Source organism: Dendrobates tinctorius, unplaced genomic scaffold (genome assembly GCF_039654945.1).
Source record: "Dendrobates tinctorius isolate UK_male_01 unplaced genomic scaffold, ASM3965494v1 ptg000048l, whole genome shotgun sequence".
NCBI classification, from domain to species: Eukaryota; Metazoa; Chordata; class Amphibia; order Anura; family Dendrobatidae; genus Dendrobates; species Dendrobates tinctorius.
In genome coordinates, this window is record NW_027361716.1 from 25,878,770 (window position 1) to 27,032,202 (window position 1,153,433).

At 45.0% G+C, this 1,153,433-nt stretch overlaps 3 protein-coding genes and 1 pseudogene across 6 annotated transcripts in view; 3 read left to right on the forward strand and 1 right to left on the reverse strand.

The window, feature by feature from the left end:
• The first annotated feature begins 15,702 nt into the window (after positions 1 to 15,702).
• Positions 15,703 to 814,889, forward strand: SYT9 (synaptotagmin 9). Of its 2 annotated transcripts, XM_073576353.1 has the most exons (7): positions 15,703 to 16,720; positions 330,342 to 330,681; positions 511,171 to 511,717; positions 687,787 to 687,907; positions 755,523 to 755,694; positions 775,804 to 775,933; positions 814,151 to 814,889. In XM_073576353.1, exons 1-7 carry the CDS (start codon positions 16,573 to 16,575, stop codon positions 814,217 to 814,219), a joined length of 1,527 nt encoding a protein of 508 aa, XP_073432454.1. In that variant the 5' UTR covers positions 15,703 to 16,572; the 3' UTR covers positions 814,220 to 814,889. The 2 variants fall into 2 exon arrangements, with proteins under 2 accessions (XP_073432454.1, XP_073432455.1); XM_073576354.1 differs by lacking the exon at positions 775,804 to 775,933.
• LOC141090258 (polymerase delta-interacting protein 3-like) lies at positions 47,806 to 49,237 on the forward strand. Its single transcript, XM_073576352.1, has one exon. It carries the CDS (start codon positions 47,938 to 47,940, stop codon positions 48,772 to 48,774), a length of 837 nt encoding a protein of 278 aa, XP_073432453.1. The 5' UTR covers positions 47,806 to 47,937; the 3' UTR covers positions 48,775 to 49,237.
• On the forward strand, positions 58,055 to 59,571 carry LOC141090259 (polymerase delta-interacting protein 3 pseudogene; annotated as a pseudogene).
• Positions 814,890 to 924,373: 109,484 nt separating the features above from the next.
• EDC4 (enhancer of mRNA decapping 4) overlaps positions 924,374 to 1,153,433 on the reverse strand; it is a 634,971-nt gene continuing 405,911 nt past the window's right edge. For 2 of the 3 annotated variants that reach the window (XM_073576355.1, XM_073576356.1), the window contains 10 exons: positions 1,134,359 to 1,134,511; positions 1,129,678 to 1,129,714; positions 1,129,374 to 1,129,551; positions 1,086,009 to 1,086,164; positions 1,070,420 to 1,070,535; positions 1,064,538 to 1,064,703; positions 1,035,904 to 1,036,090; positions 1,021,162 to 1,021,381; positions 985,050 to 985,213; positions 924,374 to 924,877 (listed from right to left, as the gene is read on the reverse strand). In XM_073576355.1, the coding sequence (XP_073432456.1) occupies positions 924,688 to 924,877; positions 985,050 to 985,213; positions 1,021,162 to 1,021,381; positions 1,035,904 to 1,036,090; positions 1,064,538 to 1,064,703; positions 1,070,420 to 1,070,535; positions 1,086,009 to 1,086,164; positions 1,129,374 to 1,129,551; positions 1,129,678 to 1,129,714; positions 1,134,359 to 1,134,511 (1,567 nt within the window). In that variant the 3' untranslated portion in view covers positions 924,374 to 924,687. Of the gene's footprint in view, positions 924,878 to 944,407; positions 944,682 to 985,049; positions 985,214 to 1,021,161; positions 1,021,382 to 1,035,903; positions 1,036,091 to 1,064,537; positions 1,064,704 to 1,070,419; positions 1,070,536 to 1,086,008; positions 1,086,165 to 1,129,373; positions 1,129,552 to 1,129,677; positions 1,129,715 to 1,134,358; positions 1,134,512 to 1,153,433 lie in introns of those variants that run through there. The other variant, XM_073576357.1, reaches the window with a different exon arrangement.

Consider the following 1,153,433-nt stretch of genomic DNA (forward strand, 5'->3'; position numbering starts at 1 on the left):
TGGCGGAGAATAAACCTCAGTTTTGGACCCAGGTGACGATGCGGGTTGCCCCAGACCACCAAGAAAATTGTACATTTTTGGTGCTGCATAATTTGCATGATACTATTGTTCTGGGTTTTCCTTGGTTGCAAACTCATAATCCAGTTTTGGATTGGAAATCTGGGTCTGTGGTGAGTTGGGGTTGTCAGTGTGTTCTTAGGGATGCTTCTGTTTTCTCCACCTCTCCTCAGTCTCATGATATTCCTGATTATCTAGCCGATATTTCTGATGTATTTAGTGAGAACAAGTCTGCGTCTTTGCCTCCTCATAGGAGTTATGACTGTGCAATTGAGTTGATGCCTGGGTGTAAATTTCCCAAGGGTCGGCTTTTCAACTTATCTGTACCCGAACATGATGCTATGCGATCCTATATTAAGGAGTCATTGGAGAAGGGTCACCTTTAGGTGCTGGTTTTTTTTTGTGGCCAAGAAAGATGGTTCATTAAGACCGTGTATTGATTATCGTTCCCTTAACAAGATGACGGCTAAATATCAGTACCCGTTACCTCTGATGTCTGATTTATTCTCCAGAGTTAAGAGTGCCTGCTGGTTTACTAAGCTTGACCTCAGGGGGGCGTATAATCTTATTCGCATCAAGCACGGAGATGAATGGAAGACGGCATTTAATACTCCGGAGGAACATTTTGATGCCTTTTGGGCTCACTAATGCCCCTTCTGTCTTCCAGTCCTTTATGAATGATATTTTCCGAGACTTTGTGGATAAGTTTTTGATCATCTATCTGGATGATATTTTGATCTTTTCTAGTGAATGGGATTCTCATGTGGAACACGTTCGGACTGTGTTCCGGATTTTGAGGGAGAATTCCCTGTTTGTTAAGGGATCGAAATGCCTCTTTGGTGTACAGAGGATTTCATTTTTGGGATTTATCTTGTCTCCATCGACTATTGAAATGGACCCGGCCAAGGTACAGGCCATTTATGATTGGGTTCAGCCTACTTCTTTGAAGGCCCTCCAGAAGTTTTTGGGTTTTGCTAATTTCTATCGTAAATTTATAGGTAATTTTTCTGGTATTGTCAAACCACTGACTGATCTGACCAAGAAGGGCGCTGATGTGCTGAATTGGTCTCCTGAGGCTATCTCAGCATTTAAGGAGCTTAAGCAGAGATTTACTTCAGCTCCAGTTTTACGGCAACCTGATGTCTTACTTCCATTTCAGGTGGAGGTAGATGCTTCTGAGATTGGTGCAGAGCTGTATTGTCCCAAAAAGACCCTGTGACTTCTAAGATGAATCCCTGTACCTTCTCTTCTCGAAAGTTCTCCCCATCTGAACGCAACTATGACGTGGGGAATCGGGAATTGTTGGCCATGAAGTGGGCATTTGAGGAGTGGAGACATTGGTTGGAGGGAGCTAGACATCAAGTTGTGGTCCTCACAAGAATTTTATTTATCTGGAGTCGGCCAAACGCTTGAATCCTAGACAGGCTAGATGGGCCTTGTTTTTCACGTGGTTTAATTTTGTGGTCTCTTTTCTTCCGGGCACTAAGAGTGTTAAGGCGGACGCCCTTTCTAGGAGTTTCTTTGCCAATTCTCTTAGTGTGACCGAGCCTACTACCATCCTAGGTGAGGGGGTAGTTCTTTCTGCCATTTCGCCCGATTTGAGACGCGCCCTAGAGGAATTTCAGGAGGATAAACCTGAGCGTTGCCCTATGGGAAAATTGTATGTTCCTGACCAGTGGAGAAAGAGAGTGATGTCTGAAATTCATTGCTCCACATTGGCTGGTCATCCAGGTATTTTTGGTACCAGAGATTTGGGGAGTCGGTCCTTTTGGTGGCCTGCCTTATCTCGTGATGTCAGGAATTTTTTACAGTCCTGTGGGACTTTTTCTCGGTCTAAACCCTGTTCTCGTTCTAGTGGGTTGCTGATGCCCTTGCCGGTGCCCAAGAGGCCATGGACCCATATCTCAATGGATTTTATTTCTGATCTTCCTGTCTCTCAGAGAATGACTGTTATCTGGGTGATTTGTGATAGATTTTCGAAGATGGTCCATCTTGTATCACTCCCAAAGTTGCCATCTTCTGCTGAGTTGGTGCCCTTGTTTTTACAACAGGTGGTTCGGTTATATGGGATTCCTGAGAACATTGTGTCCGACAGAGGAGTCCAGTTTGTTTCCAGACTCTGGAAAGCCTTTTGTTCCAATCTGGGAATTCAGTTATCCTTCTCCTCCGCGTTTCATCCCCAGATCAATGGACAGACTGAGAGAACAAACCAGACCTTGGAGTCTTATTTGAGATGTTTTATATCTGCTGATCAGGATGATTGGGTCTCATTTTTGCCCTTGGCCGAATTCGCACTGGACAATACAGCTAGTTCTGCCACTTTGATGTCACTCTTTTTCTGTAATTTTGGGTTTCATCCTCGATTCTCTTCAGGGCAAGTGGAATCTTCGTCCTGCCCAGGTGTGGACACTGTGGTTAAGAGAATGCAGCAGATATGGGACCAAGTGGTGGATAAGTTGTCACTCTCTCAGGAAAAGGCCCAGCGATTTTCCAACCAGCATAGGACCATTGGTCCCCGGTTTAAAGTGGGTGATATGGTTTGGTTGTCGTCTAAGAATATTCCTATGAAGGTTGCATCTCCTAAATTTAAGCCAAGATTTATTGGTCCTTATAAGATTTTGGAAATTCTTAATCCTGTTTTGTTTCGAATGGCTCTTCCAGTTACGTTCAAGATCCATAACGTATTTCACAAATCTCTGTTGAAGAGGTTTGTTGAGCCAGTGGTTCCTATGACAGCACCTCCTGACCCTGTGTTGGTCGAAGGCAATGTGGAATATGAGGTAGAGAAAATATTAGATTCTCGTTTGATTAGACGGAGACTCCAGTATTTGGTCAAATGGAAGGGTTATGGTCAGGAGGATATTTCTTGGGTCTCTGCCTCCGATATTCATGCCAATAGATTGGTTCGTGCTTTTTTCCGGGCCCATCCTGATCGGCCTGGAGGCATGGATGAGGGTTCGGTGACCCCTCCTCAAGGAGGGGTACTGTTGTGAGTTCATTCTCTGGTTCACCAGTTGTGAGTTCCCCTTCTGGACTCCCTCTGGTGGTGACGGGAGGTGGTGCGGCTGCTTTGATCGGTGGAGATCTGCCACCTGAGAATGAGGATGAGGATTGGATTTCAGGATTCTCAGATTGGATTTAAGACAGCCGACGCCCTATTCAGTTGCTGGGGATTCCTTCTGGCTTGTCAGCTCTTGGTTTTCAGCTCTGTTCCAGTCATCTAAAGCTAAGTTTTTCTGCTAATGTTCACACTTGATTTTGGTGGTCTGTTCAGTTTTTTTGTGTGGTCTGCCAGCCCCGGCTGGGGGCTGAGCTGAATTTCCACTCTTATCTATCAGTATTTTGCCAATTGGCTTTTTGTCCCTTACTAGCTCTGTCTCTTTTTGCTCTGTCTCAGAATATTTCAGAGTGCTGATATAGTGGGAGAAGTCTAGTGACTTCACGGTTAATTTTGCTGTCAGAAGTGTTGGACATTATTTTTGTAGGGTTTTTTGCAGGTTGCAGACATTATCTTCCCTTTCCTTTCCTGTCTAACTAGTTTGGGCCCCATCATTTGCTCAGCCTACTTTCCTGCCTGTGTTTGTGCCTTCATCTTGTTTCACCGTCAATACATGTGTGGGGGCTATCTATTCCTTTGGGGTCTGCTCTGGGGCAGTTAGTTTTCCCTTTTCTTGCTTTAGGCTTATTTAGTCCTCCGGCCGTGACGAGGCGTCTAGGTTCATCGTAGGCATGCTCCACGGCTACTGCTAGTTGTGTGGTAAGATCAGGGATCTGCAATCTGCATAGTTACCAACCACTCTGGTTTTCTGTGCTTAGCTTGTTTTGCTTTTTTCTTCTCGGTGACCCATTCATAACATTACCCCACCCAATGCTGTATGGCTGCTGCCAGAGCCCTTACCAGCCGGTTGACCACCACCCTCTCAACCATATGAATTAAACCATATGGGTTAAAGTCTCAGGTTGGAGCCACTGTTTCAGAAGCTGAAATAAGTCATAAACCTGAGACAAAGCAGACGGGGCTTCCACAAAAGTCCATGAAGACACCCGTTGGCCTCTCACATAGTTATTAACCTCTAGTCGGGCAAGGATCTCACCTTTTAGCTTGGCGTAGTCCTTGGCATCCTCCAGACTGAGGTCAAGGTAGGCCTTTAGTGCCCCCTCAGGAATAGAGCCACCACTTCAGCTCACTGTGACGTTGGTAGGTTCTCCCACTCTGCCGTGCGCTCATAGACGGTGAGGAAAGCTTCCATGTCATCTTCTGGACTCAGTTTCCTCAAAGCGGAGCGGACCTTGTCTCGGGCATCGTGACATTCAAGGGTCGATGCTGGACTCTCAATTTAAATTTACCATCTGTATGTCTTTGTAACATAGTAACATAGTAATGAGTCGCCCTCCCAGGGCTACAGGGTACTCGGTACCGGGCTGGTGTCAGGGGGATGTGTCACAGCAGCGGTGACCCGGACCGTGGCCCTGGACGCCCAAGTCAATGGCGGAATGTATATGTAGTTATTGGAATGGAATAGTTTGTGACGCCACCTGTGGTGTTTGGCAAGCAAGATGTTAAGCCAACGCTGCGTGCAGATCCTCTGGGGCTGATGGTGTGTTGCAGCATAGATGGTGTAGCTCCCCACAGGTGAAGCTGTAACCCCAGGGCAGTGTAATTGCAATAGATGAGGATAGGCGCAGGCGGTGTGAGGAATGCTGGTATCCAGATGTAGCGGTGCAGATGGTGTTAGCGCACAAATGAATGGAAGACACCAGGGCTTGCAGTTCCAAAGCCTTACTCACAGTCCATGGTACACACTGGTGCCTGCCTCCGTGTCCTCCAGGGCAGAGACCCAATCAACCTCCCGGGCAAGTCAGGATTCTCCTGTTCAACACTCCGCCAACATGTACCTTTCCTGAACGACTCCTCTATTGCGCCTTAAGGTGTGAAGAGCTCCAGTACCATGGTACTCCGGAGTTCCTCCTGTCACATATTCTTAACAACTCTACTCGTATGGCAGACAGCTGTAGCCTCTCTCGGGGACTCCCTTCTCCAGAGTCCTGGCTCTCTATTCAGTTGCTGTTGTGCCCCAAGTCTTAGATGGGAGTAGTGCATTTACAGCCAACTACTCCACCAGTGTCTGCTGCAGAACCATAATTGTCCATACAACCTCGGGGACTGGGCCCCGGCCTTGCACTGAGAACCTATAGGCAGGGTTCCTCTTCCAACCCACATTTCCTCTCTGTTCTCCTACTCCTTCGTTCCGCACTGTTCTTTCTCTCTCTTATGGAAGCTTAGGTTGCAGTTCTATGTCTTAATCCTTCTGTTCCTTTCCCGTGCCAGCTGGCTCAGATCATTGAGGCAGCAGCAGCACTCCTTCTCCTCAGACCCGTCCTCAGACTCTCCTGACTGACTGTCCTTCTCTTGCCTGACCTCACATCAGACTGACCTGTAATTCTAAACCTTCCCAACCTTTTATATGGATCCCAACTCCACCCACCTCCCAGCAGAGGTGGTGGTTCCCTTGCAGTGTTCCAAGCAGGGAACCACCAGAGGCACTCCTAATGTCTAGGAGGAGAGAGAGCCCTCAATGTGGTTGTGCTGAACTACCCTGTTGTGTGGGAAGCGAGTGCTGGAGTGTGGAAAGGAGCTCCCAACTTACCTAGGTGGTGGGGCACTACACCTTAGGAGAAGGTGCAGAACCTCTGTTCTGACTGAGCCTCAGAGGCGCCACATACCCCCCCATTAAACACAGCACATCTGCGGGCTGCAAGACAACAAAGTTGACAGTACAGAAACATACAACATTTTATAATGCTGCATAAACAATTCTTATACTAAGCTTCCTAGTATAGGAGGTACTTATTCTTGAATGTTACAAACAATTCTTATTTAACTATCTAAAAAGTGCAATTTTTCATTCTAAGTGTCATTATCCGTGACTCACTATCACTTCAGTATTATTCAGATTTCCTTCTCTAGTACACATTTCTTGATCATTTTTCTACTTTCACTGTCTCTTCTAGACGCAAGACGCTGACCGCAAGTACCTGGTCCGTCACCTGTCTACTTTCAATTCTTTATTCTGAATTCTGTATCAAAACATTTCTCACTCTATCTAAAAGCCATGTCTCATTTACTAATCTAATATATAAAGCTCAAAGTGTGTATGTATGTGTGTATGTATGTGTGTGTGCGTGTATGTTTGTATGTCCGGGATAGGCATCCGCACCGTCGCAGCTACAGCCACAAAATTTGGCACAGTCACACGTCTGGACCCCGAGAGCGTCCTAAGCTATGTTGTGAGGCGAAATTTTAACCCCGCGCGTTCCAATTCACCAAAGAATTTTGCTCCTATCTACATACTGGGGGAAAAAGTGTGTGCGCGTCAAGCCCCGCCCCTCATTATGATGTCATAATGCCCCTATTTGCATACTGGGGAAACAGTGTGTGCGTATCAAGCCCCGTCCCTCATTATGATGTCACAATGGTTGCCATGGTGAAGCTGATGTCATCATAGGCTGCAAGCCCTGCTGCCGCTCATTATGATGTCATAATGGTTGACTATGGAATGGAGGATGTGTGATGAGTATATGGGCACCGGACTATGGGATGGAGGATATGTATGATGGGTATATGGGAACGGGACTATGGGATGGAGGATGTGTGATAGGTATATGGGCACTGGACTATGGGATGGAGGATATGTTTGACGGGTATATGGGCACGGGACTATGGGATGGAGGATGTGTGATGGGTATATGGGCACTGGACTATAGGATGGAGGATATGTATGACGGGTATATGGGCACGGGACTATGAGATGGCGGATATGTATGATGGGTATATGGGCACAGGACTATGGGATGGAGGATATGTATGATGGGTATATGGGCATGGGACTATGAGATGAAGGATGTGTGATGGGTATATGGGCACTCAGCTATGGGATGGCGAATATGTATGATGGGTATATGGGCATGGGACTATGGGATGGAGAATATGTATGATGGGTATATGGGCATGGGACTATGGGATGGAGAATATGCATGATGGGTATATGGGCATGGGACTATGGGATGGAGGATGTGTGATGGGTATATGGGCACAGGACTATGGGATGGAGGATATGTATGATGGGTATATGGGCACCGACCTAAGGGATGGTGGATATGTATGATGGGTATATGGGCACTCGACTATGGGATGGCGAATATGTATGATGGGTATATGGGCATGGGACTATGGGATGGAGGATGTGTGATGGGTATATGGGCATGGGACTATGGGATGGAGGATGTGTGATGGGTATATGGGCACTCGTTTATGGGATGGAGGATATGTATGATGGGTATATGGGCACGGGCCTATGGGATGGAGGATGTGTGATGGGTATATGGGCACAGGACTATGGGATGGAGGATAATTATAATTTGTTATAACTAACCACAGTTAGTTACTATGCCCGGGCAGCGCCGGGCTCTTCAGCTAGTACTCTTATAAAACACATTATCAACAATAAAACATTTCAAAGATTCTTGTAAGTGCTGGACACCGCTCCCAGCCGGGATCTCTTGCAGAGTCCTTTGAGGTAGACATCATCTTCAAAAAGTGTCCATGCAAAACATCATCTTCGCAAAGTGTCTTTATGTAAAACCAAGAGAGGGCACCTAAAGAGGTGCAACTATTTACAATAAAAGTATTTGGATCACTCCAAGTTCATGATCGCTTAGTTCAAAAGGAAGGCTGTCAGTTGCAGGATGGTGGCTTGACATTGGGCCCAGCTCTCTTCTTCCTCCCGCTCCTCCCGGGACCGCTCCAAGCTGGTTATACACCGCGGCGCCACCGTCGGCAGTTCTGATGTTTCCCCCTGGGGACAGTCATCCCGGTCCCAGACCAGGTCTAGCACGACCTGGCCAGCCGCTGCAACTGTGGTACACCCCAGGGCCCTCCCAGGTGGAGGGACATCTGACGTACCTGGGGCCTCCTGGCGGTGCGGCTTCTGCTCCAGTGCAGGCTTGACCACCGGAATGGTCGGTCTGGGTGCCGGTGGTGGTGATGCCGATGGTGGCTCCGGGTCCACAGGGGCTTCGGTAGAGACCAGCGCAGCCGCGACAGGTCCGGTTGGGAGCACGGTCTCATCCCCCGGGCCTTCCGGTAACTTTTTCAGGCAAGCAGCACTCAGCCGCACGGACAGCGTGGAAGTATAGATCAGCGCTGCCTGAGGACAGTCTCGTGCAGCGGTAGCAGGTACCGGTGGAGCGGGTACCGCAGGCGTAGGCCCCTCCTTGACATGTTGCCGGTTCAGCCTCTCCAAGGCCTCCTGTCTCAGCTGCAGCCAGGTGGTCAGCTCGACTATTTCTCCTTCCAGATGCTGGCGGTTCATCCCGGAATTCAGGTTGGAGCCATCAGCCATGGCGCCAGGGAGATCCGTTTCCCCGCGCTCCGCAGGCCTCCTTCCCTCTCTCTCCAAAATGGCGCTCTTCCTGCCTCGGCCTCTTTCCCGCCACTGGCTTATTCTGCCCCTCCTTCCGGGGGCGGCGTCTTCTTCCAGCGCCTCCATACCAAGCCAGTATATGAACCCCTCGGGGGGTTGGCCATGTCGCTGTCACATAGTAATTCAGGCAGGGAAGGCCCAAAACTCTTTGCGGTCTTTTCCTAGGACCTCCCATCTCTTCAAGCCCTTCTTCTCCGCGCCAGCGGCCATTTCTAATGTCCATTTTACAGTCTATTAAATTGGGTCTTCTGCACATTTTCAAAAGTTCAAAGTCCAACAAATCTAAGGCACACAGAACCCGATGGCATCGGGTCTCGTCATCCTGTTCGTGACGCCAAGTTGAGTCGCCCTCCCAGGGCTGCGGGGTACTCGGTACCGGGCCGGTGTCAGGGGGATGTGTCACAGCAGCGGTGACCCGGACCGTGGCCCTGGGCGCCCAAGTCAATGGCAGAATGTATATGTAGTTATTGGAATGGAATAATTCGTGACGCCACCTGTGGTGTTTGGCAAGCAAGATGTTAAGCCAACGCTGCGTGCAGATTCTCTGGGGCTGATGGTGTGTTGCAGCATAGATGGTGTAGCTCCCCACAGGTGAAGCTGTAACCCCAGGGCAGTGTAATTGCAATAGATGAGGATAGGCGCAGGCGGTGTGAGGAATGCTGGTACCCAGATGTAGCGGTGCTGATGGTGTTAGCGCACAAATGAATGGAAGACACCAGGGCTTGCAGTTCCAAAGCTTTACTCACAGTCCGTGGTACACACTGGTGCATGCCTCCGTGCCGTGTCCTCCGGGGCAGAGACCCAATCAACCTCCCGGGCAAGTCAGGATTCTCCTCTCCAACACTGCCAACATGTACCTTTCCTGAACGACTCCTCTATTGCACCTTAAGGTGTGAAGAGCTCCCGTACCGTGGTACTCTGGAGTTCCTCCTGTCAGATGTTCCTAACAACTTTACTCGTATGGCAGACAGCTGTAGTCTCTCTCGGGGACTCCCTTCTCCGGAGTCCTGGCTCTCTATTCAGTTGTGCGCCAAGTCTTAGATGGGAGTAGTGCATTTACAGCCAACTACTCCACCGGTGTCTGCTGCAGAACCATAAGTGTCCATACAACCTCAGGGATCGGGCCCCGGCCTTGCGCTGAGAACCTATAGGCAGGGTTCCTCTTCCAACCCACATTTCCTCTCTGTTCTCCTACTCCTTTGTTCCGTACTGTTCTTTCTCTCTCTTATGGAAGCTTAGGTTGCAGTTCTATGTCTTTCTCCTTCTGATCACTGAGGCAGCTGCAGCACTCCTTCTCCTCAGACCCGTCCTCAGACTCTCCTGACTGACTGTACTTCTTTCGCCTGACCTCCCGTCAGACTGACCTGTAATTCTAAACCTTCCCAACCTTTTATATGGATCCCAACTCCACCCACCTCCCAGCACATCCAGTGTTCCAAGCAGGGAACCACCAGAGGCACTCCTAATGTCTAGGAGGAGAGAGAGCCCTCAATGTGGTTGTGCTGAACTACCCTGTTGTGTGGGATACGAGTGTTGGAGTGTGGAAAGGAGCTCCCAACTTACCTAGGTGGTGGGGCACTACACCTTAGGAGAAGGTGCAGTACCTCTGTGGCGACTGAGCCTCAGGGGCACCACAGTAGCATAGTTAGTAAGACCAAAAAAAGACATTAGTCCATCCAGTTCAGCCTATAAAATTCTATCAGAATAAATCCCCAGATCTACGTCCTTCTAAAGAACCTAACAATAACTGTAAGATACAATATTGTTGCGCTCCTGGAAGACATCCAGGCCTCTCTTGAACCCTTCGACTGAGTTCGCCATCACCACATCCTCAGGCAGGGAATTCCAGATTCTCACTGCCCTAACTGTAAAGAATCCTCTTCTATGTTGGTGGAAAAACCTTTTCTCCTCCAGACGCAGAGAATTCCCCCTTGTGACCGTCACCTTCCTTGGTATAAAAAGATCCTCGGAGAGATATTCGTATTGTCCTCTTATATACTTATACATGGTTATTAGATCGCCCCTCAGTCGTCTTTTTTCTAGACTAAATAATCCTAATTTTGCTAATCTCTCTGGGTATTGTAGTTCCCCCATCCCCTTTATTAATTTTGTTGCCCTCCTTTGTACCTTCTCTAGTTCCATTATATCCTTCCTGAGCACCGGTGCCCAAAACTGTACACAGTACTCCATGTGCGGTCTAACCAGAGATTTGTTCCGAAGCAGTATAATGCTCTCATCATGTGTATCCAGACCTCTTTTAATGCACCCCATGATCCTGTTTGCCTTGGCTGCCGCTGCCTGGCACTGGCTGCTCCAGGTAAGGTAATCATTAACTAGGATCTCCAAGTCCTTCTCCAGGTCAGATTTACCCAGTGGTTTACCGTTCAGTGTGTAATAGTGATGTTCTTAAACTGCTACCATACTCTGCACCTCATGGGGAACTAAAATATTTCTTTTTGCTGGTCATCCTTATCCCCCTTTTATGTTGGAGACCCCTCATTATGTCTTTTTTATGCAATTCCCTACTGTTTTAAATTGTTTATTAATAAAATTTGACCTTTTTTAATAATTCACTATTGTCTTCACTTCTTCAATTTTCATAATGATTTTTGTTTGGAAAAATTGGAAAAATGTTCATTTTTTTTGTACAAGAACTGTCATTTTTGGGTTTAATTGTTTCTAACGAGGGTTTTGGCATGGATCCCAAGAAGGTGCATGCTGTTAGAGATTGGGTTCAGCCCCAGGATATGAAGGGTTTGCAATGCTTCTTGGGGTTCGCAAACTACTACCGGAAGTTCATAAGGGGATTGTCTCAGGTGGTCAAGCTGCATACTGATCTCATGGTGAAGGAGACATATGTAAAAAATTGGTCAACGTCCGCTGTAGAATCGTTTTTGAAGTTGAAAGCGTGTTTTATGACAGCCCCAGTGTTGATTCATCCGAATCCACCTGAACCTTTTATTGTGGAGGTTGACGCTTCTGAGGTGGGGGCGGTTTTGTCCCAGGGACGCGCCACTTTGACCAACTTCAAAACATGTTCTTTCTTTTCCAAGAAGTTCTCTTCAGCATAGAGAAAATATGATGTGGGCTAGAGAACTTCTTGCAGTAAAGTTGGCTTTTGAAGAGTGGAGGCATTTTTTGGGGGGGGGCGGCTCATCCTATTACTGTGGACACGGATCATAAAAATTTAGCTTACATTGAGCCTGCCAAAAAATTGACTCCCCAGCAGGCTCGGTGGTTGCTTTTTTTTTTCCTGGTTTCAATTTTCCATTACATTTCACCCGGGATCTAAAAATGTTAAGGCGGATGCTTTATCCCAGAGCGTTGATCCAGTGTCTCCTCCTGAGCATCCATCCACCATTTTTTAACCTCGGGTGGTTGTGGCCGAGATTTCGCCAGAATTGGAGCGAGATTTTTGAGGTCCAACCTCTTGCTCCTAGTTCTATGCCGGTTGGAAAATTGTTTGTCCCGGAACAATTTCGTCTTAGGCTAATTCGGGAGTTCCGTGAATCAGTTTTCAGCGCCCATCTGGGAATTTCGACCACTTGGGAGGCTGTGGCAAAGGTTTTTTGGCAGCCCTCACTGGTTCCTGATGGCAGGAAATTTGTGTCTACATGTGAGGTTTGTACCTTTTCTAAGAGCTCTCATTGCCGGCCGGCCGGGGAATTGGTGCCTTTGCCAATTCCTGATAGACCATGGGCTCATCTGTCCATGGATTTTATCACCAATCTCCCTTCGTCCAGGTGTAATACCGTTGTGTGGCTTGTGGTGGACAGATTTTCTAAACAAGCTCATTTCGTACCCTTATCTGCTTTGCCCTCAGCGGAAACCTTGTCCAGACTGTATGTGCAACAAGTGGTTTGTCTGCATGGTGTGCCGATGAATGTGATATCTGACAGAGTTGTGCAGTTTGTGGCCAAGTTTTGGAGGGCATTTTGTAAAAAATTGGGGACTGCTTTGTCTTTTTCCTCGGCTTATCACCCTGAGTTTAATGGGCAAACCGAACATACTAATCAATCCCTGAAGCAAATTCTGCAGTGTTTGGCCTCTACCAGGCAGGATGATTGGTGCGATGCTTTGCCTTTGGCTGAGACTGCTTTCAACAGCCATGTGAGTCAGTCCACTGGTATGTCTCCCTTCCTTGTTAACAATGCATTTAATCTGCATTTTGGGGAGTTCTCTCACTTGGACTCTGGTTGTCCTGGGGCTGAAGGGTATGTGCAGCATTTGAAAGGTCTGTGGGCTGAGGTCCGTTGAAACATCTCCAAGGCTCAGGGGAGTTATAAGTTTTTTGCAGACAAGAAAAGGGTAGCAGGTCCTATGTTTCAGGTTGGGGAGATCTGGTTATCCACACATAACATAAGGCTGAAGTTTCCTCTGACAAGTTGACTCCGAAGTTCATTGGTCCGTACGAAATTGTGGAGATTATTAATCCAGTAGCCTGTTGGTTACGTCTCCCAGCTTCATTCAAAATTTTCAACGTGTTCCACAAATCCCTTTTAAAACTCTTGGGAACTGTTGAGGAGGATACTTTGTCTGCTGTTCCCCCAGTGTTGGTGGAGGGTCACATGGAGTATGAGGTGGAACGCATTGTGGATTCCCGACAGGTGCACTGTACCTTGCAGTATCTTGTACACTGGATGGGGTATGGTCCAGAGGATCGGTTGTGGGTCCAGGCTAATTTGGTACACACTGATCATCTGGTCCGGGCGTTTCATGCCAGGCATCCTGAGAAACCTGGAGGTCCGGTGGCCCCCCGTTGAGAGGGGGGTACTGTCATGGTCTGCCTGGAATTTCTGTCATGGTCCTTCTAGGGTTAATCCTACGTGGCCTCTCTTTGGTTTGGGGAGGGCTATAAGTAACCACACTGGTGCTATGCTCATTGTCAGTGATACATCCATGACCCTTGTATACCTGTGCATATTGCCTGCTTCTGTACGATTGCTCTGTGTATGACCCGGTCTGTTTCCCATTTGATATTTGTGTGCTGATTCTGTAATTTCTGTGTTACTCTTGGTTCTATTTCGGCTACATCCCTGACTTCCCGGCCACCTGTTCCCCTGGTACTGTGTTGCTCTTTCTGGCTTCTGACTCTTGGCTTGCTTCTTACCACTCTATTCGTATTGCTCGCTTGTTACTGCACTGCCCTCTGGTCTGACCTCAGCTTTACTGACTATTCTCCTGGCTCTGCTGAGTCCCACTATCCCTGCTAGGATTTCGGGACCTAGCTCCGCCCCCAGTCACTCCCCAGTGGTCACGTGTTGCAGGTCCTGTTCCTCCTGCAGCACACTTCCAGCCATGTTCACATTCCACTGCAGGAGTCATCGGGTTTCCCTAGCACATCTTTGGACACACGTCCAGTTTTTGGTGGTGTCTGATATGGTGTCCATTACATCTACTAACCACCAAATCAAAGCAATGCGAGTTTGTCCTCCTTCTCCCAGACCTGGCATCTGCCTTTGACACAATGGACCATTCCCTCTTACTACAGACTTTCTGATCTCTTGCAGTTACAGACTTGGCCCTTTGTTGGATCTCCTCATACCTAACAGACATGACAGTTAGTGTCTACCACTCACACACCACCTTCTCATCTTGCCCCCTATATGTCGATGTCTTCCAAGGTTCAATTTTAGGCCTGAGCACGATGCTTAGGGCACACAAACTCTCCCTCCGTCTTAAAGGGACTTCCCGCATCAACCTAAGGTATTCCCAGCCTAAAGCTGAGCGATACCTTCTATTTAAGGCTTCTCCTCCAATATGGAGGTGCTTGAGCTAGGTTGTTAGTTTGCCTTGCATGCATGTTAGTTGTCAGGTTACTCAGGTCCATCCATCTGCTTGTGTACCCTGTACCCGTCTGCTCATACCTGTCTGTGCTCTTCTGTCCATCAGCTGGTCCAGATCACACCTTTTAGTGCCCATCTAACACCAACACCTGCCACTGCATTTCTGTTCCTCAGCCAGTCCCACCTGCACCTGTGGTTCCAGTCTCCCTAATGTACCTGCCTGCATTCTTTATCCCTCCTTCAGGCCGTAGCAGTCTACCCGCTGTAGGGGGTCAGCTGCCACCCTCTGTAGGTCAGCAGTAGCACCTGGTGCCACCTTCTTGTCCCTCCTTGGGTCGCAGTTTTCACCTGCTGCAACGTATCCAAGTTGGGATTTGGTAGGCCACTAGTTACGCCCCTCCAGGCTTTCCGAGGAATATGGCACATTGTTTCCACCACCTTGCCCGTTACAGTCTCCATCTGCTGGGATGGCTGTAGTGTAAGAGGTGTTGGTCCCTATTATACTATTTCTATTGTGGTGAAATTGATGCCACTTTGTTGGTGTCTGCCACTAATTTTTGTAAAAGAATAGACTCCTGCTTGGGTCTCCTTCATGTGTGTTGCTTGCAGCAGTAGGCTTCCAAGATCGTCAGGCCCCCATTTCCTTGGAGTCAACTCTCTGTGTTAGTACTATCCTTAGATTTTTCTGACAATAGCAGTCTACAAAACTGATATTTGTGCCACCTGAGTGTGGCTGAGCATGAAAGCAGGTTGAACTGTTGCATTTGGTATCAGGGCTCACAGCACAGCAGGCCTACACCGATCCCTTACCCACCTTGTGTTACTTTGACATTCAATTGAAAGCTTTAAATGCTGATCCAGACCCCGATACCTCATTCATGACTGCTGCTGTGCCATGCTACAATTTATACAGTGGGTGAATTGAGACCACTTTCCTGGTGTCTCCTCCTAATTTGATGTGTTTTGGTAGCTTTTGGGCCTATTTGAAAGTGTTGTGCATGCATTTGTTTTTGCCTCCCTTTGAGGCTAATGACATTCAGATAAGTTTGTTGACTATTCGATGAATAAATTGGCGAATATTGCAAAATCAGTGATCGTAATCTGAACTGAGCATTGAAATATTCGCTCATCTCTAACCAGGATCTTCTGTACTTACTGTACAAACTATCCAGTCCTGTTTTTTTTGCCTCCATTTGACTTTAATGGCGTTCAGCTGTGTTCGGCAAATATTCAATCAATAGAGCAATTATTGCAAATTTGGCAATCATAATCCAAACCGAACATTGAAATATTCGCTCATCTCTAGAGAGTGCTAAGCAAGCAGACAGCTTTCAGTGCTCACCCCTCCTCCTTTTCATATCAGTCTTTGTCAGCTCCCAGCAACACATCCTGCAAACTAGCTCCTACCACACAGAGCACAGGGAGCTTGAGAATGGCAGTTCTGTGGGCTATTACTTGCATCTACACATAACAGCAAGAACCTACTACCTGAAATGTAAAACCTGAAGATAATAGGAGGAACATCTCAAGCATCTAAAGGGACTGGCATTGTAGATGATATGAAAGATTGTATCTGCCACTTTACCCCACTGCTATTGCTATTTGCTTTTGAAACACACACTATATAGGATTTTCGGTAAAGCTCTTAGGATGGGAGGGGGGAGATGAGTAAAGCAGCCAGCAGACACTTCTTCATCTTGAGAGGAGGAGCTGATCTGTTCTGCAAAGTGAGAAAAGTGAACGGGTTTGTTGAGGTCTAAAAGAAGGATTGCACATTCAGTAGACCTGGGTGTGAGCTATGCTAGGTAGAAAGAAGACTATCTGGATGCCATCTCAGAAGATTTGATCTCCTTGTTAGGTTGGGGTGGTGGCTGGGAAGAAAACCGTTGAGTTATTAGGTCATCAGCTATATAAAGAGGTATGTCTGATGAACATGTGGAGTTCAAATGAGTAAAGATATCCCTGAAGGAGGTGTGTTTACAATGTGAAAAAGACTCTGATGGGAAAGCTTTTAGATAATTGATCAAGAATAGTTGGCTTAGATGGGCTTTTGAGGACTCAACAAGAAGAGCTTCAATTGGATGTACAGTAATATTTAAGGAGAAAAGGAGACTGTGATTTTAGAAGACAAAAAAGCAAATCTTTACACTAAAAATACTTTGTCCTCTGTGCCAACCTCGGTGGAGAGGGGTAGAGAGATAGAAGAGAGCATCAAGCTTCTGGGTTTACAAGGATGGTGGTAGGAAATGCCTGGAGTCAGGGAGCAGGACATCTGCATGAAGGCACTCTCACTGTTGGCGGATTTGTGCAGTAGTGGGATTGTAGAAAATGAGAACTGCTTGGACTTCATCTACTACCGGAAAGAAAGAGCCAGACCTCGTCTAAATGACTCAGGTAAACCTTTTATAAATTAAGAAACCCTAAATGTACTGCCACTGTCTTCTATATTCCAGACTGAGGCATCAAAAGGCTTCTGCAAGTTATGTAACTACAAGTTAAATCATTAAAATTGTGCAGCTTTCAAAAAAAAAACATATCTATGCATACGGTCTTATGTATATATGGTTTCTGGTCATAAGAGATTATTAGGGAATACTATATCCTAGTGTAGCTACGTTGGGTCATCCTTGGCTTTTCTTCATCGATTTGTTGGTTACAGGGTGGGGATACGTTTTACCTCCCACCATAATGTTATGTGCATTAACTAATTGTTTTGAGTTATTTATGGCTTCTAGTCATGAGAGATTATCAGGGAATGCTACATCCCAGTGCAGTTACATTGGGTCATCTTTAGCTTTTCTTCTTCGATTTGATGGTTACGGGGTGAGGATACGTTTTAACTTAGACAATCATGCTATGTGCATTAACTAATTGCTTTGGGTTTCTGAGTAATCCAGGCATATTTAAAATCAGTGCATACTTGAAATAATTTATGACAATCTGCTGGGCAAATCTATGCAGAGAATGAGTTCAAATTAAGTCAAAATAAGCACAGAAAGTAGAGCAGTTCTCATAAACCAATGCTCTCTAGTCAAAATCTATTATATAAAATCATCATCATTGCAATGTAAGGTCATACATCTTTAGGATGGTTAATAACAATTTATAGCTGGCTATTTATTAGATGTAGTCATTATTTACTATATTATAACTGATATGGAGCACTTTGTCAGTTAAATTACGCTGGCCTAAAATAGCACGACACAGTTGTTGTTGGTTTAATAGCACGTGCTGAAACCTTGTTGACACACGACAGGGAATGTTCCTGTAGAGAACTCTTTTAGCATTATGGTCTAGTTTCCTGATGCCCTAAAGATGTTCACTAAGTATCTAGCTGCTGTGATCCACACCGATATTTTGTAATCTGTGGGGTAATCTGGTAACACTTTTTCAATTTCCTGCAGAGTCACTACAGGGGATATAAGGCATAACACAAATCTCTTTGTAGCTGATCTCTGCATGCTGGACTTCTGGGTCAGTAACGCAATAAGTACAGACAATTACACCTGTTAAGGGATTTAATGGAAATTGAATGGATCATAACCATGAATTCATGTTATCTTACATAGCTGTAACTCCCAACCGATTTTGGGAGAAATGAACACTATTATACATTGTGAGGAAAAAGGTGGCCATGAAATACATGAAAATTTTTGAGAGAAAATACTTTGGAACTTCCAGAATCTTGACTGATGTCAGTAAACACCTTGGCAACAAGAATGTTATCTAAATACAAATACAACAAAGACTGCATCTTAGTGGGTGTGAAAAATCCTCCTCAGTTTTACACTTATGCTGAATCCAATTGGCTTGAATTTAAAAAAATAATAATTCTGGGATACTTTGGAATCACTTAATTGTGGACTGTAACTGTCAGGGACCTACTGTCAGGGCCGCCATCAGGGTATCACTGCCCTTACTGGCGTATGGGGTCTGATGAGCAGAGGGGGCCCACAATGGGCCCCCTCTGTTGTGCTCATCGGGCCCCAGTGTCAGGAATCTGCCTGCTCAGTAACTGCCCATGCGTCCTCAGACGCACGGGCAGTTACAATTTACTGCCATGCACCCGCACGGCAACAGTTAACAGCCACTGGCCAATCACAGGCTGGCAGCTGACATCGGTGGGCATGTCGCCGGTATATGACATCACTGTCATACGCCAGAATGATGCTGCCCGCGTCAGATGCATCGACCGGAGGACACCACTGGAGCTCAGCGGCCAGGTGAGGAGAAACTTTTTTTTCTTTTTTATAAAGCCGCAGCATGGTGTGCGTTATACTGACATGGGGGTGCATTATACCGGCATGGGGGTGCATTATACTGGCATGGGGGTGCGTTATACTGTCATGGGGGTGCATTATACTGTCATGGGGGTGCCTTATACTGGTATGGGGGTGCATTATATTAAGGGGGCTGCATTATATTTGGGGTGCAATATATTATGGGGTGCATTATAATTTGAGGTGCATTATACTGCTATGGGGCTGCATTATACTGCTATGGAGCTGTATTATATTGCTATGGGGTGCATTATATTATGTGGGTGCATTATACTATGTGGGTGCACTATACTATGGGGTGCTTTATACTACTATGGGGTGCATTATAATATTATGGGGCTTCATTATACTGCTAGGGGTGTATTATATTATGGGGTGCATTATAATACTATGGGGCTGTATTATACTATGGGGGTGCACTATATTATGGGGCTGCATTATACTATGGTAGTGCATTATAATACTATAAGGGTACGTGCACACGCTGCGGAATCCGCTGCGGATTAATCCGCACGGATTTTGCAAAAACCGCAGATAATCCGCAGGTCCAAAGACCTGCGGATTATCTGCGGTTTTGCCTGCGGTTTGGTCCTGCGGATTCACTATCTCCACAATGGTGGAGATAGGAACCCGCAGCGGTTTCCGCAGAAAGAATTGACATGCAATTCTTTCTGCGGATTCAAAACCGCAGCAAATCCGCGCGTTTTTTTCCGCAGCGTCGGCACAGCGTTTTTTTTTTCCCATTCAAATGAATGGTACTGTACACCGCAGCTAAAACTGCTGCGTGTCCGCAGCGGCCAAAACCGCTGCGGAAACGCAGCGGAATCCGCAGCGTGTGCACACAGCCTAAGGCTGCATTATACTATGGGGGTGCATTATATTATAAGGTGCATTATACTGCTATGGGGTGAATTATACTAGGTGGGTACACTATAGTATATGGGTGCACTATACTATGAACTGCATTATACTACTATGGGGCTGCATTGTACTGCTATGGGGTCCATTATACTGCTATGGGATGCCTTATATTATGAGGTGCATTATAATACTATGGAGCTGCATTATACTATGGGGGTGCACTATACTATTGGGCTGCATTATACCGCTATGGGGCTGCATTATACTATTATGGATGACTATGGGGGAATATGGAGATACATGAGGCAGAATGGGTGGACACGTGGGGTCCAGAATGGGAGGACACATGGAGTCAAAAATGTTGGATGATATTACTATAGTGGCTAATTTAAGGATATTATTTTTGAGGATACTGTTTTCAGTGTGGGGAGGAGAGGTCCTGTTACTGTGCAGGGCGACACGGTCACTTTCTTCATCTGGCATGGAATAGAGGTTGGGGAAAAATTGTTGAATTTGCTCTAGATAACTGTGTTCTTTTCTGTAGAGACGAGTCCTGGCTGGAAGAAGTGATGGCGATCTGAACTAGATGAAATAATGTCTCAAGTGGGGTACCACAGGGCTCTGTCCTGGGCCCTGTATTGTTCAACATCTTTATCAACGATTTAGATGAAGGAATTGAGGGTAAACTGATTAAATTTGCTGATGACACAAAGCTAGGAGGGATAGCTAATACTAGAGAAGAGAGAGAGAGGATTCAAAAAGATTTAAATAAACTGGAGAAGTGGGCAGTAACTAACAGAATGGTTTTTAACAGGGAGAAATGCAAAGTACTACATCTGGGCAATAAAAATGAAAAAAGCATATATAGAATGGGAGGAATAGGGCTAAGTGACAGCACATGTGAAAAAGACTTGGGTATACTAATAGATCACAGACTGAATATGAGTCAACAGTGTGATGCAGCAGCAAAAAAGGCAAATGCAGTTCTAGGATGTATTAACAGAAGCATACAGTCTAGATCACGTGAAGTCATTATTTCCCTCTACTCCTCTTTGGTCAGACCTCATCTGGAATATTGTGTCCAGTTTTGGGCACCACATTTTAAAAAAGACATCAACAAACTGGAGCAAGTTCAGAAAAGAGCGACCAGAATGGTGACCGGTCTGCAAACCCTGTCTTATGAGGAAAGGTTGCAGGATTTGGGAATGTTTAGTTTGCAAAAGAGAAGACTGAGAGGAGACTTAATTGCTGTCTACAAATATCTAAAGGGCTGTCACATTGTAGAAGGCTCAACTTTATTCTCATTTGCACAAGGAAAGACTAGAAGCAATGGGATGAAACTGAATGGGAGGAGACACAGATTAGATATTAGAAAAAACTTTTTGACAGTTAGAGTGATCAATGAGTGGAACAGGCTGCCACGAGAAGTGGTGAGTTCTCCTTCAATGGAAGTCTTCAAACAGAGGCTGGACAGACATCTGACTGGGATGATTTAGCGAATCCTGCTTTGAGCAGGGGGTTGGACCAGATGGCCCAGGAGGTCCCTTCCAACTCTACGATTCTATGATTCTATGATTCTATGATTCAATGGGCAGACAGAGAGAACAAACCAGACCTTGGAGTCGTATTTGAGATGTTTTATTTCCGCTGATCAGGATGATTGGGTTTCATTTTTGCCCTTGGCCGAATTTGCTTTAAATAATAGAGCTAGTTCTGCCACTTTGATGTCACCTTTTTTTTGTAACTTTGGTTTTCACCCTCGATTTTCTTCAGGGCAGGTGGAGCCTTCTGCCTGCCCAGGTGTTGACACTGTGGTGGAGAGAATGCACCAGATCTGGGACCAAGTGGTGGATAAGTTATCTCTCTCCCAGGAAAAGGCCCAGCGGTTTTCCAATCGACATAGGACCATTGGTCCCCAGTTTAAGATTGGTGATATGGTGTGGTTATCATCAAAAAATATTGCTTTGAAGGTGGCTTCTCCTAAGTTTAAGCCTAGATTTATTGGACCTTACAAGATTTTGGAGATTATTAATCCGGTCTCTTTTCGTTTGGCTCTTCCTGTCACATTTAAGATCCATAATGTGTTCCATAAGTCCTTGTTGAAGAGGTTTGTTGAGCCAGTTGTGCCTGAGGTGGCACCTCCGGACCCTGTATTGGTTGAAGGTAACTTGGAATATGAGCTAGAGAAAATTCTGGATTCCCGTCTGGCTAGACGGAGACTCCAGTATTTGGTTAAGTGGAAGGGTTATGGTCAGGAGGATAATTCCTGGGTCTCTGCCTCTGATATTCATGCCAAAAGATTGGTGCGTGCCTTTCATCGGGCTCACCCTGATCGCCCTGGTAGCGTTGTTGAGGGTTCGGTGACCCCTCCTCAAGGGGGGGTACTGTTGTGAGTTCATTTTCCCCTCCGTCACTGAGGCCTGGTGAACTCCCTATTCTAGTGAAGGAAGGTAGTGAGCCTGATTATCAGGCACCTGGGACTAATGAAGACGATTGGCTGAGTGGAGTCACTGACTGGATTTAAGGCAGCCTACGCCCTTTCTGCCCTGCGGGTGATTTCTCTGTGGACTCTTGGACACCAGTCTGATTCCTGCTCTCCTAAAGCTAAGTTTTCTGTTTTTCCTTTTTGCATCTAAGATTTGTTTTTGTTTTTCTTGCTTTTTGGATTCTGCCACTCCCTGCTGGAGTGTGCAGTGTTCCTAGAGCTCTGTCTTCTGAAAGTACCTGAGTGCTGATTTAGTTTTTGAAGCTTAGTTGCTTCAGGGCCATTTTTATATCAGCTTGTTGGCTTTTGTCTCTGATAGGGTTTTGGCAGATTGCTGACAGCAGCCTTCCTATCCGTTCCTATCTAGGTAGTTTTTGGGCCCCGTCTTTGCTCAGCCTGTCTTTCTGTCTGTGTAAGTGTTTTCATCTTGCTTCACCGTCATTATATGTGGGGGGCTGCCTATTGCTTTGGGGTCTGCTCTGGGGCAGTTAGATTTCCCCTTTCCTTCTTTAGGCCTATGTATCTCTCCGGCTGTGATCGAGGGGTCTAGGTCATCGTAGGAACCCCCCACGGCTACTGCTAGTTGTGTTGATAGGTTCAGGGGTCTGCAATCTGATAGTTGCCAACTTCTCTGGTTTTCAGGACTAGCTAGAATTTCTGTTTTTGCCTCCTACGGTGACTCAATCATAACAGTCTGCATTCCAAAACGTCACTACTTCCCTTCCGAGCCCTGGCGTGTGCCCATACAGTCGTTTTCTCCCACATATGGGGCATCAGGGTACTCAGGACAAATTGGACAACAAATTTTGGGGTCCAATTTCTCCTGTTACCCTTGGGAAAATAAAAAAATTGGGGACTAAAAGATCATGTTTGTGGAAAAAATATGATTTTTTTATTTTCATGCCTGGGTGTTATAAGCTTCTATGAAGCACTGGGGGGTTCAAAGTGCTCACCACACATCTAGATAAGTTCCTTAGGGGGTCTAGTTTCCAAAATGGTGTCATTTGTGGGGGGTTGCCACTGTTTTGGTACATCAGGGGCTTTCCAAACGCGACATGGTGTCCGATCTCAATTCCAGCCAAAAAAGTCAAATGGCGGTGCTTCCCTTCCGAGCTCTGCCATGCGCCCAAATAGTCGTTTACACCCACATATGGGGTATCAGCGTACTCAGGACAAATTGCACAATAACTTTTATGTCCTGTTACCCTTGGGAAAATAAAAATTGGGGGAGAAAAGATCATTTTTGTGGAAAAAATATGATTTTTTAATTGTACGGCTGTACGTTATAAACTTCTGTGAAGCCCTTGTGAGTTCAAAGTTCTCACCACATATCTAGATAAGTTCCTTGGGGGGTCTAGTTTCCAAAATGGGGTCACTTGTGGCGGGTTTCCACTGTTTAGGTACATCAGGGGCTCTCCAAACGTGACACGGCGTCCGATCTGAATTCCAGCCAATTTTGCATTGAAAAAGTCAAATGGTGCTCCTTCCCTTCTGAGCTCTGCCATGTGCCCAAACAGTGGTTCCCACCCACATATCAGGTATCAGCGTACTCAGGACAAATTGCTCAATACCTTTTGCAGTCTAATTTCTCCTGTTACCCTTGGTAAAATAAAAAAAATTGGACCTGAATTAATGTTTTTGGGAAAAAAAAGTTAAATGTTCATTTTTTTTAAACATTCAAAAAATTCTTGTGAACCACCTGAAGTGTTAATAAACTTCTTGAATGTGGTTTTGAGCACCTAGAGGGGTGAAGTTTTTAGAATGGTGTCACGTTTGGGGATTTTCTATCATATAGACCCCCCAAAGTGACTTCAAATGTGATGTGGTCCGTAAAAATAAAATGGTGTTGCAAAAATGAAAAATCGCTGGTTAACTTTTAACCCTTATAACTTCCAATCAAAAAAAAATTTTGGTTCCTAAATAGTGCTGATGTAAAGAAAACATGTGGGAAATGTTACTTATTAAGTTTTTTGTGTGTCATATCTCTGTGATTTAAGGGCATAAAAATTAAAAGTTGGAAAATTGCGAAATTTTCAAAATTTTGCCATATTTCCGTTTTTTTCACAAATAAACGCAAATTATTTGAACGAAATTTTACCACTATCAATATGTCACGAGAAAACAATGCAGGCATAACCAGGATCCACGGAAGCGTTTCAGAGTTATTACCTCATAAAGGAACAGTGGTCAGAATTGTAAAAATTGGCCCGGTCATGAAAGTGCAAACCACCCTTGGGGGTAAAGGGGTTAAGACCTTGTATTGATTATCGTTCCCTTAACAAGATGACGGTTAAATATCAGTACCTGTTACCCCTGATGTCTGATTTATTCTCCAGAGTTAAGAGTGCCTGCTGGTTTACTAAGCTTGACCTCAGGGGGGCCTATAATCTTATTCGCATCAAGCAATGGGATCAATGGAAGACAGCGTTTAATACTCCAGAGGGACATTTTGAGTACCTGGTGATGCCTTTTGGGCTCACTAATGCCCCTTCTGTCTTCCAATCCTTTATGAATGATATTTTCTGGGACTTTGTGGATAAGTTTTTGATCATCTATCTGGATGATATTTTGATCTTTTCCAGTGAGTGGGATTCTCATGTGGAACATGTCCGGACTGTGTTCCGGATTTTGAGGGAGAATTCCCTGTTTGTTAAGGGATCGAAATGCCTCTTTGGTGTACAGAGGATTTCATTTTTGAGATTTATTTTGTCTCCATCGACTATTGAAATGGACCCGGCGAAGGTACAGGCCATTTATGATTGGGTTCAGCCCACTTCTTTGAAGGCTCTCCAGAAGTTTTTGGGTTTTGCTAATTTCTATCGTAAATTTATAGGTAATTTTTCTGGTATTGTCAAACCACTGACTGATCTGACCAAGAAGGGCGCTGATGTGCTGAATTGGTCTCCAGAGGCTGTCTCAGCATTTCAGGAGCTTAAGCGGAGATTCACTTCTGCTCCGGTTTTACGGCAACCTGATGTTTCACTTCCATTTCAGGTGGAGGTAGATGCTTCTGAGATTGGTGCAGGAGCTGTTTTGTCCCACAAAGATCCTGTGACTTCTAAAATGAATCCCTGTGCCTTCTTTTCTCGAAAGTTCTCCCTATCTGAACGCAACAATGACGTGGGGAATCGGGAATTGTTGGCCATGAAATGGGCATTTGAAGAGTGGAGACAATGGTTGGAGGGAGCTAGACATCAAGTTGTGGTCCTCACCGACCACAAGAATTTGATTTATCTGGAGTCGGCCAAACCCTTGAATCCTAGACAGGCTAGGTAGGCATTGTTTTTCACGCGTTTTAATTTTGTGGTCTCTTTTCTTCCGGGCACTAAGAATGTTAAGGCAGTCGCCCTTTCTAGGAGTTTCTTTGCTGATTATCTTATTGTGACCGAGCCTACTACCATCCTAGGTGAGGGGGTAGTTCTTTCTGCCATTTCGCCCAATTTGAGACGCGCCCTGGAGGAATTTCAGGAGGATAAACCTGAGCGTTGTCCTATGGGAAAATTGTATATTCCTGACCAGTGGAGGAAGAGAGTGATGTCTGAAGTTCATTGCGCCGCATTGGCTGGTCATCCAGGTATTTTTGGTACCAGAGATTTGGTGAGTCGGTCTTTTTGGTGGCCCGCCTTATCTCGTGATGTCAGGAATTTTGTGCAGTCCTGTGGGACTTGCTCTCGGTCTAAACCCTGTTCTAGTTCTAGTGGGTTGTTGATGCCCCTGTCGGTGCCCAAGACGCCATGGACCCATATCTCAATGGGTTTTATTTCTGATCTTCCTGTCTCTCAGAGAATGACTGTTATCTGGGTGATTTGTGATAGATTTTCTAAGATGGTCCATCTTGTACCACTCCCAAAGTTGCCATCTTCCTCAGAAATGGTGCCCTTGTACTTACAACAGGTGGTTCGGTTGCATGGGATTCCTGAGAACATTGCTTCGGACAGAGGAGTCCAGTTTGTTTCCAGATTCTGGAAAGCCTTTTGTTCCAATCTGGGAATTCAGTTATCTTTCTCCTCTGTGTTTCATCCTCAGACCAATGGGCAGACTGAGAGAACAAACCAGACTTTGGAGTCCTATTTGAGATGTTTTATATCTGCTGATCAGGATTTCTGGGTCTCATTTTTGTACTTGGCCGAATTCGCGCTAAACAATAGAGCTAGTTCTGCCACTTTGATGTCGCCCTTTTTCTGTAACTTTGGGTTTCATCCTCAATTATCTTCAGGGCAAGTGGAATCTTCAGCCTGCACAGGTGTGGACACTGTGGTAGAGAGAATGCAGCAGATTTGGGACCAAGTGGTGGATAAGTTGTCACTCTCTCAGGAAAAAGCCCAGCGGTTTTCCAACCGACATAGGACCATTGGTCCCCGGTTTAAAGTGGGTGATATGGTTTGGTTGTCGTCCAAGAATATCTCTATGAAGGTTGCATCTCCAAAGTTCAAGACAAGATTTATTGGACCTTATAAGATTTTGGAGATTCTTAATCCTGTTTCTTCTCGATTGGCTCTTCCAGTTACGCTTAAGCTCCATAACGTTTTTCACAAATCGCTGTTGAAGAGGTTTGTTGAGCCAGTAGTTCCTATGGTGGCACCTCCTGACCCTGTATTGGTTAAAGGCAATGTGGAATATGAGGTAGAGAAAATATTGGATTCTCGTTTGGCTAGACGGAGATTCCAGTATTTGGTCAAATGGAAGGGTTATGGCCAGGAGGATAATTCTTGGGTCTCTGCCTCTGATATTCATGCCAATAGATTGGTTTGTGCTTTTCACCAGGCCCACCCTGATCGGCCTGGTAGCATGGATGAGAGTTCGGTGACCCCTCCTCAAAGGGGGGGTACTGTTGTGAACTCATTTTTTGGTCTGCCTCTGGTTTCTGGTGAGGGAACTGTTTGTGCTGACAGAGGAGTTGTGAGTTCTCTTTCCGGGCTCCCTCTGGTGGTGGCAGGAGGTAATGAAGCTGATCTAATTAACAGAGACCTGCTGCCTGATAATGAGGATGAGAATTGGACATCTGGAGTCTCAGACTGGATTTAAGACAGCCGACTCCCTATTCCCATGCTGGTGATTTTTTCCTGCCTCCTGAGGTCTTAGTTTCCAGTTCAGTTCCTGCCTTCTCAAGCTAAGTTGTCTCTGCTAATGTTCACATTTGATTTGGTTTGGTCTATTCCGTTTTTTGTGTGGTCAGCCAGCCCCGGCTGGGGCTGTGCTGAATTTCCACTCTTATGTTACTGTATGTGCCAGTTTGCCTTTTGTCCCTTATTAGATTGGCCTCTTTTTGCTCTGTTCTCAGAATATGCCAAAGTGCTGATATAGTGGGTGAAGTCTAGTGACTTCAGGGTTTTTTTGCTATCAGAAGTGTTGGACATTTTTGCAGGGTTTTTTGGCGTGATTGCAGACAGTATCTTTCATTTCCTGTCCTTTATAGTTAGTGTGGGGCCCCATCGTTTTCTCAGCCTATTTTCCTACCTGTGTTTGTGCTTTCATCTTGTTTCACCGTCAGTACATGTGTGGGGGCTGTCTATTCCCTTGGGGTCTGCTCTGGAGCAGTTTAGATTTCCCCTTTTCTTGCTTTAGGCTTATTTAGTCCTCTGGCTGTGACGAGGTGTCTAGAATCATCGTAGGTACGCTCCACGGCTTCTGTTAGTTGTGTGGTTAGGATCAGGGGTCTGAAATCCGCGTAGTTACCAACCTCTCTGGTTTTCTGTGACTTAGCTTGGTTTTGTTTTCCTCCTCGGTGACCCAATCATAACCGGAGACCACAGCAGCAGACAAGGCTTGTGATCCATCCTGTGCAGCGGGAGAATCCTGGCGCCTAAGACACTGTTTTTTAAAAAAAAATGTACCATTTCTCCTTTTCAGAAAAAACAAACAAAAATTATTGCTTGGAAATTCGGAGACATGTTGTCTGAAGTTTGTGGACTAAAAGAACATAGTTTACTCAAAAACATATCTATAAATAGAAAAATCAGACAAACTGAAAATTTGAAAGTGGCCTCTTAATTTTTGCCACTATTTTTTCCTTCTCTCTCTCTTTATATATATATATATATATATATATATATATATATTATATATCATCCAAAACTTAATTAAATCTTTTGTCTGGAATGGGAAAAAAGCTAGAGTGGCATCAGATATTTTATATAAACGTAAATGTAATGGTGGAATAGGCTGACCTAACATACTGGCATACTACTTAGCATCCTTAATTAAACAGAGCTTATATTGGTTTAGAAATACCCCTACTCCTGCCTAGATCCAATTAGATTCAGCTCAAAATAACAATGATTCTTTACAAGAAATAATCTTTAATCACTTATTTAAATCGTCACACCCAATATTTCAGTCTATAATGCATGCTCAGAGAATTCTTACAAAACCGGGTAAAAAGCATAACAGATCAGATCAAATTACAAACTTTCCGCTATCTCTGATTGCATTTATATACAAACTTTCAATCCAGGATATAGGGATCAAATCAGGGATAAAAAAGATTGGAAATATATATAATGGTGATAACTTTGTCTCTTTTAGTGATATCAAAACCAAGTATAATCCTCCTTATTCGGAATTTATATTTTATACAATCCTAAAAAACATTTTGAAATTTCTTCATTCTAAAGCTTTGAACATAGAAATATTTTCTTTATTACTCTGTACTATTAATCATAGAATAGTTTGGAGTCTAAAAAATCTGTATAATTTTTTTTAACAAAGACAACAATATAATGAAAAATATTTACTTGACTGGTTGGGAGTCAGATTTAAATGTTTCATTGAAAATTGAACAGTGGGAGAGTGCTATTAGAAATACTGTATGCTTCTAAGCTACACAAATATAGCACAGAAGGGCATTTATAGATCCCCAAAAATTCAAAAAATACTAGCACAAAGCAGAGATGCTTACCTGCCCAGGCCTCCAAATAAATGCACTCAGGATGCAGTGGACCCATGTAGTTAAGACAGCGGCAACACAGGTGCAGAAATACCGATGAGGCAGCCACTCACAACCTACCAATCCTATTGGAGGGGGTGGTTGCTTGGTATATTACTGCCCAAAAAAGCAAAAAATTGAGTGGTTGCCTCATCGGTATTTCTGCACCTGTGTTACCGCCATTTTAACTACATGGGTCCACTGCATCCTGAGTGCATTTGTTTGGAGGCCTGGGCAGGTAAGCATCTCTGCTTTCTATAACCTACTAGTAAGGTTGTACCACACCCCAACTAGATTATCACATATAAGACACGACAAATCCCCACTTTGTTGGAGGAATTGTGAATATCCAGGTAATTTATTTCATATTTTCTGGTGCTTTTCCAAAATTAAAAAATTATGGAAGCAAGTAATACAACACATAAATACTCTCTCCACCAATAACTTCTTGATATCCCCTCAGATGGGACTTCATTCTATTTATATGAAGAACATTGATCCATCAATTAAATATATCATTATCCACATTTTTTTAGCAGTCAAAAACTCTTTGCCCTACTGGTGGAAAAAAGGAAGAAGCACCAAAATTTTCAGATATCTTGGACAAACTTCAGTTACACAGCTCCATGAAGTTGAGGTTTGCTATCAACAACGATTATTTAAATAAATACAACTGTGGACTTTAAGATTTTGTAAACCATAAGATAATATTAAGTTTTAGTGGTTTAGATTTTATGATTAGGCATAGGGTTCTATGTTTGGTCGAAATGTACCTTGTGATATTGAAAATCATCACATATTTTTTTTTTAATTTTGTACTTACCGTAATACTTTATTCAATTCATGCAACACTTATTATAAAGTGTAAACCATTGTCATTTTATTTGAATTGTAAAATTTTGGGTTCTCTGAATTTTATTATTTTACCCTTCCCCTTCTCCCCATCCTTTAGTGTCGTTACCTTCCCTTCCTCCCTATACCTACCCATAAAATTTTTTAAAACCCAATAAACATATTTGAAAAGGCAAAACACTGCCAGGAGAAAATATGCAGCTAATGAATTCTTTTGAGAATCCTACTATTAGAAGTGGACATAAAGAACAAAAACCACAAACTCTGAATGAAAATAAGGGATCAGGAGAAACCGACAGCAAACTAAACTGTGTCTATGCAAATGCACAGAGCATGGGAAGCAAACAAGGAGAATTGGAGCTGTTAACACAGGAAGAGAGATATGATGTCATAGGCATCACGGAAACTTGGTGGGATGATACACATGATTGAAATAGAAGCCTTGAAGGCAACAACTTATTTATTAGAAACAGGTTAAACAAAAGGTTAGGAAGTGTTGCATTGTATATTAGGAAAATGTATATATCCACAGAGATCCAATGGATAGAGGGGGCATATCTAAAGAAGGATATAATGCTGTTTGCAGGGAAATCAGGGCAAGTGTTAGAAGAGCTAAAGCCAGTAATTGAGTGAGGAGCAAGTTCAGAGTTGAGCTCCCAGGATGATGAGTGGTCTGAAAAAAGGGTCTCTTACGAGGAGCTGTTAAAGGGATCTGGGAACGTTTAACTTGCTAAAAAGAGGGCAAATAGGAGACTTAAAATTTGTGTTCAAATATCTGAAGTGCAGCTATGGAATGAAACTTAAAGGAAGAAGATACGGATTAGAAAGTGGAAAAAACTTTTTGAGAGTGAGGGTGATCAATGCGTGGAACAGGCTGCCATGAGAGGTGGTGAGTTTTCCTCCAATCTAAGTCTTCAAAAAGATGCTGGACAGACGTATCTGAGATGATTTATTGAATCCTGCACTGCACTGAGCAGGGGGTTGGACACGATGACCCCTGAGGTCCATTCCAACTCCAACATTCTAGGATTCTAGGATTTACCCTCCTAAATCGTCTAGATTATCATGGTGGTCATACGAATCTGAATAATTGTTTTATTAAAAGAAATCTACATTTTTCTTATATGTAAATGACCTGTATAGGCCTATGGGCCAGACACAGAGCTGAAAGGGAATCTGCCTGCAGGGCATATTATAAATGAAAGGGGCATTACCAGTGAGACATATAATGACTAAGACTTTTCTCTCATAATCAAACACAGTTCTGCAATGAGTTCAGAACTAACACAGTACAGCAGAGCTTACACAGTACAGCAGAGGTAACACAGTAAAGCAGAGCTGACACAGTAAAGCAGAGCTGACACAGTACAGCAGAGCTAACACAATAAAGCAGAAGTGAACTTTGTCTCATTTTCAACACATTTGCACTTCTCTTCTCATACTTCTTTCAACTCTGCTGCAGAGTTTTGGCTGATTGTAATCAACACTGTAAAACAGAGTTGAACTGTCTCTCATTAAAAACATATTTGCAATTGTCCTCTCACGTTGCCCCACCTTCCATCTCAAAGGCAGCCTGTGTGTGTGGGCGAGGGGAAGTTCCCCAATACAGCTTAAAAGGGTAGATATTACTGCCAGAAGATCCTATGATTTAATACAAACACAACCTTAAGTTATGTCAAAGAGACCTAACATATATACAGTGGCATGTAAAAGTTTGGGCACCCCTGGTCAATATTACTGTTATTGTGAACAATTAAGCATATTGAAGTTGAAATTATCTCTAAAAAGCCTAACGTTAAATATTATACATTTCCTTTGTATTCTAGGACAAAAAAAAATTTATATAAAGTCATTTTTTATATATATAAAATGACAAAGGAAAATGAGCAGACGCAAAAGTTTGTGCACCCTTAGGCTGGTTTCACACTAGCGTTTTTTAGCGCAGCGCATCGTGCGCCTCCATGCGCTTGCGTCCTGCGCCCCTATCTTTAACATAGGGGCGCATGGTCTAGCGTTTGCACGCGTTCGTATGCGTTTTCGTGCGCAAGCGTTTTTTGTAGTGTGCGCCTAGGCGCACTGGACGCAACCTGTTGCATTTTTGGTCCGTCCGACCTGTGTAAAAAAATGCATGCGCACGCTTGCGCACGGAATGCACAAAAAAATCACATTGCAGTCTGTTAGGTGTCGGGTTCCTGCCGCTGCACAGCAGGAATTCCGAACCTTGCATTCGGCGATCTCCCATTCTCCTTTGGCCGCGGAGGAGCCTGCTCATCAGACTCGTTGATCCCGGCGCTCTGCTCAAACCAGCTCTGTGGGCTTGGTTGCTGCTGCCACCTCTGGTCCAGCTATAGCAATGCATGCTGGTCAGCAGCGTGCCACTCCAGGGACTAAGTCCTTCTTTTGGTCCACTGAGCATGCCCATGGGGCGATCTCTCATTGGAAATCGGAGGTCTCATACTCAGGTCCTTCTCCAGCTTGGATTGGACCATCAGAAAGGTCAAGAAGGTCCCGGAAGGACTCTGCTATAAAAGGTTCGCGTGGCTACTCGGCCATGCGCTAGCATAAACTGCATTATCAGACTATGAGGAGTGAGTGTTGTTATGCATGTATAAATGTCTCTGGTGAATGACTCATTGGAAACCCCTACCATTGGTACGCATGTGTTGTGCAGCCTAGCCTGTTAAGTGCCCAGGCTTAGGTGTAGGTAGAACAGAGTCTGAGACAGGCATCAGTGTCCACCGGTGGTTCGGCACGCCACGGTGCACGTGCTCGATACTCCATAGTCAGCGTCTATAGTGGCGTCCGCAGGTGCGATGCCGCGCACTCAGAAGGTCTAGAGGGACTCTGACCCCGTGTCCTTGGGGCAGAGTTCTGTAACCACTCTCTGTGCACTCCGTGGCTGGGCTCTTTGAGCTAAACAGGCACCGGCATTTTTGTTCTGCGGTAGGGCGGCTCTGTGAGTTAACAGAGTTCGCTTTTATTCACACTGGGTGACGTTAACCCACGTGTGACCTTTTCTACACCGCTTTATACTTCCGCCATTACTTAGCAGCAGTTTACCACCCCTGCACGGTGGACCCCGGACTGCGAATGCACCTTACTATTATTTTATTATTTGGTGTGTTCTGCCAGCCCTAACACAGTCTATCGGAACACATTCGTGTGCATGGACATGCGCACGCCTGCGTTTAAAATCGCATGCATTTTAAGAGTTAACATGCCTAAAAAAAGCAAACGCATGCAAAATGCATGATGTGTTTTTTGCATGCGTTTCTATTGCGCACGAAGCGCAGTGCTGAAAAACGCTAGTGTGAAAGTAGCCTTAGAGATTTGTGTGCTCAGATAACTTTGATCAAGGTTTCAAATCTTAATTAGCCTATTAGGGTTTTGACTTGTTCACTATCATCGCGAGGAAAGGCCAGGTGATACTAATTTCCCAGCTTTATAAAATCCCAATCTTCTTTAACCTTGGGCCAAAAACAGCAGCCAAGGGTTCTTCTAAGCAGCTGCCTAGCACTATAAATATAAAAATTGCAGAGGCCCACAAAGCAGCAGAATGCTGTAAGAAGAAAGCAAAGCATTTTGAAGTTGCCATTTCCTCAGTTTGAAATGCAATTAAATGACAGTTAACAGGAACAGTGAAGGTCAAGATAAGGTCTGGAAGAACAAGCAAAATGTCAGTGAGAGCTGCTCATTGGATTGCTAGAGAAGCAAATAAGAACGCCGGCTTGACTGAAAAAGACCTTAAGCAAGATTTAGCAGACTCTGGAGTTGTGATATATTGTTCTTCTGTTACACTCACATACTCCTCTCTCCCAATTCAGCTACTGTATCTTTTTGGACTTGATGGTCACAGTGCATGAGGTAAGTTTGATAGCTTGCCTGTACAGTATTGCAAGCCTATTGCAACTAACAGTTTCCTATAATTTCACAGTTTCAATGAGAGTCATATCAACAGGGCAGATCCTTAGAACTAGAAGAAACTGTACACGTGATATTGATTTTCAGGATCACGTACAATCACGGATAGATTCAGAAAAAGGGTGTAATGATACTATGGTTATGCTCTTCTTCAAACTACCTTTCTAGAACTTTCCATTCACACACTGAGGTCTGCTACATACATAGCTGCACAGACACAAGCTTCCCTTCCCCCAATCACGCCTGCAGCTTTTTTCTCCCTTCCCTCTCCCTCTGCCTGCTTGTAATACAAAACCCCTCCAACACCTCCCTCAGGAATGTGTTCGTTAACAGCAACCAGTTCTTTGTCTGAAACATATGCTCTTTTGTATAAAATAGAGTTGATTTAAGATCTAAACATTGATGTTATGAGTATGAAAGTTACATATTTGGGTTGTGCTTTGATAGAGCTACCCACCCTGTTTTCTAGACTCTAGCTTCAGCAGAATCCAAGAAAGGAATTCCTACTTAGCCGATCCATACCAGTACTTCGAGTTTGGACTTAAGTGAACGCCAACGTCATGCTGAGTAAGATGATACTCTGTTCGTCTCCATACGAGGTTCCCTCCCTGAGCTATGTAATTCAGAATTTTTTTAGCAAGTTTTCACTCTGGTAGAAAAAGGAGGGTTTCCATAACTCAGCCCCTTTAGTGATGTCACAACCAGGGGTATAAGATATTGTGAGCTCATAGTGCAGCAGCTTTTGCCCAGAAACCCTGCGACAGAGAGCCTGCATGATGCACTGTGATGTATCGCCCCTCCCCAATCATATGGTCTGCCAATAGATGACTGAAACGGCTGTAAGCGCTTTTCTTCTTTTAACCCCTGTTATTTTGTAATCATTCTGTACATAATTCAATTGTCTCATATTGTAATATCTTTTATACCTTCTGTAAACACTGCCTACCTTTTTAAAATATATAGAATTACTAGCTTTGTTTCTCCTTGCTCTATAGCGTACTGTCACGTCCTCTGAAGTGAATTACGTTACTAATTTGGGTTGGCTTCGGACCCCTTATTAATTAAGGAATTGGAGCTGGTGGCAAGAAGTGTGTTCTGGGCTAGTTGGGCAAAGCTGGCAGTGACGGAACATGTTTTAGAAGCGTACTGCCTGGCTGCGGCTAGGAGTAGTTATAATTCCCTCGCTGCAGCATGCCTATTAACCAGTACACATCCAGGCGGCCCGTCTGGTGACTAATTATCCTTGGTGCAGTTCCCTGACTGACCTGAGGGTAAGGGGGCACCAGAGAGCTGCGAGTTCCAAAGCGGAACTGGAAAGTGGGATATACATAAATCCCTACAGTTTGTGACATATTGGTGGCAGAGGCGGGATAACCAAAAATATGAAGAGAAAAAAGAAAGATTTTCCAGCTTCCAAAAAAATTCCAATTTATTGTAGATAAAACAACATGAAAAAATAGACAGCAATTCACATGATGTTAAATAAGGCTACGTGTTTCGAACAGAACACTGTTCTTTCTCAAACCTCAAAAATATCCCCCCTGCGGTAAATTGATAGGTTGATAGATTGTTTTCATGACAAAGGGGATATCCAAAAAAGCTTATCTCAACAGCCTACCAACGTGCAAGAACACATATGCAAGAGTCTTTATTAACTACAAGAGAAAGGTCACAATAACATGAAATTCACATTATTACCAACCAAAATGACCAGTGGGATCAGGAAAGGCAAGTTTTATAAAACTACTGGAAAATTCTTACGACTGGTCTGCACACCATTGTAGGAGACCGAACTTTCAGGAATATTTTGACAAGGAGCCACTATTTCAGACACACAATTATGCTAAATTGGGGATCTCTTTGAGGGGCTCCTTTCCATGTAGCAATTGTGACTAGTGATGAGCGAGAATACTCGCCACTATTTTGTGCTGGCCCGAGCATCACAGTGCTCGCGATGCTTGGAGCTCGCTGAGTATTAACGGGGTTGCTCGGCTGGAGCTCGGGTCCCCCCTGCATGTTTGATACTCTTTAGAGAGCCAATGAAGATGCAGGAATTGTCTGCCACACACTTTAATGCAGCAGTCATGTTGGTTGTGGCATTAGAGTGATTAGCTGGCAGCACAGCATCAGGTCTATTTCAGACCTGGCGCCGCCATGCTCATCACATGCTGAGTCTGTGTTTGTGCGGCTGTGTGCAGGTGTCTGCATGTGTGTGTAGCTGTGTTCGGGAGTCTGTGTGTTTGCAGCTGTGTGGGAGTGTCTGTGTGTGTTTGTCTGCAGGTGTGTGCGGGTGTCTGTGTGTGCGGTAACGCTACCCCCAGGACTGTCGGTCACACCACTGTGGGATCATACTGTTAGATGTCAGTGTGATTCCGCAGCTGACTGTGACCCGCAGCGGTGAAGCAGGCTTGGCCTGATGAGACTACTGCTACCATCGGGCTATCTCAGGTGTCACTGATAACAGTGACAGCAGGTGCCGCTGATGGGAGAGTAGTATCATCTGCCGACACCTGTGCACACTGTTGAAAAAAAAATTAAATTACATACATATTTATTATTCACATAATACATACAGGTGCTTCTCACAAAATTAGAATATCATCAAAAAGTTATTTTATTTCAGTTTTTATTTTCAATGGTTTTTTATTGGTATAAATTTATATATAGACATGAAATCAGTAATAAACATGAAATAAATAATAAACATGAATTCAATAGAGAACATAGAGTCAATAAACTGCGGCACAAATCTCAACATAGCTATATTTGCCAATTAGCAAGCAGTAGATAATAGGCATTGGGTGTACATAACATTCAAGGAAGAGATCAAGAAAGCTCAGTAAATGCCAATTACCCTAGGGACTCAATGGATGACAGTCCTAGAGAAACTTAGAGTCCCAACTTGCCATGGTAAAAATTACATTGTTCCTTATAACCACATTAAGATGCCAGCCAAATGCAAAAACAATAAGGAAAGAGAAGAAAATAGATGAAGACGAGGGTAGAAAGAATTAAGTAATTATTTCAGTTTTTCAATACTAAAAGTGAAACTCATATATTATATAGAGTCATTACAAACAGGGTGATCTAGTTCACGTGTTTATTTCTGTTATTGTTGATGATTATGGCTTACAGCCAATGGAAACCCAAAAGTCATTATCTCAGTAAATTAGAATACTTTATAACACCAGCTTGAAAAAATGATTTTAAAATACGAAATGCTGGCCTACTGAAATGTATTCTCAGTAAATGCACTCAATACTTGGTCAGGTCTCCATTAGCATTAATTACTACATCATTGTGACGTGGCATGGAGGCGATCAGCCTGTGGCACTGCTGAGGTGTTATGGAAGCCCAGGTTGATAGCAGCCTTCAGCTCATCTGCAGTATTGGAGTCTCTCATTTTAAGCTTAACAATACCCCATAGATTCTCTATTGGGTTAAGGTGAAGTGAGTTTGCTGCCCAATCTAACACAGTGATACTGTAGTCTTTAATCCAGGTATTTGGTATCTTTGGCAGTGTGGACAGGTGCAAATCCTGCTGGAGAATGAAATTTCCATCTCCAAAAAGCTTGTCTGCAAAGGGAAGCATGATGTGCTCCAAAATTTCCTGGTAGATGGCTGCACTGACCTTGATGTTGATAAAACACAGTGGACCTATACTAGCAGATGACATGGCTCCCCAAACCATCACTGATTGTGGAAACTTCACACTAGACCTCAAGCAGCTTGGATTGTGGCATCTCCACTCTTCCTTCAGACTCTGGGACCTTGATTTCCAAATGAAATGCAAAATGTACTTTCCTTGTAGAGTGTGTCAATGACTACCTTCTGGACATCTATCAAATCAGCAGTCTTCCCCATGATTGTGGAGCCTACTGAAACAGATTAAGGGACCTTTTTAAATGCTTAGGAAGCCTCGGCAGGTGATTTTTGTTAATTATTCTAATTTACTGAGATAATGACTTTTGGGTTTTCACTGGCTGTAAGCCATAATCATCCCCAGAAATAAACACTTGAAATAGATCACTCTGTTTGTAATAACGCTATACAATATATAAATTTCACTTATTGTATTGGAGAAATGAAATAAATAAACTTTTTGATGATATTCTAATTTTGTGAGAAGCACCTGTACATATTGATACATAATATATACATATTCATGTAGAAATAAAAACACATTATACTCACCGCACACCAAATCCCTGACGCCCTTGTCTCCTAGAAATAAGGTAAAATAATAAACCACCATACAGTATACTCCCTGTCCGTTGTAGTCCGAGATAATCCAGATTGTCCCACGACGATCTCACATGTAGAACAGTCACATTGGAAGATCTGACCGCTCTACCCAACCGGTGATACACTGGCAGCACATAATGGCCCCTGCAGTGTATCAGCTGACTGGCTCCTTGCTGTCACTTATGGCACCGCTGCGTGGGAAAGTTCTCAAACAGCGATACTGCCGTAAAGTGAGAGCACTGGAATGATGAACTCCAGTGAACTCTTACGGCGGCTGAATGATACACTGCGGGAGATATTACCTCCTGTCAGTGTATCACTGGAGCCATGTAGAGCAGTCACATCTCCAAATGTGACTGTTCTACACGTGAGATCGTCGTGGGACACTTGGTAAATGGACTACGGTGGAGAGGATAGTATTAAATGTTGTTTTTTTATTTTAGTTTTGTTGCAGGAGACGAGGGAGTTGGGAATAAGGCGATGCAGTAAGTATGGCTAATTAAGATTAATAGAGGAATTTATTCTGGCTGTGTCTTTATTTACCATATAACTATAGGATTAGTAATGGATAGGTTTCTTATAGACGCTTCTCCATTACTAAGCCATGGGCTTGATGTCACCTGACAATACAAAGGTGACATCAACCCCACAAATATTACCCCACATGTCTACAGGGCAAGTGGGAAGAGTGAGGCTAAGTGCCAGATTTAGTGCATCTATAAAATGTGCCATTTCTGGTGCAGCTGAGTGCTGATGTTTTTAGCCTGGGGGAGCCTATAACCATGGTCCCTTCCCAGGCTATTAATATTAGCCTGCAGCTGTCTGCCTAGCCTTTTCTAGTTTGAATTTATAAGGGGACCTCATATCAACTTTTTTCTGGGGTTCCCCTGTAAAATAGCCAGTAAAGGCTAAGCAAACATCTGTCAGCTGATATTAATAGCCTTGGAACCTTTATGGCTATTGGCTCCTTCCCAGAATATTAACATCAGCACTCAGCTTTCCCTCTGCTGGTTATGAAAATTACACAGGAGCCCACACAATTTTTAAAAATATGTCAGTATATCAGCACTATATGCAATATGAGAGCACTATAAGATGGTATATGAACACTATATGGCAGCATGTGGGCACTATATGTCAGTATATGAGCACTATATGGCTGTATGTGACCACTATATGGCAGTATATGAACCCTATAATGCAGTATGTGAGCACTTTATGGCAGTATATGAGCAACATGTGGCAGTATGTGAGCACTATATGGCCGTATGTGGGCACTACATGGCATTATATGAGCACTATATGGCCGTATTTGAGCACTATATGGCAGTATGTGAGCACAATAAGATGGAATATGAGCACTATGTGGCAGTATATGAGGACTGTATGGCTTTATTTGTTCACTATATGGCAGTATATGAGCACTATATGGCAGTATATAAGCACTATATGGCAGTATAAGAGCATTATTTGGTTGTATATGAGCACTATAAGGCAGTATATGAGAACTATATGCCCGTATTTGAGCACTATATGGCAATTTGTGAGCACTATAAGATGGTATATGTGCACTATGTGGCAGTATATGAGGACTGTATGGCTTTATGTGTTCACTATATGGCAGTATATGAGCACTATATGGCAGTATATGAGCACTATTTGGTGGTATGTGAACACTATATGGCAGTATATGAGCACTATATAGCAGTATGTGAGCACTATAGATGGTATATGAGCACTATATGGCAGGCTAATATGGTAGTATAGCAAATGTTAGAAATGTTAGAGGATATTTATTATATTCACTTATATTTGTTTTGTGTGTGTTAACATTATATTTGAACATATGTCATGATATTATGGTTTTCAATGGAGAATGTAAAAAAAGAGGTTGGACAAGGAAATGACATCACAATTTTTTTTTGTTTGTTAAATAATATATCTTTATTTATCTTGCAAATCTGCAGAGAAAACCGCATGAAAATCTGCATCAAATCCGCCTCAAAACAATGTGGATTTTCAATTGTGTTTTCTGCCAAGAGATGCAGAATCCATGCAGAATTTTACAAAGGCAAATCCGCAACGTGTGAACTAAGGGTATGTTCACACTGGGCATTTTTGCTGCTTTTTTATGCAGCAAAATCTGATTTCTTGGCAGGAAAGAAGCTGCAGCAAAAAAGCAGGTTTAGGTGCGTTTTTGGTGAATTTTTTGGGCTATCTTGTGTCTCTTTGTGCATGCTAATAAAGTTGAGTTGCTGTCCATGACATTCTCCCAATACTCTTCTGGATAATCCAAATGCTCTCTAGCAAACTTCAGACGGGCCCAGACATGTACTGGCTTAAGGAGGGGGACACATCTGGCACTGTAGGATCTGAGTCCCTGGCAGCGTATTGTGTTATTGATGGTAGCCTTAGTTACGGTGGCCCCAGCTCTATGCAGGTCATTCACTAGGTCCCCCCATGTGGTTCTGGGATTTTTGTTCACCATTCTTGTGATCATTTTGACCCCATGGGGTGAGATCTTACATGGAGCCCCAGATTGAGGGAGATTATCAGTGGTCTTGTATCTCTTCCATTCTCTTATTATTGCTCCAACAGTTGATTTCATCACACCAAGTTGCTTGCCTAGTGCAGATTCAGTCTTCCCAGCCTGGTGCAGGGCTACAATTTTGTTTCTGATGTCCTTCGACAGCTCTTTGGTCTTCACCATAGTGGAGTTTGGAGTGTGACTGAGGTTGTGGACAGGAGTCTTTTATATTGATAAGAAGTTTAGACAGGTGTCATTACCACCGGTAATGAGTGGAGGACAGAGGAGCCTCTTAAAGAAGAAGTTACAGGTCCGTGAGAGCCAGAAATTGTGCATGTTTTTAGGTGACCAAATACTTATTTTCCACCATAATTTGCAATATAAATCTTGCCAAATCAGACAAGGTGATTTTCTGGATTTGTTTTCTCATTTTGACTCTCATAGTTGTGGTCTACCTATGATGTCAATTACGGGTCTCTCTCATATTTTTAAGTGGGAGAACTTGCACAATTGGTGGCTGACTAAATACTTTTTTCCCCACAGTAGTGAGCACATAAAGCCATACAGTGCTCATATACTGCCACATAGTGCTCATATACCATCTTATAGTACTCAATATACTGCCATATAGTATTCACATACTGCCATATAGTGCTCATATACTGCCATATAGTGCTCATATACTGCCATATGGCACTCATATACTACCAAATAATGCTCATATACTGCCATATAGTGAACACATAAAGCCATACAGTGCTCATATACTGCCACATAGTGCTCATATACCATTTTATAGTACTCAATATACTGCCATATAGTATTCACTTGCTGCCATATAGTGCTCATATACTGCCATATAGTGCTCATATACTGCCATATGGTGCTCATATACTTCCAAATAATGCTCATATACTGCCATATAATGAACACATAAAGCCATACAGTGCTCATATACTGCCACATAGTGCCCCCAACATATAATGACGGTGAAGCAAGATGAAAAAACACTCACACAGATAGAAAGATAGGCTGAGCAAACGATGGGGCCCAAGCTAACTAAACAGAAAAGGAAAGGAAGGTTGCTGTCTGCAATCTGCCAAAACCCTATCAAAGACATAAGCCAACAAGCTGATATGGAAAAAGAACCTGAAGCAGCTAGGCTTCAAAAACTAAATCAGCACTCAGGTATTTTCAGAAGACAGAGCTAAAGGAATTCAGCTCACCCCAGCAAGGAATGGCAGAAATCCAGAAAAACAAAGCAAAACAAAGTCAAAGCACAGATGCAAAAAGCCGAGCAGAAAACTTAGCTTTAGAAGAGCAGGAATTCAGACTGGTCTCCAAGGATCCCACAGAGAAATCACCCGCAGGGCAGAAGGGCGTCGGCAGCCTTATATCCAGTCAGTAACTCCACTCAGCCAGTCATCATCATCAGACTCAGGTGTTTGATAATCAGGCTCACTACCTTTCTTTACCAGAAGAGGGAGTTCCTTGGGCCTCAGTAGTGAAGGGGAAAATGAACTCACAACAGTTTTCCCTATGCTGTTTCCATGTCATTTGAGAACTTTTCCCATAGATTTCCACAGTTTTTTGACCCTCAAAAGACTTCTGGGAGGGGGAGTTTGTGGCAAAAAAGCTTGGGATTCTCATAGAAAATTTGGCTTGCTCCTCACTAATTGTGACATATGTAAATTCATGTATCCCACAATAGACAATATCATTAACCCTTTTAATTAAAAAGATCATGTCCTTAAAGTATACATCAGTTGCAAACCAAAGCATGTGGTTTATGCTATCGTTTGTCCATGCAATCAGGTATACGTGCAACAAAGAGCTAAAGAAGAGTGTCAGGGATGCAATATTTGTCAGGACATTCTTAATCCTACAAGTCCCTGATATCACAGGCTGGGAATGTCGCGAGTACCACCCGCTGTGATCTTTGGAACGAACCTCTCTCTGCCGCCCCGTATCTTCCAGACAATTACACGATTGGCCGACGATTAACAGAGTAGGCCGGAACCTGTTCGCACCACTAGGCTGGCGATCGGATAATTAACGTTAAGCATGCGGCATATACATCTCTGGATTTCAGCATATGGAATATGTGTACACACCCTGGTATGGTCAAAGCTAATTATCCAATAACCCCCGACTTCTTGCTGTCACCACTAATCTGTTTCAGTTGATTAGACATCGTATGGTAGCTATCACTTCAAGGCATAGTTTACAGAACAGAAGGAACAGAACTATTAAATTTTATATTTAATCCACAGGGAGGCAGTGTTTATGAAAAATATACAAAAGATTTTACAAGGGGGACAAAACAATACATCATAAACAGTTACATAAAATAAAAGGGATTAACAGGAGAACTTACTGCAGTGATCGCAGAGATGATTCATTTTAGCCGAATGTGAGCGCTTCGATTTGGCTGTCGATAAACAGAGCCCCTGAATACATACATGGTATGTAGTTCTCTGCACGAACGCTGATGATAATTAGGATTGATCTTGTATCAGACCCTGAGTCCCACCCACATACCCCTCTTTGATGACCTCACAAAAGCCCAGTTGTGGGCTGGACTCAGCCCTTCATAATTTTAGGAAATCCCAATTTATGTAATAACTCCTCACAGAGCGATCACAGGAGGTCGAAGCTGATGTCATCTTTTGTATTGGGATTTTATCTATGAGTGGAGACCAAAACATGGCCTAGTTGCTGGTGGTTATATGACCCCTAAGCACTCGGGGGCTTTTGGTGGGGGTTATCATTATGAGAAAGTTTTGGGTATTTTTGCCTAGTTATCCCAGTTATCACATTGTTTATGTTTCATTAAGTTTTTAATTTTGTCATAAGTCATCTAGCAACCCTTTGCTAGTTTATTAAAACTAAAATTTTCCAACCATCCATCCCTCTGGATCCTCGATACATCTGAGTGGAAGCATCTAATAGCCTGGTCTTCAGTTTCTTTGCTCTACCCCTCACATTCAAACCATTCCCATGAATTGTCCACGGAACCACGCTGGCAGCATACCACCATCAGGGATCCATGTTGGAGACAAGTTGCTTTCAGAGTTGTGCCTGCTTACACAATTCCATGTGGTAAATTTAATGGCTCACAACCCACTTCGATGTTACACTTTTTATGTTACGCTTAGATAGCGCTCCTTTTTTTTCTCAGGACTTTTTATTTACATCTTTTTTTTGCAGACTTTCTGGACAAATTGATCTTCATATTTAACTGGTAGGTAATCTTTGGATTGGATTCTATCAAAGTCAGTATCATTGTGATCTCCTGTAGAGGGCCTGCCTCTACATCATGTACTGACAAAGACCCTTGCATTTTTTTATGTTTGATACATCCTGATATTTATGATTTGTAGCTTTTGTCTGCATATTGTGTACCCTCTACATATGATCAGGGAGCCAGTAGGATCAGTCCAGGGGTTACTTGATTAAACAGAAGGGTCGGGTTCTGTCTTCGACGATCGGCCTTCGGCCATTTGTGATCTGGTTGACTTACCTGGAAGCCTTTTTTTGGCCCTTATAAACTACCTTATTTGTTTTTAGAACAGATAGTTCCCTTAAAACTTTGCTTCTCCTTTTGGCAGCTATATTTGCTGGCACCTGGAGGCTTCCTCTAATTAGGTTATGGCTACTATTCCACTGCTGGCACCTCACTATGGACAAATTTAACATGTACTGTATTTTAGTCCATTTGAGATCTTCATTATGTCTCTATATATGACAGTTTAGGGTCTTAATTACATAATGTGAGGGGTTCATGAAACATGTTCCGATATTCTTAAATAAATCTCTGATTTGATATCTAGTTTTGGGGCCTAGAATTGTGTTTGTAAATATTCTATGTCTGTGTTCTCTGATGTTTGAGATATAAACTATTTGGGACTTAGCAATGTATTCTATTTTGATCATGTGCATTAGTCCTTGTGGAATTAATGAATGTGGTACAAATGTGTGTTTGGATAGATTCCTAATACTATGTTATCCTATTGCAGTCCTATCATGAATGTGAAAGTTTCCTCCCATTAATGTGCAGAGCTTATTACTGCCACTTTAACTGGTCCCCTTGCATGCGTTAATCATGGCTTCCTCCGTACTTCCGTACTCTGGCACATGCGCATAAAGGGAAATGGGTGGACCTTTTTTGATGTTCCTTGCGACCTTCAGTTTGGTTTGCCTCCACTTCCCTGGGCAAGCGCATTGGCTGCGGATGGTTTCTTCTGCCCCTATCTACATCACATGCTCTTGGAATGATTAGCCACTCCTCTACTCCATGTCATAGCGCTGCTGATGATGGGCACACGCGGCTGCTTCCCCGCCTACTACAGGCAACCACCGGTCCACCATCAGTATGTAATTTGTTTGTAATTAGTAAAGTATTTAACCTTTGAGATTCAATGGAACTTACTTCCCTTGACAACGCCATGCCTCACCATGCTTTATTAACGCTGCATATTCTGTCCAGCATCATGGGTCTCCTTATTATAGATGCCACTGGGTACATCCCTTTCTATAACTAGCTTTTTTCCTATCCCCGGCTCATTTTGTTGAACACACTTTTGAAAGGGGGGTTCTTTGTTAGGACAGGAGGATTTTTTCCTCTCCTCTATATGCACGCATCCATATTTGTACTTCTGATGTGCAGTCTCAAGCCTGTGGTTTTCTCCGTTATCTGGGTTGGTACAGTAATACTTCGGATGTGCAATCATTGAGTATTGATCTATATCTGCTATGTGTATTGATACAATAATACCTCTGATGTGTAGTCATTAATTTTGCCATTCTCCTGTGTTGTTTCTACATCCATTTGGCCTCTATGATCTTATGCTGTGTGACTCCAGCCATTCACATTCTTTGCCATTCTCTGTTCTGAAGAAGGCCTTTTGTGGCAAAACATCAATTTTTACAACAGAGTTGTTACTGCATGAAATAAATTATTTTTGCATCATTACTTGGAGTGCAAAATTTCTTGTACTACAGTATATATCTTGGAGGGGATTCCTATTTGAGCACCCGTAATAAGTGGGTGTGCTGCACATGCTTCTTTCATATTCCTTACTGCAATATGTAGCCCCCATTCTGTATTGGCATTTTTTATACATTGGTAGTGCGCTTTGCTCATATATAGTTATGAGCAATCACTAAAATGCTTGGATGCTCGTTGCTAGGGTCAAGCATATTGAAATGCTCAGATGCTCGACCCGAGCAACAAGCCCGATGTAAGACTATTGGAAACCCGAGCATTTGTGTCGCGACCCCCAGGGGGGTCTTTTGAAGGTCTAAAAATGTTGGAAATCAATGGGAACAGTTCTCAAATGACATGGGATCATCATGGGCAAGACCCCTGGAAGCATTTCTGACTCCCAGGTCACAGCTGTGAACAATGTTGACAGTCTTACGCCACTTTTCCAGGCATACAATAAAACATGCAAAAGCGAAACCAAAATTGATTTTACTGGGAAATATGTTAAGGAACATCCTTTCCAGGGTAATGATTTGTATGTAAGGCAAAATAAATGACCCCCCACAAAATGTTCCTCCACCACTTGTCCTATGTTCACATGTAGTGTTTTTGATGCGTTTTTCAACTTTAGCATTGCTTTCAACCAAGACAAATGCATTCACTGGGAAATGTCATTTTAACATTTTACAACCTTAACGTGCCATGTGGTGTGTGACACATATTCTGACACATCCTGTTTCATTTATGAAGGAGGGACTGTTAAAGGAGGAGGGCCATCAGGTGGAAATTAATCTTCTTAAAGGGACAGCAGTTGGTCCTTACTATTCTTAGAGAGCCATCATCCGGCTTTGCTTTGTTGTTCCCATTATTAAACAGTGGGTCTCCTATACTGTTATTGCCTATGCATTGAATGCAAGACCTGCCCCAAATTTGAACGCACTCCAATAACCCATTGAACAGATGTCCTGGATGGCCACATGAAACCTATGTTCCCATTCTTATTTATTTGGTACTGCCATACTGTTAGCCTATGCATTGAATGCAAGGCCTGCCCTGCCCCAAAGTTGGACGCACCCAATAACCCTTTGGACCAACGTGCTAGATGGCCACATAAAACCAAAATTCACATTCTTAATTATGTGGTACTGCTATACTGTTATCCTATTCATTGAATGCAAGGCCTGCTCTGCCCCAAAATTACACGCACCCTAATAAGTCTTTGAACTAACGTACTGGATGGCCACATGAAACCAAAGTTCACATTCTCATTTATTTGATACTGTCATACTGTTACTGTTAGCCTTTGCATTAAATGCAAGGCATGCCCTGCCCCAAAGTTACACGCAGCACCAATAACCATTTGAAACAACGTACTGGATGGCCACATGAAACCAAAGTTCCCATTCTTATTTGTTTGCTACTGCCATACTGTTAGCAGATGCATTGAATGCAAGGCCTGCCCTGCCACAAAGTTACATGCACTACAATAACCCTTTGAACCAACATGCTGGATGGCCACATGAAACCAAAGTTCTCGTTCTTACTTATTTGCTAGTGCCGTACTGTTTTCCTATGCATTGAATGCAAGGTCTGCCCTGCCCCAAAGGCACACACACCCCAATAACCCTTTGAACCAACGTGCTGGATGGCCACATGAAACCATAGTTCCCATTCTTATTTATTTGCTACTGCCACACTGTTAGCCTATGAATTGAATGCAAGGCCTGCTCTGCCACAAAGTTACATGCACCCCAATAACCCTTTGAAGTACATGCTGGATGGCCACATGAAACCATCGTTCCCATTCTTATTTATTTGGTACTGCCATATTGTTAGCCTATGCAATGAATGCAAGGCCTGCCTTGCCCCAAAGTTATACGCACCCCCAATAACCCTTTGAACCAACGAGCTGGATGGCCACATGAAACCAAAGTTCCCATTCTTATTTATTTGGTACTGCCATACTGTTAGCCTATGCTTTGAATGCAGGGCCTGCCCTTCCCCAAAGTTAAATGCACCCCAATAACGCTTTGAACCAATGTGCTGGATGGCCACATGAAAACAAATTTCCCATTTTTATTTAATTGGTACTGCCATGCTGTTAGCCTATGCATTGAATGCAAGGCCTGCCCTTCCCCAAAGTTACAAGCACCCCAATAACCATTTGAACCAACTTGTTGGATGGCCACTTGAAACCAAAGTTCCCATTATTATTAATTTGCTACTCCTATAATGTTTGCCATGAAGTGAATGCAAGGCCTGATCAAAAATTGGATGCACCCCAATAGCCCTTGGAGGAGACATGGAGGAGAGCCTCCTAAAAATCTGTTCCCATTACAAAGAAGCAGGTCTCCTGTACTTGTATTGCCCATGCAGCAAGTGTATGGGCTCACAAACATTTCCCCCTGGGGGTACACATCAACATACTTTGTAAGCAATTTTTTAAGGGCATCATAAATACCCTTGAAAACAATAATGTGAGTTCCTACACAGTTGCTGCTGGGAAAGTGCAGGTTTGTAGCAGAAATATGGCGAATGTGTCGTTGTATGAAGTGATCAGGAAAAGGGGCATGGTGATGGGGGGAATGGGAAAGTACAGGATTAATAACAGGGTAGCTATGGGAGGTATAACATTCAGGATCCAGCCTACAATGATTAGCTGTTTACCCACCACCAATTACCAGAATGCATTTGATACCCTTCAGAAGGTAGGTGTAACAGATGCACGTCTGAAGCTAGGCATAAAAGATGCCCGTGAGAAATTGGTTGCCAAATGCGCATGTTTCTGTATAAAGGGTAAAGTTCAAGATTCTCGTGAGATCCTGAATTCTAGAAAGCAACAGATCAGTGTTGGAGAAAAAACAACCAAACGGATGGATGCTCGTGAAAAACTAAGTTTAAAGAGGAGTGCATCTGCTGTAACTATCAACTCACCCGTGGCACAAGGTTCTTCATCTTCACCCATAAATATTACCAAGACCATCAAAATTTCACAGCCGAAAACGATTTCTTCAGGTGTAACGAACACTGTTAAAGGAATGCAAATAAACGTAGTTAACCACGAACCTTGGAAACCACTGATTTCCTCTTTACAAGATATGGACAATAATGGTATTGATGATGGCTTGGAACTTTCCCACATCCCCAACAAGAAGATGAAGATCACAGCTGTCAACACTGTGCAAAAAAGGCCAGGAATGTCTGGAAATTCATTTTCTCTTGGGCAAACTTTACCTCTTACTAAAGTAAGAAGAGTAAAGGGGAAGAGTCTTGAGGAGATCATTTGCATATTCCCAGTGCCTTCTGGGATAAGTGAAGAGTCTCCGCGAGCTCAACGATCACTGGGTTTTGGCCGTTGCAGCTGAAAAGAGGAAACCGGAAAACCGCGCGCCTATTGGCGCTCGAATTTTGGCTCATCTTTCATCGTTTTTAAGAAATCTCAATATGGAAGAGGCCAGGAGCCATTTGGTGAGCTGCATTTCTTGCTACATGTTCACAGACTTACCAGTGGAAAAGCCAAACTTCACATGCCACAAATGAAAGCTTGTGTCCCTGTTGGAGGAAAAGTTGCAAAATCTCGAAGAGAGGTTAGCTACGTTGAAGATCATTAAGGAAGGTGAAGAGTTCTTAGACAGAGCAGAATTATCTCTTCATGTTACAGAAAGAGAAGAAATTCGAAGTGCACCTGAAGAAACAGAGGAATGGAGACATGTGACCCAGAGAAGCAGGAGGATTAGGATCAGGAGGCAGTCAGCATCCATACTTCTCAGGAACCAGTACCAGGCTCTCACGCAGGAAAACGATGAAGAAATACATCAGGATAAGACTTTGCCCACAAACAGCAACCTTGTACGCCCTCAGAGTCCTCCTGGATGGAGAAATAAAAATGTTGTGGAGAAGAAACGGCGAGTGGTGGTCATGGGGGATTCCCTGTTGAGAGGAACAGAGGCCGCTATCTGCAGACCGGATAGAACTTCAAGAGAAATGTGCTGTCTTCCAGGTGCAAAAATTAAAGATGTGTCTGACAGGATATCAGGACTCTTCAGACCTACAGATGACTACCCATTCCTGCTACTACATGTGGGGACAAATGACACCGCAAGAAACGACCTGGAAACCATCTGCAGAGACTTTGAAGACTTAGGCAAGAAAGTGAAAGAACTGGGAGCGCAGGTGGTCTTCTCTTCCATTCTCCCAGTGGATGGTCATGGAACAAGGAGGTGGAATAAGATTCTGCAGGTGAACAACTGGCTACGTCGATGGTGCCGTCAGCAACGATTTGGATTTATGGATCACGGAGTGAATTACCTCTACGATGGACTACTTGCTAGAGATGGGGTGCACCTTACGAAGACTGGAAAACATGTATTTGGAAGTCGCCTTGCTACACTTGTAAGGAGAGCTTTAAACTAGAACAACATGGGAAGGGAAGCAAAAGACCAGAAAAAGCCATACACCTGACAAATGCTATTGAGAACTCTGCTATTAGAAGTGGAAAGGAAGATCAAAGACAAAAGAATCTAATTAATAAAAATATTGGAGAAAGAGAAACCAATCACAAACTAAAATGTTTCTTGTTGTGAGTTCATTTTCCCCTTCACTACTGAGGCCCGAGGAACTCCCTCTTCTGGTGAAGAAAGGTAGTGAGCCTGATTGTCAAACACCTGGGGCTGATGATGATGACTGGCTGAGTGGAGTTAATGACTGGATATAAGGCTGCCGACACCCTTCTGGCCTGCGGGTGATTTCTCTGTGGACTTCTAGGAAACCAGTCTGATTCCTGCTCATCTAAAGCTAAGATTTCTGCTTTGCCTTTTTGCATTAGTGTTTTGTTTTCCTTGCTTTTCTGGATTCTGCCATTCCCTGCTGGGGTGAGCTGAATCTCCTTTTGCCTGTTGCTCTGTCTTCAGAATATTCCTGAGTACTGACATAGCCTTTTTTGAAGCCTAGCGTCTTCAGGGCCTTTTTTACTGTCAGTTTGTTGGCTCTTATTTTCATAGGGTTTTTCACGGATTGCAGACAGCAGCCTTCCTGTCCTTTCCTATCTAAGCTAGCTTGGGCCCCATCATTGCTCAGTCTATCTTTCTGTCTGTGTTTTGTTCTTTCTTCTTGCTTCACCGTCATTATATGTGGGGGGCTGCCTTTTGCTTTCGGGTCTGCTCTGGGGCAGTTTAGATTTCCCTTTCTGTCTTTAGGCTATGTAGTCCTCCGGCTGTGATCGAGGGGCCTAGGGCATCGTAGGAGCCCCCCACGGCTACTGCTAGTTGTGTTGATAGGTTCAGGGGTCTGCAATCCGATAGCTGCCAACTTCTCTGGTTTTCTGGACTTAGCTAGCATTTCTATTTTTGCCTCCTACGGTGACTCAATCACAACAGAATCACCCGCCATACCGCAGATCCTAGGGTACTCAATTGCAGGAAAGAATTGTATAAAAAAAAAAAAAAAAGTGTGTATATTTTTTCCTCTATATCTCTGAGGCCGTAGGGGGAATTTTTTTTTCTCTCAATGGAGATAAAGCAATTGTCTGATCGTGTGGAGCAGCTCGCTGCGGAAGTGCGGGGAATTTCCGCCTACCTTGCTCATTCACATGCTGCTGAACCAAAGATTCCTACACCTGATGTATTTTTTGGGGATCAGTCTAAATTTTTGAATTTCAAAAATAATTGTAAATTATTTTTTGCCTTGAAGCCTAACTCGTCAGGGAGCTCCGCGCAGCAGGTTAAAATTGTCATCTCTTTGCTGCGTGGCGATCCCCAGGATTGGGCGTTTTCTTTGAAACCAGATGATCCTATTCTGACTAATGTGAACGCATTTTTTCAGGCCTTGGGGTTGTTGTATGACGAACCTAATGCCATTGATCAGGCTGAAAAGACCCTGCTGGCATTGAACCAGGGTCGTGATTCTGCAGAATTGTACTGTCAAAAATTCCGAAAGTGGGCAGTACTTACTACCTGGAATGATAATGCCTTGGCTGCTCTCTTTCGGAAGGGGTTGTCAGAAGCCGTAAAAGATACTATGGTGGGATTTCCTGTTCCCTCTGGTCTTGACGATTCTATGTCTTTAGCCATTCAGGTTGATCGGCGTTTGCGCGAACGCAGAGCTGCACGAGAGGTGTTGCCACCTGTTGAACAGATGTCTGAACCTATGCAATGTGATAGAGTTTTTTCCAGAGAGCAGCGTCAGGAGTTCAGAAGGCGTAATAAGTTGTGTTTTTTCTGTGGAGATGCCTCGCATATTATTTCTGTCTGTCCTAAACGCGAGAAACGCCTTGCATACACGTTTTCTGTTGGTGGTGTTCAACCTAAGTTTCTTCTGGCTATTACTCTGATCTGCTCCCTGTCCACATTTTCCGCCAAGGCTTTTGTGGATTCGGGAGCAGCTCTAAACCTAATGGACTTGGATTTTGCTAAACGTTGTGGATTTCCGATGACACCTCTGCAGACGCCTATCCCTTTGAGGGGGATTGATGCTACTCCTTTGGCTAAAAATAAACCTCAGTTTTGGACCCAGGTGGTAATGCGGGTCGCCCCAGACCATCAAGAAAATTGCAGGTTTTTGGTGTTTCATAATCTGCATGATACTATTGTTCTGGGGTTTCCCTGGTTACAAATTCATAATCCAGTTTTGGATTGGAAATCTGTGTCTGTGGTGAGTTGGGGTTGTCGGTGTGCCTTTAATGAGGCTCCGGTGTTTTCCACCTCTCCTCAGTCGCATGATGTTCCTGATTATTTGGTGGACTTTTATGATGTATTTAGTGAGAATGAGTCTGCGTCTCTGCCTCCTCAAAGGAGTTATGACTGTGCAATTGAACTGAGCCCGGGGTGTAAATTTCCCAAGGGTCGGCTCTTCAATTTATCTGTACCCGAGCACAAGGCTATGCGATCCTATATTAAGGAGGCGTTGGAGAAGGGTCATATTAGACCATCCTCGTCACCCTTAGGTGCCGGTTTTTTTTTTGTAGCCAAAAAGGATGGATCATTAAGACCTTGTATTGATTATCGTGCTCTCAACAAAATTACTGTTAAATATCAGTATCCGTTACCCCTGATTTCTGATCTATTCTCCAGAGTTAAAGGTGCTTGCTGGTTTACCAAGCTTGACTTCAGGGGGGCGTATAATCTTATTCGCATTAAGCATGGGGATGAATGGAAGACGGCGTTTAATACTCCGGAGGGACATTTTGAGTACCTGGTGATGCCTTTTGGGCTCACTAATGCCCCTTCTGTCTTCCAGTGCTTCATGAACGATATTTTCCGAGATTTTGTCGATAAATTTTTGATTATCTATCTGGATGATATTTTGATCTTCTCCAAGGATTGGGATTCTCATGTGGAACATATTCGGACTGTGTTCCGGATCTTGAGGGAGAATTCCCTGTATGTCAAAGGATCTAAATGCCTTTTTGGAGTACAGAGGATTTCTTTTTTGGGATTTATTTTGTCCCTGTCAACTATTGAAATGGACCCGGCCAAGGTACAGGCCATTTCCGATTGGGTTCAGCTCACTTCTTTGAAGGCCCTCCAGAAGTTTTTGGGTTTTGCTAATTTTTATCGGAAATTTATAGCAAAATTTTCTAGTATTGCCAAGCCATTGACTGATTTGACTAAGAAGGGTGCTGATGTGTTAAATTGGTCTCCGGAGGCTGTTTCTTCCTTTCAGGAGCTGAAGCGAAGATTCACCTCCGCCCCGGTTTTGCGGCAACCTGATGTCTCACTTCCGTTCCAGGTAGAGGTGGATGCTTCTGAGATTGGTGCAGGAGCTGTTTTGTCCCAAATGGATCCTGTAACATCTAAAATGAATCCCTGTGCTTTCTTTTCCCGAAAGTTCTCTCCATCTGAACGTAACTATGATGTGGGGAATCGGGAACTGTTAGCCATGAAATGGGCATTTGAGGAGTGGAGACATTGGTTGGAGGGAGCTAAGCATCAAGTCGTGGTCCTCACTGACCACAAGAATTTGATTTACCTAGAGTCGGCTAAGCGCTTGAACCCTAGACAGGCTAGGTGGGCCTTGTTTTTTACACGTTTTGACTTTGTGGTTTCTTTTCTTCCTGGAACTAAGAATGTCAAAGCTGACGCCCTCTCTAGGAGCTTCTTTGCTGATTCTCCTGTGGTGACCAAGCCTGCTACCATCTTAGGCGAAGGGGTAGTTCTTTCTGCCATCTTGCCCGATTTGAGACATGCTCTGGAAGAGTTCCAGGAGGACAAACCTGAGTGTTGTCCCAGTGGAAAGTTGTATGTTCCTGACCAGTGGAAGAAGAGAGTGATTTCTGAAGTTCATTGCTCTGCTTTGGCTGGTCATCCAGGTATTTTTGGTACTAGAGATCTGGTGAGTCGGTCTTTTTGGTGGCCCTCCTTGTCTCGTGATGTCAGGAATTTTGTGCAGTCCTGTGGGACGTGCTCCCGGTCTAAATCGTGTTCTCGCTCTAGTGGGTTGTTGATGCCTTTGCCTGTCCCCAAGAGGCCATGGACCCATATTTCAATGGATTTCATCTCTGATATGCCTGTCTCTCAAAGGATGACTGTTATTTGGGTGATTTGTGATAGGTTCTCTAAGATGGTTCATCTTGTACCACTCCCTAAGTTGCCGTCTTCCTCTGAATTGGTGCCCCTGTTTTTACAACAGGTGGTTCGCTTGCACGGGATTCCTGAGAACATTGTATCTGACAGAGGAGTCCAGTTTGTGTCTAGATTTTGGAGAACTTTCTGTTCCAAGCTGGGAATTCAGTTGTCCTTCTCCTCTGCTTTTCACCCTCAGACCAATGGGCAGACAGAGAGAACAAACCAGACCTTGGAGTCATATTTGAGATGTTTTATTTCTGCTGATCAGGATGATTGGGTTTCATTTTTGCCCTTGGCCGAATTTGCTTTAAATAATAGAGCTAGTTCTGCCACTTTGATGTCACCTTTTTTTTGTAACTTTGGGTTTCATCCTCGATTTTCTTCAGGGCAGTTGGAGCCCTCTGCCTGCCCAGGTGTTGACACTGTGGTGGAGAGAATGCACCAGATCTGGGACCAAGTGGTGGATAAGTTATCTCTCTCCCAGGAAAAGGCCCAGCGGTTTTCCAACCGACATAGGACCATTGGTCCCCAGTTTAAGGTTGGTGATATGGTGTGGTTATCATCAAAAAATATTGCTATGAAGGTGGCTTCTCCTAAGTTTAAGCCTAGATTTATTGGACCTTACAAGATTTTGGAGATTATTAATCCGGTCTCTTTTCGTTTGGCTCTTCCTGTCACATTTAAAATCCATAATGTGTTACATAAATCTTTGTTGAAGAGGTTTGGTGAACCTGTTGTTCCGGGGGTTGCACCTCCAGACCCTGTATTGGTTGAAGGTAACATGGAATATGAGGTAGAGAAAGTACTGGATTCCTGTCTGGCTAGATGGAGACTCCAGTATTTGGTTAAGTGGAAGGGTTGTGGTCAGGAGGATAATTCCTGGGTCTCTGCCTCTGATATTCATGCCAAAAGATTGGTGCGTGCCTTTCATCGGGCTCACCCTGATCGCCCTGGTGGCGTGGTTGAGGGTTCGGTGACCCCTCCTCAAGGGGGAGGTACTGTTGTGAGTTCATTTCCCCTTCACTACTGAGGCCCGAGGAACTCCCTCTTCTGGTGAAGAAAGGTAGTAAGCCTGATTGTCAAACACCTGGGGCTGATGATGATGACTGGCTGAGTGGAGTTAATGACTGGATATAAGGCTGCCGACGCCCTTCTGGCCTGCAGGTGATTTCTCTGTGGACTTCTAGGAAACCAGTCTGATTCCTGCTCATCTAAAGCTAAGATTTCTGCTTTGCTTTTTTGCATTAGTGTTTTGTTTTCTTGCTTTTCTGGATTCTGCCATTCCCTGTTGGGGTGAGCTGAATCTCCTTTTGCCTGTTGCTCTGTCTTCAGAATATTCCTGAGTACTGACATAGCCTTTTTTGAAGCCTAGCGTCTTCAGGGCCTTTTTTACTGTCAGTTTGTTGGCTCTTATTTTCATAGGGTTTTTCATGGATTGCAGACAGCAGCCTTCCTGTCCTTTCCTATCTAAGCTAGCTTGGGCCCCATCTTTGCTCAGTCTATCTTTCTGTCTGTGTTTTGTTCTTTCTTCTTGCTTCACCGTCATTATATGTGGGGGGCTGCCTTTTGCTTTGGGGTCTGCTCTGGGGCAGTTTAGATTTCCCTTTCTGTCTTTAGGCTATGTAGTCCTCCGGCTGTGATCGAGGGGCCTAGGGCATCGTAGGAGCCCCCCACGGCTACTGCTAGTTGTGTTGATAGGTTCAGGGGTCTGCAATCCGATAGCTGCCAACTTCTCTGGTTTTCTGGACTTAGCTAGCATTTCTATTTTTGCCTCCTACGGTGACTCAATCATAACAGTTTCTATATTAATGCACAAAGCATGGGCAACAAACAAGGAGAATTGGAACTACTAACACAGGAAAAGAAATATGATGTCATTGGAATCACTGAAACTTGGTGGGACAATACACATGATTGGAATACAAGACTAGAAGGATACAACTTATTTGCAAGAAACAGACTTGATAAACGAGGAGGAGGTGTTGCATTGTATGTTAGAAACGCGTATATCTGCACATAGATTGAAGCTTCAGAGACTGGGAGTTCTGTGGAAACTGTTTGGGTAAGAATACAAGGACAAAACAATGGAAAGGACACCATTGTAGGCATTTACTACAGGCCGCCTGTGCAAGCTGAAGATATGGATGAACTCTTTATGCATCAAATGGCCAAGTTCTCCAAAAAATATGACATAGTTGTCATGGGAGATTTCAACTATCCAGACATTTGTTGGGAATCTCTCTCAGGCAAAACTAACAGGTCAAGGAAATTCTTATCCTCTCTTGCTGACAACTTTATCTCCCAAAAGGTAGGGGAGAAAACAAGGGGAACTGCTACCTTGGATCTAATCCTTATAAACAGGGAGGAAATGGTTGAGGATGTAAAAGTGGCTGGGACCCTAGGAGGTAGCGACCATGCTATTTTAGAATTTTGGATAACTAGAGGAGGAAGACCTGTGAAGACTCAGACGTCAAGGTTAGATTTCAGAAAGGCGGATTTTAAGGGATTCAGAAAGAGAATTGGAGGGATCCAATGGCTGGATATCCTTAAAGACAAAAATGTCCAGATAGGATGGGAAATCTTGAAAAATTAAATTCTCAAAGCACAATTGTTAACAATTCCGAAAAGAGGGAAGAATAGGAAGCATTTAAGGAAGCCAGGATAGATGAACACAGAACTTAAGCACATGCTAAAAAGGAAGAAAAAATGTTTATAAAATGGAAAGAGGGAGGCATATCTAAAGAAGAATATAATGCTGTCTGCAGAACCTGCAGGGCACAAATCAGATTACTAAAGCTGACAATGAATTGAGGCTTGCAAGAGATGTCAAAAGCAATAATAAAGGATTTTGGGGATATGTCAAAAGTAAAAGAAAAGTCAAAGATGCTATAGGATTTTTACAGGATGAAAATGATGAAATGGTAAGACAGGATGTTGAGAAGGCCGAACTTTTAAATTTCTATTTTGCATCTGTTTTCTCTTAGAAAGGAAATGTAACATCAACTGTTCTTCACTGTCCTATTAAGGAAATAGAAGAATCCAGGATATCTATAAACAGAAAGATAGTAAGGAAACACTTAGGTAACCTAAATGAATTCAAGTCTCCAGGTCCAGATGAATTACACCCCAGAGTACTGAAGGAGATAGCAGAAGAAATTTTTGAACCCCTCTCCATAATCTTTGAAAATTCTTGGAGAACAGGAGAAGTCCCAGAAGACTGGAGAAGAGCAAATGTTGTTCCTATCTTCAAAAAGGGGAAGAACTTGGACCCAGGCAACTATAGGCCGGTGAGTCTGACTTCTATACCAGGAAAGATCTTTGAACAAATTATTAAACAACATGTATGTCAGTACCTGGATAAGAATGAAGTGATTAAACAGAGTCAGCATGGGTTTGTAACTAATAAGTCATGTCATACTAACTTAATTTCCTTCTATGACGGAATCACTGATTGGGTGGATCAAGGAAATGCTGTAGATATAGTATATCTTGACTTCAGCAAAGCATTTGACAAAGTATCTCATACAATCCTTATTGAAAAAATGACTAAGTATGGAATGGACAAGGCAACTGTTAGGTGGATTCATAACTGGCTTAGTGATCGGACCCAAAGAGTGGTCGTAAATGGCTGCACATCCAGTTGGAAGAATGTCTCAAGTGGTGTACCACAGGGCTCTGTCCTGGGCCCTGTATTGTTCAACATCTTTATCAACGATTTAGATGAAGGAATTGAGGGTAAACTGATTAAATTTGCTGATGACACAAAGCTAGGAGGGATAGCTAATACTAGAGAAGAGAGAGAGGATTCAAAAAGATTTAAATGAACTGGAGAAGTGGGCAGCAACCAACAGAATGGTTTTTAACAGGGAAAAATGCAAAGTACTACATCTGGGCAATAAAAATGAAAAAAGCATATACAGAATGGGAGGCATAGGCCTAAGCAACAGCACATGTGAAAAAGACTTGGGTATACTAATAGATCACAGACTGAATATGAGTCAACAGTGTCATGCAGCAGCAAAAAAGGCAAATGCAATTCTAGGATGTATTAACAGAAGCATACAGTCTAGATCACGTGAAGTCATTATTTCCCTCTACTCCTCTTTGGTCAGACCTCATCTGGAATATTGTGTCCAGTTTTGGGCACCACATTTTAAAAAAGACATCAACAAACTGGAGCAAGTTCAGAAAAGAGCAACCAGAATGGTGACCGGACTGCAAACCTGTCTTATGAGGAAAGGTTGCAGGATTTGGGATTGTTTAGTTTGCAAAAGAGAAGATTGAGAGGAGACTTAATAGCTGTCTACAAATATCTAAAGGGCTGTCACATTGTAGAAGGATCACCTTTATTCTCATTTGCACAAGGAAGACTAGAAGCAATGGGATGAAACTGAATGGGAGGAGACACAGATTAGATATTAGAAAAAACTTTTTGACAGTTAGAGTGATCAATGAGTGGAACATGCTGCCACGAGAAGTGGTGAGTTCTCCTTCAATGGAAGTCTTCAAACAGAGGCTGGACAGACATCTGACTGGGATGATTTAGCGAATCCTGCTTTGAGCAGGTGGTTGAACCAGATGGCCTAGGAGGTTCCTTCCAACTCTACGATTCTATGATTCTATGATTCTAGTACAGAATGATGCATACACAGTTCCCATGTCTGCTCAGCACGAGACTTCGCCACATTTATTGCACACAAAGGCTCTAACCAACGTGTCACAGACACTTGTCACAAAGGAGGCCAGTTCTTCAGTAGGGCTGATGCCAAAAGAGGCTGTCTTTAGCCCTTTAGAAGTCACAAAAATGACCATTAACAAAGTGCAGCCAAGAGTCACAGAGGAAGATATCGTGTAGCTTTTCTGTGTATGCGGTACCTTGAAGAGCGCCCACTTGTTGAGTTCCGGAGTTGCAGAGGTTGTGTTTTTAAGAACACAAGATACAGTTGGTGCCTACAAAAAATACAACAACAGATACCTAGATGGACAACCAATGAAATGCAAATTTCATTTGAATGGTAGTGTGATAACATCAGACCAGCCCAGCCTTCTAAGATTAAGTGACACCCCATCAAAGAAGGAAGGTGAATCTGCAAGAAACACAACCTCCTCCTCCTCCTCCAGTGTTGCTTCAAATCCTCTAGCTGAAGTTGATCCTGATACTATCTTAAAAGCACTCTTTAAATCCTCAGGGTCATAAGCAGTCATCCAACCAACTGTATTTAAGATTAAGCTCTGATGAGACCACCACAAATTGGAGACTGTAATAAGAGAGATTCGCAATTCACATATGGGCCCAGAGACTCCTTAAAAAAACCCTTCATTTTGTGTCTTGGGTTTTGTTTAGCCCTTATCACCAGCAGGTAGTTGATGTTTGAAGGAGTCTGGCATCAGATATTGGACAATCAACCCTCTTATTAGCATTGTAGTACAGTTCACCTTTGTTGTGGGGCAGTTGCGATATTGCATCAAGAATTTCCATTTTCGCCTTGCTCTAGTATTCTGATACAGCACGATTATGGATCGACTGTTATGTCAAGGGAGGCTAAATGTTGAATAACTTGTTTAAATTTCATCAATAATCTGTTTCTACTTAAACGATAATCTTTGTTGTTTTGTAGTTTTAATATCTGAATTCCTACAAATGCATATGAAGACCTGCATTTTCCAGTAAATGGGGGGGAATTATTAAGTGTCCATCGACTGTGTTCTAGGCAAATAAAGTTTTTATGCCTAATTGCCTAATTAATGTTTCACACTGTGAAAATGTCATACAGAACTCTACAAATGTAGGCAATACTTATTGCCCTGTGGCTGAAGCATGTTGTGCTATCTGTGATCAGAATACAGAGAAATGCTGAAGGGAAATAGATAACTATAATAGTGATCTAAATGCTGAGATATGTACAGAGGGATGCTGGGAGGACACAGACTGTGATTTTCTATCAACTTCATCTGCATTTACAAATTTGTATTTAATGCTGGTAGTAAAAAAATTCTCGAGTGTAGGCAGAGCACAGTGCCATACCACAACTATCTAGTTGCTCTTCTTGTACAACCCTATAATTTTTTAAATTGATATTTATTTGGACTCCTCATTGGGAGGGAGGGGGGCAAAAGAAATGATAGGTGAACTCTGCTGACACTAAAAACACCCCTTTGAAAACAATAACATATTTTCCCAATTTAAAGGAGCTGGTCTCCAATACTTGTAATGCCCATACACTAATTGTATGAGCTGACAAACATTTCCCCCTAGGGATTACACGTCAATATACTGTGTAAACTTTTTTTTACGGCCATCATAAACACCCTTGAAAACAAAGATGTGGCTGTTGCATCACAGAACACATACACCCTGGTGATCTAGTGTTGGAGTCTGAAGAGACATGGAGGATGGCCTCAAAAAAATCTTTTCCCAATTTAATGGAGCGGGTCTCCTGTACTTGTAAGTACATACTAAGTGTATGGGCTGACCAAAATTTCCTCGTGGGGGTACACATCAACATACTGTGTAAACTTTTTGTTTTTTATGGGCATCATAAACACCCTTGAAAACAATAACGTGGCTTTTGCATCACGGAACACGTTCACCCTGGTGATCTAGTGGTGGTGTCTGAAGAGACGTGGAGGACGGCCTCCTTAAAGTCTTTTCCCAATTTAAAGGAGCGGGTCTCCTATACTTGTAATGCCCATACACTAAATGTATGGGCTGACAAACATTTCCCCTGGGGGGTACACATCAACCTACTGTGTAAACTTTTTTTTACTGGCATCATAAACACCCTTTAAAACAATAACATGGCTGTTGCATCACGGAACACGTTCACCCTAGTGATCTAGTGGTGGTGGATGATGAGAATGAGGAGAAGGAGGAGGATAACAGCAAATGGCCAAAATCAGGAAGATTATACCCATGTGTTTGTGTGAAGAGGTGCATGGGAATATACCTCCCAAAAAACGACATTGGAATTGAGGCTATGTTTTGCTGTTACCATTCACAGGGGCGGACACTGACAGCTTGGGGCCCTTGTGCAAGAAATGTGTCTGGGCCCCCCTCCTTTTATGGTGACAAAGCTATATATATATATATATATATATATATATATATACATATATACATGATAAAGGTTGTTGTTTCCCCTCGTTTACTGACAGAAAAACCCACAATAGTGACAGAAATAACTTGAATCTGACAAAAGTAATAATAAATAAAAAAAATCTATGAAAATGAACAAATGAAAGTCAGACTTTGCTTTTTAACCATGCTTCCACAGAATTTAAAAAAAAATAAAACTCATGAAATAGGCCTGGCAAGAAATTATGGCACCCCTGAAAATAATGTGACAAAAGGGAAATGGCGGTGTGTCCACTAATTAGCATCACAGGTGTCTACAATCTTGGAATCAGTAAATGGGCCTGTATAGCGGGCTACAGATACTCACTGTGCTGTTTGGTGACATGGTGTGTATCACACTCAACATGGACCAGAGGAAGCAAAGGAAAGAGTTGTCTCAGGAGATTAGAAGGAAAATTATAGACAAACATGTTAAAGGTAAAAGTTATAAGACCATCTCCAAGCAGTTTGATGTTCCTGTGACTACAGTTGCACATAATATTCAGAAATATAAGCTCCATGGGACTGTAGCCAACCTCCCTGGACGTGGCCGCAGGAAGAAAATTGATGACAAATCAAAGAGATGGATAATACAAATGGTAGCAAAATAGCTCAGAAAAACTTCTAAACAGATTAAAGGTGAACTTCAAGATCAAGGAACATCAGTGCCAGATCGCACCATCCATCGTTGTATGAGCCAAAGTGAACTTCATGGCAGACGACCAAGGAGGACAGCATTGTTGAAATGAAATCATAAAAAAGCCAGACTGGAATTTTCCAAACTCCATGTTGACAAGCCACAAAGCTTCCGAGAGAATGTCCTATGGACAGATGAGACAAAAATGGAACTTTTTGCCAAGGTACATCAGCTCTATGTTCACAGATGGAAAAATGAAGCATATCAAGAAAAGATCACTGTACCTACTGTGAAGCATGGAAGAGGCTCTGTTATGCTCTTGTCCTGCTTTGCTGCATCTGGCACAGGGTTTCTAGAATCTGTGCAGGGTACAATGAAATCTCAAGACTATCAAGGGATTCTAGAGAGAAATGTGCTGCCCAGTGTCAGAAAGCTTGGTCTCAGTTGCAGGTCATGGGTCTTGCAACAGGATAATGACCCAAAATGCACAGCTAAAAACACCCAAGAATGACTAAGAGGAAATCATTGGACTAATATGAAGTGGCCTTCTATGAGCCTTGACCCAAATCCTATTGAGCATCTTTGGAAAGAGGTGAAACATGCCATCTGGAAAAGGCAACCTTCAAACACAAGACAACTGGAGCAGTTTGCTCTTGAGGAGTGGGCCAGAATACCTGTCGAGAGGTGCAGAAGCCTCGACAATTACAGGAATCGTTTGATTGCAGTTATTGCCTCAAAAGGTTGTGCAACAAAATATAAAGTTAAAGGTACCATCATTTCTGTCCAGACCTATTTCATGAGTTTTATTTTTTTAGTTTTATTTTTTTTAAATTCTATGGAAGTATGGTTGAAAAGCAATGTCTGACTTTCATTTGTTCATTTTCATAGATTTTTTTTATTTATTATTAGTTTTGTCACATTCAAGTTATTTCTTTGACCATTGTGGGCTTTTCTGTCATTAAACGAGGGGTACCAACAATTTTGACCACGTGTGTATCTATATATAGCCACACACACATACATTATATATATATTACAAACTAATTATCACAGTCTAATGAAATGAAAATTGCGAACATCCAAAATACAAGAATAATACACACTTGTATGTGATTTATCATTAGTTTTATATACATGGGATTTTTTTTGCACAAGATTAATCCCATTTATGCACTTAGCACTTTATAATAATTTCATAACAGTATTGTTTGAACATTTCTTGTGGGATTTAGTATATACATTTATGACCTCTTATTTTTGCAGAAATTTTGGTATACCAATTATTATTGTAGGTCATAATATAATATACATTATATGTATATATTTTACCATTTTTTGTGTGAAAATAACCGTGGCATTTACTACATGTCCCTTGATCCGTGTCCTTTGATTTGTGGTTTTCACTTCTTGATATGATTCTTATGGATATGTAAAAATAGTTTTTTACAATAAAAATATTTTTGTATTATTTTTTGCTTCAGTCATCCTTTTTTCTCCATTTATTTTTGGAGTTGTGTGTATTATATATATTACATAGTCTCCTTTATTATGTATATTACAGTCCCTTATACAGTGCCCTCTCTTGCTATGTACAGCACCGTCCCTTACATATTGGATTATATAGAACCCTATTTTTTATTACATACTGTCCTGTCTTGTTAGGCTGTGTGCACACGGTGCGGTTTCTGCTGCGTTTCCGCAGCGGTTTTGCCGCTGCGGAAACGCAGCAGTTCCGCTGACCAAGTACAGTACAATGAAACTCTATGGGGTTTCAAAAACGCTGTGCTGACGGTGCGGTTTTTTCCGCGCGGTTTTGCTGCGGTTTACAAACCGCAGCATGTCAATTGTTTGTGCGGTTTCCGCAGCGGTTTCATACCTCTACCATAGTAGAGGTGTGAAACCGCAGGGCAAAACCGCAGACCAAAATGCAGGAAAACCGCAGGTCACTTTACCTGCGGTTTTACCTGCGTTTCCGCGCGGAAAAAACCGCAGCGGAATCCGCAACGTGTGCACATAGCCTAGCTGTGCAATGCAATGATGGCTGATGGAGCATAGGGAAGCTTCTTTTCTAATGGAGGAGCTAATGGACTGGTGGTCTGGTCACCGGCTCCTCCATCAGCTGTCATTTTATATCTGAAAAAAGGAGGTTAGGGAGCACTACTAAGGGGCACGAGAATAATTACTATTGAAAATAAATGAGGGGTGCTGCACAATGCAAAGGCAAAAGCAATGATCAACAAAAGAAGAAAAAAGGACCCAGCATATAAAGCGCACACCCAAGGCAATAAATTATGTGACCAATACATATAAATTTTATTGAGAGACAAACAGGTATACAGAATAAAAACATTTAAAAAGGAAGGCACACCCCCAAATGTCCCAAACAGATCTAATAATAAATGCTGATAGGCAAAGACCACATATGGAAAATTACACAAAATTCACCAAAATGTACATAATAATACATAGGACATGACCCAGCAACCCAGAATCTGGGCGTCCCCAGAGAAATGTAGCTATTTACTCATCGGCCCATCGGGCTATGCCTGCTACAATGAGAGTGATTGACACATTAGCCAATGATGGGACAGTAGTAGTCCCATCATCCGGCTAATGTGCTGAATTTAAAAAAAAACCAAAAACATACATACTACATACATACTATATATATACAACATTCATACAACATACATACATACTACATACATACTTCATATATACTACATTCATACAACATACATACATACTACATATATACTACATTCATGCAGCATACATACATACTACATAATACATACATACTACATTCATGCAACATACATACATACTACATATACGCTACATTCATACAACATACATACATACTACATACATACTACATATATACTACATTCATACAACATACATAAGTATGTATGTATGAATGTATTGTATGTTGTATGTATTTTGTATGTATGTAGTAAGTATGTAGTATGTAGTATATATGTAGTAAGTATGTAGTATGTATGTATGTATGTTGTATGAATGTAGTATATATGTAGCATGTATGTATGTTGTATGAATGTAGTATATACGTACTATGTATACTTGTATGTATGTAGTATATATGTATGGGTCTTCCGGGGGTCTGTGCGGGCCTGCCGGGGGTTGTGTGTGTGTGCAGGCATCGTCCATAGTATACATACATATACTAGTATGTATGTAGTATATATGTATGTAGTATATATGTAGAATGTATACTACATATATACTACATTCATACATACTACATACTACATACATACTACATACTACATACTACATACAACATACATACTGCATAATACATACATACTACATATATACTACATTCATGCAACATACATACATGCTACATATATACTACATTCATACAACATACATACATACATACTACATACATACTACACAAATACTACATTCATACAACATACATACATACTACATACATACTACATTCATACAACATACATACATACTACATAATACATACATACTACATTCATACAACATACATACATACTACATATATACTACATTCATACAATATACATACATACATACTACATACTTACTACATACATACTACATACTACATATATACTTCATTCATGCAACATACATACATGCTACATATATACTACATTCATACAACATACATACATACATACTACATACTACATACATACTACATAAATACTACATTAATACAACATACATACATACTACATTCATACAACATACATACATACTACATAATACATACATACTACATATATACTACATTCATACAACATACATACATACTACATACTACATACATACTACATATATACTACATTCATACAACATACATACATACTACATACTTACTACATACATACTACATGCAACATACATACTACATACATACTACATACTACATTCTACATACAATACATTCATACATTATACTCACCATCACTTGTCACTTTGATCCCCGAAGCCAGTGTCATCTCACAAAACAAATCAAAACACAAATATAGGAAGGCGAAAAGATAACAACGGATCATACGCCACCAGATATGAATTTCTCTCTCCAACACCTCCTCTCCAGACTGGAACCACTTGGCATAAAACACAAGCTATAATCGGCGACGCCCACAGACCAGCATGACTATTTAAAGACCGTGGGCGTGACCAAATATCCCACCTGATTTCCAGCTAGATTAACCCCCGATAACCTGAGTAAAATCAAGCCAGCGCCACTGAGGCTATAGTGGACGGAGATGGAACTACCGCTGCCTGCCGGACGCTGTGGTGTGAATAGCGTCCGACATGACAGTACCCCGTCTTCTATGAGGGACCCCAGGGCCCTCAAGACTCATAGGACCCGGCTTGTCCGGATGACGGCGGTGAAACGAACTGACCAGCCGATCCGCATGTATGTCCGAGGCTGGTACCCAAGACCTCTCCTCCGGACCATACCCCCGCCAGTGTACCAAATACTGAAGAGTACGGCGCAGTACTCGAGAGTCCACCACCTTGGAGACTTCAAACTCTAAATCGCCATCCACCATGACTGGAGGTGGCCTCGGCGTCGTGTCCACAGAGCCTACCACCTTTTTCAATAAAGCCCTGTGAAACACGTTGTGTATCTTGTATACCGCAGGAAGTTCCAACCGAAAAGCAACCGGGTTAATGATGGCAGCAATCTTAAAAGGGCCAATAAACCTTGGACCCAATTTCAATGATGGAATTTTGAGTTTTATGTTTTTAGTAGCTAACCACACCCAATCACCCACACACAGGTCCGGACCTGACACGCGTCTAGCGTCAGCCACACGTTTGTACCTTGCACTCATGCTCAGCAATCGCTGTTTCACACTCCTCCAGACTGATGATAGTTGAACTCCTAGCCGGTCCTCCTCTGGGACGCTCCCAGAGCCACCCTGACGCAAGGTACAAAATTGAGGATGGTGCCCATAAATACAAAAGAACGGAGACTCTCCCGATGATTCTTGGCGGTGATTATTTAACGCGAACTCGGCCAAGGGAAGGAATGTCGACCACTCCTCTTGGTTGTCAGACACAAAACATTGCAAATACTGCTCCAGATTTTGGTTCATGCGCTCAGTTTGACCATTTGACTGCGGATGAAACGCCGACGAATGAGACAACTTGATCCCAATCGTGAGCAAAAAGCTTTCCAAAACTTCGGCACAAGCTGGGTACCCCTATCAGACACTATGTCCGACGGAACTCCGTGTAGTCTGACCACCTCCTGCACAAAAACCTGAGCCAATGTCTTCGCGTTGGGCAAGGAAAGCAACGACACAAAATGCGCCATCTTCGAAAATCGATCAACAACCACCAGGATGACCGTGTTCCCCGCCGAGGCAGGCAAGTCCGTGATAGATTCCATGGAGATTTCTGTCCATGGCCTATTAGGTACCCCCAGAGGCTGTAGAATGCCAGCAGGACGGGATCTGGGCGACTTGGCCCTGGCGCACGTGATGCAAGCTGCCACGTACGAGACCACGTCCTGCCGGATTTTTGGCCACCAGAAGCGGCGCGATACCAGCTCCAAGGTGCCCCTAACCCCTGGATGACTGGCCAGGACAGAGTCGTGGTGTTCCCCCAACACCTTAAGATGAAGATGAAGGGGTACGAATGACTTATTAGCGGGAAGTCCTGGCGCTACCTCCTCCTGGGCCTCGGCAATCTCCGCCTCTACCTCAGTCGTGAGAGCCGAAACCACTACACCTTCTTGGAGGATGGGTACCGGATCTTCCCAAGGTTCTCCCCCTGGAAAACACCTGGACAAGGCATCCGCCTTGGTGTTTTTAGCCGCAGGACGGTAAGTCACCAGAAAGTTAAAACGTGTAAAAAACAATGCCCAGTGAGCCTGCCTGGGAGAAAGATGCTTGGCCGACTCCAGATAGAGCAGGTTTTTATGGTCGGTGATGACTGTGACCTGGTGGGCCGCCCCCTCCATGAAGTGTCGCCATTCCTCAAAAGCCAATTTGATGGCCAACAACTCCCTGTTGCCGATGTCGTAATTCCGTTCGGCAGGCGACAGCTTCTTGGAGAAGTAGGCGCATGGACGCAGATTGCTCAAGGACGAGCCCTGTGACAGTACTGCTCCCACTCCCACCTCAGACGCATCGGCCTCCACCGTAAAAGGTTTAGATACGTCTGGTTGCACCAGAATGGGAGCTGAAGCAAAACGGTTTGTCAGAAGCTCAAATGCTCGCACCGCATCCTCAGACCAGATAGCGAGATTGGTACCTTTTTTCGTCATGTCCGTGAGCGGTTTGGCTATAGTAGAAAAATTCTTAATAAACTTCCTATAATAGTTGGCAAACCCAAGGAACCGCTGGAGCGCTTTTAGATTATCAGGCCGTTCCCATCGCAGCACCGCTTGCACCTTCGTGGCGTCCATTTTAAACCCTGCGGCGGATACAATATATCCCAAAAAAGGCAACTCCTGAACAAAAAACACGCATTTTTCAAGCTTAGCATAGAGCTTATTCTCACGGAGCAACTGTAACACCTGACTGACATGCTCTAAATGAGTGTCCCGGTCGCTCGAATAAATGAGGATATCATCCAGGTACACAATCACAAATTTCCCCAGCACATGAGCGAATACATCATTTATGAAATGTTGGAAAACAGCAGGCGTGGTTGTCAACCCAAATGGCATAACTAGGCTTTCAAAATGACCCTCAGGGGTATTAAACGCCGTCTTCCACTCATCCCCCTGACGGACCCTTATGAGGTTATATGCCCCCTGAGGTCAAGTTTGGAAAACCACTTCGCACCAGCCACCTGGTTGAACAAATCAGGGATCAGAGGCATTGGGTAGGGATCACGGACCGTAATCTGGTTTAACTCCTGGAAATCCAGACATGGGCGTAACCCCCCATCTTTTTTCTTAATGAAGAAAAACCCCGCTGCTACAGGTGAGGATGAAGGCCGGATGTGCCCTTTACTTAGACTCTCCGCAATGTAGTCTTTAAGAGCTTGTCTCTCCGGACCAGAAATACTAAACATCCTCGCCTTTGGCAATTTGGCCCCGGGTTTTAACCTAATCTCACAGTCATAGGCTCGATGTGGAGGTAGTTCTGAGCAACCCCTCTCAGAGAATACGTCCGCAAAATCCAGCAATGCCTCCGGAAGGCTGGACTTCACGGCAGACACACATGTGGCCAAGCAATTTTCCTGGCAGAAACCACTCCACTGGACTATGTCCTGGGTTCTCCAGTCAATCACCGGGTTGTGCTTGGACAACCATGGGAAACCCAGGACCATTTGTGCTGGGAGATTATTGAGTACCCTACATGTAACCCACTCAGAATGTAGGACCCCAATGTGGAGTTTAACCTCAGCTACAAACTCAGTAATCTCCCCCTGTGGGAGGGGAGCGGCATTAATGGTAACCACGCGAATAGGATGAGGGAGTTTTTCGATCTTAAAACCTGCCGTGCGTGCAAACTCCTCATCCATGAGATTGGTGGTGGAACCGCTATCCACAAACACTGATATGGGTAGCTCTCTGCCCGCAATAATAACCCTGGCAGGGAGCATACATTGAGATACCATCATGGAGGATATGCATACGCTCAGTTGGGCCTCCTCCATACCCTCTGAGCTTACCAGTTTTCCACCGGTGCGACTTTCTTTGGTAGCACAGGACAAGCATTTACATAATGATCTCTTTTACCACAGTAAAAACATGCTCCATGCTTCCTGAACCCAGGAACGCGACGCTGCACATGTGATACCACAGCGATTTGCATAGGTTCCGTGGGCTCACCTGCAGCAACCACACTTGCACCCCTGCTTTCCCCCAGGGGCAGCGTCTCCTGCGCCCCTTGATGCAAACGGCGATCAATACGAATAACCAAACTCATGTTGAAGCCGATTATAATGTTATGTGGGGCTTAGGTCAAAGGAGGCTGAAATACCCGGGGCCCCTGCGGAGTCCCCCCAACTAGGGAAAACCCTGTCTGACCCTCAACCCAGGGTTTTTGCTAATGGTGCAAATGCCTGAGCCTCCAACCTTTCCTTATCTCCTGCTCAGCCCTAAGCTGAACCCTCCACCCTCCACCCAGTGAGTTGTCAAACCACCAAAGCCCACACAGTAATGACAGACAGGGAGAACTTAAACCACACCGCGCCGCAAACACACAGGACAATACTGTAATGTGAACAGGGCAAAACAAAACACAAATATAGGAAGGCGAAAAGGTAACAACGGATCATACGCCACCAGATACGAATTTCTCTCTCCAACACCTCCTCTCCAGACCGGAACCACTTGGCATAAAACACAAGCTATAATCGGCGACGCCCACAGGCCAGCACGACTATTTAAAGACCGTGGGCGTGACCAAACTTTCATCGTTTTTAGGAAATCTCAAGATGGAAGAGGACAGGAGCCATTTGGTGAGCTGCATTTCTTGCTACATGTTCACAGATTTACCAGTGGAAAAGCCAAACTTCACAGGCCACAAATGCAAGCTTGTGTCCCTGTTGGAGGAAAAGTTGCAAAATCTCGAAGAGAGGTTAGCTACGTTGAAGATCATTAAGGAAGGTGAAGAGTTCTTGGACAGAGCACAATTATCTCTTCATGTTACAGAAAGAGAAGAAATTCGAAGTGCACCTGAAGAAACAGAGGAATGGAGACATGTGACCCAGAGAAGCAGGAGGATCAGGAGGCAGTCAGCACCCATACTGCTCAGGAACCAGTACCAGGCTCTCACGCAGGAAAACGATGAAGAAATACATCAGGATAAGACTTTGCCAACAAACAGCAACCTTGTACGCCCTCAGAGTCCTCCTGGATGGAGAAAGAAAAATGTTGTGAAGAAGAAACGGAGAGTGGTGGTCATGGGGGATTCCCTGCTGAGAGGAACAGAGGCCGCTATCTGCAGACCGGATATAACTACAAGAGAAATGTGCTGTCTTCCAGGTGCAAAAATTAAAGATGTGTCTGACAGGATATCAGGACTCTTCAGACCTACAGATGACTACCCATTCCTGCTACTACATGTGGGGACAAATGACACCGCAAGAAACGACCTGGAAACCATCTGCAGAGACTTTGAAGACTTAGGCAAGAAAGTGAAAGAACTGGGAGCGCAGGTGGTCTTCTCTTCCATCCTCCCAGTGGATGGCCATGGAACAAGGAGGTGGAATAAGATTCTGCAGGTGAACAACTGGCTACGTCGATGGTGCCGTCAGCAACGATTTGGATTTCTGGATCACGGAGTGAACTACTTATACGATGGACTACTTGCTAGAGATGGGGTGCACCTTACGAAGACTGGAAAGCATGTATTTGGAAGTCGCCTTGCTACACTTGTAAGGAGAGCTTTAAACTAGAACAACATGGGAAGGGAAGCAAAAGACCAGAAAAAGCCATACACCTGACAAATGCTATTGAGAACTCTGCTATTAGAAGTGGAAAGGAAGAACAAAGACGAAAGAATCTAATTAATAAAAATATTGGAGAAAGAGAAACCAATCACAAACTAAAATGTTTCTATACTAATGCACAAAGCATGGGCAACAAACAAGGAGAATTGGAACTACTAACACAGGAACAGAAATATGATGTAATTGGAATCACTGAAACTTGGTGGGACAATACACATGATTGGAATACAAGACTAGAAGGATACAACTTATTTGCAAGAAACAGACTTGATAAACGAGGAGGGGGTGTCGCATTGTATGTTCGAAACGCGTATATCTGCACAGAGATTGAAGCTTCAGAGACTGGGAGTTCTGTGGAAACTGTTTGGGTAAGAATACAAGGACAGAACAATGGAAAGGACACCATTGTAGGCATTTACTACAGGCCGCCTGTGCAAGCCGAAGATATAGATGAACTCTTTATGCATCAGATGGCCAAGTTCTCCAAAAAATATGACATAGTTGTCATGGGAGATTTCAACTATCCAGACATTTGTTGGGAATCTCTCTCAGGCAAAACTAACAGGTCAAGGAAATTCTTATCCTCTCTTGCTGACAACTTTATCTTCCAAAAGGTAAGGGAGAAAACAAGGGGAACTGCTACCTTGGATCTAATCCTTATAAACAGGGAGGAAATGGTTGAGGAGGTAAAAGTGGCTGGGACCCTAGGAGGTAGCGACCATGCTATTTTAGAATTTTGGATTACTAGAGGTGGAAGACCTGTGAAGACTCAGACGTCAAGGTTAGATTTCAGAAAGGCAGATTTTAAGGGATTCAGAAAGAGAATTGGAGGGATCCAATGGCTGGATATCCTTAAAGACAAAAATGTCCAGGAAGGATGGGAAATCTTGAAAAATGAAATTCTCAAAGCACAGTTGTTAACAATTCCGAAAAGAGGGAAGAATAGGAAGCATTTAAGGAAACCAGGATGGATGAACACAGAACTTAAGCACATGCTAAAAAGGAAGAAAAAAATGTTTATAAAATGGAAAGAGGGAGGCATATCTAAAGAAGAATATAATGCTGTCTGCAGAACCTGCAGGGCACAAATCAGATTATCTAAAGCTGAAAATGAACTGAGGCTTGCAAGAGATGTCAAAAGCAATAATAAAGGATTTTGGGGATATGTCAAAAGTAAAAGAAAAGTCAAAGATGCTATAGGATTTTTACAGGATGAAAATGATGAAATGGTAAGACAGGATGTTGAGAAGGCTGAACTTTTAAATTCCTATTTTGCATCTGTTTTCTCTCAGAAAGGAAATGCAACATCAACTGTTATTCACTGTCCTATTAAGGGAATAGAAGAATCCAGGATATCTATAAACAGAAAGATAGTGAGGAAACACTTAGCTAACCTAAATGAATTCAAGTCTCCAGGTCCAGATGAATTACACCCCAGAGTACTGAAGGAGATAGCAGAAGAAATTTTTGAACCCCTCTCCATAATCTTTGAAAATTCTTGGAGAACAGGAGAAGTGCCAGAAGACTGGAGAAGAGCAAATGTTGTTCCTATCTTCAAAAAGGGGAAGAAGGTGGACCCAGGCAACTATAGGCCGGTGAGTCTGACTTCTATACCAGGAAAGATCTTTGAACAAATTATTAAACAACATGTATGTCAATACCTGGATAAGAATGAAGTGATTAAACAGAGTCAGCATGGGTTTCTAACTAATAAGTCATGTCAGACTAACTTAATTTCCTTCTATGACGGTATCACTGATTGGGTGGATCAAGGAAATGCTGTAGATATAGTATATCTTGACTTCAGCAAAGCATTTGACAAAGTCTCTCATACAATCCTTATTGAAAAAATGACTAAGTATGGAATGGACAAGGCAACTGTTAGGTGGATTCATAACTGGCTTAGTGATCGGACCCAAAGAGTGGTCGTAAATGGCTGCACATCCAGTTGGAAGAATGTCTCAAGTGGGGTACCACAGGGCTCTGTCCTGGGCCCTGTATTGTTCAACATCTTTATCAATGATTTAGATGAAGGAATTGAGGGTAAACTGATTAAATTTGCTGATGACACAAAGCTAGGAGGGATAGCTAATACTAGAGAAGAGAGAGAGAGGATTCAAAAAGATTTAAATAAACTGGAGAAGTGGGCAGCAACTAACAGAATGGTTTTTAACAGGGAGAAATGCAAAGTACTACATCTGGGCAATAAAAATGAAAAAAGCATATATAGAATGGGAGGAATAGGGCTAAGTGACAGCACATGTGAAAAAGACTTGGGTATACTAATAGATCACAGACTGAATATGAGTCAACAGTGTGATGCAGCAGCAAAAAAGGCAAATGTAATTCTAGGATGTATTAACAGAAGCATACAGTCTAGATCACGTGAAGTCATTATTTCCCTCTACTCCTCTTTGGTCAGACCTCATCTGGAATATTGTGTCCAGTTTTGGGCACCACATTTTAAAAAAGACATCAACAAACTGGAGCAAGTTCAGAAAAGAGCGACCAGAATGGTGACCGGTCTGCAAACCCTGTCTTATGAGGAAAGGTTGCAGGATTTGGGAATGTTTAGTTTGCAAAAGAGAAGACTGAGAGGAGACTTAATAGCTGTCTACAAATATCTAAAGGGCTGTCACATTGTAGAAGGATCAACTTTATTCTCATTTGCACAAGGAAAGACTAGAAGCAATGGGATGAAACTGAATGGGAAGAGACACAGATTAGATATTAGAAAAAACTTTTTGACAGTTAGAGTGATCAATGAGTGGAACAGGCTGCCACGAGAAGTGGTGAGTTCTCCTTCAATGGAAGTCTTCAAACAGAGGCTGGACAGACATCTGACTGGGATGATTTAGCGAATCCTGCTTTGAGCAGGGGGTTGGACCAGATGGCCCAGGAGGTCCCTTCCAACTCTACGATTCTATGATTCTATGATTCTATGATTCAAACAACCCACCTGATTTCCAGCTAGATTAACCCCCGATAACCTGAGTAAAATCAAGCCAGCGCCACTGAGGCTATAGTGGACGGAGATGGAACTACCGCTGCATGCCGGACGCTGTGGTGTGAATAGTGTCCCACATGACACTTACGTACCTCTCCTGGCCTTCGTCTACCATCTTCCTGATTCCGGCTTTTGTCAGGTTGTTGTGATTGGTGTTCTGGTCAGGTTGGGTTTGGGTGGGCTGTTCCAAGGATCCTGGTTTTTCTGTTTCACCCACATGTGTCAGGGCTTTATGGTGACGGGAGCTTGGATTGCTCCTATGTAGGTGAGCCCGGAATGACAGTGCCCTCTTTAGAACCGTTAGATGTAGAGGGAATCTGCCCAGCTCGGCCCGGCAAGCACTGTTGGAGGTAGTCCGATGGACTTGGAGAAGGTGCTTGCAGAATTCCAGGTGGAATATTTCTGTTGGGCTGGAATCCCACCTTGACCAGTCTGGGTTGGTGTGAGGACCCCAGACTTCGCTGCCATACAGGAGGATTGGGGCGATGATAGAGTCGAAGATTTTTAACCAGACCCTCACTGGTGGCTTCAGATGGTAGAGTTTCCTTCGGATGGCATAGAAGGTTTTGCATGCTTTGTCTTTCAGGGTCTCTATGGCTTGTTTGAAGCTCCCTGACCGGTGAATCTCTAGGCCCAGGTAGGTATATTTGTCCATTCCTGTAAGGGCGCAGTTGTTGAGGACAAATGAAGGGTGCTGGTCTGATTTTCTCTCTCTCTTCTGGAACACCATGATGTTGGTTTTCTTTAGGTTGACCGGTAGTGCCCAGGTGGAGCTGAATTTCTCTAAGATTTTCAGGTTGTCTTGGAGGCCTTTCTCGGTTGGTGACAGAAGCAGCAGGTCATCTGCATACAGCAGGAATTTCACCTGCGCATCGTGGAGGGTGAGACCTGTTGCTGTGGAAGATTCCAGAGTGGTAGCCAGCTCGTTGATGTAAATGTTGAAGAGCGTTGGGCTTAGGCTACAGCCTTGTCTGACTCCCCGGCTCTGCTGGAAATCGGCCGTTCTTCTACCGTTCACACTCACACTGCAGAGGTTCTCGGTGTAGGAGCTTTTGATAACATCGTACGTCTTTCCTCCTATTCCGCTCTCCAGCAGTTTCAGGAATAAGCCAGGGTGCCACACCGAATCAAAGGCCTTTTTAAAGTCCACGAAACAGGCGGATATCTTCCCGTTCTTTGTATTGTGGACGTGTCTCTGAATGAGGCTGTGCAGGGTGTAGATGTGGTTGGTAGTGCGGTGGTTTGGCATGAACCCTACTTGGCTCTTGCTGAGGACATTGTGCTCGGTGAGGAAACTGAGGATCCTCTTGTTCAGGATGCTGTTGAACAGTTTTCCCAGGTTGCTGCTGACACATATTCCTCTGTAGTTGGCTGGGTCATACCTGTCCCCATTCTTGTGGATGGGTGTGATGAGGCCTTGGTTTCAGGTACGAGGGAAGTAGCCGGAACTTAGCACAATATTGAAAAGTTAACCATTGCAGCCTGTATTTCTGGTGGGCTGTACTTCAGCATTTCTGGTAGGATTCCATCCAGGCCACCGGCTTTTCTACATCTTATGGAAGAGATTCTCTCTGCTACTTCCTGTAATGTAATAGGAGTATCCACGGGGTTTTAGAAGTTTTTTACTTTTTCCTCCATTGCTTGGAGTGGTGGAGCATCCGCTGTACTTCAGGTCTGCTGGGAGCCTCTTTATACTTTAATGCCGACATTTTGTGCCATTTATAGGATGGAGGCCGTGTGAAGAGGCCGCTCTACTGAGGCTTTTAAGTGGATGGTTTCTCTGTAGATTTCAGGTACAGAAGAAGCTGGCTGTGGTCTGACAGGTGCGTTTGTGGGGAGACTATGAAGGCGCTGATATTTGCCAGGTTCATATGTGTAATGGCATAATCTACTACACTTCTCCCTACGGGGGAGTTTAGTGTACACCTCCTTAAGGAGTCTCCTTTGGTTCGTCCATTAAGAATATGAAGTCCTAAACTTTTACATACATGTATGTTGCATTAATGTCGTATATACTGTATGCAGTATGTATGTATTATGTAGTATGTATGTACACTCACTGGCCACTTTATTAGGTACACCATGCTAGTAAGGGGTTGGACCCCCTTTTGCCTTCAGAACTGCCTCAATTCTTCATGGCAGAGATTCAACAAGGTGCTGGAAGCATTCCTCAGAGATTTTGGACCATATTGACATGATGGCATCACACAGTTGGCGCAGATTTGTCGGCTGCACATCCCTGATGCGAATCTCCCGTTCCACCACATCCCAAAGATGCTCTATTGGATTGAGATCTGGTGACTGAGGAGGCCATTTGAGTACAGTAAACTCATTGTCATGTTCAAGAAACCAATCTGAGATGATTCGAGCTTTATGACATGGCGCATTATCCTGCTGAAAGTAGCCATCAGATGTTGGGTACATTGTGGTCATAAAGGGATGGACATGGTCAGCAACAATACTCAGGTAGGCTGTGGCGTTGCAACGATGCTCAATTGGTACCAAGGGGCCCAAAGAGTGCCCAGAAAAAATTCCCCACACCATGACACCACCACCACCAGCCTGAACCGTTGATACAAGGCAGGATGGATCCATGCTTTCATGTTGTTTACGCCAAATTCTGACCCTACCATCCGAATGTCGCAGCAGAAATCGTGACTCATCAGACCAGGCAACGTTTTTCCAATCTTCTACTGTCCAATTTCGATGAGCTTGTGCAAATTTTAGCCTCAGTTTCCTGTTCTTAGCTGAGAGGAGTGGTACCCATTGTGGTCTTCTGCTGCTGTAGCCCATCTGCCTCAAAGTTCGACGCACTGTGCGTTCAGAGATGCTCTTCTGCCTACCTTGGTTGTAACGGGTGGCAATTTGAGTCACTGTTGCCTTTCTATCAGCTCGAACCAGTCTGCCCATTCTCCTCTGACCTCTGGCATCAACATGGCATTTCCGGCCACAGAACTGCCGCTCACTGGATTTTTTTTCTTTTTCGGACCATTCTCTGTAAACCCTAGAGATGGTTGTGCGTGAAAATCCCAGTAGATCAGCAGTTTCTGAAATTCTCAGACCAGCCCTTCTGGCACCAACAATCATGCCACGTTCAAAGGCACTCAAATCACCTTTCTTCCCCATACTGATGCTCGGTTTGAACTGCAGGAGATTGTCTTGACCATGTCTACATGCCTAAATGCACTGAGTTGCCGCCATGTGATTGGCTGATTAGAAATTAAGTCTTAACACACAGTTGGACAGGTGTACCTAATAAAGTGGCCAGTGAGTGTATGTTGTATGAATGTAGTATATATGTAGTATGTATGTAGTATGTACAGTATGTATGTTGTATGAATGTAGTATATATGTAGTATGTATGTATTATGTAGTATGTATGTATGTTGTATGAATGTAGTATATATGTAGCATGTATGTAGTATGTATGTATGTTGCATGAATGTAGTATATATGAAGTATGTATGTATGTATGTATGTTGTATATATGTAGTATGTATGTAGTATGTATGTTTTTTTTTTTACATTCAACAGATTAGCCGGGTGATGGGACTACTACTGTCCCATCATTGGCTAATGTGTCAATCACTGTCATTGTATCAGGCATAGTCCGATGGGACTTGTAGTCCCATCGGACGATGCCTGCACACATGCACAACCCCCGGCAGGCCCGCACAGACCCCCGGCAGGCCCGCACAGACCCCCGGCAGCCCGCACAGACCCCCGGCAGGCCCGCACAGACCCCCGGCAGGCCCGCACAGACCCCCGAGAGGCCCGTACAGACCCCGCACACACACACGCACAGTCTCCGCCCACACACCGCCCACACTCTTCCCCCCTCCCCAACTGGATGTGCAAGTAAAGAAAGGGTTTATTTTCATTCCGATATTTGTGCCCCATTGACTTGCATGGGTTTCCAGTATCGGAATCGGCGATGCCCAATATTTTTGGGGTATCGGTCCGATCCAATCCGATCCGATATTTCCCAATATCGGAAGGTATCGCTCAACACTAGTCATCAGGAAAAGGTGTTCCCGGGACAGGGGAGGTGTGCGGAGCCCCATGCGTATCGCTCTGGGTGCAGCTTCGTCAGGGAAAGTCAGATGTTTAGCAATCAGTCAGTCTTTAAATAGCAATCAATCAAGACAGGGGAGGGAAAAAGGTGTGTAGAAGTGTGAGGGTAATAGGTAACATACCAATCAGCGTCGGCACACAGTCAGCTTCAGATAGCAGGCAATAATCAAAGAGGAAGTGCTACAGGCTGATGACGTGCCAGCTAGTTCGCGCCTGCTCACTAAAATCCTGGGAGCGGGCGTTCAAAAGGAGGGCAGTAAAAAAAAAAAAAAAAAAAAGAAACTGCACATGTCAGGGCTCAGCTATGGAATAGAAGCACCAGAGGGAAGGAAATGGTTAGACTGCTCATGTCAAAAAAAGGCTATGACATGAAAGCACCAATATGCAGGCATATGTAGCAGAACCTTGATAAAGACCTGCTAAACGTGGCAGGGAGTAAATGAGACCAGATCTACAGGGCGTGGAGTGAGTGTGGGAATAATGCTAGCGGTATTAGCACCAAAAAGCAACAAGATGGCACTCAGGAGAAGGGAGCATAATAACACCAATTGAATAAAAAAACATAAGAAAAGTAACACAAATACATTGAGGCCAAAGGGCAGGATGTGATAACGCCACGATCAAGGCTGTAAGAAACAAGCGGCAATGTAATGTTCAGGCAGCAGAAGGTGCACAGATCTCCTGTGGATTTGAGACTTAGGCTATGTGCCCACGTTGCGTTTTAATCCGGACACTCAAAACCGGACTCCTTCCCAGAAATCGCGCGTTTTTTTCCGCGCTATTTTACCGCGATTATGTTTGCGATTTTGCCGCAATTTTTGCGTGCGATATTCAAGCACTTTCCAAGTGATTTGAAGCATCGCTTGGAAAGTGATTGACAGGTTGGTCACACTCGTCAAACATAGTGTTTGACAAGTGTGACCAGCTTTTTACTATTGAGGTTGCCTATGCGGCACCAATAGTAAAAGATAGAATGTTAAAAATGATAAAAAAATCGGGGTATATTTACCTTCCGACGTCCCGCGCAGTCTCAGCGACGCTCCCGTTCCCAGCGATGCCTTGCGAGACCTGTGATGACGTTGGTCTCGCGTTGCTATAGCGATCTCACGAGACCGCTAGAGTAACGCGAGACTACGTCATCACAGGACCTTTCCGCAAGGCATTACTGGGAACGCTGAGGCCCGCGAAGGCTGCGTGTGATGCCGGAAGGTAAATATACCCCGATTTTTTATTCTTTTTTTACAGGGGTATGGTACCCAGGGCCTGGAGGACAGTCTCCTCTCCTCCACACCGTGGGTACCAACCGCACATGAGACGCTTAACTTCGTGCATGGTGGGCATAGCCACATGCGGGAAGTAAGCGGTTCTCATGCATTCCTATGGGTGCGGAATCGCGGCAATTCTTTGCGATTCTGCAAAAAAGAATGAGCATGCTGCGTTTTTTTCCGCGACGAGATTCCGCCGCGGAAAAAAGAGCAGCATTAGCACAGCATGTGCGGAATGCCATAGGAATGCATGGTGTGCGTTCTGTACGAGTTTTTTAAACGTTTTTGCAGCGTTTTCGCACCGAAAATCGCTGCAAAAACGCTTAAAAATCGCATTGTGGGCACACAGCCTTAAACAGAAGCAAGGAATCAGGGCACCAGAATCCTGGGGTTAAAAAGAAGGAACGGGCGAGTGCAGAATACACATAAGCACATCTCCACTTACACACATCAAATAAAGTGAAGATGTGTGAAGACGTTGACCCTGACTAATGGTGGTACCCACAAAATACAGAATAATAATAGAAAATAATGATAAAGTGAACCCATTTTATTATTGAAAGGTTATGATGCGCGCAATGCGCAAAAAATATATAGAAATATACTGATTAATAGTGAATAAAGTATCAATGTATAGAAATAGAACATCCAGAAATGGGTATAATATAAACAAAAAAGTATTCAGCCGATAAAACTCATGAATAGAAGTTCTTCGTTTAATCCCTTAGGTGACAAACTTTGTAAGTTGAAGATCCAGCGAGATTCTATCTCGAGTAGGAGTTTCTTAGAATTCCCTCTTCTGGCGTTCAAAAGGATCATCTGCAAACCAAGAAATTAAATATTAGAGGTGGAGCCGACATGCTCGGTTAGAAAATGCGAAGCCACGGGGGTTAACGTTTTGCCTTTCCTGAGATCTGCAGCCGCCAGATGAATGGTGGAAAGGTGCTTTTGTGCTCTCTTCCTAAACTTCTGAGAGGTCTGGCCCACATAAACTTTGCGACAAGGGCAAATGAGAGCATAAATAATATTAACTGTCTTACAGTTGATATAAGATGTAAGGCGGTGTGAATTGGAATCAAGTGGGTTAACAAAAAAATCCTTGGTGGGAGGGACATGTGGACACACACTACAGTCCCCGCATGGAAAGGACCCTCTCAATCATATACCACGATTGAGTCTGACAGACTTTGTTCGCTCCTCTGTCAGACTCAATCATGGTACACGATTGAGGGGTATCAGCGTACTCAGGACAAATCGCACAATTACTGTGCGGGTATGATTTCTCCTGTTACCCTTGTAAAAATAAAAATTTGGGGTCGAAAAGATCATTTTTGTGGAAAAAAAATGGATTTCTTATTTTCACGGCTCTATGTTATAAACTTCTGTGGAGCACTTGAAGGTTCAAAGTGCTCAACACACATCTAGATAAGATCCTTAATGGGTCTAGTTTCCAAAATGGGGTCACTTGTTGGAGTTTTCCACTGTTTAGGCACATTAAGGGCTCTCCGAATGCAACATGGCATCCGATCTCAATTCCAGCCAATTCTGCGTTGAAAAAGTCAAACGGCACTCCATCCCTTGCGAGCTCTGCCGTGTGCTGAAAAAGTGGTTTACCCCCATATATAGGGTATCGGCGTATTCAGGAGAAATTGTACAACAAATTTTGTGGTTGATTTTCTCTTTTAACACTTGTGAAAATAAAAAAAATTGACTCTGAAGTAAATTTTTTGCAAAGAAAAGTTAAATGTTAATTTTTTCCTTCCACATTGCTTTAGTTCCTGTGAAGCACTTAAAGGGTTAATAAACTTCTTGAATGTGGTTTTGAGCACCTTGAGGGGTCTAGTTTTTAGAATGGTGCCACTTTTGGGTATTTTCTGTCATGTACACCCCTCAAAATGACTTTAAATATGATGTGGTCCCTAAAAAAAATGGTTTTGTAAATTTTGATGTAAAAATGAGAAATCGCTGGTCAACTTTTAACCCTTATAACTTCCTAACAAAAAAAATTTTGCTCCCAAAATTGTGTTGATGTAAAGTAGACATGTGGGAAATGTTATTTATTAAGAAATTTGTGTGACACATCTCTCTGATTTAAGAGCATAAAAATTTAAAGTTTTAAAATTGCAAAATTTTCAAAATTTTCGCCATATTTCTGTTTTTTTCATAAATAAACACAAGATTTATTGAAGAAATTTTACCACTAACATGAAGTACAATATGTCATGAAAAAACAATCTCAGAATCAGTGGGATCCATTAAAGCGTTCCAGAGTTATAACCTCATAAAGGGACAGTGGTCAGAATTGTAAAAATTGGCCTGGTCATTAAGCTGCATACTGGCTCTGTCGCTAAGGGGTTAAGTCTCAAATCCACAAGAGATCTGTGCACCTTCTGCTGCCTGAACATTACATTGCCACTTGTTTCTTACAGCCTTGATCGTGGCGTTACCACATCCTGCCCTTTGGCCTCAATGTATTTGTGTTACTTTTCTTATGTTTTTTTATTCAATTGGGGTTATTATGCTCCCTTCTCCTGAGTGCCATCTTGTTGCTTTTTGGTGCTAATACCGCTTGCATTATTCCCACACTCACTCCACGCCCTGTAGATCTGGTCTCATTTACTCCCTGCCACGTTTAGCAGGTCTTTATCAAGGTTCTGCTACATATGCCTGCATATTGGTGCTTTCATGTCATAGCTTTTTTTATTACATGTGCAGTCTAACCATTTCCTTCCCTCTGGTGCTTCTATTCCATAGCTGAGCCCTGATAAATCCAAAGGGAGTTCGTAGCTATATTCCGCGCTGCCGCTTTAGACAATTTAGGTGTAGGTGTTAATTTAAGGGGTTAATTCGTTGTAAAAAAATGTGTGGGCTCCCGCGGTAATTTGTCAATGCGGGAGCCCACACATTTTTTTACAACGAATTAACCCCTTAAATTAACACCTACACCTCCCAAATTTTACACATCAACCCTCATCTAATTACTAATGAAAGACATACAAAAAAAAACATGAAATGGTTTACTGTATGTAAACCATGTGTCATTTCATGTCGGGTTGGGGAATGATTTGACAAAAGCCGGCAATTGAATTAGCGGCTATTCTGCTATGAAGAACTCTGTGACATATAAATATATATACTGTATATATATATGTTTGTCACAATGACATGTATGTATATATATATGTATTCTATGTGTCTATATCTATTTTTTCGTTTCTTTATTAAACCTGTCAGTGTGAGTTTACTGTATCGCGCACTGAATTGCCGGCTTTGCTAAAGGACACTGGGTGCGTATTTCTCGCAAGTCACATGTGTGGTCCGTGTGTAATCCGTATTTTTTGCGCACCCATAGACATGCATTGGCGTACTACGGGCGTAGTACGCTGACAATCGCAGCATGCTGCGATTGGCACGGACCGTAGAATACAGACGAGAAATATACGGCTGATGGGAGCTGCCCCATAGAGAATCATTTGTCCGTGTGTAATGCGTGCTTTTAACGCCTCTCACTTGTCCGTATTCCTCTCTAGTGTGACCCCAGCCTTACCCTCACACTTCAACACACCTTTTTCCCTCCCCTGTCTTGATTGACCGCTATTTAAAGACTGAGTGACTGCTAAACCTCTGACTTCCCCTGACGAAGCTGCACCCAGCAGCGATACGCGTGGGGCTCCCCTGTCCCGGGAACACCTTTTCCTGATGACCTGACCCCCGACGTTCCATTTTGGACTACTCCTTATGGTGACCATTTCTTTACTTTCTACTATATACTGTGGCATTTATCTCCAACTTTTTTTTTTCTTTCTTGCCCTCAAAATTCTATTTGGGTCTAGATCTCCTAACCATCCTCATATTGGATGTTTCCCTGCTCCCTCCTATATTAGGGCTATTTACAGGGCTCCTCAGATCTTATGGGGTCTTCTGGAGTGAGTGTTGGTATGATATCCCCTCTATTCTTATAATGGATGGTCACCTTGCTTATAGTACCTTTTGGTCTATCTATAAATATAAATATTTTGAGTAAATAGCTACATTTCTCTGGGGATGCCCAGATTCGGGGTTGTTGGGTCATGCCCTATGTATTATTATGTACATTTTGGTGAATTTTGTGTAATTCTCCATAAGTGGTCTTTGCCTATCAGCATTTATTATTAGATCTGCTTGGGACATTTGGGGTGTGCCTTCCTTTTTAAATGTTTTTATTCTGTATACCTGTTTGTCTCTCAATAAAATTTATATGTATTGGTCACATACTTTATTGCCTTGGGTGTGCGCTTTATATGCTGGGTCCTTTTTTCTTCTTTTGTTGATCTGTCATTTTATATCTAATAAGAGAGCGGACAATGTAATAAAAGAGGGCACTGTGAATAACAAAAATAACAAGAATACACTATGGAAGAGACAACAATGTACATAACAGCAGAGGAAACTATATAATAAGGGATGGCACCATATATAACTAGAGAGGATGGTAAGTAATAAGGGACAGTGTTATACATAACAAAAGAGGAAACTATGTAACTAAGAATGGTGTTATACATGATAAGTGAGTACACTATATACTAAAGGACTGTGCTATAGATAAAATGTGACTAGTGTATAGTGTAGGATTGCGCTACACATAATAAGCTAGTACACTATATACTAAGGGACAGTGCTATACATAATAAGTGAGTACACCAAGGCGCATTCATACTACTGCATTTTGACTTTTCCCGCAGTTGGGCAAAGCATACTGTGCACGCGGGAGATACCATTTCAATGCGCACGGACAAAATCTATACGCGATCTCCAATATTCACGGCAAAAAATTCGTACAGCAAGCCGAGGAGGGGTAGAGTGAGGGAATAGAGTCAACGCCCATCTGACTGAACAGATTACCATACAGAATGGGAGCAACAAAAAAGGTTTTTATGGGTGATACATGGGGAGTCAGGAGGTTTCAGAAATAGTTGTGGAATGCATAGCTGACACTGAATTAACTGATGTTTTTAGCTGGTAGGCAAAAAAGTGACAGGTTCCCTTTAAACATAATAAGCGATAATAATGTTTTCCCCCTCCTCCCCCATTCCTAAATCCATTGTAAATCCCCCTTCCTCCCTACCAATCCCCCACACCCCATATCCTCCTCCCCCTGCATCCCATTGTCCTATACCCCACCCCCATCTTTGCCTTCTGCCCCAGCACCCTCATCATTGCTCTTTCCACCACATCTATCATTGCTTTCTCCCCCACCACCCCATCATTGCCCATTCCACCACTTCCATCATTTCCTCCTCCCCTATCACCCCCATCATTGCCCTTTCCACCATCATTGTCCTTTCCAGTACCACCATCATTGCCCTTTCCCCAGCACTCTCATCATTGCCCATTCCATGACCTCCATCATTTCCTCCTCCCCCACCACCCCATTATTACCCTTTCCACCACGACCATCATTGTCCTTTCCACCACCACAATCATTGCATTTTCCCCACCACCCCATCATTGCCCATTCCACCACCTCCATCATTGCTTTCTCCCCCACCACCCCCATCATTGCCCATTCCTCCACCTCCATCATTGCTTTCTCCCCCACCACCCCCATCATTGCCCATTCCACTATCTCCATCATTTCCTCCTCCCCACCACCCCAGTCTTGCCTTCTCCGCAATCACTCCATCATTCCCCTCTCCTACAAACACGCACTCACTCACCTCACCACACGCTCTCCTGCAGCATCACCTTCGCCTGCACTGCAGCTTCCTCTCTCTGGCACAGCCATCAGACACAGAGCTGGATGATGTCATCCAGCCGCGCCACTGATTGCTGTGACAGAGACAGCAAGCGCAGTCGGGCAGAGAGCAGGACGGATCGCTGCAGCTCTGCTGACATTTTCTCTTGTAGGCAGCAGAGCTGCAGGGATCTCTCCCTGCCCGCCATACATGAGGGCAATCTGGCTAGGGGCCCCCTGGAGCCTCGGAGCCGGATAAACAGGCCAGATTGCCCTCATTATTAGTCACCCTGCAGGGACCCCCTGGAGCCTCTGGGACCCTGTGCAGCCGCACCAGCTGCATATGCAGTGTGTCCACCCATGATCATTCGGTGTCTTAGAGAAGTCTGGCCCAATCCAGCCCTTGTTCATTTTTATAAGAGTCAGCCTGTCAGCATTTTCAATTGACAGGCGGATGTGCTTATCAGTTATAATTCCACCAGCGACCCTAAAAACCCTCTCTGACAAAATGCTAGCGACAGAGCAGGCCAGGACCTCCAAGTCATAGAGAGCCAGTTCATGCCACGTGTACAGCTTGGATACTCAATAATAATAAGGCAGAGAAGAATCACAGAAGACGTTGGTAGGGTCAGCAAGGTACTCCATCAGCATCTTCCAAAACTTTGCACTTCTTGTGACAGTACCCCACACATCATGGCCCCTGCAATGGTAGGGTCTGAGAAAACTCTCCCAGAACTTTGCCAGTGTTACCCTGCCTCTGCAGGATTGGAATTGTGTCTCTCTCGCCTGTACTCCTTGGTTGTCCAATGAATTGTGACTTCTGCCGCCAGTGTTTTCAGATGAGAATTTTTGTAATAATCCTGCAACAAGGGCCTTCTGGTACTGCACCATTTTAGTACACCTGTCTGCTTCTGGAAGAAGAAATTGAAAGTTATCTTTGTAGCCTAGATCTAGAAGTGTCACCAACCAGTAATGATTGTCACCCAAAAGGGAAAGGCAGTGCCAGACGGCTAACAGGCAAGACTTCTGTGTCTTTACCAAGAGGATGACTGACCATGCTCTCCTTCTTCTCCTCCTCCTCCCTGTCCTCAGGCCATCCATGCTGAACAGACAGTATGACAGTTGTGCTTGTAATACCGTCTAAAGCACATGAAAATAGCTCCTGCTCTTCCTCCTCTTCCTCATTGTCAACCAAAAAACATTGGGATGACATGAGGCTGGGATGTGTGCAATCACCCTGTATGGTTCCTTGCTCCATCTCATCGTGCTCCGCCTACAATGCATCCTCCTTGATTGTGAACAGAGAGCGTTTCATCACACAGAAGCAGGATGGTGATGCTAATTATGGCGTCATCACTGCTTACCATCTTGGTGGAGCCCTCAAAGTTTTGTAGGATGGTACATATTTCTGACATCCCTGTCCACTCCTAAGGTCTTATGTGTGGAGTCTGAACTGAATACCGATGGACTAGTTGATGCTGGTAGTCATCAACTGCCCTCTTTTGCTCACAAATCCTTTCCAACATATGCAGTGTAGAGTTCCAACGCGTAGGGACATCACACACCAGTCGGTGAGCCAGTAGCTGCAAACACTGCTGAAGCATGGCAAGGGTGGCAGAAGCTGTAGATGACTTTCTAAAATGGGCATACAGGTGGCATACTTTCACAAGCAGATCCGGCAGCTCCAGGTAGCTTTTGAGAAACCATTGAACAATGAGGTTAAGCACATGGGCCAGGCATGGTACGTGTGTGAGCTCGCCTCAGGGCAGCCACCAGGTTCCAGCCATTGTCACACACGAATATGCCTGGCTGTAGGTTCAGCAGTGTCAGCCACAGATCTGCCTGCTCTTTCAAAGCTGTCCACAACTCTTCAGCATTGTGCACTTTGTCACCTAAGCATATTAGCTTCAGCACAGCCTGTTGCCCCCTGGCTTAGGCAGAGCTGCAGTTCTTCCAGCTTGTGACTGATGTGGTAATTTCGGAGATAGAGGCAAAAGAGGAGGAAGAGGAGGAGGAGGTGCAGGAGCTGTAGACTCTGGGGGCAACCTTGATTGACGTAGTGCCCGCAATCCTCGGCATCGGGACAACATGTTCCATCCCAAGGTTTGACTGGGTCCCGAACTCCATTATGTTAACCCAGTGTGCCATCAGCGAGATGTACCGTCGCTGCCCAGAAGCAATTGGCTACGCGTCTGTGGTTTGGTGGACTTTCCCAGACCAGCATAGTTGAGGGCACGGCTAATGTTGTGGGACACGTAATGCAATGCGGAGACGGCAGGGACGGCACACCAGGAGAAATAGTGGTGACTGGGGACCGAGTCAAAAGAGTGTGAATAACTAGGCTAAGACACAGCAAAAACAGTTCAATTGAGCCCAAAAATGCCCCAATTTTGAGCCCACAGAGAGGTGAGGCCTGTGACGGAAATTCCCCACTTTAAATTATATGGCCTGTATTTTTTTTATACAGTAAATTTGTGTCAATAACTAGGTTTAGACACAGCAAGAAAAGTTCAATGGAGCCCAAAAAATGCCCTAATTTTTAGCCCACAGATAGGTGACGCCTGTGACGGAGATCCACCACTTTAAATTATCTGACCGGTATTTTTTTATACAGCAAAATACAGTGCGCAGCAGACAATCTTTGCATGTTGATTGGTGCTCTAAAGAGCATCAAACATGCAGGGTGGGGACTCGAGTTCCCGCCAAGCAGCACTGTGATGCTCTGGCGAGCACCGAGTATTATCGAGCATTCTCGCTCATCTCTACTCATATATTTATCTGTTCAGAGACACCTGCCTGAGCAACTTATTGTGGGCAGCATGGTGGCTCAGTGGTTAGCCTTGCAGCAATGGAGTCCTGGGTTCAAATCCCACCAAGTACAACATCTGCAAGGAGCTTTTTTTGCTCTCCCCATGTTTTTGTGTGTTTCCTCCGGGTTCTCTGGTTTCCTCCCACATTCCAAACACACACTGATAGGGAATTTAGATTGTGAGCCCCATGGGGGACAGCGATGATAATGTGTGCAAACTGTAAAGCGCTGCAGAAAATGTTGGCGTTATATAAAAAATAAAGATTACTATTAACCATAGAGCTGACACAGGGAGGAGAGCATTGGCTCTGCAGTGAGCGCAAAGTGGTCTCCTTGTCAGACATGTGGTCAGCAGATGTCTGCTCAACATAAGCTTTTCAGGACAGGGAATACAGTTTATCCGGGTAATTTTAACTCCCTTTTGGAATCCAGACAAAAAAGCTACATGTTACATTTGTAACAATTGCCTAAAATCATAGCTATCCAATAGTTATCCTTTTACTTGATACTAATGATACACTGTAATCCCACAAGTTCTAAAAAGTTGCAGGTTTTTAATAGTCATCAAATATCGAAATAAGAGCCTGGTCTCATAGGGATGATATGCCTGTCAGCCAACAACAAGCAATCATACATGCAGCTTTGCACTGTGACAGTTGGTTGTAACATCCAGCGCTGCTGTCATAATCAACTGTTTCACACTGACTGTCAGACTCGTGTTCTGCCTGTGCATGGGGAACCTCAATGTCCACATCCAACTGCTGCTGCTGCTTCTCCACCTCCTCATTCTCCTTATCTTGCTGCATGTAAAAATTGTCTAATAAGATACTCAACAGCCTGATGGGCAACAATGTACATGTAGAACTTGCTGTCTTTAATGCATCCCTCATTGCTTCCTTATGAGTGTTTTTTCTAATATACAGTAAATATGATGGCGTGACATTATTGTTGCCACAGTTGTCTTCATTGAAAAATTTAGTAGCCTCTTTGAAGGGCCTTAATAGGTGACATGTTCCCCTCATCAGCTGCCAATGGTGAACTTTAAAATTTACCATGCTCCAGTTGGCCTGCTGCATAATATAATCAGTCACCAATTGACTCTGCCTATACAGGTGCTCTAATATATGCAGTATTGTATTCCATCATTAATCAAGCGGTGCTTAGGGAGATTTTGTTTTACCAACGCCTGGTGTGCATGCTTTACTGCAAAGGAATGGTTTAAATGTCCAGACATTCTCCTAGCCATGGTTTTCTCCTTCTTCAAGCTGGTGAGTTTCAGTAATAAATAGTAACCATGCTTGCAACAGCTGTAAAACAGCTTGAGGTGCTTTAGTTTAGAATAACAAAAAAAACTAGATGTGTATTTCCTGAAGGAAGTACAGATAGTGGTTTGAAATGGTGCCCGGGCTGCCCCTTTAAGAGAGACTTGCCTGCTGCCCCTGCAAGACTTACAACTCAGGATCCGTTTTAACTGTGGATGCCTCTCAGGGGCCACTTTGGCCTCAGGGTCCGATTTTGTAGCCGGGGCCCCTCAGGGTCCGATTTGGTGGGTGGGGCCCCTCAGGGTCCGATTTGGTGGCTGGGGCCCCTCAGGGTCCGATTTGGTGGCTGGGGCCCCTCAGGGTCCGATTTGGTGGCTGGGGCCCCTCAGGGTCTGATTTGGTGGTTGGGGCCTCTCAGGGTCCGATTTTGCAGCCGGAACCCCTCAGGGTCCGATTTTGTGGGTGGGGCCCCTCAGGGTCCGATTTTGGTTCGATTTTGTAGCTAGGGCCCCTCAGGGTCCGATTTTGTGGGTGGGGCCCCTCAGGGTCCGATTTGGTTTGTGGGGCCCCTCAGGGTCCGATTTTGTGGCCGGGGCCCCTCGGTCCGATTTGGTGGGTGGGGCCACTCTGGGTCCAATTTGGTGGGTGGGGCTCCTCAGGGTCCGAATTTTTGGTTGGGGCCCCTCAGGGTCCGATTTTGTGGATGGGGTCCCTCAGGGTCCGATTTTGTGGTCGGGGCCCCTCAGGGTCCGATTTGGTGGTCGGGGCCCCTCAGGGTCCGATTTGGTGGTCGGGGCCCCTCAGGGTCCGATTTGGTGGTCGGGGCCCCTCAGGGTCCGATTTGGTGGTCGGGGCCCCTCAGGGTCCGATTTGGTGGGCGGGGCGGCTCAGCCTCCGATTTGGAGGCCGGGGCGGCTCAGCCTCCGATTTGGAGGCCGGGGCGGCTCAGCCTCCGATTTGGAGGCCGGGGCGGCTCAGCCTCCGATTTGGAGGCCGGGGCGGCTCAGCCTCCGATTTGGAGCCCGGGGTGGCTCAGCCTCCGATTTGGAGCCCGGGGTGGCTCATCGTCCGATTTGGAGCCCGGGATCACTCAGCTTTCGATTTGGCGTGTCGGCCCTTTAAGCCTCATTTCGGTGCGCCGCCACTTTAACAATCACTTTGGCGCGTCAGCCCTTTAAGAGCTAGTTTGGCTCACTGGGCTTCTAAATCCACTTTGGCAGACATTCTCTCTCAGGGGCATGTGTCATGTGATGAAGCTAGATTTGCATTTGTGCTGTAGGTTTCGCTTTAAGAGCTGATATTATGTGGCAGAAGCTCTGTCTTGGGGGTGTCATGTGACGTTCGTAGGCGTTGGCATAGTAACTGGTTCTGCCTGCGCATATCAATGAGCTCAACTGCCATTTCAATCGCCTCAGGGCACCTTTTGCCATTTCCCATTGAAAAGCATTGGAGACAGTGCATTCCAATGACGGGAAAAAAAATTTTCAAATGCAAATTGCGCAAAAACTACAAATCCGATCGACACGAAAAATACTTAGCACACCTCTCGTTGACGTTGGCTTCGAAACGACACCTCAACGGAGTCTGTGCGTGTAGCGGTTCGGGCTATATTAATTGCGGAAATCAACTGAATAATAATAAGAAGAAGAATAAGTTAGCAGCGTTCGGATTACAATATAGTGGTTTTTCAAACCACTATAATAATAATAAGAAGAATAAGTTAGCAGCGTTCGGATTACAATATAGTGGTTTTTTCAAACCACTATAATAAGTTAGCAGTGTTCGGATTAAAAGATAGTGCTTTTTTCAAAGCACTATAGTAAGAAGAAGCAGAAGAAGAATAAGTTAGCAGCGTTCGGATTACAAGATAGTGCTTTCTTCAAAGCACTATAACTAGATGTGTATTTCCTGAAGGAAGTACAGATAATGCTTTGAAATGGTGCCTGGGCTGCCCCTTTAAGAGAGACTTGCCTGCTGCCCCTGCAAGACTTTCGACTCAGAATCCGTTTTAACTGTGGGTGCCTCTCAGGGGCCACTTTGGCCTGTGGGGCCCCTCAGGGTCTGAATTAGTGGGTGGGGCACCTCAGGGTCTGATTTGGTGGGCGGGGCCACTCTGGGTCCGATTTGTTGGGCGGGGCCCCTCAGGGTCCGATTTTGTGGGTGGGGCCTCTGAGGGTCTGATTTTGTTAGTGGAGCCCCTTAGGGTCTGATTTTATGGGTGGAGCCACTCTGGGTCCGATTTGGTGGGCGGGGTCCCCCTGGGTCTGATTTGGTGGGCGGGGCCCCTCAGGGTCCAATTTGGTGGGTGGCTTCCCTTAGAGTCTGATTTGGTGGGTGGAGCCTCTCTGGGTCCGATTTGGTGGGCGGGGTCACTCCGGGTCCAATTTGGTGGGCGGGGCCCCTCAGGGTCCGATTTGGTGGGAGGGGCCCTCAGGGTCTGATTTGGTGGGCGGGGCCCCTCTGGGTCTGATTTGGTGGTCGGGGCCCCTCTGGGTCCGATTTGGTGGGTGGGGTCCCTCTGGGTCCGATTTGGTGGGCGGGGCCCCTCCGGGTCCAATTTGGTGGATGGGATCCCTCAGGGTCCGATTTTGTGGCCGGGCTCCTTAGGGTCTGATTTGGTGGGCGGGGCCCCTCTGGGTCCGATTTGGTGGGTGGGGCCACTCTGGGTCCGATTTGGTGGGTGGGGCCACTCTGGGTCCGATTTGGTGGGCGGGGCCACTCTGGGTCCGATTTTGTGGGCGGGGCTCGCCAGGGTCCGACTTGGTGGGCGGGGCCCTTCCGGGTCCGATTTGGTGAACGGGATCCCTCAGGGTCCGATTTAGTGGCTGGGGCCACTCTGGGTCCGATTTGGTGGGCGGGGCCCCTCAGGGTCCGATTTGGTGGGAGGGGCTCCTCTTGGTCTGATTTGGTGGACGGGATCCCTCAGGGTCCCATTTTGTGGCCGGGGCCCCTTAGGGTCTGATTTGGTGGGCGGGGCCCCTCGAGGTCCGATTTGGTGGGCGGGGCCACTTTGGGTCCAATTTGGTGGGCGGGGCCATTCTGGGTCCGATTTGGTGGGCGGGGCCCATCAGGGTCCGATTTGGTGGGCGGGGCCCCTCAGGGTCCGATTTGGTGGACGCGTCTCTCTGTGTCCGATTTGGAGGCCTGGGTGGCTCAGCCTCCGATTTGTAGGCCAGGGTCGATCAGATTTGCATTTGTGCTTTGGGTTTCACTTTAAGAGCTGATATTATCTGTCAGAAACTCTGTCCTGCTGGGGTCATGTAAAGCTCGTAGGCGTTGGCATAGTATCTGGGTGTGCCTGCGCATATCAATGAGCTTAACTACCACCTCACGACAGCCCCATGTTTTCCCTATGGCAAAATATTCCTATTGAAATGCATTGAGACAATGCATTCCAATGATGGGAAAATGTTTTTTCAAAGGCAAATTGTGCAAAAACTACACATCCGATCGACACGAAAAACACTTAGCACACCACTCCTAGACGCTGGCTTCGAAACGATGCCTCAACGGAGTCTGTGCGTGAAGCGGTTCGGGCCGCATTAATTGCGGAAATCAACTAAATAACTAGATGTGTATTTCCTGAAGGAAGTACAGATAGTGCTTTGAAATGGTGCCCGGGATGCCCCTTTAAGAGAGACTTGCCTGCTGCCCCTTCAAGACTTTCAACTCAGGATCCGTTTTAACTGTGCGTGCCTCTCAGGGGTCACTTTGGCCTGTGGGGCCCCTCAGGGTCCGATTTGATTGGCGGAGCCCCTCAGGGTCTGATTTAGTGGGCGGAGCCCCTCAGGGTCCAATTTTGTGGCCGGGGCCCCTCATGGTCCGATTTTGTGGGTGGGTCCCCTCAGGGTCTGATTTTGTGGCCAGGGCCCCTCGGGGTCCAACTTTGTGGGCAGGGAACCTCAGGGTCCGATTTGGTGGGCGGGGCCCCTCAGGGTCCGATTTAGTGGGCGGGGCCCCTCAGGGTCTGATTTTGTGGCAGGGGCCCCTCAGGATCCGATTCGGCGGCCTGGGCTCCTCAGGGCTTCAATTGCTGGGCGGGGCGCTCAGGGTCCGATTTGGTGGGCGTGGCCCCTCAGGGTCCGATTTTGTGGGCGGGGCCCCTCAGGGTCCGATTTTGTGGGCGGGGCCCCTCAGGGTCCGATTTTGTGGGTGGGGCCCCTTAGGGTCCAATTTTGAGGCCGGGGCCCCTCAGGGTCTGATTTTGTGGCCGGGGTCCTTCTGGGTCCGATTTTGTGGTTGGGGCCCCTCTGGGTCCGATTTTGTGGATGGGGCCCCTCAGGGTCCGATTTTGTGGGTGGGGCCCCTCAGGGTCCGATTTTGTGGCAGGGGCCCCTCAGGGTCCGATTTTGTGGTTGGGGCCACTCTGGGTCTAATTTGGTGGGCGAGGCCCTACAGGGTCCGATTTGGTGGGCAGGGCCCCTCAGGGTCCGATTTGGTGGGCGGGGCCACTCTGGGTCCGATTTGGTAGGTGGGGCCCTTCAGGGTCTGATTTGGTGGGCGGGGCCACTCTGGGTCAGATTTGGTGAGCGGGGCCACTCTTGGTCCGATTTGGAGGCCGGGGTGGCTCAGTTTCCGATTTGTAGGCCATGGTCGATCAGCCTCCGACTTGGAGCCTGGGGTCACTCAGCTTTCGATTTGGCGCGCTGGCCCTTTAAGACTCATTTCGGTGCGTCGACCCTTTAAGAATCACTTAAGCGTGTCGGCCGTTTAAGAGCAAGTTTGGCTCACTGGGCTTCCAAATCCACTTTGACGCACATTCTCTCTCAGGGGCATGCGTCATGTGATGAAGCTAGATTTGCATTTGTGCTGTGGGTTTCGCTTTAAGAGCTGATATTATGTGGCAGAAACTCTGTCCTGGGGGGGTCATGTGAAGTTCGTAGGCGTTGGCATAGTAACTGGGTGTGCCTGCGCATATCAATGAGCTTAACTGTCAATTGAATCGCCTCAGGGCACGTTTTGACTGTGGCAACATTTTCCCATTGAAATGCATTGAGGAAAATGTTTTTTCAAACGCAAATTGCGCAAAAACTACAAATCCGATTGACACGAAAATTACTTAGCACACCTCTCGTGGACGCTGGCTTCGAAACGACACCTAAACGGAGTCTGTGTGTGAAGCGGTTCGGGCCGCATTAATTGCGGAAAATCGACTGAATAATAATAAGAAGAAAAAGAAGAACTAGATGTGTATTTCCTAAAGGAAGTACAGATAGTGGTTTGAAATGGTGCCCGGGCTGCCACTTTAAGAGAGACTTGCCTGCTGCCCCTGCAAGACTTTCAACTCAGTATCCGTTTTACCTGTGGGTGCCTCTCAGGGGCCACTTTGGCCTGTAGGGCCCCTCAGGGTCTGATTTGGTGGATGGGGCCCCTCAGGATCCGATTCAGTGGACTGGGCTCCTCAGGGCTTGAATTGGTGGGCGTGGCCACTCTGGGTCCGATTTGGTGGGCGAGGCCCCTCAGGGTCCGGTTTGGTGGGCACAGCCCCTCAGGGTCTGATTTGGCGGGTGGGACCCCTCTAGGTCCCATTTGGTGGGCGGGGCCCCTCAGGGTTCGATTTGGTGGGTGGGGCACCACAGGGTCCGATTTGATGCGCGGGGCCCCACAGGGTCTGATTTGGTGGGAGGGGCCACTCTGGGTCCAATTTGGTGGGCGGGGCCCCACAGGGTCCGATTTTGTGAGTGGGGCCCCACAGGGTCCAATTTCGTGGGCGGGGCTCCTCTGGTTACGATTTGGTAGACGGGACCTCTCAGGGTCCGATTTGGTGGGCGGGTCCCCTCAGGATCCGATTTGGTGTGTGGGGCTCTTCAGGGTATGATTTGGCAGGCGGGGCCCATGAGGGTCTGATTTGGTGGGCGGGGCCCCTCATGGCCTGATTTGGTGGGCGGGGCCACTCTGGGTCTGATTAGGAGGGCGGGGCCCCTTATGGTCAGATTTGGTGGGTGGGACCCCTCACGGTCTGATTTGGTGGGCGGGGCCACTCTGGGTCCAATTTGGTGGGCGGGGCCCTTCATGGTACAGTTTGGTAGGCGGGACCACTCTGAGTCTGATTTGGTGGGAGGGGCCCCTCAGGGTTCGATTTGGGGGGCGGGGCCACTCTGGGTCCGATTTGGAGGGCGGGGCCACTATGGGTCTGATTTGGTGAGCGGGGCCTCTTTGGGTCCGATTTGGTGGGCGGGGCCACTCCGGGGCCGATTTGGTGGCCTGGGTGGCTCAGCCTCCGATTTGTAGGCCAGGGTCGATCAGCCTCCGATTTGGAGCCTGGGGTCACTCAGCATTCGATTTGGCGCGCCGGCCCTTTAAGGCTCATTTTGGTGCGCCGGCCCTTTAAGATTCACTTAGGCACATCGGCTGTTTAAGAGCTAGTTTGGAGCACTGGGCTTCTAAATTCACTTTGGCGTACATTCTCTCTCAGGGGCACGCGTCATGTGGTGAAGCTGGATTTGCATTTGTGCTGTGGGTTTCGCTTTAAGAGCTGATAATATCGCCAGAAACCGTGTCCAGAGGGCGTCATGTGAAGTTCGTTGGCGTTGGCATAGTAACTGGGTCTGCCTGCGCATATCAATGAGCTAAACTGCCATTTGAATCGCCTCAGGGCATATTTTCTCTAAGGCAAAATTTCCCCATTGAAAAGCATTGAGACAATACATTCAAAGGACGGGAAAAAAAATTTTCTAATGCAAATTGCGCAAAAACTACAAATCCAATCGACACGAAAATTACTTAGCACACCTCTCGTGGACGCTGGCTTCGAAATGACACCTCAACGGAGTCTGTGCGTGTAGCGGTTTGGGCCGCATTAATTGCGGAAATCAACTGAATAAGAATAAGTTAGCAGCAATCGGATTACAACATTAATACTAGATGTGTATTTCCTGAAGGAAGTACAGATAGTGGTTTGAAATGCTGCCCAGGCTGCCCCTTTAAGAGAGACTTGCCTGCTGCACCTGCAAGACTTTCAACTCAGGATCCGTTTTAACTGTGGGTGCCTCTCAGGGGCCACTTTGGCCTCAGGGTCCGATTTTGTGGCCGGGGCCCCTCAGGGTCCGATTTTGTGGCCGGGGCCCCTCAGGGACCGATTTTGAGGGTGGGGCCCCTCAGGGTCCAATTTTGTGGGTGGGGCCCCTCAGGGTCCGATTTTGTGGGTGGGGCCCCTCAGGGTCCGATTTTGTGGCTGGGGCCCCTCAGGGTCTGATTTTGTGGCTGGGGTCCCTCAGGGTCTGATTTTGTGGGTGGGGCCCCTCAGGGTCTGATTTTGTGGTTGGGGCCCCTCAGGGTCCGATTTTGTGGCCGGGGTCTCTCAGGGTCCGATTTTGTGGCCGGGGCCCCTCAGGGTCTGGATTTGTGGGTGGGGCCCATCAGGGTCCGATTTTGTGGGTGGGGCCCCTCAGGGTCTGATTTTGTGGCCGGGGCCCCTTAGGGTCTGATTTTGTGACTGAGGCCCCTCAGGGTCCGATTTTGTAGCCGGTGCCTCTCAGGGTCCGATTTTGTGGTTGGGGCCCCTCAGGGTCCGATTTTTGAGGCCGGGGCCCCTCAGGGTCCGATTTTGCGGGTGGGGCCCCTCAGGGTCCAATTTTGCGGGTGGGGCCCCTCAGGGTCCGATTTTGTGGCCGGGGCCCCTTAGGGTCCGATTTTGCGGGTGGGGCCCCTCAGGGTCCGATTTTGTGGCCGGGGCCCCTCAGGGTCCGATTTTGTGGCCGGGGCCCCTCAGGGTCCGATTTTGTGGCCGGGGCCCCTCAGGGTCCGATTTTGAGGGTGGGGCCCCTCGGACCGATTTTGAGGGTGGGGCCCCTCCGGGTCTAATTTGGTGGGTGGGGCCCCTCAGGGTCCGATTTTGTGGGTGGGGCCCCTCAGGGTCTGATTTTGTGGGTGGGGCCCCTCAGGGTCTGATTTTGTGGTTGGGGCCCCTCAGGGTCTGATTTTGTGGTTGGGGCCCCTCAGGGTCCGATTTTGTGGCCGGGGTCTCTCAGGGTCCGATTTTGTGGCTGGGGCCCCTCAGGGTCCGATTTTGTGGGTGGGGCCCCTCAGGGTCTGATTTTGTGGGTGGGGCCCCTCAGGGTCTGATTTTGTGGGTGGGGCCCCTCAGGGTCCTATTTTGTGACTGGGACCCCTCTAGGTTCGATTTTGTGGCTGGGGTCTCTCAGGGTCCGATTTTGTGGTTGGGGCCCCTCAGGGTCTGATTTTGTGGCCGGGCCCACTCAGGATCCGATTTTGTGGGTGGGGCCCCTTAGGGTCTGATTTTGTGGGTGGAGCCCCCTGGGTCCATTTTGGTGGGCGGGGCCACTCTGGGTCCGATTTAGTGGGCGGTGCCCCTCATCGTCCGATATGGTGGGCGGGGCCCCTCTGGGTCCGATTTGGTGGGCGGGGCCCCTCTGGGTCCGATTTGGTGGGCGGGGCCCCTCTGGGTCTGATTTGGTGGGAGGGGTCCCTCTGGGTCCGATTTGGTGGGCGGGGCCCTTCAGGGTCCGATTTGGTGGGCGGGGTCAATCTGGGTCCGATATGGTGGGCGGGGCTCCAAGGGGTCCGATTTGGTGGGCGGGGCCCCTCAGGGTCCGATTTGATGGGCGGGGCCCCTCTGGGTCCGATTTGGTGGGCGGGGCCACTTTGGGTCCAATTTGATGGGCGGGGCCCTTCAGGGTGCGATTTGGTGGGCGGGGTCACTCTGGGTCCGATTTGGTGGGCGGGGCTTCTCAGGGTCTGATTTGGTGGGCGGGGCTCCTCAGGGTCCGATTTGGTGGACGGGGCCCTTCAGGGTCCGATTTGGTGGACGGGGCCACTCGGAGTCTGATTTGGTGGGCGGGGCCCCTCAGGATCCGATTTGGTGGGATGTGCTACTCTGGGTCTGATTTTTTGAGCGGGCCACACTGGGTTTGATTTGGAGGCCAGGGTGGCTCAGCCTCCGATTTGGATGCCGGGGTGGTTCAGCCTATGATTTGGAGGCCGGGGTGGTTCAGCCTACGATTTGGAGGCCGGGGTCGCTCAGCTTTCGATTTGGCGCGCCGGCCCTTTAAGACTCATTTCGGTGCGCTGGCCCTTTAAGAATCACTGTGGCACGTCGGCCCTTTAAGAGCCAGGGTGGCTCACTGGGCTTCTAAATCCACTTTGTCGCACATTCTATCTCAGGGGCATGTGTCATGTGATGAAGCTAGATTTGCATTTGTGCTGTGGGTTTCACTTTAAGAGCTGATATTATGTGGCACAAGCTCTGTCCTTGGGATGTCATGTGACGTTCGTAGGCGTTGGCATAGTAACTGGGTCTGCCTGCGCATATCAATGAGCTCAACTGCCATTTCAATCGCCTCAGGGCACGTTTTGCCATTTCCTATTGAAAAGCATTGGAGACAGTGCATTCCAATGACGGGAAAAAAAAAATTCAAACGCAAATTGCGCAAAAACGACAAATCCGATCGACACGAAAAATACTTAGCACACCTCTCATGGACGCTGGCTTCGAAACGACACCTCAACGGCGTCTGTGCGTGTAGCGGTTCGGGCTGTATTAATTGCGGAAATCAACTTAATAATAATAATAAGAAGAAGAAGAATAAGTTAGCAGCGTTCGGATTACAATATAGTGGTTTTTTCAAACCACTATAAAAAACCTGAGGGCAATGAATGGATGTAATATTCTGCTCTGCTACTGTTGAGGAAACAGTGATGTTCACCGAAGGGGCGTGGAGGGAGTTGATAAGGTAGTTAAGTACCACCTGACATTGGAACTAGATCAAGCATCTAACCCTGCAGGCTTCACCACCTGTCTGTCATGGTTTGAACAGGGTTCTTGCCCTGCACTCACAGGGTTAAGTGTTTGTGGCCTCTTTCTGGATCTGGGAGGGGTATTTATACTCACTCTTTACCAGGGTTCTCTGTCAGCTATACTGTTGTTCTGGTGTGTCTGACCCCTGGTGTGCGTGTATTCTGCGTTTCTTGTTTGCTTCCCATGTATGAACCGGCCTGTTCCCTCACTCTGTACTCCATCTCTCGCTTTGGTACTATTGTCTTCTCCGGTTCTGACCTCCTGGCTTGGCTATCGTTACTCCGTTACAGTTTGTCCCTATTGTACCGTCTATTGCCCGTTCTGGTTTTCTGACCTATTGCTACATCCTGACTATCCATTCTGTCTAACGCTTTGGTACTGTATTGCTGTCTTGTGCTGTGACCCTGGCTTCATCTTGTTTCTGTCTCTGTCTATGCCCCTTGGTAACATTGTCCTGTAGTTACCTTTCAAGGAGTTTCCCTGCAGCTCCTAGATCTGTGGAGCTTAGGCCACGCCTCCAGCAGTCATGTGCTTCAGGTCCTGATACTCTGAAGCATGCATCGTCACCACTGCTGCCCTGCTCCACAGGTGTCTTTGAGCATTGTCTTTGTACTCCGGACACCCGCACTGGCTCAGTGAGCAAGTGCAGTGCGGTGCTCCTGACACTGTCACATGGACACTGAATATATTGTTTATTTCCCTTGACATTAGAAATTTATACTAGTGCACATCATATCATCTTTCTCTTAGGGCTACTGAGTACCACCTTGCCATACAATTCAACATTGAAACTATTTCTTCAGACACCAATTTTATTTTCTTGCTAATTTTTGCATATTTTATAATTCATACATTTTTGTAAATTTTGTAAATCAAGGGCACTGCATTTACAGTGTTGCATGTGGCATGGTGGGAAAAACTTTTTAGTTTTTCTATAATTAATCCTTATTTGGATCATGTAATCTGCTATGGCAGGTTCATTGATGATTTGCTCAGAGTTAAGCGTCAAGATGGAGCGGCCCATTCTGGACTTTCTTGGCTATATCAATAAAAATGTTTTGAATTTCAGAATCGCTAATTATTTTCCTGTAACTGATGTGTCATTTTTTAAATTTGTTATTAGGGGGACATTAAATTAACTATGGTTTTCCCTCTATTTTTAGACAACCTTCATATGGTAACACAATTCTAGAATCAAACAGCTGAAACCCTAAACACACAAATAACTGGAAATGGCTGGAGCAAAGCACATTTGCTTTATCTTAGCTTTTTGATGGAAAATGTACTATTCTTTAGAACAGACCTAAGTATAGAAACTATGTACCAGCACACTGCAATTAATAAATACCAAATTTCCACCAATGCTACATACATTAAAAATGTGAGGTACTTAAGTATAATATTTTTAATCATAAATACAAAAACCATCCAACCACATCAAGGTGTATGTTTTATATGGATGGCTCCTATCACTAGAGGTATCTCACCTTTCTATGTGCCAAGCCAGGACTTATCTGAATTTAAAAACAGATTACATAAGAAGGGATTTGGTAGTCATTTATTACAAAGTGCAGAATCAGTGGATTATCGTGCACTGTGCTTTTACAAAAGAGAATGGAAATATAAATCAGCACATAAAAAGCAAACGCAAATTCAATTTACCTGTTTATTCTACAAAATACAGCTTGCAATATAAATAAATCAGAAATATTGTTTTAAAATATCTTCCCCATTTTGAATTAGGATGTCGCCCATGAAATAGTTTTTCAAAAATATCCTAAATGTGTAACAAAACAGAAAAATCCCTTGATGATTTTTGTTATCTACTAGCTATTTCTGCCAAAATCAAACTAAATTTAAAAATACGTAGTTTGCCCAGATGTGGTGGTAATTAATGTCAAATACAGTATGGGAATATACTGATAAGAGATATTCTTTCCAAATTGGTCCATTCATTAATTCCAATAGCACATATACAGTCTATGCAATTGTTCGCATGTGTTACAGCTAACAGTATATTGAATCATAGAATCATAGAATCATAGAGTTGGAAGGGACCTCCTGGGCCATCTGGTCCAACCCCCTGCTCAAAGCAGGATTCGCTAAATCATCCCAGTCAGATGTCTGTCCAGCCTCTGTTTGAAGACTTCCATTGAAGGAGAACTCACCACTTCTCGTGGTAGCTTGTTCAACTCATTGATCACTCTGTCAAAAAGTTTTTTCTAATATCTAATCTGTGTCTCCTCCCATTCAGTTTCATCCCATTGCTTCTAGTCTTTCCTTGTGCAAATGAGAATAAAGTTGATCCTTCTACAATGTGACAGCCCTTTAGATATTTGTAGACAGCTATTAAGTCTCCTCTCAGTCTTCTCTTTTGCAAACTAAACATTCCCAAATCCTGCAACCTTACCTCATAAGACAGGGTTTGCAGACCGGTCACCATTCTGGTCGCTCTTTTCTGAACTTGCTCCAGTTTGTTGATGTCTTTTTTAAAATGTGGTGCCCAAAACTGGACACAATATTCCAGATGAGGTCTGACCAAAGAAGAGTAGAGGGAAATAATGACTTCACGTGATCTAGACTGTATGCTTCTGTTAATACATCCTAGAATTGTATTTGCCTTTTTTGCTGCTGCATCACACTGTTGACTCATATTCAGTCTGTGATCTATTAGTATACCTAAGTCTTTTTCACATGTGCTGTTGCTTAGCCCTATTCCTCCCATTCTGTATATGCTTTTTTCATTTTTATTGCCCAGATGTAGTACTTTGCATTTTTCCCTGTTAAAAACCATTCTGTTAGTTGCTGCCCACTTCTCCAGTTTATTTATATCTTTTTGAATCCTCTTTCTTTCTTCTCTAGTATTAGCTATCACTCCTAGCTTTGTGTCATCAGAAAATTTAATCAGTTTAACCTCAATTCCTTCATCTAAATCGTTGATAAAGATGTTGAACAATACAGGGCCCAGGACAGAGCCCTGTGGTACTCCACTTGAGACATTCTTCCAACTGGATGTGCAGCCATTTACGACCACTCTTTGGGTCCGATCACTAAGCCAGTTATGAATCCACCTAACAGTTGCCTTGTCCATTCCATACTTAGTCATTTTTTCAATAAGGATTGTATGAGATACTTTGTCAAATGCTTTGCTGAAGTCAAGTTATACTATATCTACAGCATTTCCTTGATCCACCCAATCAGTGATTCCGTCATAGAAGGAAATTAAGTTAGTCTGACATGACTTATTAGTTACAAACCCATGCTGACTCTGTTTAATCACTTCATTCTTATCCAGGTACTGACATACATGTTGTTTAATAATTTGTTCAAAGATCTTTCCTGGTATAGAAGTCAGACTCACTGGCCTATAGTTGCCTGGGTCCACCTTCTTCCCCTTTTTGAAGATAGGAACAACATTTGCTCTTCTCCAGTCTTCTGGGACTTCTCCTGTTCTCCAAGAATTTTCAAAGATTATGGAGAGGGGTTCAAAAATTTCTTCTGCTATCTCCTTGGATGCACAATAGGGAAAATAAAGCCTAGAACACATACAGTCATGGCCGAAATTGCTGGCACCATTGAAATTGTTCTGGAAAATAAAATATTTCTGACAGAAAATTATTGCAATTAAAATTGGTTTGTTACACACGTTTATTTTCTTTGTATATTAGGAATCAGACCAAGAGAAAAAACAGAGAAAAAAAGACAAGTTGAACATAATTTCACACAAAACCCCCAAAACGGGCAATAGGGCAATAAAAAACAGTTGTCACCTTTCCAAAATTGTGCATAAACAACTTTGTTTCAAGCATGTGATGCTCGTGATGAGTTTGAAAACTTTTGTGGCAAATAGCAATTGGAAAATCATAAATTAAACAAGATTAAAATAGAAGTTGACACAATCTTGGCATTGAGACATGTGTGCCACACTAAGCATGGAGAACAAAAAGGGGAGAAGAGAACATTCTAAGGACTTGAGAATCAAAATAGTTGAACAATATAAACAATCTCAAAGTCACAAGGTTACACTTCAATCTTCATAAAGCTTAAATTTACAATGGCACTGTAGCTATAGTGGCATGTAAAAGTTTGGGCACCCCTGGTCAAGATTATTGTTAATGTGGACAGATAAGCAAGTTAAAGATGAAATGATCTTTAAAAGGACTAAAGTTAAAGATGACACATTTTCTTTCGATTTTAGGCAAAAAAAAAATTTTTTTTCATCTTTTACATTTAAGAATTACTAAAAGGAAAATGGGCCAGTGTTTGGACACATAGTTAGTACCTAGTAGCATCCCCTTTTGAATGTATCAGATCTTGTAAACAATGTTTATAGCCAGATAAAAGTATTTCAATCCTTTTTTGTGGCATTTGCATCCATTCTGCCTTGGAAAATTCTTCCAGTTCTGTGAGATTCCTGGATTGCCTTTCATGCACTTCCTATTTGAGGTCTAGAGACAGGTTTTCAATGATGTTCAGATAAGGGAACTGTGAGGGCCATTGTATAACTTTCAGCTTGCACTTGTTGAGGTAGTCTATTGTGAGTTTTGACATGTGTTTAGGATCATTATTAATTTGTAGAAGCCTTTCTCTTTTCTACTTAAGCTTTTTTACAGATGGCATAATGTTTGCATAAAGAATTTGTTGAAATTTCAATAGATGTAAATACTTATTTCCCCCCCAAAAATTGAGAAAAGTATTCAAGGTGTGATACCTTTATTGGCTAACCAGAGAAATTATATTTGCAAGCAAGCTTTCAGGGCTCAGAAGGCCTCTTCATCAGGCTAGATTACAAGTGATGAAGGGGCCTTCTGAGCCCTGAAAGCCTGCTTGCAAGTATAATTTCTCTGGTTTGCCAATAAAGGTATCACACCTTGAATACTTTTCTCAATTTTTTTGGCGGGACATAAGTATTTACATCTATTTTTCTGGCTAACATGGTACCACAATATTATTTTGTATTGTACATCGTTGAAATTTCAATGAATTCATTGGCTGCCACACAACCCCAAAGCATGATTGATCTATCCCCATTCTTAATGGTTGGTAAGATGTTTTTTTTTCTGAAATTCTGTGCCCTTCTTTCTCCACACATACCTTTTGATCACTGTGGTCAAAGAGTTTTGTTTTAACCTCATTGGTCCAGAGTACTTGTTTCCAAAATTCACCTGACTTGTTTAGATGTTTTTTTGCATACTTCTGATGCTGAATTTTATTGTGAGGATGCAGGAGAGGTTTTCTTTTGATGACTCTTCCATGAAGGACATATTTGTGCAGGTTTCTCTGAACAGAAGAACAATGTACCAAAACTCCAGTCTACTATATATTTCTGAAGATCTTTTCCACTCTGGCAGGGGTTCTGATTTTAATCTCCAGCAATCCTACAAGCAGCTATCACTGAATATTTTGCTTTGACTTCCAGACCATATCTTGACTAGAGATGAGTGAATATTTCAATGTTCAGTGTTCAGTAACTATGTTACTATGTAATGACAAGATTAGGAAAATGACAGTCCATACAGGAACAAGGCCAGTTTACCGGATGTTCCCAATCTGGCTTCTCATACTTCTCCATGGAGCTGACCAGCAAGTCCCAACCCTTGATTTCTCCAAATGTATACATGGTTCAGCGATGGTCAATGGAACAGATTGGTATTCTTCCAACTTGGGCCAAGGTCCCCCAGGATGGCATCCTGTAGAATGATAAATCTGTGGCCCTCGTGATGGAGCCATGATGTCTTGGCTGCAGTCCTGTAAAGTCTCTGGATGTTTGGATATCTTGGCTGGATCTCTTGCTGTCTCTGTGTCTCTCTATACACAGGTATGTAACTTTTTTTTATAATTAATAAGTGTCCTTCATTCGAAATATTTACAAAAAGGAGAGACTGGAGATGAGATCCAGTAGCATTACATGATTAATCTATTTGCATAGTTTTTTCTCCTCTGTTTTCATAGTCAGCAAACTATCTGACCTAGACAATGCATAATTAGCATATCAATAAGCATCAGTAGTCATCAAGGATAAGAGCACTAAATGTTATATCAAATGTCAACTTCCAAGTCAATATGACACACTTACACAAGCAAAAGTCTATTTTCTTCGCAAATCATAAAGAAACACAAATTCAAAATTAAAGATATAGATAACAGTCTATTCTTTCTGGCTTGCTAAAAATAGGCATTTGGTTAATTAAGATGCAATGCTGTGTCTCCACAGCAGCTTTTTGCCCCTTCTTGAATGTGTTGTCTATGCGTTTGATTTTGCCTCCCATTGAATTCAATGAGGTTTCGTTACGTTCGATGAACAGTTTGGCGAACATTTGGGTGAACATTGGTCCGTTCCGCGAATCCATACCAAAGTTTAAAAGGTTCTCTCACTTCTAGTAGTGATGAATGAATTTATTAAAAAACCATCGCTAAGCATAAAATTGTCACGAATATGGGACAACCAGATTTGTGATCAGAAACACAAGCAAAATTTTAAAAAATCGGAAACATTCGGTAAAAAGTGCGAGAAAGTATTTGCATTGCCACTAAAGTATTACTTTGGCTACGATAATGGTGATGCCTTATGGGAGTCTGGAACGTGTTTGATAAGGGTAGGGGGGGGGAGTGCTCAGACAACATCACGTGTCATTGACTGTTGAAATCACATGTCCTTCATATAAAGAGCGGACAACTTGTTTTAGCACCATTTTGACACTTAAACAGCGTAGAGAGGCTTCTCCCGATGCTGGGACTGTTTACTGATAGATTTTAGCTAATTAGCTAATTCGGTTGTTTCTCAGATAGTTTAGCTAGTGTGGTGTGACTGGTGGTCGCGTGGTTAATGGAAGGTATGTGTCACTAGGATGACAGCTCCCTGTGATGTAGCCCGGAGTGTTTTCTTAAGTAGTTGTTCACATTTGGGTCTGGGCTACGGGTAGCTTTGAGAGTTGGAAGGGTCGGGCTACCCATGTACCACACAAACTGTGGTGAGGGGGCTCACTGTACCCTGTTTTGGCTGAAAATATGTGTGCGCTTGTGAATCTGCAGGACCTGTGATGAGGTCATGAACATGTTACTAGCCTTGTGATTGGTAACTGAGAGTGGTTACAGGCTATCTAAGGAAGGTGTGTTGCACAGTTGTGAGAGAGTGCTAGGAGTCTGTCAGTGTGGACAGAGCTCCCATGTTCCAGGCTCGGATGTCTCATACCCTGGGGAAGCCGTGCCGGCGAGTCCGAGCCAAAAGGAGTGGATGGTCTTGAAAACCGTGTGATACTGACCGGGGTCAGAGAGAAATGTGTACAGGATGCCTCTGCAGTAACAGGGATCCAGGAACCTGCGTGGCCAACAGGTAGCGATGGCCAATGAATGGAGTAAGTACATGCAGGGTGGCTCAGTTGATTACCATTCAGGCTGCTTGCTGGCAATTAGAGTTGAGCGAAACGGGTCGAAAAATTTCAAAAGTCTGCGACTTTTGGCAAAATCGGGTTTCATGAAACAAAACCCGACCCTAGGATAAGGTCGGCCACGAGGTCGGCGACTTACGCACCAAAGTCGCGTTTCAAAAGTTTGTTTTGCGCTCTTTTTCAGCCAATCAGGATCCACGGACACTGTGGGCAACGTGATGACATAGGCAGGGGTCACCACTATCTTTCAGAAGGGCATGCAAGTGATTGGCTTGCTTTGGTGGGCATCACAGGGGTTATAAAAGGGCGTGCACGCCGACCGCCATCTTACTTCTACCGATCTTAGCATAGGGAGAGGTTGCTGATTCTGTAGGGAGAGCGTTAGGCAGGGAAGAAGAAAAAAAACTGCTTCTGCTGCTAGCGATTTTGCCTGTACAACACACCAGTCACTGTGTGTGCAGTGCAAGGAGAGGCTATATTGTGGTGGATCAGCGGTGTTGGTTGTTAGGCTGCCTTCTAAGGCTTCCTGACAGCTGCATTGCTGTTTCCCCACTGCTCTGCAAACTGCTTTTTTAAAAGCAATCCCAATTTTTTTTTTAGTCCTGCTGAGTTACTGAGCGTGCATTTTTTCACACCAAACAGCGGTGTACGCTCCTCACACAGTACCGTGTAACGGCTGTTATCACAGCCACAGTGAAGCTATCTGTGTGTCACTGTGGAAGGATAAGTGGAGGACTTGTTCCTTTCTTACAGACCTACACTCTAGGGAGATTCCTATTCTGCCCAATTCTACATACACCTTGTAATTTGTGATACACTAGCCAATTTCTGCCTGTGACATAGCGCTCTGATATTCAGTGGGCCTCACACAATCCAAAAGTGTCCAGTGTCCACAAGTGTCTGCAGAAATTCAAAATCTCCCTTATCCTGTAGTCACTTTTTTCACACCTGTGCCATCGAGCCTGTGACATAGCGCTCTGATATTCAGTGGGCCTCACACAATCCAAAAGTGTCCAGTGTCCACAAGTGTCTGCAGAAATTCAAAATCTCCCTTATCCTGTAGTCACTTTTTTCACACCTGTGCCATCGAGCCTGTGACATAGCGCTCTGATATTCAGTGGGCCTCACACAATCCAAAAGTGTCCAGTGTCCACAAGTGTCTGCAGAAATTCAAAATCTCCCTTATCCTGTTGTCACTTTTTTCACACCTGTGCCATTGAGCCTGTGACATAGTGCTCTGATATTCAGTGGGCCTCACACAATCCAAAAGTGTCCAGTGTCCACAAGTGTCTGCAGAAATTCAAAATCTCCCTTATCCTGTAGTCACTTTTTTCACACCTGTGCCATCGAGCCTGTGACATAGCGCTCTGATATTCAGTGGGCCTCACACAATCCAAAAGTGTCCAGTGTCCACAAGTGTCTGCAGAAATTCAAAATCTCCCTTATCCTGCAATCACTTTTTTCACACCTGTGCCATCGAGCCTGTGACATAGCGCTCTGATATTCAGTGGGCCTCACACAATCCAAAAGTGTCCAGTGTCCACAAGTGTCTGCAGAAATTCAAAATCTCCCTTATCCTGTAGTCACTTTTTTCACACCTGTGCCATTGAGCCTGTGACATAGCGCTCTGATATTCAGTGGGCCTCACACAATCCAAAAGTGTCCAGTGTCCACAAGTGTCTGCAGAAATTCAAAATCTCCCTTATCCTGTAGTCACTTTTTTCACACCTGTGCCATCGAGCCTGTGACATAGCGCTCTGATATTCAGTGGGCCTCACACAATCCAAAAGTGTCCAGTGTCCACAAGTGTCTGCAGAAATTCAAAATCTCCCTTATCCTGCAATCACTTTTTTCGCACCTGTGCCATCGAGCCTGTGACATAGCGCTCTGATATTCAGTGGGCCTCACACAATCCAAAAGTGTCCAGTGTCCACAAGTGTCTGCAGAAATTCAAAATCTCCCTTATCCTGTAGTCACTTTTTTCACACCTGTGCCATCGAGCCTGTCCTATAGACACCTTGTACCTTGTTTTACATTACTATATAGTTTGTTGGATTTTGTCTACATTTCTACAAAAAATGAGGAAGGCTGGTGGAAGAGGCCATGGAATTGGGCGGGGGTTGGCAGCTGGTAATGATGGTGTTGGTGGTGGATCTGATGGTAGTGGCAAGAGCAAAATAGGACCGAATGCAGGAGGTGTTGAGCCTGCGTCATCGTCTGGCTCCATAAGGCTTCGAAGGCTTAGTTTTCTAGGAGTTGGCAAACCGCTTTTAAAGCCAGAGCATCAGGAAAAAGTTTTGTCTTACATTGCTGACTCAGCCTCCAGCTCTATCGCCTCCTCTTCTGAAGTTGTAAAAAGTAAAAGCACTGAGTCGTCATTGGAGACTCATGTTCATGAACCACACCTTTCCTTGTGTCCTTCACCCCAACCAAGATTGAAGGATGACGCAGGCCATACTACTGATTACTCCATGGAGCTGTTTTCACATACCATGCCTGGATTATCAAGTGAAATGGTGAATTACCCAGGCCAAGATGAATCTGACATGGAGTGCACTGATGCACAGCCACTGATAGATGATTCTGCTGGTACATTCACTCAGAGCACTACATTGTCCTCGCAGTATACAGAGCCAGATTCTGACCCTGATGAGACTCAGGTGCCCCTTCCCGCACACTATACCACCATACACGGTGACACAGAGGAAGGTGCACATGACATTGAAGAGGAGGTGATGGATGACCCAGTTGTTGACCCAGATTGGCATCCATTGGGGGAAGAGGGTGCTGCTTCCAATAGCTCAGATGAGGAGCATCCACAGCAGACATCGACATCGCAACAGCTGTTATCTGGCAGGCCCGGAGCACTCCAAAGACAGGTTCCAAAAATCAAAAGAGTTGCTGGACAGCTTGTCTAGAGGGTCAAAAGATCACAGCGTGCTAGGCCGCAAAATGTCTGCAAAAGTAGGAAGAGTGCAGTGTGGCACTTTTTTGAACAAAATCCTCATGATCAGGCCAAGGTTATCTGTAAGAAGTGCGCAAAGACCTTTAGCCGAGGGAAAAATCTGAAAAATTTGAATACCAGTTGCATGCTTAGACATTTAACCACCATGCACTTGCAAGCATGGACACAACACCAAACCTCAAGTGCCACATGTGCAACTGATCACAAAGAAGGTAGTCAGCAACGCTACATTGTTTCCCCCACTGTAAGCCCACCGGTTAGCACAGCAGCAAATGTTGAGGTGTCGTTGCAAGGCCACAGCAGTCAGGGAATCCCACTGTTATATCAACGAAATACTGAATCTAGGCCATCAGAAAGAACACCAACTCCATCACCATCATCAACCCTCTCTCTCAGTCCGCCCTGTCCACCGCTACTTCCACCATATGCAGCTCTCAAGTCCAGCTCACCCTCCCAGACACTATGAGTAGGTCAAGAAAGTACTCAGTCTCTCATCCGCGTACACTGGGTTTGAACGCCCACATTGCCAAACTAATCTCGTTTGAGATGATGCCCTATCGGTTGGTGGAAAGCGCAGCTTTCCGCGAACTCATGGCCTATGCAGTACCACGCTATGACCTACCCAGTCGCCACTTCTTCTCTCGCAAAGCCATCCCAGCCCTCCACCATCATGTAAAAGACCGCATTGTCCATGCACTCAAGCAGTCAGTGAGTGGAAAGGTGCACCTCACAACTGATGCATGGTCCAGTCGGCATGGCCAGGGCCGTTACGTGTCCATCACTGCGCTCTGGGTTAATGTGGTGGATGCAGGGTCCACAGGGGACAGCGGTGGTGGGACAGTGCTGCCTAGCCCACGGTTTAGGAAACAGTTGGCTGTAGGCGTTCGACCCTCCTCCTCCTCCAGAAACGAAAGCTCGTCCACAGAGCACAGTCGTACGAGCACTCCATCTGCAGCTGCCACTGTTGCACACGAGGTGTCCCCCTATCGAGCAGCTAGTGGAAAGCGTCAGCAGGCTGTGTTGCAGATGATGTGTTTGGGCGACAGACACACCGCCGAGGTGCTGGCCGAGTACTTGAAGCGACAAACTGAGTCATGGCTGGGCAGTGTACATCTTGAGGCAGGCAAGGTAGTTAGTGATAACGGCCGTAATTTTGTGGCAGCCATAGCCCTTTCAAAACTCAGCCACATACCTTGCTTGGCTCACACCTTGAACCTGGTGGTGCAGTGCTTCCTCAAAAATTATCCGGAGTTAACAGCCCTGCTCCAGAAGGTGCGAAGACTGTGCGCGCACATCCGCCGGTCGCCTGTACACTCCGTTCGTATGCAGAAGCTGTAGTGATTGCTCCACCTTCCCAACCACCGCCTCATTATCGACATTGCAACAAGGTGGAACTCCACCCTGCACATGGTGGAGTGGCTGTGCGAGCAGAGGCAGGCCATAATGCATTTGTGGGAGGATACACGGCCAGGCACTTTGAGAGCAGACATGGAATTGACAGGTGTGCAGTGGTCGAAGCTGAAAGACCTCTGTAAAGTCCTTCAGTGTTTTGAGGAATGCACACGGCTGGTAAGCGCAGACGACGCCATCCTAAGCATGAGCATCCCACTTATGCGTCTGCTCATGCAAACTTTGACGCACCTTAAGGAGCAGGCTTCTGCAGCCAATGTTGACGAGGAGGGAATCCTTGATGACATTCAGCCATTGTCTGCTCAGGGACCTCTCCTGGACGAGGTGGAGGAAGAAGAGGAGGAGGAGGATGATGATGGGGATGATTACTTAGGGGAGGAGGATGCATCTCGTGGGGCAAGTGAAAATGTTGGCGTGGCAAGGTCTGTTACAGGGTTTGTGCGTGACTGGAGGGATGTGGATTTGCCAGAAAGTGCTCCTCAAACCAGCACTCGCAGTGCATCATTGACACCGGGAACATTGGCCCACATGTCAGATTATGCCTTGCGGATCCTAAAAAGGGACCCCCGCATTGCCAAAATGATGAACGATGACGACTACTGGTTGGCCAGCATCCTGGATCCACGCTATAAAGGCAAATTACAAAACATCATGCCACAGGAGAACCTTGACCTAATATTGGCTAATAAACAAGCAACTCTGGTAAATCGGTTGCTTGAGGCATTCCCAGCACACAGCAGCGGTGATGGTTCTCACACGAGCTGTACGGGCCGGGGGCAGCTTGGCAGAGGTGTTCATGGTGCACACAGCAGAAGTGGCGTTGGAGACAGGGGTTTCATGACAATGTTGTGGACTGATTTTTCAAGTACGGCTCACACAACTGGTAATACAGCATCGATGGAAAGTGACAGGAGACAGCAGTTGTCAACTATGGTTACAAACTACTTTTCCTCCCATATCGATGTTCTCCCACACAGGTCATTCCCCTTTGATTATTGGGCCGCTAAACTGGACACCTGGCCTGAATTGGCACAATATGCCTTACAGGAGCTCGCTTGCCCAGCTGCAAGTGTGCTATCGGAAAGAGTCTTCAGTGCAGCTGGATCAATCCTGACAGAAAAAAGGACCCGTCTGTCAACCCAAAATGTGGATGATCTAACCTTCATTAAAATGAACCATGCATGGGTTTCCAAGGATTTTGTCCCACCTTCCCCTGATGACACATAGGGTGACAGAAAAATGGCTTGCTTTGGTCCACCTCTTCCTGGGACTTGACCTATTTCGCCTTTTGCATCAGCTGAATGTCCAACATCAACATATGCCACTTTCTAAAACTCCCTAACTGTGCTGCCTCCCCCCCCCCATGGCCGGGGTCACCACCTAGCGCACGACACCGTGCGAGTGCCGTTGCCCTGGACAGGTGGGTAGGCTGACTCTTGGGAGCGGGCACTGGCACAGGGTCCCTCATAGTGCAATCAAGTGTCTCTGACGGTGGTGGTGCACACCCGCCGTCAGACACACCGCCGTACTATGAGGGGCCCAGTGCCAGTATCGACGCCCATGAGTGGGCCCCCCTTGCTTGGGCAGGGCCCCAGCATTTGCAATCTTTACCTCTCCCTGCTCCTCCGCTGTGTAGTCTGGGCCGTCAAATCCATACTGTGCCTGACACCGTCTGAGCCTGCCTACTGATGTATAGACATATATTTTGAATGTGTACGCTATCCATACATGTTATCCGGGGATACGGTACCCTTTCTCACCTTTGTGCAATCACGTGCAATCCATACTGGGCCTGACACCGTCTGAGCCTGCCTCCTGATGTATAGACATATATTTTGAATGTGTACGCTATCCATACATGTTATCCGGGGATACGGTACCCTTTCTCACCTTTGTGCAATCACGTTCAAGCCATACTGGGCCTAACACCATCTGAGCCTGCCTCCTGATGTATAGACACATATTTTGAAGGTGTACGCTATCCATACATGTTATCCTGGGATACGGTACCCTTTCTCACCTTTGTGCAATCACGTGCAATCCATACTGGGCCTGACACCGTCTGAGCCTGCCTCCTGATGTATAGACATATATTTTGAATGTGTACGCTATCCATACATGTTATCCGGGGATACGGTACCCTTTCTCACCTTTGTGCAATCACGTGTAATCCATACTGGGCGTGAGAACGGCTGGAGAGCTGTTAAGCAAGCTACAGCACCTGTGGTTTGCACACGTAAGTTTTTCATTTTTTCAGGAATGACGGTTAGGCCTAATTCCGGAACTGCGGTTGACCTGCACTTACTGGGAAATCATCGTTCGCGGGTAATAATTTTAATCAGTGATCCCCATCACTAACGTTGTTCAGCGGGTTATCTGCACCTGTAAGTGACAAAGGCTGGCCTTTTCAGTGTAGCGCACATGCAGCCACGGACATGTAAGGGCATGACACACCAGTTATTGGCCAATCTCATGTGCCAGAGCCTCACGTGTCCCTCTAGTAAGCCGGACTCGAACCGTGGGGCATGACGGAGTCTCGTTCGTTAAAGGAATTAAGCTTGCAATGTGTGCATCTGTTCTGTAGCTGGCATGGTCGAGGTTTCCCAGGTGGAGTCGAATTTAACCGTAGGCTCCACTCCTGGTGGTGCCCTTCTGGACATTCCTTTAAGGTTCAGCTTTGCAACCATACTGCCCACGTAAAACAAACACTTTGCCTTCATGAACGCTGTTTGGAGGGTCATGACTTGTGGGAATAATGCCGCCCAATCAGTTAACCTGCTAGAGAGATCCTTCGTTGCTCCCAAGCATGACATCACACTCCCTAGGAGGAAGGTAATGCCACTGTGGCGACCGTACTCCTGGGGGCGACACAAGTGCACTGATGCCCAGCCACTGCTCGATGAATCTGCTGGTACATTGACCCAGACCACTACATTCCCCTCGCACGCTACACGGCCTGAATCTGACCCTGATGAAACTCAGGTTACCCTTCCCATATACAGTTCCATCTTACACGGTGACAAAGAGGAAGCTGCAGATGAAAGTGCAGGTTCGGCCCACCCGCCATCAGACACACCACCATACTATCAGGGGCCCTGTGCCAGTGCCGTCGCCAACGAGTGGGCCCCCCCTGCTTGCTCAGGATCACAGCACTTGCAAGGTTGAAATACTGTGCAGTGAGATGGAAGATGGGGACGACGAGGAGTCCAGACTAGTACAGGGATTCCCTATCGAGGAGACTTATTTGATTGTTTTCAATGTTGGGACAGCAATTTTTGGGGAGCACTATACTCTGGAGAATGATAGATGGGGCCCACCATACACTGGAACATTCCAAAGGTGGACATCAGACACTGGAGCAGCATTTACAGGGCCCATTATACACTAGAGCATTAGAAATGGGGCCCATTATGTTTGGAGCATTATTTGGGCCCATAAGACAGTGGAACTTCATCCATGGGGACCAACATATACTGTAGCATTATGTGGAGCTCATCATATACTGTTTCAAACATTATATGGGACCAATGATTCTGTATGGAGAAATAGATGGGCCTCGTCATGAAATGTAAAAAGTGAAGTATTTTTCATTGCACTATACCGCTATTTCTCTGCCGTATCGGAGCATGATGAGTTGTGGTATGTGTTAAAGGGGCGCTCTTTCGCCCAGGGCACATGAAAACCTGGAGCCAGCCCTACCCCCCCCCACAACTTTAGCCAAATAACCCCCATTTTTCAGTGCGTAACTTGTATTATGAAGTTAATTAAGGTTGACAAGCTTAAGTAAGAAGAATTGATGCTTTTGGCATTCAAATGAGCACTGTAGGTGTATAGCAAATGTGGTGCCAATATTCAAAAAGGGGACAAAAACTGAACTTGGAAATTATAGGCCAGTAAGTTTAACCTCAACTGTGGGTAAAATCCTGGAGGGTTTTCTAAGAGATACTATACTGGAGTATCTGGAGAAGAATAACCTTATGACCCAATATCAACATGGGTTTACAAGAGACCGTTCCTGTCAGACTAATCTGATAAGCTTTTATGAAGAGGTAAGTTCCGGACTGGACCAAGGGAATGCAGTGGACGTGGTGTACATGGACTTTTCAAAAGCTTTTGATACGGTGCCACACAAAAGGTTGATACATAAAATGAGAACAATGGGGATAGGGGAAAATATATGTAAGTGGGTTAAGAGCTGGCTCAGGGATAGGAAACAAAGGGTGGTTATTAATGGAGCATACTTGGACTTGGTCACGGTTAGCAGTGGGGTACCACAGGGGTCAGTTTTGGGCCCACTTCTTTTTAACATATTTATTAATGACCTTGTAGGGGGCATAGAGAGTAGAATTTCAATATTTGCAGATGACACTAAACTCTGCAGGGTAATTAATACAGAGGAGGACAATTTTATATTACAGGAGGATTTATGTAAACTAGAAGCTTGGGCTGATAAATGGCAAATGAGCTTTAATGGGGATAAATGTAAGGTCATGCACTTGGGTAGAACGAACAAGTTGTATAATTATGTGCTTAATTGTAAAACACTGGGCAAAACAGTCACTGAAAAAGACCTGGGTGTATGGGTGGATGACAAACTCACATTTAGTGGCCAGAGTCAAGCAGCTGCTGCAAAGGCAAATAAAATAATGGGATGCATTAAAAGAGGCATAGATGCTCATGAGGAGAACATAATTTTACCTCTATATAAGTCACTAGTGCGACCACACTTAGAATACTGTGTACAGTTCTGGTCTCCGGTGTATAAGAAAGACATAGCTGAACTGGAGCGGGTGCAGAGAAGAGCGACCAAGGTTATTAGGGAACTAGGGGGTCTGCAATACCAAGACAGGTTATTACACTTGGGGTTATTTAGTTTGGAGAATCGAAGGCTTAGGGGTGATCTTATTACAATGTATAAATATATGTGGGGACAATACAAAGACCTTTCTAATGATCTTTTTACTCTTAGACCTGTGACGGGGACAAGGGGGCATCCTCTACGTCTGGAGGAAAGAAGGTTTAAGCATACTCACAGACGCGGATTCTTTACTGTAAGAGCAGTGAGACTATGGAACTCTCTGCCATATGATGTTGTAATGAGTGATTCACTACTAAAATTTAAGAAGGGACTGGATGCCTTTCTTGAAAAGTATAATATTACAGGGTATATACACTAGTCTCCTTAATATTGTGTTGATCCAGGGAGCTAGTCTGATTGCCGTATGTGGAGTCGGGAAGGAATTTTTTTCCCCAAAGTGAAGCTTACTGTTGCCACATGGGTTTTTTTTGCCTTCCTCTGGATCAACATGTTAGGGCAATTTAGGATAGGATATGGGTTGAACTAGATGGACTTAAAGTCTCCCTTCAACCTTAATAACTATGTTACTATGTTTCCTGTCCTCCTCTCACTGCCGACTTTTATTCCCCATTGACTTACATTGGGTTTCGTGTTTCGGGACGACCCCGACTTTTCCCTATAATCGGCCGATCTTGCTCGACCCGACTTTTGGAAAAGTCGGGTTTCACGAAACAAAACTCGACCCTAAAAAACCAAAAGTCGCTCAACTCTACTGGCAATGAATGGAGTAAATACATGCAGGGTGGCTCAGTTGATTACCATTCAGGCCGCTTGCTGTCAGTGAATGGAGTAAATACATGCAGGGTGGCTCAGTTGATTACCTGTATGAAGAGAGAAGAGAGAGAAGATGAATGTTAATTCCATGCCATGTATAACTGCCGTTTTCCTGATGCTTAGCTTCTGTGATGCTTTGCTTATGGGATGCTTGCGTGCTGTACCCCACACTGGTAGCTCAAGACGAAATGCTGCTGGATTAATGATGGCAGTTACTGTATTTTATTGGGACTAGTAAATCTAGGTCCCAACTTCCAGGAAGGAACCTTCAACCTGATATTCCTGGTAGACAACCACACAAAGTTATTCACATTCAGGTCCGGACCAGGTAAGTGTTTTCTGTCAGCCACATGTTTGTACCTGTCTCCCATAATCTTCAAATTACTCAGAACCCCCGCCACACTGAGGAGAATGATGAAGCAAAACATTCCTCTTCCAGAACTCCCGAAGCCCTTCCTCCATTAAAGGTACCAAACTGTGGATGGTAACTGTATGCACCAAAGAACTGTGACTAGTGTTGAGCATTCCGATACCGCAAGTATCGGGTATCGGCCGATACTTGCTGTATCGGAATTCCGATACCGACTTCCGATATTTTTTCAATATCGGAATTCGGCATCGGAATCGGAAGTTCAAAGTTGATTGACAGCCTGACGTCATCATGATGCGCGGTGTGTGCGCATCATGATGCGCCGTCATTTCGGGCCTTCCGGGGGTCTCTGCCGGCCTGCCGGGGGGCTGTGCCGGCCTGCCGGGGGGGCTGTGTGGACTGCCCGGGGTCTGTACCGGCCTGCCGGGGGGCTGTGCCGGCCTGCCAGTGGTCTGTGCACCCTGTGGGGGTCTGTACCGGCCTGCCGGGGGGCTGTGCTGGCCTGCCGGTGGTCTGTGCACCCTGTGGGGGTCTGTACCGGCCTGCCGGGGGGCTGTGCACCCTGTGGGGGTCTGTACCGGCCTGCCGGGGGGCTGTGCCGGCCTGCCGGGGGGCTGTGCTGATGTCCGGGGGTCTGTGCAAGCATCGTCCGATGGGACTACAAGTCCCAACTGGCGATGCCTGCTACCATGACAGTGATTGACACATTAGCCAATGATGGGACAGTAGTAGTCCCATCATCCGGCTAATGTGTTAAATGTTAAAAAAAAAAAAAAAAAATACTACATACATACTACATGCATGCTACATACATACTACATGCTACAAACATACTACATATATACTACATACATACTACATACATGCTACATACATGCTACATACATACTGCATGCTACATACATACTACATACATACTACATACATACTACATGCATGCTACATACATACTACATGCATGCTACATGCATGCTACATGCATGCTACATACATACTACATGCTACATACATACCACATACATACTACATGCTACATACATACTGCATATATACTACATGCATGCTACATACATACTACATGCTACATACATACCACATACATACTACATACATGCTACATACATACTACATATATACTACATGCATGCTACATACATACTACATATATACTACATGCATGCTACATACATACTACATGCTACATACATACTACATATATACTACATGCTACATACATACTACATGCTACATACATACTACATATATACTACATGCATGCTACATACATACTACATGCTACATACATACCACATACATACTACATACATGCTACATGCTACATACATACTACATACATACTGCATGCTACATGCATGCTACATACATACTACATACATACTACATGCTACATACATACCACATATATACTACATACATACAATACATTCATACAATACATACATAGACATACAGTACATATAACATAGAGTAACATACTTACCAATACTTGTCACATTGTTCCCCGAAGCCATTGTCTTTTCCGGAATAAATATTAACATAACAAACCACAAAAATACTCACCCACGATCCGAAGCAGTCCACGAGTGTGTCCCACGACGATCTTGGGTAGAGAACTGCAGCATCAGCTGTTGCTGCCGTTCTCTACGGGCTGCAGGAATCCAATGACGGAAGGTAGGTATCCTTCCGCACTGTATTCCTCCGCCACTTAAAAAAAAAAAAGTCCCTAGTCTCACTTTATGCCATTGCTGCGTGGGAAATTCCCACACAGCAATGGCATAAAGTGAGACTAGGGACTTTTTTTTTTAAGTGGCGGAGGAATACAGTGCGGAAGAATACCTACCTTCCGTCATTGGATTCCTGCAGCCCGTAGAGAACGGCAGCAACAGCTGATGCTGCAGTTCTCTACCCAAGATCGTCGTGGGACACACTCGTGGACTGCTTCGGATCGTGGGTGAGTATTTTTGTGGTTTGTTATGTTAATATTTATTCCGGAAAAGACAATGGCTTCGGGGAACAATGTGACAAGTATTGGTAAGTATGTTACTCTATGTTATATGTACTGTATGTCTATGTATGTATTGTATGAATGTATTGTATGTATGTAGTATATATGTGGTATGTATGTAGCATGTAGTATGTATGTAGTATGTATGTAGCATGCATGTAGCATGCAGTATGTATGTAGCATGCATGTAGTATATATGTAGTATGTATGTGGTATGTATGTAGCATGTAGTATGTATGTAGCATGCATGTAGCATGCAGTATGTATGTAGTATGTATGTAGAATGTAGCATGTATGTAGTATGTATGTGGTATGTATGTAGCATGTAGTATGTATGTAGCATGCATGTAGTATATATGTAGTATGTATGTAGCATGTAGTATGTATGTAGCATGCATGTAGTATATATGTAGTATGTATGTAGCATGTAGTATGTATGTAGCATGCATGTAGTATATATGTAGTATGTATGTAGCATGTAGTATGTATGTAGCATGCATGTAGTATATATGTAGTATGTATGTAGCTTGTAGTATGTATGTAGCATGCATGTAGTATATATGTAGTATGTATGTAGCATGTAGTATGTATGTAGCATGCATGTAGTATGTATGTGGTATGTATGTAGCATGTAGTATGTATGTAGCATGCATGTAGTATATATGTAGTATGTATGTAGCATGTAGCATGCATGCAGCATGCATGTAGTATATATGTAGTATGTATGTAGTATATATGTGGTATGTATGTAGCATGTAGTATGTATGTAGCATGCATGTAGTATGTATGTAGTATGTATGTAGTATATATGTGTTATGTATGTAGCATGCAGTATGTATGTAGCATGCATGTAGTATATATGTAGTATGTATGTAGTATATATGTAGTATGTATGTTGCATGTAGTATTTATGTAGTATGAATGTAGCATGTATGTAGCATGTAGTATGAATGTAGCATGTATGTAGTATGTAGTATGAATGTAGCATGTATGTAGTATGCATGTTGTATGTATGTAGCATGTAATTTTTTTTTTTTTTTTTTTTTTTTTTACATTCAACACATTAGCCGGATGATGGGACTACTACTGTCCCATCATTGGCTAATGTGTCAATCACTGTCATGGTAGCAGGCATCGCCCGATGGGACTTGTAGTCCCATCGGACGATGCCTGCACAGACCCCCGAAGCCTGCACAGACCACCGGCAGGCCGGCACAGCCCCCCGGCAGGCCGGCACAGCCCCCCGGAGCCTGCACAGACCACCGGCAGGCCGGCACAGCCCCCCGGCAGGCCGGCACAGCCCCCCGGAGCCTGCACAGACCACCGGCAGGCCGGCACAGCCCCCCGGCAGGCCGGCACAGCCCCCCGGCAGGCCGGCACAGCCCCCCGGAGCCTGCACAGCCCCCCGGAGCCTGCACAGCCCCCCGGCAGGCCGGCACAGCCCCCCGGAGCCTGCACAGCCCCCCGGCAGGCCGGCACAGCCCACCGGAGCCTGCACAGACCACCGGCAGGCCGGCACAGCCCCCCGGCAGGCCGGCACAGACCACCGGAGCCTGCACAGACCCCCTGGCAGGCCGGCACAGCCCCCCGAAAGGCCCGTACAGACCCCAGAGAGGCTGTACAAGGCAAAAACAGGGTTTTTCTTATTCCGATACCGGAAGTCCCATAGACTTGAATGGGACTTCCGGTATCGGAATCGGCGATACCGATACTTTTTTTAAAGATCGGCCGATACCATCCGATACGATACTTTGAAGTATCGGACGGTATCGCTCAACTCTAACTGTGACCAGTCGGTAGATTCTTGATGATGATTATTGATAGCAAATTCTGCCAGTGGTAAGTAGGATGCCCAATCCTCCTGATTTTCAGAGACAAAACACCTGAGGTAGATCACCAAATTCTGGTTAACACACTTGGTCTCTCCATTCGACTGGGGATGGAAAGCAGAGGAAAAGAACAGCTGCACCCCAGTCAAGAACAGAATGCCCTCCAGAACTTGGAAACAAACTAGGTCCTCTGAACTGACACCACATCGGGAGAAACCCCATGAAGCTTAACAATCTCATTTATAAAAACCTGAGCAAGAGTCTTGGTATTCGGAAATGCCGATAATGCAACAAAATGAACCATTTTACTGAACCTATCTGCAACCACTAAAACCACAGTCTTGCCTGCAGATACCGGTAGGTCAGTAATAAATCACATGGACAAGTTTGTCCATGGTCTACTAGGTATAGGTAGTGGAAGAAGGGTACCAGATGGATGGGGTATGCAATAATTCAGAACGTGCACAGATAATACAAGCAGCTACTTGTTCAACCACATCCCAATGCAACATCAGCCACCAAAAAGGATGAGAAAGGAGGTCCGTGGTTTCCTTACCACCTGGATTACCAGTAAGCACAGAGTTGTGATGTTCCCCAACTACTTTGTAGTGCAGATTTGGTGGCACAAATATTGTTCCTGGAGGGCAGGAGGCCGGGGCATCCTCCTGAGCCTCCAACACCTCATCCTCCAACTCAGGGTACAATGCCTAATTGACTACCCCTTCTGCAAAGTCAGGACAGGGTCCTAATGGTCACTACCACCAGGGAAACTCCGAGACAAAGCATTAGCCTTGACATTTTTTTACTTTTGTACGGAAAATGACCACAAAATTGAACCTAGTAAAAAACAGGGACCATCTTAAATAAAGAATTTAAAAAAAAAAAACAGGGACCATCTTGTCTGCCTTGGATTGAGACGTTTAGCTGATTGAAAATATGAGAGGTTCCTATGGCCAGTGATAACAGTAATAGGATGGACAGCCCCCTCCAACCAATGTCACTATTCTTCAAATGTCAATTTGCCAAAAGCTCCTTTTACGCACGTCATAATTTCTCCCAGCCGATAAAAAAATTTTTAGACACCATTTACCAGGGGAAGGACCCTGGGAAAACCCAACCCCCACCTCCGATGCATCAACCTCCACAACAAAGTTCTGGAAAACATCAGGTTGACTAAGTATAAGAACCATGGTAAAACAGCTCTTAGCGGAGGAAAAAGCCTGCATGCCATCATCCGACCATTTGGAAAAGTCAGACCCCCTTCCTTGCCATGTCAGTAAGTGGTTTCACAATTACTGAATAATTCTGAATGAATTTCTGGTAAAAATTACAAGAGACAATTTGCATATTTTCCAGAGGATCATTGGGGCTTTAAGTCTCCTCATCTCTGCATGCTTAGCATGTCAATTTCCGCAAAGAGAAGCGATACTTCTTGAATATTTGTAAAAATTAGTAAATCCCAAAAAACATTGTAGGGCCTTGACATTCTCAGGACAGTCCCAGTCAAGGACAGCACAAATCTTCTACGGATCCATCCGAAAACCTGAAATTAACAACAGGTACCCCAAAAACTGCACCTCCTGGACGGTAAAAACTCATTTTTCTAGTTTGGCATATAATTTGTTATCTCTTAATATCTGTAGCACCTGTTTAACATGCCCCCGATGTGTCTCCAAATGAGGAGAGTAAACCAAAATATCATTTAGATAGACCGCCACAAACCTACCCATCAAATGATGGAAAATATAATTAATGAAATGCTGAAATACCGCAGGTGCATTAGTAAGACGAAAAGGCATGACCAGACTCTCGAAAAGACTCTCAGGGGTATTGAATGCCTTCTTCCATTCATCCCCTTCTCTGATTTTAACCAGGTTGTAAGCCCCCCTTAAATCCAACTTGGAGAACACCTTACCTCCCACAACCTGGCTGAACAGATCCAAAATCAGAGGAAGATGGTACGGATCTCGGATGGTAATTTTGTTTAATTCCCGAAATCTAAACAAGAACGTAGACCACCATCTTTTTCCTTCTCAAAGAAGAACCCTGCCGCCACGGGGCGAAGATGAGGGTCTGATGTGTCTCTTCTCCAGACTTTTCACAATGAAATCCTTCATGGCTTGTCTCTCAGGACCATGAAGATTATTTAGTCTGGACTTTGGTAGTTTAGCTCCAGGGTCAGAATAATAGAACAGTCATATTCACGATGAGGAGGCAAATCCTGACAACCTTTCTCAGAGAAAATGTCCTCAAACCTGTTCAAAAATGTAGGTAATGTTTCTGTAGAGACTTAGAAAGGGAAATATTTAAACAGTTCTCATGGCAGTAATCCCCCCACTCAATGATCTTCCTGCCTTGCCAATCCACCAACGGATTATGCTTCACCAACCAAGGAAGACCCAATACAATTGGGGTGGGAAGACCATCCAGGACATTGCAAGGAATTATTTCAGAATGATGCAACCCCACCCCCAGTCTTACATTCTGTACAATTTGATTGAGAGCTTTCTGTGCAAATGATGTTGAGTCGATGATGAAGATGGTAATGGGCTTAGCTAAAGCATAAAATCCAGCCCGTGAATTCTGGAAAAGTCAGCATCGACCATGATGACTCCAGTTCTACTGTCAACAAGCACAGAATTCTCGGTTTTGCTCCCCAGCACCACCTCTGCTGTCAGGACAAACCGGGACCTGCAGGTTGACGATAGATGCACCCCTTGCTTATTCCTCTCTGGACTACCAAGGGTTAAACAAGTCTCCTTTTGCTTAGGCATCAAAGGACAGGCCCCAATAAAATCTCTCTTTTTTCCCCACGAAAAAAACACTTTTTTGCTAACCTCCCAAAAAATCATGTCCTATGAGGAACGGTTACAGGATTTGGAATTGTTTAGCTTGCATAAAAGAAGACTGAGAGAAGACTTAATAGCTGTCTACAAATATCTCAAGGGCTGTCACATTCAAGAAGGATCATCTTTATTCTCATTTGCACAAGGAAAGACTAGAAGCAATGGGATGAAACTGAATGGGAGTAGATACATATTTAATATTAGAAAAAAACTTTTTGATAGTTAGGGTGATCAATGAGTGGAACATGTTGCCATGAGAGGTGGTGAGTTTTCCTTCTATGGAAATCTTCAAACAGAGGCTGGATAGACATCTGTCTGAGATGATTCAGTGAATCCTGCTTTGAACAGGGGGTTGGACCAGATTACCCAGGAGGTCCCTTCCAACCCTACCATTCTATGATTCTATGAAAATGTACGATCCAGCGGCACCCTATGCATGGGTTTCTTCACCTTCTTCCGTATGGATTCACAGCTATACTGTTCCCTCTTTCAAAGGGGAAATAGCCTGAAAATGAGGCTCCGGAGAAGGTGGTCACCTCTCCCGAAGGTGTCTATCAACATGTATGGCCAATGACATAGCGGCCTCCAAGGACTCAGGGGTTTCATATACTGCCAAGCATCTTTCAGCCTTTCAGTGAGACCCTGAAGAAATTGGTTTCTGAGAGCCGGGTAATTCCACTTAGTATCAGTTGCCCACCTGTGGAATTCAGAGCTATACGTCTCGACTGATCAATTCCCCTGCTGAAGGTGACACAACCTGGACTCAGCCAAGGCGACTCGGCAGGGTCATCATAGGTAAGAGCTAGAGCCCAAAAAATCCCTCCACAGACTGGAGACAAACCGAATCCTGTGGCAAAGAAAAAGCCCAGGACTGCGGATCTCCCTTTAGTATAGAGATCGCAATACCGACTTGTTGCTCTTCATTTCCAGAGGAGTTAGGACGAAGTTTAAAATAAAGTTTGCAAGTTTTCTTAAGCACAAAAAAACTTGTCTCTTTCTGGGAGGGCAACCATGGGTTCAGGTTGGACCGGCCTACCTGCAGAGATCCCAACATCAGCGACCTACAGCCGCTGTTGCTGCTACTGAACCTCATATCGGAGGTCATTCACCTCCAGAGACAGACAGCATAGCTGCTCTGTCAGCCCTGCAACAGGGTCCATACCAAGGGGAAAAAACAAAAAAACAAAAAACAAAAACACCCACCCAAAAATATAAATGCCGCAAAACCATGCATCAGATTTTTTTTTCCCTTAAATATGCACGGTCGTTGTTAATGTCATGCACAGTGTAAGAATGCCTAAGTATAACACAAAGGGATGAGGGGAAGGGAGCCCAATACTAGGGAAGGGAGTGGGGACCCCTAGGCAGATCTAACAGCACGCTGTCTGACCCAAACATCCCTATATAGGTTCTGCACCTATCGCCGAGCAGGAACCTAATCCCTGCCTGACCCTGGCAATATGCTGCTACAACTAAAGACAGCTGAGATAGACAAGCAAGGGGAACACTTATCTTGATTAGACTCAGAGAGGTAACACAGACGTCCTCCAGCAGCACCAAAGAGGATGATAGCCGACTGCTATCGCTCCAAGCCTCAACAGGGGAAAAAGGAAATATCACCGGCGATTCCCAGTAGCAGACAGGAAGTCTATAAATACTAAATCCAGGTATGTCAATTAGAGCTTGGGGAAGGTTGCCACTGGATCCAAGAATCAGAAGGACTAGGAAGGCATCTGCAAAGCTAACCACAGAGACTTTCTGCAGCCAGATGCAGTGTGAATGTCTGCAGCAACTGACAGACCTGTGACAGCTGTACAATTAAAGTGCTGGTCCTTAGCAACATGCTTCCAGTGTAGTAAATATACAGTATGATGCTAAAGAGATAATCATTGAGACAGTCTTGACATTAATAATGGGAAGAAGTCTGCAGTCAATAGTATGATAAAGGATGTGAAAAATGATTCTGGAACCTCAAATACAAGTAGAAAGCCAGAATCCATCGCCCATAGAAACTAGAACTCAGAATTCTGTCGCTCTAATGCATTACCATATACTTCTAGTTTCATACAAAGGCCAAATGATTTTCTTTCTGACCTTCTAAAGATGAGAGTAAAAAACATGTATGCTTTTTTGGACACTATATTACCATACTACTGTAAGGGGAGGCCAGGACTATAGTCGTGGCCAAAGACACTGCAGCATCTCTGTCCTGACCCTCCCTCACAGAAAACTGTAATCCACTGCTCAGCATACCTGCCTCTTCAGGTTCGGGTCCCCCTGGGCACTTCCCAAGCGGCAATGACCCTTCTCCAGGGCGACCCCCAGTAATGGAGTCACAGTCCAGAGTAACTTGAACATTTTCTTTACTTATGACTTCAAACATTATATCCACAGTTGGCACATCACAGGATACACATTCAACTTCACTTGTTTCCTCAGCTCTCCCTACATATGGCACACATCTGGACCGGACCGTCATAGACTGCTTCCCAGTTTCTTCCTGGCCTAACCATGCCATGATGATAATTCCTTCTGCCTGTTTCACCCTAGGCTTGAAATCATCCACCACCTGGTTTGGTTGCCTCTGGAAAAGCATCCAGCCCATCTGTACCATTCCATGCGAAGCACCAGCTTCCTTCTGTTCCTCACTCCAACTGTCTTCCACCCTAAAGGCGTCTGCCCAGGCTATAAGTCGCCACATCTTCTCTCTACTGTACTGGCCCGCTGTATTGATGTCAGGTGGCCGTGGATAATGTGGGCTGTTGCTGCCTAACGTTGCATGGCTGCCAAGCCGTCCTGGGCCTATAGCCTATGCGGACACTTTGTGCACCCTGGCCCCATCTGACTAACTTCCCTTCTGCCCTAACGTTAACTCCCAGCAGCCCCTCCTACACTTAGCTCTATACTACCTACTAACTGTTCTGTATACTAGAGTGCCCCCCTCTAGTGTCTAAACAAGAGCACTACGCTTTCACTATACTGTACATGAAATGCAGTGAACATTATCGCAACTATGTGCAAGTAAGAACAACAGAACGTGAAAACAAGGCAATGGTAATACCCAGAAGGGGTAGCAGTACCATATCATACATGAGGTAGTACATGTAAAGATGTAGCAATACCAGTTAGCAAAAAGTCATTAATTCAACAATGAACATTTTTAACTTAACCCCTTTACACTACCCTAGATGCATTCTGAGAAAGCGATGTACAAAAAATGATTTACAATGTCTCCACTCCATACTTGCTCCATGCACATAGATATTTGTATAATAATACCGTAAGATATATTCTCTGATTACTGTTAATGTAATATATTTATTAATACTACAATAACTGGAAATATGTGGCATACATAAAAGACAAAGATGCTGAAGTTCAGCTCAGATTTATTTCTTTGGGGGCTTTAATCACATAGAATTACAGCTGCTGTAGCATGTCTGCCTTTAATTCAGGTCATGCTTATGTTTGTTGAGTCTTAAATGTAACCGCTGCTAGTGAAGATTAGCACAAAGATTTGTTTCCAGATGGTGAAGTATCCAGAGAAATATATTAAAAAGTAGTACTATATGAGAGGTGGTATAAACAGTCTTGATGGGGGAATACTTCCTGCCATTCACCATTCAGTAGCTAATACTGTATGTAAAGCTTTTCTTTTTGGAGCTTCACCATATAGAAACTCTTTAAAACAATGTGGAAATGGGCAAACTGAAAAACAAAAACAGTTCCAAAATTCTATGCAGATTTTATAATACAGTATAATCTTCAGGGACAAGAACCAGGTCCCAGTAGCATTTTTTGGAATCAACTCCACCATGCGAACACAGACGCATACTCTGTTATCACCAACAGGCCTTCCTGTGGTGCTGCTCACACTTTCTCACAATGAGTATCTTCACACACTTAAAATACACGACTGCTGCAGTGCTGTGTGGTCTGACATTTTTCATTATACATCACTGCTGTCAATGTTATTTGTTCTGTGAGCAACTCTGAATTCTAAGGTGAGTGGAACTACCGAGATCTTGAGGATGTCTGAGTGAGTAGCACTGCAAGAGAGTCTGGCACTCACATGTGGGCACATGTTTTTACTTCCTGCCATGCATCCTAAGCCCACCTACATTCAAGATAGATAGATGGATAGCTAATACTAGAGAAGAGAGAGAGGATTAAATAAAATATATATAAATAAACTGGAGCAGTGGGCAGCAACTAACAGAATGGTTTTTAACAGGGAAAAATGCAAAGTACTACTTCTGGGCAATAAAAATGAAAAAAACATATACAGAATGGGAGGATTAGGGCTAAGCAACAGCACATGTGAAAAGGACTTGAATATACTAATAGATCATAAACTAAACATAAGTCAACAGTGTGATGCAGCAGCAAAAAAGGCAAACACAATTCTGGGATGTATTAACAGAAGCATACAGTCTAGATCACGTGAAGTCATTATCTCCCTCTACTCCTCTTTGGTCAGATCTCATCTGGAATACTGTGTCCAGTTTTGGACACCACATTTTAAAAAAGATATCAACAAACCGTAGTGAGTTCAGAGAAGAGTGACCAAAATGGTGACCGGTCTGCAAACCATGTCCTATGAGGAAAGGTTACAGGATTTGGGAATCTTTAGCTTGCAAAAAGAAGAATGAGAGGAGACTTAATAACTGTCTGCAGATATCTCAAGGGCTGTCACATTGTAGAAGGATCATTTTTATTCTCATTTGCACAAGGAAACACTAGACGCAATGGAATGAAACTGAATAGGGAGACACAGAATAGATATTAGAAAAAAAATTTTGACAGCGAGGGTGATCAATGAGTGAAACAGGCTGCCACGAGAGGTGGTGAGTTCTCATTCAATAGAAGTCTTCAAACAGAGGCTGGACAGACATCTGTCTGGGATGATTTAGTGTCATGTCGGACGCTGTTCACACCACAGCGTCCGGCAGGCAGCGGTAGTTCCATCTCCGTCCACTATAGCCTCAGTGGCGCCGGCTTGATTTTACTCAGGTTATCTGGGGTTAATCTAGCTGGAAATCAGGTGGGATGTTTGGTCACGCCCACGGTCTTTAAATAGTCGTGCTGGCCTGTGGGCGTCGCCGATTATAGCTTGTGTTTTGTGCCAAGTGGTTCCGGTCTGGAGAGGAGGTGTTGGAGAGAGAAATTCATATCTGGTGTCGTATGATCCGTTGTTACCTTTTCGCCTTCCTATATTTGTGCTTTGTTTTGCCCTGTTCACATTATAGTATTGTCCTGTGTGGTTGCGGCGCAGTGTGGTTTGAGTTCTCCCTGTCTGTCATTACTGTGTGGGCTTTGGTGGTTTTACAACTCACTGGGTGGAGGGTGGAGGGTTCAGCTTAGGGCTGAGCAGGAGATAAGGAGAGGCTGGAGGCTCAGGCATTTGCACCTTTAGCAAAAACCCTGCGTTGAGGGTCATACAGGGTTTTCCCTAGTTTGAGGGACTCCGCAGGGGCCAGGGTTTGTCAGCCTCCTTTGACCTAAGCCCCGCATAACATTATAATCGGCCCAACATTTTTCCATGGATTCCATGACTTCCATTAACCGCCAGTTAGCGGCGCTGTCCGTACAGGTCACCGAGTTGAAGGGGGCAGTTCAGCAGCAGGGCCTGGTTGTAGCTAATGTGCAAGCGGCTTCTGCAGGTGCAGGTGCAGAGCCTAAGATTCCGCTGCCTGAACGATTTTCTGGGGAACGCAGCAAATTTGTCATCTTTCGGGAGACCTGCAAGTTATACTTTCGCATGCGCCCGGTCTCCTCAGGAAATGAGGCTCAGCGGGTGGGTCTGGTGTTATCTTTACTGAGTGGGGACCCCCAAGCATGGGCGTTTTCCTTACCAGCCGACTCTGCTACGTTTCATTCGGTTGAGAATGCTTTTTCAGCACTCGGGCTCATTTATGATGACCCCGACAGATGGCTTTGGCGGAATCTAAAATCCGCGCCCTCCGTCAGGGGGAACGTATGGCGGAAGACTATTGTTCAGAATTTTGCCGTTGGGCAGTAGACACACAGTGGAACGACCCAGCGCTGCGGAGTCAGTTTATTCATGGGGTCTCAGAAAGAGTTAAACAGGCCCTCCTGATGTATGAGACTCCTGCATCGTTAGAATCTGCCATGAGTTTGGTTATTCGTATTGATCGCCGTTTGCGTCAAGGGGCGCAGGAGACGCTGCCTCTGGGGGAAAGCAGGGGTGCCAGTGTGATTGCTGCAGGTGAGCCCACGGAACCTATGCAAATCGCGGGGGTATCGCATGTGCAGCGTCGCGTTCCTGGGTTCAGGAAGCATGGAGCATGTTTTTACTGTGGTAAAAGAGATCATTATGTAAATGCTTGTCCTGTGCTACCAAAGAAAGTCGCACCGGCGGAAAACTGGTAAGCTCAGAGGGTATGGAGGAGGCCCAAATGAGCGTATGCATATCCTCCATGATGGTATCTCAATGTATGTTCCCTGCCAGGGTTATTATTGCGGGCAGAGAGCTACCTATATCAGTGTTTGTGGATAGCGGTTCAGCCACCAATCTCATGGATGAGGAGTTTGCACGCATGGCAGGTTTCAAGATCGAAAAACTCCCTCATCCTATTCGCGTGGTTACCATTAATGCCGCTCCCCTCCCACAGGGGGAGATTACTGAGTTTGTAGCTGAGGTTAAACTCCACATTGGGGTCCTACATTCTGAGTTGGTTACTTGTAAGGTACTCAATAATCTCCCAGCACAAATAGTCCTGGGTTTCCCATGGTTGTCTAACCACAACCCGGTGATTGACTGGAGAACCCAGGACATAGTCCAGTGGAGCAGTTTCTGCCAGGAAAATTGCTTGGCCACATGTGTGTCCGCCGTGAAGTCCAGCCTTCCGGAGGCATTGCTGGATTTTGCGGACGTATTCTCTGAGAGGGGTTGCTCAGAACTACCTCCACATCGAGCCTATGACTGTCAGATTAGGTTAAAACCCGGGGCTAAATTGCCAAAGGTGAGGATGTTTAGTATTTCTGGTCCGGAGAGACAAGCTCTTAAGGATTACATTGCGGAGAGTTTAAGTAAAGGGCACATCCGGCCTTCATCCTCACCTGTAGCAGCGGGGTTTTTCTTCATTAAGAAAAAAGATGGGGGGTTACGCCCGTGTCTGGATTTCCGGGAGTTAAACCAGATTACGGTCCGTGATCCCTACCCGATGCCTCTGATCCCTGATTTGTTCAACCAGGTGGCGGGTGCGAAGTGGTTTTCCAAACTTGACCTCAGGGGGGCATATAACCTCATAAGGGTCCGTCACGGGGATGAGTGGAAGACGACATTTAATACCCCTGAGAGTCATTTTGAAAGCCTAGTTATGCCATTTGGGTTGACAACCGCGCCGGCTGTGTTCCAACATTTCATAAATGATGTATTTGCTCATGTTCTGGGGAAATTTGTGATTGTGTACCTGGATGATAACCTCATTTATTCGAGCGACCAGGACACTCATTTAGAGCATGTCAAGCAGGTGTTACAGCTGCTCCGTGAGAATAAGCTCTATGCTAAGCTTGAAAAATGCATGTTTTTTGTTCAAGAGTTGCCTTTTTTGGGATATATTGTGTCCGCCGCAGGGTTTAAAATGGATGCCACGAAGGTGCAAGCGGTGCTGCGATGGGAACGGCCTGGTAATCTAAAAGCGCTCCAGCGGTTCCTTGGGTTTGCTAACTATTATAGGAAGTTTATTAAGAATTTCTCTACTATAGCCAAACCGCTCACGGACATGACGAAAAAAGGTACCAATCTCGCTATCTGGTCTGAGGATGCGGTGCGTGCATTTGAGCTTCTGAAGAACCGTTTTGCTTCAGCCCCCATTCTGGTGCAACCGGACATATCTAAACCTTTTACAGTGGAGGTCGATGCGTCTGAGGTGGGAGTGGGGGCAGTACTGTCACAGGGCTCGTCCTTGAGCAATTTGCGTCCATGCGCCTACTTCTCCAAGAAGCTGTCGCCGGCCGAACGGAATTACGACATCGGCAACAGGGAGTTGTTGGCCATCAAATTGGCTTTTGAGGAATGGCGACACTTCTTGGAGGGGGCGGCCCACCAGGTCACAGTCATCACCGACCATAAAAACCTGCTCTATCTGGAGTCGGCCAAGCGTCTGTCTCCCAGGCAGGCTCGCTGGGCATTGTTTTTTACACGTTTTAACTTTCTGGTGACTTACCGTCCTGGGGCGAAAAACACCAAGGCGGATGCCTTGTCCAGGTGTTTTCCGGGGGGAGAACCTCGGGAAGATCCGGTACCCATCCTCCAGGAAGGTGTAGTGGTTTCGGCTCTCACAACTGAGGTAGAGGCGGAGTTTGCCAAGGCCCAGGAGGAGGTACCACCAGGACTTCCCGCTAATAAGTCGTTCGTACCCCTTCATCTTCGTCTTAAAGTGTTGGGGGAACACCACGACTCGGTCCTGGCCGGTCATCCAGGGGTTAGGGGCACCTTGGATCTGGTATCGCGCCGCTTCTGGTGGCCAAAAATCGGGCAGGACGTGGTTTCGTACGTGACAGCTTGCATCACGTGCGCCAGGGCCAAGTCGCCCAGTGTAATACTTAGGGGAAAACTACGTTAGAGAGTGGACCCTCTGGATCGCGGATCCGGAGCCCCTGGGCCGAGCACGCCAGGTGAAGACCGACCCCTATACAGGGATCGTTTGGGGCAGGACCACAGAGGACGGAGGCGCGACAGCCGGAACCAAGAGGGACGGCTCCACGGACAAAAGGACAGGGGAGGCAACGGTGCGAAAAACAAGCAGGGACCAGTGGCGCAGGAAAGAAACAATACGGGAGACAGGTAAGTGGAAAGACCAAGGCGGACTGGAGACAGAGGACGGCACCGGGGATGGAAGGCAGCGCCCAGGAAGACTGGAAGGGAAGGAAGACACGAGACAGGGGCGACAGGGCGAGTCAGGCGGAAAGCGGTTGAGCTACAGGAGAACTGTAGAGGCCAGAGGGTGCAGAAAAACTACACAATCATCAGGCGTCCTCCTAACAGCGAGGACGCCTGAAGTACAGCAACCCCCGGAAGTGCGTCACCCAAGCCCGCCCCTCAGCGCCGCCCACCGCAGGAGAGAGAGCGCGGGAGGCGGCGAGCGCGAACCAGGGGGCGGGGGCCAGGAGCCGCCGTGAGGACGAGTGGACGGCGGGCGCGTGACCGGGCGGGAGCGCGCAGGTGAGAAAACGCTGCAGCAGAAGGGGCATCGGCGGGCATAACCGCCGATGTCACAGTACCCCTCCCCTTACGCCCTCCCTTACTGAGATTGGCCAAAAACTTTTTCAGAATGCGAGGGGCGTTGATATTTTCCCGAGGCTCCCAGGACCTCTCCTCGGGGCCAAAACCCACCCAATCGATAAGAAAAAGGGTCTTACCCCGGGCTTTTTTCATAGCCAAGATGTCCTTGACCTCGAAGACGTTGTCCGAGATAGCAGGTGAGGGAGGGACGATAGAAACTGGTTGGAACCGATTCAGGACTACGGGTTTCAAGAGCGAGACATGGAAAGCGTTGGGCACCCGGAGCGAAGCAGGCAACCTCAGTTTGTAAGCCACGGCATTAATATGTCCAATCACTTCAAACGGTCCAATGTACCGAGGACTCAGCTTATAAGAGGGAACTCTCAGACGGATATGTCGAGTTGAAAGCCAGACCTTGTCACCTGGATGGTACGGGGGCACATCCTTCCGTCTCTTGTCTGCATGTTTCTTGATTCGGTCGTTGGCACTTTTGAGCGCATCCCTGGTCTCTCTCCAAATCTGCGAGAATTCTTTAGCAAGAGAATCGGCTGCGGGTACCCCTGTAGAGGTGGAGAAAGGCAACGGAATACCTGGGTTTTGACCGGTTACCACAAAAAAAGGTGACCTGGTGGTAGATTCACTGGGATGATTATTGTGCGAGAATTCAGCCCAAGGTAAGAGCGCAACCCAGTCGTCCTGATGAGCGTTGTTGAAGTGACGTAGGAAGGTGGTTAACCCCTGATTAATTCGCTCCACTTGCCCGTTGGTCTGAGGATGATATGCGGAGGAGAAGTCGAGAGATGTACCCATAAGCCGGCAGAGTGCCCTCCAGAAGCGGGAGGTGAACTGGACCCCCCAATCCGACAGAATCCGCTGAGGAAGACCATGCAGCCTGAAGACCTGGTGGATGAAGATCTCAGCTAACTTCGGGGCGGACGGTAGTCCCGGTAAGGGAATGAAATGGGCCATTTTGGAAAAACGATCTGCCACGACTAAGATGGTGGTACATCCGGCTGAGCGGGGTAAGTCAGTCACAGAGTCCATGGCGATCTGCTGCCAGGGGGCCTCAGGAACTGGCAACGGGTGAAGAAGACCGGCGGGCCAAGTCCTAGCCACCTTATTCTGGGCACAGATTGTGCAAGAGGCCACGTAGTCCATCACATCCTGGCGAAGCGTGGGCCACCAGTAATACCGGGAAAGTAGTAAGAGAGTCTTCTTTGTCCCAACGTGTCCAGCAATTTTGGAGGAATGTCCCCAGCCCAACACCTCTATACGTCTGCTTGGAGGGACGAAGGTCTTACCGGGCGGAGGGATAGCAAAATTCACAGGAGCCACGGTGATCATCCTAGTAGGCTCGATGATATAGGATGGGACTTCATCCCTCTCTGAAGACTGCAACGACCTGGAAAGGGCATCGGCCTTGATGTTCCTATTACCCGGTCGGAAGTGAAGTTGGAAGTCAAAGCGGGAGAAATACAGGGCCCACCTGGCTTGCCGGGCATTGAGCCTTTGGGCAGACTGCAGATAGGCCAGGTTCTTGTGGTCCGTGAGGATGGTAAAGGGATGTACAGCCCCTTCGAGTAAATACCGCCATTCAGCCAAGGCCATCTTAATGGCCAGTAATTCTCGGTCTCCAATGGAGTAGTTGCACTCCGCCGGTGAAAAGACTTTAGAAAAGAAGCCGCAAGGAACCAGCCGTCCGGACGAAGCCTGCTGGGACAGGACCGCCCCCGCTCCAGTGGAGGAGGCATCCACTTCCAGGACAAAGGGTCTGCTGGTCACAGGCCGATGCAAAATGGGTGCTGACGCAAAAGAACGTTTCAGCGTTTGGAAAGCGTTTTCCGCTTCAGGGGACCAGCTGTTGGGCTTCGTTCCCTTACGGGTCAGGTCCGTGATGGGTTTGGTAACCGTAGAAAAGTGAGGCACAAACTGACGGTAATAATTTGCGAACCCAAGAAACCGCTGGATGGCCTTAATCCCCACTGGACGGGGCCACTTGAGTACCGCACCGAGTTTTTCGGGATCCATCCTTAGACCGGAGTCGGTGACGACATATCCCAAGAAGGGTAGTGACGACTGCTCAAAAAGGCATTTCTCGATCTTGGCGTAGAGTTGGTTCTCTCGAAGGCGGTGCAAGACCAAGCGTACACTTTTGCGATGAGAGGGCAGATCGGGGGAGAAAACGAGAATGTCGTCCAGGTAGATGACAACACAAGAATAAAGTAGATCCCGGAATACCTCATTGATAAATTCTTGGAACACAGCGGGGGCATTGCAAAGGCCGAATGGCATGACTAGGTATTCATAATGCCCGTCACGGGTATTGAAGGCCGTCTTCCACTCGTCCCCAGCACGGATTCGGACCAAATTGTAGGCTCCCCGCAGGTCTAACTTCGTGAAGATCCGGGCTCCTCTCAGCCGGTCAAAAAGCTCCGGAATCAACGGAAGGGGGTAACGATTTTTGATGGTGATTTTGTTCAGACCCCGGTAATCAATGCAAGGCCGCAGTGATCCATCTTTCTTCCGGACGAAGAAAAAACCCGCGCCTGCGGGAGAGGAGGACTTTCGGATAAACCCCTTGGACAGATTTTCGTGGATATATTCCGTCATGGCAGCGGTCTCGGCTGGAGAGAGAGGGTAGGTTCTACCTCTGGGAGGAACCGCTCCAGGAATCAGGTCGATGGGGCAATCATAAGGCCGGTGCGGGGGCAGGGAATCCGCCTCTTTCTTGCAGAAAACATCAGCATAGGCGTGGTATGGCACAGGAAGACCAGGGAGGTCTGTAGGCTTGAGCTGAGGATGGGAACGGACCAGGGTACGTAAACAGCTTACATGGCAGGCGTGCCCCCAGCGCAGGATCTCTCCGGAGCGCCAGTCGATAACTGGCTCATGCCGCCTAAGCCAAGGTAGCCCCAAGAGAATGGCGTGGGATAACTGAGGCAGGACATAAAAGGCAATCTTCTCAGAATGAAGTGCGCCAATTTGCAGGTTTACTTCAGTGGTTACCGTGGTGATGAGCCCAGGAAGAGGTTTGCCATCAACGGAGGTGATTGCTCGAGGGTTACTTAGGACGACCACGGGAATCTGGAGTCTGTCAACCTCCTCCTGGTGGATGAAGTTGCCTGCCGCGCCCGAGTCCACATACGCCTCCACAGAGCTACGCCCCCGACCTGAAATAAGTAGAGCTGAAACAGTAAGTGGAAGAGAGGGGGTCGGATCACCTAGGGGGCCCTCTCCTACCTGGCCTAGGCGGATGCGTTTCCCGGTCTCTCAGGACAAGTGCGTATGAAGTGATTGGCCCCTCCACAATAGAGACAGAGTCCCTTGGTCATCCTCTCCTTACGCCGTTGTTCAGACAGCTTGATGCGATCTATTTGCATAGGCTCAGGGGCGGTGTTACTAGGGAGAGCAACGGTGCGCGGAATGGGAGCTTGGTATAACCTAAAGGGCCTCCTCTCCCTGGCAGACTCTCTGGCGCGTTCCTGAAAACGCAGGTCAATGCGAGTAGCCAGGGAGATGAGATCTTCCAGGGTGGTGGGAAGGTCACGCCCGGCCAACTCGTCTTTGATTTTACCAGAAAGGCCTCTCCAAAACGCACCAACCAGGGCTTCGTTATTCCACCCCAGCTCCGAGGACAAGGTCCGAAAACGGATGGCGTATTGCCCTACCGTAAGGGACCCCTGACTGAGGTTAAAAAGGGCCTCTGTAGAGGAAGCAAGGCGTCCAGGTTCATCAAAAACCTTACGGAATGTCTCCAAAAAACACTGGATGTTGGTCACCACCGGGTCATCCCTCTCCCATAACGGATTCACCCAAGCCAACGCCTCCCCCTCTAGATGGGAGATTATAAAGGCCACTTTAGCACGGTCCGTAGGATACTGTTGGGGCGACAGATCAAAGTGCAGTCTGCACTGATTTAAAAATCCCCTACACAATTTTGGGTCCCCACAGTACGTGGGCGGTTTACCGAGACGGGGGGGGGGAAAAGAGACGGTGTCCCGGGCTTGGGTGGAAGCGGCCGCAGAGGACTGCAAAGAAAGCAGCCGATCATCCACGGACGCCATATACCCCAAAATGTGAGACTGAGCATCGCGCTGTTGTGCGAGCTCCTGCTGGAGACTGACTAAGAGAGGTGCGTGTGCTGGGTCTGCGGTTTGAAGAGCGGAGAGCCGGGTGTCCATGGACTTCATGAACGACATGATACGGGTCTGATTTTCTCTAAGGAAAAGCAGTTCCTTTTGAGTGGCAGCCGCGGCACCGGCGGGGTCCATGGCCTGATGATACTGTAATACTTAGGGGAAAACTACGTTAGAGAGTGGACCCTCTGGATCGCGGATCCGGAGCCCCTGGGCCGAGCACGCCAGGTGAAGACCGACCCCTATACAGGGATCGTTTGGGGCAGGACCACAGAGGACGGAGGCGCGACAGCCGGAACCAAGAGGGACGGCTCCACGGACAAAAGGACAGGGGAGGCAACGGTGCGAAAAATGAGCAGGGACCAGTGGCGCAGGAAAGAAACAATACGGGAGACAGGTAAGTGGAAAGACCAAGGCGGACTGGAGACAGAGGACGGCACCGGGGATGGAAGGCAGTGCCCAGGAAGACTGGAAGGGAAGGAAGACACGAGACAGGGGAGACAGGGCGAGTCAGGCGGAAAGCGGTTGAGCTACAGGAGAACTGTAGAGGCCAGAGGGTGCAGAAAAACTACACAATCATCAGGCGTCCTCCTAACAGCGAGGACGCCTGAAGTACAGCAACCCCCGGAAGTGCGTCACCCAAGCCCGCCCCTCAGCGCCGCCCACCGCAGGAGAGAGAGCGCGGGAGGCGGCGAGCGCGAACCAGGGGGCGGGGGCCAGGAGCCGCCGTGAGGACGAGTGGACGGCGGGCACGTGACCGGGCGGGAGCGCGCAGGTGCGAAAATGCTGCAGCGCGCGCTGCAGCAGAAGGGGCATCGGCGGGCATAACCGCCGATGTCACACCCAGAACCCGTCCTGCTGGCACTCTACAGCCGCTGGGGATACCTAGTAGGCCATGGACAGAAATCTCCATGGACTTTATCACAGACTTGCCTGCCTCGGCGGGGAACACGGTCATCCTGGTGGTGGTTGATCGATTTTCGAAGATGGCGCATTTTGTGTCGTTGCCTTCCTTTCCCAACGCGAAGACGTTGGCTCAGGTCTTTGTGCAGGAGGTGGTCAGACTGCACGGAGTTCCGTCGGACATAGTGTCTGATAGGGGTACCCAGTTTGTGGCGAAGTTTTGGAAAGCTTTTTGCTCACGATTGGGGATCAAGTTGTCTCATTCGTCGGCATTTCATCCGCAGTCAAATGGTCAAACTGAGCGCATGAACCAAAATCTGGAGCAGTATTTGCGATGTTTTGTGTCTGACAACCAAGAGGAGTGGTCGACGTTCCTTCCCTTGGCCGAGTTCGCATTAAATAATCACCGCCAAGAATCATCGGGAGAGTCTCCGTTCTTTTGTGTTTATGGGCACCATCCTCAATTTTGTACCTTGCGTCAGGGGGCTCTGGGGGCGTCCCAGAGGAGGACCGGTTAGGAGTTCAACTATCATCGGTCTGGAGGAGTGTGAAACAGCGATTGCTGAGCATGAGTGCAAGATACAAACGTGTGGCTGACTCTAGACACGTGCCAGGTCCGGACCTGTGTGTGGGTGATTGGGTGTGGTTAGCTACTAAAAACATAAAACTCAAAATTCCATCATTGAAATTGGGTCCAAGATTTATTGGCCCTTTTAAGATTGCTGCCATCATTAACCCGGTCGCTTATCGGTTGGAGCTTCCTGCTGTATACAAGATACACAACGTGTTTCACAGGTCTTTTTTGAAAAAGGTGGTAGGCTCTGTGGACACGACGCCGATGCCACCTCCAGTCATGGTGAATGGCGATTTAGAGTTTGAAGTCTCCAAGGTGGTGGACTCTCGAGTACTGCGCCGTACTCTTCAGTATTTGGTGCACTGGCGGGGGTATGGTCCGGAGGAGAGGTCTTGGGTACCAGCCTCGGACATACATGCGGATCGGCTGGTCAGTTCCTTTCACCGCCGTCATCCGGACAAGCCGGGTCCTATGAGTCTTGAGGGCCCTGGGGTCCCTCGTAGAAGACGGGGTACTGTCATGTCGGACGCTGTTCACACCACAGCGTCCAGCAGGCAGCGGTAGTTCCATCTCCGTCCACTATAGCCTCAGTGGCGCCGGCTTGATTTTACTCAGGTTATCTGGGGTTAATCTAGCTGGAAATCAGGTGGGATGTTTGGTCACGCCCACGGTCTTTAAATAGTCGTGCTGGCCTGTGGGCGTCGCCGATTATAGCTTGTGTTTTGTGCCAAGTGGTTCCGGTCTGGAGAGGAGGTGTTGAGAGAGAAATTCATATCTGGTGTCGTATGATCCGTTGTTACTAGTGTTGAGCATTCCGATACCGCAAGTATCGGGTATCGGCCGATACTTGCTGTATCGGAATTCCGATACCGACTTCCGATATTTTTTCAATATCGGAATTCGGCATCGGAATCGGAAGTTCAGTTGATTGACGGCCTGACGTCATCATGATGCGCGGTGTGTGCGCATCATGATGCGCCGTCATTTCGGGCCTTCCGGGGGTCTCTGCCGGCCTGCCGGGGGGCTGTGCCGGCCTGCCGGGGGGCTGTGTGGACTGCCCGGGGTCTCTGCCGGCCTGCCGGGGGGCTGTGCCGGCCTGCCGGTGGTCTGTGCACCCTGTGGGGGTCTGTACCGGCCTGCCGGGGGGCTGTGCCGGCCTGCCGGGGGGCTGTGCTGATGTCCGGGGGTCTGTGCAAGCATCGTCCGATGGGACTACAAGTCCCATCGGGCGATGCCTGCTACCATGACAGTGATTGACACATTAGCCAATGATGGGACAGTAGTAGTCCCATCATCCGGCTAATGTGTTAAATGTTAAAAAAAAAAAAAAAAAAAATACTACATACATACTACATGCATGCTACATACATATTACATGCTACATACATACTACATATATACTACATACATACTACATACATGCTACATACATACTACATGCATGCTACATACATACTACATGCTACATACATACTACATGCATGCTACATACATACTACATATACATACTACATACATGCTACATACATACTGCATGCTACATACATACTACATACATACTACATACATACTACATGCATGCTACATACATACTACATATATACTACATGCATGCTACATACATACTACATGCTACATACATACTACATATATACTACATACATACTACATACATGCTACATACATACTGCATGCTACATACATACTACATGCTACATACATACCACATACATACTACATGCTACATACATACTACATATATACTACATGCATGCTACATACATACTACATGCTACATACATACCACATACATACTACATACATGCTACATATATACTACATGCATGCTACATACATACTACATATATACTACATGCATGCTACATACATACTACATGCTACATGCATGCTACATACATACTACATACATACTACATGCTACATACATACCACATATATACTACATACATACAATACATTCATACAATACATACATAGACATACAGTACATATAACATAGAGTAACATACTTACCAATACTTGTCACATTGTTCCCCGAAGCCATTGTCTTTCCGGAATAAATATTAACATAACAAACCACAAAAATACTCACCCACGATCCGAAGCAGTCCACGAGTGTGTCCCACGACGATCTTGGGTAGAGAACTGCAGCATCAGATGATGCTGCCGTTCTCTACGGGCTGCAGGAATCCAATGACGGAAGGTAGGTATCCTTCCGCACTGTATTCCTCCGCCACTTAAAAAAAAAAAAAGTCCCTAGTCTCACTTTATGCCATTGCTGTGTGGGAATTTCTGTGTATGTATTGTATGAATGTATTGTATGTATGTAGTATATATGTAGTATGTATGTAGCATGTAGTATGTATGTAGCATGCATGTAGTATGTATATGGTATGTATGTAGCATGTAGTATGTATGTAGCATGCATGTAGTATATATGTGTTATATATGTGGTATGTATGTAGCATGCATGTAGCATGCATGTAGTATGTATGTAGTATGTATGTAGTATATATGTAGTATGTATGTAGCATGTAGTATGTATGTAGTATGTATGTAGCATGCATGTAGCATGCAGTATGTATGTAGCATGCATGTAGTATATATGTAGTATGTATGTAGCATGTAGTATGTAGCATGCATGTAGTATATATGTAGTATGTAGCATGTAGTATGTATGTAGCATGCATGTAGTATATATGTGTTATGTATGTAGCATGTAGCATGCATGTAGCATGCATGTAGTATGTATGTAGTATATATGTGGTATGTATGTAGCATGCAGTATGTATGTAGCATGCATGTAGTATATATGTAGTATGTATGTTGCATGTAGTATGAATGTAGCATGTATGTAGTATGTAGTATGAATGTAGCATGTATGTAGTATGCATGTTGTATGTATGTAGCATGTAATTTTTTTTTTTTTTTTTTTTTTTTACATTTAACACATTAGCCGGATGATGGGACTACTACTGTCCCATCATTGGCTAATGTGTCAATCACTGTCATGGTAGCAGGCATCGCCCGATGGGACTTGTAGTCCCATCGGACGATGCCTGCACAGACCCCCGGAGCCTGCACAGCCCCCCGGCAGGCCGGCACAGCCCCCCGGCAGGCCGGCACAGCCCCCCGGCAGGCCGGCACAGCCCCCCGGAGCCTGCACAGACCACCGGCAGGCCGGCACAGACCACCGGAGCCTGCACAGACCCCCTGGCAGGCCGGCACAGCCCCCCGAAAGGCCCGTACAGACCCCAGAGAGGCTGTACAAGGGCAGGAAAGGGTTTTTCTTATTCCGATACCGGAAGTCCCATAGACTTGAATGGGACTTCCGGTATCGGAATCGGCGATACCGATACTTTTTTTAAAGATCGGCCGATACCATCCGATACGATACTTTGAAGTATCGGACGGTATCGCTCAACTCTAGTTGTTACCTTTTCGCCTTCCTATATTTGTGCTTTGTTTTGCCCTGTTCACATTATAGTATTGTCCTGTGTGGTTGCGGCGCAGTGTGGTTTGAGTTCTCCCTGTCTGTCATTACTGTGTGGGCTTTGGTGGTTTTACAACTCACTGGGTGGAGGGTGGAGGGTTCAGCTTAGGGCTGAGCAGGAGATAAGGAGAGGCTGGAGGCTCAGGCATTTGCACCTTTAGCAAAAACCCTGGGTTGAGGGTCAGACAGGGTTCCGCAGGGGCCCGGGTTTGTCAGCCTCCTTTGACCTAAGCCCCGCATAACATTTAGTGAATCCTGCTTTGAGCAGGGAGTTTGACAAGATGCCCCAGGAGGTCCCTTCCAACTCTACCATTCTATGATCCTATGATTCAAGAGTTCTGTATTACCCATTACAACTGCAATGGCTATGATTCCATCCTGATATAGCTATAGTAGTGATGAGCGAGCGTGCTGGCCACTGCTTTGATACTTGATCGAGAATCAGGATACTCAGGTACGCTCGCTACTCTATCGAGTATCACGAGTGCTTGAGTACCATGCTCAAGTCCCCGCCCCACATGTCTCATGGTTGTTAGACGGCCAATATACATGCAGGGATTGCCCGTCATACACGGTAACGCAGTAGCCATGTTGGCTACTGACATTACTGTGATTGGCCAGCCACATCACTTCATCGGGTCTTATAAAAGACTTGGTGACGTGATGCTCGGCACATTCTCCTCTGGAAACAATTCAGGGAGTGTTGATCTTAATCTAGGAGGAAGCACTGACATTAGAGCAAACATATAGGCAGTGTTTAACCCCTTAAGCCCCAAGGGTGGTTTGCACGTTAATGACCAGGCCAATTTTTACAATTCTGACCACTGTCCTTTTATGAGGTAATAACTCTGAAACGCTTCCATGGATCCCGGTGATTCTGACATTGTTTTCTCGTGACATATTGCACTTCATGTTAGTGGTAAAATTTCATTCAAATAACTTGCGTTTATTTGTGAAAAAAACAGAAATTTGGCGACAATTTTGAAAATTTCGCAATTTTCCAACTTTGAATTTTTATGCCCTTAAATCACAGAGATATAGCACACAAAAAACTGAATAAGTAACATTTCCCACATGTTTACTTTACATCAGCACAATTTTGAAACCAAAATTTTTTTTGTTAGGAAGTTATAAGGGTTAAAAGTTGACCAGCGATTTCTCATTTTTGCAACACCATTTTATTTTTACGGACCACATCACATTTGAAGCCACTTTGAGGGGTCTATATGATAGAAAATACCCAAAAGTGACACCATTCTAAAAACTGCACCCCTTAAGGTGCTCAAAACCACATTCAAGAAGTTTATTAACCCTTTAGGTGCGTCACAGGAATTTTTTGAATATTTAAAAAAAAATGAACATTTAACTTTTTTTCACTAAAAAGATACTTCAGGTTCAATTTTTTTTAATTTACCAAGGGTAACAGGAGAAATTGGACTGCAAAAGATATTGTGCAATTTGTTCTGAGTACGCCGATACCTGATATGTGGGGGGGAACCACTGTTTCGGCGCATGGCAGACCTCAGCAGGGAAAGAGCGCCATTTGACTTTTTCAATGCAAAATTGACTGGAATTCAGATCGGACGCCATGTCGTGTTTGGAGAGCCCCTGATGTACCTAAACAGTGGAAACCCCCACAAGTGACCCCATTTTGGAAACTAGACCCCCCAAGGAACTTATCTAGATATGTGGTGAGAACTTTGAACCCACAAGGGCTTCACAGAAGTTTATAACGTACAGCGGTACAATTAAAAAATCATATTTTTTCCACAAAAATGATCTTTTCACCCCCAATTTTTATTTTTCCAAAGGTAATAGGTCCCTAAAAGTTATTGTGCAATTTGTCCTGAGTACACTGATACCCCATATGTTGGTGTAATTTGGGCGCATGGCAGAGCTCGGAAGGGAAGCAGCGCCATTTGACGTTTTTGGCTGGAATTGAGATCGGACACCATGTCGCGTTTGGAAAGCCCCTGATGTACCAAAACAGTAGAAACCCCCCATAAATGACACCATTTTGGAAACTAGACCCCCCAAGGAACTTATCTAGATGTGTGGTGAGCACTTTGAACCCCCCAGTGCTTCGCAGAAGTTTATAACGCCCGTGCCTGAAAATACAAAAATCGTATTTTTTCCACAAACATGATCTTTTAGTCACCAATTTTTTCATTTTCCCAAGGGTGCAAGGAGAAATTGGACCCAAAAAGTTGTTGTCCAATTTGTCCTGAGTACGCTGACACCTCATATGTGGGAGAAAACTACTGTATGGACACACGTCGGGGCTCGGAAGGGAAGTAGTGACGTTTTGGAATGCAGACTTTGATGGAATGGTCTGCGGGTGTCATGTTGCCTTTGGAGAGCCCCTAATGTACCTAAACAGTGGAAACCCCCCACAAATGACCCCATTTTGGAAACTAAGCCCCCTAAGGAACTTATCTAGATGTGTGGTGAGAACTTTGAACCCCCAAGGGCTTCACAGAAGTGTATAATGCCCAGGCATGAAAATAAAAAAATCGTTTTTTTTCCACAAACATGATCAATTAGTCTCCAATTTTTTTATTTTCCCAAGGGTAACAGGAGAAATTGGACCCCAAAAGGTGTTGTCCAATTTGTCCTGAGTACGCTGATACCTCATATGTGGAGAAAATTACTATATGGGCACATGTCGGGGCTCGGAAGGGAAGTAGTGACGTTTTGGAATGCTGACTTTGATGGATTGGTCTGCGGGTGTCATGTGCATTTGGAGAGCCCCTGATGTACCTAAACTATTGAAACTCCCCACAAGTGACCCCATTTTGGAAACTAGACCCCCCACGGAACTAATCTAGATGTGTGGTGAGCACTTTGAACCCCCAAGTGCTTCACAGAAGTTTATAACGCCTGGGTGTGAAAATAAAAAAATCATTTTTTTCCACAAAAATGATATTTTTGCCCCCAATTTTTTATTTTCCTAAGGGTAACAGGAGAAATTGGACCCCAAAAGTTGTTTTGCAATTTGTCCTGAGTATGCTGATACCCTATATGTGGGGGTAAAACACTGTTTGGGCACATGGCGGAGCTTGGAAGGGAAGGAGCACCATTTGACTTTTTCAACGCAGAATTGGCTGGAATTGAGATCAGACACCATGTTGCATTTGGAGAGCACCTGATGTGCCCAAACAGTGGAAACCCCCCAATTATAACTCCAACCCTAACCCCAACACACCCCTAACCCTAATCTGAGCCCTAACCCTAGCCCTAACCCTAGCCCTAACCCTAACCCTAGCCCTAACCCTAATGGGAAAATGGAAATAAATACTTTTTTTTAATTTTATTATTTTTCCCTAACTAAGGGGGTGATAACGGGGGGTTTGATTTACTATTTATGGCGGTTTTTATGTTTGGCGGCTGTCGCACGCTAAAAGACGCTTTTTATTGTAAAAAATAGTTTTTGCATCACCACATATTGAGAGCTATAATTTTTCCGTATTTTGACCCACCGAGTCATGTGAGGTCTTATTCTTTGCGGGACGAGTTGACGTTTTTATCGTTACCATTTTTGGGCACGTGACATTTTTTGATCGCTTTTTATTCCGATTTTTGGGACGCAGAATGAGCAAAAACCAGCGTTTCATGAATTTCTTTTGGGGGGGTGCGTTTACACCGTTCCACGTGCGGTAAAATTGATAAAGCGGTTTTATTCTTCGCGTCGGTACGGTTACAGCGATACCTCATTTAGGTCTTTTTTTATGTTTTGTCGGTTTTTTGCAATGAAAACAATTTTATATAAAAAATAATTATTTTTGCATCGCTTTATTCTGCGAGCTATAACTTTTTTATTTTTTTGCGGATGATGCTGTATGGTGGCTCGTTTTTTGCGGGACAAGATGACGTTTTCAGCGGTACCATGGATATTTATATGCGTCTTTTTGATCGCGTGTTATTGCACTTTTTGTTTGGTGGTATGATAATAAATCATTATTTTTGGCTTTGTTTTTTATTTTTATTTTTTAAGGGGTTCGCTAAAGGGCTTAACTAATGGGACAGTTTTATAGGGCGGGTCACTACGGACGCAGCAATATCAAATATGTGTACTTTTATTGTTTTTTTTTTTTTATTTTCAAAAAATGAATTTATTGGGGAATATTTTTTTTTTTTTTTACTAATTTATTTAGTGATTTTTTTAAAATTATTTTTACACTTTTTTTTTTTTTTTACTTTATTACATAGTCCCAGGTGGGACATCACTGTCCTGTGACAGATCGCTGATCTGTCACATCACAGATCACTGTGACAGATCAGCAATCTGTCACAGGCAGTTCTGCAGACTTCCTCATGCCTTCTCTTTAAGTCAGCTCCCTACAGGCCCCCGAAGGCCCCCGTCGCCATCTTGGATCTGGGGGCCTGTAGGGAAAGAGCCCCCCGCAGCAGCGCTGCACATTGCGCTGCCGTGGGGGGCTCAGGGAAGCACGGAGGGAGCCCCCTCCCTGCCGATGCTTCCCTTTAACTCCCGGTACACCGCGATCGTATTTGATCGCGGTGTACAAGGGGTTAACGTGTCGGGGGCGGTCCGTGACCGCCCCTGACACATTGTGCCGGGTGTCAGCTGTGATAATCAGCTGACACCCGGCCGCGATCAGCGGCGCTCACCACGTGGGCGCCGCTGATCGCATTAGACGTACTATCCCGTCCTTGGGAATTAAGTCCCACAGGGCACATGGACGGGATAGTATGTCTAATGGCAGAAAGGGGTTAATATTGCTATTGCAGTACTTGTATACAGCTGCTGCACCATTAAAACAAAACTTCTTTTCAGGGCTATGTACTGTCCTGTCCCTAGTTAAACCACTGATATCTGCATTCAGTGTACGGACAGCTGGTGGATGAGGTATAGTTTTGGATTAGAAGCATATAGGCAGGGTTTATTGAGTCCTATAGGTATACTGCTGCTGCAACCTAAAAACAAAAGTCCTTTTCAGGGCTACATATTTTCTTTTCCCTATGATACCAGAAAGTTTGCTGGCATATATCATATACCTAAGTTAAAATGCACAAGACGTGAGATAAGGGCAGGGCCGGACTGGGACTAAAATTCAGCCCTGGCATTTGAAGTTACACAGGCCCACTAGTCACATGGTGACTTTGTACACTTGTAGGTTACAAGAAGTGAGAGGAGATTAACACGACTATATAACATGTAGTCACAGCTGTGCCCAGTATTTCAGCTCAGTCCTATTTATTGCTTTTAGGTACAGTACTCCTCCCAAAGCTCTGTCCCCTTTTGTATGCATGATTACAGAATTCCTGGCAGAACTGCTCTATATTGGGCAACCAGACCCCCCTGGTCATAGCCGCCCCTATCATACCTCCCAACTTTTGAAGAAGGGAAAGACGGACAAATACGCCGCTGCAAATTTTGGCCCTTCAGCCACACCCATTTCACAACTAGTCACACCCATGTCCACACCTAATCGCACCCATTTAGCACTGCTGATCACACTGACTGGTACTGAGGGCACAGTGGCTGGCATTATGGGCACACTGACTGGCACTAAAGAAGAGAGAAAACAGAGAGAGAGAGAAAAAAGAAAACAGAGAGAGCGAGAAAGAAAGGGGAAAGAAAGAAAGAACAGAGAGAGACAGAGAAAGAACATAGAGAGAAAGAAAGAAGTAAAGAAAGAAAGAACAGAGAGAAAGAGAGGAAAGAAAAAGAAAGAAAGAGGGGAAGAAAGAACAGAGAGAGAAAAAAGAAAGAACAGAGAGAGAAAGAAAGAACAGAGAGAGAAAGAAAATGAGGGAAAGACAGAACAGAGAATGAAAGAACAGAGAAAGAAAGAAAAAGAGAGAAAGAAATAAAGAAAGATTCTACAAAGATACTATAGCAGCCCGGCTCCCATTGTAGTGCCCACCTGAGCCTCCCGGTGCAGGACCTATCATGATCCGCTCACATGGCCGGCATCCCCGATTCCAAGGCGATCCTGCTGTCTGCGCTGTCGGAGGAGGACACGGTGATGGATCTGAAGCATTCCTGGTTCCGTCACAATCTCCTCAAGAAATTATCTCATTTCCGGTCAGCTTCCAGCACATCACTTCAGGTGGAACGTCATGTGTGTGTTTTAAAATGTTCCTCGGGGCTCTGCCGTGTACTCCTGTGTCCGTGGGAAAAGCCCGCTTTGTACACACTTGGCATCCCGTACACATATGGCTCCACTCCATACACACACGGCTCCACTCCGTCCACCTCGTACACGCGCGGCTCCTCTCCGTACACCTCGTACACGCGTGGCTCCTCCCCGTACACCTCATACACACACGGCTCCACCTCGTACACACACACGGCTCCGCTCCGTACACCTCGTACACACACGGCTCTGCTCCGTACACCTCGTACACACGGCTCCTCTCCGTACACCTTATACACTCACGGCTCCTCTCCGTACACCTTATACACTCACGGCTCCTCTCCGTACACCTCATGCACACACGGCTCCTCTCCGTATACCTTGTACACACACGGCTCCTCTCCATATACCTTGTACACACACGGCTCCTCTCCGTATACCTTGTACACACACGGCTCCTCTCCGTACACCTCATGCACACACGGCTCCTCTCCGTATACCTTGTACACACACGGCTCCTCTCCGTACACCTCGTACACACACGGCTCCTCTCCGTACACCTCGTACACACACGGCTCCTCTCCGTACACCTCGTACACGCGCGGCTCCACCTCGTACACACACACGGCTCCGCTCCGTACACCTCGTACACACACGGCTCCGCTCCGTACACCTCGTACACACGGCTTCTCTCCGTACACCTCGTACACACACGGCTCCGCTCCGTACACCTCGTACACACACGGCTCCGCTCCGTACACCTCGTACACACACGGCTCCGCTCCGTACACCTCGTACACACATGGCTCCGCTCCGTACACCTCGTACACACGGCTCCTCTCCGTACACCTCGTACACACGGCTCCGCTCCGTACACCTTGCACACACACGGCTCCGCTCCGTACACCTCATACACACACGGCTCTGTTCAGTACAACTCGTACACACACGGCTCCGCTCCGTACACCTCATACACACACGGCTCTGTTCCATACACCTCGTACACACACGGCTCCACTCCGTACACCTCGTACACACGGCTCCGCTCCGTACACCTCGTATACACGCGGCTCCGCTCCGTACACCTCGTACACACACGGCTCCACTCCGTACACCTCGTACACACACGGCTCCACTCCGTACACCTCGTACACACGGCTCCGCTCCGTACACCTCGTACACACATGGCTCCGCTCCATACACCTCATACACACACAGCTCTGCTACATCCACACTGTAAATCCTGACCCCACACATACTTACCTCAACCAGCACCATGACAACAGCAAAGCAGAGTCTTGCAGACGCAAGGCTGAGCGCACAGGACCTGTGATGAGGTCACAGGAGGGGCGGAGTCAGGGGTGACATGATCGGGGGTCTGGACAAAGGCTCCTGATCATGTGACCCCCTGACTCCTCCCCTCCTGTGACCTCACACAGGTCCTGCGAACAGAGCGAGCAGGCAAGCGAGTGCGACACTGAGTGGCTGCGGGGGGGAGGGGGTCTCATGCTAAGGCGAGGATGGGGTGCGAGGGGGGGGCGTGGCGGCTTATCTCCCTGCAGTGCGGGAGGAACTTGGAAACTATCACCGCCGTGCCCGCAGAGGGCCGGAGGCAGGAGCAACAGTGGCCGCAGCAGCTGGCAAGCGGCCAGATGATCGGCGCTGCCGCCCGCGGCCCACGTGACAGCGGCCCAGTGGGAAAATGCCCGGTTGGTTATATTGCCAATCCAGGCCTGGATAAGGGACAGGGAAGTGGACATGCTGCTGATGCCGCTTGCTGAGGCTGAGGCCGTGGGACAGATGAAACTGTGCCTGCTGTGGGATCACAACTAACCCGCTCATCCACAAGACCTAGATTCCTGTCTAACTCTGCAGGGTGATGCGGACCCCACTCTTGAAACCAGAATAGTGCGAACAGGTGTTGGGTTGGATGGCAGATCATGCTTCCAGCATATTTCCCAGCAAATCCCTGTTTTCCAACACAGTCCATTCTCACTAGCCAAGAGTCTGGACTACATAATTCTCACCCTTATCCTCCTCCCATCCACCATGGCGAGATCCAGATGACAAGTTGTGCCACACTCGGACTCTGTAAGGAGCTCTTTACATCTCCATTTATTGATTCTGGCCTGTTGGCCTGCACATTTCAAGAGGGAGATGATGAGGAGATCATGTGTAGTGATACAGATTAATTTGAGCAGTCATGGTCAGAAGAAGACGATAATGGGAGTGGAAATTAGTGTCTCACGAGGTAGATGATTATAAGACAGAGTTACCAACAAGTGTTGTTAAGTCATCAAGTCACAGAGGAATAGAGTGCAGAAGTGGAAGATGAGGTGTTGGACAATGAAGTCACTGATACAACCTGGGAAGGTGCCATGCAGAGTGAGGACAGTAGTGCAGAGGCAGAATGATCTGCAGCATCACAACAGGCAGGAAGAGGCAGTGGGGTTGCCAGATTAAGAAGGCAGGCAACTGTTCCTCAGACCACCCACACACAGAAAATTCCCGGTCCAAGGGTTAGGTGTTCCTTAGTCTGCTGCTCAAGATCAGCAGGGTCCTGACCACTCCCAGCCTGAGGACTAACAGCATGATTGAGCACGTCATCAAAGCACCTGATTAGTTGGACAATCAGTTTTCTTCCTCTGTGATATGCGCTTGACAATCCTCTGTCCAGTACGCAGATTCAATTATTTGCCTAAGTTCAGAGTTCAGCTCTCCCTACCCAAGGCCTTGGAACCTTGTCAGTTTTCATTGGAAGTTCATTTGTAATGATTATTCTTTTCATTAACCTGGATGGAAATGTTCAAAAAAATAATCAATCAATTTGTGTAGGGGTAGCCTTATAACTAAGTTTAAGATTATGATCATTATAATACAAAATTGTAATAACTTACGAGTTACGAGTAGCATGTCAGATTCCAAATGAATGTCATCCAGCTTGAGTAGAACATTCTTTGTATCCTTCATAAAGGATGGAACAGTTTCCACCATGGGTTTTAGGTTGAAATTAGTGATGAGCGAGTACTAAAATGCTAGGGTGCTTGTTGCTCAGGTCGAATATTTTTTAATGCTCGGGTGCTCGACCCGAGCAATGAGCCCAATGTAAGTCTATGGGACCCCGAGCTTTTTGAGCTTTTTTTGCTGTGACCACTCCGCCCCCCGGAGGTATTTTGAGGGTATAAAAACTACAGAAAACTATGGGAAAAGTGCTCAAATGACATAACTGCATGGGGAAGACCCCTGGAAGCATTTTTGACTCCCAGGTCACTGCTGTGAACAATGTTGTCCGAGTCTTACGCCATTTTTACAGACTCACCAAAAAACATGCAAAAATGAAACCAAATTGGATTTTCCTTGGAAATATGTTAAGGAACATCCTTTCCAGGGTAATGACTTGTATATAAGGCAAATAAAATAACCAAAAACAAATATGCTTCTCAACACCTTGGGCCATGTTCGCACATAGCGTTTTCAACTTTAGCATTACTTGCAACCAAGACAAATGCAATCACTGGGAAATGTCATTTTAACATTTTACAACCTTAGCTGGCCATGTGATATGTATGTGGTGCCCCTGAGGCTCAGTCGCCACAGAGGTACTGCACTTCCTCCTGAGGGGTGGTGCCCCACCATCCAGGTAAGTTGGAGGCTCCTGACCACGCTCCAACACCTGCATCCCACACAACACGGTAGTTCAGCAACGCTGAGACAGGAAGAAGAACGCCAGAACGCCATGATGGAAGGAGAGGGAAGGAGGCCTGCGGAGCGCGGGGAGGTTGAGCTGGATCTCCCCGGCGCCATGGCTGAAGGCTCAGACCCTCCTTCTAGGATGAATCGAGGGCAGCTGGAGGAGGAGATTGCCCAGCTGACCCAATGTTTGCGGCTGAGGCAGGAGGCCTTGTGGAGGCTGAACTGGCAGCACGCCCGGGAGGGGCCTACACCTGCGGTAACTGCCGCTGCTGCACCGGAGCTTCCCCAGGCAGATTCCACAGAGCCTACAGCCCCTTCGCTGCCACCACAGGAGGAATTGTATGAGGCCCCGGGAGCCGAAGCGGAGGAAGAGGAGCTCCCGCCCGGACCTGACGCGGCTGCGCAGGTCCCACCAGAGGCCCCCGTGAGCCCGGAGCCACCATCCGCTCCACTGCGGCCTGCTGCCACCGGCCAGCTCCCACCGGCACCGGAGCAGAACCCACACCGCCAGGAGGCTCCCGGTATGTTTGATGTCCCTGCACCTGGGAAGGCCTTGGGGTGTACCGCGGTCGCAGCGGCTGGCCAGGTCATGTTAGACCTGGTCTGGGACCGGGATACCAGCCCCCGGGGGGGAACCCCAGAACCCATGACAGTGGTGCCGCGGTACCAGACTAGTTTGGATCAGTCTCGGGAGGAACGGGAGGACGAGGAGAACTGGGCTAGCTGCCAAGCAACTATCCGGCAACTGGCAGCCGAACACCGAGACAGAGAGCAGTGGAGGTTAGTTGTACTGGGCCCTGACTTGGACCAGAAGGAGCGGGTTCGTGCCGGTCACTACGGTCTCAGGGACGCGGCAGGTTGGGGCCGCGTCCTGAATGTAAATTCTGAGAGGGGGTCCGGCTTTATCCATGACCCTATCCGAATCTCCGATGTATTTTTCAACCGAAGAGATGTGGATCCTCACTTGAGAAAAGGGCACCCTGCCAGAAACCTGAGCCCGGGAGATTATGTGACCTTCACTAGACATGAAGGACTGAGGGGATGGTATGCAATGAACATTAGACGGATCCTGGAGGATCTCATAAAGACCTACGGGCAGCAGCCACCTGCTACCTCTGCAGCAACAGTTATTGAAAAGACTGTGTTTGTACCTACCCCTATGTGCAACGTAACTTCAGTACCAGTCCCACAGCCAAAGGTACGGAAAGCCGCAAGCTTCACCCCACTGGAGGAAGAATACCTGAGGACTGCCAATGCGTTTCTCTCATCTGGTAGCGGTTCCAGTCCAGAAACCCCAGGAGGGGACAATCACTAGTTAAAACATTCTTCACTTTAACTCTCGTTACCCAGGAGGGTATTTGCACAGTTGTGCTTTGTTTCCTATTTTTGTACCAGTTTCTGTTTTTTGGCTATCATGCTTTAGTTCTGTTTTTCCAGTGTTGCCCAGTTGTATTGACAGCCTTCACATTTGAACTGTGGAGATCATGAACGTTGAATGGTCTAGAACTGTTGTTGTACATAGTATGCGCCTCTTTAGGTGCTCTCTCTCTTGGTTTTACATAGGACTCTCTTAGTAAAAGAAGACCTACCTCGTTATAGGGACATTTCCAGACACGATGGCCGGACCAGCGTCTACTTTTGCACTTATGAAGAGGAGGATGAATGAACTCATGCAGATCAACATCCGACACTGCGGAGACACCATCACGTGTTTCTCAACGCAGTGATTCTAGAGCACTGCCCCATCCCTTATGGGAAATATGTAAAACATGCAAAACAGAAGCCGCGAAGACACCATCACGTGCTTCTCAACGCAAGCAATGACCAGCCAGGTCTTTGCCCGGGAAGGAACAACCACGGGAAGGGCAGTCTCCAATGAAGGAAACCACCTATGCCAAAACATGGTATCCATCCACATACAGCTGTTTCGGGGTATTGCCCCTCATCAGTGTGGAGTAGGAAACTGGCTGGTAGGAGCAATGCCTAGTAAAAAGACTATGAAGAGGAGGATGAATGAACTCATGGAGATCAACATCCGACACTGCGGAGACACCATCACGTGTTTCTCAACGCAGTGATTCTAGAGCACTGCCCCCATCCCTTATGGGAAATATGTAAAACATGCAAAACAGAAGCCGCAGAGACACCATCACGTGTTTCTCAATGCAAGCAATGACCAGCCAGGTCTTTGCCCGGGAAGGAACAACCACGGGAAGGGCAGTCTCCAATGAAGGAAACCACCTATGCCAAAACATGGTATCCATCCACATACAGCTGTTTCGGGGTATTGCCCCTCATCAGTGTGGAGTAGGAAACTGGCTGGTATCACTTATTGATAATGCTTGATGTTATTTCCTGAATAGAAACTAGAAAGTATTTGCATACGATGAGAATCCTGATGACAGATTTTATGGAAGTATCTTGAGAAAAAGACATAGTGAATGTTTACAGAACTTTGAATAAAGATGTTGAGGATGTGAATATAGAATCGAAAAGTACAGGTGACGAACCAGGTATTCATGGTTGTCGTCCTACGTCTAGAAGAGACAGTTGAAAGAGGAAAATGTGAAAGATAGAGGAAAGGAGATGTGTTGCTAGCAAATGTGACTTGATATTGCGTTTGCTTATATAGCACTTTAAATTAGGTAGCATAATTTAAAATTTAGACAGCTAAGTTGTTTGTAACGTTCAAGAAACCATGCCTCCTATATTAGGAAGTTTAGTATAAGACATGTTTATTCAGCATTACAAAATTTTGTATGTTCCTGTATTGTTAACTCTGTTTAACTTGCAGCCAGTGGACGTGCTGTGTTTAACGGGGGGTATGTGGCGCCCCTGAGGCTCAGTCACCACAGAGGTACTGCCCCTCCTCCTGAGGTGTGATGCCCCACCATCCAGGTAAGTTGGAGGCTCCTGACCACGCTCCAACACCTGCATCCCACACAACACGGTAGTTCAGCAAAGCCACATTGTGGCTCCCTTCTTGGAGTGTAGCAGAGCACCTTTGGTGGCTCCCTGCTTGGAACATGAAACGTGCTGGGAGGCGGGTGGAGTTAGAATACATAAAAGAGTGGGAAGGTTAGAATTTCAGTCAGTCAGTTCGAGGTCAGTGAGTCGGAGAGTCACTCAGAGAGGAGTGAGGGAAGAAGATCCCTGAGAGAGGGATGGAGGAAGGAGTGCTGCAGCTGCATCAGTGATCTGAGCCAGCTGGCACAGGAAAGGAATGAAGGAGAACGACATTGAACTGAAACCTGATCTTCCAGGAGAAGGAGAGATTAGTACGTAACGAAGGAGTAAAGGGGAACAGAGGACGTGGGTTAGAGGAAGAACCCTGCCTAGAAGTTCTAAGCGCAAGGCCGGGCCCAGTCCCCGAGGTTGTATGGACACTAATGGTTCTGCAGCAGACACCGGTGGAGTAGTGGGCTGTAAATGCACTACTCCCATCTAAGACTTGGGGGCACAACAGAAACTTGGATAGTGAGCTGGGATTCAGGAGGAGTCCCCAAAGCAGCCTACAGCTGTCTGCCATACAAGTAGAGTTCTTGGGAACATCTGTCAGGAGGCACTCCAGTGTAACTCAGTACTGGGAGTACTTCACACCAAAGGCGCTATATGAGGAGATGTTCAGAAAGGTACATGTTGGCGGAGCGTTGGAAGGGAGCATTCCATCTGGCCTGGAGGTTGACTGAGTCTCTGACCCGGAGGACACGGTACGGAGGCAGGCACCTGTGTGTACTACAGACTGTGAGTAAAGCTTTGGATCAACAAGCCCTGGTGTCCTCCACTGATTCTTGCACCAACACACCCAGCACTGCTACACCTGGGTACCAGCTACTACCCCGCTTGTGCCTCTCTTACACCCCTACATCTACACTGCCCTGGGACTACAGCTCCACCTGTGGGGAGCTTCACCATCTTGGCTGCACCACACCACCAGTCCCAGAGGATCTGCATGCAGCGTCGGCTTAACATCTCCCTTGCCGAACACCACAGGTGGCGCCACAAACTATTCATCAATTCTATTTCATTGTTCTTTCACTCCCCTTTTGCAATGGAGCCCCAGGGCCATGGACGGGGCCACAGCTTCTATGACAAATCCCATTGAGCTCAACGGGCCCGGTGGCGAATACCCCCACAGCCCTGGGAGGGCGATCCATGTGACACATCCTGTTGTATTTATGAAGGAGGGACTCAAAGTCACAAAGCCTAATTTTATAGGGCCATCAGGCGGACTGTAATATTCTTAAAAGGACAGCAGTTGATCCTAACTATTCTTAGAGAGCCATCAGACGGCTATGCTTTGTTGTTCCCATTATTAAACAGTGGGTCGTCTTATATAATTGCGTATTCAGTGACTGGCAGGGCTGCCCAAAATTTGGACGCACCCCAATACCCTTTTGACGAGACTTACAGAAGGGCCACCTGAAAGCAATGTTCTCATTATTAGGAAGTTGGTATTCCCATACTGTTTGCCTATGCAGTGAATGCAAGGCCTGCCCCAAATGTACACACACCCCAATACCCCTTAGAACAGCCACCCCAATAACCCTTAAAACAGCCACCCCAATACCACTTTGAAGAGCTGTACAGGATGGCCACCTGAAAGTATTGTTCTCATTATTAGAAATTTGGTTCTCTCATACTGTTTGCCTATGCATTTAATGTAAGGCCTGCCCTGCCCCAAAGTTACATGCACCCCAAAAACCCTTTGAACTGACGTACTGGTTGGCCACATGAAACCAAAGGTTGCATTATTATTCATTTTGTACTCCCATAGTGTTTGCCCATGAAGTGAAAGCAATGCCTGCCCCAAATTTGGACGCATCCCAATACCCCTTGGAAGAGACGTGGAGGAGGACCTCCTAAAAATCTGTTCCCGTTACAAAGGAGCGGGTCCCCTATACTTCTAATGGCCATGCAGTAATTGTATGGGCTGACAAACATTTCCCCCTGGGGGGTATACAGCAATGTACTGTGAAATAATTTGATGGCGGGCATCATAAACACCATTAAAAACAATAGCAAGGGTGTTGCATCATGGACAACGGTCACCCTTGTGATCTAGGGGTGGTGGATGAAGATATGTGGAGGAGGGCCTCCTAAAAATCTCTTCCTGTTTCAAAGGAGTGGGTCTCCTATATTTCTACTGACCATGCAGTAAATGTATGGGCTGACAAACATTTCCCCCTGGGGGGTATACAGCAACATACTGTCAAATAATTTGTTGATGGGCATCATAAACACCATTTAAAACAATAACAAGGGTGTTACATCATGGACAATGGTCACCCTGGTGATCTAGTGGTGGTGGATGAAGAGATATAGAGGAGGGACTCCTAAAAATCTCTTCCCATTTCAAAGGAGGAGCAGGTCTCCTATACTTGTAATGCCCATGCAGTAAGTGTATGGGCTGACAAACATTTCCCCCTGAGGAGTATACAGCAACATACAGTAAAAAAATTGTTGATGGGCATCATAAACACCATAAAAAACAATAACATGGGTGTTGCATCACGGAAAACGGTCACCTTGGTGATCTAGTGGTGGTGGATGAAGAGACATGGAGGAGGGCCTCCTAATAATTTCTTCCCGTTACAAAGGAGTCGGTCTCCTAAACTTGTAATGCCTATTCAGTAAGTATATGAACTGAAAAACATTTCCACCTGGTGGGAATACAGCAACATACTGTCAAAAAATGTGTTGACGGGCATCATAAACACCAATAAAAACAATAAAAAGGGTGTTGCATCACGGAGAATGGTCACCCTGGTGATCTAGTGATGGTGGATGAAGAGACGTGGAGGAGGGCCTCCTAAAAATCTCTTCCCGTTACAAAGGAGCAGGTCTCCTATACTTATGATGCCCATGCAGTAAGTGTATTGGCTGACAAATAGTGATGAGCGAACGTGCTTGCCACTACACAGTACTCGGTGTTCTTGGTGAGCACTTCCGGGATTACTCGGCGGGAACTCGCGTCTCCACCCAGGATTTCTGGTGGTCTCTAGAGACTCAATCACGATGCTGGGATTGTCTGCCAGGCACTAGGCACTGAAACACCGCACCCATCTTTGTTGTTGCCATGCAGTGATTGGCTGGCTGCACAGCATCATCAGGGGTATAAGAGACTGGACGCCGCCCTGCTCGGCGCATTCAGCTCCGTATTGAGATAGTGTAGGGAGAGCTGCTGCCGAGATAAGGTCAGATTTGGGGTTTTATTAGTCAGTGTGGGGATTTATTAGTCATCCTAAACAACTCAAATTCAGCTAAGCCAACAGTCCTTCTAAGGACTAATTTCGGAGTATATAGGTTCCAGTGTTAGGTAGGCAGGGGACTGTACGCCGCTCTATACATATGAGTGCAAGGCCTGCTAGCACTGTATGTGTGTATATAGATATCATTGCATACATCAAGAGGGTCCATTCCATTACTGTGCTGCTGCCAAATATAGCATATATTGACCGTATATACCTAGCCCCAGGTATAATTGGCTAGGAAAATTTTTTTTGCCAGGTTAATAGAGATTATTTTATTGCAAAGCAATCCAGAGCCCTTCTTTGTTCTCCATTTGCTTTTTGACACTGCACAATACAGCCAGATCCTTTTCCTAGCATTGCGTGAAAATCCAACAATTTTAAAGCGGTCCCAAAAATCATTTTTGAGTGCGCAGAGAAATCTTTCATTTTCCTGTGGTACGGTAGAGTAGAATATTTTTTGAGCGTCTTACATAGTTTCATGACACCATTTTGCTGAACCCCCCCCAAAAAATACATACAGGCCAAATATTTTACAGTGTGGTATATCTGTGACACGACTCATACATCTGTGTGCTAAAAATTTGGGCATTATAGGCCTAAATTCCATTTTTATTTTGCTGTCTGTCACTAGTGTTGAGTGATACCGTTCGATACCCAAAAATATCGTATTGGATGGTATCGCCCGATACGAAAAAAATATCGGGTATCGCCGATTCCGATACCGGAAGTCCCATTCAAGTCAATGGGACTTCGGGTATCGGAATTTAAAAAAGCCCTTTATTTCCTTGTTGGCAAATTCTACGTAATTGAAAACAAATAAGAGTCATGTAGAATGTATTGTGGGAGGTGGAGGAGACATTAAAGGCATAGTGGTTTATTCAAATCACATGGCATAGCATTAATTCCAATTTTTTTTTTCAAGACGTTCGGAGTTAAAAAGATATTGACTATGTTAACTTTTTTATATTTTGTCAGATATGTATGTTTCACAACTTCCATGCTCTTCACCTTCTTTTGTACTTCTCCCACACTTTCTCCTTCATGATCCGCAGCAGTCGCATTTTTTTCATCAACTTTTTCTTCACCTTATTCATCTTCTTCACCTTCTTCCCATTAATTTTTTTTTTCCATTCTTCATATTCTTCTTATTCAGCTATTATTAATTTTCATATGCTATTTCTTCAACTTCTTCCTATTCTTCTTTTTCTTCATTTTCTTATGGTGACAGGCATTCCTGTAGTACTTATCTATAAAAGTTATAAGATTACACCTTACATTCTGCCTGTCACAAAAGATTTACAACAGGATTTGTCCACGTTCAGTTTGGCCTGCAGTAGCAGGCATTTTCCAGGGGCACCACGAGGAGGAACGGACTCACCCCCATTTACTGCTTAGTCTTCTTCTGCTTATAATTTTGATTTCTTCTATGCTGATTTTTAGTCTTATGCTTAATGTTCTTCTGCTTTCTATTCTTCTGCTTTTGCTTCTTCTGCTTCTTGTTCTTCTGTCTTTTGTTCTGTATCTTGGTGGTTGTCTTCATGTTCTTTGTCCTCTTGGTCTTATTATTTAGGGTCATATTTCTGGTCTTCTTTGGTGTGGTCTTCAGGGTCATCGTCATCAGGGTCGTCGTCATGGAGATCAATAAGGATTACCAAAGACAATTTCAAAAAGCTTGATCTTGGAAATGTAGCAGAGGGTACAAGAAGGCTGAGAAACTGGCGAGAACCAGCTGACAGTACTGGAACCTGTAGTGGCAGCAGAAGGAACAATAGCCAATGGCACTACTGAGGAACAGCTGACGGTGCTGGACCCCGGTTACTATGCAGGAGGTACCTGTGCTAGAAACCACTACCAAGGACCAGCTGACGTTGCTGGACCTCGGATACCGAGATGGAGGCACCTAGGCCAAAGGCTCTGGCGAGAACCAGCAGACAGTGCTGGAACCTGGATGGGTAGCAGAAGGAACAAGAGCCAATGGCACTACCGAGGACCAACTGACGGTGCTGGACCACGGTAACTAAGCAGAAGGTACCTGTGCTAAAAAGCACTACCAAGGACCAGCTGACGGTGCTGGACCTCGGATACCGAGATGGAGGCACCTAGGCCAAAGGCTCTGGCGAGAACCAGCTGACAGTGCTGGCACCCGGATGGGTAGCAGAAGGAACAAGAGCCAATGGCACTACCGAGGACCAACTGATGTTGCTGGACCACGGTTACTAGGCAGGAGGTACCTGTGCTAGAAAGCACTACCAAGGACCAGCTGACGGTGCTGGACCTTCGGATACCGAGATGGAGGCACCTAGGCCAAAGGCTCTGGCGAGAACCAGCTGACAGTGCTGGAACCCGGGTGGGTAGCAGAAGGTACCCATCCAAAGCAAAGTAGCCAGGCCGCAAGCCGGCCGCAGTTACCGAAACCCACAGTCCTACAGGGGGTCCATGTCCCATTGGCACTACGGATCCAGCCTTCAGTGCCAGTTCCCGCAGCCCACATAGGAGTCACCTAAACTGCAGGCACCGTAGAGTCGGCTAACCCGGCCACAAGACGACAGGACAATGGATTGGTGGCATAGTGACCTTGACACTACCCGGAAACAGCTGGCATGCTGGAACCAGGCTGGGCAACAGGGAGTACCCATGCCAAAGACACTGCCGAGCACCAACTGGCGTTGTTGGAACCCAGGGACAATCATGGTGAAGGCCGAGGCCTACTTGGTGGCAGTTTTAGATTGTTTGTAGGCTACAACAGACTGTCAACGTGCTCCAATTAGGCATCTGTCTCCACTCAGTTTCCAGGATTTCATGTGACCACCAACACCGCCAGTTTATGCGTACAGCAGCCGTCTGCACTATCCACACGTGTTCCTGTGTTACTGGGGTTCTGTAATGTCAGCAGATCCCCTGATGTGTGTCTGCCACTGTCTCCTGCTCTGTCCACATTCCCACCGCTTGCAGTGGGAAGGTGGACAGCGCAGGAGACAGTGCCGGACACACATTGGGGGATCTGCTCACGTAACAGAACACCAGGAACAAGTGTGGAATGCGCAGACGGCAACTGTGAGCAGGAACTGGCGGTGCTGGAGGTCAGGAGAAATACTAGAGACAGAGTGGAGACAGAGGCCAAGTCAGAGAATGTTTAAATCTGAAGTAGTTACAATTTGGAGGCAGCAGCAGTTTGCCCTCCACACAGCAGGGGATCAGCTGACGTTACCGACCCCCACTTTCACATGAACGAGTGTTTTGTCTGTGTGGACAGCACTTCTGAGCAACAACTGGCGGTGTCGGAGCCCAGGGAAAATCAGGTAGTAGGCTGAGGCCTACTTGGAGCCAGGTGTAAATCTGAGGTTGTTTGACTGTGGAGGGAGCAGGACACTTTGCCATACACACAGCAGGGGATCAGCTGACGTTACCGAACCCCACTTACACATGAGCGAGTGTTTTGTCTGTGCGGACAGCACTTCTGAGCACCAACTGGCGGTGTCGGAGCCCAGGGAAAATCAGGTAGTAGGCCGAGGCCTACTTGGTGGCAGTTTTCGATTGTTTCTAGACTACTACTAACTGTCAACGTACTCCAATTAGGCCTCTGTCTTCACTCTGTTTCGAGTATTTCCTCTGGCTTCCAACCACGCCAGTTGCTGCTCTGAAATGCTGTCTGCACAACCCACACTTGTTCCTGTGTTACTGGGGTTCTGTAACAGCAGCTTCTCCCTAGAGGTGAGTCAGGCAATGTCTCCTGCTCTGTCCACTTTTCCACTACAAGTAGTGGGAATGTAGACAAAGCAGGAGACATTGCCGGACTCACCTCTGGAGATGAGCAGATGTTACAGGACCCAGGTAACACAGGAACAAGTGTGGATTGTGTAGACAGCACTTGAGAGCAGAAACAGGCGGTGTTGTAGGCCGGAGGAAATACTCAAAACAGAGTGGAGACAGAGGGCAAATCAGAGAACATATTAAATCAGAGGTAGTCAGAAGTTGTAGGCAGCAGGAGAGTCTGCCATACACACAGCAGGGGATCAGCTGACGTTACCGAACCCCACTTACACATGAGCGAGTGTTTTGTCTGTGCGGACAGCACTTCTGAGCACCAACTGGTGGTGTCGGAGCCCAGGGAAAATCAGGTAGTAGGCCGAGGCCTACTTGGAGCCAAGTGTAAATCTGAGGTTGTTTGACTGTGGAGGGAGCAGGACACTTTGCCATACACACAGCAGGGGATCAGCTGACGTTACCAAACCCCACTTACACATGAGCGAGTGTTTTGTCTGTGTGGACAGCACTTCTGAGCAACAACGGGCGTTGCTGTAGCCCAGGAAATAAAGTTCAGGTCATAGAAACATGAACACAACAGGAGACCTGGATCATGTTGCCAGCCAATTATTTATTCTGGAAGAGGACTGGCAAATTCAGGTGAGATCCAGGCCTTGTTCATTTTCAGAAAAGTAAGCCGGTCAACATTATCGGCGGATAGTCGCGTGCGACGGTCTGATACCACACCACCTGCAGCACTAAAGACAAGTTCCGATAATACACTGGTAGCAGGGCAAGCCAGCACCTCCAATGCATACTGGCTAAGCTCTGGTCATGTATCCAGCTTAGAGACCCAATACTTGAACGGGGAAGAGCCATCTGGGAGTACACTAACAGGGCAAGACAAGTAGTCTGTCACCATCTGACGGAAACGTTGCCTCCTGCTGACTGGAGCCGTCTGTGATGGTGTAGCCGTTTGTGGCAGTCCCACAAAACTTTTCCACATTTGGGCCTTGCCTTGTCCTGCGGCACTGCCTCTGCTACCTCTTTGTGCAGAGCTTCCTCCACTGCCTCTACCCACATGGCTGCTTTGAAAAGCACTACCAGCAACACTTGCGGGGGGAATGGAGAACATGATGGCCTGCACAAGTGTTTCTTGGTACTCCTGCATTTTTCGCACCCGGTTCAACTGTGGTATGAGGCTTTGTAAGTTGTCCCAGTAGCGAGGATCTAGGAGGGTGTACACCCAATAATCAGCCATGTAGAGAATGTTGGCGATGCGGCGGTCATTTAACAAGCACTGCAGCATGAAATCAACCATGTGCTGCCGACTGCCAACTGGACTGGAAACGCTGTCCCCAGCTTGAGGCAGCATCTCAGCCTGCTCAGCATCACCCCACCCTCGCTGTACACACTGACTACTAGAGCCTTGTGTACCTCCCTCCTCTGGAGAGATGTGTTCCTCCTCTTCCATTGACTCCTCGTCATCCTCCTCACTAAGTGTCCCCTGCCTGGGCCTTTGTGTGGAAGCACGTTGCGCAGACTTGCCAGAAGCAGATGGCATCTCTGACTCCTCATCCTCGACCTCTTCAAAAACCTCCTCACTTAGTGCTTGTAAGGTTTTTTGAAGCAGACAGATAAGGGGGACAGTCATGCTAACTAGTGCATCATCTGCACTGGCCATCCACGTGGAGTCATCGAAGGCACGCAAAACTTGGCAGATGTCCCTCATAGTGGCCCACTCAGTGGTGGTGAAGTGTGTCCGGCGCACAGTGCGACTTGTTTGCGCCTGATGCAGCTGGTACTCCATTACTGCTGCCTGCTGCTCACACAACCGCTCCAACATATGTAACGTTGAATTCCACCTGGTGGGGAGGTCACATATGATGCGATGCTCTGGCAGGCGGAATCGGCGTTGCAGAGATGCAATGCGCGATCTTGCCATGCTGGGACGCCACAAGTGAGCACACTCTAGGTGAACCTTGTGCAGCAGTGCATCAAGATCCGGATAGTCCCTCAGAAAGCTCTGCACGACCAAATTGAGTATGTGTGCCAGACATGGTATGTGAGTGAGGTTGCCTAGGCCCAGAGCTGCCACTAGATTTCGGCCATTGTCACTCACTACCAAACCTGGCTGGAGATTCGCTGGCACAAACCACGCATCGCTCTCCTGCTTGATGGCATTCCAGAGCTCCTGTGCTGTGTGGCTCCGATTCCCCAAAGAAATTAATTTAAGGATGGCCTGTTGACGTTTGGCCACACCTGTGCTCATATCTGGTCTAACAGGCTCATGCAGTGCTGATTCCGAGGAACTAGAGTAGGAGGAGGACTCAATATGTACAGACTGCATTCCTGCAATCCTTGGAGTTGGCAGAATACGTACAGAGCCACTCTCCAGATCTGTACCCGGCTCCACAACATTGACCCAATGGGCAGTGAGGGAAAGGTATCGTCCTGGTCCATGGCTACTGGTCCACGCATCAGTGGTCAGGTGGACCTTGCTACTGACGGCGTTTAGTAGCGCATTTTTAATTTTTCCCTCCACATGCTTTTGCAGGGCAGGGACGGCTTGCCTGCTGAAATAAAAGCGGCTGGGCACATTGTATTGTGGAACTGCCAATGACATCAAGTTCCGGAAGGTGTCAGTCTCCACCAGCCTGAATGACAGCATCTCAAGGGCCAGTAGTTTGACAATGCCGGCATTCAGAGCCAGTGCTCGGGGATGGTTTGCCGAGTATGGCCGCTTTTTCTCCCATGCCTGTGCTACCGATTGCTGGTTAGTGGCCTGGGAGTGTGCTGATGACTGAGAACGTGGTTCAGTGGGTGTAATTTCACTGGGTCTCTGGACAACAGTGGCAGTGGTTCTTCCATGGCGTTCCAGTGAGGAAGCCGAACCAGCTGTGTGTGAGCTGGAGGAAGAGGCCCCAACACGAGCTGAAGAGGTGGTAGGTGCTGCTGAAGGTTGGCCTACATCTTCAGTGTGTCTGTGTAACTCCACCTCGTGCTTCGTACGCACATGTTTCCACATATTTGTGGTATTGAGGTTGCTCACATTTTTCCCTCGTTTAACTTTCTGATGACACAGCTTGCATTTGACAAAGCAAATGTCATCTGCAACTGTGTCAAAAAAAGACCACGCACTGCAAGTCCTGGGAGCGCCCGTTTTGTGTTTTGGAAGAGGATTGCTCCTCACGGGTGCCAAAGTGGAGGCTACAGGCAACCAAGTGTGCCCCCGCCCTCTCCCTCCTCTTTTGGCCGTTCGGGGAATCTCTTCCTCAGAGCTGCTCCCACCAGCTTCCTGTGGCTGACGCCATGATGGGTCAAGGACCTCATCATCTCCACTCCCCTCTTCAAGCACCGGCTGGTCCTGGGTTGTCTCACCAGCACCGTACGCACCAGAAATTGGCAACTGAGTCTCATCATCATCAGATGAGCACTGAGGTGTGCTGACAATAGGCACTGGCCCACCCGCCTCTTCAGATTCAGAGGGACAAAGCAGTTGCACATCACTGCATACTCCCTCTTCTTCACGCTCTAGAATGCTGCTTGGCTGGCCACCTCTTTCCAAGCCAACAGATTCTGAGAACAGAAGTAAAGATTGAGATGGCTCCTGTCCAGGGCTCTCAGACTGCCTGGGCAATTTGGCAAGTGGTGAAGAGACAGATGGTTGCTCTTCAGTGCTCTGGCCCTGGGAGGATGCGGAAGTCATTGAAGTGGATGCGTTAGCTGCCATCCATCCGACAACGGCTTCAATTTGTTCGTCACGCAGCAGTGGGGTACGGCGAGGTCCTACAAAGCTGCGCATGAAGGACTGTTGCCTGGTAAAAGTGGGGGATGCCGGGTCACTGGTGGCCACAGCAGACACCGAATCCCCACGTCCTCTCCCTGCTGAATCCCCCCGTCCTCTCCCTGCTGAAACTCCATGGCCACGACCACATGCCTTACTCCCTGCCTTCTTCATCTTGGTAGACTGATAAAGATAGGCAGAAAAGTAAAAAAGGGGTGGCTTAGTGTTCTTATTCCTGAACACCTGCTAACCAGTATAAGAAACACTAATTTGGCTAAGAGTGTGTGTACTACACTTTAATATGATCTAATGTGGCCTACACAACTGTAAAGTGGAGTATTTGGTGAACTTTATTTCCTTTTTTTTGGGGGGGGGGGGGAGAAAAGGATGTGACCAAAGTTTGAAAGCTATAGTATCACAAACTTTTTGGAGCGATTACAATGCAGGAAGCTAACCTACAATGCAATTGATGAGGCTCCAAAAAATAGGGCGATACTAGTCTGGCTGGCCCTGAAGGGCACAAGCCAGCAAAAAGGCTCCTCTATCTAATCCTATATAGTGTTTGCAACCAACCAATGACAATGGATGCGGATGGAAGCACACTAATATAGGAGCAAAAATCTGGCTAAATTTGCTGCAAAAAAAGGACTATGTATGAGGCAGTGATGCACGCTGAGCGGACTACAACCAGCGGTGGCTGTAGAACACACTGCAACGTGAGCTGCACTCACACACAGAGAGACCTATCAGACAGCCAAAAACAGTCCAGAGAAATGGGCTATAGCACTGAAAGGCTGCTGAAAGGCTCCGCTGTCCACTCCTTCAGTGTTTGCAACCAACGTATATGGATACGTATGGAAGCACACTATACAGGAGAAAAAAAAAGCAGCAATAAAAGAAAAATGTGTATGAAGCAGAGACACACGCTGGGCGGCCTACAAGCAGATGTGCCTGCAGGACACACTACACAGCGTGGGTCTGCACTCACACAGCCCTTGCAGACAGCTATTAAGACAGCGCTGTTGGGCTACAAAAATGCTACAGTGGTGGATTATGTAGCCTGGGTAGAGCAATAGATATGTTTGATGATCGCTATTTCTAACTGTCCCTCACAGTCTTCAACAGCAGCCTGTCCCTAACTGAATTCACAGCAGAGTGAACCCGAAATGGCAGCTGCTGCGGTTTTTATAGTGCATCATGACATCATTTCAGCAGCCAATCACAGCCATGCCAGTAGTTAACATGCCTACATGCCTAACAGGATGTGCCCACACTTCTGAGGATCCCCATTGGCTGAATCAAATCGAGCGGGCTCCTAGCATTATGGGAACTTCCGATTTCGGTATTCGACATGAAAAAAGTATCGGAACTAAGTATCGGAATTCCGGCCGATACCCAATACTTGCGGTATCGGAATGCTCAACACTATCTGTCACTCTAGTTATATACAGCACTATTTTGCATAAAAAACAGGCCACAAATTTGCCAGTGTGGTATCTCCATGCCAGGCATCACATATCTGCGTGGTCCAAGTTTGGCCATTTTAGACCGGTATTCCAGTGTTTTCCTGTCTGTGACTATTTATATACAGCAGTGTTTTGCTTTTTTTATAAAAAACAGGCCACATATTTGGCAGTGTGGTATCTCCATGCCAGGCCTCATATATCTGCGTGCTGTAAGTTTGGGCTTTATAGGCCGGTATTCCATATATTGGTATATGTCACTTTAGTTATATACAGCGCTATTTTGCATTTAATAAAAAAAAAAGCCACATATTTGTCAGTGTGGTACCTCCGTGCCAGGCCTCATATATCTGCGTAATCCAAGTTCACAGGCCAAATATTTGTCAGTGTTGTATCTCCGTGCCAGGCCTCATATATCCGCGTAATCCAAGTTCACAGGCCAAATATTTGTCAGTGTTGTATCTCCGTGCCAGGCCTCATATATCTGCGTGCTCCCAATTTGGCCATTTTAGGATTATATTCCAGTGTTTTCCTGTCTGTCACTCTGGTTATATACAGCACTAATTAGCCTAAAAAGAAAAAAAATATAGTCTTTATGTTACCAAGGGCGCGAACCAATGCCGGATAATTGCAGCAAATAGGAATTATCCAATAATTGTCCAGTACAAATAGAGATTAAAAATAATAAAATATTTGCGCTAAAAATCCAGGGAGAGATATAGAGGAGAAGATCCTTACTTAGATATGCATAGGTTTAGTGGGAGAAATAACGCATAATAAATCAGAGGTTAGGTGTTGATTACCTTAAGGTGGAGATAAAGCCAGAATGGAGCGATATTTCCAGTAGAGGAAGGTCCTTTTCAGGAGCAGGCAGTTTTCTTTAGGAAGAAATAAATGTCAGAGTCTAAGTTCTGATGTCCTTATTGGAAGTCCAAAAAAGCAAGGAGGAATACTTTACTGTTAGTATATACTGAGGGCGCTGTCCCGGCCGGAGACAAGCGCCTTAGCTAGAGTGTGCCACGTGGGGAAAATGGGAACAAAGGAATCAGTGTATTCCGAAACACGTTGGTTTTTGGTCCCTTGTGCACTCCATAGTCAGTCACGTGGGGTATCATGTGATCGTGACGTCACGCAAGGTCCTGCAGGTCCTGTAGCTAATCTGCACCTTGCTGGCTCTACTAGACGCTGTGCCTGCATTTTCCCCATGGGGCACACTCTAGCTAAGGCGCTTGTCTCTGACCGAGACAGCGCCCTCAGTATATACTAATAGTTAAGTATTCCTCCTTGCTTTTTTGGACTTCCAATAAGGACATCAGAACTTAGACTCGGACATTTATTTCTTCCTAAAGAAAACTGCCTGCTCCTGAAAAGGACCTTCCTCTACTGGAAATATCGCTCCTAACCTCTGATTTATAATGCGTTATTTCTCCCACTAAACCTATGCATATCTAAGTAAGGATCTTCTCCTCCATATCTCTCCCCGGATTTTTAGCATGAATATTTTATTATTTAAAAAAGAAAAAATACAGGCCACATATTTGGCAGTGTGGTATCTCCGTGCTAGGCCTCATATATCTGCGTGCTCGAAGTTTGGACATTTGAGGTCGTTATTCCAGTGTTTTCCTGTCTGTCACTCTAGGTATATACAGCACTATTTAACCTAAAAAAAGAAAAAACTACAGGCCACATATTTGACAGTGTGGTATCTCCGTGAAAGGCTTCTTATATCTTTGTGCTCTAAGTTTGGACATCTTAGGCCGGTATTCAATTTTTTGCTGTCTGTCAATCTAGTTATATGCAGCACTATTTTGTATTTTTTTTAAAGAACAGGCCACATGTTTGGCAGTGTGGTATATCCGTGACAGGCCTCGTATATCTGCGTGCTCCAAATTTGGGCATTTTAGGCTGGCATTCCACTGTTATTCCTGTCTGTTACTCAAGTTATATACAGCACTATGTTGCATTTTTAAAATAAACAGGCCACATATTTTACAGAGTGGAATATCTGTGACACGCCTCATACAACCGTGTGCTAAAAATTAGGGCCGGTATTCCAGTGTTTTCCTGTCTGTGACTCTAGATACTGTATATACAGCAGTATTTTGATTTTTTTTTAAAAAAACAGGCCACATATTTGGCAGTGTGGTATCTGTGTGCTAGGCCTCATATATCTGCGTGCTCCAAGTTTGGCCATTTTAGGCCGGTTTTCGAGTGTTTTCCTGTCTGTCACTCTAGTTATATACAGCAGTATTTTGCTTTTTAATAAAAAACAGGCCACATATTTGGCAGTGTGATATATCTGTGATGCGCCTCATGCATCCGTGTTATGAGTTCATTTTCCCCTTCACCATTGAGGTCTGATGAACTCCCTCTTCTGGTGAAGGAAGGTAGTGAGGCTAATTACCAAAGACCTGAGCTGGTAGAGGATGACTGGGTGACGGGAATTGCTGACTGGATATAAGGCAGCCGACGCCCATCTGCCTCGCTGGTGATTTCTCTTAGGGATTCTAGGAGACCAGTCTGATTCCTGCTCCTCAAAAGCTAAGTTTTCTGCCTTGCTTTTTGCATTTGTGTTTTGGTTTTATTTTGCCTTGCTTTTCTGGATTCTGCCATTCCCTGCTGGGGTGAGCTGAATTCCTTTGTGTCTTTTTGCTCTGTCTTCAGAAAATACCTGAGTACTGACATAGTCTTTTTGAAGCCTAGCGTCTTCAGGGCCTTTTTCCCTGTCAGTCTGTTGGCTCTCGTTTTGATAGGGTTTTTGGCGGATTGCAGACAGCAGCTTTTCTATCCTGTCCTATCTAGTTAGCTTGGGCACCATCATTTGCTCAGTCTATCTTTCTTTCTGTGTTAGTGTTTTTTCTTCTTGCTTCACCGTCATTATATGTTGGGGGCTGCCTATTGCTTTGGGGTCTGCTCTGGGGCAGTTTAGATTTCCCTTTCTGTCTTTAGGCTATGTAGTTCTCTGGCTGTGATCGAGGGGTCTAGGGCACCGTAGGAACACCCCACGGCTACTGCTAGTTGTTGTTGATAGGTTCAGGGGTCTGCAATCCGATAGCTGCCAACTTCTCTGGTTTTCTGGACTTAGCTAGCATTTCTGTTTTTGCCTCCTACGGTGACTCGTTCATAACAGAATCACCAGCCATACCGCAGATCCTAGGGTACTCAATAGCAGGAAAGAATTGTAAAAAAAAAAACAAAAAAAAACAAAAGGTGTGTATATTTTTTCCTCTATATCTCTGAGGCCATAGGGGGAAATTTTTTTTTTTCTCTCAATGGAGATAAAGCAATTGTCTGATCGTGTGGAGCAGCTCGCTGCGGAAGTGCGGGGAATTTCCGTCTACCTTGCTCATTCATATGCTGCTGAACCAAAGATCCCTACTCCTGATGTGATTTTTGGGGATCGGTCTAAATTTTTGAATTTCAAAAATAATTGTAAATTATTTTTTGCCTTGAAGCCTAACTTGTCAGGGAGCTCCGCGCAGCAGGTTAAAATTGTCATCTCTTTGCTGCGTGGCGATCCCCAGGATTGGGCGTTTTCTTTGAAACCAGATGATCCTATTCTGACTAATGTGAACGCATTTTTTCAAGCCTTGGGGTTGTTGTATGACGAACCTAATGCTATTGATCAGGCTGAAAAGACCCTGTTGGCATTGAGCCAGGGTCGAGATTCTGCAGAATTGTACTGTCAAAAATTCCGAAAGTGGGCGGTCCTTACTACCTGGAATGATAATGCCTTGGCAGCTCTCTTTCGGAAGGGTTTGTCAGAAGCCGTGAAAGATACTATGGTGGGATTTCCTGTTCCCTCTGGTCTTGACGATTCTATGTCATTAGCCATTCAGGTTGATCGGCGTTTACGTGAACGTAGGACTGCACGAGAGGTGTTGCCACCTGTTGAGCAAGTGTCTGAACCTATGCAATGTGATAGAGTTTTGTCCAGGGAGCAACGTCAGGAGTTCAGAAGGCGTAATAAGCTGTGTTTTTTTTGTGGAGATGCCTCGCATATTATTTGTCTGTCCTAAATGAGAGAAACGTTTTGTACACACGTTTTCTGTGGGTGGTGTTCAACCTAAGTTTCTTCTGGCAATTACTCTGGTCTGCTCCCTGTCCACATTTTCCGCCAAGGCTTTTGTGGATTCGGGAGCAGCCCTGAACCTAATGGACTTGGATTTTGCTAAACGTTGTGGATTTCCTATGACACCTCTGCGGACACCTATCCCTTTGAGGGGGATTGATGCTACTCCTTTGGCAAAAATTAAACCTCAGTTTTGGACCCAGGCGGTATTGCGGGTCTCCCCAGACCATCAAGAAAATTGCAGAATTTTGGTGTTGCATAATTTGCATGATACCATTGTTCTGGGGTTTCCCTGGTTACAAATTCATAATCCAGTTTTGGTTTGGAAATCTGTGTCTGTGGTGAGTTGGGGTTGTCGGTGTGCCCTTAGTGAGGCTCCGGTTTTTTCCACCTCTCCTCAGTCACATGATGTTCCTGACTATTTGGCGGACTTTTATGATGTATTTAGTGAGAATGAGTCTGCGTCTTTGCCTCCTCATAGGAGTTATGACTGTGCAATTGAACTGAGCCCGGGGTGTAAATTTCCCAAGGGTCGGCTCTTCAATTTATCTGTACCCAAGCACGAGGCTATGCGATCCTATATTAAGGAGGCGTTGGAGAAGGGTCATATTAGACCATCCTCTTCACCATTAGGTGCTGTTTTTTTTTTCGTGGCCAAAAAGGATGCTTCATTAAGGCCTTGTATTGATTATCGTGCCCTCAACAAAATTACTATGAAATATCAGTATCCGTTACCCCTGATTTTGGATTTATTCGCTAGAGTTAAAGGTGCTTGCTGGTTTACCAAGATTGACCTCAGGGGGGCGTATAATCTTATCCGCATTAAGCATGGGGATGAATGGAAGACGGCGTTTAATACTCCAGAGGGACATTTTGAGTACCTGGTGATGCCTTTTGGGCTCACTAATGCCCCTTCTGTCTTCCAGTGCTTCATGAACGACATTTTCCGAGACTTTGTGGATTAATTTTTGATTATCTATCTGGATGATATTTTGATATTCTCCAAGGATTGGGATTCTCATGTGGAACATGTTCGGACTGTGTTCCGGATCTTGAGGAGAATGCCCTGTATGTCAAGGGATCGAAATGCCTTTTTGGGGTACAGAGGATTTCATTTTTGGGATTTATTTTGTCTCCGTCAACTATTGAAATGGACCCGGCCAAGGTACAGGCCATTTATGATTGGGTTCAGCCCACTTCTTTGAAGGCCCTTCATAAGTTTTTGGGTTTTGCTAATTTTTATCGGAAATTTATAGCAAAATTTTCTAGTATTGCCAAGCCATTGACTGATCTGACTAAGAAGGGTGCTGATTAGAGTTGAGCGATACCAGCCGATACTTGAAAATATCGGATCGGAATGGATCGGCCGATCTTAAAAAAAAGTATCGGTATCGCCGATTCCGATACCGGGAACCAATGCAAGTCAATGGGGCCAAAATATCGGAATTAAAAAAAAACCTTTCTTTCCTTGTAGGTTAATTCTACATGAAGAAAAACAACTAAGAATAATGTAGAATGTATTGTGGGAGGTGGAGGAGACATTAAAGCCATAGAGGTTTAGCCCAATCAAATGGAATAGCAGGAATTAAACTTTTTTTTTAAAGATGTTAGGAGTTACAAAGATATTGACTATGTTAGCCTCATTTATATTTTGCCAGATATGTATGTCTTCTTCTTCTTTCTTCTTCTTTCTTATTCTTCTTCCTTTTTTTTACCTTCTTCTTCTTCTTATTCCTTTTTTTACATTCTTCTTCTTCTTCTTCCTCCTTTTTTTACATTCTTCTACTTCCTTTTTTTACATTCTTCTTCTTCCTTTTTTTACATTCTTCTTCTTATTCCTTTTTTTACATTCTTCTTCTTCTTCCTTTTTTAAATTCTTCTACTTCCTTTTTTTACATTCTTCTTCTTCTTCTTCCTTTTCTTACATTCTTCATATTCTTCTTATTCAACAATTATTATTCTACATATTCAACTTCTTCATCTTCTTCCTATTCTTCTTCATCATATTCTTGTTTGTGTCAGGCATTCCTGTAGTTGTTATCTGGAAAAGTTAGAAGTTTACACCTTCCGTTCTGCCTGTCACAAAAGATTTACAACAGGATTTGTCCGCGTTCAGTTTGGCCTGCAGCAGCAGGCCTTTTCCAGGGGCACCACGAGGAGGAACGGACTCACCCCCATACACTGCTTAGTCTTCTTCTGCTTATAAATAAGATAATATCATTTGCTCAGAGTATTAGTCTTATGCTTAATGTTCTTCTGCTTTGTTTTTTTTATGCTTCTTGGTCTTCTCTCTCTTGTTGTTCTGCATCTTGGTGGTTGTCTTCCTGTTCTTTGTCCTCTTGAACCAGCTGACGGTACTGGCACCGGGAGGGGCAGCAGAAGGAACAAGAGCCAATGGCACTACCGAGGACCAGCTGACGGTGCTGGAACCCGGTTACTAAGCAGGAGGTACCTGTGCTACAAAGCACTACCAAGGACCAGCAGACGTTGCCGGAACTCGGATACCGAGATGGAGGCACCTAGGCCAAAGGCTCTGACGAGAACCAGCTGACGGTGCTGGAACCCGGAGGGGTAGCATAAGCTGCAAGAGCAAATGGAAATAGCGAGGACCAGCTGACAGTGCTGGCACCCGGAGGGGCAGCAGAAGGAATAAGAGCCAATGGCACAACCAAGGACCAGCTGACGGTGCTGGAACCCGGTTACTAAGCAGGAGGTACCTGTGCTACAAAGCACTACCAAGGACCAGCAGACGTTGCCGGAACTCGGATACCGAGATGGAGGCACCTAGGCCAAAGGCTCTGACGAGAACCAGCTGACGGTGCTGGAACCCGGAGGGGTAGCATAAGCTGCAAGAGCAAATGGAAATAGCGAGGACCAGCTGACAATGCTGGCACCCGGAGGGGCAGCAGAAGGAATAAGAGCCAATGGCACAACCAAGGACCAGCTGACGGTGCTGGAACCCGGTTACTAAGCAGGAGGTACCTGTGCTACAAAGCACTACCAAGGACCAGCAGACGTTGCCGGAACTCGGATACCGAGATGGAGGCACCTAGGCCAAAGGCTCTGCCGAGAACCAGCTGACGGTGCAGGAACCCGGAGGGGTAGCATAAGCTGCAAGAGCAAATGGAAATAGCGAGGACCAGCTGACAGTGCTGGCACCCGGAGGGGCAGCAGAAGGAATAAGAGCCAATGGCACAACCGAGGACCAGCTGACGGTGCTGGAACCCGGTTACTAAGCAGGAGGTACCTGTGCTACAAAGCACTACCAAGGACCAGCAGACGTTGCCGGAACTCGGATACCGAGATGGAGGCACCTAGGCCAAAGGCTCTGACGAGAACCAGCTGACGGTGCTGGAACACGGAGGGGTATCAGAAGTTACCCCTGAAAAGCAAAGTTGGCATGCCGCAAGCTGGCCGCAGTTACCGAATCACACAGTCCTACAGGGGGTGCTTGTCCTACTGGCACTATGGAACAAGCCTTTCTTACCAGAACCCGCAGTCCACATAGGAAGCACCTAAACTGCTGGCACCCTAGCCTCGGCTAACCCAACCGCAACACGACATGGCAACTTGGGGTGGCAAACTGACATTGACACTTCCCGGAAACAGCAGGCAGGGCTGGAACCAAGCTGGGCAGGAGGGAGTACCCGTGCCAAAGTCAGTTATGAGCAGCAACTGGCGATGTTGGAGCCCAGGACAAGCACTTAGCAGGCTGAGGCCTGATGTGCTGTCAATTGGGAGGCAGCAGGACAGATTGCCATCAAAACAGCAGGGGAACAGCTGACGTTACTGAACCCCACAAACACAGGAGCTAGTGTTTTACTCTGTGAAGACGGCACTTCCGAGCAACAACTGGCTGTGTTGAAGCCCAGGGACAAGCACGGAGCAGGCTGAGGCTGCATTGAAGAAATTTTAAGATCGGTTGTAGACTACTAATTTGAACCAAGCTCCACTTAGGCCTGTGGCTTCACTGATTTTCGTATTTCCCCTGTCCTCCAACCCCGCCAGTTACAGCTCCGAAGTGGCGTCTGCACAATCCACACTTGTTCCTGTGTTACAGGTGTTCAGTCCGGTCAGTTAATCCCCTGATGTGTGTCCGGCAATGTCGCCTGCTCTGTCCACATTCCCATAATGGGAATGTGGACAGAGCAGGCGACATTGCCGGACACACATCAGGGGATTAACTGACCGGACTGAACACCTGTAACACAGGAACAAGTGTGGATTGTGCAGACGCCACTTCGGAGCTGTAACTGGCGGGGTTGGAGGACAGGGGAAATACGAGAGACAGTGGAGCCACAGGCCTAATTGGAGCACGGTTAAAAATCAGTAGTGGTATGACTGTGTAGGCAGCAGGAGACTTTGCCATCTACACAGCAGGGGATCAGCTGACGTTACTGAACCCCACTGAGACACGGGAGCAAGTGTCTCTTTCCGTGTGGACGGCACTTCCGAACTACAACTGGCTGTGTTGAAGCCCAGGAAATAGGAGGGTGTAGGCAGAGGCCTACTGTATTTTGAATGAGGTGACAGCAGGAGAGACTGCCATCCACAAAGCAGGGGATCAGCTGAAGTTACTGAACCCCACTGAGACACGGGAGCAAGTGTCTCTTTCCGTGTGGACGGCACTTCCGAACTACAACTGGCTGTGTTGAAGCCCAGGAAATAGGAGGGTGTAGGCAGAGGCCTACTGTATTTTGAATGAGGTGACAGCAGGAGAGACTGCCATCCACAAAGCAGGGGATCAGCTGACGTTACTGAACCCCACTGAGACACGGGAGCAAGTGTCTCTTTCCGTGTGGACGGCACTTCCGAACTACAACTGGCTGTGTTGAAGCCCAGGAAATAGGAGGGTGTAGGCAGAGGCCTACTGTATTTTGAATGAGGTGACAGCAGGAGAGACTGCCATCCACACAGCAGGGGATCAGCTGACGTTACTGAACCCCACTGAGACACGGGAGCAAGTGTCTCTTTCCGTGTGGACGGCACTTCCGAACTACAACTGGCTGTGTTGAAGCCCAGGAAATAGGAGGGTGTAGGCAGAGGCCTACTGTATTTTGAAAGAGGTGACAGCAGGAGAGACTGCCATCCACACAGCAGGGGATCAGCTGACGTTACTGAACCCCACTGAGACACGGGAGCAAGTGTCTCTTTCCGTGTGGACGGCACTTCCGAACTACAACTGGCTGTGTTGAAGCCCAGGAAATAGGAGGGTGTAGGCAGAGGCCTACTGTATTTTGAATGAGGTGACAGCAGGAGAGACTGCCATCCACACAGCAGGGGATCAGCTGACGTTACTGAACCCCACTGAGACACGGGAGCAAGTGTCTCTTTCCGTGTGGACGGCACTTCCGAACTACAACTGGCTGTGTTGAAGCCCAGGAAATAGGATGGTGTAGGCAGAGGCCTACTGTATTTTGAATGAGGTGACAGCAGGAGAGACTGCCATCCACACAGCAGGGGATCAGCTGACGTTACTGAACCCCACTGAGACACGGGAGCAAGTGTCTCTTTCCGTGTGGACGGCACTTCCGAACTACAACTGGCTGTGTTGAAGCCCAGGAAATAGGAGGGTGTAGGCAGAGGCCTACTGTATTTTGAATGAGGTGACAGCAGGAGAGACTGCCATCCACACAGCAGGGGATCAGCTGACGTTACTGAACCCCACTGAGACACGGGAGCAAGTGTCTCTTTCCGTGTGGACGGCACTTCCGAACTACAACTGGCTGTGTTGAAGCCCAGGAAATAGGAGGGTGTAGGCAGAGGCCTACTGTATTTTGAATGAGGTGACAGCAGGAGAGACTGCCATCCACACAGCAGGGGATCAGCTGACGTTACTGAACCCCACTGAGACACGGGAGCAAGTGTCTCTTTCCGTGTGGACGGCACTTCCGAACTACAACTGGCTGTGTTGAAGCCCAGGAAATAGGAGGGTGTAGGCAGAGGCCTACTGTATTTTGAAAGAGGTGACAGCAGGAGAGACTGCCATCCACACAGCAGGGGATCAGCTGACGTTACTGAACCCCACTGAGACACGGGAGCAAGTGTCTCTTTCCGTGTGGACGGCACTTCCGAACTACAACTGGCTGTGTTGAAGCCCAGGAAATAGGATGGTGTAGGCAGAGGCCTACTGTATTTTGAATGAGGTGACAGCAGGAGAGACTGCCATCCACAAAGCAGGGGATCAGCTGAAGTTACTGAACCCCACTGAGACACGGGAGCAAGTGTCTCTTTCCGTGTGGACGGCACTTCCGAACTACAACTGGCTGTGTTGAAGCCCAGGAAATAGGATGGTGTAGGCAGAGGCCTACTGTATTTTGAATGAGGTGACAGCAGGAGAGACTGCCATCCACAAAGCAGGGGATCAGCTGAAGTTACTGAACCCCACTGAGACACGGGAGCAAGTGTCTCTTTCCGTGTGGACGGCACTTCCGAACTACAACTGGCTGTGTTGAAGCCCAGGAAATAGGATGGTGTAGGCAGAGGCCTACTGTATTTTGAATGAGGTGACAGCAGGAGAGACTGCCATCCACAAAGCAGGGGATCAGCTGAAGTTACTGAACCCCACTGAGACACGGGAGCAAGTGTCTCTTTCCGTGTGGACGGCACTTCCGAACTACAACTGGCTGTGTTGAAGCCCAGGAAATAGGAGGGTGTAGGCAGAGGCCTACTGTATTTTGAATGAGGTGACAGCAGGAGAGACTGCCATCCACAAAGCAGGGGATCAGCTGACGTTACTGAACCCCACTGAGACACGGGAGCAAGTGTCTCTTTCCGTGTGGACGGCACTTCCGAACTACAACTGGCTGTGTTGAAGCCCAGGAAATAGGAGGGTGTAGGCAGAGGCCTACTGTATTTTGAATGAGGTGACAGCAGGAGAGACTGCCATCCACACAGCAGGGGATCAGCTGACGTTACTGAACCCCACTGAGACACGGGAGCAAGTGTCTCTTTCCGTGTGGACGGCACTTCCGAACTACAACTGGCTGTGTTGAAGCCCAGGAAATAGGATGGTGTAGGCAGAGGCCTACTGTATTTTGAATGAGGTGACAGCAGGAGAGACTGCCATCCACAAAGCAGGGGATCAGCTGAAGTTACTGAACCCCACTGAGACACGGGAGCAAGTGTCTCTTTCCGTGTGGACGGCACTTCCGAACTACAACTGGCTGTGTTGAAGCCCAGGAAATAGGATGGTGTAGGCAGAGGCCTACTGTATTTTGAATGAGGTGACAGCAGGAGAGACTGCCATCCACAAAGCAGGGGATCAGCTGAAGTTACTGAACCCCACTGAGACACGGGAGCAAGTGTCTCTTTCCGTGTGGACGGCACTTCCGAACTACAACTGGCTGTGTTGAAGCCCAGGAAATAGGAGGGTGTAGGCAGAGGCCTACTGTATTTTGAATGAGGTGACAGCAGGAGAGACTGCCATCCACAAAGCAGGGGATCAGCTGACGTTACTGAACCCCACTGAGACACGGGAGCAAGTGTCTCTTTCCGTGTGGACGGCACTTCCGAACTACAACTGGCTGTGTTGAAGCCCAGGAAATAGGAGGGTGTAGGCAGAGGCCTACTGTATTTTGAATGAGGTGACAGCAGGAGAGACTGCCATCCACACAGCAGGGGATCAGCTGACGTTACTGAACCCCACTGAGACACGGGAGCAAGTGTCTCTTTCCGTGTGGACGGCACTTCCGAACTACAACTGGCTGTGTTGAAGCCCAGGAAATAGGAGGGTGTAGGCAGAGGCCTACTGTATTTTGAAAGAGGTGACAGCAGGAGAGACTGCCATCCACACAGCAGGGGATCAGCTGACGTTACTGAACCCCACTGAGACACGGGAGCAAGTGTCTCTTTCCGTGTGGACGGCACTTCCGAACTACAACTGGCTGTGTTGAAGCCCAGGAAATAGGAGGGTGTAGGCAGAGGCCTACTGTATTTTGAATGAGGTGACAGCAGGAGAGACTGCCATCCACACAGCAGGGGATCAGCTGACGTTACTGAACCCCACTGAGACACGGGAGCAAGTGTCTCTTTCCGTGTGGACGGCACTTCCGAACTACAACTGGCTGTGTTGAAGCCCAGGAAATAGGATGGTGTAGGCAGAGGCCTACTGTATTTTGAATGAGGTGACAGCAGGAGAGACTGCCATCCACACAGCAGGGGATCAGCTGACGTTACTGAACCCCACTGAGACACGGGAGCAAGTGTCTCTTTCCGTGTGGACGGCACTTCCGAACTACAACTGGCTGTGTTGAAGCCCAGGAAATAGGAGGGTGTAGGCAGAGGCCTACTGTATTTTGAATGAGGTGACAGCAGGAGAGACTGCCATCCACACAGCAGGGGATCAGCTGACGTTACTGAACCCCACTGAGACACGGGAGCAAGTGTCTCTTTCCGTGTGGACGGCACTTCCGAACTACAACTGGCTGTGTTGAAGCCCAGGAAATAGGAGGGTGTAGGCAGAGGCCTACTGTATTTTGAATGAGGTGACAGCAGGAGAGACTGCCATCCACACAGCAGGGGATCAGCTGACGTTACTGAACCCCACTGAGACACGGGAGCAAGTGTCTCTTTCCGTGTGGACGGCACTTCCGAACTACAACTGGCTGTGTTGAAGCCCAGGAAATAGGAGGGTGTAGGCAGAGGCCTACTGTATTTTGAAAGAGGTGACAGCAGGAGAGACTGCCATCCACACAGCAGGGGATCAGCTGACGTTACTGAACCCCACTGAGACACGGGAGCAAGTGTCTCTTTCCGTGTGGACGGCACTTCCGAACTACAACTGGCTGTGTTGAAGCCCAGGAAATAGGATGGTGTAGGCAGAGGCCTACTGTATTTTGAATGAGGTGACAGCAGGAGAGACTGCCATCCACACAGCAGGGGATCAGCTGATGTTACTGAACCCCACTGAGACACGGGAGCAAGTGTCTCTTTCCGTGTGGACGGCACTTCCGAACTACAACTGGCTGTGTTGAAGCCCAGGAAATAGGATGGTGTAGGCAGAGGCCTACTGTATTTTGAATGAGGTGACAGCAGGAGAGACTGCCATCCACACAGCAGGGGATCAGCTGACGTTACTGAACCCCACTGAGACACGGGAGCAAGTGTCTCTTTCCGTGTGGACGGCACTTCCGAACTACAACTGGCTGTGTTGAAGCCCAGGAAATAGGATGGTGTAGGCAGAGGCCTACTGTATTTTGAATGAGGTGACAGCAGGAGAGACTGCCATCCACACAGCAGGGGATCAGCTGACGTTACTGAACCCCACTGAGACACGGGAGCAAGTGTCTCTTTCCGTGTGGACGGCACTTCCGAACTACAACTGGCTGTGTTGAAGCCCAGGAAATAGGATGGTGTAGGCAGAGGCCTACTGTATTTTGAATGAGGTGACAGCAGGAGAGACTGCCATCCACACAGCAGGGGATCAGCTGACGTTACTGAACCCCACTGAGACACGGGAGCAAGTGTCTCTTTCCGTGTGGACGGCACTTCCGAACTACAACTGGCTGTGCTGAAGCCCAGGAAATAGGAGGGTGTAGGCAGAGGCCTACTGTATTTTGAATGAGGTGACAGCAGGAGAGACTGCCATCCACACAGCAGGGGATCAGCTGACGTTACTGAACCCCACTGAGACACGGGAGCAAGTATCTCTTTCCGTGTGGACGGCACTTCCGAACTACAACTGGCTGTGTTGAAGCCCAGGAAATAGGAGGGTGTAGGCAGAGGCCTACTGTATTTTGAAAGAGGTGACAGCAGGAGAGACTGCCATCCACAAAGCAGGGGATCAGCTGACGTTACTGAACCCCACTGAGACACGGGAGCAAGTGTCTCTTTCCGTGTGGACGGCACTTCCGAACTACAACTGTCTGTGTTGAAGCCCAGGAAATAGGAGGGTGTAGGCAGAGGCCTACTGTATTTTGAATGAGGTGACAGCAGGAGAGACTGCCATCCACACAGCAGGGGATCAGCTGACGTTACTGAACCCCACTGAGACACGGGAGCAAGTGTCTCTTTCCGTGTGGACGGCACTTCCGAACTACAACTGGCTGTGTTGAAGCCCAGGAAATAGGAGGGTGTAGGCAGAGGCCTACTGTATTTTGAATGAGGTGACAGCAGGAGAGACTGCCATCCACACAGCAGGGGATCAGCTGACGTTACTGAACCCCACTGAGACACGGGAGCAAGTATCTCTTTCCGTGTGGACGGCACTTCCGAACTACAACTGGCTGTGTTGAAGCCCAGGAAATAGGAGGGTGTAGGCAGAGGCCTACTGTATTTTGAAAGAGGTGACAGCAGGAGAGACTGCCATCCACAAAGCAGGGGATCAGCTGACGTTACTGAACCCCACTGAGACACGGGAGCAAGTGTCTCTTTCCGTGTGGACGGCACTTCCGAACTACAACTGTCTGTGTTGAAGCCCAGGAAATAGGAGGGTGTAGGCAGAGGCCTACTGTATTTTGAATGAGGTGACAGCAGGAGAGACTGCCATCCACACAGCAGGGGATCAGCTGACGTTACTGAACCCCACTGAGAAACGGGAGCAAGTGTCTCTTTCCGTGTGGACGGCACTTCCGAACTACAACTGGCTGTGTTGAAGCCCAGGAAATAGGAGGGTGTAGGCAGAGGCCTACTGTATTTTGAATGAGGTGACAGCAGGAGAGACTGCCATCCACACAGCAGGGGATCAGCTGACGTTACTGAACCCCACTGAGACACGGGAGCAAGTGTCTCTTTCCGTGTGGACGGCACTTCCGAACTACAACTGGCTGTGTTGAAGCCCAGGAAATAGGAGGGTGTAGGCAGAGGCCTACTGTATTTTGAAAGAGGTGACAGCAGGAGAGACTGCCATCCACACAGCAGGGGATCAGCTGACGTTACTGAACCCCACTGAGACACGGGAGCAAGTGTCTCTTTCCGTGTGGACGGCACTTCCGAACTACAACTGGCTGTGTTGAAGCCCAGGAAATAGGATGGTGTAGGCAGAGGCCTACTGTATTTTGAATGAGGTGACAGCAGGAGAGACTGCCATCCACACAGCAGGGGATCAGCTGATGTTACTGAACCCCACTGAGACACGGGAGCAAGTGTCTCTTTCCGTGTGGACGGCACTTCCGAACTACAACTGGCTGTGTTGAAGCCCAGGAAATAGGATGGTGTAGGCAGAGGCCTACTGTATTTTGAATGAGGTGACAGCAGGAGAGACTGCCATCCACACAGCAGGGGATCAGCTGACGTTACTGAACCCCACTGAGACACGGGAGCAAGTGTCTCTTTCCGTGTGGACGGCACTTCCGAACTACAACTGGCTGTGTTGAAGCCCAGGAAATAGGATGGTGTAGGCAGAGGCCTACTGTATTTTGAATGAGGTGACAGCAGGAGAGACTGCCATCCACACAGCAGGGGATCAGCTGACGTTACTGAACCCCACTGAGACACGGGAGCAAGTGTCTCTTTCCGTGTGGACGGCACTTCCGAACTACAACTGGCTGTGTTGAAGCCCAGGAAATAGGATGGTGTAGGCAGAGGCCTACTGTATTTTGAATGAGGTGACAGCAGGAGAGACTGCCATCCACACAGCAGGGGATCAGCTGACGTTACTGAACCCCACTGAGACACGGGAGCAAGTGTCTCTTTCCGTGTGGACGGCACTTCCGAACTACAACTGGCTGTGCTGAAGCCCAGGAAATAGGAGGGTGTAGGCAGAGGCCTACTGTATTTTGAATGAGGTGACAGCAGGAGAGACTGCCATCCACACAGCAGGGGATCAGCTGACGTTACTGAACCCCACTGAGACACGGGAGCAAGTATCTCTTTCCGTGTGGACGGCACTTCCGAACTACAACTGGCTGTGTTGAAGCCCAGGAAATAGGAGGGTGTAGGCAGAGGCCTACTGTATTTTGAAAGAGGTGACAGCAGGAGAGACTGCCATCCACAAAGCAGGGGATCAGCTGACGTTACTGAACCCCACTGAGACACGGGAGCAAGTGTCTCTTTCCGTGTGGACGGCACTTCCGAACTACAACTGTCTGTGTTGAAGCCCAGGAAATAGGAGGGTGTAGGCAGAGGCCTACTGTATTTTGAATGAGGTGACAGCAGGAGAGACTGCCATCCACACAGCAGGGGATCAGCTGACGTTACTGAACCCCACTGAGACACGGGAGCAAGTGTCTCTTTCCGTGTGGACGGCACTTCCGAACTACAACTGGCTGTGTTGAAGCCCAGGAAATAGGAGGGTGTAGGCAGAGGCCTACTGTATTTTGAATGAGGTGACAGCAGGAGAGACTGCCATCCACACAGCAGGGGATCAGCTGACGTTACTGAACCCCACTGAGACACGGGAGCAAGTATCTCTTTCCGTGTGGACGGCACTTCCGAACTACAACTGGCTGTGTTGAAGCCCAGGAAATAGGAGGGTGTAGGCAGAGGCCTACTGTATTTTGAAAGAGGTGACAGCAGGAGAGACTGCCATCCACAAAGCAGGGGATCAGCTGACGTTACTGAACCCCACTGAGACACGGGAGCAAGTGTCTCTTTCCGTGTGGACGGCACTTCCGAACTACAACTGTCTGTGTTGAAGCCCAGGAAATAGGAGGGTGTAGGCAGAGGCCTACTGTATTTTGAATGAGGTGACAGCAGGAGAGACTGCCATCCACACAGCAGGGGATCAGCTGACGTTACTGAACCCCACTGAGAAACGGGAGCAAGTGTCTCTTTCCGTGTGGACGGCACTTCCGAACTACAACTGGCTGTGTTGAAGCCCAGGAAATAGGAGGGTGTAGGCAGAGGCCTACTGTATTTTGAATGAGGTGACAGCAGGAGAGACTGCCATCCACACAGCAGGGGATCAGCTGACGTTACTGAACCCCACTGAGACACGGGAGCAAGTGTCTCTTTCCGTGTGGACGGCACTTCCGAACTACAACTGGCTGTGTTGAAGCCCAGGAAATAGGAGGGTGTAGGCAGAGGCCTACTGTATTTTGAATGAGGTGACAGCAGGAGAGACTGCCATCCACACAGCAGGGGATCAGCTGACGTTACTGAACCCCACTGAGACACGGGAGCAAGTGTCTCTTTCCGTGTGGACGGCACTTCCGAACTACAACTGGCTGTGTTGAAGCCCAGGAAATAGGAGGGTGTAGGCAGAGGCCTACTGTATTTTGAATGAGGTGACAGCAGGAGAGACTGCCATCCACACAGCAGGGGATCAGCTGACGTTACTGAACCCCACTGAGACACGGGAGCAAGTATCTCTTTCCGTGTGGACGGCACTTCCGAGCTACAACTGGCTGTGTTGAAGCCCAGGAAATAGGAGGGTGTAGGCAGAGGCCTACTGTATTTTGAATGAGGTGACAGCAGGAGAGACTGCCATCCACAAAGCAGGGGATCAGCTGACGTTACTGAACCCCACTGAGACACGGGAGCAAGTGTCTCTTTCCGTGTGGACGGCACTTCCGAGCTACAACTGGCTGTGTTGAAGCCCAGGAAATAGGAGGGTGTAGGCAGAGGCCTACTGTCTTTGTAATGCGGAGACAGCAGGAGAGACTGCCATCTCCACAGCAGGGGAACAGCTGGCAGTGCTGAACCCCACTAACACTCTAACGAATGTGTTTGGCTCTGTGGAGACGACACTTCTGAACACCAACTGACGCTGTTGGAGCCCAGGATTAGGCGAGGAGCAGGCTGGGGCCTACTGGATTTTGGCAGGTGAAGACAGCAGGAGACTAGCCATCTCCACAGCAGGGGAACAGCTGACAGTGCTGAACCCCACTAACACTTGAACGAATGTGTTTGGCTCTGTGGAGACGACACTTCTGAACACCAACTGACGCTGTTGGAGCCCAGGATTAGGCGAGGAGCAGGCTGGGGCCTACTGGATTTTGGCAGGTGAATGCAGCAGGAGACTTGCCATCTCCACAGCAGGGTATCAGCTGACAGTGCTGAACCCCACTAACACTTGAACGAATGTGTTTGGCTCTGTGGAGACGACACTTCTGAACACCAACTGACGCTGTTGGAGCCCAGGATTAGGCGAGGAGCAGGCTGGGGCCTACTGGATTTTGGCAGGTGAATGCAGCAGGAGACTTGCCATCTCCACAGCAGGGGAACAGCTGACAGTGCTGAACCCCACTAACACTTGAACGAATGTGTTTGGCTCTGTGGAGACGACACTTCTGAACACCAACTGACGCTGTTGGAGCCCAGGATTAGGCGAGGAGCAGGCTGGGGCCTACTGGATTTTGGCAGGTGAAGGCAGCAGGAGACTTGCCATCTCCACAGCAGGGGAACAGCTGACAGTGCTGAACCCCACTAACACTTGAACGAATGTGTTTGTCTCTGTGGAGACGACACTTCTGAACACCAACTGACGCTGTTGGAGCCCAGGATTACGCATGCCGCATGCAGAGGCCAATGGGCATCGGTTTTTATGGAGGTTGTGGACTACTACTGATTCTAACCATGCTCCACTTAGGCCTCTGGCTCCACTGTCTCTACTATTTACCCTGGCCTCCAACCCCGCCAGCTACATCTCTGAAGTGGCGTCAGCACAATCTACACTTGTTCCTGTGTTACTGGTGCTCAGTCCCATCAGTTGATCCCCTGATGTTTGTCCGGCAAGTTCGCCAGCTCTGTCCTCATTCCCACTACTGGTTATGGGAATGTGGACAGAGCAGGAGACCTTGCCGGACACACATCAGGGGATAAACTGATGGGACTGAGCCACAGGAACACAGGAACAAGTGTAGATTGTGCTGACGCCACTTCAGAGATGTAGATGGCGGGGTTGGAGGTCAGGGGAAATAGTAGAGACAGTGGAGCCAGAGACCTAAGTTGGGCACGGTTAAAAATCAGTAGTGGTTTGAATGTTGATGGAGCTGGTGACTCTGCCGTCCACACAGCAGGGGATCAGCTGGCATTACTGAACCCCAGTAACACAGGAGCTAGTGTGTTTCTCTGTGCAGACGACACATCTGAGCGACAACTGGCTGTGTTGAAGCACAGGGATTATAGTTCAGGTGGTAGAAAAATGAACACACCAGCAGACCTGGATACAGTTGCCAACCACTAATTTAGTCTGTAAGAGGAATGGCAAAGTCTTTGGAGATCCAGGCCTTGTTCATTTTCAGAAAAGTCAGCCGGTCAACATTATCGGAAGATAGTCGCGTGCGACGGTCTGTTAGTACACCACCTGCGGCACTAAAGACACGTTCCGATAATACACTGGCAGCAGGGCAAGCCAGCACCTCCAATGCATACTGGCTAAGCTCTGGCCATGTATCCAGCTTAGAGACCCAAAACTTGAAGGGGGAAGAGCCATCTGGGAGTACAGCGACAGGGCAAGACATGTAGTCTGACACCATCTGACGGAAGCGTTGCCTCCTGCTGACTCGAGGCGTCGCTGATGGTGTAGACAATTGTGGTGGACACACAAAACTTTGCCACATTTGGGCCATAGTGGTCTTGCCTTGTGCTGCGGCACTGCCTCTGCTCCCTCTTTGTGCAGAGTTTCCTCCACTGCCTCGACGCACAGAGCTGCTTTGTAAAGCACTAGCAACAATGCTGTCGGGTGGAATGGAAAACATTATGGACTGCACCAGTGACTCTTCGTACTCCCGCATTTTACGCTCCCGGTTCAACGTTGGTATGAGCCTTTGTACGCTGTCCCGGTAGCGAGGATCTAGGAGGGTGTACACCCAATAATCAGCCGAGACGAGAATGTGGGCGATGCGGCGGTCGTTTCTCAGGCACTGCAGCATGAAATCAACCATGTGCTGCAGACTCCCAACTGCCAAAGAACCGCTGTCCCCTGTTTGAAGCGTGACCTCGACCTGCTCTGCATCACCCCACCCTCGCTGTACATACTGAGTAGAGGTTTGTGTACCTCCCTCCTCTGGAGAGATGTCTTCCTCCTCCATCGACTCCTCCTCATCCTCCTCACAAAGTGTCCCCTGCCTAGGCCTTTGTGAGGAAACACGTAGCGCAGACTGTCCAGAAGCAGATGGCATTTGGGACTCCTCATCCTCCACCTCTTCTGAAACCTCATCCCTTAGTGCTTGCAGTGTTTGTTGAAGCAGGCAGATAAGGGGGACAGTCATGCTGACTAGTGCATCATCTGCACTCGCCATCCGCGTGGATTCATCGAAGGCACGCAAAACGAGGCAGATGTCCTTCATAGAGGCCCACTCAATGGTGCTGAAGTGTGAACGGCGCACAGTGCGACTTGTTTGCGCCTGATGCAGCTGGTACTCCATGACTGCTGCCTGCTGCTCACACAACCGCTCCAACATATGTAACGTTGAATTCCACCGGGTGGGTAGGTCACATATGATGCGATGTTCCGGAAGGCCAAATCGTCGCTGCAGAGCAGCGAGGCGCGATCTTGCCGTGCTGGAACGTCGCAAGTGAGCGCACTCTATGCGGACCTTGTGTAACAGTGCATCAAGATCCGGATAGTCCCTCAGAAAGCTCTGCACGACCAAGTTAAGAACATGTGCCAGACATGGGATGTGTGTGAGGTTGCCTAGGCCAAGAGCTGCCACCAGATTTCGGCCATTGTCACACACTACCAAGCCCGGCTGGAGATTCGCTGGCCCAAACCACACATCGCTCTCCAGCTTGATAGCATTCCAGAGCTCCTGCGCTGTGTGGCTTCGATTCCCCAAAGAAATTAATTTGAGTACAGCCTGTTGACGTTTGGCCACGGCTGTGCTCATATCGGTCGTAACAGGCTCCTGCTCTGCTGTTTCTGAGGAACTTGAGTAGGAGGAGGAGTCTATGTGTACAGACTGGAGTCCTGCAATCCGTGGCGTTGGAAGAACACGTACAGCGCCACTCTCCAGATCCGTACCCGGCTCCACAACATTGACCCAGTGGGCAGTGAGGGAAAGGTATCGTCCCTGTCCATGGTTACTGGTCCACGCATCGGTGGTCAGGTGGACCTTGCTACTAACGGCGTTTAGTAGCGCATGTTTTATTTTGCCCTCAACATGTTTCTGCAGGGCAGGGACGGCTCGCCTGCTGAAATAAAAGCGGCTGGGCACGTTGTATTGGGGGACTGCCAATGCCATTAAGTCCCGGAAGGTGTCAGTGTCCACCAGCCTGAATGACAGCATTTCAACTGCCAGAAGTTTGGCAATGCCAGCATTCAGAGACTGTGCTCGGGGATGGTTTGCCGAGTAAGGGCGCCTTTTATCCCATGCCTGTGCTACCGATGGCTGTGATGGATGGGAACGTGCTGTTATGGGTGGAATCTGACAGGGTCTCCGGACAACAGTGGCAGAGGTTCTTCCTTGGCGATCCTGTGAGGAAGCCGAACCAGCAGTGTGTGAGCTGGAGGAAGAGGGCCCAACACGAACTGAAGAGGTGGTAGGTGGTGCTGTACGTTGGCCTACGTCTTCAGGGTGTCTCTGCAACTCCAACTCGTGCTTGGTGCGCACATGTTTCCACATATTTGTGGTATTGAGGTTGCTGACATTTCTCCCTCTTTTGACTCTCTGATGACACAGCTTGCATTTGACAAAGCAAATGTCATCTGCAACTGTGTCAAAAAAGGACCACGCACTGCAACTCTTGTGAGCGCCCGGTTTGCCTTTGGAAGGAGGAATGCTCCTAACGGGTGCCGAAGTGGAGGGTACAGGCAACCAAGTCTTCCCCCTCCCTCTGCCTCCTGTTTTGGCCGGTAGGGGAATCTCTTCCTCAGAGCTGCTACCACCACCTTCCTGTTGCTCACGCCATGATGGGTCAAGGACCTCATCATCTTCCCTCCCCTCTTCAAACAGCTGCTTCTCCAGGGTTGTCTCGCCAGCACCGTACGCACCAGAAAGTGGCAACTGAGTCTCGTCATCATCTGATGCGTACTGAGGTGTGCTGACCATAGGCACTGGCCCACTCGCCTCTTCAGATTCAGAGGGACAAAGAAGTTGCGCATCACTGCATACTCCCTCTTCTTCACATTCAGGAATGCTGCTTGGCTGGCCCCCTCTTTCCAAGCCAACAGATTCCGAGAACAGAAGTAGAGACTGTGATGGCTCCTGTCCATGTCTCTCTGACTGCCTGGGCACTTTGGCAGGTGGTGAAGAGACAGATGGTTGCTCTTCGGTGCTCTGACCCTGAGAGGATGCGGAAGTAATTGAAGTCGATGCATTAGCTGCCATCCATCCGACAACGGCTTCAATTTGTTCCTCCCGCAGCAGTGGGGTACGTTGAGGTCCTACAAAGCTGCGCATAAAGGACTGTTGCCTGCTAAAACTGGGGGATGCTGATCCACTGGTGCCCGCAGCAGGCCCAGAATCCCCACGTCCTCTACCTGTAGAATCCCCACGTCCTCTCCCTGCAGAATCCCCACGTCCTCTCCCTGCTGAAACTCCACGCCCACGCCCACGCCCCCGCGCCTTACTCCCTGCCTTCTTCATCTTGCAAGACTGCTTAAGATAGGCAAAAAAGTACAAAGGGGGGCCTTAGTGTGCTTATTCCTGAACAGCTGGTTACAGGTACAAGAAACACTAATTTTATGAAGTGTGTGTGTGTGGACTAGACTTTAATAGGAGCTGATGTGGCCTACACAAGTTCAAAATGTAGTGTTTGGTGAACTTTTTATGTGGTTTCTTTGTTTGAAACAAACTCAAAGTATGAGAACAAAGAATTGAAACTGATAGTATCACCAACTTTTTGGAGCTATTACAATGCAGGCAGGTAACCTACAATGCAAAAGATGAGGCTCCCAAAAAATTGGGTAATACTAATCTGGCTGCGCCGGCAGGGCACAAGCCAGAAAAAAAGGCTCCTCTATCTACTCCTATATAGTGTTTGCAACCAACCAATGTTGATGGATACGGATGGATGCACACTAATAGGAGAAGAAAAAATGAGCTGCACTCAAAGACAAATATGTGTGAGGCAGTGACGCACGTTGAGCGTCCTACAACCAGACGTAGCTGCAGGACACTCTACTCAGCGTGAGCTGCACTCACACACAGTCAGAGACCTCTCAGACAGCCGTCAACAGTGCAGCTAAGTGGGCACTGGCACTGACAGGCTGCAGAAAGGCTCCGCTGTGTACTCCTATATAGTGTTTGCAACCACCGTAGATGGAGACGGATGGATGCACACTAATAGAAGAAAAAATGAGCTGCACTCAAATAAAAATATGTGTGAGGCAGTGACGCACGCTGAGCGTCCTACAGCCAGACGTAGCTGCAGGACACACTACTCAGCGTGAGCTGCACTCACACACAGTCAGAGACCTCTCAGACAGCCGTGAACAGTGCAGCAAAGTGGACACTAGCACTGAAAGGCTGCAGAAAGGCTCCGCTGTCTACTACTAGTGTTTGCAACCAACGTATATGGATACGGATGGAAGCACACTAGATTGAAATTATTTAAAAAATGCAGCTCAAAAAATAAAAGATGTATGAGGCAGCAGTGATCACACTGGGTGGCCTACAGCCTGACGTGGCTGCAGGACCCACTCCACAGCGTGAGCTGCACTCACACAGCCCTTGCAGACAGCTGTGAACACTGCTGCTAGGGCAAAGAACGCTACAGTGGTGGTTTATGTAGCCTGGGTAAAGCACTAGATGTTTGGTGGAATCGCTATTTCTAACTGTCCCTCACAGTCTTCTACAGCAGCCTGTCCCTAACTGAATTCACAGCAGAGTGACCAGAAATGGCGGCTGCGGTGGCTTTTATAGTGCATCATGACATCATTTCGGCAGCCAATCACAGCCATGCCAATAGTTAACATGCCTACATGCCTAACAGGATGTGCCCACACTTCGGAGGATTCCCATTGGCTTAATCAAAGCAAGCAGGCTCATAGCATGATGGGAACTTCCTATTCCGATTCCGATCCCGGAATCCGATATGAAAAAAGTATCGGAATTAAGTATCGGAATTCCGATACCGCTAATATCGGCCGATACCCGATACTTGCGGTATCGGAATGCTCAACACTAGTGCTGATATGTTGAATTGGACTCCGGAGGCTGTTTCTTCCTTTCAGGAGCTGAAGCGAAGATTCACTTCTGCCCCGGTTTTGCGGCAACCTGATGTCTCACTCCCGTTCCAGGTAGAGGTGGACGCTTCTGAGATTGGTGCAAGAGCTGTTTTGTCCCAAAAGGATCCTGTAACATCTAAAATGAATCCCTGTGCTTTCTTTTCCAGAAAGTTCTCCCCATCTGAACGTAACTATGATGTGGGGAATCGGGAACTGTTAGCCATGAAATGGGCATTTGAGGAGTGGAGACATTGGTTGGAGGGAGCTAAACATCAAGTCGTGGTCCTCACTGACCACAAGAATTTGATTTACCTGGAGTCGGCCAAACGCTTGAACCCTAGACAGGCTAGATGGGCCTTGTTTTTTACACGTTTTGATTTTGTGGTCTCTTTTCTTCCTGGCACTAAGAATGTCAAGGCTGACGCTCTTTCTAGGAGCTTCTTGGCTGATTCTCCTGTGGTGACCAAGCCTGCTACCATCTTAGGCGAAGGGGTAGTTCTTTCTGCCATCTCGTCCAATTTGAGACGTGCTCTGGAAGAGTTCCAGGAGGACAAACCTGAGCGTTGTCCCAGTGGAAAGTTGTATGTTCCTGACCAGTGGAAGAAGAGAGTGATGTCTGAAGTTCATTGCTCTGCATTGGCTGGTCATCCAGGTATTTTTGGTACTAGAGATCTGGTGAGTCGGTCTTTTTGGTGGCCCGCCTTGTCTCGTGATGTCAGGAATTTTGTGCAGCCCTGTGGGACTTGCTCCCGGTCTAAACCTTGTTCTCGCTCTAGTGGGTTGTTGATGCCTTTGCCGGTCCTCAGGAGGCCATGGACCCATATTTCAATGGATTTCATCTCTGTTATGCCTGTCTCTCAGAGAATGACTGTTATTTGGGTGATTTGTGATAGGTTCCCTAAGATGGTTCATCTTGTACCACTGCCTAAGTTGCCATCTTCTTCTGAGTTGGTGCCCCTGTTTTTGCAACAGGTGGTTCGCTTGCACGGGATTCGTGAGAACATTGTATCTGACAGAGGAGTTCAGTTTGTGTCTAGATTTTGGAGGACGTTCTGTTCCAAGCTGGGAATTCAGTTGTCCTTCTCCTCTGCGTTTCACCCTCAGACCAATGGGCAGACGGAGAGAACAAACCAGACCTTGGAGTCGTATTTGAGATGTTTTATTTCCGCTGATCAGGATGATTGGGTTTCATTTTTGCCCTTGGCCAAATTTGCTTTAAATAATAGAGCTAGTTCTGCCACTTTGATGTCACCTTTTTTTTGTAACTTTGGGTTTCATCCTCGATTTTCTTCAGGGCAGGGGGAGCCTTCTGCCTGCCCAGGTGTTGACACTGTGGTGGAGAGAATGCACCAGATCTGGGACCAAGTGGTGGATAAGTTATCTCTCTCCCAGGAATAGGCCCAGCGGTTTTCCAACCGACATAGGACCATTGGTCCCCGGTTTAAGGTGGGTGATATGGTTTGGTTATCATCAAAAAATATCGCCATGAAGGTAGCTTCTCCTAAGTTTAAGCCTAGATTTATTGGACCTTACAAGATTTTGGAGATCATTAATCCGGTCTCTTTTCGGTTGGCTCTTCCTGTCACATTTAAAATCCATAATGTGTTTCATAAGTCCTTGTTGAAGAGGTTTGTTGAACCAGTAGTTCCTGGGGTGGCACTTCCGGACCCTGTATTGGTTGAAGGTAACATGGAATATGAGGTAGAGAAGATACTGGATTCCCGTCTGGCTAGACGGAGACTCCAGTATTTGGCTAAGTGGAAGGGTTATGGTCAGGAGGATAATTCCTGGGTCTCTGCCTCTGATATTCATGCCAAAAGATTGGTGTGTGCCTTTCATCGGGCTCACCCTGATCGCCCTGGTGGCATGGATGAGGGTTCGGTGACCCCTCCTCAAGGGGGAGGTACTGTTATGAGTTCATTTTCCCCTTCACCATTGAGGTCTGATGAACTCCCTCTTCTGGTGAAGGAAGGTAGTGAGGCTGATTACCAAACACCTGAGCTGGTAGAGGATGACTGGGTGACGGGAATTGCTGACTGGATATAAGGCAGCCGACGCCCTTCTGCCTCACTGGTGATTTCTCTTAGGGATTCTAGGAGACCAGTCTGATTCCTGCTCCTCAAAAGCTAAGTTTTCTGCCTTGCTTTTTGCATTTGTGTTTTGGTTTTATTTTGCCCTGCTTTTCTGCATTCTGCCATTCCCTGCTGGGGTGAGCTGAATTCCTTTGTGTCTTTTTGCTCTGTCTTCAGAAAATACCTGAGTACTGACATAGTCTTTTTGAAGCCTAGCGTCTTCAGGGCCTTTTTCCCTGTCAGTCTGTTGGCTCTCGTTTTGATAGGGTTTTTGGCGGATTGCAGACAGCAGCTTTTCTATCCTGTCCTATCTAGTTAGCTTGGGCACCATCATTTGCTCAGTCTATCTTTCTTTCTGTGTTAGTGTTTTTTCTTCTTGCTTCACTGTCATTATATGTTGGGGGCTGCCTATTGCTTTGGGGTCTGCTCTGGGGCAGTTTAGATTTCCCTTTCTGTCTTTAGGCTATGTAGTTCTCCGGCTGTGATCGAGGGGTCTAGGGCACCATAGGAACCCCTCACGGCTACTGCTAGTTGTTGTTGATAGGTTCAGGGGTCTGCAATCCGATAGCTGCCAACTTCTCTGGTTTTCTGGACTTAGCTAGCATTTCTGTTTTTGCCTCCTACGGTGACTCGTTCATAACACATCCATGTGCTAAAAATTTGAGCATTTTAGTCCGGTATTCCAGTGTTTTCCTATCTTTCACTGTAGTTATATACAGCATTAGTTTTCGTTTTTTTTTAAAAAAAAAAACAGGCCACATATTTGGGCATTTTAGGACGGTATTCCAGTTTTTTTAATGTCTGTCACTCTACTTATATACAGCAGTAGTTTCCTTTTTTAAAAAAACAGGCCGCATATTTGGCAGTGTGGTATCTCTGTGCTAGGCCTCATATATCTGCATGCTCCAAGTTTGGCCATTTAAAGCCGGTATTACAGTGTTTTCCTGTCTGTCACTCTAGTTATATACCGCAGTTTTTTGCTTTTTAAAATAAAACAGGCCACATATTTGGCAGTGTGGTATCTCCGTACTAGGCCTCATATATCTGCATGCTCAAAGTGTGGCCATTTTAAGCCGGATTTCCAGTGTTTTCCTGTCTGTCACTCTAGTTATATACAGCAGTATTTTGCTTTTCTAAAAAAAATGCCACATATTTGTCAGTGTGGTATATCTGTGACACGCCTCATACATCCGTGTGCTAAAAATTTGGGCATTTTAGGACGGTATTCCAGTATTTTCCTGTCTGTTACTCTACTCATACACAGCACTATGTTGCATTTTTATATTAACAGGCCACATATTTGGCAGTGTGGTATCTGTGCCAGGCCTCATATATCTGCGTGCTCCAAGTGTGGCCATTTTAGGCTGGTATTCCAGTGTTTTACTGTCTGTGACTCCAGTTATATACAGAATTATTTTGCTTTTTTAATAAAAAACAGGCCACGTATTTGGCAGTATGGTATCTCCGTGCTAGGCCTCATATATCTGCATGCCCCAAGTTTGGCCATATTAGGCCGGTATTCCAGTGTTTTCCTGTCTGTCACTTTAGTTGCAAAAATAACAGGCCACATATTTGGCAGTGTGGTATCTCCGTGCTAGGCCTCATATATCTGCCTGCTCCAAGTTTGGATATTTTAGGCCGGTATTCCAGTGTTTTCCTGTCTGTCACTCTAGTTATATACCGCAGTTTTTTGCTTTTTTAATAAAAAACAGGCCACATATTTGGCAGTGTGGTATCTTCGTGCTAGGGCTCATATATCTGCGTGCTCCAAGTATGGCCATTTTAGGCCGGTATTCCAGTGTTTTCCTGTCTGTGACTCTAGTTATATACAGCAGTCTTTTACTTTTTTAATAAAAAAAACAGGCCACATATATGGCAGTGAGGTATATCTTTGACACGCCTCATGCATCCATGTGCTCCAAGTTTGGCCATTATAGGCTGGTATTCCAGTGTTTTTCTGTCTGTGACTCTAGTTATATACAGCAGTATTTTGCTTTTTTAAAATAAAACAGGCCGCATATTTGGCAGTGTGGTATCTCCGTGCCAGACCTCATCTATCTGATTGCTCCAAGTTTGGCCATTTTAAGCCGGTATTCTAGTGTTTTCCTGTCTGTCACTCTAGTTATATACAGCAGTATTTTGCCTTTTTAAAAAAAACAAACAGGCCACATATTGTTAGGCGTCAGGTTTCTCCCTCTGCACAGGAGGACTCCCAAGCCTTGCCTTCTGCAGTTTCCCATTCAGTCCCGGCCACAGAGGAGCCTGCTTAGCAAAGATGTCGTTCCCTGTGTCTTGGTCAGGCTAGTTCTGTCAGGTTGGTTGCTGTTGACATTCCTGGTTCAGCTATAGCAGTCCGCACTAGCCAGCGGCGAGCAGCTCCTGAGACTAAGTCCCTTTTTCGTTCCACTGAGCATGCCTGTGGCTTAACATCCCATTGTAGTTCAGAGGTCACATGCTCAGGTCCCGTCGCTGCTCCGATTGGACCATCAGGAAGGTCCCAGATGGACGCTGCTATAAAAGGGTCGCATGGCCGCTCAGCCATGCGCTAGTATAGACTCATTGTTAGTTGCGTGTATGATGATGGATGCATGTATCTGGTGACTGACTCATTAAGACTCCCTCCCTCTGGTTGTGTTTGTGTTAGGGATTCTGAGTTAGAGTCAGCGCCAATGGGTGGCTATGCTCATGCCACTGTGCTCCTAGTACTCAGCACACACTAGCGTCCGATGGTGTCGCCCTCTGCGGGGCACTATCGTACAGCGGCAAGCAACAGCCACCGCCTGTGCAGCGTCGTGCGCAACCTGTGCGCATATCTGTCCAATCCGGGGTGATTAGCGACGTCCGCCTGAACGGCCCTCTGCAACTTGCAAGCTTGTTTAAAAATATTTCCATTTTGCTGGCAACGCACTTGCGGTGCCGCACTCTATTGAGTTGAGGGGGACTCTATCCCTGTGTCCAGGGGGCAGAGTCCTGAGACTCTACACTAGTGCTCCATTTGCCAAGTCCTGTAGAGTTAACAGGCTCTAGCTTTGTGCCAGCAAACTGTGTGAAGTAGCAGAGTTCGTCCCTGTATACACCGGGTCAGTGGTTACCCGTTGGTATTTAGTTTGCACTCCGCCATTACCGAGCAGCAGTTTACCATCTCTGCACGGTGGACCCCGGGTTGTGATTGCACTTCTTTATATTTTATATTTAGTGCGATCCACAACCCTAACACATATTTGACAGTGTGGTATATCTGTGACATGCCTCATACATCTGTATGCTAAAAATTTGGGCATTTTAAGACGTATTCCAGTGTTTTCCTGTTTATTACTCTACTTATAAACAGCACTATGTTGCTTTTTATAAATAAACAGGCGACATATTTGGCAGTGTGGTATCTCCGTCCTAGGCCTCATATATCTGCGTGCTACAAATTTGACCATTTTGGGCCAGTATTCCAGTGTTTTTCTGTCTGTCATTCTAGCTATATACAACTGTATTTTGCATTTTTTTAAAAAATACAGGCCACATATTTGGCAGTGTCGTATCTCAGTGCTAGGCCTCGTATATCTGCGTGCTCCAAGTTTGGCTATTTTAGGCCGGTATTGCAATGTTTTCCTGTCTGTCACTCTAGTTATATATGGGTCGCCCTCCAGGACAGCGGGGTACTCGGTACCGGGCCGGTGTCAGGGGAATGTGTCACAGCGGCAGTGACCCGGTCCGTGGCCCTGGGCGCCCAAATCAATGGTGGTATTTAATGTAGTTTATGTGAATAGTTTGTGACGCCCCCTGTGGTGTTCGGCAAGGGAGGTGTTAAGCCGACACTGCATGCAGATCCGCTGGAACTGATGGTGTGGTGTAGCAAAGATGGTGTAGCTCCCCACAGGTGGAGCTGTAGTCCCAGGGCAGTGTAGGTGCTATGGATGAGGAGAGGCGCAGGATGGTATAGATGCTGGTACCCAGATGTAGCGGTGCTGAAGGTGTTAGCGCACAAATGAATGGAGGACACCAGAGCTGCAGTTTCAAAGCTTTCCTCACAGTTCGTGGTACACACTGGTGCCCGCCTCCGGGGTAAAGACTCAACCAACCTCCCAGGCAAGTCAGGGCTCTCCTCTCCAACACTCCACCAACATGTACCTTCCTGAATGACTCTGCCAATGCGCCTTGTGGTGTGAAGCACTCCAGTACCTAGTAACCCTGGAATGCCTCCTAAGAGATGTTCATAGAACTCTACTTGCACGGCAGTCAGCTGTAGCCTGCATCGGGGACGCCTCACTCCCGGCTCTCTATCTGTGTTGCTGTTGTGCTTCAAGTCTTAGATGGGAGTAATGCATTTACAGCCAACTACTCCACCAGTGTCTGCTGCAGAACCATAAGTGTCCATACAACCTCGAGGACCGGGCCCCGGCCTTGCGCTGAGAACCTATAGGCAGGGTTCCTCTTCCAACCCACGTCTCCTCTCTGTTCTCTACTCCTTCGTTCCGTACTTGACTCTCTTTCTTATGGAAGCTTAGGTTACAGTTCAGTGTCTGTCTTTCTTCCTTCCTTTCCCGTGCCAGCTGGCTCAGGTCACTGAGGCAGCTGCAGCACTCATTCCTCCATCCCTTCTTCCTGGGATCCCCACTCCTCTCCAAGTGTCTCTCCTCCTCAGACTCCCTGTCTGACTGACCTACCGTCACACTGATCTGAGACTGACTTCCCGTCAGACTGAACTGTAATTCTAAACCTTCCCAATCTTTTATATGGATCTAAACTCCACCCTCCTCCCAACACATCCAGTGTTCCAAGCAGGGAACCACCAGAGGTGCTTTGCTACTCTCTAAGCACTGAGCCGCAATGTGGTTGTGCAGGACTACCCTGTTGTGTGGGGTGCGAGTGTTGGAGTGTGGAAAGGAGCTCCCAACTTACCCAGACGGTGGGGCACCACACCTTAGGAGAAGGTGCAGTACCTCTGTGGCGACTGAGCCTCAGGGGCGCCACATATACAGCACTATTTTGATTTTTGTTTAAAAATCAGGAGCAAGAAAACTTGGAGGGGACACCAATGACATGGATGGGGATCCAACCTGACCTATAGACAAGGCACACAAAATGAAGTAAAAAAGTATAGGTCATGCAAGGGGATCACCCGACACTGGATTTGGCAAAAACATATAAATCTTTATTTGGACACAAATAACAAACAAAGTTTTTAAAAACATTAAAAATCGTCACTCATGTGACATCCACAAACAAAGGCTCATAATAGAGCCACACCTCCTTGGCTATACACTCCTGATAGAACTCAATATGTGGTCTAAATCAGTGTATTATATAAATAGCACACCACATGTAATCAAAATAACCATAAATATATAGAAAACAGTGCACTCCAAATGGATGATATACATACAGAACAATTGTTATGAATATAAAGGCGTGAGAACAACGCCCTAGAACCTGAAATGAAATGCAATTGTAGCATATGTGTAAAAAGGCGTACGATCATACAAGGGATATCCAATGTTGTAAATATCAGATGTGATAACAAAAGCCGTCACAAAATCCGTGACCACAATAATGCTCCTATAACCGCCCCAACAACACCATGCTAGGCATGCATAATAAAATACAGAGGAACTGATAACCCTCTGTACAAAACCAAAATTCAGCCCCCAGTTAATCTGTATGGTAAGAAGGGCCATGCAATGCAACCAATCATCTGCATCCCCACTTGGAGTAACACGGTCACTAGATGCAATAAACACCTATGTCATCCATTTAAAAATCAGGTCACATGTTTGGCCAAGTGGTATATCTGTGACACGCCTCATACATCCATGTGCGCTAAAAATTTGGGCATTTTAGGCCCGGCATTCCAGTCTTTTCCTGTCTGTCACTCTAGTTATATACAACAGTATTTTGCTTTATTTAAAAAAAACAGGCCAATATTTGGCAGTTTAGTATCTCCGTGCCAGGCCTCATACATCCGTGTGTTAAAAATTTGGGCATTTTAGGACAGTATTCCAGTGTTTTCCTGTCTGTGACTACATTTATATACAGCATTATTTTGCATTTTTTAAAAAACAGGCCACATATTTGGCAGTGTGGTATATCCGTGCCAGACCTCATATCTGCGTGCTCCAAGTTTGATCATTTTAGGCCGGTATTCCAGTGTTTTTCTGTCTGTGACTCTAGTTATATACAGCAGTATTTTGCTTTTTAAATAAAAAATAGGCCACATATTTGGCAGTGTAGTATCTCCATACTAGGCCTCATATATCTGAATGTTCCAAGTTTGGCCATTTTAGGCCAGTATTCTAGTGTTTTCCTGTCTGTCACTCTAGTTATATACAGCAGTAGTTTGCTATTTAAAAAAAAAAAAAAAAACAGGCCACATATTTGGCAGTGTGGTAAATCTTTGACACACCTCATGCATCCGTGTGCTAAAAATTTGGGCATTTTTGCCCTATCAGTTGTTGGGAGAGGAAATCTCATCAAAATGGTTTTAATGTCCCAACTGCTCTATATACTTCACAACTCCCCAGTGTGGATCTTGGCATGGTGCTTTCAGAGGGCTCATAGGCTATTCAGACAATTACTTTGGAAAAAAAAGAAGGCTCAAATCCGTCTGGAGTACCTATAAAGAGAAAAAACAAATGAAGGGCTGGCTATCCCGAATGCTTGTATCTACTATCTGGCAGCTCAGATTCAGCAACTGAAGGGTTGGGATCAGTGTGGTGCATTGGAGAAAAATGGGCGACTGGCAACTCAGAATAGCCCCTGGAGAGTACCAATGTATATGGTAGACGCCCGGGGAGGGGGAAACAAATTATCTCAAGCTCCAACCCTGGCCATGATATATAAGGTTTGGGATAGAGGAATGCACCTGTTGGGTGGTTCTGATTGCTCTTTGTTTACACCATGTTAGCGTGGGTGGTCAGGAGCCGGAATCTCCAGGAGTTGACCCTCTGGACCATGGCACCGAGGGGCCCCGGGCGATCTGCGAGGTGGAACCGATCCCTATACAGGGACCGTTAGGAGCAGGCCCAGGGGTTCAAGTACAACGGTAGCCGGTACCGAGAGGGACAGCTCAGGATGGACTGGAGAAGGAGTGCTGGACTGAAGTGTAGACTGTAAGGCTGGAACGTGGAGAGATGGCTGGAGCGGAACACAGGAGACCGGACTGGAGTAGGACTGTAGGAGTGTGGATAGCTGGATAGAGCAGGAACACCGGAGGCAGGACTGGAGTAGGATGAAACAGGAACACAGGAACAGGACTGGAGTAGGACTGTAGGAGTGTGGATAGCTGGATGGAGCAGGAACACCGGAGGCAGGACTGGAGTAGGATGGAACAGGAACACAGGAACAGGACTGGAGTAGGATGGAACAGGAACACAGGAACAGGACTGGAGTAGGACTGTAGGTGTGTGGATAGCTGGATGGAGCAGGAACACCGGAGGCAGGACTGGAGTAGGATGGAACAGGAACACAGGAACAGGACTGGAGTAGGACGGAACAGGGACACAGGAACAGGACTGGAGTAGGACTGAACAGGAACACTGGAGCAGAGCAGGAGCAGGAGGGAACAGGAACACTGGAGTGGGACGGAAAGTACTGCAGGGAACACGGGTGATAGGGCTGCAAGGCTGCTGCAGGAAACACCGTGGACGGAACCGAGAGGCTGCAGAGAGCACAGGAGGAAACAGGGCCCAGTGTGCAAGGTAACACAACGATCAGGCGCCTCCCTCAGGGGGAAGCAGCCTGATATGGCCCCGTCTGGTCTGCCATTGGTCCGAAGGTGCTTCTGGGTCAGGGCACAGCCGGAGCACAAGAGGCAGAAGGGAGGCGCGGCCAGAGGTGACCGCCATGGGTGTCGGGTGGCGAGAGGCTGCGGCGTGGGAGCGGAGGCCGGGTGAACATGCAGAGACGGCGTGGGAGCGGAGACCGGGTGAGTATGTCAGAGTGGTGTAACACACCATTGTGGCATAATCCTAGTTTTCTAGAATTTCAAACTTTAGAATGGTGCTCTCATTGGGAGGCTAAGGAGGTGATGACGGTGGCACACATTCAGTCTAAAAATACATTAAAACAGTTTGAACAACTGCGCACTGAATTTGACATTCCCCATAGGTTTTTCTACAGGTTTTTACAACTCCCGCATGTGTATGCAGCTCAAATCAAAACTAGAGGTCTTAGTATAGACCCTAATTCCTTGACAATGTTGGTGGGGGGCTTGGGCTCCAGAAGAGGACTGATTTCCTCCATCTACAGAATACTTCTCAATGCATTCCACGATAAGTACCCCCTTTGCACCAAAGCTAAATGGGAGGAGGATGTCGGCCAGCTCTCAGATGATCAGTGGGACTATATGTTGAATTCAGTGCCCTGTCTTTCATTATTGGAGGCCCAGAGATTATCGCAGGTGTATCTAATACATAGGAAATATAAAACACCTGTGTTCTTGCACAAAATTGCGATAAGGAGTGACTCAGACTCATGCTGTCCCTGATGTAGCCTACCTGATGCATACCTTATGCATATGTTCTGAGAGTGTCCTCGGCTTGGACGGTTCTGGAATAATGTTCTGAATACGTTGGCAAGAGTTTATGGTACAAGATTGCTCCCTGATCCAAAGGTCTGTGTGCTGGGTATTATACCGGATATTCCTGTGGAAGACCTGCTGTCGATCGGTATAGCTAGAATTCTGTATATAGCACGGAAAACTATTGCACTGGAAGCAATCTGCACCCCCAACGATGGAGGAGTTTATTAATAGAGTCAATAGTTTTATAAGGCTGGAAAAAGGAGTGTATATGTGGCACCCCTGAGGCTCGGTCGCCACAGGCACCTTCTCCTAAGGTGTGGTGCCCCACCATCCAGGTAAGGTGGGAACTCTTGACCACGCTCCAACACTCGCACCCCACACAATAGAGTAGTTCAGCAAAACCACATTGCGGCTCCTTGCTAGAGAGAGGCAGAGCACCTTTGGTGGTTCCCTGCTCGGAACACTAAACATGCTCGGAGGTGGGTGGAGTTGATACATAAAAGAGTAGGAAGGTTTAGGATTACAGGTCAGTCAGTGGGTCAGTCTGACAGGAAGTCAGTGAGTGAGGAAGCCACTCGGAGAGGAGTGGAGATCCCTGGAAGAGGGATGGAGGAAGGAGTGCTGCAGCAGGCCTGAGTGACCCAGGTCTGCTGGCACAGGAAAGGAAAGAAGGAGAAAGATGTTGAACTGAAACCTGAGCTTCCATAAGAAAGAAAGACAAGTACGGAACGTAGGAGAAAAGGGAACACAGAGGACGTGGGTTAGGAGAGAACCCTGTCTAGAAGTTCTAAGCGCAAGGCCGGGGCCCGGTCCCCGAGGTTGTATGGACACTAATGGTTCTGCAGCAGACACCGGTGGAGTAGTGGCCTGTAAATGCACTACTCCCATCTAAGACTTGGGGGCACAACAGCAACACGGATAGAGAGCCAGGACTCAGGAGTAAGGAGTCCCTGAAGCAGGCTACTACAGCTGTCTGCCGTACAAGTAGAGTACTTGGGAACATCTGATAGGAGGAACTCTAGTGTAACTCAGTACTAGGAGATCTTCACACTTTAAGCCGCTATAGAGGAGATGTTCAGAAAAGGCACATAAGTTGGCGGAGTGTGGGAAGGGAGCGTCCTATCTTGCCTGGAGGTTGACCGAGTCCCTGACCCGGAGGACATGGCACAGAAGCGGGCACTACAGACTGTGAGTAAAGCTTTGGAACTACATGCCCTGGTGTCCTCCATTACTTCCTGCGTCCGCCTGCTTGGCACTGCTGCATCCCTTGCGCCGGACAATACATCATCTAAGTGTCACTTCACCTATTCTGCCCTGGGACAACGGCCCTGCCTGTGGAGGGCTATAACATCACTGCTGCACCACACTATCAGTCCCAGAGGATCTGTCTGCAGCGTCGGCCTAACATCCCTCTTGCCGAACACCACAGGTGGCGTCACGAACTATTCCATTAACTACATTCCACCATAAGTATTCCCTCCATTACTTGGGTGCCCAGGGCCACGGACCGGGTCACCGCTGCTGTGACACTTTCCGCTGACACCGGCCCTGTACCGAGTACCCCACGGCCCTGGGAGGGCGACCCATATATTAAAAGAAAAGCTATTGGAAAATTTGATAAAATCTGGAGCCATTGGCTTAACACCTTGGGTTTGCCATACCAAATTTTGCTGCTGGAAAATCTGTTCCCTATGCTTCGTTAATTATGGTACCCCTTATTGCCTCTTAGTTCCATATGATCTCTTGCTTTATGAATAGGTTTCATGAATATGTCTATTGCTCATTTTGTACTATGTGCCTGACTGTTCATAGTTCTATGCTGTACAAGTCTTATCTTGTTTCATATTGTCCCCCTTAAAAATTGTTTCTTTGTGTGTTTCTCCCTTTTTTCTACTATACATTTATAGGTCACATTCTAAGGGACCCACGGTTATATTAGTTATAATTTGGTAATGGGGGGGTGGGTTGTGTATAAGAGGTATGTCTCAAATCTGTATGTTAAAACAGTGTGTGCCTTGTCTCAATTTTGTAAGTTAAAACTGTTTAATAAAAGATAATCTGATTTAAAAAAAAAAATTTGGGGCATTTTAGGACGGTATTACAGTGTTTTCCTGTCTGTCACTCTATGTACAGCACTATTTTGCATTTTTTTTAAAAAAGGTCACATATTTGGCAGTGTGGAATCTCCGTGCTAGGCCTCTTATATATGCGTGCTCCAAGTTTGGCCATTTTAGGCTGGTATTCCAGTATTTTCCTGTCTTTGTCTAGTTATATACAGCAGTATTTAGCTTTTTTAATAAAAAACAGGCCACATATTTGGCAGTGTGGTATCTCTGTGCTACGCCTCATACATCCGTGTGCTAAAAATTTGGGCATTTTAGGACGGTATTCCAGTGTTTTCCTGTCTGTGACTACATTTATATACAGCATTATTTTGCATTTTTTTTAAAAAACAGGCCACATATTTGGCAGCGTGGTATCTCCGTGCCAGACCTCATATCTGTGTGCTCCAAGTTTGATCATTTTAGGCCAGTATTCCAGTGTTTTTCTGTCTGTGACTCTAGTTATACTGTATACAGCAGTATTTTGCTTTTTTAATAAAAATAGGCCACATATTTGGCAGTGTTGTATCTCCGTGCTAGGCCTCATATATCTGAGTGCTCCTAGTTTGGCCATTTTAAGCCAGTATTCTAGTGTTTTCCTGTCTGTCACCCTAGTTATATACAGCAGTATTTTGCTTTTTTAAAAAAAATCAGGCCACATGTTTGGCAATGTGGTATATCTGTGACACACCTCATACATCCATGTGCTAAAAATTTGGGTATTTTAGGCCAGTATTCCAGTGTTTTCCTGTCTGTCACTCTATTTATATACAGCAGTATTTTGCTCTTTTAATAAAAAACAGGCCACATATTTGGCAGTGTGGTATCTCCGTGCCAGGCCTCATATATCTGCGTTCTCCAAGTTTGGGCATTTTAGGCCGTTGTTCAGTGTTTTCCTGTCTGTCACTCTAGTTATAAACAGCAGTATATTGCTTTTTATTAAATAACAGGCCACATATTTGGCAGTGTGGTATCTCCGTGCTAGGCCTCAATATATCTGAGTGTTCCAAGTTTGGCCATTTTAGGCCGTTGTTCAGTGTTTTCCTGTCTGTCACTCTAGTTATATACAGCAGTATTTTGCTTTTTTAAAAAAAACAGGCCACATATTTGGCAGTGTGGTATATCTGTGACACGCCTTATACATCTGTGTGCTAAAAATTTGGGCATTTTAGGCTGGTATTCCAGTGTTCTCCTGTCTGTTACTCTTTTTATATACAGCATTGTTTTGCTTTTTTAATAAAAAACAGGCCACATATTTGGCAGTGTGGTATCACCGTGCTAGGCCTCATATATCTGCGTGCTCCAAGTTTGGCTATTTTAGGCCGGTATTCCAGTGTTTTCCTGTCTGTGACTCTAGTTATATACGGCAGTATTTTGCTTTTTTAATAAAAAACAGGCCACATATTTGACAGTGTGGTATCTCTGTGCTAGGCCTCATATATATGCGTGCTCCAACTTTGCCATTTTAAGCTGGTATGCCAGTGTTTTCCTGTCTAGTTATATACAAAACAACATTTCTGATGAACATAGTGGGTATCATGGATGTCAAGTTAGAAATTAAAAAAATCAATACCCACAGTCAGGACAAATACTTAGACAACTGCATTAAGCATAGCAAACACACAGGAGAACAGAAAGCAGTCCCGGAGTCCAAAAAAGAGTTAATTTTTAAGTATCTTTATTGAACACATCCTACATAAAAAACAGACAGACTGCGACAGTGAGGCTAAAAGATGGAATCAGATGAATTCCAGCATAAAAATGCCCAAGGGGGGCTAGATCCTAGTGCAGAGGAATCCACAAGGCAGAAAATCGGAACGTCACTAAGTATGGTACATAGTGTATATAGGTATGGGCAGAGCAAATGTTACAAGGCTACATTGGCCATTCCCCAACATGGTTGATTACATTATAAGTGGGGCAACATCACCCCAAATCATATCCACATGGCCCATGGTAGTAAAAACGTGCCCACATACAAAACTATCATCATATAAGCATGACAAACATACCTCCAGTCAGGTAGATACTGCACAGGGTCAGTCCGCCTACCCCGACGCGCGTTTCGGCAAAATGTGCCTTCCTCAAGGGGCATACCAAAGGGCAGGGTCCGTGGCTTTAAATAATCAGATACTCCGGAAGTCTCATGCGGTGACGTCACCACAGCGTCCGCCGCTCCCCCTGGCCCGTGCTCCATCAGGTCGCCAAGAACCGGAAACACGCGGGGCCCCATGTGATCCGGAAGCCAGCGCACCGTTGACTCACAGGCCAACAGACACAGTGGGCACTACAGCGCATGCGCCCGCAACAAATAGAAACCGAAGGGGCCATTTTGGTTACTGGCACATATATATAGAAAGCCGTGCAAGCCGCATCATAGGTGCTGGCATAGATATAGGTGACCATATAGACACCAAATCGGGTAAACCCACCACAAGAATCCGGGGCAACACTCAAGGTGCTAATACATATATATTGATAGTTTTAATTCTAACACATGTCATAAGACATTGAATAGGGGGAAAAAAACAACTAGGGCAAGATCACACTAATATACAAAAAGATGCCCAAATGCATAGGGGTGCATCAATATGCAACTATGCACAATTAGCGCACTTCACAGATGTATCAACATACTAGCAACAATGAGCATATAGATAAAGAAGGCATAAATAATAATAGTACATAAATACTACAAAAAACAACGATACAATTAAGTTTGTATGTAAGAAGTATTGGATTAACGAGGTCACATATCGATGGTGCATAAATGCCTATTATAGAAATATACAATACCATATATTAATAAAGAAAGCATTAAGATAGCATCAGGGCACCTATCAGCAGTATACACCGCAAACCCATGCGTACATAATGTCCGAAACTAGATGCCAAAAAAAATGATGTCGGACACGAAAAAATCATATAATACCCCAAATAATTCGAAATCACTTTCTAAAACTAAATACTAATATGTATAACACCCCTCATAATAAATATTCCACGAAACATATTGCAGATGAGTCATAGAACAGCCACTCCCACCAAAAACAAATACATATGATGGACACGAATAGCAGAAAGTCCAATATAGCACTATAAATCAGGATACTCCGTTGGTCCAAGAGGAGAAGAACCACCATTGATGGAGCAGCACATCTCAGGCCCTGTTGATCACGAATATCTGTAATTCCGGGATAGAAGATGATAAATATAACAGCACACGTAACTAGATAACAAAACACAAAAGCACTAATAAAAATGTGTTAAAAACAAAACCAAGATGCGGAATAACATCAGAACACAGTGCACTAGTGACTATAGGAAGGCGCAAAACTTATATTTTCATTCAATCCCAAAGGTTGAATGGTCCCTAAGGTCCAAATCCACCGGGATTCCAACTGGCCCATTCGTTTTGATAGATTACCTCCCCTAATATTAATATCCAGGGCAACAATCCCCCTAACCCTAAGAAGGGTACTATCGCATTGATGAACAGCTTTAAAATGTCTGGAGATCATTTTTAGGGTGGCCTCATCAGTATGGCTAGCAGCAGCTTGAATGCCCAGGACGTGTTCACGAACACGAACCTTAAACTGTCTTGTCGTCATCCCAACATAGATAAGCCCACAGGGGCAAGTTGCATAATATACTACATAGCGAGTAGTACATGTGATCCTTTTCTTGATTTCAAATTTCTTTGTACCACTCGAATTATGGAAATCACAACACCTGTCCACGTTGGGACACTCCACACAGCGACCACACAGAGTACAGCCACCCGTAACAGGAAAATTATCCAAAAATGTCCTAGATTGCTGTCCTACATAGTGACTTTTAGTTAAGAAGTCCCGTAAGTTCCTAGCACGCCTAAACGTGATTAAAGGACGTTTAGGGAGAAATTTACCAACCACAGGATCCACCTGCAGGATAGGCCAGGCCTTAGTAAGTGCAGATCGCACCCTATCAGCATACGGGTGAAAGGTCGTAATAAATCTGCACTGATTCCCGCCCTCAGATTTATCACTATGTTGGTTATATAGTAAACGATTTCGTATAGAGTGTTTCGCCCTGTGGTAAGCCTTCTTCACAACTCGCCTACTATAGCCACGTTCATGAAAACGTATCCTTAATTCCTCCGCCCGCCTCTCAAAATCAGCATCGTTAGAACATATCCTATTAAGGAGAAAGAATTGTCCCACCGGAATTGACGACACCATATGTCGGGGATGACAGGAGGAGGCATGTAGCAAGGTGTTTGTGGAGGTCGGTTTGCGAAAAATATCTGTAAATACATTCCCACTGTCATCCTTGCAAATAGTCACATCCAAGAAGTTAATTTTGGTCATATCATACTCAAATGTGAGAGTGATATTTAAATCACTACTGTTGAGACATCCCATAAATTGCGCAAGGTCGATGGCCATGCCCTGCCAGACAAAAAGGATGTCATCGATATACCGCGTCCAAAAAGGGACGCGGTCTATCGATAACAGCCGATCTGACAGAAAGAGGTCCCTCTCCCACAGCCCCAGGAACAGATTAGCATAGGCCGGCGCAAAGGCCGCCCCCATGGCTGTTCCCTGGAGCTGCAGGAAAAAGGACCCCTTAAACACAAAAATATTGTGAGTGAGGGTGAATTCCAACAGTTCCAGCAGGAGTCCCCTCAAACCATTGGATAGATTTGATGTCTGAAGAAAAAATTGAGCCGCAGCAATGCTATCTTTGTGTTTAATGTTTGTATAAAGGGACTCTACATCTGCTGAAACTAAAAGGGATTCACACCTCAAGGCAAAGGCCATCAGCCTTATGCAATAAATCTCCCGTCTCCTTAAGATACGAAGGAAGAGTAATAACGAGGGGTTGTAGGTGGAAGTCAATCCAACGATTGACATGTTCTAGAAAGTTACCCCTCCCTGACACAATAGGGCGTCCAGGTGGTGACTTCAAATCCTTATGGACTTTAGGTAGCAGATAAAAAGTAGCCACCATTGGCTCAGGGACAAGTAGTGCCGAAGCCAGCTCTTTGGTGATAATGTCGTTCTGTGCCGCCCTGCGTACAATAACCTCCAATTGTGAGGAATACGCACTCAAGGGATTGTAAGTTAATTTCTTGTAACATACATTATTGTTCAGCTGACGGAAGGCTTCATCCTCGTACAGCTTTTTGGGCCACAGAACGACATTACCACCTTTGTCAGCCAGCTTCAGCACCACATCTGGTAAAGTTTGAAAATGTTTTAATCTACTACGTTTTTCCCTAGTTAAATTATCATTACTCGAGAACTTCGGAATTCTACGGAGTTCCCGAGTCACCACCTGAACAAAGAGCTCTATATTAGAGCAGGAGGCCGGGGGGGGAAACTTAGTAGAATGAGGCCGAATTGAGGGGGGAATCTTACCCCCATCATGGACGTGCCCCACCGCCAACTCCTCCAGCGTTCTTAAGGCTTTTTGTTCTTCCTTTGTTGGAAAGAGATTATTGATGTCAATATCAAAGAAATGATGTTTCAACAGTAGTGATCTAGCGAATAAGTGCAAATCTTTGACAGTGGTGAATGTATCAAACTCAGAGGTTGGTGAGAAAGAAAGACCCTTACCCAACAGGGAAATATCAGAAGGAGAAAGTGTATACTGACTAAGATTAATCACCTTATTATTCCTTTTTCCCGGGTTGGATAGATGGACATATTGTCTCCTATATGGATGATATGAATGATCCCTTAGATGTGAAGGACCCGAGGAAACGGAGATATCAGACTGTCCGCTCAAAGAGGAAAGTGAAGCACTCAATGATGTTCGTAATAAATTTACATTACTCTTCCTCCACAGATACACTCTGTTATTTTGATAGTCCTGTAGATCGCTATTATATTTTGAAGCCTGGTTCTCCTGAATTTTCACTACCAATGTATCCAGAGATTTCTCCAGATCCTTATCAAATTCTTGAATTTTCTCTTTAGAACAATCAGTCCGTACAGCTATTTGCATGTCATCAATCGATTTATCAAGATCGTCAATGCTGTGGGTTTTCAGATTAATCAGGAGCTGCATAAGTGTGACAGAGCACACATTGCAGGCTTCCTCCCATTTTTGGATAAATTGATCCTCCGCCACTGGAAAAGTTGGAACCACGCTGACCCTGAGACCTCTGGGTATCATCTTATTTGTCACAAAACTCAAGATAAAAAGCGGACGGCACCGCTGTTACCGTGTGACTTCAAATGATGTGCGGCATACAGAAGCCCAGCAGCTGGGAATCTCGGGTGCAAGACCTGGAAACAGTCAATCCTGGGAATCCATGCAAAGAGAAAAGGTCGCACTCATCGAGATGGAAGTTTCACTGATTTATTGACATATCATAAACATGTCAAGTCGGGGGAGTGACATAAGGAGTGCAAGAAAGGCTGACAACGGCCGTTTCCCGCTGCTCGAGCGCTTCAACGGGTCAACATCATCTTATTTGTGATGTATTTCTCCAAAAAGCTCTTATTCCACCACAATTTAGACCGTTTAATCACTGCATTTTTAATAGCCAATAATTTGTCTTCGCTCCCAAAGCCACCAGCGCACTGTGTACCAGCACCACTACTACCGAAAGTCTGTTCCAATTGGTTGAGCCATAGAATCATAGAATCATAGAATCATAGAATCGTAGAGTTGGAAGGGACCTCCTGGGCCATCTGGTCCAACCCCCTGCTCAAAGCAGGATTCGCTAAATCATCCCAGTTAGATGTCTGTCCAGCCTCTGTTTGAAGACTTCCATTGAAGGAGAACTCACCACTTCTCGTGGCAGCCTGTTCCACTCATTGATAACTCTAACTGTCAAAAAGTTTTTTCTAATATCTAATCTGTGTCTCCTCCCATTCAGCTTCATCCCATTGCTTCTAGTCTTTCCTTGTGCAAATGAGAATAAAGTTGATCCTTCTACAATGTGACAGCCCTTTAGATATTTGTAGACAGCTATTAAGTCTCCTCTCAGTCTTCTCTTTTGCAAACTAAACATTCCCAAATCCTGCAACCTTTCCTCATAAGACAGGGTTTGCAGACCGGTCACCATTCTGGTCGCTCTTTTCTGAACTTGCTCCAGTTTGTTGATGTCTTTTTTAAAATGTGGTGCCCAAAATTGGACACAATATTCCAGATGAGGTCTGACCAAAGAGGAGTAGAGGGAAATAATTACTTCACGTGATCTAGACTGTATGCTTCTGTTAATACATCCTAGAATTGCATTTGCCTTTTTTGCTGCTGCATCACACTGTTGACTCATATTCAGTCTGTGATCTATTAGTATACCCAAGTCTTTTTCACATGTGCTGTCACTTAGCCCTATTCCTCCCATTCTATATATGCTTTTTTCATTTTTATTGCCAGTTATAAAATTTTATAATTTATATATTTTTCACTAAGCCAGTTATGAATCCACCTAACAGTTGCCTTGTCCATTCCATACTTAGTCATTTTTTCAATAAGGATTGTATGAGAGACTTTGTCAAATGCTTTGCTGAAGTCAAGATATACTATATCTACAGCATTTCCTTGATCCACCCAATCAGTAATACCATCATAGAAGGAAATTAAATTAGTCTGACATGACTTATTAGTTACAAACCCATGCTGACTCTGTTTAATCACTTCATTCTTATCCAGGTATTGACATACATGTTGTTTAATAATTTGTTCAAAGATCTTTCCTGGTATAGAAGTCAGACTCACCGGCCTATAGTTGCCTGGGTCCACCTTCTTCCCCTTTTTGAAGATAGGAACAACATTTGCTCTTCTCCAGTCTTCTGGCACTTCTCCTGTTCTCCAAGAATTTTCAAAGATTATGGAGAGGGGTTCAAAAATTTCTTCTGCTATCTCCTTCAGTACTCTGGGGTGTAATTCATCTGGACCTGGAGACTTGAATACATTTAGGTTAGCTAAGTGTTTCCTCACTATCTTTCTGTTTATAGATATCCTGGATTCTTCTATTCCCTTAATAGGACAGTGAGGGGAAGAGTCTTGAGGAGATCATTTGCATATTCCCAGTGCCTTCTGGGATAAGTGAAGAGTCTCCGCGAGCTCAACGATCACTGGGTTTTGGCCGTTGCAGCTGAAAAGAGGAAAAAGGAAAACCAGGGGAAGAGTCTTGAGGAGATCATTTGCATATTCCCAGTGCCTTCTGGGATAAGTGAAGAGTCTCCGCGAGCTCAACGATCACTGGGTTTTGGCCGTTGCAGCTGAAAAGAGGAAATCGGAGAAACCAGGGGAAGAGTCTTGAGGAGATCATTTGCATATTCCCAGTGCCTTCTGGGATAAGTGAAGAGTCTCCGCGAGCTCAACGATCACTGGGTTTTGGCCGTTGCAGCTGAAAAGAGGAAATCGGAAAACCAGGGGAAGAGTCTTGAGGAGATCATTTGCATATTCCCAGTGCCTTCTGGGATAAGTGAAGAGTCTCCGCGAGCTCAACGATCACTGGGTTTTGGCCGTTGCAGCTGAAAAGAGGAAAAAGGAAAACCAGGGGAAGAGTCTTCAGGAGATCATTTGCATATTCCCAGTGCCTTCTGGGATAAGTGAAGAGTCTCCGCGAGCTCAACGATCACTGGGTTTTGGCCGTTGCAGCTGAAAAGAGGAAATCGGAAAACCAGGGGAAGAGTCTTGAGGAGATCATTTGCATATTCCCAGTGCCTTCTGGGATAAGTGAAGAGTCTCCGCGAGCTCAACGATCACTGGGTTTTGGCCGTTGCAGCTGAAAAGAGGAAATCGGAAAAATTTGGGCTCATCTTTCATCGTTTTTAAGAAATCTCAAGATGGAAGAGGCCAGGAGCCTTTTGGTGAGCTGCATTTCTTGCTACATGTTCACAGACTTACCAGTGGAAAAGCCAAACTTCACATGCCACAAATGCAAGCTTGTGTCCCTGTTGGAGGAAAAGTTGCAAAATCTCGAAGAGAGGTTAGCTACGTTGAAGATCATTAAGGAAGGTGAAGAGTTCTTGGACAGAGCAGAATTATCTCTTCATGTTACAGAAAGAGAAGAAATTCGAAGTGCACCTGAAGAAACAGAGGAATGGAGACATGTGACCCAGAGAAGCAGGAGGATCAGGAGGCAGTCAGCACCCATACTGCTCAGAAACCAGTACCAGGCTCTCACGCAGGAAAACAATGAAGAAATACATCAGGATAAGACTTTGCCAACAAGCAGCAACCTTGTACGCCTTCAGAGTCCTCCTGGATGGAGAAAGAAAAATGTTGTGAAGAAGAAACGGAGAGTGGTGGTCATGGGGGATTCCCTGTTGAGAGGAACTGAGGCCGCTATCTGCAGACCGGATATAACTTCAAGAGAAATGTGTTGTCTTCCAGGTGCAAAAATTAAAGATGTGTCTGACAGGATATCAGGACTCTTCAGACCTACAGATGACTACCCATTCCTGCTACTACATGTGGGGACAAATGACACTGCAAGAAACGACCTGGAAACCATCTGCAGAGACTTTGAAGACTTAGGTAAGAAAGTGAAAGAACTGGGAGCGCAGGTGGTCTTCTCTTCCATCCTCCCAGTGGATGGCCATGGAACAAGGAGGTGGAATAAGATTCTGCAGGTGAACAACTGGCTACGTCGATGGTGCCGTCAGCAACGATTTGGATTTCTGGATCACGGAGTGAACTACTTATACGATGGACTACTTGCTAGATATGGGGTGCACCTTACGAAGACTGGTAAACATGTATTTGGAAGTCGCCTTGCTACACTTGTAAGGAGAGCTTTAAACTAGAACAACATGGGAAGGGAAGCAAAAGACCAGAAAAAGCCATACACCTGACAAATGCTATTGAGAACTCTGCTATTAGAAGTGGAAAGGAAGAACAAAGACGAAAGAATCTAATTAATAAAAATATTGGAGAAAGAGAAACCAATCACAAACTAAAATGTTTCTATACTAATGCACAAAGCATGGGCAACAAACAAGGAGAATTGGAACTACTAACACAGGAAAAGAAATATGATGTCATTGGAATCACTGAAACTTGGTGGGACAATACACATGATTGGAATACAAGACTAGAAGGATACAATTTATTTGCAAGAAACAGACTTGATAAACGAGGAGGAGGTGTCGCATTGTATGTTAGAAACGCGTATATCTGCACAGAGATTGAAGCTTCAGAGACTGGGAGTTCTGTGGAAACTGTTTGGGTAAGAATACAAGGACAGAACAATGGAAAGGACACCATTGTAGGCATTTACTACAGGCCGCCTGTGCAAGCTGAAGCTATGGATGAACTCTTTATGCATCAAATGGCCAAGTTCTCCAAAAAATATGACATAGTTGTCATGGGAGATTTCAACTATCCAGACATTTGTTGGGAATCTCTCTCAGGCAAAACTAACAGGTCAAGGAAATTCTTATCCTCTCTTGCTGACAACTTTATCTTCCAAAAGGTAAGGGAGAAAACAAGGGGAACTGCTACCTTGGATCTAATCCTTATAAACAGGGAGGAAATGGTTGAGGAGGTAAAAGTGGCTGGGACCCTAGGAGGTAGCGACCATGCTATTTTAGAATTTTGGATAACTAGAGGCGGAAGACCTGTGAAGACTCAGACGTCAAGGTTAGATTTCAGAAAGGCAGATTTTAAGGGATTCAGAAAGAGAATTGGAGGGATCCAATGGCTGGATATCCTTAAAGACAAAAATGTCCAGGAAGGATGGGAAATCTTGAAAAATGAAATTCTCAAAGCACAGTTGTTAACAATTCCGAAAAGAGGGAAGAATAGGAAGCAGTTAAGGAAACCAGGATGGATGAACACAGAACTTAAGCACATGCTAAAAAGGAAGAAAAAAATGTTTATAAAATGGAAAGAGGGAGGCATATCTAAAGAAGAATATAATGCTGTCTGCAGAACCTGCAGGGCACAAATCAGATTAGCTAAAGCTGAAAATGAATTGAGGCTTGCAAGAGATGTCAAAAGCAATAATAAAGGATTTTGGGGATATGTCAAAAGTAAAAGAAAAGTCAAAGATGCTATAGGATTTTTACAGGATGAAAATGATGAAATGGTAAGACAGGATGTTGAGAAGGCTGAACTTTTAAATTCCTATTTTGCATCTGTTTTCTCTCAGAAAGGAAATGTAACAATGTAGCCAGTTGTTCACCTGCAGAATCTTATTCCACCTCCTTGTTCCATGGCCATCCACTGGGAGGATGGAAGAGAAGACCACCTGCGCTCCCAGTTCTTTCACTTTCTTGCCTAAGTCTTCAAAGTCTCTGCAGATGGTTTCCAGGTCGTTTCTTGCGGTGTCATTTGTCCCCACATGTAGTAGCAGGAATGGGTAGTCATCTGTAGGTCTGAAGAGTCCTGATATCCTGTCAGACACATCTTTAATTTTTGCACCTGGAAGACAGCACATTTCTCTTGAAGTTATATCCGGTCTGCAGATAGCGGCCTCTGTTCCTCTCAACAGGGAATCCCCCATGACCACCACTCTCCGTTTCTTCTTCACAACATTTTTCTTTCTCCATCCAGGAGGACTCTGAAGGCGTACAAGGTTGCTGTTTGTTGGCAAAGTCTTATCCTGATGTATTTCTTCATCGTTTTCCTGCGTGAGAGCCTGGTACTGGTTTCTGAGCAGTATGGGTGCTGACTGCCTCCTGATCCTCCTGCTTCTCTGGGTCACATGTCTCCAATCCTCTGTTTCTTCAGGTGCACTTCGAATTTCTTCTCTTTCTGTAACATGAAGAGATAATTCTGCTCTGTCCAAGAACTCTTCACCTTCCTTAATGATCTTCAACGTAGCTAACCTCTCTTCGAGATTTTGCAACTTTTCCTCCAACAGGGTCACAAGCTTGCATTTGTGGCATGTGAAGTTTGGCTTTTCCACTGGTAAATCTGTGAACATGTAGCAAGAAATGCAGCTCACCAAATGGCTCCTGGCCTCTTCCATCTTGAGATTTCTTAAAAAGATGAAAGATGAGCCAAAATTTTCTCCGATTTCCTCTTTTCAGCTGCAACGGCCAAAACCCAGTGATCGTTGAGCTCGCGGAGACTCTTCACTTATCCCAGAAGGCACTGGGAATATGCAAATGATCTCCTCAAGACTCTTCCCCTGGTTTCTCCGATTTCCTCTTTTCAGCTGCAACGGCCAAAACCCAGTGATCGTTGAGCTCGCAGAGACTCTTCACTTATCCCAGAAGGCACTGGGAATATGCAAATGATCTCCTCAAGACTCTTCCCCTGGTTTCTCCGATTTCCTCTTTTCAGCTGCAACGGCCAAAACCCAGTGATCGTTGAGCTCGCGGAGACTCTTCACTTATCCCAGAAGGCACTGGGAATATGCAAATGATCTCCTCAAGACTCTTCCCCTGGTTTCTCCGATTTCCTCTTTTCAGCTGCAACGGCCAAAACCCAGTGATCGTTGAGCTTGCGGAGACTCTTCACTTATCCCAGAAGGCACTGGGAATATGCAAATGATCTCCTCAAGACTCTTCCCCTGGTTTCTCCGATTTCCTCTTTTCAGCTGCAACGGCCAAAACCCAGTGATCGTTGAGCTCGCGGAGACTCTTCACTTATCCCAGAAGGCACTGGGAATATGCAAATGATCTCCTCAAGACTCTTCCCCTGGTTTCTCCGATTTCCTCTTTTCAGCTGCAACGGCCAAAACCCAGTGATCGTTGAGCTCGCGGAGACTCTTCACTTATCCCAGAAGGCACTGGGAATATGCAAATGATCTCCTCAAGACTCTTCCCCTGGTTTCCCATACTTTTTCCCATACTTATTCTTTGGCCCGATAGTCCATTTCATCAGAAGAAACACCTGTGCATAACACAGCAACACAAATATAAACAAAATTTATGATGAACATAGTGGGTGTCATAGATGTCAAGATAGAAATTACAAAAATCAATACCCACAGTCAGGACAAATACTTAGACAACTGCATTAAGCATAGCAAACACACAGGAGGACAGAAAGCAGTCTCAGAGTCCAAAAAAGAGTTAATATTTAAGTATCTTTATTGAACACATCCTACATAAAAAACAGACAGACTGCGACGGTGAGGCTAAAAGATGGAATCAGATGAATTCCAGCATAAAAATGCCCAAGGGGGGCTAGTTATATACAGCAGTATTTTGCTTTTCTAAAAAAAAACAGGCGACATATTTGGCAGTGTGGTATATCTGTGACACGCCTCATACATCCATGTGATAAAAATTTGGGCATTTTAGGGCTAAATTCCATTTGTTTTGCTGTCTGTCACTCTAGTTATATAGAGCACTATATTGCATTTTTAAAACAAAACAGGCCCCACATTTAGCTGTGTGGTATCTCCTTGCCAGTCCTCATACATCTGCGTGCTCAAAGTTTGGCCATTTTAGACCAGCATTCCAGTGTTTTCCTGTCTGTCACTCTAGTTATATACAGCACTATTTTGCTTTATTTAAAAAAAAAATAAATAAATAGGCCACATATTTGGCAGTGTGATATCTCCGTGCCAGACCTCATCTATCTGTGAAAAAATTTGGCTATTTTAGGCCTGCATATTCTAGTGTCTTTGCAGTCTGTTACCATACTTATTGACACTAATTTGATAACCAAAAAAACATTTTTAACTACAGTCCAGATAGTTTAAAGTGTGGTTTTCCCGCACGCGTATCACATACATGTTTGCTCCCAATTCAGCCATTTGTAGTGAACGTGTATAATATTCTAGTCCATTTACAATGGGCAAGGCACTTGGCCAGGGGCAGGGAAGTGGACGTGATGGTGACGGTGCATGCCGAGGCTGTGAGCAAGCTGAAATTGGGCCACCAAAAACACCCACATCTTCTCGCTGGACCTTAGTATCCGAAGTCCTAGGTGACCGCCGCAAGACAGCACTATTGAAGACAGAGCAGTGTGAAAAGTTTGTTGGTTGGATAGCTGTTACTTATCCACCACCAGCACCCTGTCTTCCACACGGTCAGGTTTGAGTAGCCGTGAATCTGGACCACATATTCCTCACCCTGATCCTCCTTCCTCCCAGCATGCTGAGTGCCCTGAGACAACTGATTCGACACTCGGACACTCCAAAGAGCTTTTCAGTTTTCCATTTATAGACTCGTGTGTCTCACCTGGTCCACTTGAAGTGGGGCAAGATGAGATTCCATGTAGCGATACACAAATATTTGACCAGCCATGGTCACAAGGAGTAGACGATGATGAGAGACAATTGCCAGACAGTGAGGAGGAGGACCAGGGTGTGGAAGTGTAAGATGAGGTGGTGGATGATATAGTAACTGACTCAACCTGGCAGGAAGACATGTGTGGCGCCCCCTGAGGCTCAGTCACCACAGAGGTACTGCACCTCCTCCTGAGGTGTGGTACCCCACCATCCAGGTAAGGTGGAGGCTCCTGACCACGCTCCAACACCTGCACCCCCACACCACAAAGTAGTGTAGCAAAGCACCTTCAGTGGCTCCCTGCTTGGAGTATAGCAAAGCACCCATGGTTGCTCCCTACTTGGAACATGAAACGTGCTGGGAGGTCGATGGAGTTGAGTTTACATTAAAAGAGCGGGAAGAGTTTAGGATTTAGTCATTCAGTCATTCAGTCATTCAGTGATGGAGACAGTCAGTGAGTGAGGATGCAGAAGGACAGAGAGTGAGACAGAGAAGATCCCCGGGAGAGGGATGGAGGAAGAAAGTGCTGCAGCAGGCCACAGTGACCTGGGTTTGCTGGCACAAGAAAGAGACATAGAAAGAAAACCTGATTTTCCATAGAAAGAAAGGATTAGTACGGAATGTGAGGAGTAAAAAAGAACAGAGGATGTGGGTTAGAGGAGAACCCTTCCTAGAAGTTCTAAGCACAAGGCCGGGGCCCGGTCCCCGAGGTTGTATGGATACTAATGGTCCTGTAGCAGACACCGGAGGAATAGAAGTTGTCACCACTTTATTCCCACACAAGACTTGGGGGCACAACAGCATCAGAGGAGTGAGCAGGGACTAGGTAGCAAGGAGTCCCCGAAGTAGGCTTCAGCTGTCTGCCGTACAAGTAGAGTTCATAAGAACATCGGACAGGAGGAACTCCAGTGTAACTCAGTACTGGGAGTATGTCATTTATAGGCACTATAAGAGGAGACGTTCAGAAAGGCACATGTTGGCGGAGTGTTGGAAAGGAGTATTCCATCTGGCCTGGAGGTTGACTGAGTCCCTGACCCGGAGGACACGGCATGGAGGCAGGCACCTGTTTGTACAACAGACTGTGAGTAAAGCTTTGGAATTACATTCCCTGGTGTCTTCCACTCATTCCTGCGCCAACACATCTGGCACCGCTACATCCCTGTGCTTACCACTGCACCATTCCCGCAACGTTTATCTACCCTGCCCTGGGACTACAGCTTCACCTGTGGGGAGCTATAACATCTTTGCTGCACCATACCACCAGTTCCAGAGGATCTGCATGCAGCATCGGCTTAACATCTCCTTTGCCGAACACCACAGGTGGCGTCACGAACCATTCAACTTTATTCCATCATTCAATCTCCCTTTTACTTGGGCGCCCAGGGCCACGGACCGGGTCACCGCTGCTGTGACACCTTCCCCCTGAGTTACCGGCCCGGTACCGAGTACCCCACAGCCCTGGGAGTGCGACCCAACTTGGCGTCACGAACAGGATGACGAGACCCGATGCCGTCGGGTTCTGTGTTCCTAAGACTCAAATCTTTTGAAAATGTGCAGAAGACCCAATTTAATAGACTGTAAAATGAACGCTAAAAATGGCCACCGGTGCGGTGAAGAAGGGCGTGACAACATGGGTGGTCCTAAGAAAAGAACGCAAACTGTCCTGGACCTCCCCTGCCTGAACTTCTATGCGACAGCAACATGGCCCACCCCCCGAGGGTTTTGTATACTTGCCTGGTATGGAGGAGTTGGAAGAAGATGCCGCCCCCAGAAGGAGGAGCGGAAACCAGTGGCGGGAAAAGAGCCCAGGCAGGAAGAAGAATGCCAGAACGCCATATTGGAAGGAGAAGGGAGGAGGCCTGCAGAGCGCGAGGAGGTTGAGCTGAATCTCCCCAGCGCGGTGGCTGGGGGCTCCGACCCCGCTTCCGGAGTGAGCCGCCGGGAGTTGGAGGAAGAGATTACCCGGCTAACACACCATCTGCAGCTGAGGCAGGAGGCGTTATGGAGAATGAACTGGCAGTACGCCCAGGAGGGTCCTACACCAGCGGTACTCCAGTCACCGGTACCCGTCGCTGCTGCACCGGATCTCCTCCAGGCAGACTCTGTGGAGCCTGCGGCCGCTGTCATACCACCGTCGGCATCTATCGTCCCCTTCCCTGCCGTCACAGCCGCAGAGTGAGGCCTGTCCAGAGGAGTTGTATGAGGCCCTGGGAGCCGAAGCGGAGGAAGAGGAGCTCCCGCCTGGACCTGACGCGGCTCCAGGTCCACCCCTGCGGACCTGGAGCCGCCATCTGTTCCATCACCATCTCCGGTATCTACCGGGCAGCCACAACTACCACCGCTGCCCCCAGAACCCGCACCGTGCCTGCACCGGAGCCGAGACCGCACCGCCAGGAGGTGCCAGGTACGCCTGTCGCCCCTGAAGTTGGGGAAGCCACTGGGTGCCCGCCGGCTACAGCGGCCGGACAGGTGGTGCTGGACTTGGTTTGGGACCGGGATATCGGTCCCCAGGGGGAAACACCGGAACCCCTAACAGTGGTGCCACGGTCCATGGTGGGCAGGGGTAGGTCCCGGGAAGAGGAAGAAGAGACGAGGGCCTTTTGTCAGGAAACCATCCAGCAGCTGGCAGCAGAGCAGCGGGAGAGAGAGCAGCGGAGGTCGGCTGTGCTGGGCCCTGATCTGGACCGCAAGGAGAAAGCCTGTGCTGGTCACTATGGTCACTATACTCAGCAGTATGGGGCCAGGTTCTCAATGTGAACCACAAGCGGGGGTTCGGTTTCATCTCGGACCCCAAACGCATCTCCGACCTCTTTTTCAACCGAAGGGACGTGGAGTCACACCTGAAGAAGGGGCATCCTGCTAGAGACCTGCAACCAGGGGATTACGTGACTTTCACCCGGCATGAGGGGCTAAGGGGATGGTACGCTCTAAACATACACTGCAACCCGGAGGATTTCGTCGCGGCCCACAGGCAGGAGAAGCCTGCTGTTCCTCCTCCCACAGTAATTACAAAGACTGTGTTTATGCCTACCCCAGCTGTACCTCAGGCAGCAACTCCAACCACTGCCATTGCATCTAGTGGACACCCAGAGCATCTCCCCTGGAAGCAGCCCAAGCAACCAGCTTCCAGAACCCCAGGAGGGGATAACTAGCCATAATGTTGATTTAAACTAACTTTTGTTACCCAGGAGGGTATTTGCACCTTTGTGCCTGTTTTTCTATTTTGGCTATCATGTTTTTGTTTTTTTCTTGTTTATCCCATTTGATCCAGTTGTTGCCTAGTTTGATAAGCAGCCTTTACACTTGAACTGTGGAGATCATGGATGGTGAGTGATCCAGAACTGCCAATGTACATAGTTTGCACCTCTTTAGGTACTTTCTCTTGGTTTTACATAGGAACCTCTCCTTGGAAAAAAAAAAAAAAAAGACTACCTCGTTATAGGGACATTTCCAGACATGATGGCCGGTCCAGTGTCTACTCTTTGCACTTACTAATAATGCTTAGTATTTTTGAACAGGAAGCTAGAAAGTGATAGTGTGTAGTGAAATTATTAATGACAGATTTTATAGGGTTTAATTGAGAAAGATATACAGTGAATGTTTTATAATGTTTGAATAAAGATGTGAGAATTGAATAAAAATATGCAGATGACGAACCAGGCAATAGCGGTTGTCACTCCTAAGACAAAAGAAAAAGAAGAGAGTAGAAAATGTGAAAGATAACAGAAAAGAAATGTGCTGCTAGAAAATGTGTTACTCAAGCTGATAGTGAATTTGCTTCCATAGCACTTTAAATTAGGTAGCATAACTTTAAGTATAGATAGACAGTTAAATTGTTTGTAACGTTCAAGAAACAGTGCCTCCCACATTGGGAAGTTTAGTATAAGACATGTTCATTATGCAATATAAAAATTTTGTATGTTCCTGTATTGTCAACTTTGTTTTCCTTGCAGCCCGCGGACGTGCTGTGTTTAACGGGGGCTATGTGGCGCCCCTGAGGCTCAGTCGCCACAGAGGTACTGCACCTCCTCCTGAGGTGTGGTACCCCACCATCCAGGTAAGGTGGAGGCTCCTGACCATGCTCCAACACCTGCACCCCCACACCACAAAGTAGTGTAGCAAAGCACCTTTGGCGGCTCCCTGCTTAGAGTATAGCAAAGCACCCATTGGTGGCTCCCTGCTTGGAACACGAAATGTGTTGGGAGGTGGGTGGAGTTGAGTTTACATTAAAAGAGCGGGAAAAGTTTAGGATTTAGTCATTCAGTCATTCAGTGGTGGAGTCAGTCAGTGAGTGAGGATGCCGAAGGACAGATAGTGAGACAGAGAAGATCCCCGGGAGAGAGATGGAGGAAGGAAGTGCTGCAGCAGGCCACAGTGACCTGCGTTTGCTGGCACAAGAAAGGGACATAGAAAGAAAACCTGATTTTCCATAGAAAGAAAGGATTAGTATGGAATGTGAGGCGTAAAAGAGAACAGAGGACGTGGGTTAGAGGAGAACCCTTCCTAGAAGTTCTAAGCGCAAGGCCGGGGCCAGGTCCCCGAGGTTGTATCGGTACTAATGGTCCTGCAGCAGACACCGGAGGAATAGAAGTTGTCACCACTTTATTCCCACACAAGACTTGGGGGCACAACAGCATCAGAGGAGTGAGCAGGGACTAGGTAGCAAGGAGTCCCCGAAGCAGGCTACAGCTGTCTGCCGTACAAGTAGAGTTCATAAGAACATCGGACAGGAGGAACTCCAGTGTAACTCAATACTGGGAGTACTTCATTTATAGGCGCTATAAGAGGAGACGTTCAGAAAGACACATGTTGGTGGAGTGTTGGAAAGGAGTATTCCATCTGGCCTGGAGGTTGACGGAGTCCCTGACCTGGAGGACACGGCACGGAGGCAGGCACCTGTTTGTACAGCAGACTGTGAGTAAAGCTTTGGAACTACATGCCCTGGTGTCCTCCACTCATTCCTGCGCCAACACACCTGGCATTGCTACATCCCTGTGCCTACCACTGCACCATTCCCGCATAGTTTATCTACCCTGCCCTGGGACTACAGCTTCACCTGTGGGGAGCTATAACATCTTTGCTGCACCATACCACCAGTCCCAGAGGATCTGCATGCAGCATTGGCTTAACATCTCCCTTGCCGAACACCACAGGTGGCGTCACGAATAGTGTTGAGCGACTTTTGTTTTTTTAGGGTCGAGTTTCGTTTCATGAAACACTATAGGGAAAAGTCGGGGTCGTCCCGAAACACGAAACCCAATGTAAGTCAATGAAGAATTAAAGTCGGCAATGAGAGGAGGACAGGAAACACACCAACCGTGCCCATTTGAAAGCCAAAAGCATGAATTCTTGTTACTGAAGCTTGTCAACCTTAATTAACTTCATAATACTAGTTACGCACTGAAAAATGGGGGTTATTTGGCTACAGTTGTGGGGGGGAGGGCTGGCTCCAGGTTTTCGTGGGCCCAGGGCCAAAGAGCGCCCCTTTAACACATACCACAACTCATGATGCTCCGATACGGCAGAGAAATAGCAGTATAGTACAATGAAAAATACTTCACTTCTTACATCTCATGACTGATATCCATTTTAAATTCTCCAATACCTCCAAAAACGGACAGTATATAACTCCATACAGTATTATGGCCAGCGCTTAGTGCGCTATACAGAGTAATGAGGCCCATATATTTCTCCATACGGAATCATTATTCCCATATAATGTTTCAAACCGTATATGATGAGCTCCACATAATGCTACAGTATATGTTGGTCCCAATGGATGAAGCTCCACTGTCTTATGGGCCCAAATAATGCTCCATATATAATGGGCCCCATTTCTACTGCTCTAGTGTATAATGGGCCCTGTAAATGCTGCTCCAGTGTCTGATGTCCACCTTTGGAATGCTCCAGTGTATGGTGGGCCCCATATATCATTCACCAGAGTATAGTGCTCCCCAGAAATTGCTGTCCCAACATTGAAAACAATTACATAAGTCTCCTTGCTAGGGAATCCCTGCACTACTCTGAACTCCTTGTCGTCCCCATCTTCCATCTCACTGCACTTGTCTGTTTAGGCCCTCCCAACGGCAGAGACACTTTTGCGTACTATGCGGTGCCCTGTGCCAATGCCTTCGCCCATGAGTATGCCCCCCCACCTGCTCAAGGAACCTGCACTTTCATCTGCACCTTACTCTTTGTCACCGTGTAAGGTGGTATAGTATGCGGGAAGGGGAACCTGAGTTTCCTCTGGGTCAGATTCTGGCTGTGTAGAGTGCGAGGGGAATGTAGTGGTCTGGGTCAATGTACCAGCAGCATCATCCAGCAGTGGCTGGGCCTCAGTGCACTTGTGGCGTCCCCAAGAGTACGGTCGCCACTGTGGCATTGCCTTCCTCCTAGGGAGTGTGTTGTCAAGCTTGGGAGCAACGAAGGATCTCTCTAGCAGTGAAACCAACACACAACACATTTCCCACTCCAGGCCAGCAGGGAGACCTCTGAACCTGACTGGTGAGGAGCTGCACTCTGTGGTCGGGAGGAGGTAAGTTAGGGCACTCTGTGCAGGGAAGGGGAATTGTGTGGGCGTCAGAAGGGGAGCTGGAGGATGAGCAGAGTTAAGGCTGACTCCTAGCTGGAGCGCATGGTCCGGATTCCGGTCTCCGAGTTTGTAGGGACACTGACGTTCCTGAAGCAGAAACCGGGGGAAGTAGCAGCTATAAATGCTCTGTACCCAACTAAAGCTCGGAGGCCCCAGCATCGACATGTGCAAGGTAGAAGGAAAAGGCTACAGCTGTCTGCCATACAAGTAAAGTCTGAGGAACATCTGTTAGACAGGAGGCGTTTCAGTGAACCACGGTCCTGTGAGTGCTTCCCCCACAAGCGGTAGAAAGGAGACGTTTAGGAAGGTACTTGTTGGCGGAGTGTTGGAAGGGAGCTTTCCATTCTGGTCCCGGAGGTTGGCGGAGGTCCTGACCCGGAGGACACAGCACGGAGGCAGGCATCTGTGTAACCTGCAGACTGTGAGTAAAGCTTTGGAACTGCACGCTCTGGTGTCCTACAGTTATTCCAGCACCGCTACATCTGGGTACCAGCACCTACACCGCCTGTGCTTTTCCCCCATCACTACATCTACACTTCCCTGGGACTCCAGCTCCACCTGTGGGGAGCTTCACCATCTTTGCTGCACAACACCATCAGTCCCAGAGGATCTGCATGCAGCGTCGGCCTAACATCTATGTTGCCGAACACCACAGGTGGCGTCAAACTATCTATATAAACTCTTTACCATTATACCACGCCATTTACATGGGCGCCCAGGACCACCGTCCGGGTCACCGCTGCTGTGACACATCCCACTGACACCGGCCCGGTACCGAGTACCCCACAGCCCTGGGAGGGCGACCCATATGCCGACTGCTGATCGGGCGGCGTTATTCCCACGAACCTCCAAACAGCGTCCCTGAAGGCAAAGTTTTTGGTTTCCGGGGGCAGTATGATTGCAAAGCTGAACCTTAAAGGAATGTCCAAAAGGGCACCACCAGGAGTGGAGCCTGTGGCTTAATTGGACAGCACCCGGGAAACCACTACCATGCAAGCTACAGAAAAGATGGACAGATTGCAAGCTTTGTCGATTCTGTGTGTGGTGTGGTATGTCCATTTGTAGTTGTGCTAGCGATTTCTCAGCTTTATTCCGTTAATGTCCGAGACTCCGGCATGGCCCCGCGGTACGCGTCAAGCTTACTAGAGGGATACGAGAGGCTGTGGCACGTGAGATCGAGCAATAACACGTCTAGCATTCCAGTACATGTCCGGGGCTGCATGCACGCTACACTGAAAGGACCAGCTTTTGTCGCTTACAGGTGCAGATAACCTGCTGAACTCCGTTAGTGATGGGGATCTGGGATTCAGATTATTCCCCGCGAACGATGAGTTCCCAGTAAGTTCAAGTCAACCGCAATTCCGGAGTTAGGCCTAACCGTCATTCCTGAAAAAAATTACGTGTCCAAACCACAGGTGCTGTAGCTTGCTTAACAGCTCGGCAGGCATTCTCAGGCCCAGTATGGATTCAACAACATTGTAGAAAGTTGATAAAGGGTACAGTTTCACCGGATAACACGCATATATGTAGCCTAGTTTACACATTAAAAATAAATGTCTATAGATCAGGAGGCAGACTCAGATGTTCTCAGGCCCAGTATGGATTTGACCAGATTGTAAAAAGTTGAGAAAGGGTACTTTATCACTGGATAGCAGGTATATATAGCATAGTTTAAACATGTAAAATCTCCGTGTTCTCAGTATGGATTACACAGCAATCTGAAAAGTGGAAAAAAGGAAATGCATTTGAGGCATACACAACTATATACTTTTGGTGTTATTTTTAAATCTTCATATACATTTCTGTCTCAGTAATACAGTCCAGCCTCTCCGCAATAGGAAATGAGATGCATACAATTAGTGACATAAAGGCTATTGATTGCAGAAATCTAGGAATTATTATTCACGGGAAAAACTTCCGTCACAATTCTCATAGGCGATGCTGACCCTCAATTAATTTGTGTGTTGAGACAGTGAAAACATTTTTTTGTGAATAAAGTCTTGCTGTATCGCACTTCCATTGATTCCATCACTGTTACTCATCTCAATCCAATTTTTATCACAGGGAGCGATGTAAACATGGTGCTCACTGGCTATCATGATCTGTCACGTAACTTTGGAGTGCAAAAGACAGAAGCCACAGGCCGTAGGCGATTCTATTTGATTGGCATGAGAGGGCACATTTTGAAATGTGCGCCGGAATGTCACACATTTGTGAGTAGGAAAACTGTGAAAGCTGATGATAAACCACCACTGCATGTAATTGTGAGTCAACGTCCATAAGAAATGGAAGCCACTGATCATCTGGAGCTAGAGCCCGGCCAGCAGGACAGGGCATAACTACATCTTAACCATCATCTTTCAGTTCAATCAATTTGTAGTGGCAGTCCCAGTGAAGGATTTGACAGCAAAGACTAAACAGCAGAGGAGCAGGGAGAGGTAAACATTGCAAATGCTGGGGCCCTGCCCAAGCAAGGGGGGCACACTCGTGCGCGTCGGTACTGGCACTGGGCCCCTCATAGTACGGCGGTGTGTCTGACGGCGGGTGTGCACCACCACTGTCAGAGACACTTGATTGCACTATGAGGGACCCTATGCCAGTGCCCGCACCCAAGAGTCGGCCTACCCAACTGTCCAGGACAACGGCACTCGCACGGTTTTGTGCGCTAGGTGGTGACCCCGGCCATGGGAGGGCCGCCCACTTAGGGAGGTTTACAAAGTGGCATATGTAGATGTGGGTCATTCAGCTGCTGCAAAAGGCGAAATAAGTCAAGTTCGCGGAATAGGAGGAGGACCAAAGCAAGCCATTTTTCTGGCAACCTATGTGTCATCAAGGGAAGGTGGGACAAAATCCTTGGAAACCCATGCATGGTTCATTTTAATGAAGGTTAGATCATCCACATTTTGGGTTGACAGACGGGTCCTTTTTTCTGTCAGGATTGATCCAGCTGCACTGAAGACTCTTTCCGATAGCACACTTGCAGCTGGGCAAGCGAGCTCCTGTAAGGCATATTGTGCCAATTCAGGCCAGGTGTCCAGTTTAAGCTAGTTTCACACTAGCGTTTTTGAGCGCAGCGACGGCCTGCGCACGGCCGCCGCTAAGCCCCGCCCCCCGCCGCGCCTCCGCCGGTAGCTCCGCCTGCCGGCGCATGACGCTGCATGCGCCCTGCGTCCCCTATCTTTATCACTGGGGGCGCAGGCTGCACTCAAAAATGCTAGTGTGAAACTAGCCTTAGCGGCCCAATAGTCAAAGGGGAATGACCTGTGCGGGAGAACATTGATATGGGAGGAAAAGTAGTTGTTAACCATAGTTGACAACGGCTGTCTCCTGTCACTTTCCATCGATGCTGTAATAACAGTTGTGTGAGTGGTCCGTGAAAAATTAGTCCACAACATTGTCATGAAACCCCTGTCTCCAACGCCACTTCTGCTGTGTGCACCACGAACACCTCTGCCAAGCTGCCCCTGGCCCGTACGGCTCGTGTGAGAACAATCACCACTGCTGTGTGCTGGGAATGCCTCAACCAACCGGTTAACCAGATTTGCTTGTTTAGTAGCCAATATTAGGTCAAGGTTCTCCTGTGGCATGATGTTTTGCAATTTGCCTTTATAATGTGGATCCAGGATGCTGGCCAACCAGTAGTCGTCATCGTTCATCATTTTGGCAATGCGTGGGTCCCTTTTTAGGATCTGCAAGGCATAATCTGACATGTGGGCCAATGTTCCCGGTGTCAATGATGCACTGCGAGTGCTGGGTGGAGGAGCACTTTCTGGCAAATCCACATCCCTCCAGTCACGCACAAACCCTGTACCAGACCTTGCCACGCCAACATTTTCACTTGCCCCACAAGATGCATCCTCCTCCCCTAAGTAATCATCCCCATCATCCTCCTCCTCCTCTTCTTCCTCCACCTCGTCCAGGAGAGGTCCCTGAGCAGACAATGGCTGAATGTCATCAAGGATTCCCTCCACCTCTTCCTCCTCATCAAAATTGGCTGCAGACGCCTGCTCCTTAAGGTGCTTCAAAGTTTGCATGAGCAGACGCATAAGTGGGATGCTCATGCTTAGGATGGCATCGTGTGTGCTTACCAGCCGTGTGCATTCCTCAAAACACTGAAAGACTTTACAGAGGTCTTTCAGCTTCGACCACTGCACACCTGTCAACTCCATGTCTGCTCTCAAAGTGCCTGGCCGTGTATCCTCCCACAAATGCATTATGGCCTGCCTCTGCTCGCATAGCCGCTCAACCATGTGCAGGGTGGAGTTCCACCTTGTTGCAATGTCGATAATGAGGCAGTGGTTGGAAAGGTGGAGCAATCGCTGCAGCTTCTACAAACGAATGGAGTGTACAGGCGACCGGCGGATGTGCGCGCACAGTCTTCGCACCTTCTGGAGCAGGGCTGTTAACTCCGGATAATTATTGTGGAAGCACTGCACCACCAGGTTCAAGGTGTGAGCCAAGCAAGGTATGTGGCTGAGTTTTGAAAGGGCTGTGGCTGCCACAAAATTACGGCCGTTATCACTAACTACCTTGCCTGCCTCAAGATGTACACTGCCCAGCCATGACTCAGTTTGTCGCTTCAAGTACTCGGCCAGCACCACGGCGGTGTGTCTGTCGCCCAAACGCATCATCTGCAACACAGCCTGCTGACGCTTTCCACTAGCTGTTCGATAGGGGGACACCTCGTGTGCAACAGTGGCAGCTGCAGATGGAGTGCTCGTACGACTGCGCTCTGTGGACGAGCTTTCGCTTCTGGAGGAGGAGGAGGGTCGAACGCCTACAGCCAACTGTTTCCTATACGTGGGCTAGGCAGCACTGTCCCACCACCGCTGTCCCCTGTGGACCCTGCATCCACCACATTAACCCAGTGCACAGTGATGGACACGTAACGGCCCTGGCCATGCCGACTGGACCATACATCAGTTGTGAGGTGCACCTTTCCACTCACTGACTGCTTGAGTGCATGGACAAAGCGGTCTTTCACATGATGGTGGAGGGCTGGGATGGCTTTGCGAGAGAAGAAGTGGCGACTGGGTAGGTCATAGCGTGGTACTGCATAGGCCATGAGTTCGCGGAAAGCTGCGCTTTCCACTAACCGATAGGGCATCATCTCTAACGAGATTAGTTTGGCAATGTGGGCGTTCAAACCCAGTGTACGCGGATGAGAGACTGAGTACTTTCTTGATCTACTCATAGTGTCTGGGAGGGTGAGCTGGACTTGAGAGCTGCATATGGTGGAAGTAGCGGTGGACAGGGCGGACTGAGAGAGGGTTGATGATGGTGATGGAGTTGGTGTTCTTTCTGATGGCCTAGATTCAGTCTTTCGTTGATATAACAGTGGGATTCCCTGACTGCTGTGGCCTTGCAACGACACCTCAACATTTGCTGCTGTGCTAACCGGTGGGCTTACAGTAGGGGAAACAATGTAGCGTTGCTGACTACCTTCTTTGTGATCAGTTGCACATGTGGTACTTGAGGTTTGGTGTTGTGTCCACGCTTGCAAGTGCATGCTGGTTAAATGTCTAAGCATGCAACTGGTATTCAAATTTTTCAGATTTTTCCCTCGGCTAAAGGTCTTTGCGCACTTCTTACAGATAACCTTGGCCTGATCATGAGGATTTTGTTCAAAAAAGTGCCACACTGCACTCTTCCTACTTTGGCAGACATTTTGCGGCCTAGCACGCTGTGATATTTTGACCCTCTGGACAAACTGTCCAGCAACTCTTTTGATTTTTGGAACCTGTCTTTGGAGTTCTCCGAGCCTGCCAGATAACAGCTGTTGCGATGTCGATGTCTGCTGTGGATGCTCCTCCTCCTCATCTGAGCTATTGGAAGCAGCACCCTCTTCCCCCAATGGATGCCAATCTGGGTCAACAACTGGGTCATCCATCACCTCCTCTTCAATGTCATGTGCACCTTCCTCTGTGTCACCGTGTATGGTGGTATAGTGTGCGGGAAGGGGCACCTGAGTCTCATCAGGGTCAGAATCTGGCTCTGTACACTGCGAGGACAATGTAGTGCTCTGAGTGAATGTACCAGCAGAATCATCTATCAGTGGCTGTGCATCAGTGCACTCCATGTCAGATTCATCTTGGCCTGGGTAATTCACCATTTCACTTGATAATCCAGGCATGGTATGTGAAAACAGTTCCATGGAGTAATCAGTAGTATGGCCTGCGTCATCCTTCAATCTTGGTTGGGGTGAAGGACACAAGGAAAGGTGTGGTTCATGAACATGAGCCTCCAATGACGACTCAGTGCTTTTATTTTTTACAAATTCAGAAGAGGAGGCGATAGAGCTGGAGGCTGAGTCAGCAATGTAAGACAAAACTTTTTCCTGAAGCTCTGGCTTTAAAAGCGGTTTGCCAACTCCTAGAAAACTAAGCCTTCGAGGCCTTGTGGAGCCAGACGATGACGCAGGCTCAACAACTCCTGCATTCGGTCCTATTTTTCTTTTGCCACTACCATCAGATCCACCACCAACACCATCATTACCAGCTGCCAACCCCCGCCCAATTCCACGGCCTCTTCCACCAGCCTTCCACATTTTTGGTAGAAATGTAGACAAAATCCAACAAACTATATAGTAATGTAAAACAAGGTACAAGGTGTCTATAGGACAGGGGAGATTTTGAATTTCTGCAAACACTTGTGGACACTGGACACTTTTGGATTGTGTGAGGCCCACTGAATATCACAGCGCTATGTCACTGGCTCGATGTCGCAGGTGTGAAAAATGTCACTAGAGGATAACGGAGATTTTGAATTTCAGCACACACTTGTGGATACTGGACACTTTTGGATTGTGTGAGGCCCACTGAATATCACAGCGCTATGTCACAGGCTCAATGTCGCAGGTGTGAAAAATTTCACTAGAGGATAACGGAGATTTTGAATTTCAGCACACACTTGTGGACACTGGACACTTTTGTATTGTGTGAGGCCCACTGAATATCACAGCGCTATGTCACAGGCTCAATGTCGCAGGTGTGAAAAATGTCACTAGAGGATAACGGAGATTTTGAATTTCAGCACACACTTGTGGACACTGGACACTTTTGGATTGTGTGAGGCCCACTGAATATCACAGCGCTATGTCACAGGCTCAATGTCGCAGGTGTGAAAAATGTCACTAGAGGATAACGGAGATTTTGAGTTTCAGCACACACTTGTGGACACTGGACACTTTTGGATTGTGTGAGGCCCACTGCATATCACAGCGCTATGTCACAGGCTCGATGTCGCAGGTGTGAAAAATGTTGCTAGAGGATAACGGAGATATTGAATTTCAACACACACTTGTGGACACTTGACACTTTTGGATTGTGTGAGGCCCACTGAATATCACAGCGCTATGTCACAGGCTCAGTGTCGCAGGTGTGAAAAATGTCACTAGAGGATAACGGAGATTTTGAATTTCAGTACACACTTGTGGACACTGGACATTTTTGGATTGTGTGAGGCCCAGTGAATATCACAGCGCTATGTCACAGGCAGAAAGTGGCTAGTGTATGACAAACTACAAGGTGTATATAGAATTGGGCAGAATAGGAATCTCCCTAGAGTGTAGGTCTGTAAGAACGGAACAAGTCCTCGACTTATCCTTACAGAGCGACACACCGATAGCTTCACTGTGGCCGTGATAACAGCCGTTACACGGTACTGAGAGAGGAGCGTGCACGTACACGGCTGTCCGGTGTACGTAAAATTGTCAAGCTCCGTGTTTTTTAAGTATACGGACTGACACACGCTGTCTCTCTATAGTTTTGAATGTGATCAAACAGCAAATATATTTAACTGTTGAAAACTAGACAAAACTAGAAGGTGCAGGTCTGTAAGAACGGAACATGTCCTCGACTTATCCTTACAGAGCGACACACAGATAGCTTCACTGTGGCCGTGATAACAGCCGTTACACGGTACTGAGAGAGGAGCGTGCACGTACACGGCTGTCCGGTGTACGTAAAATTGTCAAGCTCCCTGTTTTTTAAGTATACGGACTGACACACGCTGTCTCTCTATAGTTTTGAATGTGATCAAACAGCAAATATATTTAACTGTTTGAAAGCTAGACACACAGATTGCTTCACTGTGGCTGTGATAACAGCCGTTACACGGCACTGTGTGAGGAGTGTGCACCGCTGTATGGTGTGAAAAAATGCACGTTCAGTACCTCACCAGGACAAAAAAAAATTGGGATTGCTTTTAAAAAAGCAGTTTGCAGAGCAGTGGGTAAACAGCAATGCAGCCGTCAGGAAGGCTTAGAAGGCAGCCTAACAACCAACACCGCTGATCCAGCAAAATATATCCTCCACTTGCACTGTACACACAGTGACTGGTGTGTTGTACAGGAAAAATCGCTAGCAGCAGAAGCAGTTTTTGGTGTCTTCTTCCCTGCCTAAAGCTCTCCCTAAAAAATCAGCAGCAGCTCTCACTATTCTGAGATCAGCATGAGTAACATGGCGGTCGGCGTGCACGCCCTTTTACACCCCCTGTGACGCCCACCAAAGCAAGCCAATCACTTGCATGCCCTTCTGAAAGATGGTGGTGACCTCTGCCTATGTCATCACATTGCCCAGTGTCCGTGGATCCTGATTGGCTGAAAAAGAGCGCAAAACAAACTTTTGAAACGCGACTTTGGCGCTTAAGTCACCGACCTCGTGGCCGACCACATCCTAGGGTCGGGTTTCGTTTCATGACTTTGAACCCGACTTTTGAAATTTTTCAACCCGTTTCGCTCAACTCTAGTCATGAACCATTCAACTTTATTCCATCATTCAATCTCCCTTTTACTTGGGCGCCCAGGCCCACGGACCGGGTCACCGCTGCTGTGACACCTTCCCTGTTGTGAGCTCATTTTCGGGTTTGCCTCTGGCTTCTGGTGAGGGTTATGGAGCTGGCTGTGCTGACAGAGGAGTAGTAAGTTCTCTATCTGGACTCCCTCTGTTGGTGAAGGGAGGTAATGAAGCTGATCTAAATGGAAGAGACCGGCCACCTGAGGAAGAGGACTGCGATTTGACATCAGAAGTTTCTGATTGGATTTAAGGCAGCCGACTCTGTTATGAGCTCATTTCCTCCTTCACCTTTGATGTCCGATGAACTCCCTCTGCTGGTGAAAGGAGGTAGTGAAATTGATTTGGATGGGAAAAACCTGTCATCTGAACAGGTGGAGTATGATTGGACATCCCGAATCTCTGAGTGGATATAAGGCCGCCGACGCCCTGCTGGGTTGCGGGTGATCCTCTCTGCTCTGAGCTCTGACCTCCAGTTTAGTCCTGTCTACTAAAGCTAAGTTTTTGTTCTGCTATTGTTCCATGAGATTTTGTCTGGTTAACTTAGTGTTTGTGTTCAGCCAGCCCTGGTTGGGACTGGCTGAACTCCATTTTTGTCTCTGATCAGTTGATCTCTTTGCTCTGTTTTCAGAATATACCTGAGTGCTGATATAGTGATTTTGAAGTCTAGTGACTTCAGGGCCTTTTCTATCAGACGTGTTGGACATTATTTTTGGCAGGGTTTTTGCGTGATTGCAGACAGTTGCTTTTCTGTCCTTCCCTATTTAGTTAGTTGGGCCCCATCGTTTGCTCAGCCTGTCTTTCTGTCTGTGTTTGTGTTTTCATCTGTTTTCACCGTCAATACATGTTGGGGGCTGTCTATTGCTTTGGGGTCTGCTCTGGGGCAGTTTAGATTTCCCCTTTCTTTCTTTAGGTTTATTTAGTTCTCCGGCTGTGAACGAGGTGTCTAGGACCACCGTAGGAACACCCCATGGCTACTGTTAGTTGTGAATAGGATCAGGGGTCTGCAATCCGCTAGCTACCAATCTCTCCGGTTTTCTGGGTGTAGCTTGCTTTTTGTTTTTTCCTCCTCGGTGACTCATTCATAACAGAATCACCAGCCATACCGCAGATTCTAGGGTACTCAAAAGCAGGAGAGAATTGTAAAAAAAAAAAAAAGTGTCCTCTTTTTCTCTATGGCCGTAGGAGGATTCTTTTTTTTTTTTCTTTTTCTCCTTGATGGAGATTAAGCAATTGTCTGATCGTGTGGAGCAGCTCGCTGCTGAAGTGTGGGGAATTTCCGCCTATCTTAATCATTCACATGCTGTTGAACCAAGGATCCCTGCTCCTGATGTGTTTTCTGGGGATCAGTCTAAATTTTTGAATTTTTAGAATAATTGTAAATTATTTTTTGCCTTGAAACCTAACTCATCAGGGAGCTCTGCGCAGCAGGTTAAAATTGTCATCTCCTTGCTGCGCGGCGATCCACAGGATTGGGCGTTTTCTTTGACACCTGATGATCCTATTCTAACTAATGTGGATGCATTTTTTCAAGCTTTGGGTTGTTATATGATGAACCTAATGCTATTGATCAAGCTGAGAAAGCCCTATTGGCATTGAGCCAGGGTCAGGATCCTGCAGAGTTATACTGTCAGAAATTCCGAAAGTGGGCTGTCCTTACTACATGTAATGATAGTGCATTGGCAGTTCTCTTTCGGAAGGGTTTGTCTGAGACTTTAAAAGATACTATGGTGGGATTTCCTGTTCCCTCTGGTCTTGACGATTCTATGTCATTAGCTATTCAAGCTGATCGGCGTTTACGTGAACGTAAAAGTACACGAGAGATGTTGCCATCTGTTGAACAAATGTCTAAACCTATGCAATGTGATAGAGTTTTGTCTAGGGCGCAACGTCAGGACTTTAGAAGGCGTAATAAGCTGTGTTTTTTCTGTGGAGATGCCTATCATATGATTTCTGTCTGCCCTAAATGAGAGAAATGTTTTGCACACACATTTGCTGTGGGTGGTGTTCAACCTAAGTTTCTTCTGGCAATTACTCTGATCTGCTCCCTGTCCACATTTTCCGCTAAGGCTTTTGTGGATTCGGGAGCGGCTCTGAACCTGATGGACTTGGATTTTGCTAAATATTGTGGTTTTCCTATGACACCTCTGCCGACGCCTATTCCTTTGAGGGGTATTGATGCTACTCCTTTGGCGAAGAATAAACCTCAGTTTTGGACCCAGGTGATAATGCGGGTTGCCCCAGACCACCAAGAAAATTGCAGATTTTTGGTGTTGCATAATTTACATGATACCATTTTTCTGGGTTTTCCTTGGTTGCAAATCCATAATCCAGTTTTGGATTGGAAATCTGTGTCTGTGGTGAGTTGGGGTTGTTGATGTGCTCTTGGTGACACTCCTGTTTTCTCCACCTCTCCCCAGTCGCATGATGTTCCTGACTATTTGGCTGATTTTTATGATGTATTTAGTGAGAGTAAGTCTGCGTCTTTGCCTCCTCATAGGAGTTATGACTGTGCAATTGAGTTGAGACCTGGGTGTAAATTTCCCAATGGTCGACTTTTCAATTTATCTATACCCGAGCAGGAGTCGTTAGAGAAGGGTCACATTAGACCATCCTCTTCGCCCTTAGGTGCTGGGTTTTTTTTCGTGGCCAAGAAGGATGGTTCACCCTAGAACGCATGACCATAAAAATCTACACTTTCACATACCTGGGACCTTTTAGTCCCGTGTGCAAATAACATGGAATAACTCAAACAAAAATAATTTTCAAAGTTTATTTGAAAATTGCAAAGTAAGGATGCATTCCCACTAGCGCTGGTGTCTGCCAGGAGGAGATCTGTAATGGATCTGACCCCCTGGTGACCCCAGCTAAGGCTGGCGGAATCCCGGCTTCCAGGAGCCTTAACTGGAGTTGCCAAGAGATCAGATCCATTATGGATCACCTCCTGGCAGACCCCAGCGCCAGTGGGAACACAGCCTAAGATGTGAATAATTCAAAACATTACTATGTGCAAAAAAAACCAAAAGAGTAACTGAACGGGCTTAAAACGCCCAATATACGCATTCGATATAACTCTTTATAATAATGTTATTTTGTCTAAAAGTTTTTTTTATATAAAAGTTGCAGTAAACATGCTGCAGGAATATCTCTTTTCAAAGGTTCCTTTTCTACTTTACTAATGACCGCAACAACTTTCTCACGTTATCTGTTCGGAAGAATGCTCCTTGCAGACATTTTGTCCACAAGTAGTACAGACACGCTCGGATTTCCTGTCCTTCTTTGTTGGATAAATATAACATTGCTTTCTTTTTTTATCTCTTGGCTCTGGATGTTCCTGAAAACGTATACCACATCGGATCATAGCTTCTGTTGTTTGCCTTTGTAAGCATTTTGTTCTGCTTCTCTCCATCATGTTAGGCATTAAAAGTTCATAGCAAAGTTCTGTCAAGTATAGACGTCTCTTGTCCTTTCTGTTGGCATGGAATTCTGGATGAGTCTTACTATAAACAATAAAGGTATTGAGGGCTGACACATCTAGCATATTATAAAAAAGAACTATAGGCCAACGTTTTGTCTGCCTCTTGCACGTATACTCTCCAATCATTTCGTCCATCTTGTCTACTCCTCCTTTGGTTTTATTATAATGCAAGATGATTTCGGGTTTCTGTTTCCTGTTATTGGTGTCTATACTTCCATCACGGTGCATTTTACTCAGTAATATCACAGATTTTTCTTTCTTAGCTTTATAAGTGTCATGTCGGACGCTGTTCACACCACAGCGTCCGGCAGGCAGCGGTAGTTCCATCTCCGTCCACTATAGCCTCAGTGGCGCCGGCTTGATTTTACTCAGGTTATCTGGGGTTAATCTAGCTGGAAATCAGGTGGGATGTTTGGTCACGCCCACGGTCTTTAAATAGTCGTGCTGGCCTGTGGGCGTCTCCGATTATAGCTTGTGTTTTGTGCCAAGTGGTCCCGGTCTGGAGTGGAGGTGTTGGAGAGAGAAATTCATATCTGGTGTCGTATGATCCGTTGTTACCTTTTCGCCTTCCTATATTTGTGCTTTGTTTTGCCCTGTTCACATTATAGTATTGTCCTGTGTGTATGCGGCGCGGTGCGGTTTAAGTTCTCCCTGTCTGTCATTACTGTGTGGGTTTTGGTGGTTTGACAACTCACTGGGTGGAGGGTGGAGGGTTCAGCTTAGGGCTGAGCAGGAGATAAGGAGAGGCTGGAGGCTCAGGCATTTGCACCTTTAGCAAAAACCCTGAGTTGAGGGTCAGACAGGGTTTTCCCTAGTTTGAGGGACTCCGCAGGGGCCCGGGTTTTGTCAGCCTCCTTCGACCTAGGCCTCGCATAACAATAAGACACCATTGTCGCTTGATTGCAGAAACCAAATACACTATCATAAAGTTGTCAATGGTGATTGTGCTTCATGATTGGAGGAATTTCTCTGCTGTTTTGCTTCATTGTACTAACAAGTGTAAGTTGTTTCTGAAGCAAAAAATTGCCCAGTTCAAGATTGGTGAAGTAGTTGTCCATTGCTATATTTTTTCCAGAATAGAAAATTGGTTTTGCAAGTGTTTTTACTACGTCAGAACATAGGTCTTTCTGGACTGGAGCGTCAACATCTTTGCCACAGTAAATCAGACCATTCATTCCATAATAGCTTGTAGAATCAGGCATCCAGAAAATTTTAATACCATATTTAGCAGGTTTGCTGGGCATATACTGAATGAAATTGCAACGTCCCCTAAATGCAAGAAGTTGCTCATCCACTGTCACATTGTCACTAGAATGGTAATGCTTAGTACAGTTCTTGATAAAAAGATTGCAGATGTAGCTAAAGGGAGCTAATTTATCTGTTTCCAACCTGACAGGACGAGTTCTCTTGTCATCAAAACGAAGGCTTCTCCGAATATCCTCAAATCTATTGACTGACATTGTAGCTTTGTAATGTGGATCTGAAAAAGGGTTCATAAAGAGTTCTCTGATAGGAACATGTTATGATTTTGTACTCCCTGCCAGAAGAGTAAGGCCAATATAAGCATACAGTTGCTCTTTTGTTATATTTTTCCATGTTTTTTTTCTTCCTGAAGCGATACGTTTTCCTTCTAAGTTAGTACACAAAACTACCTCATCTACAATATCATCTGAAAAAAATTTACAGAACATATCTCTTTTGGACAAGAATTGTGGAATTCCTACAGTTCCTTGAGCAACTCTTACAATATTATGCGATGGGGTTCGTCCAAGAACCTCCGCAGTACTGTTCCAAAAAACATTAGTTTTGGATGTTCTATTTGTACGTTCTGCTGGATCCATTACTTCTTCATCATCTGAAGAATTACTGGACGATGAAGTAGAGACATTAGCTGGTGGCATGTACTCTTCATCAGACAAAGGAAGTTCACTGTCTTCATCACTATCAAAAATGATTGCTTCGATTTCTTGGTCAGTCAAACCCCTGGATGTAGACTGTGCCATTGTAACCTTAGAAGTCAGTAAACTAAAATGAAAAAAAAAAAGATTACAATCAGGGTTGTACACTCTTTGTTAGTGTGTGTGCTAAGGGTAAAGTGCAGAGCCCTCCTCTCACCTTCAGCAGGTCACCACTTTCTTTTAGGTGCAGTAGAAGCTTTTGGATTTTTGGAACTCAGAAAGTTTCTTTTCTCCTTCGCCTCATTGGGGGACACAGATACTGTGGGTGTATGCTTCTGCCGCTAGGAAGCTGGCACTAAGTGAAAAAAAGAGGTTAGCTCCTCCGTCGTATACACCCTCGCCCCTATTGCGGGCCGAAATCAGTTTTATGCTTAGTGTCTTTGGAGGCACACGTGTCTGGGGGACATATCTGGGCCTTTTTCCCCAGACTTCTATTTTTGTTTGTTATTTTATGAAGATAAGACAGGGGCAACGCATCCTATTGAAAGGATCTGATTTCCCCAAACCATCAACGGGCGAGCACATGCGAGTGTTCCTCCACGTATCCTTTCCCGCGACGTGGGACATTATGCCAGACTTAGCCCTGTCCACCCCTAGGTATTGAAACCATGGGCTTGTACAGAGGCACAAGACTAGTCTGTGCGGCCCCCACTGCTCCACCAACGCTAGACGGCGGTGCTGCAAGGCGGCGGACGGTCCCACTCCTCACCCCCTGAAGGGCTTAAACGGAGCTAGGGTGCCTGCAACGTCCAGAAATTAACCCCATCCCCTCTACCTGATGTGCTAGATCCAGAGTGAGGTAAGGAGGGCTGGGGAGGGCCCTGCGGCAGCGCTCCGGGGAATCCACTGAAGCTCCAGGCATCTTAGGAAGTGTAAGGCATTCCTCCTTCCCTCTCCTCCCTCCTGCCTCTTTCCGCCAGGCGTGGACGCCGGGTTCCGGCGGCAGGGATCAGCAGCGCGACCCCCCTCCCCCGCGGCGGGCAGGCAAAATTTAGCCCGTGGCTTCGGTCGTGACTAGGCCGCGGGCGGAAGTCCCGCCCCCGGCGTGGCGTCTTTTCGCGGCGGGCGGGCTTGCAAAATTTAACCCGAGGCTTTGGTCGTGACTAGGCCGCGGGCGGAAGTCCCGCCCCCGGCGTGGCGTCTTTTCACGGCGGGCATGCAAAATTTAGCCCGCGGCTTCTGCGTGACTAGGCCGCAGGTGGAAGTATTGTCCCCGGTGTGACGTCATTTCCGGCGCCGCCCCCCCGGGCTAGGGCGGACGCCGAACAAATTGAGCCCCCGGCTTCATGGCAGGGTAGGCCGCGTCCAGGAGAGGAACGTCCCGGCCTACCCAGAGGAAAGGAATGCAGGGCAGCGCAGAGGCAGCGGACGTGGGGACACAGGATGGGGTAAGTGTGACCCCGACCCTAGAGACGCGCTATGGGCGTTTAGAGGTCCCTTCTCCTCAACCCTCATTTAAATTAGGGCACACGTTCCTTTATGCCGCATGCATTTCTTCTGGAGTTAGGTTTCCACGAGCACAGAGCCAAAATTATGCGAAGCCTGTGACTCCGAATGCGCCCAGGAGCCCTCCCCCGCGACCGAGGTCCCGGACCCCCCGGAGTGGGCTATATCTATCACAGTCCATGACATCGCTGACGAGGGCAGTCGAGTCCCTTCGGACCCCAGATAGGGGCAGGGACAGTGGCTCGCCGGCCTTAGAGGGAACCTCCACCTCACAAGAGCCTTTTGCCTGCAGGGGCCGCTCTCATTCCAGGCAGACCCGGGGGAAAAGAGTCCACACGGTGTCACCCAGTCCATCTGATGCTTCGGCATCCATAAGTTCTGCTTCTCGCTCCCCGTCACCAGTGGTTGATAGCGAGCAGACCTCAGATTGCGACTCAGACGAGCCCCTTGACCTGGACACTCCAGGATCATGTGAAACAGTGGACAGCTTCATAGAAGCCTTCGATCAGACCCTGGGGATTGAAGATGGTCCTGCAGCGGCTATGGGGCATAAAGTGGCATTTAAGCGAGTGAAGCGCCCGAACAGAATTTTTTTCCTCTCACCCGGAGTCTGAGGACATAGTGCAGCGGCACAGAGAACGTCCAGACAGGCGTTTTTTCAGGTCAAAAGGCACTCAAAACAGGGTATCCGTTTGTTCCGGATCTCCGTAAGAAATGGATGGAATCCCCGATGGTGGATCCTCCGGTTTCGCGCCTAGCCACTAAGACCCTGCTATCCGTCCTTGGTGTATCCTCGATTAAGGATCCCACGAATCGCCTTATAGAGAGCCTAGCTCGCTCAGTATATGAGGCGTCGGGGTCAGCACTTGCTTCCTCATTCGCAGCAACTTGGGTGGCCAAGGCCATGATATCATAGTCAGAAACATTAAACAAGGTCGCGCAGGAGCAGGATCTACCTGTAGAGATTTCAGAGGTCGCAGGTCAGATGGCGATGGCCGGAGACTATGCAATCGATGCGTCTTTGGATGCGGACAATTGCTCGGCACTTGCTGCCGCTAACGCAATTTCTATCAGAAGAGCCCTATGGTTAAGGACATGGTGAGCCGACTGTACTTCTAAGAAGTCTTTGACTTCCCTGCCTTATCAGTGTGGCCATCTATTTGGGGAGAAGTTGAATCAACTTATCTCTGACTCCACAGGAGCAAAGAGCGGGTTTCTCCCTCAACAAAGGGTCAAAACATTTTTTCGTCACCCGTTTTCAGGCACGTTTTTGGGCCTTTCGCAACCCCGGGTGGACTACAGGGGCCGATGCCGCCGCCTCAGGCCACCCCAGCCAGGATAGGGGCAGCAGGTCTCATATAGAGCCAACCCATTGGGGAGGTTGCATACTCAGCGGCTCAGATCGAGGGGATCAAGATCCCAAAGATCGTCGGCCAAATGACTCGAGGCCTTTACCGGACGACACAGGCAAGGTGGTCGGCCGCCTACTCTGGTTTCACCACATCTGGGTCAATGTCGCTCACGACGCATGGTTAAAGAAATTGGTGGCCTCAGGTTACAAAATAGATTTTGTCTGATACCCTCCAATATGTTTTTTTTCTTTTCCGGCTTCCCACGGTGGATACCCAGGCAAGGGCTCTATTAGGAGCCATCAAGTCGCTCCTGCACAACGGAGTCATTGTTCCAGTGCCGGAACATGGAAGAGCTCAGGGCACCAAAAGAGACAGCGAAGGAACAAATAGATCCAAAAATAATTTTATTTATACAAAACACCTATTAAAAAGCATATCATAATAGCACAATTCCACACAATAAGACATAGAATGCATGGAGGGTGGTAAATACCTAACCCTAATCAGTTGCATATAGCTGTGAATAACTGAAAACTGTAAGAAGCCACATAAACCAGACCGTTAGGCAGTTATTAATAAATACATGGAACAATGTTCCTACCATATGTCACATAGCAGGAGCATCATCCCTAATCTAAACTAACAACAGTTACATTAATAAGACTATACAATCACTGGCTCCCTATTTCAGAATGCATATATCGATAAATAATGGCACAATAAATGGCTGTCTAAATATAGTCAGAGCCAACAAGAGGTAGCCTAAATAATCAGTATATAGCCCATTTACCTGCAGTCATATTGCCGTCTGGTAAGCTGGATAGGTGACCTGTAACGCACCCAGACGCGCGTTTCACCGCATCTGCAGTTTCATCAGGAGGTAGGTAAGCATGGGGTCTCACTCCTTTAAATACCCCCACTAATGTCTCCAATCACTGACGGCTGTGTTCGGCGCGTCCCCGGCATGTTGTGAAGCGGCGAGGCAGGCGGCGCTCAGGACGCACGTCACACGGCGACACAGTCCGGTCATGTGACTGGGTATGTTGCCGGGCAACGCAACACCCACAAGAGCGCCGGCCACCACACCGCAGGACAGCGCATGCGCGGTACGCGCTCAAGCCTACAATGCTGGAGACTGTGGATTATACATACATATACCGGGTGAGTCATAAAGGACGGACGTTTTTAAACTAATCATAAAATCGTTAAATATTTATTAAATATAAATGTATTCACAGATTTGGTTACATATACTGACAAATATTTGACAAATTCAAGTGTGGAAAACAACATCTGCCATGTGGTGGCCATTATCAGTGATGCATTTCCAAAGGCGTTCTTGGAAGTTGGCATCAACACGTTCCAACACAACTCTGTCGATTTGGGCAACTTCCACTAGAATAGCTTCCTTCAGTTCTTGTAATGATCGAGGCTTAAGCTTGTATACACGTGATTTGAGGTCACCCCATAAGTAATAATCGCACATGGACAGGTCTGGGGACCTAGGAGGCCAATTAATATCGCCAAACCTGGAAATGATGCGACCAGGGAAGAGAGGGCGTAGAACGTTCATTGTTGCTCCGGCTGTGTGGGCCGTTGCCCCATCTTGTTGAAACCACACACTAGAGATGGGGATATGTTGCCGTCGTAACTCAGGAACAAAGAAGTTATTTATCATGGCGATATAACGTTGTGAGTTCACGGTAACAGTATTGCCATTATCGCCTTCGAAAAAGTACGGACCGATCACGCCATATTTGCCCATAGCGCACCACACCGTTACCTTAGGGCTGTGCAGCGGTCGTTCATGTAATTCTTTCGGATTTTCATAGGCCCAATAACGGCAGTTCTGCTGATTAACCATGCCATTGACATGGAAATGAGCTTCATCACTCATGAATAAAATAAGGTTGTCGTTTTGCTCAATAATTGCTTCCATCTCATGTGCGAACTTCAGTCGCGCTGCGTAATCCCCGCGCTCCAACTGTTGCACAATGGCCAATTTATAGGGGTGGAAATGCAGGTCTAAATGCAAAATACGCCTAACTGTACGATTACTGAGGGCAAGTTCTAAAGAATGTTTCCGAGCAGATCGACTCGGACTACGCAGCATGGCTTGCCTGACGAGTTCCACATTTTCAGGGGTACGTGCCGTTCGTGGAGTCCCCGGTGGTCGTTTGTTCATTAGTGTACCTCGTGTACGGAGTGCTTCAACCCAACGTAGGATAGTGTTACGAGCGGGAACAGCTTGATTTCTGTGAATATTGAAATGACGCCGAAACTCACGCTGAACGGCTGTGATACACTCATTATTCTTGACAAAACTGTCGTACGCAAAAACGCGATGTTCTATCGTCCACGGCACCATAGCTTAAACTGAAACTAAAATAAAAACAATGCTTTCACCTCACAAACATAACCCCGCCTCCCGCACATCTCTACCTCCACCTGGTGGTGAGTTATAGCCACTTCAAATACATTCGTCCTTTATGACTCACCCGGTATAATAGAATTACTTCCACATGAATACTGATTGCCTCATGCCATACTTGTCAGTCATCGAGTAACAAAATAGGCATTGCCATGAACACTCAAAATGCAGAAATGAATGTTAACCATTAAAAAGGCCAACAACGGTGAGCGGATAAAGTATATATTAACCCCTAAATAACCACCAGTACCCAAAACTATAATTATAAGAGGTCGACCTCTCATATCTCACACATTGAGGAGCCCATAATACCGCAAATCTACCAGCCAATAATCCCACGCATATCAAACCCCAGATTATATCATTAGGTATATATGGGATCACTGACACAGATAATGTGTATCATTATTAGAACCTTCATAAGCCAACATATAAATTCCCAATATGTCACAAGGCCAACCTATTGATATTTAAGTAAGACGTATTTAAACAAACATACACAGCTTTTCAATATATATAAATATTCCATTAATTGTATATCAGGAATTTTTTCTTTGTTCTTTAATGTCTGTTGGTCCAGATGGTAAGATAACATAGGTTGGCTTTGATAGATATTCCTCATGGGTAGCTCTCCGCAGTTGGTGTCCATAGGCCAGAATATTCTTAGATCAACATTTCTAAAGAGAAAATAGATGATAAATAAATATTCAAACATAGGGGGAAGGATAAGAGACCCAGGTGTGCCGATAATGCCAATTAAAACTACTACATACAAAGAACACACAATAAATTAAAATTCGCGCTTACTATAAGAAGGGCTTGAAGCTCAATGTTTCGTTCAGACCTCTAGGGGCACATGTCTCTAGCATCACAATCCACTTGGTTTCTCTTTTGAGTAGTTCTTTTTTGTAATCTCCTCCACGTATCCCTAACTGTACTCTATCTATACCTTTTACCTTAAGCCACTTCGGGTTACTGTTATGACATGCTCGGAAATGCCTGGGTATAGTTTTCAAACTACTCTCTTCTTGCGTAGTTGCTGCATTATTAATATCCCTCACATGTTCCAGGACTCTTGTCTTGAGTTGCCTGGTCGTCATTCCTACGTAAATGAGCTTACACGGACAATAGGCATAATACACTACCATTTCTGTAGTACACGTGATATGGTGTGTAATGGTATAAGTTTTCGTGTTGTCACTATTATCAAACACAAAAGCTCTATCTACATACTTACATGCTGAGCAATTGCCACACTGAAAACTCCCCCATTTAGGACCAATTTTCTCCGAAAAAAATGATTTATGTGGGGCCACATAGTGACTACGTGTCAACAGGTCTTTTAAGTTCTTGGATCGCCTCCACGTGACGCTAGGATTAGCTGGTAAAAATTTACATAAATCCTCATCTGCCCTCAGGATTGGCCAGTGTTTTCTTAACACAGCCATGATGTCTGTCCATCTTGAGTTAAAAGTTCTAATTAGATGCACTGGTTGCTTTGCTGTTTTTGCCTTATGTTTTTGAATCAATAATTGATTTCTGGGCGTATGTTGCGCTCTCCTATATCCGGCCCTAATCATTTTATGATTGTACCCTCGTTGTTTCAAACTAGAAGTGAGGGTTTGGGCCTGTTTTTGGAACTTATCATTGTCAGAGCAAATACGTTTCATACGCAAAAATTGACCCACCGGTATCGCCCTAACCGTCTGTGGGTGATGTGCCGAGGTGGCATGTAGGAGAGAGTTTGTGGCCGTGGCTTTCCGAAATACATCTGTTGTAATAATATTGGTTTCATCGATCTCCAGCATCACATCAAGAAACTCAATCCTCTTTTTACTGTATTTAAAGGTTAATTATATATTGAGATGGTTGTCATTCAATTTCTCTATAAATGAGTTTAGTGATGTTTCGGGGCCCTGCCATATAAACAGTATATCGTTGATATACCGAGACCATGAGATCACGGCAGCAAAGTCCTCCATGTTGTAGACAGTCTCTCTTTCCCACAGCCCCAGGAACAAATTAGCATACGAGGGCGCACAAGTCGCCCCCATAGCTGTGCCCTGGAGCTGTAGGAAAAACCTGTCTTTGAAAGTAAAAAAATGATGTGTCAAACTATAGTTCAATAATTCCAATATAAAATTAACTAAATCACCATCCAAATCCGTCATGTGTAAGAAGGACCTCGATGCCGCGATCCCATGCTCATGGCATATCAACGTATACAACAACTCTACATCACATGTCACTAAGAACATGTCATGTTCAAGTTGTACATTGTTGAGTCGTGTCAATATATCAGTTGTATCTCTAATATATGGAGGCAGGGTCTCTACACATCGCTGTAGGTAGAAATCAATGAACCTACAAACTCTCTCATTAAGGCCATCCCTGAGACGATAGGTCAACCCGGTGGGTCATACATATCTTTATGAATTTTTGGTGTTAGGTAAAACGTTGGGACTACTGGTGCTATAGTGGTAAGTCCTTCTACCATTTTACCTGTAATAATACCCTCCTGTAGTGCCCTCCGTAAGATATCATCCAACTTCTTCTTATATGTTACCAATGGATTGGAATCTAACTTTTTGTAACACTGCCTATTATTTAGTTGCTTAAAGGCCTCATGTTCATACATAGTGCATGGCCAGATCACAACTTTACCCCCCTTGTTGGCTGGCTTGATAACAACATCTCTCATCTTTAAATGAGTGAGACTCCATGATTACCTACCTCGTGATGAAACTGCAGAGGCAGTGAAACGCGCATCGGGGTGCGTTACAGGTCACCTATCCAGCTTACCAGACTGCAATATGACTGCAGGTAAATGGGCTATATACTGATTATTTAGGCTACCTCTTATTGGCTCTGACTATATTTAGACAGCCATTTATTGTGCCATTATTTATTGATACAGTGGGGAAAAAAAGTATTTAGTCAGTCAGCAATAGTGCAAGTTCCACCACTTAAAAAGATGAGAGGCGTCTGTAATTTATATCATAGGTAGACCTCAACTATGGGAGACAAACTGAGAAAAAAAAATCCAGAAAATCACATTGTCTGTTTTTTTTTCATTTTATTTGCATATTATGGTGGAAAATAAGTATTTGGTCAGAAACAAGCAATCAAGATTTCTGGCTCTCACAGACCTGTAACTTCTTCTTTAAGAGTCTCCTCTTTCCTCCACTCATTACCTGTAGTAATGGCACCTGTTTAAACTTGTTATCAGTATAAAAAGACACCTGTGCACACCCTCAAACAGTCTGACTCCAAACTCCACTATGGTGAAGACCAAAGAGCTGTCAAAGGACACCAGAAACAAAATTGTAGCCCTGCACCAGGCTGGGAAGACTGAATCTGCAATAGCCAACTAGCTTGGAGAGAAGAAATCAACTGTGGGAGCAATAATTAGAAAATGGAAGACATACAAGACCACTGATAATCTCCCTCGATCTGGTGCTCCACGCAAAATCCCACCCCGTGGGGTCAGAATGATCACAAGAACGGTGAGCAAAAATCCCAGAACCCCGCGGGGGGACCTAGTGAATGAACTGCAGAGAGCTGGGACCAATGTAACAAGGCCTACCATAAGTAACACACTACGCCACCATGGACTCAGATCCTGCAGTGCCAGACGTGTCCCACTGCTTAAGCCTGTACATGTCCGGGCCCATCTGAAGTTTGCTAGAGAGCATTTGGATGATCCAGAGGAGTTTTGGGAGAATGTCCTATGGTCTGATGAAACCAAACTGGAACTGTTTGGTAGAAACACAACTTGTCGTGTTTGGAGGAAAAAGAATACTGAGTTGCATCCATCAAACACCATACCTACTGTAAAGCATGGTGGTGGAAACATCATGCTTTGGGGCTGTTTCTCTGCAAAGAGGCCAGGACGACTGATCCGGGTACATGAAAGAATGAATGGGGCCATGTATCGTGAGATTTTGAGTGCAAACCTCCTTCCATCAGCAAGGGCATTGAAGATGAAACGTGGCTGGGTCTTTCAACATGACAATGATCCAAAGCACACCGCCAGGGCAACGAAGGAGTGGCTTCGTAAGAAGCATTTCAAGGTCCTGGAGTGGCCTAGCCAGTCTCCAGATCTCAACCCTATAGAAAACCTTTGGAGGGAGTTGAAAGTCCGTGTTGCCAAGCGAAAAGCCAAAAACATCACTGCTCTAGAGGAGATCTGCATGGAGGAATGGGCCAACATACCAACAACAGTGTGTGGCAACCTTGTGAAGACTTACAGAAAACGTTTGACCTCTGTCATTGCCAACAAAGGATATATCACAAATAGAGTTGAGCGATACCGTCCGATACTTCAAAGTATCGTATCGGATGGTATCGGCCGATCTTTAAAAAAAGTATCGGTATCGCCGATTCCTATACCGGAAGTCCCATTCAAGTCTATGGGACTTCTGGTATCGGAATAAGAAAAACCCTTTCCTGCCCTTGTACAGCCTCTCTGGGGTCTGTACGGGCCTTTCGGGGGGCTGTGCCGGCCTGCCAGGGGGTCTGTGCAGGCTCCGGTGGTCTGTGCCGGCCTGCCGGTGGTCTGTGCAGGCTCCGGGGGGCTGTGCCGGCCTGCCGGGGGGCTGTGCCGGCCTGCCGGGGGGCTGTGCAGGCTCCGGGGGGCTGTGCAGGCATCGTCCGATGGGACTACAAGTCCCATCGGGCGATGCCTGCTACCATGACAGTGATTGACACATTAGCCAATGATGGGACAGTAGTAGTCCCATCATCCGGCTAATGTGTTAAATGTAAAAAAAAAAAAAAAAAAAAATTACATGCTACATACATACAACATGCATACTACATACATACTACATACATGCTACATTCATACTACATGCAACATACATACTACATATATACTACATGCATGCTACATACATACTGCATGCTACATACATACCACATACATACTACATACATACTACATGCATGCTACATACATGCTACATACATAACACATATATACTACATGCATGCTACATACATACTACATGCTACATACTACATACATACTACATGCATGCTACATACATACTACATGCTACATACTACATACATACTACATGCATGCTACATACATACTACATGCTACATACTACATGCTACATACATACTACATATATACTACATGCAGGCTACATACATACTGCATGCTACATGCATGCTACATACACTCACTGGCCACTTTATTAGGTACACCTGTCCAACTGTGTGTTAAGACTTAATTTCTAATCAGCCAATCACATGGCGGCAACTCAGTGCATTTAGGCATGTAGACATGGTCAAGACAATCTCCTGCAGTTCAAACCGAGCATCAGTATGGGGAAGAAAGGTGATTTGAGTGCCTTTGAACGTGGCATGATTGTTGGTGCCAGAAGGGCTGGTCTGAGTATTTCAGAAACTGCTGGTCTACTGGGATTTTCACGCACAACCATCTCTAGGGTTTACAGAGAATGGTCCGAAAAAGTAAAAAAATCCAGTGAGCGGCAGTTCTGTGGCCGGAAATGCCTTGTTGATGCCAGAGGTCAGAGGAGAATGGGCAGACTGGTTCGAGCTGATAGAAAGGCAACAGTGACTCAAATTGCCACCCGTTACAACCAAGGTAGGCAGAAGAGCATCTCTGAACGCACAGTGCGTCGAACTTTGAGGCAGATGGGCTACAGCAGCAGAAGACCACACTGGGTACCACTCCTCTCAGCTAAGAACAGGAAACTGAGGCTACAATTTGCACAAGCTCATCGAAATTGGACAGTAGAAGATTGGAAAACGTTGCCTGGTCTGATGAGTCTCGATTTCTGCTGCGACATTCGGATGGTAGGGTCAGAATTTGGCGTAAACAACATGAAAGCATGGATCCATCCTGCCTTGTATCAACGGTTCAGGCTGGTGGTGGTGGTGTCATGGTGTGGGGAATTTTTTCTTGGCACTCTTTGGGCCCCTTGGTACCAATTGAGCATCGTTGCAACGCCACAGCCTACCTGAGTATTGTTGCTGACCATGTCCATCCCTTTATGACCACAATGTACCCAACATCTGATGGCTACTTTCAGCAGGATAATGCGCCATGTCATAAAGCTCGAATTATCTCAGATTGGTTTCTTGAACATGACAATGAGTTCACTGTACTCAAATGGCCTCCTCAGTCACCAGATCTCAATCCAATAGAGCATCTTTGGGATGTGGTGGAACGGGAGATTCGCATCAGGGATGTGCAGCCGACAAATCTGCGCCAACTGTGTGATGCCATCATGTCAATATGGTCCAAAATCTCTGAGGAATGCTTCCAGCACCTTGTTGAATCTCTGCCACGAAGAATTGAGGCAGTTCTGAAGGCAAAAGGGGGTCCAACCCCTTACTAGCATGGTGTACCTAATAAAGTGGCCAGTGAGTGTACATACTACATACATACTACATGCTACATACATACTACATATATACTACATGCATGCTACATACATACCACATACATAACACATATATACTACATGCATGCTACATACATACTACATGCTACATACATACCATATACATACTACATGCATGCTACATACATACTACATGCATGCTACATACATACTACATGCTACATACATACTACATATATACTACATGCATGCTACATACATACTACATGCTACATACATACTACATATATACTACATGCATGCTACATACTACATGCTACATACATACTACATATATACTACATGCATGCTACATACATACTACATGCTACATACATACCACATACATACTACATATATACTACATGCATGCTACATACATACTACATATATACTACATGCATGCTACATGCATACTACATGCTACATACTACATACATACTACATGCATGCTACATACATACTACATGCTACATACTACATGCTACATACATACTACATATATACTACATGCATGCTACATACATACTGCATGCTACATGCATGCTACATACATACTACATACATACTACATGCTACATACATACTACATATATACTACATGCATGCTACATACATACCACATACATAACACATATATACTACATGCATGCTACATACATACTACATGCTACATACATACCATATACATACTACATGCATGCTACATACATACTACATGCATGCTACATACATACTACATGCTACATACATACTACATATATACTACATGCATGCTACATACATACTACATGCTACATACATACTACATATATACTACATGCATGCTACATACTACATGCTACATACATACTACATATATACTACATGCATGCTACATACATACTACATGCTACATACATACCACATACATACTACATATATACTACATGCATGCTACATACATACTACATATATACTACATGCATGCTACATACATACTACATGCATGCTACATACATACTACATGCTACATACATACTACATATATACTACATGCATGCTACATACATACTACATATATACTACATGCATGCTACATACATACTACATGCATGCTACATACATACTACATGCTACATACATACTACATATATACTACATGCATGCTACATACATACTACATATATACTACATGCATGCTACATACATACTACATGCTACATGCATGCTACATACATACTACATACATACTACATGCTACATACATACCACATATATACTACATACATACAATACATTCATACAATACATACATAGACATACAGTACATATAACATAGAGTAACATACTTACCAATACTTGTCACATTGTTCCCCGAAGCCATTGTCGTCTACGGAATAAATATTAACATAACAAACCACAAAAATACTCACCCACGATCCGAAGCAGTCCACGAGTGTGTCCCACGACGATCTTGGGTAGAGAACTGCAGCATCAGCTGTTGCTGCCGTTCTCTACGGGCTGCAGGAATCCAATGACGGAAGGTAGGTATCCTTCCGCACTGTATTCCTCCGCCACTTAAAAAAAAAAAAGTCCCTATTCTCACTTTATGCCATTGCTGTGTGGGAAATTCCCACGCAGCAATGGCATAAAGTGAGACTAGGGACTTTTTTTTTTTTAAGTGGCGGAGGAATACAGTGCGGAAGGATACCTACCTTCCGTCATTGGATTCCTGCAGCCCGTAGAGAACGGCAGCATCATCTGATGCTGCAGTTCTCTACCCAAGATCGTCGTGGGACACACTCGTGGACTGCTTCGGATCGTGGGTGAGTATTTTTGTGGTTTGTTATGTTAATATTTATTCCGTAGACGACAATGGCTTCGGGGAACAATGTGACAAGTATTGGTAAGTATGTTACTCTATGTTATATGTACTGTATGTCTATGTATGTATTGTATGAATGTATTGTATGTATGTAGTATATATGTGGTATGTATGTAGCATGTAGTATGTATGTAGTATGTATGTAGCATGCATGTAGCATGTAGTATGTATGTAGCATGCATGTAGTATATATGTAGTATGTATGTAGCATGCATGTAGTATATATGTAGTATGTATGTAGCATGCATGTAGTATATATGTAGTATGTATGTAGCATGCATGTAGTATATATGTAGTATGTATGTAGCATGTAGTATGTATGTAGTATGTATGTAGTATGTATGTGGTATGTATGTAGCATGTAGTATGTATGTAGCATGCATGTAGTATATATGTAGTATGTATGTAGCATGTAGCATGTATGTAGTATGTATTGTATGTATGTAGTATATATGTGGTATGTATGTAGCATGTAGTATGTATGTAGCATGCATGTAGTATATATGTAGTATGTAGTATGTATGTAGTATGTATGTGGTATGTATGTAGCATGTAGTATGTATGTAGCATGCATGTAGTATGTATGTAGTATGTATGTAGTATGTATGTAGCATGCAGTATGTATGTAGCATGTATGTAGTATATATGTAGTATGTATGTAGCATGCATGTAGTATGTATGTAGCATGTATGTAGTATGTATGTAGTATATATGTAGTATGTATGTAGCATGTAGTATGTATGTAGCATGCATGTAGTATGTATGTAGTATTTTTTTTTTTTTTTTTTAACATTTAACACATTAGCCGGATGATGGGACTACTACTGTCCCATCATTGGCTAATGTGTCAATCACTGTCATGGTAGCAGGCATCGCCAGATGGGACTTGTAGTCCCATCGGACGATGCTTGCACAGACCCCCGGACATCAGCACAGCCCCCCGGCAGGCCGGCACAGCCCCCCGGCAGGCCGGTACAGACCCCCACAGGGTGCACAGACCACCGGCAGGCCGGCACAGCCCCCCGGCAGGCCGGTACAGACCCCGGGCAGTCCACACAGCCCCCCGGCAGGCCGGCACAGCCCCCCGGCAGGCCGGCAGAGACCCCCGGAAGGCCCGAAATGACGGCGCATCATGATGCGCACACACCGCGCATCATGATGACGTCAGGCCGTCAATCAACTGAACTTCCGATTCCGATGCCGAATTCCGATATTGAAAAAATATCGGAAGTCGGTATCGGAATTCCGATACAGCAAGTATCGGCCGATACCCGATACTTGCGGTATCGGAATGCTCAACACTAATCACAAAGTATTGAGATGAAATTTTGTTTCTGACCAAATACTTATTTTCCACCATAATATGCAAATAAAATGAAAAAAAAAACAGACAATGTGATTTTCTGGATTTTTTTTTCTCAGTTTGTCTCCCATAGTTGAGATCTACCTATGATGTAAATTACAGATGCCTCTCATCTTTTTAAGTGGTGGAACTTGCACTATTGCTGACTGACTAAATACTTTTTTTCCCCACTGTATATGCATTCTGAAATAGGGAGCCAGTGATTGTATAGTCTTATTAATGTAACTGTTGTTGGTTCAGATTAGGGATGATGCTCCTGCTATGTGACATATGGTAGGAACATTGTTCCATGTATTTATTAATAACTGCCTAACGGTCTGGTTTATGTGGCTTCTTACAGTTTTCAGTTATTCACAGCTATATGCAACTGGTTAGGGTTAGGTATTTACCACCCTCCATGCATTCTGTGTCTTATTGTGTGGAATTGTGCTATTATGATATGCTTTTTAATAGGTGTTTTGTATAAATAAAATTATTTTTGGATCTATTTGTTCCTTCGCTGTCTCTCTTTTGGTGCTATGGTCTAATATTCTGAAGGGATCATTAATATTTTTTGTGATTTGAGGTATAACTTGTTTGGATTGGTTTTGGTCTAATTTATCTGTGTTGCAGATGCCTCAACTACAGAATACATGGATTATAGAAAACGTGATAAAAATTGGATCCCTCAACTAGGATCCTTATTTGGTAACAAGGTAGCTGTGGAGATGGAAAATTGTGATGTGAAGGACTTGAAGCTTAGTGTTAAAGATTTGCTAAAAAAGCGCACTAAACTCTGGTGGAACAAAGTATCCTTGGAGAATTATCTTCAAAAAGATATTCTCCCTAGAGGATTGAGGATTCAAATTTACCCCACATTGGAAATAAGCGATCCCATTTTTACAAACAAATGGGAAGAGACGCTTACTAAATGCTCTAGAACACTATTAGAGCTACTTATTGGCTCTGACCGTAAGGCCTTGGAAATAATAGAGGGGGAGATAGACACTGTTAGAAATAAAATTCAACTCGCGCTCACATCGGAGGACTGTGCTAAATTTGATAAAGAATTCGCAATTGACCTTAATAAGTGGGAGAAAGAAATTCAGGCAACCAAAATACGCAAGTTTCAGAGAGATTTACAAGACTATTCAACCAATAAAGTGTACAAGTGGCAATATAGTAGGCCACAATTTAAATCAGTGTCACGTTCCTCATCAATTGCTTCAAGTACTACCGAAGAACAACAGTGTGGAGAATCTTTTTTAGGAAAGCGGAGTGGGGTAGGAGAGGGAATAAGTGGCTAACAGCCTCCCCACAAATCCATGACTCCATTCCCTCCGGTACGCACACGAAATTACCACAAGAGGCAGTAGAAAAAGAATCGATAAGTTTAAAGGTAATCAATTTATCTAATATCGTCTTATCTCCCACACAAATTAAAGTATTGGAGAGGGGTCTTACCTTCTCTCCATCTGTAAAATTTGATTATTTCACCATGGTCAAGGATATTGAGCTCTTTGCGAGGAAATTAGCTTTTAAAAAATATTTCTCTAATCAATCTAAAAATATCTTTCCAACCAACTTAGAGCAACAAGTTTTGGCCGATTTGGAAGCATTACTTGCAGAACAAAATGACATGGATGATGTACGTTTTCCTACGCACCTGCAAGCCAGATCACAACATTTCCCTCCTTCAGGTATTTCTGCTAATATTGATATCTTTATTAAACTGGTTAAGAACAATTTATTATTAATACCAGAAAATAGAGCATCATTTAATTTAACATCTGCTGAAAATAAAGCTATTTTTGAACTTAAAAAGATGAGAGATGTTGTTATCAAGCCAGTCGACAAAGGGGGTAATGTTGTGATCTGGCCATGCACTATGTATGAACATGAGGCCTTTAAGCAACTAAATAATAGGCAGTGTTACAAAAAGTTAGAATCCAATCCATTGGTAACATATAAGAAGAAGCTGGATGATATCTTACGGAGGGCACTACAGGAGGGTATTATTACAGGTAAAATGGTAGCAGGACTTACCACTATAGCACCAGTAGTCCCAACGTTTTACCTAACACCAAAAATTCATAAAGATATGTATGACCCACCGGGTTGACCTATCGTCTCAGGGATAGGTGGCCTTAATGAGAGAGTTTGTAGGTTCATTGACTTCTACCTACAGCGATGTGTAGAGACCCTGCCTTCATATATTAGAGATACAACCGATATATTGACACGACTCAACAATGTACAACTTGAACATGACATGTTCTTAGTGACATGTGATGTAGAGTCGTTGTATGCGTCGATATGCCATGAGCATGGGATCGCGGCATCGAGGTCCTTCTTACACATGACGGATTTGGATGGTGATTTAGTTAATTTTATATTGGAATTATTGAACTATAGTTTGACACATCATTTTTTTACTTTCAAAGACAGGTTTTTCCTACAGCTCCAGGGCACAGCTATGGGGGCGACTTGTGCGCCCTCGTATGCTAATTTGTTCCTGGGGCTGTGGGAAAGAGAGACTGTCTACAACATGGAGGACTTTGCTGCCGTGATCTCATGGTCTCGGTATATCGACGATATACTGTTTATATGGCAGGGCCCCGAAACATCACTAAACTCATTTATAGAGAAATTGAATGACAACCATCTCAATATAAAATTAACCTTTAAATACAGTAAAAAGAGGATTGAGTTTCTTGATGTGATGCTGGAGATCGATGAAACCAATTTTATTACAACAGATGTATTTCGGAAAGCCACGGCCACAAACTCTCTCCTACACGCCACCTCGGCACATCACCCACAGACGGTTAGGGCGATACCGGTGGTCAATTTTTGCGTATGAAACGTATTTGCTCTGACAATGATAAGTTCCAAAAACAGGCCCAAACCTTCACTTCTAGTTTGAAACAACGAGGGTACAATCATAAAATGATTAGGACCGGATATAGGAGAGCGCAACATACGCCCAGAAATCAATTATTGATTCAAAAACATAAGGCAAAAACAGCAGAGCAACCAGTGCGTGTAATTAGAACTTTTAACTCAAGATGGACAGACATCATGGCTGTGTCAAGAAAACACTGGCCAATCCTGAGGGCAGATGAGGATTTATGTAAATTTTTACCAGCTAATCCTAGCGTCACGTGGAGGCGATCCAAGAACTTAAAAGATCTGTTGACACGTAGTCACTATGTGGCCCCACATAAATCATTTTTTTCAGAGAAAATTGGTCCTAAATGGGGGAGTTTTCAGTGTGGCAATTGCTCAGCATGTAAGTATGTAGATAGAGCTTTTGTGTTTGATAATGGTGACAACACGAAAACTTATACCATTACACACCATATCACGTGTACTACAGAAATGGTAGTGCATTATGCCTATTGTCCGTGTAAGCTCATTTACGTAGGAATGACGACCAGGCAACTCAAGACGAGAGTCCTGGAACATGTGAGGGATATTAATAATGCAGCAACTACGCAAGATGAGAGTAGTTTGAAAACTATACCCAGGCATTTCCGAGTATGTCATAACAGTAACCCGAAGTGGCTTAAGGTAAAAGGTATAGATAGAGTACAGTTAGGGATACGTGGAGATTACAAAAAAGAACTACTCAAAAGAGAAACCAAGTGGATTGTGATGCTAGAGACATGTGCCCCTAGAGGTCTGAACGAAACATTGAGCTTCAAGCCCTTCTTATAGTAAGCGCGAATTTTAATTTATTGTGTGTTCTTTGTATGTAGTAGTTTTAATTGGCATTATCGGCACACCTGGGTCTCTTATCCTTCCCCCTATGTCTGAATATTTATTTATCATCTACTAGATTATGGCCCAATGTTATCGCATCCGGAGGATGCGATAGCATCACACCTCTTGCCATGTTAACCCTCAACACACACACTCCTCTCACCTTTCACCATCTCCACTCACTCCTTCACTCCACATACGACCCTTTCTCTCACTCCGTCTCTCATACTCACGCCGTCATCGCCGCTGCTCCACGATCCCCGACATCTTCTTGCGCCGGCGCCATCCTGGATCCAGACGTTGTCCACGCCGGCGACATGTTCTTGCGGCGACGCCATCTTGAGTATCGTGAAATCCCGCGATAGTCAAGATGGCGTCGACGCAAGAACATGTCGCCGGCGTGGACGACGTCGGGATCCAAAATGGCGTCGGCGAAATCTCGCGAGTTTTCGCCGACGCCATTTTGGATCCCGACGTCGTCCTCGCCGGCGACATATTCTTGCGGCGACGCCATCTTGAGTATCGCGGGATTTCGCCGATCCAAAATAGCGTCGCCGCAGGAACATGTCGCTGGCGTGGATGCCGTCGGGATCCAAAATGGCGTCGGCGAAATCTCGCGAGATTTCGCCAACGCCATTTTTGATCCCGACGTCCTCCACGCCGGCGACATGTTCTTGCGGTGACGTCATCTTGACTATCGCGGGATTTCGCCGATCCAAAATGGCGTCGCCGCAAGAACATGTCGCCGGCGTGGAGGACGTCTGGATCCAGGATGGCGCCGGCGGAAGAAGATGTCGGGGATCGTGGATCAGCGGCGATGACGGCGTGAGTATGAGAAACGGAGTGAGAGAAAGGGTCGTATGTGGAGTGAAAGAGTGAGTGGACGTGAGTGGAGATGGTGAAAGGTGAGAGGAGTGTGTGTGTTGAGGGTTAACATGGAAAGAGGTGTGCGGTGACGTCACCGGTTACTACTGGACGGAAGTTGTTACAACCGGAAGCTGCTTAGGGCATTTATATATATAGATTGTCTCTTTAGAAATATTGATCTAAGAATATTCTGGCCTATGGACACCAACTGCGGAGAGCTACCCATGAGGAATATCTATCAAAGCCAACCTATGTTATCTTACCATCTGGACCAACAGACATTAAAGAACAAAGAAAAAATTCCTGATATACAATTAATGGAATATTTATATATATTGAAAAGCTATGTATGTTTGTTTAAATACGTCTTACTTAAATATCAATAGGTTGGCCTTGTGACATATTGGGAATTTATATGTTGGCTTATGAAGGTTCTAATAATGATACACATTATCTGTGTCAGTGATCCCATATATACCTAATGATATAATCTGGGGTTTGATATGCATGGGATTATTGGCTGGTAGATTTGCGGTATTATGGGCCCCTCAATGTGTGAGATATGAGAGGTCGACCTCTTATAATTATAGTTTTGGGTACTGGTGGTTATTTAGGGGTTAATATATACTTTATCCGCTCACCATTGTTGGCCTTTTTAATGGTTAACATTCATTTCTGCATTTTGAGTGTTCATGGCAATGCCTATTTTGTTACTCGATGACTGATAAGTATGGCATGAGGCAATCAGTATTCATGTGGAAGTAATTCTATTATATATGTATGTATAATCCACAGTCTCCAGCATTGTAGGCTTGAGCGCGTACCGCGCATGCGCTGTGCTGCGGTGTGGTGGCCGGCGCTCTTGCGGGCGTTGCGTTGCCTGGCAACATACCCGGTCACATGACCGGACTGTGTCGCCGTGTGACGTGTGTCCTGAGCGCCGCCTGCCTCGCCACGTCACAACATGGCGGGGACGCGCCGAACACAGCCGTCGGTGATTGGAGACATTAGTGGGGGTATTTAAAGGAGTGAGACCCCATGCTTACCTGCCTCCTGATGAAACTGCAGAGGCGGTGAAACGTGCGTCGGGGTGAGTTACAGGTCACCTATCCAGCTTACCAGACAGCAATATGACTGCAGGTAAATGGGCTATATACTGATTATTTAGGCTACCTCTTATTGGCTCTGACTATATTTAGACAGCCATTTATTGTGCCATTATTTATCGATATATGCATTCTGAAATAGGGAGCCAGTGATTGTATAGTCTTATTAATGTAACTGTCGTTAGTTCAGATTAGGGATGATGCTCCTGCTATGTGACATATGGTAGGAACATTGTTCCATGTATTTATTAATAACTGCCTAACGGTCTGGTTTATGTGGCTTCTTACAGTTTTCAGTTATTCACAGCTATATGCAACTGATTAGGGTTAGGTATTTACCACCCTCCATGCATTCTATGTCTTATTGTGTGGAATTGTGCTATTATGATATGTTTTATGAATGAGTCACCATAGGAGGCAAAAACAGAAATGCTAGCAAAGTCCAGAAAACCAGAGAAGTTGGCAGCTATCGGATTGCAGACACCTGAACCTATCAACAACAACTAGCAGTAGCCATGGGGGGTTCCTACGATGCCCTAGACCACTCGATCACAGCCGGAGAATTGCCTAGCCTAAAGACAGAAAGGGAAATCTAAACTGCCCCAGAGCAGACCCCAAAGCAATAGGCAGCACCCAACATATAATGACGGTGAAGCAAGAAGAAAAAACACTAACACAGATAGAAAGATAGACTGAGCAAATGATGGGGCCCAAGCTAACTAGATAGGACAGGATAGGAAGGCTGCTGTCTGCAATCCGCGAAAAACCCTATCAAAATAAGAGCCAACAGACTGACAGGGAAAAAGGCCCTGAAGACGCTAGGCTTCAAAAAGACTATGTCAGTACTCAGGTATTTTCTGAAGACAGAGCAAACCGACAAAAAGGAATTCAGCTCACCCCAGAAGGGAATGGCAGAATCCAGAAAAGCAAGGCAAACTAAAACCAAAAACACAAATGCAAAAAGGCAAAGCAGAAAACTTAGCTTTTGAGGAGCAGGAATCAGACTGGTCTCCTAGAATTCCACAGAGAAATCACCAGCGAGGCAGAAGGGCGTCGGCTGCGTTATATCCAGTCAGAGATCCCCGTCGCCCAGTCATCCTCTCCCAGCTCAGGTGCTTGGTAATCAGCCTCACTACCTTCCTTCACCAGAAGAGGGAGTTTCAGACCTCAATGGTGAAGGGGAAAATGAACTCATAACAGATATGCTTTTTAATAGGTGTTTTGTATAAATAAAATTATTCTTGGATCTATTTGTTCCTTCGCTGTCTCTCTTTTGGTGCTATGGTCTAATATTCTGAAGGGATCATTAATATTTTTTGTGATTTGAGGTATAACTTGTTTGTATTGGTGATGGAAGAGCTCAGGGTTCTATCCCAACCTTTTTGCGGTCCCCAAAAAGGGACGGGTCTGTCAGGCCTGTTTTGGACCTGAAGCTTCTGAACAAATTCAGCAGGATCAGACATTTCCGGATGAGTCTCTCCGTTCAGTCATATCGGCCATGGAGTAGTGAGAATACTTGGCCTCAATAGACAGCCAGGACGCATTTCTGCATATTCCCATGTTTCCTCCTCATCAGAGGTTTCTACGCTTCGCCATCAGCGTTCAACATTTTCAGTTTGTAGCGCTACCCTTCGGGCTAGCCACGGCTCCCAGAGTGTTCACAAAGGTTATGGCAATTGTCATGGCCACACTGCATTCTCGAGGCATGGTCATCTTGCCTTATCTGGACGACCTCTTGGTCAAGGACCCGTCAATACGGGCATGCGAGGAAGGTGTCAGCATCACGCTAGATACTCTTGCCTGCCTAGATGGTTGGTCAATACAAAGAAGCCATCCCTTGTGCTAGCTCAAAGGATCTTCTTCCTAGGAATGATCTTCGACACTTGCCGAGGGTTGGTAATTCATCCTCAGGAAAAGGCGCTAGTCTCCGGCAGGGAGTCCGGACACTACGCCAACCAGTCCCTCATACCATCCGATCCAGGATGAGGATCCTAGGGAAAATGGTGGCAGCAATGGAAGCGATACCTTTTCGCCCAGTTCCATCTTCGCCCCCTGCAGCACGCCTCATGTCAGCCTGGGACAAGAAACTTTTCACGCTCGATCGGCGGTACTAACTGTAATCTCAGGTCAGGCAGTCGCTCGGATGTGGATAACCAGTTTCTCTCTAGCCTAGGGGAAACCTTTCCTCCCAGGTCATGGGCTGAGAATGACAATCGACGCCAGTCTCCTCGGATGGGGAGCAGTGTTTCACCACCACACAACCTAGGAACGGTGATCGCCACAGGAGGCACGCCTCCCGATCAACTTTTTGGAGAGACGAGCAATTCAGCTGGCTCTGCAGGAGTTTCATCACTTTCTAGCAGGCCGCCCCGTCCGGATTCAATCAGACAACACCACGGTGGTGGCTTACATAATTCGTCAGGGGGGCACCCGCAGCAGAGCAACCATGCACGAGGTGGGCCACGTTCTTCAGTGGGCCGAAGCAGACCAATCGGTGATTTCGGCTGTCCATATCCCGGGCGTGGAAAATTGGGTGGCAGACTTCCTCAGCCGGCAGGGTCTTGCATCCGGAGAGTGGTCTCTACATCCAGAAGTTCTTCAGCAGAGTTGTCAACTGTGGGGAGCTCCGGATGTGGACCTGATGGCTTCCAGAGTGAATGCCAAGGTGCCCACATATGTCGCTCGGGCCAGGGGCCCCCAGGCATTCGCGGTGGACGCGTAGGTTCTGCCATGGAACCAGTTTCGCCTCCCATATCTATTTCCTCCACTACCACTACTCCCGAGAGTCAGCAAAGGGATCAAGACGGAAGGGGGCCGGCGATGCTGCTGGCCCCAGACTGGCCCCGTCGAGCGTGGTACGCAGATCTAATGCAGCTGCTCGCCGACGTGCCTGGGCGCCTGCTAGAGCGCCCAGATCTACCGTCTCAAGGGCTGATTTGCCACCCGAACTCAGGGACTCTGTGTATGATGGCATGGCGGTTGAATCTTGGGTTCTAACCCAGGCAGGGTTCGGGAGCGAGGTGGTCGCTACAATGATTAGCGCCCGAAGGCCTGCTTCAGCATGAATTTACCACCACACCTGGAAGGTGTTCTGTGCTTGATGTCGAGGCCGCGGTGTTTCTCCGATGAGATTCTCGATTCCCAACATCTTGGCTTTCCTCAAGTCGGGCTTAGACTCAGGCTTTGCCCTAAGTTCCCGCAGGAGACAAATGTCGGCCTTATCCATCCTGTTCCAGTGCAGAATTACTATCAATTTGCAGGTGAAGACTTTTCACCCAGGGAGTCTCCCACTGGATTCCTCCCTATAAGGCACCTATGGATGCCTGGGTCCTTAACATGGTCCTAGGTGTTCTGCAGGAAGCTCCATTTTGAACCACTTCAGGATATCTCTTTGAGGTAACTTTCCTGGAAAGTTGTTCCCCTAGTGGCCATCACTTCCATCAGGCGGGTTTCAGAGCTGGCGGCTCTATCCTGCCGAGCTTCGTTCCTCACTTTCCATAAGGATGAGGTGGTCCTCAGACCAGCCCCTCCTGTTCTGCCGAAAGTCGTGTCCTCATTTCACATTAATGAAGATGTTGTTTTGCCTTCATTTTGTCCAGCACCGGTGCACCGGGTGGAAAAGGCTCTTCACACGTTAGACCTGGTAAGAGCCCTCCAGAGGTACGTGTCGCGGACGGCACCCTTTCCTCGACAGACACGCGGTTCGTGCTCCTTGAAGAGCGCAGGTAGGGACTCGCTGCCTCAAGGTCGACCATAGCCAGATGGATTCGTTTGACTATTCAGGAGTCCTACTGCTTTAGAGGCACGCCGATTCCAGCAGGGATCAGAGCGCACTCTACCCGGGCAGTGAGCGCCTCTTGGGCTCTTCGGTACCAGGCTTCGACGGAACAGGTTTGCAAGGCAGCAACCTGGTCCAGCCTGCACACATTTGCCAAACATTATAACATCCATGCTCAGGCCTCGGCGGATGCGAGCCTGGGTAGAAGGATTCTCCAAGCAACGGTGGCGCACCTTTAAACAAGAGGTGCATGTAGCTTGGATCAGTAAGTCAATCTCCCACCCAGGGACTGCTTTAGGATGTCCCACAGTATCTGTGTCCCTCAATGAGGCGAAGGAGAAACATGGATTTTTCTCTGAGATGCTCATTGGGGGACACAGCACCCACCCTATTAGCCAGTTTGCTCTTGTTTTGTTTAAATTTATATGCATTTACTAATTTGATATAAGGGTGGTGTTTTGGATATGTTGTACCTGTATTAAGGCTGGTTTTGTTGTCCTCCTACTGCTTTGGCACCAAACTGATTTCCACCCGCAATAGGGGCGAGGGTGTATACGACGGAGGAGGAGCTAACCTCTTTTTTTCACTTAGTGTCAGCCTCCTAGTGGCAGAAGCATACACCCACAGTATCTGTGTCCCCCAATGAGCGTCTCGGAGAAAAGGATTTTACGGTGAGTACTCACAAAAATCCATGTTTTCAAGAAACAAGAAAGCTGACTCCTTCCTCCAAAGTCTCTTCAGCAAGTAGCACACAATGAACAGTGTTCAGGACCTATGATGTCAGAGATGCATGACGTTGTGAGGGAGCCTCCTTCCCAAGATCACATGACCATGTAGTCAGGCAGAATTCACACTCTTCATAGCAACAGCAGAGTCATAAAGACTGAGTCAAAGTCTTCCCCAGCAACAGTGAAGACAAAAAGACTTAGGATCATATGTAAACCTAGTACGGGCCTAAAAGGCCCCAGGTATGTGAATATGGGGTATTCACGAAAAAGAGTTGCTATACCGAAATGCCTGTAACATAAAAATAAATGAACAACTGGAAATGACAAACAACTATATACCAGAGGAATACCTAGAGTTTCAAAATTCTAACTAAAGTAATCTTGCAGAAAATAGAAAACAATTAACAGGGCGGGCCTGCGAGGCCCCAGGTATGGGTTCTAGGGTTAAGGCCTTGTATTGACTATCGTTCCCTCAACAAAATTACAGTTAAATTTCAGTATCCGTTACCCCTGATTTCTGATTTATTCTCCAGAGTTAAAGGTGCTTGCTGGTTTACTAAGCTTGACCTCAGGCGGGGCGTATAATCTTATTCGCATCAAGCATGGGGATGAATGGAAGACGGCGTTTAATACTCCGGAGGGACATTTTGAGTACCTGGTGATGCCTTTTGGGCTCACTAATGCCCCTTCTGTCTTCTAATCCTTCATGAATGATATTTTCCGGGACTTTGTGGATAAGTTTTTGATCATCTATCTGGATGATATTTTGATCTTTTCCAGGGATTGGGATTCTCATGTAGAACATGTTCGGACTGTGTTCCGGATTTTGAGGGAGAATTCCTTGTATGTTAAAGGATCGAAGTGCCTTTTTGGTGTACAGAGGATTTCGTTTTGGGATTTAATTTGCCTCCGTCAACTATTGAAATGGACCCGGCCAAGGTACAGGCCATTTATGACTGGGTTCAACCCACTTCTTTGAAGGCTCTCCAGAAGTTTTTGGGTTTTGCTAATTTTTATCGTAAATTTATAGCTAATTTTTCTGGTATTGCTAAACCACTGACTGATTTAACTAAGAAGGGTGTTGATGTGCTGAATTGGTCTTCAGAGGCTGTTTCGGCCTTTCAGGAGCTGAAGCGGAGGTTCACTTCTGCTCCGGTTTTGCGGCAACCTGTTGTCTCACTTTCTTTTCAGGTGGAGGTAGATGCTTCAGAGATTGGTGCAGGAGCTGTTTTGTCCCAAAAAGATCCGGTGACGTCTAAAATGAATCCCTGTGCCTTCTTTTCCCGAAAGTTCTCCCCATCTGAACGCAACTATGATGTGGGGAATCGGGAATAGTTAGTCATGAAATGGGCATTTGAGGAGTGGAGACATTGGTTGGAGGGAGCTAGACATCAAGTTGTGGTCCTCACTGACCACAAGAATTTGATTTACCTTGAGTCGGCCAAACGCTTGAATCCTAGACAGGCTAGGTGGGCCTTGTTTTTTACACGTTTTGATTTTGTGGTCTCCTTTCTTCCAGGCACTAAGAATGTTAAGGCAGACGCCCTTTCTAGGAGTTTCTTTGCTGATTCTCCTATTGTGACCAAGCCTACTACCATCCTAGGTGAGGGGGTAGTTCTTTCTGCCATCTCGCCCGATTTGAGATGTGATCTGGAAGAATTCTAGGAGGACAAACCTGAGCATTGTCCTATGGTAAAATTGTATGTTCCTGACCAGTGGAGGAAGAGAGTGATGTCTGAAGTTCATTGCTCCGCATTGGCTGGTCATCCAGGTATTTTTGGTACCAGAGATTTGGTGAGTTGGTCTTTTTGGTGGCCCGCCTTATCTCGTGATGTCAGGAATTTTGTGCAGTCCTGTGGGACTTGTTCCCAGTCTAAACCCTGTCCTCGCTCTAGTGGGTTGTTGATGCCCTTGCCGGTGCCTAAGAGGCCATGGACCCATATTTCAATGGATTTTATTTCTGATCTTCCTGTCTCTCAGAGAATGACTGTTATCTGGGTGATTTGTGATAGATTCTCTAAGATGGTCCATCTTGTACCACTCCCAAAGTTGCCATCCTCCTCAGAGTTGGTACCCTTGTTTTTACAACAGGTGGTTCGGTTGCATCGGATTCCTGAGAACATTGTATCGGACAGAGGAGTTCAGTTTGTTTCCAGATTCTGGAAAGCCTTTTGTTCCAAGCTGGGAATTCAGTCGTCCTTCTCCTCTGCGTTTCACCCTCAGACCAATGGGCAGATGGAAAGAACAAACCAGACTTTGGAGTCCTATTTGAGACGTTTTATATCTGCTGATCAGGATGATTGGGTTTCATTTTTGACCTTGGCCGAATTCGCACAATAGAGCTAGTTCTGCCACCTTGATGTCGCCCTTTTTCTGTAACTTTGGGTTTCATCCTCAATTTTCTTCAGAGCAAGTGGAATCTTCAGCCTGCCCAGGTGTAGACACTGTGGTAGAGAGAATGCAGCAGATTTGGGACCAAGTAGTGGATAAGTTGTCTCTCTCCCAGGAAAAGGCCCAGCGGTTTTCTAACCAGCATAGGACCATTGGTCCCCGGTTTGTATGTCAGTACCTGGATAAGAATGAAGTGATTAAACAGAGTCAGCATGGGTTTGTAACTAATAAGTCATGTCAGACTAACTTAATTTCCTTCTATGACGGAATCACTGATTGGGTGGATCAAGGAAATGCTGTAGATATAGTATATCTTGACTTCAGCAAAGCATTTGACAAAGTATCTCATACAATCCTTATTGAAAAAATGACTAAGTATGGAATGGACAAGGCAACTGTTAGGTGGATTCATAACTGGCTTAGTGATCAGACCCAAAGAGTGGTCGTAAATGGTTGCACATCCAGTTGGATGAATGTCTCAAGTGAGGTACCACAGGGCTCTGTCCTGGGCCCTGTATTGTTCAACATCTTTATCAACGATTTAGATGAAGGAATTGAGGTTAAACTGATTAAATTTGCTGATGACACAAAGCTAGGAGTGATAGCTAATACTAGAGAAGAGAGAAAGAGGATTCAAAAAGATATAAATAAACTGGAGAAGTGGGCAGCAACTAACAGAATGGTTTTTAACAGGGAAAAATGCAAAGTACTACATCTGGGCAACAAAAATGAAAAAAACATATACAGAATGGGAGGAATAGGGCTAAGCAACAGAACATGTGAAAAAGACTCGGGTATACTAATAGATCACAGACTGAATATGAGTCAACAGTGTGATGCAGCAGCAAAAAAGGCAAATGCAATTCTAGGATGTATTAACAGAAGCATACAGTCTAGATCACGTGAAGTCATTATTTCCCTCTACTCCTCTTTGGTCAGACCTCATCTGGAATATTGTGTCCAGTTTTGGGCACCACATTTTAAAAAAGACATCAACAAACTGGAGCAAGTTCAGAAAAGAGCGACCAGAACGGTGACCGGTCTGCAAACCCTGTCTTATGAGGAAAGGTTGCAGGATTTGGGAATGTTTAGTTTGCAAAAGAGAAGACTGAAAGGAGACTTAATAGCTGTCTACAAATATCTAAAGGGCTGTCACATTGTAGAAGGATCAACTTTATTCTCATTTGCACAAGGAAAGACTAGAAGCAATGGGATGAAACTGAATGGGAGGAGACACAGATTAGATATTAGAAAAAACTTTTTGACAGTTAGAGTGATCAATGAGTGGAACAAGCTGCCAAGAGAAGTGGTGAGTTCTCCTTCAATGGAAGTCTTCAAACAGAGGCTGGACAGACATCTGACTGGGATGATTTAGCGAATCCTGCTTTGAGCAGGGGGTTGAACCAGATGGCCCAGGAGGTCCCTTCCAACTCTACGATTCTATGAATCTATGATTCTATGATATGGTTTGGTTGTCATCAAAGAATAACTCTATGAAGGTGGCTTCTCCAAAGTTCAAGCCAAGATTTATTGGACCTTACATGATTTTGGAGATTCTTAATCCTGTTTCTTTTCGATTGGCTCTTCCTGTTACATTTAAGATCCATAACGTGTTTCATAAGTCGCTGTTGAAGAGATATGTTGAGCCAGTAGTTCCTATGGCTGCACCTCCTGACCCTATATTGGTTGAAGGTAATGTGGAATATGAGGTAGAGAAAATACTGGATTCTCGTCTGGCTAGATGGAGACTCCAGTATTTGGTCAAGTGGAAGGGTTATGGCCTAGGAGGACAATTCTTAGGTCTCTGCCTCTGATATTCATGCCGATAGATTGGTTCGTGCTTTTCATCGGGCCCATCCTGATTGGCCCGGTGGCATGGATGAGGGTTCGGTGACCCCTCCTCCAGGGGGGGTACTGTTGTGAGCTCATTTTCGGATTTGCCTCTGGTTTCTGGTGAGGGTTATGGAGCTGGCTGTGCTGACAGAGGAGTAGTGAGTTCTCTATCTGGACTCCCTCTGTTGGTGAAGGGAGGTAATGAAGCTGATCTAAATGGCAGAGACCGGCCACCTGAGGAAGAGGACTGCGATTGGACATCAGGAGTTTCTGATTGGATTTAAGGCAGCCGACTCCCTAGTTTCTTGCTGGTGATTTTTTCCTGACTGTGGCTCCTGGTTTCCAGTTTGGTTCCTGCCTTCCTAAAGCTAAGTTTTCTCTGCTGTTGTTCATATGAGTTTTTGTCTGGTTTACTTAGATTTTTTGTGTTCAGCCAGCCCTGGCTGGGACTGGGCTGAATCCCCTTTTTGTCTCTGATCAGTTGATCTCTTTTGCTCTGTCTTCAGAATATACCTGAGTGCTGATATAGTGATTTCAGGGCCTTTTTCTATCAGACGTGTTGGACATTCTTTTTGGCAGGGTTTTTTGCGTGATTGCAGACAGCAGCTTTTCTTTCCTGTCCTTTCTTGTTAGCGAGGGCCCCATCGTTTGCTCAGCCGATCTTTCTACCTGTGTCTGTGTTCTAATCTTGTTTCACCAACAATACATGTTGGGGGCTGTCTATTGCTTTGGGGTCTGCTCTGGGGCACTTTAGATTTTCCCTTTCTTTCTTTAGGCTTATTTAGTTCTCCGGCCGTGACGAGGCGTCTAGGACCACCGTAGGCACCCTCCACGGCTACTGCTAGTTGTTGTGGATAGGACCAGGGGTCTGCAATCCGCTAGTTACCAACCTCTCCGGTTTTCTGGGCTTAGCTTGCTTTTTGTTTTTTCCTCCTCGGTGACTCATTCATAACACTTCCCCCTGAGTTACCGGCCCAGTACCAAGTACCCCACAGCCCTGGGAGGGCGACCCATATGCAGAGCAAGGACAGCAGCACACAGGGGGAGGTAGGTGTGGCACCCCTTCAGGCAAGAAGAAGCATTGTGGTGGCTGCAGACAGAAGGCGGGCAACTGTTCCCGGTAACACCAACATGACGGAAGTTGCCAGTCAAACTGTTCAGTCTTCCTGAGTCTGGATTTTTTTTAAAGACTTTGCCGATAACCCCAAACAGGCCATTTGCCACAACTGTCATGCCAGCATCAGCAGGGGTAGCAAAACTACCAGCCTTACCACCAACAGCATGATCAGGCACATAGTAACATAGTAACATAGTTATTAAGGTTGAAGGGAGACTTTAAGTCCATCTAGTTCAACCCATATCCTATCCTAACTTGCCCTAACATGTTGATCCAGAGGAAGGCAAAAAAACCCCATGTGGCAAACAGTAAGCTTCACATTGGGGAAAAAAATTCCTTCGCGACTACACATACGGCAATCAGACTAGCTCCCTGGATCAACGCAATATTAAGGAAACTAGTGTATATACCCTGTAATATTATACTTTTCAAGAAAGGCATCCAGTCCCTTCTTAAATTTTAGTAGGGAATCACTCATTACAACATCATATGGCAGAGAGTTCCATAGTCTCACTGCTCTTACAGTAAAGAATCCGCTTCTGTGAGTATGCTTAAACCTTCTTCCCTCCAGACGTAGAGGATGCCCCCTTGTCCCCATCACAGGTCTAAAAGTAAAAAGATCATTAGAAAGGTCTTGGTATTGTCCCCGCATATATTTATACATTGTAATAAGATCACCCCTAAGCCTTCGATTCTCCAAACTAAATAACCCCAAGTGTAATAACCTGTCTTGGTATTGCAGACCCCCTAGTTCCCTAATAACCTTGGTCGCTCTTCTCTGCACCCGCTCCAGTTCAGCTATGTCTTTCTTATACACCGGAGACCAGAACTGTACACAGTATTCTAAGTGTGGTCGCACTAGTGACTTATATAGAGGCAAAATTATGTTCTCCTCATGACCATCTATGCCTCTTTTAATGCATCCCATTATTTTATTTGCCTTTGCAGCAGCTGCCTGACACTGGCCGCTAAATGTGAGTTTGTCGTCCACCCATACACCCAGGTCTTTTTCAGTGACTGTTTTGCCCAGTATTTTACAATTAAGCACATAATTATACATCTTGTTCATTCAACCCAAGTGCATGACCTTACATTTATCCCCATTAAAGCTCATTTGCCCTTTATCAGCCCAAGCTTCTAGTTTACATAAATCCTCCTGTAATATAAAATTGTCCTCCTCTGTATTGATTACCCTGCAGAGTTTAGTGTCATCTGCAAATATTGAAATTCTACTCTCTATGCCCCCTACAAGGTCATTAATAAATATGTTAAAAAGAAGCGGGCCCAAAACTGACCCCTGTGGTACCTCACTGCTAACCGTGACCCAGTCCGAGTGTGTTCCATTAATAACCACCCTTTGTTTCCTATCCCTGAGCCAGCTCTTAACCCACCTACACATATTTTCCCCTATCCCCATTGTTCTCATTTTATGTATCAACCTTTTGTGTGGCACCGTATCAAAAGCTTTTGAAAAGTCCATGTACACCACGTCCACTGCATTCCCTTGGTCCAGTCCGGAACTTACCTCTTCATAAAAGCTTATCAGATTAGTCTGACAGGAATGGTCCCTTGTAAACCCATGTTGGTATTGGGTCATAAGGTTATTCTTCTCCAGATACTCCAGTATCGTATCTCTTAGAAAACCCTCCAGGATTTTACCCACAGTTGAGGTTAAACTTACTGGCCTATAAGTTCCAAGTTCAGTTTTTGTCCCCTTTTTGAATATTGGCACCACATTTGCTATACGCCAGTCCTGTGGTACAGACCCTGTTATTATGGAATCTTTAAAGATTAAAAATAATGGTCTATCTATGACTGTGCTTAATTCCTGCAGTACTCAGGGGTGTATCCCATCCGGGCCCGGGAATTTGTCAATTTTAGTGATTTTTAGACGCCGCCGTACTTCCTGCTGGGTTAACCAGTTGACATTTAACGGAGAATTTTTATCCCTGATCATGTTATCCGTCATGGGATTTTCTTGTGTAAATACTGTTGAAAAAAGTCATTTAGCATATTGGCTTTTTCCTCATCCTCATCCACCATTTCACCCAGACTATTTTTAAGGGGGCCAACACTATCATTTTTTAGTTTCTTACTATTTATGTAGTTAAAGAATATTTTGGGATTACTTTTACTTTCTCTGGCAATGAGTCTCTCTGTCTCAATCTTTGCTGTTTTGATTTGCTTTTTACAGAATTTATTTAATTTTCTGTATTTATTTAATGCCTCATCACTAGTGTTGAGCATTCCGATACCGCAAGTATCGGGTATCGGCCGATACTTGCTGTATCGGAATTCCGATACCGACTTCCGATATTTTTTCAATATCGGAATTCGGCATCGGAATCGGAAGTTCAGTTGATTGACGGCCTGACGTCATCATGATGCGCGGTGTGTGCGCATCATGATGCGCCGTCATTTCGGGCCTTCCGGGGGTCTCTGCCGGCCTGCCGGGGGGCTGTGCCGGCCTGCCGGGGGGCTGTGTGGACTGCCCGGGGTATGTACCGGCCTGCCGGGGGGCTGTGCCGGCCTGCCGGTGGTCTGTGCACCCTGTGGGGGTCTGTACCGGCCTGCCGGGGGGCTGTGCCGGCCTGCCGGGGGGCTGTGCTGATGTCCGGGGGTCTGTGCAAGCATCGTCCGATGGGACTACAAGTCCCATCGGGCGATGCCTGCTACCATGACAGTGATTGACACATTAGCCAATGATGGGACAGTAGTAGTCCCATCATCCGGCTAATGTGTTAAATGTTAAAAAAAAAAAAAAAAAAAAAAAAAAATACTACATACATACTACATGCATGCTACATACATACTACATGCATGCTACATACATGCTACATACATACTGCATGCTACATACATACTACATACATACTACATGCATGCTACATACATACTACATATATACTACATACATACTACATACATACTGCATGCTACATGCATACTACATGCATGCTACATACATACTACATGCATGCTACATACATACTACATGCATGCTACATACATACCACATGCTACATACATACCACATATATACTACATACATACAATACATTCATACAATACATACATAGACATACAGTACATATAACATAGAGTAACATACTTACCAATACTTGTCACATTGTTCCCCGAAGCCATTGTCTATTCCGGGATAAATATTAACATAACAAACCACAAAAATACTCACCCACGATCCGAAGCAGTCCACGAGTGTGTCCCACGACGATCTTGGGTAGAGAACTGCAGCATCAGATGATGCTGCCGTTCTCTACGGGCTGCAGGAATGCAAGACGGAAGGTAGGTATCCTTCCGCACTGTATTCCTCCGCCACTTAAAAAAAAAAAAGTCCCTAGTCTCACTTTATGCCATTGCTGTGTGGGAAATTCCCACACAGCAATGGCATAAAGTGAGACTAGGGACTTTTTTTTTTTTAAGTGGCGGAGGAATACAGTGCGGAAGGATACCTACCTTCCGTCATTGGATTCCTGCAGCCCGTAGAGAACGGCAGCATCATCTGATGCTGCAGTTCTCTACCCAAGATCGTCGTGGGACACACTCGTGGACTGCTTCGGATCGTGGGTGAGTATTTTTGTGGTTTGTTATGTTAATATTTATCCCGGAATAGACAATGGCTTCGGGGAACAATGTGACAAGTATTGGTAAGTATGTTACTCTATGTTATATGTACTGTATGTCTATGTATGTATTGTATGAATGTATTGTATGTATGTAGTATATATGTGGTATGCATGTAGTATGTATGTAGTATGTATGTAGCATGCATGTAGTATGTATGTAGCATGCATGTAGCATGCATGTAGTATGTATGTAGTATGTATGTAGTATATATGTAGTATGTAGTATGAATGTAGTATATATGTAGTATGTATGTAGCATGTAGTATGTAGCATGCATGTAGTATATATGTAGTATGTATGTAGCATGTAGTATGTATGTAGCATGCATGTAGTATATATGTAGTATGTATGTAGCATGTAGTATGTATGTAGCATGTAGTATGTAGCATGCATGTAGTATATATGTAGTATGTATGTAGCATGTAGTATGTATGTAGCATGCATGTAGTATATATGTAGTATGTATGTAGCATGTAGTATGTATGTAGCATGTATGTAGTATGTAGTATGAATGTAGCATGTATGTAGTATGCATGTTGTATGTATGTAGCATGTAATTTTTTTTTTATTTTTTTTTACATTTAACACATTAGCCGGATGATGGGACTACTACTGTCCCATCATTGGCTAATGTGTCAATCACTGTCATGGTAGCAGGCATCGCCCGATGGGACTTGTAGTCCCATCGGACGATGCCTGCACAGACCCCCGGAGCCTGCACAGCCCCCCGGCAGGCCGGCACAGCCCCCCGGCAGGCCGGCACAGCCCCCCGGAGCCTGCACAGCCCCCCGGCAGGCCGGCACAGCCCCCCGGCAGGCCGGCACAGCCCCCCGGAGCCTGCACAGACCACCGGCAGGCCGGCACAGACCACCGGAGCCTGCACAGACCCCCTGGCAGGCCGGCACAGCCCCCCGAAAGGCCCGTACAGACCCCAGAGAGGCTGTACAAGGGCAGGAAAGGGTTTTTCTTATTCCGATACCGGAAGTCCCATAGACTTGAATGGGACTTCCGGTATCGGAATCGGCGATACCGATACTTTTTTTAAAGATCGGCCGATACCATCCGATACGATACTTTGAAGTATCGGACGGTATCGCTCAACTCTACTCATCACTACCTACTTGCTTTAATTCTCTAAATGCTTTATTTTTATCTCTTATTGCACCCCTTACAGCTCTATTTAGCCATAGTGGTTTCCTCCTATTTCTAGCATGTTTATTCCCATACGGTATATATTGTGCACAGGTCCTATTCAGGATGCTAATAAATGTCTCCCATTTTCTTTGTGTATTTTTATGTCTCAGGATATCGTCCCAGTTAATTGCACCAAGATCATCGCTCATCCATTGGAAATTTGCCTTCCTGAAGTTTAGTGTCCTTGTAACCCCTCTACTACACATCATATTAAAGGATACATGAAAACTTATTAATTTGTGATCACTATTACCCAAGTGACCCTCAACCCTTACATTTGATATGCGGTCTGGCCTGTTGGTTAATATTAGGTCTAGCAGTGCCCCCCCTCTTGTTGGGTCCTTAATAATAATAATAATAATCTTTATTTTTATATAGCGCTAACATATTCCGCAGCGCTTTACAGTTTGCACACATTTTTCATCACTGTCCCCGATGGGGCTCACAATCTATATTCCCTATCAGTATGTCTTTGGAGTGTGGGAGAAAACCGGAGTGCCCGGAGGAAACCCACGCAAACACGGGGAGAACATACAAACTCCTTGCAGATGTTGTTCTTGGTGGGATTCGAACCCAGGACTCGTGCTGCCCTCAACCAGTTGTGAAAGGTAATTGTCTCTCATAGTTGTCAAAAACCTATTACCTTTGCTGGAACTGCAGGTTTGGGTTCCCCAATGTATTTCAGGGTAGTTGAAGTCCCCCATAATAATGACTTCTCCTTGAGTCGCAGCTTCATCTATTTGCTTTATGAGGATATTCTCTTTTGCTTCCATTATTTTTGGAGACTTATAACAAACCCCTATCAGTAATTTATTATTTTTCCCCCTTCCCCTTATCTCTACCCACAGGGACTCTACATTTTCTTTAGATTCATATATATTATCACAAAGGATGGGTTTTAAGGATGATTTTACATATAAACACACGCCTCCCCCCTCGCTTATTCATACGGTCATTTCTGAACAGACTATAGCCCTGTAAATTAACCGCCCAGTCGTGGCTCTCGTCCAGCCATGTCTCAGTTATCCCCACCATGTCATAATTATGTTCCAACAACATTAACTCCAATTCCTCCATTTTGTTGGCGAGACTTCTGGCATTAGTATACATGCACTTTATGTATCTCTCTGTACCTCTATTCTTTCTTAAATTATTAACTGTTCTAACCCCACCCCCCATGCCACCCCCACCCCCAATGTCATTATTTGCGCCCAGGTCTCTATCTGCACTGTCTTCCCCTCCAATAAAAGGAATACCCTCCCCCCCCCGTCCCTAGTATAAACACTCCTCCAACCTTCTAGCCATTTTCTCCCCCAGCACAGCTGCACCCTCCCCATTGAGATGCAGCCCGTCCCTAGCGTAGAACCTGTAGCCAACTGAGAAGTCGGACCAGTTCTGCAGGAACTCAAACCCCTACTTCCTACACCAATTCCTGAGCCACTTATTAACCTCCCTAATCTCCTGTTGCCTCTCTGGCGTGGCACGTGGTACAGGAAGTATTTCCGAAAATACCACCTTGGAGGTCCTTGCTTTAAGCTTACAGCCTAATTCCCTGAAATTATCTTTAAGGACCTTCCACCTACCTCTAACTTTGTCATTTGTGCCAATGTGCACCATGACCGCTGGATCCTCACCAGCCCCTCCCAGTAATCTGTCAACCCGATCAGCGATGTGTCGGACTCGAGCGCCAGGTAGGCAGCACACCGTTCGACGATCCCTGTCTTTGTGACAGATTTCCCTATCTGTTCCCCTAATAATTGAGTCTCCCACTACCAGAACCTATCTGGCCTGCCCTGCTCTCCTATTTCCCCCCTTACTGAAGCAGACACTCCTCCGGCTTTCAGAGGACATGCCTTGCTGCAGCAGTGCTACTCCTGCACTAACACTCCCCTCATCTGCCAACTTAGCAAACTTAAACTGGGGTGTGCCAGATCAGGACTAGCCTCCCTGGTGCTCTTCCCTCTACCCCGCCTTCTATCTGTCACCCAGCTAGCTGCTTCATTGTCCTGCAGCTCCAACCTAGCATCCCCCCCTCATCTATCCCATTGAGCGTCTGCTCAGTGAGCAGAAGACTCCTTTCCATATTGTCTATGTATCTCAGTGTTGCCAGCTGCACATTTAGATCTAGTATCTGGGCTTCCAAATGCACAACGTGCTCACATCTCGCACAGCAGTATGCACCCTCGACCGGCTGTTCAAGGATTTCATACATGCGGCAAGACGTGCACTGGATGGCATGGGCAATAGTGGAGCACATCCTAATGGGGATTGCAGCAGACAAAAAGATAAGCAAAAATAAATAAAAAGTATTAATAAAATATAACAGCAATTCAGTAATACCTCCCTTGGAAACTCCCTGAATCTAAAGTCACTGAATCTCAAGTCACACACTTCCCACAGTTCGCACTTACACTCAGGTCACACTCAGCTCGTTCACACTCGCTCAGGCAGTAGATTTAAAAGAGGTTTTTTTTCCCCCTTTTACCAGCACACCACCTTGCTGCTCAATGCACTTCCAAAAGGAGTTGAGCCCCAACCAGCTGCCCCTTATAAACCCTTAATTACTGTATGAACTCCCACCCTTAATTAACCCCTTGTTAATATAGCTACACCTCAAGATTTAAATGCAATATAGTTAACCCTTAAAAACACAGATAGTAAAATAAGAGATTAACCCTGTAGAGAGAAAAAATAGGTTAAACAAGCCCCCAAGCCGCCCAAAAATTAAACAGGTAGAAAGCACTCAGCAATCTACAATTCAGCAACTCACACAGGTATTTGTTATAGGTTTTCTAAATACCTCTTCACTGAATCTCAAGTCACACACTTACCACAGTTCGCACTTACGCTCAGGTCACACTCAGCTCGTTCACACTCGCTCAGGCAGAAGATTTAGAAGAGTTTTTTTTTTTGTTTTTTTCCCCTTTTACCAGCACACCACCTTGCTGCTCAATGCACTTCCAAAAGGAGCAGCAAAGCACTCGACTTTGTGGACCCAACCCCATGTTCCATGAACAGTTTCTGCGGGTGACACCCGTGCCCTCAACGATGCAGTTACTGGGAAAGTACACCTAACCACGGACACATGGGCAACTGCTTGTGGACAGTGATGTTACATCTCGCTGATGGCACACTGGGTTAATAGTGTAAGCCGGGACCCAGTCAGACCTTTGAATGGAACACGTCCTCCCGATGCCAAGGATTGCGGGCCCTACGTCAGTCAGGGTTGCCTGTTGTGAGTTCATTCTCTGGTCCACCAGTTGTGAGTTCTCCTTCCAGGCTCCCTCTGGTGGTAACAGGAGGTAGTGAGGCTGATTTAATCAGCAGGGATCTGCCACCTGATAATGAGGATGACGATTGGACCTCAGGAATATCAGACTGGATTTAAGACAGCCGACGCCCTATTCTGGTGCTGGTGATTCATTCTGGCTTGTCTGGTCTTGGTTTTCAGCCCTGTTCCAGTCATCTAAAGCTAAGTTTTTCTGCTAATGTTCACACTTGATTTTGTTGGTCTATTTAGTTTTTGTATGGTCAGCCAGCCCCGGCTGGGGCTGCGCTAAATTTCCACTCTTATTTATCTGTATTTGCCAATTTGATTTTTTGTCCCTTACTAGATTGGCCTCTTTTTGCTCTGTCTCAGAACACTTCAGAATGCTGATATAGTGGGAGAAGTCTAGTGACTTCAGGGATAATCTTGCTATCAGAAGTGTTGGATATTATTTTTGTAGGGTTTTTTGCAGATTGCAGTGTCTTTCCTTTCCTTTCCTTTCTAGTTAGTTTTGGCCCCATCGTTTGCTCAGCCTATTTTCCTGCCTGTGTTTGTGCTTTCATCTTGTTTCACCGTCAATAAATGTGTGGGGGCTGTCTTTCCTTTGGGGTCTGCTCTGGGGCAGTTAGTTTTCCCCTTTTCATGCTTCAGGCTTATTTAGTCATCCAGCTGTGACAAAGTGTCTAGGACCATTGAAGGTACGCTCCACGGCTGCTGCTAGTTGTGTGGTTAGGATCAGGGATCTACAATCTGCATAGTTACCAACCTCTCTGGTTTTCTGTGACTTAGCTTGTTTTGCTTTTCTTTCCTCGGTGACCCATTCATAACAGAATCACCAGCCATACCGCAGATTCTAGGTACTCAAAAGCAGGAAAAGGTTGTTGGGAGAAGGGAAAAAAAAAGTGTCAGAACTTTTTTTTTTTATATTTTTTCCTCTTTTTTTTCTGGGGCCGTAGGAGGATTTTTTTTCTTTTTCCTAATGGAGATTAAGCAATTGTCTGATCATGTGGAGCAACTTGCTGCTGAAGTGCAGGGAATTTCCACCTACCTCATTCAGTCACATACTGCTGAACCTAAGATCCCTACTCCTGATGTGTTTTCTGGGGATCGGTCTAAATTTCTGAATTTTAAGAATAATTGTAAATTATTTCTGGCCTTGAAGCCTAACTCATCGGGGAGCTCTGTGCAGCAGGTTAAAATTGTCATCTCCTTGCTGCGCGGCGATCCCCAGGATTGGGCTTTTTCTCTGACACCTGAAAATCCTATTCTGACTAATGTGGATGCATTTTTTCAAGTCTTGGGGTTGTTGTATGATGAACCTAATGCTGTTGATCAAGCTGAAAGAACCCTGTTGGCATTAAACCAGGGTCAGGATTCTGCAGAGTTATACTGTCAAAAATTCCGAAAGTGGGCGGTCCTTACTACCTGGAATGATAGAGCTCTCTTTCGGCAGGGTTTATCAGAGACCGTAAAAGATGTTATGGTGGGATTTCCTGTTCCCTCTGGTCTGGATGATTCTATGTCATTAGCCATTCAAGTTGATCGGCGTTTACGTAAACGTAAACCTACACGGGAGGCGCTGCCACCTTTTGAACAAACGTCTGAACCTATGCAATGTGATGGGGTTTTTGTCTAGGGCGCAACGTCAGGAGTTTAGAAGGAGTAATAAGCTGTGTTTTTTCTGTGGAGACGTCTCTCATACTATTTCTGTCTGCCCTAAACGAGAGAAACGTTTTGCACACACATTTGCTGTGGGCAGTGTACAACCTAAGTTTCTTTTGGCAATTACTCTGATCTGCTCCTTATCCATGTTTTCCACGAAGGCTTTTGTGGATTCAGGAGCAGCGTTGAATCTGATAGATTTGGACTTTGCTAAACGTTGTGGTTTTTCCATGACGCCTCTGCGGACGCCTATTCCTTTGAGGGGTATTGATGCTACTCCTTTGGCAGAGAATAAACCTCAGTTTGGGACCCAGGTGACAATGCGAGTTGCCCCAGACCACCAATAAAATTGTAAATTTTTGGTGCTGCATAATTTGCATGATACTATTGTTCTGGGTTTTCCTTTCTCTCTCTCTCTCTCTCTCTCTCTCTCTCTCCCCTTCCCAGCCAGCGATTCCTTTAAATTTCCTCATTTTCAGGATCCGTCTGAAAACGGATCCTGTGCCATCTGTTCACATCAGTTGACAACGGATCCGCTTCTCTGACTTTTTGGCGGATTTGAACTGATGCAAAAAAACTGAAGTGTGAAAGAGGCCTTAGGGACGCTCCTGTTTTCTCCACCTCTCCTCAGTCTCATGATATTCCTGAATATCTAGCCGATTTTTCTGATGTATTTAAAGAGAGCATGTCTGTGTCTTTGCCTCCTCATAGGAGTTATGACTGTGCAATTGAGTTGAGCCCTGGGTGTAAATTTCCCAAGGGTCGGCTTTTCAACTTATCAGTGCCCGAACATGATGCTATGCGATCCTATATTATGGAGTCGTTGGAGAAGGGTCATATTAGACCATCCTCGTCACCTTTAGGTGCTGGGGTTTTTTTTGTGGCCAAGAAAGATGGTTCATTAAGACCGTGTATTGATTATCGTTCCCTTAACAAGATGACGGTTAAATATCAGTACCCGTTACCTCTGATGTCTGATTTATTCTCCAGAGTTAAGAGTGCCTGCTGGTTTACTAAGCTTGACCTCAGGGGGGCATATAATCTTATTTGCATCAAGCATGGGGATGAATGGAAGAAGGCATTTAATACTCCGGAGGGACATTTTGAGTACCTGGTGATGCCTTTTGGGCTCACTAATGTCCCTTCTGTCTTCCAGTCCTTTATGAATGATATTTTCCGTGATTTTGTGGATAAGTTTTTGATCAGCTATATGGATGATATTTTGATCTTTTCTAGTGATTGGGATTCTCATGTGGAACACGTCCGGACTGTCTTCCGGATTTTGAGGGAGAATTCCGTTTGCTAAGGGATCGAAATGCCTCTTTGGTGTACAGAGGATTTCATTTTTGGGATTTATCTTGTCTCCATCGACTATTGAAATGGACCCGGCCAAGGTACAGGCCATTTATGATTGGGTTCAGCCTACTTCTTTGAAGGCCCTTCAGAAGTTTTTGAGTTTTGCTAATTTCTATCGTAAATTAATAGGTAATTTTTCTGGTATTGTCAAAACACTGACTGATCTGACCAAGAAGGGCGCTGATGTGCTGAATTGGTCTCCTGTGGCTGTCTCAGCATTTCAGGAGCTTAAGCAGAGATTTACTTCAGCTCCCATTTTACGGCAACCTGATGTCTCTCTTCCATTTCAGGTGGAGGTAGATGCTTCTGAGATTGGTGCAGGAGCTGTTTTGTCCCAAAAAGACCCTGTGACTTCTAAGATGAATCCCTGTGCCTTCTTTTCTCAAAAGTTTTCCCCATCTGAACGCAACTATGACGTGGGGAATCAGGAATTGTTGGCCATGAAATGGGCATTTGAGGAGTGGAGACATTGGTTGGAGGGGGCTAGACATCAAGTTGTGGTCCTCACCGATCACAAGAATTTGATTTATCTGGAGTCGGCCAAACGCTTGAATCCTAGACAGGCTAGATGGGCCTTGTTTTTCACGCGTTTTAGTTTTGTGGTCTCTTTTCTTCCCTGCACTAATAATGTTAAGGCAGACGCCCTTTCTAGGAGTTTCTTTGCCGATTCTCTTAGTGTGACCAAGCCTACTACCATCCTAGGTGATGGGGTAGTTCTTTCTGCCATTTCGCCCGATTTGAGACGTGCCCTGGAGGAATTTCAGGAGTATAATCCTGAGCGTTGCCCTATGGGAAAATTGTATGTTCCTGACCAGTGGAGAAAGAGAGTGATGTCTGAAATTCATTGCTCCGCATTGGCTGGTCATCCAGGTATTTTTGGTACCAGAGATTTGGTGAGTCGGTCTTTTTGGTGGCCTGCCTTATCTCGTGACGTCAGGAATTTTGTACAGTCCTGTGGGACTTGTTCTCGGTCTAAACCCTGTTCTCGTTCTAGTGGGTTGCTGATGCCCTTGCCGGTGCCCAAGAGGCCATGGACCCATATCTCAATGGATTTTATTTCTGATCTTCCTGTCTCTCAGAGAATGCCTGTTATCTGGGTTATTTCTGATAGATTTTCGAAGATGGTCCATCTTGTACCACTCCCAAAGTTGCCATCTTCCGCTGAGTTGGTGCCCTTGTTTTTACAACAGGTGGTTCGGTTACATGGGATTCCTGAGAACATTGTCTCCGACAGAGGAGTCCAGTTTGTTTCCAGATTCTGGAAAGCCTTTTGTTCCAATCTGGGAATTCAGTTATCCTTCTCCTCCGCGTTTCATCCCCAGACCGATGGACCGACTGAGAGAACAAACCAAACCTTGGAGTCTTATTTGAGATGTTTTATATCTGCTGATCAGGATGATTGGGTCTCATTTTTGCCCTTGGCCGAATTTGCACTGAACAATACAGCTAGTTCTGCCATTTTGATGTCACCCTTTTTCTGTAATTTTGGGTTTCATCCTCGATTCTCTTCAGGGCAAGGGGAATCTTCGTCCTGCCCAGGTGTGGACACTGTGGTTAAGAGAATGCAGCAGATATGGGACCAAGTGGTGGATAAGTTGTCACTCTCTCAGGAAAAGGCCCAGCGATTTTCCAACCGGCATAGGACCATTGGTCCCTGGTTTAAAGTGGGTGATATGGTTTGGTTGTTGTCTAAGAATATTCCTATGAAGGTTGCATCTCCAAAATTTAAGCCAAGATTTATTGGACCTTATAAGATTTTGGAGATTCTTAATCCTGTTTCGCTTCGATCGGCTCTTCCAGTTACGTTCAAGATCCATAACGTATTCCACAAATCTCTGTTGAAGAGGTTTGCTGAGCCAGTGGTTCCTATGACAGCACCTCCTGACCCTGTGTTGGTTGAAGGCAATGTGGAATATGAGGTAGAGAAAATATTGGATTCTCGTTTGGTTAGACGGAGACTCCAGTATTTGGTCAAATGGAAGGGTTATGGCCAGGAGGATAATTCTTGGGTCTCTGCCTCTGATATTCATGCCAATAGATTGGTTCGTGCTTTTACCGGGCCCATCCTGATCGGCCTGGTGGCATGGATGAGGGTTCGGTGACCCCTCCTCAAGGGGGGGGTACTGTTGTGAGTTCATTCTCTGGTCCACCAGTTGCGAGTTCTCCTTTCAGGCTCCCTCTGGTGGTAACAGGAGGTAGTGAGGCTGATTTAATCAGTAGGGATCTGCCACCTGATAATGAGGATGACGATTGGACCTCAGGAATCTCAGACTGGATTTAAGACAGACGACGCCCTATTCTGGTGCTGGTGATTCATTCTGGCTTGTCTGGTCTTGGTTTTCAGCTCTGTTCCAGTCATCTAAAGCTAAGTTTTTCTGCTAATGTTCACACTTGATTTTGTTTGTCTATGCAGTTTTTGTGTGGTCAGCCAGCCCCGGCTGGTGCTGCGCTAAATTTCCACTCTTATTTATCTGTATTTGCCAATTTGCTTTTTTGTCCCTTACTAGATTGGCCTCTTTTTGCTCTGTCTCAGAATATTTCAGAGTGCTGATATAGTGGGAGAAGTCTAGTGACTTCAGGGTTAATTTTGCTATCAGAAGTGTTGGATATTATTTTTGTAGGGTTTTTTGCAGATTGCAGACAGTGTCTTTCCTTTCCTTTCCTTTCTAGTTAGTTTGGGCCCCATCGTTTGCTCAGCCTATTTTCCTGCCTGTGTTTGTGCTTTCATCTTGTTTCACCGTCAATACATGTGTGGGGGATGTCTTTCCTTTGGGGTCTGCTCTGGGACAGTTAGTTTTCCCCCTTTTCATGCTTCAGGCTTATTTATTTCTCCGGCTGTGACAAAGTGTCTAGGACCATCGTAGGTACGCTCCACGGCTGCTGCTAGTTGTGTGGTTAGGATCAGGGATCTGCAATCTGCATAGTTACCAACCTCTCTGGTTTTCTGTGACTTAGCTTGTTTTGCTTTTTTCTCCTCGGTGACCCATTCAAAACAGTTGACCCCACAGTCTCCAGCTCCTGCACCTCCTCCTCCTCTTCAGCCTCCATCTCCATCTCCGAATTGAGCACATCAGTCACAAGCTGGAAGCACTGCATCACTGCCAAAGCCAAGTGGCAACAGGCTGCTAATTTGCTTAGGTGACAAACTGCACAATGCTGAAGAGTTGTTGACAGCTCTAAAAGAGCAGGAAGATGTGTGGCTGACATTGCTGAACCTCCAGCCAGGCATAGTTGTGTGTGACATTGGCATGAACCTGGTGGCAGATTTGAGGTGAGGTGAATTGACACACGTACCATGCCTGGCCCATGTGCTTAACCTCGTTGTTCAACGTTTTCTAAAAAGCTACCTGGAGCTGCCGGATCTGCTTGTGAAAGTTCACCACCTGTGTGCCCATTTTACAAAGTCAGCTACAGCTTCAGCCGCCCTTGCCGTACTTCAGCAGCATTTGCAGATTCCGGCTCACCGACTGGTGTGTGATGTCCCCACGCGTTGGAACTCTACACTGCATATGTTGGAAAGGATTTGTGAGCAGTAGAGGACAGTTGTTGAATACCTGCATCAACAAGGCCGTCGTTATTCAGGTTTGACTCCACACATAAGACCTCAGGAGTGGACATGGATGTCAGACATATGTAACATCCTCCAAAACTTTGAGTCCACCAAGATGGTGAGCAGCGATGATGTCATAATAAGGGTCACCATCCCGCTTCTCTGCATTCTGAAATGCTCTCTGCTCACAATGAAAGAGGATGCATTGCAGGCAGAGCACGAGGACATGGAGCAAGGAACCATACAAGGTGATTACACACAGCCCAGCCTCATGTCATCCCAACATGGATTGGTTGACAATGAGGAAGAGGAGGAGGAAGAACAGGAGCTACTTTCATGTGCTATATACGGTACTACAAGCACAACTGCCATACCGTCTGTTCAGCGTGGATGGCCTGAAGACAGGGAGGAAGAGAACGAGGAGGAGGACACCTTGGTCCATCGTCCTGTTGGTGAGGACGCGGAAGGCTTGCCTGTTACCAGTCTGGCATGCATGGCTGACTTTATTGTCATGAAGTGACTTGCCCTGTGTGACGCGACCAGCCGATCGGTCGGTAACTAAAACAATAAGACAAACATGGGGACACCAGGGACGCAATTACAATGGTGGGCCCTATAATAGGGAATGGGGACGTGTACAACTCCTGCACTTTCCTGAGGCTATGCCCCTGAACCCTCCTAGCGTTCCCTATACAGGTTCTTTCAACCTGTCGCTGACCAGGATACCTGAGTCCCTCTCTAGCCCTGCACCTATCCCTTACTGGGGAACTGGATAGTGCGGACACTGGTCCCACCACTGTACTAATAAACACCAAGGAAAATAACAGACAGGGAAAAATAAACAACACTTAGCTTGCTCTGCTGCCAATGCTCCTGAGGTAGCAGAGTACGGCACGCGGACACAGCTTCTAGATGAAACACCAAGCTCTCACATGAGCTGCAACAGCACTGCTCAAAAAGCTCCTCTCTCCTCCATGGTTAGTTTGGGAATGACCAGTATCACCAACAGTGATCCAGAGCACCTGACAACCTTTTATAGGAAGGAGAGGGGGTGGTAACACCTGCTGGCTAATTAAAACGTGTAGCAACCCCAGCGGCCACTGGGGTGCAAAACTCCACGAGCAAAGCAACCAAGATTGTAGTAACACCGGCGGCCATCGGGGGGCAAAACTAACATTAAGCCAGAGGCTTGAAAGAAAAAAAGAGGTTATATATGAGCCCGATCTGCCACAGATCCAAACATGGATCGTGACAGTACCCCCCTCTCAATGAGGGGTCTCTGGATCCACAACACCGCACCTCACCAGAAAAGTACCTACAGTGAGGACGCCTAGAGCCACCAGAATCCACCTCAGCGACCACCTGACTCTCAGGTTTATGGAAAACGTGGGCAGATGGAAATGGCAATGTACTGTATGCTCCGGAGGCACCACAAGTCTCCAGAGCACCGACATGGGGAAAGAGTTGTGTATGGGCATATTCGGGGGCAACTCCAGCCGGTAAGTCCCCAGGCCGAGGATGGCCGACACCCGATACGGCTCGATCACCCGAGAACTCCAGACCCCAGCAACACACTTCCACTGGATGTTTTTGGTGGCCACCCATACATACTCGTTCACACACAGGTCCGGACCTGAACGTTTATTGCCACACACACGTTTGCCACAAGACTGTGAACTCTTTACGGGACTGACAACAGCAGCATCCCCCTGTGTCACCACACTCACACCCCCGCAATTCATAGAGGGAACCACCACTTTCCTCTGACCCTCCTCCTACGAGGACTCTGCCTCTCAGGGTTGGTTAATGGCGAGGGTTGAGACTTTCCCCTACTCCCTGGCAGCACCTCTGATGCCCCCACTGGAGAAGTTGCAGAAAGACGGCAGAGACAGTAGCCCCCAGGCAGCAGCCCTCACACGACTGACCCCAGCCGACTACTTCCCTAGACCGCCAATCAATTACCGGGTTGTGTTTTTTCAACCAAGGGAGGCCTAGAACAATGGGTGATGGCATTACCCCAAGACGTAGCATGACAGGGACTCTTCATGATGAGTCCCTATGCACAGATGTATGTCATCCTCGACTTGGGTCAACCTCCCCTGGCTCAGTGGGACAGAGTCAATGCTTAGGGGATTGGCTAGCATCCTACACCTCAGGCCATGAGTCTGGACGAAGTGGGCGTCCACCAAATTGACTCCTGCTCCACTGTCTACAATCACTGATATGCCCTCAGGTACCCCGCCAACCACCACTTCAGCTGATAAAGTACTCTGAGAGGGCAAAATGGAGGAAATATACACTCCCTGGTCATCTCCCTCCACACGACCAAGGGAACACGGCTTCTTAGCTGGTACAGATGATTTGGCGCGCGCTGGGCAGGCCTTAGGGAAATGATCAGTCTGCACACAGTGAAACCATGCCCCCACCACTCCACGAACCGTAGGTGACACTGTTTAACAACTAGCTCCTCCTACTTACATGGGTTCGTCCGAAGGTTTGGCATACACTGGGCAGGCTCCTATAAAATGGCCAGTCTGCCCACAGAAAAAACATGTCCCCACATCACGGTGAACTGCAGGCAACCCCTTTTTAGCATAAACTACTACGAGCTGCGTGGGTTCCTCCATCCGCACTCGTGTGTCCTCCTCCCTAGCAAGGACTATAGGGGGCACATATGGTGTATGTCTCTCCCTGAGGCGTCTATCCACCCGGATGGCAAGGGACATGGCGACCTCCAGTGTCCTGGGGGCATCGTACTGCACCAGAGTATCCTGCAACTTTGGAAATTGACCCTGCACAAAATGACTCCTAAGTGCAGGGTCATTCCACTGCGTGTCAGTGGCCCACCTCCTAAACTCTCAGCAGTACTGCTCAGCAGGCCGTCCTCCCTGCATGATCAAACGGAGTCGGGTTTCTGGCTGGGAGACGCCATCAGGATCTCTACACCAGCGCCAATGCCGCAAAAAAAAAACTTGTCCACTGATCGTAGGGATGGTGAATCGACCGGCAGGGAGAAGGCCCAGTATTGGGGATCACCCTTAAGAAGGGACATAATGATTCCCACTCGTTGCTCCTCACTCCCTGATGAACGAGGACGGAGCCTGAAGTATAACTTGCAGGCCTCCTGAAAAACCAAGAATTTACTGTATTTCTCCTTCCAGCAAACCTGTCAGGGAGGGATATCTTGGGTTCTGGTTGGGCCTGCGCCTGAACCAAGCCCCAAAACCCCATCAACTGCTGAAGCTGCTGCACCACCTCACCACGCAGCACCCTATGCTCATCAATGAAGGGTTGAAGCAGTTGGGCAAAGGCCTGTATTTGGGTCATGGCTTACCAGAAAAATGAGTAGGTTGGTGATAATGTCACGAAGTGACTTGCCCTGTGTGACGCGACCAGCCGATCGGTCGGTGACTAAAACAACAAGACAAACAAGGGGACACAATTACAACGGTGGGCCCTATAATAGGGATGTGGATAGCGTTCCCTATTCAGTTTCTTTCAACCTGTCGCCGACCAGGATGCCTGAGTCCCTCATTAGCCCTGCACCTATCCCTTACTAGGGAACTGGCTATTGCAGACACTGGTCCCACTGCTGTACTAATAAACACCAAGGAAAATAACAGACAGGGAAAAATAAACAGCACTTAGCTTGCTCTGCTGCCAATGCTCCTGAGGCAGCAGAGTACGGCACACGAACACAGCTTCAAGCTGAAACACCAGGCTCTCAGATGAACTGCAACAGCACTGCTCAAAAAGCTCCTCTCTCCTCCAAGGTTGGTTTGGGAATGACCAGTATCACCAACAGTGATCCAGAGCACCTGACAACCTTTTATAGGATTCAAGCAGGGAATTTTTATGGAATAAACGTGCGCTACCAGACCATCACTCCTCACAAGTTGTGTGGTTAATACATTTATTTCCCTACGCGTTTCAAAGTTAAAAACTTCTTCCTCAGGGGATGATATGTACCATGTAAGGTACATATCATCCCCTGAGGAAGAAGTTTTTAACTTTGAAACGCGTAGGGAAATAAATGTATTAACCACACAACTTGTGAGGAGTGATGGTCTGGTAGCGCACGTTTATTCCATAAAAATTCCCTGCTTGAATCTGAAGATTTATGGCCACGGCGTGGTCATTTGCATGTGCAGCAAGCTGACCTTTGTTCCTTTATGCCTGATACTCTCCTGCAGAGGGTGAGTATAAATCATTGTTTTATATCTTTGTTTTCTCGGGTAAGACCCTATTGCGCTCTTTTTCTTTCAGTTTCTACTAACCTTTTATAGGAAGGAGAGGGGGTGGCAACACCTGCTGGCTAATTTAAACGTGTAGTAACCCCAGCGGACACCGGGGGCAAAACTATGAGCAAAGCAACCAAGGTTGTAGTAACAGGGCATCTAACTATCCACCTCCTGATGATCCGGTTAGGAGAAACGCGTTGAGGTTTTTTCCATCCATCATCCAAATATGTGTACCCTCTTTCTGCTATCAACAAATTGTTATTGGTATTTGTATTTTGTCTAATATCTAATAAGGTTTGCCTTCTTTTAATATCACTGTTAAACCCCTTTTTCTGATTATAAGCCATAATAGGGCAATTTTTAGGGTGAGCCGTCGTGGAGCGGGGGCACCATTCCGCTGACAATTAGGGTGCCAACCTCCGCAGACAGGAAGGCGTTCACTATAGGGAACGGAAAGTCAGGTCCTCCAATTGCTCATGTCACTTTTATGTCTTGTCTTTTGCGCTATTTTTGCACTTTTTCTATTGCTGCCTACCCTACTACCTTTTTGGCAACCCCTGTACACTCCTTTTCTGAGTAATTGAGTGACTAAGAGTGTGGCACTTACTCAGGGTCATCTACAGTAGGAGCTTTAGGGTACAGCCGCCGTGGAACGGGGGCACCAATCTCATCAATGTGTAGGGTGCCAACCTCCATTTTTAGGCAGATTGTGATATCAGGACTTCATTGTAGAGTTCAGTAGGTGACACGGCTGCTTGTTTTGTGTTCTCTGTGGATGTATTTGTCTTTTATTATGACAATATTAAAGGTTAGTTTTTATGCATATCTATATCTATATCTATTGTTGTAAGGGTCCTTGTTGATATACTAGTTGAATTATTGACCTTACTGGTGGTTTCCACTGTTCTTGATAGAATAGAAGAATAGTAACACCGGTGGCCACCGGGGGCAAAACTAACATTAAGCCAGAGGCTTGAAAGTAAAAAAAGGTTATATATGAGCCCGGATCTGCCACAGATCCAAACATGGATCATGACATTTATGTTGCGCTGCCTTTCCCATGATCCTCGTATTGTAAAAATATTGGATAACAGTCATTACTGGGTAGTGACACTTTTAGACCCACGTTACAAGAAGAACTTTCAATCTCTTGTTCCAGAGGCAGACAGGTGTACTAAAATGGTGCAGCACCAGAGTGCTGTTGTTGCAGAATTATTAAAAAAAAATCCCATCTCAAAACGCTGGTGGTAGACCTAACAGTTCATTGGCCAACCAAGGAGTACAGGCGATAGAGACACAACTCAAATCCAGCAGAGGCAAGAGAACATTGGGAAAGTTCTGGGACAGTTTTCTCAGACCCTCCCATCTCCCTGGCCCTGAGGCACGGGGTAATGTCACAAGGTATGGAATGTTTTCTAAGATGCTGAGGGAGTACCTTGCTGACCGTACCAACGTCCTCTGTGATTCCTCTGTGCCTTTTAATTATTGGGTATCCAAGCTGGACACGTGACATGGACTGGCTCTCTACGCCTTGGAGGTCCTGGCCTGCCCTGCCGCTAGCATTTTCAGAGCTGGTTTTTAGTGCCGCTGGTGGAATTATCACAGATAAGCGCATTCACCTGTCAACGGAAAATGCAGACAGGCTGAAAATGAACAAGAGCTGGATTGGGCCAGACTTCTCGACACCACCAAATGATGACAGTGTTTGTCACGCCGCCTCCGCATACTCACCCGGCCTCCGCTCCCACCCCGCAGCCCCCCGCTGCCCGACAGCCACGGCGGTCCCTTTTGACAGGCTCGCGGTCGACGGGGTCTCTGCATGCAATGTGCATGCGCCATAGGCCGCAGCCACGCCTCCCTCCTGTTACTTGTGCTCCGGCAATGCCCTGACCCGGAAGCACCTACGGACCAATGGCAGACCTGACAGGGCCATATCAGGCCACTCCCCCTGAGGGAGGCGCCTGATCGTTCTGTTTGCTAGCACACTGGGCCCTGTTTCCTCATGTGCTCTCTACAGTCTCGCAGTCCTGACTTCCGTGGTCCCTGCAGTAGCCCAGCAGTCCGGTGCTCCATGGGTCCAGCTATCTACACTCCAGTCCTGCCTCCGGTGTTCCTGCTCCACCCTGCTATCCTTACACCAGTCCTTCAGTCCTACTCCAGTCCTGCCTCCGGTGTTGCTGCTCCATCCTGCTATCCACACTCCAGTCCTTCAGTCCTAATCCAGTCCTGCCTCCGGTGTTCCTGCTCCACCCTGCTATCCTCACTCCAGTCCTTCAGTCCTACTCCAGTCCTGTCTCCGGTAATCCTGCTCCATCCTGCTATCCACACTCCAGTCCTACAGTCCTACACCAGTCCTGCCTCCGGTGTTCCTGCTCCACCCTGCTATCAACACTTCAGTCCTTCAGTCCTGCCTCCGGTGTTCCTGCTCCATTCAGCTATCCACACGCCAGTCCTTCAGTCCTACTCCAGTCCTGCCTACGGTGTTCCTACTTCATCCTGCTATACACACTCCAGTCCTACAGTCCTACTCCAGTCCTGCCTCCCGTGTTCCTGCTCCGTCCTGTTGTCTATGCTCCAGTCCTGCAGTCCTACTCCGGTCTAGTCTCCAGTGATCCCGCTCTGTTGTCTACACTTCAGTCCTGCACTCCTACTCCAGTCCGACCTGAGCCACCCCTCTCGGTACCAGCTATCGTGGTACCCGAACCCCTGGGCCTGCTCCTAACGATCCCTTTATAGGGGTCGGCTCCACCTGGCAGCTCGCCCAGGGCCCCTCGGTGCCACGGTCCAGAGGGTCCACTCCTGGAGATTTGTCTCCTGACCAGCCGTGGTAACAGTACGATCAGGCCATGGACTCCGCCGGTACTACTGCTGCTACCCAGACAGAAGGAGTTGCTCTTTTTACGGGAGAATCAGGGATGCATCATGTCCGTCATGAAGTCTATGGACACCCGTGTGTCGGCCCTGCAGGTGGCTGATCCTGGAAATGCCACTCAACTGGCCAGTCTTCAACAGGATCTGGGTCAGCAACAAGATATTCTGAGTTACATGGCCTCCTTTGATAGCCGCTTGTCGGTCCTCCAGTCTGCCACTGCGATCCCGACTCCTCCCCCCGTGTCTACAGCTCTCCTGGCGCCCCGCCTCACCAAGCCGCCGCGGTTTACTGGTGATCCCAAACTCTGCAGGGGGTTCTTAAATCAGTGTAGCCTCCATTTTGAATGGTTGCCTCAGCAATATCCCTCTGACCAGGCCAAAATGGCCTTTATTATGTCCCATCTGGAGGGAGAGGCCCTGTCTTGGCTGAATCCTCTCTGGGAACGTGACGAACCCGTTGTCTCGAGTCTTCCGGTCTTCTTGGATACTTTTCGCAGGGTTTTCGACGAGCCGGGTCGGTTAGCCTCTCTCACCGAGTCTCTTTTTAACCTACATCAGGGTTCTCTCACGGTCGGGCATTACGCGATCCGTTTTCGCACTCTCGCCTCTGAGCTCGGCTGGAACAACGCGGCTTTGGTAGGGGTATTCTGGCGCGGCCTTTCGAGCAGAATAAAGGATGAACTCGCGGGTCGGGATACCCCGATCACCTTGGAGGACCTTATCTCGCTTGCCACCCGCATTGACCTACGCTTCCAGGAGCGTGCCCGTGAGTCAGTGAGAGACAGGAGGTCCACCAGGCCAGTGTCCATCTGGTCTGTCAGTCCCCATCCTGCCGGGTCCTCGTCTCCCTCCTCGGTCGAATCCCTGCAGGTAGATCGCCTCAAGTTGGCTGAGTTGCGTCGGAGAGAGAGGCGGGCACAAGGTCTATGCCTCTATTGTGGAGGCTCGTCACTTTGTCCGTACCTGTCCTGAGAAACAGGGAAACTCCTCCACCTAGGTCAGGTAAGAGAGGCCTTCCTAGGTGCTAATGATTCCTCTCAACCTCTTACTATATCTGTTATTTTGATTTCAGGGGAGAGACGTGGGTCCAAGGTGGCCTATGTGGATTCGTGCTCGGCAGGTAACTTCATCCGGCGTGAAGAGGTGGACAAATACCAGATTCCTGTGGTTACCCTATGTAATCCTCGGCTGATTGCCACAGTGGATGGCAAACCGCTACAGGAGACCGTCACCTTGGTCACTGAGGAAGTTGAGTTGCAAGTCTGAGCCTTACATCAAGAGAAGATAGCCTTTTACGTTCTGCCCAAGCTCTCCCATGCGATTCTACTCGGTTTTCCATGGTTAAGGACTCATCAGCCTGTCCTTGACTGGTCTTCAGGGGAGATACTCCGCTGGGGGCTCCAGTGCCAAGCTCGCTGTCTGACTCCTGTCCGTCTAGTGGACGCTCCTCGGCCACCCCCAGACCTTCCGAGCCTTCCTTCAGCCTAGAGTTCCTACGCTGATGTCTTTGATAAGAATGAAGCAGAGGTTCTTCCTCCACACCGGCCTTTTGACTGCCCAATTGAACTAGTCCCCGGTTCAACCCCCCAAGGGGCAGAATCTACCTCCTGTCTCCTGCAGAGACCGTAGCCATGTCCGAGTACGTCCCGGAGAACCTCGCCAAATGCTTTATACGGAAGTCCTCCTCGCCCACAGGAGCCGGGTTTTTCTTCGTCAAGAAAAAGGACGGATCTCTACAGCCGTGCATTGACTATAGGGGCTTGAACGAGATTACCATCAAGAACAGGTACCCTCTTCAACTGATTCCAGAGCTGTTTGACCGCCTCAGAGGGGCTCGGGTCTTCTCCAAGCTAGACCTCAGGGGAGCCTATAATCTGGTCCATATCCGTGCAGCTGACGAGTGGAAGACGGCTTTCAACACTTGAGACGTCCATTACGAGTACCTGGTCATGCCCTTTGGTCTCTGCAATGCTCCTGCGGTGTTTCAAGAGTTTGTCAACGAGATCTTCTGGGACCTCTTGTACTCCTGTGTGGTCATGTACTTGGACGACATCCTCGTCTTCTCTCCGGATCTCTCGTCCCACAGAAAGAGTGTCCGTCTGGTGTTACAGTGTCTTCGGGAGAATCGCCTGTATGGTAAGATAGAGAAATGTCTCTTTGAACAGACCTCTCTGCCATTTCTGGGATACATTATCTCCAACGCTGGATTAAGGATGGATCCCAAGAAGCTGACTGTCATTCTCAAATGGCCTCGCCCCGTTGGAGTAAGGGCGATACAACGGTTTCTCGGATTCGCCAATTATTACCGGCAATTCATCTCTCACTTTTCCGCAATAACCAGACCTATTTCTGCTCTCAACCGTAAAGGGACTACTCCCAATGATTGGACTCCTGAGGCGGAGGAGGCCTTTCAGACCCTTAAACGGGCTTTCTCCATGGCCCCGGTGCTGCATCATCCAGAGAGCAACCGACCATTGTACTCGAAGTGGACACTTCCTCGACAGGTGCCGGGGCAGTATTGTCCCAGAGATCCGCCTCCGGTCGTCTGCACCCCTGTGGCTTCTTCTCTAAGGTAGCAACAGGAAAAATGATCCCTAAAACTTCACTTTTAATCAATATTTAAAATCTGGACAATCCCAGTTCATAGGGACTAGGGTAATAAACAAACACCAGACACAGAATAATAAATACTCCGGGCCACTAAGCTCGCCCTAATAGGCCCTAGCAGTCCCTGCCTAGCCGCGGAGGTTGTCACCCTAATTGTAGACGATAGTGGCGCCCCCGCTCAACGTCGGTGACCCTAATACACCCTAAGAGACCCTAGTCCACAGCGAGGATACACAGAAAAACACAAACACACAATAAACACCCGAAAAAACCCCTGGTGGAGAGACTGTATAACGTCTCTAAGATAGTTGACTTATCTCGTACTAGAATCATGGGCATATAAACCCACCCTGAATAATATCTCATAGTAAAAAATACTGATATATAGCAGCTTTTGATGACTTATCTCATAATAAAAAAGGCTTATGCTGCAAAAAATGACAGACCAGATATAGCTATAGCTAGTATTTTTTACTACGAGATATTATTCAGGGTGGGTTTATATGCCCATGATTCTAGTACGAGATAAGTCAACTATCTTAGAGACGTTATACAGTCTCTCCACCAGGGGTTTTTTCGGGTGTTTATTGTGTGTTTGTGTTTTTCTGTGTATCCTCGCTGTGGACTAGGGTCTCTTAGGGTGTATTAGGGTCACCGACGTTGAGCGGGGGCGCCACTATCGTCTACAATTAGGGTGACAACCTCCGCGGCTAGGCAGGGACTGCTAGGGCCTATTAGGGCGAGCTTAGTGGCCCGGAGTATTTATTATTCTGTGTCTGGTGTTTGTTTATTACCCTAGTCCCTATGAACTGGGATTGTCCAGATTTTAAATATTGATTAAAAGTGAAGTTTTAGGGATCATTTTTCCTGCTGCTACCTTGGTTTTCTTTTTGTCTTTGATCCCATAAATATTTTTTGGAGGTTTTTTTGGCTTCTTCTCTAAGGCCTTCTCTCCATCCGAGTGTAACTACTCGATCGGCGACCTGGAACTCCTGGCCATAAAGTTTACCTTAGAGGAATGGAGTCATCTACTGGAGGGGGCTGTCAATCCCTTTGTAATCTTCTCGGATCACAAGAATCTGGCCTATCTTCAGTCTGCTCAGAGACTCAACTCTCGTCAGGCCAGATGGTCCTTATTTTTTGCCCAATTTGACTTCGAGCTCCGTTTTCTTCCCGGCAACAAGAATACCAAAGCCGACGCTCTGTCCAGGGTCTTCCAGCCATATGAAACAGTGGAGGAACCTTCGCATATCATTGACCCCACTAGAATCATCACAGTGGCTCCAGTGAACTGACTTCCTCCACCTCCTGGCAAGACTCTTGTGCCCTAAAACCTCAAGCTAAAGGTCCTTCTATGGGGGCACTTCTCCAGACTGGCCGGCCATGCCGGAACTAAGAAGACCCTTGCCCTTATCACGCGTCACTACTGGTGGCCCACGCTTCGCCAAGATGTGCTCGATTTCATCGTCTCTTGTCCCTCCTGTGCAAAAAACAAAGTGCCACGACGACCTCCGTCCGGCTTGTTGTTTCCGTTGCCCATCCCTGCGGTTCCTTGGGAAAACATTGCCATGGATTTCATCACCAACCTACCCCGTTCTTCTGGTTGTACAGTCATCTTGGTGGTGGTGGATTGTTTCTCCAAGATGGCCCACTTCGTCCCTCTGCCCGGTCTCCCCTCGGCTCCTGAGTTGGCCAAAGTCTTCATCTATCAGATCTTCAGACTCCATGGACTACCTCAACGCATTGTGTCTGACTGAGGGGTTCAGTTCAACTCCAAGTTCTGGTGGGCACTTTGTAAGCTCATGAACATTTCCATTGACTTCTCCTCTGCCTACCATCCACAGTCCAATGGGCAGGTGGAGCGTACCAACCAGACGTTGACTCGGTACCTACGTCATTTCTCCAACGCCCACCAGAACGACTGGGTTGACTTACTCCCCTGGGCAGAGTTCGCCTATAACAACCATGCTGGCGAGTCCTCGGCTGAGTCTCCATTTTTCATTGTGTTTGGCAGACATCCTGGTGTTCCCCTTCCGATAACCCCTGCCTCCAAGGTACCCGTGGCCAACGCCTTGTCCTCTGAATTTTCCAAGACCTGGGCTGAGACCAACACGTCACTCAAGAGGGTCGCTGATCTGATGAAGAATTATGCCAACAAGAAGAGATTGTAATCCCAACCGTATCGTGTCGGGGACAAAGTCTGGCTCTCATCCAAATTTATCCGGTTGAAACTGCCTTCTTACAAGTTGGGTCCACTCTACATCGGTCCGTTTGAAATTCTTGGACGTAGCAACGAAGTCGCCTACAAATTGAGGTTGCCTGCTTCGCTCCAGGTCCCGATCACCTTCCATGTCTCTCTCCTAAAACCTGTGGTACTGAATCGCTTCCATTCCGTGTCTGATACTGGTTCTCAGTTGGTTGGTGCCGATGATGTCTTTGAGGTGGAAGACATCATCGCCATGAAGAAGGTTAGAGGTAGGACTCTTTTTCTTATTGACTGGAAGGGCTTTGGTCCTGAGGAGAGATCCTGGGAACCTCTGGAGAATATCAATGCTCCCCGTATCCTCAAGAGATTTTTTGCTAATCTCAGGGGAGGGCGGCTTAGGGGAGGGGGTACTGTCACACCGCCTCCGCATACTCACCCAGCCTCCGCTCCCACGCCGCAGCCCACCGCCGCCCGACAGCCACGGCAGTCCCTTCTAACATGCTAGCGGCCGACGGGGTCTCTGCGTGCAATGCGCATGCGCCATAGGCCGTGGCCGCGCCTCCCTCCTGTTACTTGTGCTCCGGCAATGCCCTGACCCGGAAGCACCTACGGACCAATGGCAAACCTGACAGGGCCATATCAGGCCGCTCCCCCTGAGGGAGGCGCCTGATCATTCTGTTTGCTAGCACACTGGGCCCTGTTTCCTCGTGTGCTCTCTACAGTCTCGCAGTCCTGCCTTCTGTGGTCCCTGCAGTAGCCCCGCAGACCGGTGCTCCGTGGGTCCAGCTATCTACACTCCAGTCCTGCCTCCGGTGTTCCTGCTCCACCCCGCTATCCTCACTCCAGTCCTTCAGTCCTACTCCAGTCCTGCCTCCGGTGTTCCTGTTCCATCCTGCTATCCACACTCCAGTCCTTCATTCCTAATCCAGTCCTACCTCCGGTGTTCCTGCTCCACCCTGCTATCCTCACTCCAGTCCTTCAGTCCTACTCCAGTCCTGCCTCCGGTGTTCCTGCTCCATCCTGCTATCCACACTCCAGTCCTTCAGTCCTACTCCAGTCCTGCCTCCGATGTTCCTGCTCCACCCTGCTATCCACACTTCAGTCCTTCAGTCCTACTCCAGTCCTGCATTCCGGCGTTCCTGCTCCATTCAGCTAACCACACGCCAGTCCTTCAGGCCTACTCCAGTCCTGCCTCCCATGTTCCTGCTCCGTCCTGTTGTCTATGCTCCAGTCCTGCAGTCCTACTCCGGTCTAGTCTCCAGTGATCCCACTCTGTTGTCTACGTTTCAGTCACGCACTCCTACTCCAGTCCGTCCTGAGCCGCCCCTCTCGCTGCCAGCTATCGTGGTACCCGAACCCCTGGGCCTGCTCCTAACAATCCCTGTATAGGGGTCGGCTCCACCTGGCAGCTTGCCCGGGGCCCCTCGATGCCATGGTCCAGAGGGTCCACTCCTGGAGATTTGTCTCCTGACCTTCCGTGGTAACAGTGTTCCATGCTGCTACAGCCAGCGTTGATTTCTTAACAAGGGTGGGTGGCTATGCAGGACGTAAAATAATTATTTTCAAAAAGGTTGAGGTGTACCCCACAGGGGAAAATGTTTGCTAGCCCATCATTTTCTGACACTTTTAGACCTTGAAAGGACCCCCGGGGGGATCGTGGTAAAAATGCTCTGGTCTCCTATAGACTTACATTGGGCTCGTTGTTCTGTCCGACTACCCGAGTATTCCAATTTGCTTGACCTGAGCAAAGAGCATTTTAGTGCTCGCTCATCACTACTGACAAACATTTCCCCCTTGGGGTATACAGCAACATACTGTCAAAAAATTTGTTGACGGGCATCATAAAAACCATTAAAGAGCAGTGGTAGATGAAGAGATGTAGAGGATTGCCTCCTAAAAATTTCTTCCCGTTACAAAGGAGCAGGTCTTTTCAACTTTTTGCCATACCTTCTGTATTTCCTGCCGTAATTCGCAGGTCCACATCGGCTCTTCCTCGTTTGGGTTGGGAACTCTGCAATACCGGACCATCCCTGTCAAAACTGGAACCCCCTGCTCCTGCTCGCTTATGTGCACCTCTGCCCTAATTTCTGCAAAAGTCATGTGTGGGTTAGCTCGCAGGTGCTCACGCAATGCCTGTCCAAGCAGCACATCTCTCAGGCCTGTCACCAGCTGGTCTCACAGCACTATATCAGGGAGTCCTATGCCTATGCATTCTTTCTTAAGAATTGCAGTGTGTGACTCCTGTAGCATGTTCATGTACTGTGTCAAAGTCTCCCCTCTCTTTGAATATGCCTAAATAAGCTCGTGCGTAACTCCCCTACATCCGTGGGGTCTCCATGTGTCTCTTCAAGTATTTGCAGTACTTTGTCAAAGGCGTCTCACTAATGGGGAGGATGTAGCATGATGGAATCCCTAGCCTCTCCGTCTAGAGCCATCAGAGCAACCTCCGCCACTAACGCAGGAGTCATGGGGTACATCCTCATCATCCTCCTGACTCGCTCAGTCCAGCTCCATAACAGAATGTTGCTCCCTGTAAACTTGGGGAGATTACTCAAAATTATACCCAGTGGTATACTGGCCCTTGGAGCTCCCCCAACTGCTTGGTCTGCCACCCCTGTGCATCCTGCTGACTACGCCAAGTGGAAGATAACAAGCAGGAACGCGGGATGCAGTGACGGGATGGAGACAGAGTAAGGATTAACAGGTTTATTTACGGGGGAATACTCCACGCAGGGAGTTAAACAGCTAGAATGGAAAAGGATGTAGGGAGACAAAGGGTTATACAGGGGGACAAACAGTACATTAAATAAAAGGATATTCTTAAGGTGAAGAACAAGGGTTCAAAATAATGGCTATCCAACAGCACAGATGTCAGAAAGTCCTTAAATCGCAGCTCCTGCTGTGAACTAAATGGTGCTGGCAACGGCCGACACGGTGCCCTTATCAATGGGGTCCAGCAAGCCAATAATACCCCTCCTTCTGGTAACAGTAGTCGTCTCCTGTACTGTCCACTGCCTCTAGTCCATATACTGTAGATGCCTACAAGGTTACGGGCCACAGTACTGTCCAACGTGTCTCCTGCACAACTCTCCTCACAGTCTCAGTCAAACGAGCCCAAAACAGCTGATGGTAATGCGGGTTACGGTCTTGTACAAGCCCAACGTGGCTCGGCAGGTGTTTACTGGCACAGTCAGGGTACAAGTGTCTGTCTTGTCCCCAGTCACTCTTAAGGGGCAAGTGTGTTGTACTCACAGACACGGTACATTCTGCATCTTGCTTTCTGGTAGTCACCGGCACACCCTGCATGTTCCTATCCCCCTCTGGTCCCCACTGCTTGTGACGGGGAATGGCGGTTGCTGGCCTGCACAATGCTGGTGCTCCTCGGACGGAACACTTCTCTCTCTGTGGCTGCTGCACGGCCGGCTCTGCTCTGTCCCGTGTGCACAGCTCTGTTCTGTCCTGTGTGCACAGCTCTACTCTGTCCTGCACCTGGCTTGTCTCCTGGCAGCGGTCCCTTTGCAGCCGGTCAGACCCTGCCGCAGTGCCTGTACTCGGTGGTGGAAGGGGCAGCTAAGTGCTCCGCTCACCGCTGTGCATGCTGCTCTGCGTTCGCGCCAAACTGCAGTCCTTCGCGTGATTTTCCTTTTTGTATCCCGGCTGCTGCGTGCCTTTTTCTGGCTCTCCAGGTCTGCAGAAAGGTCCCTCCCACTCAGGCTTCCCTGAGGCTACAGGGGAAGGTCCGCCTCCTCAGAACTGTCCTCCGGGAACAGAGGATGCAGCCTGTCTAGTTCCAGACCCGACATGCAGGTACCCGCAGTCTGATCTATCTCATTACATAAACACCATTAAAAACAATAAAAAGGGTGTGGAATCATGGAGAATGGTCACCCTGGTGATCTAGTGGTGGTGGATGAAGAGATGTGGATGAGGGCCTCCTAAAAATCTCTTCCCATTACAAAGTTGCAGGTCTCTTATACTTGTAATGTCTATGCAGTAAGTGAATTGGCTGACAAACATTTTCCCCTGGGAGGTATACAGCAACATAATATCAAAGAATTTGTTGACGGGCATCATAAACACCATTAAAAACAATAACTCGTGGACTCATGTTTATATACTGTATATCAAAAGAAATTTATCGAGTCCCCACAGCTGACTTTCTCCTAGCCTTTAATCTTATTATCAGTATTGTGGTTTGAGTGGCACCAAATACAATATAGTTTTATTTTCTACTATTTAACCTGTGATGATCATTTTAATGTTGTCTGATTGGCACATAATACAATATTGTGATTCTTGTGATCATACACTCCTAAATTCCAACATAGTTTTTGGTTGTGCGGTCCTTGTGTGGTGGCCCTGGCCGGTGCCACTTTGAGGTCCAACCAATCGAGGACTGGTTTTAATAACTTTGAATAAATTATGGGTCCCGGTACTTCTAAATATCTCCTTTGTATTGTGCTGACTGGACCCTCATGTGGGTGCCACGGGTAATATCACTATGATCATGACTTCAATTGATATAATGGCGCACCATATGAGGGTTTCCATCTACGGCTAATTTTCCTATTCTTTAAGGCTAGTTTCACATTTGCGCCATTATGCGCACTTGAAATGCACTGTAAAACCGCTTGCAAACGCATGTCAACGCAGCATTTTTTGACGCATCAGCGTGCGCATGACGACAAAAAATACAGCATTTGTATGCTTTTGCATGCGTTTTTGCATGTGCTTGCATTTTTTATGCGCATACGTTGTCTAGGTGTCACATTTCACAGGATGAAAATCCTGGCAAAATTCTTGAAACTGACTCCACCATTGGGACATCAGTGGGCGTGTCTCATAGAAATTCTTTATTATACCCTGTTTACAGCTCAATTCTTCAGATTTGCTTGCTTTTTCCTTTGTCAACATGGTTCTGCGCTGGAAGAGTTTTCACTTCAACTTGGATCTGGACATCACGCTGGCTCAGGCTTTTGCATTTGCTTGCCAGCAACAAAGGGAGAAAGAGAGACAGCGAAGAGGGCAGCGGTGGCATTTGTGGATACATTCGATTATTGAACTCCAGGAGAGCCATGGAGCGTACCACACCCTCTACAGCGAGCTCCAGTCAAACCCGGAGAAATTTAGTGACTATACCCGGATGTTCCAAGAAAGCTTCAGGGATTTGCTTGCTCGTGTTCAAGAATCCATCCGGAGACAGGACACACAGCTCCGTCATGCGATTCTCCTGAGGAACGACTCCCTGTCACATTACGGTACATAATATTTTAAAACCAATGCCTGCATAATTTTCTTTGTTTTGCCATGTACTGCTCCAAAGCCTGCAGAATTATTGTTCTTCCATGTAGTAAACCAAAGCCTGCAGAATTATTGTTATGCCATGAACTTATTATTTTTTTTTAAATGTTATTGTTTTAAAAAACCATATACAGAAATATTAATTTTTGTTCTTTCTCGGTTTCACAGATTCCTGGCTACTGGAGAGGCCCTCTCTTCACTCCACTTCCAGTACAGGATTGGAATATTCACCTTGTCGGGAATTGTTGTGGACACCTGTCGGGCTTTGTGGGATGTTCTCTGTCCAGAATTTATGCCCCTGCCCACCGCGGAAAAGTGGATGCAAATTGCTGAAAAATTCTGGACAGTGTGCAATTTCCCCAACTGTTTGGGAGCGGTGGATGGGAAACACATCCAGATAATTAAACCCAAAAGAAGTGGATCAGAGTACTACAACTACACAAAGTACTTTTCTACAGTACTCATGGCCATTGCAGATGCAGACTATATGTTTGTTGCAGTGGACATTGGGGCATTTGGCCGTGGGAATGACTCCCAGGCATTTAAGAACTCCGACATGGGCCAGAGGTTATATGGCAACCATTTCAATTTCCCCATGCCACGGCCTCTTCCCAACACCGAAGGTCCGCCACTGCCATTTGCAATGGTTGGGGATGAGGCCTTTCAAATGTGCCAAAACCCTACTCCAGCCGGGACTAGGACCACAGCAAAAAAATCTTTAATTACAGACTGACCAGGGCCCGAAGAACTGTAGAGTGTGCCTTTGGTATTCTTGTCTCCAGATGGCGCATTCTCGCCACAGCCATTAATCTGAAACTGGAAACAGTGGATGAGGTGGTGAAGGTGTGTGTGGTTCTTCATAATTTTGTGATGGTTAAAGAGCACCCTAACTTTGAGTTAGATGATGCAGCTCCAAACCCATTGCCTGAATTCAATCAGCACCCTCTCAGGTCATCCGTTGAAGTTGGCCAAATGAGGGACCAATTTGCGGCCTACTTTATGTCAGATGTAGGCCGGGTGGAATGGCAAGATCAAATGGTGTAAAAATGTTTTCTTGTGTGTATGTTAATAAAAAACCTGTTTTGATACCTGTACCGAGTGCACTCTGTTTTTTTACACTCCAATACAATAATCAACTGCCCAAGTGTACCAGTGAATTCATGATGTGGTGGTTTGTGTATCATGAATTTACTACCACTCCTGACCAGGTGACTATACATACACACAAGTTGTATGACCTTTATCATCTCTCCAGTTTGTGTTCAATTTACGATGGTGGAGATAATACAACTAATATTTGTGTCACCAGGCCTGATGTTACAAATAGTGATTTGGGGATGCACTAGCATCAGTCACTCTTTATGACAACTATCCATGTGACTATAAATATTATTTGTATGATCAACACTGTGGCTGGTGTATGAACGCAGACTAGAGAGATAATAAAGTTTATACAACTTCTACAATCCCCAGGCCTGGTGTCATGCTGAAGTGAGGATGCCAAAAATGACGCAACCTGACTTCAGAATGTTTTCACACAAGGGTAGGTGAATACACATATGAATTAAACAGCAGCATTGTTACAGTCTGCGTGAAATAGATAATCCAGACTGAAGCGACGCTGCAGGTTAACTCATATGTGTATTCACCTGCCTAGGTGTGATAAATAGTTATGGTACGAGGCCTGAGTATTGTACATATGATGTGTATTTTCACCATCATCTCTTCAGTTTATTCACCACACACTGAATAGAGGATGTGGTTACTTACAAGGTATATCTAGAATCCCCTGGCCTTGTGTCACAAATAGTCAAATGATGATGGAAAAGCACACCATCCTCAATTCACTCTTTATGATACCTGGCAAGGTAACAATAGATATGCCTTGCACTCACCACCACCCTCTATTCAGTCTGCGAAATATTAGCAGACTGAATACACTAATGGTGGTGAAAATACAAGTCATATATTTGTGTTTTTGACTACACATATCTCCATGAATGACACAAGAAACATGTGTCAGTAATGGAGCTATGTGGTGGCAAAAATGCAAAGTGTACAGCGCAGTGTGTGTAGGTGGCGAAAGGCACAATGACCTAACAGTATTTTGAGAAACCAGAATTTTACATTTACTTTTTAAAAAAAAAAAGTAAAAATGGTTATTGGGAATGACGTTTGGGGGAAGATGATGGCACCTTGGGGGTGTGGAGATACGAGGAACGGCTGGAAGGTGAGGAAGGGGTTCTAGGGGAAGGGGCGACGAACATAGTGGGGGAAGGGAGCTCAGGGATGGAACTGGAGGCAGGGTAAGACACATTAGGAGGAGAGGGGGGAGGGACAGACAAAGTTTTGGATTTCTTTTTTTTTCTTGGTCCTGGAGTCTCCTGCCTGGACCTCTTGGCACTGTGTGACCGCTTTGACCTTGTTGAGTGGCTGGACTGGGTGGAACTTGGGTGAGTTTCAACAAAAAAAAGGTAATGGGGGTCACCCCTCTGCTGCTGATGCTCTGTTGGGTCGGTGGTGGTGCTCCTTGGAGGACGAGCGCTGGCAGTGCTCCTAGAATGCAGAGTGATGGCGGTGCTCCTAGAATGCGTAGTGGTGGCGGTGGTCCTAGAAGGAGAATTGGTGGCAGTGCTCCTAGGAGGATGAGCACAGGCAGTGCTCCTAGAATGCGGAGTGGTGGCGGTGCTCTTAGAAGGAGAAGTGGTGGTGGTGCTCCAAGGGGGATGAGCGCTAGCGGTGCTCCTAGCAGGAGGAGCGGTTGTGCTGGTGGTGCTCCTCGAATGAGGAGTGGTGGCGGTGCTCTTAGAAGGAGAAGTGGTGGTGGTGCTCCTAGGAGGAGTGGTGGCAGTGCTCCTAGCAGGAGGTTTGGTGGTGGTGCTCCAAGAAGGTGTACCGGTGGCGGTGGCGGTGCTCCAAGAAGCTGGACCGGTGGCAGTGCCAGTGCTCCAAGAAGATGGACAGGTGGCGGTGGTGGTGCTCCAAGCAGGTGGACCGGTGGCGGTGGTGGTGCTCCAGACAGGAGCAGCGCTTACCATGGTGGTTGTGGAGGAGTGTCCAGCAGCACTCGGACTTGGGGTGGTGTAGTGGTGTCCAGCTTGGCTTGGAATGCAAGTGGCCGTGCAGTGGTATGCAGCAGAAGTCGGTAGTGTGGTGAAGCGAGTCAGTGGTGGCACATTTGGAAATGACACCACTGACTTCTGCATGTAATGACTCTGCTGCATAGCCTGCACGATTTTTCTGATACTTGAAAATTGTGGACTATATTGAAAACAAATATATGATTTTTTGCTTATATTTTCATCCTTTGTTTTGTTTTCAGATGACAATTAGTTCGTTACGATTTTTTCTACGCACAATTTGTTGCGCTCTATGTAGAGTCCAATTCAGATATTTTTGATTTTTTAGTTTATTTGTGACATGTTTAAATTCCTTCTTTAGATTACTATTCAAACTGCAATTACGTTTTACCCGGGTATATTCTCCCACTGGGATTGATTTTATAGTGTGCTTATTGTGGCTACTAGTAGCATGCAGGATTGTATGCCCACTAAACAGTTTATGGTGCGTTTTTGTGGAAATAGTTTGACCATCTATGCCAGTTAAATCCAAATCTAGAATTGAAATGTTTTTAGGATCATATTTATATTATGTAAATTTGATATTGTAACTATTTGAGTTAAGATATTGAACAAAATCAGGTATGGCAGATACATCTCCACCCCAAATAATTAGGGTATCATCAATGTATCTGCCATACCAATTAATCTGTTCCAAAAACGGATTAGACAAGGAATAAATGAATTCTGATTCCCAGAATGACATTACCAGGTTGGCAAGGGAAGGTGAGAATTTCGCCCCCATTGCCACACCGCATAGGTCGAAACGCGTAGCCTCTGTCCTAAGTGTGGCTATCTAATGGAGAGTTATGTATTATAGCAAATTTTAACCTGTTTCAATAAAGAAGAATTTTTTATGCAGCTGGAGCCAAACTGGTTTTCTTCGATTGTTCCTGACGTTTGTCTGCATGGAGCTCCGAGTTTCTGCATTTGGTTACTGGTGAGCTGGCTTACTTTTCTTTCTTTATTGTATTTGCTGACTGCCGTGCCCCCAGTTTTTCTCTCTACTCTAATTGAGCTGAATTTGCAACAATAGCCCACAAGGAAAAAGACAGTTCATATCAATGTTTTTATATTTTTTGCAACATGGCCACAGATGTGACTAGAGATCGATCCAAGAAAGCCGCAAATGTTTTCTCCAATAAACCTGACACCGGTGTGTCTGATTTTAATAAGAGTCTCAGTAGGTTAGAAAAGTTACTGATGCATGAAACGAAAATATGGTGGGACCATGCTACGCTAAATAACTATGTAGCAAAAGAAATGATCCCAAGAGGTCTGCGCATAAAGAAACTGCCCACCACTATTTACTCAGAGGAGTTCAAAAATGAATGGAACACAATTTTAAGCAATTGTTCCTTAAATCTAATGAGATTAATTATAAAATATGAGGAATCGAAATTGAAAGAAGTTCAACAAGAAATGGACTCTTTAAATTCTTCTATGGTATAATATAAATCTCTCACGCAATTTGATTTGATTCTCTTATAGCCACCATGAATCAAAAAGTCACTGCCTTGGAAAGGTAAAATATGGAGCGCAAAAAGAGAAAGTTTGCCAGAGATTGGAATGACTATTCTACCAATAAAACATATGAATGGGGCAATTGGGACAATGTTCATAAAACTCCCAAATCTATTCTTAAGCACAGCCAGGCTCATAATAGGCGCAAAGCCTCCAGAAAAAGCAACTAAATCGTATGTATCTTTCACTTCATCAGACCTGGACTCTTCAGACAACCCCCTCAGTGCCTCTGAATGAAAGCGCCTCTAGTGCATCAAAAAAGGATTATCGGCACTCAAAAAACGCAAAAGACATGGGGGGCAGAAAGCACCGCAGGAGGTCACGGAATCAATACTCGGAGGAAAAAATACTAGGACAATTGGAAGAATGCAGAAATGTGTTAAATTTGTCTTCTACTAATCTCACTTCTGAACAGACACAGATTCTCTCATTAGGTCTTAATTTCATTCCTGATCAGGACTTTGATCTTTTTTCTACCATTCTGGATATTAGTAAGTTTATGCGAAATCTAACAATAAAAAAGCATTTTTTAAATTACACTGATCCAGAAGTACAAATCTCTCAACAAATATGTGCAAGGTCTAATGATTCCTGCAACTAATTTTCTAACATGAGTTTCAAATAACAATTAACTATGGTTACTTTGCAGGACCTGGATCCACAATCTTTGTCTAATGATAATTAATGTGAACAACCACTTAACTTTGTTACGAAAAATCCATACTTGTATCAGGTGCAAACCAGATCTAATTGTATGGAGCGTTTCCAAGAAAAAGTTGAAAAAGAATTGCATATTCTATATAACCAAATTAAATCTTCTACTAGACTTAATAGAAATTTGTCCAATAAGCAACGCAAAGTATTGAAAGAATTAAAAGAAATGTCTAATTTGGTTATAAAGATGTCTGACAAAGGTGGTGTGGTGGTGGTGCTGGACTCAAATGATTGTTATTCAAAGATGATGGAATTATTGTCTGATGATTCCACTTACAAAAAATTGAAATATAATCCTTCACATGAGTTCAGGAAAAAAAGCAGCACTATCATTAAAGAAGGTCTCAATATAGGTGTTTTGACAGCGAAACAGGCAGAATTTTTGGAGATGAAAAATCCTGTTCTCCCAATAATACATGGGGTTCGCAAAATTCACAAAACTGATGGTGTACCCCCCATGCAACCAATAGTGTCCGGAATTGGGTCCTCAAATGAATACTTGTGTCAATGGGTTGATTCATTACTCCAGCCTTTAGTCCAGAGAACACCTGGACATATTAGACACTCTAAACAGATTCTTGGCATTTTTTCTAAAAAATTTTGGTCATCTAAAACTATGTGGCTTACTTGCGATGTAATATTGTTATACACCTGTATTCGTCATGATGTAATAATAATAATCTTTATTTTTATATAGCGCTAACATATTCCGCAGCGCTTTACAGTTTGCACACATTATCATCACTGTCCCCGATGGGGCTCACAATCTAAATGATGTAGCAATTCGTGCACTTCATTTTCACCTGCAAAAATTCAGTAATTTCTCTCTTAAATTACAAGATTACATTTTACAGGTTGTTCAATTTTTGATGTCTCATAATTTTTTTGTATTCAATGGTGAATTCTGTTTGCAACAAACAGGTGTGGCAATGGGGGCGAAATTCTCACCTTCCCTTGCAAACCTGGTAATGTCATTCAGGGAATCAGAATTCATTTATTCCGTGTCTAATCCGTTTTTGGAACAGATTAATTGGTATGGCAGATACATTGATGATACCCTAATTATTTGGGGTGGAGATGTATCTGCCATACCTGATTTTGTTCAATATCTTAACTCAAATAGTTACAATATCAAATTTACATATAAATATGATCCTAAAAACATTTCATTTCTAGATTTGGATTTAACTGGCATTGATGGTCAAACTATTTCCTCAAAAACGCACCATAAACCGTTTAGTGGGCATACAATCCTGCATGCTACCAAGCACACTATAAAATCAATACCAGTGGGAGAATATACCCGGGTAAAACGTAATTGCAATTTGAATGGTGATCTAAAGGAGGAATTTAAACATGTCATAAATAAACTAAAAAATCGAAAATATCCGAATTGGACTCTACATAGAGCGCAACAAATTGTGCATAGAAAAAATCGTAATGAACTAATTATGTCATCTGAAAACAAAACAAAGGATGAAAATATAAGCAAAAAATCATGTATTTGTTTTCAATATAGTCCACAATTTTTAAGTATCAGAAAAATCATTGAGAAATATTTGCCCATTTTATATGAAGATGACAATGTTAGGGGTCGGATTCCTGCAGCTACACACCAGGAATCCAGAGCCTCACATGCTGCTCTGCAGCAAGTCATTCCTGGGGCTAAGTTCCTCTGCCGCTCCACTGAGCATGCTCACGAGACGATCTCCCATTGGAGGTTGGGATTCACGTGCTCAGGTCCTTCTCCAGATCTGATTGGTCCATCTCAGAGATCTGGAAGGTCCCGGCAGCGCATGGCCATGCGCTAGTATAGACTCTTCTTGCTAGATGTGTGAATGGTGATGGATGTATGATTCTGGTGACTGACTTATTAAGATTCCCCTCCCTCTGATATTACGCATGTGGATAGAGAATTATAGAAAGCGTCAGCGCCAGTCAGTGGCAAGCCATAGGCCACTGTGCACACCGCACCTCTACACTAGCATCCGGTGGTGTCACGTCTCTCATGGCACTATCGCATAGCGCCTGTGTCTGCCTCCGCGCTGCATTCAGCAGCACTTACCGACGCCGCACGCACGGTAGGTCTAGACGACACCATCCCCTGTCTTGGACCATGTCCTGTGACCTGATACCGTGTGTGCAATTTCGCTGAGACCTGTGAGTCTAACAGGCTCGGTGTTTATGTTTATGTTACAGCGCCTCTGTGAGTTAACAGAGTCCGCTCTGTGCACATCGGGTGACGTTGAACTCGTGTGCATTATACCGCCATATAGCACGTCTGCCATTGTCTAGCAGCGGTTTTAACACCTACTGCACGGTGGACCCTGAGCGGCGAATGCACTTTATTATTTATTTATTTAGCGCATTCCGCCATTCCTAACATTATACTAGCTCCAGGGTCTGGCTAGTAATGGCGGACTAGCAGCAGCAGCTATTGCAGTACATTCGCCAGCTGGAGGGCAGGTTGGCGACTCTCAAGAGTTCCGCCTCAGCTGCGAAGGTTACTGAGGCTGCTGCGCAGGCAGTCGCAGAGGCTGTCTCGCGTGTGTCCACATCCACGCCTGCACTGACAGTTTCCCACCTCCCGTTGCCCGAAAAATAAACTGGTGACAGCGCCACCTGTAGGGGTTTCGTTAGCCAGTGTACTATCCAGCTCGAGTTACTGGCCACGCGATTCCCTACAGAGTGGGCTAAGGTGGGGTTTATGGTCTCCCTCCTGTCGGGCAGAGCGTTGGAGTGGGCTACGCCACTATGGGAGCGTGATGACCAGGGCCGGACTGGGACTAAAATTCAGCCCTGGCATTTGAAGGTACACAGGCCCACTAGTCACATGGTGACTATATAATATGTTTGTACACTTGTAGGTTACAAGAAGTGAGAGGAGATTAACACGACTATATAACATGTAGTCAGAGCTGCGCCCAGTATTTCAGCTCAGTCCTATTTATTGCTTTTAGGTACAGTACTCATCCCAAAGCTCTGTCCCTTTTTGTACGCATGGTGACAGAATTCCTGGCAGAACTGCTATCCATTGGGCAACCAGACCCCCTGGTCATAGCTGCTCCTATCATACCTCCCAACTTTTGAGGAAGGGAAAGAGGGACAAAGACTGTGGCGCGCGCAGCGCTGCAAATTTTAGTCCACGCCCGGCCACCCATTCCGCAACTAATCACACCCATGTCCACGCCTAATTGTACCCATTTAGCACTGCTGATCACACTGACTTGTACTGAGGGCACAGTGGCTGGCATTATGGGCACACTGACTGGCACTAAGGAAGAGAGAAAAAAGAAAAAAAAGAAAGAAAGAGGGGAAAGAAAGAAAGAAAGAAAGAAAAGAGAGAGACAGAGAAAGAACAGAGAGAGAAAGAAAGGGGAAAGAAAGAAAGAACAGAGAGACAGAGAAAGAATAGAGAGAGAATGAAGTAAAGAAAGAACAGAGAGAAAGAAAGAGAGGAAAGAAAAAGAAAGAAAGAGGGGAAAGAAAGAACAGAGAGAGAGAGAGAAAGAAAAAAAGAAAGATTAGAGAAAGAACAGAGAGAGAGAAAAAAAATGAGGGAAAGACAGAACAGAGAATGAGAAAGAAAGAACAGAGAAAGAAAAAGAGAGAAAGAAATAAAGAAAGATTCTATAAAGATACTATAGCAGCCTGGCTCCCATTGTAGTTCCCACCTGAGCCTCCCGATGCAGGACATATCATGATCCGCTCACATGGCCGGCATCCCGGATTCCAAGGCGATCCTGCTGTCTGCGCTGTCGGAGGACACGGTGATGGAACTGAAGCATTCCTGGTTCTGTTACAATCTCCTCAAGAAATTATCTCATTTCTGGTCAGCTTCAAGCACATCACTACAGGTGGAACGTCATGTGTGTGTTTTAAAATGCTCCTCGGGGCTCCGCCGTGTACTCCTGTGTCCGTGGGAAAAGCACGCTTTGTATGCTTCGTACACACTTGGCTCCGCTCCGTACATCCCGTACACATATGTCTCCATGCTGCACACACACGGCTCCGCTCCGTATACCCCATACACACGCGGCTCCGCTCCGTACACCAAGTACACACGCGGCTCCACTCCGTACACCAAGTACACACGCGGCTCCGCTCCGTACACCTCGTACACGCACGGCTCCGCTCCGTACACCTCGTACACACGGCTCCGCTTTGTACACCTTGTACACGCGGCTCCGTTCCATACACCTCATACACACACGGCTCCTCTCCTTACACCTCGTACACACGCGGCTCTGCTCCGTACACCTCGTACACACGCGGCTCTGCTCCGTACACCTCGTACACACACAGCTCCGCTCCATACACCTCGTACACACGCGACTCCTCTCCGTACACCTCGTACACACACGGCTCCTCTCCGTACACCTCGTACACACGCGGCTCCGCTCCGTACACCTCGTACACACACGGCTTTGCTCCGTACACCTCATACACACGCGGCTCCACTCCGTACACCTCATACACACACGGCTCCGCTCAGTACACCCCATACACATACAGCTCTGCTACATCTACCCTGTAAACCCCTCCTGACCCCACACATACTTATCTCATCCAGCACCATGACAACAGCCAACAGCACCGCAGACACCAAGAGGCAAGGCTGAGCGCACAGGACCTGTGATGAGGTCATATGAGGGGTGGAGTCAGGGGTCACATGATCAGGGGTCTGGACAAAGGCTCCTGATCATGTGACCCCCTGACTCCTCCCCTCCTGTGACCTCATCACAGGTCCTGCGAACAGAGAAGGCAAGTGACACTGTGAGTGGCTGCGGGGGTGGGGGGTCTCATGCTATGGCGAGGATGGAGTGCGTGGGGGGGCGTGGTAGCTTATCTCCCTGCAGTGCGGGAGGAACTTGGAAACTATCACCGCCGTGCCTCAGAGGGCCGGCGGCAGGAGCAACAGTGGCCGCAGCAGCTGGCAAGCGGCCAGATGATCGGGCGCTGCCACCCGCGGCCCACATGACAGCGGCCCAGCGGGAAAATGCCCAGTTGGTTATATTGCCAATCCGGGCCTGGTGATGACCCTGTGGTCCTGAGCGCGGCTCAGTTTCTCAAATCTCTAAAGCAGGTCTTTTTGGGCCCCCGGGTCACTCATGATACCTCTCTCCAGTTACTTGCGTTAACGCAGGGATCCCTTTCGGTCAGTCACTACACCGTCCGTTTCCGGACACTGGCTTCCGAGTTCGAGTGGCCTGATAAAGCACTCATCCCTGTGTTCTGTAGAGGGTTGGCTGAGCATGTCAAAGATGCTTTATCTACCAGGGAGGTCCCCACAAGCCTGGAAGAGTTGAAAGCGATCTCCACCCGTATTGACTTCCGTTTTACGGAGAGCGGGCTGGAGCATACTCTATCCAGACAGAAGCTTAGGTCGACTCCCGACTTCTCTGAATTTCTGGAACCTCCTGATCTGGAATTTTTACCTCCTGAGCCCATGGATGTGTCTTGTACCGGTCCGAAACCGTGTCCGGCACAGGGCTTCACTTGCTGCTACCTGTGTCGACAGTCGGGCCACCTGGCTAACAGGTGTCCGCAGCGGTCGAAATAACGTTCACCTCCAGTGGCAGTTGGTGGAGATCTACCTAATATGAAAACTTTCTCCCCCAAACCTGTATTCCAAGTGACGTTAGATAGCAGTGCTTCCACCTGGGAGATAGAGGTCACAGTGGACTCTGGGGCAGAAGGAAACTTTATGTCTTCAGCCTTCACCTAAAAACATGCCATTCCACTGGTGCCACTTCCTCACCCCGTGACCGTCAGAGTGGTCAATGGTTCTACCTTACCGTCTCAGGTTACCCACCAGACAGCACCCCTGGGGTTATCAATCTCCCCGTCTCATCGCGAGACGTTGTATCTGCTCATTATGCCTAAGGGCATCGACCAGGTGCTTCTTGGACTCCCCTGGCTCCGTTGCCATTCCCCTCATATAGATTGGTCCTCGGGGAGCATACTGGGCTGCAGCAAGGATTGTGTGTGAAGCTGCATGGGGGGTAGTGTCCAAGTAGCCTCTGCGGAGGTGCCCGCGGATCATTCCGCGCCCCTCACTGGGAATCTGGAGTCCATGGTTTCAGTCGACCCTGAGCCAGTGCTGCCAAGCAAGACATTTGTCCCACCTCACGTGCGGTCCAAGGTTCTCGCGTGGGCACATGCGTCCAGGGTGGGTGGTCACTTTGGTTACAAGTGGATCACAAAACTCCTGGCTAGCTCTTATTGGTGGCCGCACAGGGCTCAGGACACTAAAAGATATATTCAGGAAGGCGTTTCTTGTGCTCGGAGTAGCTCCTCTAAACAGAGGCGGGCTGGGTTACTGATTCCCTTGCCGGTGGCAGACCGGGCAATGGGAGTCCGCGACAGTCTGGGTCGCACCCCGCATGTCACTCAAATCTCTAAAATGAGAATGAAGATGCCGGCCGACACGCTTCGGCGACACGCTTCGGCGCCCCTCTCCAACTTCGGCTCCTGGCGACTTAGCCATCCCTGATGCCGTCCACGTGTCCCTTCTTAAACCGATTCACATGTCCCAGTTTTTCAAGTCATCTCCCGGGACATCAGGCTGGTCTTCGGACGAGCCTGAGGCCTACGCCTCTGTGGGACACAAGGTGGTACGTGGCAAAAAACTTTGCTTGGTGGGTTGGAAGACTCAGGAGGGAGGGGGCCCTAGGAGGGGGGGTAATGTTAGGCATTGGATTCCTGCAGCTACACAACAGGAATCCAGAGCCTCCCATGCTGCTCTGCAGCAAGTCATTCCTGAGGCTAAGTTCCTCTGCCGCTCCACTGAGCATGCTCACGAGATGATCTCCCATTGGAGGTCTGGAGTCACATGCTCAGGTCCTTCTCCAGATCTGATTGGTCCATCTCAGAGATCCGGAAGGTCCCGGCAGCGCACGGCTATAAAAGGCCCGCTAGTATAGACTCTTCTTGCTAGATGTGTGATTGGTGATGGATGTATGATTCTGATGACTGACTTATTAAGATTCCCCTCCCTCTGATATTATGCATGTGGATAGGGAACTATAGAAAGAGTCAGCGCCAGTCAGTGGCAAGCCATAGGTCACTGTGCACACCGCACCTCTACACTAGCGTCCGGTTGTGTCACGTCTCTCACGGCACTCTCGCATAGCGGCTGTGTCTGCCGCCGTGCTGCATCCAGCAGCACTTACCGGCGTCCGCAGTTGCGACGCCGCACGCACGGTAGGTCTAGACGGACACCGTCCCCTGTCTTGGACCCTGTCCTGTGACCTGATACCGTGCATGCAATTTCGCTGAGACCTGTGAGTCTAACAGGCTCGGTGTTTATGTTTATGTTACAGCGCCTCTGTGAGTTAACAGAGTCCGCTCTGCGCACATCGGGTGACGTTGAACTCGTGCGCATTATACCGCCATATAACGTGTCTGCCACTGTCTAGCAGCGGTTTTAACACCTACTGCACGGTGGACTCTGAGCGGCGAACACACTTTATTATTTATTTAGTGCGTTCCGCCATTCCTAACAGACAAACTAGTGCAAATTTTAACTCCTGGTATAAATATAGTCTCAAGAAGAGCTCCCTCTCTGGCTAATACATTGTCACCAAGTATGTTCATTTTGAACAATAAAAAATCTCCAAAAAAATTGGCTCAGCTGTAAGGGTTTTTATAGGTGTGACACTAATAGCTGCAAAACGTGCAAGCATGCACAAATATCCAAAGAATTTAGTAACACAGATAATACATTGAGATTTAAAATTAAACATTACATTACTTGTAATTCCAAGAATATAGTATATAAAATAGATTGCAATGCTTGCAAAGTGTCATATCGGATGTACATCTAGACAGCTCAAAACACAAATCAGAGAGCATTTATATGATATAACCAATACTAATAATTTTGAACGAAATGTATCAGCGGCATCTAAACATTTCATAAAGCATCATGCCAGAAATACATGCCATTTCAAAGTACAGGGAATTGAACACGTAGTGTTACCATTTCGGGGGGGGAGATGCCAGGCGGCGTCTCCTAACCCGAGAAGCCTTTTGTATCTATCATCTAAATACCTGATTTCCGAGTGGCCTAAATAAACCAAACGATTTAATGTCGCATTACTGTTAAATGATTTTATGCTTTATGTCCATTTAATTTTGCTTATGTGTCATATTTATTTTTCATCTGAAAAAGGACCTTTCTCATTATGTCACATGATATTGTAAATGCACTTTCATTGGTGAGTTCTCTCTATATTGCAGATCATGCTTTGAGATTTAGTTTGGCTTTGACAAAGACCGCATAGGTCGAAATGCGTAGCCTCTGTCCTAAGTGTGGCTATCTAATGGAGAGCTATGTTTTATAGCAAATTTTAACCTGTTTCAATAAAGAAGAATTTTTATGCAGCTGGAGCCAAACTGGTTTTCTTCGACTATATCTGTATCTATAGTATTCACATTAACCTTAAATTTTTATCAAATAATGCGGCTTGTTGCTATAGCTAGGGGTCGATAGTGAATATCTAATTCCCCTGGGACTTCCATATTTGGTTCTACTTTGTGTGGTAGAGAGTCGGCATTATAATACCAACTCTCACAATTTTTCCCTTCTTTTTTTGTTCTTATTAAGTGTGTGTGATAAACTAATATACATGGTGATCAGAATCTTAACAGAGTTCTTTGCCACTTTGATATTTCTCTACATTTGGTGTTATTTCATAATATGGCACCTTGTTAGAGTTAGGGATTGATATTGCACACCTAATTCCCCGGTTACTTTCTTATTAGGCTGTACTTGCATGGTTTGGAAATTGGAATGATTTCATATTTCCTACTTGCTTCCCTTTTGTCCTCATTATGCATGTGTGGTAAACTAATATATCAGTATATGGTGACTAAAGTCCTAATAGAACCCTTTGCCACTGCGATGCCTCTCTATATAGTTTTGTATTTTTTGCAATATGTGAAATATCAAAATCATAAAACTTAATTTAATATATATGTGAAATCTAGTGGTGTTTCTAATCTCTTGAAAATCCATATCGTTGTAATGCGTACTGTAATGTGAGCGCCCCCAATTTCTTTCACCATAAGGCTGGACATATACGCAACAATACCGTCTCTAGTCCTATGTTTATAAAGATTGCTGGGCTACAGAGCTCTGTAAAAGACTCATTCATGGGACGCATGCGCAATATGATAGCTACTTTGTAATCATTGGGGGCTCCTTGCTAATGCCCGACAAAAACTTACGCAGGCGCACTAGAAGAGTGACCGGGAATCTGCGGGCTGCACTTGATGATGTTGCGCAGACACAGTATCCCGTCTCCTTTTGGTTCCTATGACGATCTTTGCGTGTGCGCCATTGTAGAGAGCCATGTTCCGGGTACTCTTCCGGTAACCTGGCGTCCCTGCCGACATCGCACATAGCATTATGGTAAACCCCTCAGCTGTGGGAACTCGATAATTTTCTTTTGATATATATAGACATGAGTCCATGAGACAAACCACACTTTCTGTCCCTGATGAAGTCACAGTTGTAACGATACGTGTCGGCCTGACAGGAGCCGGTGCCTGCCTTTGCACCTAAATGTCTGTGAGCATGTCTCAGCTGTCTACAATAGGTGGATGGATATTTGATTAACAAGTTAAGGCTTTATTGGGCCATTTGGATGGGATTTACTTATACTTGTTGGTATATCCATGTAATTATTGAGGCTCTTTTGCTTTTGCCTTATATTATTGGCTGAACAGATTATTCCAATTGCTACCTTCGTTTGGGTATAATTTTGATCAGGCAGTTGATGACTTTGATATGTATTTATCTTTCTTGAAAGGTTTTTCTTATATTTTTCATTGTATTTGGTGCCAATCCTTTTCTATTTATTCCATCTAATGAAGGAGACATGCATATTCTCCCCCTCAACCTTGAACCACCAAACTGTTTAGACCTGAGTATATCTGTATAGGGGCATGGACAATTATTTGCTTGGAATTATATTGGTTGTATATGGTATTTATAGGTTCTGGTAAACTGTTGCTCCTGTGTGTAACAGTTACATATTTTGAAACCATCTTTTTCTCTTTTAAATGTTTTTAAAATTCTACTTGTGGTGTTGGGTGTACTAATAAAATTTTGTCATAAGTTTTTATGGTGATCCCAAAGCATTTTATTTGTCTCTTTGCTCTTGGTTGCTATTGGTCTGTATTTAGGACATACTGTAGATGGATCCCTTTAATTATACATATGATGGTGCCCTCCTTTTGTGTTCTTTATTTTCTAAATAGTTTGTTACTACCATGTTCAAGAAAAAAAATTTTCAAGGCCAATTCTAATCTGTTCTATATTCTACAATAATACCGTACTTATCTGCAATTCATCTATGGTGAGCTGCCGCAGTACGGATAGCGTATTACAGGCATCTAGTCAGTGATTATTGTCTTAGAAATTCTAATCCTTGCTGCTGCAACCTAAAAAAAGTTCTGTTCCCTATTAATACCGTAGTTAGCTCAGTTAAGTGTAGGGATAGGTGCAAGGTATCATCTGCTGGAAATGAGTGTTTATTCTGGTCACATATATCTCTTTCACAGTTGCTCTTTTCTATACACTCATTGACAGATTTGTGTTCTTTACGGTTATCTGTACTCAAAAATTCATCAAAGCAGGCAAAATTAACTGATTTAATGTTTCTATTCACAGTTTCTCTGCAGCATCTGTGTGTAAGAAGTAATGTTGAGAGACTTTACACTACTGGAGCTGTAATTACCACTTCTGAACTCTCCCTCCAGTGCTTTGTTTCCATCCATTTCTTGGTGCTTCTTGAAGTATGTTTGAGGTCATTGTCCTGTTGGAAGACTTATGACCTAGGATGCAAACCCAGCTTTATGACACTTTACACTACATTGCAACCTGAAATCCTTTGGGAATCCTCAATTTAATGATGCTTTGCATAGGGTCAAGGCACCCAGTGCCAGAGTCATCAAACCAACCCAAAAATTTATTTGAACCTTCACCATATTTGACTGTAACTTCTGTATTCTTTTATTTGTAGGCCTCATTCCATTAACAGAAAACAGTAGAATGATGTTCTTTTCTACTTTATCTTGGTCTCATCTGTCCACAAGATGCCTGCTGGCCCTCTAAAAGTAGTGGGGGCTGTCTGCTGGCCCTCTATATATTGTGAGGGCCACCTGCTGGCCCTCCAAGTATCAAACTTTACAGTTTCAATCTGAAAAATAAAATTTGCTCACTTCAGATAGACATATTATATTGCATTAGCAATATATAGTCATGCAAAGCATAGCCAGTTACTGGCCCTCCAAAAGGCTCAGTGAGGGCTTGCTGCTGGCCCTCTATAATAAGAGTGAGGGCACCTGATGGCCCTCTGACAATAGTGAGGGCCACATGCTGGCCCTCTATCAATAGTGAAGGCCGACTGCTAGCCCTCTATCAATAGTAAGGGCCCACCCAGTATCCATCTACAAACAGTTAGGGCCACCTGATGGCTCTGAGAAATGGCTAGATAAGGTACTAAAATGTTAAAATTACATTTCCGGGTCAATATTATTTTCACTATTGAAAGCAAATGTGCAAAAACATTAAGTGTGGACAAAGCCCAAGGTGTGGAGAAGCATTTTTTTCTCATTTATTTTGCCTTAGTGTAAGGGGTGTGCCAGGTTCACGTGGTGCTCCCCTCCCTTTTTCTCATGTTGGGACTGTATTGTTTGTGTATTGTATGCTGCTATGTATATATATCTATGCTGTGTAGATAGGGACAGTACAGTTATAGGGTTAGCCACTAGAGGGGGCATAGTAGGATAGGAATAGGAGTTTAGTGTAACAAACAGTTAACATAGAAGGAACCTACTGTGGGCAAGACAGGAATATTTCCTGAAGATAGTTAGTAGGGCCAGGGAACCCAGACAGTCCTGTAGGGCTTTATTGCTCGGGGCAAAGCAGTGGACTCATAACATTTGAAGCAAGGTGCCCAGTCATCCAGGGCTTGGGAACTGAAATATTCAGCAACATTGGAATGCAGAGCAGCACCAAGATGTGGAAGCTAACTGCGTGGGCAGATGCCCTTATGTCTGGGGCGAAAAAGACAGGGGAACTGCTGAAGGTAGTAAAGCTGGACAGTCAAAGGAATGCTGCGGTACTGGACGAAATGGTATGACCCGGGAGCATTCTAGAAGAAGTAGGGAAAAGCACAGGAATAGACAAGGATGTGTACTGTGATGTTCCCTGTGAAGTTGCTGTAACTGAACTGGATGTACTGTGAAAGAATACAAGTAAAGTTGTCTGTTACAAGTTGAAACTGGACTCTGTCTCCCTTTGTGTGAAACCAATTGGATTGAACCCACAGCAGACCAGACGGGACCCTGATGGTACAGAAGGCATTTACAAAAGGTACGCTGCAAAGGGGACATTGCATGTATGTGATAGGAGACCAGAGCGTGTTTGAGCAATCTATGTCAGCCATGACTACGGCCCTGGCTCCCCTCACATTATCATTATAAGTCATTATCCTGAAAAGAATGTTTCTTAACATTTTTTCCAGTAAAATCCATTTTATCTTCGGTTTTGCATATTTTATTGTCAATACGTAAAATTGGCCTAATACTCTGACAACATTGTTCTCAGAAGTAGGAATGAGCGAACCTTTCAAGGTTCAGTTCGGCTCAATTCAATGAACGTTTACAGTTGAAGCCAGAAGTTTACATACACAATAAAAAAAGACACATGCATGTTTTTCCTCGATCTCTGACATGAAATCAGAATAAACCTTTTCAATTTTAGGCCAATTTGGATTACCGTAATTATTAATATTTTCCAAATGCCAGAATAATGAGAGTGTTAGGGCTGGCGGAACGCACCAAATAATAAAATAATAGTAAGGTGCGTTCACAGCCCGGGGTCCTCCGTGCAGGGGTGGTAAACTGCTGCTTAGTAATTTTGGAAGTATAAAGCGGTATACAAAAGGTCACACGTGGGTTAACATCGCCCAGTGTGAACAGGGTGAACTCTGTTACCTCACAGAGCCGCACTACCGCAGAACATAAATGCCTGAGCCTGTTTAGCTCACAGAGCTCGGCAACGGAGCGCACAGAATGCGGTCTCAGAACTCTGCCCCAAGGACACGGGGTCAGAGTCCCTCTAGACCTCCTGAGCGCGCGGCGTCGCACCTGCGGACGCCTCTATAGATGCTGACTATGGTGGAGTGTCGAGCACGTGCACCATGGCATGCAGAGCCACCGGTGGACACCGATGCCAGTCTCAGACTCTGCCTCTAACTACACCTAAGCCTGGGCACTTAACAGGCTAGGCTACACAACACATGCATACCAAGGGTAGGGGTTTCTCAATGAGTCATTCACCAGAGACATTCATACATGCATGCAACACTCACTCCTCATAGTCCGGTAATGCAATCTATACTAGTGTGAACCTTTTATAGCAGCGTCCTTCTGGGATCTTCCTGACCTTCCTCATGGTCCAATCGGAGCTGGAGAAGGACCTGAGCATGTGACCTCCGATCTCCAATAAGAGATCGTCCCACGGGCATGCTCAGTGGACCGAAAGGAGGACTTAGTCCCTGGAGTAACTCACTGCTGACCAGCATGCGTTGCTATAGCTGGACCAGAGGTGGCAGCAGCAGCAACCAAACCCACAGTGCTGGTGTGAGCAGAGCGCCGGGATCGACGAGTCTGCTGAGCAGCCTCCTCTGCGGCCGGAGAGTAACGGGAGACTGCCAAATGCAAGGCTCGGGATTCCTGCTGTGCAGTGACAGGAACCTGACGCATAACAGAGAGAGTGAGAATATTTTAAGTCATTTTTATTACTTATTGAAAAGTCAAAAGTTTACATACATTTTATTAATATTTGATACCATAGCCCTTAAACTGAACGACTTGGGTCAAATGTTTGGAATATCCGTCCACAAGTTTCTCATAATAGTTGGTCGGAATTTGGGCCCATTCCGCCTGACAAAATTGGATAAATCAAGAAAAGCACATCCAGCCCATGAATGGCAGCACTTCCCAGGACTCACATTCAAAGATGATATTTCATATTTATTTATTTGATACGTTAAAGTAGAGAAGATACAATGCATTTTGGATACAGTATATATCCTTCATCAGGTGTCATAAAAACACAGTGCAAATCGTTAAAGTATAAAATTCAATTACACTTATATATAGCAGAAAACCTTTTATCCCAGCCTCAGAAACTTGATTTGGGGTGTGGACCAAGTTCAGGAACACACCCACTGATTGATCCAACCTTGACCACATAGATGCAAGAAAAAAAAACATCGTTTAAACTCTCTTTATGATATCATTCAATCCATTTGGATATAATGTTCCTAGATGATATATATATTCTTTCTGGTTTAAAAGAGCATTCCTATTTGCAACACCAGAGGGTATCTGCTCCATCGGGGTTACTTTTATGTTAAAAATTTTGTTATGTTTAATTAGCAGATGCCTTGAGAGACTATGTTTTAAAAAGCCGTTTTTTGCTCTATTTCTGTGACCATTAATGCGGACTGCAGTGTCTGTACAGTGCGTCCCACATATTGCAAACTGCAACTGCAAGTGATGATATATTGTATATAGCATAATCCCTGCTACAGGTGAGTCTTTGTGAAATCTGAAAAGACCTCACCAGTACTATTACATTTGATAGTTTTAGCCCTGTGATCTAGGATCCCATAGGTACAACATTTTTTGGAGTTGCATTTAAAAACTCCAGTTCCTTGATAAACACAACATGAAATTTGATCCTTACTTTTTTGAATGTTTTTTCTTTTTGAATCCAACTGTTTTTTTTTTAATTTACTGGGGGCCACCAAATTTTTTAAAGTTTTTCCCCTTCTATATGTGATCCCTGGTTTATCAGGGAGATGTTTTCCCAATACAGGGTCACGCTTCAAGATATACCAATATTTTGAAAGCACAGTTCTTATTTCCCCTATTGACTGTTGTCGCAAAATTCAATTTCCAGCGATCATCAATTTTTCCTTTACCAATAGTTAAATTATCCCCCTTCCTATTTTTTCCTTTTAAACATTCCTCCTGTGTTTTTACTTTGTTATCCCTATATGCACCATTTATAAAAAATTTTGGGCATCTTTTTTCCTTATATTTTTTTTTAGAATTTTAGACTGAGCTACAGTACATAATCAGATTCTCTTGTACAATTCTTTCTTATACAAAAAAATTGGTTGTGGGGTATATTAACCTTCCACTTCTTGTAATGTGCACTGTTGAAATCTAAAAAGCCATTTGAACCCATTTGAAGTGGGTTTTTGTAATACCATTTTTCCCACCAAGGCTGATCTCTAGATCAAGAAACACCATTTTTTCTTTATTAATTTGTGATGTAATGGTAATCCCCCAGGTGTTATTATTGAGCCTCTTTATCAATTGTGCCGCTTCCTCCTCTGCCCCTTCATTATAATAATCTGAATATTATAAAATTTGATCAATTTGATAAACCACATACTGAGCGCTCTCTTGCCGAGTGCTGTGAGTTTTAACACGCTCCGGCATTTATGTTCCACGGTACTGCGGCTCTGTGATGGAACAGAGTCCGCTCCTGTTCACACCGGGTGACGATAACCTGCGTGTGACCTTCTGTATACCACTATATACATCCGTCATTACCAAGCAGCAGTTTACCACCTCTGCACGATAGACCACGGGCTGCGAATGCACCTTACTATCATTTTATTATTTGGTGCGTTCCGCCAGCCCTAACACCTAGCACCATAGGCTGTAAGAAAAAATCCAAATATGTGCAGGCTCTCTCTCCAAGGCTCCAAATCCCTACAACGATTGGTCTCCCCGGTGGGCACGTAATATTCTTGTGTAATTTAGGTGTTAAGTAGAACGTTGGTACCACAGGTTTATTGACAAAAATGTATTCTTTTTCTTGATTATTAGGCTACGTGCACACGTATGCAGAAAATTCCTGACTGAAAACTATTTACTATTGAGGCTGCCTATGCAGCATCAGTAGTTAAAAAATATAATGTTAAAAATAATTAAAAACCGTGACGTCATGAAAGGTCATTGGCGCAATGCATCACTGGGAACGGGACCTGCCGGGAGCATCGTGGAGGCCTGGTGACGCTGCGAGGGATGTCGGAAGGTGAGAATATGACTTTTTTTATTTTAATTCTATTTTTTACAGGGATATGGTACCCACAGCCCGGAGGATAGTCTCCTCTCCTCCAGCCCCTGGGTACCATCTGCAAATATTCTGCTTACTTGTCGCATGGTGGGCACAGCCACATGCAGAAAGTAAGTAGAGCAATGCATTCCTATGTGGGCAGAATCGCCGCGATTCCGCAAAATTAATGAGCATGCTGCGTATGCGTATTTTTCTGTGATGCGATTCTGCCGTGGAAAAATCCGCAGCATTAGCACAGCATTGCGGAATCCCATAGGATTGCATGGGATGCTTTTTTCGCAGAAAAATCGCACATTTAAAAATGCTGCGAAAACGCAAAAAAAGCTACGTGTGAACGCAGCCTCAATCACACCCTCAATGAAGGCAGCATGTAGTAAACCTTCTAATTTTCCATTGCAGATGTCAGTCGGATCAGATGGCAATCTCACATAACTATTGGAATTGTTCAGTTGTTTCTGTGCCACATCTAATATATAAAGCTCAAAGTGTGTATGTATGTGTGTATGTCCGGGATAGGCATCCGCACCGTCGCAGCTACAGCCACAAAATTTGGCACAGTCGCAAGTCTGGACCCCGAGAGCGTCCTAAGCTATGTTGTGAGGTGAAATTTTAACCCCGCGCGTTCCAATTCACCAAACAATTTTGCCCTTATCTACATACTGGGGAAAAAGTGTGTGTGTGTCAAGCCCCGCCCCTCATTATGATGTCATAATGCCCCTATTTGTATACTGGGTAAAGTGTGTGTATATCAAGCCCCGCCTCTCATTATGATGTCACAATGGTTGCCATGGCGACGCTGATGTCATCATAGGTTGCAAGTCCCGCCGCTCATTATGATGTCATAATGGTTGACTATGGGATGGAGGAAGCGTGATGTGTATATGGGCACTGGACTATGGGATGGAGGATATGTATGACGGGTATATGGGCACGGGACTATGGGATGGCGGATATGTATATGGGCACTGGACTATGGGATGGAGGATATGTATGACGGGTATATGGGCACGGGACTATGGGATGGTGGATATGTGTGACGGGTATATGGGCACGGGACTATGAGATGGCGGATATGTATGATGGGTATATGGGCACGGGACTATGGGATGGAGGATATGTATGATGGGTATATTTGGTCATGGGACTATGAGATGAAGGATGTGTGAGGGGTATATGAGCACTCGACTATGGGATGGCGAATATGTATGATGGGTATATGGGCATGGGACTATGGGATGGAGGAGATGTATGATGGGTATATGGGCATGGGACTATGGGATGGAGGATATGTATGATGGGTATATGGGCATGGGACTATGGGATGGAGGATCTGTGATGGGTATATGGGCACTCAACTATGGGATGGAGGATATGTATGATGGGTATATGGGCACGGGACTATGAGATGGCGGATATGTATGATGGGTATATGGGCACTCGACTATGGGATGGCGAATATGTATGATGGGTATATGGGCATGGGACTATGGGATGGAGGATGTGTGATGGGTGTATGGGCATGGGACTATGGGATGGAGGATGTGTGATGGGCATATGGGCACTCGACTATGGGATGGAGGATATGTATGATGGGTATATGGGCATGGGACTATGGGATGGAGGATATGTATGATGGGTATATGGGCATGGGACTATGGGATGGAGGATGTGTGATGGGTATATGGGCACTCGACTATGGGATAGAGGATATGTATGATGGGTATATGGGCATGGGACTATGGGATGGAGGATATGTGATGGGTATATGGGTACGGGACTATTGGTTGGAGGATGTGTATTATGGGTATATGGGCACGGGACTATGGGATGGAGGATGTGTGATGGGTATATGGGCATGGGACTATGGGATGGAGAATGTGTGATGGGTATATGGGCACTTGACTATGGGATCGTGGATATGTATGATGGGTATATGGGCATGGGACTATGGGATGGAGGATAACCACAGTTAGTTACTATGCCCGGGCAGCGCCGGGCTCTTCAGCTAGTTAATATATAGTTCTATAGGCCAAAGAACTATATTACCTCCTTTATCTGCCATTTTAATGACAAATGAAGTGTTGACTTTCAGATTCTAGCATTTGTACTTCCTCTGTTGTGTGAGTGGGTAGATCTGCTGCCTGGTGTTCCTTCTTTCTTTTTCTCCTCCCGCGGTGGACCCTCTGTCTGCGTCGCTGTTGTCCGACACTAAAAAAATCACTCAGGCTTTGATCTGATTGAGCTGTAGTAGAGACCTGGGCCCTTGAAGAGATATCCCTTTTATTTAATAAAGACTTTTTGATATACTATCTGCTGTGTGTGCACTGGTTTCTGCGCTTCTTTTCTCAATTTTTCTTGTTGAAGCTCAGTTTTATCACAATTGATTTGGATTAGCTAATTGGTTGCACCCCAATATTAGGTCTAACAATTTTTAAGTGGAAATCTGGCCTTCTGATTTGCCTCTGAAAAACCCTTTTATCACAAATGATTTGGAGTAGATAATTGGGCCTCGTGACTGCTCTCTAATATTATGCCCAATGATTTTTAAGTGGAAATCTGGCTTGTGATTTGTCAAAGAAACACTGCTTTATCACAAACAATTTGGATTAGCTGACTAGGTTTCGTGGCTGCACCCCAATACTAGGCCTAATGATGTTTAAGTGGAAATGTGGCCTTCTGATTTGCCATTAAAACACAGTATTATCACAAATCTTTTGGATTAGCTATTTGGGCCCCTTGGCTGCACCCCAATATTAGGCCTAATGATTTCTAAGTGGAAATCTAGCCTTCTGATTTGTTACTGAAACACATTTTTATGACAAACTATTTGGATTAGCTAATTGGACCTCCTCCTGCACCCCCATATTAGGCCTAACAATTTTTAAGTGGAAATCTGGCTTTCTGATTTTTCACTGAAACACAGTTTTATCACAATTATCACAAACAATTTGGATTAGCAAATGGGGCCCCGGGAGTCTGTCACACAGTTTTTGCACAATCTAATTAGATGCTAGAATATCGATTTCACACAGGACTGGATCCTATCTATCTAACTGAGAACTTCCCTTTTAGTAATATCAGGAACTGCTTCTCTGCACTATGACACTGAGAAAATGGTGCCACCAAAACAAAATGTCTACTTTTTAAATGGTCAGGGACATGTGACGTTGCAACACTTCTCTAATGTCTCTTCATGCCCTCCCCCTCATCAAACATGTCTTTCCATCCTTCCCGCTCATCATACAGCACCACCATCCTAGGAAGCCAAAGTAATAATAAAGGCATGATTTACTGAACTGTGACCTACTTTTTCCAACTTTGAGTAAAAATGCTCTGGAAACTGAACATGACTCCGAATGTGCAACATTCATGCCGAATTTGAAATTTGTGAACATTTTCCAAACAAGTTTGCTCATCTCTAGCAACAAGCACCCGAGCATTTTAGTACTAACCCATGTCATAATTCCTCTGCTCAGTGTCTGGGACTCTGTGATGGACAGCTCTGGCATCCTATTCTGTGCTGGGACGTGTTGAGTTGTCGTGCTTTAATTGACAGCTCGGTTGACCTATCTGACTGGAAAGTGTAGAGACTTCCACAGGTGCTCCATATTCTTGGTAATTGCACTGTTATTTCGGTGAGCTGTCTGGCACAGATCATTGCCAGTCAAAAGCTTGTTCTAAGTTGGTGCTCTCTAGTCTGTTCGCCTGTACCCTGTGCTGTAAGTTCTGATCTTCTTCTGCTGCTGATTTTTGGACTGTGTTCAGACTACCCGTTTGTCGTTGCCCCTTTGCATCTGATATTCCATTGCCGACCTTTGGACCATGTTCAGACTACCCGTTTGTTATTGCCCTTTTGCATCTGATATTCCGTTGCTGACCTTTGGACCATGTTCAGACTACCCATTTATTTCCCCTTTGCTTATCCGCTGTTTCTCTGGCATTCTGACCATGTCATGTGACCTGACTTGCGACTTCGTGTTTTCCCTTGGTTTACTATGTGATCTTTTAGTATTGACCCCGAAACGTCCAACTGCACTTATTCACAGCCTAGCTGTGGGTTGTGACTAGTATCACAATTCATCACTCATTAATTAACATCTTCACTTTTGATAACACAATGGATTTTATCAATTTCCTGAACCATAAAATACTTAGAATGGGAGATATGATGCATTTTTAATTGTTGTGGAATTATTTTTCATTGTGTGTCATCTACTGCCAATTTAGCTGCCAGGATCACTCAAGCAAATTCATATATGGACTTTCGCTTCTCTAGATAGTAAATCCACAAACACATACCTTCAGGTAACTACATGTATCATAAGTAGCATAATAAATCACATCTGCTATGTTGGAAGAAATGTAATGATTTACCGTTACTTTGCGGATTCTAAGCCAGACTGGACCATAGGATGAAACCCAAACTTTGGTGTACAAAATAGGAAAAAAAATGTTTATATAAAATGGTGGGCTGTCTTATGTTCCCTTTTAGCAGTAGCTTAACTGGGGTGGTGTGGTGTCACAGGAGACAGGATGGCTGCTTAAGAAGGCTGGCGGGAACGGGACGATGCTGCAGTGCCTGGGAGCCTGTGAGCGACGTCCATTTTTCCAATGATATCCCTGTAGTAGGCTTCAGGAAAATGGCTGAAAATGGCTTCACATTGAGATCTCGGGAGCAAATCTTGTCTCCCAAGATGTCAACCTGCCATTTTTCCCCTGACACCCTCTGAAATCCCTGTCACTGCCTGCCTCCTGTGGCCCTTTTCCAGCGCCGCCATCCCCAGGTATGATCACTTTGGATTATAAGATGTATCCCCATTTCCCTTCCAAATTTGGAGAAAAAAAGTTTGTCTTACAATCCAAAAAAAGGTATTTTAAACTGATGTGTCTCATCAACTTATTTCAAAGATGAAGTGTAGCAAATGTTGGCACAAATCTCACAGCTACCACACTCGAAGTACAAGAGATTACATGATTCTTCAGAGCAGTAAAAAAAGATTAAGTAAAAACTGAAACAAAACATAAGTTTCAATCTTTTCTCAATACAAGAAAATGAAAAACTAAAACATAAAAATATATTGTAGAGATGAACAGCTCTGTTCAAGGTTAATTGAATTTTCCTCAAGTTTTGCAAAAAAAAAAATCTCCTTAATCTGAATTTTTTTGTCCCTTGCATAATTAAATTCAGCAAATGGTAGCCATTTAACCACCATTTTCACTGAATTATAATGAAAAGAATGATAAAAACCATTCCACTCACCACTTACTCGACTTGTTACAGCATCACACTATCAGATCCTTAATGCCTTTTCTTGCTCCTTCTTTTGCGATCTTCACTTGTTCTTTCTAATGCTATTAATGGCCATTTTAATCCCATAGCTATAGGCTAATAATGCTATCAGATGTGATAGGTTCCCTTTGAAATGGAATACAGAGGTTGAACACATTGAAAAGCTCTGCAAATAACAAAGACTTTGAATGAAGAAAGGACACTCGTGTGCACAAAACTCTCCATTCTAAACTGAAGCAGTGTGGTCCTATTCTTCCAGTTGGAGTGGGTGACAACAGCAGATCTTGATCAATCTAGAAGCTGTAACCTGTATTGTTCATAGGTGAAAACTTTTATAAGTGAACACCTTTTGCTTTCCCCAATATTTCAAACATTTGTCAGCTGATTGTCCTCCTAAACTATTGTACATTAATGTATGTATATTTGATTGGAAGTAAGAAAATATTAAGCCAGGTCACCAATGTTCACAGTCCAGCATGCGCTCAGGAACAACGATCTAGCCTTTTGGGAAAAATGTTCCAGCTCCTGTTGAAAAATATTGATTTTTATTTCATATAAAATTAAAAATTACATCCAAGGCAAGGGAGTGCAAAGCGATGCATTTTGAACTTATAGAAATGTTATTTGTCAAAGCTTTGGCAAAGAAAACTTGTGTACGTTCGAAACACCATTTTGCACTGCGTTGCCTTGGATGCAAGTTTCAACTTTATATGAAATAAAATATCTTTTACTAGGAGCTGGAATGTTTTCCCTATGTTTTCTTATCATACTTGATTGGAAACCTCTGTAGAACTTATTCCTTAAGAAAGAGATTTTCCATGCAGTACCAAAAATCTACTGATGTCATACAAATTACAATTATGTTCAACCATAAAAATAAATCCTGAGTATCTGGTTTTAAAAAAATCTGAAAGGTATGGCTTTCTCAATTTTTCATTTCATAGTTATAAGGTTAAAGTAGACTTAAGCCTATCGAGTTTAACCTATAGCCTAACATGATGATCCAGAAGAAGGCAAAAACCACAAGGGGCAGACACTAATAGCTCCATATTAGGGGAAAAATCTCTTCCCTACCCCACGGCAATCAAACTAGTTCCCTGGATCAACACCTCATTACAGAATCTGGTGCCTATGACCTGTAATTAGGGATGGGCGAATCCTGAAATACTCGGAATCGCTAGACTCTAACGAGTCCGACTCGGAAACTCGCTATTCGTTGCGAGTCTAGCGAGTCCAATGTCAATGAATGGGGATGCGAGTATTGCAGCGATTCCTGTGCTGCCATTTTTTTTGTTCCGCTTACTTCCCGCATGTGGCTGTGCACACCATGCGGAAAGTAAGCAGAACAATTGCGGATGGTACCCACGGTCCGGAGGAGAGGAGACTGTCCTCCGGGCTTTGGGTACCATATCCCTGTAAAAAATAGAATTTAAAATAAAAAATATTGTTATTCTCACCCTCCGACGTCCCGCGCAGCCTTCCCGCCTCTCCACACATCCGTTCCCAGTAGTCCTTTGCGAAAATGCCCGCGATGGCGTCCGTTCTTGCGGGATCGCAAAGTCTCGCGGTCATTCGCGCGACGTCATCGCGAATTACCACGAGACATCTCGATCCCGCGAGAACGGACGTCATCGCGGGCATTTTCGCAAAGGATTACTGGGAACGGATGCGTGGAGAGGCGGGACGTCGGAGGGTAAGAATAACAGCATTTTTTATTTTTTTTACATTTTATCTTTTTCTACTGATGCCGCATAGGCGGCCTCAGTAGTAAAAAGTTGGTCACACTTGTCAAACACTATGTTTGACGAGTGTGACCAATCTGTCAATCAGTTCTCCAAGCGATGCTACAGATCACTTGGAAAACGCTAGTAATTCTGCAAGCTAATTACGCTTGCAAAATGCTAGTTTTTCCGCGGGAAAATCGCGGGAATTTAAAATGCGATTTTCCCGCGGAATGGAATTCCGGAATTCTCGCGGTAATTTCCGCGAGAGTTCCGGTACGTGTGCACTTATTTGCATTGGACTCGTTACTGTGCGAGTAATCGCTTGGAAACTCGCAGAGTACCGACTCCTGCGAGTCCCCTACTACTCGCAGAGTAACGAGTCCTAGCGAGTAGATTCGCCCATCCCTACCTGTAATATTAAATTTATGAAGAAAGGCATGCAGGCCCCTCTTGAATATTAGTCGTGAATTAACCATTACAGTATCAAGTGGCAGAGAGTTTCATAGTCTCACTGTGGATACCCCCTTATCCCAATTATGTCTTCACATGTTAAATCCATATACTGTACATCTATCATATCGAAGGGTTCAGAGCTTCTAAACAGGATGAAGTATTTGGGTTATTATACTGACAATAATGGGTTTTATTTTTAAAATTTGCTTTCTTTTTAAAATTGGAAAATCACTTGGAAAGCACACATTATCAGCAATATTCCAGGTTTTATAAAACTAACACTGAAGAGTATAATGGAAGATTAACAAGCAATAACTTAACATACCTTCTGTTCTTTTTATTTTAGATGTTTCAGTGAGCTTGCTGTCTCTTTTGGTATCAGCCTGTGGACTTGCACTCTTTGGTGTATCACTTTTTGTTTCATGGAAACTTTGCTGGATTCCTTGGCGAGAACGTGGTTTCAAAGATAAAGAACATGAATATTTGAACTATGCAGACAGTGACACAAATGAGTGTGACTATAGTGATAACTACCTGGGGCAGGCTCCTCTATTTCCAGAATCATGTATGAAGATAAGCCATACATCCCCTGATATTCCATTGGAAGCCAAGTCTGCTAACAAGGAAAACTGTGTTCACAATGTTCGGATGCATCGGCAAATTACAGAACCAACCTCATCTGCTCGGTCAGTATACATATATTTTATAACTTTCACTACATCAGAATTAAGCCTAACCTTAAAAACCTTACACTATTGGCATTATTCTTTGTTTACCCATTATAAGTACTGCAGCTACTGTATTGACTGTATGATATATATTTCTGTATTACATGTGTACATAAAAAGTTATGGAGGTCCCAGTTCTTTGGCTGTATGAGATAGCATTTTGCTCAGCTGGACAGACTTTCCTACACTTATTAAAGGATACATGAAGGCTGTGTGCACACGTGCGGATTATAAGCGTTTTCACCACAAAAACGCTTACAATCCGCAACCCATTGACTTCAATGGCATTCCGCACATGCTATGCTAATGCTCATTCTTTGTGCGTAATCGTGGAAATTCCGCACACATAGGAATGCATTGTTCAGCTTACTTTCCGCATGTGGCTATGCCCACCATGTGCAAAGTAAGCGGAAAATGTGCGGATAGTACCCAGGGTCTGGAGGATAGGAGACTCTCCTCCAGGCCCTGGGTACCATATCCCTGTTAAAAAAAGAATTAAAATGAAAAATCGTGATATTCTCACCTTCCAACTTCCCCCGCAGCCTTCCCGCCTCTCACCATGCTCCCGGCGACTCCCATTCACAGTGATGCCTTGTGATAATGACTTGTGATGATGTAGCGGTCTTGCGTGATGCTCCTTCATCTGGGGTCATTGTCGCAAGGCATCACTGGGACCGGGACTCGCCGGGAGCTATTATGAACTCATTTTCTGCTCCTCCAGTTGAGAGTTCTTCTTCCGTTCTCCCTCTGGTTGTGACAGGAGGTAGTGAGGTTGGTTTAAGTGGTAGTGATCTGCCACCTGATGAGAAGGATAATGATTGGATCTCTGGAGTATCAAACTGGATATAAGACAGCTGACACCCTATCCTGCTGCTGATGATTCAGTCTGCTTCTCAGGTCTTGGACTTCAGCTCTCTTCCAGTCTTCTTAAGTTAAGTTTGTTTTTTGCTAATGTTCACACTTGCGCTTGTTGGTCAATTCAGTTTCTTGTGTGGTCAGCTTGCCCCTGCTGGGGCTATGCTGAACTTCCACTCCTATTTATCTGTATTTGCCAATTTGCCTTTTTGTCCCTTATTAGATTGGCCTTTTTTGCTCTGTTTCAGAATATTTCAGAGTGCTGATATAGTGGAAGAAGTCTAGTAACTTCAGGGTTAATTTTGCTATCAGACGTGTTGGACATTATTTTTGGTAGGGTTTTTTGGCAGATTGCAGACAGTGGCTTTCCTTTCCTGTCCTTTTTAGTTAGTCGGGCCCCATCGTTTGCTCAGCCTATTTTCCTGCCTGTGTATGTGTTTTCATCTTGCTTCACCGTCAATACATGTGTGGGGGCTGTCTTTTCCTTTGGGGTCTGCTCTGGGGCAGTTAGTTTTCCCTTTTCTTTCTTTAGGTTTATGTAGTCCTCCGGCGGTGATGAGGCGTCTAGGAACAACGTACAGTCATGGCCAAAAGTTTAGAGAATGACACAAATATTATATTTTCACATGATCTGCTGCCCTCTGGTTTTTATGTGTGTTTGTCAGATGTTTTTATCACATACAGAAATATAATTGCAATCATATTATGAGTAACAAAAGTTATATTGACAGTTAGAATGACTTAATGCAGCAAGTCAATATTTGCAGTGTTGACCCTTCTTCTTCAGGACCTCAGCAATTCTCCCTGGCATGCTCTCAATCAACTTCTGGATCAAATCCTGACTGATAGCAGTCCATTCTTGCAAAATCAATGCTTTTATTTTGTCTGAATTTGAAGGTTTTTGTTTGTCCACCCGTCTCTTGATGATTGACCACAAGTTCTCAATGGGATTAAGATCTGGGGAGTTTCCAGGCCATGGCCCCAAAATCTCTATGTTTTGTTCCCTGAGCCATTTAGTTATCACCTATGCTTTATGGCAAGGTGCTCCATCATGTTGAAAAAGGCATTGTTGATCGCCAAACTGCTCTTGGACGGTTGGGAGAAGTTGCTCTTGGAGGACATTCTGGTACCATTCTTTATTCATGGCTGTGTTTTTAGGCAAGACTGAGAGAGAGCCCATTCCCTTGGCTGAGAAGCAACCCCACACATGAATGGTTTTAGGATGCTTGACAGTTGGCATGAGACAAGACTGGTGGTAGCGCTCACCTGGTCTTCTCCAAATAAGCCGTTTTCCAGATGTCCCAAACAATCGAAAAGGGGATTCATCAGAGAAAATGACTTTACCCCAGTCCTCAGCAGTCCACTCCCTGTACCTCTTGCAGAATATCAGTCTGTCCATTATGTTTTTTTCTGGAGAGAAGTGGCTTCTTTGCTGCCCTCCTTGAGACCAGGCCTTGCTCCAAGAGTCTCCGCCTCACAGTGCGTGCAGATGCACTCACACCTGCCTGCTGCCATTCCTGAGCAAGCTCTGCACTGCTGGTAGCCCGATCCCGCAGCTGAAACACTTTGAAGAGACGGTCCTGGCGCTTGCTGGTCTTTCTTGGGTGCCCTGGAGCCTTTTTGGCAACAAGAAAACCTCTCTCCTTGAAGTTCTTGATGATGCGATAGATTGTTGACTGAGGTGCAATCTTTCTAGCTGTGATACTCTTCCCTGTTAGGCCATTTTTGTGCAGTGCAATGATGACTGCACGTGTTTCTTTAGAGATAACCATGATGCCAAGCACCAGCCTCCTTTTAAAGTGTCCAGTGGTGTCATTCTTACTTAATCATGACAGATTGATCTCCAGCCCTGTCCTCATCAACACCCACACCTGTGTTAATGGAGCAATCACTGAAACGATGTTAGCTGGTCCTTTTAAGGCAGGGCTGCAATGATGTTGAAATGTGTTTTGGGGGATAAAGTTAATTTTCTAGGCAAATATTGACTTTGCAAGTAATTGCTGTTAAGCTGATCACTCTTTATAACATTCTGGAGTATATGCAAATTGCCATTAGAAAAAATGAAGCAGTAGACTTTGTAAAAATTAATATTTGTGTCATTCTCTAAACTTTTGGCCATGACTGTAGGAACGCTCCACTGCTACTATTAGTTGTGTGGTTAAGATCAGGGATCTGCAATCTGCATAGTGACCAACCTCTCTGGTTTTCTGGGACTTAGCTTTTTGCTGTTCCTCCTTGGTGACCCATTCATAACAGAATCACCAACCATACCACAGATTCTAGGGTACTCAAAAGCATTGAAAGATTGTTTAAAGGAAAAGAAAAAAAAAAGTGTCAGAATTTTTTTTTTTTGGTATATTTTTTCCTCTTTTTTTTTTCTGGGGCCGTAGGAGGATTTTTTTTTTCTAATGGAGATTAAGCAATTGTCTGATCGTGTGGAGCAACTTGCTGCTGAAGTGCAGGGAATTTCCACCTACCTCGTTCAGTCACATGCTGCTGAACCTAAGATTCCTACTCCTGATGTGTTTTCTGGGGATCGGTCTAAATTTCTGAATTTTAAGAATAATAGTAAGTTATTTCTTGCCTTGAAGCCTAATTCATCGGGGAGCTCTGTGCAGCAGGTTAAAATTGTCATCTCCTTGCTGCGCGGCGATCCCCAGGATTGGGCTTTTTCTCTGACACCTGAAAATCCTATTTTGACTAACGTGGATGCATTTTTTCAAGCTTTGGGGTTGTTGTATGATGAACCTAATGCTGTTGATCAAGCTGAGAGAACCCTATTGGCATTAGACCAGGGTCAGGATCCTGCAGAGTTGTACTGTCAAAAATTCCAAAAGTGGGCGGTCCTTACTACATGGAATGATAATGCATTGGCAGCTCTCTTTCGGAAGGGTTTGTCAGAGACCGTAAAAGATGTTATGGTGGGATTTCCTGTTCCTTCTGGTCTGGATGGCTCTATGTCATTAGCCATTCAAGTTGATCGGCGTTTACGTGAACATAAAACTACACGGGAGGCGCTGCCACCTTTTGAGCAAATGTCTGAACCTATGCAATGTGATGGGGTTTTGCCTAGGGCGCAACGTCGGGAGTTTAGAAGGCGTAATAAGCTGTGTTTTTTCTGTGGAGACGACTCTCATACTATTTCTGTCTGCCCTAAAAGAGAGAAATGTTTTGCACACACATTTGCTGTGGGCAGTATACAACCTAAGTTCCTTTTGGCAATTACTCTGATCTGCTCCTTGTCCACATTTTCCACTAAGGCTTTGTGGATTCAGGAGCAGCTCTGAATCTGATGGATTTGGACTTTGCTAAATGTTGTGGTTTGTCCATGACGCCTCTGCAGACGCCTATTCCTTTGAGGGGTATTGATGCCACTCCTTTGGCGGAGAATAAACCTCAGTTTTGGACCCAGGTGATTATGCGAGTTGCCCCAGACCACCAAGAAAATTGTACATATTTGGTGCTGCATAATTTGCATGATACTATTGTTCTAGGGTTCCCCTGGTTGCAAACTCATAACCCAGTTTTGGATTGGAAATCTGTCTCTCTGGTGAGTGGGGTTGTCAGTGTGTTCTTAGGGGCGCTCCTGTTTTCTCCACCTCTCCTCAGTCTCATGATGTTCCTGATTATCTGGCTGATTTCTCTGATGTATTTAGTGAGAGTAAGTCTGCGTCTTTGCCTCCTCATAGGAGTTATGACTGCGCAATTGACTTGATACTTGGGTGTAAATTTCCCAAGGGTCGGCTTTTCAACTTATCTGTATCCGAACATGATGCTATGCGATCCTATATTAAGGAGTCGTTGGAGAAGGGTCATATTAGACCATCCTCGTCACCTTTAGGTGCTGGGTTTTTTTTGTGGCCAAGAAAGATGGTTCATTAAGACCGTGTATTGATTATCGTTCCCTTAACAAGATGACGGTTAAATATCAGTACCCGTTACCTCTGATGTCTGATTTATTCTCCAGAGTTAAGAGTGCCTGCTGGTTTACTAAGCTTGACCTCAGGGGGGCGTATAACCTTATTCGCATCAAGCACGGGGATGAATGGAAGACGGCGTTTAATACTCCGGAGGGAAATTTTGAGTACCTGGTGATGCCTTTTGGGCTCTCTAATGCCCCTTCTGTCTTCCAGTCCTTTATGAATGATATTTTCCGAGACTTTGTGGATAAGTTTTTGATCATCTATCTGGATGATATTTTGATCTTTTCTAGTGATTGGGATACCCATGTGGAACATGTCCGGACTGTGTTCCGGATTTTGAGGGAGAATTCCCTGTTTGTTAAGGGATCGAAGTGCCTCTTTGGTGTACAGAGGATTTCATTTTTGGGATTTATCTTGTCTCCATCGACCATTGAAATGGACCCGGCCAAGGAACAGGCCATTTATGATTGGGTTCAGCCTACTTCTTTGAAGGCTCTCCAGAAGTTTTTCGGTTTTTCTAATTTCTATCGTAAATTTATAGGTAATTTTTCTAGTATTGTCAAACCACTGACTGATCTGACCAAGAAGGGAGCTGATGTGCTGAATTGGTCTCCTGAGGCTGTCTCAGCATTTCAGGAGCTTAATCGGAGATTTACTTCAGCTCCAGTTTTACGGCAACCTGATGTCTCACTTCCATTTCAAGTGGAGGTAGACGCTTCTGAGATTGGTGCAGGAGCTGTTTTGTCCCAAAAAGACCCTGTGACTTCTAAGATGAATCCCCTGTGCCTTCTTTTCTCAAAAGTTTTCCCCATCTGAACGCAACTATGACGTGGGGAATCAGGAATTGTTGGCCATGAAATGGGCATTTGAGGAGTGGAGACATTGGTTGGAGGAAGCTAAACATCAATTTGTGGTCCTCACCGATCACAAGAATCTGATTTATCTGGAGTCGGCCAAGCGCTTGAATCCTAGACAGACTAGATGGGCCTTGTTTTTTTCGCGTTTTAATTTTGTGGTCTCTTTTCTTCCGGGCACTAAGAATGTTAAGGCAGACGCCCTTTCTAGGAGTTTCTTTGCTGATTCTCTTAATGTGATCGAGCCTACTACTATCCTAGGTGAGGGGGTAGTTCTTTCTGCCATTTCGCCTGATTTGAGACGCGCCCTGGAGGAATTTCAGGAGGATAAACCTGATTATTGCCCTATGGGAAGATTGTATGTTCCTGACCAGTGGAGAAAGAGAGTGAAGTCTGAAGTCCATGACTCCTCATTGGCTGGTCATCCAGGTATTTTTGGTACCAGAGATTTGGTGAGTCGGTCGTTTTGGTGACCTGCCTCATCTCGTGATGTCAGGAATTTTGTACAGTCCTGTGGGACTTGTTCTTGGTCTAAACCCTGTTCTCGTTCTAGTGGGTTGCTGATGCCCCTGCCGGTGCCCAAGAGGCCATGGACCCATATCTCAATGGATTTTATTTCTGATCTTCCTGTCTCTCAGAGAATGACTGTTATCTGGGTGATTTGTGATAGATTTTCAAAGATGGTCCACCTTGTACCACTCCCAAAGTTGCCATCTTCCGCTGAGTTAGTACCCTTGATTTTACAACAGGTGGTTCAGTTACATGGGATTCCTGAGAACATTGTGTCTGATAGAGGGGTCCAGTTTGTTTCCAGATTCTGGAAAGCCTTTTGTTCCAACCTGGGAATTCAGTTATCCTTCTCCTCTGCGTTTCATCCCCAGACCAAAGGGCAAACTGAGAGAACAAACCAGACCCTGGAGTCTTATTTAAGATGTTTTATATCTGCTGATCAAGATGATTGGGTCTCATTTTTGCCCTTGGCCAAATTTGCGCTGAACAATAGAGCTAGTTCTGCCACTTTGATGTCACCCTTTTTCATCCTCGATTCTCTTCAGGGCAAATGGAATCTTCGTCCTGCCCAGGTGTGGACACTGTGGTTGTGAGAATGCAGCAGATATGGGACCAAGTGGTGGATAAGTTGTCACTCTCTCAGGAAAAGGCCCAGCGTTTTTCCAAACGGCATAGGACCATTGGTCCCCGGTTTAAAGTGGGTGATATGGTTTGGTTGTCGTCTAAGAATATTCCTATGAAGGTTGCCTCTCCAAAATTTAAGCCCAGATTTATTGGACCTTATAAGATTTTGGAGATTCTTAATCCTGTTTCTTTTCGATTGGCTCTTCCAGTTACGTTCAAAATCCATAACGTATTTCGCAAGTCACAGTTGAAGAGGTTTGTTGAGCCAGTAGTTCCTGTGGCGGCACCTCCTGACCCTGTATTGGTTAAAGGCAATGTGGAATATGAGGTAGAGAAAATATTGGATTCTCGTTTGGTTAGACGGAGACTCCAGTATTTGGTCAAATGGAAGGGTTATGGCCAGGAGGATAATTCTTGGGTCTCTGCCTCTGATATTCATGCCAATAGATTGGTTCGTGCTTTTCACTGGGCCCATCCTGATCGGCCTGGTGGCATTGATGAGCGTTTGGTGACCCCTCCTCAAGGGGGGGTACTGTTATGAGCTCATTTTCTGCTCCTCCAGTTGAGAGTTCTCCTTCCGTTCTCCCTCTGGTGGTGACAGGAGGTAGTGAGGTTGGTTTAAGTGGTAGTGATCTGCCACCTGATGAGAAGGATAACGATTGGATCTCTGTAGTATCAGACTGGATATAAGATTCAGTCTGCTTCTCAGGTCTTGGACTTCAGCTCTCTTCCAGTCTTCTTAAGTTAAGTTTGTTTTTTGCTAATGTTCACACTTGCGCTTGTTGGTCAATTCAGTTTCTTGTGTGGTCAGCTTGCCCCTGCTGGGGCTATGCTGAACTTCCACTCCTATTTATCTGTATTTGCCAATTTTCCTTTTTGTGCCTTATTAGATTGGCCTCTTTTTGCTCTGTTTCAGAATATTTCAGAGTGCTGATATAGTGGGAGAAGTCTAGTGACTTCAGGGTTAATTTTGCTATCAGACGTGTTGGACATTATTTTTGGTAGGGTTTTTTGGCAGATTGCAGACAGTGGCTTTCCTGTCCTTTTTAGTTAGTCGGGCCCCATCGTTTGCTCAGCCTATTTTCCTGCCTGTGTATGTGTTTCATCTTGCTTCACCGTCAATACATGTGTGGGGGCTGTCTTTTCCTTTGGGGTCTGCTCTGGGGCAGTTAGTTTTCCCTTTTCTTTCTTTAGGTTTTTGCAGTCCTCCGGTGGTGACGAGGTGTCTAGGAACAACGTAGGAACGCTCCACTGCTACTATTAGTTGTGTGTTTAAGATCAGGGATCTGCAATCTGCATAGTGACCAACCTCTCTGGTTTTCTGGGACTTAGCTTTTTGTTGTTCCTCCTCGGTGACCCATTCATAACAGGGAGCATTGCGAGGATCGGGAAGGCTGCTGCGGCCGCCGGAAGGTGAGAATATCACGATTTTTAATTTTTTTTATTATTTTTAACATTATATCTTTTTACTATTGAAGCTGCATAGGCAGCTTCAATAGTAAAAAGTTTGTCACACTTGATAAACACTATGTTTGACGAGTGTGACCAACCTGTCAATCAGTTTTCCAAGTGATGCTACAGATCACTTGGAAAACTCTAGCATTCTGCAAGCTAATTACACTTGCGAAATGCTAGTTTTTCATGGGAAGTCCACATGCGTATTTCCTGCGGCAGGGAGTTGCGTAATTGCCACAGAAATTTCCGCTGCAATTCTGCACCTGTGCACATAGCCGAAAGGTAATACTTGCTGCACAAGCTGCAGCATGCATCAGCCACTCACTGTACAATCAGAAATGTGTATGTTTAACTTTCCATATACAAGTAAGGGCAGAGACTTCTCAGTCACTGTTAGTGAGCAGAGAGGAGCAGCTAAGGACCCGCCTGTATGAATAGTACACAGTGCAACTTAGTCCCCGACAGCTATTAAAAGAATGATTTTCTCTGAAATGCTGCAGAGTTTCAGCATTAAGCATACATGGCTGTGATCGTACAGCCAGTGGCTGATACGTGCTGCCCACAACTTGGGCAGCATGTATCAACTGTCAGGTTCACTTTAATTTTAAGGCCATATTTATTAATGACTAGTGTTGAGCTTTCCGATACCGCAAGTATCGGGTATCGGCCGATATTAGCTGTATCGGAATTCCGATACTGACTTCCGATACTTTTTTAATATCGGATACCGGAATCGGAAGTTCCCAAAATGCTATCAGCCCGCTCGCTTTGATTCAGCCACTGGGAATCCTCAGAAGTGTGGGCACATCCTGTTAGGCATGTAGGCATGTTAACTATTGGCATGGCTGTGATTGGCTGCTGAAATGATGTCATGATGCACTATAAAAGCCACCGCCGCCACCATTTCTGGTCACTCTGCTGTGAATTCAGTTAGGGACAGGCTGCTGTTGAAGACTGTGAGGGACAGTTAGAAATAGCGATTCTCAAAACAATATTGTGCTTTACCCAGGCTACATAAACCACCACTGTAGCTTTCTTTACCCTAGCAGCAGTGTTCACAGCTGTCTGCAAGGGCTGTGTGAGTGCAGCTCACGCTGTGGAGTGGGTCCTTCAGCCACGTCTGGTTGTAGGCCGCCCAGCGTGCCTCACTGCTGCCTCACACATATTTTTCTTCTTGAGCTGCTTATTTTTAAAAAATTCTATCTAGTGTGCTTCCATCCGTATTCATATACGTTGGTTACAAACACTAGTAGCAGACAGCGGAGCCTTTCTGCAGCCTTTCAGTGCTAGTGCCCACTTAGCTGCACTGTTCACGGCTGTCTGAGAGGTCTCTGACTGTGTGAGTGCAGCTCATGCTGAGTAGTGTGTCCTGCAGCTACGTCTGGTTGTAGGCCGCTCAGCGTGTCACTGCCTCACACATTTTTCTTTTATTGCAGCTCATTTTTTCTCCTATTAGTGTGCATCCATCCGTATCCATATATGGTGGTTGCAAACACTCTAGGAGTACACAGCGGAGCCTTTCTGCAGCCTGTCAGTGCTAGTGCCCACTTAGCTGCACTGTTCACGGCTGTCTGAGAGGTCTCTGACTGTGAGTGCAGCTCACGCTGAGTAGTGTGTCCTGCAGCTACGTCTGGTTGTAGGCCGCTCAGCGTGCGTCACTGCCTCACACATATTTTTCTTTAATTGCAGCTCATTTTTTCTTCTACTATTAGTGTGCATCCATCCATATCCATCTACATTGGTTGGTTGCAAACACTATATAGAAGTAGATAGAGGAGCCTTTTTTCTGGCTTGTGCCCTTCAGCTGCAGCCAGATTAGTATTACCCAATTTTTTTGGAGCCTCATCTTTTGCATTGTAGGTTACCTGCCTGCATTGTAATAGCTCCAGAAAGTTGGTGATACTCTGACTTTCAAATCTTTGGTCACATCTTTTTAGTTTTTTTTCCCCCAAAAAAACCAACAAAGTTCACCAAACACTACATTTGAAAGTTGTGTAGGCCACATTAGCTCCCATTAAAGTGTAGTCGACACACACACTTCATAAAATTAGTGTTTCTTATACCTGTAACCAGCTGTTCAGGAATAAGCACACTAAGGCCCCCCTTTGTACTTTTCTGTCTATCTTTCTCAGTCTAGCAAGATGAAGAAGGCAGGGAGTAAGGCACGTGGCTGTGGGCGTGGATTTTCAGCAGGGAGAGGATGTGGGGGTTCTGCAGGGAGAGGACGTGGGGATTCTGTGCCTGCTGTTGGCACCAGTGAGTCAACATCCCCCTGTTTTAGCAGGCAACAGTCCTTTATGTGCAGCTTTGTAGGACCTCACCGTACCCCACTGCTGCAGGAGGAACAAATTGAAGCATTGTGGGATGGATGGCAGTTAACGCATCGACTTCAATTACTTCCACATCCTCTCAGGGCCAGAGCACCGAAGAGCAACCATCTGTCTCTTCACCACCTGCCAAAGTGCCCAGGCAGTCAGAGAGCTCTGGACAGGAGCCATCACAGTCTCTACTTCTGTTCTCGGAATCTGTTGGTTTGGAAAGAGGTGGCCAGCCAAGCAGCATTCCAGAATGTGAAGAGGGAGTATGCAGTGATGCGCATCTTCTTTGTCCCTCTGAATCTGAAGAGGCGGGTGGGCCAGTGCCTATGGTCAGCACACCTCAGTATGCATCAGATGATGACGAGACTCAGTTACCACTTTCTGGTGCGTACGGTGCTGGCGAGACAACCCAGGAGAAGCAGGTGTTTGAAGAGGGGAGTGTAGATGATGAGGTCCTTGACCCATCATGGCGTGAGGAACAGGAAGGTGGTGGGAGCAGCTCTGAGGGAGAGATTCCCCGAACGGCCAAAACCGGAGGGAGAGGGAGGGGGCAGACTTGGTTGCCTGTAGCCTCCACTTCGGCACCCGTTAGGCAAAACAGGCGCTCCCAAGACTTGCAGTGCGTGGTCCTTTTTTGACACAGTTGCAGATGACATTTGCTTTGTCAAATGCAAGCTGTGTCATCAGAGAGTCAAAAGAGGGAAAAATGTCAGCAACCTCAATACCACTAATATGTGGAAACATGTGCGGACCAAGCACGAGGTGGAGTTACACAGACACACTGAAGACGTAGGCCAACGTACAGCACCACCTACCACCTCTTCAGCTCGTGTTGGAGCCTCTTCCTCAAGCTCACACACAGCTTATTCGGCTTCCTCACAGGATCGCCAAGGAAGAACCTCTGGCACTGTTGTCTGGAGACTGTTATGAGTTCATTTTCCCCTTCACCATTGAGGTCTGATGAACTCCCTCTTCTGGTGAAGGAAGGTAGTGAGGCTGATTACCAAGCACCTGAGCTGGGAGAGGATGACTGAGCGACGGGGATCTCTGACTGGATATAAGGCAGCCGACGCCCTTCTGCCTCGCTGGTGATTTCTCTGTGGAATACTAGGAGACCAGTCTGATTCCTGCTCCTCAAAAGCTAAGTTTTCTGCTTTGCCTTTTTGCATTTGTGTTTTGGTTTTAGTTTGCCTTGCTTTTCTGGATTCTGACATTCCCTGCTGGGGTGAGCTGAATTCCTTTTTGTCGGTTTGCTCTGTCTTCAGAAAATACCTGAGTATTGACATAGTCTTTTTGAAGTCTAGTGTCTACAGGGCCTTTTTCCCTGTCAGTCTGTTGGCTCTTATTTTGATAGGGTTTTTCGCGGATTGCAGACAGCAGCCTTCCTATCCTGTCCTATCTAGTTAGCTTGTGCCCCATCATTTGCTCAGTCTATCTTTCTGTCTGTGTTAGTGTTTTTTCTTCTTGCTTCACTGTCATCATATGTTGGGGGCTGCCTATTGCTTTGGGGTCTGCTCTGGGGCAGTTTAGATTTCCCTTTCTGTCTTTAGACTAGGCAGTTCTCCGGCTGTGATCGAGGGGTCTAGGGCATCGTAGGAACCCCCCACGGCTACTGCTAGTTGTTGTTGATAGGTTCAGGGGTCTGCAATCCGATAGCTGCCAACTTCTCTGGTTTTCTGGACTTAGCTAGCATTTCTGTTTTTGCCTCCTATGGTGACTCATTCGTAACAGAATTACCAGGCTTACGCAGATCCTAGGGTACTCAATAGCAGGAAAGAATTAAAAAAAAAAAAAAGTGTGTATATTTTTTCCTCTATATCTCTGAGGCCGTAGGGGGATTTTTTTTTTCTCTCAATGGAGATAAAGCAATTGTTTGATCGTGTGGAGCAGCACGCTGTGGAAGTGCGGGGAATTTCCGCCTACCTTGCTCATTCACATGCTGCTGAACCAAAGATCCCTACTCCTGATGTGCTTTTTGGGGATCGGTATAAATTTTTGAATTTCACAAATAATTGTAAATTATTTTTTGCCTTGAAGCCTAACTCGTCAGGGAGCTCCGCGCAGCAGGTTAAAATTGTCATCTCTTTGCTGCGTGGCGATCCCCAGGATTGGGCGTTTTCTTTGAAACCAGATGATCCTTTTCTGACTAATGGGAACGCATTTTTTCAAGCCTTGGGGTTGTTGTATGACGAACCTAATGCTATTGATCAGGCTGAAAAGACCCTGTTGGCATTGAGCCAGGGTCGAGATTCTGCAGAATTGTACTGTCAAAAATTCTGAAAGTGGGCGGTCCTTACTGCCTGGAATGATAATGCCTTGGCAGCTCTCTTTCGGAAGGGTTTGTCAGAAGCCGTAAAAGATACTATGGTGGGATTTCCCGTTCCCTCTGGTCTGGACGATTCTATGTCATTAGCCATTCAGGTTGATCGGTGTTTACGTGAACGCAGGACTGCACGAGAGGTGTGGCCACCTGTTGAACAAGTGTCTGAACCTATGCAATGTGATAGAGTTTTGTCCAGGGAGCAACGTCAGGAGTTCAGAAAGCGTAATAAGCTGTGTTTTTTTTGTGGAGATGCCTCGCATATTATTTCTGTCTGTCCTAAACGAGAGAAACGTTTTGCAGACACGTTTTCTGTGGGTGGTGTTCAACCTAAGTTTCTTCTGGCAATTACTCTGATCTGCTCCCTGTCCACATTTTCTGCCAAGGCTTTTGTGGATTCGGGAGCAGCCCTGGACTTGGATTTTGCTAAACGTTGTGGATTTCCTATGACACCTCTGTGGGCGCCTAACCCTTTGAGGGGGATTGATGCTACTCCTTTGGCGAAAAATAAACCTCAGTTTTGGACCCAGGTGGTAATGCGGGTCGCCCCAAACCATCAAGAAAATTGCAGATTTTTGGTGTTGCATAATTTGCATGATACCATTGTTCTGGGGTTTCCCTGGTTGCAAACTCATAATCCAGTTTTGGACTGAAAATCTGTGTCTGTGGTGAGTTGGGGTTGTCGGTGTGCCCTTAGTGAGGCTCCGGTTTTTTCCACCTCTCCTCAGTCGCATGATGTTCCTGACTATTTGGCGGACTTTTATGATGTATTTAGTGAGAATGAGTCTGCGTCTTTGCCTCCTCATAGGAGTTATGACTGTGCAATTGAACTGAGCCCGGGGTGTAAATTTCCCAAGGGTCGGCTCTTCAACTTATCTGTACCCGAGCACGAGGCTATGCGATCCTATATTAAGGAGGCATTGGAGAAGGGTCATATTAGACCATCCTCTTCACCATTAGGTGCTCGGTTTTTTTCGTGGCCAAAAAGGATGGTTCATTAAGGCCTTGTATTGATTATCGTGCCCTCAACAAAATTACTATTAAATATCAGTATCCGTTACCCCTGATTTCGGATCTATTCTCCAGAGTTAAAGGTGCTTGCTGGTTTACCAAGCTTGACCTCAGGGGGGCGTATAATCTTATCCGCTTTAAGCATGGGGTGAATGGAAGACGGCGTTTAATACTCCAGAGGGACATTTTGAGTACCTGGTGATGCCTTTTGAGCTCACTAATGCCCCTTCTGTCTTCCAGTGCTTCATGAACGACATTTTCCGAGACTTTGTGGATAAATTTTTGATTATCTATCTGGATGATATTTTGATCTTCTCCAAGGATTGGGATTCTCATGTGGAACATGTTCGGACGGTGCTCCGGATCTTGAGGGAGAATTCCCTGTATGTCAAAGGATCGAAATGCCTTTTTGGGGTACAGAGGATTTCATTTTTGGGATTTATTTTGTCTCCGTCAACTATTGAAAAGGATCCGGCCAAGGTACAGGCCATTTATGATTGGGTTCAGCCCACTTCTTTGAAGGCCCTTCAGAAGTTTTTGGGTTTTGCTAATTTTTATCGGAAATTTATAGCAAAATTTTCTAGTATTGCCAAGCCATTGACTGATCTGACTAAGAAGGGTGCTGATGTGTTGAATTGGTCTCCGGAGGCTGTTTCTTCCTTTCAGGAGCTGAAGCAAAGATTCACTTCTGCCCCGGTTTTGCGGCAACCTGATGTCTCACTCCCGTTCCAGGTAGAGGTGGACGCTTCTGAGATTGGTGCAGGAGCTGTTTTGTCCCAAAAGGATCCCGTAACATCTAAAATGAATCCCTGTGCTTTCTTTTCCTGAAAGTTCTCCCCATCTGAACGTAACTATGATGTGGGGAATCGGGAACTGTTGGCCATGAAATGGGCATTTGAGGAGTGGAGACATTGGTTGGAGGGAGCTAAACATCAAGTTGTGGTCCTCACTGACCACAAGAATTTGATTTACCTGGAGTCGGCCAAATGCTTGAACCCTAGACAGGCTAGATGGGCCTTGTTTTTTACACGTTTTGATTTTTTGGTCTCTTTTCTTCCTGGCACTAAGAATGTCCAGGCTGACGCTCTTTCTAGGAGCTTCTTTGCTGATTCTCCTGTGGTGACCAAGACTGCTACCATCTTAGGCGAAGGGGTAGTTCTTTCTGCCATCTCACCTGATTTGAGACGTGCTCTGGAAGAGTTCCAGAGGACAAACCTGAGCGTTGTCCCTGTGGAAAGTTGCATGTTCCTGACCAGTGGAAGAAGAGAGTGATGTCTGAAGTTCATTGCTCTGCATTGGCCTGTCATCCAGGTATTTTCGGTACTAGAGATCTGGTGAGTCGGACTTTTTGGTGGCCCGCCTTGTCTCGTGATATCAGGAATTTTGTGCAGTCCTGTGGGACTTGCTCTCGGTCTAAACCTTGTTCTCGCTCTAGTGGGTTGTTGATGCCTTTGCCGGTCCCCAGGAGGCCATGGACCCATATTTCAATGGATTTCATCTCTGATATGCCTGTCTCTCAGAGAATGACTGTTATTTGGGTGATTTGTGATAGGTTCTCTAAGATGGTTCATCTTGTACCACGCCCTAAGTTGCCATCTTCTTCTGAGTTGGTGCCCCTGTTTTTGCAACAGGTGGTTCGCTTGCACGGGATTCCTGAGAACATTGTATCTGACAGAGGAGTTCAGTTTCTGTCTAGATTTTGGAGGACGTTCTGTTCCAAGCTGGGAATTCAGTTGTCCTTCTCCTCTGCGTTTCACCCTCAGACCAATGGGAAGACGGAGAGAACAAACCAGACCTTGGAGTCGTATTTGAGATGTTTTATTTCTGCTGATCAGGATGATTGGGTTTCATTTTTGCCCTTGGCCGAATTTGCTTTAAATAATAGAGCTAGTTCTGCCACTTTGATGTCACTTTTTTTTTGTAACTTTGGGTTTCATCCTCGATTTTCTTCAGGGCAGGTGGAGCCTTCTGCCTGCCCAGGTGTTGACACTGTGGTGGAGAGAATGCACCAGATCTGGGACCAAGTGGTGGATAAGTTATCTCTCTCCCAGGAAAAGGCCCAGCGGTTTTCCAACCGACATAGGACCGTTGGTCCCCAGTTTAAGGTGGGTGATATGATTTGGTTATCATCAAAAAATATCGCTATGAAGGTAGCTTCTCCTAAGTTTAAGCCTAGATTTATTGGGCCTTACAATATTTTGGAGATTATTAATCCGGTCTCTTTTCGGTTGGCTCTTCCTGTCACATTTAAAATCCATAATGTGTTTCATAAGTCCTTGTTGAAGAGGTTTGTTGAACCAGTAGTTCCTGGGGTGGCACCTCCGGACCCTGTATTGGTTGAAGGTAACATGGAATATGAGGTAGAGAAGATACTGGATTCCCGTCTGGCTAGACGGAGACTCCAGTATTTGGTTAAATGGAAGGGTTATGGTCAGGAGGATAATTCCTGGGTCTCTGCCTCTGATATTCATGCCAAAAGATTGGTGCGTGCCTTTCATCGGGCTCACCCTGATCGTCCTGGTGGCGTGGATGAGGGTTCGGTTACCCCTCCTCAAGGGGGAGGTACTGTTATGAGTTCATTTTCCCCTTCACCATTGAGGTCTGATGAACTCCCTCTTCTGGTGAAGGAAGGTAGTGAGGCTGATTACCAAGCACCTGAGCTGGGAGAGGATGACTGGGCGACGGGGATCTCTGACTGGATATAAGGCAGCCGACGCCCTTCTGCCTCGCTGGTGATTTCTCTGTGGAATTCTAGGAGACCAGTCTGATTCCTGCTCCTCAAAAGCTAAGTTTTCTGCTTTGCCTTTTTGCATTTGTGTTTTGGTTTTAGTTTTAGTTTGCCTTGCTTTTCTGGATTCTGCCATTCCCTGCTGGGGTGAGCTGAATTCCTTTTTGTCGGTTTGCTCTGTCTTCAGAAAATACCTGAGTACTGACATAGTCTTTTTGAAGCCTAGCGTCTTCAGGGCCTTTTTCCCTGTCAGTCTGTTGGCTCTTATTTTGATAGGGTTTTTCGCGGATTGCAGACAGCAGCCTTCCTATCCTGTCCTATCTAGTTAGCTTGGGCCCCATCATTTGCTCAGTCTATTTTTCTATCTGTGTTAGTGTTTTTTCTCCTTGCTTCACCGTCATTATATGTTGGGGGCTGCCTATTGCTTTGGGGTCTGCTCTGGGGCAGTTTAGATTTCCCTTTCTGTCTTTAGGCTAGGCAGTTCTCCGGCTGTGATCGAGGGGTCTAGGGCATCGTAGGAACCCCCCATGGCTACTGCTAGTTGTTGGTGATAGGTTCAGGGGTCTGCAATCCGATAGCTGCCAACTTCTCTGGTTTTCTGGAATTAGCTAGCATTTCTGTTTTTGCCTCCTACGGTGACTCATTCATAACAGGAGACTCTGTGACATTCCACCCACAGCACCACGTTCCAAGTCATCCTCACACTCCCAGGCCACTCGGCAGCCATTGGTAGCACAGGCATGGGAGAAAAGGCTGCCATACTCGGCAAACCATCCCCGAGCACAGGCTCTGAGTGCTGGCATTGCCAAACTGCTGGCCCTTGAAATGCTGTCATTCAGGCTGGTGGAGACTGACACCTTCCGGGACTTCATGGCATTGGCAGTCCCACAATACACCGTGCCCAGCAGATTTTATTTCAGCAGGCGAACCGTCCCTGCCCTGCAGAAACATGTGAAGGCAAACATAAAACATGCTAAACTGCGTAAACTGCGGGAGTACCAATACACACTGGTGCAGTCCATCATGTTTTCCATTCCACCCGACAGCAGTGGTGCTAGTGCTTTACAAAGCACCTCTGTGCGTCGAGCCAGTGGAAGAAACTCGGCACATGAGGGAGCAGAGGCAGCGCCTCAGCACAAGGCAAGACCACTATGGCCCAAATGTGGCAAAGTTTTGTGTGTCTGCCACAATTGTCTACACCATCACTGACGGCTCCAGTCAGCAGGAGGCAACGTTTCCGTCAGATGGTGACAGACTACATGTCTTGCCCTGTGAGTGTACTCCCAGATGGCTCTTCCCCCTTCAAGTTTTGGTCTCTAAGCTGGATACATGGCCACAGCTTAGCCAGTATGCATTGGAGGTGCTGGCTTGCCCTGCTGCCAGTGTATTATCGGAACGCGTCTTTAGTGCCGCAGGTGGTGTACTAACAGACCGTCGCACGCGACTTTCTTCCGATAACGTCGACCGGCTTACTTTTCTGAAAATGAACAAGGTCTGGATCTCCCCAGAATTTGCCAGTCCTCTTCCCGACTAAATAATTGGTTGGCAACTGTATCCAGGTCTCCTGTTGTGTTCATGTTTCTACCACCTGAACTATAATCCCTGGGCTTCAACACAGCCAGTTGTCGCTCAGATGTGTCGTCTGCACAGAGAAAAACCCTAGCTCCTGTGTTAGTGGGGTTCAGTAACGCCAGCTGCTCCCCTGCTGTGTGGACGGCAAAGTCTCCTGCTCCATCCACATTCAAACTACTACTGATTTTTAACCCTGCTCCACTTAGGCCTCTGGCTCCACTGTCTCTAGTATTTCTCCTGGCCTCCAACCCCGCCAGTGACAGCTCTTAAGTGGCGTCTGCACAATCCACACTTGTTCCAGTGTTACTTGGCCTCAGTCACGTCAGTTGATCCCCTGATGTGTGTCCGTCAAGGTCTCCTGCTCTGTCCACATTCCCGTTACTAGTAGTGTGAATGAGGACAGAGCAGGAGACCTTGCCAGACACTCATCAGGGGATCAACTGACAGGACTGAGGCCAAGTAACACAGGAACAAGCGTGGATTGTGCTGACGCCACTTCAGAGCTGTCACTGGCGGAGTTGGAGGCCAGGGGAAATACTGAGACAGTGGAGCCAGAGGCCTAAGTGGAGCACGGTTACAATCAGTAGTAGTCTACAACCTCTATAAAACGTGCTGCAAGTTGGCCTCAGCCAACTCCATGCCTCATCCTGGGCTCCAACAACGCCAGTTGGTGTTCAGAAGTGCCGTCTTCACATAGAAAAACACACTCGCTACTGTGTCTGTGGGGTTCAGCAATGCCAGCTATTCCCCTGCTGTGTAGATGGCAAAGTCTCCTGCTGCCTCCACATGCCAACCCTGCCAGGCCTCAGCCTGCTCCATGCCTCATCCTGGGCTCCAACAACGCCAGTTGGTGTTCAGAAGTGCCGTCTTAACAGAGAAACACACACTAGCTCCTGTGTTAGTGGGGTTCAGTAATGCCAGCTGTTCCCCTGCTGTGTAGATGGCAAAGTCTCCTGCTGCCTCCACATGCCAACCCTATCAGGCCTCAGCCTGCTCCATGCCTCATCCTGGTCTCCAACAATGCCAGTTGGTGTTCAGAAGTGCCGTCTTCACAAAGAAAAGTCAGACAGCTAAAAGAGAAAAAGCGCAATAGGGTCTTACCCGAGTAGAGATTGATATAAATCAGATCATTAAACTCACCTTATGCAGGGGAGATTCAGACATATAGGAACAGAAAGTCAGGCTGCTGCACATCCAAAGGGTCACTCCGTGACCACGAATCATCAGATTACAAAGGAGAAGGTTTATGGATTAAACGTGCGCAGCTAGACAGATCACTCCTTCCAGATTGTGTTAATAGTACTTTAATTTCCCAACGCGTTTCGAAGTTTACTCTTCTTCTTCACAAAGAAACACACACTAGCTCCTGTGTTAGTGGGGTTCAGTAATGCCAGCTGTTCCCCTGCTGTGCGGATGGCAAAATCTCCTGCTGCCTCCAACATCACACTACATGTTGTTTTCCACTTGCTCCAAGTAGGCCTCAGCCTGCTCGGAGCATTGATCCTGGGCTTCAACACAGCCAGTTGTAGCTTGGAAGTGCCGTCCGCACAGATAGAATCACTCGATCCTGTGTCTGTGGGGTTCAGTAACGCCAGCTGTTCCCTTGCTGTGCGGATGGCAAAGTCTACTGCTGCCTCCAACATCAATCTACTACTGACTTTTAACCGTGGTCCACTTAGGCCTCTGGCTGTACTGTCTCTAGTATTTCCCCTGGCCTCCAACCCCACCAGTCACTGCTCTGATGTGCCATCTGCACAATCCACACTTGTTCCTGTGTTACTGGGGCTCAGTCATGTCAGTTGATCCCCTGATGTGTGTCCGGCAATGTCTCCTGCTCTGTCCCCATTCCCATTAATAGTTGTGGGAATGTGGACAGAGCAGGACACCTTGCCGGTACACATCAGGGGATCAACTGACGTGTCTGAGCCCCAGTAACTCAGGAACAAGTGTGGATTGTGCAGACAACACTGCAGAGCAGCAACTGGCGTGGTTGGAGGCCAGGGGAAATACTAGAGACAGTAGAGCCAGAGGCCAAAGTGGAGCACAGTTACAATCAGTAGTTGTGTACAACCAATATAAAACTCGCTCCAAGTTGGCCTCAGCCTGCTGCATGATTGACCCCTGGGCTTCAACATCGCATGTTGCTGCTCAGAAGTGTGTTTGCCACGGGTACTCCCTCCTGCCCAGCCGGGTTCCAGCACCGTCAGCTGTTTCTCGGCAGAGCCTTTGGCCTAGGTGCCTTTTTCTTGGTATCCGAGTTCCAGCAACGTCTGCTGGTCCTTGGTAGTGCTTTTTAGCACAGGTAACTCCTGCTTAGAAACTGTGTTCCAGCACCGTCAGCTGGTCCACGGTTGTGCCATTGGCTCTTGTTCCTTTTGCTGCCCCTCCGGGTTCCAGCACTGTCAGCTGGTTCTCGGCAGTGTCTTTGGCACGGGTACTCCCTCCCGCCCAGCCTGGTTACAGCACGCCTGCTGTTTCCGGGTAGTGTCAACGTCACATTGCCACTGATACGTTGTCCTGTCGTGTTGCGGTCGGGTTAGCCGAGTCTATGGTGCCTGCAGTTTCAGTGCTTCCTATGTGGGCTGCGGGTTCTGGTAAAAAAGGCTGGTTCCATAGTGCCAATAGGACAAGCACCCCCTGTAGGACTGTAGGTTTCGGTAACTGCAGCCTGCTCGCGGCCTTGCAACTTTGTTTTTCATGGGTACCTTCTGCTACTTATCCGTGTTCCAGCACCGTCAGCTGGTTCTCGGCAGTGCCTTTGGCTGAGGAGCCTCCTTGTCGGTATCCGAGTTCAAGCAACGTCTGCTGGTCCTTGGTAGTGCTTTTTAGCACAGGTACCTTCTGCTTAGAAACCGTGTTCCAGCACCATCAACTGGTCCACAGTTGTGCCATTGGCTCTTGTTACTTCTGCTGCCACTCTGGGTTCCACCACCGTCAGCTGGTTCTCGGCAGTGTCTTTGGCACAGGTACTCCCTCCTGCCCAGCCTGGTTACAGCACGCCTGCTGTTTCCGGGTAGTGTCAACGTCACTTTGCCACTGATACGTTGTCCTGACGTGTTGCGGTCGGGTTAGCTGAGTCTATGGTGCCTGCAGTTTCAGTGCTTCCTATGTGGACTGCGGGTTCTGGTAACAAAGGCTGGTTTCATAGTGCCAATAGGAAAAGCACCCCCTGTAGGACTGTGGGTTTCGGTAACTGCGGCCTGCTCGCGGACGCGACACTTTGTTAATCATGGGTACCTTCTGCTATCCATCCGGGTTCCAGCAACGTCAGCTGGTTCCCGGCAGAGCCTTTGGCCTAGGTGCCTCCTTGTCGGTATCCGAGTTCCACTAACGTCTGCTGGTCCTTGGTAGTGCTTTGGAGCACAGGTACGTCCTGCTTAGTAACCGTGTTCCAGCACCGTCAGCTGGTCCACGGTTGTGCCATTGGCTCTTGTTCATTCTGCTGCCCCTCCGGATTCCAGCACCGTCAGCTGGTTCTCAGCAGTGTCTTTGGCACGGGTACTCCCTCCTGCCCAGCCTGGTTACAGCACGCCTGCTGTTTCCGGGTAGTGTCAACGTCACTTTGCCACTGATACGTTGTCCTGTCGTGTTGCGGTCGGGTTAGCCGAGTCTATGGTGCCTGCAGTTTCTGTGCTTCCTATGTGGACTGTGGGTTCTGGTAACAAAGGCTGGTTCCATAGTGCCAATAGGAAAAGCACCCCCTGTAGGACTGTGGGTTTCGGTAACTGCGGCCTGCTCGCGGACGCGACACTTTGTTAATCATGGGTACCTTCTGCTACCCATCCGGGTTCCAGCAACGTCAGCTGGTTCCCGGCAGAGCCTTTGGCCTAGGTGCCTCCTTGTCGGTATCCGAGTTCCACCAACGTCTGCTGGTCCTTGGTAGTGCTTTGGAGCACAGGTACCTCCTGCTTAGTAACCGTGTTCCAGCACTGTCAGCTGGTCCACGGTTGTGCCATTGGCTCTTGTTCATTCTGCTGCCCCTCCGGATTCCAGCACCGTCAGCTGGTTCTCGGCAGTGTCTTTGGCACGGGTACTCCCTCCTGCCCAGCCTGGTTACAGCACGCCTGCTGTTTCCGGGTAGTGTCAACATCACTTTGCCACTGATACGTTGTCCTGTCGTGTTGCGGTCGGGTTAGCCGAGTTTATGGTGCCTGCAGTTTCAGTGCTTCCTATGTGGACTGCGGGTTCTGGTAACAAAGGCTGGTTCCATAGTGCCAATAGCAAAAGCACCCCCTGTAGGACTGTGGGTTTCGGTAACTGCGGCCTGCTCGCGGACGCGACACTTTGTTAATCATGGGTACCTTCTGCTACCCATCCGGGTTCCAGCAACGTCAGCTGGTTCCCGGCAGAGCCTTTGGCCTAGGTGCCTCTTTGTCGGTATCCGAGTTCCACCAACGTCTGCTGGTCCTTGGTAGTGCTTTGGAGCACAGGTACCTCCTGCTTATTAACCGTGTTCCAGCACCGTCAGCTGTTCCACGGTTGTCCCATTGGCTCTTGTTCCTTCTGCTGCCCCTCCGAGTTCCAGCACCGTCAGCTGGTCCTCGCTAGTTTCATTTGCTCTTGCAGCTTCTGCTACCCATCAGGGTTCCTGCACCATCAGCTGGTTCTCGGCAGTGCCTTTGGCCTAGGTGCCTCCTTGTCGGTATCCGAGTTCCACCAACGTCTGCTGGTCCTTGGTAGTGCTTTGGAGCACAGGTACCTCCTGCTTAGTAACCGTGTTCCAGCACCATCAGCTGGTCCACGGTTGTGCCATTGGCTCTGGTTCATTCTGCTGCCACTTCGGGTTCCAGTACCATCAGCTGGTTCTCGCAAGTTCCTCAGCCTTCTTGTAACTTCTGCTTCTTTTCAAAGTTCAAGCTTGTGGGAATGGTTTTTGATTCTCACTCTGGATCTCCCTGACAATGACCCTGAAGATGACGACCTTGAAGACCACACAGAAGAATACCTAAAAGATGACCCTGAAGAAGATGACCAAGAGGACAAAGAACAGGAAGACAACGACTAAGATGCAGAACAACAAGAGACAGAAGACCAAGAAGCATAAAAACCAAAAGCAGAAGAACATTAAGCATAAGACTAAAAATCTGAGCAAATGAGCTTATCAAATTTATAAGCAGAAGAAGACTAAGCAGTGTATGCGGGTGAGTCCGTTCCTCCTCGTGGTGCCCCTGGAAAAGGCCTGCTGCTGCAGGCCAAACTGAATGCGGACAAATCCTGTTGTAAATCTTTTGTGACAGGCTGAACGGAAGGTGTAATCTTCAAACTTTTATAGATAACAACTACAGGAATGCCTGACACAAATAAGAATATGATGAAGAAGAATAGGAAGAAGATGATGAAGAAGAATAAAAAGAAGAAGAAAAAGAAGAAGAAAAAGAAGACGAAAAAGAAGAAGACTAAAAAGAAGAAGAAGAAGAAGAAGATACTGCTGCTGCTGAAGATGATGAAGGAGAAAGTGTGGGAGAAGTAAATAAGAAGGTGAAGAGCATGGAAGTAGTGAAACATACATATCTGACAAAAAATTAAAGACTTTAACATAGTCAATATCTTTGTAACTACGAATGTCTTTAAAAAAAAACAAATTCCTGCTATTTCATTTGATTGGGCTAAACCTCTATGGCTTTAATGTCTCCTACACCTCCCACAATACATTCTACATTATTATTAGCTGTTTTTCTTCATGTAGAATTAACCGACAAGGAAAGAAAGGGTTTTTTTTAATTCCGATATTTCTGTTCCATTGTCTTTTAAGTGGGACTTCCGGGATCGGAATCGGCGATACCGATACTTTTTTTAGATCGGCCGATCCATTCCGATCCGATATTTTTCAGTATCGGGTGGTATCGCTCAATACTATTAATGACAACTACGATCAACTTTTCCCTTTCAAAGATTGTATTCAAAGTACAAAAAAATAAGAGGACATGCACATGCAAAAATATCTAGATAACTCCGGCACTCAAATTAGAAGTCTTTATTTGTGCAAAAAAAATTCTCAATTCCAGACAATAGACATGTGTGGATACAAACTTCACAGTTCATCAGACCCAAGTGAAAATAGAAAATTCATCGACGTTTTGGCTTTACAAAAGCCTTCCGCAAAAGATATCTGTGAAAAGTGCGGTCCTAGGTTTCCTGTGCTGGGATTACCATGTGTCCCGTGGCCAAGAAGTGCACAATTGAGAAAAAAAATTCACAAAGATTTCTAATTTGAGTGCCGGAGTTATCCAAATATTTTTGGGTTTACTATAGTTTACTCCAGAGCACCATCACTATACAGAGAGCACCTCATTATTATTTTTACAGGTCATGCATATGACCATAGTATGAATCCAGACAACCTACCATTTCCAAAAAGCTGTAATATAGCACCTATACAAGTGAATGGGTCAATAGTTCTTACATATACCACGCTTTTCAACAGCTACTGCTGTATTTTAAAGGAACCTGAGAAAAAGAGAAATTATAACATCAGATCTTATTGTCACCACTCTGTTGTCGGGTCTTCCGGGACCAGGGGCTCCTTCCCTGCTCCTAATGCTAGGGGGCACACTTGCTCACCCTGCTCCTCAGATTACTTCTGATGGTGAAGATGCTGGGGCAATGAACCTTGCATTAGCTTGTGAATATTTCATCAGTCTGTACCCTTTCCCCACCACCCAAGGAAGAGGGGAGTAGTAGTGTACCATAATACACCAACCAGACTAACACGGTAATACGAACAGGGGTAACTGTTATGATTGGGTCACCGAGGAGGATAGCAGGCCCAGGCTAAGCCACAGAAAGCCAGAGAGGTTGGAAACTAAGCGGATTGCAGACCCCTAATCCTGTCCACACAACGAGCAGTAGCCGTGGAGCGTACCTGCGATGATCCTAGATGCCTCGGCACAGCCGGAGAACTAACTCAGCCTAAAGCAAGAAAGGTGAAATCTAAACTGCCCTGGAGCAGACCCCAAGGAGTAGACAGCCCCCAAACATAAATTGTCATATATTGTCAGTGAGAAAAGATGAAAACACAAACGCAGGCAGGAAAATAGACTGAGCAAATGATGGGGCCCAAACTGACTAGACAGGACAGGAAAGGAAAGACACTGTCTGCAATCACGCAAAAAACCCTGCAAAAAGTCCAACACGTCTGATGCACAAAAAACACTGAAGTCGCACGACTTCGCCCCCACTATATCAGCACTCTGGTATATTCTGAATGCAAAGCAAAAAGAGACCAATATAATAGGGGACAAAACAAACTGGCACATGCAGTAGCATATGGGCGGTGATTCAGCACAGCTCCAGTTGGAGCTGGCTGACCCGCACAAAGCAGAGATAGACAAAACCAGATCAAATGCAAACAGAATAGCAAATGAACCACTTAGCTGAACCATGCAGGGAAAGAGCAGGAGACATCAGACCTCAGAAGGCACAGGAAGAAAATCACCAGAAGGGATAGAGGGAGTCAGCTGTCTTAGATCCCAAACAGAAACCCCAGATCTCCAATCGTCTTCCTCATTATCAGGTGGCAAGCCTCTGTCAATCAGATCAGCTCCACTACCTCCAGTAACCACCAGAGAGAGTCCAGAAAGAGAACTTGCAACCCCTCTGTCAATCTGACCAGCTACACTACCTTCAGTAATCACCAGAGGGAAGCCAGAGTGAGAATTCCCAACAGTACCCCCCCTTCAGGAGGGGTCACCGAACCCTCATCCACGCCACCAGGCCGGTCACGATGGGCCCGATGAAAAGCACGAACCAATCTTTCGGCATGAATATCAGAAGCATAGACCCAAGAATTATCCTTCCGGCCATAACCCTTCCATTTGACCAAGTACTGGAGTCTCCGTCTGGCCAAACGAGAAACCAATATTTTCTCTACCTCATACTCCAAATTACCTTTAACCAATACAGGGTCAGGAGGCGCCGCCAAGGGAACTACTGGCTCTACAAACCTCTTCAACAAGGATTTATGGAACACGTTATGAATCTTAAACGTAACTGGAAGAGCCAAATGGAAAGAAACGGGATTAAGGATTTCCAAAATCCTATAAGGTCCAATGAATCTTGGCTTGAATTTTGGAGACGCAACCTTCATAGGAATTGTGACGTTCAGGAAGAGATAACGTCTGAGAGTGGACCCTCTGGATCGCGGATCCGGAGCCCCTGGGTCGAGCGCACCAGGTGATGACCGACCCCTGTACAGGGATCATTAGGGGCAGGACCGCAGAGGACAGAACCGCGACTGCTGGAACCGAGAGGGGCGGCTCGAGGGACTGGAGAAGGCAAGCGGCTGGCGAGGCTTACCAAGGACCGGAACTCCGTGCAGGAGGATGGAGGACAGCGGGCAGAATGCTGGGCAAGAACAGAACGGACACTGCAGGACGGAACAGAGACAGGGAACCGGGGAGACAAGGGTGGTGGCACCAGGGGTAGGCAGACAGATGACGGGCAGGATGACAGGGCAAACACCAGGGGAAGAGACAGCAAGGCTGGAAAACGTAAAGGAAGACAAGAAACCTATAGGAACCTATAGGCGGCCAAATTACAGCAGGAATGGACACACAATAATCAGGCGTCCTCCCCTTGTGGGAGACACCTGATATATCCCCTGCCGGTGGGCGATAGGCTGGCCACTAATCGGCCGCCGCCCACCGCAGGGTTAAACTACCCGACGGCCGCGCGCCCGCGCCCTAGTGCGCATGTGCGGGGTCACCGCCGTTGGGAGACCAGGAAGGCGGGGCGCGCGAGAGCAGGAGGAGGAAGGAGGCGTGCGTGGACCGGAGGAGGGAGGAAGCGGCCGCGCGCCACGGAGCAGGTAAGAACTAGCCGCGGGGGGCCCGGAGCTAGGGGGACGGCGGCGGTTATGACCGGCGCCATTACTGTACCCCCCTCCTTACATCTCCCCCTTATGCGATTGGCAAAAAACTTTTTAAGAATTTGTGGGGCATTTATATTCTCCCGGGGTTCCCAGGACCTTTCCTCGGGGTCAAATCCCTTCCAATCGATAAGGAAGAAGGTTCTTCCCCTGACTCTTTTCATGGCCAAAATGTCCTTAATTTCAAAGGTGTTACCCTCCCCAATTGGCTGAGGGGAAGAGACAGGTGCAGGATGGAACCGATTGAGAATGACAGGTTTAAGGAGCGAGACATGGAAGGCGTTAGGGACCCGGAGTGAAGCCGGCAACTTCAATTTGTAAGCAGCGTCATTAATACGTCCGAGTACTTCGAATGGCCCGATGTACCGAGGGCTTAATTTGTACGAGGGGACTTTCAGACGGATGTGCTTGGTCGAAAGCCAGACTTTGTCACCTGGGTGGTATGGTGGAAGGACCCTCCGTCTTTTGTAGGCATGCTTCTTCATGCGGGCGCTGGAGTTCATTAGGGCCTCCCTGGTCTCTCTCCAAACTTGAGAAAAGTCAGCGGCGAGCGCATCTGCCGCAGGCACCTCCGAAGACGTAGAGATGGGCAGCGGGATGCCAGAGTTCTGACCTGTAACTACAAGAAACGGTGACTTGGAGGATGACTCATTAGGATGATTGTTGTGGGCAAATTCTGCCCAGGGAAGAAGTGAGACCCAGTTGTCCTGGTGGGCGTTGGAAAAATGACGCATGAAGGACGTCAGAACTTGATTGACTCGTTCCACTTGCCCGTTGGTCTGAGGATGGTAGACGGAGGAGAAATCCAAAGATGTACCCATTAGCCGACAGAGGGCTCTCCAGAAACGAGAGGTAAACTGCACACCTCGATCGGACACGATCCGTTGGGGGAGGCCATGCAGCTTAAAGATTTGATGGATGAAGACCTCGGCCAACTTAGGAGCTGACGGCAAGCCGGGTAACGGGATGAAATGGGCCATCTTGGAGAAGCGGTCTATCACGACAAAGATAGTAGTACACCCCGCAGAGGAAGGCAGGTCTGTCACAAAATCCATGGCAATTTGTCGCCAAGGCGCCTCTGGAACAGGTAGCGGGTGAAGAAGGCCAGTGGGCAGATTCCTAGGCACCTTGTTCTGCGCACAAGTGGTACAGGATGCTACAAAATCCTTCACGTCCTGGAGAAGAGTAGGCCACCAATAATAGCGGGAGAGAAGCAAGCGAGTCTTTTTGATCCCGACGTGTCCAGCAATCTTGGACGAATGTCCCCAACGTAGCACCTCCAGTCTTTTGCTGTGTGGAACGAAGGTCCGGCCGGGCGGAAGGGTAGTGAGACTCACAGGGGCCACAGTGATGATCTTTGTGGGTTCAATGACAAAGGATGGATCTTCCTCTAACTCTGGTGACTGCTGAGACCTGGAGAGAGCATCAGCCTTGGTGTTCTTATTCCCGGGACGAAAATGGAGCTGAAAGTCGAAGCGGGAAAAGTACAGCGACCACCTGGCTTGCCTAGCGTTGAGTCTCTGAGCGGACTGAAGATAGGCTAGGTTTTTGTGGTCAGTGAAAATAGTGAAGGGGTGGACCGCCCCCTCGAGCAGATATCGCCATTCCTCCAGGGCCATCTTTATAGCGAGCAGCTCCCGATCTCCGATTGAGTAGTTACACTCAGCAGAGGAGAAGGATTTGGAAAAATACCCACAGGGAACCAGGTGACCAGATGATGCCCGCTGGGAGAGTACCGCCCCGGCCCCGGTGGAGGAGGCATCCACCTCTAGGATGAAGGGCCTGCTGGTTACAGGGCGATGTAATATTGGTGCAGACGCAAAGGAGCATTTCAAAGCATGGAAGGCGTTTTCTGCTTCAGGAGACCAGGAGTTTGGTTTAGTTCCTTTTCGGGTCAGGGCCGTGAGGGGCTTGGTCACGGAGGAAAAGCGAGGAATAAACTGTCTGTAGTAATTTGCGAATCCCAAGAAGCGCTGAATGGCTTTCACCCCGAGAGGACAGGGCCATTTGAGTACAGCAGAGAGCTTCTCGGGGTCCATCTCCAGGCCGGAGACAGTGAGAATGTAGCCCAAGAAGGGCAACGAGGTTTGCTCAAACAGGCATTTCTCCAATTTTGCGTAGAGCTGATTCTCCCGAAGACGTTGCAAGACCAGGCGAACTCTTCTTCGATGCGAGGATAGATCGGGTGAGAAGATGAGAATGTCATCTAAATACACCACAACATAGGAGTACAGTAAATCTCGAAAAACCTCGTTGACGAATTCTTGGAACACTTCCTGTTACGACCGGCGCCGTTACAGGAATATTCTTTGAAGGCAACCAAACCATATCACCCACTTTAAACCGGGGACCAATGGTCCTATGCCGGTTCCTGAGAGTGGGACAACTTATCTACCACTTGGTCCCAAATCTGCTGCATTCTCTCTACCACAGAATCCACACTTGGGCAGGCCGAAGATTCCACCTGCCCTGAAGAAAATCGAGGAGAAACCCAAAGTTACAGAAAAAGGGCGACATCAAAGTGGCAGAACTAGCCCTATTGTTTAGAGAAAATTCGGCCAAGGGCAAAAATGAGACCCAGTCATCCTGATCAGCAGATATGAAACATCTCAAATAGGATTCCAAAGTCTGGTTTGTTCTCTCAGTCTGCCCATTGGTCTGAGGATGAAATGCAGAGGAGAAAGATAACTGAATTCCCAGTTTGGAACAAAAAGCTCTCCAAAATCTGGAAACAAACTGGACTCCTTTGTCCGACACAATGTTCTCAGGAATCCCGTGCAACCGAACAACCTGTTGTAAAAACAAGGGCACCAACTCAGAAGAAGATAGCAACTTTGGGTGTGGTACAAGATGGACCATCTTAGAAAATCTCTCACAGATCACCCAGATAACAGTCATGCTCTGAGAGACAGGAAGATCAGAAATAAAATTCATTAAGATATGAGTCAATGGCCTCCTGGGCACCGGCAGGGGCATCAACAACCCACTAGAATGAGAACAGGGCTTGGACCGAGAACAAGTCCTACAGGACTGCACAAAATTCCTGACATCACGAGATAAGGCAGGCCACCAAAAGGACCCACTCACCAAATCTCTGGTACCAAAAATACCTGGATGACCAGCCAACGCGGAGCAATGAATTTCAGACATTACTCTCTTCCTCCACTGGTCAGGGACATAGAATTTTCCCATAGGGCAACGTTCAGGTATGTCCTCCTGAAATTCCTCCAGGGCACGTCTCTAATCGGGTGAGATGGCGAAAAGAACTACACCCTCATTTTGAACGGTAGTAGGCTCGGTCACATCAAGAGAATCCACAAAGAAACTCCTAGAAAGGGCATCCGCCTTAACATTCTTAGTGCCCAGAAGAAAAGAGACCACAAAATTAAAACGCGTGAAAAACAAAGCCCACCTATCCTGTCTAGGATTCAAGCGTTTGGCTGATTCAAGATAATTCAAATTCTTGTGGTCGGTGAGGACCAAAACTTGATGTCTAGCTCCCTCCAACAAATGTATCCGCTCTTCAAATGCTCATTTCATGGCCAACAATTCCCATTTCCCCACGTCATAGTTACGCTCAGATGGGGAGAATTTTCGAGAAAAGAAGGCACAGGGATTCATCTTAGAAGTCACCGGATCTCTTTGGGACAAAACGGCTCCTGCACCAATCTCAGAAGCATCTACCTCCTCCTGAAATGGGAGTGAGGCATCAGGTTGCCGTACAACCAGAGCAGAAGTGAATCTCCGCTTAAGCTCCTGAAATGCCGAAACTGCCTCTGGAGACCAATTCACCGCATTAGTGCCCTTTTTGGTCAAATCAATCAGTGGTTTAACAATACCAGAAAAATTACTTATAAATTTACGGTAGAAATTAGCAAAATCCAAAAACCTCTGGAGAGCCTTCAAAGAAGTGAGCTGAACCCAATGATAAATGGCCTGTATCTTGGCTGGGTCCATTTCAATAGCAGATGGGGACAAAATGAATCCCAAAAATGAAATCCTATGTACACCAAAGAGGCACTTCGATTCCTTAACATACAGAGAATTTTCCCTCAAAATCCGGAACACAGTCCGGACATGTTCCACATGAGAATCCAAATCACTGGAAAAGATCAAAATATCATCCAGATAAATGATCAAAAACTTATCCACAAAGTCCCAGAAAATATCGTTCATAAAAGACTGGAAGACAGAAGGGGCTTTAGTGAGCCCAAAAGGCATCACCAGGTACTCAAAATGTCCCTCCGGAGTACTAAACGCTGTCTTCCATTCATCCCCGTGCTTGATGCGAATAAGATTATACGCCCCCTGAGGTCAAGCTTGGTAAACCAACAGGCACTTCTAACTCTTGAAAATAAATCAGAAATCAGGGGTAAGGGGTACTGATATTTAACAGTGATTTTGTTAAGGGAACGATAGTCAATACATGGCCTTAATGAACCATCTTTCTTGGCCACAAAAAAACCCCCAGCACCTAAAGGTGAAGAGGATGGTCTAATATGACCCATCTCCAACAACTCCTTGATATAAGATCACATAGCATCATGTTCGGGTACCGATAAGTTGAAAAGCCGACCCTTGGGAAATTTACACCTGGGCATTAACTCAATTGCACAATCATAACTCCTATGATGAGGCAAAGACGCAGACTTACTCTCACTGAATACATCAGAAAAATCAGCCAAATAGTCAGGAATATCATGAGACTGGGGAGAGGTAGAGAAAACAGGAGTGTCACTAAGAACACGTTGACAACCCCAACTCACCACAGACACAGATTTCCAATCTAAATCAGGATTATGAGTTTGCAACCAAGGGAAACCCAGAACAATAGTATCAATAGTATGCAAATTGTGCAACACCAAAAATTTACAATTTTCTTGGTGGTTCGGGGAGACCCGCATTATCACCTGGATCCAAAACTGGGGTTTATTCTCCGCCAAAGGAGTAGCATCAATACCCCTCAAAGGGATAGGCGTCCGAAGGGGTATCATGGGAAAACCACAATGTTTAGCAAAATCCAAATCAATCAGATTCAAAGCTGCTCCTGAATCAACAAAAGCCTTAGCGGAAAATGTAGACAAGGAGGAGATCAGGGAAATTGCCAAAAGGAACTTAGGCTGTACACTGCCCACCGCAAATATGTGAGCAAGACGCTTTTCTCATTTAGGGCAGACAGCAATAGTATTAGAGGTGTCCCCACAGAAAAAACACAACTTATTACGCCTTCTAAACTCCTGATGTTGCTCCCTAGACAAAACCCTATTATTGCATTGGTTCAGAAGTTCGTTCGAAAGGCGGCAACGCCTCTCGTGTAGTTTTACGTTCACGTAAACGCCGATCAATTTGAATGGCCAATGACATAGAGTCGTCAAGACCAGAGGGAACAGGAAATCCCACCATAACATCTTTTACGGTTTCTGCCAAACCCTTCCGAAAGAGAGCTGCTAGGGCATCGTCATTCCATTTAGTAAGGACCACCCACTTTTGGAATTTTTGACAATATAACTCTGCAGAATCCTGACCCTGGTTCAATGCCAATAAGGTTTTCTCAGCTTGATAAATAGCATTAGGTTCATAATACAACAACCCAAAGGCTTGAAAAAACACATCCACATTAGCCAGAATAGGATCTCCGGGTGTCAAAGAAAAGGCCCAATCCTGGGGATTGCCACGTAACAGGGAGATGACAATTTTAACCTGCTGCACAGAGCTCTCCGATGAGTTAGGTTTCAAAGCAAAAAATAGTTTACAATTATTCTTAAAATTCAAAAATTTAGACCGATCCCCAGAAAACACCACAGGAGTAGGGATCCTTGGTTCAACAGCAGATGATTGAGCGAGACAGGCAGAAATTCCCCGCACTTCAGCAGCGAGCTGCTCAGCACAATCAGACAATTGCTTAGTCTCCATTTAGACAAAAAATATCCTCCTACAGCCCCAGAAAGAAAACAGGAAAAAATATATATAAAAAAATTCTGAAATTTTTTTTTTTTTAAATTCTTTCCTTCCTTAGAGTACCCTAGAGTCTACAGTTAGGCTGGTAATTCTGTTATGATTGGGTCACCGAGGAGGATAACAGGCCCAGGCTAAGCCACAGAAAACCAGAGAGGTTGGAAACTAAGCGGATTGCAGACCCCTGATCCTGTCCACACAACGAGCAGTAGCCGTGGAGCGTACCTGCGATGATCCTAGATGCCTCAGCACAGCCGGAGAACTAACTAAGCCTAAAGCAAGAAAGGGGAAATCTAAACTGCCCCGGAGTAGACCCCAAAGGAATAGATAGCCCCCAAACATATATTGTCGGTGAGACAAGTTGAAAACGCAAACGCAGGCAGAAAAATAGATTGAGCAAACGATGGGGCCCACACTGACTAGACAGGACAGGAAAGGAAAGACACTGTCTGCAATCATGCAAAAAACCCTGCAAAAAGTCCAACACGTCTGATGCACAAAAACCACTGAAGTCGCACGACTTCACCCCCACTATATCAGCACTCTGGTATATTCTGAAAGCAAAGCAAAAAGAGACCAATATAACAGAGGACAAAACAAACTGGCACAAGCAGTAACATATGGGCGGTGATTCAGAACAGCCCCAGTCGGAGCTGGCTGACCCGCACAAAGCAGAGATAGACAAAACCAGATCAAATGCAAACAGAATAGCAAATGAACCACTTAGCTGAACCATGCAGGGAAAGAGCAGGAGACATCAGACGTCAGAAGGCACAGGAAGAAAATCACCAGCAGGGATAGAAGGAGTCAGCTGTCTTAAATCCCAATCAGAAACCCCAGATCTCCAATCGTCTTCCTCATTATCAGGTGGCAAGCCTCTGTCAATCAGATCCGCTCCACTACCTCCAATAACCACCAGGGAGAGTCCAGAAAGAGAACTTGCAACCCCTCTGTCAATCTGACCATCTCCACTACTTTCAGTAATCACCAGAGGGAAGCCAGAGAGAATTCACAACAGGTAACGGAAAATACCAAACATACAAATATACTCAAAAACACACTCAAAACCTAGCAACATTCACAGATAAATCCACCAAACACCTTTCTCCTACTATAACCAACAATAACCTCCAGCTAAGCAGCTTAAGCTAACTCTGACAATAAGTGCTAGCGAGGACCTAAATTATATAGGAGATGGGAGTGGCTAATAGTGCACAGCTGAGAGCCTAAACCTCATGAAGTGCTCAACAGGGCAGACTAACCCCTGCAAAGCCAAAAGAAATTTACATTGTTTAATAAAAAGGTAAAGTGTTAAATCAGTGCAGGAGCAGGAGAAATCAGACGCTGCGGTCTTCTCTCTCATCTCTATCATGGTAAACCCATGACAGTACCCCCTTCTATGAGGGACCTCTGGAACCTCAGAACTGGGTTTATCAGGGTGTGCCATGTGAAAAGACTAGATCAGGTTGGCCGCATTGATGTTAGATGCTGGTACCCACATTCTCTCTTCAGGATTGTATCCCTTCCAGGGCACTAGATACTGAAGCAATCGACAAACTAAGAGAGAATAAATGATCTTGGCTATTTGAATTTCCAAATTTACATCCACTATGACTGGAAATGGCAGTAGTGGTGACGGTACAGAGGATACAACATATTTTTGGAGCAGAGATCAATGAAACACAGTATGTATTCTAAAAGTGAGTGGCAAAGCAAGGCTGAATAGATGACGGCCAGAATCTTAAAGGACTGATGAACCTGGGACCCAATTTCCATGAGGGAATGTTCAACTTAATGCTCCATGAGGACAACCACACCGTATCACCAACACACAGGTTGAGTCTCTGATCCGCTTCACTCTTATATTTCAAATTATCAATAACCCTTTGCCACAAAGATGTAATTGATGATGAAAATCGCTCTTCAGGTATTTCAGAAGAACGATTCCTATTAAAAGAGCTGAACTGAGCATGAAATCTGTATGCCTTGAAACACCGGGACTTACCAGTAGACTCATGACAAAGATTCCTCAAGGACCATTAACCAGGGAATTGAACCAGGGATTGAAGCTTGAAGAGGACAATTTGCATATACCAGGTGCCTTCTGGGAAAAGGGAAGAGTCTCCCTCAGCAAGAAGATCGTTGTGTACAGCCGGGACTAGCTGCTTGGAAAGCATTGCCAAACCAGGGATTGAAGCTTGAAGAGGACAATTTGCATATTCCAGGTGCCTTCTGGGAAAAGTGAAGAGTCTCCCTCAGCAAGAAGATCGTTTGGTACAGCTGTGACCAGCTGCTTGGAAAGTATCGCCAAACCGCGCACCAAATTTTTGCCTATAGGACATTATTCTAAAAAGCTAGGCTGATTGAGTAGATTACACAAGAAGGAAACAACACAGCAAGTTAGCAGGATATAGGAGCAACATGGCAGATGTGACAACCTATATGGTGAGCTGCAACATGTGCTAGATGTTCACTGATCGACCAGAAGAAACATCCAACTTCACCTGTCAGAAGTACGAAAGAAGGAAAAAAACGACCATAAAGTCCAGAATATTGTGTAATAAATTGCGTATAATTTATTAGTAATTCAAGTAATATAACATGGAGAAACAATGCAGAGATATTATTGTTAAAAACAAAGGAAGCTACATCCAGCAAGAGAATTATGTATCAATTACACAGCATAAAATATGAAGCATACATGGTATATCACATCAAAACTCCACCCCGATGTGGAAGTAAAAAGTGAAAAAAAGCAAAGTTTTTTTTATTAAGTGAACAAAGTCAAATTGACTTAAAATGTGCTTAAATTACAATAGTGTAATAATAATGATAAAAGTAAAGTGCAAAAAATGATGACACTGTTAAAATGTCATTGTATACACATCATGTATGCATGTGTAACAAGGTGCCGAGGGAAAGAGACATTGTATGAGATATACAAACGGGTAAAACCAAAGTTGAATATTACATTAGTACTGGAGTCTCGCTCCCCTGGATGGTGCCATCCAGGGGAACGAGACTCCAGTACTATTGTAAGTAATATTCAACTTTGTTTTGTTTTTTTGCACTTGCACTTTACTTTTATCATTATTATTACACTATTGTAATTTAAGCACTTTTTTGGACATTCTAAGTCAATTTGACTTTGTTCACTTATTAAACAAACTTTGTTTTTTTTCACTTTTTACTTACACTTCGGGATTGATATACCATGTATGCTTCATATTTTATGCTCTGTAATTAATACATAATACTCTTGCTGGATGTAGCCTCCTTTGTTTTTAACAATAATATCTCTGCATTGTTTCTTTGTGTTATTTTACTAGAATTACTAATAAATTATGCACAATTTATTATGCAATATTGTGGATTCTATGGTCGTTTTTTTCCTTCTTTCGTTTTTATGTTTGCTATTTCCCGACTGTCCATTTGATATATATTAAGTCCATATTTTGTGGTAAAATACATACTTTTCTTATACTATTTACGCACTATCTGTATATTACAACCCCTGGCAAAAATTATGTAATCACCGGCCTTGGAGGATGTTCAGTCAGTTGTTTAATTTTGTTGACAAAAGTAGATCACAGACATGGCACAAAACTAAAGTCATTTCAAACAGCAACTTTCTGGCTTTAAGAAACACTAAAATAAATCAAGATTAAAAAATGTGGTAGTCAGTAATGGGTAGTTTTGTAGACCATGCAGAGGGGGAAAATTATGGAATCACTCAATTTTGTGGGAAAAAATTACGGAATCATGAAAAACAAACAAACAAACGAAAAAGCACTCCAACATATCACTAGTATTTTGTTGCACCACCTCTGGCTTTTACAACAGCTTGCAGTCTCTGAGGCATGGACTTAATGATTGTCAAACAGTACTCTTCATCAATCTGGCTCCAACTTTCTCTGATTGCTGTTTACAGATGAGCTTTGCAGGTTGGAGCCGTGTCATGGACCATTTTCTTCAACTTCCACCAAAGATTTTCAATTGGATTGAGATCCGGACTATTTGCAAGCCATGACATTGACCTTATGTGTCTTTGTTCAATTAATGTTTGCACAGTTTTTGCTCTATGGCAGGATACATTATCATCTTGAAAAATGATTTCATCATCCCCAAACATCCTTTCAATTGATAGGATAAGAAAAGTGTCCAAAATATCAACATAAACTTGTGCATTTATTGAAGATGTAATGACAGCCATCTCCCCAGTGCCTTTACCTGACATGCAGCCCCATATCATCAATGACTGTGGAAATTTGCATGTTCTCTTCAGGCAGTCATCTTTATAAATCTCACTGGAATGGCACCAAACAAAAGTTCCAGCATCATCAACTTGCCCAATGCAGATTCGTGATTCATCACTGAATATGACTTTCAGCCAGTCATCCACAGTCCACCATTGCGTTTCCTTAGCCAATTGTAACCTTGTTTTTTTCTGTTTAGGTGTTAATGATGGCTTTTGTTTAGCTTTTCTGTATGTAAATCCCATTTTCTTTAGGCTTTTTTTTACAGTTCGGTCACAGACGTTGACTCCAGTTTCCTCCCATTTGTTCCTCATTTGTTTTGCTGTGCATTTCCTGTTTTGTAGACATATTGCTTTAAGTTTCCGGTCTTGACGCTTTGATGTCTTCCTTGGTCTACCAGTTTGTTTGCATTTAACAACCTTCCCATGTTGTTTGTATTTGGTCCATAATTTAGACACAGCTGACTGTGAACAACCAACATCTTTTGCAACATTGCGGGATGATTTACCCTCTTTTAAGAGTTTGATAATTTTCTCTTTTGTTTCAATTGACATCTCTCATGTTGGAGCCATGATTCATGTCAGTCCACTTGGTGCAACAGCTCTACAAGGTATGATTACTGCTTTTTAGATGCAGAGTAATGAGCAGATCTAATTTGATGCAGGTGTTAGTTTTGGGGAGGAAAATGTACACGGCGATTCCACTATTTTTTCCCTCAGAATTTAGAGACTTCATAATTTTTCCTCTCTGCTAGATCTAAAAAACCACCCAATACTGACTACCACATTTTTTTATCTTGATTTCTTTTAGTGTTTCTTAAAGCCAGAAAGTTGCCATTTGAAATTTCTTTAGTTTTGTGCTATGTCTGTGATCTGCTTTTTTTATACAAAATTAAACAACTGAATGAACATCCTCCAAGGCCGGTGATTACATAATTTTTGCCAGGCTTGTATACGTGTTTTGCCATCAACCTATATTCCTTTAACTGTGCTGTACCTGTCAGAAGTGTAGACTACTGGCCCTTTTAAAAAAAAAAGTTGTGGGCGCCTGGAAGAAAGAATTGCAACTTTGAAACTCATCAAAGAAAATGAAGATTTCCTAGAGAGAACAGAAGCATCTCTACTGGTTACAGAAGGTGAAGAAAGTGTCAGAGAGCCTCCAAAAGCAGAAAAGTGGAAGAATGTGACGAAAAGAAGTAAGAAGACCATGGACACATCACCAACCACACAACAGAGAAACCGATACCAGGGCCTTTTGGAGGATGAAGATGGCACAACTAAGGATGAGGCACTACAGGCAAGCAATGAAGACAAGAGCTCACAGCAACACCCAGAAGTGACAACAAAAAGTACAGCCAAGAAGTGAAGAAGAGTGGTATTGGTGGGAGACCCACTATTGAGAGGCACAGAAGCAGCCATCTGCAGACCGGACATAACAGCAAGAGAAGTATGTTGCTTCCCAGGTGCGAAGATCAAAGGTGACCGATAGGATACCAAAGCTCATCAGTTCCAAGGACGTCAACCCATTTCTTTTGATACATGTTGGCATTAGAGTTGAGCGAAACGGGTCGGTCAATTTCAAAAGTCGCCGACTTTTGGCAAGGATGAGGTCGGCCACGAGGTCGGCGACTTACGCGCCAAAGTCGCGTTTCAAAAGTTTGTTTTGCGCTCTTTTTCAGCCAATCAGGATCCACGGACACTGTGGGCAACGTGATGACATAGGCACGGGTCACCACCATCTTTCAGAAGGGCATGCAAGTGATTGGCTTGCTTTGGTGGGCGTCACAGGGGGTATAAAAGGGCGTGCACGCCGACCGCCATCTTACTTCTGCCGATCTTAGCATAGGGAGAGGTTGCTGCTGATTCTGTAGGGAGAGCGTTAGGCAGGGAAGAAGAAAAAAAAACTGCTTCTGCTGCTAGCGATTGTGCCTGTACAACACACCAGTCACTGTGTGTGCAGTGCAAGGGGAGGCTATATGGTGGTGTATCAGTGGTGTTGGTTGTTGGGCTGCCTTCTAAGGCTTCCTGACAGCTGCATTGCTGTTTACCCACTGCTCTGCAAACTGCTTTTTTAAAAGCAATCCCAATTTTTTTTTTTGTCCTGCTGAGGTACTGAGCGTGCACTTTTTCACACCATACAGCGATGTACGCTCCTCACACAGTACCGTGTAACGGCTGTTATCACAGCCACAGTGAAGCTATCTGTGTCACTCTGTGAGAATAAGTCGAGGACATGTTCCGTTCTTACAGACCTGCACTCTAGGGAGATTCCTATTCTGCCCAATTCTACATACACCTTGTAGTTTGTGATACACTAGCCAATTTCTGCCTGTGACATAGCACTCAGATATTCAGTGGGCCTCACACAATCCAAAAGTGTCCAGTGTCCACAAGAGTCTGACTCTGCAGAAATTCAAAATCTCACTTATCCTCTAGTCACTTTGGTCACAGCTGTGCCATCGAGCCTGTGACATAGCGCTCAGATATTCAGTGGGCCTCACACAATCCAAAAGTGTCCAGTGTCTGCAGAAATTCAAAATCTCACTTATCCTCTAGTCACTTTGGTCACAGCTGTGCCATCGAGCCTGTGACATAGCGCTCAGATATTCAGTGGGTCTCACACAATCCAAAAGTGTCCAGTGTCCACAGAAATTCAAAATCTCACTTATCCTCTAGTCACTTTGGTCACAGCTGTGCCATCGAGCCTGTGACATAGCGCTCAGATATTCAGTGGGTCTCACACAATCCTAAAGTGTCCAGTGTCTGCAGAAATTCAAAATCTCACTTATCCTCTAGTCACTTTGGTCACAGCTGTGCCATCGAGCCTGTGACATAGCGCTCAGATATTCAGTGGGCCTCACACAATCCAAAAGTGTCCAGTGTCCACAGAAATTCAAAATCTCACTTATCCTCTAGTCACTTTGGTCACAGCTGTGCCATCGAGCCTGTGACATAGCGCTCAGATATTCAGTGGGCCTCACACAATCCAAAAGTGTCCAGTGTCTGCAGAAATTCAAAATCTCACTTATCCTCTAGTCACTTTGGTCACAGCTGTGCCATCGAGCCTGTGACATAGCGCTCAGATATTCAGTGGGCCTCACACAATCCAAAAGTGTCCAGTGTCTGCAGAAATTCAAAATCTCACTTATCCTCTAGTCACTTTGGTCACAGCTGTGCCATCAAGCCTGTGACATAGCGCTCAGATATTCAGTGGGCCTCACACAATCCAAAAGTGTCCAGTGTCCACAAGTGTCTGCAGAAATTCAAAATCTCACTTATCCTCTAGTCACTTTGGTCATAGCTGTGCCATCGAGCCTGTGACATAGCGCTCAGATATTCAGTGGGCCTCACACAATCCAAAAGTGTCCAGTGTCTGCAGAAATTCAAAATCTCACTTATCCTCTAGTCACTTTGGTCACAGCTGTGCCATCGAGCCTGTGACATAGCGCTCAGATATTCAGTGGGCCTCACACAATCCAAAAGTGTCCAGTGTCTGCAGAAATTCAAAATCTCACTTATCCTCTAGTCACTTTGGTCACAGCTGTGCCATCAAGCCTGTGACATAGTGCTCAGATATTCAGTGGGCCTCACACAATCCAAAAGTGTCCAGTGTCCACAAGTGTCTGCAGAAATTCAAAATCTCACTTATCCTCTAGTCACTTTGGTCACAGCTGTGCCATCAAGCCTGTGACATAGCGCTCAGATATTCAGTGGGCCTCACACAATCCAAAAGTGTCCAGTGTCCACAAGTGTCTGCAGAAATTCAAAATCTCACTTATCCTCTAGTCACTTTGGTCATAGCTGTGCCATCGAACCTGTGACATAGCGCTCAGATATTCAGTGGGCCTCACACAATCCAAAAGTGTCCAGTGTCTGCAGAAATTCAAAATCTCACTTATCCTCTAGTCACTTTGGTCACAGCTGTGCCATCGAGCCTGTGACATAGCACTCAGATATTCAGTGGGCCTCACACAATCCAAAAGTGTCCAGTGTCTGCAGAAATTCAAAATCTCACTTATCCTCTAGTCACTTTGGTGACAGCTGTGCCATCGAGCCTGTGACAGCGCTCAGATATTCAGTGGGCCTCACACAATCCAAAAGTGTCCAGTGTCCACAAGTGTCTGCAGAAATTCAAAATCTCACTTATCCTCTAGTCACTTTGGTCACAGCTGTGCCATCGAGCCTGTGACATAGCGCTCAGATATTCAGTGGGCCTCACACAATCCAAAAGTGTCCAGTGTCTGCAGAAATTCAAAATCTCACTTATCCTCTAGTCACTTTGGTCACAGCTGTGCCATCGAGCCTGTGACATAGCGCTCAGATATTCAGTGGGCCTCACACAATCCAAAAGTGTCCAGTGTCCAAAATTGTCTGCAGAAATTCAAAATCTCACTTATCCTCTAGTCACTTTGGTCACAGATGTGCCATCGAGCCTGTGACATAGCGCTCAGATATTCAGTGGGCCTCACACAATCCAAAAGAGTCCAGTGTCTGCAGAAATTCAAAATCTCACTTATCCTCTAGTCACTTTGGTCACAGCTGTGCCATCGAGCCTGTGACATAGCGCTCAGATATTCAGTGGGCCTCACACAATCCAAAAGTGTCCAGTGTCTGCAGAAATTCAAAATCTCACTTATCCTCTAGTCACTTTGGTCACAGCTGTGCCATCGAGCCTGTGACATAGCGCTCAGATATTCAGTGGGCCTCACACAATCCAAAAGTGTCCAGTGTCCAGTAGTGTGAGCAGAAATTCAAAATCTCCCCTGTCCTATAGACACCTTGTACCTTGTTTTACATTACTATATAGTTTGTTGGATTTTGTCTACATTTCTACCAAAAATGAGGAAGGCTGGTGGAAGAGGCCGTGGAATTGGGCGGGGGTTGGCAGCTGGTAATGATGGTGTTGGTGGTGGATCTGATTGTAGTGGCAAGTGCAAAATATGACCGAATGCAGGAGGTGTTGAGCCTGCATCATCGTCTGGCTCCATAAGGCTTCGAAGGCTTAGTTTTCTAGGAGTTGGCAAACCGCTTTTAAAGCCAGAGCATCAGGAAAAAGTTTTGTCTTACATTGCTGACTCAGCCTCCAGCTCTATCGCCTCCTCTTCTTCAGTTGTAAAAAGTAAAAGCACTGAGTCGTCATTGGAGGCTCATGTTCATGAACCACACCTTTCCTTGTGTCCTTCACCCCAACCAAGATTGAAGGATGACGCAGGCCATACTACTGATTACTCCATGGAGCTGTTTTCACATACCATGCCTGGATTATCAAGTCAAATGGTGAATTACCCAGGCCAAGATGAATCTGACATGGAGCGCACTGATGCACAGCCGCTGATGAATGATTCTGCTGGTACATTCACTCAGAGCACTACATTGTCCTCGCAGTGTACAGAGCCAGATTCTGACCCTGATGAGACTCAGGTGCCCCTTCCCGCACACTATACCACCATACACGGTGACACAGAGGAAGGTGGACATGACATTGAAGAGGAGGTGATTGATGACCCAGTTGTTGACCCAGATTGGCATCCATTGGGGGAAGAGGGTGCTGCTTCCAATAGCTCAGATGAGGAGCATCTGCAGACATCGACATCGCAACAGCTGTTATCTGGCAGGCCCGGAGCACTCCAAAGACAGGTTCCAAAAATCAAAAGAGTTGCTGGACAGCTTGTCCAGAGGGTCAAAAGATCACAGCGTGCTAGGCCGCAAAATGTCTGCCAAAGCAGGAAGAGTGCAGTGTGGCACTTTTTTGAACAAAATCCTCATGATCAGGCCAAGGTTATCTGTAAGAAGTGCGCAAAGACCTTTAGCCGAGGGAAAAATCTGAAAAATTTGAATACCAGTTGCATGCTTTGACATTTAACCAGCATGCACTTGCAAGCGTGGACACAACACCAAACCTCAAGTGCCACATGTGCAACTGATCACAACGAAGGTAGTCAGCAACGCTACATTGTTTCCCCCACTGTAAGCCCACCGGTTAGCACAGCAGCAAATGTTGAGGTGTCGTTGCAAGGCCACAGCAGTCAGGGAATCCCACTGTTATATCAACGAAAGACTGATTCTAGGCCATCAGAAAGAACACCAACTCCATCACCATCATCAACCCTCTCTCAGTCCGCCCTGTCCACCGCTACTTCCACCATATGCAGCTCTCAAGTCCAGCTCACCCTCCCAGACACTATGAGTAGGTAAAGAAAGTACTCAGTCTCTCATCCGCGTACACTGGGTTTGAACGCCCACATTGCCAAACTAATCTCGTTTGAGATGATGCCCTTTCGGTTGGTGGAAAGCGCAGCTTTCCGGGAACTCATGGTCTATGCAGTACCACGCTATGACCTACCCAGTCGCCACTTCTTCTCTCGCAAAGCCATCCCAGTCCTCCACCATCATGTGAAAGACCGCATTGTCCATGCACTCAAGCAGTCAGTGAGCGGAAAGGTGCACCTCACAACTGATGCATGGTCCAGTCGGCATGGCCAGGGCCGTTACGTGTCCATCACTGCGCACTGGGTTAATGTGGTGGATGCAGGGTCCACAGGGGACAGCGGTGGTGGGACAGTGCTGCCTAGCCCACGGTATAGGAAACAGTTGGCTGTAGGCGTTCGACCCTCCTCCTCCTCCTCCTCCAGAAGCGAAAGCTCGTCCACAGAGCGCAGTCGTACGAGCACTCCATCTGCAGCTGCCACTGTTGCACACGAGGTGTCCCCCTATCGAGCAGCTAGTGGAAAGCGTCAGCAGGCTGTGTTGCAGATGATGTGTTTGGGCGACAGACACACCGCCGAGGTGCTGGCCGAGTACTTGAAGCGACAAACTGAGTCATGGCTGGGCAGTGTACATCTTGAGGCAGGCAAGGTAGTTAGTGATAACGGCCGTAATTTTGTGGCAGCCATAGCCCTTTCAAAACTCAGCCACATACCTTGCTTGGCTCACACCTTGAACCTGGTGGTGCAGTGCTTCCTCAAAAATTATCCGGAGTTAACAGCCCTGCTCCAGAAGGTGCGAAGACTGTGCGCGCACATCCGCCGGTCGCCTGTACACTCCGTTCGTATGCAGAAGCTGCAGCGATTGCTCCACCTTCCCAACCACCGCCTCATTATCGACATTGCAACAAGGTGGAACTCCACCCTGCACATGGTGGAGCGGCTGTGCGAGCAGAGGCAGGCCATAATGCATTTGTGGGAGGATACACGGCCAGGCACTTTGAGAGCAGACATGGAGTTGACAGGTGTGCAGTGGTCGAAGCTGAAGGACCTCTGTAAAGTCCTTCAGTGTTTTGAGGAATGCACACGGTTGGTAAGTGCAGACGACGCCATCCTAAGCATGAGCATCCCACTTATGCGTCTGCTCATGCAAACTTTGACGCACCTTAAGGAGCAGGCTTCTGCAGCCAATGTTGATGAGGAGGAAGAGGAGGAGGGAATCCTTGATGACATTCAGCCATTGTCTGCTCAGGGACCTCTCCTGGACGAGGTGGAGGAAGAAGAGGAAGAAGAGGAGGAGGATGATGGGGATGATTACTTAGGGGAGGAGGATGCATCTCGTGGGGCAAGTGAAAATGTTGGCGTGGCAAGGTCTGGTACAGGGTTTGTGCGTGACTGGAGGGATGTGGATTTGCCAGAAAGTGCTCCTCCAACCAGCACTCGCAGTGCATCATTGACACCGGGAACATTGGCCCACATGTCAGATTATGCCTTGCAGATCCTAAAAAGGGACCCCCGCATTGCCAAAATGATGAACGATGACGACTACTGGTTGGCCAGCATCCTGGATCCACGCTATAAAGGCAAATTACAAAACATCATGCCACAGGAGAACCTTGACCTAATATTGGCTAATAAACAAGCAACTCTGGTAAATCGGTTGCTTGAGGCATTCCCAGCACACAGCAGCGGTGATGGTTCTCACACGAGCCGTACGGGCCGGGGGCAGCTTGGCAGAGGTGTTCGTGGTGCACACAGCAGAAGTGGCGTTGGAGACAGGGGTTTCATGACAATGTTGTGGACTGATTTTTCAAGTACCGCTCACACAACTGGTAATACTGCATCGATGGAAAGTGACAGGAGACAGCAGTTGTCAACTATGGTTACAAACTACTTTTCCTCCCATATCGATGTTCTCCCACACAGGTCATTCCCCTTTGACTATTGGGCCGCTAAACTGGACACCTGGCCTGAATTGGCACAATATGCCTTACAGGAGCTCGCTTGCCCAGCTGCAAGTGTGCTATCGGAAAGAGTCTTCAGTGCAGCTGGATCAATCCTGACAGAAAAAAGGACCCGTCTGTCAACCCAAAATGTGAATGATCTAACCTTCATTAAAATGAACCATGCATGGGTTTCCAAGGATTTTGTCCCACCTTCCCCTGATGACACATAGGGTGACAGAAAAATGGCTTGCTTTGGTCCACCTCTTCCTGGGACTTGACCTATTTCGCCTTTTGCATCAGCTGAATGTCCAACATCAACATATGCCACTTTCAAAAACTCCCTATCTGTGCTGCCTCCCCCCCCATGGCCGGGGTCACCACCTAGCGCACGACACCGTGCGAGTGCCGTTGCCCTAGACAGGTGGGTAGGCCGACTCTTGGGCGCGGGCACTGGCACAGGGTCCCTCATAGTGCAATCAAGTGTCTCTGACGGTGGTGGTGCACACCGCCGTACTATGAGGGGCACAGTGCCAGTACCAACGCCCACGAGTGGGCCCCCCTTGCTTGGGCAGGGCCCCAGCATTTGCAATCTTTACCTCTCCCTGCTCCTCCGCTGTGTAGTCTGGGTCGTCAAATCCATACTGTGCCTGACACCATTTGAGCCTGCCTCCTGATGTATAGACATATATTTTGAATGTGTACGCTAGCCATACATGTTATCTGGGGATACGGTACCCTTTCTAACCTTTGTGCAATCACGTGCAATCCATACTGGGCCTAACACCATCTGAGCCTGCCTCCTGATGTATAGACATATATTTTGAATGTGTACGCTATCCATACATGTTATCTGGGGATACGGTACCCTTTCTAACCTTTGTGCAATCACGTGCAATCCATACTGGGCCTAACACCGTCTGAGCCTGCCTCCTGATGTATAGACATATATTTTGAATGTGTACGCTATCCATACATGTTATCTGGGGATACGGTACCCTTTCTAACCTTTGTGCAATCACGTGCAATCCATACTGGGCCTAACACCGTCTGAGCCTGCCTCCTGATGTATAGACATATATTTTGAATGTGTACGCTATCCATACATGTTATCTGGGGATACGGTACCCTTTCTAACCTTTGTGCAATCACGTGCAATCCATACTGGGCCTAACACCGTCTGAGCCTGCCTCCTGATGTATAGACATATATTTTGAATGTGTACGCTATCCATACATGTTATCTGGGGATACGGTACCCTTTCTCACCTTTGTGCAATCACGTGTAATCCATACTGGGCGTGAGAACGGCTGGCGAGCTGTTAAGCAAGCAACAGCACCTGTGGTTTGCACACGTAAGTTTTTCATTTTTTCAGGAATGACGGTTAGGCCTAATTCCGGAACTGTGGTTGACCTGCACTTACTGGGAAATCATTGTTCGCGGGTAATAATTGTAATCAGTGATCCCCATCACTAACGTTGTTTAGCGGGTTATCTGCACCTGTAAGCGACAAACGCTGGCCTTTTCAGTGTAGCGCACATGCAGCCACGGACATGTAAGGGCATGACACACCAGTTATTGGCCAATCTCATGTGCCAGAGCCTCACGTGTCCCTCTAGTAAGCCGGACTCGGACCGCGGGGCATGACGGAGTCTCGTTCGTTAACGGAATTAAGCTTGCAATGTGTGCATCTGTTCTGTAGCTGGCATGGTTGAGGTTTCCCAGGTGGAGTTGAATTTAACCGTAGGCTCCACTCCTGGTGGTGCCCTTCTGGACATTCCTTTAAGGTTCAGCTTTGCAACCATACTGCCCACGTAAAACAAACACTTTGCCTTCATGAACGCTGTTTGGAGGGTCAAGACTCGTGGGAATAACGCCGCCCAATCAGTTAACCTGCTAGAGAGATCGTTCGTTGCTCCCAAGCATGACATCATACTCCCTAGGAAGAAGGTAATGCCACTGTGGCGACCGTACTCCTGGGGGCGACACAAGTGCACTGATGCCCAGCCACTGCTCGATGAATCTGCTGATACATTGACCCAGACCACTACATTCCCCTCGCACGCTACACGGCCTGAATCTGACCCTGATGAAACTCAGGTTACCCTTCCCATATACAGTTCCATCTTACACGGTGACAAAGAGGAAGCTGCAGATGAAAGTGCAGGTTCGGCCCACCCGCCGTCAGACACACCACCGTACTGTCAGGGGCCCTGTGCCAGTGCCATCGCCAACGAGTGGGCCCCCCCTGCTTGCTCAGGATCACAGCACTTGCAAAGTTGAAATACTGTGCAGTGAGATGGAAGATGGGGACGACGAGGAGTCCAGACAAGTACAGGGATTCCCTAGTGAGGAGACTTATTTGATTGTTTTCAAAGTTGGGACAGCAATTTTTGGGGAGCACTATACTCTGGAGAATGATAGATGGGGCCCACCATACACTGGAACATTCCAAAGGTGGACATCAGACACTGGAGCAGCATTTACAGGGCCCATTATACACTAGAGCATTAGAAATGGGGCCCATTATGTTTGGAGCATTATTTGGGCCCATAAGACAGTGGAGCTTCATCTATGGGGACCAACATATACTGTAGCATTATGTGGAGCTCATCATATACTGTTTCAAACAATATATGGGACCAATGATTCTGTATGGAGAAATAGATGGGCCTCGTCATGAGATGTAAAAAGTGAAGTATTTTTCATTGTACTATACCGCTATTTCTCTGCCGTATCGGAGCATGATGAGTTGTGGTATGTGTTAAAGGGGCGCTCTTTCGCCCAGGGCACATGAAAACCTGGAGCCAGCCCTCCCCCCCCACAACTGTAGCCAAATAACCCCCATTTTTCAGTGCGTAACTTGTATTATGAAGTTAATTAAGGTTGACAAGCTTAAGTAAGAAGAATTGATGCTTTTGGCATTCAAATGGGCACTGTTGGTGTGTTTCCTGTCCTCCTCTCACTGCCGACTTTTATTCCCCATTGACTTACATTGGGTTTCGTGTTTCGGGACGACCCCGACTTTTCCCTATAATCGGCCGATCTTGCTCGACCCGACTTTTGGAAAAGTCGGGTTTCACGAAAGGAAACGCGACCCTAAAAAACCAAAAGTCGCTCAACTCTAGTTGGCATCAATGACACAGCAAGGAAGGACCTACTAACAATCTGCAAGGACTTTGAAGAGTTGAGGAAGAAAGTAAAGTAACTGGATGCACAGGTAGTTTTTCTTCTATCCTTTCAGTAGACGGGCATGGCACCAGGAGATGGAACAGGATCCTTGATGCAATCAACTGGCTAAGGCGATGGTGCAGTCAACAAGGATTCGGATTCCTGGACGACGATGTGAATTACCTGTATGACGGACTCCTCGCCAGAGACAGAGTACACGTCTACAAACCTGGGAAACACACATTTGCCAGAAGACATGCTACACTCATCAGGAGGGTGTTAAACTAAAAGAAGAGGGGACAGGAAGAAAAACGTTAGACATGAACATGAAGCCAGAAAATATACTAATGACACATATGAGGTTTGTCAAAGAAGACCCAAGACAACATATTCGAAGGGAGGTAAGAAAATTTCTAAAACAATCCACAGGGAGGAGATTAGAACAAAACAAAATCGTCTAAACTGCATGCTCGCAAACACCAGAAGCCAGACAAATAAAATGTAAGAACTAGAAGCAGAAATATCTACAGGTAACTGTGACAGAGTGGGAATAACAGAAACATGGTTAGATGAAAGCTATGACTGGGCAGTTAACTTACAGGGTTACAGTTTGTTTAGAAAGGATTGTAAAAATTGGAGAGGAGGAGGGGTTTGCTTTTATGTAAAGTCTTGTCTGAAGTCTACTTTAAGGGAGGATGATATTGTTGAGTCCATATGGGTCGAAATACATGGAGGGAAAAATAGTAACAAAATTCTCATTGAGGTCTGTTACAGACCCCCAAATATAACAGAAATCATGGAAAGTGCACTACTTAGGAAGATAGATGTGTCACAGTGAGTGTTTGACAAGCACTCACCATCAGGGGCCACAGTCCGGACAGTGGCAGATGGGAGCCACTAGATACAGCAGCGCTCCAAGCGCTCAGCAGCTGCAGGAGTCTGGAGCGGTGCAGCAGCGCTGTAGGAAGCTGGATTCCAGGAGAGGAATGTGCTGACAGGACCTGCGATCATGAGACCGCAGGTCAGAGGGAAAGGGGGCAGAGCCTAGCGCTCTCAGCCCGTCGAGACAGGGGGAGTGTGTCTGAGACCCCCGGGCTGAATGGGAGTATTGGGTGACTGGACACCTAGGAATAACGGTGCGTATAGATTTAGACAGATCAGGGTCAAGCCAAGGTCAGTAGCCAGAAGAAGCAAAGCAGTACAGAGGGAGCAGACTCACAGGGAAAGTCAGGGACAGAGCATAAGTCAGAAAACTGTAAGAGCAGATAATCAGTACCAAGTCAGCAAGCTAAAACACAACAGAGGACAAACCCGGGTCAGAACCATGCAAGCAAATCAGAACACAGGCACAAGGCACAGGCACACCGGGGTCAACACACTCAGCCAAGGGAAAAAGTATAACCGACAAGGCATGGCCCCATAAAGAAGCTATAAAAAGCCTCAGAGAAGTCAAAGGGAGGCTGCCCGGATTAACCCCAGACATACCAACCATGACAAGATGAAGCTGCAACCCATAATGAGGTCCTTGTTATGGAAGACTTTAACTACCTGGATATTAACTGCGACACAAAGACCTGCAAAACCCATAAACGCAACAGGTTTCTGCTAATAACCAAGAAAAATTATCTTTCACAGTTGGTGCAGAATCCAACCAGAGGAGCAGCAATAGACCTAATACGATCTAATAGACCTGACGGAATAACAAATCTGCAGGTCATCAGCCATCTTGGAAATACCAGTCACAATATTGTACAGTTTCACTTGTCTTTCGCTAGGGGGACTTGTCAGGGAGTCACAAAGACACTTAACTTTAGGATGGCAAAGTTTGGCCAGCTTAGAAATGTCCTTAATCCGGTTGACTGGGCAATGTCCTCAGAAATAAGAATACAGAAAATAGATGGTAAATGTTTAAGAACATCCTAAATAGGCACTGCAAGCTGTTTATACCTTGTGGAAATAAAATGACAAGAAATAGGAAAAACCAAATGCGGCTAAACAAAAGTAAAAGGGGCAATTAACAGTAAAAAGAAAGCATTTAAACTACTAAAGCAGGATGACACCATTGAAGCTCTGAAAAATTATAGGGAGAAAAATACTTTATCTAAAAAACTAATTAAAGCTGCCAAAAAGGAAACAAAGAAGCACATTGATAAGGAGAGTAAAAGTAATCCCCAACTGTTCTTCAACTTTATCAATAGTAAAAGAATCAAAAGTAAAAGTGTAGGCCCCTTAAAAAATTGTAAGGAAAGAATGGTTGTAGATGATGAGGAAAATCTAATATATTAAAAACCAAAAAGCCAGATATTTTGAACTGGGTGTTCTCCGTCACATGGATCACATATCAGTGCGCTCAAAATTGTGCCATTTAAGGCCTCCACTTAAATTTTGTTGCATTGTCTTATCCAAGTTTTTGACACCAGTTTGCTGAAAAATTACCTACAGGCCAGATATTTTAAACTGGGGTCTCCCGTTACACGGATCACATATCAGTGTGCTCAAAATTGTGCCATTTCAGTCCTTCATTTAAATTCTGTTGAAGTTTCTTAGCCAAGTTATTGACACTAGTTAGATGAAAAAAAAATAGTTACTTACAGGCCAGATATTTTTAACTGGAGTTTCTCTATCATATAGATCACATATCATTGCCATTTCAGGCCTCCGTATACATTTTGTTGCAGTGTCTTAGCCAAGTTAATGACACCAGTTTGCTGACAAAATAACTTTACCTACAGGCAAGATATTTCAAAATGGGGATTGTCCGTCACACGAATCATATGTGCAGTATGAGGAAAAAATAGTTACCTACAGGTCAGATATTTTAAACTGGGGTTTCACCGTCACACGGATCACATATCATTGCGCTCAAAAGTGTGCCATTTCAGGCCCCCATTTAAATTTTGTTGCAGTGTCTTAGCCAAGTTATTAACACCAGTCTGCTAACAAAAATAGTTACCTACAGGCCAGATATTTCAAACTGTGGTTTGTCTGTCACACGGATCACATATCACTGTGCTCAAAATTGTGCCATTTCAGGCCTCAATATAAATTTTGTTGCAGTGTCTTAGTCAATTTGTTAACAGCAGTTTGTTGAAAAAAATAGTTACCTACAGGCCAGTTATTTTGAGCTGGGGTTTCTCTGCCATATGGATCAAATATCATTGTGCTCAAAATTGTGCCATTTCAGGCCTCAATTTAAATTTTGTTGCAGTGTCTTAGCCAAGTTTTTGACACCTGTTTGCTGAAAAAAAAAGTTACCTAAAGACCAGATATTTTAAACTGGGGTCTCTCCATCACAAGGATCACATATAAGTACGCTGAAAATTGTGCCATTTTAGGGCTCCATTTAAATTCTGTTGAAGTGTCTTAGCCAAGTTATTGACACTAGTTTGCTGAAACAAAATAGCTACCTACAGGCCAGATATTTTGACCCGGGGTTTCTCCATTATATGGATCACATATTATTGCCCTCAAAATTGTGTCATTTCAGGCCTCCATTTAAGTTTTCTTGCAGTGTCTTAGTCAAGTTATTGACACCAATTTGCTGAAAAAAGTTACCTACTGGCCAGATATTTCAAAATGTGGTTTGTCCATCACACGGATCACATATCAGTGCGCTCAAAATTGTGCCATTTCAGGCCTCTTTTTATATTTTGTTGCAGTGCCTTAGCCAAGCTAGAAAAATATTCAGAATTGAGAGTCCTCAGTGGTTGATACCTTTTAATGGCTAACTGAAAAGATGCTAACACATTGCAAGCTTTCGAGACTACTCAGGTCTCTTCATCAGGCATAGACTAATACAATATCTGAAAGATATACATTTTTCCTGTAAGCCAAGCTATTGAGATCAGTTTGCTGAAAGAAATAGCTACCTACAGGTCAGATATTATGAACTGGGATTTCTCCGTCATATGGATCACATATCATTGCGCTCAAAATTGTGCCATTTCAGGCCTCCGTATAAATTTTGTTGCAGTGTCTTAGCCAAGTTAATGACACCAGTTTGCTGACAAAATAACTTTACCTACAGGCAAGATATTTCAAAATGGGGTTTGTCCGTCACACAATCATATGTGCAGTATGCGGAAAAAAATAGTTACCTACAGGTCAGATATTTTAAACTGGGTTCTCTCTATTACAAGGATCGCATATCAGTGTGCTCACAATTTTGCCATTTCAGGCCTCCATTTTTAATTTTGTTTCAGTGTCTTAGCTAAGTTATTGACACTAGTTTGCTGAAAAAAAATAGTTACCTACAGGCCAGATATTTTGAACTGGGGTTTCTCCGTCATATGGATCACATATCATTGCGCTCAAAATTGTGCCATTTCAAGCCTCCATTAAATTTTGTTGCATTGTATTAGCCAAAATATTAACACCAGTTTGCTGAAAAAAAATATTTACATACAAGCCAGATATTTCAAATTGTGGTTTGTCCATCACACAGATCACATATAAGTGAGCTCAAAATTGTGCCATTTCAGGCCTCAATTTAAATTTTGTTGCAGTGTCTTAGCCAAGCTATTAACACCAGATAACAACAAAGTCTGAACAAAACTCATATAGCACTTATATAGAAAGGGGGACGTCCACAATATCATGATCAGGACCAATATATCCCCCATAGGACACTCTTGTACAGTCTATAAATCACCTGATAAACACAGAGTAAATGTCCACAAATGTCTTGTATGAAAAACATATACAAGTTTATTAAATAGAACAACAATTCAGTATATGTAGTACACTCATTAATATGTGACAGAGAGTCTTAACCATAAGGACATCGTTCTTGGATGTGCCCATATTTTATACACGAATAGATAATAGAGGCCATATATAATACTGAAAAAATATAAACACAAAGACACACATTAAGGCACAATAATACATAAACAACATAATAAAAGTTAAAACCAGGAATATATATTTTTTATAAAAAAGGAACAAGTGGCTGCACAACACATGCATACCAAGGGTAGGGGTTTCTTAATGAGTCATTCGCCAGAGACATTCATACATGCATACAACACTCACTCCACATGGTCTAATCTTTTTCTATATTCGCGCACGGCCATGCGGTCGTGCGATCCTATTATAGACGCAGCCTTCCGGGACCTTCCTGATGGCCCAATCTGAGCTGCAATGGGACCTGAGCATGTGACCTCCGACCTCCAATGAGAGGTAGTCCCACGGGCATGCTCAGTAGGAGAAAAGTAGGACTTAGTCCCGGGAGCGTCTGCTTGCCGCTGACTCATGCATGGTACAATAGCTGAGCCTGGAGTAGCAACCAGATGCCTAACATTAGCCTGGGCAAGATGCTGGGACAGACGTCTCTGCTGAGCAGTAACCTCTGCGCCCATAGAGGAATGGGAAACCGGAGAGGACATGGCTTGAGATTCCCCCTGTGCAGTGGGAGAACCTTGGTGCCTATCATTACCCCCCTCCTAGGGCCCCCCTTGGGCCTCGCTTTGCTCAAAAGCTGCAATGAGTTGAGGAGCACGAATGTGTTAAACAGGTTCCCACGTCCTGTCCTCTGGGACATAACCCCTCCAGTCCACCAGATAGAACTTTTTACCTCGTACCACTTTGCATGCAACAATGGCGTTCACTTCATAATCATACGTAGACGAGCCTGATGTTCCAGCAGATGACTCGGAAAACCGGGACATGTGAACGGGTTTTAGGAGGGACACATGAAATGTGTCGGTGATACAGAGGCGTGGTGGAAGAGTTAGCCAGTATACCACAGGGTTAACCTGTTGCAGGACCTTGAAGGGACCTATAAAACGAGGTGCAAACTTAGTGGACCCGACTCGCAGCCTGATGTTATGGGCAGAGAGCTACAATAGATTGCCAAGAGCAAAGGTCGGAGCGGGGCGCCGGGGAGCATCAGCAGAAACCCTCATTCTCTCCTTGGAGGCCCGGATGGCATCCTGTGTGCGGTCCCAAATGTCACGTGCCTCCAACTCCCAGTCTGCCACCCTAGAGTCGGTGGAAGACACGGACATCGGCACAGGAGCCCGCGGATGCTGGCCATAATTAAGGAGGAATGGAGTTTGTCCAGTGGAATTGGCTACGGCATTGTTTAATGCAAACTCTGCCCATGGCAGCAAGGACGCCCAGTCATCCTGCCTGGCCGAAACAAAGTGTCGCAGATACGTGACTAGGGTCTGGTTGGCCCTCTCTACCAACCCATTCGTCTCGGGATGGTAAGCTGAAGAGAAATTCAGCTCAATGCTGAGCAGACGACAAAGCTCTCTCCAGAACCGAGACGCAAATTGGGGACCCCGGTCACTGATGACTTTGTCAGGCATGCCGTGTAGGCGGAAAACGTGCTTAATGAACAATGCCACCAAGACCCGTGCAGAAGGCACCCGCGGAAGAGGCCCCAAGTGCACCATTTTGGAGAAATGGTCGGAGACTACCCAAATAACGGTGCTGTCATGATGCTTGGATAAAGTAACCCAGCAGGCCTTTGCCGAGGAGACCAATTCTTGGCGCAGGAGACACACGCCCGAATATAGTCTCTGACATCACGGGCCTTATGCCAGGAGCTCGCCAGGAGCTTAGATGTCCTCTTGGTCCCAAATTGTCCTGCCTGCGTTTGTGTTTTCATCTTTTCTCACCGACAATATATGTTTGGGGGCTGTCTATTCCTTTGGGGTCTGCTCCGGGGCCGTTTAGATTTCACCTTTCTTGTTTTAGGCTGAGTTAGTTCTCCGGCTGTGCCCAGTCTTCCTGCCTGGCCAAAACAAAATGCCGCAGTTACGTAATCTGAATCTGGTTGGCCCTCTCTACCAACCCATTCATCTCTGGATGGTAAGCTGAAGAGAGATTCAGCTCAATGCTGAGTAGCCGACAAAGCACTCTCCAGAACCGAGACGCAAACTGGGCACCCCGATCGCTGACAGTTTTGTCTGGCATACCATGTAAGTGGAAGACATGTTTTATAAACAACGCCGCCAAGGCCCGTGCAGATGGTACCCGAGGGAGAGGTACTAGGTGCACCATTTTGGAGAAATGGTCGGTGACTACCCAGATGATGGTGCAGCCGCGAGAATTGGGTAAGCCCACCACGAAGTCCATTCCGACCATTTCCAGGGCCTGTCTCCCACCAGCAAAGGGTAAAGTAACCCAGCAGGCCATTGCCAAGGAGACCGGTTCCTGGCGCAGGAGACACATGCCTGAATATAGTCTCCGATGTCACAGGCCATATGAGGCCACCAGTACGTCCTTGCCATGAGCTCAGATGTCCTCTTGGTCCCAAAATGTCCACCCACCCTGGACAAATGAGCCCAAGAGAGAACCTCCAGTCGCAAATTAGGTGGACTGAAAGTCTTGCCTGAGGACACAAACTCTAGCGAAACCGGGGAAACAGTTCTCAGGCTCTCTGAATGGACAATTAACCAAGGCTCCTCCTCCTCTGATGACACTACGGAACGGGAGAGAGCATCGGCACGAATGTTCTTCTCCCCCGAAAGTGGAGGGTGAAGTTGAACCGGGAGAAGAACAAGGACCATCTAGCCTGGCGAGAATTTGACCGCTGGGCGGTTTGTAGGTACACCAGATTTCTGTGGTCGGTGTAGACTTGGAAAGGATAGCGAGTCCCCTCCAGGAGGTGTCTCCTTTCTGAGAAGGCCAACTTCATGGCTAGAAACTCCCTGTCCCCGATGGAATAGTACCTCTCCGCCGGAGAAAAGGTCTTAGAAAAGAAGAAGCAAGGATGCTTCTGACCTTGAGCATCCTTTTGGAACAGGACTGCTTCAGCACTGACGGATGAGGCATCCACCTCCATAATAAATGGTTTATCCACATAGGGGCGATGTAAAATGGGAGCCCAAGCAAAGTGAGACTTAATAGAGAGGAAAGCCTTGGAGACCTCCACCGACCACAATTTAGGATTTGCTCCCTTCTTGGTGAGGGGAATCAAGGGAGCTACCAAAGTTGAGAAGTGGGAAATGAATTGGCGGTAGTAATTGATAAATCCCAAAAAACACTGCACCGCTTTAAGGGAATGAGGCTCCTGCCAATCCATCACCGCCTGTAGCTTAGCAGGATCCATGGCCAATCCCTGGTCGGAGATGATAGAGCCCTGGAAAGGCAAGGACTCCTGCTCAAACACACACTTCTCCAACTTAGCATAGAGGGAGTTTGCCCGTAGGAGGTCGAAGGCTTTGCAAACATCTCTCCGGTGGGAGTCTATATCTGGAGAGTAGATGAGAATATCATCCAGATAGACTACAACTGAGGTGGTGAGCATATCCTGGAAGATGTCATTCACAAAGTCTTAGAAGACGGTCGGAGCATTACAAAGCCCGAAGGGCTTTGTTCTTAACTTGTTCTTAATGGTGATGGACTTGTTCTTAATGGTGATGGCGTTAAGACCCCTGTGGTCTATGCATGGACGTAGCTCCCCGTTCTTCTTCTGTACAAAGAAGAGCCCCGCAGCTTCTAACTCTGACTTCCTAATGAATCCTCTGGCCAGATTCTCCTGGATGTACTGAGACATTGTCTCCATCTCCAGGAGAGAGAGAGGATAAACTCGACCCTGGGGAGGCTCAGCACCAGGCAAGAGGTCAATAGGATAGTCATAGGGATGGTGAGGCGGAAGAGTCTCCGCAGCCTTCTTGGAGAACACGTCCGCATAGGGCCAATAGTGTTTTGGGAGAGAGGAAAGATCTGCAGGTACCTCTGTAGTAGCAACCTGAAGGCACTCTCTCTGACATCTACCCTTGTTCTGTCTTTACCATCTGTTTGATTATCTGCTTGTTAATGTTTACAGTGTTTTCTGGGTCCATCTAGTGACCAGAGTCATATCCGCAGTGTTATTGTATGTTTTACTTTCACTTTGCTATTTCCCTCCATTTGCAGTGCATTCTGGTAAGGTTGCAATGCACCCTGGTAGCCTTTTGCAAAGGATTATGGTTAGTTCAGCCCCCATTTTCCCTCCAGTCCACCATTTTCCTTCTGCCTGCATCCAGGAAACATCTCATTTCTCTTCTCCCCTTGTGACAGCAAGGTATGTATTTATCTTTCCTGTATCCAATCCTTGTCTCATATTAGCCTGCGTAGTTAGTTCCCCCTGGTTAGCTATTAGTGCAGATGATGTATTATGTACTGTATGTATGAATCCCTGATGAACCCAGTATTGATTGTATGCATATATGCTTTTGTTTGTAGTTTCACCGTGCCAATATACCATCACGTTCACTAAAGCACAGATTCAACCTACAGTCTCCTTATTGGACTCCGGTACATGAAGTCTGCTTCATTTGAGGACAGAACAACCCTCACAGGATGTACTCCATCCCAGAATTCTCCCTGAAGGCCATTGTATATGAGGGAAGTGGTAGCGTAACCATGGCATCTCTAAGAGAACCTCATCAATTCCCTCGGGAATGCCTAGCAGGGAGATGATCTCCTGATGGGATGAGACATGGATAGAGTAAACAGGATGGTCTGATGTGTTATCCGTGAGGGTAGTGTCAACCCATTTATCACCCGTATGGTCAATGGTTTGGCGAGCATCACCATTGGAATTGCGTGCCTTCAGGCGAAGGCAGAAGAAATAAAATTGGCCTCCGCACCGGAATCCACGCAAAGCTCTACCACATGGTTGGATGGGCCAATACCGATTGTCCCCCTAAAGGTGAGCTTAGAAGATGGTGTCGCTGCATCTAGTGAACCAGCTCCTAAGGTCACTAATCGCGGACATTTCCTCGCTCGCTGAGGACACCTAGAGGCAAATTGTCCCGACTGCCGGCAGATACGACATACCATGCGTGTACAAGCGGTCCGGGACTTAGATCCCGCTCGAGACACCTCCATGGGCTCATGTGGCTCGGATGTCTGGGCCAGAGATTCCAGAGGTTTGGCGAAGGTGGGAGCCAGCCGAAACCTCTGCCTACACTGGGCTCGCTCCAACCTTCGCTCGTTAAAACAAAGGTCGATTCGAGTAAAAACCGCTATTAGCTCCTCCAGTGTGGCAGGACTCTCCCTCGTGGCCAGAATGTCCTTTACATGGTCAGCCAGCCCCCTCCAAAACACAGGAATGAGGACTTTATCCGGCCTCTCCAGCTCAGAAGCCAGAGTCTGGAAATGGACAGCAAAATGGCTGACCATGGACGAACCCTGTGTAGATGCCAGCAGTTGGAGCGCTGTATCATGGGTGACTCGAGGTCCCAAAAAGACCTGTTTCAGAGTGCTCAGAAACTGTGAAGCACTCTGCACCGCACAATCGTCATGCTCCCACAATGGCGTGGCCCACTCCAATGTCCTGTCTGACAAGAGGGATATTATGAATCCCACCATGGCTGGCTGAGGGGAAACGTGCTACCAGGAGCTCAAGGTGTATTGCACACTGGCTCATGAATCTCCTACTTGACTGGTTATCACCAGGAAATTTATCTGGCAGCGGGAGGCGGGATAATGTCGGAACAGGGGTGGCAGTGGACAAAGTGGCTACAGCCACGCTAGTAGCCTGAGCAGCTACTGCGGTAACATCCATGGCTGTGGTTGTGCGCTCAAGAGCCGCCAACCTACCCTCCAGCTGCTGAATGTACCGCTGTAGTAACTGTTCATCCTCCATTACTAGCCAGACCCTGGTGCTAATATAATGCTAAGGCTGGCGGAACTCACCAAATAATAAAGATGATAGTAAGTTGCGTTCGCAGCCTGGGGTTCACCGTGCAGAGGTGGTAAACTGCTGCTTGGTAATGGCAGTATAAAAGAACACACTCAGGTTAATAGTCACCTGATGTGTACTGTCACTCTGTTACGTCACAGAGGCGCACTACCGAGGAACATAAATGTCCGGGTCTGTTAGAACTCACAGAGCTCGGCAAGGGAGCGCACAGAATGCGGTCACAGAATTCTGCCCCAAGGACACGGGGTCAGAGTCCCTCTAGACCTTCTGAGAAAGTGGCGTCGCACCTGTGGATGCCACTATAGATGATGACTATGGTGGAGTGTCGAGCAAGTGCACTGTGGCGTGTAGAGCCACCGGTGGGCACTGATGCCAGTCTCTGACTTTGCCTCTACCTACACCTAGGCCTGGGCGCTTAACAGACTAGGCTACACAACACATGCATACCAAGGGTAGAAGTTTCTTAATGAGTCATTCACCAGAGACATTGATACATGCATAAACACTCACTCCACATGGTCTAATCTTTTTCTATATTAGCGCACGGCCGTGCGGTTGTGCGATCCTTTTATAGATGCAGCCTTCCGGGACCTTCCTGATGACCTAATCTGAGCTGCAATAGGACCTGAGCATGTGACCGCCGAGCTCCAATGAGAGGTCATCCCATGGACATGCTCAGTTGGAGAAAAGCAGGACTTAGTCCCAGGAGCATATGCTTGCTGCTGACTCATGCATGGTACAATAGCCAAAGTAGCAACCAGATGTCTAATGTTAGCCTGGGCAAGATGCTGCGACTGATTTCTCTGCTGAGCAGGAACCTCTACGGCTGTAGAGGAATGGGAGACTGCAGAGGACATGGCTTGACGTTCCCCCTGCGCAATGGAGGCACCTACAGGCCTTATATTTTAAATTGTGGCATCCACATAAAACTGACCACATATAAGTGCACTCAAAATTGTGCCATTTCAGGCCTCCATTTAAATTTTGTTGCATTGTATTATCCAAGATATTAACACCAGTTCGCTGAAAAAAAAATAGTTACACACATTGTAACATAGTAACATAGTTATTAAGGTTGAAGGGAGACTTTAAGTCCATCTAGTTCAACCCATATCCTATCCTAACTTGCCCTAACATGTTGATCCAGAGGAAGGCAAAAAAACCCATGTGGCAAACAGTAAGCTTCACATTGGGGAAAAAAATTCCTTCCCGACTCCACATACGGCAATCAGACTAGCTCCCTGGATCAACGCAATATTAAGGAAACTTGTGTATATACCCTGTAATATTATACTTTTCAAGAAAGGCATCCAGTCCCTTCTTAAATTTTAGTAGGGAATCACTCATTACAACATCATATGGCAGAGAGTTCCATAGTCTCACTGCTCTTACAGTAAAGAATCCGCGTCTGTGAGTATGCTTAAACCTTCTTTCCTCCAGACGTAGAGGATGCCCCCTTGTCCCCGTCACAGGTCTAAGAGTAAAAAGATCATTAGAAAGGTCTTGGTATTGTCCCCGCATATATCTATACATTGTAATAAGATCACCCCTAAGCCTTCGATTCTCCAAACTAAGTAACCCCAAGTGTAATAACCTGTCTTGGTATTGCAGACCCCCTGGTTCCCTAATAACCTTGGTCGCTCTTCTCTGCACCCGCTCCAGTTCAGCTATGTCTTTCTTATACACCGGAGACCAGAACTGTACACAGTATTCTAAGTGTGGTCGCACTAGTGACTTATATAGAGGCAAATTATGTTCTCCTCATGAGCTTCTATGCCTCTTTTAATGCATCCCATTATTTTATTTGCCTTTGCAGCAGCTGCCTGACACTGGCCGCTAAATGTGAGTTTGTCGTCCACCCATACACCCAGGTCTTTTTCAGTGACTGTTTTGCCCAGTGTTTTACAATTAAGCACATAATTATACATCTTGTTCATTCAACCCAAGTGCATGACCTTACATTTATCCCCATTAAAGCTCATTTGCCATTTATCAGTCCAAGCTTCTAGTTTACATAAATCCTCTTGTAATATAAAATTGTCCTCCTCTGTACTGATTACCCTGCAGAGTTTAGTGTCATCTGCAAATATTGAAATTCTACTCTCTATGCCCCCTACAAGGTCATTAATAAATATGTTAAAAAGAATCGGGTCCAAAACTGACCCCTGTGGTACCCCACTGCTAACCGTGACCCAGTCCGAGTGTGTTCCATTAATAACTACCCTTTGTTTCCTATCCCTGAGCCAGCTCTTAACCCACCTACACATATTTTCCCCTATCCCCATTGTTCTCATTTTATGTATCAACCTTTTGTGTGGCACCGTATCAAAAGCTTTTGAAAAGTCCATGTACACCACGTCCACTGCATTCCCATGGTCCAGTCCAGAACTTACCTCTTCATAAAAGCTTATCAGATTAGTCTGACAGGAACGGTCCCTTGTAAACCCATGTTGATATTGGGTCATAAGGTTATTCTTCTCCAGATACTCCAGTATGGTATCTCTTAGAAAACCCTCCAGGATTTTACCCACAGTTGAAGTTAAACTTACTGGCCTATAATTTCCAAGTTCAGTTTTTGTCCCCTTTTTGAATATTGGCATCACATTTGCTATACGCCAGTCCTGTGGTACAGACCCTGTTATTATGGAATCTTTAAAGATTAAAAATAATGGTCTATCTATGACTGTGCTTAATTCCTGCAGTACTCGGGGGTGTATCCCAACCGGGCCCGGGGATTTGTCAATTTTAGTGATTTTTAGACGCCGCCATACTTCCTGCTGGGCTAAGCAGGTGGCATTTAACGGAGAATTTTTATCCCTGATCATGTAATCCGTCATGGGTTTTTCTTGTGTAAATACTGATGAAAAAAAAGTCATTTAGCATATTGGCTTTTTCCTCATCCTCATCCACCATTTCACCTAGACTATTTTTAAGGGGGCCAACACTATCATTTTTTAGTTTCTTACTATTTATGTAGTTAAAGAATATTTTGGGATTATTTTTACTTTCCCTGGCAATGAGTCTCTCTGTCTCAATCTTTGCTGTCTTGATTTGCTTTTTACAGAATTTATCTTCTGTATTTAGTTAATGCCTCATCAATACCTACTTGCTTTAATTCTTTAAATGTTTTATTTTTATCTCTTATTGCACCCCTTACAGCTCTATTTAGCCATAGTGGTTTCCTCCTATTTCTAGCATGTTTATTCCCATATGGTATATATTGTGCACAGGTCCTATTCAGGATGCTAATAAACGTCTCCCATTTTCTTTGTGTATTTTTATGTCTCAGGATATCGTCCCAGTTAATTGCACCAAGATCATCTCTCATCCGTTGGAAATTTGCCTTCCAGAAGTTTAGTGTCCTTGTAACCCCTCTACTACACATCTTATTAAAGGATCCATGAAAACTTATTAATTTGTGATCACTAGAGTTGAGCGAAACGGGTCGAAAAATTTCAAAAGTCGCCGACTTTTGGCAAAGTCGGGTTTCATGAAACGAAACCCGACCCTAGGATGAGGTCGGCCACGAGGTCGGCGACTTACGCGCCAAAGTGGCGTTTCAAAAGTTTGTTTTGCGCTCTTTTTCAGCCAATCAGGATCCACGGACACTGTGGGCAACGTGATGACATAGGCAGGGGTCACCACCATCTTTCAGAAGGGCATGCAAGTGATTGGCTTGCTTTGGTGGGCGTCACAGGGGTTATAAAAGGGCGTGCATGCCGACCGCCATCTTACTTCTGCCGATCTTAGCATAGGGAGAGGTTGCTGATTCTGTAGGGAGAGCGTTAGGCAGGGAAGAAGTAAAAAAAACTGCTTCTGCTGCTAGCGATTTTGCCTGTACAACACACCAGTCACTGTGTGTGCAGTGCAAGGGGAGGCTATATTGTGGTGGATCAGCGGTGTTGGTTGTTAGGCTGCCTTCTAATGCTTCCTGACAGCTGCATTACTGTTTACCCACTGCTCTGCAAACTGCTTTTTTAAAAGCAATCCCAATTTTTTTTTTTGTCCTGCTGAGGTACTGAGCGTGCATTTTTTCACACCATACAGCGGTGTACGCTCCTCACACAGTACCGTGTAACGGCTGTTATCACAGCCACAGTGAAGCTATCTGTGTGTCACTGTGGAAGGATAAGTGGAGGAGTTGTTCCGTTCTTACAGACCTACACTCTAGGGAGATTCCTATTCTGCCCAATTCTACATACACCTTGTAGTTTGTGATACACTAGCCAATTTCTGCCTGTGACATAGCGCTCTGATATTCAGTGGGCCTCACACAATCCAAAAGTGTCCAGTGTCCACTAGTGTGTGCAGAAATTCAAAATCTCCCTTATCCTGTAGTCACTTTTTTCACATCTGTGCCATCGAGCCTGTGACATAGCGCTCTGATATTCAGTGGGCCTCACACAATCCAAAAGTGTCCAGTGTCCACTAGTGTGTGCAGAAATTCAAAATCTCCCTTATCCTGTAGTCACTTTTTTCACACCTGTGCCATCAAGCCTGTGACAGAGCTCTGATATTCAGTGGGCCTCACACAATCCAAAAGTGTCCAGTGTCCACTAGTGTGTGCAGAAATTCAAAATCTCCTTATCCTGTAGTCACTTTTTTCACACCTGTGCCATCGAGCCTGTGACATAGCGCTCTGATATTCAGTGGGCCTCACACAATCGAAAAGTGTCCAGTGTCCACTAGTGTGTGCAGAAATTCAAAATCTCCCTTATCCTGTAGTCACTTTTTTCACACCTGTGCCATCGAGCCTGTGACATAGCGCTCTGATATTCAGTGGGCCTCACACAATCCAAAAGTGTCCAGTGTCCACTAGTGTGTGCAGAAATTCAAAATCTCCCTTATCCTGTAGTCACTTTTTTCACACCTGTGCCATCGAGCCTGTGACATAGCGCTCTCATATATTCAGTGGGCCTCACACAATCCAAAAGTGTCCAGTGTCCACTAGTGTGTGCAGAAATTCAAAATCTCCCTTATCCTGTAGTCACTTTTTTCACACCTGTGCCATCGAGCCTGTGACATAGCGCTCTGATATTCAGTGGGCCTCACACAATCCAAAAGTGTCCACTAGTGTGTGCAGAAATTCAAAATCTCCCTTATCCTGTAGTCACTTTTTTCACACCTGTGCCATCGAGCCTATGACATAGCACTCTGATATTCAGTGGGCCTCACACAATCCAAAAGTGTCCAGTGTCCACTAGTGTGTGCAGAAATTCAAAATCTCCCTTATCCTGTAGTCACTTTTTTCACATCTGTGCCATCGAGCCTGTGACATAGCGCTCTGATATTCAGTGGGCCTCACACAATCCAAAAGTGTCCAGTGTCCACTAGTGTGTGCAGAAATTCAAAATCTCTGTGATCCTGTAGTCACTTTTTTCACACCTGTGCCATCGAGCCTGTGACATAGCGCTCTGATATTCAGTGGGCCTCACACAATCCAAAAGTGTCCAGTGTCCACTAGTGTGTGCAGAAATTCAAAATCTCCCTTATCCTGTAGTCACGTTTTTCACACCTGTGCCATCGAGCCTGTGACATAGCGCTCTGATATTCAGTGGGCCTCACACAATCCAAAAGTGTCCAGTGTCCACTAGTGTGTGCAGAAATTCAAAATCTCCCTTATCCTGTAGTCACTTTTTTCACACCTGTGCCATCGAGCCTGTGACATAGCGCTCTGATATTCAGTGGGCCTCACACAATCCAAAAGTGTCCAGTGTCCACTAGTGTGTGCAGAAATTCAAAATCTCCCTTATCCTGTAGTCACTTTTTTCACACCTGTGCCATCGAGCCTGTGACATAGCACTCTGATATTCAGTGGGCCTCACACAATCCAAAAGTGTCCAGTGTCCACTAGTGTGTGCAGAAATTCAAAATCTCCCTTATCCTGTAGTCACTTTTTTCACATCTGTGCCATCGAGCCTGTGACATAGCGCTCTGATATTCAGTGGGCCTCACACAATCCAAAAGTGTCCAGTGTCCACTAGTGTGTGCAGAAATTCAAAATCTCTGTGATCCTGTAGTCACTTTTTTCACACCTGTGCCATCGAGCCTGTGACATAGCGCTCTGATATTCAGTGGGCCTCACACAATCCAAAAGTGTCCAGTGTCCACTAGTGTGTGCAGAAATTCAAAATCTCCCTTATCCTGTAGTCACGTTTTTCACACCTGTGCCATCGAGCCTGTGACATAGCGCTCTGATATTCAGTGGGCCTCACACAATCCAAAAGTGTCCAGTGTCCACTAGTGTGTGCAGAAATTCAAAATCTCCCTTATCCTGTAGTCACTTTTTTCACACCTGTGCCATCGAGCCTGTGACATAGCGCTCTGATATTCAGTGGGCCTCACACAATCCAAAAGTGTCCAGTGTCCACTAGTGTGTGCAGAAATTCAAAATCTCTGTGATCCTGTAGTCACTTTTTTCACACCTGTGCCATCGAGCCTGTGACATAGCGCTCTGATATTCAGTGGGCCTCACACAATCCAAAAGTGTCCAGTGTCCACTAGTGTGTGCAGAAATTCAAAATCTCTGTGATCCTGTAGTCACTTTTTTCACACCTGTGCCATCGAGCCTGTGACATAGCGCTTTGATATTTAGTGGGCCTCACACAATCCAAAAGTGTCCACTAGTGTGTGCAGAAATTCAAAATCTCCCTTATCCTGTAGTCACTTTTTTCACACCTGTGCCATCGAGCCTGTGACATAGCACTCTGATATTCAGTGGGCCTCACACAATCCAAAAGTGTCCAGTGTCCACTAGTGTGTGCAGAAATTCAAAATCTCCCTTATCCTGTAGTCACTTTTTTCACAGCTGTGCCATCGAGCCTGTGACATAGCGCTCTGATATTCAGTGGGCCTCACACAATCCAAAAGTGTCCACTAGTGTGTGCAGAAATTCAAAATCTCCCTTATCCTGTAGTCACTTTTTTCACACCTGTGCCATCGAGCCTGTGACATAGCACTCTGATATTCAGTGGGCCTCACACAATCCAAAAGTGTCCAGTGTCCACTAGTGTGTGCAGAAATTCAAAATCTCCCTTATCCTGTCGTCACTTTTTTCACATCTGTGCCATCGAGCCTGTGACATAGCGCTCTGATATTCAGTGGGCCTCACACAATCCAAAAGTGTCCAGTGTCCACTAGTGTGTGCAGAAATTCAAAATCTCTGTGATCCTGTAGTCACTTTTTTCACACCTGTGCCATCGAGCCTGTGACATAGCGCTCTGATATTCAGTGGGCCTCACACAATCCAAAAGTGTCCAGTGTCCACTAGTGTGTGCAGAAATTCAAAATCTCCCTTATCCTGTAGTCACTTTTTTCACACCTGTGCCATCGAGCCTGTGACATAGCGCTCTGATATTCAGTGGGCCTCACACAATCCAAAAGTGTCCAGTGTCCACTAGTTTGTGCAGAAATTCAAAATCTCCCTTATCATGTAGTAACTTTTTTCACACCTGTGCCATCGAGCCTGTGACATAGCGCTCTGATATTCAGTGGGCCTCACACAATCCAAAAGTGTCCAGTGTCCACTAGTGTGTGCAGAAATTCAAAATCTTTGTGATCCTGTAGTCACTTTTTTCACACCTGTGCCATCGAGCCTGTGACATAGCGCTCTGATATTCAGTGGGCCTCACACAATCCAAAAGTGTCCAGTGTCCACTAGTGTGTGCAGAAATTCAAAATCTCCCTTATCCTGTAGTCACATTTTTCACACCTGTGCCATCGAGCCTGTGACATAGCGCTTTGATATTCAGTGGGCCTCACACAATCCAAAAGTGTCCAGTGTCCACTAGTGTGTGCAGAAATTCAAAATCTCCCTTATCCTGTAGTCACTTTTTTCACATCTGTGCCATCGAGCCTGTGACATAGCGATCTGATATTCAGTGGGCCTCACACAATCCAAAAGTGTCCAGTGTCCACTAGTGTGTGCAGAAATTCAAAATCTCCCTTATCCTGTAGTCAGTTTTTTCACACCTGTGCCATCGAGCCTGTGACATAGCGCTCTGATATTCAGTGGGTCTCACACAATCCAAAAGTGTCCAGTGTCCACTAGTGTGTGCAGAAATTCAAAATCTCTGTGATCCTGTAGTCACTTTTTTCACACCTGTGCCATCGAGCCTGTGACATAGCGCTCTGATATTCAGTGGGCCTCACACAATCCAAAAGTGTCCAGTGTCCACTAGTGTGTGCAGAAATTCAAAATCTCCCTTATCCTGTAGTCACTTTTTTCACATCTGTGCCATCGAGCCTGTGACATAGCGATCTGATATTCAGTGGGCCTCACACAATCCAAAAGTGTCCAGTGTCCACTAGTGTGTGCAGAAATTCAAAATCTCCCTTATCCTGTAGTCAGTTTTTTCACACCTGTGCCATCGAGCCTGTGACATAGCGCTCTGATATTCAGTGGGTCTCACACAATCCAAAAGTGTCCAGTGTCCACTAGTGTGTGCAGAAATTCAAAATCTCTGTGATCCTGTAGTCACTTTTTTCACACCTGTGCCATCGAGCCTGTGACATAGCGCTCTGATATTCAGTGGGCCTCACACAATCCAAAAGTGTCCAGTGTCCACTAGTGTGTGCAGAAATTCAAAATCTCCCTTATCCTGTAGTCACTTTTTTCACACCTGTGCCATCGAGCCTGTGACATAGCGCTCTGATATTCAGTGGGCCTCACACAATCCAAAAGTGTCCAGTGTCCACTAGTGTGTGCAGAAATTCAAAATCTCCCTTAACCTGTAGTCACTTTTTTCACACCTGTGCCATCGAGCCTGTGACATAGCGCTCTAATATTCAGTGGGCCTCACACAAACCAAAAGTGTCCAGTGTCCACTAGTGTGTGCAGAAATTCAAAATCTCCCTTATCCTCTAGTGACATTTTTCACACCTGCGATATCGAGCCAGTGACATAGCGCTGTGATATTCAGTGGGCCTCACACAATCCAAAAGTGTCCAGTGTCCACTAGTGTGTGCAGAAATTCAAAATCTCCCTTATCCTGTAGTCACTTTTTTCACATCTGTGCCATCGAGCCTGTGACATAGCGCTCTGATATTCAGTGGGCCTCACACAATCCAAAAGTGTCCAGTGTCCACTAGTGTGTGCAGAAATTCAAAATCTCCCTTATCCTGTAGTCACTTTTTTCACATCTGTGCCATCGAGCGTGCGACATAGCGCTCTGATATTCAGTGGGTCTCACACAATCCAAAAGTGTCCAGTGTCCACTAGTGTGTGCAGAAATTCAAAATCTCTGTGATCCTGTAGTCACTTTTTTCACACCTGTGCCATCGAGCCTGTGACAAAGCGCTCTGATATTCAGTGGGCCTCACACAATCCAAAAGTGTCCAGTGTCCACTAGTGTGTGCAGAAATTCAAAATCTCCCTTATCCTGTAGTCACTTTTTTCACATCTGTGCCATCGAGCCTGTGACATAGCGCTCTGATATTCAGTGGGCCTCACACAATCCAAAAGTGTCCAGTGTCCACTAGTGTGTGCAGAAATTCAAAATCTCCCTTATCCTGTAGTCACTTTTTTCACATCTGTGCCATCGAGCCTGTGACATAGCGCTCTGATATTCAGTGGGCCTCACACAATCCAAAAGTGTCCAGTGTCCACTAGTGTGTGCAGAAATTCAAAATCTCCCTTATCCTGTAGTCACTTTTTTCACACCTGTGCAATCGAGCCTGTGACATAGCGCTCTGATATTCAGTGGGCCTCACACAATCCAAAAGTGTCCAATTTCCACTAGTGTGTGCAGAAATTCAAAATCTCTGTGATCCTGTAGTCACTTTTTTCACACCTGTGCCATCGAGCCTGTGACATAGCGCTCTGATATTCAGTGGGTCTCACACAATCCAAAAGTGTCCAGTGTCCACTAGTGTGTGCAGAAATTCAAAATCTCTGTGATCCTGTAGTCACTTTTTTCACACCTGTGCCATCGAGCCTGTGACATAGCGCTCTGATATTCAGTGGGCCTCACACAATCCAAAAGTGTCCAGTGTCCACTAGTGTGTGCAGAAATTCAAAATCTCCCTTATCCTGTAGTCACGTTTTTCACACCTGTGCCATCGAGCCTGTGACATAGCGCTCTGATATTCAGTGGGCCTCACACAATCCAAAAGTGTCCAGTGTCCACTAGTGTGTGCAGAAATTCAAAATCTCCCTTATCCTGTAGTCACTTTTTTCACACCTGTGCCATCGAGCCTGTGACATAGCGCTCTGATATTCAGTGGGCCTCACACAATCCAAAAGTGTCCAGTGTCCACTAGTGTGTGCAGAAATTCAAAATCTCCCTTATCCTGTATTCACTTTTTTCACACCTGTGCCATCGAGCCTGTGACATAGCACTCTGATATTCAGTGGGCCTCACACAATCCAAAAGTGTCCAGTGTCCACTAGTGTGTGCAGAAATTCAAAATCTCCCTTATCCTGTAGTCACTTTTTTCACATCTGTGCCATCGAGCCTGTGACATAGCGCTCTGATATTCAGTGGGCCTCACACAATCCAAAAGTGTCCAGTGTCCACTAGTGTGTGCAGAAATTCAAAATCTCTGTGATCCTGTAGTCACTTTTTTCACACCTGTGCCATCGAGCCTGTGACATAGCGCTCTGATATTCAGTGGGCCTCACACAATCCAAAAGTGTCCAGTGTCCACTAGTGTGTGCAGAAATTCAAAATCTCTGTGATCCTGTAGTCACTTTTTTCACACCTGTGCCATCGAGCCTGTGACATAGCGATTTGATATTCAGTGGGCCTCACACAATCCAAAAGTGTCCACTAGTGTGTGCAGAAATTCAAAATCTCCCTTATCCTGTAGTCACTTTTTTCACACCTGTGCCATCGAGCCTGTGACATAGCACTCTGATATTCAGTGGGCCTCACACAATCCAAAAGTGTCCAGTGTCCACTAGTGTGTGCAGAAATTCAAAATCTCCCTTATCCTGTAGTCACTTTTTTCACAGCTGTGCCATCGAGCCTGTGACATAGCGCTCTGATATTCAGTGGGCCTCACACAATCCAAAAGTGTCCACTAGTGTGTGCAGAAATTCAAAATCTCCCTTATCCTGTAGTCACTTTTTTCACACCTGTGCCATCGAGCCTGTGACATAGCACTCTGATATTCAGTGGGCCTCACACAATCCAAAAGTGTCCAGTGTCCACTAGTGTGTGCAGAAATTCAAAATCTCCCTTATCCTGTCGTCACTTTTTTCACATCTGTGCCATCGAGCCTGTGACATAGCGCTCTGATATTCAGTGGGCCTCACACAATACAAAAGTGTCCAGTGTCCACTAGTGTGTGCAGAAAATCAAAATCTCTGTGATCCTGTAGTCACTTTTTTCACACCTGTGCCATCGAGCCTGTGACATAGCGCTCTGATATTCAGTGGGCCTCACACAATCCAAAAGTGTCCAGTGTCCACTAGTGTGTGCAGAAATTCAAAATCTCCCTTATCCTGTAGTCACTTTTTTCACACCTGTGCCATCGAGCCTGTGACATAGCGCTCTGATATTCAGTGGGCCTCACACAATCCAAAAGTGTCCAGTGTCCACTAGTTTGTGCAGAAATTCAAAATCTCCCTTATCATGTAGTCACTTTTTTCACACCTGTGCCATCGAGCCTGTGACATAGCGCTCTGATATTCAGTGGGCCTCACACAATCCAAAAGTGTCCAGTGTCCACTAGTGTGTGCAGAAATTCAAAATCTTTGTGATCCTGTAGTCACTTTTTTCACACCTGTGCCATCGAGCCTGTGACATAGCGCTCTGATATTCAGTGGGCCTCACACAATCCAAAAGTGTCCAGTGTCCACTAGTGTGTGCAGAAATTCAAAATCTCCCTTATCCTGTAGTCACATTTTTCACACCTGTGCCATCGAGCCTGTGACATAGCGCTTTGATATTCAGTGGGCCTCACACAATCCATAACTGTCCAGTGTCCACTAGTGTGTGCTGAAATTCAAAATCTCCCTTATCCTGTAGTCACTTTTTTCACATCTGTGCCATCGAGCCTGTGACATAGCGATCTGATATTCAGTGGGCCTCACACAATCCAAAAGTGTCCAGTGTCCACTAGTGTGTGCAGAAATTCAAAATCTCCCTTATCCTGTAGTCAGTTTTTTCACACCTGTGCCATCGAGCCTGTGACATAGCGCTCTGATATTCAGTGGGTCTCACACAATCCAAAAGTGTCCAGTGTCCACTAGTGTGTGCAGAAATTCAAAATCTCTGTGATCCTGTAGTCACTTTTTTCACACCTGTGCCATCGAGCCTGTGACATAGCGCTCTGATATTCAGTGGGCCTCACACAATCCAAAAGTGTCCAGTGTCCACTAGTGTGTGCAGAAATTCAAAATCTCTGTGATCCTGTAGTCACTTTTTTCACACCTGTGCCATCGAGCCTGTGACATAGCGCTCTGATATTCAGTGGGCCTCACACAATCCAAAAGTGTCCAGTGTCCACTAGTGTGTGCAGAAATTCAAAATCTCCCTTATCCTGTAGTCACTTTTTTCACACCTGTGCCATCGAGCCTGTGACATAGCGCTCTGATATTCAGTGGGCCTCACACAATCCAAAAGTGTCCAGTGTCCACTAGTGTGTGCAGAAATTCAAAATCTCTGTGATCCTGTAGTCACTTTTTTCACACCTGTGCCATCGAGCCTGTGACATAGCGCTCTGATATTCAGTGGGCCTCACACAATCTAAAAGTGTCCAGTGTCCACTAGTGTGTGCAGAAATTCAAAATCTCCCTTATCCTCTAGTGACATTTTTCACACCTGCGACATCGAGCCAGTGACATAGCGCTGTGATATTCAGTTGGCCTCACACAATCCAAAAGTGTCCAGTGTCCACTAGTGTGTGCAGAAATTCAAAATCTCTGTGATCCTGTAGTCACTTTTTTCACACCTGTGCCATCGAGCCTGTGACAAAGCGCTCTGATATTCAGTGGGCCTCACACAATCCAAAAGTGTCCAGTGTCCACTAGTGTGTGCAGAAATTCAAAATCTCCCTTATCCTGTAGTCACTTTTTTCACATCTGTGCCATCGAGCCTGTGACATAGCGCTCTGATATTCAGTGGGCCTCACACAATCCAAAAGTGTCCAGTGTCCACTAGTGTGTGCAGAAATTCAAAATCTCCCTTATCCTGTAGTCACTTTTTTCACATCTGTGCCATCGAGCCTGTGACATAGCGCTCTGATATTCAGTGGGCCTCACACAATCCAAAAGTGTCCAGTGTCCACTAGTGTGTGCAGAAATTCAAAATCTCCGTTATCCTGTAGTCACTTTTTTCACACCTGTGCAATCGAGCCTGTGACATAGCGCTCTGATATTCAGTGGGCCTCACACAATCCAAAAGTGTCCAGTTTCCACTAGTGTGTGCAGAAATTCAAAATCTCTGTGATCCTGTAGTCACTTTTTTCACACCTGTGCCATCGAGCCTGTGACATAGCGCTCTGATATTCAGTGGGCCTCACACAATCCAAAAGTGTCCAGTGTCCACTAGTGTGTGCAGAAATTCAAAATCTCTGTGATCCTGTAGTCACTTTTTTCACACCTGTGCCATCGAGCCTGTGACATAGCGCTCTGATATTCAGTGGGCCTCACACAATCCAAAAGTGTCCAGTGTCCACTAGTGTGTGCAGAAATTCAAAATCTCCCTTATCCTGTAGTCACTTTTTTCACACCTGTGCCATCGAGCCTGTGACATAGCGCTCTGATATTCAGTGGGCCTCACACAATCCAAAAGTGTCCAGTGTCCACTAGTGTGTGCAGAAATTCAAAATCTCTGTGATCCTGTAGTCACTTTTTTCACACCTGTGCCATCGAGCCTGTGACATAGCGCTCTAATATTCAGTGGGCCTCACACAATCTAAAAGTGTCCAGTGTCCACTAGTGTGTGCAGAAATTCAAAATCTCCCTTATCCTCTAGTGACATTTTTCACACCTGCGACATCGAGCCAGTGACATAGCGCTGTGATATTCAGTTGGCCTCACACAATCCAAAAGTGTCCAGTGTCCACTAGTGTGTGCAGAAATTCAAAATCTCTGTGATCCTGTAGTCACTTTTTTCACACCTGTGCCATCGAGCCTGTGACAAAGCGCTCTGATATTCAGTGGGCCTCACACAATCCAAAAGTGTCCAGTGTCCACTAGTGTGTGCAGAAATTCAAAATCTCCCTTATCCTGTAGTCACTTTTTTCACATCTGTGCCATCGAGCCTGTGACATAGCGCTCTGATATTCAGTGGGCCTCACACAATCCAAAAGTGTCCAGTGTCCACTAGTGTGTGCAGAAATTCAAAATCTCCCTTATCCTGTAGTCACTTTTTTCACATCTGTGCCATCGAGCCTGTGACATAGCGCTCTGATATTCAGTGGGCCTCACACAATCCAAAAGTGTCCAGTGTCCACTAGTGTGTGCAGAAATTCAAAATCTCCCTTATCCTGTAGTCACTTTTTTCACACCTGTGCAATCGAGCCTGTGACATAGCGATCTGATATTCAGTGGGCCTCACACAATCCAAAAGTGTCCAGTGTCCACTAGTGTGTGCAGAAATTCAAAATCTCCCTTATCCTGTAGTCACTTTTTTCACATCTGTGCCATCGAGCCTGTGACATAGCGCTCTGATATTCAGTGGGCCTCACACAATCCAAAAGTGTCCAGTGTCCACTAGTGTGTGCAGAAATTCAAAATCTCCCTTATCCTGTAGTCACTTTTTTCACACCTGTGCAATCGAGCCTGTGACATAGCGCTCTGATATTCAGTGGGCCTCACACAATCCAAAAGTGTCCAGTTTCCACTAGTGTGTGCAGAAATTCAAAATCTCTGTGATCCTGTAGTCACTTTTTTCACACCTGTGCCATCGAGCCTGTGACATAGCGCTCTGATATTCAGTGGGCCTCACACAATCCAAAAGTGTCCAGTGTGTGCAGAAATTCAAAATCTCTGTGATCCTGTAGTCACTTTTTTCACACCTGTGCCATCGAGCCTGTTACATAGCGCTCTGATATTCAGTGGGCCTCACACAATCCAAAAGTGTCCAGTGTCCACTAGTGTGTGCAGAAATTCAAAATCTCCCTTATCCTGTAGTCACTTTTTTCACACCTGTGCCATCGAGCCTGTGACATAGCGCTCTGATATTCAGTGGGCCTCACACAATCCAAAAGTGTCCAGTGTCCACTAGTGTGTGCAGAAATTCAAAATCTCTGTGATCCTGTAGTCACTTTTTTCACACCTGTGCCATCGAGCCTGTGACATAGCGCTCTGATATTCAGTGGGCCTCACACAATCTAAAAGTGTCCAGTGTCCACTAGTGTGTGCAGAAATTCAAACTCTCCCTTATCCTCTAGTGACATTTTTCACACCTGCGACATCGAGCCAGTGACATAGCGCTGTGATATTCAGTTGGCCTCACACAATCCAAAAGTGTCCAGTGTCCACAAGTGTCTGCAGAAATTCAAAATCTCCCCTGTCCTATAGACACCTTGTACCTTGTTTTACATTACTATATAGTTTGTTGGATTTTGTCTACATTTCTACCAAAAATGAGGAAGGCTAGTGGAAGAGGCCGTGGAATTGGGCGGGGGTTGGCAGCTGGTAACGATGGTGTTGGTGGTGGATCTGATGGTAGTGGCAAAAGCAAAATAGGACCGAATGCAGGAGGTGTTGAGCCTACGTCATCGTCTGGCTCCACAAGGCCTCGAAGGCTTAGTTTTCTAGGAGTTGGCAAACCGCTTTTAAAGCCAGAGCTTCAGGAAAAAGTTTTGTCTTACATTGCTGACTCAGCCTCCAGCTCTATCGCCTCCTCTTCTTCAGTTGTAAAAAATAAAAGCACTGAGTCGTCATTGGAGGCTCATGTTCATCAACCACACCTTTCCTTGTGTCCTTCACCCCAACCAAGATTGAAGGATGACGCAGGCCATACTACTGATTACTCCATGGAGCTGTTTTCACATACCATGCCTGGATTATCAAGTGAAATGGTGAATTACCCAGGCCAAGATGAATCTGACATGGAGTGCACTGATGCACAGCCGCTGATAGATGATTCTGCTGGTACATTCACTCAGAGCACTACATTGTCCTCGCAGTATACAGAGCCAGATTCTGACCCTGATGAGACTCAGGTGCCCCTTCCCGCACACTATACCACCATACACGGTGACACAGAGGAAGGTGCACATGACATTGAAGAGGAGGTGATGGATGACCCAGTTGTTGACCCAGATTGGCATCCATTGGGGGAAGAGGGTGCTGCTTCCAATAGCTCAGATGAGGAGCATCCACAGCAGACATCGACATCGCAACAGCTGTTATCTGGCAGGCCCAGAGCACTCCAAAGACAGGTTCCAAAAATCAAAAGAGTTGCTGGACAGCTTGTCCAGAGGGTCAAAAGATCACAGCGTGCTAGGCCGCAAAATGTCTGCCAAAGTAGGAAGAGTGCAGTGTGGCACTTTTTTGAACAAAATCCTCATGATCAGGCCAAGGTTATCTGTAAGAAGTGCGCAAAGACCTTTAGCCGAGGGAAAAATCTGAAAAATTTGAATACCAGTTGCATGCTTAGACATTTAACCAGCATGCACTTGCAAGCGTGGACACAACACCAAACCTCAAGTGCCACATGTCCAACTGATCACAAAGAAGGTAGTCAACAACGCTACATTGTTTCCCCCACTGTAAGCCCACCGGTTAGCACAGCAGCAAATGTTGAGGTGTCGTTGCAAGGCCACAGCAGTCAGGGAATCCCACTGTTATATCAACGAAATACTGAATCTAAGCCATCAGAAAGAACACCAACTCCATCACCATCATCAACCCTCTCTCAGTCCGCCCTGTCCACCGCTACTTCCACCATATGCAGCTCTCAAGTCCAGCTCACCCTCCCAGACACTATGAGTAGGTCAAGAAAGTACTCAGTCTTTCATCCGCGTACACTGGGTTTGAACGCCCACATTGCCAAACTAATCTCGTTTGAGATGATGCCCTATCGGTTGGTGGAAAGCGCAGCTTTCTGCGAACTCATGGCCTATGCAGTACCACGCTATGACCTACCCAGTCACCACTTCTTCTCTCGCAAAGCCATCCCAGCCCTCCACCATCATGTGAAAGACCGCATTGTCCATGCACACAAGCAGTCAGTGAGTGGAAAGGTGCACCTCACAACTGATGCATGGTCCAGTCGGCATGGCCAGGGCCGTTACGTGTCCATCACTACGCACTGGGTTAATGTGGTGGATGCAGGGTCCACAGGGGACAGCGGTGGTGGGACAGTGCTGCCTAGCCCACGGTATAGGAAACAGTTGGCTGTAGGCGTTCGACCCTCCTCCTCCTCATCCAGAAGTGAAAGCTCGTCCACAGAGCGCAGTCGCACGAGCACTCCATCTGCAGCTGCCAATGTTGCACATGAGGTGTCCCCCTATCGAGCAGCTAGTGGAAAGCGTCAGCAGGCTGTGTTGCAGATGATGTGTTTGGGCGACAGACACACCGCCGAGGTGCTGGCCGAGTACTTGAAGCGACAAACTGAGTCATGGCTGGGCAGTGTACATCTTGAGGCAGGCAAGGTAGTTAGTGATAACGGCCGTAATTTTGTGGCAGCCATAGCCCTTTCAAAACTCAGCCACATACCTTGCTTGGCTCACATCTTGAACCTTGAATTATCCGGAGTTAACAGCCCTGCTCCAGAAGGTGCGAAGACTGTGCGCGCACATCCGCTGGTCGCCTGTACACTCCGTTCGTATGCAGAAGCTGCAGCGATTGCTCCACCTTCCCAACCACCGCCTCATTATCGACATTGCAACAAGGTGGAACTCCACCCTGCACATGGTGGAGCGGCTGTGCGAGCAGAGGCAGGCCATAATGCATTTGTGGGAGGATACACGGCCAGGCACTTTGAGAGCAGACATGGAGTTGACAGGTGTGCAGTGGTTGAAGCTGAAAGACCTCTGTAAAGTCCTTCAGTGTTTTGAGGAATGCACACGGCTGGTAAGCGCAGACGACGCCATCCTAAGCATGAGCATCCCACTTATGCGTCTGCTCATGCAAACTTTGACGCACCTTGCGTCTGCAGCCAATGTTGATGAGGAGGAAGAGGAGGAGGGAATCCTTGATGACATTCAGCCATTGTCTGCTCAGGGACCTCTCCTGGACGAGGTGGAGGAAGAAGAGGAGGAGGAGGATGATGATGGGGATGATTACTTAGGGGAGGAGGATGCATCTCGTGGGGCAAGTGAAAATGTTGGCGTGGCAAGGTCTGGTACAGGGTTTGTGCGTGACTGGAGGGATGTGGATTTGCCAGAAAGTGCTCCTCCAAGCAGCACTCGCAGTGCATCATTGACACCGGGAACATTGGCCCACATGTCAGATTATGCCTTGCAGATCCTAAAATGGGACCCCCACATTGCCAAAATGATGAACGATGACGACTACTGGTTGGCCAGCATCCTGGATCCACGCTATAAAGGCAAATTACAAAACATCATGCCACAGGAGAACCTTGACCTAATATTGGCTAATAAACAAGCAACTCTGGTAAATCGGTTGCTTGAGGCATTCCCAGCACACAGCAGCGGTGATGGTTCTCACACGAGCCGTACGGGCCGGGGGCAGCTCGGCAGAGGTGTTCATGGTGCACACAGCAGAAGTGGCGTTGGAGACAGGGGTTTCATGACAATGTTGTGGACTGATTTTTCAAGTACCGCTCACACAACTGGTAATACTGCATCGATGGAAAGTGACAGGAGACAGCAGTTGTCAACTATGGTTACAAACTACTTTTCCTCCCATATCGATGTTCTTCCACACAGGTCATTCCCCTTTGACTATTGGGCCGCTAAACTGGACACCTGGCCTGAATTGGCACAATATGCCTTACAGGAGCTCGCTTGCCCAGCTGCAAGTGTGCTATCGGAAAGAGTCTTCAGTGCAGCTGGATCAATCCTGACAGAAAAAAGGACCCGTCTGTCAACCCAAAATGTGGATGATCTAACCTTTATTAAAATGAACCATGCATGGGTTTCCAAGGATTTTGTCCCACCTTCCCCTGATGACACATAGGGTGACAGAAAAATGGCTTGCTTTGGTCCACCTCTTCCTGGGACTTGACCTATTTCGCCTTTTGCATCAGCTGAATGTCCAACATCAACATATGCCACTTTCTAAAACTCCCTAACTGTGCTGCCTCCCCCCCCATGGCCGGGGTCACCACCTAGCGCACGACACCGTGCGAGTGCCGTTGCCCTGGACAGGTGGGTAGGCCGACTTTTGGGCGCGGGCACTGGCACAGGGTCCCTCATAGTGCAATCAAGTGTCTCTGACGGTGGTGGTGCACACCCGCCGTCAGACACACCGCCGTACTATGAGGGGCCCAGTGCCAGTACCGACGCCCACGAGTGGGCCCCCCTTGCTTGGGCAGGGCCCCAGCATTTGCAATCTTTACCTCTCCCTGCTCCTCCGCTGTGTAGTCTGGGCTGTCAAATCCATACTGTGCCTGACACCGTCTGAGCCTGCCTCCTGATGTATAGACATATATTTTGAATGTGTACGCTATCCATACATGTTATCCGAGGATACGGTACCCTTTCTCACCTTTGTGCAATCACGTGCAATCCATACTGGGCCTAACACCGTCTAAGCCTGCCTCCTGATGTATAGACATATATTTTGAATGTGTACGCTATCCATACATGTTATCCAGGGATACGGTACCCTTTCTAACCTTTGTGCAATCACGTGCAATCCATACTGGGCCTAACACCGTCTGAGCCTGCCTCCTGATGTATAGACATATATTTTGAATGTGTACGCTATCCATACATGTTATCCGGGGATACGGTACCCTTTCTCACCTTTGTGCAATCACGTGCAATCCATACTGGGCCTAACACCGTCTGAGCCTGCCTCCTGATGTATAGACATATATTTTGAATGTGTACGCTATCCATACATGTTATCCGGGGATACGGTACCCTTTCTCACCTTTGTGCAATCACGTGTAATCCATACTGGGCGTGAGAACGGCTGGCGAGCTGTTAAGCAAGCTACAGCACCTGTGGTTTGAACACGTAAGTTTTTCATTTTTTCAGGAATGACAGTTAGGCCTAATTCCGGAACTGCGGTTGACCTGCACTTACTGGGAAATCATCGTTCGCAGGTAATAATTGTAATCAGTGATCCCCATCACTAACGTTGTTCAGCGGGTTATCTGCACCTGTAAGCGACAAACGCTGGCCTTTCCAGTGTAGCGCACATGCAGCCACGGACATGTAAGGGCATGACACACCAGTTATTGGCCAATCTCATGTGCCAGAGCCTCACGTGTCCCTCTAGTAAGCCGGACTCGGACCGCGGGGCATGACGGAGTCTCGTTCGTTAACGGAATTAAGCTTGCAATGTGTGCATCTGTTCTGTAGCTGGCATGGTTGAGGTTTCCCAGGTGGAGTCAAATTTAACAGTAGGCTCCACTCCTGGTGGTGCCCTTCTGGACATTCCTTTAAGGTTCAGCTTTGCAACCATACTGCCCACGTAAAACAAACACTTTGCCTTCATGAACGCTGTTTGGAGGGTCATGACTCGTGGGAATAACGCCGCCCGAACAGTTAACCTGCTAGAGAGATCCTTTGTTGCTCCCAAGCATGACATCACACTCCCTAGGAGGAAGGTAATGCCACTGTGGCGACCGTACGCCTGGGGGCGACACAAGTGCACTGATGCCCAGCCACTGCTCGATGAATCTGCTGGTACATTGACCCAGACCACTACATTCCCCTCGCACGCTACACGGCCTGAATCTGACCCTGATGAAACTCAGGTTACCCTTCCCATATACAGTTCCATCTTACACGGTGACAAAGAGGAAGCTGCAGATGAAAGTGCAGGTTCGGCCCACCCGCCATCAGACACACCACCGTACTATCAGGGGCCCTGTGCCAGTGCCGTCGCCAACAAGTGGGCCCCCCCTGCTTGCTCAGGATCACAGCACTTGCAAGGTTGAAATACTGTGCAGTGAGATGGAAGATGGGGACGACGAGGAGTCCAGACTAGTACAGGGATTCCCTAGCGAGGAGACTTATTTGATTGTTTTCAATGTTGGGACAGCAATTTTTGGGGAGCACTATACTCTTGAGAATGATAGAGGTGGCCCACCATACACTGGAACATTCCAAAGGTGGACATCAGACACTGGAGCAGCATTTACAGGGCCCATTATACACTAGAGCATTAGAAATGGGGCCCATTATGTTTGAAGCATTATTTGGGCCCATAAGACAGTGGAGCTTCATCCTTGGGGACCAACATATGCTGTAGCATTATGTGGAGCTCATCATATACTGTTTCAAACATTATATGGGACCAATGATTCTGTATGGAGAAATAGATGGGCCTCGTCATGAGATGTAAAAAGTGAAGTATTTTTCATAGTACTATACCGCTATTTCTCTGCCGTATCGGAGCATGATGAGTTGTGGTATGTGTTAAAGGGGCGCTTTTTCGCCCAGGGCACATGAAAACCTGGAGCCAGCCCTACCCCCCCACAACTTTAGCCAAATAACCCCCATTTTTCAGTGCGTAACTTGTATTATGAACTTAATTAAGGTTGACAAGCTTATGTAAGAAGAATTGATGCTTTTGGCATTCAAATGAGCACTGTAGGTGTGTTTCCTGTCCTCCTCTCACTGCCGACTTTTATTCCCCATTGACTTACATTGGGTTTCGTGTTTCGGGACGACCCCGACTTTTCCCTATAATCGGCCGATCTTGCTCGACCCGACTTTTGGAAAAGTCGGGTTTCACGAAACGAAACTCGACCCTAAAAAACCAAAAGTCGCTCAACTCTAGTGATCACTATTACTCAAGTGACCCTCAACCCTTACATTTGATATGCGGTCTGGCCTGTTGGTTAATATTAGGTCTAGCAGTGCCCCCCCTCTTGTTGGGTCCTGAACCAGTTGTGAAAGGTAATTGTCTCTCATAGTAGTCAAAAACCTATTACCTTTGCTGGAACTGCAGGTTTCTGTTCCCCAATGTATTTCAGGGTAGTTGAAGTCCCCCATAATAATGACTTCTCCTTGAGTCGCAGCTTCATCTATTTGCTTTATGAGGATATTCTCTGTTGCTTCCATTATTTTTGGAGACTTATAACAAACCCCTATCAGTAATTTATTATTTTTCCCCCCTCCCCTTATCTCTACCCACAGTGACTCTACATTTTCATTAGATTCATATATATTATCACGAAGGATGGGTTTTAAGGATGATTTTACGTATAAACACACACCTCCCCCTCGCTTATTTGTTCGGTCATTTCTGAACAGACTATAGCCCTGTAAATTAACCGCCCAGTCATGGCTCTCATCCAGCCATGTCTCAGATATCCCCACCATATCATAATTATGTTCCAACAACATTAACTCCAATTCCTCCATTTTGTTGGCGAGGCTTCTGGCATTACTATACATGCACTTTATGTATCTCTCTGTACCTCTATTCTTTCTTAAATTATTAACTGTTCTAACCCCACCCCCCATGCCACCCCCACCCCCAATGTCATTATTTGTGCCCAGGTCTCTATCTGCACTGTCTTCCCCTCCTATAAAAGGAATACCCTCCCCCTCGCCCATAGTTTAAACACTCCTCCAACCTTCTAGCCATTTTCTCCCCCAGCACAGCTGCACCCTCCCCATTGAGGTGCAGCCCGTCACTAGCGTAGAACCTGTAGCCAACTGAGAAGTCGGCCCAGTTCTGCAGAAACCCAAACCCCTCCTTCCTACACCAATTCCTGAGCCACTTATTAACCTCCCTAATCTCCCGTTGCCTCTCTGGCGTGGCACGTGGTGCAGGAAGTATTTCCGAAAATACCACCTTAGAGGTCCTTGCTTTAAGCTTACAGCCTAATCCCTGAAATCATCTTTAAGGACCTCCCACCTACCTCTAACTTTGTCATTTGTGCCAATGTGCACCATGACCACTGGATCCTCACCAGCCCCTCCCAGTAATCTGTCAACCCGATCAGCGATGTGTCGGACTCGAGCGCCAGGTAGGCAGCACACCGTTCGACGATCCCTGTCTTTGTGACAGATTGCCCTATCTGTTCCCCTAATAATTGAGTCTCCCACTACCAGAACCTGTCTGACCTGCCCTGCTCTCCTATTTCCCCCCTTACTAGAGCAGACACTCCTCCGGCTTTGAGAGGACATGCCTTGCTGCAGCAGTGCTACTCCTGCACTAATACTCCCCTCATCTGCCAACTTAGCAAACTTATTGGGTTGTGCCAGATCAGGACTAGCCTCCCTAGTGCTCTTCCCTCTACCCCGCCTTCTAACTGTCACCCAGCTAGCTGCTTCATTGTCCTGCAGCTCCAACCTAGCATCCCCCCCCTCATCTATCCCATTGAGCATCTGCTCAGTGAGGAGAAGACTCCTTTCCATATTGTCTATGGATCTCAGTGTTGCCAGCTGCACATTTAGTTCCAGTATCTGGGCTTCCAAATGCACAACGTGCTCACATCTCGCACTATGCACCCTCGACCGGCTGTTCAAGGATTTCATACATGCGGCAAGACGTGCATTGGATAGCATTGGCAATAGTGGAGCACATCCTAATGGGGATTGCACCAGACAATAAGATAAGCAAAAAAAAAAAAAGTATTAATATAATGTAACAGCAATTCAGTAATACCTCCCTTGGAAACTCCCTGAATCCAAAGTCACTGAATCTCAAGTCACACACTTACCACAGTTCGCACTTACACTCAGGTCACACTCAGCTCGTTCACACTGGCTCAGGCAGAAGATTTAAAAGAGTTTTTTTCCCCCCTTTTACCAGCACACCACCTTGCTGCTCAATGCACTTCCAAAGGAGTTGAGCCCCAACCAGCTGCCCCTTATAAACCCTTAATTACTGTATGAACTCCCACCCTTAATTAACCCCTTGTGAATATAGTTACACCTCAAGATTTAAATGCAATATAGTTAACCCTTAAATACACAGATAGCAAAATAAGAGATTAACTCTGTAGAGAGAAAAAATAGGTTAAACAAGCCCCCGAGCCCCCCAAAAATTGAACAGGTAGAAAGCACTCAGCAACCTACAATTCAGCAACTCACACAGGTATTTGTTATAGGTTTTCTAAATACCTCTTCACTGAATCTCAAGTCACACACTTACCACAGTTCGCACTTACGCTCAGGTCACACTCAGCTCGTTCACACTCGCTCAGGCAGAAGATTTAAAAGATATTTCAAATTGTGGTTTGTCCATCACACAGATCACATATCAGTGCGCTCAAAATTGTGCCATTTCAGGCCTCCATTTAAATTTTGTTGCAGTGTCTTAGCCAAGTTATTGACATCAGTTTGCTGAAAAAATAGTTACCTACAGGCCAGATATTTTAAACTGGGGTCTCTCTGTCACACGGATCACATATCTTTGCCCTCAAAATTATACCATTTCAGGCCTCCATTTAAGTTCTCTTGCAGTGTCTTAGACAAGTTAGGCTGAAAAAATAGTTACCTACAGACCAGATATTTCAAAATTTGGTTTGTCCGTCACACTGTCCACATATCAGTGCACTCAAAATTGTGCCATTTCATGCCTCCATTTAAATTTTGTTGTAGTATCTTATCCAATTCATTGATACCAGTTTGCTGAAAAAGAAATAGTTACCTAAAGACCAAATATTTTTAACAGAGGTTTCTCCGTGATATGGATCACATTTCAGTGTGCTCAAAATTGTGCTATTTCAGGCCTCCATTTAAATTTTGTTGCAGTGTATTAGCCAAGCTATTGACACCAGTTTGCTGAAAAACATAGTTACCTAGAGGCCAGATATTTTGAACTGTGCTTTCTCCGTCAAACGGATCACATATCATGGCGCTCAAAATTGTGCCATTCAAGGACTCCATTTAAATTTTGTTGCAGTTTCTTAGCCAAGTTATTGACACCAGTTTGCTGAAAAAGAGATAGTTACCTACAGACCAGATATTTTAAGCTGGGGTTTCTCCGCCACACAGATCACATATCAGAACATTCAACATTGGCCATTTCAGGCCTCAATTTAAATTTTGCTGCAGTTTCTTAGCCAGGTCATTGACACCTGTATGCGGAAAAGAAAATAATAGTTACCTACAGGCCAGATATTTTTAACTGTGTGTTCTCCATCACACAGATCACATATCAGTGCGCTCAAAATTGTGCCATTTCAGGCCTCCATTTAAATTTTGTTGCAGTGTCTTAGCCAAGTTATTGACAACAGTTTGCTGAAAAAAAATAGTTACCTACAGGCCAGATATTTTAAACTGAGGTGTCTCTGTCACACGTATCACTTATCAGTGCGCTTAATATTGTTCCATTTCAGGCCTCCATTTAAATTTTGTTGCATTGTCTTAGCCAAGTTATTGACAATAGTTTGGTGAGAAAGAAATAGTTACCTACAGGCCAGATATTTTAAACTAGGGTCTCTCCATCACATGGATCACATATCATGGCACTCAAAATTGTGCCATTTCAAGTTTCCATTTAAATTTTGTTGCAGCGTCTTAGCCAAGTTATTGACACCAGTTTGCTGAAAAAAAAATAGTTTCCTACAGGCCACATATTTTAGACTGTGGTCTCTCCATTGCATGGATCACATATAATTGCACTCAAAATTATGCCGTTGCAGTGTCTTAGCCAAGTTTGTGACACTAGTTTGCTGAAAAAAAAAGTTACCTGCAAGCCAGATATTTTGAACTGGGTGTTCTCCGTCACACAGATCACATATGAGTGCGCTCAAAATTGTGCCATTTCTGGCCTTCATTTAAATTTTGTTGCAGTGTCTTAGTCAAGTTTTTGACACTAGTTTGCTGAAACAAATAGTTACCTATATGGGGTTTCTCCATCACACAGCTCGCATATCAGTGCGCTTAATATTGTTCTATTTCAGGCCTCCATTTAAATTTTTTGCAGTGCCTTAGCCATGTTATTAACAGTTTGCTGAAAAAAAAATAGCTACCTACAGGCAAAATATTTCAAACTGGGTTCTTTCCATCACCCAGATCACACATCATTGCACTCAAAATTGTGCCATTTCAGATGTCCATTTAAATTTTGTTGCACTGTCTTAGCCAAGTTATTGACACCAGTTTGATGAAAAAAATAGTTACCTACAGGCCAGATATTTTAAACTGGGGATTCTCTGTCACACGGATCACATATCATTGATCTCAAAATTATGCCATTTCAGGCCTCCAATTAATTTTGTTGCAGTGTCTTAGCCTAGTTATTGACACCAGTTTGCTGAAAAAAAGTTGCATACAGGCCAGATATTTTAAACTGTGGTTTTCCGTCACTCAGATCACATATAAGATTGCTCCAAAATTATCCATTTGTATTGAATCTGGAAAATATTGCCCTCTTTTTAAAATGGGCAAGGCATGTGGCAAGGGACTTGGAACTGGACGTGATGGTGATGCTGCATGCGGAGGCCGAGGCCGTGGGCAAGCTGAAATTGTGCCACAACAAACACCCACATCTTCTCACCTGACCTTCTTGTACCAATTACTAGAGGACTGCAGCAGCACACCACTACTGAATCCAGAGCAGTGTCAAAAGATTACTGGTTGCGTGTCTTTCACACAGTCATGTCTCAGTAGCCATGAGTCTGGGCCGCATATTCCTCATTCTGATCTTCCTTCCTCCCACCAGGCCTAGTGCCCAGAGACAACTGATTCCCCATTTGGACACTCAGAAGAGCTGTTCACGTGTCCACTTATAGATTCAGACATCTCGCCCGGTCCACTTGAAATGAGGCAAGAGGAGATCGCATGTAGCGATTCCCATATTATTTGAGCAGCCACGGTCACATGAAGGTGATGGTGGGAAAGTGTTCAAAGAGGTGGATGATGATGAGACACAATTGCAAGAAAGTCAGAAGGACCAGGGTGTTGAAGTGAAGGACGATGTGGTGGGTGGATGATACAGTAACTGACCAAAGTTGGCAGGAGAACATGCAAAGCAAGGGCAGCAGCACAAGGGGGGATAGAGGAGTAGCACCCCAATAGGCAGCAAGAAGCAGTGTGCTGGCCACAGACAGAAGGCGGTCAACCGTTCCCCATAACACCAACACGATGGAAGTTGCCAGTCCAATTGTTAGGTCTTCCCAAGTCTGGTTGGTTTTTAAACATATAAAAAATGGCTCACAGCACCGTATGGAAAAATAGGTTTAACTTTACCAATAGTTGAAGCGCACATCATATCCAAGGAGTCCTTCTTGGAAAACATCCCATAAAGAATAAGGACAGCACCTCATACGTTGGTGAATTTACATCACTTTTATTCTGACTTCAGTTGCGAAGTTTCAATCAAACAAGAGCTTTATCAAGCACAATACATATTGCAATAGCCTCACATAAATAGTGAATACACTGTAAGGGGTACAGGGGCAAGGTTAATGCCCTGCACTCCTTGCATATGTCCCTGGCATGCAAATATGTTCATGACAGAAACAGTATATTTCCTATGTCATGTAATGTATATACGTATACATATTGTTTATTACACTGTATTTATGCATTGCAAATGTACTGATGTTCATGTGTTGTTTAGATATAGGGATAATATCGGATTTAGCCCAGTAGAGGGAGCACAATAGAATAGAATAAGAACTAGATAGACCAATAGGATTAGATTAGTTAGGAGGGGCTAAGAGAAGGTAGTTTGAGGAGCTTCCTGGGATTGAGTCAGAGTGGAGAAAGAGTATGAGCCAGCAGCAAGGACAGGACAGTGGTGTCCAGGAGGAACATTTAAGCCAAGGAGCCCAGCAGTCAAAGGGCTAGAGCTGACAGTCACACATGGTGGAGGAATATCTTGGCAGCAGCTAACTTTGTGGGAACAACCCTGTCATGATCCAGGTTGGATCTGACAGATTAAATGCACAAAGTAACTTTTTTTGCCTTTGGCTGTGTGCCAAAGGTGTTTTTTTTCCCCCGGTGGCCATTAGGGTCATTGCCCTGTGGTGGTTTTAGTTGTAGTTTTCCCCCCGGTGGCCATTAGGGTCATTGCACTCTGGTTACCTTAGTCTGTGCATGTGATTAAGTAACAGGTGTGATTGCTCTATAAAAGAGTATCAGGTGTGTCAATCACTGTTGGTGATAGGTCTTCAGTTACAAGCAAGCCTGGGTGAAGGATGGAGCTGAAGGAGAGTCCTGGGCAGCCCAGCCAGAGTCCTGGAGTAGCAGCTATGGTGTCTGCAAGGAGGGCTGGCATGGCGTGGTGGAGTCGCGGTTATGATGTCTGCAAGGAGGGCTGGCATTGCTTGGTGGAGTGGCAGCTATGGTGTAGAGCTGCACTCAGGATGCTGGACTCGGTTGTGGAAAGCTGGACTCAAGCATGCTGGACTTTTTGGCAGAAGCTGGAATCATTTGCTGAACTCTGTTTCTGGACAGCTGCACACAGGTGGTGGACTCGGTTTGCTCCAAGGCTGCACTATGGTGATGGATCCGGTTGGAGGAAAAGATGCACACAGGTGGTGGGCTCTGTTGCTGGAAGCATAAGCAACAGAGCAAAGCTAAGTGGTGTTTCCCCTCTATTGTCACTTTTCCTTATGTGTCTTTTAGTGCAGTGGTGGGATTTGTTTCCGCACCGACCATTTCCCTAGTGAGGGTTTAGGTGCAGGGCGAGTCAGGGTTTTTAGGTTCCTGATCGTCGCCCGGTGCAGAACCGGCCTAGGGAACGTTAGGAGTGTAGAGACACTGACTCAGGGGAGTGCAGGAGGTCTCCACGTCCCCATTCCCTATCGCAGGGCCCTCCATTGTTATTGTTACCCAGGTTTCCCCCTTATTGTGTTCATACGTGTATTACCTAAATTCACCTGTTGGAGGCGGCATATCCAGCTGCACGCTTATTATTTAAATTCGCCCCACTGGAGGCGGTTTATCCAGGGTCACGCGTGTCATCTAAATCCGCCCTGCTGGAGGCGCTGTGTCCAGCCACGCGTGACTGTGACATTATCACCAACCGTACATTTTTTTTTTCTGGTGAGCCTTGGCCATGTGGAGACCTGTGAGCAATTGCTGCTGGGCCTCAGTGAGGTGAGTGAGGAGCTGCATGGTGTTGAAGCAGTTCCAGCAGCAGTATTATGGGTCTGGGGCCTCCCCTCTGGCTCTACAAGAAAATCAAATTGCGGCTCCGGCAAAGAAACCCCCTAGAGTCGCTGCTGGGGAGCAGGACTTGTTCATACAGGTGAACGTACCCAGACAGGTGGGTGGAGTTGGTCCCTATGGTGCTGTCTGGGGTTCCCTGAGGTGAAGGGGTACGTCCCTGTAGTGAGCAGACTGGTGTTATAGTGCGCGGGGTTTACGCCAAATCTTCCTTACCACAGAAGAAGCCGCCCCCTCCTGGTCGTTTGGAGGAAGGCGACCAGGGAGTGTATTTTTCCTCCATATCCGTGGCTCCGGCAAAGAAGCCCCCTAGAGTCGCTGCTGGGGAGCAGGGCTTGCTCATACAGGTGGACGCACCCAGTCAGGTGGGTGGAGTTGGTCCCCATGGTGCTGTCTGGGGTTCCCTGAGGTGAAGGGGTACGTCCCTGTAGTGAGCAGACTGGTGTTATAGTCCACGGGGTTTACGTCAAATCTTCCATACCACAGAAGAAGCCACACCTCCTGGTCGTTTGGAGGAAGGCGACCAGGGAGTGTATTTTTCCTCCATATCCCCGGCCCCTTCCTCTATGGTGTGAGCAGCAGGTGTGCTGTGGGGGAGTGGAGGCAAAGCTCAACCCTCGCCATTATCCAACCCTGGGAGGCACAGACCTTGTGGTGTAAAGGGTTGAAGGGTGGTGTTCCCTTGGTGAATAGCGGAGGTGTGAGTGTGGTGACAAAGGGGGACGCCTCTGTTGTCGATTCCAGAATGAGTTCACCGAATTATGACAAACCAATGTGTGGCAATAAATGTTCAGGTCCGGACCTGTGTGTGAACGAGCATGTATGGGTGGCCACCAAAAAACCTCCTGTGGAAGTGTGTTGCGTAGTCTTTCCAGCTCATACCGAACATACACATACATAACTCTTTCCCCAGGTCGGCGCTTTGGAGATGAGTGGTGCCTCCAGAACATACATTGCCAATACTAGCGGTGCATTTGTCATAAACCTGAAGTGCAGGTAGTTGCAGGGGTGAACTCTGGATCTGGGCGTCCCCGCTGTAGGTGGTGCCCTGATGAGGAGTGGTCTTGAGGGTCCAGAGGCCCCTCATTAAGGGGAGTGTACTGTCATGATCCAGGTTGCATCTGACAGATTAAATGCACAAAGTAACTTTTTTTTCCTTTGGCTGTGTGCCAAAGGTGGTTTTTGCCGCCGGTGGCCATTAGGGTCATTGCACTGTGGTGGTTTCAGTTGTAGTTTCCCCCCGGTGGCCATTAGGGTCAATGCACTCTGGTTACCTCAGTTTGTGCACATGATTAAGTAACAGGTGTGATTGCTCTATAAAAGAGTATCAGGTGTGTCAATCACTGTTGGTGATAGGTCTTCAGTTACAAGCAAGCCTGGGTGAAGGATGGAGCTGAAGGAGAGTCCTGGGCAGCCCAGCCAGAGTCCTGGAGTAGCAGCTATGGTGTCTGCAAGGAGAGCTGGCATGGCGTGGTGGAGTCGCAGTTAGGGTGTCTGCAAGGAGGGCTGGCATTGCTTGGTGGAGTGGCAGCTATGGTGTAGAGCTGCACTCAGGATGCTGGACTCGGTTGTGGAAAGCTGGACTCAAGCATGCTGGACTTTTTGGCAGAAGCTGGAATCATTTGCTGAACTCTGTGGAAAGCTGGACTCAAGCATGCTGGACTTTTTGGCAGAAGCTGGAATCATTTGCTGAACTCTGTTTCTGGACAGCTGCACACAGGTGGTGTACTCGGTTTGCTCCAAGGCTGCACTATGGTGATGGATCCGGTAGGAGGAAAAGATGCATGCAGGTGGTGGGCTCTGTTGCTGGGAGCATAAGCAACAGAGCAAAGCTAAGTGGTGTTTCCCCTCTATTGCCACTTTTCCTTATGTGTCTTTTAGTGCAGTGGTGGGATTAGTTTCCGCACCAACCATTTCCCTAGTGAGGGTTTAGGTGCAGGGCGAGTCAGGGTTTTTAGGCTCCTGATCATCGCCCAGTGCGGAACTGGCCTAGGGAATGTAAGGAGTGTAGAGACACTGACTCAGGGGAGTGCAGGAGGTCTCCACATCCCCGTTCCCTATCGCAGGGCCCTCCATTGTTATTGTTACCCAGGTTTCCCCCTTATTGTGTTCATACATGTATTACCTAAATTCGCCTGTTGGAAGCCGCATATCCAGCTGCATGTTTATTATTTAAATTCACCCCACTGGAGGCAGTGTATCCAGGGTCACGCGTGTCATCTAAATCTGCCCTGCTGGAGGTGCTGTGTCCAGCCACGCGCTACTGTGACAAACCTTAAACGTCTGAGTCCTAGGGCATGGTAAGGAATGGATGAGCCATTTCTCGACTTCACCTTCAGAAAGGGAAGCGGGCAGGGACTCCTGAAGCGGGTTAGTCTGACCAGTGACGAAGCTGTGGGACCGACGGATCTGGTGGATATTTCTGGAGGAGTAAAAGACAGTACAGGGAATGGAATGATGATATTCTGCAAAGATTCTTTTGCTGTTTGTTAGGTGCCGGGATTCTCCCACTGCACAGGGTAGATCCCAAGCCTTGTCTGCCTTTGCGGTCTCCCATTCTGCTTTTGCTGCAGTGGGAGCTGCTCAGCAGAGATGTCATTCTCAGCATCTTGCTCAGACTCATGCTTTTTGCTTGGTTACTGCTGGCATTCAAGCCAAAGCTATATAGTAACTAGCAATATGCAGTAGCAATCAGGTGTTTCAGAGACTAAGTCCAGAAATCACCCTACTGTGCATGCTCATGAGGTGGCGACCTCTCATTGGTGGTGGGTCGTCAGCTGCTCATGTGACGTGGCAGTTCCGGATTTGTCCACAAGCAAGGTCCTGTCTGACTGGACTTGAACAGAAACATATAATTAGTTCCCTGGAGTGCGCGTTGCCACGCTAAGATCATTTGCATTCATGTGTGTGTGTGGATGATGACTCTGCCTCTCTGTCAGTATGTATGAATGTCTAGTTTTCCTTAGAATGGCAGATTTATCTTTTGGCTTGGCCTAGCGCCTGTCTTGGCCACGTGTGCTGGTAGCACGGGTCAGTGACGGGTCAGACCCATGTGCTAGTGTTGTCAACTAGGTACAGCACACACCTCATTTAGTGCCTCTCGGCAGTTAGCTGAGCTTGTTACTTATTTTTGTGCCACTTGGTGCAGCTGTATTAGTTAGTTATATTTTCTTTGCCACTTGGCGGTTAGCTGAACTGGTATTCCTCAGCCAGTGCATACCTCTCTGAGATGTTATCAGTTTGGTATCTTGCGTTCAGTTCACACTGTGTCGAAGTTGACACAGTGTGCTTCTTAGTTAATGCTCGATGCCCGACTCCGCCATTGTTTACTGGCAACAGGATAACATCTCTGCATGGTGGACCCCGGGTTGTGATCACACTAAATAAAATAACTAATAAAGTGCAATCCGCCAACCCTAACACTGTTTCTGTGATTAAACTGGATGAGCTAGGTAAAATTGTTTTGTTAAAGTTGAACCTGGACAGGAAAAGTACTCCCGGCTGTGTGAAAGGAACCCTGATTTGCAAATGAGTGAACTACTGTGTGTTAATAGAGCGGAAAGCCAGGGTGTTCCAGTACTGTCACCCGCTGCCATGACTACCATCCCGGCCTCCGTTTCACTTGGCATAGTACGGCAGGATTCGAAAACCTTGCAATGTGGAGATACCCTGAATGTGACAAAGATGGCAGAAAATGGTGTGGAGACTGAGGACAACTCCAGATCCACCCCTTGTGGGTGTCCTAGCCTAAAAATGGTGCAAAGCTATGTTGGACAGAAACAGTGGCCCAAGCCTGAGATGTATTCCTTGACAAGCAGCGACCGCCCATGGTGGGCGTGATGAAAGAAAAGGAAGCCTCGCCCCTTACAGCAGATTTCCCAGGGGAGGGCAGAGTCCGATGCTGAACAGGTGGAGCAGCTGGATCCGGCTCCACCCTGGAACGGGTGGGACCCAGAAGAATGTGCAGCTGTGCGGCGCTATTGCAAGACACAACACTGGCACCGATGGCCCACTTTTGCACCCGTTGATGAGTCGGTGTCAGCCGCATAGAGTGGAAGTGGCGGCAGGCAGAGGAAAGGACTCGGCCCAGAAGGCTGTGGGGAACATCTGATGATGACTAGAGTTGAGCGACTTTGGTCGGATCGGGTTTCATGAAACAAAATTTGAGTCGGATGAAACTGGTCCGACTAGGGCAAAAAATGTCTGAGTTTCTTCCGAAACCCGACCTCAATGCAAGTCAATGGGGAATAAAAGTCGGCATTAAGTGAATGAATGTCATTGGCCCGACAGATTCCCATTACCTGCTGGAGAGCAGTACTGGTGGCTGCTGGACCTGGAGTGTTGTCACGTGCCCGAGGAGATTTGCAATCTGGAAGAGGTCGCCCCAGAGGAACTTGTCTCTGAAGAGCCTGAACCAGAAGAACCTGTTCTGGAGGAGCCTGACCTAGGAGAGCCAGAGTCTGAACGGGGAGAGCGGGAGCTGCACTGGTGAAGTGAGACGGTTGCTGAGCAATCGTGGTCGCGATGCCAGAGCAGCGGGAGTGGGACATCGATCAGGTGGTGAGTGAACCTCGGTCCCAAACCCCGAAGCACGGGCCCGTCTTCACTTGCGCTCTGTCACTCGGTCCGTCAACTCGTTACCAAAAAGGAGAGGACCCCTTCCCATTCCCCGGTCAGGCCACGTGTATTGCGAGAGTGATTGAAGGGAAGAAAAAGAGGGAGAAATCTGGGCAGAGCTGTGCCAACCAGGAGGCCATGGCTGGAGGATGGACCAGTGGCCTGCTGGTGCCTACCAATCTGTCTCACGGGTATGGCTTTATCTGCGAGGCCTGCACAGAAGATAAGGTCTATCTAAAAGCCATCTGTCAAATTTCAGAGGCCCCTGAGGGAAGGGAACTGGGTCACATTTATTAAGGAGGATAGACGCCAGGGGTTTGTTGCCATGGCAGTTTCCCTGCTACTCCCAGAGGACATCCTAGAACTGTGCGAGCACCAGGAACGGGCGCAGTCGTCCTCACGTTCCCTGACTGATGCCCGGCCTTGCTCGGCATCCCCCTATTTCTGACACTGGGGGACGACACACCTGTGGTAACCCCAGAACTACCATCACCCCCTGTAGAACAGGGATGAAGCCCGCTGTGGGACATAGTGGAAGAGGACACGTACCGCCGGGACAGTGACTGGTGAGGAGCACTTGAAAAAAAAAAAAAGTTGTGCTCTTTGCACTTGTGGATAAAAATGAAAACAGGACTGTTCCATATCCCTGTGGGTAGAGGAGCCCTGTAGCACTGTAGCCCCTGAGCGGCCACGTTTGATCGGTTATATAGAACATTATTACTCCCCTCCCCCAAGTTTTGTTGCGCTTGTAGCGCCTCCCCGGCGGGATTGCAGGATCTTAACCCTGAGGGGTTATGTGCCCTTGGACTGAAAATGGACTGTGCGAGATTGCTGCAAAGGACTGTGTTTTAGTTTGCTTAACATGAACGTTTTTCCTTGGATGCGCCTTCCCAACTACACTACAGTCTTCATAAGAAAAGACGCCCTTCCTTTGGGAACTTTCTCCAAGTGTACCTGGCACATCACTAACATTTTATATGTTAAACAGAACTTTGACACACCAGAGATTACCCTAGAAATTACCCAAAGTTTAGTCCATAACAGAGATGGGGCATTTTCTCAGACCCTCCCATCTCCCTGGCCAAGGCCCTGAGGCGTGGGGGACTCTCACAAGGAGTGCAAAGTTTGTGAAGATGCTGAGGCAGTACCTTGATGACCGTACCAACGCCCTCTGTCATTCCTCTGTGCCTTATAATTATAGGTTAACAAAGCTGAACACGTGGCATGAACTGTCTCTCTCTACTGCGCACGTGCGCTGTACTCACGGTCATGGAGTGCATGGTGCCTCACTCTCTGGCGGTCATTGGGCACACAGCACCTCGCTCTCTGGCAGTACCGTTTTTAGTGGCAGGAGCCAACGGGAACAGTCCTTTGCGTCACCAGTGCTCTAAAGACGGAGCACGCTGCTCAGCCTTCTATGCGCTGCTTGTCCACGCCAAAAATCTCTGCTGTTGTGTCGGCTTTCTTTTAAGCTGGCCCGACTGCCTCTAGGTCACCGGGTCTGTCTGCTGCAGTTCATCGCAGCGCCGGCTATTTGGGTGCGTAGTGCACTGCCCCCCTTGCTGCTCACACGCTGACAGCTGGGGACTCACTCCTGCTTTGTGTGTTTTTTCCCTCAGCTTCCAGCCAGGTTCCCTGTCTAAACACACCCCCTCTTCCTGGGTAATGGGGCCTGTCCATTCCCCTATTCCTTCCCCCGGGAAACAAGGGACACAGCCTTGACAGTTCATTGCGCAGAACAGGTTCCCGCAGCCCGGTCATCCTGAGTCTGTACATATTTGGCCAATCAGTTCTTTAATGCAAGCATCATAGAAGGAATGTTCCAATTTTCAAGAGCAAATTGTACATTATATCCAGAACAGTTTCACTTTTAAGGACTTTGTGGCTCATATCAATCCACAAGATGAAACTAGTCTCACTACTTCAAAATTTTGGTGGTAAATCATTTCCCCACAGATAGGTTGTATGTTCTGACTTCTGTAGCATCATTTGGGTGATAATTATTTATACCTATTTGCTTCACAATGTATTCATCTTCTTCAAGGCTTCATAATATAATGTTGTAAAAGTGAAAGCAAGTTGGTGAAGTGTGTGTTAACTCAAATGTGAAAGTAATTGTCATCTTTACTATTTCTCCATTGCATGTGCGGCTAACCACCTCATTGATCTTATTTTGTTTCTTTGGCAAGAAAACAACAGCTCCATTCAATACCACATGCTTTTCCTATTAATTCATTAAGGGTGAGATTTGGGATCTATATAACATCAGTGGACTGTAGTCAACATGACACTGTGACAAGACCCACTGGGGTCTAGCTACCAATTTGACATAGTTTGTGCACAGCTGAACAGAGTTGCAAGAAAAAAAACATTTTGATTCAATAACATGTTGGATGGATTGTCTAGTGGAAACTTCCATATAGTAGAAGTCATATCTACGACCACCACGCTCTCCAATTGACACGTCTTGAAATACAGCCGAAATGTCAAAATCTCTAGCTTCTGTTCTAGAAACTGCAGGGGCTCCTTTTTGATGTCCTCATCCAACAAGTTCAGTATTAGCAGGTGATGGATTGTCAGAATCCAACCCAGGAACACAAAACTTCAGTAGCTGCAAGTCCTGACCCCATGGTCTTCCATGTGCTCTTGCTCTGGCTCTTCCAGTCATGATTTAATCTAGAAGATTTTCAGACTTTCTATCTGCACAGTGACTTCCTCTAGGCAGAAGATGATGATGGTGGTAGTAATTGGTGCATTTAAAACACAGTCAAGAAGCAGCCATAACAACTTGAAGCAGAAGTATTTTTACCAAAATACCACACTGTTCAATATGTGGCCTGTGTTTTAATTTTTTCCCCAAAAATGGTGTATAGACCTAGGGTAACAGACAGCAAATACAGTGGAATGTAGGCCTTAAATGCCTCAATTTGTAGTCCTCAGATAGATCAGGTGTCTGACTCCGATACCAGACTGTTCAATATGTGGCCTGTATTTCTAAAATTTGTACCCCAAAATAGTGTATAGAAATAGGGTCACAGACAGCAAATACAGTGGAATGTAGCCCTGAAATGCCACAATTTCTGGCGTTTGACTGAGATACCACACTGTTCAATATGTGGCCTGTATATTTATTTTTTTACTGAAAAATAGTGTTTAGAGCTAGGGTAACATACAGCAAAAAAAGGTGAATGGAAGCCTCAAAAGCACACTTTGTAGGCCACAGATAGATGAGGCGTGTCACACAGATACCAGACTATTCAATATGTGGCCTGTATTTTTTTGTTTTTTAACCCAAAATAGTGTAAAGACCTACGGTAGCAGACAGCAGAAATGTGTAATGTAGGACTGAAAGGCAACTATTTGTAGAGCACAGATAGACCAGGCGTCTGACGGAGATAACATACTGTTCAATATGTGGCCTGGAGTTTTTTTTATTTTTTTTTACCCCAAAATACTGTATACACTTAGGGTAACAGACAGAAAAACAGTGGAATATAGGCCGGAAATGCCACAATTTGTAGACCACAGATAGTTCTGGCGTCTGACGGAGATAGAACACAGTTAAATATGCAGCCTGCATTTTTTTTGTCCCACCAAAGTTGTGACAATAAGTAGGCTATGACACTAAAAAAAAATTGTTAGAGTACTAAAATTGTATAATATTTAGTGCAATGATATGCGATACGTGTGGTGTACAAAACACAGTGATAAATATAAGAACTGTAGCTAAATATTTTTTGCCCAGCTAAAGATTTTTTGGTCAGCAAAATGGTGTCCACAAATGTTGTAAGACACTCAAAAAAATACTACAGTATGAAAAAAAAGGCCAGAATTTTCTGAGCACTCAGATCTGATGCCTGGGACAAAAAAACGCTTTTTAAATTGCTAGATTTTCACGCTGTTGTATTAAAATGGCCTGGCTGTAGTCTGAAGTGTCACCAAGCAAATAAATGTAGAAAAAAATGTGGCTCTGGATTGCTTTGTAATAAAATTAGCAGGATCCAGGTGCAAAAAAAAATTAATCCTAGCCACGGATACCTGCAGCTAGGTATATATAAAATAGGCAGCAGCAGACAGTAATGGACCCTTTTGATGTATGCAGTGAGATCTATATACTCACATACAGTGCCTGCATGTCTTGCACTGATGTCTGGATATGCTCACATAGTCTCCCCTGCCTACCTAGCACTGCAATCTATATACCCCCTACTTAGCCATAAAAAGGACTGTTGGTTTAGCTGGCTTTGTGGATTGAACAATGGTAGACCCACACTAACTAATAAAAGCACAAATCTGACCCTAACTCAGCAGCAGCTCTCCCTACATTGGCTGATTCCAGAGCTGAATGCGACAAACAGGGCGGCTTCAGGTCTTTTATAGAACTGGTGACGGTGTGCGGCCAGCCAATCACTGTAATACCACAACAAAGATGGCTGCGGCATTACAGTGCATGGCAGACAATCCCGGCATGTTCATTAGCGCTCTAAAGAGCGACAAAATTGCAGGGCGGAGACACGAGCTCCCATCGAATAATACCGGAAATGCTCCGTGCTCACTGAGTACAGTGATACTCAAGGGAATAACTAGTAGTGGCGAGCACGTTTGCTCATCATTACTTATGCACCTTCCTGGGGTTGGCATCATATTGTAGGCCTTGGATTCATTCTGCACCTTTTCTCAGGATTTTTTGCCCACACAACCTTTCCATCTCACTCAGAAAGCACTAGACGGCTTTCACTCACCCAAACTGGCAATCATCTCTGCTCCAGCCCTAGGCACACCAGATTGTGCAAAACTTTTTCTTCTTTATTGTTCAGAAATGCAAGGACATGATACAGGGGTCCTTGACCAGAAACATGGCCAACAGAACAGATCTGTCGCATACTACTCAGCCCGGTTGGATCCTGTTGCAATAGGAGCTCCATCATGTGTTCAAGCAGTGGCAGCTGTCTCACATCTACTAGACAAAGCATCAGAGATTGTATTAGACTATCCAGTAACCGTCTACACTCCACATGTCCTACACAGCATCCTCAGCCTGGTTCAACCCAACATATCGCTGTAGCTAGACATCTCAAACTTCAATGTGCACTTTTAATGCCTCCCAATGAAACCTTAAAACGATGCATAACTGAATCCAGCTACTCTAATTCCAATTGATGTAGTAAATTCAAAAGGGGAGAAGGAAGGAAAACCACTGCTTTTGCAAAATTTGACAGGGGATGAACTTTTTGATGCCACTAACTAATCCAGATGTTGAGCTTTTTGTAGATGGTTCAAGAAGCATTGATGAGGATGGCCGGTTCTACACTGGGTATGCAGTGGTCACACAGCATGGGGTAATAAAAGCAGAACCACTCCCCCTCACATGTCTGCACAAGAGGCAGACTTGAAGGCACTCATTGAAGTGCTTAGGGAGGCTGAAGGTAAACAATACACTGTATACACAGACTCAAGATGTTGTTTCGGCGTGGCCCATGACTACAGCCCTATAAGGAGGGCGAGGAATTTCCTTACATCAACAGGCACTCCTGTCAAACATGGGCACCTCATCAAACAGCTAATGGAGGCTTTGCTGTTCCCAAAAGAGGTCGCCATAGTAAAGGTAAAGGCACACATGAAATTCACTACCGATGAAGCACGAGGCAATGATAAAGCCGACCGAGCAGCCAAGGAAGCAGCAAGGAGGCCAAGGCAAAACGAGACCCCTGAGGCAACCCCACTGATCATGGTAAGCACTGAGTGTAGAGTTGAGCAAAATGGGTCGGTCAATTTCAAAAGTCGCCGACTTTTGGCAAAGTCGGGTTTCATGAAACGAAACCCGACCCTAGGATGAGGTCGGCCACGAGGTCGGCGACTTACATGCCAAAGTCGCGTTTCAAAAGTTTGTTTTGCGCTCTTTTTCAGCCAATCAGGATCCACGGACACTGTGGGCAACGTGATGACATAGGCACGGGTCACCACCATCTTTCAGAAGGGCATGCAAGTGATTGGCTTGCTTTGGTGGGCGTCACAGGGGGTATAAAAGGGCGTGCACGCCGACCGCCATCTTACTTCTGCCGATCTTAGCATAGGGAGAGGTTGCTGCTGATTCTGTAGGGAGAGCGTTAGGCAGGGAAGAAGAAAAAAAAACTGCTTCTGCTGCTAGCGATTGTGCCTGTACAACACACCAGTCACTGTGTGTGCAGTGCAAGGGGAGGCTATATGGTGGTGTATCAGTGGTGTTGGTTGTTGGGCTGCCTTCTAAGGCTTCCTGACAGCTGCATTGCTGTTTACCCACTGCTCTGCAAACTGCTTTTTTAAAAGCAATCCCAATTTTATTTTTTGTCCTGCTGAGGTACTGAGCGTGCATTTTTTCACACCATACAGCGGTGTACGCTCCTCACACAGTACCGTGTAACGGCTGTTATCACAGCCACAGTGAAGCTATCTGTGTCACTCTGTGAGAATAAGTCGAGGACATGTTCCGTTCTTACAGACCTGCACTCTAGGGAGATTCCTATTCTGCCCAATTCTACATACACCTTGTAGTTTGTGATACACTAGCCAATTTCTGCCTGTGACATAGCGCTCAGATATTCAGTGGGCCTCACACAATCCAAAAGTGTCCAGTGTCCACAAGTGTCTGCAGAAATTCAAAATCTCACTTATCCTCTAGTCACTTTGGTCACAGCTGTGCCATCGAGCCTGTGACATAGCGCTCAGATATTCAGTGGGCCTCACACAATCCAAAAGTGTCCAGTGTCCACAAGTGTCTGCAGAAATTCAAAATCTCACTTATCCTCTAGTCATTTTGGTCACAGCTGTGCCATCGAGCCTGTGACATAGCGCTCAGATATTCAGTGGGCCTCACACAATCCAAAAGTGTCCAGTGTCTGCAGAAATTCAAAATCTCACTTATCCTCTAGTCACTTTCGTCACAGCTGTGCCATCGAGCCTGTGACATAGCGCTCAGATATTCAGTGGGCCTCACACAATCCAAAAGTGTCCAGTGTCTGCAGAAATTCAAAATGTCACTTATCCTCTAGTCACTTTGGTCACAGCTGTGCCATCGAGCCTGTGACATAGCGCTCAGATATTCAGTGGGCCTCACACAATCCAAAAGTGTCCAGTGTCTGCAGAAATTCAAAATCTCACTTATCCTCTAGTCACTTTGGTCACAGCTGTGCCATCGAGCCTGTGACATAGCGCTCAGATATTCAGTGGGCCTCACACAATCCAAAAGTGTCCAGTGTCCACAAGTGTCTGCAGAAATTCAAAATCTCACTTGTCCTCTAGTCACTTTGGTCACAGCTGTGCCATCGAGCCTGTGACATAGCGCTCAGATATTCAGTGGGCCTCACACAATCCAAAAGTGTCCAGTGTCTGCAGAAATTCAAAATCTCACTTATCCTCTAGTCACTTTGGTCACAGCTGTGCCATCGAGCCTGTGACATAGCGCTCAGATATTCAGTGGGCCTCACACAATCCAAAAGTGTCCAGTGTCCACAAGTGTCTGCAGAAATTCAAAATCTCACTTGTCCTCTAGTCACTTTGGTCACAGCTGTGCCATCGAGCCTGTGACATAGCGCTCAGATATTCAGTGGGCCTCACACAATCCAAAAGTGTCCAGTGTCTGCAGAAATTCAAAATCTCACTTATCCTCTAGTCACTTTGGTCACAGCTGTGCCATCGAGCCTGTGACATAGCGCTCAGATATTCAGTGGGCCTCACACAATCCAAAAGTGTCCAGTGTCCACAAGTGTCTGCAGAAATTCAAAATCTCACTTATCCTCTAGTCACTTTGGTCACAGCTGTGCCATCGAGCCTGTGACATAGCGCTCAGATATTCAGTGGGCCTCACACAATCCAAAAGTGTCCAGTGTCCACAAGTGTCTGCAGAAATTCAAAATCTCACTTGTCCTCTAGTCACTTTGGTCACAGCTGTGCCATCGAGCCTGTGACATAGCGCTCAGATATTCAGTGGGCCTCACACAATCCAAAAGTGTCCAGTGTCTGCAGAAATTCAAAATCTCACTTATCCTCTAGTCACTTTGGTCACAGCTGTGCCATCGAGCCTGTGACATAGCGCTCAGATATTCAGTGGGCCTCACACAATCCAAAAGTGTCCAGTGTCTGCAGAAATTCAAAATCTCACTTATCCTCTAGTCACTTTGGTCACAGCTGTGCCATCGAGCCTGTGACATAGCGCTCAGATATTCAGTGGGCCTCACACAATCCAAAAGTGTCCAGTGTCTGCAGAAATTCAAAATCTCACTTATCCTCTAGTCACTTTGGTCACAGTTGTGCCATCGAGCCTGTGACATAGCGCTCAGATATTCAGTGGGCCTCACACAATCCAAAAGTGTCCAGTGTCTGCAGAAATTCAAAATCTCACTTATCCTCTAGTCACTTTGGTCACAGCTGTGCCATCGAGCCTGTGACATAGCGCTCAGATATTCAGTGGGCCTCACACAATCCAAAAGTGTCCAGTGTCCAGTAGTGTGAGCAGAAATTCAAAATCTCCCCTGTCCTATAGACACCTTGTACCTTGTTTTACATTACTATATAGTTTGTTGGATTTTGTCTACATTTCTACCAAAAATGAGGAAGGCTGGTGGAAGAGGCCGTGGAATTGGGCGGGGGTTGACAGCTGGTAATGATGGTGTTGGTGGTGGATCTGATGGTAGTGGCAAGAGCAAAATAGGACCGAATGCAGGAGGTGTTGAGCCTGCGTCATCGTCTGGCTCCATAAGGCTTCGAAGGCTTAGTTTTCTAGGAGTTGGCAAACCGCTTTTAAAGCCAGAGCATCAGGAAAAAGTTTTGTCTTACATTGCTGACTCAGCCTCCAGCTCTATCGCCTCCTCTTCTTCAGTTGTAAAAAGTAAAAGCACTGAGTCGTCATTGGAGGCTCATGTTCATGAACCACACCTTTCCATGTGTCCTTCACCCCAACCAAGATTGAAGGATGACGCAGGCCATACTACTGATTACTCCTTGGAGCTGTTTTCACATACCATGCCTGGATTATCAAGTCAAATGGTGAATTACCCAGGCCAAGATGAATCTGACATGGAGTGCACTGATGCACAGCCGCTGATGGATGATTCTGCTGGTACATTCACTCAGAGCACTACATTGTCCTCGCAGTGTACAGAGTCAGATTCTGACCCTGATGAGACTCAGGTGCCCCTTTCCGCACACTATACCACCATACACGGTGACACAGAGGAAGGTGCACATGACATTGAAGAGGAGGTGATGGATGACCCAGTTGTTGACCCAGATTGGCATCCATTGGGGGAAGAGGGTGCTGCTTCCAATAGCTCAGATGAGGAGCATCCACAGCAGACATCGACATCGCAACAGCTGTTATCTGGCAGGCCCGGAGCACTCCAAAGACAGGTTCCAAAAATCAAAAGAGTTGCTGGACAGCTTGTCCAGAGGGTCAAAAGATCACAGCGTGCTAGGCCACAAAATGTCTGCCAAAGTAGGAAGAGTGCAGTGTGGCACTTTTTTGAACAAAATCCTCATGATCAGGCCAAGGTTATCCGTAAGAAGTGCGCAAAGACCTTTAGCCGAGGGAAAAATCTGAAAAATTTGAATACCAGTTGCATGCTTAGACATTTAACCACCATGCACTTGCAAGCATGGACACAACACCAAACCTCAAGTGCCACATGTGCAACTGATCACAACGAAGGTAGTCAGCAACGCTACATTGTTTCCCCCACTGTAAGCCCACCGGTTAGCACAGCAGCAAATGTTGAGGTGTCGTTGCAAGGCCACAGCAGTCAGGGAATCCCACTGTTATATCAACGAAAGACTGATTCTAGGCCATCAGAAAGAACACCAACTCCATCACCATCATCAACCCTCTCTCAGTCCGCCCTGTCCACCGCTACTTCCACCATATGCAGCTCTCAAGTCCAGCTCACCCTCCCAGACACTATGAGTAGGTCAAGAAAGTACTCAGTCTCTCATCCGCGTACACTGGGTTTGAACGCCCACATTGCTAAACTAATCTCGTTTGAGATGATGCCCTTTCGGTTGGTGGAAAGCTCAGCTTTCCGCGAACTCATGGCCTATGCAGTACCACGCTATGACCTACCCAGTCGCCACTTCTTCTCTCGCAAAGCCATCCCAGCCCTCCACCATCATGTGAAAGACCGCATTGTCCATGCACTCAAGCAGTCAGTGAGCGGAAAGCTGCACCTCACAACTGATGCATGGTCCAGTCGGCATGGCCAGGGCCGTTACGTGTTCATCACTGCGCACTGGGTTAATGTGGTGGATGCTGGGTCCACAGGGGACAGCGGTGGTGGGACAGTGCTGCCTAGCCCACGGTATAGGAAACAGTTGGCTGTAGGCGTTCGACCCTCCTCCTCCTCCAGAAGCGAAAGCTCGAAAGCTCGTCCACAGAGCGCAGTCGTACGAGCACTCCATCTGCAGCTGCCACTGTTGCACACGAGGTGTCCCCCTATCGAGCAGCTAGTGGAAAGCGTCAGCAGGCTGTGTTGCAGATGATGTGTTTGGGCGACAGACACACCGCCGAGGTGCTGGCCGAGTACTTGAAGCGACAAACTGAGTCATGGCTGGGCAGTGTACATCTTGAGGCAGGCAAGGTAGTTAGTGATAACGGCCGTAATTTTGTGGCAGCCACAGCCCTTTCAAAACTCAGCCACATACCTTGCTTGGCTCGCACCTTGAACCTGGTGGTGCAGTGCTTCCTCAAAAATTATCCGGAGTTAACAGCCCTGCTCCAGAAGGTGCGAAGACTGTGCGCGCACATCCGCCGGTCGCCTGTACACTCCGTTCGTATGCAGAAGCTGCAGCGATTGCTCCACCTTCCCAACCACCGCCTCATTATCGACATTGCAACAAGGTGGAACTCCACCCTGCACATGGTGGAGCGGCTGTGCGAGCAGAGGCAGGCCATAATGCATTTGTGGGAGGATACACGGCCAGGCACTTTGAGAGCAGACATGGAGTTGACAGGTGTGCAGTGGTCGAAGCTGAAAGACCTCTGTAAAGTCCTTCAGTGTTTTGAGGAATGCACACGGCTGGTAAGCGCAGACGACGCCATCCTAAGCATGAGCATCCCACTTATGCGTCTGCTCATGCAAACTTTGACGCACCTTAAGGAGCAGGCTTCTGCAGCCAATGTTGATGAGGAGGAAGAGGAGGAGGGAATCCTTGATGACATTCAGCCATTGTCTGCTCAGGGACCTCTCCTGGACGAGGTGGAGGAAGAAGAGGAGGAGGAGGAGGATGATGGGGATGATTACTTAGGGGAGGAGGATGCATCTCGTGGGGCAAGTGAAAATGTTGGCGTGGCAAGGTCTGGTACAGGGTTTGTGCGTGACTGGAGGGATGTGGATTTGCCAGAAAGTGCTCCTCCAACCAGCACTCGCAGTGCATCATTGACACCGGGAACATTGGCTCACATGTCCGATTATGCCTTGCAGATCCTAAAAAGGGACCCCCGCATTGCCAAAATGATGAACGATGACGACTACTGGTTGGCCAGCATCCTGGATCCACGCTATAAAGACAAATTACAAAACATCATGCCACAGGAGAACCTTGACCTAATATTGGCTAATAAACAAGCAACTCTGGTAAATCGGTTGCTTGAGGCATTCCCAGCACACAGCAGCGGTGATGGTTCTCACACGAGCCGTACGGGCCGGGGGCAGCTTGGCAGAGGTGTTCGTGGTGCACACAGCAGAAGTGGCGTTGGAGACAGGGGTTTCATGACAATGTTGTGGACTGATTTTTCAAGTACCGCTCACACAACTGGTAATACTGCATCGATGGAAAGTGACAGGAGACAGCAGTTGTCAACTATGGTTACAAACTACTTTTCCTCCCATATCGATGTTCTCCCACACAGATCATTCCCCTTTGACTATTGGGCCGCTAAACTGGACACCTGGCCTGAATTGGCACAATATGCCTTACAGGAGCTCGCTTGCCCAGCTGCAAGTGTGCTATCGGAAAGAGTCTTCAGTGCAGCTGGATCAATCCTGACAGAAAAAAGGACCCGTCTGTCAACCCAAAATGTGGATGATCTAACCTTCATTAAAATGAACCATGCATGGGTTTCCAAGGATTTTGTCCCACCTTCCCCTGATGACACATAGGGTGACAGAAAAATGGCTTGCTTTGGTCCACCTCTTCCTGGGACTTGACCTATTTCGCCTTTTGCATCAGCTGAATGTCCAACATCAACATATGTCACTTTCAAAAACTCCCTAACTGTGCTGCCTCCCCCCCATGGCCGGGGTCACCACCTAGCGCACGACACCGTGCGAGTGCCGTTGCCCTGGACAGGTGGGTAGGCCGACTCTTGGGCGCGGGCACTGGCACAGGGTCCCTCATAGTGCAATCAAGTGTCTCTGACGGTGGTGGTGCACACCCGCCGTCAGACACACTGCCGTACTATGAGGGGCCCAGTGCCAGTACTGACGCCCACGAGTGGGCCCCCCTTGCTTGGGCAGGGCCCCAGCATTTGCAATCTTTACCTCTCCCTGCTCCTCCGCTGTGTAGTCTGGGTCGTCAAATCCATACTGTGCCTGACACCATTTGAGCCTGCCTCCTGATGTATAGACATATATTTTGAATGTGTACGCTATCCATACATGTTATCTGGGGATACGGTACCCTTTCTAACCTTTGTGCAATCACGTGCAATCCATACTGGGCCTAACACCGTCTGAGCCTGCCTCCTGATGTATAGACATATATTTTGAATGTGTACGCTATCCATACATGTTATCTAGGGATACGGTACCCTTTCTAACCTTTGTGCAATCACGTGCAATCCATACTGGGCCTAACACCGTCTGAGCCTGCCTCCTGATGTATAGACATATATTTTGAATGTGTACGCTATCCATACATGTTATCTGGGGATACGGTACCCTTTCTAACCTTTGTGCAATCACGTGCAATCCATACTGGGCCTAACACCGTCTGAGCATGCCTCCTGATGTATAGACATATATTTTGAATGTATACGCTATCAATACATGTTATCTGGGGATACGGTACCCTTTCTAACCTTTGTGCAATCACGTGCAATCCATACTGGGCCTAACACCGTCTGATCCTGCCTCCTGATGTATAGACATATATTTTGAATGTGTACGCTATCCATACATGTTATCTGGGGATACGGTACCCTTTCTAACCTTTGTGCAATCACATGCAATCACGTGCAAGGTAATGCCACTGTGGCGACTGTACTCCTGGGGGCGACACAAGTGCACTGATGCCCAGCCACTGCTCGATGAATCTGCTGGTACATTGACCCAGACCACTACATTCCCCTCGCACGCTACACGGTCTGAATCTGACCCTGATGAAACTCAGGTTACCCTTCCCATATACAGTTCCATCTTACACGGTGACAAAGAGGAAGCTGCAGATGAAAGTGCAGGTTCGGCCCACCCGCCATCAGACACACCACCGTACTATCAGGGGCCCTGTGCCAGTGCCGTCGCCAACGAGTGGGCCCCCCCTGCTTGCTCAGGATCACAGCACTTGCAAAGTTGAAATACTGTGCAGTGAGATGGAAGATGGGGACGACGAGGAGTCCAGACAAGTACAGGGATTCCCTAGCGAGGAGACTTATTTGATTGTTTTCAATGTTGGGACAGCAATTTTTGGGGAGCACTATACTCTGGAGAATGATAGATGGGGCCCACCATACACTGGAACATTCCAAAGGTGGACATCAGACACTGGAGCAGCATTTACAGGGCCCATTATACACTAGAGCATTAGAAATGGGGCCCATTATGTTTGGAGCATTATTTGGGCCCATAAGACAGTGGAGCTTCATCCATGGGGACCAACATATACTGTAGCATTATGTGGAGCTCATCATATACTGTTTCAAACATTATATGGGACCAATGATTCTGTATGGAGAAATAGATGGGCCTCGTCATGAGATGTAAAAAGTGAAGTATTTTTTATTGTACTATACCGCTATTTCTCTGCCGTATCGGAGCATGATGAGTTGTGGTATGTGTTAAAGGGGCGCTCTTTCGCCCAGGGCACATGAAAACCTGGAGCCAGCCCTCCCCCCCACAACTGTAGCCAAATAACCCCCATTTTTCAGTGCGTAACTTGTATTATGAAGTTAATTAAGGTTGACAAGCTTAAGTAAGAAGAATTGATGCTTTTGGCATTCAAATGGGCACTGTTGGTGTGTTTCCTGTCCTCCTCTCACTGCCGACTTTTATTCCCCATTGACTTACATCGGGTTTCGTGTTTCGGGACGACCCCGACTTTTCCCTATAATCGGCCGATCTTGCTCGACCCGACTTTTGGAAAAGTCGGGTTTCACGAAACGAAAAGCGACCCTAAAAAAACAAAAGTCGCTCAACTCTAACTGAGTGTAACCAGATAGACTTGAGCATCTTACAGTCTCTGTGACTCGGTAAGCCACCGGGGAAGAAAAAAAGGCCTGGTTGAAACCATAGAGTCCGACATAGGTACCCACTTCACTGGAGAGGTAAAACAGAAAGCTATGCAAATGTTGGGAGTAATGCAGGCTTATCACACACCGTACAGACCACAAGCAAGTGGTAAGGTTGAAACTGTTTGGGTAAGAATACAAGGACAGAACAATGGAAAGGACACCATTGTAGGCATTTACTACAGGCCACCTGTGCAAGCTGAAGATATGGATGAACTCTTTATGCATCAAATGGCCAAGTTCTCCAAAAAATATGACAAAGTTGTCATGGGTAGAGTTGAGCGATACCGTCCGATACTTCAAAGTATCGTATCGGATGGTATCGGCCGATCTTTAAAAAAAGTATCGGTATCGCCGATTCCGATACCGGAAGTCCCATTCAAGTCTATGGGACTTCCGGTATCGGAATAAGAAAAACCCTTTCCTGCCCTTGTACAGCCTCTCTGGGGTCTGTACGGGCCTTTCGGGGGGCTGTGCCGGCCTGCCAGGGGGTCTGTGCAGGCTCCGGTGATCTGTGCCGGCCTGCCGGTGGTCTGTGCAGGCTCCGGGGGGCTGTGCCGGCCTGCCGGGGGGCTGTGCCGGCCTGCCGGGGGGCTGTGCAGGCTCCGGGGGGCTGTGCCGGCCTGCCGGGGGGCTGTGCAGGCTCAGGGGGTCTGTGCAGGCATCGTCCGATGGGACTACAAGTCCCATCGGGCGATGCCTGTTACCATGACAGTGATTGACACATTAGCCATTGATGGGACAGTAGTAGTCCCATCATCCGGCTAATGTGTTAAATGTAAAAAAAAAAAAAAAAAATTACATGCTACATACATACAACATGCATACTACATACATGCTACATTCATACTACATACTACATACATGCTACATTCATACTACATAAATACTACATGCAACATACATACTACATATATACTACATCCATGCTACATACATACTGCATGCTACATACATACCACATATATACTACATACATACTACATGCATGCTACATGCATGCTACATGCTACATACATAACACATATATACTACATGCATGCTACATACATACTACATGCTACATACTACATATATACTACATGCATGCTACATACATACTACATGCTACATACTACATATATACTACATGCATGCTACATACATACTACATGCTACATACATACTACATATATACTACATGCATGCTACATACATACTACATGCTACATACATACTACATATATACTACATACATACTACATACATACTACATGCATGCTACATGCATGCTACATACATACCACATACATAACACATATATACTACATGCATGCTACATACATACTACATGCTACATACATACCATATACATACTACATGCATGCTACATACATACTACATGCATGCTACATACATACTACATATATACTACATGCATGCTACATACATACTACATGCTACATACATACTACATATATACTACATGCATGCTACATACTACATGCTACATACATACTACATATATACTACATGCATGCTACATACATACTACATGCATGCTACATACATACTACATGCTACATACATACCACATACATACTACATATATACTACATGCATGCTACATACATACTGCATGCTACATGCATGCTACATACATACTACATACATACTACATGCTACATACATACCACATATATACTACATACATACAATACATTCATACAATACATACATAGACATACAGTACATATAACATAGAGTAACATACTTACCAATACTTGTCACATTGTTCCCCGAAGCCATTGTCTTTTCCGGAATAAATATTAACATAACAAACCACAAAAATACTCACCCACGATCCGAAGCAGTCCACGAGTGTGTCCCATGACGATCTTGGGTAGAGAACTGCAGCATCAGCTGTTGCTGCCGTTCTCTACGGGCTGCAGGAATCCAATGACGGAAGGTAGGTATCCTTCCGCACTGTATTCCTCCGCCACTTAAAAAAAAAAAAAGACCCTAGTCTCACTTTATGCCATTGCTGTGTGGGAATTTCCCACGCAGCAATGGCATAAAGTGAGACTAGGGACTTTTTTTTTTTAGGTGGCGGAGGAATACAGTGCGGAAGGATACCTACCTTCCGTCATTGGATTCCTGCAGCCCGTAGAGAACGGCAGCATCATCTGATGCTGCCGTTCTCTACCCAAGATCGTCGTGGGACACACTCGTGGACTGCTTCGGATCGTGGGTGAGTATTTTTGTGGTTTGTTATGTTAATATTTATTCCGGAAAAGACAATGGCTTCGGGGAACAATGTGACAAGTATTGGTAAGTATGTTACTCTATGTTATATGTACTGTATGTCTATGTATGTATTGTATGAATGTATTGTATGTATGTAGTATATATGTGGTATGTATGTAGCATGCATGTAGTATATATGTAGTATGTATGTAGTATGTATGTAGTATGTATGTGGTATGTATGTGGCATGTAGTATGTATGTAGCATGCATGTAGTATGTATGTAGCATGCATGTAGTATGTATGTAGTATGTATGTAGTATGTAGCATGTATGTAGTATGTATGTGGTATGTATGTAGCATGTAGTATGTATGTAGCATGCATGTAGTATATATGTAGTATGTAGTATGTATGTAGTATGTATGTGGTATGTATGTAGCATGTAGTATGTATGTAGCATGCATGTAGCATGCATGTAGTATGTATGTAGCATGCATGTAGTATGTATGTAGCATGCATGTAGTATGTATGTAGTATGTATGTAGTATGTATGTAGCATGCAGTATGTATGTAGCATGTATGTAGTATGTATGTAGTATATATGTAGTATGTATGTAGTATATATGTAGTATGTATGTAGCATGTAGTATGTATGTAGCATGCATGTAGTATGTATGTAGCATGTAGTATGTATGTAGCATGCATGTAGTATGTATGTAGCATGTAGTATGTATGTAGCATGCATGTAGTATGTATGTAGCATGTATGTAGTATGTATGTAGTATATATGTAGTATGTATGTAGCATGTAGTATGTATGTAGCATGCATGTAGTATGTATGTAGTATTTTTTTTTTTTTTTTTTTTTTAACATTTAACACATTAGCCGGATGATGGGACTACTACTGTCCCATCATTGGCTAATGTGTCAATCACTGTCATGGTAGCAGGCATCGCCCGATGGGACTTGTAGTCCCATCGGACGATGCTTGCACAGACCCCCGGACATCAGCACAGCCCCCCGGCAGGCCGGCACAGCCCCCCGGCAGGCCGGTACAGACCCCCACAGGGTGCACAGACCACCGGCAGGCCGGCACAGCCCCCCGGCAGGCCGGTACAGACCCCCACAGGGTGCACAGACCACCGGCAGGCCGGCACAGCCCCCCGGCAGGCCGGTACAGACCCCCACAGGGTGCACAGACCACCGGCAGGCCAGCACAGCCCCCCGGCAGGCCGGTACAGACCCCGGGCAGTCCACACAGCCCCCCGGCAGGCCGGCACAGCCCCCCGGCAGGCCGGCAGAGACCCCCGGAAGGCCCGAAATGACGGCGCATCATGATGCGCACACACCGCGCATCATGATGACGTCAGTCTGTCAATCAACTTTGAACTTCCGATTCCGATGCCGAATTCCGATATTGAAAAAATATCGGAAGTCGGTATCGGAATTCCGATACAGCAAGTATCGGCCGATACCCGATACTTGCGGTATCGGAATGCTCAACACTAGTCATGGGAGATTTCAACTATCCAGACATTTGTTGGGAATCTCTCTCAAGCAAAACTAACAGGTCAAGGAAATTCTTATCCTCTCTTGCTGACAACTTTATCTTCCAAAAGGTAGGGGAGAAAACAAGGGGAACTGCTACCTTGGATCTAATCCTTATAAACAGGGAGGAATTGTTTGAGGAGGTAAAAGTGGCTGGGACCCTATGAATGAATTGAGGCTTGCAAGAGATGTCAAAAGCAATAATAAAGGATTTTGGGGAAATGTCAAAAGTAAAAGAAAAGTCAAAGATGCTTTAGGATTTTTACAGGATGAAAATGATGAAATGGTAAGACAGGATGTTGAGAAGGCCGAACTTTTAAATTCCTATTTTGCATCTGTTTTCTCTCAGAAAGGAAATGTAACATCAACTGTTCTTCACTGTCCTATTAAGGGAATAGAAGAATCCAGGATATCTATAAGCAGAAAGATAGTGAGGAAACACTTAGCTAACCTAAATGAATTCAAGACTCCAGGTCCAGATGAATTACACCCCAGAGTACTGAAGGAGATAGCAGAATAAATTTTTGAACCCCTCTCCATAATCTTTGAAAATTCTTGGAGAACAGGAGAAGTCCCAGAAGACTGGAGAAGAGCAAATGTTGTTCCTATCTTCAAAAAGGGAAAGAAGGTGGACCCAGGCAACTATAGGCCGGTGAGTCTGACTTCTATACCAGGAAAGATCTTTGAACAAATTATTAAACAACATGTATGCCAGTACCTGGATAAGAATGAAGTGATTAAACAGAGTCAGCATGGGTTTGTAACTAATAAGTCATGTCAGACTAACTTAATTTCCTTCTATGACGGAATCACTGATTGGGTGGATCAAGGAAATGCTGTAGATATAGTATATCTTGACTTCAGCAAAGCATTTGACAAAGTATCTCATACAATCCTTATTGAAAAAATGACTAAATATGGAATGGACAAGGCAACTGTTAGGTGGATTCATAACTGGCTTAGTGATTGGACCCAAAGAGTGGTCGTAAATGGCTGCACATCCAGTTGGAAGAATGTCTCAAGTGGGGTACCACAGGGCTCTGTCCTGGGCCCTGTATTATTCAACATCTTTATCAACGATTTAGATGAAGGAATTGAGGGTAAACTGATTAAATTTGCTGATGACACAAATCTAGGAGGGATAGCTAATACTAGAGAGAGAGGATTCAAAAAGATATATATATAAACTGGACAAGTGGGCAGCAACTAACAGAATGGTTTTTAACAGGGAAAAATGCAAAGTGCTACATCTGGGCAATAAAAATGAAAAAAGCATACACAAAATGGGAGGAATAGGCCTAAGCAACAGCACATGTGAAAAAGATTTGGGTTTACTAATAGATCAGCAAATCAGCAATGGAGAAATAACATAAAACATAACTTTTAATGATTAAAATAAAAGCTACCAAAGATAATAGTGCAAAATAACTCACTAGATCAAATGCCACAGACCATAATGGAGGTAACTGTATAAGTCTCTGTAACAGATTACTACCAATATATACATGTGGCTATTCCAAGTCCAAAGATTTGAAAAGATTGGACCAAAAAAATGCACTTGGTCTAAATCAATAAGAAGAAGACCAAGTAAAAAATGAACAGTTTCCTTATCAGAGGAACTAAAAAGACCTCTACCCTGTAAAGGTTATGAAGGAATATGCCTATTCATGTATATAACAAAGACATCCAAATAATAAAACCATCAACTTAATGTGAAAAGGAAAGATCTCACCACATGAAGATGGAAGATGTCCAGGGTCAGATGTCCCATCAGTGTCATGTCAGGTCAGGAAGAAAAGAGGGGGGTTCACCCTATTCAAGCCCTGTTTGAGCTACAGATTCTAACACCCATGACTCCCGCCCTAACAAGGGCAGTCCACATCTAATCCCTATAAACCATAGCCCTACAAAGTCCCTGTGCATCCCGACGCATTTCGTCACTTATTGACTCTTCAGGGGACCTATTAGCACAAATTGGGCATCATCACAGAGTATACAGGCTGCCTCCTAAGATGACAATGGAGTGAGGCAGACTGATAAGGAGGGCACTTAAATAAACTGCCAATCAAATAGAATACATCCACCTGAGATGACTTGGAACGCACACCGTCCACCATTACCCCTTATGGAACGCAGGCACATGATGAGTGTGTTAATAAGAAACACCCACCTCCTTTACCTCATTCAAATCCAAGCAATAGTGTGTAAACGCCGGCGTGTCCCGCGGCAAAGGCCGCCCAATTTCCGGTTACGTCATACTGCCCAAAGGCAAAATGGCCGCCACACTTCCGGTCACGCGCACTCATCGGTGCCAGCAAGCAAAAGCCGCCCCATTTCCGGTTGCGTCATACTGCCCAAAAGCAAAATGGCCGCCACACTTCCGGTTATGCGCACTCATGTTTAATCGGTGCCAGCAGGACATGCGACAGAGGTCGCAAAACTTCCAAATGGCAATACTGCCAGAAGGCAATATGGCCCCGAAACTTCCGGTCATGGGCGCTTGAAATCAATCTGTGAGCCGATATTTGACAAGCGGATAGACAGATTGTGCATCTCTAAAAGGTCTCAACCACAACAATGATTGCGACAAATAGTACCCAACAACCTAGATCATGGGATGGATAATGTCCCAATCAGAAGGCCTAAAAGAGCAATGCCAGAATCAAAATAACAAAGGTGGAAAATAGCAAAAATTCAAACTCAGAATATGGAGGTAGCAAACAAATATATGAAAAAAAAGGGGTATTTTACAGTATATACAAAGGAAATAAAAACATGAAGTAAACACACATATCAGACCCTAAATATAGCAGCCAAAATTGAGTTGGTCATTAAGCCCTCTTGGGGTCATAGTGTTCAAACAAAAAATCCACTTAGTCTCTTTTTGTAGAATGGTGCGATCCCAATTACCACCCCTTGGTGGTTTTTTTACCCTTTCAATCCCCAGAAATTGGATGGAATTAACATTCCCTCCTTGACACAGATTAATGTGGCGTGAAATAGGGGTATCTCTCTTATGGATAATATCTCCAATATGTTCCCCAATCCTACGTTTGAATTCCCTAATGGTTTTACCCACATAGTCTTTACCACATGTACACGTAGCCTTGTAAATCACTCCCTTACTGCTACAGTTAATAAATTCCCTAATTTGATATGCTTGTCCTGTAACATTACTGACAAAGCCAGCACCAGGGGAAATGTGGGAACAAGCAATGCAGTGGCCACATCTAAAGCAACCATTCACATTGGTGGGAAACCAAGTTGAACGGGAAGGTCTTTCTTCCTGACCTGACATGACTCTGATGGGACATCTGACCCTGGACATCTTCCATCTTCATGTGGTGAGATCTTTCCTTTTCACATTAAGTTGATGGTTTTATTATTTGGATGTCTTTGTTATATACATGAATAGGCATATTCCTTCATAACCTTTACAGGGTAGAGGTCTTTTTAGTTCCTCTGATAAGGAAACTGTTCATTTTTTACTTGGTCTTCTTCTTATTGATTTAGACCAAGTGCATTTTTTTGGTCCAATCTTTTCAAATCTTTGGACTTGGAATAGCCACATGTATATATTGGTAGTAATCTGTTACAGAGACTTATACAGTTACCTCCATTATGGTCTGTGGCATTTGATCTAGTGAGTTATTTTGCACTATTATCTTTGGTAGCTTTTATTTTAATCATTAAAAGTTATGTTTTATGTTATTTCTCCATTGCTGATTTGCTACTTTGTATCGTGAGAATTTGTGGGTATATAGTCCACTTTTGTGCTGCATTTCTAATTTTACTAATAGATCACAGACTGAATATGAGTCAACAGTGTGATGCAGCAGCAAAAAAGGCAAATGCAATTCTAGGATGTATTAACAGAAGCATACTGTCTAGATCACGTGAAGTCATTATTTCCCTCTACTCCTCTTTGGTCAGACCTCATCTGGAATATTGTGTCCAGTTTTGGGCACCACATTTTAAAAAAGACATCAACAAACTGGAGCAAGTTCAGAAAAGAGTGACCAGAATGGTGACCGGTCTGCAAACCCTGTCTTATGAGGAAAGGTTGCAGGATTTGGGAATGTTTAGTTTGCAAAAGAGAAGACTGAGAGGAGACTTAATAGCTGTCTACAAATATCTAAAGGGCTGTCACATTGTAGAAGGATCAACTTTATTCTCATTTGCACAAGGAAAGACTAGAAGCAATGGCATGAAACTGAATGGGAGGAGACACAGATTAGATATTAGAAAAAACTTTTTGACAGAGTGATCAATGAGTGGAACAAGCTGCCACGAGAAGTGGTGAGTACTCCTTCAATGGAAGTCTTCAAACAGAGGCTGGACAGACATCTGACTGGGATGATTTAGCGAATCCTGCTTCGAGCAGGGGGTTGGACCAGATGGCCCAGGAGGTCCCTTCCAACTCTACGATTCTATGATTCTATGATTATATGAATGAGTAAATGGTACACTCAAGCTAAAAATCCAAAAAGCAAGTGAGGAATTGAGGAAACCTTGGACAGAATGTTTACCTTTGGCTCTGTTCTCCATTAGGTACACGCCCAACAGAAATACAAAAATGTCCGCCTTCGAGGTTCTGTATAGATCAGCACCAAGGCTAGGCCTGTATTTCCCAAAGACATTGCAACTAACCTGTGATAACCTCACCAGTTATGTCCAGAGCCTCAAAAAGAGACTCTCACTCGTACATTAAAAAGTTTTTGATTCTGTTCCAGACCCAGAGAATCAAGAAGGAACCCATTCTCTCCAGCCTGGAGATTCGGTGGTGGTCAAAATACATACGAGAAAACCACTGCAGCCAAGGTTTAATGGTCCCTTCCACGTCCTCCTCAATACAGCCACATCGGTAAAACTTGAGGGAAAACCTACTTGAATCCAGGCAAGCCACTGCAAGGTCTTCGAGCAAAAGAATGATGATCATGCTCCTGATGATGCTGGCAACCTCACCTCAGGAGAGGCAGATGGCTAAGATAAATCAAAATGTTAAGGAAATAACTATGTGGTTTGATACTTCTGAGACACCAGCTATTTTTAGATTTGATTTCTGTAAAATAGTAAAATGCCAATGGAATCTTAAATTTGGTAGGAAAAATATCAATCTTTATTAGAAATTTCTTACAAAGCCTGAAAGGGCTGTAGTATATATATATATATATATATATATATATATATATATATATGTATATATGTGTAACTAGACCTGGGAATGAAAATTGCAACTCTTGGTCGGATATAGCCTGGAACATGGGTACTTCATGGGAATATAAGCCAGAAGAAGCTATGACTCGCATTAGCCCATCAGGAAAGCGTCTTCTTGAGAGGATGAAAATTGCAAAAGTTAATCCAAGATGGAATTGTGATTCAGAGCTCCCGACCTGGGGATCATCTTGTAACTCTCTCCTTATAACTATAAATGAACCCTCTCCTGGAGATTAAGGTCTTAAGCACCCGTCACACATAGTGATCTCGTTAGCGAGATCGCTGTTGAGTCACAATTTTTGTGACACAACAGCGATCTCACCAGCGAGATCGCTGTGTGTGACAGCGATCAGCGACCGGCCCCCCTGCCGATATCGCTGATCGCTGCAGGAAAGGCCAGGACTTTTTTTTGGTCACTGGTCTCCCGCTGGCCAGCACGTATCGCTGCGTGTGACAGGCGGGAGACCAGCGATCAGCTGGTAAATAACGTACACATCGGGTATCCAAGGGACGTGCGTCCCTTAGATACCCGATGTGTATGTTAGTTACCAGCGTGCTGATGCAGGGAGCTGGTAACTAATGAACGTACGACGCACGTCCCTTAGATACTCCATGTGTACGTTAGTTACCAGCTCCCTGCATCAGAGCGCTGGTTACTAAAGTGCACAGCTATGCCGGGCGCTCGGCGTCGCTGTGCTGATCGCTGGTGAAGCCGTCTGTTTTACAGCTCACCAGCGATCACATAGCGATTCACCAGCAATCCTGACACATTGATGTCATTGTCAGGATCGCTGGTGAGTCGCTATGTGTGACTCCAGCCTTAATGTATTAGGGTTATATGTCCTGGGTAGATTAGCTCAGCTGGGAACATTTTGGTTGAAGGCTATTCCCCAACAGGACAATAAGAGTGAGGAGGAGAACTCCCAGGAGAAAGAGAGCCCCCAGGAGTCAGCAATAGAAAAATCAAAGTTCAAGGTATTTGGAGATGTGAATTATGAGGAGAAGGTAGCCATAGAAACAGGTTATGCAGAGAGAATTGAATGGCTTATGTGGATGAAATATACTGCAGAACAATATAATAAATCCAACTGTATTGCATGCGCCACTGCTAGACCCCATTTAGGGACAATTCCTCTCAGAACAAAACCAGAAGGATTTACAATATATTCTGGCCTTGTATGATGCCGCAATATAACCCCTTCTAATGGTACACTGTGCTACACTTTCTCAAAACTATACCCGCTGGTAAGAACTGACCAAGAACCCCTGCTGGATCTTTTGATCCAAGAGTCTACATAGATAATATAGGAGTTCCTAGAGGCGTCCCAGATTAATACAAAGCTAGGAACCAGATAGCGGCAGGGCTCGAATCAGCTCTCTTTTGGTGGGTTACACTCAATAAAAATGTGGATTAGATAAATTATATTTACTATAATCAACAAAGGTTTATAAATTTTACTAGGGATGCAATAAAAGGAATAGCAGATCAACTAGGTCCAACATCCTTAATGACATGGCTGAATAGAATGGCTTTGAACATGTTGCTAGCAGAAAAAGGAGGTGTTTGTAAAATGGTTGGGACTTATTGTTGTACTTTTATCGCTAATAATACAGCCGCCGATGGAAGCATTATAAAGGCATTTGTGGGTCTTACATTACTATCTGATAAACTAGCAGAGATTTCTGGTATCGACAACCCGTTCTCAGAATGGCTTGAGTCATGGTTTAGAAGATGGAGTCATCGGATGCCTAGTCTCCTCATCTCTCTGGCAGCGGCAGCAGCGATACTTATCACCTGTGGATGCTGCTGCATTCCTTGCATCAGAGGACTCCTCCAGAGACTGATAGATACATCCATTAGTAGAACTATGTACATGGAATTAATGATAAGCTGTCATAATTGAGAATAGAATATGATCTTACCTACCTCATGGGGAATTCGGCAGGTCTGGCATCAGCATTAGGCCTTTAAACTACCTGTGGGTCGAGGGAAGAATAATATCTGTTCTCAAAAGGAGGTATTGATAGGGAATTCAATGGTCTTTTATTTTTAAAAGGGGGATTTTGATATACATTAATTTCACTCATACATGTCTGTTAGAGTCCAGAGTGTTAACCATTACACTTGAACAGATGGTGATTAAAAGTTGTTTATACCTGATCAAGGTTGCTGTTCTGGGAATTAGCAGATGGTGCAAATAATTGCTAAACGAGCGATACCACGATAAGAGTAGTTATGTAAAGCTTACTTGATTAATGCCTACTTGCCGTCACTTATAATAGAATATCTCAATGATAAAAGATGTCCTGATGGAAAATAGTACGCAAGTAATAGAGATGTATATGCTCATTCTAAAGAATATATAACTGAGCTATGAATAAATTGGCTTATGGCTTCTTGATGCAGATATAACCTGTTTCTGTGTGTGAATACATCTTGCTTGAACAAGTCTATTGTTTGACAACCATCCAATATATTTTATAGTCCAATTGAGACCACCCTAACAGAACCTTCAGGCGGACGTACCTGGAGGAGAGCCATACCTTGTCACAAGGGCGGAAGCACGAAGGATCCAGACACCTTTTGTCTGTATGTCTCTTTATACAGGCGGAAGATGCTTCTAAAATGGCTTTGGTGTCCTCCCACAACTTCACAAAATCCTTAGAGAGGACATCTTCCACAGGGACATCAGAATGAACCGTCACCGGAGGGGAACCTCGGGTTGCCAACCAAACACAATTTAGAAAGAAAATTCACCCGAGGCTTCACCAACTTGATTGCCCAGGGAAGCAATTTCACCCAATCATTATGGTGAGCTTTGACAAAGTGTTGCAGGTAATTGCCCAGGATCTGGTTGACACGCTCCAATTGCCCATTGGACTGGGGTTGATAGGCCGATGAGAAATCCAAGGTTATATCCAGATGTTTACAGAGAGCTCACCAGAATCTGCAAGTGAACTGCAAACCTCGATCGGACACAATGTGACGAGGAAATCTGTGCAAGTGGAAAATATGCTTGATGAAGATATCAGCCAGTTCAGGAGCTGACGGAAGAGCAGACAACGGGGTGAAGTGCGCCATATTGGAGAAGTGATGCACGACTACCCAGATGACGGTGCAACCCTCAGATACTGGCAAATCCGTAATGAAGTGCATAGCTATGTGCTGCCAAGGACCAAATGGTACATGTAACAGCAAGACAGAACCAGCAGGAAATCGTCTGGGGACTTTATTGTGGACACAAATCGGACAAGCAGCCATGCAAGCATAGATCTCTCTTCTCATGGATAGCCATCAGTAGTGGTGTTAAATCAACTATAGAGTCTTCCTTTGTCCCGTGTGACCAGCCACTTTGGACGAGTGGCCCTTAGACAAAACTCGCTCTTCGGATTCAGCCACAAGCGTTTTCCCGGGGGGAATTCGCTACAGACTGACTGGAGCGGCAGTGACCATCTTGGATGGTTCAATGATAAATTGTGGCTCCTCCTCATGATCCTCAGACAGAAAAGAGCGAGCGAGGGCATCGGCTCTGACATTCTTGTCACCGGATATGAAATGTAAAAGAAAGTTAAAGCGGGCAAAAAACAAAGACCACCTAGCTTGGCATGGATTAAGTCTCTGGGCGGACTGGAAATACGCCAGGTTCTTATGGTCCATGTAAATGAACACTGGATAGACTGCACCACTCCTTCAAAGCCATCTTAATGGCGAGTAACTCCACTCAGGAGTGGAGAAGGCCTTAGAGAAGAAACCGCATGACACGTCACGACCCGAGGAGGACTTCTGAGTGAGCACCTCTAGTAAGAACTGCATGGATGTGTCCAAATCTAGGAAGAACTGCATGTTCAAATCCGGGTGATGCAGGACAGGAGCAGAGGAATAGGATTGTTTAAAAGAGCGGAAGGCCTCTTCAACCTCGGAAGACCAGTTCTTTGGATCAGTTGCCTTTTGGGTCATAGGAGAGAGGGGAGCTGCCAGCATGGAGAAATGAGGAATGAATTGACTATAATAATTAGCAAAGCCAAGGAATCGCTGTATTGCTTTAACTCCCATGGGCAGTGGCCATTTAAGGATGGAAGAGACTTTCTCAGGATCCATCCTGAGTCCGGTATCCAAGATAATGTAACCCAAGAAGGGGAGAGAGGACTTTTCAGAAACGCATTTCTCATACTTGGTGTAGAGGCAATTCTCCCTGAAACACTGAAGAATTTGCCGAAAATGCTTGTCTGTGGGAGGCCAGTTCCGGAGAAAATACCAAAATAACGGGCAGATACATGACAACGCATGAATAAAGGTCCCAGAAGATGTCATTGACGAATTCTTGAAAAACTGCTGGTGCATTATTGAGTCCGAAGGGCATCATTCGGTATTCATCATGTCCGTCCCTGGTGTTGAAAGCCGTCTTCCATCTGTCTACCGAGCGAATGCTGATTAGCTTGTAGGCGCTTCTTAAGTCCAATTTGGTGAAGCTCCTGGCACCTCTTAATCTGTCAAAGAACTCAGGAATCAGTGGAATTGGGTATTTATTTTCCACCGTGACCTGGTTGAGACCTCGATAGTCTATACAGTGTCGTAGTGATCCATCCTTCTTCTTAATGAAGAAAATCCAGCAGGAAAGGAGGATTTTTGAATGAACCCCCTGGCCAAATTCTTCTGAATGTAGTCTGACATAGCTTGTGTCTCAGCTGGGGACAGAGGGTAAATTCTGCCTCTAGGGGTATAACTCCGTGAATAACGTCTATAGACCAGTCATACGGCCTGTGGGTTGGCTAAGTCTCTGCCTCTTTCTTGTCAAATACATTGGCAAAGGACCAATAGGCAGACGGAAAACCGGCAGTGATGCAGGACTAGATGGGACATTAACGGGCCGTACTGGAGCAAGACACATCCCATGACATGAATGGCCCAAGTGGAGCACCTCTCTAGTTCTCCAGTCCAAAACAGGTTTGTGCTGTCGTAGCCATGGTAGGCCCAAGAGAAAGGCGTGAGACATGGGAAAGAACATAGATGACCATCCTCTCCATATGAAGCATCCCAATATGGACCTCAAGTGGCTCAGTAGCCAGACAAACGATATCCCGAAGAGTTCTCCCATCAACATGTTATTGCCAAGGGGTTCTGGAGTGGATGAACTGGGATTTGAAACCTATCCACTACAGCCTGAAGGATAAAATTTTCGGCTGCCCCGGAATCCAAATACGCTGACTACACAAACTGGGATACAGCTTTTGTCACGGCTACAGTAAGGGTCAGGCGCAGAGATATGTCCTTTCCATGTAGATAGGCCTCTTCTTCCACTCCTAGATGCTGGAGCTCCTCTTGTCTCACCGGGCAGACTCGAATGGAGTGACCCATAACTCCACAATACAGGCACTGGCCTTTAGAGCGACGATCCCTCAGTCACTGTCTAGCAAGTGCAAGGTGGTCGATCTGCATGGTTTCAGATGAGTCCTCGACAAGGGAGGGCAAAGAAACAGGCAGTCCTTGAAAAGACGGAGCCAGGCGCCGTGGTTCTCTTTCATGTGCCACCTCACTAGCATGCTCACGGAAATGGAGGTCTAAACGATGGAGAGGGAGATCAGATCGTCAAAGGCAGTTGGTAGGTCTTGAATGGCTAGCTCATCCGTAAAATCTCTGGAAAGCCCCTCCCAGAATGTCACCACCAAAGCTTCATTATTCCATCCGAGTTCAGACGCCAGAGTACGAAAGTGTACCGCATATTGCCCCACAGAAGAATTGGACTGACGTAAACGGACAGGAGCGGAAGCTGGAGAGGTGGTTCGCCCAGTTTCATTGACCACTTTATGTAAAGCTTCCAAGAATGCAGGCAAATTGAAGATGATTGGATCCTATCTCTTCCATAATGGCTTCAACCACACATGGGCTTTGCCTCCAAGGTGCGATATAAGGAACGCCCCTTTTTCTCATTCCAATGGGAATTGGTGAGGAAGAAGTTCAAAATGTAGCTGGCACTGATTGATGAACCTGTGGTAGAGCTTCGGATTGCCATCAAAACATAGTGGAGCTGCGAGTCAGGGACCTGGATCTCGAACTAAACAAACTGTTTGGGAAGTCTCAGGAGAAGACATGGTTGCTTCAACATGCTGGAACTCTGGAGGGAGGTTTAAAGCCTCCAATTTAGTGGTTAAGGACTGAAACTGTATGGACAGCTCTTTCTGTGCGTCTTTCTGTTGGCAAAGCTCCTGGTACATTGTCCGAACGGGTAGGATCTGGGATCCAGCGGGATCCATGGCCTGAGCAAACTTATCATTATCAATGATGGGGTTGTTCCTTTCCGTCCTGTCAGGTCAGGGTCAATATAATTTGCCTCTCTCTGGTTCAGGGGTGGCTATTTAGTGATGATACTTCCTGGATTCGGTGTCGGTAATACTTCTGTTCATGCGGCTAGAGCAGCTGACCCAGGTTACTTCTGTAATCGTTGTTCCTCTGTATGTGTGATCGTTACTGTGTATGACCCAATTTGTTCCCTGACTTGCGCTTCCGTCTTCTGTTTTGGTATCGTTCAGTCCTCTCTGGTTTCCTGACCCCTTTCCCGTCTTGTCCTCCGGTCCTTACTCTCCCATCTGACTTCTGACCCTGGGCTCACCTCTGATTACACTCACATCTTGTCCTCCAGATCCCACGCTCCCATCTGGTGTTTAACCCTCTGGCTCATCTCAGACAGTGCCCTGTGCTCTCCCTCTCTGTACCACAGTCCCAGCCGGCTTCCGTCCTCCCGATTGCTTGCTTGCTCCGCCCCATCGTCTCTGCCACTGCGCTCCCAGGCCTCGGGTCCCGTTCTCACTTCACGTTGCTGCGTCTGCTTGACCTTCCTGCTGGTCTGCATCCTTGCTTTGCCCTGCAGCGCCCCCTAGGCAAAATGCCCTGTGACACCAGCTGGGTGTCAGCACAAAACTGTCATGGACGTGGTTTGTGAAACCACTGTGCCACGGACCATGGAGAGCCTGGAGGGGTGTGACTAAGTGAACACCTGACTGTTCACTAGATCCTCTGATGGTGAGGTTAGACGGCTCCCGATTAATGCCAGGTGCCACTCCAGGGCAAATCAACAGATGCGCAGCAGTTGGGCCCAGAGGACAGACTGGAGGGAGCAGCTGGCAGAGCTTGTATTAGAATGCAGCAGACAGAGTTCACATCAGAGTGCAGCAGGCAGTGTTTGTATCAGAGTGCAGCAGGCAGGATTTGCAACAGAGTGCAGCAGGCAGGATTTGCATCAGAGTGCAGCAGGCAGGATTTGCACCTGAGTGCAGCAGAGACTTGTATGCAACCTTACACAACATAGACTGCAAACCAGGAAGTTTGCTGATGCACCTCCCTAGTGGAGAGGAAACAATATATACATAATGCCTCTAAACCATTGGCTGGTGAGGAAACACGGGTATTGCATACCTGGTAATGTGTTTTTTCATGAGACATGATGGCACCATGAGAGAGGGGATCCGCCCTTCAAGAACAGGAAACCTTCAAGATAATGGATGGAATGAAAACCGGCTGGATCAATCAAACACAGAGTAATAATACCTCATGGCATAGACAGATAACGGGTTAAGCCTGCAGTCAGCATATCGGTGTAATGTGGGAGCTACCCCACGCATATCGCCACCAGGGAGCGTGGCATTTTCTTGTGCCAATACGGGGTTTCTCTCTCCTTTTTCTCCCCCTTTTTTATCCATATAGGTCATTGTACCATCCTGATTACCATTTCTTTGACACACAAATGTCTCTACATAGGACTATTTACTGCCACTATATGTCATGGTTTGGACAGTGTTCTTGCCCTGCACTCACAGGGTTAAGTGTACATGGCCTCTTTCTAGATCTGGGAGGGGTATTTATACTCACTCTTTACCAGGGTTCTCTGTCAGCTTTACTGTTGTTCTGTTTGTGTGTCTGACCCCCCTGGTGTGCGTGTGCACTGCATTGTTTGTTTGCTTCCCCTGTATGACCCGGTCTGTCCCCTCACTCTGTACTCCGTCTCTCGTTTTGGTATTATTGTCTTTTCTGGTTCTGACCTCCTGACTTGGCTATCGTTACTCCGTTACAGTTTATCCCTATTGTACCGTCTATTGCCCGTTCTGGTTTTCTGATCTATTGCTACGTCCTGACTATCCATTCTGCCTAACCCTTTGGTACTGTCATGCTATCTTGTGCTTTGACCCTGGCTTGATCTGGTTTCTGTCTCTGTCTATGCCCCTTGGTAACATTGTCCAGTAGTTACCTTTCTAGGAGTTTTCCTCAGCTCCTAGCTCTCTGGAGTTTAGACCACGCCCTCAGCAGTCACATGCTTCAGGTCCTGTGAGCCTGGAGCATGCATCATCACCACTGCTGCCCCATTCCACAGTTATCTTTGTGCACAGTTTTGTACTCAGGACATGCGTACTGGCTCAGTGAGCTGGTGCAGTGCGGTGTTCCTGACATTATAGCTGACCAAAACATTTAAACGATGTTTGCACTTTTTTTTTCTTGAATCATGGATCCGCTGCATGCTCTCTCTGAGCACGTGAATAGCCTCACTCAAATGATGCAAAACCTGTCTGTGGAGCAGCGAACCCTGGCTCAGTTGCAGCAACAGGTTCAGAGGGAGGTTGCTGATGCCATGCAGGGTTCTTTTCCTTCTGGGGCCCGGGGTGAGGGTACCACAGATGTTTCCTTAACTTCCCCTGAATCACCTGTTAAATTGCCTGACTTTTTCTCTGGGGATAAAGAACATTTAAGGTTTTTAAGGAGCGGAGCAAACTCTTCTTCTCGATAAGGCCACGCTCCTGTGGGGATGAGAGTCAGAGGGTTGGGGTCATTAAGTCTTTGTTAAGGGGTTCCCCGCAGGCTTGGGCTTTTTCCCTTCTCCCTACCTCCCCTGAGAGAATGTCAGTGAATGCATTCTTCGAGGTACTTGGTCACATCTGCGATGAACCCAATTGTGTGAGGCTAGCCGAGGATATGGTGATGAGTGTGTGCCAGGGGAAACACTCGGCCGAGTGGTTCTGCTCTGAGTTCAGACGCTGGGCAGCGGAGATCTCCTGGGATGATGCTGCCCTCCGGGGTTTGTTCTGTAGAGGCCTGTCCGAACGTTTGAAAGATGCCCTGGCCCTTCATCCTCCACCGGATTCTTTGGAGGATGCTATGATCCAGGCTTTCTGCATGGACCATAGGCTGCGGGCGAGAGGGGTCATGCTGCAGGAGACCCCTTTATTCTCCAACCTGAGAGACTCTGCATCTAGTCCCGAGCCCATGGAGGTTGGTGCCACGTCCTTGAAGGAAAAAGAGGGGAGACGCCATAGAAACAACCAACTGTGCTTTTACTGTGGATCCTCTGGATATTGGAGAAGGAACCGTCCTTCTTGCCCTTCTTCAGTGAAACCGTCTGGAAAACGACTGAGTCTGGGTAGCAATCAAAGGAGGTTGCCCAGACTCCCAGGTACCTTTTTCCTCGCTTACTAAAATTCTGCTTCCGGTGGAACTAGAACTTGCAGGCGGTCCGGTTGTGACTACCGCCTTTGTTGACTGTGGTTCTTCTATTAATCTGATCAATGCCAAAGTTGTGACTTTTCATAAGAGGTAAGGTTAAAAGATCCTGTAAAAATTGTGGCAATTGATTCTTCTGTTATCACCTGGGAGGGAATTTGTTTCATGACTGATACCTTTTCTCTGAAAGTGGGTTCCACTCACGTGGAAAAATTAAGGTGTTTTGTTCTAAATAATCTGCCGGCTGGGACTGGTACTGGGTATGCCTTGGCTTCAACGCCACAATCCTACTATTGACTGGGTCACGGGGGAGGTCATTCAGTGGGGTTGTATGGCTAACGGTCTATGTTGTAACTTGACAACTCTTGTCACCCCAGTAAAATCTGTGTCAGTGTCGTCTGTCGGTCTGGAAGGTGTTCCGGAGTACCTGAAAGATTTTGAAGATGTATTTTCCGAAAGTGAGGCTGAGGCGCTACCACCACATAGACCCTTTGATTGTGCCATTAATCTAAGTCCCTGTAGCCAAGTTACCCAAGGCTCGCCTGTTCAATTTGTCCGGGCCCGAACGTCTAGCCATGAAGGAGTACATTACCGAGAGTCTCCACAAAGGGCATATTAGGCCTTCTGTTTCACCTGTGGCGGCGGGCTTCTTTTTTGTTAAGAAAATAGATGGTGGTTTGCGGCCGTGCCTTGACTTTCAGGAATTAAACAAAATTACTGTGAAAAATACGTACCCTCTCCCCCTAATTCCTGATCTATGTAACCAACTCAACGGGGCCAAGTGGTTCTCTAAACTGGATTTACGTGGGGCATATAACCTTATACGAGTCTGGGAAGGGGACGAATGGAAAACAGCATTCCTGATGACTGAAGGGCTGTTCGTAAACTTGGTTATGCCCTTTGGTCTCACCAACGCTCCTGCTGTTTTTCAGAATTTTATTAATGTAATTTTCTCTGATTTGATTGGTTGTTTTGTGGTTATCTATTTGGATGACATTTTGGTGTACTCGGTGGACAGTCAATCTCACTTGCACCATTTGCGGATGGTTCTCATGAGACTGAGGGAGAATCATTTGTATGCCAAGTTGGAAAAATGTTCATTTTTCATGCAAGAATTATCCTTTCTGGGTTTAATTGTGTCAGGGGAGGGTGTTGTGAGTTAATTTTCCCCTTCGTCACTGAGGTCTGGTGAACTCCCTATTCTGGTAAAGGAAGGTAATGAGCCTGATTATCAGGCACCTGAGCCTAATGAGGATGACTGGCTGAGTGGAGTCACGGACTGGATATAAGGCTGCCGACGCCCTTCTGCCCTGCGGGTGATTTCTCTGTGGACTTCTAGGACACCAGTCTGATTCCTGCTCCTCTAAAGCTAAGTTTTCTGCTTTGCCTGTTAGCATTTTTGTTTTGTTTTTGTTTTCCTTTCTTTTCTGGATTCTGCCATTCCCTGCTGGGGTGAGCTGAATCTCCTTTTGCCGGTTGCTCTGTCTTCACAATATTCCTGAGTACTGACATAGCTTTTTTGAAGCCTAGCGTCTTCAGGGCCTTTTTCACTGTCAGTCTGTTGGCTCTTATTTTCATAGGGTTTTTCACGGATTGCAGACAGCAGCCTTCCTGTCCTTCCCTATCTAGTTAGCTTGGGCCCCGTCTATGCTCAGTCTATCTTTCTGTCTGTGTTAGTGTTTTCATCTTGCTTCACCGTCATTATATGTTGGGGGCTGCCTATTGCTTTGGGGTCTGCTCTGGGGCAGTTTAGATTTCCCCTTTCTTTCTTTAGGCCTATTTAATTCTCTGGCTGTGATCGAGGGGTCTAGGGCATCGTAGGAACCCCCCACGGCTACTGTTAGTTGTTGTGGATAGGATCAGGGGTCTGCAATCCGATAGTTGCCAACCTCTCTGGTTTTCTGGACTTAGCTAGCATTTCTGTTTTTGCCTCCTACGGTGACTCAATCATAACAGAATCACCCGCCATACCGCAGATCCTAGGGTATTCAATAGCAGGAAAGAATTGTGTTTAAAAAAAATAAAAAGTGTTTGTATATTCTTTCCTCTATATCTCTGAGGCCGTAGGGGGAATTTTTTTTTTCTCTCAATGGAGATAAAGCAATTGTCTGATCGTGTGGAGCAGCTCGCTGCGGAAGTGCGGGGAATTTCCGCCTACCTTGCTCGTTCACATGCTGCTGAAACAAAGATTCCTACACCTGATGTATTTTTTGGGGATCGATCTAAATTTTTGAGTTTCAAAAATAATTGTAAATTATTTTTTGCCTTGAAGCCTAACTCGTCAGGGAGCTCCGCGCAGCAGGTTAAAATTGTCATCTCTTTGCTGCATGGCGATCCCCAGGATTGGGCGTTTTCTTTGAAACCAGATGATCCTATTCTGACTAATGTGAATGCATTCTTTCAAGCTTTGGGGTTGTTGTATGACGAACCTAATGCTATTGATCAGGCTGAAAAGACCCTGTTGGCATTGAGCCAGGGTCGACATTCTGCAGAGTTGTACTGTCAAAAGTTCCAAAAGTGGGCGGTCCTTACTACCTGGAATGATAATGCCTTGGCTGCTCTCTTTCGGAAGGGTTTGTCAGAAGCCGTAAAAGATACTATGGTGGGATTTCCTGTTCCCTCTGGTCTGGACGATTCTATGTCATTAGCCATTCAGGTTGATCGGCATTTATGTGAACGCAGGATTGCACGAGAGGTGTTGCCACCGGTTGAACAGACATCTGAACCTATGCAATGTGATAGAGTTTGGTCTAAGGCGCAACGTCAGGAGTTCAGAAGGCGTAATAAGCTGTGTTTTTTCTGTGGAGATGCCTCGCATAATATTTCTGTTTGTCCTAAACGAGAGAAACGCTTTGCACACACGTTTTCTGTTGGTGGTGTTCAACCTAAGTTTCTTCTGGTAATTACTCTGATCTGCTCCCTGTCCACATTTTCCGCCAAGGCTTTTGTGGATTCGGGAGCAGCGCTAAACCTAATGGACTTGGATTTTGCTAAACGTTGTGGATTTCCTATGACACCTCTGCAGACGCCTATCCCTTTTAGGGGGATTAATGCTACTCCTTTAGCTAAAAATAAACCTCAGTTTTGGACCCAGGTGGTCATGCGGGTCGCCCCAGACCATCAAGAAAATTGCAGATTTTTGGTGTTGCATGGTCTGCATGATGCCGTTGTTCTGGGGTTTCCCTGGTTGCAAATTCATAATCCAGTTTTGGATTGGAAATCTGTGTCTGTGGTGAGTTGGGGTTGTCGGTGTGCCTTTAGTGAGGCTCCGGTTTTTTCCACCTCTCCTCAGTCGCATGATGTTCCTGACTATTTGGCGGACTTTTATGATGTATTTAGTGAGAATGAGTGTGCGTCCTTGCCTCCTCATAGGAGTTATGACTGTGCAATTGCACTAAGCCCGGGGTGTAAATTTCCCAAGGGTCGGCTCTTCAATTTATCTGTACCCGAGCACGAGGCTATGCGGTCCTATATTAAGGAGGCGTTGGAGAAGGGTCATATTAGACCTTCCTCTTCACCCTTAGGTGCCGGGTTTTTTTTTGTGGCCAAAAAGGATGGTTCTTTAAGGCCTTGTATTGATTATCGTGCCCTCAATAAAAATACTATTAAATATCAGTATCCGTTACCCCTGATTTCGGATCTATTCTCTAGAGTTAGAGGTGCTTGCTTGTTTACCAAGCTTGACCTCAGGGGGGCGTATAATCTTATCCGCATTAAGCAGGGGGATGAATGGAAGACGGCGTTTAATACTCCGGAGGGACATTTTGAGTACCTGGTGATGCCTTTTGGGCTCACTAATGCCCCTTCTGTCTTCCAGTGCTTCATGAATGATATTTTCCGAGACTTTGTCGATAAATTTTTGATTATCTATCTGGATGATATTTTGATCTTCTCCAAGGATTGGGATTCTCATGTGGAACATATTCGGACTGTGTTCCGGATCTTGAGGGAGAATTCCCTGTATGTCAAAGGATCGAAATGCCTTTTTGGAGTACAGAGGAATTCATTTTTGGGATTTATTTTGTCTCCGTCAACTATTGAAATGGACCCGGCCAAGGTAAAGGCCATTTATGATTGGGTTCAGCCCACTTCTTTGATGGCCCTCCAGAAGTTTTTGGGTTTTGCTAATTTTTATCGGAAATTTATAGCAACATTTTCTAGTATTGCCAAGCCATTGACTGATCTGACTAAGAAGGGTGCTGATGTGTTGAATTGGTCTCCGGAGGCTGTTGCTTCCTTTCAGGAGCTGAAGCGAAGATTTACCTCCGCCCCGGTTTTGCGGCAACCTGATCTCTCACTCCCGTTCCAGGTAGAGGTGGATGCTTCTGAGATTGGTGCAGGAGCTGTTTTGTCCCAAAAGGATCCTGTAACATCTAAAATGAATCCCTGTGCTTTCTTTTCCCGAAAGTTCTCTCCATCTGAACGTAACTATGATGTGGGGAATCGGGAACTGTTGGCCATGAAATGGGCATTTGAGGAGTGGAGACATTGGTTGGAGGGAGCTAAACATCAAGTTGTGGTCCTCACTGACCACAAGAATTTGATTTACCTAGAGTCGGCTAAACGCTTGAACCCTAGAAAGGCTAGGTGGGCCTTGTTTTTTACACGTTTTGATTTTGTGGTCTCTTTTCTTCCTGGAACTAAGAATGTCAAGGCAGACGCCCTCTCTAGGAGTTTCTTTGCTGATTCTCCTGTGGTGACCAAGCCTGCTACCATCTTAGGCGAAGGGGTAGTTCTTTCTGCCATCTCGCCCGATTTGAGACTTGCTCTGCAAGCGTTCCAGGAGGACAAACCTGAGCGTTGTCCCAGTGGAAAGTTGTATGTTCCTGACCAGTGGAAGAAGAGAGTGATGTCTGAAGTTCATTGCTCTGCATTGGCTGGTCATCCAGGTATTTTTGGTACTAGAGATCTGGTGAGTCGCTCTTTTTGGTAGCCCACCTTGTCTCATGATGTCAGGAATTTTGTGCAGTCCTGTGGGACTTGCTCCCGGTCTAAATCTTGTTCTCGCTCTAGTGGGTTGTTGATGCCTTTGCCGGTCCCCAGGAGGCCATGGACTCATATTTCAATGGATTTCATCTCTGATATGCCGGTCTCTCAAAGAATGACTGTTATTTGCGTGATTTGTGATAGGTTCTCTAAGATGGTTCATCTTGTACCACTCCCTAAGTTGCCATCTTCCTTTGAGTTGGTGCCCTTGTTTTTGCAACAGGTGGTTCGTTTACACGGGATTCCTGAGAACATTGTATCTGACAGAGGAGTTCAGTTTGTGTCTAGATTTTGGAGGACTTTCTTTTCCAAGCTGGGAATTCAGTTGTCCTTCTCCTCTGCTTTTCACCCTCAGACCAATGGGCAGACAGAGAGAACAAACCAGACCTTGGAGTCGTATTTGAGATGTTTTATTTCCGCTGATCAGGATGATTGGGTTTCATTTTTGCCCTTGGCCGAATTTGCTTTAAATAATAGAGCTAGTTCTGCCACTTTGATGTCACCTTTTTTTTGTAACTTTGGGTTTCATCCTCGATTTTCTTCGGGGCAGGTGGAGCCTTCTGCCTGCCCAGGTGTTGACACTGTGGTGGAGAGAATGCACCAGATCTGGGAACAAGTGGTGGATAAGTTATCTCTCTCCCAGGAAAAGGCCCAGCGGTTTTCCAATCGACATAGGACCATTGGTCCCCAGTTTAAGATTGGTGATATGGTGTGGTTATCATCAAAAAATATTGCTATGAAGGTGGCTTCTCCTAAGTTTAAGCCTAGATTTATTGGACCTTACAAGATTTTGGAGATTATTAATCCGGTCTCTTTTCGTTTGGCTCTTCCTGTCACATTTAAAATCTATAATGTGTTCCATAAGTCCTTGTTGAAGAGGTTTGTTGAACCAGTTGTTCCTGAGGTGGCACCTCCAGACCCTGTATTGGTTGAAGGTAACATGGAATATGAGGTAGAGAAAATACTGGATTCCCGTCTGGCTAGACGGAGACTCCAGTATTTGGTTAAGTGGAAGGGTTATGGTCAGAAGGATAATTCCTGGGTCTCTGCCTCTGATATTCATGCCAAAAGATTGCCTTTCATCGTGCCTTTCATCGGGCTCACCCTGATCGCCCTGGTGGCGTGGTTGAGGGTTCGGTGACCCCTCCTCAAGGGGGAGGTACTGTTGTGAGTTCATTTTCCCCTTCGTCACTGAGGTCTGGTGAACTCCCTATTCTGGTAAAGGAAGGTAATGAGCCTGATTATCAGGCACCTGAGCCTAATGAGGATGACTGGCTGAGTGGAGTCACGGACTGGATATAAGGCTGCCGACGCCCTTCTGCCCTGCGGGTGATTTCTCTGTGGACTTCTAGGACACCAGTCTGATTCCTGCTCCTCTAAAGCTAAGTTTTCTGCTTTGCCTGTTAGCATTTTTGTTTTGTTTTTGTTTTCCTTGCTTTTCTGGATTCTGCCATTCCCTGCTGGGGTGAGCTGAATCTCCTTTTGCCGGTTGCTCTGTCTTCAGAATATTCCTGAGTACTGACATAGCTTTTTTGAAGCCTAGCGTCTTCAGGGCCTTTTTCACTGTCAGTCTGTTGGCTCTTATTTTCATAGGGTTTTTCACGGATTGCAGACAGCAGCCTTCCTGTCCTTTCCTATCTAGTTAGCTTGGGCCCCGTCTTTGCTCAGTCTATCTTTCTGTCTGTGTTAGTGTTTTCATCTTGCTTCACCGTCATTATATGTTGGGGGCTGCCTATTGCTTTGGGGTCTGCTCTGGGGCAGTTTAGATTTCCCCTTTCTTTCTTTAGGCCTATTTAATTCTCCGGTTGTGATCGAGGGGTCTAGGGCATCGTAGGAACCCCCCACGGCTACTGTTAGTTGTTGTGGATAGGATCAGGGGTCTGCAATCCGATAGCTGCCAACCTCTCTGGTTTTCTGGACTTAGCTAGCATTTCTGTTTTTGCCTCCTACGGTGACTCAATCATAACAGGAGGGGTTCCGCATGGATCCTAAAAAGGTCCAGGCTGTTACGGATTGGGTGCAGCCTCATGGCTTGAAAGGGTTGCAGCGATTTTTGGGCTTTGCCAACTTCTATAGGAAATTTATTAAGGGCATCTCGCAGGTGGTAAAGCCTCTAACGGACCTCACTCTCAAGGGAGCTGATGTAAAAAATTGGTCTGTAGCTGCAAAAAATTCTTTCATGAAATTAAAAAATGCTTTTCTTCAGCCCCTGTATTGGTACAACCCAACCCGTCAAGACCTTTTGTCGTGGAGGCTGATGCCTCGGAAGTAGGGGTGGGGGCAGTATTGTCTCAGGGCCCTCCTACCCTTACTAATCGAAGACCTTGCGCCTTCTTCTCTAAAAAACTTTCCTCTGCCGAGAGAAATTACGATGTCGGCAATAGAGAGTTATTGGCGGTAAAGTTGGCTTTTGAAGAATGTAGGCATTTCCTGGAGGGGGCCGTTCATCGCATTACAGTCATCACTGATCACAAAAATTTGGCTTATATCGAGTCTGCCAAGAGATTGACCCCCAGACAGGCTCGGTGGGTGCTTTTTTTTCTCGATTTCAGTTTACTGTTCCATCACATTCCGCCCGGGATCTAAAAACATCAAGGCTGATGCCTAATCCCGAAGCTTTGATTCGGTGTCCCCTCCAGAACCTCCCTCCTCCATTCTTCAGCCAGGAGTAGTGGTGGCCAAAATCTCATCTGAGTTACAAAGAGGGATTTTGGAAGCCCAGGCTCGGGCACCGGGTAGTAAACCCCCTGGTAAATTGCTTGTACCGGAACGTTTTCCTCTCTGACTTATGCAGGAATTTCACGATTCTATGTTGAGTGCTCATCCTGGGATTGCAGCTACCCGGGGGGCAATTGCGAGGGGTTTCTACTGGCCCTCTATGGTAACAGATATTAAAAAGTTTGTGACTGCATGTGGGGTGTGCGTTCGTTCTAAAAGTTCTCAGGTCCGGCCGGCCAGGGAGTTGGTGCCTTTGCCAATTCCGGATAGACCATGGACACATTTGTCCATGGATTTTATCACAAATCTTCCTCCTTCCAGGGGCAACTCGGTGATATGGGTGGTGGTGGATAGGTTTTCAAAACAAACCCACTTTGTACCTCTCCCCACGTTACCATCTGCTGAAACCCTGGCCCGTTTATTTATTCAGCATATAATTCGGTTGCATGGAGTGCCTATGAATGTGGTGTCAGACAGAGGGGTACAGTTTGTGGCCAGGTTCTGGAGGGCTTTTTGCAAAAAGCTGGGGATTTCGTTGCCTTCTCCTCTGCCTATCACCCAGAGTCTAATGGACAGACTAAGCGCACGAACCCATCGTTGGAACCGATTCTGAGATGCTTGGCCTTTTCCAGGCAGGAGGACTGGTGTGAAGTATTGCCCATGGCAGAGTTTGCGTTCAACGGTCGTGTGAGCCAATCCACTGGGAAATCTCCCTTTCAGATCAACTATGGGTTTAACCCACATTTTGGAGAGTTTTCCCGCATGGATTCAGGTTGTCCTGGTGCTGAGGATACGACACAACGTCTTAGAATTCTGTGGAGGGAGGTTCAGAGGAATATTTCCAAGGCCCAGGAAAACTATAAGCGGTTTGCTGACAGGAGGAGGGGGCCAGGTCCAGAATTTGCAGTAGGGGAGAAGGTGTGGCTATCCACCCACAATATCAAGCTTAAGATAGCATCTATAAAGCTGGGCCCCAAGTTTATTGGCCCATACAAAGTTGTGGAGGTTGCTAACCCAGTAGCCTACTGACTGCAGCTACCCACCTCCTTTAACATTTCTGATGTCTTCCACAGGTCCCTGTTAAAGACTGTGGGGACTGTGAGAGAGGATTCCTCATCCAATGCTCCACCAGTGCTGGTAGAAGGGCAGCTGGAGTATGAAGTAGGGCGTGTTGTTGACTCCCGGTGGGTGCGCCGGAGTCTCCAGTATCTGATACACTGGAAGGGGTACTCTCTGGAGGATCAGTCATGGGTTCCGGCCAGTTCGGTGCATGCCGATCGTCTGGTGCGGGCTTTCCAAGCCAGATACCCAGACAAGCCTGGGGGTGCAGTGGCCCCCCATTAAGAGGGGGGTACTATCATGGTTTGGACAGTGTTCTTGCCCTGCACTCACAGGGTTAAGTCTACATGGCCTCTTTCTGGATCTGGGAGGAGTATTTACACTCACTCTTTACCAGGGTTCTCTGTCAGCTATACTGTTGTTCTGTTTGTGTGTCTGACCCCCCTGGTGTGCGTGTGCACTGCATTGCTTGTTTGCTTCCCATGTATGACCTAGTCTGTCCCCTCACTCTGTACTCCGTCTCTCGTTTTGGTATTATTGTCTTTTCCAGTTCTGACCTCCTGGCTTGGCTATCGTTACTCCGTTACAGTTTGTCCCTATTGTACCGTCTATTGTCCGTTCTGGTTTTCTGATCTATTGCTACGTTCTGACTATCCATTCTGCCTAACCCTTTGGTACTGTCGTGCTATCTTGTGCTTTGACCCTGGCTTCATCTGGTTTCTGTCTCTGTCTATGCCCCTTGGTAACATTGTCCAGTAGTTACCTTTCTAGGAGTTTTCCTCAGCGCCTAGCTCTCTAGAGTTTAGACCACACCTTCAGCAGTCACATGCTTCAGGTCATGTGAGCCTGGAGCATGCATCGTCACCACTGCTGTCCCATTCCACAGGTATCTTTGTGCACAGTTTTGTACTCAGAACACGCGTACTGACTCAGTGAGCAGGTGCAGTGCGGTGTTCCTGACACTATACACTTCTCAGGTCCATCTATTAGTGTATTCAGCACACTATTTTTGGGTGCATGTATTCATCTGATTTTGGACAGTGTTTTAGGTGGCTAGCCAACATGCTATATATGAATTTAGGATAACTTTTACATTTGTTTATCATGCCATGGGTCTTCTCTGGGCCTTAAGTTGTTAATTTTGTCTTTCAATACATTTCTCATGTGCCCTTTGTATGTGTATTGTGACATTTTTCATGAATGTTAACCAGGTTTTGATACCTGCATATTGGTTGATCTTTCATCATTGTCAGATTGGTGTAATTGTGTTCACAAGGGTCCTTACACGGACCTCTGGTGGTTTCATGTGGGTCTCTCATAGGCTACTTTCACACTTGGGTTTCTTTAGCGCAGTGCAAACGCACTGCGCTAAAAAAAGCATCATGCGTTTATATGCGTTTTTTTGTGCATGCTTTTTTTTAAAAAATGCATGCTTTTTTTGCACTGATGTGCGCATTACCATGCGCACGTCAGCGCTCCCATAGACTATAATGTGGTTTTGGGTGAATTTTGTGCGCATTGCGTGCGCATGCGTTTTTTTGAGACAGGTCAGACGCACAAAAAATGCAACAGGATGCATTTTGTGCGCCCGAGCGCACACTACAAAATAATGCATGCGCATACAAACGCGTACAAACGCATGTCTATGCACACCCATGTTAAGTATAGGAAAAAAACGCATGCGTTTTTTTGCGCAAAAACACAGCGCAAAAAAACGCAAGTGTGAAACCAGCCTTAGGCTTTTTTAATTGTTTTTATCTGCTGTCTGTCCAATAATTGTGTTTTTCTCATAATAAAATTTATATTTGGTATTAATTGCTTTCATTGTTTGTTATTGTGGGTGATCGTGACCTTTATACACACTGCTTTCTCTTCGATTGGTACTTGTTCATATTGTGTGTTGTCACGGATCCCCTAATTCATGCTGGAGTGCCCTCTTAGTCTTTACTTCATACTAGCTGTGCGGTATGGTGCATTGTCCTGCAGGAAAAAACAGTCTTCAGAGTTGGGGAACATTGCCTGAGCAATAGGAATCAACTGTTTTTCCAGGATAACTTGTATGCGGCTTGATTCATACGTCCTTCGCAAAGATTAACCTGCCCAACTCCAGCCTTGCTGAAGCATCCCCAGATAATTTCACAGTGGGTGCAAGACACTGTGGCTTGTACGCCTCTCCAGGTCTCCGTTTAACCAGTAGATGACCAGGTGTTGGGCAAAGCTGAAAATTAGACTCATCAGAGAAGATTACCTTACTCCAGTCCTCTGTGGTCCAATCCTTATGGTCTTTGGCAAACTTCAGCCTGGCTCTCCTTTGCTTCTCATTGATGAAAGGCTTTTTTCTAGCTTTACATGACTTGAGCCCTGGCTCTAGGAGCCTGTTACGAACTGTTCTTGCTGTGCACTTCACCCCAGCTGCCATTTGCCATACCTTTTGTAGGTCACTTGATGTCATCCTGCGGTTGATGAGTGACATTCGAATAAGATGACAGTCATCCCAGTCAGTGGAGAGTCGTTTTCGCCCTCTGATGATTTGTAGCTTTTTTGTCCCCAATGTCTGCTGCTTGACCTTGTAATGGACAGCCGTCTTAAAAATTTTAAGGATGGAGGCAACACTGTATCCCTCTGCTAGTAAAGCCAGAATTTAGCCCTTCTTTTCCTTACTCAAGACTTTTCTTTTCAAGTCTCTTGGCATGGCTAAAAGTTATTTTTTCATTACTATTACTTTTGGGATATTACTAGCAGTTGTTTTGCCATCCAGCTTATCCTATTGCAAGAGGATTGTGAACACCACAGCAGGGTTTTTTATACTTACCTTTGCTAATAAGATTTGGTTCAGGTGATCACCTAATCAGAAGCACATTAAGTAGAATGAGGTGTACTCTGGTTAGAATTCAACTGACACTGGAATGGAATGGCTGTCAGACATGTAGAGAAACTCATTTTTGTAAAACTGTGCAGTGATCTCTTGATTTTTGCCAGAGCTGTATAAAGCACAGAACTGCTCAATTCAGCTAGTAGATGTAAAGTGCAAAAACAAGTGCCAAAGTGCATACAGATTGATCAACACTTCAGTACGGAAAACATAATGTGATACAGAAAATGCAACTATGAGTAATACATTCTTTCAAATAATATTAAATTGCTTAGTGCAGAATTCATTTACAAGAATAAAGTTGCAAAGAATTCTAAAATAATTTAACCAAAGTGTGTAGATGCCATAGCTGAATAAAGTCACACAAAAAATGTATATATACAGTGGTGAAAAAAAATATTTAGTCAGCCACCAATTGTGCAAGTTCTCCCATTTAAAAAGATGAGAGAGGCCTGTAATTGACATCATAGGTAGACCACAACTATGAAAGTCAAAATGAGAAAACAAATCCAGAAAATCACCTTGTCTGATTTGGCAAAATTTAATTTGCAAATTATGGTGGAAAATAAGTATTTGGTCATTAACAAAAGTTAATCTCAATATTTTGTTGGATATCCTTTGTTGGCAATGACAGAGATCAAACATTTTCTGTAAGTCTTCACAAGGTTGCCACACACTGTTGGTGGTTTGTTGGCCCATTCCTCCATGCAGATCTCCTCTAGAGCAGTGATGTTTTGGGCCTGTCGCTAGGCAACACGGACTTTCAAATCCCTCCAAAGGTTTTCTATGGGGTTGAGATCTGAAGACTGGCTAGGCCACTCCAGGACCTACATATACTTCTTATGAAGCCATGCCTTTGTTGCCCTGGCGGTGTGCTTGGGATCATTATCATGCTTAAACACCCATCCACTTTTCGTCTTCAATGCCCTTGCTGATTGAAGGAGGTTTGCACTCAAAATCTCACGATACATGGCCCCTTTCATTCTTTCATGTACACGGATCAGTCATCCTGGTCCCTTTGCAGAGAAACAGCCTCAAAGCATGATGTTGCCACTCCCATGTTTCACTGTAGGTATGGTGTTTTTGGAGGCAACACAGCATTCTGTCACCTCCAAACACGACAAGTTTTGCTTCTTCCAGACAGTTCTACTTTGGTTTCATCAAACCATATGATATTCTCCCAATACTCTTCTGTATAATACAAATGGTCTTTAGCAAACTTCAGACGGGCCCGGAAATTTACTGGCTTAAGCAGGGTGACATATCTGACATTGCAGGATCTGAGTCCCTGGCGGCGTAGTGTGTTACTAATGGTAGCCTTTGTTATGGTGGTCCCAGCTCTATGCAGGTCATTCACTAGGTCCCCCGTGTGTTTCTGGGATTTTTGATCACTGTTATTGTGATCATTTTGACCTCACAGGGTGAGATCTTGCTTGGATCCCCAGATCGAGGGAGATTGTCAGTGGTCTTGTATCTCTTCCATTCTCTTATTATTGCTCCCACAGTTGATTTCATCACACCAAGCTGCTTGACTTTTGCAGATTCAGTCTTCCCAGCCTCATACAGGGCTACAATTTTGTTTCTAATGTCCTTTGACAACTCTTTGGTCTTCACCATAGGGGAGTTTGGAGTGTGACTGAGGTTGCGGACAGGTGTTTTTTATACTGATAACAAAATCAAACAGGTGCCATTACTACAGGTAATGAGTGGAGGACAGAGGAGCATCTTAAAGAAGAAGTTACAGGTCTTTGAGAGCCAGAAATCTTACATGTTTTTAGGTGACCAAATACTTACAGTATTTTGCCGCATAATTTTCAAAATAAATCTTGCCAAAGCAGACAAGGTGATTTTCTGGATTTTTTTCTCATAATAATAATAATACTTTATTTTTATATAGCGCTAACATATTCCGCAGCGCTTTACAATTTGCACATATTTTCATCACTGTCCCTGATGGGGCTCACAATCTAAATTCCCTATCAGTATGTTTTTTGGAGTGTGGGAGGAAACCGGAGTGCCCGGAGGAAACCCACGCAAACACGGGGAGAACATACAAACTCATTGCAGATGTTGTCCTTGGTGGGACTTGAACCCAGGACTCCAGCTAACCACTGAGCCACCATAGTTGTGGTCTACCTATGATGTCAATTACAGGCCTCTCTCATCTTTTTAAGTGGGAGAACTTTCATAATTGGTGGCTGACTAAATACTTTTTTTCCCCACAGTACATATAATAGGTACTTTTGTTCGAAACCAAGTTGACTAGTAAAATTGCAAGATGCTACAATATGAAAAAAAAAATATATATATATAATTTATATATACTGCAGTGTCATTGAACTAGCTTAATATAGATACAGTAGTAAAGTGCCTTGTGCTACATAATAAATAGGAACAGGTAATATTGCATAGTGCAAAGAATGGTGCAAACAGGTTAAAGGTTTAATAGATTAAGCAATGCATGTTGTGGCATCTTGCAATTTTAGTAGCCAACTTGGTTTGGAACAAAAGTACCTATTATATGTTCGGTATATATATATATTTTTGTGTGACTTTATTCAGCTATGGCATCTACACACTTTGGTTATTATTTTTAGCATTTTTAGGGCAACTTTATTCTTGTAATTGAATTTTGCACTAAGCACTTTAATATTATTTGAGAGAATGTATTACTCATAGTTGCATTTGCTATATCACATTATTTTTTCCGTATTGAAGTGTTGATCCATCTGTATGCACTTTGGCACTTGTTTTTGCACTTTACATCTACTAGCTGAATTGAGCAGTTCTGTGCTATATATATGTTTCTCTATAGGATGGCTTTAGACTAGTTCAGGGTTTTCTATGGGTTTAACCATTTTGATGTTGGCACTTGCTGATTTATCTCCCTTTTGATTACCCTATGTATTAAAATTTTTATTCCTTTATAATGTATTTCTACATAGAGTTGAACTACTATACTAATCTTGGATTATATTGCAATACCCTGTGCTTGCAGCATTTCTTATTTTATATCTCCATCATTTTTAAATGCATTGTCTTTGAGATTTAATAAAATTTATTCCGTTTTTTTTGTAATTGCCTGGCATATGATTCCTTTGTTTTTTTTGGATTTCACATATTAGGTCACGTGGAAGGTCAGAGGGTTTTGGCTTTGGTTTTATGGCTCTGTATATTCATTCGATCACTATGTTTTCCGTCCTCTCAGCACCCACAATGTAGACAAAGATTTCTTTGGTGACTTTTTCTAGTGACTCTGGAGTCAATGATTCTGGGATTCCCTTAATTTTTGCATCTGCTCCTATTTTCCTGATCTTCCAGAGCTAGCATAGTGGTGTTAAGTTGTTGCTGGTGATAAGACAATTGAGAATGCTAGGAGGTCTGAGTGAGAGGTCTCCAGGGTATCCACTTGGTGGCCTACCTGTTTAAAGGCCCCTTTATATTAGACGATGCACCAGCGATCCCGACAACGATACCACCCGGTCAGGATCGCTGGTGCATCGCTAAATGATCGCTAGTGAGCTGCCAAACAGGCAGATCTCACAGCGATGCAGCAGCGATACAGCGGTCGTTACTTACCTTTCAGTCGAGGCGATCCTGACATCCTCTCGTCCGCGTCCACACGTCGCTCGTCGGCGCCAGCAGGAAGCCCAGCAGGAAGCGCCCGACGAGAAATGGAGCTGCGCGATCAACGACAGACAGCAGGGGAGCCAGTCGGAGGTAAGTATCACACATAGCGATATCGCTGCTGCATCACCAAATCGGTGATGCTTTAGCGATATTGCTAGCGATATCGCTATGTGTAAAACCCCCTTTAGATCTGATCTTAGGTCTGATATTCCCAGCAGCAAAGGTTTCATTGCTTGAGCAAATATTTTCTTGAGAAAGGATCTCGAGATGAGAGCCAATTCTGTGGATAACGATTCACTTTCAGAGTCGTCGTTACTTAATTCTGAGTCCTCCATTAAAACTGGATTCCTGGAGTATGCAGATAGCTTATTAAAGGAAGGTTGGGGAGTAGGTAGCTCTTTCCCTAGGAACTTGTCGAGTTCACCCTGTCATTTATGAGGTGCAGGGGTATCTGTAGAGATTTTTGCACACTCTTTATTAGACTTAACCATATTTCAATGTTAGCATGCACCAGGAAGAGTCACCACTTAATCATAGGTTGATATTTATACAATCATTTCATGTGGTTTAATGTGGAGTTTCCAGAAAAGGATGCTACACACGTGGTCAAAATTGTTGGTACCAATCGTTTAATGACAGAAAAACCCACAATGGTGTCAGAAATAACTTGAAACTGACAAAAGTAATAATAAATAAAAAATCTATGAAAATGAACAAATGAAAGTCAGACATTGCTTTTCAACCATGCTTCCACAGAATTAAAAAAAATGAAACTCATGAATTAGGCCTGGACACAAATGATGGTACGCCTGAAAATAATAAAAAATGTTGAAGTCTGCTCACCTTTCTGCTATGTGCAGCTTATCTCACCATCAGCCAACGCCCTGTGCATATCCAAGTGAGCTTAAGGAAACATCAGTACAAAAATGGAAGGATCCAACGATGTCTGGTGAAAGATAAAAAACCAATATTTATTATCAAAATGGCATTAAAATATTCTCAGGCACATAATGTCTGGCAACACTGCATGGAAACACAGATCTACGCGTTTCGACGTAAGGTCTTTATCAAGATCTGGCTGTGTGCGCACTGAACAGCATATTTATATGGTAGCCAATAACATGATTGGCTGGACAATTAAGTGCTATAATACATGCATTTTACAATAATAAAAACACAAAAGAGAAACAATGAATATAAATACAAAAAAGAAAAAATAAGCATAAAAAAACAAAAAAAATCATGAACATAATATACTGGAATGACATCAAATTCAGTTTCATGGATTGCTAAATTAATAATGTTTTATAAGGTCTTGTCTGGCATTCAGACCTGAGGAGCCCTGGTGTTTAAAGTTAAAATCCAAAAAGATTCTCTCCCAAGTAATTTATATTTATAATTGCCACCTCTGCAAGGTTTGTGCACTTTTTCAATTGCATGAAACAGGAAAGAGTTAACTGCTCTATTATGGCAGGTAATGGAGTGTCGTGAAGCCGCAGATGGAGAGAAAGCGTCCGGATTACTTATATCTGCAAGATGACGTCATATTCTGATTTTTAGAGGGCAAGTGGTACAGCCAACATACTGAATATTACAAATAGTACATTTAATGCAGTAAATTACAATGGAAGTATTGCAATTGATGAATGGGATACATAACAAAATTGTGAACAGGACTAAAGTGGTCCATTTTAAGAACAAAGCAGCAGGCTTTTCATTTGTTGGCTCCACATTTGAAAAAACCTCTAATATTTAACCAATTTTTGGGGGAATTTTCTCCAGCAACATTGCTCTGAAAAAGACTAGGAGATAGAATTGAGCCTATGGTTGGAGCCTTTCTTTTTTGTTTTTTAAAAGCCGTTCCCCTTTGATAATATTTTCTCTTTCCATAGCTTTATTAAGATTATCACTAGTATAGCCCATCATAGATAATTTATTGCAAACTATATTAGATTGTTTTGAGAAAACATCCTCACTAGTTCAATTCCATTTTAATCTAATAAGTTCCCCAGAAAGGAGACTTTTAATTACATACGAGGGATGGCAGGAATTGGCCATAAGAGTAAAGTTGCTTGCTGTAGTTTTTTCATAAGGTGATAAAGCAACTGTATGATTGATAGCATTCCCAGTCAGAGTCAAATCCAAAAAATTGATAGAACATTCATGAAAAAAATAAGTGAATTTTAAATTGAATGGATTTTCACCGATATACTCCATAAATTTAAAGGCTTCCTCCTGAGTGCCATCCCAAACTAGGAGGAGGTCGTCGATATAACGACCAAACCATATGATATTTTTAGCATACAGATTTTTTTCATTATACAGAAACAGTTCCTCCCAATGACACATAACAGGGTGTTGGCTGATGGTGCGATAAGCTGCACATAGCAGAAAGGTGAGCTGACTTCAACATTTTTTTCTCTGAATTGAGCTTCTTTTGTTGTGCTCACGCTGCTTGTGCAAAATCTCTTTATTATTATAGCCTATGGAGGCTAAAACAGGTGTGGCACCCCTGAGGGTCCAGTCACCACAGAGGTACTGCACCTCATTCAGAAGTGTGGTATCCCACCCTCAGGAAGGTGGGGACACCACCCAGGACTCCTGACACAACCAACACACACGAGGCTGGCCAGGAAAGTGTGTTGGGCAGTCAGTGGGAAAGGTAGAGAAGGGGTGGAGCTTAGGAGGTGGTGTGTGAAGGGACATCCAATCAGTGACAGTTAGGTGACAGTTAATGAGAGGAGTTAGTGTGAGGTAAATGGATTGTTCTGGAAAGATCCAGTCAGTTGGTGATGGGACAGCGGAGGAGCAGGACTGACGTGGGGAGAGTAAGAGTTGGAGAGACACATCTAGAAGAAAGAAAGCTCCTAGGAGAATACAAGGGGTCCTTGGGGCACGGGTAGTGCAATAAGCCATCCGTGGGGCTGTAGGGTTCGGGCAGATTCTCAGGATGCAGTGACGAGACACGGGACAGGGTATGACTTGTGAAATCAACTTTTATAAACTGGCACCACTTGGGCTATGCTGAACAGGCAAAAGAAGGGATAACACAAATCTGTCCTCGCAGGGACTCAATAAAATAAACAATACTTTTCTAAGTAGCGGGAAGTACCCGGCTAGTCCGGGAGACAAAGACTGAAATATGGCCAAACTATAGTACTTATTGCTATAGTCCACTTATCCTTCCTTGCGTCACTCGGGATTGCAGATGCGGCCGCTTTGAGATCGTTGATGCGGCTGTCTTGACGCCTCGATATTCCGGGAAGACTTGGGCGCAACAGGCCCTGAAGAAGCGGTGCCATTGGGGCACAACAGGCCCTGAAGAAACGGTGCCACCAGGGCGCAACAGGCCTTGAAGAAACGGTGCCAGTGGGGCACAACAGGCCCTGAAGAAACAATGCCGGCGGGAAGCAACAGGCCCTGAAGAAACAATGCCGGTGGGGCGCAACAGGCCCTGAAGAAACGATGCCGGTGGGGCGCAACAGGCCCTGAAGAAACGATGCCGGTGGGGCGCAACAGGCCCTGAAGAAACGATGCCGGTGGGGCGCAACAGGCCCTGAAGAAACGATGCCGGTGGGGCGCAACAGGCCCTAAAGAAACGATGCTGGTGGGGTGCCGTAATGATGCAGTTCCCCTAAATGTCCAGCAGCCATCCTCCACTAAGGGTCCCTCCATAGCCGGGACAAGGACCTCTAATGTCGCCTATGGCGAGGTGGCGTCCCCGAGGCTGGTGATGACAGGGTCGCCGCGGTGGGAGAAGGCCGGGGGGCAGTGTCCAAGCCTCTGTGGCCATTTTATGCATAGCCACAGCCGCAACCTGAGGTAAGGGATCTGTCTCACAAGGGCGGGGGACGGCAGGAGTGGCTCTCTGTGAACGTGGGTGGGAAGCGGCCTCCGGTGAAAGTCTCTCACGTCTCACTTGTCGGTGAGTGCGCAGTATCCTCCTCACAGGCCTCTGTCCGTGTCCCCTCACATCACCCGGCTTCCTGCCTCCTGTCACACTCTCTCCCAACAGCCACTTGAGCGTGCCCCCTGCTCCTTTTGTCCTCGCCCCGCCCCCTGTTGCCCTGAGAACTCCAGTCATGTCTCTCCCTTTACTGTTCTCCCAGTATTGTTCCCTCAGGAACCCTGATGGCATTCCCCTGGGTACCGGCCCAGTCACTGTCTGGGAGTCCTCCTCCCCACAGGGCCTGAATCCAGATGTGGAAGGACCAGGCCACAGTGGGGAGCTGGCCCCTAAGCCTAGTGGAGAATAACAAAACGGGCTCAGCTAGCAAGCCGGAGGCCTAGGTAATTTCAGGTGCCTCAGCCACAACCACAATTATTCCCCAGAAAGGCAGCCAGATAGGAGCAAGGGGACTTTGAGAACATCACCCCACAGGATCCGCGGCTGCTGGCTCAGGGACACTGCTTGTGAAGGCGCAGGGCAGGAGAGAAAGTAGAGCTCAACGCAGAGACACGGCCTAGAAAGGTGAACATCAAGGGGAGTCCTGAAAGGTGTTTCCAAATTGCCTGTGAGTTTTCTGGACCCCTCACCCGGAGGACACAGTGCCAAGCAGGCCACCGTATACGCAGGAATTGTGAGTAAAAACCCTGAAACTGCACCCAACTGTGTCCTTATTGTCATTTGCGTCTCGCCTGCCTTACACCGCATTCACCATCACCGTCATCTGCTCGACCGTTACCACCTTAACTGCCCTGGGAAACAGGGCAATTTGTCCTGAGTACGCCGATACCCCAAATGTGGAGGTAAACCACTATTTGGGCGCATGGCAGAGCTCGGAATGGAAGCAGCGCCATTTGACGTTTTTGGCTGGAATTGAGATCGGACACCATGTCGCGTTTGGAAAGCCCCTGATGTACCAAAACAGTAAAAAAAAAACCCACAAATTATACCATTTTGGAAACTAGACAACCCAAGGAACTTATCTAGATGTGTGGTGAGCACTTTGAACCCCCCAGTGCTTCATAGAAATTTATAACGACCGGGCGTGAAAATAAAAAAATCGTATTTTTTCAACAAACATGATCATTTAGTCACCAATTTTTTTATTTTCCCAAAGGTGCCAGGAGAAATTGGACCCCAAAAGTTGTTGTCCAATTTGTCCTCAGTACGCTGATACCCCATATGTGGGAGAAAACTACTGTATGGGCACACGTCAGGGCTCGGAAGGGAAGTAGTGACGTTTTGAAATGCAGACTTTGATGGAATGGTCTGCGGGTGTCATGCTGCTTTTGGAGAGCCCCTGATGTACCTAAACAGTGGAAACCCCCCACAAGTGACCCCATTTTGGAAACTATACCCTCTAAGGAACTTATCTAGATGTGTGGTGAGCACTTTGAACCCCCAAGTGCTTCACAGAAGTTTATAACAACCGGGCGTGTAAATAAAAAAATCGTATTTTTCCAACAAACATGATCTTTTAGTCCACATTTTTTTTATTTTTCCAAGTGTAACAGGAGAATTTGGACCCCAAAAGTTGTTGTCCAATTTGTCCTGAGTACGCTGATACCCCATATGTGGGAGAAAACTACTGTATCGGCACACGTCGGGGCTAAGAAGGGAAGTAGTGACGTTTTGGAATGCAGACTTTGATGGAATGCTCTGCGGGTGTCATGTTGCCTTTGGAGAGCCCCTAATGTACCTAAACAGTGGAAATCCCCCACAAATGACATCATTTTGGAAACCAGACCCCCTAAGGAACTTATCTAGATGTGTGGTGAGCACTTTGAACCCCCAAGTGCTTCACAGAAGTTTATAATGCCCAGGCATGAAAATAAAAAAATCATATTTTTTCCACAAACATGATCATTTAGTCCCCAATTTTTTTATTTTCCCAAGGGTTTCAGGAGAAAATGGACCCCAAAAGTCGTTGTCCAATTTGTCTTGAGTAGGCTGATACCCCATATGTGGGGGTAAAACACTGTTTGGGCGCATGGTAGAGCTTGGAAGGGAAGGAGCACCATTTGACTTTTTCAACGCAGAATTGGCTGGAATTGAGATCAGATGCCATGTTGCATTTGGAGAGCACCTGATGTGCCCAAACAGTGGAAACCCCCCAATTATAACTCCAACCCTAACCCCAACACACCCCTAACCCTGATCTCAGCCCTAACTCTAGCCCTAACCCTAGCCCTAATGGGAAAATGGAAATAAATATATTTTTTTAATTTTATTATTTTTCCCAAACTAAGGGGGTGATAACGGGGGGTTTGATTTACTATTTATGGCGGTTTTTAGATTTGGCAGCTGTCACACGCTAAAAGACGCTTTTTATTGTAAAAATAGTTTTTGCATCACCACATATTGAGAGCTATAATTTTTCCATATTTTGATCCACCGAGTCATGTGAGGTCTTAATTTTTGCGGGACGAGTTGACGTTTTTATTGGTACCATTTTCAGGCACGTGACATCTTTTGATCGCTTTTTATTCCGATTTTTGGGATGCAGAATGAACAAAAACCAGCGTTTCATGAATTTCTTTTGGGGGGTGTGCTTACACCATTCCGCCTGCGGTAAAATTGATAAGGCGGTTTTATTCTTTGGATCAGTACGATTACAGCGATACCTCATTTAAGTCTTTTTTTATGTTTTGGCGCCTTTATGCAATGAAAACAATTTTATATAAAAAATTATTATTTTTGCATCACTTTATTCTGCGAGCTATAACTTTTTTATTTTTCCGCTGATGACACTGTATGGTGGCTCGTTTTTTGCGGGACAAGATGACATTTTCAGCGGTACCATGGATATTTATATGCGTCTTTTTGATCGCGCACTATTGCACTTTTTGTTCGGCGGTATGATAATAAATCATTATTTTTTGCTTCGTTTTTTTATTTTTATTTTTTAAGGGGTTTGCTAAAGGGGTTAACTAATGGGAAAGTTTTATAGGGCAGGTCGATACGGACACGACGATACCAAATATGTGTACTTTTATTTATTTTTTTATATCCAAAAATTGAATTTATTAGGGAATATTTTTTTTTTCATTTATTTAGCGATTTTTTAAAAATTATTTTTACACTTTTTTTTTAAACTTTATTACATTGTCCCAGGGGGGACATAACTGTCATGTGACAGATCGCTGATCTGTCACATCACAGATCACTGTGACAGATCAGCGATCAGTCACAGGTACTGCAAAAGGCTTCCTCGTGCCTGCGCTTTGCAGGCACTGAGGGAGCCAGCTCCCTGCAGGCCCTCGAAGGTCCCCGTCACCATCTTGGATTCGGGGACCTGCAGGGATGGAGCCCCCCGCAGCAGTGCTGCACATTGTGCTGCTGTGGGGGGCTCAGGAAAGCACGGTGGGAGCCCCCTCCCTGCCGATGATTCCTTTTAACCCCCGGTACACCGCGATCGTTTTTGATCGCGGTGTGCAAGGGGTTAACGTGTCGGGGCGGTCCGTGACTGCCCCTGACACATTGTGCCGGGTGTCAGCTGTTATAATCAGCTGACACACGGCCGCGATCAGCGGCGCTCACCACGTGGGTGCCGCTGATCGCTGTGACGTACTATTCCTTCCTTGGGAATTAAGTACCAGGGCACATGGACGGGATAGTATGTCACATGGCAGTAAGGGGTTAAATTAGTAGGCAAAATACCTTATTTCTGAGAGTGGATAAAAGTCCCAAATATTAGGAATTCAGGGGCATAGCAGAGTATATGCAGGATAGCCCCTTTTGTAAAGTGGCCTGAGAAAATTAGGTTAAAACTCTGAAAACTTTTGGAGAGCTATGAAATCTCTGGGAGAGCTGTGAGTGGCATCCAACTCCTTTGGAGTAAACAGCTATAAAGCTGTGAGGGAGGGGTGTAAAGGAGATATAGCTGTTATCTGCCATCCAGAGTCCACTAAGATGGTGGTTTTGGCACACAAACTCCCCCGAACCCCCTCACCCCCTGCTATGTAGTGTAAAATTTATAACTCCAAGACTTTTTTAAATCAATCTCCCTTATCACTGACAGTTAATCCAGTTAATCCAGCAGGGGAAGTCCCATATATTGTCCAGAGGGATTCCTTATCAGACAATCTCTGTGATTCCTCAGCCTTTCCTCAGCCACACCAGGAGCCAACTTTTCTCACAATGGCTGGTCACAGCTCCTGGGGGAATCCTCTCTCACTTGTGCAGGGACTCAATACAGATTACAGGCAGGGAGAGAGGAAACTCATTTCCTGTGCAACTAAGACTGGTCTAATCCGGCAAGGCGTGGGGGAGGGATCACAGACTCACAGGTTCCCAGGCTTGCTGTGTGGCACCCTACGTCTTTACCGCCACAAAAGGGTTAAATATGTACTGTTTTGCATGTGTTTTGTAAGCAATGGGAGTTATGCTTTCTCTGCTAGAGACCACAGCACACACAATTTACCTCACTCCCTTACTTGTCTGAAGCTTAGAGCTTTGCAGACATATCTTAACTGGGAGGGGGAGGAGTCGAGTTGTTGTTTTCAGTGAAGAAGAAGGTGGAGGAAGATGGAGAACGCTCCTGGGATCCATGACATGTGCTCCCTCAGGAGTAAAGCTAAGAAGAATCAGGGAGTCAGCCCCTAGGCCATCCATGCTTTCAAAGCAGAGTGGTAAGCTGAGAGACTGTGTGGGTTTATACAACCAACAGCAGTGTGCTTTCCCCGGGAAGACTGCAGCAAACTAGGATCAGTGAAGGATTGTGCAAGAAGGAACTTGAGCTTCACACAAGATCCAAGCTGCAAGTTGCCAGAGGAGGAAACCACAGTGAGTAGTGGCTATACTGGAAGTTCCAAACTCCGGGAAGCCTTGGTCCCTGAAGGGATTAGAATAGCAGGAAGCTTACAGGAGTCACAGCAGAGGGAAGGATAACTCCCATTTTGCAAAGCAGACTGTAAACCTTGTGGGAGTTGTAATATCTCCTCTAAACTGCACCTGAACTACAGTAAATGATAATGTGACTTCCCTTGTCTCCTGCCTTATTACTCCGTGCCTTCTACTTCCATCACAATCTCTGGGGGCCAGCCCTGGTTGGAGAGGGTTAAACATCTGCACTGCCATCACCATCTACTCCCCCAGGGACCATCTGCAGTGCCGGTTATACTACAGTCGAACACTCCAACTGGCGTCACGTACTCTTTTTCCAATTTCTTTTTTTTACTTTACTTTTCATCTCTATTTCACTGTCCCTGGAGCATGGGCATCGGGCACGGCCGCCACCCCCGTGACATCCTGAATCTAACGCTGCCTGGCGACCTGAGTACCCCGCTCTGGGCGAGACAAAACCTGGCAGTGCAGGGACACTCCTGCAAAGGTTAACTGGGGGGGGAAGATGTCTAGTCCCGGTGATGCTTAGGGTGCAGCAGCTGCAGCTACCATATTGCCTCTCACCATGCCTTATATACCGGGTGTGACATGGCTGCCACAGTACACTGGTGAATCGCACACTTTAAGTGACTTCAAAGAGAAGCTGCGCAGCATGTTTGAAATTTACTTTATGTCAGAGGAGCAGAAAGTCAGTATACTTACAAGTCAGCTCAGTGCGCTGCTCTTAGAGAAGTTAAATCTTGGCCAACGACTGATAAAAAGACTGTAAAATACAATTTTGCTAAATTAAGGGATACTTTTGACACCCATACTGCTTCATAAATAAAGATGTGATTTTTCAGCTGCAGACAGAAATCACAGGACACTATTAGAGACTGCCCTTCTCCTGCAGGAGTCGCTGCAGGCCATTAAACAAATTGATCCAGACAGTGTAAGAGATGAGAACAAAATGTTGAAAGAGCAGTTCGTTGAAGGTCTTTTGTCTAATTCCAGTAAGGCACAACTGTGCATGATGTAATTGCAGAACCCTGACATAGACTTTGTTCAGTTTAAGGACAGATCCATCCGTATCTTAAGAGAATCTACCTATGTCTGCACTGAGCCAGTTAAACATCCAGCATTAACATACCACCCTGGGGCAGTATCCTCACCCCAGGTGCCTGCAGTACAGCATGTGCAGATTCCAGTTGATGATTCTACTGCAGATTCTACTACAGGAATTGACTAAAAATATGGCTGCTCTATATAAAACTGTTCAGACTCTCCAGACTGTTCCCCCACAGAGAAGATCCAACTAGCATCCCTAGAGCTCTGGCACCGGGCACGGCTGCCACCCCTGTGACCTCCTGAATCTAGCGCTGCACGGCAACCTGAGTACCCTGCTCCGGGCAAGACAAAACCTGGCATGACGAACAGGATTCCGTGCGTGCCTAAATTCCTACAGGAGCAAAGACCTGCAGCAACTGAAGCGGTGAATCGCACCCCTGCAAGGGTTAACTAGGGGGGAAGATGTCTAATCCCGGCAATGCTCAGGGTGCAGCAGCTGCAGCTCCCATATTGCCTCTCACCATGCCTGTTAAAGGTAGCACGTCCTCGGGCTACACAAGGAACATAAGCATGTAACAAAAATGACAACACTTAACCCGAGTTGAGTCGTGGATTACAGCTCAAAACCACTTCTGATTGGTTGGATCGTCCCTGAGTGCAGCTGCAGGGCACACAGACCATAATATGAAATTCACTGCACTGGCTGTTTTAGATGGTTTCCTGCCAAGGCATGATGAATGAGATTTTCTTCTCCAGTTTATGAGTCTTTACAAGAGTTCTTGTAGTAGAAAAAGGCACATTAACTACTGAAATCTCACATTAGTCCATGTGGGCACAACATCTTTAACATTTTCAATAACGTTACCTAAGGCAAAGTTCAATAATAGTACAACTGAAAACTAACTTATTAATCTTAGACTATTTTACAAATCATTTGGGTAGCGAGAAGGGGTTTGGCCCCGTGTGCTACGCTGTGACCTGCGTGTGATAGGAATGCTAGGCATCTTCCTACGACTCTTTGAACCTACACTATGGCACCCATAGTTTTATGGCACCCACAGGTTCACTGCTGACTGTAAGCAAGTTTTCTGATTCTTCCACATGCAAAACGTTAGTGGTTGGCATTAGCGACTCGTCGCTTCCAGAACAATTTGGTATCTCTGGTAAAGACCTTTGTGGGAACACCATCACTGGAACTACCACTGCGTTGTTATCTCGTAGCCAAGAACTAGGGAATTCACCTAGAACAGTGCAAATATTTGTATCAGTCTTTTCCTTTAAGGCCGGAGTCACACTGGCGAGGAATACGGGCGAGTGAGAGGCGCTAAAAGCACGCATTAGACACGGACAAATGATTCTCTATGGGGTCACTCGCACCAGGCGTATATTTTTTATCCGTATCCTACGCTCCGTGCTAATCGCAGCATGCTGCGATTGTCAGCGTACTACGGCCGTAGTACGCCAATGCAAGTCTATGGGTGCGCAAAAAATACGGATTACACACGGAACACACATGTGACCTGCGAGCAATACGCAGGTCTTTTGGCTGGTGACAGGAAATGGGCCAATCCATCAGCAGGAAGCCTAGACATGCAAATCAGCTCAAAAAGCGCTCCAGACATCCAGGAAGTACGCCGCCACGGAGTACAGCAGCAGCATTGCGTCCACGTACATAAATGTGGAGATGCTCATTGTTCTGGTGCAGGAGCGTCCCGAAATATGGGACCCACACGATGCAAATTATGCGAACCGGACAAGAAAGGAGGTGTCATGGAGGCGCATCTGTCGCCAGATGTACCATGACTTTGGTGACAGACCACGTGATGAGCAGCATAAAATTCGTAAGTGCAACCATAAAAACATCATTAACCTTAGCGCGCAAAAATACAAAAATCTAGATTCAGCACCCCCCTTCCTGTGCATGTACTTTTAGCCTCAAGAGGCCGTTACATTTAGATGTGACACGTGCCTTCACACAGCCATAATTTGAGGTTAGGCCACAAGCTCCTCATCCTCCTAGCCAAAAAAATTAGTTTAAGTGTAGCTAATGAGACCCTGTGTATCTGCCCAATTACATATGCCACCATGGGTAGAATGCACACCCCAGAAGGCCCCATGCCTAGACTACTGTTTTTGAAAATGTGACCTCTCAAATATGTGAATTTGACAATATTTCCTGTCACATTGCAGTGGAAGATGTGATGAAACGCTGGCGAAGCATCCGGGACCAGTTCCGCCGGGAACGCCAGCAGCGGTCCAGGAGTGGGGATGCTGGATATGTCAAAAGAAAGTACATATACTATGACCGGCTGTCCTTCCTCGCCCCAATTCTGGATCTGAGACAGTAAGTACAAACCTCACACCACATTACACAAATACATTACAGGGACAAAAATATTGATGTATTTTTGCCTCTGTTCTATTTCATAACAGAACTCAATCCAACCTTACGGATCGAGGAACGGCCTCAGAGGCAGAGCCCATTATAGATCCTGTAAGGGATGATGTGGCTGGCCCATCTTCTCCCCCTACAAGAAGGATGGCTGAAGATGAGGCATCACAGGACAACACAATGGCTGGCCTACACACAACACCACCAGGACGGTCTGCTGCTGCCACATCACCCATCTTTGAAGAGCCGGGCAACTTGAGCAGCAGCCCAACTGCCCAGATCAGGTCCTCCCCACAGGCTGCTCTTACATCACGGCGAACAAGAAGAAGGCGCCAGGTCACTATTCAAGAGAGCAGGACCAATGTGGACACAGGGGTGCTCAATTATTTGTCTAGAGTAACTACAGATGATGGGGAGGAGGCCTATGCACGTAGCCTCACCCTTTATCTCCGTGCTCTTACCCGAGAGGTCCGGCTCCGTATTAGGGGATGTATTCAGATCCTGCTTGATGCAAGCACCCCCCCCAATACCCCATATGAGGTATTTGAATTTCTGGAGAGGTGGCAGCTCTCACCACAAAATTTAATGCGCATGAGACCATCCACACAGATGCTTGCTCAAGCAGGGTCCGAACAGTCCCTAATACGTGGGCCAACACCTCAACCCCTTCCTCCCACTACCCAACCTTCTATTCCGCAGCCCCAAATGTCATCCTCAAGCCAACCCCACCAATATGGCCACTTGTACCCACCCAGTGTTGGAGGCTGGTCCCAACCTGGTTGGGGATGATCTAGCTATCTTGGTGGGTATGAGCCACGTGCCTACCAGAGCCAACAAGGAGCCCCTCACCATCATCATTATTCTGGCCAGTATCCCCAACAGTCCCAGGAGGCAGGACAATTCCAGCATCATGGGCAACAGTATGGCCCCACATAGGGCGATGTTGGCCACAGTGTCCAGCAGCACCCACAGGCTGGTCTTCCACATTCCCCTTCCCCAACCTATGAGGATTTATGATTCTGAAGGGGGGAGATGTCCAGTGAGTTTTAACTGGTGCTCCTAATAGAAAGGAAAAAACAGGTGTTCTCCATCACCAACATTTAGAACATAATTTAACATTCACATTTTGAAGCAATGTTTTCCAAACATATGAAACAATCCATCATGACAGGCAACGCTACCTCACGCCTTTCAGACAGATATTACATGTGTGTACAAAAGAGAATATTTCAACGCGCTATACTGTAAAATGAAAGGATGAAAATACACTACTCACTTGCTAACGCCTAGGAAAGGCGTGCTGGCCTTAGTGAAGTAGTCACCTTTTTTGCTAGCAATCTCTAGTAAAAAAATTCAAGGCGACCAGCATTCAGAATATCATGCTCTCTCTATGTCTTAACAAGTGAGTTTTGTATTTTCATCCTTTCCAGTATAGCATGCTTAAATATTCTCTGTTCTACAGACAGGTAATATCTGTGTGAAAGCTGTGAGGTAGCCTTGCCTGTCATGGTGGAATCTTTCTATGATTGGATAACATTATGAGGAAATGTGAGTGTTATCTTGTAGCCTTTATTTTGGTGATGGAGCTCACCTTTTGTTGGCAAATCTAGTTTAATCTAGTCATGCAGCAATGTTGTTATTGCCTAATCTTTGTTGGTGTTTTGTTATGTAATGTTAATTTTACAAAAAGTTAAAGAAGGCACAAAGGGTCATTTTGCCCATTGGCAAAATTTTCTTATGGCAATATTATGTTTGCCTTTAAGCTAAACAAAAAAAAAAGGCAAAACTAAAAATTTGTCTACTCTAGTTAACGTCTGTGTGATTTTTCACAATCCCTCACAACATACTAACAGACACAAACCAATGCAATGAAACACTCATAGAATCATAAGGGCTTGAGTAATATATATTTAGACACAATTAAAGAAACAAATTATAACATAGACACAGCATGCTCTTGCCAAGAAGTTGCCCCCTCAAGTGAGATAAAGTAATTAGTGTAAATATCACGCACTTTTAGGCCAGAGAGCGGTCTACGTTGAGGGTTCATAGGTGGTCTCACCCTGAGCACATTGTCCGGCCTACGCACAACACCATCAGAGGAGGAACAATCATGTATCCTGGTGAAGTTATGCAGAACAACACAGGCTTTCACAACTTCATTCACATTTTGCTCACTCAACTGAATGGCAGACTGGAGTACCCGTCATTTGGCACAAAGAATCCCAAAGGAACACTCCACCAGTCGCCTAGCACGTGATAGGCGCAAGTTAAAAATTCTGCGCCTGTGGTCAAGGTTGCGCCGGGGATATGGCCTCATGACATTGCGCAATAACTGAAAGGCCTCATCTGCCACAAGGACATAAGGGACTGATTCTTCGGGGGAGCCTGGTAGCTGGCGTGGTGGTGGTAGATCCAAATGGTTGGTGCGTAGCCGCCGAGCCATTATGGAAGTATTGAAGACTCTAGAGTCTCCCGTCCTTCCATAGGCCCCAATGTCAACAATTATAAACTTGTATTGAGGGTCTACCAGAGCCAACAATACAACAGAAAAGTATTGTTTATAATTGAAGAATTGGGAGCCAGAGTTCGGCGGCTTACGCACCCTGATATGTTTGCCATCCAGGGCCCCAATACAATTTGGAAACCGGCAGTCCTCCTCAAAGTCCCTTGATATCCTTAACCAGTCTTCCATCCTGGGCTCAGGCATGACCACTTGATGGAGTCTTGTCCAGATTTCTGTACATGTAGATCTCACTATGCCTGAAATGGTTGACTTTCCAATGAGAAACTCATGGTGGAGGGCGGCATAAGACAGGCCAGTGGACAGGAAGCTGTAGAACAACAGAAATAGTTAAGTTTAGAATGGCTAAAGTAAAAAAAAATCAGTTACATGCCGACCAAACTTGTTAGGAATTGAGAGAGAATAACACACACATTTGGAGGCACAATGACTAAGTGATATGCAGGACATATTAGATGTAACATTCTGGTGTGTCAGTTGAAACATATTTGGAGTAAGATGAGGGCATTAAACTTTGTCCAAGAAGGCCAAAAAACATAATTTAGCACACACATTATGAACATAGAGAATGTGGTTGTGTAGTACATACCGTATTGTGAGTAGAAGTCGCTCCTCTGCAGATATCGCTTTGCGCATCCTTGTGTCCTGAAAGGTTATCCCAGGTCGCACTGTCTCCAAGAGTCGATCAAATGTGGAAATGCTCATGCGACAGTACTGGTAAAATTTCTCCGGATGCTCCCGCAGAGAAGAATAGAGGCGGTGAAAATGACCTCTTGTGAGTCGTTGCCTCAAAAGTGGATGGACCCACATGCGTCTCCTCCTCCGCGGATCCACTATCACAGGGTATGGTTGCCCAAAGCGCCGTGACAAAAGCCAGGTAAAGAGAACCTGCTCAGTTGTATTGAATCTCAGTCCCTCTGCCATGCTGCACACCAACACACCCCGTGAAAGCAAGGTGACAAATGGACAGAATGGAGGCAGCCACCTGTTTCTGATTGTCTAAATAGGGTGCAGGCTAATGATTTAAATTGTTTGCAGGCCTCAAAACCATTAAATGTCCATTTTGCAAGGCTGCATGAAAATCTCGCCATACGGATTGCATACAGATGCCACACGGATTACATACGGATGCAGACATGCGCAAAATACGCGACCTCACCTTGCTTACGGATGGCCTACGGAGCACTATTTAGGGATCATTCATCCGTATTACGCATGTAAACTACGGACCGTATTTTGCGCAGGTTAGTGTGACTCCAGCCTAACTGAGGATCTTCCTTAGTCTCAACTTTTTCACGCAATTGTGCTGGACATACTTTCTGATTGTCTCTGGATACGGTGGTACACGTTTTTCCGCCGTCTTTGGAGATAGTGCACACTTTGCTGTTGTCATAACTAGATGGTTAAATAGTGTAAGGCTGACCCTCCCATTGGTCATCTAACTTGTGGTTTCTTCTCTTTTTCTTCAACACTTGTTCACCTGTTGGTAAGGGGGTTGCCACAGCATGTCTATTAAATTTCCTTTCCTGTTTTTGCCTAGTTTGAGCAAGACTTTCCTCTAGACATTGCTGAACTTTTTGATACAGCAATTGTGTTTCTGTGTTCCAATCCGTGTCCAATTGGCTGGATATGGTTTCAGGAGTTAGGACTCCCATTTCTAGGTCGATGGGGAGTTTACCTGGCCGTGCATGCATCAAGTAAGTTGGGGCATATCCTGTTGAGCTGGTTGGGATATGATTGCACATTTCGATAAAATCAGGTAATTTCTCAGGCCATTGATTCCTTTCTTCTAGTGGTAGGATCTGCAATAAATTGAGTACCAGATGATTCAGTTTTTCGCAAAGACCATTGCCTTGTGGGTGGTATGGTGTAGTTCTGATCTTTTTACATCCATAGTGAGAGCAAAATTCTTGAAAGACTTCTGCTTCGAAGGCTGGACCTCTGTCTGTCAGCACTTGATCTTGGTAGCCATGGGGTCTGCAGAAATATTCTTGGAATGCCTTTGCAGCTGTTCTTGCTGTTTGGTCTTTCACCAGAATGACCTCTAGGAAATGGGAATAGTGATCCACTATTGTTAAGGCTCAGGTATACCCTGATTGACTTGTGGTTAATTGCATGTGGTCTAGGGCCACCAGTTCCAAAAGTTGTTTAGTGATGATGGGCTTCAAGGGGGCCCTTTGATTGGCAGAATTCTTTATTCTGAGATTACATGGGCCACATTTCCTACACCAATGTTCAATAGACCGTCTCATACCTGTCCAGAAGAAGTGGTCGCGGATGACAACTTCCAGCTTTTTCCAACCAAAGTGTCCCGCTTGATTGTGGTAAGCTTCCAAGACCATTGGCATGTCTTTTTTAGGGACCACGATCTGCCAGACCAGTTCATGCGTACGTGGGTTAATAGCTCTTTGGATCAACTTGCCTTCAAAAAGGAACAGCTTCTTTCTTTCTTTCCACAACTGTTGGACATCTGCAGGCGCATCAGGAGCTGGAGATGAATCTGCTTCTCCAAGGAGTTTTTTGACCATACATATAGTCAGGTCACTGCTCTGCGGTTCTGCCCAACCATGGTGAGGTAGTGGATTAAGGGAAACTTTGTAAATGGCAAGACTTCTCCCTGTCACGTGGTTAGAGATTGTGATGGAAGTAGAAGGCACGGAGTAATAAGGCAGGAGACAAGGGAAGTCACATTATCATTTACTGTAGTTCAGGTGCAGTTCAGAGGGGATATTACAACTCCCACAAGGTTTACAGTCTGCTTTGCAAAATGGGAGTTATCCTTCCGTCTGCTGTGACTCAGTGTAAGCTTCCTGCTATTCTAATCCCTTCAGGGACCAAGGCTTCCCGGAGTTTGGAACTTCCAGTATACCCACTACTCACTGTGCTTTCCTCCTCTGGCAACTTGCAGCTTGGATCTTGTGTGAAGCTGAAGTTCCTTCTTGTACAATCCTTCACTGATCCTAATTTGCTGCAGTCTTCCCGGGGAAAACACTCTGCTGTTGGTTGTATAAACCCACACAGTCTCTGTTACCACCTTGTTCTGAAAGTATGGATGGCCTAGGGGCTGACGCCCTGATTCCTCTTAGCTTTACTCCTGGAGGGAGCACATGTCATGGCTTCCAGGAGCGTTCTCCATCTTCCTCCACCTTCTTCTTCACTGAAAACAACAACTCGACTCCTCCCTCTCCCAGTTAAGGTATGTCTGAAAAGCTCTAAGCTTCAGAAAAGTAAGGGAGTGAGGTAAATTGTGTGTGTCTTTTGTGTTAACCCTTTTGTGGTGGTAAAGATGTAGGGCGCCACAGCTGCAGTACAGCTGCTTTCCTCTTTAATTCTGGTTTGGACACTTCAGGTGGGGTCTTTATGCATTTCTGTAGTGCTGGAAGTCCCGCAGGTAGGATTTTGCTTGAATAAATCTGTAGGAAAATGAACTTATAAGGGTCTAGGGGCAGGAGAGATGTGTGTCATGTCCTCCACCCTCAGTGCCTACACCACACCCCTAAAAAGCTATCCTTTTTTTGCTTAGCAGCATGCTAAACTCTTGACAATCCCTAAACAGTGATACGGTTTACACCCAAGTGTGTGAAAATGCCATGGCTTCTTTTGTTTAAAACTCTTTTGTATAAACAATAGTATGTCAAGCATTTGCCCCAAAAAGGAACAATTTTTGCCCGAAGCCGCTGTGTGTGGTTAGTCTGTTGGTTACCCTCCTTATCATCTGTATTTCCATAACAAGATAGGTTGAAGTCACTTAGACATTAAAAAGGCTGTGTTTGCATTACATAAGTCAAACTGTGTTCAAAAAATGCCACATGAATTGTAAGTGTTATACACATATTAATTAGGCAGTTAGAGGATTTTTAGCTATCTGATTCACTGTAACTTCTTTCACTGCTAACCAAATGACTCTGGAAATTTCAGCAATGCCAGATAATTCAAATTTCAAAGATCGGCTCATCTCTACAAATCAAATCAAGGAAAGAGGAAACTTGCCGAAACTTGCAAATGAATAAATTGATTATGCCTTTCATATCCAATAGAGATACCACAGTGCAATCACTAGCTCATGCGATTAAATAATATGAAGGACAAAATAAATATGGATTTTTTTATACCAATTGCTTTTTTCATTACTTGATAATGTTCTGCAAAAGAGAATTCAAACTGAAATTTTACTCACTCTCTGATTATGTCTTTGTTCTATAATACAATTTTGTTCCTAAAATAATATTATACATAGTTTTAGATTTCTCTTTTTCAAAACGTTAAGATATCATTAATATCTCAGGAAATGGGTGTACTTTTGTTGCCTGATGTCAAATATGCTTTTAGTGATGTTGACTGCAATGGTAATACACTAATGAAGACATACGGGCCAAGAATAACTTGATATGAGAGATCAATGAGAGAATGACTTCTCACTTGAGAGTTTTCTGTTGCTAGTCCTAATGAGCTGAGAGTTCTTCTGATACATCCTGTTTTATGCTTTGAATACTTTTGAAAGTTATACTTCACTCTTTCATTATATGACAACTACTCAAGAAAGATACCACACTGTATTTAACAGAGTAATAATAACTTAGCACTCTAACATAATAGGTGCACATTTTTAAGCAAAATTCAATCCATACTGTTACAGACATTTTGTCCCACACAAACGGACTATCTTCAAAAGGATTGCAGATATATAGAGCAGAAGCAGGAAAACGAGTATAGGAAGTGTGGGTGTAGGTGCAACAGTTTTCACTGAGGAATGGACCCAGTCACCAGCTCACAGCTATATCAATCCTTTCTGCACTATTTTTCCTTCTTCCTTTCTATATATCTGCAATCTAATTGATGAAGGTCTGGTTTTGCAGACCAAAATGTGTGCAGCATTGTGGATTGCATTGAAATAACAAATGTGCACTTACTATGCTGGGATTTTGAATTGTTATTCTTCTTCTGTAGAATACTTTTAAAGGTATTAAAGGAGTTATTGATGATAACATCGTTCTCTGTTAAGAGAAGCTGAGACTTTCAATAACCATTGTCGGGTTTATATCATACTAGAAATAGGCCCGATGCTATCGCATCGGGAGTGGGGTGAAATTAACATCTGTGTATGCATAGTGGTGCTGACAGAAGCAGCGCACATGTCTCACATCATTTGTGGTGGGTAGAGCGCGCAGTTGTGGCTGTTACTGCGCATGCGCAGGAATAGCGGTGACGTGAATGTCACTTGCGCAGGTGCAGTTCGTGGCCTTGTGGCCACAAACTGTACTTGCGCAAGTGACACTGTCGCGGTGCCTTATGGGCTTCGGGGCTCTCCCTCTGCCCCGTCTCTGTTCTCCTCTCCCTGTGCCTCTGGCGGGCCCTGCCTCTGTCCTCCTCTCCCTCGGCCTCTGGCAGGCCCTGCCTCTGTCCTCCTCTCCCCCGGCCTCTGGCAGGCCCTGCCTCTGTCCTCCTCTCCCCCGGTAGGCCCGGTCTCTGTCCTCCTCTCCCTAGGCACCTGGCTGGCCCTGTTTCTGTACTACTCTCCCAGGCCCCTGGCAGGCCCTGCCTCTGTCCTCCTTTCCCCTGGCCTCTGGCAGGCCTTGCCTCTGTCCTCCTGTCCCCTGGCCTCTGGCAGGCCCTGCCTTTCCTCCTCTCCTCCGGCCTCTGGCAGGCCCTGCCTCTGTCCTCCTCTCCTCTGACTTCTGGCAGACTCTGCCTCTGTCCTCCTCCCCCCGGCCTCTGGCAGGCCCTGCCTCTGTGCTCCTCTCCCCCGGCCTCTGGAAGGCCCTGCCTCTGTCCTCCTCTCCTCTGGTCTCTGGCAGGCCCTGCCTCTGTCCTCCTCTCCCCCAGCCTCTGTCCTCCTCCCCCGGCCTCTGGCAGGCCCTGCCTCTGTCCTCCTCCCCCCAAGCAGACCCTTCTCTTTTGCTCTCGGCATGGGACAGCACAAAGCCCCCGCAGCCTCATCTACATGACGGGCAGGACCTCACTTAATATTCATGAGCAGGCCCCGCCCACCTCATGTATTATTCCTCACACTTTTCCCATTACATAGAGCGCTGGGGGAGTGGTTTCATGAGCCCACTCTCTTGTTGGAGAGGGAATAAAAATAACATTACAGTTCGGACTGTAGCAACCACGCCGCGGGGAGATCCGGAGAGCGGAGTTTGGCACGCTCGATTCATTGTTCCAGAGATTTCCCTTGGACGTAGCTTCCGCGGGGAGGCAGGCCCAGCTTGGGTGCTCAGTCTGCGTCTGGTCTCCCTGCGATGGTGCACCGTGGATGTTAGGAGGCTGTGAGCGGTTAGAGCTCAGCGGGCTGTGAGGCCCAGGAAAGTCCGAGGCCTACAAGCATGGAGGGGGCCACGGCCTCCTCTCAGGCGGTGCATCTGCCACCCCTGGAGAACAAAGCGGAGAGAGCCGGCCAGAACCTGAGGAGTGGATCAGGGAGAGGGCCCTCAGCCTGCTGGAGACGTTCAGCGTTTGCAGGGCAACATCCAGAGCCGGAGCCCGCGTCTACTGCCCTGCCTGTACTCCTTGTGCCTGTGCTGCCCGCCGGCCCTTGAGGCCAATTGCAATGCAGTTGTACCTCTTATAAACTTTGGCTATATACTATACAGTTGTAAGGAGGAAGAGCGGGCTGTGGGTATCTATATTAAGCCAGGTTCAGAACTGTCGATGCTGCATCCCATGTTGCCCTAGGGAAGGAATAGGGGACCGGACAGACCCCATAACCCGGGAGGATGGGGCGTGTTTAAACCGGAAACAGAGCTGAAAGCGCATGAAGCCTGAGTCAGTTTCCCGCCATCAGGGAGAGTGCAGGAGGGAGGACAGCATGCTCCGCACCCCGAGCAGTGGTGCTGCAACATTCTGCAGCCAGCATCTCCTAAGCATTCCTGCAGGACAGGTAGTGGAGATAGTACTGTGTACTCGGCTAAACGCAAGACAGCATGCGTGCAGAGAAGTGTAGGTCAGCTACAGGACACTGGGTGGCGTTCCCTTCTGCTGGCCACCGCACATCAGCCCACACTTGATACTGGGATTGCTGTGGCCCTTTTTACTTTGGCTGCACGGGCTAATGGACTAGGGGCTCAATAGATAAAACCGGAGACTGCCCGTTGTCACCAGAAGTTGGGCCGTGAGTTGTGGAACCTCATCTGAGGACACTACACTGGCCGTTGCCAGTACTACAACCCTCAACTAGACTTGAACGAAATGGGTCGGTCAAATTCATAAGTCGCCGACTTTCGCTGAAGTCGGGTTTCATGAAACGAAACCCGACCATAGCGTGAGGTCGGCCACGAGGTTGGTGACCAGAGTGCCAAAGTCGCGTTTCAAATGATGCTTCCAGCGCCCTTTTTCAGCCAATGATGGAGGACGCACACTGTGGGCAACGCAATGACATGGGCATCGGTCACCACCATCTTTGAGAAGGGCATGCAAGTGATTGGCCTGCTTTGTGTGGCGTCACAGGGGCTATAAAAGGGCATGCACGCCGACCGCCATCTTACTTCTGCCGATATTAGCATTAGGGAGAGGTTGCAGCTGCTGATTCTGAATAAGGGAGAGCATTAGGCTGGGAAGAACAAAAAAACTGCTTCTGCTGTTAGCGATTTCCACTGTACAACACAACAGTTTGTGTGCAGTGACAGGGGAGGCTATATTTTTTGTGCATCAGCTCAGTTGGTTATTAGGCTGCCTTAAAAGGCTCCCTGATAGCTGCATTTCTGTTTGCACACTGCTGTGCAAACTGCTTTTTTAAAAGCAAAAATACTTTTCTTCCTCTTTTCTGCACAGTTACCAAGCGTCCATTTTTCCACACTTGTGTGCAGCAGTCCTGCTTATTAGGCTGCCTGCTGCCATACTTGAACTGAGAGCATCATTGTCTCCCCAATACTATATACACACCTTTTACTTTGTCATACACCAGCCAATTTCAGCCTGTTAAATTGAGGTGTAATCTATAGTGGGCCTGAGATAATAGTTCAGCCTCCTAAAATCTCTAGGGAGATTCAAATTCTCCCCAATACTATATGCACTTTGTACCTTGTTTCACAGTACCATATAGCTGGTGGTATTTTAGGTACATGGGTCGCCCTCCCAGGGCTGTGGGGTACTCGGTACCGGGCCGATGTCAGGGAGGGAAAGTTTCACGGCAGCTGTGACCTGGTCCGTGGCCCTGGGCGCCCAATATCAATGGCGGTGATGCCACCCGTGGTGTTTGGCAAGTAAGATGGGAAGCCAACACTGCATACAGATCCGCTGGGACTGATGGTGTGGTGCAGCAGAGATGGTATAGCTCCCCATAGGTGGAGCTGTAGTCCCAGGGCAGAGTAGGGGCAATGGATGAGGAGAGGCGCAGAGTGGTATGGATGCTGGTACCCAGGTGTAGTGGTGCGGAAATAACTGGAGGACACCAGAGTATGCGGTTCCAAAGCTTTACTCACTGTTTGCAGTTCACACAACAGCCTGCCTCCGTACTGTGTTCTCCAGGTCAGGGCTCCAGCCAACCTCCAGGCAGGATAGGATTCTCCCTTCCACACTACACCAACATGTACCTTACTGGACGACTCCTCCAATGCGCCTTTAGGTGCGAAGCACTCCAGTACTTAGTTAACCTGGAATGCCTCTCTCTAGGTGTTCCTAGTCTTTACTTGTATGACAGACAGCTGTAGCCTTCTTCGGGGACTCCACTCTGCGTCCCGGCTCTCTATTCAGTTGCTGTTGTGTCCCAAGTCTATGATGGGAGCAAGGCGTTAGTGGCTCACTACTCCTTCGGTGTCTGTTGCCGGACATAAAGATCCAATCAACCTCGGGAACCGGGCCCCGGCCTTTGCGCTCTCTGGACTGGAGGGGTTCTCTATCTTTCTTCAACCAGCTTCCCACCGTCCTTCTATTCTCCTTCATTCCGAACTGTTCTATCTTTCTTATGGAAGGTTAGGTTATCAATCTTATCAGTCTCTTTCTCTGTCTTTCTCGTGCCATCAGCCCAGATCACTGGGACCTGCTGCAGCACGTCCCTCAGACATCCATCTTCACTCTTCTCTCTCCTCTCCAACTAACCAAATAACTCTCACTCTTCCCACTCTTTTGTATCATCTTACTCCACCCGCCTCCCAGCACATCTCGTGTTGCGAAGCAGGGTTCCACAAGGGGTGCTCCGCTAACCCCCAGCATAAAGCTGTTAGGTGGCCACACTGAACTATCCTGTGTGTGGAATGCAGGTGTGGAGTGTGGTCAGGAGTTCCCACCCTACCTGGATGGTGGGGCACTACACTTAGGAGAAGGTGCAGTATCTCTGTGGCGACTGAAGCCTCAGGGGTGCCACATACATTTTTCCAAAAATGAGGTAGTATGGCGGAAGAGGCCATGGAAGTGGGCGGAATTTGCCAGCTGGTACTGATGGTGGTGGGGGTGGTGGTGCATCTGCTGGTAGTGGCAAAAGCACAATAGCACCTAAGGCAGGAGGTGTTGAGCCTGCGTCATCGTCTGGCTCCACAAGGCCTCAAAGGCTCTCTTTTCTGGGAGTAGGTAAACCGCTTTTAAAGCCGGAGCTTCAGGAACAAGTTTTCGCTTACATTGCTGACACAGCCTCCAGCTCTATTGCCTCCTCTTCTGAAGTTTCGAAAAATGAAAGCACTGAGTCGTCAGTGGAGGCTCTTGGTCAGGAACAACACCTTTCCTTGTGTCCTTCACCCCCACCAAAAGTGAAGGATGCGGCAGGCCACACTACAGATTACTCCATGGAGCTCTTTTCACATACCATGCCTGGGTTATCAAGTCAAATCGTGAATTCCCCAGTCCAAGATGAATCTGACATGGAGTGTGGGTGGCCAGCCAGGGCAGTGGGGTTAATCGGTACCGGGCCGGTGTCTCAGAGGGATGTGTCACGGTGGTGGTGACCCGGTCCGTGGGCTTGGTCGTCCATGCAAAGGGGTGAATAACGTTTATAGGTGAATGATACGTGACGCCACCTGTGGTTTCAGATTGACCCGCGCTGCAGTGTCGCTTCTCTGGGACAGATGTTGTGGTGCAGATAAGATGTAGAAGCCCTGCACAGGTAGGGCAGTAATCGCAGGGCAGATGAATGAGTCGGTAGAAGGTGTGCAGTGCAGGATGTAGCCGAGCCGTGCGCCAGGCGCAGGAGAAAGATGACAGACACAGTCGTGCAGCTCCTTTATCTGTACTTGGAAAGTGCCGTACAGGACCCAGAGTATAGATGGAGAAGGAGTTGGTCAGCCTGGAAGCAAATTAGGAATTTTGTCTCTGGTAGTGTGGCCTCCGTTCTAGCGCTTATCTGAGGTACTCGCAGTACTGAGTTCACTGAAGTTCCCCCTGTTGACTATTTTGAAACTTTCTCGTATGGCAGGCAGCCGTAGCATTTTCCTTCTGGTTCACACAAGTCGCTGCTGAGGCCTCCGAGCCTTAGTTGGGAACAGAGCATTTACAGCTGCTACTTCCTCCGGTTTCTGCTGCAGGACGATCAGTGTCCCTACAAACTCGGAGACCAGAATCCGGACCATGCGCTCCAGCTAGGAGTGAGCCTTAACTCTTCTCATCCTCCAGCTCCCCTTCTCACGTCCACACACTTCCCCTTCCCTTCACAGACTGCCCTAACTTCCCTCCTCCCGACCACAGAGAGCAGCTCCTCAGCAGTCAGGTTCAGAGCTCTCCCTGCTGGCCTGGAGTGGGAACTGTGTTGTGTGCTGGTTTAACTGCTAGAGAAATCCTTTGTTGCTCCCAAGCATGACATCACACTCCCTAGGAGGAAGGTAATGCCACTGTGTCGACCGTACTCCTGGGGGCGCCACAAGTGCACTGATGCCCAGCCACTGCTAGATGATTCTGCTGGTACATTGACCCAGACCACTACATTCCCCTTGCACTCTACACAGCCAGAATCTGACCCTGATGAAACTCAGGTTCCCCTTCCCGCATACTATACCACCTTACACGGTGACAAAGAGGAGGATGCAGATGAAAGTGCAGGTTCCTTGAGCAGGTGGGGGGGCATATTCATGGGCGATGACACAGGCACAGGGCCCCTCATAGTATGAAAAAGTGTCTCTGCCGGTGGGTGGGGGAGCGCCCACCCGCCGTCAGATACACCGCCGTACTATGAGGGGCCCTGTGCCAGTGCTGTCGCCAACGAGTGGGCTCCCCCTGCTTGCTCAGGATCACAGCACTTGCAAAGTTGAAATACTTACCTCTCCCTGCTCCACCGCCGTGATGTCTTCCGCGTTTCCTGCCAGTGACATTCTGGTCAGAGAGCGCAATGACATCACGTCTGTACGCCCTCTGCCTAAACAGTCCAAGTGCAGTGAGATGGAAAATGGGGATGATGAGGAGTCCAGACCAGTACAGGGATTCCCTAGCGTGGAGACTTATTTAATTGTTTTAAAGGTCGGGAGCAATTTTTGGGGAGCACTATACTCTTGAGAATGATATATGGGGCCCACCAGACACTGGAGCATTCCAAAGGTGGACATCAGACACTGGAGCAGCATTTACAGGGCCCATTATACTCTGGAGCATTAGAAATGGGGCCCATTATATATAGAGCATTATTTGAGCCCATAAGACAGTGGAGCTTCATCCATGGGGACCAACATACAGTTGTGGCCAAAAGTATTGACACCCCTGCAATTCTGTCAGATAATACTCAGTTTCTTCCTGAAAATGATTGCAAAAACAAATTCTTTGGTATTATTATCTTCATTTAATTTGTCTTAAATGAAAAATCACAAAAAGAATTGTCCTAAAGCCAAATTGGATATAATTCCACACCAAACATAAAAAAGAGGGTGGACAAAAGTATTGGCACTGTTCGAAAAATCATGTGATGCTTCTCTACTTTGTGTAATTAACAGCACCTGTAACTTACCTGTGGCACCTAACAGGTGTTGGCAATAACTAAATCACACTTGCAGTCAGTTAACTCAACCTCTGTCCTGTGTCCTTGTGTGTACCACATTGAGCATGGAGAAAAGAAAGAAAACCAAAGAACTGTCTGAGGACTTGAGAAAACAAATTGTGAGGAAGCATGAGCAATCTCAAGGCTACAAGTCCATCTCCAAAGACCAGAATGTTCCTGTGTCTACCGTGCGCAGTGTCATCAAGAAGTTTAAAGCCCATGGCACTGTGGCTAACCTCCCTAGATGTGGACGGAAAAGAAAAATTGACAAGAGATTTCAACGCAAGATTGTGCGGATGTTGGATAAAGAACCTCGACTAACATCCAAACAAGTTCAAGCTGTCCTGCAGTCCAAGGGTACAACAGTGTCAACCCGTACTATCCGTCGGCGTCTGAATGAAAGGGACTCTATGGTAGGAGACCCAGGAAGACCCCACTTCTTACCCCGAGACATAAAAAAGCCAGGCTGGAGTTTGCCAAAACTTACCTGAAAAAGCCTAAAGTGTTTTGGAAGAATGTTCTCTGGTCAGATGAGACAAAAGTAGAGCTTTTTGGGCAAAGGCATCAACATAGAGTTTACAGGAGAAAAAAAGAGGCATTCAAAGAAAAGAACACGGTCCCTACAGTCAAACATGGCGGAGGTTCCCTGATGTTTTGGGGTTGCTTTGCTGCCTCTGGCACTGGACTGCTTGTCCATGTGCATGGCATTATGAAGTCTGAAGACTACCAACAAATTTTGCAGCATAATGTAGGGCCCAGTGTGAGAAAGCTGGGTCTCCCTCAGAGGTCATGGGTCTTCCAGCAGGACAATGACCCAAAACACACTTCAAAAAGCACTAGAAAATGGTTTGAGAGAAAGCACTGGAGACTTCTAAGGTGGCAAGCAATGAGTCCAGACCTGAATCCCATAGAACACCTGTGGAGAGATCTATAAATGGCAGTTTGGAGAAGGCACCCTTCAAATATCAGGGACCTGGAGCAGTTTGCCAAAGAAGAATGGTCTAAAATTCCAGCAGAGCATTGTAAGAAACTCATTGATGGTTACCAGAAGCGGTTGGTCGCAGTTATTTTGGCTAAAGGTTGTGCAACCAAGTATTAGGCTGAGGGTGCCAATACTTTTGTCTGGTCCATTTTTGGAGTTTTGTGTGAAATGATCAATGTTTTGCTTTTTGCTTCATTCTCTTTTGTGTTTTTTCATTTAAGACAAATTAAATGAAGATAATAATACCAAAGAATTTGTGTTTGCAGTATTTTCTGACAGAATTGCAGGGGTGTCAATACTTTTGGCCACAACTGTATACTGTAGCATTATGTGGAGCTCATCATATACTGTATGGAACATTATATGGGACCAATGATTCTGTATGGAGAAATATATGGGCCTCATTACTCTGTATAGCGCACTATGCGGTGGCCATAATACTGTATGGAGTAATGTACTGTCCGTTTTTGGAGCTATTGTAGAATTTAAAATGGATATCAGTCATGTGATGTAAGAAGTGAAGTATTTTTCATTGTACTATACCGCTATTTCTCTGCCATATCAGAGGATCATGAATTGTGGCATGTGTTAAAGGAGCCCATTGACACTCTTTGGCCCTGGGCCCACAAAACTCTGGAGCCAGCCCTACCCCCCCACAACTTTAGCCAAATAACCCCCAGTTTTCAATGCCTAGCTATTATTATAAAGTAAATTAAGGTTCTGTTATGCGGGGCTTAGGTCAAAGGAGGCTGAAATACCCGGGGCCCCTGCGGAGTCCCTCAAACTAGGGAAAACCCTGTCTGACCCTCAACCCAGGGTTTTTGCTAATGGTGCAAATGCCTGAGCCTCCAACCTTTCCTTATCTCCCGCTCAGCCCTAAGCTGAACCCTCCACCCTCCACCCAGTGAGTTGTCAAACCACCAAAGCCCACACAGTAGTGACAGACAGGGAGAACTTAAACCGCACCGCGCCGCATACACACAGGACAATACTGTAATGTGAACAGGGCAAAACAAAGCACAAATATAGGAAGGCGAAAAGGTAACAACGGATCATACGACACCAAATATGAATTTCTCTCTCCAACACCACCTCTCCAGACCGGAACCACTTGGCATAAAACACAAGCTATAATCGGCGACGCCCACAGGCCAGCACGACTATTTAAAGACCATGGGCGTGACCAAACATCCCACCTGATCTCCAGCTAGATTAACCCCCGATAACCTGAGTAAAATCAAGCCGGCGCCACTGAGGCTATAGTGGACGGAGATGGAACTACCGCTGCCTGCCGGACGCTGTGGTGTGAATAGCGTCCAACATGACAGTACCCTGTCTTCTACGAGGGACCCCAGGGCCCTCAAGACTCATAGGACCCGGCTTGTCCGGATGACGACGATGAAAGGAACTGACCAGCCGATCCGCATGTATGTCCAAGGCTGGTACCCAAGACCTCTCCTCCAGACCATACCCCCGCCATTGTACCAAATACTGAAGAGAACGGCGCAGTACTCGAGAGTCAACCACCTTGGAGACTTCAAACTCTAAATCGCCATCCACCATGACTGGAGGTGGCATCGGCGTTGTGTCCACAGAGCCTACCACCTTTTTCAATAAAGCCCTGTGAAACACGTTGTGTATCTTGTATACCGCAGGAAGTTCCAACCAATAAGCAACCGGGTTAATGATGGCAGCAATCTTAAAAAGGCCAATAAACCTTGGACCCAATTTCAATGATGGAATTTTGAGTTTTATGCTTTTAGTAGCCAACCACACCCAATCACCCACACACAGGTCCGGACCCGGCACGCGTCTAGCGTCAGCCACACATTTGTACCTTGCACTCATGCTCAGCAATCGCTGTTTCACACTCCTCCAGACCGATGATAGTTGAACTCCTAACCGGTCCTCCTCTGGGACGCCCCCAGAGCCCCCTGACGCAAGGTACAAAATTGAGGATGGTGCCCATAAACACAAAAGAATGGAGACTCTCCCGATGATTCTTGGCGGTGATTATTTAATGCGAACTCGGCCAAGGGAAGGAACGTCGACCACTCCTCTTAGTTGTCAGACACAAAACATCGCAAATACTGCTCCAGATTTTGGTTCATGCGCTCAGTTTGACCATTTGACTGCGGATGAAACGCCGACGAATGAGACAACTTGATCCCCAATCGTGAGCAAAAAGCTTTCCAAAACTTCGCCACAAACTGGGTCCCCCTATCAGACACTATGTCCGATGGAACTCCGTGTAGTCTGACCACCTCCTGCACAAAGACCTGAGCCAACGTCTTCGCGTTGGGCAAGGAAGGCAACGACACAAAATGCACCATCTTCGAAAATCGATCAACCACCACCAGGATGACCATGTTCCCCGCCGAGGCAGGCAAGTCCATGATAAAGTCCATGGAGATTTCTGTCCATGGCCTACTAGGTATCCCCAGAGGCTGTAGAGTGCCAGCAGGACGGGTTCTGGGCGACTTGGCCCTGGCGCACGTGATGCAAGCTGTCACGTACGAGACCACGTCCTGCCGGATTTTTGGCCACCAGAAGCGGCGCGATACCAGCTCCAAGGTGCCCCTAACCCCTGGATGACCGGCCAGGACAGAGTCGTGGTGTTCCCCCAACACTTTAAGATGAAGATGAAGGGGTACGAATGACTTATTAGCGGGAAGTCCTGGCGGTACCTCCTCCTGGGCCTCGGCAATCTCTGCCTCTACCTCAGTCGCAGGGCGGCGTTTCCACCAGGCAGACCAGGCAGATGCCTGGGGCCCCCACCTACAAAGGGGGCCCCCTGCATCTGCTGCCCATTTATGAAGTGCCCAGAGGATGTACAACAGTGAATAATGTTGTGCATTGCTCTGAAGTCTTGGAGCGTCTCTCGCAAATCCCCTTGAGCCCCCCCTGTCTCTTTCTCCCTGCAGTCAGGTTAAAAGTTGAGAGTGAGGGGGAGGGGTCGATTACAGCACAATGACAGCCAGGAGATGCCTGCAGCTCTGTATGTCTCCTCCATAGTCCTGATCATGGCTGCTCCTAGCACTGTCCTGAGAATGGAAATGCCAAAGTGAAGCCACAGAACCTGGTAAGAGCAGCAATAACACATTAGAGTGCAAGGATTTTCTCACTGTGGTCCCAGAGCTCTGTGCTGATCGCTGTAGGATCAGGATTCACAGCCACATACAGCAGAGATCAGCATCAGCTCTGACCACAGTCACTAATCACTGCTTGTAATGTGACAGGGCGACCTCCTGTCACTGCTGTCCGAATGACACAAGACAGGGATATTGTCTGCTGAATCAGGGGATTTATAATATAGAAATAAATGAATTCCCATGTGAAATAAGGGTAAACCATCCATATATATAGTACAGGTGTGCATAGGAATCAGCGTTTTTGGTGCATTTTTTTTGCAGCCAAAGCCGGCTCTCTTGGCAGTAAAAACACTGCTTTCAAAATGCCCATTTTTTAGGGTATGTGCAGACGATCCGGAAATGGCAGCACTTTGGACGCAGCGGACATGTGCTCCATCTGTTGAACGCAGGTGATTCCACGAGTGGTCACTGAACCGTGCAGAATCACTGCACCCAATACATCGTAGGGGTGAGAATTCTCTTGCAGAGACTCGCATCTATGTTAGATAAATTGACATGCTGCGGTCTGGAGAGTCGTGCTGCATGTCCGTCTCTGCGGGTGAGGTGCGGGAGTATGTGCACGCATAGTGGACATGGAATTTCTAGAAATCCCCCCCACTATGCTGTAACATCTGGATGCTGCGTGTTGGATGCTGCAGATGTACGCAGCATCCAGAGTTTACTGATTGTGGACACAGACCCTAAGGCTGTGTGCACACGCTGCGGATTTTGCTGCGGTTCCGCAGCGGTTTTGGCCGCTGCGGACCCGCAGCAGTTTCTGCTGCGGTGTACAGTACAATGATTCCCTATGGGAATCAAAAACCGCAGTGCAGACGGTGCGGAATTTTCCGCGCGGATTATCTGCGGTTTTCAATCCGCAGAAAGAATTGACATGTCAATTCTTTCTGCGGATTCTCCTGCGGTTTGCCATCTGCTCCATTGAGGAGATGAAAAACCGCAGGGCAAAACCGCAGAGCAATCCGCAGGTAAAACCGCAGGTCTTTTGACCTGCGGTTTCACCTGCGGATTGTACAAAATCCGCGCGGATGAATCCACACCTTTTCCGCAGCGTGTGCACACAGCCTAAGAGCTTTGCTGTTTTTTATTTTACAATGTGCATTTTGTCTACAGTACATGTTTAATAAAGTTCGTTTTATTCATCAAAAACGCAGCGAAAACAACGTTGCGACATTTGCAGCTTTTCTTAAACTTTTTCATTGCTTTCTACGGGTGAAAAAAATTGCTGAAAGAAGTGACACGCTGCGGATTTAAAAACGCTGCAGTTGTGAAATTCAGTCAGGAGAAAATAAAAGGGTGTGAGGAGATCTCGGAAAATCTCAGTCTTTGCTTGTGCTATAAAATGCCGTAAACTTCTTATTTGCAGAAGAAAAAGCTGCAGAAATTCTGCATATGAACACGGACAAAAGCTGCTTTATAAAGTACCAGCGAAACATATGAGATTTCCGAATTCTCCTGCATGCGCTTAAATCTGCAGCTTGTCACTTCATTCAGTGTGTTTTCATCCGTAGAAAGCAATGAAAGAATAAAAAAAAAACTGCAGATATTTCAACGGCATTTTTCGCTGCAATTTTTTAAGTGTTTTTGGTGAATTAAACTATTAAGTCTCATTTACACGTTCAGTATTTGGTCAGGATTTCACATCAGGATTTGTAATGCAGAAACAGCAGTGGAGCAATCAGAGGAAAAGTATAGTAGAAACACGTCACCACTTCTGGATTTCTCACCCGCCTGGTTTTGACTTGCATATACTGAACGTGTGAACGTGGCCATTAACATACTGTAGACAAAGCAAACATTCACACTTTAAAAAAAGCTGAAAAAAGTGTAAAGAACACCAGAAACAAGCTGAAAAACAGGTGTTTTGAATGCAACATTTTTACTGCCAATAGAACATGTTTTGGCTACTGAAAAAAATGCATGTGAACATAGCCATAGCGTTTCAGAGTAAGATTATCTGTGGTGTTACATAGGACTACAGGTGACATCTACTATATTATCTGTTCTCCGAGAGTTATCTCTGCTATCTCTGGTGTTATATAGGATGAGGTCACAGTCATATGACTGGTCACGTGAGCCAGGGAGGGCTTCTGTTCTGGAGTGTGTTGTGCATGGAGGGAATTATATGGCGATCGGTACACAGCCCCTTCTGAAACGACAGGTGGGCATGGTGGCTGATTCGCAGCGCGGGAAAACTGCAATCCCGGCCGGGATAGCGGGTGGGAGTGTCAAAATTGGACTGTCCCGCTGGATCCAGGACAGTTGGGAGCCCTGCTGTGTTATCTGCAGTGTTAAAAAAACAAATTAAAGGGAATCTGTCACCTACTTTTGGAGGGCTATTTAAATGAGGTCGGTCCGGTCCGATGGGTGGTGTTTCCGATCTTGCCACCTCCCCATCCTTGGCAGCCGTCCGCAGTTTTTTCATGAATAGGAGTAGGTGTCCACCATTTTTCGTGCATGTGCTAAGCATTCTTGGCTCGTGCATGCGCAGTATGCTTTGCCCAACTGCGGGCAAAGCCGAAAAGCCTGACTGCGCATGTGCCGCTTAATTGGGCCCAGGAACACAGCAAAATACTTCTGGGGCTTAGTTAACTGGCGCATGCGCAGTCAGGCTTTTCATTTTTGCCCGCAGTTGGGCAAAGCACGTGCACGAGCCAAGAATGCTTAGCGCACACGCAAAATATGGCGGACACCTAATCCTATTCATGAAAAAACTGCGGCCGGCGGCAAAGGATGGGGAGGCAGCAAAGATCGGAAACACCGCCCATTGGACCGGACCAACCATTGGACCGGACCGACCTCATTTAAATAGCCCGCCAAAAGTAGGTGGCAGATTCCCTTTAAGAGGGGGTTGGGGGACAACGCTTTGTCTTGGGGTTGGGCCCCCCAATCTTTTCTGACCCTAGCAATGCTCCTGTGTAATGCTATTAGTGGAAGACCCATTGGTTGATATAAAGCCCCTGAATATGGGGACCACAGTGCCAGCACTGGCTCCAGGCCCCTCTGCCACCTGTATCCGCATCCTGCTCATGTATTGTAACCTAAATGTGTGTTTTTACAATGTTACCATTTGGGGCCCCACTTTAAACTTTTGCCTAGGGCCCCACTTTGTCTAAAACCGGCCCTGCTCAGTCGTGAGAGCCGAAACCACTACACCTTCCTGGAGGATGGGTACCGGATCTTCCCGAGGTTCTTCCCCCGGAAAACACCTGGACAAGGCATCCGCCTTGGTGTTTTTAGCCCCAGGATGGTAAGTCACCAGAAAGTTAAAACGAGTAAAAAACAATGCCCAGCGAGCCTGCCTGGGAGACAGACGCTTGGCCAACTCCTGGTGTAGGTCCACTGTGTTTTATCAAGACCAATGTCAGCACAGCCGTCTATCAGGAAATTTTAGAGTACTTCATGCGTCTCTCTACCATTAAGCTTTTTGGAGATGGAAATTTCATTTTCCAGCAGAACTTCGCACCTGTCCACACTGCCAAAAGTACCAATTCCTGGTTTAAAAACTGCTTGATTGGCCAGCAAACTCACCTGACCTTAACCCCATAGAGAATCTATGGGGTATTGACAAGAGGAAGATGAGAGACACCAGACCCAGCAATGCAGACAAGCTGAAGACTGCTATCAAAGCAACCTGGGCTTCTATAACACCTCAGCAGTGCCACAGGCTGAACACCGCCATGTCACGCCGCATTGAGTGCATTTACTGAACATACATATCAGTAGGCCAACATTTCGGACTTTAAAATCATTTATCAAGCTGGTGTTATAAAGTACTCTAATTTACTGAGATAATGACTTTTGGGTTTTCATTGGCTGTAAGCCATAATCATCAACATTAGCAGAAAAAAACACTTGAAATAGATCACTGTTTGTAATAGTAACATAGTAGCATAGTTATTAAGGTTGAGAGAAGACTTTAAGTCCATCTAGTTCAACCCATATCCTATCCTAACTTGCCCAGCATGTTGATCCAAAGGAAGGCAAAAAAAAACCCATGTGTCAAACAGTAAGCTTCACAATGGGGAAAAAAATTCCTTCCCGACTCCACATACGGCAATCAGACTAGCTCCCTGGATCAATGCAATATTAAGGAAGCTAGTATATACACCGTGTAATATTATACTTTTCAAGAAAAGCATCCAGACCCTTCTTAAATTTAAGTAGGGAATCACTCATTACAGCATCATATGGCAGAGAGTTCCATAGTCTCACTGCTCTTACAGTAAAGAATCTGCATCTGTGATTATGCTTAAACCTTTTTTCCTCCAGACATAGAGGATGCCCCCTTGTCCCTGTCACAGGTCTAAGAGTAAAAAGATCATTAGAAAGGTGTTTGTACTGTCCCCGCATATATTTATACATTGTAATAAGATCACCCCATGTTAGGTGTCAGGTTCCTATCGCTGCACAGCTGGAATCCCGAGCCTTGCTTTCGGCAGTCTCCCATTCCTCTCCAGCCGCAGAGGAGGCTGCTCAGCAGACTCGTCGATCCCGGCGCTCTGCTCAGACCAGCTCTGTGGATTTCATTGCTGCTGCCACCTCTGGTCCAGCTATAGCAATGCATGCTGGTCAGCAGCGAGCTACTCCAGAGACTAAGTCCTCCTTTCAGTCCACTGAGAATGCCCGTGGGACAATCTCTCATTGGAGATCGGAGGTCACATGCTCAGGTCCTTCTCCAGTTCGGATTGGACCATAAGGAGGGTCAGGAAGGTCCCGGAAGGACACTGCTATAAAAGGTTTGCATGGCCACTCGGCCATGCGCTAGTATAGACAGTATTTTGTAGTTGTGTGTGTGAAGATGGATGTATGCGTTCTGGTGACTGACTCATTAATACTCCCTCCCTCTGGTTGTGCATGTGTATAGGGTATTGGAGACAAGTCAGCGCCTACAGTTGGCACTGCCTATGTGCCGCAGTGCATTCAGTCCTCTGCACCACACTTAGCGCCTAACTGTGCCATCCAGCACAAGGCACTACTACACTGCGTCAAGCAGCAACCGTCAGTGTGGTGCTGTGCGCTAACATTGCGCTTTCCAGCCATAATGTTAGGCTGGTTAGTGGCATCCGCCAGTGCAGGGCTGTCTGCGCCTAGTGTGCTTTATCTTTAAGTGGTTTATGTCCAGGCTCTGCAGTAGTGGCGCCAAACGCTAGTGGGTCTAGAGGGACTCTAACACCCTGTCCTTGGGGCAGGGTCCTGTGACCACAACACTAGCGCTCACTCAGCGGTATCGCGGTCCAGTGAAGCAACAGGGTCCGCTTTCTATTAAGCGGATGAAGTTAACCTGAGTGTATTAGTTATACCGCCAGTTATTGTCCGCCATTACCTAGCAGCAGCATACCACCTCTGCACGGTGGACCCCGGGTTGCGATCGCACTTTCTCATATTTTATATTTAGTGCGATCCACAACCCTAACATCCATAAGCCATCTAGTTTCCAAACTAAATAACCCCAAGTGTAATAACCTGTCTTGGTAATGTAGGCCCCCCAGTTCCCTAATAACCTTGGTCGCTCTTCTCTGCACCCACTCCAATTCAGCTATGTCTTTCTTATACACCGGAGACCAGAACTGTACGCAGTATTCTAAGTGTGGTCACACTAGTGACTTATATAGAGGTAAAATTATGTTCTCCTCATGAGCAGCTATGCCTCTTTTAATGCATCCCATTATTCTATTTGCCTTTGCAGCAGCTGCCTGACACTGGCCACTAAATGTGAGTTTGTTGTCCACCCATACACCCAGGTCTTTTTCAGTGACAGTTTTGCCAAGTGTTTTACAATTAAGCACTGTTTGTTCTACCCAAGTGCATGACCTTACATTTATCCCCATTAAAGCTCATTTGCCATTTATCAGCCCAAGCTTCTAGTTTACATAAATCTTCCTGTAATATAAAATTGTCCTCCTCTGTATTGATTACCCTGCAGAGTTTAGTGTCATCTGCAAATATTGAAATTCTACTCTATATGCCCCCTACAGGGTCATTAATAAATATGTTAAAAAGAAGCGGGCCCAATATTGACCCCTGCGGTACCCCACTGCTAACTGTGAATCAGTTCGAGTGTGCTCCATTAATAACCACCCTTTGTTTCCTACCCTTGAGCCAGCTCTTAACCCACTTACATATATTTTCCCCTATCCCCATTGTTCTCATTTTATGTATCAACCTTTTGTGTGGCACCATATCAAAAGCTTTTGAAAAGTCCATGTACACCACGTCCACTGCATTGCCTTGGTCCAGTCCGGAACTTACCTCTTCATAAATCTTATCAGATTAGTCTGACAGGAATGGTCCCTTGTAAACCCATGTTGATATTGGGTCATGAGGTTATTCTTCTCCAGATACTCCAGTATAGTAACTCTTAGAAAACCCTCCAGGATTTTACCCACAGTAGAGGTTAAACTTACTGGCCTATAATTTCCAAGGTCAGTTTTTGTCCCCTTTTTGAATATTGGCACCACATTTGCCATACGCCAGTCCTGAGGTACAGACTCTGTTATTATGGAATCTTTAAAGTTAAAAATAATGGTCTATCTATGACTGTACTTAATTCCTGCAGTACTTGGGGGTGTATCCCATATGGGCCTGGGGATTTGTCAATTTTAGTGATTTTTAGACGCCACCGTACTTCCTGCTGGGTTAAGCAGGTGGCATTTAATGGAGACCTTTTTTTTATCACTGATCATGTTATCTGTCATGGGATTTTCTTGTGTAAATACTGTTGAAAAAAAGTCATTTAGCATATTGGGTTTTTCTTCATCCTCGTCTACCATTTCACCCAGACTATTTTTAAGGGGGCCAACACGATCATTTTTTAGTTTAATACTATTTATGTAGTTAAAGAATATTTTGGGATTATTTTTACTTTCTCTGGCAATGAGTCTCTCTGTCTCAATCTTTGCTGCCTTGATTTGCTTTTTACAGAATTTATTTTATCTTCTGTATTTATTTAATACCTCATTACTGCCTACTTGCTTTAATTCTCTAAATGCTTTATTTTTGTCACTTATTGCGCCCCTTATAACTCTATTTAACCATAGTGGTTTCCTCCTATTTCTAGCATGTTTATTCCCATATGGTATATATTGTGCACAGGTCTTACTCAGAATGCTAATAAACGTCTCCCATTTTCTTTGTGTATTTTTATGTCTCAGGATATCGTCCCAGTTAATTGCACCAAGATCATCTCTCATCCGTTGGAAATTTGCCTTCCTGAAGTTTAGTGTTCTTGTAACCCCACTACTACACATCTTATTAAAGGATACGTGAAAACTTATTATTTTGTTATCACCATTACCCAAGTGACCCTATATAATATACGAGTTTCACTGTTTGAATTGAAGAACTGAAATAAAATAACTTTTTGATAATATTCTAATTTTGTGAGAAGCACCTGTAGTCTTTTGATCTGAGCAGTGACTATTATTCATTTTATGAAGACTAGATCAGTCCTACATAAAATCAACACTTTGACGCTACACTTAAAAAAAATAAATAAACCCATTCAGGAAAGCTACAAATTTGTGCTTCAGATATATCACTTTCTTCTGAAATAGTATAAACAATTATTTATAGTAGTAAATAATAAGAAGAATATTCGTTTTTCAATTGTATAGACTTTAAACATGTGTGACAAAAATAGCCGTTAGTCTCTACATGCAATTTTCAGGTCTTCTTAACATAACAGCCCATGTTTTGCAATTAAATAGATTATAGATCTCCAATGGGGTATTGGAGAGGAGTCTCAGCAGTGGTTGGGTGGTTGTTAGCAAGCATGGTGGAAGGCACTAGGCTTATGGGTCATAGAAAGTGCATAGAGTGTAAACCAAACACCAACCCTCCTGTGAGCAGTGGCAATGTCATCGCTATACTGATCTTTCTGTATGGACATTGCTGTAGGGACCAAGATATATGCAAACACGAGATCTAAACTATGGTACATTGTTGCTGAATAAAATGTACTAAGAAAAAAAAGTACTTACAACAAAATTAAGGTTTTTAACACATAAATTGACCAATTCATGTGTGCCCATCAACCATGGCAAGTTGACACTTCTCTGATGGGTCCTATCATCCTAAACATGCCTCTCTTGAGCTATAAACCTACAATTTAAATGGGCAAACATGCGTCTTGTGTTATAAACCTACAATTTTAAATGGGCAGGTAGGAACCAGCACTAATTAAAAGCACCCTTAGGCTGATGGGAGGAGTGTAGAGTGAAAAAGGAGGTAGTCACAACCACCAATGGCAAACTGCAAAAACACAGAAAACTGACCAGCACCTCCATATAGTGTGAACAGGTACAAGCTTCAATGACCGCATAGCATACAAAAAACGGGACACAGCAGCACTCAGTGAGGACCAAAATAGTTTTTTCTGTGTTTTTTTTTTGCATTAATACATACATCATTTAAGCAATAATATAAAAGATGTTTAATGCAAACTTTGGCCTTTTTTATCTACTCTTGAAAGTTGACTAATTAACAACAGAATTTTTTTCATTTTCTTTCACTTTAAGACATAACTCCATCAGAAGACAGCTGAACCTTTCAAATCCTGATTTCAACATCCAGAAGTTTCAGAAACAAGAACAACTAACTAGAATTGGTCGTATCAAACCTGAACTGTATAAACAAAGATCTGTGGAGACAGATGACGGTCGGAAAAACAATAGCAAATCTTGCGGGAAACTTAATTTTATCATTAAATATGACTGTGACTTGGAAAAGCTTATAGTAAAGATTCATAAGGCAGTTGGTCTGCCAGCAAAGGATTTTTCTGGAACATCAGATCCTTACGTGAAAATATATTTGCTTCCAGATCGAAAAACAAAGCACCAGACTAAAGTCCACAGGAAGACACTAAATCCAGTGTTTGATGAAGTGTTTTTATTTCCTGTCCCCTATAACGATTTGCCCACCAGAAAACTCCACTTTTCTGTTTATGATTTTGACCGTTTTTCAAGGCATGATGTCATTGGACAGATCGTAGTGGACAACTTTTTAGATTTGGCAGATTTTCCCAGGGAAAGTAACATCTGGAGGGATATAGAACATGTCACCAATGTGAGTATTAAAGTCTTTAAAAGGTCCCGCTCTTTTTGCAGTTCTCACTACTTCTCATTCTCATTCTCATTTTCACTCTCATTCCCATAGTCCCTTTTATCTTGTACCTCGAAAATGAAGAAAGTGGAAAATTCTGTCTTAATTTACAGTGGTAACACAAAACGTGTAATTCTTATCTGGTTTGCCTATGCATAATATTAAATCTTCTGGCTCAGAAAATTTAAAAATGCAATTTCCTACCTAGAATTAGAACAATGGAAGGCCTTGCATATGCATTTATTTTAATGAACAGCATGTAATACTTAATTTCCATTGTTAAATCGCTGCAAGGTAAGTGAACACTTGATGTCAAATTTCTCAGCAAGACCACTGGAAACAAGACATGCACCAGAAGTAACTAAACCCTGTAAAGACACATAGTCAGAGCTGCCTACAGCTCATCTTAACACATAATGAACATTTTGTGATATAGCTTAATCTTTATCCAGCAAATCAAAAATTGCTATTCTATTACCCTTAAAATGTGGTCCATGGGTCTAATACCACATATTAGGTGAATCCATGTAAGAGATGTATGGTTTCTGAATTGTAAGCTCAACTCAAAAAATATGATCCCAGTTTTTCAACTGCCTTGAAAATAGCTCTTCCTGGTGTTCTCAACAGTAAGACAATCTGTACATTAAATTATTGTTGGCAAATGATTCTTACAAAAAAAGGACCAGTCTAAAGCAGATAATAAAAAAAAAGATTTTTAAAACATAACTTTCAGAAATAATGATTTAGTTTGACTTTATTTGTGGACATTGTGGACCCAAATGTAGTATTTGATAGCCCATGGAGTTTAATGTCACATGTGCATTGTCATGGACAAGCAGAGACTTTTAACAAAAGACAGAACAAAAATATTGCAAATGACAAATCAAAGGTTGAATAATCAACTGTACTGATAAAGATACCTGTCCAACTGTTGCAAGATGCTTGTTTTACTAATTATTTTTCCCTCGTGAAACAATTATATTACAATTAGTGATGGGTGAACCCATGGATGTTCGGGTTTGGCAGGTTCTGTCGGACATCTAAAAGAAGTTTGGTTCAGGTACCCGAATAGTGCCCAAACCTGAACCCAGATTCCATTCAGATGAATAGGAGGCCTGAACATCCTTTGTTTGTGATGCTTTCATCTTCATAACGGCAAACACAGGTTCTGATAGGCGGTCAGATGATAGCATGAGCTAGCAGCTGTTACCGGCAGTAAAAAAGTTTTCCTCCGGTTACAGGAGTCGACTGATGAGAGAGTACTACTCCCATCTGCCTATGCCTGCTGTCACTGATAATAGTAAGAACAAGACCCACTCATGGGAGTATTCATCAGCTGGCAGCTGTACTGTGAAGAAAAAAAATGACGTGGGGTCTCTTCTGTTTTAATAACCAGTGCAGGCAAAACTGACAGCTATTCGCTGCAACCCTCAGCAGTCAGCTTTATCAAGGCTGGTTATCAAGAATAGAGAGGTCAACAGACCATTTTTTAAAATTATATAAATAATCTTAAAAAATGGCATGGGATCCCCCGTCATTTTTGACAATCAGCAAAGTTAAAGCAGACAACTGGGGGCTGGTATTTTCAGACTTGTAAGGGGTCATGGATATCGCCACCCCCAGCATTAAAATATCAGCCTGCAGCCACCCCAGAAAGGTCTATCTATTAAATATGCCAATTCTGGTGCTTTTGTCAGCTCTTCCCCTTGCACTGGTGTGGTTGCAAGTGGGGTAAAAGTTGATGTCAGCTGTTTTATGGCCGCTGACATCAAGCTCTCAGGTCAGTAATGGCTCTCAATGATGATTAAAAGATGTCTAGCCATTATGAACCTCATAGTTAGATTGTAAAAAAGACACAGCCAGAATAAAATAATTTACTTGATAGAAAGACACTGACTCCTTTATTTGAAATAAAAAAGCACAGTTATATTCACCTTACGCCCATTCAATTGAAGCCCTTATACCCTTTGAAAAAAGTAGGAAATAATAAACAACCATGATACTCACCTTATGCCCATTAAATTTGAGCCCTTGTCCCCTTTAAAAAAAGAAAAATAATAACCATATCCCTCCCCTGTCCGAAGTGAAGATTGACAACCAGCCAAGCTAAAGCAGACAGCAGAGGGTTGGTATTCTCAGACTAGTAAGGGGTCATGGATATTGCCCCAACCCAGCCTAAAAATAGCAGCCCACAGCCGCCTCAGAAAAGGCATATCAATTTGATTCAACAATTCTGGCGCTTTGACTAGCTCTTCTCACTTGCCCGGTGGCAACCTCAGTGGCAAGTGGGGTTCATATTTGTGGTGTTGATGTCACCTTTGTCTTGTGTGGTTGACATCAAGCCACAGCTTAGTAATGGAGAAGCATCTATAAGACATCTAGCCTTTACTAATTCTATAGTTATATTGTAAATGAACACGCACCCAGAATAACATCCTTGAATGACACAGAATGACACAGACTCCTTTAATTAATCTAAATTAAATTACACATCATCACCCATTCCACAGAAGCCATGTTCTCCTGCAACAGACTTAAAATAATAAACTGCAATATTCCTTACCTGTCCACCAAGAAGATAATCCATTTGCTCTATGCCGATTCTAGCTCTGCTGCATCTAGATGGCAGGCTACATTGTTGCGTGATGCAACTATACACCTTGCCATCTAACAGAGACAGTGTGTGCTAGCACTGCTCAGTATCTCGTGGGGAACTCCTATGACCTGACTGATGTCACCACAAGCATACGATAGTTCTCCCGCACGCAGTGTCATCAGATAGGTCCTGGGTGTTCACAGCCAGTGAACCCAGTTCAACTCACTGACGTCAGCGCGAGCGCCGTGGGAAAAGTTTGAAAAGTTTTATATGCAGCTATATGATGATATCTCTGTAGCAAATGTTCATTCTTAAGGATTATATCTGAATTTTTCCATTCTTTGTTCCATAGATGAAATTAAAGAGGAATCTTTTATCAGTATTATGTCTCTTTTATCAACTAGAAGATCTTGTTGTGAGGAAGCACTGGCCCACTGAAACTCTGTATCCTAAACGGGGTCAGGGCAACCCCGCTTCCAAAATCTCTTTAAGTTCCATCACTTGCTTTTGAAAATTGCTATCATTACTGCTCGTTTTTCTAAGGAGAAGGAACTAACTAAATGGAAGGGATCTTTTAGTATGGAAGGGGTGGGCACTGTTAAAATGAGGAAAGTGAATTGGAGATAGTAAGTTTCCTATAGGTCTCTGTAACTAGATAGCCTTATACAACCTGCATATTTATGTTCAGGAACTCTGATTTGTCACCCCCAAATACAGTTGTGAAGTGCATGTTGGAAAATTGCCCTCATTGAGACAGTTATACTGTATAGGAAACATACTGCCTCCAATTCACTTCTGAATCTTAACAGTTCCCACACAAAAAGGTTTTAGGGTCTGGCGGAACGCACCTAATTAAATAAGCTAAACCAGAATATCAAAACATACATATTTATCATAATTGGGCATGTCAGTGAAATCCCACTCTAAATCCCCCTTAATATATGGACATGAGAATAAATGTGGAGTACTCCCAATAGCATGCAAACAAAAAGAACAAGTGGAGTAGCCATAAACCACCATAAACCACAACAAAAGATGAGAAGTTATATAGAAAACATCTTTATTAAGGTTAAAAATATCAAACACTTATAATGTATGAGGTATATAGAGGGTGCAATCCAGAAACAACAGACAGTGAAGAGTCACCATGGTATAAATAGTAGACAGTGGCAAAAAAATATTACAAATATGGGTCCCAATATATAGGATACAAGGTATTAAAATAGGCCTAAATGGCAATGCAGCAATCTCATATCAAGATGCAAACATAAACAATCATTAGCAGCCTATTACAACATGCACCCCATGCGGGTCAAGTAAAAATAAATTCACAAGAATATATATCCATATATCCACATAAAGTGCATAGTCACTCATCCATATTGCCACAGTGCCCAGGTCGGCGCCTCACTGCTACCCCCTGTGTTTGATATTTTTAACCTTAATAAAGATGTGTTTTCTATATAACTTATCTCATCTTTTGTTGTGGCTTATGGCTACTCCACTTGTTCTTTTTGTTTGCTAATTAAATAAGCGTAGAGACTAAGTGTGTTCGCAGTCCGGGGTCCACCGTGCAGAGGTGTTAACTGCTGCTAAGGCCTCTTTCACACATCAGGTTTTCGCCGTCAGGCGCGATCCGGCGCTTTTGACAGAAACCGGATCTGGCGAAATGCAATGCCGGATCCGGTTTCCCCCCCATTGACTTTCATTTGCGCTGGATCGCGCCGGATGGCCATGCGTTTCATCCGGTTTTCGCCGGATCCGGCAATGTGTCGCAATGTGTCGCGATCCGGCGTCTGGAAAAAACGTCTACTGTAACGTTTTTTGTCTCCGGCGAAAAAGCCGTACCCGCCGGATCCGGCGCGTCCGGCTTTTTCACACAATGAAAGCCTATGAGAGCCGCAATGCGCCGGATCCGGCGAAAGCCGGATCCGGTGGCCGGATCCGTTTTTTTTGGTCTGAGCATGCTCAGTAGCTCTGCCCACAGGAGATATATAAAAGCAAGACAATGGGACCCTCAGCCACACCCAACATGCCACCCAAGCCAAGAACCAGGAGCAGGAGAAGGCAGCAGACATCTGCAGCAGCAGCACCATCAGCACCACCCCAAATGGAGCAGCATGCTGAACGGGAGGGGAGTCCAGAAGCAGATGAGAGACGGTAATTATCAAATCCCCCATTCCTCCAAATTAGGGCCATGGAATATCAAGATATTCATTGGCCCTTTGTTTCTCTTTATTCAACAGCCACCAAAGAGATGCAGCAGCAGCAGAAATGGCATCACTGGCAGCAGCAATACCCACAGCCATGGAGTCTGGCCATCAACAGGACAGCACATCTTCTTCTGGGAGCCCTCCCTCGCATCGTCAGCGTTTGACGGTAAGTTTTTATTTCCAAAATCCATCATCTCTGTAATATATGTCTATTCATTGCCTTTTATTTCAAAACAGGAATCACAAGATGAAGAGGAGCTCCCAGAAGAAGAAGGAAGGGGTGGACAGACACCTGGAGTGGGCTCACAATTCGTAAGTTTTTTGCATCAAACGCAGAAACACAACATCACACTACACACAACACATAGAAAACAATGTTCTGCAGACCACACACAGCAAACAAATGCCTACATCCAAAGACATAACATTTTTTGTTTTCTTCTCTAGTCTTCCCAATCTGGTGCTCGGCCAAGAGGTCCTCGCAGTGCCTCCCAGGGTCGTCGGCGACAGCAACGCGGCGGTCACCAGCGTGTAAGTATAAATATTTTTGCTTTGTTTTTTTGCACTTTTTATTTCATTTCTTTTGTGGAGGCTAATTATGTTATTTTTGTCTTTTTCTTTAACAGCCTTCACAGCGTGCTCCCGACTCTGACGGTGAGGATGGAGGGATTGATGTGGACCGCCTCATCGATCTCGTCAGAGAAAGGGAGCCGCTCTGGAATATGGCTGACGGCCGCCACGCTGACCTGATCATTACCCGACGACTCTGGGAGGAAATCTGTTCTCTCCTTGTGGGCCGCTGGGAGGACCTCGAAGCTCGGGCCCAGATTAAAGAGCGTAAGTATATACAGTAACGGTTGCTTGATGTAAACCAGTGTTTCCCGAACTCCAGTCCTCGTGGTCCCCACGGATCATGTGTTCAGGATTTCTATTTACTATGGAAATCCTGAAAACATGACCCCTGGGGACCATGAGGACTGGAGTTTGTGAAACACTGATGTTGTATACTAACCACTCCTTTCTCGTTTCAGGGAACAGAATTGTGAATCGGTGGCGGTCTGTGAGGGATCGTTTCAAGAAGGAGTTCAATAAAGAGATGCGGGCCCCGAGTGGATCTGGAGGACGCAGGAGCAAGTACAAGTATGCACAAGCCCTGTCGTTCCTCCGGGAAACAATGCTCACCAGAAGGTAAATATTACACACCACATGTGAAAAAAAATGTTAGATGTAACTTTTTTTTTTCAGCCAGGGCCATACCATGTCAGTATTTTAATTGTTTTTTTTTCTCTTTATTCCACAGCACGGTGAACAGCACTCGGGAGCCTGCACGATTGGACCCTTCTGAGGCGATCCCTGAGGAGACCAGCACCGAGGGACACTTCGACCGCCCCGGTACATCTGCACCTTCCCAGCCTTCCCACACATTCGACCCATCTGTCCCATCCACCAGCACAGGAGCATCGTGGCCGCCTACATTACATGAAGCTGCTTGTGAGGAGGTCGCTTTCCCTTTACCCCACCCTTCTGCCCCTGCCGCCTCTAGTACACCTGCGGGTACTGGGCGGCAGCGGCAGAGGGGTCAGGAAAAGAGTTATGCGCAAGAGTTATTGCATCTGAATGCATCTTTCCAGAACTGTCTCAAAGTCTTGTCAGAGCAAATCTCCGCAGGCTTTCAGCAGATCAACTCCAGCATTCTGGAGGTGAAGACACTTCTGCAAACCATGCATTCAGAAGCAAGATCTTCGCCAAACCACACCTTTTTCAGGTCTGTTGTGGAGCGCATGGCAACACTATCTCCTACCCAGCAGATGCATGTAATGCATTCGTGCCACGGTGCTCTACAGCAGGTTACCTCCCAACCTCCACCTCCCACCACTGTAGTTCCTCCACCTGCACCCCCTCCAGCCACTTTCCATCCTCCCCCTCCTATTACATCTGCACCCCCTCCAGCCACTTTCCATCCTCCCCCTCCTACTACATACCAGCAACCTGCCCAGTACCAGCAACCTCCCCAGTACCAGTCATCTCCCCACTTCCAGCAACCTGCCCCGTACCAAACTCCTTCCCCGTACCAAACTCCTTCCCCGTACCAAACTCCTTCCCCATACAACTTTCCATCAACATCATCTGCTCCTACAGTCCCTGCCCAACCCTCCACTCCACCACCCACCACCTCTTCTGCTTCCCACATGTCCACCCATTCTGTAGTTTTTTCCACACCTTCACCTCTAACTGTTCCTTCCCCACCACGATCCCAGTCCTCTCTCCACACACCCAGTGTCGAAGTGTCCCGCAGCCCCTCCAGCAGTATTTCCACCCCACAGTACACAGAATTGTAATGTGTGTTTTTTGTAATAAAAATGCCCATTGGGTTTAAAACCTTTATTAAAAAAGTTTTTTGCACTTTAAAAACATTTTACAAAAAAAAAAAAATTTAAATAAAAGTTAAATTATCGTTTCACAATGGTTGTCTTTCATTTCTTTCTGCGGCGAACTATGTTTTAAAAAAAGGTTAAATACAGGGTATTTCAAAGGTAAAAAGGTATTCAAAACCAGGTATAACTGTGGGTAAATTTTAGCTTTTTGCCACAGTTGTGTTCCTGGTTGTGTTTGAAGCAAAGTATTTCACCGAAAAAGTTGTGTTTATTGTTGGTGATTTCCTACCAATGTACACAACTTTTGTTAAAAGGTGAAATACTTTGCATAAAACACAACCAGGTACACACCTGTGGCCTAAAGGTAAAAATAGTAAGACCATGACAAGATAGCCAACTTTGGTTGGCAAAGGTATATACTGTTGGTCCAGAAGGTACACAAGTTTAGGGCAAAAATCTCTCACACTCTGTCATCCCAGTGTACTCTGCCTTGAGGTGACATAAAGTATAGTGGAAAATTGTCCCTGAAACCGTCACAGAACTTCTAGTGGTAATATTTCCAATGACAACATCCATCTTCGCCAGTAACTTGCTCTTCTCTCCAACCTGCACTTTCTTCTCTACAACCTGTCAAAGAAGGGCTGTAGGAACATGCTATATCTAGTTTTCCAGTAGCCAATCCCGTTCGGAAGGCCACAAGGGTCAATTTTAAAAACCGGATCCGGCGTAATCCGTCGAAAAACGGATAGAAAACGGATAGAAAAACGGATGAACCGGATGAGACGGATCCGGTTTTGTCTGTCAAAAACAAGACGGATCCGGCAGAAAACAGGATCCAGCACTTCAGGTTTTACAAAACATTTGCCGGATCCGGCATTCCGGCACAACGCCGGATCGCGCCTGACGCCGAAAACCTGATGTGTGAAAGTAGCCTTACAATAACAGACAGTGCATGGCAGGGAATAGCCAAACTCACGCGGGTTAAAGTCACCCGGTGCATACTGAGGTGGACTCTGTTACTTCACAGAGTATGCCCTAACAAGCATAGGAGCCGTAACCTGTTCAGCCTCACAGAATAAGGCTAGGAGAGCGTTAGTGTGAAGTCACAGGACGCTTGCCCCAAGACATGGGGTCAGCGCCCCTCTAGACCCACTCACGCACGGAGCTGCTACTGCGGCGCCAGGGGTAGACCCTTAAGGAATGCTGTACCCTGTTAACAGCCACAGGGTGCAGCAGGCAGTTGCTTACCACATTGATTGTGTACAGCGCCGCACTAGCGGATGCCACTAACCAGCCAAAGCCTAGAGCTGGAAAGCGCACTATCTGCACACAGCGCCACTCTGACGGACGCTGCGGTAATGCGGTACTGAGGTGCCATGTGCTGAATGGCGCCCTGTGGCGCTATTAAGTAAATGGAGCTGAGAGCACTGCGGCACTAGGCAGTGCCAGAACTCGGTGCTGCCTTAAAGCCCTAAACCATACGCACATGCATATCAAAGGGAGGGCAAATATAATAAGTCATTCACCAGAGTCAGACATCCATCATCAAACACACACTTCAGCAACAAATCTCTATATTAGCGCATGGCTGGGCGGCCATGCAAACCTTTTATAGCTGCAGCCTTCCGGGACCTTCCTGGTGGTCCAATTGGAGAAGCAAAGGGACCTGAGCACGTGACCTCCGACCTCCAATGAGAGGTCATCCCACTGGCATGCTCAGTAGGGGAAAAGCAGGACTTAGTCCCAGGAGCGTCTGATTGTACAATAGTAGAGCCAGAAGGCGCAACCAGACACCTAGCATTAGCCTGGGCAAGGCGCTGGGACCGATGTCTCTGCTGAACAGCCTCCTCTCCGACTGGAGGAGAATAGGAGACTGCAGGAGGCAAGGCTCGAGTTCCCTTCTGTGCAGAGGCAGGAACCCGACGTCTAATAAAAGGTCCTTCCAAATAGTCAGTTCTTTGGCTTAAAAAAATCAACAGTAATGATCGCAATTTCATAAGCAGGCAATGGAACTTAAAGAGAGATTTCAGCAGCAGGGCTACCCTGACCCCATTTTAGGTACAGCGATTTAGTGAGCCCGCTATTTCTTACAACAAGATCTCCTACTTGGTATCAATTCAAAAATGAGACATAATGCTGGTAAAAGATTACTCTTTAATTTCACCTATGGTCCATGGATGGTTCAATTCAGATGGTGATCCAGAAAAATTGGCATTTGCTAGAAAGATCATGACTAGTGATGGGCGAGCACTAAAATGCTTGGGTGCTTGTTGCTCGGGTGGAGCAAATTGGAATGCTCAAATGCTCGACCCAAGCAATGAGCCCAATGTAAGTCTATGGGAAACACAAGCATTTTTCCGGTGCCCCCCAGGAAATTGCAGAAATTAATGGGAACAGAGCTCAAATGACATGGGAACAGCATGGGAAAAACCCATGGAAGCAGTTCTGACTCCCAGGTCACTACTGTGAACAATGTTGTCAGAGTCGTACGCCACATTTACAGACTCACAATAAAACATACAAAAATGAAGCCAAAATGGATTTTCCTGGGAAATATGTTAAGGAACATCCTTTCCAGGGTAATGACTTGTATATAAGGCAAAATAAATAACCAAAAACAAAAATGCTCCACCACGCCTTGGGCTATGTTCACACATAGCGTTTTTGAATTTTAGCATTGCTTTGAACCAAGAAAAAAGCATTCACTGGGAAATGTCATTTTAACATTTTACAACCTTATCTGGCCACGTGGTGTGTGACACATCATAGTAACATAGTTAGCAAGGCCGAAAAAAGACATTTATTCATCCAGTTCAGCCTACATCCCCAGATCTATGTCCTTCTAAAGAACCTAATAACTGTAAGATACAATATTGCTATGCTCCAGAAAGACATCCAGGCCTCTCTTGAACCCCTCGACTGAGTTCGCCATCACCATCTCCTCAGGCAAGGAATTCCAGATTCTCATCCTCCTAACAGTAAAGAATCCTCTGCTATGTTGGTGGAAAAACCTTCTCTCCTCCAGACACAGAGAATGCCCCCTTGTGACCTTTACTTTCCTTGTAGAGATATTTGTATTGTCCCCTACTATACTTATACATGGTTATTAGATCGCCCCTCAGTCATCTTTTTTCTAGACTAAATAATCCTAATTTTGCTAATCTCTCTGGGTATTGAGGTTATAGGAAGTTTTGCCCCCAGCAGTTCCCCCCAGCAATTTGCCCCCAGCAGTTCGCCCCCAGGTACATTTCGCTCCCAGGTACATTTTGCCCCCGCACATTTCGCCCCTATCATTTCGCCCCAGGAGGATTCGCCCCCGCACATTTCGCCCCCGTACATTTTGCCCCCAGCATTTCGCCCCTGGATGTTTCGCCCCCCAGCAGTTCGCCCCCGGCAGTTCGCCCCCGGATGTTTCACCCCCAGCAGTTCGCCCCCGGATGTTTCGCCCCCAGATTTTTTGCCCCAAGCAGTTCGCCCATGGATGTTTTGCCCCCAGCAGTTTGCCTCCGGATGTTTCGCCCCCAGCAGTTTGCCCCCGGATGTTTCGCCGCCAGATGTTTTGCCCCTGGATTTTTCGCCCCCGGTTGTTTCGCCTCCGTATTTTTTGCCCCTGGATTTTTCGCCCCCAGATGTTTCGCCCCCAGATTTTTCGCCCTTAGATGTTTCGCCCCTGGATGTTTCACCCCCAGCAGTTCCCCCTGGATGTTTCGCCCCCAGCAGTTTGCCCCCGGTAGTTTGTACCCTGTTTTGTCCCAAGAATCTTGTGTTTGGATGTTTCACCAGTTTGTCCTTATGGTTCATGAATTCCCGCCGTCATCAATCCACATGTCACAAAAGTACTGTACAGAGTGCTGCACTTTTGTGACATTTTAAATCAAATGTTTCCATCTCTAAACCTCACAACTGATTGCATTATAGAGTCAGAGAATTTTGCCCGCAATTTTAACAAGACATTTTCCAAAACGTTTCTAAAACGTTTTTGTGTTACTAAAACATACCACGAAAAAAATAAACGGATTCAAAAAATGTAGTGTGAATGATGCCTGATTTAGGTGGGGAATGTAAACCACTCTAAAATCAAAACATTTTGTGAACATTTACCTGACCCAGCACTGACCTGCTTTTTTGCAAGTTTTGTTGCAGATGTAACAATTTTCACGTCAGGTGTCCTGCAAGTTACATTAGACTAGCTTTTATTCCATCTTTACATCAGAATATAGCAGTGTCTAAAATCTCTACAAAGAGAGAGGTGTACTAGTACAAAACATCAGTCGGCTTCCACAGCAATTCACTTTCTACAAGTATGAATTCAGTTCTATCCAAACGTGGGGAGAAGAAGTTGGTCTACGAGAATCACATTTACGCATTTTCCAAACGAACAGCTGACGATGTCTATTCCATCTGGGTGTGTGAAAAACGATCGACTTGCAAGGGACGTGTTTGGACTAATGAAGCATCTGGTGAAGTGATGAAAGGAACCAATCCCCACAACCACGCAGCACAAGCAGCAAGACCTGAGGCAATCCAACTTGTCAATGAGGCGGTCACCAGGGCAAGGACAAGACAGGAGACACCACCACAGATTCTCACAGAAGTCATTTCAGGGGCCAATTCTAATGTTGTATTACTTCTCCCAAGGAAAGCATCACTGAAGAGAACAATACGATTATCAAGGCAACTTGGCAATATTCAAAGGTTGCCCCAAACCCTTGATCAACTTGTTATTCCCTTGGAGTTCCAGGGGATCAATATTGATGATATCCAGCAGCAGTTACTTCTGAATGTCTCTGGTAAGCATTTAACATTTCCATAAAGCAGAATTATTGCAAAGTTTATGTTGCACAAATGTGAACAATTATATATTACATAGTGCTGATACAGAATACTATGTGATTATTTTGCCTTAAAGGGAAACTTTGAGGATAGTATAATGTAGGGTGAGGCTCAGCTTCAAAGTAGAAGTCCTGCCTTTGAGATACAGTGGTCTGCCATGTTGATAAGCAGAGTGGTAATCTTGTCCACCAACCATGATATGCAGGTATCCAGCCACTGTCAATCACAGCCAGAGGACAAGGTTGTCGCATCAAAATCGCATCACTAGATGTCAATTTTAGTGTAGAATTTTCTGCTATAAATTAGCTGCAGATTGTCTGCTACAACTACTTAGTGCTTGTGAATGGATCTTAAGGATTCATTAACATGTCTCCTAACTTCTGTGGATAATCCACAATTGTAGATCTACAGCTATTCTCGGGTAGCTGTAAGTGTAAGTAGCTTGGCCCTGGCCCCATAGCAAAGTTTTCAAGGGGCCTGGGCCCCCCTTCCTCCACGATGCCCTGCCCCTTTAGCCACATCCCCCTGCCATCAGCCTGAAATGAAGTTCCAATGTTAAATTAGTGCTGGGAAGAGGGTACACCATGCTCCGGTAGGTGCCGGTCACCTACCGGAGCATGGCAGGGGGTTAATTAATATTCACCACCTGCTGCCACACGGTGCGTTCCTCTGCTTTGATACAGGACCTGGAATGATGTATGCGATCATGTGATCGCTCACGTCTCAGGATTTGCATCAAAGCAGAGTGAGGAAAGCAGCGCAGCAGTAGGCGGTATTAATTTATCCTTGCCAGGCTCCAGTAGGTGACAGTCAACTACCAGAGCATGGTAGCTCCAGGGGGCCTGCTGTTCATGGGTGCATTACACCCCTTGGCAGCAGGCCCCCTGATGGCCCGGGGGCAGTGGTGTCCCCTGCCTACATGGTAGGTATGCCACTGCTGCACTGCATGTCATTTTCTTTAACTGTGCATTTTTTCATGAGCATGTGGATGGGATTTAGACATTTACGTTGCATATGACCCCGACCTAATGAACCACTGAGTTAGTATGCTTTTTTTTCCACTAATACTTCTTACATGTTTGCTCGTTTTTTCCTGATGTAAACCTTTTATTATCATGGAATTCTGCATTTTGCTAGTTTCTTCTGCCATTAATCATTTCATGACTTTGAAAATGTGACATTTTTGAAGCTTGGAAGCATTTTTAAACAGGAATATATCATTTTTCACTGGGACAATACATGTCATAGAAAAAACGGTTGTTTAGCTCCTTCACACCAGATTTTGCTTCAATTTAACGTTTCTGTTATAAAATCAGAAAATCTGAAGCAAAATGTGAGTTTTTATTGTGACATATGAACAACGGATGCTTCTGATTAGGAAAATTTATTGTGAATTCATCCCGAAATTCTCTGTCTGCTACTTGTTACTTTTTCTTTTGTCTCTCATTATTTCCCGTACTAATACTTTCACTTAATTAGGAAGTGGACTCAGCCGTATCTTGATATTTAAAGGAGAAATACAGGGCGCATCCACTGTGTAAATCCGTATCAAAAAACACAATAACAGAGAAAAAAGGAAGGTGCTCACCTATTGGGGTTGTGAGGAAGTCACAACACCCATAAACGCATGAGAAGCAGCAGCAAATCTGCACAGGGTCCTAGGACAAATTTGCAAAAACGGCGTGAAAGTGCAATAAGGACTGCGCTTGCTTCTGGTGGAGTACAAGGTTCTTTATTCAGCCAACGCGTTTCCTGAGCCTACTGGCTCACTTCATCAGGGCAGATTACATTGAAAGATAGTGAAACATTCTTATAGAGAAAAAAATGGCACCAATACAGGGTTAAATGACATCAGCAAAGGTCAAAGAAAAAAAAAAAACCACAAAAACAATGAAATTTTATTAACATAAAAACACCACAATAAAAGTGTATTAAAATGAGAAAAAAATATATAAAATTATGCAAAAATAAAAATAAAACAGAGTGCTATGGATCACGGGGTAAAAAGTGGCTAAGGTTAATGAAAAAAAGGGGGGGAGGGGTGAGACCTCAAGGAGTATTAGAACCTGGCTCATGAAGTGCAGATGTATGCTGTAAAGTGCAAGCACCAGGTATTAGTCCACTAAACCATTGGATTTAGCTGGAGTGGTTTAAGAAAGAATTTAAGAAATTATTTGTTTTATAGAAATCAAAATTCAGCAAAATAACTTGAAGTGGTATTAGAACCTGACTAATAAAGTGCAAGTGCAGGTTGTAAAGTACGAGGTATTAATCCACTGAACCATTAGAATAAACAGAAGTGGTTTGAAGAACATAAAAGGAATTGTTTGTCAATTTATTTTATAGGAATCAAAATTCAAAAAAAAAAAAAAAAACAACTTCAAATGGTATCTGGCTCATAGCAGGCTATAAGGTGCAATTACAAGGTATTAGTCCACTCGACTATAAGACTGTAATGATGTTTTTTGTATGTATTAGTACATTATACCAATTAGTACCATTATACCAAAATCGGACATCTGAGAAAAAAAAAGACATAAAATTGGGTAAAATGTAATAAAAGTGTATGAAAATCACAATAAGGATAAAATCAAATAAAAGCATCATTGATAATATTGAGGCCATAGGGGCCAATTGTCTTCAATTTATAGATCCAATAGACCTCTTTTCTGTTTAATGCTTGGGTTCTATTGGAAACGTGTTCAGGGATGTGTTCTATAGGAAAAATGATGGCTTTAGAGAAATCTCTTTGGTGAAATGAATCAAAGTGTCGTGACAGACCATGTTGTTGATATCCAATTTTAGTGTTGTGTCTATGTGAGTTCATTCTACAATGAAGGGGTTGTGTGGTTCTCCCAACATATAATTTAGGACAAGGACACAGGATAACATAGATAACAAAGGCAGACACACAGGACAGGTGATTAGTGATGGTGAATTTTTCTGAGGTGAATGGATGTGAAAAGATGAACGTATTATGGGCAATATTGCTGCAAAGGCTACACCTGGGTCTCTGGCATCTAAAAATGCCTGGTGTCAAGCCGGTATGATTGTCGGGAGTACATTGGCTCAATCTGCTAGGGGCCAGATGATTTTTTAGTGATCTGGCCTTCCTAAATGTTACAGTAGGTTTGTCAGGCAAAACTTTATTAAGTACAGGATCTTTTTGGATAATGTACCATAGGTCCCCTAGTATATTTTTAATCTCCTTATGTTGGGAGTTGTAGGTAGTAATAAAATTGGCCTGATAGTTAGCATGTGTATCTTTTTCTTTAGATCTCCCACTTAAAAGAATTTGCTGGTTAAAATTTTTTGAAACATTATTAAAAGTAGAATGAATCAATTGGGAAGGGTATTTTTGAGCCAGGAATCTTCCCTTGAGGACCTCAGCCTGATTATTAAAATCCTCATCTTCTGTACAATTCTTTCGGATTCTCTGAAATTGATTATGAGGAATGTTAAAAAGCCATTTAGAATAGTGGCTGCTCTTAAAATGGACATAACTATTGGAGTCTACCTTCTTAAAAAAGGTTTTGGTATAGATTTTGGAGTTTTTTATATAAAAAGTGATATCAAGGAAGTCCATCTGGGTATTACTAATGTGGGGGGTGAACTCCAAACCCCATATGTTGTTCTGTATGGAAGAAGTAAAGACATCAACTGGAATAAAACTGGTGTCAAAGATTAAGAATAAATCATCAATGTATCTTTTATATAAAACCACGCCCTCTAGAAATGAATCAATGGTAATAAAAGTATTCTCAAAGACCCCCATAAAAAGATTAGCATAAGTTGGCGCGACCCGTGATCCCATAGCGGTGCCTCTGATCTGATGATAAAAATCCCCCAGAAAAGTAAAAAAGTTATTATGTAAAATAAAATCCATCCCATTAAAAATAAAATCCTTTTGAGGGTCAGACAATCGACTGTCAGTAAGTAGAAATTTTTTAAAACAGCTCAAACCCAGTTGGTGATCAATATTGGAATACAAAGCAGATACATCAAATGAAATAAAAACATAAGAATCTTTCCAAGGTATATTGTTAGTTAGGTTGATCAATTGTGTAGAATCCTTTAAAAAACTGGGGAGCTGTAGGACATGAGGCTGCATGATTCTATCTATATAAAATGATAAATTGCTGGTGAGAGAGTCAATACCAGAAATAATAGGTCTTCCTGGTGGATTAATGGTACTCTTGTGTATTTTGGGTAAATGGTACAGGAAGGGAGTAGAGGGGTTCTTAACTGTTAAAAACTTCCTTTCATGGTCATTAAGAACCCCAGAATCATGCGCCTTTTTGATAAAATCATTGTAAAAAACAGTAGCTTGGGGGATGGGGTTCTGGGGGATGGGCAGATAAAAATTTTTGTCAGATAAAATTCTGAAAGCCTCATTCACATAATCAGTTTTATCTTGAATCACTATCCCTCCACCTTTATCTGCAGATTTGATAACTAAATTTGTGTTTTTCTCCAATCTTTCCAATGCCACACGTTCTATTGAGGACAAATTCCGTTTTACTGGTATATTTTGTGTAGGTAGTGTATTAAGACGATCCAATAGAAGGTCAGAGAATGTTTCTACATGATGTCCTCTACTTTCTAGTGGGTAGAATGAGGATTTCCCTCTGACATCAAGGTGGAAGGAAGAGACCACTGTGGTGTTAGAAGTGTCAGGGTTAGAATGAACTTTTTTGAGTTCAAAATGTCTCAGTAGGGTAAGTTTCCTAATGAATTTTTGGGCATCAAGAAATAATTCAAAACCACTGCTTTTATTTGTGGGGCAGAAGGAGAGTCCCTTGCTTAATAACCCTTCCTCATCCGGGGACAGGGGGTGAGATGATAAATTAAAAACATTTGATTTTATGGGTTGTCGCTTTTCCCTTTTTTTCTTTGCTCCTTTGCCTCTGGCTCCTCTATAGGATTTTTTCTTTTTAGTGTGACCTTCTGAAAAAAAGAAGGGATATCTCTTTTTGCTTGGGGAATGGGATTGCATGCAGCTGGTAAAAAGGACACTGCTGCTGATGAACCAGCAGCTGAGTTGTCAATGATGACCTGGACATTAATGATCAACCTCTTTTCAGGAGAAACAGCAGGGAGTTTGTCTATACAGGAGGTAGTAGGGTTGTCAATATTAAGAACAATGAGATCAGTGGTGACCGGAGGATCAAGATTAAAGACCTCAGTAGTGTCTAGTTTTGCAGGGGTGAGCGGGGGGTCAAAAAAAGGTAGGGGGAAGGAGGAAGACCTCCTTCTATCAATAATTAGTGCTGCCATGTCATTGGCAGAATTAGGAGTGATATTAACAGTGGGTATGGAAGTAGGGCTTTCCCCACTTGACTTGAAGGAATTGATGTTGGAGTCCATCAATTCGGAAAGAGTACGTGTGGGCATAGTAATGGTGGAAGGAGTAGGTGTAATAGGTACAGCTGGCCCAGGGGGATCCCTCGGTTTGCTTCTAGGGTGCTGGTTTTTCCCTCTATTGCTATTAATAAAGACTCTCCCTGGGTTGGTATTCATGGAGGAGTGAGTCTGAGTGTTAGGAAAAAAGGGGGTGTTTTTTAATGTGAGAAAAATTTTTAAAGTGAGAAGAATTATTAGGAACTACAGAGCTTTCTTCTAGAACGGGTGAGTCAGGGATAGGGGAGGAAGGGGACTCTCTGTCCCTGCTCAATTTCTTTGACTTTTTTACAATTGTATCATGCTCCAAATTAAGAGCTGCAATAGAAATACTAGAATTGATTTTTCTAAACAGAGGGTGATCAGAGAAATTGGATAACATTGCATTAGTTTCCAGTACCTTTTCTGCTGCAATCTGAGCAAGAGTAGTCCTTTTCTTATGTAGGCAATGTAAAAGCCTCTGCATACAGTCATACTGAATATCCTCCCATTCATCTGAGAATGCAAGATCTTGCGGAAAAGGTGTCTGTAAAGAAATCCTGAGTCCTTTAGGACAGATGTGTTTGTCCATATATATAGCTAGAAATCTAGCGTGTAGGCTGTTGGAGATTTCTTCTTTGATGGAATCTTCTAAGGTGTGGAAAAGGGTCCTCATGGTCCTGGTGTCGTCCTCCGAAAAGGCTACTTGTGGGGTCTCCTCCTGGTTGACCGGGTGGATTTTACCAAGTCTAATCATATAATGTACTAATACATACAAACAACATCATTACAGTCTTATAGTCGAGTGGACTAATACCTTGTAATTGCACCTTATAGCCTGCTATGAGCCAGGTCCTAATACCATTTGAAGTTGTTTTTTTTTTTTTTTTTTTTTTTGAATTTTGATTCCTATAAAATAAATTGACAAACAATTCCTTTTATGTTCTTCAAACCACTTCTGTTTATTCTAATGGTTCAGTGGATTAATACCTCGTACTTTACAACCTGCACTTGCACTTTATTAGTCAGGTTCTAATACCACTTCAAGTTATTTTGATTTCTATAAAACAAATAATTTCTTAAATTCTTTCTTAAACCACTCCAGCTAAATCCAATGGTTTAGTGGACTAATACCTGGTACTTGCACTTTACAGCATACATCTGCACTTCATGAGCCAGGTTCTAATACTCCTTGAGGTCTCACCCCTCCCCCCCTTTTTTTCATTAACCTTAGCCACTTTTTACCCCGTGATCCATAGCACTCTGTTTTATTTTTATTTTTGCATAATTTTATATATTTTTTTCTCATTTTAATACACTTTTATTGTGGTGTTTTTATGTTAATAAAATTTCATTGTTTTTGTGTTTTGTTTTTTTTCTTTGACCTTTGCTGATGTCATTTAACCCTGTATTGGCGCCATTTTTTTCTCTATAAGAATGTTTCACCATCTTTCAATGTAATCTGCCCTGATGAAGTGAGCCAGTAGGCTCAGGAAACGCGTTGGCTGAATAAAGAACCTTGTACTCCACCAGAAGCAAGCGCAGTCCTTATTGCACTTTCACGCCGTTTTTGCAAATGTATCTTGATATTTGGAACAAGAGACAATCTCCATCTACTGGCCCAAAGTAAAGAGTGGTTTCCTGATGGCGTGTTTTCCACTACACCATCCCTGTTCAAGCAACTTTATACAATCCATGTGCCAAATAATAAAATTGCAATATTTTATTGAATACATATAAAAGAATAACACTATAAAACATGTACAAAATAGGGACAACAATGAGCAAAAAAAGCCACATCATTAAGGTAAGCAAAAATGGAGCGCCCTCGGCATGCAGCGCGTGGCGTAGGGCCGTGGAGTACTCGTTACCGGGCCCATCGACTTCAAAGGGGGATGGTGTCACGGGGCCGACGACCCGGTCCGTGGCCCTGGGGTGTCCATTAAATAAAAATGATGAAAGGGGAAGGGGAAAAGTTGTTTGTGATGTGGTAAAAATGAAGATAAAGGTTATAGATGGTTAATGGGAATCTGTCACCCCTTTTTTGAGATATCATATAATGATATCATTCAATTGTGTGTTACATAAGGATTCTCTTAGTACTTTTGCTTCCCCTTGACCCCGCACCTTTCATGCATAAATACCTTTTTTTTATATCGGTTCAGATGTATGTAAACTGCCGCTGTCCGGTCCGCTGGGTGGGGCTTATTCAACTGCCCCCCCCCTGTCTTGCTCTACACAAGAAGAAATGCATAGAGCAATTTCTTACGATGCTGTCCAGGAATTGTCTTTGTGCTTGTACCTGTAGTTTAGTTGGTGGGAACCTACTTGTGTGTTGTCCCTGAGCGTGGCTACAGGGCACCCTGTAGATGGGCCTGTTTTTCGACCACACCGGCGGCCTATTTTCAAGGCCTTTTTGGAGTAACTATTTACAAATAAAAGTTCTGACCACACATAGTCCTGTGGCCCAATTGTCCTTTAACTGGTTATTACGAATACTTAAAAAGGTTCATACAGTAAGTCTCTGTAGGCTCTCATGCGTAACGGTTACAACTATACATTCTTATTACTTCATTTACATTATGTAATCTCTATAACGGGCAGGGATCTGACCTCTAGTACTGCGAGTGGATCTACACAGTATAGGAATTTCTGATGACCTGACCTGTTCTCTGATGTCTACTGTTAGTGCACTAGCCACTACGCTATAAGTAGACTTGTGTAAGATTGGTATTCTAGACTGCCTTCTCTTGACTCCTAGACTCACCATGAGATTGACAGTTTCGCTGTTAGCAGGGGACAGATTTCCGCATTCCACTGCAGATGTAGTATCTGTTACTGGAGCCATTTCATTTAGAGTCTCTACTTCATCTGGTGCAGTAGGCTAATGAAAGATTAGAACTGGCACTACTATTGCCTGATTTACTTGTGTCCACGTCCGAGGAAATTCTCTAAGGATAGTTTGGATCTTTTCTTCCACCTCTACTATGGGCTGTGGAGTGTCTTGGACTTCTTTCTTGTCCCTCAACTGATCAGGACACACCTTTAGATGATCTCTTGAGACTGCTTCTAAGGTTTCTCCTCCATCTTTGCTGATGAGGCATACCTTGGTGTTATTAAAGTCTGAAGGTATAACAGTGTATGGCTCTGCCTCCCACTGGTCATCTAGTTTGTGAACACATCTCTTTCTTTAAGTACTTGTTCTCCTGGTATCAAGGGAACTGCAGTGGGGTGTTGATTGTAATTTCTTTCCTGCCTCTGTCTTGCTTGGGACAAACTTTTCTCCACACATTCTTGTACTTTGCGCTATTGTTGCTGTCACTCTGTATCCCAGTCTGCATCTGGTGATGTTGTCTCAGGTGTTAAGACTCCCATGTCCAAATCAATGGGTAACTTGCGAGGTCTTGCTCTCATCAAGTAGGCCGGAGTGAAATTTGTGGAGTTTACCAGTATATGATTATATGGATCTATCAGATCTGGCAACTTCTCTGGCCACTGGTTTCGTTCTTCCAGAGGCAAGGTCTTCAATAAGTCAATGACCACTTGGTTCATCTTTTCACACATGCAATTTGTCTGTGGATGGTATGGCGTCGTTCTGATTTTCTTACAACCATACATGTTACAGAACTCCTGGAACACTTCTGCCTCAAAGGCTGGACCTTGATCGGTGAGCACTTGTTCAGGGTATCTGTGCGGTCAACAAAAGTGTTGCTGAAGTGCCTTGGCTGCTGTCTTCGCTGGTAATTGCTGGATGCTTGGAGGGCTCTGGGCTGCTAAGATTTGGTTCACGCAGCACTCGGATGGCTCTATCCTTAAAGTGTGCAAAATCCAATTCAGGATTTTGTAGGGCCATTATGCGCACCTGTGTCCTTTGATTGTTAGACTGGAGTCCCTCTATGAACTGCTCTGTTAGTAATCTATCTTCATCTTGCACGCTCTCAGGGTCAACTTGCTTTACGGCCTGAAGTGCCTCCTGAAGATTAATGGCATAGTCCCGTATACTCTCCTGCACCCTCTGTTTGCACCCAAAAAATCTCATTTTTTTCTCTGTTGCAGTACGGGTATCAAAAGTGTTCTTCTGTCTGGCCAGGATTTGTTGGACAGTCCCTTCATCAGTGTCCGGCCAGGACTTTATTTCCCTCTGGGCGTCACCAGTTAACTGGCCAATGAGGATACTGACTTTTTGGCTCTCTGATAGAAGGTACACTTTGAATAAACTACATAGTCTTTCTTTAAAATCGATCAGGGTGTGTGACTCCCCTGAGTACTGTGGTAACCAGGCTACTCCTGGTATATATGGCATTGATAGCAGCATTATGGAGGCTGCAGCTGCGACCGCCGCTGAATCTTCACCCACGTTGGGCATTTTCTTCCTGTTTTTTCACTTACTCACAATAGAGCACAGCTCCAGCTTCACTGGCACGCCCCTCTCTGCTGTGATGCAGTTATGGCGGTAATTTGAAAGCGCATTAAAGTCTTTAGCACACAATTTAATAAAGTCTATGGCGCACAGTACCCAGCTTTGCTAGGCTCGCTAAATCCTGTTCGTGACGCCAGTTGGAGCGCCCTCGGTGCGCAGCGCAGGGCTGTGGGGTACTCGGTACCGGGCCCGTCAACTTCAAAGGGGGACGGTGTCACGGCGGCGGCGACCCAGTCCGTGGCCCTGGGGCGTCCATTAAATAAAAATGATGAAAGGGGAAGGGGAAAAGTTGTTTGTGATGTGGTAAAAATGAAGATAAAGTTTATAGATGGTTAAATACGTGACGCCACCTGTGGTATTCTGGTCAGAGGTGACCAGCGCTGCGGTGTTGTTCCCCTGAGACTGTTGATGTGGTGCAGCTGAGGTGAAAATAGCTCTCCACAGGTAGAGCAATAGTCCCAGAGCAAAGATCTTAGATTGATAGTCAAAATGGTTGTGAACATTGGGGTGCAGAGAAATGAGAGAAGGACACAGAGAGGTTCAGTTTCTTTACCTTTTACTGGCAATTGGTTACAATCCAGAGTAACACATACAGGTGATGGAATGAGTCCGGCTCGCCTGGAGGCATTCAGGGGATCCACCTTGCCAGGTGGGGGTTTAGGACCTTCCTTCTGCGCTTTGTGTGTGGGTCTCCACTGTTTATAACTAAGCTGCGACCCTCAATTGCATGCTGATTTCACTAACCTGTATTGCTGTCAGCATGAGCCTATTCCACGGGTACCGTCCTTTTCACCGTCAGCCCCGGGCTCCTTATCTGCTGCCGTGCCCTCAGGTGTTCAATATCGCACAGGAATTTACAATCCCCTGTACTTTCAGATTCGGCGATCAGGACATACAGCTCCTGACCACCAAGGACTCTGGCGTCCCTTTTCTCTCTATTAGCGCTTCGCTCTGGGGTCTGCTATAAGCAGTTTTTAGATTCCCCAGAGCCTCTTGTATCAGCTCCCTCTCTTGAACTGACTGGATCTTCCAGAAAGATCTTTTTTCCTCACGCTTAACTGTCTTGTCATTTTTCTCTCAGCTCACAGCTGCTCTCGTTTCCATGACAACCCCCTCAGCTCACTTCTAGTTGACTCACCAACCCCCTCTGCTCGCCAGAATTTATAAGGCAGCTCCCTTTTCTGACCTGCAGCAGGAATTGTGATTTAATCTATGTTACCTGGCATGGGGGTCCCCTTCTGACTCCAAGAATGACTTCACCTCTTAGAGGGATGTAATGTCATTGTGACAACCGGACTCTGGGGTGTCACAAAAAGCTATAAAAAAAATCCCATAACAGTATATGGAAAAAGAGTGAAAAAATCTTATTACATTTGGCAGCAATCAAATCCTAGGACAATAGAAGAAAGCACCCATGTGTATTAGAATCAATATAAGTCCTAAATGGTACTAAGGGGCCAAGTATAAGAAGAGGCTCAAATAATTGCCTAAGTGTCCAAGAAAAAATATGCAGTTCCAGGTAGAGAAAAGTTAATCCATGTGGCAGAAATGACCAGAGTACATATTAGAGATTTGAAAGCTAAGGTATAAAGAAGATATATAAGGCTATGTGTACATGGTGCGGATTCTGCTGCGGATCGGCAGCGGATTTGGCCCTGCGGATCCGCAGCAGAACTGCTGGTGATGTACAGTACCATTCTAGCCTATGGGAAATGGAAACCGCTGTGCAGACGGTGCGGATTTTTCTGCGGTTTCAAATCCGCAGAAAGAATTGACATGTCATTCTTTTCTGCGGATTCCGCTGCGGTTTGCCATCTCCTCCATTGTGAAGGTGATAAACCGCAGGGCAAAACCGCAGGCTAATCCGCAGGTAAACCGCAGGTCTTTTGACCTGCAGATTTACCTGCGGATTTTGCAAAATCCGCGCGGAAAAATCCGCGGTTGAATCCGCATCGTGTGCACATAGCCTTAAAGAAAAAGTGTTGTTACATTACCTTAAGTAGTGGCGGTACCCCAGCGCATGTTTCGCATTTGCTTTTTCGAGGAGACTGTGTTTTTTAATATAATCAGTTAAAATTACCTTTGGGCATCTATTATACAGGGTGCCGCTACCTCCTGGACTAGCACGTCCGCCCCGACGCGTGTTTCGGCTCCTTTCTCAAGGGGCCTGCTACCAACCATGTGTCTCCATTATTTATATCTCCCAGCTGCAGCTTGGTATACCGCGCGACCGGTAGTGATGCTCACCATCTGGATGTGACACGTCATATCCGGGTGGTGAGCGTCACTTCTGGTCGCGCGGACCAGAAGTGACCACGGTTATCTGATTATATTTGCGGAGTATTATTGTAATTATGGGTATGAAGGTTATTTCCAGGCAAGCGGCGTTGTTTTATGGTGGACATCTGGATCATAATCTGTGATGTGGCCTATACACCTTGTGATATAATTATGGCTATATTAATATTTGTAGTAGTTTATTATTATGGCTTTTTCAGTTCTGCCCCTTGTAGCTGCAATAAATTGCTGGCAGTCCCTGTGTCTATCCATTTTCATGGTAGCTGTCTCTTCCGGATTTGCGCGTTTAATGAGTGACTGTGAGCAATGAGTGTATCTGTACTTTCCTACTTCCCCAGTTTTGGCAGTATGGTTTTAATGAATTTGTTTCAATAAAAATTATATTTTTATACACACAAATAATTGCCTTTTGATCATCCTTTTTCCTATGGTTCTATGAGGTACTGACTGACGCCTAGGGTCCTATTCAGTGCTCTTCCATGCACTTCCACATTGTGTGAATATGTTATCGTACCCGAGGGAATCCCTTTCAGGATTCCTAGCTAGGGATTCCCTTGGTCAAGAAGACTCTCCACACAGGTCAGGACCTCAGCAAAGGGGAGAGAAGCGATTTTTATTTTCTGATGATCAAACTCCGAACATTGCCTGTTTGGGGTTGGTGTGGTTGAACCCGATCAGGCAATGTTCGATACGAACCCTAAACTTTCCAGATCTGGTTTGGTCATCACTAGATACAGTATGATATATAATGGATGACAAAAAGAAGCCATTAAGTCTAACACCACTAGTACATGACAGTAAAATGATGGTCACTTGTCTTAGATCAGGGGTGTCAAACTCATATTCACCAAGGGCCACACCAATTTAATGGTTGTCCCCAAAGGGCCGTTTGTTACTGAAAGACCAGATGCACACAATCGAGTCCCATCCAGAACATGTATTTCTCTGCACAGAGCAGTGCATGCCCCTGTATAAGGCATGTCATGGTGGATCAGCTCTTTACCAGGCGCTGTCACATCTTCCCTGGATCTCACTGAAATCATGGAGAGCTATGGCGGCAGCTTCCAGTCACTTGTCCTTGTCATTGGTGCTGAAAGCTGCTGATAAACAGCTGGTTCAATGCAGAATACAACTGGACCCTATTCTTGGCCTAATCTGAGGAATGGGCATCAATAGAAAAAGGGATCCTGAAGTGAGAATACCACTTTTATCTGCTGCTCCATTCTTTGGTATACTGGCAGAGTGTTCTGTGAGGGCTAATCCCAAAACCCCCCTTCTGAAGACCTGACAAAGAGGTTCTATAGAAGCTGGTTAACCACCACTTTAGTTCAGCAAAGCCAATGTCTCAGTTCTGCAGAGATGGTTGGTGGGATTAACCCTGTAGTCAATCAACAGTCCCCCTGCTTCCATACATAGCCTGCATTAAAGGGGTATTCTCATGCTGAACAGCAAAATAAGGCAGCATGCTTTCAGCAATCATGTTGCGGTAAGCATGCTGTCAATCTTCCCCCCTTACCTAGAGGTCTTCTGCTCATCTTTGCCTGATCTTCTCCTGACTGTGGGCTGGCGATCGCCATGCTGGATCTGGAGTCGAGCCCTCTCCTTCTTCCCAGCGTCCTCTTCTTCTGCCTGATCTCATCATGGCACTGCAGTGTTTTGGTGACAGGAGAGGCATCCTGCCCCCTGGATTGACTGATGAATGGGGCAGGAGTGACGTCATGTCAGTGAGCGGCCAGGAGACATTCGGCCTCACTTCCGCGGCATTCATCATGCTTCATGGATCAGTGATCCAGGCAAGATTAATAGACAACCACAAGCAGGAGAAGACGTCACGGGGAACCGCTAGAATGCACTCCGGGACCCAAGGAGCGAAGCTGCAACAGGTAAGTAAGTCAGTTTTTTTGTGTTCTAGGGTGATAATACTCCTTTCAGGCCAGCCAGTAGAACTGCTGAAAAGGCAGCCACAAGAATCCTCAGCAATTGGGATCCTGTATATTTTACCCCCAGGTATGTTCAGCCCTAGATGTTTTGTTCCCTGCATGTTGACCCCAAAAGCTGAGAGTAAAACATCTGGGGTCAAAATGCTAGGGGCAACACATCAGATGGTGACACATCCAGGGACAAAATGCTGTAGGTGAAACATCCAGGGGCAAGCTGCTGGGGGCAAACATCCGGGGGTGAAACATCTGGGGGCGAACTACCGAGGGCAAAAAATCCGGGCGCAAAACATTTGGGGGCGAAACATCTGGGGCAAACTGCTGGGGGCGAAACATCCGGGGGCAAACGGCCGGGGGTTAAAAATCCGGGGGCGAAACATCCAGGGGCGAACTGCTGGGGGCGAACTACCGAGGGCAAAAAATCCGGGCGTAAAACATCTGGGGGTGAAACATCCGGGGGCAAACGGCAGGGGGCCAAAAATCCGGGGGTGAAACATCCAGGGGCGAACTGCTGGGGGCAAACTGCCAGGGGTGAACTGCTGGGGGCGAACTGCTGGGGTCGAAACATCCGGGAGCGAACTGCCGGGGGCGAAAAATCCGGGGGCGAACTGCTGGGGGCGAAATGTGGGGGCGAGCTGCTGGGGGCGAAACATCTGGGGACGAACTGCCAGGGGCAAAAAATCCGGGGGTGAACTGCTGGGGGCGAAACATCCGGGGGCGAACTGCCAGGGGCAAAAAATCCGGGGGTGAACTGCTGGGGGCGAAACATCTGGGGGCGAACTGCTGGGGGCATAAAATCCGGGGGCGAACTGCTGGGGGCGAAACATCCAGGGGTGAACTGCTGGGGACTGCTGGGGGTGAAATGTGCAGGGGCGAAACATCCTGGGGGCCAAATGCTGGGAATTAAATGTTCGGGGGCGAAATGTACCCGGGAGCGAACTGCTGGGGGCAAACTGCTGGAGGCGAAACATCCAAATCCCGGGTTTTGTAGTTCCCCCTTCCCCTATATTAATTTTGTACTCACTGTTATGAATGGGTCACAGAGGCAGATAGCAGGCCCAGGCTAAGCCAAAGAAAACCAGTGAGGTTGGTAACTAAGCGGATGCAGACCCCTGATCCTGTCCACACAACTAGCAGTAGCCATGGAGCATACCTATGATGATCCTAGACGCCTTGGCACAGCCGGAGAGCTAACTAAGCCTAAAGCAAGAAAGAGGAAATCTAAACTGCCCCGGAGCAGACCCCAAAGGAATCGATAGCCCCAAACATATATTGTCGGTGAGACAAGATGAAAACACAAACGCAGGCAGAAGAATAGACTGAGCAAGCGATGGGGCCCACACTGACTAGACAGGACAGGAAAGGAAAGACACTGTCTGCAATCATGCAAAAAACCCAGCAAAAAGTCCAACACGTCTGATGCACAAAAAACACTGAAGTCGCACGACTTCGCCCCACTATATCAGCACTCTGGTATATTCTGAAAGCAAAGCAAAAAGAGACCAATATAACAGAGGACAAAACAAACTGGCACAAGCAGTAACATATGGGCGGTGATTCAGCACAGCCCCAGCCGGAGCTGGCTGACCCGCACAAAGCAGAGATAGACAAAACCAGATCAAATGCAAACAGAATAGCAAATGAACCACTTAAGCTGCTTTCCCACATCCATCTTTTTGAATCCGGCACAATGTGGCGAAAAGTGTGAAACCCGGATCCGGAATTGGATCCGGTTTTGGCACATAGAATTTAATGATCGCCACATCGTGCCGGATGGACATGTGGCGCCTCCGTTTTTAGCCGGAAACAGCAAACCTGCGCCGTCCGGCGTCAGCAAAAAGCGTTGCCTGCAACGTTTTTTTGCAGCGCCGGAACGGCTTTTTCAACAGCGCATGCGCAGACACTGTGATGTTTAATCCACAAGTGCCCGGCGAGCGCACGCGTATCTCTCTCTCTCCCCCCCCCGCATACCGCTGCCTCTCTCATCCCCGGTGTGGCTCCTTTAAATGCTTTCCAAAATGCTTTCCAAGCCGGATAAGGCGCCGCATCTGCATTCGGTGTCACCGCTGCAGGCCTGATCCGGCTGTCCGGCTTTCCGCCGCACGCCGCCGGAACAAACACACCGGATGTGTGAAAGCAGCCTCAGCTGAACAATGCAGGGAAAGAGCAGGAGACATCAGTCCTCAGAAGGCACAGGAAGAAAATCACCAGCTGGGGTAGAGGGAGTCAGCTGTCTTAAATCCCACTCAGAAACCCCAGATCTCCAATCGTCTTCCTCATTATCAGGTGGCAAGCTTCTGTCAATCAGATCAGCTCCACTACCTCCAGTAACCACCAGAGGGAGCCCAGAAAGAGAACTCGCAACCCCTCTGTCAATCTGACCAGCTCCACTACCTCCAGCAATCACCAGAGGGAAGCCAGAGAGAGAATTCACAACACTCGCTCTAGTTCCATTATATCCTTTCTGAGCACTGGTGCCCAAAAATGTACACACGACTCCATGTGCCGTCTAACCAGGGATTTGTACAGAGGCAGTATAGTGCTCTCATCATGTGTAACCAGACCTCTTTTAATGCACTCCATGATCCTGTTTGCCTCGGCAGCCACTACCTATCACTGGCTGCTCCAGGTAATATTATTAACTAGGGTCCCCAAGTCCTTCTCCATGTCAGATTTACCCAGTGGTTTCCCATTCAGTGTGTAATGGTGATATTGATTCCTTCTTCCCATGTGTTTAACCTTACATTTATCATTGTTAAACAGCATCTTCCACCTTTCGGCCCAAGTTTCTAACTTATCCAGATTCATCAGTAGCAGAATACTATATTCTCTTGTATTGACTGATTTACATAGTTTTGTAACATCTGCAAATATCAATATTTTACTGTATAAACCTTCTACCAGATCGTTAATAAATATGTTGAAGAGAATAGGTCCCAACACCGACCCCTGCAGTACTCAACTGGTCACAGCGACTCAGTTAGAGAATAAACCATTTATAACCACCCTCTGCTTAACATCACTAATCCAGTTACTTATCCATTTACACACATTTTCCCCCAGACCCAGCATTCTCATTTTGTGTACCAACCTCTTGCTTTGGAAACATCAAGACATACCACATCCAATGACTCACCTTGGTCCAGTCTATAGCTTACCTCTTCATAAAAACTGATTAGATTGGTTTGGCAGGAGCTACTATTCATAAACACATGCTGATATGGAGTTAAACAGTTATTCTCATTGAGATAATCCAGAATAACATCCCTCAGAAACCCTTCAAATATTTTACCAACAATAGAGGTTAGACTTACTGGCCTTTAATTTCCAGGTTCACTTTTAGAGCCCTTTTTGAATATTGGTACCACATTTGCTATTCTCCAGCCCTGTGGAACAGATCCTGTCACTATAGAACCCCAAAATATAAGAAATAATGGTTTGCCTATTCCATTACTTAGTTCTCTTAGTACTCATGGGTGTATGCCATCTAGACCCGGAGATCTATCTATTTTAATATTATTTAGCTGGTTTCGCACCTCTTCTTGGGTTAGATTGGTGACACTTAATATAGGGTTTTCTTTGTTTCTCGACATTTCTCCTAGCATTTCATTTTCCATTAAGAATACCATGGAGAAGGTGTTTAATATACAGTATTAGCTTTTTCCTTGGCCTTTCGCAGCTTACTAATTCTCCAACGCATGAAGACTGAAACTCCCTCGACTTGGTCTTCTCTCGGCTTTGTGCAGTGGATGATTTTGCAAACTCCCCTCTCCCACTCTCTGACCACAATATTCTTTCATTCTCTATCAAGAACTGCCAGGCTGCTCAGGTCACTGTTATGAATGAGTCACCGTAGGAGGCAAAAGCAGAAATACAAGCTAAGTCCAGAAAACCAGAGAAGTTGGCAACTATCAGATTGCAGACCCCTGAACCTATCAACACAACTAGCAGTAGCCGTGGGGGGTTCCTACGAAGCCCTAGACCCCTCAATCACAGCCGGAGAATTACATAGGCCTAAAGAAAGAAAGAGGAAATCTAAACTGCCCCAGAGCAGACCCCAAAGCAATAGGCAGCCCCCAACATATAATGACGGTGAAGCAAGATGAAAATACTAACACAGACAGAAAGATAGACTGAGCAAAGACGGGGCCCGCAACTATCTAGATAGGAAAGGACAGGAAGGCTGCTGTCTGCAATCTGCCAAAACCCTATCAAAGACATAAGCCAACAAGCTGATATGAAAAAGGCCCTGAAGCAGCTAGGCTTCAAAAACTAAATCAGCACTCAGGTATTTTCAGAAGACAGAGCTAAATGAATTCAGCACACCCCAGCAGGGAATGGCAGAAATCCAGAAAAACAAAGCAAAACAAAGTCAAAGCACAAAAGCAAAAGGCCGAGCAGCAAACTTAGCTTTAGAGGAGCAGGAATTCAGACTGGTCTCCAAGGATCCCACAGAGAAATCACCCGCAGGGCAGAAGGGCGTCAGCAGCCTTATATCCAGTCCATAACTCCACTCAGCCAGTCATCATCATCAGCCTCAGGTGTTTGATAATTAGGCTCACTACCTTTCTTTACCAGAAGAGGGAGTTCCTCGGGCCTCAGTAATGAAGGGGAAAATGAACTCACAACAGTACCTCCCCCTTGAGGAGGGGTCACCGAACCCTCAACTAAGCCACCAGGGCGATCAGGGTGAGCCCGATGAAAGGCACGAACCAATCTTTTGGCATGAATATCAGAGGCAGAGACCCAGGAATTATCCTCCTGACATAACCCTTCCACTTAACCAAATACTGGAGTCTCCGTCTAGCCAGACGGGAATCCAGTACTTTCTCTACCTCATATTCCATGTTACCTTCAACCAATACAGGGTCTGGAGGTGCCACCCCCAGAACAACAGGTTCAACAAACCTCTTCAACAAAGATTTATGGAACACATTATGGATTTTAAATGTGACAGGAAGAGCCAAATGAAAAGAGACCGGATTAATAATCTCCACAATCTTGTAAGGTCCAATAAATCTAGGCTTAAACTTAGGAGAAGCCACCTTCATAGCAATATTTTTTGATGATAACCACACCATATCACCAACCTTAAACTGGGGACCAATGGTCCTATGTCGGTTGGAAAACCGCTGGGCTTTTTCCTGGGAGAGAGATAACTTATCCACCACTTGGTCCCAGATCTGGTGCATTCTCTCCACCACAGTGTCAACACCTGGGCAGGCGGAGGGCTCCACCTGCCCAGAAGAAAATCGAGGATGAAACCCAAAGTTACAAAAAGGTGACATCAAAGTGGCAGAACTAGCTCTGTTATTTAAAGAAAATTCAGCCAAGGGCAAAAATGAAACCCAATCATCCTGATCAGCAGAAATAAAACATCTCAAATATGAATCCAAGGTCTGGTTTGTTCTCTCTGTCTGCCCATTGGTCTGAGGGTGAAAAGCAGAGGAGAAGGACAACTGAATTCCCAGCCTGGAACAGAAAGTTCTCCAAAATCTAGACACAAACTGGACTCCTCTGTCAGATACAATGTTCTCAGGAATCCCGTGCAAACGAACCACCTGTTGTAAAAACAGGGGCACCAACTCAGAGGAAGACGGCAACTTAGGGAGTGGTACAAGATGAACCATCTTAGAGAACCTATCACAAATCACCCAAATAACAGTCATCCTCTGAGAGACAGGCATATCAGAGATGAAATCCATTGAAATATGGGTCCATGGCCTCTTGGGGACAGGCAAAGGCATCAACAACCCACTAGAGCGAGAACACGATTTAGACCGGGAGCACGTCCCACAGGACTGCACAAAATTCCTGACATCACGAGACAAGGAGGGCCACCAAAAAAACCGACTCACCAGATCTCTAGTACCAAAAATACATGGATGACCAGCCAAAGCAGAGCAATGAACTTCAGACATCACTCTCTTCTTCCACTGGTCAGGAACATACAACTTTCCACTGGGACAACGCTCAGGTTTGTCCTCCTGGAACTCTTCCAGAGCACGTCTCAAATCGGGCGAGATGGCAGAAAGAACTACCCCTTCGCCTAAGATGGTAGCAGGCTTGGTCACCACAGGAGAATCAGCAAAGAAGCTCCTAGAGAGGGCGTCTGCCTTGACATTCTTTGTTCCAGGAAGAAAAGAAACCACAAGATCAAAACGTGTAAAAAACAAGGCCCACCTAGCCTGTCTAGGGTTCAAGCGCTTAGCCGACTCTAGGTAAATCGAATTCTTGTGGTCAGTGAGGACCACGACTTGATGCTTAGCTCCCTCCAACCAATGTCTCCACTCCTCAAATGCCCATTTCATGGCCAACATTTCCCTATTCCCCACATCATAGTTACGTTCAGATGGAGAGAACTTTCGGGGAAAGAAAGCACAGGGATTCATTTTAGATGTTACAGGATCCTTTTGGGACAAAACAGCTCCTGTACCAATCTCAGAAGCATCCACCTCTACCTGGAATGGAAGTGAGACATCAGGTTGCCGCAAAACCGGGGCGGAGGTGAATCTTCGCTTCAGCTCCTGAAAGGAAGAAACAGCCTCCGGAGACCAATTTAACACATCAGCACCCTTTTTAGTCAAATCAGTCAATGGCTTGGCAATACTAGAAAATTTTGCTATAAATTTCCGATAAAAATTAGCAAAACCCAAAAACTTCTGGAGGGCCTTCAAAGAAGTGGGCTGAACCCAATCGTGAATGGCCTGTACCTTGGCCGGGTCCATTTCAATAGTTGACGGGGACAAAATAAATCCCAAAAAAGAAATCCTCTGTACTCCAAAAAGGCATTTAGATCCTTTGACATACAGGGAATTCTCCCTCAAGATCCGGAACACAGTCCGAATATGTTCCACATGAGAATGCCAATCCTTGGAGAAGATCAAAATATCATCCATATAGATAATCAAAAATTTATCGACAAAATCTCAGAAAATATCGTTCATGAAGCACTGGAAGACAGAAGGGGCATTACTGAGCCCAAAAGGCATCACCAGGTACTCAAATGTCCCTCCGGAGTATTAAACGCCGTCTTCCATTCATCCCCATGCTTAATGCGAATAAGATTATACGCCCCCCTGAGGTCAAGCTGGGTAAACCAGCAAGCACCTTTAACTCTGGAGAATAGATCAGAAATCAGGGGTAACGGATACTGATATTTAACAATAATTTTGTTGAGGGCACGATAATCAATACAAGGTCTTAATGATCCATCCTTTTTGGCTACAAAAAAAAAACCGGCACCTAAGGGTGACGAGGATGGTCTAATATGACCCTTCTCCAACGCCTCCTTAATATAGGATCGCATAGCCTCGTGCTCGGGTACAGATAAATTGAAGAGCCGACCCTTGGGAAATTTACATCCCGGGCTCAGTTCAATTGCACAGTCTTAACTCCTATGAGGAGGCAGAGACGCAGACTCATTCTCACTAAATACATCATAAAAGTCCGCCAAATAATCAGGAACATCATGCGACTGAGGAGAGGTGGAAAACACCGGAGCCTCACTAATGGCACACCGACAACCCCAACTCACCACAGACACAGATTTCCAATCCAAAACTGGATTATGAATCTGTAACCAGGGAAACCCCAGAACAATAGTATCATGCAGATTATGCAACACCATAAATCTGCAATTTTCTTTGATGGTCTGGGGCATTACCACCTGGGTCCAAAACTGGGGTTTATTTTTAGCCAAAGGAGTAGCATCAATCCCCCTCAAAGGGATAGGCGTCTGCAGAGGTGTCATCGGAAATCCACAACGTTTAGCAAAATCCAAGTCCATTAGGTTTAGGGCTGCTCCCGAATCCACAAAAGCCTTGGCGGAAAATGTGGACAGGGAGCAGATCAGAGCAGAAGAAACTTAGGCTGAACACCACCCACAGCAAATGTGAGTGCAAAGCGTTTCTCTCGTTTAGGACAGACAGAAATAATATGCGAGGCATCTCCACAGAAAAAACACAACTTATTATGCCTTCTGAACTCCTGACGCTGCTCTCTGGAAAAAACTCTATCACATTGCATAGGTTCAGACATTTGTTCAACAGGTGGCATCACCTCTCTTGCAGCTTTGTGTTCGCGCAAACGCCGATCAACCTGAATGGCTAATGACATAGAATCGTCAAGACCAGAGGGAACAGGAAATCCCACCATAGTATCTTTTACGGCTTCTGACAACCCCTACCGAAAGAGAGCAGCCAAGGCATTATCATTCCAGGTAGTAAGTACTGCCCACTTTCGGAATTTTTGACAGTACAATTCTGCAGAATCACGACCCAGGCTCAATGCCAGCAGGATCTTTTCAGCCTGATCAATGGCATTAGGTTCGTCATACAACAACCCCAAAGCTTGAAAGAATGCGTTCACATTAGTCAGAATAGGATCATCTGGTTTCAAAGAAAACACCCAATCCTGGGGATAGCCACGCAGCAAAGAGATGACAATTTTAACCTGCTGTGCGGAGCTCCCTGACGAGTTAGGCTTCAAGGCAAAAAATAATTTACAATTATTTTTGAAATTCAAAAATTTAGACCGATCCCCAAAAAAATACATCAGGTGTAGGAATCTTTGGTTCAGCAGCATGTGAATGAGCAAGGTAGGCGGAAATTCCCCGCACTTCCGCAGCGAGCTGCTCCACACGATCAGACAATTGCTTTATCTCCATTGAGAGAAAAAAAAATTCCCCCTACGGCCTCAGAGATATAGAGGAAAAAATATGCACTCTTTTTTTTTTTTTTTTTTACAATTCTTTCCTGCTATTGAGTACTCTAGAATCTGCGGTATGGCGGGTGATTCTGTTATGAATGAGTCACCGTAGGAGGCAAAAGCAGAAATACAAGCTAAGTCCAGAAAACCAGAGAAGTTGGCAACTATCAGATTGCAGACCCCTGAACCTATCAACACAACTAGCAGTAGCCGTGGGGGGTTCCTACGAAGCCCTAGACCCCTCGATCACAGCCGGAGAATTACATAGGCCTAAAGAACAAAAGGGGAAATCTAAACTGCCCCAGAGCAGACCCCAAAGCAATAGGCAGCCCCCAACATATAATGATGGTGAAGCAAGATGAAAATACTAACACAGACAGAAAGATAGACTGAGCAAAGACGGGGCCCGCAACTATCTAGATAGGAAAGGACAGGAAGGCTGCTGTCTGCAATCTGCCAAAACCCTATCAAAGACATAAGCCAACAAGCTGATATGAAAAAGGCCCTGAAGCAGCTAGGCTTCAAAAACTAAATCAGCACTCAGGTATTTTCAGAAAACAGAGCTAAATGAATTCAGCACACCCCAGCAGGGAATGGCAGAAATCCAGAAAAACAAAGCAAAACAAAGTCAAAGCACAAAAGCAAAGGCCGAGCAGCAAACTTAGCTTTAGAGGAGCAGGAATTCAGACTGGTCTCCAAGGATCCCACAGAGAAATCACCCGCAGGGCAGAAGGGCGTCGGCAGCCTTATATCCAGTCCGTAACTCCACTCAGCCAGTCATTATCATCAGCCTCAGGTGTTTGATAATCAGGCTCACTACCTTTCTTTACCAGAAGAGGGAGTTCCTCGGGCCTCAGTAATGAAGGGGAAAATGAACTCACAACAGGTCACCCCCACTGTCCATACTTATAGAAATATACAGGCCATTAACACCCAGAAACTTATGAAGAACTTGCAGTCTTCATTGGCCCCTATCTCCTCCCTCTCATGTCCTGATTCTGCACTGAAGCATTACAATGAAACACTTCAAAGTGCCCTGGATGAATTTGCACCCACTATAAATAGAACACCACAACACAGATGGAGACAACCCTGGCACACCCTGCAAACACGTTTCCTGCAGCGGTGCTCCAGGTGCGCCGAACATCTGTGGAGAAAATCCAATCTACACGAAGATTTCATCCATTATAAGTTTATGCTTAGAACAAACAACACTGCCCTTCACCTCTCCAAACAAACCTATTTCATCACCCTCATCACCACACTGTCCAATAAACCGAAACGTCTCTTTGACACTTTTCATTCTCTACTCAATCCAAGAGTACAGGCCCCAACCTCCGAGCTGACGACCTGGCCAATTGCTTCAAAGAAAAAATTGACCAGATTCGACAGGAAATTATCTCCCAATCACCTCATACCATGCACTGTCCTACCTCCCCCACTGCATCTAGCTCATTCTCTGATTTTGAACCAGTCATAGAAGAAGAAGTAAGCAGGCTCCTTGCATCTTCTCGCCCAACCACTTGCATCAGTGACCCATTTCCATCACATCTCCTCCAGTCCCTTTCCCCTGCTGTCACCCTTCACCTAACTAAAATATTTAACCTATCTCTCTCTTCTGGTATCTTTCCCTCCTCATTTAAGCATGCCATCAGTTATGAATGGGTCCCTGAGGAGAAAAAAACAAAACAAGCTAAGTCACAGAAAACCAGAGAGGTTGGTAACTATGCAGATTGCAGATCCCTGATCCTTACCACACAACTAGCAGCAGCCGTGGAGCGTACCTACGATGGTCCTAGACACTTCGTCACAGCTGGAGGACTAAATAAGCCTGAAGCAAAAAAAGGGGAAAACTAACTGCCCCAGAGCAGACCCCAAAAGAAAGACAGCCCCCACACATGTATTGACGGTGAAACAAGATGAAAGCACAAACACAGGCAGGAAAATAGGCTGAGCAAACGATGGGGCCCAAACTAACTAGAAAGGATAGGAAAGGAAAGACACTGTCTGCAATCTGCAAAAAACCCTACAAAATAAAGTCCAACACTTTTGATAGCAAAATTAACCGTGAAGCCACTAGACTTCTCCCACTATATCAGCACTCTGAAATATTCTGAGACAGAGCAAAAAGAGGCCAATCTAATAAGGGACAAAAAGCAAATTGGCAAATACATATAAATAAGAGTGGAAATTAACGCAGCCCCAGCCAGGGCTGGCTGACAACACAAAAAACTGAATAGACCAATAAAATCAAGTGTGAACAATAGCAGAAAAACAGCTTTAGATGACTGGAACAGAGCTGAAAACCAAGACCTGTCAAGCCAGAAGGAATCACCAGCACCAGAATAGGGCGTTGGCTGTCTTAAATCCAGTCTGAGATTCCTGAGGTCCAATCGTCATCCTCATTATCAGGTGGCAGATCTCTACTGATTAAATCAGCCTCACTACCTCCTGTTACCACCAGAGGGAGCCTGGAAGGAGAACTGTTGTGAGTTCATTTTCCCCTTCACCATTGAGGTCTGATGAACTCCCTCTTCTGGTGAAGGAAGGTAGTGAGGCTGATTACAAAGCACCTGAGCAGAATGATGATGACTGGGTGACTGGGATTGCTGACTGGATATAAGGCAGCCGATGCCCTTCTGCCTTGCGGGTGATAACTCTGAGGGATTCTTGGAGACCAGTCTGATTCCTGCTCCTCAAAAGCTAAGTTTTCTGCTCTACTTTTTGCATTTGTGTTTTGGTTTTGTTTTACCTTGTTTTTCTGGATTTCTGCCTTTCCCTGCTGGGTGAGCTGATTTCCTTTTTGCTCTGTCTTCAGATAATACCTGAGTACTGATATAGTCTTTTTGAAGCCTAGCGTCTTCAGGGCCTTTTTCCCTATCAGTCTGTTGGCTCTTGTTTTTGAGAGGGTTTTGGTGGATTGCAGACAGCAGCTTTTCTATTCTGTCCTATTTAGTTAGCTTGGGCCCCATCATTTGCTCAGCCTATCTTTCTATCTGTGTGAGTGTTTTTTCATCTTGCTTCACCGTCATTATATGTTGGGGGCTGCCAATTGCTTTGGGGTCTGCTCTGGGGCAGTTTAGATTTCCCTTTCTGTCTTTAGGCTATGTAGTTCTCCGGCTGTGATCGAGGGGTCTAGGGCACCGTAGGAACCCCCCACGGCTACTGCTAGTTGCTGTTGTTAGGTTCATGGGTCTGCAATCCGATAGCTGCCAACTTCTCTGGTTTTCGGGACTTTTCTAGTATTTTTGTTTTTGCCTCCTACGGTGACTCATTCATAACAGAATCACCCGCCATACCGCAGATCCTAGGGTACTCAATAGCAGGAAAGAATTGTAAAAAAAAGTGTGTATATTTTTCCCCTATATCTCTGAGGCCGTAGTGGGGAATTTTTTTTTCTCTCAATGGAGATAAAGCAATTGTCGGATCGTGTGGAGCAGCTCACTGCGGAAGTGCGGGGAATTTCCGCCTACCTTGCTCTTTCACATGCTGCTGAACCAAAGATCCCTACTCCTGATGTGTTTTTTGGGGATCGGTCTAAATTTTTGAATTTCAAAAATAATTGTAAATGATTTTTTGCCTTGAAGCCTAACTCGTCAGGGAGCTCCGCACAGCAGGTTAAAATTGTCATCTCTTTGCTGTGTGGCGATCCCCAGGATTGGGCGTTTTCTTTGAAACCAGATGATCCTATTCTGACTAATGTGAACGCATTTTTTCAAGCCTTGGGGTTGTTGTATGACGAACCTAATGCTATTGATCAGGCTGAAAAGACCCTGTTGGCATTGAGCCAGGGTCGAGATTCTGCAGAATTGTACTGTCAAAATTTCCGAAAGTGGGCAGTCCTTACTACCTGGAATGATAATGCCTTGGCAGCTCTCTTTCGGAAGGGTTTGTCAGAAGCCGTAAAAGATACTATGGTGGGATTTCCTGTTCCCTCTGGTCTTGACGATTCTATGTCATTAGCCATTCAGGTTGATCGGCGTTTACGTGAACGCAGGACTGCACGAGAGGTGTTGCCACCTGTTGAACAAGTGTCTGAACCTATGCAATGTGATAGAGTTTTGTCCAGGGAGCAACGTCAGGAGTTCAGAAGGCGTAATAAGCTGTGTTTTTTTTGTGGAGATGCCTCGCATATTATTTCTGTCTGTCCTAAACGAGAGAAACGTTTTGCACACACATTTGCTGTGGGTGGTGTTCAGCCTAAGTTTCTTCTGGCAATTACTCTGATCTGCTCCCTGTCCACATTTTCCGCCAAGGCTTTTGTGGATTCGGGAGCAGCCCTGAATCTAATGGACTTGGATTTTGCTAAACGTTGTGGGTTTCCGATGCCACCCCTGCGGACGCCTATCCCTTTGAGGGGGATTGATGCTACTCCTTTGGCGAAAAATAAACCTCAGTTTTGGACCCAGGTGGTAATGCGGGTCGCCCCAGACCATCAAGAAAATTGCTGATTTTTGGTGTTGCATAATTTGCATGATACCATTGTTCTGGGGTTTCCCTGGTTGCAAATTCATAATCCAGTTTTGGATTGGAAATCTGTGTCTGTGGTGAGTTGGGGTTGTCGGTGTGCCCTTAGTGAGGCTCCGGTTTTTACCATCTCTCCTCAGTCGCATGATGTTCCTGACTATTTGGCAGACTTTTATGATGTATTTAGTGAGAATGAGTCTGCGTCTTTGCCTCCTCATAGGAGTTATGACTGTGCAATTGAACTGAGCCCGGGGTGTAAATTTCCTAAGGGTCGGCTCTTCAATTTATCTGTACCCGAGCACGAGGCTATGCGATCCTATATTAAGGAGGCGTTGGAGAAGGGTCATATTAGACCATCCTCTTCACCCTTAGGTGCCGGTTTTTTTTTCGTGGCCAAAAAGGATGGTTCATTAAGGCCTTGTATTGATTATCGTGCCCTCAACAAAATTACTATTAAATATCAGTATCCGTTACCCCTGATTTCGGATCTATTCTCCAGAGTTAAAGGTGCTTGCTGGTTTACCACGCTTGACCTCAGGGGGGCGTATAATCTTATCCGCATTAAGCATGGGGATGAATGGAAGACGGCGTTTAATACTCCGGAGGGACATTTTGAGTACCTGGTGATGCCTTTTGGGCTCACTAATGCCCCTTCTGTCTTCCAGTGCTTCATGAACGACATTTTCCGAGACTTTGTGGATAAATTTTTGATTATCTATCTGGATGATATTTTGATCTTCTCCAAGGATTGGGATTCTCATGTGGAACATATTCGGACTGTGTTCCGGATCTTGAGGGAGAATTCCCTGTATGTCAAAGGATCAAAATGCCTTTTTGGGGTACAGAGGATTTCATTTTTGGGATTTATTTTGTCTCCGTCAACTACTGAAATGGACCCGGCCAAGGTACAGGCCATTTATGATTGGGTTCAGCCCACTTCTTTGAAGGACCTCCAGAAGTTTTTGGGTTTTGCTAATTTTTATCGGAAATTTATAGCAACATTTTCTAGTATTGCCAAGCCATTGACTGATCTGACTAAAAAGGGTGCTGATGTGTTGAATTTGTCTCCGGAGGCTATTTCTTCCGTTCAGGAGCTGAAGCAAAGATTCACTTCTGCCCTGGTTTTGCGGCAGCCTGATGTCTCACTCCCGTTCCAGGTAGAGGTGGACGCTTCTGAGATTGGTGCAGGAGCTGTTTTGTCCCAAAAGGATCCTGTAACATCTAAAATGAATCCCTGTGCTTTCTTTTCCCGAAAGTTCTCTCCATCTGAACGTAACTATGATGTGGGGAATCGGGAACTGTTGGCCATGAAATGGGCATTTGAGGAGTGGAGACATTGGTTGGAGGGAGCTAAACACCAAGTCGTGGTCCTCACTGACCACAAGAATTTGATTTACCTGGAGTCGGCCAAACGCTTGAACCCTAGACAGGCTAGGTGGGCCTTGTTTTTTACACGTTTTGATTTTGTGGTCTCTTTTCTTCCTGGTACTAAGAATGTCAAGGCAGACGCCTTCTCTAGGAGCTTCTTTGCTGATTCTCCTGTGGTGACCAAGCCTGCTACCATCTTAGGCGGAGGGGTAGTTCTTTCTGCCATCTTGCCCGATTTGAGACGTCCTCTGGAAGAGTTCCAGGAGGACAAACCTGACCGTTGTCCCAGTGGAAAGTTGTATGTTCCTGACCAGTGGAAGAAGAGAGTGATGTCTGAAGTTCATTGTTCTGCATTGGCTGGTCATCCAGGTATTTTTGGTACTAGAGATCTGGTGAGTCGGTCTTTTTGGTGGCCCGCCTTGTCTCGTGATGTCAGGAATTTTGTGCAGTCCTGTGGGACTTGCTCCCGGTTTAAACCTTGTTCTCGCTCTAGTGGGTTGTTGATGCCTTTGCCGGTCCCCAGGAGGCCATGGACCCATATTTCAATGGATTTCATCTCTGATATGCCTGTCTCTCAGAGAATGACTGTTATTTGGGTGATTTGTGATAGGTTCTCTAAGATGGTTCATCTTGTACCACTCCCTAAGTTGCCATCTTCCTCTGAGTTGGTGCCCCTGTTTTTGCAACAGGTGGTTCGCTTGCACGGGATTACTGAGAACATTGTGTTATGAATGAGTCACCGTAAGAGGCAAAAACAGAAATGCTAGCTAAGTCCAGAAAACCAGAGACGTTGGCAGCTATCGGATCGCAGACCCCTGAACCTATCAACAACTAGCAGTAGCCGTGGGGGGTTCCTACGATGCCCTAGACCCCTCGATCACAGCCGGAGAACTGCCTAGCCTAAAGACAGAAAGGAAAATATAAACTGCCCCAGAGCAGACCCCAAAGCAATAGGCAGCCCCCAACATATAATAACGGTGAAGCAAGAAGAAAAAACACTAACACAGATAGAAAGATAGACTGAGCAAATGATGGGGCCCAAGCTAACTAGATAGGACAGGATAGGAAGGCTGCTGTCTGCAATCCGCGAAAAACCCTATCAAAATAAGAGCCAACAGACTGACAGGGAAAAAGGCCCTGAAGACGCTAGGCTTCAAAAAGACTTTGTCAGTACTCAGGTATTTTCTGAAGACAGAGCAAACCGACAAAAAGGAATTCAGCTCACCCCAGCAGGGAATGGCAGAATCCAGGAAGGCAAGGCAAACTAAAACCAAAACACAAATGCAAAAAGGCAAAGCAGAAAACTTAGCTTTTGAGGAGCAGGAATCAGACTGGTCTCCTAGAATTCCACAGAGAAATCACCAGCGAGGCAGAAGGGCATCGGCTGCCTTATAACCAGTCAGAGATCCCCGTCGCCCAGTCATCCTCTCCCAGCTCAGGTGCTTGGTAATCAGCCTCACTACCTTCCTTCACCAGAAGAGGGAGTTCATCAGACCTCAATGGTGAAGGGGAAAATGAACTCATAACACATTGCATCTGACAGAGGAGTTGAATTTGTGTCTTGATTTTGGAGGACTTTCTGTTCCAAGCTGGGAATTCAGTTGTCCTTCTCCGCTGCGTTTCACCCTCAGACCAATGGGCAGACGGAGAGAACAAACCAGACCTTGGAGTCGTATTTGAGATGTTTTATTTCCGCTGATCAGGATGATTGGGTTTCATTTTTGCCCTTGACCGAATTTGCTTTAAATAATAGAGCTAGTTCTGCCACTTTGATGTCACCTTTTCTTTGTAACTTTGGGTTTCATCCTCCATTTTCTTCAGGGCAGGTGGAGCCTTCTGCCTGCACAGATGTTGACACTGTGGTGGAGAGAATGCACCAGATCTGGGACCAAGTGGTGGATAAGTTATCTCTCTCCCAGGAAAAGGCCCAGCGGTTTTCCAACCGACATAGGACCATTGGTCACCAGTTTGAGGTTGGTGATATGGTTTGGTTATCATCAAAAAATATCGCTATGAAGGTGGCTTCTCCTAAGTTTTGGCCTAGATTTATTGGACCTTACAAGATTTTGGAGATTATTAATCCGGTCTCTTTTCGTTTGGCTCTTCCTGTCACATTTAAAATTCATAATGTGTTTCATAAGTCCTTGTTGAAGAGGTTTGTTGAACCAGTTGTTCCTGGGGTGGCACCTCTGGACCCTGTATTAGTTGAATGTAACATGGAATATGAGGTAGAGAAGATACTGGATTCGCGTCTGGCTAGACGGAGACTCCAGTATTCGGTTAAGTGGAAGGGTTATGGTCAGGAGGATAATTCCTGGGTCTCTGCCTCTGATATTCATGCCAAAAGATTGGTTTGTGCCTTTCATCGGGCTCACCCTGATCGCCCTGGTGGTGTGGATGAGGGTTCGGTGACCCCTCCTCAAGGGGGAGGTGCTGTTGTGAGTTCATTTTCCCCTTCACCATTGAGGTCTGATGAACTCCCTCTTCTGGTGAAGGAAGGTAGTGAGGCTGATTACAAAGCACCTGAGCAGAATGATGATGACTGGGTGACTGGGATTGCTGACTAGATATAAGGCAGCCGATGCCCTTCTGCCTTGCGGGTGATTGCTCTGAGGGATTCTTGGAGACCAGTCTGATTCCTGCTCCTCAAAAGCTAAGTTTTCTGCTCTACTTTTTGCATTTGTGTTTTGGTTTTGTTTTGCCTTGTTTTTCTGGATTTCTGCCTTTCCCTGCTGGGTGAGCTGATTTCCTTTTTGCTCTGTCTTCAGATAATACCTGAGTACTGATATAGTCTTTTTGAAGCCTAGCGTCTTCAGGGCCTTTTTCCCTATCAGTCTGTTGGCTCTTGTTTTTGAGAGGGTTTTGGCGGATTGCAGACAGCAGCTTTTCTATTCTGTCCTATTTAGTTAGCTTGGGCCCCATCATTTGCTCAGCCTATCTTTCTATCTGTGTGAGTGTTTTTTCATCTTGCTTCGCCATCATTATATGTTGGGGCTGCCTATTGCTTTTGGGGTCTGCTCTGGGGCAGTTTAGATTTCCCTTTCTGTCTTTAGGCTATGTAGTTCTCCGGCTGTGATCGAGGGGTCTAGGGCACCGTAGGAACCCCCAACGGCTACTGCTAGTTGCTGTTGTTAGGTTCAGGGGTCTGCAATCCGATAGCTGCCAACTTCTCTCGTTTTCTGGACTTAGCTAGTATTTCTGTTTTTGCCTCCTACGGTGACTCATTCATAACAGAGAACTCACAACTGGTGGACCAGAAAATGAACTCACAACAGTACCCCCCTTGAGGAGGGGGTCACTGAACCCTGATCCACACCACCAGGCTGATCAGGATGGGCCCGGTGAAAAGCATGAACCAATCTTTTCGCATGAATATCAGAGGCAGAGACCCAAGAATTATCCTCCTGGCCATAACCCTTCCATTTGACCAAATACTAGAGTCTCCGTCTAACCAAACGAGAATCCAATATTTTCTCTACCTCATATTCCACATTGCCTTCAACCAACACAGGGTCAGGAGGTGCTGCCATAGGAACCACTGGCTCAACAAACCTCTTCAACAGAGATTTGTGAAATACGTTATGGATCTTGAACGTAACTGGAAGAGCCTATCGAAACGAAACAGGATTAAGAATCTCCAAAATCTTATAAGGTCCAATAAATCTTGGCTTAAATTTTGGAGATGCAACCTTCATAGGAATATTCTTAGACGACAACCAAACCATATCACCCACTTTAAACCGGGGACCAATGGTCCTATGCCGGTTGGAAAATCATTGGGCCTTTTCCTGAGAGAGTGATAACTTATCCACCACTTGGACCCATATCTGCTGCATTCTCTCAACCACAGTGTCCACACCTGGGCAGGACGAAGATTCCACTTGCCCTGAAGAGAATCGAAGATGAAACCCAAAATTACAGAAAAAGGGTGACATCAAAGTGGCAGAACTAGCTCTATTGTTCAGTGCGAATTCGGCCAAGGGCAAAAATGAGACCCAATCATCCTGATCAGCAGATATAAAACATCTCAAATAAGACTCCAAGGTCTGGTTTGTTCTCTCAGTCTGTCGATTGGTCTGGGTATGAAACGCGGAGGAGAAGGATAACTGAATTCCCAGACTGGAACAAAAGGCTTTCCAGAATCTGGAAACAAACTGGACTCCTCTGTCGGACACAATGTTCTCAGGAATCCCATGTAACCGAACCACCTATTGTAAAAACAAGGGCAGCAACTCAGCGGAATATGGCAACTTTGGTAGTGGTACAAGATGGACCATCTTCGAAAATCTATCACAAATCACCCAGATAACAGTCATTCTCTGAGAGACGGGAAGATCAGAAATAAAATCCATTGAGATATGGGTCCATGGCCTCTTGGGCACCGGCAGGGGCATTAGCAACCCACTAGAACGAGAACAGTGTTTAGACCGAGAACAAGTCCCACAGGACTGTACAAAATTCCTGACGTCACGAGATAAGGCAGGCCACCAAAAAGACCGACTCACCAAATCTCTGGTACCAAAAATACCTGGATGACCAGCCAATGCGGAGCAATGAAATTCAGACATCACTCTCTTTCTCCACTGGTCAGGAACATACAATTTTCCCATAGGGCAACGCTCAGGTTTATCCTCCTGAAATTCCTCCAGGGCGCGTCTCAAATCGGGCGAAATGGCAGAAAGAACTACCCCCTCATCTAGGAAGGTAGTAGGCTCACATTAAGAGACTCGGCAAAGAAACTCCTAGAAAGGGCGTCTGCCTTAACATTCTTAGTGCCCGGAAGAAAAGAGACCACAAAATTAAAACGCGTGAAAAACAAGGCCCATCTAGCCTGTCTAGGATTCAAGCGTTTGGCCGACTCCAGATAAATCAAATTCTTGTGATCGAAGAGGAACACAACTTGATGTCTAGCTCCCTCCAACCAATGTCTCCACTCCTCAAATGCCCATTTCATGGCCAACAATTCCCGATTCCCCACGTCATAGTTGCGTTCAGATGGGGAGAACTTTCAAGAAAAGAAAGCACAGGGATTCATCTAAGAAGTCACAGGGTCTTTTTGGGACAAAACAGCTCCTGCACCAATCTCAGAAGCATCTACCTCCACCTGAAATGGAAGTGAGACAACAGGTTGCCGTAAAACAGGAGCTGAAGTAAATCTCTGCTGAAGCTCCTGAATTGCTGAGACAGCCTCAGGAGACCAATTCAGCACATCAGCGCCCATCTTGGTTAGATCAGTCAGTGGTTTGGCAATGCCAGAAAAATTACCTATAAATTTATGATAGAAATTAGCAAAACCCAAAAACTTCTGGAGGGCCTTCAAAGAAGTAGGCTGAACCCAATCATAAATGGCCTGTACCTTGGCCGGGTCCATTTCAATAGTCGATGGAGACAAGATAAATCCCAAAAATGAAATCCTCTGTACACCAAAGAGGCATTTCGACCCCTTAACAAACAGGGAATTCTCCCTCAAAATCCAGAACACAGTCCGGACGTGTTCCACATGAGAATCCCAATCACTAGAAAAGATCAAAATATCATCCAGATAAAAGATCAAAAACTTATCCACAAAGTCACGGAAAATATAATTCATAAAGTACTGGAAGACAGAAGGGGCATTAGTGAGCCCAAAAGGCATCACCAGGTACTCAAAATGTCCCTCCGCAGTATTAAACGCCGTCTTCCATTCATCCCCGTGCTTGATGCGAATAAGATTATACGCCCCCCTGAGGTCAAGCTTAGTAAACCAGCAGGCACTCTTAACTCTGGAGAATAAATCAGACATCAGAGGTAACGGGTACTGATATTTAACTGTCATCTTGTTAAGGGAACGATAATCAATACACGGTCTTAATGAACCATCTTTCTTGGCCACAAAAAAAAAACCAGCACCTAAAGGTGATGAGGATGGTCTAATATGACCCTTCTCCAACGACTCCTTAATATAGGATCGCATAGCATCATGTTCGGGAACTGATAAGTTGAAAAGCCGACCCTTGGGAAATTTACACCCAGGCATCAACTCAATTGCACAGTCATAACTCCTATGAGGAGGCAAAGACGCAGACTTGCTCTCACTAAATACATCAGAAAAATTGGCTGGATAATCAGGAGTATCATGAGACTGAGGAGAGGTGGAGAAAACAGAAGCGTCCCTAAGAACACACTGACAACCCCAACTCACCACAGACCCAGATTTCCAATCCAAAACTGGATTATGAGTTTGCAACCAAGGAAAACCCAGAGCAATAGTATCATGCAAATTATGCAGCACCAAAAATTTACAATTTTCTTGGTGGTCTGGGGCAACTCACATTGTCACCTGGGTCCAAAACTGAGGTTTGTTCTCCTCCAAAGGAGTAGCATCAATACCCCTCAAAGGAATAGGCGTCCACAGAGGTATCATGGACAAACCACAATGTTTAGCAAAGTCCAAATCCATCAGATTCAAAGCTGCTCCTGAATCCACAAAAGCCTTAGTGGAAAACGTGGATAAGGAGCAGATCAGATTAATTGCCAAAAGAAACTTAGGTTGTACACCACCCACAGCAAATGTGTGTGCAAAACGTTTCTCTCGTTTAAGGCAGACAGAAATAGTATGAGAGACGTCTCCACAGAAAAAACACAGCTTATTACGCCTTCTAAACTCCTGACGTTGTGCCCTAGACAAAACCCCATCACATTGCATAGGTTCAGACGTTTGTTCAAAAGGTGGCAGCGCCTCCCGTGTAGTTTTACGTTCACGTAAACGCCGATCAACTTGAATGGCTAATGACATGGAATCATCCAGACCAGAGGGAATGGGAAATCCCACCATAACATCTTTTACGGTCTCTGATAAACCCTTCCGAAAGAGAGCTGCCAATGCACTATCATTCCATGTAGTAAGAACCGCCCACTTTCGGAATTTTTGACAGTATAACGCTGCAGAATCCTGACCCTGGTTTAATGCCAACAGGGTTCTCTCAGCTTGATCAACAGCACTAGGTTCATCATACAACAACCCCAAGGCTTGAAAAAATGCATCCACATTAGTCAGAATAGGATTTTCAGGTGTCAGAGAAAAAGCCCAATCCTGGGGATCGCCGCGCAAGGAGATGACAATTTTGACCTGCTGCACAGAGCTCCCCAATGAGTTAGGCTTCAAGGCCAGAAATAATTTACAATTATTCTTAAAATTCAGAAATTTAGACCGATCCCCAGAAAACACATCAGTAGGGATTTTAGGTTCAGCAGCATGTGACTGAATGAGGTAGGTGGAAATTCCCTGCACTTCAGCAGCAAGTTGCTACACACGATCAGACAATTGCTTAATCTCCATTAGGAAAAAGAAAATCCTCCTACGGCCCCAGAGAAAAAGAGGAAAAAATGTATAAAAAAAAAAAATTCTGACACTTTTCTTTTTTTTTTTTTAACAATTCTCTCCTGCTTTTGAGTACCCTTGAATCTGCGGTAAGGCTGGTGATTCTGTTATGAATGGGTCACCGAGGAGAAAAAAAACAAAACAAGTTAAGTCACAGAAAACCAGAGAGGTTGGTAACTATGCAGATTGCAGATCCCTGATCCTTACCACACAACTAGCAGCAGCCGTGCAGCGTACCTATGATGGTCCTAGACGCTTCGTCACAGCCGGAGGACTAAATAAGCCACAAGCAAGAAAAGGGGAAAACTAACTGCCCCAGAGCAGACCCCAAAGGAAAGACAGCCCCCACACATGTATTGACGGTGAAACAAGATGAAAGCACAAACACAGGCAGGAAAATAGGCTGAGCAAACGATGGGGCCCAAACTAACTAGAAAGGATAGGAAAGGAAAGACACTATCTGCAATCTGCAAAAAACACTACAAAAATAAAGTCCAACACTTCTGTTAGCAAAATTAACCCTGAAGTCACTAGACTTCTCCCACTCTATTAGCACTCTGAAATATTCTGAGACAGAGCAAAAAGAGGCCAATCTAATAAGGAACAAAGAGCAAATTGGCAAACACATATAAATAAGAGTGGAAATTTAGCGCAGCCCCAGCCGGGGCTGGCTGACCACACAAAAAACTGAATAGACCAACAAAATCAAGTGTGAAAAATAGCAGAAAAACTTAGCTTTAGATGACTGGAACAGAGCTGAAAACCAAGACCTGACAAGCCAGAAGGAATCACCAGCACCAGAATAGGGCGTCAGCTGTCTTAAATCCAGTCTGAGATTCCTGAGGTCCAATTGTCATCCTCATTATCAGGTGGCAGATCTCTACTGATTAAATCAGCCTCTGTTATGAATGAGTCACCGAAGGAGGAAAAAACAAAAATACAAGCTAAGTCCAGAAAACCGGAGAGGTTGGTAGCTATCGGATTGCAGACCCCTGATCCTATCCACAACAACTAACAGTAGCCATGGGGGTTTCCTATGATGCCCTAGACCCCTCGATCACAGCCGGAGAACTAAATAGGCCTAAAGAAAGAAAGGGGAAATCTAAACTGCCCCAGAGCAGACCCCAAAGCAATAGGCAGCCCCCAACATATAATGATGGTGAAGCAAGATGAAAACACTAACACAGATAGAAAGATAGGTTGAGCAAACGATGGGGCCCAAGCTAACTAAAAAGGACAGGATAGAAAAGCTGCTGTCTGCAATCCGCAAAAAAACCCTACCAAAAATGTCCCAACCGTCTAATAGGAAAAACAGGCCCTGAAGTCGCTAGGACTTCAAAATGACTATATCAGCACTCAGGTAAATTCTGAAGACAGAGTAAAGAGACAAACTGATCAGAGACGAAAATGGAACTCATCATACCCCCGACCGGGGATGGCTGAACTCCAAAAAACAAGGTAAACAAAACAAAACTAATAAGTTCAATAGCAGAGCAAAAACTTATCTTTGGGAAGCAGGAATCAGACTGGTCTCCAAGAATCCAGCAGAGAAATCACCAACGACTCAGAAGGGCGTCGGCTGCCTTATATCCAGTCAGCAGTTCCTGTTACCCAGTCATCTACCAGATCAGGTGTTTGGTAATCAGCCTCACTACCTTCCTTCACCAGAAGAGGGAGTTCATCAGACATCGACGGTGAAGGGGAAAATGAACTCACAACAGTACCTCCCCCTTGAGGAGGGGTCACCGAACCCATATCCACGCCACCAGGGCGATCAGGATGGGCCCGATGAAAGGCACGAACCAATCTTTCAGCATGAATATCAGATGCAGGGACCCAAGAATTATCCTCCTGGCCATAACCCTTCCATTTAACCAAATACTGGAGTCTCCGTCTAGCCAGGCGAGAATCCAGTATCTTCTCATCCTCATATTCCACATTACCTTCAACCAATAACGGGTCAGGAGGTGCCACCACAGGAACTACTGGCTCAACAAACCTCTTTAACAGAGACTTATGAAACAAGTTATGGATCTTAAATGTAACAGGAAGAGCCAATCGAAAAGAGACTGGATTAAGAATCTCCAAAATCTTGTAAGGTCCAATAAATCTAGGTTTAAACTTTGGAGAAGCCACCTTCATAGCGAGATTCTTTGATGACAACCAAACCATATCACCCACCTTAAACTGGGGACCAATGGTCCTATGCCGGTTGGAAAACCGCTGGGCCTTTTCCTGGGAGAGAGACAACTTATCCACCACTTGGTCCCAGATCTGGTGCATTCTCTCCACCACAGTGTCAACACCTGGGCAGGCAGAAGGCTCCACCTGCCCTGAAGAAAATCGAGGATGAAACCCAAAGTTACAAATAAAAGGTGACATCAAAGTGGCAGGACTAGCTCTATTATTTAAAGCAAATTCGGCCAAGGGCAAAAATGAAACCCAATCATTTATTTCTGATCAGCAGAAATAAAACATCTCAAATACGACTCCAAAGTCTCGTTTGTTCTCTCCGTCTGCCCATTGGTCTGAGGGTGAAACGCAGAGGAGAAGGACAACTGAATTCCCAGCTTGGAACAGAAAGTCCTCCAAAATCTAGACACAAACTGAACTCCTCTGTCAGATACAATGTTCTCAGGAATCCCGTGCAAGCGAACCACCTGTTGCAAAAACAAGGGCACCAACTCTGAGGAAGATGGCAACTTAGGGAGTGGTACAAGATGGACCATCTTAGAGAATCTATCACAAATCACCCAAATAACAGTCATTCTCTGAGAGACAGGCATATCAGAGATAAAATCCATTGAAATATGGGTCGATGGCCTCCTGGGCACAGGCAAAGGCATCAACAACCCACTAGAGCGAGAACAAAGTTTAGACCGAGAGCAAGTCCCACAGGACTGCACAAAATTCCTGACATCACGAGACAAGGCGGGCCACCAAAAAGACCGACTCACCAAATCTCTAGTACCAAAAATACCTGGATGACCAGCCAATGCAGAGCAATGAACTTCAGACATCACTCTCTTCCTCCACTGGTCAGGAACATACAATTTTCCAATCGGACAACGCTCAGGTTTGTCCTCCTGAAACTCTTCCAGAGCACGTCTCAAATCGGGCGAGATGGCAGAAAGAACTACCCCCTCACCTAAGATGGTAGCAGGCTTGGTCACAACAGGAGAATCAGCAAAGAAACTCCTAGAGAGGGCGTCTGCCTTGACATTCTTAGTGCCCGGAAGAAAAGAGACCATAAAATCAAAACGTGTGAAAAACAAGGCCCACCTAGTCTGTCTAGAATTCAAGCGTTTGGCAGACTCCAGGTAAATCAAATTCTTGTGGTCAGTAAGGACCACGACTTGATGTTTAGCTCCCTCCAACCAATGTCTCCACTCCTCAAATGCCCATTTCATGGCTAACAGTTCCCGATTCCCCACATCATAGTTACGTTCGGATGGGGAGAACTTTCGGGAAAAGAAAGCACACGGATTCATTTTAGATGTTACAGGATCCTTTTGGGACAAAACAGCTCCTGCACCAATCTGAGAAGCGTCCACCTCTACCTGAAACGGGAGTGAGACATCAGGTTGCCGCAAAATTGGAGCAGAAGTGAACCTTCGCTTCAGCTCCTGAAAGGAAGAAACAGCCTCCGGAGAACAATTCAGCACATCAGCACCCTTCTTAGTCAAATCAGTCAATGGTTTGGCAATACCAGAAAAATTAGCTATAAATTTACAATAAAAATTAGCAAAACCCAAAAACTTCTGGAGGGCCTTGAAAGAAGTGGGCTGAACCCAATCATAAATGGCCTGTACCTTGACCGGGTCCATTTCAATAGTTGACGGAGATAAAATAAATCCCAAAAATGAAATCCTCTGTACACCAAAAAGGCATTTTGATCCCTTGACATACAGGGAATTCTCCCTCAAAATCCGGAACACAGTCCGAACATGTTCCACATGAGAGTCCCAATCCTTGGAAAAGATCAAAATATCATCCAGATAGATGATCAAAAATTTATCCACCAAGTCTCGGAAAATATCGTTCATGAAGCACTGGAAGACAGAAGGGGCATTAGTGAGCCCAAATGGCATCACCAGGTACTCAAAATGTCCCTCCGGAGTATTAAACGCCATCTTCCATTCATCCCCATGCTTAATGCGAATAAGATTATACGCCCCCCTGAGGTCAAGCTTTGTAAACCAGCAAGCACCTTTAAGGCCTCTTTCACACATCAGGTTTTCGCCGTCAGGCGCGATCCGGCGCTTTTGACAGAAACCGGATCCGGCGAAACGCAATGCCGGATCCGGTTTCCCCCCCATTGACTTGCATTTGCGCCGGATCGCGCCGGATGGCCATGCATTTCATCCGGTTTTCGCCGGATCCGGCAATGTGTCGCGATCCGGCGTCTGGAAAAAACAGCTACTGTAACGTTTTTTGTCTCCGGCGAAAAAGCCAGACACGCCGGATCCGGCGCGTCCGGCTTTTTCACACAATGAAAGCCTATGAGCGCCGCAATGCGCCTGATCCGGGGAAAGCCGGATCCGGTGGCCGGATCCGGTTTTTTTGGTCTGAGCATGCTCAGTAGCTCTGCCCACAAGACATATATAAAAGCAAGACAGTGGGACCCACAGCCACACCCAACATGCCACCCAAGAAAGCAACCAAGCGCAGCAGGAGAAGGCAGGAGACCACTGCAGCACCATCAGCACCACCAACACCCCAAATGGAGCAGCAAATGGAACATGCTGAGGAGGGGAGGCCAGCAGCAGATGAGAGACGGTAATTATCAAATCCCCCATTCCTCCAAACTAGGGCTATTGAATATCAAGATATTCATTGGCCCTTTGTTTCTCTTTATTCAACAGCCGCCCAATAGATGCAGCAGCAGCAGCAGCAATGGCAGCAGCTGGAACACCACCCACAGGCATGGAGTGTGGCCACCAGGAAGACAGCACATCATCTTCTGGGAGCCCTCCCTCGCATCGTCAGCGTTTGACGGTAAGTTTTTATTTCCAAACTCCATCATCTCTGTAATATATGTCTATTCATTGCCTTTTATTTCAAAACAGGATTCACAAGATGAAGAGGAGCTCCCAGAAGAAGAAGGAAGGGGTGGACAGACACTTGGAGTGGGCTCACAATTGGTAAGTTTTTTGCATCAAACGCAGAAACACAACATCACACTACACACAACACATAGAAAACAATGTTCTGCAGACCACACACAGCAAACAAATGCCTACATCCAAAGACATAACATTTTTTGTTTTCTTCTCTAGTCTTCCCAATCTGGTGCTCGGCCAAGAGGTCCTCGCAGTGCCTCCCAGGGTCGTCGGCGACAGCAACGCGGCGGTCACCAGCGTGTAAGTATAAATATTTTTGCTTTGTTTTTTTGCACTTTTTATTTCATTTCTTTTGTGGAGGCTAATTATGTTATTTTTGTCTTTTTCTTTAACAGCCTTCACAGCGTGCTCCCGACTCTGACGGTGAGGATGGAGGACTCGATGTGGACCACCTCATCGATCTCGTCAGATAAAGGGAGCCGCTCTGGAATATGGCTGACCGCCGCCACGCTGACCTTATCGTTACCCGACGACTCTGGGAGGAAATCTGTTCACTCCTTGTGGGCCGCTGGGAGGACCTCGATGTTCGGGCCCAGATTAAAGAGCGTAAGTAGATACAGTACCGGTTGCTTGATGTAAACCAGTGTTTCCCGAACTCCAGTCCTCGTGGTCCCCACGGATCATGTGTTCAGGATTTCTATTTACTATGGAAATCCTGAAAACATGACCCCTGGGGACCATGAGGACTGGAGTTTGTGAAACACTGATGTTGTATACTAACCACTCCTTTCTCATTTCAGGGAACAGAATTGTGAATCGGTGGCGGTCTGTGAGGGATCGTTTCAAGAAGGAGTTCAATAAAGAGATGCGGGCCCCGAGTGGATCTGGAGGACGCAGGAGCAAGTACAAGTACGCACAAGCCCTGTCGTTCCTCCGGGAAACAATGGTCACTAGAAGGTAAATATTACACACCACATGTGAAAAAAAATGTTAGATGTAACTTTTTTTTTTCAGCCAGGGCCATACCATGTCAGTATTTTAATTGTTTTTTTTTCTCTTTATTCCACAGCACGGTGAGCAGCACTCGGGAGCCTGCACGATTGGACCCTTCTGAGGCGATCCCTGAGGAGACCGGCACCGAGGGACACTTCGACCGCCCCGGTACATCTGCACCTTCCCAGCCTTCCCACACATTCGACCCATCTGTCCCATCCACCAGCACAGGAGCATCGTGGCCGCCTACATTACATGAAGCTGCTGGTGAGGAGATCGCTTTCCCTTTACCCCACCCTTCTGCCCCTGCCACTCTAGTACACCTGCGGGTACTGGGCGGCAGCGGCAGAGGGGTCAGGAAAAGAGTTATGCGCCAGAGTTCTTGAATCTGAATGCATCTTTCCAGAACTGTCTAAAAGTCTTGTCAGAACAAATCTCCGCAGGCTTTCAGCAAATCAACTCCAGCATTCTGGAGGTGAAGACACTTCTGCAAACCATGCATTCAGAAGCAAGATCTTCGCCAAACCACACCTTTTTCAGGTCTGTTGTGGAGCGCATGGCAACACTATCTCCTACCCAGCAGATGCATGTAATGCATTCGTGCCATGGTGCTCTACAGCAGGTTACCTCCCAACCTCCACCTCCCACCACTGTAGTTCCTCCACCTGCACCCCCTCCAGCCACTTTCCATCCTCCCCCTCCTATTACATCTGCACCCCCTCCAGCCACTTTCCATCCTCCCCCTCCTATTACATCTGCACCCCCTCCAGCAACTTTCCATCCTCCCCCTCCTATTACATACCAGCAACCTCACCAGTACCAGCAACCTTCCCAGTACCAGCAACCTCCCCAGTACCAGACATCTCCCCACTTCCAGCAACCTGCCCCGTACCAAACTCCTTCCCCGTACCAAACTCCTTCCCCGTACCAAACTCCTTCCCCATACAACTTTCCATCAACATCATCTGCTCCTACAGTCCCTGCCCAACCCTCCACTCCACCGCCCACCACCTCTTCTGCCTCCCACATGTCCACCCATTCTGTAGCTTTTTCCACACCATCACCTCTAACTGTTCCTTCCCCACCACGATCCCAGTCCTCTCTCCACACTCCCATTGTCGAAGTGTCCCGCAATCCCCTCCAGCAGTATTTCCACCCCACACTACACCGAGTTATAATGTTTTTTTTGTAATAAAAATGCCCATTTGGTTGGTTTCAAACCTTTATTAAAGTTTTTTTAACTTTAAAAACAGTTTACACAAAAAAATATTTTAAATAAAAGTTAAATTATTGTTTACACTGGTTGTCTGTCATTTCTTTCTGCGGCGAAATATGTTTAAAAAAAAGGTTAAATACAGGGTATTTAAAAGGTATTCAAAACCAGGTATATAACTGTGGGTAAATTTTAGCTTTTTGCCACAGTTGTGTTCCTGGTTGTGTTTGAAGCAAAGTATTTCACCTGAAAAGTTGTGTTTATTGTTGGTGATTTCCTAACAATGTACACAACTTTTGTTAAAAGGTGAAATACTTTGCATAAAACACAACCAGGTACACACCTGTGGCCTAAAGCTAAAAATAGTAAGACCATGACAAGATAGCCAACTTTGGTTGGCAAAGGTATATACTGTTGGTCCAGAAGGTACACAAGTTTGGTTAGGGCACAAATCCTTCACACTCTGTCATCCTGCCAGTGTACTCTGCCTTGAGGTGACATAAAGTATAGTGCAAAATTGTCCCTCATTACTGAAACCGTCACAGAACTTCTAGTGGTAATATTTCCAATGACAACATCCATCTTCGCCAGTAACTTGCTCTTCTCTCCAACCTGCACTTTCTCCTCTACAACCTGTCAAAGAAGGGCTGTAGGAACATGCTATATATAGTTTTCCAGTAGCCAATCCCATTCGGAAGGCCACAAGGGTCAATTTTAAAAACCAGATCCGGCGTAATCCGTCGAAAAACGGATAGAAAAACGGATGAACCGGATGAGACGGATCCGGTTTTGTCTGTCAAGAACAAGACGGATCCGGCAGAAAACCGGATCCGGCACATCAGGTTTTACAAAACATTTGCCGGATCCGGCATTCCTGCACGACGCCGGATCGCGCCTGACACCGAAAACCTGATGTGTGAAAGTAGCCTAACTCTGGAGAATAGATCAGAAATCAGGGGTAACGGATACTGATATTTAACAGTAATTTTGTTGAGGGAACGATAGTCAATACAAGGCCTTAATGACCCATCTTTCTTAGCCACGAAAAAAAAACCCAGCACCTAAGGGTGAAGAGGATGGTCTAATATGACCCTTCTCCAACGCCTCCTTAATATAGGATCGCATAGCCTCGTGCTCGGGTACAGATAAATTGAAAAGTCGACCCTTGGGAAATTTACACCCAGGGCTCAGCTCAATTGCACAGTCATAACTCCTATGAGGAGGCAAAGACGCAGACTCATTCTCACTAAATACATCATAAAAATCAGCCAAATAGTCAGGAACATCATGCGACTGGGGAGAGGTGGAGAAAACAGGAGCATCACTAAGGGCACACCGACAACCCCAACTCACCACAGACACAGATTTCCAATCCAAAACTGGATTATGGATTTGCAACCAGAGAAACCCCAGAACAATGGTATCATGCAAGTTATGCAACACCAAAAATCTGCAATTCTCTTGATGGTCTGGGGCGACCCGCATTACCACCTGGGTCCAAAACTGAGGTTTATTCTTCGCCAAAGGAGTAGCATCAATACCCCTCAAAGGGATAGGCGTCCGCAGAGGTGTCATAGGAAATCCACAACGTTTAGCAAAATCCAAGTCCATCAGGTTCAGAGCTGCTCCCGAATCCACAAAAGCCTTAGCGGAAAATGTGGACAGGGGGCAGATCAGAGCAATTGCCAGAAGAAACTTAGGTTGAACACCACCCACAGCAAATGTGTGTGCAAAACGTTTCTCTCATTTAGGGCAGACAGAAATGATATGCGAGGCATCACCACAGAAGAAACATAGCTTATTACGCCTTCTGAACTCCTGACGCTGCGCCCCAGACAAAACTCTATCACATTGCATAGGTTCAGACATTTGTTCAACAGGTGGCAACACCTTTCGTGCGGTTTTGCGTTCACGCAAACGCCGATCAACCTGAATGGCTAATGACATAGAATCGTCAAGACCAGAGGGAACAGGAAATCCCACCATAGTATCTTTTACGGTTTCTGACAAACCCTTCCGAAAGAGAGCTGCCAAGGCACCATCATTCCAGGCAGTAAGGACCGCCCACTTTCGGAATTTTTGACAGTACAACTCTGCAGAATCCTGACCCTGGCTCAATGCCAACAAGGCCTTTTCAGCCTGATCAATAGCATTAGGTTCATCATACAACAACCCCAAGGCTTGAAAAAATGCGTTCACATTAGTAAGAATAGGATCATCAGGTTTCAAAGAAAACTCCCAATCCTGGGGATCGCCACGCAGCAAAGAGATGACAATTTTAACCTACCGACGAGTTAGGCTTCAAGGCAAAAAAAAATAAGTGATACAATTAAAATACAATTACTGGATACAAAAAAACACCAAAACACTATAAATAGCGTTATACTTTTTACAAAAGAACGTTATGCTAATCACAAAAAAACAGACATATCGATCTTTTCATTTAGACCTAGTGGTCCCATGGCATTAGTACGTAGAATCCATCTGGCTTCTCTTTGTAAGAGAAGTCTGTGGTGGTTCGCCCCTGTTGTGGTAAAAAAAACTCTCTCTATTCCTGCAAACCGCATAGATTCGGCATTACCCCCATGCACGTCTTTGATGTAATCAATTAAACGGGGAACTCCTTTCCCAGTGGATATGGAGTGAAAATGCTCTCTGAATCGGACATACAAAGGACGGATGGCTTTTCCTAGATAAAAAAAGCCGCAAGGGCAAAAAATGACATAAACGACGAATTACATTTTGCATGAAATAAAATTCCAAATCTCATGATGAATTGCTCGAATTTTGAGAAATTTGCCTGTTAGTCTAAAAGGACAGAATGGACAATTTTTACATTTATATTTGCCTACATGACTATTTGAACAAAGCTAATTCTCACTCGCACTAACAAAGCGATTGTGGATCAATAAATCTTTCAGAGTAGTACTGCGCCGACTGGCAAATAAAGGACTCCTCTTTACAATTTCTATTAAGTCTTTATCTTTCTCAAGTAAATGCCAATTTTTCCTAATCACGGTTCTGATATAATTATCCATTGGACTATATGTAAAGCAAAAAGTGAACCATTTTTCATTGATTTTCTTAATAGAATTAATCTGATAAGAATTCTGATTTTCATACGTGTCATTGCAGTTGTAGGTGAAGTGGACTGACGTACGGACCTGTCTGCAGTGGAACGGTAAAGCTATACTCGTAGTGTACTTTAGGTGGACTGTTGCATTTTTAGATGGGAGACAGCTGAAATAGTGGAGATGGGTGCAATACTGCAGTTTGGCCACAAGATGGGAGTAGAGTGAGTTGGGAGAAAAGGACTTAACACCAGCTTAGGGCTACGAAACCGCATAGTCATGGGGGCAGGGTTCCCAGAACTCTGGGAGGAATCCTCAAGGAAGGGGATAAAAAGCAGGTAGAGAGTTCTAGAAGCAGTCAGTCCAGGGAGAGGAGCTGAGGAGAAGAGTAGACCTGAGGAAGAGAAGTACAGTGGTGAAGCTCCAGAAGGGACTGACATCTCAGACAGTCAGGGGGGTGGCCCTGACAAGAGAAGCTGCAGACGGAGAGACAGGAGAAGTCGCAAACGGAGAGACGAGAAAAGCCACAGACTGAGAGAGCCTGGGGGTACCACAAGACGGACGGACTCGGGCAGGCAAAGCACTGTAGTGGTAGGCCTAGGGTAGCTGCAGTGAAAGAGCCGCGAGGGCTGTCATACAGAAGTAAGGAGGAAGCGAAGGTACCCGAGCCTGTGTGCGGAGAGTGCCTAGCTGCTGATGTATGTTGCTGCAGTCGTTGGCGCCCCCACTCAACGAGGACTATCCCTCGCTTCCCTAGTGATCCCTAATATCACAGAGGGGAAAACAATTTCCAGGATAGAACAGTAATGAAAAAATCAGAATGCCCTAGGACTTATGCAGACCAAACAGATAATACAGCAATAAAAACATTTACCATATCATGATATCATGTGACCCACAAAGATAGAATGACCTCAAAAGAAGGCCAAATCAGCAGCTATTCTCACTTGGAGAGATAAACATCCTCAAATACAATCAACAAATGATAAAAAGGTCACTTATCATGTCTCATGGGGGACCCTCAACGCGTTTCCCCGCCGCAGCGGTTCATCAGGAGGAATAGTCCTATCAGAGATATTGTTGCTGCTTCATGCCTGATACCACAATAATGATGGCCATCATTATTGTGGTATCAGGCATGAAGCAGCAACAATATCTCTGATAGGACTATTCCTCCTGATGAACCGCTGCGGCGGGGAAACGCGTTGAGGGTCCCCCATGAGACATGATAAGTGACCTTTTTATCATTTGTTGATTGTATTTGAGGATGTTTATCTCTCCAAGTGAGAATAGCTGCTGATTTGGCCTTCTTTTGAGGTCATTCTATCTTTGTGGGTCACATGATATCATGATATGGTAAATGTTTTTATTGCTGTATTATCTGTTTGGTCTGCATAAGTCCTAGGGCATTCTGATTTTTTCATTACTGTTCTATCCTGGAAATTGTTTTCCCCTCTGTGATATTAGGGATCACTAGGGAAGCGAGGGATAGTCCTCGTTGAGTGGGGGCGCCAATATCGTACTATTAGGGTGCCAACCTCCACGGATAGGAAGGTATCAGTCAGGCCTTAATGTAGGGCTATGCAGCACCTTATACTAGGTCTAATTTTTGACATTTTTTCAACGTCACTGGGAAGGTGTGTTTTATGATCATTAATAAAATTGTGTTTTTTAAGGGGATTTTTATGTACACTAAGTTTTTTCCAATCTCCATGAATTAGTGATTTTTTCTATGTTGCTGCAGTCGTCAAGAGGACGGCCAATAAAGAGGACCTGTTGGATGCACTTCCGTCTCCGTCTCAGTCTGTTTGTGGCGGTAAGAGAACCACCCCCCAGCCGGTCACCTTACTGCACAGTATCAAGTACTGAACCAGGATAGCCTCTTTCCGTAAACCATTTGCGCAGCTCATATACTTGCTTGAAAAAACCCTCTTTTTTATAATTCAACCTGCTCAATCTGAGGAACTGCCCATAGGGTACTGAATTTTTCACATAATGGGGATGTGTGCTGTCAAAATGCAATAAGCTGTTTGCAGATGAAGGTTTACGATAAACTTCCGTATGAATCAAACCTTATTCTATCCATAAATTAATGTCCAAAAATTCTAACTGCAAACCTCCAAACTTTGATGTAAATTTCATATTCATGAGATTTTTATTGTTTAAAAAATCCACAAATAATTGAAAATCCATTCCTGTTCCATCCCACATTAGGAACATGTCATCGACATACCGGATGAACAATTTTATGTGTTTCAAAAAAGGGTTATGAATGGAATACACATATTTCTCTTCGAAGACTGCGAGGAACAAATTTGCAAATGTACATGCGACAGGTGTAGCCATTGCTGTTCCCTCTATTTGTTTGAGCCAAGATTCACCTAATTTAAATGCATTGTGGATTAGAATAAACATTAATCCTTCACAAATGAAGTCCACAGTACCTTTATCCTTTCCCATGCTGCTGACAATCTGCCTGATCGATTCAACCCCCATCCCATGTGGAATCCTAGTATACAGACTCTCAACGCCAATTGAGGCCATATAGAAATTTTCTTGCCAATTGAAATTCTTGATTGATTTAATGAAATCTTTAGAATCTTTAACATATGAAGGAATTTCTCTGAGTAGGGGATGTAATAACCAATCGATATACTGAGACAGGGGCTCTGTGAGAGACCCTATCCCCGAAACGATTGGGTGACCAGGGGGGCAGGTCAAACATTTGTGTACCTTCGGGATGTGGTACCAGTGGGGGTTCCGAGGGAAATCGGGTAAACAATTTCTCTGCTTTTTGTTTAGACAAAATATTACTCTCGACATATTTACGTAGCAGGGACCGTAAACTCTCTTTGAACCTATTAGTAGGGTCAAATTTCAATGCTGTATAACTTTGAGTGTCCGATAACTGCCTATTTGCCTCAGTTAAATAAAAATCTCTTGTAAGAAGTACAGCGTTACCCCTTTATCAGCTGGACGGACAATAACGTCGGACCAGCTTTGTATTTCTTTTATTGTTTTTTTTTCATTCAAAGACAAATTAGGGGGAAATTGTTGGTATACTAATGCTTCCATGTCCTTGATGACCTGTGACTCAAAAATGTCTACAATATTACCAGGGGAGGTAGGTGGCATGTAAGTTGATTTACAACCTCCCATAAAAGGCTGAACAAAAACTTCCTCATTTTTATAGAATTCCTCCTGATGCGCATCAAGTTCCAGTAATCGTAAGGCATCCTCTCTAACATCGGCTAAAACTCCCATACCCACCATGAAGCCCAAGGGACCAATAGTGCAGGGAATTTCACCTGGAAAGGGTGTTAGCAGAATTCGCCGACATATAGGCTTTATGTAAATGTATTTTTCCTAAAGTTTTGAATAAATCAATTTTAAAATCAACCATGTTGAAATCTGTAGGTATACAAAAATGTAAACCTTTAGTCAAGATAGAAAAATGTGATTCATTCAAAACATGGCTGGTTAAGTTAATAACTGAATTTTCCGACGACTGCAAAGGTGCTAAGGTCTCCAAGAGACCTGCTTCCCCTTCTTCTGATTGTTGCCGCTGGACCCTTCTCCTTCTCCCCCCTCTGCGCACCCTGCGCCTAAAGGGATCCCTGGAGTAGAAGCACATTGTGGAAAGTCTCTGCTGTCAGGTGGAATGGTGATTTCCTCATTAGCACTGGAGTCGGAATCAGTTGTCAGATAATCTTTTTTACTGGCATACCGAGATTTAGATTTTCCTTTAAAAGTACGTTTTTAAAAAAAAACGATTATTGCTTTGCGACAATTTATTTTTATTCCAGGTGAAAATCTGACCAGTCTCAAAGTCATTTTTATCTTGGATAAACGTATCTCTTTTGCGTTGTTTTATTTCCGTTTGCAAAATAATCAATTTAGTGTCCAATTTTTTGTATAAAACTGACCACTGATTTTCTGTGAGTCTGGTTTTTAGTTCTTCTTTCGTCTTGTTTAATTCCACTTTTACTTTTTCATAGTTTTCTTTATTTTATTTTGTCGTAAAACCAAATTGAGGAGATCTTGGGAACATTTTAATAAAATTCCATTCCTCTGAAAACTGGGTATTTTCTTGAAATTGTGACATGGGTTTGAATACTCTGAGGCCCCGAGGGACCCTTCCACAATCTATGTAGGACTGCAGGGAATTATTGGTCCAGAATAGATTAATTTCTCTTTCGGCTATGTCTTGTATCTTAAATTCCAGTGTCATGGTGCTAAAAGATTGGATATTGTCTCTGTTTTCACACTATAAAAAATAAGAGTTAACATCCTCCCGGCTTGCTAACAATCCATTTGAAACAGGTAGGGCGTCTGGTTCCATTATGAGTGAATGAACCAGAAAAAACAGTCACAATGGTGTGGAATCAGCAGCATGCTCAGAATCCAGAAATGTCCAAGTCAAATGTCCAAAAAGCAAGAAAACAATTCGACACCACTGCTGCCACCTTCATATGCACTATAGTGCGGTACAATTTCACATACCAGGGCTGCACGCCAACTACCCACAGAACGGGTGCGCAATCCAAAGTGAAACATGCATAGCCACGTTGTATAAAGAAGAACAAAAGGGATGGCACTCAGTTCTGAAGAAGTGAATTTATTTTCAGATAAAAAGCATAGGCTCGGGAGAGATGTCTGAACTGTGGACAACGGCCGTTTCACGCCAACTGCGCTTCAACAGGTCCTGAAGTCAGGTAACAGGAAGTTTGTGTGGTGCCCCTGAGGCTTCAGTCGCCACAGAGGTACTGCACCTTCTCCTAAGGTGTAGTGCCCCATCATCCAGGTAAGGTGGGAATTCCTGACCACGCTCCACACCTGCATTCCACACACAGGATAGTTCAGTGGGGCCACCTAACAGCTTTATGCTGGGGGTTAGCAGAGCACCCCTCGTGGAACCCTGCTTCGTAACACGAGATGTGCTGGGAGGTGGGTGGAGTAAGATAATACAAAAGAGTGGGAAGAGTGAAAGTTATTAGTTAGTTGGTTAGAGGAGAGAGAAGAGAGAAGATGGGTGTCTGAGGGACGTGCTGCAGCAGGTCCCAGTGATCTGGGTTGCTGGCACGAGAAAGACCAGAGAAAGAGACGGATAAGATTGATAACCTAACCTTCCATGAGAGAGAAAGAACAGATCGGAACGAAGGAGAATAGAAGGACGGTGGGAAGCAGGTTGAGAAAGAGAGAGAACCCTTCCAGTCCAGAGAGCGCAAAGGCCGGGGCCCGGTCCCCGAGGTTGATTGGATCTTTATGTCCGGCAACAGACACAGGAGGAGTAGTGAGCCGCTAACGCCTTGCTCCCATCATAGACTTGGGACACAACAGCAACTGAATAGAGAGCCGGGACGCAGAGTGGAGTCCCCGAAGCAGGCTACAGCTTTCTGTCATACAAGTAAAGACTAGGAACACCTAGAGAGAGGCATTCCAAGGTAACTAAGTACTGGAGTGCTTCGCACCTAAAGGCGCATTGGAGGAGTCGTTCAGTAAGGTACATGTTGGCAGAGTGTGGAAGAATCCTATCCTGCCTGGAGGTTGGCTGGAGCCCTGACCTGGAGAACACAGTACGAAGGCAGGCAGTTGTGTGAGCTGCAAACAGTGAGTAAAGCTTTGGAACCGCATACTCTGGTGTCCTCCAGTTATTCCAGCACCACTACACCTGGGCACCAGCCTCCATACCATTCTGCGCCTCTCCTCATCCATTGCACCTACACTACCCTGGGACTACAGCTCCACCTGTGGGGAGCTATACCATCTCTGCTGCACCACACCATCAGTCCCAGCGGATCTGTATGCAGCGTTGGTTTACCATCTTACTTGCCAAACACCACTGGTGGCGTCACGAACTACCTAATAAACTTTAACACCATTAACATCACCGCCATTGATATTGGGCGCCCAGGGCCACGGACCGGGTCACCGCTGCTGTGACACTTTCCCGCCTTGACACCGGCCCGGTACCGAGTACCCCCGCTGCCCTGGGTGTGTGAGGGTGACCCATTTGAACTAAATACACTCATGGGGTGAACACACCTCCCAGTTGCCGACACTCACTCCCGCTTAATAGAGTGAACAAAAATATAATAAGTGATACAATTAAAATACAATTACTGGATACAAAAAAACACCAAAACACTATAAATAACGTTATACTTTTTACAAAAGAACGTTATGCTAATCACAATAAAACAGACATATCGATCTTTTCATTTAGACCTAGTGGTCCCGTGGCATTAATACGTAGAATCCATCTGGCTTCTCTTTGTAAGAGAAGTCTGTGGTGGTTCCCCCCTGTTGTGGTAAAAAAAACTCGCTCTATTCCTGCAAACCGCATAGATTCGGCATTACCCCCATGCACATCTTTGATGTAATCAATTAAACGGGGAACTCCTTTTCCAGTGGATATGGAGTGAAAATGCTCTCTGAATCGGATGTACAAAGGACGGATGGTTTTTCCTAGATAAAAAAAGCTGCAAGGGCAAAAAATGACATATTTCCACAACAGGGGGGAACCACCACAGACTTCTCTTACAAAGAGAAGCCAGATGGATTCTACGTACTAATGCCATGGGACCACTAGGTCTAAATGAAAAGATCGATATGTCTGTTTTTTTGTGATTAGCATAACGTTCTTTTGTAAAAAGTATAATGTTATTTATAGTGTTTTGGTGTTTTTTTTGTATCCAGTAATTGTATTTTAATTGTATCACTTGTTATATTTTTGTTCACTCTATTAAGTGGGAGTGAGTGTCGGCAACTCGGAGGTGTGTTCACACCCGTGAGTGTATTTAGGTCAAACTTCCTGTTACCTGACTCCAGGACCCGTTGAAGCGCAGTTGGCGTGAAACGGCCGTTTGTCCACAGTTCAGACATCTCTCCCGAGCCTATGATTTTTATCCTATAATAAATTCACTACTTCAGAACGGTGAGTGCTATCCCTTTTGTTCTTCTTTATACAAAATCTAGATTCGTAATCATGCCGCCATAATTGAGGCCACAAACGACATCTGCTTGACGGACAGAATAAAACAATATTTTCTGATTGATGCACAAATATATTATTAAGTATGCAGTATTTATTAACAGTATTCTTTTCTAGATTTATGTGCAGTGTTTGATATCTCTGCAACTCTAATAGCTTCCAATACAAATCTGGGTCACTCCACCTCTTGTCTAAAAATCCAGTAAGCTCTTAATAGTGTTTTTGCTATCACAGAAGTGTATACAAATAAAAAGCATCAATGGATTTTCTGGGCACTGCTTAGCTTCTCTCTTGGTCATCCAGTGATGCTTCAAAAGCTTTCAGCAATAATGGCTGGTTTTCATGGTGCTAAATCGCATACTGAATTATAATGTTTTACATTAAAAGACTATAGAATAGTAAAAGTGTACAATGAGAAAGGTGAAATGAGTTCAACATAAATACCAACTACATATTATAAACATAGATTTATCACATTGTGCTTCTATTGTACTACTCACTGTAAAATACACATTTTTACAATTGAAATTGCAACACTACAAAGGAAAAGTCACAGAATTCTGAAAATCACAGGATCAATAAACATGTTAACGATATGCAAATGCTGAAAAAAAAAATGGAAGCAAAATTTTAAAAACATTTCAATTTAGTTAGTGTTGTGTATGGGCACAATGTGCAGAAATACATGCATTTACACACCTTGACATACTGTCAGTGAATTTATCAATGATTATCTGAGAAATGTTCTGCCATTCTGAATTTACTTGGGCCTCAAATCATCAAAATACACAGACAAAAAAGCCCTTTGCAAATGCCAACTATTAACATTCCAAATGCACTTGAAGAAGGACCAGACTGTAGATGCTGCATGTATTGGCAGCATGTTTAGGTCTCCAGACTGCTTACTATAGCACACACAAAACGCAACCTACTATGGTGTTGAAAATCAGTTCACAAGACAATTTGGAGAAATTGCCATATCCCTGGTTCCACTACCAAATCAATGTAACATCGAACTGTTAGCTTACCTGGAGTGAAGTTTACAGGAGTTCAGCTTATATTCTGTATATTATGCCACCCCATACCATTATCCCGGGAGTATGATTAGTGTAAGACCTCATGAAGACCTCTCCATGGAATTGCCCAGGTGGTCTACCCATAGAATCATAGAATCATAGAATCGTAGAGTTGGAAGGGACCTCCTGGGCCATCTGGTCCAACCCCCTGCTCAAAGCAGGATTCGCTAAATCATCCCAGTCAGATGTCTGTCCAGCCTCTGTTTGAAGACTTCCATTGAAGGAGAACTCACCACTTCTCGTGGCAGCCTGTTCCACTCATTGATCACTCTAACTGTCAAAAAGTTTTTTCTAATATCTAATCTGTGTCTCCTCCCATTCAGTTTGCATCCCATTGCTACTAAGCACCCTATATGCCATATAGCCACAAATTCACACTTCTATAGTAAGGATAAGCGAACCCGAACTTTAAAGTGTCTAGTGTCTGTTATTGTGCCCCGAACACAGAAATTTTACCAGATGACTGGTTTACTGTTCATATGCTGAATAAAGTTTGTTGAAAATCTGCAGTGCAGCTAAGATTTTAAGATGTAGGCACTTCCTGAGCCATCACAGCCATGCCAAGAATTGGCATGGCGGTGATTGGCCGCTACACCATGAGACCTGGCCTATATAAATGCCGGATCACGAGTGCCACCATAACTTTGCTCTGATTAGTGTAGGGACCAGACGTAGCTGGAGTGAAGGACAGTATTTGACTTTGTGTATGCGCACTCTGCAAACAAGCTTATGTGTATGCTCTCTGCGCATGTCTCAGTGGGATTACTGTGCCAAAAAGCCTCTGTATGTACTCTGCAACCCCTCCTGTGGGAGTACTGAGCAAAAAAAACTGTGTTTACTCTTCAACCCAATCTATGGGAGTATTGTGGCTTTAAAAAGTAATTCTACTCCGCAGCCCTCTTTTTGCAAGTAGTGTGCCTAAAAAATAATTCTATTCTGTGTCTGTGACATTTGTGGGCCTAATAAATGATTTTACTCTACCACTGTCAGTACTAATAGTATGCCTAAAAACTAATTATACTCTGCAACCGACTCTTTGCGAGTAGTTTTTCTAAAATATAATTCTATTCTGCCATTGCATCTGTGCCATTATTGAGCCTAAAAAATAATTATACTCTACCGCTATGTCTGTACAAGTTGTGGCTGGACCTAAAAACAACTGTTATACTCTACAGCTGTGTCTTTTCAAGTTGTGACTGTACCTAAAAAATATAAATGTGCCTATAAACCTCTCTGTGTACTATCCATCTCTGCCTGTGGAAGCACTGTGCCAAAAGCCTCTGTGCATATTCTGCATCCTTGCCTGTGGCAGCACTGTGCCAAAAAGGCTCTGTGTGTATTATGCAGCCCCACCTTTATATGTGCCTTTATACCTCTGTGTACTCTGCTGCAATGTTTGTATGAGTAATAGGCCTAAAAATAATTATACTTTATCGCTGTGTCTATCCAAGTTGTGGCTGGTAGTGATGAGTGAGCATGCTTGCCACTACTCGGTGCTCGCCCTAGCATCTCACTGCTCGAGATGTTTGGAGCTCACCGAGTATTTCCGGGGTTGCTCGTCGGGAGCTCAGGTCCCCACCCTAACTGTTTGGTGCTCTTTAGAGAGCCAATGATCATGCATGGATTGTCTGCCACACACTATAATGCCACAGCCATGTTGGTTGTGGCATTAGTGATTGGCTGGCGGCAGAGTGTCATCAGGTCTATATCAGACCTGGCGCCGCCATGCTCATCGCAGTCTGCTCCGGAATCAGGCACTGTAGGAAGAGTTTCTGCTGAGCTAGGTAGAGATTTGTTTGGTTCTTACTTAGTGTGGGTATACCATGTATAATGAACATACCCATCTCAACTAACAGTCCTTCTGAGGGCTAATAAAGCTGCATAGATATTAGTGCTAGGCAGGCAGGCAGTGTATGTGTCAGACTGCAGGGCATATAGCAAGATGGTCCATTCCATTCCAGTTCTGTCTGCTGCTATCTAATATATAAAGCTCAAGTGTGTGTATGTATGTATGTATGTGTGTGTGTGTGTGTATGTCCGGGATTGGCATCCGCACCGTCGCAGCTACAGCCACAAAATTTGGCACAGTCACACGTCTGGATCCCGAGAGTGTCCTAAGCTATGTTGTGAGGTGAAATTTTAACCCCCCGCGTTCCAATTCACCAAACAATTTTGCCCCTATCTACATAATGGGGAAAAAGTGTGTGTGTATCAAGCCCCGCCCCTCATTATGATGTCATAATGGTTGCCATGGCGATGCTGATGTCATCATAGGTTGCAAGCCCCGCCGCTCATGATGTCATAATGGTTGACTATGGGATGGAGGATGTGTGATGGGTATATGGGCACTGGACTATGGAATGGAGGATATGTATGGCGGGTATATGGGCACGGGACTATGGGATGGCGGATATGTATGATGAGTATATGGGCACAGGACTATGGGATGGCGGATATGTATGATGGGTATATGGGCACAGGACTATGGGATGGGTATATGGGCATGGGACTATGGGATGGAGAATATGTATGATGGGTATATGGGCACGGGCCTATGGGATGGAGGATAATTCTAATTTGTTATAGAATCATAGAATCATAGAATCATAGAATCGTAGAGTTGGAAGGGACCTCCTGGGCCATCTGGTCCAACCCCCTGCTCAAAGCAGGATTCGCTAAATCATCCCAGTTAGATGTCTGTCCAGCCTCTGTTTGAAGACTTCCATTGAAGGAGAACTCACCACTTCTCGTGGCAGCCTGTTCCACTCATTGATCACACTGTCAAAAAGTTTTTTCTAATATCTAATCTGTGTCTCCTCCCATTCAGCTTCATACCATTGCTTCTAGTCTTTCCTTGTGCAAATGAGAATAAAGTTGATCCTTCTACAATGTGACAGCCCTTTAGATATTTGTAGACAGCTATTAAGTCTCCTCTCAGTCTTCTCTTTTGCAAACTAAACATTCCCAAATCCTGCAACCTTTCCTCATAAGACAGGGTTTGCAGACCGGTCACCATTCTGGTCGCTCTTTTCTGAACTTGCTCCAGTTTGTTGATGTCTTTTTTAAAATGTGGTGCCCAAAATTGGACACAATATTCCAGATGAGGTCTGGCCAAAGAGGAGTAGAGGGAAATAATTACTTCACGTGATCTAGACTGTATGCTTCTGTTAATACATCCTAGAATTGCATTTGCCTTTTTTGCTGCTGCATCACACTGTTGACTCATATTCAGTCTGTGATCTATTAGTATACCCAAGTCTTTTTCACATGTGCTGTCACTTAGCCCTATTCCTCCCATTCTATATATGCTTTTTTCATTTTTATTGCCCAGATGTAGTACTTTGCATTTCTCCCTGTTAAAAACCATTCTGTTAGTTGCTGCCCACTTCTCCAGTTTATTTAAATCTTTTTGAATCCTCTCTCTCTCTTCTCTAGTATTAGCTATCCCTCCTAGCTTTGTGTCATCAGCAAATTTAATCAGTTTACCCTCAATTCCTTCATCTAAATCGTTGATAAAGATGTTGAACAATACAGGGCCCAGGACAGAGCCCTGTGGTACCCCACTTGAGACATTCTTCCAACTGGATGTGCAGCCATTTACGACCACTCTTTGGGTCCGATCACTAAGCCAGTTATGAATCCACCTAACAGTTGCCTTGTCCATTCCATACTTAGTCATTTTTTCAATAAGGATTGTATGAGAGACTTTGTCAAATGCTTTGCTGAAGTCAAGATATACTATATCTACAGCATTTCCTTGATCCACCCAATCAGTAATACCATCATAGAAGGAAATTAAATTAGTCTGACATGACTTATTAGTTACAAACCCATGCTGACTCTGTTTAATCACTTCATTCTTATCCAGGTATTGACATACATGTTGTTTAATAATTTGTTCAAAGATCTTTCCTGGTATAGAAGTCAGACTCACCGGCCTATAGTTGCCTGGGTCCACCTTCTTCCCCTTTTTGAAGATAGGAACAACATTTGCTCTTCTCCAGTCTTCTGGCACTTCTCCTGTTCTCCAAGAATTTTCAAAGATTATGGAGAGGGGTTCAAAAATTTCTTCTGCTATCTCCTTCAGTACTCTGGGGTGTAATTCATCTGGACCTGGAGACTTGAATACATTTAGGTTAGCTAAGTGTTTCCTCACTATCTTTCTGTTTATAGATATCCTGGATTCTTCTATTCCCTTAATAGGACAGTGAATAACAGTTGATGTTACATTTCCTTTCTGAGAGAAAACAGATGCAAAATAGGAATTTAAAAGTTCAGCCTTCTCAACATCCTGTCTTACCATTTCATCATTTTCATCCTGTAAAAATCCTATAGCATCTTTGACTTTTCTTTTACTTTTGACATATCCCCAAAATCCTTTATTATTGCTTTTGACATCTCTTGCAAGCCTCAATTCATTTTCAGCTTTAGATAATCTGATTTGTGCCTTGCAGGTTCTGCAGACAGCATTATATTCTTCTTTAGATATGCCTCCTTCTTTCCATTTTATAAACATTTTTTGCTTCCTTTTTAGCATGTGCTTAAGTTCTGTGTTCATCCATCCTGGTTTCCTTAAATGCTTCCTATTCTTCCCTCTTTTCGGAATTGTTAACAACTGTGCTTTGAGAATTTCATTTTTCAAGATTTCCCATCCTTCCTGGACATTTTTGTCTTTAAGGATATCCAGCCATTGGATCCCTCCAATTCTCTTTCTGAATCCCTTAAAATCTGCCTTTCTGAAATCTAACCTTGACGTCTGAGTCTTCACAGGTCTTCCGCCTCTAGTTATCCAAAATTCTAAAATAGCATGGTCGCTACCTCCTAGGGTCCCAGCCACTTTTACCTCCTCAACCATTTCCTCCCTGTTTATAAGGATTAGATCCAAGGTAGCAGTTCCCCTTGTTTTCTCCTTTACCTTTTGGAAGATAAAGTTGTCAGCAAGAGAGGATAAGAATTTCCTTGACCTGTTAGTTTTGCCTGAGAGAGATTCCCAACAAATGTCTGGATAGTTGAAATCTCCCATGACAACTATGTCATATTTTTTGGAGAACTTGGCCATTTGATGCATAAAGAGTTCATCCATATCTTCAGCTTGCACAGGCGGCCTGTAGTAAATGCCTACAATGGTGTCCTTTCCATTGTTCTGTCCTTGTATTCTTACCCAAACAGTTTCCACAGAACTCCCAGTCTCTGAAGCTTCAATCTCTGTGCAGATATACGCATTTCTAACATACAATGCGACACCCCCTCCTCGTTTATCAAGTCTGTTTCTTGCAAATAAGTTGTATCCTTCTAGTCTTGTATTCCAATCATGTGTATTGTCCCACCAAGTTTCAGTGATTCCAATGACATCATATTTCTTTTCCTGTGTTAGTAGTTCCAATTCTCCTTGTTTGTTGCCCATGCTTTGTGCATTAGTATAGAAACATTTTAGTTTGTGATTGGTTTCTCTTTCTCCAATATTTTTTTTAATTAGATTCTTTCGTCTTTGTTCTTCCTTTCCACTTCTAATAGCAGAGTTCTCAGTAGCATTTGTCAGGTGTATGGCTTTTTCTGGTCTTTTGCTTCCCTTCCCATGTTGTTCTAGTTTAAAGCTCTCCTTACAAGTGTAGCAAGGCGACTTCCAAATACCTGCTTTCCAGTCTTCGTAAGGTGCACCCCATCTCTAGCAAGTAGTCCATCGTATAAGTAGTTCACTCCGTGATCCAGAAATCCAAATCGTTGCTGACGGCACCATCGACGTAGCCAGTTGTTCACCTGCAGAATCTTATTCCACCTCCTTGTTCCATGGCCATCCACTGGGAGGATGGAAGAGAAGACCACCTGCGCTCCCAGTTCTTTCACTTTCTTGCCTAAGTCTTCAAAGTCTCTGCAGATGGTTTCCAGGTCGTTTCTTGCGGTGTCATTTGTCCCCACATGTAGTAGCAGGAATGGGTAGTCATCTGTAGGTCTGAAGAGTCCTGATATCCTGTCAGACACATCTTTAATTTTTGCACCTGGAAGACAGCACATTTCTCTTGAAGTTATATCCGGTCTGCAGATAGCGGCCTCTGTTCCTCTCAACAGGGAATCCCCCATGACCACCACTCTCCGTTTCTTCTTCACAACATTTTTCTTTCTCCATCCAGGAGGACTCTGAAGGCGTACAAGGTTGCTGTTTGTTGGCAAAGTCTTATCCTGATGTATTTCTTCATTGTTTTCCTGCGTGAGAGCCTGGTACTGGTTTCTGAGCAGTATGGGTGCTGACTGCCTCCTGATCCTCCTGCTTCTCTGGGTCACATGTCTCCAATCCTCTGTTTCTTCAGGTGCACTTCGAATTTCTTCTCTTTCTGTAACATGAAGAGATAATTCTGCTCTGTCCAAGAACTCTTCACCTTCCTTAATGATCTTAGAATCATAGAATCGTAGAGTTGGAAGGGACCTCCTGGGCCATCTGGTCCAACCCCCTGCTCAAAGCAGGATTCGCTAAATCATCCCAGTCAGATGTCTGTCCAGCCTCTGTTTGAAGACTTCCATTGAAGGAGAACTCACCACTTCTCGTGGCAGCCTGTTCCACTCATTGATCACTCTAACTGTCAAAAAGTTTTTTCTAATATCTAATCTGTGTCTCCTCCCATTCAGTTTCATCCCATTGCTTCTAGTCTTTCCTTGTGCAAATGAGAATAAAGTTGATCCTTCTACAATGTGACAGCCCTTTAGATATTTGTAGACAGCAATTAAGTCTCCTCTCAGTCTTCTCTTTTGCAAACTAAACATTCCCAAATCCTGCAACCTTTCCTCATAAGACAGGGTTTGCAGACCGGTCACCATTCTGGTCGCTCTTTTCTGAACTTGCTCCAGTTTGTTGATGTCTTTTTTAAAATGTGGTGCCCAAAACTGGACACAATATTCCAGATGAGGTCTGACCAAAGAGGAGTAGAGGGAAATAATGACTTCACGTGATCTAGACTGTATGCTTCTGTTAATACATCCTAGAATTGCATTTGCCTTTTTTGCTGCTGCATCACACTGTTGACTCATATTCAGTCTGTGATCTATTAGTATACCCAAGTCTTTTTCACATGTGCTGTCACTTAGCCCTATTCCTCCCATTCTATATATGCTTTTTTCATTTTTATTGCCCAGATGTAGTACTTTGCATTTCTCCCAGTTAAAAACCATTCTGTTAGTTACTGCCCACTTTTCCAGTTTATTTAAATCTTTTTGAATCCTCTCTCTCTCTTCTCTAGTATTAGCTATCCCTCCTAGCTTTGTGTCATCAGCAAATTTAATCAGTTTACCCTCAATTCCTTCATCTAAATCGTTGATAAAGATGTTGAACAATACAGGGCCCAGGACAGAGCCCTGTGGTACCCCACTTGAGACATTCTTCCAACTGGATGTGCAGCCATTTACGACCACTCTTTGGGTCCGATCACTAAGCCAGCTATGAATCCACCTAACAGTTGCCTTGTCCATTCCATACTTAGTCATTTTTTCAATAAGGATTGTATGAGAGACTTTGTCAAATGCTTTGCTGAAGTCAAGATATACTATATCTACAGCATTTCCTTGATCCACCCAATCAGTGATACCGTCATAGAAGGAAATTAAGTTAGTCTGACATGACTTATTAGTTACAAACCCATGCTGACTCTGTTTGATCACTTCATTCTTATCCAGGTATTGACTTACATGTTGTTTAATAATTTGTTCAAAGATCTTTCCTGGTATAGAAGTCAGACTCACCGGCCTATAGTTGCCTGGGTCCACCTTCTTCCCCTTTTTGAAGATAGGAACAACATTTGCTCTTCTCCAGTCTTCTGGCACTTCTCCTGTTCTCCAAGAATTTTCAAAGATTATGGAGAGTGGTTCAGAAATTTCTTCTGCTATCTCCTTCAGTACTCTGGGGTGTAATTCATCTGGACCTGGAGACTTGAATTCATTTAGGTTAGCTAAGTGTTTCCTCACTATCTTTCTGTTTATAGATATCCTGGATTCTTCTATTCCCTTAATAGGACAGTGAATAACAGTTGGTGTTACATTTCCTTTCTGAGAGAAAACAGATGCAAAATAGGAATTTAAAAGTTCAGCCTTCTCAACATCCTGTCTTACCATTTCATCATTTTCATCCTGTAAAAATCCTATAGCATCTTTGACTTTTCTTTTACTTTTGACATATCCCCAAAATCCTTTATTATTGCTTTTGACATCTCTTGCAAGCCTCAATTCATTTTCAGCTTTAGATAATCTGATTAGTGCCTTGCAGGTTCTGCAGACAGCATTATATTCTTCTTTAGATATGCCTCCTTCTTTCCATTTTATAAACATTTTTTGCTTCCTTTTTAGCATGTGCTTAAGTTCTGTGTTCATCCATCCTGGTTTCCTTAAATGCTTCCTATTCTTCCCTCTTTTCGGAATTGTTAACAACTGTGCTTTGAGAATTTCATTTTTCAAGATTTCCCATCCTTCCTGGACATTTTTGTCTTTAAGGATATCCAGCCATTGGATCCCTCCAATTCTCTTTCTGAATCCCTTAAAATCTGCCTTTCTGAAATCTAACCTTGACGTCTGAGTCTTCACAGGTCTTCCGCCTCTAGTTATCCAAAATTCTAAAATAGCATGGTCGCTACCTCCTAGGGTCCCAGCCACTTTTACCTCCTCAACCATTTCCTCCCTGTTTATAAGGATTAGATCCAAGGTAGCAGTTCCCCTTGTTTTCTCCTTTACCTTTTGGAAGATAAAGTTGTCAGCAAGAGAGGATAAGAATTTCCTTGACCTGTTAGTTTTGCCTGAGAGAGATTCCCAACAAATGTCTGGATAGTTGAAATCTCCCATGACAACTATGTCATATTTTTTGGAGAACTTGGCCATTTGATGCATAAAGAGTTCATCCATATCTTCAGCTTGCACAGGCGGCCTGTAGTAAATGCCTACAATGGTGTCCTTTCCATTGTTCTGTCCTTGTATTCTTACCCAAACAGTTTCCACAGAACTCCCAGTCTCTGAAGCTTCAATCTCTGTGCAGATATACGCATTTCTAACATACAATGCGACACCCCCTCCTCGTTTATCAAGTCTGTTTCTTGCAAATAAGTTGTATCCTTCTAGTCTTGTATTCCAATCATGTGTATTGTCCCACCAAGTTTCAGTGATTCCAATGACATCATATTTCTTTTCCTGTGTTAGTAGTTCCAATTCTCCTTGTTTGTTGCCCATGCTTTGTGCATTAGTATAGAAACATTTTAGTTTGTGATTGGTTTCTCTTTCTCCAATATTTTTTTTAATTAGATTCTTTCGTCTTTGTTCTTCCTTTCCACTTCTAATAGCAGAGTTCTCAGTAGCATTTGTCAGGTGTATGGCTTTTTCTGGTCTTTTGCTTCCCTTCCCATGTTGTTCTAGTTTAAAGCTCTCCTTACAAGTGTAGCAAGGCGACTTCCAAATACATGCTTTCCAGTCTTCGTAAGGTGCACCCCATCTCTAGCAAGTAGTCCATCGTATAAGTAGTTCACTCCGTGATCCAGAAATCCAAATCGTTGCTGACGGCACCATCGACGTAGCCAGTTGTTCACCTGCAGAATCTTATTCCACCTCCTTGTTCCATGGCCATCCACTGGGAGGATGGAAGAGAAGACCACCTGCGCTCCCAGTTCTTTCACTTTCTTGCCTAAGTCTTCAAAGTCTCTGCAGATGGTTTCCAGGTCGTTTCTTGCGGTGTCATTTGTCCCCACATGTAGTAGCAGGAATGGGTAGTCATCTGTAGGTCTGAAGAGTCCTGATATCCTGTCAGACACATCTTTAATTTTTGCACCTGGAAGACAGCACATTTCTCTTGAAGTTATATCCGGTCTGCAGATAGCGGCCTCTGTTCCTCTCAACAGGGAATCCCCCATGACCACCACTCTCCGTTTCTTCTTCACAACATTTTTCTTTCTCCATCCAGGAGGACTCTGAAGGCGTACAAGGTTGCTGTTTGTTGGCAAAGTCTTATCCTGATGTATTTCTTCATTGTTTTCCTGCGTGAGAGCCTGGTACTGGTTTCTGAGCAGTATGGGTGCTGACTGCCTCCTGATCCTCCTGCTTCTCTGGGTCACATGTCTCCAATCCTCTGTTTCTTCAGGTGCACTTCGAATTTCTTCTCTTTCTGTAACATGAAGAGATAATTCTGCTCTGTCCAAGAACTCTTCACCTTCCTTAATGATCTTAGAATCATAGAATCGTAGAGTTGGAAGGGACCTCCTGGGCCATCTGGTCCAACCCCCTGCTCAAAGCAGGATTCGCTAAATCATCCCAGTCAGATGTCTGTCCAGCCTCTGTTTGAAGACTTCCATTGAAGGAGAACTCACCACTTCTCGTAGCAGCCTGTTCCACTCATTGATCACTCTAACTGTCAAAAAGTTTTTTCTAATATCTAATCTGTGTCTCCTCCCATTCAGTTTCATCCCATTGCTTCTAGTCTTTCCTTGTGCAAATGAGAATAAAGTTGATCCTTCTACAATGTGACAGCCCTTTAGATATTTGTAGACAGCAATTAAGTCTCCTCTCAGTCTTCTCTTTTGCAAACTAAACATTCCCAAATCCTGCAACCTTTCCTCATAAGACAGGGTTTGCAGACCGGTCACCATTCTGGTCGCTCTTTTCTGAACTTGCTCCAGTTTGTTGATGTCTTTTTTAAAATGTGGTGCCCAAAACTGGACACAATATTCCAGATGAGGTCTGACCAAAGAGGAGTAGAGGGAAATAATGACTTCACGTGATCTAGACTGTATGCTTCTGTTAATACATCCTAGAATTGCATTTGCCTTTTTTGCTGCTGCATCACACTGTTGACTCATATTCAGTCTGTGATCTATTAGTATACCCAAGTCTTTTTCACATGTGCTGTCACTTAGCCCTATTCCTCCCATTCTATATATGCTTTTTTCATTTTTATTGCCCAGATGTAGTACTTTGCATTTCTCCCAGTTAAAAACCATTCTGTTAGTTACTGCCCACTTCTCCAGTTTATTTAAATCTTTTTGAATCCTCTCTCTCTCTTCTCTAGTATTAGCTATCCCTCCTAGCTTTGTGTCATCAGCAAATTTAATCAGTTTACCCTCAATTCCTTCATCTAAATCGTTGATAAAGATGTTGAACAATACAGGGCCCAGGACAGAGCCCTGTGGTACCCCACTTGAGACATTCTTCCAACTGGATGTGCAGCCATTTACGACCACTCTTTGGGTCCGATCACTAAGCCAGCTATGAATCCACCTAACAGTTGCCTTGTCCATTCCATACTTAGTCATTTTTTCAATAAGGATTGTATGAGAGACTTTGTCAAATGCTTTGCTGAAGTCAAGATATACTATATCTACAGCATTTCCTTGATCCACCCAATCAGTGATACCGTCATAGAAGGAAATTAAGTTAGTCTGACATGACTTATTAGTTACAAACCCATGCTGACTCTGTTTGATCACTTCATTCTTATCCAGGTATTGACTTACATGTTGTTTAATAATTTGTTCAAAGATCTTTCCTGGTATAGAAGTCAGACTCACCGGCCTATAGTTGCCTGGGTCCACCTTCTTCCCCTTTTTGAAGATAGGAACAACATTTGCTCTTCTCCAGTCTTCTGGCACTTCTCCTGTTCTCCAAGAATTTTCAAAGATTATGGAGAGTGGTTCAGAAATTTCTTCTGCTATCTCCTTCAGTACTCTGGGGTGTAATTCATCTGGACCTGGAGACTTGAATTCATTTAGGTTAGCTAAGTGTTTCCTCACTATCTTTCTGTTTATAGATATCCTGGATTCTTCTATTCCCTTAATAGGACAGTGAATAACAGTTGGTGTTACATTTCCTTTCTGAGAGAAAACAGATGCAAAATAGGAATTTAAAAGTTCAGCCTTCTCAACATCCTGTCTTACCATTTCATCATTTTCATCCTGTAAAAATCCTATAGCATCTTTGACTTTTCTTTTACTTTTGACATATCCCCAAAATCCTTTATTATTGCTTTTGACATCTCTTGCAAGCCTCAATTCATTTTCAGCTTTAGCTAATCTGATTTGTGCCCTACAGATTCTGCAGACAGCATTATATTCTTCTTTAGATATGCCTCCCTCTTTCCATTTTATAAACATTTTTTTCTTCCTTTTTAGCATGTGCTTAAGTTCTGTGTTCACCCATCCTGGTTTCCTTAAATGCTTCCTATTCTTCCCTCTTTTCGGAATTGTTAACAACTGTGCTTTGAGAATTTCATTTTTCAAGATTTCCCATCCTTCCTGGACATTTTTGTCTTTAAGGATATCCAGCCATTGGATCCCTCCAATTATCTTTCTGAATCCCTTAAAATCTGCCTTTCTGAAATCTAACCTTGATGTCTGAGTCTTCACAGGTCTTCCGCCTCTAGTTATCCAAAATTCTAAAATAGCATGGTCGCTACCTCCTAGGGTTCCAGCCACTTTTACCTCCTCAACCATTTCCTCCCTGTTTATAAGGATTAGATCCAAGGTAGCAGTTCCCCTTGTTTTCTCCCCTACCTTTTGGAAGATAAAGTTGTCAGCAAGAGAGGATAAGAATTTCCTTGACCTGTTAGTTTTGCCTGTGAGAGATTCCCAACAAATGTCTGGATAGTTGAAATCTCCCATGACAACTATGTCATATTTTTTGGAGAACTTGGCCATTTGATGCATAAAGAGTTCATCCATATCTTCAGCTTGCACAGGCGGCCTGTAGTAAATGCCTACAATGGTGTCCTTTCCATTGTTCTGTCCTTGTATTCTTACCCAAACAGTTTCCACAGAACTCCCAGTCTCTGAAGCTTCAATCTCTGTGCAGATATACGCGTTTCTAACATACAATGCGACACCTCCTCCTCGTTTATCAAGTCTGTTTCTTGCAAATAAGTTGTATCCTTCTAGTCTTGTATTCCTATCATGTGTATCGTCCCACCAAGTTTCAGTGATTCCAATGACATCATATTTCTTTTCCTGTGTTAGTAGTTCCAATTCTCCTTGTTTGTTGCCCATGCTTTGTGCATTAGTATAGAAACATTTTAGTTTGTGATTGGTTTCTCTTTCTCCAATATTTTTATTAATTAGATTCTTTCGTCTTTGTTCTTCCTTTCCACTTCTATTAGCAGAGTTCTCAATAGCATTTGTCAGGTGTATGGCTTTTTCTGGTCTTTTGCTTCCCTTCCCATGTTGTTCTAGTTTAAAGCTCTCCTTACAAGTGTAGCAAGGCGACGTCCAAATACATGCTTTCCAGTCTTCGTAAGGTGCACCCCATCTCTAGCAAGTAGTCCATCGTATAAGTAGTTCACTCCGTGATCCAGAAATCCAAATCGTTGCTGACGGCACCATCGACGTAGCCAGTTGTTCACCTGCAGAATCTTATTCCACCTCCTTGTTCCATGGCCATCCACTGGGAGGATGGAAGAGAAGACCACCTGCGCTCCCAGTTCTTTCACTTTCTTGCCTAAGTCTTCAAAGTCTCTGCAGATGATTTCCAGGTCGTTTCTTGCGGTGTCATTTGTCCCCACATGTAGTAGCAGGAATGGGTAGTCATCTGTAGGTCTGAAGAGTCCTGATATCCTGTCAGACACATCTTTAATTTTTGCACCTGGAAGACAGCACATTTCTCTTGAAGTTATATCCGGTCTGCAGATAGCGGCCTCTGTTCCTCTCAACAGGGAATCCCCCATGACCACCACTCTCCGTTTCTTCTTCACAACATTTTTCTTTCTCCATCCAGGAGGACTCTGAAGGCGTACAAGGTTGCTGTTTGTTGGCAAAGTCTTATCCTGATGTATTTCTTCATCGTTTTCCTGCGTGAGAGCCTGGTACTGGTTCCTGAGCAGTATGGGTGCTGACTGCCTCCTGATCCTCCTGCTTCTCTGGGTCACATGTCTCCATTCCTCTGTTTCTTCAGGTGCACTTCGAATTTCTTCTCTTTCTGTAACATGAAGAGATAATTCTGCTCTGTCCAAGAACTCTTCACCTTCCTTAATGATCTTCAATGTAGCCAACCTCTCTTCGAGATTTTGCAACTTTTCCTCCAACAGGGACACAAGCTTGCATTTGTGGCATGTGAAGTTTGGCTTTTCCACTGGTAAATCTGTGAACATGTAGCAAGAAATGCAGCTCACCAAATGGCTCCTGGCCTCTTCCATCTTGAGATTTCTTAAAAACGATTAAAGATGAGCCAAAATTCGCGCGCCGATAGCCGCGCGGTTTTTCCGATTTCCTCTTTTCAGCTGCAACGGCCAAAACCCAGTGATCGTAGAGCTCGCGGAGACTCTTCACTTATCCCAGAAGGCACTGGGAATATGCAAATGATCTCCTCAAGACTCTTCCCCTGGTTTTCCGATTTCCTCTTTTCAGCTGCAACGGCCAAAACCCAGTGATCGTAGAGCTCGCGGAGACTCTTCACTTACCCCAGAAGGCACTGGGAATATGCAAATGATCTCCTCAAGACTCTGCCCCTGGTTTTCCGATTTCCTCTTTTCAGCTGCAACGGCCAAAACCCAGTGATCGTAGAGCTCGCGGAGACTCTTCACTTATCCCAGAAGGCACTGGGAATATGCAAATGATCTCCTCAAGACTCTGCCCCTGGTCTTCAACGTAGCTAACCTCTCTTCGAGATTTTGCAACTTTTCCTCCAACAGGGTCACAAGCTTGCATTTGTGGCATGTGAAGTTTGGCTTTTCCACTGGTAAATCTGTGAACATGTAGCAAGAAATGCAGCTCACCAAATGGCTCCTGGCCTCTTCCATCTTGAGATTTCTTAAAAAGATGAAAGATGAGCCAATCGGTTTCTCCGATTTCCTCTTTTCAGCTGCAACGGCCAAAACCCAGTGATCGTTGAGCTCGCGGAGACTCTTCACTTATCCCAGAAGGCACTGGGAATATGCAAATGATCTCCTCAAGACTCTTCCCCTGGTTTCTCCGATTTCCTCTTTTCAGCTGCAACGGCCAAAACCCAGTGATCGTTGAGCTCGCGGAGACTCTTCACTTATCCCAGAAGGCACTGGGAATATGCAAATGATCTCCTCAAGACTCTTCCCCTGGTTTCTCCGATTTCCTCTTTTCAGCTGCAACGGCCAAAACCCAGTGATCGTTGAGCTCACGGAGACTCTTCACTTATCCCAGAAGGCACTGGGAATATGCAAATGATCTCCTCAAGACTCTTCCCCTGGTTTCTCCGATTTCCTCTTTTCAGCTGCAACGGCCAAAACCCAGTGATCGTTGAGCTCGCGGAGACTCTTCACTTATCCCAGAAGGCACTGGGAATATGCAAATGATCTCCTCAAGACTCTTCCCCTGGTTTTATAACTAACCACAGTTAGTTACTATGCCCGGGCAGCGCCAGGCTCTTCAGCTAGTTAAAGATATTTGTAGACATAGCCCCAGGTATCAGGGGCCAGGAATAATTTTTTTACAGGCCAGCTATTTCAAATTGTTGTTTGTCCGTCACATGGATCAGAGATAAAAAGTGCACTCCAAATTCTGCCATTTCTGGCCTCCCTTTAAATTTTGTTGCAGTGTGTTATCAAATTTATTGTTTTATGGGCTTGCGGAATGCACCAAATAATATAAGATGGTATAGAGGTGTGTTCGCAGCCCGGGGTCCACTGTGCAGAGATGTTAACTGCTGCTTAGTAATGGCGGAGCACTAACTAGACACCGGCGGGATAACTGCTGAGCCGGTGTGTACAGGAGCGAACTCAATTACCTCACTGAGCCACTGGAATGAGTGTAAGAGCCTGTTTATCCTCACAGGACTCGGCAGGAGAGCGCTAGTGCTAAGACACAGGACTCTGCCCAAAGGACACAGGGTTAGAGCCCCTCTTGTCCCACTAGCGCTCAGCACCGCAGCAGCGATGCATGAACAGACACTAATAGAATGCTGTACCCTGTTAGCAGTCACAGGGTGCAGCTGCACTTAGCTTACCGCACTATATGTGTACTGAGCAGCTCTGGTGGACTCCACTAACCAGCCTAAGTTCAGGACTGGAAAGCGCATAGGACGAGCACAGCGCCACTCTAACAGATGCTGCAGTACCTGCAGTAGCGTAGTGCCTAAGGTAGAGTGACGCACTCTGGCGCTAGCATGTGAGAGGTGCTGGAAGCACTGCGGCGCTAGGCAGTGCCACAACTAGGCGCTGAGACCGGACTCTAAACCCTAACAACATGCGTATCAAAGGGAAGGGGTTTCATAATGAGTCATTCAGCGGTTCACAAACATCCATCATCACACACATCTCTACCAATTATTGTGTATACTAGAGCATGGCCGAGCGGCCATGCGAACCTGTTATAGCAGTGACCTTCCGGGACCTTCCTGATGGTCTAATCCGAGCTGAAGAAGGACCTGAGCATGTGACCTCTGATCTCCAATGAAAGATCATCCCACGGGCATGCTCAGTGGACCGAAAGGAGGACTTAGTCCCTGGAGTATCTCGGTGCTGACCAGCATGCGTTGCTATAGCTGGACCAGAAGTGGCAGCAGCAAGCAAACCCACAGTGCTGGTCTGAGCAGAGCACAGGGATCGACGCGTCTGCTGAGCAGCCTCCTCTGTGGCTGGAGAAGAATGGGAGACTGCCCAAGGCAAGGCTTGGGATTCCTGCTGTGCAGCGACAGGAACCTGATGCCTAACATATTGACACCAGTTTGCTGGTAAAAATAGTTACCTACAGGCCAGCTATTTCAAATTGTGGTTTGTCCATCACACGGATCAGAGATAAAAAGCATGCTCAAAATTCTGCCATTTCTAGCCTCCCTTTAAATTTTCTTGCAGTGTGTTATCGAATTTATTGACAGTTTGCTGGTAAAAATAGTTACGGTACCTATAGTTACAGGCCGCCTATTTCAAATTGTGATTTGTCCGTCATACGGATCAGAGATAAAGAGTGCACTCAAAATTCTGCCATTTCTGTCCTCCCTTTAAATTTTGCTGCAGTGTGTTATCGAACTTATTGACAGCAGTTTGCTGGTAAAAATTGTTACCTACAGGCCACCTATTTCAAACTGTGGTTTGTCTGTCACACGGATCACATATAAGTTTGCATATTCCTCACCCTGATCCTCATTCCTCCCATCATGCCGAATGCCCGCAGACAACTGATCCCACACTTGGACACTCCGAAGAGCTGTTTACGTTTCCATTTACAGATTGAGGCTTCTTGCCTGGTCCATTTGAAGCGGGGTAAGAGGAGATCTCATGTAACAATGACCAAATATTTGAGCAGCCATGGTCACACAAAGGCGACGGTGGGAAAGTGTCACAAGAGGTGGACGATGATGAGTCACAATTGCCAGAAAGTCAGGAGGAGGACCAGGGTGCAGAAGTGGAAAATGAGGTGTTGGATGATATAGTAACTGACCCAAGCTGGCAGGAGGACATGCAGAGCAAGGACAACAGCACACCGGGGTAGGGAGACGTAGCACCCCAACAGTCATAGAATCATAGAATCATAGAATCGTAGAGTTGGAAGGGACCTCCTGGGCCATCTGGTCCAACCCCCTGCTCAAAGCAGGATTCGCTAAATCATCCCAGTCAGATGTCTGTCCAGCCTCTGTTTGAAGACTTCCATTGAAGGAGAACTCACCACTTCTTGTGGCAGCCTGTTCCACTCATTGATCACTCTAACTGTCAAAAAGTTTTTTCTAATATCTAATCTGTGTCTCCTCCCTTTCAGTTTCATCGCATTGCTTCTAGTCTTTCCTCGTGCAAATGAGAATAAAGTTGATCCTTCTACAATGTGACAGCCCTTTAGATATTTGTAGACAGCTATTAAGTCTCCTCTCAGTCTTCTCTTTTGCAAACTAAACATTCCCAAATCCTGCAACCTTTCCTCATAAGACAGGGTTTGCAGACCGGTCACCATTCTGGTCGCTCTTTTCTGAACTTGCTCCAGTTTGTTGATGTCTTTTTTAAAATGTGGTGCCCAAAACTGGACACAATATTCCAGATGAGGTCTGACCAAAGAGGAGTAGAGGGAAATAATGACTTCACGTGATCTAGACTGTATGCTTCTGTTAATACATCCTAGAATTGCATTTGCCTTTTTTGCTGCTGCATCACACTGTTGACTCATATTCAGTCTGTGATCTATTAGTATACCCAAATCTTTTTCACATGTGCTGTCACTTAGCCCTATTCCTCCCATTCTATATATGCTTTTTACATTTTTATTGTATAGTCGGAAAGAAGCAGTGTGGTTGCAGCAGACAGAAGGCGGGCAAACGTTCCCCGTAACACCAACACAAAGGAAGTTGCCAGTCCAACTAGGTCTTCCCGAGTCTGGTTGTTTTTTAACCCCTTCCTAACATCTGACGTACTATCCCGTCCACGGGACCGGGGCCCCTATGACCTGGAACGGGATAGTACATCAACGCGATCAGCGGCGCTCACAGGGGCGTCGCTGATTGCAGCCAGGTGTCAGCTGATTATCACAGCTGACACCCGGCACTATGTGTCAGAAGCGGTCACGGACCGCCCCCGACACGTTAACCCCTGGCACACTGCAATCAAACATGATCGCAGTGTACCAGAGGTTTAGAGAAGCATCGGCAGGGAGGAGGCTCCCTCCATGCTTCCCTGCGACCCCCAGCGCAGCGCAATGTGCTGCGCTGCTCTGGGGGCCTCCTTCCCTGCAGACCCCCAGATCCAATATGGCCGCCGGGGCCTTCGGGGACCTGCAGGGAGGCGGCTTCCTCAGTGCCTGCAGAGCACAGGCATGAGGAAGCCTTGTGCAGCGCCTGTCAGATCGCTGATCTGTCACAGCACTGTGTGACGTGTCAGATCAGCGATCTGACACATGACAGTGATGTCCCCCCTTGGGACAATGTAACAAAGTAATAAAAAAGTGTAAAAATAATTTATAAAAAATCGCTAAATAAATTAAAAAAAATATTCCCTGATAAATTCATATTTTGGAAATAAAAAAAACAATATAAGTATACATATTTAGTATCGTCGCGTCCATAACAACCCGCCCTATAAAATTGTCCCATTAGTTAACCCCTTTAGCGAACCCCTTAAAAAATAAAAATAAAAAGCAATGCTTTATTATCATACTGCTGAACAAAAAGTGCAATAACGCGCGATCAAAAAGACGGATATAAATAACCATGATACCGCTGAAAACGTCATCTTGTCCCACAAAAAACGAGCTGCCATACTGCATCATCAGTGAAAAAAATTAAAAAGTTATAGCTCGCAGAATAGAGCGATGCAAAAATAATTATTTTTTATATAAAATTGTTTTCATTGCATAAAAGCGCCAAATATAAAAAAGCGACATAAATGAGGTATCGCTCTAATCGTACTGACCTGAAAAATAAAACCGCTTTATCAATTTTACCACACGCGGAACAGTGTAAACGCTCCCCCAAAAAGAAATTCATGAAATGCTGGTTTTTGTTCATTCTGCATCCCAAAAATCGGAATAAAAAGCGATCAAAAAATGTCACGTGCCCGAAAATGGTACCAACAAAACGTCAACTCCTCCCACAAAAAATAAGACCTCACATGACTTGGTGGGTCAAAATATGGAAAAATTATGGCTCTCAAAATGTGGTGATGCAAAAACTATTTTTTACAATAAAAAGCGTCTTTTAGTGTGTGACAGCTGCCAAACATAAAAACCCACTATAAATAGTAAATCAAATCCCCCTGTATCACCCCCTTAGTTAGGGAAAAATAATAAAATTTTAAAAAATGTACTTATTTCCATTTTTCCATGAGGGTTAGGGCTAGGGTTAGGGCTGAGATTAGGGTTAGGGGTGTGTTGGGGTTAGGTTTGGAGTTAGAATTGGGGGGTTTCCACTGTTTAGGCACATAAGGTGCTCTCCAAACGCAACATGGCGTCTGATCTCAATTCCAGCCAATTCTGCGTTGAAAAAGTCAAACGGTGCTCCTTCCCTTCCAAGCTCTGCCATGCGCCCAAACAGTGTTTTACCCCCACATATGGGGTATCAGCCTTCTCGGGACAAATTGCAAATCAACTTTTAGGGTCCAATTTCTCCTGCTACCCTTGGGAAAATAAAAAACTTGTGGACTAAAAGATCATGTTTGTGGAAAAAATATGATTTTGTTCTTTTCACGCCCGGGCGTTTTAAACTTCTGTGAAGCACTGAGGGGGTTCAAAGTGCTCACCAGACATCTAGATAAGTTCCTTGGGGGTCTAGTTTCCAAAATGGGGTCACTTGTGGGGGGTTTCCACAGTTTAGGGGCTCTCCAAAGGCAACATGACACCCGCACACCATTCCGTCAGTCTGCATTCCAAAACGTAACTACTTCCCTTCCGAGCCCCGACGTGTGCCCATACAGTAGTTTTCTCCCACATATGGGGTATCAGCATACTCAGGACAAATTGAACACCAACTTTTGGGGTCCAGTTTCTCCTGTTACCCTTGGCAAAATAGAAAAAATTGGGGATTAAATTTTCACCCCCGGGCATTATAAACTTCTGTGAAGCCCTTGGGGGTTCAAAGTGCTCACCACACATCTAGATAAGTTTCTTGGGGGGTCTAATTTCCAAAATGGTGTCATTTGTGGGGGGGTTTCCACTGTTTAGGCACATCAGGGGCTTTCCAAACGCGACATGGCGTCCGATCCCAATTCCAGCCAGAAAAGTCAAATGGCGCTGCTTCCCTTCCGAACTCTGCCATGCACCCAAAGAGTGGTTTACCCCCACATGTGGGGTATCAGCATACTCAGGACAAATTGCACAATAACTTTTGGTGTCCTGTTACCCTTGGGAAAGTAAAAATTGGGGTGAAAAGATCATTTTTGTGGAAAAAATGTGATTTTTTTTAATTTTACGGCTGTACGTTATGCACTTCTGTGAAGCCTTCGGAGGTTCAAAGTTCTCACCACACATCTAGATAAGTTCCTTGGGGGGTCTAGATTCCAAAATGATGTAATTTGTGGGGGGTTTTCACTGTTTTGGCACATCAGGGGCTTTCCAAACGAGACATGGCATCCAATCTCAATTCCAGCCATAAAAGTCAAATGGCGCTGCTTCCCTTCCAAGCTCTGCCATGCGCCCAAATAGTGGTTTACCCCCACATATGGGGTATCAGCGTACTCAGGACAAATTGCACAATAACTTTTGGGGTCATGATACCCTTGGGAAAATAAAAATTGAGGTTGAAAACATAATTTTTGTGGCAAAAATATGATTTTTTAATTGTACCGCTGTATGTTATAAACTTCTGTGAAGCCCTTGGAGGTCCAAAGTCCTCACCACAAATCTAGATAAGTTCCTTGGGGGGGTCTAGTTTCCAAAATGGGGTCACTTGTGGGGGGTTTTCACTGTTTAGGCACATCAGGGGCTCTCCAAACGTGACGGCGACCGATCTGAATTCCAGCCAATTTTGCATTGAAAAGTCAAACGGCGCTCCTTCCCTTCTGAGCTCTGCCATGCGCCGAAACAGTGGTTCCCCCCACATATCGGGTATCAGCATACTCAGAAAAAATGGCACAATAACTTTTGCAGTCCAATTTCTCCTGTTACCCTTGGTAAAATAAAAAAAATTGGACCTGAAGTAATTTTTTTGTGAAAAAAAGTTAAATGTTCATTATTTTTTTAAACATTCAAAAAATTCCTGTGACGCACCTGAAGGGTTAATAAACTTCTTGAATATGGTTTTGAGCACCTTGAGGGGTGAAGTTTTTAGAATGGTGTTACGTTTGGCTATTTTCTATCATATAGACCCCTCAAAGTGACTTCAAATGTTATGTGGTCCATAAAATGGTGTTGCAAAAATCAGAAATCGCTGGTCAGCTTTTAACCCTTATAACTTCCTAACAAAAAAAATTTTGGTTCCAAAATTGTGCTGATGTAAAATAAACATATGGAAAATGTTATTGATTAAGTTTTTTTGTGTGCCATATCTCTGTGATTTAAGGGCATAAAATTTAAAGTTAGAAAATTGAACAAAATTTTTGCCAAATTTTTGTTTTTTCACAAATAAACGCAAGTTATATCAATGAAATGTTACCACTAACATGAAGTACAATATATCACGAGAAAACAATGTCAGAATCACCGGGATCCAATGAAGCGTTTCAGAGTTATTACCTCATAAAGGACAGTGGTCAGAATTGTAAAAATTGGCCCGGTCATGAACAAGCAAACCACCCTTGTGGGTAAAGGGGTTAAAGACTATGTGATAACCTTAGAAAGTCCATTTGCACCACTTGCCAGGCCAGCATCAGCAGGGTAGCAAAACTACCAGCCTAACCAACATCAGCATGATCAGGTACATAGCAGCAAAGGACCCAACTTTGTGGGCCGAACTCCAGGGTCCAGGAACAGTGTCTGAGCGTGACACCACTGCGTCTTCCACTGTTGTGCGTGCAAACCAATCTCCTGTCCTTGGTGCATGTAAAGTTGCCTCCTGCCCTGCACCTGTCATTGCACACACTCACCTAGCACCATCAGCAAGCACGTCCACGTCCTTGTTCCAACTCAGCATTCAGTTCTCCATACCCCAGTCATTGGAACGCAAGCACAAATACGCAACCGATGCCCCACAGGCCACACTACTAAATTCACACATTTCGCTACTGCTTGCGCTCAAAATGTTGCCTTTTAGGTTCATGGAGACAGAAGGTTTCCGCAACCTGATGGCAGTGGCCGTCCCTCGGTACTCGGTTCCCAACCACCACTATTTCTCCCGGTATGCCATCCCCGCATTAAACAAGCACATGTCCCACAACTAGTGTTGAGCGATACCGTTCAATACCCAAAAATATCGTATCGGATGGTATCGCCCGATACGAAAAAAATATCGGGTATCGCCGATTCCGATACCGGAAGTCCCATTCAAGTCAATGGAACTTCCGGTATCGGAATTAAAAAAAGCCCTTTATTTCCTTGTTGGCTAATTCTAAATAATTGAAAACAAATAAGAATCATGTAGAATGTATTGTGGGAGGTGGAGGAGACATTAAACGCATAGTGGTTTATTCAAATCACATGGCATAGCATTAATTCCAATTTTTTTTTTCAAGACGTTCGGAGTTAAAAAGATATTGACTATGTTAACTTTTTTATATTTTGTCAGATATGTATGTTTCACAACTTCCATGCTCTTCACCTTCTTTTGTACTTCTCCCACACTTTCTCCTTCATGATCCGCAGCAGTAGCATTTTTTTCATCAACTTTTTCTTCACCTTATTCATCTTCTTCTTCTTCACCTTCTTCCCATTATTTTTTTTTTCCATTCTTCATATTCTTCTTATTCACCTATTATTAATTTTCATATGCTATTTCTTCATCTTCTTCCTATTCTTCTTTTTCTTCATTTTCTTATGGTGACAGGCATTCCTGTAGTACTTATCTATAAAAGTTATAAGATTACACCTTACGTTCTGCCTGTCACTAAAGATTTACAACAGGATTTGTCCGCGTTCAGTTTGGCCTGCAGCAGCAGGCATTTTCCAGGGGCACCACGAGGAGGAACGGACTCACCCCCATTTACTGCTTAGTCTTCTTCTGCTTATAATTTTGATATCTTCTATGCTGATTTTTAGTTTTATGCTTAATGTTCTTCTGCTTTCTGTTCTTCTGCTTTTGCTTCTTCTGCTTCTTGTTCTTCTGTCTTTTGTTCTGTATCTTGGTGGTTGTCTTCATGTTCTTTGTCCTCTTGGTCATATTATTTAGGGTCATATTTCTGGTCTTCTTTGGTGTGGTCTTCAGGGTCGTCGTCATGGAGATCAATAAGGATTACCAAAGACAATTTCAACAAGCTTGATCTTGGAAATGTAGCAGAAGGTACAAGAAGGCTGAGAAACTGTCGAGAACCAGCTGACAGTACTGGAACCCGTAGTGGCAGCAGAAGGAACAAGAGCCAATGGCACTACTGAGGAATAGCTGACGGTGCTGGACCCCGATTACTATGCAGGAGGTACCTGTGCTAGAAACCACTAACAAGGACCAGCTGACGTTGCTGGACCTCGGATACCGAGATGGAGGCACCTAGGCCAAAGGCTCTGGTGAGAACCAGCTGACAGTTCTGGAACCCGGATGGGTAGCAGAAGGAACAAGAGCCAATGGCACTACACATGAACGAGTGTTTTTTCTGTGTGGACAGCACTTCCGAGCACCAACTGGCGGTGTTGGAACCCAGGGAAAATCAGGTAGTAGGCCAAGGCCTACTTGGAGGCAGGTGTAAATCTGAGGTTGTTTGACTGTGGAGGGAGCAGGACACTTTGCCATACACACAGCAGGGGATCAGCTGACGTTACCAAACCCCACTTACACATGAGCGAGTGTTTTGTCTGTGCGTACAGCACTTCTGAGCACCAACTGGCGGTGTCGGAGCCCAGGGAAAATCAGGTAGTCGGCCGAGGTCTACTTGGAGCCAGGTGTAAATCTGAGGTACTTTGAGTTTGGAGGGAGCAGGACACTTTGCCATACACACAGCAGGGGATCAGCAGATGTTACCGAACCCCACTTACACATGAACAAGTGTTTTTTCTGTGTGGACAGCACTTCCGAGCACCAACTGGCGGTGTTGGAGCCCAGGGAAAATCAGGTAGTAGGCCGAGGCCAACTTGGAGCCAGGTGTAAATCTGAGGTTGTTTGACTGTGGAGGGAGCAGGACACTTTGCCATACACACAGCAGGGGATCAGCTGACGTTACCAAACCCCACTTACACATGAACGAGTGTTTTGTCTGTGCGTACAACACTTCTGAGCACCAACTGGCGGTGTCGGAGTCCAGGGAAAATCAGGTAGTAGGCTGAGGCCTACTTGGTGGCAGTTTTAGATTGTTTCTACACTACTACTAACTGTCAACGTAATCCAATTAGGCCTCTGTCTTCACTCTGTTTCGAGTATTTCCTCTGGCTTCCAACCACGCCAGTTGCTGCTCTGAAATGCCGTCTGCACAACCAACACTTGTTCCTGTGTTACTGGGGTTCTGTAACAGCAGCTTCTCCCTAGAGGTGAGTCAGGCAATGTCTCCTGCTCTGTCCACTTTTCCACTACAAGTAGTGGGAATGTAGACAAAGCAGGAGACATTGCCGGACTCACCTCTGGAGATGAGCAGATGCTACAGGACCCAGGTAACACAGGAACAAGTGTTGATTGTGCAGACGGCACTTGAGAGCAGAACCAGGCGGTGTTGTAGGCCGGAGGAAATACTCAAAACAGAGTGGAGACAGAGGGCAAATCAGAGAACATGTTACACATGAACAAGTGTTTTTTTCTGTGTGGACAGCACTTCCGAGCACCAACTGGCGGTGTTGGAACCCAGGGAAAATCAGGTAGTAGGCCGAGGCCAACTTGGAGCCAGGTGTAAATCTGAGGTTGTTTGACTGTGGAGGGAGCAGGACACTTTGCCATACACACAGCAGGGGATCAGTTGACGATACCAAACCCCACTTACACATGAGCGAGTGTTTTGTCTGTGTGGACAGCACTTCTGAGCAGCAACGGGCGTTGCTGTAGCCCAGGAAATAAAGTTCAGGTCATAGAAACATGAACACAACAGGAGACCTGGATCCTGTTGCCAGGCAATTATTTATTCTGGAAGAGGACTGGCAAATTCAGGTGAGATCCAGGCCTTGCTCATTTTCACAAAAGTAAGCTGGTCAACATTATCGGCGGATAGTCGCGTGCGACGGTCTGTTACCATACCACCTGCAGCACTAAAGACACGTTCCGATAATACACTGGCAGCAGGTCAAGCCAGCACCTCCAATGCATACTGGCTAAGCTCTGGCCATGTATCCAGCTTAGAGACCCAAAACTTGAACGGCGAAGAGCCGTCTGGGAGTACACTAACAGGGCAAGACAAGTAGTCTGTCACCATCTGACGGAAACGTTGCCTCCTGCTGACTGGAGCCGTCTGTGATGGTGTAGCCGTTTGTGGCGGTCCCACAAAACTTTTCCACATTTGGGCCATACTGGCCTTGCCTTGTCCTGCCTCTGCTACCTCTTTGTGCAGAGCTTCCTCCACTGCCTCTACCCACATGGCTGCTTTGAAAAGCACTACCAGCAACACTTGCGGGGGGAATGGAGAACATGATGGCCTGCACAAGTGTTTCTTGTTACTCCCGCATTTTACGCTCCCGGTTCAACTGTGGTATGAGGCTTTGTAAGTTGTCCCAGTAGCAAGGATCTAGGAGGGTGTACACCCAATAATCAGCCGTGTGGAGAATGTTGGCGATGCGGCGGTCATTTAACAAGCACTGCAGCATCAAATCAACCATGTGCTGCAGACTGCCAACTGGACCGGAAACGCTGTCCCCAGCTTGAGGCAGCATCTCAGCCTGCTCAGCATCACCCCACCCTCACTGTACACACTGACTACTAGAGCCTTGTGTACCTCCCTCCTCTGGAGAGATGTGTTCCTCCTCCTCCATTGACTCCTTGTCATCCTCCTCACTAAGTGTCCCCTGCCTGGGCCTTTGTGTGGAAGCACGTTGCGCAGACTTGCCAGAAGCAGATGGCATTTCTGACTCCTGATCCTCGACCTCTTCAAAAACCTCCTCACTTAGTGCTTGTAAAGTTTTTTGAAGCAGACAGATAAGGGGGACAGTCATGCTGACTAGTGCATCATCTGCACTGGCCATCCGCTTGGAGTCATCGAAGGCACGCAAAACTTGGCAGATGTCCCTCATAGTGGCCCGCTCAGTGGTGGTAAAGTGTGTCCGGCGCACAGTGCGACTTGTTTGCGCCAGATGCAGCTGGTACTCCATTACTGCTGCCTGCTGCTCACACAACCGCTCCAACATATGTAACATTGAATTCCACCTGGTGGGGAGGTCACATATGATGCGATGTTCTGGCAGGCAGAATCGGCGTTGCAGAGATGCAATGCGCAATCTTGCCATGCTGTAACGCCGCAAGTGAGCACACTCTAGGCGAACCTTGTGCAGCAGTGCATCAAGATCCGGATAGTCCCTCAGAAAGCTCTGCACGACCAAATTGAGCACGTGTGCCAGACATGGTATGTGAGTGAGGTTGCCTAGGCCCAGAGCTGCAACTAGATTTCGGCCATTGTCACTCACTACCAAACCTGGCTGGAGATTCGCTGGCACAAACCACACATCGCTCTCCTGCTTGATGGCATTCCAGAGCTCCTGTGCTGTGTGGCTCCGATTCCCCAAAGAAATTAATTTAAGGATGGCCTGTTGACGTTTGGCCACACCTGTGCTCATATCTGGCCTAACAGGCTCATGCAGTGCTGATTCCGAGGAACTAGAGTAGGAGGAGGACTCAATATGTACAGACTGCATTCCTGCAATCCTTGGAGTTGGCAGAATACGTACAGAGCCACTCTCCAGATTTGTACCCGGCTCCACAACATTGACCCAATGGGCAGTGAGGGAAAGGTATCGTCCCTGTCCATGGCTACTGGTCCACGCATCGGTGGTCAGGTGGACCTTGCTACTGACAGCGTTTAGTAGCGCATTTTTAATTTTTCCCTCCACATGCTTTTGCAGGGCAGGGACGGCTTGCCTGCTGAAATAAAAGCGGCTGGGCACATTGTATTGTGGAACTGCCAATGACATCAAGTTCCGGAAGGTGTCAGTCTCCACCAGCCTGAATGACAGCATCTCAAGGGCCAGTAGTTTGGCAATGCCGGCATTCAGAGCCAGTGCTCGGGGATGGTTTGCCGAGTATGGCCGCTTTTTCTCCCATGCCTGTGCTACCGATTGCTGGTGAGTGGCCTGGGAGTGTGCTGATAACTGAGAACGTGGTTCAGTGGGTGGAATTTCACTGGGTCTCTGGACAACAGTGGCAGAGGTTCTTCCATGGCGTTCCAGTGAGGAAGCCGAGTCAGCTGTGTGTGAGCTGGAGGAAGAGGTCCCAACACGAGCTGAAGAGGTGGTAGGTGCTGCTGAAGGTTGGCCTACATCTTCAGTGTGTCTGTGTAACTCCACCTCGTGCTTGGTACGCACATGTTTCCACATATTTGTGGTATTGAGGTTGCTCACATTTTTCCCTCATTTAACTTTCTGATGACACAGCTTGCATTTGACAAAGCAAAAGTCATCTGCAACTGTGTCAAAAAAAGACCACGCACTGCAAGTCCTGGGAGCGCCCGTTTTGTGTTTTGGAAGCGGATTGCTCCTCACGGGTGCCAAAGTGGAGGCTACAGGCAGCCAAGTCTGCCCCGCCCTCTCCCTCCTGTTTTGGCCGTTCGGGGAATCTCTTCCTCAGAGCTGCTCCCACCACCTTCCTGTGGCTGACGCCATGATGGGTCAAGGACCTCATCATCTACACTCCCCTCTTCAAGCACCGGCTGGTCCTGGGTTGTCTCGCCAGCACCGTACGCACCAGAAATTGGCAACTGAGTCTCATTATCATCAGATGAGTACTGAGGTGTGCTGACAATAGGCACTGGCCCACCCGCCTCTTCAGATTCAGAGGGACAAAGCAGTTGCGCATCACTGCATACTCCCTCTTCTTCACGCTCTAGAATGCTGCTTGGCTGGCCACCTCTTTCCAAGCCAACAGATTCTGAGAACAGAAGTAAAGATTGAGATGGCTCCTGTCCAGGGCTCTCAGACTGCCTGGGCAATTTGGCAGGTGGTGAAGAGACAGATGGTCGCTCTTCAGTGCTCTGGCCCTGAGAGGATGCGGAAGTCATTGAAGTGGATGCGTTAGCTGCCATCCATCCGACAACGGCTTCAATTTGTTCGTCACGCAGCAGTGGGGTACGGCGAGGTCCTACAAAGCTACGCATGAAGGACTGTTGCCTGGTAAAAGTGGGGGATGCCGGGTCACTGGTGGCCGCAGCAGGCACCGAATCCCCACGTCCTCTCCCTGCTGAATCCCCACGTCCTCTCCCTGCTGAAACTCCACGGCCACGACCACGTGCCTTACTCCCTGCGTTCTTCATCTTGGTAGACTGATAAAGATAGGCAGAAAAGTAAAAAAGGGGGGCTTAGTGTTCTTATTCCTGAACACCTGCTAACCAGTATAAGAAACACTAATTTTGACAAGAGTGTGTGTACTACACTTTAATATGATCTAATGTGGCCTACACAACTCTAAAGTGGAGTGTTTGGTGAACTTTATTTCCTTTTTTTTTGGGGGGGGAAATAAAAGGATGTGACCAAAGTTTGAAAGCTATAGTATCACAAACTTTTTGGAGCGATTACAATGCAGGAAGCTAACCTACAATGCAATTGATGAGGCTCCAAAACATAGGGTGATACTAGTCTGGCTGGCCCTGAAGGGCACAAGCCAGAAGAAAGGCTCCTCTATCTAATCCTATATAGTGTTTGCAACCAACCAATGACAATGGATGCGGATGGAAGCACACTAATATAGGAGCAAAAATCTGGACAAATTAGCTGCAAAAAAAGGACTATGTATGAGGCAGTGACGCACGCTGAGCGGACTACAACCAGCGGTGACTGTAGAACACACTGCAACATGAGCTGCACTCACACACAGAGAGACCTATCAGACAGCCAAAAACAGTGCAGAGAAATGGGCTATAGCACTGAAAGGCTGCTGAAAGGCTCCACTCTCCACTCCTTTAGTGTTTGCAACCAACGTATATGGATACGTATGGAAGCACACTATACAGGAGAAAAAAAAAGCAGCAATAAAAGAAAAATGTGTATGAGGCAGAGACACACGCTGGGCGGCCTACAAGCAGACGTGCCTGCAGGACACACTACACAGCGTGGGTCTGCACTCACACAGCCCTTGCAGACAGCTATTAAGACAGCGCTGTTGGGCTACAAAAATGCTACAGTGGTGGATTATGTAGCCTGGGTAGAGCAATAGATATGTTTGATGATCGCTATTTCTAACTGTCCCTCACAGTCTTCAACAGCAGCCTGTCCCTAACTGAATTCACAGCAGAGTGAACCCGAAATGGCAGCTGCTGCGGTTTTTATAGTGCATCATGACATCATTTCAGCAGCCAATCACAGCCATGCCAGTAAATAACATGCCTACATGCCTAACAGGATGTGCCCACACTTCTGAGGATCCCCATTGGCTGAATCAAATCGAGCGGGCTCCTAGCATTATGGGAACTTCCGATTCCGGAATTCGATATGAAAAAAGTATCGGAACTAAGTATCGGAATTCCGATACAGCTAATATCGGCCGATACCCGATACTTGCGGTATCGGAATGCTCAACACTACCCACAACATTATCCATGCTCTCAGCAATGCAGATACTGGTAAAGTCCACCTAACCAAGGCCATGTGGACAATTGCTTGTGGGCCGGGATGGTACATCTCGCTGATGGCACACTGGGTGTATTATGCAGCCCCACCTTTATATGTGTCTTTATACCTCTGTGAACCCTGCTGCAATGTCTGCCTAGGGTTGCCCCCACAGTCTACACCTCCTGCACTTCCTCCTCTTCCTCTTCAGCCTCCATCTCCGAAATGACCACATCAGTCACAAGCTGAAAGCACTGCAGCACTGCCTCAGCCAAACGGCAAGAGGCTGTGCTGAAGCTAATATGCTTAGGTGACAAAACACCCTTCGCTGAAGAGTTGTGGACAGCTCTGAAAGAACAGGCAGAGCTGTTGCTGACTCAGATGAACCTATAGCCAGGCATGGTCGTGCTTGCCAATGGCTGGAATCTGGAGGCGGCTCTGAGGCAAGGCGAGCTCACACACGTACCATGCCTGGCCCATGTGATTAACCTCAAGGTTCAGCGGTTTCTCAAAAGCTACCCGGAGCTGCCAGATCTGCTTGTCAAAGTACACTGCCTGTGTGCCCATTTTAGAAAGTCAGCTATAGCTTCCACCATCCTTGCCTTCCTTCAGCAGCGTTTGCAGCTTCCAGCTCACCGACTGGTATATGATGTCCCCACACATTGGAACTCAACACTGCACATGTTGGAAAGGATTTGTGAACAGAAGAGGGTAGTTGTTGACTACCAGTATCAACAAGGCCATGGGTATTCAGTTCAGACTCCACACATAAGACCTCAGGAGTGGACATGGATGTCAGACAAATGTACCATCTTCCAGAACTTTGAGGACTTCACCAAGATGATGAGTGGTGATGACGCCATAATTAGCATCACCATACCACTTCTCTGTGTTCTGAAAAGCTCTCTGTTGTGAGTTCATTTTCCCCTTCACCGTCGATGTCTGATGAACTCCCTCTTCTGGTGAAGGAAGGTAGTGAGGCTGATTACCAAGCACCTGATCTGGTAGATGATGAATGGGTAACAGGAAATTCTGACTGGATATAAGGCAGCCGACGCCCTTCTGAGTCGCTGGTGATTTCTCAGCTGGATTCTTGGAGACCAGTCTGATTCCTGCTTCCCAAAGATAAGTTTTTGCTCTGCTATTGAACTTATTAGTTTTGTTTTGTTTACCTTGTTTTTTGGAGTTCAGCCATCCCCGGTCGGGGGTGTGCTGAGTTCCATTTTTGTCTCTGATCAGTTTGTCTCTTTGCTCTGTCTTCAGAATTTACCTGAGTGCTGATATAGTCATTTTGAAGTCCTAGCGACTTCAGGGCCTGTTTTTCCTATCAGACGGTTGGGACATTTTTTGGTAGGGTTTTTTACGGATTGCAGACAGCAGCTTTTCTATCCTGTCCTTTTTAGTTAGCTTGGGCCCCATCGTTTGCTCAACCTATCTTTCTATCTGTGTTAGTGTTTTCATCTTGCTTCACCGTCATTATCTGTTGGGGGCTGCCTATTGCTTTGGGTCTGCTCTGGGGCAGTTTAGATTTCCCCTTTCTTTCTTTAGGCCTATTTAGTTCTCTGGCTGTGTTCGAGGGGTCTAGGGCATCGTAGGAACCCCCCACGGCTACTGTTAGTTGTTGTAGATAGGATCACGGGTCTGCAATCCGATAGCTACCAACCTCTCCGGTTTTCTGGACTTAGCTTGTATTTTTGTTTTTTCCTCCTTCGGTGACTCAATCATAACAGCTCTCTGCTCACAATCAAAGAGGATGAATTGCAGGCGAAGCATGAGGAGATGGAGCAAGGAACCATACAAGGTGATTACACACAGTCTAGCCTCATCCCAACAAGGATTGGGTGACAATAAGGAAAAGGAGGAGAAGGAAGAACAGGAGCTAGTTTCATGCGCTATAGACAGTACTGCAAGGTCAACTGTCATACCGTCTGTTCAGCGTGGATGGCCTGAGGACAGGGAGGAGGAGGAGGAAAACTTGGTCAGTCGTCCTCTTGCTGGGGACATGGAAGTCTTGCCTGTTAACAGAATGGTATGCAGGACTGAGTTTATGTTATGCTGCCTTTCCCGTGACCCTCGCGTTCTCAAAATTTTGAGTGAAATTCATTACTGGTTGGTGACACTTCTAGACTCACACTACAAGGAGAACTTGCTATCTCTTATTCCCAAGGTGGACAGATCTACTAAAATGGGGAAATACCAAGGGCCTTTGTTGCGGATTTATTAAAAAAAATCCCATCTGAAAATGCTGGAGGCAGAGGTCACGGTTCGTTGAACAACCAAGGAGTACAGATGAGAGAGACAGAACTCCAATCCTGCAGAGGCAGGGGAACACTGGCAAAGTTCTGGGAGAGTTTTCTCAGGGCTTCCCATCGCACAGGCCCTGAGGCATGGTGTACTCTCACAAGGACTACAAAATCTTGAGAGAGTATCTTGCTGACCATACCAACATCCTCTGTTATTCCTCTGTGCCTTATAATTATTGGGTATCCAAACTGGATATGTGGCATGAACTGACTCTCTATGCCTTGGAGGCTCTGGCCTGCCCTGCCACTAGCGTTTGGTCAGAGTTTTTAGTGCTGCTGGTGGAATTATAACTGATAAGCACATCTGCCTGTCAACTGAAAATGCTGACAGGCTAGCTCATAAAAATGAACAAGGGCTGGATTGGGCCAGACTTCTCAACACCACCAAATCATAGCATTGTAACATAAACTCAAATCCAGTGCCTTTTTTTGGGAGGTTTATTTCCATGCACCTCATCACACCCACAAATGGGTATACGCTTCTTGATTTTGGCTATTTGCTGTTGCCCTCCTTCTCCTCATGCTCATCCTCCACCACTACATCACCAGTTCGTGATGCAACACCCACATAATTTTTTAAAGGGTGTTTATGATGCCCGTACAAAAAAAATGGTTATACATTATATTCATGTATACCTCCCGGCGGTAAAAGTTTGTCAGCCCATACACTTAGTGCATGGGCATTACAAGTAAAGGAGACCCGCTCCTTTCTAATGGGAACATTTTTTATGAAGCCCTCCTCCATGTCTCTTCCAAGGGGCATTGGAATGCCTCCAAATTTTTGGCAGCCCTTGCATTCACTGCATAGGCAAACACTATGGAAGACCCACTTCTTAATAATGGAACATTGTTTTCATGAGGCCCTCCTGTACGTTTCTTCAAAGGGGTATTGGGGTGCGTCCAAATTTTGGGCAGCCATTGCATTTACTGCATGGGCAATAACAGTATAAGAGACCCACTGTTTAATAATGGGAGCAACAAAGCATAGCTGGCTGATGGCTCTCTAAAAACAGTGAGAGCCTACTCCTGGCCCTTTAAAAATAGTAAAGGCTGCCTGGTGGCCCTATAAAAATAGGCTTTGTGACTTTCAGAGTCCCTCCTTCATAAATGAAACAGAATGTGTCTGATGATATGTCACACGCCACATGGCCAGATAAGGTTGTAAAATGTTAAAGTGACATTTCCCAGTGAATGCATTTGTCTTGGTTGAAAGCATTGCTAAAGCTCAAAAACACTTCAAAAACGCTACGTGTAAACATAGCCTAAGGTGTGAAAGAGCAATTTTGTTTTTGGTTATTTATTTTGCCCTATATACAAGTTATTATCCTGGAAAGGATGTCCCTTAACATATTTCCCAGGAAAATCCATTTTGGTTTCGTTTTTGTATGTTTAATTGTGAGTCTGTAAAAATGGCGTAAGACTCTGACAACGTTGTTCACAGCAGTGACCTGGGAGTTAGAAATAGTTCCATGGGTCTTCCCCATGCTGTTCCTATGTAATTTGAGCACTGTTCCCATTGATTTCTGCAATTTCTTGCCCCTCTGCAGACCGCTGGTGGGGCCGCCGGAAAAATGCTTGAGTTCCCCATAGACTTACATTGGGCTCTTTGCTCGGGTCGAGCACCCGAGCATTACAATTTGCTTGACCCAAGCAGTGAGCACCCGATCATTTTAGTGCTCTCCCAACACTTATGGCTGCATAAGTTGAGGATCCAAGAAAAGCACTTCTGAGTAGTGTTGAGCGATACCGTCCAATACTTAAAAGTATCGTATCGGATGGTATCGGCCGATCTAAAAAAAATATCTGGTATCGCCGATTCCGATACCGGAAGTCCCATTCAAGTCTATGGGACTTCCGGTATCGGAATAAGAAAAACCCTATTTTTGCCTTGTACAGCCTCTCTGGGGTCTGTACGGGCCTTTCGGGGGGCTGTGCCGGCCTGCCGGGGGGTCTGTGCAGGCGCCGGTGGTCTGTGCAGGCCTGCCGGGGGGGCTGTGCCGGCCTGCCGGTGGTCTGTGCAGGCTCCGGTGGTCTGTGCCGGCCTGCCGGTGGGCTGTGCCGGCCTGCCGGTGGTCTGTGCAGGCTCCGGTGGTCTGTGCCGGCCTGCCGGGGGGCTGTGCCGGCCTGCCGGTGGGCTGTGCAGGCTCCGGTGGTCTGTGCAGGCATCGTCCGATGGGACTACAAGTCCCATCGGACGATGCCTGCTACCATGACAGTGATTGACACATTAGCCAATGATGGGACAGCAGTAGTCCCATCATCCGGCTAATGTGTTGAATGTAAAAAAAAAAAATTACATGCTACATACATGCTATATACATGCTACATACATACTACATATATACATACATGTAACATACATACTACATGCAACATGCATACTACATACATGCTACATACTACATGCATACTACATACATAATACATATATACTACATGCATGCAACATACATACAACATATATACTACATGCATGCAACATGCATACTACATATATACTATATATACTACATGTAACATACATACTACATATATACTACATGCTACATACATGCTACATACATACTACATACTACATACATAATACATACAGTGGGGCAAAAAAGTATTTAGTCAGTCAGCAATAGTGCAAGTTCCACCACTTAAAAAGATGAGAGGCGTCTGTAATTTACATCATAGGTGCACCTCAACTATGGGAGACAAACTGAGAAAAAAAATCCAGAAAATCACATTGTCTGTTTTTTTTTTCATTTTATTTGCATATTATGGTGGAAAATAAGTATGTGGTCAGAAACAAAATTTCATCTCAATACTGTGTGATATATCCTTTGTTGGCAATGACAGAGGTCAAACGTTTTCTGTAAGTCTTCACAAGGTTGCCACACACTGTTGTTGGTATGTTGGCCCATTCCTCCATGCAGATCTCCTCTAGAGCAGTGATGTTTTTGGCTTTTCGCTTGGCAACACGGACTTTCAACTCCCTCCAAAGGTTTTCTATAGGGTTGAGATCTGGAGACTGGCTAGGCCACTCCAGGACCTTGAAATGCTTCTTACGAAGCCACTCCTTCGTTGCCCTGGCGGTGTGCTTTGGATCATTGTCATGTTGAAAGACCCAGCCACGTTTCATCTTCAATGCCCTTGCTGATGGAAGGAGGTTTGCCCTCAAAATCTCACGATACATGGCCCCATTCATTCTTTCATGTACCCGGATCAGTCGTCCTGGCCCCTTTGCAGAGAAACAGCCCCAAAGCATGATGTTTCCACCACCATGCTTTACAGTAGGTATGGTGTTTGATGGATGCAACTCAGTATTCTTTTTCCTCCAAACACGACAAGTTGTGTTTCTACCAAACAGTTCCAGTTTGGTTTCATCAGACCATAGGACATTCTCCCAAAACTCCTCTGGATCATCCAAATGCTCTCTAGCAAACTTCAGACGGGCCCGGACATGTACAGGCTTAAGCAGTGGGACACGTCTGGCACTGCAGGATCTGAGTCCATGGTGGCGTAGTGTGTTACTTATGGTAGGCCTTGTTACATTGGTCCCAGCTCTCTGCAGTTCATTCACTAGGTCCCCCCGCGTGGTTCTGGGATTTTTGCTCACCGTTCTTGTGATCATTCTGACCCCACGGGGTGGGATTTTGCGTGGAGCACCAGATCGAGGGAGATTATCAGTGGTCTTGTATGTCTTCCATTTTCTAATTATTGCTCCCACAGTTGATTTCTTCACTCCAAGCTGGTTGGCTATTGCAGATTCAGTCTTCCCAGCCTGGTGCAGGGCTACAATTTTGTTTCTGTGTCCTTTGACAGCTCTTTGGTCTTCACCATAGTGGAGTTTGGAGTCAGACTGTTTGAGGGTGTGCACAGGTGTCTTTTTATACTGATAACAAGTTTAAACAGGTGCCATTACTAGAGGTAATGAGTGGAGGAAAGAGGAGACTCTTAAAGAAGAAGTTACAGGTCTGTGAGAGCCAGAAATCTTGATTGCTTGTTTCTGACCAAATACTTATTTTCCACCATAATATGTAAATAAAATGAAAAAAAAACAGACAATGTGATTTTCTGGATTTTTTTTTCTCAGTTGGTCTCCCATAGTTGAGGTCTACCTATGATGTAAATTACAGACGCCTCTCATCTTTTTAAGTGGTGGAACTTGCACTATTGCTGACTGACTAAATACTTTTTTGCCCCACTGTATATACTACATGCATGCAACATACATACAACATATATACTACATGCATGCAACATGCATACTACATATATACTATACATACTACATGTAACATACATACTACATATATACTACATGCTACATACATACTACATACATAATACATATATACTACATGCATGCAACATACATACAACATATATACTACATATATACTATATATACTACATGTAACATACATACTACATATATACTACATGCTACATACATGCTACATACTACATCCATAATACATACTGTATATACTACATGCATGCAACATACATACAACATATATACTACATGCATACTACATATATACTATATATACTACATGTAACATACATACTACATATATACTACATGCTACATACATACTACATACATGCTACATACCACATGCATGCAACATGCATACTACATATATACTGCATATATACTACATGCATGCAACATACATATATACTACATACAATACATACATATAGACATACAGTACATATAACATAGAGTACATACTCACCGTCACTTGTCACTTTGATCCCCGAAGCCATTGTCCCCTTGAGGAATAAATATCAAAATAAAAAATCACCAATATACTTACCCCGATCCGCAGAAGTCCACGAGGTCCCACGTCGATCTTGCGTGGAGAACAGCAGCATCAGCTGATGCTACCGTTCTCTACCAGCTCCAGGAATACAATGACGGAAGGTAGGTATCCTTCCGCACTGTATTCCTCCACCACTGTAAAAAAAAAGTCCCTAGTCTCACTTTATGCCATTGCTGCGTGGGAATTTCCCACGCAGCAATGGCATAAAGTGAGACTAGGGACTTTTTTTTTTTTTTTTAAAGTGGTGGAGGAATACAGTGCGGAAGGATACCTACCTTCCATCATTGTATTCCTGGAGCTGGTAGAGAACGGTAGCATCAGCTGATGCTGCTGTTCTCCATGCAAGATGGACGTGGGACCCTCGTGGACTTCTGTGGATCGGGGTAAGTATATTGGTGATTTTTTATTTTGATATTTATTCCTCAAGGGGACAATGGCTTCGGGGATCAAAGTGACAAGTGACGGTGAGTATGTACTCTATGTTATATGTACTGTATGTCTATATGTATGTATTGTATGTAGTATATATGTATGTTGCATGCATGTAGTATATATGCAGTATATATGTAGTATGCATGTTGCATGCATGTGGTATGTAGCATGTATGTAGTATGTAGCATGTATGTATGTTGCATGTATGTAGCATGTAGTGTGTATGTATGTAGCATGTATGTAGTGTGTATGTTGCATGTATTTAGCATGTAGTGTGTATGTTGCATGTATGTAGCATGTAGTATGTATGTTACATGTAGTATATATAGTATATATGTAGTATGCATGTTGCATGCATGTAGTATATATGTTGTATGCATGTTGCATGCATGTAGTATATATGTATTATGTATGTAGTATGTATGTAGCATGTATGTAGTATGTATGTTGCATGTATGTAGCATGTAGTATATATGTAGTATATATGTTACATGTAGTATATATAGTATATATGTAGTATGCATGTAGTATATATAGTATATATGTAGTATGCATGTAGTATATATGTTGTATGTATGTTGCATGCATGTAGTATATATGTATTATGTATGTAGTATGTAGCATGTATGTAGCATGTATGTAGCATGTAGTATATATGTAGTATGTATGTTACATGTAGTATATATAGTATATATGTAGTATGCATGTTGCATGCATGTAGTATATATGTTGTATGTATGTTGCATGCATGTAGTATATATGTAGTATGTATGTAGCATGTATGTAGTATGTAGCATGTATGTAGCATGCATGTAGTATGTAGCATGTATGTAGTATGCATGCTGCATGTAGTATGTATGTTACATGTAGTATATATGTAGTATGTATGTAGTATGTATGTAGTATGTATGTAGCATGTATGTAGCATGTATGTAGTATGTAGCATGTATGTAGCATGCATGTAGTATGTAGCATGTATGTAGTATGCATGTTGCATGTAGTATGTATGTTACATGTAGTATATATGTAGTATGTATGTAGTATGTATGTAGCATGCATGTAGTATGTAGCATGTATGTAGCATGCATGTAGTATGTAGCACGTATGTAGTATGCATGTTGCATGCAGTATGTATGTTACATGTAGTATATATGTAGTATGTATGTAGTATGTATGTAGTATGTAGCATGTATGTAGCATGCATGTAGTATGTATCATGTATGTAGTATGAATGTTGCATGTAGTATGTATGTTACATGTAGTATGTATGTAGTATGTATGTAGCATGTATGTAGCATGTAATTTTTTTTTTTTTTTACATTCAACACATTAGCCGGATGATGGGACTACTACTGTCCCATCATTGGCTAATGTGTCAATCACTGTCATGGTAGCAGGCATCATCCGATGTGACTTGTAGTCCCATCGGACGATGCCTGCACAGACCCCCGGAGCCTGCACAGCCCACCGGCAGGCCGACACAGCTCCCCGGCAGGCCGGCACAGACCCCCGGAGCCTGCACAGCCCACCGGCAGGCCGGCACAGCTCCCCCGGCAGGCCGGCACAGACCCCCGGAGCCTGCACAGCCCACCGGCAGGCCGGCACAGCTCCCCCGGCAGGCCGGCACAGACCCCCGGAGCCTGCACAGCCCACCGACATGCCGGCACAGCTCCCCCGGAGCCTGCACAGACCACCGGCAGGCCTGCACAGACCACCGGCAGGCCGGCACAGACCCCCGGACAGTCGGCACAGCCCCCCCCGAAGGCCCGAACTGACGGCGCATCATGATGCGCACAGACAGCGCATCATGATGACGTCATTTCGGCAGCCAATCAGAGCCACAAAAGTGGCTCATTGCATTTTGGACTTCTGATTCCGGTATCCGATACGAAAAAAGTATCGGTACTCAGTATCGGAATTCCGATACGGCAAATATCGGCCGATACCCGATACTTGCGGTATCGGAAAGCTCAACACTACTTCTGAGCATCCGCGCTGCTTTAGTGATAAGAATTCTTCAGAAATCCATATAAATCTTTCAAGTTCTTTATTATATGTACTACAGAAACTACGCGTTTCGAGGTGACAAACCGCACCTCTTCTTCAGGTTACAGTACAGAATTGTGATCGGTCTATACAAATGACAGCTTTATATGCTGTGTGGGCGTAACCCCCCGTTGTGAGAAAAGGGCGTCAACCTGCACATGCTGCACATAAAGATATTTGAAAAAGACAAGCAAAGTGACATATATATATATATAGAAAAACATATATTCCAGATAGTGATAGTATTGTGTATCCTATTCAGACAATCAATACAATAACATGGACTTTTATAATTAAATAAAAATAAATATATGAAATATGTAGAACACAAAAAAAAGGGAACAAGAGAGGATAAGAACCAGTTTAATTGTGGTGAGTTTGAGACAAATGTCTGGCGGTTTCCCCACTGAGCTATGATGAGTGATGAGCCACCAGTGGTGAGGAGTAGTGGAGAGTAATTACTCATTTGATATAACTAGTGAAGATAGAGAGTGCAAAAAGTTTCCTTTCACCAATAGTAGTGATAAATGGGAGTGTATAAAAGGAGCTATATTTGGAGAAATTATGTATTTTAAACCGATGTATTTTTTTTTTTTTTATTCACATGGCAAATCTATGAAAGAACTAGAAGCACATTGCCACAATTCCCAGTGTGCAAATATGCGAGTGAAAAATATAAAACCAAAGTGTTTAATTAAAAATGTGTTTTAAAATTATTTTAAAAATTATTTAAAAATAATTTTGTGGGGAAGTTTTTAAATCCCAAAAACCAACTGAATGAAAGGAGTGATACAAATTAAAAACAAATGTATTTAAAAATGAGAATTAGCGGTGAACCCAACTGTAATATAATTATGTCCACCAGAGGGAGTAGTGCTGAGTGAACTAGAATGACCCAAGGGATCCCTGAGGTATATCCCGGCCAAGAGTGTAGTAGGGAAAAAAAAAACAAAAAAACATTAAGAAATGTATCTCACGTAACATATATATTTTTTTCTCATAAACTTCTTCTCAATTCACCAGATAAAATGTGAGGATAATTTAGTACACTTTAAAAAAATTTTTATAAATAAATTAATATATTAAATATACAGAAAAATATGAAAAACATTCCTCAAGGTAAGACTTATATAAAAATATCGCATATTTCATTTAAACCTTTTGGATTAATAGTATCGAGTCGATAAATCCAATAAATTTCTTTTCTACTAAGTTATAGAAATCTATCGGAGCATTTTCAGGTATATGGTCAATGGGAAAAAATGTTAGAGAAGAAAAATCATTTTTATGATGTAGGGCACAATGTCTAGATAGTTCATGTTTCATATAGCTAATCCTCACGTTGTGCCTGTGGGAGTTCATCCTTTTTCGAAAACACTGAGTAGTTCGTCCCACGTATTGTTTTCCACAAATACATTGTATTAAATATATAATAAAACTTGATTCACAAGTGAGATTGGCTTTAATAGTAAAAGTTTCACCCGTTGATGTTGAATTAAAAAGGGGTTTTTTATGACCAATGCCCCTACAACACAAACATTTCTTTTTCCCACATTTATAAATTCCTGGTAGTGCTGTAGTTTTCTTTTTAGTTGTCACAGAGATTTTTTGTCCTCTCAATCTACTCGGAGCCACAAGGTTTCTAATATTGGGTGGTCTCCTGAAGGTAACACCTGGGGTTTTCGGTAAAATGGTTTTTAAGATGGGGTCATTTAAAAGAATGTGCCAATTATCCTTTAAAATTTCACGCATTTCCTTATGGTATTTATTAAAAGTGGTAATAAAATTAAGATTAAAACCGTCAGTATTAGTTTTAATCTTTTTAGCTAAAAGTGATTTTTGATCATAATTATTTTGCACATGACCCAGGGATTCCTTTATTAGTTTCTTAGGATATTTTTTTTCAACAAATCTTTCTTCTAGTATTTTAGCTTGGTTTAAAAAATCAATTTCAGTAGTACAATTTCTCCTAATTCGTTTTAACTGGTTCACAGGTATGTTTACCAGCCATTTGTTATAATGGAATTATATTGGAATGGAATTTGTTATAATGGAATTGTTGTAATGCAAGAAGCTATTCGCATCCACTTTCTTAAAGTATGTTCTTGTATTAATTTGAAGGTTTTCAATATAAATATTAAGATCTAAAAAGTTAATTTCTTTCTCATTGTGGCATGGAGAAAAGGACATCCCCTAATCATTATTATTCAGATCTATGACAAAATCCTCAATATTCCCTTTACTACTGTCCCATATTATGAAGATGTCATCAATAAAACGTTTAAAAAAAATTTATACAATCGTAAAAGCGTGATTTATAAATAAAAATCTCTTCGAATCTCCCCATGAAGAGATTTGCGAAAGTTGGCGCCACTTTTGACCCCATTGCCATTCCCTTCTCTTGGTGATAGGTGTTTTTTAAAAAAGTAAAATAGTTGTTCTTAAGAATAAAAAATAATCCATCATAAATAAACCTCTTTTGTGCCACTGAAAAACGCTCATCATTTCTAACATAATGAGAAAAGCTTGTTAATCCCAATTCATGTTGAATATTCGAGTATAGGGCTGCTACAACTAAGGTAAAAAATGTATAGGATTTTTTTCATGTAAATTCATTCAATAATTCTATAAGATGAGATGAATCCCTCAAGTAGCTGGGTAAATTGGTCACATGTACTTTCATTAATTTATCTATATACTCTGCAAGATTACTCGAGATGGAGTTTATTCCAGATATTATCGGACGTCCGGGGGGATTGTTAATATCTTTGTGTAATTTTGGGAGGTGATAGAAGAAGGGTATGTTAGGGTTTTTTATTTTCAGAAATTTACTTTCTTTTTCATAAAATATTCCTTCCTCAGTCCCTCTTTTTATTAAATCCGAATAGGTTGTTGTTAATTCAGTTGAAGGGTAATTTATTACAACACTATAAAAATCTGGATCCGATAAGATACGGTTAGCTTCCTGGCAGTATATATCATAGTTTTGAATCACTATACCTCCTCCCTTATCAGCAGGGCGTATAACAATTTCATTATTCTCTAGAAGATCCTGAATGGCATTTTTTTCCCTCTTTGTTAAATTGTTTTTGTATCTATTTTTTATTCCAGATTTTTTCAATCCCAATTGTTTCATCTCATTAGGAATGATATCCCCAAATACAGTTATATGGCTCCCTTTGCTTTCAGTGGGGTAAAAACCTGATTTGGGTTTTACCTCAGCATGTGCATTCACTTCTGGGTTTTCATGTGTTGGTACCTGTTCTAATTTGTTAGCGGTTTTGTTTTTATTCATAATGAAGTGTCGTTTCAAGGTAAGATTTCTTAAAAAGTTTTGAATGTCCAAGAAGGTGTCAAAATCCTTAGGTGTGTACGTTGGACAATAGGAAAGTCCTTTGGACAACACCTGTTTTTCTAATGGTTTTAGAGCATAGGAGGAGAGGTTGAAGATGCTTGATGCATTGTTTTTTTGTTCGGATCTATTTTTCCTCTCTTTACTACGACTTTTTCTTCCTCCCCCCCCTGCATCCTCTATAGGGAATTTTCTTTTTTTTCTTTTTTTACCAGAAAAAAATCCTCAATATTATTTTTCTTAGGTATTGCTACTGGCAGGAACGGTACTAGGCACTCAGAATTATTTCTACTGTTATCTATGACAACAGTGTTTTGGCTCTCACTCGGTTGTGTATTTTCATGTAGGGAGAGATCCAGTAAGTCTTCTACCTGTATTTCATCTAAATTAATCATATCAGAGGAAGCACTGGGGATCTCACCTGGATTGAATAATGGCATTGAGAAAGAAGTAGAGATTCTCCTATTCTCCATATACTGGTTTTTTAAAACCTCAAAATCTTGGGTTTCAAATTCCTCTATATTTGTATTCATATTACTCTCAATGATATTGAAACCATTCTTTGGTTCCAAGTTTTTCCCTTTGGATTTTTCTCTTATATCAAGTTTTTCCTCCTTTTTAGCAGTTGATTTTTCAGACTTTTTATCAATTTTTTGTATAATTCTTTTGCCGTTTGTATTATTCTCCACTCCTTTTTTAGAGGGTTTTTGCTCTATAGATTTTTTAATAACTGGATTTTTTTCCTGATATTTTTCTGAGTTTTTTATTTCTTTTTCTTTTTCTCTTATATTATTTCTATTAGAAAATACTCTATTTCTCACAAAGGGTATAGGATTTTCTCTATCTGTAATAAATTTAGATAGCCATTCATATTCCTTGTTTTCAATATTCTCATTTATTACTATATTTGTTTTATCCTCATAAAATTTCCTGTCTCTCAACAGTTTGCTGGTTTTTCACATAACCGCATCATGCTCTTGTTTGAGCACACTAGTAGATATATTTGCATTTATCTTAGTGTACTCAGGATGTAATTTGAATGTTTGCAATTTAGATGTAATGTTCTCTACTAGATTTGTAGCCTTCTCACTTAATTCAGACCGTTTCCTAAACAGACATGCTAGCAGGTTCTGCATACAGTTTTTTAAAATAGAGTCCCATTCAATATTAAAAGCCGAGTCATTGGGAAAGGGGGATCTGTGGTTGATTCTCAGACCCCTTGGACAGATATTTTCATCTAGGTATATGCTCAAATATCTGGCATCCAGACTTTGTAGCTAATCACTCATTGGTAGCTCATCACTCATGATAGCTCAGTGGTGAAACCGCCAGACATTTGTCTCAAACTCACCACAATGAAACTGGTTCTTATCCTCTCTTGTTCCCTTTTTTTGTGTTCTACATATTTCATATATTTCTTTTTATTTAATTATAAAAGTCCATGTTATTGTATTGATTGTCTGAATAGGATACACAATACTATCACTATCCGGAATATATGTTTTTCTATATATATATGTCACTTTGCTTGTCTTTTTCAAATATCTTTATGTGCAGCATGTGCAGGTTGACACCCTTTTCTCACAACGGGGGGTTACGCCCACACAGCATATAAAGCTGTCATTTGTATAGACCGATCACAATTCTGTACTGTAACCTGAAGAAGAGGTGCGTTTTGTCACCTCGAAACGCGTAGTTTCTGTAGTACATATAATAAAGAACTTGAAAGATTATATGGATTTCTGAAGAATTCTTATCACTAAAGCAGAGAGGATGCTCAGAAGTGCTTTTCTTGGATCCTCAACTTATGATACCTAGTGGACGCTGTCCACCTGCACGAGCTCTGCAGCAGCTATATGACTGCAACAAACGTTGAGAGTGGTTGTGTCTGAACACAACCCATAAAGGGTGAGTACTCCAGAGTACTTTTATATTTTAATTGATTTATACCAGGTGAAGCCCTGTGTCTGCGCCCCCGCCCTTGTTTTCTCTTAAACACTTATGGCTGGGCATAAATAATAGTTATACTCTGAACCTGTGTCTGCGGTAGTACTGTGTGTGAAAGCATATTTTTCTGCTTTGCAACTGTGGCTCTGGGAATACTTTGCCAAAAACCTGTGCATTTACTGGGCACGCATCTCTGTGGGAGTTCTCTGAAAAAAGCCTCGGTGGGAGTACTCTGAAATAAGCCTTTGTGGGGGTACTCTGCAAATCAGTCTGTGTGTGTGTATTCTAAGACACCCCTTATTTTTAATTTGGGGAGGCCCCAAAACATTGTGAATGAAAAATAGAACAAACAAACTGCGGAGTCTAACAATGTCTTGGTGCGGCTAGTGTAGGAGGGAGAGTCCCCGCTGTGTAACCGGGCCGGAACCAAGGGGACTGTCACCAAGGTTCCTAGGGAGACTGTTTCCGGGGGACATAATTAGAGGATGGACTGGAGAGAGTTCTAGAAGGAGTGGGGGCGGAGCCAATATAAAAGGAGCTGAGGACGCCAGCAAAGGGCGTCCTCAGCGAGAGAGAAGGAGCAGGAAGACTGGAGGGCGCCAGAGAGCGAGAGCCAGAGCTAGAAGGTGTGATCGACGACTAGAGGGACTGGAGAGAGATTCACCACGGACAGGAAGGAGACGGCACCAAGCTGACCAGCAGAGGGAACCCGACTGCACGACCGTGTTTCCCGCGGCCGTCACTGCCCGACTCCAGCCTGCAGCTGCGGCCTGCCTGCTGCCAACCGCGGCAGCCACTGCCCAAATCCAGCCCGCAGTTGCGGCCTGCCCATCGCCACCCACGGCCACCGCTGTCCGGCTCCAGCCCGCGGCTGCGGCCCACACGTTTCGGGCCCCGGCTGTCGCCATCCCGCCTCCACTGGGAGGTGCAATGCAGAGGAACTCTACATGGGCCTGTTGAGCCCACACTCCACATGGGCGTAGGAATGCCAGAAGCCTGCGTCAGATCCTCATTGGCTGGCCCAGTGGCTAAGACGCCTAAGAGACACCGACCACAACTCTGCCAGACGTCAGAGGAGGATAAGTGACACATTGTAGTTGATAACCTGTAGTTTCTGGACCCATAGTTGGCCATACCGCAGCCCCATAGTTACCGGTTTTGACCGGGTAGTCGTGACCGTGTTACCTGTGTATCATTGTTCTGATCCCTGCGAGGATAACTGTTGTTACCTTGTCGGTTACTCAAGATAGCCCTTATAGGTACAAATATATATATATATAAAAGTTACATTCTAAGTTCACTCTGACTCCCGTCTCATCACTGCATCCCGCGTACCTGCGATACCTACATTTGGCATAGTCGGCAGGATGCAGCCTCCGAGCACGAGCGGAGATACCGTGGACCAGGGGGGCAACGGTGGCCCCTGGTCTAGTTTATCCTTGGGGGCTATGCTGAGTAACCTGCCCAGGTTTTCCGGCACCAATACTCTGCTGTGGAGCTGGATGGAGTGGATGCGGGGGCTGTTTAGGATGCATCCAATGACCCCTGACTTAGAAGCAGAAGTAGACCTTATGGTATTGGACGGGGAGGCCCGGGATTCCGTAATGTTAAGGCCTCCGGGACACCGAAATACCTTCATCAGGGTGTTACAGATCTTGGAGGAGACTCATGGGGACTCGACTGATGTGGGAGATCTGAGAACCCGGATGCTTAGTTGACACGTCCCAGGGGCCGTGGGATACTTGGTACTGGGCCGGTCATCTTAAAGAGATGTGTCACAGTGGCAGTGACCCGGTCCGTGGCCCCAAGTGGTCATGTAAAAGGGGAGTATTGATTAGGGATAACGTTTATGTAGTGATTCGTGACACCAGTTGGAGTGTTCGACTGTAGTATAGCCGGCACTGCAGATGATCCCTGGGGGAGTAGATGGTAATGTCAGTGCAGATGTTAAACCCACTCCAACCAGGGCTGCCCCCCAGAGATTGTGATGGAAGTAGAAGGCAGTAGAGTAATAAGGCAGGAGACAAGGAAAGTCACTTTATCATTTACTGTAGTTCAGGTGCAGTTCAGAGAGTACAACTCTAACTAGGTTACAGTCTGCTCTGGCGAATGGGAGTTATCCTTCCCTCTTCTGTGACTCATTGTAAGCTTCCTGCTATTCTAATCCCTTCAGGGACCAAGGAGTCCCAGGGTTTGGAACTTCTAGTATAGCCTCTACTCACTGTGTTTTCCTCCTTGGGCAACTTGCAGCTTGGTTCCTGTGTGAAGATCTTCTTGCACAATCCTTCACTGGTCCTAGTTTTCTGCAGTCTTTCCAGGGGAAACACTCTGCTGGTGGTTGTATAAACTCACACAGTCTCTCAGCTTACCACCCTGCTCTGAAAGCATGTGTCATGATCCAGGTTGGATATGACAGGTTTTGAATAAGTAACCTTTTTTTTCCTTTGAGCTGGTTGCTTAGAGTTGGTTTTGCCCCCGGTGGCCATTAGGGTTATTACACAGTGGTGTCTTTTGTTCTAGTTTGCCCCCGGTGGTGGTGAACGTTATTTCCAACCATCCTTGGTGAAGGAAGGAGCTAGAGAGAGTCCCTGGCAGCTCAGTCAGAATCCTGGAGTGGCAGCTATGATATCAGCGAGGAGTTCTTGTAAAGCATGGTGGAGTGGCAGCTATGGTGTCAGCGAGGAGTTCTTGCAAAGCTTGCTGGAGGGGCAGCTATGGTGTCAGCGAGGAGTTCTTGCAAAGCTTGGTGGAGTGGCAGCTATGGTGAAAGCTGCACTCAGATGCTGGACTCTGTTGCTGGAAGAGAGCTGCACTCAGATGCTGGACTCTGTTGCTGGAAAGATGCACTCGGATGCTGGACTCTGTTGCTGTAAAGCTGCACTCTGATGCGGGACTCTGTTGCTGGAAAGCTGCACTCAGGTGTTGGATCCGGTTGGAGGAAAAGATGCACTCAGGTGTTGGACTCTGTTGCTTGGAGCATTAGCAACAGAGCAAAGCTAAGTGGTGTCTCCCTGTTTGTTACTTTCCTCGATGTGTGTTTTAGTGCAGTGGTGGGATTAGTTTCTGCACCGTCCACTTCCCTAGTAAGGGATTGGTTCAGGGCGAGCTAGGGATTTCAGGTATCCTGATCAGCGCCCGGTGCGGAGCCGGCCTAGGGATCGCTATGAGTGCAGAGACACTGACTCAGGGGAGTGCAGGAGGTCTCCACATCCCCATTCCCTATCGCAGGGCCCCCATTGTAATTGTTTCCCCTTCCCCGTGTCTTGTTTTAGTTACTGGCCTGCGGGTCGTGTCACACAGGACAGTTACACGTGCCATGTCTTGTTGTTTTAGTTACCGACCTGCAGGTCGTGTCACACAGGACGGGTCCACGTGACAGCATGGATGGCCTAGGGGCTGACTCCCTGATGCTTCTTATTAGCTTTACTCCTTGAGGGACCACATGTCATCATGGCTTCCAGGAGCATTCTTCCTCCTTCTTCTTCATTGAAACAACAACATTCGTTCCCCCCCCTCTCAGTTAGGGTATGTCCGCAAAGCTCTAAGCTTCAGACAAGTAAGGGAGTTAGGTAAATTGTGTGTGTGTTGTGGTCTCTCGCAGAGAAAGCATAACTTCCATTGCTTACAAAACACATACAAAACAGTACATATTTAACCCTTTTGTGGCGATAAAGACGTAGGGCACCACATTGTCACATGCAGAAACAGAGGGAGACAGTGACGCAATATGTGAATGTTTTGCAGGATTTGTTTGTAGCCATTGAGAAGAAGGATAGGGTCGGCGTGGGGACCGTGGACGTGACTTTACGTGACCTTTTAGTGACCGGGCTACGAGACGCCCTGACAAAACAGGCTCTGCGAAAGCGGGTGCAAGTGGACCTGCATCTGACCTTTTCGGTGATAGGAAAGGAGGCACGTGCTCGGGAACAGGAGCAAGGGGTGACAGTCCCTGTGGGAATGGCTCGGAGTATCGAAGCATCCGTAAGCGCTCTGGGTGAGCCCCACTGGGTAAAAGAAATGAGGCAAGAGCTACGAAGTATTAAAGGCAAACTGGCCAAAGCGAAAAAAGAGGCCAAGGCCACAAGAAGTCGGCTATGGCTGGGCAGGGAAAGCATGAACCATCGCGGCCCTCGCCAAGGTTGGTTTCCACGACCACTCGTCTGTTACGATTGTGGAGGATTGGGATACTCCGCCCGAGAGTGCCCACGTTGCATGAGGAACCTGCCCCGCTGGCCATTAAAACCATAGGCCTCTGAGTTGGGGGGACGACACTCGAAGCCAGAACCCACCAGGGTGGTGGAAGTCATGAAGATCTAGTTGCAAAGTGTCCACTAATTTGGGCAGAGTTCGAAGGCCGTGCAATACGGTGATTGGTGGATACGGGGTCGCAAGTTACTACCATGCCGGAAACCTACAACCGGCAGCACTTCCCCGAAGCCGCTAGGCCCCAATGGGGGTCCGTGATAAAGCTGGTTGCCGCCAACCACCTACCAATCACCGTAGTTGGAGTAGCCTGGATGAAGATCTCGATGGGCGACAAGCAAATAGGCCGGCGAGGTGTGATCCTGACTCGGGGGGACCCAGGCGAGAAACACGCTGTCACCCTGGGCATGAATATACTAAAGGAGTTCGTAAGCCTTCTCCTCAGTGAACCTGCCTAAGAGACTTTGAAACAGTGGAGCTCCCGTATGCCACAAGGGCAGATCTTTCAGCAGCTGGTGCAAGAGGCACGATTCCAAGATGACTGCCAGGAGGGGGAGGTGCTGGGGAGAGTGATCGCGCCTGCGGGTCCTCAGCTCGTGCTGCTGCCAGGACAGACAGTAGTCGCCCTGTCTGTCCTGGCCCAAGTGCTTCTGGAAGGAGTAGAGGTGCAGGTGGAGCCACACTTCTCTAAGCGCTTACCCCCCAGGCTCCTGGTGGCTCGCGCCCTAGCCACCATGCAGAAGGGGACAGCCCTCGTGCGCTGTGTCAATCTGGGAGAACAAGAAATCATCCTGAAACCCTGCACTGAAATGGCAAAACTGGTGAAACCACTGGAAGAGGTGCTACCGGTCCCGGCGATACAGCTGGGGGTGAGCGTGAGGGATCCCTGAGCCGTGACTGTACGCTCCATCCAGATCACAGGGTCGCCGCCTGAGCAGGATGGGCGAGTAATTTTGGAGAAGATGCGACCCAAATACACCAGGCAGAAACTCTTCTGGGCCATTACTGAGAGGCATTCACCAGCCATGAAGATGACTTCGGGTGCACCACAGCTATCACCCACGGCATCCCCACTGAAGGAACAGCCCGCATAAGAGAACGATATTGGCAGATCCCTTCACAATTATGCCAAGAAGTAAAGACTCTGCTGGGCCAAATGCTGCAAAAGGGGGTTATCCGTGAAATTCAAAGCCCCTGGGCAGCCCCATCATGCTGGTGCGGAAGAAAGACGGCACGCTACGGTTTTGCATGGACTACCAGAAACTGAACGCTTGTACCATCAAAAACTCATATCTGCTTCCCCGTATCTAGGAGTCCCTGTCAGCCTTGGGGAAGGTGAAATATTGCTCTACCCTGGACTTGGCCAGCGGATACTGGCAGGTGCCAATGTCAGAGGAAGATCGTGCAAAAACCGCCTTCATCTTGCCCATGGGACTGTTCAAATATTGTTTGTTATTTTGTATATTGCATACCTTGTATTGGTTGTTTCTTTTGTCTGAGTCGCCCTAGCAGGAAAGGTCCCATTTATATACAACTCTGTATATAGACCCCTATGGTATTTTCCTAAGTTTGCTCATCTGTGTCACGGTTCATACTGATTCATATATGGACTCTATTTACTCCAGGAACGTGATTGTGTTGTTTCATATTGTTTTTAAATGTTTTTAATCATCTTGGGTGTTTTTTGTCTCTCTCTCCTTAATAAAGTATTTTTATATTTTTTCTCATTGAGGAGTGCATTATGTTCATGCATTGACTTTTTCTCCCCTTTTTTGATCTAGTGTGTTGTAGAGGCTTGATCCAGAGGCCACAAAAATTGTTCTGTTCCTAGTGTCACACAGTAGGGGTCCAGACTTTAAAATAGTTTGTCGTATCTAGTGTGTTATAAAGGACTGATTCAGAGGTCACCAAAAATCCTTTTGTTCCTAGTGTCATACAGTAGGGGACCTGACTTTAAAATAGTTTGTCGCATCTAGTGTGTTATAGAGGCTTGATCCAGAGGCCACAAACATTCTTTTGTTCTTATTGTTATACAGTAGGGGACCTGACTTAGACTCATAGAATCATAGAATGGTGGAATTGGAAGGGACCTCCTGGGTCATCTGGTCCAACACCCTGCTCAAAGCTGGATTCACTAAATCATCCCAGACAGATGTTTATTCAGTCTCTGTTTGAAGACTTCCACTCATTGATCACCCTCACTCTCAAAAAGTTTTTTCTAATATCTAATCTGTGTCTCCTCCCATTCAGTTTCATCCCATTGCTTCTAGTCTTTCTTTGTGCAAATGAGAATAAAGATGATCCTTCTACAATGTGACAGCCATTGTGATATTTGTAGACAGCTATTAAGTCTCCTCTCTGTCTTCTTTTCTGCAAGCTAAACATTTCCAAATCCTGTAACCGTTCCTCCTAGGACATGGTTTTCAGACCAGTCAACTTTCTGGTCGCTCTTCTCTGAACTTGCTCCAGTTTGTTGATGTCTTTTTTAAAATATGGTGCCCAAAACTGGACACAGTATTCCAGATGTGGTCTGACCAAAAAGGAGTAGAGGGCAATAATGACTTCACGTGATCTAGACTGTATGCTTCTGTTAATACATCCCAGAATTTAATTTGCCTTATTTGCTGTTGCATCACACTGTTGACTCATGTTTAGTTTATGATTTATTAGTATATCCAAGTCTTTTCACATGTGTTGTTGCTTAGTACTAATCCTCCCATTCTGCATATGCTTTTTTCATTTTTATTGCCCAGATGCAGTACTTTGCAATTTTCTCTTTTAAAAATCATTCTGTTAGTTGCTGCCCACTGCTCCAGTTTATTTAGATCTTTTTGAATCCTGTCTCTCTCTCTTCTCTAGTATTAGCTATCCCTCCTAGCTTTGTGTCATCAGCAAATTTAATCAGTGTACCCTTAAATCCTTCATCTAAATCATTGATAAAGATGTTGAACAATACAGGACCCAGTGGCCTCTGGATCAGTGTGTTATAGAGACTTGATGCAGAGGCCACAAAAAATAATTCTGTTCCTAGTGTCATACAGTACGGGACCTGACTTTAAATAGTTTGCAGTGTCTAGTTTGTTATAAAGGCCTGATCCAGAGGTCACAAAAAATTCCTTCTCTTCCTAGTGTTATTGGGTCGCCCTCCCAGGGCTGTGGAGTACTCGGTACCGGGCCGGTGTCAGCGGGATGTGTCACAGCGGCGGTGACTTGGTCCGTGGCCCTGGGCGCCCAAGTAATGGGGGGTTATTTGTATTGTAGTTAGTTTGAATGAATAGTTCCTAACGCCACCTGTGGTGTTCGGCAAGTGAGGTGTTAAGCCGACGCTGCTTGCAGATCCTCTGGGGCTGGTGGTGTGTGGCAGCCAAGATGGTGAAGCTCCCCACAGGTGGAGTTGTAGCCCAACGGCAGTGTAGGTGTAATGGATGAGGAGAAGCGCAGGCAGTGTAGGAGCTGGTACCCAGATGTAGTGGTGCTGAGGATGTAGGCGCGATAATGAATGGAGGACACCGGGCTTGTAGTTCCAAAGCTTTGCTCACAGTCTGTAGTGCACACAGGTGCCTGCCTCTGGGCCGTGTCCTCCGGGTCAGAGACTCAGTCAACCTCCAGGCAAGATGGTAGGCTCCCCTCCAACACTCCACCAACATGTACCTTTCTGAACGTCTCCTCTATAGCGCCTTAAAGTATGAAGATCTCCTAGTACTGAGTTACACTGGAGTTCCTCTCATCAGATGTTCCCAAGAACTCTCCTTGTACGGCAGACAGCTGTAGCCTGCTTCGGGGACTCCCTTCTCCTGAGTCCCGGCTCTCTATCAAAATGCTGTTGTGCCCCAAGTCTTAGATGGGAGTAGTGCATTTACAGCCAACTACTCCACTGGTGTCTGCTGCAGAACCATAAGTGTCCATACAACCTCGGGGACCGGGCCCCGGCCTTGCGCTTAGAACCTATAGGCAGGGTGGTTCCTTCCAACCCACGTCCTCTCTGTTCTATTCTCCTTTGTTCCATACTATTCTCTCTTTCTAATGGATGCTTAGGTTACAGATCAGTGTCCTTCTTCCTTCCTTCCTTTCCCGTGCCAGCTGGCTCAGGTCACTGAGGCAGCTGTAGCACTCCTTCCTCCATCCCTTCTTCCAGGGTTCCCCACTCCTCTCCGAGTGGCTTCCTACTACTTTCCTAGGGGACTGCTCTCGCAGACTGCCCCCACAGACTGACTTCGCAGACTGACCTGTAATTCTAAACCTTCCCAGTCTTTTATGTATTCTAACTCCACCCACCTCCCAGCACGTCCAGTGTTCCAAGCAGGGAATCACCAAAGGTGCTCTGCTACTCTCTAAGCACTGAGCCGCAATGTGGTTGTGCAGAACTACCCTGGTGTGTGGGGTGCGAGTGATGGAGCGTGGAATGGAGTTCCCACCTTACCTGGATGGTGGGGCACTACACCTTAGGAGAAGGTGCAATACCTCTGTGGCGCCACATTATACAGTAGGGGACCTGACTTTAAAATGGTTTGTCGCATCTAGTGTGTTATAGAGACCTGATCCAGAGGCCACAAAAATTCTTCTGTTCCTAGTGTCATACAGTAAGGAACTTGAGTTTAAAATAGTTTGTAGCATCTAGTGTGTTATAGAGACCTGATCTAGAGGCCACAAAAAAATATTCTGTTCCTAGTGTCATACAGTAGGGGACCTGACTTTAAAATAGTTTGTAGCATCTAGGGTGCTATAGAGGCCTGATCCAGAAACCACAAAACTTTATTCTGTTCCTAGTGTCATACAGTAAAGGATATCTGATTTTCAAATTGTTTAGAAACAGCCAATACAAACGCAGTCAAAAAAGTCCAATAAAAGCAGAATTTTATTCATGATTATGTATTAAAAGACATGGACACAGAATTGCATGGAAACAAAGGGAAAGAGAATACCGCATGCACAAATTGGCAAAGTGAGGGCCGTAAAACCACCCACAGAAACGCAGGATGGCCCACCTACATTAGATCATATTGATCAATTGTGTGTAGAGAAAAATATTGTATATAGTACATAACCATTGATCATGGAAAAATGACGTGTCATAGAATAGAGAGCAAGTGCTCAAAAAAAGGACCAGTTATTCTGACCTATAGCATGTAATCATGATCAATCATATAGCAAATGCTGATGTATAAGATATACACAAAGGGGCCTTAGGCATGTAATCTTACCTGAGCGCTGTATGTGGGAGTGCTGACGGCCTACTCGACGCACGTTTCGGAGCACTAAGCTCCTTCATCCTTCTTATTCCTTGATGGTGGCAATCTCAACCTTTTAAACATATTTTTTATTAAATCACTCGTGTTTTATTCTGAATCATCACTCATTATTTTAACTTACCATAATTTTTGATCTGGGGTTGTGGCTCATTTGGTTAGTGGGTCTGTGAAACTCAGTCCGCACATTATATTTTTTTGAGTGAGTTCATGCCTTTGGCTGCTTCTTTTCATTCTTCATTCTTTTTATTTTCTTCTTCCAAATATACCTGTGAACAAAGATTATAGTGTTTTTACCATATAGAATCCATTTTAATCCTTTTTACTGTATTGAAAGTTACAACTTGAACTGTCATGTGCTGTACTAAGTATCAGTGTCGTGAACTTTGACACTACTGAACATGTGATTCCCTTTGGCGCCAGATTTGAATGTGGAATCTATATAAATAGCATGAGGTAATACTGTATGATTATAGCATTCCATTCTTCAAGTTTTTCACGCCTGGATCATTATTTGCATGGCAGCACGAGTGACAGCCACAAATCCTCCAGGTTTTTATACTCTGATGCGATCATTGGTTTGACCTATGGATCCGCTGCAGTTTTCAACTCGATTGTATCTACATGCCTTAATATTGCTAAAGATCAGGTGTGTGCAAACTAATCAAGAATTTCTAATATCCACCGGGTAGACCCTATTGGCACTTTTCTCTCCTGTAGTATTTTGCTAGGGTGCATTTCACGACAGACACTTGAACGAGTAAGCATGGCCAAAGGCGTTACATCTCGCTGACTGGGCACTGAGTTACTCTAGTTGCTGTGGGTGCAGGCGCTGCTCCACAAGTCTTGGAATCCCCAGGGCTTGCAGGACAAACCTCTACATTTAACACTTCCTCCACAACTTCTGCCTCCTCCTCTCTCTTCTTGAGGGCCTACACCTGGCACCTTTAACCTCTGCTTTAGTGAGACATGCGTTCCTACAGTGCAGAGCAAGTCCCCACCACCTCCGTACAGCTCAGCTAAGGTTCACCGCAATCAGACAGTATTAAAATTGATATGCCTTGGAGATCGCAGTCATACAACTGAAGAATTGTGGACAGCTCTCTAGGCTGAGTTTGATCAATGGCTGTCTCCACTGAACCTGCATCTAGGGAAGGCATTGTCCGATAGCGGTGGGCCTACAGCAAGACAAGCTCACACACGTGCTTTGCATGGCTCACATTCTCAACCTGGTGGTACAGTGTTTTCTCCACTACTATTCAGGCCTGGGTGAGCTGCTTCAGAAAGCACATAAGCTGTGTGCTCATTTCCGTTGTTCGCACCTCTCAGGTCATCGACTTGCATCGATACAGAGGTCTTTGTCCATGCCAGTTAACAGGTTGATATGCAATGTGCCGACACAGTGGAATTCCACTCTGTACATGTTGCAGCGACTGTCATGTCATATAGCCTGGGTGAACTCAGTACGGATGTGGCGCATATCACGTTTGCAGAGTGGGCACAGATTAAAGACCTCTGCACCCTTCTGCACAATTTCGAAATAGCCGTCAGCAGCATCACTATTCCAGTCATCTATACTCTGGATCAGACTTTGAAAAGCCTGTGGGAGGAGATGGTGGTCCCAGAAGAAGAGGAGGAAGCAGAGGAGAATGTGAAATAGAAAACATTGTCTAAAAGTTCCAGTCTGTCGTCGCACAGGCAGAAGCCAAGGTAGGGTGGATTACTGCTATACTTGAGTATCTGAAGAAGAATAACCCCATGACCCAATATTAACATGCGTTTACGAGGGACTGTTCCTGTCAAACTTATCTGATAAGCTTCTATGAAGAGGTAAATTCTGGACTGGACCAAGGAAATGCAGTGGATGTGGTGTATATGGACTTTTCAAAAGCTTTTGATACGGTGCCACACAAAAGATTGATACATAAAATGAGAACAATTAGGATAGGGGAAAATATGTGTAAGTGGGTTAAGAACTGGCTCAGGGACAGGAAAAAAAGGGTGGTTTTTAATGGAACACACTCAGACTGGGTCACAGTTAACAGTTGGGTACCTGTTACACCCAGTCCCTGTCCTGGCGCGGTGCCAAGGTCTGCCACTGTTACACTTGGTCCCTGTCCTGGCGCTGCATCCAGGTCTGCCGCTGCCCCCGGTTCTGGGCACTCACTTCGTGCCTCGCACGCTGTCCTTAGGCAGCAGCCGGCCTCCTCTGTGTCTCATGCGGCTGCTCAGCATTCAGGTCTCTCCCCTGCCTCCACCTCCTGGCGTCCTGTCGGCAGATCTGTAACTAAAGCTATTAAGGCATGCCCGCGGGCTCTCCTGCCTTCTTAAAGGGACAGCGTGCATTTTTCAAAAAGAACAATTAACCAATGGCAGGGCACTGGCTGCTATTTCTTGCCTCTCCTCCATAGGGAGAGCGCCGGAGCAACGAGTATCAATCATTGCTACATCCGGTTCTCTTGCTAACCTGTCTGTGTCTGCAGTCTCTGTGCATTCTCTAATGCTATCTGTCTCCACAGAGTATCAGTATCCTGATCTTCCTGGTTATATCTGCAACCATCTGGGCGAAAGCCATCCCGTACCGCCAACAGCCATCCGAGTCCGAGGACTGAGTGAAGGTCACTGGAACCAACTACTTACCAACTACTCAGATCCAGGACCCGTCTCATTACGGACTCTGCTGTAACCACTGTTATCCCTTTTGGTCCCACTCGGACAGTTGCCACGTGTCCAGGGTCTAACTGGAGGTAGCACCTGTGTCCTCCGGGTATTCCATTCTGATCCTGTCTGAGGGGCTTTACTACGGGTACCCGGGGCTCACTAGTCAAGCCCCCTTTGGAGTCCCTTAGACCGTGGTCCCAAAGTTCCACTTTAAAAATAAAAAATGAATGTTAACTTCACCATCTCTGCCTCCGCTTCCATTCATTACAGATTGCTCCGGCCATGGAATCCGCTGGACCCCAGAGGCCTCCGACTATGGAACTGTGCCAAGAGGTGACCCACCTAAAAGATCAACAGGACAAGATCACGCCTTATCTACGTAACCTGTCCACCTGCATGGATTCTCTGCTGAACCCGGCTGCTCCTGATTCACCTAGCAGCATCCAGGTACCTGCTGTCATGGCAAGCAAGGGTCCTCGCCTGGCAGCTCCTCCCCGCTTCCATCGTGATCCCACTCAGTGTCGGGTTTTCCCAATCAGTGTACCCTACACTTCGAAATCTTGGGGCACATGTTTGCTTCTGACCGTGCCAAATTCATTATGTCACATCTAGCAGGAGAGGCTCTCACCTGGCTAAACCCGTTATGGGAGAGAGGAGACCCGCTGGTTAATGATCTTCAATCTTTCCTAGAGTCTTTTCGCAGGACCTTCGATGAACCTGGTCGGGCCATGTCGACCACTTCTGCCCTGCTTCGCTTATGCCAAGGAACCCTCATGGTGGTCAGTATGCTGTTCAGTTCCGCACCCTCTCGTCTGAGTAATCCTGGAACAATGACGCCTTGCTGGCTACCTTCTGGGAGGGCCTATCTGGAAAAATTAAGGATGAGCAGGGACAGGACAGGCCTACTATCTTGGATGACCTAATTTCCTTGGCGATCCGGATTGACCTGCGTTTTCAGGAGCTTTCCATGGAGATTAAGTGAGACAAGAGGTCCTACCACCTGGACTCTAGTTCTTCCGAGATGGCTACCTCATCTTCTTCTCCCGAAGCTATGGAGGTAGATCGAGTAAGTCTGGCCAGCCGCCACCAGGAGGCGCGTTGCAAAGACAGAGACTGTCTATATTGTGGTAGTTCCGAACACCTGATCCGCTCCTGTCCAAAGAAGTTGGGAAACTCCTGTGCCTAGGCTCGGTAGGAGAGGCCACCCTAGGTAGAGAATGTTCCTCTCCGTCATTGCAGATCTCTGTCTCCGTGACCTGCGGAGCAATAAAATTTTCTGGACTCTGTCTGTTGGATTCCGGAGTCACCAGGAGTTTTATCCAGCAGACGCTTGTGGATCGTTACCACTTACCAGTTCAGGCTCTTCCCAGTCCATTGCGGGTGACCGCTGTCGAGGGCCAGCCACTGACCAAACCCGTCCAGTTCCAGACTGAGCCAGTGGAACTCTGGGTAGGTCTTATGCATACTGAAAGAATCTGTTTTTATGTGTACCCTGGTTTGTCTCACCCCTTGCTTTTAGGTTTGCCTTGGTTCCAGAAACACGAACCAGTCCTTAATTGGAGAACAGGCGAAATTCTGCGTTGGGGAGATTCCTGCTCTGACCGTTGCTTAAACAGGATTGAACCAGTTTCACCCCCGGTCTAACCTGCTACCCTGCCTGGATTACCATCCACTTACTGGTCCTTCTCGGATGTCTTCGGGAAAAAGGAGGCTAAAAAACTTCCCCCCACAGGTCGTATGACTGTCCAATAGATCTTCTTCCTGGAACATCTCCCCGTGGAAGAGTTTATCCTCTTTCCCAGGCAGAGACTCAGGCTATGTCAGACTACATCCAGGAGAATTTGGCCAGAGGGTTTACCTGGAAATCATCATCACCGGCAGGAGCAGGCATCTTCTTCGTGAAGTAAAAAAAAAACGGATCCCTGCGGCCCTGTATAGACTACCGGGGACTGAACCAGATGACGGTAAAAAACAGGTACCCTTTGCCTCTAATTTCAGAACTATTTCACCGTCTCCGAGGGGCCAAGATCTTCACCAAGTTGGATCTCAGAGGTGCCTACAACTTGATCCGAATCAGGGATGGAGACGAATGGAAAACAGCCTTCAACACCCGTGATGGGCACTACGAGTACCTGGTAATGCCATTTGGTGTAAGCAATGCACCCGCTGTTTTCCAGGAGTTTGTCAATGACATTTTCAGGGATCTGCTTTACACCTGTGTTGTTGTCTATCTGGACGACATTCTGATTTTTTCCACTGACTTGGTCACGCACCGGAGGCAAGTACGCCTAGTCTTACAGAGGCTCAGGGAGAACAGACTGTATGCCAAGTTTGAAAAGTGCCTCTTTGAACAATCCTCTTTACCTTTCCTCAGTTACATTGTTTCCTCTACAGGATTGAAAATGGATCCAGAGAAGTTATCGGCTGTACTCAAGTGGCCTTGTCCGTCTGGGCTGAAGGCCATACAGCGATTTCTGGGCTTCATCAACTACTACAGGCAATTCATTCCTAACTTCTCCACCAGAGTGGCGCCCATCTCAGCTCTGACCCGGAAAGGTACAAATCCCAAGGATTGGCCTCCTGATGCTGAGGAGGCTTTTGTTTCTCTCAAAAAGGCCTTTGCTGTCGCACCTGTTCTTCATCACCCTAACTCCAATGGACAATTTTTTCTTGAGGTCGATGCCTCCTCAGTAGGTGCGGGAGCTGTACTTACCCAGAAATCATCCATCGGGCAAATGAACTCCTGTGGTTTTTTTTCCAAGGTTTTTTCTTCCGCGGAGAGGAATTATTCTGTTGGAGAGCGGGAATTGTTGGCTATGAAATTGGCTCTGCAGGAGTTCAGGCATCTTCTAGAAGGAGTTCTTCATCAGGTAGTCATATACACTGGTCACAAAAACCTTGCTTACCTCCAAACTGCGCAAAGGCTGAATCCTCGTCAAGCCCGCTGGGCTTTGTTTTTTGCTCACTTTAATTTTGTTCTTCATTTTCGCCCATCTGACAAAAATGTCAAAGCAGACGCACTTTCCAGAGCCTTTCTTCCTCCGGATCAAGAAGAAGAACCGCAGCACATAATTGAACCCTCAAGGTTAGTCGCTGTCGCTTCTGCTGATCTTACCCGGCTTCCCCCTGGGAAAACTTTCGTTTCAGCTTCTGAACATACTCGTGTCCTTCGGTGGAGTCACTCCTCCAAGTTGGCTGAGTTGGCTGGTCACGCCGGTCAAAGAAAGACTCTGCAACTCATCACCCGGTACTACTGGTGGCCTGCTATGGCTAAGGACATCCAGGAGTACGTCTCAGCCTGTCCTTCCTGTGCCTGCAACAAGATGGCCAATCACTTACCTGCAGGTAGGCTTCAGCCTCTTCCAATTCCGTCCGCTCCCTGGCAACACATCAAGATGGACTTCATCACAGATCTTCCGATCTCATCTGGCTGTTCTGTGGTGTGGGTAGTGGTGGACCACTTCTCTAAAATGGCTCACTTCATTCCGCTACCCGGTCTTCCAACTGCTCCTGACTTGGCGGATCTGTTCATTCGACGCATCTTCCGTCTCCATGGTTTACCTCTCCACATCGTGTCTGACAGAGGAGTCCAGTTCACCTCAAGATTCTGGAGAGCAGTTTGTAAACTGGTAAGAATTGAACTGGATTTTTCCTCAGCATACCATCCCCAGTCCAATGGACAAGTGGAGAGGACAAATCAAATCCTGGCTGGATTCCTGCGTCACTTTGTCAACACGCATCATGATGACTGGGTAGACTTACTGCCCTGGGCCGAATTTTCCTACAACAACCAAGTAGGTGAATCTTCTGGAAAGTCTCCCTTTCAGATTGTCTTCGGACTGCAACCCAGAATACCTCTTCCCGTCTCCGGTTCATCTGGTGTTCCGGCTGCCGATACTTCCACCGAAGATTTTTCTAAGGTTTGGAAGGACACCAAAACTGGAGAAAGTCTCCCAGCGTATGAAAAGGCATGCGGACAAGAGACGCTTGGATGCGCCTATCTTTCGCCCCGGAGACAAGGTATGGCTCTCTTCAAAGTATATCCGTTTAAAGATGCCATCCTACAAATTGGGTCCCCGGTACATTGGACCATTTGAGATCTTGAGACAAATCAATCCAGTCTCTTACAAGCTGAAGTTGCCTACTTCCCTACTTGTGCCTAACTCCTTTCATGTTTCTCTCCTCAAACCAGTAGTTTTGAGCCCCTTCTTTAAGGATCCGGGTACCACTCCTGACCCTGTCTCGGAGAATGATGTTTTTGAGGTAAAACATATCCTGGCTGTGAGGAAAGTAAGGGGTAAGACCTACTACAGTACCTGGTGGACTGGAAGGGTTTTGGTCCTGAGGAGAGATCATGGGAGCCTAGAGAGAACATCCAGGCTCCTCTTCTCCTTAAAAGATTCTACGCAGGCTTGAAGAAGAGGGGGTGTAAAGAGGGGGATACTGTTACACCCGGTCCCTCTCCTGATTCGGCGCCCAGGTCTGCCACTGTTACACCTGGTCCCCATCCTGGCGCTGCATCCAGGTCTGCTGCTGCCCCCTGTTCTGGGCACTCACCTCGTGCCTCGCACGCTGTTCTTAGGCAGCAGCCAGCCTCCTCTGTGTCTCATGCGGCTGCTCAGCATTCAGGTCTCTCCCCTGCCTCCACCTCCTGGCGTCCTGTCGGCAGGTCTGTAACTAAAGCTATAAGGGCACGCCCGTGGGCTCTCCTGCCTTCTTAAAGGGACAGCGTGCATTTTTCAAAAAGAACAATTAACCAATGGCAGCGCACAGTCCCAATTACACTGTCCTTACTATGGTGAAATCTATTCCACTTTTGTGGTGTCTGCCAGTAATTTTTGGAAATATGAACACTCCTGGTTGGGTGTCCATCTACTGGATTGGGCGTAGTCGAAGACCTGTCAGTCCCTATTATACTATCTATATTGTGGGGAAATTGATGCCAATTTTGTGGTGTCAGAAATTTTTGGAAATGTGAACACTCCTGGTTGGGTGTCTATCTGCTGGATTGGGTGCAGTGGAAGACCTCTCGGTCCCTATTATACTATCTATATTGTTGGGAAATTCATGCCAATTTTGTGGTGTCTGCCAGTAATTTTTAGAAATGTGAACACTCCTGGTTGGGTGTCTATCTGCTGGATTGGGTTTAGTGGAAGACCTGTCAGTCCCTATTATACTATCTATATTGTGGTGAAATTGATGCAACTTCTGTGGTGTGTGCCACTAATTTTTGGAAATGTGAACACTTCTGGTTGGGTGTCCATCTGCTGTATTGGGTGTAGTGGAAGACCTGTCAGTCCATAGTATACTTTTTCTACTGTGGTGAAATTGATGCAACTTCTGTGGTGTAAGTTCTTCATTTGTTTAAATGTGAACACTCCTAGTTGGGTGCCCATCTACTGGATTGGGTGCAGTGGAAGACATGTTGATCCCTATTATACTATCTATACTATAGTGAAATTGATGCCACTTTTGAGGTGTCTGCCAGTAATTTTTGGAAATGTGAACACTCCTGGTTGGGTATCCATCTACTGGATTGGGCGTAGTGGAAGACCTGTCGGTGCCTATTATACTATTTGTACTGTGATGAAATTGATGCCACTTCTGTGGTGTAAGCTCTTCATTTGTTTACATGTGAACACTCCTAGTTGGGTGTCTATCTGCTGGATTGGACGTAGTGGAAGACCTGTCTGTCCCTATTATACTATTTCTACTGCTTTGAAATTGATGCCACTTCTGTGGTGTAGGGCATTCATTTGTTGAAATGTGAACACTCCTAGTTGGGTGTCCATCTGCTGGATTGTGTGCGGTGGAAGACATGTCGATCCCTATTATACTATCTATACTATAGTGAAATTGATGCCACTTTTGTGGTGTCTGACAGTAATTTTTGGAAATATGAACACTCCTGGTTGGGTATCCATCTGCTGGATTGGTTGTAGTGGAAGACCTGTCCATCCTTATTATACTACTTTTACTGTGGTGAATTGATACCACTTCTGTGGAGTATGGCCATCATTTGTTTTAATGTTGACACTCCTGGTTGAGTGTCCATCTGCTGGATTGGGTGCAGTGGAAGACCTCTCAGTCCCAATTACACTGTCCTTACTATGGTGAAATCTATTCCACTTTTGTGGTGTCTGCCAGTAATTTTTGGAAATATGAACACTCCTGGTTGGGTGTCTATCTGCTGGATTGGGCGTAGTGGAAGACATGTCGGTCCCTATTGTACTATTTCTACTGTGGTGAAATTGATGCCACTTCTGTGGTGTAAGACCATCATATATTTAATTGGTATTGTCTGCCAATAATTTTTGGAAATGTGAACACTCCTGGTTGGGTCTCCTTCATTCATTTTGCCTGTAGCAGTAGGCCTCTGACACCATCAGGCCTCCATCATCTTCGACTCAACTAACCGTGTTACTATCCTTAAATTTTTCTGACAATAGTAGTCTACGAAACTGATATTTGTGCCACCTGAGTGTGGCTCAACATGAAAGCAGGTGTTGCATGTGGTATTAGAGCTCCCAGCAAAGGCGGCCTACACCGATCCCTCACCCACCTCCTCTTACTGTGACGTTCATTTGAAATCTGTAAATTCTGTCCCAGACCCCGATACCTCATGCCTGACTGATTGCTGCAGTGTCATGCTACAATTTGCACTGTGGGTGAATTGAGGCCACTTTCCTGGTGTCTGTGTAAGAGGAGGGCAGGACGGTAGTCGTGGCTGAGGACACCGGTGGCTTGGTGTCCTGACCTCCTCCCACAGAAATATCTTCAGCATCTACCGATGTACCTGTTCTGGTTGCTGGTCCATGGTCAGGGATTCCAATGCGGTGCGACCCAGCTTCTGCACATTAGCTTCCAGTACATGAAGATGAAATTTTGGACACAGATACCAGTTCTGATGCAAAATCAACACTTTTACTTTCTTCTTCAGCGGTTCCGGACACATCAGTTACATCACAGTCCACACAGCATTCCTCCTGCACTTTCCCTTTCTGACTTTCTTTGCCTTCACGTACATTACGGGGTGGTAGCGCCTTTGGCGGTACCGCAGCTTCTCTACTGTAGGACCTCAGTACATAGGGGATCCCGCTCATCCGTTTCACCCCGGACTTGCCAGCTTCAGCCCTATTGAGGATCTGCCACATCATGAACATTCTGCGCCCTGCATGACTTTGGGATTACGTTTCATTCTCCATTCCTGCTGCTGCCGTGAAGTGTAACTCTCCGGGTGCACCGGTCTTATCCAGCACCTGCCAGACTGTGACCGTACTTCTTCATTTGAACAATGTTGCGTAGCTGCTATGTTGTCCCGGGCTTAGAGCCCTTGTAGACCTGTCTAGCGTGCTCACCCTTCTGACTAATTCCTACAACCTACACTAGCTTAACCCATATTAGCTCCTCCTACAGTTAACTCTAAGCAAACTTAATAACAGCAATACCTAATAAGGCCCACAAGTATGCCCCATCTAGTGGCCCGTTCCAGAACTACGCTTACCCATTCTATGAACTCTATACTACAAGTGTCCTCCTCTAATGTTCCCAAAAGGAAGCACTACTTACCCTAATCCGTACAGAAATACAATGCAATACAAAAGTCATAATAAAGCATAATACCTTACAATATGCACAATATGGCAACACATAACATGGCAATACCAATCAGACAGTCGGTAATACACAGTCATGTAGCAGTACCAGAGAATAACAATATATTTACATCACAGCTCCTAAAGGGGAAGAGGCAATAAAAGGGGTGTTCTATCCCAATCCCCTACATCTGTCCCTCATTTGATGTGTTTTGTCAGCATTTGAGGCCGTTATATGGTGTTGTGCATTTGTTTTTTCCTCCTATTGACATGAATAGCATTCAGTTATGTTCAGCAAATATTCGACTAATTAATCTGTGAATATTGCAAACTCGGTGATCGTAATCCGAACCGAACATTAAAATATTCACTCATCTCTACTTATGAGCATTGACCATTTCGCCCTACTTTTAAAAAATTAACCAGTTCTCACAGTTAGCTTGATGTACAAGTCAACAGCTTAGGGACTTACAATGCTGTATATGTATTTTTGTTAATAATATTTTTCTTCCATTGACACCTTTCCCACACCAACCAATAAGACTCAGTTCATTCACACAGCTAATCTGGACTCATTGCCTTTGGACTTTATATCCATGCCTTGCATAGTGACCAAATCTAGAGCAGTATTGTTGTGTTTACCACGCTAATACCATTAAACTATAGGGAAGAGCAGGAAGACTTTATCTCCCTGTCTACTGCTCTCCATTATGTATGCCCGGGTCGCTTTAGGAATGTTGTCCACAGAACGGCAAGGAAACGCACTGCATGGTGGGAGTGAAATGACATGATGACATTATACTACCGCACCAGCGCTATGACATCACTGTGTTTGCTCACTCATGCCTTTGCACTGTCTGCTAGCAGACTTGCCAAGATCCAGGCTTAGGTGAGCATATGATGATTATTTTTTATTTTAATACAGAGTGATTATAATTGATCAATCAGGTTTCAAAGAGGTATATTTCAAAATGTATTACATGCACAATAGTGAATGGCAGATGAGAATGAACATAAACTCTCAAAGTTTAGTACATAATGTTTACAAATGTTGTATGCTTTCTCCTTTTGTCACATGACACACATTTATGTGGTAATCCAGTTCGACCAAACACTTTGCAGCATGTTCCCGTTGATCGTCATTATAGCATTATAGTGGCGGTAATGCGATCCCAGAGCTCATCTAGTGTTTGCTGGAAAACGTGGCACATAAAAAATTTCTTTGACGTACTCCCAAAGTCACACACTGTCAGATTGGTATCGGCACAGGGGAAGAAGTGCTACAGTAAGCACTGGTTCCCCGGCGGCAGGTACTGAAGATGGCTCTCATCATTCTCCCCTGCTCTGCCGGCAATTGGCGAGAGCAGGGGAGAATGATGAGAGTTATATTAAAATCAGAAAAATGACAGCAGGTGGGGGCTTTTGGAGCTCCCATCATCCGGCACTTGCTGCCGCTAATAACAGTGACAGCAGGAGCAAATGATCGAGTATTCCTTCCCTGCCACCTGTGATCTAACTAAATAAATGAATGAAAAACCCGACGTGGGTTCCACCCTGTTTTCTTTAACCAACCTGGCAAAACTCACAGCTGGGGGCTGTAACCCTCAGCTGTAAGCAAGGTTGGTTTTCGAGAATAGAGGGGTCCCCATGCTGTTTTTTTAATTATTTAATATAAATAATTTAAAAAATGCTGTGGGGTCCCCCTCATTTTTGATAATCAGCCTTGCTAAAGCTTACAACTGTGGGCTGGTATTCTCAGACTGGTAAGGGGCCATGGATATAAGTCCCTCCCACCCTAAAAACACCAACCTGCAGCTGCCCAGAAAAGGCACATCAATTAGATGCACCAATTCTGGCGCCTTGCCCAGCTCTTCCCACTTGTCCTATAGCGGGGGCAAGTGGGGTAATATTTTTGGGGTGACATCAAGCCCATAGCTTAGTAATAGAGAAGCATCTATAAGACACCTATTCATTACTAATCCTATAGTTACATGTTAAATAAAGACACAGCCGGATAAAATCATTTTAGTTATTTGAAATAACACTAAACACAGTTTTCCATTTTTATTATGTCTAATCCCAGCAAAGCCGTCAATCTCCTGTAATAAAAATAAAATAATAAACCAACAACATACCATACCTGTCCGTCATTCTGTCTAACGCCGTAATCCGTATCTGGAGGCTAAATAGTTTTCAACCTGGACATGCCAAGATGTCACCGTCCTGGCTGAAAACCATTGGTTAACGAGGAGATGCTGTGAGTGCAGCTTAAGTGACTAGCGGTGACGTCACTGATGCTGTGCTCCCAGCCAACCTGAACTGCGGTGACCTCTGGACTGTGGGAAAATGCCAGTGATGAGGTCACAGAGGTCCAACTCGCATGGTTTCTCTAGGTGTATACTCATGCAAGAAAACTGATATAAGATATTATCCCGCTGGTACAGGACCCCTGAATTCCTCCATCACCTAGGTCTCTCCGAGTCCAATTTGTGTTGGAGATGTGGCTCTCACAAAGGAAATTTATCCCATATATTTTGGTCCTGCCCAATATATAGTAGGTACAGAAAGTATTCAGACCGTTTAAATTCTTCACTCTTTGTTTCGTTGCAGCCATTTGGTAAATTCAAAAAAGTTCATTTTTTTCTCGTTAATGTACAATCTGCACCCCATCTTGACTGGAAAAAAACAGAAATGTAGGAATTTGTGCAAATTTATTAAAAAAGAAAAACTGAAATATCACATGGTCATATTTTTTTTCAGTCAAGATCATAGAATCATAGAATCGTAGAGTTGGAAGGGACCTCCTGGGCCATCTGGTCCAACCCCCTGCTCAAAGCAGGATTCGCTAAATCATCCCAGTCAGATGTCTGTCCAGCCTCTGTTTGAAGACTTCCATTGAAGGAAAACTCACCACTTCTCGTGGCAGCTTGTTCCACTCATTGATCACTCTAACTGTCAAAAAGTTTTTTCTAATATCTAATCTGTGTCTCCTCCCATTCAGTTTCATCCCATTGCTTCTAGTCTTTCCTTGTGCAAATGAGAATAAAGTTGATCCTTCTACAATATGACAGCCCTTTAGATATTTGTAGACAGCTATTAAGTCTCCTCTCAGTCTTCTCTTTTGCAAACTAAACATTCCCAAATCCTGCAACCTTTCCTCATAAGACAGGGTTTGCAGACCGGCCACCATTCTGGTCGCTCTTTTCTGAACTTGCTCCAGTTTGTTGATGTCTTTTTTAAAATGTGGTGCCCAAAACTGGACACAATATTCCAGATGAGGTCTGACCAAAGAGGAGTAGAGGGAAATAATGACTTCACGTGATCTAGACTGTATGCTTCTGTTAATACATCCTAGAATTGCATTTGCCTTTTTTGCTGCTGCATCACACTGTTGACTCATATTCAGTCTGTGATCTATTAGTATACCCAAGTCTTTTTCACATGTGCTGTTGCTTAGCCCTATTCCTCCCATTCTGTATATGCTTTTTTCATTTTTATTGCCCAGATGTAGTACTTTGCACTTTTCTCTGTTAAAAACCATTCTGTTAGTTGCTGCCCACTTCTCCAGTTTATTTATATCTTTTTGAATAATCTCTCTCTCTTCTCTAGTATTAGCTATCCCTCCTAGCTTTGTGTCATCAGCAAATTTATTCAGTTTACCCTCAATTCCTTCATCTAAATCATTGATAAAGATGTTGAACAATACAGGGCCCAGGACAGAGCCCTGTGGTACCCAACTTGAGACATTCTTCCAACTGGATGTGCAGCCATTTATGACCACTCTTTGGGTCCGATCACTAAGCCAGTTATGAATCCACCTAACAGTTGCCTTGTCCATTCCATACTTAGTCATTTTTTCAATAAGGATTGTATGAGATACTTTGTCAAAAGCTTTGCTGAAGTCAAGATATACTATATCTACAGCATTTCCTTGATCCACCCAATCAGTGATTCCGTCATAGAAGGAAATTAAGATAGTCTGACATGACTTATTAGTTACAAACCCATGCTGACTCTGTTTAATCACTTCATTCTTATCCAGGTACTGACATACATGTTGTTTAATAATTTGTTCAAAGATCTTTCCTGGTATAGAAGTCAGACTCACCGGCCTATAGTAGCCTGGGTCCACCTTCTTCCCCTTTTTGAAGATAGGAACAACATTTTCTCTTCTCCATGCAGATGGGGTGCAGAGTGTACATTAATGAGAAAAAAATGAACTTTTTTGAATTTACCTAATGGCTACAATGAAACAAAGAGTAAAAAATTTAAAGGGGTCTGAATTCTTTCCTTACCCACTGTATATTGTGGCAACGTTTGTGGGGGCTGCGCATAGAGTGTAAGGACTAACACTGAAACCATCATAAAGTGTGAGGACAACTGTGAGGGCTATCATACAGTGTGGGAAAACTGTGGAGGCTATCATATAGTGTGGAGACATCATAATCTGTATAGGGGGCATTATGATATGTATAATGGGCTTTGGGGGCATTACACTGTGTGAGGACTACTCCAGAGAGCATCTTACAGTGAGGAGATATGATATTGTGCATTGTTGGGGTCGGAAATTATACCATGTACAGCTGGACATGGGGGGAATTGTGATGTGTGAGGATTAGTGTGAGTGGATATCATAAAGTTTGGCAGGCATGTTACTGTTTTTAGGAAGTTCGGGAGGGTATTATAGTGTGGGAGGCATTATATTGTATATAGGGAGTTGTAGGAACATCATACTATATATAAAGGGGTCATAATACTTTGCATAGGGAGATGTTAGGTCATTATTCTGTGTATAGATTAGCTGTGTGCTCATAATAGTGTATAGGTGAACATAGTGTATAGGTGCATCATATTGTGTATATGTGGCTTTGGGGCAATCATACAGTATATAGGAGGTTGTGCGCTACCAAACTGTATATTAGGGCTTTGGGGGCTATCATAATATGTACAGGGCGCTATGGTGACATCATACTGTGCATAGGGCAACGGTGGGGACATCACACTGTGTTAGGGGATCTGTAGGTACATTAGACTGTGTTTAGGCAAGCGGTGGTCCCACCATACTATGTATAGAGTAGCTAAAGGGCCAACATACTGTGTATAGGAGAGCTGTGATTCTAACATACTGTGTACAGGGGAGCTGTAGGCCCATCATACTGTGTGTAGGGGATCTGTCAGCCCATCATACTATGATTAGAGTATCTGTACATTAGGGAGATTAAGGGGACATCATTACTGTATATTGGGGAATCAGATGACATTTAGTGAGAACTTAATAAGCATCATTGTTATTGAGGCATACAGGGCATTATTACTTTCTATGGGGCAAAATGTGGACATTATTTTTTCTAGAAGGGCAACTTTAATATCTAGAGGATACAAATGAGGGATTTTACTTAGGGACTCATTTATATGTTGGGCTCTAAGAGAAGCTCTACTATTTTTGTGCTCCACTTTGAGTCCAGTAATATTGACAAATATTTCAGTAGAAGTCTCAGTATTGCAGTGGCAGTAGGATGAAGATCTTGTTCAGGTTGGGAAAAGATGGGGTAATGCTGGTAATATGAGAAGTCAAATGTGTCTATTGTAAACTCGGCAAGCAAATCATGGCTTAAAGAGGTTAACATGTAAATCTGGGCTAGATAGAAAAGACCGGAAACGTGAAGATGCATCAGAATGAATGTCTCCTGTAAGTCACTCTCAATAACTACACTGTAATCTCTCAATATTTTCTCCAAAACTGGCATCTACTATTATATGGTAACCATATGGCAGTAATATCTGTATTAGTCTTTGTACAGAGATTTATTTTCAGTAACAGCATGACCATGTGCTATGTTTCCCCTATACCCATAATTGGGGTGCCCCATTGTAAACATGGTTCCCTGATTGGGGACCACTCCGCTGTAATTCGCCCACCTCCTCCTTGTGCTGAATCTCTAGTTATGCCTCTGGCACCCTCTATTTTCTGCTTGTATGATTTTTTTCAAGAGGAAATGTTCTTTGTGTTCGGGTTTCTTGTTTTTAAACTTTACATTTTAGGGAACATTCTCTTCATGCATTAAATTTATACAGTAGCTTCTTGGGTTTCTTTGTACTTTTGCAAATTCTATTTTGAAAAGTTCTTAAAAATCATTTGCTTAAACATTTGAAAAGCCATTGGGAACACATGATTGTGTCATAGCCTTGGTCCATTAGAGAATCCATCGCTACTCAGCCCAGTTCAACACAATAATTGTTAAAACAGATATAGAAGAGCATCTCTAAAAAGAAACACATTTACAGCACAGAGAAAAATATGCTTCTTGTTTGTCACGACTTATGAAGTTTCTTTGCACCAGCGAGCTAAAATTATCTATTGACATCATCATTCACACGTTCAGCTTGAAATTTACTACTTTAGTGCTAATGAATGTACTGAAATGTTCACACCAGCTTTTAGCACAATTCTCTTAGTGAGTACATGTAACTTTTTAAAACAATTCTTTTGGTGCATTAACAAGAGCACGCAGTCATACTATAAGTTTTTATGGTCACTTACCACAATATCTATACTATTACATTAATACACTCTGTACAAAATTATCAGGCAATTTTTAGTTTTGATGGGTAATATTATTATTGAACAGCTTCAGCGCCTAAATAACCTTAATATTTAAGAATCTAAACGCGAGGTTTTGTCTTTTTTAGGAGAATATCTATGCATAATTATTTGGCAACTCAATGAAAAAAATTCTTTCTTTCTAAATTGTTTATTTTCATCTGTTAAAGTAAAAATAATTACTAAACAACTCAAAATATACAAATATAAATGTGACTTTGCCATAAAAAATATCAGTGACCAAAATAGCCACCTTCATTTTCAATAACATCCATAAAGGGAACCTGGTCCCCGTGACCCCAGAACTATCATTAGTTGTGTCTGCATATATAAGCAACCTATCAAACCTACTCAATAATGTGAATATACTGACAAAAGTCCAAAAGTAGAAAATTCATAAGATATTTCATTGATTACAATATTAAAAGCAAGGGGAAACTGACAACAGATAACATGAATAATCCCATAGTAGAGGGAGATAATATATCAAATATATAATAAGAAATTTAATAAAAATTGAGACAGCTACACTGGCGAAACGTGCGTTGGAGCTAGAGGATCACTGACTATTGGTATTTATCCCTTCTTAGGTATTTTCTATGCACTTTATTTTAGACTTAGTCTATGTATGTATTGCACTTTATGAAGATTATGTGTTAGGGACTTTCCATGACTATATTCTATAATCATTGTTTCTTATTATGTATTTGATATATTATCTCCCGCTACTATGGTATTATTCATGTTATCTGTTGTCAGTCTTCCCTTGTTTTTAATATTGTAATCAATAAAATATTTAAATATTTTATGAATTTTCTACTTTTGGACTTTTGTCAGTATATTAACCTTATTGAGTTGGTTTGATAGGATATGTTACATCGGTGAATATTTTATATTATACTAGATTATGGCCCGATGCTATCGGTAGGCAGGGTAGTGTATGTTGCTCTATACACATCAGTGCAAGGCCTGCAGGCACTGTATGTGTGTATATAGATCATTGCATACATCAAGAGGGTCCATTCCCTTCCTGTGTTCTGGTGCTGCTGCTGCTACCTATAAGATATATTGGCCGTATATAGCTAACCCCAGTTGTAATTGGAATACAGGCCACACATTTTTGTGTGGTATCTCTGTGCCAGCTCATATCTGTGCGTGCTCAAAGTTTGGCCAGTTTATGGCAGTTTTCATTTTTTGTCTTGGTGTCACTGTAGTTATATACAGCAATATTTACCCAAAAAAGAAAAAAAACACACATTTGTCATAGTGGTATCTCCATGTCAGCTCATATCTTTCTGTGCTCAAAGATTGGCCAGTTTACGGCGGTTTTCATTTTTTTTGTCCTGGCTGTCACTGTACTTAAATACAGCAGTATTTAGCAAAAAAATACAACTCATACATTTGTCATAGTGGTATCTCCATGGCGGCTCATATCTGTGTGTGCTCAAAGTTTGGCCAGTTTATGACGGTTTTCTTTTTTTGTCCTGGGTGAAACTGTACTTATATACAGCACTATTTAGCAAAAAAAAACAAAACCATTTGTTGTAGTGGTATCTCCGTGCAGGCTCATACCTGTGCGTGCTCAATGTTTGGCCAGTTTAAACCGGTTTTCCTTTTTGTCCTGGGTGTCACAGTACTGATATACAGCGCTAGTTAGCCCAAAAATAAAAAAAAAACATGGCACACATTGTCGAAGCGGTATCGCCGTGCCAGCTGATATCTGTGCCTGCTAAAAGGTTGTCCAGTTTAGGCCTATCTTCTTTATTTGTCCTGAGTGAAACTGTACTTAGGCTAGTTTCACATTAGTGCTGCGCTAAAAAAGGCTAATGTGAGACCAGCCTTATATCCAGCACTATTTAGCCAAAAAAAGAAACAAAAAAACACATTTGTCGTAGTGGTATCTCCGTGGTAGCTCATATCTGTGTGTGCTCAAAGTTTGGGCAGTTTACGGTGGTTTTCCTTTTTTGTCCTGAGTGTCACAGTACTAATATACAGCACTATGTTGCAATATTTTAAAAAACAGTCCACATTTTACAGTGGGGGTCTATCTCTGACACGCCTCGTACATCTGTGTGATAAAAATTTGTGGATTATAGGCCGGTACTCCAGTGTTTTCCTGTCTGGTACTCAAGTTATATACAGCACTATGTTGCATTATTTTAAAAAACAGGCCACATTTTACAGTGGGGTCTATCTCTGACACGCCTCATACATCCGTGTGCCAAAAAATGAGGCATTTTAGGCCTAATTTCCCTTTTTTGGGCAGTCTGTCACTCTCGTTATATCCAGCACTCTTTTGCATCCACCAAAAAAAAAACAACATATTTTACAGTGTGGTATATCTGTGACACGCCTCATACGTCTGTGTGATAAAAAATTGTGGATTGTAGGCCGGTACTCCAGTGTTTTTCACATTTTTTATAGTGGGGTATGTCGGTAAAAAGATTTCTGTTTAAAGTTGTTATAGCAGCTTCTTGACTGTGTTAAATGCTCCAGCTACTACCACCATCATCACCTTCAGCCTAGAGGCAGTCACTGCGCAGATATAAAGTCTGAGTAGCAGAGTGTGAATGCTTAGGCAGTGTTGTACTCTGTACCATACTCTGTATCTGCATTATGAAGGCTAAATCTTCTTGATGAAATCATGCCTGGAAGAGCCATAGCAAGATAACATAGTAACATAGTTTTGAAGGCTGAAGGAAGACATTATGTCATCTAGTTCAGCCTATTTTTAGTGCAGCTGTTCTGCATTGATGATCCTGGGGAAGACAAAAAACCAACAGAGTAGGAGCCAATTTTCTCCATAGGGAAATTTAATATGAAAATGGCCTCTTCAGAGAGAAAGAGGACTTTTACTCTACAGCGCCACCTATTGGTAGTAGCGATCCTACAAGTCACAATCAACCCTTTAACGAGTCTAGTAATATGACTTAGGATAAAAGCCAAATCAGAATCTCAATTTGCAGACACTGTGTTTCGGGCTATTGGCAGTCGTCAGTGCAAAGTATGAGATCTGATTTGGCTAGCTGAGAGGCTCTGGACTGAGGTCTAAGGGGTAAGGTTTCTCCTTGCGGAGAGTGACATACCACTTTTGGCATTGCTTTGTGAGAAAGTTTCCACACAGCTTTTACCATAAAGTGAGACTAGGAACTATTTTTTTACAGTGGCGGAGGAATACAGTGCGGAAGGATACCTACCTCTCGTCATTGTATTCCTGGGGCCCCTAGAGAGCGGTGGCATCAGCTGATGCTGCTGTTCTCCACGGGAGATCGTCGTGGGACACTCGTGGATTTCTGCGGATCAGGGAGTAGATCGGTTGTTTGTTATTTTAATATTTTTTAAAGATGACACTGGCTTCGGGGAACAAAGTGACAAGTGATGGTGAGTATGTTCTCTATGTTATATGTACTGTATGTCTATATGTATGTATTGTATGAATGTATTGCATGTAGTATGTATGTAGCATGTATGTTGTATGTATGTTGTATGTATGTAGCATGTTGTATGAATGTAGTATATATGTAGTATGTATGTAGTATGTATGTATGTTGCATGAATGTAGTATATATGTAATATGTATGTAGTATGTATGTTGTATGAATGTAGTATATATGTTGAATGTATGTAGTATGTATGTATGTTGTATGAATGTAGTATATATGAAGTATGTATGTAGTATGTAGTATGTATGTATGTTGTATGAATGTAGTATATATGAAGTATGTATATAGTATGTATGTATGTTGTATGAATGTAGTATGTATGTAGTATGTATGTAGTAAAAAAAAACATACATACTACATACAGCATACATACATACTACATACATATGTAGTATGTATGTATGTAGTACGTACGTTTTTTTTTTTTACATTCAACACATTAGCCAGATGATGGGACTACTACTGTTCCATCATTGGCTAATGTGTCAATCACTGTCATTGTAGCAGGCATCGCCCGATGGGACCCCCGGCAGGCCCGCATAGACCCCCGAGAGGCCCGTACAGGCCCTGGCAGGCCTGCACAGACCCCCAAGAGGCCCGCATAGACCCCCGAGAGGCCCGTACAGGCCCCGGCAGGCCCGCACAGACCCCGGCAGGCCCGCATAGATCCCCGAGAGGCCCGTATAGGCCCCGGCAGGCCCGCACAGACCCCCGTCAGGCCCGCACAGACCCCCGGCAGGCCCGCACAGACCGCGCATCATGATGCGCACAGACTGCACATCATGATGACATCATTTCAGCAGCCAATCACAGCCACAACACTGGCTCGTTGCATTATGGGAACTTCCGATTCCGGTATCCGATATTGTAAAAATATCGGTACTCGGTATCGGAATTCCGATACAGCGAATATCGGCCGATACCCGATATTTGCAGTATCGGAATGCTCAACACTACACACCAGTCATTGTGCCAGAAGCAGCAAGCGCTGCTGAATCACATGTAAGAAGAGAAGGAAGATCCGGGACTGAAGACTTGATAAAATCCACAGGAAACTTTATTCACATATTTTCATAAAAAAACAGAAAGGGGAAGAAGACCCCCACGCCTTACGCGTTTCGAACCCCACAACCCCACAGAAGAACCTGTTGTGAATTTTATTACTTTGGCCTGTGGGCCGATGGCTGCGTCTTTCCGCTTATGGTCCAATGACAGGGTTATGGACAACTGAAGGCTGCACTGGGACAAGGACATGGACGTGCTTGATGATGGTGCTATTTGACTGTGGTCAACGGCAGGTCAAGGGCAGGAGGCATCTTTGTATGCACTGTGGACAGGGGATTGGCTTACACGCACAACAGCGGAAGAAGCAGTGGTATCACCGCAGACACTGTTAAACCAACCAGCCTGGTGTTCAACCAACAAAGTTGGGTGCTTTGGTGCCATGTGCCTGATCATCCTGGTTGTGGTAAGGCTGGTAATTTTACTAACCCTGCTAATGCGGCAATGGTCTATGTTGCAAATGTCCTTTTTGGGGTTATCAGCAGAGTCTTTAAAAAAACAAGACTGGTAGGAGGACATTCATTGTATCCCTCTCCCACACCACTTCCTCACCTCGACACCTGTCTTTCGGTGTTCCCCAAGGCTCTGTTTTAGGACCCTTACTCTTCTCCATCAACACCTTCGGCCTGGGACAACTGATGTAATGGCACGGTTTGCAATATCATCACTACGCCGATGACACGCAGATCTACCTATCTGTACCTGACATCACCTCATTACTGACCAAAATCACACATCTTCCCGCTATATCGTCCTTTTTTTCTGCTCGCTTTCAAAAAGTGGAAATGGACAAATCAGAAAACATCATCTTTCAAGCATCTCACGCTGAGTATACCTGAGAGCTGTGTATGCCTCATTTGGTATCACTTTCGTAAGAGGTAAACTTTGCCCTAGAAAAAATTATTTTCCAGACATTCACTGCCTTTTTTGCACATTTTTTGCAGCTGTGATCTTCATCTTATTGGTGTGGATGTGTTAAATTTCTAAGTCGTCATCAATACCATCATCGTCCATATGTTATAAAGAGGAAATCAGGTGTTTCCAAGGGTCGTGGTTATGTATGGTTTGTGCCATTCCTTTAACAGTGTTCATTAAACTAGGACAATTAATTTTAGACTGGAACATTAATAAGAACATTAATAATAATATTAATAATCTTTATTTATATAGCGCCAACATATCCCGCAGTGCTTTACAGTTTAACAGTTCCAAACATAAGTCATAAGTAACAACGTTAACAATACAATAATTAAAGCAAAATAAGATGACCCTGCTTGCGAGAGCTTACAATCTACAATGAGGTGGGGGACATACAAAGTACAGGTGTGTATTTACAATGGTGTATTTACAATGATGGTCCAGCCATCTTGAGGGAGTGAGGGATGGATGGAGATAGTGAATGGGCTACACATGCACACTTAAACATAGAATGACTTTGATTAGTGAATGTGATAGGCCGCTCTGAACAAATGTGTTTTGAGGGAGCACCTGAAACTATGCAAATTGTGGATAGTCCTAATTTCTTGGGGTAGAGCATTCCAGAGGATTGGTGCATCACGGGAGAAGTCTTGGAGTCGGGAGTGGGAGGTACGGATTAGTGCAGAGGTTAGTCAAAAGTAGTTTGCAGAGCGCAGCGGTCGGTTAGGCCAATAGACAGAAATGAGGGAGGAGATGTAGGGGGTTGCTGCACTGTGGAGAGCTTTGTGGGTGAGAACAAGTACTTTGAATTGGATCCTATAATGAATGGGCAGCCAATGTAAGGACTGGCGAGTACCGATTAGTCAGATGGACAATCCTGGCTGCTGCATTAAGTATGGACTGGAGAGGGGATAGTCGAGTAACGGGGAGGCCAATTAATAGAGCGTTGCAGTAATCCAGGCGGAAGTGGATCAATGCTACAGTGAGGGTTTTGTTGTTTCGATGGTGAGAAACGGGCTGATTCTAGAGATGTTCTTTAGGTGTAAGCGGCAAGAGCGGGCAAGAGATTGTATATGGGATGCGAAGGAGAGACTGGTGTCAAACATAACATCCAGACAGCGCGCCTGCTGCCGGGGTGTTATTGTGGTGCCACCCACAGAGAGGGAAATGTCAGATTTAGGGAGGTTAGTAGACGGCGGGAGCAGAAGAAGTTCAGTTTTGGAGAGGTTGAGTTTCAGATAGAGAGCGGACATGATGTTGGAGACTGGACAGTCACTGGCGTTCTTTAGTACAGGGGGGTAAGGTTGGGGAATGACGTATATAGTTGTGTGTTATCAGCACAAAAATGGTACTGAAAGCCAAATCTGCTGATGGTCTGTCCAATTGGGGCCGTGTTGAGATAGAGAAGATAAGGGGGCCAAGGACTGAGCCCTGAGGTACGCTGACAGCAAGAGGAAGAGGAGATGAAGTGGAGCCAGAGAACAAAACACTGAAGGAGCGGTCAGAAAGATAGGAGGAGAACCAGCAGAGAGTAGTGTCCTTAATGCCTAGTGACTGGAGCCTAGAAGATGGTGGTCAACAGTGTCAAAAGCTGCAGATAGGTCAAGAAGAATGAGCAGAGAGTAGTCACCGTTACGTTTTGCTGTCAGAAGGTCATTGGTCACTTTGATGAGTGCAGTTTCAGTCAAATGTAGGGGGCAGAAGCCGGACTGTGAAGGGTTTAGGAGAGAGTGAGTGGAGAGGTAATGTGTAAGGCGGGAGTAAACTAGGTGCTCCAAAAGTTTAGAGATGAAGGGGAGATTGGAGACTGGTCTGTAGTTGTTTATGCAGGATGGGTCGAGAGTGGGTTTCTTTAGTAATGGAGTAACAATGGTGTGTTTGAAGGAGGATGGAAAAATGCCAGAGGAGAGGGAGAGATTTAAGATTGCAGTTAGGTGAGTTGTGTCGACTGGAGAGAGAGACTGGAGGAGATGTGAGGCAATGGGGTCGGTAGTGCATGTGGACGGACGAGAGGAAGAGAGTTGTCTGGAGACTTCTTCTTCTTCTTCTGGATATTATTGATAATATATATGGATGAAGATGAAGAATCTTTTGCCACGGGTTTGTTTATAGTTACGGATGGTGCACTCCTCTTTAAACTTAGTTTTTCACGAGCATCCATTAGTTTGTTTGGTTTTCCTACAACATTGATCTGGTTTATATAATTCAGCATCTCACGAACATGTTGCACTTTGCCCTTTATACAGACACATGCGTTTTTGGCAACATATTTTGGACGGGCATTTCTTATGCCGAGTCTCACATGCACATCTGTTACACTGATCTTCAAACGGGCATGAAACCGATTCTGGTAATTGATAGTGGCTAAATGATGAATCATTGTTGTCTGTATCATGGATCTCATACCTCCCATAGCCATTGCTGTTATTAGTCATGCATTTTCCCATTCCTGTCATCATCATGCCCTTTTTCCCAGATCACTTCATCCAACGATTCGTCCGCCATATTGTTACAATAACATGCACCTTTCCTGCAGCAACTGTGTAGGAAACCACATTACAGTTTTGCAAGGTGTTTATGATGCCGCTAAAAAAAAAGGTACACACTATGTTGATATCTACCCTCAGGGAAAAATGTTTGCCAGGTCATACACTTAGTGTATTTGCATTCCAAGTCTAGGAGACCCGCTCCTTTAAATTGGGCAAAGTTTTTAATCAGGCCTTCCTCCACATCTCATCATCTGCCGCCACTAGATCACCAGCATTAACGTGTTCTGTGCTGCTACAGCCATTGGCAAAATCCTAACAAGGGTGGGTGTTTTTGGTGGCCGTTCAATACTTGCTATGGAAAAGGTTGAGGTGTACCCCACAGGGAAAAATATTTGCCAGCCAACACACTTAGTGTATGGGCATTCCAAGTCTAGGAGACCCGCTCCTTTAAATTGGGAATAGAGTTTTTAATCAGGCCTTCCTCCACGTCTCATCATCCACTAGATCACCAGGGTGTCATGGTTTAATTAGAGTTCAGGGTAGGTGGTGTAGGAGTTAATGTGGAGAGCCTCTCTTTGGATCTGGGGAGGGTTTTTATAGCTTCAGGGGAGAGCCATCCCCTGTCATTTATACTCCTAGTTTGAGTGTGCCCGACCCTGCTCCATTTGTGCCTCTCGCCTGTCCCTGTATGCTTGTTTGGTGTTTGATCCGGTTTGGCCACGGTTAACGTCTCTTGGATTCCGATTCTGTACCTTTGCTGCCATCCTGTGTATGACCCCCTGGCTCCGAATTGACCTCCCTGTGATCACCCTTCTTGTACCTCTGCTGCTGTCCTGTGTATGACCTCCTGCTACGTTTGACCCTCCTCTGGTATCCGTTTCTGTACTGTACTGCCTGCCCCGTGTATGACCCTTGGTTTGTCTGACTACCGCTATTTATTGAACGCTGCTCCTTCAACAACACTGTAACCGGTGCTGCTGTAGCCCGGCGGTGAGCTCCGCCCACCCCTCTGATGCGCGGTCACGTGGTAACAGGTCCTGCGGGCATCAAGCGCTTCTCTGTCACTCCTCCCCTCTCCCCGCAGGTCCTGGAGCAGGATTCCCCTCGCCAACGCTGCGCTCCTGCCTGGCAACATTGTGGGTAAGGAGCCGCTTTATACTTACTATCAGGGTTTGGGGCCGCTGGGTATCTGTCAGTCACGCTGTCTCTAACTTTGTCACCCTGAGCGTGACATTATAAACGACCACTACAGTTCTCTTCCTCTCCCCCTGAAGGAAAGGTGTGTGAGTGTGAGAGGTACCGCTGACGTCATGGACACCAAGGCACTATCAGAGCAGGTTAAACAGTTGTCACAGATGTTCCAGAAATTAAATGTGGAACAGTGCTCTATGGCCCACACCCAGCAACAGCTGGTAAATAGTGTACAAGGGGCTATCGGTCCCGAGAACAGGGACGTGTCCCTTACTTCCCCAGAATCTCCGGTTAAACTGCCGGACTCTTTCCGGAGACAAAAGGGAGTTCAGGGCTTTCAGGGAAGGGTGTAAATTGTTCTTTTCCCTGAGACCCCGTTCTTCTGGGGGAGATTTTCAAAGGGTGGGGGTGGTTATTTCCCTACTTCGGGGTGCCCCACAAGCCTGGGCATTTTCTCTAGCCCCTACAGCCCCAGAACATATGACTGTGGATGCGTTTTTTGAGGCCTTGGGCCGCATTTATGACGAACTCAACAGGGTTCGCTTGGCTGAGGACATGGTGATGAGTACACGTCAGGGTCGGCACTCAGTGGAGTGGTTCTGCTCGGAGTTCCGACGGTGGTCAGCAGAAGTCTCCTGGGATGATGCCGCTCTCCGGGGACTATTTCGTAGAGGCCTGTCGGAACGCCTTCAGGACGCTCTGGCCCTGCATCCACCTCCTGACACCCTGGAGGAAGCCATGACCCAAGCTGTGCGGATGGATCGCCGGCTGAGAGCCAGAGGGGTTATGCACTCCGAAACGTCCTTGTTTTCTGGCAGCAAAGAGGTGGAGGCCAGTCCTGTGCCCATGGAAATTGGCGCCACCTCGGTCAGAGAAAAAGAGAGGAAATGCCGCTGAGAAAAGCAACTCTGCTACTGTGGGGAATCAGGACATTGGAGGAGAGATTGTCCATCGTGTCCAGCATCTTCCAAGTCGACGGGAAACTACTAGGTCTGGGTAGTGATCAAGGAGGCTGCCCAGACCTCCAGGTACTTTTTTCCTCATGCCCTAAATTTCTGCTTAAGGTTGAACTGGTAGTAGACAATTATCATTTTGTTTCTACAACCTTGGTAGACTGAGGTTCATCACTTAATCTGGTCAGCTCCAGTACCGTCTCCAGGGTCAAGATAGGGACAGTCAGGTTGGAGACCCCTCTGAAAATCGTGGCCATTGACTCTTGCCCCCTCACCTGTTCGGGGATTCATTATGTTACTAACAGTTTTGTCTTGCATGTTGGTTCCTCCCATGTTGAGGAGATGAAATGTTTTGTCATGGACAACCTGCCCGCAGGGCTGGTATTGGGCATGCCATGGCTTCAACGGCACAACCCAGTTATTGATTGGGAGAAAAGGGAGATTGTTAAGTGGAGGCCTAAATGTATTGACTGTTCCTATAAACCTGTTTTCTGTTTTTCACCCGCAAAGCCTGTCTATGAGTCTTCTGTTGGTCTGGAGGGTATTCCGGAGTACCTTAAGGACTTTGAGGACGTGTTCTCCGAAAGCGAGGCCGAGGCATTACCCCCACTTAGGCCATTCGACTGCACAATTGATCTGATCCCTGGAGCCAAATTGCCCAAAGCCCGTTTATTTAATTTCTGGCGATGAAGGAATACATAATGGAAAGTCTCCGTAAAGGGCATATAAGACCTTAAGTTAAAAGAAACATGGTGGCCTGCGTCCCTGCCTCGACTTTCGAGAACTCAACAAAATTACCGTCAGGAATACATATCCCTTACCCCTGATTCCAGATTTGTGTAACCAACTCTCCGGGGCAAAATGGTTCTCCAAATTGGATCTGAGGGGGGCTTACAATTTGATAAGAATTATAGAGGAAGACGGATGGAAAACTGCTTTTCTCACGACAGAGGGGTTGTTTGAAAACCTAGTGATGCCGTTCGGCCTCACTAATGCTCCAGCAGTCTTTCAAAATTTCATCAATGTGGTATTCGCTGACCTCATTGGCCGCTTCGTTGTCATCTACTTGGATGATATTCTAATTTACTCGACTGATGAAGATTCTCATTTGTTACATGTGAAAACCGTTCTTCAAAGACTCAGGGAAAATCAATTGTTTGTCAAACTGGAAAAATGTACATTTTTTGTCCAGGAACTAACATTTTTAGGGCTCATAATCTCGCCACAGGGGTTTCGGATGGATCCCAAGAAGGTGCAGGCCATTGCGGAATGGGTTCAACCTCATGACCTAACAGGACCCCAGCGCTTCTTGGGATTCGCAAACTATTATTGGAGGTTTATCAAGGGCTTTTCACAGATAGTGAAACCTCTCACCAACCTCACGTGCAAATGGGCCGATATCAAAAATTGGTCTCTCCCGGCGAAACAATCATTTCTGGTTTTGAAGGATTGTTTTATGTAAGCTCCGATACTTGTGCAACCTGACCCATCCTTGCCATTCGTTGTGGAGGTCGATGCTTCCGAGGTGGGGTTGGGGGCCGTATTGTCTCAGGGGCCAGCTACTCTGACTAACCTTAGACCTTGTGCTTTTTTTTCCAAAAAAATTTCTCCAGCAGAGAGAAATTATTATGTTGGGAATAGAGAGCTTCTGGCAATTAAGCTGGCGTTTGAAGAATGGAGACATTTTTTGGAAGGGTTCAGAACATCCAATTATGGTCATCACGGATCACAAAAATCTAGAATACATCAAAACAGCTAAAAGATTGACTCCCAGACAGGCCCGTTGGTCACTTTTTTTTTCATGGTTTCAATTCTCTATTACGTTCCCTCCTGGATCTAAAAACGTGAAAGCAGATGCATTATCACATAGTTTTGAACCATTGTCTGCCCCTGATCCGCCGTCATCCATTCTTCAACCCAGGGTGGTTATAGCGGAGCTGTCATCGGAATTGGAGCGGGAGATTGTGGGGGCTCAATCTTTAGCTCCAAAGTCCAAACCTGCTCATAAATTGTTTGTCCCACAACACATACGTTCTGATCTCCTGCGAGAATTTTATGACTCTAAATTGGGTGGTCATCCTGGTATTGCAGCCACGTGTGAGGCAGTGAAAAGAGTTTTTTGGTGGTCATTAATGTCTACAGAGATTAAGAAACATGCCACAGCATGTGGGGTGTTAGGTGTCAGGTTTCTGCGGTCGCTATGCAGGAATCCAGACCCTCACATTCTACAGTCTCCTGCTCCTTATCCACTGCAGAAGAGATTGCAGAGGAGATTGCCTTGCAGCAAATCTCTCCTGAGGCTAAGTCCTTCTCTCCTCTTACTGAGCATGCTCATGGGACGATCTCCCATTGGAGATCGGGAGTCATGTGCTCAGGTCTTGCTCCAAATCTCATTTGTCCATCTCAGAGATCTAGAGGCGTGCGGAACGTCCCGGCTGCTATAAAAGGCGCGCATGGCTGTTCCGCCATGCGCTAGTATAGACATTATTTGCTAGATGTGTGAATGGTGACGGATGTATGATTCTGGTGACTGACTCATTTGAAACCCCTACCCTTGGATATTACGCATGTGGATAGGGAATTAGAGGATAGTCAGCGCCAGTCAGTGGCAAGCCATACGCCACTGTGCCTACCGCACCGCTACACTAGCGTCCGATGGTGTCATGCCTCATGGCACTATCGTACAGCGGCAGTAGTTGCCGCCGCGCTGCACTTAGCAGCACTTACTGGCGTCTGCGGTAGCGACGCCGCACACACAGTAGGTCAAGAAGGACATCGACCTCTGCCTTGGGCCGTGTCCTGTGACCATATACCGTGTGTGCACGCCATCTGTGACCTGTGAAGTTAACAGGCTCTGCGTTTATGCTTTACTGATACTAAAGCGCCTCTGTGAGTTTAACAGAGTCCGCTCTGTGCATCTCGGGTGACGTTTAACCTGAGCGCTGTATACCGCCATATAGCGAGTCCGCCATTACTCAGCAGCGGTTGTTACACCTACTGCACGGTAGACCCCGGGCGGCGAACGCACTTCCTATTATTTATATTTAGTGTGGTCCGCCGTCCCTAACATTATACTAGTGCCAGGGTCTGGCTAGTGATGGCAGAACAGCAGCAACTCTTGCAGTGCATTCGGCAGCTTGAGGGCCGGTTGGCCACTCTTGAGAGGGCTCTCTCAGCTGCGCAATCCACCGAAGCTGCTGTGCAAGCAATCACTGATGCGGTTACGCGTACGTCCATGTCCTCCCATGCGCCGACAGTTACCCGCCTCCCGTTGCCCGATAAATTTTCTGGCGATGGCGCCTCCTGTAGGGGTTTCATCAGCCAGTGCTCTATTCAGCTGGAGCTACTGGCTGCGCTATTTCCTATGGAATGGGCCATGGTGGTGTTTATTGTATCCCTTCTGTCGGGCAAGGCGTTGGAGTGGGCTATGCCACTATGGGAGCGTGGTGACCCAGAGGTTCGGACTGCTGCTCAGTTTTTATCAGCTATTAAGTAGGTCTTCCTCAGTCCACGGGTCACGCATAACACCTCTCTTCAGCTTCTGGCTTTGACCCAGGGATCCCTCTCGGTTAGTCAGTATGCTGTTCGTTTTTGGACACTGGCTTCCGAGCTGGAGTGGCCTGACAAAGCCCTTATCCCTGTGTTTTGTAGAGGTTTGGCGGAGCACGTCAAAGATGCTCTCTCTACCAGAGAGGTACCCGCAACTTTGGAGGAGCTGATTGCCATTTCCACCAGCATTGACCTCCATTTTTCGGAGAGCGGTATGGAGCGTGCTCAATCCAAGCAGAAGGTTACCTCAGCTCCCAACTTTTTTGAGCCTCTGGAACCACCCGAGCCAGAGTTTCCACCTCCTGAGCCCATGGAGATGTCTCGCGCCGTTCTCGAGGCGTATCCGGCACAAGACTCCATTTGCGTTTACCGTTGTCAACATGCTGTTGCTCCAGACAACAGCACCCCGCAATGGCCAAACTCTGTGCCGTTGGGTAAGACCTTTGTCCCTCATCACCTTCAGCCGAGGGTTCTCGCGTGGGCACATGTTTCCAGGAGGGGTGGTCACTGCGGCTATATGCAGACCACAAAACTCCTGGCTGGGTCTTATTGGTGGCCGCACAGGACTCGGGATGTAAAAAAATATATTCAGGCCTGTGCCTTTTGTTCATGGGATAGCCTTTCCAAACGGAGAGTGGCAACGGCCGCCGACACATGGCGGCGTCCCACTTTAACTTCCGCTCTCGTTGTCTCCCATGTGTCCCTTCTCAAACCTGGCGATCTTGCCATCCCTGATGCCTTCCACGTGTCCAGGGTTTCCTTGTCACCTACCCGGACATCAGACTTGCCTTCGGACGAGTCTGAGGCCTACACCACTAAAGGGCACAAGTTTGCGGGTCGGAAGTCTCAGGGGGGGACCCTAGGAAGGGGGGTAATGTTAGGAGTCAGGTTTCAGCTGTCGCTATGCAGGAATCCAGACCCTCACATTCTGCAGTCTCCTGCTCCTTATCCACTGCCGAAGAGATTGCAGAGGAGATTGCCTTGCAGCAAATCTCTCCTGAGGTGAAGTCCTTCTCTCCTCTTACTGAGCATGCTCATGGGACGATCTCCCATTGGAGATCGGGAGTCTTGTGCTCAGGTCTTGCTCCAAATCTCATTTGTCCATCTCGGAGATCTGGAGGCGTGCAGAAGGGCCCGGCTGCTATAAAAGGCACGCATGGCTGTTCCGCCATGCGCTAGTATAGACATTATTTGCTAGATGTGTGAATGGTGATGGATGTAAGATTCTGGTGACTGACTCATTTGAAACCCCTACCCTTGGATATTACACATGTGGATAGGGAATTAGAGGATAGTCAGCGCCAGTCAGTGGCAAGCCATACGCCACTGTGCCTACCGCACCGCTACACTAGCGTCCGATGGTGTCATGCCTCACGGCACTATCGTACAGCAGCAGTAGTTGCTGCCACGCTGCACTTAGCAGCAGTTACTGGCGTCCGCGGTAGCGACGCCGCACACACGGTAGGTCAAGACGGAGACCGACCTCTTTATTTATTTATTTTTTATTTTATTTTTTTTTATATTTTTATATAGCGCTAACATATTCGCAGCGCTTTACAGTTTTGCACACATCATCATCACTGTCCCCGATGGGGCTCACAATCTAAATTCCCTATCAGTATGTGTTTGGAATGTGGGAGGAAACCGGAGTGCCCAGAGGAAACCCACGCAAACACGGGGAGAACATACAAACTCCTTGCAGATGTTGTCCTTGGTGGGATTTGAACCACTCAAAGTGGCTAACCACTGAGTGGCTAAAGTGGCTAACCACTGAGCCACTGTGCCACCGTGCCGCCTCTGCCTTGGGCCGTGTCCTGTGACCATATACCGTGTGTGCACGCCAGCTGAAGCTAACAGGCTCGGCGTTTATGCTTTACTGATACTAAAGCGCCTCTGTGAGTTTAACAGAGTCCGCTCTGCGCACCTCGGGTGACGTTTAACCCGAGCGCAGTATACCGCCATATAGCGAGTCCGCCATTACTCAGCAGCGGTTGTTACACCTACTGCACGGTGGACCCCGGGCGGCGAACGCACTTCCTATTATTTATATTTAGTGCGTTCCGCCATCCCTAACATGGGGTTTGCGCCCGTTCAAAGAGCTCTCATTGCCGGCCGGCCGGGGAATTGGTACCTTTGCCAATTCCGAGAAGACCTTGGACTCATTTGTCCATGGACTTCATCACCAATCTCCCTCCGTCCCGGGGTAACACGGTAGTTTGGGTAATTGTGGATAGATTTTCTAAGTTGGCACATTTCGTACCCATGGCCAAGTTACCGTCAGCAGAAGTTCTTTCGAAACACTTCCTTTCCCAAATTGTTCGCCTACATGGTGTACCTACTAACATTGTATCTGAAAGGGGGACACAATTTGTAGCAACATTTTGGCAGGCTTTTTGCAGGAAGGTGGGGATATCTCTATCTTTCTCCTCAGCTTATCACCCAGAGAGTAATGAACAAACTGAGCGCACCAATCAGTCGCTGGAACAGATCCTCTGGTGTTTGACTTCCACGTTGCAGGATGACTAATGCGATGCCTTGCCATTGGCGGAATTCACTTTCAACAACCGAATAAACCAATCCACTGATAGGTCACCATTTTTTATTAATTACGGACTGAACCCTCACTTTGGTGAGTTTTCACGCCTGGATTCAAACTGTCCGGGGGCTGAGGACTCTGTCAGCAGGATAAGTGATCTATGGTCTAAGGTTTGTGCAAACATTTTCAAAGCACAAGGGAAATATAAACATTTTGCAGATAATAAGAGGGACCCGGGTCAGACACTACAATGTGGGGATAAGGTGTGGCTCTCTACGCGAAACATAAGTTTAAAGTTGCCCTCCGCCAAGTTGGGGCCCAAATTCATTGGTCCTTATGTGATAACCGAAGTGATTAACCCTGTGGCCTATCGCTTACTCCTCCCCTCATCCTTGAAACTGCATAATGTTTTCCATAGGTCCTTACTCAAACCTGTAGGCTCAGTGGTAGAGGAACCTGCGTCTCTACCATCTCCGGTGTTGGTGGACGGTCATATGGAAATTGAAGTGCAAAACATTGTGCAGTCCCGATGGGTTCGCGGTTCACTGCAATATCTCATACATTGGAAGGGGTATGGTCCGGAGGATCGTTCATGGGTACCGGCCAGGTTGGTGCACGCGGATCGCCTGGTTAAAGCGTACCATGCTCGATATACGGAGAGACCTGGGGGTCCTGAGGCCCCCCGTTGAGGGAGGGATACTGTCATGGTTTATTTAGAGTTCAGGGTAGGTGGTGTAGGAGTTAATGTGGAGAGCCTCTCTTTGGATCTGCGGAGGGTTTTTATAGCTTCAGGGGAGAGCCATCCTCTGTCGTTTATATTCCTAGTTTGAGTGTGCCTGACCCTGCTCCGCTTGTGCCTCTCGCCTGTCCCTGTATGCTTGTTTGGTGTTTGATCCGGTTTGGCCACAGTTAACGTCTCTTTGATTCCGATTCTGTACCTTTGCTGCCGTCCTGTGTATGACCCCCTGGCTCCGAATTGACCTCCCTGTGATCACCCTTCTTGTACCTCTGCTGCTGTCCTGTGTATGTTTAACCCTCCTCTGGTATCCGTTTCTGTACTGTACTGCCTGCCCCGTGTATGACCCTCGGTTCATCTGACTACCGCTATTTATTTAACGCTGCTCGTTCAACAACACTGTGACCGGCGCTGCTGTAGCCCAGCGGTGAGCTCCGCCCACCCCTCTGATGCGCAGTCACGTGGTAACAGGTCCTGCGGGCATCGAGCGCTTCTCTGTCGCTCCTCCCCTCTCCTCGCAGGTCCTGTAGCAGGATTCCCCTCACCAACGCTGCGCTCCTGCCTGGCAACTTTGTGGGTAAGGAGCCACTTTATACTTACTATGAGGGATTGGGGCTGCTGGGTATCTGTCAGTCACGCTGTCTCTAACTTTTGTCACCCTGAGCGTGACACAGCGTTAACGTGTTCCATGCTGCTACAGCCATTGTCAAAATCCTAACAAGGGTGGGTGTTTTTGGTTGGCATTAAATACTTTTTATGGAAAAGGTTGAGGTGTACCCCACAGGGGAAAATGTTTGCCAGCCAACACACTTAGTGTATGGGCATTCCAAATCTAGGAGACCCGCTCTTTTAAATTGGGCATAGTTTTTAATCAGACTTTCCTCCATGTCTCATCATCCACCGCCACTAGATCATCAGCATTAACGTGTTCCGTGCTGCTACAGCCATTGTCGAATTCTGAACAAGGGTGTGTGGTTTTTATGGGCCAAAAATACTTGTTATGGAAAAGGTTGAGGTGTACCCAAGAGGGGAAAATGTTTACCAGCCAACACACTTAGGGTATGGGCACTACAAGTCTAGGAGACCCGCTACTTTAAATTGGGCATCAGGCTTTCCTGCACGTCTCATCATCCGCCGCCACTAGATCACCAGCGTTAACATGTTCCATGCTGCTACAGCCAGTGTCAAATTCCAAACAAGGGTGAGTGGTTTTGATGGGCTAAAAATACTTGTTATGGAAAAGGTTGAGGTGTACCCCACAGGGGAAAATGTTTGCCAGCCAACACACTTAGTGTATGGGCATTACAATTCTTGGAGACCCGCTCCTTTTAATAGGACATTTTTTGTTAAGAGGCCCTCCTCCATGTTTCTTCCAAGGGGGGGATTGGGATTATTGGGGTGCATATGATTTGGTAGCAGGGCAGGCCTTGCAGTCAATGCATAAAAAAACAGAATGGGAGTACAATATGAATAATGTGAAGTTGATTTTCCTGGGACCATCCAGTACCTGGGTTCAAAGGCTTATTGGGGTGCATATGAATTGGTAGCAGGGCAGGCCTTGCAGTCAATGCATAAGAAAACAGAATGGGAGTACAAAATGAATAATGTGAAGTGGACTTTCCTGGGCCCATCCAGTACCTGGGTTCAAAGGCTTATTGGGGTGCATATGAATTGGTAGCAGGGCAGGCCTTGCAGTCAATGCATAAGAAAACAGAATGGGAGTACAAAATGAATAATGTGAAGTGGACTTTCCTGGGCCCATCCAGTATGTGGGTTCAAAAACTTATTCGGGTGCATATGAATTGGTAGCAGGGCAGGCCTTGAAGTCAATGCATAAGAAAACAGAATGGGAGTACAAAATTAATAACGTGAAGTGGATTTTCCTGGGCCCATCCAGTACCTGTGTTCAAAGGCTTATTGAGGTGCATATGACTTGGTAGCAGGGCAGGCCTTGTATTCAATGCAACATTTTTTATGGAAGCCCTCCTGGACATCCCGTGAAAGGGGTATTGGGGTGCATCATAATTCTTGGCAGCCCATCCACTCACTGCATAGGCAATAACAGTTTAGGAGACACACTGTTTAATAATGGCCAGCCCTTTAAGAAGATTAATGCCGCCTGATGCCCCGGCAAAAATAGGCTCTGAGACTTTAAGAGTCCCTCCTTCAAAAATGAAACAAGATGTGTCTGCTTATGTGTCACACTCCACATGGCCAGTTAGGGTTGTTAAATGTTAAAATGACATTTCCCAGTGAATGCATTTGTATTGGTTGAAAGCAATGTTAAAGTTGAAAAATGCTTCAAAAGTGCTGCATCTGAACATAGCCCAAGTGGTGCAGTGCAAGTCATTAACCTTGAAAGAATGTACCTTAACATATTTCCCAGCAAAATCCGTTTTGGTATGTTTTTTGGTGCACCGGTAAAAATGGCATGAAACTCTGACAACATTGTTTAAAGCTGTGAACAAGGAGTCAGGAATGCTTTCAGGCGTGATCCCCATGGTGTCCCCCTGTCATTTGAACAGTGTTTCCATCATTTTCAGACGTTTTTAGACCTTAAAGGGACCCCCGGGGTGGATCGAGGTAAAAATGCTAGGATCTCCCATAGACTTACATTGGGCTCGTTGTTCTATCCGAGTACCCGAGTATTCCAATTTGCTCGACCCGAGCAAACAGCACCCGAGCATTTTAGTGCACGCCCATCACTACTCATGATCCGAAGTGCAGAAGACTTCTGATTATGTGGCGTATTTGTTTTGTGGAGGCAACCCACTCCATACTTTGAGGGCTGAGATTAAAAAAGGAGTGGGGCATCCAAAGTCCAAGGGGGTGGCACAGGTCATGCTGAGGGCCTCATCAGGGGATGTAATTTGCAGGAGATGTCACAGCCTAGGTCATATAGCTACCCATTGTCCCCTGAAAAAACAAAAGCCAGTCCTTCTCCTAGCAGGAATCAGCCAGCCCAGGGTTAGCAAGGTCAATAGTTCAGGTCCTTTAAACACAGACACAAACACTTCTCTGGAGAGTCCCTCGCCAGACACTGAATAACTACTTCCTCTAGAGGCCAGCTATTTAAGCCCCTGACCACACCCTGGGTAGGAGATAAGGTGGACAATATAATACTCAGTCTATGGTCATCCACTAAAAACCCTGCCCTTTATTTAAATTGGCTGCTACCTACTTGCAACACTTAGCATGCTGAATGAAAAACTTCTGAGGTTTCTAGATCACTGAAGCCATGAGCCTCAGCAAAACATATCTCCACTTTGTCACACCCTCTAAGCAGTTGTGTTGGATTATTTTTCTATGTTTATATTACAGGAGCTAACAATCTCAGTGCTACATACAGTATCTCCCCTCCAGTACTTTTCCAGTGACTTTGTCACACTGCGTAGACTCATAATTATAATTCCCTTGGCAATATTTTTATTCATGCTGCATTAGACACTTCATATAGCTATTACCCCTACTAGTAAGTCAGACTCAAAATACTCATAGAAAATATATAGTAGTCAGCTCACTTGTGTAGTACGTGCACAAAATCGTTAATCCAGGCAGTGCAAGAGAATGTAAGAGAAATCCCTATCCAGCAATTAAAAAATCATCAATTATTGAAACTCCCTAAAAAGCATACACAAATACATGGCATTTGTGTATATGTGTACGATAGCAACAACTAGCACAGACAGCATAAAAGTTTGACATGTTTGCGGACTATTGGTACTTGTTCATAACCAAAACTAGAAATTTATCTTTAAAAAAAACACACCCATTAACACATGAATAATCAAGTGATAGTGCCAAACGATGTTAATACTCACAATGTAAATAACATACATTTTATAATCATGGAAGATAAATCTGTATGTTGGTTTAATTATTGTGAATAAAAAGAATCCATTAACCCCTTTACCACTTTAAATATATAGGTACGTCCAAGTTTGGCTCCCCCTGAAGAAAGCAGAAGCTGAAACGAGTGTCGGAGTGGACACATCCAGGGACAGACAGCGCAAGTTATTACACAGCTGATGTAAATTCCTACATATATGTTTCCTCTTGAATCTTGTGCATTTGCACATGGGGCTTTGAAATGAAACTTTGCTTCTAACATAGATCTATTAGCTCATAGATTTGCAAGCACATGCACTTTACTCATGATATCTATCATGGTATTCCACCTGTTTCACAACACACACTTGAGTGTATTACATATTTTGACATAAACACTCCTCAGTCAATACATTTCAATCAAGGCATCATAGTCATTTTATGCACTTTATTTTCTTATTTTATATTTAAATTTATTCTGTGGACAATTTCTCCATAATCACATAAGGTTATTTATTTTCACTTGATTTCATATCTGTTCCATTATGTGATTTAAATTGTATTTACACTCTTCTTACAATCATTACGTGCTGTAGTGCACTGGTGTCCTCACTGTGCAGTGATGAGGCAGTGACCCTGGAAAGTTCAAAAGTAAACGTAGTTTTAATGTCCAAACAAACAAAACACCCGGTATCTTCTGGATCGCAGCCGGGAAACAAGATAATCCATAAATACGTCCGGTTGCTGATAGCGACTGCACCACTGTATTAAGCTGCGGGGTGCCAGGAGTTCCCTCTGCTTGGTTCTGGGTTCCATCACACAGGCTGAACTTTTGCAGAGCCATCTCCTCTGCACCTTGCAAACTCCATGCTGACACACCCAATCCTCTGCTGCAGGTGTTTTCACAGAGGCCAGGGTAGGAAACGGACCACTCCACTACCTTCCTGTAGTCCGTTTTAAAAATAAAATCCCATGGCAGGTTTTTCTAATCTGCCTTGGACAAATAGCTTGTCCAAGACCAACACTCACTTTTATTCTGCATTGCAACAACAGCAACGCCTGTGACTGCAATGCAATCCCACGGCCTCAATATGCTTCTTTGCACATCCTGGGGGATACATAGCAATCCTCGCATATGACCCTGGTCACTACCTCACATTCTCCCCCTCTGTTCAAACTTGTGGGGTTGAACAATTGTCACCATATAGAGGGCCCATGACAGGGCATCTGCATTTCCCGGTGACTTCCTAGCCCAATGCTCCACGGTAAAATTGAAATTTTGCAAAAACAGGAACCAACAGGTGACCCGAGCATTCCTCACCTTGGTATTCCTCATCCAGACCAAGGGTGAATGATCTGTCACCAAGCGAAATGGTCAACCGAGCAAATAATAGCATAGGGACTCCAAGGCCCACTTAATGGCCAGGCACTCTTTCTCCACTACGATATAATTTTCCTCGGTCGGGGTGAGTTTCCTACTTAGGTAGGTGACTGGATACTCCTCTCTGTTCACCTCCAGTGACAGGACCACTCCTAGACCCACATTTGAGGCATCTGTCTGCACAATGAAGCGTTTTTGAAAGTTGGGGCTAATTAGGACGAGCTGTCCCCACAGCGTCACCTTCATGGACTGGTGCGCTTCCTCCGCCTGGGGGTTTCACCGAACCATGACCAACTTCTTTCCCTTGAGGAGATCGGTCAGGGGGGTTGTGCTCCCAGAAAAATTAGGTATAAACCTCTGGTAATACCCAACGATTCTGAGAAATGCTCTCACCTCTTTTGTGGTAATAGGTCGAGGCCAGTTCTGAATGGCCTCGATTTTATTTATTTGGGGTTTGATAACCCAACGGCCGATCATGTAGCCCAAGTACCGGGCTTCCTCGAGCTCTATTGCACATTTCTTGGGATTCACCTTCAAGCCCATGGATTTGAGTGAATCTACTACCGCTTGTATCTGGGACAAGTAGGTATGCCAGTCATTACTAAAGATGATGATATCATCTAAGTACGCTGATGCATAATTCCAATGGAGTTCCATCACTATGTCCATCAACGTCAGGAACGTGGCATGGGCCTCATGTAGTCCAAAGGGCAAGACTACATAGTGGTAAAGACTCTCCGGTGTTATAAAGGCGGTCTTTTCCTTTGCAGACTCTGTAAGAGGCACCTGCCAATAACCATTGGTCAGGTCGAGAGTGGTGAAGTACTGAGTCTGACCCAGGCGCTCAATCAGCTCATCCACCCGGGGTATTGGGTAAAGGTATTGTGGTGCAGCCATGAGGCCCAATCAGCTGATCCAAATCATTAGTGATAAAACTGTGCTTCAGAGATTTTCACTTAAAAATCATTAGGCCTAATATATTGGTACAGACAGGAGACCTAATTACCTACTCCAAATCATTTGTGCTAAACCAGGGGTGGGGAATGTCCCGCCCGCGGGCCGTATACGGCCGGCCATATAATCTTGTGCGGCCCGCAGCCACTTTCCCAATATTTTGGCCGCGGGCCCTTTAAGAGGTGCGCGCTGTATTGTGCCGCACTTTTCCCTTCAGTGCTCAGCAGGGCCGTATTTGACATTTGCCCCCCCCATACTCACCTCCTCCAGTGGTGCCTGCGCTGCAGCTCTGATGGTCCTGTGTGAGTGCACGGTCACACGTGGTACCGCTCATTAAGATCATGAATATGGACGCCACTCCACTCTCATAGGCGTGGCGCCCATATTCATGACCTTAATGAGCGGTACCACGTGACCGATGATCGCGCACTCACACAAACAGGAAGTACTGATACCCGCAGCAGCAGGGAACAGACCAAGCCACGGCACAGGTGAGCCGTATGGTGAATGAGCGGCGGCGGCGATGCGGCGGGAGGCAGAATGAGCCAGGGGGTTATAAGTGCTGGGGGGGCAGAATGAGCCGGGGGGAGAATGAGCACCGGGGGTAATGAGTGCTGGGGGGCAGAATGAGCCAGGTAGAGAATGGGGGCCGGGGGGATGAGCGCTGGGGGGGACATTGAGCGCCGTGGGGTAATGAGCGGAGCCTGCACTGGGGAGACGGCTGCACTGGATAGACGGCTGCACTGGGGAAATGGGTGCACTAGGGAAATGGGTGCACTGGGGAGACGGCTGCACTGGGGAGATGGCTGCACTGGGGAAACAGGTGCACTGGGGAAACGGGTGCACTGAGAAGACGGGTGCACTGGGGAGATGGGTGCACTGGGGAGATGGCTGCACTGGGGAGATGGCTGCAATGGGGAGATGGCTACACTGGGGAGATGACTGCACTGGGGAGATGGCTGCACTGGGGAGATAGCTGCACTGAGGAGATGGCTGCACTAAGGAGATAGCTGCACTGAGAAGATGGCTGCACAGGGGAGATGGCTGCACTGGGGAGATGGCAGCACTGGGGAGATAGGTGCACTGAGGAGATGGGTGCACTGGGGATTTGCGGCTGCTGGACAGCCTGAATACATGTGAGGAATGCCTGTTTGTTAAGGAATCCCCACATGTATTCAGGCTGTCCAGCAGCCGCAAATCATGCAAATGCGTAGACATAAACTAAATCTCCGAGCACGCCAAAATATTCGGAGGACACCCGAGCATGCTCGGGAAAACCCGAGCAACGAGTATACTCGCTCATCATTATTAATAATTTTATACGGCCCCCGAACGCTATTATAAAATACCAAATGACCCTCGGCAGAAAAAAGGTTCCCCACCCCTGTGCTAAACTGTGTTTCAGTGGTAAGTCAGAAGGCTATATTTTCACTTAAAAATCCTTAGGCCTAATAAAAATATTTTGTTCTGGTAATATTTTTGCCATGCTTGAGTCCACATTTGAAAATACAAATTGTTTGTGATAATAACATGTTCCTGAAACATGGCCACATTTAAGTATATAAATATTTAGTGCTACTAGATATTCTTTTTGCAGGAGTCCACATTTCTGAATCTATATTGTTTGGACTAATAGTGTGCTACAGAAAGCAGGCTACATTTCAGTAAATAAATCCTTTGAGCTAATAGTGTGGTCCAGCCAGCAGGCCACATCATCAATGTAATGGTAGTAGACAAGAGGCCTGATGGGATATGAGAACAAAAAGTCACTTTCAAGCTTTACCATGAAAAGATTTGCATATTGTGGAGCCATTTTACTTCCCATAGCTGTGTCGGTCTCCTGTAGATATATCTTGTTGTCAAATTCAAAGTAATCGTGGGTGAGGATGAACTATATAAGTTACACCACAGAATCAGCATCAGTCCCTGTGTTTTCCATGAAAAATTTGCAGGCATTTAATCTATCCTGGTGTGGGATATTAGAGTACAAAAGATTCTACATCCATGGTGGCCAGGATGGTTCCTTCTGGTAGAGGACCTATTTCTGCTAGTTTATTCAGTAGGTCAGTTGTGTCCTGAAAGTAGCTGAGTGTTTCCTTCACCAGTAGATTAAGAATACCCTCTACCCATCCATAAACCTGCTCAGTAAGGGTGCCCACACATGAAACAATTGGTCTTCTGGATTTCCAGATTTGTGGAATTTGGGAAGCATGTAGAATGTCCCTACTCTTGGACTCACTGTTATCAGGTCATCGGCTCTTATGGATACATCAGGCAGACAAGATAGCATCTTGTTTAGTTCCTTGTAATAGTCTTGTGTAGGATCCGACTCCAATTTTTTGTAGCAGCATGTGTTTATAAGTTGTCTGTTTGACCTGATTCCAGAGAGTCCAAGAACAGAGTATTTTTATACCTTTGTTATACTGTGTTTTTCTGTGTTTCAGTCTTTTGGTGGTGTGAACACTGCCCTACAGACTTGTTCACTGTGTGTATGACCCATGTGTTTATATTCAATTGGTTTCTTGTTTCTGCAAGATTAGGGAGGTCTCCACCCCTCCCTTGTGGGCCATGCACATATAAGCCGTCTTCCACAGCGTGTCCACATTGGACATTACCTTTCTGAATCCTGCTCATATAGGTACTATACACATGGTCAGGTTATTAAATATATCAGTTAGGGACTGCTCTGATATGGGTATACCTTGACGTTTGGTAGAGCGGCTTAGTATACATTCTTTGCAAAAAACATATCAACCAAATACCCTGTTTTCTATCATCTTTTTACTAGCACTTGCTGTTTACTGTTACTTTTTTACAAAAGTATTTTTATATGTTTGTTATACTGTGTTTGTCTGTGTTTCAGTCTTTTGTTGGTGTGAACACTGTCCTACAGACTTGCTCACTGTGTGCATGGCACATGTGTTTATATTCAATTGGCTTCTTGTTTTTGCAAGATTAGGGAGGTCTTCACCCCTCCCTTGTGGGCCATGCACATATAAGCCGTCTCCTACAGCGTGTCCACATCGGACATTACCTTTCTGAATCCTGCTCATATAGGTACTATACACATGGTCAGGTTTTTAAATACATTGGTTAGGAACTGCTTTAATATGGGCATACCTTGACGTTTGGTAGAGCTGCTTATTGTACATGTTTTGCAAAAAAAAAGTATCAACCAAATACCCTGTTTTGCTAACATCTTTTTACTAGCACTTGCTGTTTACTGTTAGTTTTTTACAACAGAACATTTTTATACATTTGTTTTACTGTGTTTTTCTGTGTTTCAGTTTTTTGTATTAGTCAATTCCTGATGATGAGACCTGAGTAAGTCTCGAAAGCTTGCAATTTGTTACCATCTTTTCAGTTAGCTATGAAAAGGTATCAACCACTGAGGACTCTCAATTCTGAATATTTTGGCTTAGTGATAGACTGCAGAGGGTGGTAATAAATGGTATATTCTCTAACTGGGTCGCTGTGACCAGTGAGGTACCGCAGGGTTCGGTGTTGGGACCTATTCCCTTCAACATATTTATTTACGATCTAGTAGAAGGTTTACACAGTAAAATATTGATATTTGCATATGATACAAAACTATGTAAAGCAGTTAATACAACAGAAGATACAGTAGTATTCTGTTACAGATGGATGTGGATAAGTTGGAAACTTGGGAACTTGGGCCGAAAGGTGGCAGATGGGGTTTAACAATGATAACTGTAAGGTTATACACATGGGAAGAAGGAATCAATATCAATATTACATACTGAACAGGAAACCACTGGGTAAATCTGACATGGAGAAGGACTTGTGGATCCTAGTTATTGCTAAACTTACCTGAAGTAGCCAGTGCCAGGCAGTGGCTGCCAAGGCAAACAGAATCGTGGAGTGCATTAAAAGAGGTCTTGATACACATGATGAGAGAATTATACTGCCTCTGTACAAATCCCTGGTTAGACCGCACATGGAGTACTGTGTACAGTTTAGGGCACCAGTGCTCAGGAAGGATACAATGGAACTAGAGCAAGTACAAAGGAGGGCAACAAAATTAATAAATGGGATGGGGGAAATACAATACCCAGAGAGATTAGTAAAATTAGGATAATTTAGTCTAGAAAAAGGATGACTGATGGGCGATCAAATTACCATGTATAAGTGTTATGAATGGGTCACCGAGGAGGAAAAAAACAACAAGCTAAGTCTCAGAAAACCAGAGAGGTTGGTAACTATGCAGATTGCAGATCCCTGATCTTAACCACACAACTAGCAGCAGTCGTGGAGCGTTCCTACGATGGTCCTAGACACCTCGTCACAACCGGAGAGCTACACAAGCCTAAAGCAGGAAAAGAGGAAAACTAACTGCCCCAGAGCAGACCGCAAAGGAAAGACAGCCCCCCCCATGTATTGACGGTGAAACAAGATGAAAACACAAACAAAGGCAGGAAAATAGGCTGAGCAAACGATGGGGCCCGACTAACTAGAAAGGACAGGAAAGGAAAGCCACTGTCTGCAATCTGCCAAAAAACCCTACCAAAATAATGTCCAACACGTCTGATAGCAAAATTAACCCTGAAGTCACTAGACTTCTCCCACTATATCAGCACTCTGAAATATTCTGAAACAGAGCAAAAAGAGGCCAATCTAATAAGGGACGAAAATTGGCAAATACAGATAAATAGGAGTGGAAGTTCAGCATAGCCCCAGCAGGGGCAGGCTGACCACACAAGAAACTGAATTGACCAACAAGCGCAAGTGTGAACATTAGCAAAAAACAAACTTAACTTGAGAAGACTGGAAGAGAGCTGAAGTCCAAGACCTGAGAAGCAGACTGAATCACCAGCACTAGGATAGGGTGTCGGCTGTCTTATATCCAGTCTGATACTCCAGAGATCGAATCGTTATCCTCCTCATCAGGTGGCAGATCACTACCACTTAAACCAACCTCACTACCTCCTGTCACCACCAGAGGGAGAACGGAAGGAGAACTCTCAACTGGTGGAGCAGAAAATGAGTTCATAACATATAAGTATATAAGGGGACAATACAAATATCTCTCCGAGGATCTGTTTATACCAAGGAAGGTGATGGTCACAAGGGGGCATTCTCTGCTTCTGAAGGTGAGAAGATTTTTCCCACCAACATAGAAGAGGATTCTTTACTGTGAGGGCAGTGAGAATCTGGAATTCCTTGCCTGAGGAGGTGGTTATGGCGAACTCAGTCGAGGGGTTCAAGAGAGACCTGGATGTCTTCATGGAGCGTAGCAATATTGTATCTTACAGTTATTAGGTTCTTTAGAAGGACGTAGATCTGGGGATTCATTCTGATGGAATATAGGCTGAACTGGATGGACAAATGTCTTTTTTCAGCCTTGCTAACCATGTTACTATATTACTATGCTACTATGTTACCTCGAGGAGCAGCTAAGTGAGGCGACCTGCCACAACGGATATTAGAAATTATTTGTGCCGATTTTCCTAAATCTAAATATTTCACTATTCGCTCATCACTAGTCACAACATCTGAATTGAAACTTCAATTCCTCGCTATAAATACTGGCCCAGACCTTTATAAAACATGCATAGCCTATTGCTGACAACTGTCATGCCATTATAAAATGTTCCACTGTGGGTCAATTGATCAGTCACCTTCCTGTATTGCTATCCTTACATTTTTCTACAAATAGTAGTCTATAGTCTATGAAACTGATGTTTATGCCACCTGTGTATGGATAGGAAACTAAAAAAATGGAGCTGTTGCATGAGGTATCTCTGCTCTCAGCAAAGAAGGCTTACACCGCTCACTTAGCCACCACGTCTTAATTGAATCTTCAATTTGTCACTCTAAATGTTGGCCCAGACACTAAGGCCTCTTTCACACATCAGGTTTTCGCCGTCAGGCGCGATCCGGCGCTTTTGACAGAAACCGGATCCGGCGAAATGCAATGCCGGATCCGGTTTCCCCCCCATTGACTTGCATTTGCGCCGGATCGCGCCGGATGGCCATGCGTTTCATCCGGTTTTCGCCGGATCCGGCAATGTGTCGCAATGTGTCGCGATCCGGCGTGTGGAAAAAACGTCTACTGTAACGTTTTTTGTCTCCGGCGAAAAAGCCGGAAACGCCGGATCCGGCGCGTCCGGCTTTTTCACACAATGAAAGCCTATGAGCGCCGCAATGCGCCGGATCCGGCGAAAGCCGGATCCGGCGGCCGGATCCGTTTTTTTGGTCTGAGCATGCTCAGTAGCTCTGCCCACAAGACATATATAAAAGCAAGACAGTGGGACCCACAGCCACACTCAACATGCCACCCAAGAAAGCAACCAAGCGAAGCAGGAGAAGGCAGGAGACCACTGCAGCACCATCAGCACCACCACCACCCCAAATGGAGCAGCAAATAGAACATGCTGAGGAGGGGAGGCCAGCAGCAGATGAGAGACGGTAATTATCAAATCCCCCATTCCTCCAAACTAGGGCCATGGAATATCAAGATATTCATTGGCCCTTTGTTTCTCTTTATTCAACAGCCGCCAAAGAGATGCAGCAGCAGCAGCAGAAATGGCATCACTGGCAGCAGCAATACCCACAGCCATGGAGTCTGGCCATCAACAGGACAGCACATCTTCTTCTGGGAGCCCTCCCTCGCATCGTCAGCGTTTGACGGTAAGTTTTTATTTCCAAAATCCATCATCTCTGTAATATATGTCTATTCATTGCCTTTTATTTCAAAACAGGAATCACAAGATGAAGAGGAGCTCCCAGAAGAAGAAGGAAGGGGTGGACAGACACCTGGAGTGGGCTCACAATTGGTAAGTTTTTTGCATCAAACGCAGAAACACAACATCACACTACACACAACACATAGAAAACAATGTTCTGCAGACCACACACAGCAAACAAATGCCTACATCCAAAGACATAACATTTTTTGTTTTCTTCTCTAGTCTTCCCAATCTGGTGCTCGGCCAAGAGGTCCTCGCAGTGCCTCCCAGGGTCGTCGGCGACAGCAACGCGGCGGTCACCAGCGTGTAAGTATAAATATTTTTGCTTTTTTTTTGCACTTTTTATTTCATTTCTTTTGTGGAGGCTAATTATGTTATTTTTGTCTTTTTCTTTAACAGCCTTCACAGCGTGCTCCCGACTCTGACGGTGAGGATGGAGGACTCGATGTGGACCACCTCATCGATCTCGTCAGAGAAAGGGAGCCGCTCTGGAATATGGCTGACCGCCGCCACGCTGACCTTATCGTTACCCGACGACTCTGGGAGGAAATCTGTTCTCTCCTTGTGGGCCGCTGGGAGGACCTCGAAGCTCGGGCCCAGATTAAAGAGCGTAAGTATATACAGTACCGGTTGCTTGATGTAAACCAGTGTTTCCCGAACTCCAGTCCTCGTGGTCCCCACGGATCATGTGTTCAGGATTTCTATTTACTATGGAAATCCTGAAAACATGACCCCTGGGGACCATGAGGACTGGAGTTTGTGAAACACTGATGTTGTATACTAACCACTCCTTTCTCGTTTCAGGGAACAGAATTGTGAATCGGTGGCGGTCTGTGAGGGATCGTTTCAAGAAGGAGTTCAATAAAGAGATGCGGGCCCCGAGTGGATCTGGAGGACGCAGGAGCAAGTACAAGTACGCAGAAGCCCTGTCGTTCCTCCGGGAAACAATGCTCACCAGAAGGTAAATATTACACACCACATGTGAAAAAAATGTTAGATGTAACTTTTTTTTTTCAGCCAGGGCCATACCATGTCAGTATTTTAATTGTTTTTTTTTCTCTTTATTCCACAGCACGGTGAGCAGCACTCGGGAGCCTGCACGATTGGACCCTTCTGAGGCGATCCCTGAGGAGACCGGCACCGAGGGACACTTCGACCGCCCCGGTACATCTGCACCTTCCCAGCCTTCCCACACATTCGACCCATCTGTCCCATCCACCAGCACAGGAGCATCGTGGCCGCCTACATTACATGAAGCTGCTGGTGAGGAGATCGATTTCCCTTTACCCCACCCTTCTGCCCCTGCCACCTCTAGTACACCTGCGGGTACTGGGTGGCAGCGGCAGAGGGGTCAGGAAAAGAGTTATGCGCAAGAGTTCTTGCATCTGAATGCATCTTTCCAGAACTGTCTCAAAGTCTTGTCAGAGCAAATCTCCGCAGGCTTTCAGCAGATCAACTCCAGCATTCTGGAGGTGAAGACACTTCTGCAAACCATGCATTCAGAAGCAAGATCTTCGCCAAACCACACCTTTTTCAGGTCTGTTGTGGAGCGCATGGCAACACTATCTCCTACCCAGCAGATGCATGTAATGCATTCGTGCCACGGTGCTCTACAGCAGGTTACCTCCCAACCTCCACCTCCCACCACTGTAGTTCCTCCACCTGCACCCCCTCCAGCCACTTTCCATCCTCCCCCTCCTATTACATCTGCACCCCCTCCAGCCACTTTCCATCCTCCCCCTCCTATTACATCTGCACCCCCTCCAGCCACTTTCCATCCTCCCCCTCCTATTACATACCAGCAACCTCACCAGTACCAGACATCTCCCCACTTCCAGCAACCTGCCCCGTACCAAACTCCTTCCCCGTACCAAACTCCTTCCCCGTACCAAACTCCTTCCCCATACAACTTTCCATCAACATCATCTGCTCCTACAGTCCCTGCCCAACCCTCCACTCCACCGCCCACCACCTCTTCTGCCTCCCACATGTCCACCCATTCTGTAGCTTTTTCCACACCTTCACCTCTAACTGTTCCTTCCCCACCACGATCCCAGTCCTCTCTCCACACACCCAGTGTCGAAGTGTCCCGCAGCCCCTCCAGCAGTATTTCCACCCCACAGTACACAGAGTTGTAATGTTTTTTTTTGTAATAAAAATGCCCATTGGGTTTAAAACCTTTATTAAAAAAGTTTTTTGCACTTTAAAAACATAAAAAAGAAAAAAATTTAAATAAAAGTTAAATTATCGTTTCACAATGGTTGTCTGTCATTTCTTTCTGCGGCGAACTATGTTTTAAAAAAAGGTTAAATACAGGGTATTTCAAAGGTAAAAAGGTATTCAAAACCAGGTATTTAACTGTGGGTAAATTTTAGCTTTTTGCCACAGTTGTGTTCCTGGTTGTGTTTGAAGCAAAGTATTTCACCTAAAAAGTTGTGTTTATTGTTGGTGATTTCCTACCAATGTACACAACTTTTGTTAAAAGGTGAAATACTTTGCATAAAACACAACCAGGTACACACCTGTGGCCTAAAGGTAAAAATAGTAAGACCATGACAAGATAGCCAACTTTGGTTGGCAAAGGTATATACTGTTGGTCCAGAAGGTACACAAGTTTAGGGCACAAATCTTTCACACTCTGTCATCCCAGTGTACTCTGCCTTGAGGTGACATAAAGTATAGTGGAAAATTGTCCCTGAAACCGTCACAGAACTTCTAGTGGTAATATTTCCAATGACAACATCCATCTTCGCCAGTAACTTGCTCTTCTCTCCAACCTGCACTTTCTTCTCTACAACCTGTCAAAGAAGGGCTGTAGGAACATGCTATGCTAGTTTTCCAGTAGCCAATCCCGTTCGGAAGGCCACAAGGGTCAATTTTAAAAACCGGATCCGGCGTAATCCGTCGAAAAACGGATAGAAAAACGGATGAACCGGATGAGACGGATCCGGTTTTGTCTGTCAAGAACAAGACGGATCCGGCAGAAAACCGGATCCGGCACTTCAGGTTTTACAAAACATTTGCCGGATCCGGCATTCCGGCACGACGCCGGATCGCGCCTGACGCCGAAAACCTGATGTGTGAAAGTAGCCTAATACAACATGCATGGCCTATAGCTGACTGTTGGTGTGCTATTCTAAAATATCTACTGTGGATGTGTTACTATCTTTAAATTTTTCTACCCTATAGTATTCTACCAAGCTGATATTTGTGCCACCTGAGTGTAGCTGAGAAAAAAAGAAGTTTGGCCTGTTGCATGAGGTATCAGGGCTCCCAGCAAAAGAAGGCTTACATTGCTCCCTTAGCCACTACATCTTAATTGAAACTTCAATTCAAAGCTGTAAATGCTGTCCTAGACACTGATACCTCATGCATGTCATATGGCAGACTGCTGCTGTGCCATTACCAGTTTTCTACTGTGGGTCAATTGATGCCACTTTCATGGTGTCTTAGAATCATAGAATCGTAGAGTTGGAAGGGACCTCCTGGGCCATCTGGTCCAACCCCCTGCTCAAAGCAGGATTCGCTAAATCATCCCAGTCAGATGTCTGTCCAGCCTCTGTTTGAAGACTTCCATTGAAGGAGAACTCACCACTTCTCGTGGCAGCCTGTTCCACTCATTGATCACTCTAACTGTCAAAAAGTTTTTTCTAATATCTAATCTGTGTCTCTTCCCATTCAGTTTCATCCCATTGCTTCTAGTCTTTCCTTGTGCAAATGAGAATAAAGTTGATCCTTCTACAATGTGACAGCCCTTTAGATATTTGTAGACAGCTATTAAGTCTCCTCTCAGTCTTCTCTTTTGCAAACTAAACATTCCCAAATCCTGCAACCTTTCCTCATAAGACAGGGTTTGCAGACCGGTCACCATTCTGGTCGCTCTTTTCTGAACTTGCTCCAGTTTGTTGATGTCTTTTTTAAAATGTGGTGCCCAAAACTGGACACAATATTCCAGATGAGGTCTGACCAAAGAGGAGTAGAGGGAAATAATGACTTCACGTGATCTAGACTGTATGCTTCTGTTAATACATCCTAGAATTGCATTTGCCTTTTTTGCTGCTGCATCACACTGTTGACTCATATTCAGTCTGTGATCTATTAGTATACCCAAGTCTTTTTCACATGTGCTGTCACTTAGCCCTATTCCTCCCATTCTATATATGCTTTTTTCATTTTTATTGCCCAGATGTAGTACTTTGCATTTCTCCCTGTTAAAAACCATTCTGTTAGTTGCTGCCCACTTCTCCAGTTTATTTAAATCTTTTTGAATCCTCTCTCTCTCTTCTCTAGTATTAGCTATCCCTCCTAGCTTTGTGTCATCAGCAAATTTAATCAGTTTACCCTCAATTCCTTCATCTAAATCGTTGATAAAGATGTTGAACAATACAGGGCCCAGGACAGAGCCCTGTGGTACCCCACTTGAGACATTCTTCCAACTGGATGTGCAGCCATTTACGACCACTCTTTGGGTCCGATCACTAAGCCAGTTATGAATCCACCTAACAGTTGCCTTGTCCATTCCATACTTAGTCATTTTTTCAATAAGGATTGTATGAGAGACTTTGTCAAATGCTTTGCTGAAGTCAAGATATACTATATCTACAGCATTTCCTTGATCCACCCAATCAGTGATACCGTCATAGAAGGAAATTAAGTTAGTCTGACATGACTTATTAGTTAGAAACCCATGCTGACTCTGTTTAATCACTTCATTCTTATCCAGGTATTGACATACATGTTGTTTAATAATTTGTTCAAAGATCTTTCCTGGTATAGAAGTCAGACTCACCGGCCTATAGTTGCCTGGGTCCACCTTCTTCCCCTTTTTGAAGATAGGAACAACATTTGCTCTTCTCCAGTCTTCTGGCACTTCTCCTGTTCTCCAAGAATTTTCAAAGATTATGGAGAGGGGTTCAAAAATTTCTTCTGCTATCTCCTTCAGTACTCTGGGGTGTAATTCATCTGGACCTGGAGACTTGAATTCATTTAGGTTAGCTAAGTGTTTCCTCACTATCTTTCTGTTTATAGATATCCTGGATTCTTCTATTCCCTTAATAGGACAGTGAATAACAGTTGATGTTGCATTTCCTTTCTGAGAGAAAACAGATGCAAAATAGGAATTTAAAAGTTCAGCCTTCTCAACATCCTGTCTTACCATTTCATCATTTTCATCCTGTAAAAATCCTATAGCATCTTTGACTTTTCTTTTACTTTTGACATATCCCCAAAATCCTTTATTATTGCTTTTGACATCTCTTGCAAGCCTCAGTTCATTTTCAGCTTTAGCTAATCTGATTTGTGCCCTGCAGGTTCTGCAGACAGCATTATATTCTTCTTTAGATATGCCTCCCTCTTTCCATTTTATAAACATTTTTTTCTTCCTTTTTAGCATGTGCTTAAGTTCTGTGTTCATCCATCCTGGTTTCCTTAAATGCTTCCTATTCTTCCCTCTTTTCGGAATTGTTAACAACTGTGCTTTGAGAATTTCATTTTTCAAGATTTCCCATCCTTCCTGGACATTTTTGTCTTTAAGGATATCCAGCCATTGGATCCCTCCAATTCTCTTTCTGAATCCCTTAAAATCTGCCTTTCTGAAATCTAACCTTGACGTCTGAGTCTTCACAGGTCTTCCACCTCTAGTTATCCAAAATTCTAAAATAGCATGGTCGCTACCTCCTAGGGTCCCAGCCACTTTTACCTCCTCAACCATTTCCTCCCTGTTTATAAGGATTAGATCCAAGGTAGCAGTTCCCCTTGTTTTCTCCCCTACCTTTTGGAAGATAAAGTTGTCAGCAAGAGAGGATAAGAATTTCCTTGACCTGTTAGTTTTGCCTGAGAGAGATTCCCAACAAATGTCTGGATAGTTGAAATCTCCCATGACAACTATGTCATATTTTTTGGAGAACTTGGCCATCTGATGCATAAAGAGTTCATCTATATCTTCGGCTTGCACAGGCGGCCTGTAGTAAATGCCTACAATGGTGTCCTTTCCATTGTTCTGTCCTTGTATTCTTACCCAAACAGTTTCCACAGAACTCCCAGTCTCTGAAGCTTCAATCTCTGTGCAGATATACGCGTTTCTAACATACAATGCGACACCCCCTCCTCGTTTATCAAGTCTGTTTCTTGCAAATAAGTTGTATCCTTCTAGTCTTGTATTCCAATCATGTGTATTGTCCCACCAAGTTTCAGTGATTCCAATGACATCATATTTCTTTTCCTGTGTTAGTAGTTCCAATTCTCCTTGTTTGTTGCCCATGCTTTGTGCATTAGTATAGAAACATTTTAGTTTGTGATTGGTTTCTCTTTCTCCAATATTTTTATTAATTAGATTCTTTCGTCTTTGTTCTTCCTTTCCACTTCTAATAGCAGAGTTCTCAATAGCATTTGTCAGGTGTATGGCTTTTTCTGGTCTTTTGCTTCCCTTCCCATGTTGTTCTAGTTTAAAGCTCTCCTTACAAGTGTAGCAAGGCGACTTCCAAATACATGCTTTCCAGTCTTCGTAAGGTGCACCCCATCTCTAGTAAGTAGTCCATCGTATAAGTAGTTCACTCCGTGATCCAGAAATCCAAATCGTTGCTGACGGCACCATCGACGTAGCCAGTTGTTCACCTGCAGAATCTTATTCCACCTCCTTGTTCCATGGCCATCCACTGGGAGGATGGAAGAGAAGACCACCTGCGCTCCCAGTTCTTTCACTTTCTTGCCTAAGTCTTCAAAGTCTCTGCAGATGGTTTCCAGGTCGTTTCTTGCGGTGTCATTTGTCCCCACATGTAGTAGCAGGAATGGGTAGTCATCTGTAGGTCTGAAGAGTCCTGATATCCTGTCAGACACATCTTTAATTTTTGCACCTGGAAGACAGCACATTTCTCTTGAAGTTATATCCGGTCTGCAGATAGCGGCCTCTGTTCCTCTCAGCAGGGAATCCCCCATGACCACCACTCTCCGTTTCTTCTTCACAACATTTTTCTTTCTCCATCCAGGAGGACTCTGAGGGCGTACAAGGTTGCTGTTTGTTGGCAAAGTCTTATCCTGATGTATTTCTTCATCGTTTTCCTGCGTGAGAGCCTGGTACTGGTTTCTGAGCAGTATGGGTGCTGACTGCCTCCTGATCCTCCTGCTTCTCTGGGTCACATGTCTCCATTCCTCTGTTTCTTCAGGTGCACTTCGAATTTCTTCTCTTTCTGTAACATGAAGAGATAATTCTGCTCTGTCCAAGAACTCTTCACCTTCCTTAATGATCTTCAACGTAGCTAACCTCTCTTCGAGATTTTGCAACTTTTCCTCCAACAGGGACACAAGCTTGCATTTGTGGCATGTGAAGTTTGGCTTTTCCACTGGTAAATCTGTGAACATGTAGCAAGAAATGCAGCTCACCAAATGGCTCCTGGCCTCTTCCATCTTGAGATTTCTTAAAAACGATGAAAGATGAGCCAAACTTCGCGCGCCGATAGGACTCCTCAAGACTCTTCCCCTGGTTTTCCGATTTCCTCTTTTCAGCTGCAACCGCCAAAACCCAGTGATCGTTGAGCTCGCGGAGACTCTTCACTTATCCCAGAAGGCACTGGGAATATGCAAATGATCTCCTCAAGACTCTTCCCCTGGTTTTCCGATTTCCTCTTTTCAGCTGCAACTGCCAAAACCCAGTGATCGTTGAGCTCGCGGAGACTCTTCACTTATCCCAGAAGGCACTGGGAATATGCAAATGATCTCCTCAAGACTCTTCCCCTGGTTTTCCGATTTCCTCTTTTCAGCTGCAACCGCCAAAACCCAGTGATCGTTGAGCTCGCGGAGACTCTTCACTTATCCCAGAAGGCACTGGGAATATGCAAATGATCTCCTCAAGACTCTTCCCCTGGTTTTCCGATTTCCTCTTTTCAGCTGCAACCGCCAAAACCCAGTGATCGTTGAGCTCGCGGAGACTCTTCACTTATCCCAGAAGGCACTGGGAATATGCAAATGATCTCCTCAAGACTCTTCCCCTGGTTTTCCGATTTCCTCTTTTCAGCTGCAACCGCCAAAACCCAGTGATCGTTGAGCTCGCGGAGACTCTTCACTTATCCCAGAAGGCACTTGGAATATGCAAATGATCTCCTCAAGACTCTTCCCCTGGTTCTTAATTTTAGCTGTTTGGGAAGCTTTTTGTCACCCTTTAAGGTGTTGTGTATGCGTTAAGTTTGGCCTTGCATTGAGTTTAATGGGGCTTTGGTATGGTTATTGAATTGTTCGGTGAACATGTTTGGTGAGCATCTAAACGTTCAATGAGTAGAACAGAACCAAACTTTGAAGGTTCTCTCATCTCTAGTCCTGTGTGGTCATGCAAAAATTGAAAAAACATACATTTAATTTCTTTACTTTTCCACTGATATCACCAGATATTGGGAAAAAAGAGAGAATGACAGTGACCTAAAAAAGAATTCCCATGTATCATGAAAATAGATTCAAAATTGCTTGACTATCCAAGCGAGAAATAAAAATTCATAGCTCTTTAAACCACGTATACAAAAAAACTCAAAAGTGTGCAAAAGGGCCTGGGCTTGAATTGGATAATTATTGAAAGCTTATTTCTTTTGTTTATTAGGATAATGTTGACCTTGGTGACTTGATGTTCTCCCTCTGCTATCTCCCTACTGCTGGAAGACTTACCATCACTATTATAAAGGCAAGAAACCTTAAAGCTATGGACATCACAGGGGCTTCTGGTAAGTAAACCTAAAACGACAGAAAATTGCAGATTCTAATTTGTTTTCTGTTTAAACTGAACTTGATAAAGAAAATTTGAATAATATAAATGGGTGTAATTAAGAGGGGACAGACTCCATGCTTACCTACCTCCTGATGAAACTGCAGAGGCAGTGAAACGCGCGTCGGGGTGCATCACAGGCTTACACGGTCTATTTACCAGATGGCGACATGACTGCAGGTGTACTGATAGAACTCTCTGAATGATCTTGCCTTCCCATTTATCTTTATTATTATGGTCAAGCATATCTAATGGCCTTAATAATGAAGGGCCTTTGCTAGTGTAATTATTAGGACCTTACCTATGGGATATCTGTTCAGGTTTTATGATACATAGTGAGAAAGATATTTCATTCATTGCTTTATGGTTTGACTCTTGTGGCCTTTCACGATTTTTTGATGTCCACAGCTTTGTATAGCACATTAGGGTGAGGTATTTACCACCCCCTTTTTTGTACTCTGTATCTCATTGATTGGTATTGTGTTGCAATGATATGTCTTTTTACACTTTGTATGAATAAAATTGTATAAAAATCTCTTTAGATCAATATGCTCCTTCATTTTGTCTCTTTTGGTGATATGTTATGCTTTTGAAGGGAACATTATTTATGGTGATTTTGAGGCCAATTATTGCTTGGATGGGTGTAATTAAGTCTATTTTGGTCTTCATTAGAAAATTAACCCCTTCAAGACATTTGAAATAACTATGTTATGAAAGGTAAGTGATTCCTGACATATGTCGTACAGTTAAATCATAGGGATCATGTGGGCATGTAAGCTGTGCCTGTACGATCACCACTGGGAGCATGGCTTAAGTGAAAAATGAGCTCCGCCTGTCACAGCCGGGATCAGTGCTCGTGCGGCCTCTGGCTGTTTAACACCTTAAATGCCATATTCAATAGCGATTGCAGCATTTTGAATGCCAGAAGAGGGAGGGGGTTCACTCTCCTACCCAATCAGCACCCCGTGATGTAATCGTGGTTGCTATGGCAGCAGGAGGTCAATAATGATCTCGAGGTCTACTAGCTACTGTGGCCTGTTAGATGATGCTGGGAGTATGGTCTAAAAGGCTTCTGTCAGGGTAAGGCCCAGGTCATACGGTCATCAAATCTCTCATGTGAGGGTGTCACATCCCCCTGGAAGACCCTGAGTTAGATGATCATGTCGGGTAATAAATCGCAGGTCTTCTTTAGAGTTGGTGTGATTTGTATCCCATATTAAATGGATTTAGTTTTTTCTGGTGCTGAAGAGGTTAACGACCCATTCTATGCGGGTCAGAAACATGCAGCTCCATTTTAGCTGCTTCTGATCTGGTCATTACCTCTTCCTATAAAAACATTGGTGAGATCTTCTTGTTTCTGCAGGTGAAAGATTCCTCTTCCTGTGCTGTGTGCTACAACTAAGTGGCCAGAAGCAGAGTTGTTGTAGAAGTGTTCCATGTTTTGCTGTAGTATGTGTGTGTTTATCTCATTCCTGTTCCATTTAGTTTATTCTTCCCTGTCCTCCTCCCTATTGTTGGTTAATGCTTTTGTATGATAGCGGTTTTCTGTTATCTCTGTTTTGTCTCTGTGTCTTGTTTACATTACATTTCTGTCCCATGCCTCATGGGTTGTGGGAGGGGACAAATAAGGGTTCAACAGGATCACAGTAAGGTCAGAGACTTTGGCCTCTCTAACTTCAAGAGTACCCTGGGACAGGTATAGTTAGGGTCCCAGTTCCAGGGACAGTTTGAGACTAGTGATGAGCGAACATGCTCGTACTACTCGTTAGTCACCCAAGTATCACTGTGCTCGGTGTACTCGGCGAGCACCGAGTATTTCCGGGATTACTCGTCAGGAACTTGGGTCTCCACCCAGCAATTTTGGCGAACTTTAGAGACCCAATCATGGTTCAGGGATTGTCTGCCAGACCATGAAACACCGCAGCCATCTTTGTTGTGGTCATGCTGTGACTGTCTAGCATCATCAGGGGGATAAGGGACTGGACGCCGCCCTGCTCGGCGCAGTCAGCTCCGGATAGAGAGAGTGTAGAGAGGACGGCTGCCTTGATAGGGTCAGAATTGGGGATTTCTAAGTTAGTGTGGGGTCTACCATCCTAAATACTCACATACAGCTAAACCAACAGTCCTTTTAAGGACTAATTCTGCATTATATAGGTTCCAGTGTTAGGCAGGCAGGGGAGTGTACGTCATTGTATACACATCAGTGCAAGGCCTGCAGGCACTGTATGTGTGTTTATAGAGCATTGCATTTATCATATCTGTGCGTGCTGAAAGTTTGGCCAGTTTACGGCTTTTTTCTCTATTTTGCCTGGCAGTTACTTTTGCTGAAATCAAACAGAATTTAGGGCCAAAAAAGGCCACCCAGCTGTTATCTGTGCGTGGCAAAAGTTTGGCCAGTTTACGTCTTTTTTCTCTTTTTTGCCTGGCTGCTTTTTTGCTGAAATAAAGCAGTATTTAGGGCAGAAAAAAACAGTGCACCCATTTTTGGTGCTGTATCCAGCTGTGCCAGCTCTCATCTGTGTGTGGTGAAAGTGTTGTCAGTTTACAGCTTTTTTCTCTTTTTGGCCTAGCTGTGAGTTTTGTTGACATAAAGTATTATTTAGGCCCCCCAAAAAATGGGTGTGCCAGCTGTTATCTGTGCGTGGTGAAAGTCCAGTTTACAGCTTTTTTCTCTTTCTCGCTTTTAATTTTGCTGAAATAAAGCAGTATTTAGGTCACAAAACAAAAAAAATTGTCCACCCACTTCTGGGTGCGGGATCTTCGTGCCAGCTGTTATCTGTGCGTGGTGAAAGTGTTGCCAGTTTATGGATTTTTTTCTCTTTCTCGCTTTCAATTTTGCTGAAATAAAGCAGTATTTAGGCAGCAAAACAAAAAAAAAAGTCCATCCATTTGTTGGTGCGGTATCTTCATGCCAACTGTTATCTGTGCATAGTTAACGTGTTGCCAGTTTCCGTTGGTTTCCATTTTTTGGTCTGGCTGTCACAGTCGTTATATTCAGCAGTCTTTAGTATCCCAAATATAATAAAAAAAATTAATGCAGTCTGACAGTCTGTTATCTCAGGCTGAGGCCTGGTGTATCTGTGGTGGAAAATTGTTTGCTTTGCAGGCAGACTTATCACATTTAGTTTTTCAGTAGTCTATTTAAAATAGGCAAGGCAAGGAGTAAGGGATGGGGAAGTGGACTACATGCTGATGGTGCATGTGACGTGCCCCAGAGGCCGTGGGTTACTCGGCACCGGGCCCGTTAACTTCAATGGGAAATGTCACAGTGGAGGTGACCCGGTCCGTGGGCTCATGTAAAAGGGGTAGAATTGAATGGGGAATAAAGTTTATGTAGTGATTCGTGACGCCAATTGGAGTGTTCGACTGTAGTATAGTCGGCACTGCAGATGATCCCTGGGGGAGTAGATGGTGATGCAGTAAAGATGTTTAAGCCTCTCCAACCAGGGCTGGCCCCCAGAGATTGTGATGGAAGTAGAAGACACGGAGTAATAAGGCAGGAGACAAGGAAAGTCACTTTATCATTTACTGTAGTTCAGGTGCAGTCCAGAGGAGATATTACAACTCTCACAAGGTTACAGTCTGCTTTGCAAAATGGGAGTTATCCTTCACTCTGCTTGTGACTCAGTGTATGCTTCCTGCTATTCTAATCCCTTCAGGGACCAAGGCTTCACGGAGTTTAGAAACTTCCAGTATAGCTTCTATTCACTGTGTATTTCCCATGTGGCAACTTGCAGCTTGGGTCCTGTGTGAGGCAGCTCAAGTTCCCTCTTGCACAATCCTTCACTGATCCTAGTTCACTGCAGTTTTCCCAGGGAGAACACAATGCTGTTGGTTGTATAATCTCACATAGTCTCTCAGCTTACCACCCTGCTCTGAAAGCATGGATGGTCTAGGGGCTGATTCCCTGATGCTTCTTAGCTCTACTCCTGGATAGAGCACATGTCTAATGGCTTCCAAGAGTGTTCTTCTTATACTCCTTCTTCTCACACTGAAAACAACAACTCTGCTCCTCCCCCTCCCAGCTAGGGTGTGTCTGAAAAGCTCTAAGCTTCAGACAAGTGAGGGAGCGAGGTGAATTGTGTGTGTGTGTTGTGGTCTCTAGCAGAGAAAGCATAACTCCCATTGCTCACAAAACACATATAAAACAGTACATATTTAACCCTTTTCTAGTGGTAGAGATGCAGGGCACCACACATGTAGAGGATGAGGCCGTGGTCAAGCAGAAAGTGGGCCACAGCAAAGCCCCACATCTTCGCGCCCGACCTTCCTGTCCTAGTTTCTAGGGGACCACACCACACCACTATTGAAGCCAGAGCAGTGGAAACGGTTGTTGGTTGGATAGCAGATAATGCTTCCAGTCACATCACCACCATCACCATGTCTTCCACATTGTCAATTCTGAGTAGCCGTGAGTGTGGACCGAATATTACTCACCCTGATCTTCCTTCCTCCCACCATGCCGAATGTCCTGAGATAACAGATCCCACACTCGGATACTCCGAAGAGCTGTTCAGTACTCCATTTGTAGCTTCAGGCCTCTCGCCTGCTCCACTTGAAGCATGGCAAGATGATATTCCATGTAGCGATGCACAAATCAGCCACAGTCACCTGAGGTGGATGATGAAGAGGCACAATTGCCGGAAATTCAGGAGGAGGAGCAGGGTGTGGATGTGGAATACGAGGTGGTGGATGACATAGTGACTGACTCAACCTGGCAGGAGGACATGCAGAGCGAAGAAAGCAGTACATATGGGGAAGGAAGCATAGCACCCCAACAGGCAGGAAGAACCAGTGTGATGGCATCCGTTCGCCGTAACACCAACACGTTGGAAGTTGCCATTATTTCTGTTAGATCTGACCTGAGTCTTCATGCCCGCATCAGCAGGTGTAGCAAAACTACCAGCCTGACCACCACCAGCATGATTAGGCACATGGCAGCAAGGCACCCGACTTTTTGGGCCGAACCCCAGGCTTCAGGAACACTGTCTGCAGGTGACAACACTGCTTCTTCCACTGTTTCACGTCCAAGCCAAACGTACTTGGTCCCCAGTCGCCACTATTTCTCTCGATGTGCCATACCTGCATTACACCAGCATGTGTCCCACAACATTACCCTGCCCTGAACAATGCTGTTACTGGGAAAGTCCACCTAACCAAGGACATGTGGACAAGTGCCTGTGGGTACATCTCACTGATGGCACACTGGGTTAACATAGTGAAAGCTGGGACCCTGTCGGACCTTGGGATGGGACACATCCTCCCCATGCCGAGGATTGCGGGCCTTACGTCAAGCAGGGTTGCCTGTTGTGAGTTCATTTTTCCCTTCACCGTTGAGGTCTGATGAACTCCCTCCTCTGGTGAAGGAAGGTAGTGAGGCTGATTACCAAACACCTGGGCAGTTAGATGATGACTGGGTGGCTGGAATTGAGGACTGGATATAAGGCAGCCGACGCCCTTCTGCATTGCTGGTGATCCTGCTGGATTCTTGGAGACCAGTCTGATTCCTGCATCTCAAAGCTAAGTTTTCTGCTCTGCTTTGTACACTTCAGTTTTGTTTTTGTTTTGCCTTGTTTTTTGGGAGTTCTGCCATCCCCGGCCGGGGGTGAGCTGAATTCCATTTTTGTCTCTGATCTGTTGATCTTTTGCTCTGGCTTCAGAATATACCTGAGTGCTGATATAGTCTTTTGAAGCCTAGCGACTTCAGGGCCTGTTTTTCCTATCAGTCGGTTGGCACTTTTTGGATAGGGTTTTTGCGGATGGCAGACAGCGGCTTTTCCTATCCTGTCCTATTTAGTTAGCTTGGGCCCCATCATTTGCTCAACCTATCTTTCTATCTGTATTAGTGTTTTCATCTTGCTTCACCGTCATTATATGTTGGGGGCTGCCTATTGCTATGGGGTCTGCTCTGGGGCAGTTTAGTTTTTCCCCTTTCTGTTTTTATGCTATGTAGTTCTCTGGCTGTGATCGAGGGGTCTAGGGCACCATAGGAACCCCCCACGGCTACTGCTAGTTGTTGTGACTAGGTTCAGGGGTCTGCAATCCGATAGCTGCCAACCTCTCTGGTTTTTCTGGACTGAGCTAGTATTTTGTTTTTTCCTCCTTCGGTGACTCATCATAACAGTTGCCCACACAGTCTACAGCTCCTGCACCTCCTCCTCTTCAGCCATCATCTCTGAAATGATCACATCAGTCAGAAGCTGGAAGCACTGCAGCACTGCCTCAGCCAAGCGGCAACAGGCTGTGCTGAAGCTAATCTGCATAGGTGACAAACCGCACAATGCAGAAGAGTTGTGGACAGCGCTGAAAGAGCAGTCAGATATTTGGATAACACTGCTGAACCTACAGCCAGGCATGGTCATGTGTGACAATGGCCGGAACCTAGTGACGGCTCTGAGGTAAGGTAAGCTCACACACATACCTTGCTTGGCCCATGTGCTTAACCTCGTAGTTCAATGTTTTCTCAAAAGCTACCCAGAGATGCCGGATCTGCTAGTGAAAGTACGCCATCTGTCTGCCCATTTTAGAAAGTCAGCTACAGCTTGAGCCGCACTTGCCAGACTTCAGCAGCGTTTGCATCTTCCGGCTCACCAACAGGTGTGTGATGTCCCCCTGCATTGGAACACTACACTGCATATGTTGGAAAGGATTTGTGAGTAGAAGAGGGCATTTGTTGACTACCAACATCAACAAGGCTGTCGATATTCAGTTGCGACTCCACACATAAGACCTCAGGAGTGGACATGGATGTCAGACATATGTACTATCCTCCAGAACTTTGAGGACTGCACCAAGATGGTGAGGGGCGATGATGCCATCATTAGCGTCACCATCCCGCTTCTCAGCATTCTGAAAACCTCGCTGCTCACAATTAAAGATGATGCATTGCAGTAAGAGCATGAGGACACGGAGCAAGAAACCATACAGGGTGATTACACTCAGCACAGCCTCATGTCGTTGCAACGTGGATTGGTAGACAATGAAAAGGAGGAAGAACAGGAGCTACTTTCATGTGTTTTAGACAGTACTACAAGCACAGCTGTCATACTGTCTGTTTAGCGGGGATGGCCTGAGGACAGGAAGGAGGAGGATGAGGATGAGGAGGAAGAGAACAACACGGTCAGTCATCCTGTTGGTGAGGACATAGAAGTCTTGCCTGTTAGTAGTCTGGCACGCATGGCTGACTTTAGGTTGTGCTGCGTTTCCCGTGACCTTCGCATTATAAAAATTTTTGGGGACACTAATTACTGGTTGGTGTCACTTCTAGACCCACGCTACAAGGAAAACTTTCATTCTTTTCTTCCAGGGGCAGAGAGGTGTACAAAAATGATGATGTACCAGAGGACCCTTGTAGCGGAATTACTGAAAAAATTCCCATGTGAGAACACTGGCAGCAGACCTCAGAGTGTGTTGTACAGCCAAGGAGTCCAAGCAAGAGAGATAGAAGTACAATTCAGCTCAGGCAGAGGAGCAATGGCAAAGTTCTGGGACAGTTTTCTCAGACACTCACATCGTGCCGTGACAGAGACAAGGGGTGGTGTCGCAAGAAGTGCAGTGTTTGGGAAGATGGTGAGGGACTACCTTGCAGATCGCACAAACATCCTCCGGGATTCCTCTGTACCTTTTAATTATTGGGTATCCAAGCTGGACATGTGGCATGAACTGGCTCTCTATGCCTTGGAGGTCCTGGCCTACCCTGCTGCTAGTGTTCTGTCAGAGCGGGTTTTTAGTGCCGCTGGTGGAATTATAACAGATAAGCGCATCCGCCTGTCAACTGACAATGCTGACAGGCTGACTCTTATCAAAATGAACAAAGGCTGGATTGGCCAAGACTTCTGTACACCACTGAATGAAAACATCCAAACATAACCTCAAATAATTTTTTGGGGTGGTTGGGGAGGTGTATTCTCATGCGTCTCTTCACAATCACACATGGTTATCCGCTTCCTGATTGGGTCTGTTTGGTGTTATCCTCCTCCTTATCCTCATCCTCATCATCCACAACCAGTAGAACACCAGGGTCAACGTATTCCATGCTGCAGAAGTCACTATATTTTTATTTATGTCCATGTCTCTGAGCTGTTGCTAGGGACAAATATCTCGTTGGACACTTTCTGGCTTCATATCCCATTCGCCCCTCCCTTTTGTTGTTTTCTTTAATAGGTGGATTCTAGTGTTGAGCTTTCCGATACCGCAAGTATCGGGTATCGGCCGATATTAGCTGTATCGGAATTCCGATACTGACTTCCGATACTTTTTTCACATCGGATACCGGAATCAGAAGTTCCCATAATGCTATCAGCCCGCTCGCTTTGATTCAGCCAATGGGAATCCTCAGAAGTGTGGGCACATCCTGTTAGGCATGTAGGCATGTTAACTATTGGCATGGCTGTGATTGGCTGCTGAAATGATGTCATGATGCACTATAAAAGCCACTGCCGCCGCCATTTCTGGTCACTCTGCTGTGAATTCAGTTAGGGACAGGCTGCTGTTGAAGACTGTGAGGGACAGTTAGAAATAGCGATTCTCAAAACAATATTGTGCTTTACCCAGGCTACATAAACCACCACTGCAGCTTGCTTTTCCCTAGCATCAGTGTTCACAGCTGTCTGCAAGGGCTGTGTGAGTGCAGCTCACGCTGTGGAGTGGGTCCTGCAGCCACGTCTGGTTGTAGGCCGCCCAGCGTGCCTCACTGCTGCCTCATACATATTTTTCTTTTTGAGCTGCTTATTTTTAAAAAATTCTATCTAGTGTGCTTCCATCCGTATCCATATACGTTGGTTGCAAACACTAGTAGTAGACAGCAGAGCCTTTCTGCAGCCTTTCAGTGCTAGTGCCCACTTAGCTGCACTGTTCACGGCTGTCTGAGAGGTCTCTGACTGTGTGTGAGTGCAGCTCACGCTGAATAGTGCGTCCTGCAGCTATGTCTGGTTGTAGGCCGCTCAGCGTGTCACTGCCTCACACATTTTTCTTTTATTGCAGCTCATTTTTTCTCCTATTAGTGTGCATCCATCTGTATCCATATACGGTGGTTGAAAACACTCTAGGAGTACACAGCGGAGCCTTTCTGCAGCCTGTCAGTGCTAGTGCCCACTTAGCTGCACTGTTCACGGCTGTCTGAGAGGTCTCTGACTGTGTGTGAGTGCAGCTCACGCTGAGTAGTGTGTCCTGCAGCTACGTCTGGTTGTAGGCTGCTCAGCGTGCGTCACTGCCTCACACATATTTTTCTTTAATTGCAGCTCATTTTTTCTTCTCCTATTAGTGTGCATCCATCCATATCCATCTACAGTGGTTGGTTGCAAACACTATATAGGAGTAGATAGAGGAGCCTTTTTTCTGGCTTGTGCCCTTCAGCTGCAGCCAGATTAGTATTACCCAATTTTTTTGGAGCCTCATCTTTTGCATTGTAGGTTACCTGCCTGCATTGTAATAGCTCCAGAAAGTTGGTGATACTCTGACTTTCAAATCTTTGGTCACATCCTTTTAGTTTTTTTCCCTCCCAAAAAAACAACAAAGTTCACCAAACACTACATTTGAAAGTTGTGTAGGCCACATTAGCTCCCATTAAAGCGTAGTCGACACACACACTTCATAAAATTAGTGTTTCTTATACCTGTAACCAGCTGTTCAGGAATAAGCACACTAAGGCCCCCCTTTGTACTTTTCTGCCTATCTTTCTCAGTCTAGCAAGATGAAGAAGGCAGGGAGTAAGGCACGTGGCCGTGGGTGTGGAGTTTCAGCAGGGAGAGGACGTGGGGATTCTGCAGGGAGAGGACGTGGGGATTCTTCAGGGAGAGGACGTGGGGATTCTGTGCCTGCTGTTGGCACCAGTGAGTCAGCATCCCCCATTTTTAGCAGGCAACAGTCCTTTATGCGCAGCTTTGTAGGACCTCACCGTACCCCACTGCTGCGGGAGGAACAAATTGAAGCCGTTGTCGGATGGATGGCAGCTAACGCATCGACTTCAATAACTTCCACATCCTCTCAGGGCCAGAGCACCGAAGAGCAACCATCTGTCTCTTCACCACCTGCCAAAGTGCCCAGGCAGTCAGAGAGCCCTGGACAGGAGCCATCACAGTCTCTACTTCTGTTCTCGGAATCTATTGGATTGGAAAGAGGGGGCCAGCCAAGCAGCATTCCAGAATGTGAAGAAGAGGGAGTATGCAGTGATGCGCAACTTCTTTGTCCCTCTGAATCTGAAGAGGCAGGTGGGCCAGTGCCTATGGTCAGCACACCTCAGTACGCATCAGATGATGATGAGACTCAGTTACCACTTTCTGGCGCGTACGGTGCTGGCGAGACAACCCAGGTTAAGCAGGTGTTTGAAGAGGGGAGTGTAGATGATGAGGTCCTTGACCCATCATGGCGTGAGGAACAGGAAGGTGGTGGGAGCAGCTCTGAGGAAGAGATTCCCCGAACGGCCAAAACCGGAGGGAGAGGGAGGGGCAGACTTGGTTGCCTGTAGCCTCCACTTCGGCACCCGTTAGGAGCATTCCACTTTCAAAAGGCAAAACGGGCGCTCCCAAGACTTGCAGTGCGTGGTCCTTTTTTGACACAGTTGCAGATGAGATTTGCTTTGTCAAATGCAAGCTGTGTCATCAGAGAGTCAAAAGAGGGAAAAATGTCAGCAACCTCAATACCACTAATATGTGGAAACATGTGCGGACGAAGCACGAGCTGGAGTTACACAGACACACTGAAGACGTAGCACCACCTACCACCTCTTCGGCTCGTGTTGGGGCCTCTTCCTCCAGCTCACACACAGCTGGTTCGGCTTCCTCACAGGATCGCCAAGGAAGAACCTCTGGCACTGTTGTCCGGAGACCCTGTGACATTCCACCCACAGCACCACGTTCCAAGTCATCCTCACACTCCCAGGCCACTCGGCAGCCATCGGTAGCACAGGCATGGGAGAAAAGGCGTCCATACTCGGCAAACCATCCCCGAGCACAGGCTCTGAATGCTGGCATTGCCAAACTACTGGCCCTTGAAATGCTGTAATTCAGGCTGGTGGAGACTGACACCTTCCGTAACTTCATGGCAATGGCAGTCCCAAAATACACTGTGCCTAGCCGCTTTTATTTCAGCAGGCGAGCCATCCCTGCCCTGCAGAAACATGTGGAGGCAAACATAAAACATGCGCTACTAAACGCCGTCAGTAGCAAGGTCCACCTGACCACTGATGCGTGGACCAGTAACCATGGACAGGGACGATACCTTTCCCTCACTGCCCATTGGGTCAATGTTGTGGAGCCGGGTACAGATCTGGAGAGTGGCGCTCTACGTGTTCTACCAACTCCACGGATTGTAGGAATCCAGTCTGTACATATTGACTCCTACTCCTACTCCAGTTCCTCTGAAACAGCGCAGCAGGAGCCTGTTACGACCGATATGAGCACAGCCGTGGCCAAACGTCAACAGGCCATACTGAAATTAATTTCATTGGGGAATTGAAGCCACACAGCGCAGGAGCTCTGGAATGCCATCAAGCAGGAGAGCGACGTGTGGTTTGTGCCAGCGAATCTCCAGCCGGGCTTGGTAGTGTGTGACAATGGCCGAAATCTGGTGGCAGCTCTTGGCCTAGGCAACCTCACTCACATCCCATGTCTGGCACATGTGCTCAACTTGGTAATGCAGAGCTTTCTGAGGGACTATCCGGATCTTGATGCACTGCTGCACAAAGTCCGCATAGAGTGCGCTCACTTGCGTCGTTCCAGCACGGCAAGATCGAGCCTTGCTGCTCTGCAGCGCCGATTACGCCTTCCAGAACATCGCATCATATGTGACCTACCCACAAGGTGGAATTCAACGTTACATATGTTGGAGCGGTTGTGTGAGCAGCAGGCAGCAGTCATGGAGTACCAGCTGCATCAGGCGCAATGTGCGCCGGTCACACTTCAGCACCACTGAGTGGGCCTCTATGAAGGACATCTGCTTCGTTTTGCGTGCATTCGATGATTCCATGCGTATGGCGAGTGCAGATGATGCACTGGTCAGCATGACTGTCCCCCTTTTCTGCATGCTTCAAAAAACACTGCAAGCACTAAGGGATGAGGTTTTGGAAGAGGTGGAGGATGAGGAGTCCCAAATGCCATCTGCTTCTGGGCAGTCTGCACCACGTGCTTCCTCACAAAGGCCTAGGCAGGGGACACTTTGTGAGGAGGATAAGGAGGAGTCGATGGAGGAGGAAGACATCTCTCCACAGGAGGGAGGTACACAAAGCTCTAGTCAGTATGTACAGCGAGGGTGGGGTGATGCAGAGCAGGCAGAGATCACGCCTCAAGCAGGGGACAGCGGTTCTTTGGCAGTTGGGAGTCTGCAGCACATGGTTGACTTCATGCTGCAGTGCCTGAGAAACGACCGCCACATCGCCCACATTCTCTACACGGCTGATTATTGGGTGTACACCCTCCAAGATCCTCGCTACCGGGACAACTTGCAAACCCTCATACCAATGTTGAACCGGGAGCGTAAACTGCGGGAGTACCAAGACACACTGGTGCAGTCCATCATGTTTTCTATTCCACCCGACAGCAGTGGTGCTAGTGCTTTACAAAGCACCTCTGTGCGTCGAGCCAGTGGAGGAAACTTGGCACAAAGAGGGAGCAGAGGCAGCGCCTCAGCACAAGGCAAGACCACTATGGCCCAAATGTGGCAAAGTTTTGTGTGTCCGCCACAATTGTCTACACCATCACTGACGGCTCCAGTCAGCAGGAGGCAACGTTTCCGTCAGATGGTGACAGACTACATGTCTTGCCCTGTGACTGTACTCCCAGATGGCTCTTCCCCCTTCAAGTTTTGGGTCTCTAAGCTGGATACATGGCCAGAGCTTAGCCAGTATGCATTGGAGGTGCTGGCTTGCCCTGCTGCAAGTGTATTATCGGAACGCGTCTTTAGTGCCGCAGGTGGTGTACTAACAGACCGTCGCACGCGACTTTCTTCCGATAACGTCGACCAGCTTACTTTTTTCTGAAAATGAACAAGGCCTGGATCTCCCCAGAATTTGCCAGTCCTCTTCCCGACTAAATAATTGGTTGGCAACTGTATCCAGGTCTCCTGTTGTGTTCATGTTTCTAGCACCTGAACTATAATCTCTGGGCTTCAACACAGCCAGTTGTCGCTCAGATGTGTCGTCTGCACACAGAAAAACACTAGCTCCTGTGTTAGTGGGGTTCAGTAACGTCAGCTGCTCCCCTGCTGTGTGGACGGCAAAGTCTCCTGCTCCATCCACATTCAAACTACTACTGATTTTTAACCCTGCTCCACTTAGGCCTCTGGCTCCACTGTCTCTAGTATTTCCCCTGGCCTCCAACCCCGCCAGTGACAGCTCTTAAGTGGCGTCTGCATAATCCACCCTTGTTCCAGTGTTACTTGGCCTCAGTCACGTCAGTTGATCCCCTGATGTGTGTCCGGCAAGGTCTCCTGCTCTGTCCACATTCCCATTACTAGTAGTGTGAATGAGGACAAAGCAGGAGACCTTGCCGGACACACATCAGGGGATCAACAGACGGGACTGAGCCCAAGTAACACAGGAACAAGTGTGGATTGTGCTGACGCCACTTCAGAGCTGTCACTGGCGGGGTTGGAGGCCAGAGGAAATATTAGAGACAGTGGAGCCAGAGGCCATAGTGGTGCACAGTTACAATCAGTTGTAGTCTACTACCTCTATAAAACGTGCTGCAAGTTGGCCTGAGCCAGCTCCATGCCTCATCCTGGGCTCCAACAATGTCAGTTGGTGTTCAGAAGTGCCGTCTTCACAGAGAAAAACACACTCGCTACTGTGTCTGTGGGGTTCAGTAATGCCAGCTGTTCCCCTGCTGTGTAGACGGCAAAGTCTCCTGCTGCCTCCACATGCCAACACCATCAGGCCTCGGCCTGCTCCATGCCTCATCCTGGGCTCCAACAACGCCAGTTGGTGTTCAGAAGTGCCGTCTTAACAGAGAAACACACTAGCTCCTGTGTTAGTGGGGTTCAGTAATGCCAGCTGTTCCCCTGCTGTGCGATGACAAAGTCTCCTGCTGCCTCCAACATCACACTACATGTTATTTTCCACTTGCTCCAAGTAGGCCTCAGCCTGCTCGGAGCATTGATCCTGGGCTTCAACACAGCCAGTTGTAGCTTGGAAGTGCCGTCCGCACAGATAGAAACACTCGCTCCTGTGTCTGTGGGGTTCAGTAACGCCAGCTGTTCCCCTGCTGTGCGGATGGCAAAGTCTCCTGCTGCCTCCAACATCACACTACAGGTTATTTTCCACTTGCTCCAAGTAGGCCTCAGCCTGCTCGGAGCATTGATCCTGGGCTTCAACACAGCCAGTTGTAGCTTGGAAGTGCCGTCCGCACAGATAGAAACACTCGCTCCTGTGTCTGTGGGGTTCAGTAACGCCAGCTGTTCCCCTGCTGTGCGGATGGCAAAGTCTCCTGCTGCCTCCAACATCACACTACAGGTTATTTTCCACTTGCTCCAAGTAGGCCTCAGCCTGCTCGGAGCATTGATCCTGGGCTTCAACACAGCCAGTTGTAGCTTGGAAGTGCCGTCCGCACAGATAGAAACACTCACTCCTGTGTCTGTGGGGTTCAGTAATGCCAGCTGTTCCCCTACTGTGCGGATGGCAAACTCTACAGCTGCCTCCAACATCACACTACTACTGACTTTTAACAATGGTGCCCTTAGGCCTCTGGCTGTACTGTCTCTAGTATTTCCCCTGGCCTCCAACCCCGCCAGTCGCTGCTCTGATGCGCCGTCTGCACAATCCACACTTTTTCCTGTGTTACTGGGGCTCAGTCACATCAGTTGATCCCCTGATGTGTGTCCAGCAATGTCTCCTGCTCTGTCCCCATTCCCATTAATAGTTGTGGGAATGTGGACAGAGCAGGACACCTTGCCGGACACACATCAGGGGATCAACTGACGTGACTGAGCCCCAGTAACTCAGTAACAAGTGTGGATTGTGCAGACAACTCTGCAGAGCAGCAACTGCCATGGTTGGAGGACAGTGGAAATACTAGAGACAGTAGAGCCAGAGGCCAAAGTGGAGCACCGTTACAATCAGTAGTTGTGTACAGCCAATTTAAAACTCGCTCCAAGTTGGCCTCAGCCTGCTGCATGATTGACCCCTGGGCTTCAACATCGCATGTTGCTGCTCAGAAGTGTGTTTGCCACGGGTACTCCCTCCTGCCCAGCCGGGTTCCAGCACCGTCAGCTGTTTCTCGGCAGAGCCTTTGGCCTAGGTGCCTCCTTCTTGGTATCCGAGTTCCAGCAACGTCTGCTGGTCCTTGGTAGTGCTTTTTAGCACAGGTACCTCCAGCTTAGAAACCGGGTTCCAGCACCGTCAGCTGGTTCTCGGCAGTGTCTTTGGCACGGGTACTCCCTCCTGCCCAGCCTGGTTACAGCACGCCTGCTGTTTCCGGGTAGTGTCAACGTCACTTTGCCACTGATACGTTGTCCTGTCGTGTTGCGGTTGGGTTAGCCGAGTCTATGGTGCCTGCAGTTTCAGTGCTTTCTATGTGGGCTGCGGGTTCTGGTAACAAAGGCTGGTTCCATAGTGCCAATAGGACAAGCACTCCCTGTAGGACTGTGGGTTTCGGTAACTGCGGCCGGCTCGCGGCCTTGCAACTTTGTTTTTCATGGGTACCTTCTGCTACCTATCCGGGTTCCAGCACCGTCAGCTGGTTCCCGGCAGAACCTTTGGCATAGGTGCCTCCTTGTCAGTATCTGAGTTCCACCAACGTCTGCTGGTCCTTGGTAGTGCTTTGGAGCACAGGTACCTCCTGCTTAGTAACCGTGTTCCAGCACTGTCAGCTGGTCCACGGTTGTGCCATTGGCTCTTGTTCATTCTGCTGCCCCTCCGGGTTCCAGCACCGTCAGCTGGCTCTCGGCAGAGCCTTTGGCTTATGTGCCTCCTTCTCGGTATCCGAGTTCCAGCAACGTCTGCTGGTCCTTGGTAGTGCTTTTTAGCACAGGTACCTCCTGCTTAGAAACCGTGTTCTAGCACCGTCAGCTGGTCCACGGCTGTCCCATTGGCTCTTGTTCCTTCTGCTGCCCCACCGGGTTCCAGCACCGTCAGCTGGTCCTCGCTAGTGTCATTTGCTCTTGCAGCTTCTGCTACCATACGGGTTCCAGCACCGTCAGCTGGCTCTCGGCAGTGTCTTTGGCCTAGGTGCCTCCTTCTCGGTATCCGAGTTCCAGCAATGTCTGCTGGTCCTTGGTAGTGTTTTGGAGCACAGGTACCTCCTGCTTAGTAACCATGTTCCAGCACCGTCAGCTGGTCCACGGTTGTGCCATTGGCTGTTGTTCCTTCTGCTGCCACTCTGGGTTCCAGCACCGTCAGCTGGTTCTCGGTAGTTCCATTGACTCTTGTAGCTAATGCTACCCATCCAGGTTCCAGCACCGTCAGCTGGTTCTCGGAAGTGTCTTTGGCACGGGCACTCCCTCCTGCCCAGCCTGGTTCCAGCACGCCTGCTGTTTCCAGGTAGTGTCAACGTGACTTTGCCACCAATACGTTGTCCTGTCGTGTTGCGGTCGGGTGAGAAGAGTCTATGGTGCCTGCAGTTTCGGTGCTTCCTATGTGGGCTGCGGATTCTGGTAATAAAGGCTGGTTCCGTAGTGCCAATAGGACAAGCACCCCCTGTAGGACTGTGGGTTTTGGTAACTGCGGCCGGTTCACGGCCGGGTACCTTCTGCTACCATCCGGGTTCCAGCACCATCAGCTGTTTCTCGGCAGAGCCTTTGGCCTAGGTGCCTCCTTCTTGCTATCCGAGTTCCAGCAACGTCTGCTGGTCCTTGGTAGTGCTTTGTAGCACAGGTACCTCCTGCTTAGATACCGTGTTACAGCACCGTCAGCTGGTCCACGGTTCTCCCATTGGCTCTTGTTCCTTCTGCTGCCCCACCGGGTTCCAGCACCGTCAGGTGGTTCTCGACAGTGCCTTTGGCCTAGGTGCCTCCTTCTTGGTATCCGAGTTCCAGCAACGTCTGCTGGTCCTTGGTAGTGCTTTGGAGCACAGGTACCTCCTGCTTAGTAACCGTGTTCCAGCAATGTCAGCTGGTCCACGGTTGTGCCATTGGCTCTTGTTCATTCTGCTGCCCCTCCGGGTTCCAGTACCGTCAGCTGGTTCTCGGCAGTTCCTCAGCCTTCTTGTACCTTCTGCTACTTTTCCAAGTTCAAGCTTGTGGAAATGGTTTTTGATTCTCACTCTGGATCTCCCTGACAATGACCCTGAAGACGACGACCCTGAAGACCACACAGAAGAATACCTAAAAGATGACCCTGAAGAAGATGACCAAGAGGACAGAGAACAGGAAGACAACCACCAAGATGCAGAACAACAAGAGACAGAAGACCATGAAGCATAAAAACCAAAAGCAGAAGAACATGAAGCATAAGACTAAAAATCAGAGCAAATTATATTATCTAATTTATAAGCAGAAGACTAAGCAGTGTATGGGGGTGAGTCCATTCCTCCTCGTGGTGCCCCTGGAAAAGGCCTGCTGCTGCAGGTCAAACTGAACGCGGACAAATCCTGTTGTAAATCTTTTGTGACAGGCTGAACGGAAGGTGTAATCTTCAAACTTTTATAGATAACAACTACAGGAATGCCTGACACAAATAAGAATATGATGAAGAAGAATAGGAAGAAGATGAAGAAGTAGAATATGAAGAAGAATAAAAGAAGAAGAATAAAAGAAGAAGAAGAAGAAGATACTGCTGCTGCTGCTGAAGATGATGAAGGAGAAAGTGTGGGAGAAGTAAAAAAGAAGGTGAAGAGCATGGAAGTAGTGAAACATACATATCTGACAAAAAATTAAAGACTTTAACATAGTCAATATCTTTGTAACTACGAACGTCTTTAAAAAAAAGAAATCCTGCTATTCCATTTGATTGGGCTAAAGCTCTATGGCTTTAATGTCTCCTATACCTCCCACAATACATTCTACATTATTATTAGTTGTTTTTCTCCATGTAGAATTAACCGACAGGGAAAGAAAGGGTTTTTTTTAATTCCGATATTTCTGTTCCATTGACTTGAATGGGACTTCCGGGATCGAAATCGGCGATTCCCGATACTTTTTTTAGATCGGCCGATCCATTCCGATACGACATTTTTCAGTATCGGGTGGTATCGCTCAACACTAGTGGATTCACATTTTTTATTTATTTGTTTGATTTCAGTATGATTTCTCATTATGTCTCCTCATTATCCACCACTACATCACCAGGCTTAACGTGTTCTGGGCTGATACAGGCAGTCTGGGCTGATACAGGCAGTTTAATTTTTTGCAAGGGTGTCTATGATGCCCATATTATACTTTTAAAAAATGTACACCCCCTGGGAAAATGTTTGTCAGCCAATGCACTGCGTGTATGGGCATTACAAGTCTAGGAGACCCACTCCTTTACTTTGGGCTGAGGTTTTAACAAAGCCTTCAGCAATGTCTCCTCCTTCTCTGCTACTAGATGACCAGGGTTAATCTGTTCTGTGCTGCAACAGGCAATCCAATTTTTGGCAAGGGTGTCTATGATGCCCATATTATACCTTAAAAAATGTACCCTCCATGGGGAAATGTTTGTCAGCCCATGCACTGCGTGTATGGGCATTACAAGTCTAAGAGACACGCTCCTTTACATTGGGCCGAGGTTTTAATGAGGCCTTCAGCAATGTCTCCTCCTTCTCTGCCACTAGATTACCAGGGTTAACCTGTTCTGTGCTGCTACAGGCAGTACAATTTTTGGCAAGGGTGTTTTTATGATGCGCGATAACAATTAAACCAAAATAAATGTTACTCCCCCAGGGGGAAATGTCATATAAATGAGATGTACGTATTTTCTTCCCATTTATTGTTATATTTTCCATTTTTCCTAACTGTATAACATCCTCTTATGATGTTGTGTAAACCCCTCAAATATGAAAATATTGAAATTCTATTATAGTATATTTTAATTTATATCCCTGTCTCTGAGCTGTTGCTAGGGACAAACATATCTCGTTGAACAAATTCTGGTTTCATATCTATGAACCTGTGTTCACACCTCCCTTTTGTTATCATAGGTGGATTCACATTTTTAATTTATTTGTTTGATTTCAGTATGGTTTATCATTAGGTCTCCTCCTTCTCCGCCACTAGATAACCTGGGTTAACGTGTTCTGTGCTGCTACAGGTTGTCCAATTTTTGGCAAGGGTGTCTGTTGTGAATTCTCTCTCTAGCTTCCCTCTGATGATTGCTGAAGGTGGTGGAGCTGGTCAGATTGACAGAGGGGTTGCGAGTTCTCTTTCTGGACTCCCTCTGTTGGTTACTGGAGGCAGTGGAGCTGATCTGACAAACAGAGGCTTGCCACCTGATAATGAGGAAGACGATTGGAGATCTGGGGTTTCAGATTGGGATTTAAGATGGCCGACTCCCTTTATCCCTGCTTGTTGTGAGTTCATTTTCCCCTTCACCATTGAGGTCTGATGAACTCCCTCTTCTGGTGAAGGAAGGTAGTGAGGCTGATTACAAAGCACCTGAGCAGAATGATGATGACTGGGTGACTGGAATTGCTGACTGGATATAAGGCAGCTGACACCCTTCTGCCTTGCGGGTGATTACTCTGAGGGATTCTTGGAGACCAGTCTGATTCCTGCTCCTCAAAAGCTAAGTTTTCTGCTCTACTTTTTGCATTTGTGTTTTGGTTTTGTTTTGCCTTGTTTTTCTGGATTTCTGCCTTTCCCTGCTGGGTGAGCTGAATTCCTTTTTGCTCTGTCTTCAGATAATACCTGAGCACTGATATAGTCTTTTTGAAGCCTAGCGTCTTCAGGGCTTTTTTCCCTATCAGTCTGTTGGCTCTTGTTTTTGAGAGGGTTTTGGCGGATTGCAGACAGCAGCTTTTCTATTCTGTCCTATTTAGTTAACTTGGGCCCCATCACTTGCTCAGCCTATCTTTCTATCTGTGTGAGTGTTTTTTCATCTTGCTTCACCGTCATTATATGTTGGGGGCTGCCTATTGCTTTGGGGTCTGCTCTGGGGCAGTTTAGATTTCCCTTTCTGTCTTTAGGCTATGTAGTTCTCTGGCTGTGATTGAGGGGTCTAGGGCACCGTAGGAACCCCCCATGGCTACTGCTAGTTGTTGTTGTTAGGTTCAGGGGTCTGCAATCCGATAGCTGCCAACTTCTCTGGTTTTCTGGACTTAGCTAGTGTTTCTGTTTTTGCCTCCTACGGTGACTCATTCATAACAGAATCACCCGCCATACCACAGATCCTAGGGTACTCAATTGCAGGAAAGAATTGTAAAAAAAAAAAAAAGTGTGTGTATTTTTTCCTCTATATCTCTGAGGCCGTAGGGGGAATTTTTTTTTTCTCTCAATGGAGATAAAGCAATTGTCTGATCGTGTGGAGCAGCTCGCTGCGGAAGTGTGGGGAATTTCCGCCTACCTTGCTCATTCACATGCTGCTGAACCAAAGATCCCTACTCCTGATGTGTTTTTTGGGGATCGGTCTAAATTTTTGAATTTCAAAAATAATTGTAAATTATTTTTTGCCTTGAAGCCTAACTCGTCAGGGAGCTCCGCGCAGCAGGTTAAAATTGTCATCTCTTTGCTGCGTGGCGATCCCCAGGATTGGGCGTTTTCTTTGAAACCAGATGATCCTATTCTGACTAATGTGAACGCATTTTTTCAAGCCTTGGGGTTGTTGTATGACGAACCTAATGCTATTGATCAGGCTGAAAAGACCCTGTTGGCATTGAGCCAGGGTCGAGATTCTGCAGAATTGTACTGTCAAAAATTGCGAAATTGGGCGGTCCTTACTACCTGGAATGATAATGCCTTGGCAGCTCTCTTTCGGAAGGGTTTGTCAGAAGCCATAAAAGATACTATGGTGGGATTTCCTGTTCCCTCTGGTCTTGACGATTCTATGTCATTAGCCATTCAGGTTGATCGGCGTTTACGTGAACGCAGGACTGCACGAGAGGTGTTGCCACCTGTTGAACAAGTGTCTGAACCTATGCAATGTGATAGAGTTTTGTCCAGGGAGCAACATCAGGAGTTCAGAAGGCGTAATAAGCTGTGTTTTTTTTGTGGAGATGCCTCGCATATTATTTCTGTCTGTCCTAAACGAGAGAAACGTTTTGCACACACGTTTTCTGTGGGTGGTGTTCAATCTAAGTTTCTTCTGGCAATTACTCTGATCTGCTCCCTGTCCACATTTTCCGCCAAGGCTTTTGTGGATTCGGGAGCAGCCCTGAATCTAATGGACTTGGAATTTGCTAAACGTTGTGGATTTCCGATGACACCTCTGCAGACGCCTATCCCTTTGAGGGGGGATTGATGCTACTCCTTTGGCGAAAAATAAACCTCAGTTTTGGACCCAGGTGGTAATGCGGGTCGCCCCAGACCATCAAGAAAATTGCTGATTTTTGGTGTTGCATAATTTGCATGATACCATTGTTCTGGGGTTTCCCTGGTTGCAAATTCATAATCCAGTTTTGGATTGGAAATCTGTGTCTGTGGTGAGTTGGGGTTGTCGGTGTGCCCTTAGTGAGGCTCCGTTTTTTTCCACCTCTCCTCAGTCGCATGATGTCCTGAGTATTTGGCGGACTTTTATGATGTATTTAGTGAGAATGAGTCCGCGTCTTTGCCTCCTCATAGGAGTTATGACTGTGCAATTGAACTGAGCCCAGGGTGTAAATTTCCTAAGGGTCGGCTCTTCAATTTATCTGTACCCGAGCACGAGGCTATGCGATCCTATATTAAGGAGGCATTGGAGAAGGGTCATATTAGACCATCCTTTTCACTAGAGTTGAGCGAAACGGGTCGAAAAATTTCAAAAGTCGCCGACTTTTGGCAAAGTCGGGTTTCATGAAACGAAACCCGACCCTAGGATGAGGTCGGCCACGAGGTCGGCGACTTACGATGACAAAGGCAGGGGTCACCACCATCTTTCAGAAGGGCATGCAAGTGATTGGCTTGCTGTGGTGGGCGTCACAGGGGTTATAAAAGGGCGTGCACGCCGACCGCCATCTTACTTCTGCCGATCTTAGCATAGGCAGAGGTTGCTGCTGCTTATTCTGTAGGGAGAGCGTTAGGCAGGGAAGAAGAAAAAAAAACTGCTTCTGCTGCTAGCGATTTTGCCTGTACAACACACCAGTCACTGTGTGTGCAGTGCAAGGGGAGGCTATATTGTGGTGGATCAGCGGTGTTGGTTGTTAGGCTGCCTTCTAAGGCTTCCTGCCAGCTGCATTGCTGTTTACCCACTGCTCTGCAAACTGCTTTTTTAAAAGCAATCCCAATTTTTTTTTTGTACTGCTGAGCGTGCATTTTTTCACACCATACAGCGGTGTACACTCCTCACACAGTACCGTGTAACGGCTGTTATCACAGTCACAGTGAAGCTATCTGTGTGTCACTCTGTGAGAATAAGTCGAGGACATGTTCCATTCTTACAGACCTGCACCTACTAGTTTTGTCTAGCTTTCAAACAGTTAAATATATTTGCTGTTTGATCACATTCAAAACTATAGAGAGACAGCGTGTGTCAGTCCGTTTACTTAAAAAACACGGAGCTTGACAATTTTACGTACACCGGACAGCCGTGTACGTGCACGCTCCTCTCAGTACCGTGTAACGGCTGTTATCATGGCCACAGTGAAGCTATCTGTGTGTCACTGTGGAAGGATAAGTGGAGGACTTGTTCCGTTCTTACAGACCTACACTCTAGGGAGATTCCTATTCTGCCCAATTCTACATACACCTTGTAGTTTGTGATACACTAGCCAATTTCTGCCTGTGACATAGCGCTCTGATATTCAGTGGGCCTCACACAATCCAAAAGTGTCCAGTGTCCACTAGTGTGTGCAGAAATTCAAAATCTCCCTTATCCTGTAGTCACTATTTTCACACCTGTGCCATCGAGCCTGTGACATAGCGCTGTGATATTCAGTGGGCCTCACACAATCCATAAGTGTCCAGTGTCCACAAGTGTGTGCAGAAATTCAAAATCTCTGTGATCCTGTAGTCACTTTTTTCACACCTGTGCCGTCGAGCCTGTGACATAGCGCTCTGATATTCAGTGGGCCTCACACAATCCAAAAGTGTCCAGTGTCCACTAGTGTGTGCAGAAATTCAAAATCTCCCTTATCCTGTAGTCACTTTTTTCACACCTGTGCCATCGCGCCTGTGACATAGCGCTCTGATATTCAGTGGGCCTCACACAATCCAAAAGTGTCCAGTGTCCACTAGTGTGTGCAGAAATTCAAAATCTCCCTTATCCTGTAGTCACTTTTTTCACACCTGTGCCATCGAGCCTGTGACATAGCGCTCTGATATTCAGTGGGCCTCACACAATCCAAAAGTGTCCAGTGTCCACTAGTATGTGCAGAAATTCAAAATCTCTGTGATCCTGTAGTCACTTTTTTCACACCTGTGCTATCGAGCCTGTGATATAGCGCTCTGATATTCAGTGGGCCTCACACAATCCAACAGTGTCCAGTGTCCACTAGTGTATGCAGAAATTCAAAATCTCCCTTATCCTGTAGTCACTTTTTTCACACCTGTGCCATCGAGCATGTGACATAGCGCTCTGATATTCAGTGGGCCTCACACAATCCATAAGTGTCCAGTGTCCACAAGTGTGTGCAGAAATTCAAAATCTCCCCTGTCCTATAGACACCTTGTACCTTGTTTTACATTACTATATAGTTTGTTGGATTTTGTCTACATTTCTACAAAAAATGAGGAAGGCTGGTGGAAGAGGCCGTGGAATTGGGCAGGGGTTGGCAGCTGGTAATGATGGTGTTGGTGGTGGATCTGATGGTAGTGGCAAGAGCAAAATAGGACCGAATGCAGGAGGTGTTGAGCCTGCGTCATCGTCTGGCTCCATAAGGCTTTGAAGGCTTAGTTTTCTAGGAGTTGGCAAACCGCTTTTAAAGCCAGAGCATCAGGAAAAAGTTTTGTCTTACATTGCTGACTCAGCCTCCAGCTCTATCGCCTCCTCTTCTGAAGTTGTAAAAAGTAAAAGCACGTCGTCATTGGAAGCTCATGTTCATGAACCACACCTTTCCTTGTGTCCTTCACCCCAACCAAGATTGAAGGATGACACAGGCCATACTACTGATTACTCCATGGAGCTGTTTTCACATACCATGCCTGGATTATCAAGTAAAATGGTGAATTACCCAGGCCAAGATGAATCTGACATGGAGTGCACTGATGCACAGCCGCTGATAGATGATTCTGCTGGTACATTCACTCAGAGCACTACATTGTCCTCGCAGTGTACAGAGCCAGATTCTGACCCTGATGAGACTCAGGTGCCCCTTCCCGCACACTATACCACCATACACGGTGACACAGAGGAAGGTGCACATGACATTGAAGAGGAGGTGATGGATGACCCAGTTGTTGACCCAGATTGGCATCCATTGGGGAAGAGGGTGCTGCTTCCAATAGCTCAGATGAGGAGCATCCACAGCAGACATCGACATCGCAACAGCTGTTATCTGGCAGGCCCGGAGCACTCCAAAGACAGGTTCCAAAAATCAAAAGAGTTGCTGAACAGCTTGTCCAGAGGGTCAAAAGATCACAGCGTGCTAGGCCGCAAAATGTCTGCCAAAGTAGGAAGAGTGCAGTGTGGCACTTTTTTGAACAAAATCCTCATGATTAGGCCAAGGTTATCTGTAAGAAGTGCGCAAAGACCTTTAGCCGAGGGAAAAATCTGAAAAATTTGAATACCAGTTGCATACTTAGACATTTAACCACCATGCACTTGCAAGCGTGGACACAACACCAAACCTCAAGTGCCACATGTGCAACTGATCACAAAGAAGGTAGACAGCAACGCTACATTGTTTCCCCCACTGTAAGCCCACCGGTTAGCACAGCAGCAAATGTTGAGGTGTCGTTGCAAGGCCACAGCAGTCAGGGAATCCCACTGTTATATCAACGAAATACTGAATCTAGGCCATCAGAAAGAACACCAACTCCATCACCATCATCAACCCTCTCTCAGTCCGCCCTGTCCACCGCTACTCCCACCATATGCAGCTCTCAAGTCCAGCTCACCCTCCCAGACACTATGAGTAGGTCAAGAAAGTACTCAGTCTCTCATCCGCGTACACTGGGTTTGAACGCCCACATTGCCAAACTAATCTCGTTTGAGATGATGCCCTATCGGTTGGTGGAAAGCACAGCTTTCCGCGAACTCATGGCCTATGCAGTACCACGCTATGACCTACCCAGTCGCCACTTCTTCTCTCACAAAGCCATCCCAGCCCTCCACCATCATGTAAAAGACCGCATTGTCCATGCACTCAAGCAGTCAGTGAGTGGAAAGGTGCACCTCACAACTGATGTATGGTCTAGTCGGCATGGCCAGGGCCATTACGTGTCCATCACTGCGCACTGGGTTAATGTGGTGGATGCAGGGTCCACAGGGGACAGCGGTGGTGGGACAGTGCTGCCTAGCCCACGGTATAGGAAACAGTTGGCTGTAGGCGTTCGACCCTCCTCCTCCTCCTCCTCCAGAAGCGAAAGCTCGTCCACAGAGCGCAGTCGTACGAGCACTCCATCTGCAGCTGCCACTGTTGCACACGAGGTGTCCCCCTATCGAGCAGCTAGTGGAAAGCGTCAGCAGGCTGTGTTGCAGATGATGTGTTTGGGCGACAGACACACCGCCGAGGTGCTGGTCGAGTACTTGAAGCGACAAACTGAGTCATGGCTGGGCAGTGTACATCTTGAGGCAGGCAAGGTAGTTAGTGATAACGGCCGTAATTTTGTGGCAGCCATAGCCCTTTCAAAACTCAGCCACATACCTTGCTTGGCTCACACCTTGAACCTGGTGGTGCAGTGCTTCCTCAAAAATTATCCGGAGTTAACAGCCCTGCTCCAGAAGGTGCGAAGACTGTGCGCGCACATCCGCCGGTCGCCTGTACACTCCGTTCGTATGCAGAAGCTGCAGCGATTGCTCCACCTTCCCAACCACCGCCTCATCATCGACATTGCAACAAGGTGGAACTCCACCCTGCACATGGTGGAGCGGCTGTGCAAGCAGAGGCAGGCCATAATGCATTTGTGGGAGGATACACGGCCAGGCACTTTGAGAGCAGACATGGAGTTGACAGGTGTGCAGTGGTCTAAGCTGAAAGACCTCTGTAAAGTCCTTCAGTGTTTTGAGGAATGCACACGGCTGGTAAGCGCAGACGACGCCATCCTAAGCATGAGCAACCCACTTATGCGTCTGCTCATGCAAACTTTGACGCACCTTAAGGAGCAGGCGTCTGCAGCCAATGTTGAGGAGGAGGGAATCCTTGATGACATTCAGCCATTGTCTGCTCAGGGACTTCTCCTGGACGAGGTGGAGGAAGAAGAGGAGGAGGAGGAGGATGATGATGGGGATGATTAATTAGGGGAGGAGGATGCATCTCGTGCGGCACGTGAAAATGTTGGCGTGGCAAGGTCTGGTACAGGGTTTGTGCGTGACTGGAGGGATGTGGATTTGCCAGAAAGTGCTCCTCCAACCAGCACTCGCAGTGCATCATTGACACCGGGAACATTGGCCCACATGTCAGATTATGCCTTGCAGATCCTAAAAAGGGACCCCCGCATTGCCAAAATGATGAACGATGACGACTACTGGTTGGCCAGCATCCTGGATCCACGCTATAAAGGCAAATTACCAAACATCATGCCACAGGAGAACCTTGACCTAATATTGGCTAATAAACAAGCAACTCTGGTAAATCGGTTGCTTGAGGCATTCCCAGCACACAGCAGCGGTGATGGTTCTCACACGAGCCGTACGGGCCGGGGGCAGCTTGGCAGAGGTGTTCATGGTGCACACAGCAGAAGTGGCGTTGGAGACAGGGGTTTCATGACAATGTTGTGGACTGATTTTTCAAGTACCGCTCACACAACTGGTAATACTGCATCGATGGAAAGTGACAGGAGACAGCAGTTGTCAACTATGGTTACAAACTACTTTTCCTCCCATATCGATGTTCTCCCACACAGGTCATTCCCCTTTGACTATTGGGCCGCTAAACTGGACACCTGGCCTGAATTGGCACAATATGCCTTACAGGAGCTCGCTTGCCCAGCTGCAAGTGTGCTATCAGAAAGAGTCTTCAGTGCAGCTGGATCAATCCTGACAGAAAAAAGGACCCGTCTGTCAACCCAAAATGTGGATGATCTAACCTTCATTAAAATGAACCATGCATGGGTTTCCAAGGATTTTGTCCCACCTTCCCCTGATGACACATAGGGTGACATAAAAATGGCTTGCTTTGGTCCACCTCTTCCTGGGACTTGACCTATTTCGCCTTTTGCATCAGCTGAATGTCCAACATCAACATATGCCACTTTCTAAAACTCCCTAACTGTGCTGCCTCCCCCCCATGGCCGGGGTCACCACCTAGCGCACGACACCGTGCGAGTGCCGTTGCCCTGGACAGGTGGGTAGGCCAACTCTTGGGCGCAGGCACTGGCACAGGGTCCCTCATAGTGCAATCAAGTGTCTCTGACGGTGGTGGTGCACACCCGCCGTCAGACACACCGCCGTACTATGAGGGGCCCATTGCCAGTACCGACGCCCACGAGTGGGCCCCCGTTGCTTGGGCAGGGCCCCAGCATTTGCAATCTTTACCTCTCCCTGCTCCTCTGCTGTGTAGTCTGGGCCGTCAAATCCATACTGTGCCTGACACCGTCTGAGCCTGCCTCCTGATGTATAGACATATATTTTGAATGTGTACGCTATCCATACATGTTATCCGGGGATACGGTACCCTTTCTCACCTTTGTGCAATCACGTGCAAGCCATACTGGGCCTAACACCGTCTGAGCCTGCCTCCTGATGTATAGACATATATTTTGAATGTGTACGCTATCCATACATGTTATCCGGGGATACGGTACCCTTTCTCACCTTTGTGCAATCACGTGCAAGCCATACTGGGCCTAACACCGTCTGAGCCTGCCTCCTGATGTATTGACATATATTTTGAATGTGTACGCTATCCATACATGTTATCCGGGGATACGGTACCCTTTCTCACCTTTGTGCAATCACGTGTAATCCATACTGGGCGTGAGAACGGCTGGCGAGCTGTTAAGCAAGCTACAGCACCTGTGGTTTGCACACGTAAGTTTTTCATTTTTTCAGGAATGACGGTTAGGCCTAATTCCGGAACTGCGGTTGACCTGCACTTACTGGGAAATCATCGTTCGCGGGTAATAATTGTAATCAGTGATCCTCATCACTAACATTGTTCAGCGGGTTATCTGCACCTGTAAGGGACAAACGCTGGCCTTTTCAGTGTAGCGCACATGCAGCCACGGACATGTAAGGGCATGACAAACCAGTTATTGGCCAATCTCATTTGCCAGAGCCTCACGTGTCCCTCTAGTAAGCCGGACTCAGACTGCGGGGCATGACGGAGTCTCGTTCGTTAACGGAATTAAGCTTGCAATGTGTGCATCTTTTCTGTAGCTGGCATGGTTGAGGTTTCCCAGGTGGAGTCGAATTTAACCGTAGGCTCCACTCCTGGTGGTGCCCTTCTGGACATTCCTTTAAGGTTCAGCTTTGCAACCATACTGCCCACGTAAAACAAACACTTTGCCTTCATGAACGCTGTTTGGAGGGTCATGACTCGTGGGAATAACGCCGCCCAATCAGTTAACCTGCTAGAGAGATCCTTCGTTGCTCCCAAGCATGACATCACACTCCCTAGGAGGAAGGTAATGCCACTGTGGCGACCGTACTCCTGGGGGCGACACAAGTGCACTGATGTCCAGCCACTGCTCGATGAATCTGCTGGTACATTGACCCAGACCACTACATTCCCCTCGCATGCTACACGGCCTGAATCTGACCCTGATGAAACTCAGGTTACCCTTCCCATATACAGTTCCATCTTACACGGTGACAAAGAGGAAGCTGCAGATGAAAGTGCAGGTTCGGCCCACCCGCCATCAGACACACCACCGTACTATCAGGGGCCCTGTGCCAGTGCCGCCGCCAACGAGTGGGCCCCCCCTGCTTGCTCAGGATCACAGCACTTGCAAGGTTGAAATACTGTGCAGTGAGATGGAAGATGGGGACGACGAGGAGTCCAGACTAGTACAGGGATTCCCTAGCGATGAGACTTATTTGATTGTTTTCAATGTTGGGACAGCAATTTTTGGGGAGCACTATACTCTGGAGAATGATAGATGGGGCCCACCATACACTGGAACATTCCAAAGGTGGACATCAGACACTGGAGCAGCATTTACAGGGCCCATTATACACTAGAGCATTAGAAATGGGGCCCATTATGTTTGGAGCATTATTTGGGCCCATAAGACAGTGGAGCTTCATCCATGGGGACCAACATATACTGTAGCATTATGTGGAGCTCATCATATACTGTTTCAAACATTATATGGGACCAATGATTCTGTATGGAGAAATAGATGGGCCTCGTCATGAGATGTAAAAAGTGAAGTATTTTTCATTGTACTATACCGCTATTTCCGTATCTAGCTAGACAGAGACTCCAGTATTTGGTTAAGTGGAAGGGTTGTGGTCAGGAGGATAATTCCTGGGTCTCTGCCTCTGATATTCATGCCAAAAGATTGGTGCGTGCCTTTCATTGGGCTCACCCTGATCGCCCTGGTGGCGTGGATGAGTGTGTTCGGTGACCCCTCCTCAAGGGGGAGGTACTGTTGTGAGTTCATTTTCCCCTTCACCATTGAGGTCTGATGAACTCCCTCTTCTGGTGAAGGAAGGTAGTGAGGCTGATTACAAAGCACCTGAGCAGAATGATGATGACTGGGTGACTGGGATTGCTGACTGGATATAAGGCAGCCGACGCCCTTCTGCCTTGCGGGTGATTACTCTGAGGGATTCTTGGAGACCAGTCTGATTCCTGCTCCTCAAAAGCTAAGTTTTCTGCTCTACTTTTTGCATTTGTGTTTTGGTTTTGTTTTGCCTTGTTTTTCTGGATTTTTGCCTTTCCCTGCTGGGTGAGCTGAATTCCTTTTTGCTCTGTCTTCAGATAATACCTGAGCACTGATATAGTCTTTTTGAAGCCTAGCGTCTTCAGGGCTTTTTTCCCTATCAGTCTGTTGGCTCTTGTTTTTGAGAGGGTTTTGGTGGATTGCAGACAGCAGCTTTTTTATTCTGTCCTTTTTAGTTAGCTTGGGCCCCATCATTTGCTCAGCCTATCTTTCTATCTGTGTGAGTGTTTTTTCATCTTGCTTCACCGTCATTATATGGTGGGGGCTGCCTATTGCTTTGGGGTCTGCTCTGGGGCAGTTTAGATTTCCCTTTCTGTCTTTAGGCTATGTAGTTCTCCGGCTGTGATCGAGGGGTCTAGGGCACCGTAGGAACCCCCACGGCTACTGCTAGTTGTTGTTGTTAGGTTCAGGGGTCTGCAATCCGATAGCTGCCAACTTCTCTGGTTTTCTGGACTTAGCTAGTGTTTCTGTTTTTGCCTCCTACGGTGACTCATTCATAACACCTGCTGGTGATTTTCTTCCTGTGCCTCATGAGGTCTGATGTCTCCTGCTCTGTCCCTGCATGTTCAGCTAAGTGGTTCATTTGCTACTCTGTTTGCATTTGATCTGGTTTTGTCTATCTCTGCTTTGTGCGGGTCAACCAGCTCCGGCTGGGGCTGTGCTGAATCACCGCCCATATGTTACTGCTTGTGCCAGTTTGTTTTGTCCACTGTTATATTGGTCTCTTTTTGCTTTGCTTTCAGAATATACCAGAGTGCTGATATAGTGGGGGCGAAGTCGTGCAACTTCAGTGTTTTTGTCATGTCGGACACTGTTCACACCAGGGTGTCCGGCAGACAGCGGTAATACCCTGTTGGGTATTCTGTTCCAGTCGGGATAGGGTTAACCAGGTTGTCATGCTGGCTGAGGGCTGGGCCACGCCCTTGGTCTTTAAATAGTTCATCCTGACTATGGGCGTCGCCGACTATAGCTTTAGCCTAGTGCTAGCAATACCGGTCAGCAGTGGTGGTGTTGGAGCGTCTGATATCTGGTGCAGTATATCCCTCAGTGGTTCTTTCTCCAATCTGTTATATATATATTTGGTTGCCCTTGCACATTATTGTATTCCCTTGTGTATTAACTGTGTGGTGTTTCTTTTACCCCTGTCCATACGTATTTGTGGGGTCTGGTGTCTGGTCCCCTCACTGGGTGGAGGGAGGTGGGTTCAGCATAGGGCTGGACAGGAGACAGGGACAGGGTGGAGGCTCAGGCAGGCACACCTTCAGTGTAAACCCTGGGTAGAGGGACAGACAGGGTTCCCCTAGTCTGAGGGACATCGCAGGGGCCCCGGGGTTTTTGCCTAAAGTAACCTAGGCATACCATGACAGTATAGTCGGCCCAAATAATAAAGTGAGAGAAGAAAAAAAAAAAGGTATAGATAGGGAATATAGGGGTTACTTACTATGGATCCTATACTTTCCCTAACCAAGCAGCTGGAGGCTCTATCCATACAGGTCACTGAACTCAGGGGGGCGGTCCATCAACAAGGCCTGTCAGCTCCTGCAATACCTGCTGAGGCTGCAGCCAGGGCAGCTAAGCCCAAGTTTACCCTTCCTGAACGATTTGCTGGTGATCGTGGTAAGTTCACGGTGTTTCGTGAATCATGCAAATTGTATTTCTGTATGCGTCCACATTCCTCAGGTAATGAGGCTCAACGCGTGGGCTTGGTGATTTCTTTGCTGAGTGGTGACCCACAGGCCTGGGCCTTTTCACTCCCTTCAGACTCACCGGCATTTGAATCTGTAGATTTTTTTTTCTCTGCTCTGGGTTTGATCTATGATGATCCGGATAGATTAAACTTAGCAGAGTCTAAGATACGCTCACTGCTACAGGGTGATCGACCAGCTGAGGATTACTGCACAGAATTCCGGCGCTGGGCGGTGGACACGCAGTGGAATGACCCTGCGCTTAGAAGTCAATTTTTGCATGGGGTTTCTGGAAGGGTTAAACAGACTCTCCCAATGTACAAGACTCCCGCCTCTCTGGAGGCTGCGATGGCACTTGTAGTACGCATAGACCGACGTCTCCGTCAGGGGGCGCTGGTTTCGTTGCCTCCGGGAGGTGGGGGAGTGGTCGGTGAGGTTGCCGCGGGTGAATCCGTGGAACCCATGCAGATCGCTGGTATAGCACAGTCACCGAGTAACAAGCCTAAACGTCCTTGGCACAGAAGGCAGGGGCTCTGTTTTTTTTGTGGCAAAGGAGGACATTTTATTAACGCTTGCCCCCTGGTACCTAAGAAGGGCGCGCCGGCGGAAAACTGATAGGCTCAGAGGGTTTGGAGGAGTCTAGTCTGAGCCTTTGTGTATCCTCCATCATGGTTTCCCAGTGTATGCTCCCTGCTAGGGTGGTACTTGGGGGGCAAATGCTCTCTATTACAGTATTTATTGATAGTGGCTCAGCTGCCAATCTCATTGATGAGAGGTTCGCGCATACAGCGGGATTTCCGGTGGAGAAATTGCCGAACCCCATCCGGGTGGTTACCATCAATGCTTCCCCGTTGTCTCAAGGGGAGATCACAGAGTGTGTGTTGGATATACAACTCCACATCGGAGTATTACACTCAGAGCGGGTAACTTGTAAGGTGCTTAGTAACTTACCGGCTCAGATGGTTCTGGGTTTTCCATGGTTGTCAATGCATAATCCTGTTATTGATTGGAAGACCCAGGACATAATTCAGTGGAGCAGGGAGTGTCAGGAGAGGTGCCTGGCTACATGTATTTCCGCTTTGACCCCCAGTATCCCGGAGCCATTGCTGGACTATGCGGATGTATTTTCTGAGATGGGTTGTTCAGAACTACCACCGCATCGCCCCTATGACTGTGCTATTAGGTTGAAACCAGGGGCCAAGTTACCTAAAGCTAGAATGTTTAATATCTCAGGTCCCGAGAGGCTAGCTCTCAAGGAATACATTGCGGATAGCCTGAGCAAGGGTCATATTAGACCTTCCTCTTCTCCTCTGGCTGCTGGCTTCTTCTTTGTTAAAAAGAAGGATGACGGTTTACGCCAGTGTCTGGATTTCAGAGAATTCAACCAGATTACGGTCCGTGATCCTTACCCTATGCCACTTATACCCGATTTATTCAACCAAGTGGTTGGTGCCAGGTGGTTCTCCAAACTGGACCTCAGGGGGGCGTACAATCTTATAAGAGTCCGTCAGGGGGATGAGTGGAAGACGGCGTTCAATACCCCTGAGGGTCACTTTGAGAGTTTGGTAATGCCGTTTGGGTTGACTATGGCACCGGCGGTCTTTCAACACTTCATCAATGATGTCTTCTCTCAGCTGTTGGGGAGGTTTGTTATAATTTATCTTGACGACATTCTCATTTTCTCTCGCGACCATGATACACATATAGAGCATGTTAGACAGGTTCTGCAGTTGCTCAGAGAGAACAGGCTCTATGTCAAGCTTGAAAAATGTGTGTTTTTCGTACAGGAGCTACCGTTCTTGGGTTATATAATCTCCGCCTCAGGTTTTAAGATGGACACCGCAAAGGTGCAGGCGGTACTACATTGGGATCGGCCTGATAATGTTAAGGCGCTTCAGCGATTTCTTGGCTTCTCCAATTACTATAGGAAATTTATTAAGAATTTCTCTATGATTGCCAAACCACTGACTGACATGACTAAGAAGGGTACCGACTTTTCTGACTGGTCTGAGCCTGCGGTACAGGCGTTTGAATTCCTCAAGAATAGTTTTGCCTCAGCGCCCATTCTGGTGCAGCCCGATGTCTCCTTACCGTTTGTTTGTCGTGGAGGTGGATGCGTCGGAGGTTGGAGTGGGGGCTGTACTGTCTCAGGGCCCTTCTTGGGCCAAGTTGCATCCGTGTGCCTTCTTCTCCAAGAAGCTGTCGCCTGCAGAGCGTAATTATGATATTGGCAACAGGGAATTATTGGCCATCAAATTGGCATTTGAGGAGTGGCGACACTTCTTGGAGGGGGCTGTTCATCAGATTACTGTGATAACCGACCATAAGAATTTGCTTTATTTAGAATCTGCTAAGCGCCTGTCCTCCAGACAGGCTCGCTGGGCATTATTCTTCACCCGGTTCAACTTCATTGTTACCTATCGACCTGGGTCGAAGAATGTTAAGGCAGACGCTTTATCCAGGTGTTTTCCTGGTGGAGAGTTATGTGAAGAGCCGGTGCCTATTCTCCAAAAGGGTGTGGTGGTATCTGCCATCACAACAGAGATTGAGGCAGAGATTGCGGAGGCTCAGGAGGTGGTACTGCCGGGGTTGCCTGCTAATGAATCTTTTGTGCCGCTACATCTACGCTCTAGAGTGTTGGGCGAACATCACGACACGGTACTGGCAGGTCATCCAGGGGTTAAGAGCACTCTGGAACTGGTATCGCGTCGTTTTTGGTGGCCTAAAATCCAGCAGGATGTGGCCTCATATGTGGCTGCCTGTACCACGTGCGCACGGGCCAAGACTCCTCGTTCCCTTCCCGCTGGTAGGTTGCAGCCTCTCGGGGTGCCCAGCAAGCCATGGACTGAGATTTCCATGGATTTTATTACTGACTTGCCCGCCTCGGCAGGGAACTCGGTCATTTTGGTAATTGTTGATAGGTTCTCCAAAATGTCACATTTCGTTGCTTTACCGTCTTTGCCCAATACTAAGACTCTTGCTCAGATATTTATTCGCGAGGTGGTCAGACTTCATGGTGTCCCGTCTGACATTGTGTCTGATCGAGGTACGCAGTTTGTGGCAAAGTTTTGGAGAGCTTTTTGTTCTCGCCTTGGAATCAAATTATCTCATTCATCGGCTTTCCACCCTCAGTCGAATGGACAGACTGAGCGGATGAACCAAAACCTGGAGCAATACTTGCGCTGCTTTATTTCTGACAATCAGGAAGAGTGGTCAGCGTTTCTTCCTCTGGCAGAATTCGCAATAAACAACCATTGCCAGGAATCGTCTGGGGAATCTCCTTTTTTTTGTGTGTATGGTCAACATCCTCAATTTTGCACCTTGCGTCAGGGGTGCTCAGTTGGCGTCCCTGAGGAGGACCATTTGGGAGCTCAATTGTCGTCTGTTTGGAGGAGAGTCAAGCAGCGCTTGTTGAAGGTGGGTTCCAGGTACAAACGGGTGGCTGACTGCAGACGTGTGCCAGGTCCGGACCTGTGTGTGGGTGATTGGGTGTGGTTATCTACTAGGAACATTAAGCTCAAGATACCGTCACTTAAGTTGGGTCCCAGGTTCATTGGCCCATTTAGAATCTCCGCAGTGATCAACCCCGTGGCATTTCGTTTGGAGTTGCCGGCTGTGTATAAGATTCATAATGTATTTCACAAAGCATTGCTAAAGAAGGTCGTGGGTTTGGTGGATGGTTCCCCCGGGCCACCACCTCCCGTCTTGGTGGATGGCACGTTGGAATTTGAGGTGTCCAAAGTGGTGGACTCTAGGGTTGTGCGTCGCACTCTACAGTACCTGGACCACTGGCGTGGCTATGGTCCTGAGGAGAGGACATGGATGCCGGCCTCTGACATTCATGCTGATCGACTGGTTACTATGTTCCATCGTCACCATCCGGACAAGCCAGGTCCTCGAAATGGTGAGGTTCCGGAGGTCCCTCGTAGAAGGCGGGGTACTGTCATGTCGGACACTGTTCACACCAGGGTGTCCGGCAGACAGCGGTAATACCCTGTTGGGTATTCTGTTCCAGTCGGGATAGGGTTAACCAGGTTGTCATGCTGGCTGAGGGCTGGGCCACGCCCTTGGTCTTTAAATAGTTCGTCCTGACTATGGGCGTCGCCGACTATAGCTTTAGCCTAGTGCTAGCAATACCGGTCAGCAGTGGTGGTGTTGGAGCGTCTGATATCTGGTGCAGTATATCCCTCAGTGGTTCTTTCTCCAATCGGTTATATATATATTTGGTTGCCCTTGCACATTATTGTATTCCCTTGTGTATTAACTGTGTGGTGTTTCTTTTACCCCTGTCCATACGTATTTGTGGGGTCTGGTGTCTGGTCCCCTCACTGGGTGGAGGGAGGTGGGTTCAGCTTAGGGCTGGACAGGAGACAGGGACAGGGTGGAGGCTCAGGCAGGCACACCTTCAGTGTAAACCCTGGGTAGAGGGACAGACAGGGTTCCCCTAGTCTGAGGGACATCGCAGGGGTCCCGGGGTTTTTGCCTAAAGTAACCTAGGCATACCATGACAGTTTTTTGTGCATCAGACATGTTGGACTTTTGCAGGGTTTTTTGCATGATTGCAGACAGAGTCTTTCCTTTCCTGTCATGTCTAGTCAGTGTGGGCCCCATCGTTTGCTCAGTCTATTTTTCTGCCTGCGTTTGTGTTTTCATCTTGTCTCACCGACAATATATGTTTGGGAGCTATCTATTCCTTTGGGGTCTGCTCCGGGGCAGTTTAGATTTCCCCTTTCTTGCTTTAGGCTTAGTTAGCTCTCCGGCTGTGCCGAGGCATCTAGGATCATCGTATGTACGCTCCACGGCAACTGCTAGTTGTGTGGATAGGATCAGGGGTCTGCAATCCGCTTAGTTACCAACCTCTCTGGTTTTCTGTGGCTTAGCCTGGGCCTGCTATCCTTTTCGGTGACCCATTCATAACAGAATCATAGAATCATAGAGTTGGAAGGGACCTCCTGGTCCAACCCCCTGCTCAAAGCAGGATTCGCTAAATCATCCCAGTCAGATGTCTGTCCAGCCTCTGTTTGAAGACTTCCATTGAAGGAGAACTCTCCACTTCTCCTGGCAGCCTGTTCCACTCATTGAACACTCTAACTGTCAAAAAGTTTTTTCTAATATCTAATCTGTGTCTCCTCCCATTCAGTTTCATCAGAATCAACAGCCTAACTGTAGACTCTAGGGTACTCTAAAGAAGGAAAGAATTTTTAAAAAAAAAGAAAATGTCAGAAATTTTTTATATATATTTTTTCCTCTTTTTTTCCTCTGGGGCTGTAGGAGGATATTTTTTGTCAAAATGGAGACTAAGCAATTGTCTAATCGTGTTGAGCAGCTCGCTGCTGAAGTGCGGGGAATTTCTGCCTATCTCGCTCAATCATCTGCTGTTGAACCAAAAATCCCTACTCCTGATGTGTTTTTTGGGGATCGGTCTAAATTTTTGAATTTTAAGAATAATTGTAAACTATTTTTTGCTTTGAAACCTAACTCATTGGGGAGCTCTGTGCAGCATGTTAAAATTGTCATCTCCTTGCTGCATGGCGATCCCCAGGATTGGGCCTTTTCTTTGACACCCGGAGATCCTATTCTGGCTAATGTGGACGCGTTTTTTCAAGCCTTGGGGTTGTTGTATAATGAACCTAATACTATTGATCAAGCTGAGAAAACCTTATTGGCATCGAACCAGGGTAAGGATTCTGCAGAGGTATAATGTCAAAAATGCGGTCCTTACAAAATGGAATGACGATGCCCTAGCAGCTCTCTTTTGGAAGGGTTTGGCAGAAACCGTAAAAGATGTTATGGCGGGATTTACTGTTCCCTCTGGTCTTGACGACTCTGTCATTGGCCATTCAAATTGATCGGCGTTTGCGTGAACGTAAAACTACGGAGAGGCATTGCCGCCTTTCGAACGAACTTCTGAACCCATGCAATGCGATAGGGTTTTGTCTAGAGCAGAATGTCAGGAGTTTAGAAGGCGTAATAAGTTGTGTTTTTTCTGTGGGGACACCTCTCATACTATTGCTGTCTGCCCTAAATGAGAAAAGCTTTTTTCTCACACATTTGCGATGGGCAGTGTACAGCCCAAGTTCCTTTTGGCGATTACCCTGATCTGCTCCTTGTCTACATTTTCCTCTAAGGCTTTTCTTGATTCAGGAGCAGCTTTGAATATGATGGACTTGGACTTTGCTAAACGTTGTGGTTTTCCCCTGATACCGCTGCGGACTCCTATCCCTTTGAGGGGTATTGATGCTACTCCTTTGATGGAGAATAAACCCCAGTTTTTGACCTTGGTGATAATGCGGGTCGCCCCGGACCACCAAGAAAATTGTAAATTTTTGGTGTTGCATAATTTGCATGATAATATTGTTCTGGGTATCCCTTGGTTGCAAATTCATAATCCTGTTTTAGATTGGAAATCTGTGTCTGTGGTGAGTTGGGGTTGTCAATGTGTTCTTAGTGACACTCCTGTTTTCTCCACCTCTCCCCAGTCTCATGATATTACTGACTAGTTGATTTTTCAGAAGTATTCAGTGAGAGTAAGCCTGCGTCTTTGCCTCCGCATAGGAGTTATGACTGTGCAATTGAATTAATGCCCAGGTGTTGTGGTGTAGTAACCACTGAGTCCGCTAGGGGGCGCTGTGTGGATGTCCCAGGAGAAAGGATGAATGGCAGAATACTGAATGGCCTTTATGTATGTCAAAGTGGGTGGCTTTGGGATGGAGACTTATGTGTTGATCAGCAGTGATACTGCTGAGGTGTTGTTTCAATGTGTAATGGAGAAGTCTCCAGGTAACTACAGAGATGGGTGGACCTGGTTACCTACAAATTCACCCAGGGGGTGTGTTTAAAGCACTATTGTAAAGAGTGTCTAAAGGCTTGAAGGACCTGTGATGAGGTCAGAGTCATGTCACCTGGTGGGCGTGGCTATGGACCATATAATGTGGCCAGGGTAGGTCACAAGGGGATGAATGCTGGGACCTGGTTGGTCCAGTGTGGAAGGTCCCGTTGAGATGGGGCTTCCTGCCTGACAGCACGTGTGGACGCTGTGTTTAATGGCTGCAAGTGCCTGAGAGATCCCTGGAGGGAATGAATGTCTGCAGTATGGAGAAGCAGCCATGAGAGAACCCTGACGGGGTGAGATATAACTGTGAGGCTGAAAAGCCTGCGTATTGGACATTGCTAACAGAGTGAAGCTCTGTCATGGACGCTATGCCGTTTACATAATGCTGGTCATGGCTTATGATGTTTAATAAACCGCATGGACCATTCTGAGTTTATGGAAAACCTGTGCCGGATCTGATTTTGTGGCTGCCAAGCGAGTGATCCCCTACTTAAATGACAGCACTACCTCACAGTGTAAATTTCCCAAGGGTCGGGTTTTCAACTTATCTGTACCCGAACATGATGCTATGTGATCTTATATCAAGGAGTTGTTGGAGAAGGATCAAATTAGACCATCCTCTTCACCTTTAGGTGCTGGGGGGGGTTTTTTGTGGCCAAGAAAGATGGTTCATTAAGGCCATGTATTGACTATCGTTCCCTTAACAAAATCACTGTTAAATATCAGTACCCGTTGTCCCTGATTTCTGATTTATTTTCCAGAGTTAAAAGTGCCTGTTGGTTTACCAAGCTTGACCTCAGGGGGCGTATAATCTTATTCGCATCAAGCATGGGGATGAATGGAATACAGCGTTTAATACTCCGGAGGGACATTTTGAGTACCTACTGATGCCTTTTGGGCTCACTAATGCCCCTTCTGTCTTCCAGTCTTTTATGAATGACATTTTCCCGGACTTTGTGGATAAGTTTTTGATCATTTATCTGGATGATATTTTGATCTTTTCCAGTGATTGGGATTCTCATGTGGAACATGTCCGGACTGTGTTCCGGATTTTGAGGGAAAAATCTCTGTATGTTAAGGGATCGAAGAGCCTCTTTGGTGTACAGAGGATTTCATTTTTTTTATTCATTTTGTCCCCGTCTGCTATTGAAATGGAGCCGGCCAAGATACAGGCCATTTATGATTGGTGTGATGGTGTGATATGCTATGTGGATATCATTTTAATCCAAGGTGTCATACCTAAATGATCAAAACAACCAATTCAATATAAGTGTCATGTCGGACGCTGTTCACACCACAGCATCCGGCAGGCAGAGGTAGTTCCACCTCCAGCCACTATAGCCTCAGTGGCGCCGGCCTGATCTTCAGGCTCTCGGGGGTTAATCCTGCTGGAGACCAGGTTGGATGGTTAGTCACGCCCACGGTCTTTAAATAGTCATGCTGGCCTATGGGCGTCGCCGATTATAGCTTGTGTTTCATACCAAGTGGTTCCGGTCTGGAGTGGAGGTGTTCAAGAGAGAGAGATTCATATCTGGTGTCGTATGATCCGTCGTTATCCTTTCTCCTTCCCATATTTGTGTTTAGTTGTGCTCTGTTCACATTACTGTTTATTCCTGTGTGTGTGCGGCGCAGTGCAGTTTAAGTTCTCCCTGTCTGTCATTATTTGTTGGGAGCTTTGGTGGTGTGTCTTCTCACTGGGTGGAGGGTTAAGTGCAGGGCTGAGCAGGAGATAAGGAAAGGTCGGAGGCTCAGGCATTTGCACCTTCAGCAAAAACCCTGGGTTGAGGGTCAGACAGGGTTTCCCCTAGTAAAGGGACACCACAGGGGCCCCGGGTATTTCAGCCTTAGTTGAACTAAGCCCCCGTGACATTATAATCGGCCCACATTTTTTCAGGAGTCCATGGATCCATTAGATTCCATAACCCGCCAGTTGGCGGCGCTGTCCATACAGGTCTCCGAGTTGAAAGGGGCAGTTCAGCAGCAGGGCCTGGTAGTAGCAAAGGTGCAAACGGCATCTGCAGGTATCGGTGCAGAGCCGAAGTTTCCGCTGCCAGAACGATTTTCAGGCGATCGCAGCAAATTTGTCGTATTTCGGGAGGCCTGCAAATTATACTTCCGCATGCGGCCAATATCCTCAGGTAATGAGGCCCAGCGAGTAGGGCTGGTGTTGTCATTACTGAGTGGTGACCCCCAAGCATGGGCATTTTCCCTACCACCTGACTCTGCTACATTTCATTCGGGCGATAATGTTTTTTCTGCCCTCGGGCTCATTTACGATGACCCTGACCGACTGGCTCTAGCGGAATCTAAAATCCGCGCCCTCCGCCAGGGGGAGCGCTTGGCAGAAGACTATTGTTCGGAATTTCGCCTCTGGGCTGTAGACACACAGTGGAATAACCCAGCACTGCGGAGCCAGTTTATTCATGGGGTATCAGGGAGGGTGAAACAAGCCCTCCTGATGTATGAGACTCCGGCATCATTGGAGTCTGCCATGAGTTTGGTGATACGTATTGATCGCCGTTTTCGTCAGGGGGCACAGGAGACGCTACCTCTGGGGGAAAACAGAGGTGCAGGTGTGGTTGAAGTAGATGAGTCCCCTGAACCTATGCAGATTGCTGGCGTGGCACAGGTTCAGCCTCGCGCTCCGGGAGTCCGGAAGCCCGGAGCATGTTTCTACTGTGGTAAAGGAGGTCATTATGTTAACGTTTGCCCGGTACTACCTAAGAGGGTCACACCGGCGGAAAACTGTTAAGCTCAGAGGGTATGGAGGAGACCCAACTGAGCGTATGCATATCCTCCATGATGGTATCTCAATGTATGCTCCCTGCCAAGGTTATTGTCGCCGGCAGAGAGCTACCTATATCAGTGTTTGTGGATAGCGGTTCCGCCACCAATCTCATAGATGAGGAGTTTGCACACACCGCCGGGTTTAAGATTTAAAAACTTCCTCACCCCATACAGGTGGTGACCATTAATGCTGTTCCCCTCCCTCAAGGGGAGATTACTGAGTTTGTGGCAGAGGTGAAACTCCACATTGGGGTCCTACATTCTGAGTCGGTTACATGTAGGGTCCTCCGTAATCTCCCAGCTCAAATGGTCCTGGGTTTTCCATGGCTCTCCAGGCACAACCCGGTAATTGATTGGAAAACTCAGGACATAGTACAATGGAGTGGTTTCTGCCAAGACAATTGCTTGGCCACATGTGTGTCCGCCGTGACGCCCAGCCTGCCTGAGGCTTTGCAGGATTTCGCGGATGTTTTCTCTGAGAAGGGTTGCTCAGAACTGCCTCCACATAGAGCCTATGACTGTGCTATTAGGTTAAAACCCGGGGCCAAATTACCTAAGGCTAGGATGTTTAATATTTCTGGTCCTGAGAGACAAGCTCTGAAAGACTACATCGCGGAGAGTCTGAGCAAAGGTCACATCCGGCCTTCGTCCTCGCCTGTAGCCGCGGGGTTTTTCTTCATTAAGAAGAAAGATGGGGGGTTACACCCGTGTCTGGATTTCCGAGAGTTAAACCAGATTACTATCCGTGATCCCTACCCAATGCCGTTGATCCCGGATTTGTTCAACCAGGTAGCGGGGGCGAAATGGTTTTCCAAGCTGGATCTCAGGGGTGCGTATAACCTCATAAGGGTCCGTCAGGGGGATGAGTGGAAGACGGCGTTTAACACTCCTGAGGGTCATTTTGAGAGTCTGGTTATGCCGTTTGGGTTGACCACCGCGCCTGCCGTTTTCCAACATTTTATTAATGATGTCTTTGCTCATGTCCTGGGGAGATTTGTGATTGTATACCTGGATGATATCCTCATTTATTCTAGCGATCGGGACACTCATTTGGAGCATGTTAGGCAGGTGTTACAGTTGGGAGAACCAGCTCTATGCTAAGCTGGAAAAATGTTTATTTTTTGTCCAGGAGTTGCCCTTTTTGGGATATATTGTGTCCGCAGCCGGTTTTAAAATGGACACCGCTAAGGTGCAAGCGGTATTGCAATGGGAGAGGCCGGAGAGTCTGAAAGCACTCCAGCGGTTCCTTGGGTTTGCGAATTATTATAGGAAATTTATAAAACACTTTTCGACTGTCGCCAAACCGCTCACGGACATGACAAAAAAGGGTGCCGATCTGGCGAACTGGCCTGAGGTGGCTATACGTGCATTTGAGCGTCTGAAGAATAGTTTTGCTTCAGCCCCCATTCTGGTGCAACCAGACGTGTCTAAACCTTTTGTGGTAGAGGTTGATGCGTCGGAGGTGGGAGTGGGGGCAGTACTGTCTCAAGGCTCGTCCTTGAGCGAGATGCATCCATGCGCCTACTTCTCCAAGAAGCTGTCGCCGGCCGAACGTAATTATGATATCGGCAACAGGGAGTTGTTGGCCATCAAACTGGCTTTTGAGGAATGGCGACACTTCTTGGAGGGGGCGGCTCACCAGGTCACAGTTATCACCGACCATAAGAATCTGCTCTACCTGGAGTCGGCCAAGCGTCTGTCTCCTAGGCAGGCTCGCTGGGCATTGTTTTTTACTCGTTTTAATTTTCTTGTGACGTACCGTCCCGGGGCTAAAAACACCAAGGCGGATGCTTTGTCTAGGTGTTTTCCGGGGGGAGAACCTCGGGAAGAGCCGGTACCCATCCTCCAGAAAGGGGTAGTGGTCTCGGCTCTCACGACTGAGGTAGAGGCGGAGATTGCCGAGGCCCAAGAGGAGGTACCACCAGGACTTCCCGCCAACAAATCATTTGTACCCCTGCATCTTCGGCTTAAGGTGTTGAAGGAACACCACGATTCGGTACTGGCTGGTCACCCAGGGGTGAAGGGCACCTTAGAGCTGGTATCGCGTCGCTTCTGGTGGCCCAAAATCCGGCAGGACGTGGTCTCGTACGTGGCAGCTTGCATCACGTGCGCTAGGGCTAAGTCACCCCGAACCCGTCCTGCTGGCACGCTACAGCCTCTGGGGGTACCCAATAGGCCATGGACAGAAATCTCCATGGATTTTATCACTGACTTGCCAGCCTCGGCAGGGAACACGGTCATCCTGGTGGTGGTTGACCGTTTTTCAAAGATGGCGCATTTTGTGGCGTTGTCCTCTTTGCCCAATGCTAAGACGTTGGCTCAGGTATTTGTGAAGGAGGTGGTCAGACTCCACGGAGTACCGTCTGACATAGTATCTGATAGGGGTACGCAATTTGTGGAGAGGTTTTGGAAAGCTTTTTGCTCAAGGTTGGGGATCAAGTTGTCACATTCATCGGCGTTTCATCCACAGTCTAATGGACAAACTGAGCGCATGAACCAAAATCTAGAACAGTATTTACGATGCTTTGTGTCCGACAACCAGGAGGAGTGGTCTACTTTCCTTCCTCTGGCCGAATTCGCATTAAATAATCACCGCCAAGAGTCTTCAGGAGAGTCTCCATTCTTTTGTGTGTACGGTCAACATCCTCAGTTTTGTACCTTACGTCAGGGTGACTCTGGGGTGTCCCGGAGGAGGATCAGCTAGGAGCCCAATTGTCATCAGTCTGGAAGCGGGTGAAACAGCGTTTGTTGAGCATGAGTGCCAGGTACAAACGGGTGGCTGACAGTAGACGCGTGCCAGGTCCGGACCTGTGTGTGGGTGAATGGGTGTGGTTAGCTACGAAGAACATAAAACTCAAAATCCCTTCTTTAAAACTGGGTCCAAGGTTTATTGGGCCTTTTAGGATTTCTGCCATCATTAACCCAGTGGCTTATCGGTTGGAACTTCCTGCGGTGTACAGAATACATAACGTTTTTCACAGGGCTTTATTGAAAAAGGTGGTAGGCTTGGTGGACACGACGCCGATGCCACCTCCAGTCATGGGGGATGGCGAGTTAGAGTTCGAGGTTGCCAAGGTAGTGGACTCTCGAGTAGTACGCCGTACTCTTCAGTATTTGGTGCACTGGCGGGGGTATGGTCCAGAGGAGAGGTCTTGGGTTCCAGCCTCAGACATACATGCGGATCGGCTGGTCAGTTCTTTTCACCGTCGTCATCCGGACAAGCCGGGTCCTATGAGTCTTGAGGGCCCTGGGGTCCCTCGTAGAAGACGGGGTACTGTCATGTCGGACGCTGTTAACACCACAGCATCCGGCAGGCAGAGGTAGTTCAACCTCCAGCCACTATAGCCTCAGTGGCGCTGGCCTAATCTTCAGGCTCTCGGGGGTTAATCCTGCTGGAGACCAGGTTGGATGGTTAGTCACGCCCACGGTCTTTAAATAGTCATGCTGGCCTATGGGCGTCGCCGATTATAGCTTGTGTTTCATACCAAGTGGTTTCGGTCTGGAGTGGAGGTGTTCAAGAGAGAGAGATTCATATCTGGTGTCGTATGATCCGTCGTTATCCTTTCTCCTTCCCATATTTGTGTTTAGTTGTGCTCTGTTCACATTACTGTTTATTCCTGTGTGTGTGCGGCGCAGTGCAGTTTAAGTTCTCCCTGTCTGTCATTATTTGTTGGGAGCTTTGGTGGTGTGTCTTCTCACTGGGTGGAGGGTGGAGGGTTAAGTGCAGGGCTGAGCAGGAGATAAGGAAAGGTCGGAGGCTCAGGCATTTGCACCTTCAGCAAAAACCCTGGGTTGAGGGTCAGACAGGGTTTCCCCTAGTAAAGGGACACCACAGGGGCCCCGGGTATTTCAGCCTTAGTTGAACTAAGCCCCCGTGACATTAAGTCATTTATTGGGCAACTCCATACTAGATAAAACCTACAAAACATACATGAGTTCAAAAACGCCCAGATTCAAAAAAAGCACTAGAAATAACACAAAAACAATTTTTTGTGCAAAAGTCAATTAAATATCTTTATTGATATAAGTATAAAAACACACGTATAAATACAAAATACATGAGTGCATAAGGTGGAAGAATAGACAGCAACCACCTGAAAAATTATGATCAATGCAGCTAACGCCATGTAGGCGTGATGGCCGAGAGGCAATAAACTAATTGAGATAATACTGGAATGTCAGTATCTCCTAGGAGGCCTATGGGTAAAAAGGTCCTTAATCATACAGCATAATATATAAAAGTCTCACCCAGTAAGCTAGAGGACAGAGGCCCTACAACAATGGGCCAGAGACCTCAGTAATCACTCCATCTATTAATCATGCCAAGCGGTCAAAGCATACAATGACTAAAGTATCTTACCCATATGGGAATTTCAGGTGGCGCCGGCTCGACTTTTGCACAAAAAATTGTTTTTGTGTTATTTCTAGTGCTTTTTTTGAATCTGGGCGTTTTTGAACTCATGTATGTTTTGTGGATATCATTTTGTGTATATTTCTTTTTCACTGATTTTCATACTGTAGTATTTTTCTTGTTGCCTTGTATGTCTACAGCCTGACTGTATCTGTCTCTTGATTACCCCCTGTTGTTCCTTAATCCTCAAGGCTCCTTTGTCACCTCTGGGAGGCCTGCAAACCGCCCCAACCTGTCTGACTACCCCTGGACATAAGGAGGGGGCTGGGGAGGACAGGGGCTGGACAAGTCAGATAGTGTGTGGAACTATGATGTGATCACAGCACTTCAGAGAGAAAGAAGAGTATATGGACCATGTTATCGTCTGTCATCTGGGTTGTTGGACTTTCATTTCCCAGGGCTTTATCCTTTACTGAACTGCATTTGGATTCTGGACTATCTTATCCTTTGTGTGGTGGACTGAATATGGACCTTTCGTATTTTTGCCTAAAAAAGGTCTTGGGATTGTTCACACTTCCCTCGCTCTGTTGATTGTGTGATACCGGAGAAGGACCCCGTGACAACTGGTGGCAGCAGTGGGATCAACAGAGCATAACCTAATGGAGAACCAACCACAGAGTGAGTACAGAAATTGGACTGTATCCAGTTTACAGGGGAGAGCCAGAGACCTTGGCCTAAACTACCAGGGAATGACTAAAGAAGACTTAATTGACCTACTGGTGGGCGCTAGCCTGGCTACCTCCTCCCAGATGATTGAAGGACAAGCGCAGGAGACAGGGATCCCCACTCCAAAAAGCCAGTGGGTTGTGTGGTTCGAAGAAGAGATGGCGGTTCTGGGCCCAGGCGTCTCTCAGGAGTACAAGGAGGAGGCTGCCCGCCGGGCACAGCGGAGACAAGAAGCAATGGAGCTTGAAAGAGGGAGTAACGCAATGTGGAGTGTAAACCCAACGATCCGGGAGCCTGTACGGATCACCCGGACAGAGTTTAAGCCATTTGATGAGGCTTCCGGAGATGTGGAGGGGTTCTTCAAGGACTTTGAGCAGCAGTGTGCTGTGTTGGAGGTGCCCCACTCTGGCAGGATGCGTTTGTTAGTGGGACTCCTGAACGGTAGCATGGCGGAGGCTTACCGAACCATTGACTCACAGCGGAATCGGGATTATAACACTGTAAAGCAGACTATCCTGGATTACCATGCTATCACCCCAGACTCATATAGGGCCAAGTTCTGAGACCTCCCATGCACCACGGGGGGGAACGTTTAGGATGTATGCGCATAAGATGTCCCAGGCATGTCGGAGATGGCTGGAAGCAGAAAACACCTTTACTGTGGAATTTGTTATAGAGGCATTCCTTATAGAACAATTTCTTGCCAAGTGCCCCGCAGAGGTACGGGAATGGGTCCGGGAGCGCACATCGTGTACCGTGGATAGAGCTGCCGCCCTGGCAGATGAAGCCCTCACTATCCGGCCGCAATGGAGGAGGCTTCTGGACAATGAACCACGGCCTGCTCCCGTGCCCTGTCCCCCTCTGATTATATCTGCCCTTCAACCTAGTCACATGCCGATGACAATCATGCCTCATAATCCTGGGCCTCAACAGTTCCGACCACGACCTGGGGGTATCACAGAGAGATTTTATGGGTGTGGGCAACACGTACATTTGCAGTTTGGCTGTCCCTCAAGGATTAGGAGGGAGCCCCTCGCAGCACCACCTCGTCCAGTGCATCTTGTGCACTCCATCCCGCCTGAGGAAGAGCTACCGCCACCCCATCAGAGCGGACTACCAACCACGGCACCATAGATACCCCTCCTGGAGTGTACAGACTCCGGCCTTTGTCCTTTGGCTACCCAGGGCAATGGCAATACCACCTACAGGATGTCTTAATTGATGGATGCAAAGTGTCAGGATTTAGAGACACAGGGGCATTTCTGACTATTGCTGACCCCCCCGTGTGGCTCGACCCGAGGCAATTCACCAGGGTCCGGGAATTCCCATTGTCCTAGGAGAGTATCCGCAAATATATACAGTGAGCTTTGGTGCGTTTGGATTATGGTTTTGAAGAAAAACTGTGTTGGATTGGAGTTATGGGAGGACTTCCAGCAGATATCCTCCTTGGGAATGACATTGGGGAGTTACAGTGCCAATTTGTGGGAGCAGTCACCCGACTACAGGCCATTCAAGCACCACGACATCTGGACCTCACTGGGGAGCAATCTGTTTGGCCAGAAGGTCCGTGGGCCTCTCACTCTTCTGAAAGAACAATTGGAGGCAGATATCGCAGACATTCTCTACGTTCTAGAGTTCAGAGACCGTTTCGCCCAGCTATCTACCTTGGCTAATGATCAACAGAAAATGGCCCAGTCCAATCAAGAAACCTGGTATGACCGTAAAGCCAGGATCCGGGAACTTATGGAAGGACATCAAGTGCTTATAATTATTGCAACCCCTGCCACTGTACAAGGAACTATAAACGATTGAGCAATGTGGACTAAAGTGAGCAGGCCAGAGGTCTGTGTAGACCTCATGGCATGCTCACTTATTATGAGGGGGGAGAGGTTGTGACAGTGTGATATGCTATGTGGATATCATTTTGTGTATATTTCTATTTCACTGATTTTCATACAGTAGTATTTTTCTTGTTGCCTTGTATGTCTACAGCCTGACTGTATCTGTCTATTGATTACCCCCTGTTGTTCCTTAATCCTCAAGGCTCCTTTGCCACCTCTGGGAGGCCTGCAAACCGCCCCAACCTGTCTGACTACCCCTGGACATAAGGAGGGGGCTGGGGATGACAGGGGCTGGACAAGTCAGATCGTGTGTGGAACTATGATGTGATCACACCACTTCAGAGAGAAAGAAGAGTATATGGACCATGTTATCCTCTGTTATCTGGGTTGTTGGACTTTCATTTCCCAGGGCTTTATCCTTTACTGAACTGCATTTGGATTCTGGACTATCTTATCCTTTGTGTGGTGGACTGAATATGGACCTATCGTATTTTTGCCTAAATAAAGGTCTTGGGATTGTTCACACTTCCCTCACTCTGTTGAGTGTGTGATACCGGAGAGGGAACCCGTGACAATTGGGTTCAGCCCACTTCTTTGAAGGCTCTCCAGAAGTTTTTGGGTTATGCTAATTTCTACCGTAAATTTGTAAGTAATTTTTCTGGTATTGTTAAACCACTGTAATAGAAAAAGAGTGAAGACAGCTCACCTGTTGTGGCGTGTTGTCATCACGGACCGCAAGAGGACCACTTGGAGGCAATATGAAGAGAAAGAGGAGGTCCAGCTGATACAAAGGGCTATTTATTGAAAACGCAGAATAAAATCAGCATCCCGCAGACAATGAGCGGTAACGCAGCTACGCTTTTCAAACACTACATGTGTGCTTTGTCAGAGTTGCACAATAACGAATGCACAAACAATTTATACACTCCTACTAAAAATGCCGCTCCCCCCTGCAAATCACATGATTAAAAACCGCACATATAGTGCACATGAATATACAATTAATAAAAAAGATATATTCCAGGTATTATACAAAAAACAGAAAAAAACAGAAAAAAACATGTTTTGAAGCAGAATTCAATAATGGAATAATAATTCTCTTCGAAGATTAAGATTTATAAAAACCCTTGCAGCTGAGCCATGTAGAGCTATCATTTTTTTCTTCTATTATTTGACGCTGGTAAAATGCTGCCCAATGTTCTAGTCCTTTTTGCTACCACAGCGCACCCCGGTTCTAAGATTTTGGATAATATCATATCTTCCTCCAAAAGAGGTAAATATTTTAATACAATTTTTTTGATATCATAGAATTGTAAACTATATTGTAAAGATAGTACCAGTTTAGCTTGCCACTTTTTCTTATTGGATGTATCCCCCTCCAAAAGGTCAGAACGATTTTTCTTTTCCACTATATTTTTTGCCCTATGCAACATCCAATTTGGGTAACGACGATTATGGAGTTTTTTTCACTTTCTTCCAATTCTCCCCTTAACTTTGTTTCATCATTACAATTACGCTTTATGCGGGTGAAGTCCCCTACAGGGATCGATACAATTCTGTGCTTCGGATGACAGCTATGCGCATGTAATATGCTGTTTCCCGACATTGGTTTAGAGAAAGTGGAAGTCATGATTATATTACCTTTGCCCTCCAGATAAAAATCTAAAAAGGAAATGGAAGAAACATGAGTACTGTATGTAAAAGACAGTCCAAATGTGTTGTTATTAATATATTCAACAAAATTAGGGATAGTGGTAATATCTCCCCTCCAAATAAACAGCAGATCACCAATGAATCTTCCATACCATAATATGCTGGAAATAAATGGATTGGAATATAGATAATTTAGTGCCCAGTAGAACATTTCCAAATTTGCCACCGAGGGGGAAAATTTCACCCCCATTGTAACACCCCTACATTGTAAATAAAATTGATTATCAAAAGTAAAAAAATTGTGTGTCATCAGAAAAAAAACAAATCCAGTATGTAATGACACTCAAAAACACTCACGAGCAACAAGCAGTGCGTCCGGAAAGAAAAAAAGAGTGGTAGTTGTGGGCGACTCACTACTAAGAGGCACGGAGGCAACTATCTGCAGGCCAGACATAACCGCACGAGAAGTATGCTGCCTCCCAGGAGCAAAAATCAAGGATGTGGCTAACAGGATACCACCTATCCTCAAATCCAAGGACGACTACCCTTTCCTACTGATACATGTAGGCACAAACGATACGGCAAGAAATGACCTACCAACTATCTGCGAAGACTTTGAAATTCTGGGGAAGAAAATAAAGGAACGGAACATACAGGTTGTTTTCTCATCGATCCTCCCAGTCAATGGCCATGGCATCAGAAGATGGAATAGGATACTAGAGGTGAACAACTGGCTACGACGGTGGTGCAGGCAGCAAGGATTTGGATTCTTGGACCATGGCGAGAATTACCTCTACGATGGACTTCTCGCAAGAGATGGGATACACCTCACAAAACCTGGGAAACACACATTCGTCAGAAGACTCGCCACACTCATCAGAAGGGCTTTAAACTAGAAGAAGAGGGGATGGGAGGAAAAACAGCAGACAAGAACATGCAGCAGAAGGACAAACTAATCAAGGATACTAGATGTGGTAAAGAGGACCCAAGACAGGGTACTCAGAAGGAAGCTAAGAAAAATGAAGCAAAACTTCTTTCCTGCATGCTGACCAACGCAAGAAGCCTGACCAATAAGATTGAAGATCTGGAGTTGGTAATGTATGAGGAAAAATACGACATAGTAGGAATAACTGAGACATGGTTAGACGACAGCTATGACTGGGCAGCTAACTTGCAAGGATATGATTTGTTTAGGAGGGATCGTAAAAAAAGGAAAGCGGGTGGAGTCTGTCTATCTATAAAGTCCACTTTAAAGCCCACACTAAGAGAAGATATACAAGAGAGAAATGAAGAGGTGGAGTCTCTATGGGTGGAGATACAAGGAGAGAAAAGTAATAAAATCCTCATAGGGGTTTGTTATAAGCCACCAAATATAACAGAAACCACTGAAAATGTATTATTGAAACAAATAGACAAAGCAGCAAATCACAATGAGGTGATTATTATGGGGGACTTCAACTACCCCGACATAGACTGGGAAACTGAAACCTGTGTATCTCAGAAAGGAAACCAATTTCTGTCAGTAACCAAGGATAATTATCTGTCACAACTTGTGCAGGGCCAAACTAGAGGGACAGCCCTTCTGGACTTAATTTTAAGCAACAGGCCAGATAGAATAACAGAAGTACGAGTCAATGGGCACCTAGGGAACAGTGACCACAATATAATACAATTCCACTTGTCCTTCAGTAAGTTGCCCTGGAAGGGGGTTACGAAAACGCTGAATTTCAGGAAAGTAAAGTTTGATCAGCTTAGAGAGGACCTTCGCCGAATTGATTGGGACAATGTCCTCAAAAATAGGAGCACAGAAAATAAATGGGAAATATTTACATCAGTTTTACACACCCACTGCGAGCTAGCCATACCGTATAGAAATAAAAGGGCTAGGAACAGGAGAACACCAATGTGGCTAAATAAGGATGTAAAAAGGGCAATAAATAACAAGAACAAGGCATTTAGGAAGCTAAAACAAGAAGGCAATGAAGAAGCATTAAAAAGTTATAGAGAAAAAAATAAAATGTGGAAAAAAACAAATACATTTAGCAAAAGTGTAAACTGAGAGACTCATTGCTAAAGAAAGTAAAACAAAGCCCAAACTATTCTTTAATTATATAAACAGTAAAAAGATTAAAATTAACGGTGTCGGCCCTTTAAAGAACAATGAGGGTGAAATCATAGAGAGCGATGTGGGAAAAGCAAATGTTTTAAATACTTTTTTCTCAACCGTGTACACACAGGAAAAGGATTTGCCAGGGGAAATGTAGAGTGATAATGTAAACTCCCCATTAAGTATTACCTGCCTAACCCAGGAAGAAGTGCAGAACCGCCTTAGTAAGATTAAAATTGACAAATCACCAGGCCCTGTTGGCATTCACCCTCGGGTATTAAGGGAGTTAAGTAATGTGATAGACAGGCCTCTATTCCTTATATTTAAAGACTCTATAGAAACAGGGTCTGTTCCTTTTGATTGGCGGCAAGCAAATGTGGTACCAATATTCAAAAAGGGGTGTAAAAGGGAACCTGGAAACTATAGGCCGGTAAGCTTAACATCTGTTGTGGGTAAAATTTTTGAAGGGTTTCTAAGGGATACCATTATGGAATATCTCAATGTTAATAAATGATTAACTCCATATCAACATGGATTTATGAAGGATCGCTCCTGTCAAACTAACCTGATCAGCTTCTATGAGGATGTAAGCTTTCAAATGGACCAAGGAGAATCATTGGATGTCATTTATCTCGACTTCTCTAAAGCATTTGACACTGTCCCACATAAAAAATTGGTATGTAAGATGAGAAAGCTTGGGCTAGGGGAAAATGTGTGTAGATGGGTAGGTAGCTGGCTTAGTGATAGAAAACAAAGAGTGGTTATTAATGGTGCATACTCAGATTGGGCCAGGGTTACTAGTGAGGTACCACAGGGTTCTGTATTGGGCCCCCTACTATTTAATATATTTATTAATGATCTAGTGGATGGCTTACACAGTAAAATATCAGTATTTGCAGATGATACAAAACTATGTAAAGTAGTTAACACAAAGGAGGACAGTTTGCAACTACAGACAGATTTGATTAAATTGGAGAATTGGGCTGAAAAATGGCAAATGAGGTTTAACACAGATAAGTGTAAGGTTATGCACATGGGAAGGAGAAACAGATGCTATAATTACTTACTAAATGGGAAACTGCTGGGGAAATCAGACATGGAAAAAGACTTAAGGGCATGTCACACTAAGAGATATCGCTAGCAATATCACTATAACTAGTGACGTTATAGCGATATTGCTAGCGATATCTCTGTGTCTGATACTTACCAGCGACCGGCTCCCCCGCTGGTTATCGCTGATCGCGCAAGAACATTCAGGACTGTTTCTCGTCGTCAGCTTCCTGTGGCGCTTCCTGCTGTGAGGACGAGCGACGCGTGGAGCCGGGCGGGAGGACGCAGGAACGCCTGGTGTGACAGGTAAGTAGCGATCCCCGTCCCCAGCGATGTCGCTAGTGAGATCTGCCTGTGTGGCAGCTCACTAGCGACCACTTAGCGATGTACCAGCGATCCTGACTGCGTCATATCGCTGGTCGGGATCGCTGGTACATCGCTAAGTGTGACAGTACCTTTAGGCATCTTAGTCAATAAGAAGCTAAATTGGAGTGCCCAGTGTCAGGCAGCTGCCACCAAAGCAAATAGGATCATGGGAAGCATTAGAAGAGGTCTGGGGACACGAGATGAAAACATAATTCTCCCTCTGTACAAATCACTCGTCAGACCACACTTGGAGTTTTGTGTGCAATTTTGGACGCCAGTGCTCAAGAAAGACATTACTGAACTTGAAAGGGTTCAAAGGCGGGCTACTAAAATGATAAATGGAGTTGGGTCACTTCAATACCCAGAAAGGTTATCAAAATTAGGTCTATTTACTCTAGAAAAGAGAAGACTTAGGGGAGACTTAATATATATGTACAAGTATATCAGAGGGCAATACAGAGATCTCTCCAATGAACTGTTTGTACCAAGGACTGTGACAAGAACAAGGGGGCATTCTCTTCGTTTAGAGGAAAGACAATTTATGCACCAGCATAGAAGAGGGTTCTTCACAGTAAGAGCAGTGAGGCTCTGGAATTCTCTTCCTGAGGAAGTGGTGATGGCCAACTCACTGAATGAATTTAAGAAAGGAATGGATGCTTTTCTTGTGAGTAACAGTATAGAAGGTTACGAATAACAGAATATTATAGGTAGATGGTTGACCCAGCTTAGGGGAAGGAATTTTTTTCCCTATGGAGAAAATTGGCTTCTACTCTGTGGGTTTTTTTGCCTTCCCCAGGATCAACAATGCAGAACAGCTGCACTAAAAATAGGCTGAACTAGATGGACATAAGGTCTTCCTTCAGCCTTCAAAACTATGTTACTATATTATTACATAGATCTTTGGAGTAGTCACTATAACGAGACAAGTGAAATCTCAATGCTTCCAAAGCAATCTCATGAGGAATGCAAGTGTACAAAGACACTACATCACAGCTGACCCTGGAACAATTGGTATTCCAAGACACCTGAGACAGCTGTAGTAAAACGTCATGGGAGTCTTTCAAAAAGCTGCAAGATTGCACTAGTGGCTGCAACATATGATCGAGCCACTCACCTGCACGTTCAGTCACTGAGCCAATCCCAGAAATGACTGGTCTCATAGTAGGGGGAGAAATGGCCTTATGAGTTTTTGGTAGACCTTAAATATATAATATTGTGGGTTGATCAACAGTCATATATTCTTTTTGCTGTTGGGTTAATACCCCCAAGACAAAACCTTCGTTGATAATGGAATGGGTCTCTTTCATATACATTTTTAATGGATTCCCAGATAATTTGGCGTAAATAGATGAATCAGATAATAACGCATACATTTGAGAGTTATACACATCCAAATCCATCACAACGACTAGTGCCCCCTTATCGGACATTTTAATGATAACATTATCCAGGGATCTAAGCTGTTTGAGAGCAATAGTCTCAGCATGGGTAAGATTAGACTTCTTGGAATTAAATTGTGAAGATGTATACAATTTTTTTAAATCACGCTGAATAGCTTCTTGAAATTGATCCATCAAATCCAACCAAGACTGAACAGGATAGAAAGTAGGATTTTTAGTTTGAAATGTATGCATATTTTCCACTGAAATTTGCTCATCTTTTTCTCCTACATTTAAATCCTGTAAATTCAATAGAGTTACACATTCATCAAAATTAAATGATCGATATTCATTAATAATAGACATAGGAATGTATTTCTCAGTCTCGTTGTCATTATCAGCAAAAAAATGTCTCTTTACCGTGAGGTTACGTACAAAACGGTTAATATCCGATAAAGTTCCAAAAAGGTCAAAACTGTTTGCCGGTACAAAATTAAGTCCATAACTAAGCACACGTAACTACAAAGGGGTTAATATTTGTTGCGATAAATTCAATACGTTGGAAAATTCAATACCATTTAAAACGTCCTCCTGCATCTTGTTACCATCCCTTGAGTGTTTGTGATGCTTCCGTCCTGCCCGCCTTCTTTGTTTTTTAATCTGTTTTTTGCTTTTCTGAAGTAGGAAAAATCCTGACAAGGAGTGTTAAATTCAGGTTCAGTGTTATTGCCATCAGAGGAATCAAGATCCGATGAGTTAAAGCTAACAAGTGTCTTGGACGAGCTTCTGTCCAGAGAACTAGTACGTTTCAAAATAGACTTGGGGGGTTTCTCCCACCTCCCCCACTCATATACTTGAGTCATTACTATCACGTTGAAACTTGGATTGTTTTCTGCTTATAATAGTGTCCTCCAATTTTGATATGTCCTTTCGGATATTTTGTATCATATCATCAAAAGCAGACCCATCCAGTTTAGCTTTTATGTCATTAGTGATAGACGCCATTTCACTCTGTAACGATTTTAGTTTGATTTCCTCCTCCTCCACAATTAATTTTATCAGTTCTAATGAACAATTAAACAGTATGGTGTTCCATTTAGTTACAAAATCCTGAGAATATATTGTAGTTGGTATCTTCTTGATACGCAGACCCCTGGGGATCATTTTTTTATCCATGTAACTTTTTAAGGTGGTGTGATCCCACCATACTTTAGTTTTGGACACCATTAATTTTTCCAATCTGCCATAATCAATGCATGTGTCGGAATTGGAGGAACCAGGTACAGACCCCTTGATGGCAAACACCTGAGCCGCTCTGCGGATCCGATCATTAGAAAATTCAGTCATAGTGAAAAAGCCCTTTCAACACGCCACATCCATAAAAAGCAGATATCACTGCAGGACAAATGAGTAAATGTCCTTTGAGATTCCAATTCACTCCATATATTGGAAAAACAATAAAAAATGTACAGCGTGAGCACGGCAAAAAACAGTCCAATGTAATAGAAAAAGAGTGAAGCCAGCTCACCTGTTGTGGCGTGTTGTCAGCATGGACCGCAAGAGGACCACTTGGAGGCAATATGAAGAGAAGGAGGAGGTCCAGCTGATACAAAGGGCTATTTATTGAAAACTCAGAATAAAATCAGCATCCCGCAGACAATGAGCGGTAACGCAGCTACGCGTTTCGAACACTACATGTGTTCTTTGTCAGAGCTGCACAATAACGAATGCACAAACAATTTATACACTCCCACTAAAAATGCCGCTCCCCGCTGCAAATCACATGATTAAAAAGCACATATACTGTAGTGCACATGAATATACAATTAATTAAAAAGATCTATTCCAGGTATTATACAAAAAACAGGAAAAAAAACTGTTTTGAAGCAGAATTCAATAATGGAATAATAATTCTCTTCGAAGATTAAGTCCACAGGGTTGACAAGTGTTTAAATTAGACATCCAGAAAGCCTCACGATCGCGCAGGTACTTGCGAGTATCACCTCCTCTTGTTGAAGGAATGATTTTTTCTATTGCAAAAACTTGAAAGGATGCAGTGTTGCGTTCATGACATTGTACAAAATGTTTAGAAGCCTGTGACATTGTGCGAGAAGATTCAGAAAAATTACAAATATCATTTAAATGCTCTGAAATGCGTTTTTTCAAATTGCGGATAGTACATCCAACATACATTTTATTACATATAGAACAATTAATTATATAGACCACATACTGGCTATTACAATTCAGAAATTGCTTAATATGAAATTGTTCAGAAAAATCAGAGTTTGAAAAGTTTTTAGTGACTGTAACAAATTTACATATTCTGCATCGGCTTTCACCACATTTATAAAAAACCCTTGCAGCTGAGCCATGTAGAGCTATCATTTTTTCTTCTATTATTTGGCGCTGGTAAAATTCTGCCCAATGTTCTAGCCCTTTTTGCTACCACAGCGCACCCCGGTTCTAAGATTTTGGATAATATTATATCTTCCTCTAAAAGAGGTAAATATTTTAATACAATTTTTTTGATATCATAGAATTGTAAACTATATTGTAAAGATAGTACTGGTTTAGCTTGCCACTTTTTCTTATTGGATGTATCCCCCTCCAAAAGGTCAGAACGATTTTTCTTTTCCACTATATTTTTTGCCCTATGCAACATCCAATTTGGGTAACCACGATTACGGAGTTTTTTTTTCACTTTCTTCCAATTCTCCCCTTAACTTTGTTTCATCATTACAATTGCGTTTTACACGGGTCAATTCCCCTACAGGGATCAATCTAATTGTGTGCTTCGGATGATAGCTATGCACATGTAATATGCTGTTTCCCGACATTGGTTTAGAGAAAGTGGAAGTCATGATTATATTACATTTGCCCTCCAGATAAAGATCTAAAAAGGAAATGGAAGAAACATGAGTCCTTTTTTCTTGGTGGCATGCCTTATCTCGTGATGTCAGGAATTTTGTGCAGTCCTGTGGGACTTGTTCTCAGTCCAAGCCCTGTTCTCGTTCTAGTGGGTTGTTGATGCCCCTGCCGGTGCCCAGGAGGCCATGGACTCATATCTCAATGGATTTTATTTCTGATCTTCCTGTCTCTCAGAGGATGAATGTTATCTGGGTGATCTGTGATAGATTTTCTAAGATGGTCCATCTTGTACCACATCCAAAGTTGCCATCTTCTTCTGAGTTGGTGCCCTTGTTTTTACAACAGGTGGTTCGGTTGCACGGGATTCGTGAGAACGTTGTGTCGGACAGAGGAGTCCAGTTTGTTTCCAGATTTTGGAGAGCTTTTTGTTCCAAACTGGTAATTCAGTTATCTTTCTTCTCTGCATTTCATCCTCAGACCAATGGGCAGACTGAGAGAACAAACCAGACTTTGGAAACCTATTTGAGATGTTTCATATCTGCTGATCAGGATGACTGAGTCTCATTTTTGCTCTTGGCCGAATTTACGCTAAACAATAGGGATAGTTCTGCCACTTTGATGTCGCCCTTTTTCTGTAACTTTAGGTTTCCTTCTCGATTTTCTTCAGGGCAGGAGGAATCTTCGAGAGAATGAAGCAGATTTAGGACCAAGTGGTGGATAAGTTGTCCCACTCTCAGGAAAAATCCCAACGGTTTTCCAACCGGCATAGGACCATTGTCCCCGGTTTAAAGTGGGTGATATGGTTTGGTTGTCTTCAAAGAATATTCCTATGAAGGTTGTGTCTCTAAAATTCAAGCCAAGATTCATTGGACCTTATAAGATTTTGGAAATCCTTAATCCCATTTCTTTCCGTTTGGCTATTCCAGTTACATTTAAGATTCATAACGTGTTCCATAAATCCTTGCTGAAGAGGTTTGTAGAGCCAGTAGTTCCCATGGTGGCGCCTCCTGACCCTGTATTGTTAAAGGTAAGTGTGACAGTACCCTATGTCTCTAATCCACATAATGGCATCCTTTATGATTCCCCTGAGAAAACCTTTTTCTCTAAATCTAAAGCTTTTTCTCAAGACACATGACTCTTGTAGAAAATCAGCGTCATTAGTGTAGTTTTTACAAATTGGTCAATACAGATTCTTGGTCCATTTTGGAAGATGACTATTTGAAAACTCCAAGTAGCTATTCATATCCACTTGTTTAAAATGGATGGACAGCCACAAAAATCTCGCAACAGTAGTTCAAAGAAATAACTAAATCAAGAAACTCTATGCACGTGTCAGAATAGGTGAAGGTGAATACCAAATCCAACAAGTTCTTAGATCAGATCAGGGTTTAACAGGAGCATAGTAAGGTCGAAGACTCTGGCCTCTCTACCTTGAAGAGTACCACCAGATTCAGGAAAATTAGATTCCCAGTTCCAGGGACAGTTTGAGGCCCTCCTTCCTTACCGAAGACCATCACAGCGTGACAACTTGGCTCAAACTCTGTTAGAGATTGAGCCCAATGTCAGCTTACTGTGCTGCAATTCTCTTGCATCAGAGAATCGCAGCAGAGGTGTGGAGAAAATGGAGAAATTAATTTCTCTATCTTCTCCATTGTCTCTATGCGCTGTATGGTTTTACTCTCTCTCTCTGATATGCAAATTTTCAGTATTGCCCCTCATCAGTACAAACTATGAGATTTAATTTGGTTAGGTAAGAGGCTAAGACTGGGATCTAAAGGATAAGGTTCTCCTTATGGAGAGTGTCTTTCCAGGTCCGGCACGCCATTATGAGGAGACTAAAGGACTCGTCACACTAAACGATATCGCTAGCAATATCACTATAATGTCACTGGTTTTGTGACATAGCAGCGATATTGCTAGCGATATCGCTATGTGTGATACTTACCTCCGACCGGCTCCCCCGCTGGTTATCGCTGATCGCGCGAGAACGGCCTGGGCCGTTTCTCGTCATCTGCTTCCTGCTGGGCTTCCTGCTGTGGCAATGAGCAACACGTGGACGCAGTCAGGAGGACGTCTTCATCGCCTCGTCTGACAGGTAAGTAACGACCGCCAACCGCTGCTATGTTGCTGGTGAGATCTGCCTGTTTGGCAGCTCACTAGCGACCACTTAGCGATGCACCAGCGATTCTGACCAGGTCATATTGTTGTCAGGATCGCTGGTGCATCGCTAAATGTGACAGTACCTTTAAATGCTTTACATGCTCCTTTGGATAATTAAATATGCAAATTGTCTCTTCAGAGAGGAAGGAGACTTGAACTCTAGTGCCACCTATTGGAAGTGGCAATCCTACAAGTCAATGTTGACCCTTTAATGAGCATTGAAATAGGACTTAGGATAAAAGCCAAATCAGAATCTCAATTTGTTGACAAAATAATCACCATCTATAGTCAAGTCCTGAGATACATTTGGATCTCCTCAGACAGTAAGAATAGAACATTATACCTGCTATCACTGAGGAACATAGGTAGTGGATAAACAGATCCACAAAGCTACAAGGATTTCAAGAAGCAGCCTACTGGCCTACAAAGGAAAGATAACAACAGGGTGATTCTTGTGGTCACATACAACCCCCACATGAGCATCCTATAGAAGGTTGGTTTCAATCCATATTCTGTGTTCAATCTATTATTATTAAAGCATAGAACAGAATATTTCCAGTTAAGCTATGTTAAAATGAGTAAAGTTACAGAAGGTCAAAACAGACAATCGAATAAACTTCAGAATATTTATGAACAATGGTTATAAGTGAATTGAAGAAATATAGTCTTATCATGTTCTCTTATAAGGAATTCAACCATTTTTGATTATGTTGAAGTAATTATACTAATAAAAAGGACTTCCATAAAAGACCCCTGTACAAAATAAGAATATAGAAAAGAAGAGAAATACTCCAAGAGAGAGAAAGAGAGGGGTAGGGGTTTTCCATTATACTTAATGCATAGAAATGTTACCAATCCACTGGCGTCAATCCAACACCTACAACTTATTCCAATCTCTCAGAATAAAATATAGTCGTCACAAGACTCTTGGAATAAGATCCATCCATTCCAAGTCTTCCTAAACTTTTCAGAAGTCCAATTACAGTCTGCCGAGAGTTCTACCATTCTTCATAGGTTAACCGTTTCATTATAACAGTCAACTGCACTTGAAGTGTGAGTAAGCTTCCAAAAACGGGGAATCACAGCTCTAGTAGCTGCTAAACAAAACAGAGAATATCCTTTTTTGGGACTATTGAGTTGGGCAATTTTCAGAGAAGAGCAATTTAAGGTGTTCCCACAATTGTATAACCTGAGATCCTTTCATAATTAGCAAAAACTTTCTCCCAAAAAAGTTTAATCATCTATGTGTCACAGACCCTACCTCTCTCCCGCATCTCCAAATGTCTGAGACTGCAGGGAAAATTGCATGTAGGTTAAATGAGTAAAAATATCATCTCGTAAGAATCTTGAAATTCTTTTGCTGAACATGTACTAGAAAATTTATGGAGGAAAATAAATCATCTTTCCCATACCAAAGGAGACAGAATGAGCCCAAGTTCTCTTTTCCAACCTTGCTGGAATTTTAATTTCCCTGTTATACCCTCTTCACTCAACCCCTTATATATCAAATAGATAACATGTTCCGGTATTGTTGTCTGGTTAAAAAACTTCTCAAAAAAGGTGGGGACAGACATCAATAATCTATAAATGTTATGAGGAAATAGAAAGTATTGTAATTGCAGGTACTCAAACCATCTAAGGTTTCTACACAGAGACCAAGCCAGTAAAGAAACAAAAGAAGGTAACATACCTCGTTCCAGCACCTGAAACATACAGGTGTCCACCAATGCCCTCCAACCAAGAAAAGATCCGCCGTTTCATTGCAGCCATTTGGTAAACTCAAAAGAAGCTCTTTTTTTTCTCATTAATGTACACTCTGCACCCCATCTTGACTGAAAAAAGCAGAAATGTAGAAATTTTTGCAAATTTATTAAAAAAGAAAAACTGAAATATCGCATGGTCATAAGTATTCAGACTCTTTGCTCAGTATTGAGTAGAAGCACCCTTTTGAGCTAGTACAGACATGAGACTTCTTGAGAATGATGCAACAAGTTTTTCACACCTGGATTTGGGGATCTTCTGCCATTACTCCTTCATGAAAACCTCAAAAAGAGGAAAAAATCCTCCAAAAAAACTCAGATACAAACCAGACAGGCCTAAATGCATCTGCACTAATACAAGGTGCAGCGGACCCAAGTAAAATGGCAGCTGCACAGGTGTATAAATACCAAATGAAACAGCCAGCCTACAATCAGGGATTGGCCGTGTGGTACACCAGTGCAGAAGAAATAATCCGCATGTGGCAGTGTTCACACAGGGAATGCAGGCCTTCTGGTTCACAACCTCTTAGTAACACCATATAGTGGGGCTGCCCAGTGCCAACTAGAATGCATCCCATGTGAACAGAGGCCACAAGTTTGCAGAACCACTTGGGCCCAACTGCACCCTGAAAGAAATATAAAAAGTGCACAAAAAACATATCAATATATGTAAAGTATTGGTTGATATTAAGGCCTTAATACGGAAGCTGGCAAACTGCATCAAAGTTCCTTACACTTGCCAGTCCTACTCTAACATGAAAACCTCAAAAAGAGGAAAAAATCCTCCAAAAAATTCAGATACAAACCAGACAGGCCTAAATGCATCTGCACTAATACAAGGTGCAGCGGACCCAAGTAAAATGGCAGCTGCACAGGTGCATAAATACCAAATGAAACAGCCAGCCTACAATCAGGGATTGGCCGTGTGGTACACCAGTGCAGAAGAAATAATCCGCATGTGGCAGTGTTCACACAGGGAATGCAGGGCTTCTGGTTCACAGCATAGTTATATACAGCGAGACCCACACACAAAGCGCAGAAAGGAAGGTCCTAAATCATCACCTGGCAAGGTGGATCCCCTGAATGCCTCCAGGTGAGCCGAACTCATTCCATCACCTGTATGTGGTACTCCAGACTACAACCAATTACCAGTAAAAGGTAAAGAAACTGCACCTCTCTGTGTCTTTCTCTAATTTATCTGCACCCCAACGTTTACAGCCATTTTTACTATTTAACATCTTTGCCCTGGGACTACAACCCTACCTGTGGAGGGCTACAACATCATAGCTGCGCCCAACATCCATCCTAGAGGAACAACACCGCAGCGCTGGTCACCTCTGACCAGAATACCACAGGTGGCGTCACGTATTTCACCATCTATAAACATTATCTTTATTTTCACCACTTAAACACCACACAACTCTCCCCCATTTTATTACTGGACGCCTCAGGGCCACGGACCGGGTCGCCGCCGCTGTCACACCGTCCCCCATTGAAGTCAACAGGCCCGGTACCGAGTACCCCCAGACCCCGCGGGGCGCTTCACTAATGCTGCAGTTTTTTCCGCGGCGGTATTGCATCACGGAAAAATACGAGACCGCGATGTCATCAAAGGTTATTGTCGCAATGCATCACTGGGAACGGGACCTGCTGGGAGCATCGCGATGATCGGGAAGGCTGCGCGGGACGTCGTAAGGTGAGAAAAACATGCTACAGATCGCTTGGAAAATGCTAGCATTCTGCAAGCTAATTACGCTTGCAAATCGCTAGTTTTTCTGCGGGAAATAGGCGGGAATTAAAATGCGGTTTTCTAGCATATTTCCCACGGAATGGAATTACAGAATTCCCGCAGAAATTTTTGCGGCAATTCCGCAACATGTGCACATAGCCTTAATCCTTACGTATATATTAACAGTTATGTTTTAATCCCAATATTGCTATACCTATCTGTTTACAAATGGGAATCCGGTTTCATATCCGGTTTCCATTTTTTTGTATAAATGACCAATTTGCTGTTTACTACTATTCCAAAATGCCTCTGTGTACTCTCCAGCCGTGTCTGTACGAGTAGTGTGCCTGAAATATAAATCTACACTGAAGCTGTCTCTTTGCCAAACAAATATTACTGTTTTGCTTTTTTTGGTCCAAAAAAAAATCTACTCTGCAGCCATCTCTATGCCATTTGTAGGTCAAACTACCAGTAATAATTTTACTCTATCCTTGTGTGTATGCTAGTAGTGTGTCTAAAAATAATTATACTCTACAGCCATCATCTTGCCATTTATACAGTATGTCAAACAAATAACTTTACTATACCATGGGGTGTTTCTTTGCCATTTGAAGTCCAATCAAATAATTTTACAGCAACACTGTTTGTACAAGTAGTGTGCCTACAAAATAAATAAACTCTGCCACCATCTTTGTGCGAGTAGTATGCTGAAAAATGATTTCCACAAAATGAGGAGAGCATCAAATAGGGGCCGTGGTGCAAGTGTAGTTGCTGCTGGTAGTAGTGGTGTAGCTCCTGCAGGGATAAGCCTTGGCCATTCTGTGCCTGTTACATGCCAAAATGAAACCCCTTCCTCTGGTATATTCAGGTGACGGGATGTTCTGTGTCCTGACTTAGGGCCAAGTACTGCTACACAAATGGTGAGTCCACAAGATGTTAAAAAGGTGATAGATTGGATGGCTGAGAGGGCCTCCAGTTTCTACACATTATATTCAACCTTGTCTACTGCAGAAAGTTCAGAGATGGCACCTAAGGACCATGGTCATCTAGTTTCCACCTCACCCCCTTGCAAAACAGCCAAGCAGTCTGAGCCTCAAGTGATGCAGCAATCTCTTCTGCTTTTTGTTGACTCTTTTCTTTTTGTGCCCCATCCACCTGGTTCTGCCCCAGGAGTGGAAGAGACTGAGTGAACTGATGCACAATCACTTTTTAAATTGGAGGATAAGTACATGGGAGGGCTAGTGCTCATGGTCAGTGGACAATCACAGCAAATCTGACAGGATGGCGAAACACAGTTGCCAACTGTAACGTCTTTCTGCAGTGTGCAGAATGGATAGGAGGACAGTGATCAGGAGTGGGTGGAAGATGATGCTGGGGATGATGAGGTCATATACTCCACATCTAGCAAAGGCCACCCTAGTGACCTTTGAAGTTTGAAGGAAAAGGAGATGTCCAATGTACCCCAAGCAGCAGAGTAAAATAGGCAGCAGGATGCAAAAACACAATGGGCAGTCCATAGCCAGTATATCAGCTGCTGCTGCTGCTGCTGCCATAGTGCCACTGAAATCTGCACACCAAAGCCTTTGCTAGTCATTAAAAAGGGCGAATCAGAAAAAAGATGACTTGGGTCCCTCTATTTTAATAACCAGCAAAGGCTAAGAAGACAGCTTCTGGTTGATATTCATAGGCTGGTATGAGACCATGGATATTTGCAGTCTCCCAGACTAATAACATCAGCCCTCAGCAAACCCAGAAATGACACATCCATTGGATGCACCAGTTCTAGCGCTTAACCTCGGCACTTCCATCTTGCCGTATTGCATAGGCAAGTGGGGTAATTGTTTTGGGTTTGATATCAACTGTATAATGTACACTTATATCAAGCCCATGGGACATTAATGGGAAGTAAATAGAAGATTTCCTTTTGCTTCTAGAGGACAAGGATGATTAAAGATGAGATATTTTGCTCAACATCGAATTTATTAAGACACTTTGCTAAGAACAAACAACCCGCTTCAGCCCGCAACAGCCTTCATCAAGTATAATATGCACTTAAGTGATGAAGGCCATTGCGGGCTGAAACGCGCTATTTGTTCCTAGCAAAGTGTCCTAATAAATTCCATATTGAGCAAAATATCTCATCTTTAACCATCCTTGTCCTCCGGAAGTGCCGAAAAAGGAAATCTTCTATTTACTACTACATTCACATGCAGACCTTGCACCAAGGATGGCATAGTTCCTGCAATTGGGCTACATATTGGAAGATTACAAAGAGCTGATTGATCACACAAATCATTTGAGCAAATATACATGACATCCAAAGGGTGAGTGCAAAAACCATAATCTGTTGCAGCGGATGTAAACATACACCTACATTTAGACTTTGCACCCCTTGTCTCCCCTTTTATCTTCCCCTATATCCTGATGGGTCAGAAATGGAGAGGTGTTTATCAGACACCGTCGTTACAAACCATGTAGTCAAAATATATAAACACAGATGGAAAAAAGTCCATTAATTGTTAAAACACTCCCAAACCTCTTTTACCCATACAATATCATTAAGACATTAAATAATCCAAAGTAGTCCACCATAAATCCATCTCATGATGATCCCCAACTCTGCTACATTCAGATAGTGTGTTGAGCAGTGAGCGTTAACATCAGTAAAGTTACTGCAGTTTATAAGCTTTGATCTACGATAACTTTAGTGACGTCAGCACTCATCGCAGCAGCCGCATTCACACACTACTTTCAGTGTGTTTCGGCTAGCGCGCTGAGCGGTTATATTACTCATGTCACAGCTCAACACACCATCCAGATGAAGTAAAGCTGTAGATCATCGTGGCATGTGGCTGCTTTGGATTAATAAATTTTTTAATGGTAATAAATGGGTAAGAGAGGGTCGGGGAGCATTTTTTACAACTATAGAACTTTTCTCTGAGTGTGTTTATTTTGAGTACTGGGTTTGTAACGCGGGAGTCTTACAGACACTTCTCTATTACAAACTCTTGGGCTTGATGTCAGCGGACATTACACAGTTGACATCAACCCCAAAACCATTACCCACGTGCCAACACACCAGGTCAAGCAGGAAGAGAGTGTTATTAGTCTAGGAGGGGGGAAAATCCATTGGCCCTTCCCAGCCTTCAGCTGTCTGCTTAGCCTTTTCTGGTAATTAAAAATAGGAGGAGCCCCACTTCATTTTTTGGCTCCCCCAATTTAGTAACCAGTAAAGGCTAAGTAGACAGCTGTGAGCTTATATTAATAGCCTGAGAAGATTCATGTTTATTGCCCCCTTCTCAGACTATTAAACACCAGCCCCCTGCTCTCTGCTTTCCCTCAGCTGGTTATTAAAAATAATGGCAACCACACTTCATTGTTTTAAAAATAATTTATTAGCTAAATCCATGTGCAGAAAAATACCCATGCAAAGCACTGAATAAATATCTTACTGTCATCTATCTATGTATTTAAGATTGTTTTATTAGTTAGTAAAGTAGTTTGAAATGACAGAGAATTACTGTATGTAAAAGCTTATGTTAAAAATGCATTGCATATGACTTGCATAAGCATATCATACTGATGTCAGACGTATGCTACTTGATAAAAGTCACATTGTAGTCACATGGCACTCGTCCTACTTTTCAGCACTGCTATATATAGTAAAAATCACTGTCTGCTTTGAAGCTCAGCCACAGCAGGCTTTCAAGGGAGCTCAGTAGTGACAAGCTCGGTGGTCTTCAACAGACCTTCTGTTGTCATAGTAATCCAGTGGTGACCAATGAATGATTCATTTCCTTAACTGCCCCTGTCAGAGTTTGGGATTATGGGCATGTTCTGGCAGTAGCACACAGTTTTTACCTGCCACGTATGGGGCAGGCTCACAGGAAGGCGAATGTTATGAAGAAGTTAATGAGTAAAATTTGGATGACTCAATATTTGTTTATCTTAAAGAGGACCTGTCCTCAGGTCTAAAGTCATTAGTTTTTGCTTGTACTTTATTCCGATGCTCCTTTGAGTAATATTTTTTTTAAATCTTTGTTACAATTCTAGATATGCTGCCTGTTTGAGAAGTGCAAATTTTTCTAGTCTTTACTGTCTTTATGACACAATTCATAATAATGAAAAGCAGCCTAATGAAAATGGATTACTCAGGGGAGTAGCGGGAATAAAGTGAAAGCAAAAACTGGGAATTTTTAAACGGGTGAAGGCACTCTTTAGGACTTTAAAAAAGTATTTCAAATGTAACATGCTTTTAGCAGCTATTGTTCTTACAGGAACTCAATAAATCTAACATTTATTTTCCATTTTCATAGATCCCTATGTGAAAGTGTCATTAATGTGTGATGGGAGGAGGTTGAAGAAAAGAAAAACATCTACAAAGAGAAATACATTAAACCCTGTTTACAATGAAGCCATAGTATTTGACGTCCCACCAGAAAATATTGATCAGATCAGTCTCTTAATAGCAGTGATGGATTATGACCGGTGAGACAGTACAATCAATTTTCAACGATTCCCAATGCTCTCTGCCATGTAGCACAGTTGTTCTCATTTGTTTGGATGTTTGTTATTCTATTGTTATAGTCATTACATTTCCACCTTTTAACAGTACTCCCTTTTAACCCCTTAACGAGCAGAGGTATTTTTTTTTGTTTTTGCGTCTTCGTTTTTTGCTCCCCTTCTTCCCAGAGCCATAACTTTTTTATTTTTCTGTCAAAATAACCATGTGATGGCTTGTTTTTTGAGGCACGAGTTGTACTTTTGAACAACACCATTGCTTTTAACATATCATGTACTGGAAAACAGGAAAAAAATTCTAAGTGTGGTGAAATTGCAAAAAGTGCAATTCCACAGTTTTTTTTTACCACCTTCACTAATTCCTAATACTGACCTGTCATTATGATTCTTCAGGTAATTACGAGTTCAGACACCAAACACGTATAGGTTCTTTTTTATTTAAATGGTGAAAAAAAAATTCCAAAGTTTGTTAAAAAAAAATTGTGCCATTTTCCGATACCCGTAGCATCTCCATTTTTCGTGATCTGGGTTTTGGTGAGGGCTTATTTTTTGCGTGCTGATCTGTTGTTTTTAATGATACAATTTTGGTGCAGATACGATCTTTTGATTGCCCGTTATTGCATTTCAATTAAATTTTGCGGCGACCGAAAAAAGTAATTCTGGCATTTTGACTTCTTTTCTCTTTACGCCATTTAGCGATCGGGTTAATTCTTTTTTTTATGTTGATAGATCGGGTGATATTGAATGCGGTGATACCAAATAAGTGTATATTTGATTTTTTAATTTTTTTATTTTGAATGGGGCAAAAGGGCGTGATTTGAACTTTTATATAAGCTTTTATGAAGAGGTAAGTTCCGGACTGGACCAAGGGAATGCAGTGGACGTGGTGTACATGGACTTTTCAAAAGCTTTTAATATGGTGCCACACAAAAGGTTGATACATAAAATGAGAACAATGGGGATAGGGGAAAATATGCGTAAGTGGGTTAAGAGCTGGCTCAGGGATAGGAAACAAAGGGTGGTTATTAATGGAGAACACTCGGACTGGGTCACGGTTAGCAGTGGGGTACCACAGGGGTCAGTATTGGGCCCGCTTCTTTTTAACATATTTATTAATGACCTTGTAGTGGGCATAGAGAGTAGAATTTCAATATTTGCAGATGACACTAAACTCTGAAGTGTAATCAATACAGAGGAGGACAATTTTATATTACACGGGGATTTATGCAAACTAGAAGCTTGGACTGATAAATGGCAAATGAGCTTTAAAGGAGATAAATGTAATGTCATGCACTTGGGTAGAACAAACAAGATGTATAATTACGCGCTTAATTGTAAAACACTGGGCAAAACTGCCACTGAAAAAGACCTGGGTGTACGGGTGGACGACAAACTTACATTTAGTGGCCAGTGTCAGGCAGCTGCTGCAAAGGCAAATAAAATAATGGGATGCATTAAAAGAGGCATAGATGCTCATGAGGAGAACATAATTTTACCTCTAGTGCGACCACACTTGGAATACTGTGTACAGTTCTGGTCTCCGGTGTATAAGAAAGACATAGCTGAACTGGAGCGGGTGCAGAGAAGAGCGACCAAGGTTATTAGGGAACTGGGGGGTTTGCATTACCAAGACAAGTTATTACACTTGGGGCTATTTAGTTTGGAAAATTGAAGGCTTAGGGGTGATCTTATTACAATGTATAAATATATGCGGGGACAATACAAAGACCTTTCTAATGATCTTTTTACTCTTAGACCTGTGACGGGGACAAGGGGGCATCCTCTACGTCTGGAGGAAAAAAGGTTTAAGCATAATCACAGAAGCGGATTCTTTACTGTAAGAGCAGTGAGACTATGGAACTCTCTGCCATATGATGTTGTAATGAGTGATTCCCTAATAAAATTTAAGAAGGGACTGGATGCCTTTCTTGAAAAGTATAATATTACAGGGTATATACACTAGTCTCCTTAATATTGCGTTGATCCAGGGAGCTAGTCTGATTGCCGTATGTGGAGTCGGGAAGGAATTTTTTTCCCCAATGTGAAGCTTACTGTTTGCCACATGGGTTTTTTTTGCCTTCCTCTGGATCAACATGTTAGGGCAAGTTAGGATAGGATATGGGTTAAACTAGATGGACTTAAAGTCTTCCTTCAACCTTAATAACTATGTTACTATGTTACTATATATATTTTTTAAAATTTTTTTTTACTTTTTGCATGCTTCAATAGTTTCCATGGTAGTCTAGAAGCTACAATACTTTTATCTTCTCTGCTACATACAGGCGATGATCAGATCACCGGTGTGTAGCAGAAATGCTCACTTGCTATGAGCGCCAGCAATGACAATTATAGAGGTCTGCTGGAGGACTCTGGTTGTCATGCCGACCCATTGGTGACCCGTGATCATGTGATGGGTCACCGATGGGTGGGATCTCCAAGGCGCATCCAGTAAGTGCGAGTTAAATGTCGCTGTCAGAGAGTGACAGCGGCATTTAACTGGTTAACAGCCACGAGTGGATCGCGATTCCAACCGTGGCTGTTGCGAGCACATCTCAGCTGTATATATCAGCCGACATGTTCCCTGAAAGGAGTGGACTTAGCAGCGGAGCCTTTATCAAACAAGGGGAGTACGACATTGACGTACTATTACGCCTGATGTCAGAAAGGGGTTAATTAATGAAGCACTCCCATCAAAGTTTTTATCTTTTTAATATGCTGCAATCATCACGTTACCACTGAATACTTACAATTTCTCATTTTGCATTTTGCCCAATCAATTCTTCACTTTTCTATGCTCTGTGAAGGAATAGGAAGTCACTTTTCCCTGCTTGAATCATTCCCCTTTTCAACTTCTGACCAAGATGCTCCCTCCTCCCCCTGCAAGGGTCTTTTGCAGTGACTCATGACTCATACAGGGAAAATAGTAACATAGTTAGCAACATAGTAACATATTGTTAGTAAGGCCGAAAAAGACATTTGTCCATCCAGTTCAGCCTATAATCCGTCAGAATAAATCCCCAGATTTACTTTCTTCTAAAGAACCTAATAACTGTAAGATACAATATTATTTCACTCCAGGAAGACATCCAGAGAACCCCTCTACTGAGTTCACCATCACCACCTCCTCAGGCAAGGAATTCCAGATTCTCACTACCCTAACAGTAAAGAATCCTCTTCTATGTTGGTGGAAAAACCTTCTCTCCTCCAGACACAGAGAATGCCCCCTTGTGACCGTCAATTTCCTCGGAGAGATATTTGTGTTGTCCCCTTATATACTTATACATGGTTATTAGATCGCCCCTCAGTCTTCTTTTTTTTCTAGAATAAATAATCCTAATTTTTGCTAGTCTCCCTGGGTATTGTAGTTCCTCCATCCCCTTTATTAATTTTGTTGCCCTCCTTTGTACCCGCTCTAGTTCCATTATGGATAATAGAAAAAATTGGAGTCCGGCTCAACAGGACTGGATTTTCCTTTTCTTTTTATTTTTCAAAAGAAATTATAGTGCAAACAAAAGAAAATTTTCATGGTCGACGTGACCTAGTCGACACATTTTGACTGAATTAAGCAGTGTTACTCATGAGTAAGACTGCTTAGTGCAGTCAAAACTCGTCGACTGGGTAATTTCGACCATGAAAATTTTCTTTTGTATGCACCATAATTTCATTTGAAAGATAAAAAGAAAAGGAAAATCCAGTCCTGTTAAGCCAGACTCCAATCTTTTTCTATTATCTTTGATGTGAGGCCAGGGTGAGGCCAGTGTCTGAGACCCAGGTGGATGAGCATAGAGCAATTGGGTGAGGTGGAATTAAGTTTTTATACAAGTTCCATTATATACTTCCTGAGCACCGATGCCCAAAACTGTACACAGTACTATATGTGCAGTCTAACCATGAATTTGTACAGAGGCAGTATAATGCTCTCATCATGTGTATCCAGACCTCTTTTAATGCACCCCATGATCCTGTTTGCCTTGGCAGCCACTGCCTGGCACTGGCTGCTCCAGGTAAGTTTATCATTAACTAGCATCTCCAAGTCCTTCTCCATGACAGATTTACCCAGTGGTTTCCCGTTCAGTGTGTAATGGTGATATTGATTCCTTCTTCCCATGTGGAACAGACCACGTCGCTATAGAGTCCCCAAATATAAGAAATAATGGCTTGTCTATTCCATTACTTAGTTCTCTTAGTACTCGTGGGTGTATGCCATCCAGAACAGGAGATTTATTTACTTTATTCTTATTTAGCTGGTTTCGCACCTCTTCTTGGGTTAGATTGATGACCTTTAATATAGGGTTTTCTTTGTCTCTCAGCATTTCACCTAGCATTTCATTTTCCACCCTGAATATCGTGGAGAAGGTGTTTAATATGTTAGCTTTTTCCTCGTCATCTACAACCATTCTTTCCTCACAATTATTTAAGGGGCCTACACTTACTTTTGATTCTTTTACTATTGATATAGTTGAAGAACAGTTTGGGATTAGTTTTACTTTCCTTAACAATGTGCTTCTCTGTTTCTTTTTGACAGCTTTAATTAGTTTTTTAGAGTATTTTTCTCCCTACAATTTTTTAGAGCTTCAACAGTGCCATCCTGCTTTAGTAGTTTAAATGCATTCTTTTTACTGTTAATTGCCCCTCTTACTTTGTTTATCCACATTGAGTTTTTCCCATTTCTTGTCCTTTTATTCCCATGAAGTGTAAACTGCTTACAGTGCCTATTTAGGATGTTCTTAAACATTTCCCATTTATTATCTGTTTTCTTATTTCTGAGTATATTGTCCCAGTCAACCAGATAAAGGGCATCTCTAAAATGGTCAAACTGTGCCTTCCTAAAGTTCAGTGTTTTAGTGACTCCCTGACAAGTTCCCCTAGCGAAAGACAAGTGAAACTGTACAGTATTGTGGTTCCTATTTCCTAGATGCCCAATGACCTGCAGATTTGTTATTCTGTCAGGTCTCTTAGATAATATTAGGTCTAAAAGTGCTGCTCCTCTGGTTGGATTCTGCACCAATTGTGAAAGATAATTTTTCTTGGTTATTAGCAGAAACCTGTTGCCTTTATGGGTTTCGCAGGTCTCTGCTTCCCAGTTAATGTCCCCCATAACAAGGACCTCATTATGAGTTACAGCTTCATCTATCTGCCTTAGAAGTAGACTTTCCATGATTTCTGTTATAGTTGGGAGTTTGTAACAGACCCCAATGAGAATTTTGTTACTATTTTTTACCTCCATGTATTTCGACCAATATGGACTCGACATCCTCATTCCCTTTGCTAATATCTTCTCTTAAAGTGGACTTTGGACAAGACTTTACATAAAGACAAAAACTTGGCACACACTTGTGGATTCTGATGCAGAAAAGTGATTGATTTTAATAAAGTACAGTACATACAAATAGACGTTTCGGTCTATGACCTTCATCAGTGTACTGTAGGCATGAAACAAAAATAAAAACAACAATAAACATAGATACAAAGAAAGTATATACAAAAAACTGGGTCGCTCGAACAGAATCGATCATAAGCATATGCAGAGACATCAAATTCATTAATGCACATATGTGTAAGGTGTATATGAAAAGGGAATAGTGGTGGAAACCAAGGTCTACTGAGTAAGAGAGACACATACTGTGAGACTGTACTGTGAGCTCAAAAATAACTGGGCATAGATCTAGAAATCCTATGAGAAAAGGGTATTGTTATAGGACTTAAAGTGCACTGAGTGGTGGGAGTATAACATACCCGGATTACATACCAATAAATAAGGAGGCACAAAAGGCCGTTTCTCTGCAAAAGAGAACATATGGAGCTAATGAAAAAAGTCCCATGTCAAAATATAGATAAATTAAGTATCCAAAAGGGCTTACCGTTGCTTGTAAATAGTAAATGGACGCGGTATCCGCCGCAAGTCAATAGCGCTATGCTATTGGGGATCGGATATCCAAACATAAATCTACTATCAGATGTAAAAATATGCTCCTTCCGGTTCCTCATCATTTTATTACTGCTGGACACACTATTGCACAACTGAAGTTCCAAGTTATAGAGCAAATTCATCCGTCACGCAGGGGGGGTAACCGGATTAATATATTAAAAAGAAGAGAGGCCTACTGGATTCATGAGCTCAATACCCTGGCGCCCAAGGGGTTAAATAAGGACTATGATATACAATCCTTCCTTCCATCGTAACCATATTTGCAATCTATGGGCTAATATATAGGCTATCATATGATATTATTATTGGGATACGAGGTGGTATGATCTATATGATAACATACTATGTATTTAAAATTTGCATACCGCATACTAATCTGTTTTCATCTCTATTTCAGAACCAACAATTGTGAATTGTCTTGAAATCACCGTCACCAGAGCACTGAACTTTTTCTGCCTTATTCCCTGGCACTTCCTGTAACTACGTTCTAGCGGTTACTATGGTAACCTAGTCATCACCTTGCACCTCCTCCCAATCCATCCCACTCATTAGTATTCATACACACACACTGGCGTTTCTTATCTACGCCCCCTCCCTGTCATTTTCCAGTGCCTGGAGCGCACGATGATGTTAGTGGAGCGCACGCCAGGCTCACTTCCGGTTGCGCACTTCCGGTCTGCGCTCCTTCACTCAGCCTCCACATTTCTCAGGGATATAAACCCTGACGCTCCCCAATAGCATAGCGCTATTGACTTGCGGCGGATACCGCGTCCATTTACTATTTACAAGCAACGGTAAGCCCTTATTGATACTTAATTTATCTATATTTTGACATGGGACTTTTTTCATTAGCTCCATATGTTCTCTTTTGCAGAGAAACGGCCTTTTGTGCCTCCTCATTTATTGGTATGTAATCCGGGTATGTTATACTCCCACCACTCAGTGTACCTTAAGTCCTATAACAATACCCTTTTTCTCATAGGATTTCTAGATTTATGCCCAGTTATTTTTGAGTTCACAGTACAGTCTCACAGTATGTGTCTCTCTTACTCAGTAGACCTTGGTTTCCACCACTATTCCCTTTTCATATACACCTTACACATATGTGCATTAATGAATTTGATGTCTCTGCATATGCTTATGATCGATTCTGTTCGAGCGACCCAGTTTTTTGTATATACTTTCTTTGTATCTATGTTTATTGTTGTTTTTATTTTTGTTTCATGCCTACAGTACACTGATGAAGGTCATAGACCGAAACATCTATTTGTATGCACTGTACTTTATTAAAATCAATCACTTTTCTGCATCAGAATCCACAAGTGTGTGCCAAGTTTTTGTATATCACGAGTCACGGATTGGGATCCTACTTGAGCACCACTAATACTACAGGGTTGTGCCAACGGTTTTGTTTAATTTACATAAAGACAAACCTCTCCTCCTCTCCGATTTTTATGATCCTTTCTAAACTGACTGTAACCTTGCAAGCCAACTGCCCAGTCATAGCTTTCATCTAACCATGTGTCAGTTATTAAATAATAATAATTTTATTTCTATAGTGCCAACATATTCCGAGACACTTTACATTTTAGAGGGGACTTGTACAGACAATAGGCATTACAGCATAACAATAAACACATAGATCAAAACATATTCCAAAAGGAATGAGGGCCCTGCTCGCAAGCTTACAATCTATGAGGAAATAGAGGAGACATGAAAGGTGGATAGTAGCAATTGCTGTCATTGTTCGAACCTGCCATAACGTAGGAAATTGGGTGTTCATGTAGTGCTGCATGAAGCGGTTATCAGCCTGTTTGGAGCATTATATAGGGCCCATTATCCAGTATGGAGCATTATATGGGGCCCATTATCCTGTATGGAGCATTATATGGGGCCCATTATCCAGTATGGAGCATTATATGGTTCCCATAATCCAGTATGGAGCAATATATGAGGCCCATTATCCTATATGGAGCATTATATAGGGACCATTATCCAGTATGGAGCATTATATGGGGCCCATTATCCTGTTTGGAGCATTACATGATGTCCATTATTCTGTATGGAGCATTATATGGGGCCCATTATCCAGTATGGAGCATTATATAGGGCCCATTATCCTGTATGGAGCATTATATGGGGCCCATTATCCAGTATGGAGCATTATATGGGGCCCATTATCCTGTATGGAGCATTATATGGGGCCCATTATCCAATATGGAGCATTATATGGGGCCCATTATCCAGTATGGAGCAATATATGGGGCCCATTATCCTGTATGGAGCATTATATAGGGCCTATTATCCAGTATGGAGCATTATATGGGGCCCATTATCCTGTTTGGAGCATTACATGGTGTCCATTATTCTGTATGGAGCATTTTATGGGGCCCATTATCCTGTATGGAGCATTATATGGGGCCCATTATCCAGTATGGAGCAATATATGGAGCCCATTATCCGGTTTGGAGCATTTTATGGGGTGCATTATCCAGTATGGAGCATCATATTGGGCCCATTATTCTGTATGATGCATTATATGATGTCCATTATTCTGTATGGAGTATTATATCGGGCCAATTCTGTATGGAGCAATGTATGGTGCCTATTCTTTATGGAGCATTATATGGGGCCTATTCTGTATGAAGTATTATATTGTCCATTATTCTGTATGGAGCATTATATCGGGCCCATTATTCTGTATGGATCATTATATGGGGGCTCATTATTCTGTATGGATCATTATATTGGGCCCATTATTCTGTATGGAGCATTTTATTGGGCCCATTATTCTGTATGGAGCATTATATGGTTTCCATTATTCTGTATGGAGCATTATATGAGGCCCAATTTCTGTATGGAGTTCTGTATGGAGCATTGTATGGGGCCCATTATTCTGTATAGACCATTATATGATGCCCATTATTATGTAAGGAGCATTATATGAGGACCCTTTTTCTGTATGAAGCAATATATGGGGCCCATCATTCTGTATGAAGCAATATATGGGGCTTATTATACTGTATGAAGCAATATATGGGGCCCATTATTCTGTATGGAGCATTATATGGGGCTCATTATACTGTATGAAGCAATATGTGGGGCTCATTATTCTGTATGGAGCATTATATGAGGCTCGTTATTCTGTAGGAAGCAATATGTGGTGTCAGCTGTTCAAAACAGCTGATATGTCCTGGGAAAGATGCGGGCTCACTGCCGGAGCCTACGTCAAAAGGAGGGAGTCCTACATTGGCGTACTATTATGCTTGATGTCGGAAATGGGTTAAGCTATGTGCACACATTGAGTATTTGCTTGGAGAAATTTCTGCATGGTTTCTGCATCTCTTGGCAGGATGCATTTTTGCATGCATTTTTGTACAACAATGAAGGCTTTTTTGAGCTAAATGAAAGTGTTAAAAAAGTTTTGTGTTGTAATTTCCTGATTCAACACCACATTTTTCATGCTGATGCAGTAGTATCAGAGTAATGGGATTAGAGCTTGGTGTCAACAGTTGTCATTGACACCTAGGCTTAGTAATGAAAAGGTGTCAGTCCGACACCCTCATTACTAAGTCGGTAAGTAAACACAAACACACACACAAACCTACACACACATTGTCACCAGCCTATGTAGGAGCATTAACAGAACGAACGTACATAGGCTGTAACCAAACAGCAACTGTTAATTTTAAAGAAAAAAAATTGCATGGGCTCCTGTGTAATTTTAATAACCAGCAGACAGAAAGCTGATGGCTTTTGGGAAGGAGCCAATAGCCATAAAGGTTCCCAGGTTATTAATATCAGCTCACACCTGTTTGCTTAGCCTTTAGTGGCTAGTTTACAGAGGGACCCAGAACAAATTGACATAGGATCCTCCTATAAAATATAACCAGCAAAGGCTAGGCAGACAGCAGCAGGCTGTTAATAATAGCCTAGGAAGGTGCCATGGAAATTGGTCCCATCCCCAACTAAAAACATCAGCTCTCAGCCCACTAGAAAAGGCACATCCCAGAATAAAGTCCTTTATTTAAAATCATAACACCGACTCCTTTAATGAATTTTAATTAAACCATACTCACCAAACGCCTAATCCACCGATGCCAACATCTCCTGCAACAAAAATAAAATAAAAAAAACACAATATTCCTCACCTGTCCACAGAGGACATAATAATAATCTTTATTTTTATATAGTGCTAACATATTCCGCAGCGCTTTACACACATTTTCATCACTGTCCCCGATGGGGCTCACAATCTAAATTACCTATCAGTATGTCTTTGGAATGTGGGAGGAAACCGGAGTACCCGGAGGAAACCCACGCAAACACGGGGAGAACATACAAACTCCTTGCAGATGTTGTCCTTGGTGGGATTCGAACCCAGGACCCCAGTGCTGCAAGGCTGCAGTGCTAACCACTGAGCCACCGTGCTGCCTAATCCATAATGTCCCATGATGACCCTGATCACTTTGAGAGCAGTCAATAATGTGACTGCTCTCAAAGACATCCGGCAGTACACTGACAGGAGGCAATCGCTCCCACAGTGTTTCATTGAGCTGCCGTGAGGGACATCATCAGAGTTCATCAGCTCATCAGCTCTGGTGCTCTCCCTTATGGCACCACTGCTGCGTGAGAAAGTTCTCAAGCAGCAGTGCCATAAGTGAGAGCTGATCAGCTGATGAACTTCGGTGACCTCTCTCATGGCAGATCAGTGATACACTGCGGGAGTGATTACCTCCTGTCAGCGTACCACCAGGTAGAGCAGTCACATCTCCGGATGTGACTGTTCTACGCGTGAGATCAACTTGGGACAATTGAGATTACGTGGACTATGGTGGACGGGTGAGTATTTGTTGGGTTATAATTTCACATCTTTTCTAGGAGATGAGGGCATCGGGGATTTGATGCTAGGTGAGTAACATAGTATAATTTTTTTATTTTTATTTGACTATGTACGTAATTATTTAACTTTTTTTAACTGTGAGCACAGGCACCAGCTAATGAGACTACGTCTCCCATCAGTGACAGCAGACATAGCCTGATGGGAGCAGTAGTCTCATCAGCCCACGCCTGCTGAGCTGCGGTAAGCTTTTTACCGCAGGTCATCTCTGCAGGTGTCACAGACACAGCTGCGGGGTTATGCTGACATCTGTCAGCATGACCCTGCAGCGCTCTGACCAACAGTCTTATTGGCAGTAGCATACTGACATTTGACAGGGTGACCCCGCAGCACTCTGATCGACAGTCTACCGTCGGTAGCGTTACCTCTGATAAGAACCACTGCACCAGTGTTTCCCAGGCTGTCACACTGTGTGGGAAACACCTTAGGAAACCAGTAAAAAAAGCAGACAAAAACTCAGCAAATCCGCAAATATTTTTAGGCGTGCGTTTTTGCTGCGGATTTGACTGACTCAATTTAAGTTAGGCCGGTTTCACACTAGCGCATTTTCAACGCGCGCACGGCCGGGGGTAGCTCCGCCCCCGATCCGGCTCTCTGCCCGGCGTGCCCGCCCCTTCCTTGTAGCGCCGCCTCCTAGCGGACAGCTGCGCCTGCGATCGGCGCACCCTATCTTTAGCATAGGGTGCGCCGATCGTGCGCAGGCCGTGCGCTAGTTGCGCTTTGACCTGCGCTGCGCACTTTTGACGGTGCGCCGTGCGCGTCAAAATCAAACTTTTCGGATTTTGGCGCGCACGGCGCACCGTCAAAAGTGCGCAGCGCAGGTCAAAGCGCAACTAGCGCACGGCCTGCGCACGATCGGCGCACCCTATGCTAAAGATAGGGTGCGCCGATCGCAGGCGTCGCTGTCCGCTAGGAGGCGGCGCTACAAGGAAGGGGCGGGCACGCCGGGCAGAGAGCCGGATCGGGGGCGGAGCTACCCCCGGCCGTGCGCGCGTTGAAAATGCGCTAGTGTGAAACCGGCCTTAATGAGTGAAAAATGCACACAGAACTAACATGCTGCAGAAAAAACACACTACAAATACTAAAGGAAAATTACTGATCATGTGCACAACACTTCAGGATTGTCATTGAATTAGCTGGCATACGGATTCCAAAGCACTTTTGGCCCATTTCCGTGTGGGAAAATCTCTGCAAAAACGCACTGTGTGAACACAGCCTTAGAGTGGCATTAGTAAACCAATCAGTGTGCTTAATTTTCAGTTTGGTTAGGAAAACATAACTTCTGTTATTTCAGTTATGGTCATTGATAACCATACAGTACCTTGCGAAAGTATTCGGCCCCCTGGAACTTTTCAACCTTTTCCCACATATCATGCTTCTAACATAAAGATACCAAATGTACATTTTTGGTGAAGAATCAACAACAAGAGGGACACAATTGTGAAGTTGAACGAAATGTATTGGTTATTTTAAATTTTTGTGGAAATTCAAAAACTGAAAAGTGGAGCGTGCAATATTATTCGGCCCCTTTACTTTCAGTGCAGCAGACTTACTCCAGAATTTCATTGTGGATCTCTGAATGATCCAATGTTGTCCTAAATGACTAATGATGATAAATATAATCCACCTGTGTGTAATCAAGTCTCCGTATAAAAGCACCTGCTCTGTGATAGTCTCAGGGTTCTGTTTGATGCACAGAGAGTATCATGAAGACCAAGGAACACAACAGGCAGGTCCGTGATACTGTTGTGGAGTAGTTTAAAGTTTTAGAAATCATCTTGTATCCAAATCCGGCTTTAAGCATCCCAAGGAGCAATGCGCAAGCGATCATATTGAAATGGAAGGAGTATCATACCACTGCAAATCTACCAAGACTCGGCCGTCCCTATAAACTTTCATCTCAAACAAGGAGAAGACTGATCAGAGATGCAGCCAAGAGGCCCATGATCACTCTGGATGAACTGCAGAGATCTACAGCTGAGGCGGGACAGTCTGTCCATAGGACATCAATCAGTCATACACTGCACAAGTCTGGCCTTTATGGAAGAGTCGCAAGAAGAAAGCCATTTCTCAAAGATATCCACAAAAAGTTTTGTTTAAAGTTTGCAACAAGCCACCTGTGAGATACACCAAACATTTGGAAGAAGATGCTCTGGTCAGATGAAATCAAAATGGAACTTTTTGGCAACAATGCCAAGCAATATGCTTGGCATAAAGGCAACATAGCTCATCACCCTGAACACACCATCCCCACTGTCAAACATGGTGGTGGCAGTATCATGGTTTGGGCCTGCTTTTCTTCAGCAGGGACAGGGAGATGGTTAAAATTGATGGGAAGATGGATGGAGCCAAATACAGGACCATTCTTGAAGAAAACCTGTTGGAGTCTGCAAAAGACCTGAGACTGAGACAGAGATTTGTCTTCCAACAAGACAATGATCCCAAACATAAAGCAAAACCTACAATGGAATGGTTCACAAATAAACGTATCCAGGTGTTAGAATGGCCAAGTCAAAGTCCAGACCTGAATCCAATGGAGAATCTGTGGAAAGAGCTGAAAACTGCTGTTCACAAACGATCTCCATCAAACCTCACTGAGCTTGAGCTGTTTGCCAAGGAAGAATGGGCCAGAATTTCAGTCTTTTGATGTACAAAACTGATAGACATACCCCAAGCGACTTGCAGCTGTAATCACAGCAAAAGGTGGCGGAACAAAGTATTAAGTTAAAGGGGCCGAATAATATTGCACGCCCCACTTTTCAGTTTTTGAATTTCCACAAAAATTTAAAATAACCAATAAATTTCGTTCAACTTCACAATTGTGTCCCACTTGTTGTTGATTCTTCACCAAAAATTTACATTTGGTATCTTTATGTTTGAAGCGTGATATGTGGGAAAAGGTTGAAAAGTTCCAGGGAGCTGAATACTTTCGCAAGGTACTGTATTAAAGATGTCTCCAATCAAAATGAATCTCTAGCATGTTTTTTTAAACACCTTAACATGCACCATGGATGAGAAATCTTATTTGTTACAGGGGCCAAATTGTCATACTTAACCAATCCAATGACCACACTAAAAATTAAAGGGGTATTACCTTCTGTGACATTTGAGCTTAGCAAAAGTATGTAACATACATGTCTGATAGATACAGATTCTAATTATTAGGACTATTACCTCCAAAAATCTTAACTTTAATGGTACTTTGATGCTGCTTTTTAACAAGGATTTAGGAATAGTATCTGCTTGTAAATCGATATTAAAAATGTCACATACTCTTTGAAAAAAAATTCCAACTTTTTTAAGTGGAAAAGGTTATTTAATGGACAGAGTACTGTTTCCACATTATTTTGAACTTTTGCGGTAAAACTAATAGGAAGAGTATTTAATGCATGTTTTATAATGTGAATTTGCAGCAACATCCACAACTTCATAATTAACAGCATGAATAAGCCCTAAAGAGGAAGAAGACATTGTTATTTTCCCTACTTCCTAGGGTTTGGAGACACCCATAAATTACAGTGGAGGGGACCACAGACATGGAAGGCCACCTGCCTAATGCACATACTCATTTCTGGATCTCTAAACAGGTTAAGAGACCCCATTCTCCTGATTTTTCAGGCATCCAGAGGTGTTTTTAAAATGCTCCATGTACATGTAAGTTCTGCTCTTCAGCTGTTTGCCACTACTCTTCTGTTTGGGGCTTCTCACATATAATCTAGTTAAATGGTCTCTCAGTGAATTGTTATAAAATAAATAATAACATTTAAATATTAATATTTTTCTAAATACTTTTATTTAGCAAATATGTGTGCTTTTTCTCATGGAGTCAATCACAATTTTAAGATGACAGCTGCCGTAAATCATTGTGCACCCATCCTAGATTTCAGAGAACACACAATAGAATGGGCTACATAAACAACATCTGCTCGAGATATACAGTGCCTTGCGAAAGTATTTGGCCCCCTGGAACTTTTCCACCTTTACCCACATATTATGCTTCAAACATAAAGATACCAAATGTAAATTTTTGGTGAAGAATCAACAAGTGGGACACAATTGTAGAGTTGAAAGAAATTTATTTGTTATTTTATATTTTTTTGGAAGTACAAAAAGTGAAAAGTGGTGCGTACAATATTATTCGGCCCCTTTACTTTCAGTGCAGCAAACTCACTCCAGAAGTTCATTGTGAATCTCTGAATGATCCAATGTTGTCCTAAATGACTAAGGATGATAAATTGTCGAGGTAGCTATTTTGGGAGGGCTAAATTAACCCTTCACGGTTGAGCCAGTGATTTCCAAATTATTCCAGTGTTGCTAGCAACTCAAATGACCACACGGAGACGGGGTCTCTGTACGGGAGGATCGAGGCAGATCACTAAGCCCCTTTATTTTAGTCACATCTTTTATAATCTTTTGCTTAATTATGCAAGGTTCTCAAGTACCAATAGCATCATTTCACTTTATAAGCCAATAATATTGCAAGAAAACCGGAAACTACATATATGTCCATACCTAAATAGCGTAGAAAGTAGTATAATGGCATATTGTTCAGAGTTTTACACCCCCACCTCCCTTAAATTTGTACCTGATGAGAACAGTCTGATTTCATGACAGCCCATGCCAATTATAAAAATTTATCTTACAACAAAAATTAAGAAACGAAACCTTACAGAGAAATGGAGAAGTGAAACTTAAGCTCTGATTTTAGTATTAACCCTTCACAAAATATAATCCACCTGTGTGTAATCAAGTCACTGTATAAATGCACCTGCTCTGTGATAGTCTCATGGTTCTGTTTGAAGCACAGAGAGCATCATGAAGACCAAGGAATACAACAGGCAGGTCCGTGATACTGTTGTGGAGAAGTTTAAAGCCGGATTTGGATACAAAATGATTTCCAAAACTTTCAACATCCCAAGGAGCACTGTGCAAGTGGTCATATTGAAATGAAAGGAGTGTCATACCACTGAAAATCTACCAAGACCCGGCCATCCTTCTAAACTTTCATGTCAAACAAGGAGAAGACTGATCATAGATGCAGCCAAAAGGCCCATGATCACTCTGGATGAACTGCAGAGATCTACAGCTGAGGTGGGACAGTCTGTCCATAGGACAACAATTAGTCATACCATGCAGAAATCTGGTCTTTATGGAAGAGTGGCAAGAAGAAAGCCATTTCTCAAAGATATCCATAAAAAGTGTTGTATAAAGTTTGCAACAAGCCACCTGGGAGACACACCAAACATGTGGAAGAAGGTGCTCTGGTCAGATGAAACCAAAATCAAACTTTTTGGCAACAATGTCAAACGATATGTTTGGCATAAAGGCAACACAGCTCCTCACCCTGAACACACCATCCCCACTGTCAAACATGGTGGTGGCAGCATCATGGTTTGGGCCTGCTTTTCTTCAGCAGGGACAGGGAAACTGGTTAAAATTGATGGGAAGATGTATGGAGCCAATTACAGGACCATTCTTGAAGAAAACCTGTTGGAGTCTGCAAAAGACCTGAGACTGGGACAGAGATTTGTCTTCCACCAAGACAATGATCCCAAACATAAAGCAAAATCTGCAATGGAATGGTTCACAAATAAACATATCCAGGTGTTAGAATGGCCAAGTCAAAGTCAAGACCTGAATCCAATCGAGAATCTGTGGAAAGAGCTGAAAACTGCTGTTCACAAACGATCGCCATCCAATCTCACTGAGCTCGAGCTGTTTGCCAAGGAAGAATGGACAAGAATTTCAGTCTCTCAATGTACAAAACTGATAGAGACATACCCCGAGCGACTTGCAGCTGTAAATGCAGCAAAAGGTGGCGCAACAAAGTATTAAGTTAAAGGAGCCGAATAATATTGCACGCCCCACTTTTCAGTTTTTGTATTTCCACAAAAATTTAAGTAACCAATAAATTTCATTCAACTTCACAATTGTGTCCCACTTGTTGTTGATTCTTCACCAAACATTTATATTTGGCTGCATCTCGGATCAGTCTTCTCCTTGTTTGAGATGAAAGTTTAGAGGGACGGCCGGGTCTTGGTAGATTTGCAGTGGTATGATATTCCTTCCATTTCAATATGATCGCTTGCACAGTGCTCCTTGGGATGTTTAAAGTTTTGGAAATCATTTTGTATCCAAATCTGGTTTTAAACTTCTCTACAACAGTATCATGGACCTGCCTGTTGTGTTCCTTGTTCTTCATGATGCTCTCTGTGCTTCAAAGCTTCAACAGAACCATGAGACTATCACAGAGCAGGTGCATTTATATGGAGACTTGATTACACACAGGTGGATTATATTTATCATCCTTAGTCATTTAGGACAACATTGGATCATTCAGAGATCCACAATGAACGTCTGGAGTGAGTTTGCTGCACTGAAAGTAATGGGGCCGAAAAATATTGCACGCCCCACTTTTCAGTTTTTGTATTTCCAAAAAAATATAAAATAACCAATAAATTTTGTTAAACTTCACAATTGTGTCCCACTTGTTGATTCTTCACCAAAAATTTACATTTGGTATCTTTATGTTTAAAGCATGATATGTGGGAAAAGGTTGAAAAGTTCCAGGGAGCCGAATACTTTCGCAAGGCACTGTATGTATATACAATATATATATATATATATATATATATATATATATATATATATATATATATATATATATATATATATATATATATATATATATATATTTATATATATATAGTGATTAAAGCTAAGTGACCATGACCATATGACTTCTGGATGATTTGGAAAGACCAATCAGATTAGAAGTAAAGCAATATAAAAAAGAAAGAAATAAGTGGTCAAGACATAAGATAACTTGATTAAAATACCTTTATTGTAGTAACAAGTGGGTACGTGGTGGCAAAGAGAGAGAGTGCACATACATTCAATAATGTTATATCAATAAGAAAATATATACAAAATATACTGTAGTGATGCTCCTAGTGGAGCCAACAAAACAGGGTAGAAAGTAGGTAAAAATAACCCAAATATATTGAAGGTCTATGTCACACCCAGTAGTTGTAATAAAAATGGGGGGAGAGTAGTCCATAAAGTGTTGCGGTATGTGCAGATGCTGATCGCATACCACGATGTCCGGAGCCATGAGGACATACCGCAATCTCCGGCGAGGCTGGAGGAGTGTGGCGCTGGAGTCAGCGCCTACTCATAGCACAGTCACCGGCCCCATTTTATTGAAGACAAATTTACACAGTGTCTTCAACAATATGTCTCTGCATAGTGTGGCATGTGCAATGACTCAGGCACCATTTTATTTAAATATTTAACCCAGATGATGCACTGCAGAGGACTGGAAAAAAGGTGAGCAGCAGTGTTTATTGCTTTTTTTTCTATGTATGTATTGAACAACTGCAGTGCAGGCAGGATGGGGGAGCATATGCCTGGATTTTAGCGTATATAATAGGATGGGGGAGCATATACCAGGATGGTGGGAGCATATACGAGTCTGGGTGTAGAGGTAGCGGTACACGCTATTTGGTGCCATTTTATTGAATAGACTGCAAATGCAAATTCGCAGACACAGTATCTTAAAAAATTACGCCAGAAATGTACCAATAAAATACTCGTCACCTGGGCATAGAATGGGTTCAATGGCTATATCTCACCGTTAGTAGGGGTGAGTGCCACACTCTGTGCTGGAATCACTACAAATAAATCTCTTTTCTGTATTATATGCTGTCACTTTATCCCAGCACTTCTTATAGTATCATAGGTTCTGTATGAACTTGTACCATATATCTATATAAAGGGTCTGTGCAATTGTTTATGATGAGTATGGGCAATCACTGATATCACTTTACACATTAATGTTGTAACAATGATGGGGGTACTAAGGAATCTAATTGCATGGGATAAAACAGAATTGAGACTAAAGAGGAGGCATACAAGTGTCTTTAACAAAATAAGAAGCTGAACCAAAACTAACAGAACTTCCTGCAATTGTAATGAAGTGCACAGCACAATATAGAAATGAACAGCAAACTGAATAGTGGGGCATGACTGCTAATACGAACCAGTCCAGCAGTAATATGCAGCAAGAGTGAGTTTGACACGTAACGTAGAAGTCCAGAAATTATATGAGCAAGAGTGCGCGCAGCACTTAACATAGTAGTCCAGCAATACACAAGTGGAGCATTAACAGAAGGTTACTAAATGTCCCGCTCAATCCAGCACAGCAGCCCACATAGAACACAGTCCAAGAAATGATAACAATATCAGAATCTCTTACTAACGACAGCAGTTTCAGAGATGAATAGCTCCTCACTAGAAGTCCAGACAATAAGTAGCACTGGCCAGGACTAGGAAGACGCACAGAAGGCTGAAGGCAGCCATAAGTGGAGGGGCAGAGTACCAAGTAATGAGCAGCAGGAGCTCCGAGAGCAGACCAGGAGGAAGCTTATAAGCCAGCAGCAACAAAATACTCAGGCAAGGAGGATCTTCTGAGCCCGACTTAAATAGCAGGACAGACAGGAAGTTCCAGGACAGCGCGAAGCACAAGACTCCATCTTGGACAATGGCAAACAGGCTCAAAGGAAAATCCGGAATCCTTACAAATGTTTAAAGTGATCATGTTTTACCATGCAATCAGCCTCACCTACTGATCTATTCCTATTAGGCTGACATATACTGTATTATATTGGCCCTATTGCACTTTATAGACTACTCCCCCTTTTTTTACTACAACTACTGGGTGTGACATGGACCTTGGATATATTTGAGCTATTTTAACATACTATCTACCCTGTTTTGTTGGCTTCACTTGCAGCATCACTAAACTTTGTATACATTTTATTATTGATATACTTTGATTGAGTGTGTGCGCGCTCTCTCTCTTTGCCACCACATCCCCATTTGTTATTACAATGAAAGTATTTTCATCACCTTATCCTATGTCTTGACCACTTATTTGGCTCTTTTTTTGTATCAGTTGAAGTTCCACGTTTTGTAGATTTATTACTGAATGAATTGCCCAATAATAATTTTTACCCATGGTTATGTTTTTTGAAAGTTATATAAAATTAGTAAAAAGAAGGCATTACTTTTTATCTTCATTCACAGACCCATGGTCAAGAGTGACCTGGAAACACTGGTGTCAGAGGTATTCTATGACATCAGTATACTTTTATGTTGTCCAACATAAAACTGTTCAACTATCTTAAGAATGTGAATTGTTTAAAAATATTTCATACAGAAAAAAATGTATTTAATATTTCTACAGTGTAGGTCACAATGAGGTCATTGGCGTATGTCAAGTAGGCAGCGGCGCAGAAAGCTTGGGTCGGGAGCATTGGAGTGAAATGCTATCATATCCAAGAAAGCCCATCGCTCACTGGCATCCAGTTGTTGAGGTAAAATTGTCACCAGACTATTGACTGCTTTTTATATCTTCTGTTATAATTGTAGAATGATACTTTGTTTTCTTTTGTAGTATTGTTTTGTGTATTTTGAAAAACTGAAAGTCAAGGGGCCATATTATCCAATCTAGTGGTTATGGGTGTTCATAGGGGCTGGTTAAAAGTTGACCAGCGATTTCTCATTTTTACAACAAAATTTACAAAGCCTTTTTTGTTTACGGACCACATCACATTTGAAGTTACTTTGAGGGGTCAATATGACAGAAAATCCCCAAAAGTGACACCATTCTAAAAACTGCACCCCTCAAGGTGCTAAAAACCACATTCTAGAAGTTTATTAACCCTTTACGTGCTTCACAGGAACTGATGCAACGTGGAAGGAAAAAATTAACACAACTTTTTTTAACAAACATTTTAATTCAGAACCATTTTTTTTTCTTTTCACAAGTGTAAAAAAAAAAATGAAACACAATTTGTTGTGCAATTTGTCCTGAATGCGCCAATACCCAATATGTGGGCGTAAACCACAGTTTGGGCGCACGGCAGGGCTAGGAAGTAAAGGAGAGCCATTTGACTTTTTCAATGCAGAATTGGCTGGAATTGAGATTGGATGCCATGTCGTGTTTGGAGAGTCCCTGATTTGCCTAAACAGTGGAAACCCCCAACAACTGACACCATTTTTGAAACTAGACCCCTTAAGGAAATTATCTAGATGTGTGGTGAGCACTTTGAACCTCCAAGTGCTTCACAGAAGTTTATAACGTAGAGCTGTGAAAATAAAAATCATACTTTTTCCACAAAAATGATATTTTCGCCCCAAATTTTTATTGTCACAAGGGTAACAGGAGAAGTTAAACACCCAAAGTTATTGTTCAATTTGTCCTAAGTACACTGATACAACATATGTGGGGATAAACCACTATTTGGGCGCACGGCAGAGCTCAGAAGGGAAGGAGCACCGTTTGACTTTTTCAATGCAGAATTGGCTGGAATTGAGATCGGACGCCATGTCGCATTTGGAGAGCCCCTGATGTGCCTAAACAATGGAAACCCCCCACAAGTGACACCATTTTGGAAACAAGACCCCTTAAGGAACTTATCTAGATGTATGGTAAGCACTTTGAACCCCCAAGTGCTTCACAGAAGTTTATAACAAAGAGCCGTGAAAATAAAAAATAATTTATTTCCCTCAAAAATGATTTTTTTAGCCCACTATTTTTTTTATTTTCACAAGTGTAACAAGACAAATTGGACCCAAAAAGTTGTTGTCCAGTTTGTCCATATTGTAGGTCATTAAGGGGTTAAATACCAGGGAATCCAAACACAGAGAGATAAGGAGCAAGGGCGAGCAGAAGGAAGGTAAACAGACACAGGTATGGTCAGGTGTACGCATCAGGACAAATCAACAACTTACAAGAGCCAGCTACACATGCCGAAGGCAAGCAATATAACTGTCACTGCACACAGGTTGCAGCACAGATATATAGTAAACCAGACACGGGAATGAGGCCAGGAAAATTAACCCCTGACATGAACAGATGGGAAAGGAGAGACCAAAAAAAACCCGGCGTGGATCATAACATCTGGATTTGTCAGTTGGGTAGCACACTGACCACATTTTGACAGGAACCTAGAACGAGGTCCAGTCACCTTTGGATCTGCAACACGGCATTGGAGGGCACCACCACATCCACGTCCCTTATCTTCACCCTTTCTCATATTGAATGCTTTATTCTTATGAAAAAAAATCCTGGCTTTATTTTTGACAAGTACCCTCACAGAGGTGTTATGCAAAAATTCAATATATCTATCTATGTGTATCAATTTTTTTTTAAGATATCAGCTTTATTACACATGGCAACAGCAGATGCATGAAAATTAGAGATAAATAATCATGTTTGCGTATCTCTGCAGGCTTTGCGCCAGTCGCACAACTTCTAGATAAAGATACGCTATTCATTAAACCAATATATATAATTATTTTTTTTTATTTACCTCTTGTAATAACTGCAAAGTGTATTCTGATGTCCCAATCATGGCATTTTTCAGCGTGTATGATACAGACCACTTGGGTTACTTTTGGAAACCTTTGTACATTGTTCAAAAGTTAAATTTCTACTCTCAACCTCTCTATATTCTATTATTATAATTTGTTTATTGTGTTACCCTTCTCACGGTCTCTTTAAGTGTGTATCTAGTAGCCTGATGTTGATTTTTGATTGTGCACTTGGACATTTTTGTACATGAATGCATTAATTTGCTCCAGACAATTCTTCAGGTTTCAACCTTACACCGAATAATAATATGAGTAATGAAACATGCTCTATGTGTATGCTGCTAGTTCGGAAATCTTACCCACACATCCCTTTATAAATTGAAATTCGACATAATACCTCTGTTAGCATATGCCATATACTGTTCATTTACGCAGAACCCCAGTAGGTGGGCGGAAAACCTGGTTACAAAATCTGTGTCTGATGGTGAAAACACTGATCCTTCTCCTGTGTATCAGCATTCCCACTCTGCTGTCCAGGAAGGAAGAGCTGATGCCTCCTGTCCACAACCTGCAGTTGCACAGACACAACAGTCACAACCTTGTCCAATTTGTTGTCCCAGCTCAGCTTTCAGTTTTCCCTTGTCAGCATATACAGCACTGACAAAAATTAAGAGACCACCACATCAAAACCCTGTCATGGGCAGCCCATTCTCCTAAACTGAACCTCATTGAAAACCTCTGGGATGTAATCAAGAGGATGATGGATAGTCACAAGCCATCAAACAAAGAAGAACTGCATACATTTTTGCACCAGAAGCATTTGTGAAAGACTGGTGGAAAGCATGCCAAGACGCATGAAAGCTGTGATTAAAAATCATGGTTATTCCACAAAATATTGATTTATGAACTCTTCCTGAGTTAAAACATTAGTATTGTTGTTTCTAAATTATTATGAACTTGTTTTCTTTGCATTATTTGAGGTCTGAAATCACTGGAGGTTTTAATTTAATTTTGACCATTTCTCCTTTTTAGAAAAAAAAAGCTAAATTTATTGCTTGGAAATTCGGAAACATGTCAGAAGTTTGTAGACTAAAAGAACAATTTACATTTTACTTAAAAATATATCTATAAAGATAAAAATCAAAGAAACTGAACATTTGAAAGTGGTCTCTTAATTTTTGCCAGAGCTGTATGTCTGTTCAAAAATTGTTAGCTAGATGGGGCATACATATTCGTTAGCACTTTACATTGTCCGGTGCTGTGCAAAGACCATTGCTGACTTTTCCAGGCTCCTAAATGAGACTTACATAGTAACATATTAACATAGTTTGTAAAGTTTGAAGGAAGACTTTAAATCCTTCTAGTTCAACCCATAGCCTAACATGTTGATCAAGAGGAAGAAAAAAAACCCATGTGGTAAACACTAAGCTCCACATTGGGAAAAAAATCCTTCAAAACTCCACATATGGCAATCAGACTAGCTCCCTGGATCAACGCAATATTAAGGAAACTAGTGTATATAACCTGTAATATTATACTTTGCAAGAAAGGCATCCAGTCCCTTCTTAAATTTTAGTAGGGAATCACTCATTACAACATCATACGGCAGAGAGTTCCATAGTCTCACTGCTCTTACAGCAGAGGCGTAGCTAGGGTTTTGGTTCGGGGGGGTGAAACTTCTGAGTGGGCCCTTAACCAGGTAACTTTGATTACAACTTGGCGACACCCCCTAATAGTGGATGTAGGAGATGACTGCGCTGTCACTGAAAATAATCTTTATTTAAAGACCAACATCGATATTACCGCCATATGGTCAGTGGTAAATACCAGTCCTACAGAACATATAAGTGATTACTTGTTATAGTTGGTGTCTTACCACTGACGTTCTTTCTGATGGAATCGTTCACTTTTCACGCTTTTTCCATCTGGCCCAGACCGACATGACAATTCTCCAGCCAGTACTTGGCTACAGAGAATACAACAAAATCCAAAAGAGACAAAAAGGGAGTACTATACATAAGATTATTTTTGTAAAAAAGTTTTTTATTTATCACAAAAATGTATATATATTGATTTCACAGATAAAAACAATTAATATTTTACATGTGACCCTAGATGTTATCAGTGTCAGACTGGCCCACCAGAGAACTGGAGGATTCTCCGGTGGGCCCTGGCTCTGACACCTGCTGGCATATTGGCCAGCAGCTGCCTAGGGCCCCCACTGCTCCAGGGGCCCCCAGCCAGTGGTGAGTCGCTAATAGCGGCACACCCAGCTGCTATGGAGCCCAAGTCAAGGGGGGCCCTCCCGCTGCCAGGAGCAGCAGCTGGAGACAAGCCCCTGTCCCCACTGCTAAAGACAAATGAATATTCACGCCTTACCACGCACCCATGGGCGTGGAGAGGCGTGAATACCATTTCTCTTTAATAGCGGGCAGTGTTAGCCATCAAGCTGCGGCTAACACTGCCCACTGGTGCTGCTGAATCGGGACCCTGGAGGTGAGCCCCCTAAAGGGGGGCGAACCCTAATTGCGATCCCTGCAGCATTTGACCAGAGAAGAGCTGCAGGGATCTGATCATCCAGTCATGATCTGACACTGTCCTCCTTCCTGCTGGCCTGCCCGGCACTTCCTGTCTGACTCAATGAGGCTGGATGACGTCATCATCCAGCCTGGCTGTTTCAGAGAGGAAGCTGCCAGGATGTGCTGCGGGGCATCTGCGGAGAGGTGAGTGTGTGTGTGTGGTGCAGTGCTGTGTGTGTGGAGTGGTGCTGTATGTGTGGGTGTGTATGGTGTGGTGCTGTGTGTGTTGTGCTGTGTGTGCTTGTGGAGTGGTGCTGTGTGTGTGTGGTGCTGTGTGTGTGGTGTGGTGCTGTGTGTGTGTGTCTGTGGTGCGGTGCTGTGTGTGGGTGCTGTGTGTGTGGTGCAGTGCTGTGTGTGTGTGGTGCGGTGCTGTGTGTGTGTGGTGTGGCGCTGTGTGTGGTGTGGTGCTGTGTGTGTGGTGCTGTGTGTGTGGTGTGGTGCTGTGTGTGTGTGTGGTGCTGTGTGGTGCGGTGCTGTGTGTGATGCGGTGCTGTGTGTGTGATGCGGTGCTGTGTGTGTGGTGCGGTGCTGTGTGTGTGGTGCGGTGCTGTGTGGTGTGGTGCGGTGCTGTGTGTGTGGTGTGGTGCTGTGTGTGGTGTGGTGCTGTGTGGTGTGGTGCTGTGTGTGTGGTGCGGTGCTGTGTGTGTGGTGCGGTGCTGTGTTTGTGTGGTGCTGTGTGAGTGTGGTGCTGTGTGTGTTGTGCGGTGCTATGTATGTGTGGTGCAGTGCTGTGTGTGTGGTGCTGTGTCTGTGGTGTTGTGTGTGTGTGTGGTGCGGTGCTGTGTGTGTTGCGGTGCTGTGTGGTATGGTGCTGTGTGTGGTGTGGTGCTGTGTGTGTGTGGTGCTGTGTGTGTGGTGCAGTGCTGTGTGTGTGTGGTGCGGTGATGTGTTTGTATGTGGTGCTGTGTGTGTAGTGCAGTGCTGTGTGTGTGTGTGGTGCTGTGTGTGTGTGGTGCAGTGCTGTGTATGTGTGGTGCTGTGTGTGTGTGTGTGTGGTTTGGTGCTGTGTGTGTGTGGTGCTGTGTGTGTGATGCTGTGTGTGTGGTGCGGTGCTGTGTGTGGTGTGGTGCTGTGTGTGTGGTGCGGTGCGATGCTGTGTGTGTGGAGTGGTGCTGTGTGTGTGGTGTGGTGCTGTGTGTGCGGTGCTGTGTGTGTGCGGTGCGGTGCTGTGTGTGTGTGTGGTGCAGTGCTGTGTTTGTGTGTGGTGCTGTATGTGTGTGGTGCGGTGCTGTGTGTGGTGTGGTGCTGTGTGGTGTGGTGCGATGCTGTTTGTGTGTGGGGCGGTGCTGTGTGTGTGGGGCGGTGCTGTGTGTGGTGTGGTGCAGTGCTGTGTGTGGTGTGGTGCTGTGTGTGTGGTGCGGTGCTGTGTGTGGTGCGGTGCATGTGTGTGCGGTGTTGTGCTGTGGGTGTGTGCGCGGTGCTGTGTGTGGTGTGGTGCGATGCTGTGTGTGTGTGTGATGCGGTGCTGTGTGTGCAGTGCTGTGTGTGTGTTGCGATGCTGTGTGTGTGGTGTGGTGCGGTGTTGTGTGTATGTGGTGCGATGCTATGTGTGGTGCGGTGCTGTGTGTGTGTGCGGTGCTGTGTGTGTGGTGATGTGTGGTGCTGTGTGTGGTGCGGTGCATGCGGTGTTGTGCTGTGGGTGTGTGTGGTGCTGTGTGTGGTGCGGTGCTGTGTGTGCGGTGCTGTGTAGTGCTGTGTGTGGTGCGGTGCATGTGTGTGCGGTGTTGTGCTGTGGGTGTGCGCGTGTGTGTGGTGCTGTGTGTGTGTGGTGTGGTGCTGTGTGTGTGTGTGTCTGTGGTGCGGTGCTGTGTGTGGGTGCTGTGTGTGTGGTGCTGTGCTGTGTGTGTGGTGCAGTGCTGTGTGTGTGTGAGCGGTGTGGTGCTGTGTGTGGTGTGGTGCGGTGCTGTGTGTGGTGCTGTGTGTGGTGCTGTGTGTGGTGCTGTGTGTGGTGCGGTGCTGTGTGTGTGTGGTGCTGTGCTGTGTGTGTGGTGCGGTGCTGTGTGTGGTGCGGTGCTGTGTGTGGTGTGGTGCTGTGTGGTGTGGTGCGGTGCTGTGTGTGTGGTGCGGTGCTGTGTGTGTGGTGCGGTGCTGTGTTTGTGGTGCGGTGCTGTGTGTGTGGTGCGGTGCTGTGTTTGTGTGTGGTGCTGTGTGAGTGTGGTGCTCTGTGTGTTGTGCGGTGCTATGTATGTGTGGTGCAGTGCTGTGTGTGTGGTGCTGTGTCTGTGGTGTTGTGTGTGTGTGTGGTGCGGTGCTGTGTGTGTTGCGGTGCTGTGTGGTGCTGTGTGTGTGTGGTGCTGTGTGTGTGGTGCAGTGCTGTGTGTGTGTGGTGCGGTGATGTGTTTGTATGTGGTGCTGTGTGTGTGGTGCAGTGCTGTGTGTGTGTGTGGTGCTGTGTGTGTGTGTGGTGCGGTGCTGTGTATGTGTGGTGCTGTGTGTGTGTGTGTGGTTTGGTGCTGTGTGTGTGTGGTGCTGTGTGTGTGTGATGCTGTGTGTGTGGTGCGGTGCTGTGTGTGGTGTGGTGATGTGTGTGTGGTGCGGTGCTGTGTGTGTGGTGCGGTGCGATGCTGTGTGTGTGGAGTGGTGCTGTGTGTGTGGTGTGGTGCTGTGTGTGCGGTGCTGTGTGTGTGCGGTGCTGTGTGTGTGTGGTGCAGTGCTGTGTTTGTGTGTGGTGCTGTATGTGTGTGGTGCGGTGCTGTGTGTGGTGTGGTGCTGTGTGGTGTGGTGCGATGCTGTTTGTGTGTGGGGCGGTGCTGTGTGTGTGGGGCGGTGCTGTGTGTGGTGTGGTGCAGTGCTGTGTGTGGTGTGGTGCTGTGTGTGTGGTGCGGTGCTGTGTGTGGTGCGGTGCATGTGTGTGCGGTGTTGTGCTGTGGGTGTGTGCGCGGTGCTGTGTGTGGTGTGGTGCGATGCTGTGTGTGTGTGTGATGCGGTGCTGTGTGTGCAGTGCTGTGTGTGTGTTGCGATGCTGTCTGTGTGGTGTGGTGCGGTGTTGTGTGTGTGTGGTGCGATGCTATGTGTGGTGCGGTGCTGTGTGTGTGTGCGGTGCTGTGTGTGTGGTGATGTGCGGTGCTGTGTGTGGTGCGGTGCATGCGGTGTTGTGCTGTGGGTGTGTGTGGTGCTGTGTGTGTGGTGCGGTGCTGTGTGTGCGGTGCTGTGTAGTGCTGTGTGTGGTGCGGTGCATGTGTGTGCGGTGTTGTGCTGTGGGTGTGCGCGTGTGTGTGGTGCTGTGTGTGTGTGGTGCGGTGCTGTGTGTGTGGTGCAGTGCTGTGTGTGTGTGGTGCAGTGCTGTGTGTGTGTGGTGCAGTGCTGTGTGTGTGTGGTGCGGTGCTGTGTGTGTGTGGTGTGGTGTGGTGCTGTGTGTGGTGTGGTGTGGTGCGGTGCTGTGTGTGGTGTGGTGCTGTGTGTGGTGCGGTGCTGTGTGTGGTGCGGTGCTGTGTGTGTGGTGCGGTGCTGTTTGTGGTGTGGTGCTGTGTGGTGTGGTGCGGTGCTGTGTGTGTGGTGCGGTGCTGTGTGTGTGGTGCGGTGCTGTGTTTGTGTGTGGTGCTGTGTGAGTGTGGTGCTGTGTGTGTTGTGCGGTGCTATGTATGTGTGGTTCAGTGCTGTGTGTGTGGTGCTGTGTCTGTGGTGTTGTGTGTGTGTATGTGTGGTGCAGTGCTGTGTGTGTGGTGCTGTGTCTGTGGTGTTGTGTGTGTGTGTGGTGCGGTGCTGTGTGTGTGTTGCGGTGCTGTGTGGTGTGGTGCTGTGTGTGGTGTGGTGCTGTGTGTGGTGTGGTGCTGTGTGGTGCTGTGTGTGGTGCGGTGCTGTGTGTGTGTGGTTTGGTGATGTGTTTGTATGTGGTGCTGTGTGTGTGGTGCAGTGCTGTGTGTGTGTGTGTGGTGCTGTGTGTGTGTGGTGCTGTGTATGTGTGGTGTTGTGTGTGTGTGTGGTTTGGTGCTGTGTGTGTGTGGTGCAGTGCTGTGTGTGTGTGTGTGATGCTGTGTGTGTGGTGCGGTGCTGTGTGTGGTGTGGTGCTGTGTGTGTGGTGATGTGTGTGTGTGATGCTGTGTGTGTGGAGTGGTGCTGTGTGTGTGGTGCTGTGTGTGCGGTGCTGTGTGTGTGCGGTGCGGTGCTGTGTGTGTGTGGTACAGTGCTGTGTTTGTGTGTGGTGCTGTATGTGTGTGGTGCGGTGCTGTGTGTAGTGTGGTGCTGTGTGTGGTGTGGTGCGATGCTGTTTGTGTGTGGGGCGGTGCTGTGTGTGTGGGGCGGTGCTGTGTGTGGTGTGGTGCAGTGCTGTGTGTGGTGCGGTGCTGTGTGTGTGTGGTGCGGTGCTGTGTGTGGTGCGGTGCATGTGTGTGCGGTGTTGTGCTGTGGGTGTGTGTGTGCGGTGCTGTGTGTGGTGTGGTGCGATGCTGTGTGTGTGTGTGGTGCTGTGTGTGCGGTGCTGTGTGTGTGTTGCGATGCTGTGTGTGTGGTGTGGTGCGGTGTTGTGTGTGTGTGTGTGGTGCGATGCTATGTGTGTGTGGTGTGGTGCTGTGTGGTGCGGTGCTGTGTGTGTGTGCGGTGCTGTGTGTGTGGTGATGTGCGGTGCTGTGTGTGGTGCGGTGCATGCGGTGTTGTGCTGTGGGTGTGTGTGGTGCTGTGTGTGTGGTGCGGTGCTGTGTGTGCGGTGCTGTGTAGTGCTGTGTGTGGTGCGGTGCATGTGTGTGCGGTGTTGTGCTGTGGGTGTGCGCGTGGTGCTGTGTGTGGTGTGGTGCAATGCTGTGTGTGTGGTGTGGTGCGGTGTTGTGTGTGTGTGGTGCGATGCTATGTGTGTGTGGCGTGGTGCTGTGTGGTGCGGTGCTGTGTGTGCGCGGTGCTGTGTGTGTGGTGATGTGCTGTGCTGTGTGTGGTGCGGTGCATGCGGTGTTGTGCTGTGGGTGTGTGTGTGGTGCTGTGTGTGTGGTGCTGTGCTGTGTGTGGAGCGATGCTGTGTGTGGTGTGGTGCTGTGTGGTGCTGTGTGTGTGGTGTGATGCTGTGTGGTGTGGTGCTGTGTGTGTGTGGTGCGGTGCTGTGTGTGTGTGGTGTGATGCTGTGTGTGGTGTGGTGCTGTATGTGGTGTGATGCTGTGTGTGTGCGGTGCTGTGTGGTGCTGTGTGTGGTGTGGTGCTGTGTGGGTGTGGTGCTGTGTGTGGTGCGGTGCTGTGTGTGGTGCGGTGCTGTGTGTGGTGTGGTGCTGTGTGTGTGTGAGTGGTGCGGTGCTGTCTGTGAGGTGCTGTATGTGTGATGGTGTGGTGTGGGGGAGGCAATGATGATAGTGAGGAGGCGATGATGATGGTGGGGGGAGGCAGTGATGATGGTGAGGAGGCAATGATAATGGTGATGAGGAAGCGATGATGGTGGGGGGAAGGCAATGATGATGGTGGTGAGGAGGCGATGATGATGGTGGTGGTGAGGAGGCAATGATGATGGGGAAGGCAATGATGATGGTGGTGAGGAGGCAATGATAATGGTTGTGAGGAGGTGATGGTGGTGGGGGGAGGCAGGTAAGGAGGCAATGATGATGGTGGTGGGGGGAGGCAGTGATGGAGGTGTTGGAATGGGCAATGATGGGGGTGTTGGGGGAGAAAGCAATGATGGTTGTGGTGTAAAGGACAATGTTGGTAGTGGTGGAAAGGACAATGGTAATGGTGAAGGTGGCAATGATGGAGGTGGTGATGGTGGAGGGGTGCTGCATTATGCCCTTTGAGGGGGCTACATTATACCCTATGAGGGGGGCTACATTATATTCTATGGGGGGCTGCATTATATTCTGTGTGGGGGCTGCATTATGCCATATGAGGGTGCTACATTATATTCTATGGGGGACAGCATTATAACTTATGAGGGGGTTGCATTATATTTTGTGGGGTGCTGTATTATACCCTACGAGGGGGGGTGCATTATATTCTATGAGGGGGCTGCATTATATTCCATGAGGGAGGCTACATTATATACTATGAGGGGGCTACTTTATATTCTATGAGGGGGCTACCCCAAACCGTGCTACATAATTAAGACGTGTACTACCATATATTATACCCAGATATTAGCGTGTTTTACCACACAATTGTTGGTCTTGTATTTATTTCTATGTGGCTACATAGTGGGCCCCAAGAATGATTTTCTCTGGTGGGCCTAAGGTGCACCAGTCCGACGCTGGATGTAATAGTATATCCGGGGCAATTCACAGGCAAATAATGTCTTAATGGCACATAAAGACAATGCAATGATATAGTCCCATATAAATATTCAATGTTATAGTAAACAAAAAAATATATAATAAAAAGTAATTCCTATGGCCTAACATATTTGTAGGGACCTGCCCTCAATGTATAGCCAAACTAACTGCCAAAGAAGATCATAATAATCTGTCACTTTCAGTGCTTACCCATATAATATGGTGCCTGGATGCCCTGGAGCCACGTGTCACGCGTCAGGGTGGCCATAGGAATTACTTTTTATTATATATTTTTTGTTTACTATAACATTGAATATTTATATGGGACTATATCATTGCATTGTCTTTATGTGCCATTAAGGCTAGTTTCACACTAGCGTTTATGAGCGCAGCGACGGCCTGCACACGGCCGCTGCTAAGCCCCGCCCCCTGCCACGCCTCTGCCGGTAGCTCCGCCTACCGGCGCATGACGCTGCATGCGCCCTGCGTCCCCTATCTTTATCACTGGGGGCGCAGGCCGTGCGCAGTATGCGTTTGGCGGCGCATGCGCCTTTTTGACGGTGCATCGGCGCAACCAAGCTGCAGCAGGTTGCGTTTGGCGCAGGTCGGCGCACCGTCAAAAGGACGCATGCGCCGCCAAACGCATACTGCGCACGGCCTGCGCCCCCAGTGATAAAGATAGGGGACGCAGGGCGCATGCAGCGTCATGCGCCGGTAGGCGGAGCTACCGGCAGAGGCGCGGTAGGGGGCGGGGCTTAGTGGCGGCCGTGCGTAGGCCGTCGCTGCGCTCATAAACGCTAGTGTGAAACTAGCCTAACACATTATTTGCCTATGAATTGCCCCGGATATACTATTATATCTAGGGTCACATGTAAAATATTAATTGTTTTTATCTGTGAAATCAATATATATAAATTTTTGTGATAAATAAAAAACTTTTTTACAAAAATAATCTTATGTATAGTACTCCCTTTTTGTCTCTTTTAGATTGTCTTTGGATATTTTGCATAGAGAGTACAACAAAGACACGTTTCACTTCTCATATTCCAGCCCCATCCCCATGTATCCCCAACCTGCACAAACCTCTCATCCTGCTGATACCCCAATGCTGAGCCGCTACTGCAGTATGTGTCCCTATTACTGCACCTGATACCCCAATGCTGAGCCGCTGCTGCTGTACTGTATATATCCCTATTACTGCACCTGATACCCCAATACTGAGCTGCTGCTGTCGTGTGTCCCTATTACTGCACCTTATACCCCAATACTGAGCCTCTGCTGCCGTATATGTCCCTATTACTGCACCAGATACCCCAATACTAAGCCGCTGCTGCCATATGTGTCCCTATTACTGCATCTGATACCCCAATACTGAGCCTCCCTATATGTCCCTATTACTGCACCTGATACCCCAATACTGAGCCGCTGCTGCCGTATGTGTCCCTATTACTGCACCTGATACCCCAATGCTGAGCCGCTGCTGCCGTATGTGTCCCTATTACTGCACCTGATACCCCAATACTGAGCCGCTGCTGCCGTGTGTCGCTAATACTGCACCTATTGTGTGATTCTGTGTGACCTCTAAATTCTAAGCATCCCTCTATAATATAGTAGTGCTGGGTGCAAGTGCCCTAGAAAACAGTGCCCACATTTTGTCCCCTAGAAAGTAATATTGCCCTGTGTGTGCCCCTTTGACAGTCACAGTTACCCGAGTTCCCCTATAACAATAAGTGCCCACTTTACATTTAATAATGTCCTGAGTCTCCCCCCTGTACAGCTCCCCTATACATAGTATAATGCCCCCTCACTGTATACAAAGTGACCCCTTAGTATCCCCCAATGATGGCTCCAACACAGTATGATGGTCCCCTTACTGTAATCTCCACATTGTATGATGGCCCCCTTACTATAACCTCCACACTGTATGATGGCCCCCTAGATAGCCTCCATATAGTATAATACACCAGATAGTCCTCAATATAGTATAATGCAGACCCCATAGGCAGACTCTACAGTATAATGCAGCCCCCCCATAGGCAGACTCAATATTAGATTGTAGCCTCCCCATAAGCACACTGTAATGTAAGGCAGCACCCCCCTATAGGCAGACTGTAATATAAGGCAGCACTCCCCCATAGGCAGACTGTAGTATAAGGCAACCCCCATCCCCTATAGGCAGACTGTAGTATAAGGCAGCATCCCCCATCCCCTATAGGCAGACTGTAGGATAAGGCAGCCTCCCCATCCCCTAAAGGCAGGCTGTAATATAAGGCAGCACCCCCATCCCCTATTGGCAGACTGTAGTATAAGACAGCAGCACCCCCCTCCCCTATAGAAACAGAGAGAGAGAAAGAACAGAGAAAGAAAGAAACAGAGAGAGAAAGAAAGATTCTATAAAGATACTATAGCAGCCCGGCTCCCATTGTAATGCCCACCTGAGCCTCCCGTTGCAGGACATATCATGATCCACTCACATGGCCGGCATCCCTGATTCCAAAGCGATCCTGTTGTCCGCGCTGTCAGAGGACATGGTGATGGATCTGAAGCATTCCCTGAAGTGCCTCCATGGTTCTGTCACAATCTCCTCTCGAAACTACCTCATTTCCACTTCCAGCACATCACTTCTGGTGGAACGTCACATGCGAGTTTTAAAGTGCTCCTCAGGGCTCCGCCGTGTACTCCTGTGTCTGCGGGAAAAGTAAGCTCCTGGCCGGGACAGCGTGGCAGACTCTCAAAATCGGGACTGTCCCGCTGGATCTGGGATGGTTGGGAGGTATGAATGCTCCCCACAATACACCTTGTACATACACGGTTCCGCACACCTCATACACACATGGTTCCACTTTGTATGCTTCGTACACACACGGCTCCACTCCGTACACCTTGCACACACGGCTTAACTCAGTACACACATGGTTCCACTCCGTAAACCTCGTACACACACAGCTCTCCTCCACTCCATACACAGTGCTCAGCTCTGTAACACTTCGTACACACATGGTTCCGCTTCGTACACCCCGTACACACATGGCTCCTCTCCGCACCCCCATACACACAAGGCTCCACTCCGCACACCCCGTACACACACGGCTCTGCCCTGACACACGCTGTTCACACACGGCTCCACTTTAACACCTCGTACACCCCGTACACACGCGGCTCCGCTCCATACACCTTTTACACACATGGCTCTGCTCCGCACACCCCATACACACACGGCTCCGCTCTGTACACCTCGTACACACATGGCTCTGCTCCATACACCTTGTACACAAATGGCTTCGCTCACCCCATTCACATGCGGCTCCGCTCTGTACACCTTGCACACACATCTCTGCTCCGTACACCTCGTACACACATGGCTCTGCGCCGTACACCTCGTACACACATGGCTCTGCACTGTACACCTCGTACACACATGGCTCTGCTCCGTACACCTCGTACACACATCTCTGCTCCATACACCTCGTACACACATCTCTGCTCCATACACCTCGTACACACATCTCTGCTCCATACACCTCGTACACACATCTCTGCTCCATACACCTCATACACACATCTCTGCTCTGTACACCTCGTACACACGTGGCTCTGCTCCATACACCTTTTACACACACGGCTCCGCTCCGCACACCTCATACACACACGGCACTGCTCCGTACACCTCGTACACACAGCTCTGCTCTGTACACCTCGCACACACATCTCTGCTCCATACACCTCATACACACATCTCTGCTCCGTACACCTCGTACACACATCTCTGCTCCGTACACCTCATACACACGTGGCTCTGCTCTATACACCTTTTACACACACAGCTCCGGTCTGTACACCTCGTACACAAATGGCTCCGCTCACCCCATTCACATGCGGCTCTGCTCTGTACACCTCATACACACATCTCTGCTCCGTACACCTCGTACACACGTGGCTCTGTGTTATGAATGAGTCACCGTAGGAGGCAAAAACAGAAATACTAGCTAAGTCCAGAAAACCAGAGAAGTTGACAGCTATCGGATTGCAGACCCCTGAACCTAACAAAAACAACAACTAGCAGTAGCCGTGGGGGGTTCCTACGGTGTCCTAGACCCCTCGATCACAGCCGGAGAACTACATAGCCTAAAGATAGAAAGGGAAATCTAAACTGCCCCAGAGCAGACCCCAAAGCAATAGGCAGCCCCCAACATATAATGACGGTGAAGCAAGATGAAAAAACACTCAAACAGATAGAAAGATAGGCTGAGCAAATGATGGGGCCCAAGCTAACTAAATAGGACAGAATAGAAAAGCTGCTGACTGCAATCCGCCAAAACCCTCTCAAAAACAAGAGCCAACAGCCTGATAGGGAAAAAAGCCCTGAAGACGCTTTGCTTCAAAAAGACTATATCAGTACTCAGGTATCATCTGAAGACAGAGCAAAAAGGAATTCAGCTCACCCAGCAGGGAAAGGCAGAAATCCAGAAAAACAAGGCAAAACAAAACCAAAACACAAATGCAAAAAGTAGAGCAGAAAACTTAGCTTTTGAGGAGCAGGAATCAGACTGGTCTCCAAGAATCCCTCAGAGTAATGACCCGCAAGGCAGAAGGGCGTCGGCTGCCTTATATCCAGTCAGCAATCCCAGTCACCCAGTCATCATCATTCTGCTCAGGTGCTTTGTAATCAGCCTCACTACCTTCCTTCACCAGAAGAGGGAGTTCATCAGACCTCAATGGTGAAGGGGAAAATGAACTCACAACAGTACCTCCCTCTTGAGGAGGGGTCACCGAACCCTCATCCACGCCACCAGGGCGATCAGGGTAAGCCTGATGAAAGGCACGCACCAATCTTTTGGCATGAATATCAGAGGCAGAGACCCAGGAATTATCCTCCTGACCATAACCCTTCCACTTAACCAAACACTGGAGTGTCCGTCTAGCCAGACGGGAATCCAGTATCTTCTCTACCTCATATTCCATGTTACCTTCAACTAATACAGGGTCCGGAGGTGCCATCCCAGGAACAACTGGTTCAACAAACCTCTTCAACAAGGACTTATGAAACACATTATGAATTTTAAATGTGACAGGAAGAGCCAAACGAAAAGAGACCGGATTAATAATCTTCAAAATCTTGTAAGGTCCAATAAATCTAGGCTTAAACTTAGGAGAAGCCACCTTCATAGCGATATTTTTTTGATGATAACCAAACCATATCACCAACCTTAAACTGGGGACCAATGGTCCTATGTCGGTTGGAAAACCGCTGGGCCTTTTCCTGGGAGAGAGATAACTTATCCACCACTTGGTCCCAGATCTGGTGCATTCTCTCCACCACAGTGTCAACACCTGGGCAGGCAGAAGGCTCCACCTGCCCTGAAGAAAATAGAGGATGAAACCCAAAGTTACAAAAAAAAGGTGACATCAAAGTGGCAGAACTAGCTCTATTATTTAAAGCAAATTCGGCCAAGGGCAAAAATGAAACCCAATCATCCTGATCAGCGGAAATAAAACATCTCAAATACGACTCCAAGGTCTGGTTTGTTCTCTCCGTCTGCCCATTGGTCTGAGGGTGAAAAGCAGAGGAGAAGGACAACTGAATTCCCAGCTTGGAACAGAAAGTCCTCCAAAATCTAGATACAAATTGAACTCCTCTGTCAGATACAATGTTCTCAGGAATCCCGTGCAAGCGAACCACCTGTTGCAAAAACAGGGGCACCAACTCAGAGGAAGATGGCAACTTAGGGAGTGGTACAAGATGAACCATCTTAAAGAACCTATCACAAATCACCCAAATAACAGTCATTCTCGGAGAGACAGGCATATCAGAGATGAAATCCATTGAAATATGGGTCCATGGCCTCCTGGGGACCGGCAAAGGCATCAACAACCCACTAGAGCGAGAACAAGGTTTAGACCGGGAGCAAGTCCCACAGGACTGCACAAAATTCCTGACATCACGAGACAAGGCGGGCCACCAAAAAGACCGACTCACCAGATCACTAGTACCAAAAATACCTGGATGACCAGCCAATGCAGAGCAATGAACTTCAGACATCACTCTCTTCTTCCACTGGTCAGGAACATACAACTTTCCACTGGGACAACGGTCAGGTTTGTCTTCCTGGAACTCTTCCAGAGCACGTCTCAAATCGGGCGAGATGGCAGAAAGAACTACCCCTTCGCCTAAGATGGTATCAGGCTTGGTCACCACAGGAGAATCAGCAAAGAAGCTCCTAGAGAGGGCATCTGCCTTGACATTCTTAGTGCCAGGAAGAAAAGAGACCACAAAATCAAAACGTGTAAAAAACAAGGCCCACCTAGCCTGTCTAGGGTTCAAGCGTTTGGCCGACACCAGGTAAATCAAATTTTTGTGGTCAGTGAGGACCACGACTTGGTGTTTAGCTCCCTCCAACCAATGTCTCCACTCCTCAAATGCCCATTTCATGGCTAACAGTTCCCGATTCCCCACATCATAGTTACGTTCAGATGGAGAGAACTTTCGGGAAAAGAAAGCACAGGGATTCATTTTAGATGTTACAGGATCCTTTTGGGACAAAACAGCTCCTGCACCAATCTCAGAAGCGTCCACCTCTACCTGGAACGGGAGTGAGACATCAGGTTGCCGCTAAACCGGGGCAGAAGTGAATCTTCGCTTCAGCTCCTGAAAGGAAGAAACAGCCTCCGGAGACCAATTCAACACATCAGCACCCTTTTTAGTCAGATCAGTCAATGGCTTGGCAATACTAGAACATTTTGCTATAAATTTCCGATAAAAATTAGCAAAACCACAAAACTCCTGGAGGGCCTTCAAACATGTGGGCTGAACCCAATCATAAATGGCCTGTACCTTGGCCGGGTCCATTTCAATAGTTGACGGAGACAAAATAAATCCCAAAAATGAAATCCTCTGTACCCCAAAAAGGCATTTCGATCCTTTGACATACAGGGAATTCTCCCTCAAGATCCGGAACACAGTCCGAACATGTTCCACTTGAGAATCCCAATCCTTGGAGAAGATCAAAATATCATCCAGATAGATAATCAAAAATTTATCCACAAAGTCTCGGAAAATGTCGTTCATGAAGCACTGGAAGACAGAAGGGGCATTAGTGAGCCCAAAAGGCATCACCAGGTACTCAAAATCTCCCTCCGGAGTATTAAACGCCGTCTTCCATTCATCCCCATGCTTAGTGCGAATAAGATTATACGCCCCCCTGAGGTCAAGCTTGGTAAACCAGCAAGCACCTTTAACTCTGGAGAATAGATCCGAAATCAGGGGTAACGGATACTGATATTTAATAGTAATTTTGTTGAGGGCACGATAATCAATACAAGGCCTTAATGAACCATCCTTTTTGGTCACGAAAAAAAAACCGGCACCTAAGGGTGAAGAGGATGGTTTAATATGACCCTTCTCCAACGCCTCCTTTATATAGGATCGCATAGCCTCGTGCTCGGGTACAGATAAATTGAAGAGCCGACCCTTGGGAAATTTACACCCCGGGCTCAGTTCAATTGCACAGTCATAACTCCTATGAGGAGGCAAAGATGCAGACTCAATCTCACTAAATACATCATAAAAGTCCGCCAAATAGTCAGTAACATCATGCGACTGAGGAGAGGTGGAAAAAACCGGAGCTTCACTAAGGGCACACCGACAACCCCAACTCACCACAGACACAGATTTCCAATCCAAAACTGGATTATGAATTTGCAACCAGGGAAACCCCAGAACAATGGTATCATGCAAATTATGCAACACCAAAAATCTGCAATTTTCTTGATGGTCTGGGGCGACCCGCATTACCACCTGGGTCCAAAACTGAGGTTTATTTTGCGCCAAAGGAGTAGCATCAATCCCCCTCAAAGGGATAGGCGTCTGCAGAGGTGTCATTGGAAATCCACAACGTTTAGCAAAATCCAAGTCCATTAGATTCAGGGCTGCTCCCGAATCCACAAAAGCCTTGGCGGAAAATGTGGACAGGGAGCAGATCAGAGTAATTGCCAGAAGAAACTTAGGTTGAACACCACCCACAGAAAACGTGTGTGCAAAACATTTCTCTCGTTTAGGACAGACAGAAATAATATGCGAGGCATCTCCACAAAAAAAACACAGCTTATTATGCCTTCTGAACTCCTGACGTTGCTCCCTGGACAAAACTCTATCACATTGCATAGGTTCAGACACCTGTTCAACAGGTGGCAACACCTCTCGTGCAGTCCTGCGTTCACGTAAATGCCGATCAACCTGAATGGCTAATGACATAGAATCGTCAAGACCAGAGGGAACAGGAAATCCCACCATAGTATCTTTTACGGCTTCTGACAAACCCTTCCAAAAGAGAGCTGCCAAGGCATTATCATTCCAGGTAGTAAGGACCGCCCACTTTCTGAATTTTTGACAGTACAATTCTGCAGAATCTCGACCCTGGCTCAATGCCAACAGGGTCTTTTCAGCCTGATCAATAGCATTAGGTTCGTCATACAACAACCCCAAGGCTTGAAAAAATGCGTTCACATTAGTCAGAATAGGATCATCAAAACCAGGGGAAGAGTCTTGAGGAGATCATTTGCATATTCCCAGTGCCTTCTGGGATAAGTGAAGAGTCTCCGCGAGCTCAACGATCACTGGGTTTTGGCCGTTGCAGCTGAAAAGAGGAAATCGGAAAACCAGGGGAAGAGTCTTGAGGAGATCATTTGCATATTCCCAGTGCCTTCTGGGATAAGTGAAGAGTCTCCGCGAGCTCAACGATCACTGGGTTTTGGCCGTTGCAGCTGAAAAGAGGAAATCGGAAAACCAGGGGAAGAGTCTTGAGGAGATCATTTGCATATTCCCAGTGCCTTCTGGGATAAGTGAAGAGTCTCCGCGAGCTCAACGATCACTGGGTTTTGGCCGTTGCAGCTGAAAAGAGGAAATCGGAAAACCAGGGGAAGAGTCTTGAGGAGATCATTTGCATATTCCCAGTGCCTTCTGGGATAAGTGAAGAGTCTCCGCGAGCTCAACGATCACTGGGTTTTGGCCGTTACAGCTGAAAAGAGGAAATCGGAAAACCAGGGGAAGAGTCTTGAGGAGATCATTTGCATATTCCCAGTGCCTTCTGGGATAAGTGAAGAGTCTCCGCGAGCTCAACGATCACTGGGTTTTGGCCGTTGCAGCTGAAAAGAGGAAATCGGAAAAACCGGAAAAAAATTTGGGCTCATCTTTCATCATTTTTAAGAAATCTCAAGATGGAAGAGGCCAGGAGCCATTTGGTGAGCTGCATTTCTTGCTACATGTTCACAGACTTACCAGTGGAAAAGCCAAACTTCACATGCCACAAATGCAAGCTTGTGTCCCTGTTGGAGGAAAAGTTGCAAAATCTCGAAGAGAGGTTAGCTACGTTGAAGATCATTAAGGAAGGTGAAGAGTTCTTGGACAGAGCAGAATTATCTCTTCATGTTACAGAAAGAGAAGAAATTCGAAGTGCACCTGAAGAAACAGAGGAATGGAGACATGTGACCCAGAGAAGCAGGAGGATCAGGAGGCAGTCAGCACCCATACTGCTCAGAAACCAGTACCAGGCTCTCACGCAGGAAAACAATGAAGAAATACATCAGGATAAGACTTTGCCAACAAGCAGCAACCTTGTACGCCTTCAGAGTCCTCCTGGATGGAAAAAGAAAAATGTTGTGAAGAAGAAACGGAGAGTGGTGGTCATGGGGGATTCCCTGTTGAGAGGAACTGAGGCCGCTATCTGCAGACCGGATATAACTTCAAGAGAAATGTGTTGTCTTCCAGGTGCAAAAATTAAAGATGTGTCTGACAGGATATCAGGACTCTTCAGACCTACAGATGACTACCCATTCCTGCTACTACATGTGGGGACAAATGACACTGCAAGAAACGACCTGGAAACCATCTGCAGAGACTTTGAAGACTTAGGCAAGAAAGTGAAAGAACTGGGAGCGCAGGTGGTCTTCTCTTCCATCCTCCCAGTAGATGGCCATGGAACAAGGAGGTGGAATAAGATTCTGCAGGTGAACAACTGGCTACGTCGATGGTGCCGTCAGCAACGATTTGGATTCCTGGATCACGGAGTGAACTACTTATACGATGGACTACTTGCTAGAGATGGGGTGCACCTTACGAAGACTGGTAAGCATGTATTTGGAAGTCGCCTTGCTACACTTGTAAGGAGAGCTTTAAACTAGAACAACATGGGAAGGGAAGCAAAAGACCAGAAAAAGCCATACACCTGACAAATGCTATTGAGAACTCTGCTATTAGAAGTGGAAAGGAAGAACAAAGACGAAAGAATCTAATTAATAAAAATATTGGAGAAAGAGAAACAATCACAAACTAAAATGTTTCTATACTAATGCACAAAGCATGGGCAACAAACAAGGAGAATTGGAACTACTAACACAGGAAAAGAAATATGATGTCATTGGAATCACTGAAACTTGGTGGGACAATACACATGATTGGAATACAAGACTAGAAGGATACAACTTATTTGCAAGAAACAGACTTGATAAACGAGGAGGGGGTGTCGCATTGTATGTTAGAAACGCGTATATCTGCACAGAGATTGAAGCTTCAGAGACTGGGAGTTCTGTGGAAACTGTTTGGGTAAGAATACAAGGACAGAACAATGGAAAGGACACCATTGTAGGCATTTACTACAGGCCGCCTGTGCAAGCTGAAGCTATGGATGAACTCTTTATGCATCAAATGGCCAAGTTCTCCAAAAAATATGACATAGTTGTCATGGGAGATTTCAACTATCCAGACATTTGTTGGGAATCTCTCTCAGGCAAAACTAACAGGTCAAGGAAATTCTTATCCTCTCTTGCTGACAACTTTATCTTCCAAAAGGTAAGGGAGAAAACAAGGGGAACTGCTACCTTGGATCTAATCCTTATAAACAGGGAGGAAATGGTTGAGGAGGTGAAAGTGGCTGGGACCCTAGGAGGTAGCGACCATGCTATTTTAGAATTTTGGATAACTAGAGGCGGAAGACCTGTGAAGACTCAGACGTCAAGGTTAGATTTCAGAAAGGCAGATTTTAAGGGATTCAGAAAGAGAATTGGAGGGATCCAATGGCTGGATATCCTTAAAGACAAAAATGTCCAGGAAGGATGGGAAATCTTGAAAAATGAAATTCTCAAAGCACAGTTGTTAACAATTCCGAAAAGAGGGAAGAATAGGAAGCAGTTAAGGAAACCAGGATGGATGAACACAGAACTTAAGCACATGCTAAAAAGGAAGAAAAAAATGTTTATAAAATGGAAAGAGGGAGGCATATCTAAAGAAGAATATAATGCTGTCTGCAGAACCTGCAGGGCACAAATCAGATTAGCTAAAGCTGAAAATGAATTGAGGCTTGCAAGAGATGTCAAAAGCAATAATAAAGGATTTTGGGGATATGTCAAAAGTAAAAGAAAAGTCAAAGATGCTATAGGATTTTTACAGGATGAAAATGATGAAATGGTAAGACAGGATGTTGAGAAGGCTGAACTTTTAAATTCCAATTTTGCATCTGTTTTCTCTCAGAAAGGAAATGTAACATCAACTGTTATTCACTGTCCTATTAAGGGAATAGAAGAATCCAGGATATCTATAAACAGAAAGATAGTGAGGAAACACTTAGCTAGCCTAAATGAATTCAAGTCTCCAGGTCCAGATGAATTACACCCCAGAGTACTGAAGGAGATAGCAGAAGAAATTTTTGAACCCCTCTCTATAATCTTTGAAAATTTTTGGAGAACAGGAGAAGTGCCAGAAGACTGGAGAAGAGCAAATGTTGTTCCTATCTTCAAAAAGGGGAAGAAGGTGGACCCAGGTAACTATAGGCCGGTGAGTCTGACTTCTATACCAGGAAAGATCTTTGAACAAATTATTAAACAACATGTATGTCAATACCTGGATAAGAATGAAGTGATTAAACAGAGTCAGCATGGGTTTGTAACTAATAAGTCATGTCAGACTAACTTAATTTCCTTCTATGACGGTATCACTGATTGGGTGGATCAAGGAAATGCTGTAGATATAGTATATCTTGACTTCAGCAAAGCATTTGACAAAGTCTCTCATACAATCCTTATTGAAAAAATGATTAAGTATGGAATGGACAAGGCAACTGTTAGGTGGATTCATAACTGGCTTAGTGATCGGACCCAAAGAGTGGTCGTAAATGGCTGCACATCCAGTTGGAAGAATGTCTCAAGTGGGGTACCACAGGGCTCTGTCCTGGGCCCTGTATTGTTCAACATCTTTATCAACGATTTAGATGAAGGAATTGAGGGTAAACTGATTAAATTTGCTGATGACACAAAGCTAGGAGGGATAGCTAATACTAGAGAAGAGAGAGAGAGGATTCAAAAAGATTTAAATAAACTGGAGAAGTGGGCAGCAACTAACAGAATGGTTTTTAACAGGGAGAAATGCAAAGTACTACATCTGGGCAATAAAAATGGAAAAAGCATATATAGAATGGGAGGAATAGGGCTAAGTGACAGCACATGTGAAAAAAACTTGGGTATACTAATAGATCACAGACTGAATATGAGTCAACAGTGTGATGCAGCAGCAAAAAAGGCAAATGCAATTCTAGGATGTATTAACAGAAGCATACAGTCTAGATCACGTGAAGTCATTATTTCCCTCTACTCCTCTTTGGTCAGACCTCATCTGGAATATTGTGTCCAGTTTTGGGCACCACATTTTAAAAAAGACATCAACAAACTGGAGCAAGTTCAGAAAAGAGCGACCAGAATGGTGACCGGTCTGCAAACCCTGTCTTATGAGGAAAGGTTGCAGGATTTGGGAATGTTTAGTTTGCAAAAGAGAAGACTGAGAGGAGACTTAATAGCTGTCTACAAATATCTAAAGGGCTGTCACATTGTAGAAGGATCAACTTTATTCTCATTTGCACAAGGAAAGACTAGAAGCAATGGGATGAAACTGAATGGGAGGAGACACAGATTAGATATTAGAAAAAACTTTTTGACAGTTAGAGTGATCAATGAGTGGAACAGGCTGCCACGAGAAGTGGTGAGTTCTCCTTCAATGGAAGTCTTCAAACAGAGGCTGGACAGACATCTGACTGGGATGATTTAGCGAATCCTGCTTTGAGCAGGGGGTTGGACCAGATGGCCCAGGAGGTCCCTTCCAACTCTACGATTCTATGATTCTATGATCTGGTTTCAAAGAAAACGCCCAATCCTGGGGATCGCCAGGCAGCAAAGAGATGACAATTTTAACCTGCTGCGCGGAGCTCCCTGACGAGTTAGGCTTCAAGGCAAAAAATAATTTACAATTATTTTTGAAATTCAAAAATTTAGACCGATCCCAAAACACATCAGGAGTAGGGATCTTTGGTTCAGCAGCATGTGAATGAGCAAGGTAGGCGGAAATTCCCCGCACTTCCGCAGCGAGCTGCTCCACACGATCAGACAATTTTTATCTCCATTGAGAGAAAAAAATCCCTCTACGGCCTCAGAGATATAGAGGGAAAAATATACACCCTTTTTTTTTTTTTTACAATTCTTTCCTGCTGTTGAGTACCCTAGGATCTGCGGTATGGTGGGTGATTCTGTTATGAATGAGTCAACGTAGGAGGCAAAAACAGAAATACTAGCTAAGTCCAGAAAACCAGAGAAGTTGGCAGCTATCGGACTGCAGACCCCTGAACCTAACAACAACAACAACTAGCAGTAGCCGTGGGGGGTTCCTATGGTGCCCTAGACCCCTCGATCACAGCCGGAGAGCTACATAGCCTAAAGATAGAAAGGGAAATCTAAACTGCCCCAGAGCAGACCCCAAAGCAATAGGCAGCCCCCAACATATAATGATGGTGAAGCAAGATGAAAAAACACTCAAACAGATAGAAAGATAGGCTGAGCAAATGATGGGGCCCAAGCTAACTAAATAGGACAGAATAGAAAAGCTGTTGTCTGCAATCCGCCAAAACACTCTCAAAAACAAGAGCCAACAGACTGATAGGGAAAAAAGCCCTGAAGACGCTTGGCTTCAAAAAGACTATATCAGTACTCAGGTATCATCTGAAGACAGAGCAAAAAGGAATTCAGTTCACCCAGCAGGGAAAGGCAGAAATCCAGAAAAACAAGGCAAAACAAAACCAAAACACAAATGCAAAAAGTAGAGCAGAAAACTTAGCTTTTGAGGAGCAGGAATCAGACTGGTCTCCAAGAATCCCTCAGAGTAATGACCCGCAAGGCAGAAGGGCGTCGGCTGCCTTATATCCAGTCAGCAATCCCAGTCACCCAGTCATCATCATTCTGCTCAGGTGCTTTGTAATCAGCCTCACTACCTTCCTTCACCAGAAGAGGGAGTTCATCAGACCTCAATGGTGAAGGGGAAAATGAACTCACAACAGCTCTGCTCCATACACCTTTTACACACACGGCTCCGCTCCGCACACCTCATACACACACGGCTCTGCTCCGTACACCTCGTACACACATCTCTGCTCCATACACCTCGTACACACATCTCTGCTCCGTACACCTCATACACACATCTCTGCTCCGGACACCTCGTACACACGTGGCTCTACTCCATACACCTTTTACACACACGGCTCCGCTCCGCACACCTCATACACACACAGCTCTGCTCCGTACACCTCGTACACACATCTCTGCTCTGTACACCTTGTACACACATCTCTGCTCCATACACTTCGCACACACATCTCTGCTCCGCACACCTCATACACACATCTCTGCTCCGTATACCTCGTACACACGTGGCTCTGCTCCATACACCTTTTACACACACGCTCTGCTCCGCACACCTCATACACACATGGCTCTGCTCTGTACACCTCGTACACACATCTCTGCTCCGTACACCTCGTACACACATCTCTGCTCCGCACACCTCATACACACACGGCTCCGCTCAGTACACCTCATACACAAATGGCTCCGCTCACCCCATTCACATGCGGCTCTGCTCCGTACACCTCATGCACACATGGCTCTGCTCCGTACACCTCATACACACACGACCCTGCTCTGTACACCTCGTACACACCGCTCTGCTCTGTACACCTCGTACACACATCTCTGCTCCGTACACCTCGTACACACATCTCTGCTCCTGATCATGTGACCACTGACTCCTCCCTTCCTGTGACCTCATCACAGGTCCTGTGTGCACACAGAAGAGAGCAGCGAGCCCAGCGACATTATTGTTGGCTGTTAGGTGGGGGGCCCACTGCTGGCACAGGGGCCCCCCTGCCTGCTCAGGGGCCCATAGCAGCCGGCGGCAGAGTAGGGATATCAATTCTCCCTGCTCTGCCGCAGAATGTAAATGTATCTGTGGCGCCCTTTTATGAATGAGTCACCGAGGAGGAAAAACAAAAACAAGCTAAGCCACAGAAAACCAGAGAGGTTGGTAACTAAGCAACTAAGCGGATTGCAGACCCCTGATCCTATCCACACAACTAGCAGTAGCCGTGGAGCATACCTATGATGATCCTAGATGCCTCGTAACAGCCGGAGAACTAAATAAAGCTAAAGCAAGAAAAGGGGAAATCTAAACTGCCCCAGAGCAGACCCCAAAGCCATAGACAGCCCCCAAACATGTATTGTCGGTGAGACAAGATGAAAACACAAACACAGATAGAAAAATAGAAGCATAGAATCATAGAATCGTAGAGTTGGAAGGGACCTCCTGGGCCATCTGGTCCAACTCCCTGCTCAAAGCAGGATTCGCTAAATCATCCCAGTCAGATGTCTGTCCGGCCTCTGTTTGAAGACTTCCATTGAAGGAGAACTCACCACTTCTCGTGGCAGCTTGTTCCACTCATTGATCACTCTAACTGTCAAAAAGTTTTTTCTAATATCTAATCTGTGTCTCCTCCCATTCAGTTTCATCCCATTGTTTCTAGTCTTTCCTTGTGCAAATGAGAATAAAGTTGATCCTTCTACAATGTGACAGCCCTTTAGATATTTGTAGACAGCTATCAAGTCTCCTCTCAGTCTTCTCTTTTTCAAACTAAACATTCCCAAATCCTGCAACCTTTCCTCATAAGACAGGTTTTGCAGACCGGTCACCATTCTGGTCGCTCTTTTCTGAACTTGCTCCAGTTTGTTGATGTCTTTTTTAAAATGTGGTGCCCACAACTGGACACAATATTCCAGATGAGGTCTGACCAAAGAGGAGTAGAGGGAAATAATGACTTCACGTGATCTATACTGTATGCTTCTGTTAATACATCCTAGAATTGGATTTGCCTTTTTTGCTGCTGCATCACACTGTTGACTCATATTCAGTCTGTGATCTATTAGTATACCCAAGTCTTTTTCACATGTGCTGTTGCTTAGCCCTATTCCTCCCATTCTGTATATTTTTTTCATTTTTATTGCCCAGATGTAGTACTTTGCATTTTTCCCTGTTAAAAACCATTCTGTTAGTTGCTGCCCACTTCTCCAGTTTATTTATATCTTTTTGAATCCTCTCTCTCTTCTCTAGTATTAGCTATCCCTCCTAGCTTTGTGTCATCAGCAAATTTAATCAGTTTACCCTCAATTCCTTCATCTAAATCGTTGATAAAGATGTTGAACAATACAGGGCCCAGGACAGAGCCCTGTGGTACCCACTTGAGACATTCTTCCAACTGGATGTGCAGCCATTTACGACCACTCTTTGGGTCCGATCACTAAGCCAGTTATGAATCCACCTAACAGTTGCCTTGTCCATTCCATACTTAGTCATTTTTTCAATAAGGATTGTATGAGATACTTTGTCAAATGCTTTGCTGAAGTCAAGATATACTATATCTACAGCATTTCCTTGATCCACCCAATCAGTGATTCCTTCATAGAAGGAAATTAAGTTAGTCTGACATGACTTATTAGTTACAAACCCATGCTGACTCTGTTTAATCACTTCATTGTTATCCAGGTACTGACATACATGTTGTTTAATAATCTGTTCAAAGATCTTTCCTGGTATAGAAGTCAGACTCACCGGCCTATAGTTGCCTGGGTCCACCTTCTTCCCCTTTTTGAAGATAGGAACAACATTTGCTCTTCTCCAGTCTTCTGGGACTTCTCCTGTTCTCCAAGAATTTTCAAAGATTATGGAGAGGGGTTCAAAAATTTCTTCTGCTTTCTCCTTCAGTACTCTGGGGTGTAATTCATCTGGACCAGGAGACTTGAATTCATTTAGGTTAGATAAGTGTTTCCTCACTATCTTTCTGTTTATAGATATCCCCTTCTATTCTTCTATTCCCTTAATAGGACAGTGAAGAACAGTTGATGTTACATTTCCTTTCTGAGAGAAAACAGATGCAAAATAGGAATTTAAAAGTTCGGCCTTCTCAACATCCTGTCTTACCATTTCATCATTTTCATCCTGTAAAAATCCTATAGCATCTTTGACTTTTCTTTTACTTTTGACATATCCCCAAAATCCTTTATTATTGCTTTTGACATCTTTTGCAAGCCTCAATTCATTTTCAGCTTTAGCTAATCTGATTTGTGCCCTGCAGGTTCTCCAGACAGCATTATATTCTTCTTTAGATATGCCTCCCTCTTTCCATTTTATAAACATTTTTTTTCTTCCTTTTTAGCATGTGCTTAAGTTCTGTGTTCATCCATCCTGGTTTCCTTAAATGCTTCCTATTCTTCCCTCTTTTCGGAATTGTTAACAATTGTGCTTTGAGAATTTCACTTTTCAAGATTTCCCATCCTTCCTGGACATTTTTGTCTTTAAGGATATCCAGCCATTGGATCCCTCCAATTCTCTTTCTGAATTCCTTAAAATCTGCCTTTCTGAAATCTAACCTTGACGTCTGAGTCTTCACTGGTCTTCCTCCTCTAGTTATCCAAAATTCTAAAATGTCCCTCTGGAGTATTAAACGCCGTCTTCCATTCATCCCCATGCTTGATGCGAATAAGATTATACGCCCCCCTGAGGTCAAGCTTAGTAAACCAGCAGGCACCTTTAACTCTGTAGCATAAATAAGAAATCAGGGGTAACGGATACTGATATTTAACCGTAATCTTGTTAAGGGAACGATAGTCAATACAAGGCCTTAATGAACCATCTTTCTTCACCACGAAAAAAAAAACAGCACCTAAGGGTGAAGAGGATGGTCTAATATGACCCTTCTCCAACGACTTCTTAATATAAGATCGCATAGCCTCGTGTTCAGATACAGATAAGTTGAAAAGCCGACCCTTGGGAAATTTACACCCAGGCCTCAACTCAATTGCACAGTCATAACTCCTACGAGGAGGCAGGGACGCAGACTTACTCTCACTAAATACATCATAAAAATCAGCCAAATAGTCAGGAACATCATGAGACTGGGGAGAGGTGGAGAAAACAGGAGTGTCACCAAGAGCACACTGACAGCCCCAACTCACCACAGACACAGATTTCCAATCCAAAACTGGATTATGGATTTGTAACCAGGGAAAACCAAGAACAATAGTATCATGCAAATTATGCAGTACCAAAAAATCTACAATTTTCTTGGTGGTCTGGGGCAACCCGCATTATCACCTGGGTCCAAAACTGAGGTTTATTCTCTGCCAAAGGAGTAGCATCAATACCCCTCAAAGGAATAGGCGTCCGCAGAGGTATCATGGGAAAACCACAACGTTTAGCAAAATCCAAATCCATCAGATTCAAAGCCGCTCCTGAATCCACAAAAGCCTTGGCGGAAAATGTGGATAAGGAGCAGATCAGAGTAATTGCCAAAAGAAACTTAGGTTGTAAGCCACCCATAGCAAATGTGTGTGCAAAACTTTTCTCTCGTTTAGGGCAGACAGAAATAATATGAGAGGCATCTCCACAGAAAAAACACAGCTTATTACGCTTTCTATACTCCTGACGTTGCACCCTAGACAAAACTTTATCACATTGCATCGGTTCAGACATTTGTTCAAAAGGTGGCAACACCTCTTGTGTAGTTTTACATTCACGTAAACGCCGATCAACTTGAATGGCTAATGACAGAATCGTCAAGACCAGAGGGAACAGGAAATCCCACCATAATATTTTTTACGGTTTCTGATAAACCCTTGCGAAAGAGAGCTGCCAAGGCACCATCATTACATGTAGTAAGGACCGCCCACTTTCAGAATTTTTGACAGTATAACTCTGCAGAATCTTGACCCTGGTTCAATGCCAATAGGGCTTTCTCAGCTTGATCCATAGCATTAGGTTCATCATACAACAACCCCAAGGCCTGAAAAAATGCATCCACATTAGTCAGAATAGGATTTTCAGGTGTCAAAGAAAACACCCAATCCTGGGGATCGCCGCACAGCAAGGAGATGACAATTTTAACCTGCTGCGCAGAGCTCCCCGATGAGTTAGGCTTCAAGGCAAGAAATAATTTACAATTATTCTTAAAATTCAAAAATTTAGACCAATCCCCAGAAAACACATCAGGATAGGGATTTTGGGTTCAACAGCATGTGATTGAGCGAGATAGGCGGAAATTCCCCGCACTTCAGCAGCGAGCTGCTCCACACGGTCAGACAATTGCTTAATCTCCATTAAGGGAAAAATCCTCCTACGGCCCCAGAGAAAAAGAGGAAAAAAATGTATATATACAGTGGGGCAAAAAAGTATTTAGTCAGTCAGCAATAGTGCAAGTTCCACCACTTAAAAAGATGAGAGGCATCTGTAATTTACATCATAGGTAGACCTCAACTATGGGAGACAAACTGAGAAAAAAAAATCCAGAAAATCACATTGTCTGTTTTTGTTTCATTTTATTTGCATATTATGGTGGAAAATAAGTATTTGGTCAGAAACAAAATTTCATCTCAATACTTTGTGATATATCCTTTGTTGGCAATGACAGAGGTCAAACGTTTTCTGTAAGTCTTCACAAGGTTGCCACACACTGTTGTTGGTATGTTGGCCCATTCCTCCATGCAGATCTCCTCTAGAATAATTTCTAGATTAAGTTCTGACCCATATTTCGTAACTTTTTTAGAACACACCAAAACAATTCCGTCCCTGGGTGGGCTTGAACCACCAACCTTTCGGTTAACAGCCGAACGCGCTAACCGATTGCGCCACAGAGACAGCTCTCCTCTAGAGCAGTGATGTTTTTGGCTTTTCGCTTGGCAACATGGACTTTCAACTCCCTCCAAAGGTTTTCTATAGGGTTGAGATCTGGAGACTGGCTAGGCCACTCCAGGACCTTGAAATGCTTCTTACGAAGCCACTCCTTCGTTGCCCTGGCGGTGTGCTTTGGATCATTGTCATGTTGAAAGACCCAGCCACGTTTCATCTTCAATGCCCTTGCTGATGGAAGGAGATTTGCACTCAAAATCTCACGATACATGGCCCCATTCATTCTTTCATGTACCCGGATCAGTCGTCCTGGCCCCTTTGCAGAGAAACAGCCCCAAAGCATGATGTTTCCACCACCATGCTTTACAGTAGGTATGGTGTTTGATGGATGCAACTCAGTATTCTTTTTCCTCCAAACACGACAAGTTGTGTTTCTACCAAACAGTTCCAGTTTGGTTTCATCAGACCATAGGACATTCTCCCAAAACTCCTCTGGATCATCCAAATGCTCTCTAGCAAACTTCAGACGGGCCCAGACATGTACAGGCTTAAGCAGTGGGACACGTCTGGCACTGCAGGATCTGAGTCCATGGTGGCGTAGTGTGTTACTTATGGTAGTCCTTGTTACATTGGTCCCAGCTCTCTGCAGTTCATTCACTAGGTCCCCCCGCGTGGTTCTGGGATTTTTGCTCACCGTTCTTGTGATCATTCTGACCCCACGGGGTGGGATTTTGCGTAGAGCACCAGATCGAGGGAGATTATCAGTGGTCTTGTATGTCTTCCATTTTCTAATTATTGCTCACTCAGTTGATTTCTTCACTCCAAGCTGGTTGGCTATTGCAGATTCAGTCTTCCCAGCCTGGTGCAGGGCTACAATTTTGTTTCTGGTGTCCTTTGACAGCTCTTTGGTCTTCACCATATTGGAGTTTGGAGTCAGACTGTTTGAGGGTGTGCACAGGTGTCTTTTTATACTGATAACAAGTTTAAACAGGTGCCATTACTACAGGTAATGAGTGGAGGAAAGAGGAGACTCTTAAAGAAGAAGTTACAGGTCTGTGAGAGCCAGAAATCTTGATTGCTTGTTTCTGACCAAATACTTATTTTCCACCATAATATGCAAATAAAATGAAACAAAAACAGACAATGTGATTTTCTGGGTTTTTTTTGTCTCAGTTTGTCTCCCATAGTTGAGGTCTACCTATGATGTAAATTACAGACGCCTCTCATCTTTTTAAGTGGTGGAACTTGCACTATTGCTGACTGACTAAATACTTTTTTGCCCCACTGTATAAAAAAAAAAATTCTGACACTTTTTTTTTTCCTGCTTTTGAGTACCCTAGAATCTGCGGTAAGGCTGGTGATTCTGTTATGAATGAGTCACCGAGGAGGAAAAACAAAAACAAGCTAAGCCACAGAAAACCAGAGAGGTTGGTAACTAAGCGGATTGCAGAACCCTGATCCTATCCACACAACTAGCAGTAGCCGTGGAGCGTACCTACGATGATCCTAAACGCCTCGTAACATCCGGAGAACTAAATAAACCTAAAGCAAGAAAAGGGGAAATCTAAACTGCCCCAAAGCAGACCCCAAAGCAATAGACAGCCCCCAAACATGTATTGTCGGTGAGGCAAGATGAAAACACAAACACAGATAGAAAAATAGGCTGAGCAAATGATGGGGCCCACACTAACTAGAAAGGACAGGAAAGGAAAGATGCTGTCTGCAATCACGCACAAAACCCTGCCAAAAAAAGTCCAACACTTTCTGATAACAAAAACCCTGAAGTCACTAGACTTCAATTCCCTATATGAGCACTCTGGTATATTCTGAAGACAGAGCAAAAAGAGACCAATCTGATCAGGGACAAAAAGCAAACTGGCATAAACAGAGACATAAGAATGGAAATTCAGCACAGCCCCAGCAGGGGTTGGCTGACCACAAAAACTGAGTAAACAGACCAAATCTCATGTGAAAAAAATAGCAGAGCACACTTAGCTTGAGAAGGCAGGAACAGAACTGGAAACCAGAACCTCAGGGCAGGAAAAAATCACCAGCACAAAATTAGGGAGTTGTGTTATGATGAGTCACCGAAGGAGGAAAAAACAAAATACCAGCTAAGTCCAGAAAAACCAGAGAGGTTGGCAGCTATCGGATTGCAGACCCCTGAACCTATCCACAACAACTAGCAGTAGCCGTGGGGGGTTCCTACAGTGCCCTAGACCCCTCGATCACAGCCGGAGAACTATATAGCCTAAAGACAGAAAGGGGAAAAACTAAACTGCCCCAGAGCAGACCCCAAAGCAATAGGCAGCCCCCAACATATAATGACGGTGAAGCAAGATGAAAACACTAACACAGATAGAAAGATAGGTTGAGCAAATGATGAGGCCCAAGCTAACTACAAAGGACAGGATAGGAAAGCTGCAGTCTGCCATCCACAAAAACCCTATAAAAATGAGCCAACCGACTGATAGGAAAAACAGGCCCTGAAGTCGCTAGGCTTCAAAAGACTATATCAGCACTCAGGTATATTCGGAAGACAGAGCAAAATATCAACAGATCAGAGACAAAAATGGAGTTCAGCTCAGCCCCAGCCGGGGATGGTAGAAGTCCCAAAAAACAAGGCAAAACAAAAACAAAACTGAAGAGTACAAAGAAGAGCAGAAAAACTTAGCTTTGAGATGCAGGAATCAGACTGGTCTCCAAGAATCCAGCAGGAAAATCACCAGCCAGGAAGAAGGAGCGTCGGCAGCCTTATATCCAGTCCTCAATTCCAGCCACCCAGTCATCATCTAGCTGCCCAGGTGTTTGGTAATCAGCCTCACTACCTTCCTTCACCAGAGGAGGGAGTTCATCAGACCTCAATGGTGAAGGGAAAAATGAACTCACAACAGAGTCGGCTGTCTTAAATCCAGTCAGAGACTCCTGATGTCCACTCACAGTCCTCCTCCTCAGGTGGCAGGTCTCAGCCATTTAGATCAACTTCATTACCTACTGTTACCACTAGAGGTAGCCCAGATGGAGAACTCACGACTCCTCTGTCAACACATCCAGCTCCACCACCCTCACCAGAAGCCAGAGGTAAACCAGAAAATGAGTTCACAACAGCGCCCCCAGGAGTATGGTTGCCACAGTGGCATTGCCTTCCTCCAGGGAGGGTGATGTCAGGCTTGGAAGCAATGAAGGGTCTCTCTAGCAGTTAACCATGTCATGCAACACAGTTCCCACTCCAGGCCAGCAGAGGGAGCTCTGAACCAGAATTGGGGGAGGAGTGCTCTCTGAGGGCCAGGAAGGGAAATTAGTCAGTTAGTGTGAGGAGGGCAACGAGTGTAGACGTGTGGAGAGGAGCTGGAGGTTGAGCTGAGGATAGAGAGCTCCCTTCCAGTGATAGCGCATGATCTGGAGCCTGGTCTCCACGGTTGTATGGATACTGAAGGTCCTGCAACAGAAACCAGAGGAGTAGGAAGCTGTAAATGCTCTATTCCCACCTAAGACTCGGAGATCCCTGAGTTGCTTCCAGGCTAGCCTGCTCCTGTGCCATCTGTAACCAGGACACTGGACTGCGTTTGCCAAGTAAAGGTAAAGAAACTGCACCCTGTTATGTCCTTGCCTCTTCCTGCAACATCGTCAGCACTGCTACATCACTGTGCCAAACACTGAACCCTCTTCCTAAACATTCCGCTACACTGCCCTGGGACCAACAACCCTACCTATGGAGGGCTACAACATCATTGCTGCACTACACCATCTGTCCCAGAGGATCTGATTGTAGCGTCGGCTTAACACCTCCCTTGCCGAACACCACAGGTGGCATCATGAATCATTTATAAACTTTATTCCCAACTCATCCCCTTTTACATGGGCGCCCAGGGCCAAGGACCGGGTCACCACTGCTGTGACAATCCCCTCTGAGAGACCGGCCCGGTACCGAGTACCCCACAGCCCTGGGAGGGTGACCCATTTCAGCATGGGCCGGGTGGGCCCCTCAGAGCATGGGGCCCGGGGCCACTGCCCCCTCTGCCCCCTGGTAGTTACGCTACTGTCTTACAGTAAAGAATACGCGTCTGTGATTATGATTAAACCTTCTTTCCTCCAGACGTAGAGGATGCCTCCTTGTCCCCATCACAGGTCTAAGAGTAAAAAGATCATTAGAAAGGTCTTTGTACTGTCCCCGCATATATTTATACATTGTAATAAGATCACTCCTAAGCCTTCAATTTTCCAAACTAAATAGCCCCAAGTGTAATAACCTGTCTTGGTAATGCAAACCCCCCAGTTCCCTAATAACCTTGGTCGCTCTTCTCTGCACCCGCTCCAGTTCAGCTATGTCTTTCTTATACACCGGAGACCAGAACTGTACACAGAATTCTAAGTGTGGTCGCACTAGTGACTTATATAGAGGTAAAATTATGTTCTCCTCATGACCATCTATGCCTCTTTTAATGCATCCATTATTTTATTTGCCTTTGCAGCAGCTGCCTGACACTGGCCACTAAATGTGAGTTTGTCGTCCACCCATACACCCAGGTCTTTTTCAGTGACAGTTTTGCCCAGTGTTTTACAATTAAGCACACAATTATACATCTTGTTCGTTCTACCCAAGTGCATGACCTTACATTTATCCCCATTAAAGCTCATTTGCCATTTATCAGCCCAAGCTTCTTGTTTACATAAATCCTCCTGTAATATAAAATTGTCCTCCTCTGTATTGATTACCCTGCAGAGTTTAGTGTCATCTGCAAATATTGAAATTCTACTCTGTATGCCTCCTACAAGGTCATTAATAAATATGTTAAAAAGATTATGTTAAAAAGAGACTTCTATCTCTTTATTAAACTGTCTCTTCCCTTACATTTTCTAAATTTGGGTCCTTACAAAAAAATGGTGGTGGGGTTCTATTGGCCTGTTTATGTACATTTTAAGCACGTCTAAGAGACTGAGTTAATACACTCCACAGACCTATTCAGACCGCAGACTTACACATATTGGACAATGGTAATTACCAGATTAAGCCCTTTACCTGATCTTTGTGGCACGGACTGTCACCTGAGTAATACAGTCCACAGATCTCAACACTCTCTGGGACATCTAATATATAAAGCGCAAAGTGTGTATGTATGTATGTGTGTGTGTATGTCCGGGATTGGCATCCGCACCGTCGCAGCTACAGCCACAAAATTTGGCACAGTCACACGTCTGGACCCCGAGAGCGTCCTATGTTGTGAGGTGAAATTTTATCCCCGCGCGTTCCAATTTACCAAACAATTTTGCCCCTATCTACATAATGGGGAAAAAGTGTGTGTGTATCAAGCCCTGCCCCTCATTATGATGTCATAATGGTTGCCATGGCGACGCTGATGTCATCATAGGTTGCAAGCCCCACCACTCATTATGATGTCATAGTGGTTGACTATGGGATGGAGGATGTGTGATTGGTATATGGGCACTGGACTATGGGATGGAGGATATGTATGACGGGTATATGGGCACGGGACTATGGGATGGCGGATATGTGTGATGGGTATATGGGCATGGGACTATGGGATGGAGGATGTGTGATGGGTATATGGGCACTCGACTATGGGATGGCGAATATGTATGATAGGTATATGGGCATGGGACTATGGGATGGAGGATGTGTGATGGGTATATGGGCATGGGACTATGGGATGGAGAATGTGTGATGGGTATATGGGCACGGGACTATGGGATGGCGGATATGTATGTTGGGTATATGGGCACGGGACTATGGGATGGAGGATGTGTGATGGGTATATGGGCATGGGACTATAAGATGAAGGATGTGTGATCGGTATATGGGCACTCGACTATGGGATGGCGAATATGTATGATGGGTATATGGGCATTGGACTATGGGATGGAGGATGTGTGATGGGTATATGGGCACTCGACTATGGCATGGAGGATGTGTGATGGGTATATGGGCACGGGCCTATGGGATGGAGGATATGTATGATGGGTATATGGGCACGGGCCTAAGGGATGGTGGATATGTATGATGGGTATATGGGCCGGGACTATGGGATGGAGGATAATTATAATTTGTTATAACTAGCCACAGTTAGTTACTATGCCTGGGCAGCGTCGGGCTCTTCAGCTAGTATCCTATAATTATTCAATTGTTTTTCAAAACCATGCAAAATATACATTCTGCCTGGTGGGGTAGTTTCCAGAAGAACTACGTAGGCTTGTGCAGATTGGTCAATGGCACTCCTGTATCTTTCCTTGAGGATTCCGCTTCCAAATAACCTGAGTCTTGGACATGTTCCTGACATGGGTTTCAGGCCTGACAGCCTGAGCACAATACAGGCCCTCGCTTGCATACACTGTATTCAGAATTTAATTCTAATGCTTTTGGTGTCTGGTAGAATCCAATTTACTGACATTGAACATACAGTACAGTTTCCCCGAACTTCTGTATTATATTCACTTTACAGCGACTTTGCCCGCTATGACAGTTGATCCATTGGGATCTGGTGGAAAAATGAACTGTGGACCTTACAAAACGCAGGTTTCACAGCACCTGGTGGCCCTCTGAAAACTAAAAGCGAGGGCCCCATAATGACATGGCAGTGGACATGGATGGTGGTGGTGGTGGTGGGCAAAGCCCAAAATTCAAATGGGTATGTTTGAAATGGCATTGTAAAGGGATGGGGAATATGTATTCCACTATCTTGCTAACTATTTGGCATGAGGAAGGGACCTCCCAAATGTGGGACTAAGAGCCCTCACAAATCTTAAAGGAAAAATTAAAGCCAAAATGCTCCTTGTGAACAAATGCTAAAAGGGAGGTATAAATTTTATTTTATTTTTTGGGGAATTTGAATTTAGCGTCATATACATGGAACTATGAAGGAAAAAATGTTTCTTAGCATTTTTCTCTTTAAAAAACAGTTTGTTTTGGTAGATCTTTTTAAAAATCTGTAAAATCGACGCAATAGTCTGACAACATTATTCCCAGATACCATATGTGAGTGAGAAAGGCATGCAGGCATCTTCTCCATGCTGTTCCCATTTAGTTTTAGCTCTTTCCCATCAATTTCAGATTTTTTCCTCATGCCCATAGACCTGTTTGTTGGGTCCAGCTGAAAAATATTCGGCTTTCCTATTGATTTGCATTGGATTCGTTATTCGGTACGAATACACGGATATTGGAAATTATTTGTGCTGATTTTTCCAAATCCGAATATTTCACTGTTTGATCATCACTATTTGAGATAAAAATTAAAATGACGGTTATTGTTTAAATATTTCATGCTTTTCATTTCTTTCAGCTGTTGATTTTTTTATTAAAGACTTTGATCAACATTACATGTGTAATCAGAAAATATTTTGATGTCACATCTAATTTGTTTTTATAAAACTAACAGTGTTATTCTATATGTGTTTTTTATCATGTAGTGGTCTACTCAAAATGCAGTAACCTGCAATGGATCATGCAATTCTCTGAAGGGGCCATCATCTCCGTGAGCACAGCTACATATGTCACACAATGGTCAAGCACTGGCTTCAAGGTTTGCCACTTCTTTTCAAGTCAAAAGAAATACATTTTGGACTAGAAGATACAGAAGACCAATTCTGGCACCAAGAAAAAGTTGTTGTCACTTGTTATCTTAGTAGTGTTATTACTACACATTTTTTCCTTTCCTCTTAACTAATGTTATTACTAGATTTTGATTTTTTTTTCAATGGCATGCTGCTTAGTATAACCTTGTGACTTAACCTGTGTTCTTTATCTAATGACATTGGATCATCCACATAAACAATATTAATCTATTTCCTTGTATTTGTTTCTTAAGTCACTAGATTATATTTAGTTTTATCATTGTTTTTATATTAGAAAAGATTGTCATTTTCTTGAGTCGTGTTTTTGTAGTATCACATGAGATTATTTACTTTAAAAGATCTGGACATACACAGTGCAGTAGGAACCTATTACTTTTTTTCCCAGGTATATTATTTTTTCATTCAATTGTACCAAATATTTTTTGGCTAAAGTTAAAACAATAAATGCTTCTAATTACTAAGACATGTGCAGCAGATCACCAGCCGACTGTATCAACTCATATTGGAAGACCACATTCTAATGGCTGTATTGAAGTTCAATTTTGTACAGTAATAATAAAACTTCTACATTGTATTGACTAATATGTTTGTTCAGCAAAGTTTACCAAAAATAGCCGTTTTTGTAGGAATTTGGTTTTAGTCAATGGGTAGCATATATCTAGGAGAATTTCTGATCTGTTTAAAGAGATTGTGGGCAGGGATTACAGAATGGACACTCCACCTAGAATCTGATACAAAAGTGACTCATTCCCCCCTTTATTAGACTGAAGTAAGGTTTTTATATAACTTAAGGCCCCGTTACACACAACGATGTCCCAGCGATCCCACCAACGATCCGACATGGATGGGATCGCTGGGACATAGTTAGCTGATCGCTGGTGAGCTGTCACATAGACAGACTCACCAGCGATCAGGACCAGCGTGCACGCTGGTTTCCAAGGTAAACAGAGGGTAACTAAGAGCCGCGCGGTTCTTAGTTACCCGCTGTTTACATTGGAAACCAGCTCCCAGCGTTGCTGATCGTTGGTCTCTCACTGTCACATGCAGCGATGCACACTGGCCAGCGGGAGACCAATGAACAAAAAATGGCCCAGAACTTTTGAGCGCGATCAGCGATACACGGCCGGGGGGGCGGTCGCTGATACATGTCACACACAGCGATTTCGCTGGCGAGATCGCTGTGACATGGGGGCCTTAACATCATGCTGACTCATAATAATTTGACCTTCCTTCTAGATCACGCCTCATAGCTGTATGTAGAAATTCAGATTGCACTGGAAGTACTGCTGTTATCCTTGAAAGAAACAAAACATCATCGCCTGCAGTTTCTTATCACAATTTAACACTAGAACTACCGGACTTGTCACCCCCCCCTAGAACTACCAAATGGAGTCATTTTTACTCCTGGCTTGTTTTCATTTATTTTTAGAGTTTCTTGCTCCTGGTATTGTTGTAAATTTAATTTTGTTTATTTTTACTATATTATAAAATAGTAAGAATGTCATCAGGCTTTAGCGCACTGCTTCTAGCCATATTAGAAATTAGCAAACCTGCAGGCCATATTCTCCAAAAATTATGTAGTCCACTCGAGAGTTCACTGGTTCTCTGACGGATGTCCTGCATATGTCCTGTGTATGTCAAGTATATTTGCAAAAATGCTAATTATTCTAAGTCAACATTTATTCTAAACTTATTCTAAACATACAAGTAAATGAAAACTAAAAGAAATAATAACATTTAGCAACAAAGACTAACAAAATATAGTAGGGATTCAAAATGACTCCCTTTGGTAATTAAAGGTAAATTTTGAAAAAAAAGGTACTTTTTTTCAAAAATTATTGTCACAAAATCTTTTTTCCCATCCTAAATGAGTAAAAGTCACCGAGTCTCAAGCCGGAATTCGGAAAAATGTAGTCACAGAAGAGAAATAAAAATTGTGAGGAGTCAAAATGACTCCATTGGTAGTTCTAGTGTTAATTCAATTAAAGGAATTAAAGGGGTTGGCCACTACATTACATGTGACATGTAATGTAGTGACTTTCAGGTAAGCTAACTGCAATCGATTAGCATTTCACTAAATAGAATCATAGAATCATAGATCATAGAATCATAGAATGGTAGAGTTGGAAGGGACCTCCTGGGCCATCTGGTCCAACCCCCTGCTCAAAGCAGGATTCGCTAAATCATCCCAGTTAGATGTCTGTCCAGCCTCTGTTTGAAGACTTCCATTGAAGGAGAACTCACCACTTCTCGTGGCAGCCTGTTCCACTCATTGATCACTCTAACTGTGAAAAAGTTTTTTCTAATATCTAATCTGTGTCTCCTCCCATTCAGCTTCATCCCATTGCTTCTAGTCTTTCCTTGTGCAAATGAGAATAAAGTTGATCCTTCTACAATGTGACAGCCCTTTAGATATTTGTAGACAGCTATTAAGTCTCCTCTCAGTCTTCTCTTTTGCAAACTAAACATTCCCAAATCCTGCAACCTTTCCTCATAAGACAGGGTTTGCAGACCGGTCACCATTCTGGTCGCTCTTTTCTGAACTTGCTCCAGTTTGTTGATGTCTTTTTTTAAAATGTGGTGCCCAAAATTGGACACAATATTCCAGATGAGGTCTGACCAAAGAGGAGTAGAGGGAAATAATTACTTCACGTGATCTAGACTGTATGCTTCTGTTAATACATCCTAGAATTGCATTTGCCTTTTTTGCTGCTGCATCACACTGTTGACTCATATTCAGTCTGTGATCTATTAGTATACCCAAGTCTTTTTCACATGTGCTGTCACTTAGCCCTATTCCTCCCATTCTATATATGCTTTTTTCATTTTTATTGCCCAGATGTAGTACTTTGCATTTCTCCCTGTTAAAAACCATTCTGTTAGTTGCTGCCCACTTCTCCAGTTTATTTAAATCTTTATGAATCCTCTCTCTCTCTTCTCTAGTATTAGCTATCCCTCCTAGCTTTGTGTCATCAGCAAATTTAATCAGTTTACCCTCAATTCCTTCATCTAAATCGTTGATAAAGATGTTGAACAATACAGGGCCCAGGACAGAGCCCTGTGGTACCCCACTTGAGACATTCTTCCAACTGGATGTGCAGCCATTTACGACCACTCTTTGGGTCCGATCACTAAGCCAGTTATGAATCCACCTAACAGTTGCCTTGTCCATTCCATACTTAGTCATTTTTTCAATAAGGATTGTATGAGAGACTTTGTCAAATGCTTTGCTGAAGTCAAGATATACTATATCTACAGCATTTCCTTGATCCACCCAATCAGTAATACCGTCATAGAAGGAAATTAAATTAGTCTGACATGACTTATTAGTTACAAACCCATGCTGACTCTGTTTAATCACTTCATTCTTATCCAGGTATTGACATACATGTTGTTTAATAATTTGTTCAAAGATCTTTCCTGGTATAGAAGTCAGACTCACCGGCCTATAGTTGCCTGGGTCCACCTTCTTCCCCTTTTTGAAGATAGGAACAACATTTGCTCTTCTCCAGTCTTCTGGCACTTCTCCTGTTCTCCAAGAATTTTCAAAGATTATGGAGAGGGGTTCAAAAATTTCTTCTGCTATCTCCTTCAGTACTCTGGGGTGTAATTCATCTGGACCTGGAGACTTGAATTCATTTAGGTTAGCTAAGTGTTTCCTCACTATCTTTCTGTTTATAGATATCCTGGATTCTTCTATTCCCTTAATAGGACAGTGAATAACAGTTGATGTTACATTTCCTTTCTGAGAGAAAACAGATGCAAAATAGGAATTTAAAAGTTCAGCCTTCTCAACATCCTGTCTTACCATTTCATCATTTTCATCCTGTAAAAATCCTATAGCATCTTTGACTTTTCTTTTACTTTTGACATATCCCCAAAATCCTTTATTATTGCTTTTGACATCTCTTGCAAGCCTCAATTCATTTTCAGCTTTAGTAATCTGATTTGTGCCCTGCAGGTTCTGCAGACAGCATTATATTCTTCTTTAGATATGCCTCCCTCTTTCCATTTTATAAACATTTTTTTCTTCCTTTTTAGCATGTGCTTAAGTTCTGTGTTCATCCATCCTGGTTTCCTTAAATGCTTCCTATTCTTCCCTCTTTTCGGAATTGTTAACAACTGTGCTTTGAGAATTTCATTTTTCAAGATTTCCCATCCTTCCTGGACATTTTTGTCTTTAAGGATATCCAGCCATTGGATCCCTCCAATTCTCTTTCTGAATCCCTTAAAATCTGCAAAAATAACATCTTTTGCCAAATCCTTCTGTAACCTGAGCTGTTCTTCTGGCCACTTAATCTCTAATCTCCTGGCTTCCTGTGTTGTCATATCAGATTCTCCCCCAGTTTCTGGTTCTGGAAACTGATGCAAATCCAGCTGCTGTTTACCCTGTATACTGCTCAAAAAAAATAAAGGGAACACATCCTAGTGCATTGTGTTGGCTAAGTGTTCCCTTTATTTTTTTGAGCATTATATATAGATCCTACAGTATTTTCTGTATAATATGAATATATTCATATATTTCCCTATCCGTCCATCGATCTATTCCATCAATACATATATCCATCCTATCCACTCACCACATCATACATGTCAGTGAGGGGGACTATGGGATCATCTTTATTGGCAGGGCTGGTGTAATGGTGCTTTGCACATTTCTTCTGTTTCCTGCAGTGCCCTGTGTAAGTCTTCATGCTGATGCTATGTGTGACACAAAGGTGGGAAAGGTGTAGGTAGAGTTAAAGGCCTGTTATCACTCCTGGCTTGCAGCACAATATGAAGGGAAATGTAGTAGGGAGATAGCAGAAGATTCTGAAGAGCAAGTGATCAGTGACCGATATGACAACGCAACTGGCGTCAGGGCACAAGAAGTGAAGCAGAGAGGCATAAAACATTAATCATTATGAAACCTGGCATAAAAGGTATATTTGGGTTTTAGGGGCAATCTCCTTAAGGATTAATTCAAAATCAGTAAGTGGGTAGGGGTAGTAGACAAACTCTTAAACTCTGGTTCGTTACAATTTCCATCATAATTCAGTAACAGCTGAAATAAAAAATCCCACATATCTATGTAAAACAAATGCTATAAATGAACTGGAACTACTGCTTTTCAGTATAAATGACTAATTAATATTTTTTAATTGCAAATCCATTTTGACAAAGGTTTTATTCACACACCTGTTAGGGTTTGTGGATCGCATTAAATGTAAATTATGAGAAGGTGTGATAGCAACCTGGGCTCCACCGTGCGGTGATGGAGAAACCGCAGCTAGGAAACTGTGGCGGAGCGTAGCCACGAGTAAGCACCATAAACACACCGAGTTAAACGTCACTCAGTGTGAACAGAGTGCAAAGTGCCTGACTCTTACTCTACAGAGCAGTACGAAAATTGAGAACACTCTAAGGTATGCCCTGTTAGACGTCACAGGAGCATAGTGGAATTGACTCTAGTGGGGTCCCTATAACTCACCCCCAGTATGCTGGTGATTGAACCTGCTCTGTCACAGTGTGTACTTTTGAGCACTCGCTTCTGAGGACGCCTGGTGCAGAAGCTAAGTTCAAGCGAGAGTTCCCGCCCTACACTGCCTGTTTAGCAGCACACTAGCAGTGCTATTAGTGGCACACGTGCACACAGGGGGGTCACATATCCACTTACACACAGCAAATAGGCATGATCTCAGCGCACCGATGGGCATGCCAAAGATCCTTTTATAGACAGTGCCAATCAGACAGGACCTTGCTCAGTAGCATGAATCCTGGACTTTGCCTCAGGATATACTGCTCGCCGCTGTCTATTGCAAGTTACCATAGCTGGACCCAGGTAAGAGGCAGTGGAAACAAAGTGCACAGCCTGAGTCTGAGCAAGACGCTGAGACCAATGTCTCTACTGAGCAGCATCCACTGTGGTTGAGACAGAATGGGAGACCGCAGGAGAAGATAAGGCTTGTCATCCATCCTGTGCAGAGGAAGAATCGTGGCGACTACCAACACGTTATGATGTTTTATGCCTTCAACAATAAACTGACAAGCTGTGGATAACATGAGTGTTGTGACGAGCGTCAGCTTACGCTGAGTCGCTTTTCTTTGAATGAGTGGACCCTCTGGACAGTGGCACCCACCCACCTAGGGCGAGCTGACCTAGTGAGGAACCACCCCCTATACAGGGAGTGTCAGGGGCAAGACCAAGGGGGTGAGCCACCACGGCTGCTGGACCAGACGGCCGGCTCAGGAAGAAAGACGAGACAAGGCATTAGTTCAAGTAAACTTCATTCAGGAACACTTCAGGGTACAGCAGGTGCAAAGGTGAACACACAAAGAACACAAAGCAAGATGCGTGCAAGGGCACGCCGAGGTCCAAGGCATGAGGAACTCTTCAAGGTAAAACAGGTGCAAAACGTGAACACACAGAATCCATATTTCAAGGTGCGTGCCAGGGCACGCCAAAGTCCAAGGCAGGGTGCGAGGAATCAGACTCCGGAAGACTGGCAAGGGCTGACAGGGTCCAGGCATCAGAGTGTAGACATCTGGCTCCAGACCTCCGGCAGTAGTCAGCTGGCTTCAGGAATCCGGCAGACAAACTAGGAGACAAAACAGGGTGCGTGCAAGGAGACACGCCAGGATCGGATTCACAGAAAGGAGACCTGCGCATGCCGAGGGGCATGCCAGGGATGGGTACAAGGACGGAGGCCTGCGCGTGCAAGGGCACGCCAGGGAGGAGCACAAGGATGGTGGCCTGCGTGTGCGAGGGCACGCCATGGACGGGTTCAATGGCATCGGAATCCGGGGTGCTGGCATCGACCGACAGGGTCCAGGAATCAGGCTACAGATATCAGCTCCAGACATCAGGCCGCAGTCATCTAGGTCCGGACCTCTGGCAGCGGTCGGCAGGTTACGGAATCCGGCAGGCAAACTAGGGTACAGAGCAGAGCAAAGAGAGCAAAAGACTTTGTGCAAGAGTAGCACGAAAAGGCACAGTGCGAGAACCAGCGTGCGTGCAAGGGAGCACGGAGACCACAGCTGGGGGCACCGGCAGGTGGTACCGACGATGGCATAAGCAGGCGGGCACGACTAGAGGTGGCACCGCTGCGGCCATGCAGCCGGTAACCACTATAGCACTGGACGGGGCACGGCTGAGGCACACAGGTGAGCACGGCTAGAGACGGCATGGCTGAGGCACAGGCGACCAGGCACGTGCACGGAGGCATGGAGCCACAAGGCAGGGCTAGGCAAAGATGCAGTACAGAGACGCGTGCAGACAGCACGGCAAAGAATAGTACGAAAAGTGCAAGAGCGCATGAAGTATCAGAGACAAGGCATAGAGTAGTAGACAGGACCCTGCGCATGCAAAGGACATGCCAGGGGCAAAGTACAAGGCGAGGCCTGTGCATACCGAGGGGCACGCCAGGGACAGAGCACAGAACGGAGGCCTGCACGTGTAGACAGACACGTCAGGGACAGAGCACAGAACGGAGGCCTGCACGAGTAGACAGACATGTCAGGGACAGGGACAGAGTCTAGCAGCGGAGCGTAGGCCGAAGCCCAGAGCCAGGCCAAGGGAGAACCTTGGGACTAGACAGGGTACAGAGCGGAGGCCTGCACGTGTAGACAGACACGTCAGGGACAGAGCACAGAACGGAGACCTGCACGTGTAGGCAGACACGTCAGGGACAGAGCACAGAATGGACATAACAAGAAGACATAGCGAGGACAAACAGAGCACGGAGGACAACACGAGACAAAGCACAAGACAAGAGACGGAATACGAGCATGGAGCGTGTGCAGAGACGCACGACAGAGCAGAGTGCAAGGGCACAGAATAGAGGAAGCAACCCCACAGACTAAGCAGCCATGCAGAGAAGCAACACAATACTCAGGCCCTGAACATAGGAAGGGGCGGTCTGATATAAGGCATAGCACCACCACTTCCGGGTCAGGACCAGGGAAGACCTTCCAGTTCAGATCCTCTAGGATCACAGAGCGCAGTCACATGATCAGGATTCCAGACATGCAGGGATGATTGCAGAACCGGACAGTGCAGGATCATAGGAAAGGTCACATGATCAGGGTTTCAGACATGCAGAAACGATTGCAGAACCGTACAGTGCAGGATCCTAGGAAAGGTCACATGATCAGGGTTTCAGACATGCAGAGACGAATGCAGAACCAGCCTATGCTAGAACATAGGAAGGACACATGATCAGGGATTCTAGACATGGCGAGATGATCACAGAAGGCAGAGCAGAAACGCAGGCATCCTGCAGCTCAACAGACATGAGGTGAGTGTGCACACTGCTCTAGGGAACATGCAGGATAGCATACACGAGATGCGCGTGCACACCGCTCCAGGGGTTCTTGAGGCAAAACAGACAAGGCAGACATGGCGGACATGACAAGTGTGTTGCATCACATTTTCTCAAATAGGAAAACAATAAAGCTGTGTGTCAGGTATGCTAATGCAAAGCTATTTTTACCTCAACATTCAGGGAACCAAATGTTGTTGTAGAGCCTTAGCCTAAATGAATAGTTTAGAAAACAGGATTTATTGAATTTGAACTTGATTCTTTGTGTTAAAAATAGTGTTGAGCGATACCATCCGATATCGAGAAATATCGGATCGGATTGGATCGGACCGATACCCAAAAAGTATTGGATATCACCGATTCCGATACCGGAAACCAATGCAAGTCAATGGGACAGAAATATTGGAATAAAAAAAAAAACTTTCTTTCCTTGTAGGCTATTCTACATGAAGAAAAACAACTAATAATAATGTAGAATGTATTGGGGAGGTGGAGGAGACATTAAAGGCATAGAGGTTTAGCCCAATCAAATGGAATAGCAGGAATCTTTTTTTTTTTAAAGGCATTCGGCGTTACAAAGATATTGACTACGTTAACCTTTTTTATATTTTGTCAGATATGTATGTTTCACTACTTCCATGCTCTTCACCTTCTTTTTTACTTCTCCAACACTTTCTCCTTACACTGCTTAGTCTTCTGCTTAGAATTTAGATAATATCTTTTGCTCTGATTTTTAGTCTTATGCTTAATGTTCTTCTGCTTTTTGCTCTTCTGCTTCTTTGTCTTCTGCTTCTTGGTCTTCTGTCTCTTGTTGTTCTGTATCTTGATGGTTGTCTTCATGTTCTTTGGCCTCTTGGTCATCTTCTTCAGGGTCATCTTTTCGGTCTTCTTCGGGGTGGTCTTCCGGGTCGTCGTCTTCAGGGTCATCGTTTTCATAGTCGTCGTCTTCTTCACATTATTCATCTTCTTCTTCACCTTCTTCCTATTATTCTTTTATTTTACATTCTTCATATTCTTCTAAGGGTGGTTTCACATTAGCGCTTTTTAAGCGCACGCACGGCCGGGGGTAGCTCCGCCCCCGAGCCGGCTCTCTGCCCGGCGTGCCCGCCCCTTGCTTGTAGCACCGCCTCCTAGCGGACAGCGGCGCCTGCGATCGGCGCACCCTATCTTTAGCATAGGGTGCGCAGATCGTGCGCAGGCCGTGCGCTAGTTGCGCTTTGACCTGCGCTGCGCACTTTTGACGGTGCGCCGTGCACGCCAAAATCGAACTTTTCGGATTTTGGCATGCACGGCGCACCGTCAAAAGTGCGCAGCGCAGGTCAAAGCGCAACTAGCGCACGGCCTGCGCACGATCTGCGCACCCTATGCTAAAGATAGGGTGCGCCGATCGCAGGCGCCGCTGTCTGCTAGGAGGCGGCGCTACAAGCAAGGGGCGGGCACGCCGGGCAGAGAGCCAGCTCGGGGGCGGAGCTACCCCCGGCCGTGCGTGCGCTTAAAAAGCGCTAATGTGAAACCACCCTTATTCAACTATTATTCTTCTTCATATTTTACTTCTTCATCTTCTTCCAATTCTTCTTCATCATATTCTTATTTGTGACAGTCATTCCTGTAGTTGTTATCTATAAAAGTTTGAAGATTACACCTTCCATTCTGCCTGTCACAAAAGATTTACAACAGGATATGTCCGCGTTCAGTTTGGCCTGCAGCATCAGGCATTTTCCAGGGGCACCACGAGGAGGAACGGACTCACCCCCATACACTGCTTAGTCTTCTTCTGCTTATAATTTAGATAATATATTTTGCTCTGATTTTTAGTCTTATGCTTAATTTTCTTCTGCTTTTTGTTCTTCTGCTTCTTGGTCTTCTGTCTCTTGTTGTTCTGTATCTTGGTGGTGTCTTCATGTTCTTTGTCCTCTTGGTCATCTTCTTAAGGTTCATCTTTTTGGTCTTCTTTGGGGTGGTCTTCCGGGTCGTCGTCTTCAGGGTCATCGTTTTCATAGTCGTCGTCTTCTTCACCTTATTCATCTTCTTCGTCTTCACCTTCTTCCTATTATTTTTTTATTTTACATTCTTCATATTCTTCTTATTCAACTATTATTCTTCTTCATATTCTACTTCTTCATCTTCTTCCTATTCTTCTTCATCATATTCTTATTTGTGACAGTCATTCCTGTAGTTGTTATCTATAAAAGTTTGAAGATTACACCTTCCATTCTGCCTGTCACAAAAGATTTACAACAGGATTTGTCCGCGTTCAGTTTGGCCTGCAGCATCAGGCATTTTCCAGGGGCACCACGAGGAGGATCGGACTCACCCCCATACACTGCTTAGTCTTCTTCTGCTTATAATTTAGATAATATATTTTGCTCTGATTTTTAGTCTTATGCTTAATTTTCTTCTGCTTTTTGTTCTTCTGCTTCTTGGTCTTCTGCTTCTTGGTCTTCTGTCTCTTGTTGTTCTGTATCTTGGTGGTGTCTTCATGTTCTTTGTCCTCTTGGTCATCTTCTTAAGGTTCATCTTTTTGGTCTTCTTTAGGGTGGTCTTCCAGGTCGTCGTCTTCAGGGTCATCGTTTTCGTGGTCGTCGACTTCTTCGGGGTGGTCTTCAGGGTCGTCGTCTTCAGGGTCTTCGTCAGGGAGATCCAGAGTGATAACCAAAAACCATTTCAAAAAGCTTGAACTTGGAAATGTAGCAGAAGGTAAAAGAAGGCTGAGGAACTGCCGAGAACCAGCTGATGGTACTGGAACCCGGATGGGTTGCAGAAGGAACAAGAGCCAATGGCACTACCGAGGACCAGCTGACGGTGCAGGAACCTGGTTACTAAGCAGGAGGTACCTGTGCTGGAAAGCACTACCAAGGACCAGCAGACGTTGCTGGAACTCGGATACCGAGAAGGAGGCACCTAAGCCAAAGGCACTGCCGAGAACCAGCTGACGGTGCTGGAACCCGGATGGGTAGCAGAAGCTGCAAGAGCCAATGGAACTACCGAGGACCAGCTGACGGTGCTGGAACCTGGAGGGGCAGCAGAAGGAGCAAGAGCCAATGGCACTACCGAGGACCAGCTGACGGTGCTGGAGCCTGGTTACTAAGCAGGAGGTACCTGTGCTAGAAAGCACTACCAAGGACCAGCAGACGTTGCTGGAACTCGGATACCGAGAAGGAGGCACCTAAGCCAAAGGCACTGCTAAGAACCAGCTGACGGTACTGGAACCCGGATGGGTAGCAGAAGGCACCATAGCTTCGGCTAACCTGACCAAAACATGACAGGACAACGTATTGGTGGCAAAGTGACATTGACACTACCCGGAAACAGCAGGCGTGCTGGAACAAGGCTGGGCAGGAGGGAGTACCCGTGCCAAAGACACTCCCGAGAACCATCTGACGGTGCTGGAACCCGGATGGGTAGCAGAAGCTACAAGAGCCAATTGAACTACCGAGGACCAGCTGACGGTGCTGGAACCCGGAGGGGCAGCAGAAGGAACAAGAGCCAATGGCACTACTGAGGACCAGCTGACGGTGCTGGAACCCCGTTACTAAGCAGGAGATACCTGTTCTAGAAAGCACTACCAAGGACCAGCAGACGTTGCTGGAACTCGGATACCGAGAAAGAGGCACTAAGCCAAAGGCACTGCCGAGAACCAGTTGACAGTACTGGAACCCGGATGGGTAGCAGAAGGTACCCATGAAAAACAAAGTTGCAAGGCCGCGAGCCGGCCACAGTTACAGAAACCAACAGTCCTACAGGGGGTGCTTGTCCTATTGGCACTACAGAACCAGCCTTTGTTGCCAGATCCCGCAGCCCACATAGGAAGCCCATAAACTGCAGGCACCATAGACTCGGCTAACCCGACCGCAACACGACAGGACAACGTATTGGTGGCAAAGTGACGTTGACACTACCCAGTAACAGAAGGAGTGCTGGAACCAGGCAGGGCAGGAGGGAGTACCTGCGCCAAAGACAATGCCGGGAAACAGCTGGCGGTGCTGTAACCCAGGGAAAATGCTACAGAGTGGAGACAGAGGCCTAATTGGAGCAAGTTTAAAATCTGTAGTTGTGTGAGTGTGGACAGAGCAGGAGACACTGCCGGCCACACAGCTGGGGATCAGATGACATTTCTGAACCCCAATAACACTGGAGCATATGTTGACTGTGCAGACGGCACTTCTGAGCAGCAACTGGCGATGTTGGAGCCCAGGGTCAATCAGGGTGTAGGCTGAGACCTAATTTCATCAAGTTTAATATCTGCTGTAGACTCCTACTGATTTTAAACGTGCTCCAATTAGGCCTATGGCTCCCCTCTGTCTCTAGTATTTACCCTGGCCTCCAACACCGCCAGTTGCTGCTCAGAAGTGCCGTCTGCACAATCAACACTTGTTCCTTTGTTACTGGGGTTCAGTAACGTCAGCTGATCCCCTGATGTGTGTCCGGCAATGTCTCCTGCTCTGTCCACATTCCCACTACTAGTCTTTTACTAGGCATTGCTCCTACTAGCTAGCTTCCTACTCCACACTGATGGGGGCAATACCCCAAAACAGCTGTCTGTGGATGGATACCATGTTTTGGCATAGGTGGTTTCCTTCATTAGAGACTGCCCTTCCTGTGGTCGTTCCTTCCCAGGGAAAGACCTGGCTAGTCATTGCTTGTGTTGAGAAACATGTGATGATGTCTCCGCGGCTTGTGTTTTGCATGTTTTTGCATATTTCCCATAAGGGATGGGGGCATTGCTCTAGAATCACTGCGTTGAGAAACATGTGATGGTGTCTTCGCAGTGTTGGATGTTGATCTCCATGAGTTCATTCATCCTCATTTTTCACAGGCTTTACTAGGCATTGCTCCTACTAGCCAGTTTCTTACTCCACACTGATGAGGTGCGGAGTTTCCTGAATACCATGAGTGCTGTCTCTTGGCCTTCCAGCATCGCCACTTCGGTGGCTTAAGCCAGTCGCTGCTTTTGGGAGATAGCCAGGAGGTTTCGGGGAGGAAATCCTTGGAGTTGTGGACGATAGGAGTCCGACTTCAATTCTCTGGGACCGGTGATAGCCGGGTCAAAAATGGATTCAGGATTGACATCGCTGAAGATAAGAAGTTGCATTTTTCCCTGGGATATTTGGTCAACATGGTGTTTTATGACATCCTGAAGATTCGGAAGTCCGATATAATATGCCTGCAGGAGTTTAGGAGAGAAGGCAGGTATGTACTGGTGCTATCTTCTATTGCGGCTTGCCAGAATTTGTTTACTGCCCTGAAAAATGGAATGGCAAATCCTTTGCTGGAAGGTCTTACCTTTACTGTGCTGTACTCTAAGGGAGATATCCCACTTGTAGTTTTCATGCACAACCCTTTTGTTTCCCTGGAGGACATTGCTTTATTTTTGAAAAGACATTGCATTTATGTTCAGTACTCCCACAGGGTCCTGAATGGAGAAGGGCTCTGGACTGGGAAATACAAATTTTTTGTGAGATTTGGGATGGATCCCCAAGGCCCGGGAGGCATCCATTACCCCCTCTTAATTTTTCAATTAGAAAAAATACAGGTTTTTTGTTCTTTCCAGATGCCCCGATGTAATGCAGGAGGTGTAAAAATTTCGGGCATACCCAGGATAGTTGCTGCTACTGATGTTGAATGTGAGCTCCCTTTTCAATCTGATGTCTGTGGGGAGGGGGAGTTGGAGAGTACTCTTGGCAATACACCCAGTGTATCTTGGTTTGCTACTGAGGAGGAGTTGGCCAGTTGTGGAGATCAAGGTGACTTCACTCTTGCGAGGTCCTCTGAGGATGAGGAGCCTGGAAATTCCTGTAAGAAGCCCAGAACGGATTGGGCAGACCCCGGTGAAGTTGGTTTAAGTCCGGTGAGTGAACGTAGTTACCCTCAGAATGTCTTCTCTCCTGACACCAATGCTTTTTTAGGCATTCCCGCAGACGTAAACAGATTCAAGGAGTTGCAGTTCCAGATGGAAGACGAAAACGGCTGAAGAGGAAGTGGCGTGTTTGTCGTCATGTAAATAACACAGTCATGTTATGGCTCCCCAAGCTGGTTGGGGCATTGCGTCCCTGAATGTCAGGCAAATTAGATCCAAATTCAGGAGGGCAATCGTTCTAGATTATATTAAACAGATGAATGCTCACATCTTTTGTCTTCAGGAATGTGGGATTGTGGACGCTCCAAGCGATAAGGACTGGCCTTACGGACAGCATGTATGGTCTGGCTCATGTGTTAATAGGAATGATGGTGTAGGGATATTAATGGGTAACAGGGAGATTAGTTTAGATAGCTACACGGTGGTAGAGGTGGGTAGATGTATAATTGCACATGTTAGCTATAGGGGGTGGCGGGCTAGAATTATTAATGTGTACTGTCCATCAGGACACGACAGGAAAAAGGAGCGTCTTGCTCTTTTGGAAAAATTAAGTTTGTTTCTTCCTGGCAAAATGCCTACAGTTTTAGTTGGAGACTTTAATTGCACCACAGAAGGGAATTGTGACATAACTGGTAAAAAGTTATCCAATCTTATTTCTGATTTTTCCCTTCTAGATGCTGCTGCTCTGAAATTTGGCATCCCACCACCGCCAACGTACCATGCTGATAGGGGTGGTATTGCATCCAGGATAGATAAAATGTTGTTTTCCAAAAATATGTTGTGCATGAATTTTGAACAAAATGCTGTACCTTTTTCTGATCATGAGTGTTTGAGAGGTGTGTTAGTGCGATTGATGACCGTGTGTATGGGGGTGGGGTTTGGAAGCTGAATGTAAGATTGTTAGAAGATGAGGATGTGATGAATGAATTAAAAATAAAGTATAAAAAGTGGAGAGTATGTAAGAGGGATTTTGCGTGTGTACTGGAATGGTGGGACTGGGTTAAGGTGTGTTGCAAAAAATTCTTCAAAAAGTGGGGCTATAAAAAAGTTGCTATTTATCGGAGTAGATTTAATGATTTAAACAGGCGCTTAGACTGGTTAAGGAAGTGTGGAGAAAGTGGCATGGATGTGTCTGGTCTGCTGGCTGAGACAAAGAGTGAATTAAAGAGTGTTATGGTTGAAAAAGGGAAAGAAATCATCTATCGCACCAAAATAGAACATCTTGAGAAAGATGAAAAGTGCACGAGGTTCTTTTTTAAGAAAATGAATGGGAGAAAGGCTGATATGGATAAAATCCTGGATAGGAATGGTTTGTGTGTGTCAGGTGAGAATGTGATAAAGGAGGTGAATAGGTTCTATAGCAAGTTATATGATAAAAAATGGATTGATTCTGGTCTTGTTTCAGAAGTGCTGAATGGGTTAGAGAACAAGTTGGATAGTGGAGAATGTGATATTTTGAATGAGGACGTAATTATGGAAGAAGTAGAAAATGTGATGAAGAGTGCTAAAAAGAATAAGACTCCAGGTAAGGACGGATTGCCGGTAGAATTCTATGTGAAGGCATGGGATTTTCTGGGTGCTGATTTGACTGAGATATGTAAGTATATGTGGGAGAGTGGTAAGTTGTGTGAATCAATGAAAGAGGGGGTGGTTGTGCTTGTGCATAAGAAAGGTGAGAGAAAGTGTTTAGAGAATTGGAGACCTATAACATTGCTGAACGCAGATTACAAAATCTATAGCAAATTGTTGGCGAATCGTATGCGTGAGGTGATTGGTAGTGTTGTGGATGAGGATCAAGTGTGTGCTGTGCCTGGAAGAAGTATGAGTGATAACTTATTGTTATTAAGGGATTAAGGGATTTGATTGGAGACTGCATGGGAAGGAAACGGAAGTGTATGGTTCTGTCAATTGATTTTGAGAAAGCGTTTGATAGGGTCTCGCATGTGTTTTTGTTTAAAGTTCTGGATAGAATGGGATTTCCTCAAAAATTTGTGAATGGGATAATGTCTTTGTATGATTGTGTGTCAAGTGAGTTTCTTGTTAATGGGTGGTTGAGTGAGAAAGTGAATATTAAGTCTGGTGTAAGGCAGGGGTGTCCCATGTCCCCTGTCTTGTTTGTATGTGTGATTGAACCTTTGTTGTGCCTGGTGAGATGTGATAAAATGATGCGGTACCTGGGAGTGGTGGGAAGCATGTGAAAGTTCTTGGATATATGGATGATGTTGTGGCTGTGAGTGAAAGTGTTGCGTCTATGAGTAGGGTTAAGTTGCTTCTGGAATTTTTCTGTGGTGCATCTGGCTTTAGAGTGAATTGGAATAAATGTAGTTTTAAATGTTTTGGGGATGACAGGGTTAAAATGGAGGGGGTAAAGTGTGAGGAGGGTGCTATCAAAGTGCTGGGAGTATTATTTAATAAGGACTTGGAAGGTAAGGAGAGCTGGGAGGAGTGTGGATTGCGTATAGAGCGTAAGTTAAATATTTGGCGACTGAGAGACTTGACCTTGAGTGGTAAGATTTTGGTCATAAAAGCGGTGATTCTTCCGATTTTGCTTTTTATTGCAACAGTTTTTCCACCATCATGTAGGAAAATAAAAAGAGTGGAAAAGTTAGTTTTTACTTTTTTCTGGAGCAGTAAAATAGAGAAACTTAAGAGAGAGAGTCTTTTCAAGGCGTGTCACCATGGTGGCATGACCTTTCCAAATATTGAGATTTTTCTGGGGCTTCAGTATATCAAAACTGTTGTTATTTTGCTGAATAAAGGAAATAAGGGAGCGTATATGGCAAGCTATTCTGCTGGTTGGATGTTATATGGCTTATGTTGGAGAAAGAGGGATGCTAGAGTGCCTGTTGCTTTCAAGTGTCCAGTCTGGTATGAGGTGATTGAGAAGTTTGTGAGGAAGCATGATTTGCTGAGTGTACCGATGAATGATTTTAGAATGGCGAAGAATGTGATGAAAATAATACGTAAGAATGATGTGGAATGTAATATTGTGGGGTTGAGAGGGAATGAAGTTTCGGTTGCATGGAAGAGTTTGGAAATGCACGGGATGTCTAATAGACAAAGGGATATTGTATGGATGTCCTTGCACAATATTTTGCCTGTGCGACAGGTTCAGAAGAGACGAGGTCTGACCAGAACTGATGTGTGCCAGAGGGAAGGATGTGGTGGATGTGAGACTGTGTGGCATACTATGTGGGACTGTGATTACGCGTGCAGTGTGTGGAAGTGTGTAGGTGGGTTGTGTAAGGAGTTAGCAGGTGTGAGTTTTATTGACTGGCGTGTTGCGATGTTTGGAATTGGTGCATGTGGTCGTGTGAAAAATAGAATCCTATGGTTAATTATGACTTGTGTGATGCAGAGTTTGTGGGATGTGAGGAATTTAGGAATTTTCAAAGAGAAGCATGTATTTGTGAATAAGTGTGTCGGGCTGATCCTTTCTAGATTATACTTGATTTATAAATTAGACAGCGAAGGCGGTGGTTGTTCTCATGCAGAGGGTGTCTGGAAATTTAAAAAATGGCAGCACCTGATCAAATATCAGTGAATTTTAGTGATGTTTATTGATGTTCAGTATGTCTTTTGTGTATACCCTTGGTTTGTTATACTAAAATAAATATGAACCATGATGATGAGAGTTGAAACAGCGACGTTTAAGTTGATGAGCTTATATTGAGTTGTTTATAACTAACCTGAATGGTTTAAAAAAAAAAAAAAAAGAAACAGTTGTCTGTGGATGGATACCATGTTTTGGCATAGGTGGTTTCCTTCATTGGAGACTGCCCTTCCCGTGGTTGTTCCTTCCCGGGGAAAGACCTGGCTAGACATTGCTTGTGTTGAGAAACATATGATGGTGTCTCCGCGGCTTGTGTTTTGCATGTTTTTGCATATTTCCCATAAGGGATGGGGGCATTGCTCTAGAGTCACTGCGTTGAGAAACATGTGTTGGTGTCTCCGCAGTTTTGGATGTTGATCTCCATGAGTTCATTCATCCTCATTTTTCACAGTGTAAATACTAGAGACAGAGTGGAGCCAGAGGCCTAATTGGAGCAAGTTTGAAATCAGTGGTAGTGTGAATGCAGAGGCAGCAGTAGACATTGCCGGACACACAGCAGGGGAGCAGCTGGCGTTACTGAACCCCACTAACACAGGATCTAGTTGTTGTGAGTTCATTTTCCCCTTCACCATTGAGGTCTGATGAACTCCCTCTTCTGGTGAAGGAAGGTAGTGAGGCTGATTACCAAGCACCTGAGCAGGATGATGATGATTGGGTGACTGGAATTGCTGACTGGATATAAGGCAGCCGACGCCCTTCTGCCTTGCTGGTGATTTCTCAGAGGGATTCTCGGAGACCAGTCTGATTCCTGCTCCTCAAAAGCTAAGTTTTCTGCGCTGCTTTTTGCATTTGTGTTTTGGTTTTGCTTTGCCTTGTTTTTCTGGATTTCTGCCATCCCCTGCTGGGGTGAGCTGAATTCCTTTTTGCTCTGTCTTCAGAAAATACCTGAGTACTGATATAGTCTTTTTGAAGCCTAGCGTCTTCAGGGCTTTTTTCCCTATCAGTCTGTTGTCTCTTGTTTTGATAGGGTTTTGGCAGATTGCAGACAGCAGCTTTTCTAACCTGTTCTATTTAGTTAGCTTGGGCCCCATCATTTGCTCAGCCTATCTTTCTATCTGTGTGAGTGTTTTTTCATCTTGCTTCACCGTTATTATATGTTGGGGGCTGCCTATTGCTTTGGGGTCTGCTCTGGGGCAGTTTAGATTTCCCTTTCTGTCTTTAGGCTATGTAGTTCTCCGGCTGTGATCGAGGGGTCTAGGGCACCGTAGGAACCCCCAACGGCTACTGCTAGTTGTTGTTGATAGGTTCAGGGGTCTGCAATCCGATAGCTGCCAACTTCTCTGGTTTTCTGGACTTAGCTAGTATTTCTGTTTTTGCCTCCTACGGTGACTCATTCATAACAGCTAGTGTTTTTCTCTGTGCAGACGGCACTTCTGCGCAACAACTGGCGGTGTTGGAGCCCAGGGTCAATCAGGGTTTAGGCTGAGGCCCAATTGGAGCAAGTTTTATATCTGATGTTGGGATGAATGTGGAGGCAGCAGGAGACTTTGCCAGACACACAGCAGGGGAGCAGCTGGCATTACTGAACCCCACTAACACAGGAGCTGGTGTTTTTCTCTGTGCAGACGGCACTTCTGAGCAGCGACTGGCGGTGTTGGAGCACAGGGTCAATCATGGAGTAGGCTGAGGCCTAATTGAAGCAAGTTTAATATCTGATGTAGTTTGAATGTGGAGGTAGCAGGAGATATTGCCGGACACACAGCAGGGGAGCAGCTGACATTACAGAACCCCACTAACACAGGAACTAGTGTTTGTCTCTGTGCAGACGGCACTTCTGAGCAACAACTGGCGGTGTTGGAGCACAGGGTCAATCATGGAGTAGGCTGAGGCCCAATTGCAGCAAGTTTAATATCTGATGTTGGGATGAATGTGGAGGGAGCAGGAGATATTGCCGGACACACAGCAGGGGAGCAGCTGGCATTACTGAACCCCACTAACACAGGAGCTAGTGTTTGTCTCTGTGCAGACGGCACTTCTGAGCAACAACTGGCGGTGTTGGAGCACAGGGTCAATCATGGAGTAGGCTAAGGCCGAATTGGAGTAAGTTTAATATTTGATATTGGGATGAATGTGGAGGGAGCAGGAGATATTGCCGGACACACAGCAAGGGAGTAGCTGGCGTTACTGAACCCCACTAACACTGGAGCTAGTGTTTTTCTCTGTGCAGACGGCACTTCTGAGCAACAACTGGCGGTGTTGGAGCCCAGGGATTACAGTTCAGGTGGTAGACACATGAACACAGCAGGAGACCTGGATACTGTTGCCAACCCATTTATTTATTCTGGAAGAGGACTGGCAAATTCCGGCAAGATCCAGGCCTTGTTCATTTTCAGAAAAGCAAGCAGGTCAACGTTATCGGAGGATAGTCGCGTGCGATGGTCGGTTAGTACACCACCTGCAGCACTAAAGACGCGTTCCGATAATACACTAGCAGCAGGGCAAGCCAGCACCTCCAATGCATACTGGCTAAGCTCTGGCCATGTATCCAGCTTAGAGACCCAAAACTTGAAGGGGGAAGAGCCATCTGGGAGTACAGTCACAGGGCAAGACATGTAGTCTGTAACCATCTGACGGAAACGTTGCCTCCAGCTGACTGGAGCCGTCAGTGATGGTGTAGACAATTGTGGCGGACACACAAAACTTTGCCACATTTGGGCCATAGTGGTCTTGCCTTGTGCTGAGGCGCTGCCTCTGCTCCCTCTTTGTGCAGAGCTTCCTCCACTGCCTCGACGCACAGAGCTGCTTTGTAAAGCACTAGCAGCACTGCTCTAGGGTGGAATGGAGAACATGATGGAATGCACCAGTGTGTCTTGGTACTCCCGCATTTTATGCTCCCGGTTCAACGGTGTTATGAAGCTTTGTAAGTTGTCCCAGTAGCGAGGATCTAGGAGGGTATACACCCAATAATCAACCGGGTTGAGAATGTGGGCGATGCGGAGGTTGTTTCTGAGGCACTGCAGCATGAAATCAACCATGTGCTGCAGACTCCCAACTGCCCAAGAAACGCTGTCCCCTGCTTGAGGCGTCATCTCTGCCTGCTCTGCATCACCCCACCCTCGTTCTACATACTGACTACTAGAGCATTGTGTACCTCCCTCCTCTGGAGAGATGTCTTCCTCCTCCATTGACTCCTCCTCATCCTCCTCACAAAGTGTCCCATGCCTAGGCCTTTGTGAGGAACCACGTTGTGCAGACTATCCAGAAGCAGATGGCATTTGTGACTCCTCATCCTCCACCTCTTCCAAAATCTCCTCCCTTAGTGCTTGCAGTGTTTTTTGAAGCAGGCAGATAAGGGGGACAGTCATGCTGACTAGTGCATCATCTGCACTCACCATCCGTGTGGAATCATCGAAGGCACGCAAAACGTGGCAGATGTCCTTCATAGAGGCCCACTCAGTGGTGCTGAAGTGTGACCGGCGCGCAGTGCGATTTGTTTGCGCCTGATGTAGCTGGTACTCCATTACTGCTGCCTGCTGCTCACACAACCGCTCCAACATATGTAACGTTGAATTCCACCTGGTGGGTAGGTCACATATGATGCGATGTTCCGGAAGGCAGAATCGGCGCTGCAGAGCTGCAATGCGCGATCTTGCCATGCTGGAACTCCGCAAGTGAGCGCACACTATGCAGACCTTGTGCAGCAGTGCATCCAGATCCGGATAGTCCCTCAGAAAGCTCTGCACGACCAAGTTGAGCACATGTGCCAGACATGGGATGTGAGTGAGGTTGCCTAGAGGCCCAGAGCTGCCACCAGATTTCAGCCATTGTCACACACTACCAATCCTGGCTGGAGATTCGCTGGCACAAACCACACGTCGCTCTCCTGCTTGATGGCATTCCAGAGCTCCTGCGCTGTTTGGCTTCGATTCCCCAAAGAAATGAATTTCAGTACGGCCTGTTGACGTTCGGGTAAGCGTTCACAGGTCCATGTGGAAGTAGACCGTGACAGCTCCTGCAGCGCTGATTGTGAGGAACTGGAGTATGAGGAGGAGTCAATGTGTACAGACTGGATTCCTGCAATCCTTGGAGTTGGCAGAACACGTGCAGCGCCACTCTCAAGATCTGTAGCTGGCTCCACAACATTGACCCAATGGGCAGTGAGGGAAAGGTATCGTTCCTGTCCATGGTTACTGGTCCACGCATCGGTGGTCAGGTGGACCTTGCTACTGACGGCGTTTAGTAGCACATGTTTAACTTTTCCTTCCACATGCTTTTGCAGGGCAGGGACGGCTCGCCTGCTGAAATAAAAGCGGCTGGGCACGGTGTATTGTGGGACTGCCAATGCTATGAAGTTACGGAAGGTGTCAGCCTCCACCAGCCTGAATGAGAGCATTTCAAGGGCCAGTAGTTTAGCAATGCCAGCATTCAGAGCCTGTGCTCAGGGATTAGAGTTGAGCGACTTTTGGTTTTTTAGGGTCACGTTTCGTTTCGTGAAACCCGACTTTTCCAAAAGTCGGGTCGAGCAAGATCGTCCGATTATAGGGAAAAGTCGGGGTCGTCCCGAAACACGAAACCCAATGTAAGTCAATGGGGAATAAAAGTCGGCAGTGAGAGGAGGACAGGAAACACACCTACAGTGCCCATTTGAATGCCAAAAGCATCAATTCTTCTTACTTAAGCTTGTCAACCTTAATTAACTTCATAATACAAGTTACGCACTGAAAAATGGGGGTTATTTGGCTAAAGTTGTGGGGGGGGGGGAGGGCTGGCTGAAGGTTTTCATGTGCCCTGGGCGAAAGAGCGCCCCTTTAACACATACCACAACTCATCATGCTCCGATACGGCAGATAAATAGCGGTATAGTACAATGAAAAATACCTCACTTTTTACATCTCATGACGAGGCCCATCTATTTCTCCATACAGAATCATTGGTCCCATATAATGTTTGAAACAGTATATGATGAGCTCCACATAATGCTACAGTATATGTTGGTCCCCATAGATGAAGCTCCACTGTCTTATGGGCCCAAATAATGCTCCAAACATAATGGGCCCCATTTCTAATGCTCTAGTGTATAATGGGCCCTGTAAATGCTGCTCCAGTGTCTGATGTCCACCTTTGGAATGTTCCAGTGTATGGTGGGCCCCATCTATCATTCTCCAGAGTATAGTGCTCCCCAAAAATTGCTGTCCCAACATTGAAAACAATCAAATAAGTCTCCTCGCTAGGGAATCCCTGTACTTGTCTGGACAGGTGCTGTAGCTTGCTTAACAGCTCGCCAGCCGTTCTCACGCCCAGTATGGATTGCACGTGATTGCACAAAGGTTAGAAAGGGTACCGTATCCCTGGATAACATGTATGGATAGCGTACACATTCAAAATATATGTCTCAGGAGGCAGGCTCAGACGGTGTTAGGCCCAGTAAGGATTGCACGTGATTGCACAAAGGTTAGAAAGGGTACCGTATCCCTGGATAACATGTATGGATAGCGTACACATTCAAAATATATGTCTATACAGCATGAGGCAGGCTCAGACGGTGTTAGGCCCAGTATGGATTGCACGTGATTGCACAAAGGTTAGAAAGGGTACCGTATCCCTGGATAACATGTATGGATAGCGTACACATTCAAAATATATGTCTCAGGAGGCAGGCTCAGACGGTGTTAGGCCCAGTATGGATTGCACGTGATTGCACAAAGGTTAGAAAGGGTACCGTATCCCTGGATAACATGTATGGATAGCGTACACATTCAAAATATATGTCTATACAGCATGAGGCAGGCTCAGATGGTGTTAGGCCCAGTATGGATTGCACGTGATTGCACAAAGGTTAGAAAGGGTATCGTATCCCTGGATAACATGTATGGATAGCGTACACATTCAAAATATATGTCTCAGGAGGCAGGCTCAGACGGTGTTAGGCCCAGTATGGATTGCACGTGATTGCACAAAGGTTAGAAAGGGTACCGTATCCCTGGATAACATGTATGGATAGCGTACACATTCAAAATATATGTCTCAGGAGGCAGGCTCAGACGGTGTTAGGCCCAGTATGGATTGCATGTGATTGCACAAAGGTTAGAAAGGGTACCGTATCCCTGGATAACATGTATGGATAGCGTACACATTCAAAATATATGTCTCAGGAGGCAGGCTCAGACGGTGTTAGGCCCAGTATGGATTGCACGTGATTGCACAAAGGTTAGAAAGGGTACCGTATCCCTGGATAACATGTATGGATAGCGTACACATTCAAAATATATGTCTATACAGCATGAGGCAGGCTCAGACGGTGTTAGGCCCAGTATGGATTGCACGTGATTGCAAAAAGCTTAGAAAGGGTACCGTATCCCTGGATAACATGTATGGATAGCGTACACATTCAAAATATATGTCTATACAGCATGAGGCAGGCTCAGACGGTGTTAGGCCCAGTATGGATTGCACGTGATTGCACAAAGGTTAGAAAGGGTACCGTATCCCTGGATAACATGTATGGATAGCGTACACATTCAAAATATATGTCTATACAGCATGAGGCAGGCTCAGACGGTGTTAGGCCCAGTACGGATTGCACGTGATTGCACAAAGGTTAGAACGGGTACCGTATCCCTGGATAACATGTATGGATAGCGTACACATTCAAAATATATGTCTCAGGAGGCAGGCTCAGACGGTGTTAGGCCCAGTATGGATTTGACGGCCCAGATTACACAGCGGAGGAGCAGGGAGAGGTAAAGATTGCAAATGCTGGGGCCCTGCCCAAGCAAGGGGGCCCACTCGTGGGCGTCGGTACTGGCACTGGGCCCCTCATAGTACAGCGGTGTGTCTGACGGCGGGTGTGCACCACCACCGTCAGAGACACTTGATTGCACTATGAGGGACCCTGTGCCAGTGCCAGTGCCCGCGCCCAAGAGTCGGCCTACCCACCTGTCCAGGGCAACGGCACTCGCACGGTGTCGTGCGCTAGGTGTTGACCCCGGCCATGGGGGGGGAGGCAGCACAGTTAGGGAGTTTTAGAAAGTGGCATATGTTGATGTTGGACATTCAGCTGATGCAAAAGGCAAAATAAGTGAAGTACCAGGAAGAGGTGGACCAAAGCAAGCCATTTTTCTGTCACCCTATGTGTCATCAGGGGAAGGTGGGACAAAATCCTTGGAAACCCATGCGTGGTTCATTTTAATGAAGGTTAGATCATCCACATTTTGGGTTGACAGACGGGTCCTTTTTTCTGTCAGGATTGATCCAGCTGCACTGAAGACTCTTTCCGATAGCACACTTGCAGCTGGGCACCAACCGAAAGGGCATCATCTCAAACGAGATTAGTTTGGCAATGTGGGCGTTCAAACCCAGTGTACGCGGATGAGAGACTGAGTACTTTCTTGACCTACTCATAGTGTCTGGGAGGGTGAGCTGGACTTGAGAGCTGCATATGGTGGAAGTAGCGGTGGACAGGGCGGACTGAGAGAGGGTTGATGATGGTGATGGAGTTGGTGTTCTTTCTGATCGCCTAGAATCAGTCTTTCGTTGATATAACAGTGGGATTCCCTGACTGCTGTGGTCTTGCAACGACACCTCAACATTTGCTGCTGTGCTAACCGGTGGGCTTACAGTGGGGGAAACAATGTAGCGTTGCTGACTACCTTCGTTGTGATCAGTTGCACATGTGGCACTTGAGGTTTGGTGTTGTGTCCACGCTTGCAAGTGCATGCTGGTTAAATGTCTAAGCATGCAACTGGTATTCAAATTTTTCAGATTTTTCCCTCGGCTAAAGGTCTTTGCGCACTTCTTACAGATAACCTTGGCCTGATCATGAGGATTTTGTTCAAAAAAGTGCCACACTGCACTCTTCCTACTTTGGCAGACATTTTGAGGCCTAGCACGCTGTGATCTTTTGACCCTCTGGACAAGCTGTCCAGCAACTCTTTTGATGTTTGGAACCTGTCTTTGGAGTGCTCCGGGCCTGCCAGATAACAGCTGTTGCGATGTCGATGTCTGCTGTGGATGCTCCTCATCTGAGCTATTGGAAGCAGCACCCTCTTCCCCCAATGGATGCCAATCTGGGTCAACAACTGGGTCATCCATCACCTACTCTTCTATGTCATGTGCACCTTCCTCTGTGTCACCGTGTATGGTGGTATAGTGTGCGGGAAGGGCCACCTGAGTCTCATCAGGGTCAGAATCTGGCTCTGTACACTGCGAGGACAATGTAGTGCTCTGAGTGAATGTACCAGCAGAATCATCCATCAGCGGCTGTGCATCAGTGCACTCCATGTCAGATTCATCTTGGCCTGGGTAATTCACCATTTCACTTGATAATCCAGGCATGGTATGTGAAAACAGCTCCATGGAGTAATCAGTAGTATGGCCTGCGTCATCCTTCAATCTTGGTTGGGGTGAAGGACACAAGGAAAGGTGTGGTTCATGAACATGAGCCTCCAATGACGACTCAGTGCTTTTACTTTTTACAACTGAAGAAGAGGAGGCGATAGAGCTGGAGGCTGAGTCAGCAATGTAAGACAAAACTTTTTCCTGATGCTCTGGCTTTAAAAGCGGTTTGCCAACTCCTAGAAAACTAAGCGTTCGAGGCCTTATGTAGCCAGACGATGACGCAGGGTCAGCACCTCCTGCATTCGGTCCTATTTTGCTCTTGCCACTACCATCAGATCCACCACCAACACCATCATTACCAGCTGCCAACCCCCGCCCAATTCCACGGCCTCTTCCACCAGCCTTCCTCATTTTTGGTAGAAATGTAGACAAAATCCAACAAACTATATAGTAATGTAAAACAAGGTACAAGGTGTCTATAGGACAGGGGAGATTTAGAATTTCTGCACACACTTGTGGACAGTGGACACTTTTGGATTGTGTGAGGCCCACTGATATCTGAGCGCTATGTGACAGGCTTGATGGCACAGCTGTGACCAAAGTGACGAGAGGATAAGGGAGATTTTGAATCTCTGCGCACACTTTTGGACACTGGACACTTGTGGATTGTGTGAGGCCCACTGATATCTGAGCGCTATGTGACAGGCTCGATGGCACAGCTGCCTGTGACAAAAGTGACGAGAGGATAATGGAGATTTTGAATCTCTGCGCACACTTTTGGACACTGGACACTTGTGGATTGTGTGAGGCCCACTGATATCTGAGCGCTATGTGACAGGCTCGATGGCACAGCTGCCTGTGACAAAAGTGACGAGAGGATAATGGAGATTTTGAATCTCTGCGCACACTTTTGGACACTGGACACTTGTGGATTGTGTGAGGCCCACTGATATCTGAGCGCTATGTGACAGGCTCGATGGCACAGCTGCCTGTGACAAAAGTGACGAGAGGATAATGGAGATTTTGAATCTCTGCGCGCACTTTTGGACACTGGACACTTGTGGATTGTGTGAGGCCCACTGATATCTGAGAGCTATGTGACAGGCTCGATGGCACAGCTGTGAAAAAAGTGACTAGAGGATAAGGGAGATTGGATTGCTTTTAAAAAAGCAGTTTGCGGAGCAGTGGGTAAACAGCAATGCCAGCGTGTCAGGAAGCCTTAGAAGGCAGCCCGTCAACCAACACCACTGATACACCACTATATAGCCTCCCCTTGCACTGCACACACAGTGACTTGTGTGTTGTGCAGGCCAAATCGCTAGCAGCAGAAGCAGTTTTTTTGTCTTCTTCCCTGCCTAACGCTCTCCCTACAGAATCAGCAGCAACCTCTCCCTATACTAAGATCGGCAGAAGTAAGATGGCGGTCGGCGTGCACGCCCTTTTATACCCCCTGTGACGCCCACCAAAGCAAGCCAATCACTTGCATGCCCTTCTGAAAGATGGTGGTGACCCGTGCCTAGGTCATCACGTTGCCCACAGTGTCCGTGGATCCTGATTGGCTGAAAAAGAGCGCAAAACAAACTTTTGAAACGCGACTTTGGCGCGTAAGTCGCCGACCTCGTGGCCGACCTCATCCTAGGGTCGGGTTTCGTTTCATGATACCCAACTTTGCCAAAAGTCGGCGACTTTTGAATTTTTTCGACCCGTTTCGCTCAACTCTATCAGGGATGGTTTGCCGAGTATGGCCGCCTTTTCTCCCATGCCTGTGCTACCGATGGCTGTAGAGTGGCCTGGGGGTGTGAGGATGACAGGGAACGTGGTGCTGTGGGTGGAATGTCACTTGGTCTCTGGACAACAGTGCCAGAGGTTCTTCCATGGCGATCCTGTGAGGAAGCCGAACAGCTGTGTGTGAACTGGAGGAAGAGGCTACAACATGAGCTGAAGAGGTGGTAGGTGGTGCTGTAGGTTGGCCTATGTCTTCAGTGTGTCTTTGTAACTCCACCACGTGCTTGGTCCGCACATGTTTCCACATATTTGTGGTATTGAGGTGGCTGACACTTTTCCCTCTTTTGACTTTCTGATTACACAGCTTGCATTTGACAAAGCAAATGTCATCTGCAACTGTGTCAAAAAAAGGACCACGCACTGCAAGTCCTGGGAGCGCCCGTTTTGGGTTTTGGAAGAGCAATGCTCCTAACGGGTGCCAAAGTGGAGGCTACAGGCAACCAAGTCTGCCCCCTCCCTCTCCCTCCTGTTTTGGCCGTTCGGGGAATCTCTTCCTCAGAGCTGCTCCCACCACCTTCCTGTTCTTCATGCCATGATGGGTCAAGGACCTCATCATCTACACTCCCCTCTTCAAACACCTGCTTCTCCTGGGTAGTCTCGGCAGCACAGTACACACCAGAAAGTGGCACCTGAGTCTCATCATCTGATGCGTACTGAGGTGTGCTGACCATAGGCACTGGCCCACCCGCCTCTTCAGATTCAGAGGGACAAAGCAGTTGCGCATCACTGCATACTCCCTCTTCTTCACATTCTAGAATGCTGCTTGGCTGGCCCCCTGTTTCCAAGCCAAGAGATTTAGAGAACAGAAGTAGAGATGGCTCCTGTCCAGGGCTCTCTGACTGCCTGGGCAATTTGACAGGTGGTGAAGAGACAGATGGTTGCTCTTCAGTGCTCTGGCCCTGAGAGGATGTGGAAGTAATTGAAGTCGATGAGTTAGCTGCTATCCATCCGACAATGCTTCAATTTGTTCATCCTGCAGCAGTGGGGCGAGGTCCTACAAAGCTGCACATAAAAGACTGTTTCCTGGTAAAACTGGGGGATGCTGAGTCACTGGTGCCCGCAGCAGGCACAGAATCCCCACTTCCTCTCCCTGCTAAAACTCCATGCCCACAACCACGTGCTTTACTCCCTGCCTTCTTCAGCTTGGTAGACTGATAAAGATAGGCAGAAAAGTACAAAGGGGGGGCTTAGTGTGCTTATTCCTGAACAGCTGCTAACAGGTATAAGAAACACTAATTTTATAAAGTGTGTGGACTACACTTTAATATGAGCTATTGTGGCCTACACAACTGTCAAGTGGAGTGTTTGGTGAGCTTTATTTACTTTTTTTTTTTCAAAAAAACAAAAAGGATGTGACCAAAGATGTGAAAGCGATAGTATCACAAACTTTTTGGAGCTATTACAATGCAGGAAGGTAACCTAGAATGCAATAGATGAGGCTCCAAAAAATAGGCTAATACTAATCTGCCTGCGGCTGCAGGGCACAAGCCAGAAAAAAGGCTCCTCTATCTACTCCTATATATTGTTTGCAATCAACCAATGTAGATGGATGCGGATGGAAGCACACTAATAGGAGAAAAAAATCAGGAAAAATGAGCTGCAATAAAACAATATAAGGACTATGTATGAGGCAGTGACGCACGCTGAGCGGACTACAACCAGAGGTGGCTGCAGAACACACTACAGCGTGAGCTGCACTCACACACAGAGACCTCACAGACAGCCGTGAACAGTGCAGAGAACTGGGCACTAGCATTGAAAGGCTGCAGAAAGGCTCCGCTGTCTACTCCTATAGTGTTTGCAACCAATGTAGATGGATACGGATGGATGCACACTAATAGGAGAATTAATGAAAAGTGAGCAGCAATAAAACCAAAATAAATATGTATGAGGCAGTGACGCACGCTGAGCGGCCTACAACCAGAGGTGGCTGCAGGACACACTACACAGCGTGAGCTGCACTCACACAGACCTTGCAGACAGCTGTGAACAGCGCGGCAAGGCAAAAGCAACAGTAATTGATAATGTAGCCTGGGTAAAGCACAATATTATATAGCAAATCGCTATCTCTAACTGTCCCTCAGAGCCTTGAACAGCAGCCTGTCCCTAACTGAATTCACAGAGGAGTGAACCCTAAATGGCGGCGGCGGCTTTTATAGTGCATCATGACATCATTTCAGTATCCAATCACAGCCATGCCATTAGTTAACATGCCTACATGCCTAACAGGATGTGCCCACACTTCTGAGGATTCCTCATTGGCTGAATCAAATCAAACTGGCTAATAGCATTATGGGAACTTCTGATTCCGGTATTCGATATGCAAAAAGTATCGGAACTCAGTATCGGAATTCCAATACCGCAAATATCGGCCGATACCCGATATTTGCTGTATCGGAATGCTCAACACTAGTCACCACATTTTAAGAGCTATAATTTTTCCATATTTTGGCCCACAGAGTCATGTGAGGTCTTGTTTTTTGACATTTTTATTGGTACCATTTTCGGGGACATGACTTTTTTTATCTCTTTTTATTCCAATTTTTGGGAGGTAGAATGAACAAAACCAGCAATTCATGAATTTCTTTTGGGGGATGTTTATACAGTTCCACGTGTGGTAAAATTGATAAAGCAGTTTTATCCTTTGAGTCAGTACGATGACAGCGATACTTCATTTATTTTATTTTTTATGTTTTGGCGCTTTTATACAATAAAAGCAATTTTATAGAAAAAATAATTATTTTTGCATCGCTTTATTCTGAGAAGTATAACTTTTTTATTTTTCCAGTGATGAAGATCTATGGCAGCTTGTTTTTTGCGGTACCACGTTTATTTGTATCCGTCTTTTTGGTCGCTTGTTATTCCACTTTTTGTTCAGCGGTTTGATAATAAAGCATTGCTTTTTGCCTTCTATTTTTTTAATGGTGTTCACTAGTGATGAGCAAGCACTAAAATGCTCGGGTGCTCATTGCTTGGGTCGAGCAAATTAGAATATTCGGGTACTCTTCAGACCTACAGACCTCTCTTCTCTTCAGACCTTCAGACCTACAGACCTCTTCAGACCTACAGATGACTACCCATTCCTGCTACTACATGTGGGGACAAATGACACTGCAAGAAATGACCTGGAAACCATCTGCAGAGACTTTGAAGACTTAGGCAAGAAAGTGAAAGAACTGGGAGCGCAGGTGGTCTTCTCTTCCATCCTCCCAGTGGATGGCCATGGAACAAGGAGGTGGAATAAGATTCTGCAGGTGAACAACTGGCTACGTCGATGGTGCCGTCAGCAACGATTTGGATTTCTGGATCACGGAGTGAACTACTTATACGATGGACTACTTGCTAGAGATGGGGTGCACCTTACGAAGACTGGAAAGCAGGTATTTGGAAGTCGCCTTGCTACACTTGTAAGGAGAGCTTTAAACTAGAACAACATGGGAAGGGAAGCAAAAGACCAGAAAAAGCCATACACCTGACAAATGCTACTGAGAACTCTGCTATTAGAAGTGGAAAGGAAGAACAAAGACGAAAGAATCTAATTAAAAAAAATATTGGAGAAAGAGAAACCAATCACAAACTAAAATGTTTCTATACTAATGCACAAAGCATGGGCAACAAACAAGGAGAATTGGAACTACTAACACAGGAAAAGAAATATGATGTCATTGGAATCACTGAAACTTGGTGGGACAATACACATGATTGGAATACAAGACTAGAAGGATACAACTTATTTGCAAGAAACAGACTTGATAAACGAGGAGGGGGTGTCGCATTGTATGTTAGAAATGCGTATATCTGCACAGAGATTGAAGCTTCAGAGACTGGGAGTTCTGTGGAAACTGTTTGGGTAAGAATACAAGGACAGAACAATGGAAAGGACACCATTGTAGGCATTTACTACAGGCCGCCTGTGCAAGCTGAAGATATGGATGAACTCTTTATGCATCAAATGGCCAAATTCTCCAAAAAATATGACATAGTTGTCATGGGAGATTTCAACTATCCAGACATTTGTTGGGAATCTCTCTCAGGCAAAACTAACAGGTCAAGGAAATTCTTATCCTCTCTTGCTGACAACTTTATCTTCCAAAAGGTAAAGGAGAAAACAAGGGGAACTGCTACCTTGGATCTAATCCTTATAAACAGGGAGGAAATGGTTGAGGAGGTAAAAGTGGCTGGGACCCTAGGAGGTAGCGACCATGCTATTTTAGAATTTTGGATAACTAGAGGCGGAAGACCTGTGAAGACTCAGACGTCAAGGTTAGATTTCAGAAAGGCAGATTTTAAGGGATTCAGAAAGAGAATTGGAGGGATCCAATGGCTGGATATCCTTAAAGACAAAAATGTCCAGGAAGGATGGGAAATCTTGAAAAATGAAATTCTCAAAGCACAGTTGTTAACAATTCCGAAAAGAGGGAAGAATAGGAAGCAGTTAAGGAAACCAGGATGGATGAACACAGAACTTAAGCACATGCTAAAAAGGAAGCAAAAAATGTTTATAAAATGGAAAGAAGGAGGCATATCTAAAGAAGAATATAATGCTGTCTGCAGAACCTGCAAGGCACAAATCAGATTAGCTAAAGCTGAAAATGAATTGAGGCTTGCAAGAGATGTCAAAAGCAATAATAAACGATTTTGGGGATATGTCAAAAGTAAAAGAAAAGTCAAAGATGCTATAGGATTTTTACAGGATGAAAATGATGAAATGGTAAGACAGGATGTTGAGAAGGCTGAACTTTTAAATTCCTATTTTGCATCTGTTTTCTCTCAGAAAGGAAATGTAACATCAACTGCTATTCACTGTCCTATTAAGGGAATAGAAGAATCCAGGATATCTATAAACAGAAAGATAGTGAGGAAACACTTAGCTAACCTAAATGTATTCAAGTCTCCAGGTCCAGATGAATTACACCCCAGAGTACTGAAGGAGATAGCAGAAGATATTTTTGAACCCCTCTCCATAATCTTTGAAAATTCTTGGAGAACAGGAGAAGTGCCAGAAGACTGGAGAAGAGCAAATGTTGTTCCTATCTTCAAAAAGGGGAAGAAGGTGGACCCAGGCAACTATAGGCCGGTGAGTCTGACTTCTATACCAGGAAAGATCTTTGAACAAATTATTAAACAACATGTATGTCAATACCTGGATAAGAATGAAGTGATTAAACAGAGTCAGCATGGGTTTGTAACTAATAAGTCATGTCAGACTAATTTAATTTCCTTCTATGATGGTATTACTGATTGGGTGGATCAAGGAAATGCTGTAGATATAGTATATCTTGACTTCAGCAAAGCATTTGACAAAGTCTCTCATACAATCCTTATTGAAAAAATGACTAAGTATGGAATGGACAAGGCAACTGTTAGGTGGATTCATAACTGGCTTAGTGATCGGACCCAAAGAGTGGTCGTAAATGGCTGCACATCCAGTTGGAAGAATGTCTCAAGTGGGGTACCACAGGGCTCTGTCCTGGGCCCTGTATTGTTCAACATCTTTATCAACGATTTAGATGAAGGAATTGAGGGTAAACTGATTAAATTTGCTGATGACACAAAGCTAGGAGGGATAGCTAATACTAGAGAAGAGAGAGAGAGGATTCAAAAAGATTTAAATAAATTGGAGAAGTGGGCAGCAACTAACAGAATGGTTTTTAACAGGGAGAAATGCAAAGTACTACATCTGGGCAATAAAAATGAAAAAAGCATATATAGAATGGGAGGAATAGGGCTAAGTGACAGCACATGTGAAAAAGACTTGGGTATACTAATAGATCGCAGACTGAATATGAGTCAACAGTGTGATGCAGCAGCAAAAAAGGCAAATGCAATTCTAGGATGTATTAACAGAAGCATACAGTCTAGATCACGTGAAGTAATTATTTCCCTCTACTCCTCTTTGGTCAGACCTCATCTGGAATATTGTGTCCAATTTTGGGCACCACATTTTAAAAAAGACATCAACAAACTGGAGCAAGTTCAGAAAAGAGCGACCAGAATGGTGACCGGTCTGCAAACCCTGTCTTATGAGGAAAGGTTGCAGGATTTGGGAATGTTTAGTTTGCAAAAGAGAAGACTGAGAGGAGACTTAATAGCTGTCTACAAATATCTAAAGGGCTGTCACATTGTAGAAGGATCAACTTTATTCTCATTTGCAAAAGGAAAGACTAGAAGCAATGGGATGAAGCTGAATGGGAGGAGACACAGATTAGATATTAGAAAAAACTTTTTGACAGTTAGAGTGATCAATGAGTGGAACAGGCTGCCACGAGAAGTGGTGAGTTCTCCTTCAATGGAAGTCTTCAAACAGAGGCTGGACAGACATCTAACTGGGATGATTTAGCGAATCCTGCTTTGAGCAGGGGGTTGGACCAGATGGCCCAGGAGGTCCCTTCCAACTCTACGATTCTATGATTCTATGATTCTGATTCTACTTGGACAGAACAATGAGCCCAATGTAAGTCTATGGGAGACCCGAGCATTTTTACCACGATCCCCCCAGGGGTCCTTTCAAGGTCTACAAAGATCAAAATATGATGAAAACACTGCTAAAATGCCACAAGAACAGAACATCATGGAAACTGCTCCTGGAAGCATTACTCACTCCTAGGTAACAGCTCTAAACAATGTTGTCAGAGTTTCACACCCTTTTTACAGGCGCACCAAAAAACCTACAGAAACAAAACAAAAATGGATTTTGCCGGGAATTATGTTAAGGAACATCCTTTCCAGGTTAACGACTTTGATCTAAGCCAAAATAATTAACCCAAAACAAAAATGTTCCTCCACCACTTGGGCTATGGTCACACACAGCGTTTTTGAGGCGTTTTGCAACTTTAGCATTGCTTTCAACTAGTGATGGGCGAGCATTAAAATGCTCAGGTGCTCATTGCTCAGGTCGAGCAAATTGGAATACTTGGGTACTCGGAGAGAACAACGAGCCCAATATAAGTCTATGGGAGACCCGAGCATTTTTACCGCGATCCCCCCTAAGGTCTAAAAACGTCTGAAAATGATGGAAACACTGCTCAAATGACACAGGGACATCATGGGGATCGCCCCTGGAAGCATTCCTGACTCCTAGTTCACAGCTTTAAGCAATGTTGTCAGAGTTTCACGCCCTTTTTACTGGTGCACCAAAATACATACCAAAACGAAACCAAAATGGATTTGGCTGGGAAAAATTTTAAGGTACATCCTTTCTAAGTTAATGACTTGTATATAAGTCAAAATAATTAACCCCAGACCAAAATGTTCCACCACTTGGGCTATGTTCAGATGCAGTGCTTTGAAGCGTTTTTCAACTTTTTTTTTTTAATTCGTTTATTGAACTTCAGGACATAAAATATGTACAACATACAAACTGGCTTATGATAACAAGCATTTTACAGAGCATACATGTTTCCATCCATTATAAAATATAGAACAAAGAAATTGCACACTCTTTTTGATATACAAGGTAATATGTACCTAACCTTCCAAGCATATGCAAAGGACAGTTGGCTATACATTATAAAGCATGTATATCGATCAAATCTCACAAGCCTTTAACATATTATTCGGATAATAAAATCTAATCAGAAGTTCCTAAACTGCGACTATCACTACATCAACTAGTATCTACTATTTTCGCAGCCTGGTATCCTACAACATATTATCTCACATGTGATGTCTCAGCCTTGCAAAGTAAGATGAGAGGAGCTCCACCTCTCCCAAATCTTTTCAAATTTACCTGGGCATCCCCTATTTTGGTATAACGTGCGCTCATTTGGAACAATCGAATTTACCAAGTCAATCCAAATTCTAAGGGAGGGACATAAAGTTCCCATCCACCGTAGTGCCAGTACCTTCCGTGCCATAAATAGTGTCTCACGCAGGAAGACCCCGGTATAGCGATCCCAAATCTCCTCATGCCTGTCATGATCCATGCGGGATCATGTCAGATAAGAGCACTGGTAACAGGGGCTTGTACTAGGGATAACAGTAACGATGTTACCTCTTTCCAATAATGTAGGAACGTGGGACACTGCCATACCATATGAATAAAATCTGCGTCTGGAGAGTGACACCGTAAACATTCTGATGATTGAAATCAACCCATCCTAAAAAAGTCGTGTAGGAGTCAAGTATGATTGATTTATTATATATAATTGTATCATTCTGTTATTAATAGATGGTGATACTCCAATCGGAGATGCCAGGATCTCCTCCCACTCCTCTTCTTGCGTATTAGGGATGAGTCGTTCCCACTTTCTCTTAATAGAACTTATGGCAGATTCTGCTCCTACTGACAGCATATATGTATATAAAGATGAGATGAGACCCTGGGAACCCTGCGAGTTAAGGATTCCTATCAGAGGTAGAGACAAAATAGTACGGCCTACACCCCTACATCTTGTATGCGATTGAAGAGCTGATCTCAGTTGTAAATAGCGGAAAAATTGGGATCTCGGGATATCATGTGTAACCTGTAATTGCTCAAAAGACATTGCGGTCCCCTGATCATACAAATCCCCCATCGAGGAAACGTTATGCTGAATCCAAAGATCAGTGGATGGGTGATTTAGCAATTCCGGAAAATAATCATTATTCCACAGAGGCATTTCAGCTATAAAATCTTTAAACCCAATCACTTTCTTGATTTGCCTCCATGTTAGTCGTGCCAGTCAGAGCAAGGGTAGCAGACGAGGGGCATTAGTCTTCTCTAACTCAAGGAAACCCAATGGGCAGTCAGTCTGTGCAGCATGATGCAGGTGACTTTCAGAATTGGGGATGTAATTACCCGGCATCCATTTACTTAAAGCTTTAGCTTGCCCAGCCAAATAATACAGGAAAAAATCTGGTAACGCCGCCCCACCTCCCTTTTTAGGTCTTTGTAAAGTGGACAATTTAAGTTTGGGCCTAGTTCTCCCCCATATAAAGGATGTGATCTGGGAATTGAGATTCACAAAGAAAGACTTGGGTACCATTACAGCACTGTGTTGAAGGGAGTAGCTAAGCTTGGGAAGCTATATAATTTTAATCAGGTTAATGCGACCGGCTACAGACAATGGAAGCTTGCTCCAGGATGCAAATTAAACTTTAACTAGTTCCAGCAGTGGGTGGATATTAAGTTTTGAGTCAAGCGCACTATTATGAGATATGTAGATACCCAAATATTTAAAATTAGATACAGTAGACAGCGAGGAGAGAGCCTTTAGCTGGAGCATCGGGGCATGGGAAAGGGGTAACAGGGCCGACTGTGATGGTCACGCGTGACTGGACACACCGCTACCATCAGGGCGAATTTCTGTGACACACGTGACCCTGGATACACCGCCTCCAGCAGGGCGAATTTAAACAAAGTAACATGCAGCCAGATACACTGCCTCCAGCAGGCGAATTTCAGTATTACACGTGTATCTGGATACACAGCCTCCAGCAGGGCGAATTTACAGAATTAAGGGGAACACCAGGGAAACCGATACAATGGAGGGCCCTGCGATAGGGAACGGGGACGTGAAGACCTCCTGCACTCCCCTGAGTCAGTGTCTCTACACTCCTGACAGTCCCTATGCAGGTTCCGCACCTGGCGCTGAGCAGGATACCTAAAAACCGTAGCTTGCCCTGCACCTATCCCTTTCTAGTGAAATGGACGGTGCAGAAACTAATCCCACCACTGCACTGAAACACACAAAAGGAAAGTTACAAACAGGGGTAACACCACTTAGCTTTGCTCTGTTGCTATTGCTCCCAGCGACAGAGTCCAGCATCTCAGTACAGCTTTCCTCCTGAATAGCTGCTAAATCACCACGCTTTGTCAGAGCTGCAAGGAACTCCACTCTGTAGCTCCTTCCACACCAGGACTCTGAGTAAGCTGCAAGGAACTCCTCTCTAGCTCCTTCTTTCATCAAGGATGGTTGGAAATGCCCATTATCACCAACAGTGAGTGAAGACACCTGACACTCCTTTATAGGAAAGCCAGAGCAAAATACCTGCTAGTGATTCCCGTGTAATACCACTAACCACCACCGGGGGCAAACTAGAACAAAAGACACCACTGTGAAATGACCCTAATGGCCACCGGGGGCAAAACTAACTTTAACCCCTTCACCCCCAAGGGTGGTTTGCACGTTCATGACCGGGCCAATTTTTACAATTCTGACCAATGTACCTTTATGAGGTCATAACTCTGGAACGCTTCTATGGATCCCGGTGATTCTGACATTGTTTTCTCGTGACATATTGTACTTCATGTTAGTGGTAAAATTTAATTCAAATAACTTGCGTTTATTTGTGAGAAAAATGGAAATTTGGCGAAAATTTTGAACATTTCACAATTTTCCAACTTTGAATTTTTATGCCCTTAAATCACAGAGATATGGCACCCAAAAAACTTGATAACTAACATTTCCCACATGTTTACTTTACATCAGCACAATTTTGGAACCCAGATTTTCTTTTGTTAGGAAGTTATAAGGGTTAAAAGTTGACCAGCGATTTCTCATTTTTACAACACCATTTTATTTTTACGGACCACATCACATTTGAAGCCACTTTGAGGGGTCTATATGATAGAAAATACCCAAAAGTGACACCATTCTAAAAACTGCACCCCTTAAGGTGCTCAAAATCACATTCAAGAAGTTTATTAACCCTTTAGGTGCATCACAGGAATTTTTTGAATATTTAAAAAAAATGAACATCTAACTTTTTTTCACAAAAAAAGTACTTCAGGTTCAATTTTTTTTATTTTACCAAGGGTAACAGGAGAAATTGGACTGCAAAAGTTATTGTACAATTTGTCCTGAGTACGCTGATACCTAATATGTGGAGGGGAACGACTGTTTCGGCGCATGGCAGAGCTCAGAATGGAAGGAGCACCGTTTGACTTTTTCAATGCAAAATTGTCTGGAAATCAGATCGGATGCCATGTCACGTTTGGGGAGTCCCTGATGTACCTAAACAGTGGAAACCCCCTACAAGTGACCCCATTTTGGAAACTAGACCCCCCAAGGAACTTATCTAGATATGTGGTGAGAACTTTGAACCCACAAGGGCTTTACAGAAGTTTATAACGTAACGTATTTTTTTGTGGAAAAAATATGATTTTTTAATTGTGTACAATTAAAAAATCATATTTTTTCCACAAAAATGATCTTTTCACCCCAATTTTTATTTTGCCAAGGGTAACAGGACCCTAAAAGTTATTGTGAAATTTGTCCTGAGTACCCTGATACCCCACATGTGGGGGTAAACCACTATTTGGGCGCATGGCAGAGCTCGGAAGGGAAGCAGCGCCATTTGACGTTTTTGGCTGGAATTGAGATCGGACACCATGTCGCGATTGGAAAACCCCTGATGTACCAAAACAGTGGACACCCCCCACAAATGACACCATTTTGGAAACTAGACCCCCTAAGGAACTTATCTAGATGTGTGGTGAGAACTTTGAACCCCCCTAGGGCTTCACCGAAGTTTATAACATAAAGCCGTACAATTAAAAAATCATATTTTTTCCACAAAAATGATCTTTTCACCCTCAATTCTTATTTTTCCAAGGGTAACAGGACCCTAAAAGTTATTGTGCAATTTGTCCTGAGTACGCTGATACCCCACATGTGGGGGTAAACCACTATTTGGGCGCATGGCAGAGCTCGGAAGGAAAGCAGCGCCATTTGATGTTTTTGGCTGGAATTGAGATCGGACACCATGTCGCGATTGGAAAACCCCTGATGTACCTAAACAGTGGAAACCCCCCACAAATGACACCGTTTTGTAACCTAGACCCCCCAAGGAACTTATCTAGATGTGTGGTGAGAACTTTGAACCCCCCAGTGCTTCACAGAAGTTTATAACGCCCGGGCGTGAAAACAAAAAATTCGTATTTTTTCCACAAACATGATCTTTTAGTCACCATTTTATTTTCCCAAGGGTAACAGGAGAAATTGGACCCCAAAAGTTGTTGTCCAATTTGTCCTGAGTATGCTGATACCCCATATGTGGGAGAAAACTACTGTATGGGCACACGTCGGGGCTCGGAAGGGAAGTAGTGACGTTTTGGAATGCAGACTTTGATGGAATGGTCTGCGGGTGTCATGTTGCCTTTGGAGAGCCCCTAATGTACCTAAACAGTGGAAACCCCCCACAAATGACCCCATTTTGAAAACTAGACCCCCTAAGGAACTTATCTAGATGTGTGGTGAGCACTTTGAACCCCCAAGGGCTTCACAGAAGTTTATAATGCCCGGGCATGAAAATAAAAAAATCGTATTTTTTCCACAAACATGATCAATTAGTCCCCAATTTTTTCATTTTCCCAAGGGTAACAGGAGAAATTGGACCCCAAAAGTTGTTGTCCAATTTGTCATGAGTACGCTGACACCCCATATGTGTGAGAAAACTACTGTATGGACACACGTCGGGGCTCGGAAGGGAAGTAGTGGCGTTTTGTAATGCAGACTTTGATGGAATGGTCTGCGGGTGTCATGTGCGTTTGGAGAGCCCCTGATGTACCTAAACTATTGAAACTCCCCACAAGTGACCCCATTTTGGACACTAGACCCCCCACGGAACTTATCTAGATGTGTGGTGAGCACTTTGAACCCCCAAGTGCTTCACAGAATTTTATAACGCTCGGACGTGAAAATAAAAAAATCATTTTTTTCCACAAAAATGATATTTTTGCCCCCAATTTTTTATTTTCCTAAGGGTAACAGGAGAAATTGGACCCCAAAAATTGTTTTGCAATTTGTCCTGAGTAGGCTGATACCCTACATGTGGGGGTAAAACACTGTTTGGGCGCATGCTATAGCTTGGAAGGGAAGGAGCACCATTTGACTTTTTCAACTCAGAATTGGCTGGAATTGAAATCAGACGCCATGTTGCATTTGGAGAGCCCCTGATGTGCCCAAACAGTGGAAACCCCCAATTCTAACTCCAACCCGAACCCCAACACACCCCTAACCCTAGCCCTAACCCTAGCCCTAACCCTAGCCCTAGACCTAACCCTAGCCCTAGCCCTAACCCTAGCCCTAACCTTAGCCCTAGCCCTAACCCTAACCCTAACCCTACCCTAACCCTAACCGTAATGGAAAAATGGAAATAAATACATTTTTTTTATTTTATTATTTTTCCCTAACTAAGGGGTGATAACGGGGGGTTTGATTTACTATTTATGGTGGTTTTTATGTTTGGCGGCTGTCGCACGCTAAAAGACGCTTTTTATTGTAAAAATAGTTTTTGCATCACCACATATTGAGAGCTATAATTTTTCCGTATTTTGATCCACCGAGGCATGTGAGGTCTTATTTTTTGCGGGACGAGTTGACGTTTTTATTGGTACCATTTTTGGGCACGTGACTTTTTTGATCGCTTTTTATTCCGATTTTTGGGACGCAGAATGAACAAAAACCAGCGTTTCATGAATTTCTTTTGGGGGGGTGCATTTACACCGTTCCGCGTGCGGTAAAATTGATAAAGCGGTTTTATTCTTCGGGTCAGTACGGTTACAGCGTTACCTCATTTAGGTCGTTTTTTTATGATTTGTCGGTTTTATGCAATGAAAACTATTTTATATAAAAAATAATTATTTTTGCATCGCTTTATTCTGCGAGCTATAACTTTTTAATTTTTTCGTTGATGATGCTGTGTGGCAGCTCATTTTTTGCGGGACAAGATGACATTTTCAGCGGTTCCATGGATATTTATATGCGTCTTTTTGATCGCGCATTATTACACTTTTTGTTTGGCGGTATGATAATAAATCATTATTTTTTGCTTCGTTTTTTATTTTTATTTTTTAAGGGGTTCGCTAAAGGGGTTAACTAATGGGACAATTTTATAGGGCGGGTCGTTACAGACGCGGCGATACCTAATATGTGTACTTTTATTGTTTTGTTTTTTTTTTATTTTCAAAAAATGGATTTATTTGGGGGAATATTATTTTTTTTTTGTAATTTATTTGGCGATTTTTGTAAAATTATTTTAACACTTTGTTTTTATTTTTTTTTTACTTTATTAAATAGTCCCAGGTGGGACATCACTGTTCTGTGACCGCCCCTGACACATTGTGCCGGGTGTCAGCTGTGATAATCAGCTGACACCCGGCCGCGATCAGCGGCGCTCACCACGTGGGCGCCGCTGATCGCGGTAGACGTACTATCCCGTCCATGGGCATAGGGGCCCGGGTCCCATGGACGGGATAGTACGTCGGATGTCAAGAATGGGTTAAGCAACCAGCTTAAAGGAAAAAAGGTTACAAGTGCTTTTATCTGTCACAATCCAGCATAGATCGTGACAGTACCCTCCCTTAATGAGGGGCCTCTGGACCCTCAAGACCGCTCCTCATCAGGTAACCACCTACACAGGGGATGCCCAGATCCAGAGTTCACCCCAGACAGTACCTGAACTTCAGATTTATGACAAACGAGTATCGTTGGTATTGGCAATGTATGTTCTGGAGGCACCACACATCTCCAAAGCGCCGACCTGGGGAACGAGTTGTGTATGTGCATGTTTGGGGGTAAACTTGATGTTAGGCGTTGGGTTCCTGCCACTGCACAGCAGGAATCCAGAGCCTTGCACCCAGCGGTCTCCCATCTTCTTCGGCCGCAGTGGAGCCTGCTCAGCAGATTCGTCGGTCCCGGCGCTCTGCCCAGGTCAACTCCGTGGGTTTGCTTGCTGCTGCCACCTCTGGCACAGCTATGACAATGCATGCTGCTCAGCAGCGAGATTCTCCAGGGACTAAGTCCTCATGTCGGGCCACTGAGCATGCCCGTGGAGTGATCTCCCATTGGAGATCGAGGGTCACGTGCTCAGGTCCTGCTCGTGTTCGGATTGGCCCATCCGAGAAGCCAGGAAGGTCCCGGACGCCCGTGGCTATAAAAGGTTTGCATGGCCGCTCGCCCATGCGCTAGCATAGACTGTATTTACAGACTATGTGAAGTGAGTGATGTATGCACGTATGAATGTCTCTGGTGAATGACTCATTAAGAAACCCCTACCCTTGGTACGCATGTGTTGTGCAGCTTAGCCTGCTAGCGCCCAGGCTTAGGCATAGGTAGGTCTGAGGTTGAGTCAGGCATCTGGCTTCACCAGGGACTCGGCACGCCTCAGTGCATGTGCTCCATAGTCAGCGTCTATAGCGGTGCTCGCGGCAGCGACGCCACGCGTTCAGTGGGCCTAGAAGGACTCTAACCCCGTGTCCTTGGGGTAGAGTTCTGTGGCCGTACACTGTGCGCTCTTTTGGCCGAGCTCTGTGAGTTAACAGGCTCCTGCATCTACTTTCAGCAGTGGTGCGGCTCTGTGTAGTAACAGAGTTCGCCCTGTTCACATTGGGTGATGTAACCCACGTGTGACTGGTTTCACACCGCTTAATTCTTCCGCCATTACTTAGCAGCAGTGTACCACCTCTGCACGGTGGACCCCGGTCTGCGAACGCACCTACTATTATTTTATAATTTGGTGCGTTCCGCCAGCCCTAACATTATACTAGCGCCAGGGTCTGGCTAGTAATGGCGGATGAACAGCGACTGCTGCAGTACATCCGGCAGCTGCAGGGCAGGTTGGTGGCTCTCGAGCGTTCAGCCTCAGCTGCGGATGTTACTGCAGTCGCTGTTCAGGCAGTCACAGAGGCTGTCTCCCGTGTGACCACAGCCATCCCTGCCCCGACTTTGTCCCGCCTCCCGCTGCCTGAGAAGTTGTCTGGTGATAGTGCATCTTGTAGGGGTTTCGTAAGCCAGTGCTCTATACAGCTGGAGCTGCTGACCGCACGATTCCCCTCTGAGCGGGCTAAAGTGGGATTTATTATTTCCCTCTTGTCGGGCAGGGCTTTGGAGTGGGCCACACCACTGTGGGAGCGTGGTGATCATGTGGTGCAGTGTCTCGCGGTTCTTGGACACTCTGAAGCAGGTCTTCCTGGGGCCACGAGTCACCCATGACACTGCGCTCCGGCTGCTGGCATTATCACAGGGCTCGTCCATGGTCAGCCACTTTGCCATCTAGTTCCGGACGCTGGCCTCAGAGTTAGAGTAGCCAGATAAGGTCCTTATTCCGGCATTCTGGAGAGGTTTGGCTGGCCATGTGAAGGACGCTCTAGCCACCAGGGAGATTCCCGCTACACTGGAGGAGCTTATCACTGTCTCCACCCGTATTGATCTTCGCTTCGCCGAGCGAAGGTTGGAGCGGGCCCAGTGTAGGCAGAGGTTGGCACCTAGCTTTGCTAAACCTCTGGAATCTTCCAATCGGGCGTCCGAGCGTCAGGGGGCTTCCCGTGAGGGATCCAGGCCCCGGTCCACTCGAGCTCCTGTGAGCTGTCATGTTTGCTGGCAGTCCGGTCACCTTGCCAACCGGTGCCCACAGCAGCTGGGAGAACGCTCGCGCCTAGTGGCCGTAGGAGGCGGCACACTAGAATCAGCGGCGTTTTCCTCCAAGCTGTCCTTTAAGGGGACACTTGAGGTTGATTCTTCCACTCTCGCGGTGGAGGTTTGCATGGATTCCGGGGCAGAGGGCAATTTTATGTCATCAGCCTTCGCTCAACGGCACGTTATACCTCTGGTTATGATGTCTACACCAGTCACCATCAGATTGGTGAACGGCGCCACTCTACCCTCACAGATAACCCACCAGACCGCCCCCTTGTTACTCTCAGTGGCTCCATCTCATCAGGAGACGATATCCCTCCTTGTCATGCCCGAGGGTATTGACCAGGTACTTCTAGGGGTCCCCTGGTTGCGGTACCACTCCCCCATATAGAGTGGTCCTCAGGGAGGATTATTGGGTGGAGTAAATCATGTGAGGGTAGATGTCTGAGGGAGTGCGTTCAGGTTGCCTCCACCGAGGTTCCCACAGATCTCTCCTCGCTCCCCAAACACTATCGACAGTATGCAGACGTGTTCTCCAAAAAGGCGGCGGAGACCCTTCCACTGCATCGCCCCTATGTCTGTCCTATGGACCTCTTGCCTGGTGCTGAGCCTCCCCGGGGTCGAGTCTATCCCCTATCTCTCCCAGAGACAGAGGCCATGTCTCAATACATCAGGGAGAATCTGGCAAGAGGATTCATTAGGAAGTCAGTGTCACCAGCGGGGGCGGGATTCTTCTTCGTCCAGAAGAAGAGTGGGGAACTACGTCCTTGCATTGATTACAGGGGTCTTAACGCCATCACCGTTAAGAATAAGTATCCTCTGCCCCTGATATCAGAGCTGTTTGATAGGTTACGGGGAGCGAGAGTGTTTACCAAACTTGATCTGCAGGGGGCTTACAACCTGATTCGCATCCGTGAAGGGGACGAATGGAAGACGGCATTTAACACCAGGGATGGGCACTATGAATACCTGGTGATGCCCTTCGGCCTCTGTAATGCCCCGGCTGTCTTCCAAGACTTTGTGAATGATATCTTCCGGGATATGCTTACCACCTCGGTTGTAGTCTATCTGGATGATATTCTCATCTACTCACCAGATATTGACTCCCACCGGAGAGATGTTTGCAAAGTTTTGGATCACCTGCGGGCAAACTCCCTCTATGCGAAGTTGGAGAAGTGTGTGTTTGAGCAGGAGTCCTTGCCTTTCCTGGGCTATATTATCTCTGCCCGGGGGTTGGCCATGGATCCTGCCAAGCTACAGGCGGTGATAGATTGGCAGGAGCCCCATTCTCTCAAAGCGGTGCAGCGCTTTATGGGGTTCATAAATTACTATCGCCAATTCATCCCCCACTTCTTGACTTTGGTAGCACCCTTGGTAGCCCTCACCAAGAAGGGTGCAAACCCCAAGTTGTGGTCGGAACCGGTCTCCACGGCCTTCTCCTCCATTAAGTCCCATTTCGCTAGCGCTCCTATTCTACATCGCCCCAATGTAGATAAGCCCTTCATTCTGGAAGTGGATGCCTCTTCCGTCGGTGCTGGAGCAGTCCTGTTTCAGAAGGACATGCAAGGTCGTAAGCACCCATGCTTCTTTTTCTCCAAGACCTTCACACCGGCGGAGAGGAATTATGCCATTGGGGACAGGGAGTTGCTAGCGATGAAGTTGGCCTTCTCGGAGTGGAGACACCTCCTGGAGGGGGCTCGCCATCCTTTCCACAAAAACTTGGTGTATTTACAAACAGCCCAGCGGCTAAATTCTCGCCAGGCCAGATGGTCTTTGTTCTTTTTCCGGTTCCACTTCACCCTCCATTTGCTCTTCGGGGAGTAGAATGTCCGGGCCGATGCTCTCTCCCGCTCCGTGGTGTCATTGGAGGAAGAGGAGGAGGAGCCTCAGCTGATCGTCCCATCCGAGAGCCTGAGGACTGTGGCTCCGGTTGCCCTTGAGTCAGTACCTCCGGGCAAGACGTTTGTCCCTGCCCGTCTGCGACCGGAGGTCCTCTCTTGGGCTCATTCGTCCAGGGTGGGTGGACATTTCAGGATAAAATGGACCTCTGAGCTTCTGGCGAGGACGTACTGGTGGCCGCATATGGCACGAGACGTCAGGGACTATATTCAGGCGTGCGTCTCTTGCGTACAGAATAGGTCCTCTCGGCAGCAGCCCGCTGGGCTTCTTTTTCCTCTGCCAGTAGCGGACAGGCCCTGGGAGATGGTCGGTATGGATTTTGCAGTGGGGCTACCCAAGTCCAGTGGCAGCACGGTCATTTGGGTTGTCACCGACCATTTCTCTAAGATGGTGCACCTGGTACCTCTCTCCCGGTTACCTTCTGCGCGGGGCCTGGCAGTGTTGTTCATTAAGCACGTTTTTTGCCTGCATGGCATGCCGGACATGATTGTCAGTTACCGGGGTCCTCAGATTGCGTCCTGGTTTTGGAGAGAGCTTTGTTCCCTGCTCAGCATTGAGCTGAATCTCTCCTCGGCCTATCATCCCAAGACGAACGGGATGGTAGAGAGAGCCAACCAGACCCTGATCACATATCTTTGACATTTTGTCTCAGCCAGGCAGGACGACTGGGCATCCTTGCTGCCATGGGGAGAGTTCGCTTTGAACAATGCTGTGGCCGACTCCACCAGTCAGACCCCATTCCTCCTAAATTACGGCCAGCATCCGCGCGTCCCTGTGCCCATGCCCGTGTCATCCACTGACTCCAGGGTGGCAGACTTGGCGGTGGAGGCACGCGACATTTGGGATCGCACCCAGGATGCTATCCAGGCTTCCAAGGAGAGATTGAGGACCTCCGCTGATGCACAACGGCGCACTGCTCCGACTTTTGCCCCTGGCAACTTGGTGTGGTTCTCCGCCCGAAACATCAGGCTGCGGGTAGAGTCCGCTAAGTTCGCACCGCGCTACATTGGCCCCTTCAAGGTCCTCGAGCAGATCAGCTCTGTGGTCTACCGTCTGGCCCTTCCACCACACTTGGCTATCTCTGATACATTCCACGTGTCCCTCCTTAAGCCTTGTCCCGGTTCTCCGAGTCTCACTTGTCCCGGTTCTCCGAGTCATCTGCCGGGACATCAGGCTTGTCTTCGGACGAGTTTGAGGTCAATGCCATCGTGGGATGCAAGGTGATGCGGGGCAAAAAGTTTTATTTGTTGGATTGGATGGGTCATGGTCCAGAGGTTCGGACCTGGGAGCCAGTGGAGAACATCCACGCTCCACTCCTTATTGTGGCGTTTGAGCGTAGCAAGGCTCAGAGGGGAGGGGGCCCTAGGAGGGGGAGTAATGTTAGGCGTCGGGTTCCTGCCACTGCACAGCAGGAATCCAGAGCCTTGCACCCAGCGGTCTCCCATTCTTCTTCGGCCGCAGTGGAGACTGCTCAGCAGATTCGTCGGTCCCGGCGCTCTGCCCAGGTTAACTCCATGGGTTTGCTTGCTGCTGCCACCTCTGGCACAGCTATGACAATGCATGCTGCTCAGCAGCGAGATTCTCCAGGGACTAAGTCCTCATGTCGGGCCACTGAACATGTCCATGGAGTGATCTCCCATTGGAGATCGAGGGTCACGTGCTCATTTCCTGCTCGTGTTCGTATGAATGTCTCTGGTGAATGACTCATTAAGAAACCCCTACCCTTGGTACGCATGTGTTGTCCAGCCTAGCCTGCTAGCGCCCAGGCTTAGGCATAGGTAGGTCTGAGGTTGAGTCAGGCATCTGGCCTCACCAGGGACTCGGCACGCCTCAGTGCACGTGCTCCATAGCCAGCGTCTATAGCGGGGCTCGCGGCAGCGATGCCGCGCGTTCAGTGGGCCTAGAAGGACTCTAACCCCATGTCCTTGGGGTAGAGTTCTGTGGCCGTACACTGTGCGCTCTTTTGGCCGAGCTCTGTGAGTTAACAGGCTCCAGCATCTACTTTCAGCGGTGGTGCGGCTCTGTGTAGTAACAGAGTTCGCCCTGTTCACATTGGGTGATGTAACCCACGTGTGACTGGTATCACACCGCTTAATTCTTCCGCCATTACTTAGCAGCAGTGTACCACCTCTGCACGGTGGACCCCAGGCTGCGAACGCACCTACTATTATTTTATAATTTGGTGCGTTCCGCCAGCCCTAACACTAGAGCTGACAAGACTCCGCAACACACTTCCACTGGATGTTTTTTGGTGGCCACCCATACATGCTCACTCACACACATGTCCGGACCTGAACGTTTATTGCCACACATTCGTTTGTCACAATTCAGTGAACTCTTTCTGGGATTGACAACAGAGGCGTCCTCCTATGTCACCACACTCACACCCCCGCAATTCACCAAGGGGTACACCACCCTCCAACCCCTTCCACCACGAGGTCTGCGCCTCCCAGGGTTGGCTAATGGCGAGGGTTGAGACTTGCCCCTACTCTCCTGCAGCACATCTGCTGCTCTTACTGGAAAGGAAGGGGTCGGTTGACGAGAGACGGCAGAGACAGTAGTCCCTAGGCAGCAGCCCTCACATGACTGCCCCCAGCTGACCACTTCCCTCGCCCACCAATCTATTACCGGGTTGTGTTTTTTCAGCCAAGGGAGGCCTAAAACGATAGGTACTGGCATTCCCTCCAAGACGTAGCATGACAAGGACTCCTCATGATGTCCTATACGTAGGTGGATATTTTCTACGACTTGGGTCAAGCTCCCCTGGCTCAGTGGAACAGAGTTTATGGCCTGGACACTTATAGGTTGGCCTAGCATCCTACACCTCAGGCCATGAGTCTGGACAAAGCGAGCTTCCACAAGACTGACTCCTGCTCCGCTGTCCACAAGCACCAATATCACCTCCGCTGACATAGTACCTTGGGAGGGCAAAATGGAGGAAATATACACTCCCTGGTTGCCTCCCTCCAAGCGACCAGGGGGATGCAGCTTCTGAGATGGCACAGATAATTTGGAGCGCATTGGGCAAGCCTTCAGGACATGACCAGTCTGCCCACAGTACCACTCCCCGAACCGTAGGCAGCTCCATACTCAAACTAGCTCCTCCTACCTGCATGGGTTCGTCTGGAGACTTGGCACGTACTGGGCAGGCTCCCATGAAATGGCCCGGCTTCCCACAGGAAAAGCATACCCCCCACCACGTCGAGCCGCAGACACCCCCTTTTTTGTACCAACTGCACCGGGCTGTCTGGGTTCCTCCGTCCGCACTGGTGGGTCCTCCTTCCTATCGAGGACAACAGGGGGCACATTTTGTGTATGTCTCTCCCTAAGGCGTCTATCCACCCAGATGGCAAGGGACATGGCGGTCTCCAGCGACCTGGGGGCGGCGTACTGCACCAGAGTATCCTGCAACTTTGGAGACAGACCCTACACAAATTGACTCCTAAGTGCAGGGTCATTCCACTGAGTGTCAGTGGCCCACCTCCTAAACTCTGAGCAGTACTCCTCAGCAACTCGGGCTCCCTGTTTACACCTACGGAGTTGGGATTCCGCCAGGGTGACGCCACCAGGATCCCCATACACTAGCGCCAAAGCCGCAAAAAACTCGTCCACTGACTCTAACGATGGAGAATCATCCGGTAGGGAGAAGGCCCAGGATTGGGGATCCCCCTTAATAAAGGACATAATGATTCCCACCCGTTGCTCTTCACTCCCTGAAGAACGAGGGCGCAGCCTGAAATATAATTTGCAGGCTTGCTGAAATACCAAGAATTGATCTCTCCTTCCAGAAAACCTGTCAGGGAGGGATACCTTGGGTTCTGGCTGAGCCTGTGCCTGAACCAAACCCCCAAAGCCCACCAACAGCTGCAGCTGCTGCGCCAACTCAGCACGCAGCTCCCTAATCTCATCAGTAAAGATCTGCAGCATTTGGGCAAAGGTCTGCCTTGGGTCCATGGCTCAGCAGAACAAATGTAGGGTTGGTGATAATGTGATGGTCACGCGTGACTGGACACACCGCCTCCAGCAGGGCGAATTTCTATGACACACGTGACCCTGGATACACCGCCTACAGCAGGGCGAATTTAAACAAAGTAACGTGCAGCCAGATACACCGCCTCCAGCAGGCGAATTTCAGTATTACACGTGTATCTGGATACACCGCCTCCAGCAGGGCGAATTTACAGAATTAAGGGGAACACCCGGGAAACCGATACAATGGAGGGCCCTGCAATAGGGAACGGGGACGTGGAGACTTCCTGCATGCCCCTGAGTCAGTGTCTCTACACTCCTGACAGTCCCTATGCAGGTTCCGCACCTGGCGCTGAGCAGGATACCTAAAAACCCTAGCTTGCCCTGCACCTATCCCTTTCTAGTGAAATGGACGGTGCAGAAACTAATCCCACCACTGCACTGAAACACACAAAAGGAAAGTTACAAACAGGGGTAACACCACTTAGCTTTGCTCTGTTGCTATTGCTCCCAGCAACAGAGTCCAGCATCTCAGTACAGCTTTCCTCCTGAATAGCTGCTAAATCACCAAGCTTTGTCAGAGCTGCAAGGAACTCCACTCTGTAGCTCCTTCCACACCAGGACTCTGAGTAAGCTGCAAGGAACTCCTCTCTAGCTCCTTCCTTCACCAGGGATGGTTGGAAATGCCCAATATCACCAACAGTGAGTGAACACACCTGACACTCCTTTATAGGAAAGCCAGAGCAAAACACCTGCTAGTGATTCCCGTGTAATACCACTAACCACCACCGGGGGCAAACTAGAACAAAAGACACCACTGTGTAATGACCCTAATGGCCACCGGGGGCAAAACTAACTTTACGCAACCAGCTTAAAGGAAAAAAAGGTTACAAGTGCCTTTATCTGTCACAATCCAGCATAGATAGTGACACCGACTTCTCCCTATTTATATATAAGCCTGAATATTTGCTGAATCTATCTATAAGGGCTATCACTTGCGGCAAAGTTTCTTCTGCTTCACCCATGAATATCACCATATCGTCAGCATATAGACCTATGGTATCCACCTGACCTGCTATGTTTATACCCTTAATGCCAGGGGAAGACCTTATATGTATTGCCAGTGCCTCAATCGCAAGGGTGAAGAGGGCGGGGGAAAGGGGGCAGCCTTGACGAGTCCCCCTATGTAATGAAAAAGACTCAGATACAGAATTATTTACTATAATTTGGGCTCTGGGTTTCATATATAATATTTTGATCTATTTTATAAATTTATCACCAAAGCCATATCTTTGTAAGCATGTGAAAAGGAAAGGCCACTCAAGAGAGTCAAAAGCCTTGGTGGCATCTAACGATGCCAGTGCCCATTTGTTGTCTGGCATTAGGGAGCTATATTGGACTTCAGTCTGGTAGCTAGGATCTTGGTAAAAATGTTATAGTCCACATTTACTAATGAAACAGGGTGGTAAGATCCACATTCCAAAGGGTCCTTCTCCTCCTTTCTAAGCACTATGATATTAGCCTCATAAAAGGATTCAGGCATAGATTTCCCTTCCCAAATTCCCCGAAATACCTTCACCAGAAGTGGTGTCAATATATCCCGGTATTTCCTGTACTATTCAATAGGGAACCCGTCTGGTCCAGGGGCCTTCCCAGAGGCCATGTCCGCTATGGCATTTTCTATCTCCTCCGTGGTGAACATAGCATCCATAAGGGCTCGCTGTTCAGGATCTAATGTAGGGAATGTCACATCTGACAAATAGTCCAAGCACCCCAAGTTATCAAAGTCACTTTTAGATTCATATAATGACCTGCAGTAGTCGTAAAAACAACCAAGTATCTATTCGGTCGAATACACCAGTAGACCATCCGCCTTACGAATCTGCGATATTGTATTAGAGGTATTGTGTTGGCGTACCAAATAGGCCAAGAATTTACTTGCCTGGTTTCCCAGTTCAAAATAAGATTGAAGGGTGAAAAATAGTTTACGCTTAGACGTAGTGTCTATATGCTGAGCGTATAACCTTTGGGCAGCCAACCACTCAATCCTGTTGCCGCTAGTTTGGTTAGCCTCTGAATCTTTCAATTGTTGCTCCATTTCATCATCCTCCCTTGAGGTTACCCGTTTGATATAAGAGATCGTGGAGGACAAACAGCCCCTCAGATATGCCTTAAGGGCATCCCAAAATAAATTAATATCTTGAGGTTCCGGATGAGACGCGATGAAACAATGCAACTGATCGATCATTCTATCAGGGGACACCATTAACTTTAAGAAAGGATTCAACTTCCAAACTATCTTATTGTTTAATTGTCCTTATTTAAGTTTAAGAATGACCGGGCTTTGGTCTGAGATCCCCCTACTGCCATGCTGTATGTTATCCACCCACATCGCCAGACCGCTGGAGCCAAATATATAATCTATGCACGATAAAGAGCGTTTAGTGGACGAGTGACAGGTATATTCTCTTAACTCAGGGTGACGCACCCTCCACAAATCCAGCCACCCGCCCTCCCCCATAAATAGTGACAGCGGGGTTGTAGTCAGCGAAGAGGACCCCCCAGTCATTCCATCATCCAATCTCAATTTATCAAGGCAGTTCATGACCATATTGAAGTCTCCCATTCAAATAACATCCGCGTCTGGATAATCCAGGGCAAAACTCATTGCCCTCTGAAGAATGGACATATTAGCCGGAGGGGGGTTATAGACACATAGGATTACATATTTCCTGGTATTTATCACTGCATGCACAAAAACAAAGCGACCCTCAGGGTCCCTCCGAGACTCCCTGGCTTTCCATCTAACGTCTCTATGTACCAACATTGAAACCCCTCTCGAATAGCTAGTATGGAATGCATGGACAGACCATTGTACCCAAGGCTTCTGCATGCACCGAGCTGTATTCCTGGTCAGGTGCGTCTCCACCAAGGCCACAATGTGAGGGTGATAATGTCTGATCTGCAAGAAAACCTTGATCTTTTTCTGGGGTTTTTTTTATACCTCACACATTCCATGTCATACATATCAACTCAGACCCCTTGTTTTATTCCGCTGAATATGGCGCATATCATTACCAAGGCAAAATTTAGAGACATCACTTAAAGATTGAAATTGTTGTTGGCTGCGGTTCTTACCTAAAAAATACATAGAACCACTATAGAGAAACAACAAAGTAAATAAACAACAAACAATATGGGAGCAAAGTCCTATACTCTCGTCATGAAGCAAACAAGGGGATACCATCACTGAGCTCAGTGTCCGGTATTGTTGGTAATTTGGACCCTTGCAGACAAAGCTCCAATCAGACCATTAATGGAAAAGTACTAACTAGCAATAGATACATTAGGATTCCTTTGCAGCAGACCCTTTGTGGGACCGTAGCCACTCAGTCGCCTCCACTGGATCGGTAAAAAGCAAGGTGGAACCCTCATGGACCACCCGAAGCCGGGTCGGATCGATCATCAAGTACATAACATTCCTTTCCCTGAGACACTTTTTGACTTCCATGAACTGTGCCCGTTGTTTCTGAAGTTCCATAGAGAAGTCTGGGAAAATCGAGATCGTGGCATTGTTGAACTTGATAGGACTTTTTTGCCGTGCCAAACGCAGAGCCACATCCCTGTCCCTGCAATTGAGGAGACGTGCCAGAAAAGGTCTAGGAGGGGCTTAAGGAGGAAGAGGCCTAGTAGGGACCCTGTGAGTGCTTTCCACCGCAAATGTTGGGGAGAATTCTTCTCCCAGAGTAGTTTTGAGCCAATCTTCTAGGAATTGCTCCGGGTGCTGACCCTCCGAACGTTCCGGCAGCCCAATAACTCGGATATTATTCCGACGCATTCTGTTCTCCAGGTCATCTGCTTTTTGCCTCTATGCGTTCATAGAGTCTGCCACTTTCGTTAGTTTGGCTTCCATAGGTGTGATGGTGTCCTCTACCTGGGATACCCTTGTCTCCACCTCCGTAATGCGGCCCCTCATGGCTTGCATATCTTGTTGGAGACGCCCCACCTCGGTATACACGTCCTCTATCTTCCCAGTCAGAGATGTCCTGGTTAAGGAGATGGCCTGCATCAGTTGTTCGGACGCATGCTTAAGGGTTAATTCCTCTTGCTCACTCTCCTCCTCACCCCCAGAGGAGCGGCTTTTACGCTGAGCCTGTGAGGGGTTATTTTTAAGGGGTCTTGAACCATTAGAATGATCTACAGTATTCTAGCATACTCTTTCAGTCTTTCAGCTGCTCCCGATCCCTTAGAGCGACTCATTTCAATAGCAATACAGCACAGCCAGATATTAAGAATAGTACACTCTGGAGTCTTCTGTTATAGGCATAGCAGGGTTATCATATAATGGCACCAGAGCCCCAAAAGTAGCACAGATCTGAAGGGCCACATAGGGAGGCAGTCCGGCTCCGAGCAGCAAACAAGGGCCCTTATGACCCGGGGGGACCACAGCGCCCCACAGGGACAGCAGCCAGGAAGTGGTCCAAAGCCCTTAAAGTAATAGCGCTGGCAGACCAGGTAACTTAACAAAGAGGAGGAACCCAGGGCCCTTTCTTTCAGGGCACTCACCGCTTGTCCCCCACAGTTCATCAGGGTATGTGCTCACCGTCCGTCAGCGCTGCAGTCATGGGGACCGGCACCGCATCTCTCACAGACAAAGCGCGCACTTCCAAAGATGGCTGCCACCTCGTGTAGGCCCCGCCGGCCGCCCTGGCCTTCACAGCTGCCAGCACACAAGAGTCCAGCAGCGCTCTCCCACGGAGGCCCAGGAGTGCCCCGGAGTCCAGAGGGGTCCGAAGACCGGCAAATATATCGGGTGGTAAGGGTCCGCTGGTCGGATATCTTCAGGATGCCAGGAGCTCTCTCTTAGTGCGTCCTCTCTACGCCGCTACAAAGCCACGCCCCGGTTTTTCAAGTTTAACATAGCTTTCAACCAAAGCAAATGAATTCACTGGGAAATGTAATTGTAACATTTACCAACCCTAGCTGGCCATGTAGTGTGTGACACATAAGCAGACATATCTTGTTTCATTTATGATGGAGGGACTCTTAAACTTACAGAGCCTATTTTTACAGGGCATCAGGCAGCATTAAACTTCTTAAAGGGCCATTATTAAACAGTGGGTCTCCTATGCTGTTATTGCCTATGCAGTGAGTGGATGGGCTGCCAAGAATTATGATGCACCCCAATACCCCTTTCACGAGAGGTACAGGAGGGCTTCCTGAAAAAAATGTTGCATTGAATACAAGGCCTGGCCTGTCCCAAAGTTACATGCACCCCAATAATCTTTTCAAGCCACGTACTGGAAGGGCAGAGGAAAATCTACTTCATATTATTCATTTTGCACTCCCATACTTTTTTCTTATGCATTGACAGCAAGGCCTGCCCTGCTACCAAGTCATATCGACCCCAATAAGCCTTTGAACCCAGGTACTGGATGGGCACAGGAAAATCAACTTCACATTATTCATTTTATACTCCCATTCTGTTTTCTCCTGAATGGATAGAGACTCACGCTTTAGCCTTTCAAATCTTGTGTGGGACATTGCAAAGAGAAGGAAAACACAAATACTTTCCTCCTGCAATAATTCTAACCAGAGTTAGGAGTGTTCATTCGACATGAATTGTTTATGTATGTGTGAGCAAATTATGTGAGTATGGGAAACCTTTTAACCCTAGAATGCAGATCGGGGGCCTTTTAGGCCCTAGCGCTTACTTTTTTGCTATTTTCTGCAAAACTACTTTAGTTAGAATTGTGATACTCTAGGTATTCCTCAAGTATGTCATTGTTGGTAATATCCAGTTGATCATATAATTTTTTTGATAGACATTTTCGTATAACAATGCTTTTTTGGGGAAAACTACATCTGTTTACGGAACGAGGACCTTTTAGGCCCCTGATATTTTTATTATGTACTCTGCAGTGTTTGTGTCTCAAGTTACTTTATTTGTAGTCAGGGTTGCTGGTGAAGGGGCCAGGGGGTGGATCATGCCATGTGAGGATGTCACATGATTTTGGGATGGAGTGATAAGGCCATGACATCATCTCAGGTTCTTCTGAACACAGTAATAAGCTGTGTAGAGAGTAATGAGTTGTGAGCTCATTGCTGAAGGACCTGTGATTATATGATGTTGGCAGGAAGTCGGACTCATTTTCAGTCTCTCTGTTTCTATAAGAAGCTTGCAAAGTGTAGAGCTTGTGAGCCACATAAATCCAGAGAATTGTACACCACCTAAAAGAAAGTATAAAAGATAAGAGCTGCTCCAGGGCCAGGAGGAAGAAAATGAAAGCGTTGTTTCATTTGTCCAAGAAATTTAGATAGGAAAACTGAGCGATATTGTACCACTTGTGGAGAAAATGTCTGCAAAGAACATTCTTCAGAAAAGAAAACGTGAAAATTGTTTGGAAGACCAATAAAATTGAAAAGAAAAAGTTAGAAAAGAATAGAGACTCACAATTTAGCCTTTCAAATCTTGTGTGGGACGTTGCAAAGAGCAGGAAAATGCCAAAACTTTCATCCTACAATAATTCTAACCAGAGGAGTGTTCGTTCAACATGAATTGTTTATGCATTTGTGTGCACATTATGTGAATATGGAAATCCTTTTAAGTTGTCTTCTGAACGGATAGAGACTCACCCTCTAGCCTTTCAAGTCTTCATTGGAGCGATGCAAATAGCAGGAAAATGCAAAAAAATTTCATCCTACAATAATTCTAACCAGAGTTAGGAGTATTCATTTGGCATTAATTTTTGATGTATTTATGACCACATTATGTGAATATGGGAAACCTTTAAATAAAGGCCCCCATTACGTAAAAGTTAAGTAAAGTTATTTCCTGATCGGTTAGAGACTCACACTCTAGCCTTTCAAATCTTGTGTGTGACGTTGCAAAGGGCAGCAAAACGCAAAAACTTTCATCCAACAATAATTATAACCAGAGTTAGGAGTATTCGTTCGACATGATTTTTTGATGTACACTCCTCAAAAAAATAAAGGGAACACTTAAACAACAGAATATAACTCCAAGTATTCAAACTTCTGTGAAATCAAACTGTCCACCTAGGAAGCAACACTGATTGACAATCAATTTCAAATGCTATTGTGCAAATGGAATAGACAACAGATGGAAATTATTGGCAATTATCAAAACACACTAAATAAAGGAGTGGTTCTGCAGGTGGGGACCACAGGCCACATCTCAGTACCAATGCTTTCTGGCTGATATTTTGGTCACTTTGGAATGGTGGTTGTGCTTTCACACTCGTGGTAGCATGAGACGGACTCTACAACCCACACAAGTGACTCAGTTAGTATAGCTCATCCAGGATGGCACATTAACGACTTTCGACTAACCTCTGCACTAATCCGTACCTCCCACTCCCGACTCCAAGACTTCTCCCACGCTGCGCCAATCCATTGGAATGCTCTACCCCAAGAAATTAGGACTATCCACAATTTGCATGGTTTCAGGCACTCCCTCAAAACGCATTTGTTCAGAGTGGCCTATCACGTTCACTAATCACAATCATTCTATGTGTAAGTGTGCATGTGTAGCCCATTCACTATCTCCATCCATCCCTCACTCTCTCAAGATGGCTTTGACCATCATTGTAAATACATCATTGTAAATACACACCTGTACTCTGTATCTCCCCCACCTCATTGTAGATTGTAAGCTCTCACGATCAGGGTCATCTTATTTTGCTTTAATTATTGTATTGTTAACATTGTTAAAAATTATAATTATCCTCCATCCCATAGTCCCGTGCCCATATACCCATCATACACATCCACGATCCCATAGGCCCGTGCCCATATACCCATCATACATATCCTCCATCCCATAGTCGAGTGCCCATATACCCATCACACATCCTCTATCCCATAGTCCCATGCCCATATACCCATCATACATATCCTCCATCCCATAGTCGAGTGCCCATATACCCATCACACATCCTTCATCTCATAGTCCCATGCCCATATACCCATCATACATATCCTCCATCCCATAGTCCCATGCCCATATACCCATCATACATATCGCCATCTCATAGTCCCGTGCCCATATACCCATCATACATATCCTCCATCCTATAGTCCAGTGCCCATATACCCGTCACACATCCACCATCCCATAGGCCCGTGCCCATATACCCATCATACATATCCTCCATCCCATAGTCGAGTGCCCATATACCCATCCTCCATCCAATAGTCCCATGCCCATATACCCATCATACATATTCTCCATCCCATAGTCCCATGCCCATATACCCATCATACATATCCTCCATCCCATAGTCGAGTGCCCATATACCCATCATACATCCTCCATCCCATAGTCGAGTGCCTATATACCCATCACACATCCTCCATCCCATAGTCCCGTGCCCATATACCCGTCATACATAGCCTCCATCCCATAGTCCCGTGCCCATATACTCGTCATACATATCCTCCATCCCATAGTCCCGTGCCCATATCCTCCATCCCACAGTCCCGTGCCCATATACCCATCATACATATCCTCCATCCCATAGTCCTGTGCCCATATACCCGTCATACATATCCTCCATACCATAGTCCCGTGCCCATATACCCATCATGCATATCCTCCATCCCATAGTCCCGTGCCCATATACCCGTCATACATATCCTCCATCCCATAGTCCCGTGCCCATATACCCATCATGCATATCCTCCATCCCATAGTCCAGTGCCCATATACCCGTCATACACATCCGCCATACCATAGTCCCGAGCCCATATACCCGTCATACATATCCTCCATCCCATAGTCCAGTGCCCATATACCCATCACTAGTGTTGAGCATTCCGATACCGCAAGTATCGGGTATCGGCCGATACTTGCTGTATCGGAATTTCGATACCGACTTCCGATATTTTTTCAATATCGGAATTCGGCATCGGAATCGGAAGTTCAAAGTTGATTGACAGCCTGACGTCATCATGATGCGCGGTGTGTGCGCATCATGATGCGCCGTCATTTCGGGCCTTCCGGGGGTCTCTGCCGGCCTGCCGGGGGGCTGTGTGGACTGCCCGGGGTCTGTACCGGCCTGCCGGGGGGCTGTGCCGGCCTGCCGGTGGTCTGTGCACCCTGTGGGGGTCTGTACCGGCCTGCCGGGGGGCTGTGCCGGCCTGCCGGTGGTCTGTGCACCCTGTGGGGGTCTGTACCGGCCTGCCGGGGGGCTGTGCCGGCCTGCCGGTGGTCTGTGCACCCTGTGGGGGTCTGTACCGGCCTGCCGGGGGGCTGTGCCGATGTCCGGGGGTCTGTGCAAGCATCGTCCGATGGGACTACAAGTCCCATCTGGCGATGCCTGCTACCATGACAGTGATTGACACATTAGCCAATGATGGGACAGTAGTAGTCCCATCATCCGGCTAATGTGTTAAATGTTAAAAAAAAAAAAAAAAAAAAATACTACATACATACTACATACATACTACATGCATGCTACATACATACTACATGCTACATATATACTACATACATACTACATACATGCTACATACATACTGCATGCTACATACATACTACATACATACTACATGCATGCTACATACTACATACATACTACATGCATGCTACATACATACTACATGCATGCTACATACATACTACATGCATGCTACATACATACTACATGCTACATACATACTACATGCTACATACATACTACATGCTACATACATACTACATATATACTACATACATACTACATACATGCTACATACATACTGCATGCTACATACATACTACATACATACTACATACATACTACATGCATGATACATGCATGCTACATACTACATACATACTACATGCATGCTACATACATACTACATGCATGCTACATACATACTACATGCATGCTACATACATACCACATGCATGCTACATACATACCACATACATACTACATACATACTACATACATACTACATGCTACATACATACTACATATATACTACATGCATGCTACATACATACTACATGCTACATACATACTACATATATACTACATGCATGCTACATACATACTACATGCTACATACATACTACATATATACTACATGCATGCTACATACATACTACATGCTACATACATACTACATATATACTACATGCATGCTACATACATACTACATGCTACATACATACTACATATATACTACATGCATGCTACATACTACATGCTACATACATACTACATATATACTACATGCATGCTACATACATACTACATGCATGCTACATACATACTACATGCTACATACATACCACATACATACTACATATATACTACATGCATGCTACATACATACTGCATGCTACATGCATGCTACATACATACTACATACATACTACATGCTACATACATACCACATATATACTACATACATACAATACATTCATACAATACATACATAGACATACAGTACATATAACATAGAGTAACATACTTACCAATACTTGTCACATTGTTCCCCGAAGCCATTGTCTTTTCCGGAATAAATATTAACATAACAAACCACAAAAATACTCACCCACGATCCGAAGCAGTCCACGAGTGTGTCCCACGACGATCTTGGGTAGAGAACTGCAGCATCAGATGATGCTGCCGTTCTCTACGGGCTGCAGGAATCCAATGACGGAAGGTAGGTATCCTTCCGCACTGTATTCCTCCGCCACTTAAAAAAAAAAAAAAAGTCCCTAGTCTCACTTTAAGTGGCGGAGGAATACAGTGCGGAAGGATACCTACCTTCCGTCATTGGATTCCTGCAGCCCGTAGAGAACGGCAGCATCATCTGATGCTGCAGTTCTCTACCCAAGATCGTCGTGGGACACACTCGTGGACTGCTTCGGATCGTGGGTGAGTATTTTTGTGGTTTGTTATGTTACTATTTATTCCGGAAAAGACAATGGCTTCGGGGAACAATGTGACAAGTATTGGTAAGTATGTTACTCTATGTTATATGTACTGTATGTCTATGTATGTATTGTATGAATGTATTGTATGTATGTAGTATATATGTGGTATGTATGTAGCATGTAGTATGTATGTAGTATATATGTAGTATGTATGTAGCATGTAGTATGTATGTAGCATGCATGTAGTATATATGTAGTATGTATGTAGCATTTAGTATGTATGTAGCATGCATGTAGTATATATGTAGTATGTAGCATGTAGTATGTATGTAGCATGCATGTAGTATGTATGTGGTATGTATGTAGCATGTAGTATGTATGTAGCATGCATGTAGTATATATGTGGTATGTATGTAGTATGTATGTAGTATGTATGTGGTATGTATGTAGTATGTATGTAGCATGTAGTATGTATGTAGCATGCATGTAGTATATATGTAGTATGTATGTATGTAGTATGTATGTAGTATATATGTAGCATGTAGTATGTATGTAGCATGCATGTAGTATATATGTAGTATGTATGTAGTATATATGTAGTATGTATGTTGCATGTAGTATTTATGTAGTATGAATGTAGTATGTATGTAGTATGTAGTATGAATGTAGCATGTATGTAGTATGCATGTTGTATGTATGTAGCATGTAATTTTTTTTTTTACACATTCAACACATTAGCCGGATGATGGGACTACTACTGTCCCATCATTGGCTAATGTGTCAATCACTGTCATGGTAGCAGGCATCGCCCGATGGGACTTGTAGTCCCATCGGACGATGCCTGCACAGACCCCCGAAGCCTGCACAGACCACCGGCAGGCCGGCACAGCCCCCCGGCAGGCCGGCACAGCCCCCCGGAGCCTGCACAGCCCCCCGGCAGGCCGGCACAGCCCCCCGGCAGGCCGGCACAGCCCACCGGAGCCTGCACAGACCACCGGCAGGCCGGCACAGCCCCCCGGCAGGCCGGCACAGACCACCGGAGCCTGCACAGACCCCCTGGCAGGCCGGCACAGCCCCCCGAAAGGCCCGTACAGACCCCAGAGAGGCTGTACAAGGCAAAAACAGGGTTTTTCTTATTCCGATACCGGAAGTCCCATAGACTTGAATGGGACTTCCGCTATCGGAATCGGCGATACCGATACTTTTTTTAAAGATCGGCCGATCCATTCCGATCCGATACTTTGAAGTATCGGACGGTATCGCTCAACTCTACCCATCACACATCCTCCATTTCATAGTCAACCATTATGACATCATAATGAGTGGCGGCAGGGCTTGCAACCTATGATGACATCAGCATCGCCATGGCAACCATTGTGACATCATAATGAGGGGTGGGGCTTGATATGCACACACTGCTTCCCCAGTATGCAAATAGGGGCATTAAGACATCATAATGAGGGGCGGGGCTTGACGCGCACACACTTTTTCCCCAGTATGTAGACGGGGGGCAAAATTGTTTGATGAATTGGAACGCGCGGGGTTAAAATTTTGCCTCACAACATAGTTTAGGACGCTCTCGGGGTCCAGACGTGTGACTGTGCCAAATTTTGTGGCTGTAGCTGCGACGGTGCGGATGCCTATCCCGGACATACACACACACACACATACATACATACACACATACATACACACTTTGAGCTTTATATATTAGATTAATGCGAGCTGTGGCAAGAAGGTTTGCTGTGTCTGTCAGCGTAGTGTCCAGAGGCTGGAGGCGCTACCAGGAGACAGGCCAGTACACCAGGAGATGTGGAGGGGGCTATAGGAGGTCAACAGCCCAGCAGCAGGACCGCTACCTCTGCCTTTGTGCAAGGAGCAACAGGAGGAGCACTGCCAGAGCCCTGCAAAATGACCTCCAGCAGGCCACAAATGTGCATACAGTATGTCTGCACACACGGTTAGAAACCAACTCCATGAGGATGGTCTGAGTGCCCGAAGTCCACAGATTGGGATTGTGCTCATAGCCCAACACCATGCAGGATGCTTGGAATTTGCCACAGAACACTAGGATTGGCAAATTTGCCCCTGGTGCTCTGTGCTCTTCACAGATGAAAGCAGGTTCACACTGAGCACGTGACAGACGTGAAAGAGTCTGGAGACGCTGTGAAGAGTGATCTGCTGCCAGCAGCATCCTTCAGCATGACCAGTTTGGCAGTGGGTCAGTAATGGTGTGGGGTGGCATTTCTTTGGATGGCCTCACAGCCCTCCATGTGCTCACCAGAGGTAGCCTGACTGCCATTAGGTACCAAGATGAGATCCTCTGACACCTTGTCAGGCCATATGCTGGTGCGGTTGGCCCTGGGTTCCTCCTAATGCAGGACAATGCCAGACCTCATGTGGCTGCAGTGTGTCAGCAGTTCCTGCATGATGAAGGCATTGAAACTATGAATTGGCCCACCTGTTGCCCAGACCTGAATCCGATTCAGCACATCTGGGACATCATATCTCGCTCCATTCACCAACATCACGTTGCACCACAGACTGTCCAGGAGTTGGCAGATGCTTCTATCCAGGTCTGGGAGGGGATCCCTCAGGAGACCATCCGCCTCCTCATCAGGAGCATGCCTAGGCGTTTGCACGTGGAGGCCACACACACTACTGAGCATAATTTTGACTTGTTTTAAGGACATTACATTTCACTTTAATTTTGTGTGTGACTCCAAATCCAGGCATCCATTGGTTAATAACTTTGATTTTCATTCATGATATTTGTGTGTTTTTGTTGTCAGCACATTCACCTTTGTACAGAACAATGCATTCAATGAGAATATTTCATTCATTCAGATCTAGAATGTGATATTTGAGTGTTCCTTTTATTTTTTGAGCAGTGTATTTGTGAGCAAATTATGTGAATATGGGAAACCTTTTAAATTTTCTCCTGAATGGATAGAAACTCACGCTCTAGCTTTCAAATCTTATGTGAGACACTGCAAAGAGCAGGAAAGCGAACAATTTTAATTCTACAATAATTGTAACCAGAGTTAGGAGTGTTCTTTCAAAAAAAATGTTTGATGTATTTGTGAGCACATTATGTGAATATGGGAAACCCTTTAAATATTTTCTGAACTGATAGAAACTCACGCTCTAGCCTTTCAAATCTTGTGTGTGACGTTGCAAAGAGCAGGAAAACGCATAAACTTTCATCCAACAATAATTATAACCAGAGTTAGGAGTGTTCGTTCGACATTATTTTTTGACGTATTTGTGAGCACATTAGGTGAATATGGGAAACCTTTTAAATTTTCTCCTGAGTAAATAGAGACTCATGCTCTAGCCTTTCATATATTGTGTTGGACGATGCAAAGAGCAGGAAAATGCAAAAAAATTCATCCTTCATTAACTCTAACCAGATTTAGGAGTGTTTGTTCGACATGATTTTTTTATGTATTTGTGTGCGTATTATGTGATTATGGGAATCCTTTTAAGTTTTCTCCTGAACGAATTGAGAATCTCGCTCTATCCTTTCAAGTCTTGTGTGAGACGATGCAAAGAGCAGGAAAACGACAAAAATTTCATCCTACAATAATTCTAACCAGACATAGGAGTGTTTGTTTGACATGATTTTCTCATGTATTTGTGTGCGCATTATGTGATTATGGGAATCCTTTTAAGTTTTCTCTTGAACGAATTGAGAATCTCGATCTAACCTTTCAAATCTCGTGTGGGACGATGGAAAGAGAAAAGCGCAAAAACTTTCATTCTACAATAATTCTAACCAGAATTAGGAATGTTCTTTCAAAATTATTTTTTGATGTATCTGTGAGCACATTATGTGAATATGGGAAACCCTTTAAATTTTTTCCTGAACTGATAGAAACTCACGCTCTAACCTTTCAAATCTTGTGTTGGATCATGCAAAGAGCAGGAAAACCAAAAAAATTTCATTCTACAATAATTCTAACCAGAATTAGGGGAGTACTTTTGACAATTTTTTTGATGTTTTCGTGACCACATTATGTGAATACAGGAAACCCTTTAAGTTTTCTCCTGAATGGATAGAGACTCACGCTCTAGCCTTTCATATCTTGTGGGAGACGATGCAAACAACAGGAAAACCCAAAAAATTTCATCCTACAATAATTCTAACCAGAGTTAGGAGTGTTCTTTCAATATTAATTTTTTATATATTTGTGAGCACATTATGTGAATATGGGAAACCTTTTAAATTTTCTCCTGAACGGACAGAGACTCACGCTCTAGACTTTTATCTCTTGTGTGAGATGATGCAAACAGCAGGAAAACGCAAAAAAATTCATCCTACAATAATTCTAAAAAGTTAGGAGTGTTCGTTTGACATGACTTTTTGATGTATTTGTGAGCATGTTATGTGAATATGGGAAGCCTTTTAAGTTTTGTCCTGAACGGACAGAGACTCACTCTCTAGCCTTTCAAATCTTGTGTGGAACGATGCAAAGAGCAGGATAACTAAAAAAAATTGCATCCTTCAATAATTCTAGCCAGAGTTAGGAGTGTTCGTTCGACATTAATTTTTTATGAATTTGTGAGCACACTATGTGATTATGGGAGCCCTTTTAAGTTTTCTCCTGAACGGATAGAGACTCACACTTTAACCTTTCACATCTTATGCGGGACGATCCAAAGAGTAGGAAAATGCAAAAAAATTTCATCCTGCAAAAATTCTAACCAGAGTTAGGAGTGTTCGTTCAACATGAATTTTTTATGTATTTGTGAGCACATTATCTGAATATGGGAATTCTTTTAAGTTTTCTCTTGAATGGATAGAGACTCATGCGTCTTTCAAATCTTGTGTGGGACAATGCAAAGAACAGGAAAACGCTAAAAATTTCATACTACAATAAAACAAAATCAGAGTTAGGAGTGTTTTCAAAAATATTTTTTGATGTACAGTATTTGTGAGCACATTATGTGAATATGGAAAACCTTTTAAATATTCTCTTGACCGGAAGGACACTTACACTCTAGCCTTTCAAATCTTCTGTGGGACGATACAAAGAGCATGAAAACAGAAAAAAATTGCATCCTTCAATAATTCTAACCAGAGTTAGGAGTGTTCTTTCAAAATGTTTTTTGATGTATTTATGAGCACATTAGGTGAATATGGTAAACCTTTTAAATTTTCTCCTAAATGCATAGACTCACGCTCTAGCCTTTCAAATCTTGTGTGGGACGATGCAAAGAGCAGGAAAACGCAAAACTTTCTTTCTGCAATAATTCTAACCAGAGTTAGGAGTGTTCATTCGACATGAATTGTTTATGGATCTGTTAGCACATTATGTGAATATGGGAAACCTTTTAAGTTATCTCCTGAACGGATTGAGACTCATGATCTATAATTTCAAATCTTGTGTGGGACGTTGCAAAGAGCAGGAAAACACAAAAACTTTCATCCTGTAATAATTCTATCCAGAGTTAGGTGTGTTCGTTCAAAATGAATTTTTGATATATTTGTGAGCACATTATGTGAATATGGGAAAGCATTTAAATTTTCTTCTGAACGGATAGACTCACACTCTAGTCTTATAAGTCTTGTGTGAAACGATGCAAACAGCAGGAAAATGCAAAAAAATTCATCCTACAATAATTCTAAAACGTTAGGAGTGTTCATTTTGACATGATTTTTTGATGTATCTGTGAGCACATTATGTGAATATGGGAATCCCCATTTTTTTCTGAACTGATAGAAACTCAAGCTCTAGCCTTTCAAATCTTGTGTGGGATGTTGCAAAGAGCAGGAAAATGCAAAAACTTGCAGGGGGGTATTTATGTACATTTAATCGAAGTACATTTATCAAGGTACTGGCAGTTATAACATGGCTGAATCTAAGATGCATCTCTATTCTCTTCATACAGGTATTTAACTATTTCAAGCTATTTCACTGAATCCTACATATGTCCTACCTATGTTATTCATCTTAGCTGCATATATAATGGTATTTAACTATTTCAAGCTACTTCACTGAATCCTGCATGTGTCCTACCTATGTTATTCTTCTTAGCAGCATATATACTGGTATATAGTTATTTCAACTTACTCTGCTTGTCCCCTTATGCTATGAGGTCAAGTAACTTTTCAAAGTGGTTTATGATCCATGTAGGCCTGGACACTTGTTTATCTGCTCACTACATTTATTGTGTCCTGCTGTCTCAACAGTTTGATTGATTGCGAACGAGAAAAAAAAAGTAATAGATCTTAGAACTGGCCTCATATATTCAGACATAGCCTGGTGAAGCATTTATGCAGGGGGGCATTTATATACATTTAACTGAAGTACATTTATCAAAGTACTGGCAGTAATAACAGTAGACAGGGCTGGAGACAAATTAATAAATCTATTCCCTGTACATTTGGATTACCACAAATATATACCATAATGCATTTGTATATTTTATGTCCTGGCTGCTGCATTCACTCACATCCACCACCCTTGCTTTAACTCTTTACACTCCATCCATATCGGCCCCTCTGTCCTTTCCTTCTCTACGCTCTTTTTACATTGCTAAACAGCACAGATCCATTCATTTGCACCAGCCAACACAGGAGACACTCACAAATCACTTAACCATCTGCTCACTCTTTCTATCCTCCTCTGTTATGATTTGGTCACCGAGGAGAAAAACAAGACCAAGCTAAGTCACAGAAAACCAGAGAGGTTGGTAACTACACGGATTGCAGACCCCTGATCCTAACCACACAACTAACAGCAGCTGTGGAGCGTACCTACGATGATTCTAGACACCTCGTCACAGCCGGAGGACTAAATATGCCTAAAGCAAGAAAAGGGGAAATCTAAACTGCCCCAGAGCAGACCCCAAAGGAATAGACAGCCCCCACATTGATGGTGAGACAAGATGAAAGCACAAACACAGGTAGGAAAATAGGCTGAGCAAATGATGGGGCCCACACTAACTGGAAAGGACAGAAAAGGAAAGATACTGTCTGCAATTACGCCAAAAAAAACTGCAAAAATGTCCAACAGTTCTGATAGCAAAAAAGCCCTGAAGTCACTAGACTTCTCCCACTATATCAGCACTGGCAAATTCTGAGAACAGAGCAAAAAAGAGGCCAATCTAATAAGGGACAAAAAGAAAACTGGCACATACAGTGACATAAGAATGGAAATTCAGCACAGCCCCAGCCGGGGCTGGCTGACCACACAAAAAACTGAATAGACCAAACCAATACAAATGTGAACATTAGCAGAGAACACTTAGCTTAAGAAAACAGGAACTGAGCTGGAAACTAAGACCTCAGGAGGCAGGAAAAAATCACCAGCATAGGAATAGGGAGTCAGCTGTCTTAAATCCAGTCTAAGACTCCAGATGTCTAATCCTCATTATCAGGTGGCAGGTCTCTGTTAATTAGATCAGCTTCATTACATCCTGCTACCACCAGAGGGAGCCCGGAAAGAGAACTCACAACTCCTCTGTCTGCACAACCAGCTCCCTCACCAGAAACCAGAGGCAGACCTGAAAATGAGTTCACATCACTCCTCCTACTTGTAGGAGACATCTCTCCCAACCCTGGCCCCCAATATCATAGTAAATCGAACCCTTCAACTGCTACACTCAGAAACCCCTCTAATCTTATTAATATTCCCTGCATGCCTTCTATCTCTTAATTGTGCCCTTTGGAATTCTTGCTCAGTGTGAAATAAACTCTCCTTCATCCATGACTTCTTCCTTTCTGATTCTCTTAACCTTCTGGCTCTTACTGAAACCTGGATCCAGCAGTCAGACACCACCGCTGCTGCTCTTTCATATGGTGGACTATGCTTCTCCCATACTCCAAGATTGGACAAAAAGGGGGAGAAACCAGCGCTGCTTATGGTCAGAACGCAATACATAAAGTGCATATGCACATATTGATTTCTAACTGTATTTCAAAATGAGACATTTAGCAAAAAATTGATTTGAGCCACCCCGCCACAGCATTCTCATATGGGGCAGTCCTACTCTATGTTTTTTATATTCGCTGTGCCATTACAGCCTCCTTAATGTATTAAAAGCAAGACCACATTAAATGTAAACTGTACCTGAAGCATTTCTGAATTACTCCCATGGAGCCAGAAAAGGCAAGCGCAGATGTTATGAATGAGTCACCGTAGGAGGCAAAAACAGAAATACTAGCTAAGTCCAGAAAACCAGAGAAGTTGGCAGCTATCGGATTGCAGACCCCTGAACCTATCAACAACAACTAGCAGTAGCCGTGGGGGGTTCCTACGGTGCCCTAGACCCCTCGATCACAGCCGGAGAACTACATAGCCTAAAGACAGAAAGGGAAATCTAAACTGCCCCAGAGCAGACCCCAAAGCAATAGGCAGCCCCCAACATATAATGACGGTGAAGCAAGATGAAAAAACACTCACACAGATAGAAAGATAGGCTGAGCAAATGATGGGGCCCAAGCTAAATAGATAGGACAGGATAGAAAAGCTGCTGTCTGTAATCCGCCAAAACCCTATCAAAACAAGAGCCAACAGCTGATAGGGAAAAAAGCCCTGAAGACACTAGGCTTCAAAAAGACTATATCAGTACTCAGGTATTTTCTGAAGACAGAGCAAAAAGGAATTCAGCTCACCCCAGCAGGGAATGGCAGAAATCAAGGAAAACAATGCAAAACAAAGCCAAAACACAAATGCAAAAAGTAGAGCAGAAAACTTAGCTTTTGAGGAGCAGGAATCAGACTGGTCTCCTAGAATCCCTCAGAGAGATCACCAGCAAGGCAGAAGGGCGTCGGCTGCCTTATATCCAGTCAGTAATTCCCGTCACCCAGTCATCATCATTCTGCCCAGGTGCTCGGTAATCAGCCTCACTACCTTCCTTCACCAGAAGAGGGAGTTCATCAGACCTCAATGGTGAAGGGGAAAATGAACTCACAACAGTACCTCCCCCTTGAGGAGGGGTCACTGAACCCTCATCCACGCCACCAGGGCGATCAGGGTGAGCCCGATGAAAGGCACGCACCAATCTTTTGGCATGAATATCAGAGGCAGAGACCCAGGAATTATCCTCCTGACCATAACCCTTCCACTTAACCAAATACTGGAGTCTCCGTCTAGCCAGACGGGAATCCAGTATCTTCTCTACCTCATATTCCATGTTACCTTCAACCAATACAGGGTCCGGAGGTGCCACCCCAGGAACTACTGGTTCAACAAACCTCTTCAACAAGGACTTATGAAACACATTATGGATTTTAAATGTAACAGGAAGAGCCAAACGAAAAGAGACCGGATTAATAATCTCCAAAATCTTGTAAGGTCCAATAAATCTAGGCTTAAACTTAGGAGAAGCCACCTTCATAGCGATATTTTTTGATGATAATCAAACCATATCACCAACCTTAAACTGGGGACCAATGGTCCTATGTCGGTTGGAAAACCGCTGGGTCTTTTCCTGGGAGAGAGATAACTTATCCACGACTTGGTCCCAGATCTGGTGCATTCTCTCCACCACAGTGTCAACACCTAGGCAGGCAGAAGGCTCCACCTGCTCTGAAGAAAATGGAGGATGAAACCCAAAGTTACAAAACAAAGGTGACATCAAAGTGGCAGAACTAGCTCTATTATTTAAAGCAAATTCGGCCAAGGGCAAAAATGAAACCCAATCATCCTGATCAGCGGAAATAAAACATCTCAAATACGACTCCAAGGTCTGGTTTGTTCTCTCCATCTGCCCATTGGTCTGAGGGTGAAAAGCAGAGGAGAAGGACAACTGAATTCCCAGCTTGGAACAGAAAGTCCTCCAAAATCAAGACACAAACTGAACTCCTCTGTCAGATACAATGTTCTCAGGAATTCCGTGCAAGCGAACCACCTGTTGCAAAAACAGGGGCACCAACTCAGAGGAAGATGGCAACTTAGGGAGTGGTACAAGAGGAACCATCTTAGAGAACCTATCACAAATCACCCAAATAACAGTCATTCTCTGAGAGACAGGCATATCAGAGATGAAATCCATTGAAATATGGGTCCATGGCCTCCTGGGAACCGGCAAAGGCATCAACAACCCACTAGAGCGAGAACAAGGTTTAAACCGGGAGCAAGCCCCACAGGACTGCACAAAATTCCTGACATCACGAGACAAGGCGGGCCACCAAAAAGACCGACTCACTAGATCTCTAGTACCAAAAATACCTGGATGACCAGCCAATGCAGAGGAATGAACTTCAGACATCACTCTCTTCTTCCACTGGTCAGGAACTTAAAACTTTCCACTGGGACAACGCTCAGGTTTGTCCTCCTGGAACTCTTCCAGAGCACGTCTCAAATCGGGCGAGATGGCAGAAAGAACTACCCCTTCGGCTAAGATGGTAGCAGGCTTGGTCACCACAGGAGAATCAGCAAAGAAGCTCCTAGAGAGAGCGTCAGCCTTGACATTCTTAGTGCCAGGAAGAAAAGAGACCACAAAATCAAAACGTGTAAAAAACAAGGCCCACCTAGCCTGTCTAGGGTTCAAGCGTTTGGCCGACTCCAGGTAAATCAAATTCTTGTGGTCAGTGAGGACCACGACTTGATGTTTAGCTCCCTCCAACCAATGTCTCCACTCCTCAAATGCCCATTTCATGGCTAACAGTTCCCGATTCCCCACATCATAGTTACGTTCAGATGGAGAGAACTTTCGGGAAAAGAAAGCACAGGGATTCATTTTAGATGTTGCAGGATCCTTTTGGGACAAAACAGCTCCTGCACCAATCTCAGAAACGTCCACCTCTACCTGGAACGGGAGTGAGACATCAGGTTGCCGCAAAACCGGGGCAGAAGTGAATCTTCGCTTCAGCTCCTGAAAGGAAGAAACAGCCTCCGGAGACCAATTCAACACATAAGCACCCTTCTTAGTCAGATCAGTCAATGGCTTGGCAATACTAGAAGATTTTGCTATAAATTTCTGATAAAAAATAGCAAAACCCAAAAACTTCTGGAGGGCCTTCAAAGAAGCGGGCTGAACCCAATCATAAATGGCCTGTACCTTGGCTGGGTCCATTTCAATAGTTCACGGAGACAAAATAAATCCCAAAAAAGAAATCCTCTGTACCCCAAAAAGGCATTTCGATCCTTTGACATACAGGGAATTCTCCCTCAAGATCCGGAACACAGTCCGAACATGTTCCACATGAGAATCCCAATCCTTGGAGAAGATCAAAATATCATCCAGATAGATAATCAAAAATTTATCCACAAAGTCTTGGAAAATATTGTTCATGAAGCACTGGAAGACAGAAGGGGCATTAGTGAGCCCAAAAGGCATCACCAGGTACTCAAAATGTCCCTCCGGAGTATTAAACGCCGTCTTCCATTCATCCCCATGCTTAATGCGGATAAGATTATACGCCCCCTGAGGTCAAGCTTGGTAAACCAGCAAGCACCTTTAACTCTGGAGAATAGATCCGAAATCAGGGGTAACGGATACTGATATTTAATAGTAATTTTGTTGAGGGCACAATAATCAATGCAAGGCCTTAATGAACCATCCTTTTTGGCCACAAAAAAAAACCCAGCACCTAAGGGTGAAGAGGATGGTCTAATATGACCCTTCTCCAACGCCTCCTTAATATAGGATCGCATAGCCTCGTGCTCGGGTACAGATACATTGAAGAGCCGACCCTTGGGAAATTTACACCCCGGGCTCAGTTCAATTGCACAGTCATAACTCCTATGAGGAGGCAAAGATGCAGACTCATTCTCACTAAATACATCATAAATATCCGCCAAATAGTCAGGAGCATCATGCGACTGAGGAGAGGTGGAAAAAACCGGAACCTCACTAAGGGCACACCGACAACCCCAACTCACCACAGACACATATTTCCAATCCAAAACTGGATTATGAATTTGCAACCAGGGAAACCCCAGAACAATGGTATCATGCAAATTATGCAACACCAAAAATCTGCAATTTTCTTGATGGTCTGGGGCGACCCGCATTACCACCTGGGTCCAAAACTGAGGTCTATTTTTCGCCAAAGGAGTAGCATCAATCCCCCTCAAAGGGAAAGGCGTCCGCAGAGGTGTCATAGGAAATCCACAGCGTTTAGCAAAATCCAAGTCCATTAGATTCAGGGCTGCTCCCGAGTCCACAAAAGCCTTGGCGGAAAATGTGGACAGGGAGCAGATCAGAGTAATTGCCAGAAGAAACTTAGGTTGAACACTACCCACAGAAAACGTGTGTGCAAAACGTTTCTCTCATTTAGGACAGACAGAAATAGTATGCGAGGCATCTCCACAAAAAAAACACAGCTTATTACGCCTTCTGAACTCCTGACGTTGCTCCCTGGACAAAACTCTATCACATTGCATAGGTTCAGACATTTGTTCAACAGGTGGCAACACCTCTCGTGCAGTCCTGCGTTCACGTAAACGCCGATCAACCTGAATGGCTAATGACATAGAATCGTCAAGACCAGAGGGAACAAGAAATCCCACCATAGTATCTTTTAAAGTCTCAGACAAACCCTTCCGAAAGAGAGCTGCCAATGCACTATCATTCCATGTAGTAAGGACCGCCCAGTTTTGCAATTTCTGACAGTATAACTCTGCAGGATCCTGACCCTGGTTCAATGCCAATAGGGCTCTCTCAGCTTGATCAATAGCATTAGGTTCATCATGTAACAACCCCAAGGCTTGAAAAAATGCATCCACATTAGTCAGAACAGGATCTTCAGGTGTCAAAGAAAACGCCCAATCCTGGGGATCGCCACTCAGCAAGGAGTTGACAATTTTAACCTGCTGCGCAGAGCTCCCCGATGAGTTAGGCTTCAAGGCAAGAAATAATTTATAATTATTCTTAAAATTCAAAAATTTAGACCTATCCCCAGAAAGCACATCAGGAGCAGGGATCCTTGGTTCAACAGCATGTGAATGAGTGAGATAGGCGGAAATTCCAGGCACTTCAGCAGCGAGCTGCTCCACGCGATCAGACAATTGCTTAATCTCCATCAAGGAGAAAAAGAAAAAGAAAAAAAAGAATCCTCCTACGGCCCCAGAGAAAAAGAGAAAATATACATATAAAAAAAAAAATTCTGACACTTTTTTTCTTTTACAATTCTCTCCTGCTTTTGAGTACCCTAGAATCTGCGGTATGGCTGGTGATTCTGTAATGAATGAGTCACCGAGGAGGAAAAAACAAAAAGCAAGCTAAGCCCAGAAAACCGGAGAGGTTGGTAACTAGCGGATTGCAGACCCCTGATCCTATCCACAACAACTAGCAGTAGCCGTGGAGCGTGCCTACAGTGGTCCTAGATGCCTCGTCATGGCCAGAGAACTAAATAAGCCTAAAGAAAGAATGGGAAAATCTAAACTGCCCCAGAGCAGACCCCAAAGCAATAGACAGCCCCCAACATGTATTGTCGGTGAAACAAGATGAAAACACAGACACAGATAGAAAGATAGGGTGAGCAAATGATGGGGCCCAAACTAACTAGAAAGGACAGGAAAGAAAAGCTGCTGTCTGCAATCACGCAAAAAACCCTGCCAAAAAAAATGTCCAACACGTCTGATAGAAAAAGGCCCTGAAGTCGCTAGACTTCAAATCACTATATCAGCACTCAGGTATATTCTGAAGACAGAGCAAAAGAGATCAACTGATCAGAGACAAAATGGGGATTCAGCCCAGTCCCAGCCAGGGCTGGCTGAACACAAAAACTAAGTAAGCCAGACAAAAACTCATATGAACAATAGCAGAGAAAACTTAGCTTTAGGAAGGCAGGAACCAAACTGGAAACCAGAAGCCACAGTCAGGAAAAATCACCAGCAAGAAACTAGGGAGTCGGCTGCCTTAAATCCAATCAGAAACTCTTGATGTCCAATAGCAGTCCTCTTCCTCAGGTGGCCGCTCTCTGCCATTTAGATCAGCTTCATTACCTCCCTTCACCAACAGAGGGAGTCAAGATAGAGAACTCACTACTCCTCTGTCAGCACAGCCAGCTCCATAACTCTCACCAGAAGCCAGAGGCAAACCCGAAAATGAGCTCACAACAGTGGAGCCTCATTTAAGAGTCTCAAACACGGGACTAGCCAGATCTTCCTCCAGGGAAGGACCCCGCCAAGGAGTGGCTCCTTTCGGAAACAACCATTACCACCACATTAAGTGGCCCTTTAAGTCAATATCCAGCTCTTTACGAGTTTACTGATATGACAAGGGAAATACCAAGGCCAGTTGGTAATGGTGGTTTCCGAAAGGAGCCTCTCCTTGGCTGGGTTCTTCCCTAGAGGAAGATCTGGCTAGTCCCATGTTTGAGACTCTTAAATGAGGCTCCACAGACTTTATTTGCATGTTCGTATTTCCCAGGGAGCAATGCACCTAGGATTTCACTGATTGAGCACTTTTGCTGGCTGCCACAGTGTTTTCTTTGACTGGTCTCCCTGAGGTCAGTGATTGTTTCGTGATAAAAATGAAAAAAAAGCATATACAGAATGGGAGGAATAGGGCTAAGCAACAGCACATGTGAAAAAGACTTGGGTATACTAATAGATCACAGACTGAATATGAGTCAACAGTGTGATGCAGCAGCAAAAAAGGCATATGCAATTCTAGGATGTATTAACAGAAGCATGCAGTCTAGATCACGTGAAGTCATTATTGCCCTCTACTCCTCTTTGGTCAGACCTCATCTGGAATACTGTGTCCAGTTTTGGGCACCACATTTTAAAAAAGACCAACAAACTGGAGCAAGTTCAGAAAAGAGCGACCAGAATGGTGACCGGTCTGCAAACCCTTATGAGGAAAGGTTACAGGATTTGGGAATGCTTAGCTTGCAGAAGAGAAGACTGAGAGGAGACTTAATAGCTGTCTACAAATATCTCAAGGGCTGTCACATTGTAGAAGGATCATCTTTATTCTCATTAGCACTAGGAAAGAATAGAAGCATTGGGATGAAACTGAATGGGAGGAGAGACAGATTAGATATTAGAAAAAACTTTTTGACAGTTAGAGTGATCAATGATTGGAACAGGCTGCCACAAGAGGTGGTGAGTTCTCCTTCAATAGAAGTCTTCAAACAGAGGCTGGACAGACCTCTGTCTGGGATGATTTAGCGAATCCTGCTTTGAGCAGGGGGTTGGGACAGGATGGCCCAGGAGGTCCCTTCCAACTCTACGATTCTATGATTCTCATCCTACCACTTGCACCAGTGACCCCATTCCATCACATCTCCAGTCTCTTTCCCCTGCTGTCACCACTCACCTAACAAAAATATGTAACCTCTCTCTCTCTTCCTGTATCTTTCCTTCCACATTTAAGCATGCCATCATACAGCCATTACTTAAAAAACCATCCCTTGACCAAAACTGTGCCGCTAACTATAGACCTGTCTCTAATCTTCCCTTCATCTCTAAACTCCTGGAATGCCTGGTTCATGCCCGACTTATCCGCTATCTCTGAGATAACTCTCTCCTCGACCCTCTACAATCTGGTTTCCTCTCTTGACGCTACTGAAACTGCCCTCATTAAAGTCTCTAATGATCTTCTAACAGCTAGATCTAATGGTCACTACTCCATGCTAGTTCTCTCCGCAGCATTCAACACTGTGGATCATCAGCTCCTCCTCACTATGCTTCCATCGGCCTCAAGGACATCTTTCTCTCCTGGTTCTCCTCCTATCTCTCTGACCACTCCTTTATTGTGTCTTTGCTGGCTCCTCCTCCACTCATCTTCCCCCTACTGTTGGGGTTCCTCAAGGATCTGTTCTAGACCCCCTCCTCTTCACTTTGTATTCTGCCTCTTTTGGTCAAGCAATCTGTAGATTTGGGTTCCAGTACCAATTATACACTTTGCCTGCCTTTTTGGAAAACATTAGTGATTGTCTCTAACATCGGGTCCTCCCTCTATCTGAAACTGAACCTGTCAAAAACTGAACTCCTCATGTTTCTTCCCTCTACTAACCTACCTATGCCCGACATTGCCATTTCCGTATGTGATTCCACCATTGCTCCCCAGCAACATGCCCGCTGTCTTGGGGTCATATTTGATTCCGAGCTTTCATTCACCCCCCACATCCGATCACCAGCTTGCTCTTGTTATCTGCACCTCAAAAACATTTCTAGAATTCGACACTTTCTTACTTTTGACTCTGCAAAAACTCTTAATGTTTCTCTTATTCATGCTCGTCTGGACTACTGTAATGCTCTACTAATTGGTCTCCCTCTTACCAAACTATCCCCTCTCTCATCCATCCTGAATGCTGCTGCTAGGATCATTTTCCTCACCAATCGTTATACCGATACCTCTACCTTGTGCCAGTCCTTACACTGGTTACCCATCCACTCCAGAATTCATTATAAACTTATTACCCTCACCCACAAAGCACTCAATGGCTCAGCACCACCTACATCTCCTCCCTTGTCTCAGCCTACCACCCTACCCGTGCCCTCCGTTCTGCTAATGACCTGAGGTTAACATCCTCAATAATCAGAACTTCCCACTCCCGTCTCCAAGACTTTTCACGTGCTGCGTCAACTCTTTGGAATGCACTACTCAGGTTAATATGAATAATCCCTACAGTTTTAAGAGTGCTCAAAAAATGCATATGTTCAGACTGGCCTATCGCCTCAATGCATTAACCTAAATTTCCCTGTGTGGTTCATTTAATTTTTTTTGCCATAACCAGGTTCCTCGCATCATGTTCTCACATGTTTTATGTATTTAATAGCTCTCTGTGTCTGTACTGTTATATATTTAGACTGTTTACTGATTCATGCAGCAACAGGAACACCCAATTCGTACACTATGGCTGGTCCAAGCAATAAAAGCAATTGTTACCATCCACCTTTCTTGTCTCCTGATGAAGATGGAGGTTATCAGTCGAAATGCACAGTGGAACTTAATAAAAGAAGTCTACCAAGTATACCCCCCTCCTTCTTGTCCTTTGCGCTCTCCTGCAACCGGGTTTTTTCTGCTTTCCGTCTTCTTCATCTGGTCTGCTAGTTATCAAGTCAAGGTGTGAGGATGTCTCTGAAGAAGGGAAAGTGGTGGCCTTCTTCTCACACGTCTCCAGCGACAATACCAGTGACCAGTTCCCAGAAACATCCCTGTCACTTGAAAGTTTTTCTCTCGACCATGGGCAGAAGATGCTTCCTGTAAAGATGCCTTTGGATTCCATGTGGCAGGTGGATGAAGAGGTTGGAACAGAGGCTTATGTGTCCCTATTTTTCACCAACCCGGTGGGAGAGATCCATTCTTCTCTAGATAATGGACAAAGGATGGATCCTGTACAGGTACCCTCAGCTTCCATTTGGACGGCTGGTGAAGATGCCAAGGTGGAGGTGCTTTCCTCTGATCCAAAGAAGGAGGTCCAATTTTCTTGGGATAATGGGCTGAAGTTGGATCCAGTGAAGGTGTCTGCAGTTTCCAGGAGGCCGGTTGATGTTGAGGTCAAAACAGAAGCTTCCAAGTCCCTGCTTTCTGTCAACCAGATGAAAGAAGTCCTGGGCCTTGTATCTTCAGTGTGGGAAGCTGACCTGGCTGGACACAAAGAGACTTGGCAACCTCAGATCCCTATTGTCACACCTACCTCTTCCTACCCAAGGAATGTCGTGATGGCTATGACTATGTGTGCTCCTATCCTTCTTCTACAAGTTATTCTGGCAGGCTTGAAGAAGAGGGGCTGTAAAGGGGGTACTGTAACAACCCTGCTGGTATCGCTGCATGGCCTCCCATTCCCCACTCACCAACTTTCTCACTGCTCCAGGCCATGCTGTTTTCTGTCTGCTGCCAGCTCCATGTTCTGTCTCCTGTCTGCTCTGTACATGTTCACTGGCTGTGTACATAGGGGGTGGCGCCAGAATTCTCTGGTTCTTATGGAGTCAGGGTGCACCTATCTAATGTGTCCCTGATCAATTACCAAGAGCCCTCTAGTATTTAGGGCTGCTCCACCCACTGGAACATTGCCTGTGCAATGTGTTAACTCAGTTAATGTCTTGCTACTGAGCTGCCAGGTCTTGCTCTGTGTATCTCCTCTGGAGGTCTTACTCCTAGCCTTGCTTGGTTCTCTCTGTCTGCCCTCCAGGAGGCAGAATATCATGGTCTCTGTGTCTTTGTCCTAGCTTTTGGTACAAAGAGAAGGCTGGTAGTGCAATAAGAGACTGCGCCGCTGTGGTAGAGTTCAAGAAATCTTTATTGCCAACACGTTTCCTGAGCCAGCACCAGCTCACTTCATCAGGGCAAGCCTTCTCTTTGTACCAAGTCCTTGGACCTCGTGCAGACTGCTGCAGCTGTTTTATGCGATTATAGGTGTTGTGACTCTCACAACCCTATCAGGTGAGCCTAACATTTGCTGTGCACTCATCTACTTTCCATACAGACCTACGCATTGGAAGCGCCCTGTCTCCCCCTTTTTGTCCTAGCTTTGTCTTGTACCTGTCTTGCTGCCCTCCAGGAGGCAGTATTTCCTGGTCCCTGTGCTGTAGCTCCTAGCCTTGCTTAGTATCTGTTTACTCTAGTCCCTGTGTCCTTGGGTCCTGTTCCTTGTCTCGCACTAATACCTTGTCTGAACTCTGTCCTACCTCTGTCTGTCAGTCTCCTTGTCTTTGGCTTCTTTCCCTGCTGTGTCTTTCCTTGTGTCCTCCCTGTCTGCACTGTACCCTCTAGGCTCTGCCTGTACTCGGTGCTCTGCCTGTACTCTGCACTCAGCCTGTACTCCGCACTCTTGCAGTTCTGCTTCTGCAGACTCTTCCTGTTATCCGCGGCTCCTAACCGCAGCCTTGCAGTTCTCCACCTCCTGTGTGAACGGGTCTCTACCTGTTTCTCCATACACCATTCCTTCCTGCCAGAACCAGTATCAGCACCTGTTATGTGAACAGGACCCTACCCATTCCATACACCACTCCTGCCAGCCCTGTGTCTTAGCCATGCGTGCCTGCTCTGTCTTAGTCGAGCCTGCCAGCCCCGTGTTTCAGCCATGCCTGCCAGCCATGTCTCAAGCCGTGCCCACCAGTGTCTCAGCCGTGCCACCGTCTCCCCAAGTGGGATCAGCAGCCATAGCCAGACACCACCCTAGAGTGGCACCTGGCAGCTGCCTGCCGCACAAGCCTCACCTCACCATCAGAGGCTCCAGTGGCACAGTGGGGCCACAACCCAACGGCTCATGTCCAGCAGTCAGAGCGTGACACACATTATGTGATTATGGGAGCCCTTTTAAGATTTTTCCTGAACGGATAGAGACTCAAAATTTAGCCTTTCAAATGTTATGCGGGACGATCCAATGCAAAAAATTTCATCCTGCAATAATTCTAAAGAGAGTTAGGAGTGTTCGTTCGACATGAATTTTTTTATGTATTTGTGAGCACATTATGTGAATATGGGAACTTTTTAAGTTTTCTCCTGAATGGATGATAGAGACTCATGCTCTAGTCTTTAAAATTTTGTGTGGGACAATGCAAAGAGCAGGAAAACACAAAAAAATTCATACTACAATAAAACTAAACAGAGTTAAGAGTGTTCTTTCAAAATAATTTTGAAAGCACGGGCGAAACGCACGTCAGGGTGCAGGGAGACAGCATTCAATGGTGTCCTGAAGAATGTGTTAGGTTCAGGTAATATGTGTCTGTCCTTTTTAATTTCTTTGTTCACCATGAATATTTATTCATGTGAACACAGGAGGATATGGCAATGTAGCCGGTGATATATCTATGCCATTTAATTATTATGTTTAATCATATTGTAACGCTCATTTAATGAAGTTTGGCAAGAGAAATATCTCTGATATATTATTTACTCTAATTATCTTGGTATACAATATATTTATTTACCTCGTGTAGCATGAATTTGATATAGCGTTATATAGAAATTTACATTTTTGCACAAGACACTTTATGATTGATACAATGTTTTTGTGGCTTAGAACTTTTTTAAGGTATAAAATCTTGCATACTATATGTAAAAATTAAAATCTACTGATTTGCACTAGGCACTTTAATATTTTTTGTTTTTGGCATATTGTACTGTGGAGGATATTTGTAGCCATTAAAAATTATGGCACAATTTTGTTTTAATTTAAACTAAACAGGTCGGTGCAAATGATTTTCATTAAAATTGTGAATAAAATTACCAATGAATATAATATGGAATATAGGGATATTGTTTGAAAATGTACATATCCTTCTGCCACTGCTGTTCTCCCTGCTCATGTTTTTTTGTATTTCTTGGTTTGAGGCAATCTGTATATATGTGTTTATTTTTTAAATAAAATGTAGAGTTTTTAAAAAAAATTATTTTTACTCTTGATCTATGTGCCACTAAGTAGTGACATGATCTTTGCAATATATTAGTTTGTTGGAGTGTAGCCTGTCCCCTTTCGGGACAATGGGCCCTGGCTATTGTGATTACTAATAATTGTAAGCAGCGCTAGGATTGTTCTTTCAAAATTATTTTTAATGTATTTGTGAGCACATTATGTGAACATGGGAAACCCTTTAAGTTTTTCACTCAACTGATAGAAACTCACACTCTAGCCTTCCAAATCTTGTGTGGGACGTTGCAAAGAGCAGGAAAGCGCAATAACTTTCATCCTGCAATAATTTTAACGAGTTAGGAGCGTTCTTTCAAAACTATTGTTTGATGTATTTGTGAGAACATTATGTGAATATGGGAAACCTTTTAAATTTTCTCCTGAACGGATAGAGTCTTAGGCTCTAGCCTTTCAAGTTTTGTGTGGGACGATGCAAAGAGAAGTAAAACTAAAAAAAAATTCATCCTACAATAATTCTAAACCGTTAGGAGTGTTTGGTTGACATGATTTTTTTATGTATTTGTGAGCACATTATCTGAATATGGGAATCCTTTTAAATTTTCTCCTGAACGGATAGAGACTCACGCTCAAGCCTTTCAAATCTTGTGTGGGACGATTTAAAGAGCAGGAAAATGCAAAAAAATTGTACCTTACAATTCTAACGAGAGTTAGGAATGTTTGTTCGACATTTTTTTTATGTATTTGTGAGCATATTATGTGAATATAAGAAACCTTTTAAGTTTTCTGCTGAAGCTCACGCTCTAGCCTTTCAAATCTTATATGGGACATTGCAAATAGCAGGAAAACGCAATTCTACAATAATTGTAACCAGAATTAGGAGTGTTCCTTCATAAAACTTTTTTAATGTAATGCATTTGTAAGCACATTATGTGAATATGGGAAACCCTTTAAATTTATACCTGAACTGATAGAAACTCATGCTCTAGCCTTTCAAATCTTGTGTGGGACCATGCAAAGAGCAGGAAAACGAAAAAAATTTCATCCTACAATAATTCTAAAAAGTTAGGAGTGTTCGTTCGACATGATTTTTCCATGTATTTGTGTGCACATTATTGTGAATATGTGAAACCTTTGAATTTTCTCTTGAACAGATAGACACTCACGCTCTAGTCTTTGAAATTTTATGTGGGACAAAGCAAAGAGCAGGAAAATGCAAAAACTTTATTTCTACAATAATTGTAACCAGCGTTAGTAGTGTTCTTTCTAAATTATTTTTTGATATATCTGTGAGCACATTATTGTGAATATGGGAAACGTTTTTAATTTTTTTTCTTAACACATAGAAACTCATGCTCTAGCCTTTCGAATCTTGTGTGGGATGATGCAAAGAGCAGGAAAACAAAAAAATGTCATCCTACAATAATCCTAAGCAGAATTCGCAGTGTACTTTCGACATGATTTTTTGATGTTTTTGTGAGCACATTATGTGAATACGGGAAACCTTTGAAGTTTTCTTGTGAACGGATAGAGACTCATGCATGCTCTAGAATTTCAAATCTTGTGTGGGATGATGTAAAGAGTAGGAAAATGCAAAAAATTGCATCCTACAATAACCAGAGATAGCCAGAGTTAGGAGTGTTTGTTTGACATAAATTTTTGATGTATTAGTGAGGACATTGTTTGAATATGGGAAACCTTTGACGTTTTCTCCTGAATGGATAGAGACCCATGCTCTAGCCTTTCATATCTTGTGGGAGACGATGCAAACAGTAGGAAAATGCTAAAAAGTTCATCCTACAATAATTCTAACCAGAGTTAGGAGTGTTCGTTTGACATGATTTTTTTATGTGTCATGCTCGCCATGTCTGTCATGTCTGTTTTGCCTCATGACCGCTGGAGCGGTGTGCACGCGCATCTCATGTCTGCAATCCAGCATGTTCCCTAGAGCAGTGTGCACACTCACCTCATGACTGTTGGGCTGCAAGATGCCTGCGTTTCTGCTCTGCCTTCTGTGATCATCTCTGTGTTCCAATAACCCCTGATCATGTGTCCTTCCTAGGTTCCAGCAGTGTCTGTTCTGCAATCATCTCTGAATGTCTGGAACCCCTGATCATGTGACCTTTCCTAGGTTCCAACACTGTCTGGTTCTGCAATCATCTCTGCATGTCTGGAATCCCTGGTCATGTGACTGCTCTCTGTGATCCTGGAGGATCTGAACTGGAAGTTCTCCCCTGGCTCTGACCCGGAAGTGGAGGTGCTAATGCGCTATATCAGACTGCCCCTCCCTATGCTCAGGGCCTGATTATTGTGTCGCTTCCCTGCATGGCTGCTTGGTCTGCTCGGTCGCTCCCTGTATTCTGTGCCCCTGCACTCTGCCCTGTCGTGCGTCTCTGCACACGCTCTGTGCTTGTACTCTGCCTCTTGTCTCGTGCCATGTCTTGTGTTGTCTCTCATGCCATGTTTGTCCTTGCCTTGTAGTACTTCCGCTGTTCTCTGGCTTAGCCTGTTTCGCCATGTCTGGTCTTTGCTATTCTGAGCCTTGTAGTACTTCTCATGTTTCTTGTCTCTGCCTGGTTTTCCGTACTCTGACCTTTGGTGCTCTCTTGCACATTTCTGTCTAGTCCCAAGGCTCTGCCTTGGCCCGGCTCTGGGCTTCGGCCTACGCTCCGCTGCTAAACTCTGTCCTACCGTGCTCTCTTGCACATTTCCACGCTAGTCCCAAGGCTCTGCCTTGGCCTGGCTCTGGGCTTAGGCCTACGCTCCGCTGCTAGCTCTGTTCTCTCTCTGACCTGGCTCTGTTTCTGTCTATGTTCCGCTCCGTGTTCTGTACCTAGTCTTGCCTTGTTTCTCGCCTAGCCTTGCCTTGTTTCTTGCCTAGCCTTGTCTTGTTTCTTTGTGTGCCCTTTGCATGTGCCTGGCCTTCCTAGCCTCCTGCTTGAGCCTCAGCTGTGCCCACCTGCATGTACCTCAGCCGTGCTCGTCAGTCAGTGACAGCTGTGTCACCTGCTATGCCCCAGCCGGGTTCGCTGGAGTCTTACCCGTCTGTTTGTGCTGCAGCCCGTCCAGCTAGCCAGTGCCCCAGCCGTGCTCTCTGTGCTTCCTTGCACTCACGCTGTCTCTGCACTGTGCTCTCCGTGCTTCTCTTAGTACGCGCAGGCCCTCGCCTGCCCTGTGGCATACCTCCCCGTGCTTCTGTGAAAGTACACGCAGGTCTTGCCATGTACCCTGTCGTGCCCTCGCGCACGTACAGGTCCTTGCCTGTACTCTGTCCCTGGCGTGTCCTCTGTATGTGCAGGACTCTGCTTTTAACCCTGACCCTGGCATATCTCTCTGCATGCGCAGGACTCTGCCTTGAACCCTGACGTGTATCTTTGCATGCGCAGGACTCTGTCTTGGACCCTGACCCTGGCGTGTCTCTACACACGCAGGACTCTGCCTTGGAACCTGACCCTGGCTTGCCCTTCTGCACGCGCAGGACTCTGCCTTGAACCTGACGTGTCTCTCTGCATGCGCAGTTCTCTGCCTTGAACCCTGACGTGTCTCTCTGCACGCGCAGGACTCTACCTTGAACCCTGACCCTGATGTGTCTCTCCGCATGCGCAGGACTCTACCTTGTACCTTGGCGTGTCTCTACTCACGTACCTTGTCTTGTTTGTTGAACTTTGAACCCTGGCATGTCCCCTATGCACGCACCTTGCCTTGCACCTTGCTTTGTACCCTGACGTGTCCTCTACACACGCACCCTGCCTTGCACCTTGCCCTGGTGTGCCCCTAGCTCGCACCCTGCCTGGAATCCTGCCTTGGACCTCGGCGTGTTCCCTAACACGCACCATGCCTGGAGATCTGTTGTGCCTCCTTGCCTGAACCCTGGTTTGCCTGCCGGATGCCCAGAACCTGCCGATCGCTGCCAGAGATCGTAAGCCTGATGACTGCGGCCTGATGTCCAGAACTGATGTCCGCAGCCTGATGTCCTGATCCTGTCAATCGTTGCCAGCTGTCTGGAGTCAGATGCCATTGTGCATTTGCCTGTACCCAGGCGTGCCACCTGGCACATACCATGCCATGGACCTTGGCATGCCCTCGCACGCACCTTGCCGTGTTTTGCTTATCACATTTTGCACTGCATGTTATCCTGAAGATGTCTTAATGAAGATACCTTGAACTTATGTCTTGTCTTGCTTCCTGCTCGTCCTTGTCGTCAGACACTCGTATCTAGTGTCTACTTGAGCCGGCCGTCTGGTGCCAGCAGTCGTGGTGGCTCACCCCCATGGTCTTGCCCCTGACACTCCCTGTATAGGGGATGGTTCCTCATAAAGTCAGCTCGCCCTAGGTGGGTGGGTGCCACGACCCAGAGGGTCCACTCTAAAGAAGAAAAACGACTCAGCGTAAGCTGACCTCGCCACAATATGTTTGTGAGCACATTATGTGAATATGCGGCCCTTTTTGCTGTCTCAGGACCTCCATAAGTGATCTCAGGGCCCTTCTTTTTTGAAACATATGCCCTGACAAGGCATTTTCTACATCCACATTGTAAAGACTACACATTTTTCTACACAATACATATATACCTGTTTAAAAAGTTGAAATTTTATTACAAAGATACAAAATCAATAACACTAAAATTAGTAATGCATCATACCCAAAGAGGGGACTGTCCCAGGCTATCAAACTGCATCTCCCATTATTACACACAAAAGCTAAGTACTCCATTTCATCTTATTACTCCTGATGAACCTCGGAAGAGGGGAAACGCGTCGAGTTTGTTTTTGAAGTCATGTCTGGTTTCTTGCCCATTGTAGTACTAACTTGTTTATATTATGAACTGTATGATTACAGATAAACCTTTAGAGTTATGGGTGGGCTACTAAATTGTTTTGTGCCATGAACCGCATGATTACATGCAAATGGGATTTCTATATCTAGAGTCCACCCACCTGTAAAATTATTGCTATTTTGTTCTAAATTTATTTTTTTCTTTTGTGGTGTGAACCGTATGAACACATGCAAACTATAACAATCTCGGGTCATGAACATCCCCCCCCCTTTTCTCATTTTTTATGATTGGGTTACCCAACCCTTGTGTGTTGGGAATTGTGTGACTCCATACAAATCATATATTTATATCTATATGCTATAGATTGCTGTGGACATTTGTCATTTTTTGACTGTTATATACAATGCAGTTCTGGTGAATCTTTCACGGGTTTAGGGGTTTGCTGTGCATTAATATATTTATTAGTGACCTGTGTGCCATATGCTTGGTGAGAGATCTGGATTGGCTAATTTATATCTGGTCTCTTAACAGAGGTTATACATATCCCCATAAATCTTACACTGCTAGTTGTCCCAGGGGGGCTTTATTGAATAATATATTAGTCCCGGAATAGGATATAAGATACGCTAGATCTTCATCAATATAGGTACCAAGAAGAAGATTTATTTATAATAGGGACAAAGAAAGAATAATCTATTAATTTTGATAGTCTATTCGAGCAGAGCAGTATTTTTGAAGACAAGCCAAGAAGACTTCATTTGAACCATCCTACTCTTTCTCACCTAGTGTTTTAACTCCTTATCACATCCCTGCCACTATAGGGCCCTATAAGGGTAGCAGGGAGAGCTGTCGTTAAGTGGGGGGGCCAACTGCACAGGTCCTAGGGCTCCAACCTCCGCTGACAGGAAGAGACACACAGGTTATCGCAGGGATAGGCACCTTCCCAGGGTGTTCATTCCTTTGGGTATGATGCATTACTAATTTTAGTGTTATTGATTTTGTATGTTTGTAATAAAGTTTCAACTTTTTAAACGGGTATATGAGATAACTGTGAGCCTCAGGATTTTGATCTCGTACTGTGGGGAATAGATAGCTCAGCTGGGATCTTCGCTTTGGCACAAGCGTGTGGCTATGAAGTCACTTCAGCAGACTAGCAAGTTCCACATGAATATGGACATGGCATATTTATTGTGCACACTTGTTATTCAATGTTACACATGCCAAACATGAAATAAAACATCTAAGGCCGTCTGGCCACTAACTAACAATAGCAGGCTAACTACAAAATAAACCTATATAACAGCAAACAAGTCCATGTAATCTTACTGTGTCAGCTCCCAGCTCAGCAGATGAGATAGACTGAGAGATCCCAGCTCCTCCTGATTATATCAGCTGGACCAGTCAGGAAACCAAAACCTGGATTGAATAAGTGGAGGGGGAACTACCAGTCCTTTCCATGCTGATCACTAAGGAAACCAGGACTGGATTACAGTGAAATAAACTGGCTTCATCATCAGTACCGGGAGACATATGAAATGAAACGGGGAGAAATATACCTGTTTTCTAGTACCTCTCCCCTTGGCACCTCACAGTACCAAAACCATTTTTTTAGGAACTGTGATTTACACAATGTATATAGCCGCATAGACTTATTTTTACCGAGTCACCAGGCTCTGGTGTTGCAACCAGCCGCTACAATGGGAGATATTTTGTGGTGAGATCATGCCCTATTCTATCTTTCTTTAACCCTCTCATCTCTGTCAAAACGTTTGTGGATTTAGAGACTAACATATTAACATAGTTAGCAAGGCGGAAAATAGACATTTGTCCATGCAGTCTTCCAAAAATCCCGAGATCTACATCATTCAAAAGAACCTAATAACTGTAAGATACAATATTGTTAAGCTCCAGGAAGACATCCAGGCCTCTCTTGAACCCATCGACTGAGTTCGCCATCACCACCTCCTCAGGCAGGGAATTCCAGATTCTCACTGCCCTAACAGTAAAGAATCCTCTTCTGTTGGCGGAAAAATCTTCTCTCCTCCAGATGCAGAGAATGCCCCCTTGTGACCGTCACCTTCCTTGGTATAAACAGATCCTCGGAGAGATATTTGTATTGTCCCATTATATACTTATACATGGTTATTAGATTGCCCCTCAGTCGTCTTTTTTCTAGACTAAATAATCCTAATTTTGCTTTTCTTTCTGGATATTGTAGCTCCTCCATCCACTTTATTAATTTTGCTGCCTTTCTTTGTACTCGCTATAGTTCCATTATATCCTTCCTGAGCACTGGTGCCCAAAACTGTACACAGTACTCCATGTGTGGTCTAACCAGGGATTTGTTCAGAGGCAGTATAATGCTCTCATCATGTGTGCCCAGACCTCTTTTAATGCACCCCATAATCCTGTTTGCTTTGGCAGCTGCAGCCTGGCACTGGCTGCTCCAGGTAAGTTTATCATTAACTAGGATGCCCAAGTCTTTCTCCATGTGAGATTTACCCAGTGGGTTTCCCGTTCAGTCTGTAAAGGTGATATTGATTCCTTCTTTCCATGTGTATAACCTTACATTTATCATTGTTAAACCACATCTACCACCTTTTGGCCCAAGTTTCTAACTTTATCCACATCCATCTTTAGCAAAATACTATATTCTCTTGCATTGACTGCTCTACATAGTTTTGCATCATCTGCAAATATCGATATTTTACTGGGTAAGCCTTCTACCAGACCGTTAATAAATATTTTGAAGAGAATAGGTCCTAACACCGACCCCTGCGGTACCCCACTGGTCACAGCTACCCAGTTAGAGAATATACCATTTATAAACACCCTCTGCTTTCTATCACTATGCCAGTTGCTTACCCTTTTACACACATTTGCCCCCAGACCCAGCATTCTCATTTTGTGTACCAACCTCTTGAGTGGCAAGGTATCAAACGCTTTGGAAAAATCAAGATATACCACGTCCAATAACTCACCTTGGTCCAGCCTATAGCTTACCTCTTTATAAAAACCGATTACATTGGTTTGACAGGAGCGATTCCTCAAAAACACATGCTGACATGGAGTTAAACAGTTATTCTCATTGAGATAATCCATAATAACATCCCTCAGAAACCCTTCAAATATTTTACCAACAATAGAGGTTAGACTTATTCGCCAATAATTTCCTCGTTCACTTTTAGAGTCCTTTTTGAATATTAGTACCACATTTGCTATGCGCCAGTCCGATGGAATAGACCCTGTCGCTATAGATTCCCAAAATATAAGAAATTATGGTTTGTCTATTCCATTACTTAGTTCTCTTAGTACTCATGGGTGTATGCCATCTGGACCCAGAGATTTATCTATTTTAATCTTATTAAGCCGGTTTCACACCTCTTCTTGGGTTAGATTGGTGACCCTTAATATAGGGTTTTCTTTGTCTCTCAGCATTTCACCTAGCATTTCATTTTCCACCGCAAATACCGTGAAGAAGGTGTTTAATATATTAGCTTTTTCATCGTCATCGACAACCATTTTTTCCCTCACAATTTTTTTTAAGGGGCCTACACTTTCACTTTTGATTCTTTTACTATATAGTTGAAGAACAGTTTGGGATTATTCTTACTCTCCTTAGCAATGTGCTTCTCTGTTTCCTTTTTGCCAGCTTTAATTTAATTTTAATTTTTTTTAGATAAAGTATTTTTCTCCCTATACTTTTTTTTAGTTTCAACGGTGCCATCCTGCTTTAGTAGTTTAAATGCTTTCTTTTTACTGGTTAATTGCCTCTCTTACTTCTTTGTTTAGCCACATTGAGTTTTTCCTATTTCTTGTCTTTTTATTCCCACAAGGTATAAACCGCTTACAGTGCCTATTAAGGATGTTCTTAAACATTTCCCATTTATTATCTGTATTCTTATTTCTGGAGGACATTGCCCCAGTCAACCAGATTGTGGGCATCTCTAAGCTGATGAAACTTTGACTTCCTGAAGTTCAGTGTTTTTGTGACTCCCTGACATGTCCCCCTAGCGAAAGACAAGTGAAACTGTACAATATTGTGGTCGCCATTTCCTAGATGTCCGACGACCTGCAGATTTGTTATTCTGTCAGGTCTATTAGATAGTATTAGGTCTAAAAGTGCTGCTCCTCTGGTTGGATTGTGCACCAATTGTGAAAGATATTTTTTCTTGTTTATTAGCAGAAACCTATTGCCTTTATGGGTTTCGCAGGTGCCTGTTTCCCAGTAAAAATCTGGGTAATTAAAGTCCTCCATAACAAGGACCTCATTATGGGTTGCAGCTTCATCTATCTGCCTTAGTAGTAGACTTTCCATGATTTCTGTTATATTTTGGGGTTTAAAAAAAAAACTGGGTAAACGTGGATTTACTTTGCGCTGCTGAATAACTGAAGGTCCATAGAATCATAAAATCATAGAATCGTAGAGTTGGAAGGGACCTCCTGGGCCATCTGGTCCAACCCCCTGCTCAAAGCAGGATTCGCTAAATCATCCCAGTCAGATGTCTGTCCAGCCTCTGTTTGAAGACTTCCATTGAAGGAGCAACCCCCTGTTCAAAGCAGGATTCGCTAAATCATCCCAGTCAGATGTCTGTCCAGCCTCTGAAGACTTCCATTGAAGGAGAACTCACCACTTCTCGTGGCAGCCTGTTCCACTCATTGATCACTCTGTCAAAAAGTTTTTTCTAATATCTAATCTGTGTCTCCTCCCATTCAGTATATCATATAGAATGGGGCTTTATTCAATGCGTTTCAAAGTTCTCAGACTTCTTAATCAGGAAAATACCACAAATGTAAAGATACAAAAGTTTCAAGAGGTTTTAAATAGACATGCAAGTCAAATTCTGGCGCCAATATGATCACCTGACAGACGATCATAAGAAAAAACAAACAGCATTCCATCTGGGTGAAGACAAAGTATCTTATGACATCTTTATTCTGCCAAATGCAACGTTTCGACCCATAAGGGTCTTTTTCAAGCATTCCCGGATGGAATGCTGTTCGTTTTTTCTTATGATGGATTGCTCTCCAATTGGGTCATTGGACTTTTGAACCTGCATTCTGATGGTTGAGTGCTACTGGTTGTACCTTTTCTATTTTCACCTGACAGACGATATCAGAGTTCACAAAAAAAACATGATGTATTCATAATTAAACTTCAAAAATATGTTAAACTGATACATATTAATTTGTTTTTATAGTGAAAATATGAACAAATAATTCAATATAAAAAGGTCAAAAAAGACAAGAAAAGGAACATGATATGAAAAAAATGGGACAAGAACTCACTAATCACAAAAGTGAACAACATACACCATGGCATTCTCCTGATGCAGTTACACGCAAGGCTAAATTGGTTGAGGAATTTTCACTTGAAATGAAACCAGTCTAAAAGAAATGCAAATTTATTGATAAAAAATAAAAATTAAAATAATATAATCTGATAAAATTGTATTGAAAACGATAGGTTTTAAAATTCTCAAAAAGTATTTTTTCTTGTAAAATTATTATATAAACATGTATTGGATAAAAATGTTAAAAAGTATTAAATAGTTAAATAAAATTAGTATAAATTATAAATATTTTATGAAATGTATTAATTATACAACTTTTCATTTGGAAGAAAAATAGAACGCATATATAGGAGACAAAGTGGTACCATTGCTTCACTGAAAAAAATTAAGACTGTGTAGCTGGCTGTTCATCAAGGACAATAGAGATATAATTAAAAGCATACATTGTTAGAAGCATTCATCAATTTGTCCTGATAAATTCGTTTGTCTAATTAAATTCATGATTATATATGAGAAGATCAGAAAAATATGAATAGTCAGGTACAAATGATATTCATGTAAAATCAGAGCTTATTACTTTAATTAAGAAGACTACATTCAGTTCAATTGCACAGAGCTGAGCCACAAGAAAAGGGTCCGGAGAAAGCAGAAGGATCAATGCTCACATGGAGAAACTGGAGAAACTCCACATTCATTCTCACGTCTTTTAGAAAGAAGAAAGGACTTAAGATGTCTGATAAAACTAAAATGTCAGATAAAATTAATAGTTTACAAATAGATCGGATGAAATAAGTGATGCTTGGATGGTTAAATTCATTAAATTTGCACATGGAGTATAAATATATTGACATTGTTAAAAATACTGCATTCAGTTCAATTGGGAGTGTGGAGCCATACAAAAGGAACTGTGCCTGGCTCAAATGCACATATAGAGAGCTGCAAGGAAGGGGGTCAGAAATAACCAAGGAATCAATACCCCAATGAAGACATTCAAGCACTCTGAATGTCTGATAAGTTTGATATTTTAGGAAATAGTGAATGAAGGATCCAATTCATCAGGGTGTACGAGGGGCGATCCAAAAGTAATGATAATCAATAATAAACACAATGAATAGTCAAAATTTTTTTTATTTTTCTACATAGTCTCCTAACAAGTCTATACATTTAGTCCATCTCTTTTCTAAACTTAGAATTCCCTTCGAAAAAAATTCTTGATCTTGACCCTCAAAAAACTCCCTAAGGCTAGTTTCACACTAGCGTTTATGAGCGCAGCGACGGCCTGCGCACGGCCGCCGCTAAGCCCCGCCCCCTGCCGCGCCTCCGCCGGTAGCTCCGCCCACCGGCGCATGACGCTGCATGCGCCCTGCGTCCCCTATCTTTATCACAGGGGGTGCAGGCCATGCGCAGTATGCGTTTGGCGGCGCATGCGCCTTTTCGACGGTGCGCCGACGCAACCAAACTGCAGCAGGTTGCGTTTGGCGCAGGTCGGCGCACCGTCAAAAGGACGCATGCGCCGCCAAACGCATACTGCGCACGGCCTGCGCCCCCAGTGATAAAGATAGGGGACGCAGGGCGCATGCAGCATCATGCGCCGGTGGGCGGAGCTACTGGCGGAGGCGCGGCAGGGGGCGGGGCTTAGCGGCGGCCGTGCGCAGGCCGTCGCTGCGCTCATAAACACTAGTGTGAAACTAGCCTAACAGCGGCTATCACGTCGCTATTGTCGTCAAATTTCTTGCCCCGGAGATGTTCCTTGAGCCGAGGAAAGAGAAAGAAGTCACTGGGGGCTAGATCTGGCGAATAGGGGGGTGTTCCACCAGTTCAAAGCCCGCGTCTTGAATGGTAGCCATGGCAATTGCAGCTTTGTGAGCCGGTGCGTTATCTTGGTGAAACAGCACTCCAGCCCGCAGTTTGCAGCACCTTTTCTCCTTGATAGCCTCCCGCAATCTTCTTATTTGTTCTGCGTAGTAGGAGCCCGTAATAATGGCTCCCTTCTCCAAATAGTCCACCATAATAATTCCTTCAGCGTCCCAAAAAACGGACACCATAACCTTCCCTGCTGAGCTTGACACTTTGAATTTCTTCGGCGTCGGTTCGTCGGCTCGTTTCCATGTCATCGATTGTTGTTTAGTTTCGGGATCAAAGTGGTGGATCCAGGTCTCATCCATGGTCAAAAAACGTGACAAAAAATTGTCCTTGACTGCTTGGAACTTTTCGAGATTTGCTATTGAAATGTCAACTCGTTTCTTCTTTTGCTCGTTGGTTAACATTTTTGGCACCCGACGCGCAGAGACCTTTCTCATATGCAATTCTTTTGCAAGGATTCTTTGAATACTGCCATATGAGATCCCTGTGACCTCAGCTACATGCCTGATAGTCACTCTTCGATCTGCCAACACAACTTCAACTTTTTTCACGTTTTCTTCATTGAGGGACGTGGATGGGCGTCCTTCGCGATGTTCATCTTCCGTCGATGTTCTTCCCAGCTTAAATTCCTTGGCCCAGCGTGCAACTGTGGAATATGGAGAAGAGTCCCCCAATGTTTCCACCAAGTAGCTGTGTATGTCTTTGGTAGACATTTTTTTCAAGCAGAGGTATTTGATGACAGCTCTGAGCTCGTTTTTTTCCATTTTGATGTTCACTCCTTGGCAGTTCATATTCAAATGAATGTAAGGCTAGTTTCACACTTGCTTTTTTTTGCAGCGCGTTTTTCCCGCAAAAAAACGCATTGAAAAAACGCATACATAAGCATACAACTGCTGCGTTTTTTTCAAGCATTTTTATGAGCATGCATGAAAAAAACGCAGCGTTTTTATGCGTTTGTATGCGTTTTTAGCGTGTTTTTACCGCGTTTGCGTTTTTTTCCAACATTTTTAGGTGGCCCACTACCCAAACCATGACTTTACTAACCCTAACCCTGACCCTAACCCTAACCCTGACCCTAACCCTGACCCTAACCCTTAACCAAATCATACTTAACCCTAACCCAAACCCTAAACCCTAACTAACCCTAACCCTGACCCTAACCCTAACCCTGACCCTGACCCTAACCCTAACCCTGACCCTAACCCTAACCCTGACCCTAACCCTTAACAAAACCATACTTAACCCTAACCCTGACCCTGACCCTAACCCTAACCCTGACCCTAACCCTGACCCTAACCCTTAACAAAACCATACTTAACCCTAATCCTGACCCTAACCCTGACCCTAATCCTTAACAAAACCATACTTAACCCTAACCCTGACCCTAACCCTAACCCTGACCCTAACCCTAACCCTGACCCTAACCCTGACCCTAACCCTTAACAAAACCATACTTAACCCTAATCCTGACCCTAACCCTGACCCTAATCCTTAACAAAACCATACTTAACCCTAACCCTGACCCTAACCCTGACCCTAACCCTAACCCTAACCCTAACCCTGACCCTAACCCTTAACAAAACCATACTTAACCCTAATCCTGACCCTAACCCTGACCCTAACCCTTAACCAAACCATACTAAACCCTAACCCTGACCCAAAACCCAACCCTAACCCTGACCCTAACCCTAACCCTAAACCCCCTTAACTAACCCTAACTCTAACTCAAACCCCTAAATTCCATGGTTAAAAAAAAAAAACGCATATGCAAAAAAACGCTTACATGAGCATGCCAGTGCGCACATATGCGCATCCATAGGCTATAATGGCCCTTTTTAGCGCAAAACGTGCGCATATGTGCGCATGCGCTTTTTTGCAGGGCCAAAAAATGCAACATGATGCGTCTGGAAAATCCAATCGCACACCCCAAAAAAACGCAGCGCATGAAAATCGCATACATGCGCTTACAAGCGCGCAAGTATGCGCACCCATGTTAAAGATAGGGGAAAAAACGCATGCGCAGGTTAGCGTTTTTTTCCAGCGCTAAAAAACGCAAATGTGAAACCAGCCTAACTCCCGGGAATCGTGGCCTATTTAAGTGATTTTTGTTCCCTGGACTAGTGGATACCTAAGAGAGAAGAAAACATTTTATTTTCATTTCTGTGTGCAATAGAAATAACCGATTATCATTACTTTTGAATCGCCCCTCGTATATGGAACTTCAGACCATCAGGTGTGGTAAAAAAGAATACATTCAGTGTAAATAAACATGTGAAGCTGTGAAAAAGGGGATTAACAGGTATTAAGGGATCAATGTTTATCCAATTAGTGGTTAATTGTGATAGGCTTAGGATGAGACAATGATGTGTAGTTGATCAGGTTAGTGGAAAGTCACGTGAAATTTAACTAGATCAGTGTGGTTAAAGGAATTACATTCAATGGAAACTAGCTAACAGAAAAAAATTCAAAAAAACTCACACAAGAAGATTTGGCCTTACCAAAACCCTGTCTGATGACAAATGTACATATAGCAGGATGCAGCAGGCCTCCACTAATAAAGGCAAGGAGCAGCTCAGGTGCAAACTACTGATAAAAACAACCACCCCACACCTACCCTGTTTCCCCGAAAGTAGGACCCCCCCGAAAGTAAGACAGGGTGGGGGTTACGGGGGGGTCCTTCAATGTAAGGCCTCCCCCGAATGTAAGGCAGGGTTGGGGGCCGCTGTGAAATGTAAGGCCCTTACCTTTGGGCCGCCGCTGTCCCCCATTGGGTCCCCAGGCTCCAGAGGTGTCCTCAGGTGCAGCTGGGCGGGTCCAGCGCTCATGGGGTTAACTCGCCGTGTTAACCCCACAATCCGCCCAGCTCAACAGCTCATTGGCCGCCCCTGTTCCCTACGTCACCGCCGGCCCCCGGCTCGAGCACTGATTGGTCCAGCAGCTTGGGCTGTAATTGGCCGCCCCAGCCCCACGTCACCGCTGTTTCCCTGCTGATTGGCACAGCGTTCCCTGCAGCACAGGCCTTCCGCACCCACAGCCGCACCGCAGAGGAAAACGTCCAGCATTTAAAAACCAAGTAGGGAAACATGTACTGTATAGGGTATGGGGCTGTGTGCAGTGGGATACAGCACTGTTATGGGGTGTGGGGCTGTGTGCAGTGGGATACGGCACTGTTATGGGGTGTGGGGCTGTGTGCAGTGGGATACGGCACTGTTATGGGGTGTGGGGCTGTGTGCAGTGGGATACGGCACTGTTATGGGGTGTGGGGCTGTGTGCAGTGGGATACGGCACTGTTATGGGGTATAACAGCATGTTAATAAATGTTAATTTATTGGTTAAAAATAAATTGTCATTTTTTTTCGGCTAATGTAAGACCTCCCCCGAAAGTAAGACAGGGTGGGACTTTTTGGGGTAAAATTAATGTAAGACAGGGTCTTACTTTCGGGGAAACACGGTAACAAACCAAGGTGGGGTTGGCTGCCGAGTAGGAAAAATGCATAGATAAGGCTTGCTTAGGATGTCAGTCACACATATAAGTGTGATGCAAAGTGTCTGGCTTGCAACCTATTAATGACGCCCTTAGTATTATCAGGCGAGCTGCTACACCACTATAATATGCAACACACAGTGACAGATGCCCCAGTAGACCAAGCCAACAGAAAGGGGCCGACTGCATTCTGCAAAAAATGATATAAGTGCAAAAAATTAATGCATACAATGAGTACACTAAATGAGGTATTGGTTAATATTTTGGCCAAAATAGATAGAGCTTGCAAGCCAACGTCAAGGCTCCTCATAATATTGCAGGTCCCTAACACCTGAGCTGCCCCTTGCCTTTATTAGTGGAGGCCTGCTGCATCCTGCTATATGTGCATTTGTCATCAGACAGGGTTTTGGGAAGGCCATATCTTTTTTTTTTAATGTTTTCCATGTTAGCTGTTTTGACATTAGTGTTAGGGACCTGCAATAATATGAGCCTTGACGTTGGCTTGCAGGCTCTATTTTGGCCAAAATATTAACCAATACCTCATTTAATGTACTCATTGTATGCATTTTTTACACTTATATCATTTTTTGCAGGATGCAGTCGGGCCTCTTTCTGTTGGCTTGGTCTATTGGGGCGTCTGTCACTGTGTGTTGCATATTATAGTGCTGTAGCAGCCCGCCTGATAATACTATGGGCGTCATTAATAGGTTGCAAGGCAGACACTTTGCATCACACTTATATGTGACATTCAATCGAAACTAGCAAGTGAAGCCGTGAAACAGAATGTCAGAAACAAAAAAGAGAGGGATATAAACCAGTCTCACAATAGCCATCTTAGGGATGCTTTACCCGACTTAGAAAATAGGACTATATAAAAAATGAACCACTGATATGATACATTTTTTAATATCTATGTAAAAACGAGTGTGTGTATAGACGATGATGTCATAGGTTGCCATGGTGACAATGTCATAATAGGTTGCCATAGTGATGATGATGTCAAAAAGGTTGCCATGGTGAAGATGTCAAAATTGTTGCCATGGCGATTATATCATAATAGGTTGCCATGGTGATGATGTCATAATGGTTGCCATGGTGATGTCATAATAGGTTGCCATGGCAATGATGTTATAATAGGTTGCCATGGTGACGATGATGTCAGAATGGTTGCAACCTATGACATCAGTCACCATGGCACGGGACTATGGGATGGAGGATATGTATGATGGGTATATGGGCATGGGACTATGGGATGGAGGATATGTATGATGGTATATGGGCACTGAACTATGGGATGGAGGATAATCATTATAATTTGCTATAATTAACCATAGTTAGTTACTATGCCCGGGCAACGCCGGGCTCTTCAGCTAATATATAATAAAAAACTATAGCAATAATTGCACAACTAGTTCATTCAGATATCAGTACATAGCGTTAGTGTTTCTGTCCTAAATACGGAAATTAAAATAAATGGAAAAAAGGAGTTTTTATGAATATTAAATTATTATTTATGTCAAATTAATATAATTAAATTATCTTTACATAATGTATCAATAGAAAACCTCAGTAATGTCATTCAGTCCATAAATCCATTAGTGGTGTTAAAAGTAATGTGTTCAATAGGGCTGATTTTAAGTTCATTGTAATTTTTATTGTGTGCAATGAAAAAAATGTTTCAAAAGACTATGAAGGAGAAAACACTTATGAATATTGTGTCTACGTGAATTGAGTCTTAAATGCAAAGGTTGTGTAGTTCTTCCTATATATTACTTTCCACAATTACATTCTATCAAATAAATAATGTAATCAGTAAGACAATTGAGAAACTTTTTAATGGGAAATATCTCTTTAGTTGAGAAAGAGGAAAAGCTGATGGAACCATGATTAATAGAGTGACAACATGGGCAATTTCTAGAACAGCATTTATTGATCCCTGTTTTGATTATATTAGATGTCATTGTCGCGGACTTGATGGATGATTTAAGGCGGCTTGGTGCCAAGATATTTTTTATGGTAGGGGCTCTCCGAAATGTAATACCTGGATTCCTGGGTAAGAAGTTGCCCAGGATAGGATCATCCAATAGGATGTGCCAGTTTTTTCAAGGACTTTCCTGATTTCCTTATGTTGGGAATTAAATTGTGTAATGAAATTCATCGAATAATTTCTATTTGATAGATTTTGTTTTCTTTTTCATTAGTAGCAAATTTTGATCAGTGGCTAATGAATTACTAAATGACCTTCTGATAAGTCCATCTGGAAAATTTTGAGAGGAAAATCTCTCCTGCAAAAGAGCTGCTTGTTCTCTAAAATCACTCTCCAAACTGCAATTTTTTCTGATCCTATAAAATTGATTGCCAGGAATATTGTTGAGCCATTCAACATAATGGCCACTTCTAGCAGTTAGTATCCACTTCTTTAAAAAACATTTTTGTTAACATAGCACTATCCTTTAAAAAAAATAGCGATATCCAGGTAATTTATACTATGTGGATCATATGTAGGAGTGAAAGATGGACCCCAGTTATTACTTGCTTTTTGTTGTTCCAAATAAAAAATAGGTCTATAAATCTCTTATAAAAAATTATTTGTCCAGACCAATCATCATTAGTTATAAAAAAATTTTAAAGACCCCCACTAAAAGGTTAGCATAAGTGGGTGCTACCTTCGAGCCCATCGCAGTGCCTTTTGTCTGATGGTATAAAACCCCTTCAAACGTAAATTTAAAAAAAAAAAAAAAAAAAATAATTCAAGACCCTTCAATAAAAAACAATTTTTGATCATTAGAGTGTCTCGTATCAAGGGAAAGGTAATTATCAAAGCACAGGAGACCTATATCGTGTGAGATATTAGAATATAGTAAGGAGACATCCATTGTGATGACAATATACTCAGTTTTCCACTCTATTGTTTGTAAAAGTTGAATTAAATGGGTGGAATCACGTAGGTAACTATTAAGATTACAAATATGTATGTGCAAATCCTTTCTATGTAGGCAGAAAGGTTAATTGTCAAAGAGTTGATCCCTGATATTATTGGTCCTCCAGGTGGATTTATGGGATCTTTATGGATTTTTGGCAAGTGATAAAAAAATTAACCTGTGGACAATTTTAGTGAAGAAGACACGAAGAAACTCAGAAAAACCTTCTTTAATTTGAAGGAAGCTCACTCCAACCTGAATGCACATTTCTTATCTATTTATTTGCAAGAAAAGATATGCCCAACGGCTGGTGCACACATCACCCTTTTTGGATGATAATGACTTTACTAATAACTCGAATGATAATTTAAATAACTGCATGTGAAACATGTTGTATTTTTTTTTTTTTTTTACACAAAAATCACTTACAATTAAGTGAACTAGCGACTAAAAAAATCTTAAAACTAGCCCAAGACCTTTCACTTTTCTCTTCACATCCTGAATATAAAAAAAAAATTCAAACATTATTACATCTTTGATGCAGCTGAAACATAAAACTATTTAAAAAAAATCTAAAAAGCTTCAGAGAGACAGGGAGGACTATAGAAAAATGACCTAAAAGATAAATCTTTTAATACCTTGAATATTAATACCACAATCTCTAAAAATATTGCTGAAATGTCAGAAAATTTGGATACTAAGAAAAATGCCCTAGATTAAAAAAAGTGAAAAAAACGATCAGTCCTTCTCTGTTTCTGCTAAACAACCTATCTCTGTCTTTACCATATTGCCTACCACTAGTAATGCATCTAACATGGATGGCAATCATAATGGTAAGAAAACAACAATTATTATTTCACCAAAACCAGAAAATGGTGCGATATTTTTTGACACAATAACAATCTCTATTCTGAAAGCCAGGAAACACCTGGAAAGTATTAGGGAACAAATTAAACGATTGAATGATGAGAGGGAAAAAAGTATCCCTATGAGAAATGTATTACTACAGGTGTAGGTCAAATAATTCTATCTAATGAAGAGAATTTAATATATCCATCCCTTATTGAATTGCCTGATCACACTCCCACTGCACTTCTTGATCTCTCTACTCAAGTTGCTACTTCTAATACACCACTTGGTTCCCAGTCCTTTGATACGATAATAGACAACAGCAATAAAAGTGATAAAGTTAGTTCCTTTTTTACTGTATGCTCTCTCCCCCAGGAAAACGCACATGAAAAATTTCTTCTCATCCAAACTAGGAAAAGGCAAAAAATGTTATAGAGGATCAAGAGGGGGAGGAAAAAAGAAAGGAAAAATAACCCAGACACCAGAACAAAGTCTGATATAAAGGGTCCGAATAATATTTTTAATTTGTCATCTCACATTTTGACAGTGGATGAGCAATCAATTCTTTCTAAAAGGTTGTACTTTCGTCCCACCAATCTTCAGACATTTATAAGAAAATTGACCCTAAAAAGGCATTTTCTTTGTGATAAAAGTAAAACAATATCTAGACTTAATGAAACCGGGGTTCCTGAATATAATATTGTTCCAATGGATAACGAACAAAGCTGCACATACATTGACAATCTTTTTCATCTTGATGTGCCTGTGCACTCAAATTTCTATCCACTATAGAGGAAAGGTCATCATATAAGTGTTTTTAATAATATGGTATTGAAACAGTTAAAGGAACTTTCAAATCCTACAAATAAAAAAAAGGGGCTGTTATATCCCATGCAAACCATACCCCTTCTGATTAAACATGTAGATTGTAACAGAATTAATAGGGCCTTCTCAAAGTTCATTTGGGGGGGCAAAAAGCCGAGACTATGCGCCAGAGTAATGATGGGTCATAAAGATAGAGGGGGGGTAGGTCTACCCAATGTATGTGGTTATAATTTGGCTTGTCTGACACGTCATATAATTGATTGGATAAAGGGCACATCGAGGTATTCAGACAACGCTATGGAATCCCAACTGTGCAAACCGTGGGATAAAGTTTCGCTACTGCACGCTTCCTTGAGTGGGGTGCCGAGTGAAGTTAAACACTCAATGATTTTTAGAGACACTCTCATGACATGGAAGGCGGTGAGGAAGAAATTCAAATTGTCTTGGTCAATTTCCAAACACCTGAACATATGGGCACACATAGATTTCAAGTTAGGAAGTGAGAATGCTTTGTTTGAAGAGTGGAAGAGGAAGGGGGTGAAAAAAGTGGGTGATCTGTTACATGATGCGGAAGGCAGGTGGTTGAAGGGGGCAGAGGTTTTAGAGAAATTCAGTCTCAAAGAGTCTCAAATCCTCCAATATAACCAAGTGAGATTTCACATTATGGGAAAACTTCGGGAGGTGACCAAAGAAATAGGGACTAACGAATTTGACACGATGACCAATTGGGACATACAGGATGTGAATATTTAAAAAATATATAGTTATGTAAGGGAAATCCTGTTACCATCAGGGTCAGACAAAATGTTTCGCGGTTGGACTCGAGAGCTACACTCAGAGGACGGGATGGAATGTATTTTGGAGGGCTGGGGAAGAGTAAGGAAACACATCATCTCTGAAAAATGGAGACAGCCAATTTCGAATTATGCACGGCCTAGTGCTTGGTTTTAACATTCCTCCTTCAGCAAATTGCCCAAACAGAAAAGAGAAATGCCCTAAATGTCAGAAAGAAAGAACTGACATGATCCATAGGATGTGGCACTGTCAATATACACAGAATTTTTGGGCGATGGTACAGAGGCTCACCGAGGAAATCTGTGGGGTTAAGGTGAAACTTGAGCCCATATGTTGGATACTGCACCATACGGGAAATAGGGGGAGGGAAGAGAGCATTCCTAAATTATTTCATGTCATAGCATTACTGGCCAAACGATTAATCCTGAGGAACTGGCTAACGCAAACGCTTCCAGACGGGAAAGACATGATACTGGGCCTTAAAAAAGCATTGGACATTGATAAAAGAGAGGCGATAAGAAACAAAGACAGGGAAACAGCTAAATTCATGGGGAAATGGAGGAGGTTTATTGAGAATAAAATGACAAAAGATGAAAGAAGAGAGGTAATGAACCCATTTATATACTCGAACTGGTATTTACTCGAAAGCATAAGGGGTACGTTGGGGAATCTGAAGGTCTGAAACAAGGTGAATGAACACATGCCTGAGATGAGGAGGGGGACCTGAGTTGCGCGTAAACATGATTTTAATTTCTCTATTATTTTGGAGGTTATGTTATTATGGGGATTCGATCACAAACTGCCTTTATTTGTGAGATAATATATGTTTACAGAAATGTTCATCTGTATGAATCACTTGAAAATCTAATAAAAATGATTTTGGAAAAAAAAAAAAAAAAAAAGGGGCACTAATAAAGTGAATGTTAACATGGGTGAAAAAACGGCTTTGAAATTTTTGTCACAGAACAGTAATATTGTAATCAGATCAGCAGATAAAGGGGGCATAATACAAAACCGAGATGATTATTGTGATGAGGCTATAAATATTTTGTCTGATTGTCATAAACTGGGGGTGTTTGGTTGCCCCCAGTTCTTCTTCAGATTTATGTATATCCCACTTTCCAGTTCGGAACTTGCAGCTCTCTGGTGCCCCCTTACCCTCAGGTCAGTCAGGGAACTGCACCTAGGATAAGTAGTCACCTGAAAGGCTGCCTTGCTGTGTACTGGCTATTTGACACGCTGTAGTGAGGGCAATATGACTATTCCCGGTTCCAGGTGGGATATACACTTATCAAACTCTGTCCGTCACTACCAGAGTCTCCCCAATACCCCAGAACGCACTTTGCTGCCACCAGCCTCTGCTTTGAATTAATATCGGGTCAGGAGCCAACCCAATCTGTAGTGTTGACTTAGTCGGAGGTTGTGGGGATACGATTAGAGCAAAATGAACAAACTTAGTAAAGTTTTATATTTTACTCCAAAAAGAATAGGCAGTGTTTACAAAAGTATAAAAAGATGTTACAAAATGAGACATTTATTGTATGTGCAGACAATTACAAATAAAAGGGATTAAAGATGAAAAACACAGTTATCTCAGACAATGGTACTGCAGAGTATTTTTGCAAATTTGTCATTTTGTGTTCTTTTGTTGTGTTTCAGCCATTGGGTGGTGTGAGCATTGTCTTACTGACTTGTTCACACTTGTGCATGTCACGTTTTTAATCCGTTTTTCCTTGCTAAGCATGGTTTGGGAGACCCCACCCCTCTCTCCTGTGTGACATGCACATAAATGAGCTGTCTTATACCACAAGCCCATATACTAGGAGGCGCCTGTCTGTATCCTGTTCATTTAGACACTGTTCACAAGTTCAGGTTTTAAATACATTAGATAGGGACTGCTTCGTGAAGGGTTACCGTGACGTGGTGAAGCGGCTTGGTATACACATTTTTTGCAAAAAACTTATCGACTAAATACCCTGTATTTGTTATACAGCACTTGCTGATTACTGTCATGTTTTTTACTGCAGAGTATTTTTGTAAATTTGTCATTTTGAGTTCTTTTGTTGTGTTTCAGCCATTGGGTGGTGTGAGCACTGTCTTACTGACTTGTTCACACTTGTGCATGTCACATATGTTTTTAATGGTAAGCCATGTGGTGGGAGTGAGGGAGATATCCCAATACATCAGGGCAGGTTAAACAGCCTCTGGTAGCTCACTTCCTGGGCAAAAGCTCTCCTCCTAAAATGAGGTTCAATATCTTATACCCTCTGGTCGTGACATCACTGAGGGGTGCGGAGCTATGGGATGTACTCTTTTTCAGAGTTACTAAAACTTACTAAAAACCCATAGCCGTTATAACTCTGGGAGGAAAGCTCGTAGAAGGACGACAAAATTATCATTTTTCTCAGCATGAAATTAGAGTTCATTTAAGTCTAAACATGAGGTAGCAGGATGACCCGGTGGAGAAATCCATTTCTCAGCTCCCAATGTCTCCATGGTCTTCTTGCTTATTTTGGTCAAATGCTTTCACTCGTCTGCTTTTGGAGGTTCTCTGACACCTTCTGTGTCCAGTAGAGATGCTTCTGTTCTAAGTCTTCAAAGTTGCAATTCTTTCTTCCAGACCCAGCACCTTTTCTTCTAAAAGAGCCAGTAGTCTACACTTCCGGCAGGTGAAGATGGATTCTTCTTCTGGTCCACCTGTGAACATTGCAGCACATGTTGCAGCTCACCATGTACGTTGTCACATTTGCCATGTTGCTCCTAGATCCTGCTGACTTGCTGTATGTCTTCCTTATTGTGTAATCTACTGTAACTTTCTTGTGTAATCTGCTGTGTGCTTTCCTTCTGTGTAATCTACTCAATCAGCCAAGCTTTCTTGCAATAATGTACTAGAGGCAAAAATTTGGGCACCGTAAGGCTGTACCCAAAGATCTTCTTGCGACTCTCTGCTTTTCCCAGAAGGCACCTGGAATATGGAAATTGTCCTCTTCAAGCTTCAATCCCTAGTTTGGCGATGCTTTCCAGGCAGCTGGTCTCAACTGTACCCAACGATCTTGCTGAAGGAGACTTCGCTTTTCCCAGAAGGCAACTGGAATATGCAAATTGTCCTCTTCAAGCTTCAATCCCTGATTAAAGGGATTGAAGCTTGACAACCTTCTCAAGGATAGCCTTTGCACTGCAGAGCTGTCTGAAGCTATAGACTCCTTTCTTCAGGTACATACTGTACCTCAGATCATACTCCCCCATCCCGTTACAGTGGGAGACTCTAAAATGTGTAGTGAGAGGCATTATAATCAAACAAGGTTCCAGACTTAAAAAGGAGAGATATATTGATATAATCTCATAAAGCAGATTCATTCACTGGAGACCCTATATAAACAAATTCTTTCATCTTCTACTCTAAGCAAGCTATCCAAGAAAAGAACCTCTCTCAGACTGTAATTAGATCAGAAATATCATAGACAAAGATAAAAATGTAAACGCTACATGTATGAAACATCTGATAAATGTGCCTGCCCATTAGCAAGACTCCTTGCAGCTACAAATATACCGTGCATAAAGAGACACAATGGGAAAGACTTTCATAATCCTAAAGAGATTTTGGATACACTTAGGTTATATAAATATTAAAGGGCAGCTTGAAGACCTTTCCCCATTGGATCTGTCTGAGCGAATCCAGAAATATATAAAAGAAACAGCTTTACCTGCCCTGGACCGTCATGTCTCGGATGCACTAGAGGGAGTAAGCTCAGAAATTGAGGTTAATACAGTAATTAACTCCACACCCTCAGGTAAGTGTTCTGGACCAGATGGATTTACCATGGCATTTTACAAATTCTTTAGAGACCAACTAGCTTCGGTTATGATTGAGCAAGAAGCAGAGGTACCTTTAAAGCACTTGCTGTGGATCCTGTGGACAGAGGCTTCTAGGCTGGGTTGCTTAAATAATTTGACAGTAGAAACACTCAAAATATGGCACTTTCTGTAAGGGCAAATTTTCCTCTGGGAGTATCAGTCCACTTACATCACTTTTTTTTTACTCCGTCATTTTGCTCAGCTTATTTGAGAGACTTTTCTCGGTTGGAGGGCCATGGAGGACATCCATATACTTTGTGTTCTTATTAATGGTAAGTTTCCCACATTCAATTCTCTGCAGGCTCAGTACCCGTCCAAAGTCTAAGCCGCTTATGCCACTTCACACCTTCTCCTTTCAAAAAATTATTTTTACAGGAATTTCTGCCTAAGCATGTGATTTCAGTTATATACATCTGCCTAATCAGAGAGGGATGCCGGAGAAAATGGGCTATCAGCTGGCATGGGAACAGGAACTAGGGGAATCTTTATCTTAGTTGAAGTGAGAAAAAGGATTTCTCTTTACACAAGCTATCACTTGGCCTGCCCAGCAAAAAACATTATAAAATTATTACAAGGTAGTATCATTATCCCTCAAAATTTCATGCTATTTTTCCATCTGTTCCTGACATGCTGGCGATGTGGAAGAGATATAGGTAATATGATAAACATATGGTGGGATTGCAGTAGAATCAAACCATTCTGGGAAAAAGTTTACTCTTTGGTTACAGGTAGGAGTTTGGAGTTCAGCCCTAAGATTGCGCTTCTTTCTTTTCTTCCCTCTTCAATTGCTTCTCAAAAGTAAGAAAGTCTCCAGTTTTAACTGCAGCGCGGTCAGTGATTCCAAGACAATGGAAAACAATCCATAATCCCCTAATGTCGGAACGGTTTGCCGAGATGTTTATTTTATAGGATGGAAGAACTCACAGCCGAAAGCTCTGGACAGGGTGATAGTTTTAGGAGATTGTGGAGCTACTGGTTCCTGTTTTCAGGACTCAGTGGATTTTTATAAACTATTCCAATAGATGGGTTGCTCTCTTGTGAAGTGTTTCTGGGTTGTTGCTGTGTGCTTACCTCAAGATTGTTACCTAATTTGCCTCATCTTTCCTTCCCTCCCTTTTTCCACACCCCTTCTCTCTGGTTACCTCCCCCCTTCTTCTCCCTTCAAATTCTCCTTAAAAAAATTAATTTACTTATTTATTTTTTCTCTTTCCTTCTTTTCCTCAGTGTTGGAATTTTCAGAATAATTTTTCATTTGCTGATATTAAAATTTAGGTAGTTTCTTTTATGCAGCTGCAATGTTGAGCGGCATGTTTATATTTCCGCATGAATATTGTTATTACAAGTTTTGTTAAGTCCTGCGTGACTTATTTGATCATAATATATTTGGTTGTATTTTTTTTTGTATTTTCAAAATTGATTAATAAAAACAAATTGAACATAATATTTTTTTGAACATGATACATATACAAGAGCAACTACCCACATGGGATAAAACCTATGTCTGAATAAGGTTTATTAAGTGTACTTATTTGGTTATTTTTGCTTTTGTTGTTGCCTACTATTGATTTGGTAGTGGGGATACAGGTTACCAATGGTTTGGGCTTTCCATGTGGCAAAATATATGTAGGCTGCACTAAGACTATTAACGGATCAAATCAAAGAACACTTTGATAATATTAACAAAGGTTTTGAGGGACATCCCCTATCACTTTAGGGATAATCCTAATCGGTCCTGTAAGGGAACCTTTTTTTTGTGGCATACAAGCTGTCCAAAAAAACCCCAGAGGGAGAACTACCTGAAGTAAATGTCAAGTATTGAATCCAGGTGGATCTTCACTAAACCATGAAATAGAATTGCATGCCTTCTAGTTCATTGGCAGGCCCAGGATTCATTAGATAAAAGGCTCCAATATAAGGCAAGCACATCAGGTCGCCTTGAAAAGAAATTTTTAGTAGAGGATTTATTTTATTAAAAGATTCTGTTTTAAATCTTTGAGAAATTTTAAAATGTTTTTAAAGATTTTTTTAAAAAATTGTAAAGCAATTTTTTTTTAGAAATTATATATTTTTTAAAGAATTAAAAAAATAAAAAAATGTATCTAAAAACTTTTTAAATTATAAAACTAAGATTTTATCCAAACAATAATAAAAGTTTTTTTTGGAGGCGAACACTGTGATTCCACATTTAAGGTTTTTTTTGTGTAGGTACTATTCAAAATTAAACCTTGTCCTACAAAAAACAAGCCCTCATACTTCTATGTAGATAGAAAAATAAAGTTCCGGCTCTTGGAAGGGCAGAGAGATGGAGTTGCTTCGGAGCACAAGATAAGTGTGTCATCGGTTATTGCACAATATGTCCAAAACTACAAAGTTCAGTACAATGAGGTGAGCTTTGTGATTTTGGTTGCTGCTCATGTAGAGATCATTAGTTGATGGCAAGCTTATCTTCACTGCTGCTCTTTGCATAAACAAAGCAGTGAAGGAAATGATTGAATAGCATGTAATGAATGAAAACGGTTTCAAATCAAGAGACATGCAGAACTCAACAATGTCTACATTCATTACTAAAAGCTGCTTTTATATTTTACACTTTTCTAACCCAACAAACTTTAACTAGGATTAGGTCTTGGCTTAGGGCAAGAGTTAGAATAAAGACTAGTAAGGCTAGTTTCACACTAGCATTCGTGGGTGCAGCGCAGGGCTGCCGCTAAGCCCCGCCCCCACTGGTCAGTTCCTCCTCTGATCGCACGAGGCTGCATGCGATCAGTGTATCCTATATTTAGCGTTGGATATGCTGATCGTGCGCTGGTCTGATTTTGCTGGCGCTGCACCCAGAGCACAAAAATGCAATACAGGGCGTTTTTGTGCGCTGGGCGCAGCGCCAGCTAAACCAGACCAGCGCATGGTCAGCGCACGATCAGCATATCCAACGCTAAATATAGGATACACTGATCGCATGCAGCCTCATGCGATCAGAGGAGGAACTGACCGGAGGCGGCGCGGCTTAGCGGCGGCCCTGCGCCCACGAATGCTAGTGTGAAACTAGCCTAAGTGGGTTAAATAAGGCTTCAGGTTTGGCTTAAGGAAATAAAAAAATTGATACATAAAAAAAATTAATAAAGCCAAAAAAAAGTATAACATCTTTAACATTTTTAGAAAAAGCTGAAAAAATAGCTGGTCCAAGCCCAAACTTTAATTACATCAATTTTATTCAAATTAAAATACATGTCGTTGCTGGGATAAGGAGTAAGGGCCCCATTACACTAAACGACGCACCAGCGATCCCGACAACGATACGACCTTGTCAGGATCGCTGGTGCGTCGCAACATGATCGCTGATGAGCTGCCAAACAGGCAGACTCACCAGCGATCAGGACCAGTGAGGACGCTGGTATCCAAAGTAAATAGCGGGTAACTAAGCGCGCGCGTGGCTTAGTTACCCGCTGTGTACCCTGGATACCAGCGTGCTCGCGCTGGGAGCTGGTATCCACGCAGCGATGCGTGCTGGCCAGCGGGAGACCAACAATCATAATATGGCCCAGGACATTCCTGCACGATCAGCGATACCCAGCTGGGGGGGCGGTCGCTGATGCGCGCGACACACAGCGAGATCGCTGTTGCGTCACAAAATGTGTGACGCATCAGCGATTTCGCTTAGTGTGAAGTACCCCTTAGACACTGGCCTAATGGAAGAAAGTCTGGGAATGCTAACGGTTCACAGGTGAGCGGATGCAAAATACTTGCCTTGGCAGTTCACGCTACACCATAAGTAAGCAGTCGAATCTTAATTATCAAACTATTTGGGACAATTTAGGAGCCATGGTACGTTAACTGTTCTAAGGTCTCAGTTGCTAACTTTTTGTGTACGGTAATACTCACATAGCTATTTGATGTAAAAATATATGTTGGTCACTTTCACACTGCAGAGATTATTGCAATTTCTTCATTCTGATGAATTTAACAGATTTTAAAACTAATAACTTTCTACCATATGTAAATAAACTCTGTTTCTCAATAAAGCTTTAGGTCTGAACTCCTCTACTAAACCTTTTCCATTTCATTTGCGTGTTTCTTGGTAGCTTTACAAATCTTGCCTCCAGTAAATATCTTAAAAAAAAAAAAAAATGTCTTAAATGGTAAATCAATACTTTACACGGTCAAGCTCTTAACATAGAATATTTAAGTTATATGTAGATCAATTTTTACTCAACATTATTTTTACTCGTGAAGAATGTTCAGGTGCGAATATGAAAATTTATTAGATATATAGTATATTTCACATGATCTAAAAACACATATGGTATCTAAATCAGGTGTATTGCAATTTTACAACAAAGGAAAAAAATAAACAAAATTTTAAAATTGAGCCAAGAAAGATATTCAAGAATTAAGATTGAAAATTATTTATGGTCTTTCATTTGTGTTACAATCACAAGGAAATTCCCTCCACTGTATGTCGTGCAATGAACAATCAAGTACAGTTTATTAAAAAAAGAACATTGTTTACAATCAATTCAGTTGTTGAAAGAATATACAATTGGAAAAAGTCTAACTAATAGAAGCGACTAGCCCCTGAAGCATAATCATCAGTCGCCTTGCAGCCTTATGTAAGGCGGCATAAGACTCCACTTGCAAGAACTGAAACAGTTTCTGACGCACTTGACTGATGATACTTCCCATGTGATCTCTTGTCACAGAGTCACCGTGATCAAGATGCATTACTGCTTCTTCCAAGTAACTGCAAAATAAAAATATAAAAAGTTCATACAATTTGTAAACAAAGCATTGCATTACAAAAAATTAAGGATATGTTAACCCCTTAGTGACAGAGCCAGTCTGCAGCTTAATGACTAGGACAACTTTTACAATTCTGACCACTGTCACTTTATGAGGTAATAACTCTGGAACCCTTTAACGGATCCCGCTGATTCTGAAACTGTTTTTTCGTGACATATTGTACTTCATGTTAGTGGTAAAATTTCTTCGATATGTCTTGTGTTTATTTATGAAAGAAAAAGGAAATATAGCGAAAATGTAGCAATTTTAAAACTTTACATTTTTATGCCCTTAAATGAGAGATGTGTCACACAAATTTCTTAAATCACATTTCCCACATGTCTACTTTACATCACCACAATTCTGGACTTTTTTGTTAGGAAGTTATAAGGGTTAAAAGTTGACCAGCGATTTCTCATTTTTACAACAAAATTTACAAAACCATTTTTTTTAGGGAACACATCATATTTAAAGTCATTTTGAGGGGTCTATATGACAGAAAATACCCAAAAGTGACACCATTATAAAAACTGCACCCTTCAAGGTGCTCAAAACCACATTCAAGAAGTTTATTTACCCTTTACGTGCTTCACAGGAACTAAAGCAATGTGGAAGGAAAAAATTAACATTTAACTTTTTTTGCAAAAAATTTACTTCAGAACCAATTTTTTTATTTTCACAAGTGTTAAAAGAGAAAATGAACCACAAAATTTGTTGTGCAATTTCTCCTGAATATGCTGATACCCCATATGTGGGGGTAAACCACTTTTTCAGCGCACGGCAGAGCTCGCAAGGGATGGAGCGCCGTTTGACTTTTCCAACGCAGAATTGGCTGGAATTGAGATCGGATGCCATGTTGCGTTCGTAGAGCCCCCGATACTCCTAAACAGTGGAAACCCGTAACAAGTGACCCCATTTTGGAAACTAGACCCCTTAAGGAACTTATCTAGATGTGTGGCGAGCACTTTGAATCTTCAAGTGCATCACAGAAGTTTATAACGTAGAGCCGTGAAAATAAAAAATATTTTTTTTTCCACAAAAATGATCTTTTCGCCCCCAAATTTTTATTTTTACAAGGGTAACAGGAGAAATCATACCCCCACAGTTGCTGTACGATTTGTTCTGAGTACGCTGATATCCCATATGTGGGGGGCAAACCACTGTTTGGGCGCACGGCAGAGCTGAGAAGGGAAGGAGTACCGTTTGACTTTTTCAATGCAGAATTGGCTGGAATTGAGATTGGACGCCATGTCGCTTTTGGAGAGCCCCTGATGTGCCTAAACAGTGAAAAAACCCACAAGTGACACTATTTTGTTAACTAGACCCCTTAAGGAACTTATCTAGATGTGTGGTGAGCACTTTGAACCCTCAAGTGCTTCACAGACGTTTATAACGCAGAGCAGTAATAAAAAAAAATCACTTTTTTCCTCAAAAATGATTTTTTAGCCCGCTATGTTATTTTATCAAGGGTAACAGGAGTAATTGGACCACAAAAGTTGTTGTGCAATTTGTCCTGAGTACGCTGATACCCCATATGTGGGGGGGGGGGAACCACTGTTTGGGCGCATGGGAGAGCTTGGAAGGGAAGGAGTACCATTTTGGATTGCAGACTTTGATGGATTGGTCTGCGCGCATCATGTTGCACTTGCAGAGCCCCTGATGTGCCTAAACAGTATAAACCCCCCACAAGTGACCCCATTTTGGAAACTAGACCCCCGAAGGAACTTATCTAGATGTGTGGTGAGCACTTTGAACCCCCAAGTGCTTCACAGAAGTTTATAAACGCAGAGCCGTGAAAATAAAGTCTTTTTCTCCACAAAAGTGATTTTTTAGCCCCCTATTTTTTTACTTTCCCAAGGGTAACAGGAGAAATTAGACCCCCAAAGTTGGTAAATAGTGGAAATGCCTCAATTCTTGCTCCAACCCTAACCCCAACCCTAATTCTAAGGCCTGTTTCACATTTCCGTTTTTTGACGTCAGTCAAAATCCGCCACTTTTATTAAAAAAAAAAAAAAAACGGATCCGCCCTTTTTTGGCGGATCCGCTTTTTTCCCCCATAGGCTTGCATTAGTGGCGGATGTTGACTGACAATCGTCCGTTGCATCGTTTTTTTGACGGATCAGGGAGAATTTTAGCGGTTCCCGGGCGGAACAGACTGACACAAACTTTTTTTGGATTGACGGTCTGCTATTTTTAAGTGCGCATGCCCGGAAGATTTGCTTCGGGAAACATTTTAACCCTGAAATACCGTCGCGGAAGCGGCAAAAAAATCTCTCGGGCCACGGCTCCTTTAAATCCCAGTCACTTGCCGGCTGCAACGAATCCGGTGGCATCCGTTTGGCCCTCAACGGAAACGGATCCGTTTTTAACTGCTCTGGCGGCTTTTGACTGACAAACAGACGGAAATGTGAAACAGGCCTAACCCTAACTCCAACCCTAATTCTATCCCTGATCCTAAACTCTAACCCTAGCCCTAACCCTAATGGAAAAATGAAAAAAAAATATATATATTTTCTTTATTTCATTATGTTTGCCTATCTAAGGGTGTGATAAACAGAGGGGTTATTTACAATTTTTTTTATTTTGATCACTATGATAGTTTATCATAGTGATCAAAATGAATGAATGGAATCTGCCAGCTGGAGCCTGCAGATTCACAGCGGGTGCACTGCGCATGCGCCCATTTTCTTCCGGATGTAAGATGGCGGCGCCCACTGGAGGAGGCAGAAGGGACGCAAGACCACCGGGAGGCAATCCACGACCATCGGGAGGTACCGGGGGGGTGGATCGGGGACCTTATTTCTCTCTTCTCTGATGTGCGATCACATCAGAGGAAAGAGAAATTAAATGCAAAATAGCAGTTTTTTTTTTGCGGTCGCTGTTATACGGTTAATAACGGCGATCGCAAAAGCGGGGTCGGTATAAACTGACACGATTCGTGTTCTCTGGGGTCTCGGCTACCCCCGGCAGCCGAGACCCCGGAGAAAATCTGACACTGGGGGGCGCCATTTACTTTCTGCACAGCGCAGTGAATTAATGGCGATGTGGTTTAAGTGGCCTTAACTACCGCCGTTAAAAGGCGTATCGGCGGTCGTTAAGGGGTTAAAATGTTGTGTTTTTGCAGCATTTTATTAATGCAAATTTTAAGCTGTGTTTAAGCTGCTTACAAAAAGTAGGTTTTGCTGCATTTTTGTCAGGGTACATTAGTCTACTGCGCATGCTGATAAAGTTTAGTGCGTAAAAAAATCTGATGCACCACCCATTGCTTTCAATGGGTGAAAACCGCTGCAAAAACGCTGAAAGAGGCGACATGCTGTATTTTGTAAAAGTGCAGGAAAAAAACCCAAGGTGTGTACATGAGATTTCTGAAATCCCATAGACTTTGCTGGTATTGTGAAAAGCAGTTGAAAATTTGCATTAAAAAAAACATAAAAAAATGCAACGTTTTAACAGAGCTGTAAATCTTGAAAGCATAACCAGCCTTTCATGGCAGCTTGGCATGCTTAGCTTTCCTGCAGCCAACTTCCAATGAAACACACGACTAAAATTACACATGTCACAAGCAGATTTTGCCTGATGCACTGCAAAGGGAGAAAAACACAAAAAAATATGTGGCAACTGACATAATGCAGATTAAAATACAAAGCATTTCCTTAACCCCATGTTGATTTTTCCTTTGTGTATGAGAATTTTTAAACCCCTTAACACATGAATTGTACTGTAAATCACCACAAATTTTTAGTACTTAATTCACACTAAATTTCTGCCATATGCGAGTTCTAATCCCATCTACGGTGAATGAACAACTTAAAAGAAGTTGGAGTGCTTTAAAAAAATTTTTCTTGGATTTAGGTGTGTCTTTTTGAAATATATTAGGGTATATGCACACGTTGCGGATTCCAGTGCATATTTTTCCGCGCGGATACTGCAGAATCCGCAGGTAAAATGACCTGCGTTTTACCTGTGGATTTTCTGCAGGCTTTGTGCGGATTTCGCCTGCGTTTTTACCCCTTGCGAATTCCTATAATGGAATAGGTGTAAAACGCTGCGGATTCCGCGCAAAGATTTGAAATACTACGGAAAATAAACCGCTGCGTTTCTGTGCGGAATTTTCAGCAGCATGTGCACAGCGGATTTTGTTTTCCATAGGTTTACATGGTACTGTACACCGCATGGAAAACTGCTGCGGATCCAGAGGGCCAAATCCTCTGCAGATCCACAGCCAAATCCGCATCGTGTGCACACACGCTTAATGCTTGCATCAGTTTTGTGTAGATTTCATTGAAAATCATGCTGCTTTTCTCTTTATTTCATTTCTACACATACTATCTTGATGTGCAATTACTAAAGGATACACAGAAGTTTTCAAAATAACAGTAGTATGTTCAAAAACGTAATCACAAAATCTTTATATTAGTTTTATCTTCATGCATTTATAGTCAGTCAAAGAAAAAAGAAACATCCGGCACTGTCCCTGAGAAAGAAATACCCGCAAAGTCACTTATAACCGCTATCAGTGTGACACCTGTAACCCTTGCTGAACGGGTGCTCTATCCATGTGAAGAAAAAACATGAACTATCATAGTAGAAAAAGACAGCAGGATGGCACTCACCGTTCTCTTGAAATTATTCACTTTATTTCATGTTAATAAAGCATAGGCAATGGCACGGGAGAAATGCAAAAAGACAGACGACAGCAGTTTCGTGCACAATGCACTTCAACAGGTCCCATTGCCTATGCTTTATTAACATGAAATAAAGTGAATCATTTCAAGAGAACAGTGAGTGCCATCCTGCTGTCTTTTTCTACTATGATTTCCATGCATTTGTAACATTGTTTTCTAATTCAAAACACATAGATAAATGTATATAATTTTAACTACTTTACAGAAAACAAAAAAAATGCATTGGGCTGTTCAAAAAAAATAGCAGTGTCTGCATTTGTCTTTACAAACTCATAATATGTACTATTTTTTGTGACGATTAAGCATTCCTGTGAACCACTAACCTAATATTATGCATTTATATAGCGCCATTTATTCCATGGCGCTTTACATGTGAAAAGGGGAAATATAGACAAGTATAGTAAACATGTGTAAGACAAGGGACACACAAGTACATGAGGAGAGGGGACCCTGCCCGCGAGGGCTAATATTTAGTTATATACCCACAATTTTGTATAACTGCTTCACTTCTATGTTGCACAGAGTCAACCAACTTCTGGCACCAGTCAACTGTTATTCCAGTCCAGGACACTTTGGCTACATCCCACAATTTTGGGGCATTTGTTGTTGGCTTTGCCTCAGAAACGGCATTTTTTATATCACCCTACAAGTGTTGTACCAGATTGAGGACAGGGGATTGGGCTGGCCACTCCATAACCTCAATTTTGTTGCACTAGAACCAAGATTTTACTTGTTTACTGGTGTGTTTAGAGTTGCTGTCTTGTTGAAACACCCATTTCATATATTTTAATATATGCAAACGGGTCCATGCTCCCTAGTATCGAGTAAATAGGTCCATCACCATGGTAAGAGAAACATGCCCATATCATGATGCTTGCACCACCATGCTTCACTGTCTTCAGAGAGTACTGTGGCTTGAATGCAGAATTGGGAGTCATCTCACAAACTGCTGCCCTTGGACCCAAAAAGAACCATTTTACTTTCATCAACCCACAAAAAGTTTCTCCATTCCTCTTTCGGTCAGTTGATGTGTTCTTTTGAAAATTGTATCCACTTCAGTACGTCTTTTTTATTTTTTTAACAGTGGGATTCTTGCTAAGATATTAGCTTCATATACAGTGGGGCAAAAAAGTATTTAGTCAGTCAGCAATAGTGCAAGTTCCACCACTTAAAAAGATGAGAGGCGTCTGTAATTTACATCATAGGTAGATCTCAACTATGGGAGACAAACTGAGAAAAAAAAAATCCAGAAAATCACATTGTCTGTTTTTTTTTTCATTTTATTTGCATATTATGATGGAAAATAAGTATTTGGTCAAAAACAAAATTTCATCTCAATACTTTGTGATATATCCTTTGTTGGCAATGACAGAGGTCAAACGTTTTCTGTAAGTCTTCACAAGGTTGCCACACACTGTTGTTGGTATGTTGGCCCATTCCTCCATGCAGATCTCCTCTAGAGCAGTGATGTTTTTGGCTTTTCGCTTGGCAACACGGACTTTCAACTCCCTCCAAAGGTTTTCTATAGGGTTGAGATCTGGAGACTGGCTAGGCCACTCCAGGACCTTGAAATGCTTCTTACGAAGCCACTCCTTCGTTGCCCTGGCGGTGTGCTTTGGATCATTGTCATGTTGAAAGACCCAGCCACGTTTCATCTTCAATGCCCTTGCTGATGGAAGGAGGTTTGCCCTCAAAATCTCACGATACATGGCCCCATTCATTCTTTTATGTGCCCAGATCAGTCGTCCTGGCCCCTTTGCAGAGAAACAGCCCCAAAGCATGATGTTTCCACCACCATGCTTTACAGTAGGTATGGTGTTTGATGGATGCAACTCAGTATTCTTTTTCCTCCAAACATGACAAGTTGTGTTTCTACCAAACAGTTCCAGTTTGGTTTCATCAGACCATAGGACATTCTCCCAAAACTCCTCTGGATCATCCAAATGCTCTCTAGCAAACTTCAGTCGGGCCCGGACATGTACAGGCTTAAGCAGTGGGACACGTCTGGCACTGCAGGATCTGAGTCCATGGTGGCGTAGTGTGTTACTTATGGTAGGCCTTGTTACATTGGTCCCAGCTCTCTGCAGTTCATTCACTAGGTCCCCCCGCGTGGTTCTGGGATTTTTGCTCACCGTTCTTGTGATCATTCTGACCCCACGGGGTGGGATTTTGCGTGGAGCACCAGATCGAGGGAGATTATCAGTGGTCTTGTATGTCTTCCATTTTCTAATTATTGCTCCCACAGTTGATTTCTTCACTCCAAGCTGGTTGGCTATTGCAGATTCAGTCTTCCCAGCCTGGTGCAGGGCTACAATTTTGTTTCTGGTGTCCTTTGACAGCTCTTTGGTCTTCACCATATTGGAGTTTGGAGTCAGACTGTTTGAGGGTGTGCACAGGTGTCTTTTTATACTGATAACAAGTTTAAACAGGTGCCATTACTACAGGTAATGAGTGGAGGAAAGAGGAGACTCTTAAAGAAGAAGTTACAGGTCTGTGAGAGCCAGAAATCTTGATTGCTTGTTTCTGACCAAATACTTATTTTCCACCATAATATGCAAATAAAATGAAAAAAAAAACCAGACAATGTGATTTTCTGGATTTTTTTTTCTCAGTTTGTCTCCCATAGTTGAGGACTACCTATGATGTAAATTACACACGCCTCTCATCTTTTTAAGTGGTGGAACTTGCACTATTGCTGACTGACTAAACACTTTTTTGCCCCACTGTTCTGTCACAGTACTCACAGGGAACTTGAGAGTGTCTTTGATCATCCTGGAGCTAATCACTGACTTAGGGCTTAGCCTTTGCCATTCGTCCATCCATTCGAATGGTAGCTTCCTGTTTTCTTCCACATCTCTCTACTTCGGCTTTCTATTTTAATGCATTTGATATAATTTTAGCTGAACAGCCTATCATTGTCTGCACTTCTTTATAAGTTTTACCCTCTCCAATCAGCTTTTTAATCACAGTACGCTGTTCTTGTGAACAATGTCTCGAACAACCCATATTTCTCAGGCTTTCAAGGAGAAATGCATGTACAACATGTCCTGGCTTCAGCCTTAAATAAGGGTCACCTGACTCACAGCTGTTTCTTCAGAATGATTGACCTCACTAACTGAATTCCACACTGCTGTTATTTTGAACACAACCCCCTTTCAAATAATTATTCTAATACATAGACTCAAAGACATGCAGATCATGAATGCTGAGTCTGTTGGTTTTCTAAGAATCTACTGCACCAACTGGTAAATTGTTTGACATGTGGTAATATCATTTATACCGAAAACCGTTATTAATCTGGTTAGTAATTTTGGACTGCTATTATTTTGAACACTACTGTACTTGGTTATGCACTTAAAGTTATCCACATCCTGTAATAAACAGTTAAGTTACTGTTAAAGGGAATCTGTCACCATGTTTTTCCTACTTAATTCAAAATAGCAAGATGTAGGGCCAGTCTGATTCCTGTGATGGGTCACTTACTATGTAGCTCGGTGTAGTTTTGATAAATTCACTGTTTTATCAGCAAGAAATCACTAGAGGACTGGTAAACCTTCTGCCAAACAGTACTGCATAGTCATGAGATCTGCATAACCCTGACCTATGAATGGCGGCTTTCTGCTATGCACAACGTCCACAGGAAGCTGTTAATCAGTGGAGACAGAGCTATACAGAGATTAGCATTCACTGCACTGGTAGATATGCAGCAGATCAAACAGTTTTTAATCAAAATTGCTGTACCCACTAAAATAATACATAGCTGGAATCAATGGCTGCACTCAGATAGGATCGTAAATACATAGTGAGAGATTCCTTTTAAAGCAAACATGTCAGCAGGATTTTGCTAAGTAAACTACAGACACTGTCAGGTTGGCAGTGTTAAACAGATTAAATGATACCTGGGGTGAAGAAATTCGCCTTGTGGTTCTTGTGTAATCAGTGCTATAAGTTGTCAGTTAATGATATGCTCGTGCTCTGGGACGGGACTGTAGGCAGGTCTTATCTTATTATTATGCATTTATATAATGCCATTTATTCCATGGTGCTTTACATGTGAAAAGTGGAACTATAAACAAGTATAATAAACATATGTAAGACAAGGGACACACACACAAGTACATAAGGAGAGGGGACCCTACCCGTGAGGGCTCACAGTCTACAGGGATAGGTGAGGATACAGTAGGAGAGGGTAGAGCAGGTCGTGCGGTGCTTCAGTAGATCGAGGATCATTGCAGGCTGTAGGCTTGTCGGAACAGGTGGGTCTTCAGGTTCTTCTTGAAGGTTTCCGTTGATGGTGAGAGTCTGATGTGTTGCGGCAGAGTGTTCCAGAGTATGGGGGAAGCACGGGAGAAGTCTTGTATGCGGTCGTGGGAAGAAGAGATAAGGGGGAGTAGAGAAGGAGATCTTGAGATGAGCGAAGGTTGCGTGCGGGTAGGTACCTAGAGACCATGTCACAGATGTATGGAGGAGACAGGTTGTGTCTTTGTGTGTCATGGTTTGGGTTTTGAATTGGAGCCTCTGGGCAATAGGAAGCCAGTGAAGGGCCTGGCATAGGGGGGAGGCTGGGGAATAGTGGGGAGACAGGTGGATTAGTCGGGCAGCAGAGTGTAGGATGGACTGGAGTGGAGCCAGAGTGTTAGCAGGGAGGCCAGAGAGTAGGAGGTTGCAGTAGTCGAGGCGGGAGATAAGAACATGCACTAGTGTTTTTGTGGTTTCGTGGTTGAGGAATGAGCGGATCCGGGAAATATTTTTGAGTTTGAGGCGGCAGGAGGAGGCGAGGGCTTGGATATGTGGCTTGAAAGAGAGTGCAGAGTCGAGGATCACCCCAAGGCACCAAGCGTGCGGGACTGGGGAAAGAGAGCAGCCATTGACATTGATGGATAGGTCTGGTGGAGGGGTAGAGTGAGATAGGGGAAAGATGATGAATTCTGTTTTGTCCATGTTCAGTTTGAGAAAGCGAGCAGAGAAGAAGGCTGAGATAGCAGACAGACATTTTTGGATTTCAGTCAGTAAGGAGGTGAGGTTGGGTCCAGATAGGTAGATCTGCGTGTCATCGGCATAGAGGTGATACTGCAAACCGTGGGATTCTATGAGCTGTCCCAAGCCAAAGGTGTAGATGGAGAACAGTAGGGGGTCCTAGGACAGAGCCTTGAGGAACACCAACAGACAGGGGGCAAGGTGAGAAGGTGGTGTGTGAGAGGGAGACACTAAATGTTCGGTCTTTTAGGTATGATGAGATCCAGGATAGGGCCAAGTCTGTGATGCCAGGAGATGAGAGAGTCTGTAGCAGGAGGGAATGGTCTACGGTGTCGAAGGCAGAGGACAGGTCCAGGAGAAGGAGGACAGAGTAGTATCGCTTGCTCTTGGCGGTTAGTAAGTCGTTAGTGACTTTAGTTAGGGCAGTTTCAGTTAAGTGATGCGGTCGGAAGCCAGATTGTAACCGGTCAAAGAGGGAAAAGGAGGAGAGGTGGGAGGACAGTTCAAGATATACATGCTGTTTCAGTAGTTTTGAGGCATAAGGCTGGTTTCACATTTGCATTTTTTTGCGCTTAAAAAAACGCATACGTGCGCATGCGTTTTTTCCCCTATATTTAACATGGGTGCGCATACTTGCGCGCTGGCATGCGCACGTATGCGATTTTCATGCGCTGCGTTTTTTTGGGGTGTGCGCTTGTATTTCACAGACGCTACATGTTGCATTTTTTGGTCCTGGAAAAAAACGCATGCGCACGTATGCGCACGTTTTGCGCTAAAAATGGCCATTATAGCCTATGGATGCGCATACGTGCGCACTGGCATGCGCATGTATGCGTTTTTTTAGCGCTGCGTTTTTTTGGTGGTGTCCACTTGTTGTACTAGTTATAAATTTCTAAAGTCAAAAAAAAAAAGTCTATATAAAGGAGGTGCCTGCCAAAACTCTGCCACTACTACACTGACAGATTGGAGAGCAGTCACCAAGGAACACATTATCAGCGCAAGAATGTGAGTATATTACATTATATGCATGTCCTTTTAAATTATGTATGTACTAATGATTTTTATTATTTTTACATGCAGTATGTCTTCAGAATCCGAATATTCTCCATCGCGGCAGGAATTGGCGCAAGCAGACCGTGAGGTGATTATTTTCGTGCATCTGGTAAGTATATCTGCTGCTACTCCAAATCTCTTACGTTTTTTTCAACTTTTTTAAGACATCATCCTCATCATCTTCTGCGGACAGGACTTCTGAGGGCGAAGAGCAGGAGCAGCGAAGCCAAGTCCCGGTGGTGATACGGAATGTATGTATCAAATGATTTGTAATGTTCTTTATTTTTTATCTTCTATTTTTACTCTTTTTTTATGTTTTTTTTTTTGTAACTTTTTATTCAATTTAAATTTGATTATTCTAATGAATGTGTTTTGTCTAGGTTCCACAACGGGATGAAGACGTCTACCTGGATAATGAGCAGCTCATCAGCCTGGTCCAGGAGCGTGCGCCGTTGTGGGACAGCCGTGACCGGCTGTACAAGGACAATGTGGTGACCCGGCGGCTATGGAATGAGGTGGCCGCAGCGTTGATGGATGGCTGGGACAGCGCCACAGCATCCTCCAAAAAGGCGTTTAGTGAGTATTTCCCTGCTCTGTATTGTGCCGCAGTGACTGTTGTCCTTGACGGCACTGTTGGGTTTCGTGCTAGGTATATTCTAGCAGGAAACCCAACAGTGTCATCGGGCTCTACAGTGACTGCTTTGATTATTGTATTGCTATATTGTGCCGCAGTGACTGTTGTCCTTGACGGCACTGTTGGGTTTCGTGCTAGGTATATTCTAGCAGGAAACCCAACAGTGTCATCGGGCTCTACAGTGACTGCTTTGAGTATTGTATTGCTATATTGTGCCGCAGTCACTGTTGTCCTTGACGGCACTGTTGGGTTTCGTGCTAGGTATATTCTAGCAGGAAACCCAACAGTGTCATCGGGCTCTACAGTGACTGCTTTGATTATTGTATTGCTATATTGTGCCGCAGTGACTGTTGTCCTTGACGGCACTGTTGGGTTTCGTGCTAGGTATATTCTAGCAGGAAACCCAACAGTGTCATCGGGCTCTACAGTGACTGCTTTGAGTATTGTATTGCTATATTGTGCCGCAGTCACTGTTGTCCTTGACGGCACTGTTGGGTTTCGTGCTAGGTATATTCTAGCAGGAAACCCAACAGTGTCATCGGGCTCTACAGTGACTGCTTTGAGTATTGTATTGCTATATTGTGCCGCAGTGACTGTTGTCCTTGACGGCACTGTTTTTTTTTTCCCAACAGTGGACAAAGTCCGAACACGTTGGCGTTCGATCAAGGACCGCTTCAACAGTGATGTTCGTGCTGAGGGCCAGGTTCGCAGTGGATCTGCGTCAAGGACCAGAACTAGATACCGTCACTATCACGCGTTGCAGTTCCTAAGACCGGTCCTTGCCACGAGATCGTAAGTATTATAAATTTTGGGTTTTTATTTTTATTAATCTGTGTTTTTCTAATCCACAGCTGATGCTTCTTGTAAAGGCATGGTAGTAATGATTTTCCTTTCTTCCACAGCACCTGGAGCAGCACCCTGCAACCTGGCCCTGGAGCGGTCCTTCCTCGGACGTCCTCTGACCCGTCCCAGCCATCCGACAGCCAGGAAGCACCTTGCAGGTCAGCCACACACACAGCTGGTGACCAGGAAGCTGGGCCATCAGGTGTTCCCCTGTCCCAGGTCTCTGCCACTGGTTATGCGGGCACTACCCGCCAGCGGCAGAGGGCCTTGGACAGGAATGTCTTGCCCGAGTTTATGCATTTGAGCGAGGCCTTTAATTCCAGCCTCAAGTCGCTGTCCGACAGAGTTGAAAGCGGTTTTGCACTCATGGAACGTGGTTTTAACCACTTTGAACACCTCTTCAATTCTGTAGAACAGCGCCTTGACCGTCTGGAGGCCGACCTCAACAGACCAGCACACCATTTTTTTAGTAAGATTGAAAAGGGCATGGCGGAACACCTTAGTCCTGAGCAACAGCTGAATGTGCTGCAGGCCTGCAACAATGCTTTCTTGCAGGCTATGCAGCATAATCGGTACGGTCAGCAGTCAGTGGTGTCATTTCCACCTGTGCCACCATTGACTCGCTTCACCTCACTACCGACTTGTGCTGCATACCACTGCACGGACACCTCTATTCAAAGCCAGGACACCCACCGTTACACCACCACAAGTCTGAGTGCAGCTGGTCACTTCACCTACACCACCATGGCAAGCGCTGCTCCTGTCTGGAGCACCACCGCCACTCCCATGCATGCGGGGAGCTCAGCCACCACTAGGCAAACATGGAACAGCCCTGCCGCTACAACAACATGTAGTAGCCCTGCCACCACCACTCCGCAAACCTGGACCATCACTGCCACCACCAGTCCTCCTGCAAGGACGAGCACTGCCAACCAAGAGCAGCAGCAGCAGCCACCTCAGCAGCAGCAGCAGCCACCTCAGCAGCAGCCACCTCAGCAGCAGCAGCAGCCACCTCAGCAGCAGCAGCAGCCACCTCAGCAGCAGCAGCAGCCACCTCAGCAGCAGCAGCAGCCACCTCAGCAGCAGCAGCCACCTCAGCAGCAGCCACCCCAGCAGACGGGGGACCTACACTCAATATTTGCCCCAAGTTCAAGGCGAAATCAGCCACCTCAGCAGCAGCAGCAGCCACCCCAGCAGACGGGGGACCTACACTCAATATTTGCCCCAAGTTCAAGGCGAAATCCATCAAGGCGGGCATTGGGCCAAAGTCGGTCCAGGCACACAAGCCTACGGCGACATGCCATTACAACAAATGTACCTGAACAGATTTCCTCTCCTCCAAGTGTTCCTAGTTTAATTCCCTTAACTGGACTACCTTCCCCCACAAGTTTTGTTGCCCCTTCCCCTCAAACACCGTCTTCAACTGCAAGTGTTGCATATTCCCTGCACACCCCCAAACGCCGGAAAAAATAATTTTTTGGTTTATTTTTGTGATTAAAAATAAATTTACATTTGTGGTTCACCATTACAAAGTTTCATTAATGTTGTTTGCGCCGCTCACACACACTGATGGGTAAATATATGTTAAAAACCAACCCAAGGCCTAGTATAGTCATATGTGAAATAACACGGACTAGTATAGTCATACCAAGGCCTAGTGTAATAACTCGAGTTTTACCAACTTGGATCTGGTTTCATGAAAAACAAAAAGTTGAAACTTGTCTAAAAAATAAGTTTCTTTCTTAAAAAGTTTCACCAGTTTGTTTTTTGTGAAACAAGATGCTAGTTGGTAAAAATCGAGTTATTACAGTAGGCCTTGGTATGACTATACTAGGCCGTGGTATTTCACATGACTATACTAGTGTAGGCCCAAGGCCTACTATACTCATATTTGAAATACCACGGCCTAGTATAGTCATTCCAAGGCCTAGTGTAATAACTCTAGTTTTAACAACTAGAATCTGGTTTCATGAAAAACAAACTGTTGAAACTTGTCAAGTTTCACCAGTTTGTTTTTCGTGAAACAAGATCCTAGTTGGTAAAAATCGAGTTATTACAGTAGGCCTTGGTATGACTATACTAGGCCGTGGTATTTCACATATGACTATACTAGTAGGCCCAAGGCCTACTATACTCATATTTTAAATACCACGGCCTAGTATAGTCATTCCAAGGCCTAGTGTAATAACTCTAGAAACTTGTCTATTTATATACTACCACAATTTTAAATAAAAGTTGGAATTGAGCTGATTACATTCATCCACTCAATGCTGACTTGTATTCCCCATTGACTTTCATTGGGTGGGGTTGGGTTTTGAGGGTTGGGTTTTGAAAAAATCACATACTTTTTTTTCAACTAGTTTGACAATTTTCTCTTGAAAAAAATTGGTTTCCTGATTCATGGCCTGCAGCTTTGCTCGTTCCAATATATTTCACGCAGACTAGCAATGCTGCATTTTAACTCATATGTGTATTTACCTGCCCAGGTGTGTGAACATCAAAAAATTCAGTTATACATGGGAAGTTTTTTATTTAATTGGATTTTAAAAAATATAGTGCACTCAGTAATGGTATCAAATAAGGTTTTTTATTACCATAAACAAACAAAAACATTACACCATTTCATCTTGCCAGTGCACCCGTCCTACATCAGAAATAAAGTAGGCCGCAAATTGGTCCCTCATTTGGCCAACTTCAACGGATGACCTGAGAGTGTGCTGAGTGAATTCAGGCAATGGGTTAGGAGCATCATCGTCCAGTTCAAAGGTCGGGTGCTCTTTAGCCATCACAAAGTTATGTAGAACCACACAGGCCTTCACCACCTCATCGACTGTTTCAAGTTTAAGATTAATGGCCGTGCCCAGAATTCGCCATCTGGAGACAAGAATCCCAAAAGCACACTCGACAGTTCTTCTGGCCCTGGTCAGCCTGTAATTAAATATTTTTTTGGTGTGGTCCAAGTCCCGGCTGGAGTAGGGTTTCAGTAAGTTTCCGCACATTTGAAAAGCTTCATCGCCAACCATTACAAAGGGCAGTGGCGGAGCTTCGGTGTGAGGAAGAGGCCGTGGCATAGGGAAATTAAATTGGTTGCCATACAACCTCCGGCCCATGTCTGAGTTTTTAAAAGCCTGTGAGTCATTACCACGGCCAAATGCTCCAATGTCCACTGCTACAAACATACATACGGCATCCGCAATGGCCATGAGTACTATTGAAAAGTACTTTTTGTAATTATAGTACTCAGATCCCGTTCTTTTGGGTTTGATGATCCGTATGTGTTTACCATCAACAGCTCCCAAACAGTTGGGAAAATTGCATACTGTCCAGAATTTGTCAGCAATTTCCATCCACTTTTCAGCGGTGGGCAGGGGCAGAAATTCTGGACAAAGAACATTCCAGAGAGCCCGGCAGGTGTCAGCAACAATTCCAGACAAGGTAGAGATTCCAATACGGTACTGGAAGTGTAGTGAAGATAGGGTTTCTCCAGTCGCCAGGAATCTGTGAACAGACAAAGAAGTAAAATTAATATTTATGTATATTATTTTAAAAAACTATAAAATAAAATATTAGTACATTCACGAAAACTAATTACCCAAGGTTTTGAATACTAAATTTAAAAAAAACCCATCAGATCGCACCCCTTGGTTTAATATTACATACCGTAATGTCACCAGTAGCCGTTCCTCAGGAGGAATCGCACGACGGAGCTGTGTGTCCTGTCTCCGGATGGATTGTTGGACACGAGCAAGCAAATCCCTGAAACTTTCTTGGGACATCCGGATATAATCTATAAATTTCTCCGGGTTTGCCTGGAGCTCGCTGTAGAGGGTGTGGTATGCCCCACGGCTCTCCCGGAGTTCAACAATCGGATGTATCCACATACGCCGCCGCTGCCGTCTTCGCTCCCTCTCTCTCTTCCTTTGTTCATGGCAAGCAACTGCATACGCCTGAGCCATCGCGATGTCCAAATCCAAGTTGAAGTGAAAACTCTTCCAGCGCAGATCCATGGTCACGAGAAGAATCAAGCAAATGTGAAGAATACTGTAGACAGGGTCTATATATTAACATACCACACCCACAATGAAGTCCCATTGGTCTTGTGTGTTGTTGAATGTTTTTTTATTTCTTTTTTGGGTTTTTTTTCCAAAATCTGTAAAAAAACGCAAACGCACAAAAACGCTGCGTTTTTTTCCTGCATGCGCATAAAAATGCTTGAAAAAAACGCAGCGTTTGTATGCATTTGTATGCGTTTTTTCAATGCGTTTTTTTGCGGGAAAAACGTGCTGCAAAAAAAAGCAAGTGTGAAACAGGCCTAAGAAAGAGATATCGGGCGATAGTTAGACACAGAGAATGGACCAAGGGAGGGCCTTTTGAGGATGGGTGTGATTGAGGCATGTTTGAAGGATGAGGGAAAGACACCATTTGTAAGTGAAAGGTTGAAGAGGTGTGTTAGAGATGGGATGAAGACTGTGGCCAAGTTAGGGATGAGGTGAGATGGGAGTGGGTCGATGGCACAAGTGTTGAGGTGTGATCTTGACAGAAGGGTGGAGAGCTGATCTTCTGTCATGGTGGAGAAGCTGGCTTTTGCAGAACAGAGCTGAGCGGCTAAGAGGGGCATTGGGGGCTGCGGGCTAAAGTTTTGTCTGATCGTGTAGATCTTCTGCTTAAAGAAGGAGGCAAAGTCTTCAGCTGAAATGAGAGGAGAGGGAGGCGGTGCGGTGGGACGGAGTAGAGAATTGAAAGTGTTGAAGAGCTGTTTAGGGTTGTGAGACAGGGAGGATATGAGGGATGCAAAGTAAGTTTGTTTTGCGGCAGAGAGTGTGGACTTAAAGCTGGCAAGGGACTGCTTGTATGCGCTGAAGTGCTCAGTAGAATGGGTTCTCTTCCATCTCCGCTCAGCGGCCCTGGAAACCCATCTCAGCTCTTTGGTCAGGGTGGTCAGCCAGGGCTGCCTGTTGATTGTTCGAGTTTTGCTCTGCATGAGGGGGGCAGCCGAATCAAGTGTAGCTGTTATTATGGTATTATAAGAAGTGGCAGCAGCATCTGTGTCATGAAGGGAAGCTATGTCTGTAAGAAGGAGAAGGGACTCAGATAGTGATTGTAAATTGAGGTTTTTGAGAGTCCTGCGAGGGTGAGCGAGTTTATGGTGCGGGGGTTGCGCAGTAGGAGAGGAGAGGGAAGAGAATGTCAGTAGGTTGTGGTCAGACAGGGGGAGGGGTGAGTTATTGAGATTAGTGAGGGAACAGAGACGGGTGAAGATAAGGTCCAACGTGTGACCATCTTTGTGAGTGGCCGCAGAGGACCATTGAGTGAGGCCGAGGGAAGCCGTGAGCGATAGAAGTTTAGAGGCAGCCGGGGTGGAAGTGTCAATGGGGATGTTGAAGTCGCCCACGATGATGGTGGGGATGTCAGCAGAAAGGAAATGGAGTAGCCAGGTGGTGAAGTGGTCGACAAAGGTGGAGATGGCTAGTTCCGGGGGGCGGTAGATGTCAGCCAGTTCAAGATTGGAAGGGGAATAGATGCGCCGGAGTGCACCTCGAACGAGGGAAGAGTAGCGAAGGGTGGCAGAGGAATTGGGGTAAAGGAGCAGGTATCAGACAGGAGCAAGCCAACTCCTCCACCACATTTGTTGCTGGGGCGAGGGGTGTGAGAGAGATGGAATCCGCCATAGGAAAGCGCAGCTGGAGAGGCTGTGTCAGAGGGAGTGAGCCAGGTTTCGGTGATGGCAAGGAAGGAGAGTTTGTTGGTGATAAAGAGGTCATGGATAAATGATAGCTTGTTGCAGACAGAGCGTGCGTTCCATAAGACGCCAGGTAAGAGGACCGGGGGAGTGGGGGCTGGATGAATAGGTATGAGGTTGTCATGGTTGCAAAAATGTGTAGAGGATTGTGACAGAGTGTTAGAAATGAGTGTGGGGATGTGTTGAGGAGGGCCAGGATTAGGGGATACGACGACAGCAATGAGGGGTAGTAGACAGAGCATTAGAAGGTGGGAGCAGGATAGGATATGATGTGGCCTTGTGTGTCTGGAGAAAAAGGATTGTATGTGGAGGAACAGTTGTGACGAAGAGGTGAGATGGCTGGGAAGGATGGAGGGGGAAATGACAAGTTCCTTACTGGGTTGAGGGATTGCAGGAGTTAGGGAGAAATAGAGTAGTATGGGGGTGATAGTAAAAAGAAGGCAAAACATTGTTGTGGTGTCATAGTCCGGTACATTACAGTCAATTCCAGTCCAATTCTAGTCTAATTCAGAGTACTTAGAAATATGGACTTTGAGATATGGATTTTGAGATAGATGGAGCAGACTACATCTGGAGCAGACCCATGGAGCTGAATATATGTGCAGCTAAACACAATCAGCTGTGAGTAAGAGTGGGGTGTGACTGCCCAGGCCAAATGCACAGAGTTTAGCAAAGGTCATAAAAGGGGAAGGGGTTTTACAGACCACTTAGATGTGTGGCAAAGATAACAAGAATGGAGTACAATTATGGATACAAGAAGATGGGTAAGCAATGCATACCATATAAAAATACAATGCAGTTCACATGGGGCTTTCAGGGGCATGGGAGAGAAGGGTGGAAATTCAGCAATGCATACCATATAAAAATACAATGCAGTTCACATGGGGCTTTCAGGAGCATGGGAGAGAGGGGTGGAAATTCAGCAATGCATACCTGTGGGAACAATGCTTTCTTATCTTCCTGCTCTAAGCCAGAGAAACCAATGAAAGACTTTCCCAAAGGCAGCTCTGAAGCACACACCTGTTCCTCATCATACAGACTATTTGTGCTTCATAGTGAGACTGTGGCTTTCCTTGGTTTCTCTAGCCTAAAGCAGGAAGATAAGCCTCTGCCTACAGTCCCGCCCCAGAGCACGGGTATTTCATTAGCTGAAAACTTCTAACACTTATTACACAAGAACCACAAGACAGATTTCTTGACCTGAGATATCATTTTAATTAGTTTAACACTGGCAACCCAACAGTGTCTGTAGTTTACTTAGCAAAATCCTGCTATCCAGTTTGCTTTAAACTAAACATAACAAAAGATTAAGTAAAACAATTACAAATTATTTTTTATATATATATGAAAATTAATAATGAAACACTGATGGCAATAACTGAAACACTGACCAAAGAGTGAGCAAACACTCATGAAACTCTAATCCAAAACACTAACAAATAGGGCAACTGTTCGTTTCATGCAATATGGAAATGTTAACCCCTTCTCAATCTTTGACATACCTACAAGTCATGGAGGGTAAAGGGTTCCCAACCTAGGACGTGCAGTTACGTCATGGTGATCATGCAGCCACCATATCTGAAGGCACAGTGATCACATGTAGGTGTGTGCTGTTTCTGATTGCAGGGCACCGAGACTCATCACCACAGGTGTTTTCACTTCTTCCAGCAACCTTGATTGCTGTGATTGGCTGTTCAGTTCTTATTAGCCAATCAAAGCGATGTTTCAGCAAATGGATAGACAGAATCTTAGTTCACTCTAGAATACTCTGGTATGTTACTGGTAGAGGAGTACATGGTCGAGTAAATGACTGCAAAATGCACAAGTCCCGTGGCTGCAAAAAAAAAAAAACCCCAAATCATCATTCCTCTACAGCTCTAGTGCCATCACAAACAGCAGTGCTTTAAAGTCGTTAGAATCACTGGGACACATTGGGGCTCACAAATTCCTGGATAAGTATATGTCTTTGAAGCATTAGAGGAACTTGGAGTACTCAGATGGGAATCTGTCAAAAAGGTTTTTTTGCTATGTAATCTTAAAGCAGCATCATTTAGAGACAGATCTTGATTTCAATGATGTTTCACTGGGTGAAGCAGTAGTAAAAGCAGGGCTGTGGAGTCGGTAAGCCAAACCTGCGACTCCGACTCCTCAATTTCCTGTCCACAGACTCCACGACTCCGACATATATTGCTTATATTTAAGTGAAAAATTTATTGTAGTTCAGTGTGAACATCAGACATTTAATCATTTTTATGATACAATAATCAAGACATTTAGATAGAACATAATATATATTTATTGGAATACAACTTTAGAACACAAAAATCTAATAAATTGTAAATATGTAATACACTATGTAATATCGATTACATATATATACAGTATATATATAACACTATGTAAAACTATGTAAGTGGCAAAAAACAGTTTTCAACAAAAACATACTAAATAACATTTGTGCAGTCTATGAATTTGTTCTAAGAATTGCCTCCATCAGATCCTCCTTCATAGATGACCTAAAATCTGACCTAATAATTTTAAATCCAGAGATCAACCTCTCTACACTAACTTGGGTTGAAGGCAAAGCCGTAACCACATGGGCAACATCTCTAACAATTTCCAAGTATAAAGGAATTGCCTCATGCACAGTCAGTTTTGATGAACGGTTGAATTTTTCTTTTTAGTTGAGAGCAAGTGAAACATTTTGCTGAAATATGGTCAATCTGCTTGCTATAGGAGACGGAGTGAAATCTCTTTCCTTGCGGCAACGCTATGCCTGCTCCATATCATCCAAATACTTGTCAAAGTCAAACTCCTCATCCGATGAGGATGAAGATATGGCAGCAGTAGCACTGTCAGGACCCAAGTCCTCTTGCGCCTGGCAGTCCTCCTGTAGGCCACTCATCCTAACTGCTACCTCAGTCAGAGCTTCTTTTCCTTTAGTAAGCTGTTGATCATCAAGCAATATACGATGACTTGGGTCCACATAAACAGCTGCCAGAAAAATTTTATTTTCCAATAGCTGTGTCTCTCTCCGTTTCATTGAAGCAGAAATGCCATCTGCGATTAAATCTCCTCTTTGGGACAGGCAAAATAGCAAGTTCTTCCATTCCCTTATGAAAATGCCAGGAGTTAAATCCTCAGCTTGTAATTTTTTAGTCACGGTAAATAGGTGATTAAGCAATTCCTTCAATTCAGCCACCTGTGTCCATTGACCTTCATTTAGGGTTACCTGAGGGTTCGCCATATCTATAAGAAACTGTAATAGCCAGGATCAAAACTAGGGAGGGGCAGAACCTCATACTGTTCCGCAGAATCTCATACTGCACACATCAGCTGCTGCAGAACCTTATACTGCACACCCCTACACTTGAAAATAAAGCCTGCACCTTAAGATGTGGTGAATGCAGTCTATTTATTCCAACTATCAAACTATCCAACTATCTGTGTTAAACACTTCTTGATCACATCTATGGTATAGCGGCTGTAGGATCAGTATGTTCATTGATTATGTGGAGTGTTACCTTTCCCATGTATAGGGAAATGGTTTTGGGTTGTATGTTCATATATACAGAGGGGTGTGACACAGACACCAGGGGTGACATGTTATTACCGTTAGCAACCACTAGGGCTGAGGACAATGTTGTGCAGACAGAAGCTCTGACCCAGTGTGATGACAGTGCTCCACAAGGCGTACAGGATGACCGGTCGGGTGGTGGCGACTCCCATTCAGACGGTGACGACAGTGGAAAAGAGAACAGTAAGACCAACTCAGGACTAAGTGGCAAGTCTTTGTCTCGTCGCCAGAGGGGTAAAAGCCGGAAAGGGGCAGAACCAACAGCATTCTAGGAGAAGTTGGAGCAAGAAGAGAAGATCTCCAATTTGACCGCCATCACCCGACGACTAGAGAGTCAAGTTAACAAACTGACCAAGGAGATTAGACACTTGGGAAGAGCGAGTTGACAGTTTTAGCTGGGTAAAGGCACACATACGAGTCTTGGAGCAAGGGCACGAAGAGATGTGTCAACAGCTGGTGAAGGAATCTCTAAAGGTGGCGAGTATGGAAGTCGCAAACTCCGCGCCACCTAGAGTCCGAGCTCTCAGCGGTTAAGGCCCTGAGACAAATGGCCGAGCACAGAGTGGAGGAGCTGGAGAAGGAAGTCTCTGAGCTCAGAGGTCACCTGACAACATGGCAAGGTGTGAATAAGACCCTAAGGGAAGAGGTGGAAGAGCTCAGAGGAGCAGTAAGGTTTCCTGGTCAAAGACGTACAGCAGCCGTGCCCGAGTGATAACAAGGCGGAGCTGCAAATGCCCATCTTGGAAAAGGGTCCTGAAGAGTGTAAATCTCAGGAATAGAGTTGAGCCGATGACATTCATCCATTCAATGCCGACTTTTATTCCCCATTGACTTGCATTGGGGTCGGGTTTCGGACCAAACTCCAACTTTTTTTTGCCCTAGTCGGACCAGTTTCATCCGACTCAAATTTTGCTTCATGAAACCCGATCCGACCAAAGTCGCTCAACTCTACTCAGGAAGATTGTGAGCCAAGAGCTGAACAAAACAGTCACCCGGTCATGGCAGATGTCTTGAGGGAAGTGTCCGTGGTAAACCAGGAGCCATATGTCCATGAAGAGAGTGAGGCTTCGCTCTTCAAGTACGTGATGGAGATACCCGAAGACATGCAAGAAGCGTGTGTCAGTGAGGGTGCGCATGAGGCCTTTAAAAAGGCAACAATGGCCTATAGTGTGAACTGGGCACTAGAGAAGAACCAGTTGGTGATACAGGCAGAAACTGAAGACACAGAAAAGAGGGTGGCTGTCATGAAGGAGATGCACCTACAATGGGATGAATGCTATGAGAGATGGGAGGGTCAGGCTACCCATATGACCTCACCTTTGGGTGAGGGTGCTGGCTGTACCCCTATTTTCCTTCAGGAGCTGCAGGTATATTTGGGACCTGCCGTGAGGTCATGACCAGCCATGTGATCCATACCTCACCTGAAGGTGGGGTTACAGCCTACGTAATGAAGGTGTGTTTAGCACATTAGAGAGTGTTGCACTGGATTGTGCACAGATTTGAGTGTGTGTGGCTCCAGGCCAACCCTGCTTGCCGGATATCGCACAGCCTGGGGAAGCAGTGCTAGCTTTCCTGAAGCAGAGTAGATACCTCCAGAGTGGACGGTCGGACAACCGTGAGTTGCACTGACCCCGGTCAGTAAGAGACTGTACTGTTATGAATGAGTCACCGAGGAGGAAAAACAAAAACAAGCTAAGCCACAGAAAACCAGAGAGGTTGGTAACTAAGCAGATTGCAGAACCCTGATCCTATCCACACAACTAGCAGTAGCCGTGGAGCGTACCTACGATGATCCTAGACGCCTCGTCACAGCCGGAGAACTAAATAAGCCTAAAGCAAGAAAAGGGGAAATCTAAACTGCCCCGGAGCAGACCCCAAAGCAATAGACATCCCCCAAACATGTATTGTTGGTGAGACAAGATGAAAACACAAACACAGATAGAAAAATAGGCTGAGCAAACGATGGGGCCCACACTAACTAGAAAGGACAGGAAAGGAAAGATGCTGTCTGCAATCATGCACAAAACCCTGCCAAAAAATGTCCAACACTTTCTGATAACAAAAACCCTGAAGTCGCTAGACTTCAATTCCCTATATGAGCACTCTGGTATACTCTGAAGACAGAGCAAAAAGAGACAAATCTGATCAGGGACAAAAAGCAAACTGGCATAAACAGAGACATAAGAATGGAAATTCAGCACAGCCCCAGCAGGGGCTGGCTGACACAAAAACTGAGTAAACCAGACCAAATCTCATGTGAAAAAATAGCAGAGCACACTTAGCTTGAGAAGGCAGGAACAGAAATGGAAACCAGAACCTCAGGGCAGGAAAAAATCACCAGCACAAAATTAGGGAGTCAGCTGTCTTAAATCCAGTCAGAGACTCCTGATGTCCACTCACAGTCCTCCTCCTCAGGTGGCAGGTCTCTGCCATTTAATTCAGCTTCATTACCTACTGTCACCACTAGAGGGAGCCCGGATGGAGAACTCACGACTCCTCTGTCAACATAGCCAGCTCCACCACCCTCACCAGAAGCCAGAGGTAAACCAGAAAATGAGTTAACAACACTGTACTGTCCTATGGAACTGAATGCTTAATGGACATTGCCCTGGTCCTGTGTGTGAACAGGGTCTGAGAGGAGCAAAGCCCTGTTTACGGACATTATTATTTTATGTTGCCGAACCTAAAGGCTGACTGCTCTGTTTGTGTTGCTGGGGATATGGAGCAATAAACCCAGGAGAACTTTTAAGGAAATTGAGTCTTCTTGTATGCTATAGCGCTGCCAAGCGGGCGTTCCCCAATGCACTCAGTGAGCGCTACCTTACTATATATATATATATATATATATATATATATATATATATATATATATATATATATATATATATATATACACACACACACACACACATACATACATACACACACATACATATAAACACACACACTGCTGTGAGTACATCCCCCATCTGTGGACGTCAGGCACTCAGACCATCCTCATGGAGTCTGTTTCTATCCATTTGTGCAGACACGTGCACATTTGTGGCCTGCTGGAGATCATTTTGCAGGGCTCTGGCAGTGCTCCTCCTGTCCTCCTTGCACAAAGGCGGAGGTAGCGGTCCTGCTGCTGGGTTGTTGCCCTCCTTCGGCCCCCTCCACGTCTCCTGGTAGCGCCTCCAGCCTCCGGACACTACGCTGACAGACACATCAAACCTTCTTGCCACAGCTCGCATTGATGTGCCATCCTGGATGAGCTGCGCTACCTGAGCCACTTGTGTGGGTTGTAGAGTCCTCTCATGAACGAGTGTGAAAGCACAACCAACATTCAAAAGTGACCAAAGCATCAGCCAGAAAGCATTGGTACGGAGATGTGGTCTGTGGTCCCCACCTGCAGAACCACTCCTTTATTGAGGGTGTCTTGATAATTGCCAATAATTTCCATCTGTTGTCTATTCCATTTGCACAACAGCATGTGAAATTGATTGTCAAACAGTGTTGCTTTCTAAGTGGACAGTTTTATTTCACAGAAGTTTGATTTACTTGGAGTTATATTCTGTTGTTTAAGTGTTCCCTTTATTTTTTTGAGCAGTGTATATTTACATATACATACATATACAGTTCTGGCAAAAATTAAGAGACCACTGCACAGCTTTATGAAAATCAGCTTCTCTACATATCTGACAGCCATTACATTCCACTGCCAGTTGAATTGCAACCAGAGGACACCTCATTCTACTTAATGTGCTTCTGATTAGGTGATCACCTGAACCAAAACTTATTTAATGAAGAAAAATATAAAAAACCCTGCTGTGTTCACAATCCTCTTGCAATAGGACAAGCTGGATGGCAAAATAAGTGCTAGTAACATCCCAAAAGTCATAGGAATGAAGAAATAACTTGTAACCATGTCAAGAGACTTGAAAACAAAAGTCTTGAGTGAGAAAAAGAAGGGCTCAATTCTGGCTTTACTAGCAGAGGGATACAGTGAGCGTCATGTTGTCTCCATCTTTAAAGTTTTTAAGATGGCTGTCCATTACAAGGTTAAGCAGCAGACATTGAGGACAAGAAAGCTACAGATCGGCAGAGGGCGAAAACGACTCTCCACTGACTGAGATGTCCACCATCTTATTCGAATGTCACTCAGCAACCACAGGATGACATCTCAAGTGACCTATAAAAGGAATGGCAAATGGCAGCTGGGGTGAAGTGCATGGCAAGAACATTTCGTAACAGGCTCCTAGAGGCATGGCTCAGGTCATGTAAAGCTAGAAAAAAGCCTTTCATCAATGAGAAGCAAAGGAGAGCCAGGTTGAAGTTTCCCAAACATCGTAAGGATTGGACCATAGAGGAATGGAGTAAGAATCTTCTCTGATGAGAAAAAGTTTCAGTTTTGCCCAACAACTGGTCGACTAATGGTTAGATGGAGACCTGGAGAGGTGTACTAGGCACAGTGTCTTGCACCCACTGTGAAATTTGGTGGAGGATCGGTGATGATCTGAGAATGCTTCAGCAAGTCTGGAAATGGGCAAGTAAATCTTTGCGAAGGACATATGAATCAAGACGAATACAAGATTATCCTGGAAAAACAGTTGATTCCTTCAGGCAATGTTCCCCAAATCTGAGGACTGTTTTTTTCTAGCAGGACAATGCGCCATGCCACACAGCTAGGTCAATCAATGTGTGAATGTAATCAAGAAGAAGATGAATAGTCACAAGCCATCAAACAAAGAACTGCTTACATTTTTGGACCAGGAGTGGCATAACGTCACCCAAAAGCAGTGTGAAAAACTGGTGGAAAGCATGCCAAGATGCATGAAAGCTGTGATTAAAAATCATGGTTATTCTACAAAAGATCTTCCTGAGTTAAAAAACATTAGTATTCTTGTTTCTAAATGATTATGAACTTGTTTTCTTAGCATTATTTGAGGTCTGCAAGCACTGCATATTTTTTTTTGTTATTTTGACCATTTCTCATTTTCTGAAAATAAATACAAAATCTAGTGCTTGGAAATTCGAAGACATGTTGTCAGTAGTTTATAGAATAAAAGGGAAATTTACATTTTACTCAAAAATATACCTATAAAGAAAAAAATCAGACAAACTGAAAATTTTGTAGTGGTCTCTTAATTGTCAGAGCTAGATATATATATATATATATATATATATATATTATATTATATTCACTTATATTTGTTTTGTGTGTGGAAACATTATATTTGAACATGGTCTGTAATGATATTATGGTCTTCAATGGAGTATGTAAAAGAAAAGGTTGGACGAGGAAATGACGTCACAATTTTTTTTGTTAAATATTATATCTTTATTTTGGTTACAAATCCGCATGAAAATCACATCAAATCCATGCGGATTATCATCTGCGCTTTCTGCCAAGAGAGGGAGAACCTGCACAGATTTTTACAAAAGAAAATTCACAACGTGCGCATATACTATAAGGGTTAAAAGTTGACCAGCAATTTTCCAATAACATTTACAAAACCATATTTTTTAGGGACCACATCATATTTGAAGTGACTTTGAGAGGTCTATATGATAGAAAATAGTCAAAAGTGACACCATTCTAAAAACTGCACCCCTCAAGGTGGTCAAAATCACACTCAAGAAGTTTATTAACCCTTCAGGTGCTTCACAGGAATTTTTGAAATGTTGGAAAAAAAAATGAACATTTAACTTTTTTTCACAAAAAATTATTATATTCTAAATAATAAATTTATTTCACTAAAAATTCAGGTTAGTGCATGTCATGTCACGTTTGGAGAGCCCCTGATGTGCCTAAACAGTGAAAATCCCCCACAAGTGACAGCATTTAGATCCATCAGGGAACTGTAACATTGAGATGTGTAAATAAAAAAAAATACATTTTCCCTACAAAAATGTTTTATTTTAGCTTCAAATTTAGCATTTTAATAAGGGCAACAGGAGATATTTCACCATACAATGTGTTGTTCAATTTTTCCAGAGTACACCGATTCCTCATATGTGGGAGAAAACTACTGTTTGGATGCACAGCAGGGCTTTGAAGGGAAGGAGAGTCATTTGACTTTTTTAATGAAAGATTTGCTGGAATCATTGGCAGACGCCATATTCTGTTTGGAGAGCCTCTAATGTTCCTAAACAATGGAAACCCCCACAAGTGACCCTATTTTGGAAAACAGACCCCTCAAAGAATGTATTTATATGTATGGTGAGAACCTTGAAACCCCCGATGCTTCACAGAAGTTTAGAACGTTGAGCCGTGAAAATAAAAAAAAAAATCAAATCCCCCCAAATGTTGCTTTAGCCCCAATTTTTATTCTCACAAGGGTAACAGAAGAAATTGCACCATACAATTTGTTGGGTAATTTCTTCTGAGTACTCCGATACCCCATATGGGGGGGGGTGCTACTTTTGAGGCACAGGGCAAAAGCTGAGAAGGGAGGAGTCGCCATACTGGAGATCAGATTGTGCTGGAATGGTTTGAGAGCGCCATGTCACATATTGGCAGAGGTGCCAGAACAACAGAAACCCCAATATGTGAACTCATTTTACAAACTACACTGCCCAATTAATTCATCCAGGGGTGCCGTGGTCATATTTACACCCCTTGTACCTCAGAATTTTTTTTTTACCATTGAGCGGTGAAGAAAGAATAAATTATATTTTTACAACTAAAAAGTTGTTTTAGCCCGAAGTTTTTAATTTTTCTTAGGCCTGTTTCACACTTCCGTTTTTGTGTCCGCCAAACGGATCCGTTTCCGTTTTTTTGACGGAAACGGATGCCAACGGATCCGTTTTTAAAAAAACAGATCCGTTTTTTTGACGGATCCGCGGTAACCGTAATGGAAGTCTATGGGACAAAAAAAAAAAACGGATCCTGCAAAAAATGGCGGATCCGTTTTTTTACGGAAAACAACGGATTTTGACGGATTTGAAAAAACGGAAGTGTGAAACAGGCCTTAGGGTTAATGGTATTTTTTCCCCACATCAAACTGAGGTACATTTTTCCTTAGTGCTCCATTACCCTACATGTAATTAGAAAATATTTTTCAGGCACAGCGCAAAGCCCAGAAAGGGAAAGAGTGCCATACTATAGTGCAGATTTTACGGTTATGGTTTGCAGGTGCCATGATACACTGGGAGAGCCCCCGAGTTGGTAGAAGAGACAAACCCCCATAAGTGAACCCATTTTACAAACTACACCTCTCAATGAATTAATCTAGGGGTGCAGGAATCACCATGGGTGTGTAACAATTTTATACCATTGGGCAATAATGAGAAAATAACTAAATTTTGTTTTAGCCCCAGATTTTAAATTTTCACACAAGAAGTGGGTAAAAATGGCATCAGAATTTATCCCACAATTTCTACTGAATATGGAAATACCCCATATGTGGCTGTATAGTACTGGTTACCCATACGGAGACTTGGGACAGAGCGCTATTTGTCTCCTGGAATGCAGATTTTCCTAGATTAGTTTGGGCTTAGAAGGGAGGGGAGCATTTTGGAAGCACAGAATTTGCTGAACTTCTTTTGAGGGGCGAAGAGCCATTTAATTTTTCCAGAGCCTTTGTACTATCAGGAACGTGGAAGCCCTCTATATTTCCTTTTAACAGATGACAGACCTGAGTGGGGGCTTGCTTTTTTTATGGACTGAGTTGAAGTTTTTATTAGGAACAATTTACATATTTTGGATCACATTTTTCCGGCGCTATATGCTGAGCACTTACTTTGGGGTTTCCACCTAAATCTCCGAGTGACGTGATTCAGATGAAAACCCCAAGGGATCCATCCACTATAATGAAGCAGCAGAGTTACTCTCTGCTCAGCGTTGTCATTCTTTTCAGGAGTGCACAAAACTGTGGCCTAAAAAGACAGACCGTGTTGGATCACAGGTCCTATGGCGTCCACAGTGCCTCCATCTGCCTCATTATAGGGAATCTCCCGTCAGGGGTTCAGTCTGAATCACGTATTTTAGAGATTTACACGGAAACCCCAGTGTAAACCTTACTGCAATCTTTAGGATGCAAAAAGAACAAAACAGCAGTTGAAGAATTGGTTTTATTTTTTATGCCGTTCCTCGTGTGGTATAAGTGATTAATGACTTAATTCTGTGTGTTGGTGTGATTACAGCGATACCAGATTTATATCAGGTTATGTCTGGCTGCGGTCACACACTAACAAAAATGCAGTTTATTGCGAAAACTAGGCATCACCATATTTTGAGACCTATCATTTTTCCATATTTCGGCCCACAGAGTCATGAGAAAGCTTGTTTTTTGCCGGACGAGTGGACGTTTTTATCGGTACCATTTTCAGGCACATGGCTTTTTTATTGCTTTTTATTCTGAATTTTAGGAGGCAGAACGAACAAAAACAAGCAATTCATAATTTTTTATTTAGACATTCTGCATGTGGTAAAATTGATAAGGAAGTTTTGTACTTCAGGTCAGTATTATTACAGTGATATCACAGTTACATTTTTTTATGTTCTGGTGCTTTTAGACAATAAAAACTATTTTATAAAAAAAAATATTTTTGCATTGCTTTATTTTGTAAGTTATAGCTTTTTTATTTTTCTGCTGATTGAGCTATATGGGGGCTTGTTTTTTGCTGGACAAGATGACGTATTCAGTGGGACCACATTTATTTATATCCGTCTTTTTGATCGTGTTTTATTCCAATTTTTGTTCAGCGGTATGATAATAAAACATTGCTTTTTGCCTTGCATTCATTTTTTTATGGCATTCACTAAAGGGCTAAATTAGTGGGACAGTTTCATAGGTCAGGTTGTTCCGGATGCGGCGATAGCAAATATGTGTGATTTATTGTTTTTATATATTTTTTCGTAATATTTTAAAATAGATTTTTACAATTTTCAAAAAATATTTTACTTTGCCCCACTATGGGACTTTCATTTTTTGCAGGCTGATCGCTTGTATAGCATGGGGATACAGCAGCATCCCTGTGCTATGTCAACTGTCAGCACTGCACTGACAAAGTTGCTCATCATGCTCTGAGCATGATTGAGCAACTTTGCTAGCTCTAGTGACCTGGATGTCGTCATGAGGACATTGGGTCACCATGGCAACGATCGGGATGCAGCTGGGTCTCTGATCCAAGGTCAGAGGGGCTGTCTTCCTTCTGCCTGCTCCTAAAATTCTTCGATCGAGTTCGATTGCAGCATTTATGGGGTTAAAGTGCCGGGAGTGGTGCAGGATGTCAGCTGTCAGAATCAGCTGACAAAATGGCGATTGCATGCGCACAGCCCATATGCGCGCAAAATTGCCGGGACGTATTCTTATATCCCAAGTCAATAAGGTACAGGTCATAGGGAGGTATGGATACATCCAAGGCGGGAAACCAGTTAATGTGTATAAGTAGCACAGCATAAAAACGTATAAAAATCTGGTATCACTGTAATCATTCTAACTCGAGAAACAAATCTCACTTATCACTTACTGCACAGGGAACGGTGCAAAAACAAAGTAAATAAAAACATTAACACAATTTCTTGTTTTTGTTCAAAGTCTGAAAAATCTGAATAAAAAAAGATCAAAAAACATTATGTACCTCAAAAGGATATCAAAAGAATCTGCAACTCATCGCACAAAAAATAGGCCGTATTACAGCTGTTAGCCAAAAAATAAAAATATTATAACTCTCTGAATATGGGAAAACATATATTTAAATCTGGTATTGCTGTAATCACACCAACCAGAAGAATAAATTTATCTCATCACTTATACCACAAGGAGAACCATGCAAAAATAAAAAATAAGAACTATTCTTGTACTGCTGTCTGTATATGACCCTACAATGGGGTCAATTTTAATTTGTATCTTCTGTTCTGGCACCTTAGGGATTCTGCAAACTATTCTTCAAAATCTAGATTCCAAATAATATACCTTTATTTCAGATACTCTGTATATCAGCATCAGAGCTGAAATCTGCCCCTTGCTGATTAACCACCAATACAAAAAGAAAATCAACATTTACAGTGCGTTGAGAACGTATTCGGCTCCCAGTAACCTTTCAACCTTTTCCCACATATCATGCTTCAAACAAAGATACCAAATGTAAATTTTTGGTGAAGAATCAACAAGTGGAACACAATTGTGAAGTTGAACAAAATTTATTGGTTATTTTAAACTTTTTTGGAAATACAAAAACTGAAAGGTGGGGCGTGCAATATTATTCGGCCCCTTTACTTTCAGTGCAGCAAACTCACTCCAGAAGTTCATTGTGGATCTCTGAATGATCCAATGTTGTCCTAAATGACTAAGGATGATAAATATCGACCTGTGTGTAATCAAGTCTCCGTATAAATGCACCTGCTCTGTGATAGTCTCAGGGTTCTGTTTGATGCACAGAGAGCGTGTCATGAAGACCAAGGAACCCAACAGGCAGATCCATGATACTGTTGTGGAGAAGTTTAAAGCTGGATTTGGATACAAAATGATTTCCAAAACTTTAAACATCCCAAGGAGCACTGTGCAAGTGATCATATTGAAATGGAAGGAGTATCATACCACTGTAAATCTACCAAGACCCGGCCGTCCCTCTAAACTTTCATCTCAAACAAGGAGAAGACTGATCAGAGATGCAGCCAAGAGGCCCATGATCTCTCTGGATGAACTGCAGAGATCTACAGCTGAGGTGGGACAGTCTGTCCATAGGACAACAATCAGTCGTACACTGCACAAATCTGGCCTCTATGGAAGAGTAGCAAGAAGAAAGCCATTTCTCAAAGATATCCATAAAAAGTGTCATTTAAAATTTGCAACAAGCCATATGGGAGACTCCCCAAACATGTGGAAGGTGCTCTGGTCAGATGAAACCAAAATCAAACTTTTTGGCAACAATGCCAAATGATATGTTTGGCGTAAAGACAACACAGCTCATCACACTGAACACACCATCCCCACTGTCAAACATGGTGGTGGCAGCATCATGGTTTGGAGCTGCTTTTCTTCAGCAGACAGGGAAGATGGTTAAAATTGATGGGAAGATGGATGGAGCCAAATACAGGACCATTCTTGTTGAAAACCTGTTGGAGTCTGCAAAAAACCTGAGACTGGGACGGAGATTTGCCTTCCAACAAGACAATGATCCCAAACATAAAGCAAAATATACAATGGGAATGGTTCACAAATAAACGAATCCAGGTGTTAGAATGGCCAAGTCAAAGTCCAGACCTGAATCCAATCGAGAATCTGTGGAAAGAGCTGAAAACTGCTGTTCACAAATGATCTCCATCAAACCTCACTGAGCTCGAGCTGTTTGCCAGGGAAGAATGGGCAAGAATTTCAGTCTCTCGATGTACAAAACTGATAGAGACATACCCCAAGCGACTTGCAGCTGTAATCGCAGCAAAATGTGGCGCAACAAAGTATTAAGTTAAAGGAGCAAAATAATATTGCACGCCCCATTTTTCAGTTTTTGAATTTCCACAAAAATTTAAAATAAATAAATTTTGTTCAACTTCACAATTGTGATCCACTTGTTGTTGATTCTTCACCAAAAATTTACATTTGGTATCTTTATGTTTGAAGCATGATATGTGGGAAAAGGTTGAAAAGTTCCAGGGAGCCGAATACTTTTGCAAGGCACTGTTTCAGTAGACATCTCTTATCATAATCTCTCTATATAAAATTGAATGTGTGTGTGTCACCAACCAATCACGAAGCATCTTTCATTTCACTAGACCTGTTTAAAAGAAGCTGAGCTGTGATTGGTTGCTATGAGCAACAGTTTTCTCACTCCAGACAACACCTCAGCAGACAGTGACTGGGTGGGAGAAATCTAGCATCCCCGGGAACATAAGCTCCAGCCATTGTCTGCCCCCCAGAAAGGAGCAGAGAGCACATGACAGAAATTAATCCCCCCTTCCATTCCCATATACCCATCACACATCCTTCATCCCATAGGCACATCTTCCCTCTTAAGGGTATTTCCGGTATGGGAGTCAGGGCAAATCCCTCAGCGCTCTGATTCTGACCCCAGTCTTCTATTAAAGGGATCATTGGTATGGAAGTCAGGGCAAATCCATCCAGCGCTTTGGTTTGACCCCAGGCCTTTCCTAAAGGGACCCCCGGTATGGAAGTGAGGGCAAATCCACTCTGCGCTTTGGTACTGACCCCAGGCCTTTCCTAAAGGGACCCCCGGTATGGAAGTGAGGGCAAATCCACTCTGCGCTTTGGTACTGACCCCAGGCCTCTCTTAAAGGGATCTCTGGTAGGGAAGTTAGGGTAAATCCCTCAGCGCTCTGATTCTCACCCCAGGCTTCTATTAAAGGGATCATTGGTATGGAAGTCATGGGAAATCCACTCAGCGCTCTGGTTCTGATGCCAGGCCTCTCTTATAGGGAACCCCGGTATGGAAGTTAGGACCATTCCTCTCAGCATTCTGGTTCTATCCCTAGGCTGATGGGATGATGTTGGATATTAGGGGTAGTAGTCCGGTGGCTATGGTTGATGGGATGATGTGGGATATTAGGAGTAGTAGTCCGGTGGCTTTGACGGGATGATGTGGGATATTAGGGGCAGTAGTCCTGTGGCTCTGGCTGATGGGACGATGAGGGATATTAGGTGTAGTAGTCCGGAAGCTCCGGCTGACGGGATGATCTGGGATATTATAGTGAATGTGGCTATGTGGAGTGGGCAGGGCTATACACTCAGCTATATCTAATATATAAAGCTCAAAGTGTGTATGTATGTGTGTATGTATGTATGTATGTATGTGTGTGTGTGTATGTGTGTATGTCCGGGATAGGCATCCGCACCGTCGCAGCTACAGCCACAAAATTTGGCACAGTCACACGTCTGGACCCCGAGAGCGTCCTAAGCTACAGTCATGGCCAAAAGTATTGAATGCAAAAGTGAATTTGACACACTGCAAAGGGAACCTAACCAGAGCAACAGCACCAACGTTTCGGCATAAAGCCTTTCTCAAGGTAGTTGCATTACTGGTTACAACGGAGAGACACGGGTCACATAGGACGACCGGAAATTTTCACAAAAGGTGAGGTTCCATATATTTCGCAGAGTGTGCTTCGTAAGTGGAGGAGTGACAGGGTCACTATATGAGGAGAGTGGAAGGTGGGTGGACGCCTGCAGTAGATGACCGGGACAGGCACATGTGGCGGTGGAAGCGGCTGCGGCGACGTGACCGCCGCTTCCACCGCCACATGTGCCTGTCCCGGTCATCTACTGCAGGCGTCCACCCACCTTCCACTCTCCTCATATAGTGACCCTGTCACTCCTCCACTTACGAAGCACACTCTGCGAAATATATGGAACCTCACCTCCTTTTGTGAAAATTTCCGGTCGTCCTATGTGACCCGTGTTTCTCCGTTGTAACCAGTAATGCAACTACCTTGAGAAAGGCTTTATGCCGAAACGTTGGTGCTGTTGCTCTGGTTAGGTTCCCTTTGCAGTGTGTCAATAAATTCACTTTTGCATTCATTCCTTTGTCCTCATTTTGAGTGCCGGGGTTTACTTCATTACGTACATATGTCTTTTTACCCCCTGAGCACCTCCATTAACGGGTGGTAGAGCCTGGAATTTCCATACTCGTTTATGGCCAAAAGTATTGACACCCCTGCAATTCTGTCAGATAATACTCAGTTTCTTCCTGAAAATGATTGCAAGCACAAATTCTTTGGTATTATTATCTTCATTTAATTTGTCTTAAATGAAAAAACACAAAAGAGAATGAAGCAAAAAGCAAAACATTGATCATTTCACACAAAACTCCAAAAATGGGCCAGACAAAAGTATTGGCTCCCTCAGCCTAATACTTGGTTGCACAACCTTTAGCCAAAATAACTGCTACCAACCGCTTCCGGTAACCATCCATGAGTTTCTTACAATGCTCTGCTGGAATTTTAGACCATCCTTCTTTGGCAAACTGCTCCAGGTCCCTGATATTTCAAGGGTGCCTTCTCCAAACTGCCATTTTTAGTTCTCTCCACAGGTGTTCTATGGGATTCAGGTCTGGACTCAATGCTGGCCACCTTAGAAGTCTCCAGTGCTTTCTCTCAAACCATTTTCTAGTGCTTTTTGAAGTGTGTTTTGGGTCATTGTCCTGCTAGAAGACCCATGACCTCTGAGGGAGACCCAGCTTTCTCACACTGGGCCCTACATTATGCTGCAAAATTTTTTGGTAGTCTTCTGACTTCATAATGCCATGCACACGGTCAAGCAGTCCAGTGCCAGAGGCAGCAAAGCAACCCCAAGACATCAAGGAACCTCCGCCATGTTTGACTGTAGGGACCGTGTTCTTTTCTTTGAATGCCTCTTTTTTTCTCCTGTAAACTCTATGTTGATGCCTTTGCCCAAAAAGCTCTACTTTTGTCTCATCTGACCAGAGAACATTCTTTCAAAACGTTTTAGGCTTTTTCAGATAAGTTTTGGCAAACTCCAGCCTTGTTTTTTTATGTCTCGGGGTAAGAAGTGGGGTCTTCCTGGGTCTCCTACCATATAGTCCCTTTTCATTCAGACGCCGACGGATAGTACGGGTTGACACTGTTGTACCCTCGGACTGCAGGGCAGCTTGAACTTGTTTGGATGTTAGTTGAGGTTCTTTATCCAACATCCGCACAATCTTGTGTTGAAATCTCTTGTCAATTTTTCTTTTCCGTCCACATCTAGGGAGGTTAGCCACTGTGCCACGGGCTTTAAACTTCTTGACACTGCGCACGGTAGACACAGGAACATTCAGGTCTTTGGAGATGGACTTGTAGCCTTGAGATTGCTCATGCTTCCTCACAATTTGGTTTCTCAAGTCCTCAGACAGTTCTTTGGTCTTCTTTCTTTTCTCCATGCTCAATGTGGTACACACAAGGACACAGGACAGAGGTTGAGTCAACTTTCATCCATGTCAACTGGCTGCAAGTGTGATTTAGTTATTGCCAACACCTGTTAGGTGCCACAGGTAAGTTACAGGTGCTGTTAATTACACAAATTAGAGAAGCATCACATGATTTTTCGAACAGTGCCAATACTTTTGTCCACCCTCTTTTTTATGTTTGGTGTGGAATTATATCCAATTTGGCTTTAGGACAATTCTTTTTGTGTTTTTTCATTTAACCCCTTCACGACCTATGACGCCTACGTAGGCGTCATGAAAAGCAGTGCCCAAACGACCTATGACGCCTACGTAGGCGTCATGCTATAAATAGCCCCCCTGCGGGTCGGGTGACCGGGGTCACTGAAAGGTCACCCGACCCGCACACAAAGGACCCTTCAGAGTTAACACCTGGGGGTGTGGCTTAGCCCCCACGTGCCTACGATCGCTCTGATTGGCTGTTAAAAGTGAAACTGCCAATCAGAGCGATTGTAATATTTCACCAATGAAAATTGGTGAAATATTACAATCCAGCCATGGCCGATGCTGAAATAGCATCGGCCATGGCTGGACACCGAGACCCGACCCCCCCCACACCGACTGACGGCACCGATCGGCTGCCGCCACCTTCTGACGGCACCGATCGGCAGCCGCCGTCATGATCTGCCCCCCCCGCCTTCTCTCCGCCCCCCCAGCCCTCCGATCATCCCCTCTCACCCTCCGATCACCCCCTCACCCTCCTTTGTGCCTCCGATCTCCCGCTATCCGTCCCGGTGTCCTGCCGTCCAGCGTCATGGGCGCCGCCATCTTGCAAGTTGGCGGGCGCATGCGCAGTGCGCCGAATCGAATCTGCAACGCTGCAGATTCATTCATTTATTTTGATCACTATGATAAACTTTCATAGTGATCAAAATAAATAAAAAGTAAATCACCGCCCCCTTTATCACCCCCATAGGTAGGGACAAATAATAAAATATATATTTTTTTTTTTTTCCATTAGGGTTAGGTCCAGGGCTAGGGTTAGGGCTAGGGTTGGACTAAGGGTTAGGGTTGGACTAGGGGTTAGGGTTGGACTAGGGGTTAGGGTTGGACTAGGGGTTAGGGTTGGACTAGGGGTTAGGGTTGGACTAGGGGTTAGGGTTGGACTAGGGGTTAGGGTTGGACTAGGGGTTAGGGTTGGACTAGGGGTTAGGGTTGGACTAGGGGTTAGGGTTGGACTAGGGGTTAGGGTTGGACTAGGGGTTAGGGTTGGACTAGGGGTTAGGGTTGGACTAGGGGTTAGGGTTGGACTAGGGGTTAGGGTTGGACTAAGGGTTAGGGTTGGACTAAGGGTTAGGGTTGAATTTAGGGTTAGGGTTGAATTTAGGGTTAGGGTTGGAATTGGGATTAGGGTTGGGGTTGGGATTACGGTTAGGCTTGTGGTTAGGGTTAGAGTTGGGATTTCGTTAGGGGTGTGTTGGGATTAGGGTTATGATTAGGGTTGGGATTAGGGTTAGGGGTGTGTTGGCGTTAGGGTTGGAGATAGAATTGAGGGGTTTCCACTGTTTAGGCACATCAGGGGCTCTCCAAACGCGACATGGAGCCACCATTTATTCCAGCCAATTTTGCGTTCAAAAAGTCAAACGGTGCTCCCTCCATTTCGAGCCCCGACGTGTGCCCAAACAGTGGTGTACCCCCACTTATGGGGTATCAGGGTACTCAGGAAAAATTGCACAATAACTTTAGGGGTCTAATTTCTCCTGTTACCCTTGGGAAAATAAAAAAATGGGGGCTAAAATAATTATTTTTGTGGAAAAAAAAGATTTTTTATTTTCACGGTTCTGCGTTATAAACTTCTGTGAAGCACTTGGGGGTTCAACGTGCTCACCACACATCTAGATAAGTTCCTTGGGGGGTCTAGTTTCCAAAATGGGGTCACTTGTGGGGGGTTTCCACTGTTTAGGTACATCAGGGGCTCTGCAAACGTAACATGACGCCCACAGACCATTCCATCAAGTCGGCATTTCAAAGCGTCACTACTTCCCTTCCGAGCCCCAACGTGTGCCCAAACAGTGGTCCCCCCCCATATATGGGGTACCAGCGTACTCAGGACAACCTGGACAACAACTTTTGGGGTCCAATTTATTCTGTTACCCTTGTGAAAATAAGAAATAGTGGGCTAAAAATCACTTTTTGAGGAAAAAAAAAATATTTTTTTATTTTCACAGCTCTGCGTTATAAACTTCTGTGAAGCACTTGGGGGTTCAAAGTGCTGACCTCACATCTAGATTAGTTCCTTAGGTGATATAGTTTCCAAAATGGGGTCACTTGTGGGGGGTTTCCACTGTTTAGGTACATCAGGGGCTCTGCAAATGTAGCATGACGCCCACAGACCATTCCATCAAGTCTTCATTTCAAAGCGTCACTACTTCCCTTCCGAGCCCCAACGTGTGCCCAAACAGTGGTCCCCCCCACTTATGGGGTACCAGCGTACTCAGGACACACTGGACAACAACTTTTGGGGTCCAATTTATCCTGTTACCCTTGTGAAAATAAAAAATAGTGGACTAAAAATAATTTTTTGAGGAAAAAAAATTTTTTTTATTTTCACGGCTCTGCGTTATAAACTTCTGTGAAGCACTTGGGGGTTCAACGTGCTCACCACACATCTATATTAGTTTCTTGGGTGATCTAGTTTCCAAAATGGGGTCATTTGTGGGGGGTTTCCACTGTTTAGGTACATCAGGGGCTCTGCAAACATAACATGACGCCCACAGACCATTCCATCAAGTCGGCATTTCAAAACGTCACTACTTCCCTTCTGAGCCCCAACGTGTGCCCAAACAGTGGTCCCCCCCACATATGTGGTACCAGCGTACTCAGGACAAGCTGGACAACAACTTTTGGGGTCCAATTTATCCTGTTACCTTTGTGAAAATAAAAAATAACAGGCTAAAAATTTATTTTTTGAGGGAAAAAAAATATTTTTATTTTAACGGCTCTGCGTTATAAACTTCTGTGTAGCACCTGGGGGTTCAAAGTGCTCACTATGCATCTAGATAAGTTCCTTAGGGGGTCTAGTTTCCAAAATGGGGTCATTTGTGGGGGAGCTCCAAAGTTTACGCACACAGGGGCTCTGCAAACACAACATGGTGTCCGCTAACGATTGGAGCTAATTTTCCAAAAAGTCAAATGACGCTCCTTCCCTTCTGAGTCATGCCGTGCGCTCAAACAGTGGTTTTCCCCCACATATGGGGTACCAGTGTACTCAGGACAAACTGGACAACAACTTTTGGGGTCCAATTTATCCTGTTACCCTTGGGAAAATAAAAAATAGCGGGCTAAAAAATAATTTTTGAGGAAAAAAAATTATTTTTTTATTTTCACAGCTCTGCGTTATAAACTTCTGTGAAGCACTTGGGGGTTCAAAGTGCTCACCACACATCTAGATAAGTTCCTTCGGGGGTCTAGTTTCCAAAATGGGGTCACTTATGGGGGAGCTCCAATGTTTAGGCACACAGGGGCTCTCCAAATGCGACATGGTGTCCGCTAACGATTGGAGCTAATTTTCCAATCAAAAAGTCACATGGCGCTCCTTCCCTTCCGGGCCTTGCGGTGCGTCCAAACAGTGGTTTATGACCACATATGAGATATTGATGTACTCAGGAGAAATTGCCCAACAAATTTTAGGATCCATTTTATCCTGTTGCCCATGTGAAAATGAAAAAACTGAGGCCAAATAAAATTTTTGTGAAAAAAAAAGTACTTTTTTTTTTTTACTGATCAATTTGTGAAGCACCTGGGGGTTCAAAGTGCATACTATGCATCTAGATAAGTTCTTTGGAGGGTCTAGTTTCCAAAATGGGCTCACTTGTGGGGGAGCTCCAATGTTTAGGCACACAGGTACTCTTAAAACAAGACATGGCAACCGCTAAACATTCAAGCATATTTTACATTCAAAAAGTAAAATGGCGCTCCTTGCCTTCTGAGCCCTGCCGTGCGCCCAAACAGTGGTTTATGACCACATATGAGGTATCAGTGTACTCAGGAGAAATTGCCCAACAAATTTTAGGATACATTTTATCCTGTTACCCATGTGAAAATGAAAAAACTGATGCTAAAATAAAATTTTGGTTGGAAAAATTAAAATGTCCATTTTTTCATTCCATGTTGCTTTAGTTCCTGTGAAGCACCTGAAGGGTTAATAATCTTCTTGAATATAGTTTTGAGTAGCTTGAGGGGTGCAGTTTTTAGAATGGTGACACTTTTGGGTATTTTCTGCCATATAGACCCCTCAAAGTGACTTCAAATGTGAGGTGGTCCCTAAAAAAAATGGTTTTGTAAATTTTGTTGTAAAAATGAGAAATTGCTGGTCAACTTTTAACCCTTATAACTTCCTAACGAAAAAAAATGTTGTTTCCAAAATTGTGCTGATGTAAAGTAGACATGTGGGAAATGTTATTTATTAACTATTTTGTGTCACATAACTCTCTGGTTTAACAGAATAAAAATTCAAAATTTGAAAATTGCAAAATTTTCAAAATTTTTGCCAAATTTCCATTTTTTTCACAAATAAACGCAAAAATTATTGACCTAAATATACCACTATCATGAAGCCCAATATGTCACGAAAAAACAATCTCGGAATCGCTAGGATGCGTTGAAGCGTTCCTGAGTTTTTACCTCATAAAGGGACATTGGTCAGAATTGCAAAAAATGGCCAGGTCATTAAGGTCAAAATAGACTGGGTCATGAAGGGGTTAAGACAAATTAAACGAAGATCATAATAACAAAGAATTTGTGTTTGCAATCATGTTCAGGAAGAAACTGAGTATTATCTGACAGAATTGCAGGGGTGTCAATACTTTTGGCCATGACTGTATGTTGTGAGGCAAAATTTTAACCCCGCACGTTCCTATTCACCAAACAATTTTGCCCCTATCTACACACTGGGGGGAAAAGTGTGTGCGCGTCAAGCCCCGCCCCTCATTATGATGGCACAATGCCCCTATTTGCATACTGGGGAAGCAGTGTGTGCGTGTCAAGCCCCGCCCCTCATTATGATGTCACAATGGTTGCCATGGCGACGCTGATGTCATCAAAGGTTGCAAGCCCCGCCGCCGCTCATTATGATGTCATAATGGTTGACTATGGATTGGAGGATGTGTGATGAGTATATGGGCACCGGACTATGGGATGGAGGATATGTATGACAGGTATATGGGCACGGGACTATGGGATGGAGGATATGTATATGGGCACGGGACTATGGGATGGAGGATATGTATGATGGGTATATGGGCACGGGACTATGGGATGGCGGATATGCATATGGGCACGGGACTATGGGATGGAGGATGTGTGATGGGTATATGGGCACTGGACTATGGGATGGAGGATATGTATGATGGACTATGGGATGGCGGATATGTATATGGGCACGGGACTATGGGATGGAGGATGTGTGATGGGTATATGGGCACGGGACTATGGGATGGAGGATATGTATGATGGGTATATGGGCACGGGACTGAGATGGCGGATATGTATGATGGGCATATGGGCACGGGACTATGGGATGTAGGATATGTATGATGGGTATATGGGCATGGGACTATGGGATGGAGAATAAGTATGATGGGTATATGGGCATGGGACTATGGGATGGAGGATGTGTGATGGGTATATGGGCACTCGACTATGGGATAGAGGATATGTATGATGGGTATATGGGCACGGGCCTATGGGATCGTGGATATGTATGATGGGTATATGGGCATGGGACTATGGGATGGAGGATAATTATAATTTTCTATAACTAACCACAGTTAGTTACTATGCCCAGGCAGCGCCGGGCTCTTCAGCTAGTATATATATATAATCATTATAATTTGTTATAACTAACCGTAGTTACTATGGCCGGGCAACGCCGGGCTCTTCAGCTAGTGTATATATATATATATATATATATATATATATATATATATATATATATATATATATAATCATAATTTGTTATAACTAACCGTAGTTACTATGGCCGGGCAACGCCGGACTCTTCAGCTAGTCAAAGGTATAAACTGCCCCTAGCTGATTCTACATCAATGCGGTATAAATAAAATATCAGCACTTATCATTAGACGTCCCAACTAGTGATGAGCGAGTATACTCGTTGCATGGGTTTTCCCGAGCATTTTGGCATGGTCGGAGATTTAGTTTGTGTCGACACAGCTGCATGATTTACGACTGCTGGACAGGCTGAATACATGTGTGAAATGCCTGTTTGTTAGGGAATCCCCACATGTAGGCAGGCAGTCTAGCGGCCGCAAATCATGTAGCTGCTTCGACACCAACTAAATCTCCGAGCACGGCAAAATACTAGAAGGACACCTGGCATATGGGGTTAATCTATAGGTAACAGCAGGTAATGCAGCTGAATGCAGCAGGGAGTAAATTATCTTTATTCTCCCCACCCTCATTCGGTATTTAGTCATAGGGGCGGTGGTGGTTCAGTCCTGCTTTAAGTTTACAGAGCGGCCACTGAAACCGTGCTCCTGGCCCTGATTGACTGCCGAATGCAATGTAGAGCCAGTGTGAGTCAGGGCCGGGGTGCAGTTACAGTGGGAGCTCTGTATACTCAGAGTGACTGAATCAGCGCCTCTCCACCCCCCATGAACACCAAATGCTGGCGGGGAGAATAAAGATAATTATCTCCTCGCTGAATTTGGCTGCATGACCGCATTGGACAGCATAATAACGCTGTTAACCTACAGATTATCCCCATATCTGCAGGTTAACAGCGTTAAACAGTTACGTCGTCAACGTGTTTAGAAGTTATCCAACTTCTCCTTCAGGACATAACTAGAGATGAGCAAGCACTAAAATGTTTGGATGCTCGTTGCTTAAACATAGTCATTTCTAATGCTCTGGTTCTTGATTTGAGTAACGAGTATAATGGGAGTCAAAGGGATATCCGAGCATTTTTCCGGCAGACACTACAAGGAGGTCTGGGGAGCAGTGAAAATGTTAAAATTGATGGAAAAAGTGCTGAATGGAAGGAGAACAGCATTGGAAGCATCTCAGACTCCCAGATCACTGCTGAGAAAAAAAGGTGTCCCACTTGTACTCCAATTTAAAAACTGACAAACATTCAAAATCAACAAGAAATTGGAACGTACAAAAAAAAGTTAACATTTTTTTCTATATGACTTGTAAAAGGCTAAATTTAAAAAGTGATTTAAAAAAATTATTATTTAAGTAAACCAAAATTGAAACTTTTAGTAAGCAAGTAAGGAAGCAAGAAGTGCCAAAAGTTAGGACCTCAGATACACCCTGTATTAGACATAAAGGAGGGCCTCATACACAATCTGTTTAAATTGTCATATAATGGTATTCCTAGACTCATAAAAGCTATGCTCTAAGTGCAAATACTGCCCAAAATTCCAAGCAGGATCATCAACTGTAGTGCCTCACTCAAATATTGTTAAAAGTGTAGTCGTGGTACTCATACACTCATAATAGCTCTGCACACAGTACAGTACAAAGCCTACCAATAATTACAAGCAGGGTAATCCATACAATCTCAAAGGCACCAACTGTATTGCCTCATAAAAAAATTAAGAAAGCGTACTTGTGCTAGGTCTACACTCATTTTTTCATGGCTTTGCAGTTTGTGCAAAACCTTTGTAAGTAGGGTCATCCACAGACCCTACAAAGTAACCGAAGGGCCTAATTTAAATATTGAACATTAAAAACACTATCTGGTGGTATGAAAAAGTCAGGACTAATCGAGGCTTTGTTCATTGTTATTAGAGTGAGACTGTCAGCACTGTCTGTTGACCGGGGAAAGCGCTTGTGTTATGACCCCCGATGGGACAAAGCGACAGCTCACGCCAGGTGTCCAGCTTTGAGACCTAATAGCTGAAGCCCGCATAGGCATCTTTAAAAACTTTTCCTTCCTTATTAACCGCTTAGTGACAGAGCCAACTTGGTACTTAATGACCAAGCCAATTTTAACAATTCTGATCACTGTCATTTTATGAAATCATAGCTCTGGAACGCTTCAACGTATCCCACTAATTCTGAAAATTAGAATTTTTCGTAACATATTGTACTTCATGTTAGTGGTAAAAATTTATTTGATATAACTTGCGTTTATTTATGAGAAAAACGTACCGTATATATTCGTTTATAAGCCGACCCGAGTATAAGCTGACCCCCCTAATTTTGCCACAAAAAACTGGGAAAACTTATTGACTCGAGTATAAGCAAAGGGTGGGAAATGCAACATGCTCCTTATTAATATATAACCCATATAATGCTGCACAAAGGTTAATGGTGGCCCATAACATGCTCCATATTACCGTATATACTCGAGTATAAGTCGATCCGAGTATAAGTCGACCCCCCTAATTTTGCCACAAAAAACTGGGAGAACTTATTGACTTGAGTATAAGTCTAGGGTGGGAAATGCTCCATAGATTATTCCCCCATATGGTGTCCTCAGAAGAAACTCCATAGATTATTCCGCCATATGCTGCTCCCATAAGAAGCTCCATAGATTGTTCCCTCATATGCTGCCCCCACAAGAAGCTCCAGATTATTCCCCCATATGCTGCCCCCACAAGAAGCTCCAGATTATTCCCCCATATACTGCCCCCATAAGAAGCTCCATATTGTTCCCTCATATGCTGCCCCCACAAGAAGCTCCATATTGTTCCCCCATATGCTGCCCCCATAAGAAGCTCAGATTATTCCCCCATGTGCTGCCCCCATAAGAAGCTCCTTAGATTATTCCCCCATGTGCTGCCGCTGCTGCTGCTGCATGTAAAAATAAAAAAAATGACATACTCACCTCTCCGTCGCTGGGTGTCAGATTCTCACCTGTCCTGCGTCCATGGCTGCTCACCGCTATCTGCACGTCATCAGTCAGTGACGTTCAGACTGCAGGGGGCGCGGCGCGCACTAACCACGTCACCGCGCCCTCTGCTGTCTGAAGTCACTGACCGATGACAGACAGCAGCAAGCAGCCATGGACGCAGGACAGGTGAGTATCGCTATACTTACCCGTCCTGACGCTGTCGCTTGAGCCCCCAGCTTCTCCTTGCTCTCTCTTCCTGCCTTCAGCGGTCACGTGGTGCCGCTCATTAAAACTCATCAATATGCGCATATTGATGAGTTTTAATGAGCAGCACCACGTGACCGCTGAAGGCAGGAAGAGAGAGCACGGGGAGAAGCTGGGGGCTCAAGACAGCGTCAGGACGGGTAAGTATGACCTGACACATCCGCCCCCTCCGACCCCTTTGTATATGACTCGAATATAAGTCGAGAGGGGGACTTTCAGCCCAATTTTTTGGGCTGAAAATCTCGACTTATATTCGAGTATATACGGTAATATATGCCCCATATTAATATATGCCCCATATAATGCTGCACAAAGGTTATTGGTGGCCCATAACATGCTCCATATAGGCCCCATATAATAATGCTGCTGCTGCGATTTAAAAAAAAAAAAAAAAATGACATACTCACCTCTCCTTATGGCATGGCTGGCTCACCTTCCCGGCGTCTGCATATCCGGCTCCGCTACATCTCAGTCCCGGCGTCTGTAGCTCCCTTCCTGTCTTCTTTCTGTGCGGTCACATGGTACTGCTCATTAAAGTCATTAATAAGCGGATCCACCCCTATGAGAGTAGAGACACGTCCATATTCATGACTTTAATGAGCGGTAACATGTGACCGCACAGGAAGAAGACAGGAAAGGGAGATACAGAAGCCGGGACTGAGATGTAGCAGAGCCGGATATGAAGACGCCAGGAGGGTATCAAGTCTCCTGCTCCGTATGACTCGTGTATAAGCCGAGAGGGTCTTTTTCAGCCCAAAAAAGGGGCTGAAAAACTCTGCTTATACACGAGTATATACGGTAATTTGGCAAAAATTGTGAACATTTTGCTATTTTCAAACTTTTCATTTTTGTACCCTTAAATCAGAGACTGGTGTCACACAAAATAGTCAAATAACATTCCCACATGTCAACTTTACATCAGCAAAATTTTGGAAACAATTTTTTTTTTTGCTAGGACGTTATAAGGGTTAAAAGTTGACAGCGATTTCTCATTTTTCCAATAAAATTAACAAAACCATTTTTTTTAGGGACCACCTCACATTTGAAGTGAGTTTGGGGGTCAAAAAACTGCACCCCTCAAGGTGCACAAAGTCACATTCAAGAAGTTTATTAAACCTTCAGGTGCTTCATGAGAACTAAAACAATGTGAAAGGAAAAAAATGAACATTTTACTTTTTTCACAAAAAAATTTACTTTGGAACCAAATTTTTTTTTTCACAAGGGTACCAGGAGAAAATGGACAACAAAATTTGTTTTGCAATTTCTCATAAGTACGAAAATACCCTGTATGTGGGGGAAAGTCACTGTTTGGGTGCATAGCAGGGCTCAGAAGGGAGGGAGCACGGTTTGACTTTTTGAACGCAAAATTGGCTGGAATCAATGGCGGCGCCATGTCATGTTTGGCGACCTCCTGATGTACCTAAACATTGGAACGCCCCAATTCTATCTCCAACCCTAACCCCAACACACCCCTAACCCCAACATACCCCTAACTCTAATCCCAACTCCAACATACCCCTAACTCTAATCCCAACCCTATCCCACCCCTAACCCTAATCCCAACCATAACCACAACTCTAACCCTAGCCCCAACCCTAACACTATATATAACCCCGGTGTGCCCCCCGGAAGAAGGCTACCACCGAAATGCGCGTACTGAGCACATTTATTCCTTGGTATGTGAAACCCTTGTCTGGTATGCATGGTCCTCTCACCCCCCCCAATCCTGGTATGCATGGCACCCCATTCTTCATCCTGGTATGCATGGTCCCCTCACCCCCCAATCCTGGTATGCATGGCACCCCATTCTTCATCCTGGTATGCATGGTCCCCTCACCCCCCTTTTCGTGGTATGCATGGTCCCCTCAACCCCCCTTTCGTGGTATACATGGTCCCCTCAACCCCTCGTTCGTGGTATGCATGGTCCCCTCACCCCCCCTTATCCTGGTATGCATGGCCCCCTCACCCCCCAATCCTGGTATGCATGGTCCTCTGTCCTCTCACCCACCAATCCTGGTATGCATGGTCCTCTGTCCTCTCACCCCTCCTATCCTGGTATGCATGGTCCTCTCACCCCCCTATTCTGGTATGCATGGTCCCCTCAACCCCTATTCGGGTATACATGGTCCTCTCACCCCCCAATCCTGGTATGCATGGTACTCCCTCATCCCTATCCTGGTATGCATGGTCCCTCACCCCCTATCCTGGTATGCATGGTACCCCTTATCCCCCAATCCTGGTATGCATGGTACTCCCTCATCCCTATCCTGGTATGTATGGTCCCCTCACCCCCTATCCTGGTATGCATGGTACCCCTCATCCCCCAATCCTCTTATGCATGGTACCCCTCATCCCCCAATCCTGGTATGCATGGTCCTCTCACCCCCCTATCCTGGTATGCATGGTCCCCTCACCCCCTATCCTGGTATGCATGGTCCCCTCACCCCCTATCCTGGTATGCATGGTACCCTTCATCCCCCAATCCTGGTATGCATGGTACCCCTCATCCCCGAATCCTGGTATGCATGGTACTCCCTCATCCCCCAATCCTGGTATGCAGGGTACCCCTCATCCCCCAATCCTGGTATGCATGGTACCCCTCATCCCCCAATCCTGGTATGCATGGTACCCCTCATCCACAATCCTGGTAAGCATGGTACCCCTCATCCCCCAATCCTGGTATGTATGACCCCCTATCCTGGTATGCATGGTACCCCTCATCCCCCAATCCTGGTATGCATGTTACTTCCTCATCCCCCAATCCTGGTATGCATGGTACCCCTAATCCCCCAATCCTGGTATGCATGGTACCCCTCATCCCCCAATCCTGGTATGCATGGTACCCTTCATCCCCCAATCCTGGTATGCAGGGTACCCCTCATCCCCCAATCCTGGTATGCATGTTACTTCCTCATCCCCCAATCCTGGTATGCATGGTACCCCTAATCCCCCAATCCTGGTATGCATGGTACCCCTCATCCCCCAATCCTGGTATGCATGGTACCCTTCATCCCCCAATCCTGGTATGCAGGGTACCCCTCATCCCCCAATCCTGGTATGCATGATACCCCTCATCCCCCAATCCTGATATGCATGGTACCCCTCACCCCCCTATCCTGGTATGCATGGTACCCTTCATCCCCCAATCCTGGTATGCATGGTACCCCTCATCCCCCAATCCTGGTATGCAAGGTACCCCTCATCCCCCAATCCTGGTAAGCATGGTCCTTTCACCTCCCCCTATCCTGGTATGCATGGTCCTCTCACTCTTATTAAAACTACACACATACAAAAAAAAACAAAAAAAAACCCATTTATACTCACCCTTCTTTCCTGTGCTCCAGCGCTGTCACCACGTTCTGCTGGAGGCCGGGGGAGGAGTCTGGCGCCGAAGTACGCGCACGCCCATAGCGCTGTCCGGCGCCATATTGCTGAAGACACACTGCAAGTGTGTCTTCAGTAAAATGGCGCCGGATCACGCTATGCGCATGCGCGATTCCGGCTGCACTCCCGCCCCGGTCTCCGGCCGAAGAGAAGCGCTGTGGCAACGCTTCTCCTGGTCAGGTAAGTATGGTGTCGGAGATGGCGGTATGCAGTGTGTACGTTACCGCCACACATACTCTTCACCGCTGGCTGCCTCATTCTGCCTGGAGCCAGACTGCGCAGGCGCGTCGCGCAGTCTATAAAGGCTTCAGACAGAGTGACGCTTACAGCGTTATATAAATAGATTTAATTTCACATTGTATGAATTTATGTATTGTGCTGTCTTTACTGCGTTGTCCTGTTTGAACAGATGATTGGCATTTGATATATTTTTAACATTTATTATTTATGTGGTATTTATCGGATTGGTTTTATGTGTTAGCATGGTAGTTTAATATATCTATTTCTTTTACTATATTATCTATTGGGTTTCTTAACTAAATGTGCTCATATTTCCGCTATGTATTAAATAAATAGAATCATAGAATCATAGAATCGTAGAGTTGGAAGGGACCTCCTGGGCCATCTGGTCCAACCCCCTGCTCAAAGCAGGATTCGCTAAATCATCCCAGTTAGATGTCTGTCCAGCCTCTGTTTGAAGACTTCCATTGAAGGAGAACTCACCACTTCTCGTGGCAGCCTGTTCCACTCATTGATCACTCTAACTGTCAAAAAGTTTTTTCTAATATCTAATCTGTGTCTCCTCCCATTCAGCTTCATCCCATTGCTTCTAGTCTTTCCTTGTGCAAATGAGAATAAAGTTGATCCTTCTACAATGTGACAGCCCTTTAGATATTTGTAGACAGCTATTAAGTCTCCTCTCAGTCTTCTCTTTTGCAAACTAAACATTCCCAAATCCTGCAACCTTTCCTCATAAGACAGGGTTTGCAGACCGGTCACCACTCTGGTCGCTCTTTTCTGAACTTGCTCCAGTTTGTTGATGTCTTTTTTAAAATGTGGTGCCCAAAATTGGACACAATATTCTAGAAAATAATATATATATATATTATTATTATTATTATTATTAAAATAATATATATATATATTTTATTATTATTATTAAAATAATATATATATATATTTTATATATATATATATATATATATATATATATATATTATTTATTAACTATATGATATTTCGCTAATAAATAAAAAAAATTATTTAATATTATTTTAGTCTTTATTGCACTAATTTTTAGGAGGATTTATCATACGCTCTAGAAGTAGCACTTGTGCTGTGCCAGGGTAGGACTCAGCACTAGCTTCCACAATATTCACCCAGTGTGCAGTCAGGTAAATGTGTTCCTGACCACAAGCGCTTGTTTACGTGTCGGTCATTAAAGGGAAGGTGCCATCAAAAAACATTATTTTTCTGCAACTGACAAAAATGTAAAAAATTAATGTTTACATTTTCTTAAAAAATATAATTTGTTTATTATTTAGTAAAATATGAAAAATAATTTTAAAAGGTATGGTATTTCCACTTTTAAACACTGGGGGGAGCAGCTACTGAAACTGAACATTGTACAACTAGCTCACATAACGACTGCAGTAAATATGCGGTGAATCTGCTTACGAGTGTGATGTCACTCCTCTCCTCCCCTTCTGGGTCTTTGCTAAGGGATACGAGAGGATGAGATTTAGGAACACAGTGTGGAAGCATTTTGTTGGTGAATGCAAAGTTACACTGACAAGATGATAGTCACCGAGGATGGCAGGCAGCACCGATCCTGATAGTTGGTGCAGCTCGCTGTATCATAAACTGGGGAATACACATGCACACTCACACGCATAGGAAAATACTCATGCACGCTCAAACGCATAGGAAAATACACATGTATGCTCAAACGCATAGGAAAAAACACATGCATGCTCACACTCATAGGAAAATACTCATGCATGCTTACGCGCATAGGAAAACACACATGCACACTCACACGCAAAGGAAAAGACATGCACGCTCACACAAATAGGAGAATACACATGCACGCTCAAACGCATAGGAAAATACACATGCACGCTCAAACGCATAGGAAAATACACATGCACGTATCACAAAAATAGGAACATACACATCACACACACAGGAAAAAACAAATGCATGCTCACACACAGTAAAAAAAAAAAAAAAAAAAAAGATATGTAGAGACTTTTGGAAGTGAGGTGAATAACATTCTTGATATTCCCCCCTTCCTTTCTAATCACTGTCCTGCTCATTCTCCTGCATTCCAGGTGTCAACTCCCTCTCTCTCTGCTGGCTGTGAATGCAGCTTACCGGAGATCATTGGGATGGTGTGTGAGGATGTCTGCTCAGGATGCACAGTGCAGCGCCTGGAGTAACAGGATAGAAGAGCACAGAGCTAAGGCACCCGCACTCACTGCTCTTTGTCCTCCAGCTGCAGTGAACTTCCCTCCTCTGCTAACCACCTTGTCCTCATCACAACACAGGACCTGTTTATGCCAGAAGTGAACAGTACAGCTTCTGGCATAACGGGTCCTTTGATGGAGCTCAGCAGATAGCACTGGACTAATAAAATGGCGCCCAGCCACACCTACAGCTGTGATTTGTGCAGCCTACAGAGGTGTGCCCAGTTCACAGCTGATGCGGCTGCAATGTTAAAGAGGGTCGGCGTCCGACCGCTGTCTCTATTTGAAGAGTCATGCAGCGACAGTCAGACCTGCAAAGTATAATGGCAGCCCCCAGTGGCTACATAAAAAAAACAAATGCTACCTAGTACATTTGCTAAAACAACATTTTTTTAACTTTTTTTTTGTAAATAATATAAAATTGTGGCACCTTTCCTTTAAGGGGACAATCCCAGTAACCGCATTGGTAAGGACAAGGGAGATATTCCTGGACATGATCTGGTATAAGGCGGGAATGCCACAAAGAAATAGTTGCGGCTGAGGACAGAGTACCAAGGGACCAAATCTGTACACCGGTAGCAGGCCAATTTTTTTTTTTATTTGAAACCAACAAAAACAAGTTCTAGAGTATGTGACAATAGTCAGTTTTTGAACAACCAAATTTCTACACAAGTGACATGTAGCAGGCCATTTTTTGCTTTTATTTCAAACTATCAAAATTTCACACAAAGCAGGTTAACAATAAATCAATTTTTGCAACAAAAATAAGCAGACAAGCATTAAAAAAAAAAATAAAATTAACGCACTAACTTTACACAAAGCATGTTAATTTTTATGGGTAATGTTTTACCATCTTTTAGTTTTAAATACCATCGTAATGTAACAACGCTAAACTATATGGATGACTAATTGAATACAGAAAAAAATTCTAAACGTAATTATTTTGAAAGTGCACTTCTGTACTGTTACACTCAAACGCTTGGCAGAAAGTGCAAGGCCAAGTAAAAATGATAAAATAGGGCAATACAGTAATCCTCTTCCGGTGTCCACTTCTTATACTTCCCTGGGAGGCTGCTGGGACTGCCTCCAACTGCTTCCTGGAGCTCAATTCCCTAGTGCCTGGGCTCTAAGTGGCCCGGCTTTGGGTAGTGCCGGGCACCCGACAAGTAGAAATGGGCGACAGCTCCCAGAGTCACCTGCAGCATTGCCTTCTCCTGCATAGAAGGTGGGGATCCTCAAGGACAGTACAATCTCTCGAGGTGGTAGTAGTCTCCGCTCCGAGGAGTCTATCCCAAGCTCACTAATTTCTCAAGAAAGGTTCATCCTGCTCTCTTCCTTTTAGGATCACACACACCGCATACCAGCGATGTTGACCCTCCATTATGAGGAACGTGACTCTGGTTCCAGCAGTCAGCTCTTGCAGCCTTCGAGGCAAGTGTTATGTCTCTACTGACCACTGGTTGACCGAGATGTGATGATGGGTCCCACACTCTATGATGGACCCCAGTCTCTGCTGTGGCTCGTACATAAAACCTCCCCCGGAATGCCAACTGTCAGTACCTTGTGGCTAGTGGGCCTGCTAGCATTTTCCAGTCCTGGTCCCGACTTGCCTCCTCTTCTCTTCCGACCAGCCTAGTCCCAACAGTCCACTCACTAGTTGCTAGTTCCTGGCTCTCCTGTCTGCAGTCCACAAGAACTCCATCGGTGAAGGCTATCGCCTCGGTGGTTTTCGGAAACTGGCCGGTTCTGGAACACATGCTACAGCCACTTCTCTGGTCGTTCCAGATTGGTCTAGCTCCGATACTCCTCCGGTTGCACTCTAAGGAGTCTTGCAGGATTCTGAAATCTTTGTAGCCTTGACAAGAGAAATTCACTGTACATGCTTTATTTCAGTGGTGCAAAAAATAATTTAATTCATTCGTGGGAGCAGTTAATGACAGAATATGGCTGAGAGACAAGATGTTTCAACCCCACCAGGGTCTTTTTCACTAAGTTGTTGAAGCAAGAGTGGAAGAAATGTTTCTCAATAGTGGTCACTGCCTGACAGCCATACAGGCGTGGGAGAGCCGAATCAAGCTATAGCAACACATCACCTCATGACATATGCCTTCTTCAGCCCTCCACTATTGAGAAACCTTAAACCGTATAGAGTACTAATTCAATCAAGAAACTTTTTTGAACACTTTTTTGGAGTGTTACACCACAGAAATATACCATAGAGAACATAATACTCTATGGATGATTAATTGAACACTGAAAAGATTTTCAATGCTGTTTTGGAGTCTTATATGCCACAGAAATGTATCCCAGAGGACGGAATACTCTATGGATGAGTAAGTAAATACAGAACTCTTTTTTAACACCTTTTTTTTGAGGATTATGTACCACTGAAATGTACCCCAGAACATGTAATATTTTATGGATGAGCAATATAACACCAATACATTTTTGAAGTTTTTTTTTTTTTTGGTTAGTTACCATATCAAAATGTACTACAAAGGACGTAATACTCTATGGATGACTGAATCCACATAAATTTGTCAATACTTTTTGAGAGGGTTATATAGCAACATAATGTAACAAGAACCGTGTTACAGTGTATGGATGAAATATTAAATCTATAAAATGTTTTGCAAGGGTTTTTTCAAGTTTTTTTTTATAGCACCTTAACGTAACAAGAACTGCATTACAGTGTATGGATGAATCACTGACTCCACAAAAAATGTATTAACTTCTTTTGGAGTTTTACATACCATGGTATTGTAACAAGAACCATGTTAAACTGTATGGATGACTAACTAAATCCATAAAAAAAATTTAACTTTTTTGGAGTCTTACATACAACCGAAATTTAACAGAAAGCACCTAATACTATATGGATGACTAATAGAATCCAGACAAATTTTTCAACGCATTTTTGGAGTGTTAAATACCACCAAAATGTCACAGAAAGAGGTTTTGGGAATGTTTAGCATGCAAAAAAGAAGACTGAGAGGAGACTTAAGAGGAGATGATTTAGGGAATCCTGCATTGAGCCGTGGATTGGACCAGATGACCTAGGAGGTCCCTTTCTATGATTTAATACTATATGGATAACTAATTGAATCTTGACAAATTTTTAAATGCTTTTTTGGCATGTTATATAGCACAGAAAATTACCCAAGAGCACGTAATACTCTATGGATGACTAATTAAATCCACAAATATTTTTCAACACTTTATAGTAGCTTTACATACCACTGTAATGTAACAATAACCACATTCAACTGTGTGGATGACTAACTGAATCCAGAAAAATGTATTTAATGCAAATATTTTGAAAGTGTTGTTGATGTACTTGCATACTCAAAGGCTTTGTAGAAAGTGCAAAGCTAGGAAAAAAAATATAAGGAGGGTCATCCATAGACCGATGAAAGGCAAGAACTAGCAGACCCCTCATTCAAATATTTTTAAAGTGTAGTTTCTCTACACCTACACTCAAATTCTTTTCACAACGCACAAAACAAGGAAAAAATTTTAAGGACGGTCATTGATAAACCCCTGAAAGGAAACAACTGGCAGGCCTCATTCAAATATTTTTAACCTGCAGTTGATGTACTCCTACATTCAGACTTTGCACAAAGTACATAGCCAGGAAAAAATTATAATGAGGGAAGTACAGTAATCTTCAGGTGTCAGCTTCTTATTCTCCTTCCTAGGGAAACTGAGGGGACTGCCTCCACCTGCTTCCTGGAGCCTGATTCCCAGGTGCCTGGGCTGTGAACAACCCAGCATTTGGTAGTGTTGGAGCCCTCGACATATGGAAATAGACGACAGCCCCGTGTCACTTGCACCGTTGCCTGCTCCAGCATAGGAGGTGGGGAACTCCAAGGACAGAACAATCTCTTGGGGGTTGTAGTACCCCCATCTCTAGCCACATCGAGGAGCCTCTCCCAGGCCCATTCATTTCTCAAGAAGGGTTCATCCTGCTCCCTTCTTTCTGGGTTTACATACCAGTGATGTTGACCCTCCATTTTGAGGAACGTGACCCTAGTCCATCGGTCAGCTCTTGAAGCCTTCAAGGCAATTGTTCCGTCCCTACAGCCCGATGGATGAATGAAATATGATGACTGGTCCCAAACTGTTAGATGGACCGCTTTCTCCAGTGCCAGTCTTACGGAACATCCACACACCCCGGAATGCCAACTGTCAGTACCTTGTGGCTATCAGGCCCAGCAGCATTTCTCCAGCCCTGCTTCGCCTCCTTGTCTCTTCTGACCAGCCTAGACCCTGAAGACCAGGCCCCACAGCCCACTCACCAATTCCTGGATCCAGGCTCCCCGACACCCAGTCCACTTAGTTCAGATGTTGCTCCTAGGATCTGTTGTAGCCATTTTCCCAGCCCAGCCCAGCTTAGGGGTCCCTGCTCCAAGTGCTCCTATCACCACCAGAATCACTGTTGCCTTCACCTTCCACATCTTCTCCAGTTCTCCTTTAAGGCCCTGGTATTTCTCCAGCTTTTCATATTCCTTCTTTCTGATATTGCTGTCTTCTGATCCTTGTCTGTTATCACAATGTCTGGTTGGTTAGCCAACACCTGCTTATCCGTCTGAATCTTGAAGTCCCACAGGATTTTAGCCCTTTCATTCGCCATCACTTATTCTGAGGTCTCCCACCTGGACTTAGGGGGGACTTAGCCCATATGCCGTGCATATGTTTCTGGATACAATTCCTGCTACTATGTTGTGGCAATATAGTTATAGTGGCTGGTATAGTGTAATGGTTTAAGTGCACAGCCTACGATAGGGCTCTGTCTGTGGAAAATAAATTTAAAAAAAATTAATAAATTATACACTAAGCTCCTAACACTATAACACCTACATTAGGTGGCTGTTCTAGCTGTTAAAAGTGCATGGGAATCTAGGGTTCAAATCCCAGCTCTGCCCTGTTGGAAATAATATACCAGTAATGGTCCTTGGGCAAGACTACTAACACTATAGTGACTAACGCAATAAACATGAGAGTGTCACGAACAAAGAGTCATGCCGGCTCGGACGTCGCTCGGATTAACAAGGTCTGTGTCAGACGTCGAGGAACCAGGACAATCTGATGATAAATGGGCTACTGGAACAAACCATACATGGACAAGGCAATGAAACTGGATCTGATGAAAGACTACTATAACAGCATACCAAACGAGAGAGTATATATGAAGCGTCTAAGGAAACTCTGGATGGATGCAAGACCTTCATGTCTACTGACTGAGAAAAATATAGGCATCCAATGTTTCAATGTCATATAGAAAAAGCTATTATCACAACTTGGATGAACTGCACTGCAGAGCCTCTCCACATGAAGACCTGGAAGAACAACAATTGCAACTCCATGAAGATCCTGATCCAATCCTGCAGTTAGAGGTACTGCAGCTGATCTGAAGCAGAAGATCTTAGATAAACTAAGTACCATCAATACCAGAGGTCGACTGCCAAGGATCAGCAAAGAAACACCACCAGACAGTATGCTAGAAGATGCCAGTAGAGCAGTTGCATCAATACCTACCACCAACATAACTCAAACTAATAAATTGATCTATGTTACTGCCTCAGCAATCATGGATATGCTTGGCTATACAACCAGCAACAACAGAAGTATGTTCCCCCCTTGGAAAAGAAGACTGGAGACAAAGATCAAGGTGACACGAAGGGAAGTCAGCTAAGAAACAGAAATACAGAAAGGTGTAAAGATCAAGAATAGGACCAAGCTAGACAAGTGTAAAGGCCTGACCTCAACTGAAGCCGTAGAGACTGCTAAACAAAGGCTCACAGCACTCACTGCAAGACTAGATACACTAGGGAAGCTGAGGCCAAAAAGATAAATGCCCAGTACCTCCAAAGAACCATTCAAGGTGTACCCCCAACTACTAACAGCACAAATGCAGAAACTCCACCAAAAGCAGAGACTGAACAATACTGAGGAAAATATGGGAGAAGGGAAAAATGTACAACACCAGTGCAATGTGGCTGCAAGATGTGAGAATGAAACACAGCAACCACCTAGAGCAAGAACCAGTCACCACTACAGAAGCAGACATCCCACAGCAGGTCAAGAATATGAAGAGCTGGACAGCACCTGGCCCAGACATGATCCACACCTACTGGCTAAAGAAATTAACAGTGGTACATGAACGCATGGCAAAGCAGATGAACCAACTGCTAGAAGCAGGCCACCACCCAACTTGGCTAACACAAGGAAAGACAATGCTTATCATGAAGGATCTTCACAAAGGAACAGTTCCATCCAACTACCGTCCAATAACTTGCCCTACAATAACATGGAAACTCCTGTCATCATAGCCACCAAGCTACAGAACCATATGAACCACTACATGAATCCAGCTCAGAAAGGGACAAACACCAGAGGCTCTAAGCATCAGCTCCTAGTAGATAGAGCAGTTGTTCAAGATTCAAGATCCAGACAGACCAATCTCAGCACAGCCTGGATTGACTACAGGAAAGCCTATTACTCAATGCCACACACATGGATCTATGAATGCTTGGCTCTATACAAAGTCAACAAGAAATTAAGAACCTTCCTTTGAAAATCAATGGGACTTTGGAGAACAACATTGGAAGTGAACTCAAGACAACTAGCACAAATGACCAACAAATGTGGCATATATCAAGGTGATGCACTGTCCCCATTGCTGTTCTGCATAGGCTTGAGCCCCCCTTAAGTCAGATAATTACAGAGTCTGGCTATGGATACAAGTTCAAGAGTGGAAGCACCATCAGCCACCTCCTCTACATGGATGACATCAAGCTGTATGCGAAAAATGAACGAGACATCAATCCACTGAACCACCTTACAAGGATCTACAGCAAAGACATCGGGATGTCCTTTGGACTGGAGAAGTGCGGCCGGTTGGTAAAAAAGAGAGGCAAGGTAGTCAAGACGGATGGAGTGGAATTACCACCAGAACACATAGATGTACAGACATGCTACAAGTTCCTCAGCATCCCACAGGGATACGGTAACCACAATGAGGAGGCAAGAAAAGCAGCAACATCCAAATACCATCAAAGGGTAACAGGTCCTGAAGAGCCAAATCAATGGGAAGAATAAAATCTGCGCCATTAATACATATGCCCTGCCAGTTATCAGCTACCCTGCTGGCATTGTGTGCTGGCCAAAAGAAGAGATGGAAACTGCAGATGTGAAGTTATGAGGAGAGAGAAATGGGTTCCCCCTGAACCCCCTCCCATTACCTCAGGTGTCTCAGGACCCTCCTGCATTCCCCAGTCTTGTCTTCCGGCTGTCGGCGTCTTCTTCTGGGAAGAAAATGGTGGGCACATGCGCAGTGCGCTCACCGAGATGTGCTGGCCGGCACCCGCCAACAATAGGAAATTTTTCCTACTGGTTCATTTTGATCACTATGATAGGGTCTATCACAGTGAAAAAAAATAAAAAAATATTAAATTAATCCTCCCTTTATCACCCCCTTACGTAAAAATAATAAAATAAAAAAAGTATTTATTTCCATTTTTCCATTACAGTTAGGACTGGGCTAGGGTTAGGGGTCGGGTTAGAGCTAGGGTTAGGGTAGGGGCTAGGGTGGTGGTTATGGTTGGGATTAGGGTTAGGGGTGTGTTAGGGTTAGGACTGTTTTTAGAGTTATGGTTAAGGTTGAAATTGGGGGTGTGTTGGGGTTAGGGCTGGAGTCAAAATTTGGGGGTCCACTGTTTAGGTACCTCAGGGGGTCTTCAAACATGAGATGGCGCCCACCATCGATTCCAGCCAATTTTGCATTCAAAAAGTCAAACGGTGCTCCCTCCCTTCTGAATCCTGTCATGTGCCCAAACAGTGGCTTTCCCACACAAACGGGGTATTGGTGTACTCAGACGATATTGCACAACAAATTTTGTGGTCCACTTCTTCCTGATACCCTTGTGAAAATAAAAAAAAATTGGTTCCAATATAAATTTTTTGTGAAAAAAATAAAGTATTAATTTTTTTCTTTCACATTGCTTTAGTTCTAGTGAAGCACCTGAAAGGCTAGATAAACTTCTTGAATGTGGTTTTGCACACCCTGAGTTTTTAGAATGGTGTCATTTTTCTGCTATATTGACCCATCAAAATCACTTCAAATGTGAGCTAGTCTCTAAAAAAAATGGTTTTCGAAATTTTGTTGGAAAAATGAGAAATTGCTGGTCGACTTTTAACCCTTATAACGTTCTTACAAAAAAAATTATGTTTCCAAAATTGTGCCGATGTAAAGCTGACATGTGGAAAATGTTATTTATTAACCATTTTGTGTGACACCACTCTGATTTAAGGGTACAAAAATAAAAAGTTTGAAAATTGAAAAATGTTCTAAATTTTTGCCAAATTTCCTTTTTTTCATAAATAAACGTAAGTTATGTCGAAGAAATTTTACCACTAACATGAAGTAAAATATGTCATGAAAAAACAATCTCAGAATTAGTGGGATACGTTGAAGCTTTCCAGCGTTATAACCTCAAAGTGACAGTGGTCAGAACTGTAAAAACTGGCTTGACCATTAAGTACCAAATTGTCTCTGTCACTAAGGGGGTTAAGCAGTCAAGTCGGTCCACATATTTTGTTCTTTGATAGTTATTATAGGCCAAATGGCACAAAATGTTTTTGCGTAGTTTAGCCAAAATAGGAAAGCGGACTTAATCCTATACTCATGTATACAAATGGATCTATCAATACAGTATGGGTAACATGTTTAACAAAATTTGTACGACAATATGAATCTGTAAATTAAAATGCTCAACACAAATATATATACAGATCTTTTCAAATAACATTTATTAGAAGACTTACTTAAGTTTGAGTTCAGTACGGGTGCAAAGGTCAAAAGATAGTTGCTGGATGAGAGAAAGCAGAACAGGTTGAGTAAGTGGGCAGGGATGTTGTCCAAAAACTTGTTGCAAATCCACGGTCTCACAGACATACAGGATTAAATTTAGGTCTGAAGCTGTTAAAGCCTGGTAAAATAAAATATGTATAAATTAATTATATCACCATGTGGTACAGTACACAAAATACTAAAAAGTAAAAAAAATAACTTTGGGCAATGAGAGAATGCAAGGATTTATGCTTGCTTTACTAATGAATATTTCAGGCTACTTTATCATGCGTTTGGAAATTAAGTATCTACAATCCCAATTCCAAGAAAGTTGGAACGCTCTGTAAAATGTAAAGAAAACAAGAATGCAATGATCTGGAAATGTATTATAGCCATATTTTATTCACAACAAAACAATTAACATATATCAGAAGTGGAAACATTTTCCATTTAAATAAAAAAAAGGGATGATAAAAGCGCCGTTGTGCGTGACAGACAGGCAGTTAATATCTTCATTAAGCCCCCGTCACACTAAGCGAGATCGCTGCTGAGTCACAAGTTTTATGACGCAACAGCGACCTCGCTACGTTTGACAGGTAGCAGCGACCGGCCCCTGCTGTGAGATCGCTGGTCGTGTCGGAATGACCTGGACTTTTTTTGAGTGTTGAGGTCCCGCTGGGTAGCATGCATTGGTATGTTTGATACCTTACCAACGACCTCGTTAGCGACTCAGAAGCGAGACACATAGGTGTGGATTTGCGTTGCAGTCAGAGTAGCTGCTATGTGACAGGGTCCCAACGACCGCCAACATCGTTACAAAGGTCGCTACGGGTCGCCGTATCGATGCTGCGTCGTTGGGAAGATCTGACTGTTTGGCATCTCACCAGCCACCACATAGCGACGCAGCAACTATCCTTACCAGGTCGTATCGTTGTCGGGATCGCTGTAGCGTTGCTGAGTGTGACGGGAGCTTAAGACTAAGTGCTATGCATTTTAACACTGGACAGATGTCTACCTCAAGCCAGGCATGTGTGTTAGAAGTACAATAGAGTTTAACGGGCGATTTTTTGGTTTTGTGCGCTTTCATCTTTTCCTCCCCTTATTCCAAGAGCCATAACTTTTTAAACTTTTTAATTTTTCCTTCAGCATAGTTGTGTGAAGTTTTGTTTTTTGAAGAACAACTTGTGCTTTTGAGTAACACCATTCATTTTATAATATGAACTAATGGAAAGTGGGAAACAAATTTTAAGTATGGCAAAATAGCAAATAGAGTGCAATACTGCAATTATTTTTCCATTTACAGCATTCATGTTACTGTAAAAATGACCTGACAATATGATTCTCCAAGTCAGTATGATAATGCAGATACTAAACATGCAGAATTTTTATTTTATTTCAATGGTGAAAAAAAAGTCAGAAATATGTAAGGAAAAAAAAAAATGTTGCTTGTGTCGTGACAGTCTTGTTTTTTGTGCCCCGCGCCAATATTTTCATTGATATTATTGGGGGTATATGCAATGTTTTGATTGCTGCCTCGTGCATTTTTTTTTCTATGGTTGCATTGGCAGAAAAATCAGTCATGGAGTTTCGATTTTTTTTCTCCTCGTTACGTCGTTTACTGATCAGATTAATTTATTTTATATTTCGATCGCTCAAACTTTTACTAATGCAACCAAACAAAATATGTACGGTATTTTTTTTTTTTTTAAATTTCTTTTTAATATGGTAAAATGCTCACATTTTTCCCTTATTTACTTTTCACTCTGTTAGTCCTTAGGGGACTTGAAGCTGCGATCATCTGCTCACTTGTGCTATACACAGCAGTACTGCAATGTATAGTTAAATCATGGTCTCATAATAATAATAAATTTTATTTCTATAGCGCCGACATATTCCGCAGCACTTTACATTTCAGAGGGGATTTGTACAGACAATAGACATTACAGCATAACAATAATCACATAGAATATAACAAATACCAAGAGGAAAGAGGGCCCTGCTCGCAAGCTTACAGTCTATGAGCAAAGAGGTAGACACGAAAGGTGGGTTGTAACAATTGGCCTGATTGTTTGGACCAGCCATAATGTTAATTGTGTAACAGTACAAACACAGAGGGCTAATGGATGCATAAAGCATGTGGGAACATGATGAGGGGAATCTGGTTATGGTAAAACTTTTGGCTGTGCCACACAGGGATAGATTAGGTTAATGTGTTGAGGCGATAGGACAGTCTGAATAAATGCGTTTTCAGGGCACGCTTAAAATTGTGGGGATTGGGGACTAATCGTATTGACCTGGGAAGTGCATTCCAAAGAATTGGCGCAGCAAGTGTAAAGTCTTGGAGACGGGAGTGGGAGTTCTGACTATTGAGGATGCTAACCTCAGGTCATCAGCAGAACGGAGGGCGCGGGTAGGGTGGTATACTGAAACAAGGGAGGAGATGTAGGGTGGTGCTGAGCCATGGAGGGCTTTGTGGGTGAGGGTAATAAGTTTATACTGAATTCTGGAGTGGATGGGTAGCCAGTGTAATGACTGGCACAAGGTAAAGGCATCGGTGTAACGACTGGTGAGGAATATGATCCTGGCTGCAGCATTCAAGACAGATTGGAGAGGGAAGAGTTTGGTAAGAGGGAGACCGATTAGAAGAGAGTTTCAATAGTCGAGACGAGAATGAATAAGAGAAACAGTAAGAGTTTTTGCAGAGTCAAAAGTAAGAAAAGTCAAATTCTAGAAATGTTTTTGAGATGCAGATGACAAGAGCGAGCCAGTGATCGAATGTGGGGGGCAAAGGAAAGCTCGGAATCAATTAGGACCCCAAGACTGTTGCTGGGGAGTAATAGTGGAACCGCACACAGAAATGGCAATGTCGGGTATAGGTACATTAGTAGAGGGAGAAAACACAAGGAGTTCAGTCTTTGACAGGTTCAGTTTCAGATATAGTGAGGACATGATGTTAGACACAGCGTTTAGACAATCGCCGGTGTTTTCTAGAAAGGCTGGCATGATGTCAGAAAAAGCGTATAATTGGGTGCCATCAGCATAGAGATGGTACTGGAAACCAAATCTACTGATTGTTTGACCAATAGGGGCAGTGTACAAGGAGAAGAGGAGGGGGCCTAGAACCGATCCTTGAGGAACCCCAACAGTAAGGGGAAGGTGAGAGGAGGAGGAACCGGCAAAAGATACAATAAAGGAGCGCCAAGAGAGATAGGAGAACCAGGAGAGAACGGTGTCCTTGAGGCCAATGGAACGGAGCATAGTGAGGAGCTGATGATCCACAGTGTCGAATGCTGCAGAGAGATCAAAGACAATTAGTATGGAGTAATGACCATTTGATTTAGCTGTTAGTAGATCATTAGAGACTTTAGAGAGGGCAGTTTCAGTAGAGTGTAAAGAGCGGAAATCGGATTGGAGAGGGTCGAGAAGAGAGTTATCAAAGAGATAGCGGATAAGACGGGAGTGGACCAGGCGTTCCAGGAGTTTAGAGATGAAGGGAAGATTAGAGACAGGTCTATAGTTAGCGGCACAGTTTTGGTCGAGGGATGGTTTTTTAGAATCATAGAATCGTAGAGTTGGAAGGGACCTCCTGGGCCATCTGGTCCAACCCCCTGCTCAAAGCAGGATTCGCTAAATCATCCCAGTCAGATGTCTGTCCAGCCTCTGTTTGAAGACTTCCATTGAAGGAGAACTCACCACTTCTCGTGGCAGCCTGTTCCACTCATTGATCACTCTAACTGTCAAAAAGTTTTTTCTAATATCTAATCTGTGTCTCTTCCCATTCAGTTTCATCCCATTGCTTCTAGTCTTTCCTTGTGCAAATGAGAATAAAGTTGATCCTTCTACAATGTGACAGCCCTTTAGATATTTGTAGACAGCTATTAAGTCTCCTCTCAGTCTTCTCTTTTGCAAACTAAACATTCCCAAATCCTGCAACCTTTCCTCATAAGACAGGGTTTGCAGACCGGTCACCATTCTGGTCGCTCTTTTCTGAACTTGCTCCAGTTTGTTGATGTCTTTTTTAAAATGTGGTGCCCAAAACTGGACACAATATTCCAGATGAGGTCTGACCAAAGAGGAGTAGAGGGAAATAATGACTTCACGTGATCTAGACTGTATGCTTCTGTTAATACATCCTAGAATTGCATTTGCCTTTTTTGCTTTTAAGTAGTGGATGTATGATGGCATGCTTAAATGAGGAGGGAAAGATACCAGAAGAGAGAGAGAGGTTAAATATTTTAGTTAGGTGAGGGGTGACAGCAGGGGAAAGGGACTGGAGATGTGACGGAAATGGGTCACTGGTGCAAGCGGTTGGGCGAGAAGATGCAAGGAGCCTGCTTACTTCTTCTTCTGTGACTGGTTCAAAATTAGAGAGTGAGCTAGATGCAGTGGGGGAGGGAGGACAGTGCATGGTATGAGGTGATAGGGAGATAATTTCCTGTCGAATCTGGTCAATTTTTTCTTTGAAGTAATTTGCCAGATCGTCAGCTCGGAGTTCCGTGATTGGGGCCTGTACGCTTGGGTTGAGTAGAGAATGAAAAGTGTCAAAGAGACGTTTCGGGTTATTGGACAGTGAGGTGATGAGGGTGTTGAAATATGCTTGTTTGGAGAGGTGAAGGGCAGTGTTGTATGTTCTAAGCATAAACTTAAAATGGATGAAATCTTCGTGTAGATTGGATTTTCTCCACAGACGTTCGGCGCACCTGGAGCACCGCTGCAGGAAACGTGTTTGCACCGTGTGCCAGAGTTGTCGCCATCTGCGTTGTGGTGTTCTATTTATAGGGGGTGCAAATTCATCCAGGGCACTTTGAAGTGTTTCATTGTAATGCTTCAATACAGAATCAGGACATGAGAGGGAGGAGATAGGGGCCAATGAAGACTGCAAGTTCTTTATAAGTTTCTGGGTGTTAATGGCCTGTATATTTCTATAAGTATGGACAGTGGGGGTGACCTGAGCAGCCTGGCAGTTCTTGATAGAGTATGAAAGAAGATTGTGGTCAGAGAGCGGGAGAGGGGAGTTTGCAAAATCATCCACTGCACAAAGCGAGAGAAGACCAAGTCTCATACATGAATGCCAGCTGCAAGCTGATTTTCACAGATGTACCATGATGAGTGACACAAGGGTCTTCTGGCGTCCCAAGATTGACTGACAAGCACACCGACGAGCAGTTAAATCAGTGACCGCACTGCTGGCGCTCGTTAAATGCCGCAGTCACACATTGACAATGGAATTTGGCAGGGTAACAGGCTGTTTGAATCAGCAATTATCTGCCGGGAAATATGTGGACTATGCTTGTGAGGCCACATCAAAGGCAGAGATGGCGTGGCCATGCACTAGTACTGAGAAGACATTTGTGTGAAGAGCTCCTAGTATCCTGCTATAAAATACTGAGATAACTATCCCCTTCACACACTAAATCACTCTCTGCCTGCTACAGGTTGACGATTGTGAGAAGCGGGATGAGTGATGGAGGCTAAGAGAGCTGGAAACTGCAGAGAGGCCTCGGTGTCTGGAGTGCTGAGGAGAAGCAGCGTCCATCTTGGAAGCCTGGGACCAGCGTAGAGGGGGAAGTATATCACCATACTCAAGGCAGCAGAAAAGATACTGTGGGTCCCGATGAGGGGCAAAGTGTGGCTGCTGGCGTGCAGTGAAAGTAAAAAAAAAAAAAAAAAAAAGCAGCCAACAGGCAAGCTGCAGAATGTGCGCCCCCAAGTCCTAAAGCTGTCAGTGTTCTAATGCTGCAACCTGTGGGAGACTCTGTGAGGAAGTCATAAAGAAAGCGTTCCTGGTGCAGAAAAGAGACTCAGTGATTATAAGCCTGCTATGACCCGTAGTAAAAAGATGGGTCAGGAAGATGGGGGACAGTGTAGCGGCTTGCAAGATGTTGCTCGTGTGTCTAGTGGAAAGATGCAAAGAGATGTGTAGGGAGACAGTGCAGCAAGATCAGGGAAATTTGCACATGAAGGGTCTTGCTGGTCCACTGCTATCAGTGTCGCATTTACAGGGGGCACATAATACAACGCCAACAGGATCCTGCTATTCAGCCCTTGTGGTGTAAGAAGAGGATGATGATACCATGATGCTGACCAGATCTATTTCAACATCTTCAAATATGGGGAAATTTCCCAAGGAAAGGATTCTAATCCTGTTGAAAAATCCCTGGGGAAATCCCCTTTCCTTCTGAACGCATTTAATGCCATAACCAAACATAACATGGTAGGTTACATTGAAGGAACTATTCCATTATCCTGACGGGTTTATTGAAAAGTGACTGCTGGAAATTTTCAGAAGAGAGTCTTGTGACGTCACAGCATTTCTTCTTAATTATGCCTGATATAAATTGTTTAGGCCCAGAATCAAACTGTTTTCTGAAGTATTGACTCTTCTTGTAGCACAAATATTTACCTCTAATATATTATCTCCTACAGTTTATCTTCAGTTATCTTTGCAAAACAGTAAGGGTACCGTTACACTTAGCGATGCACCAGCGATCCCGACAACGATATGGATCGCTGGTGCGTCGCTAAGTAGGCACTAGTGAGCTGCCACACAGGCAGATCTCACCAGCGACATAGCAGGGGCCGGGGGTCGCTACTTACCTGTCAGACGCGGCGATCCTGACATCCTCCCGCCCGTGTCCACGGCCCCGGACATTCTCGCGCGATCAGCGACAGACAGCGGGGGAGCCGGTCGGAGGTAAGTATCACATGTAGCGATATCGCTAGCAATATCGCTATAACGTCACAATACCAGTGACGTTATAGCGATATTGCTAGCGATATCGCTATGTGTAACGGGCCCTTAAGGCATGCAGGTTCGCCTCATTCACATCTCTCTCTGACCTCTGGATGATGGTTTAAGGCTAGTTGAGAACTATATAAAGAGACTTTTTCTTCTGGTTGGGGTGACTTCTTCAGGATCTCAGCTTAGGGTACTACAGACCAGGCTGGAAGGACACAGGACTGCTTCACTGACCATCACTGAAACCCCAGAGATGTCTTAAAGAATCCAGGTCGGGACAATCGGGTCACCTGGCCACATACCTCACAGCTCTCGGTTAGCTTTGTAAGCTTGTCTGTTATTGGGTCACCGAGGAGGAGAGCAAGCCCAAGCTAAGCCACAGAAAAACAGAGAAGTTGGTAACTAAGCGGATTGCAGACCCTTGATCCTATCCACACAACTAGCAGTAGCCATGGAGCGTGCCTATGATGATCCTAGACGCCTCGGCACAGCCGGAGAGCTAACTAAGCCTAAAGCAAGAAAGGGAAAATCTAAACTGCACAAGAGCAGACCCCAAAGGAATAGATAGCCCCCAAACATATATTGTCGGTGAGACAAGATGAAAACACAAACGCAGGTAGGAAAATAGACTGAGCAAACGATGGGGCCAACACTGACTAGACAGGACAGGAAAGGAAAGACACTGTCTGCAATCACGCAAAAAACCCTGCAAAAAGGTCCAACATGTCTGATGCAAAAATACTGAAGTCGCACGACTTCGCCCACTATATCAGCACTCTGGTATATTCTGAAAGCAGAGCAAAAAGAGGCCAATCTAATAAGGGACAAAAACAAACTGGCACAAGCAGTAACATATGGATGGTGATTCGGCACAGTCCCAGCTGGAGCTGGCTGACCCACACAAAACTGAAATAGACAAAACCAGATCAAATGTGAACAGAACAGCAAAAGAACACTTAGCTGAGCATGCAGGGACTGAGCTGGAAACTAAGACCTCAGCAGGCAGGAAAAAATCACCAGCAGGGATAGTGGGAGTCGGCTGTCTTAAATGCAGCCTGAAACCCCAGATCTCCAATCGTCATTCTCATTATCAGGTGGCAAGCCTCTGTTAATCAGATCAGCTCCATTACCTCCAGTAACCACCAGAGGGAGCCCAGAAAGAGAACTCGCAACCCCTCCGTCAACCTGACCAGCTCCACCACCTTCAGCAGTAACCAGATGTAGGCCAGAAAGCCAATTCACAACACTTGTCATTACCTCCTCACTGTAGGGGTCTGAAAATGGCGGGGAGCAACTTCAAAGTTCTTTTCAACTTTCCCTCACGGTACTTGTCTGTGAGGCAAGTCAGCGGAAGGGTGAGCCTCTTTAATTTGCACCATCTTGGGTATTTGCTGGGACTGCCCTGTATTGCTATTGTGTGTTGGTGGTTCAATAAATTATTGCCACACTGTTTTACCCTCACCCTGTGTTGTCAGAGTAGTGTTCTGCCCACGGGGAGAGAGCGTGGGCATTCAGTGGTATGAGCCCTGGTTCATGCACTTTTTCTAAAGACAGCCTTGCCAGCGGACAAGAGCACCCACTGACCCTGTGTCTCCACATGTCTCTCTCCCCGTTGTTTGTAGTGGATAGGGCTCACAGAGTCCCTACAAGACCGGGTTTAGTGGGAAAGCCTCAAAGATCTATCCTGATTAAAATTCTTCACTTCAGGGATCGGAACATGATCTGCCAGATATGACTCTTAGAGGCCAAAAGGTTAATTTTTTTCAGATTTTTTCAGTGGAATTACAGCGCAAGAGGTCCATGTTCCTTGAGATTAAAATAAAAATGCGTGAACTAGGTCTGCAATACTCCATGCATTACATTGCCAAGGGGAGAGTTGTCGCCCTGGGTTGCACTACTTTTTTCACACATTTTTTTTTTTTACACAGTGCTACCATTGTGCAGGCTCATGCTGAGATCCGCCGCAATCAGGTGCGGGTGTCAGTTCTATGTGAGAGCTGACACTCTGCAGAAAAGCCTACAATTAGTGCTAGCACTGAAAGCGGGCATTTAAACCTTAGTGACAGCAAAATCGAGGAGCATCACAGAGGGAGTGAGCTCCCTTCTCTGCTTCCATCGGCACAACGTGATGCGAGTGAGTTGTGATGACGGTCTCCATGGTGACCCAGGGTCACAAGATGGCTGCAGAGTCCTTCAAAGAAGGTGGCCTGTGAGCTCTCGCTAAGAGCAGGATCCGACACGCCTCCTCCAAGTTTGAAGTTGATATCCCTTTCTGGGAAAATGTGAAAAAAAAGAGTTTAAAAATTGTAAAAATATAAAAAAAAAATATAAAAAAATAAAGGTCACAAAATGAAGAAAGTACACATATTGGTATTGCCGCACTTAGTGCTTGCCGCATGGGGTTTTTCTGCTTTCCTCTGGATCAACATGTTAGGCTATGGTTTGAAAGAGATGGACTTAAAGTCTAAATTCAACCTTAAATACTATGTAACTATAAAACTGTCCCTTTAGTTAACCCCTTCAGTGAACGCCGTAAAAAAAAAAAAAAAAAAAAAAAAAATGAGGCAAAAAACTATTCTCTATCAACATACTGTCAAACAAAAAAATGTATTAAAAGGCGATAAAAAATGTAAATAAAAATGGAACCTCTGAAAACATTATCTTGTCCCGCAAAAACCAAGCCACCATAAAGTTACATTAGCAGAAAAATAAGTTATAGCTCACAGAATAAAGCGATGTTGAATAACTATATTTTCTATAAAGTGGTTTTTAGTGTATAAGCGGCAAAACAAAAAATGACATTAACCCCTTCCTTACCGATGATGGAATAGTAAGTCATCGGTAAGGTTCCCCGCTTTGAGGTGGGCTCCGGCGGTGAGCCCACCTCAAAGCCGCAACATGTCACCTCTTATGAACAGCTGACGTGTGCCCGCAATAGGCGCGAGCGGAATCGCCGTCAACCCACGCCTATTAACTAGTTAAATCCAGCTGACAGCGGGCATTTACATAACATTTCCGGCCGCAGGGCAGAAAATGAGCTCATCACCGACCTCCGTCACGTGATTGGGGGTTGGCGTCATGTTGCCAGGACAACCACAGGTCTCTATGAGACCTCTATGGTTGTTCCAGGCAGATGGCTTTGAGTGCCACCCGGTGGTCTATGCTCAAAGCTCAAATCTGCTACATATGGGCGATCTGCTCATCGCCCATATGTAGCAGAGCCGATCGGTTGTGCATGCTTCTAGCCTCCTGTGTAGGCTATTGAAGCATGCTAAAAGTAAAAAAAAAAAAAAAAGTTTAAAAATAAAAAAAAACCTTAAAGTTCAAATCACCCCCCTTTCGTCCCAATCCAAATAAAATCCCAAAAACAAAAATCACATATACACATATTAGGTATCGCCGCGTTCAGAATCGCCCGATCTATCAATAAAAAAAAGCATTAACCCCATCGCTAAATGGCGTAGCGGGAAACAATTTCAAAATGCCAGAATTGCGGTTTTTTTGGTCGCCGCGACATTGCATTAAAATGCGATAAAAAAACCGCATCTGCACAAAAGTATTATCATTAAAAACGTCAGCCCGGCATGCAAAAAATAAGCCCTCACCCGACCCCAGATCACGAAAAATGGAGACGCTACGGGTCTCAGAAAATTGCGCAATTTTTTTTTTTTTTTTTAGCAAACTTTGGAATTTTTTTTACACCATTTAGATAAAAGAGAACATAGACATGTTTGGTGTCTATGAACTCGTAATGACCTGGAGAATCAATGGCAGGTTAGATTTAGCATTTAGTGAACCTAGCAAAAAAGCCAAGCAAAAAACAAGTGTGGGATTGCACTTTTTTCCAATTTCACCGCACTTGGAATTTTTTTTTACTGTTTTCGAGAACACGACATAGTAAAACCAATGGTATCGTTTAAAAGTACAACTCGTCCCGCAAAAAATAAGCCCTCACATGGCCATATTGACGGAAAAATAAAAAAAGTTATGGCTCTGGAAAGAAGGGGAGCGAAAAACGAAAAATGCTCCGGGAGTGAAGGGGTTAAACTCTCTCTGCCACCTGACAAACTATACCACCCAAGTGGCCTGGGCCTGTCTGACCACGGACAGCATAGTATGTCATAGCGATCGGCCGCGCTCACGGGGGGTACGTGGACGATCACCGCCGGGTATCAGCTGATTCTCACAGCTGACACCCAGCACTAGGTGTCAGGAGCAGTCACAGACCACTCCTGGCATTTTAACCCACATAATGCTGCGATCGAACACGAACGCAGCATTCTGGGAGCAGGCAGAAGGCTGACAGCCCCTCTGCCTTTGGATAGGAGACCCTGCGGCGTGACGTGGGGTCCCTATCGCTTCCATGGTAACCCAATGTCGTCATGATGACATATGGGTTACCAGAGCCAAGAAAATTCCTGTCATGCGCAGTGCATGATCAGTAAGTCTCTCAGTGTCAATGCAAGTGCAGCGCTGACAGTTTCTATAGCAAGCAGATGCTGCTTAATCAGCATGCTATAGAAGCAATCAGCCTGCAAAAAATGATTGTCCCACAGTGGGACAAAGTAAAAAAAAGTCAGAAAAAAAAGTAAAAAGAAAAAATTAAGAGACCACTGCAAAATTTTTAGTTTGTCTAATTTTTCTCTTTATAGGTATATTTTTGTGTAAACTGTAAATTGCTCTTTTATTCTATAAACTACTGACATATCTCCGAAATTCAAAGCACTATATTTTATATTTATTTTCAGAAAATGAGAAATGGCCAGAATTACAAAAAAAATGCAGTGCTTGCAGACCTCAAATAATGCTAAGAAAACAAATTTATAATCATTTAGAAACAACAATACTAATGTTTTAACTCAGGAAGAGTTCAGAAATCAATATTTTGTGGAATAACCATGATTTTTAATCACAGCTTTCATGTGTCTTGGCATGCTTTCCACCAGTCTTTCACACTGGTTTTAGGTGACCTTGTTCCACTCCTGGTACAAAAATTTAAGCAGTTCTTTGTTTGATGGCTTGTGACTATCCATCTTCCTCTTGATTACATTCCAGAGGTTTTCAATGGGGTTCATGTCTGAAGATTGGGCTGGCCATGACAGGGATTTGATGTGGTGGTCCTTCATCCACACATTGATTGACCTAGCTGTGTGGCATGGTGCATTGTCCTGCTGGAAAATCCAGTCATCAGAGTTGGGGAACATTGCCTGAGCAGAAGGAATCAACTGTTTTTCCAGGATAACCTTGTATTCGGCTTGATTCATATGTCCTTCGCAAAGAATAACCTTCCCAATTCCAGCCATGCTGAAGCATTCCCAGATCATCACCGATCCTGCACCAAATTTCACAGTGGGTGCAAGACACTGTGGCTTGTACGCCTCTCCAGGTCTCTGTCTAACCAATAGACGACCAGGTGGTGGGCAAAGCTGAAAATTAGACTCATAAGAGAAGATTACCTTACTTCAGTCCTCTATGGTCCAATCATTATGATCTTTGGCAAGCTTCAGCCTGGCTCTCCTTTGTTTCTCATTAGTGAAAGGCTTTTTTTTACCTTTACATTATTTGAGCCCTGCCTCGAAGAGCCTGTTATGAACTGTTCTTACCATGCACTTCACCCCATCTGCCATTCCAATTGTAGGTCACTTGATGTTATCCTGTGGTTGCTGAGTGACATTCGAATAAGATGATGGTCATCCCGGGCAGTGGAGAGTCGCTTTTACCCTCTTCCGGTCTGTAGCTTTGTTGTCACCAATGTCTGCTGCTTGACACCGTTGTAATGGACAACCGTCTTAGAAATTTTAAGGATGGAGGCAACATGACGCTCACTGTATCCCTCTGCTAGTAAAGTCAGAATTGAGCCCTTCTTTTCCTCACTGAAGACTTTTCTTTTCAACTCCTTTGGCATGGTTAAAAGTTATTTTTTCATTCCTATTACTTTTGGGATTTTACTAGCACTTGTTTTGCCACCCAACTTCTCCTATCGCAAGAGGATTGATTGTGAACACTACAGCAGGGTTTTTTTTATTTTTATAATTTCCTTAGTTAAATAAGATTTGGTTCAGGTGATCACCTAATCAGAAGCACATTGAGTAGAATGAGGTGTACTGTGGCTGGAATTGAACTGACACTGGAATGGAATGGCAGTCAAACATGTAGAGAAGCTAATTTTTATAAAACTGTGCAGTGGTCTCTTAGAATTTACAGCTCTGGCAAAAATTATCACTAAATAAATATTTGAATGAAAAAACAAATCTTAACAATAGAAGTAAACATATTTGGTATCAACGCGTCCTTAACGATCCGACCTATAAAGTGTCCCACTAGGAAACCCTTTTAGTGAACACCATAAAAAAAGGCAAAAAACAATGCTTTATCATCATACCGCCGAAGAAAAAGTAGAATAACACGCAATCAAAAAAATGGATATAAATAAACATGGTATCGCTGAAAATGTTATCTTGTCCTGCCGAAAACAAGCCCCCATACAGCTCCATCATCAGAAAAATAAAAAAGTTATAGCTCTCAGAATAAAGCGATGCAAAAACAATTACCGTATTTTTCGCTTTGTAAGACGCACTTTTTTCCCCCCAAACTTGGGGGAAAATGAGGGTGCGTCTTACAAAGCGGACATGCCTTACCGGGTGTAGGCTGCAGGGGTGTCCGGGTATCCGGCGATGCTGTGGGTGTCTCCTGGTGCCCAGCCGCATCTCCTGGTGCGCAGCCGTGTCTCCGGTGCCCAGCCCGGGGCTCTGCTGACATTTTGCGACAGGCCAGAGCCCCGGGGTTCTCTCTCTGTTTCCTCTGTGTGATCGGCAATATGGCGGTCACCGCCGGAGGCGGCGCATGCGCTGATGGTGATCTCGGGACTGAGATCTCGAGAGATGAGATCTCAGTGCTGAAATCTCATCTCTCGAGATCTCAGTCCCGAGATCACCATCAGCGCATGCGCCGCCCCCGGCGGCGGCCGCCATTTTGCCGATCACACAGAGGAAACAGAGAGAGAGCCCCGGGGCTCTGACCTGTCGCAAAATGTCGGCAGAGCCCCGTGCTGGGCACCGGAGACAGCGCTGCGCACCCGGAGACACCCACAGCACTGCCGGACACCCAGACACCTCTGCGGCCTACACAAGGTAAATGTCGGCAGAGCTCCGGGCTGGGCACCGGAGACACTCACAGCACCGGCGAGCATTGCCGGGCACCCCGAGACACCCAGCAGCAGCACAAGCCACACTGGCAGCAGCACAACCCCCCCCGGCAGCAGCACAAGACCCCCTGTCAGCGCGCTGCACATCGGAGCACCCTCTCATCCCTTCCTGCGGCCTGCAGTATCACCCCACTCCTGCCTCCTCCAGCAGCGACCCTGGGACCCCGCTTCACCGCAGCCACCACCCCCGGTAAGCAATAAGACACATGGATTATAAGCACCACCATTTTATTAAAATATTTTTTTCTCCTCAAAATTTGGGGTTCGTCTTATAATCCGGAGCATCTTATATAGCAAAAAATACAGTATTTTTATATAAAATAGTTATTGTATAAAAGCGCCAAAACATAAAAATGCTATAAATGAAGTATTGCTGTAATCGTACTTACCCCAAGAATAAAACTGCCTTATCAATTTTACCACACACAAAACGGTATAAACGCCCTACCCAAAAGAAATTCATGAATTGCTGGTTTTTGCTCATTCTGCCTCCCAAAGATCAGAATAGAAAGCGATCAAAAAAGGTCATGTGCCCGAAAATGGTACGAGTAAAACCGTCAACTCATCCCACAAAAAACAAGACCTCGCATGATTGTGTGGGCCAAAATATAGAAAAATTATAGCTCTCAAAATATGGTGATGCAAAAACTATTTTTTGCAATAAAAAGAGTCTTTTATAGTTTTACAGCAGCCAAACATAGAAACCAGCTATAAGGCCTCTTTCACATGTCCTGATATTTTCGGTACCGGAGATGTCAGTGTCTGTGTGTGTAATACTTGCTGCACATGTGTGGCACGTGTGTACCACAAGGATGGGCGTCAGGGAAGAAGCGTTACAGTAAGTGCTGTTCAACGGCCCTGGGTGCTGAACATGGCTCTCATCATTCTCTCCTGCTCTGCCGGCGATCGGCGCGAGCAGGTGAGAATGATGAGAGTTACATTTAAGTAATAAAAGAAACAGCTGGCGGCAGCTGATGGGACTATTACTCCCATCAGCCTACCTCTGCAGGCTGGTGAGGGGCCGTGGATATTGACCCCCCCAGCCTAAAAATAGCCCGCATCTGCCCAAAAAAGGCACATCTATTAGATGCGCCATTTCTGGCGCTTTGCACTACTCTTCCCACTTGTCCTGTAGTGGTGGCAAGTGGGGTTCATATTTGTGGGGTTGAGGTCAACTTTGTATTGTCTGATGACATCAAGGTGACCACCAGCTTACCAGCTTGAGAATACCAGCCCTTAGCTGTGAGTTTTGTCTGGCTGGTTATCAAAAATAGGGGGGAACCCACATCGGTATTTTTTAATTACCATATTTATTTACAGTGCAGGAGCCGCAGATGAATACTCCCATCTGCCGCTCCTGCTTTCACTGTTATTAGCAGCAGGGGTAAGCTGATGGGATTAATAGTCCCATCAGCCGCCTTCTGTCTCTATTATTACTTAAATGTAACTCAGCAATCTTCCCTGCTTGCGCCCATCGCCGGCAGAGCAGGGGAGAATGATGAGAGCCGTGTTCAGCACCCTGCGCCGGGGAACAGTGCTTACTGTAATGCTTCTTCCACGGAGCCGATGCGTGTCACATGGATGACATCCATGCGAGTTGTGCATATGCATGTGCTGGATGTTTTGTGGCCTGTGCTGACATAAAAAAAACGGACATGTCAGCGTGTTTTGCCCATGGACACACGGGCCGTGGAAATACACAGATATGTGCACAGACCCATTCACTTGAATAGGCAAATAACGCTCAATTCCTCCTGAGTCTCCCCGCATGGCTAAGTAGCACTGTACAGCCACATATGGGGCATTCCCACATTCAGTAGAAATTGTGGGACAAATTATGTTGCTAAAACAAAATTTTGGAGGTAAAAATGTAATTTGTCATCACTGCCCAATGGTATAAAATTCTGTGACACACCCATGGTGTCAAATATTATCACTGCATCCCTAGATGAGTTCATTGAAAGGTGTAGATCGTTAAATGGGGTCACTTATGGGGGGGGTTCTGCTGTTTTGGCACCTCATGAGCTCTCCCAGTGGGTCATGGCACCTGCAAACCATAAGGCTGTGTGCACACGCTGCGGATTTTGCTGCGGTTCCGCAGCGGTTTTGGCCGCTGCGGACCCAGCAGTTTCTGCTGCGGTGTACAGTACAATGATTCCCTATGGGAATCAAAAACCGCAGTGCAGACGGTGCGGAATTTTCCGCGCGGATTATCTGCGGTTTTCAATCCGCAGAAAGAATTGACATGTCAATTCTTTCTGCGGATTCTCCTGCGGTTTGCCATCTCCTCCATTGAGGAGATGAAAAACCGCAGGGCAAAACCGCAGAGCAATCCGCAGGTAAAACCGCAGGTCTTTTGACCTGCGGTTTCACCTGCGGATTGTACAAAATCCGCGCGGATGAATCCGCACCTTTTCCGCAGCGTGTGCACACAGCCTAACAGTAAAATCTGGCGCTTCTTCCCCTCTGACCTCTGCCATGTGCCCAAACAGTGGTTTACCCCCACATATGGGGTTACCAGCATACTCAGGACAATTTGCACAATAACTTTTCGTGTCCAATTTCTTCTGTTACCCATGGGAAAATAAAGAATTAGGGGCAAAAAGATCATTTTTGTGAAAAAAATTATTTTTTTATTTTTACGGCTCTACGTTATAAACTTCTGTGAAGCACTTGGGGGATCAAAATGCTCACCACACATCTAGATAAGTTCCTTGGGGGGGGGTCTAGTTTCCAAAATGGTATCACTTGTGGGAGGTTTCCACTGTTTAGGCAAATCAGAGGCTCTCCAAACGCGACATGGCGCCCGATCTCAATTCCAGCCAATTTTGCATTGAAAAATCAAATGGCGCACCTTCCCTTCCGAGCTCTGCTATGCGCCCAAACAGTGGTTTGACTGCACATATGGGGTATCAGTGTACTCAGGAGAAATTGCACAACTTTTGGGGTCCAATTTTTCCTGTTACCCTTGGGAAAATAAAAAAATTGGATCTGAAGTAAATTTTTTGTGAAAAAAAAGGTTAATGTTCATTTTTTTTTCAAAAAAACACTCCAAAAATTCCTTTGAAGCACCTGAAGGGTTAATAAACTTCTGGAATGTGGCTTTGAGCACAGGGGTGCAGTTCTTAGGGGGGCAGTTTTCAGAATGGTGTCACTTTTGGGTATTTTCTATCATATAGACCCCTCAAAGTGACCTCAAATGTGATGTGGTCCCTAAAAAAAAGGTGTAGTAAAAATGAGAAATTCCTGCTTAAATTTTAACCTTTATAATTTCCAAACAAAAAAAAATGTTGGCTCCAAAATTGTGCCGATGTAAAGTAAACATGTGGGAAATGTTACTAAGTATTTTATTGTGACATATCTTTGTGATTTAAGGGCATGAAAATTCAAAGTTGGAAAATTGCAAAATTTTTGGCAAATTTCCTTTTTTTCCCACAAATAAACGCAAGTCATATCGAAGAAATATTACCACTATCATGAAAATACAATGTGTCACGAAAATAGATTCTCGGAATCAGTAGGATCCCTTGAAGTGTTCCAGAGTTATTACCACATACACTGACACTGGTCAGAATTGTAAAATTTGGCCTAGCCATAAAGGTGCAAACGAAAACAACGAAGAAATAAAGGCACTCCTAAAAGAGAAACATCAGCAGTGCAAAGCACCTCGTCCCTAGCCAAGAAGGATGACTTTACAAGCACAAAACAAAGGTACAGATAAAGCTACGTGACATGCAGGACAGCTAGTTCAGCAAGAAGGCTGAAGAAATCCAGAGCTATGCAGTCATGAACTCAAGTGTTTTTACGATGCGCTAGAGGCTGTACAGCAGGTGTCCCTACAAATAGTATAATGCAGCCCTCCACAGATGAAATATAATGCAACCCCCTACACACACAATATAATGCAGCCCCCTCACATACAGTATAATGCAGCCCCACCACACACAGTATAATGCAGCTCCCACACAGTATAATGCAGCTCCCATATACAGTATAATGCAGCCCCCTACACACAAATTATCATGCAGTCACCCTACACACAGTATAATGTAGCCTTCCCATAGAGTACAATGCGGCCCCCCCTCATATTGAGTGTATAATTTCATACCCCCAAAAAGAGTATAATGCAGCCCCCTACACACACAGTATAATACAGCTCCCTCACACAGTTTAAGGTAGCCCCCTCTACACACATTATAATGCAGCCCCTACACACAATATAATGCAGCCCCCCACCACACTCTATAATGCAGCCCCCCCATAGAGTACAAAGCAGCTACCTCAGAGCACAATGTGGCCCCCTCATATTACGATGATAGAGTATACGGTAATTTCACCCCCCCACAAATAGTATAATGCAACCCCCCACAGATAAAGTATAATGCAGCCCCCTACACACACAGTATAATACAGCTCCCACACACAGTATAAGGCAGCCCCCTCTACACACATTATAATGCAGCTCCCCTACACACACACCTACACAGTAAAATGCCCCCCCACACAACTACATAATATAATGCAACCCCCCTACACACACGATAATGCAGCCCCACAGTCCAGCAGTATTACACAGACTATAATGCAGACACACACAAAACTTGGCTCTCCCCATTTCCCCACTCATCGGCTCCACTGCTGGCAAAGTGTGGCTCATGATGACGTGACGCCATTGCATGCCTGGTCAATTCAGAAGCAGAGGAGGAATGATGGGAAAGGGAGCATCATCTGACGCTCTCTCTTCCATCAATGCATTCAACTGTATTGGCGTCTATGATGTCGATAAGTTAAATGCGGGGGCGGGAGGCAGCGTGATGCCGGGCCCCAGAGCGGCCACGTATTGTGCCGGTATTAGTGCATGCCCCTGGAGAGTGGGGGTCCTAGACAGCTACCTGGTCTGCCTGCCCCTAACTTTGCTCCTGCCTGCGGGCTGCATGAAGCAGCCTCATGGGTCACATGCGTCCCAAGGGTCACGTGTTTTAGACCATTGCTGTACAGGGGGGAGCCCAATCACTCAACTCCTCATCTCTCATCAACGCAGACAGAACTAAGCTGCTGACAGAAAAGAAACAGATTCTGGATTGGTGGGTTGAGCACTTTAACAGTGTCTTTAACCGCTCTGCCATTATCAATTTGGCCTTTGCTTGCCTGCCCCAGGTAGAAATCAAAAAGTACCTTGATGTTCTTCTCAGGGAAGAGGAAGTAAGGAAGGCAGTAAAACAATTCTCATGTGACAAAGTGCTAGGAAAAGATGCTATACCTGCTGTGTTATACAAAGGAGGCCCTGTCCTGATACAAATGATGACTAAACTATTCCAGTCTGTTACACCCAGTCCCCGTCCTGGTGCTGCGCCCAGGTCTGCCGCTGTTACACCTGGCGCTGCGTCCAGGCCTGCCGCTGCTCTCCGTTCTGGGCACTCACCTCTAGCCTCTCATGCTGCTGCTCAGCGTTCTGTCCTCCCTCCTGCCTCCTCCTCCTGGCGTCCTGTGAGGAGATCTGTAGCTAAGGCCAATAGGGCACACCCACCAGCTCTCTTGCCTTCTTAAAGGGGTGGCGTGCATTATTCAAAAAATGCAATTAACCAATGGCAGCACACTGGCTGCTATTTCTGGCCTCTCCTCCATAGGGAGAGCGCCGGAGCAACGAGTATCTATCATTGCTACGTCCGGTTCTCATGCTAACCTGTCTGTGCTGCATCTGCAGTCTCTGTGCATTGTCTAATGCTCTCTGTCTCCACAGCATATCAGTATCCGATGTTACCTGGTTATATCTACAACCATCTGGGCCTAAGCCATTCCGTTCTGCCTACAGCCATCCGAGTCCAAGGTCTGTGTGAAAGTCACTGGAACCGACTCCTTAACAACTACCCGGATCCAGGACCAAGCTCATTACGGACTCTGCTGTAACCTTTATTATCCCTTTTGGTCCCGCTGGGCCAGCTGCCACGTGTTTGGGGTCTAACTGGAGGTAGCACCTGTGTCCTCCGGGTATTCCATTCTGGCCCTGCCTGAGGGGCTTTACTACGGGTACCAGGGGCTCACTAGTCACGCCCCCTTCGGAGCCCCCCGACCGTGGTGCCAAGGTTCCACTTAAAAAATAAAAACGAATGTGAACTTCACCATCTCTGCCTCCGCTTCCATTCATTACACAGTCCATGTGTGAAAAAAACATGTTCAGCAACAGCTGAAAGATGCCAGCATAATTAGTCATCTACAAGAAAAAAGGCAACCGCCAATCTTTTGACAACCATCGAGGCATCTCCCTTCTGTCGACTGCTAGGATGATTCTCTCTCGCCTGTTGCTCATCTGCTTGCTCCATCACCTGGAACAAGGTCTACTACATGAAAGCCAATGTGGTTTCCGCGCTGAAAGTGGGAAGTCAGATATTGTCTTTGCAGGTGTATCAACTCTACGAAAAGTGGCAGGAGCAATATAGCGACCTTTCATAACCTTTGTCGACTTGACCAAGGCTTTCAACATAGCAGAAATGGCCTGTGGAAAATCATGGCAAAATTTGGCTGGCCAAACAAGTTCATCAAAATCATCTGGCAGCTCCATGATGGTATGATGGAGGTGAATAGGAGGCCTTTCCAGTTACAATCAGCGCAAAACAAGACTATGTACTTGCACCGACCCTGTTCAATATGCTATTTTCTGCCATATTGAGAAATGCCTTTAGCAACAGAAAAAACTGAATCCATGTCAGGCTCAGGGCTGACTGCAAGCTATTCAACCCCAGATGCCTGAAGGCTGTTACAAAGGAGCATGAGACCATCTGTGACTTCTTGTTTGTGGATGATTGCACACTCAATGTCAGCACAGAACAGCAGATGCAGTATGAAATGGATCATTTTTCATGAGCTTGCGGTAAATTCAGTCTCTTTATCACTTCTAAAAAGAGCTACCGTAAGTTATGTACCAACCAGCTGCAGGAAAACCATACCAGCAACCATGCACTATGGTAGCACAACCTCAAAGTAGTTGACGTCACCTACCTGGGCATCACACGTTTTGACCACAGACGCTGAGATCAACAACTGTACTGCCAAAGCCAGCAATGCCAACGGGAGACTGCGTATTAATGTTTGTGAATAAAGGGGACTCAGCCTTCCCAGTATGCTGAAAGTTTACCGCGCGGTGGTCTTGACCACACTTCTCTATGCCAGAGAGACCTGGACTGTCTACTGCCGGCATGCCAAAGAACTCAATCACTTTTACCTGAGCTATCTCCGCAGACTTTTCCACATCAGGAGGCAAGAGAATGTCCCTGATATGACAATCCTGGAACAATCTGCGCTCTCCAGCGGGAACACTCTTCTGCTCAAAGTCCAAGACAAGTGGGCTGGACATGTGGTTAGGATGCCAGTTAGATGATTGCCTAAACATCGGCTGCACAGAGAACTGTGTCAGAGGGGCAAAAGGAACATTACAAAAACTGCCTTAAAGCCACAGCCGTGCAGATAAAATTGTGGCGTTGGATTAAAATGGACCGACTCCTAAAATATATAATAAATTGGGTACAGTATTTAAATGCAAATTATACTGAATATTTTTTCATAAGAATTTGAGAATGTTATGAAATGTCCTATAAATGTATTCCTGATCTAAGGATCTCGGCTTTTAATTGAGATGAATCTGTGCTGCACTTTATATACAGAGTGGGCCATTTATATGGATACAACAAAATAAAATGTGAATGGTTGGTGATATCAACTTCCTGTTTGTGGCACATTAGTATATGGGGGGACTTTTTAAGATGGGTGGTGACCATTTTGAAGTTGGCCATTTTTGATCCAACTTTATTTTTTTCAATGGGAAGAGGGTCATGTGACACATCAAACTTATTGAGAATTTCCCAAGAAAAACAGTGGTGTGCTTGGTTTTAATGTAACTTTATTCTTTCAGTTGTTATTTACAAGTTTATGACCACTAATAAAATGTGTTCAAAGTGCTGCCCATTGTGTTGGATTGTCAATGCAACCCTCTTCTCTCACTCTTGACACACTGATAGCAACACCGCAGAAGAAATGCTAGTGTAAGGGGGTCAGACTCCTTGTAGGAATGCTCGGTCCTGACACCCATAACCTGGTTGTCATCCAGCTACAGAAAGTCGCTGAGACCATGCTCACAGCATGGTCTCAGCAGCTTTCTCCATAGGTATAATACATTGCAATGCTGGAGCAATGTATTATACCTGCAACTAAAGTGAAAGTGAAAGTCCCATAAAGGGACTAGGTAAAAGAAAAAAAAAAAAAAAACTTAAAAAAAAATATGTTAAAAAAAAATATTTAAAAAATCCCTAAAAAATACATTTTTATGTAAAAAAATAAAAAACAAAAAAAATACACGTTTGGTATCATCATACCTCTTGAAAAAAGTGCAATAACACGCGATCAAATAGCCGGGTATGAATAAACCGCTGAAAAAGTCATCTTGTCCCGCAAAAAACAAGCCGCCATACAGCTCCATCAGCGAAAAAATAAAAGTTATAGCTCTCAGAATAAAGTGATGCAAAAATAATTGTTTTTCTATAAAAGTTTTTACTGAGGAAAAAACACCAAAACATAAAAAAAAAAAAAAAAAAAAAAGATATAAATGAGGTATTGCTGTAATCGTAGTGACCCGAAGAATAAAGCAGCCTTACCAATTTTGCCACAATACCGAATGGAGAAAAAAAAAAAAAAAAGAATTCCTGAATTGCTGTTTTTTGTTCATTCTGCCTCCACAAAAATCGTAATAGAAAGCGATCATAAAACATGTGCCCGAAAATCATAACAATAAAAACGTCAGCTCGTCCTGCAAAAAACAAGCCCACACATGACTGTCGGCTGAAATATGGAAAAATTATAGCTCTCAAAATACGGCGATGCAAAAATTTCTTACAAAAAATTCTTCCAAAAAGAAGTGTCTTTTAGTGTGTGACAGAAGCTAAACATGAAAAAAGGATATAAATCTGGTATCGTTGTATTCGCACCGACCCGAAGAATAAAGTCGCCTAATCACTAATACCGCACGAGGAACAGTGTAAAAAATAAAACCAATTCTTCACCTTTTGTGGATTTGTTCATTCTGCCTCCCAAAGATTGCAGTAAGGCCATCACAGTGGTTTACCCCCATGCACAGTGGCTCAGTGGATAGCAAATCAAACCCATGACAACATCTGCAAGGAGTTTGTATGTTCTCCCCGTGTTTGCGTGGGTTTCCTCCCACATTCCAAAAGACATACAGTTAGGGAATTTAGCTTGTGAGCCCCATCGGGGACAGTGGTGATAATGTGTGCAAACTGTAAAGCGCTGCGGAATATGTTAGCGCTATATAAAAATAAAGATTATTATTATATATGGGGTATCAGCGTACTCAGGACAAATTGCACAACAACTTTGGGGGTCCTATTTCTCCTGTTACCCTTGTGAAAATAAAAATTTGGTGGCAAAAAGATCATTTTTGTGGAAAAAAATATGATTTTTTTATTTTCGTGGCTCTACGTTATAAATTTCTGTGAAGCATTTGGGGGTTCAAAGTGCTCACCACACATCTAGATAGGCTCCTTGGGGGGTCTAGTTTCCAAAATGGAGTCATTTGTGGGGTGTTTCCACTGTTTAGACACATCAGGGGCTCTCCAAACGCGACATGGCGTCCGATCTCAATTCCATCAATTTTTGCGTTGATTCTGAGATTGTTTTCTCGTGACATATTGTACTTCATATGTTAGTGGTAAAATTTCTTTGATATGACTTGTGTTTATGAAAAAAAACAGAAATATGGCAAAAATTTTTACAATTTTGCAATTTTCAAACTTTAAATTTTTATGCCCTTTAATCAGAGAGATATGTCACACACATTTCTTAATAAATAACATTTCCCACATGTCTACTTTACATCAGCACAATTTTGGAAACAAATTTTTTTTTGTTAGGAAGTTATAAGGGTTAAAAGTTGACCAGCGATTTCTCATTTTTACAACCAAATTTACAAAACCCTTTTTTTTTTTTTTTTTTTTTTTTTTTTTTTTTTAAGGACCACATCATATTTAAAGTCATTTTGAGGGGTGTACATGACAGAAAATACCCATTCTAAAAACTAGACCCCTCAAGGTGCTCAAAACCACATTCAAGATGTTTATTAACCCTTTACGACCTTCACAGGAACTGAAGCAATATGGGAGGAAAAAATTAACATTTAACTTTTTTTTTTGCAAAAAATTTATTTCAGAACCAATTTTTTTTACTTTCACAAGTGTTAAAAGAGAAAATGAACCACAAAATTTGTTGCGCAATTTCTCCTAAATACGCCTATACCTCATATGTGGGGGTAAACCACTTTTTGGGCGCATGGCAGAGCTCGCAAGGGAAGGAGCGCAGTTTGACTTTTTCAATGCAGAATTGGCTGGAATTGAAATTGGATGCCATGTTGCGTTCGGAGAGCCCCTGATGTGCCTAAACAGTGGAAACCCCCAACAAGTGACCCCATTTTGGAAAAGTGACCCCTTAAGGAACTTATCTAGATGTGTGGTGAGCACTTTGAACTGCCAAGTGCTTCACAGAAGTTTATATCGTAGAGCCGTGAAAATAAAAAATCATTTTTTTCCACAAAAATAATCTTTTCGTCCCCAAATTTTTATTTTTACAAGGGTAACAGTATAAATTAGACCCCCAAAGTTGTTGTGCAAATTGTCCTGAATACGCCCATACCCCATATGACCTCTGGTTGTCATGCCGACACACCAGTGACCTGTGATCACGTGTCGCGGGTCACCGGTGAGCGTATTTCCTGCCCGATAGCCCTTGTTAAATGCCGCTGTCAAGAGTTTGACAGCGACATTTAGCTAGATCACGATTCCGCCCACGGCAATTGCGGACACATGTCAGCTGTACAAAACAGCTGACATGATCCGGCTTTGAGGTGGATTCACCGCCGGAGTCCACTTCAAAGAGGGAGATGCGACAAGCGAAGTACTAGTATGGTGCATGTTGCAAAGGGGATAAGTTCTGTCTTCATCCATCCGGGTTTCCTTAAATGCTTCCTATTCTTCCCTCTTTTTGGAACTGTTAACGATTGTGCTTTGAGAATCTAGTTTTTCAAAATTTCCCAACCTTCCTGGCCATTTTTGTCCTTAAGGATATTCAGCCATTGGATCCATCCAATTCTCTTTCAGAGTCCCTTAAAATCTGCCTTGAAGTTTGAGTCTTCACAGGTCTTCCTCTTTTAATTATCCAAAATTCTAAAATAGCATTGTCGCTACCTCCTGGGGTCCCACCTACTCTTACCTCCTCGGGTCTCAGTCACTCTTACCTTCTCAACCATTTCCTCCCTGTTTATAAGGATTAAATCCAAGGTAGCAGTTCCCCTTGTTTTCTTCCCTACCTTTTGGAAGATAAAGTGGTCAGCAAGAGAGGATAAGAATTTCCTTGACCTGTTAGTTTTGCCTGAGAGAGAATCCCAACAAATGTCTGGATAGTTGAAATCTCCCATGACAATTATGTCATATTTTTTGGAGAACTTGGCCATTTTATGCTTAAAGAGTTCATCCGTATCTTCAGCTTGCACAGGCGGTCTGTAATAAATACCTACAATGTTGTCTTTTCCGTTGTTCTCTCCTTGTATTCTTACCCAAACAGGTTCCACAGAACTCCCAGTCTCTGAAGTTTGGATCTCTGTGCAGATATACGCTTTTCTAACATACAATGCGACACGTTCTTCTCGTTTATCAATCTGTTTCTCGCAAATAAGTTGTATCCTTCTAGCCTTGTATTCCAATCATGTGTATTGTCTCACCAAGTTTCAGTGATTCCAATGACATCAAATTTCTTTTCCTGTGTTAGCAGTTCCAGTTTTCCTTGTTTGTTGCCCATGATTTGTGCATTTGTATAGAAACATCTTAGTTTGTGATTGGTTTCTCTTTCTCCAATATTTTTATTAGATTTTTGTGTCTTTGTTCTTCCTTTCAAGTTCTAATAGCAGAGTTCTCAATAGTATTTGTCAGGTGTATGATTTTTTCTGGCCTTTTGTTTCCCTTCCCACATTGTTCTAGTTTAATGCACTCCTGATGTGTAGCAAGGCGACTTCCAAATACATGTTTTCCAGTCTTCGTGAGGTGCATCCCCATCTCTAGCAAGCAGTCCATCATATAGGTAATTCACTGCGTGATCCAGAAATTCAAATCCTTGCTGACGGCACCATTGTCATAGAGAGATGTTCACCTGCAAAATCTTATGCCACCTCGTTCCATGGCCATACACTGGGAGGAAGGATGAGAAGACCACCTGCACTCCCAGTTCTTTCACTTTTCTTACCCAAGTTTTCAAAGTCACTGCAGATTGTTTCCAGGTCCTTTCTTGTGGTGTCATTTGTCCCCACATGTACTAGCAGGAATGGGTAGTCATCTGTAGGTCTGAAGAGTCTGATATCCTGTCAGACACATCTTTAATTTTTGCACCTGGAAGACAGCACATTTCTCATGAGCTTAATCTTCTTCAGATACTCCAGGATAGCATCTCTTAGAAAACCCTCCAGGATTTTACCCACAGTAGAGGTTAAGCTTACTGGTCTATAATATCCAAGTTCAGTTGTTGACCCCTTTTTAAATATTGGCACCACATGTGCTATATGCCAGTCCTGTGGTACAGACCCTGCTATTATGTAATCTTTAAAAATTAAAAATAATGGTGTATCTATGACTGTACTTAATTCCTGCAGTACTTGGGGGTGTATTCCATTCATGGAGCCAGGTGACCAGTGTGTTCCAATACGGGCTTCCCTAAATGTATGCATGGGGCTCAGGTGACTGGTGGGTCCAAATCATGACTTCCCCAGACATATCCATGTGTTCAGTGATGGTCAATGGAGCAGATTTGTATTCAGCCAGGGCCTTGGTTCCCTGAGCTGGCATCCTGTAGAATGTCAAATATGTGTCCCTTGTGATGGAGCCATGATGTCCTGGCTTCTGTCCTGCAGACTGTTACTGGATGTGGTTTTGTAAAGAGTTTCTGGATCACTTGTTACAGAGGCATACCCACCTTATATAGTTCACAACTGTTGTCCTTCAAGCCATCATCCAGAGGAAGGTGTAAAGTGATTAACCCCTTCACCCCCAAGGGTGGTTTGCACGTTCATGACCGGGCCAATTTTTTACAATTCTGACCACTGTCCCTTTATGAGGTAATAACTCTGAAACGCTTCCATGGATCCTGGGGATTCTGACATTGTTTTCTCGTGACATAGTGTACTTGATGCTAGTGGTAAAATTTCATTCATATAACACGTTTATTTGTGAAAAAAACCGGAAATTTGGCGAAAATTTCGCAATTTTCCAACTTTGAAATTTTATGCCCTTAAATCACAGAGATACGGCACACAAAAAACTTAATAAGTAACATTTCCCACATGTTTACTTTACATCAGCACAATTTTGGAACCAAATTTTTTTTTGTTAGGAAGTTATAAGGGTTAAAAGTTGACCAGCGATTTCTCATTTTTACAACACCATTTTATTTTATTTTTACGGACCACATCACATTTGAAGCCACTTTGAGGGGTCTATATGATAGAAAATACCCCAAAGTGACACCATTCTAAAAACTGCACCCCTCAAGGTGCTCAAAACCACATTCAAGAAGTTTATTAACCCTTCAGGTGCTTCACAGGAATTTTTTGAATATTTAAAAAAAAAAAAAGTGAACATTTAACTTTTTTTCACAAAAAAATAATTCAGGTTCAATTTTTTTTATTTTACCAAGGGTAAAAGGAGAAATTGGACTGGAAAAGTTTTTGTGCAATTTGTCCTGAGTACGCTGATACCTGATATGTGGGGGGGAACCACTGTTTCGGCACATGGCAGAGCTCAGAAGGGAAGGAGCGCCGTTTGACTTTTTCAATGCAAAATTGGCTGGAATTCTGATCGGACACCATGTCGCGTTTGAAAAGCCCCTGATGTACCTAAATAGTGGAAACTCCCCACAAATGACACCATTTTGGAAACTAGAACCCCCCCAAGGAACTTATCTAGATGTTTGGTGAGAACTTTGAACCCCCAAGGGCTTCACAGAAGTTTATAACGTACAGCCGTACAATTATAAAATCATATTTTTTCCACAAAAATGATCTTTTCACCCTCAATACTTACTTTCCCAAGGGTAACAGGACCCTAAAAGTTATTGTGCAATTTGTCCTGAGTACGCTGATACCCCACATGTGGGGGTAAACCACTATTTGGGCACTTGCCAGAAAGGAAACAGCGCCATTTGACTTTTTTGGCTGGAATTGAGATCGGACACCATGTCGCGTTTGGAAAGCCCTGATGTACCTCAACAGTGGAATCCCCCCACAAGTGACCCCATTTTGGAAACTAGACCCCCTAAGGAACTTATCTAGATGTGTGGTGAGCACTTTGAACTCCCCCAGTGCCTGGGCGTGAAAATAAAAAAATCGTATTTTTTCCACAAACATGATCATTTAGTCCACAATTTTTTTATTTTCCCAAGGGTACCAGGAGAAAACGGACCCCAAAAGTTGTTGTCCAATTTGTCCTGAGTACCTTGATACCCCATATGTGGGAGAAAACTACTGTATCGGCCCACGTCAGGGCACGGAAGGGAAGTAGTGACATTTTGGAATGCAGACTTTGATGGAATGCTCTGCGGGTGTCATGTTGCCTTTGGAGAGCCCCTAATGTACCTAAACTATTGAAACTCCCCACAAGTGACCCCATTTTGGAAACTAGACCCCCCCACGGAACTTATTTAGATGTGTGGTGAGCACTTTGAACCCCCAAGGGCTTCACAGAAGTTTATAACGCCCGGGCGTGAAAATAAAAAAATCATTTTTTTCCCACAAAAATGATATTTTTGTCCCCAATTTTTTATTTTCCTAAGGGCAACAGGAGAAATAGGACCCTAAAAGTTGTTTTGCAATTTGTCCTGAGTAGGCTGATACCCCATATGTGGGGGTAAAACACTGTTTGGGCACATGGCAGAACTTGGAAGGGATGGAGCACCATTTGACTTTTTCAACGCAGAATTGGCTGGAATTGAGATCAGACGCCATGTTGCGTTTGGAGAGCACCTGATGTGCCCAAACAGTGGAAACCCCCCAATTCTAACTCCAACCCTAACCCCAACATACCCCTAACCCTAATCTCAGCCCTAACCCTAGCCCCAACCCTAGCCCTAACCCTAATGGGAAAATGGAAATAAATACATTTTTTAAATTTTATTATTTTCCCCTAACTAAGGGGGTGATAACGGGGGGTTTGATTTACTATTTATGGCGGTTTTTATTTTTGGCAGCTGTCACACGCTAAAAGACACTTTTTATTGTAAAAATAGTTTTTGCATCACCATATATTGAGAGCTATAATTTTTCCTTATTTTGACCCACTGAGTCATGTGAGGTCTTATTTTTTGCGGGACGAGTTGACGTTTTTATTGGTATCATTTTCGGGCACGTGACATTTTATCATCGCTTTTTATTCCGATTTTTGGGACGCAGAATGAACAAAAACCAGCGTTTCATGAATTTCTTTTGGGGGGGTGCGTTTACACCGTTCCGCGTGCGGTTTTATTCTTCGGGTCAGTACAGTTACAGCGATACCTCATTTATGTCATTTTTTTATGTTTTGGCGCTTTTATGCAATAAAAACAATTTTATATAAAAAATAATTATTTTTGCATCGCTTTATTCTGCGAGCTTTAACTTTTTTATTTTTTCTCTGATGATGCTGTGTGATGGCTCATTTTTTGCGGGACAAGATGACGTTTTCAGCGGTACCATGGATATTTATATGCGTCTTTTTGATCGCACGTTATTGCACTTTTTGTTCGGCGGTATGATAAATCATTTTTTGCTTCGTTTTTTATTTTTATTTTTTAAGGGGTTCGCTAAAGGGGTTAACTAATGGGACAGTTTTATAGGGCAGGTCGTTACGGACGTGGCGATACCAAATATGTGTACTTTTATTGGTTTTTTTTTTATTTCCAAAATATGAATTTATTAGGGAATTTTTTTTTTTAATTTATTTAGCGATTTTTTTAAAATTATTTTTACACTTTTTTTTTTTTTTTTTTTAACTTTATTAGGTTGTCGCTGATCTGTCACATCACAGATCACTGTGACAGATCAGCAATCTGTCACAGGCAGTGCAGAAGGCTTCCTCATGCCTGCGCTTTGCAGGCACTGAGGAAGCCAGCTCCCTGCAGGCCCCCGAAGGTCCCCGTCGCGATCTATTTTGTTTTATTACAGAAGACAAGGGTTTTGGTGGAAAAGTCATTAGAGGAGTAGAACAGTGTTATTTTTAAATAAAAAAGTAAAAGAGTTTGGTTTTATTTCAAATAAAATACTTTATACTTGCTGTTTCCTTATTTACCATGTAACTATAGGATTAGTAATGGATAAGTGTCTTATAGGCGCCTCTCCATTACTAAGCCGTGGGCTTGATGTCACCTGACAATACAAAGGTGACATCAACCCCACAAATATGAACCCTATTTGCCACCACTACAGGGAAACTGGGAAGAGCCAGGCAAAGCGCCAGAATTGGTGCTTCTAATAGATGCGCCTTTTCTGAGCGGCTGCGCGCTGTTAATTTTAGGCTGGGTGGAGGGGGGCAATATCCATGGCCCCTTACCAGCCCCCAGCTGTCTGCAAGGCTGGTTGTCAAAATTGGGGGGACCCCACACAATTTTTTAAATTTATTTAAAAAAAAAAACAAACTACAAAACTACGTAAAGCAGTCTATACAAGAGAAGATAGTATTCTGCTACAGATGGATCTGGATAAGTTGGAAACTTGGGCCGAAAGGTGGCAGATGCGGTTTTACAATGATAAATGTAAGGTTATACACATGGAAAGAGGGAATCACTATCACCATTACACATTGAACAGCAAACCACTGGGTAAATCTGACATGGAGAAGGACTTGGGGATCCTAGTTAATGATAAACTTACCTGGAGCAGCCAGTGCCAGGCAGTGGCTGCTAAGGCAAACAGGATCATGGGGTGCATTAAAAAAGGTCTAGATACACATGATGAGAGCATTATACTGCCTCTGTACAAATTCCTGGTTAGACCACACATTGAGTACTGCGTACAGTTTTAGGCACCGGTTAGGATATAATGGAAGGATATAACTAGAGCGAGTACAAAGGAGGGCAACAAAATTAATAAAGGGGATGGGGGAATTACAATACGACCGAGGGGTGATCAAATAACCATGTATAAATATATAAGGGGACAATACAAATATCTCTCCAAGGATCTCTTTATATCGAGGACGGAGACGGTCTCCTCTGCGTCTGGAGGAGAGAAGGTTTTTCAACCAACATAGAAGAGGATTCTTCACTGTTAGGTCAGAAAGAATCTGGAATTCCTTGCCTGAAGAGGTGGTGATGGCAAACTCAGTTGAGGGATTCAAGAGAGGCCTAGATGTCTTCCTGGAGAGAAACAATATTGTATCTTACAGTTATTAGGTTCTTTAGAAGGACGAAGATCTAGAGATTTATTCTGATGGAATATAGGCTGAACTGTATGTACAAAAGTCTCTCTCGGCCTTGCTAACTAGGTTACTAAATAATTAAAACATATGACATGGGGACCCCTCTATTATTGATAACCAGCCTTGCTGAAGATGACAGCTGGGGGTTGCAGCCCCCACCTGTGAGCTTTCCCTGGCTAGTTATCAAAAATACAGGGGAAACCACGCCAGAATTTTTGAAAAAATTATTTATTTACAGTACAGGCGACGGCTGATGAATATTCCCTGCTCTTGCTGTTATTAATGGCAGCAGGTGTCGGCTGATGGGAGCAGTAGTCCCATCAGCCAACACCAATAACCTGAGGTAAACTTTATATCTCCGATCATAGCTGCAGGCTCACGCTTTTATTTGGCAGCCTGGGGAACCGTGGCTATCTTACCGGCAGTAATGATTTTATCGCTGGTCAGAAGCAGTGTTTGCCGTGCTGTTATGCACATGTCAGCGCGGCAAAAACCCAATGTTCGGGCAGCCAAACCCGAACAGTAACATGGACTTTCTGGTGAAGTCCGTGTTCATTATCCGTGCCTGAACAGCAGGTGTTCGGTAGACGCCAAACTTTAATGTTCGAGTTTGCCAATCCCTAGTCTGGATAATTAAGGGTCCCGTTTCACATAGCGATGCACCAGCGATCCCGACAATGATACGACCTGGTAAGGATCGCTGGTGCGTCGCTACATGGTCACTAGTAAGCTGCCAAACAGGCAGATCTCTTCAACGACGCAGCAACGTTACGGCGATCCGTATAACGACCTTGGCGGTCGTTGGTACCTTGTCACACAGCAGCTTTTCTGATGACTCACGCCTGTGTCCCTAAGTTCTGCGTCGCCAACGAGGTCGCTCTTCGGCATCAAACACAGAGATGCATGGTGGCCAGCGGGACGCCAACAATAAAAAAATGGCCCAGGACATTCGAGCACGATCAGCGATATCCAGCGGGGGAGCTGGGGGGGGCGGTCGCCGCTATGTGTCACATGTAGCGAGTCGCTGGCGAGATCTGTTATGATTGAGTCACCATAGGAGGCAAAAACAGAAATGCTAGCTAAGTCCTGAAAACCAGAGAAGTTGGCAACTATCAGATTGCAGACCCCTGAACCTATCAACACAACTAGCAGTAGCCGTGGGGGGTTCCTACGATGACCTAGACCCCTCGATCACAGCCGGAGAGATACATAGGCCTAAAGAAGGAAAGGGGAAATCTAACTGCCCCAGAGCAGACCCCAAAGCAATAGGCAGCCCCCCACATATAATGACGGTGAAGCAAGATGAAAACACTTACACAGACAGAAAGACAGGCTGAGCAAAGACGGGGCCCAAAAACTACCTAAATAGGAACGGATAGGAAGGCTGCTGTCTGCAATCTGCCAAAACCCTTTCAGAGACAAAAGCCAACAAGCTGATATAAAAATGGCCCTGAAGCAACTAAGCTTCAAAAACTAAATCAGCACTCAGGTACCTTCAGAAGACAGAGCTCACGGAACACTGCACACTCCAGCAGGGAGTGGCAGAATCCAAAAAGCAAGAAAAACAAAAACAAATCTTAGATGCAAAAGGCAAAACAGAAACTTAGCTTTAGGAGAGCAGGAATCAGACTGGTGTCCAAGAGTCCACAGAGAAATCACCCGCAGGGCAGCAAGGGCGTAGGCTGCCTTAAATCCAGTCAGTGACTCCACTCAGCCAATCGTCTTCATTAGTCCCAGGTGTCTGATAATCAGGCTCACTACCTTCCTTCACTAGAATAGGGAGTTCACCAGGCCTCAGTGACGGAGGGGAAAATGAACTCACAACAGAGATCGCTGTTGCGTCACAAAATCTGTGACATTTCAGCGATCTCGTTATGTGAGACGGGGCCTTAAGATTAAATGCTGTGTCATCACAACTATTAGTCATGCTTTTAGAATCTTGCTATAAAGGACAATAAAGAAGAGACGAGCGCGAATAGGGTCTTATCTGATAGAGATTTCAGAATACACAATAAGATTGCACTCACCTGATGCATATTTACATTGGAGCTTAGAAATTCATCGGGGTTGACAGCTGCTACAGACCCACAGACCAAATCATAACATTAAATCTGGAAAATTCGTGGATATCATCTGCGCTGCTGCATAAATAAAGGTCCAGGCGAGTTGAAGATAAAAAATGGTGGTTTATTCTCAACGTGTTTCAATGTCAATAGGACTTCTTCCTCAGGAGATGCTATCTGCCGATGCTATAGCACCTCCTGAAGAAGTCCTATTGACTTCGAAATGCGTTGAGAATAAACCACCATTCTTTATCTTCAACTCACCTGGACCTTTATTTATGCAGCAGCACGGACGGTATCCACGAATTTTCCAGATTTAATGTTTAGAATTTTGCTATAATAGTGAATAAAGTGATTTTATTTCTATGATTTCTAAAAGGGAATCAAAATCACCATATTACCAAAACAAGCTCTGTATCCAGCAAATTGCAGCTTTCGGCAAGCAAAATTTTATTAACCACATGTCTGACCCAGGAGGGCTCCTCTCTGTTTAATAATTGATCCAATCTTCTCTTTCTTGTATAACACAAAGGACAAAGTTTTTCTTTTTATCAGCACTGTAAAGCTGACACACAAATGGAGATACACTACCTGAACAAAAGGGTTCAGGATTACCTAGAATATGTCCTTTTTCCAGATGATACCCTAAGATTTGACCACAAAGACTTCTGGGTTTTTAGATAGGACCCGTGTCAGATCGGCCTTGTTTACCAATGGTATACTGGCTTATCCAGCCTCCGATGTACTGATAGAGGTTGTTTAGTCTGGAAGGTGGATTTGCCCTCCGTTTCTTCCTCTCTATAAGAGGCGAAAAGCAAAGTGAACAGTACCAATAGACAGAAAAGTGTGACTGTTCAACCCTTGCATATTACATTTAAAGTTCAGTCCGCTGTACTAGGCATAACAATAGTGAATCAGTTTTACCCAGTGCTCATTTTATAAAGGCTACACATGCTTGTAAAGATATTTACAGTACATCACCAAAAAATGCTATATTCCACACTCCAGAGTTAAGACAAGTTAAAAAGGAAAGTTGTGCATTGATGTGGTTCTCTTGTGGTTACTAACCAGTTTTACTAGCCTCTCTGTAGTGCTGAACAGTTAAGTATGGGAGCCCATTGACTGGACATTTACGATATATACATTTTATATCCCATAAATCTCTCAAAAAAAGGGACTAACCCCTGAAGCTTTACTGCAGCACTTGAGAGTATTCTAATCAGGGAATGTGGACTTTGGTTGAGAAAAGGTTGCACACTAGACAATGCTATAGAGTAAGCATTGTGCCATGTTTTAGTGGGTTTTTTTTCAACAAGATGTTCTTTCCCTTTGTACCTTTTAAAAGTATTTTTTATTTATTCAATTGTGTTTTTTTGTTCAACACTAAGGGCCCTGTTGCACACTTCAATGTCCCAGTGATCCCACCAAAGATCCGACGTGAATGGGATCGCTGGGACATAGTTAGCTGATTGCTGGTGAGCTGTCACATCGGCAGACTCACCAGCGATCAGGACCAGCGAGCACGCTGGTATCGAGGGTAAACAGCGGGTATCTAAGCAACGTGTGGCGCTTAGTTACCTGCTGTTTACCCTGGATACCAGCTTCCAGCGTGTGCTGTATGGTGCTGGGAGCTCGCTGATCGTTGGTCTCTCGTCACACGCAGCGATGTGTGCTGCCCAGCGGGAGACCAACGATAGATTTATGGCCCAGACAATTAGGCAACTATTAACGATCAGCCAACTGATGGCTAATTGTTGCTACGTGTCACACGCAACGATGTCGTTCACAATATCACAATAATGGTGACGTTGCAACGATAATAATGGTGACGTTGCAACGATATCGTTCACAATATCGTTGCGTGTAACGGGGCCTTAAGGGTTGTTCAGAGTCTCTAGCTGGCTTCATGATTCGTCATTTGTAACTTTTCATAATGTTGCATAAGTTTACCTCAAGTGTTCTGCTGCAATGACTGTAGGTACACCAACAATTTTTGAGGCATTTTGAAAAACATGCGGCTTGAGTTCTTAAAAAAAAAAGCTTTGCACAAAATGTGTGGACTTTGTGTGCCATTGTGATACATTTGGTGCAAAACATGTTGGAGAATACTGCAAGATAAGGAAGGGTCAATTAACAAAAAAGCAAATAATGAATTATGCTCTCTGTGTGTCTACAGAACCTGCCTTCAAAAGTGATTGTTTGGAGGAAGCACAATTCGTTAACCACAGGATTCCATTTGCTAGTAGTGAATACACCCAGCATTGAAACAAGGAAGAAGGGGGGAAAACAGGCATTATACAAATGTATAACCATTTGTTCGGTTATACCATGCAGCTGTGGCTACAAGGCGACAATGGCCGTTACAGAGGTGACACGGAGAGAGGTTACTATATGATGCTATTACATACCAGCACAATGTAAAAAAAAAAATTATTGCAACTTGTCTTTTGCAATGCCTTAGGGGTTGCAGTGAGACTCCAGTCACTTGCACTCTGCTGCCATGATGTAGTGGTGTAGAGAGGTGTTTGGCCATATGTGCAGTGTTTTGGTTAAAGTCAGAACAGCCAGGGCTTATTTTTACAGAATATATACCTGCTGAAATGCTTGGTTGAGCTGGCCTTGTTGAAGCAGTTGCATGATTTGTGTCTGTTGCGACTGATAGTCATGATGAGAAGATGGAATAGGTGTCCCTGCTGCAGATCTCATAGCATGCATAATGCTGGAGGTGACTGCGGCCTGCTGCTCCTTCATAGCATGATTCACTTCTTCTTTGATAATTCTTTGCACCTGACATAGGATAGAGTCTTGCATACTGGAAACAAAAGTAACATGGGATAAATACATCAAGATAGTTTAACTTCAAGTATTACACATAAGAAATCAAATTACTAAAATCTTGTCAGAGATCCAAGGGCCAATGTTTCTCCTTGTGGAGAGTGACATGTTAAGCATGCCGCATTGCTCCTCTGGGAAATATGTGCCAACTATAGGAAGCCTAAAAGTCAATGTCGACCCTTTGTCGAGCATTGTCACATAGGTTTGTTAAGGAGACGATACTGACTTTTAGGATTGCTTCTTTCTATAAGTGGCACTAGAGTTCTAGTCCTCTTCTTCTCTGAAGAGACAATCTGCATAAAATCTTGTCAGTATCACACAACCCGCTTAGTTCTTTTCACACTCTAATAAACTGCTATTGATTTTAGGAAAAATATATTTTTTACCACCTTTTTTATGAGCATTATGTAAAGTAGAAAAAAAAGGTTTTTCGAAGTTGCCCATATCATTTTTTTTTTCTTTTACATAGAACCTGTCATCAGGACTTTAGACCCCAAACTAATGGTATGCATGTAAATGTGCTTTTCATGCTCATTAAATCCTAAAAATTGTAGAAATCAGTTTTGCGGTTTTAAAAAAATCCAATGTTCAAATTGTGTAATGTGCTGGCACTGAAGTTACAAGCACTGCTGCTTCTGTGCCTTTTCATAAAAAATACCTAAACATACTAAAGTGCAAAACTGTACAGCGTCACACAGACATAAACAACACATATGGAATATTAGCGAATACTGACCAACAAATAGAATCAAAATAGATCCTGGCAGTGTTTAGACTAGGGGTGGGGAACGTCAGGCCCGCGGGTCGTATACGGCCCACGATATTATCTGGTGCAGCCCGCAGCCACTTTGCACAGTTTGTGGCCACGGGCCCTTTAATTCTAAAAGCAGCACTGCACGCGGCCCATTATGTGGCCCGGCGCCGCCCCCATCACACATTCAACTTATCGGCATCTATGATGCCGATTCAGTTGAAAGCAGTGATGGAGGAGAGAGCGTCAGATGCTCTTCTCTCCCATCACTCCTCCTCTGTGACTCAAGGGCACGCGTTGACGTCACTCCCCCCCCCCCCCCCCCGTAGATGGGACCGGAGCAGAGCCTGGAGCAACGCGCAGACACATGGAGGAGTGGTGAGTATTGGGTGAGCGTGTGAATCCAGGGGTTGCACTATACTGTGTATTGGGGAGCTGCGCCTGCACTATACTGTGTGTTGGGGGATTTGCACTCTACTGTGTATTGGGGGAGCTGTGCCTGCACTATACTGTGTGTTGAGGGATTTGTACTATACTGTGTATTGGGGGAGCTGTGCCTGCACTATACTGTGTGGAGGGGAGCTGCACTATACTGTGCGTGGGGGAAACCGCACTCTACTGTGCGTGGGGGGGGAGCTTCACTATACTGTGCGTGTGGAGGAGCTGCACTATACTGTGCGTGTGGGGGAGCTGCACTATACTGTGCGTGTGGGGGAGCAGCACTATACTGCGTGTGTGGGGGAGCAGCACTATACTGCGCGTGTGGGGGAGCTGCACTATACTGCGCGTGTGGGGGGAGCTGCACTATACTGGGGGAGCTGAACTACAGTGCTGTGAATTGGGACAAAGCATTTTCGTAAGTAAAATAATAAGTTGGTTACCAGTCAGTGGTTCAAACCAGTTTTAACTGCTTTGAACAGGCACTCACACCTGTTCAAAGCAGTTTAAACTGGTTTGAATCAGTGACTGGTAACCAACTTACGATTTTACTTAAAAAAAAAAAAAAAAAATGCTTTGTCCCAATTAATTTGCACAGCACTGTATACTGTGTGTTGGGGGAGCTGAACTGTACTGTGATGGGGGAGCTGAACTATACTGTGTGTGGAGGGGAGCTGTACTATACTGTGTGTGGAGGGGGAGCTGCACTGTACTGTGTGTGGAGGGAGCTGCACTATACTGTGTGTTGGGGGAGCTGAACTATACTGAGTGTGTGAGGGAACTTTACTATACTGTGTATTGGGGGAACTGCGTCTGCACTATACTGTCTGTTGGGGAAGCTGCACTATACTGTATATTGGGGGAGCTGAGCCTGCACTATAAGGTGGTGGGGGAGCTGCACTGTACTGTGTGTGGAGGTAATCTGCACTATACTGTGTGTGGGGGGAACCTGCATTATACTGTGTGTGGGGGTAAGCTGCACTATACTGTGTGTGGGGGAAGCTGCATTATACTGTGTGTGGGGGGAGCTGAACTATACTGTGCGTGGGGGAGCTGCACTGTACTGTGTGTGGGGGTAATCTGCACTATACTGTGTGTGGGGGGAAGCTGCATTATACTGTGTGTGGGGGTAAGCTGCACTATACTGTGTGTGGGGGGAAGCTGCATTATACTGTGTGTGGGGGGAGCTGAACTATACTGTGCGTGGGGGAGCTGCACTATACTGTGCGTGTGGGGGGAGCTGCACTATACTGTGTGTTGGGGGAGCTGAACTACAGTGCTGTGAATTAATTGGGACAAAGTATTTTCGTAAGTAAAATCATAAGTTGGTTACCAGTCAGTGATTCAAACCAGTTTTAACTGCTTTGAACAGGCACTCACACCTGTTCAAAGCAGTTAAAACTGGTTTGAATCACTGACTGGTAACCATTTTACGATTTTACTTAAAAAAAAAATGCTTTGTCCCAATTAATTTGCACAGCACTGTATACTGTGTGTTGGGGGAGCTGAACTGTACTGTGTTGGGGGAGCTGAACTATACTTTGTGTGGAGGGAGCTGCACTATACTGAGTGTTGGGGAGCTGAACTATACTGTGTGTGGAGGGGAAGCTGCACTATACTGTGTGTTGGGGGAGCTTAACTATACTGAGTGTGTGAGGGAACTTTACTATAATGTGTATTGGGGGAGCTGCGTCTGCACTATAATGTGTGTTGGGGAAGCTGTACTGTGCTGTACTGTGTGTTGGGGAGCTGCACTATACTGTGTATTGGTGGAACTGAGCCTGCACTATAAGGTGGTGGGGGAGCTGCACTGTACTGTGTGTGTGGGGGGAAGCTGCACTATACTGTGTGGGGGGGGGAAGCTGCATTATACTGTGTGTGAGGGGAAGCTGCATTATACTGTGTGTGGGGGGAGCTGCACTATACTGTGTGTGAGGGGGAGCTGCACTATACTGTGTGTGAGGGGGGAGCTGCACTATACTGTGTGTGAGGGGGAGCTGCACTATACTGTGTGTGAGGGGGAGCTGCACTATACTGTGTGTGAGGGGGAGCTGCACTATACTGTGTGTGGGGGGAGCTGCACTATACTGTGTGTGTGGGGGGAGCTGCACTATACTGTGTGTGTGGGGGGAGCTGCACTATACTGTGTGTGGGGGGAGCTGCACTATACTGTGTGTGAGGGGGGAGCTGCACTATACTGTGTGTGGGGGGAGCTGCACTATACTGTGTGTGTGGGGGGAGCTGCACTATACTGTGTGTGGGGGGAGCTGCACTATACTGTGTGTGGGGGGAGCTGCACTATACTGTGTGTGGGGGGAGCTGCACTATACTGTGTGTGGGGGAAGCTGCACTATACTGTGTGTGGGGGGGAGCTGCACTATACTGTGTGTGGGGGGGGAGCTGCACTATACTGTGTGTGGGGGGGAGCTGCACTATACTGTGTGTGTGTGGGGGAGCTGCACTATACTGTGTGTGTGTGGGGGAGCTGCACTATACTGTGTGTGTGTGGGGGAGCTGCACTATACTGTGTGTGTGTGGGGGAGCTGCACTATACTGTGTATGTGGGGGGAGCTGCACTATACTGTGTATGTGGGGGGAGCTGCACTATACTGTGTATGTGGGGGAGCTGCAAGTTATTTAAATGTTTGAATAAATAGAGTAGGTTAATGTGTAAGTTAATAATTTTATATCGCCCCCGAATGCTATTATAACATTCCAAACGCCCTTGGCAGAAAAAAGGTTCCCCACCCCTTGTTTAGACTATCATTGATAATACAATTATGGACTACCAACCCGTTTCCTGTCATCAAGATTCTTCATTGGAGTAAGAACCAATAAGGTGGGAACATCCCATCATCATGGTCAATATAGTCCACTGATACGGTAACAAAATAGCCCACAATGCACGTTGGTAGTAGCGTACCCTCATTTTACCACGCATCTTTGGTCATCACTGTGTGAAATCTGTAGTCTCATTCATCTAACTGGGTGAGAGGGTTCCAAATTATTGTACACAGTGATGTTTATATATGTGTTTACCCTATGGGCATTGACCCTTGGGCTATATGCATATTATTACCTTGTTGGTATTATGTATTCAATCTGCTTTGATCCATAATTGTATTATCATTGATAGTCTAAACACTGCCAGGATCTATTTTGATTCTATTTGTTGGTCAGTGTTTGCTAATATTCCATATGTGTTGTTTAGGTCTGTGTGGCGCTGCACTGTTTTGCACTTTAGTATGTTTAGGTATTTTTTATTTTTAGGCTACATTAAAAGCGAAGTTTTTATACTACCACCCCTTGCTATAATTCTACTGACCCCTAGTGGTAGATTTGTTCTTAACCAGTTGCCCTTTCCCCTTTCATTGCCTGCTTCCTTTATCTGACTGACAGTTCACTGGAACATAAACAAGAAGTTTAAGAAGGGGAGAGGCAGGAAACTGTAAGTACACTAGTCAGAGAAAAAGGGGCATATCGCACTCCACTAAAGTTGGTGCCAAGAAGGAGAATCTTGTAAGATAGCACGGCTTAGTGGTTAGCACTGCAGCCTTGCAACGCTGGGGTCCTGAGTTCAAATCCCACCAAGGAAAACATTTTCAAGGAGTTTTATGTTCTCCCCGTGTTTGCGTGGGTTTGCTCCAGGTTTCCCAGTTTCCTCCCAGATTCCAAAGACATACTGTTAAGGGTTTCTAGATTGTAAACCCATCAGGGACAGTGCCGATAATGTCTGTAAAGTGCTGCTGAATTAATGGTGCTATATAAATGAGTAGAATAAATAAAGAACATCTTCGGCACTACGTAAAAGTGAAATATAATCAGTCAGCAAGTGAGACAGATTTGATATACCAATGTTTCCGCCTTCTGGCCTTTATCAAGGTAATCTGTACAAAACGTAAAGAGCATAACAAGTCCAAAATCAAATAAACAGATTACAATATCACATGAAATGAAAATATAACAATTTCACATACATTGAAGAAAATGAAATGCGGTTTCTTGTTTAAAATTAGAATCTATTCAGTATTCAGTAAAGTGATTGGGAAGGTAATTATTTAGTATGCATTTGTCACTTTTTATAATCTTATCCATCTGGTTCTGTTCTTTACTGGAGTATCAGAATACTTGCTTGAATACTTTTTCAATACATTTTCACGGGTTCCCATTGTTCTATAGACTAGCACCTGAACAGGTAATCATCCATTAGCTGTAATATTTTCTCTCTTTAGTTATCTTATTGGGATGCCGCCTTCTTTGCTTTATATTCTTTCTTTCCACTGTATGTTCATATGCTCCTAGATACTTGTGGTCCACCTGACTTGTATGATATTTTGACCTTACAAACCTTATAATGAGACAGCCACCTCCTTTGAATACTGAAGACATTATAATTTTAAATAAGAAACACTGTTTAATTTTCTTCAATTTATGTGAAATTGTTAAGCTCTAATTTCCGTTCCATTCATGTGATATGTAACCTGTTTATTTGACCTTGCCCTTAAGCTATGCTCTTTACATTTTGTACAGATTACCGTATATACTCGAGTATAAGGCGACCCCCCTAATTTTGCCACAAAAAACTGGGAAAACTTATTGACTTGTGTATAAGCCGAGGGTGCACAGTGAGTGGCCTCAGTTATCTGCACAGTGAGTGGCCCCAGTTATCTGCACAGTGAGTGGCCCCAGTTATCTGCACAGTGAGTGGCCCCAGTTATCTGCACAGTGAGTGGCCCCAGTTATCTGCACAGTGAGTGGCCCCAGTTATGATGCAGTGAGTGGCCTCAGTTATCTGCACAGTGAGTGGCTCCAGTTATCTGCACAGTGAGTGGCCCCAGTTATCTGCACAGTGAGTGGCCCCAGTTATGATGCACAGTGAGTGGCCCCAGTTATCTGCACAGTGAGTGGCCCCAGTTATCTGCACAGTGAGTGGCCCCAGCTTTTCTGCACAGTGAGTGGCCCCAGCTTTTCTGCACAGTGAGTGGCCCCAGCTTTTCTGCACAGTGAGTGGCCCCAGCTTTTCTGCACAGTGAGTGGCCCCAGCTTTTCTGCACAGTGAGTGGCCCCAGCTTTTCTGCACAGTGAGTGGCCCCAGCTTTTCTGCACAGTGAGTGGCCCCAGCTTTTCTGCACAGTGAGTGGCCCCAGCTTTTCTGCACAGTGAGTGGCCCCAGCTGTTCTGCACAGTGAGTGGCCCCAGCTTTTCTGCACAGTGAGTGGCCCCAGCTTTTCTGCACAGTGAGTGGCCCCAGCTTTTCTGCACAGTGTGTGGCCCCAGCTTTTCTGCACAGTGTGTGGCCCCAGCTTTTCTGCACAGTGTGTGGCCCCAGCTTTTCTGCACAGTGTGTGGCCCCAGCTTTTCTGCACAGTGTGTGGCCCCATCATGTTGCTGCTGCCGCTGCCTCCCTTACAAAAAAAAACAAAAACCTGTACGCTCACCTCAGTCGCTGCCCCCTGCTCATCAGCGTTGCGCTCTGCAGTGACTGTGCAGGCAGAGAGCGCGATAGCACCCTCTGACCTGAATGTCACTGCAGAGGACGCAAGACAGCAGAGAGCAGGGACAGGTGAATATGCCCCCCCAACCCCCGCCCCCCCGTTCATACTCACCGGGTCCTGGCGCTTGTCTCTGCAGCTTCCCTGCTTGTTGTTCCATGTTGTCGACGCTGCTCTCTTCCTGGTTCAGCGGTCACATGGTACCCGCTCATTAAATATGCGCATATTTAATGAGCGGGTAGCATTTGACAGCTGAAGCAGGAAGAGAGCAGCGCCGACAACATGGAACAAGCAGGGGAGCTGCAGAGAAGGGAGAGTATGATCTGACACCCCCGCTCCCCCTCCCCTGCCGATCACCTCCGGTATATGACTCGTGTATAAGCCGAGAGGGGGACTTTCAGCCCAAAAAAATGGGCTGAAAATTTCGGCTTATACATGAGTATAAACGGTAGCTTGGTAAAGGTCAGGTCGAAACAACAGTATATCAATCTGTCACATAGGCTGACTTAATAAAAATCATTATAATTCCTCTTTGCGCAGTGTCAAGGTTTTCTTACTTTAACCCCTTTACTAAAAAGGGTGGTTTGCATGTTAACTCCTGGGCCAATTTATACAGTTCTGACCACTTGTCCTTTATGAGGTAATAACTCAGGAACGCTTCAACGGATCTAGGTGATTCTGAGACTGTTTTCTCGTGACATATTTTACTTCACTTTAGTGGTAAAATTTCTTCGCTATAACTTGCATTTATTTATGAAAAAAAACGGAAATATGGCGAAAATTTTCATTTTTACAACACCATTTTATTTTTAGGGATCACATCACATTTGAAGTCACTTTGAGGGGTCTATATGATAGAAAATACCCAAAAGTGACACCATTCTAAAAACTGCACCACTCAAGGTGCTCAAAACCACATTCAAGAAGTTTATTAACCCTTCAGGTGCTTCACAGGAATTTTTTGAATGATTAAAAAAAATATGAACATTTAACTTTTTTTCACAAAAAAAATTACTTCAGGTTCAATTTTTTTATTTTACCAAGGGTAACAGGAGAAATTGGACTGGAAAAGTTATTGTGCAATTTGTCCTGAGTACGCCGATACCTGATATGTTGGGGGAACCACTGTTTGGGCGCATGGAAGAGCTCGGAAGGGAAGGAGCGCCGTTTGACTTTTTCACTGCAAAATTGGCTGGAATTCAGATCGGATGCCATGTCAAGTTTGGAGAGCTCCTGATGTGCCTAAACAGTGGAAACCCCCCACAAGTGACCCCATTTTGGAAACTAGACCCCCAAGGAACTTATCTAGATATATGGTGAGCACTTTGAACCCCCAAGGGCTTCACAGAAGTTTATAACGTACAGCCATACAATTAGAAATCATATTTTTTCCACAAAAATGATCTTTTCACCCCCAATTGTTATTTTCCCAACAGTAACAGGACCAAAAGTTATTGTGCAATTTGTCCTGAGTACGCTGATACCCGATGTGTGGGGGTAAACCACTATTTGGGCGCATGGCAGAGCTCAGAAGGGAAGCAGCGCCATTTGACTTTTTTGGCTGGAATTGAGATCGGACGCCATGTCGCGTTTGGAAAGCCCGTGATGTGCCAAAACAGTGGAAACCCCCCAATTCTAACGCCAACCCTAACCCCAACACACCCCTAGTCCTAATGGAAAAATGGAAATAGTTTTTTTTATTTTATTATTTTTCCCTAACTAAGGGGGTGATAACGGGGAGTTTGATTTACTATTTATGGCGGGTTTTTATTTTTGGCAGCTGTCGCACGCTAAAAGACGCTTTTTACTGTAAAGTTTTTGCATCACCACATTTTGAGAGCTATAATTTTTCCATATTTTGACCCACCGAGTCATGTGAGGTCTTATTTTTTGCGGGACGAGTTGTCGTTTTTATTGGTACCATTTTCGGGCACGTGACATTTTTTTATCACGTTTTATTCCGATTTTTGGGACGCAGAATGAACAAAAACCAGAGTTTCATTAATTTCTTTTGGGGGGTGCATACACACCGTTCCGCGTGCGGTAAAATTGATAAAGCGGTTTAATTCTTTGGGTCAGTACGATTACAGCGATACTTCGTTACAATGTCCCAGGGGGGACATAACTGTCATGTGACAAATCAGTACTAGACATTAGATAAAAGCCTATTTTGCTTGAGAAGGTATGGACCGAGGATCAAGTAGAAGCTCTGCAAAGCAGTTCGATAGGGGATCTTGCCCTTTCCTTCCAGACATATACAGCTGTGGTGGAGTGTGCTGTGAACTGTTACGGAGGTACTAATTTCGTAGGCTCCACATATTGCCTACTTGACCCAATTCGCAATCGTGCTTTTTGAAGCCTTTTTTGCCTTCAATGTGTCCGCAGTGCTGTATTTGATATTCTGATCCTTCCTCAAGGATTTTGATCTTTGAAGATAGTGAAGGACTGTTCTACATGCAGTCAGTGTATGGAATTCCGTTTTTCTTCTACTGAACAGGTTTTGGCAAAAGGAAGGTAACACAATTTCATGGGGCATATTAAACTCCCAAGTTACTGTAAGTAAAAGGATGGGTTGAAGCTAAAAATTATTCCATCGTCTAGAGTTCTTAGGCAGGGTTCTCTGGTTGAAAGGGCCTGCAGTTCACACACACATTATATACTGTATATATTTTTATCTATCTATATATATATATATTTTTTTTTTATCTATATATATTTATTTTTTTATATCTGTATCTATATATATATTTTTTTATCTATATATATATATATATATTTATTTTTTTATATCTGTATCTATATCTATATCTATATAGTACCAGGTTGGGAGCAAATTGAATAACGATGGCTGTAATGGAGAAGCTGCAGTCATAAAACTTTTGACCCAGCCAGGGTCTGCGTGGCTTTGATCCAAGTATGAGCAGAGAGCTGCAACTTTACACCTGTAGAGTGCTTGTCTTCAAGCCCTTCTCCAGCCTACTCTGAAAAAAAATCAAGAATTTGAGCCACGTTTGCATGTAAAGCATTCTGAGGGGTAGAGCCACACCAGAGTATGCAAGTTTTCCATATTTTATTATAAATGGAATTTGCTATTTTCTTCCTGCTTTCTGAAGTGTATTTACCACTTTGTCTGAGAGACCCATAGCCCTTAGTATGACAGACTAAGAAGCCAGGCTGCATGCTGTAAGGCTAGAGTGAGGATCTGGGTGATAAATCGGCCCTTGGTGGAGAAGTATGCTGATTGATGGAAGAACCAAAGGACCATCAATTTTTAGACTGTTCAGAGCTCCAAACTAGCTCTTCAGCTATAGAAGTGCCACTAGGATTTTCTTCCTTCTGTCCTCCTCTTCTGCAATGTTCATGGCATGACAGGAATCGGAGGAAAAGCATATGCCAGGTTGAAGTCCCAGCAGTAAGAGAAAGCATCTACTGCTAAGCAGGTGTCGTTTGGGTCTAGGGAAAAGTATTTGGCTGCTTTTGCTTTCTGATGTGTAGCAAATAGGTCTACTCTCGGAGACCCCATTTTTCTGCTAGCATCTGAAATATTCCCACATTTAGTCTCCACTCTCCTGGGTGTATAGTTTCTCTGCTGAGAAAGTCTGCCAGCACATTGGTGAAACCCTTTAGCTGTAATGTGGACTGGGAGAGCACATCGTTCAGCACAAGAAAAGATCCTGCCTAAAATAATTTTTAGGCTTTCATGTCTCATGCTTTCTTGGTGGAGTAGATGTGCAACTTTGGTCATATTGTCTGAGTATATTTTTACATGAGTTCTCTTTTGTAAGTTCACTGCAGCTTTCAGAGCTACCGCTACCACTTTCAGCTCCCTGAAATTGGATGAGCGAAGACTGATGTCTTAAGACCATATCCCTAGGAATGAGGCAGGGGAAACTGTAGCTCCCCATCCTCTTCTGCTGGCATCTGTTGTGACATTTAATAGTGGATTCTGATCCCAGGCTACTAATCTGCTGAAGTTCTTTGGATTAAGCCAACACCCCAGTGAAGCTTTTACTTGGCAAGATAAGCAGATTCCTCCGAGATCCTGGCGTTCTGTCCCAACAGGGTAAGATGTGGGTTTGTAAGCTTCTTGTGTGGGCCTGAGCCCAAGCTACTGACTAGATGCACAAGGTCATGTAACCTAGGACTGACAATGCAAATCACAGGGATATTTTCCTCTGATCTCGCAAAGTTATTTTGCAGTGCATCTGGAACGGTTATTCTTTTGGTATCTGGTGCTGCAAATCCAACAGAAACCTTAGGAAGATCTTCTTGGTGGAAGGGACCAGATCAAATTTCTTAAAGTTTATCAGCCACCGTAGGGGGATGTAAGAAGCAGAAGAAGAATTTTTCCCATATACAGTATGGTCTTTGAGAATTTGCTCTGACGGGCCTATCAACAGAAAGTTGTTGAGGTAAGGAACTAAAGAGATTTGTTTCTGATGGACGCTACCCCTTCCTCCATGATCTTTGTGAATACTCAGGGTGCAGATGAAATTCCAAAAGGAAGGATGTTGCAATGATAGTGCAGTACACGATGTCCATTGGCAACTGCAAACCTTAGGTATTTCCAATGTGCTGGATGAATGGGGTTATGATAAATGTCCCAAAGATCGATGGATGCCATCACAAAATCTTGTCCTATTAGTGGAAAGGTGGATTTCAATGGATTCCATCTTGAGCCTTCTGTACTTTATATGAACATTCAGAGGTTTTAGGTTTATTATTATCCTGTGAGACACATTTGGCTTTTTTCACAAGGAACACACAGGAGTAATATCCTCTTCCACAGTCTGTTTTTGGCACTGGGGAGACTACCCCTGAGGCTAGTAGATTCTGGAATTCTGATTTTAAGGGGCTCAGTGATTCCTGAGATGACAGGGAAGTTGTTCTCAAAATCTGTGGAGATTCAGAGGAGAATTCTATCTTTATCCCATTTTGGATGGACTTTAGAACCCATTCATTTGGGGTAACAGTCTGCCACTGGGAAAGGAATGCATTCACTTTGAAAGAGCAAAATGTTCCCGCCTCTACCTCCCTTGGGATAGCTCCAGTGTCCCGCTTTTTCTTTTCCATTGCATGAAGGGCGCTGACTTTGAAGGACAAAAGGATTGTTTTTGGATTACTCTGAGTTCTGGCAGTGTTTCTTTTTATTCAACACTTTCTCTAGTAACTCATCTAATACTGGCCCAAACATGTATTCCACCTTGAAGGTATTAGAGCAGAGCTTATCTTTTGAGGCTATGTCCCTGCTCCATAGTTTTAGCCACAGCGTATGTCTAATTGAAGAAACAAAAAACTTGCCAGTTCATACACAAACTGTAAAAAATGTATCAAAAATTTTTTATTAAATAACGATACAATTATAGTTCAAAGAAGTAAACAGAAAAGGACATATGACCCTAGTAAAAACGTGTGGGGTCCAAGGCATAAAATGGGATGGTAAATGGCATCATGGTAGTAAGAAAAAAGGCATTTCAAGTCATAAAAGTATTAATGCATTTTTGTCAGCCACATAAAGCTCTAGCAAAAATTAAGAGACCACTGCAAAATTTTCAGTTTGCCTGATTTTCTCTTTATAGGTATACTGAGTTAAATGTACATTTCTCTTTTATTCTATAAATTACTGACAAGATGTCTTCGAATTTCCAAGCACTAAATTTTGTATTTATTTTTGGAAAATGAGAAATGGTCAGAATAACAAAAAAATGCATTGCTTGCAGACCTCACATAATGCTAAGAAAACAAGTTCATAATCATTTAGAAACTATACTAATGTTTTAACTCAGGAAGAGTTCAGAAATCAAAATTTTGTGAAATAACCATGCTTTTTTTTTATCACAGCTTTCATGCGTCTTGGCATGCTTTCCACCAATCTTTCACACTGCTTTTGGGTGACCTTATGCCACTCCTAGTGCAAAAATATAAGCAGTTTTTCTTTGTTTGATGGCTTGTGACTATCTTCCTCTTGATTACATTCCAGAGGTTTTCAATGGGGTTCAGGTCTGGAGATTGGGCTGGCCATAACAGGGATTTGATGTGTTGGTCCTTCATCCACACATTGATTGACCTAGCTGTGTGGCATGGCGTATTGTCCGGTTGAAAAAACAGTCCTCAGAGTTAGGGAACATTGCCTGAGCTAAGGAATCAAATGTTTTTCCAGGATAACCTTGTATGCGGCTTGATTCATACGTACTTTGCAAAGATTAACCAGCCCAATTCCAGACTTGCTGAAGCATCCCCAGATCATCACTGATTCTCCACCAAATTTCACAGTGGGTGCAAAACACTGTGGCTTGTACGCCTCTCCAGTTCTGCGTCTAACCATTAAACAAAGAGGTGTTGGGCAAAGGTGAAAATTAGACTCATCAGAGAAGATTACCTTACTCCAGTCGCCTATGGTCCAATCTTTATGGTCTTTGGCAAACTTCCGCCTGGTTCTCCTTTGCTAATCATTGATGAAAGTCTTTTTTCTAGCTTTACATGACTTGAGCCCTGCCTCTATGAGCCTGTTACGAACTGTTCTTGCCGTGTACTTCACCCCAGCTGCCATTTACCATTTCCTTGGTAGGTTACTTGATGTCATCTTGTGGTTGCTGAGTGACATTCGAATAAGATGACGGTCATCCCAGTCAGTGGAGAATCTTTTTTGCCCTCTGCCGGTCCGTAGCTTTGTTGTTTGCAATGTCTTCTGCTTGACCTTGTTATAATGGACTGCGGTCTTAGAAATTTTAAGGATGGAGGCAGCATGATGCTCACTACATCCCCCTGCTAGTAAAGCCACTGCCCAGCCGCTCCCCCTCCCCCACCGGCTTTCTGGACAATGACTTGTGTATAAGCCGACGGGGGGGGGGGGGGGGGGGTGTTTTCAGCACAAAAAAATGAGCTGAAATACTCTGCTTATACACGAGTATATACGGTATATTCATGGAAATACGAACTATTGAATATTCAAGCTAAAGAATTAATGGACTTACATTGTCTTCCATTTCTCAAGAGGTGGTGACTTAATATCTGGCACGGTTAATGGCAAGGTTTTTCACTATCATATTACATATAAAATTTTATAGATTTATCTTGATCAGAAATTTTTACAAGGCATTTAACTATTTTTTGAGCAAGTAAGAGGTCCTCTTTAATCTTTATCCAAAACACCATGGCCAGATTCATCAAGACCAGTGGTCTTCAAGGAGGTCTTGATTCAGGGGCATGCTGGAGTCGGATGTTCCTGATTCATTATAAAGGGGCTGTTCAATAGAAAAACAAATCCCCTTTCTTGACTTGAATGTTTGCCCCGTTAAAATAAAAACATCTATACTCCCCTCCTGAACCAGCGCTATTCCAGTGATGTCTTCAATCACGTTCCCAAGGCTCACGAGCTACATCAGGTTAGCCATGCGTCAAACAGAATTGGTGTTACTGTCACCGCTATCGAATATATAAGTAATAAAGTGTGAGTCAAGGCTGCAGCTGCCCTTTTACTTCCTCTTGATTACTTATATAAGTATTTTTCTTTTTTTTAACAGAAGCAAATAATCGGATTTAGAAGTGGTTATCCTAGTAATGGACAACCCTTTAAGAAGTGCATACCTCTAAATGAATCAGTAGTGTCTCATAAGTGGTGACCTCCTCACCAAAGCGCTTACTCCAGCTATTTTGGACAAAAATGTTGTGAAAAAGCCAAAAGTCACAAAGTGACTTTTCTAAGTTTTTAAAGCCAGTTTTCTGTCGTTAAAGGTTTGATGGATCAGGCCCATATATTTTATCTATTTGGATAAAGGAAAACCATACATGATGATTACAACTGTGCATACAACTCACTTTGCTACAGCTATGTGTAATTGCTGCTGCACTTCAGTTCTCACATTCCCACTCAGGTTTGAAGAAAGCTGGTCCGTTGTTGTCTGGAGAGAATCTATCAGTTGTTGTAGCTGGGCAACCAACGGCTCACTAATCTGTTGATCGTTTGCTTTTTGGGTCTTGAGATGGTTTTCCAATTGCTGCATATCTGAAAAGGTATTATGTTTTATTGATAAAGCAAATATGTCATACATCACTTGTAAGCTAGTTGTAATAATGTACCATTTACAACAAATTTAACACAATCTCTTTATGGAAAAAAAAAGTTATTGGAGATGATCGAATCAATGCAAATCGAATTAGTGTTGAATTTTATGAAATTCGCAGGTTCTGACAAATTTTAACAATTTACAACTCAATTCGTGGAAATCAACCCACAACAAAATGACTGCCACCATTTTATACATTGAAGATGATTGCCCCAGCAACAGAAGGTTCACATAACTTCAGAGCTTTCCCAAAGTAAAATGCCGCAGTCAGATCACACGGTACAGTACAGCTAACAAGGAGTGTCTATCATAACTTGTAAAAAAGCAAAGGTAGCAGCAATTTTTTTGGTGATTTGTGATATCGAGGGGATGTAAGAGTTTGCCGCTTAGCAACAGAGCTAAAAAGAGAAAGTCACAAAACATTGGTCAAATACAACAGACAATAATCAGTTGTACAACTGCAGCACTTAAGATGAGTGCAATAGTATGCAAACAATATAGAAATCCAATTGATAGAGCACCAGCGGCCAGACCCAGTGTGATCAGTGATAGGGTGTAGCTAGCATTTGCTCTGCTGTATTGGAATTACAATTACACTTTTACTCTTTATGTACTAAAGCAGTAGTAAAGCACAGAGAAAAAAAATATTTGAAATCAGTGTCAGTCAGACTGTGTGCTTGTTTGTCACAAGCAACTGTTCTTAATTTTCTTTTATTTCTTGTGAAAACTTTTTGTGGAGGAAGAATTGTTTTTTGAAAAATACAAATGAAAAAAATAGCTGATTGTCAATCTTACAAAGTTTGCATGTCACAAACTATTTTTTTTTGCTCATCTGTTTTACTTGTCAAATTTTCAATAAATTTAGAAGTGGCAAACAAAGCACAATAGGGTGATACCCTACGCAGGGAGAGCAGGAGAGTGCTGGTTACGGTCACCTGGTGGAGATGTGACAAACACAACTCCTATGTAGGCAAGAATAAAAACAGCTGCTGCCTAGTGGTTGGTGGATAAATATTCCAGGAGATATTGAATCCAGTTGGTTGAACAAGTAGGTGGGGTGTGGCGCAGGAGTAAGGCCCTGTGCACACGGTGCGGATTTAATTGCGGTTCCGCAGGGTTTTTTTCCGCATGGAATTGCATCAAATCCGCAGTGTAGTGAACAACCAATGTTAGTCTATGGGAAACGCAGACTTGATGTGCACATGCTGCGGAAAAATCCTCACAGAAATGTAGCGTTTTATTTTCTGCAGCATGTCACTTCTTTTCTGCAGAACTGCAGCGTTTCTGCATCCATAGACTCCCATTGTGTCAGGCAAATCCGCAGCAAAACCGCAGATGTAAAAAAGATCTGCGGATTTGCTGGTTTTGGGAGTCAAAAACCACAGGAAAGGGAAGTGATGTCACAGGAGGAGTGTATGTGCTGAGTGTAGAGAAAATGGAGTTGTACCATCGCATGGGGATCGATGTGAGGTGTATGGCTGACTTGGTAAGTATGGTCTGTGTGCGTCAGTCTGTGTGTTTCCCGTGACTGACTCTAGTCGTTCGTCGGATGCGACAACTGCTCCCATCCAAATATGATGGAAGAGTTGTCCCATCGTCAGGCGAATGGCCACAATGGGTTAAAAACAGAAACATTACATACACGTAACAAACATACTCACCACATACACCTTGTGCCCGAAGCCCTCCCTCGATCAACTGGAAATTTAAAAAAAAAAAAACCCTGGTCCGCCGTAATCCAATCCAGACTGTTCCACGATGTCCTCTGGTGATATACTGCAAGAGTTAAATCGCTCCTGCAGTGATCGCTGCTCGCCGGTAGTTTCAATGAACTCCGGGATCTCACTTTACAGTACTTGACTTGCGTGAATTGCCGTAAAGTGAGACTCCCGGAGTTCATTGAACTCCGGTAAACTTTCACACATGCGCATTCACACTGCAGGAGCTTTCTCCTGTCAGTGTGATTTGGAAGCCGTGGAGAGCAGCCACATCTCCTGATGTGACTGTTCTCCACTATAGATCGTAGTGGGACACTCGATTTTGATTGATTGGACTACGTCAGAACAGGTGGTATATTGGTAGTTTATTTTATTTTTGTTACAGGTGATCGAGGTGTATTCGTAAGTATGGTAAAATTCAGATCATTAAAAAAAAATTTTTTTCTGTGTTTTTTTTTTTTCACTATAGGATTAATAATGGATCGGCGTCTTATTGACGCCTCTCCATTATTATCCTAGCTTAATGTCACCTGACAATCAAAGGTGACATTAACCCCTTATTACCCCAACTCCCACCGCTACACGGGAATGCGAAGCGAGAGGCTAAGTGCCAGATTTGGCGCATCATAGAGATGTGCCATTTCTGGGGCGGCTGCGGGCTGATATTTGTAGCCGGGGGGGGCAATATCCATGGCCCCTTCCTCGGCTATTAATATCAGCCCGCAGCTGTCTGCATAGCCTTTTCTGGCTAAAAAATATAGGGGGACCCCACGTCATTTTTTTTTTTTTTGGGGGGGGGGGGGGGTCTCCCTAATTTAATAATAATAATCTTTATTTTTATATAGCGCTAACATATTCCGCAGCGCTTTACAGTTTGCACACATTATCATCACTGTCCCTGATGGGGCTCACAATCTAAATTCCCTATCAGTATGTCTTTGTAATGTGGGAGGAAACCGGAGTACCCGGAGGAAACCCACGCAAACACGGGGAGAACATACAAACTTCTTGCAGATGTTGTCCTTTAATAGCCATAAAAGGCTCTGGAGACAGCTGTGGGCTGATATTGATAGCCTGGGAAAATTAACCCCTTCCCTGGCTACAAAAAAAATCAGCCCACAGTCGCTGGCTTTCCCTCTCTGGACTTGAAAATTGGGTGGGACCCACGCCATTTTTTTCAAGTCCAGACAGGGAAAGCCAGTGACTGGGGGCTGATTTTTATAGCCTCTGAAGGGCTTAAGCTTCCCAGGCTTTGAATATCAGCCCCCAGCTGTCTGAAGAAAAATCATCAATCGAAATCAAATTTTTCAACCAATGGAGCCATGGATTTGGAGAGAAACCCCATATGAAAGTGGAAACAATTGAAAATGATGCTCAGTATTGTGTGTGGCCTCCATGTGCCTGTATGACCTCCCTACAACGCCTGGCCTTCAAAAGAAATCCCACACCATTACTGAGCCACTGCCAAAACGGTCATGCTGAAGGATGTCGCAGGCAGCAGGTTCACACTCAGCACGTGACAGACGTGACAGAGTCTGGAGATGCCATAGAGAGCGATCTGCTGCCTGCAACATCCTTAAGCATGACTGGTTTGGCATTTGCTCAGACATGGTGTGGGGTGGATTTTCTTTCATGTGTTTGCCAGAGGTAGCCTGACTGCCATTAGGTACCGAGATGATATCCTCAGACCCCTTGAGACCATATGCTTGTGCGGTTGGCCCTGGTCCTAATGCAGGACAATGCCAGACCTCATGTTGTTGAAGGCATTGAAGCTGTGGACTTACCTGCCCGTTTCCCAGACCTGAATCCAACTGAGCACATCTGGGACAGCATGTCTCGCTCCATCCACCAATGTCACGTTGCACCACAGACTGTCCAGTAGTTGACGGATGCTTTAGTCCAGGTCTGGGAAGAAATCCCTCAGGAGAACATCCGCAACCTCATCAGGAGCATGGCCAGGCATTGTAGGGAGGTCATACAGGCACGTGGAGGCCACACACAATACTGAGCATCATTTTGACTTTTTTCAACTTTTATTTTTGATGTCTCTCCAAATCCAGGCCTCCATTGGTTCAAAAATTTGATTTCCATTGATGATTTTTCTGTGATAATGTTGATGGCACATTCAACCTTGTATCGAACAAAGTATTCAATGAGAATATTTCATTCACTTACATCTAGGATTTGTTATTTGAGTGTTCCCTTTATTTTTTTGAGCAGTGTATATATAACATATAGAGATGTGTGTATATATATATATATATATATATATATATATATATATATATATACACACAGTGCCTACAAGTAGTATTCAACCCCCTGCAGATTTAGCAGGTTTACACATTGGGAATTAACTTGGCATTGTGACATTTGGACTGTAGATCAGCCTGGAAGTGTGAAATGCACTGCAGCAAAAAAGAATGTTATTTCTTTGTTTAATTTTTTTTTTAAATTGTGAAAAGTTTATTCAGAGGGTCATTTATTATTCAACCCCTCAAACCACCAGATTTCTGTTTGGTTCCCCTAAAGTATTAAGAAGTATTTCAGGCACAAAGAACAATGAGCTTCACATGTTTGGATTAATTATCTCTTTTTCCAGCCTTTTCTGACTATTTAAGACCCTCCCCAAACTTGTGAACAGCACTCATACATGGTCAACATGGGAAAGACAAAGGAGCATTCCAAGGCCATCAGAGACAAGATCGTGGAGGGTCACAAGGCTGGCAAGGGGTACAAAACCCTTTCCAAGGAGTTGGGCCTACCTGTCTCCACTGTTGGGAGCATCATCCGGAAGTGGAAGGCTTATGGAACTACTGTTAGCCTTCCACAGCCTGGACAGCCTTTGAAAGTTTCCTCCCGTGCCGAGGCCAGGCTTGTCCGAAGAGTCAAGGCTAACCCAAGGACAACAAGGAAGGAGCTCCGGGAAGATCTCATGGCAGTGGGGACATTGGTTTCAGTCAATACCATAAGTAACGTACTCCACCGCAACGGTCTCCATTCCAGACGAGCCCGTAAGGTACCTTTACTTTCAAAGCGTCATGTCAAGGCTCGTCTACAGTTTGCTCATGATCACTTGGAGGACTCTGAGACACACTGGTTCAAGGTTCTCTGGTCTGATGAGACCAAGATCGAGATCTTTGGTGCCAACCACACACGTGACGTTTGGAGACTGGATGGCACTGCATACGACCCCAAGAATACCATCCCTACAGTCAAGCATGGTGGTGGCAGCATCATGCTGTGGGGCTGTTTCTCAGCCAAGGGGCCTGGCCATCTGGTCCGCATCCATGGGAAGATGGATAGCACGGCCTACCTGGAGATTTTGGCCAAGAACCTCCGCTCCTCCATCAAGGATCTTAAGATGGGTCGTCATTTCATCTTCCAACAAGACAACGACCCAAAGCACACAGACAAGAAAACCAAGGCCTGGTTCAAGAGGCAAAAAATCAAGGTGTTGGAGTGGCCTAGTCAGTCTCCTGACCTTAACCCAATTGAAAACTTGTGGAAGGAGCTCAAGATTAAAGTCCACATGAGACACCCAAAGAACCTAGATAACTTGGAGAAGATCTGCATGGAGGAGTTGGCCAAGATAACTCCAGAGACCTGTGCCGGCCTGATCAGGTCTTATAAAAGACGATTATTAGCTGTAATTGCAAACAAGGGTTATTCCACAAAAAATTAAACCTAGGGGTTGAATAATAATTGACCCACACTTTTATGTTTAAAATTTATTAAAATTTAACTGAGCAACATAACTTTTTGGTTTGTAAGATTTATGCATCTGTTAATAAATCCTGCTCTTGTGTGAAGTTTGAAGGCTCTAACTTATTTGCATCTTATCAAACCTGCTAAATCTGCAGGGGGTTGAATACTACTTGTAGGCACTGTATATATATATATATATATATATATATATATATATATATATATATATATACACACACACACACACATACACTAGCTGAAGAGCCCGGCGCTGCCCGGGCATAGTAACTAACTGTGGTTAGTTATAGCAAATAATAATTATCCTCCATCCCATAGTCCCGTGCCCGTATACCCATCATATATATCCACGATCCCATAGGCCCGTGCCCATATACATATCCTTCATCCCATAGTCGAGTGCCCATATACCCATCACACATCCTCCATCCCATAGTTCCATGCCCATATACCATCATACATATTCGCCATCCCATAGTCGAGTGCCCATATACCCATCACACTTCCTTCATCTCATAGTCCCATGCCATATACCCATCATACATATCCTCCATCCCATAGTCCCATGCCCATATACGCATCATATATATCTGCCATCACATAGTCCCGTGCCCATATACCCGTCATACATATCCTCCATCCCAAAGTCCAGTGCCCATATACCCATCACACATCCTCCATCCCATAGTCTCGTGCCCATATACCCGTCATACATATCCTCCATTCCATAGTCGAGTGCCCATATACCCATCACACATCCTCCATCCCATAGTCAACCATTATGACATCATAATGAGCGGCGGGGCTTGCAACCTATGATGACATCAGAGTCGCCATGGCAACCATTATGACATCATAATGAGGGGCGGGGCTTGATACACACACTTTTTCCCCATAATGTAGATAGGGGCAAAATTGTTTGGTGAATTGGAATGCGCAGGGTTAAAATTTCGCCTCACAACATAGCCTAGGACACTCTCGGGGTCCAGACGTGTGACTGTGCCAAATTTTGTGGCTGTAGCTGCGACGGTGCGGATGCCAATCCTAGACATACACACACACACACATACATACACTTGAGCTTTATATATTAGATATATACATATATTTGTTTGTTTTTTTTAAATTAGATTTTGTGTATGATAACCAAATAAATATGAAGATGTTAAATACATATTGTTATCCACTATAGCTAAGGGACATGTCAGCTATCTGGGACTCGGCCGATGACGCCTACAAAGATAAATATGCAAGGTATATTTGTTGGCGCTGAATCTGCCAGGAGCTTTATCCTGATTTTGATGGGTACACTGAAGCCCTGCAGCAGAAAATTAGTAATTACTTTTTTATGGTCTTTAAACATAACGACTATTCATTTTAAAACGTATTGCAAGGATCATAATGTGTTGTGATTTTTATTTTAGATAAAGATCTTAAGCAACGTTGGAGGTTGGTGCGAGATCGATTCCAAAAAATACAAAACAATATTGGGAAGAGTGGTTCATCACCGGCCAAAATCCACTTTAGTCTCTATGACGACTTGAGTTTTTTGATAACCAGCAGAACTTTGAGGAGGTGATATGTTAGATATAATTTGAATGTCGTAATGATGATTAAAAATTGAATTAATACTGAAGACTTGTTTTTTTTTGTTTTATTACAACACTGAAGGAAACATTTCGGCTCCTGAGCACGCAGAAGACGCCAGCCAAGAGCTATCAGGAACCGCTGATTCCATGGATGGATCTTCATTCTGTGGACCTGACTCTCCATCTAGTTCTGTTGTAGGTTCGGCTGCGTCATCTTCAGGGACAGCATCTTGTTCTGCTCCCCAAAATGATCCCGCCACAAACACAGAAAGAGCTGCCAATCCGGTGGCATTAACCGAGCCACAGCCCAAAAAAAAGCAAAACCGAAAAAAAAAAATGGATGAGACAACTAAAAGGGTAAATGACACCATCGATCTCATCAACAAATCTTCAAGGGAAGATTACTTGGATTTATTTGGTGCCTGTATATCCAGCAAGGCTCGGTTAAAGTCACCGGAAAGGCAGACAAAGTTCATGACAAGTGTGCATGCTCTACCATCTGCATTCGAAGACCCTGCACCGATCTCAACATTACCGGATATTGTCATGGGGGTCACACAGAGTGTGCGGGCAAGGCCTCCGCCTCCACCACCACCACCACAGCGTGATGACCAACGCTATCAGCGGCCTCCAATAAAATATTCCTACTACTGTGATTCTAAGGCCGGGGTCACACTGGCGAGGAATACGGCCGAGTGAGAGGCGCTAAAAGCACGCATTAGACACGGACCAATGATTCTCTATGGGGTCCCTCGCACCAGCCGTATATTTCTCATCCGTATTCTAGGCTCCGTGCCAATCGCAGCATGCTGCGATTGTCAGCGTACTACGGCCGTAGTACGCCAATGCAAGTCTATGGGTGCGCCAAAAATACGGATTACACACGGACCACACATGTGACTTGCGAGAAATACGCACCAGGTGTCTTTTAGCAAAGCCGGCAATTCAGTGCGCTGTACAGTAAACTCACACTGACAGGTTTAATAAAGAAACGAAAGAATAGATATATACACATAGAATACATATATACAGTATATGCATTCTATGAGTCTATATCTATTCTTTGGTTTCTGTTATAAAACCTGTCATAGGGCTCCATTATATGTCCATTTTGCAAGGTGACGAGAAAATCTCGCCATACGGATGCCATACGGATTACATACAGATGCTCACATGCGCAAAATACGCGACCACACCTTGATTACGGATGACATACGGAGCACTATTTAGGGGTCATTCATCCGTATTACGCCTGTAAAATACTGACCGTATTTTGCGTCGGTTAGTGTGACCCCGGCCTCACTCAGAACACATGGGTTACAGCCCAGAATACACCATTTTAAATTAGTTGAAAGGGTCAAAGACAAGAAATAAGGCAGGTACATGATGATAAAGTCTGCCATAAATTCAGCGTTGCCGACACCAGACCTGCTTACACCTGTTTCTGAGACCATATTCGTTCTTGTAAGGCAACAGTCTTGTTTGTTGCACCAATTAATTTATTTTGAAACATTTATTTATAAAAGAAATGACTATGTTGGTCATAAAGTCTTTATCGTTTTTGGAATAAAGTTATAATTTCAAAATTTCATGGAGTATTTTTTGAACTATAACATAAGGGGTATATAACATTGCTCTTTGGATAAAGAACAAAGTTTGCTATGAGGCTTTCCAAAATGGAGATTGAGAAGAGGTTGGACTAGGAAATGACATCACATTTTTTTTTTCTTTTTTTGACTTTTCTTCTCTTTATTTTGGCTTTACAAAAACGCAGACAAATCTGCATGAAAAACACAAGCAAAAACGCATACAATCAGGACAAAAACCGTGCAAAAAAAGCACTAAAACTGCACCTGCAGTTTCTGCCAGGAGATGCAGTTTTTGGGCAGAAAATTCTGCACACAAATCTGCAACGTGTGCACATAGCCTTAATCAATTCTTCAGTTGTGAATAAAAAAAACCTTAGGGTATGTGCACACGGTGCGGATTCTGCTGCAGTTCTGCAGCAGATTTGGCCCTGAGGAACTGCAGCAGAACTGCAAGTGATGTACAGTATCATTCAAGACTATGTAAAACAAAAAACAGTGCACATGCTGCGGATTTAAAACTGCAGCATGTCACTTTTGTGCAGTTTTGCAGCAGTTTTACACCTGCTCCATTACAGAAATCTGCAAGTGTAAAACTGCAGGGTAAATCCGCACAAAAACTGCAGTAAAAACTGCATTTTAGCTGCGGATTTCGCAAAATCTGCGTGGAAAATTCCACAACAGAATCTGCAACGTGTGCGCATACCCTTATTCTCACAATCATTTCTTTAGTAGAACTGATTTACTCCTGCAGCGCAGCCCATTTAAGTGTTCATCCAAATGGATCCACTAGTCATATTTTATATCCATATGTATCACCCTAATTAACAAAAATTCAGCACCAGCAACAAGATAAAAGTACCAACCTCATATTTCTTGTCACCATTTTTGGGAAAAAGGTTAGATTTTGCTAACAAGAAAAATTAGACCTCTAAGAATAAAACTTTATTATTATATTTAAGATATCAAAAAAATACCTAAAAAGGTGCAAAAAAGTGAGGGCCAAGGAAAGTATAATAACTTATCCAAAGGACTAATATCTCCCTAGAGAAGCCCTGCAAAAACGCCCTACATGCCAGCGGAGGTTGGCACCCTGGTTGTAGACGCGATGGCGCCCCAGCTTGACGTCAGAAGCCCTAAAGACCCTAGTGCACCCTCAACATACTACACACTGAAAAATACACAAAAACACACACATACAGAAACAATTACAGGAAGTATACCAAAATTGCAGACTAAAGCAAGGTCTGGTGAAAAGATAAATATCTAGTAATTAATGCTTTATGTTCAAGGAGATATGCAGCCAAGATGTGAAATCACTAACCCCAAAGTAAAAAAAAAAGAGGGGGTGTGTGGCTAGACCAGAGTATATAATTACATTAATGGTAATTCGGCCCCATTCCAGGCTGCAGTTTAGCAAACAAAAAAAAAGGTGACAGACCATAGCACAATGCCTATAATGGTCATACAGTCCTAAAGTATACATACTTCTGCTCCCTAAAAAAAAAAAAAAAATCACATGGGTGTATAACAGACAAGATGAGTTAAAAAACATGGTACTTATAGACAATTATTTCTTATTGGGTTATTCAAATAGCCTACTTCTCTTTTGACCTAGGGGCAACAGCTAGATGGATGCACACCTAAGGCTGGGTTCATACCGCAATATGACAGTCCGTTTAACGGACTGCGTTACACAGCGGTATAACGCGGTGTAAAGCAGTCCAATAACGCTGCCATAGCCTCCCATTAACTAGCGCATTGCGACGTATGCCGTAAAGCGGTACACATTCGCTATGTGCCGTTAAGCACTGACGGAGCCTCGGACGCGGCCTGCAGCGTCTGAGGCTCGGTCACAGCTAGCGCTGATGATTCATCAGTGCTAGTGGTCATAGCATGTCACCGCTAGCGCTGATGAATCATCAGCGCTAGCGGTATAGCATAACGCATATCGCGTTATGCTATAGCGTTAACGCAGCCCGTCAACGCTATGCGTTGATAGGGCTGGTTAATGCTATGTGAACCTGGCCCAAGTATCAGACTGCTATACAGAAAATCCCACACAATGATGAGATTAGCAATCTACTCTCTCCAAGAGCCAGCAAGCTAGTGGGTACATAAACATTTATCAGTAGCCATAAAAGGTAAGTTCCATATAATTGTGGCACTTATTCGCCATTAGATTCCCTCTTAATCCCAACGTGTTTCCCCCTTAAGAAGTGTAAAGGTTCATCAGGGGATCCAGTGTTGAGGGCTTCAGTGTTCCCCCTTGCCAAAGTCAATGCTGTGTGCGGCGGAGTTGAGGTGCTGTTGTTGTATATTCATATCTGGCGCCATTGTCAGGCAATGTCCTCACTTCCATCCCATATAGATAGAATACATACGTGGACGGCAAATTGTGTTCCATCTCTGCAATCGTGGCACCTCCCCTTTGTATCCTTGTGTCCTGCGCCATAGAATGTGGAAAGCAGGATGCGTGTCACTGGCCCACGCCCCGGAAGTGAAGTAAACAGAGCCGTGGAGTGCAAAATAGAATCATAGAATGGTAGAGTTGGAAGGGACCTACTGGGTCATCTGGTCCAACTCCCTGCTCAAAGCAGGATTCACTAAATCATCCCAGACAGATGTCTGTCCAGCCTCTGTTTGAAGAATTTCATTTAAGAACTCACCACCTGTCATGGCAGCCTGTTCCACTCATTGATCACCCTCCTCACTTTCAAAAAGTTTTTTCTAATATCGGAGTCTCCTCCCATTCAGTTTTACATAATTGATTCTAGTCTTTCCTTGTGCAAATGAGAATAAAGATGATCCTTCTACAATGTGACAGCCCTTGAGATATTTGTAGACATCTATTATGTCTCCTTTCAGTCTTCTTTTTTGCAAGCTAAACATTCCCAAATCCTGTAACCGTTCCTCACAGGACATGGTTTGCAGACTGGTCACCATTCTGGTCACTCTTCACTGAACTCCAGTTTGTTGATGTCTTTTTTAAAATGTGGTGCCCAAAACTGGACACAGTATTCTAGATGAGGTCTGACCAAAGAGGAGTAGAGGGCAATAATGACTTCACGTGATCTAGACTGTATGCTTCTGTTAATACATCCCAGAATTGCATTTGCCTCATACTGACTCGACAAATAAATTGGTCATATCAATTTTTCCACACAGTGAACCAAGCAAAAAATAACAATAAAGTCTTTGTTACTTACCACAAAGAAACATTGCAGGAGAGAAAAACGCCAACAGTGTCTTAACTGATGGTTATTAAAAATTCTTGATCAGTTTGCACTCACCTGATCTTTTATGATATTACGTCATATAGACTCATCCAAGTTGAAAGCTGCAGTGGATCCACAGGTAAAACCGTTGACCGAATCATAGTATTAAATTAGGAGAATAACCACAAATTCTCCTAATTTACGGTAATACTTTGTTACTTACCAGTAACAGGATTTTTCGGAACCAATTACAGCATCATGAGATAGGGGATCTGTCCTTCAAGGACAGGAAAACAAGAGGCATAAAAGGGCAGCACCTCTCACACACATCAGTTTGATTACAGAGCAAAAAAAGGCTTCTAATGGTTATTGTAAATAATTTTAAATTTTACCCATATCACAATCACAACCCTAAACGTAAACTTATACACTAATAAAAGAAGTCTTCACCTACATATGATTGCAGGGAATATAAAGGTGCTGTCATGTGTTCCGAAAAATCCCATTACCGGTAAGTAAGACTTTATCCATCACCCATGACAACACCAAAAGAGAATTTCAGAGAAAGTAAGAATTCAGAGTGGGACACCAGCCTGGAGCACTCTTCTTCCAAAGGTGAGGTTGGAAGAGGAACCCATATCCAGTCTATAATGCTTATATAGAAAGAGGAAGGAGGAGACCAGGTTGCTGCCTTACAGATCTGCTAGATTGAGACGTCCAATCTCTCAGCCCAGGAGATTGCCACAGCCCTTGTGAAGTTAACCCTCAGACCTTCTGGAATTACTTTGCCACTTGCAGAATAAACTAAAGAAATGGTCTCACTAATCCACCTAACTATTGTACGTTTTGGAGCTTTAAGCCTCTTTCTGGGTCCCTGGTAGGACACAAACAAAGAACTATTCCTTTTCCAGCAATCAGTAACAGACAGGTACTTTGATAGATGTTATTTCAGTGTATTAAACTTCTCCTATTGATTCTTTGGGATTGCACAAAAGATTTTTCTCTGGTAACCTATGAAACCAGGATGTCACTTTAGGTAGGTAGCTAGGATGGATCAGGCTTCAAAATTACTCTGTCATCCAGTACTGAGTGAATGGTGGGACTCTGGAAAGGGCCTAAATGTCACTGACACTTTGGACAGATGTTAAAGCCTCCAGAAGGACTCATTTACGGGAAAGAATTTTTACAGATGCTAAATTAAAAGGCATGAATGGTGACTCTGTGATGGTTAAGACTAGATTTAATCCCATGGCACTACTCTTTCTTTTATGATGGGCCTGGATCTAGATGTAGCCCTAATAAATCTAGATACCTAATAATACTGTGCCAGATCACAATTATACAGGGTCTCCAGAGCTGACACTTAGACCTTGAGGGTGCTTGTGGGTAGGCATAGTTCCAGATCTTTCTGCAGAAAAGCCAGAACCCGACCAACTGAAGCCACATCCTCAATCCTTGATTCAGAAGCAGTTAGAAATTTTCTCCATGTTCTGGCATAAATTCTAGTGGTGGAAACCTTTTCACTTTGAAGTACAGTGATGACAAGATTGGGACAGAAACCCTATTCTATTAATAGCGTCCTCTCAAATTCCACGTTGTCAAATGAAGGTTGGTTACACGGGGATGGTAAATCGGTCCCTGAGAAAGGAGATTTCGGGCCATAAAACGCAATCGCTTATTCCGGCGCATGCGCAATACTGTTTTTGGCTTTGCCCACAGTTGACCAAAGCATACTGCGCACACGCGAGGGACCATTTGAATGCACACGCACGGTAACTACGCGAACGCAGGAATTACCCAAAAGGAATGCGTTGAGCAAGCCAGGAGGGAGGAAGAGACGGACAATAAGCCTGGCCCATCGGACCGAGCATATTTACATATACTGCGGGAGGAATAAAAATGGTATTTATGTATCACTGGTGGGTAGTCAAGGGGTATAAAAAGTACTTGTAAAATGCAGAGCTGACACTAAATTGAATGATGTTTTTACATGATATGCCAAAAAAGTGGTGACATTTCTTTTAAATGGTATGTAGCAGCATCCCATATGGGTATCGATATGGAATGCTGTTACATAACATTTAACTATGGATGGTGCCGGACTAAGGGTTGAATTGGCCGCCACCCGGCAACAATAGGAGATGTCTCCTATTGGTTAATTTTGATCACTGTGATAGACCGTATGACAGTGATCAAAATAAACAAAAAAAAGTAAATCAAACCCCCTTTTATCATCCCCTTAGTTAGATAAAAATAATAAAATAAAAAAAATGTAATTATTTCCGTTATGGTGTTGGGGTTAGGGTTGCAGTGTTGGGGTTTAGGGTTGGGATTAGGGCTGTATTAGGGTTGGAGTTCGAATTGGGGGTTTCCACTGTTTAGGTACATCAGGTGGTCTCTAAACATGACATGGCGCCTGCCACGGATTTCAGCCAACTTTGCGTTCAAAAAGTCAAACGGTGCTCCCTCCCTTCTGAGCCTTGCAATGCGCCCAAACAGTGGCTTTCCCCCACATATGGGGTATCGGCATACTCCGGAGAAATTATACGACAAATTTTGTGGTTTATTTTCTCCTGATACCCTTGTGAATAAAAAAAAAAAAAAAAGTTTGGTTCCAAAGTAAATTTATTGTGAAAACATTCCACATTATTTTAGTTCTAACACATTGTGTAAGTTGTAGGACTATAACTAGCAGAGTTACATTGTCTTGGTAGGAAGGGCTTGTATGCTATTTTTTTATCACAAAAAGGTAATACTAAAAACTCTTATTATAATGCACTTTTTGATTTTTTACTTAGTTACAGCAGGGTTTTTGCTCACTTTTTCTCCTGTAGGTTTTAATTGTTTTAGTTCTCGTGAAGCACCTGAAAGGTTAATAAACTTCTTGAATGTGCTTTTGCGCACCTTGAGAGGTGCAGTTTTTAGAATGATGTCACTTTTGGGTATTTTCTGTTATATTGACCCGCCAAACTCACTTTAAATGTGAGGCGGTTCTTAAAAAAAGGTTTTGTAAATTTTGCTGGAAAAATGAGAGATCATTGGTCAACTTCTAACCCTTATAATGTCCTAACCAAAAAAAATTATGTTTTTAAAATTGTGCTGATGTAAAGTAGACATATGGGAAATGTTATTAACTATTTTGTACGATAGGATTCTCTGATTTAGGGGCACAAAAATGAAAAGTTTGGAAACTGCAAAATTTGGTAATTTTTTGCAAAATTTACATTTTTTTCATAAATAAGCGCAAGTCATATTTAAGAAATTTTACCACTAACATGAAGTACAATATGTCACTAAAACACAAACTCAGAATCAGTGGTATGTGTTCCAGAGGTATAACCTCAAAGTGACAGTGGTCAGAATTGTAAAAATTGGCTGGGTCATTAATAATCAAATTGGCTCTGTCACTTAGGGGTTTATGTTCGTTTTACTAGTAATGGTTTGTTGTTTATTGTAATTTCCAGGTCCAAAAACACTATCTTCTCCTTCAACCTGTTAGAGGTGAAAGAGAGTCCCCATGCTTTATGGTTTAATTTGTGAATTCTATGCTGCCCCTCCATATCATATGAACAGATCATCCATATAACGGCGGTAATAAATGTGTTTGACATATTTAGTAGATGTTAATGGCGACAGGGTCTCGGATCGCCCCATAAATTTGCGAAATTTGTGGCTACCCAAGTCCCTATTACAGTGCCGAACTGCTGTATGTATATGTAATCCTGAAAGGAGAATACGTTATGCTCCAATATGAATTTAAAACCCTTCAAAAGAAAGTTTTTTTGTTCAAGTTTTACCCCTTTACCCCCAAGGGTGGTTTGCACATTCATGACCGGGCCAATTTTTACAATTCTGACCACTGTCTTTTAGGAGGTAATAACTCTGGAACGCTTCCATGGATCCCAGTGATTCTGACATTGTTTTCTCGCGACATATTGTACTTCATGTTAGGCTGGTTTCACACTTGCGTTTTTTTTGCGCATAAATGCGCATGCATTTTTTCCCTATACTTAACATGGGTGCGCATTGTCATGCGTTTGTACGCGCATGCGTTTTTTTGTAGTGTGCACCCGGGCGCACAAAATGCATCCTGTTGCATTTATTGTGCGTCCGACCTGTTTCAAAAAAACGCATGCGCACGAAATTCACCCAAATCCCATTAAAGTCTATGGGAGCACTGACGTGCGTATGGTCATGCGCACATCAGCGCAAACAAACACATGCGTTTTTTGCAAAAACCATGCGCAAAAAACAAGAAAACGAATAAAAAACGCATGATGCGTTTTTTATGCGCATTTGCACTGTGCATGCAGCGCAGCACAAAAAAAACGCAAGTGCGAAAGTAGCCTTAGGCCTCTTCACACTTCAGTTTTTCACAATCAGTCACAATCCGCCAGGTTTTGAAAAAAACGGATCCTGAATTTTCTTTTGAGGATCCGTTTTTTTTCCCCATTGACTTCCATTACTGGCGGATTGTGACGGATTGCCGTCCGTTGCATCCGTTTTTTTTTTTGCGGATCCGCCAAAAGTTGCTGTCCATCACCATCCTCAAAGATTTCAAAACGGAGCTTGCAACGTTTATTTTTCTGGCGGATCCTCCAGACACTAATTTAACCCGAAATTCTTTCTGGGTGCCGGACAAAAACAAAATCAATCTCTCTCTCTCTCTTTTTCCCGGCCAGCGTTTCCTTTAAATTTCCTCATTTTCAGGATCCGGCTGAAAACGGATCCTGTGCCATCCGTTCACATCAGTTGAGAACGCTTGTCTGCCTTTTTGGCGGATTTGAACTGATGCAAAAAACTGAAGTGTGAAAGAGGCCTTAGTGGTAAAATTTCATTCATTGCGTTTATTTGTGAAAAAAAGGAAATTTGGCTTAAATTTTGAAAATTTTGCAGTTTTCAAACTTTTAATTTTTGTGCCCTTAAATCAAAGATATTGCACAAAAAAACTTAATAAGTAACATTTCCCACTACATTACATCAGCATAATTTTGGAACCAAATTTTTTTTTTGTTGGGCAGTTATAAGGGTTAAAAGTTGACCAGCGATTTTTCATTTTTACAACACCATTTTTTGTTTAGGGACCACATCATATTTGAAGTGGTGACACCATTCTAAAAGTGACACCATTCTAAAAACTGCCCCCCCCAAGGTGCTCAAAACCACATTCAAGAAGTTTATTAACCCTTTAGGTGCTTCACAGGAATTTTTTGAATGTTTAAAAAAAAAAAAAAAAAAATGAACATTTAACTTTTTTTCACAAAATATTTAATTCAGGTCCAATTTTTTTTATTTTACCAAAGGTAACAGGAGAAATTGGACTGCAAAAGTTATAGTGCAATTTGTCCTGAGTACACTGATACCTGATATGTGGGGGGAACCACTGTTTCGGTGCACGGCAGAGCTCGGAAGGGAAGGAGCGCCGTTTGACTTTTTCAACGCAATATTGGCTGGAATGGAGATTGGACGCCATGTCACATTTGGAGAGCCCCTGATGTGCCTAAACAGTGGAACCCCACACAAGTGACCTTATTTTGGAAACTAGACTAGACCCCCCAAGGAACTTATCTAGATATGTGGTGAGAACCTTGAACCCCCAAGGGCTTCACAGAAGTTCATAACGTACAGCTGTACAATTAAGAAATAATTTTTTCCACAAAAATTATCTTCTTTTCACCCCCAATTTTTATTTTCCCAAGGGAAACAGGACCCCAAAAGTTATTGTGCAATTTGTCCTGAGTACGCTGATACCCCATATGTGGGGGTAAACCACTGTTTGGGCACATGGTAGAGCTCGGAAGGGAATGAGTGCCATTTGACTTTTTCAATGCAGAATTGACTTGAATCCATATCGCATTTGTAGAGCCCCTGATTTGCCTAAGAAGTTGAAACCCCCAAAAATGACCCCATTTCGTAAACAAAACCCTTCATGAATGTATCTAGATGTGTGGCGGGCACCTTGAACCCCCAGGTGTTTCACATAATTTTACAATGCTGATGTTTGAAAATGGTAAAAAAAAAAAATCCCACAAAAATGTTACTTTGGCCTCAATTTTTGTCACATTCACAAGGATAGCAGGAATAAATGGACTCCAAAATTTGTTGTGAAATTTCTCTTGAGTATACCAATACCCCATATGTGGTCAAAAACTTATTTTGAGGCACAGTGCAAAGCTCAGAAGGGAAGAAGCACCATATTGGAGTTCAGACTTTTCTGGACTGGTTTGAGGGTGCTATTTAAAATGTTAAATAGCACCCTCAAACCAGTCCAGAAAAGTCTGAACTCCAATATGGTAAAGACCCTTCCAAAAGTGATCCTATTCTACAAACTTTGCCTCTTTAATTCATCTAGCGGTGCAGTGATCATATTGACACACAGCTGTAGCACAGAATTTTATACCATTGGGCAATGTAGAAAAAAATAATTTACAGTTTTACCACCAAAATTTTGTTTTAGCCCCAGATCTTATATTTTCACACTGGGAAATGCGTAAAAATGGCATCAAAATGTATCCCACAATTTCTGCTGAATGTAGAAATACCCCATATGTGGCTTTACAGTACTGCTTAGGCAAACGGCGAGACTCGGGAGGGACAAAGCGCTATTTGCCTCATGGATCACAGATTTTCCTATAAAAGCTTGCAGACTTCATATACAGAGCCCTTAGGTGCTAGAAAAGCAGAATCCCCCCTCAAGTGACATCATTTTGGAAATTATATCCCTTTGGGAATTTATCTACAAGTGTAGTGACAATTTTCACTCAATGGGTGTTATCCAAAAACAAGCAAGAGTCGAAGTTGCTGAGTGAAAATTGTTAACTGCCATTGCAGTGCTCAGTAAGATGTAGTCACCAATACATTGTAGTGCCCAGGTCACGCTTCTGGAAACATGCACCTGTAATTTAGGAGGGTTGTAATGAGTAGAGAAATGCCAAACATGAAAAAGCTAAATGTTGTTTAGGTACACTGTGGAGATCAGAAAGGAGGGGCATTTGGATTTGAGAGCGCAGAATTTGCTGAATTTCTTATGGGAGGGGCAAGGAGCTATAGTGCTTTTTCAGAGTCTTTGTGCTACCACTAACGTAGAAGTCCCTATATTTCCATTAACAGATGATGGACCTGAGTGGGGACTTGCTTTTTTTTGTGGATTGAGCTGAAGCTTTTGTTGGAAATATTTTACGTAACATTTGAGATCATGTTTATCCGACGTTCTACGCTCAGCACTTACATTGAAGTTTCCATCTCAGAGTGATGTGATTCAGATGAAACCTACAAGGGAGCCACTCACTATAATGAGGCAGCAGCGTTAACTCTGGACTCTGTCTGGTCTCTATTCAGAGGTAAACAAAATTGTGGCAGACCGTACTTTTATGGACGCCTAATAAGACGGACACTGCCGGATCACAGGTCTGATGGTGTACACAGTGACCATGTGCCTCATTAAAGGGAATCATGTGCCTCATTAAAGGAAATCTTCCGCTGGGGATTCTATCTGAATCATATATTTCAGAGATTTACACAGAAACCCTGGGGTAAGCGCTCACCGTACACTGCAGGATTAATATGAGGCGAGCCTTAGGCTGGTTTCACATTTGCGTTTTTTTTCGCGGTAATTTAGCGCTAAATAGCGCATGCGTTTTTTTTTCCTATACTTTGCATGGGATGCGCTTATGTGCGCATACACATGCGTTTGTACGCGTTTTACCGCGCATGCGTTTTTTTGCGGTATGCGCTCGGGCGCACAAAATGCAACCTGTTGCATTTTTTGTGCGTCCGACTTGCCTCAAAAAAACGCATGCGCGCGCAATGCGTTTTTTTACAGCAAGACACCCAATATAAGTCTATGGGTGCGCATATGTGCGCATTGGCATGCTTATGTATGCTTTTTTTGCACATGCGGTTTTTTTTGTTAACCATGGAATTTAGGGGTTTGGGTTAGAGTTAGGGTTAGTTAAGGGGGTTTAGGGTTAGGGTTAGGGTTGGGGTTAGGGTCAGGGTTAGTTAGGGTTTAGGGTTTGGGTTAGGGTTAAGTATGGTTTGGTTAAGGGTTAGGGTCAGGGTTAGTTAGGGTTTGGGTTAGGGTTAAGTTTGGTTAAGGGTTAGGGTCAGGGTTAGGGTCAGGGTTAGTTAGGGTTTAGGGTTTGGGTTAGGGTTAAGTATGGTTTGGTTAAGGGTTAGGGTTAGTTAGGGTTTGGGTTAGGGTTAAGTATGGTTTGGTTAAGGGTTAGGGTCAGGGTTAGGGTTAAAAACGCTGCGTTTTTTTCATGCATGCTCATAAAAATGCTTGAAAAAAACGCAGCAGTTGTATGCTTTTGTATGCGTTTTTTCAATGCGTTTTTTTGCGGGAAAAACGCGCTGCAAAAAAAAGCAAGTGTGAAACTAGCCTCACTGTGATCTTTCGGAGACATAATTAACAAATCAACAGCAGGTGAAGAATTGGTTTTAATTTTACGCCGTTCCTCGTGCGTGTAAGTGATTAGATGACTCTATTGTTCGGGTAGGTGTGATATAGCAATACCAGATTTATAGCGGATTTTTTATGTTTGGCTGCTGTCAGACACTAAAAGATGCTTTTTATTGCAAAAAGATGATTTTGCATCCCCATGTTTAGATAGCTATAGTTTTTCAATATTTCGGCTGACACAGTGAATTGTTTGTTTTTTGTGGGGTCAGTTGATATTTTTATTGGTACCATTTTCAGGCACATGACATTTTTTGACTGCTTTCTATATAGATTTTTGTGAGAATTAACAAACCAGCAATTCAGGAATTGTCTTTTGGTGTGTGTTAAAATTGATAAAGCTGCTTTACTCTTTGGGTCAGCACAATTACAGCGATACCACATTTATATATTTTTAGAAGTTTTGCTGCTTTCACACGAAAACTATTTCATAGAAAGAAAATTATTTTTACATCACTTATTCTGAGAGCTATAACTTTTCTTTTCAGTGATATTAAGTTATGTGACACTTTTTATTTACATAAAAAAATATTGGATTCATATTTGTTCTTTTTTGTTCGATATTATGTTTGAATATTTAGACAATTTTTAATAATTTTTTTTTTCTTACATTGTCCCAGGATCTTACATCAACTTTCCCTGCCCTGATCTAATACTCTGCAGTGCTTTTGCAATGGCAGGACATTAGATCAGCGTCTCTCACACAGGTGTGTCAACCCCTGCTCTGAGCAGAAACTTACAGGCCACCGTCCCTGGGTGACACCGAGACTATCTTTCGGCCTGGGTCTTCATGGAGACCATCGTCACAATGTGGGCGCAATTGCGTTGTGCAGTTGAGAGTATAGAATGAGCTCCTTCCCTCTGCAATGCCCACCAAAGTTGCGGTCACTACTCACAGCGGCATCAGAGGTGTTAAACACCTGCGTTGGCGTTGTTGCAGGGTGTCAGCTTTCATATAGAGTTGAACCACGCATTTGATTGTGGCAGTGCTGAGCGGGAGCCCACACAATCATCTCGCCGTATATATACTACAGTTTGCAGGAATGCTTGTGAAAGGGTTAATAGGAAAGAAGAATTAGCAGATATTTCACCAAACATTATTCCCTACATTTTCTCAGGACATCATCACCTCATCATTTGTCAAGTTACAGTCAAACTACCAAAAAGTTCATCCACTGCATCTTTCAGAGGCATACGCAGGCTTTCTGGCAATTCAGTTTGGTGCCCCCCTCACCAATCCCATATGTGATTTGTACACTAAGGCTGCTTTCCCACTTACCGTGTTTTTGCGGGCTGATTTCTATGGGGCCACAAAAAATTCCACGGTGTGCCATACAGCTGTGAGGGCCGCTTTTGCGGCGGTGATAAAAGATCGAGCTTGCTTGCTCGATCATTTTCACAACGTACGAACACGGCCCCCTTTGAGAATCAATGGGGCTGCAAAAACAAACTTAAGTTAGTTTTTGCGGTGCACCGTGAGCTCTGGTTTTGCAGAACGCCGTTTTTTTTCCCCAATTCTATTTACATAGTATTGGAAAAATGAAAAACGCATGCCCGCAAGCTTTTTTACGCTCCGTTATTGCGGCAGACCATAAAAAATGCGGCGATACGGCCCGCAAAAAGGGGCCGCAATAGCGGACCGCAAAAAAAGCGGTAAGTGTAAGGCTATGTGCCCACGTTGCGTGTTAAAACACACACTTAAAACCGGACTCCTTCCCAGAAATCGCGCATTTTTTTCCGCGCGATTTCTCCACTATTGTAATAATAATAATAATAATAATCTTTATTTTTATTATTATTATTACAATCGTGGAGAAATCGCGCGGAAAAAAACGCGGAAAAAAACGGATTGTACCGCGATTCTGTTCGCGATTTTGCCGCGATTTTCTCAAGCACTTTCTAAGCGATTTGAAGCATCGCTTGGAAAGTGATTGACAGGTTGGTCACACTCGTCAAACATAGTGTTTGACAAGCGTGAGCAGCTTTTTACTATTGAGGCCGCCTAAGGTAAATATACCCCAATTTTTTTTATTTTTTTTTATCATTTTTAACATTTTATCTTTTACTATTGCGGCATCAATAGTAAAAGATAAAATGTTAAAAATGATAAAAAAATAAAAAAATCGGGGTATATTTACCTTCCGACGTCCCGCGCTGCCATCCCGGGCCTCAGCGTTCCCAGTAATGCCTTGCGAGACCTGTGATGACGTTGGTCTCGCGTTGCTATAGCGATCTCGCGAGACCACGTCATCACAGGACCTTGCCGCAAGGCATTACTGGGAACGCTTAGGCCGGGAATGCAGCGCGGGACGCCGGAAGGTAAATATACCCCGATTTTTTACAGGGGTATGGTACCCAGGGTCTGGAGGACAGTCTCCTCTCCTCCACACCGTGGGTACCAACCGCACATGAGACGCTTAACTTCCCGCATGGAAGGCATAGCCACATGTGGGAAGTAAGCGATTCTCATGCATTCCTATGGGTGCGGAATCGCGGCAATTCTTTGCGATTCCGCACAAAAGAATGATCATGATGCGTTTCCGCCGCGGAAAAAAGAGCAGCATTAGCACAGCATGTGCGGAATGCCATGGGAATGCATGGGAGGCGTTCTGTACACGATTTTTAAACGTTTTCGCGCCGAAAATCGCGGCAAAAACGCTTAAAAATCGCATCGTGGGCACACAGCCTAAAAGTATCCTTACTCATATTCTGATGAGCTGCCCTCTCTAATTCTTCCAATATTCAGTGAAAAACTGAGAAAAGCTTGAAGATAAACTTGTTTAAGGTGTCCGTAAGCATGAAAATCGCATATGAGTGAAGGGGCCATGTGATGACTGCAGAGCTGCATCCTGACAGTATGTTACATGCTGTTAAGATTGGCTGCAGGGCTTCATTTTATAATTAAATGTCTTGTCCAGGTTTGAGATGAAAGTTACAGCGCATGCACTTCACACTTAAGATTCTCTCTTGCTGGCGACAAGAGTGGATGGTTATGTCCAGGGGAAGAGTCTTGAGGAGATCATTTGCATATTCCCAGTGCCTTCTGGGATAAGTGAAGAGTCTCCGCGAGCTCAACGATCACTGGGTTTTGGCCGTTGCAGCTGAAAAGAGGAAATCGGAAAACCAGGGGAAGAGTCTTGAGGAGATCATTTGCATATTCCCAGTGCCTTCTGGGATAAGTGAAGTGTCTCCGCGAGCTCAACGATCACTGGGTTTTGGCCGTTGCAGCTGAAAAGAGGAAATCGGAAAACCAGGGGAAGAGTCTTGAGGAGATCATTTGCATATTCCCAGTACCTTCTGGGATAAGTGAAGAGTCTCCGTGAGCTCAACGATCACTGGGTTTTGGCCGTTGCACCTTATGAAGACTGGAAAGCATGTATTTGGAAATCGCCTTGCTACACTTGTAAGGAGAGCTTTAAACTAGAACAACATGGGAAGGGAAGCAAAAGACCAGAAAAAGCTATACACCTGACAAATGCTATTGAGAACTCTGCTATTACAAGTGGAAAGGAAGAACAAAGACAAAAGAATCTAATTAATAAAAATATTGGAGAAAGAGAAACCTATCACAAACTAAAATGTTTCTATACTAATGCACAAAGCATGGGCAACAAACAAGGAGAATTGGAACTACTAACACAGGAAAAGAAATATGATGTCATTGGAATCACTGAAACTTGGTGGGACAATACACATGATTGGAATACAAGACTAGAAGGATACAACTTATTTGCAAGAAACAGACTTGATAAGCGAGGAGGAGGTGTCGCACTGTATGTTAGAAAGGCGTATATCTGCACAGAGATTGAAGCTTCAGAGACTGGGAGTTCTGTGGAAACTGTTTGGGTAAGAATACAAGGACAGAACAATGGAAAGGACACCATTGTAGGCATTTACTACAGGCCGCCTATGCAAGCTGAAGATATGGATGAACTCTTTATGCATCAAATGGCCAAGTTCTCCAAAAAATATGACACAGTTGTCATGGGAGATTTCAACTATCCAGACATTTGTTGGGAATCTCTCTCAGGCAAAACTAACAGGTCAAGGAAATTCTTATCCTCTCTTGCTGACAACTTTATCTTCCAAAAGGTAGGGGAGAAAACAAGGGGAACTGCTACCTTGGATCTAATCGTTATAAACAGGGAGGAAATGGTTGAGGAGGTAAAAGTGGCTGGGACCCTAGGAGGTAGCGACCATGCTATTTTAGAATTTTGGATAACTAGAGGAGGAAGACCTGTGAAGACTCAGACGTCAAGGTTAGATTTCAGAAAGGCAGATTTTAAGGGATTCAGAAAGAGAATTGGAGGGATCCAATGGCTGGTTATCCTTAAAGACAAAAATGTCCAGGAAGGATGGGAAATCTTGAAAAATGAAATTCTCAAAGCACAGTTGTTAACAATTCCGAAAAGAGGGAAGAATAGGAAGCATTTAAGGAAACCAGGATGGATGAACACAGAACTTAAGCACATTCTAAAAAGGAAGAAAAAAATGTTTATAAAATGGAAAGAGGGAGGCATATCTAAAGAAGAATATAATGCTGTCTGCAGAACCTGCAGGGCACAAATCAGATTAGCTAAAGCTGAAAATGAATTGAGGCTTGCAAGAGATGTCAAAAGCAATAATAAAGGATTTTGGGGATATGTCAAAAGTAAAAGAAAAGTCAAAGATGCTATAGGATTTTTACAGGATGAAAATGATGAAATGGTAAGACAGGATGTTGAGAAGGCTGAGCTTTTAAATTCCTATTTTGCATCTGTTTTCTCTCAGAAAGGAAATGTAACATCCACTGTTCTTCACTGTCCTATTAAGGGAATAGAAGAATCCAGGATATCTATAAACAGAAAGATAGTGAGGAAACACTTAGCTAACCTAAATGAATTCAAGTCTCCAGGTCCAGATGAATTACACCCCAGAGTACTGAAGGAGATAGCAGAAGAAATTTTTGAACCCCTCTCCATAATCTTTGAAAATTCTTGGAGAACAGGAGAAGTGCCAGAAGACTGGAGAAGAGCAAATGTTGTTCCTATCTTCAAAAAGGGGAAGAAGGTGGACCCAGGCAACTATAGGCCGGTGAGTCTGACTTCTATACCAGGAAAGATCTTTGAACATATTATTAAACAACATGTATGTCAGTACCTGGATAAGAATGAAGTGATTAAACAGAGTCAGCATGGGTTTGTAACTAATAAGTCATGTCAGACTAACTTAATGTCCTTCTATGACGGAATCACTGATTGGGTGGATCAAGGAAATGCTGTAGATATAGTATATCTTGACTTCAGCAAAGCATTTGACAAAGTCTCTCATACAATCCTTATTGAAAAAATGACTAAGTATGGAATGGACAAGGCAACTGTTAGGTGGATTCATAACTGGCTTAGTGATCGGACCCAAAGAGTGGTCGTAAATGGCTGCACATCCAGTTGGAAGAATGTCTCAAGTGGGGTACCACAGGGCTCTGTCCTGGGCCCTGTATTGTTCAACATCTTTATCAACGATTTAGATGAAAGAATTGAGGGTAAACTGATTAAATTTGCTTATGACACAAAGCTAGGAGGGATAGCTAATACTAGAGAAGAGAGAGAGCGGATTCAAAAAGATATAAATAAACTGGAGAAGTGGGCAGCAACTAACAGAATGGTTTTTAACAGGGAGAAATGCAAAGTACTACATCTGGGCAATAAAAATGAAAAAAGCATATACAGAATGGGAGGAATAGGGCTAAGTGACAGCACATGTGAAAAAGACTTGGGTATACTAATAGATCACAGACTGAATATGAGTCAACAGTGTGAGGCAGCAGCAAAAAAGGCAAATGCAATTCTAGGATGTATTAACAGAAGCATACAGTCTAGATCACGTGAAGTCATTATTTCCCTCTACTCCTCTTTGGTCAGACCTCATCTGGAATATTGTGTCCTGTTTTGGGCACCACATTTTAAAAAAGACATCAACAAACTGGAGCAAAATCAGAAAAGAGCGACCAGAATGGTGACCGGTCTGCAAACCCTGTCTTATGAGGAAAGGTTGCAGGATTTGGGAATGTTTAGTTTGCAAAAGAGAAGACTGAGAGGAGACTTAATAGCTGTCTACAAATATCTAAAGGGCTGTCACATTGTAGAAGGATCAACTTTATTCTCATTTGCACAAGGAAAGACTAGAAGCAATGGGATGAAACTGAATGGGAGGAGACACAGATTAGATATTAGAAAAAACTTTTTGACAGAGTGATCAATGAGTGGAACAGGCTGCCACGAGAAGTGGGGAGTTCTCCTTCAATGGAAGTCTTTAAACAGAGGCTGGACAGACATCTAACTGGGATGATTTAGCGAATCCTGCTTTGAGCAGGGGGTTGGACCAGATGGCCCAGGAGGTCCCTTCCAACTCTACGATTCTATGATTCTAAGTATTTGATTTATATACTTCTGTCCACATTCCAACTAGACATGTCAGGCCTTGCTAAATTAATTTTCATTGAGTTCTCTCGTCGGCATGTGACCGCATGTATGCAAATCACCGACACAAGAGAATCCTGACAACATGCAGTGCACACTGTGAGAATTCACAAGTCTGCAGGTACATGGAATGACTGCAGACTCAGCACAAACTTTGACAAACCCTTTAATGATCTTAACAAATAAAAAGATGAGCATTAGTCAGTGTCACAAAAAAAACATTTACATCCAGGTACCTGATAGATGATGATGTCTCTGGAGTCGTTCTCTTTCTTTTCTTCATCTTGTCCAGACCCCATGATGACTTTTCTCATCCATATCCCGTCTCTGCAGACTTCCTTTTTCTTAGGGCCCCTGCAACACATCTTCACATGATGCCCTTAAAGATAGATGTGCCATTATAAAGCTCATGAATAAAAATATGTGCCCTACACTGAGCCCCTAAATAAATAATTGCCTCTCACGATATTCCCTGCACAAAATATGACCCCACACTGTCCCTCTTCTGGTACTTGCACTTCACACACTGCCCTCTCCTTTCCATACCGGCCCCCCCTCTTCACACCATCCTCTCACACTGTGTCCCCCCTATAGGGCCCAGTCTCTACACTGTGCATCCTCATCACACTCTTCCTCCTCCTTGGCATTACACTGCCCCCCACACTACTCAGTCTCTATTCAGTGCCCACTCACACTTTTCTCCCCCCATACTGTTTACGCACACATTTGCCCCTCCATCCCCATGTGCGCCCCCCGTTAGCCATACTGTCTCCTCACATATTTATCCCCTCGCTCTCCATACTGTGTCTGCACAAATCCAGTCACCCTCGCACACAGAATAAATCCCCCCTCCACACCAAATAGATCCCACTCCACACAGAATAGATCCCCCTCACACTGCTTAAATCCCCCCTTCAACACTGCATATACCTCCTCTTCTACACTGCATAAATCCCACCTCCACACTGAATAAATCCCACACAAAGAATAAATTCCCCCACAGATAAGGAATAAATCACCTCATACACAAATAATAAATCTACCCATCTATGCAGAATCTTCGGTGTCTTCAGCTCCACAGCCACAGGAGCACTTACCACTGATCTTCCTTTCACTTCTGCGCGCCGGCAAAAGACGTCAGCAGCGTGATCACATGACCTGATCATACTGCTGACGTAGCTCTGACACGGCAGTCAGAGCTTCAATTGTACTCGCGCCTGAAAGATGCAAGTACAATTGATCACTGTACTTTGAGCTGAAGCTGATCAGTGTTTGCTGCCAGCCGGCTCAGAGAACGGCTGACACCAAGTCAGGGGGAGGCGGAATGCATCTGCCAGGGGAGACATTCCAGACTGCAGGGCCCAACTGCGCCCCGAGCACATGCCCCGGCTGCCCCGCTTATATACGCCTCTGGCTTCTTCCACCCTGGATTATCTATGTGCAGCTGGTCAGGCTGTAGAAGAGAGAATAGCACATAATCCATCTTCCATTGCTTGTACAGAGATTTGTGCTAACATCATTCAGACACCTATGTACATTGGTGGCATAAACAAATACAGTTTTTCTTTTCATTCTAGAAACAGAAAATATTTAAAACCATATATAATGTATTAAAAATCCAAAAACTTACACTCTTGGGTGCCTTGCTTGAAGCTGCTGTTTATTTGCTGAAACATGGACTGACAACCCTTCTCAAACGCTGGAAGGATAGTATGTTGGAAAGCTTCTCTGTAGGCTGTATGGATAGTTACATGAAGTGCATCAGCAACTGATCGACCAATAGCATCTGTGATGTTCTGCAAAAGAAAAAAATATATACATAATTTAGTTTAAAAAAAACTACAAAAACACAAAAAATCATGTTAAAATGGGACACTATTTTATGCAGTTAACACCATTTCAATAGTTACATTTATAAGCCAAAGCTTTAAAACTTTTAAGTGTGTTTTCCAAAATATGAAACTTAAAACACGATAGAAGAGGAAAATGTTTACTTATTTCATTCACAGTTGAAATTGAAGCATCGTTCTGATCTCAAATGCCCCATCTATTTATATAATTGCCTTGTATTTTTTTCCTTTCCTGTTCTGTCCAGATGTCCCGGTATCCCAGAATTCCAAGCAGAGGAAGTTCACCGACTGCCATATTGGGACACCCAGTTGATGGGTGTCTCAATATGGAAACTGCTGCTGGTACCAATCTATTGCGCGATACCACCAGAGGAACACCGTCGCACTACACACACGCGCTCAATACGCCGTACGCACCATACTCACATTCACACAGCCTCTTGCGCGGTACCACCAGCGGGAAGCCGTCGCACTGCGCGAATTCCGAGCCGGTGTAGTTAATCATTCGGCTGATCCCGGGGGCAGATGCGCGACATGTCTACAGGCAGAGGAAGCCGCTTACATTAAAGGGGTTTTCCCACAAAGGAAAGTTCATTTTAAAAATTGTCTGTGTCTGACTGTGTACGGAGCATACCACATCTCCTGGGCAGGGGAGGAAGCAAAAGACAATACTGACATTACAGCAGGGGATCAGAGGTAAAATTTGTGAGGTAAAATATTTCACTGACTGTTTTTAAACAATATTTTACCTCCCAAAATACATCCTCTGCGATCTCCTGCTGTAATGTCAGTATTCTCTTTTGCTTCCTCCCCTGCCCAGGAGCTGTGGTGTGTTCTGTACATGGTCAGACACAAGGGTGAGAGAAACAGAGCACAGGGGGGAGACAGCTCAAACGAGACAGCACATGAGGGGATAACACAGCACAGGAAGGAGAGAGACAGCAGACAAGGGGTAGACAAATCAAAAAAAAGAGAACAGATGAGAGAAGCCAGCACATGGGGAAAGAGAGAGTGGATAGGTGGGTGAGCACATGGGGGGAGAAATTCTCAAGGCTGCCCCCATCGTGACATTACCGCCCTCCCGATGCGAGAGCATCGGGCCTCCATCTAGACTAATATACTGTATATTTACCTTCACAGATAAAAACAGGACATAGATCACGTGGTCAAGTGTAGAAACTACGCATTTCAAACATGCTAGGTGTTCTTTCTCAAAGTTACATTAAAAGCACATGGTAGCACCCAAAAACAATAATTATTATATAATTATTGTTTTTGTTTGCTACCATCTGTTTTTAATTGTTTTTGTCATGTGGTTCTTTGGAAATTTTCTATTGGTTGTGATTTATTTAAAACCATGTCCTTTTATTGAAAATGTAGCTGTGAGAAAGAACACCTAGCGTGTCTGAAACGCGTAAGCTGCCACACTTGACCAAGTGAACTATGTCCTGTCTCATCCTGTTTTTATCTGTGAACTGTCCACCTCAAATTCTCCACCACCCCTTCTGCTGCTGAGCACTGGTAGGTACTTGATAGCTTGATTTTAGGCAGTTTTTTTCTTCTGCACCATGTATGTGTGTGCATCCTGCAGCTGCTGAGCACTGGTCAGTGATGCACTTCATTGATCGGTATCCGTACTCTGTTTTGCCAGGACTTTTTTTTCCTGTCCAGTGCCCCCTCCTTTGTACTACCTTCGTGCATATGTCCTAGAGCCACTGATCACTGACTATCGTCACTCATCAGCATCTGGTACTCAATGTCTGTTTTTTTTTGTAATCTCTAAATGTAAACTCGAATGTAGGTGTTCAGTGTAGAGCGTCCGATAAAAAAAGGTTTTCTTTTTGCATCAGATAATTTTGAGAGATATAATCTATTTTATTTTTCTGCTGACAGTCATGCGAGGGCTTATTTTTTGCAGGATGAGTTTTCTATTGGTACCATTTTTGGGCACATCACATTTTTTGATCATTTTCTATTATATTCTGCTTTTTGAAAGGCAGAATTAAAAAAACCAAGCAATTTAGGAATTGTTTTCTATGCCATTCACCAGATGGTAAAAGTGATAAGGCAGCTTTATTTTTGGGTCAATATGATAACAGCGATATCACATTTGTATAGTTTTTTTTAATGTTTTGCTGATTTTCTTGTTGATTGAGCTGAACGAGGGCTTGTTTTTTGCTGGATAAGGTGACGTTTTCAGGAATACAATTTCTATTTACATACCACTTTTTGATCACATTTCATTCTACGTTTTGTTCAGCTGTATGATGGAAAAAAGTTTTTGCTAAGCTATATCTTTATTTTATGGTGTTCACTTAAAGGGAATCTGTCACCTCATTTTTCCGATATGAGATGCGGCCATTGCCATCAGGGACTTACAGTTAGGTCCATATATATTTGGACAGAGAACATTTTTCTAGTTTTGGTTCTAGACATTACCACAATAAATTTTAAACAAAACAATTCAGATGCAGTTGAAGTTCAGACTTTCAGCTTTCATTTGAGGGTATCCACATTAAAATTGGATGAAGGGTTTAGGAGTTTCAGCTCCTTAACATGTGCCTCCCTGTTTTTAAAGGGACCAAAAGTAATTGGACAGATTAATTAATTGTAAATAAAATGTTAATTTCTAGTACTTGGTTGAAAACCCTTTGTTGGCAATGACTGCCTGAAGTCTTGAACTCATGGACATCACCAGACACTGTGTTTCCTCCTTTTTGATGCTCTGCCAGGCCTTCACTGCGGTGGTTTTCAGTTGCTGTTTGTTTGTGGGCCTCTCTGTCTGAAGTTTAGTCTTTAACAAGTGAAATGCATGCTCAATTGGGGTGAGATCAGGTGACTGACTTGGCCATTCATTCAAGAATATTCCACTTCTTTGCTTTAATAAACTCCTGGGTTGCTTTGGCTTTATGTTTTGGGTCATTGTCCATCTGTAGTATGAAACGACGACCAATCAGTTTGGCTGCATTTGACCGGATCTGAGCACATAGTATGGCTCTGAATACCTCAGAATTCATTCGGCTGCTTCGGTCCTGTGTCACATCATCAATAAACACTAGTGACCCAGTGCCACTGGCAGCCATGCATGCCCAAGCCATCACACTGCCTCCGCTGTGTTTTACAGATGATGTGGTATGCTTTGGATCATGAGCTGTACCACACCTGCGCCATACTTTTTTCTTTCCATTATTCTGGTAGAGGTTGATCTTGGTTTCATCTGTCCAAAGAATGTTCTTCCAGAACTGTGCTGGCTTTTTTAGATGTTTTTTAGCAAAGTCCAGTCTAGCGTTTTTATTCTTGATGCTTATGAGTGGCTTGCACCGTGCAGTGAACCCTCTGTATTTACTTTCATGCAGTCTTCTCTTTATGGTAGATTTGGATATTGATACGCCTACCTCCTGGAGAGTGTTGTTCACTTGGTTGGCTGTTGTGAAGGGGTTTCTCTTCACCATGGAGACTATTCTGCGATCATCCACCACTGTTGTCTTCCGTGGGCGCCCAGGTCTTTTTGCACTGATGAGTTCACCAGTGCTTGCTTGCTTTCTTTCTCAGGATGTACCGAACTGTAGATTTTGCCACTCCTAATGTTGTAGCAATTTCTCAGATGGGTTTTTTCTGTTTTTGAAGCTTAAGGATGGCTTGTTTCACCCTGCATGGAGAGCTCCTTTGACCGCATGTTTCCTGCACAACAAAACCTTCCAAATGCAAGCACCACACCTCAAATCAACTCCAGGCCTTTTATCTGCTTAATTGAGAATGACATAACGAAGGGATTGCCCACATCTGTCCATGAAATAGCCTTGGAGTCAATTGTCCAATTACTTTTGGTCCCTTTAAAAACAGGGTAGCACATGTGAAGGAGCTGAAACTCCTAAACCCTTCATCCAATTTTAATGTGAATACCCTTAAATGAAAGCTGAAAGTCTGAACTTCAACTGCATCTGAATTGTTTTGTTTAAAATTCATTGTGGTAATGTCTAGAACCAAAATTAGAAAAATGTTGTCTCTGTCCAAATATATATGGACCTAACTGTATCTACAGCATTCTATAATGCTGTAGATAAGCCCCCGATGTAACCTGAAAGATAAGAAAAACTAGTTAGATTATACTCATCCCAGGGTCCAGTCCGGTGCCTCCCATCTTCTAGCGATGACATCCTCCTCCTTACTTCTGCCGCGGCTCCTGTGCAGGCGTACTTTATCTGCCCTGTTGAAGGCAGAGCAGAGTACTGCAGTGTGCAGGCGCCGGTCCTCTCTGACCTTTCCCGGCGCCTGCGCACTGCAGTACTCTGCTGTCCTCAACAGGGCAGATAAAGTACGCCTGCGCAGAAGTTGTGGCAGAAGTAAGGATTAGGCTAAGGGTTGGGGATAAAATTAGGGTTAGGGCTAAAGTTTATGGTTAGGGTTGAGACTAAAGTTGGGGGTTGAGATTAGAATTAGAGTTGGGATTAGGACTTGGATTAGGGTTAGGGGTGTGATAGGGCTAGGTTTGTGGTTAGGATTATGGTTAGGGGCATTCCAGAGTAATAACCTCATAAAGTGACAGTGGTCAGAATTGTAAAAATTGGCTTGGTCATTAAGTAGCAAATTGTCTCTGTCAGTAAGGGGTTAAACTCTCAATGAGACTTCAACTATTACTTCTCAAATCACTGTGCCAATGCCTTGCAATACATTAAAGCTGTCAGTGTGACACTGGCAGAACGTGTGGTATTAGGCCATGCTCCAGGCATGGTCAAAAGGGCACCTTAGATGGCAATTAAAAAGAAAAGCGCTCCTAGTGCGGGTTGACCATTGTTTGCCTTGTGAAAAGTGAGTTGTGACACTCACCTGTTCACGTTTTGCAAGCCAGGCACAATGCGGATGATCGACTGAGCACTCTCTGTATGACTTATAGGCCAGCTGGCCTTGATACTAAGGAATGAGATTACAATCTCATCCTTTAGTTGGCAGGGCTATCAGGACAAGGAGTGGGTCCCAGTAATCAACCACTTTTATATGCTATAACCATTATTGATATGTATGGATACGCCATCAATATGAAAGTAATGGACAACTTCTTTAAGCCAAGCTCTGAGGGGCGATCGTGCCATAATCGCCATGATGTAACTATGTCAATATGCGGGAACGCCTTCTAGACCATGACATACAATTACATCATATGTCAGGAAGGGGGTTAAAGATGCAAAGATTTTTTTTTTTTTTTTTAATAAATCTGTGTATATGTGCATGTAGTATAAATCTAGTGTGTCAATTTACTGACCTTCACATAGTAAGTATAGTAACACATACTATATAAACACATATACACAAATTTAAGAAAAAAAAAATAATCAGAGTGCTTCTTTAATGTGGCTTTATACAATTATGTTAAAAAATAAATTTATATCGTCCGTTTCTCTGGGGTATATCATTTTTCATTTTAAATTATGTACATTGTATTATATTTTGCTGTTAAATTGTATGTATGGAATATGGCAACATGTTGGTAGATTTATACAACAAAATTTATCAGATATAAAAAATATACATTCGGTACATTCCATGAGTAATTTGTGTATCATAAAGCACATGCAGTATTGATTTTGGATAAGTGATGAATGATCCAAGTTTAGTCCCACTGAAACACCTATCGTGAAACGCCTACAGTGAAATAATTCTTTACCTTGGATTTGACCATTTTGGCAATGTTTTCTTTTAGAGATCCCTCAACAGATGTCAGTTTTGCGCCAATTGTGCTGCCAAGCTGTCCAGTGACTGGGTCCAGACTCTTACTGATGCCTTTGAAAACAAATATAAAGTTTAAATAAAAAATAAATAAATAAAAAATAAAGTTTACTTTAAATACACAAACATTTTGGAAATATAAAGCTGGAACTCTCCAGAATGTATACCACCATCACACAATAACCATTTTAAGTTGAAAAAAAAGCTGTTAAGAGTGGAGTTGAACATTACATTTTGTAAAACTCAAAGCATAGTCTTGTGTCGCACATTTGTACCATGTTTTGTAGATGATGTAATGAGACTTAAAGGGGTGTTACCATCTCTAAGACCCTATGCCAAAGTGTAGTAGGAGTAAAAATAATATTAGAAAAAAAACTCCAATTACAAATGTAGTAAACGTCTTCTGATTCGCTATGTCGCTAACCCAATGTGGGATATTGCAGTAACTTGCATATACAGTCATATGTTAAAGTTTGGGCACCCCTATTAATGTTAGCCTTTTTTCTTTATAACAATTTTGGTTTTTGCAACAGCTATTTCAGTTTCACATATCTAATAACTGATGGACTCAGTTATATTTCTGGATTCAAATGAGGTTTATTGTACTAACAGAAAATGTGCAATCTGCATTTAAACAAAATTTGACGGGTGCAAAAGTATGGGCACCCTTATTTTCTTGATGTGAACACTCCTAACTACTTTTTACTGACTTCCTGAAGCACTAAATTGGTTTTGTAACCTCATTGAGCTTTGAACTTCATAGCCAGGTGTATCAAATCATGAGAAAAGGTATATAAGGTGGCCACTTGCAAGAAGTTCTCCTATTTGATTCTCCTATGAAGAGTGGCATCATGGGCTCCTCAAAACAACTCTCAAATGATCTGAAAACAAAGATTATTCAACATAGCTTTTCAGGGGAAGGATACAAAAAGTTGTCTCAGAGATTTAACCTGTCAGTTTCCACTGTGAGGAACATAGTAAGTAAATGGAAGAACACAGGTACAGTTCTTGTTAAGCCCAGGTGGCAGGCCAAGAAAAATATCAGAAAGGCAGAGAAGAATGGTGAGAACAGTCAAGGACAATCCACAGACCACCTCCAAAGACCTGCAGCATCATCTTGCTGCAGATGGTGTCACTGTGCATTGGTCAACAATACAGCGCACTTTGCACAAGGAGAAGCTGTGTGGGAGAGTGATGCGAAAGAAGCCGTTTCTGCAAGCACGCCACAAACAGAGCCGCCTGAGGTATGCAAAAGCACATTTGGACAAGCCAGTTACATTTTGGAAGAAGGTCCTGTGGACTGATGAAACAAAGATTGAGTTGTTTGGTCATACAAAAAGGCGTTATGCATGGAGGCTAAAAAACACAGCATTCCAAGAAAAACACTTGCTACCCACAGTAAAATTTGATGGAGGTTCCATCATGCTTTGGGGCTGTGTGGCCAATGCCGGCACCGGGAATCTTGTTAAAGTTGAGGGTCGCATGGATTCAACTCAGTATCAGCAGATTCTTGACAATAATGTGCAAGAATCAGTGACGAAGTTGAAGTTACGCAGGGGATGGATATTTCAGCAAGACAATGATCCAAAACACCACTCCAAATCTACTCAGGCATTCATGCAGAGGAACAATTACAATGTACTGGAATGGCCTTCCCAGTCCCCAGACCTAAATATCATTGAACATCTGTGGGATGATTTGAAGCGGGCTGTCCATGCTCGGCGACCATCAAACTTAACTGAACTGGAATTGTTTTGTAAACAGGAATGGTCACAAATACCTTCATCCAGGATCCAGGAACTCATTAATAGCTACAGGAAGCGACTAGAGGCTGTTATTTTTGCAAAAGGAGGATCTACAAAATATTAATGTCACTTTTATGTTGAGGTGCCCATACTTTTGCACCGGTCAAATTTTGATAAAATGCAGATTGCACATTTTCTGTTAGTACAATAAACCTCATTTGAATCCAGAAATATAACTGAGTCCATCAGTTAATAGATATATGAAACTGAAATAGCTGTTGCAAAAACCAAAATTGTTATAAAGAAAAAAGGTTAACATTAATAGGGGTGCCCAAACTTTAACATATGACTGTACATGCTTGTGACCACTAACAACTGTCACTACATGAGTGGCCCTAATCAAACATACACAAGTAACTGCAATGCTTTACATGGGGTAATCAACATAATGTATCAGAAGAACTATACTTCATTTCTAATTGGAGGTGTTTACTAATATTATTAGTACACTTACTACTCATTGAGATAGGACTTTGGAGATGGAAATATCCCTTTAATATGAAGCAAACCTGAACAAAAAAAAAAAAAGGCTTGTTAAGAGTTATCCCTATTTGAGCAAAATATGATCATCATGTATCTACAGTGCACGGCTACCTCTGGGAGTTGAAAAAAAAAAACCCAACTTCATCCCAACATGACATTTTAGAGACCCATTCTTTGAAAAGGTAACAACTTGCACTTAAGAATTTTTTAACATTTTTTATATGATGAATCAAAAAAAATTTAGGCCAACTTAGACTTTAAAAAAACTTGGGGAAAATAAATTTGAGGACTACGGCGCAGCTTGAAGTTGCTGTTGCTAATTGATGATGACACTCTTGAGACATCAAGAAGTTACCCCACTATTAGCAGTGTAATATGGGGGATAAAACAGCAAATAAAATTGGGAAAAACTTAGTATACGACTCTGGGGCTTCTATCAGGAAGAGCCTAAGGGTGTGTGCACACGCTGCGGAATGCTCTGCGGATTTGTCCGCGTGGATTTAGTAAAATCCGCAGGTTAATCCGCAGGTCAGAAGACCTGCGGTTTATCTGCGGATTAGCCAGCGGTTTTGCCCTGCGGTTCATCATCTCTACAATGGAGCAGATGGCAAACCGCAGCGGAATCCGCAGAAAGAATTGACATGTACAACGCAGCTGATTCTGCTGCGGTTCCGCAGGGCCATATCCGCTGCGGATCCACAGCGTGTGCACACATTCTTAAGGTCCACGGCTGTAAACACTTAGACACTCCTGCATTCTTAACCTGTATTACATAAGGACTGAGCAGAAACGATGCACAGGTTGGCTATGAGAAGTACAGCAAATACCACTACTGATCAGACTGAAGGCACATAGGACACCACCTAAACTATAGCTATGATCAGACTCGGATTGGCAGCATGCCAAGGAGGGCAGATGCCCAGTGGGCCGGCGGCTCTAAACTACAAAATAGGCCGCCGGCCCTTTAAAACCTAAGACTTAAGATAAAAAGGTCAGCATACCTGCCTGTGTGTGTGCTCCCAGGGAGAGAGAGGGAAGCAGCTCCAGTCAGCACAGTGACAGCTTCCCCTACTCTTATCTGCTTCACTGGCAGAGAAGGAAAGACCCAGCGGGGGATGTGCCGGGAGAGTGCATCTCTGAGCAGGGGAAGCTGAAGAGCTGGCCTCCCCTGCACCACAGAGGAGTGTTTGTGAGGTGTGTATGAGGTATCTGTTGTGTGTGTGTGGTAGCTGTAGTGTGAGTGTGTAATACTTGTAACGTGTGTGGTATCTGTAGTGTATGTGTAATACTTGTGTGTGTGGTATATGTAGTGTGTGAGTATGTAATACTTGTAACTTGTGTGTGGTATCTGTAGTGTGTGTGTAATACTTGTGTGCGTGGTATCTGTAGTGTGTGTGAGTATGTAATACTTGTAACTTGTGTGTGGTATCTGTAGTGTGTGTGTAATACATTTGTGCGTGGTATCTGTAGTGTGTGCGAGTATGTAATACTTGTAACTTGTGTGTGGCATCTGTAGTGTGTGTGTAATTCTTGTTTGTGTGGTATCTGTAGTGTGTGAGAGTATGTAATACTTGTGTGTGTGGTATCTGTAGTGTGTGTGAGTATGTAATACTTGTAACTTGTGTGTGACATCTGTAGTGTGTGTGTAATACTTGTGTGTGGTATCTGTAGTGTGTGTGAGTATGTAATACTTGTAACTTGTGTGTGGCATCTGTAGTGTGTGTGTAATTCTTGTTTGTGTGGTATCTGTAGTGTGTGAGAGTATGTAATACTTGTGTGTGTGGTATCTGTAGTGTGTGTGAGTATGTAATACTTGTAACTTGTGTGTGACATCTGTAGTGTGTGTGTAATACTTGTGTGTGGTATCTGTAGTGTGTGTGAGTATGTAATACTTGTAACTTGTGTGTGTGGCATCTGTAGTGTGTGTGTAATTCTTGTTTGTGTGGTATCTGTAGTGTGTGAGAGTATGTAATACTTGTGTGTGTGGTATCTGTAGTGTGTGTGAGTATGTAATACTTGTAACTTGTGTGTGACATCTGTAGTGTGTGTGTAATACTTGTGTGTGGTATCTGTAGTGTGTGTGAGTATGTAATACTTGTAACTTGTGTGTGTGGCATCTGTAGTGTGTGTGTAATTCTTGTTTGTGTGGTATCTGTAGTGTGTGAGAGTATGTAATACTTGTGTTTGCGGTATCTGTAGCGTGTGTGTGTTTGTGCAATACTTGTGTGCGGTATCAGTAGCGTGTGTGTGTAATACTTCTGTGCGCAGGATCTGTAGTGTGTATGTAATACGTGTGTGTGCTATCTGTAGTGTGTGTGTAAAAAGTGTGTGTGGTATCTGTAGTGTGTATGTGTGTGGTATCTGTAGTGTGTGCAATACTTGTGTGTGTATGGTATCTGTGGAGTGTGAGTGTGTAATACTTGTGTGTGCAGTATCTGTAGTGTGTGTGTGTGTGTAATACTTTTATGTGCAGTATCTGTAGTGTGTGTGGCATCTGTAGTGTGTAATACTTGTGTGCACGGTATCTGTAATGTGTGTGTAATACTTGGGTGTGTGTGGTATCTGTAGTGTGTGTGTGTCATACTTGTATATGATGTGCAACTGCTGAGCATTCTGTTGTACAGCACGTGTACTAAGTACATGTATGAATGTCTGTGCGACAATATGATGTGTATGTAATGGGCCTGTGTTGTCCAGCATGCGTGCTGTGTACATGTATGATGTGGGGGCCTGTGTATGTATATCAGGTGCATGTAATGATCCTCTGTTGTCCAGTGTGTGCTGTGTATATTTGTGTGTGTCCATGTGACTATATCAGGTGTATGTAATGGGCCTGTGTTGCCCAGAGTGTGTGCTGTGTACTTGTGTGTAAGTTTCAATATTTATATACACTGCTCAAAAAATAAAGGGAGCACTTAAATAACAGAATATAACTCCAAGTAAATCAAACTTCTGTGAAATCAAACTGTCCACTTAGGAAGCAACATTGATTGACAATCAATTTCACATGCTGTTGTGCAAATGGAATAGACAACAGATGGAAATTATTGGCAATTATCAAGACACCCTCAATAAAGGAGTGGTTCTGCAGGTGGGGACCACAGACCACATCTCAGTACCAATGCTTTCTGGCTGATGTTTTGGTCACTTTTGAATGTTGGTTGTGCTTTCACATTCGTGGTAGCATGAGAAGGACTCTAGAACCCACACAAGAGGCTCAGGTAGTGCAGCTAATCCAGGATGGCACATCAATGCGAGCTGTGGCAAGAAGGTTTGCTGGGTCTGTCAGCATAGTGTCCAGAGGCTGGAGGCGCTACCAGGAGACGTGGAGGGGGCCGTAGGAGGGCATCAACCCATAAGCAGGACCGCTACTTCCGCCTTTGTGCAAAAAGGAACAGGAGGCGCACTGCCAGAGCCCTGCAAAATGACCTCCAGCAGGCCACAAATGTACATGTGTCTGCACAAACGGTTAGAAACTAACATCCACAGATGGGGTTTGTGCGCATAGCCCAACACCATGCAGGACACATGGCATTTGCCAGAGAACACCAGGAATGGTAAAATAGCCAATGGCGCCCTGTGCTCTTCAGATGAAAGCAGGTTCACACTAAGCACATGTGACAGACGTGACAGAGTTTGGAGATGCCTTGGAGAGCAATCTGCTGCCTGCAACATCCTTCGGCATGACCAGTTTGGCAGTGGGTCAGTAATGGTGTGGGGTGGCATCTCTTTTGGATGGCCGCACAGCCCTCCATGTGCTCGCCAGAGGTAGCCTGACTGCCATTAGGTGCCGAGATGAGATTCTCAGACCCCTTGTGAGACCATATGCTGGTGCGGTTGGCCCTGGGTTCCTTCTAATGCAGGAAATGCCAGACCTCATGAGGCTGGAGTGTGTCAGCAGTTCCTGCAAGATGAAGGCATTGAAGCTATGGACTGGCCCACCAGTTCCCCAGACCTGAATCCGACTGAGCACATCTGGGACATGTCTCGCTCCATCCACCAACGTCACGTTGCACCACAGACTGTCCAGGAGTTGGCGGATGCTTCAGGTCTGAGAGGTGGTCCCTCAGGAGATCATCTGCCGCCTCATCAGAAGCATGTCCTTGCGATGAACAGAAGGGAAGGTCATACAGGCCCGTGGAGTCCATACACAATACTGAGCATCTTTTCCTTGTCATGAGGCATTTCCACTGAAGTTCGATCAGCCTGTAATTTGATTTTCCACTTTGATTTTGAGTATCATTCCAAATCCAGACCTCCATGGGATATTCATTTTGATTTACATTGATAATTGTTGTGCTTTATTGTTCTGAACACATTCCACCATGCAATGTATAAAAATTTGCAACAAGAATATTTCATTCAGCGATATCTAAGATGTGGTAGTTTAGTGTTCCTTTTATTTTTTTGAGCAGTGTATTATGCAGTATTGTAAATTGTATGTAATATAGTGGTGCACTATATGGCGATGTTTGGGTATAGAGACACATAAGCCCCAATTCATCAAAGTGTTTTCAGCCAGAAATCTGGCTGAAAACACTTTGATAAGTCAAAAAGTGTTAAGATGCAGCAGGATTCAATAAGAAGCTTGAAGAATCCAGCACCTCTCACTCTGGCACATCTCACCAAACCCTGAATGAACAGCACCAGTATTGGGTCTTGATGAATCAGGGCCATAGTAGCTGCTGCCTGGCCTTAAAGGGGTTGTCGACTTTTCAGTCAACCCCTTCTAAATTTCTATATTTACCCCAGTACAATAGTATCACCTATAGTCACCTCGAGTGCTGGCTCCATTCCACTAGTGTTGGCCCTGGATCTCCGAAGTATCATGTAACATTATTTCATGTGATTCCTGCAGACAATCAGTGCTGGCTTTGCTTTAATCTCCTACGAACATAATTGACGTCTGGAGGACGTGAAAGGGCAGCTCTCACTTCCTCTGGATGTCTGATTTGTCCGCTGTAGAGGAGAGCACAGCCAGCGCGGATTGTCTGCAGGGATTACATGACATATGTAACAATATCACATGATACCCGGGAGATCCAGTACCAAAACCACTGAAACAGCGCAGCATTGGAGGTGACAATAGGTGATATTTATTATTATACTGGGGGAAACATAAGCATTCAGAAGAGGTTACACCTTTAACGGGAATTTATCATGTCAAAAATGCTATTAACCTGCAGATAAGGGAATCTACAGGTTAATAGCATTGTAAAGGTGTCCTGCCTCCTGGAGGAAATTAACTTTCATTCTCCCATTTTCAGTTATAGAGATGCACCTTCAGTCACCGCTCAGTACATGGTGAGCGGCGGCTGTAACCATGCACCAGCACTGACTGATAGCCGGCACAGTACATAATGAGCGGCAGCTGTAACCGTGCACCATCACTGACTGATAGCTGGCTCAGTACATAGTGAGCGACGGCTGTAACCGTGCACCATCACTAACTGATAGCCGGCTCTGTACATAGTGAATGGCGCCTGTAACCGTGCACCATCACTGACTGACACTCGGCTCAGTACATAGTGAGCAGCAACTGTGACCTTGCACCATCACTGACTGATAGCCGGCTCTGTACTGATGCACTGCTGAGCTAGTTGTCAGTCAGTTCCTTGGGCTATGTATTGAGTGGTGACTTAAGGCGCATAAGCTGCTTCTCTATAACTGAAAACTGGAGACTCTGGAATGAATAAAATTCAAATTAACCCCATATCTGTAGGATTACTAGCATTTTGGGATGTGAACGTTTAGCTTTAAAGTGATTGTGCCCCCAATGTGTCAACTAAAATACAAGTGTACTTACTTCAGGACCAACGCAGATGTCATGACATTGTTTATGGCACAAGAGCAGCCCGTTATTAACAAACTGTACTATGAAGGCTGCAGATCATCAATTTCCTCTATTACTCTGCCGCGCTTATGCCACATAAACAATGTCATGACATTACTGGGGGACAAAGCGCTCTGCGCGGAGGAGTCACCAGTCCAGCTTGTAAGAATGGATTTTTTAATTTTATTGCGCAAACTAGGAGCATGTAAGAGGGGTGGTCTTCTAGTGAACAATCCCTTTAATGTGGATATAAAACATTTTGTCTCATCAGTGCTGTATTTTTCAGTATAGTCTGCAGTGTGTTTAGTATAGTCTGCTGGCTGTCTGTATCAAACTGTTGTGTATTCAAGCTATAGACACTTCATGTTTCAAGTTGATTGGTGTAATACGTAAAGCAAAACTTGGCACAACCTGTCATTGTTCTACGATTTGGGTGAAGACATGCATTGTATATGGGCTGCTGAATTTTTTTTGTGCTAGGGCTGCTTTTTGGTTCCAGTTTGGCCCTGGATATGATACAGGCGGCATGTGTTGATCATGCTGCTCCTTGATGCCTTAACCACTCCACTGCTTGTCTGTGACTTCAGAGAAGACTTCTTTATTCAATATGCAATCTACCTACAAAGCCGCATTCAGACACGGAATTCAGCCAGTGAAGCTGCATAGCTAACTTCTCCCACAGAAGCCTATCCCATGCATATTGGGAAGCTACCTAATCTCTAGTACCCCTGAAAACTAACGCTGCAAAGTTCTTTAAACATAGATTAGAAGAAAAGGTATCCTCTAAAATGTAACTCAGAAAATCTCATAGTGGATTTAATAAGATAAAACAAGTGTTTATTAAGATGAGCAATATAAAATTTCTACCACATTAAGCAGATAAACTATTTTATGCCCCCAAAACAAAAATACATAAGAAATTTCAATCTATTTCAATCTCTCTCTATATGTCCATAGATAAATTACACTACCTAGCCACAGAGGTTGGCACCCTACATTGAATGCCCTCACCATTGGCTGACCCTAATAAGTCATATTACTAATACTGTAATTCAATGCAATACCAAACAAGGCCTATCAATCCTAAAAAAAGGCTAGATAAAAACAAAAAAATTTTGATTTTAGGCCACAAAAAATAGCTAAGTGGGATTCAAGAGAGACAAAAGTGCCGGATATTCTATTCAAAAGTCACAATCATCTGTAACACCTGCTATACATAGTCAAAAGGGCATAAAAACAGCAACAGGGCATCTTGATTGGAAAATGCACAAGTCTGCATCCCCTGCAGTGTTGATAGGCTTAAGTGAACAAACACAAACTGAGCATCTTGATTAGAAAAATCTACTTATCTGCATAGCTCAATGTGTCTACAGCCTCGATTTTTACCTCCATCATATGGTTCCTCAAGAGGAACCAGGAAAAGTTGGCATCAAAAATTGACATCCATGATGTGCTGTGGTCTGATTAGAAGTCTCCATTTAGAGGGTATGGTACCTTTTTTTTTTTATAAACCATTAAACACTTACTCAACACTCCTTTAAGTCTTTAAACATCGCCCCCCCTTCCATTTTGAGGAACAGCTGTCCCTGTTCAATGAACTAGTGTGAATCCAAGGGACATACACCATTAAGAGTGAGGCGAGAGATTCATTCCTGCTGGGGGACAACCTGGATGCTCGGGCCCAGCAGGTGTGGCCGAACAATTACAAAAAGTTGGGGTTAGGGTACCAGAACAGTACATGGACTCGAACCCAGACCTCATTCACTTGAATGGGGGGGGCAGAAAGTCCAGTGTTTGCTGAGCTGTCATATGCATGACAGCTTGGCAAACACCGCTTCTGATCAGCGGTAAAATTATCCCCGCCGGTCAGAGCCGCGATTCTCACGGTGTCCTACGTATATACCATATATTGATTTCCCAAGTATGAAAACACTTTTTTCTCTAGTCACCTTCCACGACAGCCACCTTGGAGGTTGTCTTCCCGCCCTAATAGGGGACAGGAACACAAAGAGGTTAAATAACCCTCCCCTTCCTGCTACCTCAGTGTTTTTCCTGTCCCCTATCGCGGCATGAAGAGGTCACAAGGGGCTGCCGTGGCCAGTGAGCGGAGCCCCTATATACTTACAGAGCTGGGCAGCCGAGATTGGGGGGTTTGCCTCTCCTCCTCCATGCGCTGCTCCCGTCTCCACCGCGGTGTGACTCGGGACATGGCCGCCCCTCCCGCACCCTCTGGGGTAAAGCGGGGTGGTATGGTGCCTGCCGGGGTCCTGCACAGCTCCCCGGCTTCCTCCCTCCTCCCAGCGCCACATTGGAGCCAGGGCGCGCGCGTCAGAGGGGGCGGGCAGTCGACCGGAAGTGGCAGTGACGCGCACTTCCGGTTTGCGGTCTCCGGCGTCCTAGGAAGGGGAAACGCGCGCCGACTCCTGGGGAGACCCGGGAAACGATCACAATGGCGGCGGGGGTCGAGAATATCCTCCCCAGGGACCAGGGAGGAGCACCAGGGATGAGCACCAGGAATGAACGGGTGCAGCAGCTCCAGGTAAGCGCAGAGTGTGTGTGCAGAATGGACGGTGAGTAGCCCTCAACTGCAGCATCTGCGGAGCCCAGCGCTCCCCCTCCTACAGTGAGTAGCAGGGCCGGTCCCTTGCCTGTCAGACGAACTGGTGGCACAGGTTTGAGTAAGCTTTCTCTTCTCTTGCAGGAAGACAAAGCCTCTGCCCCTAAAACCCCCCCACAAGTGTGGTATATGTGGTGCCAGGTTTCCTTCTGATTACAGAATTTTATGCCAGCCGTGTACGCAAAATATACTGCGTACCGAGCAACCCTCCCTGTTTGACAGCATAAAGACTCATTAGACAGGAGGTTCAGACCTCCATAGCAGCCCAAACCCCGGCCCAGGGCCCTGCCCCAAAGAAGAGGAAAAGGGCATCTATAGAAGCCGACTCAGACTCAGGAGAGGTCCGTTCCTCGGGGTCGGAGGAAATTTGGGAAGATGAGGGCTCCACGTCCACCTCCAGTCATGATACAAAAAAATACTATTTCTCCTCAGAGGATATGGAGGAGTTAGTTTCCATGGTAAGAAATACCATGGGATTGGAGGAGGAGGAGGTTAGGCTCTCAGTCCAGGATGAGATGTTTGGAGGGTTGAAACCCAGAGGTAGAAAGGGTTTCCCGGTTCATGAGGTTCATGAGGTTATACAGGATTTAATAACGCAGGAGTGGTCCTCCCCCGAGAAAGCACTTACGGTGCCCTCTGAGCTAAAAAATCGGTTCCCCCTAGAAGGAGATAGTTCCATTTGGGAGATCCCTAAGATAGACGTCCAAGTGTCTAAAGTCACTAAGAAGACGTCCTTGCCTTTTGAGGATGCCTCCCAATTGAAGGATCCGATGGATCGCAAAATACAGAGCCATCTTAAAAAGTCCTGGAAAGCCTCTACGAACCTGCTCAAAGCAAATATTGCATCCACCTGCGTAGCCAGATCATTGTTTTTCTGGCTACGTACGTTGGAAGACCACCTGTCGGGGGGCACTCCAAGGGAGGAAATCTTAGACTCCCTGTCAATCCTCCAAAAGGCAACAGGCTATTTAGCTGATGCTTCGGGAGAAATGGTACAGGTGGCAGCAAGGTCCCTAGTCCTCTCAAACTCGGCCAGGAGAGCCTTGTGGCTGAAGTCATGGGGAGGCGACATCACTTCCAAAACAAAACTTTGTGCCATCCCCTTCCAGGGACACCACGTGTTCGGGCCGGTCCTCGATGACATTCTTGAGAAGGTTTTTGACAAGAATAGGTCACTGCCGGAACAGAAACCAACAAAAAGGCGTTTTTTTCGTCCCTCAAGGGAACAGACTTCTCAAAGGGCGTTCAGAGGGAAGGGCAAAACGGGTCGATGGAGCTACCCGCAAGGGGGTAAAGGAAGAAACATCCTTGTGCCCCAGCAGCAGCAGCCCCCGGAAAAGCAGTGACTCCCGGGTAGGGGGTCGACTCTCACAGTTTTTCGCCCAATGACAGGCCACGACCTCGAACCAGTGGGTCCTGCACACTATACAATTTGGGCTAAAACTGGAGTTCGAGCACCCGCCCCCCTGCATGCCCTAAGGATTACCCCAGCGCATTCCCCAAGTCTGCAAAAAGTTCTGTGGCTTCAGTTAGAAGAACTGCTACGGGAACAAGTGGTCTCGTATGTATCTCCTCAGGAGGAGGGCAGGGGACATTATTCTCGCCTGTTCTTGATAAAGAAACCCTCAGGAAAGCACAGGCTCATTATACATCTAAAACCCCTGAACCACTTCATCAGGTACCGTCGATTCAAGATGTAGTCAGTAAGATCAGCGATTCCTCTTATTGGACGAGGCTGGCAGATGGTGACAATAGACCTAAGGGATGCGTATTACCACGTACCCATTCTTCCAGACCACCGGAATTTTCTGAGGTTTGCAGTCACCCACGACCGAGGAATCAGCCACCTTCAGTTCAACGCCCTGCCGTTTGGGGTATCCCCAGCACCAAGGGTGTTCACGAAAATCATGAAAGAGGCAGTCATCTTCATTCCGCTTCAGGGGATATGCATTGTACCGTATCTGGACGATCTGCTTATCGTCGCCCCATCAATAAACCGGCTGAACCAGGACGTATCAAGGACCCTACAGATTCTCGAAACTCTAGGGTGGATACTAAATCTCCAGAAGTCAGCCCTCTGTCCTTCCCAGAGGAAAAAATTCCTGGGGATCCTCTTGGATTCAGAGAACAGGACGTCCTTTCTTCCCGAAGATCGTCAAAAAGACCTTCGGCAGAAAAAAATCCGGTTCAGAGACCAAAGGGCGCCGACGCTCAGGGACGCCATTGTCCATCTCTGACAGCGTGCATTCAGGCGGTGTCCTGGGCACAAGCTCACACGCGAGTCCTCCAGTCGTATGTCCTGACAAATATGAAAAAATATCCAAACAACCTGTCAAAAAGGGTTCTACTTCCAGGACATGTAAAATCGGCCCTCTGGTGGTGGCTGAGCTACCGAGACCTGAGGCGAGGAGTAAGCTGGGATCAGCTTCCTCTAAAAACACTATGCACCGATGCCAGCCTGAGGGGCTGGGGAGCCGTAGTCGAAGATTGATACTTCTAGGGACAATGGCCCCAGAACATAAAGGCTGGATCTTCAAACCTAAGGGAGCTGACGGCAATGGAAGAGTCACTGAAGGCCGCAGCAGCCCTTGTCAAGAACCATCATGTCCGGATATACTCCGACAACATGACCACGGTGGCATATCTCAGGCATCAAGGGGGCACAAGGTACGCCAGCGTAAAGAAAGTAGCAGCAAGGATCTTCCTCTGGCCAGAGAAGCACCTGTTATCCATTTCCGTGGTACACCTGAAGGGGACGGAAAACATCCAGGCAGACTTCCTGAGCAGGAAAGACGTCTATCCAGGAGAATGGTGTCTGAACCAAGAGGTGTTCCAGGCTCCAGTCTCAAGATGGGGGGATCCAGAAGTCAACCTGTTCGCGAATGCACAAAATACAAAGGCTGCGACCTATTTCTCCCTCAGTCCCACGTACGGAGCCAGGGGGACGGATGCATTTGCCCATCCATGGGTCTTCAGACTGGCCTACGCTTTTCCCCAATCCCGATGCTGGCAAAGAACCTACAAAAGATCAGGGCAGAGAGAGTCAAGACGATCCTGGTGGCTCCGATGTGGCCAGGACGAAGCTGGAACAGCGCTCTGTTGGACATGGCCCAGGAAGGTCCCTTGCTATTACCCCAGAAGACCGACCTCCTTTTTCAAGGTCTGTTGCTACACCCGGACCCAGCCAAGCTATCCCTAGCAGCCTGGTTATTGAGGCCAACATTCTGAAGGCCAAAGGGTTATCGGATGAGGTAATCCGGACGCTTCAAAAGAGTAGAAGCCGAAAACGAATGCAATCTACGGGAAAATATGGAAAAGATTTTCCTCCTGGTGCCTCCCGAAGGTCCCTGACCCCGCCCATCCAAATATTGCCCAAATACTAGACTTCCTACAGAAAGGGTTAGATCTAGCGCTTACTCCGAGTACATTAAAGGTACAGGTATCTGCCCTAAGTGCCTTTTTTGACCAAGACCTAGCCAAACACCGCTGGGTCAAGTGGTTCATGATAGCAGCAGGCAGGATTCGCCCTTCGCTCCCTAGCCGGGTTCCCCCCTGGGATCTTAATTTAGTGCTTAATAGACTAACACAGGCCCTGTTTGAGCCCTTGTCAGAAGTTCCATTAAAAATGCTCACACTCAAAACAGTGTTTCTTGTGGCGATCACATCAGCTAGATGGGTGGGGGAGCTACAGGCCCTTTCAGTACAGGAACCTTATCTCCTACTCAATTCAGATAGTATAGTACTACGCCTAGACCCCTCCTTTATGCCCAAGGTGGTGTCAGACTTTCATAGAAGCCAGGATATCGTGTTGGCCTCATTCTGCCCAAATCCTTCTAACCCGAAGGAAGCGAAATTTCATACCCTGGATGTTTGCAGGGTAGTTCTCAGTTACCTCGCAGCAACCAAGGATTGGAGAATTGATCAGAACCTGTTCCTTCAGTATTCAGGAAGAAATAAAGCGAAGAATGCGGCAAAGAACACGATAGCGGGCTGGATCAAGCAGTCCATCTCTCTGGCATACTCTGCAAGACATCTCTCTCTCCCGGAGTCGTTAAAGGCCCACTCCACTCGATCAGTGGCTACGTCCTGGGCAGCAAGGGGAAATACGTCTTCGGAGAAGATATGCAGAGCGGCCACATGGTCCTCTGTGCACACCTTTACTAGACACTATAGACTGGATTTCAATAGGGATCTGACGTTCGGCAGACGCGTCTTGCAAGCCGTAGTCCCTCCCTAAAAATTTAACGTTGGCATGACTCCAAGGTGGCTGTCGTGGAAGGTCATTAGAAAAAATAGAATTAGACTTACCGGTAATTCGGTTTCTAGGAACCTTCCACAACAGCACTAATTTCCCTCCCTATATGATATATTTACCTGATGATTCTTCCTCTACTGGCGGTAACTATTCATGCTAGTATGTTCAGAAAAAACACTGAGGTAGCAGGAAGGGGAGGGTTATTTAACCTCTTTGTGTTCCTGTCACCTACTAGGGCGGGGAGACAACCTCCAAGGTGGCTGTCGTGGAAGGTTCCTAGAAACCGAATTACCGGTAAGTCTAATTCTATTTTTTTTAAGGCGACACGGAGAAAATATAAATTAGTGAGCATATATAAATATTGATTTGGTTTTTGTGTACCTTTTTATGAAATTTCCATTTCAATATTGTCACACAATTATGTGACAATAAGGAAATAGAACATTTATGAATTCTCAAACTCTATAAAAACCAAAAAAAAAACAGCTGAAGCGAAAATAAAAAAAAAAAAATAAATGCACACATTTTACTTACACTGAGGAATGGATTTCTTAAATTCTTCTCGAACCGTTTTGTCAAGTCTATTGCAAAGTGAGCCAGAAAGAGAATGAGAGAGCTGCTGTAAAAGATACTCTTGCAGTTGACCATTTCTCTGTTGTCCATCACTTAGGATCCTATCTAACATCCTTTCTGGAAAACATTCAGTTAAGGATTTTATATTTTATGTTTTTATTTATAGTTTTCAAGACCGAAAAGACTACCTAATCACACTACGTAATAAGGGTTAATAAAATCAATATGTAGAATGCAAATTAACTCTTTCCCAAGGTGGACAGTTTTCAATTTTGCATTTTATTTTTTCTCCTCTTCTTCCAGGATTCAATTTCTTTTGCCAGCATACCCATTTGAGACCTTGTTTTTAACAGAAGAGCAGTTCTGAATAAAGCCATTCATTTTACCACAAAGTGTCCTGAAAAACAAGAAAAAAAAAAATCCAAGTGCAGTGCAACTTAAAGGGAACCTGTCACCAGGTTTGGTCAATGTAAGAAACGGCCACCACCTTTCAGGGCTCATATACACTCACTGGCCACTTTATTAGGTACACCATGCTAGTAAGGGGTTGGACCCCCTTTTGCCTTCAGAACTACCTCAATTCTTCGTGGCAGAGATTCAACAAGGTGCTGGAAGCATTCCTCAGAGATTTTGGACCATATTGACATGATGGCATCACACAGTTGGCGCAGATTTGTCGGCTGCACATCCCTGATGTGAATCTCCCGTTCCACCACATCCCAAAGATGCTCTATTGGATTGAGATCTGGTGACTGAGGAGGCCATTTGAGTACAGTGAACTCATTGTCATGTTCAAGAAACCAATCTGAGATGATTCGAGCTTTATGACATGGCGCATTATCCTGCTGAAAGTAGCCATCAGATGTTGGGTACATTGTGGTCATAAAGGGATGGACATGGTCAGCAACAATACTCAGGTAGGCTGTGGCGTTGCAACGATGCTCAATTGGTACCAAGGGGCCCAAAGAGTGCCAAGAAAAAAATTCCCCACACCATGACACCACCACCACCAGCCTGAACCGTTGATACAAGGCAGGATGGATCCATGCTTTCATGTTGTTTACGCCAAATTCTGACCCTACCATCCGAATGTCGCAGCAGAAATCGAGACTCATCAGACCAGGCAACGTTTTTCCAATCTTCTACTGTCCAATTTCGATGAGCTTGTGCAAATTGTAGCCTCAGTTTCCTGTTCTTAGCTGAGAGGAGTGGTACCCAGTGTGGTCTTCTGCTGCTGTAGCCCATCTGCCTCAAAGTTCGACGCACTGTGCGTTCAGAGATGCTCTTCTGCCTACCTTGGTTGTAACGGGTGGCAATTTGAGTCACTGTTGCCTTTCTATCAGCTCGAACCAGTATGCCCATTCTCCTCTGACCTCTGGCATCAACAAGGCATTTCCGGCCACAGAACTGCCGCTCACTGGATTTTTTTTCTTTTTCGGACCATTCTCTGTAAACCCTAGAGATGGTTGTGCGTGAAAATCCCAGTAGATCAGCAGTTTCTGAAATACTCAGACCAGCCCTTCTGGCACCAACAATCATGCCACGTTCAAAGGCACTCAAATCACCTTTCTTCCCCATACTGATGCTCGGTTTGAACTGCAGGAGATTGTCTTGACCATGTCTACATGCCTAAATGCACTGAGTTGCCGCCATGTGATTGGCTGATTAGAAATTAAGTCTTAACACACAGTTGGACAGGTGTACCTAATAAAGTGGCCAGTGAGTGTATATCATTATATCATGCTGTATATCTGCCCCCAACCTAAGCTGTAAAAGAAAAAGAAATGTTGGTTTAATCAACGGTGCGGAGGTCTTATCCGAGAGGTATCTGTGTTCTAGTTCCTGCGCCTCCCATTTTCTTACGATCGCAGTCCTCTTTCTTGCTTCATGTGGATAACGGGTCCCTACATCATCCACACAGTCTCCTCGGCATCGGGGGGGGCCTGCGCAGGCATACTTATGTGCCCTGTCTGGGGCACAGAAAAAAAACTGAAGTACGCAGGCACCAGGAAAGGTCAAAGAGTGGTGCATGCGCACTGGGGTACTTTTCTCTGCCCTCAACAATGTTAGAGAAGTGCGCATGCGCAAGAGCACGATGCCGAGTAGACTGTGGATGAAGTAGGGACGCGTCATTCAGATTAAGCAAGAAGGAGGACAGCATCGCAAGAAGAAGGGAGGCGCCAGACAAAAAAAAATAAAAAAGAGCGACACACTTCAGATCTGACCGCCCTACAGGTGAGTATAATAAACGTTATTTTTCTCGTCTTACAGGTCAGGCTAGGGGCAGATATACAGCATTATAGAATGCTGTATGTCAGCCCTGAAAGGTGGTGGCCGTATCTCACATACAGTAGTGCTCAAAAGTTTACATACCCCGGCAGAATTTTTGTTTTCTTGGCATTTTTTCAAAGAATATGAATGATAACACTAAAACTTTTCCTCCACTAATGGTTGGTGATTGGGTAAAGCCATTTATTGTCAAACTACTGTAGTTTCTCTTTTTTATATCCTAATGACAACAGAAAACATCCAAATGACGCTGATCAAAAGGTCAAATACCCTGGTGATTTTGGGCTGATAACAAGCACAGAAGTTGACACAAATGGGTTTGAATGGCTACTAAAGGTAACATTCTCACCGGTGACAAATGCCAGGAAAATTGTTGGAAATGCAAAGAAAACCCACAAATAACATCAGCTGTAATAGTGGACTCTCTGAAAACTAGCAGTGTGGCTGTTTCAAGATGCACAATAAAGAGGCACTTGAAAAATGGGCTGTTGGTCCCATTTAATGTATATGCAGCAATGGGATTACTTCATCCTAGGTGCATTACTTTACATTTATATACGGTACATTAAATCTCATTTGACAAGTGATTGCCCATTCAGTCATCTTATTCAGATCGTTTTGCAATATTGTTACATCAAGGTCAGATTTTGTTTTGATAGCAGCCTTCAGCTCATCTGTATTGTTGGGTATGGTATCATTGATTGTGGATACTTCACACTAGACCTTGGAAATCAAGGTCTCAGAGTCTGGAGGAAAAGTGGAGAGACACAATCCAAGCCTGCTTGAGGTGTAGTGTGAAGTTTCCACAACCAGTGATGGTTTGGGGAGCCATGTCATCTGCTGGTGTAGGTCCACTATGTTTTATCAAGAGCAAAGTCAGCGCAGCCATCTACCAGGAAATTTTAGAGCAGTTCATGCTTCCCTCTGCCAACAAGCTTTATTGAGATGGAAATTTCATTCTCCAGCAGGACTTGGCACCTGTCCACACTGCCAAAAGTGCAAATATCTTGTTTAAAAACAACAGTACCACTGTGCTTGACTGGCCAGCAAAGTCACCTGACCTTAACCCCATAGAGAATCTATGGGGTATGGTTAAGAGGAAGATGCTACCTTGGATCTAATCCTTATAAACAGGGAGGAAATGGTTGAGGAGATAAGAGTGGCTGGGACCCTAGGAGTTAGCGACCATGCTATTTTAGAATTTTGGATAACTAGAGGAGGAAGACCTGTGAAGACTCAAACTTCAAGGTTAAGTTTCAGAATGGCAGATTTTAAGGGATTCAGAAAGAGAATCGTAGGGATCCATTAGCTGGATATCCTTAAGGACAAAAACGTCCAGGAAGGATAGGAAATTTTGAAAAATGAGATTCTCAAAGTACAATCGATAACAATTCCGAAAAGAGGGAAGAATAGGAATAGGAAGAATAGGAATAGGAAGAAACCAGGATGAATAAACACATAACTTAAACACGTGCTAAAAAGGAAGAAAAATGTTTTTCAAATAGAAAAAGGGAGGCATATCTTAAGAAGAATGTAATGCTGTCTGCAGATCCTGCAGGGGACGCATCAGATTAGCTAAAGCTGACAATGAATTAAGGCTTGCAGAGAGACGTCAAAAGCAATAAAAAAGGATTTGGGGGATATGTCAAAAGTAAAAGAAAAGTCAAAAATGCTATACGATTTTTACAAGATGAAAATGATGAAATGGTAAGAAAGGATGTTGAGAAAGACAAACTTTTAAATTCCTATTTCACATCTGTTCTCTCTCTGAAAGGAAATGTAACATCAACTGATCTTCACTGTCCTATTAAAGGAACAGAATAATCCAGGCTATCAACAGAAAAATAGTGAGGAAACACTTAGCTAACATAAATGAATTCAAGTCTCCAGATCCAGATGAATTACACCCCAGAGTACTGAAGGAGATAGCAGGAGAAATTTTTGAACCACTCTCCATAATCTTTGAAAATTGTTGGAGATCAGGAGAAGTCCCAGAAGACTGGAGAAGAGCAGATGCTGCTCACATATTCAAAAAGGGGAAGAAGGTGAACACAGGGAACTATAGGCTGGTGAGTCTGATTTCTATACCAGGAAAGATCTTTGAACAAATTATTAAACATGTATGTATATACCTGGATAAGAATTAAGTGATTAACAAGAGTCAGCATGGGTTTGTAACTAATAAGTCATATCAGACTAACATTTCCATCTATGACAGAATCACTGACTGGGTGGATCAGGGAAATTCTGTAGATATAGTATATCTTGACTTCAGCAAAGCATTTGACAAAGTATCTCACACCATCCTTATTGAAAAAATGACTAAGTATGGAATGGACAAGGCAAATGTTAAGAGGATTCATAACTGGCTTAGTGATCGGACTCAAAGAGTGGTCGTAAACGGCTGTACATCCAGTTGGAAGATTGTCTCAAGTGGGGTACCACACGGCTCTGTTCTGGGCCCTGTATTGTTCAACATCTTTATCAATCATTTAAAGGAATTGAGGGTACACAGACTAAATTTGCGGATGATACAAAGTTAGGAGGGATAGCTAGAACTAGAAAAGAAAGGATTCAAAAAGATATCAATAACTGGAACAGTGGGCAGCAAATAACAGAATGGTTTTTAACAGGGAAAAATGCAAAGTGCTACATCTGGGCAATAAAAATGAAAAAATATACAGAATGGCAAAAATAGGGCTAAGCAACAGCATATGTGAAAAAGACTTGGGTATACTAATAGATCATAAACTAAATAGGAGTCAACAGTGTGATGCAGCAGCAAAAAAAAGGCAAATGCAATTCTGGGATGTATTAACAGAAGCATACAGTTTAGATCACGTGAAGTCATTAACCCCCCCCCTCTACTCCTCTTTGGTCAGACCTCATCTGGAATACTGTGTCCAGTTTTGGGCACCACATTTAAGGAAAAAAAAAAAAAAGACATCAACAAACTGGAGCAAGTTCAGAGAAGAGCGACCAGAATGGTGACCGGTCTGCAAACCATGTCCTATGAGGAACGGTTACAGGATTTGGGAATATTTAGCTTGCAAAAATGAAGACTGAGAGGAGACTTAATAGTTGCCTACAAATATCTCAAGGGTTGTCACATTTTAGAAGGATCATCTTTATTCTCATTTGCACAAGGAAAGACAAGAAGCCATGGGATGAAACTGAATGGGAGGAGACAGATTAGATATTAGAAAAAACTCTTTGACAGTGAGGGTGATCAATGAGTGTAACAGGCTGCCACGAGAAGTGGTGATTGCTCCTTCAATGGACGTTTTCAAACAGAGGCTGGACAGACATTTGTCTGGGATGATATAGTGAATCTTGCTTTGAGCAGGGGGTTGGACCAGATGACCCAGGAAGTCCCTTCCAACTCCACCATTCTATGATTCTATGAAAGACACCAGACCCAACAATGCAGACAAGCTGAAAGATGTTATCAAAGCAACTTGGGCTTCCATAACACCCCAGCAGTGCCACAGGCCAATTGCCTCCATGCCACACTGCATTGATGCAGTAACTGATGGAAATGGAGCCCCGACCAAGTATTGAGTGCATTTACTGAACATACAATTCAGTAGCACAATGAAAGAAAAAAGAATAGCACTCGCCGTTACCAAAAGTAGAAGTCTTTATTTCATGGATAAAAATGCATGGGCTCGGGAGCAATGCAAAGAGTCCGCACTCTTTGCATTGCTCCCGAGCTCATTCTTTTTTCTTTCATTGTGCTATTGGATTTTGTTATATTTCTTCAGGATTGAGCACCCGTTCCTTGGGGTATGTGGCGTTCATATAGTGTGTGTGAAGGGTCTCTTTAGATTTGTTTAAGAGACCACGGTGGTGCAGCGGTGCCGAATCCATTTTTTTAAGCTGGTGGTATATTCTAATTTACTGAGATAATGACCTTTGGGTTTTCATTGGCTGTAAGCCATAATCAACATTAACAGAAATAAACACTTGAAATAGATCACTCTGTAAGGACTACATGAGTTTCACTTTTTGTATTGAAAAACTGATTACCAAATTACCTTTTTGATGATATTCTAATTTGGTGAGTTACACCTGTACCTTAAAGATGAGGTGGTATTTGGGACCTCCTTCCTGGATCATCTCCAAAAACTGAGACAGGTCCTAGGGTGGCTGTGAGCCCATGGCCTCAAGATCAAGCCAAGGAAATGTCAGCTGTTCAAACACCTGATAGAGTACTAGGAAATGTGATCACCAAGGAAGAGGTGCAATAGGCCGCCAGCAATGTGGAGACCGTGCACAAGTGACCCTAGCAGAAAACCTTCTGGGAGGTACAGGCCTTTCTAGGTCTGGCTGGATATTATCAAAGGTTTATACCGAAGATTAATTATCTAGTTGGCCCGATAAATGAGTTGCTGGTGGGCCCAAGACTTAGAGCATCAAGTGGTGACCATGGCATGAAGAAGCTTTTGAGGCAGTAGAGAAGTCGCTGACCAGTGCACCAATTCTGGCTTATGTGCAGTTTGATGACCCGTTTTTATTGTACACTGGAGGGAATCTACATGGTCTAAGGGATGTACTGTCTCAAATTGAAGATGGATGCGAGAAAGTAATTGCTTACAACAGCCAGTCTCTGAGGGAATCGTAGCGCAACTCAGACGACTATAGCATTTTTAAATTGGAACAATTTTTGATACTATGGGACAAGATGAAAAAGTTTGCAAAGTACAGGACTGATTTCAAAGTGACAGTAAGGCCGGACAATAATCTGTCAGTGCAAATATAGAAAGCAAAGCAAGGGGAGCTAGAACAGAGGTGCATGACTCGCTTCTCCAAGTATCAATACAGAATCTGGTTACAGTCGGGAACGGAAAATCGCAAGTCTCATACTCTGACTTTTGTTCCCATAGGATTACTGACTCAGAGTGTTGATGAGGTAGAGGAAACAAACCCTGAATCTCGGCCGATTACCCTTAATCTGAAACTTGACACATTCAACTGCGGTGACTACCGGGATGCCAATGTGTGGGGGAAAACGTTGGGTGGTTGGAGAAATGTTCAGCAAGGTAAGCCAGACCTATGGAGTGTGCAAGGGTGGGTCCAAACCAACGCCTTGATATGACCAAAAGAGTGGGCCTGCCTGGCGCCAGAGGGATAGAAATTCCTGAGACAGCAGGATAAGTTGACAGTTATCAACTGTGCAGAACTGTACACTTATCGTCTGAGTTGCAGTAGCAGAAACAGATTGTCATCAAGATGTCATTAAGACCGGTGGCCACCAGGGAAGCCCATGAGAGATGTGCCCATTTCAGGAGTGATATCACATACAAATGGCTCCATTGACTGGTGTATTGACTCGACCTGGGTAACATGGCAGGCCTCAAGTGCCAACCTTGTGGGCTAAGTAAGAGCCTTGAGCAGCAGCGGGCCCTGTTCAGGAGGCCATTCGAACATTAGTACCCATAGAGATCCTGATTATTGATTACGTACAGATTGGGAATTCTGTCTCGGGGCACTCGTACTGTCTGGTCATGACAGACCATTTCACAAAATGTGCAGTGGGTGTACCGACCAGGGACCAGACGATGGAGTCGAACACTGAAGAGAACTGCAAGCGCTTTATACAGGTGTTGGGGTGTCCATGAGAATTAGGATGATCCCTCTACACGGACAGCCTTCTTTTTGCAAGCTGAACATTACCAGATCCTTTAACTGTTTCTCGTAGTAAATGATTTGCAATCTGCTCACCATCCTGGTAGCTCTTCTCTGAACTTGCTCCAGTTTTTCAATGTCTTTTTAAAATGTGGTGCCCTGAACTGGGCACAGTATTCCACATGTATCCTGACCAATGAGGAGTAGAGGGGGATAAATTTACTTAATGTAAACAAGACTCTATGCTTCTCTTGATACATCCTAGAACTGTTTGCCTTCTTTGCTGCTGCATCACACTGATAACTCATGTGTAGCCAGTGATCTATTAGTACACCCAAGTCTCTATCACACATGAGGTTCCTTAGTTCTACTCCTCCCATTCTGTAAATGTAATTTTCATTTTTCTTTCCCGGATGTAGAATCTAGCATTTCTCCCTGTTAAATGCCATATCTTACTATTAAGCACACAAAAACCATAAAGGGGTGACCTAATTTCATAAGGCACTTCCAAAATACCATTAAACCGATAAATTACAAGAAGTATATGCCAAATAAATTTAAAATTCAATCTTTATTAACATTATTGACAAACAATTGGTAAAAATTAATTCTATTAAATTAGTAGGTAGACACACAAATGGACCTGAAAACACAGGATCAGTAATATCCAATTAATGAGCTAATGATCAAAGTAAATAAAAAAAGAGAAAAACATGAAAAAATAAATACAAAAAATACTATCTGATACAATTGGTGCTTAAATGGTTCAATGGATATGAAACCAATTATTTTCCAATCAATGTGTGAATAATGGATTAATCCTAACGTTTAAACTGAACTAGAAAGCATCTATAAGATGTCAGGACATTATATCCATAATATATGAGCACTAATGCTAAATTACACTATAGATACTTATAACGTTGCCACCTGAGGATCAGTAAAGTATCCACTGGTTTCACATTTAATTTGAGTGCTGCCTATTTTTTTTCCTTTTGTTAATTTGGCTGTTTGGACACTGCAGAATAGGTTTTGCACCTACTATATTATTTTGGTAGTGCTGCCCTTTTTTCTTGATTTATGTGTATGTATGTATGTGTGTGTATGTATGTGTGCTGTATGTCCGGGATTTGCATCCGCACCGTCGCAGCTACAGCCACAAAACTTGGCACAGTCACACGTCTGGACCCCGAGGGCGTCCTAAGCTATGTTGTGAGGCAAAATTTTAACCCCGCGCGTTCAAATTCACCAAACAATTTTGCCCCTATCTACATACTGGGGAAAGTGTGCGCGTCAAGCCCCACCCCTCATTATGATGTCATAATGCCCCTATTTGCATACTGGGGAAACAGTGTGTGCGTATCAAGCCTCGCCCCTCATTATGATGTCACAATGGTTGCCATGGCGACGCTGATATCATCATAGGTTGCAAGCCCTGCCGCCGCTCATTATGATGTCATATTGGTTGACTATGGGATGGAGGATGTGTGATGGGTATATGGGCACTGGACTATGGGATGGAGGATGTGATGGGTATATGGGAACTGGACTATGGGATGGAGGATATGTATGACGGGTATATGGGCACGGGACTATGGGATGGACGATATGTATGACGGGTATATGGGCACGGGACTATGGGATGGAGCATGTGTGATGGGTATATGGGCATGGGACTATGGGATGGAGGATATGTATGATGGGTATATGGGCACAGGACTATGGGATGGAGGATATGTATGATGGGTATATGAGCATGGGACTATGGGATGGAGGATATGTATGATGGGTATATGGGCATTGGACTATGAGATGAAGGATGTGTGATGGGTATATGGGCACTCGACTATGGGATGGCGAATATGTATGATGGGTATATAGGCATGGGACTATGGGATGGCGAATATGTATGATGGGTATATGGGCATGGGACTATGGGATGGAGGATGTGTGATGGGTATATGGGCACGGGACTATGGGATGGAGGATATGTATGATGGGTATATGGGCACAGGCCTATGGGATCGTGGATTTGTATGATGGGTATATGGGCACGGGACTATGGGATGGAGGATAATTATAATTTGCTATAACTAACCACAGTTAGTTACTATGCCCGGGAAGCGCCGGGCTCTTCAGCTAGTATATATATATATTTTTTGTTTGTGTCAGGAATACACTAAGACATTTTGAGCACTATTGCATTTTATTAATTTGTTTATCTGATATTTTTTCTGTAGCTTATTTGAGGAGTGGTATATATAAATACATGATTCAATTTTCTACGCTGTTATGAGCTCTGTATAACAAAAATTATAGCTTTCATGAGAAAATAAATGCATCATCCTTATGGTTCATTTAAGTATCTATAGTGTAATTTAGCTTTAATGCTCATATATTATGGATATAATGTCCTGACATTTTATAGATGCTTTCTAGTTCAGTTTGAACATTAGGATTAATCCACTATTCACACATTGATTGCAAAAAAACACCAAGGTTACTTACCGGTAGCCGTTTTTTCCGGAGCCCATGACGGCACACATGAAAGAGGGGATCTGCCCAGTCAGGACAGGAACCCTACTGAAGATAAAAGGGGCGGTACCTCTCCCTCGCTTCAGTTGGTTTACAGAGCATGAGAGGCCCCCTCGGGTTAGTACACATGGTAAAACTATCACATTATATCTAACTAAAAAAACACCCAAACTATAGTGTACACCAAAAGGAGTGAAAAGGGGGGGAATATACAGGTGCCGTCATGGGCTCCGGAAAAAACGGCTACCGGTAAGTAACCTTGGTGTTTTCCCGTCTCGCATGATGGCACACGAGAGACTTTTGTAGAATAAGACACCTTAGGGAGGGACCACCGCTTGCAGCACCCTTCTACCAAAGGTTAGGTCAGTAAAGGAAGATAGATCAAGTCGGTAGTGCTCAAAAGAGGTTGAAGGTGAGGACCAGGTAGCGGCTTTACAAATCTGCTCAATCGATACCTCAGCCTTCTCTGCCCAGGAGGTAGCCACGGCTCTGGTGGAGTGAGCCTTGATGCCTTCTGGAACCGGAGCGCCACTTGCGGAGTAGGATAACAATGGCCTCCCTGATCCATCTGGCAATGGTACTCTTAGCTACCCCGCGCCCTTTTCTACTACCCTGAAAGGCTACAAAAAGGGACTGATCTTTCCTCCACTGACTAGTCATTGACATATATTGTACTATGGCTCTTCTTACATCTAATGTATGGAATTTTTGCTCCCCTGGGTTTCTAGGATTGTTACAGAAAGATGGCAAGGAGATCTCCTGAGTCCTATGAAACTTTTGGACTACCTTGGGGAGATAGGCCGGGTCCGGTCTTAGAACCACTCGGTCATCCAAGATCTGCTTATATGGAGGACATATAGATAGAGCTTGTAGATCGCTCACTCTTCGGGCTGATGTTAAGGCTACCAGTAAGACAGTTTTAAGTGTAAGTAGCTTTGGTGACAGCTCTAGTAGTGGTTCAAAGGGATCTTTGATTAAGGCCTCTAAGACTAGGTTGAGGTCCCAGGGTGGTATCTTTGGAATAATGACCGGCCTTGACCTGCCACAGGATTTTATGAATCGGGACACCCACCTATTGGCTGCTAAGTTGCAGTTATATAGGGCCCCCAAAGCTGAGACTTGGACTTTGAGTGTGTTAGTGGCTAACCCCAGTTGCAGCCCCGACTGTAAGAATTCTAGGATAGGTCCCACTGGCACTACATCTCCTAAAGGTTCCCCCAGGAAGTCTAGGAACTTTTTCCACATTCTACCGTAGATTAGGGATGTTATAGGTTTCCTACTTTTCAGCAGGGTGGAGACTAACCCTGGAGAGAATCCCTGGCGACTCAGTAGCATCCTCTCAAATTCCAGGCTGCTAGATGGAAGCCCTTCACCTGAGAGTGGACCACTGGTCCCTGGGAAAGCAGGTCTGGAATCTCCGGTAATATCCATGGATCTGTCACCGACATGAGTCTCAGAAGGGAGAACCAAGGTCTCCTTGGCCAAAACGGAGCTATAAGAATTATTCTCGCTCGATCCTCCCTGATTTTCCTGACCACTACTGGGATCATTGTTATCGGGGGAAATGCATAGGCCAGGATGAACTTCCAGGGTATTTTTAGGGCATCTACTGCGAAGGGGCTTTCCCTTGGATTTAGTGAGCAGAACTTCCTGACCTTCCGGTTGTGTGCGGTAGCGAACAAGTCTATTTCTGGTTTTCCCCAGGCCTGAACTATTTGTTGGAAGAGTTGGGGGTTTAGGGACAATTCCCGTTGTCTTAGGTGCCTGCGACTCAGGAAGTCTGCCTGTATATTTTCTACCCCCTTTATATGCAGTGCTGTGATGGATAACAGATGTTGTTCTGCTAGCTGGAAGAGTAGATCTGATATTTGCATGAGGCCCCGAGATCTCGTTCCCCCCTGGTGATTGATGTAGGCTACTACTGTCTGATTGTCCGTCATGACCCAGGTGTGGCGGCCCCGAAGTAAGGGAAGAAAATGTTTCACGGCTTTTTCCACTGCCCATAGTTCTTTTACATTTGAACTCTGATCCTTTTCTAGTGAGGACCAGGTCCTCTGTATTGAGTGGGATTTCAGGTGTGCTCCCCATCCTGTGGCACTCGCGTCTGTTGTAATGATGTCCTCGACTGGTTTTTGCCACGGGACACCGGATGTTAGATTCTTTTCTACAGTCCACCAGAGCAGGGAATCTCTTACAACCACTGATAGACATAGTTTGCCTCCTAAATGCCCTTTTAATTGTTTCTGTGCTGACAGAACTTCCCACTGTAGTTGTCTTAAGTGGTACTGCGCCCATGCTACTGCAGGTATGCATGATGTCAAAGAGCCTAAAAGGGACATTACGTTCCTCAGTGTCATATTTGGTCTTTGTATTGCTGTGCGAGCTAGGCCCCTTATCTTGGTCACTTTGTTCTCTGGCAGGAGGCAGCGTTGTCGCTCAGAGTCCAATATCAACCCTAGGAAGGATTGCTCTTTTACTGGGGTTAACCTTGACTTGGGGATGTTTACTATCCATCCTAGTCCTACTAGAGTTGCTATTACTTCTTTCACTTGATATGCGCAGTGGGATTCCGATCTCCCTATTACAAGAAAGTCGTCTAGGTATGGGACGATCACTACGTCCCTGGAACGAAGAAAAGACATTATTTCCGCCATCACTTTGGTGAATACTCTGGGGGCTGTAGACAGGCCAAACGAAGGGCTGCGTATTGGTAGTGTTTCACCTGCCCCTGGACATAGAGCGCTAATCTTAGATATTTTTGATACTCCCGATGAATTGGGATGTGATAGTAGGCATCTTTTAAGTCCATCACTGCCATGAGGCAATGCTGGAACAGGATCTTTGTGGCCGTGTTGATTGACTCCATTTTGAAGAAGCAATTGTCTACCCACTGATTGAGTCTCCTCAGGTTGACAATGGTTCTCCAAGAGCCGTCTGGTTTTTGTATTAAGAAGAGGGGGGAGTAGAACCCCCTTCCTTCTTCTTGCATTGGGACTTCCTGTAGGACTTGTTTTTCCACTAGTCTCAAGACTTCCGTCTCCAGGGTCAGCTGTTGCTCTTGGGCTTTCCTTCGGGGTGTCATTATGAAGGTACGCCTGGGCGGACGGATGAATTTTATTTTTAACCCGTCCTTTATTATGTTTAGGACCCATGTACTGGGGGAGATATTCGCCCAGGCGGAAAGGAAGAGAGAAAGCCTTCCCCCTACCTCCGGCCTGATGTCATTGGGGAGATTTTTTGGAGGAAGTGGAGGGCCCTTTAAACGTATAGCCCGATCCTCTTCTTTCTTTAAAGTCCCAGTTTTTTCTATCTCCCGGGGGGACGACCCCTGTTAAATCTCCTCTTCCGAAAGGGCTGCTTTTTAGGTTCTCCCGGAAATCGGGGAAAGCTTTTCTTCCTATCCCCTGCATGTTCCAAAATCTCTTCTAGTTTTTTCCGAAGAGGAACTGGCCATCACATGGAATGGAACATAACCTATGTTTTGATGGTAAATCTCCGGGACACCCTTTAAGCCACAGGGCTCGTCTTGCCGCATTTGACAGGCTTGCTGCTCTGTCAATCTTGCGGAGTCTGCAGAGGAATCCGCTAGGAAAGCCGCTGCTCCGTGTACCAGTGTCAGATTAGACAGAATTTCGTCCCTAGGAACTCTATCCCTGATCTGGTCTTCTATTTGTTGTAGCCAGACCATGAGGACACGAGCGGTACAGGTACCAGCTATTTTTGGCTTTAATCCACCTGCCGAAGCTTCCCAGATGTGCTTTAGGAAACCATCTGCTTTTTTATCAAGCGGGTCTTTCAACATGCCAGAGTCCTCTAATGGTAGAGATACTTTTTTCGAGGATTTGGCTACAGCCCCATCAATTTTTGGGACTTTAACCCCAGGTCTCTGAATCCTTTTGTTCAAAAGGGTACCTCCTTTTTGATGTAGAAGGCAAGCTCCCTGACCTCTCCGTTTTTTTCCATTCCCTGTCAATTAGGGCCTTTATTTTTCTCATTTACAGGGAAGGTGCGTTTAATTCCTTTCCTCCAGTACTCCAAACATCATATCCTCTAACGATTTAGGAGTCTCTTCCACCTTCAGGCCCATCGTAGCCCTAATAGCTTTGACCAGCTTTTCCATATCCTCTGTAGGGAAACATGGACGGCCGCCTATATCGTTGTCCGAGGAGGATTCTGAGGACTGAGTAGAGGAAGAGGAGGTGGACGGGGACAAGGATCTTTCCCGCCCCTTCTGCCCTGGCGAGGCCTCTGAATCAGAATCCCTTCTATGACCTCTTTTATCCTTTTTAAGGGCTGCTTTCACCTCATGTTGTATTAGCGCCTTAAGGGTAGTTACCAAATCAGGGGTTTCCTCCTGTATAGTTTTATTTATACAGTCAGCGCAGAGGTCTTTCTGCCACTGATCTGCCAGCGGGTGTTTACATAGGGCGCATTCTCTATTTTCGGTTTTGCTGCTGGCCTTCCTCGACCCCTAGTGATCAAACAGAGAAAAATGGAACCCCGTTACCATAAGGGTGACATTCACGTAGATCACTCACCACCGCTGTCAATCAAGGGTACCGATCTCGGAGCCTCCTCAGATACACTCGTGACGTTTCTTCTGGACGTCTCAGTCATGCCGGTCGCGTTTACTACTGCCGGCTCCCACCACTCGAGTGGCTGCTCCTGGTATGCTGGCGGCTCGGCCTGGCATCTGGCAAGAGCTCTTGCTGCTGCTGACGCTGTTGTCGCTGCTGCTGCTTCTGCTGACCCTGCTGCTCGTCTTGCCCCATTTCCATCATGAAGCTTTGGCATGAGAGCGTCTTCTGTGGTCATCTCCCTTATGTAAGGGAGATCCACTGCACTCTCCGCCTCCTCTGGTTACCACCACAGCCCCTCCGCCACGCCGCCGGGATCTTCTCTTGCCGGCCGGCGTTTTTTCCTATGGGCGCCGCCATCTTGGATCCTGGCGCCGCCTCCCGACGTCATGCGGGCACGCCCCTTCCCAGCGTGCCATGCATATGACGTCAGAGGGGCGCGACCCGGAAGCGGCCGCTCCCTGACGCTGCGCTGTGCTTCCCGGATGCGGCAGAGGGGGAGAGGGCGGCGCGGCAGCCACGGCAGAGCCCCAGGACGTGCTGATTCTGCGCCCGCTTGGACGCTGAGCCCCCGGGGGACCCGCGGACGGCGCTTCCCCCTCCCGACACACAGCGCTCAGGAACCAGCCTGATCTTCCACGCCGGCACGAGAGAGGGGCAGGTACGTGATCTTCAGTGCACGGGTCCCTGTCAGGACAGGAAACCCAACTGAAGCGAGGGAGAGGTACCGCCCCTTTTATGTTCAGTAGGGTTCCTGTCCTGACTGGGCGGATCCCCTCTCTCATGTGTGCCATCATGGGAGACGGGAAAATAACTGTTTTCACATCCATTGAACCATATAAGGCTGGTTTCACATTCGTGCTTTTTAAGCGCACGCACGGCCGGGGGTAGCTCCGCCCCCGAGCCGGCTCTCTGCCCGGCGTGCCCGCCCCTTCCTTGTAGCGCCGCCTCCTAGCGCACAGCGGCGCCTGCGATCGGCGCACCCTATCTTTAGCATAGGGTGCGCAGATCGTGCGCAGGCCGTGAGCTAGTTGCGCTTTGACCTGCGCTGCGCACTTTTGACGGTGCGCTGTGCGCGCCAAAATCAAACTTTTCGGATTTTGGCGCGCACGGCGCACCGTCAAAAGTGCGCAGCGCAGGTCAAAGCGCAACTAGCGCACGGCCTGCGCACGATCTGCGCACCCTATGCTAAAGATAGGGTGCGCCGATCGCAGGCGCCGCTGTGCGCTAGGAGGCGGCGCTACAAGGAAGGGGCGGGCACGCCGGGCAGAGAGCCGGCTCGGGGGCGGAGCTACCCCCGGCCGTGCGTGCGCTTAAAAAGCGCGAATGTGAAACCAGCCTAAGCACTAATTGTACCAAATAGTACTTTTTTGTATTCGTATTTATTTTTTTCATGTTTTGTCTCTTTTTATTTACTTTGATCATTAGCTCATTAATTGGGTATTACCGATCCTGTGTTTTCAGGTCCATTTGTGTGTCTACCCACTAAATTAATAGAATTAATTTTTACCAATTGTTTGTCAATGTTAATAAAGATTGAATTTTAAATTTATTTGGCATATACTTCTTGTAATTTATAGGTTTAATCATATCTTACTATTAGTCGATACCCATTGTACAAGCCTATCTAAATCCTGCTGAATCGTTTCTCTGTCTTCAAGTGTGTTCGCTATGCCTCCTAGCTTTGCATTGTCTGTAAATTTGATTAGTTTACTTTCAGTTGACTTATCTAGATCATTTACAGAAATGTTCACCAACACTGAGGCCATGAGAGAGCCCTCTGGTACCCCATTTGAAAAACTTTCAACTGGATGTGCAACCATTTATTAACACTGAGTATGATCACTGAGCCAGTTATGAATCCACCTAACCCTAGCCTTGTCAATTCCATAAAGATAGTTTGAAATACTTTATCAAATGCTTTGCTGAAGTCGAGATATATTCTATCTACCGTTTTTCACTGATCCACCCAGTTAGAAATTCCATCACAGAAGGAACTTCGTTTAGTCTGGCATGACTTGCTTGCTACAAAACCATGTGGGCTCTGCTTACCGTATTTTTCAGAACATAACACGCACCGAACCATAAGACATACCTAGGTATTAGAGGAGGAAAAAATAAAACTGAAGCAAAAAATATGGTCAATTCTGTACTTAACATCCCCTATCCGGGTAAATATGGGCCCCTCTTCCCTATTCCTGGTAGGAATGGTCCTTCTCATCCTTATCCTGGCAGAAATGATCACCCTTATCCCTATACTGGTATGTAGGGTCCCCATCTCATTCAAGTATGCATGGCCACAACTCTATCCTGGTATGTAGGGCCCTATCCTTAACCTGTTATGATTGGCTCCATCCCAGTCCTGGTATGCATCGCCCCATCCTTATCTACTATATAATCGTCTAATTTTGTCTGTCTGTAACGTAAATCCCGCGTCGCTGATTGGCCGCGACCAATCAGCGACAGGCGCAGTCCGGCCGGGAATTGGCGCGGCATTTGAACGACGCACACCACGGCTACCGTTGGGTGATCTGAGGCGCTAGCTGCTGATCTCCTGATGGTTGCCACGGGTCATCTCCTGCCGCACAGAGGTCAGCCGCGACGCAGCCGGGAGATGACCGACGCAGCACTCAATGTGCGGATGGTACCCAGGGTCTGGAAAAGAGGACACTCTCCTCCAGGCCCTGGGTACCATAAACCTGTAAAATATAGTAAATAAAAAATAGTGATATACTCACCTTCCAACGGCCCCCAGACTTTTTCTCTCCTCTCACCACGTGCCCGGCATCTTCCGGTCCCAGTAATGCTTTGCGCTAAAGACCGCTGATGACATCGCGCTCTCGCGAAAGTGACATCTCCGGTCCTTCGCGCTAAGCATTACTGGGACCGGGAGCGTGGAGAGATCGGGGGCAGTCGGAAGGTTAAAATAAAAAATAGTGATATACTCACCTTCCAACGGCCCCCGGACTCTTTCCCTCCTCTCACCACGCGCCCGGCATCTTCCGGTCCCAGTAATGCTTTGCGCCAAAGACCGCTGATTACGTCGCGCTCTCGCGAGAGTGACGTCATCTCCGGTCCTTATCACTAAGCATTACTGGGACCGGAAGATGCTGGGAGCGTGGAGAGGAGATCGGGGGGCCGTCGGAAGGTGAGAATAACATTATTTTTAAATTATTTTTTACATTCTATCTTTTACTATTGATGCTGCATAGGCAGCATCAATAGTAAAAAGTTGATCACAATCCTAGAATACCCGATGCGTTCGAATCGGGACACCATGTAGTCCATAATTGGCTCCATCCTTATTATGGTATGATTGGCTCCATCCCAGTCCTGGTATGCATGGTCCCATCCTTCTCCTGGTATGATTGGCACCATACCATTCCTGGCATGATTGGCCCCATCCCAGTCCTGTTATGCATGGCCCCATCCTTATCCTGGTATGATAGGCACCATCCCGTTCCTAGCATGAATAGTCCCATCCTTATCCTGGTATGATTGGCACCATCCCGTTCCTAGTATGACTGGTCTCATCCCAGTCCTGGTATGATTGGTCCCCTCCATATTCTGGTACGCATGGCCCCATCCCCATCCTGGTATGCATGGCCCCATCAGAAAAGATAAAAAAAAAACCCAAACCATTACACTTACCTTTCTCCGCTCCCTCACTGTGTCCTGCTTCGGTGCCAGCAGCTGCTTAATGCTAGTAAGCAGCGCATGGCAGGGACATCATGCCCTGCTCACAAGCAGCGCACAGCTGCCAAAATACTCACCAGGACTGTTCATTGCAGAGCGGTGAGTATTCTTTCTTCAGTAGTGCGCAGTGTCAGCTGCCGGCTTCCTGGTGGTGCGGCAGTCACGTGTGCTGATACTTAAAAGAAATAAATATTCTGAATATTCATTTCTCTTAAGCATCGGCACACGTGACCGCCGGCAGCAGCAGGAATCCGGCGACTGACACTGCGCGCTACTGAAGAGGAATGAATACTCACCGCTCTCTGCGATGAACAGTCTTGGTGAGTATTCCGGAAGCTGCTGGCACCAGAACAGGACACTGCAAGGGAGCGGAGAAAGTTAAGTGTAATGGTGTAGGTTTTTTTCTTAAATCTTTTCTGATGGGGCCATGCATACCAGGAACGGAATGGGGCCAATTCTACCAGAATAAGGATAGGGCCAATCATTCCAGGAACAGGATCATTATTATAGCACCAATTATTCCATGGCACTTTACATAATAAAAACGAGTAAAGTAATCTTAAACAATACAAGTCACGACTGGTACATGAGGAGAGCCGATCCTGCCCGCAAGGGTTAACAAACTACAAGGGATGGGTGAGGATACAGTAGGCGAAGGTAAGGCTGGTCATGCAGTGGCTTGGTCGATCGGTGGTTACTGCAAGTTGTAGGTTTGTAGGAAGAGGTAGGTCTTCAGGTTCTTTATGAAGGTTTCGATGTAGGTGAGAGTCTGAAATGTTTCTGAAATGTTGTGGCAGAGAGTCCCAGAGTAGGGGTGATGCACGTTAGATATCTTGTATGCGATTGTGGGAACAGGAGATGAGAGGGGAGATCTTGTGAGTATCGGCGATTGCGTGTAGGTAAGTACCAGGAGACGAGGTCACAGATGTATGGAGGGCACAGGTTGTGGATGGCTTTGTATGCCATGGCTAGGGTTTTGAACTGGAGTCTACGAGTAATGGGGAGCCAGTCCAGGGATTGACAGAGGGGAGAGGCTAGGGAATAGCGGGGGGACCGGTGGATTAGTCAGGCAGCAGAGTTGAGAATAGATTGCAGGGGTGTGAGAGTGTTAGAGGGGAAGCCAAAGAGCAGGAGGTTGCAGTAGTCAAGGCAGGAGATGAGGTTTTTGCAGATTCTTGGTTGAGGGACGTACAGATCTGTGAAAAGTTTTTGAGTTGAAATCGTCAGGAAGAGGAAAGGGCTTGAATATGTGGTTTGAAAGAGAGATCAGTGTCAAGGATTACCCCAAGGAAGCGAGCTTGTGGGACTGGGGAGAGTGGCAGCCACTTATTTTAAAGGATAAGTCCGTTAGGGAGGTCGAGTGAGATGCAGGAAAGATGATGATTTCTGTTTTGTCCATATTAAGTTTTAGAAATCAAGCGGAGGAGAAGGATGAAATAGACAGACTTTGTGGGATTCTGGTTAGTAGGGAGGTGATATCCGGTCCAGAGATGTAGATCTGTATGTCATCAGCATAGAGGTGATACTGAAAGCCATAAGATTCTATGAGCTGTCCGAGGCCGAAGGTGTAAATGGAGAAGAGCAGGGGCTCTAGGAATGAACCTTGCGGGACTCCGACAGATAGGGGGAGAGGTGAGGAGGGTGTGTGCGAGTGGGAGACTCTGAATGTCCGGTCTGTTAGGTATGACAAGAACCAGGATACGGCCAAGTCTGTGATGCCAAGAGATGAGAGGGTCAGTAGCAATAGGGAGTGATCCACTGTGTCAAAGGCGGAGGACAGGTCCAGGAGGAGAAGGACTGAGTAGTGTGGCTTGGCCTTGGCGGTTAATAGGTCATCGCTGACCTTAATTAGGGCAGTTTCAGTGGAGTGGTGTGGCCGGAAGCCATATTGTAAGCGGTCAAAGAGGGAGCAAGAAGAGAGGTGGGAGGACAGTTCAAGATGGACATGTTGTTCCAGTAGTTTTGAGGCATAGGAGAGAAGTGATATAGAGCGACAGCTTGATACCGAGGATGGGTCAAGAGAGGGCTTTTTGAGGATAGGTGTGACTGAGGCATGTTTAAAGCTTGAGGGGAAAACACCAGATGTTAGGCTAGTTTCACATTTGCGTTTGGAAGCGCAGCGTACACTCGCCGTGAAGCTCCGCCCCCTGCCGCGCCTCCTCCGGTCAGCTCTGCCTATGGGCGCATGCCGCTGCATGCGGCCTGCGTACCTTATCTTTAGCATTGGGTACGCAGGCCGCGCGCAGGTATACTTTTGCCGCCGCATGCCTCCTTTTGACGGTGTGGCAACCGCACCAAAATGCAACACGTTGGGTTTGGCGCATGTCGCCGCACCGTCAAAAGGACGCATTCGGCGGCAAAAGCATATCTGAGCACGGCCTGCGTACCCAATGCTAAAGAAAGGGTATGCAGGCCGCACGCAGCGGCATACACCCATAGGCAGAGCTGACCGGAGGAGGCGTGGCGGGGACTGAGCTTCACAGTGAACGTACGCTGCGCCTCCAAACGCAAATATGAAACCAGCCTTAATGATAGGTTGAAGAGATGGGTTAGGGTTGGGTTGAAGACTGTGGTGAGGTTTGGGATGAAGTGGGATGGGGTGAAGTGCACAGGTGGTGAGATGTGAACTTGAGAGTGGAGTGGAGAGTGGATCTTCTGTAATGGTGGAGAAGTTAGTTTTGGCGGAGGGGCTCTGGGTATTGTTAACCAAAACGGTCTCTGATGGTATCAATCTTCTGCTTGGAAAATGAGGGCAAGTCTTCAGCTGAGATGAGTGGAGAGGGAGGAGGTGCTGGGGAACAGAGGAGAGAATTGAAGGTGTTGAATAACTGTTTAGGGTTGATACAGGGAGGATATGAGAAATGAGAAGTAGGTTTGTTTTGCTGCAGCGAGTGTGGCATGAAAGTAGTGAAGGACTGTTTGAATACGATGAAGTGCTCATTGGAATGGGATCTTTTCCATCTCCGCTCAGTAACCCTCGAAGCCCGCCTCAGTTCTTTGGTCAGGCTGGTGTGCCAGGGCAGTCTGTTGATTTTGAAAGCTTTGGCATGTGTGAGAAGGGTAATCAATTCCAGAGCTGCAGCTATTGTGATATAGAGCGGCATCATGTTCCGCACTGTGTAGAGAACTTATGTCTGTAAGAGGGAGAAGGGAGTCAGACAGTGAGTGTAGATTGAGGAGTTTAAGATTTCTGTGAGGGTGTGCAAGTTTGTGGGGTGGGGATTGTGAACCTGGAGAGGATAGGAAGAGAATGTAAGTAGGCTGTGGGCAGAAACAGGGTAAGGTGAGTTAGAGAGGTTAGATAGGGAGCATAAGCAGGTGAAGATGAGGTCCAGTGTGTGGCCATCTTTGTGAGTGGCTGCAGAAAACCATTGATTGAGGCCAAAGTAGGAAGTGAGATATAGAAGTTTAGTGGCAGCTGAGAGGGAAGTGTCAAAGGAGATGTTGAAGTCATCCATGATGATAGTGGTGATGTCAGCAAAAAGGAAATGAAGTAGCCAGGTGGTGAAGTGGGATAGGGCCAATCATAATAGAATAAGGATGGGACCAATCATACCACCAACGGCAGGGAGCCAATCATACCAGGATGCCAGAAAGAAATGAATATTCATTGCCCTCCACGCCCTTTGGGCATGTAATGAAGTGCATATTCATTTCTCTTTAGCAGCGGGCACAGGATTTAGCTGGAGCCGCCGGCTCCTGCCTCTATGACCTGCTGCTCTACTGAAACCATTCCCCCACCTCAGCCAGAACAGGTTTATCCGGATTATAAGACGCACCACCCATTTTCTACCACATTTTGGGAGGAAAAAAAGGAGTCTTACAGTCCGAAAAATATGGTAATTACTAGAGTTGAGCGAAACGGGTCGAAAAAATTCAAAAGTCGCCGACTTTTGGCAAAGTCGGGTTTCATGAAACGAAACCCGACCCTAGGATGAGGTCGGCCACGAGGTCGGCGACTTACGCGCCAAAGTCGCGTTTCAAAAGTTTGTTTTGCGCTCTTTTTCAGCCAATCAGGATCCACGGACACTGTGGGCAACGTGATGACCTAGGCACGGGTCACCATCATCTTTCAGGAGGGCATGCAAGTGATTGGCTTGCTTTGGTGGGCGTCACAGGGGGTATAAAAGGGCGTGCACGCCGACCGCCATCTTACTTCTGCCGATCTTAGTATAGGGAGAGGTTGCTGCTGATTCTGTAGGGAGAGCGTTAGGCAGGGAAGAAGACAAAAAAACTGCTTCTGCTGCTAGCGATTTGGCCTGCACAACACACAAGTCACTGTGTGTGCAGTGCAAGGGGAGGCTATATTGTGGTGTATCAGTGGTGTTGGTTGTTGGGCTGCCTTTTAAGGCTTCCTGACACGCTGGCATTGCTGTTTACCCACTGCTCCGCAAACTGCTTTTATAAAAGCAATCCAATCTCCCTTATCCTCTAGTCACTTTTGTCACAGCTGTGCCATCGAGCCTGTCACATAGCGCTCAGATATCAGTGGGCCTCACACAATCCACAAGTGTCCAGTGTCCAAAAGTGTGCGCAGAGATTCAAAATCTCCATTATCCTCTCGTCACTTTGGTCACAGGCAGCTGTGCCATCGAGCGTGTCACATAGCGCTCAGATATCAGTGGGCCTCACACAATCCACAAGTGTCCAGTGTCCAAAAGTGTGCGCAGAGATTCAAAATCTCCATTATCCTCTCGTCACTTTTGTCACAGGCAGCTGTGCCATCGAGCCTGTCACATAGCGCTCAGATATCAGTGGGCCTCACACAATCCACAAGTGTCCAGTGTCCAAAAGTATGCGCAGAGATTCAAAATCTCCATTATCCTCTCATCACTTTGGTCACAGCTGTGCCATCGAGCCTGTCACATAGCGCTCAGATATCAGTGGGCCTCACACAATCCACAAGTGTCCAGTGTCCAAAAGTGTGCACAGAGATTCAAAATCTCCATTATCCTCTCGTCACTTTGGTCACAGGCAGCTGTGCCATCGAGCGTGTCACATAGCGCTCAGATATCAGTGGGCCTCACACAATCCACAAGTGTCCAGTGTCCAAAAGTGTGCGCAGAGATTCAAAATCTCCATTATCCTCTCGTCACTTTGGTCACAGGCAGCTGTGCCATCGATCGTGTCACATAGCGCTCAGATATCAGTGGGCCTCACACAATCCACAAGTGTCCAGTGTCCAAAAGTGTGCGCAGAGATTCAAAATCTCCATTATCCTCTCGTCACTTTGGTCACAGGCAGCTGTGCCATCGAGCGTGTCACATAGCGCTCAGATATCAGTGGGCCTCACACAATCCACAAGTGTCCAGTGTCCAAAAGTGTGCGCAGAGATTCAAAATCTCCATTATCCTCTCGTCACTTTGGTCACAGGCAGCTGTGCCATCGAGCGTGTCACATAGCGCTCAGATATCAGTGGGCCTCACACAATCCACAAGTGTCCAGTGTCCAAAAGTGTGCGCAGAGATTCAAAATCTCCATTATCCTCTCGTCACTTTGGTCACAGGCAGCTGTGCCATCGAGCCTGTCACATAGCGCTCAGATATCAGTGGGCCTCACACAATCCACAAGTGTCCAGTGTCCAAAAGTGTGCGCAGAGATTCAAAATCTCCATTATCCTCTCGTCACTTTGGTCACAGGCAGCTGTGCCATCGAGCGTGTCACATAGCGCTCAGATATCAGTGGGCCTCACACAATCCACAAGTGTCCAGTGTCCAAAAGTGTGCGCAGAGATTCAAAATCTCCATTATCCTCTCGTCACTTTGGTCACAGGCAGCTGTGCCATCGAGCCTGTCACATAGCGCTCAGATATCAGTGGGCCTCACACAATCCACAAGTGTCCAGTGTCCAAAAGTGTGCGCAGAGATTCAAAATCTCCATTATCCTCTCGTCACTTTGGTCACAGGCAGCTGTGCCATCGAGCCTGTCACATAGCGCTCAGATATCAGTGGGCCTCACACAATCCAAAAGTGTCCACTGTCCACAAGTGTGTGCAGAAATTCTAAATCTCCCCTGTCCTATAGACACCTTGTACCTTGTTTTACATTACTATATAGTTTGTTGGATTTTGTCTACATTTCTACCAAAAATGAGGAAGGCTGGTGGAAGAGGCCGTGGAATTGGGCGGGGGTTGGCAGCTGGTAATGATGGTGTTGGTGGTGGATCTGATGGTAGTGGCAAGAGCAAAATAGGCCCGAATGCAGGAGGTGCTGACCATGCGTCATCGTCTGGCTACATAAGGCCTCGAACGCTTAGTTTTCTAGGAGTTGGCAAACCGCTTTTAAAGGCAGAGCATCAGGAAAAAGTTTTGTCTTACATTGCTGACTCAGCCTCCAGCTCTATCGCCTCCTCTTCTTCAGTTGTAAAAAGTAAAAGCACTGAGTCGTCATTGGAGGCTCATGTTCATGAACCACACCTTTCCTTGTGTCCTTCTCCCCAACCAAGATTGAAGGATGACGCAGGCCATACTACTGATTACTCCATGGAGCTGTTTTCACATACCATGCCTGGATTATCAAGTGAAATGGTGAATTACCCAGGCCAAGATGAATCTGACATGGAGTGCACTGATGCACAGCCGCTGATGGATGATTCTGCTGGTACATTCACTCAGAGCACTACATTGTCCTCGCAGTGTACAGAGCCAGATTTTGACCCTGATGAGACTCAGGTGCCCCTTCCCGCACACTATACCACCATACACGGTGACACAGAGAAAGGTGCACATGACATAGAAGAGGAGGTGATGGATGACCCAGTTGTTGACCCAGATTGGCATCCATTGGGGGAAGAGGGTGCTGCTTCCAATAGCTCAGATGAGGAGCATCCACAGCAGACATCGACATCGCAACAGCTGTTATCTGGCAGGCCCGGAGCACTCCAAAGACAGGTTCCAAACATCAAAAGAGTTGCTGGACAGCTTGTCCAGAGGGTCAAAAGATCACAGCGTGCTAGGCCGCAAAATGTCTGCCAAAGTAGGAAGAGTGCAGTGTGCACTTTTTTGAACAAAATCCTCATGATCAGGCCAAGGTTATCTGTAAGAAGTGCGCAAAGACCTTTAGCCGAGGGAAAAATCTGAAAAATTTGAATACCAGTTGCATGCTTAGACATTTAACCAGCATGCACTTGCAAGTGTGGACACAACACCAAACCTCAAGTGCCACATGTGCAACTGATCACAACGAAGGTAGTCAGCAATGCTACATTGTTTCCCCCACTGTAAGCCCACCGGTTAGCACAGCAGCAAATGTTGAGGTGTCGTTGCAAGACCACAGCAGTCAGGGAATCCCACTGTTATATCAACGAAAGACTGATTCTAGGCCATCAGAAAGAACACCAACTCCATCACCATCATCAACCCTCTCTCAGTCCGCCCTGTCCACCGCTACTTCCACCATATGCAGCTCTCAAGTCCAGCTCACCCTCCCAGACACTATGAGTAGGTCAAGAAAGTACTCAGTCTCTCATCCGCGTACACTGGGTTTGAACGCCCACATTGCCAAACTAATCTCGTTTGAGATGATGCCCTTTCGGTTGGTGGAAAGCACAGCTTTCCGCGAACTCATGGCCTATGCAGTACCCCGCTATGACCTACCCAGTCGCCACTTCTTCTCTCGCAAAGCCATCCCAGCCCTCCACCATCATGTGAAAGACCGCATTGTCCATGCACTCAAGCAGTCAGTGAGCGGAAAGGTGCACCTCACAACTGATGCATGGTCCAGTCGGCATGGCCAGGGCCGTTATGTGTCCATCACTGCGCACTGGGTTAATGTGGTGGATGCAGGGTCCACAGGGGACAGCGGTGGTGGGACAGTGCTGCCTAGCCCACGGTATAGGAAACAGTTGGCTGTAGGCGTTCGACCCTCCTCCTCCTCCTCCTCCAGAAGCGAAAGCTCGTCCACAGAGCGCAGTCGTACGAGCACTCCATCTGCAGCTGCCACTGTTGCACACGATGTGTCCCCCTATCGAGCAGCTAGTGGAAAGCGTCAGCAGGCTGTGTTGCAGATGATGTGTTTGGGCGACAGACACACCGCCGAGGTGCTGGCCGAGTACTTGAAGTGACAAACTGAGTCATGGCTGGGCAGTGTACATCTTGAGGCAGGCAAGGTAGTTAGTGATAACGGCCGTAATTTTGTGGCAGCCATAGCCCTTTCAAAACTCAGCCACATACCTTGCTTGGCTCACACCTTGAACCTGGTGGTGCAGTGCTTCCTCAAAAATTATCCGGAGTTAACAGCCCTGCTCCAGAAGGTGCGAAGACTGTGCGCGCACATCCGCCGGTCGCCTGTACACTCCGTTCGTATGCAGAAGCTGCAGCGATTGCTCCACCTTCCCAACCACCGCCTCATTATCGACATTGCAACAAGGTGGAACTCCACCCTGCACATGGTGGAGCGGCTGTGCGAGCAGAGGCAGGCCATAATGCATTTGTGGGAGGATACACGGCCAGGCACTTTGAGAGCAGACATGGAGTTGACAGGCGTGCAGTGGTCGAAGCTGAAAGACCTTTGTAAAGTCCTTCAGTGTTTTGAGGAATGCACACGGCTGGTAAGCGCAGACGACGCCATCCTAAGCATGAGCATCCCACTTATGCATCTGCTCATGCAAACTTTGATGCACCTTAAGGAGCAGGCGTCTGCAGCCAATGTTGATGAGGAGGAAGAGGAGGAGGGAATCCTTGATGACATTCAGCCATTGTCTGCTCAGGGACCTCTCCTGGACGAGGTGGAGGAAGAAGAGGAGGAGGATGATGGGGATGATTACTTAGGGGAGGAGGATGCATCTCGTGGGGCAAGTGAAAATGTTGGCGTGGCAAGGTCTGGTACAGGGTTTGTGCGTGACTGGAGGGATGTGGATTTGCCAGAAAGTGCTCCTCCACCCAGCACTCGCAGTGCATCATTGACACCGGGAACATTGGCCCACATGTCAGATTATGCCTTGCGGATCCTAAAAAGGGACCCCCGCATTGCCAAAATGATGAACGATGACGACTACTGGTTGGCCAGCATCCTGGATCCACGCTATAAAGGCAAATTACAAAACATCATGCCACAGGAGAACCTTGACCTAATATTGGCTAATAAACAAGCAACTCTGGTAAATCGGTTGCTTGAGGCATTCCCAGCACACAGCAGCGGTGATGGTTCTCACATGAGCCGTACGGGCCGGGGGCAGCTTGGCAGAGGTGTTCGTGGTGCACACAGCAGAAGTGGCGTTGGAGACAGGGGTTTCATGACAATGTTGTGGACTGATTTTTCAAATACCGCTCACACAACTGGTAATACTGCATCGATGGAAAGTGACAGGAGACAGCAGTTGTCAACTATGGTTACAAACTACTTTTCCTCCCATATCGATGTTCTCCCACACAGGTCATTCCCCTTTGACTATTGGGCCGCTAAACTGGACACCTGGCCTGAATTGGCCCAATATGCCTTACAGGAGCTCGCTTGCCCAGCTGCAAGTGTGCTATCGGAAAGAGTCTTCAGTGCAGCTGGATCAATCCTGACAGAAAAAAGGACCCGTCTGTCAACCCAAAATGTGGATGATCTAACCTTCATTAAAATGAACCACGCATGGGTTTCCAAGGATTTTGTCCCACCTTCCCCTGATGACACATAGGGTGACAGAAAAATGGCTTGCTTTGGTCCACCTCTTCCTGGTACTTCACCTATTTCGCCTTTTGCATCAGCTGAATGTCCAACATCAACATATGCCACTTTCTAAAACTCCCTAACTGTGCTGCCTCCCCCCCCATGGCCGGGGTCACCACCTACCGCACGACACCGTGCGAGTGCCGTTGCCCTGGACAGGTGGGTAGGCCGACTCTTGGGCGCGGGCACTGGCACAGGGTCCCTCATAGTGCAATCAAGTGTCTCTGACGGTGGTGGTGCACACCCGCCGTCAGACACACCGCTGTACTATGAGGGGCCCAGTGCCAGAACCGACGCCCACGAGTGGGCCCCCCTTGCTTGGGCAGGGCCCCAGCATTTGCAATCTTTACCTCTCCCTGCTCCTCCGCTGTGTAATCTGGGCCGTCAAATCCATACTGTGCCTGACACCGTCTGAGCCTGCCTCCTGAGACATATATTTTGAATGTGTACGCTATCCATACATGTTATCCAGGGATACGGTACCCTTTCTAACCTTTGTGCAATCACGTGCAATCCATACTGGGCCTAACACCGTCTGAGCCTGCCTCCTGAGACATATATTTTGAATGTGTACGCTATCCATACATGTTATCCGGGGATACGGTACCCTTTCTAACCTTTGTGCAATCACGTGCAATCCATACTGTGCCTGACACCGTCTGAGCCTGCCTCCTGAGATATATTTTGAATGTGTACGCTATCCATACATGTTATCCAGGGATACGTTACCCTTTCTAACCTTTGTGCAATCACGTGCAATCCATACTGGGCCTGACACCGTCTGAGCCTGCCTCCTGAGACATATATTTTGAATGTGTACGCTATCCATACATGTTATCCAGGGATACGGTACCTTTTCTAACCTTTGTGCAATCACGTGCAATCCATACTGGGCGTGAGAACGGCTGGCGAGCTGTTAAGCAAGCTACAGCACCTGTCCAGACAAGTACAGGGATTCCCTAGCGAGGAGACTTATTTGATTGTTTTCAATGTTGGGACAGCAATTTTTGGGGAGCACTATACTCTGGAGAATGATAGATGGGGCCCACCATACACTGGAACATTCCAAAGGTGGACATCAGACACTGGAGCAGCATTTACAGGGCCCATTATACACTAGAGCATTAGAAATGGGGCCCATTATGTTTGGAGCATTATTTGGGCCCATAAGACAGTGGAGCTTCATCCATGGGGACCAACATATACTGTAGCATTATGTGGAGCTCATCATATACTGTTTCAAACATTATATGGGACCAATGATTCTGTATGGAGAAATAGATGGGCCTCGTCATGAGATGTAAAAAGTGAGGTATTTTTCATTGTACTATACCGCTATTTATCTGCCGTATCGGAGCATGATGAGTTGTGGTATGTGTTAAAGGGGCGCTCTTTCGCCCAGGGCACATGAAAACCTGCAGCCAGCCCTCCCCCCCCACAACTTTAGCCAAATAACCCCCATTTTTCAGTGCGTAACTTGTATTATGAAGTTAATTAAGGTTGACAAGCTTAAGTAAGAAGAATTGATGCTTTTGGCATTCAAATGGGCACTGTAGGTGTGTTTCCTGTCCTCCTCTCACTGCCGACTTTTATTCCCCATTGACTTACATTGGGTTTCGTGTTTCGGGACGACCCCGACTTTTCCCTATAATCGGACGATCTTGCTCGACCCGACTTTTGGAAAAGTCGGGTTTCACGAAACGAAACGCGACCCTAAAAAACCAAAAGTCGCTCAACTCTAGTAATTACTGTATTCTTACCAAGTAATTACATACATGTTGTTTAATAATTGGTTCAAATATCTTTCCTGGTTTAGAAGAAAGGCTCACTGGCCTGTAATTTCCTGGCTCCATTTTCTTTCCTTTTTTGAAGATAGGTACAACATTTGCCCTTCTCCAATTATCCAAATATTCTGGCTAGTGGTTGTGCAATTTCCTCTGATAACTCTTTCAGTACCCTAGGATGTAATTCATCTGGACCAGAAGGTTTAAATTTATTTAAATTAGCTAAGTGTTCCCTCACCATCTGTTTATAGATGGTGTGGATTCTATTATTCCGTCGATGGCACCGTGAAGATCAGTTGATGTTATAACTGCTTTCTTAGAGAACAAGAGAACACAGATGCAAAATAGGAATTTAAAAGTTCAGCCTTCACAATATCATTTTTTACCACTTCACCCTTTTCATTTCGGTAAAAATCCTATAGAATGTTTGACTTTTCTTTTACTTTTGTCATATTCCCAAAAATCCTTTTTTACTGCTTTTTGGTCTGCCTTGCAAACCTTACTTCATTACTGGCTTTAGCTCTTCTAACGCTTGCCCTGCATTCCCTGCAAACAGCATTATATTCTTCTTTAGATATGCTCCCCTCTTTCCATTTGATATACATTTCTTTTTTTCCTTTGCAATAAGTGATTAAGTTCTGTGTTCATGTGCCCTGGTCTACTTAAATGCTTATTAACTCTTTCTGCATTTCGGGATTGTTACTGATTCTGTGGTGAGAATTTAATTTATCAAAATCTCCCATCCTTCACGGACATTTCTGTCCTTCAGAACAAGCAGCCATTGGACTTTTCCTCTCTTCTTTCTGAGTCCATAAAAATCTACCTTTCTGAAGTCCAACCTTAAAGTTTTGAGTCCTCACTGGTCTTCCTCTACTTGTAGTCCAAAATTTGAGGGAAGCATGATTGCTGTCTCCTAAATTCCCAACCACCTTTACTTGCTCAACCATTTCAACCCTTATAGTAAACATTAGGTCCAAGATTGCAGATCCTCTTGTACTCTCTTCCACAATTTCAAAGAAAAAGTTGTTAGCAAAAGAAAATAGGAATTTTCTGGACCCAGTACTTTTGCTTGAGAGAGATTCCCAACACATATCTTAATAGTTAAAATCTTTGATGATCACTATGTCGTCCTTTTTTTTGAGAATAGGGACATCTGATGTAAAAAGAGTTCATCCATATCTTCAGTCTGTCCAGGTACACTACAGTAAACACCTACAACAGTGTCATTTCTGTGTTCTTCTCTCCTTGAATTCTTACCTAAAGAGTTTCTACACAGCTACCAGTGTAGTGTGAACATAAAAATGGATATTTTGAGTTCATATTGAAATATACAGAATGCATTCTAACCATGACAGTGCAGCATTGCTGGTCATACATTTACAGATAGACAATGCTCATAGTGGCAATCTTGAGAACTGTTTACTTATTGTCTGAAAGCTTTTACCTCACAAATAATTCTATGTTTGTGTTTGTTATTGTAAAACATGGAGGTTTATTTAACCTCTATCTGTTGTGGACTTACATAATCCTTGGGAGCGTTTATATTCTGTGGGTTTCTGGCCCCATTGTCTAATGTTTGACTGGCATCTCCGATTCATCTTATCCCAAAAGCTGGCCACTAGAGGATAATGCTGAACCAGAGTTACACAGTGTAAATCACTATATAAGGCCAGAGAAACAAGAAGAAGCAGAAAGTTGGGTACCTGTACTTATACGTGTACAGTGTTGTGATACAGTGGGGAAAAAAAGTATTTAGTCAGTCAGCAATAGTGCAAGTTCCACCACTTAAAAAGATGAGAGGCGTCTGTAATTTACATCATAGGTAGACCTCAACTATGGGAGACAAACTGAGAAAAAAAAATCCAGAAAATCACATTGTCTGTTTTTTTTTTTCATTTAATTTGCATATTATGGTGGAAAATAAGTATTTGGTCAGAAACAAGCAATCAAGATTTCTGGCTCTCACAGAGCTGTAACTTCTTCTTTAAGAGTCTCCTCTTTCCTCCACTCATTACCTCTAGTAATGGCACCTGTTTAAACTTGTTATCAGTATAAAAAGACACCTGTGCACACCCTCAAACAGTCTGACTCCAAACTCCACTATGGTGAAGACCAAAGAGCTGTCAAAGGACACCAGAAACAAAATTGTAGCCCTGCACCAGGCTGGGAAGACTGAATCTGCAATAGCCAACCAGCTTGGAGTGAAGAAATCAACTGTGGGAGCAATAATTAGAAAATGGAAGACATACAAGACCACTGATAATCTCCCTCGATCTGGTGCTCCACGCAAAATCCCACCCCGTGGGGTCAGAATGATCACAAGAACGGTGAGCAAAAATCCCAGAACCACGCGGGGGGACCTAGTGAATGAACTGCAGAGAGCTGGGACCAATGTAACAAGGCCTACCATAAGTAACACACTACGCCACCATGGACTCAGATCCTGCAGTGCCAGACGTGTCCCACTGCTTAAGCCTGTACATGTCTGGGCCCGTCTGAAGTTTGCTAGAGAGCATTTGGATGATCCAGAGGAGTTTTGGGAGAATGTCCTATGGTCTGATGAAACCAAACTGGAACTGTTTGGTAGAAACACAACTTGTCGTGTTTGGAGGAAAAAGAGTACTGAGTTGCATCCATCAAACACCATACCTACTGTAAAGCATGGTGGTGGAAACATCATGCTTTGGGGCTGTTTCTCTGCAAAGGGGCCAGGACGACTGATCCGGGTACATGAAAGAATGAATGGGGCCATGTATCGTGAGATTTTGAGTGCAAACCTCCTTCCATCAGCAAGGGCATTGAAGATGAAACGTGGCTGGGTCTTTCAACATGACAATGATCCAAAGCACACCGCCAGGGCAACGAAGGAGTGGCTTCGTAAGAAGCATTTCAAGGTCCTGGAGTGGCCTAGCCAGTCTCCAGATCTCAACCCTATAGAAAACCTTTGGAGGGAGTTGAAAGTCCGTGTTGCCAAGCGAAAAGCCAAAAACATCACTGCTCTAGAGGAGATCTGCATGGAGGAATGGGCCAACATACCAACAACAGTGTGTGGCAACCTTGTGAAGACTTACAGAAAACGTTTGACCTCTGTCATTGCCAACAAAGGATATATCACAAAGTATTGAGATGAAATTTTGTTTCTGACCAAATACTTATTTTCCACCATAATATGCAAATAAAATGAAAAAAAAAACAGACAATGTGATTTTCTGGATTTTTTTTTCTCAGTTTGTCTCCCATAGTTGAGGTCTACCTATGATGTAAACTACAGACGCCTCTCATCTTTTTAAGTGGTGGAACTTGCACTATTGCTGACTGACTAAATACTTTTTTTCCCCACTGTACCTGCATAAGTGGGGATTCCCAAGCAGTGTTGTTTATTTCCCTGGAGTTCTGTGTACTGGTGTTGCTTCTCTGATATTCCAGACAGATTATGTTTAAAAGCTCCTTGGTGATGATGTGAGTATCTATACTTAATGTTTATGTGTATTTAATCTTTATATCCATTTAATCTTTACATGTGCTTAACCTTTGTATGTTAAAATACACAAAAGTGCACGCAATCATATTATTCCTTTAATTTTGTACTTAAATTGCGTTATATCGCAAGTATAAACCTTCTTTAACGCCTTAGTGTTAAAAACTTGGCAATACAACCAGTCTCTGAAGCTTGGATATCTATGGAGATGTAAGTTTTCCTAACATACAATGCAACACCTCCTCCCTTCTTTTTAATCCTGTTTCCAGTAAAAAAAAGCTGTAGCCTTTAAGGTTTGTATTCCAAGCATGTGTATCAATCCCACCAAGTTTCAGTGATGCCTATGACATCATATCTCTCTTCCTGTGTTAGCAGCTCCAATTCTCCTTTTTCATTTCCCGTGCTCTATGCATTTGTAGACACATTTTAGTTTGTAGTTGGTTTCTCTTGCCCCTCTATTTTCATTCAGAGTTTGCTGTTTTTGATCTTCCTTTCCACTTCAAAAAGCAGAATTCTCAAAACAATTCATTAGCTGCATATTTCTTCCTGTCCATATATTTCACATTCCATAGTGCTCTAGTTTAAAGCTCTCCTGATGAGTGCAGCAAGGTGTCTACCAAATATGGGTTTTCCTGTTTTCGTAAGATGCAACCCATCTCTACCAAGAAGTCCATCATACAGGCAACTCATTTCATGGTCAAAAACTTTGCTCACAGCACCATTGACATAGCCAGTTGTTCACCTGTTAAATCCTTTTCAATTTCCTTGGTCCATGTCCGTCCACTGCAAGGATGGATGAGAAGACGACCTGCACTCACAGCTCCTTCACTATATGCCTAGTTCTTCATAGTCTCTGCACATACAGGTGCATCCCACAAAATTAGAATATCAACAAAAAGTTAATTTATTTCAGTTCTTCAATACAAAAAGTGAAACTCATTATGTAGTCATTACGAACAGAGTGATCTATTTCACGTGTTTATTTCTGTTAAAGTTCATGATTATGGCTTACAGCCAATGAAAACCCAAATGTCACTATCTCAGAAAATTAGAAAACTTTATAACACCAGCTTGAAAAAATGATTTTAAAATCAGTGATGGTTTGGGGAGCCATGTCATCTGCTGGTATAGGTCCACTATGTTTTATCAAGATCAAAGTCAGAGAGGCCGTCTACCAGGAAATTTTAGAGCATTTCATGCATCCCTCTGCCAAGCTTTTTGGAGATGGAAATTTAACCCCTTTCTGACGTACTATCCCGTCCACGGTACCCGGGTGCCTATGACCGGGGACGGGTTAGTACGTCATCGCGATTAGCGGTGCCCCCGGAGGGGAGCGCCGCTGATCGCGGCACGGTGTCAGCTGTTTATCACAGCTGACACCCGGCACTATCTTTCAGGGCCCCCGGCATGTTAACCCCTGGCACACTGCGATCAAACATGATCACAGTGTACCGGGGGATTAGAGAAACATCGGCAGGGAGGGGGCTCCCTGTGTGCTTCCGAGACCACCGATGCAGCGCGACGTGCTGCACTACTCTGACGGTCTACTTTCCTGCATGAGGAAGCCTGCTGCAGCGCCTGTCAAATCGCGATCTGACACAAGATAGTGATGTCCCCCCCGGGACAAAGTAATAAAGTAAAAAAAAAAATTAAAGTAAAAATAATTTATAAAAAAAAAAAATCACTAAATAAAAAATAATCCCTAATTCATTTTTTAGAAATAAAAAAAACAAAACAAAAGTACACATATTTAGTATCGCCGCGTCCGTAACGACCCACCTATAAAGCTGCCCCGTTAGTTAACCCCTTAAAAAATAAATAAAAAAACAAAGCAAAAAATAATGCTTTATCATCATACCGCTAAACAAAAAGTGCAATAACGCGCGATCAAAAAGACGGATATAAATAAGCATGGTACCGCTGAAAACGTCATCTTGTCCCGCAAAAAACGAGCTGCCACACAGCGTCATCAGCAAAAAAAATAAAAAAGTTATAGCTCACAGAATAAAGCAATACAAAAATAATTCTTTTTTATATAAAATTGTTTTCATTGCATAAAAGCGCCAAAACCCAAAAAAAAATGAATGAGGTATCGCTGTAACCGTACTGACCCGAAGAATAAAACCGCTTTATCAATTTTACCGCAGGCGGAACGGTGTAAACGCACCCCCCCAAAAGAAATTCATGAAACGCTGGTTTTTGTTCATTCTGCGTCCCAAAAATCGGAATAAAAAGCGATCACAAAATGGCACGTGCCCAAAAATGGTACCAATAAAAACGTCAACTCGTCCCGCAAAAAATAAGACCTCTCATGACTCGGTGGGTCAAAAATACGGAAAAATTATAGCTCTGAAAATGTGGTGATGCAAAAACTATTTTTACAATAAAAAGCGTCTTTTAGCGTGTGACAGCTGCCAAACATAAAAATCTGCCATAAATAGTAAATCAAACCCCCCCTTTATCACCCCATTAGATAGGGAAAAATAATAGAATAAAAAAAAATGTATTTATTTCCATTTTTCCATCAGGGTTAGGGTTGGGGCTGGGGTTAGGGCCAAGATTAGGGTTAGGGGTGTGTTGGCGTTAGGGTTGGAGATAGAATTGGGGAGTTTCCACTGTTTGGGCACATCAGGTGCTCTCCAAACGCAACAAGGCATCTGATCTCAATTCCAGCCAATTCTGCGTAGAAAAAGTCAAACGGGTGCTCCTTCCCTTCCAATCTCTACCATGCGCCCAAACAGTGTTTACCACCACATATGGGATATCAGCCTACTCAGGACAAATTGTACAACAACTTTTGGGGTCCAATTTCTCCTGTTACCCATGGGAAAATAAGAAATTGGGGGCAAAAATACCATTTTTGTGGAAAAAAAAATATGATTTTTTTATTTTTATGGCTCTACGTTATAAACTTTTGTGAAGCACTTGGGGTTCAAAGTGCTCACGACACATCTAAATAAGTTCCTTGGGGGGTCTAGTTTCCAAAATGGGGTCACTTTTGGGGGTTTCAACAGATTAGGCACATCAGGGGCTCTCCAAAGGCAACATGACACTTGCAGACCATTCCATCAAAGTCTGCATTCCAAAAACATCACTACTTCCCTTCCAAGCCCCAATGTGTGCCCTCACAGTAGTTTTCTCCCACATATGGGATATCAGCGTACTCAGGACAAATTGGACAACAACTTTTGGGGTCCAATTTCTCCTCTTACCCTTGGGAAAATAAAAAAATTGGGGACTAAAAGATCATGTTTGTGGAAAAAATAGGATTTTTTAATTTTACGGCGGTAGGTTATAAACTTCTATGAAGCCCTTGGGGGTTTAAAGTTCTCACCACACATCTAGATAAGTTCCTTGGGGGGGGTCTAGTTTCCAAAATAGTGTCATTTGTGGGGGGTTTCCACTGTTTTGGTACATCAGGGGCTTTACAGACTTGACATGGCGTCCGATCTCAAATCAAGCCAAAAAAGTCAAATGGCGCTGCTTCCCTTCCGAGCTCGGTCATGCGCCCAAATAGTGGTTTAACCCCACATGTGGGGTATCAGCGTTCTCAGGACAAATTGCAAAATAACTTTTGGGGTCCTGTTACCCTTGGGAAAATAAAAATTGTTGGTGAAAAGATCATTTTTGTGAAAAAATATGATTTTTTAATTTTACGGCTGTACATTATAAACTTCTGTGAAGCCCTTGGGGGTTCAATGCTCACCACATATCTAGATAAGTTCCTTGGGGGGGGGGGTCTAGTTTCCAAAATGGGGTCACTTGTGGGGGGGTTTGCACTGTTTAGGCACATCAGGAGCTCTCCAAACTTGACATGGCGTCCGATCTGAATTCCAGCAATTTTGCAGTGAAAAAGTCAAATGGTGCTCCTTCCCTTCTGAGCTCTGCCATGCGCCGAAACATTGGTTCCCCCAACATATCAGGTATCAGCGTACTCAGGACAAATTGCACAATAACTTTTGCAGTCCAATTTCTCCTGTTACCCTTGGTAAAAAAAAAATGTTTGACCTGAAGTAATTTTTTTTGTGAAAAAAAGTTAAATGTTCATTTTTTTTTTTAAAAAACATTCAAAAAATTCCTGTGAAGCACTTGAAGGGTTAATAAACTTCTTGAATCTGGTTTTCAGCACCTTGAGGGGTGCAGTTTTTAGAATGGTGTCACTTTTGGGTATTTTCTATCATATAGACCCCTCAAAGTGACTTCAAATCTGATGTGGTCCCTAAAAATAAAATGGTGTTGCAAAATGAGAAATCGCTGGTCAACTTTTAACCCTTATAACTTCCTAACAAAAAAAAATGTTGGTTCCCAAATTGTGCTGATTTAAAGTAAACATGTGGGAAATATTACTTAAGTTTTTTGTGTGCCAGATCTCTGTGATTTAAGGGCATAAAAATTCAAAGTCGGAAAATTGCGAAATTGTCAACATTTTCGCCAAATTTCCATTTTTTTCCACAAATGAACGCACGTTATATCAATGAAATTTTACCACTAACATGAAGAAACGAGAAAACAATGTCAGAATCACCGGGATCCATGGAAGCGTTTCAAAGTTATTACCTCATAAAAGACAGTGGTCAGAATTGTAAAACTTGGCCAGTCATGAACGTGCAAACCACCCTTGGGGGTAAAGGGGTTAAATCACCTGCAGGACACCTGACCACTACTCTGCCAAAAGTATTTGTAAGGTCAGGTATGGACAGTCTACGTGGAGCGGGGTCGCCCCAGCGTATCCCCTATCATGCCAACCTCTGTTGTCAGCAAGGGAAATCGAGGAACAGGTTTAGTCTCCCCTAGATTATTTTTGGATGACTTGCTTAATCATCTATATGCATATATTTGCTGATACATGATAATCTATGACTATGGCATGATCTCACTTTTTATGGTGTTTGGTATAGGCGTTTTTAAGGATTACAAATGAAAGCAATTTTTTATAGGTTCTTTCTCTTAAGTATTCTACAAACATAGACCCTGGTTCATTCTATTTAGGTTTTCCAGGTAAATGCTCGGTAGCCGCACTAGCCAGCCGAACAGTTAAGTAAATTTTGTAACGTAGTCAACATTTGCTTGCCTACTGAGTGGCGCAGCACAGTGGTCCCGGTCAGTTCTGACCAGGTGTGTGTGAATTATCAGTTACGCTTTGTTGGTTTGTGGCAGGGTAACCAGTCGACTTTTACAGTATTTATTTAACAAATTTAGTGTTTACTGGTTTCCTTGTCCACGGCTTTGCTGTATATTGGAGGGCGCACCCCGGTCCCTAGCTTACAACTCTATCAAAACTTCACTAAGCATCCCTGTAAGTGATAGATTGCTGTGAATCGGAGTCTCTGCCCCTACATCATGCTGCTCTTGAACTACACTGAAAATACCTGCTGACAAACTCTCTATAACATAACAAACAAGTATATTTCTGTCAAAAATAAATCTTCTGGTAATAATACCTTGATTAGATATTTTGGGTATAGGAAGGGCCTAACACTTTTGAAGTATTAATCAAATAATTCTTTTGTTTGTCATTTATTTATTCTATTTTCCATCTTTACTTTTGGCTTGTTCTTAGACGTTATTCTGTTGTACACCCAATTATATATTTTAGGAAATGTTGCAATACAACTATACTGCAGTTTTTCGCTGCCATTATTGAAAATTACTGCATTTTTGCCACTATTTTGAAATCTGCAGCAATGTTGCATTTTCATTGAGATTTCAGAAAAAAAACATGTATATGGTGTGAACATACCCCTTAAATGAAATTTGTCACCAAGATTTTTCTGTAATCTGATGGCAACATAACGTAAGCCCTAAATTTAGCGTTGTGTCACTCACTTACTGGGCTACTTTGTGACTTTTGAAAAAATTCCTGTTTCCTGTACTGCAGATCTAACAGTGCTCTGAATTTCGAGCCCTGTATAACGCCACCTATTGTAAATTCCCTTGCTCGGAGTTCTGAGTCGAAGCTCCCTCTGGTGGTTACTGAGAGTAATGGAGCTGGCCAGGTTGATGGAGGTTCCCCACCTGACAATGATAATTGGGAACTTGGGATTACTGGCTGGGAGCATATAATTGAGCTGGCTGCTCTTGGAGGTTGCTGGTGATTTCCTCCTTGTGCATTTTGAGTTCTTTTGTCCCCTGCCTGATCTGCATGGTTCAGCTAAGTGATTCTTTTGCTAATCCTTTGCATCTAATCTGGTTGTGTCTTTTTTTTTGCTTTCTGTTTTGCTGCTAGGGTACAGCATGCTCCCTGCTGGGGGCAGAACTGGGCCCTGCTTCATATGTTGCAGCTTGTTCAGTCCCCTGTTATGTTAGTATCTTTTTGCTTTGCTGCCAGTTTATACCAGAGTGCTGATCTAGCGGGGGTGAGGTCGTGTGACCTCAGGTTTTTTGAATATCAGAATTGTTGGACTTTTTTAGGGTTTTGTGCGTGATTACAGACAGTATCTGTTCTGTCCTGTCTAGATAGCTTTGGCCCCACCGTTTGCTCAGTCAATTCTCTGCCAGTGTTTGTGTCTCATCTTGTCTCACCGACAATATATGATTGGGGGCTGTATATTTTTTGGGGGATCTGCTCCGGGGCAGTTTAGATTTCACCTTTCTGTCTTTAGGCTTAGTTAGTTCTCCGGCTGTGACGAAGCGTCGAGGGCATCGTAGGAATGCTCCACGGCTACGGCTAGTTGTGTTGAAAGGATCAGGGGTCTGCAATCCGCTTAGTTACCAACCTCTCTGGTCTTCTGGTGGCTTAGCCTGTTCCTCCCATCCTCCTCGGTGACCCATTCATAACAGCCACCTACATCACTGTTTAGAGTGCACACAAAAAACCGCCATATTGACAGAAAGCTGCTAATCCGTGGTGGGAGTGAGGTACACAGAGAAGTGGACTAGAAGGCAGCCCTCTAGTGACAAATTTTTGCTGATAAAACACGGGTTTTACCGAAACAACAAACCTAGTAAATGATACAACACTGGAATAAGGCTCTCACCCGTTATACCATGTGGCTGACAGATTACATAGTGAAAAACTGCTGACAGATTCTCTTTAAAGTCTTAACCTCACCATCATCGATCCTTCACCTTTTGTGTGGAAAAATGGGCATATATTTTGGAAAATTAATTGATGAACTTGCAGGAAATGTCTCAAAATCAATGGCAATGGTAAGGAAAGGTTTGTTCAAAAGCTTCTATTACCAATTTTACTAAATCTGGCAATGATTAGATAACCCCTAATCTGGTCATCAAGAATGGAGTTGAAAAGGAGAATTAAGCTTAATTGTGGCATGCAAGATCAATTCTGGACTGCAATTTTTTGGGATTGAATAACAAGAATACAGAAACATTACATCAGTGGAGCAATCATCCTAATAGAATATGGATTAACTACAGAAAATATGACTGCTCAATGGCTACAGTCCGCACTGACACAAGTCACATTACTCTCCAGTAAAATCCTGGAATGGCACCACCGGAGGAGAGGATTATCTTTTGTTTTTATTCATATGGGGTCCTCAATTAAACTGTGGTAGTAGAGTGTATATATTTTTATAATTGTGAAAATTTGTTAACCTTTTTTTCCCCCTCATCAAAGATAAGAATAAAAACTAAACATATTTGAAATTGGTGCATAAAAAAAGTCCAACTAAAGAATAAAATTAAAGAAACCTTACATTAAACACCAGAAAAACAAAAATTGAACCACCACAACTGCAAGTTTGCAATCACGGTACTTCCTTCTCCAAAATCACAAAAAAAATTAGAAACACGTCAAATGAAACCTATCAATAATCAACGTGCAAAAAATATGCTCACCAGCAGCTCAATAGATGTAATAATAAACTGGTCTCAGAAAATTAAATCAGAAAATTAACGTATTACTATCAAGTCAGGCATCTTTTCCGAGTCACTGATATAGGAGTTATTAGTGCACTGTGTACTTACATTAATGGGTTTAATTGATATGAAATGATTGCAGTTAACCTCTTTCCCACCCAAGATGTAGCTATACGTCCCTGTGACCTGGTACTTATTCAACTGGGACGTATGGATGTCCCGGCAATTCTGTGTGCACAGAGGTTGTGCGTATTCGTTTGCTGCCAGAAGTCAGCTTATTCTGGCAGCGTACATCTGGCATTCAGTGCCAAGAGCAATTCCGCACTGCTTCTGGCACTTTTACCCCCTAAATGCTGCCTATCGAACTCGATTGCAGCATTCCGGAAGAAGGCAGAGGGAAGAATGTCATTGCAGGATCCTGATCGCTGCCATTGTGACCCAATGTCATCATGACGACATTCGGGTCACCAGAGGTAGCAACGTTGATTGATCATACTCAGAGCATGATAAAGCAACTTTGCCTGCCAGTGCAGCGCTGACAGTTTGCATAGCATAGGAACACTTATTCATCTCTATGCTATATAAGCGATCAGTGTGCAAAAAATGAAAAGTTCCACAGTGAGACAAAGTAAAAAAAAAAAAAAAAAAAAAGTTTAACAAAAAATGTAAACAAAAAATTGTAAAAAAAAAAAAAAATCAAAATATTCTGTACCCATGAATAAGTATTTTTAATGAAAAAAAATATATAAATAATAAAAGTGGACATACTTAGTATTGTCATTTCCGGAACAACCCAACCTATGAAACTGTTCCACAAGTTAACCCCTTTAGTGATCAAAAAACAATAAATAAAAAACAAGGCAAAAAACAATGATTTAGCCTCATATTGCCTAATGAAAGCTAGAATAAAATGCAATCAAAAAGACAAATATAAATAAACATGGCACCGCTGAAAATGTCATCTTGTCCTGCAAAAAACAAGTCATGATACAGCTCAATCAGAGGAATAAAAATTTTTTTTTTTGTGAACAAAGTTAAATTTCTTCTCACATTCCAAAAATTCCAGTACAGCACGTGAAGGGTTAAATCTTCTTGAACGTGGCTTTGAGCAACTTGAGGGGTGCAGATTTTAGAATGGTGTCAATTTCGGGTATTTTCAATCATATAGACCCCTCAAAAACACTTCAAATTTTAGGAAGCCTAAAAAAAATGTTTTTTTTAAACTTTGTTGGAAAAATGAGAAATTGATGGTCAACTTTTAAACAGTTATAACCTCCTAACAAAAAACTATATGCTTCAAAAATTGTGTTGATGTAAAGTAGACACGTTATTTGGAAAGATGAGAAAATGGAAACGGTCTTAGGAGCGCAGGAAAGAGACTCAGACAAGAGATGGGGTTAAACCACAACGCGTTTCGACGGAGGATCCGACCTGCTCGCTTAGTTACCCGATATTTACCTTGGATACCAGCGTCTTCGCTGGTCCTGATCGCTGGTGAAATCTGCCTGTTTGACAGCTCACCAGCGATCATGTAGCGAGGCACCAGCGATCCTGACAAGGTCGTATCGTTGTCGGGATTGCTGGTGCATCGTTTAGTGTGACAGGACACTAAGAATCAAAATTTTGAAAATTGCTTAATTCTCGCCAAACTTCTGATTGTTTTCACAAATAAACTGAAGTCATTTTACCACTATCATAAAGAACAATAGGTCACTAACAATCAATCTCAGAATCAGTGGGATCCGATGAAGCGTTCCATATTTATTTCCTCATGGTCAGAATTGTAAAAATTGGTCTGGTCATGAACATGCAAACCACCTTGGGGGCTAAAGAGGTTAAAAAAAATTTATGTACAGAAAGGATACGCTCTTGTTGCTGTTGCGTAGCCATCACTTGTTCCATACTGCCTATGATAGAATTTTGAGCCGAATTCAAATGATCAGTGATTCTTTGCATAAGCTCCATCTGGTTTTGACGAAGCTCTGAAAGTTCTCTTTGTTGAATGTACAAAATAGACATCAGCTCGCCATGTTCGAAGTATGTCTAAAAGAATTATAGAAAAACCAATAAAATAGCTCATTCACATTTTACATGTAATCTTTTACAATTTAATTTTGCTCTAATTTTATTCAATATGTATATTTTTAAAATTTGGTTCTATACACTTACTTGGTTTTCAGGTACTTTTGGAGACAATGGCAAGTCACTGGAAAAAATAAATTAATATAATTAAAAGAAACGAAACAATAAGAATTTTTGCTGCTTCTTAAATAGTATATTTGAGACTATAAGATTGATGGAAGACATCAATATGCAAGTCTACACGACCACTAGGAAGCTTACAGACGAATACCTTAAGAGCGTGCATTAAAAAAAAAAAAAATCACAATTAAATGCCATTTATCAATTTAATATTGATCTTAATTACATGTTTATACATATAAGGTGCTCCGTCTTATCAGATTCTTGGCAGCACATTGTGAGCTGGAAATGTGCTGCTGAAAACATGATATTCTATGTGCATGGAACTACACTTGACATGTCCAATAGGCCCTTTTCCATCAATAAGTTATTACCACATTGGGGCATTTTCAACTTTTTTTTTTTTAATTTTTAATAAATCTAAAAATTAATGCTGCTTGTTCCACTAAATATCTAGTGTCAACAGAAGCAGAAATCCCCCCCCCCACACACACATTATGTCTAACTGGTATTTTTTGTATCTTTAACTTTATAAAGGAATAAAAAGAACCATGCAAAAAATACAGTATATCTTCCATTCTAAAAACTAGAGCATAAACACCACAATGTTCTTCTGAGTCAATTAACTAATAAAATGGCGCTTGTTAGATTAATTTTGTTTGACTGTCTCTGGAAGCAGAAAAGGCAAACATTGTCAAAATGCAACTGTAAAGGTAGCCTAACATAGTTTTTCTCAATTTATCATACCTTATTATCTAAGGCTGGTTTCACATCAGGGTTTTTGTGCGCACCGCATCGTGCTCATCCATGCGCATGCGTACCTATGTTTAACATGGCATACGCATGGTCTTGCGTTTGCATATGCTATTTCCAGGTGTGAGTCTAGACGCGCCGGACGCAACATGTTGCATTTTTGGGTCCGCCCAAAGAAATAAAAAAACGCATGCGTACACTGGCGCACGGAATGCGTCAAAGCAGCGCATTACAGTCTATGGGAACGCAGGCATGCGCATGGACATGCGTAAGCCTGCGATTGCGTGCATTTTAAGAGTAAACATGTCTAGACACTGGTTTAAATCACCCCCTTCCCATGACACATGCCCACTGGTGTCCCATTGGTGGATTCTGTTTCAAAGATTTTTCAAGGATTTTCCTCCTGTGAAATGTGACACCTAGAAAACGCATGCAAAAACTCATGTGCATTTTTGCATGCGTTTCTACTTACGCACGATGCGCACAAAGACGCAAATGTGAAAGTAGCCTAAAGGAGATGAAAACCAAGGAAGGGATTGTTTGGACTTGTTAGAATTTTGTATTTTATAAACAGTTAATGATTCTTTTAATACACAAGAAAGAGTATTTGTTAAGTGTGATGGAAATGATAAATGGTTACCTGATTATTTTAAAAATACAAAATCTGAAAATTGTGACGTGTATTTGTATTCAGCTCCCTGTAGTCTGACACCCCTACATAAAATTCTAAATGACCAGTTTCCTCCACAAGTCACATGATTAGTAAATTGAATCAGCCCATGTGTAATTTATTCTCAGTATAACTAGAGCTGTTCTGTGAAGGTCTCAGAAGTTTGTTTGAGACCATTATGGATAAATTTGCATCCTGAAAACCAAAAGGAACACACAAGGCAGGTCAGGGATAAAGTTGTGGTGAAGATTAAAGAAGGGCTAGGTTATAAAATTAAATAGCCCAAACTCTGAACATCTCTAGAAGCAATGCTCAAGCCAAACAAAAATGGAAGGCATATGGAATAACTGCAAAGCCACCAAGATATGGCTGTCTACTTTAACCCCTTAACAACCGCCATTACGCCTTTTAACAGTGGTAGTTAAGGGTACGTAAAACACAGCGCCGTTAATTAACCCTTGTGAAAATAATAAATAGCGTGCTAAAAAATACTTTTTGAGGAAAAAAAATGATTTTTTATTTTCACAGCTCTGCGTTATAAACGTCTGTGAAGCACTTGGGGGGTTCAAATTGCTCACCACACATCTAGATAAGTTCCTTAAGGCATCTAGTTTCCAAAATGGTGTCACTTGTGGGTGGTTTTCACTGTTTAGGCACATCAGGGTCTCTCCAAACGTGACATGTAGTCTGATCTCAATTCCAGCCAATTCTGCATTGAAAAAGTCAAACGGTGCTCCATATCTTCTGAGCTCTGCTGGGCGCCCAAACAGTGGTTTACCCCCACATATGGGGCATCAATGTGCTCAGTACAAATTGCACAACAACTTTGAGGGTCTAATTTCTCGTTACCCTTGTGAAAATAAAAATTTGGGGCGAAAATATTTTTGTGGAAATAATATGATTTTTTATTTTCACGGCTCTACGTTATAAACTTCTGTGAAGCACTTGGAGGTTCAAAGTTCTCACCACACATCTAGTTAAATTCTTTAAGAGGTCTAGTTTCCAAAATGGTGTCACTTGTGGGTGGTTTCCACTGTTTAGGCACATCAGGGGCTCTCCAAATGCAACATGGCGTCCGATCTCAATTCCAGCCAATTCTGCATTGAAAAAGTCAAATGGCGCTCCTTCCGTTCCAAGCCATGTGCCAAAACAGTGGTTCCCCCACATATGGGGTATCGGCGTATTCAGGACAAATTGCACAACTAATTTTGTGGTTCATTTTCTCTTTTTACATTTGTGAAAATAAAAAAAAAATTGGTTCTGAAGTAAAATGTTTGAAAAAAGTTAAATGTTATTTTTTTCCTTCCACATTGCTTCAGTTCCTGTGAAGAACTTAAAGGGTTAATAAACTTCTTGAATCTGGTTTTTAGCACCTTGAGGGGTGAAGTTTTTAGAATGGTGTCACTTTTGGGTATTTTCTGCCATATAGACCCCTCAAAGTGACTTCAAATGTGAGGTGGTCAATAAAAAAATGGTTTTGTAAATTTTGTTGTAAAAATGAGAAATCGTTGGTCAACTTTTAACCCTTATAACTTCCTAACAAAAAAAAAATTGTTTCCAGAATTGTGGTGATGTAAAGTACACCTGTGGGAAATGTTATTTAGTAAGTAATTTGTGTGACATATCTCTCTGATTTAAGGGCATACAAATTAAAAGTTTGAAAATTTCAAAATATTAAAAATTGTCGCCATATTTCTGTTTTTTTTCATAAATAAACGCAAGTTATAGTGAAAAATTTTTACCACTAACATGAAGTAAAATATGTCACAAAAAAACAATTTCATAATCGGCGGAATCCCGTTAAAGCATTCCAGAGTTATAACCTCAAAGTGACAGTGGTCAGAATTGTAAAAATTGGCCTGGTGATTAAGCTGCAAATTGGCTTCGTTACTAAGGGGTTAAAGGACATCACTAGCAAAGAGGTCACTAATTGAAGAATGGCTCTGGTCAGATGAGACCTAACTACAACTTTTGGGGCTAAATGCAAAAACTATGTATGGCAGAAAACTAACACTGTACTTCACTCTGAATGCACCATCCCCTTTATCAACAGTGCTGCAACCAGCACTGTTGATAAAGGGGATGGTGCATTCAGAGTGAAGTATCATACTGCGGGGATGCATTTCTTCAGGAAGGAAAGAGAAGTCAGAGTTGAAGAGAAGATGGATGGAGCAAAACACAGAGCAATCCTTGAGGACAACCTGTTAAGGAGCTACAAAAGACTTGAGACTGGGTCACAGATTCACCTTCCAGCAGGACAACAATTCTACCTCCTCCTCTCTCACCACTACCGGAGATATCACCTCAATCAACACCGGAACTTCTGCAACCCACCAACCTACTATCTCCTTCCCCCACCATCCTGCAGCATGTAAGCCCGAAAGGGCAGGGTCCTCTCCCCTCTGTATCAGTCTGTGATTGTTAGTTTGTTTACTGTAAGTGATATCTGTAATTTGTATGTAACCATGGAATGAATGGTGCTATATAAATAATAATAATAATAAACATACTGCCAAAGCTACAATGGAATGGTTTACATCAAAGCATATTCATGTACAGGCCCCAGTCACAGTCAAAACCTAAATCCCATTGAGAATCTGTGACAACGTTAAAATTGCTGTTCACTGATGCCTCCATCCAATCTCACCAAGCTGGCGTTAGTTTGCAAGGTAGAGTAGGTAAAAATTTCAGCCTCTAGATGTGCAAAGCTGGTAGTGCCATAATGCAAAATACTTGCAGCAGTAATTGCAGTGAAAGGTTGGCTTACAAAGTATTGACTTCAGGGGGAGGGGAGCAATACAAAGGTCACAATGTTCAGATTTATTTTTTAAAATATTTAGAAAATCACTTCACAAATATTTGCTACTTTGTGATGGTATGTCACATAAACCTCCTCAAAAAATACTCTTGTTTGCGGGTGAAACATAAAAAGAATTGTGGAAAAATTCACAAGGTATGAATACTTTTTTCAGGAAACTTTATAGTTGCGTTCAAGAGGTGTGCTAAGCCTAATACTTCCTTCCAGCAAGCATTTCACCCATGGATCTATTGCAATCCTAAAACTTTAAAAGTAGAAAAATGTTGCATCATACCAATAGTGTTCTTCAGTCCCAAGATATAACATTTGGACTATATTTAACATTTTCAGAGTGATGCACAACCATTATAGCCATATGTTAGTTACACTCCAACTTGAAGTAGCAACAAAACATTAAACTGACATACATGTCATCTTTCTTGGACTTTGCATAAGGTTTTGGGGAAGAGCGTGGCGATTCTTGGGTGTTCCAGTCCTTTGCAAGTACTCGTGGACTCAGTCCCTTTCCTCCAAAACTACTTTTAGCAGTTGCAAATGTGGTCACTTCATCATCGTGGTCACTGAAAAATAAAAATATTGCATTTGTTAAAAAAATCATTAAATCAAACTAAGACGACATTTACAACAACATCCATGTGTCAAATGTGTGGGCTTAACAACTATTAAATGAAAAAAAAAAAAAAAACACACACACCGCTGCTGCCCTATGGCAGAAGGAGAAGGTTCTTCCAGAAGAAGAATACCACAAAAAATGAAAGCTGGCATGTTTAGGCGGGCTGCGCTGTGGAAATCCACGTCTAAACGTGTCAGCTTCCATTTTGCCATCTGTCATTCTCTGCAGTAATGAGTTTAGATTATTTCTTCTAATCCTAGTGGTTTTTTAAGGCACCTTGTACTACTAAGCTGTGGAAAATTTAGGTTGCTAAATTTGTTTGTTTATAATTTTTTTATAAACAAACTAGATGTTATACAAACCAGATTACCCCTCTAATAAGATCTTAGATGACCAATAGGTGGTCCAGATGCTCCAAATCCAGTTTATTTAGCAGATTTTTTTTTGTATTTCTTGGCAATGTGTTAAATATTAGCAAAGGATGTAATACAGAACACAACTGATTTTAAGTGAATATTGGTAAAAAGTAACCATCACCTATTAGCATTGCTTTGATGTAATCTCACTCTAACGTTCCATTGATGACACATACTCAAGAAAGAACTGCGAAAATGCAGCACCTTTTGGAATAGGTGCCGAAAAACAAATTTATTGTATGGCTCATTAGCAACTAACGCGATGGATGTGAACGTGCCTTCTGCTCATCTACTATATAATCGTCTAATTCTGTCTAACTGAAATCCCGCGGCACTGATTGGTCGCGCCCGGCCGGCCACGACCAATCAGCGCATTTGAACGACGCACGCCTCCGTCGGGAGATCTGCGGAGCAGAGAGAGAGAAATTCTAGAATACCCGATGCGTTCAAATCGGGCCACCATCTACAGTTGTGGCCAAAAGTATTGACACCCCTGCAATTCTGTCAGATAATACTCAGTTTCTTTCTGAAAATGATTGCAAACACAAATTCTTTGGTATTATCTTCATTTAATTTGACTTAAATGAAAAAACACAAAAAGAATTGTCCTAAAGCCAAATTGGATATAATTCCACACCAAACATAAAAAAGAGGGTGGACAAAAGTATTGGCACTGTTCGAAAAATCATGTGATGCTTCTCTAATTTGTGTAATTAACAGCACCTGTAACTTACCTGTGGCACCTAACAGGTGTTGGCAATAACTAAATCACACTTGCAGCCAGTTGACATTGATTAAAGTTGACTCAACCTCTGTCCTGTGTCCTTGTGTGTACCACATTGAGCATGGAGAAAAGAAAGAAGACCAAAGAACTGTCTGAGGACTTGAGAAACCAAATTGTGAGGAAGCATGAGCAATCTCAAGGCTACAAGTCCATCTCCAAAGACCTGAATGTTCCTGTGTCTACCGTGCGCAGTGTCATCAAGAAGTTTAAAGCCAATGGCACTGTGGCTAACCTCCCTAGATGTGGACGGAAAAGAAAAATTGACAAGAGATTTCAACGCAAGATTGTGCGGATGTTGGATTAAGAACCTCGACTAACATCCAAACAAGTTCAAGCTGCCCTGCAGTCCGAGGGTACAACAGTGTCAACCCGTACTATCCGTCGGCGTCTGAATGAAAAGGGACTGTATGGTAGGAGACCCAGGAAGACCCCACTTCTTTACCCAAGACATAAAAAAAGCCAGGCTGGAGTTTGCCAAAACTTACCTGAAAAAGCCTAAAACGTTGTGGAAGAATGTTCTCTGGTCAGATGAGACAAAAGTAGAGCTTTTTGGGCAAAGGCATCAACATAGAGTTTACAGGAGAAAAAAAAGAGGCATTCAAAGAAAAAAACACGGTCCCTACAGTCAAACATGGCGGAGGTTCCAAGATGTTTTGGAGTTGCTTTGCTGCCTCTGGCACTGGACTGCTTTACCGTGTTCATGAAATTATGAAGTCTGAAGACTACCAACAAATAATGTAAGGCCCAGTGTGAGAAAGCTGGGTCTCCATCAGAGGTCATGGGTCTTCCATCAGGACAATGACCCAAAACACACTTCAAAAAGCACTGGAAAATGGTTTGAGAGAAAGCACTGGAGACTTCTAAGGTGGCCAGCAATGAGTCCAGACCTGAATCCCATAGAACACCTGTGGAAAGATCTAAAAATGAGAAGGCACCCTTCAAATATCAGGGACCTGGAGCAGTTGGCCAAAGAAGAATGGTCTAAAATTCCAGCAGAGCATTGTAAGAAACTCATTGATGGTTACCGGAAGAGGTTGGTCGCAGCTATTTTGGCTAAAGGTTGTGCAACCAAGTATTAGGCTGAGGGTGCCAATACTTTTGTCTGGCCCATTTTTGGAGTTTTGTGTGAAATGATCAATGTTTTGCTTTTTGCTTCATTCTCTTTTGTGTTTTTTCAATTAAGACAAATTAAATGAAGATAATAATACCAAAGAATTTGTGATTGCAATCATTTTCAGGAAGAAACTGAGTATTATCTGACAGAATTGCAGTGGTGTCAATACTTTTGGCCACAAATGTAGTATCAACATAATCATGGGAGACCTTGAAGAAGACATTGTCCAGATTCCGCATCACTTTAAGGAATGAACTGAGGGAATGACAATACAAAAAACAATGTCTTCCACATTTAGATGAGTACCACTAAGAACTTTGTTGATTTTCATAATTTTTTTGAATACACCACACTTAATATGTGGAACTGCCTTCCAAAAAGTCAGTTCCTTAAAAGTTATTAAAAAAAAAGAAGAAATTGAAAGAGTAATTGTCATTTTAATAGTAATAAAAATGTGATTTTGTAATATATCTCATGAGAGAAATCTACCTTTCTCCATCAGGACTGCTCAATCATTCTCAAAATTCCCATGTACAATCTGCATTCAGTGTAGACAGATTTTTATATTACTGAGACGCAAGATGACAGTTGCTACTGATAAAATTCTATGAAGGCTAGGTTCACATTAGTGTTTGTGTCCGCAGCGTATCATCTGCGTCCGCAAACGCATGCAAAAACACGTTTACGCATTTGTTATCTGCATCATCTTACGCATGACGCCAAAAAACGCTGCGTTTGCATGCATTTGCGTTGTCTATGCGCATGTGTTCCCATTTTTGTCTGATGTCAATCAGATAAAAATGGGCGTGTCTCATGGGATGTCTATTTACATTTTGAAGAACGCATGCATACGCATGTCCTTGCGTACGCATGCGTTCCCACAGACGGTAATGCTTTTTTGATGCACTCAACCGCATACACATGACTGCGCATATTTGCCGGATTTTTGCCGCTTCCAAAAATGCAACATGTTGCGCTCACCGGACCCCAACACACACCAAAAAACGACGCATGAATAGGCTGATGCATGTGAACTGATGCAAACGCATGCCCCTGCTTACACCATGTTAAAGATATGTATACACGACACATTCGGATTGCTGCGGATGAAACACTGCACACACAGACGCAAATGTGAAAACAGCCTACGACCGGAGGTGAGGAGGAGCTCTCCTTCAAATTCAACTTCCACGCGTCTACATAGAAGATGAAAGTTGCTACTGGTAAGATTTTAATTTAGTAATATAAAAATCTGTGTTCACTGAAAACAGATTTTACCTGGGAATTGAATTTTTGATAACGAAAGATCAGATCAGGAGGAAAAAAAAGCAGATTTCTCTGATAACATATATTACAAAATTACTTTTTTTCATGTGACCTACTGATGTATGAAATAAAATTAAAACAATGGTTGATCTTTAAAGATATTGCGATGGAATAGCCATGGAACAGTCATAAAACAAGTGCAAAAATATTAGCAGATTGGACATTTTTGTAACCCAAATCATCTCGAAATAATTACCGTACTCCCATTTGGGAAATGAACTACAGAGATGCAAAACATGGATTTTTGTGATAACTCACCATAAAATCCTTTTCTCTGAGACACTCATTGGGGGACACAGGACAGTGGGTGTACGCTACTGCCGCCAGGAGGCTGACACTAAGTGGATGAAAAAAAGGTTAGCTCCTCCTCCGCAGTATACACCCTCACCTCGATTGCAGGCGGAATCAGGTCTGTGCAAAAGCAGTAGGAGATATACAAGACAAATTCAGCCTCAATGCAGGTAACAACCTGTCTAGAAAACCCACCTTGTATCATAAAAACCTATTAATAAACAAAAAGGAGCCAATTGGCTAACAGGGTAGGGTGGGTGCTGTGTCCCCCAATGAGCATCTCGGAGAAAAGGATTTTACTGTGAGTTATCACAAAAATCCATGTTTCTCCTTCGCCTCAATGGGGGGGGGGACACAGGACAGTGGAACGTCCTAAAGCAGTCCCTGGGTGGGGAGTCGACTCACCGGTCCAAGCTACACGTACCTACTGTGTAAAGGTGTGCCACTGCTTGGAGAATCCATTTACCTAGGCTGCATGTGCTGAAGACAGCGTATGGACATTTGTAATGTTTGGAGAATGTGTGCTGGCTGGACCAGGTTGCTGCCTTGCAAACCTGCTCCGCCGATGCCTGGTGCCGAAGAGCCCGAGAGGCGCCCACTGCTCGAGTTGCGTGCACTCGCTGGCACAGCTGCGCCTTTGGTGCGGTAGGAATCATCAGCCGAATCCACCTGGCTATGGTCACTCTTGAGGCAGCAAGTCCCTTCCTGCGACCCTCAGGGAGCACGAACAGCGTGTCTGACGAAAGGATGCCGTCCGTGACACGTACCTCCTGGGAGCGCTCCCAGGTTTAACGTATGAAGAGCCTTTTCCACCCGGTATACTGGTGCCAGGAAAAAAGGAGGGCAAGGCAATATCCTCATTAAAACAAAATGAGGAAACAACCTTCTGCAGAAAAATGGGGAGCTGGCCTAAGAACCACCTTCTCCTTGTGAGATATCAGGAATGGAGCATGGCAAGATAGAGCTACCAGCTCCGGGACCAGCCTGATGGATGTTATCACCACGAGGAACACCACCTTCCAGGGAAGGTATGTCGAAGATACCCTCTTGTAGTGGCTTGAATGTAGCTTCCTGCAGAATGCCTAGGACCAGGTTAAGGTCCCAGGTGTCCTGAGGTGTCCTATTGGGAGGTACCAAGTGTGAGACCCCCTGACTGAAGGTCTATACCTGCAGATTGGTAGCGACGCTGCGCCGGAACAGGACGGATAAGGCAGATATTAGTCTCCTAAGGGAACTTGGAGCTAAACCCGAGTCGAAACCGGAATGGTAAAAAACGCCAAAATGTTGGGAATAGAGAATCCAGTGGACGACCGTGGTCCTGACACCATGAAAAGACAATACTCCAGGTGTGGTGGAAAATATGTACTGAGGTGGACTTCTGGGCACTAACCATTGTAGTAACCATATTTTGTCCGAACCCAGCCTAGGTCAGAATCCAAGATTCAACGGCTAAGCCGTCAAACACAGGGCCCCTGGGTTTGGGTGGTAGTTCGGGGCCTGAGAAGGTAGGTCTGGGCACTCTGGCAGTCGCCAGGCAATGTCAGCGAGTAGCTGCACCAGGTTTGCGTACTACGGCCACCGAGTCCAATCTGGGGCCATTAGCACCACTGGAACCTCCTTCTGCCTTGATCCTCTTGAATGATCCTTGGGAATAGCGGCAGCGGAGGAAATAGGTATGGGAGGCGAATACTGGTTTCATGGCACAACCAACGCATTCCTGGCGCTTGCCCGCGGGTCCCGGGACAGAGGCGACCAACGCGACCACCTTGGCGCCTAACCCGTTGGCAGTCAGGTCCACGTCTGGCGTTCCCCAACATCGGCAGACTTGCCGGAAAAACCTTGGGGTGTAGTGACCATTCCCTGGACACAAGACCCTGCCGGCTGAGGAAGCCTGCCGCCCAGCTCTCTACGTCCGGAATGTGGACGGCCGAAATCACAGAGTGATTCCTCTTGGCCCAGTGAGGGATGTGCCTCACTTCATACATGGCTGCTCTGCTGCGGGTGTGCTCCCCTGGTGATTTATGTTAGCCACGGCTGTGGCGTTGTCCGCTTGAATCCGGACGGGGTGGCCTGCTAGAGGATGATGAAAACATTGCGGAGCCAGCCAGGTTGCTTGAATTTCTAACAAGTTGATTGGGAAGCGTGCCCCCTGCGGCGACCACCATCCCTGGGTTGCGTGATGGTGAAAAAGACTGCTCCATAGCCAAGGAGACCGGCGTCGGTTGTGACCACCAACCCATGGTCCGGGGGAAAGGGTTTCCCCTGAAGATAAGAGGAACTGACTGTCCTCCATCCAAGTGCCTGTCTGACCTGCCTTGACAACCGGCACTGGTGGTCGAGTGAGAACGGGTTCTTGTTCCATGATGCCAAGAGGGAGTGCTGCAGGGGGCGAGGATGGAGTTGGGCAAATGGAACTGCTCCCGTTGCTGCCACCCTCTTCTTTACGACCCTCATGCAAAGATGAAAGGTATGTGGGACTGGCTGGCGAAGTATCTGGACTCCTTGCCGAAGAGCTAGGGCCTTGTCTCGAGGGAGGATTAACAACCCTCGGGAGGTGCCGAAGATCATCCCTAAAAAAGAAATTCTCTGAGCTGGGACCAGGGATGATTTCTCCAGGTTGACCAACTACCCTAAGTGGGCAAGAGTACCTAGCGTGATGATGATGGCTCTCCTCGCATGCTCGATATGAGGGGCCCTTGATCAAGAGGTCTAAATAAGGCAAGACGACTATGCCCCGGGAGTGCAGGATGGCCATGACACCCGCCCTGACTCCTGTAAACACTCCGGGGGTGGTAGCTAGTCCAAAGGGGAGAGCTGCAAACTGAAAGTATAGGCCGCTGATAGCGAAGCATAGAACTTTCTCATGTGGAGGGACAATGGGGATGTACAGGTACGCGTCTTGGATGTCGACAGAAGCCAAACCTTCTCCCTGTTCTATGGCAGCTATGACCGAACGGAGAGACTCCATCTGGGACTGTCTGATCCTCACAAATCTGTTCAGAAGCTTTAGGTCCAGAATGTGCCTGACAGTCCCATCCATTTTGGGGACCGTGAACAGGTCGGAATAGAAAACCTGTCATCTTTCGCCTTCCGGAACGGGGATGACAACGCCGTGTTCCGGAGCAACTTGATGGCCCTGAACAAGGCTTGTGCGCGGGATTCCACCTTGGGAGGACGAGAGAGAAAAAAATCGTCTTGGAGGCTGTTTGACAAAGTCTAACTTGTACCCCGAGGATACCAGCCTCCCTTACCCATGTGTCGTACATGAAGGAGAGCTAGACATGGCGAGACCAGAGTAGGAGACCACCTAAAGGTACTCTGCTGGTGTCGCCCGGCACTTGCCTTGAGCCATTAGGCTGAAGATCCTTGGGACCTAGGTCCCCTTGATCTGGGCTTGTTGGGAATTGCATTCTCCCCAATGGGTAGGCTCTATTTGAGACTTGAAGATCTCTGTCCTGGTTGGGGCAACCTGCAACGGCGGAGTTGGTTGCTGAAGCCCCCCTGGGGTTGCGAAAGGACCGAAACCGTGTCTGAAGCAGGTGACGAAAAAGCTGTTTAACCCTTTATTGAGGAATAAAATTGCTCCTGCCCCCTGTGGGGTCAGAGATGACCTGGTCCAACCTTTCACCAAATAGGCGAATGCAGCCACGCTCAGCCTAGTATGGCCGCTGGCACCCCATAGGCGGCCGCTCTGAAAAGGTAAAGAAGTTATGGACTTCTTGGAGGTTGAATCTGCACGCCTAGGCCTCAACCACAGAGCCCCTCTTAATAGAGATTGCATTTGCGGCAGCGAGTGCTGCACAGCTAGCCGTATCCAAAGACGCATTAATCAAGTAGTCTGCGGCCAACGCAATCTGATTAGCAATATCTGCTATCTCCGCCAGCAGGTCCATACCCTGCAAGGCTCTGTATAATGATTCAGACCCAGAGCCCATGGCCTTAACTTCCCAAGTTGCAGCGAACGAGGGAGAAAGTGCTGAACCCGACGCCTCCAATACTGAGCGAGCCAGGCTCTCTATGAGACAGTCGGTGGGATCCTTAATAGAGGAACCGTTAGGTATGGACAAGAGGTCTTTAGAGGCCAAGCGTGACACAGGTGGATCTACCGCCAGGCATTCCACCCACCTCAAAGGTCAAGTGCTTTCTGGTCTAAGAAACGCCTGTCCGGCTGTTCCCTGTGTAGCTGTACTATGTCGTCAACTCTGGGTGAGCGACAATTACTCTATGAGGCTGCTTGACCCGCTTAAAGGACATCCTGTGCCATGAGGCCAGGGTGGATTTATTGTCAATCCCCAGGGTCTGGTTGATGGCCTCGATAAGGTTGTTCACTGTTTCCTGGTAACCCAGAGTAACTAAGTCAAGGGTCTCGACCGAGTCGTAATCAGAGTTCTCGTTATCGACTACTGGCGAGGGCGAGCGAGAGGCAGAGCTCACAGATGCCAAGGCACCGGACAGACCAGGAGACGCTGTGTGGGTTCGATTCCCCCGTGTCTGCCTAGTGAAAGAGCGGCCCCTGCAGGTCGGAGGCTCCTGTGAGGTGGAAGACCCCTCCAAGACAGGCGAGCCACTATCCCTGCCCCTATCTGGGGCTTCAAGGGACTCGATTGCTCTCGTAATGCCATACACTGCGACAGAGGCAGAGCCCATTCCAGGCGGTCGCAGAGGAAGGCTCCTGGGCACTTCAGACTCGCAGATTTCACAGATTTTTCATGTGGGACGGCGGACCGACAGGAGGTGCACGTAGCATACAGAAACGTGTACGTCTTAGCTGCTCTGGGCATAGTAGCCCTGTTAGGTGCTATGCCTGCAGGGTTCTACTGCTTAGCCTCTGTCAAAAAAACAGAGGGCGGCCTTCCTCCTTCAGGGGTAGCACTTACCCCAGCCCTGTGCCTAGTCATGGATCCCCTTTAGGCGTCCAGCCTGCCGAACCACTGCACCCTTTTCCAAAGTGTGCCTCGGCGTGTGGGCGGTCCTGCAGGGAGAGAAGGCGCTGCCGGTGACATCCTATGGGCCGAGCTTCTGCTCGAGGCCTAGCGCCAGCTGAAGCCGGGGACTAAATTTTTCGGCACACGCCCGAGGCTCCGGGGCCGGGTTTGCCGGAAGTACGCGCGTCACGGGGCGGGACTTCCGCCCACGGCCTAGTGCCGGCAGAAGCCGGGGACTAAATTTACAGCGCCCGCCCAGGGACGGGACCGTCAAAAAAGCCCGAGGTCTGGTCAAGACATGCGCTGCCGAGTGCTACCGCTGTGGGGGCGCATGCTGGTGCCCGACCGCTGCTGCTGCCCAGAGGAATGCCGACTCTGGGGGTTTCAGGAGCCCTCCCAGCCAACGTCCTTCAGCGCCTCACCTCTGGAGATCCAGCTGATCCTCTGGTTGGGGGGGGGGGGGGGGAAGGGGGGCCGCATCCAAATCAAGGACAGTGCAGGCACCCTAGCTCCATCTTTTCCTCCAAGGGATGAGGAGAGGGACCGTCCACTGCCTTGCAGCACCGCAGTCTAGCTTTGGTGGTGCAGTGGGGGCCGCACGGACTATTCGTAGGCCTCTGTACAGCCTAGGGTTTCGATACCTTAGGGTGGTCAGGGCAAGTCCGGCATCATGTCCTGCGTCGCGGGAACGGATACGTGGAGGAGACACTCACACGTGCTCACCCGTTGTTGGTTTGGGGAGATCGGACCCTTTCAATAGGGTCCGTCGCCCCTGTCTCATTCACGGAAAAAATGAAAAAGAGAAAAAAAATATTTAAAGAGTCTATAGAAACAGGGTCTGTTCCTTTTGATTGGCAGCAAGCAAATGTGGTACCAATATTCAAAAAGGGGTGTAAAAGGGAACCTGGAAACTATAGGCCGGTAAGCTTAACATCTGTTGTGGGTAAAATTTTTGAAGGGTTTCTAAGAGATACCATTATGGAATATCTCAATGTTAATAAATGTTTAACTCCATATCAACATGGATTTATGAAGGATCGCTCCTGTCAAAATAACCTGATCAGATTCTATGAGGAAGTAAGCTCTCAAATGGACCAAGGAGAATCATTGGATGTCATTTATCTCGACTTCTCTAAAGCATTTGACACTGTCACACATAAAAGATTGGTAAGTAAGATGAGAAAGCTTGGGCTAGGGGAAAATGTGTGTAGATGGGTAGGTAGCTGGCTTAGTGAAAGAAAACAAAGAGTGGTTATTAATGGTGCATACTCAGATTGGGCCAGGGTTACTAGTGGGGTACCACAGGGTTCTGTATTGGGCCCCCTACTTTTTAATATATTTATTAATGATCTAGTGGATGGCTTACACAGTAAAATATCAGTATTTGCAGATGATACAAAACTATGTAAGGTAGTTAACACAAAGGAGGCAGTTTGCACTACAGACAGATATGAGTAAATTGGAGAATTGGGCTGAAAAATGGCAAATGAGGTTTAACACAGATAAGTGCAAGGTTATGCACATGGGAAGGAGAAACCGATGCTACAATTACTTACTAAATGGGAAACTGCTGGGGAAATCAGACATGGAAAAAGACTTAGGCATCTTAGTCAATAAGAAGCTAAATTGGAGTGCCCAGTGTCAGGCAGCTGCCACCAAAGCAAATAGGGTCATGGGATGCATTAGAAGAGGTCTGGGGACACGAGATGAAAACATAATTCTCCCTCTGTACAAATCACTCGTCAGACCACACTTGAAGTATTGTGTGCAATTTTGGACGCCGGTGCTCAAGAAAGACATTACTGAACTTGAAAAGGTTCAAAGGCGGGCTAATAAAATGATAAATGGAGTTGGTTCACTACAATACCCAGAAAGGTTATCAAAATTAGGTCTATTTACTCTAGAAAAGAGAAGACTTATGGGAGGCCTAATATATATGTACAAGTATATCAGAGGGCAATACAGAGATCTCTCCAATGAACTGTTTATACCAAGGACTGTGACAAGAACAAGGGGGCATTCTCTTCGTTTGGAGGAAAGACAATTTATAGAAGAGCGTTCTTCACGGTAAGAGCAGTGAGGCTCTGGAATTCTCTTCCTGAGGAAGTGGTGATGGCCAACTCACTGAATGAATTTAAGAAAGGAATGGATGCATTTCTTGTAACAGTATAGAAGGTTACGAATAACATAATATTATAGGTAGATGGTTGACCCAGCTTAGGAGTCGGGAAGGAATTTTTTTCCCTATGGAGAAAATTGGATTCTACTCTGTGGGCTTTTTGCCTTCCCCAGGATCAACAATGCAGAACAGCTGCACTAAAAATAGGCTGAACTAGATGGACATAAGGTCTTCCTTCAGCCTTCAAAACTATGTTATGTTAAATAAATAAACAAGTCTGGAAAAAAGACCAGACGTGTGTGCCTCCTAGGACACTAAGCAAGAACTGATTCCGCCTGCAATCGAGGCGAGGGTGTATACTGCGGAGGAGGAGCTAACCTTTTTTCTTCCACTTAGTGTCAGCCTCCTGGCGGCAGTAGCATACACCCACTGTCCTGTGTCCCCCAATGAGGAGAAGGAGAAAACACTTAACAGCATGTTCCCATAAGGTTTACTGAATATTTACAGAAGTAGTCAGTCTTAAAATAATAAAGATATCACAATACAGAAAGAAATCTTGAAGCATAATAGTGTAACTCACTCAAATTCGTTTATATGGGAATAGGAAAAAAATAACAAACGTTGAATAATCTGAAAGCTTGAAACATCCAGTGTCAGGTCAAAGATTATGACAATGTTTCACTTACTGCACTATGACGCCCGGCTACACAACAGTATCAAGACCAACCAGCACATTACAAAATTTGTCTGGACTGTCCTATCACGTCCACATATTGTTTTTCAGAAACAAACAGCAACAGATGTTGCAGAGTTGAAATTGCAAATCTGTCATTATAGTGCCAAGTACACTGTGCCCAGATCGATCACCTGTAAACATGCACCTGTAAATTAAGCAGGTACTAATCACTATAGAGCCGAGAAACATGTGAATGCTAAATGTAGCTTAGTGTTATGAATGGGTCACCGAGGAGAAAAAAAGCAAAACAAGCTAAGTCACAGAAAACCAGAGAGGTTGGTAACTATGCAGATTGCAGATCCCTGATCCTACCACACAACTAGCAGCAGCCGTGGAGCGTACCTACGATGTTCCTAGATGCCTCGTCAAAGCCGGAGGACTAAATAAGCCTGAAGCATGAACAGGGGAAAACTAACTGCCCCAGAGCAGACCCCAAAGGAATAGATAGCCCCCACACATGTATTGACGGTGAAACAAGATGAAGGCACAAACACAGGCAGGAAAATAGGCTGAGCAAACGATGGGGCCTACACAAACTAGAGAGGAAAGGAAAGACACTGTCTGCAACCTGCAAAAAACCCTACAAAAATAATGTCCAACACTTCTGATAGCAAAATTAACCCTGAAGTCACTAGACTTCTCCCACTATATCAGCACTCTGAAATATTCTGAGACAGAGCAAAAAGAGACCAAACTAGTAAGGGACAAAAAGCAAATTGGCAAAATACTGAAAAATAAGAGTAGAAATTCAGCACAGCCCCCAGCCGGGGCTGGCTGACCACACCCAAAAACTGAATAGACCAACAAAATCAAGTGTGAACATTAGCAGAAAAACTTAGCTTTAGATGACTGGAACAGAGCTGAAAACCAAGAGCTGAATAGCCAGAAGGATTAACCAGCAACTGAATAGGGCGTCGGCTGTCTTAAATCCAATCTGAGACTCCTGAGATCCAATCGTCACCCTCATTATCAGGTGGCAGATCTCTACTGATTAAATCAGCCTACCTCCTGTTACCACCAGAGAGAGTCTGGAAGGAGAACTCACAACTGGTGAACCAGAGAATGAACTCACAACAGCTTAGGCTCACTGTGTGGCATTGAAAACGTGAGGGGTGTACAATTGGATATGGAAGTGCATAACTAGCTGGATTGCTTTTGGGGGAGCGGTTTCACTTTTCCAGAGCCTGTGTGTTACCATTAACGTGAAAACACTTATATATTTCTGTTAAGAGATGAAGGAACTTAGAGGGAACTTGTTTTTTTTGTGGATTGAATTCAAGATTCTATTGGGAATATTTTACATAACATTTTGAATCACATTATGGCTATGTGCACACAGTGCGGATTCTGCTGCGGATCCGCAGCGGATTTGGCCCTGCGGATCCGCAGCAGAACTGCAGGTGATGTACAGTACCATTCTAGCCTATGGAAAATTGAAACCACTGTGCAGACGGTGCTTTTTTTTCCGCGCGTTTTTTGCTGCGGTTGACATGTCATTCTTTTCTCCTGATTCCGCTGCGGTTTGCCATCTCCTCTATTGTGAAGGTGATAAACAGCAGGGCAAAACCGCAGACTAATCCGCAGGTAAACTGCAGGTCTTTTGACCTGCGGATTTACCTGCAGATTTTGTAAAATCAGCGCGGAAAAATCCACTGATGATTCTGCACTGTGTGCACATAGCCTTATCCTATACACTGCATTGAATTAAATATCGGGGTGTCCATCTAAATCTCCGAATGAAAAAATTTAGATAAAAACCCCTCGATGGATTCATTCACTATAATGAGTCAGCAGAGTTACTCTGGACTCTGCCTAGCCTCAGTACAGCAGAATCCTTCTCTTCATAGGTGCAAAACACTTTGGCTGACTATGCTTTTCTGCACACTTAACGCATACTGCCGAATCATAGGCCAGACAGCAGATCTGTGGAGTCTGAGTCCATTTTGGTGGGGTTGGTATAAAATGAACCGACTCCAACAATATATAATAAATTGGTTACAGTAGTTCAATACAGTATGTGCTATAAATGTTTTCATAAGGATTTGATAAAGTTATGAAATGTCTTATTAATGTCTGTTCTGTTCCTAATCTAAGAATCTAGGCTTTTAGTTGAGATTAATCTGTACTGAACTTTATGTACATGCTCAGTAATGAGCCAGCGCTGTGGAGTCAGAGTTGTGTAATTGGGAGTCAGAGAAACTGAGGAGTTGGAGGTTTGGCTTACCAACTCCACAGAGTCTCCATCTGCCTCATTGCAAGGAATCTTCCGATGAAAGTTCTGTCTGAATCAAGTATTTCAGAAATTGACATGGAAACCCTGCTGTAAGTGCTCAGGATAAATTTGAGCCATGCCTTAGGACACGTTCAGTATTCAGTCAGTATATTAAATCAGTAATTGTAAGCCAAAACCAGGAGAGGGTCAAAAATACAGCAGCGCCTGTATTTTACTATTATACTTTTATTCTGATTGTTCCACTCTGATTTTGGCTTACAAATACTCATTTAAGATACTGACCAAATACTGAATGTGGCCTTATTGCGATCTTTGAAAAGCACAATGAACAAATCAACAGCAGGTCAATAATTGAGATAATTTACTTTTTACCAGGGCTGTGGCGTCGGTAAGCAAAACATCCGTCTCACACTCTCTCATACATGACTTTTGTTTAAGTGATACATTTATTTAGTAAAATAGTAATAGCAGTAGTAATAATCATTAAAAGAAATAAACACTTTAAAATCGATCACTCTGTAATGACTATATATCAGTTTCACTTTTTGTATTGAAGAACTGAATTAAATGAACTTTTTGATATTCTAATTTTGTGAGAAGAACCTGTAATTGTATTTATTTCAGTTCCTCAATAGAAAAAAGTGAAACTCATTATATAGAGTCATTAAAGATAGACCTATTTCAAGTGTTTATTTCTGTTAATGTTGATGATTATGGCTTACAGCCAATGAAATCCCAAAAGTCATTATCTCAGTAAATTAGAATACTTTATAACACCAACTTGAAAAATTATTTAAAATCTGAAATGTTGGCCTACTGAAATGTATGTTCAGTAAATGCACTCAATACTTGGTCGGGGCTCCTTTTGCATCAATTACTGCATCAATGTGGCGTGGCACGGAGGCGATCAGCCTGTGGCACTACTGAGGTGTTATGGAAGCCCAGGTTGCTTTGATAGCAGCCTTCAGCTGATCTGCATTGTTGGGTCTGGTGTCTCATCTTCCTCTTGACAATACCCCATAGATTCTCTATGAGGTTAAGGTCAGGCGAGTTTGCTGGCCAATCAAGCACAGTGATACTGTTGTTTGTAAACCAGGTATTGGTACTTTTGGCAGTGTGGAGAGGTGCCAAGTCCTGCTAGAAACTGAAATTTCCATCACCAAAATGCTTGCCGGCAGAGGGAAGCATTAAGTGCTCTAAAATTTCCTGGTAGATGGCTGGACTTACTTTGGTCTTGATAAAACACAGTAGACCTATACCAGAAGAAAACATAGCTCCCAAAACCATTACTGATTGTGGAAACTTCACACTAGACCTCAAACAGCTTGGATTGTGGCCTCTCCACTCTTCCTCCAGACTGTGGGACCTTAATTTCCAAATGAAAAGCAAAAGTTACTTACATCTGAAAACAACACCTTGAACCACTGAGCAACAGTCCAGTTCTTTTTCTCCTAGGCCCAGGTAAGACACTTCTGGTGTTGTCTATTGGTCATAAGAAGATATGGGCGGACCCCTGGTTGTTCGGGTCCGGCCGAACAGTTACAAAAAGTACGGGTTCGGGTACCAGAACAGTACCCGGACCCGAACCCGATTTACTTGAATGGGAGGCCTGAACATCCAGTGTTTGCCAAGCTGTCATGTGCATGATAGCGCAGCAAACCCTGCTTCTGATCGGCGGTGAAAATCATCCCCAATCAGAGAGCCACAGTTTCCACGCTGTCAAAAGGCAGTGTGAGCTCTCAGCTGTGACTGGATGTATAAAGCTCACCTCCGGTTACTGGTGTCAGCTGATGGAACAACTGCTCCCATCATCCGACACCTGCTGCCGCTAATAACAGCGAGAGCAGGAGCAGCGGATGGAAGTATTCATTAGCCGCTCCTGCACTGTAAATAAATAATTTAAAAAAAAAAAAAACAGCGTGGGTTCCCCTGTATTTTTTATATCCAGCAAGGCAAAACTCACAGCTGGGGGCAGCAACCCTCAACTGTCAAGTTCAGAAGGGATAGTTATGAAGAATAGAGGTGCCCCCATGCCGTATTTTTTAATTATTTAAATAATAATAAGAAAAGAAAAAAAAAACGGCAGACAGCTGAGGGCTGATATTCTCAGGCTGGTAAGGGGCAACAGATATTTTCCCCCAGGCCTAAAAATAGCAGCCCACATCTGCCCAGAAAAGGCACATCTATTAGATGCACCAATTCTGGCACTTTGCCCAGATCTCCCCACTTGCCCTGTAGTGGTGGTAAGTGGGGTTAATATTTGTGGAGTTGACATCACCTTTGTATTGTCAGGTGATATCAAGCCCACGGCTTAGTAATGGAGAGGTGTCTGTAAGACACATATCCATTACTAATCCAACAGTTGTATGGTAAGTAAAGACACAGCAAGAATAAAGTAATTAATCAAAACACAGTTTTCCTTTTTTATTTAAACGTAAAATTCCACAAAAGTCCTTGTTCTCCTGTAATAAAACTAAAATTAAAAAACAATACCCATCACCTCTGTCGTTCTGTCCCACACCATAATCCATGTCTGGTGGTAAAACAGTTTTCAACTTGGACGGTGCCAAGATGCGATCTTCCCGGCTGAGAACCAATGGTGACTGAAGTGCTGCAAACAAAGCCTGAGACCGGTGGTGACATCATCGAGGTGCCTTCTGGTCAGTGAGTCTCCGTTCCTAGGACCGCTGAACTGCCATGACCTTAGTGAGATCCCCGCTAGCACCGTGAGAGAGTCTCACGGTGCAGAGGCAAGTTTATCGCAGTTCACCAGGAGAAATATCTCACGGTTAAGGCTACTTTCACACATCAGTTTTTCGCCGTCATGCGCAATCCGGCGTCGCCGGATCCGGCAAATGTTATCTAAAACCAGATGTGACGGATCCGGTTTTCTGCCGGATCCGTCATGCACATCCGACCAAAAACCGGATCAGTCTCATCCGTTTCAACCGTTTTTCGACGGATACGCCGGATCCGGTTTTTAAAAAGCCAGCCCCTTGGGGGGCTTCCGAACGGGATTGGCTACTGAAAACCTATATATACCGTGTTCCTACAGCCCATCTTTGACAAGTTGTAGAGGAGAAAGTGCAGGTTGGAGAGGTTGGAGAGAAGAGCAATTGACTGGCGAAGATGGATGTTGTGATTGGAAATATTTTGAAGAACTTGGTGGATTTTACAGCGGAGGCAAATCGTTTGAGGGTGATTGTTCTGGAGAAGGAGAGAGCGAGACAGCAGCACATCATACATCGTTGACGCCATTTGTGGATATACCCCATCACAGCCAAGAGAATGACGCGTGGGGTCTATTCTACACTCTGCATGGACCTTAGACGAAACCCGGAGAAATTTTTCGCATATGTTCGGATGAAAATGGAGAATTTTGATTACTTGGTGGAGCGCATAGCACACCGCATAAGAAAATCAGACACCTATTGCCGCTTCTCCATTTCACCGACAGAGCGTCTGATGGTGACTCTAAGGTAAGACACATTTATTGTATCTGATTGCATCAGAGCAGACTTTCACTGGAATGTTGTTGGTGGTACTTTGTATCTCCAAGTGTTATAGCTGATTTTTGGTATGAATGCTGTGATTTGGAACTAATTTTTTTTTTATTTGCCCATAGATTCCTTGCAACTGGAGAATCCCTTTCGTCACTCCATTTCCATTTCCAGACTTGGGATTTCCACCATATCTGGAATTGTGAAGTGCACATGCCGTGCGCTGTGGGACTGTTTACTTGATGAGTTTTTACCAGAGCCCACAACAGAGAGGTGGATTGAAATAGCTGACAAGTTTCAACAGATATGTCAGTTTCCCAATTGCTTGGGCGCTGTGGATGGGAAACATATCCGCATTGTTAAGCCATCAGGATCAGGATCGGAATTTTTCAATTACAAGAAATATTTTTCCATTGTCCTCATGGCAATCGCTGACGCGGAGTATAAATTTATTGCAGTGGATATCGGGGCCTATGGCCGCTCAAATGACCCAAGTTTTCAAACTGTCTGCCATGGGGCGTAAACTGTATGGAAACACCTTCCAGTTCCCACCCCCTAGACAGCTGCCGCAAAAATCTGGCCCACCTATGCCATTTGTCTGTGTAGGGGATGAAGCCTTCCAGCTGTCAGAACACCTTTTGAAACCGTACTGTAGCAGAGGATTGTCAAGAACAAAACACATGTTTAATTACCGCCTCACAAGAGCAAGAAGAATGGTGGAATGTGCCTTTGGTATTCTGACAGCCAAATGGCGGGTCCTATTGACTGCGATCAACCTCAAGACTGAAACTGTGGACGAGGTGATCAAAGCTTGCGTGGTACTCCACAATTTTGTTCTCTGCAAGGAACCCATTTCCATTGAGGACACCTCTGAAGAAACCACCTTGCAAGATTACCAGAACATTACCACTAGAAGTTCTGTGACCGTTTCAGTAATGAGGGACCATTTTGCACAATACCTTATGTCACCTCAAGGAATACTACACTGGCAGGATGACAGAGTGTGAAAAATTTCTGCCCTTAACCAAAGTTGTGTACCTTCTATACCAACAGTATACCTTTGCCAACCAAACTTGGCTATGTTGTCGTGGTTGAACTATTTTTACCTTTTGGCCACAGGTGTGTACCTGGTTGTGTTTTATTCAAAGTATTTCACCTTTTAACAAAAGTTGTGTACATTATTGTGTACATTATCACCAACAAGATACACAACTTTTTATAAAAGGTGAAATACTTTGCTTAAAACACAACCAGAAACACAAATGTGGCAAAAAGGTAAAATGTTGTTACCTTTTTCCCCACAGTTATATACCTGGTTTTGAATACCTTTTTACCTTTAAAATACCCTGTATTATAGCTTTTAAATACCCTGTATTAAACCTTTTGGTATACCATATTTCGCCACAGAAATAAATCACAGACAAC

Bases quoted from the DNA above. Each gene is read 5' to 3' on its own strand.
- SYT9 (XM_073576353.1), top strand. From the start codon at position 16,573: ATGCCTGGAGTCAGGGAGCAGGACATCTGCATGAAGGCACTCTCACTG. The intron at 511,718-687,786 runs GTGAGTATTAAA...TTTGTTTATTAG, and splicing joins ATATAGAACATGTCACCAAT to GATAATGTTGACCTTGGTGA. The intron at 775,934-814,150 runs GTAAAATTGTCA...TTTATCATGTAG, and splicing joins ACTGGCATCCAGTTGTTGAG to TGGTCTACTCAAAATGCAGT.
- LOC141090258 (XM_073576352.1), top strand. From the start codon at position 47,938: ATGGCGAATGTGTCGTTGTATGAAGTGATCAGGAAAAGGGGCATGGTG.